The 1,080,219-nt window shown below is 38.4% G+C and overlaps 6 protein-coding genes across 27 annotated transcripts; 2 read left to right on the top strand and 4 right to left on the bottom strand.

Moving 5' to 3' along the window:
* The first annotated feature begins 41,647 nt into the window (after positions 1-41,647).
* DCAF1 (DDB1 and CUL4 associated factor 1) lies at positions 41,648-164,008 on the top strand. 16 transcript variants are annotated; one of them, XM_056805008.1, is made up of 26 exons: positions 44,714-44,736; positions 78,653-78,770; positions 100,561-100,637; positions 106,451-106,524; positions 108,324-108,437; positions 113,773-113,910; positions 114,942-115,445; positions 115,817-115,918; positions 123,287-123,445; positions 130,025-130,204; positions 131,697-131,906; positions 132,955-133,124; positions 134,087-134,211; positions 135,429-136,683; positions 137,305-137,503; positions 138,376-138,458; positions 139,368-139,452; positions 140,309-140,542; positions 141,715-141,808; positions 142,404-142,508; positions 142,869-142,942; positions 143,525-143,626; positions 154,100-154,108; positions 158,112-158,370; positions 159,126-159,231; positions 162,934-164,008. In XM_056805008.1, exons 2-25 carry the CDS (start codon positions 78,661-78,663, stop codon positions 159,206-159,208), a joined length of 4,545 nt encoding a protein of 1,514 aa, XP_056660986.1. In that variant the 5' UTR covers positions 44,714-44,736; positions 78,653-78,660; the 3' UTR covers positions 159,209-159,231; positions 162,934-164,008. The 16 variants fall into 16 exon arrangements, with proteins under 16 accessions (XP_056660982.1, XP_056660986.1, XP_056660985.1 ...); XM_056805007.1 differs by lacking the exons at positions 159,126-159,231; positions 162,934-164,008 and adding an exon at positions 158,482-158,870; XM_056805010.1 differs by lacking the exon at positions 159,126-159,231 and having other exon boundaries at positions 44,715-44,736.
* Positions 164,009-167,517: 3,509 nt separating this feature from the next.
* On the bottom strand, positions 167,518-172,053 carry RBM15B (RNA binding motif protein 15B). The gene has a single exon (XM_007500547.3). The coding sequence runs from the start codon at positions 171,858-171,860 to the stop codon at positions 169,041-169,043; it is 2,820 nt and encodes a 939-aa protein (XP_007500609.2). The 5' UTR covers positions 171,861-172,053; the 3' UTR covers positions 167,518-169,040.
* An 8,823-nt stretch (positions 172,054-180,876) lies between these two features.
* MANF (mesencephalic astrocyte derived neurotrophic factor) lies at positions 180,877-187,493 on the bottom strand. Its single transcript, XM_001368087.5, has 4 exons — positions 187,308-187,493; positions 183,784-183,911; positions 182,420-182,561; positions 180,877-181,329 (listed from the first exon to the last, which is right to left on the bottom strand). Exons 1-4 carry the CDS (start codon positions 187,393-187,395, stop codon positions 181,145-181,147), a joined length of 543 nt encoding a protein of 180 aa, XP_001368124.1. The 5' UTR covers positions 187,396-187,493; the 3' UTR covers positions 180,877-181,144.
* A 14,821-nt stretch (positions 187,494-202,314) lies between these two features.
* Positions 202,315-807,297, bottom strand: DOCK3 (dedicator of cytokinesis 3). 6 transcript variants are annotated; one of them, XM_056805016.1, is made up of 54 exons: positions 806,669-807,297; positions 691,703-691,786; positions 651,441-651,481; positions 579,587-579,642; positions 543,163-543,259; positions 440,285-440,433; positions 420,212-420,296; positions 416,316-416,357; positions 413,369-413,523; positions 369,579-369,660; positions 362,925-362,985; positions 360,266-360,413; positions 334,032-334,120; positions 325,435-325,560; positions 313,978-314,102; positions 311,858-312,020; positions 311,207-311,313; positions 310,217-310,388; positions 307,913-308,010; positions 304,946-305,029; positions 304,563-304,663; positions 303,551-303,632; positions 301,409-301,579; positions 297,696-297,888; positions 296,018-296,145; positions 293,045-293,191; positions 290,177-290,275; positions 288,597-288,691; positions 286,229-286,304; positions 285,710-285,810; positions 285,386-285,444; positions 282,429-282,577; positions 275,501-275,586; positions 273,012-273,038; positions 272,798-272,893; positions 263,971-264,031; positions 263,152-263,245; positions 258,505-258,653; positions 251,633-251,719; positions 250,832-250,936; positions 239,420-239,561; positions 238,157-238,323; positions 237,868-237,954; positions 236,971-237,150; positions 234,795-234,878; positions 234,430-234,546; positions 227,465-227,586; positions 226,386-226,524; positions 225,687-225,834; positions 215,528-215,646; positions 213,906-213,993; positions 207,892-208,014; positions 207,180-207,262; positions 202,315-205,916 (listed from the first exon to the last, which is right to left on the bottom strand). In XM_056805016.1, the coding sequence occupies exons 1-54, from the start codon at positions 806,703-806,705 to the stop codon at positions 205,401-205,403; spliced, it is 6,222 nt and encodes a 2,073-aa protein (XP_056660994.1). In that variant the 5' UTR covers positions 806,706-807,297; the 3' UTR covers positions 202,315-205,400. The 6 variants fall into 6 exon arrangements, with proteins under 6 accessions (XP_056660994.1, XP_056660995.1, XP_056660996.1 ...); XM_056805017.1 differs by having other exon boundaries at positions 215,528-215,628; positions 806,669-807,269; XM_056805018.1 differs by lacking the exon at positions 273,012-273,038 and having other exon boundaries at positions 806,669-807,269.
* A 75,442-nt stretch (positions 807,298-882,739) lies between these two features.
* On the bottom strand, positions 882,740-973,023 carry MAPKAPK3 (MAPK activated protein kinase 3). Of its 2 annotated transcripts, none has more exons than XM_007499917.3 (11): positions 972,836-973,023; positions 971,816-972,096; positions 906,339-906,478; positions 901,376-901,440; positions 900,582-900,661; positions 899,320-899,443; positions 893,307-893,382; positions 891,378-891,502; positions 887,244-887,329; positions 886,454-886,531; positions 882,740-885,607 (listed from the first exon to the last, which is right to left on the bottom strand). In XM_007499917.3, the coding sequence occupies exons 2-11, from the start codon at positions 972,071-972,073 to the stop codon at positions 885,455-885,457; spliced, it is 1,185 nt and encodes a 394-aa protein (XP_007499979.2). In that variant the 5' UTR covers positions 972,074-972,096; positions 972,836-973,023; the 3' UTR covers positions 882,740-885,454. The 2 variants fall into 2 exon arrangements, with proteins under 2 accessions (XP_007499979.2, XP_001378824.2); XM_001378787.4 differs by having other exon boundaries at positions 886,454-886,534; positions 972,836-973,020.
* A 16,096-nt stretch (positions 973,024-989,119) lies between these two features.
* CISH (cytokine inducible SH2 containing protein) lies at positions 989,120-998,042 on the top strand. Its single transcript, XM_001378747.5, has 3 exons — positions 989,120-990,101; positions 995,155-995,372; positions 995,990-998,042. The coding sequence occupies exons 1-3, from the start codon at positions 990,082-990,084 to the stop codon at positions 996,505-996,507; spliced, it is 756 nt and encodes a 251-aa protein (XP_001378784.2). The 5' UTR covers positions 989,120-990,081; the 3' UTR covers positions 996,508-998,042.
* The last annotated feature ends 82,177 nt before the right edge of the window (positions 998,043-1,080,219 follow it).

Raw genomic sequence — 1,080,219 nt, forward strand, 5'->3', positions numbered from 1 at the left:
CTCTTCCCATTTTCTTCTATTAGATTCATAAAAAAGAAAATGCCAAAGAAAACAGTCAAATCAATCAGAATGATTTCTCTTTGAGTTTTCATTAACCAACTCTAAAGCCTCTTTAAAAAAACAAAACAAAACAAAACAAAACAAAAACCCTCACCTTCTGTCTTAGAATTAATATTAAGTATCAGTTCCAAGGTAGAAGAGTAGTTGGGGTTAAGCAATGGGATTTAAATGACTTGCCCAGGGTCACGCAGCTAGGAAGTATGAGTCCAGATTTGAACCCAGTTTCAAATTTCAATCTTGCTAACTACACATTCAAAGACTAACACACTCATGGGTAGACCATATTGCTTCTTTAATAACAGGTAAATTCACCTAGAAATGAAAACAAGCTCGATTCCTTTCTTTTACTTAATGTGGAGTGGGGAGAGCCAAGGAAAAAAATAGCAATACCCCCTCCTCCCAAAAATGGCTACTCTAACACTTTTGAAAATACACAGAAGGAATGCAAAAGGAAGCATAGGACAGTTTTTAAAATAACATATAAAGAAATGATAAGCAGGATGATCTCAGAAAAGGCTAGAAAGATCTACATGAACTGACATAGAATGAAATAAACACAGTAACAGCTATATTGTACAATGATCAACTTAGCAAACAACTTAGCTACTCTCAGCAATACAATGATCTGGGACAATTCTGAAGGACTTATGACAAAGAATGCTCTCCACCTCCAGAGAAGGAACTGTTGGAGTTGGAATGTAGATCAAAGCATCCATACTATCTCTCATATTAGTTTATTCACACTTATTTTAGAGTTTTGGTTTTGTATGAATATTCTCTTAGGGGGCAGCTGGGTAGCTCAGTGAATTGAGAGCTAGCCCTAGAGACGGGAGGTCCTAGGTTCAAATTTGGCCTCAGACACTTCCCAGCTGTGTGACCCTGGGCAAGTCACTTGACCCCCATTGCCTACCCTTACCACTCTTCTGCCTTGGAGCCAATACACAGTATTGACTCCAAGACGGAAGGTAAGGGTTTAAAAAAAAAATGAATATTCTCTTAAAACAATGACCAATATGGAAGCATGTTTTGCATGATAATACATATACAATCCAAATCAAATTGCTTACCATCTCTGAGATGGGGGAGGGAAAGGAGAGGGAGACCAAAATTTTTACAATTTTGGAAAACAAATGTTGAAAATTGTTATTACATGTAATTGGGAAAATAAAATATCTTTGAATAAAAAAATCGATCAGAAAAAATATGTAAAATTTATTATGTGCTCTTTGAAAAAGCAAGTTTTGTGGATTAGGGATCCACAGATTTATATGGAATCTTCTTTTTGTCTTTTGCCATGTGATTGGAAATGCTTTTTAAAATATGTTTAAATTCAGACCTAAAAAATTTTTTTTTAAAGTAAGCATGATGTTTTTGTTGATGACTGAGAAGAGATAAAACAAGCATTTCTATTTTTCTTCCATTTTTGCTTCCCGTTGGATCAGAGGGGAAAAAAACAGGAAATGAATGTTTGACTGGAAAGTTAGAAAAATTGCTTTCCAGGTGGAGGGATACAGAAGGGTGTCAACTGGGTTGGTGTTTCTCACAAGGAGCCTCAGAGTCCTCACTTCAGCTTTTTTCAGCTCCTACCCTCATTTCTGGGCTTATCCTCAGTTCCTCCTTGACTGTTTGTTCTGCTAAATAGGGAGGGTTCTCAGCAAATGTGTGTAGCAAGGTCTGGCACGCATGTAGAGTGCCTTTCTTGGTATCTTCTTATGTCAAGATGATAGGAAACCTGCTTCCAGGAGAGTCATGATGGAAATATCCTGGAGAGACACATGTACAATCTGGATCAGATTCTGGTCAGCTAAAAATTGAGTAAAGAGAAAGTTCTTTGATTGGTTGCAGAGGCATTCAAAAAAGGGCTAAGTCAGCCCCTGCCCTTTCCTTTTGGCTGTTGTGTTCATGGTTGGATTCTTTCACCCTTGGTATCCAGTAAATGACAAAATTTGAGATCTTAGGTCTTTTTCCCTGTCTAAGGCACATGGCCCCAAGAAATAAGCCTCATCTCTTGACCTTTGTGTTTGTTGTGAAGGGATGGTGAAGGGATTGGAAAAGAATGAGAGTGGATTTTGCAGCCAGTTCAGCATTTGTGCCCAGAGGAGTAAGGGTCAATCCTTCGGGAGTGACCGTTGGGATCCAGTCCAGTGGAAGGAGAGAAAAGAACTCTTTTGATCATTATGTTGTATCTGAATGTGAACTTAAACCCAAGTTTTGTGACTTCAAAACATAGTGCTTTTTCCACTCTACCATAAGATTTCTAGTGTTGAAGAATTACTTTCCTCCTAAGGAAGACCATTCTATTTTGGGGAAGGTCTGATTATTAAAAGTTCCTGCTTGTATTAGATCAAAATCCACCTCTTTGTCTAATGGGAATAATTAGGGCAGCCCTCTTGAACAGCTGTATGGAAACTATGGGAGCCTTTCTATGGATCATCCATAGGTCCCAGTCCTATTATCAATTGGGTTCCCCAGTTACTTCCCTCATATATATAACTTATTTTTAGTTCTGCCTTCTAGGACCAAGGAGGATGAACTCTGTTCCCTCTTCCAGAGAACAATCCTTCAGATATTTGAGGGTAGCAATTATGTTGACTCAATCCAATCCCTAAGGAGAGACTTCCTGGAAAAAGAAAGGCAGAGGAGACAAGAGTCAAACATATTATTTGTTTCTCTGCCTTCTAGTCTGTGTGTTTGCAGATTTAGTACTGTATCTTAGTAATGGAGAATTTTGTTCTATTCAAATAGCAAAGGGGGAAAAGAATTGCAGTTTTCCATGGTCTGGTCATATGTTTGAGAGAATAGAATACACACCTTGGAGTCAAATTTCCATTTTTTTTTCCTTTGGCAGGCAAACAGGGTTAAGTAACTTTCCCAGAATTACATAGCTCTAAGTGTATGAGGCCAGATTTGAACTCAAGTTTTCCTGATAGAGCCCAGTGCTCTATCCCCTGTACCACCTAGCTTCCTCCTTCGGAGTCAAACTTCCTGAATTGTTCTCCTATCACTTCACTTCCTGGTTGGGTAAATTTGACATTAAAACTGTCAAGGGCAACCAAATTAGAAGGGAAGTAACAAATTGGGAAAAAAATCTTTAAAGCAAAACCTCTGACAAAGATATAATTATTTTATTTTATTTATTTATATTTATAAGGATTTATATTTATAAGGAACTATTTATTTATATATTTATAAGGAATTAAATCAATTGCACAAAAAATCAAGCCATTCCCCAATTGATAAATGGGCAAGGGACATGAGTAGGCATCTTAACTAATGACAAAACTGCCAGTCAGTCAGTCAGTCAGTCAACAAACAATAATTAAGTACCTACTATGTGCCAGGGGCTGTGCTAGTACCTCAGGATACATAAGGCAAGAGATGGTCATTAGTCACTCCCTCTTCACAGAGATCACAGTCCAGCAGGGGAGATAACATGCAAACAATATATTGGAGATTATCAAAAGAGGGAAGGCACTAGCAAAAATGAAAATCAGGAAAAGCCTCAAAAAAGGGGATTTTAGCTGGGAGTTTAGGTAAGCTGGATGGCAAAGTGAATAGAGTGCTGGGGCTGGAGTCAGGAAGATTCCACTTTCTGAATTCAAATCTAGCCTCAAACAGTTACTAGCTGTGTGAACCTGAGCAAGTCACTTAACCTTCTTTGCCTAGTTCTATTCAAAAGCAGGAATTAATATAGTTTTGTTTGGCCCAGAGGGAGAAAGCAGGAGCTCTAGAGAAATGGCAAAACACTCCAGGATCTTTGCCAAGAAAACACAAAACAGGGTCATAAAAAGTCAGACATGACTGAAAAATCACTGAACTTAGTTAGGAAAGTGACTTGCCCAAGTCTGGACTGGTAGTAAAAAGTTTGAATTTGAACCCATGACCTGTAGCTGTATCCCAAGTTCTTTCTGTTATGCTAAGACTAGTCTTGAGAGCCACTAAGCAGCACTGTGGTACTAAAGAATTTCTTTACCAGACAGTTAGTGATATAGGAAGAGGCTTAGGTTTGTAAACCTTAAAATTTCTTAGACTTATAAATGTTGGAAATTTTCCCCATTGGGAAATTTCATACTTGAAAAAATTTCCTACTGATAGTAAGAACTCTATTGGAATATGAAACTCCTTGGCATGGGAGGATCCTTCTCCTCCCTACTTAAGACTACTTTAGGACAGAAACCTTTTGCTAAACAATGGAAAGGGCTTTGACCTATGCTTAAGCATAGAACAGGAAGTTCTTTGAGTCATGATTGATTTTAGAATTGATACAATAAAGATACTTGGAATGACAGAACCAGGTCTTGGAAACTACAATCTCCACCCTACTCAGAGTAACAGGATTTAGGAAGGGCTGCAGCAAAGATCAAGATTTAATTATTTGAGAATATGACCTTCGACAGACATGTGCAAAGGGGGCAGACCTCTGGGCAGTCCTGTTTTAAGCTAGAGCCACCATTGGCACAGGGAAGACATTGACAGTGATTGGTAGATGTGAGAACTGAGGGGAAGAAACTTAGATTGTTTGCTTAAAGATAGGAGGTCAGGAGGACTGAGGAGGTTGATGCTCTGAGGGAGGTGGATGCTCTGAAGGGAGGTGGAGAGGAGAGAGGTCCTGGAGGGAGAGCTCCTGGAGAGGTCTTGAAGGAGGCTGTGGAAGGAGAACTCAGGAGGAGTCAGGAGGAGAATTCTCTGGAAACATTTCTTGAAAGGAGGCTCTCTTGAAGGTGGAGCCTGAGATTGGCATGAGAAACCTTACCTAGAGAGATCTTGGGTGAGTGATAAAACCAACTGACTGATTTATCTTTTAGGACTCAGTTCTAGGCCTTATTGGCTTGAGGCCCTTCATTCTTATTCCTTTCTTACTTTCTTTTTCTATTGATTAATCAGTGTATTATAAATTAAATTTCTCTATAAAACCCAGTTGGCTTGGGCATATTCATAAATTGGGAATATATTCCCTGGTGACCATCTTATATTTATATAAACTCAAGACACAGTAGAAAACATATTTCAGCGGTCATAATTGTTATATATTTCCCTTGCTCCCAAACATTTTAATTATCACAGTTTATGGCTCCCACTCTCTTATCTACAACTATTTAACACTCAAAAACTATTTTAAATCTAACAGGTTTGGAGCCAGAGGATCCAGATTCAAATCCTGCTCTATAAGTTTCTATCTGGGTGATGTTGTATAAGAACTTTCTTCACCTTAAACCCTCAGTTTCATCCTGTGAATAAGAAATGGGCTGGCCTCCTTCTCTGGCTACTGATTTTGCATGGCTATTTGTATTTCAGCCCACAAAAATGTATTCTCAAAGGTTCGTTCTAGCTGAAAATTCTAGTAATTGATAAATTCTGTTCTTCATGTAAATTTCAGACACTTCATCATTTTGCTTCCTTTACTGGAAGAATTTCAGTTAGTGGATTTTCTGAAAGTGTTGTGCCCAGAATGAACATGATACTTCAGGTACAATATAATGCAGGCAGAAGACTCTCACATATCCTCTCTCCTCACTCTCCCCCCCTCCCCTTAACTATAGAACTAGGAGAATCTTAAGATGGAGTCATGGACTTGGAATCAGGAAAACCTGAGTTCAAATCTAATTAACCATTTATTAGCTTCATGACCTTGAACAAGTTATTTAACCTCTCAGCCTCAGTTTTCTTATCTGTAAAATGGGAATGATAATGGGACCTACCTCACAGGGTGGTTGGGAGAATCTCAGACATGTAAAGTGTTTTTGCAAACCTTTAAGCAAATTTGGACAACCAAGATTCAAATCTGGCCACAGAGACTTCCTTAGGTCTATGATCTTGGGCAAGTCACTTGACCCCAACTGCCCAGCTTTGGCTAGAACTGATGCTAAGATAGTAGGTAAAGTTAAAAAAAAAATGACCTTAAATAACTATGTAAATGATAGCTATTATTATTAAGTATTATTTAACCAGACTTCCAAGTCACTGAAAGCTGTGAAATAATACTAGTCATTTCATTTAATCATAGTGCAATTAATATATATATATATCTTCCATAAATTGAATAATTAATCTCTTATACACACATATATTAACTTTTTTCAAATATAAATTCTGTTGTGATCCATTCACTATATACAAATCCAGTTAGAAGTATTACTGGATTTACTGAAACTTTTGGTCATGATGCAATTTCTGAATCAACAGACACTAACAGTATCAATCTTCTCCTTAGGGAATCTTCATACTTGAAAAGATTAGATTTAGCCTAATATCTTTTTAAGCAGCTGCATCACCATAGGATTAGCCTATAGCCCTTTTGGGATGGAGAAGAGATTGATGGATAGGAGTACCAATCACCTATGGCAAAATATTGAGCTAGTAGATGGTGAACCAAATTAAGCTAAGGGAAATCAATACAAGGCAATTGTAAGGTCCTTTCAGTGACTCCTCAGTTCCAACTCACCCTCTCCTAACAATCCAACATCCAGTCTCTCCTTAGGGAAGAGTTTTCCAACCTAAGCCACAATCCCCAGTGTGGAGGAAGGAAATAAAATTCCCTTTTGGAAGGAGGGGATGCCTAAAATATGGACAAAATTATTGGATATTTTCTAATACTTCTACATAAACATATACTTCTTTTTTTAGTGAAAACAAAGTTCAAGTCAAGTCAACCAAAGCAAAGCTAAAACAAATTCATCCAAATGAAGGTAAGAGGAATGATTTATTAGGGCATATGCAAACAAGGTGATACTTGAATTGGTGCATATCAAATCTTGATAAAGGAGTAATCTACTTCTATCATCAGTCAACATGGATTCAGGGGTTCCTTTTTTTTTTAAACCCTTACCTTCCTTATTGGCTCCAAGGCAGAAGAGTGGTAAAGGTTAGGCAATGGGGGTTAAATGACTTTCCCAGGGTCACACAGCCGGGAAGTGTCTTAGAACAGATTTGAACCTAGGACCTCCCATCTCTAGGCCTGGCTCTCAATCCATTGAGCTACCCAGCTGGCCCCATGGTTCAGGGATTCATGAGACAGTTCTACAAATTTTTTGCTCTCTGCTCTAATGAGGTATAAGTATCAGCCTTAAAGAGTATGGCAGTTTAAAAAATATATAGTCTTGACCAGGCCTAGAAAAAATGAAAGCTCTAAATTCATTGTTTCTTTTCTTACTAATAATAGCTATTTAGCTTTTATCTGTTTTTCTTTCTTGAATTTGTATATCAGATGCCCTCTTTATATTCATATTCTTTTTTCCCACATAATCCCCACTTTCTGTCTCAATAACAATTCAAAGACAGAAGGGAGAGGGCTAAGCAAACAGGGTTAAATGACTTGCCCAAGGTCATAGAGCTAGGAAGTATCTGAAGTCACATTCAAATCCAGGTCCTCCTGACTCCAGGCTTGGCTCTCTATCTAAGGAGCTACTTAGCTACCCACCCTGATATTCTTTTTAAGGAATGAATAAAATTCCTTTCTTTTGCTGAGAATCCATTTTCTTCTTTGATCATTAAACTCAGCTAGTAGAATATGATAAATCAAAAGGTAAAATGAAATATGGCATTTCAAATGGCAAAGATTGTTTTGTACTTCAAATTGTGTAAACAAGAAGTCTTGAACAATGTTAAAGGATTTCCCTTTGTATATGAAGAACTTTTTTTTTCTGACTGCTTGTATTATTTGTTGTTTGACATTGAAGTTTTGAAATCTAACATCATGACCTTTCCAGTAGAATTAAACATGGAATTTCCTTCTGTTGGTTTCCTATAGATTTTAGCAATCTGCACTTTGCCCTCTGTTGACAGTGCTTTTGAGCAACTTTCTTGCATGAATTCCAGACATGAAGGATAGAAATCAGAGTGAAAATTAGAGCTCTCAAAGAAAAAAAAAGATGTAAAGGCAAACAAGAGAGCAGATAGTTTTGGACAGATGATGAAAAAATCTTTCCAAAATAGGAGATATGTTTCTGAAAAATAGAGTGGAAGGTTTGGATCTCTATAATAGAGTATATGGAGGGGAATCAAAGATAAAACTGAGTGGGAGGTGGCCAGGTTATGAAGAGCTTAACAAGCCAAACAAGGATTTTATATTTGCTCCTAAAGGTAATGGGACATCACTGTAGTTTATTGAGTAAGAAAGTAACATGACCAGACCTGTGCTTTAAGAAAATCACTTTGGCAGCTGAGTGGAGAATGAATTAGAGTGGGGATAGTCTTGAGCAAAGAAAACTAATTAGAAGGCCATTTGCAATAGGTCAGATATGAGGTAATAAGGGCCAACAAGTGTGTCAGCTGCTTGTAAGTGGAGAGAAGAAGATATATGGAAGATATTGTTAAAGTAAAAATGATAAATCTTGACATTTTGGCTATTTGGTGTGCTTGAGTAAAGAGATGAAGAAACTGAAGTAATTTAGGTGAAGAAAAAGATACTAAGAAGTGGGTCAGATAGGAAGGAAGAGGACCGGAAGAGAGCAACCTAGAGAAGAGCCTTTTCCCAGGAGCTTCTGCTATCAAAGACTTCAGAGAAGTCAGCAAGGATGAATAATCTCGAAAATATGTTTTAGTTGAGTGATGAAATAGGAAGTTAGCCAGTGGAGGGTTTGGAATTGAATGAGAGGAAATGGAGGCATCAAATATAGAAAGTTTTCCTGAGGAGCTTGGTCATGAAGGAAAGAAAAGATATAGGGAGACAGATAGTAGGAATGATCAGATCAAGTAAATATTTTTTTAAAATATGATGATTGCTCTTGGTGTGGCTCAAAGGAAAGCCAGAAAAGGCATCTCTAAAGTCTCTTCTCTTTCATGCTTCTACAAGAGAGACTTTAGTTCCTTGCCAGAAGGGGAAGCAAGAGGCTGGAACCAGAGGCTGACTACTCAGCTTTCCTCAGAGAGGGGGGATACTGGACTAAAAGCATATTTATCTTCTCCTTTGAGTATTATCATTCTAAAGGATATGATTTTTAGATTCAATCTGATCTCCTAATAGCTATTTTTTAATGGCAAAACAAGGATACTAAACTTTATATCCAAGCTTGACTTCCTTCCCAACAAATACCAGTTCCACCATTAACACACACCCAGAAAGTAGCAAATAAATCCATTTGTCCAAATGAATAACAAAACGGAAATTACAGAAAGTATACATATGAGAATACATACCAGAGTGAAGGACCTCTCCCATTAGGAGAGTAAGGTATCTCAACTCAAGCAAGACAGTCCAAGATCTCACCCAAAGGAGAAATTCCCTGAAGTCTCTAGCCCAGCCAGGTGAGGATAAGGATATGATTGCAGGTCTACTTGTCAGCTTCTTCCCAGATTCTTTCTCTCTCCTTAAAGGACCAGAAGAAAGACTAGCATTTCCCATATACTCTTTTGAAGCTGGAAGCCAAGAGAGTCCAAAGAGACTGAAGAAATTGGATTTTTCTTCTTTCTCCTCTTATCAACATGACCCCACCCTTCATGCAGGCAACCAGCTTGGAATTCCATCACTGAACTGAGACCCAAAACAATGGACTCCAGAGCTTGGGTTACTTTAGGATTGGGGAGAAATGAGTGTATTTGAGCCAATTCTTTTGTCAGTGACTGCCCTTTTTTGATGCAAAAGCTACCCCTTTCACCAGCAAGCTCCACTGAATGGACCCAGGGTCTCCACATCTTCAAAACTCAAGAAGATACATCACAGACTAGACACATGCTTCACATCCAGAAAGGAAACTAAGCAAAACAGGGAGCCAGGGTCTAGATGCAAGCTCACCTAGTTGAATCTATGTTCCAGGAATTGGTGGAGGAGGTAGGGGAAAAGCACAGGCCATTTCCCATCCTGAAGACGAGAAGCCCAGAGTGAAAGGAAGAGAGAGGCTAAATAAAGAGACTGAGGGGGAAGGTTGCTCCTTTTTTGTGTACCCACTCCAGCAGCTATCCATGATCTGCAGTTAATAAGAGACTGCTGTCACCCAAAAGTACAAACCCTTTAGCCATGAGTCAGTCACACATGGCCAGAAAGAAGTCCCAAGGTTCTCACAGGGTGGGTCAGACTTGAATGGCAAAACTCTGAGCAAGCTACTTTGGACAAACCCCATAGAACAATTTTAGAATGGTACTTATGGAACAATTCAAAATTCCAAAATTTAGTAAACGAAAACAAAGAAACAGTCTGAGTTTAGAGTTATTGACATATCAAACAAAACAACAGTAAAGCATATGCAAGACATTTTTCCTGAATCTAATCACTTCCTATTTCAGTCTCTTTAAAGGGGAACAGAGCTTGCTCTGTTAAATGGATTAAACAAAAGGGCAGTCCCACAGTTAATTTGATCACCAAAAACAAGAAAACTCTCCCTATTGATTTTAGCATCAGAATTAAGATGCTTTCCTGAAATGTCTTCAATGCAAAGCAAACTAAGTAGATCTTTGATTAAAGGGAAATCAAGGACTTTAAGTCAACCAATATTATTAAGCATTAACTATGTGCCAAATACTTTTGCAGACTGCTAGGAATAGAAGCAAAAAGAAATACAGTTCCTTCAAAGAACTAACATTCAAGTAGGGGGCAAAGAATGATAATGCATTACTTAACATAACAACACATAACAAAAACCCTTCTTTTCCATTTTCATGGCCCTATTCTCTTTCTCTTTTTTCCTTCCAACTGTTCTTGCTTTCCTCCAATCAATATTGTTCCTTAATCCCATTAACTTCTGGGAAATGTAATAATTCAGGCTAGAGCATTGTCATGATATTATTTCTTAAGATTTTTAATACCAGGGGCTATAGGTGATACCGTAGATGGAAAGCCAGACCTGGAGTCTGTCAGGAGGACCTAGTTAAATATTCACTGACTAATCATGCTTTTGAACTACCCAGACAAGGAAAGACTTCCTTATTTGACAACTAGAATCAATGAAGTTAAAAAAAGAGAAAGGGAAGTCAAGAAGTAAAATTAATATGAATATCAATTAATGTTTAGGAACCTAATTTTTAAAAGTAATAATTTCACAAAGGCTATTAAAAAGTTTTTTTTTAAACCTCAACATGAGTCAATAATCTGAAGCAGTCAAAAATGAAAGAAATATGAGGCTTCTCTAGTCAGATCACATCAGCAGCCCTGTGTTCAGTTCTGAGTGCTACATTTTAGGAGGAACAGATGATAGGAAGAACATCCTGAGTAGATGAATCAGGATGATGAAAAGTCTTGAAGTCATGCTATATAAGGACACCCACATTTAAAATCAGAGGAAAATGAGAGGCCAGACTAGGAAACAGAAAAGGAGTAGTCACTAGAGAAAAAAGAGAAACTCTAAGAACAGACTGTAAAGAAGAGAATTATCATAAAGAATTAGGTGGTCAATGACAATGACAAATGTCATTGAAAAGGAAAAAAGGAAGATAACTGAAAAAAAAAACCATTGCAAGAGAGGTTACTGGTGGCCTACGAAAAAAGACGTTTTGGCAGAATCATTCTGGAAATTGTAAGGGAGTGGAAATAATGAATATAGACTTTTTAAAAATGTGGGTGACAAGGGGTAGGGGAGATCTAAGACAATGGCTAAAAGGAGTATTAGTATCAAAAATAAAAGGCTTCTTAAGAAGATGTTTAAGAATATGTGAACCTCAGCTTAAAAGATCTTATAGAAGATCAAAAAAAATAGTATGATGTTTATGTTTGTTGTCAAGAACTCCTGTTTTAAAATCAAGGTGTACAAGTTAAAAACACAGTCAAGGAGAAAGCAGACCAGTGAAGAGCAATCCATACCAATTAGGTCAATCTGCTTGTCTATAAAATATTCTTGAAGAAAATACATTGTAGTCATTTTCTACCCATAGAAGAATTCATCTTCTAGAGACTTTTTGGAAACCCCAAATCTGGGCTCAGTGTGTTCAATGTTAGGGAGAAGGGCTCTGAGAAGGGGCCAGCCAATAATTGAGGATGGACCTTTGGGGCTAGATGATGATCTAGATATGAAAAGTATTGGGGTGAGATCAGGTAGGTGGCTCAGTGGATGGAAATTTTCATCACCCTCATTTATCACAATTGGTTTAGTCATTCTACAATTTAGGATCATTCTTTTAGTTTCCAATTCTATGCCACCACAAAAAGAGAAGCTATAAGTATTTTTGTACAAGCAGGTCCTTTTCCAATTTTTAAAATCTCTTTGAGATACAGATCTAGTAGTGGTATTATTTTTTAATAGCCCTTTAGGCATCATTCCAAATTAGTCTCTAGAATGGTTGGATCAGTTCACAATTCTACCAGCAATGCATTAGTGTCCCAATTTTGCTACATCCCCTCCAACATTTATCATTTTCCCTTACTGTCATATTGGCAAATCTGATAGGTGTGAAGGTTGAATTTGCATTTCTCTAATCAAGAGTGATTTAGAACATTTTTTCATATGACTACTAATAACTTCGATTTCTTCATCAGAAAACTGTTATAAATATTTCCCCATTTTGTTGTTTCCCTTCTAATCTTGGTTGGTTGCATTGGTTTTGTTTATATAAAACCTTTTTAGTTTAATATGATCAACATTTTTCATTTTACATCTTGTAACATTCTTTCTCTCTTGTCTGGTCATAAATTCTTCCTTTCTCCATAGATCTGACAGGTAAACTATTCTATGGTCCCCTAATTTACTTATGATATCACTCTTTAGATTTAAGTCATATATCCATTAGACTTCATCTTGGTATAGAGTGTTGCGGGGGGGGGGGGGGCAACAGACCCCCACTGTCTGACATGGTCACAGTGGAAAGCCAGGAACTGCAAAGCAGCCCCTCAAGAATGAAGAGGCCCCCCCCACCCCTTCCTGTGACTTCTCTCCCTAACTTCCCCCACTATGGGACTTGTTATGATTATTAATCTCTCCCCAATACAGGAGAAATAATATGAGAGAAAAAACTTATAGGATCAATATACATTTCCCATTTTAATCCCCCTAGATTATTACCCCCAAAAGATTACAAATACAGAATTAAAGCCCAAAGATTATTGTTTATAACCCCTCCTTTCTCAAGCACAAGATATGCCTCAAGGTCCTACAAGAAACACTGGTCAAATGCTAGAGCACCATAATAAATCTTTCCTTACAGTTATCATACTCCAATGAATTTGTTGATGAAGAGAAACCAGGCAGCACTGCTAGGCACTTCAAAATAACACAAGAAAAACAGAACTTGAGGAAACTGAGGAAAACCCCAAAACTGGTCTGCTTTAAGTCACTTTTTAACCTTACACCTAGATACAAAGATGTTTTGTTATTCATCTTCCAAGCAAGTGTGATTGATAGTGAAAGCTGATCAAAAGCACAATGACCCTCTCATCAGGTCAAGGGGTACTAACCTACAAAGGACTTTATTCTCATTATTCATATTGTAATAGTTAAAATTAGTTTCTCTGCTAAAAGTATTATATTTTTATGAGGTTTATTAAAGATTATTAGAATTAAGAAATAAAGAAAATACAAAATAAGAAAGCACGTGCCTAAAGACCCATTCAATTTCACTTACTACATCTTGAGAGATGCATGTACTTGGAAGTGGAAGCAGGGAGAGAGACCTGGAGGGGCCGTACAGTCAGTTTAAATAATACCCCTTTTGCTCTCAGCCCAAGTGAGGACCTCCGGTGGGATTATAGGGAACTCTGGGAGCTAACAAGGACTTCTGGGAATTGAAGTACGGGGTTCAAATCTCCATTTTTACAATATCCATCAGTGTTGTAGAAACTAGTAAATGATCACAGAATTCTTTGTTGTAGTAACATCACAAGAGTGTTGTTTATGTGATTTGATAATATCCAATCAGAATGTAGAATGTCACATATGTAGAAAATTGATTGTGTGCCAAAGAAGTATGTACCTGAAAACCTATAATAAGCCATGGCACTATGGCAGAGCACTGTTGTGATGCCTACATATGTGGATTTGAACACATAGTGTTTCTCATCTTTATTATACCACTAGATCGTCACATCTAGGTAGAGAGACCCTTGGACCGTCAGAGAGACCACTGGAGGGATCTATGTAGAGTGTGAGGTACCTTACAACTCTTCTGCCCTGGAACCAATAGGCAGTACTGACTCTAAGGCAGAAGATAAGAGTTTAAAAAAATAGAAAAGAAAAAGATCTGGATAACAATTCAGATGATAAGGGATCTGCATATTGATATCCTCCTGAGGTCAAAGGAAGCCCCATAAGACTCTCAACTTGAGAGCAACCTCTGCCCAGATAGTGAATAATATGAATAAATTGAATAATCTAGTTGTGAAAGCCTCAAAAGGATGAAAGCCATGTGTAGACTCTTGACTTGTTTTTTTTGTCTGAAAGCTGTGATAGTAAGTCAGAGCCATCTATGGGCTCTAGACTGAGATTGAAGGCCATTGTATCTAAGGATTACTAGGCTGACATGTAGTGTGCTCCAGGGGGTAATGAGAGAGGAAGTCCCACAAATAATCAGAAAATGGCCATTGATGGAGCACATAGATGTACTTAATAAGAAGTTTTTACATGTGTTATGGACTATATGTGACCTCTATATTTAGACTACCATATGCATATTCAATATATGTGTAATGTAGTTTCTTTCTGATTTACTACACTCAGATCTCATGTGAATGTTATACATTACATACCTAAATATGAAGTATATATTTGGGAAAATTTCCTGTGATTATATTCATCTGTGCCTATAGACATACATGTGTATCTGGTAAAACTTGTGGAAAATGTTTTTTCTCTAAACTGGGAAGGAGAATATAAGAATATAACTTTATGATGTCATTTACTACAACGATTGGATCTGAGATATTTTCCACAGGGTTGTCTGAGTTCTCAGAATGGTAACATTATCAGGCAATAACCCTGGCAGTCAAGGAGGTGTTGCAAAAGTGTTGCAAGAATCATCAGGCTCTACACCAAGATAAACTCAGAATGGGTGAATGACCTGAATATAAAGAAGGAAACTATAAGTAAATTAGGTGGGGGGCAGCTGGGTAGCTCAGTGGATTGAGAGCCAGGCCTAGAGACGGGGGTTCAAATCTGTCCTCAGCCACTTCCTAGCTGTGTGACTCTGGGCAAGTCACTTGACCCCCATTGCCTAGCCCTTATTGCTCTTCTGCCTTGGAGCCAATACACAGTAGTGACGGAAGGTAAGGGTTTAAAAAAAAAAAAGTAAATTAGGTGAACACAGAATAGTATACATGTCAGATCTTTGGGAAAGGAAAGATTTTAAGACCAAGCAAGAGTTAGAAAAAATCACAAAATGTAAAATAAATAATTTTGATTTACATTAAATTAAAAAGGTTTTGTACAAACAAAACCAATGCAACCAGATTTAGAGGGGAAACAACAAATTGAGAAAAACTCTTCATAACAAAAACCTCTGACAAAGGTTTATTACTCAAATTTGTAAAGAGCTAAATCAATTGTACAAAAAATAAAGCTATTCTCAAGTTGATAAATGGGCAAGGGATACGAATAGGCAATTTTCAGTTAAAGAAATCAAAACTATTAATAAGCACATGAAAAAGTGTTCTACATCTCTTATAATCATAGAGATGCAAATCAAAACAACTCTGAGGTATCACCTCACACATAGCAGATTGGCTAACATGAAAGCAAAGGAAACTAATAAATGCTGGAGGGGATGTGACAAAGTTGGGACATTAATGCATTGCTGATGGAATTGCGAATTGATCCAACCATTCTGGAGGGCAATTTGGAACTATGCCCAAAGGATAATAAAAGACTTCCTGCCCTTTGATCCAGCCATAGCACTGCTGGTTTTATACCCTAAAGAGATAATAAGGGAAAAGACTTGTACAAGAATATTCATAGCTGCACTCTTTGTGGTAGCAAAAAATTGGAAAATGAAGGGATGCCCTTCAATTGGGGAATGACTGAACAAATTGTGGTATGTGTTGGTGATGGAATACTATTGTGCTCAAAGGAACAATAAACTGGAGGAATTCTATGTGAACTGGAATGACCTCCAGGAATTGATGCAGAGTGAGAGGAGCAGAACCAGAACATTGTACACAGAGACTGATACACTGTGGTACAATCAAATGTAATGGACTTCTCCATTAGTGGCAATGCAGTGATCCTGAACAACTTGGAGGGATATATGAGAAAGAACACTATCTACATCCAGAGGAAAAACTGTGGGAGTAGAAACACAGAGGAAAAACAGCTGCTTGATTACATGGGTCGAAGGGATATGGTTGGGGATATAGACTCTGAATGAACATCCTAGTGCAAACATCAACAATATGGAAATAGGTTCTGATCAAGGACACATGTAAAACCCAGTGGAACAGCATCGGCTACAGGAAGTGGTGGGGGAGGTAAGGGAAAGAATATGATTCTTGTAACCAAGGAATAATGTTCTAAGTTGACTAATTAAATAAAATTAAAAAAAAAAAAGAATCATCAGAATACCTGGGTGGGAACTGCAGCACATAACTGCATTCAGGCTAAAGAGAAAGGGCCACTATATGGGCTGTCAGTGACAGTGACTGAACGACCTTTTGAACCATAATGTTGACTACAAGGATGAGGCAAGAACTTTCATCTCTTCTCCAGCCTGCCCTGGAGAGACTGCTGGGGAAGTGACTAAAGACAGCAGAAAGAACTGCATTCAGCTTCCAACTGGTCAATTTGGTCAATTGCACTAGTCAATTCCAAAGTGGCTGTGCACTCTCCTTTTGCTATCAGTTTAGTAGAAAGGAGGGGAATTAGATTATTGGTCCCTTGGAAGGGTAGAAAAACTGTACTACTTAGTGTATGAGTATACGGAAAATGTTTTGTTTTGATTCCCTGTTTAATAGTAAATGCTCTACTATTGGATTTATATGTCTCAGGGATGTCAAATGTAAATGGGGTTTGAAGAGCCCTATCTTCATGTGTAGCACAGGAGGGGTGATTACTTCTCTTTATCTGCTATTAACTTGTTTGCTTCACTTATTATCAGTTTTAATTCTAAAATAATCAAGGAGAATATCTAATATTTCCACAAACTTAAACCATAGGAGCAAAGAAAGTGGATAAGAATGGCAAGTTACCCAGGAAGAAAAGATGACAGTGAGAACAGTGTAAGATTAAATGTACAGGGAATTCAAGAGTGGAAAAGAGGATATTTTGATGTGGCTCTTTATTGATTCAAGATTAGATAAGAAGGGAAATAAGGCCAGAACAGGAATCACAGGTTAGATGTTAGGGATAAATCAAGATCTTAGGAAGGACTTATCACCTACTGGATTACTTCAACTATAAGGAAGCTGAGCTGATTCATAGAGAAGTGACCTGCCTAAAGTCACAGAGGGAAAAAGGTGTTTGCTACTGTAGCAGTCCAGCCCATAGGTATTATAAAGAGACAAGGTTTGTGAATGGGCACATGGCCATTCTGCACATGGCACTCACCTGAGGATAAAAACCCCACCTTCACCTTGTCGTAATTTGCAATTATCCAATGGCAATACACTATGTAACTCATCTATATGTATTGAGGCATTGTGTAACTTATCAATATGTATTGAGTTCATTTGCGTATCCCAGATACAATAAATGGAGAAGCCCGTGGCCAGCTCCTCCTTCTTCTCTTTGGATGAGCTACAGGTTTGCTATCACCACCTTTCTCTCTCCTCTCTATCTTTACCTGAGGCCTGGCCTTCGGCCAGGTGTGTCTCTCTTTCTTTTCCAATGCTAATACCTAGCATTCTCTAATTCTATTAGTCTCTATTAATTCTCCCAGCTAAGCTATATCATCCTTGACCAGTGTAGTGTTAAACGGGATCTCTGGGAGGAAAATAGCCTTTCAGTGACATCCATTGATTGGACCATGGCTGCGGCTCCGAAATATTAATAATATTTGATTACTGACTCATTATTGACATCTCAAAAGCTTGGCTCCTTCACGCCCTTCGCGGGATCCAAAACTTCTATCCCTTTTCTATTTTCCTACCATAAAGCTTCTCGCTGGCGGGAGGCTTTAGCTACCCATGCGATTTGAATCTATCTCTATGGACTCTGAATCTAATGTTCTCTTTACTTCACTAGTGAGTGAGCTAGAAAGGAAAGGTAGAGGAATGGGAGATTGTGGTTACAGAGAAAAAATCTCAGCACTTAGAAGTAGTTCCAGCTCCTACGGGAAGAGCCAGGAGCTAGCCTTTGGTGGTATTACTCCAGCCTCAAGTACTCTCCCTCTTCCCCTCTTCCTATTTAAATCCTGCTCATGTTTGATGATCCAGATCTTAAGTAGGGCAACTTCATCAGGAACTATTCCTTCCTGTGTGGATGGAACATCTCTGAAATACCTGAGCTCTTAGAATCTGCTCCACAGTTTAGACTTTGGAACTTTTTACCCTGAGGCCAATAGGACCATGACTGGGGCAGCTAGGTAGCTCAGTGGATTGAGAGTCAGGCCCAGAGACTGGTAGTCCTGGGTTCAAATCTGACCTCAGACACTTCCCAGCTGTGTAACCCTGGGCAAGTCACCCCATTGCCTCGCCCTTACCACTCTTAAACAGTATTGATTCCAAGACCAAAAGTAAGGGTTTTAAAATAAAAAAAAAAATAGGACCATGACTTCTTCTCTTGTATCCTCCATAGGATAGACATCAGCTGTGGCTGGGCATATGGTAGATGCACAGTATAAGTTTATTAACTGCTTGATAAGGAAGCATAGGAGTTGAAATGACAGAAAGGAGAGGTGAAATTTCTGCCAACTAGCCATAACTTTACATTATGGAAACTGTGACCTAGAGAAGACACATGGTTTTGATCACATGAATTTCTTCTTCAAGCCAACACTGAATGATCATGCAGAGATGCTGCCTGGGATGCTGACAACTTCTGTAGGGACTGGGATAGGGATTTCTGAAAGGATTTCTAGCTATGAAATGCCATGAACATGTCATGCTTCTTCCCTGCTCAATTTACACTTGGCAGCAACAATAAGGATTTCAGAAATAAATGAACATTTTTGCTGCCTTCTGGGTTCTCAGTAAAGAGGGCCCTAACTGGGGAGCAATTGAGTGCCAGGCAAGAGACAGTGGGTCCTGGGTTCCAATCTGACTCTCTGATACTTCCCAGCTGTGTGTCCCTGGCCAAGTCCCTTAGCCCCTATTGCCTAGCCCTTACCACTCTTCTGCCTTAAAACCAATACACAGTACTGATTCTAAGACAAAAGATAAGGGGTTTAAGAAAAGAGCACCCTGGCTGGGAATTTTGGTTAATATTATGAGTGCTATTTTCAGAGTTTTGGCCAGGTGGCACGCTTTACATAACTCCTACCATCCGAGCCACAACTAGAGCAGGTTGATGGAGCTTCCTGAAATTCGATCAATCACAAGTATTTATTAAGTTACTATGTGACCAAAGCTACAAAGAAAGGCAAAACCATGTGAAGTCTTTCAGTAGCATAGAAACAAGTGAGCTCAGCACCTAGGTAGCAAGAATAATTAGTAATAATTGGAAGCTATCAGATGATATGCTGCTCCACCTCCCCCAGGGGCCCCACCCCAAGTGAGCTCCTGCACTGGAGCTGGCATCCCAGGTGTTCCTACTTCTCTTCTTCCCCTACTTGTTCGTTTAACTGAATTTACCTTACTTGATATGAGGGCAGGTTTCACATTGTTTGCCCCAGGAACAACAACTGCTAATTATAGTCCTGCTTACCATCTCTGTCAACCTGTCAATTCAGCAAATATAATGAAAGTCTATTTAGTGTAAAGAAGTACACTAGGAGTTTGGCCAAAAGTCACTAATGAGTAGAGAACCATCTCAGGAGCCTACATAAGAGGAATAATGATCAAAGGGTACAAATCTCTTAGCAGCAAAAAACTAGCAAATAAACAAAAGGAGTGTGATATATAATCTGTAGAGGTAGAAATTCAGCGTCAGGAATCTGTTGTTGAAATTCTTTCTCTCTTAAAATCACTTTGAGTAGCTTGGTTCTATTTTGATTTATGTATGTATATAGTGTGGGCTCCAGAGGAGAATATAAGGAAAGGGACTGCTTCCTTTTAAAACTCATTTGACAAATGTCCAGCAGAATGCTTCATACATAGCTTAAGGAATGTTGGGTAGATTGACTTATCAAAGTGAATTCATAACAACCCTAAATTACAGACTACACTTTTCTTTATTGACTCATAAAGCACTTTAGGACCATTATGTAGAAAAAGCCTTCCAAGTTCCCTAGAGAGCCCTTGTTTCCACAATTAATTCTTATATTTTTTTTTGTCTGTGATAGCAAATACTAATTCAATATAATTTTTCATTTCATATCAAATATTGATTTTTAAATAAAAAGTATGTGATTGGTTTAATATATTACTTTCAATACAGTCCTATCTGTGTTTTCTTCTGAATTTTCCTCTACTATTTTTTGTGCATATAAAATATTAGGATAGCTCTGTTTTTGAAAATTGGCATCACTATTGGACCCTTGTAATTTATATGTTTTTATAACTTGCCCCAAGTTTGAAAAATGATAAATTCTACCTCCTTGTTCTTCCTTTCTACCCTAATGCATTCTTTCATTTACTCTCTCTTGTCTTTCCCCTCTTAAAATCCTCAGAATAGAACCAAACTGCCCAGATCCTCTGTTTTTTTAATTAACTTCCTCAATACTCTTTGAAAATTAAGGCTCTGAAAAGATAGTTTTCTTTTCCCACTATTAGAGTGTCAGTATCACATCATCATAAAGCCCCTACCATTTGTTCAAACACATTTACCTTTCAAGTTTACTATAGAATAGGGTGATTCTCTTTCAAAGTTCCAAATCAGTTCTGGTCTTTTCATTAGAAATGATTGAAAATCCTCTATTCCATTAAATATACATATTTTTTCCTGTAGAATTATACTCAGCTATGCAGACTAAGTTATTCTCAGTTGTAAGACTATCTCTTTTGCCTTCTGGAATATTGTATTTCAAGATCTCCTCTCATGTATAATAGAAGCTGCCAGGTCTTTGTGTGATACTGACTACAGTTCCTTGGTACTCAAAATGCATCTTTCTGAATGCTTATAGTATTTTTATTTTGATATGGGAGTTCTGGATTTTGATTATGATTTGGTGGAGTCAATTTCTCTGTCTACCTTGTCTTCTAGAAATTTTTCATTTATGATTTTTTTGAAATATAGTGCTCAGATTTATATTAATCATGGTTTCCAAGAGGGATTCTTAAATTCTCTCTCCTTCAGCTGTTTTCCTGGTCTGTTTTTTATGTAAGATGTCTTATTTTTCTTTGATTTTTTTCCAGTCTTTTGATTTTGTTCTAATATGTCATTAGGTCATAGAATCATTGATTTCTGTTTAGTCTAATCTAGTTTTTAAGGCATCTATTCCTTGGTACAGTCTACTTTCAGATTTAACATATATATATTCTTCCAAATCTTTCCTCAAGAGTTTTTTTCCCCCTAATCTCATTTCGTTTCTTCTAGTTGTTCATGTAGTCCTTATGGAAAAGTTCATTTTTTCCCACTTAAAGTCTCTTTCAGTTGTTTCAGAATTACTCTTCTCTCCTTTTTTGTGTAATCTCCAGATTTAGAATTATTTTTATAATAATCAATGTTTTCTCTGATTTATTCATCAATACAACTTTAGTTCCTGAATTGGGTTTCATACCAGGACCAAAGATGATGCCTATGCTTGGATTTTGGGTGAAGTAGTCAGCCCTGGCTACTCAATGTGTTACTTGGATTTCCATGGTGATCTATGTAAAAATGGAGATTTGTACCCCAGACTTCAATCCCCAGAAGTCCTTGGTATTTCCCAGAATTCCCTATAATCTCACCTGAGTCTCCACCTGGGTGAGATCACGATGAGTATTTAACTGGCGGTAATGCCTACCTCTCCCTCTTCTATGCTCTTCTATGTTCTGTTTGGCCATTGCAATGATGTAGTAAGTAAGCTTTGAATGGACTAATCAGCCCTAGGCACATGGTTTTCTTATTTTGTATTTTCTTTATTCCTTGATTTCTAATAATCCTTAATAAACCTCATAAATTATAATATTTCTATTACTAGAGACTAATTTAATTTTTACAGTTTTTGGCAACCACAAGATTGGAAGAGAACTTCTCAAATTTTTTTTAAAAGATAGCCTAGATAATTTTCTTTTTAAGCCATGTTTCTCTGGCCAAGGCTTTTTGCCTACCCTTGCAAAGCTGTTTTTGATTCAGCTCGTTCCAGCCATCCACTCCGGACCTTCTTGACCAAGATCACTCACCTGGTCCCAGCCCTGCCAGCTCTGTTCCTGCTCCTGGCCTCCAGTTATCTCACTCACCTGGACCAGCCCCAGCCCCAGTCTCAGCCCCAGCCCCAGTCCCAGCAACTCTGGCCTTGGAGCCAGATCACTCATTACCCCAGGCCCAGCCCAGGCTGCTGGTAGCTGCCCCTAGTGTCTTCAGAATCAAACACCAGCTGGTAAAAATAGGGGTGATCTTTCCTTAGGCTACAATTAGCCTCCATGTGGCAGGGGACCACAGGAGGGGGGGGATATGAGTAGAAGGAAGAGACTTTTCCAAACAGGAAGTTGATTACAAGCATGGCATATTTCAAAGTATATCTTTTGAGTGCACTGATTCTGTTACTTATCTCACCTGAGATTCAGGGGAGCAATTCATCTCCCTGCAACTCTTTGCCATTTGGGTCAGCCCAATTTGAGATCCCAAAACCCACCCTCAATATGGGAAGGCAGCTGGGTGGCTCAGTGGATTGAGAGCCAGGCCTAGAGACCGGAGGTCCTGGGTTCTAATTTGGCCTCAGACACTTCCTAGCTGTGTGATTCTGGGCAAGTCATTTGAACCCCATTGCCTACCCCTTACCAATCTTCTGCCTTGGAACCAGTTCCAGAGTACTGACAAAAGGAATCCAAAACAAAACCAAGGAACTTTAAAGAGACTGGAGGTTATATTTTTAAGGCTTGTCAGACTCCAATGTTTTATAAAAATCTCTGTATTTTATTGTATTTTGCTGATTGTTTTGTCTAAAATTTAATTTTGTTGGTTTTAAGTTCATATATGAATGTATTCAATACTATTCTGTTACACTGAATCATTTTAATGTACTGGGTTTTAACTACTGTTATATTCTGTTGCTTTTCTCCTATAACTATACTGAACAAATATTGAATAAGTCCATATAAAAGCAGCTTTTTTCTATTTTTGACTTTGTAAATTGTCACAAAAAGGATAGATGGACTTCATCAGAACTGGTTACAATTGCATAACAACCTTTGGAAAATTTAATGAGCTAAATATCTCAAATTGATTTTAAGGGGGCTTTTCGACATGATTTTTAGATTTTTTTTTCTCAGCTCTGATCATTTTGCCTGCCTCTAATAGGAGGTAAGGTCCATTTTCGTAGCTGAAGTGAAATACAATTATAATCCCCACCTCCCACATTTATAAAAAATGTGAATGGATGGGACATCACAGTCTCATACCAAAGGAGCTGGGAAGTTAATCCCAAGGCATTGTACCCCTAGATGACTCCCAAAAGAGAAGCATCTCTCATTTATAACTCTTCAACTCAATTGCTTCCACCAGAATGATATCTAGATTTCTTGATGGTGTTCTAGATCCAAATAAGTTTTCTTTTGTTTAAAATATATTTGCCTAAGTTGAAAGATTTGCTACATCTGTAAAAACTGTGACAAATATCCATCAGTTCATAGGTTCTTTAAATGTCATACAACAACTTATGTAAAATATGATAGTGGGTTTGTTTTTGTCATTAAATAGGCTATTATAACTTTGGGGATTTTGATATGCTGTACTGCTGTTCTTTATTTTTAAAAAACTGTTACCTTGTGAAATTCATTTATCTGTACTCACAGTGGATCAGATATGAAGAGGAAATGAATCTCATTTTTGGTGAGAAACCTTGTATTCTACATTTTCTTAGCTGACATAGTGTGTCAATGATTATAAGCTATATTTTTTAAATTTAAAACTTTTATTATTATATTTTATTGCATATGCAATATATTATTTCAGTTTTTTATTTTTCTCTTTTTATATTTGAAGCACATATTACCAGTATTAAGATTTTCTTTAACTTTTTTGATTTAGCAGTAATATAAGTTTAAAATACATTTGATATAATGTCAATGCATGCCCCAAAAGTTTGAGACTATAAAAATGATGCCACTAATTGTTTAAAAAAATCATGGGACTTCTTTAATGATTCTGTCTGATTCCAGGACAAGATAATACAAAAAAGATCATTGCACAGGGCCAAATAAGCACAAAGCTAAACTGCACAGTGCCAATCGAGCCCAAGATCAGAAACCAACCAATCCTGATGGGGTTGATGAAAATTCTAAGCCAATACAAAGGACTTGAACCTAGTGTGAGACTCAAGGTTGCGACGTTTGACATATGTTAAGACGTAGGCCTTCCTTGAGTCCACACTCTTCATGAAAATGCTTACAGACAAGTATCTCAAATTTGGCTTCTACCTGGCTCCTATAATCTAGTCCCTTTTCTGTCTTTCATATTGAGGCAACTTTCTGTAGTCCTGGCTACTAACTAGGTAAATGATTAATTGCTTATATCATTCTAATTGGGCCCTGATTCAGGACCTGTTATAGATTTATTTTTCCTATAATTAGAATTTTTACACATAAGACTTTGATAGTCTATATTTCATCCAGAAATTATCTTTTTTATTTGGATTTTAAAATTTTTTTTTAATTTCTCTTATCAATTGATTCATATACCTTATAACTCAGCCATGCATCCCTAAATGATCCCTGTGTTTTTCAATCACCCTCTTCAGGAGAGGAATGTAAAATTATTATTATTTTAAATTGCAAAGTTTAAATTCCTTGAGAGAGAAATTTTAGGTTAAGAAACATGCTACCTTTCAAAATCCAGAAACTGAACTGTCTGGAGAAGACACCATGAAGATGCCTCCACAGACTACAAGCTGCACGAGAAGATCAAGAGTGAACTTTGGGTATGATTGATTGAAAATTTATTTGTATGTATACTCTTATGCCAAAGGGGACTTCCCCTTAACTGGCTTTTTGTCAATGCATCTAGCAATTATTGGTTTTGTTCTTTTTTTCCTCTTATCCCCAAATTATTGTAATCTTTAAGTTGATTATGTTTCCATGATCCTTTTGGGGAAATTGGTTTCCTAATATGATCACAGGGGGATATGTAAAAATGGAGATTTGAACACCAAATTTCAGTCCCCAGAAGTCCTTGGTATTTCCTAGAATTCCCTATAATCTCACCTGTGTCTCCACCTGGGTGAGATCACAATGAGTATTTAACTGGTGGTAATACCTACTTCTCTCGCCTCTATGATCTCCTTGGCCAATTGCAATGATGTAGCAAGTAAGCTTTGAATGGGCTAATCAGTCCTAGGTACATGGTTTTCTTATTTTGTATTTTCTCTATTCCTTGATTTCTAATAATCCTTAATAAACCTCATAAATTATAATATTTCTATTACTAGAGACTAATTTAATTTTTACATCTCCCCCCCCCCCCCGGACTTCCTTTGCCCTGGATCTTCCATGTTCATAGGGCTGGATCTTCATATCTCTCTGGCATCTCAGGACAGAATGTTAAGGGCATCATAGCCCCTGGGCATAAAGTATCTTCATCTGAGCATTAGGCAGAACCATTATGGTTATCTTTCTGTTTCTCTCAACTCCGGTATTTTCATTTCAAAGTTCGTACTCTACTCTAGTCTTCGCAGCATAAATACTTGAAAGTCCTTTATTCCATTAAAAAGTTGTTCTTTTTCTTCCCCATAGTGGATTTAGTGTTACTAAAGATTATATGATTATAACTAAAATATTTTCAGATTATACTCAGTTTCCTTTGATTATAAGCCTAACTTCTTTTTTTCCTGTAATACCCTATTCTAAGATCTCTTTTTACTAGATCTTATAAGATCTCCTTATGGTAGAATTTACCAGATCTTTTTATGGTAAGTGACTGTGGTTTCTTCATGCTTAAACTCTTTTTTTTCCCCCGGCTGTTATAGTCTTTCCTCCCTCCTTTGTTCTGGAAGCTCTTGATTTTGTCCATGACACCCTAGAAACTTTGAGGTTTCGTTCTGGAGGTGATTGGTCAATTCTTTTTATTTTCACTTTACCCACCGATTCTATGAGATCTTGGATGTTTTCATTGATGATCTCTTCAAATATTGTGTCCAGGGTTTGTTTTTAAAATTATCATCTTAATAATTAAAACAATAATTCTATCTAAATTAATCTAGTTATTCAATACCACACCAATTATACTTTATTGAGTTATAAAAATAATAACAAAATTAATTTGGAAGAATATAAGATCAAGAATATCAAAAGAATGCATGAAAAATATAAAGAAAGGGGGGTCTTCAATTTCACATAAAACCCAGTGGAATTGCTGGATATAGGAGGGGGGGTGGGAGGAGGGGAAGAAAAGAACATGAATCCTATAACCCTGGAAAAATATTCTAAATTAATTAATTAAATGAAAAAATTTCAAAGAAAAAAAGAAAAAGAAAGAAGGTCTAGCAGTACCAGATTTTTAACTATATCATAAGCAGTATTTATCAAAATTATCTGGTACTGGCTAAGAAATAGAAAGTTAAATCAATGGAACAGAACAAACATACAACAAACAGTAGCAAAAGATTATTGTAATCTTGCATTTGACAAAAGCATTCATCTAAGATTGGGGGATAAGAAATCATTATTTGGCAACAATTTCTGAGACAATGAGAAAGTAATGTGGCAGACACTAGATATAGACCAATAACTTTTTTTTTTTTAAAGTTCTTCTGTCTTAGAATCAATACTGTGTATTGTTTCTAAGGCAAAAGAGTAGTAAGGACTAACCCACTGATCCATCCAGCTGCTCCCTTGTAGACCGATATCTTACACCATTCACTAAAATAAGACCAAAATGGATACATGAGCTAAACATATAGGGAGATATCATAAGTAAATTTAAGAAATAGGGAACATATTACCTATTAGATTTATGAAAAGGAAAAGAATTTATGAGTAAACATGATATACTTGGGAGATGTAAAATGAATAATTTTGAGTACATTAAATTAAAGTTTTTGGACAAATAAATGTTGACAAGATTGGAAAGAAGCAGAAAATTGGGAGGAAATTTTTAAAGACAACCTCTTGGATAGAGATCTAATATCTAAAATATATAAAGAATGTTGTTAAATTTATAAGAATAAGACAATCGACAAATGAGCAAAAGATCTGAACAGGCAATTTTTGGGTGAAGAAATCAAAGCCACATATAGGTATATGAAAAAATGTTCCATGTCACTACTGATCAGAGAAATGCAAACCAAAATAATTCTGAGATATCTCACAGTCATCAGATTAGCTAAAATGACAAAAAAGAAAAATGGCAAATGGAGAGGATGTGGAAAAATGGGGACATTAATACACTGTTGCTGGAACTGTAAACTGATCTAACCATTTTGGAGAGCAATTTGTAATTGCACTCAGAGAGTTATAAAACTGTGTATGCCCTTAGACTTAGAAATACTATTTCTGGATCTGTTTCCCAAGGAAAGCAAGAAAAAAGAGAAAGAAAACTGTATGTTCAAAAATATTTATAGCAGCTCTCTTTGTGGTTGCAAAGAACTGGAAATTGAGGGCATTTTCATGAAATGGGTAACATCTAAACAAATTATTTTATATGATTGTGGTGGACAACTCTTCAGATTCCAATTCCTTGACACTAAAAAAAGATCATTTTTTTAAAAATTGAAAAGAACTACATGGGATAATAAACATCAAAATGAATAGAACCAAGAGAACATATATAGCTAAAAATTTAATACTTGAAGAATAACTTGTGAATGTCACCTTCAGAAAATGAACTGAAAAATGGAAACATGAAAGATATAACTATACATATCTGTTTGCCAAATGATGCCTTCAAAGATAAGGGGAGGGAAAGGAAGGCCTGAGATACTTGAAAATAAATTCTATTAATATAAAAACTTTTAATTAAAAATTATTGTCTTCAGGGAGTCTGATATGTCTTAAATTATTTCTCTTTGTCTTGTTTTCTATACCAGTTGTTTTTCATGAATATCTTATATATTTTTTTCTACCCTTAGATGTTGTTCTATTTCTTGTCTCATGGAATCACTGTTTTCTGGTTTATCTCTTCTAATTTTAAAGGCATCCATTCCAGTAGAAGTTCTAAGTTATTTATTTTTCCATTTCTTACCCCTAGTCTTTTGATTTCATATTTCATCATTTATCATTTCTTCCAGGTTTTCATTTCATCATCCTTGTAAATTTTTTTTCCCTTTGAGTCTCTGTTTGAAGTTGTTGAAGAGTTACTCTCTCCTATGTTATATTTTAAATTTATCTCTGGATCTCTTTTGATTCTTTACAGAGGTTTGTATATTCTTTGATTAATTTCTTCAGACTTGGTTCCTGAATTGGACCTTTTGCTAGGGCCTGGCTCTGCACTCTTTGAGTGGGGTAGATTGTCCAGCTTGGTCATGGTCTAGGTCTCCTGGATTCATGTGCTTGTATCTTCTAGGCTTTAGAAGGCCAGGACTAATTTAAACTTTATCTCTGCTATTGTTTAGCACAGAGCTCTATAATAAACACTATAAATATTTGTTGGATTTAACTTTAGTCAAATTCACTGCTCTTTAGTACTTTAGTTGGTAAGAATGAATACAAAAAGTCTTTTATTCTGAATTATTTATAATAAATACATAGTCACAAGACCACAGAGTGATGGTACCAGAAAGATCATTAGGGATCATCTAGCTTAACTGTAATTTACAGATAGAGAATCTGAAGCCATAAGAGTGATTTGTTCTGCTACTAGTAGAGAAAGAAATAGAATTCAGGAATCGTAACTGATAAACCAATGGTCTTTCTAATGCAACATATTGCCTTTTATTACTGTTTTTTTTTTTCAAATTGACTTTGGTTTCCTGACAATTTTTTTTTTAAACTCTTAACTTCTGTCTTGGAATCAATGCAGTATATTGGTTCTAAGGCAGAAGAGTGATAAGGACTCGGCAATGAGGGTTAAGTGATTTGCCCAGTCATAGAGCTAGAAAGTATCTTGAGGACAGATTTGAACCCAGGACCTCCTGTCTCTGGGCCTGGATCCACTGAACCACTTAGCTGCCCTGTTTCCTGACATTTTTGATCTGACACTTAAAAAGAAAATTAAATTATGTCTCTGAGGATGACTTTTTAGAGTCAACCAAGGGTGTACTACAGCCAGTGTAGAAAAATTTGTGAGAGCTGATTATTAAATTTTCAGTATGAGCAATTACACCTTGGAAACAAGCAAAAGCTATAAACCAAAGCTTTATTTTTATATCCTTCTTATTTTCTGAATTTATAAAAATTGATGTGGAAAAATGTTAATAATGCAGATTAAATTAAAAAAAATATGTCTTGGATGCCTTTGTTATTAAACATTTTCCTGGACATCACTCTACCTTTTTATTCTAATATGATCTGAGAGCACTGTATGTAAGTTTCTTGAGTGCAGGGAAATCAATAGACAGTTGTTAAGAATCTATAGCATTCAACATCACATATCATTGTTGTTGCTACAAAGAGAGACATGACATAGACCCTCCTTTCAAGGAGCTTACTTTCTTCTTTTTTTTTTTAAATTTTATAGTATTTTATTTGATCATTTCCATGCATTTTTCATTAAGGACAAAGATCATTTTCTTTTCCTCCCTCCCACCCCCCGTGGCCGACGTGTGATTCCACTGGTATCATATGTGTTCTTGACTTGAACCCATTGCCATGTTGTTAGTATTTGCATCAGAGTGTTCCCTCCGAGTCTTTCCTCTGTCATGTCCCCTCAGCCATTGTAGTCAGGCAGTTGCTTTTCCTTGGTGTTTCTATTCCCTCAGTTTGTCCTCTGCTTTTGGATAGTGTTTTTTTCTCCTTGATCCCTGCAGATTGTGCAGGGACATTACACCACCACTAATGGAGAAGTCCATTATGTTCGATGATACCACAGTGTGTTTGTCTCTGTGTACTCAAGGAGCTTACTTTCAAAAGGGAGATGGTGTTGAAGAGAACAAATAGTTATGATTTAGAATATGAGAATTTTGATACTTCTTGATTGTGCATTACCTGCCATACTAGTGTTTTATAAAGCTGTTACTTTGTAAAAAAAAAATCATTTGCACTCACTGTGGATCATGGCCAGGTTAAAAAAGGAAATGGCTTTCATTTTTTGGGTGAGAAACCTTTGTATTCTACCTCTCCTTGACTGACACAGTGTGTCACTGATTGTAAACTATATTTTTTATTTTTAAAGCATTTTTTATTATTGTTTTTCCTTGTATGTCTAATATAGTATTTGTTTTATTTTTTTCTCTCTTTTTTGAACTTGAAGCACATGTTACCAGTATTAAAAAGTTTTTTTTTAAATTTTGCACTAGGATAAGTTTAAAATGTTCATTAATTTAAACATCAATGCATACCCCAAAGCTTTAAACTATAGAAACTTGCCATTCATTGTTTAAACAATTATGGGATTTTGCTTAATGATTGTGTTGGATTCCAGGAGAAGAGAATACAAAAAGAGTCACTGCACAGTGCCAAAGAAGTGCAAAGCTAACCTCTATAGTGCCAATTGAGCACAAGGTCAAAGAGATCAACCAAATCCAGTGGGATTGATGAAATTTTGAGACAAGACAAGAGTATTTGAACTTGTTTGGGGTTCGAGGTTTTGGCTGTTTTGACAAATGTCAGAGGCAGGTCTTCCCCATCCCATATTCTATCGAGCACCTCACTTTGGCTGCCTCCCTGACTCTAGGATCCATGAGAGAAAAGGTAAAACCAGACCACAGAATTCTATTTCCCAATTTGCTGCTGAAATCTAGTCCCTTTTCTGTCTTTCATAGTGTGGCAAACTTTGTGTTATCATGGCTGCTGATTGGGTAAGCGCATAATTGATACTATAGGCTTGTGGGACATAAATCACGTTAGTTGGGCCCTGATTCAAGAACCTATGTTATAGGTTTATTTTTCTTTACTTAGACTTTTTACACATAAGACTTTGATATTTTATATTTAATCCACAAGTTATTTTTTCTGTTTTATTTTTATTTTTTTATTTTTTTATTTCTCTTGCTAATTGATTCATATGCCTCATAACTCAACCATGCATCCATGAGTGACCCCTGGGTTTTTTACCATCCTCCTCAGGGGGAATGTGTAATTATCCTATAATGCAAAATTTAAATTCTTTTGAGAGTAATTTTAGGATAAGAAACTTGCTACCTCTCCTAATCCAGAAAGTGAAGTGTTTGTAGAAGGTGCCATGAAGATGCCTTCAGAAACCACATGCTGCACCAGAAGATCCAGAGTGAACTTTGGGATGTGGTGATTTGAGCTGTGGGGAATTGAATGCATTTATTTTGTATGTATACTCTTATGCCAAAGGGTATGCCCCCTGTTTGGTTTTTGTCAATGAGCCTAGCAATCATTGGTTTTGTTCTCTCCCTTTTATCCCCAAATTATTGTAATTTAAAAATTGGTTATGTCTACAAGATCCATTGGAGAGACTAGTTTTCCAAGGGATCTCCAGGAGGAATGTGTAAATGGAAATCTTGTGCCTTTGAACTACATTAACCAGTAACCCACTGACTTCCCGTCATTACGTGCTGACAGACAGGAGATAAATTGGGTGGTCTTCCTTAGCTAGCACTCTTTCCTTGTGGGTCGTGACTTTGGTGGAGCAGGCCATTTGAGCAGGTAGATTTGTCTACAAAACAAAAAAAAAAAAACCACATAGGCCTGTGGTTTTATTTTGTTACTTCTAGTTATTATTAATAAATCTTATAAAATGTAATGTTTGAAGTTATTGTATATTAATTTAATATTTATAGGATATAGACCTAGTAGTGATATTACTGGATCAAAGGGTATGCATTCTTTTATAGCCCTTTAAGCATAATTCCAAATTGCCTTGCAGAATTTATACCTCTACCAGCAATGCATTAGTGTCCCAGTTTTGCCACATCCCCTCCAACATTTTACTTTCCTTTGCTGTCGTGTTAGCCAATCTGCTAGGTGTGAGGTGGTACCTCAGTATTGTTTGTTTGCTTGTTTTAAACCCTCACCTTCAGTCTTGGAGTCAATACTGTGTATTGGCTTCAAGGCAGAAGAGTGGTCAGGGCTAGGCAATGGGGGTCAAGTGACTTGCCCAGGGTCACACAGCTGGGAAGTGAGGCCACATTTGAACCCAGGACTTCCCATCTCTGGGCCTGGCTCTGAAATCACTGAGCTACCCAGATGCCCCCTCAGCATTGTTTTGATTTGTCTTTCTCTAATTATGAGAGATTTAGAATACTTTTTCATGTGCTTCTTGATAGTTTTGATTTCTTTATCTGAAAACTGCCTATTCAAATCAAAAGGGACATTTTTTTAACCATTCCCTTCTGTCTTAGAATTGATTCTAAGTATTGGTTCCAAGACAGAAGAGCAGTAAGGGCTAAGCAATTGGGGTTAAGTGATTTACATAAGGTCACACAGCCAAAAAGTATCTGAGGTCAGATTTGAATCAAAGACCTCTCATTTCCAGACCTGGCTCTCTATCCACTGAGCCACCTAGTTGCCCCTTGGTAAAGGTAATTCTCGACTTGCAGGTCTTGAATGCCTAGGACAGAAATTTATATTTCTCATTTACTTATGAGAAATCAATAAAGTGGAATTTAAGTGTTTAAGTGTATGCTGATGTGAACTAGATTGATCTCCAGGAATTGATGCAAAGTGAGAGGAGCAGAACCAGAAAAACATTGTACACAGAGACTGATACACTGTGGCACAATCGAACGTAATGGCCTTCTCCATTAGTGGTAATGCAATGATCCTGAACACGGAGGGATTTAGAGAAAGAACGCTATCCACATTCAGAGGAAAAACTGTGGGAACAGAAACAGAAGAAAAACAACTGCTTGATCACATGGGTCGATGGAGATATGATTGGGGATGTACTCTAAATAGTGCAAATATCAATAATATGGAAATAGGTCTTGATCAATGACACAAGTAAAACCCAGTGGAATTTCTCATTGGCTATGGGGGGGGGGGAGGTTAGGGGGAGAGGAGGAGAGGAGGGAAAGAACACAAATCATGTAAAAACCATGAAAAAATATTCTCAATTAATTAATTAATTTTAAATTTTTTTAAAAGTGTATGTTGAATGAATCACCCTCTGTGTGCTCCTGCCCCCTTAAAGAATGCTGCTACTCATAATAACAATGATAATAATTCGTGTTCATATAGTGTTTGAATGTTTTGTAAGGCAATTCTGACAATAACTCTGAGAAGTATGTAATATGAATCATTTAATCTCCATTTTAAAGACAAATCAACAAGCATTTATTATACATTTATTGTGTACCAAGCACTGGGCTAAGAGATTTTAAAAATGGTAAAAGTCCATTTCTGCTCTCAAAGGCCTCATAGACTAATGTGGAATCAATGTATCATCAGCTGTGTACAGACTACATAGAAAGTAATCTTGGAGAGAAGGCACTAGCATTAAGGAGGATCTGGAAATCCTTGAGACTTGCCGTCAGAGAAACTAGGAAGCTGCAGTAAAGAGGGAGAGAGTTTCAGGGATGGGAGACAGCCGTTGGAGGTACACAAAGTTGAAAGATGTAGTATTCTGATTGAAGAACACCAAGGAGTTCAGTTTTATTGGATAGAAAACATATAAGTTCTCAATGCTCATGTAGGGCAGCTAGGTGGCTCAGTGGTTCCAGTGCCAAGGCTGGAGTCAGGAAGATCTGAGTTCCAATCTGGATTCAGTCACTTACTAGCTCTGTAACCCTAGACAAGTAATTTAACCTTGTTTACCTCAGTTTCCTCCTCTGCATAGAGGAGAAAAAGGCAAATCATTTTCAGTATCTTTGCTAAGAAAACCTCAAGGGTAGCTGGGTGGCTAAGCAGATATGAATCTAGGTCTGGAGATGGGAAGTCCTGGATTCAAATCGGTCTTCAGATACTCCCTAGCTGTGTGTCACTGGACAAGTCATTTAACCCCTCATTGCTTAGCCCTAGTCACTCTTCTGTCTTAGAACCAATATATAGTATTGATTCCAGGACAGAAGATAAGGGTTTAGGAAAAAAAGAAAGAAAACCCCAAATAGAATTACCCCCCAATTCAGACACAACTGAATAACAAAAAAGTACTCATGTACTTACAGTGCACTGAAAAGGTGTAAAAAGACTGAAAAGGTAGGAAGGGCCAGGTTTTGAGGGACTTTAAAAACCAAAAAGAGGATTTTATATTTGATCCTGGAGATAATAGGAAGTCTGGAAACTGGAGGGTGACAGGGCCAGACTTGAGCTATAGGAAAATCCCTTTGATAACTGAATAGAGGATGGACGGGAGTGGAAAGAGGATTTAGGCATGGAGGGTAGCCAGCGGGCCATTACTGTAGTCCAGGTGTGAGGAGACGAGGGCCCGGACCAGGATGGAACCGATGTCAGAAGAGAGAAGAGGGCTTACACTAGGGGTTCTGAAGATAGAATCAAAAGGTCTTGGAAACCCATTGAAGAGGGGACGGTGAGAGAAAGTGAGAAGCTGAGGATTATAGCGAGATTTTGATCGTGCCTGGGAGGATAGTGGTATAACAGTAACAGAGTTCAGAAGGGGAGAAGATTTGAAAGGAAAGATAAAAAGAGTTGATTTTGGATGTGTTAAGTTAAAGATGTCTATAACACATCTATCTGGTACAAAATGTCTAATAGGCAGTTGGAGTTGTAAGATAAGGTAAGGAGAGAGTTTAGAGCTGGACCAACAGATGCACAGAGCAGATTTCTTGAAGCCACAAGAACTGATGAGATGTCTAAGAGAAAGGATAGAGAAAAAGGGAAGAGGAAGATACTGAGGCTCCAAGGGGTTAAGCAGTGATCACGAAGATAAAGTATCTGAGAAAGGATCCCCAATCTGTCACTCATCATTCATTGTAATGCTAGTCTGCATGGCTCCCTTTTCTTAGAATCACAGAGGCCAGGCCCATCCTTCTACAGTGGTGATAGAAATGTCACTGGGAAGGGACAGCCAGGTGGTTCAGTGGATGGAGAGAGCCAGGCCTGACCTCAGACACTTCGTAGTGGTGTGACCTGGGGCAAGTCACTTAAGCCCAGCTCCTACTGCTCTTCTTCCTTGGAACTGATACTCAGAAAAGAAAGAAAGAAAGAAACTGAGACTCAGGAAAGAAAGAAAGAAAGAAAGAAAGAAAGAAAGAAAGAAAGAAAGAAAAGAAAGAAAGAAAGAAAGAAAGAAAGAAAGAAAGAAAGAAAGAAAGAAAGAAAGAAACAAAGAAAGAAAGAAAGAAAGAAAGAAAGAAAGAAAAGAAAGAAAGAAAGAAAGAAAGAAAGAAAGAAAGAAAGAAAGAAAGAAAGAAAGAAAGAAAGAAAGAAAGAAAGAAAGAAAGAAAGAAGAAAGAAAGAGGAAGCCAACAAGAAAGCAAGAAAATTTTCCCTGGAGTCCTACGCCTTCCTGAAGATTAGACAGATCACCTTTCTTATGCCTCTTCATCTTTTTATTATGAAAGCAAATTAAGTCACCTTGGTACAATTTACTCTCAACAAAGGCAATTCTGCACTTATTCATTTCATTATTTAAACAAGATAGGACAGCAGGATGAGATCCAAATTTATTATTATTTTTTAAAGAAAATACGACCATGGGAGTTGAATTTCTTTGCTCTGAGATTTAGAGGTTCAACTGTAGAGCAACTGGAACAAAGAGAGACTATTTAGGTAAATACAAATGTGATAGACTAGTGCCTGCACAGAAATTGTCCGAGTGCTCCAATGATGCAAATTCACCCCTTGGAAGAGGCTAGGGAGCTCCCTTTCAGGAGAGTTTTGATAGTGTGGAATGAAAGGGGAAAGGAAAAGAATAATAATTTATATAGTATCTACAATATGCCATACCAAGCACTTGACAGATATTATATTTCTCACAACAACCCTGTGAGGTAAGTGCTATTACTATCCCATTATTATCCACAAAATAATTATGCTATTATTTTACAGGTGAGGAAATTGAAGCAAATCATAAATGGCTTGCCCAGGGTCACAAAGCTAGTAAGTGTCTGAGGCTGGATTTGAACTTGGGTTTTCCTGACTAGTTTTCTATCCATTGTATTTCCTCTAGTGGAAGTGACTATATAACACACATAAACACCTAGAACCAGTTTTAGTCTCTTAACTACATGGTTAAGAATACCTCAATTGGTTTCATAGTTAGAACTAGGAGCATCTTCAAAAAATCTTGACAGTAAGTCAGTCAGTAAATGTTTATTAAACACCCAATATAGAAGCAGCTAGGCAACTCAGTGGATAAAGAACCAGGCCTGCAGACAAGGGTCCTGGGTTCAAATCTACACTCATACACTTCCTAGTTGTGCGACTGTGGGCAAGTCATTTGACCCCAATTGCCTAACCCTTAGCCCCTTTTCTACCTGGGAACCAATACTCAATTTTGATTCTAAGATAGAAGGTAAGGGTTGTTTTTTAAGCCTTAGCAGTTATTCTAAGATAATTTTTCTCCTATTTTTCTCAGATGGAGGTGGTTATCATCAGCTCTGTCTTCAACTCCTGTTTCTGGGGTACTAGAAATAAGAAAGGGAAGTGTTGCCTGGAATCCACTGAATCTAAAACATGTGGGAGTCAGCAATAGTTAGGTCAAAAGCAAATGCCAATTATTCTAAGTTATTCTGGATTCTCTATCTATTAATTTATAGATATAGATAATTGATCTAGAAAATGGAACCAATAGATAAAAAAATACAACCTAGAAGGAATGAATGAATCTAAGACTGCCAGTGGAGGTTCAAAAAGACAAAAAGGATTTTTGATGAGGAAATAAATACTTTAAATGAAGCAAGAGATTAAAAAAAAATAAAGCTTCCAAAAGAATGGAAGGAGAGTAAATATCTATGAACAGACAGTGTTTTACTCAAGTAGTAAGACTCCCTGAAAAATATATAGAATAGACTAAACAAAAATTAATGACTCTATGGCAGTGATTAATATTAAAAACAAAATCAGAATATTGAAAAAATAAAACAGAAGGTAAGATGTCTACTTTTAGTAGTAACATCTAGAAAACAGATCAAGAAGATATTATTTTTAAGAACAATGTTACTCAGTCAGCAAGGTGGCTCAGTGGATAGAGAGATAGGCCTGGAGATTGAAGAACCAAGGTTCAAATCTGATCTCAGACACTGTCCTAGCTGTGTGGCCCTGGGCAAGTCACTTAACCCTATTTGCCTAACCCTTATAGCTATTGGTGTGAAAGTGATACTTAGTATCAATTAAAAAATTAAAACCCTAACTTTCCATCTTGGAATCAATACTGTGTATTGGTTTTAAAGCAGAAGAGTGGTAAGGGCTAGGCAATGGGGGTGAAGTGACTTGCCCACGGTCACACAGCTGGGAAGTGTCGGAGGTCAGATTTGAACTCAGGACTTCCCATCTCTAGGTCTATCTCTGAATCCACTGAGCCATCTACACCAGAGTTCATTGAGTAAGGGAGTAGGATGGTCAATCAGATCTTCATTTTAGGAAAGTTATTTTGGCAGTTCATTGAAGGATGGATTGGAATGAGGAGAGATTTGAGGCAGGAAGAATGACCAGAAGGCTATCACAATAGTCCAGGCATGAGGAAATAAAGGTCTGTACTAGAGTGATGGCTCTGGGATTAGAGAGAAGGAATCATATATGAGAGATGTCAGAAAGGCAGAAAAGAAGAGATTTCATAATATAGTGGACATTGGGAGTAAGGGCAAATGAAAAGTTGAGAATTACATCAAGGTTGTGAGGCTGGGTACCTGGGAGGATGTTGATATACTCTGGTGTCATAGTAAAGTTGGGAATAGGGGAGGGTTTGTGGGGAAAGATCATGAGTTCTGCTTTCAATTAAGTTGAGTTTTAGATCCAGTTTGAAAAAAAAAAATTGGATTAAATATTCAGTTTGAAATGCCCGTAGGCAGCTAATAATGTAGGACTAGAGCTCAGGAGATAAATTAGAAGTGTATATGGAATGTATAAATCTGTTAGTCATCTGCACAGAGGTGAAATAATGAACCCATGGGAGCTGATATGGCCACCAAAAAATTTATAGGGAAAGAGGAGGAGAGTTCCCCCAAAAGAGCTTTGGGCTGGGATACTTGTCATAGTTAGTAAGGTTGACCTAGATGAAAATCTAGCAAAGTATTCTTGATCAGACATGTATGTAGGTGGAGAACCAGAAGAGAGCAATGACCTGCAAATATAGAAGAGAGAGTATTCAGGGAGAAGAGGGTGATCAGCAATGTCCAAGGTTGCATGAAGGCCCAGAAGAAGAAGATTGAGAAAAGACCATTAGATGTTTGGAGAGAGCAGTGGGGGAATTATTAAAACATCTTTTCCCATAATAATAATATGAGGTAAGGTGCAAGGGGAAGAGGAAGCTCTCAGCAATTGGCCTCAATTTTTTTCTGTGAAGTATGAAATGAGCTCTCAAACTGAGAAGGTTAGAGGCATAGATGCAGTGGGAGGCCGAAGGAGGTTTGAAAAAGGTTTTGAAATGCTAGTGTGAGGAGTGAAATAGTGAATCCACAAGGGAGGTATCAAAGGATTTCTTTGTAGCAATGAGGGACAACTGAGATTATATGGCAATTTGCAGTGAATCCTGTCAGCACAGTTTTGTGACTCTCAAAAAATATTTCCAGTTGTTTTTTTTTTAATTATAATTTTTTGGTTGAAACTTCTCTTGACTTTTTTCAAGGCGTATGAAGTCAAGGTAGGACCATACATATTTTTTGGTTGTTGTTCAGTCATTCCAATTGTGTCCAACCCTTCATGACCCCATTTGGAGTTTTCTTGACAAAGATACTGAAGCAGTTTATTGTTTCCTTCTTTAGCTCTCTTTACAGATGAGGAAACTGAAGCAAAAAGGGTGAAGTGACTTGCCCAGGGTCACACAGCTACTAAGTGTCTGAGGTCAGATTTGAATCCAGTAAGAGGAGTCTTCCTGACTCTAGCTATGCTCAGCAGCATAGGAATGGGAGTTAAGGCTTGCAAATGATGAGGGTAATTGGGATCTGGCAAAGCATAATCAATGATAAGAGATGGGAAGAGGAGATTTGAATATAGAGAAGAGCACAGAATTGAGCTAATTCACTGGAGTTGAAATGGGGAAAGGAGGAAAGTGTAGCCGAGGCAAGGGTGATAGCCAGGGAAAAACTGAGGGATGGAAAAGATTGGAGATCACATTGAAGACAAAGGACAAGTTCAAGACTCATAAAGCAGAGGGAATTGTGGAACACTAAAGTTAATTATCTCATGAGGGTATATCAAAATTTGTGAACATAAAAATGAAACACAAGATCAGTAGTCTGGCCATCTCTGTGTGTTGCTTAGGTGGAGTGGAGGAACAGGTTATGGGAACTGAGTAGATTGAGGAACTAGGAAATTAGGGCAGTTGAAGGAGAATCAATATAGATTGAAATCCCATGTTATGGCAAGAGTTAGGATGGAGAGAAAGAATATGAACCAGGCTCTAAATTCATCAAGGAAGGAATAAGAATGTCCTGCAGAATCAATAGATAATAGTTTTGAAGATCTGGTTTGGGTGATAAATTTGGAACTTCACAAAGAGAAGAGATAGTTGAGAGGGAGGAAAAGAGGGCTGATGATGATGATAGAGAAGAATCCAGAAGCAGCAATGGAGAACAAAGAATTCTGATGTCTTCACATTGGCCGTGGTTGAGGGGCATGAAAGCGCAACTAGTATTTGGGAAGGGTAGCTAAGGGTGCATTGTCAACAAGTCTCAATGACTGCCCCAACATGGAAGGGGTGTGAAAGGAAATGATTTATAGAAGGTACAGAAAAAAGTCATACATTTTCAGATATGGACATTGTATGAATGTTTTGCTTGCTTATACTTGTTACAGGATTTTTTTTTAATCTTTTTGTAATAGGGCTATTTGAGGAGGAGGTTAGCACTACAGATGCTCTTTCCCCAAACGAAGGCCATTGAAAGATTTTTTTAATACACAGCAGAAAACAGAAGGAGATTCAGAAGGAAACAGACAAATAGGAGAGAAGACTACTTTGAAAAACATGTTGAATTTATTATGTATTTTTTTAGAATAGCAAGCTGTATGGAATAGATATTTGTGGCTCCACACACAATCCTTTTTATGTTCTACTTTGTATATGAAAATGCTTTTTTGGTGTTTGTTAAATTCAGAATTAAAAATAAGATCTCTAAAAGGCAACTCAACTCAGATATAAATGCAATGATGAATGGTCCCTAGTGAACAGATAAAGAAACACACTTCCCAATTCTCTAAGGAAAAAAGGGTGGGTGGTTTGGAACATTTACAGGTATGCTGTAAGATATTGTACAAGATATGGCTACTGTATTGGCTGTAATCAACTTTTTCTTAATTATAGATAATTATATTGGGGGAAGGAAGGAGATACATTGGAAAATATTTGTTCTATAAGCAGCTATAAGTATCAATACTTTAAAAAATAGAATAAATCATTTAAGAAATTAAAGCATTGAACAAGGTATTCTCTAAGGTTCTTTGTTGATCTAAATTCTATGATCTGATTCTCCACTCTGTTTCCAACAGATGGTAGCTGAGAGTGTGTAGAATGCTGCTGGTGCCGGGGCAGGGGCTATCGAAATAAATGGAAAATTCATTGTTTGAAGAGCAGAGGGAGAAAGAAAACCTATATTGCCTTGGAATCCTGTTAGTCCATCAAACTAGAAGGAAGAGTTTGGATTTCAACCAAGGAAGGCTGACCAGGTTAACACCGAGACGGAAGTTCAAAGAATGGGAGATATTGAATATGGAAAAGAGAAGATTAAATGAGGATATGATAAATGTCTTCAAGTACTTTAAAGGCTGTCCTGTGGAAGAACAATAAGACTTACCCTACTTGACCCTGGAAGAAAGAACTGGGAGCAATGGATGGAGTTTGTAGAAAGAACCAATTTCACCTCGAAATAAGAAAATGTATCCTAAGAATGAGAACTGTCTAAAAGTGGAATGGGTTGTCTCAGGAAGTAATGAGTTTCCTATCTCCCAGTAAGTTGTCTCTGAGGAGAGACTAGATAAATAAATGTCAAGGATAACTGTAGAAGGGATTCTAGATCAGTGTAGGTTGAATTATGTATGACCTCTGAGTCCCTTCTGATGTCCTTTCCTATACATCTTTTGGATCAGTTTAGCAATCCAGTGGAAATCACTTGATCAAATACAAATTTTCCCAGTGTTTCAAAGGCATGACTCATCTTCCCTTATCTTCTTGAGTCTGCCTCACTTCTCACCTTGCCCTTGCAGGCATGCATTTGATGGTTAATACATGTATTTTGACCTAAAAAAGTATCCAAGGGAGAGATAGAGTAGTCCTAGGTCCCTCCAAGGCTTTAGAGAGACTTTATCTAATCACCAGGATCTGCGATGGCTTCTTGATCAGCCCTGTGAGTGTAACAGGAAGCATATCCCCCTCTTGAGGAGACTTTTTCCACTCCATAGGGGTGAATGGCTAGCTTTGTGACTTCACAAGACATAACCTCTGTGACAGGCAAGGTCCTCATGGACATGGCAGCTGGCCTCTAGGAGGGTGGGGATGACCGCCAGCTGGCAACATGTGAAATATCATAGAGCCTGCCCCTGGAGGGAGTGCCCGTGAGCCTGCCCCACCACGGTAAGAGCAGATGATGCCCCCGCTCACCCAAAAAACCCCTAAGCAAAGGAGAAAGCCGCAGGAAGCTTCATTTGTCCTCTCCCTGGGTTCCAACACATAGACATTACCCTTGCTATACCTGCACATCTCAGTGGTCTTTGACCTCCAGCTCACTGAGGGGTGACGTTAAGCAAAGCGACATAATGGAGAGAGAAATTCTCTTCCAACACCCTTCAGTTGCCAATGGCTGTCATCCATCATTGGCTTTCAATAATTGCTTTCTCCTATTTGTCCAGATATCTGCTCAGCCACCTATCTGGAAGGACAGGTCTATAGGAAGCCCATGGTTCTGTTAGCAGTTTGGCATGGAAGCCAGTCATGGCTAAGGGATGTCCTACTAGGCCTCACCAGGCACTCAGAGCCAAGAGACAGCATTTGCTCCTCTGCATCTTCCTCTCCAGTCCATACCTTTGTGCCTTACAGGTCCATTGTGACCACATTGTAGGGAGTTGTCATCTCCACCCAACCCCAATGCCTCTTATTATTATGACGTTACAGATGACCTGGGGAAGCAAGTGAAGTTTCTGGCATTCACCATCATGGTTCCCACCCAGACTGCAGCAGAAGGCATGTGCTGCAGGGGAACCTGAGTGTTAGGGGACACTCCTTCCCTGGGTGGATTTCCCTAAAGGGAAGAGAATAACAGGGGGCCTATGGCCCTGGGCATGTATCCACAAGGGTCTTGGTCTCCAAAGGACACTGCCCTGGTTTTTTAGCTCTGGGAAGTCCTCCAACTCTACTTCCCATTTTGGTCTGGCTAGGTCTACATGTTCCCTGGTCTTTCCAGGGGACCTTCTAACTCTGGCCCAAGAACGACTATGGATTTAGTTAGGCTCCTTTGAAGGCTTAAAAGCAATGGATTTTGCCTTTTCCTGTCCTATATCCTGTCCTAAAATCAGAGTCCTCTGGGACCATTTGGCTTCATGAAGTCCACATTATCTTGAAATAAGCATAACAAAATCTATGCCTTGATCTCTGGCACTCTGTCTTCTCTTTCAAGGACATATTCATTTGTGGGCATAGTCAATTCACCCTGGATTTGCCATGGTCCTAGAAAGGATAGCTCAGAGGAACTTAAACCCACAGCTAATTTGAGTGGTGAGAATTCAGAACCTGGAATCAGGAGATCTGGATTTGCATTAGAGTTCTTTTTTTTTTTGGAAGTTGGGGATATTTTTATTTATTTATTTTTCCATTTGAATAAGTTTATTTAGTCAATTTAGAACATTATTCCTTGGTTACAATAATCACATTATTTCCCTCCCTCCCCTCCACCCACCCTTCCCACAGCCAAGGCACAATTTCATTGGGTATTACTTGTGTCCTTGATCAGAACTATTTCCATGTTGGTGTTTGCATTAGGATGTTCATTTAGAGTCTACATCCTCAACCATATCCCTTTGACCCACGTATTCAAGTAGTTGTTTTTCTTCGGTGTTTTTGCTCCTACTGTGTTTACTCTGGATGTGGATAGTGCTTTTTCTCATAGGTTCCTCCAAGTTCTTCAGGATCACTGCATTGCCACTAATGGAGAAGGCCATTACGTTCGATTGTACCACAGTGTATCAGTCTCTGTGTACAATGTTTTCCTGGTTCTGCTCCTCTCACTCTGCATCCCTTCCTGGAGGTTGATCCAGTCTCCATGGAATTCCTCCACTTTATTATTCCTTTGAGCACAATAGTATTCCATCACCAACATATACCACAATTTGTTCAGCCATTCCCCAATTGAAGGGCATCCCCTCATTTTCTAATTTTTTGCCACCACAAAGCGCAGCTATGAATATTTTTGTACATTATCTTTTTCCTTATTATCTCTTTGGGGTACAAACCCAGCAGTGCTATAGCTGGATCAAAGGGCAGACAGTCTTTTGTCACCCTTTGGGCATAGTTCCAAATTGCGCTCCAGAATGGTTGGATCAGTTCACAACTCCACCAGCAATGAGTTAATGTCCCTACTTTGCTGCACCCCCTCCAGCATTCATGACTTTCCTTTGCTGTCATGTTGGCCACTCTGCTAGGTGTGAGGTGATACCTCAGAGTTGTTTTGATTTGCATTTCTCTGATTATAAGAGATTTAGAACACTTTTTCATGTGCTTATTAATGGTTTTGATTTCTTTAACTGAAAATTGCATTAGACTTCTGACATTAGCTATGTGAGTTTGGGCAAATGACCTTACTCCTTTGAGCAACAAGGTACTCATCTGTAAAATGGGTAATAATGTTTGTACTATCGGGAGTATTGTAGGGGGTGGGAATAGCTTATAAATATTAAAGCACCATAAGAATATGTTATATGATTTAGAGGGCAAGAGATCATCTAGTCTAATCCTCTTAGATTACACATGAGAAAAATGAGACCAAGGAAGGTTAAGTGATGAAACTTATTTAGGTAAGTCATCATCCTCAAATCTTAGTTAAGCCAATAAAATGAATTCTACTTATCTGTGTGAAGGAAAGTTACCTAGAGAATTTCCAAATAATTTCTGTTTATCCTCAGAATGTCTCAAAATTGATTTTGAAATTTTCTTTCAGGGGAGTGAATCTACAGGGAGAGGATTTGTACAGGGGAGGGAGGAAGGCAGAAAAATGTTCTAGGGCAAGGTTAAGGCAAACAAGTTTTCAATGGCCTTGAATAAAGTTGAATCTACAGGCAGATACTTGAGAACTAGCTACAGTTTCAGCCTTCTCTTCCACCAAGCTTGGTCCAGAGCTGCTAATAAAGGGAGAAATGAACTGATCTCCCTTCTCATTCCCAGTCATCAGTGATTTAGCTAAGAAGGAAGGATGGAAAAGAAGTAAAAGAGCCCCAGTATTCCACAGTTGGGCCCATGATATATCCTCCTTAACTGAAAGTGGACTGCATGGCCTGCCTTGTTCCTCCTGAAATCCACTGGGACTGGGGGAGATTTCATTCTACCCATTTTGCAGGTAAATGAACTGAGGCTCTGAAGGGTTAAGTGAATGGGTCCCTTGGTGAGTCAGTGGTTGAGTACTGCTGAATCAGAGTTCCACTGAGTATTAAGGATAAGCTAGGGAACTAAAAATTGAATCTCCATGGTTCATTAGAGATGGGTGATTTGAAATTGGAAAGGGATAGGAAATGGAGGAGAGGGAAAGATAACAACAAGTAGGACCAACAAAATTGTTATATTTGTGGGAGGGTTTGAGTTGTTCTCAAAGTTTAGTGGAATCTTCTGGATAAAAGGGGTCTTTTGAGTCCCAGAGGGCTAAAGAGTTGGGGGATCCTGACTTTCCTTCTGACCTCTCACAGAAAGAAAAGATCTGCCTTTCAGCAGGATTATGGCCATTTCTGGGTATCACATTTTAGGAATAATATTGGAAAACTCAAGAGTTAGTACAGTGAGAGAACTAGAAATCACATTCTATGAGAATTGGTTGAAGGAACTGTGTATGTGGTAGCCTGCAGAAGAGAACGATATAAGGGAAGAGACATAAAGAAAGCAACAGGTAGCATCACAGTGAAAAAGACACTGGGTTTAGAATCAGAGAATCTACAAATATTGAACTCCAGCTGCCTAGATGACCTTGGGCAAGTCATTTACCTTCCTCTTGGTTTTAGTTTCCTCATCTGCAAATTGAGGGGTTGTACTAGATCAACTCTAAGGATCTAGAGATTGTGTCCCTAAATATCTGAAGAATTATCATGTAGAAGTGGGATTCAAAGCTTTCTGTTTAGATCCAGAGGAACAAACTAGAAACAATGAAAAGTTATATGAAGAATAGATTTAGGCTTTATGGAAGAAAAATCTTCTTAGGAATGAGAGCTGTCCAGAAGAGGAAGGAAGAACACCCAGGAGATAATATACATTCCTTCCTCACCAAATGTCTCCAAAGTGGGGCCACTTTCTAGAGAGTACATTGTAGGGGGAATTGCTTTTTGGATTAGACAAACTCTGAGAATCTATAAAGCTAAACTTGGAAATCAGAAGGAAAGGGTTTCAAATAACTGCTGATTCACCTGGAACTCCCTTCCTTAGCTCCCTAGGGTTGGCAGTGGAGAATGGGAGTAGGATGAGAAGATAAAAACTAGCACATAGAGTTCCTTACTTCCCAAAAGGAAATGTCCTTAGCCTTGTAACACCCCGGGCACTAAATACAAACAGATTGCCATCCACTGCTCCTCTTTCTACATGGATGGAGAGACTGGTCATAACAGAAAGAATTTGTCTTCTTCTGGCTTTGATTTGCAAAGGCAGGATTGTTTATGGGAGCTGGGGAGTGTGAGCAGTCCGGGAAGTCTTGTTTCATGAAAAGCAGACGGGGCCCTTGATGGATGTGGTCTCTCTCCAGCTTTCATTTCCTTCCTCCCCTTACTTTAGTTGGGCTGAAGGAAAAAGCCAGACAAGGAGCTCCTGGACATTAATCCTGACTCTGCCACAAATGTTCTTTGTGACTGATTTTAGATAAAGCCTTTTCCTTTTCTGTGCTCCAATTACCTCATTGGTCAAAGGAGGGGAGAGGACTAGCTGCTCCCTTCCCACACTGCCATTCCATGATTCTGGGGGGACAGAAATAGTGGAGCCCTCTGCTACGGACAGGAGACAGGTAACTAACCTAGAGACTATCTACTGTCTCTGCTGTGAAGTCAGGCCTAATGAGAAGTACAATTAGCTTGGAATCCCAGCATCATATTTGCAGTCCCTCACAGGGAACATTCTATCTCTGTTCTTCAGGCCTTTGCACTGAGACTAGGCATTTAATAAAGGCTTGATCAATTGGACAATCCTATTAGGGAGTAAAAGAGATGCAGTCCTTACATTCAGAGAGGTCACAATTCAGTAGGGAAGGCATGACAAGAATATATGTCAGTCCCAGTAGATAGAGTGCTGGACTGAAGTCAGGAAGGCATCTTCCCAAGTTCAGATCTAGCCTCAGACACTTATCATCTCTGTGACTCTGGGCAAGTCCCTTAACCCTGTTTGCCTCAGTCCCTCATCTGTAAAAATGAGCCAGTGAAGGAAATAGCAAACCATTGCAGTGTCTTTGCCAAGAAAACGCCCAATGGGGTCATGAGGAGTTGGGCGTAGAGGAGATATTTAACCATCACCACCACCACATTAAAATATGTCAGTTAGTCAGCAAGCATTATTAAGCACTTTACTATAGGTGCAAGAACTGTGGTAAGCTCTGGACATATAGACCCTGCTTTCAGAAAACTCACATTCTTATGAGGGAGACAACTTGCAAACAACTATATGCAGACAAGAAATATATATATATAGGGGAGAGGGAAGGTTATCTCAGAGGGAAGACACTAGTAGCAAGAGAGACCTGGAAATTAATTCCTCCTACATTGCTGTAATTATAATGCAAAATAAAATGGAATAAATGCCCCATGGGAAGTGCAAACACAGTGCTAAGGAAGCATCACAGAGGGAGAATTCTCTTCTGCTTTGGAGAGATTATGGAAAGTTTTTAGGAGAAGATAGCATTGGGAGTGAGCCTTGAGAGATTTCCATTAGATGGAAAAGGGTCTGGAGAAGACATTCCAAGAATGGAGTATGTAAAATCAGAGAGGTTAGAAAACACAAGACATTTAAGGCTATTAGAATAGTCCGGATGAGAGGGGATGAGGGCCTCAAATAGGGTGGGAAGAATAGAAGAATGTTACTAAAGACACCGAGGAAGCAGGATCAATAAAACTGGTTGAATGTAGGAGGTGAGAGAAAAGGAAAAGTCAAAGATAACCAGTTACCTATGTGCATTACTGGGAGGTGGAAGGTCCAGGACATTGAGAGGAGGGCACTCATTTAAGGGAAGAAAGATAATTCGTTCCATATGGAGCACGTTGAGTTTGGGGTGCTGGCAGGATCCCCAGGTGGAGGTGGATAGCTGTCCCTTGGAAAGGTTTTCCCCTCCCTCTTGGCTTTAAGTCAAAGGAATGAGTTCCTGGCCTGGCCCCCCCTCGAGAAATCTCCCTCATGTGTATAGTTGTGGGAATTAACTTGCCCCCCTCCCCCACAAGGCAAAGGGTTAAAGTTTGAGTGACAATTTGATTTCCTTTGCCTCTGGGCTGGGGTCTCCAGAGGGAGGGCCGGAAATTGGCCTGGGATGAAAGGGCTTGGGGTATTGAATTTCTTCTCTTCGGATCCTATTACTTCTCAGGGCCCAGACCAGGCACTAGAAAGGACTCTGCAGCTGTGGCTCTGTCTAATGCCTATTATTTTTGCTGTTAAAATGGAGAAAGAGGAAACTAGGGAGGAGGGAGGAGGGCGCTTGCTGTCTGTAAGGGTTAGGCTGCCTGGCTGCTCCATCAAGGAGTTGGGAAGGGAAATTCAGAGCCTTCTACAGAAAGGAACATGGGGTGTTCAATTTCATAAATATTTCCTAAGTACCTCCTCTAAAATCTTACTCTGAAATGGCATCATCCACATGACTGTTTCCTCCGGAAAAAGCTAGAAAGGTCTTGAATACAGTATTCCCTGATGTGCCCAATGAGAGATCTGAGATACAGCCTAGCAAAGGTTTGGACCACTGGCTGAGGAAATTTTTTTGGCCATAGCAACACCCAAAGACCAGGATTTGCATTGGTGAAGGAAATAACCAGCAACTCTCTGAAAACAGGTGCTTTTTTCTATTTAATTCACATACTTAACACTTTCTCTATCACTCTTACTCTGGACAATCAATGAAACAATCCACGAAGCCCTTATTTATAGCATTTGCTGATGTCTGAAATGTAAATGCTCAACTGAAAAATTTAGCCATCAGCTCAACTGACTTACCGACACCCCTCCCTGGATTTCCCCTCTCCACACAGCTGAAATCACCAGTCCCTGAAGGACTGACTGAGTGACTTGCCACCAACAAAAACCTGCTAGGAGCTGTGGGGGATACAAAACTGAAAAAGGGCACACAGCCACCTGCCCCTGAGGCTTACAGTCTAATAGGGCAAAGGAGGATGGGAGGAAGATTTCCCAAGTGTGGGCCAACATTAAAGGAAAGCCCCCCAAAAAGGTGAGAGAAGTTTGTAGAGGGAAAGAATGCTCTGAATTAGACCCTGCAGGTAGGGAAGAGGGTGCTACAATACAACACTCCATTCCCAATCTCCCAATCATTGCACATTTCCACTGGCTTTCCCCCATACCTGGGTTGCATGCCTTCTTCATCCCTGCCTCTTAGAGTTAACAGTTTCCTTCAAAACTCAGTCTAAAGGGGCACCTTGATTGCTCCCTAGAGAGCCAGGTCTGGAGTCAGGAGGGCCTGAGTTCAAATTTGACTTTAGGTATTTACTAGCATTGTGATCTTGGACAAGTCACTTAATCCCAATTGCCTCACCCATACTGCTCTTCTGCTTTGGAACAGATACTTAAGATCAATTCTAAGGCTAAAGGTAAGAGGTTTTGGTTTTTTTGTTTGTTTGTTTTAAACCCAGCAGCCTAAGGAGCACCTTCCACATGAAGCCTTTTCTTGTTCCTTTAGCTTCTAATATATTCTCTTCTCAAAATTATCTTGCATTTATTTTGTATGAAACTTGCCTTCCATGGCAGGATGGCCACAGAAGTCTTTGCAAGGGGAATGTGGAGGTTTCTATCTCATATATGGGCAGTTTGCCCAGTATTCCCCATGTTCCTGTAGTCTTGCTTTTGGATGTGGCAAAAGGTCAGTTATATGCATATATATTTGTATATGTCTATATTTATGCATAGGACCTTTTCACTTCTGTCTTTGTATACCAGGTGCCTGGCACAGAGGAAGGACTTAATAAATGCTTGGGTTTTTTTGTGTTTTGTTTTTTTAAACTCTTACCTTCCATCTTAGAATCAATACTTGGTTCTAAGGCAGAAGAGTGGTAAGGGCTAGGCAATGGGGGTTAAGTGACTTGCCCAGGGTCACACAGCTAAGAAGTGTCTAAGGCCAGTTTTTTGAATTAATAAATGCTTGTTGATTGATTAATTTATTAATTGGTTAGTCCTAGTTTAGCCTAGAGTGATAGGCTGTGAAAAGGGGAGTTTATGAGATCAGACAAGTCAAATAGTTTCGAGTAGCTCTAGAGAAAGAACCAGGGCTGGGAATCAGAAGATCTGGGCTCTTTAAGTCTCTTTAATTCATTGTGCCTTAGTTTTCTCCTTAATGGAATAGTCAGAGGATGACAAACTACACTTGCCTTGTTTTTGTTTGACCACTGAGCTAGGAATGTTATGTTTGAAAATGTAAAAACCAGTTTTAGTTGTACAAAAGAAGGCAGCAGACCAGATATGACCCTCTGGCCCTGGATAGTAGTAGGTCCCTACGTAAAGCTACCCCATGGTTCTATGACATGCTGGTGTTAGAAGATAAATCTATTTGGGGCAAAAGTTCAGGAAGACCATGGTTAATGAATCCTCTAAAACTATCTTGCTCTATCTCCAATGAAAAATATTTTGGTTAGAGGAAATGGTCCTTTTTTTATCAAGTGGTCCAAAGTAGGCTTGGAAGAGGAGGGGCACAGGAAAACTTCAAAGGCCTTCTGAGTTCATAGTCAGTTCTGGGGTGATCTTTTTTTTTAATTGAAAATTTTTAATTAATTAATTAATTTAGAATATATTTTCCTGGTTACAGATTTATGTTCTTCCCCTCCATTCCTTCCCCTTCCCCCATAGCTGACACGCAATTCCACTGGGTTTTACATGTGTCATCGGTCAAGACCTAGTTCCATATTATTGATAATTGCACTAGGGTGAGCATTTAGAGTCTACATCTCTAGGGTATTCTTGACTGAGTTGAATATCAGACTTCAGAGAACAAAGGTTTCATTATATTTTATTTGCACTGATAACTCAGTCTTAATCTGATAACCTGGAAACTGGGTGTGTGTTTAGAGTGGGGGTTGGGGTGAAGGGCCCATGTCAACATTGGCAAGTATTGGCCCATGTGCCAAGTCAACACTGGGGGGGCTGCTCATTCCCTCTCTTCCCAGAGCCTGAGGACGTTTTTTTTTTTTTTCATGCCTGGCCCCTCTGTCTAGCCACCCAAAGTCAGCACTTCCTTCCTCTACTCTCTGGGGAAATGTGGGGGCTCAGAGGCAGCTTGAAGTAGCAGTTTGGGAACTTGAAAACCTTTGCCAATACTGGCATAGGTATTAGGAAATATTGGAAGGTTGTGAAGGCTCAGACGATATCATCACCCTTCCCACCCCCAGGGTTTGTTCCAGGATGTGTGGTGATAGCAGAAGGAAGAGGGAGAGAAGTGAACTGAATCAAGAGCTAGAGCCCGTAAAATTGAGGCCCAGGAGCTTTTGATCCTGGAATTAATCTACTGAAAGACTAAAACAAAATTCTCCAGCCCTAGTATGCTTGAGAATGGAGAAAGGGGGAGTGTAGAAGACTCAGACTGGATTTATGGTTAAATTTAGACTAGCCAAGAGGACTGTGAGGCATAGCTTTGGTACCCTATGGTCCACCCATTGGAAAAAGCAAAATCTTGTAGATCCTTATCTAATCAATTAATTAATCAATAAGGTCCTTATTGAATCAACAGATTAATAATTGATCAATAAACATCTATTGAGCACCTATTTTTTTTGCCAGGCACTGTACTAAGCAGTCAGTTTGTGTTTATTTATTTTATCAAGGCGTCAATATTTGGATGAGTATGTTAGTGCATCTTTGTATCTTTATGTTACTGTATAAATGTCTATATATGTATCTGTGTAAAAGTATCAGAGAATATATGTATGTATTTGTATTTGTGTCCATGTGCACATGTAGGTCTATGTGTAAATAAGCTTATACCTATATGTACTCTAATTTATATTCCTAGATGTGTTCTCTCAACAAACATATATACCCTTTCCTTGCTTCTGTCATTTCTCTTTCCCAAGGAGAGAGGATTGGGGTGGACTCTATGAACTCTAAGGAGTTCATAACTTCCATTTCTATTATGATTCATACTTTGCAAAGCTCTTTCCTCCCAACAACACTGGTCTATGTGCCTGTGGAGAGAGAGAGAGAGAGAGAGAGAGAGAGAGAGAGAGAGAGAGAGAGAGAGAGAGAGAGAGAGAGAGAGAGAGAAAGAGAGAGAGAGAGGAGAGAGAAGGAGAGAGAGAGAGGAGAGAGAAGGAGAGAGAGAGAGGAGAGAGAGGGAGAGAGAGAGAGGAGAGAGAGGGAGAGAGAGGAGAGAGAGAAAGAGAGAGAGAAGAATGGATATATATAAGAATGGATAGATAGATAGATGAATGGATGGATGGATAGATAGATGGATGGATAGATAGATTGATTGATAGATTGATTGGTTGATAGACAGGTAGATAGCATTCCATCTTTGGATGGCAATAACTCAGAGAGACAGTGTTGTATAATGGTGACAGACCCTCTTTATCACTACCTCTTAGTTTCCCTTATTTACTTAAAAATTTTTGTTCTAAACTCTTACTTTGTCTCTTAGTAACAACCTTAAGACAGAAGGGCAAGGGCTAGAAAAATGATGTTAAATGACTTGCCCAGGGTTACACACCTAGGAAGTAGCTGAGGCCACATTTGAACTCAGATCCTCCTGATTCCAAGCCTGACTGTTCACTGAGCCATTTAGTTGTCCTTCCCTCATTTTCTTTAAAATTCAGTTCAAAACCTACTTCAACAGGAGGCTTTTCTTTTCTTCCTCCAGGTCGCTTCTCCTTTTGCCAGCCATAGATTCTAACTAGTTTGTCGACTGTTCCTCAGGTTTGGAGGTTTTCTCACTGAAATATGAAGTTGTGTAATAATGGTGTAGTTAGTAATGTGATGGATAATAAGATGCCGCCTATAGGATATCTGAAAGGTAACAACGGCATCTAGCGGCCATTAGGAACAATGCAGGGTAGTTAGTTGCTGTAGAAAGTTCTCCAGGATCTTGCCATGATAAGCAGCTGCTAAGGCAGTCAGAGAGCTATTTATTACCCATTTGCAAAAATTTCTCCCAAATCCATAGTTACTCACTTCTACTCTTGTCCTGGTTATTATAGCTCCTCAGAGTTCCCAGATGGAGGCAGTACAGCTATCCCATTCCACATCACGACTTTCCCCATCTTGTTTTTGATCTATCACATTTTCTATATGTCACCAGTTGGCATAAGAAATTAAATGAGGACTTAGGGGGGAGTTTTGAGGAAGCTGTAGATGACATGGAAAAACTTTAGAAACAGAAATGCATAAAATATAGGTGACGTATTATATAACATCAACATATTTTATCTTTTAATACTATAAATATATATATAATTCCTTTTACTGTAAACACCCACAGAAGAAAAAGAACAAACTCAGACTTCTCTGGTCGGGTCCCAGGTTTCTTGAAGGCAGAGCCCCAAAATTTTATGTGAGTTTTCCAGATCATGGGGGCTACTATGCCCCTAACACCCTCCATGGGAAAGAAGGGATACCTGTATTATGAAATTACATACTTGCCTTTCATAGGATTTAGTTTTAGAAATGTTCTGTTCTGGGAGCAGTAAGGTGACTCAATAAATTAAAATTAAAGCCAGGCCCAGAGAAAGGAGGTCCTGGGTTCAAATCTAACCTCAGACACTTCTTAGCTCTGGGATCCTGGGTAAGTCACTTAACCCCAGTAGTCTAGCCTTTATGGCTCTTCTGCTTTAGAACCAATACACAGTATTGATTCTGAGATGGAAAGTAAGGGTTTAAAAAAAAAAAGAAAGAAAGAATCTGTTCAGTGATATGATTTCCCCCTTTTTTAAATAAGGAAAAGGAAGCACTGATAAGTTGTCTTCCTGAGACCACCCAGGTAACAAATACCAGAGAAGAGATTTTAATCCAAGGTTTCCAACTCCAAATCCATTACTCCTTCTGATAGACCATGACTTTGGTAATAGCCCTAGAGACCCCATGTCCCCCATTCTCCCTAGTTTCCGTTATTTCTCTCTCCCAAAGGGAGGCTCTTAGAAGTCCAAACTCCTCTACACCTTAAGGTATTAGTAGTTTAGATGTTTTAAGTTCTTTGCAGTTCATTCAACTCTCTTTTTTTCCACAACTTTCTTGAGGTAGATAGTACAAAGATTCAATGGGGAAATTGAGGCTCAGAAAGGTGAAATGATTTTTCTTTGATGTATCATACTTTTAGTAAAGGTCAGAGTTGGAATTCAAACCTAGAGCTAAAAAGATAAAGTTGTTTTTGAGATCATCTAGTCCAAGCTCCACTCTCCCCACCATTTTATTTTGGTTTTGTTCCCCCCCCCCATTTTATAAACGAGGAAACTGAGGCACCAATGATATGAAGGGATTTTCTCAAGTTAATGCAGATAGTGGATTTTTTCTTCTAGCATTTATGTGAGTGTGTGTGTGTGTGTGTGTAGAAGGTTTGCAAAGCACTTTATAAACATTACCTCATTTTATCTTCCGGGCAATCCTGGGAGGTAGGTATTATTATTGCCCTCATTTTACAAATGAGAAAACCCCAGCAGACAGGTGAAGAGATTTGCCCAGGATCACATAACTAAGAAGTGTTTGAGGACAGATTCGAACTCAGGACTTCCTCAATTCTGGTCCAGAGCTCTCTATTCACACTGTACCACCTAACTACAGAGCCAAAATTCAAGTGTTCTTTCCATTATACCAAATGGCTTTAGTTAACAGCTAAATAGTGACAACTGAGTTTTGCCTACCAGAGATTTTAAAAGAAAAAGAACTAATTTAAAAACATTTAAAAAGAACATTTAAGAACATTTTAAAAGAGAAAGAATTAATATCTTGCACAAAGTAGAAAATCACAAATGGTGCTCTTTGGTTGTGGGCATGGGTATTTGGGGATGGTCTAATAATACCTTAAATTCATAATGGATTTTTTACTTTATTAAAAATCACTTGTCCTGTGCATTTCTCATTTTCCTCCCAACCCTCCTCTCACCTTCATGAGATCAGTAAGAGGGTAAGAGATCATTATGCCAATTTTACAGATGAATAAACTCGAAGCCTAAAATGGGGAAAATCGTTTACCCTTGGTCACACAGCCTTTAAGTGGCAAGCCTCCAATATTTAAGTCCCAGAGTTCTTCCTACTCATTTGTGCTACCTATATTTGCCTTCTTTCTTCCTCCTTAGCCAGACTGTTGACAGATGACTCCAGCCAACCATAACTAGTTGTTTGACAACCTCCTTTCTCCTTTATCTTGTCTAGAGTCTCATTGGTGACTGGGCTCAATAAATCATAGTAACTGTTGAGGACCGGGGATTCTATAGTTCCTACAGGATATCTACTAAGCCGGGAGAAATAAGGGAAAAAAAACAGTATCTTTTCTCAGCAGTGAAAAGAAAAATTAGTCACATATTTCTTTTTAGTAGATATTTAGTGCTTGAATATAAATGTGTTCCTGAATGAATGTGGTAGTGTGCACACCTATTAATAATCTCACATTTCCTTATAGTGCTTTAAGGTTAACGAGGAGTTTTCTTTACAATAATCTATGGGAATTATTTATGAAGATTGTCATACCTTTTTATAGAGTAGCAAGCTGGGTCTTAAACAAGTTAAGTGATTTGTTTATAGGCACATAGACAGGAGGTGGGGCTTGATCCTAATTCCCAGACCACAGGGGAGTCTCTGTCCATTATCTCATTCTTTGTGGTGTTCCACTGGGTGGTTGTGTGCTCAATTCCCACACACCTACTTTCTAGACTCCCTTCCCATTGCTTTATGAGGCACTAACAAGGCATTAGGAAAGAAAATGAACAAAGCTTCCCATCTTAGCTTTGGTTCTAGGAACAATATTCAGAATAATGGAAATAATAATGATTCTCTTTCTTTCTTTCCTTCTTTCCTTCTTTCCTTCTTTCCTTCTTTCCTTCTTTCTTTCTTTCTTTCTTTCTTTCTTTCTTTCTTTCTTTCTTTCTTTCTTTCTTTCTTTCTTTCTTTCTTTCTTTCTTTCTTTCTTTCTTTCTTTCTTTCTTTCTTCCTTTATTTCTTTCTTCCTTCCTTCCTTCCTTCCTTCCTTCCTTCCTTCCTTCCTTCCTTCCTTCCTTCCTTCCTTCCTTCCTTCCTTCCTTCCTTCCTTCCTTCCTTCCTTCCTTCCTTCCTTCCTTCCTTCCTTCCTTCCTTCCTTCCTTTCCCTTACCTTCTGTCTTAGAATCAATACTAGGTTTTGATCCAAATCTATGATTTCGTTGGTGTAAGAACTCTCAGTTCAGAAACTCCCTCCATTAAATATTCCTCACCAATCCCAATTGCTAGCTGTTCTGCAAGCTAAAGTTTCGACTAGAATTATTGGGGCACTGAGTGGTTTTTTGACTTGTTTCAAGTTAATTAATCAGTTTATGTTAGAGCTGAGCTTTGAAGGTCCACTTTGACTTTAAGGCTGGCTTTCTAGCCAAAACATCTGACTGCTTTAGAGGGTCAGAAACTTAAATGGGGGCAAAACCAAATTCTTGTGGACCCGTTTGGAGCAATGCTTGCTATGCTGGGCATCAGTGAGAATCTCCCCAATTGGTAAGACAGGTCTTCACTGGGCACCTGTCATGTAGCAGGCAAGACTTGAACATAAAGGCATTCGCTCAAAACGAGTAGGTTTGGGTTCCTATTACCTGGGAGGTCTGTTCACCCCAAAGCTAAGAAGGAAAATGAGTGATAGACCGGAGAATGCCAGAGCTGGCAGGAAAACCTTTACTGATGTCCTAATTTAACACCCTGCATTTACAGAGGGGGAAACTCAAGCCCAAAGTGGGCATGTGATGTACTAGGAGGTCACCCGGTGATTGGCAAAGTCCAGGTTTGCTTCCCTGGGCTTTCATCCTCCCTTACAAAATGGGAGCATTAACCTGATAGCTACTAGAAAAGTGACTTTGGACTGGACTTTTTTTTATGGGGAAAAAAAAAGAGCCCCCGAGAAAGGAATTGACTTGTGCAAGGTAACAGAAGCATCAGCATCTCCAGGACTGGTGCCCAGTTTTCCTGACTTTTAGCCTGGCAATCCTTTCCAGGGAAGATGATACAATGGTGTAGGCAGCAGTGTTGGTATCAGAGGCCCCACTGTGAGAAAATTGAGGGCATTAGGACAGCGAGCGGTTAGTTGTGGGAACTGACTGAACCCCGTTGAGTCCATCCTGGGATTCAGTTCTAGAGTTAGCTTCATTCCCTTTCTATTCAATTACGGGTCTCATCCAAATTCTGTCTTGTGAGAACATTTTATTCAATTGTGGGAATTAGGAGGAAACCTTTTTGCATTGTTTGAACCTAGCCCGGCATGTCTGGGAAATTGGACCACCTGTTATCAGCTGTTTAGAGCTCCTTAACCCAGGACCTCGGTTATAGTTACCAGGAAATGCAGTCAGATCCCGAGACTGAGCTAAAGAGTTTCCTCGTGATTGTAAATCCCAAGTAACCCATATGTCTAATCGGAAAATTGGCCCCCTACTGATAAGTCAGTTATTGCTGCGGTGTTTCTTTGTTTACAGATACTTGGGGAGGAGTAGGATACCCCTTTTCCTGAATAAAGGGATTGCCATCTGTTCACTTTCCCTTTCACGACTTGGAAAGTCCCTAATCTTCTATCCAATTAGAAATCAGATTACCTAATGTATTATTTCCTTTTAGTCAATTGGTCTTATTTGATTATTTTTAATATATAAAATTGTTTTTCCCTGTACTTGGGATCTAGCCCTAAACTGAGGAAGGGGCTTGGTCCCAATTTGTTGGACAATTGGCATGTATTGCTTAATAAATTGATAATGTTTAGATCAAACTTTTGTTTCCTCAGTCATTTCATCTTTTACTCATTGCACTATATTCATTTCTTACCTCTGGGACTTATCTGTGAGACCTTCACCATGGCATTTAAGCCACTTTGGACTCCATTTCCTCATCTATAAAATGAAGGAATTGGGCTAGATGACCCCAAAGGATGACACTTCTATCTCCAGATCTATGAATCCATTATAGATCTTTGGCTTATAATTTTATAGGGTCAAATAATGATAGCTAGAATTTATATAGGTTTACAAAGTACATTACAAATAAAATATTATGTTATCTTCCCAACAATCCTAGAAGGTAGGTGCTATTTTTCGAGATGAGGAAATTGACCTGCCCAGGGTCATACTCCTAATAAGTGTCAGAGGTCATATTTGACCTCTGGTCTTCCTGACTCCAGGTCATGCTTTCTACTTAGCTGCCTCTTTCCTTTGTCTGATGTCCCTTTCTGAAATGGATGGAGGAGCCTCTGACACTTGAAGGCTATTTCAGTGAAGTAAAAACCACTGGTAGAGCCTAGCAAGATGGACAAGCTTTGAGTATAGACCAAATAGACTTTGTGTGCTTCTGTGGATGGTAAAGCATCCTACTTAAATGAAGAGAGGGTCTTCCCCAAGAGTTTTGGTTTCCAGAAGATGGGTTCTTTTGGTCATGACTTCAAAAAATTCATCGAAATATAAATTGATCCCTAGTTCTGTGCAGCCTCTTTCTGCTTCCAAACTGAGAAGAGTTAGTAAATGCAAGCAGGGGTTATGAAAAATTACAAATTTCTAAGGCTATCAACTACTAACTGATGACAAACTTTGTGACATATTAACCATGAAACTAGAATGTATCCTTGATAAGAATGAAGCCAAAAGTCAACAACTTGAAACAATATGGAAGGGTAGATGAGAGGTCCTCTTTGGAGACCCCCTTTGTTCCCCCACCCAAAAGAAGAGTGGATGAAGTTGATTTCATTGTGTTTACAAAGGAAATGATAAATATTATTTCTGGAGGTACTTGGGTAACTCTTCTTCTAGGGCTCATGTTTAATGCAAGCAAATAGACTACCATGAGAATAATTATTTCTCATAAGACATCTTAGAGAATGAAGTAGTGTAGTTTTATAAAGAACTTAAAGAGGTTATCCAAATTACTTTTTATTTTATTTTTTAATTACATGTAGAAGCAATTTTTGACAGTTGTCTTCGAATATTTTTTATTTGGGTTATCTCCCTACCTACCTACTCCACCTCCCCAAAGTGGTAAATAGTCTGGTAGAGTTTATACCAGTGCTTTCATGCAATACGTATTTCCATATTCTCCATGTCATGACTGAAGTCACATATCACATATACAATTAAAAAAAAACTCACAAAGGTAATAAAATGAAAGATGGCTTGCTTTGACCAGCTGTTAGATTTCAACAGTTCCTTCTTTGGCTATGGATACTGGATTGTTTTTTTTTTTTAATCATAAGTCCCTTGAGGTTATCCTAGAACCTTGTTTTGGTGATAATTGGTTTAGTCTTTCACAGTTGATCATTGTACAAAGTTCTGTTATGGTATACACTTTTCTCTTGGTTCTGCTTACTTCATTTTGTGTCAGTTCAAGTAAGTCTTTCCAGGCTTTTCAGAACTCATCCTGTTGATTATTTCTCAAGGCAAATAGTGTTTCATTACAGTCATATACCACAGTTTGTACAACCATTCCCCAACTGATGGACATGTCTTCAGTTTCCAATTCTTTGCCATTCCAAAAAATGCTGCTAAATATTTTGGTAAAAGCAGGTCCTTTTCCCCATCTCTGATCTTTTGTGGGAGAGAGACCTAATAGTGGCATTGCTGGGTCAAAGAGTATACATAGTTTTATGGCCCTTTGAGCATGGTTGTTCCATACTGTTCTCAAGAATGTTTGTATCAGTTCACAATTCCATCATCTGTGCATTAGTGTTCTAATTTTTCCACATCCCCTCCAACATTTATCATTTGCTTTTTTGGTCATATTAGTCAATCTGATAGGTATGAGGTGGCATCTCAGAGTTGTTTTAATTTGCATTTCTCTGATCAATAGTGAGTGATTTGGAGTATTTCCTTGATTCTCCAAATTAAATAAACAAATCTCACCCAAAATCCAAACAGAAGACCCATTACTTACTGATAGGAAGTCCTCTCAGTCTCTTTGCTGGAGCTTCATCTAGATCACACCTGCTAACCATCAATGCCCTACCTCCCCCCATCCCAATTCTGTCTGGGCCTTCTTTTTTTCTCCCTCCATGCTCCCTTGGTGATCTCATTAGTCCTAATGGATTTAATTACCATCTACATGGTGATTATTTTCAAATCTACTAGCCTAGATTTAGGACTAGCCTCTCTGCTGACTTTCAATCTTATATCTCCAAGTACCGTTCAAACATCTTGAACTAGATACCCAATAGATATTATAACACAACATCCAAAATAGAACTCATTATCTTTCCCCCTAAAACTTCCTTCCTCCTAACTTCCCTAGAGGGCAATGTTATCCTTCCAGTTCCTCAGGCTCACAATCCAGGTGTCATTTTTGACCTCTCACTATTTCTTACTGTTTGTATCCAATCCATTGCCACAGTCTATAGATTTCACCTCTGCAATCATCTTACTACTCTGACTCTGCCACTACTCTGGTGCAGGCCCCCATCACCCCATGTCTGGACTATTGAAATAGTTTGCTGGTAAGACTGCCTGCCTCAAGCCTCTCCTCACTCCAATCCATCCTCCAGCCACCAAAGTGATTTTCCTAAAGCACAGGGCTGACCATATCACTCCCTTCATCAATAAACTCCAGTGACCCCCTATTACCTCTAGAATCAAGTACAAAATGTGTGTGTGGTACTCAAAGTCCTTGATATCTTAGCACATTCTTACCTTTGCAGTCCTATATCTTATTTCCTGCCACATCTCTGCCTTCCAACTCCTCTGGCTTTCTTGAAATCAAAACTAAAATTCCACCCTCCTAATTCTAGTGCCTTTCATCTTTTATTTTCTCTTTGTCTTGTATTTAGTTTGCTTTTTTGTCTTCTCCATTAGTCTGCAACCTCCTTGAGGGTAGAGACTGTCTTTTCTTTCTTTTGTAGTTCCAGGGCGGAACACAGTTCCTAGTACTAGCATATGCTTAATAAATGTATATTGACTGACAGGCACACTAACTCCTAGAATACTACAAGGCATCCTCAGTGAACTCCAAAGCAATGTGAAAGATATTGATCTAATCCACATGGAGAAAATAGATGAAACATACATTCTTCAGAAGAACCAGGCCACTTATTACATTAGTACATATATCTTCAATAAGCACTGCAGAGGAACAATGAATAGAACTGAGGAATAGGTGGATATATTTGGGCAATTGAATACTGTTGGCTTGATCCCAGACTATTTTTTAAAGGAATCTTTTCAATGTCACATTATAATTACTTTGTTTCCTTTTTTAAAATAATTTTTTTTTACTCAATTGCATGTAAATTTTTAAACAATCTTTTTTTTTTTTAACCCTTACCTTCCGTCTTGGAGTCAATGCTGTGTATTGGCTCCAAGGCAGAAGTGTGGTAAGGGCTAGGCAATGGGGGTTAAGTGACTTGCCCAGGGTCACACAGCTGGGAAATGTCTGAGGTCATATTTGAACCTAGGACCTCCCATCTCTAGGCCTGGCTCTCAATCCACTGAGCTACCCAGCTGCCTCCCCCCCCCCATGTAAATTTTTAAACAATCTTTTTTTTTTTAAACCCTTACCTTCCATCTTGGAGTCAATACATTGGCTCCAAGGCAGAAGTGTGGTAAGGGCTAGGCAATGGGGGTTAAGTGACTTGCCCAGGGTCACACAGCTGGGAAGTGGCTGAGGCCAGATTAAACAATCTTTTTAAAAATCTTGAGCTAAATTCTCCCCTTCCTCTCTCTCATCCCCCCTCCCTGAGACAGCAAGCAATCAAATACATTTTTACATGTGCAAAAAAGTAAAACATTTTCTCATGTTAATCATTTTGTGGAAGAGACCTCAGACAAAAAGAAAGTGAAAGATGGTATGTTTTGTTCTGTTTTCAGACCCCATTAGTTTTTTTTTTTCTTGAGGAGGATGACATCATCTTAGCTAAGTCATTCACAATTATTCACCATTCAATCTTGCTGTTACAGTAAAGTACTCTGGTACAGTATTCTGATTCTGCTCACTTCACTTTGTATCAGTCCATGTGGTTATTTCCAGATTTTTCTAAAATTATCCTTTTTTTCATCATTTCTTATAGCATAATAGTATTCCATTACAATCAAATACCATAATTTATTCAGTCATCCCCCAATTGATCTCTTCAATTTCCAGTTCTTTGCCATCACAAAAAGAGCTGCTCTGTTGTACAAATGGGTCCCTTTCCTTTTTTTGTCTTTTTTAAAAAAATCTCTTTGGAATACAAACCTAGTAGTGGTATTGCTGGGTCAAAGGGTACACACGGTTTTGTTGTTGTTTGTTGTTGTTTTTATACACAGTTATATAATCCTTTGGGCACAGTTTTAAATTGTCCTCCGGAAGGGTGGGATCAGTCCACAACACACCCACAGTACATTAGTGTCCCAATTTTCCCACACTCCCTTCAACATTTATTATTTTCCTCAAGTTAGCCAATCTGATAAGTGTGGGGTGTTAATTCACAGTTGTTTTATTTTTATTTCTTTAATAAAGAATGATTTAGGGTATTTTTTCATAAGTGTCATTAGTTTCTTAAAAACAAATAACACAAAGGAGAATAAAAAGATGCATGGTAAGTAAAAGGAACAATGAATTAATTAGACATAAATAGTGACATAAAAGAAATAGATCAGAAATTCTGTAACACAGATTAAGTAACAATGTTGGGATTAAAAGCTATATTCTTTGACTATGAAACCAATTGTCTTCTTATTTTACAACCAACAACCAAACATTCACATGAAGATGGGCAGCCTCAGTTATTATTATAAATATAATAATTTTTAAAACCCTTATCTTTTGTCTTAGAATAAAATAATTTGTCTTGGTTCCAAAGCAGAAGAGCGGTAAGGGCTAGGCAATGGGAGTCACACAACTAGGAAATGACTGGGGCCATTTTTGAATCTAGGATCTCCTGACTCTAGGCCTGGCTCTCAATCCACTGAGCCATCTAGCTGCCATCAATTATTATAATTATAATAACAACAAAAACAATAAGCCATTCATTTTTTTATATCACTGTGACTGTGAATAGGCAATACAAGAATTATTATCTCAGTTTTATAGACACAGAAACTGAAGTTTGGAGAAGGTGTGACATGACTGAAGTCAGAGAGCTACTAACTGTTGAAGGCAGGATTTGAACCTAGGTATGGAAGTACCTAGTCCAGCGTTGAGAATCAGAAAATGTATGACCTCTATGAGGGATTTCTAGTAAACATTCACTGGAAAAAGTTTGAGGAAAAAAAAATTAGAGAAAAATAAAATAGAATGAAGTGGTATGGAGCATTTTCAATCTGTGGAGGTAGAGGGAACACTTACCCTGAGGAAGTCAAATATCCACTATATTCAGCTACATTAGGGAGGGAGTGAGGATGGTGAAAATTAAGTTGGAAAAATGATTCATGATCAAAGGCTGCAGGAAGCCAAAGGGAGCCCATGGCTGTATTGTCTTTAGCTAAGTAAGTCATGGAGGAGATGGAGTGAGAAAGGAAGGGCTAGTGTCCTCTCTCCATAAAATCATGCCTTACCAGGCCTCTGTGAGCACATCTAGTCTCTTCTGTCCTGTTATCTTGGTTTTACTCCTTGTAGATTCCCCTTGAAACTTTTGACTTCTTCCTTATGTCTCTCTATGATTTGTGACAATCTGGCTTTGCCCTTTGGACTATGCTGTGTTTTCTCTTTGCACTCTTGGAATCTGGCCTTATGATCAGATCCAAGGGACTTATCTCCTCTAGTTTGTTGAACTGAGACTAATATTCGTTAATCCCAACCTATGGGTGTTGCACCTCCCCTTCCTTCCTGCCCTCCCCCAAATCCCTGGTTAGTAAGACATGACACCTGTACATTATTAGTACTTTACTTTCACCAGAAAGAGGGAATGTGCTGAACCTGGACCACACCAGAGGGAGCAATTAAAAAAAAAAAGAATGAAATGGACTATGAACTGCCAGTTGGTGTAAAGCTCCTTCTCCAAGAACTCTCCCTCCCACCTGCTTGCCCTAGAGAGAGACAGACAGACAGAGGTTTTTTCCCCACCACAGACTGAGGAGGTTTTGCTTTGTCCCTCCCCTTAGTGAAGCAACCAGTGAAGACAGTTGGGTTTTTGTTTCCTGCAAAGGAGTAAGAGTAATGGAAATAGAAGAGAAACTGGCTATAAAGAAATAGTATAACTAGCGACCATGAGGTGAGAATATAGATTATAGACCTAGTTCACTGAGATGAGCAAGACAAGGACTCAACTCTGCACTGAATGAATCCTCCTAGGACACACATAGGAGTATCTACCCTCTTTCAATACCAGGTTCTAGAATCTGGAAGAGCTTGAGTTCCAAACTACTCTGGGAAGGAAGTAGAAGGGCATTGATGCTCAATTGCAAAGTGACATGATTCTTGTGACTTTAATATCCATTTCTATTAAATGCTTACTTTTCAGTTCTGATCTTTGACTGTTAATTGTAGGGAGCAACTAAAACTCAAGCCTTAGTTAAATTTAGAATTTATCAATTTTTGGCCTGAAATAAGGAAATTACCATGAAAAGTTCTCATCACTTAAACCCAGGTTTGTGCAAGTCCATAAAGGATGAACCAACATACAGCAGGCAAGAGATGATTCATTACCAGCACAGCAGTCATTTCAGAATCAACTTTCTGTATTCAGTTTGCATCCTTAGTTGGTTAAAGCAAAGATCAAAGTAAATAACAAATTGAAATAAAGAAAAAAAAGAAATGAAACCATGGTGCTATTAAGTTAGCTTTAAATTGATCTCTTCAAACAAACTCTGGAAAATGGAAAATGACTAAAATGTAAAGAAATTGCTTTGATTATAATTTCATAAAGAAGTTTAATCAGAACAATTGCCACAACTGAGGCAGAAAGAAATAGAAAACTGCCTTGGCTTGCAGTCACATAGTTTCTTCAAAAAGCAGAGATTCATGACAGTGAAGTGTCATACAGGTTGAGAGTACAAACTCATTTGAAATGACAGATAATTATGAACAATATTAACTCATAAAACAGAAAAGAAAAAGGGGGAAATGAGCAATTAGCAAATTTGGTATGAGATTAACCTAAACCAGGTCATCCTGAGTGCATTTGTCATAGATTCAAGAGTGGAAAAGACCTTAGAGATTATCTAGTTTAACCAGGAGGACAACAAATAGATGTGAATGAAATAGATCTGCCACCATTTTTATGATTATCTTTTCTAAAAACAACAGCAACAATAGCAGAATCACTGCATTACTGGAACCAGTTTATATTAAAATTTTTTTTAACCCTTACCTTCCATCTTAGAATCAATATTAAATTGGTTCTGAGGTAGAAGATAAGTAAAGGTTAGGCAATGGGTGTGACTTACCCAGGGTCGTACAGCTAGGAAGTGTCTGAGGCCAGATTTGAAACCCAGGATCTCTTGTCTCTGAGTCTGACTCTATCTACTGAGCCACTTAGCTCCTCCTTGTATTCATTCTTAAGAGTCATACTGTCAAACTGTCCATTACTCATATATTTAAATGGATTTCATAGATGTGAACATTCTTTTCATTGATAAAAGTTTCAATCATCCATGCTTTGACAATCCTTTGCTCTTGTTTATGTTCTATAAATTTGTTGAAAAGAGTCTACCCAATGTTCTAGGAGATGATTTCATTTCCACTGTACTTATTATTTGTTGAATATTTTTAAATAGTTGGATTTGGCATAGAAAAATCCCACCATTAAGGATTTCTTTCAACAATGCATCTATAGTTTATACATCAAAATTATTCAAGATTCCTTGGAAGTTTACTTGAAAGTAACAGAAATTATCTTAAGATAAATCTCGGGAGAGAATTATATAAAAGAAGGAGTTAGATGCTCAAGTCACAGAACATTGCAGAGACTCCTGGAAGGTACCTATTACTACTCAAAAGAGTGTGACTGACCATCCACATAGGAAAAACCAAGCAGATGAAGATGGTTTATTATTCATGTTATGAACTGGAGTTAAATTAATAACTCACAATGATTATCTATCTATTTATCTATAGACAATCTTTCTATTAGTCTTGAGAAGAGTGTACAAATTGATATATCAGGCCTGAGATTAAACAAGAAGAGGGCAACAGGCTGGATTGCCTTTGGGAAATTGTGGAGTCTTTAATTGTGCTTTCTTTAAGAGTACTTTCTCTCAGAATCAAAGGTTTGTCTTTTTAATTTCAACATTTCATTGGTATTTTGTATCTGTCAGTCAGTCACTCAACTGATTCATTCACAAGCATTTATTAAGTGTTGAATATGTACCAGGCAATATACTAGATTTTGGGGATACAAAAAATAAAATGGTACAGTTTCTGCCCTTGAGGAATTTATATACTAGAGGTGGAGATGACATGTACAGGGGGCAGCTGATTGATTCAGTAGATTGAGATCTAGGTCTAGAGACAGGAGGTCTTGGGTTTCAATCTGGCCTCTGACACTTCCTAGCTGTGTGACCATGGTCAAGTCACTTCACCCCCATTGCCTAGCCCTAGCCACTCTTCTGCCTTATAACCAATACACAGTATTAATCCTAAAGTAAGGTTTTTGTTTTTTTTTTTAAAGAAAGCATAAGCTATTTTGTGTGTGTGTGTGTGTGTGAGAGAGAGAGATGGTGAGTTGCAATTAGGTATATCAGAAAATGAAATCTGATTAATTGATCTGAGATTTGAAGGCTACTAGGGATTGAGGTGAGGCAGGGGATCATTCCAGGCATCCAGATAAGATAGGGTGGAGGAAGGGAGGATAACCAGGGCACAGGGACAGAGAGGGAGACAGAATGTTTTATATGAGGAACTGCAAGGATGTTTTGGCTAGACAGAAGTGAAAGAAAGGGAATAATGTACTTAACAAAGTTCAAAGGTTGGTTGGAGCCAGGTTGTGAAGGTCTTTAAATGTCCAAAAGAAGTTTACATTTTTTTCTAGACCTAGCAGGAATGGAAAACCAAGGAATTTATTCATTGTTTTTTCATTTATTTTATTTTTGTTTATTTGTTTATTCATTTATTTGATCATTTATTGATCTGACAAAAGGTTAGACCCATGCTTTAGGAAAATGGTATTTGGAGTTGTGCAGAGGATAGATGGAAGAAGAGAGAGACTTGGGCAGAGAGAGCAAATTAGGTTATAGAAACTGGGCAAGAACTAGTGAAGTCTTAACCTCTGGTGGTAGCTGTGTGAGTAGAAAGAAGGGGACACGTGAAAAATATCGGTGGAATCAACAAAAGGCAAAAAATACTAAATCTAAAGAATTTAAAATGAGAGTTAGCATGGTTTAGCAAAAAGGGCACTGACTTTGGAGTCCAAGGACCTAGATTCAAATCTCACACTTAACTAATTGCTACTTGTGTGACCAACCTTCCATTCTTTTAGGCTTTGGTTTCCTTATTTTTAAGGAAGGAAACAAGCATTTATTAAATGCCTGTTATGCACCATGCATTTTATAAATATTGTTTTATTTGGTCCTAATAACAACCTTGGGAGACAAATGCTATTCTTATCTTAATTTGCAGTTGAGGAAACTGAAGTAAAAAAGAAGTTAAGTGATTTGCCCATGGTCACACAGATAGAAGGTATTAGAGGCCATATTTGAACTTATGTCTTCCTCATACCAGATCCAGTGATCTCTCTACTCTGCCCCATAGTTGTCTCATTTTTAAAGTGAGTGATATGGACTAGATAGTCTCTGAATTTCCTTCCAATCCTAGAGCTATGATTCTGTGAGCTTGTGAGTAATAATAAGAGGACATGGTACATTGAGTAAGCTGTGATATAAAAAATAAGAAATTTTTAAGAAGAGAATAAGAGATATCAGTGGTGAAATGTATGATCAAAAATAATATAAACAGGCTAGTCATATTGTGAAAATGAGGGAGGACCCGTGGGCACATGGTCACATGGTATGTTCTACTAGTGTGCTGGCCATTCCAGTCATCTCAGCACCATGGCATGGAGGAGCTAGTCAGCTCTATCCTTTGTTACAGAGCAGAGAAATCCAACCATTCTTCACTGCAAACCACTCAGTACCCATGCTCAACACCAACCAGCAAGGGCATGTGGGTCCAATACTACACTGAACTTTCTACTTTTGTCATGATAAGTAGAGTGATTCACATTTGGAACTCTGCTCAGTCTTCTACTATGACTAGTAAATGCCTATCTCCTCTATATCCCAATGACATTTTACTATAGATTTTCTTTTAAGTTAACATCAAATTACTGACTCTGGCTCCAACCGTTTACTCAATTCTAAATCCACCTTACTGCACTATGGTCTCTCATCTACATTTTTCATTTTGTCCCCCCCAAAAAGCACGGGAGATTTATCTGCAGCATTCTCTAAATCTGGGAATGGGAAAACTGTTAAAAAAGAAAAAGGAAATGAAATGAGCTTGTTATGACCTATTCCTTTATTTTTATACTGTTACTTTCTGTCCTAGTATCAATTCTTTCCTTCCTTCCTTCCTTCCTTCCTTCCTTCCTTCCTTCCTTCCTTCCTTCCTTCCTTCCTTCCTTCCTTCCTTCCTTCCTTCCTTCCTCCTTCCTTCCTCCTTCCTTCCTTCCTTCCTTCCTTCCTTCCTTCCTTCCTTCCTTCCTTCCTTCCTTCCTTCCTTCCTTCCTTCCTTCCTTCCCTTAGAATTGATATAAGGTTCCAAGACAGAAAAATGGGCAATTGGGGTTAAATTACTTGTACAGGGCTGCACAGCTAGGAAAGAAATATCTGAGACCAGATCCTGCTGACTCCTGGCCTAGTGCTCTATCCACTATGCTCCCTAGCTGCTCTGACCTATTCTTCTAAAAAAATAATTGTTAGTATCTTCAGTATTCATATTACCTTCATTCATATCCCTTGTCTGGCCCCCTTGTGCCCGGGCAGCCATCCTCTGTACCAAAAATAAAAAAGGAAAATGTTGTTCAGTAAAACTAGTCAACACATCAGTGAAATCTGACAGTTTCACACTCACAGTCTTCATCTACAATGATGAACATATTTTTTCATTTTTTGGGCCAAGATGTCATAATCACAGTGTTAATTTTCTTCCCTCTCTCCTTTTCTTTCTTTCTTGCCAGTCATCCTTATTGTTTTCCTGGTTCTGCTTATTTTACTCATTATCAGTTAGTAAAAGTCTATGTTTCTCTGAATTTTTCGTGTTTCTCATTTCTCACAGCAGTTACATTCCAGTGCATTCATGCACCACAACTTGTCTAGCTCTTCCCCAGTTGATGGACATGTGCTTTGTTTTCATTTCTGCACTACTACAGAAAGTGCTGCTGTGGCTTTCCGTTCTGTCTTTTAACTTTCTCGGTACATATGCCCGGTACCGGGATCTCTGGATTGCCAAGTGTAGATTCCCCGCCCCCGTCCCCCCCTCCCCGTACCTCCAAAGCATAATTCCAAATTGCTTTCTAGAATGAATGGGCCAATTCACAGTTCCACCGGAAAATCCTTTTTCACAATAAAACTGGGAGATCTGTAGTGCATGCATTATTATTTTCATTTCTTAGAAGGGGTAACTGGGGCTAAGCGACTGGCCTAGGCTCAAACAGCTAGTTAGAGCTGGTGATAGAATTCGAATCACGCTTTTGGGGGGTCCTTTACGCCATCCCGGAGAGGCTTTAGGTTCCCTCCGCATTCGGGATTTCACTATCCAGGAGATGTAGGTGGAGTATTTTAACCTCGAGTAAGAACCCGCCCCTCTGCCCCACGAAACTACATTTCCCTTGGGTCTATGCGGCTCAGGGAGAGAAAACGCTCTTACGTGTCAAAGGGCCGGATCAAGAAGTGGAGCCGGAAGGCCTGCTGGGAGAAGAGCCGAACTCCATTTCCCAGCAGTCTCCGGGCCCACCATGTCCCTTCCTCGAATCACCCTCCCGAAACCCGCGCCGTTCCGCGCGCGCGCGCGCGCCGGCAGCACGTAGCGTGGGTGACGCGTAATATGTGGGCCGCTCGGAGCCGCGGTCGCGCCGTGTGTGTGAGTGACTGAGGGAGTGAGGCACTGAGGAAAGAAGGGCGGGAGGGAGGGAGGGGAGACTGCTCGGCGGGGGTCGGGAGTGCTGCGGGAGACCCCGGGAAGGTAAAGCTAGCGGCTGGGGTATTGCCGGGAGAGGGGATGGGGCGCGCGCCCGGGGCGGGCGGGAGAGGGAGACAGGGAGCGCGCGCGGGGCGGCGGCGGCGGCGGCAGCGGGGGGAGGGGCGACACCTGCACTGCCGGAGGGGAACCGGTGCCGGGGGGCTCGGTGTCACTTGAGACTGGCCTTCCCTCCCGCTTCGTGGGGGCGGGGCTTCCGCACTCCCTCTCCCCATCCCTCAGATCAGTCTCCTCTCCTCTCCTCCTGAGATCTCACCCCCCCGAAACTTCTTGGGGACTAACCTTCCTCCCTTCTCCTGAGGAGTAAACCTCCTTCCTTCTCTTATTTACTCCTCCCCTTTCCCTCTTCTCTTCTCTCTTTCCCTTGCCTTCCCTCACTTCTCTTTCCCCTCTCCTTCTTCCTCCTGGCTTTCCACCCTCCCTCCTCTTCCTCCTCCCTTCCCCCCGCCCCATCTTCCCTTCCCCTTATGGGGTGGCATGGAGGAGCATTGTTTCTTCCCCCCCCCCTCTCGAAATCCGCCCTGGTGTGTACGTGATGTGGGTTGGGGGTTCCATTTTCTCCCCTTTCCTAGTTACACCCGCCTCCCACACGGCTTCCTATCACCTAGGTTGGGACCGATTGTCTCTTCCCACGTTTTCCCCTCCCCTCCTCTCCATGACCCTGTCCCGCCTCACTTCTGGACTAGGATTGGGGGAGGAGACGGGGGAGGAGACGAGGGCGGAGCTTTCCTGTTACTTTTCTTTTCCTCCTCCCGGTGGGTTGGGAGTGCCTGGGAGGTGAGGTGTGTAGAGTTCGGTAAACTGATGCGGAATTGAAACAAACGAAACCCTAAACTAAATAATCCGCGGTTTTCGAAGATTTCTAGTCTTCTGCTCCTTCATATAAAACAGCGATCCCCAGCAGTTTTCTTATTCAAGACATTTTTTCTTTCTCTGTAGTATTTTGGGAAGTCTTGAGTTTAAAATGTGTTGATAAGGCGGCTGTAAATTTTTTTTTGGGTGGGGGATGATAGCTGTACTTTATCAGTTTGATTCTGTATCATTTTGCAGTTTCATTTTGTCAGGTGTTTTGAATTTTCAGCGAAGCATTATTAATGAACACTATTCTAACTAAAGAATTTATATTAGTAACATTCCTTTGTTATAGTCTTTATTAAATGAAAGTTGAGGCATTTATTGGTTGTCTCAGCCTGTAATTTTTTTTTCATTTCTAGTGTATTTGATTTTAAAGTATTTACTTTTATTCCATGTTTGTTTAAAAAAGGAAGGTAGATTGAGTATTTTTTTCCCTCTTGTGCTGCCAAGACCTGTGCATGATGTTGGGAAGTGAAAAGCCTTCACTCCTTATTTTAGTTCAGAATTTGATTTTTGAATGCTAGAGGTAATAGAGGCAGAGGGTTTTTTATTTGTGCAAGGGTATGAAAAAAAATAATGTTCTACAGTTTTGAGGTACTTACTGAATACAGTTATCTGCCACTTCCATATATTCTACAGTTGTTAAAGAATAATTATATGGCAGGTATAATCATGTTAGTTTCACTTGTTTTGAGTATTTAAAATCAGTTTTCTTGAGTTCACAGACTTTGTGAACAGAAATGAATTGGATGTTTAAGTTTGGAGAGTTATTTTGTATATTTTAGGTAATCTCATGTTTTAAGTGATTTTGGGTCCTACTTCAGCTCAAATAATCACTTATAAGATAAAGACCAATTGTAAATATATATTTTATTTATTTTTTAACTGATCATTAGTTAGATTTTCTTTGAGACAAAATAAGTATACAAATATATCGGGATGGTTCCTTTGAATAGTTAATAGTTTTATCCTTCAGATATCTGTTAATAACATTTTACTAAACAGTTGCTCCTTGGTAAGCCAGGTGTAGGGGATGAAATGTAAGAAATGTTTGTGTTGAAAAGGATAGGTTGAATATTTTTAAAAACCCAAAGAACTAAATTACCATGTCACAATTTTAATCAATCCAAAACATCAAGAGAAACACTACCTTTTGTTGAATTATGCCACAGATACAATGTATAAGTGAGCCTTAACTAAAGAGAAGAATCTTGATGGGAAATCAGTTCTATCCATTCTTAACTATTGAGTTGTGCTGGGACATTCATTCTGGAAGTTATTTAATTTTTTTGTGGTTCCATTTTTTTTATTTGTAACATAGGTTGAACAATTGCTTGCCACTTGGTAGTGCCTACCTCAAGGGTATTTGTGAGGATGAATTAGATCAGGTTTTTGGGCTTATTGGAACAAGGCACAACTAGAATTATGAGGTAGTATCCTCATCTTGGGATCCCAGATTTAGAGCTGGAAGAGATTTTAGAGGTCATCTAATCCATCCTCATTTTACAGTTGAGGAAACTGAGACCCAGTAGGATTAAGGGACCTGCCCAAGATCACACAGGTAATAAATCCTAGGGTTGGGATTTGAACCCTAGTCCCTTGACTCCAAATACACCAATCTTTCTATTTTACTAGATTGCCTTCTGTTGTCATGGTTAATACAACAGCAGTCAGTTTACCCATAAGGTAACTAATAATGATACCCAGCATTTATATAAAGCTTTAAAGTTTACAAAGCTTTTGAAAATTTTACCTCATTTTATTCTCATAGTCCCACAGGGTGCCATTATCTCCATTTTACAGATGAGGCAGACAGGTTAAGTTAGACCCTTGCCCAGCATCAGACAGCTAATAAGTAAGGCCAATAAACTTCAGTCCTTCCTGACTTAAGATCCAGCATTCTCTCCACCACCTGACTGCATGGTGTCCCTTCATTATCCAGACTTACATGCCAGTGCTCAGTTTCATATTTGGAGTCTTAAGTTCATGTTTAACTTTTTTTTGAAAAGCCTTTAAAGATTACAGACAGTGTAATCATGTAATAAATGGTGTATGGTTAGGATGTTAAAGAAGTTTGTTAATTTGAATAAATTAATTAAATTTATATAACTATTTTATGTTAGTGAATATGGTTTGCTTCTTGGGAATAAAGCTCTATGGTGTGAAATAACATATCAGGGTACAGGAAAATTTGATTTGATTTTTGTGTATTAGTTATCTTGTATTTTAAATTTTGTTTAAAAAGACAAAATTAAAGACTTGTTTGAAAGAGTTTTTGAAATCCAGGTTTTTAGTAAGGTGCTTATTGGTCAGTATAAAATCTTGTAGATGCTTAGAAAACATGACTTATATGTTATATAGATCTGTTTCTAAGTGATGTGTTAGAACTTCCTTGTAAATAACAAAGTTTTATCAGGCAAAGTATTTTTTAAGTAATACATCTTCTTAGGGAATTTATCAGAGGTGGAATTAATTACATATGAACATTGTTTTCTAGTCTGACATCAACATTTCACACTCTAAGCAGTTATTTCCAAAGTTAAAATTATTGCTGAATGTAGACTAATTGAAAGTTCTAGCATGGTTGTTTGAAGAATTTCCAAAATGCTTCCTTAAATTTTCTAGAAAATTTATATGTATTGGCTAGCCCTACACGAAGGCTGTTTAATACCATGTAGGGAAGTATCTTATTAGATTATTTTTACCATTTACATACTTTGCTATTTTGCCTATAGTCTACTCCCATTTTGACATTGAACCAGGTTGAATATTGATGAAAGTAGTTGTGGGAGGAGGAAGTGTTTCGGTATATTGTTTTTTAAAAATGGATTTATGCAGGATTTTATGAGTACATATGTTTGTGGGATCATATGCATACTGGTAGATTTTTAGAAGATTAGCTGCTATGCTCTCTGGTTAGTTTTCTTGGCCTTCTGATGCAGGAATGATTGCTCTTACTCAGAAAAGGCAGGATCTTTTCCATGATGTTCACTTCAAGTATTTATTAAATGCCTACATTGTGTGAGGTAGGTAGAGTATTAGGCTTTGGGGAGAAAAAGAAAAACAACTGTATATTTCATGGAGCCTCCATTATACTGGGGAGAATTATAATTAAACAGATATGAGGTAGTTTCAGGCGGGAGAGGGGGATCAGGAAAGGCTGCCTGTAGGAGGTGGGAGCTGAATTGAGCTTTGAAGGAAGATAGGGATTTTAAGAGGGAGAGGTGAGAAGAGAGTTCATTACCAGTGTGGGGGGAACAGCCTGGTAAAGGAAGGCGAAGGCTCAAAGGTAGAAAATGGAATGCCAAGTTTGTGTCCCTTGAATCTGGGGCACAGAAGTTATACTTTAAATTTCAGTAGCTATTAAGGAGTAGAAGTTTGTTGGGGGGCATGCTCTGATACTTAACTGATCATTTATTGCCTGTTGCTTTTTTACTATTGAAGCTTCCTTTCCAGCAGGCTAGATCTGTTATGGCAAATCTCTCAAAATACTGACATTGGCATCCTTTGAAATCATTTAGTCTCTTCCTTATTTCACTACCTGATATAATTTACAAGTTGTAAAGCCTGCTGTTGTACTCTGAAGAAAAGAAAGAGGCTTGTGAGAAAATAGCCTAGTGTTTATTGACAGGGAAGATTGTTTTTGTAATGTTTTAAACTGTCTGGAACTTAGATTGAGTAATTCTTCAGAAGTAGTCACCTTATTTTAAAATGTTTGTTTTAAAAAAACAAACAAACATCCTTTCCTTCTGTCTTAGAATCAGGGCCAAGAATAGTGCTTCTAAGGCAGAAGAGCAGTAAGGCCTAGGCAATTGGGGTTAAATGGCTTGCCCAAAGTCATACTAAGGAGTGTTGGAGGTTAGATTTGAAACTAGGACCTCCTATCTCCAGGCCTGGTGTCTGTACAGTGAGCCACCTAGCTGCCCCTAAAATGCTGAGTTGTGAAATTTCATATTGGAGAATTAAAGATGTTAAGGAAATTCTCCAGAAGGAATGCTCCCATATGTAATTCAAAAGTTTTTTAAAAGCATAGTATAACACAGGATGATGGTTGGGATATTGCTGGGTCAGTTGAAAATAGATTCTCTCGCAAGTAATATCAAGAGGTAGCCTTATTTTTCATTTTAACTTTCTTAACAACTTGCTTCTTTGACTTTAGTTCACTGTGCTGTTCAATTATATATTCTTTGGACTGTGAATAGCCAGTGTTTGACAAGAAACCAGTTGACTTTTTTTTTTAATGGATGTTCTTTCATTTTATAGTCATCCCTCCTTTCTTTCTATCCCTGAGAAGAAAAAAGACTCTAACTTAAGAACTTTCAAGATTTAATTTTCTGTATTTCTCCCTCACTTTCCCAAATATCTTTTCCTATTTTCTGTCTCTTAAGTGCTGATTTTTCAAGATCTTCTCTTCTAAATAAATGAAAGTGTTTTTCTTCGAAATTGCTCCATTGTTTTGTGCACCTTTGGTCTTTTCTTTCTCTTTCTGCATTACTTTCTCCAGAAGAGCTTCCTTCTTGAGAAGGATTTTGGTGGATTGTCTTTTTTCAAGTTCACTTCTGTCACACCCCTCCCACCCCACTTCAGTCTATTCCTGCATTCTCCTGGTAAATTTAGCTACTCATCTTTACAGTGAAGGAGCGTTGCCACTTAACCATTAGCTATATTGGCTATCTCTATAGCCATGCCTTGACTATCTGATGCTGGGTTTAGTACTTTGACTTGCATACATTTTTTGAGGTGTGCAGTTGAGTGAGTGTATATGTATTGAGAATGCTTTCTAAATAGAGACTATTAAAATGAAACATTTCTTCCAAATGGATTTGAAGTCCTGTCTTCTAGCTGTGTGACACTAGCTGTTGATTTTAGATTAATCTTTCTAGGTTTAATTTTCCTTCTCTGTAAAACAAATGAAAGAGTAAAGTATTATTAAGTGCTTATTATTTGCAGTACAGTAGGGATATAAATAGAAAATTAAGACAGTCTCCGTTCTTGGTGATATTGGTGTCATCTACCTTACTGGATTGTGGTGAGGATTAAATAAGACATGCAAGTAACGAAGTTATTAATCTTTAATTTAAAATTGCTTTGGGGACTTTTAAAAGTTCTCTAAATTAGAAACTTGATCACTTTTTGTGAATTTTCCCATTATCTTGCTCCTTAGGATTTCATGAATGATTCCCTCTCTCTGGATATCTCTTTTAACTTGTACATTTTTGGTCAATGTGAAAACAATTTTTCTGTCTGTGAATTGGCTCAAACCCGGCTTCAGTGCTTCATCAGTAACTTCTAGATGGGAGCATTATGATGTTACTATTTGTTACCTTCCTGAAAGCCATTGTTATGAATCTAGTTATCTTGTCTGCATTTATTTTTGTGTCTTTTTAAAAATTAGATTGCATTTCTCATTCCCTTGTTTGTTAGACCAGTTGTAAGTCTGGTTAATATTTTGTTTATACCATGATATTGCAAGTTTACCTTAGTTAGGAGTTATTAATATTGGATTAAACTTTTTTTTTCCCTTACCTTCTGTCTTGGAATCAATACTGTGTTTTGGTTCCAAGGCAGAAGAGTGGTAAGGGCTAGGCAATAAGGAGGCAAGTGACTTGCCCAGGGTCACATAGCTAGGACATGTCTGAGGCCAGTTTTGAACCTAGGACCTCCTGTCTCTAGGCCTGACTCTCAAACCACTGAGGTCCCCATCTCCCCTGGCAGTTGCCCCCCAGATTAAACTTTTAAAAATATCCTAGTTCTGATCAAGGAATAATTTTGTAATGCTTTCAAATATTAATTCTTTGTTTCATGAAAGGTTCCCTTTAAGAACTGAGTTCAATGAATATAATTTTGTTTCCTATTAAAATGTAAAAAAAAATGTTAATTACTTTTTTATTTTCACAGTAGTGCTTTTTTGAACAGTAAACAAAGAAAGCTACATTTCTTACAAATAATTCTTGTGTATTTAATATATATATAGTCATTAATCTTTATAATTAAAAAAGGTAGCTCACCTGGCATACAAAATTGATTACTTATTTGTATTCTTCTCTTATAACACAAGTCAAAATATTTTTTGGGATCAATGATGTTATCATTTTTATTTTCTTCTCAAATCCACTATCTTGTTAAATAGTTAGACAGTTATTCTGTTCAAAAATATTTTTTTGTCTTAAATATATGCTTGAATAAAAGGACAGAAATTACATCATCTTATGGATAGAAAATATGCATATATATTGCTATGACTCAGTGAGTTCCCAGATCATTGGGTGCAGGTCAGATGTATGGTTTATTTAAGCATAAGTAGAGTTAGCTAGCAATGAGACATATAATCTGGGTTCTTTCATGCTAAGTTTTTCAGTCATTTAGTCGAGTCTGACTTCCTGACCCCATGGATCATAATGTCCATGGGGTTTTCTTGGCAAAGATAATGGAGTAGTAGGCTATTTCCTTCTCCAGTAGATTAAAACAGGTTAAGTGACTTGCCCAGGCCAAATTTGAACTCATATCTTCCTTAGGCTGAGTGCTATCCACAGAGTCAGTTTGCAGAACTCAAAACAAGTTAGGCAAAATTCTACTTAGATTTTTCTCTGTCATTAACTTTAGTCAAGAAGAGAAATATTGGTAGATATATAAACAAAAACACATATCCATTTTGGAGGAAAACTAGTTCATCTGGTAAATGAAATTGTATTTGATTACTCATTTGTATTACAATCATAATTCAGATCTAAGTATTTTGGGAGATCAATGGTGTTTTACTTTCTTCCTCTCAAATCCACTATCTTGCTTAGTCTCCCTTTACTTATTGTCAAGTCATGCATTCTTGGAAGAGAATAAAAAGTAGACAATTGTCATAGAATGTCCAGTTCTGTTTTGGTATGAAACCAGTGAATGTGTTCACAAAGCAACTATATAATTCACTTTGCTTTGTACTCTAGGTTTTTCAAACATATTTTATCTTTGGGTTGCTTAGACATTCTTCTGGTACTCTCCTATGACAATCCTGTACCTTTTCACCTTTTGATAATTTTGCTCCTAGGGTGATGTTATCCAAATAATGACTTAAATAATGACTTTTTTGTGGTAACTCTGGGCCCTGTTTCCCTCTTAATGTTCTGGCCAGGGACTGAAGCCTTGACTAGCCATTTACCTTTACAGCCAACTTTTGCAATATGGCCAGTTTCCTAGGTCCACCAATGTGAAGAGAAATAGGGAGGGAGAAAAAAGAAGTCTTTCCAGAGGTGTGTTTTCTTGTGGTCTGAGATGTGTAAGGCAAGGAGATCCAGACAGCTCTTAGATTTAATCAGTGATCTTAGCAATAGAGAAAACATATTAGTGATACCTTTTTGTTGAATATAAGTAGATATGTTTATCTGTTACTACAAATTTTAATTATTTTATTAGAGATTATTGTATTTCAGCATTTTCCTCAAAAGTCTCATGTAATCAAAACTTTAGTTTGCTTTTTACACTTAAAAAAATCATAGGGGTAGGAGGTGTCTCAGAGGATAAAGAGTCAGACCTAGAGACAGGAGATCCTGGGTTCAAATATGGTCTCAGAAACTTCCTAGTTGTGTGATTCTGGGCAAGTCAATTAACCCTAATTGCTTATCCTCTTCTGCCTTGGAACTGATATTTGGTATCCATTCTAAGATGGAAGGTAAGGATTTAAGGGAACAAACTCATAGAATATCAGAACTGGAAGGCATTTTTGAGATCTTGAGATATTGAAATAGTCCAACCTCCTTATTTCAGAGAAAATTGAGGCCAGAGAATTAAAATATTTGTCAAGTTATAAAGCTAGTTAATGGCAGAACAGGGGTCTCCAGAGTCTCAAACCTGTGCTTTTCCCACTTAAAAATGAAGTTATCTAAATTGGCCAGAGTATTGTTTAGATCATTGGGAACCCTAACAAACACCTTCTATTCCTTCATCCTCTATTTGTTTTGGAGAAATGTTGACATACTTTTTTTGATCGATATTTATTTATTATATTTCTGCTTCCATAGGCCAAGCCATGACTTCAGGATCAGTGCACGTGGACTCCAAAGCTGAGCTCACTACCTTGTTAGAGCAGTGGGAAAAGGAACATGGCAGCGGGCAAGATATGGTGTCTATCCTCACCAGGTAAGATGATTTAGTATTCTTTGCTAATTTGAAGACTAAAAAGGAAGTTGGAATTCTAGTAGTGTTGCCTGTTTATATATATATATATAAAATATCTAGTAATGTCACCTGCTAATGTATGTGTGTGTGTGTGTGTATACATATATATATATATATATATATATATATATACACACTACATTTTCATTGAAATGATTTAAGGCATTGAGAGATTGAAAAGTAGAGTTCAAGCCAGCGAAACTTATCAACTGAATGTTCCAAGAATGGAGTCATTGAAGCATAAGGAAAGGTAAAGACTGTTCTTGGTAGCAAAGCAATAAAGAGAATACTCATTGTTTAAACAGTGAAGAAATAATATATAATGCTTAAAGAGGAAGGTAATTCTCAATAATAGTTTAATAAATAAATATTTATTTTTATTATAAAAAAAATAGTTTAATAAACGTGTAGCCAGAATTCCCTACTTACTGTTTACAAAGTACTTTCCTTCCAGCTTTGCTGTGATATATATCAGTTGCAGAGGATAATGGAGAACTGTTTGGTATAGCATATTTCAGGAGTAGCGAAAAGGAATGATATGTCTCAAGAGAATGTTGTGGGAATGATGAACAGATTACCAATTGTAGCTGTGAAAGAACAGAAATTCAGACGTAGGTATGATGTTTAGGACAGTGCATGTGTTCAACTGATTGGCATATGTGTTTTGAGCACCTACCATGTGGTCGCCTCTGTGTTAGGAGCTGCATACAAAAGAAGTATAAGCCAAATGTTTCCCTCAGGGATTTGACAACATATTGGCAATATAAGATTGTAACAATCAGGGAATAAGACAATAGGTAATCAAATGTTAAAATTATATTGCAGTTAAGGTGACACCTTAATTAAGGAAGTAAAAGTTGCATCGTTTTCACTAGGGCTCAATTTTGATAGCTAAAAATTGAGAGGATTGAATCAGATCTTTAAGATTTTTTTCCCAACTCTAATAAAATTCTTTGGCTAGAGGAATCTGGAAAGAATATAGCATTAAAATAGTCCATATTTATTTAGTGCTTCATGTTTACCAAATAAATTTTTCCCAGCAGTCCTGTGAGATAGATTGGGTAAGTATGTCTTAACCCCATTTTCAGGTGAGGATATCAGCTCATGGAGACGAAATGTTTTCTTCTTGATTGTATAAGCTAGTAGTTGTCAGAAATTTTAACTCATGTTTCTGACTTCAAGTCTAGGACTTTTTTCAATATACCACTCTGCTTTTAGTAAGAGAAGACTTTGTTGAAGAGAGTTTTGAAATGTGGCTTAAAAAATTATTTGAATAGACTTGAGGCTAGGGAGAAGGGGATATATCATGTCAGGAGAAATAAAGAGAAAAAGCACTAAGATGAGAATGAGTATAATTTGTTTATAGGATAGTTAGAGTTTGGCTCAACTATAGTAAAAATTACATTGCAAAATATAGGGAATAAGATTGGATCAGCAGAATTTGATAAGATTATTAGAACACCTTGAAAGCCAAGCAGAGGACTTTAGACTTGGTTTAGTAGAGCATTTTGAGCATTTATTATGAAAGGTAGTGTTTCAATAGGGTTAATGTAGCGAACAATATAGTTAAGATTGATATAACTGGCTAATCCTAAAGTAAGAGAAATTTTCCAGGAACTATTGTTGTAATTCATAGCCTAGATTGGTGACAGTGGGACAAGGTATCAGGAATTGTAATGATGTTGAGATAGGAATTTTCTCTTTGTTCTAACAACTAATGGACCATTTGTACCTCTTCTGACTAGTCCCCCCCCCTCCCCCAATTTGTATAATTTGTTTGTTTTTCTACTATATTGTTCCAGATAGAAGATATTTCTTTTTCTGCCATATAACTTAGTATATCCATTTACCTATAGCTAATCTAAATGATGGCAAGAGTAATTAAAACCAGAAGATACTCTACTAGTTAAAACTGCAGTGTATGTGGATCAAGTTGTCTCATGAACAGTATGCTAGAGCACATTGAAATGAGATTACAGAGGGTAGTTCCTTTGGACAGAGAAAACCAGCCCTGGAGACAGGGGTCCTGAGTTCAAACTGGAGCTCAGAGACTTCCTAGTAGTGTAACCCCAGGCAAGTCAATTAACCCCCATTGTCTACTCTTTGCTGCTTTGAGAGATAGAGAGAGAGAGAGATTTGGAGAGATGACCTACTGTTTAATTGGTATAAGAAACTTCCAATGAGGAAACTCTCAGTGGAAATAGACACCTACTTTACAAAATAATCTTCAGATATTATCTCATTTGAGCCTCCTAACAGTCATATGAATAGATGCTATTTTTCAAATCCTAATTTTACCGATGAAGATACTGAGGCAAAAATGATTCGTCCATGATCACAAGACTATTGAATGTCTTAAGATAGGACTTGAATTCTGGTTTGCCTGATTCTAGCTTCACCATTCTATGCACAGTGCCAAGCTGCTTCTTATGATTTAGGCATAAGTTCCAGCTGTGACCCTGGATAAGTCACCTATCCTCTCAGGGCCATAGACAACATTAAATTGGATTATTTCCATTATTTGTTTGCTATACTTATAGTTAATGGAACTTCCCAGAGATCCTACTGTATGGTTAGTATCACTTCTAAGATAGAATATTAGCAAAGTTTAGGCAATCAGGGTTAAGTTATTGTCTAGGGTCACACAGTTAGGAAGTGCTTGAGATCAGATTCGAACCCAGATCCTCGCGACTCCAAGTCTGTTACACTGTCTACTGTGCTACCTAGCTACCCTTATATATTTAGCTTTTTAGAGTTTAAAGTACTCATCTGAGTTGGATTTTTCTGGACTTTCTTTTGTTATTTTTTCATTAACAGTGAATAAAGGAATATAAAATATCTCTTTAAGGGTGAAGTTTTTGTATTTTAATGGGGTAAAGGAACATTTGTAATCTCCAAGATGCATAATGTTCTCTTTATTGAAAGGAAAAAAAAAAGAAATGGGAATGTACAATCCAGATTTGTAGGGTAGATCCTGAGTTCCATTTTGAACATGTTGAAACTAGGGTGTCAATAGGATATGCTGATGGTTCTTTTCTTTTTCTTTTCTTTTTTTAAACCCAAACTTTCTACTTTAGTTACAACTCATTTTTTCTTCATTTTTTATTGTCATGCAAAACATGCTTCTATTCATTCATTTATCTATCTTTCTATCTATCTATCCATCTATCTATCTATCTATCTATCTATCTATTTTTTTATTTAAAGATTTTTTTGCATGATTACATGATTCATGTTTTCTCTCTCCCCTCATCCCTCTCCCCTCCTAGAGTTGACAAATAGTTCCACTGGGTTGTACATATTTATATTATCACTTGAACCCATTTCCATATAACTTGTTTTTGAAAAAGAGTAATTCTTTTTTTTTTCTATTAAATTTTTTACATGATTACATGATTCATGTTTCCTCTTCCCTTTCATCCTCCCCCCCCCCTCCTGGATTTGACAAGCAATTCCACTGGGTTATACATATATCTTATCACTTGAACCCATTTCCACATTATTCATTTTTGTAAGAGAGTAATCCTTTAAAACCAAAATCCCAAACACATAATACCTGAATAAACAAGTGATAAACCATATGTTTTCTTCTAGATCTTTATTCCCACAGTTCTTTCTCTAGATGTGGATAGCATTCTTTTTCATCAGTCCCACAGAATTGTCCTGAATTATTTATTATGTTGTTAATTAATAGCAAACTCAATTACCTTTGATTGTCCTACAGTGTTACAGTTTCTGTGTATAATTTTCTCCTGGTTCTGCTTATTTGACTGCACATCAGTTCATGTAGGTCTTTTTAGTTCTTGTAGAAATCCATCAGTTCATCATTCCTTATAGACCAGTGGTATTCCATCACCATCATATACCATACTTGTTTAGCCATTACCTAATCAAGGGATCACCATATTTTTCCAATTTTTTTGCTACCACAAAAAATGCAGCTATAAATATTTTTGTACAAACAGATCCTGGCCCAAGAAATAAAACCAAAAATACACTAATGTGAAAGATGACTCCAATAGTTCTTTCTCTGGAGGTGGATAGCATTCCCTGTCAGGATTGTCCCAGATCATTGCCTCTCTGAGCGTAGCCTAGTTTTCACAGATAATCATCATCTTAATATTGTTGTTATATTATGTACAATGATCTCCTAGTTCTGCTTATTTTGCTCTGCATCACTTTCCGCAGATCTTTCCAGCTTTTTCTGAAATTATCTTGCTTATCATTTTTTATAGCACAATAGTATTCCATTACCAACATGTACCACAATTTGCTCAACCATTCCCCAATTCATGGACATCCCCATAATTTCGAATTCTTTGTCACCACAAAAAAGAGCAGCTATAAATATTTTTGTACAAGACAAGGGCAAGGGCTAGGGAACTGGAGTTAAATGACTTGCCCAGGGTCACATTGCAAGGAAGTGTCTGAGGCCAGATTTGAACCTAGGTCTTCCCAACTTGGGGATTGGGACTCTATCCACTGAGCCACCTAACTACCTCCAAATGGTTATTTTCAGCAGATAATCATCCACATAAGATTGTGACAAAATACTACCTGCAAAATAAAATAAAGATAACTTTAGGGAAAAAATATGTTCTTTCTTTTGACACACAGTGGAGCTGGGTATTTAGGATGTAAAGCTGGAAGTGAGTGGTGTCTGATCTGATCACTATAAGGTCTAGACATTTCACAGACAGTAATCATTTGTTTTGCAGTAGGAAAAGAAGTAATCTTCATTTGTTGGTCATTCTGTTTGATCCATTATTCAAAGTCCCTGTGACAAATGTAGAACAACATTTTGGGGGCATGTTTATATATTTCTTGTTTGACATGTTCTACACTAAAGTGTTCCTGACTTAATTTCCTAAGTCAAGGTGTTAGTACTGAGGCATAGTGAATGACAAAAAAACATCTGAGAGTTCTGAGAGGGCAGAGGCAAAATGGAAGAGAAAAGCAGGGACCTCTCTGATTTCTAGCAAATTTCTCTCCGAACAACTTAATCACTTCAAGATGGTTTTTAGAGTAACAGAACCTACAAAAGGATAGGGTGAAACAGTTTTCCACCCTGAGAAAACTTGGAACATCCGCAGGAAAAGTTTGTTGTATCAGGGTGGGAGTAGAATGCAGACCAGTGTAACAGCAAGCCCTGCCTGGGCAAGCCAGCTCAATCCTTCAGGGTGACTAAATCAGTAGCAGTTATGGCTTCTGGAGCTCTCAGTCCATAGATGATAAGAGTGTTGGACAAATTGTCAGAAGGCAATTTCAGGGGTCCCTTTGTTGGTAGTGGGTCCAGGACTCTTGTATTCAGTTTTAGGTAATAGTCCTGGGTCACAATCCCAAGGCAAGGAGGAGTACTTAGCAAGTGTGTGCTTATGGCTTCAGGGGAGCTGGAACCCTGGTCACAGTTCTAGGCTACAAGAGTGCTTATGGTCACTCACAGATCAGAACTCACAGATCACAGATGAGAAGAGTAGTAAACACACTGCATAAAAAACCTAAAGCTTGTGAAAGTACCCCCCTACTCCACAGAAACAGAGTCCAACTTAAGCAATCTTTAAAGTTAAATGTCAAGAAAAAAATCTAGAAAAATGGGCAAACAATAAAAAAAAGTTCACCATAGAAAATTATTATGGAGACATGAACAAAACACAAACTCAGAAGAAAACAAAGTCAAACTGCTGGATCCAAAGCCTCAAATCGCAATATGAATTGGCTTCAGGCCTAAAATCAATTTGTGGTAGAGCTCAAAAAGGATTTTAAAAATCAGATAAGAGAAGGGTGGAAGAAAAAGTTGGGAAAAAGAAATGAGAGTGATACAAAAATGCAGTGAACCTTTCATGACCTCATGGAATAGAGTTCCTCCTCCCAGGTGTTTGTGACATACCATTTCTGCTGAGTACGCCAAAACATAGAAATCTCAGTTCAAGGCTGCATAAACACTTCCAAGAACTCCTGGGAACGGGATAACTCACCTGTTCACATTCTGGGGAGGATTGGGGAGGATAGATTGTTTCTCTCGAGAAGAGCTTTAAATCTGGTGTGCTGCTTGCAATAAACATTCATTATCCCTCTTTGATAATGTTCCAGTCTTTCTTTCTTGCGACTCCATAGCTGTTCTCCGACAGCTCTAAGCTGTCCCCCAACAGTTCTAAACTGTCCCCTATTGCGACTCCCTAGATGTCTCCAGCACAAAAAAGTCATGAAAAAATAGCTGACAGTTTGTAAATTAGATACAAAATAACTGAAGAAAATAACATCTTAAAAAACTAGATAAATGGAAAAAGATGTGAAAAATTCACTAAGGAGAACTCCTTAAAAAGCAGAATTGGCCACATGGAAAAAGAGGCAGAAAAACTTACTGAAGAAGAGAACCTTTTTATTTTTTAATTTTTATTTACTTATTTTTAATTTAAATTAATTTATTTGCTCAATTTAGCACATTATTCCTTGGTTACAAGAATTATATTATTTCCCTCCCTCCCCTCCCCCCACCCTTCCTGCAGCTGACACGCAATTTCTTGGGTATTACATGTGTCCTTGATCAAAAGCTATTTCCATGTTGTTGGTGTTTGCATTAGGATGTTCATTTAGAATCTATATCCCCTCGACCCCATGTCCTGAAGCAATTGTTTTTTCTTCTGTGTTTCTATTCCCACAGTTTTTCCTCTGAATGTGGATAGTGTTTTTTTCTTGTAGATCACTCCAAGTTGTTTAGGATCACTGCATTGTCACTAATGGAGAAGTCAATTACATTTGATTGTACCACAGTGTATCCGTCTCTGTGTACAATGTTCTCCTGGTTCTGCTCCTTTCACTCTGCATCAATTCCTGGAGGTCATTCCAGTTCCCATGGAATTCCTTCACTTTATTATTCCTTTGAGCACAATAGTATTCCATCACCAACGTATACCACAATTTGTTCAGTCATTCCCCAATTGAAGAGCATCCCCTCATTTTCCAATTTTTTTGCCACCACAAAGAGTGCAGCTATGAATATTCTTTTTTTTCTTTTTTTTTTCAAAATGCCAACAAATATTTATTAAATGTTTGATGAGTTCCAGGCACTATGCTAAGTTCTGAGTATACAAAGAAAGGCAAAAAACAATTCACGATTTCATGGAACTTAAAATCAAATGAAACAGAGGAAGGTCTCCATTATGTTGGATAATTTGCTACCAGGTATTGGTAGAAAGACATGAGCAACTCATGAATGGACCATACTCTGTGCTGGTGAAATGAGTATTCATAGAGTTGAAGTCAAAGATCCATTGAAATATGCTCAAATGCCCCCAAACACTTGAATGGAATATATGTGGTATGGGTATGTCATCAGGAAGGGAAAGATCAATTCTGAGGACAGAAATCATGCTTTATCCTTTGTATCATCCCCCCTCAGTATTGAGTTAGATGCATAGTAGGAATTTGCTAAAGGCTTATTCACTAAACTGTTAATGACTTTGTTGACCTATGAAATCGTGAGACTAAGTTATTTGTGACCTGACAGCACTGGACCTATTCTTAAATAGATTCAAAGTAGTGTGAGTAGATCAAAAGGAAGGAAAATATCAGTCTCACCTGGCACTAATAGATTTACAGCTGGAAGGGACCTCAGAGGCCATTTAGTACAACTTTCTCATTTCACAGGTAAGGAAAGTGAGCCCCCCCCCCCCCCAAAAAAAAGGGCTTTCTCAAGGTCTCAAATAAAGTAAGCATTGTCAGTGAAGCTATGAATATTCTTCTACAAGTCTTTTCCCTTTTTATCTCTTTGGGATACAAACCCAGCAGTGCTATGGCTGGATCAAAGGGCAGGCAGTCTTTTATCGCCCTTTGGGCATATTCCAAATTGACCTCCAGAATGGTTGGATTAATTCACAATTCCACCAGCAATGCATTAATGTCCTGACTTTGACACATCCCCTCCAGCATTCATTACTTTCCTTTGCTGTCATGTTAGCCAATCTGCTAGGTGTTAGGTGATACCTCAGAGTTATTTTGATTTACATTTCTCTGATTATAAGAGATTTAGAACACTTTTTCATGTGCTTATTAATAGTTTTGATTTCTTTGACTGAAAATTGCCTATTTATGTCCCTTGCCCATTTATCAAGAACCTTTTTAAAAGTAGATTTGGGTAAGTAGAAGTTAAGGATACCATGAAACATCAAGAAACAGTAAAATAAAATCAAAAGAATTAAAAAAAAGGAAGAAAATGTGAAATATCTCATTGGAAAAAAACTGACCAGGAAAATAGGTTCAGGAGACATAATTGAAGAATTATTAGAGTACCTGAAATCCATGATCTGGTAAGGAGGCTACATTTTTGGGGGTGGGGGTTGGGGGGTGGAGCCAAGATAACTGCTCAGTTGCAGTGAAAGTTGAAACCATTCTGAGAATCCTCTCAAACCAATTTTAAAGTAGTGCCTCAAAATGACAGGAATCACAAAACTAAGAACTAGATGGAGTGAGGGGGTTCTCTTGTGGAAAAAATCTTGAAAGGAATGCAGAGAGGGTCAATTTTCATGGGATAAGGGGGAACAAGAAGTAAAACTGCACTAAGGAGTGTGGGCCAGCCATTCCCCACCTACTCTGCCGGGTTGTTAACCTGGGCATAGCCAAACTTTGGGATCCCAGGACCCTGCCTAAGCCATCAGCAAAGGAGGCAGAATCAGCAGTTTTCGGAACTTCTAGTCTGCAGACTAAAAAAGGCTGGGAAAATGAGCAACCAGTGAAAGAAACACCTAACCATAGAAAATTTCTATGGGGACAAAGAGCAATGCATAGTTTCAGTAGGGGATGGTTAGATCAAAGCAATCACACACAAAACTTCAGAGAAAAATTGGAATTGGTCTCAGGCACTGGAAGAACTAAAAAAAGGAATTAAAAATCAAGTAAGAAAGGTGGAAGAAAAATGAGCAAAAGAAATGATAGTGAAAAAGACAAATAACAGTTTAAAAAGCAAAATTGGTCAAGTGGGAAAAGAGGCACAAAAATTCAATGAAAAAAAGCATAACATGAAAGGTAGAACTGACCAGATAGAAAAGAAGGATCAAAAGGCTGTGGAAGAAAATAATTATTTAAAAATTAAAATTGGGCAAATAGAAACTAATAACTTCATGAGACATCAAGAAATAATAAAAACAAAATCAAAAGAATTAAAAATAGAAGAAAATATGAAATCTCTTACTGAAAAATCAACTGACCTTAAAAATAGATTCAAGAAAGACAATCTATGAATTATTGGACTCCCTGAAAATCATGATTGCAAAAAAAAAAAAGACTAGACATTATATTACAATAAATTATCAAAGAAAACTGCCCTATTTTTGAACAAGAGTAATAGAAACTAAAAGAATTAGGAGATCGCCTACTGCAATAAATCCCCAAATGACAATTCCCCAAAATGTTATAACCAAGTTAAAGAGCTCTCAGGCCAAGGAGAAAATTCACCCAGCAGCCAGAAATTCAAATATCATGGAGCCTCAGGCTTATACAGGATCTGGAAACTTCTTCTACATTGAAGGATCAGAAGGCTTGGAATATGATATTCCAGAGGGCAAGGGACCTGGGTTTACAACCAAGAATTACCTACGCATCAAAACTAATTATATTCTTTCAGGGGAAAATATAATCATTTAATAAAATAGAAAATTTCCAAGCATTCCTGAAGAAAAGACCAGATAAATAGAAAATTTGATGTCCAGACACAAAATTCAAGAGAAGCATATAATGGTAAATAAGAAGAAGAAATGTAATGGACTCAGTAAGGTTCAATGCTCTATATTCCCACATGGAAAAATTATATTTGTAACTTTTAAAATTTTTATCATTACTATAGTAATTCAGAAGTATGTATATAGACAGAGGGTGTGGTAATAAGCTGTTTAGGATTATATGCAATAAAAGGGATGAAAAAGAGGATTGCATTGAGAGAAATGGGAAGAGAGAGGTAAAATGGGGGTAAATACGTATGTTACATATAGAGGCATGGGTGGGGAACTATTACAATGGATGGGAAAATGAGGGTTAGGGTTAGGTGGTGATGGGTAATACTTTAACCTTACTGTCATTGGAATTGACTCAGAGAGGAAATGATAGACTCAATGGGGTATATACTCTTTATCTTACCCTATAAGGAAGTAGAAGGGGAATAAGAAAGGTGGTGGTGTGCAGGGGAGTAATATAAATTAGGGGAATGTTGGGGTTGGTGATTAAAAGATCTTATAGAGAAGTAGGAGGGGAATAAGGAGGAAGGGATTGGGGGGTATGATTAAAAGCAAAATGCTTATGTGGAAGGACAGAGTGAAAGGAGAAAGTACAGGTTTAAAAGGACAAAACAAGATGGAAGAGAATACACAGATGGTAATCATAATTGTGAATGTATATAGGATGAAATCACATAAAATGGAAGGGGATAGCAGAGTGGATTAAAAAAATATTCTACAATATGTTGTTTATAAGAAACATTTGAGGCAGGTAGAACACTGTAAAAGTAAGGGAATGGAGCACAATCTATTGCACTTTGAGATAAAAAAGCTGGAGTACAATCAAGATTTCAGACAAAGCTAAAGAAAAAATAGATCTGATTAAAAGAGATAAGGAAAGTTAATTACATTTTGATAAAGGTAGCATAGAAAATGAAGTAATGTCAGGACTTAACATATATGCACCAGATAGTAGAGCTTCCAGAGTTTCAAAGGAGAAACTAAAGGAGCTTAAGGAGGAAATAGACAGTAAAACTATACTAAGGGGGGCGAATCTCAACCTTCCCCTACCAGAACTAGATAAATCTAACCAAAAAAATAAGAAAGAAGTAAAAAGGAAGTAAATGGAATTTTAGAAAAGTTAGATTTAATATATATCTGGAGAAAATTGAATAGGGATAAAAAGGAATCTACCTTCCTTTCAGTAACACATGGCACATACGCAAAAATATTCCATGCATTACAGCCATGATGGAGAACCTATGGCATATGTGCTAGAGATGGCACATATAGACCTCTCTGGGCACACATGCCAAGGACCCAGTGCACCCATCCCTACACAGATTTCTCTAAAGTTCTTAACTAAACAGTCTGAATGGGGTGTAGCTGAGCTGCTCCCTTTCGCCTCTCCCCAGTAGGAGTTAGTAAGCTGGTCTCTTCTAGACTGTATCCCTTGAAGCATAAGATTGCCCCAACCCATTCAGAATACAATGACCTCTTAATTACCTTTGGCTTGAGTGAGAAAGAAACAACTTACATCTTTACTATCAGAAACAACCAGTGTCTTTACTATCCAAAGTATTTTGGGGATTTGGGGATATATTTTTTGAGTTTGTACTTTAAAAATGTTAAAAACTGTAGTGTAGTGATTTAGGAATAAGTTTTATGAGCCTGAGGCTAGGCTAATAGCCTCTTCCCTGTTTTCTACCCCCCTTCCTCAGTTTCTTTCTTAGGCTACTCTTGGGCACTTTAGTCTGTTCATCTTGCATTCAAAGGAGTGCCTGCCTGAGGGGAAAATAGTGACTTGTAATCAGCCCTGTATCCAATTAAAACCTGACTTCAGTTAAAAAAAAAGGTTAATTTGGAAGATACCCTTTTCAGGAAGGCTGGACCATGATGGGGTGAATGTGTCAGGATCATGTCATTTAACCTGAGGGTTATACTTTCCTGTAAATAAGAGGTTTTCCTGTAAGCTAGGGTTTTTTTGCTCCCCCCCCCCCCCCTTTTTCTCTCTTTCTCTCTCAGTAAAGTGTTGCATTTGAAATGGCTTCTGGTTCCTTGAATAGTGATTAAAGAGGGTATACTTTGAAATTTTCAAGGTCCCCTCATTTTCCACATTGGAGAGGAGCTAGGTTTGAGTGGGTCATAGCTCATATAAGTACAAGGGAGCAGAGTAGAGTGCTTGCTTCCCTCTCTTCTCCCTCTCCCCAAGCCTTGACTACATCACCCTCTCCCCTTTCTAGTAATCCAATGGGAGTGCTTCCTCCCTTCCCTGGGTGGAGTAAGGGGGGAAAGCAGGGTGCACCCAGCACTCAGTGGTGGGAGGAGCACAGAATGTGGTCTCTGAGGGGGCATGGGCATGGCCCTTAGTCTTGGGAGGGGAGGCTGGCACTCCATCTCTTAAAGGTTGCCCATCACTGCACTAGGGCATAAAAACTTCACAACCAAATTCAGAAAAGCAGAAATAATAAATGTAACTTTTTTTATCATAATGGAAAAAAAAAACTATAATAAATAAGGTTCATGGGAAAGCAAATTAAAAATTAATTGGAAGCTAAATAATCTAATTCCTCAAAATGGATGGGTCAGCTCTTATAAGTAATTTATTTCATTCAAGAGAATAACTATGCGGAGACAACATATCAAAATTTGTGGGATACAGCCAAAGTAAAAATCAGGGGAAAATTTATATCCTTGAATGCTTATATCAATAAAATAGAGAAAATGCAGATAAATGAATTGGGCATGAAAAACAAAACAAAACTAGAAAAAGAACAAGTTAAAAATTCCCAGATAAAGACCAAATTAGAAATCCCAAAAATAAAAGGAGAAATGAATCAAATTGAAGGTAAAAGAACTATTGAACTAGTAAATAAGACTAGGAATTGGTACTATTAAAAAAAAACCCAAGTAAAATAGATATGAGTATTGGTTAATTTGATTAAAAAAGGAAAGAAAATCAAATTACCAGTATCAAAAATGAAAAGGGTGAATTCACCTCAATGAAGAAGAAATTAAAGCACTCATTAGGGGCTCTTAGAGCCTAACTTCGTGACAGTAAATCTGACAATCTAGGTGAAATGAATAAATATTTACAAAAATATAAATTGCCTAGATTAATAAAAGAGGAAATAGTTTCCCAAAGTTTTATGTTACAAATTGTCTGCCTCCCTTCTTTCCTCCCCTGTCATGGAGCTGGCAAGCAATTCAGTCTGGGTAATAGATGTATTATCATGCAAAACATGCAAAAGAGAACATAAAATACTTAAATAATTCCATCTTAGAAAAAGAACTTGAACAAACACAATCAATGAACTTCTTAAGAAAAAATCCCCAGGGCCAGATGGATTCACAGGTGAATTCTATGAAACATTTAAAGAACAATTAATCCCAGTACTATATAAACTATTTGGCAAAATAAGCAGAGATGGAGTCCTACCAAGTTCTTTTTATGATACAAGTATGGTTCTCATATCTAAGCTAGGAAGACCAAAAACAGAAAGAAAATTACAGACCAATTTCCCTAATGAATATTTATGTAAAATCTTAAAATATGAGCAGATAAAGAAGCTAGATATCTTTCAAGAAATTATGAAGAAAAACTGTCCTTATGTTCTAGAACTGAAAGATAAAATAGAAATAGGAAAAATCTACCAGTCACCTCCTTAAAGAAATCCCAAAATGAAAACTCTCAGGAATTAAATTATAGCCAAGCCCCAGAACTCCCAGGTCGAGGAGAAAATATTACAATCAACCAAAAAGAAACAATTTAAATATCATGGATCCACTGTCAGGGTTACACAAGATTTTAGCAGCTTTTACATTAAAGGATTGGAGGTCCTCAGAGGTCAGTAAAGCTAGGATTATAATCTGTACAAAATATTTATTGCAGCTCATTTTTAGTGGCAAAGAATTGGAAAGTGAGGGGACTACTATTATGCTATGGGAAATGATGAGCAGGATGATTTCAGAAAGAAAACTGGAAAGACCAATATGAACTGATGCAGAGTAAAATGATCAGAACCAAGAGAACATTACATATAGTAACAGCAACAGTGTTGAATTAACTGTGAATAACTTGGCTATTCTAACTGTAAGGATTAAAATTATGGCTGAGACTGAATGTAATAATATTTTTTGGTCGCCAAGGATTTTATTTGTAAAATCCTAACGAACACCCAAGTCAGCTGGAAATTTTATGGTGCTTTAATTGATCTAGCGGAGGAGATTAAGAAGAAGGAAGAAGGAAGGGGCTAGTACTGGGCAAAAAGATTAGATCATCTAGAAAGTAAGGATTTGAGTGTGAAGGAGGAAAGAATCAGCCTGACCTCCAAAGGGGCTCAGCTAAGATACCTGAACCTGAATCAGCTCAAGGGAAAAACTCACCACCCAACTCTCCAAGATGTCGAAACGCCTAGCATACTCTCAGCCAGAGTCTCAGCCAGGGAAAGAGGAGGAGAGAGGAAGTGATGTGCCTTATATAGACAGTTTTACATCACTTTCCTGCATCTCATCTGTACCAGTGATGATTTAGCTTGATTTAGGACAGCCCAGAGGTCTGTCCTTTTTTTTTGCACATGTCTGTTGAAGGCCATTTCCTTAGATAATTAAATCTTGAGTTTGATGTAGACCTTCCAAATCTTGTTAAACTAAGAAGGGAGGAGAAATGTAGTTTCCAATACCTGATTCTGTTATTCCAAGTATCTCCATTGTTACTGATCAAGAAATAGCTAAATAACATCTTCTAAAGAATGGTCTGATTAGGGTGGAATAGTTTTAAAATTAACATCAGCAATACAATGATCTAAGACAATCCCAAAGGACTCATGATGACCAGTGCCATCTGATTGCAGAGAAAGAACTGATGGAGTCCGAATACAGACCAAAGAATACTATATTTTACTTTGTTCATTTTTATTTTTGGTTAAGAGTTTTCCACAAAAGGACTAATATGAAATTTTTTTAACCTGTTTGCACATGTGAAATCTGTATTAGATTGTTTATTGAAGAAGGGAGAGCTTTTGAGACTCAGAATTTTTAAGAAGCATGTTAGAAATTGTTTTTACATGTAATTGGGGGGAGAAATAAAATATTATTAAAAAATGAGTGTTTACATAAAAAATATTTTTTTTGTAGTTTTGGGGAATTGGAAGCCCTGTAGTTTACTATAACCTTTTATACTGATTGTCCATTAAATGCTAAGAGATGCCTTCTCCAGATTGTATCATAGAATTATAAAATATAAAGGCTAGAAGGCACCCTAAAACTTTCCCCTTTTCTTTTCCCTCCTAGTGCCTATTAGTTCCTCCACTTTTTTGTTTCCCTGGTTATACTTTTTTCTTTTCCCCAATTGACCCTTTTTGGCAAAATGGTTCAACTCTTCATTATGTTATGTTTTACTTCTTGAGTCCTTTGTCCCTTCATCCTATCTTTGAGCATGGTCTTCCATGGTCCAGGCTTGTGTTCTTCCCACCTCCACTTCTACCTATGTGCTACTGAACAGAATTGGAGAATGTCACAAATTATGCTGATTTGTTCTATTTCAGATATATTTTTGGGGTGTATGGGGTGCTCAGGGAGGAGTAGTATCTCTGGTATGGAGGGCTTGTTGTGCCCTCCTAGGGCAGTTCTCCAGCCTCTGACCCTCACCTGACATCCAGCTCTCACTTGTGGCTCCCACTAGCTGCTAGCATGCGGCAGTGGCCACACCTCGGGCAACGGCTTCAACCTTTGTGAGGGTAGCCATCGGGTCGTCGATCCCTGGTGAACCAGGGCTTTGCTCACCCAGCATGTGAAGACTGCTTCGGCTGAACAGATGGAAGAAACCAATAAGAAGGTTCAACGGCTGAGATGGTGACGCAGCAAAGCACTGTGGAGTGCTTAGGGCATATTGGAGCACAAAAGACAACATGGCCACCCAATGCAGCTGAGGAAGTCTCCAGGTGTAATGACTTTTCGTGCCATTGGACCCAGGCTTCCAACGCCAAGAGAGTGGTACTGTCTCTGTGCAACGACTTTTCCACTTAAATCTCCTTCACGCACAAGTGTCTTTGTGCACACTCATCTATCATAGATGAAAACGCACAAAGACAATCGTCATCCTCGGTTACCGAGAGACTACTACTACTATATATATTTTCATTTGGACCCTCACTACAGCAAAGCAATCCTTTGACACCTACCTAATCAATTCACAATCCTACTTAACACAGCAGCTTTTCCAAACTTTTTCCATGCTCAGCAACCCTCCCACATCTTCTTTTCCTTCAATCCTCTCAGCTGAGAACCTTGCTTGATATTTCACTATAAAAATGTCATTCATTGAGAGCTCCTTTTTCTCCTCTCCCGTTCACTTCACATCACTCAAATGCTTTCTCTCCTAATACATAGCTGCCTCATGTGAAGAAGTGATCCTTTTCCTTCCTACGACAAACCCCTTTCGTGTGCATACTCTTCTTTCTTATAGATTATCACCTCTTTTAGCCCTGCTTTCTCACTGATGCTCAATCTCTTTTTTTCTGCAGTTATTTCCATATTGCCTGCAAAAATACCCATCTCTTCCTCATCTCAAAACCCTGTCATTTGATCCATTCATTCCCAGAAGTGATCATTCTATATTTTTTTACTTTTTGTGGGTAAACTCTTTGAGAAGACCTTCATTGACAGTGTATCCATTTATTTTTTTCCTCTCACCATCCTCTTAATGTTCTGCAGTTTGACTTTCAATCTTATCTTTTGGTTGAAATTCTTCTCTCCAAAGCTACTAATAATCTCTTATTTGCCAGATCTAATGGATGTTTCTCAAACCTCTTTTTTTTTTCTTGAACTCCCTGTGACCTTTGGCACTCTTGATTACCCTCTTTTCCTCTATATTCTTTTCTCTAGTTTTTCATGACACTGCTCTCTTCTGATTCTCCTCCTACCTGTCTGACTAATTATTTTTAATCTCTTTCTCTGTCTCCATCCAGGTCCCATTTGCACTTGCTAATTGTGGATGTCCCCTAAAACTCTGACTTAGACCCTCTTCTCTTTTTTCTCTATAATTTTTTTCTTGGTGCTTTTATCAACCTCTATAGATGTCACTATCATTTCTATGCAAATGATTCTCAGATTTTTCTATCCAGCCCTTCCCTCTCACCTGACCTCCAGTTTTAAAAGCTGCTGATTGGACTTTTTGCCCCAGATGTCTTGTAGACATATTAAATCCAGCATCCAAACTGAACTCCTCTTTCTTTCCCAAACCTTTCCTTCTTTTTTTAACTTGCTTATCATTTTTGAGGGTACCATCATCCTCCAGGTCACCCAGGCCTAAAACCTAGATGACTTTTCACTTGTGAATTTCATCTCTGTCTCCCCAGATGATTGCAGTAACTAACCTTCTGTGTCTGGCTTCTGTCCTTCAAGTCTCTTTCCACTCCATTCCTTCCATTCAGATGCTAAAGTTCAGATCTAACCCTGTCATTTCTCTACTTAATCAACAATCCTCTTTTTGGCTTTTACAACTTGGCCCCTTCTTACCTTATGTTTTACTCTCCATGTATTCCAGGATCCAGGGACACCAGTCTATTTGCTGTTTCTTCAATACTGCATTTCCTGACTATCGATGCCTGTAATGCTCTCCTTCTTTACCTCTACTTCCTGGATTCTCTGGTTTCCTTCAAGCCTCAGGACAAAAAATTTCTTCCACAAAAGACCTTTCTCCTCCATTTTCCCCTTGTTATGTTGGGGCCTTCCCTCTGAGATTACCTCCTAGCTTACACTATGTATACCTTACTTGTATGTAGCTTTTTGCATAATGTCTTTCTTCTTTGTCAGAGTATGAGTTCTTCCTTAGCAGGGGCTGTTTTTGCCATTCTTTGTATCTTCAGTGTTTAGCATAATAAGAAGCACTTAGATACTTGTTTACTGACTGACATTGCTTAGTTAGTGGCAGAGTTGGGACTTGACCATAGTTTCCTCCCTCAATCAAGGACTGGTGGCCAAAGGTTCATGTTTAGTGTTGGAAGAGGCTCAGAAATCAGCTAGGACAATTGTTTCATTTTCCATATTGGGAAACTAAGATCTAGGAGGACCCTTGGCCAAGGTCATGCAGGAAGTAATCAATAAAATCAGAATTTGAACCCAGGTCCTTTGATTCCAGTAGCCATCAGTCAGTCATTACTCTTTCTATTCTATCAGCTTTATTCCTGCTTTCCACTATTTTGTGCTGCTACCTCAACATTACTAGTAAAATCTTGAAAGTCCCCTCTCCCTCTGTATATCAAAAAGATAAATTGGATAGCATTTTCCTTTGCTTATTTTTGTGTCTAATAATCCTAAGACTAACAGAATGTTTAAAAATATTTTTTTAAACATTATTTTATTTGGTCATTTCCAAACATTATTCATTGGAAACAAAGATCATTTTCTTTTCCTCCCCCCCACCTCTCCCATAGCCAACGCATGATTCGAACCCATTTCTGTGTTGTTGGTATTTGCATTAGAGTATTCATTTAGAGTCTCTCCTCAGTCATATCCCCTCCACCCCTGTAGTCAAGCAGTTGCTATTCCTTGGTATTTTTACTCCCACAGTTTATCCTCTGCTTGTGGATAGTGTTTTTTAGATCCCTGCAGATTGTTCAGGGACATTGCATTGTCCCTAATGGAGAAGTCCATTACCTTCGATTGTACCACAGTGTATCAGTCTCTGTGTATAATGATTTCCTGGTTCTGCTCCTTTCGCTCTGCATCACTTCCTGGAGGTTGTTCCAGACTCCATGGAATTCCTCCATTTTATTATCCTTTTAGCACAATAATATTCCATCACCAACATATACCACAATTTGTTCAGCCATTCCCCAATTGAAGGGCATCCCCTCATTTTCCAATTTTTGGCCACCACAAAGTGCAGCTATGAATATTCTTGTACAAGTCTTTTTCCTTATGATGTCTTTGGGATACAAACCCAGCAGTGCTGTGGCTGGATCAAAGGGCAGAGTCTTTTATCGCCCTTTGGGCATAGTTCCAAATTGCCCTCTAGAATGGTTAGATCAATTCACAATTCCACCAGCAATGAATTAGTGTCCCTACTTTGCCCCATCCCCTCCAGCATTCATTACTTTCCATAGCTGTCATGTTGGCCAGTCTGCTAGGTGTGAGGTGATACCTCAGAGTTGTTTTGATTTGCATCTCTCTGATTATAAGAGATGTAGAACACTTTTTCATGTGCTTATTAATAGTTTTGATTTCTTTGGCTGAGGACTGCCTGTTCATGTCCCTTGTCCATTTACCAATTGGAGAATGGCTTGATTTTTTGTACAATTGATTTAGCTCTTTGTAAATTTGAGTAATTAAACCTTTGTCAGAGGTTTTTATGAAGATTGTTTCCCAATTTGTTGCTTTCCTTCTTATTTTAGTTACATTGGTTTTGTTTGTACAAAAACTTTTTAATTTGATGTATTCCAAATTATTTATTTTGCATTTTGTGACTCTTTCTAAGTCTTGCTTGGTTTTAAAATCTTTCCCTTCACAAAGATCTGACATGTATAGTATTCTGTGTTCGCCTAATTTTCTTATAGTTTCCTTCTTTATGTTCAAGTCATTCACCCATTTTGAATTTATCTTGGTGTAGGGTGTGAGGTGTTGATCTAAACCTAATCTTTCCCACACTATCCTCCAATTTTCCCAGCAGTTTTTATGAAATAGTGGATTTTTGTCCCAAAAACTGGGTTCTCTGGGTTTGTCGTATACTGTCCTGCTGAGGTCACTTGCCCCAAGTCTATTCCACTGATCCTCCTTTCTGTCTCTTAGCCAGTACCAAATTGTTTTGATAACCGCTGCTTTGTAATATGGTTTGAGATCTGGGACTGCAAGGCCACCACCTTCCTTTGTATTTATTTCCCTGGATATCCTTGATCCTTTGTTCTTCCAAATGAACTTTGTTATGGTTAAAAATATTTTTATTTCACTAAAGAACATGTGTAAACACTATTAATGGTAACAATTAGCATATATAGAATTTTAGGATTTGCTAAGTGCTTTATATATTATAATTGGTAATAACAGATATTGCTTTAAACATTTACACTTTAAAGATTTGATATTTCATTTGATCTTCACAACAACTTTGAAAAGTTAAATGCCACTATTGCTATCTACATTTTACAAATTAGGAGACTGAGGCTCAGGACACTGCAATCATCTGGGGAGACAGAGGTGAAGTTCACAAGTGAGAAGTCATCTAGGTTTTAGGCCTGGTTGACCTGGAGGATGATGGTACCCTCAATTAAATGACTTATGCTGGTTCTCACAGCCAGTAAGTGGATGAAGCTAGTTTTTATCTCAGGTTTTCTTAACTCACAAGTCATGCCCAATTCCAATATACCACAAAATATAATGGTAGAGTCAGTTCATCAAAAGAGATTTATATGGCTCTCTAGTAGCATCATATGGTTAATGTGCATTAGTATATGTAACTGCTTCTTTACTTGAATTTTCATTTCCCAGAGTTAGAAATATTTGGGTTTGCCATAGGGTTTTTGAAGTCTCCAGCAATGAAATGCATAGTTTGTTTTGTTTTTTATTCCTCAACTTTCCTATTCCATGTAACAAGGAAAATGATAATAGCCAAAGAGGTAGCTTTGGACTTGGTAGTCTAGAACATCTGAAGACACTTATGTGTTCCTGGGCAAGTCACTTTACCTCTGTCTTAATTTCATGAAAAATGGAAATAACAAAGTATCTACCTCCCAAGGGCTTTTTTTTTTTTTAAGGATAAAATGGGATATTTGTAAAGAGCTTTGCAAAACTTAATGTGCTATTTAATAAATGCTATCTATTATTATATGAATATGTACATAGAATATATTAGCTTCCTTTTAGTTCTCTTGAATTTCAGTATTTGCAGTAAAAGGAATAATTTCAGTCATAAATAACTTGTACTCTTGATGGGGAAATTGTTCAGAACTACCCACAACTTTTTTTTTTTTTTTTGCACCAGGGCATACCTATTTGTTTCAAAATAGGCAGTGTATTTGGGGGAGAGGGGATGGAAAAAGACTTATACCTATTAGGAAGTTAACAGAAGTTGTTTAGATTGGCCAAGCAGAGATATAAAGAGTCTGACTACCATATTATTTATTCCCTACTGGTACTGGAACCTACTGGTTCCCTTGGTTGTCAGGAGAATTTGGTTACACCCTCCTAGACCTCAATTTGTAGAGACTATGCAGACATAAATAAAAGAATAGATAAAAAAAGAGTCCTACTGTACCTATCTATTTAAATCCATGAAATTCTGAATTACTATTTAGTTGTGGGCTCATTCCAATTAGTGTGGCAATTATTATGGAGTCCAGGTTAGCAGGCATTAGATCTCAGATAGTCTTTAAATCTAAAGGGGTTTGAATTTCACATTTGATTTGCCAGTCTCCTCAGTTTCTCTGTGTGTGTGTGTGGGGTTTGTTTTGTTTGTTTGTTTGTTTGGTAGTAAGTTTTGAGTTCTTTTGCCCCAGGAAAATGTCATTGTTTCATTTACTTTCTGGGTGAAGTTTTAGACCTTGGTTTGTGATTCTCCTTTCCCATTTTCTTATTTGTCTCCTCCTTACTTACTCTTAGGTTTTTCCCCTTATTTTCCTTTTTGGGCCGAAATGGTTATTTGTAGGAGTTTCTCCTTCACTGTTAGAATTCAAATACTTTTGACAAAACACATGCTTACATGTTTGTTTCAATGCTGTCATGCTTGTGTTTCAAAGGAAGGAGCAAATCTTGATCATTTTCCACTAGTAGGCTAATGTTTCACAAAAATGTTCACATTAATCTCAATAAATTTCTCCTTTTATTATTAGTGACTTTCTTTTTACAAGTATGATTTCAATCAATCAACAAGTTTGTTAAGTTCTTGCCATATTCAAAGAATGGTGCTTGGCTACAGGGATACAAATAAGAATGAAAGTCACTATTCCGAAGAAGCTTATGCTTTGATTGTTTGAATGCCTATTATAGGTTAAGTTGCTTTTTTAGTACACTTGCCAGTTTATGACCAGAACTTTCCTCTCCTTTTGTATTAGGATGTCAGAGTTGATTGAGAAAGAAACTGAAGAATATCGTAAGGGAGATCCAGATCCATTTGATGATAGACATCCTGGTAAGATCTCTTTTTATTGATTCTTGTGTTTGATCTTTGTAAAATAAAAAAGCTGCTAGTTGTAGTAAATGTTTTATATTATGAGACTGCCTTTTTCCAGTTAGTTCAGATAATGTTTGCATGTTACCCCATTTGTTTCCTATATGTTATTCTGAGGAGAATGTGAGTATCTTTAGACTTGTAAAGTTTCCAGGAATTCTGAAACCATGATAAAAATGAAGGAAGGGGGAAAAATAGGAAATTCTGGGTGAAATTGAAGCATATGTAATGTTTTGAGGGTAGGACATCCTTTGCAGATCAAAAGTCACTTTCTTTGGGAGCCTAAATTACATTATATTTATCTTGATTGGCTTAAAAAATAACATTTGATATGTTTAGAAGGATGAATGCCTGAATAATTTAAGACCTTCTTTTTTCTTTTTCTCTTTTTCTTTCATTTTTTGAAAACCCCAAAATCTGGAGTGAATTTTTTTCATATTCTCCCCTTAAGCCATTACATTTTTAGATAATGGGATTATGCCTGTTTTACAAAGTAAGTAACTGACAACAAAGCAACTATTTGTTCTATAATAACAATAATTACAAACATTAAGTGCCTATTGTATGTTAGACATAGGGTTTTTCAAAGTTTAGATAAGATGTGAAACTTGTCATGGCACTTGTAGTCTCATAGAGGATATAAAGATGTAACTATAACTAATAAATGCACAGTATCATTTCAGAAAAGTCTGGCAGCATCCTTGTGAAGTAGTGCAAAGACTGATGGCTATAGAATCCAAAGAATGGGACTGTAACACTGATCTGACTCTGCATAGGCCACATATATATTCTTTTCTTTCTAGTCTTCATACCAAAATAACTACATCCTCAATATCCCATTAATTTAATAATATTCATTGTTTGTTCTTCCGAAACCATTTCCCTAAATTTTCTCTTCTATGCCCCTTTTATAGTTCTTTTGTATTAAAAAAAATTGTATTGAAGCAGCTAGGTATCTCAGTGGATTGAGAGCCAGGCCTAGAGACGGGAGGTCCTAGGTTCAAATATGACTTCAGACACTTCCAAGCTTCTGTGGCCCTGGGCCAGTCACTTGACCCCCATTGCCTAGCCCTTAATCACTCTTCTGCCTTGGAGCCAATACACAGTATTGACTCCAAAATGGAAGGTAAGGGTTTTAAAAAAAAATGTATTGAAGTCTTTTTTTCTTCATATAGCTAATGCCCCAAAGATACTCCTTCACCATAGACCCCTCTCTTCCCTCATATGTATAGTAAACATATCAATGCATTGGCCATGTCTGACAACATATGCTTTATTCTATACTTATAGTTCATTGCTTCTCTGACAAAAGGGTGAGGTATGTCTTGGAATTCTAAATCAAGATTAAGCACTGCATTGATTTGAATTCTGATGCCTTTCAATGATTTGTTTTTTGATGATGTGGTTACATGGATTGTTATCTTGACTTTCCTTATTTTATTCTGAATAGTTCATACAATAGTAATAGCTAGCATTTATATAGTGCCTTAAGATTTGCAAAGCACTTTATAGATATTATCTCATTTTTTTCCTCACAGTAATCCTGGGAGGTAGGTGCTATTATCATCCCTGTCTTATAGGAAACCAAATCAGACAAAGGTGAAGTGACTTGCCTTATACCCAGGTCACATAGTTTATTAAGTGTTTGAGGCAGGATTTGAACATAGATCTTTTGGACTCTAGGACAAGCACTGTATCCATCATGCCACTTAGCAAACTCTAACAAGTCATTTCAAATTTTAATTTCTTATTCATTATTTTTATAACAAAATAATTTTCTATTATGTTTTTGTTTTAGTATTTCATAATTAAGAATATCCCATTTGTTTTTTATTTTGTACTGTCACAAAAAAGTTGCTATAAATATTTTTGTGCACATGTCACTTTTCTGTTTGCTTTTGTCCTCTTTGAAGAACTTGTAACATTGGTCAGAGTAGACAGGGTGCAGTGACCTTTCTAGTATAATTCTAGATTGTTTCCTGGAACAAAGACATTATAATTTTATATTCTCACCTCTAATACAGTCTGATGGAGTAGATCTAGGGAACTTCATTGTTGTTTTAAAAGCTTCTAGGTGGTGTAGTGGTGGAGAGAGGGCTGGACCTGGACTCCAGAAGACCTGAGTTCAAATCTCATTGTAGTTATTAAATAAGTGACTCTGGGCATGTCACTTAACCACTTTCTATGATTCAGTTTCCTCATCTGTAATATGAGAATAACAATAGTAACTATTTCCCAGGGTTGTTGTAAAAATAAAATGAGATGGTATTTGTAAAACTTTTTCTAAACCTTAAAATGTTAAATAATGCAAGCTGTTGTTATTGCTATTGCTATTATTTTTGTGTTCCTTCCATTGCCCAGTAGTTAGAACTATTTACTCTTTTTCTTTCTGGTTAATTTAGCTAAAAGTATCAGATTTAAGAGAAAATTTAAGTGTTGAATATAAGTCCTATAACCAGAATTCTAATTCAGTAATAACTTAACAATCATTTAAAAAATATCTACTGTGAACAAGGCAAAATCCAAAGCTCTGGAGATGTAAAGACAAAAATGAAACAATTTCTTTATTCAAGCAGTTTATATAACATGGTAATATTAGAATTTGAAGGGAACTTGAAGGTTATATACTCTAGCTCCATCTCATTTTATTTTATTATTAATTAAAAAAAATAAATTACTTTCCATTGTAGAGTCAAAAATGTATATTGGTTCCAAGGCAGAAGATTGATAAGGGCTAGGCATTTGGAGTTAAATGGCTTGCCCAGGGTCACATAACCAGGAAGTGTCTGAGGCCAGATTTGAACCTATGGCTTCCTGTTTCTAGGTCAGCTCAATCCACTGAATCTCTTACCTTCCCTTTCCATCTCATTTTACAGGCACAGAGATGATGTGGCTTATTCTAAGTTATACAGTTGATAAATGATAGAGCCAGAATTTGAACCGATGTTCTGACCAGATGAAGAATTTTTCCCATTGGGGGAAGCTGGGTGGCTTAGTGGATTGAGAGCCAGGCCTAGAAACAGGTGGTCCTAGATTCAAATCTGGACTCAGACACTTCCTAGCTGTGTGACCCTAGGCAAGTCACTTAACCATTATTGCCTAGCCCTTACTGTTCCTCTGTCTTGGAACCAATATACAGTTATAGTATTGATTCTAAGATGGAAGGTAAGAGTTATTTTAAAAAAAATACTTCCCATTGTACTATGGCCACTGTTGTTTTTTAATAAATCTGAAATATGGAGTATATTTGTGAATAATAGCAATGAAGATGGAAGGCATGAAAGAACAAATAATTTATTATCTGATTTTTCTGCTGTCTTCTATACTGATAGTTTTGTTCTCACACATAAAATAGTTTCATTAGGTATTACAAATCAGAGTGGCCAAAGGGTTCATACTAGACCCTCTGCCATACTTTCACTAGAGTTTTCAGATGTAAACTTTACAGAGTGAAAATACATTAGTTGATACAACATGGATTCAGTAAATGCTTTATAATGTAAGGATGAAGATAAACATAATGGGAAATTATGAAAGCGGATTTGAATAGGAAATAGGCATATGTCAGAAAAAAATGCCAGCAGTCATCATGGAGAGATGGAAAGGGCAGAATGATATCTTTCCTATTGAAGTTGTAAAATTAATTTTTTTAAGACCTTAGTTATATTAAATTTTGTTTGCTAACAGTAAAACATAAGGCCTTAGTTTTTTAATCTATAAAACTGAAGATCATGGTTTGAATGATTTTAACAATTCTTGTAATCCAAAGTATTTTGTGTTTTTTGAGTTTTATATTCTTTAATATACCTATGTAAAATTCCACTTAAAATAGTTCTCAATCTTTTTTTCTGTGACCCAAAATTGAATGTCAGTCAGGTTTTGTCATCCTGAGGCCCAAAAAGGAAGCTAATATGATGGTCTTTTTCAAATTAGTATATAACAGTGATTAGTAAAATGCAGAAACTTATATTTTAATTTAATTTAAAAATAAAACCTATGTAAAGGATAATTTTAGCATTGTGACCTAAACTATATTAATTATTGGTCACCATGGGATATTCCAAATAAAAAAAATACCCAGGTCAACTTGAAATTTATGGTGATTTAATTAATATAGTGGAAAGAAATTATTAAGAAGGGAGAAGGGAAGGGTATAGGATTTCTCCTGCCTGGCTTGTGCCAGGCAATTTTGTTAGACATAGTAGGGTGGAATAATGCAAAGTTCCTAAGACATCCCTGATTTTGTTAGGCCAAGCATTTTCATTGTTACAAATCAGGAGATAGCTAAATCCAATCTTCACACCTATTAGTATACTTTGGGCCAACTAGATGGCTCAATGGATAGAGCACTGAGCCTGAAGTCTGTAAGATCCAAGTCCAAATCCAGCATTTGACACCCACTAACTATGTGGCCTTGGGTAAGTCACTTAACCTCACTGCCTGTTTCCTCATCTATAAAATGGGGATAATAATAGCACCTCCCAGGCCTGTTGTGAAGATCAAATGAGGAGATAATTGTAAAATGTTTAGCAAAGTACATGGTACCGTAATAAGTATGTTATAAATGTTAGGTATTATTATTGTTGTTACTATTTCTTCACATAGCCTAGGTCAATAGCTTGCTTTTCCTTTCCTCAATATTCAAGAGTGAGTGTATGTGAAAGGGGCAGCTAGGTGACTCAGTGAGAGCCAGGCTCAGAGATGGGAGATCCTAGATTCAAATGTGGCGTCAGACACTTCCCAGCTGTGTGACCCTGGGCAAGTTACTTGACCCCCATTGCCTAGCCCTTACCACTCTTCTGCCTTAGAACCAATATACAGCATTGATTCTAAGATGTAAGTTAAGGGTCAAAAAAAAAGGTGTATGTGAAAAAGATGTCAGTGGTTATTGGCTCTGTAGAACTAGGTGATTAACTTGTACCTTTTTAAAGATACTTTTGCTGCTGGAAGCCTTACTGGTGTTTTTCTGGGGGAGGCTAGTCATTGAACCAACCCCTTCTTTCAGCTGTATACTTTGTTCCCCCAAAAGCTTCCTTATTAACCCTGGCTTATCCTACCATCTTTTTTTCTTAGCTCCCTATGATAGAGCCTCCTGAAACTTATTTCTTGTTAGATCAGTATTCATAGAATCATAGATTTAGAGCTATAAGGGAATTGTGGCCATCTCCTCCAACCTTATATTACCAGATGAAAAAACAAAGGCCCAGGGATATTAAATGACTTGCGCAAAATCACACAATTTAAATAAGGTGGGATTTTAATCTAGGTTTTCTCTATATCTAGTTTGGAAAAGTAACTTGGTACACTTCAGAAATTCCCCTTAATGCCCCACTAAAAGTATCCTCCCTCCTTATTTCTGCCTCTTAGCTTTCTGAAAGTCCGAGCTAAAAGTCTACCTTCTACAGGATGCCTTTTCTGATCTTCCTTAATTCTATATTGCCTCCCCTCTATTCTTTATAGTTTATCCTCTATTTTGTTTGTACCTAGTTGTGAGCAAGGACTGATCTTTGTCTCTTTTGTATTTCTATTGCTTAGCATGACCTGGCACATAGTAAGCCCTTAATAAATGTTTACTGACTGACTGAAGCCTATGAAATAATTTCTGAAATCCAGTTTTTTTCAGGAGATTTTAATTTTTTTCTTTGTTCACTCTCATCCAGGTTTTTAAAAAAATGTATAATCAATATCCTGGGTCCCCTTCCAGCATTCTGACTATGTGAATGTAACTGGAATGGCTGACTCATACCGTTATTCCTTCCCTTTTGTCTTGGCAGGTCGAGCTGATCCCGAATGTATGCTGGGCCACCTATTGAGAATACTCTTTAAGAATGATGATTTCATGAATGCAGTAGGTTTGCTTTTTTCATTTATTTATTCTGTAGATTTTAATCAACAAATGTTATGATTTCATTATCTTTTGTCATTAATTTACTTATCATAATGACTTAGGTTGCACCAAATGGGAATTAGAGAAAGTGGATTTGTTATAAAACAAATTTCATTTGGCTTTGTTTGTACAAAAACTTTTTAATTTGATATAATCAAAATGATTTATTTTACATTTTGTGATGTTTTTTCTAAGTCTTGCTTGGTTTTATAATCTTTCCTTTCCCAAAGATCTGACATGTATACTATTCTGTATTCACCTAATTTATTTATAGTTTCCTTCTTTATATTGAAGTCATTCACCCATTCTGAGTTTATCTTGGTGTAAGGTGTAAGATGTTAGTCCAAACCTAATCTCTCCCATACTGTCTTTCAATTTTCTCAGCAGTTTTTATCAAATAGTGGATTTTTGTCCCAAAAGCTGGGGTCGTTGGGTTTGTCATAGACTGTCTTGCTGAGGTCACTTACCCCAAGTCTATTCCACCGATCCTCCTTTCTGTCTCTTAGCCAGTACCATATAGTTTTGATGACCACTGCTTTATAGTATAGTTTGAGATCTGGGACTGCAAGGCCACCTTCCTTCGCTTTTTTTTTTCATGATTTGCCTGAATATCTTTGAACTTTTGTTCTTCCAAATGAACTTTGTTATGGGTTTGTTTGTTTTTTTAACCCTTAACTTACATCTTGGAATCAATACTGTGTATTGGTTCTAAGGCAGAAGAGTGGTAAGGGCTAGGCAATGAGGGTTAAGTGACTTGCCCGGGGTCACACAGCTGGGAAGTGTCTGAGGCCATATTTGAACCTAGGACCTCCCGCCTTGAGGCCTGGCTCTCAATCCACTGAGTCACCCAGGTGCCCCCTGTTACGGTTTTTTCTAATTTAGTAAAAAAGTTTTTTGGTAATTCAATGGGTATGGCATTCATTTGGAAGAAAAGTATTAAATAAGCTTCCTTGGTGGTAGGTTTGTACTAGTTTTTGTGTAACATGTTCTCTCATTTGTGTTTATTCAGCTTCAAGGTATTTGGTAAGAGATTCTAGGGTACTTTTGTAGTTTGACAAAATGTTGAATTGACATATTTCTTCTTCATTTCTTTATTCCTGGATTTAGAAGGCAAAAAAGTGGCAGAGGAAGTGTAGCTCATTATTGTTTTTTTAAGAGTAGACATGTTTTTGTTTAAGCATTGAGTAGGAGGTGTCAAAAGTTTTTCTTGTATAATGCCTTCTTTTCAACAGTTATTTGTTTATTTTCCCCCATTGGGTTTTCTTGGGAATTGAAGTTATGCTCTTCTGTAAAGCATGAAGTTTAAATCTATCCTTTTTGTAAATCTCTTTATATAAACTTTTTTTGGAATTCAGAGACTTTAGTTGTTGCCAAGGATCCGCTGACACATAATGTCAATTCCAGTTCTGGTGGCTGACTTCTTTGATAACTAAGTTGGGGATTTCTCTTTTACTTGATGTGGTCCATTTCCCTTTAATTTCCATTGTTGCTGAGTTGTCATTTTTTAAAAGTTATCTTTTATTATGTGATTTTCTCTTTGCAAGTATGTCATGTTAATATATTTTGAAGGCACTGTTGTAAAAGATAAATGTTCTCTATTGACTTCAAAGCTGTGTACCTGAAGGTTGCTTGTAATAATAATTGAAGGGTTACATACTGATTGACAACATTCTCTTTAACAGTTTTTAGATGAACAGATTTATTACATTGCTTTAATTTTCCTAGATTGAATTTCTAAATAGTCCTTTTTCATCCTATAGTTGGTGAATGCATATGTGATGACAAGCAGAGAGCCTCCTTTGAACACAGCTGCTTGCAGACTCTTGTTAGATATCATGCCTGGGCTGGAAACTGCTGTTGTCTTTCAAGAAAAGGTACCTAATTTAAAGAAAGGTGTTTAACTTAGGAATTTCTAAAATTTTTTGCCATCATGTACTTTATAATGTAAAGTACATAATTTATGCTTAAAGAAATCTCTCACTCTAATGTTTCTAGTGGCATCACATTAAAAAAGTATAAATTTAACCATTAATAAGACGATTCATATACAAACAAGAACAAAAAATTTTATAGAAGTATAAACTTGTTAGTTTTTTAAAATTATGTATATTAAGTTTAACATCCTATTAAGTTTATCTCATTTTGAAATTTTTCTGTGTAGTTTCCCCCAGAATTTGTTATTTGTAGTAATTTTATTATTATAGCTATCATTTATATAGTACTTGAAGGTTTGCAATGTGCTTTACAAATGTTATCTCATTTTATTCTCACAGCACCCCTGAGAGGTAAGCTCTTATTATCTTCCTATCCGCATTTTACATATGTGGAAATTGAAACAGACCAAGTTATAACTTATTTATAACAGGGTCACTCAGCTAAGAATTATCTGTGGCCAGATTTAAACTCAGGTCTTATCTATCACACTGATCACCTATCTTTAATCAGAATACATATTTCTTTTGGTTTTTTGTTTTCTTTAATGCATTATTTCATAATTCTTTTCATAATTCTTTGTGTTTTTCATCCAGTAATGTTCCATTACAATCACATATCATATTTTGAGCCACTTAGTCACATGGTTGTTGATCATATGATTGTTGCTAGATTTTCACTATTGCAAATGTTGTTAGAAATATTTTAATACAATTTTTTTTTTACTTTCAGTAACATCTATTGAGTATAGCACTAGTAGTGGAATTACCATAAACAATTTTGTAATTTATTGTATTAGATGCTGCTTTCCAAATGGATTGTACCAATGGTACAGGTCTATAATCAATGTAATAATGTGCCTGTTTTTATAAGACCCTGCTGGTATTAAACTTCATTTTTACTGTCTTTGCTAATGTAATAGATGAATGTGGTGTCTAGGTTGCTTTCATTTGCATTTCTCTTGATTAGTATAGATTTCACTATTTTATATACTTAGTTTTCAAATCATATATGTTATTGATAATTTGTGGAATTGATAATTATTTTGAGAATTGTCTATTCTTATATCCTTTGTACAGTCATTTTTTGGGAAAAAGGATTATTTTCATAAATGTGGGTCATTTCCTTATGGATTTTTGACTGTCTTAGAGTGAGCCATGCTCTCTCCAGATCTGGTTTGGCTATTGATCCCTGGACTTCTTTTGGATCCTCACTCCCATCTTCACCCCCCTCCACTTTTCAACTTCCTTTTATGTATTATCTTCCTTCATTAGAATGTAAACTTCTTGAGGGCAGGGACCATCTTTTTTCTTGTTTTGTATTCCCAGCACTTAGCACAGTTGCTGACACACAGCAACCACTTAATAAATAACCTATCTCACATCACAAACATTTTAATGCTAGACTTTGTTCAAAGTAGACAAATATTTTTGTAAATAACTTTAGCCACTATTATATTCCCTAAAGGCAAGACTTAAATTTGGATTAGATGAAGCAGTCTGAAATCAATCTCATTAGTAGGCATAAACTGGGTGAAGGTATTGGCTGTAGGCTTTGTAAGCTTTTAAATAGACTGAAAGAGAAGAGAGTGCTTTAGCAAACAATTTGCCTTTTGGCTAAATGAAGATAGTAACCAAATGCAACCCCTTTTTAGACTATAAACTTATTTGTAAAAATCTTAGATGAAATTTGGTTTAAATTATCACCTCATAAAAATAGTTGAGGATAAAACCAATCTAAGGAAAGCTTGGTAAGAGATTCATCTAAACAAAGTCATCCTGAGGGCATTTAAAGATGAAACTGGAAAGTGGACAATAAATTAATGAAAGATGAAAAAGATTTGCAAATATTTTTTTTTAATGCTCTTTCATCATCAAGTGTAGTGGAACCATTACATTTGGGCTCTTAATTTCCATAGCCCCAGATGTGCTTATAGAAGATGTAGAAGGTAACACTGAAGAGAATAAAAATGGGAAAAGCTTATATACAGATACATATACATATAGATCTGTTAGAGTCTCTATGATCATGAGGACATTGAAGAATTGATTTTCACAGTATGTGAAGGAGAAAAGACATAGAAGGCACAGGAAAAATTTCTTTCTTGGTCTTGAATTTTACCTACTATCATCCCATGCATACGTGTGTGAACACATATGTTTTAAAAATACAAATAATATACTTTTAAAAGTATTTACTTTCCCATCTATATAACATTTTTAATGAGAATAATCTACTTATACATTGAGGGCATTCTTGGTGAAGGTATTAGTAGAGAACATTTAGGTTTTTATAAGTGAAATTCTATACTAGACCACATTTACTATCCAACAATTGATTGAAAGATGTAACAAATTCAAGATCCCATTGAATTTATTGATTGTTGATTGAAAAGTATTTGATTCAATAGAGCAAAACACTATCTTGTACTCTCTTCCTTGCATAATCTCAAAATTAATCAAAATTTCCATGAAAGTGAATTCATCACTTACTAACATCAGGTACAACATAAAACTTGTGGTTTTGCATTTGATTTTGTAATGGAGATGTCTAGCACAAGATCCAAGTTATGGATTTCTTTTTGATGTGAAGTCCTTCGATATTCTTCTTTGTAGTTTATATTGGTTGTACTGGTTATATCAAACTTTGGAATACGCAGAATCTCTTAATTGAGATTTAAAATCACTCAAAAGAGTTATCTGATCCACTTGCACAGGAAAAAACAAGTAAATGAAGAGTTTCTTTTGTCCAGACTCTGATATACAATTAGAGGGACAACTTAAAGAGCTCATCTATCAATCTATTTATCTTGGTCAAATATGACAAATAAGCACTGTGTTGGGCCAAGCACTTTACTAGTAGAGGATACCGAATTGGACTATCTTGAGGTCATTAAAAGAACTTTGTAGTGTCCAAAGCTTTTCCTTGAATCAAAGGGTTATCTTGTAACTTCCAAGCCTATCTTCTCTTCCTTCCCCTCCTCGGTGAACCATCCAGTGTAAAAAAAGGGAATAGTGAAAGGATAACCTTGTGGCAGTGATGACTTAGTTGAGACTGAATAACATGATGTGGTAAAATGGGAAGAGCACCAAAAGGCCAAGCATATTACATTTTCTTTCTTTCTTTCTTTCTTTCTTTCTTTCTTTCTTTCTTTCTTTCTTTCTTTCTTTCTTTCTTTCTTTCTTTCTTTCTTTCTTTCTTTCTTTCTTTCTTTCTTTCTTTGTTTCTTTGTTTCCTTTCTTTCTTTCTTTCTTTCTTTCTTTCTTTCTTTCTTTCTTTCTTTCTTTCTTTCTTTCTTTCTTTCTTTCTTTCTTTCTTTCTTTCTTTCTTTCTTTCTTTCTTTCTTTCTTTCTTTCTTTCTTTCTTTCTTTCTTTCTTTCTTTCTTTTTTTCTTTCTGATTCAGATCTGTGTTTTTACTTATGTAGGGGAACTCGTGTAGATTCTTTTCACTAATGCAGATCAGCAACTTCTCGGTAATTTGTGTATAGTCTTAGAGAGTTACCTGGGGACTTGGAACTGTTGAGTGACAGAATGGTGATAAAGTCTGGGTTGGAGGCAGGATTTAAAGTCAGATCTTCAAGTTTCCAAAACTGATCCTCTATCCACTATGCCATATTGCCTGCCAAATAGAACAGCACTACTTCTATGTTAGCTCTTTACGTTATTTTAGTAAGTCTAACAATATGCCACTATGGCTTCCTCCAGTACTCTTAAGAGGTTTGAGATTAGGAGCAAAAAAAGTTGATAATGGTCATGACCTGGGGTTGAAAATTGTCACAGTGTGAGTGGCAGAGGAACAAGGGAGTGAATAAGTGTATATCTGAGCCAAGGACAGTGAGACCAGAGGAAGGATGCCTGATTTGGAGGCTAGGGAAGAATCGAGGAATCTTGAAGCCATGGTTGAGGCAAGGAGAGTGGTAGAAAGAGGGGAGCTATTTTGATCAGAAGAGAATTTCAAGGTTCAAGGTTATATAGATGGTCCAGTTATTGATGATGATGATATTCCTGCAGTAGAATGTAAACTTTTTGAGGGCAGAAGCAATTTTCATTTTGGCCATGATATCTCAGGTTCCTAATAGAGTATATGACATATATTTGATGCTTTATCAATAGTTGTTGAATTGAATTTAAGGTATATTCATTTTTGTAGATTGCACAGGTGAAGAAAAAAAAAATTTTCATGAGTGTTAGAGAATAATGAATTGAGAGACTAAATGTATTCAAGGGAAAATCCCCTAAGAATGATGACAAGTATAGATAGGAACCAGGTGCTGACCTCCATTTGAAAGAAGGGAAAGAGCCTAGAAATAGAACCAAGGATGTAGACTGGATAGTAGAATTCTAGATGAAGTCAATGTCAGGAGAGATTTCAGAGCGATGGCAGGAAAAGATGAGTCTAGAAATGGTGATGGTTTGGAAGGAGTATGTTGTATACTGAACCAGCTGGTCAGGAGGCATGACGGAAAGAGCAAACTACACTAAAGATGATAGCCCAGGATGCAATGTCTTCTAGAGGATGCCAGGTTATCTTACATATCAGAATAGAAGATGGAAAGATGAGATATTGGGGGGTTTCCTGCTAACAGAATTGGTTTTCCAGAGATTATAATAGAACAGGAGAGTAGAAGAGAGAAGAAATTGGGAAGGGCTGAGGTTGAATGGGAATGAGAGTGTGGGTAGAAGTAACAGGGAAAATGGATCATAGAGATAAGGGGAACAAGAGGTATGAGTTTGTTAGCTCTATTGGGATTTTTTTACATCCTCTAAGAGCCTGTGAGGGTAGAAGGCCTTGTCTGGATATGTTATGGGCCAGTTATGAGTATGTTGACATCTTAAGGGCATTCTCTCTAAACCCTTGCAAGCTGAGTTTGCCGAGGACTACATCAGGGTAGACATTGTAATTGATTAGGACTATAATTGGATTTTGGAGCAGTCTTATGCCCAATTAAATTTATTCCTAATAAGTGGAATGCCTTTTTCATATGTCTGTTTCAGTGATGTAGCTAGTAGGTGGTCTTTCCTTAAGACAGTCTATGCAGACTCTTTTGCTACCTCGTCCTATGCATGAACTATGTATGAACTAACTAACCATGATGTAACTAGGAATTGCTCAGTAATATGTCTTAAATATTCAGGAATTTTAAATAATGTATTCCACTTTGTGGATGATGACCTGAGTAAGGAGAGAGAATTGACAAGAGAGTGAAGAAAATTAAGATGAATTCTGAAAAAAGTTATATCTTCTGAATTGTTCTTTTTTCTCCCTTAAATTATAGGAAGGAATTGTTGAGAACCTGTTCAAATGGGCAAGAGAGGCTGATCAACCACTGAGGACTTATTCTACTGGATTGTTGGGAGGTGCTATGGAAAACCAAGACATTGCTGCCAACTATAGAGATGAGAACTCACAGTTGGTAATGACCATGTTGGAATGAATTTTGCATGGAGGTGGAGAAGGATGGTGGTGCTTGTAAATAAAAATGCCTTCCTGCCATTTAAATCTGATGCAAATGTCTCCCATTTGTCATCGGGCAGGTGGGATTGCTTGACGCGGCTGTGGTGTCACAGATGTCTCCTGGTGGTATACTCTCTCCTTACCTTTTCTCTTTATTGTATTGGGTGATCTCCTTTCCTAAACTTTTCAGTCCTGTATTCTTTACCTTAACTGCTCATCTTTCTATGCCCTAAATGTGTTTTTTCATTTTTTAATTAAATTACTTATCATCTTGTCCAGAATGATTATTTTTGCTAAGTCGCTAGAAAGAAATGCTTTGTTTTTGTTTTGTCTTGCTTTTTAAAAAAGTACAGTAGTTATCTGTCACTTTGTGGGAGGGGTAGGCACATTTTAGACACTTTTGGGATAAGGTTTATTTATATGTCATTAGACATACTGATGTACCTATTTCATTACCTATTTCTAGTGCCATGTGGACTTTGAAAATAACAAGTAAAAATTATTTAAAAGTAATCACAATCTATTTTCACAAGTATTTCTTTAAAATTTGCTTACATTTTATGTTTCTGTTTGGGTGCAATGCTTTGACTTGCTTGGTCTAGACATCTGTAGTCAGTGATGAATATTTTTCGTAAGTAGGTATGTTGGTATTGATCTCTTCTATAGACTTTTTAATCCATGTCTTTATTGGATCTCATAGAAAATACATTTTTCTGTGGTCATGACTTTACTCCTGCAGTTCAGTAATATCTGGCAAATATTACTTCCTCATTTAAAGATAAAGGCTCAGGGAAGGATAGTTGAATGGGACTTGATTCTATTTGTAATTAAAATTTTTAAGCCATCAAAAATATAATGCACTTTAACTTTATTTGTGGTAGTGAGATTTAGAAGCTCTTATTTTTTCACTAAATTCTAGGGTTACAGAAATAAGATTGCAGATTAAGGCAATGTTCAGTGGTGATACTTTTTTCTTAATTGTGTTTTCAGGTGGCTTTAGTTCTTCGGAGACTTAGGGAACTGCAGGTTCATGAAATGACTTTACGGCAGGAAAATAAACGTCCCAGCCCTCGAAAGTTGCCCTCAGAACCGCTGTTGCCACTGGATGAAGAAGCAGTGGACATGGACTATGGGGAAATGACAATGGATGGAGAACAAGAGGAGACCTCTGGGGATATGGAGATTTCCTTTCACCTTGATTCGAGCCATAAGACCAGTAGCAGAGTGAATTCAACCACCAAACTTGAGGATGGAGGGTTGAGAAAAAGTAAAATGGCAAAACAGGGTGACAGAGATGGCTTCAGAAAGGCCAAGCAAAAGTTGGGCTTCTCAACTTCTGAACCAGAACGCATGTTTGTTGAACTCTCTAACAGCAGCTGGTCAGAAATGTCCCCTTGGGTTATTGGTACTAATTATACCCTTTATCCTTTGACTTCTGCTTTAGAGCAACGACTTATTCTTCAGTACTTGACCCCACTAGGAGAGTATCAGGAGGTATGTATAGAGGTGTAAAATGTATTTTTTCCTTTTAAGATGAGCTTCCTCTATAGTTTCAGGAGATGAAATGTTATAGTAAAAATACTTTTGCAATAGAAAGAGGCATGGGTTTTTCTTAACTAAATTAACAAAGACTTCTGCATTAGACACACACACACATTTCCAGTTTTTTTTGGTTCTGTGAAAATGGTGATAATTCTTTCTACCTTGAATAATGCCTCTTTTTCAAGAGCCCAAAGGGCTTCATTTATATTTTCATCCTCCTATGGAAAAGTGGAAAAAGTAGGTCAAGTCTTTTATCCCCATAGGATGAAGTGGAATGTTGGGAGGGTAACCCCAAAGGATTTTTACTTTTTTTGTTCTTTCAGCTGCTTCCCATTTTCATGCAGCTTGGATCACGGGAGCTGATGATGTTCTATATTGACTTGAAAAGGACAAATGATGTATTGCTCACCTTTGAGGCTCTGAAGGTAAATTTTAGAATATAAAAGGAACTTGTTAGATAAAATCTGTTGGCATATTTAGCATTTCTTCAGGCAACATGCACACACCATACCTTCATTGTATACAGGCTGTAAAATCATCCTGAATGGCATAAGTATAACAAAAATTGGTAAAGAATGAATACCTATCAGACAAAAGGAATGATTACCTTTATAAGTTCTTTGACTTTGGATATTGAATTTATTGAGTCAGTGCTTCCTTTGCATATGATAGAAAATAAATTGTATGTTGAATGAATGTTTTCTCTATGAATCATGAATTCCTTAAAAGTAGGAATCATTTCTTCGTTTTTTTAATTTCCCATATTACTTATTTTAAAAAACTTTACTTTCTGTTTTAGAATCATTGAGTATCAGTTCTAAGGCAGAAGAGCAGGAAGGACTAATTAATTGACTTGTCCCAGATCACATAGCTAGGAATTGCCTGAGGCCTTAGGGCCTAAGTTGCCCTCCAATAGTATTTAGCTGTCTTTTAAATATTATTTAACATTTGAAGAAGCAAAATTTAAGAATACCTCAAAGGTACATTTAAAAAAGTATTTAAAGGGGGAAGCTGGGTGGCTCAGTGGATTGAGAGTCAGGCCCAGAGATGAGAGGTCTTAGGTTCAAATCTGTCCTCAGACCCTTCCTAGCTGTGTAACCCTGGGCAAGTCACTTAACCCCCATTGCCTAGCCCTTATTGCTCTTCTGCCTTGGAACCAATGCACAATGTTGATTCTAAGATAGAAGGTCAGGGTGTTTTAAAAAATAATGATAATAAATAAATAAATACACATATACAGTTACATATGGCAAGGAAATCAGATAATAATATGAAAATTTTCAAAATAATTTAAGGATATTTTTGTGCCAATTGACTTTCTTGGTCCTTCTAGTTAGAGAATACTTGTCTTCTTGATAGCTTAGAAGATCAGTCTTTAAGAGCAGGAATTATTGTCCTTTGTCTTTGTAACTCCATTGCTAATTGTTGAATTGAGTCAGTTCTCTCTTACATGGAGTCAGATTGGTTAGAAATCTAAAAGTAAAAACCTAATCAAGATTAGAAAAGAAGCTAGCTTTCTTGCTCATGTTAGGGTATCTTTAGTTATTGACAGAGTAGAAATGAAAGAACCACCCCCACCCCCACCCCCACCCAGCTTGTTATCCACTACATTTCTTTTTAAGACATTTTGTCTTTACAAATAAAAAGTAGTCAAAAAGTAGGACTATTCAGATAAGATTTAGAACACTATACTAGGCACTGTGGGGAAAGAAAGAAATGAAGGGAAAAAGAAAAAAATGTTTTCAATGAGTTAATGAGCTAAGAGTATAGTCAATTCTATAAATATTCTATTATGTCTGCCATCTATATGCAAGGAAGGAACTGGTTTAGACCCTAGAGGTACAAAGATAAAATATGACACCCCTTGCCTGTATGGAGTTTACAGTCTGCTAGGGAAGAGATGATTTTGACACAGATAAGTATGATGCAACAGAGAGTATGATGGTGCATAGTAAAGATCAAAATGAAATGTTCTGGAAATACTTTAGGAAGGGAAGAAAACACTTCTAGCTGTATCAGGGAATATTGCCTAGAAGGGATGGCACCTGACTATGGTCCCTAAAGGAATGTCAAAGGAAAACTGAAGAAGGGAGATGCTTGGGTTAATCGCATTCATGGTTCTCTAAGGGAAAGGTTGCCACAGTATCCTCCATTCTCAGCTACGGTTGATTGTATGCTAGGTTTGGCTTGGTATCAAGAAGATCACGTTAACAGCTCTTCTGTAGAGTTGCAGGAATCCCTGTCCTAGGGTTCTGGATGGCTAGCTGCCCTTCTTTGTTGCTACCTTTCATTCTCAGTGTGCATGTGATCACTTAAGGCATAGAAGACTATACTGTGAGCAAAATGGAGAAATTGCTGGCCTAGAGACTGGAGATCATCATCAGCATAACTGAAGAGAATCCTTCATGTTTCATCATGTGCTTTTTATCATTCTTTCATTGTACATAGCCCTATGAGACTGGTGATACTAGGGTGCTGCTATCCTCATTTTACACATGAAAAATACTAAAGTTTAGAGACATTAAATTTTCCTGTAGTCACATGAGAAATTAAAGATCAGAAAGCAGAGGTAGGATTCCCACCCAGGTCCAACTGACCTAGTCTACTTTGTTGTTCACCATAACAAACTGTCCATAATGTCATGTTCAGGAAACAGCTGGTAATAGTTTGGCTGGAATAGTGAAATGAGGTGAAAACCAGATGGGCTACCCTTGAACTTGTTATATTCTGGAATTTGTAGTCTTCTGACAGAAACCTCTTGAGCAAAGCCCCTGAGACTTTGGAAATGGTAAACCTTCCTTAGGAGAAACCTTGCTTTAGAGCTCTTCAACTGCATTCTCTGCACAAGGCTTTATGGGAGGAGGCCAGTTGCCTCATTTTTTGGCTAGTTCATAGCTACATCCTTGAATGTCACTGCTTCCTGTCATTTGGTAGTCAGAAACACAGAGGCCATTCTTTTTCTTGCTTTTTTTCCTCTTTTGGAAGAGCACCAAAGAAGGCAAGCCTAGGAGGAAGGATAGTTAGATGAAGGTGTATAGGTAAGCACAGGTAGTCTGGCTGAGACAAAATGACACAAAGGACTTTTTGATGTATGTGGTAAAGAATTTACTTATTCAAGAAGCCTTTGGAAGTTGTGCAATAAATGGGCCAGCTTGTCAAAAACAAACCTGAACCTCAAAAGTCCATTCTGATTATGGATATAGTTGTGAAACTGCTAACTCAGCTTCATTTCTAAAGGGGATTACAAAGTGAAGTTACATATACAAATTATACAAAAGCCTTTTTTCTTAGTTTTGTGATACATATAGAGCTGCTTATTTTACCCTTAACTCTAAAGATATTCATTAAACTCGTGTAACTTAAGAGTTAACTGTCAATTCTACTCCAATTTCCAGCATCAATAACAAAATAGGACTTTGTTTTTTCAAAGTATTTTCAGAGGTTCTTCAGTCCTTACAATGATAAAACAATTATGAGAAACATAATTATCCTTATTTTACAGATTGATTAAATGACTGCTTGTGATAAAATAAGTAGTTTTTTACAAACAAGCTGGGCCTAGAACCCAAGTCTCTTTAGTGGTAATAAGGTATAACTAACAGAAAGAGCACTGAACTAAGATTCAGTATTCATAATTGAATATGTGACTCAGACATCCTTAATGATGAAGATGACTATGGAATTCATTTGTGACATTGTAATTTGTTTCTTTTTTAGAAAGCCTGAGCCTGGAAATAAGAAAAACGAGGGTAATTAGTTGAGAGTATACATAACATCACAAAGGAATTGTAAGAAACAGCCTGTTCCTTTGTACATTTTATTTGTTAAAAGTTTAGTAGTAGTCATCGTTAAATACAAGCTTTTTCTTGGTTCAAGAATTACTGATTATTTTGTATATGGTGACTTGAAGTTAAAGAGGTAGGATGACATGGGAAACAGCTGTGAGAGGCATGCTCTTAAGTATCCAGAGTAGTCAGTCCTTTTCAGGTTTCTTGTAGACCAGAAGTTGGGATTGTTTTGTCACCCCCTTTTTCTCATTTAAGGAGGACATTTTGCAGGAGGGATGGTATTTTTGAGGTGGGATCTGAGTTGGAAATGGAATTAACAGTTTGTTTTTTTTTATTTAGAAGGAAAGAAAAATAAAAACCCTGTTACAAACATGCATAGTCAAGCAAAAGGAATTTCTGTACTGGCTATGTTCAAAAATATATCTCAGTCTATATTCTGACCTATACAGCCTATACTCTTATCATGAAATGGGCAGCATGTTTCATATGAGTCTTCTGGAACTGTGGTTGGTTATTGTATTGATCAAATTTCTCAAGTCTTTCAAATTGTTTATGTTTACAATATTGTTATTGTGTAGAGCAGCATTGCATGCCCAAACTACACTCTCAAGCTGCTTATGAGTCCCTTGCATTACCCCAGGCAGCAGAGGGAGGAAGTGCTCCCATTGAATAGCTAGACAGGGTGGCAGGGCATGTGAAAACTGTTCTTAGGTGCAGTGGAGAGGGGGTTGGAACAGCCCCCTCTGGTATGTGGGGGCATGTATGCCATAGGTTCGCCAGCATAGGTATAGAGTATTCTACTGGTTTTGCTTGTTTCACTCACCCATTATTTCATACAGGTCTTCCCAGGTTTCTCTGAACCTGTCACCTTCATCATTTCTTATAGCACAGTAATATTCCATCACATTCATATACCATAATTTGTTCTAGCTATTCTCACTATAATGAGTGCTGCATCTGCTGCCCACTCTGTGCTCTGTGTTTCTTCTCTATCTGCTTCCCCATTGCCTGTGTTGGACGCTCTGAGCCTGGCACAACTTTGCCGCAAGGTACTCCCTCCATAACAACGCCTTTGCCTGTCCAGAGGTTCCAGCTGCTGCTGGAGGCTAGGTAGGGGAGGGGTCCCTGGACCTTCCTTCTTCCTTCCCCTTAAACCGAAGTGTTCTCGAATTCTGGCTTTGGTGGGTGTACCTTTAAGTTGAGTCCAGCAGGACGGTTCCTTGGCTCTGTCTTGTTGTTAGGTTTGATTTTCCATCTCATGGGAGCCTTTAGTTTGTAATCTGTAAGGAAGGGTTTTCAGAGGTCTGAAAGTTTGCTGCCTCTTTGCTGCCATCTTGACTCTGCCCTCACAATTTTCATTTTTGAATGTCTTCCATCCTTCCATTTAAAAATCTTAGATGATGTGGTCATGCCCAACTCTTGTCTTAAGATGTTTCCACTGTGGTTGGAAGATGCTTGATATCAGGACACTGAGACAGGAAATTGGCTTGCACATGTTATATTTCCCTCTTCAGTTTTAAGAAGGGATGTGGACCGTCTTATCTAGTTTGTTTGAATCTCTTTTAGGGAGCCAACATGAGGTAATGGGAAGGATGTTAGATGTGGAATTAGAGGTCAAGGTTCTAGTCATGTTCTGGCTAATTGTAGTCTGTGTAATTATGGATGGCTCAATGGAGAGAATATTGGACCTAGAGTCAGGAATACCTGAGTTCAAATCCAGCCACAATAATTAGTTGTGTCGTGCTGGACAAACCACTAAACCTCTGTCTCTCTCAATTCCTTCATCTATAAAATGGAGATGAAAATAATTGCCCCTATCTCCTAGGCTTGTTGTGAATATAAATTGAGATAATATTTAAGTTCTTTGCAAACCTTAAAGTGCTCTATGAATACTAGTATGATGGATATTATTTTTGTTAAAATCTGCCTTTCTGGGCCTCATTTTCCTCCTCAGTACAATGGGGTTGGACCAAATGACCCCAATGTCCCTTCCAGCCCTGAATCTAATCTGTGACCTAGGATAGGGCTATGGACATGATATATATTTAATAAATGTTAGTTGAATTAAATGGAAGACTTTGCTACCATTGCTGTTTGAAACAGAAATAATCAAATTCTTGTTTTTTCCCCTTTAGATAGATACCTTAAATCAAAAGAATGTCAGTTTCAGGTTTTCTATCACTGAATAGGCACATAGTTTGTAGCCTGTGTGCTTTTTTTTTTTAACCCTTACCTTCCGTCTTGATTCAATACTGTGTCTTGACTCCAAGGCAGAAGAGTGGTAAGGGCTAGGCAATGGGGGTCAAGTGAATTGCCCAGGGTCACACAGCTGGAAAATGTCTGAGGCCGAATTTGAACCTAGGACCTCCCATCTCTAGGCCTGGCTCTTAATCCACTGAGCTACCCAGCTGCCCCAGCCTGTGTACTTTTGACTGATTCTCAATACCCTAATTTTATTAAGTTTTGTCAGGGTTAAAATTATGATTGAGACTGAATTTAATAATTATATTTGGTCACCAAGGATTTTATTTGTAAAATCCTAATGAAACACCCAAACTCAGCTGAAAATTTTATGGTGATTTAATTGATATAGTGGAGGAGATTTAAGAAGAAAGAAGAAAGAGAAGGTGAAAGATTCCACCCACCCCCCTGGCCTGGCTGGTACCGGGCGGGAAGATTAGAAGATCTAGAAAGTAAGGGTTTGGAGTGTGAAGGAGGAAGGAATCAACCTGAACTCCAAAAGGGGCTCAACTGAGATGCCTGAACCTGAATCAGGTCAAGGACAAAACTCACCGCCAAAACCCAGACAAAGAACTGCCACCACTCCCAAGATGTCGGAACACCTAGCCCGCTGGCAGCCAGTCGCTTCTCCGGGGAAAGAGGAAGAGACAGGAAGTGACGTGCCTTATATAGACAGTTTTACATCACTTTCCTGCGTCTCATCTGTACCAATGAGGACTTAGCTTGACTTAGGACAGCCCAGAGGTCTGTCCTTTTTTCTGCACATGTCTGTTGAAGGCCATTCCTTAGATAATTAAATCTTGAATTTGATGCAGACCTTCCAAATCTTGTTAAATACTAAGAAGGGAGGAGAAATGTAGAGTTTCCAAGACCTGATTCTGTTATTCCAAGTATCTCTATTGTTATTGATCAGGAAATAGCTAAATCAAATCTTAAAAATGGTCTGATTAGGGTGGAATAGTTTTAAAATTCACAGTGTATCAAATCCAGCATTTGGATGAAATATCATTTATCTTAAGATCTAATTCTGGAAAAGATGTAATATTGAAAGATATAGAATATAACGTATGTGGTCTCTGAAGTAGATTCTTATTAGCAGTAAGTATATACATAGTATTTGATATCTGATATAAATTCTTATTTTTCAGTTTATCTTAACATTCTAGTATAGCAAAGGACAGTAGCTTCATTGTTATCATTTATTAAGAAGTGGCAGATAGGTAATGTTTGACTATATACTATTTATTATATTAAATGACAAGAATGGGAAGATTGCTAGAAGACTCTTTTAAGCCCTTGCTTCATGAGACAATAAAATAGTTGAATAATGACATCTTATAATTCTATAACCTTTTAAATTATTAGTATATGTTGTTTCATTCTCATAACCTGTGGAGTTAGTTGGTCTGGGGAAAAAATGCAGTATTTTGCTGGGACAGGATATTAGAATCATCTTACTCAAAGTTTTATATGGAAAATGAGGACTTAAATATTAAGCAGCCTGCTTTTTTGGTATTGTTTTTTAACCCGTACCTCCATCTTAGAATCAATACTGTGTATTTGTTCCAAGGCAATGGGTGTTAAGTGACTTGCCCAGAGTCACAAAGCTAGGAAGTGGCTGAGGCCAAATTTGAACCTAGGATCTCCCATCTCTAGGTCTGGCTCTCAATTCACTCAGCCACCTAGATGCCCCTTGGTATTTTTTTGAAGAGCCTTATGTTGGTTTCACTTGCCCCATCCTAATTCTTGCCCTTTTTCTTCCAGCACTTGGCATCACTTCTACTTCACAACAAGTTTGCCACAGAGTTTGTTGCACATGGAGGAGTACAAAAGTTATTGGAAATTCCTCGTCCTTCTATGGCTGCTACTGGTGTGTCCATGTGTTTATATTATCTATCTTATAACCAGGATGCTATGGAACGAGTAAGTACAGTACTCTCAAATATATTGTGATAATTTGGAATGGGGGGCAGATTTTTTTTCAGTACAGGCAAACACTGTAAATAACTATATTTAATAAATGTAGAGAATATAATTGAAGGAAGTTGGATGATAGGAAAAGAAGCTAGGGGCCTGAATACCTGATATTCCAAAGTTTTTTTAAAAGGTTTTTATTTAGAGGATATTTGGTCAGGCTTAAATGCTGATAAATATGCATTTGCATCAATAAGTAGGAGATGTTTGAAACAAGGAAAAAATATAGACGTCTTGGTACAGAGAAGTCATGTAAAAATTTAGTAAGTAATAAAAATATTATATTTATGAGGTTTATTAAGAATTCTTAGAAATCAAGGATACAAAGTAATAAACCTTGTGCCCATAATGTTCATAATTATTTTTTAATGTTTCTCATGAAAGCCCCTAAACTCTCCTCCATAAGCTCAAACCGAGTATTTATTTCTGCATTTTGTTGAGTAGTAGAGGGAACAATCGGTTGGTTTGACTGAGAAATGGGTTTTTTAAGGAGATACAATATTACAGCTATAACAATCAAAATCCCAAGGGGGAGTAGCATGTCGATTATACTTTGGCATAAGCTCCATGGAATGAGCCAATTCAGAGAGACAAAGAATATGAAATTTACAAGTTTGGTCATGGAGCTAATAAGCCATTTGTTAAGTAAGTTGTGAACTGACTGTAGCCACATATTTATAAAGTAACCACTTGGGGAGCAGGACAAGGCCAAATCTTTCTCCAGATTTCCCTTAATCCTAATCTAGGCAGTTGTTCCTTAAAGGAAAGGAGATTTAGAAACAGGTCTCCTAGCCAGGACCTTAGGGCCCTGTTGCTAAGATTTAAAATAGCTGTGTTCTATCTAATCCAAGGAGAAATTAAAATCTTTTTACTTATCCACTCTTGCAGCTATGCTTTGAAGCTGAATTAGCATGTTTAAAAAGACTGACTGATTTGAGCAAATAATAAAGAGAGAAAGGAAAGAGATTTCACAGAAATTTGAGGGTTTTTGTCACAAATCGACGTGGTCAGCCAAAAACTGTAACAATTAAAATTATAGTTGAGACTGAAAAAAATCTAAATTTAAATGGTCGCCTAGGGAAATCCCAAATAATAAAATACCCAAGTCAGCTGCCAAAATTTTATGGTGATTTGATTACAACAGAAGGAAGAAAATATTAGAGGGAGAGAGAAGGAAAGGAGTTTAACTCAGAACCACTCTGGCTCAGGCTGAGCCAACGCAGGTGTTAAGGCCTTAGAGAGCCAAGGCAGGGAAAGGGGTCAGTCCTTATCACTCACATGACCAATCTGAAGGAAAGCAGTCTACGGGGCTCCTCCAGCCTCAAGCTCCAGGATCGAACTGAACTCTAGCCCTCCTCACAGGAAGTCCGGACAACTCCAGAGGCTGTTCTCTACCTCACTTCCTGTGTCCCACATGTGCCAATGGTGGCTCAAGCTTGACTTAGGACCTCCCAGAGGTCTGTCCTTTTTTTGCACGTCTGTTGAAGGCCATTTTCTCAAATAATTAAATCTTGAGTTTGATGCAGCCCTTCCTAATTTTGCTACACAGAGTAGGGTGGAGAATGTGGGTTTCCAAGACCTGATTTTGTTATTCCAAGTATCTCTATTGTTATTGATCAGAAAATAGCTAAATCAGATCTTCTAAAGAATGGTCTGATTAGGGTGGAGTAGTTTTGAAATTCACACTATTCAGAATGCTTGCACTTAGCTTACTACATCATTGTAATGGTCTCGAAGAGAGAGAGAGGTAGGTGTTACTGCCAGCTAAATACTAGTTATGAACTCGACCAGGTGGAGACTCAGGTGAGATTATAGGGAATTCTGGGAAATACCAAGAACTTCTGGGGATTGAAGTCTAGGGTTCACATCTCCATTTTTATATTCCTCCCCTGAGAGCCGAGGAAGGCTAGTCTCTCCAATGGATCTTGTAAACATACCTGCTAAGAAATTATGATAATTTGAGGATAAGAGGAAAAGAGAACAAAACCAATAATTGCTAGGTGCATTGACAAAAAGCCAATTAGGGGGAAATCCCCTTTTGGCATAAGAGTATACATTCAAAATAAATGTTCAATCAACCTTCAGTTCAATCAGTTGCACCTCACGGTTCATTCTGGATTGTTCTGTAGTAGCTTGTGGTCTGTGGAGGCATCTTCATGGTGTCTTCTCCAAACAGTTCACTTTCTGGATTCGGAGAGGTAGCATGTTTCTCAACCTAAAATTACTCTCAAAAGGAATTTAAACTTTGCAATTTAAAATAATAATAATTATACATTCCCCCCCGAAGAGGGTGATTGAAAAACACTCAGGAATCATTTAGGGATGCATGGCTGAGTTATATGAGGTATATGAATCAATTGGCAAGAGAAATAAAAAATATTAAAAAAATCCAAATAAAAAAAGATAATTTCTGGAGGAAATATAGACCATCAAAATCTTAAGTGTAAAAATTCCAAGTAAAGGAGAAATAAATCTATAACAGGTCCTTGAATCAGGGACCAATTAAAATGATATAAGCAATTAAGCATTTACCTAATTTGTAGCCAAGTCTACAGAAAGTTGCCACATTATGAAAGACAGAAAATGGACTAGATTTTTATTTTGATAGGGAAGTGTCATTCCCTGGTCTGATTTTACCTTCATTCTCAGGGATAGAGGGAGTCAGGATGATAGCCAAACTTTGGTACTTGTCTGTAAATATTTTCACGAAGAGTGTGGATACAAGGAAGTCTTAACGTATGTCAATCATCACAACCTTCAGTCTCCCACTAGGTTCAAGTCGTTAGTATTGGCTTAGAAGTTCATCAATCCTACCTGGATTGGTTTCTTCTTTTTTGACCTGTGTGCTTTTTGGCACTATTCAGGTTAAGTCTGTGCTCCTTTGGCACTGTGCAGTTTAGCTTTTTTTTGTATTCTCTTGTCTTGGAATCAGACAGAATCATTAATCAAAGTCCCATAGAATTTTTTTTAAACAATCAGTGGCATCATTTTTATAGTCTCAAGCTTTTGGGGATGCATTGACATTATAGCAAATATATTTTAAACTTATATTACTGCAAAATCTAAAAATTTAAAGAAAATCTTAATACTGGTGACATATGCTTCAAATATAAAAAAGAGAAAAAATTAAAAATTGAAATAGTATATTGCGCATGCAAGAAAAATATAATAAAAGTTTTAAAATTCAAAAATATAGCTTATAATCATTGACACATATAGAATACAAAGGATTCTCACCAAAAATGAGATCCATTTCTTTTTCATGATCCACTGTGAGTACACACAAATGAATTTCACAAAGTAACAGTATTTTTATAAAGAACAGTAGTACAACATGTAATGCACATTGAAAAAGGTATCAATATCCCCAAAATTCTCAATAACCCAATTAATTATAATAGCAAACAAACCCACTATCATATTTAACTTGAGTCTGCTATATGACATTTAAAGAAGCCTATGAACTGATGGATATTTGTCACAATTTTTACAGATGTAGCAAATCTTTCAACTTTGGCAAATACATTTTTAAACAAAGTAAAACTTATTTAGGTCTAGAACATCATCAGGAAATCTAGATTGTTCTGGTGGAAGTAAAGTGAGCTGCAGAGTTATAAATGAGAGATGCTCCTCTTTTGGGAGCCATCCAAGGGTACCATGCCCTGCCATTAACTTCCCAGCTCCTTTGATATGAGACTGTGATGTTCCATCCATTCAAATTTTTATAAATGTGGGAGGTGGGGATTAACATTGTATATCACTTTAGCTACTAAAATGGACCTTACCTCCTGTTAGAAGCAGGCAAAATGATCAGAGTTGTTGGAAAAAAAAATCTAAAAGTCATGTCTAAAATACCCCTTAAAATCAATTTGAGATATTTAGCTCATTAAATTTTCCAAAGGTTGTTATACAATTGTAACCAGTTTTTATAAAGTCCATCCATCCTCTATGTGATAATTTACAAAGTCAAAATAGAAAAGACTGTTTTTATATATGGGCTTATTCAATAATATTTGTTCAATATAGTTATAGGGGAAAAGCAACAGAATATAACAGTAGTTAAAACCCAGTACATTAAAATGATTCAGTGTAACAGAATAGTATTGAATACATTAATATATGAACTTAAAACCAACAAAATTAAATCTTAAAACAAAATAATCAGCAAAATGCAAGAAAATACAGAGATTTTTATAAAATATTGGAGTCTGAAAAGCCTTAAAAATATAACCTCCAGTCTCTTTAAAGTTCTTTTTTTTTTATCCATTTAGATGCCTTTTGTCAGAATTCTGGAATTTCCCATAGTGAGGGTGGGTTTTAGGAATCTCAAATTGGGCAGGCCCAAATGGCAAAGAGTTGCAAGGAGATGAATTTCTCCCCTGAATCTCAGGTGAGATAAATAAAAGGATAAGTGCACTCAAAAAATATCCTTTGAAATACGCAATGCACTGCTTTCTCATAGAATACGCCATACTTCCTGTTTGGAAAAGTCTCTTCTCCTCTGATGCTAATTGTTGCTTAAGGAACACCCCCGTTTTTTACCAGCTGGTTTGTGATTCCGAAGACACATGGGCATCTACCAGCAGCCTGGGTCCTGGGGCTGGGCCTGGGGCGATAAGCGAGATCTGGGCCACCAGAGTTGCTTGGGTCAGGGCTGGGGCTGGGCCAAGTGAGCAAGATGGCTGGAGGCCAGGAGCAGGAGGTGGGCCAGCAGGGCTGGGACCAAGTAAATGATCTTGGTCAAGAAGGTCAGGAGGAGCGAGCTGAATCAGAATCAGCTTTGCCAAGTCAGGAGAAATGTGGCTTAAAAAGAAAAACATATAGACTATCTTAAAAAAAATTGAGAAGTTCTATTCCAATTTTGTGGTTGCCAAAAACTGTAAAAATTAAATTAGTATCTAGTAATAAAAATGTTATATTTATGAGGTTTATTAAGGATTCTTAGAAATCAAGGATACAAAATAATAAACCACGTGCCCATGGCTGATTAGCCAATTCAGAATGCTCGTGCTTAGCTTACTTACTACATCACTGTAATGGTCGAGAAGATGAGAGAGAGGTAGGCGTTGCTGCCAGTTAAATACTAATTGTGATCTTGCCTAGGTGGAGACTCAGGTGAGATTATAGGGAATTCTCGGAAATACCAAGGACTTCTGGGGATTGAAGTCTAGGGTTCAAATCTCCATTTTTACAGTCAGGAACTTTGGGTTCTAGGCCAAGTGCCTTCTGTTGTATTAACATTGGTCTCTCTATTCCACTGAGTACTTTTTTTCCAAGTACTTGTCTGTTGTATTTTCTGTATTAGTTCTTAACATTCATGTCCTATAAGGATGAATTTATTTAGAGTTGGTTTTGAAGACATTTGAAACAATTTTTTGTTTCTCAGGATAAAATAACTTACATTATGGTATTGTAATAGTTTTGTCTTGAAAACTTCATTTTGCCTTTTAGTTAAATAAAACAATCTGGGTATATACAACATAGTAAAATTTTAAAGTACATTATTTTTAGTATTTTTAGGCAATTTTCTGTCCCTATGAGTTTTTCCCTTTTTTAAGTTCTATAGTTTTAGTTTTTTTGGTGAAGTGGAGCTGCTTAACTACAGGCTTTTGATACTTTGTAACTTCATTAGTTTTTGTACAGTTTTGCCAGCAACATAGGTGAGAAGTTATTGATTTGCATACTCCATTCTTACTGCCTACTTGATGTAAGGAAGAAGAGAACTATAGCTATTTGTACAGTACTTTAACATCTGCAAAACATCTTACATCTGTTATCTGATTTGATTCTCTCAATCAAGGTGCTATTTGAGAGAGGTGCTGTTATCTGTCTTTCCATTTTATAGATGAAGAACCTGAGGCTCAGAGATTTTAAGTCTTGCCCAGGGTCACATAACTGTGCCATATTGTCTCCTTGGCTCAGAAAAATGTATTTAATCCATGTTTTTGCCATATAAAATTCCAATAGTATCATAGCATCTCAACATATATTTCTTTTGCAAAATTGCATTTAGAAGTTCCACTTTGAGATGCTAATAGTGCATCTCCTTCATGGCAGCCATGGTGGTGGGAGTAAGTTTTCATTCAGGCCCAAGCCATTGAAGGTATTAGCTTAGCCTTGAATGGAGATTCCAGAAGAGTGGGGGCAAAGAGCAAGAATGTAACTTGAAGTGGCTGGGGAAGTTAGGAGTTCAAGTAAGGGTTCTGAGAATGGAGTATAGTATAGGAATTAAGAAGATGAGCCAGTGGGCTTGGTGATGAGTATTAAGTAATAGAAGATTAAATGGGACCTTTGGCTATGTCTCTTTCTCTTTATAACAGTGTGGTGAAGGCAACATGACAAGGCAGGGAAGAGATTTGAGGGTCCACTTCGTTGGGTTAGACTCCATTTTTATTTATGTTCTAGGGTATGAGATTCCTTGCCTGATTAAGTCCAACTTTATAGCAAGTCTAACAATTTTATTTTATTTGATGACAGACTTCTCTCATTTGTTTTGTCTTTGTATCACCACCTCTCTTTTCTTGACAGGTCTGCATGCATCCCCATAATGTTCTGTCAGATGTAGTGAACTACACCTTGTGGCTAATGGAGTGTTCCCACGCATCAGGATGCTGCCATGCTACCATGTTTTTCTCTATTTGCTTTTCTTTTCGTGCGGTCTTGGAACTATTTGACCGGCATGATGGTCTTCGTCGCCTGGTCAACTTGGTGAGACTTCATGTATTTGTTTTAGAACTTGGAAAATTTCTTTAAATTATATAGTTTCATTTGCTTCCCTTCCATGTGGTGGAAGGGAACCCTATTTTTTTGGCAATGAATCCTTCAGAGAGCACCCTCCTGAGGGAAGAAGATTGTCTCTTTTTCATTCAGGATGATTTATGATGTTTCAGTTTTGCCTGTAGAGGCCTATTCCTTCATGTATATGATAGCCTGATGTTTCTTATCCCAATAATTAGTGAATACACTTTTATTGCAGATAAGCCATAATGGAAAGCTTATGAGTGTGTGTGTGTATATATGTTTGTAGGTATGACATATATATATATATATATATATATATATATATATTTCCATTTGTAAGCCTGAGCTAGGGATTAAGAAGAATTAAGGGGTAGATAAAGGGTTTTTTATAGCATCGTAAAAAATCTTCAAGGAATGGCCTATTCATTTATAAACACTTGCCTATATTAATAATTAACTATGTAAGCTTTCCTGTGTCAGGCTTGAATTGTTAGCAAGTGGTAACTGGGTATATCTCTATGATAGTGTAGCTTTGGTGGATCTATGATTTCATTGGTTTGGGTGTTCCTCTATCCATTTTATACTGCTATTGCCACTTATCTTAATCCTCTCATTCTTTGTGATTCATACCCATCTCCTTTCATAAATTGCTCATAAAAGAGCTTTCCATTATGCTAAAAGCCTTGCCAGAGGTTTTTAGATAGATAGATAGATAGATAGATAGATAGATAGATAGATAGATTTAAACCCTTATTTTAGTAACAGCTCTAAAACAGAATGCTTAGTGCTTGGCAAATACTGTTTAGGGACTTACCCAGTGTTACACAGCTAGAAAGCATCTGAGGTCCGATTTGAACTCATCCCCACTCCAGGCCTGGCACTCTATCCACTCACTGGGCTACCTGACTTTTTTTTTTTTAACATTTTGTAAACACCATTATTCTTTTTCCCATTCGTGGTACATTATTGACCCACCTCCTTTTCCATCATCCACATTCTTGATGCTTGTATTTGATAACATTTCTTTCTTGCATTTCAGCCTGTTTGTACCCACTGTGCATCTCTCTGTTTCTCTTTTTGTTTCCTAGTTTTGATTCTTCTAAGATCATGGTGTTACTTATTCATAGTCCTATAGTATCAGTGTGTGTGAATCTTGATGTTGAAGAGGTAGTATTAGAAGGGAAAAGATGATCTCTCTTCTCAAAAACAATTACTGTTTCTCAATTTAACTTTGATATTTCTAAAAGATCCAGTTGTTTTGTGTGTATAAAGAGTACAACTTCAGTAGTCTCACCTTGAGTATAATATTTTGCATCCATGATAATTACTGATGTTTAGGATACCAGCATATTGAGCTTTTATATTGAAAGTCTACTTACCAAAAAGTCGAAGTTTTCCTCTCTTACTGTTTTTTTATTTTTCTGCGGCCTTATTTTGTTTTCTCTTTATCTATTCATAGATCAGTACCCTAGAAATTCTAAACTTGGAAGATCAGGGTGCTCTTCTGAGTGATGATGAAATATTTGCCAGCCGCCAAACTGGGAAGCATACCTGCATGGCGCTTCGCAGGTACTTTGAAGCCCACCTGGCCATTAAATTAGAACAGGTGAAGCAATCGCTTCAGAGGACAGAAGGTGGTATTCTTGTCCATCCACAGCCACCATACAAGGTGAGCAAGGAGTGGGAAGGTCATAGTTCACATATTCTTTTCCAGTGCATCATGGACATGAGATACACACTCGATTCAGTGGAATCCTCATAGGATATGAGTTCTTGATTAGACCTGCTTTGTGCATAATTACATACCAGTTTAAAAAAAAATATATATATATATATAAATAGCAAAGATTCACTTTTCTCACAAATGTGAGTTTCTACTTCTGTTTCCCTTTTAAATCAGAAGCAAAAGGTTAGTTAAGGTGCATATAATATAGAACTTTCTTTTTAAGAATTATATAACCCTTGCTCCTTATTTTTATATTTTGTCTTATAAAAATATATTATATTGCTGTAGTAGGTGCCGGCTGAGACCTGGGAAAAAATCTGAGAAGCTTGGAAGCTACTCTGTATGTTTTTGTTATAGATAAAGCCACTTCAACATATATTAAAAATTTCAAATCAAAATGAAGATAAAGTGTTGTTGTTGGTTTAGTTGTAATCCAAGAAACCTGTGCTTTCAGATACAAAATATGGACAAATTTTTGACTAGCCTTTTCAACCTTAAACCTTGATAGGTATTTCATAAATGTCTTTTTAAGAATTTTTTCAAACAAAACACACTTTTAATTCCCCAAATTAAAGTGGTAATAGATAGAATAAATTATTTCAAATAAGTGTCTATACATTTATGGGAAAGCATGAAGATATAATGGGAAAAAAAGTACCTCATTTAGGTTCTATTCCTGTCTCCTGCCAATTCACTAAGTGATGAAATCCTGACAAATTATTTGATCTCTATGAGTTTTTGGTCACATCTATAAAAGAGAGAGATTAATAATGCCTATTGTTTTAATCTACTTTATTTGGTTATTTTCAATATTAAATGAAAGTGCTTTGTAAATAGTCAAGTATTATGCAAATGATATGTCATCTATTTATTATGGGTTTTTTTTTTAATATAACCCTTACCTTCTGCCTTAGAATCAATATATAGTATTCTAAGAATATGAGAAGATAATATAATTCTTAATGATATGATTTGCATTTTCTGCATGTAGGCATGTTCTTATACTCATGAGCAGATTGTGGAGATGATGGAGTTTCTCATAGAGTATGGACCAGCTCAGTTATACTGGGAACCAGCTGAAGTCTTCCTCAAACTTTCTTGTGTGCAACTCATGTTGCAGCTTATCTCCATTGCCTGCAACTGGAAAACCTACTATGCAAGGTTGGATTAAAGATTACCCCTGAAGTTAGATTTATCTTCTTAAAGATCTCTTATTCGTTGGGCCAGGGTTTAAAAGAAGACATGAAATAAAATTATATTAATGACCTGTGTGCTACCCCCACTCCTCCCTATCTCATTCCCCCAAAGTTATATTTATCTTCTTAAAGATCTATTATTTTTGGGACCAGGGTTTAAAAGAAGACATGAAATAAAATGATATTAAGGACTTGTGTTCTGTCCCCACTCTTCCCTATCTCATTGAATTAAAAAACTCTCCTATCTTCTTTAAAAATACTTTGTTTTGCGCAAATAGAATACTATGTCTAGGTTTGCTTTTCACCTGTAGGGAAAGCTATAATCAAGCAGAATGAGGTTTAGAAAAGGGCATTTCCTGATGAAAGAAATAGGGGAATCTTGCAGAAAATCATGAAAAGAAACTTCTTTTTGGAAAGATTATGGCTAAGCAGAAAGGATCAAAATTCAGACATGGAATTTATTTTAGGAGGATGAACATGGACTTGTTTGCCAGATCTTAGAATACATTTGAACTTAATATTCAGAGTAGATTCCATATCTTATACTCTTAGAAGGGTGCCTTTAGTGAGTAATCAATCAATAAACATTTTTTAAATTCACCTGATAGATGTCAGGCCCTGTTCTAAGTACTGAGGATACAAAGGACCTTACAGTATTAATACCTAATGTAGCAAATAGTCTTGAGACTTGTTATCCCAAAAGTGGAATCAAGAAAGGTATAGATAAAGTCCTGAGGATAGACTCTTTAGATTTTTAAGAGAAGCTAGGGATATTTCGATAATATTCTTAACCTTTTGAGTCATCATTTACACACGGTTTTAAGGCTCAATTTTCAGAGACTAATCAAAATCCAGCATAATATTTCTATATTCTTTTGGCTGTGTCATACATGCTATTTTGCCAAGTTCCTTTGTCTGTTCTTTTAGGAATGATACTGTACGCTATGCATTAGATGTCCTGGCTATTCTCACTGTGGTACCAAAAATCCAGCTGCAATTAGCTGAATCAGTGGATGTGTTAGATGAAGCTGGATCCATTGTCTCAACAGTAGGTAAGTTGAATCTGTCTTTTATCAGTTAATCAACAAGTATTTATTAATTGTGCTAGGCACTATGCTCAGACCTGGCGATTGAGGACAAAAATGAAATGACCTCAGTTCTCTAGGAACTTGTATTCAAGTGGGGTTGTGGGGGTGAGAAGAGGACACACATGTATAAATTAAAAAATAAATACCAGATAGAATAAGGAGGACACAAGCATTGGGAACATTAGGAAAAGTTTCATATATAAAGTATCATATAGAAAGTGAACTGAGGTTATAGAAAGTGGTAATGGATTCCAGGAGGGTAGAGATCAGTAGAGAAGGCATTCCTGGCATGAGGGGATAGCTAGTGCAAAGGCCCAGAGAGAGGGTTTAACTTGAATTTTTTTTCCCTGACTGTTGATGTCCTGTTTTCTGTTCTGATTTAAATTTCATAACTGTTCTTAATTAGAAGGTGATGGTGGGTTCTGTGCTCTGCAGTTTTTACGCGACATACAATGTAGACCAGCTGCAGAAGTATCATATGGTTAAATTGTTGTTTCCATAGCAATAGAATGGTGTTCTTAGGGTGTATACCGGTTATAATGCCTCATTCCCTTTTTTGGCCATATATGTTCTCTGTTGTGTCACTTTTCTCTTTGAGCATAGGAAGAGTTAAAGAAAATTTTTTTTGATACATATGAAATTACATGGAAACTTTAAAGAAAAATGTTGCAATCTTCTTTTGAGATGTGTTGCAGTTAGGGCCTCTAACTAGGGGTATTTATATTCTTTATGTCCTGGGGCTGCTACTTACTAATGTGGTTGGCAAATCATTTCTCATATGAGCTTAATTTTACTCAGCTATGAATTCAAGCTAGCATACTTGTTCTACGCTCTTTCCAAGGTCTTTGTAAGGTAAGTGCTTTGGAAACTTTAAAAGACAGAAAATATGAGTTGCATATAAGTTCCCTTGTTTCTAAACACCATTGAATATTACTCCTAAAGTGAGCGGCTATGCCCTCACTATCTTTAATTAGGCTAGATAGGCTGAATCCACAGCTATAATTTCTATAGCAAAGAAGTTTTGTGATTTGAAAATTGAAGATGCTTTCTACAAAGCATTAAAAGCAAAATGAACACAACTCCCAGTTCTTATTCTTGATTTTCCTCTGAATCTTAACACGAATATTGATTTGAAATATTGGGTAGAAAAGGCTAAAAATTTTTTGGTTTTCTCTAAACAGGTATCAGCATCATCCTGGGAGTGGCTGAGGGTGAGTTCTTTATCCACGATGCTGAAATTCAGAAATCAGCTCTTCAGATCATTATCAATTGTGTGTGTGGCCCAGATAATCGAATCTCTAGTATTGGCAAGTTCATCTCTGGAACCCCAAGGCGGAAGTTGCCTCAGCCTCCAAAAAGAAATGAGCATACTCTGGCCAAGATGTGGAATGTGGTTCAGTCCAACAATGGCATTAAGGTGCTGTTGTCATTGTTGTCCATCAAGATGCCCATCACTGATGCAGACCAGATCAGAGCACTAGCATGTAAAGCCCTGGTTGGACTTTCCCGCAGTAGTACTGTTCGGCAAATCATCAGCAAGCTGCCTCTCTTCAGTAGCTGCCAGATCCAGCAGCTGATGAAGGAGCCTGTCTTGCAGGACAAGCGCAGTGACCATGTCAAGTTCTGCAAATATGCTGCTGAGCTGATTGAACGTGTATCAGGAAAGCCCCTCCTTATCGGTACTGATGTCTCTCTTGCACGGCTGCAGAAAGCAGATGTGGTAGCCCAGTCTAGAATCTCCTTTCCAGAGAAAGAATTGCTTCTCTTAATCCGAAACCATCTTATCTCTAAAGGGCTAGGAGAGACTGCAACAGTCCTCACCAGAGAGGCTGATCTACCCATGACTGCTGCATCTCATTCCTCTGCCTTCACTCCTGTCACAGCTGCTGCTTCCCCTGTCTCTCTGCCTCGTACCCCTCGCATTGCCAATGGCATTGCAGCCAGACTAAACAGCCATGCCAATGTAGCCTCCTCGGCCTCATCTGTCCACTCTCAGTCACGGCCTCCACAGGGTCCTCTTGCTCTGCCTGGCCCATCTTATGCAGGCAGCTCTCCTTTGATTGGCAGGATCAGTTTTATCAGGGAGAGGCCATCGCCTTGCAATGGCAGGAAAATCAGAGTGTTACGGCAGAAATCGGACCATGGCGCATATAGCCAAAGTCCAGCCATAAAAAAGCAGTTGGACAGGCATCTTCCTTCCCCTCCCACGCTGGACAGTATCATCACAGAATACCTTAGGGAGCAGCACGCTCGCTGCAAGAACCCAGTTGCCACCTGTCCCCCTTTTTCTCTTTTTACCCCTCACCAGTGTCCTGAGCCAAAACAAAGGCGGCAAGCGCCAACAAACTTTACCTCGAGGCTAACCCGCAGAGCAGCCTTTCCAAAGTATGGAGGGGTAGATGGTGGGTGCTTTGATAGGCACCTCATCTTCAGCAGGTAAGGAAATGTTTTTAACCTTTTAGGGAAAGGGGTAATCTTTCAACTGTTAAACATCTGGCAACAGAAGCCTAGATTTGTAAGCCTTTTGTAGTCTTGTTACTAGCTAAATCATCATCTGTGAGACCAAGATGTGATTGTAATTCTAGGCTCTTTGTGTTGTAGGCACTGTAGACATACTAACTCTGCCATGTACTATAGGCTACTCTAGAACCTAATGAGCTACCCTGAACTAAGCCTTCCTAATGTGTTTCTTATCTTGGCTCAAGTTGTTTTTATTCTTTTCCATAGGGTTGGCATAAAAATGCTGGAATCATTTTTAAAATTCAGAAAGAGCTAGTAATATAAGTTACTTGTTTTTACTTTAATCTGAAAATGACAAGCTGTTTTTCCCCCTTTACCATTTACCATAAAATGAAAATTTTAAATGAAATCAAACCAGTTTTTGGTCATTATAAAATTTAAAGTTTAACTACTGAGAAGCATTTGTGACTATACCATCCTTATGCTACTAACTAATCTTTCAGTTTTTCTCTGTTTAACACAGTTTGTTCCAATTTTCTTTTCCTTAGTTAGAGCCTTTTGATTTATTGTGGTTAATGATCTCTGTGTCTTTTCTAGGTTCCGTCCCATTTCAGTGTTTCGGGAAGCAAATGAGGATGAAAGTGGTTTTACCTGCTGTGCATTCTCAGCCCGAGAGAGGTTTCTAATGCTTGGCACGTGTACAGGGCAGCTAAAACTTTACAATGTGTTCAGTGGGCAGGAAGAGGCTAGTTATAACTGTCATAACTCTGCCATCACACACCTCGAACCATCTAGGGTAAGGAACTTTTCTGAGGTTGCCAAAAGCCTCTGCCAAGGCCTGATTGTTCTTTCTTTATTTTCCCCCCCTTGTGGAAGCCATGTAACTAAACTCTATTAGGTGTATATTAGATACAGAATATTTGTGATTTCATTTACATAGGGAATTCCTATATAAGGAAACTCCTGCCAACTTTTATGTCTTAGAGTTATCTAGAACTTTGAGAGGGTAAGTGTCTTCAACAGAATCACAAAGCCAGTATGTGTCAAAGCAGGGTCTTGAATCTAGGTCCTCTGGCTTATGAACCAGCTTTCTGTTCAGTATCCAAAGGAAGGGGACTTTCACATCTTTGAGTCTGCTTTAAATAAATATTTCTGAAATTTGGCAAGTTCTTACAAAGTGCCTAGAAGAACATTTTTTATTGGCCATTTGGGGATGGGAAAATAGAGGCGGAAAACTGAAGAAGGTGACATAAAAGGAGATGGAGTAAGTTTTGAAATTTTTTCTTTAGAATGGAAATTTTTTTTTCTGGAATGTTTTTAATATCATTATGTTAGTGATTCTGCCAGATGTTACAAAGTTAGAAGTGTATATTATATTGTCTCAAAAAGTTCAGTTATGTCTTTCTAAGATTCTGCTATCAGAATAGAGTTATATTGTGCAGCTTCTCTGTTTCTGGGTTGCAAAGGAGTTTTTTTCTTCTCTGTTGCTTTATACAAGTAGGTCAGAAATTAATTTTCATAAATATATTTTTTGTATGCTAGTAAATATATACTTGTTAGTAATAATTTATATAAAGCATTTTGCAAACTAAAGTGCTTTGTAAAAGTTAGTTGTTAACTAGCTATAAAGATGTTATTGTTACTTAACTCAGACCTCCTCTCTTTTAGGATGGATCTTTGTTGTTAACATCTGCCACATGGAGCCAGCCTCTTTCTGCACTCTGGGGGATGAAATCAGTATTTGATATGAAGTGAGTACACTTTTTTGACAACCTGGTTTCTGTGTCTTAAAGGGGTTATTAGGAAAAGAAGAATATTGGTTGTTAGCTACTTCTGAATAAACTTTAATCCCCTAAATTTTTAGCTTGATGGATAAAGAAGAAAACTTACTCTCTTCTTTCATTCCAGAACTGTTTTTTCTCAGATTGAACCTACCATTGCAATGTTTAATGCAGCGTGGTGTAGTGGAGAGAGCGCTGGACTTGGAGTTAGGAGAGACCTGGGTTCAAATCCCACCTTTTGACACTTACTTTCTGTTTGACCATAGGCAAGTCACTTAGCCACCCTGAGCTTCAGTCTCCTGAACTATAAAGTGGGAATAGTAATATTTATAATATCTATATCACATGATTGTTGTAGGGTTTCAAATGAATTAATGGATATAAAACATTTTGCAAACTTTAAGATGTTCTTTAACTGTTAAACACTCTTATTACTCAGTAGCATTCCTTTGGTCCCTCTCCTCCCCTTCCCATCCCAGTAAGCTGGATATGAGACCTGTCACACTTGTTTACCATGTGAATTTTATTAACACATGGCAGTTGGCTATCTTTCTGCCTCTGCATGTGGGTACTTTGGAACTTGAATAAAAGGACTAGGGGCCTGCTAATCATTTTGATGGTAAATTCCCTTCTCTTATGGGCTGAAGCCTCTTAGCACTTTTGTCTTGCTTGGACAAATTAAGGTAGGACTTTTTTGTCAGATTTTTTTTTCCCTTGAATGTTACGGTTTTATCTCTGGGAGTTAGTGAATTTTAATTCAATTAGTTTAGTTGTGTTGGAAGTTGGGAATTAACTTGATACATGTTTTAAACTTAATCATTTGCAAGGATCAGATTTCCAGGGAGTATGATATATCTGCTACCTATTACTTGCCTGCAGGCATTCCTTCACAGAAGACCACTACGTAGAGTTCAGCAAGCACTCACAAGATAGGGTCATTGGCACAAAAGGGGACATTGCCCATGTAAGTACCTTTGATTTCATAACTTTAAAGCTGATGATGTACTTCTGTTCACATAAGATGCTTTTTCCTTGAAGACTATATACTTAGGCTATGGTCCTAAATATGTCTAGGACAATAGTTTGAGCCTTTATACAAAAAAACTTAAAAATCTGAGATTTTCAAAGAAGTAGGTTTCTGGGGAGTTTGTTTTTGGGGGGCTCTTTTTGCTTTTATTTTGTCCCCAGTTCTTAGCACAGTGCCTGGCAAGATAGTAAGTGCTTAATAAATGTTTATTAATTGGTTGTGTAGGTTAAATATCTTGGCATTTAAGCTGCTGTGAGTATTTGGACACTTTGCTTGACTAATTGAAGTTCTGTGTTGTGGATAAATGTTTTGGAATATTTCATTGAAAATTTTATCCTACCCAGCCCCTTCTCTCCTCCAGTCCCCAAAGAAAGAGAAAAAGAGAGAAAACTCCTTCCCCTCCCCCGCCTTAAAGAATGAATAATCACTAGATAGATCATTATACATTGACTTAGAAAAGAGAAACATATCATTTTCCCACTTATGCTGAACACATTGTCCTTTTCCCAAGATGGTGATCGGAAAAGAAGATTTCCTACTCATCTTTAGGAAAGCTTTACTTTTCTCATTTTTCTTCTGGGAAAAGGAATTCCACTGAAAATGCTGCTTTTAGAATTTTAGCAGAGATATAGATTGGTTTCTCATTAGGCAAATTGGGAGAATTGGGACTTCAAGAAACTTGTCAGAAGTGAGAAGTCAGGAAGAATTGGGTTTGCAAAACTTTTTGTTATAATTTGTTAACTAACACATGAATCTGATATATCTTCCTCACTCCTCTTTTTTTTCTCCAAAGATTTATGACATTCAGACTGGCAACAAGCTGTTGACTCTCTTTAACCCAGATCTTGCCAACAACTACAAGAGGAATTGTGCCACGTTTAATCCTACAGATGATTTAGTCTTAAATGATGGAGTTCTCTGGGATGTTCGTTCTGCGCAGGCCATACATAAGTTTGACAAGTTCAACATGAACATCAGTGGTGTTTTCCATCCTAATGGACTAGAAGTCATAATTAATACTGAAATTGTATCCTTCACCCTTACTAGAACACCCTGAATCATTTAGTTAAGCTCTGGATGTACTGCAGAAAACTAGAAAGAAAATTCCGTTGATTTTTTTTTTATAACTTACCATCTATTTAGCATAGAGTTTTATCCCTTATACTCTCATAGGCTAAGAAGGCAATGTATTAAATATCTGGAAGACAAGTGAAAAATCTAGTCAGTCAGTGTTTTTTGCAAATACATATGGTTGTTTGGTGTAGTCTGGCAAAACTTGTATAACTTTTTTTCTGTTGCCATACAGATTTGTAACTAGCTGAGAGATCTGCCTTTCAGTGGTGTAATTCAAAGAAAATTCTGATTTAATAGTGTGGTTAATTTTAAAGAAAAAAAATTTCCCTCAATAGCCTGCCTTTTTGTTAACTTATCAAAGCTGTATTATGTATAAAAAATGTTAAAAATAACTTTGCAGATAGCTAGCTACCAGTTACATTGGCAGACTGTAAGAAGTAATCTGAGCTGGACAGGTATTGTTGTTGTTAAAAAAAAAAAATCTGCATCTTTATTGGCTAAGCATTTGCTAAACTCTTTACAAGAAATAAAAAAATCCAGCATACTAAAGCATCTTTAAAATTTTTGACTGAGAAATTCATAACTGAAGTTAATTTTACATGTACACAAATTCTATTGTTTTGAGGTGATCTTGAGTCTTCAGAAAACTTCAAGAGATTTTTAGTAGTAACTAATTACATCCAAATTCTTAAAAACTGTTATTTAGTTTCTAGGAAGATTTATTTCAAATATATTAAATGCTATACTTAGTAGATTAGAGAAAGTCCTTTATTTGAAGGAAATTTTTTTGTAGTTCTAAGATTGAAACACCTTCCTCTAATTCAGGTCATAATTTATATGACATTGCTTAACATTAGAAGTGGCTCTTGGTTTCACCTTCTTCCTCTTGTTTCTAGCTTTTCCATGTATTTTAATAACAATGTTCTGGTGGGAGGAAGCTGTATTAAAAAAATAAAAGGAGGAGGGAAGTTTTGTGCCCAGAAGAGAGAGCCCTTACTAATTACAGTCATCTCTTAGAAACTAAGCAAGTTGGCATTTAGGTTCTTTGTTGACTTTCAACATGGGTCTAGGAATAAATTTAAGGAAAAATTTTTTGGGGCTCTTCCTTCACTGCTATTCTTTCAGTGGGACCTTCGAACTTTCCATTTGCTGCACACAGTCCCAGCTTTGGATCAGTGTCGTGTAGTTTTCAACTATACGGGTACAGTGATGTATGGAGGTAATGAACATAACCTTTCTATTATTCTTCTTTGTGTCCAGCTCTTAACCTGCCATAGTACTGTGTAGTTCTGCTCTTGGAAAATTTCTTCCTCATGTCCTGGAAAGTATTTGGAAATTCTTAGATTAATAAAAAAGTAATTTCATAAGAGCAGAAAATGCAAATAATTTTTTAAAATGCTAATTTGGGGTAATATGTTTTCTAATCCTTAGTAATTGGCTTGAAAGCTGTTAAGTCTAAATTATGTGTGATAGTGATGTAAAATCTCTAGGAAACTATTCTCCAGTCTTCATGACTTACATTCAGTAAAAACTACAAATCTTCATAGTTCACTTTCCCTTTAGCAGTTTTGTGGTGTTAGAGAACATTAGTTGTACTGTTTAAGATATTTCAGCAGGGGGAAGTAGATGAGTGAAGGAAGAAAATGTTTAAAGATGAACCTGTGGAATTACCAGAAGAATGTCTCCAGAAAAGTTATAACCAGATATAGTGGAAATTCACCAAACCCCTGGGTTTTTATAAGACAACATTGTTTATGCCTATGATTAAATGTAAATATCTGGTGGGGGGGGGGGGTTCTCTTCTCTTAAACTAGCTATGCTACAGGCAGATGATGAAGATGACTTAATGGAAGAGAGGATGAAAAGCCCCTTTGGATCATCTTTCAGAACATTCAATGCAACAGATTATAAACCTATAGGTAAGCATGGCAAGTTATGGTTATCAGGATATGCATATTCTATGGGAGAATGTGAATTCTTTTTTTCTTGGGAAGTTTTGTGCTTACCTCTTTCTGGAGAGAGAAAGACAGACAGACACAGGCACACACACTTTTGTTTTTGTTTCATATGAAAAAAAAGATAACTCATAAAAGAAGACTTAGTATGTTTGTTCTTGCTTTTCTGTTTTAGAAATTTGCAGTTTTTCTTTTATTTAGAAAAGTAAGGGAAGTTAAGAAAGGGATATGAAAAATGGAGCCAAATAAGATTTCTGAAAGTATTTTAAATTCAAAGAAATCAATAACAAAATTCCCTGAGTTTTTCCATATTCTATTTTCTAGCTACCATTGATGTGAAACGAAATATTTTTGACCTGTGCACTGACACCAAGGACTGTTACCTTGCTGTTATTGAGGTAAAGGATGTTTAGAGGAATATAGATATTCTGAAGTAAAATTCATTCAGATCATTTTAGTTAATTCTTTTGACCTACATTTATATCGTGCTTAGCCTTCAGTTAGGATTATAATGTATAATATTTGAAAAAGTGTATTACCAAGTGTCTATTTCTGTTATCAGATATTTTGAGTGATCCTTCTATACCTATTTCCAGGGGTGGGAGGTGAGGGAGTGCTGTTTCTGAGATATTCAGTAGAGGAAAAATGTAGCACAGTTTTCTCATTGTAACTTAGACAATATATCCATGGTTGTTATCTTTACCAAATCATCAGTATTATAGTATGAAAGCATAGAAGAACCATGTATGTGTGTTTGTATATAATTGTGATAGCACTTAAGCCTTCTTGTACTGCTTTTCCCTCCCTCTCTGTGCTCTAGGTGTAATATAACATTTGCAGTCTGCTTAACAACATTTATTATTGCAAGAATCACTTATTTTGATTGACACAGGGAGGTAATTGAAGGAAATAGGTCAAAGCTGAAACAGATCCCTAATTCTACGGTGCACTGACTTCATATTTTGTGGGGTGGATTTTAGAATCAAGGCAGTATGGATGCCCTGAACATGGACACAGTATGCAGGTTGTATGAGGTGGGCAGGCAGCGCCTGGCAGAAGATGAAGATGAGGAAGAGGATCAGGTGAGTGGATTTTATTGGAATTTCTTTATTGAGGGAGCCATTATTTTATTGCTAAAAATTGCTTCATAATGATGGTAGTGTTCCTTCTTGGAGGTCTCATCCAGTCTGCACTAAATTCTGCTATAGACTATCATCACTTTTTAGTTTGAATGAAGCTAATGATGACTACAGTGAAATCTTAGCCAATAATCAGAAATACCACTTTTAAATTAACATAGCTTAATTTATACATAGAAGTGGTGTGTAATAAAACTCAGGTTTTGTTACATTGATTCTCCATGAGTGACTGTCTAGTTGGTACAATTCCTGGATTGTTTGTATACATATAATGTTAGGTGAATAGTGTTATCTGATGTTGGGGAAAAACAATGACAATTGCTCAGAAAAGATGTGGTATGGAAATGTTATGACTCAATTGACTATCAGTATTTTAATGCATTTTCTCACTATTATAGTAATGTAACCTTTTTAATTGGAAGTAGTAGCTAGTAGAGAGAATGCTGTGATGTTTTGGGAAAATAATGAAATATTTCTTTTATATGGGAAGGTATTTCTGAACTTTTAATCTTGGAGTCATTTTTGACTTCTTTCTAATCTCTTCTCCCTGTCCAGCCCACTAAGTTGCCAAAGTGCTATCAATTATCTGTCTTTGGAATCTCTTATATTTATTGTGTCTTAGCCTTTCCACTTTCTCTTCTGCCAGCATAAATCAGGTCTTTGTTACCTTGTTCCTGAACTGCTTTTATAGCGTCCTTAATAGGTGTCCCTGCCTCTGATTTCTTCTCTTCAGTATGTCCTTCACATGGCTGCTAAAATACTTGCCTTAATGCATAGATTTATGTCATTCCATAATTTTAAAAGAACTCTTGAAAAAATTTTCAGTGACTGCACAGTGCTTACAGGATAAAATATGAATTTCATACATTGGACACTTGAGACCCTCCACAGCCTCCAGCCTTCCTTTCCATTGCTATTTCATATACTCTACTAGTTCAACCAAATTGGATTACAAACTTCTCCATCTCATCCTACTGACTCCCACCTCTGCATTCTCACAGTCCATCTCTTGTACTGGAATGGACTCCCCCATATCTTTATCTATTGAAGTCCTTCACTTCTTTTAAGACCATTTTCATGAAGCCTTCTCTAATTCTTCCATCTGAAAGTTCAGATTTTTCCCTTCCTCAAATTTTTCATAACATTTTGTTTGGAACTTCTCATTTACATTTATCACATTCTATGTCCTGCCATTCTTATTTTGGATACCTTATTGGAGTATAAACTTTTTGAGGGTAGACTTTGTCATTTCAGCATTTTTAGAGCAAAGCATAGGGTGATTTTATTTATTTATATATATATATATTTTTTTTTTTATACACACACATATATAGTATATATCATACACTTAGATGATGAATTTAATTTTTGGTTTAGGAATTGTCTTGGTAGTATTTTTAGGGGAACAGGCTTACCTGTGGAATGTTTGGGTATATGTTTTGTAGATATATCTCTTGGCAATGTGTACTTTGGTTTCTCATGATTGAGAGTTTTATCATTTTTTTTTTCTGCAGCTGTGCTCATAGATCACATTCTCTTTGCAGAAAAAACATTTTCTATGCCAGATTATTGTACTTTAGCTTCCCAAGAAGTAGTATATTTCTGGAGGGGAAATAGAAAGTTTGAGAACCAGTTATCTGTTGAAGATTTTGACCTATTGGCATTTGAGATGAGAATTCCCTTGTTGCAAGTTTAAAAGCAGGTGAGGTAACATTTTGGCCAATTTGAGGTTCATTTTCTATTTATTGTGGAGTCATCTGCCCTGTCCTGTCCCATCCTATTCTATCTCTCTATCTATCATGCATCTATCTACCTATCTAACTGTTCATTTTATCTATCTATCCATTCATCCATCCATCCCTCTATATCATTATGTTTTGCCTCACATAGTGCCTGCCATATGTAGTAAATTAATAAATGCATATTGAACTAAATTTAGATCTTGCACCATTTTTCCCTTTGTTTGTTTTAGATGGGCACAAAAAAGGCATAGAATAGAGGAAAGAGATGACACAAGATTACCAACATAGAATTAGAAGGGACTCCCTCATTTTTCAGATGAGGAATCTCCCTCCCCACAAAGTTGAATGAGTTACCCAGGGTCACACAGTAAGTAGCAGAGCAAAGATTTGAACTGAAGAACTGAATCCAAGGCTTTTCCCACTATATCATCTGTCTCTTGTGTGTGCAATGGTAAAGGAATAAGAAAATGTTTGTTTCAGTTTTTGTTTCTTCTTAAACCTTATTTCTATATCTCACTCCTCTACATTTATTTTTTAGGGAAATCATGATTGAGAGAAGCAAGTGGAAATAGATGATGTGTGGTTTTTGTTCTGCTTAGTTTTATCCTTAGAGCCATGTTGGGTTAGGGTTAACTTAACATACTTAATAGCTTATCTTAATACTTGCTTCATTTTCTGAAGCATCTTCTTACAAATGGGGAATATATCATTGTAGTAGTAAAATCCAGGGAGGTTTGGTTTTTGTCTTTGGAGTTATAGGCTTAATTTTGTGAACGAAAATAAATGAGATTTCCTGTAGTGAACTCACATTAGTGACCTTTCTTGCTGATTTTATATTCAAACATTTGCTCTTTGGTATCTGAAGCAGGATGTCAATACTTTTGCTTGTTCTTGATTATCCCTTTAATTCAGTGGGATCTGTGTTACTAAATATCTATATCTACATATTTAAGGTATACTTTTCCACCCATTTTTAAAGTGCTATCACTGTTGGCAGTCACAATTTGTGTTGTTTTCAAGTTGAATAGCAAGTGCATCCCTCTGTTTCATATAAACATTATTCTTATTGCTTTCCATGCATCTTGTCTAAGAGGGAAATTTTTAATTGATTACAAAAGTGGGTCCTGAATCAGAAAGTTCCTTTTTTGAGTGTAAGGGCGAATTATTGCCCTTGTCTGGTTTAGAGCAGAGTCTTTATATGGGGCCTGAATGCTTACCTGGGCCTAATCATGTGACCCAAACCAAAAGTATATTTGGATTATTTCTAAATGGGATGATATGTATCTTAGTTCAGTTACCAGCTTTATGGTGTGGCCCACAAAACTCTTGAGAGCAGGCTGGCACCAAATTAAAATGTAATTGGGAAATGCTTATTTATATATATATATATATATATGTATATGTATGTTTTAAACCACTCGACCTAGATAATGTGAATTTGTGGTTTTCTAAGTCAGTAGGTGCTCTACAGGTATCCACAGTTGACATATCTGCCTTAACCTTTTTGTTTGCTTGAAATTATTCTCCATACCCCCTAAACAGTCAGAGTAACTTGAGAGTTCTTCTCTTTGGTTCTAATAGCAATCCCTTTAAGTAGTCTACATTGAAGTGGAGTTCTTTAGTATACTGTTTTTTAAATACATTGCCCTGTCAGACACCATATCTTTGCTGATCATTTTTGCTAAATTTTTTTCTTTGTTGTAAGAGGAGTTTCAATCATTAGTAAACCAAAATAACTGGAATGTAAAGGCATGAATAAAATATTTAAAATAAGGAAAATTCACATGCTATTCATTTAAAATAATACAACACCTAAAATATATAGGCTTTACTACTCTTGAATTAGTCATCAAATCAGAGTCCCTGTTTTTATGCTGCTAGGGTTTTGTATATATAGAAAGTATTTATGTTTCCTAATTTCAGAGCTTAAGAGTTGTTTTTTTTTTAATCATTTACATTGGTTAGATAAGTCATGTTAAAGGAACACCAGGAAAAAAGGTCTTAGTGACCTACCTGACTAGAATAGTAATTGTGTAATCATTTGCCATATTATCTCTAAAGTCTTAGGTTCTTAGTTCCTTGGGATAATCATTTAGTTTTTTACTTAGACATTGGTCGTTTTTTTAAACCCTTTTGTTTTAAGTAACATCTCTAAGACAAAAAGACAAGAGCTATGCAGTTGGATTAATTGACTTGCCCAGAGTTACACAGCTAGTAGATATCTGAGATCAAATTTAAATCCAGGACTTTCTAAATCCAGGACTGCTGCTCTGTTTGCTATGCTTCCTACCTGTCCCTACCTCCCGCACTTTAAACTTTTTTTTTTTCATTGAGAAAACATAATGAAAGAAATCATAAAATTAACCAGAGGTTCAGTAGAAGTGAGCTACCATAATACCTATTAGTAGCTAGGCCCTTTAGATCGAGGCCCAGCATCAGGAAGTTATAGACTATAACCCATCTGTAGTATGTATTCTGGAGTACCAGCCACTGTTTCCTGAGTGTTACAGTGTTATTATGGTAAGGCTAGTAGAAAGAACCTTCATTAAGTTCAGCCCACATAATTCTTTACTGATGATCCCTTCCATATTATAATTTTCGACATTGTGGTTTTCATATATTCTGTATTATCATAAGAAATTAAATAGGAATTTTGGGGGAGTTTTGGGGCAACCTGCCATACAAAACACAAAGGGGGGCAGCTGGGTAGCTCAGTGGATTGAGAGCCCGACCTAGAGACGGGAGGTCCTAGGTTCAAATCTGGCCTCAGATACTTCCTAGCTGTGTGACCCTGGGCAAGTCACTTGACCCCCATTGCCTAGCCCTTACCACTCTTCTGCCTTGGAGCCAATACACAGTATTGACTCCAAGATGGAAGGTAAGGGTTTTAAATTTAAAAAAAAAAGAAAGAAAGAAAGAAAAGAAAACACGAAGGCCAGCATATGACACAGAAATTAGAAACTCAGAATAAACAAATCACTATATATAAATATGTATATGTTGTATTATATGTAGTATTATATAGTAGCAACATATTTTATTTTTAATACCATATATGCAATTTTTAAAATATAAATATCTCACAAAAGGAAAAAGAAAAAAAATCATATTTCTTCTCTCATATGAAGGGAGTGCCAACAAATTTTGCACAAATTTACCAGGCTGTGTGGACACCAGGCCCCTAACCCCAGTGATGTGGAAAGGAGAACTACGTACATTTTATAATTAGGAGTTCTTGGTCATTATTTCATCACTGCTTGGGGGCAGTAGACTAACCAGCTACATTTTGGTACAGTGGGAGATATTTCTGTGTGTGTGAAACTTTTTTAAGTTATGAGAAAAATAATTCTGAGATATTCTACAAGCTTTCGTCAAATAGACTTTTAGAAATTGTTCGTTTTGACTGATTTTGCTGTAGAGTTATGATATTTAGTATATACATATTGCTTCTTGTTAATTTTAGGTTCTATTAGTAACAGTGATTGATTATACAGAATTATGTCTCTTCTGGGTGAATTTCATAGTTTCATAAAGATATAAACTATAAATTTTATCGGTGTTGGTATATCACAGAAATTATAACCTTTCCCTGTCGTAATATCCTGTACAATTCTTGATAGCATTTTCACATAAATTCACTGTAAGGTATCTACCAACCTAACTGGAGGTCTTTATTCTTTTTCTTTTTGTGTCTTTTTTTTTCTTTTTTCTTTTTGTGTCTTGATACTTCCTGCCATGTTTTTGAGACTCTCCCTATATTCTCCCTTCTTGCTTCTCCCTCCTCTTTTAGTATTACATGCTCTTTTTAATATACTTCCAAGTTTTTTGGGTATATGTGCAATCTGCTTATATGTATCATATGTCTTTGAAATTATTTGTAACTAGTTTTTTTAATAGCTTTGGCATTCCTTGATTTATAGTACTAGGAGAATATATTTACATTGGAGATGTGAGATTTTATAGTATTTTAAGTCCTTGGGATTATTTAAAGGTACTATATAGTTTTCCAAATTCAAGCTAACCTGGTTTAAAAAAAAATTTTTTTTCAGTTTTGGATTTAGCTTAATACAATTTTTATCTGTATTGTTTTTTACAGTGTTCATAGTTAAAACAATTTTTTGCACAGCTGAATTTCACTGAAAAGGCTTTGTAGTTTTAGAGGGCTCAATGCAATTGGTTTAGTGTCACCAAAGGATCAAATATTTAGCCTTACAGTCAGTAGGATACTCTTTTGTTTGAACCTAGGCAAAACTTAATTCTTCCATTAAACTGGTGAATTCTTTTTGTGAATATCTATATCCTTGTTTAATACTTCATGTGGTCTTTGTTCAGCAGATCATTGAACAAAGCTGACAGTTTGTGATCTTTGCAATTATTGGTTATAGTGTGTTGTCTGATTTTGGTGTATGTATGAGACATAATATATAATATAAATTGAGAGAGCCTGTGCTCCTTGTACCTTTCTTTTATATGAACAGAAAGATATGATGATTTATTTTTAAAAAGCTAAAACAGAGCTGCAAAAACCTGTCTAGTTTTGTCTTCCCCCTTTCTTTGACAAATGAACCAGCTATGGCCTTTTCCCCATTCTATTGGAATGTTCATTTTGAGATACCTTGAAAATTGCTCTCCATAGTATCTTTTATAGTTGCATGGCTTTCAGCGTGTCTTTTTGTCTTCTCTGTACTTGGCCAGGCCCAGCTCTCCTTTCCAGTTTATCTTCTTGAGTGTTGTTGCCATTTCTTCTCATAGTCTATTGGATCCTATGATGCTGGAGAGACCAAATGGGGTGGTTGTGCTCCTGTTGGCAGATAATGATATATTGTTTATATAAATGTAGGTCCAAAAGATGTTTCATTTTGTATGTCATCCTTTCTGGTTTCATTGATAAATGTCAGAATAATCTGGCTTACTTGATTCTTGTGCTTAGTTCTTATAGGACTCATTTTCTCAAAAAAAAAAAAAACAACTTTTTTGAGGCCTTCCTATTGTAAAGTTTACTGGTTAATTTTGTATTGTCAACTCGTGTTGCTTTAGGATGCCATATCTTTCTGCTCATCTAGATTTGCTGACTGAAGTGGCATCTCTGTTCCTTTTAGCATTTTCCTTGTGAATATTTTGAACTGGTTAAGCTCTTAAGTAAGAAATGGTGATAGTCAGTGCCTGTATTTTTTGTTCATTTTCTAAATTGTTGGCACAACCACATTTATTATTACCATTGAAAATCTGGTGGAACCGAATTTCCTGATGTCTATATTCACCTTTCTGATAGACCTGAGTTTGTGGTCTTTTCATAATAGCTATTGTATGGATGGCAATATGGCTGTGGTTTAGTTCCTTTCCTGGTATGTCAGGTGATTGGTCAAAGATCACATTCTTGAGTGCATTTGAATTAATGTGTGTACTTTTATATGTGATTTTAATATCCCCTGTGCCTTCTTCGCCACCAGGCTATTATCATTATTTTGGGAGAGGCCTGTATAAGCCTCTATAAGCCTAAGGACCATTTTGTGTTTTTGTGTTGTGATTTTGGGGTTGCTGTAGCTCTTCTTCCCAATTATCCCAAATGTAATATGTTTTCACTTTCTTTTCCTCCCCTCTCCCTCCCTTTTCCCCTCTCCTTTATATATTAGTAAATAGAGATTTTTAAATACTTTGGCTACTGATTATAATTTCAGTAATATCTGTTAAGACTAGAATGCTTATTAAAATATTTTCTTGAACAAAAATCTATTTTCTTTCCTTCCCACCTTCCACATTCCTACGCTATTGAAAAGAACAAACATTTAACAACTTTTTGTAACAATTGTACATTTTAAAGCAAAACATTTTTCCATATTGGCTCTGTCTTTTAAAAAAAAGTCTTATTGTGTACCCTGAGTTCATCACCCATCAGTGTTTAGCAGAGTGCTTGTCATATGGTCGACACTTAATAAATAGTGATTGATTGATTGTCAGGAGGTGGATAGCATGCTTCATCATTGATTCTCAGAAATTACGGTTCATTGTGTTGAATAAAGTTGTTTTAAAAAGCTATTTTTTTTAACAATGTTGTTATATAAATTATTCTTCTGGCTCTTTTCACCTCAGTCTTCATAAGTTTATGTTAGTCTAATCCAGTTTCTCTGAAACCATCCCTTTCATTCTTTTTTTTTTAACACCATAGTATTCCATTATTGTCATATACCAAATTTGTGCAGCCATTTTCCAATTATAGGCACCCCCTTAGTTTCAAGTTTTTTGGTATCACAGAAAGAGTATCTATAAATATTTTTAAATTTATGATTCCTTTTCCTTCTTCATTAATTGCCTTAAGATGTCAGTCAAAGAATGTGCCCATTTAGTCACTTTTTGAGTGTAGTTACAAATTTACTTCCAGAATGGGACCAATCCACAGCTCTAAGAGGTTGCAGTTCTTTGATTAAAAGAAATGTCTTCCATTCCCATGTGTATTTCAAAATGAGATATGTAAATTGCATTTCCATAAAATCACTGTCCTTCTACAAAAGTAGGAATAGGGTAGAGGAGTGGGCCAATTAAAGAGAACTATTTCTGAAGCTTTTGGGCACTGGGACCCATTGGTGAGTGAAAGTTAGAAATGTTTTTTCTTTCTTTTACACACCACTCCAGGCAGAGGAGAAGGGTGTTACTGAATCCATTCTTTTACATTTCTATTTTACTGTTATTAGAGAACACTCAACGGAGTGTTCCAATTAGAAGTTCTGATATCTTGGATTAGGTAGAGGATTTAGGGAATGGGGAGGTAGGTGCTCTCAGAATGGCAGCCTGCCAGGGCAGAATAAGTAAGCCTGCATGATAGAGTCCCTCTAAGTGCTTTCTAGTTCTGGAAGGCTGAGAAGACACACACCAAAAGATATGGCAGGACCTTATTTTCAGGTAGTTGTTGTTAAAGGTTAGCCACCTTAAATTTATAAAATCCCATGTTGCTTGAATCTGATGGGTGGCATAGCTCTGATATTAAAAGGGCAACCAGGTAGAACTATAGTGCCATGGGTATAGGGCCTGAAATGAAGAAGGCCTGAGTTCAAATCCAGCCTCAGACACTTAGTTTCTGGGTAATCATGGGCAAGTCACTTAACTCCTTTTTGCCTCAGTTTCCTCATCTGTAAAACAGGGATGATAATAACATCTGCTTCCCAGGATTGTTGTGTGGATCAAATGAGATAATCCTTATAATGTATTTAGCATAGTGCCTGGCACATAGCCACTATATAAATGTTGGCAATTATTATCACAGTATGATAATTTATATTATGAGCATTTATGCTCATATGCATATGAGCATTTAAAATTTAACTTTTTTCTCCCATATTACCAATTGTCTTGATGGATCATCAGATTTCTTAGATGACATAAGAGATTTCTTTGGATTGTAGATGATATATAAAATGTTGCTGAAGTAGCATTTCTTGTTTAGTACTCTTCTCTTTTCCTGGGAAATTTTGTTAAGAGTAGGCTTTAAACTAAAATCCAGTCCTGAAATCTGTACCTTGATGATGACTTTCTAATGGATCTCTAAACCCTTTACTTTCTCGCATTTTGGGGTTATGACTCAAATAGCAAATGTGTATGTGAGGGGTAGGGTGGGAGTAGGGGGTTGGGGTAGGGGATTGTCTTTTGAAAAAAGCTACTTTATACCTTGGGTTTGAGTGAATAAATTTGTAGTCATGGGCATTTGTGGAGTGTTTGCCACTTACATCACATTTCTCTACTCTTCTTTGGCCACCACAATCTTACCATTTCTTGAATCCTTGATTTCTTTTTCTATTCTGTTTATGATTGGTGTGCCTTTATGCTGTGGTTAACAGGAGCTCTAGGCTGGTCATTTTCATACGGATCATTTACTATTCAAATTTTTTTTTTTGCCAGTTACACAGAAGTTTGTGCTCATTATCTTCTCAGATATTAGTAGTTTGACCTTGAACATTTGTTCATCTTTTGTGGCACAGGAATTGGAAGTTTGATCTCTCTTTGCATGTTCACCTTACTAAAATAATATAAAGTTATTGGCCCCTGCAGTCTGATAAAATGATAAGAGCAGAAACCAACACTATATTTTAATGGTTATCTTTCTCCTCTCACTTCTTTAGATTTTTCCTTTAAAATTCAATGAGTTGAACCTCAAAATGATTCCCAACAAGATGGAATAAGCTAGTGCTGTTTTCTCATTATACACGAGAAAATGCGCAATCAATTTTAATTTGGAGTCAGCAAGACATAGGTTATCCCAGGGGTCATATGCCTGCTAACATGAAAGGTAATTTGATTGAAGCATAAGTAAACAGATTACTATCTTGATTAAATCTAGTTGAGACTTTAGTATCTATTTCATAGTCAAGGCAGTAATTTTGGCATTGACATTTAGTGGAAACAAAAGTTTAAAATTTGAATATTCTTCTTAAAGTAGTACACTTCGATAGAAAGTGCCATGCTTATCAAGGTAAGAGGCCTGGATATTTGCTGCCCATAAAATTTAGGCTTTTTGAAAAGTCGTCAAGCAAAATTCATCTAATTATTGTTAAACATATTTTTGTAAATTAAACCTCAACCAGAGAATAACTCTATCTTTTCTCCACTCCATTTTGGAATCTATGACACATTGTATGCTGTGTTTCCTGTATTGTGTCCGTCCATGTGTCCTCTGACTGCATAGAAGCGGATGGTAAGATTCTTTACTCCTATCAATCATAGCCATAGTTGAATATATTGTTTCTGATAGGCTCAAATTTCCCAGCAAAAATAACTTAAGTGCTTGAGTGTTAGACATTACTGGGGGGTTGGGGGTTTTCGAGGTGGATTAGAGCATATAGGTATTTGGAACTGTAATGAAAGGACAACTTTTTGAGGGTGCTTAACAAAACCCAGAAACAAATGTTGAATGATGTGTATGGAAAAGAATTTTTATTTTGAAAAAGACAGTCCGATTAGGTTAAGCTATAGAGTCAGGTCTGGATCATATTTTTTAAAATAGCCTCATCTTTGTTCCAGTTGTCAAGACAAGCTGTTCTGTGAAGGTTGTTCAATGGCTTGATTTGCCTGGAAAAATAAGATTAATGTTACTTCTGTTAGAAGAGTAGCTATTTTGTTTTCGGAGAAGAGTTTTGAATAGTCTCATTAAAAACTGGTGCTGTAGTCATCAAAGAGAAAGATTTATCATCAAATAAGTCTTGATTCTCTCTATCAGTTATAAGTCATAAGCTATTCTGTTCTTGAAGAAAAATAATTCTACCCTAAAGGCCTCTTTACAAAAGAGACAATATTTTAGTTAAAGGATAAGGGAGTGTTTTAGAAAAGGAAAATACATCTGAGTGTTTTTAATTTGAAAAAGGGGTCAGTAGATGATGATGATGATAAGTATAGGATAAATAGCTAACGGGAAGCAAGAAAGATATGCTCCAACAAGGAACATGCCCAAGAAGCAGTTTAATTACTGCTTAGTATAGCAGCTGGCTTAAAACAACTGAAACAAACCTAAATGCATTTCCAGTTGGGTTAGGTATAGAGGCATATTGTAAATCTTGACAAACCACTGAATTAGTGAGAAATTGTCTTCTGACTTGAATAATAAATGCATTGCTCCTTTGCTGCCTGTGATTTTGAAACTCTTAAGTACCATCATGTAGGGATGTAAGGATCTTGTTTGAAATGGGTCATGTTAGAAATTACTGCTAAAAGTTGAGGTTCCAGTATTTTGTGTAAGATTCCACTGCTCTTCTTCCCAATTGGACAGGAATTCCAGAATAGAACGTAGTGCGTCTAGTTTGATTAAAGGCAACTGGAACTACTGGATTCTAAAGGTTATAGACATATGGTAAAAGTCTATCTTTAGGCAAGTAAAGTCAGAATGGAATGGAGTCAATATTGAAATAGGTTTGTTTTCTCTTAGATGTTAAGAAAAATCTTTTTTTTTTGAATGATTTAAATATACATGTTAATAATAATAGCTGATACATATAGTTGATCATAAATAGTTATTCATAACTAAGAGTTGAATTCAAGACCCATTTAAAAATGTGAATTACAATTCATTGCAGTGCATTGAAAGGCAATAATAAAGGAAAGTAAATATAAAGCATTTATGTGATAATTTTGTTCCCAAGATACTAAAGAGATGTCTTGTTTGACTCAGATATGGACTGGGGAAGTGGGTAGTGAAAGGGGAGAAATCCTGGATGCCACTTTTTCTTTTTGGCCATTTTGTCAGTCTCTCACTAGTAAACATTGATACTTAACTATGAAAGCTGGGACACTTTGCTGATGTCTTACACTTTAGAATAGGGATTCTCCCCAAATCTTTCTATTAAATTTTTTACTAAGTTAGATGAAGTATTATAGAATACTTTGGACAAAGAAGAGTTTGATTCATAATGCTCATATCTATGTGGGGTATTGTAGAAAATTAATTAGTGTTGAATGTTAAAAAGAAAAAAAATAAACTAGTTTGTGTCATTTAAATACTTGGGTTTAGTTGCTAAAGCAGTAAAGTCTCCTTTTAATCAGACATTTCCATATATTCGTCTTACCTCCTTTTATTATAGTTGTAGCAGTGTACCCTTGGTGTTCTCTGATGACTTTGTGTAGAATTAGTTCAAATACAGGGAGATGAAATGAAAAATTGGGTATGTTGGATTGTCAAAGACCCAAGTAGATCCTTACCTCTTTTCTACCCAAGTTCAGGACTTGTGAATTTGGGATTTTGTCTTCAAAACTTTCAGAATTACTTTTAGGAAATAGGTCTTAACCAAAGGTTTGTGAATTTCTCCTTACCCAGTTTTCCTGGCTAAGCTAAGGTAATAACATTTTGTGAAATGTTAAACCTAGAAACATGTATTTTACTGAGCTGCTTTGATTCATAAGTGACTATTTTAATATTTTGCTCTAACTTTGTGTATTCTGATCCAATTTGGGGTTCTGAAAAGCTGATATTTATTCCATTTAGTGTACAACACCAGAGAACCAAAAGTTTTTTGCATTTGCTTACCTTTTGCCCCAACTGCTTGTCACAGTGGTAGGATAAATGCTGGTGGGGGCCACAAAAATATGTCGGCAAAAATGCCTGCTTTCCATCAGTTGTAGTCTGATTTGTGTGCTTCTTTTTTTTTTTGTAGACTTGGCAAGGGATTCATATTTTTCCTTAAATTTTGATCCTTTCACTTGTGTCACTATTAATTACCTGAAGTTTTGCAGTGATTTGACTTTTTCTAATTTCCATTCTTGATTCACTTCAGTTTAGTGAATATTTATTGATAATCCACAGGTACAATGGTCTCATTTTGTGTTCAGCATGATTGTGCTGACCTCAAGCTGGCCCCACAGTTAACTAGGCGTTTTACATGTGCCCCCTTTCTTGACTCTCTGTGAGAACACTATGCTTCCCAGTGTTGTGGTTTTATTCTACCCATTGTGGTAGTTCTAAAAAATCTGAGTTTTATAGTAATAAGTGATAATTCTAAATCATTAGATTACTAATAATAGTTCAGATATTATTTTAGGCACCATAGTTGACAAAAGAAACTAACCAAACTAGTAAAATTCTGGTTGATGAAGGAAGGTCAGAGGTATTTGTGGGGTTTTAAAAATAATGGATGAATATTATAATTTCCTTGTTTTGTTATATGGAGCTTTTATTGGTTACCTTTCCCACTTGTGTTTTTTGGGGAGGGGGCACAGTTATTAAGAGCCATATAGAATGCACATTGCAGCAGAGATTAGAATCCCTTTGCCTATTACATTTTGGTTACCAGTCTTTGAGCTAGCTCAAGTACAGGAAATTTGATTAATATTGATTCTTGTGCAATGTTAAACTTGGTGAGAAATAGCAGGACATGGAATTTGCAAAGCCTTGGGATCAAAACATTCATTTCCTAATACCTGTCCTGTCTCTGAGAAGATCTTGTGAGAAATACATTAACAGTTGAGCACATTGTGGTTTTGATTTGGGTCTTATTCTCCTGCATTGCAGTTATGATAGAATTTTTTTTCACTTGTTTTATGTTACAAATAATGGGGATATTATAGTTGTATCATCTGCAGATTCACTTTAATCCTAACTTGATTAAAAAGGTCAGTACTAGGATGATGACAATGCAGTGTGACCTTGAGAAGATGAATTTAAGTACTGATTTGTTTCTAATAGGCATGTGTTATTTTCCCAGTTTCAAAATAGCAAATTTTACTTGATTATTGAAAGAAACTTGATCTGTTTTCTTTTAAATTATTCATATTTGATTTTCTTCCTGCTTTGAGACAGTAGAGAGAAATGAATGACAAAGTGAACTCTCTTGTGTTGTGACTAGATTTTTGCATAACTGCTTAATGCCTTGTTGGGCAGTTTTAGGTAAACTACTGAAGGTTGAATAGAAATTGAACTTGCTGACTAAAGCAATCTAATACTTTGCGTTTGGAATCCTTTGGAGGAGATGTGTCTGCTGTGCTGTGCTCTCCTTTGGGTAGGCATGGCATGTGTGTTTCAGAGCTATCTATCAATCTGATAGTTTAAACCAGCACTAACCCTAAAATGCTTCAGAATGGGGAGGAAGTCACTTCTCAGGTAATTCCCCCATCCCTCGCACGCAATCTGTTTGGGAAAAGCTTAGAGCAGATGTTTCTGCCATGTGTCTGTTTTTGAGGCATTTGTCCTAATAGAACCATTCTTTTCTCCACAGGAGGAAGAAGAACAAGAGGAAGAAGATGATGATGAAGATGATGATGACACAGATGACCTTGATGAACTTGACACTGATCAGCTGCTGGAAGCAGAGTTAGAGGAGGATGAAAACAATGAGAACGCTGGCGAGGATGAGGATGGTGATAATGACTATTCTCCTTCAGATGAAGAGCTGGCTAACTTGCTTGAAGAAGGAGATGAAGGGGAAGATGAAGACTCTGATGCTGATGAGGAAGTTGAACTGATACTGGGAGACAGTAAGTATAGACAGGACCATCACTCTGATCCTAGGAAGCATCAGAGAGTTTTTATTCCTACATGCCAACCCAGACAGAGAGTCAAACATGTCTTCTTTGCTCTGCCCTCAGCTGCTAACCATACATTTCCCTTGGAGGAAAGGCAAAGTCAGCATCTGTGTTCATTTGCTATCTCACCGCCTAAACTGTGTAACCAACTGGCCATGGTCCCTTACCTTCAGAGGACTAAACTTCCTAGATCAGACGGAAAAAGTTTAGTTGTTTGTTCCATCTGAGGGGCACGTCTGAATTCATCAGAAGAAGCTCTCATGAACAGTTATTCATTTCTAAAGAGATAAAGTGATAGAGTCCATTGTGTTGTCCTTTTCCTCTCTGCTGTTGGCTCCTCCCTCTTAGACGTGGTGGGGCTCCTTCTCCCTTCTAGCTTCTTTCTATTCTGCTTAGCATTTCTTCCTCCTTTTCCTCCTCCTCCTTTTGATGAATAAACTTACAAAACCTTAGGTGGTAAATTTCCCATTAGGACCAAACTGGATGGCCCTATATACATCTGAGATAGGGTTTCCCCTTGTCTTTGCTCAGGAGTCCTGTGCAAGCCAGCTAATGATGTAAACTAAGGTCATGTTTACAAGTTAGCTGAACTGTCATACTCCTTTAGAGCAGACTCCCTCCAGTTTAGGCTGCTCACCAGCCCCTCGGTGGTAAGATGTGCGCATCACTGGCAGATTCATTCATGCTGTTCTTCTGTTTCGTTGTAGTGCTTCACTGCCCATCTGTGGCCAAACTCATGAATTTTGGGGAAATAATCCCTATGATCTCCAGCGGGTTTTCTTATATATAGTCCAGTCAGCACTTTTAAAGGTGGTAGGTATTATGTCCAGAGAGAAGAGGACACAACACAGACCTAATTAAAGCCAAGCCTCGCCATAGTTGACCTGTTTTTATAATGGATGGGTTTGGTGGTGGCGGGGAAGGTGGTTGGGGACAGAGGGGAGGAAATTATTTAGTTGGAGGTATAATTCAGGCGTTCCCCTTAAACCGTGATGCAAGGACATTTTCTTTGGGATAAATCTTGCAGGTTCTAATCTAAGAATCTAAAACCAACTTGGAGGAGACTGGCTTCTGTGTAGCCATTTCCATGAGCCCTTCTTTCTGTTGCTTAAGGAAACTTTTGTGGGGAGGAGTTGGAAACCATAGCTCCATCTGTCCTACTGATAGAAGGGAGAGGACTGTTTATCAGCCTCTGTTTCCTGCACTTGGAGACTGAGATACTAGGAGAGCCCTGAAGATGGGGCAATACTCTGGAGAGACTTTTGCCTTGTCCCAGGAAGGGTTCATATTCAGCAAAGGGTTTTTTTTTTTCCTTTGTCAGAGGATCTGGCAGGGAATAAGGGGTGGGTGAAACATATCAACATTATTGTAAAAGTGGGTGGAACAGGTTTTATTAAACATTTTTATTGTACTTGATAATTGGACACGGGGTACAAGCTATATCGACATTGTCAATTTTTAATTCACTTAAATGACAAGGGATTAGTGAGGCACATTAAAAGGGGTGGCAAGCAGCCGTGGCGGAGAGTAAAGTCCAGCTCGTGGTGGTGCCAGCTAATGCAAGTGAGTACTGCTTTCATTTCTCAATTTTTTAGTTTGAATGCAAGGCCACCAAAATTTGGGTTTGGCTTGTAAAATTACTTCTTGTTCTCGCCACCAGGGCACCAAGTATTTTAAATTTGGGAACTACTTTCAAGCCAAAACTATAGGCACAGTACTTACATTGCTTAGAGTGGGAAAGCTTCTGGTGTAGAATTTCAGCTTGGGAAAAAAGAAGCTTAAATTAGGACTCTCATGGGTTGCTCTGAGGGAAGGGGGAGATTGGAATGGTACAGGAGGAGGAAGGAATTTAGAGTGAGCATAGAGAGTCCAAAACTACATTGTCAGTATCACCTGGAGTTTGAGAACAGATGTAAATTGTACTTCGTTCACTTTGGTTTTCAAAGTTATGACAGTGACCGCAGATTTTTGTGCTATTTAGCCTTTTAAGCTACAGTGGGTACAAGGCTTGGGCATTGCTATTGCCCTATCAATTCTATGTTCTAGTTCATCTGATCTGTTGGAGAACTTGTTTGCTTACTTTTAGGGTCAGCATGTTTCCTAAGACTTTGCGATGCCCTAAAGAGGACTTTTCTAGGTATTTGGTTTGGCACATGCTATTAGGCATCTATTTTACTCTTAAAAAAAAATTAGTTACACAGGCTATATAGGAAGGAAGTTCTATAGCATGAGTTATATTGATAGTGGTGATGTTGAGGAGGGCTGGTAAAGCATTTATATACTCATGTCTGCCGTGTGTCTTTACTATCAAAAATCCCTTAGCTTTGGGTTTTTCTCATTTCCCTAAAGTAAGAGACCAGTCAACAGTAGTGGTGTCTTGAAAGCCTGCCTTCTTACATAATTTTCTGGAGTCCAGTTTCAGAGTATCAAAATTTGGATCAACTTGTTTGAACTTCTCTTAAAAAAGATTATGATTCCATGAATCCCTTAATTGCCTTTCCTTGGTGGTCAGGCATATAGGTGAGCCTGATGGTTAGGTGTTACTTTCCATTGGTGGGTCCATTTGGTATCCCCTGGTTTCCAGGTGTATCTTTGGATGTCTCTAAGACACAAGAGGAACCTAGGGTTTTGAGTGGGGAGGTCAGGTGCTTAGGTACACATTAGGTAATGGGCTATGTTGGCCTCCTTTCTCTTCAATGAACTCCTAGCTTCCTGGCAACCCTTTTCTAGATTACTGAAGAAAAAGCTTTAGCATGTCGATGAGATTAGATACTATTAGTGATTTGCTTCAGTAATTTCAAGCCTCTGTTCTCTGATCTTCTTTTCTTGTTTTCTTAACTCTTAGGAGACCTTTGCCTCCTGTCCCTTCTGCTTGATTGTGACTTCTCTGACTCCTGGGGCAGTTACTTCTTTAGCCATCTGGTCTAGCCTTAACTCAAGGTCTTTATTGTTTACCTCTCCTGGTTACAATATATCTTCTTGGTGTTTCTTCTGCAGAAGATTGTGGTAAAGGAAATGATGTTTGGGAAGATACTTTGCTTTTTTTTTTTACCTGTGATTTCCAAAAAAGGTGGTTAATTCTAGTACCAGAAAAAGTCTGAAGGATCAAACTTTGCAGAGTGTGGTACCCAACCTTTACCCATTTGGAGGCTTTATGCCTATTGAGCTTTGCTTTTGCCAGTCATGTAGCTAAGATAAGAAGCCAACTCATTTCCTTCAGTAGGAACTATAGGACTTGTTGAAAAATTTTGTTTTCTCATTCATTGACATGCTTTCTGTTTTGTGACCAGCCAAGGAAGGTGCTGAAACCAGAGGCAGCTTTCTCCTCTCTTTCCTGCTTGACTTCGAATTATACCTGATGACCCCCTTTTGAATGGCCACTTAGGCTTCAGAAATGAAGAGGCAGTTGAGAGAATCAGATTTGGCTCCTTGCATTTCCAATCAGTGTTATATAAGAGGGCATTAGTTCAGCCTGGCAGATGTGAGGGGGGAAGGGCCATAATGAAGCCGGCTACCAGAGTTTTATCCCTATCAAAGCTGCTTGGTGGTGTGTTCCAGGTAGGCCTTAGATCTGTTGAGAGTAGGAGTAAGTCACCAGGAAGTCAAACTCTTACCTTGAATGTCAAAATAGCCTCTCCTCTGGCATTGCTGTGAGATGGCTTATTCTCCATAGGTAATTGGTGTTCCCATACGGTTTATAGTTAGAAGTCTGCACAGGGCATTTTTCTTTACAAGGTAGTGTACACTGATGTAGACCTTCTCTAGCAGAAAAAAGATTTGATGAGTGTTGGCTTGGAGGAGAGTTTAAGAATTTTAGGGGAAAATATCCAAATTCCCTCAAACTAGAGCCTCACTACTTACAGTCCCCCTGTCTCCATGGGAAACCCAGGTGGGCTGGAATATTCAACTTACACAGAGTTCATAAAAAGTGGCCCTCTTTGCCCAAGTAGAGCTAAGGTGGGAGGGCCCCTATGGAAGTCTTACCTCCTTTATCTAAGAGCACTATCCTGAGAAACATCTTGGTATTCTCTGTCCCTTGCACTCAAGGCAGGGGTATTGGATCCTTGAGGCTTAGCTGCAGATCTGACTTGAAGCCCTGCAACAGCCCTGTGCTCTCAGGGTCAATGCTGCATGGCATGGACACCTGCTAAAGCTGGATGTGGTGATTCTTTGGGGACCACTGAAAACCTTTTCATTTGGGTTGAGGTTCCCATTGGCTGCACAGGTTTTTTGAGCCAGCTGAAGTGTTCCTCAGAGCACAGAAAGGTTAAGCTGCCTTGGCCCTTTTTAAAGAATATTGAGCTGAGATTTCCCAGGGTAGGCAATGGTTGCCAGCAACAGATGTGCTCGCAGCTGCCAAACACCAAGGAGCTAATTGGTATGTTTTCTCCTTTCTTGAAATGGTAATTGACCCACTCAGGGAGGATAAAGGTAGAACACAGTATTTTCTACCTTCCTGTAAGTTCAACACATAATCTCCTCTTTTCCCTCCCTTTTTCTTCTTTACCTTTCCAGCTGATAGCTCAGATAACTCCGATTTGGAAGATGACATCATCTTATCTTTGAATGAGTGAAGAGTGACCATCATGTGGATGCCCACTGAAGAAGTTCTCTTCCTGGCAGGCAGGAGACCAAATGAGCATCGAATTCAGAACAAGCCTCCCTGACGCCTCTTCTCCCCTCTCTCCCTTCCCGGTCTCTATCCCTCTCCCAGGGATATGTGTTTTTCGAGAATCTGTAGGCTTCACGCTTGGAGGGTTTTGGCTTAAGCAGAGAATCAGTTGTGCCCAGAAGTGGCCATTCAATAAAGAGATCAGGGGTTAGGCCTTTTTTTCTGCCTTCTTTTCCCCACTTCCTCCAGAATGGACAAATCTTTCCTTAAGGAAAAGCCCCACTTCTCTGGGGATATTTCACAGTATATTTTCTTTGTATAAAGTTCTTTACTAAAGAACAAGAAAATAGTTTTATATAAAAGCAAAAAAAAAAAATTGCAGGTGTTTATAGCAAAGAGGGTGTGAACTTATATCCACCGGGTACCTTGTCCCCTAAGCTTCATTTCCTTTGGGAAAAAGTGATGCCCGAAGATCAATATAAAGAGGCGTTTTTACACGAGTATTTAAAATGAAAAGGAAAATCGTGGTTTCTTAAATTGATAAGGATTAAGACTATTTTATTATAAATATAATATATGATTTTTAAAAAAAAAAGTTTTGTTGCCTCACATGCTGTCAGGATGTTGGTGTTTTTTCCTTGACTTGAGGTGCCTTCGTGCCAGAATTGGGGAGGAAGGCGGGCATGGACTGCTGTTTGCCATGTATATGCACACATTCATTCACCCACCACCCTCACAGAATGGCAGGCAGGAGCACTGGCATTTTGGTCATTGTGGATACTGGTTTTGTGGAGATGAGGGAACTTGTGATATAAGTTCACTCCCTCTATTTTTCTTTGTGATTCAGGTTTTTTTTTTTAATCTTTTTTTTCTTCCCTTTCTCCTGTGTGGAAATTACAAATCAAAGGCCTTTTTCTTTAATGTAAAGTGTATTTATTTAAAAAAAAGTACAAAATAAACTACAAGTCTGTCTTTGTTTATGGCCTTTACCTACTCTCTTTTTCTAGCAGTAGGTGGGTCCTTCCCTCCCAGTATAGAAAGATTTCCTCAACCCTCTAGGTTCAGCAGCAGGGGCAATGTTTATGAGAACATGCCCCTATAAAGAGCATTGAGGCAAAGAGCAGAGTCATTCTAGCCAGCCTCACTGCCATCTCCATGCAAGGAGCTATCTAACCCAAAAAACCAGGCTGCTGCTTAGGGTTGGATGTAGTGTGGATCAGTCTCCCTCAGCCTCTCCATGCTTTGGCTCCCAGATCATGGATATGGCTAAAGACCTGGCAGAGTTGGTGCCACCCAATCCCTGGGATGTGGAAAGGAGAATGGAACTCCTGGGAAAGAGCATTCTAAAGTAATAGACAAAGCTTTAGCGCCTCTGCTGATCAGGCCAGCTGTAGTAATTTATCAGGTGGGTGTACAGCTCAGTAGGCAGAACATGGTAGAGGGCTATAAAAAAAGTAATTCCTTCCCCTTCACCATGGCATGGTTCTAAGGAGAAAAAGCAAGGGTCTGACGAGATAGAGGTAGTGGTTGTATAATGAAGTGGCCTTAGAACTGAAAAGTCCTAGATTCGAGACTAGCCATGCCACCTACACGGACTGGTTGGTCCTGGCAAATCACTTAATGCTTTAAAGCAGCTGCTTAAGGCAACTGCCTTAAGTATCCATTGTAGAGAGGTGACAACTTGCTTTGTTAGAGGGAGAAGTTTCCTCACCTTGGAGTTGTCCATAGCAATGAAATCAGAAGTCCAAATACTCTCTCTATCATTGAAGAAGTGAGCATCATCCCCCTGAACCCCCTAGTGAGTGCCACTGGCCCAAAGCATTTCTTGATTCTACTTAAGCAGAACTTCTAGCCTTCTACCCCAGTTCATTCATGTTGTGGGGACAGTGATAGATTAGGGGGATGTAAAGAAGTTTGAAAGTTAAATGATAATTCACACAGCTGGAAGATGATAGGCTGATCAGTCCAGGAGACATTCTAAAACCCTTAGGAGTCCCAAGTGGATAGGAAAGCTTAGATGCCAGCTGTACTTTCCTTATGCCTAAAATAGGAGACAGAATTTTACTAACTCAATCTGGAAGGTACATCATCCAAATTCTGTCCCTGATTTAATGCTGCATAAAATAGTCCTACTCCAGGTTTAGTCAGTCAATTAACATTTACTAATTATACCAGGTGCTGTTAAATGCTGGGAATTCAAAGAAAGGTAAGACAGTTGGTTCCAGGAGTCGGCAGGCTGTAGCCTGTGAGCCAGATCTAGCTTGCTACCTTTTCTTACATGGTCAAGAGGCTAAGAATGACTTTTGCATTTTTAAATAAAGTTTTGTTCTTAAGAGTCAGACTTTAGTTCTAGACCTGGCTCTACCCCTAAATCATTGTGTTAATTTGAGCAAATGTTTCTTCTCTTGGCCCATTTCCTTAGCTATAAAACTAGGGAATTAGTGTATATAATTTCTAAGGTCCCTTCTAGGACTAATTAAGTTCTGGGATTAGAACTCTGAAATTCTGTAAGGTTCCTTCAGCCAACAAAAGGACTTAGCCGCATCTCTGAAAAGTGGCTGGCTCAGAATGAAACTTGCAAACAGATCCCATGGGGCTGGTAAATGAGAAGCAATGACTCCCATCAGGAAAGCCCGGTTTGGTTGGCTTGGCTACAGCCCCTAGAGTTATACACCCCAAGGACACAGACCCAGTTAAGGGCTGAATAAACACCTTCCTACCTCCTGCTTAGGTGGTTCTTGCTATCAAAAACACAGTGAAGATTAAAAAAAAACCTTTTTTTTTTTGTTTACACCCTTGTCTTCTGTCTTAGAATCAATACTGTGTATTGGTTCCAAGGCAGAGGAATGGCAAGGGCTAGGCAATAGGGGCTAAGTGACTTGCCAAGGGGCTAAGTGACTTGCTCAAGATCACAACTAGTTAGTGTCTAAGGCCACATTTGAACCCAAGACCTGTTTCTAAGCCTGGCTTTCAATCTTCTGAGCTACCCAGCTACCCCCTAAAAAAAACTGACCCTTCAATTTTCTATGGAGGAACAAGATAAGGCTCTGGGGTTGGGTTCTCAAAAGGGGTACTAAGATAGGTGGAGATGGGGAAAAGGGAAGGACTTGGCTGAGAGAGGAGGGCAAAGAGGGGAGTGGGCTAAAGGTACCTTTGGTAAGGAGTAGCAGAGGACAGTAAGAAGTGTGGCAGATACTCCTTTGACCCTGGGCTGCTTGTTCTGGTGGAAATATGAAGACTAGAAGGTCTATTTTTTGCTTCAAGAGCATCTAACCCCAGTGCTAGGAAACAACATTCTGGGAACTGAAGTCAATTCAGTTGATACAAGCAGGAAATAAGGAGTTTTATAGCATTAACCAAATTCCAGGTTACTTTGGCTTATGTCTATAAGCCATCTATGTACTTCTGGTCCTAAGCCTAGGCTTCATATATGCTTAAGTATGCCATTCCATGGTAGGGTGGTTTTAACCATTAAACTTAGGGGAGATCTTACACTAGTTTGCTCCTGACCAAAAGGATGGGGGCAAAACATCCCTACTCTGGGTCTGCATTTACTTATCTAGTGAAAACGCCCAAGGACCCAGGCATAGTTCATGTGTCTGGTCAAACTTTTATGATCTCTCCATAAGAACTAAAGGTTTATATGAGCCACAGGAGTCCAACATGTGGCCTATTTTCCCAGAGTCCCAGCTGAGAAAGTTCGGGATTCCAGCTAGCTTGCCTGCCTGCCTGCCTGTTTGCTTGCCTTCCCTCAGTGTTCTATTTCTACCGACTTGAGCTACTTCCTAGGGGCCTGCAGGGGCAAGGAAGTCTTCTCTAAAGCTATCAAAAATAAACTCCGAAACCTGGAATTTCTTGGTTATTCCTAAAAATGATCAACAACTGGGAATCGGTTTCCTTGTTAGGGCCTGCCCTTCAGGAGTGAATCCCAAAGAAATTGTTTCCTGGTTACCTGAGGTGAGCTTCACCGAAGTGAAGACCAAATGGCCAGTATACATATCCTCTTTCTAAATTTAAAAAAAAAAAGGCTTTCAGTCTCTTCCATTGAAGTGCTCACCTTCTGCCTCCATGGTTTAGTACTCACCGTGGAAACAATTTCCTACACACCGAGTTCACTAGGAAATGGAAGGTGAAACTATTTGGGCTCATGTTTTAAGGTAGTTGGTGTGTGACTTGGGAGTAGCACCTCTCATGGTGCCTTTTTGCCCCGGGTTAACTTTCTGGCCTGGGGGAGTCTATGGTGCTTTCCAGAACTTAGCAAAGATGGTGACACGTTGAGGAGGCCTACCCGAAGGGCTTTGTTCTCCACACAACCTTGTTCACACAGCGAAGACCACAATTCTAACTCTCCAATTTGTCTACTAATCTTCTCACTATAATATAGTAGATGCTTAGTAAACACTGAACTGAGGACAAGCCCTGCTGCAAAACTGAGGCAAGTGCTTCTCTAAGCCTTGTGATGAAGAATGGAGAGGGAGGCCATTAGCTGCTTTAAAGAAAACATTTAATCACAGACTTACTGACTAAAAAGACTTTCAAATATCCCCCAATCCCAGCCATTGCTCTAAGTGGTTTCCTTTTGCCTTGGGTCTCAATGATAAGCTGCCAGGTGGGGCATTTGTGTCTCCTGGTGTTTGGCACATGGCTCTGGAACCTGCAGGTTTAATTAGTGCTGGCAGTTGACTTGGCTAGAAGTAGATGGTTCAGTCTTACACAAGCAGGTTTCCTGAATGCCTGCTTCCCAGTGGCTGCTGAATTGCTAGAAGTGGTTTGAATAGAATTTTTAGATACTTGCCATGTCCCTTCTTGAACTCACATTAGGAAAACCAGCATCTCTGTGGCCCAGAAACTCAGGAGGGGTTCTGAGTTCTACCCTCCCTAATTTATCTTAGCAGAAGCTCGTCGGATGCTTGCGAGTCTTTGGCCAGAGAGCCAACTGAATACACAATGAGATTTAATTTAATGAGATTCTTCCCACTGAACCTATAGCTCAAGGATTCCTCATGAAACCTTTGTTAATCCCTGGAGTTCACACCCCCTTATATAAACAGAATAGCTACCTTTTGCCTTCACAGCCCAGTCTGTTCCCAAAGCAAAAGTAACCAAGGAAGCTGATGTGTCTTTGGTGCTCATGTTGTCCCTAGTTTGAAAGGTAGCCCGAGCATGGCAATAAGCTACCTAAAGAATTCTTTCCTCACTTCCCCCAAGCAACAGATCACAGGAGAGTGACTGAGGGTTGTTAACATTTCTACTAGGTTCACCAACACATTGGTAAAAAGCATCGCCTGCTTTCTTTAAGGTCACGAAATGAGGCAGTTAATGCAACACCATTTAGTACATCAGAACGACAGCTATATTTCCTTAAAGCAAACTAGGTGGGAGAAGGAGCAGCAGCTTTTTAAGTGGTAAGACACACCCAGGCCTTAGTAAATGTTCTAGGGAGAAGGGCTCAGTGTACAGGTTTTCCTATAGACAAAGAAGTTTCAGTGCTGGGTTCTGCATGCTCTATGCTAGTCACCAAACCTAGAAATTGAAGTGAAAACACCACAGGCCCAAAAGTAGATCAGGCGCTGTTACTTCTCTGTTGAAGAAGACGCCACTGTGGGAAAGCTGTGTGTGTAAGGGATATCTGTACATGTAGTGGGAAAACCTTAGTGGGAGGGAAGGGCCACATGCTCCATTAATTCAAAGGGGACTTCATTAAACCAGTACACTGCACAGGGTTAAAAATTGATCCTTGGACAAAGGCTTTACTGACAACTTTCCATACAGTTAGTTAAAATAAAATACAGAACACACTGGAAAGTGTTTCATACATTAGAAATCAATAAAATGGGAATACCTTCAAAGGGCATTAAAAAAAAATTGAGTTTTGGTGGAGGGGGCTTTGGCCTTCACCAAACCAATCATAATAACTGGGCAGAAAAGCCAAATCAAGAGCAGAGTTGGCTTTAAAAATAACTTTTCATGACATAAAGAAAACACAAGATTGGGAAAAGCCAGGTTTTGGCTAGGCAGTGTCTCTTACTATAACTATCACCATATGCTCTTCTTCTAACTTCCCCAATGTCCTCAGCGCAGACTGGAGGTACTGCTGGGAGAATTCACAGGGAGGGAAGGCATAGAGCATGCCTGTGTTGTCTCTGCCCTTGGTCCCTCCCACTGGCAAGCTGATCACCCCAGCAGCCTGCTTCTGTTTCAAGTATGAGACCAGATTCCTGAGAAGCCTCCGCTGCAAACCTGGCTCCACAGTGTGGGTCCCCTCTGTCCCTGGCCCCCCTGGAGAAGCTTGAGTGGCCAGAAGCACCACATAACCATTGGGGCTTCCCTGCTTGATTCTCCGAGTGACCTCATCCAGTTTAGGCTGGTCAAGTCGAAGTCTTTGGGCAATCTTGAGCTGTGTCAGCTTGCTCCCTGAAGCATGGTCTTTGAGGAGGCCACTGATCACTCCCAGGTCCCCCTCCAGAATGTGCATACAAGTGGGGAAGCAACTGTTTTTCAACACCAGAAGCCCATTCCAGCCCAGCTGTAGGGTCTGAGCATACTCAGACAGACTCTTTAGCTTTTTGGTCTCAGGTTTTGGCTCTTCCAGGGGTTTCGATTCTACCTCGCTGGTTCGGTGATTGCGTTCGCTGTCTCTCTTTTTCACCTGGTGAGAGTCTGGGCCTCTCTCTTCTGTTCCATGCCGGTTGTTGGGCAGGGAATTGCTCGACTCCTTCTCTGCTCCAGACTCACTGGTATGGTTCTCTCTTCGGGGTCTCTCAGGGCTTCGATCAGAGGGCAGCCCACTGGCTTTGGTCCTGCCCCTCTCCTCATAAGGTGAGTGGGTAGTCCGCCCATGATCACTGGATAAGCTCCTCCTCTTTCGCCTTTCTTCCCAGGGCTTTGAGGGGCCTCTGTCCCCCTCACTGCCCCATCGCTCTCCACTGCGACTTCGCACAGAGCGGCTGTAGCTGTCCAAGCTATTTCTCCGATCTGTGCTTTTGGAGGGACTGGCCCAGTCGCCCTCCACAAAACTTCTATCCCGATCTGAGTAGAGAAGGTGTGGGGGAGTCCTATCTCGGACCCTCAGGTCAGCCTCCAAATTTCGGTGCCTGGTATATCCCTCAGGAAGTAACTCATAGTGCACCGGGAGTGGTGTAGCCTGGCACTGTTGGGGATATCTGGTCTCCTCAGCTTTGGCAAAATCCACCCTGAGCCTCCTCTCTGGCCCCCCCAAAGGAAAGCCTCTCATTTGGACACAGGCAGCCTGGGCTGCATCCAGACTCTCATACTGGATATAGGCAAAGCTGTCTCCTTTGACATGGTCGATAGTTCGAATGCTCCCAAAGCGGTCAAACTCTCTGGCCAGGGCAGCCAAAGAGGTATTGGGTCCCAGGCCTCCCACCCACAGGCGAGTAGTGGGGTTGGCCTTGCCATAGCCAATCTTAATAGGGTTGCGCCCCACCACCCTCCCTGACATAGCCACCTTCGCCCGGTGAGCCATGTCCAGGTTCTGGAACTTGAGGAAAGCATAGGCTCCCCCTTGGCCCCGGGCAGGCCTTTTGATCACCACCTCCTCAATGATACCGTATTTCTCAAAGGCCCTCCGGAGCTCTACCTCAGACACGCTGTGATCAAGATTGCCAATAAACAGGTTTCGGGTGGCCCTCTGGTCATCCTCCGGCATCAGGTCCTCCTCACACACTGCTGGATAGCCATACGGTCGGCCTCGATCGTCGTACAGCCCATAGTAGTCTAGGGCCCGATCCCGGGAGAGGCCTACTGCCGCAGCTGCTGCTGCAGCGTCCAGAGCAAAGGCAGCTGCGGCGGCTGCGTGCCGGGCCCTGGGCTCTCGCAGAGGGGGTGCGCCCACGGGGGACAGGGAGCGCTGCTTGTACTGGTAGCCACCATGCAGGGGCAGGTAGCCCAGGGGGTCGGCGGGGGCGGGGGGCCCGGGCGGCGGCGTGGTGGCTGCGGCTCCGGCACTGCTGCTGCTGCTGCGACGGCTGCTGCTGCTGCTCCCCCGAAGGTACACAGGCTCCACCTTGAGCGGCCGGTCATAGAGCAGGAGCTGGCGGGCGCGGGCGTGGTGCCGGGCATCTCGAGCGTCCTGTGGGTGTCGGAAGTTCACGTAGGCCACCCTGCCTAGCTCCGGGGTGTGCGACAGGCGCAGGCTGATCTCCCCGAAGCGCTTGAACTGGTGAAAGAGGCGGTCCTCCAGGTGCTCAGCAGGCAACGCCGGGCTCAGGCTGCTGATGAGCAGAGTTTTATACTCCGGTGGCGGCGGTGGAGGGGCGGGTGCGGGTGGCGGCGGCGGGGCTGGGGCGGGTGCGGGAGGTTCAGGGAGCGGCGGCAATAGCAGGAGTGGGGACGCCCCGGGGGACGAGGCGGACGCTGAGCCGGACTCACCGCCGCCGGCCTTGGCGCGGCCACTACTGCCGCTGCCCGAGCGGCCGCCGCCGCCGCCACCGCCCCCTGTGCGGTGGTTGGAGTCCCCGGAGCCGCGGCCGTCGCGGTGGCTACCGCTGCTGCTGCTGCTGCCGCCGCGGGGCTTATCGCGGGCGCGGGCTGGGGCCTGGTGCTTGGCGGGGCCAGAGCCGGAGCTCTTGTGCGTGGCCCGCCGGCTCCCGCCACCGCCGCCGCCGCTCGAGTCGGGCTCCCCGCGCTCCCGCTCGCGCTCCCCGCGCTCGCCGCGTTCCCGCTCCCCGCGCTCGCCCCGCTCCCGCTCCCGCTCCCCGCGCTCCCGATCCCGATCCCGTTCCCGCTCCCGGGGCCGCTTCGCCGACGATGACGACGACGACGCCCCGCGGGCCCCCGGGCTCGAGTCGCGCTCGCTCTGCCGCTTCATGGTGCCGAGGCCGGCCGGGCCTGGCCGGGCCCCCTCCCTCACAGCGCGACCGGGCAGCGGCGCGGGGGCGGCGGCGGCGGGGCCGGGGCCGGAGCAGGAGCAGGAAGAAGAGGCAGCGCCCCCCGGGCCGCCATCTTGGACAAAAGGACTGAGCGCGGCAGCCGCGAAAAGGCGGGGGAGGAAAAGCGCAGAGAGGAAGGGGAGGGGACAGGGACAGGGACAACGCGCGTCTGCGTCATCAATACGCGCGGCTCGGCGGCCAAGGGAGGGGGCGCGGACGGGTGCACGTCCGATGGGAGAGCCCTCCGCCCTTTCGTCACTTCCCCCAGATTTCCCGGGCCCCAGACAACACTCGCCAGCCGATTGGATCACGGGCTTTAGCGCCACCTATTGACCAGCTGGTGAAACAACCAGGCTGCTCTAGTATCAGCGTTGTCAGTCAGCTAGGCAGAGGGCGCTCTGGAAGATACATCAGAAGGGATACTCTCCCGAGAAGATGCACTGTCCTTGCACTGTCCCCGTCCAGCTAATAGCCACATGTATGGAGAGTCCAGAAGTTTGCAAAGAGCTTTACTAATTTGATCCTCACAACAGCGACAGCCACGGGAGATGTTGCTGTTCAGTCATTTTTAATCGTGTCTCACCCTTCACCCTATTTGGAATTTTCTTGGCAAAGACCCTGGAGCGGGTAGCCTTTTTTTTGACAGATGAGGAAACTGAGGCAAACAAGGTGAAGTGAGTTGTTCAGGGTCACACAGCTAAGAAGTATCTGAGGCCGAATTTGAACTCATTCCCCCCCCCCCCCCAACCCAGGTTCAGCCATCTATCCACTGCATCACCTAGCTGTGTGAAATGGTGGGAGATAAGTACTATTTATTATTGACCCCATTTTACAGGTGAAGAAACCTCAGCTGGTAGATTAAGTGACCTGCCCAGAGCCACACACAGTAAATGTCCAAGGTAGGATTTGAACTTAGGTCTTCCTGTTTCCAAGACCAGAATCACTTTATCTACTAGCACATTGGTTCTCAACCTTTCTAATGCCATGACCCCGCAATACAGTTCCTCCGGTTGCGGTGACCCCAAACCAAAAAATTATTTTGGTGGCTACTTCAAAACTGTAATTTTGCTACAGTTGTGATTCAGAATGTAATTACCTGATATGCATTATGTATTCTCATTGCTACACATTGAGAGGTTGAGAACCACTGTAGCTGCTTCCAGCTGATATTTGAGGGTCTGCCCTGTTGCCCATGTTTTCAGTTCTTGGAGGGGACCCAATCCTTCTCAGATCCTTCCCTCACCTAGGGGACGGTTAAGAAGTAGAAGGGATCCTCACATAGCACAGAAAGGAAAGTAGCTTCTGGAGAAGGCCTCAAGGCCACACAGGTAGGGACTAGTGAATGGGGATTGGAGTCCCTAATCTACAATGCTTCACTTAGCTCTTAAAGTCCCTAACTAGCCTTGCTGCTTCCTAAGATAAAGCCTTAAGAAGAGTCAGCGTCCAGAGGCTCAAGGAGCTGCCCCAAGCTGCATCCTTCCCTCCTGGCACTGGCCACTTCAGTCTAATTTGTTCAGGAGGACTTGTGGATCCTCAGGGAGATGGAGGGACTGGCCCATGCCATGTGGGGGGAGAAGTGGATTCCCAAGGTCCCCCTCTCCCTTAGGTGAGGGATCACTGGGAAATTCTCACATCTGTGAGCTGTAGAATAGGAATAACCAGTTCATGCCAAGGTTTTAGCTTTTACTTTTGAGAAAAATGTGTTTAGGGAAGGGGTCTTTTACTTCCTACTCTCCCTTGGGAGCACCTTGCTGCAAAGAGATGGCTGGGAGAAGGGAATGCTGTAAATAACCAAACAGAAATTAAACTAAACAGAAAGTGCCCAAGGATTCTTCATTTCCTGGTGAGGGTTAGCAGGTTATGGTTGTCAAGAACTGAGGGATTCAGTTGAAAATAAAGGGACTAGGGGCAACTAGGTAGCATAGTAGGTAGAGCCCCAAGCCTGGCAATGGGGAAAACCTGGGTTCAAATCTGGCTTCATATACTTAATCACTTAAGTCACTTAATCCCCATTGCCTAGCCCTTACTGTTCTTCTGTCTTAGAAATGATACTAAGAGAGAAGGCAAGGGTTAAAAAAAGATGGGGGGGCTATGGAAGGAAATTGAGGCTACTAAAAGAGGCTACTCTCCTACATCTAGATAGTATGCCTGGAAGAGGCACTAAGACCCATCCCTACTGGATGTCCAGATTTCCACTCTCTTCTCGTCCTTGAGTCTTAGAATCACCACCCATTAATCCTCATCCTACATTTGATCTTGTGAGATCTGCCATTTTGCTTTCCTGTAGAGTATCCCTTCCTACATGTTGACTGCCACAGCCTTCATTTCTGGACAACTGTACGAATAGTGATGATCTTCCCCCATGCTGCTCTCTAACAGCCTGGAGGATACCTCTAAGCCCAGGTTTATTTACTCGGGTACAAGAAGCAGTCATAAGGACTTGGCACTTTTGGACGTCATCTAGTCCAGCTGCTTATTTGATAGACATACTCTGAAGCTCAAAGAGGTTAAACGACGCATTCATCATACACAGAGAGCAGAGATAATATTTCCACGCAACTCCTTTGACTTATTTTGTCAAATTCATTGTTAGCCCATGAGATCTTTTGACAGGTACCATAGCTTGAGCTAAAGTCAAAGGTAGAGACGCCACAATTTACAATCATCCAAAGTGCTTTTTGTGAACCTCAACCCATGTGATCAAGCAGTTGTTTTTCTTCTGTGTTTCTACTCCCACAGTTTTTCCTCTGAATGTGGAGAGTGTTCTTTCTCGTAGAGATCCCTCCCAGTTGTTCAGGATCACTGCATTGCCACTAATGGAGAAGTGCATTACATTCAGTTGTACCACAGTGTATCAGTCTCTGTGTATAATGATCTCCTGGTTCTGCTCCTCTCGCTCTGCATCACTTCCTGGAGGTTGTTCCAGTCTCCATGGAATCCCTCCACTTTATTATTCCTTTTAGCACAATAATATTCCATCACCAACAGATACCACAATTTGTTCAGCCATTCCCCAACTGATGGGCATCCCCTCATTTTCCAATTTTTGGCCACCACAAAGAGCGCAGCTATGATTATTCTTGTACAAGTCTTTTTCCTTATTATCTCTTTGGGGTACAAACCCAGCAGTGCTATGGCTGGATCAAAGGGCAGACAGTCTTTTGTCACCCTTTGGGCATAGTTCCAAATTGCCCTCCAGAATGGCTGGATCAATTCACAACTCCACCAGCAATGAATTAGTGTCCCCACTTTGCCACATCCCCTCCAGCATTCATTACTTTCCATAGCTGTCATGTTAGCCAATCTGCTAGGTGTGAGGTGATACCTCAGAGTCGTTTTGATTTGCATCTCTCTGATTATAAGAGATTTAGAACACTTCTTCATGTGCTTGTTAATAGTTTTGATTTCTTTGGCTGAAAACTGCCTGTTCATGTCCCTCGCCCGTTTATCAATTGGAGAATGGCTTGATTTTTTGTACAGCTGATTTAACTCTTTATAAATTTGAGTAATTAGACTTTTGTCAGAGGATTTTGTTATGCAAAAGCAAATGCAAATGCGGAATGCAAAGCAAAGATGGTTCCCCTTGTCACAAGGGTCACAAATACCAGATCTGTCCACCACTCACCCTCTCACCAGGGAAACAAGTAATTCTTTGGAGCTGAAATAGGAACAAATATCAGTAACCTTTTCTTCCAGTTTTGTTGTTAATAGTGTTAGTAACAGGGGCAGCAAGGTGGCTCAGTGGTTAGTTGGGCCTGGAAATGGAAGAGGTCCTGGGTTCAAATCTGGCCTCAGACACTTCCTAGCTATGCGATCCTAGGCAAGCCACTTAACTCCAATTGCTTCACCTTTACCAATCTTCTACCTTGGAACTTAGTATTGATTCCAAGATGGAAGATTAGGAGTTAAAAAAAATAGTATTAGTAATGGGAGCTTTTATCTCTTAGTGGCTGCCCTGGGGAGCCCCCCATTCTATTCAGAGGGACATTGACTATAAGGTTTGGAAATCTTGGCATCAGAGACCTAAGAGCCTGCAAGAGAGCTAGAGGGGCTCTTTGGGAAAAGAACTCGAGGAAAATAAAAAGTGTACAACATGGACTACAGCATAGACCGACCATGAAGCGGAGTGGTGACACGACCAAGGAAGGGTTCATGGATAAGATTCTTGGCTGCAGACCGTATAGGAAGAACACACGAAGCCTAAATCCATGAAACCCCCTGGGGAAGGCTTTCAGAGCAAGAGACTCGAAAACTACATCCTGCCACATGCACGAATTGAGCTTAGCAGACGAGGTTTCTAGTGGGGGCTCTCGGTACATTTCAAGGAGAAATGAGGGCATCGATCGCCGACTCCTACCCTTACGTGGCCAAGAAATTACACGTACTTGTTGCTAATGACAATGGTTTCACTTACTATTCCCGTAAGTGCTGAGAAAACCCTCCAGGACCCCGTGTCTATTCTGGGACCTCTCTCCTGACTTGTATAGCTCGGGACTTATTAAATGACTCGTACTACTATGGGTCTCCAGACTACATTAAGTCTTGGTAGTAGGATATGGCTTTGAAGATAATAAGCACAGCAATTGATGGCTTGACAAGATCAGCTCAGATGAGACCCCAACAACTGTGGCATCCCCTCTCAGGCCAATTAGCTTTTTTTTTTTTAAACCCTTGCCTTCCATCTTAGGATCAATATTAAGTATTGATTTCAAGGCAGAAGAATGATAAGGGCTAGGCAGTGGGGGCTAAATACTTGCCCAAGGTCACACAGCTAAGAAGTGTCTGAGGTCACACTGGAACCCAGGACCTCCCATCTGTTAGCCTGGGTTCTCAATCCACTGAGCCATCTGGCCTTTCCCCCAATTATCTTTTTTTTTAAATTAAGTTTAATTATTTTAGAATATTTTTCCATGGTTACACGATTCCTGTTCTTTCCCTCCCCTCCTCTCACCCCCCTCCTGTAGCTGATGTGCAATTCCACTGGGTTTTACGTGTCATTGATCAAGACTCCTTTCCTTATTATTGATATTTGCTCTAGGGTGATCGTCTAGTGCAGGGGCCCCTAAATTACGGCCCATGGGCCACATGCGGCCCCGTGAGGCCATGTATCCGGCCCCACTGCACTTCCGGAAGGGGCACCTCTTTCATTGGTGGTCAGTGAGAGGAGCATGTGGCGATGCCGCTCGTGTACAGTACTACTTCCGATGACATAATCCTTTGTCTTAGAACAGGGTGCTGTGCCGTCTGGGGGAGGGGATTCCACACTGCGTATACTGCTGCCCGGTTAGGGTTAGGTTTTTATAGTCCAGCCCGCCAATGGTCTGAGGAACAGTGAACTGGCCCCCTGTAGAGACTACATCCCCAATCATATCCCCACCGACCCATGTGATCAGGCAGTCCCCCAATGATCTTTTGATGCTAGCAGTGGCAGTCAGCTTCTTTCATTTTTAGTAGCTGTCCCATGAAAGTCCTAAAACTGATTATTTGAATCTCACATTTTCGTGCTGTTATTATTGAAACAGAAGGAAACCATTTCAATACTACAGGATTAAAACTTTAGTCTTAGATATGATTTGATTAATTTTGTACAATTCAGGCTTGATTTTTAATCTCTAATGCACCCACGGAATATATGATCCTACAAAGAAAGCGAAAGGGCAAAAATGATCCGGACATTAAGAAGCTATCAGGGAAAGAATTCATATTGCAGAGTCAAGTATTCCTTTTTGTCTGCTTCTTACCTCTCAGGATATTATTTTAACCCTTACCTTCCATCTTGGAATCAATACTGTGTATTGGTTCCAAGGCAGAAGAACAGTAAGGGCTGGGAAATGGGGTTTAAGTGACTTGCCCAGGGTCACACCACCAGAAGTGTCTGAGGTCAATATGGGTTCTCAAGGGCTAGCTCTCAATCCTCTGGGGCATGTAGCTGTCTCCAGACCAAGGCAAATTAATAGTAAAGTCTGATCCAAGCAGAGATCTCTGGAGTCATTTCACTAAAGATTTTCCAAGTTTACATAAAAACATTAATGATTACTCTAATTACAGTATCATCTAGTCCATCTATCTGTCTTTTTCATGAGAGTCACTTAGAGATTTTGTCCAAAGTTTTGCTGAAATCTTTGTTATTTGAAACATTACACCAATCTACCAGTCTGGTAACTTTCATTAAAAAAGGAAATTGGTCATTTGGGGTGTGACCTATTACTGAAGAAACCATGTTGTTTGTGATCATTGCTTCTTTTTCTGCTTGTCATTTAAAATTATTATTATTTTTTTTTATAATAAACCCTTACCTTCTGTCTTGGAGTTAATACTGTGTATTGGCTCCAAGGCAGAAGAGTGGTAAGGGCTAGGCCATGGGGGTCAAGTGACTTGCCCAGGGTCACATAGCTGGGAAGTGTCTGAGGTCAGATTTGAACCTAGGACCTCCCATCTCTAGGCCTGGCTCTCAATCCACTGAGCTACCCAGCTGCCCCCCATTTAAAATTATTTTGATGGTAACCTTTAAAGACTATTTTTCCTCAAATTTTTTTAGGAACTAAAGTTAAACTCACCCTGATGTCTGCAGTCTACAATCTCCTTTTTTGAAAACTAGGACATCCCCTTTCCGTGATCATTACTATAGTACTTGTCCAGCGTCTCCAAAATAGAAAGCAACTAAAAAATTCCCTGATGAAAGGATAAAAAGCAACAGAATGGCTCAAAAGAGGAACATAAAAAAAATTAAAAAACATCAAAAGGATGGAGAATCCTCGGCTCTCCAGGGTGATAGCTCATCACTTAGAACTCTCAAAAAATATCAAAGACAAAAATGGGGGCGATGACAGCTTCTCTCCAAAAGAGCACTGACAAAAAAGGATGATTTGAAACTCAAATTAAGCAAAGCACAAAGACAGTAAGACTGGAAGAATACATGGAATCTCTACAACATGGAGACTAAGACATGAAGAAATCATATAAAGAATTATAGTCGTTTTCAGAAAGACATGAAATGAAAAAGCCTATATTCTTCACTAAGGGAAATCATTTAAGAAAATAGGGACCAAGTACAGAACACTAGACTTCATAGGACTCTTAGGGATAAATCTCAAGTAATATACCAACCTCAAACAAATAGTACAGCCAGGATAAAGCCCTTTATATGCCGGGGGGAAAATCTCTTTAAATTGTTAAATATTACTGGTTTATATTGAACTAAAAGGTGAAGCAGAAGATGGTATTTTGAAAAGTAAACTCCCTAAAAAACCACCCCCAAACCTGCACATACAATAGTCCTTTTTGCATGTCATTTTGGTTTTCATATTTAAAATTTTCTCTGCATAGTGACATACATTATATTTTCTTGAGAAGGCAGTAGAGAATATGACTCTTCTAGAAGGGCACAATCTGTTTTCACTTAGTAGAAATAATTACAAAAAAATGACATCTCTCATATGGCAAGATCCTACATTTGGGCCAGTTTTTCAATTGTACTGTGCCCACTACTAGCCCCTATTGGGCAAAATTGGCTGCAGGTTATTGAGGTTGGGGCCTACGTTCACAGCTGCTATTTTGCTCAAGAAAAGACAGCTAGAACTATGATCCCTATTAAAACCGAGTTCCCTTTCATGTATTTTCCAGAATCTGGGCTTGTCTTGACCTTTCTCAAAGAAGCTCCTACTGGTTGCTGTTGGGTCTGCTTTAGTATAGGGGTCACCACTTGGGTTGTGCAGACCGTGGAACTTTGAGGAGGCAGCAATAGCTAACAAAATTTAAATCAGACTCCATTCCTTAGTACTATTTGACTTTGGACAAGTCTCTTTTCCTTTGTGGATCCATTTTCATTTAAAGTCTCTTAGTGCTATCATCCATTTTATTCATCTCCCTCTTGGTCTTCTTCACTGCCCCTCCTAATAACTTATTATACTAAGAAATAGTTTTGTCAGGGGGCAGCTAGGTGACTCAGTGTATGGAGAGCCAGGCCCAGAGACAGGAGGTCCTGGGTTCAAATTTGGCCTCAGACACTTCCCAGCTGTGTGACCCTGGGCAAGTCACTTGACCCCCATTTCCTAGCCTTTACCACTCTTCTGCCTTGGAACCAATACACAGTATTGATGCCAAGACGGAAGGTAAGGGTTAAAAAAAAAGTTTTGTCTTCTCTACACCCCAGGCTGAGACAATGAACGAGCTCCTGAGGGTCAAAGTAATACTATCATGGGCAGATGGGTGGTGCCTCAAGTAGGGAAGACATATACAAAGCAAATGAGATGTGGCACGGAAGCTTCAAATTAGCTACATCTTGGGGAAAAACTAGAAGGATTCAATTTTTCTTAATAAAGTCACTATTTATACTAAGTTTTTTGGGTCTTGGAAGGTAGGGCAGATGATCAAACCAGAAAATATCTACTCAAGGAATTCAGTTTCCTGGGCATCCAGGAACTGGACCTCAGATTTCGTGGTAGGGGGTCCATTTGGATAAACAAACATGCTTTACCAGTGCAGGGCAGCAACTTCTGGTCTTGGAATTGTCTAGAGCCACTTCGGAGAACCCATGGCATGCGTACCAGAGGGGGCTGCTCCCTTCCCCCTCCTCCACATGCACGGGAGGACATTTCTCACATTGCCAGCTCCTCTGCCCAGCAGCCCAGGAGCACTTCCTCCCTCCCCTGTCTGAGTAAGGCAGGGGGCTTCCTTACAGCATGAGGGTTGTAGTCTGGGTACTCGGACTCTACAAGGTTTGCCATCACTGGTCTAGAGCACTGATCTGTGACTTGGCCAGTATCACAAGTAGGATTTGAACATTCTTTATCGTGTAAATACAGAGCTATCTACCCCTCTAACATGAGATCTGACCAATACTGCCCCTCACGATCTAGGAAGTGAGTCTGGTCACTTTGTAATTTGGTTCTCAAGGAACAGTCATAGAGCAAAGCAATCTTATCAAAGCTGAGAATGGCACAGACTCTTGATAGCTTTTTTTAAAGTTTTTTTAAAACTTTAATAAAAAAATCCCATACATATTGTGAAGTCCTAAATGAAGAAATAAAAGAAAACAACAAAATGAAGAAGAAACAGTACAGAGAGAGACACAAGGGAGCTGTAGAACCAGCATCTTGAATCAAGCCCCAGGTTTCAGATCTGACACCATCAGGAGCCCTCTTAAAAAATAAATTACAAAATGTGGTTTGAAACAGAGATTAAATGTGATTTCTTCTCAGATACCTACAAAGCTCAGTGCAAACTAAAGATCAGTCCGTGAACTAGCTGCCTTGGGGGCATATTTGGGCATCAGTTCATTAATTTTCCGAATGTAGTCTGATTTTTCGGCACAGCCTTTACACATTTCACCCCAGTCATCCAGGATTTTCTTCAATTCCTTAACTCGGAGTTTCTTCAGATCCACTGTGCTCAGGTCAATCTGTTTATCTGGAGGAGAGATGAGGTAATGTTAGTAACTGAGAAAGAACATATAGCACCAGGCCAGCCGTTCCTGCTTTTATTCCTTTTTACTCACTCTCTTCATTAGCCTCTTCTTTACAGTTATTCTGTCACTTAAAAGAAGGCAGTTACACCACTTATTAAGATGGAGTTCCAGTGTTTTTGTAACACAGCTGGCTTGTAGGCAAAGGACCCGAGAGAAGACAATGTCAATTCTCCCAACAGGCCACTGGTCACTCATTCAATAAAAACCTTCTTTGGGAAGGCACTGAGCTGGACACAGTGGACCAGAATGCCTAGCCTTCAACGTTCAAATACTACTCTCCATAAAGATATTTAAAGTTAAAATGCCTGCTTCAGACAGCTGAATCAGCAACACTTGTTTAAAAACAACGTCGTGAAGGGGCTCTATGTTTTTTAATAGCCAATGATAAACCGTGGGACCAGCTCACTAACTGGATCCTTTTTGCAGACCTCTTTCAGAACACCAGGCAGCTTCTACAATAGGCCCTGAAAGAAACTTCTTGTTATTCCTGAGAACTCAGGCAATGTTTGAATGCTATTAAAACAAATAGGCAAAACCTCTACACCTCAGCAAGAATACTTTTGGGCTTTGGCTCTAAGGCAGTCTATGTCTTTGTGACCAGGCTAATACTATACCACATGAGTACTCCCAGAATTTTTTGGATGTGGCTAAGAATTCCAGACCAGTGTGAAATCCATGTCCCACTAAAGTAGCTGATGAGATGAAGCACCCATCTGAGAAGATCGCCTATGCCACTCAGGCAGTCAGAAGAGCATGGGGCCATCCCAGTTCAAACCCAGCGTCAGACATTTACTAGATGTGTGAGCAAGCATAGAACCCATCTGCCTCAGTTTCCTCAACTGTAAAACGGGGAGAACTGCACCCACTTCCCAGGGCTGTTGTGAGGACCAAATGAGATAATCTTTATAAAACACTCACCACAGCCTGGCACACAGGAGGTACTTAATGCCCTTTTCCCTTCTCTTACATAAATGCTTGTTTCTTTTTGCCCTGATGTTTGAAGAGGCCTCTAGAGGTGGGGTCAAAACTCACCATATTTGAGCTCACAAATTTGACTGTCTTTCTTCTTTAGTTTCTCACAGATCTTCTCAACAGGGATGTGATGGCTAAGAGGCTTTGACACTTCATTGATGATCTTGGTAGCTGCATCACTGGTAGCTCCAATGTAATAGCACTGGAGGAAGAAAGAACAAGTACTTAAGAAACCTTTACATCAATTTTGGCAAAGATAACCAACAGACCAGCTAAGTCGGACAACATATGCAATGATCCAGATCTTGACCTCTTACATTTTTTGAAAAAGGGAGGGATACATAGAAATGCATTTTCATCTCTCTTCTTTAGGGCCAAACTTGGTCCCATATTGTCCAGTTCTGACTTTCTTTTTTTGGTAGGACAATTACTTTTACAGATAACAATCAAGAAAAATGTATTAAGTGCCTACTATGTGCCAGAGTAAATTAGTGCAAAGTACTGGGGATACAAGGAAAGGTAAAAACAAACAAACCGGTTCCTGCCCTTGAGGAGTTTGCAATAACAACAGGGACAACAAGCAAGCAAATATAGATGAAGCAAGGTACATATAGGATAAATAGGAAATAATTAACAGAGGGGGTAGAAAAGGCTTCCAATAAAAGATAAGATTTAAAATTCAGACTTAAAGAAAGCCAGGGAAATCAGCACATGGAGTTGAGGAGGGAAGAGGCAAAAACAATAGCTGATACTGCACAAAGCCAAAGTTATTCCTAAAATTCTAGTTTTATCTCAAATGTTTCTAGCCTTGGGCTACATCTTATTACCCTGTCTAAGATATCCTAGTATTTGCTTTGTCCTAGACTGAATTTCTCAAGCCATAATCATTCAAACTCTTAACAATCAGATCTCCAAAAGGCACTGAAGGCAAATATTTCCTTTCAGGCACTTATCTACGTATATCTATATATTTTTTAAACATATGGACACATGTCTTGAACAAAAGGTTAATGTCAAACAGGCCTCCAAACCACAGGGAAAACAGGCAGCAGAGTTGAGAGTTAGATTTGGGGCCAAAGAACCTAGGGATACATACAAATATATATATGTATATCTGACCATAAGAATAGATCCATTCTGACGTTAAGTATATAAAACATATCCCAGAAGTTGTCTGAAGTCACAGAAGGTTATTCCAGTCTTGAATTACTTTACCTTGCTTGATGACAAAACTATGAGGGGGAAAGTTGGCTGATAAAAGAACTGAACTTAAAGGCTGAATCCAATCAGCACAGATTAAATTCTTAGAACAGGCCTTCAGGACAGAAAAAAAAAATTATCTTTTATCACTGGGTTCTGATAAACCCATCTAGGAAATAATCCAAATACCATTTAGAGAAGACCAAGACTTGGCATTTACTCACCAAACGGTTTTCTTTCCCTTTTGCATCATTGCAAAACTTCATCAGTTCATTTTCAATGTTGCTTGGGGAAAATGTGACGCCTCTGTCATTAAGGTCTTGGTAAAATTTTCCCAGAAAAGAAACGCATACTATAAAAAAACAGAAAGGGAAAGTTATTGTAGTCTCATCTGTGCTCATCCCAAATAGTCAGAAAAATATTATCAAGAGACTTGTCTTCTAAGAATTAACTATAATCAGTTCTTTTAATGTTTAACTATACTGAAAGACAGTAGCTTTCTCATGGTTTCCCACCCCCCAATATGCCATATATAACAGTTAACCTGGAACTAAATCATGCTAAGTACTAATGTGTTTAAATTATTCACAAAAGGTAATATGCTTTTAACAGTGGCATTCTAGGCATTGTGGTACAGGGAGGAAAACATAACACATTGCCTGCCTGGTCTGCTTATACTTAGGATGGCCTACTTTGGACACCTGAGTATATATTTCTATGAAAAAAAAGTGAACAATGTATCAGAGACCCATAAATATCCTAACAGCTTCCTGATGCATGGGCTTACTCTATGCATCATATACTTAATGATCTGGTTAGCTGAGAGTCCTTTCTGGTTCTGGTTTTAGTTGCCCAATTAGCCCTGCAGCTTTGAGAATGGTGAAATTCTCCTCCACTACCTGGATGGTTTTGAGAAATTTGCTGCTCACAAACTTTCCTTTAAAACTGATCTGTTTCAGAATAAAGAATCCGAAACTCTGGAATTCCCTGACTTTGTAGTAGCCAAACTCAACAAATTTAATGGGCACATCTAGACCTATAATCTCATGGGCATGAGAACCCAAGGCATTACAGAATTTTTAACCCCGAATGTCCTTAAGAGAAAAAGAGTACCACACTGCATGAGCCCAGATTGTAGAAGTGGTTTGTCCAAATTCACATCACTCAATTTAATTATTAAGTTCCTGCTCTCAAGGAGCTTGATAGAGAAAAAAAGGACATATGTCTTACAAGTGTAGTTAATACAAAATATACACAAATATAACACTTGATCAGAACTAATCAACTATCAATATAAAACCCAGATAAAGATGGATTTTACCCATAACACAAAGTAATTCTGGGCTGGTGGCAGCTTGTGCAAAGGCAAATGCCAAGGGCAGCTAGGTAGCTGAGTGGAAAGAGAGCCAGGTCTGCCCTTAGGAAGTCTTGGGTTAAAATCTGACCTCAGATACTGTCTGGGTGTGTGACCCTGGGCAAGTCACTCAACCCCAAATTACCATTCCAATATTTAGTATCATACTAGGACAAAAGATAAGAAGATAAAAATAAAAAGCAGAGATGCTAGAAAGAGGGTGCAGCATTGTATAGCATAAAGCCAGTCAGCTGGATGCAGGATGGGGAATCATGTGAATTAAGTGAGAAAGAAAGTTTGGAGTCAGGCTGTGAAGGGTTTTTAAAATAACTAACAGGAAAAGCTGTATTCAGTCTTAAGAGAAAATATCAAACTATTGAAAGAAAGATATCTCTCAACTCACTGAACCTTCTTAAAACCCCTTCATGTACATGAAGTCATTCTTTCCCTAAATACTTTGTGTGTCAAATATGTACCCCAGATATGTATACAAACAAGTATAAACATACATATAAATGTTGCCTCCCCAACAGAATGTAAATTCCTTGACAGTAGGGATTGTCACAGTTTTTTCTATCTGCCTTTAGTGCCTCGCACATTGAAGATACTTAATAGATGCCTATTGACTCCTTATGTGGTAAAACCTGCGCCTTACAGGAAGTATCACTTTGGTAGCTGGGTGGTGGATGGATTGGAGACGGGAGGAACTGGAAGCAATTAAGATAAATTATGGGGTTATTGTAGTTACACAGAGAAGAAATGATGAGTACCTGAACTAGGTTGCTGGCCTAGTATTTGAACTAGGTGAGTGGCAAGAACAGCTTTAATATATAAGAACTGAGGCAACTCAAAAGGCCTTCCCAATATGGAAACAGTTCAGAGCACTGCTTTGGGTGATGGGCTAATATAAACTGACTCTAAAAACATAACAGCTCTGCCAAAAGAGGAAAGCAGAAAATCTTTTTTAGAGACTCAGTAATAAGTCTTTTGAGTTACCAAAATATCAGTATGATTTTTCCTGACAGTTGCAGATTTGCACTGATCCACCCACATTCTTTCAGTTTTTGCATCCTCTAGGGGGGCAGTCTATGGTAATGGATTAGAACACCTTCTAATAAGGGTTCTTTCCAAATAACAAACATTTACATAGCACTTTATGATTCACATAATGCAGCAAGGCCCACTGGAGAGTGCTGGATCAAACTGACATTCATTTCACAGTTATGATCATGGTTCTTAATTTCTTTGGATATTCGTGTTTTACTATTTAAAAGTAATTTGATGTAAAGGATAATTTCATACTTTCAAAATACTTAATTTAGTTTTATTATGGTGTTAACAGTGTTTAAATCCTGCCACTGCCACTATTCTTAATCTGTGTGGTTTTATCTCTTTGGACCATAATTTCTCAACTGTAAAAAAAACAAGGGGTCAGGCCAGATGACCTTAAAGTTCCTTATGATCTCTAATTCTAGAAGCCTATGATTTTAATCCTCAATCCTGGAAAGTCTTGTAATACCTGTATTATTAGCCCCATTTTGTAGATTAAAAAAGCCAACCAACCAAACTAGACACAGGGTCAAGGGTCTCACCCTCTTGCTCCTTTGTCTGTTATTAAGAAGTGGCATAGCTAAGAGTCTTAGTGCTGCAAGGGCTCTATTAGAGAAACAGTTGAACGAGAAGATCAATCTCATCTAGCTTCACTTAGAAGCAACTCTGGGATATCGAGGGGATCAAGTATATCAGGCTAGGACAGAACTCTCATTAACCAGAACCTTTTGGCTTCCTCAAGAATTGCTCCCCTCCTGTCCTTTCTTTCCCCCAGACTTTTAAGTTCCATTTGTTTCTTCTCCAAGACCAAGTGCACACAGGACTGCCCTGCCAACCCCTTCCTCTTTTGAATTTGTGGTTGGACTTTACGTTTGTATGGTGCCTTCAGGTTTATAAAGGACTTCTCTCCAACACTGGTTAATGGGTACTACAAGTTCTAATGGAACCCCCGCCCCACCATTTTCCGTGAGAGGAAGCCTAGGCTCAAAATGCTGGGGAAGAAGGAAAAACTTGAGAGCTTTTGAAGATTCTCCAGTTGGAGACGGGGCGGGGAAGAAGCTCATCTTCAGTGACAAGTGAGCCTTAGTTTTTCCTCTTGTATAAAGGTGGTGGGTGACCTTTTCATCCCACTTTCTTCCCCTCTTGGACTAAGCCGGCCATGAGACTCTTCCTCTTACTCTTCCCTTCCCCGGTCCTACCCCACCCCAAGGCGAGGCCCGGCTCCTCGGGTCCCTTTTTCAGGGTTCGTCCCAGCCCATCTCGGCCGGGGCCATGGCCACGGCTCAGGCATCAAGCAGCTTCGGCTCCCTCCCCCGGCTGAACCGGCGCCTCTGTCGCTCTCACCTTCGCAGTCACCCGGCCGCAGGGCCCGGCTCCCGCCCGGCAGCACAGTCAGGGCCAGCGCCACCGCCAGCCCGTGAATGACCAACATCTTCTAGCTCCCGCCGCCGCTCGGACTGATCCGGTCCCGGCAGTCAGGTCTTCTCCAAGCGCCGGCTTCACCACCGCCGCGACATCCCATTGGCCACTCCTCTACGCTCTTTCCTACGTCCAGTTTTCCCATTGGCCAAAGCCTCACAGAGCCCAGACGGGCGGCTCCACGACGCCGTTTCTTATTGGATGACGTTGTCATCGGCTCTCAGCCCGGGACAGTTGGCGGCCGCTGATTGAAGGAGGGCGGGATATAGGGAAAGTGGCGATTTGGGCTACCGGTTTCCCGGAAACGGAACTGGTGTGAGAATGGCCATCTTGTTGAGGGGTAGCCTGGTAGTTGCTCCGCCTAGTGGAGGGTGGATAAAAGCGAAAAAGGACGGCTGCGGTGGATGGGGAAAGAAAGGAAACGCTGCTGCTCTTAATATGTTTTCCTCTGAATGTTTTGATTGGACATTTCTTGGACCCCATATCTCGCTTTCCGTTTTCTTCCCATGCCCATATTCTACCTCGGGCTGATTTCAGTTACGTCGGTTACGCGCCATACCTTAGTGACCACTCACTACTGTGAGCGCGGGACTTGAAAGAGGAAAGACCCGAGTTCGATTTTAGTCTCAGACTTGTAGTAGCCGTGTCTGGGCACGTCATTTAAGAAGCCCCTCAATTTCCTTATCTGTAAAATGGGGATAACAATGGCTCCTAACTCGCAAAGGGTGTGGAGACAACTGTTACTAGCCTCTTTTGCAGATGGGTAAACTGAGCCTCAGGTAAGCCAGTGCCTTACCACTGTGTCAGATGTAGCATTTGCATCAGACTACACGTCCAGCACTAGTGAGTGGGCCAATCTACCTCTTAATAACTAAGCGGGGAACTAAACCCTGGTTTCTAGACTTTGTCGACTTGTAGACCGGAGTCCTTTTCCTTACGCTGACCTGTCCCAAGGCAGGACATCACCCCACTCTGTCATTTCAGTTGATGCAAAGTTCTGCACTCTTCATTGTGTTCTCTCAACTTTACCTCTCGTTCTCCTGAGTTAGTCCTTTAACCCTACAATCTCCTTGGCCCTTGCTGTATCTTGCCTGCCGTGTATGTGGGGGAGGACCCCCCCCCCGCCCCCCCCATTCACACTTCCCTTCAAGAATAATTTCATTAAGATGCCAATTCAACTCTACTTTCCCTCTTTCAATTCTGTCCTTGTTAAAAAGGAATAATTCCTGGTAAAGTCCCCAAAGGCCCATTCTCTCCCTCAAGATCATTTATTTATCTGTACTTTTATGTGTACCTAGTACAGGATGTAAGCACCTTGATTTTCAAAATCCCTAGCTCCTAGCACAGTGCCCCACGGGAAGTAAACGGTTGGTTTTTATTTTATTAGTTGATACTTTCTTCCTCCAAGCCTTCTGTCTGCCAGCCCTGGCTTTCCCCTTTGCCTTTGGCTTATTGCTTCAGCTTTTCTTGCACCTTCATTCTAATTTATAACGTTTTTTTTTAAAGGCTCCTTGTTTTTATGAAATGATAATTATAAAGGCTTTGCAAACCTTGGGTGCTTTATAAATGCTAGTTATTATTTATGGTCACATCCCCTTCAGAGCCACTCCTTAACTCCTGCTCATACTGGCTGACTGTGCCCCCAAAGGCAGCTGACTATTATTTCTCAAAGTTCTCAGGCTGAGTTTTTAGTCCTGTTGCTCTTGAGACCCCACTGATATATTTCTCATTCAGCCAGAAATCTCAAAGAGCTTTTAAGAAAGGCTACTTACTGAGGAGGTTTATGAAAAACTGTAGTAGTTACAAAAACATTCCCTCCAAAAGAGTACCTTCTCCATCTCCACATATAAGGTCTATGGGGAGAATGGGTTTATACTTAGAGTAGAAAAATAGTGTAGAGAACACAAGAGGCCTGAGGATAAACTCACTGGTTTCTAGAAATCCTTTTCCCTTTGTGAAATCTTATCACTAAGTCCCCATTAGATGCACTTCTCTTCTGACCGCTGAAAACTGATGTGTTGGCATGTCTATCTTGAAGTTGCTTTTTGGTCATCTTCTGACTTCTGTAGCTACTATTAGTACTCTGGTGGACTCTTCTTTGAACTTCCTGTTGGGACCTCAGGATCTCCCAAACTCACATAGTCATTTGGGGTTTGGAAGAGGAAGAGTGCATAGTTTCTGAAGGCACTAGACCTAAATAATATGTCTTAAAGTACTGAAGGAACTGACTGTCATCAGTCTTTGAAAAATCAAGAACAGGAAAGTGTTAGAGTAATCTTCAGACAATGGAACAGTGAGTCTTATTGACAAATTCTAGAAACTATTATTAAAGAAATGATTTGTAGGCTTTTGAAAAGGGAAGTCTAAGATCCAGTATTGCTTTATCAAGAAAAAGTTTACATTTATTACACTGAACAAGGGAATACTATAGAGACACTCTTCTACCTAGATTTTGGAAAAGCATTTGTTAAACTATCACATTATCCTTGTGGGTAAGAGAGATTTTGAGCAACATGATAGTACAGTTAGATTCAGAATTGATTAAATTACTGGATCACAAAGAGCCACCCCAAATGAATGGATGGGGTATTAGAGCTAGGTAGCTCAGTGGATAGAGTGCCAGGCCTAGAGTTGGAAGGACCTGGATTCAAATCTTACCTCAGATACATTCTAGCTGTGTGAGCAAGTTACCTAACCCCAGTTGCCTAGACTTATCACTCTTCTGCCTTGGAACCAATACTAGCATTGATTCTAAGACAGAAGGTAAGGATTTAAACACCCCCTCCTCCCAAATGCAAAGAAACAAACAAATTATAAAATGGATGAATATCAATTTAGGGTAGGGGTTCTGAACCTGGGGTCTCAGAACTTTAAAAACTTTGATAACTGAATTTCATTATAATATAATCCTAGCATTTTATTTTGTGCATTTAAAACCATTATTCTGAGAAAGAGTCCATAGTTACATGAGCCTGTCAAAGTGGATACCCCAAAAAGTTAAGAACCTTTGTTTTAGAGGGAGGCCTCTAGGAATTTGCATTTGATCTTTTATTGCTTAAGGCTTTTAATAGTAACTTGGATGATGGCATAGATGGTATGCTTATTCAGTTTTTAGGTGCTGTAAATCTGGGAAGAATAAATAATATGGATAATAGAGTTAGGATCCCAAAAGATCAATATGGGCTAGAAAAGTGGGCCAAACTTTATAAGATCAAATAATAAACATGCAATTATTAGGTGCCCACTATATGCCAGGTACTGGGGACACAGGCAAAAATTAAATAGTCTTTGCTCTCAAAGAGCTTATATTTCATTGGGAAGTTTATACACATACACAAACACATGAAATAAAATAATAAGCAAATACAAATATGAAATAAAATAATTTCATATGTAAGAATAGGAGTTGGGAGCAGCAGGAAAAGTCTCATGTGGTAGTTCTTAAGTTGAATTTTGGAGGAAAGAAGGGATACCTTGAGGTAGAAGTGAGGAGAAGGTGCTTCCAATATGAGGGACAGTCTGCAAAAAAGTACAGAGATGGAGAGAGGGAATGTTGTTTGTGAGAAACAATAAGAAAACCAATTTAAAGGAAGTTGGTACCCAATCAGATTGATTCAACTGGGCCATGGGTTCCTCTTCTCTAGAATGATGGGAGTGGTGCTCATTTCATCTGCCCCTTCTCTGTTGTATAGAGAAGTGTGAGCAACAAGAAGAGTGGCAAGTGACAAGATGTGACAGCAAGGGTCCAGGGTTCCTGAGTTTTCAGACCTAATCACTTCTACTTAATAGCAGGAGTAATAAAGTTAGTATGGGAAGGGTGAAAGGTATGGGATAGAGAACTTTCTTAAAACTCTAGGGATCATAGAAGTACTATCTGGGTACTAGCTGGGCTTAGGGGATTAGGGGTATAGGCATGTAGCTGGATGGCAATTGTGTTGCTATGAATTGCTGCTTTTAGTGGTTTTATACTGTTAAAGGGATTTTCTTAATCTCTAACACAAATCTACTACTGTGAAATATTTAGTGGTACTAGGAATAGAGGAAATAATAGTTGATGGACTTGGAACAACAGGATGTCTTTTGATGACATGATTATTAACAGCCATTAAATCTTGAACAAATCAATAAAAGGGTTTTCCATTTTTATCTAATTTTGGTTTTTTAATAGTCAAGATAGGTGTATTATATTTTGATTTGCATGGGATTATTATTTTTTGTTTAATTAAATAATTTATCATGAAGATGTAGACGATGAAGCCCAATACCAATAGCATACAATACTGAATATAATATCCAGGTCAGTCCATTTGTTCTTGAGAATTAATTCTATTATATCAAAGTCATGCCACTGGTGTTCAGTTAAATAGAGCAAGTTCAAGGCAGAGTTTTTGATAATGGTGACTTAGATCTGATTCTGAGAGGGTAAAACTGCCCTAACCATATCCCCTAGACTTAATTGGCAAAATCATTCAGAAGGAAATGGAGCTGAGACAGAGGGTCAGATACTCTCTGAGAACTATAGTGAGGATGGCACTTCTCTGGCATCCCCCTTAGTACATTGGAGTGCCATGACAGTCAAGACTATCATGGGACCCCATATCATGGTTCTTCCTACTAAATTGAATAAGCTAGTAGCTAGAAGTGATGCCTGGTGGTGAAAGTGTGCTGGAGGCCATGGTGTCTAAGGTTTTATATGACTCAATCATTCTGTGAGCTTGTGAGATCAGGGCTCCATTTAATTCCACCTCAGCTTAGCTTTAGGTTCAGAAAGAGTTGAATGAATTTTCTCCTATGACTTTGGGCCAGTTACTTGCACTCTCAATCTTTGGCTTTGTCTTCTATAAAGTGAGAGTTGAGCTAGATGATCCTTGAGGTTCCTTTTAGCTTTAATATTGTCATTATATTTTGAAGGCATTGTGGAGAATTGGTTTCAAGCCCCTTTTCATATCCTTTTTTAAAAGCATTTTTTAACACTGCCCAGAAATTAGGCTTCTTAGAAGCCAGGTGTGAAGAAACAACTGCCTTAGTTCCTAGTTATCAAGAATAATTAGGTAAAATGGGAAGATGCCATATCTACTTTCTCCCTGGGGGAGGGGGAACTCTATTTCTTGGTGTCCAGAGATCTCTGACCTTAAGGGCTGGTCTCTACCTCTCCTGCCCTAAAACTAAAGGTGTCTTTTGTATTTGCTTCAGGTGTTAAAAATCCTTAGTTATAGCCCTATTCTTTGCAAGCAGAATCCTACCTAACACAACTTTCCAATTTCATTTCAGTACTTTTCTAGAAGGAGTTGGTAGAAAGCAGGACAATGAAGATTTGGCTATGGTTAAACAGAAAAGTGTAATTGATAAAGATTATTGATTTGATTGGTTCTAGAGTACAGATGATGTATGATACCTCTCTTCCTCTAGGTGGTGGTGGTAGGGACTATAGATACTGAATGTTTCATAAGCTATTTTACTGGGAGAATTTTATGGTGGCTGGAGGTATCAGTTTATCTGGAAATGGACGTAGTATTAAATTTGCCATTTTAGTTATTAAAAGCACCTTAAGAAGACAAATTAAAAAAATAGATATTGCCACTATTTCCCCCCTTAGCTCTCCCTTGCATTGTTAAGAATCATCCTATAAAACTTTTCAAAATCTGGCTGTAGGGGCTCACCTCCCTTTGAATCGATAAGTATCTTTGAGGGACTGAGTTTCTGGCCCCCCAAGAGTGCTATGCAGAGAAATTTCTCCCCCCTCACACTCTCTTACCCCAGTGTCCTTTCAATCATACTGACTTTTGTCCTTGACTATTCTAAGGAAAACAGTAATGGTTTCTGTGTACCCAAGTAATGTAGGCAAGTTCCTTCCTTTTCTGAACCTCAGTTTTCCTTTTCTGAAGAAATGGGGTCAATATTACTTGCTCCATCTGCCTCACAGGGTTGTTTTGCTTTACCTTTAGAACTGTGAGTGCTTGGCATCATGTTTATTAACTATGACAACAAAGTCATACTCAAGGCTCAAGTGTGGAGAATCCTGTCTAGAAGAGTATTACATAGGGCAGAAAGATAGACCCTGTCATCATCTCCATGAGAGAGAGAGAGAGAGAGAGAGAGAGAGAGAGAGAGAGAGAGAGAGAGAGAGAGAGAGAGAGAGAGAGGGAGGGAGACAGAGACAGAGAGAGGGGGGGGGAGAGAGAGAGAAGAGAGAGAGAGAGGGAGAGAGAGAAAGAGGGAGGGAGAGAGAGAGAGAAAGAGAGAGAGAGAGAGAGAGGTAGGGAGACAGAGACAGAGAGAGGAGACAGAAAGAGACAGAGACAGAGAGAGGAGACAGAGAGAGACAGAGACAGAGAGAGGAGACAGAGAGAGAGGGAGAGAGAGAGAGAGAGAGAGAGAGAGAGAGAGGGAGGGAGACAGAGACAGAGAGAGAGAGGGGGGAGAGAGAGAGAAGAGAGAGAGAGAGGGAGAGAGAGAAAGAGAAGAGGGAGGGAGAGAGAGAGAGAGAGAGAGAGAGAGAGAGAGAGAGAGAGAGAGAGAGAGAGAGAGAAAGAGAGAGAGAGAGAGAGGTAGGGAGACAGAGACAGAGAGAGGAGACAGAGAGAGACAGAGACAGAGAAAGAGAAGAGAGAGAGAGAGAGAGAGAGAGAGAGAGAGAGAGAGAGAGAGAGAGAGAGGGAGGGAGACAGAGACAGAGACAGAGAGAGGAGACAGAGAGAGACAGAGACAGAGACAGAGAGAAGGAGGAACGGATGGGGAAGGGCATATTGTGGGTTGCAACTTGCTCATCCCATATAATTTATACCTACATTTTCTTAGAAATACTTCATGAAAGATCTATCCAGGAAGTTTTCTTCACTTTTTCATAATATTTTATACATATGAATGTAGGATATAAAAGTTTCAGAACCAAATGCAGAAAAGCATTATTTCTCTCATTAATTCTATTACTAGTCCACAGCTTTTATCAGGCATACATGTCCTTTATTGCGTCACTTCTCATGGGTAAGTTGCTCTTGGTAATGTGCAGTAGCTGTTTATGTCCATTATGTGGTTATTATTTGCAATTTACCAGCAATTTAAATTTTGAGATTGAGGTGTTTCATGACTAATTGATTAAATGAGATCATATATATATATATATATACACACACACTCACACACATATATATATATACATACATAGCACTTTGTAAACTTTAAAGTACTATATATATGCTATTATTCTTCTTAGCCAAAAACACCATTAGGGTATTATTGGTATTAAAATGGTGGACTTTTGTGGCAAGGACAGTTTGAATTTATTGAAAGCATAATTATACTTGGGATCTGGTCCAATATATTATTCTTATTTAATTGTGGTCTCAGTTACTTGTCTCTCATTATTATTTAAGATATACATATTGATTGACCAGCTTGATAGGCTGCTTCTTAAGCTCAATGTCAAAATATGCATTTTCAAAAATCTAATTTACTGGAGGCTGCTGGGTGGCTCAGTGGATTGAGAGCCAAGCCTAGGTTCAGGAGGTCCTGGGTTCAAATTTGGCCTTGGACACTCCCTAGCTGTGTGACCCCGGGCAAGTCACTTATCCCAATTGTCCAGCCCTTAGCGTTCTTCAGCCTTGGAACCAATATACAGTATTGATTCTAAGACGGAAGGTCAGGGTTTGAAAAAAAAATCTACTTTGCTTATCAGCAAACATTAGTATGAGAGAGTGTGTGTGTTCATTAGAAAGTTGGAAGATTGGATGTGAACTGGAATGACCTCCAGGAATTGATGCAGAGCAAAAGGAGCAGAACCAGGAGAACAATGTACACAGAGACTGATACACTGTGGTACAATCGAATGTAGTAGAATTCTCCATTAGTGGCAATGCAGTGATCCTGAACAACCTGGAGGGATCTATGAGAAAAATACTATCCACATTCAGAGGAAAATCTGTGGGAGTAGAAACACAGAAGAAAAACAACTGCTTGAACACATGGATCATAGGGGATATGGCTGGGGATGAAGACTCTAAATGAACATCCTAACGCAAACATCAACAACATGGAAATAGGTTCTGATCAAGGGCACATGTAATACCCTGTGGAGCTGCACATTGACTATGGCAAGGGGAGAGGTGAAGGAAAGAATATGATTCTTGTAACCAAGGAATAATGTTCTAAATTGACTAATTAAATAAAATTTTCAAAAAAAAAAAGAAAGTTGGAAGATTGGCCAATAGCTGATGAATGGTGATGGTGACCAGTAAAATTATTGGTTATTTCCATAGCCAAAGTGGAATGGGGAGCTGAAGGAATTTGCTGGTAATTAGGGGGAAAAGATAGATTTTGGCTTTCAGTGTTGGCGTGACTTTTTAAAAGTTGTCTTTTTTATTATGAACTTAATAAATATTAACATATCGGTGCAAAGAATAATGCTAACAAAGGAAACTGTGAACTTCTGTTATTGCATGATTTCTGGAAAGATGGGAAGATCAGCCCCAATACTTGCCCAATCTCTCAAGTGAAGCCAATTTTCTTGTCCTATCTATCTGTTTTATTTCCTGATATGATGAAACTCTGGGCTTGACCCTTATTCTTTTGACTTTGGCAAAAAGTCATGAATGAAAGAGATTTGGAGTTCATTTTCCTTAATTTGTTTTGTTTCTCCTCTTTGGATAGCCTACCCTGGGATGAGGTCTGAATGTCTGAATTGCAGTTCTATTCACAAAAATGCAATTGAGAGAGCTATCAGGAATCTGAGAGGAATGAAGCTACTGATTTGCCAACTTTTAAAACAATTTGCCATCTCACTGATGTGGATCCTCCCTCCAATAGTAGAATGCATAATTCCCCCACTGTGGCTTTCTCATAAATCTTCCATTGGGGGTCCACCCAGTGTTTAGGAGGTTTTCTGCTAGGTCTAATAACATTACATGAGTACCGTGAATGTAATGGGATATGTCACCCCAGTACGATGAATAATAAAGAAATAAAGGAAGACATAAAATGGTGAAAAGTGAATTACACAGAACCAGGAAAACGATAAGCACAATGATCACAACAATGCAAATAAAAAGAATAATAAAACAATTGAAACTGAATCCTTTGAAATTATCAGGATTAAGCTTGACATCAAAGATGAGATTTGGGAACACATCTTAATTTCTTCTTTGCTGAGGTGAGGGACTATGGCTGTGGAACATTACAAATAATGTCAGATTGGGTTGATATTGATTAATTTTGCTGAACTTTCCCCTCTTTTTTATTCTGTGATAAAAGGGATGGCTATCTGCTAGAATGAAGTGGAGGGGCATATTTGAGAAATGCATGTGACATAAAACAAAATATATTAGTAAAATAAAAACAAACATTGGCTGGGGGCAGCTGGGTAGCTCAGTGGATTGAGAGACAGGCCTAGAGGTGGGAGGTCCAGGGTTCAAATCTGACCTCAGACACTTCCCAGTTATGTGACCCTGGGCAAGTCACTTGACCCCCATTGCCTAGCTCTTACCACTCTTCTGCCTTGGAACCAATACACAGTATTGATTCCAAGATGGAAGGTGAGGGTTAAAAAAAAAACAAAACCCAAACATTGGATTCCATGGGTTTTAGTGTAGTATTTAGATTCTCCATTTGTTTTTCCTCAGTTTGACAGCATGACCAGCCTACTTCCTTTTCTTATCATGCTACCTTTTGCAGGTAAATCTTTTTTTCTTTTTTTTAAACCCTTACCTTCTGTCTTGGAGTCAATACTGTGTATTGGCTCCAAGGCAGAAGAGTGGTAAGGGCTAGGCAATGGGGGTTAATGACTTGCCCAGGGTCACACAGCTGGGAAGTGGCTGAGGCCAGATTTAAACCTAGGACCTCCTGTCTCTAGACCTGGCTCTTAATCCACTGAGCCACCCAGCTGCCCCCTTGCACGTAAATCTTCACTGGCAATAACCACAACCTATTCGGACCCACCATATAGCTCCCTATTGCTTTGAGGAAACAGAAAATTTGAAACTTCAGAGACTATAGTGTTCTAGGGCATATTTGAGAAGAATACTACTGTTAAAGATACAGGTTTCTGTTTCAGGAAGCAACCTGAGATTGTTGAAAGTGATCTCAAATGCAATCTAGCTAGTTCTTCTTTTTAACTCCATCTGCAGTGTCCAAGATATAGGGCTCTCCAGCCAAATGCATATTATTACCTATATAATACACATTCTTTACTTGTATTTTTTTCCCCCTGTGGGGAATATTAGGTCAAATTCCTTTGAGGGGTGGGTGATTTCTTTGGGGGAGGTTCTGTAGTATTACAGTATTTATCTGTCTCCTGACTTCCTTCAAGTCTTAGCTGACGTCTATCATTCTACAAGAAGCCTTTTCCAGGCCCCTCTATAAATGTAGTACCTGACAACCCAAATTTATCCTGTATATACTGCATTTGTACCTAGTTACTTGCTTGTTGTCTCCTCCATTAGACTGTGAACTCCTTGAGAGCGGTTTTTTTTTTTTATCTTTCTTTGCATCCTCAGTGCTTAACATAGTGCCTAACACATAGTAAGTACTTGATATATACTAGTTGGCTGACTGACCAACTTGAACAGTCAGCACCATGTCATCTACCAACAGAAGCATCTGCAGTCCTTTTACTACCTCTATGAAATCCTTCTTCTATTTGGACATCCTCCATGACAGATCTTTGGTAAGTCTACATCTCTAAGTCTTATACTTTGATAATGATAATCAGGAACTCATCTAACCAAATTATCTCTGTTGTTGCATCTATTCTAATGAATTACATGGAGGAACTATAGCTTCTTCTTTACTTGATTCTAGATAGCACCAAGTTAAAGGGATTCTGCATAGCAAAGACACACACTTTAAGTCTCTGGTCAAAGGCACCTTTCTCCATCCAGACAGCTTCTGAGAGCTGCTCTGCTTCTTTACCCTTTCTTTCAGAGAACTTTGGTGATGCAGTGGCCTGGAGGAATTTGCATAATCCAGGTCAGTGGCCCTGGTGTAAAACAGGAGACAGGCAGAGAGAGAGAGAGAATTCATCTAAAGTCCAAGAATAGGGATAGCTAGGTGGCTTTACATAACCAGGCCTGGAGATGGGAGGTCCTGGGTTCAAATGTGACCACAGATACTTCCTATGTGACTCAGGGCAAGTCATTTAACCCCCACTGCCTAGTCCTTACTGCTCTTCTGCCTTGGAACCAATACTTGGTACTCATTCTAAGACAGAAGGTAGGGGTTTTAAAAAAAGTCCGAGAATAGTTAGGTAAAAAAGGCTGATGGCAGGCATACTACAAGGTGTTTGGAAAGGAAGAAGTGAAAGACATGATTTCTTCACAAATTGGATCTGAGGTAGAAAACAGAGACAGGGCAAAGGTGTTCCAATAACCAATAAAGAGACCCTTTGCATGGAGGATGGAGTTTTGTGATCAAGAGTGCTTTTTAAACAGGCTTTAAAAGGCAGGAGATAATCTGGCCTGGAATCATGAAAGGGCTCTAATACTATGTACCTCTCTCTAAGGACCAACAGCTGGAGATATAGTCGCCTAGGGAGAAGATAATGAGCATCAGCTGTTGCAAAATTGCTGCACTGTGGGGAATGGCGCAGCTGAGTGCAAGAAGGAGCGGATCCATCTTACTGACTGGGAGTGACAAAATTAATTTGGTGGTGAACATACACCTAGAAAAGGAATTTATGATCACAAAGCTTTAGCAAAGCTTCATCAAGGGCAAGTGACACCAATCTAACCTCATTTCCTCTTCTGACAGGATAACTGGGCGAGTAGGTAGATAAGGGAAATGCTATAGTATGCCCAAATGTGGTTGGATCATGTAACTAAGTTTCTCATGTTATTCTCATGGAAAAAAGGAAGCGATATGGAGCAGATAATAGTACACCAAAGAATATTCAGAATGATGGTGGCTTGATCCAGAGTAGTCTTTTATAGTTCAATGTCAATTTGGAAGGAAGTCACTGGTAGAGTGTCCCAGAGAGCTATGCTTGGTTCTTGTGGTTTAACATTTAAAAAAAGCCAATAACATGGATGAAGGTATTGGTGATGCAAATTATCACATTTGCAGATGTGAATAAAGCTGGGAAGAAAAAAAACATCAGGAGGACAATTAAAAAATTAACTTGACAGACTAGAACATTAGGCTGAATCTAATAAGATCAAATTTAATAGATTTCATTGTAAAGTCATACTGGAGTAAAAAATCAACTTCATAAACATATGGTAGGAGAATCATGGTTAGGAAGAAGTTCATTCAAAAAGATCTGGAGGTTTTTAACTACTGCAAACTCCATATAAGTTAAAAGTGTTGCTACATAATAGTCAAAATTATATAATATTAGGTTCATGTAAGGGGTATTGTCCAGGACTGGAGAGATGTTCGTTCTGCTGTTTTCTGCCCTAATAAGACATCTGGAATATTGTGTACTGTTTGGAGTACTATAGTTTAGGAGTGATAGCAATAAACTGGAGAGCATCAAGAATAGGGCAATGACGATGGTTAGGTTCTTAAGGTTATACCATATGAAGACTGGTTGAAGGAATTAGGAATGTTTAGGTTGGAAAAAAGAAGATTTAGTGGGGAACAAAATAATTGCATCTAAGTATTTGAAGGGGTTTTGTGTGGGAGAGGGATTAGACTTGCTCTGATTTGTCCCACAAGGCAGAGGCAATAGCAGTAGGTGGAACTGACAGAAGTGGGAGTTACAGAATATGACTTAGACTCCTTCGTTAACTTCCTAACAACTAAAGCCATCCCAAAGTGGAATGGGCTGTTTTAAGAGGCCGTGAGTTCCCTCTCATTAGAATTCTTCAGGCAAAGCTTAGATGACCAATTACTGGGCATACTTACTTATACATACTTATTGGATCCTTACTCAGGTATGGTTTGTTGTCATCTCCTACCTACCTGAGCATTCCTTCTCAGGCTCCTTTGCTCCATCCAGGTTGAGCCTGCTAATGGTGGGTATCTCTCAAGGTTCTGTCTTGGATCCTCTTCTCTTCTTCCTTATGTCATTTCCATGGTGGGCATTGCCAAATGCCCCTCTGACACCTCAAATTGGATGTCCTGTAGATATCTTAGACTCAACATGTTCAAAATTGAGCATGTTATCTTTTCTCCAAATCCTTCTCTTTTCATCACTTTCCCATTATTGTTGAGGGTGCCATCATCTTGCCAATTACCTAGGCTCAAAACCTGGATGTCATTCGCAGTCCCTTCTTCCAGTGTTCCTAAGTCCTGCAGATTCTGTCTTTGTAACATCTCTCATCCATGTGCCTTTTCTTCTCTGACCCTGCCACCATTCTGGTCCAGGCCCTCATCATGTTGTACTGGACAACTGTAATGGCTTTCTGTTTGGTCTTCCTGCTTTAAGTCTCTCTCTAATGTGGTCCATCCACTACTACTACATCCAAATAAACTGATCTTCCTAAGGGGCAAGTCTTGATTTTCTCCTCCTCCCCATTCCATAAACAAACTCTGGTGGCTCCCTATTGCCTTCAGAATCAGTACAAAATTCTGTTTGGCTCTTCACACACTTTATAACCTGGCCCCTTCCTACCTTTCCATTCTCAGACCTTGCTCCTCCTAATGTATTTTATAATCTATTGACACCAGCATCCTTGCTATTGCTCACATAAGACACTCTGTCTCCTGACTACATTTTCAGTGGCTTTCCCCTCCGCCTGGAATGTTTTTCCCTTTCCTGGCTTCAAGTCTAAGCTAAAAAACCACCTTCTGCAAGAAGCCTTTCTTGGTCTTCCTTAATGCTAGCTTCTTTCCATGGAGATTATTTAAAATTGTAGCATACAGACATATCCATATTCATATGTCTTGTTTGCATTTTATCTTTCTCATTAGAATATGAGTTGCTTGAAATTTAGGGACTTTTGTCTTTTGTTGTGCCCCAATGCTTGGAACAGAGTCCGGCAATTTGATAAATGTTTGTTGAATGACTGTCAGTCCTTGCATTCTGACTCAGGTCTTCTAATTCCTAGACTAGTGCTCTTTCCACTTTTCTAAAATGCATCAAATATTACTGTGCTGGCTAGAAGTTGAACCCTCAGCAGGAAGGGCAAAGTGTTTGACTTCATTTTGCTTTTCAATCTTCTTCTGAAAAATGGAAAGCACAAATGATTACTGGCTCCGGGTGCCTTGAAATAAGTGAATGGCACCAGCTCCAAGGCAAGATGCCTAAATCTAGGTATTGAAGAATAGGTCTACTACCCTGGGGAGGATACAGAAGGAGAATGAGTGCCCTATCTCTGGCAATGGCTAGGGAGGGGAGCAAAGGCACAGGTCATCCTCCTCTATTTCCTAAATGCCTCAGGCTCAAGCTGGTTAGACTGGCAGCTCTAGAGATTTAAGACAAGTGTTTAGAACAGCATCCAGGAAGGGGAAACCATTAACTTGTTCAGAGAAGCCTTTCTGCAAAGGATCTCTGTTTCCCTGGCCAGAGAGGATGGAAGAAATACTGAGCACAATCTTCGGATTTTTGCAGCAGTTGTTCTTTAACTTTTGAAATCTGTGCCACAAGTCCTTTTTAGCATTCTGGTGAAGCATCTGGCCTGATCCCTTTCTCAGAATAATGTTTTTTAAAAATGGAAGGAAGTGCTAAATTTTAGAAGGAAGTGAAAATAAGAATATTGTTTTTTTCTCATCCAAGTTTATATGCCCCTGAGATCTCTCCGTGGTACCCCATGGATAAAACCCCCTGATTAGGGGGAGGGGTCTCAGGGTCTTGGGATACTTAGCAGGTTTCTGCTTTGGGGAAATAAAGTCACCAGTTCTGTGCTTAAAGCCAGAACTGTGTGAAGGGCTCTCCTCTATTTTGTGGTAGGAAGGTCATTAAAGGACACTGCAAGTGACTGGAGTGACTCACGTATAGCACCAAAAAGGCCTTGGAGGATACCTTAGCCAAATCCCAATGAATGTCTCTCTACTCATAGGGTCAGTATCAGGTAATCATCTTTAATTCCACATCACAGCAGTAGAGTGAAGAGGGGAGGGAAGGGGAAAAAAACCCCCAAACAAACCAAACAGGGGGATATTTACATCTAAAATTCACATCACTTATTTGTTGGGTCCAGAACATGCTATCACAATATATACAGTAAATACCTTTGAGGACATGGGTACAAATTCCTTTTTTTCCTTTTAACTCTGCTTTCCTGTATAGTTAAGATAGAGGTTTGTTTTTTTTTTGTAGTTTTTTTTTTAAAACATGACTACACAAAAGAAGTGGTTAGAGGATTTCTCATTTTAAATAAGCACAGAATGCCAGAGATTAAAAACACATTTACAGGGCAGAGTACCCATGAGACATCACAATCTATACATTTTTTGCTCAAATTCCTGTACAAATACATAGCATTCAAATGAAAATATATACAAAGATGCCTGACAAAATGAAAATCAAAAGATCATATAATCTTTTCAAAAAATTCTCCCCTCTGTTTTCCACAGTTTCCCCTCCCCCTCAAACTTGGCTGGTTTGCTGATAGGAAGTGGTTTGGGGATAGGTCCTTTTTACCCAGTTTTATCCAGGAAATGTAGACGAAGGAAAACAATAAATCACCCATATGATTATCCTACACAGAGCTAGATGAACTGAACCCATTATACCTTCCATAAAAACATGGAACAGGTAGAAGAACCAAGAGAGACTCCTACCTTTGGTGACTGGTTTACCATTCTTTCAGACAGCTCTGTGAAGGGAATCGCAGCTCCTCTGACACCAGTTTGATTCCCTCCACCCAAAGATCAAACCTAATATTCAATCCAAGAATCACCCAAACCATGGTGAACACTATCTCAGGAATCCCAGTCAACCAGGAAACAAAGGCTCAGTCAGAGCACCTTTGTCTCCCCCTTTAATTCCCTGAGAAGTCTGGCTGATCTCCATTTTCAGTCACTAAATGAGAAGAACCTTCCTTTTTTTGCGCCTCACTCGGCCCTGTTCATGAATGATAATCCAAGGGCATTCTTCTGGAATCTCCTGAACTAAGGTAGACATGTCCACAGCAGTCCCCAGGGAAAATAGATTTTTATAAGTTCCTTGCCCTGTCCATGGGAGGGAGGAGGTCAGAGGGGAATGGCGTTCTTACTGTGAACTCGGGTGCTCCTTTGCAAAAAGACACATTACATCAACTTGCCTTTTCTACTTCAAAAGGGGAAGGGATTAGGGTTTAAAAACCAGGCACCAAAAATGCTGGCAGACTGCCCGGTCAGAGTCCGGAGAAGTCAGGAGAAGGAAAAACAGGGTGGGAAATAGATTTGAACCAGGACACAGGGGGCTTTGTAATGACCAAACACTGACTCACACTAATGTTAACTCCAGGAAATGAAAGTAACGCTAAAAAAAGTTTTGTTCATAGACATCGTTATTTTTCAAAAGTAACTTAGAAGCACCCTGATAAAGTATTCCCATCCACCCCATTTCCCCCCATATTAAACCAAGAGGAAAACCAGTATCCTGACCTGATTAGAGTTTCCTATAAAGACACTGTTGTCCACTAGGGCTTTCGAGAGCTCTGACATCCTTTTTTAGGCCAGCGAAGCCATTGAAAACTGTTCTTGGGGTTTACCCCCAGCAACCCTTGAACACTGTGTTAGAATACCATGATAAATCAGTGGCAGAAGGCAACGGCGTTATGTGGCTTGGGCTCCTTAGTAACAGGATACCACCTCACCCTGCCTCTCTGCCCCCTCTAGTCCTGGGGACACCAGACATGAAGGGGATTTCATTTGCATGGGGATAAGTTTCTAAAGGAGACAAAAAAAATGTACCTCCTCATCCTTCCTACTCAGGAAGTAGCTGGCTGAGCCTGAGTTTCCTTCAGCCTGCTTCAGCGGGGCTGCCAGTCTCTTTTACACAGAGGTAGTGTTGAAAATCCCTGACTCTGGAGAATGGGCTACATTCTGATCGCTTCGGAGCTGCTGAGATAGGACGGCCCCTCTCTTACACTAGGAGGCCTTACAGCAGTGGAAGGACCTGGTGGATGTCAGCCCAATCAGAATGAACAGCCTCCTGTGCCCAGGAAAGAACCTACCCAAAGACTGCGGGCAGGAGCCGGGCTCTCTGCTCTGGGGAAGGTGGTATGGGAAATCTTTCTCACGTGGGGTGTTCTACAGCCCTACTCTCGGATAACTAGACTCTGAGCAATGGTGTTGACAACTGCCCGGAACCGAGCCGGAAGAAGGCTCCAGAGGATGGGCTTGGGACCTGGGGGCTACCCAATCCTTGCTGGCCCTGCAGCCAAATTGGGGAGAGGCCCTGCCTCCTGGGGCATGGGGAGGGAGGGAGCAAATGTTCGGAGATCCTACTTATGGAGAGAAAACTAGAGGAGGCAGTAGGGAGGTGAGCTGGAACCCCGGGGCCTTCGGCAGCCCCGTGGAAGGCGGCAGTATGGCTAAGATGTAGAAGTCAGATCAGCCCACCTGGGCCAGCGAAGGAGGCCCAGGAAGCCACATGAGCAAACGTTCCTGGAAGAGCTGATTTTATTTTTCTTCATAGCAGTTCTTTGTCTCCCGTCCGCGGACCACCTCCAAGTTTGCCATGTGCAGTCTACACAATCCCTGAATGTAATCATGAGCTTTTGCATCTGTACAGCAAAGAGAAAGGTCCCTAGTGCAACGGCTTGTGTGTGTTTCCAAAGCCGGAGGAGCCAGTGCTTGGAAGGGGATGCTTCTGCTCCCCTTCCGGGACTGGGACACTCTCTACGGCTAAAGGTTACACCCACACCTGTTTGGGTGGGTGGTAGCTGCAGAGGGAAGAAAGCATCCACTGCACAGAGGAAGAGGGCAAGGAAAGCTCCAATAAAAAAGGTAAGAGTAGAAAATAAACTAAAAATAAAAGCAGCAACATTGCATGCTGGCACCATCTCTGTACACAGTCGACACAGGAGTTCACGGCAGTAGAATGGGGAGAATCGAGTCGTTTCTCTCTTCTGAGTCCCACGCCTTTGTAGTTCCCCTCCGGGCGACCTGCGCTGGCCCCAGTAATGGCAAGTTCCTCTGCTCACCACTCCGCTCGGTCTACTGCTCGCCGAGGCCGTGCTCCCAGGCCACCCTGGCTTGCTCTTCCTTGATACTGGCTGGGGGCAGGGAGACTTTCCGGTGCAGGGGCCGGTGCTTGCTGTCGTCTTCTTCCATCATCATCATCCCCTCCTCGTGCTCCAGGGGCGGGTGCCGGGAATGGTAGGGTTTGGGGGGCAAAGCAGGAGGGGGGTCCATGGGGTCCTGAGGGATGACTCCGCTCGGGGCAGAGTGGCTCCGGCACGGCTGAGACTTGACCGACTCCAAGACGTCGGGCTCTGAGAGGCTGTAGCGGACGGGGAGGTAGGGCGTCTCTAAGTCTTCGTCCGTGTTCCAGGCCTGGCTCGGCACCGAGTCCATGGTGTCGGTGCGAGGCGGCACCTCTGAAGAATGCCCGAAGTTACTCTCGCTCAGGGAGGACACCCCGCTGCTGGCACTGCCCGACAGGGTAGAGTTGCTTCCGTCCAGGCCAGACTGGGGACTTGTGGGCGACGCAGGGATGGGGTGGAGAGGAGACTGTCAGAATAAAAGAGAGGTCGGTTAGAAGCCCCGATCAGGCGACTGCGGGCGCTTCTAGGGGTGAAACGTACAGACGTCACCGCCAACATGGCGAACACCGACCGAGAGTGTCAACCACCCAAGGGGCGTCCTGGCCCCGGCCGCCTCCCCCCGACGTCCGGGGCCAGACGTCTGACCCAGCCAGGACTGGGGCACCCCGCTCAGGCTGTGGGACCCAAAGCTCGTTCCAGTCTTGTCTAGGGAGTTGGAAGCTAGATACACAGACAACAGGGCTGCCTCCTGCTGCTCCTCCCTCACGTCTAGTCTCCATGTCTTTGCAAAGGAGGTTCTTTTGGGAACACGAGCTCGCTTTAAGGCTGAGCTCAAGCGCTACTTCCTACAAGAGGCTTTTCCCAATTCTCCCAGAAGTGGGCAACTACGTGGTGCAATCAAGAGAGTGCTGGGCCTGCAGCCTGGGAGACCCGAGGTCAAATGTGGCCTTGGAGGCTTACTGCCAGCCCAGGCAAGGCCTTGAATGCCGGCCTGCTTCAGGCCCCACAACTGTAAAAAGGTATACAATAGCGGAACTTATCTTGCAGGATTGTCGTGAGGATGAAACGATAGAGCATTTGTAAAGCACGTAGCATAGTTTCTGGCACGCAGCAGGAGCTATATAAATGCCCCTTCCCATCCCCTAGAACTACCTTGTATTCACTTGCTATAGCTTTTATCAACTAGGTGGCACACTGGACCTAGAGTCAGGTGGACCTGAGTTCAAAGCTAGTCTTAGGTATTAACTGTGTCACCCTGGAGAGGTCACTTGACCTCTGCTTGCTTCCATTTCCTGTAATCTGTAAAATGGGGATAATAACAGCACCTACCTCGCAGGCAGAATTGTTGTGAGGATTAAATGAGATGATATTTTTAAAGCACTTTATAATGCAAAAGGAGCAACAGAAATATTTATTCTTTCCGCTCCCCTCTTTTCTCAAATTGGGCACATGCTGCTTTTCCTCTAGTAGAATGTCCTCCCCGAGGGCCAGGGCTGCTTTATTTTTCTTTTTATATCGTCAGTGCTCAGCACAGTGCCTGGGACATACACAGCAGGCCCTCATCTTTGAGACGACCAGGGAAGATAAGTAGCTTGCCAAAGGTTGCACGGAGAATGAGAGGATTTGCAAGGATTTGAATGCCATGTTTCTGAGTGTGTGTGAAGGCTCTCCCCTCCCCCAAGCTGTACCCCCCCGATGGCCTCCTCTGAGACGCAGGCCGTCCCGTTACCTTGCGTAGCGTCCGAGCAGGAAGGGCTGGAGGAGCATCGCCGAGGGGATGATGGAAGGCATCAAAGTGTAGGGAATAGTGTCCTGAAAGAAACAGAAATTCATTCTCAACAAGGGCGAGGGTCCCGCCGCGACCACAGGCCCTCTGCGCACCGCACGGTATCATGATCTAGACCTGTGCTGGACAGCAGGAGAGCCTGGGTGAAGCCTGGGAGGCTTTTCCTCATCTTATTTATTTTAAACTTTATGGCTGTGAGCAGTCCCTGTTCACTTCCCCGTCCACTGGCTCAGGAAGGATGTCTGGAGGATGTCCGGTCGTTTCAGAGCTGGCATGAAGAGTTTGGCAGCAGCAGGGACTCTCCACCCCTGCCCTGCTGAGGCTTCTGGGCCCGACCACAGGCTGAGAGACACCAGGCCTTGGAGAGCTCAACCAGAATTTCTGTTGCCTTCAGCTTCAAAGTCGCTTGTTGTTGAGGCCTCTGCCTAACTTGCTGCCCTTGCAAATCTACCTCCACAGCACACTGGAATTCTTACCATAACAGCTGAGCTTCTGGTTTTGTCTAAGAGTCTGCCGGGTGAAAGAGCCCATCTTCTCTGGTTCCCTCCATCTCTTTTCCTGGAAGGAAGCTGCTGGCTTGGGTGGCTCCCATCCTTTGGCTTATTGGGGCCTGAGAGCAGAGACTACCTGGGGGACCTTCTGTCAGTTTTCTTACCATGGGAAAGGCTTCGAGGAGGTACTGGTGGGGCCAAGATGCTCCCCACATGGGCAGACAGCAATGGCAGGGCCTCTCGGGTTCCACTGTCCAGGCTCCAGCTGCTGGGGGCTGTGGCTACAGCTGAAGGATGGAAACAGATGGAATTGGGGTGAGGTCACAGTAAGAGGCGCACGCACGGATGGATGGCTCATCGTCAGGTCTGGCTCTTCTCCAAGGGTGAGCTGGCCTCCTGATACCTGAGGCGGTAGGGGCCGCCTACTCAGGATGAAGACAGTGGCTCGAGAAAAGGACTTTGGCCCAAGGGATCAGATGGCATCCAGAGGCTGTTTTGGGGTTCTGAGGACTGGCCCCATTCTCAAGCATACCAACACTGGATGGATTTTTAAGTGAAGGGGTATTAGAAGTATGCCAGCGAGCCACGGGTAGCAGTCTAAACCCACGGAATGCTTCCTTCTGTCCTGTTCAGAGGAAGAGTATGGGATTTGGGAGGAGATCGGAGTTTCCAGCCTTTCTGTCCCACCAAGAGCAATGGCAACAGATGGACTTCCTCTCCTAAACTGAGGTTTATATGAGGATACAATTCAGGCGCCGCAGCCATGTGAAATCTTTATTTCTGCTGGGAGGGCGGGCCAAGAAGATGTGCTGACCCGAGTTTGGCGCCCAGTCTCTGCAACCCCCCAATGAGTTGCAGAACTGTACACATTCTCTATCCCTCGTACTTGGTAGTTTCCCTAAAAAGGTTTTGGGCTAAACAGACCCTTTGCCAGAAAGGGTTTACAGCCTGGTTTGTAGCCTAGCCCTGCCCCGGAGGCCCCTGTGCCACAGCTTGGTCTGGTATCATCAGATGCCACCATCCTGTCCAGCCCAGGGCAGACAAACTGCTGATAACGGTGCCCAAACAGCAAATTCTAGCTGAGTAAATGGCGCTAGTGGAGGGTTCGGGGAAAGATCCCTGGGCGTTTCCTACATGGACTCATTGGTGGCTTTGAATTCTGTCTGCTTTGTGTCTGGGTTCATGTAGCCTTAGGGAGACTTAGCTGCCCCAGAGGCTCCAGGGACTGAATTTTGGCTAACAAGGCCCCCTTATGGAGTCTGGGTACCAGCCCAAGCACCGGACATTGTTGCTTTCATTTCAGACACCGGTTCCCTCCGGGATTCTCCCGTACACCTAAGTATGACGCGGGGGTGAGAAATAGTGAAAGCTCAGAGCCTGTTTTGTGGGCAATAAGGTGGCAAGTATTTTTACCTCAACGAACGAATGTGATAGCGGGAAAGGATATGACCAAGACATAATCTGCCTGTCTACCCGCGGGAGCAGGCCAGCGGTCTTATGTTGGGGGCTGGACTTCTCCAAGGATGTAAAACACGCTACTTTGGATCATGGAAATAATCAGGAGCAAGAAGGATCTTGGGAACTATTAAAAGGCAACCAAAGAATCTCAAATGAACCCAAGGGGTTGGCCATGCTGACTCCGTTCAGACCACCAGCGTCTCTAGTCGGATGGCCTCGAGCCTCAGATGAAACGGGAACTGGATGCCTCGAGGGTGTCCCCAATACAGAAGTTCTTGGAGGACTCAATTAAAGCTCGCTTAGGAAGTGGCCATGACTTGGGCGTGAGTTTATTTGGAGAGGACAGCGAGGAGTCCCCTTGGTCCCCTTCCTTCTCGTTCACACCTAGTCTGTCCTCCACCGCACTGTAGAGGCACCCCAGCAGCGAGGAGAAGACAGTGTGGGAAGCTGCCCGTCCTATAGCAGCTCCCGAGAGGGTCAAAGCGAGGCGGATTTGGCTTTTGTAAATTGTGAACGTGAGAAGTTGTTCTAAGGTCTTTGGAAGTCGTGTTTCAACCTTGATTTTGGGCTCAGGATCCCACCGGCACCCGCCATACTTGGTATTATCAGCACAGAACGCCACAAGAACACGAACAGGAGTTTGGAAGAAAGAAGCTTGTAATGAGAACGTGGCTAATTTTGATAGCAAGATGGCTGGAGTGGATCACTGGAGTCATTTCATATGGAACCAAATACCTCTCTGTCTTGCGTTTCTAATTGAGCCTTTCAAGCCCCCTGATGGGTCTTTGAAACACCGGGCACACGCTCTAAGGCCGGATGACAGAGATTCTATGATGGAGCAAGTTTTGTGGGGAGGAGAAGCTGGGAGGGAGGCAACTCTGACGTTTCTGGGGAATGGGAGCTGAGCTACGCGGACGCCCCTCTGCCTCCCAGGTTTGCAGGGAGGTCACCGGCCCGATATGCTTGTGTGAGAGCTAGTTGGAGGTAACTGAGGTTTTCTTCTTTTCCCTCCCCTTGGCATTGCCAGGGGGGCAGGCAAGGGAGGCCGGAAGGCAAACCTTCCCATAACACTTCGGACTCGGGTCGCATGCCTAGGCAAGGACAGGTATCCCTGGGAGGAAGAACCACGGGGAAGAGAGGTGAGGCCAGCTTCTGGGGAGAGCACAGGGATGAAGAAAGCCATAAGGTGAGCAGGCTCCCTGGGAGGAGAGCCAAAGAGAAGGAGATGCTGCAGAAATCTTCTGAAATGGGGAATGGTTTGGTCGTGATCAGCAGAGCCTCTACCAGAGCGGAGAGCTGCAAGAACACGCCGAAGAGGAGAGCCTGAAGTGGTAAGCAGTGATAAGAGGCAGGCAGGAAGAAGGCGCTGGGGGTGGCCTTGAACTGGCTGCGGCGGTGCTACACCAGTTTCCTGGGATGTGACCTGTTCTTGCCATGGAGTGTCGGGCAGGGAGCTGGACTCTTGGGGGGTGTGTGCGAGTGTATGACCTACAGCCCTACGTTTTCTGACTTCTTATTGACTCTCATAAAAGCTGCTTTCAGCTCGAATGCCTGGGTAGTGCAAGTTGCTTACCCTTGAAGAGAACTAGAAAGGACCCAAATCTGGATGTTTTCAGGGAAAACTCTGGGGGGGGGGGTGAGTTCACGGTAGGATAATTGAGAAGGGTCCAGGATAGGGGCCGGGGTCCACAATATGACCTGTGGATCCGGAACTACTTTGGGCATGGATTATTGGGAAAGGGAGCGTTGAAAGGCACGGGCAAACTTCTCCTCACCTGCACAGTTGTTACTGTGGCTTACCGCCATGCCTTGCTGAGAATACCAGGGACTTCGAGGTGGTAAGAGGGAATAAAAGTCACGCTTTACATTTTCTTTCTGAGCAAACGTCCACTTTTCCCACCTCCATCATACACATTCTTATAGGCAATCGCTTGCTCTTAGCTCAGTCTCAGGAACGGTTCCCTCCTTGTCTTCCAGGGTCATGTCCATGAGGCCCGAGAGGTGAAACACACCTTTTTTCATACACTGCCCTGAAATCCCGGTTCTCCTCGATCGCAGCAGCACGTGCTCTGGATGTTGGCTGGCCCTCTTCGGAAGGCCGGCAGATCCAGCTTTTGAGGTGCCAAGTTATTGAAAGTTTGGAGGTTTTCAGTTTCCCTCTTCTTTGGGGCACCATTTCGACCCCTTTGGGCTAACTACGAAGCCAATGGAGACATGCTCTCATTTCCTTTTGTCCAGTGCCCCACGAGGGTGAGAGATGTGAGGCAGGCTTAGTCTTCGTTCAGAGGTAGAGTCTTCATGCTGGATTTACGACAGCCAGGAGGGAAGGCGACCTTTTAGGGGAGCCGCCCCAGAGGGGTGAAGGCTCTTCAGAGGGACGCCCTTTCTTTGCCCTTTGTGGCTGCACTCCAGAATCCAGCAGCTACAGAGGCTTGGACGGTCACGGAGAGAGGCATGCATGAATTGTTTTACAGCCACGTGGACATTTATCCTCTAATACTATTCCAAGGAATGACAACAACGACAGGGGGAAACAGACAATACTTGTGCAGGTGTTGAGATGAAAATGCGAGGACCGCTTGGGTGGGACCAGTACTGATGGCACCGGAACAGGAATTCGAGGGAGTCCTGAAGCTGACAGAAAGGAGGAGGGGATGCCCGTGCTGAGGAAAATAAATCCCTCGTACGCATGACCCCCTAAAGTGCCAGTCTGGGAAAACGGGTCATTTGAGCGTCCTCGCCCAATCAAAGGAGCGGCCCGCTGGTAGAGGCCACTCAAGAAAGAAGGCCCTGGTGTATATTAGAGACAGTTACTTCCAGAGAGAATTTACCACCTATAATGGGCAACTGAAAACGAGCCTGGCCATTGATTCACTAAGAGAGACTTTGCAGAAACAGACCGGATGGCTAGCATTAATTCTTGCAATTTCTCTCTAGCAAAACAAGGGGTTGGTGGGAAAACTGACTGAGAAGGCACGTTGACGTCATGACTCACCGGCATCCAGTCCTGGATCTCATTCTGATTTTGGTGGCTCCGAGATATTCAGGGAAACATCTTGGTGTGTATGTGTGGGGGACGCTGTTAGGGCTGACCTGGGGGCCATCATGGCTGCCTGGAGGGACGTCCCCTTTGCTGCTTACTCTCAGAAGTTCCCCGGATGGAGCTGGACTGTATAGGGCCCCGACTAGCAAGATAATGCTGAAAAGCACACGGATGCTTCCTCCCTTGACAGGATCTCTTCTGGCTCAAAGCTGCAGCCCCTGGGCTAGGTCTGAGTCCTGTTAGCCTCTACAGGAACTCGTAGGGTGGGGAAATGGGTCTGCCTGTGCAGCTGGTACGCAGCTTCTGCCCTGTCTTCTACCCTAATGGAGCGCCCCTGGCCGCTCGCGACCATCTGTAGTCATCTGAGAGGCAGGCTTCAGGGAGAGCTCCTGGCCTTGCGGAGGAGCGCGTCTACTGTAAACTTTGGTGGGGGATGATGGTGTGCTGCTGAAAGGATGCTGCCTTTTGAGGTGACGGGAATACCTCTTCAGTGGAACGGTGACTGCAGAGAGAGCCCTAAACCTCTGCTCTTCAGGGGGGAGGCTTCTTCACTGGCTAACAGTGAGCCCAGGGCCTCGGAATGGCTGAGGGGGATTGTGCTCATGGAGGCACGTCCTTCAACTGGAGAGGGGTCAAGGGACGCCACCCTGTCATCTGACTAGGTCGAGCTAAAGAGAGGATCGTTACAGTTAGGACTAGGTGGTTGTCGTTCATAGGTGCGTCCCTACTCGGCCATATTTCTGAGTCTATATCTGGAACTTATTAGAAAACGCTCACTTTTTTGGTCTGGGGTAGGGGGAGGTGGGCAGAAGGGAAAGATGGAAGCAGGTGCTAGAAACAGGGACCAAGACATGGCAGCTGGGGGAAGGTTTCTGAATTGAGGGAGCCAAACAGGCCCAGGGGCCAGGAAAGTTCCCGTGCCTCCAACTGGAATTCAGGAATCTGGGATTTTTAGAACGCAGTAAAAGACCAGAGCCCTAAGGCCTAAGGCCAAGGTCTCTTAGACTAGCTCTAATTAGAGGAAACTGGTGCCTGGGGAAGCTCTCTCTGGGTCAGTGAGGCCTGAGACTCAGGCGCTTTCCCAAGCCCAGTGGCCACAAGTATTATGCCTGATGATAGGAGGTATTTCTTTAAACAATTAAAATATTCCCCACGCCTGCCTTCCATGGGATAGAAGGGGGGGTCTTGGGAGAAAAGCTTTTTTTAATTTATATCCCACACATCAAGGGCTGTGAGATGTTTGGCGTAGGGTTTATCGTTAGCCCTAGAAAGCTGTCCCGATTTGTCAAAACCATTTGCTAGTGTCCAAAGCCATGGGCTGGGAAGCAGCGGACAGTCATTTCCGTACAGAAGTTGGAGTTCCTCTTAAAACGAAGGCCAGGCCCTAGACGTGGGGGGCAGGAAGGGGTGGGGGCCCCTCGAGAGCCGGACACGCTTTGAAGGCTGGCCTCCAGAAATGGGACAGGCCAGACAAACTCAAGGGATCTGAATGAGAGTAGCCACACGGGCCACAGTTAAAGAATGGCGACGCTGGACAGGGAGGTCCGCACCCACTCGGAGCCACCCGCAGCCCAAATCGAGCTGCGCTCCAGCCGTCCGAGGAGCGCCCTTGAACCGCCAGCCATTCTAGGAAGGAAACACACTGAGCAGAAAAGCAACACGGAGCAGAAAGAGTACCTTTTTCAGCCACAGATAGGTTAGGGTCGCTGCAGGGCTTACAGGGTCCGATCATTTGCTGGAACAAAGCACGCTGGAAATTTGGAGGCTAAGAGAAGGGGAAAAACCAGAGAGAGGTGAAAAGAGGAGCCGGGCCTCCGTCCGGGCCTCGGGCTCCAGGAGCAGACAGCCTGACTTCGCTGTTATTTTGGGGACGCACTCAAAGCGCTCCTGAACATACGCTCCCCCGACAGCCGGCTTAATGGGGAGTGAGCTCCGGCCCCTCGGACGCCCCGCCTCGCTCCAGAGGGTGAAGTGGACACTAAGGATCCTGGTCACGGGCATCTGTGCGTGGGCTCGGGTGAGAAGCCCCTCAGCACGGTCTGAGCTGCGTCTCCAGCTCCTGCCGCTGGGAGGGACACCGGAATGTTCCCCGTTGTGGATCAGAACACCGTTTAACCCCCCTCGGTTCCATATCTCAGCTCGCTAGGGACGGGGCTGCCACGGGAAGGCGCCGTGCTTGGTGGGCTCTCCTTACGTCATCGGGCTCCCTGGGCAGACGGGGGCCGGCTGGGGGAAGGGAGAGGGCACGCTGCTGGAGGCGGCGCCCCTTCTCCCGGGCAGTAGCCCGGGAGGTGTGCCGGCGGCCTCTTGGAGGAGGAGGAAGAGGCAGGGGGTGGGATGGGCTCCTAGTATCTCCTGGTGCGGGCTTCTGTGGCAGGACAGTGCGGAGACCGACAGGCGGCTGACGTGTCCCGCGGGGGGTGAGGAGTGCTAGGGAGCCAGAGGGAAGAGCTGGGGCGGCGGCGACGCACGCCCATCTGCCTGTCAAGGCCGTCTCATGCTGCACCACCAGAGTAATGGGCCAGACTGTCCCGTAGGCTGGAGAGACGGATGGACAAACGGAAGGGCAAAGACACCCGCGGATGCCCAAATACCCACAGAGGGGCGGGAACGCCTTAGAATGTTGGCACGCTTCGAGTTCGACAAAAGCCGGCCTTTATGTAGAGCATCAAGGTTTGCACAATGATTTCCAAACATGATCTCATTTGATCCTTACAAAAAACCTGCTTCAAATATCCCTATTTTACCGATGAGTTAATGGAGACTCGCCCAGAGTCACAGAGTAAGTGTCAGTACAGGATTTGAACTCGGGTCTTCCCGACATTATGCCCAGTGCTTTATTATTGCTTTAACGATTAACTTGAGGGAGCAGCTGGGTAACTCAGTGGATGGAGAGCAGGCCTAGAGATGGGAGGTCCTGGGTTCCAATCTGTCCTCAGACACTTCCCAGCTGTGTGACCCCGGGCAAGTCACTTGACCCCCATTGCCTAGCCCTTACCACTCTTCTGCCTTCGAGCCAATACCCAGTATTGACTCCAAGATGGAAGGTAAGGGTTTAAGAAAACCAAACAATTAACTTGAACCCATGCCACCTCTGAGGACTTTTCCTCAAAGGTCCTGCAAGAGGACGGCCAAAGACTACCCCCACCCTCTACAGCTACAGGAGGGAGAGGGGCACAGATGGGCTGTGGTTTCCCCGTTCATACTAGGAAGGAGTAAAGAGGGTGCGAGAAGGCGGCACGTGGGGCGCCCCCTGACACAGGCCCCCGGGGCGGGAGGAAAGGCAAGCAGGCCGCTACCTGTCCGTGCTCCATGACTCCGGCTGGATACATGGCGCTGCTCGGGCGGTCCCGGTGCGCAGGCAGCAGCATCATCAGCTCCCGAGAGTGTCGGTACTTATCTGGCAGAGAGGGAGAGCCTGTAACCAAGCGAGAACAATCACCCACAAATGACAAAGCACAGACGGCAGGGAGGGTCCCAGGGCAGCCACGCGGGGCGGAGGCCTCATCCAGGAGGCTCTTCTCAGAAGACACCGGGGAGGAAGGAAGCGCAGTGCAGCCACTAGCCGGAGAAGGGGGACGGAGCCGTGCGACGGGGCGGCCAGCCCGTCCAGGGCTGGGACCGACACACAGGCGGGCGCCGGGATCAGGGGCTCGCCGGCCCAGGCCCAGGCCCAGGAAGAGGAGCTCAAGCGCAGGACCTGCCCGGAGACTCAGCATCTCGGGGGGCCTTAATGTGCGACCACAGCCTCGGGGTCCGGCCCGCCGATGGATGGGGCTCAGCGAGTGCACACGAAGGGACTTCACAGCGACAGGACAGGACGGGAAGACCACACAGAGACGGAGGAACACGGACACCACAGAGTCACCCTTTCTTTCAATCTCTCAAAAAAGTGTGCTTCCTGCACGCTTACCTAGTTCAGAGAAACCCGACTGCCTCCACCAATACCCCCATTGGCTGAGCGGCGCCAAGGCCGCAATCAGCGGGGAGGTCTCTAACCCCCTAACCATATCTGCCCCAGGCGCGGCATGACTGCAGAGCTTCCGGTCAGTGACATCTCGCTGCCGTGGACAGCTCTGGGCTTTGACCACGGCCTCTACCGCATACGGGCGCACAGCCAGGAAGGAAGAGGCTTCCTCTGGTCTCCTTGCTAAGCTCCCCGGAGCCTCAATAGGAGCGGCAGCCCGAGGGAGGCCAGGACCGCCTCATCGATTTGCGTTCCCCCAGCAAACACAGGTGCACTCCCTGAGAATCGCTCTCCCCAGAGAGAGTAAAAGACCCTGTTAAAAACAACTGATTAGTTTCCCCCGAGGTTAGCTGGCTCTGGATGGTCTCTCAAACGCCTGAATAGACTCTCTACTGGAGGCACGTGCCTAGCGATTAGCGCCGTGCCTGCTACCTGGGGTTCTCTTTGGAAACCACCCGTACGGGTTAGTTGGGACTGAATGGACCAGCGTCCCTGGGGACGAGAATTGGCTGAACGAAGCCATTCCACCTGTGCCTGGCTGTCTGCCCTGAGTAAGCCTGAGTGCCAGCCCTACCCTATGAAGATGGATGGGGAGTTGCTTCTTTCCCTTGGCACCCTCCGGCCCAAACAGAGCAGCTTATGGTCTTTATCTAGCTAATAGCTGAAATCTGGAGTTGCTGCGGGCAAACTGCTTTCTTAAGGGCGCCCTGGCTCTGAAACTCACTGTCCTTTGGTCTGAGAATGCATGTTGTTAACTGGATTTGGCCTATGCAAGACCCTGCCTAGTCAGTCTCTTGAGAAATTTCTCATCCTCATTTTTTGGGTGGTCCATGAAAGTACCTTCTTCCTTCCTTGCTTCCTTCCTTCTTCTTCTCTTAAAAAACCCCTTACTTTCTATCTTAGAATCAACACTATATTGGTTCCAAGGCAGAAGAGCAGTTAAGAGCTAGGCCATGGGGGTTAAGCGTCTTGCCCAGGGTCACTAAGTGCGGAGGCCAACTTTGATGCCAGGCACTCTATCCACCGATCCACCTAGACGCACCCTGACCACGAGATTTCTTAAGAGAAGTAGCATAAGGGATGATATTAATGAGAAGGACATTTGTGTCTGAACTTCAAAACCTGCTTTAACTTTGTTTTTTTCCATTGACCTTTTCTGATAGGGCAGGGTTTAAAGACTGATTAAAAAAATCTGGATAGTAATATTTGTTATTTCATTTTTATCTATTCCATCATTTTCATTGAGAACGTGTTCCCTGAGAATAGAGAAGTCCTGGAAAATTTTTTAAAAAGCCTAGAGGATTCCTAGTATTGCTTTCTTTTTTTCAAAAAGTCTTTCTTTTTTAGTAACAACTCAAGACAGAAGGGCAATTGGCAAATAGGGTTGTGACTTGCTCAGGGTCACACAGTTAGGAAGCCTCTGATGCCACATTTGCACCCAGGTTCTATCCCTAGGCATGGTACTCTATCCACTGTGCCACCTGGCTGTCCCTCTAGTGTTTTCTTGACCAGAAATGTAAGGTACTTCCAAAGCCTTTCTTCCTCGATGATCCTCCGCCTATTTCACAGGTAGAGAAACTGTGGCAAGAGGGGAAAAGCAAATTTGGGATCAAGTTTTGAAATGAAACCAGGATCATGACCAACTGTGAATGCTATTGCAGCTAAGGAATTTTGTGACGGGAACAGAATGCTTCAGATTATAGTCAAGGAAGATGAGCAGCCAACTGGACAGAGAATATAAGGGCTAAGCCGATGGATAAAGCCCATACAAAGGTGGCTAATGGTGTGCTAGCTCTGTGGATTTTATCAGTTCCCAACTTAGGAATTTCATAATACATTCAGTCCTTGAGAACCCTAAGAGCGCCTCCTGTTCTTCCCTTCATTCACCCTCCTCCAAGGTCATGCCCATCACAAGTTTCCTCTAATGAATGGCTTACAGAATTCTGGAAGGTAATGGTAAATCCCCAGAAATACTTTTATGCCAAACAGAAACTTAAGTAACACCAGAGTTGCAGTTTATTTGATTCTTTGCACCAATAAAGAATTTGTTTCCCTAGACTTTTCCCCTAGATAAAATTAAACTAAAATCGAATTTAAGAGCCTGGAAATTGTTCTTCATGAGGCTAATCCACCAGAGGGAGCTATTGACTTAAGTTTTGCGCAAAAAGCTCCTCATTCCTTTGGTTTCCAAAGCAACAAGAAACTTCGTTGGAGCCATTAGTTGGTGATTGTGGGCACTGGTGACCACAGAAAAGGAACGGTCAGTTTTCCAAGGTCCTCTCGTGTGCATGAGACATTAAAGGAGGGGTTTCCAAATGAAGATGCTTGACATCCCAGGGGGCCTGCCTACAGGGGACTCTTCATTCTTACCTTGTTGGAAGCAATATTTCTGTTCTGCTTCTCTCTTGATCACAAAGACTTTGGATCAGATTTCTTTTGTATTGAGCCTTTTGCTCCTTTCTCTCCATTATCAGACACTTGTCTTCAGAGACCACAGATAGTGCTGCCCTTCTTTGTTCCCAGTGCCCAACATTCGGAAAGCCCCTGACTACTAGGTGAAAACTACTACTATTTTCCAGAAGCTCATCCTAACGGATAACTTTGGATTTTAGAAGATTGTTCTGAGAACTCCAAGTCAGAAGAGCGTGGTCCATTGGTGATAGACCCCACGTGGCCAAGCATCACCGTCTGTGACCCATGAGAAAAATAGACAATGGTGCCAAGTGAGGTCTTGGAGGAGTGGGAGAAAAAGATGCAATAATGGTGTCCAATGAGGGTAGGAATGATTTAGCCTTGTTCCTACTGGGCTTTGGTTAACTTCACATGGCACCAGTTTCCCGAAATGAAGCTGGTCCAGGGATCTTTTGTCCTTTAGGTGCAGGTGAAAGTAGTATGGCCTAGTCAAAAGAATGATGGACTGGAACTCCGGGGAAAGTCCTGGCCACTAAACCTACTAGCTGTGCAGAGGCTGCATTCTTTCCCCAAATGCACTCCTTTTTCACCTCAAATGCCTCCTTTCCTTCTCAGCTCAGCTCAAACACCCCTTCTAGTTAAAGGTTTTCCTCATCACTCCAGCTGTCTGTGGCTCCTCCTCTCCATGCTCATTCATGATCTCATATTTATTTGTAGGTGCTTACATGCACATATGCCTTCTTTTCCCCTATAGAAGGTCAGATTCTTGAGGGCAGGGACTGCTTGGGTTTTGTCTTTGTATCTTCAATGCTTAGCAGAGTTCCTGGATCACAGCAGATGCTTAATAAATACTTCCTGATTCATCTCGCCAAACCTTAGTTTTTAAAAAATCTGTGAAATGGAGATAATGAAGTACTACCTACTTCACGGGTTTATTGTGAGGGAAGCAGTCTTTAAGCTCTCTAGAAATGGGAGTTATTATTTGGCGACCACTCCAATTTATTGCCAGAATTTGACAGTCACCAAAGCCATTTAGGTTGGCATAAAGTATTTTCAAATTAAGGAGATATGAATTCCTCAGTTTTGATTATTGTTTAAAAATCATAATAAAAGCAACAAGACTACACATATTTTAGGGACAGGACCTATGCTTTATGGATTGCTGTATCTCCTCAGTCCAAAGAATGTGCACTCAGCACATATTAGAGCTGAATTTAGTTTCAAAGTATTCTTCTTTATTTTAGAGACTTTTCTGATAGAATCCAATGCATTTCCATCACACAGGAGAACTGCAGTGAGCTTTGGGAAGACTGAACCTCCCTTGTCAGTACTCTGCAGAGTATTGATGAAAATCTAGTTTTTGAGCTCTGTCTAAGGTGCTGAGCTCCACTCTTGGCTCAGCAGATGATTTATGAACTTCTTTTTCAATAGAAAATTCCCTTTTTGTTTCACTATATGTCTTCTTAAACTCGGCATGCTCTCTCCTCTGTGTGTAGTTTCCACAGAGATATGTATCATAAGATTAAATTAAATTCAGCAAACATTTAGTGGGATCATAGGACAATAGATTCAGAAATGGAAGGGATCTTAGAAGCCACCTAATTCAATCTCATTTTACAGATGAGGAAAATGAGGCTCAGAGAGATGAAGCAAGTTTCTCATGGCCACACAACACAGGTGGCAAATGTAGCAAAGCTGAAATTAGAACCTAGATTTTTTTTATTCCAAGGCCAGAACTCTTTCTGGTGCATCATGCTAAAGACAGGTAATTGGATCTGCTGTGAATTAGCCTTGTAAAGACTTAAAAAAAAAGAAATTTATACTCCCATGAATTTCCCAGGTTCTCCTTTGTATTTTTATCATCTTGGATGATCATGGATTATTCCTCTTTCAACCTTCCCTCCTCCCTAGTCTGGATCTCTTTTCACTTATAGCTGCTTTATTTCCCAACCCTGTCTATGGCAGCTCCGCCACTTCTATCTTCCATGCTTCTGTCGTCAGGCCTGGAATCAGGGGAGAAAAGCAGCTCAGGGAGTAAAAAGAAGTCTGTGGGATGGATTTGAGTTTCTTCACATGTTCAGAACAAAACATAGCATCTTCCCTCTAAAACTTGCCCCTTCTAACATCTCCATTTGAGAATCACAGAATTTCAGAATGAGGAGGAACATCCTTATCTCAAGGCATCAGCTGACAGTGCCAGTATTCTTCCATTTACCCGGGCCAGACTCCTCACAGTGGTTGTTCAAACCTTCTCTTTTTCCCTCAAGCTTCCTACGACGTGACCTTTCTTGCACTCTCACAGCTAAGGACTTCACTTTGTACTGTATTGAGAAAATAAAGGCCTTTCGCTGTGACCTCCATCTCAGACTGCTGACATCATCCTTCATCCTTTCCTTTTTCTGGTCTCTAATGAAGAGATGCCTCTTCTCCTTGCCTTGATTCCAAAGCCTTCTCCTTAACTGTCTTGGTTTCTCTTCGCTTTTCTATCTTCTCTCTTGGTATCTCTTGGTATCCTCATCAGATACCATGGGTTTAACTCTACGATGACCCTCAGATCTATCTATCTAACCTGGTTTCCTTCTTGAGCTTTAGTCCCACATCATCACATGCCTATTTATTAGTCAATTCAAACTAGGTGTCAAAAACAGAGCCCGTTATCTTTCCCTCCAAACCTACCCTTCTTCTAAACTTCCCTATTCCAACCAAGCCCCCCCAACCACAGTGCCATCCTTCATTCCTCATTCTCACTTAAAAATGCATCCAGTTGGCTGCCGAACCTTGTTTCTACCTCCGTGATACAAGTTCTCCCTTCCTTTGCTCATCTGGCCACCATCCTAGCTCAGCCCCATCTCACCTCTCACCCAGACTATGGAGATGGGCTCATAATTGGTCACTCTGCCCGAAATTCTCTGAACTCCAAGTCATCGACAACTACCAAAGGGATTTCTCCTATTGGAATGTCTGATCGATGACTGACTCCCCTACTCAATAAGCTCCAGTGGCTCCCTATTACTCCTAAAATCAAATTCACCCCACTGTGGCACTTAAAGCCTTTCACAAACCAGACTTAGCCTTATTACACATTACTCTCTGGCATGTACACAGACTAGAGTCTTGCCAAAATGGCCTTCCTTCTGTTCCTCACACAGCACCCCATTTCCCGTCTCAGTGCATTTACACTGGCTGTCCCCCGTCTCTGGCCCGGTCACTGTGTGGAAAGTCAGGATTCCATTAAGGGTCAGCTCCTTGCAGCTCATGCAGCTTTGGACAGGAGGCCCTTCTGGAATCCTCTTGCTGCTAATACTTTCTTCTCAAAATGTATCTGCCTTTAGACATACACTTTATCCCCCCGCTAGACTGTAGATTCCTTCGTATCCGTGTCTACACTGCGCTCGGCACATATCAGGTACTTGATAAATGTTTGTTGATCAACTAGAAACCTTAACATCCCTTTTGACTCCTTTCCACCTCTCACCTCCTACAACTAATCAGTGGCCGGTCTTGTGTCTCTCTCTGCCATTTGTCCCTTCCTCTCCATGCCGATTGGCAGGACTGCACTTCAGGTCCTCGTTGTCCCATCGCCTGCACCATCACAACAGCCTCCTGACTGGTTGTCTTGCCTGCAATTTCCCCTTTTCTAGATACCTTTAATATGGCCGCCAGAGTAATCCACGTTACGTACAGCCATGCTGGCGCTATTCCCTCATTGAAATACCCTTCATTCCTTAGCCAGACCCCGAAGGCGCTTCACAATGTTGCTCAAACTTATCTGAATAATATTATTTTACTGATTTTCCATTTCATGACCCAAATGCCGGAGCCAAGCTGGATGGCTAGCTGACCTCGTTCTGCCCTTTCTATCCTCTGTGTCTTGGCACACGCGGTGCCCCACGTGCCCTGGGCATAATGGCCGTCTCTTCCTATTGACATCTTTCTTTTCCTTGATGGCCCAATTCTGCGGTCATTTCCTTTATGAAGTGTTTTCCCATCTACCCGGGTAGAAATCGACATTTGTACAAGGTAACATGAGGCTATTCATTGGCCGTGATCCCTCCCCTTTTCTGATTCATTTGGCCCGACTTCTATGGGCTCACTCACATACTAACTCCCATTATAGATATTGGGGTACGTGCTTCACTCACTCATTGAGATCAAAGCCCAAGCCAACATTTTGCTCATCGTCCTCTCTTCCTTTTTACAGTCATTCACAGAAAGGACTGGCTACAATTGACGTCTCTGTTGGATCCTCTCATGCTCATTTCTCATTTCCTTGGAATTTGGTTTCTGACTTTACCATTCAACAGAAACTACTCTCTCCAGGGTCACCGATGGTCTCCTACCTGCTACAATGAACCATCTTTTCTTAGTCTTCTTTATATTTGATCTCTTTGAAAAGTTGACATTATTGATAACTCCTTTCTCCTCTATCCTCCTCCTTCCCTTGTTTTCCCATGTACTTACTGCTTCTTGGCTTTTCTCCTTCCTGTCTGAATCATACTACTTTTCCCTTTGCTGGATTATTATCCTTTTCTGGTCTACCCAAGGGTGGACATCCCACAAGGATCTATTCTATGCCCTCCTCTCTTTTCCCTATACACTCTTTCCCTTAGTGATTTTATCAGCTCTCCTAGGTTCAGTTATCTGTATGCACATAATCCTCAAATTTAAATATCTAGCCTGGCTGTTCTTGAACTTAAATCTCATATTATCAACTACTTGCTGCACAGTTTGACCTAAGTGTTCTGTAGGCATCTCAAGATCCATCTTCCTAAAATGGAACTCATTCTCTCCCAAATCTATCCCTTTCCCAAATACCATGACTCTCCCTTCTGCCACTCTTTTATCTAATCAGTTGTTAGGTCTTCTCGAACCTGTTTGTCCTTTTTAAACTTGTACTCACATCTTTGTTTTTTAAAGCCCTTACCTTCCACCTTATAATCAATACTAATTATGGGTTCCAAGGCAGAAGAGTGGTAAGGGCTGGGCAACTGGGGTTAAGTGACTTTCCCAGGGTCACACAGTAGGAAGTGCCTGAGGCTGGATTTGAATTTAGGACTTTCCATCTCTAGGCCAACTGCTATCCACTGAGCCACCGTGCTGCTTCTCTTCCACTTACGTCTTAGCCCTTGATCCCAGTTCAGGCCCTCATCACTTCTCATCTAGGATATTACAAGAGCTTTCTCTGATTCCATTCTCTCAAAGATATTTCCCATAGCTTCCTGGCATATAGTAGGCAATGACTACTAGCTAACTAACAATTGGAAAACTGATATTGCCAAAACAAAGATAAGATCATGTCCACTGCCCTCTACTAAAAAAATCTTCAATGGCTCTCTATTTCTTTTAGGGCAAGATAAAAATTCCTCAGCCTTTTGTTTTAAGCTCCTTATAATTTATTTATTTATTTTTTGAACTGAAAAATTTTATTTAATTAAACTCCTTATAATTTAATTCTCAGTTCCAGACTTATTTCAGATTCTTCCCCATCATGCACTTTCTTCCAGTCAAACTAGTCTTCTAAGACTACTTGCCATTTACAACACCTCCATTCACAACATTTACTTTCTCATCTCTAAGTCTTTGCATAAATGGCTTCCTGAGTCTCTAATGTACTTTCTTCCAATCTCTACTTAACAGACTCTCTAGTCGCCTTCAGAGCATAGCTCAGATGCCGTATCCTCCACACGGTCTTTCCTGATCATCCCAGTTATCAGCACTTTCTTCCTCTTGCAATGGCTTTGTATATTTTGACTTATGTATATGTTGTACAATGCATCCCTCCAGTAGAATGTAAGCTCTTTGTGGGTAAGCACTGTTTATCTCTATATTTCCAAGTCCTAGAATAAGGCTTTGCACATGGTCAGTGCTTTACAAAGTGTTTGTTGAATTTAAATGAAATTCTTAAAGACTTGCTAGGCATCCTGGTATCAAAATTTACTGCAGCTATTGTTACTGTTTATTGTTACTGCTGCTATTTTTCATGATAATTTTAAATGGAGAAGAATAATTCTCTCTTTATTTTGAAAGCAATTTGCCTTAATCTGTAGGTCAATTTACATTGCCCACTGTTCATTTCTATTGCCTGGTCTGCTGACCCCCTCAGGGAAATCTCTTATTTACTCTGAATAATATTCATTCCTTTGCAGATGTTTCCATAAAAAGGTCAGGGAATTAAATTTACCTATGGGATCTAGCATCAGAATGTGAAGGAAAGCTGATTCTCAGTGAGAATATTCACTCAATTAAAATGAAAAAATTGAGTTGTACTTGGCCAAGTAAACAGTTTTTTTTTTCTAGTTGGCCCTCAGAGACAAGCTTTTCTGATTTCAAGAAAGTTCTTAGCATGGCGTAGCATTTTCTATATTTCGTTTTAGTTTTAATTTTGTTTCCAAAAGGTCACCATCTCAAGATGAATGACTCACTTGGTTTTAATTCTGATTTTTCTTGTAAAGAAAATATTAAGGCTGGGATGTTCACTAGGGATCATTTAATCTCATACTTTTTATTTTATGGATGAGGAAACCAAGGTCTAGAGAGGCGAGATGATTTGTCCAAGGTCACATAGCTAAAAGATGGCAGAGGTGGGATTTGAACTTTAGTTTCTTGGATCTACATATAATAAGTTACTTATCAAACCTAATCAATATCGACTTTCTATTTTATTCCTATAACATCTAGAGCTATTTCCATGAAACCATTTAAGTTTGCCATTAGATTATGGTACGGAAGTGTTAAAATCTCTTCTCTTTCCCTGTCTCTGGTACAAATATCTGCCTAGCTCATGTGGTTCTACATTGTTCATAGCACTCCAGAGAAGCCCAAAGCCAGCATATCCTACAAAACCGCAGAATCTCAAGCTGGACACGCCATGTTCCTAGCTAGAGGAGAGCTCTCTTTTTAGGCTTGATGGACTAGGGCTCCACTGGGCTTGAGAGAGGGCCCCAGAAACTTTTAATGCTGATAAAAAATTCACCTCTGAAAGTAAAAATGAATAGAAGTGGAGTGCCAGGCTTATCCTAACAGCACAGCCACTAGGCTTGGAGAAGGTGCTTCCCTGGTTCCTTGCTTTATTCACTTACCTCGGGCACTGGGTGGGGCAGAATTCATCATTTGAGAGGGGGCTGAGTGGGTAGAGCTCAGGCTGGAGGAGGAAGGGCTAGCCTGGGATGAGGACAGAACAGAGACGTTGGTGATTGAGCCCTGGTATCTGGTGCTGGGATAAGTAAGCTGTAGGAGGGAGAGAAAGTAGCAAGAAAGAAAGCAGAGTCAGGGGCCATCAAAGGAGAACCTTTCCAGCGGGTCCTAAAAGGATTCTACTTAGCCCTGGACTTTGTCCTCCTCCCTGCCGGCTCTCTCTGCCGCAGCTGGGCCAGGCCGGAAGGAAGTCCAAACTATAAAGCGCACACCCACCAATAAGGGGGACATCACTGCTTCTATTCAGGCGCGTAAGAGCCATGACGCCCAAATGGACGCCATTATGGAAGAAGACTCGGCAGAGAAAACTTGTGATCGGGCAAGGGTGGGTTAGAGGCGTCTGGATCAGAGCCGGCCTGCTTCTCAGGGAATGTGGACTGGTGGAACGGACATAGGTGGACGCTGTGGGCAAGGCAGTCTGGACACGTTCTCATTTAGAGACGGGGGCTCTTAAGGAATGGAAGCCTTTGCTATGGGGTCGTGACTGAAGACAGGCGGCTGCAGAAGGGAGCCAAGGCTCTCGGCCGGGGCGGAATAGCGTGTCCCGCGCGCTCTGAATTTCCCTCGGCTGCCCGGCGGGCTACCTGCATGTGATGGTACATGTCCTCGGGGACTTCTCCCATGGAGCCGTCAGGCAGGATCACCATGTTCCCCGCTTCACTGGACGCGTGAGAGGAGAGAGACGATGACGAGTGGCGGCCGGATCCCATCAAGTTCATTGGGCTACGAGTAAGAGGAGAAATCAGGAAAGAGTCATGGTACGCACTTTTCATTCATTGGCTTCCGATGGAAACAACGTGTGGAATGGAGTCTTAAAGCCCCCGATATTGAGGGTGAAACATAAATCAGTTATCTCTCTGGCGCGGGTCTCCAATCCCCTGCAACTCCCTGGTACAGGGGAGACTGCAAGCTAATGCAACCTTAGCATGTGGGGGATTTCTGGAAGGGAAAGATCACGGGGTCTTCCTTCTACACTAGCTTTCAGCCTGTTCCCCAAACTTTGTGCCCACAGCACCTTCCCAGGGTATAAACGAAGAGGAGATCCACTGCTGAAAAAGATAAGAATCTTGTCCTCTGGCTGTAAGCCGGGGTCTCTGCCCCCATTCGCCCATTAGGCAGGGACGGCCACACCTCATTTGCCAAATATGGCAGATGGCGGCCCATCATCTCTCATAAGTCAAGACAATTTCTTGCTGTGGGCAAGACCCGTAGGGAGAACTGAGAACATATGAGGTCGGTCGGGGGTGAGCTATGTTTGGGCCTCCCACAAGATGGTGGGCACATGTTACCCCACAATTTGCTCTCTAAAATCCCTCATTTATCAATTTTTCCTTGTGTCGTAGGCCCCATGGATCCTTCTCCTTTAATGTCCATTCCTAATTGGTTAGCAATCTCCAAAAGAGCGTGGAGCCTTTTGCTGTGGTGAGGAGCTGGCACAAAGGGAGTCTAGCCACGTTCAGACATTGCTCCTAATGATGTGGGCTCCTTTTTGCTCATCACATTCCTTAGTTCATTAGTCCAACGCCAGGAGCTGCGGTTTGGAATCCTGTCTGGGCTATGGACATTCTTGGGTCAGGGAGACTATGGAGGATCCCCATGCTTTGGCTTCCAGTAGTTAATTCTTTAGGGACGTGGACGTGTTCTCTCAGAGGACATCCCATACCTGTGACGATGCACCATCTTGATGGTCTCTGGGCTCATTGGGCTATGGGACACCAGAACGGTTCCTCGGGTTGTGTTCGTGCCAGAACATGCTGGACTCAGTTTATCCAAACCAGGAAACTCCTGTGAACAAAAGAACCACTAAAGATCCCTGGGTCGAGGTGTTTGTGGGAAGAGATGAAAGGTTAGGGGGGTTAGGATTTGAACAGACAGAAAATTTTTTTTTTGGTTGATAGTAAATGACTTTCTTTAGAAAACGACCCCATCTAGCTACAGGATAAATTAAATTAGAGACCTCTGCATATGGTTAGCCCCATGACACTAGGTTTTGTTCTAGCATTGACAGAGGCTAATTCTGGTGAGACCTGCAGGAAGGAAGAAAAGTTTCTTTCTCATTGTTGGAGTCTTTGCTATAGATAAAAATTTCTCTGGAGTTAGGAAGACTGTGAGCAAATACCAGCAATGGATAAGGTGGATATCAATATGTAGTTGAAGGGGCAGCTAGGCAGCAAACTGGATATAGCACCAGGCCTAGAGTTGGGAGGTCTTGGGTTCAAATGTGGCCTTAGTCACTTTCTAAATGTGTGACCCTGGGCAAGACACTTAAACCTTATTGCCAAGCCCTTGTTGCTCTTGGGTCTTAGAACGGATGCTAAGGCAGAAGATAAGGGTTAAAAAAAAATACTTAGTTGAGAAGCACTTATCTATTAAAGAAGTCTTAAACAAGGTGGAGGGATAGGATTAAACAGATCATTGTGTGAACTGTCATTTAAATGAAATCTTTTCCCCTGAGTTGAGCTGCTGGATGACACAGTCAGTAGGGTGGCAGAATATAAACTCTGTCAGTAATTGAAAAATAGCACAGTTTTATTTTCACATAATTAAATTCTTATTAAGATCCCAGACTACTTGGCAAGAAGGGCTGATCGCTAGGTCTATTGGGGACTCCACATTTATTTCATATTTCTGTCGTGGTAATGGAGCTAATTTTCACTTGATCACTGTGCCCAATACTAGTCCATTTTTGTGAGCCATGATTCTGGAGGACCAGACATTCATCTGTGGGATGAGTGGCAAACCGTTACCCCAGTGAATGACTTCTGTGCCTAGTCTGAAGCGGCTCTTCTAATTCTGTTCCTTAAAGATATCATATCATCGATTTTTGCTTTCAGAGGCAAGTGACATAAGCATTTCCACATCAAAGGCTGTTTTGTGCAGATTATAAGCAGAAAAGCTTTTAAAAAACTCTCACCACACCGATTTTAAGCACATGAGAAATTCACATCTCCTGTGAGAAATCTTAGCGTAGATCTACCTAAGGAAGTCTTAAAGTCACTCCATTTGTCTCTGCTCTCATTTTGCAAAGATTCTGCTTCTCTTGCTTGAGGTATGAGATGTGATGTGGTAAAAGCAAAATTACAAATACTTGAAGGTTGATATTTTTCTAATTCTTTCCTCGAAGCTAAGTGTCTCCAGTTCCTTTGCCTGATCCTTATACAAAATAGTCTCTTGTCCTTTCACTATCTTGGCTCTCTTCTTGATAATTCAGCAAACGTAATGACATACTCGTTTGTCTACATCTTTCCTAAATATCGTGTCTAGTCCTAACATGATGCTCCAAATGTTGTCTAAACAAAGATGAAGAGAAGCACCTCTTTATTCTGAATGCTATACCTCTCCTATTCCTGTCCAGGACCGCATTCGCTTTTTGAATGTCTGGTGATACTATATATTCCCATTGGGCCTGCGGCATATTAACCCCCCCACAGATTTGTCATATGAAGTTACCTAGTTAGTCTCTCCCATTTTGTATTTGTGAATTAGATTCTTTTGAAACCAAGTGTATGGACACAACACACCTGCCATTATTAAACTTTATCCTTTTAGGTTCAGTCCCTCGTTCAAAGGTTCACAGTTTTAGAGCTAGAAGATATTTTAGAACTCACCTAAGTTACAGGATAATAGATTTAGGGGTGTAAGGGGATTAGAGGCTATTTAGTCCAATTCTTTCATTTTACAGATGAGAAAATGGAACCCCAAAGAGATTCAGCAATTTTCCCCAAAGTCACAGAGGCAGTAGTGGCCCCGTTGGGATCTGAGCACAGGTCTCCCAACTCTAAACTGAGCATTCTTTCCACTGCACCAATGCTCTAATCTGTTCTTCTTTTTTGGATAAGAACTCTGTCATATGATTCTATTAACTATTCTTCCCAGCTGTGTGTTTTCTTTGAATCTGGCAAGCATATCTTCATTAAAATCATTGATAAAATATCCAAGTAGCACAGGGCCAAGAACAAATCCTTGAGTACTACACAGGCAATCTCCTTTAAAAATGATTATATTTATATATATGTGTGTGTGTGTATGCATATACACATATATAAAAATATACACATATATACAAACACACACATATATGTTTTAAACCCTTACCTTCTATCTTGGAATTAGTACTAAGTATTGATTCCAAAGCAGAAGAGCAGTAAGGGCTAGGAAATTAGGGTTAAGTGACTTGCTCAGGATCACACAGCTAGGAAGTGTCTGAGGTCACACTTGAACACAGACCTGGCTCCCAGCTGCCCCATCCACACTGATATTGATACTCTTTGGGTTCAGCTAGTCAAGCGTTTCTGAATTCTTCGTACTATATGCTATCTCATTTCTGCATATAGTGCTTGATTCATCAAGTTTTCAGTAAGAATAGTACGGGGGGCTTCCTCCAATACGTTGTTGGATAAACCGCTGAAGTGCTTCGACATGTCCCACACAGATGCCCTGGGAAGACAGGAGGATATTACAGGAAGACTTCTGGCCAAGATGGCTCCCTGAACATCCAGGCTGCCCAACTCCCACATATCTGTTCTAGCAATACCATGGAATTCCTGCCACACCACACAATGATCAAGAAATCCAATGAGACACTGTAGCTAATGACTTCTTTTATCCCTGGAACTTCATGAAAAGGTCAAGAAACCCAATAGGAAGGGGGGGGGGAACCAGTAAAGATAATGCCAGTCCAAGCAGAGAAATTAGTAGCTCCTCTCTACAAGTTTTAATGAATTAGACCAGATACACACAGATCCTGTAAAGCTCTGTGTCTAAGGAGGGCTCCCCAGTAAAGCCTTTGGGAGCCACAAAAAGTGGCTAGATTGCCTGGATATTTTGGCATCTCTACAATAATTTTGGACTCAAAGGAAAAAATAGACTTTCTGCAAGGACTACATGAATGCCTAGAAGAAATGAAGAAAGAAAAACTGAAATAAAAGCTCTGGAGGAACGAATTGGAAAGAAAATAAATGGCTTCCAAGAGAAAGTGATAAACTTTACTCAAGTTATGGATAACCTTAGCCATTACCCAAATAATAGATTCCTTGAAAACTGGAATAGACTAAATAGAAATCACCGACTCTGTGACTAGATAGCAAGGAATAGTAGAATAAAATGATTTTTTAAAAGAAAATATAAGATATCTGATATGAAAAAATGACCTGGAAAAAGGAGATAATTAAGGAATCATCGGATTCCTTGAAAACTACAATATGAACTGGAACGACTGCAGGAATTGATGCAGAGTGAAAGGAGCAGAACCAGGAGAGCATTGTACACAGAGACTGATACACTGTGGTACAATCGAATGTACCTTCTCTACTAGCAGCAATGCAATGATCCAGGACAATTCTGAGGGATTTAGGAGAAAGAATGCTATCCATATCCAGAGAAAGAACTGAGGGAGTAGAAACACAGAAGAAAAACAAGTGCTTGATCACATGGGTCGATGGGGATATGATTGGGGATATAGACTAAATGATCACCCTAGTGCAAATATTAATGATATAGAAATGGGTTTTGATTTATGACACATGTAAAACCCAGAGGAATTGTGTGTTGGCTATGGCAGGGGGGTTGGGGAGGGCAGGGAAAGAACATGAATCTTGTAACCATGGAAAAATATTCTAAATTAATTAAATAAAATAAAAAATGAAAGAAAAAAGTAGGAATACTTTTTTTTATGGAATTATAATTGGAAACTGCCCAGACTTAATATAACCAGAAGGAAAAAGTAAAGCTAAAAAGAATCCAGATCATTTCCTGAAAGTCCAAAAGGAAATTTATAGGAATATCACAACCTAAGTCCAGAGATTTCATGCCAAAGAAAAAATACTACAAGCTCTAGAAAGAAGCAGTTTGGATATCAAAGAACCACAGTTAAGATCACAGAAGTCCTGGCAGCTTCTACTATAAATTAGAGGAGCTCTTCAAATGCTACAATATCCCACAAGGCAAAAAAGATTATTTTATAACTAAAGCTGAGTATAATCTTACAGGGAAAAATGGATCTTCTATGAAATATAAGATATTTTTGATTAAGATGCCAGAGCCAATTAAGAATTTTAGAAAAACATGAGAGTCAAGAGAGACTTAGAAAGGTAAATTTACTTGAACAATTAATTGGAAGGAGCTGTGTGATAGATGGAGAGATCACATGTAGTTATTCTAATAGGGGGAGAAGAAATAAATGTCCTTCAGAGCCTTAATATCTTCAAAGGATAATAAATGAGATAAATAAGAAAAACAAAGGATTTAGGGATAGATTAATTTGGTTCTCAGGGTTTTAAATGAGAAAAAAGAAGGAAGGATAAAAGGAATACAACGGTACAGAATGGAGACAGAAGGGGCTAGAGCTTGCTCTATCTCGTAACTGGAGTTTGTAAGAAGAAAAGTATACAAATATGGAGGAAGAGGTGGTAGGAGTAGGCAGATAAACCTCATTCTAAACTGAAATGGACAAAGGACGGTTGGATGTATATACAAAGTATGGTTTAGAAATATGTTGGGGCCAACAAAGAAACAAGCAGAGATGGAGGGGGCAGGCTAAGAAGGAGGTAATCCAGGGAGTCACAAGAAAAAGAAGGTAATCACCAATTGCCATGTTCTGCCTCTTCTTCCTCCAACTCTTACTAGTATCACTTGACAGCCCCTGAGTATTCATGCCATGATTCTTTGGAATACAAAAAGCTGATTTCCTTCTGAGAAGGAATGTTTTCTTCCTCTATTGGAAGAGCTGTATTTTTATTACTTTGCTCCAAAATATTCAGTAGTCTTCCCTCCCTTCTTTCTTTGGGTATCTTTAAACCTCTTAACACAGGCAGCATAGTAGAAAAGCATTTGATTTGGAGTCCAGAGGATTTGGGTTTGAATTATTATATTGTTATTTACTATATTTGTGACCATGGCTAAGTCACTGAATCTCTCTTGGTCTTACCAAATCTGTAAGATGAAGGGGCTGGACTAGATGAACTCGAAGGATCCTTGATAGCTCAACAACAACAATATTGATTTTCCTCTAATTCTTTCCATCCTTCTTTCCATTTCCTTAAAACTTTCTCCTCCCATCCTTTTAAGGAATACCTCATTCTCTCTCATCATCTACAGAAAAGAAATGTATTTCTTTATGTCTTTCATCTTTTCTTCTAGGACAGAGACCAATCTTTCCTTTCTGCAGAGGTGGATGTTACTTGGTACTGGCAGAAGCTTGCCACACTCTCTGAAGGTCTTTGTAAAATTCTCCTTACCCTCTTTCATTTCTGAGGTCAAGTGTTCAGTCTATCTTTTTCTGTTCGCTGTTTTAGGCTGACTGCTATGGAAAATTGTTTGTTATACCTCTTTGCTGTACTGAGGTGAGGGTTCAGTTACCAGGAGCTCCAGACTGAGATTCAATTTATTTAGGATGGGTTTCCAGATCCTATCTACTTAGCTGCCTTTAATGATCATTTGACAGTTTTCCCCCCACATTCAAATGCAAAAAGAAGCAAATAGAGTCCAACTCCCAAAGACTAGAAGATAGGAGTACATAATAGATATTTGCTGAATTGAATTTAATCTAATTACCTATTTTGTTTCTTCATGGCAATGAGTCTCAGATAGTTATTTCTTTGTGTGTCCTGCATTGTTTGCTCTCTACCCATATTCAGGGGAGGCTGGGAATAAGAATTTACTTGAAGCAGGCTTCTAGGATAATATCTGCTCAGCCACTTGACCTCCTCTGTATGCAGAAATAGATACCTGGCAGCTAGAAATGATAGTGTGGGTGTATTTGTGGGTGTGGTATGCAGGGTCTATGGGTAGAGCTTGTAAAAAGGGACCAAGGTTCTGATGTTGTTTTAGGACCTTAAATTTTAAAGGATGGAATTATACTTATGGTGGCGTTTTTGCTTCTAGTCATCACAGGCACTGTAAAATGAAATGAGTAAGTCTTCTATGAAATGATGTTTCAGCCTTCCTTTGGATTACATGATGAAAACAACTCTACCAACTCCTTTTAAGTCCTCTCTAAGGAGAACCTGGGAGTCTTCAATTTCATTTAACTGCATTTTCCTTACATCTTTTGATTTAATTTATTGTGAGAATGCCAATATTAACAGGGTTAAATTTCTCCAATAGAAACTTGATTCATTGGTCATTGGACCTTGTACTGAAAGCACCAACAATGAAACTCATGTTTCTAGATCATCTGCAGTGATTACCAGCACTCTTTCCTCCCTTTTGCAGCACTCCTTCATCATCACTAGAAGAATAAAAGAAAGATGCACAGGACTGAGGCCCATTCACACTTTTTCTTTGTTTCATGGGCTGCCATGACTAAATAACTAGCGAGTCTACCTATACTCTATACTCTCTAGACTGGCCCTTAGATAGCAAACCTGGTCTGTTCAGTGGGACCATGAGTGACTTGTCCAGGGTCACACAGCTGGGAATGAGGTACCCATTTTTGCAAACGCAAAAGTCATTGATAACTGTTAGTCACTTATTTTTCTTTCTTTCCATTTCCCCCCTGTTTAATTTTTCTGATTATATATCCATCTAGGATTAGTATTCATGAGGAGAACTTTTAATTACTCTTTTTTCTACTGATTTTGACCATGCAATTAAACTTCTCTAGTCCACTGAATAAAGGAATCAGCTTACATGATAGAGACTAGCCCGCATCATCTGGAACTGATCAATTAGCTTCTTATGTAGAGGACGCATTTCTGGATGAACAAATTTCTCATGAACTGCTAGCCCTACTCCAAGGACGTGGACCTATTTCAAACAAGATGAAAAAAAGTCAGTGGACCATTCTGCTGAAAAGGGAAGCCATGCTCCCAAAGCATGTAATGATCACACATCTTCTCAATTTTCCAGTTAGATTAATAATAATAACAACAACACATCTTCTCAGTTTTCCAGTTAGATTAATAATAGTAATAACAATAATTATTATTTGTTTTGTCTTAATGTATCTAGCTGGACACTAATCTTCTTTTCTAGTGGAATACGGAAAGAAGTACCTGCTCCTGCATGAGCTCCTTCAGTTGTGTGATTTTCTCTGCATCCCCTGGGTGCTTAGTAATATAATCTTTATCGAAGAAAGCCTGCAAGAGGAGCGACAGACAAAAGGAGTCGGTGACAATACCCCACAGGGAGAATCCCATCCCACCTCCCCCTAAGCTCCACTCCCTTCTGGGTCAAAGAGTTTCGGCTGGCAAGGTTTCTGGAAACATTAAGTCACTAAAGGACACTCCAATCTTCAATCTTGCATTAGAGCCTCGAGGGAAACACAGAGTAGTGGTTACTCTCCAGTCAACCTTTGCCAGAAAACACAATTGGAAAGATAGTTGAGATCCTTGACAGAAACACTTCTCAGAGTCCTAGCCTGAAGTGATTTCCCTTTTTGCCTTAGGAGCTCTACGCTCCGAGGCTTCTTCTCCCTGTGGAAACCTCCCTCCCACACATGGTGGGGTTACTTCTAGAGTCTTGGCCAAGAAGGAATGGAGGGGCTCTTCCATCCATGCTGCTCCTCTGTCAGGCTGAGTGATCACTGTTTAATAGCACTTGGCATTTTATGACAGGCCCTGCTGGCCTTTGGAAGGGATAGCAAAGCCTGGAAACCAGACGCTGGCCTCCCACACAAACAGGCCAACAGGCTACTCCTGTGCTGGCTTCGGTTCCTGTGTGCCTCTTAGAGGCCATATAACATTCTTCCATGACTAAATGGATTGCCAAGCTGTCAAAGAGGAGTAAAAAAAAAAAAGAAATAATCTACTTTGAGGAATGAAAGGCCTTTCCAATGCCCTGCTCTGCAGGCCACAACCAAGAAGGACGGGGCAGATATGTGGGGGAAGGTCAGCATTTAGGGTTCACAGCCTTGCTGGGCAGCTCTGCAGAACCAGTGATCTTTGACAGTCTGGCAAAGGCCAGTTCCTAGGTCTCTGAGGCAAAGAAATAATTAGCTAAGAAGGGACTCAATTAATTTGTTGAATTGTTGAACAACTGTTGAATTGAATAGTTAGTTAGCAAGGACATTATCTCAGAGGTTGTACCTCGACGAGTAAGGCCTTTCCTGATCCCCACTTCTGAAATGATCATGCATTTACTTTGATTTGATTTTGTACATATTTATATGCATATAGGGGTAGCTAAGTGGCATGGTAGATAGAGTGCAGGACTTGGAGTCAGGAAAACCTGAGTTTATATCCAGCCTTAGACATTACTAGCTGTGTGACCCTGGACAAGTCATTTAACTCTGTTTGCCTCAGTTTCCTCATCTGTAAGATGATCTGGACAAGGAAATGATAAACCACTCCAGTATTTGTTCCAAGAAAACCCCAAAGGGGGTCAGGAATAGTTCAGTAGGACACCATTGAAATGAACGAACAACAACTTTGCATATACTTTGCCTCTTTCAATGGCATGTAAGCTCCTTGAGGGCAGGAACTGGTTCATTCTTATCTATCTTCAGCATCTAGTATCTATCTTCAGTGCCTAACTCATGGAAAACTAACAAATGATTGTTGATTACTGATTAATAGAAAGTCTACCTTTTGACCCAACAGTACCACTATTAGGTTTATTTCCTAAGATAATCAGGGAGAAAGGAAAAGAACCTCTGTTCCAAAATATTTATGTCAGCTCTCTTTGTGGTGGCAAAGAACTGGAAACAGAGGATGTCCATCAGCTGAGTAATGGCTAAGCAAGTTGTGGTCTATGATTGTCATGGAATACTACTGTGTCATAAGAAATGACAAGCAGGTTAATTAAAAATGGAAAGATCGACATAAAATTGTAAAGAGTGAAATGAACAGAACGAAGAGAACATTATGTACAGAAACAAATATTGTTTGAAGAATGACTTGTGCATATCCATCTCCAGAAAAAAACTTATAAATAGAAATAATCAAGGCATAGTTTTAAATACACACATCTGTCAAATGATACCTTCTCTAAAGGGGGAGGAGATGGAGAGAAGGAGTTACCTGGGAATTTTAATGTAACAAACAAACAAATAACTAAATTTAGATAAAAAGACTAGATAGAGCCTGACCTAAGCTGGATCACTAGTGTGATGTTATAAAAAAATATCTTTTTCTTCTTTCTTGAGTCTGTCTGGATTTGATGCCTCTGGAATAATTTACTGCTGTCATGCACAAGAGCACTGGGAAGCGTGAATGCCTATGGACCACTTACCTCCTGGTACCGAGCAATGCCACCATTAACAGCAGCATCTATGACTCCATTCAGGCACATGCTGAGCAGGTTAATATTGCCATGCATTTGTTTGTGTTGATACTGGCTGATCAGTGTCCGAAGCTCCTGGTTTTTGTTCTCAACAACCTGGATTGCATTTTCCAAAGGGCTCACTTCAACCTACAAAGCACAAAGAACATGGCTTCATCCTATTGACATTTTATAGACCCCCAAACCCAAGCATCATAAGGAACTTTAGAGGTTATCTAGTCCGACGTTCTTCCCAGTGCAAGAATTTTCTCTTTCTAAAAGCCTGGAATAGTGGCCATTTGTCCTGTTCTTGCATACTTAATGTGACCACTTCACTATCTCTCAGGGTAGTCTATTCCAATTTTTGAAAGCTTTTCTTATTCAGAAGTTTTCTGAATTAAAGGAAGAATTTCTTTAACTGTCTCCAGAGGAAAAGTCATGTGTTATTTAGGTCTTTTGGTACTGAGGAGCAAATTAGAAGGTCATATTTGCCTTTCTAGTGGTAATATTTGGCAAAACTTTTCAGAGGTCATGCATTTAAGCTTCAACTCTAGAATTATTTTTGGAATATTATAGCTTCAGCATCCTCTGGTATTAACCACTTTTCCTTTCAATTTGTAGGAACTTGCAAGTTAAGTAATTTCTTTATGAAAATTTAATCTGTGCAAACACATCCATTCACTGCCACTGGTTTACTACATATGTGAATTTATATCCTTATATGTTTCCCAGGGTCTTATCCCTGAATTACATTTGTTTAGTGCAAAACAAAACCACTTGCTTCAACAAGCTAGAAGCAGCTTGCTAATGCTTCAGATGAAACTACATCACCGAATAAGGCCCAGACACAAGCAACATGCCATTTACCAGCTCTCTTCTCTCCACTTCAAACCATCGAGAAATTCCAGGTAAACTGTGGGTCAAGGTTAGGGTAGTTCGCTCAATCCACAGACTCTGCAGAAGACATAGGAAGGACAGTGGCAGTGAGGCCGATGGAGTACACCCTGTTCTCAATCAAAATGAATTTCCCATGCTGTTAATAGCCATTTACCAAGGAACCTGAGGACTACCAACTTCTTGGAAACCTGGGGATTGATCCCAATGATCTACTGAATATATCCTCCAAGTTTCTGAGGATGTTCCTGACCCCTCCTACCTTGAATTCATTGTCCTTGTCCTTTGGACCTTTATGGAAAGGTCTGTCATATCGGAACTTCTTAACATTGTTGACACGATAAAAGCTTTTGATTCGATCCGGAACACGATCCATCTGAAGGACATCCACATAATCTGGAATTGGTGTCACTGCATAGATCTGCAAATCTGAGAAGGGCAAAGTTAAAGGAAATGTAGACTTTCCAGAGACCAACTCTGACTGTCACCATTGAAAGAAGAAAGCTTTAGGTCTATTTAGCTCAGGCTGCTTCTTTTTGTCACAAGGTATGAAGGCAAATGTGTATGTTCCACTTGCTCTCCACTCTTGCTCCCTCAAAAGGGCATCTGGGTCCATGACTATGTGCAGAAAAGTCTCAAGGGTGGTAGGAACCAAAGACCTCTGCAGAGCTCTTATGTTCTTGGGGTCCTTGATATGGTGGCCTGGGCTTAGTGTCATGGATCTAGCGGACACTCAGCCCACCCAAGTTAATAAAGGTGGCGTACTTTCCAGGTTATTTTGAGAAGGAAGAATGAAAATGGAGAGAATGTAGATACTTCCAAAATGGAGGAGAGGAAACTAGAGAGTAGGCCTTCTTTTCAATTGTTGGTAAACTGTTTTTACTGGCAAGCAACCTTAAAGCAAAATACTGTTTGGAGTCCTTGCTGGTAAAATACCAGATGGGAGGCCACTTGCCCTCCCTTCTCTGGAAAAAACCTGCCACAATTTTATCAACTGCCATCTGGCTCTCTCCACAGAGGCTGCTAAGCAGTGTTACTGTGTCTGCTGCATGTTCATTCATACCGAAAATTTTCACCATAGGGACAGAACCCCACCACTACCAATCTGCCTTGAAAAAGATGGTAAAGAAATCATCAGAAACAGGAGTGGGAGGAGAATAATTTGTTGGAGCATGTGCTGCTTGGATACATGACCCACACTGCAAAGTGCTCTCTCCTGGCCAACTGGGTGGATAACTGATGAACACTCAGTGTGCCTGAAATGAGTGACTGGTCAGTCATAAAGGTAGAAGCCAAGTAGCATGGGCCAAGTTTCTTTGCTCCAGCCATGCCAGGGATCATCCATTTCCTCTGCTATAGAGCCGCTACTGAATACTAAGGTATTACTAGCTCTCTTCAGCTTAGGATCATAATTGGGTTGAATGGGAAGCTCAACAATATGGTTTAAGCATATAGAAAGAACTATTAAGCCCTGGTCCTCCAGGAATTAACAGTAATATTTTACTCCCTTAGGTTTCAAGGATACACTGGGCATCACACTGCAAGATGGAGTCATCTGGGTGGTTGGGGTGCTGCATGGCAATCGCTTGCGGGAACTCGCTCAGCATCCTTTGTTGAAAAGCTTCTAGCCTTTCGTAGTCATGGCCCCGACAGACATATTCCTTATTCTAGGAAAAAATAGCAACATACAGGAATAAGTCTTTTTGTTTCCCTGAAATGTTTCCTTTCATCTTGAAACCTTTCATTAGCAGAGAGCTCTTTTGTAAATGAATCCGTATCTCATACAATTCCCACACGAAACCTCACAGATCTAGAGTCAAAAGGAATCAGAGGGATCATCTAGTCCAATGCCATCACTCTAGAGACGAAGAAGCAGGCCCACAGAAAGTGTGTGGCTTGCAGAAGGTCACAAAGATAGTGACAGATGTGTTTGAACCTGGATCGTCTGACTACAAATCTGGTGGTTTTTTCAGTGAACTGTGCGGCCCATCGCACGCATACAAATACACTTGAGCCCTAAATGGGCTAAATGCCATTTCCTGAACATATTCTATGCTAGAAAATTGAATCACTTCCATTTGAATGATCTTAGTAAGGTTCTGAAGGTCACCTGGCAAGATATGGTCATTTCTTGAGTTGAACTGCCAAGGATTCAAACTCAACTGCAGAGCATGCAACTCTGATTGACTGGCCATACTGTTAGAATGCCAAACACGTTTGCCAAAAAGACTATTTTATGGAGAACTCATGGAAGGCAAGTGCTCCCACAGAGGTCAGAAGCAGTGACACAGAGGCTCTCAAAGTTCCTCTAAAGACCTTTGGTGCTGATTGTGAGGCACAGGAGACACTGGCACAACACTGTCCGGCATGGCATGCAAGAATCAAGAAGGAGCTGCCCTCTGTGAGCAAAGCAGAATTGCAGTAGCTCAAGAGAAACAAATTTAGAGACATCTCCATCTCAAATGTTCATATGGGCTGTTTGCGTCTGAGCTGTGGTAGAGTATTCCGAGTTCAATTGGTCTCATCAGTCACAGCTGACACACTGCACATCGACACTGACATAGTGATGCTATTTTGATCCTCTTCAAGTACAAAGGGCAACCATCATATACTATTCCTTCATTCTCTATGTCCGGGATGCTCTTCTCCCTAGCTCTGCCTACTAAAGTGACACCCATCATCCAAGGCTCAATTCATATACCATCTTTTCCAGGATGCTTTTCTTGATCTATCAGGAAGTGATCTCTTCTGAGCTATCCCTACCTTGCCCCATCCCACTCCATATTTCCCAGCATTTTGTACCTCTTCTCTATATTTATTATAATCTGCTTTTTATGATAGGTTTTTTTTGTTTTATTTCATCTAGTATGCTGCAAACTTTTTAAAGACATTACTATGCTTTATCCATCTTTCTTTTCCCCTCAGTGCTGGGCATAGAACATAGGGTATTTAACAAATGAATGACTCAAAGAACAAACAATCACTGTTTCAATAAATGCTTCTTTTGGCGTTGGGTCCTACCAAGTGGTTCTGATTTGTAGGCTAGATTTCATTTTTTTTTTTCATTTTGGAAGATGAAGTAACAACTTAGAGAACTCGTTCTCCTTGTGGTACTTAGGGTCATAGGAGAATGGTTAAGTAAGGATCTCTTTGGAGCCAATGAATATGTTTTCAAGTCCATGCAGAATCTCTCAGCTGGATGGGAGCTGAGGGATCAATTCAGTTCAACTTGACTTATACAGAAATTCCTTTTGACAACATCTCTGACAAGTGGTCATCTTAGACTTCACTCAAGGATCTCCAATAATGGGGAATCTATTATCTGCTTTGGAAGACTAATTTATTTTTGGACATTTTTACTTATATGGAGCAGAAATCTATAGCTCTAACTTCTTTTAAAAAAAATCTTTGCCTTCTCTCTTAAAATCAATACTGTGGACTTCCCCAGCAGGCTGTGCGTGGCGACCAAGCGCGGGAGGCAGTGGCGATCGGTGTTCCTGTCCTGGGGACTATAGTCTGGGGTCCAGGTGAGACGATGTCTTCCTTCGTGACAGAAGTTCTGGCGCATTCGGGACGCCTGGAAAAGGAAGATCTGGGCACCCGGATCGGCCGCTTGACCAGGAGGGTGGAGGAGATCAAGGCTTTCTTTTAGATGCAACTCAACTCTTGCTGAGCATCAGAGAATCCACACTGGAGAGAAACTTTATGAATGTAATCAATGTGAAAAAACCTTTGTAAATAAATCCTGTCTTGCTGCACATTAGAGAAGCCACACTGGAGAGAAACCTTATGAATGTAATCAGTGTGGAAAGGCCTTCATATGTAACTACAATCTCAAAATACATAAGAGAATTCACACTGGAGAGAAACCTTATGAGTACAGTCAGTGTGGAAAGACTTTCACACAACTCCATTTTACTCGTCATCAGAGAATCCACACTGGAGAGAAACCTTACTGAGTTCCTAGAATGTAGTAAAACTTAATATATATTCTTCCCTCACTGAACATCAGAGAAGCCATACTAGAGGAAAAACATTAATACCCAATATGTGAAAAATTGTTCTGCCTAAAGTCATCCCTTATTTCCTATCAGAGAGTTCACATGAAAGAAATCATCTCATTATTTAATGTGGGAATACATTCAAATGTCTTATTAGAACTTACTAGAAATCAGAAAATGCATCTTTGGAACAAGCCTTATTTGAATTCTATTTAAGAAAGTATTTAGCTAGTGTATTTTCATAGAAATCCAAGATTTCGAATTTTTTCTTCGAGAAAGATCTTCAAGGAAAAAAGCTTGCTAACTCCTAAAATCCAGATAATGAACTGTTTTTGCAGAAAGATGCCTGAAAAAACCTACGCTACATCAAGAAGATCCAGAATGAACTTTGGGGGTGGTTGATTGAACTGAAGGTTGATTGAACATTTAATTTGAATGTATACTCTTATGCCAAAAGGGGACTGCCTCCTAATTGGTTTTTGTCAATGCACCCAGCAAAACATTGGTTTTGCTGGCTCTCTCATCTATTCCCTTCTTATCTCTATTGTAGTTTCCTCTTAGAAGGTAAAATTTTGTATGCACCTGTAGTTAGATGATTTAGAGGTACAAGATGATTATGTTTAGTGATCAATTGGGGAGACTAGTCTCCCAAACATCATCAGGGGGAATTGTGAATTTTAGATTTACTCCATCCTGCTTAGTCTTTAGAATTCTAGCAACCAGGAATGTATACACCCCCACTTAAGGATTAACTGTAGGGCAGAATGGTCTGTGACCTGCGTGTGCTAGCAAGTGACAAATCAGAAACAACTGACTGATCCCCTGAGATGTCCTAAGCCAAGTTTAAGCCACCATTGGTACATGTGAGACACAGGAAGTGATGTAAAGAACTGCCTTGATATTTCACATCACTTCCTGTGAGAGAAGCTTTTGCCACTTTAGTGGCTTTTTGCGGTGGTTCTTGACTTGGAGGGCTGGAGTGTGGAGGCCTGAGACTGCTTCCCTTAGTTGACCACTTGGAGTGTTAAGCCTGAATCCTCTTTCCCTGGCTTTTGAAGGCACCAGCCTCCAAGGAGGCCTCTCATCTTGGAGGAGGCCTCATGGCTGGAAGCTGAGCTAGATTTAATCTTCTGGGAATGCCATTTGGCTGAGGCCTCTGAACTCCTCCTGGCTCAGGCCAGGCTAGAGCAGATCTTCTACCCTCTTTCTCCCTCATTCTTAATTTCTTCCTTCTATTGTAAATAAACCACCATAAAATTCTGTTCTGACTTGAGTATTTCATTGGGATTTAGAATTTAAATCCCTGGCGACCATTAACTAATATATTCAGTCTCAACCCCAAAATTTACCCTTAACACTAGAAATCATCTGTTTACATCAGACGATTCATAGAGGAAAGAAGACTTCCGAATGTGCTCAGTCAGTACCTGCCTTTGCAGGAAGATGGGAGTCACTAGACCTTGCAGTATTCATACTGGAAAGAAACCTTATGAAAAGCAATAATTGTGGGAAGACCTTTACCTGGAACTCAGACTTGAATATACAGGGAAAATATTCCTTGAAATAAAACTGATGGAAGGCCTCTTCCCTTAATAGAAATCTCATTAGACATCACAAATTTCTTCTGTGCACAAAGTGCTAAAAATTGATTAAATCTCCCTAAAATCCCAAGTTTACTCATTATTCTTCTGTAATATTTCATGATATTCCAATACCATCATTTCTCCAGTGGTTGTCTCATTGATGGATACTGTTTATTTTTTTTTTTCATGATGTTAGTTTGCCCAATTCTTGGTATAAATATTTTGGTAACTGGTGAACATTTACTTTTGTAATGATTTCTTTAGCCAGTTGGGTGGTGTAGTAGATAGAGGGCTGCCCTGAATCCAAAAGACCCAAGTCCAAATTTAATCTCTGATAATTTCTACCTGTGTGACTCAGGGCAAGCTATTTAACCTAATCCTACCTGAGTTTCTAATTCTGTGCAGTGGACTAGTACTAGCACCTATCTCCCAGGGTCAGCAAAAGGATAAAATGAGGCAATATTTGTAAAATACTTTGGCTGTATTACATCAGTATCTAAACACTAGTTATTATTATTTTCCCCAGATCATTTATCTCAGAGCAAAGTCAGAGGGCTAAAGGGTATGAATAGTTTAATCACTTTGCTTTTTATTTAAATCAATGTTCAGAGCAGTGTAGGTAAAAGCAATATATTGCAAAGGATATGGAACCGAGTTTAGAGTTGGGAAAATGGGTTCAAAATCTTTAGATGCACACTAGCTGTGTAATTACGGGTGAAGAACAATCTCTATTCCGCAATTTACTCATCTCAAAAATACAGAAATTGGACTTTTTGGCCTCTGTGTTCCCTTCTGACACATAATCTGCATTCTCATCAAAAGTACATTCATATTTCTCTTTCTAAAGCCTTTTCCAGTATTGTAGTCAGGAGGCCTATAAGGACCAAATCTGAAATTATAGCAGAGAGAGATAGTCACTAAAACTTGTACCAATTACATATGTAATATACCTGTATAATATACAAATGAATCTGGTAACATTGTGGTGGACAAATCCAAAGACCTCAGTTGCCAGGGCTAGATTTTACTAATCATTACAAAATCTTGGGGAAACTGGCAAGCAGTCTGGTAGAAACTAGGTAGAAACTAGATATAATCCAACATCTGTATAGATCAGGATTAGCTCCAAATGAATACATGACTTAGATATGAAAGGCCAACTCAAAGAAATAGAAGAACCTTGGTGAATATTCATTCTGTAAATTATGAAGAGGGGAAGAGTGCATCACCATAGTGGAGAAAATCATACAAAATAAAATGGAGAATTTGTAGCACATGAAGAAACCAAGGTAGCAAAAATATAAAGGGAAGCTGTTAAGATGGGAAATTATTTGCAGTAAGTTTCTCCAATAGCGGTCTCATATTCAAAATATATAAAGAATAGATACAGATTTATATAAAAGAGCCAATCCTCAAACTTATAAAGGAAGATATTCAAGTTTTCAACAACTTAATGAAGAAAAATTGTTCCACCACTGTAATCAGTAATTCAAATCACTAATAATTGGAAAGATTTTCAGATTGGAAAAAGTAATTAAAAATGACAATCACAAATATGGGAACGAATTTACAAATCTGTGTACTGAGAAAAAATGTTCCATCACTGTTCATGTTAAAAAGAAATTCTGTGTTTCATCCTGCACTCTGAATCTTTAATCTCTTTCTCTATGTGGGCTGTTTATTTAATCTTTTTCCCTCTGGAAATAAAGTTGTTCATTGTATTGAAAAAAAAAATCAATACTGTGAATTGCTCCTAAGGCAGAAGAGCAGTAAGTGCTAGGAAATGAGGGTTAAGTGACTTGCCCTGGGTCACACAGCTAAGAAGTTCTATCTCTACTGTCTATTTATTATTCTTAGATTTGACTTCTGGATCCAAGCAAAAGAAATATAATTTCAATCTCTCTCTCCCTCTCTCCCTCTCTCTCTCTCTCTCTCTCTCTCTCTCTCTCTCTCTCTCTCTCTCTCTCTCTCTCTCTGTCTGTCTCTCTCTCTCTATGTGTCTCTGTGTCTCTCTCTGTGTCTCTGTCTGTCTCTGTGTCTGTCTCTGTGTCTCTGTCTGTCTCTGTGTCTCTCTCTGTCTCTGTCTCTCTCCCTCTCCTTACCATCTGTCTTAGTATCAATTCTAATATAGAAGAGCAGCAAGGGTTAAGTGACTTGTCCAGAGTCACACAGCCTGGAAGTGTCTGAGGCCAGATTTAACCTGTGGTCCTCTTGACTCCAGCCATGGCACTCTATTCACTGTGCTATCTAGCTGCCCCTAATTTCTTTTCTATATGAAAAGTTTAAAAACTATTATATCCCTTAAGAAGGATATTAAGAACTTCCTTTTCTTTAGGTTATACACTCCCATATTCCTTCAAGCCATCCATGCATGGCATGATATCTAGCCTATTCCTTCACTGCCTTACTCTGGTTGTTTCGATTTGCCAATGATTTTCTTAAAATGTGGTGAAATATCTTAACAATCTCTTAGTATGCCACTCCCTCCAGGGGCCTACCCAAGATGGGAGAGATCTTGCTAAGGCAGGGACCAATCAGACATTAATCTAGGATCCTGCAAATGTTTTGCAGAAGGAAACATTTCCTAAACCAGCCATTTAAGAGCTGTTCCCTTCTGATGCTCTTAACCTTGTCAGTACATGGGATTTCCAAACATTTGTCATTTTCATTCAGAGAAAAGGAAAGACATGTAAAAGGATGACCTAGATGTCTAAAATGGTCAGAATAGACTAAGAAAGAAGGGAAAAATGATGAGGTCAGGGGAAAAGGCAGCCTCAATTTATCATTGGAGCATGAGAACAGTAAATTTTGTAAGGCTTTTGATTGATAAACAGGCTGCTTCTCTGACCCCATGTGGAAACTATAGTATCTGGAAAGAGTCAATCCTTTCACAGTCATTCACATCGCTCTTAGGAGGTGCTCTTTAATGACTTTACATAAGATAACCAGTAATTCCCTCCCCACCTTCCTTAAAGGGAAAGATGGGTTTCCTCTGTTTCTAGATTAACAGATAATTATTGTTATAAGGATAAGGGAGGCAGATAGTTTGTAGGAACTAAGCTGATGGAGCTAAAACAATGGGCTTTGTCTGCTCTTGGCGGTGGTGATGGTGATGCATGAACCTAGGCTCCGTGGATAATGCATGAGAAGCAGAAGGGTACATTTTCTGACCTTGCAACCATCAGTCACACCTCCACAGCCTAGAGAGCACCAATGCCTCAGAGGCAGACAAATCTGAGCAAGGGCTGCTGTTTCACTGCAGATTCTAAATGCAGAAAGTATGTTCTCAGTGTGACATATTTCCTACTTTGTAACATCAATTCTAGAAGCCAGTGAAATGGAAGATATAGTGTGTGATGAGGCCAAAGCGATATGTAGGCGATGTATAAAAAACCCCTAGTTTTCACACAGTTTGGAGAATGTCTGGTTGGAGCCCAAATTGCCTGACATCATTTGCTGTTTCTCTTTGAAGCTTCTTCATTATGTATAGATTCTCTCAAACCATATCTGCATATCCTCATTTAAAAAAATAATGCATTGAGAATGGCTTACAGATGAACATAACCCAGATTCTGCCCTGGGGTCTGTACTGCACAAACTAAACAAGCCCTGAAAAAGGGATCTGCCACCCTTATGGGAGTCTGAGGGCTGTGGAAGCCAGACTGGGCTATGATTTTTCGAGGGTGGGCAGAAACGGATGATATCAGAGCCTAATATTGGCCAACAGATTGACATTTCTGGATAAAATTTGGCTTCTGGAACCAAAGTTATGGTGTGAACCCCTGGAGAAATAAGTAATAATGAAGCACATAAAAATCACACCCTTATCTTCTGCCTCAGAATTGCTACCCACTATCCGTTTCAAGCAGAAGACCAGTAAGGGCTAGGCAAAGGATGTAAAGTGGCTTGTCCAGGATTATATGGCTAGGAATGTCTGAGGCCATAGTTGAACCCAGGACCTCCTGTTTCCAGGCCTGGTGCTGTATCCACTGGGCTATCCCAATGAAGCAGGTTTGTGTCTGTGTGTCAAACCCCTAAAACCAGGATGAAAGCCGAGGTAAGGGACTAGAATCGATTGCATTGGATTTTCCGGGGAAGCTTCTTGTTTGAAATACATCTTCACCTAATCTTCCTTTCACTGGTCTACATCACCATTGTTATCATGCGATCTAGTCCGATGCTCATAGCTAAACAGACCATTTCAGAAATGTTTTATGCACGATGGTCATTAGAATGAAAGGGGGAGGTTCAGTTCTCCGGAGGAGGTTACTTTATTCATTCCTGCCTGCTTTGCTCTTCGAATCACTGCTGTGGAATATAATTAGAGCCTTACTGGGAATTCGAGTTAGGTATGATGGGCTGGCTGTCACTGTCAGGAACACCACTAGTCATACTCACTCCTGCCAGTCAGCCACCCAAGAAACGTGTCTATCAGAAATGGCGTAATGATTCTCGCTCACAAAAGACCAGCTTTCCCTGGAAGTCCAGAAGCTCTTCTCATCTTACCCATATGTCTTTTTGCTCATGGACTAAAACTATTCCCCTTAAGACGCAAACCAAATATACAAATTTCCAGGTGGGATAAGTCCTAGTGGGATCTCTCAGTCTTGGACTCTCATTCTGCACAGAACGCTTGATCTGAAAGAGGAGAGCCTGAACTTGAGGTCAGTAGAACTAGCTCTGTGATTCAGTTATAACGGATGCCCATGTGACTATAAAGTAAGGGCCATTAAGAACCTGCTCCTGCTATCTCCCTTGTTTGAGAAGAACCAGCCTGTCCCCCGGACCAGTGGTCTTCAGACTTATTTGGTCCCTCACAGAGGTAGGCGGGAGCCAGTTCTAAATGGCAATGTTAAATTTTCAGTGTGAGAATTTATACCTCAGAAAACAGCATTCGTACAAATCAGGACTTAATTGATTGTTTTGTTGATTATCTAGACTTAAAAAAATGGTAGTAATGCAGATTAAACTGAAAACTTTTCCTCTTTTCTAGAGTCTGTTAAATATTTACCAGCACATTTCTAATTATGCACTTTTATCAATAATATATTTTTGAGCATGAATCTCTAATATATGTTTACTTATTTACAAATTATGTAAGTACTACAATTAAGTATGTTACAAAGAATCTGCAAAAATAGTTATTAAAATGAACAAACAATATTTGAAAGTTTATTTAGTAACAATACAAAATTTTATTTTGATACTTGATTTTAATAGCTAAAAAAACCAAAACCAAACCTCACCAAGTTACAAAGTTATGTAAATACTAATGGAAGAAATGTACTGTTTGCTGTGCTATGTCATCATACTTTTTAAATCTCCCCATCTCCATTATATTTTATATAAAAACTTTAGTTGAAATTTAGCTACTGAACTTCCATTTTCCCTGATGTAAATCAGTTGTTCTTAGAAACTAATTGAAAGGCATTGCGTTTTTGTCTTTTTAACAAATCACAGAACCTCTTCAACTGTAATATTTTTTTAAACAGGTTAGAAAATTTTGTTTCCAAATTTTAAAATTAAATGTAAAATTAAAAAAAAAAAACATTCAGCAGCTCTCTTTTGAAGGTAGCTCAGTAGAGTGGGGCGTGAGCATTGGGCTAGGAGTCAGGAGAATCTGGGCTCAAATTCTTCCTTGAATAATGACCGTGTCATTTAGCCTCACTAACCCTTGGTGTTGTCTTTAAAAAAGGAGGGCCTTGGACCAGATGGCATCAAAGGTTTATGTTCCTATGTTAAAAACTTTATAGGTGACACATTTATATATTTTGCGGCAATAAAAGATTAGTTTTTAAATGCTGCTAATTTTGATAGCTTGTTAATATTTCAAAGCAAATACTAAGAGTGAAGTTTATCAATTTCAATGGTGGCTGTAAATCCATATTTCAAATAAAATTGATAATTTAAAAGTTCTTTGGTTGACTTCTTGTTAGATATGATTAGATTGTCACAGTTGTACTTTTGCTGTAACTGCTGAGACAGTGGCAGGTAGGCTGGGTCAACTGTGTTAGTTTCTTTTTTTTAATTTTAATTTTAAAAATATTTTTCTGCATTAACATGATTCATTTTCTTTCTCTCCCCCCTCCCAGAGTCAATAAGTAATTCTATTGGGTTATACAAATGTTAAAAGAGCTATTTCCATATTATTCATTTTTGCAATAGAGCATTGTTATTTTCTTACACTTGCATTCTTAATGACTTCTTTGCAAGAATATTTCACTTGTTCATTTTATGAAAGTTGATTTAGTTAAAACTAGATAATCTAACCCATAAATCCATTTAGCCAGGCATACACGAGGGGCATCTCGTTGCAAGATGCTGAAAGTTAATCAGGCTAGAGTAAGACTATGAATCCTTCCATGGTAGAGTTCTTACATTAGGATACCTTGCATAACTTACATGATCATTGGACATAGCCAAGCGAGGGTGCCAATGTAAAAACTGATATCAAATATTAGTAAAGTTTAACTTGTTTTCAAGGCAAAATAAATATAATTAGACATTAGGATATAATCTTTCAGTATCCCACCAGACTATCTCACATCTCTTCCACTTTGGAGACCACTGTGTCCCCAAAATAGAAATATTAAATTTAGATATAAATTGGTGAAAAATAAAATAAAATAATCAAATATTTAAAAAAAACAACAAGAACAAAGTCTCTGTATACACATCTCTACTCAGGTGTGGTGCTGAATAGGGAAGATGGGTTGTCCTATCAACCCTGCCATTAGTTAGGCTCTCTCATATTCTAGCTCAGTCTTCTAAGAGAAAGTAAAGAAAACTGTTATTGTAGAAGGCCAAGGCCAGCCAGGAAATATAATCCAAACTGAAACCTACCAGCGCAGGGCACTCTGGCTCCTAATAGGGCTGGTTCTATTTTTTTTTTTTTTTAAGTTGTGACTTCTTGTCCCCGAAGGTCCAGAGGGCAGGGACTGTCTTTGTGGTGGGCTGCATAGTACTGCTCACATTGGCAGTGTCTAAGAAACATACATTTCTGGTGATCCTAGGCAAATGACTGAGATTTGGAAGGTTTGCCAAGCCTAGATATGAGATTATTCCCAGGTACTTGCTTTTTGACTGAAAATTTGCCTCCTAAGTTTTGGCCAATTTGGGGACAAAGCAACCTTTGTATATTCCTCCTAGCAACCCCAAAGTGCAAAATGTTTGAGCAGCCAGTCCAGTGGGGAAGGCCCCAGATGTCTCTCTGTCATCCTGATGCCTTTAAGTAACTGCCTGGTAGATTTTAGCAGAAGAAGCAACAAATAGAGAACAAGGCTTAACAAAATCTGTGTTTTGATAAAATTAGTGAGAAACACTTTAAGTTCTAACAAGACTCTGTTTACTCACCCGGAGGAAGAAAGGGAACTTCCTTCCATAGAAACCAACTCTGAAGAATTCAGGCTCCAGACGTTGCTGCTCCATGATGTTGTCATAGTAGGTGGCTTCCATTTTCTGTGAATGGAAAAATTAATGAGCTCAATGTGCTTAACAGTCAGCTTCCAAGACTTTGTGTACAACTGGCTTTTACAGCATAAAATCTGTGGTATTTTCTGGAAGGAAGTATACCAGCCACAGGCTACAGATAATAATAGCTCACATTCCTTAGTACTTTTACACAAGTGCTTTTCTCTTTGAGGACCGGCATTAGGCGACAGAATACAGGTCAACCATAATCTGCAGTTTTCACTCAGGCTGGAATGACGAGGAATCACCACCTTCCTCACTTTTTTCCCCAACCTCGGACATACCTAGACTCCTCGGTGATCATTTGAAGTCCCTGAACTTTGGCTACGGTTGCTGAGAGCTGGGCTGAGAATGGCTCAGTGGCCAGCACACCTGATACTGAACTTATTTCTAGTTTGGGGAGAAGGCTTTTTAATCTCAAAAAGCTGATCTCTGCTGTCTGAGGTCCTCCTGGCCTCGGAGTCTGTGTGGCGGCACGCTGCCGGCCACGGCTGGCTCTCCTTTTTCTTAATGTGCGAGCGTCTTGTCTCTTCTCCACCGCGGCATCTCCCACGGCCCATGCCATGAAACCCCTTAATCAGAGAGCACGGACTGGGACGGCAAAGCCATCAACAGTCTCGCGGTCCTTCTCCAGGAGCTGCGTCCGTGGTCTAGAGGAGGGGAAGGCGTAGGCCGTCCACTTACCCGGATCCAACTTAGGCTTTGGTAATCGTAGAGACTTTCATACTGGCAGGCAAGCTCCCGGCACAGTGGAATCCCAAATTCCCAGCTCTGTAACACAAACAGGAAGATGGCCTCAGGACGGCAGGAATGATACCAAGAAGACTAGGAAGATAGCCTGACAACTTGCTTCCCATATAATTGACTCCAAACCTAAATGCAAAGGGCGGATGTGTTTCTTTTTAAAGCTGAATATTTGGGGGCAGCTGGGTGGCTCAGGGGATGGAGAGCCAGGTCTAGAGACGGGAGGTCCTGGGTTCAAATCTGGCCTCAGAAACTTCCCAGCTGTGTGACCCTGGGCAAGTCACTTAACCCCCACAGCCTAGCCCTTACCATTCTTTTGCCTTGGAAGCAATACACAGTATGGATCCTAAGGCGGAAGCTGAGGGTTTTTTTAGATAAACGTTTAAGTTATGGAAGTCTTTCCTCAGATCTGGGCTATGTATTGCTCGGCAGATAATTGAGGCCTATATTGCATTTCATTGACTTATTCTGACCTCCTAAGTCATCTTTAGGGAAAAAGAGGAGCACACAATGGGGCCTTCTGAAAACTCCCACTTCAGGAGCCTCGTGGGAATGGCAGATACCACAAAGGGGAGGCAGGCCCCAAGGCTGAATGTTGTTATGGTAACAAGTGAAGAAAAGCAGCTCCCAGCCCTGGCTAGGCTGCGGGGCCTCTGGGAAGTGGTGCTTGGGTCTACTTTGGCTCTTTTTACGGGGAAGCCTGCCTTCCCTCTTTCCGAGGGCTGGAAGCACCCCTTGGACATTTTCTCTCAGCTCTTTTCTCTTTCCTTTTTAAAAAACTCTTACCTTCTGTCTTAGCGTCCACTCTAAGATAGGAGGGAAGCAGGAGCCCGTGGACTGGGGCTAAGAGACTTGCCCCGGGCCACATCGCTAGGAAGTGTCTGAGGCCAGATTTGAACCCAGGTTCCCCTGACTCTAGCCCTAGCGCTCTATTCACGGTGCTCTCCAGCAGCCCCCAGTTTTCTCTTTACCACCCTATTTGCGATAGCATCAAGAGAAGGAAAGCAATAAGTATTTCATTCGGGGTCAGGTTTCTCTCCCTTGAAGAAGCTCATGCCACCCAGAGAAAGGCCAAGACTTGGAGAGAAGATATTAATCAAGCAGAGGGAGTTTCGAATGCCCTCAGGCTCCGGGAGCCACCAAGTCTGCACTGATGGAGCCGGCTGAGGAGGCTCTTCCATGGCCAGATCAGTGACTTCCAATGGGTGGGTTTCTTCAGTTTCCTCTCCAGCCAGAGAAGTCTTTTCAGACAACAACAAGCGATGGGAGACTAAGCACAGAACGCTTCTGTCAGTGCTGGTTTAAGAGTCGGACCATCCTACGAACGCCCCATCGCCTGCTAAGAGCGTCTTCATCAAGGGAGCTTTAAATTAAAAGGGAGAGGGAAGCAGGAAAATTGCCTGCATATATTCACACACACACACACACACACACGAAGAGAAGCTATGGCATACAAAGAACAACAGTTTTTCGGATACCAAGAAACTCATAGGGGACAGAATCCAAGAAGAGAACCAAGCGTAAAACTCATGAGCTCAAATGTCTATGAAATATGGAGAGTTTAGCAAAAAGCAAGAGGAATTAGAAGTCCTAATATAAGTTGGCAAATTTGGCTTTATGTTTCACTGAGAAAGGAGAAAGCCACGACCAGACTGTGCCTCTGGAGAGGTCTATTGTCCTCAAAAGAAACGGAATAGTAAAGTGGCCTGGGTGTAGGGGAGCACCGCCTATAAGGAAGGTACATTTATGGGAAGGCCAGCTAAGAGGCACAGTGGTTAGAGCTCCAGGCCTGGAGTAAGGGAGACTCACTCCTCTTTCTGCGTTCAAATCTGGCCTCAGACACTTACTGGCTAGGCAAGTCATTTAACCCTGTTTGCCTCAGTTTCTTTATTTGCAAAATGAGCTAAGGAAGAAAATGGTAAACCACTCAAGTATATTTGCCAAGAACACCCCAAATAGGGTCACAAAGAGTTAGACTCAACTGAAAGATGAATAAACAACAAAAACAATAACAATATGTGAAAAATGCAGGAAATCAAAGGGGGAAAGCAAGTTAGAGGTCATTTGGGTAAAGATCAATGGAAGGATGGATGAACAAGTATGCTACTGAGCACCTGGATAGAAAGTGGAACTACATGATAACTCTGGGAAATCAATAGTTCATAAATCTGGGATAGAGACATGATATAGTAGTGAAGGAAAACCTCAATCATTAAGTTATACTCTGGAGTTATTTCTTTGCAAAAAGCAAAGGAGCAAATAACTTTTTATAAGCTCAGAGGGCTACAGATTTAGAGAAAAAGGAATCTTTAATGTTCTCTAGTCTAACACTCTCTCATATTATAGTTGAAGAAACTGAGGTTCAGAGAAATTCGCCTTCAATAACTTTCCTTCATTATAATATTGTCTTTCAAAAAGTTAAAGAACCAACAAGGATGAATTCTGTTCTGGAATTGATGCTCACCAATAGGGAGGAACTGATTGCTGGAGTGGAAATGATAAGAGCCTAGGTGAGGGGAAGTAACTATTCCTTCTGAGAGTTTATGATAGAAAAGGAGACACTTGGCGTCAGAAGTGCCAAGTCTCAGAAAGAACTGGATCATGAAAGTTAAAGATAACAAAAAAGTGTTTAACATCAGGGAAAAGAGCAAGATCAAAGAAAGGAGAGGAGTATTATTTGGGGAGGATAGGATGATGACCCATGGCAAAGAGAAAGTAGAGCTGCCAAATTATTATTTTGCTTCTGTTTTCTCTGCCAAGGAGGTTGACCTTTGGGCAAGAAAAGGCACAGAAATGCTGAATATTAAGTAAATACTCAAGATAAACTAAAAGAAGGCAAAAGAACAGTTAATTGTTCTTGATGAATTCAAAACACTTGGCCCAAATGAACTACAACCTTGGATATTGAAAGAAGTGATGAATGTGACTGCTAAGCCATTTACAATGACCCTTAAAAGATTGAAGGGTGTGGGAGAGGTGCCACTGAATTGATGAAGGGAATTTCTTTTTAAATGATAAAGGAAAATGGAATCTGCTAACTTTGGCAAAACATTTGACTTTCCTTCCTGGGAAAATTCTGGAACATAAGCCATTAATTTGGAATTCTACAAGAAAAATGACTGAACTACTATACTTTGGATCCAGTGATCCCTCTTTGGGTACACATTCCATGGAAATCAAAGACCAAAATAAAGATCCAACAGAAACCAAAATGTTTATAGCAGTACTTGTAAAGCAAAGCATAGCAGAGCACTAACCATTATGGTAGTAGCAAAGAACTGGGAATAACATGAGTGTTCATTAATTGAAGAATGGCAGGAAAAGCTTTCCAACAATTAGAGCTAACCAAAATCAGAATAAGCTGCTCAAGGGTCAGTTAGTTCTCTAGAAATGGAGGTTTTCAAACAAAGACCAGCTGTGCATTTGATGGGCTGGAATGGATGGCCTCTGACATTCTTGCAGTTCTGAAGTTCTATTGTTCTTCACCTTCAATGAAAAGGACTATCTGATTGCCTTTCTGGCCCAATTTGTTAGTGTATGTGGAGAGAGTGACAAACATAAAGAATGGTTAGAAGAAGCCTGCAGAACTGGGTTGGAGAACAAAACCCTTGAAGCGAAATGATGGCTCCATAATTTGGACCTTGGCAGTTCTTATTTCATATAAAAATGGATGTGAACATTGGCTTTTTCTGTTCACTGACCAGGTCCAAAGACTAAACTAACTCTTTTCCTCTCTGCCCCAAGCTGCAATGAGGTCAGGCACTTGACTCCTTCCCTTTCCCCAACTCAGATCTATGCCTTGTCACAATTCCCTTTTTATATTCTCTTGCTGCTAAGTTTGAAGAGATGAGTGTCTTGAAGTCTCCTTCTCAGCTTGTCCTGCTAGGCTCACTATCTCTACAAATGACATAAAATGGAAATTTGTTTATTTAAAGCAAAAAAAAAATTGGGAAGCCGATGGCTTGGAAAAGAAAGAGTTGCTCCCTTCTGCATGCTCTAGCCACCGAGGTGATAAGACTGGTGAGAAGCAGTGCTATGTTCTAGCAGTCTCTTTCCCTCCACCAGAGTATCCTCTTCCACAGATCAAACCCTTGTTGGGCACCAACAACTCTGATTGTACTTCCCTGGCATGCTCCTCTACCTTCCCCTCAGGGATGCTTTTTTTTCAATAAGCTTCTTGCTTCTGTGGCATAAATGTCTTGGCTTCAGAATCTGAATTAAAAGCTCCAAAGCCTTTTTCAGGGAAATTAGTTGAACTAATCTAGTATCTATCTGATATCTCATACCTAATAATATTATTATGCTATATTCTAATATTATCATAACTCCTAAGTATGCTTTATAGTAGGAACTGATAAGGTGACCATTCTGCATGGGTCATATCAATTATGTGGCATAAACACATAGAAAGAGACAAGAAAAGAGAGCATAAATCCAGAATGGTAGCTAAATGATTTGTAGTTGTTTGAACACCTCGACCTCCTGAGTTCCCTAATGCAAAGCAGCTTTTTAATTTTATCCAGATTACTTCTTACTCTATTTTTTTCTTTCATTCTGCAATTTTATTAACACTCAGGCTGGTCATGATCCTCCTCCATGCTCTCTAAAAACTAAGCTGCTAAGATTTAAATTTGCTTATCTGCTTATTATTGGAGATTAAGGTAGGAAAGATCCTATTAATACACACACGCCCAATCAGATTGGTCTGCAAATCTAGTACTCCCCTCAATGATCTTTACTAATTGAAGGAAATGAGTAGAACCAATAACCTAAAACTCATTTATGTAGATACTCACTAATGTGCTCACTCAGCTCACTTCTCACTGTGAATGAAATGGCCCACCAGAGTGTGTTTGAGGAGACTCTGGGGCTCAGTGGTTAGGAAGACCGTAATGGAGACACGGAGAGGGGTGATCCTGGGAGGCCCCTGCGCTCTGCAGTGTGAACAGCGCAGGCACGGAGGAGAGAGCCCCAACACCCTCTCTGGACTTACGGTTTGATGCTCTCCCCACGAGTCTTCTTTCTCCCAGTACAGATCACAACCTCTTCATGCTTCCTCAACCCTTGTCCACATTTTCCTATAACTTTGCCACAGAAGACCTATCTACTACACTACAAGCGTTAAGCTTATCTAAAGATCAAAATGAAGTGATGTCTTCTGACTTTGGAGAAAGCTCTTGGGATTGAGCTGAAAGGTTATACTGTGTATACAAAAGCTTCCATGCCAATTCAAAGGATTTCTGTGAACACAGAGGAGTCTCCTCCATGATGGGAGCACCAAGAATTCGTCCTCTATTTTCTAATATCTGATCAGAAGCCATTCAACTTTAAGATTTCCTTTTTTTCCCAGATGACAGTGTTCTTTAAAAAAAATTCCATTCCTTTTAGCCAAAGCTTCCAACCACTGCAGCTCTCTGGGTTGTCCTATTTCAATTTGGCAAATATGCTTAAAGTTTAATAGGAAGAGAACGTTTCCCAAAGGCATCTAGTAATCCCTTTATCCTATGGCCCACATCCAAGCTGGCCATCTACAGAAATTCAAATTAGTAACACTCTCCTCCAAGTTCACTCAGAAGGAGAGAGAGGACAAAGGATAAAGCAACAAGCTTTCTTGGAGACTGCATCTACTAAATGCAAAGTCTCTTAATCCTAGCTAAGTGCATTCAATGGGACTAATAAACCAGGTGAAGGAATATGGCACCTGCCCGGGACAAAGGTCAGTTTGGGGCCAAAGAGAATGTCAGTCAAGAGACAACATTCGTTTTTTCCTTCCTTCTCCTAAAACACATTAATTTGGGTAGCCCACATTTACATTTACTCTGGTAGATTAGAGAAGCGAGTCATTTCTTCAAGGTGCCTCTATCAATATAAACGTATGAATATAATACGATAAATAAACATGGTATAATAATGTATAATATATCATAATATCTAATAATAAAATAATAGAATATAAACACAATAAAGTGTTAAAACCTATGTATAAAGAGCATCAGCAATTAATCGGTGCTCAAATTGCTCTCCGGGGGTTGTGGCTCTGTCAAACCTGAATCTGAATCTGTCGCTCCTGGTTCCCACTTCCACTTCCTACACGAGGGCTAAGTGTGCTGTCTATCAAGCCTATGCATGTGTAGCCACATGCAGGCACTTACAGGTGCATAGACACTCACATGGATACCTGACACCCTCATTCACACACACACATTCACTTTCTCTGTGTCTCTCTCTCACACACTCAGTCTCTCATACACTCACTGTCTCTCACACACACTCACACTCTCTCACACACATACACTTCGTCTCTCTCACACACACTCACTCTGTTTCTCTCTCTCACATACTCACACACATGCACACTGTTTCTCTCTCTCACACACACCTACTCTGTCTCTATCACACACACACACACTCACTGTCTCTGTCCTGTCTTTCTCTCACACATACTCTCTTTTTTCCTCACTCTCTCACACACACTCACTCTTTCTCACTCACACACACATGCACACTGTATCTTTCTCTCACACACCCTCACACACTCACTCTGGGTCTCTCTCTCATACACATTCACACACTTATTCTCTCTGTCTTTTTCTCTCTCACACACACACTCACAGACACACGCACACTCTGTCTCTGTCTCACAAACACATTCACACACATTCCTCAACTGTGCTAAGAAACAATGAGGCATAGGAGAAGCCTTTTTCACGTACGCTCATGGTGGGAATCAGCTGAGAGAATGGAGAGGGTTTTAGTATTGGGGAGAGGGGAGAGCCTGTCCTTAGGGGAGTCATCTTGGGCCCATTACATACCTTCCCTTTGTTGAAATAGTGAATGATCTTTCGGCACAAGCCCTCTTTTCGCTGCCATTCAGTTTGTGATGGGTAGTGGAGGAATTCCCGAAGTGGCCGATCTTCCCACTGAAGCAATTCACAGTACAGAAGCAGAGTAAATGCAGCCTCTGTGAGAAGACAGTGCAGTGCACTTTCAACCAGGTAGCTCAAAATATCTTAATTTAAAAGTTCAAAATACCTGTCAGTGTGCTGGGCATCAGAAATATGCAATCTAAGGAAAATGAATAAACTATTTAGAGTTAGGAAAACCCTATAATGCCAATTCCTTACATTTAAAGAGATCACAGGGGTGGGCATCTGGGTTGCTCAGTGGTTAGAGAGCCAAAGCTTAGAGACAAGAGGTCCTGGGTTCAAATAAAAAAAAACCTCAGACATTTCCTTGCTGTGTGACTCTGGGTAAGTCACTTACTCCCCATTGCCTGGTCCTTCCTGATCTTCTGCCTTGGAGCTAATATATAGTATTGCTTTTAGGATCGAATACATGTCAAAAAGTAGACTTCAAGGGGAGGGGGAAGGAGAAGGGTGGGAGAAAATAGGGATTGCAAAATGTTAGAAAACAAGTATTAAAAATTGTATCGACATAATCTGGAAAGAAAAGAGATCGAAGACCACAGAATTTCAGATTTGGAAGTGAGCCCAGCAACCATTTTGTCCAACCTATACCTGAAAAGGAATCTCCACTCTAACATATCTGATAGATGCTTATTTAACAAAGAGATACAGGGAGATGGGAGAAGAGAGACACCGAGAAAAGCTGGTTGGCCAATTTGACCCATGATGAAATGTCCTCAATATGGCAGAACCAAAGGTTCAATCAGACTCATTCGTGATTTTCCCATCAATTGAGAACAGACCTCTACAGCTTAAATAGGCAGCAAAAATGATCTTGGACTTTCCCCCCCTCCCAGACCACAACAGGTGTGGCCTTACAATCTAGATTTTGTCACACTGTTCTCTCCTGTTTGACCACTCCTGATTAGTCCCCTTTGATGAACCATCATCCGCGTCCTATCCTCGAATGATGTTGAGCTTGTTTCTCTCCTCCTCTCCATAATCTCTCTCTTGTCGATCTCATCAGCTTCCAAGGGTTCAATCATCATCTCTATACAGGTGACTCTCAAAACTACAATTGAAATTTAATCTCTCTCCTGAGTTCTAGACTGCCATTTACCTGCATCAGAGTAATCAGTGGCTCCTTATTGCTGCTACATTAAAATCCAAAAGCCTTAAATTGGCATTTAAAGCCCCGTGCAATCTAACTCCAGGCTACTTTTTACATATTTAAATTTAAGGTTTTTTTTTCCCCCAGATCACATATTGATACATTTTTAAACATTTTAACATTCATTTTCTGACACTTTGAAATCCATGTTCTCTCTCCCCCCCCTCCACCAAGAAGTCTACTTTCTACACTTCATCTAAAATGTTCAAAGTATTTTACTTTCCAGACAAACTGACCTACTTTCTATTCTCCAAGCTCAGCATTTCACCTCCTTCTTTCTGCCTTGGTACATGCCTGGAATGCATTTCCACTACTTTTTTTTTAAACCCTTACTTTTTGTCCTAGAATCATTACTAATGATCAGTTCTGAGGCAGAAGAGTGTGTAAGGGCTAGACAAGTTAATTGACTTGCCCAGGGTCACACAGCTAAGAAGTGTCTGAGGTAAAATTTGAATCTAGGACCTCCCATCTTCAGGCCTGGTACTTCCTGTTCTAAAAATCCTTAGCTTCCTTGAAGGCTCATAGCTTAGATGTCATCTCCTATGGGAAGAACATTTTTCCTTATTCCCTTTATATGTTAGTCCTTTCTCTTTCCTCAATTTACCTTATATTTGCTTTTCTGTTTACATGGTACATCCCTCTTTAGAATATAACCTGCATGAGGGAAGGCATTGATTTTCCTTTCTGTCCTATCCTCACTGACTGGCAGAGCGCCTTATAGACTGTAGATGCCTAAAAATTGCTTGCATTGGATTAGATCTCACTACTAAAACATCTAGCTGCTCTCCTCCAGTATTTCTAAATGTGAGAGGAAAAATTATTCCCATTTGTTGTCAACAAATTAATCTGTGAAATGAAAGTTTACCTTTGAATTTTACAGCTTTGGCCTCTCCTTTGACTTCTTTGCCTAATTTGTTTGCACATCCTTTCTCTCCATCTTATCATCCTCTGACAGGATTTAATATGGATGGAGTATGTCATTAATTTCTACCGAGCCAGCCAATCCTTTAAAATCCCACACTCAGCCAATGCTACTGTTTTGGAAATTTCCCTTTCTCCATCATCACTTTCATTTCCAAATAGTTTGGTTTTAAAAATGGCATCCAAATGAAGGGGTTTTAAGTGCCTGCCTATTGTATGATTGGGCTTCCCGCCCAATGCTGGGAGTCCCCTGCTCCAAGTGGCCTGAGTTAACATTGATGCCCAGCACTGCGGCACTGTGCCATCTCACTGCAAGAAGAGAAAATTAGAGTTATTTAAAATAATGCCAGTGGAATGATGTGATCCCCCAAGTTCTAAGGCATGACTCATACTGAATTAGAGCTACTGTTCAGGATTCTTATTAGTCAGTCTGACTAACTAACATTCTCCAGCAGGTTTTCAGGCTTGATTCAAACTTGCTTCTCTAAACTATATGCCATTCTTCTAGTTGTCCAATAATTTACCCTCAGAGGACCAGCTGAGATTCCCTTTTTTTCCAGATCTCCATCTCTAAAGAAGCTTACTGGCCAGAATGGTTCCTGTAACCCCCTTTTTCTCTATTGTTCTACACTCAATTGGTGCTCCATACATGTCCTGAGGTCTTAGGAGAGTCCATGTTGTCTCAGCTTTGTCCCATCCCTTGCATGATCTTAGCATCTTTTATATAGCTTAGTCCATGATGACTATTTTCCCCTTTTGAAGCAGAAGCTATAAATACCTTCTGTTATTGTCTTCTTCAAAGACTGTTAAAAAGAAGCTCACTTGACTGTCCTAAAAGCCTGGGAGGAAATGGAGGTTTTTAGGTTTTATTTCTGGTCAATTGCTCTTCTGTTTATGGAATGACACTCTAAAATGTATACAGCATCTTCTGACATCTGGAGGAAGACTAAGCAATGAAAGCCTTTGGTGGGACAACAAAATCATCCAAATTTAGCTTCGGGGGAGGAGATGTTATTTCTCCCTTTATAGTTTTGCCCCCTCTCCCTTTAGATTTGAGGTTAGAAATTAAAACATGTTGGTGAGACCTGAAAGACTATTAGAAATCAAGCTGTGTTGCCCTGTTCACGCAGGGACAGAGAACTATCTGGGCTTCAGTTTCCTCTTCTATAAAATGAGGAGATTGGACTAGAAAGCTTTTGAAGCTCTTTCCAGCTCTCAGAGTCTGATTCTAAGTCATAGTTACTGTAAGGCTGTTAATTCTCTGGGAAGCAGGCAGTACAATGACCAATGGGTTAATGTGTGCTCATATTTGTAAAAACACACACCTTCTCTTCTTTTCAGCCTCGGATGAACATTCACCATGGACCAACAAAGCATCACATGAAAATTTTAAGAGATCTTCTCTGATTCAGATCTGGCCCCATTCAGGGCTGCCTGGAGATACTTAATTACATGGACTTTATAAGGCACTTTTAAATATTTTATATTTTGTTCCAGGGGAAAAAACCCTCTACAACCTTTCAGTAATTTTAAATTTAAATTTTACAGAAAGACACATGCTTGGCATTTCAGGAAGATGGGTAATACTTTCAACCATCAGATAAACACAAGGTTTGTTTTGCTATTAAATGCCATTGGTATTTGGCTCTCATGGAAGGGCAGAGATTATGCTTAAACATTTGGTTATAGACTGTAATGAAAATCACAATAGTGCAGCAATCTTGTTAAGCTCTTGGTGTTGCTTTTGTTTTCCTTTCAGTTGTGATGGGAGAAATACTAAAAATGACTGCTCACAGAAGTTCAAATGTAGAATCATAGAACTGAGACAGAAGATGAAACAATGGTGCAGTCAAAGTATTGAGGATGTCCTTGAGGTCACAGTGAGTGGAGCAGCAATAAAAGGAATAACATAGGCATAAAGAAACTGGGGTTTGGAGCAGCTAAGTGGCTCAATGGAGAGCCAGGTCTAGAGACAGGAGGTTTTGGGTTCAAATCTGACCTCAGACACCCCCAAGCTGTATGATCCTGCACAAGGCCCTTAACCCCAATTACCTAACCTGTATCATTCTTCTACCTTGGAACATATTCTTAGTATTGATACTAAAACAGTAGGCAAGGGCTAAAAAAAAGAAGCTGGGGTTGTAGAGGACAGGGTGATGGTTTCAGGATTCAAAAGGGTAAGAATGTGGTTCTGTCTTTGTTTTATCTCTAACATACTATACTAACTCCTCCCTCCACCAAATATGAGCTTATGAACACATTATATGTCTGGGATATACCAACAAGGAGAGGAGAAGAGTGTGAGGAAGGGACACATTGGTTCTCCTACTGCCTTTCTGGCAGCTGAAATTCATGGGGGTTAAGTTTCTTTTTTTGCTCTGCTCTGTCTCCAATTTTTGGGTCTTTCAATTAGTCCTTCACGTATTTTTCCTCCAATGTTGCTGGAGGTGACCAATACTCACCAGTATAGTTTTCAGCCTGTAAATGCATGTCACATAGCTTATGGATGTATCGGATGTACATTTCCTCTTTATTGATTTCAGATTTGTAAAAGTTCTGTAAAAATGAGATAAAATTCATGTTAAGAAGGGCATGAGAGTTCTGGGACAGGCTGCCCATTCCTGAACCCACTCCTGTGCCCCTAACCAAGGGGAGTCCTGGGGGTGTATTCACACCAAGGTGTGTTCACACTGATTGGTCAGGTATGAATCGGAGCCGGGGAGGTGGGGAGGAAAGAGGGGGAGAGAGAGTGAGTGAGTGAGAGAGAGAAAGAGAGAGAGAGAGAAAGAGAGAGAAAGACACACACACAGACAGAGAGACACCACACACAGACAGAGAGATAGAGACAGAGTCAGAGAGTTAGAGAGAGAGAGACAGAGGCAGAGACAGAGAGACAGAGAGATAGAGACAGAGAGAGAGAAGGATGGAGTGGGGGGGGGGAGGAATACAGCTTTTACATTGAATGCTGACTTCTTGTCAAGGAAAGAAAATGATCAGAGAAAATAGTCCTTTGCTAATGGCCCTTTGGAACAGGACTGGGCTGACAATTCCTTGGCCTCAGGTGGAAGTCATTCTATGCATCTTTAATGGTAAGAATGTGCAGAGAAAAATGTTGCCTTGTTTTTGACAACTTTGTTTTTAAGATGAACAGAAAATATTTCATTTCTTTTTTGTTTTTTTTCCCTCCACAAATTATGATTATTACATGTTACAGGGAATCAGAGAGAAAGAAATCCAAGGAAACTAGATCAGACACTGGAGAGAAATCTTTATCTACTTGCCATCAAATTAACTGTGCAGCCAATCTTTTTATTCTCAGTTTCATCTCCTTTCATGCAGTCCCTAGAACAGAAAACTCAAGTGAGATTTTTGCTGTAATATGATGCATCTGAACCAAAAGACAGACCTTAATCATCACCTGACACCAAACGATGACTCACAGCCACCAATACAAGCTACACTATATGCAGACTGTAAAGCCCATAGCACTGCCTTGGCAATCAGATCTTTGTCATTTCTAGGCTTCCCAGACCCTTGGACAACTACCCCTTTATTGCTTATTTTGAAATAGTTCTAAACCCAAATGTTCACAGTATTAAGGGGTTATTGGTCAGAGCTGTAACCCTGAAGGCTAAAATCCTTGACTTATATACAGCACTCTCAATTAAAAGGATTGCTGACAATTGGTTCTTCTCTTACTCAGCTTAGCTTAGGCCAGGGGTGGGACTATCAATTCCATTTGAGTGGTGTTCTCACCACTCTTGCAATGACTCAGAAAACATGGCAGCCTCTCAGGAAGAAATCCTTCTGTGGGAGAACAAGTAGAAAAAAAAAGCTTGACTTTAGGGACTTAACACCAAGTGTCTTGGAACCAGAGGGTTACTGAATAATGATTTTGTATCAATCTTGGGCACGGTACTGGAGTGAATTTTTATATGGAACCCAGAGCAGAGGAACATAACTCTTGCTATCCAAAGTACACTTGGAGATCTGTTCCAGCTGAGGCTTGGCGTCACAGTATCCTGGCACAAACTGTAACCAAACATGATAAATATACAAACAAGATAAGGTCCTCTTCACACCACGTCTGGCAGTTGCTTGCCACAGAATCAGAGAATCTCATAGGTGGATGGGTTTTCAGAGGATATTTAGTTCAACCCATTCCTGAACAAGATTATCTCCTCCCATATACTTAGTAAATAGAAGTCCAATTTTTGCTTAAAGACCTACCTCGAAGGTAAGGGAACTCAACAGGAAAATATATTTCACCTTGAATTGCTCAGAATGTTCAATTTTTCCTTTTGTTTGAACCTAAATTGGTTTCCTCACTACTTCTACCATTGTTCTGCTCTCTGTTTCTGGTCATTATTTCACCTTCTGCTCTTTTCCTTGTTCTGCCTTCTACAGTCAAGCAGGAAGAGTCTAAATTTCTCTTTTGTATGGGAACCCTACAAATGCCTCTGGACAGTTGTCATGTCCTACCTAAGCCTCCCCTTTTCTAGGTCTGTCAGCTGGTCCTCAAATGGCTTGGGCACAATGATCCTTTGGCATTCTGGATGCTTGCTGGGGTCATTACCAAATGTATCACCTAGAGTTCAACCAAAACTCCAGATATCTGACTGGTGTTGAGTTTAGTGGGAAAGGCTAACACCTCTCCAATTCAGGACAAGCAATTATATTAGCTTGTTTGGTTGCTGTTATGAATTTTAGATTTTCTCTACCCTGATTAGTCTTTAAAATCCTAGCAACCAGTAATGTATACACCCCTACTTAAGGATTATGTGTTGCAGAGGATGGCCTATGACAGATATGTGCTAGCAAGTGACAAATAAGAAACAACTGACAGACCCCCTGGGCTGTCCTAAGTCAAGCTTAAGCTACAGAGATGCAGGAAGTGATGTAAAGAATGGTCTATATATTTTGCGTCACTGCCTCTCTTGTGGAGACATTGGGCTCTTTTAGCGTTGGGAGCTTGTGGCGGCGTCCTTAGCATGCTTGGTGAGTGATTCCTTTTTTCCTTTACCTCCTAAAATGCTATCCTCCTAGAAGACCCCTCATCTTGGAGGAAGCCTCCTGGCTGGTAGCTGAGCTAGATTGAGAAGGCCCCTTGGCTAAGGCCACTGAACTCTTGCCTGGCTCAGCTCTTTTCACTCTCTCTTCTTCTTAATTTCTCCCCTCTATTGTAATTAAACCACCATAAAATTCCCAAACTGACTTGAGTATTTAATTGGAATCGAATTAATCCCTGGCAAACACTAGTATAATATATTCAGTCAATAACCCTAAATTTTACCCCTTACACTGTTTAACTGCTGAATCCCCTCAAGCTTGGTAAAAGTAAAACTTGTAGATGTTTTTCAGACAAATTGTGGTCTAGTCACATCTTCTCATCTTGTGAAGTAACTGTTGTTGAAATCAAGTGCAAGACTTTATATGCACCATTATTGCATTTCATTGCATTCCCAGATTAAGTCCAAAACTCTTGCTAGTCAAGATGTTTTTGGATTCTGACTGTCATTTAATGTGTTAATCATCTCCCTGTCACCCTTCCACCCCCAACCTCTTGTAGGCTTTGTGCCTACAAATCTGATAAGCATGCCATTTCTGTCATTATTGTTGTTAAAAATGGTAAATAGCACAGACTCAGACACAGATTCCTGAGGCACTCTACCAGAGACTATATTCAAAGTAAATACTGACAAAATTATCTATTAATAATTACTCTCTGATTCTAGTTACTCAATCAGTTTTAAGTCTATCAAACTTTACTATGTATACATTTCTCCAGAAGAATGGCACAATAGGATCAGCTAGATAACACAGTGGATATAGCCCAAACCTGGAGTCAGGAGGATCTTGGTTTGAATCTTGCCTTAGACACTTCCTAGTTGTGTGACCCTGGGAAAGTCACTTAACCTCAACTGCCTCGCCCTTGCTGCTCTTCTGACTTAGAGATGATACTTAGGCAGAAGGTAAGGGTTTTAAAAAAAGAATGTTAGAATAAAAAGAAAGAAAAAAGAATAACATAAGTTGTTCAAATGCTTTGTTAAAATCTAGGTAAACTAAATCTATAACATTTTTCTGACCAACATTTAGCATCTCGATATGCTGCCTTCAGAGTAGAGTCCCTTTGCACAAGACTCCTGTATTGACCAGAATTCACTAGGCTCCACAGGGTATACAAGCAGAGCCTGTCTTCTTTCAATCTAGGCCTGATCTGTTTTCAACAATAGATGCCTGCTGATATGGTGCAGTGTTTGCTGGTTTTGACATAGAGGGCAAAGGAAAGAATAGAAAGAGATAATTCCTAAGGAAAAAGTATTGTAAATCTTCGGGAGAAGAAGGAACTGCCAAAATTAGAGAGCTAACCTTTTGTGTGGGACAACCTCTTGTGTTGCCACCAAATACCTCTTAATACCCCCAAGTATCTATGATAGCCATCACACACTGTAAGTAAGTGGCTATTGGTCAAGTCATCTCTATGCCAGACGGTTGGGAATGAAGGTGAATGTGACCTTTCTTGAAGGATTCAGCAAGAGGTATGGTAATTGTGATAATCTCTGGGGACAAACTTTGGTACATGTAGCCAGCCCTTCATTATTTAAGGTGTGATGACCAAGGCTCTGCAAGACCTGGTCCTTTATGTTTATCCTTCCTTAGATTAACTTCTCTTTGGATACTATCTGGGAAAGAGAGATTATTATAGCTCCCTCTGTATTTATTTATTATTTAGCACTTTGGGAGAAGTTCTGGTGAAAGTTTATAGTTTTGGGCAAAATGAAGTTTGAGACTCATAGGTAGGATCTCATTTATTATGGCTGCCAAGAAAAGAAGAATAGTAGTAGTAGTAGTCTCCTAGTTTAGAAAAGGAAATCGTTTAGGGTTTGGTCATTTAACATTTTTGTTGTTATTCACCTCTTTCAGTTGAGTCTGATTCTTCATGACCCCTTGTGTGGAGATTTCTTGGCAAAGATCCTGGAGTGGTTTGCCATTTCCTTCTTTAGCTCATTTTATGGAGGAGGAAACTGAGGCAAACAGGGTTAAGTGACTGCCCAAGGTCACACAGCTAGGAAGTATCTTTTGCCAGATTTGAACTCAGGAAGATGAGTCTTCCTGTCTCCAAGCCTGGTGCTCTATCCACTGTGCCACCTAATTACATCAGGCATGCCATTTAATAGCCATTACTTGCTAGCTTTTCATGAAGTAGTTGCCTAACCCTGTCCCCTGCCCTTCTAGAGTGATTTTACATGATGGTACAAAGAAGTTCTTTGAAGTCAATTTTTTTTGAAGAAACATATTAGAAATATCCCATTATTCTATTTCTAAGTACAAGTTTCCATACTGAGCTGCCTTGTAGCTTCTGTGGCCACAGGACAATTGACCTCTACATATCCTCCACCCTCCTAACCCTCACTGACCCCAGGGATGATTTAATCATTCTTCAGCTATCACCCCAATCAGGTAAGACTGTCCATGTCTACACAGCACCATCATTAGCACTGATCACACCAAGAAAACATTATGCCTTTACTTTTTACATTATATCTTATGACATATGGGAGTGTAAGAATCAGATTGCACCAGTCCTCTGTTGACGAAAGATAGCCTTTGTGCAGCCCCCAAGTACTCTTCTCTGGAGTGATTTGGGAATCATCCAGTTTTTCCTCTTTTTCAGACTCAGTGCAAAAAGCCCATAGCCCATTTTCCCATGGGAAGAACATCAAGAGTACCTGGCCATCAGTGGACTCTATTTTCTGGAAACAATTTGGAATTTCCATCAGGTATTATCTTCCATTTGACCACAATCAGACTTTTTCATCTTGGATGGTTAGACTGAAAAGTATATCCTTAATAAGGTGGCTTCCCCAAGAGGCCTGTTTACCATGTCTATGAATAGCCAAGTAGCACCTATGTTTCCTATCCAATGCTTTTCAATTTTCCCTCTTATACTTATACCCAATGTTCCTTCAAGAACATCAAAAAATATGTTTCTAGGCTTAAGACAAAAAAGAGAAAATTTTTTTTAACAGCCTCTAAACTTTACAAAGCCACCTCCCCACCTTTACTGCAGCATTTTCTGAGGAAAAATGTGACAACTTTCTGTGCAAGCCTTAAATGTGCTCCATTCTTTCTTAGTTTGGAGTGGGTTTGGTATGATTTCCCCCACTAAATTTAGTTTTAAAAATCCATTTTCTATCCCTTTTATTTTCTCCCATTCCCCACCTCCAATACTGGAAACAGAAAAAAGAACATTTTTGAAACAAATATGCATAGTTGAGCAAAACAGATCTCAGCATTGGCCTTGTCCAAAAATACATATTTTACTCTGTACCCAGAGTCCCTCACCTTTCTGTCATGAGGTGAGTCCTTCATGAATGATGGTTAGCTGTTGTCTTATACAGAGGTCTGGAGTTCAAGTGCCTGGGACACTTGAACTTTTTTGGGCCCTGATTTTGTGATTCATGAAGTAGGGTCATGCCCTATTAGCCAATTACTCACTTGATGTACAGTTACAAAGATGAATGTGCTAAAGTACTTTCAAATCCTTCAGAAAATCTGCATTTTTATAAGATCAAAATCAGATTTAAAAAATAAAACCAAAATCCTCTGTTTCTCACCAGGCTACAATCTGGACTCTTCCACCATGCCCTGAAAATTCTTCATCCTGTAAGATCACTTCAGGCTTGTAGTTCATAACTCAAAGTACCTTCAGATCCAGCAACCCCTCTCTCTGAAGGGATGGTTCCTCCCAAACCTCCACTTAAGGAGGGTACCCAGGCTACTTATCTCTTCATTTCTCACCAGGCTGAAAGCTGGATGTCAGACTCCTAAACCCAGGTACCTGCCAACCCCTCTCAGCTCTCATAGTTTTATGTGTTGTTGTCTCCCCATAGAATGTAAGCTTCTTCTCCAATTAAAATAGAAACTCCTTGAAGGCAGGAACTAGCTTTCTTTTTGCCTCTATTTGTAATTTTCAGTCCTTAGCCCATACCACATGCTTGTGGACAGACTTTTGAATATTGTGTCCAGAAGTTTTTGTTGTAGTTTATAATGAAGGCCTAATATCCTTCCTTTGAAATACACTCCTAGCTTTTATGCCCAGAATGTTATGGAAAACAGCCATGCCTTTCAGTTACGATGTTTTCACCTTCTGGCTCATCCTCATTTGAATACACATTGGTTGAATTGAATTGCTTACGGAATTATTTACACTATTTTCTGCATAGTGTCTCTGGTGACGAAAAGCCAACCCTGCCACAAGCCCATATTCCTAGGGAGGCAGACAGTAGTGACAGACTCTTTGATTAGTACTTCAAACATCTGACGTAGCAGGAGCAGGAAAGTCAGGGAACTGAGAATTGATGAAGAAACAAATGAGCAATCTTGGAAAAATGGCCTTGAGAAGCTTTTGTCTGGCTGAAAGGCAGCCTTCCCTCTACTGGGAGGTGCCTAAATGCAACTGAATGGAAGGAAGACATGGTCTTCAAGACCACATCCCATTCTTCAGGGAGTCTATTCAGCACCAAATCACAGATGCCACTTGTTCTTCATTCTCACTTCTAGACAATTCCTTGCCACCACTGGCCAATGATCTCTCCTTTTTGAGGGACACTTCATCTGTCTTTATTACTCAGTTCAGGTCTTTGGTATAGTCTTCTACTGCCCTTAAGCTCATTCTTCTTCCTTTCATAAGGAGTTTAATACCTGACTCAAAGTCTTTTTGGCCTTGAATGTCCCCCTTGTATTTGGGCATTTTAAAATTCTGTTTAATGTCTCTGTGAGCACCAGTTCATCAGTCTCCTCAATTCCCTTGACTGATATTTGCATTTCATTTCATCTGCCCCTAGCATGCATATATCTTTGATCACACCATTACCCACAACTGTTTTAGCTCTACAATCCTGAATTCCAAAATTCCTATCTCTAATTAACAGTATATATTGCATCCGTAGTCTAGCATCCTTCTGAGAGAAGTTTACAATCAGCCCTCTAAAGTCAAGATTGGTTATTGCATTGATCAACGTTCTGATGTCTTTCAATGCTGTTTTCTTTGACATTATTGTGGTTCTGCCTTCTTCACTCATTAGTAATGTACAAGTTTTCCAAGTTTCTCTGAATTATCCATATTCATAATTTCTTGTAGTATAATAATATTCCAATACATTCTCATTTTACAGTTTGTTCACTTATTTCTCAACTGATAGGCACACTCATTTTGCTTCTAATTCTTTGCTACCACAAAAAAGTGCTGCTATAAATATTTTGCATGTATGGGATCTTTCCTTTTGTCCTTGATTTCCATAGGATATATGCCCATTTGTAGTATCACTGGGTCAAAATACCACAGGATAGTGACTTGTCAGGTTTGCTTTGTTTTTTAGGTTGCTTGGACCAATTCACAATTCCACCCAAAGTGTTCCTGTCATCCACTGATACAGATCCGATCTTCTGTCATTTTCACTCATCTGCTGGTTGTGAGGTGAAACCTTAATGCTTTAAAATAATTTGCATCTCTCTGATTCTATGAATGATCTAGAGCATTCCTTCATATGGCTGTTAGGCATTTTCACTTCTTTTGGAAATGACTGTTTTAGGATATGTATCGATTGGGGAATGACTCTTATTCTTATATGCTTGTATCAATTCCCTGTCTTTGTGTATAATAGCCCTTTGTCATATTTATGATGAAGATTTCCCCCAATTCACAGCTTTTTTCTTATTCTAGTTGAATTTTGTTCTTGTAAAAGCATTTAATTGTTTATATACACTGCTCTGTGTACATGTTGCATTTATCCAATAGAATGTAAGCTCCTTGAGAGCAAAGATTGTGCTTTTCCCCTTGCTTGTTTCCCTACCATATCGCATAGTACCTTAATAAATAGTTGTCATCTTGAACTGAAGAGACCAGTTTAGCCCGAAGCACTCGGCACCTGCTTGAATTATTGTGGCATTTCCCGCTTTAGCAATCATCACAGGCTATGTGAGCTGCCTCTTCGTCTCCTGAGTCCACTTGTTGAGAAATGCTCCCCTCTGCTTTTGCATATGTCAGCACTAGAGAGGCAGCAACTGTTACTCCGGGGATGGATTTTTATCTCTTTATCACTCATCTTTAGCAAGCAATGTCCTCTTCCTTGAGCCTCCCCGAGGTTCCCTTTCCCACTACCTGAGCACTGCTGAGACAGTAATTAAGGCAGCAATTGGGGCTTCATCAACACGTAGGAGTTATTTCATAAAGTCTTGTTTGCTATGAGTGAGAAGTTAGAGATTTCAGGAAAAACACCACCACCATGTGGAGGTCCAGAACCAATATGGAGAAGTAAGATAATTAACTCCACAAAGCAAGGAGTCACTAATAAGACTGAATGGAACTTGGGAGCAGCTAGGTAGCACAGTGAATAGAGTGTTAAGCCTAGAGATGGGAGGACCTGGGTTCATATGTGACATCAGATACTTCCTAGATGTGTGACCCTGGGCAAGTCACTTAACTCCAGTTGCCCAGTCCTTACCACTCTTCTGTCTTAGAACCAATATGAAGACAGGGTTAGGGGGACCCTCCCCCCAAAAAGACAATGGAACTTGAGTTCCTTGTTCTGACTTCATGACTTTGCACTAGATAATATTCCTCTACCTATTTATACTCCCAAAGGAACAATGAACTCATGAACCCAGGAAATGTGTATAATCTGTCTTCTGTCCCTAGGCCTACTAGACTCTACTCTCTTTCTTTGTCTTCCTTTTCTTCTTCTTCCTCACTTTCCTCCCCTACCCTAGTTTATTTATTTTACAAAGAGCCAGATAATCAACATTCTAGCCTATAAAAAATCCCACCTCTCATGATTTCCACAGCATCCACCACTCATTTGGTTTATCTAGGACACCATTGCATGAAGATCACACGAAGTGTCAGTAGACCTAAGGGGATTATTCTAGTCATCTCTGGCTCTGTATTATCCCTGAAAGAATTAGTTTTGGGAGCCAGCCACGGAATTCTGATGGGGGATGTCAGTAATGGGTGAGGACATTCTCTCTCTGAAGGCCATTCGCCGTCACCTTGGAGGTCATGAGATGTTAGCAGAGAACGGTCAGGTCTGTGCCCGAGAAGAGTACCTGTAGTCAAGGAGCCGCTCCATGAGACGAGTGACAGAAGTCACAAACGAAATGCCTGTTTCTCTCCATGTTTCCTGTTCAATTTTCTCTAGTAGACTGTTGGCGAGAGAAGGACAACTCATGAGACTTCACTCCATACAACCGTAAAGCTGCAGAGAGACAATGGGAGCTCCCGTCTCTTGGAGACAGCAGACTCACCAAATTGAAGCCTTACCTTGGGTAGGGCCCAAACAGCTGAGTTCTACTCCACGCAGCAGGAAGCAAAGACAAGGAGGTTACTAAGCTGATAGCAAAGAGTGAAGATCCCCTGTCCTCTCCCACTGCCCCATAAAAGCACTCAGAAAGGAGTGGTCCCCTAAAACAGAGAGGCACCGAGCCCACTTTGACAGCATGGATCTGAGCAGTAGAAACAGAGAGAGACTCAGAGACAGAAACAGGGAGAGCAAGAGAGGAAAGAGAAAGAGACTGGTGGAGAAACTGGGAAAAAGAGGGAGAAGAAAAAGGGGAAAGGAAGGCAGGAGGGAAATAGAGGAGAAAGAAGAAGACAGGGAGAGAGAGAAAGGAAGAAAGAAAAGGAGAGAGAAGAGAGGTGATGAGTTAGAGGCAGGGGGAAGGGAAAGAAGAATTGAGGTGAGGAAGAAAGTAAAGATTAGGGTGGAGAGAGAGGGAGAGAGAGAGAGAAGGAGGGATAGAGAAGGGACAGAGGGAGAGAGAGTGGGAGAAATAGGAGGAAGGAGGGAGAAGAGAAAAGGAGAAGGGAGAAAAGAAAGATGGGGAGAGAGAGAAAGAATGAGAGGACACAGCTAGATATAGTCAGACATCCCAGGTTAATATTGACACTACTTCACAAAAAAACATTCTGAGAAGTTCCAAACTCCCTTGAAGCCTGGAGAACCAAGCAAGAAGGCACTAGGGAGAGGTTTATCTCAGTAGCAGCCTCTGATAGTGGGCAGGCCAAAGGTTGAGAATCTTTTTCTCATTTTGCTAGAAACAACAAATCACTGCTTTAATCAGATATTCTAGGATCTTGTCAGGAATCCAAATCCTCTCTGTAGTAATCTTTACAAATCATTATTAATTCTCTAATCTTTGAATGAATTACTGTGATTATATTATTTATTCAATTAACAATTTGGGAAATTAAGTACATTTATGAAAGATAGCATGGAAAGTTAGCTAGAAAACTGGCCCCAGAGTCAGAGAGGCTCTTTTTGAGTTCTGCCTCTGACACCTGCAGACTGTATGACCCTGGCCAAGTCATTTAACCCCATAGGGTTCCAGAAAATTTTTAGACTATCAATTTCAGAGCAGATGCTGATCTTCACTGCCAAGTTACATTGCCTATGCTACTGAAATCACAGGTCTCCTCCAAAACATAATGCTGAAAATTTTGCAAGTTTGTTTCTTTAGCAAAAGGCTTTCTGGCTTGTAATTAAAATACCACTTAAATAAAGAAAACCTTCAAGTTTAAAACTACTGGTGGGATGAAAAGGGACTTTGTTGCTATACTTGTTTTCTATTTCTCATCCTTTGGCATAATAAAAAACAATATCATTTATCTTTAAGTGGGAGATCTCCAGGAAATAAAATCTAATCTTCTTTTCTAGTATATTACCTGGTATGATGTTTCTTACTACATCATTGAGACCAATGGCAAACTCAGATTTAGGAGGGAGAACCTTAAAAATCATGGACAGATCATGAAACTTGAGGTTCAGAGAGGCTGAAAGGACTTGCCCAAAGACTTGAGTTTAAACAATAAGTTAGTGGCACAGCTTGGACTAGAGACCAAATCTCCTGACTCCAGAAGTCCAGAAGTCCTTTTTTTCCCCTTAAACCTTTCTTTAACTTCCATCTTGGAATCAATACTGCAGAAGAGTGGTAAGGGCTAGGCAATGGGGGTTAGGAGATTTGTCCAGGGTCAGACAGTTAGGAAGTGTCTGAGGCCAAATTTGAACCCAGGACCTCCCGTCTCTAGGTTTGGCTCTCAATTCACTGAGCTATTTAACTACTCGTCCCCCACCCCCACCCCCCAGGGCTCATTCTTAAAAAAAAGTTTTATTTTATTTATTTTTTTATTCAATTACAAAGGATATTTTTTTCTCCCTCAACTTTTTCCCCTTTCTGACTCTGCCCCCCAAAAGGAAACCCTAGTAAAGTCAAGTAAAACAAATTCCTTTCTTGACCATATCCAAAAATGTGAGTCTCTTTCTGCTCATTTGGTCCATTCTAGTGACCAGAAGATAATCATTGTCTAGCAACAGAAGTTCCTCATGACCTGCCAGAAAGCTCTAATTCCTTAGAAGAATTGGAGATCTAAGCTGATCTCTCAAAGAGGACAATAGTACCAAATTGACCGGGAGAGGGAAGAATCCCTTTCTTTTTGTGATGAAGAGTCCTTATTATGAGAAATAATAGACAAAACATTGAGCTAGTTAGTCCTTAGGAAACAAATACCAAATTGATGTAAGTGACATGTTAGGAAATATAACTAGGCTATTAATAACAATTCATCCTGTATTCATGTGACCTGTTAAACCTATTATGTAAATACCCAATTGCCCAAATGTCTAGATGCCTCTCCATCTCTGAGGGAGGCTGGTTCTGGAGTCTCTACCTTTCCTCTTTTCTGAGTACTTTAGACTGAGGATGCTGAGAATGACCCTGGCCCCACAAGGGTACTGAGGGCTTGACATGGCTTACAGTAGGCTGAAGAGCTCCCTGTAGTTCTCATCTCCTTTCCCTTCTGAGACCAAGCTATCCAGCTTATCGATTAGCTCAGCTTCCACCTGGAGAAAAGAAGAGATTTCTTAGTGGGAGCACAATGGAGTAAAAAAATTAAACCGCCCCAATGGGGGCAATTGTTACGCCTGACTTTTGTTTTCTTCCTGGTGTTTTTCTCATTTCAAACAAACTCCAGTTGAGCCAGACTATTCCACAACACAGATCCCATGCCCCTGAGTCTAGAATACCAGCTGCCCCATTAATTTCAATGAAAGATGAGACCTATAGGTCTCAGTTATCCTTTCCCTGAACCAAGGCAAAAAACAAACCTACCCTGGTGAGAAAGGCATTTTAGTTTTCCAAGAAGGCTTTGTTAAGCTGTTTTCTTTCATTTGTAACAATATCCATATACTGTCTTTGTGTGAAAAAATAATTTGGTTAGAACCTTATCCTCTTTTACCAGCCAGTCACAAAGGAGAGCTCACCGGGAGATTAATCCACAGTATAATTGCTGACATTAGTCTGTTGTGATTATATGAATGAAGAAGGGAATAAGAGGGTCATGGAACTTCCTATTCAGCAATTCACCTTGAAGAACACTTCATAAAGTAGATACACACTGGGATCTAAAGTCTTTTGTGCTGGCTATTTACAAGTCAATTGGAGGTGCTCAATTTTTATCCAAATTCTAAAAAATGAGGCGCCATAGCTCTTCCGCTCACAAATAATTTCTTTCAAGGACATTCTATAGTGCACAGTAATTCTGTTTATCAGCCTTGCACCACACTGAAATTGAGAGAGGGGTCGGTTGTATATGCTATAACTACAAAACAAATACTATATAAAACAAAATATTATTGGATGTTAAAATAAATCTCTTGGGGTTATCCTTGACTCTTCTTTCACTCTCTCCTGGTTTATCATGATTTACTATGGTTTACTGATGAATCTGCTTCTATAATGACATCCTTCACATCTGTCCCTTTTGCTCACATCCCACTGCTACTACTCTAGTACAAGTCCCCATTCCACTCTGCCCCTCATCCTCAAACTGGATTACTTTGGTAACCTTTTACCTTGGCTTCTTGTCTTTATTCTTTATCTCTTCCAATTTATTCTTTTGCATTTTGGCCACACTAACTTTTATCAGTCCTCTCCAAACTCCAGAGCCCCAAGCTCTCCTTGGTCTCAACAATTACTGAAACTATAAAGCAAATTTCAAATTTCCCACTCTAGCATTCAAAATGTTCCTATAATCTGGTATCGTCCTACTTTCCCAGCTTTAGCTCATAGGCATATGAATTCCTCATGTTCTCTCCAACCAAACTGGCCTGTTTCCTCACTGCCCTCTGTACAATCAGGTATGGCTTTGCTTGTGATCTTCCCTATACCAGGAATACCCTCCTCTCTTCTTGTAATTGAATTCCATCTAATATCGTACAAAGCTCAACTCAAATGCTACCTGTATTTCCTGATTTAAACCCTTACCTTCCGGCTTAGAATCAATACTAAGCATCAGTTCTAATGCAGAGGAGAGCTTAAGGGCTAGGCCAATGGAGTTAAGTGACTTGCCAGGGTCACATAGCTAGAAAGTGTCTGAGGTCAGATTTGAATCCAAGACCTCCAATCTCCAGGTCTGGCTCTCTATCTACAGAGCCATCTAGCTGTCCTTCTCCCCCTTTTTCTTTCTTTTCTTTTAGGTCTTATGAAACATAAAAAACAATCCTTTAATGCATGTATAATGCATTATGTATTATAATTATGTGTTTTTATCATATTTGAGTGGTATCAAACTAAAATAGAAATGGGGGCCACTAACCTATACATAAGGATCCCATCATAAGCTGTTGGCTTAGTTGTGTTTTTTTAAACCCTTGCCTTCTATATTAGTATCCATTCTAAGATAGAAAAGTGGCAAGGGCTCACAATTGGGGTTAAGTGACTTGTCTAGGGTCATACAGCTTGGAAGTGTCTGAGATCAGATTTGAACCCTGGTTCTCTTAACTCCAGGCTTGGTGCTCTATTCACTGAACCACCTAGCTGCCCCCTGACCATTAAATCTTAAAAACCTAGAGGAAGGCTTCTAGCATGTGGAACATACTTAAGGGGATAAGGATAAGAAGTGTATTGGATACAAAAGTATAGTTGGGTTACCATATGTACCCCTAAGGAAAACATGGATCCTTTAATATACTGAAATATTCAGATAGACAAAAATGGCATGAATGCATTTCCTAAAAAAAACCAAAAGGAATATTTTTTTTCACTTTATAACATACTTTTCCAAGAAACACAAGGGAAAAACAAGAAACAGATATAATGAATCTGAGATTATACATGAAGCAGAAAGATATTCTAAAGGCCCTTAAATAAGAAACTGAATAGATGAGGGAAAAAGGCTCTATTTTTTGACATCTACTCCAAACCTTAACTACTTGAATGTAAGAAAATTCACAGAATATCAGAGCTAGAAGGGACCCTAGAGATCATTTCACTTTCAATTTATGACGGAGGAAACTGGTCACTGTGGCAGGGAGTTAGCTGACTTGGTCAAGATCATACATCTATTTAACAACAAAGCTGAGATCGTGCCGCTGGATTACCAATCAAGAATTCTTCTCCCTACATAAATTGTAGCTGTAGGTTTCAAGGATTTCAAGTGAGTGGGAAAGAACAAGGACTGAAGATGACTTATAACAATCTGACTTTAAGAAGAGATTTATAAACAACCCCATATCAGAAAAAGAAATTGAACAAGCCATCAAAGAACTCCTTAAAAAAATCCCCAGGTCCAGACGGATTCACAAATGAATTCTATCAAACATTCAAAGAACAGTTAATCCCAATATTATGCAAACTATTTGACAGAATAAGCCAAGAAGGGGTTCTACCAAATTCCTTTTATGACACAAACATGGTACTGATCCCAAAGCCAGGCAGGTTAAAAACAGAGAAAGAAAACTATAGGCCAATCTCCCTAATGAATATAGATGCAAAAATCTTAAATAGGATACTAGCAAAAAGACTCCAGCAAGTCATCACAAGGGTTATCCACTATGATCAGGTAGGATTCATACCAGGAATGCAAGGATGGTTCAATATTAGGAAAACCATCCACATAATTGACCATATAAACAAGCAAACTGACAAAAATCACATGACTATCTCAATAGATGCAGAAAAAGTCTTTGACAAAACAAAATACCCATTCCTATTAAAACACTAGAAAGCATAGGAATAGAAGGGCTTTTCCTAAAAATAATAAACAGTATATATCTAAAACCATCAGCAAACATCATCTGCACTGGGAATAAACTCGAAGCCTTCCCAATAAGATCAGGAGTCAAACAAGGATGCCCATTATCACCTTTATTATTTAATATTGTACTAGAAACATTAGCAGTAGCAATTAGAGAAGAAAAAGAAATTGAAGGTATTAAAATTGGCAATGAGGAGACCAAGCTGTCACTCTGTGGATGATATGATGATTTACTTAAAGAATCCTAGGAAATCAACCAAAAAGTTAATCGAAATAATCAACAACTTTAGCAAAGTTGCAGGATACAAAATAAACCCACATAGGTCATCAGCATTTCTATATATCTCTAACCCAGTTCAGCAGCAAGAATTAGAAAGAGAAATTCCATTTAAAACCACCCTAGACAATATAAAATACTTAGGAATCTATCTGCCGAGATAAACACAGGAACTATACGAACACAACTACGAAACACTCTCCACACAATTAAAACTAGATCTAAACAATTTGAAAAACATTGATTACTCATGGGTGGGACGAGCTAACATAATAAAAATGACCATCCTACCCAAACTTATCTATCTATTTAGTGCCATACCCATTGAACTACCAAAAAACTTTTTTACTGAATTAGAGAAAACCATAACAAAGTTCATTTGAAAGAACAAAGGATCAAGGATATCCAGGGAAATAATGAAAAAAAAAATACAAAGGAAGGTGGCCTTGCAGTCCCAGATCTCAAACTATATTACAAAGCAGTGGTCATCAAAACAATTTGGTACTGGCTAAGAGACAGAAAGGAGGACCGGTGGAATAGACTTGGGATAAATGACCTCAGCAAGACAGTCTATGACAAACCCAAAGACCCCAGCTTTTGGGACAAAAATCCACTATTTGATAAAAACTGCTGGGAAAATTGGAAGACAGTATGGGAGAGATTAGGTTTGGATCAACACCTCACAAGCTACACCAAGATAAACTCAGAATGGGTGAATGACTTGAATATAAAGAAGGAAACTATAAGTAAATTAGGTGAACACAGAATAGCATACATGTCAGACCTTTTGGAAGGGAAATATTTTAAAACCAATCAAGACTTAGAAAGAGTCACAAAATGTAAAATAAATAATTTTGACTACATCAAATTAAAAAGTTTTTGTACAAACAAAACCAATGTAACTAAAATTAGAAGGGAAGCAACAAATTGGGAAACAATCTTCATAACAAAAACCTCTGACAAAGGTCTAATGACTAAAATTTATAAAGAGCTAAACCAGTTGTACAAAAAATCAAGCCATTCTCCAATTGAAAAATGGGCAAGGGACATGAACAGGCAGTTCTCAGCCAAAGAAATCAAAACTATTAATAAGCCCATGAAAAAGTGTTCTAAATCTCTTATAATCAGAGAGATGCAAATCAAAACAACTCTGAGGTATCACCTCACACCTAGCAGATTGGCCAACATGACAGCAAAGGAAAGTAATGAATGCTGGAGGGGATGTGGCAAAGTAGGGACACTAATTCATTGCTGGTGGAATTGTGAACTGACCCAACCATTCTGGAGGGCAATTTGGAACTATGTCCAAAGGGCAATAAAAGACTGTCTGCCCTTTGATCCAGCCATAGCACTGCTGGGTTTGTACCCCAAAGAGATAATAAGGAAAAAGACTTGTACAAGAATATTCATAGCTGCGCTCTTTGTGGTGGCCAAAAATTGGAAAATGAGGGGATGCCCATCAATTGGGGAATGGCTGAACAAATTGTGGTATATGCTGGTGATGGAATACTATTGTGCTAAAAGGAATAATAAAGTGGAAGAATTCCATGGAGTCTGGAACAAACTCCAGGAAGTGATGCAGAGTGAGAGGAGCAGAACCAGGAGAACATTGTACACAGAGACTAATACACTGTGGTACAATCAAACGTAATGGACTTCTCCATTAATGGCTTTACAATGTCCCTGAACAATCTGCAGGGATCTATGAGAAAAAAAAAACCTATCCTCAAGCAGAGGACAAACTAAGGGAGTAAAAACACCGAGGAAAAGCAACTGCTTGACTACAGAGGTTGAGAGGACATGATCGAGGAGAGATGCTAAATGAGCACCCTAATGCAAATACCAACAACAAGGAAATGGGTTCGGAGCAAGGACACGTGATACCTAGTGGAATCGCGCGCGTAGGCTAGGGGAGAGGTGGTGGGAGGAAAAGAAAATGATCTCTGTTTTCAATGAATAATGTATGAAAATGACCAAATAAAATAATGTTTTAAAAACTTAAAAAAAAAAGAAGAGATTTAGTTCTGGTTATAACAAAGGAACCTGCTTTTTTTCTTATTACATAGATAGATGGACCATTTTTTAAGAGCGGTGAGGGAGGATGGACCTTTTGAAGAGATTTCTTTGGGTCCATTTGTGCAGTCAGGCCTGGAACAATGGATGGTTAGAGTGCTATGACAGGACAAGAAGATTTAGATATAAACAATGACACACTTACCAAGTTATTGGAAAATATTAGACTAATTCACTTTTATATGAAATGAGGGAGAGATTTTTAAAAGAAGTCTAGAATTACAAAGAAGGAAAAACTAAAGTCCTACATCTCCAAAGTAAGTGTATCTGAGCTAAATGAAAAGGGAATCTATTCAAATCTGTCAGTTATAATTTGCAATATGGACTAGTTAAAGTTTATAGCAATTGCTTCTATTCTGATGATTAGGAGAACCAACATTCCTGAAGTGAGATCTTGTTTTCCCCATTTATTCTCCAAATATTCTTTAAAACCAATGAGTTTTCTATCCCAGAGGATCTTGCCATATGCCCAGGCAAGGTTTCCTAACCACCAGAATTGCAATCATAATTTGAAAAATCAAGCTGTGTTTGGTTTGCAGAACATGTTCTGTTTGCAATTGCTTTTTATGCAGGAAGAACGCAGAGGGTCATTCTGCTGCAGAATGAACTCCAGCTTAAACTGCTTTGCTTTGCAAGTACTGACTATGACAGAATATGATGGCTCAGCATTGGAATTTACATACAGTAGGAGCTCAGCAGAGTCTGTTGAATTGAAAAATTGTTTGATGACCCTGACTCTTGAAAAGCAGCTCTAGTTTTTGCTTTGTCTAGCAGACACAAACTGGTATCCCAGAGGAGAAACGGCTGACGGTAAAGGCTGAAGAAAGAACTGTCCCCCTTTCCTGAAGAGGTCGTGTACTCGTACTCTTGACACTGGGTGGAATCAGAGGCAGATGTTAGTAATGGACTATTCTCTTTTGAGTTCTGTGTAAGTTATTCCAGACCTGCAGGTACACTTACCCTCCACTTGCCTAACAACTATCAAGGCACTACAGGGGAACGAGACCAGAAAGAAGAAAGAAAGCACAAGTTGCCACCGGAGGGGCAGAAGCCCATGGCTTCAGAGGAAATAAAAGACCTTTTTCATAATTGTTATTGAACTGATGTTTATAATTGCTATTTCATTATTGTCAAAATAACTGAAAAATTTGTTAATACTTGTTATTCAATAATGATTGTTTCTTTGTTCAGGAAAAGCCAAGAAATCAGACATACTCTCTCCCTAAGAGGCAATAAACTTGGTGGAGGTCAGAGTCTAAGGGGAAAGTATCCTGAATGACCCCGAAAAGTTGTCTTACCTGTTTGAAGTTGCCATTTTTCCTCTGCTCCCAGTCCATCATATCATGAAATATGGGGATCATGATATTACGAACCTCTGGCTGGGGGACTAGTGTAACACCCAGAAAAGGACCGATCATTCCCGGAATAAAGTGAATTTTGTGTTCACCTAGATAGCAAAACAATTTATATTTGATTAATGTCCAACAATTTCCTTTCATCAAGAACTTAAAAAATACTTAGTCAAGAACTAAAAATACTAAATCAATAAACCTACTGGGCAATAAAGACTCTAAGGACAAAGCAGTCTCTCCACCCGAGAACATTTGAAAGATTATTTCTTTTGCTATCTAATTTTCATGGATGAGTTCATTGTGGTTCTGGTAGATATATCAACAAAAGGAACTTTATCTCCTTTTCTAGAAACCTAAATGTGGTTTCTATGAATTCCCTGAAAACCTCAAAGGTAAATCGACTCTATTCTCAAGTCAAAGAGTAGAAAAGGCATTATTTGCAGTGGCCTTTTGTCTTAATTCTCATGGTTAGTATGAAGAACCTGAAACCATTCCAAAGACAGCCCCTTCATTTAGCAAGTGGTGCTTACTGGATTCAGCTTCATTAAATGGAAGCCTTATTCTGCTTTTGCAGGCTCCAACTTTTCACCACCACGATTATGGAATAGGATACATGAGCATTTCTTTAAGCTTCCCTCGCTTGGGACACTCAAAACTAGAAACACATTCTCTCGTGACTACTTTTTGTTCACATTTTATAGTGAAAAAAAGACATCATTTATGTCTTCTTGTTGTCACATAGCTGCTGTAGTCACAAACCCAGTCTAAGGAAAACTGGGAAAGGCAGAAGAGGCCACCAAGAGGAAAATTTTAAGGTTATTTACTATGCACCATAAAATCTGATAAACTTAGCATATTTTAAAAGTTTATCCAATGAGCACAGGCTAACATGATGCTGAAGACTCTGTAGAGAGGGTGGGGATGGGACTTGGTGATGGCATGGTACCTTACGTTCTTGAGGTTTCAGGACCAATTTGAGGGGTAATATAAGATAATTTCTGTCATAAAGGAATTCAGTTGGATGGGAGAAAATGAGAGTATTGATGAGGGATATTCTGCTTGGCAGCATTCACCCTGACACAGGTAAGACATCAGCCAATTTTTGGGAGAGTTGTCTCCTTTATGCCTTGTTCTTTCCAATTTCTCTCTGGACTGGGTTTGTGACTACAGTGACTAAGTGACAAAAGCCTGCTTTGTGATAACTCAACCTAAGGTGTTGGGGTCATGTGCTCCACCGAAAGCAAAATGTGCTTGGTAAAGCAGATGCAATGGGTCACCAGGATGACAGCTCCTTTGGTACTCCAACAGGCCACTCCCAATCTTACAGTGAAAAAATGATGACAACATCATCCATCCAGGCAACCTAAAGATTCCTTTTTCTGAATGTACTACTTGGCAAAATCGAATAGAAAGCAGAACCATGGACAGGAGGAAAGCCTCAAATTTATGAAAAACAATGGTTAAATAAATCTTAGAGAGATCTGAAAGCTCAGAGAGCCAACAAAATTCTTTTTTCTTGCATCCATCAATCCTGCATTTTGGTCACAGTGATGCAAATTGATGGCCTGATAAAATAGAGTGATAAAATCATTTGCTATATATATATATATATATATATATATATATATATATATATATATATATATGTATGTGTGTGTGTGTGTGTGTGTGTGTGTGTGTGTGTGTGTGTGTATACATATATATTCAAATGAAATAATTAGTTATCTACATTTCTTTTAGGTGGAATCTAATTTCTCATCATCTTAAGCCTAGATTACATATTTAGATAATCTAGACAAATTTCAAATGAAGCTTTAAAAAATAAAATAAACCTTGTGTATCTTTCCTAATAACTTAACAACCAACTGTGTAGTTTCATTTGGAAACTAAGCTAGCAAAGTTCTCTCATTCATTTATTTTCCAATAGTTTGCTTTGACCTTTTGGCAACTTAGAAGGAACATCACTCCCAGCTATTCATAGTACATCTCAGAACTAGAGGTGTCCTCCCTGGCTCTTCAAAGCTTTCTATAACGAAGGTGTTTTTTAAAAATCCTTATCTTTTGTCTTAGAATCAACACTAAGTATCAGTTCCAAGGCAGAAGAGTGGCAAAGGGTGTTAAGTGACTTGCTCAGTCAGGGTCACACAGCTAGAAAATATCTGAGGCCAGATTTGATCCCTAGGCCTGGCTCTCAATCCACTGCCCCCTCCTCATTAGAGGTTCTTAATTTGGGGTCTGTGACCTTTTTGAAAAATACATTTTCATATGTGCATTTAAACATAGTTAATTTCCTTTGCAATTCTATGTATTTTATTTTGTACACTTAAAAAATCATTTGAAAAGGGATTCATTGGCTTCACCAGACAATCCAAAATATAAAAAGTTTAAAACTTGTTCCAGATGCTAAAGTAGTACTTTGTTCCTGTATCCTGTCAAGAATTGCCTGTTAAATTAAAAGCTGCAAAATCCATGCCCTCGACAGATCAGTTCCCAGAAATGTGCTCTAAGACCAAAAACAAAACCAATATCATTAGACCAAACAAAATAAGTTTTTTTTTTTCTTCTTGTCTTTCCTGACTTTGATTCTCAAGAATTAGAGCTGGATATTCTTGAAACTAAGTCTAGACTGTATTTCTTAGAAAAATCCTCCTTCCCCACTCTCACTTGATTGTAATCTGGAATATCGAACATCCTCAGAGGCTTCGTTTCTTCGTTTCCTTTTTTTTTACCAGGTCTGCCCTTGCTACCGCCTCTGTATGTGTGGCTACAAACAGGTAAAAGACCTGGCATGAATGTTACTTGATTTCCTTAATATACACGGAAAGAACGATAATTTCCATGACCTATATAACTTGGCTGGATAAGACACAGAAAGGAAGAATGGGGAAATAGTGGAAACCTACCCAGGTTCTGCCACATGCTGAACAGTTCGTAAGCCATCATCACACGCATGTCACCGTATCTGGGGAAGATAATACACATTCCACCCATTATTGGAATAGAGTACGGCATGGCAATGCTCTCAGCACAATGCAATGGTCTTTGAGCCCTGCTTCCCAGCTTTGCAGAAGGCTAAGTCTAGGGTTTGGAATTCTTCCACTTGCTCCTTGGGGAGGGTCCCATGATGAGAGTGAGTTCCCTGACCACATGAAGGAGGTCTTTCATGGAAATAGAACCACATCTGGAGCTGTGGTGGTGAATGAAGGGTTAGGAGACAACTGTCTTACTTGTCTAGAATCTTCTTCCTCTTGGCGGGAGTGACAATTTCTAGCTGGAGGCTTGGTTGATTTATGAACAGGACTGCCAGGCTAAAATAGGAATTCCACACCTAAAGAGTAGGAACAGATGAAACATGTGACAATCTAAACACAGACTGCATTTTTTTCCTGGCCTTGCAGAGAAAGCACTTAAAATATAGCCACCGAGCACAGATTTTGTATTACTTTTTTTTAGGTGAAGATTTTTGTTTTTTTAAATGCCAGTGCCAATCAGGAGGACTTGGTGTTGGAAGAAGCTGAGAGCCCTGAATCAGTGCCTGAACTTATACCCATGCTGTGCGACATATAATACACCAACAGAGGGCATCCTGGGCTGCACTCCCTGCTCTGGGCACTGGCAAACGGAGGGTCCCATCTCAGCTCATGATGCGGTACCAGGGACAGGCAGGGGAGAAGAGGGGGAAGTGAGCCACCAGCCTTAGTTTAGGCTCTCTTGTAGCTCACTTCGAGAGCTCCTGGAGAACATACCTTAAAATCAAAGTCTGTGTCTGTGAAATTCTTGTGGAGCGCAGAAGACAGGTACTGGACAGTGGTGACGATGATACTGTGGGGAAAAATGAAAAGGAAGGGGTCACATCTGGATAACAGCAAAGGGGTAGGGCTTGATCCGTGAAATGTTCAGGAATGGCGCCCTGGTTTACACATCCTTGGGGACTTACATTCGTTTCCTTGAGATCTGGAATCTAGACTCTGGAAACTGCATAGTTTAAGGAGGAAGAAAAAACCATTTAAAGCATGATCCTATCAGAAATAAATATAATCTTACCAGTTTTGAGGTGGAATTTGTAATGGTTTACAAATAGAATGCAAAGTAAGGGAACACTTCTCAAAAATAATTCATGTATATTTAAGAAAGGAGTATTAGGTAAAGATACTGATTTCATGAGATGCCTATGAAATTTAGTCTTGTTATGGGGGCTCAGTGGGAAACAGTGGGAAGGATGCTAGATGGGAAGTCAGGAATTGTCAGCCTCTATTCCAGCTCTTCCATGTGCTGGTTGTGTGACCTTGGGAGAGTCACTTTCCCTTTGGGACTTTATGGTTTCCAAGGTACCTTTTAGATCTAATAGTCTATGATTCTACAGTCCTAATATAGTTGGACCACTTGTGTATGTGGCATATTTATTTTCATTTTAAAGGATTTGGAGCACAATTTCACTATTCTAAATGTTGGCAGAACTTATCGCTGTTATAATTTTGCTTTCAGAGCAAATACTTGTTATAGCTACCAATCTGATTAAATGGTATATGGGTATTAATGAAATATACATGTCTTAATTGAATATATGATAAAATGGAATATATATTTAAGTGTTCAAGTGCTGGGTATCCACATGTAAACTAATTATAGGATCTCTGTGGTACCCAGGCCTAAGTCAGGAGCACCGTTTTTCATTAGAGCCTTCTTTCAATGGGAAAATATTACCCATTTCCTGACCAACTGTTTATGATATAGTTTATAGTAATGCACTGTGGCAGCAAGTAGGGCATGTCTGTTCACCTTCTTTTAACTCAGAGGGGTTCAAATCATCCAGTGCCAGGAAAACAGGCTAAAGCTCTAGGTAACGAGTTGCTTCTCTTTCTTTTTTAAAATGGATTTTTGTTATTTGTTTCAGTGTCAGGACTTGAGCACAACATTGGCCACATTAAGCAAAGCCATTTGTGATACTAGCTTTAGTAACAAACAGCCCTAGAACATTATTGCCCCATTTTTCATGCACACATGTGGTCATAGCCATAGCAGTCCTGTAAGGAAGACAGGACAGGAAGCTATCCCTGGCCCCTGGACAAATGAAGAACCCAAGGGTCAAAGGGATTTATAACTTTGTCCACCGATGATTAGTGGACGACTGGAACTCAAAAATCGCTCTGTATTAACTCAGTTTATATTTTGCATCTGGTTACTGGTACATACGTGATTCTTCACTATAGCATCTAGAGAGTTATAATTGAAAGGAATCTTTATGTCATTCTTTCCAATACCCCCTATTATAGTAGAAGAAACTGAGGCGTAGAGAAGGTTAGGACATCAGTGACATTTTTCTTTTCTTTTTTTACATCCTTACCTTCTACCTTAGTATCGGTTCTAAGGCAGAATTGTGGCAAGGGCTAGGCAATCAGAGTTAAGTGACTTGCCCAGGTTACACAGCTAGGTCTGAGGTCAGATGAGTTACCTCGTTGCCCCCATAATTGACATTCAATAAATGCTTGTTGTATTGAATGGACTTGGTGCTCTTTTCATCATGCTCCTGAGGAGAGTTTTAGTGCCAGAGTTTTTCTCTAAAGACAAGAGACACTAGCATTTAAAGCCAAACTCAAGACACGTTCTTCATCTTCAATTCCAGGTACCCGTTTCTCTGAGCAGCTACCCATCTGTGGCAGTGTTATAAGCTGAGAATAACAGAAAGTTTGGGGAGAAAGGCTGGGGAATTTCTAATTTTAAAGGCCCATGGGTACCATAGTTGTTAACAGAGCAAAATGTTAAATACTCTAAGAAAACCTTTCTGTATGTGTTCAGTAAATGTTTGAAGAGAAATCAAGTTATCTGAAGAAAAAGATGCTAGAGGATTATTCTCTTTAGATCTCTCTCAGTAAGGCCTACCATTGCTACTTTTCAGGGTTCAGCTTTAGTTCACAAAGTTTTTTTGTTTTCATTTTTCCTTTGGCTATCCCAATCCTTTTTCACTAATATCTTTCTCTGGGCTGCCATTTCTATCTACAGGGTTTGGTAGCCACACAGGAATTGCTGCCTTTGATGCCAGCAACTCACTCATTTCTCATCTAATCCACCATCCAGCAATAAGGATGATCAGGCGAATGGCCCATTGAAACTCACTTGCTTGTGAGCAGCCTCATCACCATCCAGTCCCGAGGAAAGACGCTCATCTTCATCAGGTTCCGGAATACACAGAATATCTTAAGCAGGAACTCCTGGAATAAGAGAATAGCCATTAGTATCAAGACATCTCATCTGTTTTCTTGGGCTTCAGTGAAATCAATGATGGGCTTTTACTGCCAAGAGGGATTATTTTTTCCTGCTGGGATTTTGAGTGTCTCCTGAAGTGCCTTCCAACTTTAGGGTGGGGGGCTTTGGAGCTTCCAAAGGATAGAAGTGTGGCTGAAGACTCTTATGAAGGTGCACTTAGGTTTATCAGCTCCTGAGAAGTACTGTGTATGTTTAGCTTAATGTCAAAAGGTCTCTTGATGGGAGAAAGAAAGAGTCTGGCTGTTATATGAACAGAATGAGTCTGTTTTCCTTGTCCGTCTACTAGTGAGCTGCTCTTGAGTTGTACATTATGCTGTATTTTCTCATTTTTTTATGTTACCTTAGAATGTTTTGGCAGAAATAAAGTCATAAACGTTTATACCAGGCTAGGAACTTATCAATAGATTTCTGTTTCTTTCCTTGAAAGTGCCCTCTAGGAGATCGGCCCCTTCAAATTAGTTAAGGGAAACTAAAATAGGTTTATATGGTTTATTTATACACACACACATGCAGATAGGAATAGATACAGATATGTAGATATAGATATTGTTTACCTGTACAAGTATCTTTGCAGTGAGCACTTCCACAGACATATTCAAACTCCAAGCTAAGGCCAGGGACTATGCCCTGAGCAGCTGCAACCTTTCTGCCAGGAACTGTGCATAAAACAAGTCCTTGGGTGACAGACATGCCCTTAAAGGACAGGTGAGGAATGCAGTGAAGCATGAGTAACTAACCGTTCAGGGAGGCTAATGAATCTTGATGGCTCTGCAGCTGGAGAATGGCAGATGTGCTGCCATGTTGTATTTGACTAAAGACTTTTTAGTTTACCAATTACATGTAATAAATTTCCATGTAAGTTTTCTGAAGTGATATGATCCAAACTGTCTCCCTCCCTCCTTCCCTCTCCCCTCCTGGAGCTGGCAAGCAATTCAATGTGGGTTATACGTGTACTATCATGCAAAATATATTTCCATACTGTTCATTTGCCATGTTGTATTTGAGAGCTATTTTGGAATACTCTCATTTGGCCTTGGCTCTATGGGCCAGCAGCTTCTAAGTGCTTCTTGCTCTAGTGTTTGCAATCCAAGCTCCTGTAGCCTTATGAAGGGCAATGGGTTAATGGGGCAATTGCCACTTTTCTGCTCCTGACATCTTCTTGGAATTATGTATTAATGAAGGGAAATTATTCTATTAAGTCAGTCAGTTACTACTGGGGAGAACTTGACAACCTGTAGTTTGAAGAAGGCTGTAATACCAGTTCCAAAGAAAGGCTGGATTTCCGTGTCTCCTATTTCATTTGTCTCTTGGAAATACTCATTTGCTCTCTAGAAGCAGAAAGCCAAAGCCAATCTTCCATAATTTTGTCCTCTATTCTTCAGTATATAACAATCTAGCAGTAGTTACTGCTGTATCCCACCTCCTCCTACCTTGAGCTCATCCTTGCTCTGAAAGTTGTCCAATAAATGTTGGAAATGTGTGTCTGACATCTGACGGAGAAGAGAGAGGAGGCAGGATACATATTCTCCCTGTCAACCAATAGGAACACACACACACACACTTAGCACAGATGATTACTAGGATAATATCCCCCAAATCCACCTGGGTCAAGGGAAAAGGGGGTGGGTTTGAAATGGCCCCAATGTCCATGGAAAGATGGTGGAAACTATCAAGCTTTAAATGAGCTTCATTTTCTGGTAAAGAAGGATAGGCCTGCTCAAAATAGGGCATTTACCGCAATGTATGTAAGGTTGGAAAGTGTCGTTACATTATGGGAACCCATACTGAGGAAGCCTCTCAAGGTGAGAGGCTGATTATCCTCCTTCTATTTAGCTGATATATTTTGTTTTCCAGTTAACAGTTTACATGCACAGGCCTCTAACTTGCCTTATTGCAAGAATTCGCATCCCACCCATGTGAAACAAAATTTCCCAGAGAGACTCAGACCTTAGAGAGCCTTTGGATTCATGGGTTTCCTGAGACTAGGAGTTTGGAGGATTAAGGACTAGGCAGCAATTAGAAAAAGGTACTACACAGAACATTTAGAAAGTAGAAACACTAAGGGCCCAAATATAATTGGGGATAAGTAAGGGTAGAGTGGAAGGTAGTAGAATTTAGGGATAAAATGGAGAGTCCTTAAAACTTCTTTAGATGCCAAATATGGCTCAGAGCAGAAAATACTGGATGAGACAGGCTTTAAAGACCTTTACCACCCACATGCCAAAATAATGGCAACTTTGGGGTGGGGCAGCAAATGAGTTTGGTAGCCAGAAAGATGGCTATCCAGGAAGACTTTTGGAAAATGACTTTATTTTGCAGAGTTTTGTAGTATTCTTAAGACCAATGGAATCTGACCTCAATTCAATACTCAGGTGTAGTTACCTTTGCTGAAGAAATAAAATTATTATCATGTGATATGTCAAGCTGATATGAACAGTAGATAAAGAGTTGAAATCGGAACCAAGAAGGCCTGGAGTCAAGTTCCATCTCTGACTTCATTTTGGGTAGGGCAGCTGGGTTGCATGGTGGATAGAGTGCTGGGACTGGATTCAAGGAGAATCATCTTCATGAGTTCAAATCCAGCCACAGATACTTACTAGTTGTGTGACCTTGGGTAAATCTCTAAGCCCTGTTTGCCTCAGTTTCCTTATCTATAAAATGAGCTGGAGAAGAAACTGGCAAACCTCTTTAGCATATTTGCCAAGAAAAATTCCAAATGGCAGCACTAAGTGTCAAGCGTGATTGAATACCAAAAAAAGTCACTTAATCTGTTAGTGTTTCAGGGAACTCTTAAGACTATAACCTGCAGTATAGACTTATACTAGTGGAGGTAGTCTCCATATGGTGAGTTTTCTCTACTAAAGAAATCATAGGTCCAGAGCTATCTCAAATGAGATCATATTTGTAAAAAAGTGCTTAGCATTTTAGTACTTGGCATACAGTAGTTAGTCTAAAATTGCTTATTCCTCTTCCCTTCTCTTCTCTTCCTTCTTTTTTGAGGGATCAAGTTCTATTAAAAATAAAGTTCTACACATGTGATAACCAGTGGAATTGTGTGTCGGCTATGGGAGAGGGAAAGGTGGTGGGAGGGGCGGCAGGGAGGAAAAGAAAATGATCTTTGTTTCCAGTGAATAATGTTTGGAAATGACCAAATAAAATGTTTAAAATAAAAAAAAATAAAGTTCTATTTAAACATGAAGAATCACACATATGTCATATATACCCATTTTAAGGATTTAAATTTTTATAATAATATATCTACCATCAAAGTTCCTCACTTTTTGTATTTGTGCATATGTTTATTTATATGATTTCTCTAAAGTAAGAGAGCTTTCAAATAGGGTCCCTCAGGACATTGAGGGACCTTTTTATGGTAGGAACACATCAGTTACAGGCACAGTGTCTTGTTGCAGAAGACTGATGTTGCCTCTTTCTCCATCTCTTCCTACTCTCCAAACTCTCTTCTCTTTCCCTCAAATACTTAGAGTTCAGCATTTTTCTAGAGAAGGTTTAATTGAAGAGAGATTAATTTTAATCCCCATCTGCCAAATGGAAGACTTAAAAAAATAGATGTTACCTGCAATGCTGGTCTTTCCTGTTCAAAGCATCAGGACAAAAATGTCCATTCTAGAGCTCAGCAATGCCAACTCCCTTCTCTGTTCTGGAAGCGAGGTAACTGTTTTTCTACTCCTTCTGAAATATTAGTCTCTTCTATTTCTGTGCTAAATCATATACACATGGCTAATTGTATATTTCTGTCTTATCCCCCTTTTTTTTTTGGCTTAAATCTCTGCTGCTTGAAGTTTAGCCACTGATACCACAGCCAGAAGCCAGCAGCTTCCCAACAAAGGCAAATTACAACTGAGCATAATTTTAAATTGCACATGACTTAGGTTTATGCGATATTGGTATTCTGTGCTGACACTCACTGGCAGATTAGGAGGGGATTTTCTTTCTCATTTTCTCAGCACAGTACATGGGAATCCTCCCTAACTATTTCTACGCCTTGGAAATTGATTGACCCCAGAGGCCAATGCCAGAAAGTATCAGGAAAGCCAAGAGAGCTTTCTCTACAACCAACTCATTTTTGCTGCTCTTTTTTGAGAGGCACGAAACTGGAATTTTGATTGGTTTCCAGGATAAAGAAATGCCATGTGACTCAAGAAGGAAAGGAGACATGCTCTGATCAATCATGCAGGAGAGATGGAAATGGGATGAAGGTGGGTGGTGAGGTGGGTTGGGTGAAGGAATTAAAGGTTAGAAAAGCAGGCAATAGAACCTGATTGTTAGTTACTAACAGTGATTTCGGCTGTGCACTGCGGGCACCGCTGCCCTCTTACCGCCTCCTGAGACTGTGATTTACTCATGATAGTGAGCAGAGTCTGTAAGAGCACATCCAAAAGGCTCTCCACCATCATTTCAACCTCCTCCACTACATCTGCTTCCTGGAGCAAGCAGCAAGAAAGCACACTGTTAGCCTGGAGGAGCCGGAGAAAGCCCAGGAAGCAGCACTTACAAAGGCAGTCATGTTAGGCACTGTCTTCATGCTAGAATGTTCCGCACCTGTAATGCTGCTGCGTTAGAGTTAATGGCCAGAATACCTGGAAAGACTAAGAGATGGGGGAAGGATCCCCTGAGATGGTTGGCAATCTCAGTGCAGCCTTGTCATCGCTCATCAAACAAGTCTGAGTTACAGGCAGAGGTTAACAGTTACCATAGTGGAAAAGCAAAAGTCCTGATTTTAATATCTATATTGGTTTCCTGGAAGAAAAGCTATAAAGCACTTTTAAGATCGAATAATGCTTTGAGAAATCCAAGTGATCAAATCATCCTACATCCAGTGAAACAATTATTTAAGGGTAGAACAGTAGCAAGTTTATCACTAACCCTTGTAAGTCTTTAGTTTCTCTCCAAGTTTTCTTTTTCGGAGATTTCAACCTTTTTCAACTTTGCTTGCACCTATAAACCTCAGTTTGATAAATAAAGTCCCTCACAACCCAATCTATCTTTTAGTCTTATTTCAAATGACTTCCTCTCACATACTCCAGTCAAACTTCTTTTTTCTTTTCTAAATCTTTACCTTCTGTCTTAGAATCAATACTGTGTGTGTTGGGTCCAAGGCAGAAGAGTGGTAAGCGCTAGGCAAAGAGGGTTAAGTGACTTGCCCAGGGTTACTAGGAAATATCTGAAGCCACATTTGAACCCAGGACCTCTCGTCTCTAAGCCTGGCTCTCAATCTACTGAACCACCTAACTGTCCCCCCGCCCTGGTCAAACTTCTTACCATTTCTCATTTATGACACTCCATACCTATCTCTGAACTGTGTACTTACTAGCTCTTAGTACATTCCTGGAACATGCTCCCTCCTCATTCCCATGTCTTAGAATCCTTTGCTTTCTACCTGAGTTGCCAATTCTATGTAAAGGCTATTCTGATTCCCTACTCTAATCACTCTGTATCTACTTGATTTTTCCTACTTGTGTGTATGTTGTTTCACCTGGTAGAATGTAGGGAGAATTTCACTTTTGGCTCTGAATCGCCAGGACCTGGCACAGTGTATGTCACACAGAGTGCTTATTCAATGATTACCTGATTGATTAATTGCTGTGAATTGGTCACATCTCGGCTTCTTTATCTCCCTTCCTTATGTTCCATATGTCTGCTTCTCATTTCTACAAACTCCATATTCCTGTATACTTCACCATCACTTCAATTAACCTTGGGAAAGATGGACTACCCCTCCTTCTCAAGTGCCCATTAATCATTTTTTCCATTTCATTATACACTGAATATTGGAATCATCTGCGATTCTTCTCTAACTCTCCCATATTTAATCTTTGGATCTATTGTTAATACTTAAAACTTTAATGCATAGGATCTTGTTATCTTTCAGCTCAATCTTCTTGTCTCCTCGAATTTCTCTACTACAATTGGCCCAAATTTCATCTGACTAGACTATACGTGTCAGAAGAGCGAAGGCTATGTTTTAGCTAAACTTTCTATCTCTTCCAGTGCCCAGAACTGTGCACTGAACATGTATACATTTACTCACTATTGAATGAATTCTTGGATATCAATTTGCTTACCCTCATTCTAAAAGCCTTGTACAGCAGTCATGAGCAACCTATGGCACATGATTTGTTTTCTCTCTTTTCTTCTTCATTTTCTCCTTCTGTTTAGCACTGGTGGCATCATGGAAGGATAAAGGGTTTGCTGGCTCCTCTTAAAATTTCCCTTATCTCCTTCCAGCTAAAATTCACGCTTGACTGAATCTTAAGACCCTCCCCATCATATTACACCTTTTGGAATCACCTTTGCCTTCGTTTACTCCCAATTATTCAAACCTTGTATGCTACCTTTGAATTTGTCTTATTTTGTCATTTTACTTCTACCTCATCCTCTTCTCTGGGGCCATCCTGTGGGCAGAGCACAATGTATTGCACTTTCCATTCAGAGAGATATCATTTAAAGGCAATCCTTCTATTAAGCTTCTCTTGGCTTAATAAAATAATAAAATTAACCTATAACTGTGGTGATACTGTACTCAGTCTCCTGTTTAGGTTTTGACTGAAAGAAGGAAGGGAGGAAAGAAAGAAGGAAAGAGTAAGAAAGGAGATAGGGAAGACAGGGAAAGGTAGAAAGAAAGGAATAGCTATTATATTGAAGGCATCATTCTTAAAGGCTATTTAGTTGCATAGTTCATCTTTTTATTTTCTTACATCCTCAGTGGATCAAGGTTGAGTCTTCAATTCTCAGTCTGCCCTGTACATTGTGGGTATTCAATTCTCATTAAATCAATGTTTCTGCTTCTCTCTGACCTCTGGGATTTCTTAAGGAACCAAAGGAAGGTATTTTTTTTCTAGGAAATATTTAAGCAACTTGGTCCAATCTCATGAAGCCATCTTTGGGGGGAATCCTTAGAAACTTACCAGAAATCCATAATTAATGTCTTTCAGGAAAACATAGAGAATATCAACATAGACCTTAGCCTTTGGGTCTATAGATAATGAAGAGAGTTTGAGAATGCATCAACCTAATATAGATTTGTAGAAGTGAGTTTTTTAAAATGGAGAGATCACCTTGTATCAAAAATGCCAGAAGTGGGTACATATGTGCACATACATATAAACACAGAGTTCATTCACTTGGGCATCTTTTCATTCCTAAGAGAAGTTTCCCTGAATGAATGATGCACAAAGCACTCTTAGTTTGTGCCTGCTCATGATAAGAACAGACTAGAGCTAGGCCACTGGGAAGAGGGAGCCCATTACCAACGAGCTGGTCTTGATGATGGAGAAAATGCTGCTGAGGATCCCGGAGCAGATCAGCAGCTCCTTTTGTTGCCTTAGATGTAAGTGGATATGGTGAAGAACCACAGGGAGAAGGATGCGTCTGGATTCTGCAAGAGAAGAGGCAGAGCCCTAAGGTGACTTTTGGAGGAGAATTGGACATTAGTGTTAGCTTTGCTTACTCACCAAGCAAACTCAAACTTGTGGCATCAAGTGCCTTGTCTCTAGAGCTTCCAAACAAGGCTGGAACTAGGAAATGAGGAAGGTTATTTACTCTTTTCTAGGAGAGCCCAAAAGTCAAGCAGATGCTTTGGAGCATCTTATTCCTTCTGGTAAGCCATCTTTTGTTTTTTTTTCCAACAGAAATGATAGACAATCCACTCCACTTCCCTTCTACTCTCATTTCAAACATTGCCTGTAATGAGTGAAATGTGCTACAGGGTGAGTCAGGGGACAGATTCTGAATGAAATTATTTCAATGACTAACCTCGAAATTAATAGCACATCTCACAGTGAAAAGTCCATTTAAATAGCACATCTGGCCTTAACTGCACTGACTGGGCTGGAAGATTTGATGGAAATTACTATTTGTTAGCAGGTGTGAGTTACCATTTGTCCAACTCAATCCAGTGCTGAGTGGTCATGCATAAATATCCTCTTATGCCCCTTCTCTATTATAGCTGCTAAGCACACAACGGTTTCACCTCAATCTGTTATATTAAAGCTCTGTTTCAATAGCAATTAACAAAATGAGAGTAATATGTCCTTTGTATTTTGATAAGCCTTTGAAAATCAGAACAAATCTAATTGCCAACTTTTGTTCTCTTGCATGAATTTAGATGACTTTCTTCTTTTGCCTTTTCCCCCAATATCACCTTTAGTCTCATTTATTCAGGGAATGACACAGCATCTAGAGTCCTGGGCTAATAATAAGTTCAATAAATTTGCTTTCTCTAGATCGGAGGTTTTTAACCTAGGCTCTTTGGACTCCAAAGGGGTCTGAGAATAGATTATAGAGTACTTTTTGTGTACTTGGATGACAAAAAAAATTGCATCTCTATTTTCACTAACCTATAACCAACCTTTAGAATTTCTTTCAATTGTGAGTGTGGGCAATAACCCATTGTTCTGAGAAGGGGATGATAAGCTTCACCAGACAGCCAAAAGAGGTTATGAGGAACTCCTGCTCTCTAGAACAGCTCTTTCCCTAACTCACTGGAGACATTTGTAGACCTTATTTTTTCCCATATGCAAAATGTTGATAACAATATGTACTGTACGTAGTTCCCAGCAGTGATGTGAGGATGAAATAAGATGATAAAGACACAAATAGTGCAGAAATAACAGTGTTATCTCCATGAAAATAGTGCTAGCCTCAAACTTCCAAAGGGATCTAACAAGATAGGCAAACAAACACAGAATATTGTACTTCTGCTGTAATTGGGAGGAGGGGGTGGCCTTGCACATGTCCAGACTCTGTCAGACTGTTTCAGGGAAATCGTATCACCCAAGCAGACTGAAGGGGTCTCTGCATGCGTCAGACCCCCCAAACATTAGCTTTATTATTATGAGAAGAAAAAATGTTTTGACTGTGAAGGTGACTCTGATAACAATTATTTGAAGCATCCTGTACGTTTTTCATGTAGTTTTTTTTTTTTACCAGAAAAGGAAAACAGGCGGCTATCGACTGTGCGGGCAATAGACTGAAGCTTCACCACGTCCATGGATTGTCCAATGTGCACTGTACTGGGCATGCTCCCCAGAGTCCCTCTCACAAACTCTGCAACCTCTTGGACAGTGAACATCTGGAGCAGTTCGTCAAAGATGGCAGGGAAGGAGTTCAGCAGAGCAGCCTGTAAAATAAGAGAGAGCCACGATTAGCCGCTCAGGTTGGACATGCTGCCCCTCAGCTTCATGTCAGCAGGGGTTTGATGGACACGATAGCCTCATCTTGCCCACCGGCTCTGACAGAGCATAGCTTATGGGACACATGAACTCCGGCCGGGCTCGGCCGCCAGTGAGACGGCCCAACTCTCTGTATTAAGTAGGAGCAGCAGAAGTTGGTCATGGAAAGAGATCAGAACTTTAGCTTTGAGTACTTAGCTTTGAGTAACTTCTTTGCCAGGAAAGAAGATTAAGAAGATGGGAAAAAGTCTCATGGCCCTTGTAACTGTTTTCATTCAGCAAGTCTATGGGAAAAACACTCCCTGTTTGGAAGGTAAGCTCTTGAGCTCTAAGGTTTTGCTTCTAAATACACTTAGAGAGGCAGAAGCCTTCCAAAGGAAGTGGTCAGTGTCAGTACAGAGGCGTTGGAGCGGCTCCATTTATAACAGATCAGCAGTCTGCTAGCCCCAGGCCCACCACGGACTTAAGAGCTTCATACTTCTGCACGAGAAATGAACTTATTTTCAATTATGCAAATAGAAGATGTTGCAAATTATTTCCTTCACAAGGAATTGCCACTATTCTCAAGGGTAAATCCAGAATAGCTAGAAGTCTAGAGTTTTTTCAGGCATGAAATTCTCTAAAGAGGATTATGTTAAGGGTGAATATTGGAATTTCAGTGCTGGATAGAATCATTAAGCCAATATCTTCATTTTACAAACACAGAAGTTGAGGCACACAGGGTTCAACTTCATGATGCAAAACATTATTTTAGTACTCTCAGTGACCATACACAGAGGAAGGCCTAGGCCTCCCGATTCCCAGTCCAACGACCTTCCACTATACTAAGAAACCTTTTTATGGCATGACACAATGACTTTGGCGACCCACGTGTGATAATTCAGTGTAGGAGAAAGTGGAGAGAATTCTCACTGCATCATGACAATTTATGAATTCCCTGGTCTGCATTTATTGGAATCGAGATACGCTCCAATGGAAAAAAGCTCCGGTCATCTGTGTCGGTTCCTTCTGACAGCCTCATGGTCCTTCATGTTCTTGGCGATCCAGCAGGGCAGCCTTCATATTGGAGCCCCAAATGCAGTCGCATTCTCAGCTCGTAAAGCTTTGACTACCAAAGCAATTAGAAAGGTGAAGTTCACCCCACGTATAAAGGACAGAGAGGAGAGATTTATGGGACCACCAGGAGGCTTGTTTATAGGCCCTTGCTTGGAGTGAGTGACATTTATTCTATGGAAAGACCAGCTAGCTGGCCAACTATGTGTATATGCGAATGTGACCTAGATAAAGCTGCAGTTTCTGTTGAATATTAAGGCAGCCCTTGTTCACACTGAGAGGGGTCATCAGGGACCACATGCCTTGGCTACCTAGCTTTTCATTCTCATAGTGCCTTCCTTTGTTGGGCTTGGCCTTGTGATAACGGGGGGCTTCTTATTGTGACTGGAACTAAGCCCAAATGATGCCATTGAAAGTTTTCAGACATAGGAAGAAAAAGAGGACAAGAAGTCATTGGTATTCTCAAAGGACCGTCACACTCACATTTGTGTCCCTGGAAGTGGTGTTTCGTTCACGTAAAGGAGAGAAAAATATGTTGCCGAGTCTCCTGTGCTACACAGGCTTTTGTCATCTCAAAGATAAACCAAAGACACAAAGGAGGCGAAGGAATCCAGACCCGGCCCCAACAGAACATTAGAGCAGGAGCACAGGTGATGGAGCTGGACTGAATCTCTGCCTTTTATCTTGACAGAGCAGGGCGGTGGCGTAAAGGCATTCCTGAATTAAATCTGCTTTTGCCCATTTCGTGCATGCTCCCAAAGCTCATTCTCTGTCTAAGAGGAAGAACATTGCCTTGGACCTATATGCAGTGCCGGAGCAGCAGGAGCAGATGGGGTGGGGGAGGAGAAGGGGTCACTGAATTCACCCACCTTGAAAGGTAGGTAGAGGAGCTTTGCATTAGAATTACAGGCGGCCCTCACTGTTCTGTGAGGTTACAATTGCCAGCTCGGTTCCCCTGTCCTCCAGGCTGGGGGAAGGAGTAACAGAGTGGCAAGCGGAGAACAAAAGGGGGACATTTCAAATATTAAACATGATAGAGTTTCCATATACACACCTAAATGTACCAAGGTGATGAAGACGGCTATCTGAAATCTCTTTAGGAAGGCCAGAAACCAATAGGGCACTTAAAAAACACCCTGACCTTCTCTCTTAAATCAGTACTATGTATTGGTTCCAAGGCAGAAGAGTGGTAAGGGCTGGGCAATGGGGTTAAGTGACTTGTCCAGGGTCACACAGCTAGGAAGGGTGTGAGGCTGGATTTGAACCCAGGACCTCCTTCTCTAGGCCTGGCTCTCTATCTACTAAACCAGCTAGATGCTCCAATTGGACATTTTTTAGCAGACTCGCTTCATGATACATTCCTACTGTTAAATCATTCCCACTGTCTTACTTCTCCAACAGAAATGATCGAAGAACACAAAAAAGAAACACTTGAGTGTGACCAAGGACAGAATGACTCTACCAGGCGCCTATAAATTAAACACACTCACATTGTCTCATCTGGACTATCATACCTCTTCTCTTGGCTAAGGCTTTCTAGTTATTTCTTGCTAGATCTGAGAAGTGCTCATGTGAGGTCACTAACTCACACTGTGGTTAATAAGAGGACTCCAATACCCAATGCCTTTGGAAAGGTTTTTTTTTTTTTTTAAATTTATGAACAAGATACTTTAAAAGACTAAAGGAGTCTGGAAATTGCAAGTTAAGTCTCAAGAGGTTTAAAGAAGGAGAATATATGGCTGAGAGGGCAACGCAGCAAGGCACTGTGGAGTGCTCAGGGCGTGTTGGAGCACAAAGGACAACACAGCCATCCAATGCAACTGAGCAAGTCTCCAGGTGTAACGACTTTTTGTGCCACTGGACCCAGGCTTCCAACGCCGAGAGAGTGGGACTGTCTCTGTGCATCGACTTTTCCACTTAAATCTTCATGCACAAGTGTCTTTGTGCACAAAAACACACAAAGACAATCGTCATCCTCGGTTACCGAGAGACTACTACTACTACTACTATAGTTGTATTCCTTTTAAGAAGATATTGAACTTATGATTTCTTTTATCAGGAGCTTTGAATGAGGAAGCTCTACCATGCAGATTGGCAAAGGTTCTGAAGATGAAGAGAGATGCTATGGGCAAGGGGAGACTGAGTCACTGCCCAGAGTCACCTCCCCAGTACATGTCAGAAGGAGCTGGAACCTGGTCTCCTGTTCTAAGGCTAGCTCTCTCATAACACATTCAGGGGTTTCTCTCTCCATTCTTTGCTAGAAACCCGTTCCCCTTGAACTAGTGCATACTATGTTACACAAAAAATCAGAAATCTGTAGAGTTGTTTCCATGTGAACAGCAGAAACACAAAAGAAAACTATCCATGGTGACTCAGAATCAGTCAAACTTGGATCCAGAATACACCGTAACTCACCTGGGTGAAAAGGAGTGTTTCAGAGCTTCGGCTGTCCAAGCTCAGGACAAATCGGATGGATTGGAAAAGTTCTTGAATGCTGGATCGGAATTGTTCCTCCTCCATTCCACATGTAGCTCTGGAGTAGAGTATCCGAGACTGGACAATGAACTTGAAAAGGTATTCCAAAGCCTTAGGGAAGCAAGAAGAAAGTAAAAATGAGAGCTATAAAGAGAGACAGGAAAGCAACCAGGTAACAAACTAGCAGTTAGCAAATGAAAATTTAGTGCAATGTAAAATTATACTGGGTAGAACTGCATTTTCTTTTATAATGTATTTTTCAAAAGATTCAAATCTCATAGTGGTGATAAAGTTGATTGCCTCCTCCTTCTAGGTGAACTCATCAAATTGCCTTAAAACTATTTTCTTAGATACTAATAGTATGGAAACATGGACTAATATTGGGAGTACCTGGGTAGGAAGAAAAGGGAAAAAATTGGGCCATGTAAAAATTAAGTTTCTGCTAATTTCTTTTAATAGGTTTGGGGATAAGCAGCACCAATAAAAATGATGTTAATCCTGCTTCAAATTTACATAGTATCTTTATTTCAAGGAATAAAGGCATCATCCTCTCTTCATAAGAGTAGCCTAGAGCCTGGCAGTGGTATTTCTATTTTACACTCAGGGGAACAAAAATACAGTGAAATGACTTGTTTAAGGATGTTTCGTGGCAGGCAGAGCCCACATCCTAGGTCTTCCATTCCTCAGTCCAGCTGTTTTCCCCACAAATAGTTTCTAAAAAATATGAAAGATAAAGGCATCTAATTTGCTTTTGGAGCTGAGCTGGAGTTTAAGATCTCCCATAATGTTTAGTTAGCCTCATCCAGAAGCAAAAGGAAACATTTGCAAAACAGGATAAAGATGGAAAAACTGGTTCACTGATTAAAAAAAAAAGCCAATTTTATTAAGGTAATTGAGACTCTTGGCAGAAAATGAAGTCAAAGAGACATCAGGAAGAAACTCATCCAAGAAGGTAAGCTTGGAATGGTTGATTGAAATATATAAAAGGAAATTCTATTTTCAAGCTCCTATGTATGGCCTATCTATCTGTCAATGGGCTAGCAAAAGAAAATTCAATATTCTACTCTCATACAGAACTTTCTTGGCACTGGGGACTTTATCGTGGGAAAATACCTTCTAGTCTTTTTGGATCAGAAGATTATTAAATTAGAGTCATATATAATTTACTCTTTTCTACACGTGCTACTAGCAGTCTTTTAACTATTGTCCTGAATAGGTCTAGTAGAACGTATTATTTTCTCACACTGGGAAACTGGGATGAACAAAAATCCAATAAATTGTATCTCTATATAAATGAACTGCTATCTTAGAGAAAAATACAAGATAAATAGTACTCCAGTAGTTAATACTGATGGACAAAACATATTTTGGAGTTTAGGGTTATGTAATTAATGGCATTTATTATTCATTTAAGAATTATGGTGAAAAATAAAAATCCCAGACCCTTCAGAATGATAACATGCACTGATTGCTTTCAAACAGACTTGGTAATTTTTAATCTTTAAAGTTTTTTTTAAGGAGTTTAAATTTCAGTCCTCTGTTAATCAATCCCTGGTACCCTTGTAAAACGGCATGTGTTCTATAAGAATAAGTAAGCCAGGCAAATATCAAGCCAACCACCTTCCAAATATATTCATTTTCAAAGGTAGGCTATTAAAAAGTAGAAACTATGAAAACAAAATCCAGATCATGTATCATTGGTCCAGCTTACGAACTGGAAAAAGTACACTGTACTTTTTATGTATCAAGAGAAGTGTACATTTTCCTGATCTGTAACAAGTACAATGCCAGCTGACAGACCTCAATTAGGTCCCCCTTTCACACATTACTATGAACTTAGCCACTGATTGGTGCATTTTTGGGGGCATCATTCTTTTTTGGTGAATGGAAATGAGGGTCAGAAAGATAAAATTTGCTAAGGGAAATAGTGGAACAAACTAAATTCATATATAATAACTTCCTTTTCCTCCTGGCAAAAGAATGAAAATAACAGAGAAAATGTGACCATTTCTGAATTTCATTAGAAGGATCTATTAGACTTGATGATCCAACCTCATCCCAAAAGGCAAGCATAATACCTACCCTCATGGCCTCTTGAATATGGTCCTGTCGAACAAGTTCTGCCGAGCGGTCCATGTACCATTTTAAACAACGGATCAGTTCTCTGTGGAGGAGACATATGGATGAAAATCCTTTTTTAATTTTGGACTGGCAAAGCTTGAAAACTTGGGGCTGGCAGCCTTTGATTTAGGATCATGGGATATACTGAAGGCTGCCACATTCCAACTGCAGTTAATGGGTAAAGGCAAAATGTAGATTTATGATAGTAATGTATAAATATGTGATAGAGAGGACTACTTGCCATTAGGAAAATATTCAGGTGCAGAATTACTAATCAAGTTTTAAATCACTAAATGGGTAATAAATCTACTTTGGGGATGAAGATGAAAAGTCTCCACGACCTTAAGAAATGATATTCAAACAGTGGCATTTAAGGCCACAACTGGCTAGAGGGGAGATAATTTGGGGTAGGAGTACCCCTCCCTTCACTCCTAAAATCACAACATGTGGATGGTTTCATATTTTCTTCTTCATAAAGACAGGCAACATTATTTAAATTGTGTATTGGCAGTCCAGTTGGTTACTAATTAGATCCACAATCTGCCATACCTCTTTCATAGTGTCACCTATGAGGGACTTTTTCTTGGTTCCTCTCATATAGGGGTAGAATATCAGTGGGATATGGGATTCTGGAGGAGGGTCATTTTGGATATATTGTTTTTGTGAGCAGGAGTCTTCACAGAAATCTAGTGGTTCTTCTGGGAATATTTCCTCATGGCAAAGAACAATCTGACTAAGGAGTACCAATAATGTTCTTGATCTCTTCTAGCTCTGGGAGATAGATCTAGATTTCAAATGCCTTCTGTATAGGAAATCAGGACACTTTAGGAAACATTACTTTAGAAGGCAGGGAATACAGTAACAATTTCATGAAGTTTGGTAGTGACCTCTAAACCGGAATTTCTATTCTTTCTACCTAAAAGTCAAAAGGGTCAAGCAAAAAGCAGATAGATGGTGGTCAAATAGAGCTTACTTATATGCCAATGCTCCAGCAAAGTGCTTCTGAATGTAGGTGTCCATCACAGGTCGAAAATGGAAATACTTGCTGTCTCGGAGCAGATTAATGATGAATACCTGAAGGAGATCACAGAAGAAGCATCATGACTCATTAAGAGAATTAAACATAACCCCTTGAAGGTGACAGGAGTGGATATTCCTGGTTTATTTGAGGAACGACGAAACATTAATATTTTATCTACTTGTACCCATAAATATTTTATTTCAGCCCAATGTCTCTATAAGAGGCATGGGCTTCTATCTTTAGACCCTGAGCTCCATCCACCTCATCAGTGCTATAAAGCAGAATAGAGACCTTGTAGATGTCATCCTTTTACAGAACTTGGGCTAGGCACTTACCAGGGATTGAAAGACCAAAAGTCCATATTTTTCAGTATTATCATCCAAAATCACAAACAGTGTGTCTAAGATATCTTGCAGAAACTGAAAGAGCACAAGAAACAAAGAGGATTGGTTTTAGACACCCTAATTCATTTCATTTTCTACAAAGAAAGGGAAGAATGCAGTACTTTAACTGGACAAAATCTTAAAGGAGCTCATCATTAGTATTTTTAAAAGTTACTAGATTAAAAAATAACCACAAATAGTGACAAGAGACAACATGAGTGGGAGAGATCTTTGGGTATCTAAAGTCATTGAATAAATATTTCCCGAGGAGTTCTATTAGTGTTCCCTTTCTTGAAAGAGTGCTAAATTAATTGGTTAAAAATGCTTGATAGTTTACTAGGAAAAAGTAAAGATTTGAAAATACAGGAAACCCATACATGGAAACAATTTGGAAACGAAGATGTAACAATGAATTCTTTATTAGCTATAGATTTGCCTGGCTTTGTGGCTCATATTATCATAATATCATCATCACAAGCTAATAATATCTTGGTTAAGACAAATATGTTAAAGTTAAATTGTAAGCAAATAAGTGATTTGTTTTTATACAAACAGGTTTAACTTTATGATGCAATATAAAGTATTTTGGAAACTAGAATGTATATTGTAGCTTAGCCATATAATACTAGTTGCTTCTACTGTAAATTACTTTAGTAGACTATGCACACTTACAGCAAAAGTTTTTTTAGTAAATAAAAAGAAATCAGTGTCAGGGAGAAGGAATGGTTAGAATAAAAGTTTCAGGTGAAGGAAGGAAATCTGGCAGGATATCTTCTTTTATCTAGAGCATTTACGGATCTAAGACAGAAAACTAAGGCAGAATATCAGAAGAACTGAGAGGTGCTACATTCTCATAAAAAGAGACAAAAATAACATGCAGTGGAGCTAACAGTCTGCTGGTCAAAATCCAGTCTCAGAATGGCAGTAGGTTCTAGAAGGTTTAAGACAAGTTAATGATGCCCTAACAAAAATCTATTGGAAAGATCCCTGCTTTCCGTAGTGAAAAACACAAACTCCCTTACTACAGGCTTCTTTTGTGAATATTCTTTTTGGACTTATTGGTTGATATATTTTCTCACAAATAAAAATATGCCCTGGGTAGGTAGGGATTTATTTTAATGGAAGAAGTCCAATGTGATTCTCTTTTTTTGGGAAACTCTTACCTTCTGTCTTAGAATCAATACTCTGATTAAGCATGTGGTCCTACACAATGACTTTTGAGAAAAACACTTTTCAAAAATTGAAATATTTTTGAGGTTCAAAATAGAAATACAGAATAGAAAACAATACTCTGTCTTAGAATCAATGCAACTGATATCCAAGTATAAGTTCCAAGGCAGAAGAGCAGTAAGGGCTAGGCAACTGGGGTTAGATGATTTGCCTGGGGTAACACAGCTAGGAAGTGTTTGAGGTCACGTTTGAACCTCGGATCTCCCATCTCCAGATCTGGCTTTCTATCCACTAAGCCACCTCAAAGCCCCTCAATATGATTCTATAAGAACTTTTTAAAGTTCTCTAAAAACTTAAAAAGATTATAGTAATCTGGTCATTGGATGGAAATAAAATTTGAAACAAATTTCAATAAACACTAGAGTGGCAGACATTTTCGGTCTTTATGATTGGGAAGAAGACTGAATCTCATCTTCTTGGGGTTTTTAAAAAGCATGTAGAAAATGACCTCCCTGGGCCATATTCTTGAATGTAGAAGGCTACAATCAGGGGGGGGGGAGAGGCAGCAGGACAGAATATAAGGAGCTTTGGGTTTGGAGTTCAAAGATCTTGGTCTGATCTGTCTCATGGTACTTCTTACTGCCTATGAAACCCTGAATAAAATTCATTATTTATAAAAAGAAGAGTCGGAACTTGAGGATTTCTAGACTTCTTTTTATTGCTAAGTATATAAATCCAATATATAGAGCAAATGGACAGTTATGATCATGCCCAAAGACAAAGGGATAAATAAAATCTTTTAAGATGCATTTCAGATCCCAAATTCCATAATTAATTTCAGAACCTCAAAAATATTTCAATTTTGAAAAAAAAAACATTTGACTCAAAATTCATTGTGTAGGACCACCTGCTTAATAAAGAAGGTCCAGCTCATCTTTACTGAGTGGTGGAGGCATTTATGGAGCCAAGAAGAGATAGAAAATACTCATTCTTGACTATATATGAGATCTGAAAACAATTCTGGAAGGGAAGAGTAGTTTGTTACTGTGTTACCAATCCTTCCTGGGCCAGAAGTTGAGAATTAAAGCTAAGTGTTTCAAACTCAAAGTGACCTGGGAAAAGGGACTATCTTCATGGGGAAACCCTGGAAGTTACTTAGGATCTAACATGGAGGGAAAGAAGAGTTAGAGACTACCCAAGCAAGTGGTAGCTAGTTGCTTTTTTTTTTTTTGAGAATTATAAGGAGGAAAAATAGTTAGATATTTAGTTCTTTGGAGAGGGAGGCCACAGAGCAAGAAAGACAGTGTTTGGTGAGGAGGGGAATAAAACAAATGCAAGGCAGCCCTTTATCACTAGGATTACTTGTTTCCCAGAGGCTCTGGTCATAGTAGTTTTTACCAGTATTTATTTTGCCTTTTGAAAAGAAAAAATACAAGACTTCCAGAAAGCCCAGTGAATAACTCAAATGTTGATTGAAAGAGGTAGCAAAGATTTATTAAGGGGGAATGCATGTTAAAAAGAAAGCAAATTTAACAAACAAACAAAAAAAAGCCAGCAGGCTCCCCTTCTCTTTACATATAATATATTATACTCTGGGATAATGCCTATGGAGAAATGTTTAAAATTCAGATGATTCTTAGAGAAGAGGGAAAAAAAGATACTTTTCCCTCCATTTTTTGTTGAAATACCACATCCACATTCTCTAATATAAAGTCAAAATTAAGGCCTAGAGATAAGATTTTGTTATACCTTAACGATTTCTTCCCCACTGACATGCCGGAGGCGCCCCAGAATATCCATGATCCGGTCTGGATAAGCCTTCCACTTCAGCAAAGCAAGGAGGTCCACTGAAAGTCAGAACAGTGCTCACTTAGATAATGGTAATAACTGACATTTATATAGAACTTTAACAGAGGAGAAAACCAGGGCTCGGAGAGTTAAGTGACTTGCTCATGGTCACAAAGTCAATAAATTTCAGGGGCTGTCACACCTAACAAATTGTCAAAGATGATAAAACTTGGAATAGCTAGTGTTGGAAGGGCTGTGGAAAGACAGGGACCTTAATGAAGCTGTGAATTGGTCTAACTAACTTGGGATTATGTTAAGAAAGTAGCTAATAATGTCTATATTCTTACCCAGAGATCTAGGTGAGGCAAGCACATACCTCTAAGATATCAATGATAAAAAGAAAGGACTCATATATGCTAAAATATTTATAGTATCATTTTCTATTGTAGCAAAGAACCAGAAACACATTCTATGTCCATGAATCAGTGAAAGGCTAAGTGAGTCATGTGGTTCATGAGTAAGATATGATATAAAATGGATATAGAGAAACATAAGGATGCTTTTATGAACTGATCAAAGTGAAGTAATCAGAACCAATAAACATTATATACATGATATAGAAATGTAAATGGGTGGAACAACAAGTACAAAACAAAGGTAATTGCTGTGAAATTATAAAGGGATACATTGAGAAAAGTAGATGCTGTAAAAAAAGAAAAGATTTCAATAAAATATATTTGAAATAACAAAAATGAGTTAAATTTATTATTTATTATTAAAATTAAATTATTATTTTTAATACATTAATTAATAACAAATAATTAAATTAATAATGAATAAACATTAAATTAAACATATTTGAAGTAGGCCTTAAATTGTGTTCGAATTCCAGTTCTATTACTCTTTTCATTACACTACACACTATAAGTGACAATCAGAAAGGCTAGCTCAAGGGCATCTCAGATACCACTATTATGTCTAGTTTGGAATCTAATTTCTTTTTATTCGACAGGATGAGCACAAGACCTTAAAAGGCAATGAAATTCTCTCAGCCCTTTGTAAAGGGGATGACAATGCCTGAGAGGGCATCCCAAGGGATGAGTGCATCCCAATAATTTCAGTGAATTTGGAATTCAACTCAATTCATTGTCCATTTATTTAAGCACTAAATGTCCTCTGCAGGCAAAGAATGAGGAGAAATCTAAATGGTCATGAAGATCCTTTCCCTCCTATCTTGTACTTGTCCAGTGAAGTAAAAACACAGCTGGTTTGCTGACCCTGGAGAAAGTCCCAGGTTGGACTGCCAAGAACTCTCTGTGGTTAGTATGGGGTCATGGTTCATCACCATGCCATTTTTTAAAAATAGTATTTTATTTTCCCCCCTATTATATGTAAAAACAGTTTTAACATTCATTTTTTAAAGTTTTGAGTTCCAAATTCTTTCCCTTCTTCTGACTTTCTCTCCTTAATTCTCTCCTTGAGATGGTAAGTAATCTGATAAAGATTTTACATGTGCAATCATGCAAAACTTTTTCCAAATTAGTAATTTTATAGAAGAGATTTCAATAAAAAAGGATAAGAAATAAAATGAAACATAGCATGTTTTAGTCTGCATTCAGACTCCATCTGTTCTTTCTTGGAGGCATTTTTCATCCTGAGTCTTTGGGAGTCTTTGAGTCTTGGATCATTGCATTGCTAAGAATAACTAGATCATTCACAGCTATTCAAGAAGTATTGCTGTCACTGTGAACAATGTTGTTCTGGTTCTGCTCACTTCATTTTGTATCAATTCAAGTAAGCCTAGATTTTTCTGAAATTATCCTGTTTGTCATTTCTCATAGCACAATAGTATCCCATCACTACCATATACCATGACTGATTTAGCCATATCCCTAATTGATGGATTACCCATAATTTCCAATTTTTTGCCACCACAAAAAGAACTGCAATAAATATTTTTGTACAAATAGATCCTTTCCTCCTCTTTTTTGGACCTCTTTTGGATACAGAGCTAGTGAGATATTGATGGATCAAAGGATTTGCACAGTTTTAGAATCCTGATTTGCATAGTTCCAAATTGCTCTCCAGTATGGTTGGATCAGACCACAACTCCACCAAAAGTGATTTAATGCCCCAACTTTCCCATATTCTCTCCAACATTCCCCATTTTCCTTTTCTGTGTCATATTAGCCAATTTGCTAGGTGTGAGGTGGTAACTCAGAATCATTTTAATTTGCATTTCCCTAATCAAGAACAACACCATACCATTCTGAGTAAGTTTGGTGGATGAGAGCTGTGTGGAGATAGAGAAGGTCTCTTTGGTGCTGCGTTGGAAGATGAGACTGGAAGGAATATTGGGACAGCCATTGTAGTCTTCTTTGCAGCATGGGAGACCCAGGTAGAGTGCGTGGTTATTAAATGTACTATTCTCATCACACTGCAGTGACAGGAAAAGATAAGACATGTCAACCAAAAAGTTCCTCAGTCATTCTACACACTCATGTTTTATTAGCAAAAATTGGTTGCCTAGGAAATCTAGATCTTGACTGATCTCATCCTTTTGTAGTCTGATGTATTCAGCTGAATGTGTCCCAGAAAGGATGGCTTCCTGTTCAAACCTTCTCCAAGCCCACTTGATCTACTAAGTACCCTTTTGTACATTTGGTCACAAAGACTAACATTGTTTTCTCCAGTGAAAGAGAGTACCAGAAGAAATTTTAGACTGTCCACTGTGCTTTCTTTTTTTCTTTTGTAAACCCTCTCTGTTGTAGTAACAGCTCCAAGACAGGAGGGCAAGGGCTAGGCAAATGGGGCTAAGTGACTTCCTCAGGGTCACATAGCTAGGAAGTGTCTGAGGCAAGGTTTGAACACCCATCCTTCTGATTCCAGCTCTATCCGCTGTGCCACTTAGCTGCCTGCACTGTGCTTTCAAAGTTTACTGTTGAGACTTGAAGCAGTGGAGGTAAAGGATACACATGTCCACACTAACTCCACAATAGGCAAGTTCTGCTATGGACACCAGAGACAGGAAACAAAAGATCCGCCATCTTTCATGGGAAAGAAAGTTAATTGCAAATGGATAACCTAAGCTCGTCCCACTGGCTGAAACATGCCGTTCACAATATTTGTACTCTTCAGCTTCTTGAGAATGCGTTTTTTAAAAAATCTGCCAAAATGGTCTCCAGGGAATGGTTAAGGGTGCTGCCCTTGGTTTGGGGTACAATTAAGGGTGCTCTTGATCCCGAGGCTCCATACCTTATAGACATAGAGTTCGTGGATATCATCGGAGAGGGTGGTGCCATCATCTCGCATCAGAGGAGTAAATGCAAAGCCAAACAGTTTCTTTTCTCCTTTGTCTTTTGCTATAATGACAATCAAGGGATGAAAATTAGTTATTTTTTCCTTTCTCTTGCTTTTCAAATAGGGCCCCTTCTTGCTCTGTGCCAGTTCCCCTTCTTTTCCGTACTTGAGGCATCTCGTGGACTCGAGTGTGAACAGGACTGCAGGGATTGCAGAGAATGCATTCAGCCAGTCCTTCACGTAGGCCACTAGGTACCTAATCTTTCTAGCCCCAAACTGCTCCTCTTAATAGAAAAGAACTCTGAAGGAGAAGCTAAACAGCCTGAAAAGAGACCCTGAGGAGAAGTGAGTTTCTCAAAGAAAATGAAGCTGGGGATTGTCTACTTCAACAGAGGAGCCTCTCTCTGACATCTTGGTGGTGGATCATTACTTCTGAAATCTGGAGGAACAATTTCTGCCAATGTTGCATCCCTTAAGTTCTGGTTTGTTGTAAACCTTCCCCTTCTCCCCTGGGGCTTCCAGACTGTAGTTTCCCAGTTATGCACTCATGGGGAAGGGAGCCATTGCTACTACTCGTTGGGGAAGCCATTACGAAGTTTTACTCACTCGAACAATGTCTGAACTCAAATCGCAGATGGGAGCCACGGAACCTATCTATAGGGATGGGTAATTTGATGATTTCCCCCCATCGAGGGCTGTTACTATGGTAGAGGACAAAAGAATGGTAAGAACTCCTGCTGGGCTCTCCGGAGCCAAGGCTGATGCAGTCCTAGAAGAAAGAACACATAAAGTCAATACCAAAAGAAGGGTTGATCGAAGGACAGAGTAAGACGTTATAATCCAGACTCCCAGTTGAGTGCTTGTATTTTTTGGGAGCGCTTCATCTGCAAATGATCCTTATTCTTCTGTTTAATTCTTGCTTCTTATCATCCCAAAGGGCAAGAATAAATAAGAAACTTCCATTCCCTGGAATCTGACATTCCTAGTAGCAAGTTTTGTAGTTGTTGCTAAATCTTTGATATATGTGAGGGCTATAATTAGGGCCATGCTAATAGGACTTGGTATCTATGATGATTTACCAGGATATTAATTTGGGTCTAGAAATGATCTAAGTATTTTTTTCAGTCATGTCCCATTTTTCATCACCCCACTTTTTGGCAATGCTCAGAATGGTTTGCCATTTCCTACTCATTTTACAGATGAGGAACTGAGGCAAACAGGATTAAGTGACTTGACCAAGGTCACACAGCGAGGAAGTATCTGAGGCCATATTTGACATCACGAAGATAAGTCTTCCTGATTCTAGGCCTGGCACTGTGTCCCTTATCTATCTTCCTTCTAAGTATAGCCACCTAGCAAACTAAAAGAAAATAGACAATATACTTGAAACATTAATGTAAATTGCCCATGCTAGTTCAGGAAAAAACCTCCACAAACTATAGGTTAGTAGGACCCTAAGAAATGAATGGCATGGGAAATTTCGTCAAATCAGAAAAAGTCAAATAACAAATACAAGAAAGAGATCATTTATTTATACTGTTGTGCAATGTTCCCAATTAACCCCAATGTTTTGGGGTGTTACACAGAATAGAGAAACCAAATTTAAATGGATTATTTTTAGAGACAAACCTGAGAAAGTTAAAAAGTTAGATAGCTCTGATTTAATTGTGCTAAAAATTCCCAAACGCTAAAACGAAAAAGTGATGCCAGTCTCGTATAAAGATTTGGCATAAGGCTTTTCTATGGAATGTGAGACTTCTTGGATTGCCCAAAAAGAAGATGTTCCTCTGAGTTGATACCAACACTATAGGACAAGGTCAGGAGACTCCTTTTACCTAATGCCCATTCCATATCAGATCATTACAGGGACCTTTATTCTACAGCTGGAGGATTTTTAAAACAATTCAACACAAATAAGTTATTTCTACTGTTGTTCTCAACACTCATTTCCATTTCTCTTCAATATGCGGTAGTTTTGATTAATGTCATTTATTTTCCATCTGCTTAAGATTAAATAATTACATTGACTGACAAATGGGTACAGCCCCACACATAAGCAATGCTCCAAATCTCTCCTATCACTGCTTCCTCTTTAGATGAGTAACTCATGGGGAGATGGAAGATTTCTTCATGGTGAGGAGCTGAGAAAAGGGTCTACTATGGAAACAGGATCCATTCAGAAGCAGTGAACTTGCACTCATGAATACCTTATATTCACAACATAGTACCAATAAAAGCCTAAACTCTTGGTGGGTCAACAATCCTGCCTACACTCGACTGAAGACAAAATCCAATTCACTGAAGTCACTTAAGGAAGAGAGAGCTGGGGTTAACTTGGCGGTTACTAGAGGGGTAACAGGGGACTGTATGAGTTGAGTAAGTAGCTATTCTTTTTCTTCCTAGGGAATATAACAAGAAATTACAGGATCAAATTGTAGGAGGGAACACTGATGTTGGCTATTCAGAAGAATTTCTGTAAGAGTTGAGAGATTTTAAACCAAGAGAAATGATGGAGTTGCCTTTAGAGATTTAACAAACAAAAAATACAGATGGGCAGGTGACTACTTTAAGTGGGATGGTTTGAGGAAAAGACTTGCTGCAGAGGCAGGGATATGAACCAGATGATCTGACAGGTCCTCTAGGTAGTCCTCTAAGGCGTCTGTGCTCTCTGGTTATAAGTCATTTGCCATGTAAGTCTCAAGCATGCAGTTAGTGGCTTTCCTTACCTTTAAAATTTCTCCATCTGCATAGAGAACGTACATGGTCACTTCGATATTCTTTTGCACGCTCTTTCCCCCCCTCTCAAAATCTCCCTTTTCCAGGGTTAGGTAAAGATCATTTCGGATATCGCCTGCGGTGAAAGAGAAATGAAAGCTTCTCACAAGGAGCAGAAGTCACAGTACTTCATGATGATGACAGAGAACAGGCCTCCCTTGTGTTGTTCCTCTGAGGTATGTGCCGGCACCCAGTGCATTCCAAGCCAGGGGTCAATAACCATGGACATTCCAGTATCAATGGAGCAGAGTTTAGGCTGGTTAGTCATGTTTTCTTTAAGTGTTAATTCATTCCCTACACTGTGACTTGAGGGGAAGAGAATATTCTCCTGGCCTAGAGGAGAATAATCAATCTAGATCCTCCAACAGAACAGCCTAAAATGAGCGTCATAAGTAAGCTTCAAACTGGAGGAGATTTTGGAAACAATGGGTAAAGCACTTGCCCAATCATCCCCTAACCACTGACTTTTCTTTCCCTCCCTCTGCCAATATAAATTCAGAGCTTCTCCTGTTCTTTGGAAAGGTTGTTTGCAGTTCAAACCTCTCTTTCACCTGAGCAAGAATACTAAGGCTCCTTCCTGCTGGATTCTTGGCTCAGAAGCTGGTTCCAGGCAGGTGGGCCAGGCAGAGGGCATGGGGCATGCCTGCCAATTTTTCATCACCTTGTTTGCAAGTGTTCTTGGAGCAGATGATTATATCCAGAAACACAGATGCTAGGTCAAGGGAAGCGACATTCTGTCAACCCCTTGTGGTATCAGCTTCTTTAACCTGAAGCCTACTTTACCAGCCTTTACTTGGATATAAGAGACTCAGTCTCCAATTCAAAACAGCCAGAATAATCTGCTTGTCCTTGGGGGAATGCTAAAGTAAGGGGAGGCAATGGCAGAAAACCTGCTGATTACACATGTAAATACACACAAAATGTTCATATTTAGGCTGTCCTAGCTTCTAAATTTAACACCTAAAAGAATTTCTTTCACATATTCTAAAAGAGGGCTCATGACTTTCAGGAAAAATAAGCAAGGCAAGAAAAAATATCTTCAAAGAAAGAAAATGGCAAAAAATAATGAGTAAGGCAGAATGGAAGGTGAATTAGCAGCTGAGGAAACCCAGTAATGAGAGAATGGAATGTTTTGATAACAAAGGTGGAACCAATTCAGGCTCCTGGTTTTAATACCTCCCCTCCTCCATTCAGTACTTGGAAAAACTGATATAATAAAATTTGTTTATTAACTGTAACTACATTGAGACGAGTAGTGTTTATTTTCTGGCACTTTGAGAATTTTCTGGGTTAATCATAAAACTTCAGATTCCTCTTGTATTCTTATAAACCCTAAATATTCTTGCCCATTTTCTGCATTGACCACACCCAAAGATTTATGAATTATCATAAGGCCAAGCTTTTACCTGTTTGTAAGAACAGAGCTTGTCTGGGGGATGATATGTGCAGGATAATGGCATATTTTCAGAAATGGGTGCATTTCTTTGGGATGGGAGGCATCCAAATGAACCAGCCCTTCCTATTACTCATATTATTCTCTGAGCCTTTATGAAGTTGAGAGTTGCTGTTTCTTGGAGTTTCTGCTTCCTTAATTCACTATTAAGGATTGGGAAATATTAAAGCTCAAAGACAGAAAAAATGACAAATGAATAGAATACTACAACTCAGAAACTATACTTAAAGAGCATAATGTGCATTTGTAAACTGACCAAAATACATACCCATAAACTAAAAGTTATACTCAGAAGCATGTCAGAAACTGACCACAATGTATATTCAGAGACTTAACCGAAATATATACTCAGAGACTGATGATGAGGTATATGCAGAAATGGAGAATAACAATGCTCAGAAACTGATCATAAAGACACACTCAGAAAACTGATGGTAATATATTTCCAGAAATCTCATAAGCATTTTCTAGAGCTTGTGAAAACTAAAATGTCTCCAAGATTACAATAATCAAATTCAGGTACCCAGAAACCTAAAATAAAGGGAAAATTAGAATTCTAATGAGGTCATCATTTCAGAATATAGGGGAAAGGAAAGAATGAGCTTGTTAGAAAATAAACATGTAAATTCAACCACCAATTAAGGCAAAGCACCTTTCATTTACTGGTGTTAGATCCTAAAAGTCACACAAAGTGGTAAACTTTTTTGATTATAAAGTTCTTCAACATATGTAATTATTTGGCAGGTCAAATCATCTAAATTGTAGTTGATCCTTATTCCTTTGTCTGCTTCTACTCATCTTGTCCTGCCTGACCTCTGTTCAATAACATCTTTGTTAGAGATTAAGCGTTTTAGTCAGAATAAACTATTTCCGAGTCAGGTCTCTGTGGAGCATCTCTAAAGTTAGGAGATGATAATGGTACTCGCTGAGCAAGGTTGCGAGTGTTTAATGACACAGTTGTGGGGAGGGGACAAGCCTAATCGTGTGATGTGAAAGCCATCAAAAGGCCTCTTTGCCCAAAATATCTCCCCTGTTGTCTTGCCACGTCCCTGAAATTACTATCATTAGAATCAGGCATTTGGGTGTAGGTAAGGCATTCTTTTCAGACAATGGCATGGTTCCTGGTAAATGGAACATGTCTTACATGGGATGAGAACAAGAATCCAGAAATGATTCTTTCCAAAATCACCTGTGCATGGGAGAAAGGGCAGTTATCTTAGGTTGGGGGTTGGGGTAGAATAATTTGAAATGGGGAAAGGAACAGGTGAAGGTAGGCCCTTGGATAGTCATAAAGCAGGATAAGGAGGCCTAGGAATCAAGCCTAAAGGAGAGGTGGAAAATGATGTAAGGGGCATATGGCTGTGTTTATGGGGTGGTAGGGCGGTGGGAAGAGAAGCAACGATGTCAACAAACTTCACAGCATCTCAGGGGGCATCTAGCCCATCCCTTACCCAAATGGCAATCCTCTCTACATCCCCAATAAATGCTCCTCCTCTCAAAGAAGACCCATGATGGGCAAGCCATGTCTACCTAAAGCAGCCCATTCCAATTTTGGACAGCTTCAACAGCTTCACAGTTTCATCAAAGGTTGACTCTGTTATCAATCCCTTCTTTTGCCTGTTTCTCTTCCTAACTTTCTTCCATTTCCTCAGACTATCTGACCAATTCATGGCACTTCTACTCTCTGCTTCATCTGTCTGCATTTTGTTAAGTACTTCGCATACTACTGTAGGTGCTCAATTGATAGCTGACAAATGAATCATTTTTTATTTTTTTGCTAGGACCTCTGAGACAGCTACAACCGACCTCTTATCAGGAAAATCAGAATGAAATACTAAAGTGACTTCATGGCCTTTCAAAGCTAGGCAGCTACCAAAGTGATGGCTGTCAACACTCCTTCTGTTCGTGAGAGGATGGGATTTCAAAGAGAGTGTTAACAAACGTCACTAACAAAGGACTGTCTCTGTTCGCCACTTCGTGTCAAAGAAGCTTCAGAGACGTCTGTCACATATGGCCATCATCAATGGATAGAATAGCTACACCAGTATAATCTGAATAAGATAAGAGAAAGAAAAATGTATCGAAAAACTTTTTTTTTTAAACCTTCCCTTCTGTCTTGGAGTCAAGGCAGAAGAGTGGTAAGGGCTGGGCAATGGGGGTTAAGTGACTTGCCCAGGGTCACACAGCTGGGAAGTGTCTGAGGCCATATTTGAACCTAGGACCTCCCGCTTCGAGGCCTGGCTCTCAATCCACTGAGCCACCCAGCTGCCCCTTGTATTGAAAAACTCTTGAAGTCTTGGTTTGTTTTAAAGCTTACTTATCACAATTCTTTAAGCGTTTCTTTACAAAGGTGAAAATTCTGGTTTAGTGGGAGGTACACTTGGTGAATGGTGCTGTGAAGGAACAAAATGCTTCTTCTATGGGCAGAGATAACAATAATGAATTGTTTGAATTTTATGGTCAGAACTTGTCTCTATGAAGAAAAATACGGCTATAGCTAGACTAGAGTTCCTTAGCTTAGCCCATTTATTGCATTTTCCCGTGTAACCAGTTCCAAAGATAATTCAGAACCATTCAGGTCTAGTTCAGGGAAGAATTCAAGGAAAAGGGATTTTTGGATGAAGCTTCATCAAGGATATTTTAGGTATTATCTAGGTTCTGGTTCTTAGGAAGCAGTATACTGTCACAGGAAGATCATAATTACAGGAACTTCTGTACCTCTGCCACTTATACTGCTTTGCACACATCACTTCCCTCTTTAATCAAGTGGCTATAATTCCTTCTCTGCCTCTCTGGTAAGGTCATTGGAGGGTTGAGATGAGATAATGTATGGAAAAATGCTCTGTAAATTGTAATATTTACACATGTAAATGATTATCATTATTATTTTTATTATCATTATCATTATCATTATGAGCAATAGGGTAGAGCTGAATTTTTGGATATCTGAATTTAGGAAATTGATCTTTCCAGGATTAGTTAATGGGCTAATTTATTTTTTCCTTAGCATGATTTAACAAACATTTATTAAATACCTCTCATGTGTGAGGTATGGTACTTGCCTGTAGAACCAAACAAAAAAAATGGATAATTACATGGTTTCTGTTCCTTTAAGGAGCCTAAAGACAACTTAGACAGGAGGTTTCAGAAGTACTCACTGAGCCCATCACTGAGCCCACAGAAGAGTTTTTATCTTTCTTTTCTCTAATCTCAAACTACAAGTTGGATGACTCTTTGAAAATAAGCTCCAGTGCACGTATCAAGGAATCTCTTTTCTTGCTGAGGCAACTTCACTGAGGACCATAATGGTCCCTGGTTTCTCCAGCTTCCCAGATCTTGAGTTTACTCAGGACTATTGGCCCTACTCTTTGGATACACCAGAGCATTCCATTAAACAAGAAGTCCTCCTGCCACACACCACTGCGTCGAAGGGCGCTTGGCTGTAATATATTGTATAGTATTGTGCCGACACCGGGCAACCTCCTTTACTACAATACCTGCCTGGGCAAACATGGTAAGAACGTGAGACCAAGAAGACTGGCTTCATATCCCAATTGTCTTTTTTTTTCCCCTCTAGCCTTTGTGGATTTCCTTCAAGGGACTGAAGAAACTTCCTTTCAGGACCTTTGAACTAACAAGTTGCTTTCAATTCACAGATTTCTCCAAGTACCATTAAATTTAGAAATAAATTTTCTCTGAATCTGACCAAATTTATGATTCAAAAGAGACTTTTTCAAAGAAAGCGTACAATCACCATTATCTCTTAATTCATCAGAATGGTGATTTTTCCATGTGGTTCGGTAAAATGCAGAAGAGACTTCCACGTATTCCACAAACTTATCTATCTATTCAACTCAGAAAAGAGGATAAATACTGGTCTCTTGCCCCTAATCTAGATAATCTGGAGCTTGAAGATGAGTTCAAATTAGTACCTTTCTCAGGGGCTAGGAAGCAAAGGGAATAAATTATTAAACGAGATTGCTATCTTGGGAAATACTGTAGGGCTCTATCTTTTGCAGGATAAAGAAATAGAATCCATAATTTTCTGAATGTTCATCAAAGAAAGACCTCTATTTTTAAAGTCTGTTCATTATAATTAGTAAAACTAAAATGTGCTGACACTATCTCTTTCTCAGCATGACTATATTTTGGGGAGGGGAATGGGCTTGATTATGGCTAGAACTACAATTTCATCTGTGTCAGGAGCTTCTAGGTCCTGTCAAATTTGGCAAAGCAAATTAGCAACTGATCTCATACCCATGAAGAGTAGTCTGGGTCATTGCCTTGGGTGATTTGCCCAAATTCAACACAGCTAGTAAGTGTCAAAAGGAAAACTCAAAGTCAGTTTTCCAGACTTAAAAAAGTTTTTTTAAACCCTTACCTTCCATCTTAGAATCAATACTGTGTATCAGTTCTAAGGCAGAAGAGAGGTAAGGGCAAGGCAATGGGGGTTAAGGGACTTGCCTAGGTCACACAGCTAGGAGGTGTTTGAGACCAGATCTGAACCCAGGACTTCTGATCACTGGGCCTGGATTTCAATCCACTGAGCCACCCAGATGCCCCCTAGTTTTCCAGACTTTAAGAATACTCACTCCACTATCCCTTGCTGTCCATCTCAAGACTACAGGATCATGCTTATTCTTTTCTTGGGGCCAACAAACATCAAATTCTCCTTACTCTCTCCCTCTCTTCACAGAGCAGGTGAGTTGATTCCAAAATCACCCCTAAGAGATTGTAGGCGGTTAGACAGCACAGTGGATAGAGTTCTGGATTTGCAGTCAGGAAATCTTGAGTTTTAATCTGGTCTCAGACAATTTATTAGCTATTTAACCTTGAGCAAGTCACTTAACCTCTGTCTGCCTCAGTTTGGGGATAATAATAATGTCTCCTGCTTCCCAGGGTTGTTGTGAAGGCAGAATGAGATAATATTTGTAATTTTATGAATCTGTAAAAAGTTTTGCAAACCTTAAAGTATTAGCTATTATTATTATTGTTGTTGTTGCCAAAATTCTCATCAGAGATTTCTGATTATAATCCCAGGAACCAACTTGCAGCAGCTCAGGACACCACTCTTCCTCAGAAGTGCATTCATTGTAAATAGTTCTTTTATGTTATGTGTGTCCAGAAAGAAAGGAAAGAATAAGCAGTAATGAACTAGAAAAGACTTTTATACCTTTTCCCCACTGCTTCTTGAGACAAGAAGACCTTCAGTGCCTCCTACAGAAATGTGAGCAATTGGTCTGTCTTTTCACAAAAATCCCTTTGTGTACTGAAGAACTGTTCTATTTCCCCTCCGACTTGGAAATGGATGCACCCCAAGGGTGTTCCATAGGCTGATAAGTCCTCAGTTTTCTCAGCTAGAAATGTTCCTCTTACTAGGATTTAGTGATGGTCCAGAGTGGTACCTTTCCAAGTCGTCAGGTCTGTGCCATCAGTTTCACCTGCTGGACCTCTCTCAACAGTTCTTCACTAATCTGCCCAAGGTAGGGGAGGTTGGTGAAAGGTGGAGAATGTACATGATTTCCCCCCAATATTGCAGTGATTTGTTACCTTTACCAACATTCCATGAAAAAAGTGGAGATGGAGAAAAAGCAAGCAAGCAGCAGACATTGAACAGAAAAGCAGGAACTTACACCCAACTATCTTCATCTCTGCATCAGAAAGAAAGGGGAGACAATGAAGGGATAACACAGAGAGAACAAGAAAAATTAAGACAGAGAGAAAGAGAACAAGAGAAAGAAACATCACTCACAGATCAATGATGAAGCATGCATTTTTCATCAGAGGCTCAGAGTAAGAGGCAGAGTACTTCTAAGCAGGTGGATAAAGGGAAGGGTAACCTTGGGAAGACAGACACTGCCATGCGTAGGCAACTGATTTCTACTTAGCAAATTCAGTATACAAATCAAGGATCATTCCAAAGGCAAGCAGCACATGGCCTGGCCCACCCCATTTCACCCAGGGAGTGACCGTCCCCTTTCCTACCCACCTCCCAAGCCCTGCCCCAGGATTAAAGCAATCTTATTCTCTGAGAAAAATCGCCATCAGCATCTAGAAACACACACCCAACAACCATAGGACTAGTTCAAATGAATCCTTTTTCCTGAATGACAAAGACAGACACAAGAACATTTAATTATCCATATGACGCTTGGCTCATGTCACAAAACCAAGGGGGGGTTCCAAGATTAGAGACCAAGCCAAAGAGATTCCGGAGGAAGCATTAGCAATGTCTTCCAGAGGCATGCCAGGACCCGGATTCTCCATGAAGGGCTGGAGATCAGAAGGGTTGCGTCAAACTTGGGATGTGGTGGACATAGCAATCTTCTTTAGCACTGCATGAGTGAGCTAGGGCATGCTGCTAGTTTTTGTTTTTCTGTATTATATGGTAATACATAGAGAAAGGGAAGGCTAATCTCTTAAGAAGTTGGTGGTTCTGTATTAATTGTCTTTAGATGAATGAGGGAGAAGGGGCCCTACCCCTTATTAACCCCTGATGTTTGTTCAGTAGGAAGGCAAATCATTCTTTTCAAATTATGGCCTTTTAGGGGATAGTGTGAAGAATCTACAATGAATTTTGGAATGGAAGTCACATTGATCAAGGGAACCTCTGCTTATTTATCTAAAAAGCTGCATCTGCTCCAATCTCTCCTGATTGTTTTGCTAAGCAAATCTGTAAGGAACTAAAAAATTGAGCTATGAAGCTATTAGCTTATAATGCACAAACAGATGAATTTAGAGATAGGTTAGGAAGACTATAAACATGGAATCAAAAATGACTCAGAGCTAGCTACCCCATCGACAAAAGCAAGTTTAGCTAAGAAAGAAATGGAAAAATGGAAAAAAATAGTTCTAAAACCATCACTAAAATTAGCCTTATTTGTAATCAAAGATGATATTGTCAAGGCTACCATTTTCTCTGCCACTATCCATCCAGGAGCTTGGGGTCAACTTGGATAGTTTATGGCTCATGGCCAGAATTCTCCCACCTATGTCACCATATCCCGAAACAAAGCAGAATGACTTGTCAGGTGGTGGAGCCTGGAGAAAGCATTTGAAAGACAATTGTTAACAGTAAACTAAAAGTTTCATCCCCTTTCTTAATATTGGTGGCCTTGGCAGTGAGAGAACATGATGTAAGATGGGGTGGTATGACTGGAAAGACTTTTACTGAGAGCACTGCAAACAGGCTCTGGCCATCATCTCTGCTTGTGTTTCCCTGATGCCTGACCTTCAATTAACTGCCTGTTCATTGCGGTTGTAGGATGTGGTTCTCTCCTTACTAGAAATTCTAATAAGACACACTTGTTTTCACTTGGACCTTGAAATGATGGGAAAATCACCTTAACCTACTTAGCAAGCATGGCCCCATTTACTGTGACTTTTGGGCTTGTTTGGCAACTAAGCAGCAACTATACTCACAACTTTAATGGCAATTTCTTTAACTACTCATTGGCCCGCCACATTCCTGCAGCTATGCCCTGCCATAAAGCTGTAGACAGTGGGGGTAGCACAGTCACAGTTCTGAATCCACTGGAGTGAGGCTAGAGGACAGGAAGCGATATCACCTGAACATCCCTGCTTAGCAGATGCTTGCTGGCTCAGGGACAATGAGGAAACGTGGCAGGGAATGGATGCGTCGATCTGTCACACAGAGTCACCAGGTCTCTGGAAGTACTTTGACCACAGGGTAAAGCCCCCGTGCTCTAAGGTTCTGCTGAGCTATGGGATCTCACGGTCCCAATCTGAGAGGGACCAAAGAGAGCAGGCGACTGCAGGCTGGTGACAGGCAACAGTCCTGGTGAAAACAATGCATATAAAGGATTTTTTTCCCCACTGAAGGCTTGAACTCTCTCTGCCAAGTGAAGGAGGTTGTGTGTGGTAGCAGAGTAGGCAGATACAAGGCTGTTTTCTGCTCTTGAGGCACTCCCAGCTCTGTCACTACTGTGGAAATCTCCAATTTAACTGACCCAAGAATCTATCTCACTTAGCAGGTGCAGTTTGGTTGTTCTGGAGTGGGCTTATGGGGCAAAGGGCATGAATTCTTTGTAGACTGCCCTTAGTAACGTCCCATCAGTTGTCATTGAGAGGACACGATTTGTCCTTTTCTCTTATTTCAGCCACTATCCATAAACCCTTTACAGACCTTGGTATGCTGATGAGGCAAAGTGAGACCCAGCTGCCTCGTCAAAGGACCTCTATTTTCAAATGTGACTTTGAAAATATCCCCTGAAATAAAACTTTGCTTAAAAATATTTTGACGGAAGGATGCTTCTTTCCTAACTCCATTCCTAGAGTTTATGCACATTCTAATATGCAGGCTTCAATTTTGCTCTCTTCATATACAAATGCTCATAGCTTTGAAAGAAACTAGAGGGAAGAGCAGGGAAGAAACATTACATATTCCATTCAGTGTCCTCTCAGGAGGCGTTACCATTGGAAAATGCGGGACTAGAGAGTTAAGAGAACAATATTAAGTTTATTCTTCAGTAAATGTTATCTGCAATACTTCATTACTGATCCTTTGGTTGGTAGGCTCAGATGAGAAGTCAAGGGTCATATGAGACTCTGACGAGGATAACTTAGAGGGTTAAGGTATACTGACAGAATATCTCAGAAAGAATTCCTAATTGTTTTTTGGTAATGCTGTCCTCTAACCTGTGAAAAAGAGGAGGACTTAAGTCTCCCCAGGATAGTCATCTCAGGACCTTACATAGACTTAGATTTTTTTCTTCAGTTGTATCAGTCATGTCTAAATCTTCACGACCCTACTTAAAGTTTCCTTGGCAAAGATGCTGGAGTAGTTTGATGTTTCCTTCTCCAGATCATCTAACAGATGAGGAAACTGAGATAAATAGGATTAATTGATTTGCTCAGGGTCACACAGTGTCTGAGGCCAGTTTTGAACTCAGAAAGATGTTCTTCCTGACTGCAGGCTTGATACGCTATCCACTGTACCAACTAGTTATCTAATTTTTTTTAGACTGGAAAAAAATGAACATGGCATTGAAGAATTAGCATCTGCTTGATGAAATGGGCTTGGTTTTCAATCCCCAAAGCCCCCTTTTTTGCTGTGACATCTGAATTATTGATTGACACAAACTAATGAGAACTAAAAATGAGTCTAAACACATTAATAATTTGAATGCAATAAGAAAGTACTTAGAAGGAAATAATGTGTCACAAGGCCTATGGCATCTGAATCCAAGTCTCTTTTTGGCTACTTGCTTGCATATGTTCACATGTTTAAAGCAAGGATGCCTTTATAGCATATTTTAAAATAATACCTTAAAATTAATTTTTTTAAAAATTAAAAATCCTTACCTTCCATCTTAGAACCAATTTGTTTCTAGGGCAGAAGTGTGGTAAGGGCTAGGCAATGAAAATTAAGTGACTTGCCCAGGGGTCCTATAGCTAGGAAATGTCTGAGGTCAGATTTGAACCTGGGACCTCTCTGTCTCTAGGCCTGGCTCTCAATTCACTGAGCCACCCAGTTGCCCTCTAAAATGATATTTTTTATGACCCCAAATTATTATGATTTTAGAAAGAGATCTCTTTAGCTTTCATAGAGTGCTAGTCATTCTCATCAAAATTGCATTCCTATACTTTGCCATCCCCCACCCCCTTTAAGAGACAAGGCACTTGTGGTTGTTTCCCTGCAAGTCTGGTGAGAGAACAGAAAGGTATAAAGCTATCTTTGTCAACCCTGATGTAGCTATTCCTTCACAGTAGACATCACAGAGAGTGTCAGATAAGAAAAGCCATCTGTTGTATCTGTCACTTCTGAAGATCACTCTGTAGAATTTTATGAGAAGAATTCAGTGCCTACAATTAGCTGAAGATTTGTTTGTGGTAGGGTAGAGCTCTCTGGATCTATAGATGACCAACCACCACTAAAGAAGCTGACTTGATTCTGTGAGCACCCTCTGGGAGCCCCCAGGGCAGTTCTGCCTACCTGGCATGATGACATCAGGGAAACCCAATTTCCTGGTAACTGCCAAGCCCCTGTTAAAGATCATAGGGTTTTCCCTCCGAATCTGGTCCATGTCCCCACGAAGAAGCTGCAAAGAAATTATAAGACCTGCAAGAAACAAAAAAAAGTTTTTCAGAGCCACAATTCCATCTTGAAAAGTAATTCACAATTCTATCTCGAATCATGAGGTATTAGTTAGAATAACTTAGAAACTCCTTTCACAGGAAAATATGTAATATTCAGGATTTTTCTTTAGAAAGACATCATGCAGAAAATATGAGCTACTCTGCAGAAGCATTCCACTATTCAGAAATACCTTGAGGCATAAAAGTAAAGGAAGGTGGGTCAGAGTGACCTTGACAAATAATGAAATGTTTTATTGAAAATAGGATGAAAATTTTGAGTTTCGATGCAAGGGGGTTCTCTTAGGGAAAGCCTCAAATAATCCACAAAAGCAAGATAAAGATTATTTAGAGACAAGTATGCCAAAAAAAGACCTCCTGGCCAGTGTGTACCACTGACAGGAAATGTGTGAGCAACATTATATATTGTTTTTTTATCCTGGGAAGTATGCCAAACTCTGGAAACCAATAGTCCTCTATTAAAAAGAAATTTCTCCCAGATAGACTTTGAGTATATCCTCCTATTCTTTTGCCTCTCCCTACTCCTAATTCCTTCTGAATCTACTCCTTCAATTTCTCTACCTTATCCAACTCCATCATTCATGCTCTGACTTCACTTTCCTCCCACCAAAGTTCTCACCTTATAGCTGACTAGTTCAACTGTATATTACTCTCTTCCCTTAAAACCCATGGCTTACCAGTCATGACATCAAACACTAACCCTAGGTTGCTCTCAAGATCTGGTCATTCCATCCTTCCTGACATGCTAATGACTGCAGAAAGACAAAGTCATGCGACTGTACCAAGTCAAAATTATGTAACTATCAACTGGGTTCACTACAAATTAATGTTGTCTAATCACTACTAGGCTTTCCTTGTTGTAAGCAAATCCTTTTATTCTTCCCTGAATAATTCTCTTATCACATTTTTCACAGCAGCAATTTGAAACTCTTTTATCCTCAGGAGTCCTTTCCTTTCCAATTTTCCCCTGCCATCTCTCAGCATAGGACCTTATTTTACTGAGAATAGGGAAGGCAACTGTCAGGGTCCCCTTCTTTTTTTCCTTTGTCAAATGACCAAATGTCTCTATATAGTTTCCTTGTTCTTTCCTCCTTTGCTCCAGTTTCTGTAGAAGAGATTTTCCTTTTTGCTGTCCTAATGTTCTTTGTCCCAGCTCCTACAGTTTCTTGAGACCTTGCTCCCTTCTTTGCATTATCTTCAGTATTTTCTTATGTACTATCACCTGTCCTACAAATGTGCCTTTTCTTAAACAAGCAAAATTCTCAATCAACTCTACCATTCTTTCAAGTTACTGTCTTTATATGACCTCCCTTTTACAGGCAAAAAGGCCTATTCTTATTGCCTCCCCTTTTTCATTTGGCTTCCAACTCTACAACTCAATTGAATTTACTCTCTGAGGTTTCTGAATTGGTAATTACAATACTCTTTTCTCATTCATCATTCTATTTGACTTCTCTTCAGTTTTTTAAACTGATCCCACTTTCTCTTAGATATTCTTTCCTACATTAGTTTATGTGATGGGTCTGTCTTGGTTCTTCTACCTGTCTGATCCCTCTTCTTTCTCTTTTGTTAGATCATCATCCATTGCTTTCCCCCTGCTTCCTAGTTCTCTCCTTAGACTTTTTCTCTTCCTACATTCTTAGCAGTACTATTAGCTCCTCCAGGTTCAATTATCATCTTTGTGCAGATATCTCTCAACTCTATGTCTACACAAACTTAATCTCTCTCATGAACTCCAGTTCTTTGCCATCAACTACCTGATATTGTTCAGTTGTTTTCAGTCATGCCTGACTCTTTGGGACCCTCTCTTGGGATTTGTTTGGCAACGATATTGGAATGGTTTGAAATTTCCTTCTCCAGCTCTCTTTTTACAGATGAGGAAACTGAGGCAAATAAGGTTAAGTGATGTGCCTAGGATCAACACAGCTAGTAAATGTCTGAAGTCAGATCGAATTCAGGTCCTCCTGGCTCCAGACCCAGCACTCCACCCATTGTGATAGGTTTCTTTAACTGGATGTTCCATTGACATTTCAAATTTCCCAAGTCTGGGAAAAGGACTTAAAATAGTTCTCCCTAGACCTGTTCCTCCTCTAAACTATCATTGTTCTTCCACTCACTCATATTTTTTCCTACAAAAAAGTGATGGGTCTCAGTCATCCTTAGTCATCCACTTCACTTTCCATTTGCTGCTCTGCCTAATTTCAACTCCAAGGAACAAGATATCCCTCTCAGGAAAAGCTCATCACTTCTAAACTCACCATCATTCTGCTAATTCAAGCCTTGATTGACTTCACCTCCTCTTCTCTCTTTGGATTGGAGATTGAAAAGCGAATATCAAATTCCTCCCAATTCCTTCTTTATAGAAAGCGGAAATTGGAACCTCATATCACACTATTTTGCATCTGCTTCCCTTCCTGGTTTTAACTCCTTGGAAAAAGATGTCCATGCTAGGTACTCTTTGGTGTCCTGTCCCTCCCTATTGCCTTTCCTGCCCTCCTCTGTATATTGTTTCCCCTTTTTGATTGTAAGCTCACTGAAGGCGGGGGCTATCTTTATTAATTGTATCTTGTTACAGTTAAAATTTTGGGGATACTGATAAAGGTAGAAATTAGTTTCTCTCTGCAAGGAGTATTATTTTTATGAGGTTTATTAAAGGTCAAGGGTTAAAGAAAATACAAGCAAGAGAAGCACATGCTAGGTGGCCATGAGGCCCACCTAAGTTTCACTCACATCATGAGACATATCTGTTGGACTCGGTTTTTTTTTCTTTTTTCAACACTTTCTTCAGGGGGGATTGTATTTCATAAAATCCAAGATTTAAATTTTGTTCGAGATAGATCTTCCAGAAGAAGCTTGCTAACTAACTGAATCCAGAGAATGAACTGTTTGTAGAAAGATATCTAAACCTTTTCATTACAGGAAGATCCAGAATGAACCTTGGGGTGCGGTTGATTGAACATCTTTTTTGAATAAACACTCTTATGCCAAAGGTAACTGCCTCCTAATTGGCTTTTGTCAATGCACCCATGTGTGTACATTTATTAAATGACTACTATGTTTTAGGTACTGTGTTAGACATTGGGGATAAAAAGACAAAGCCCAACAAAATCAAACTTCCTGCTCTCAGTTTACATTTACCTGGGAGATAATATGGACCCATATAACGGAATATAGGAGAAATATAAAATGAAAATAAGATAGTTGAGAGACAGGACAGATAGTTGGGAGGGGAACAAGAAATCCTTCATATAGAAGGTAGGGTTTGAGCTGGATCCCCACTCCCAACCCCAAAATGCATTTGGGAAATTGACAATGATTTTAATGTTTCTAATTGAGCTAAGACTTGAATGCAATAATGGAATCTAGGAGGCAGAGAGGAAAGATGGGCCCACATTTCAGGCATAAGGGAAAAGGAATAATGTATATTGGGACTAGAAAGATACATTAGGATTAGGTTGTTAAGGGCTTTAAAAGCCAGATAGAAGAATTTATACTTTATCCTAGAACTGTGATGACGAACCTATGACACGTGTGTCAGCACTGACACAGGTAACCATATTCAATGACACTTGGCTGCATGTGGGCTCAGTGAGCTTTTAACACCCTGAAAAATATAGCAATGGCTTTACTCACAATTTTTCCTCTACGTACTTTTGTGAGACCTTATTCTCAGTGTTAAATAATATAAAAACCATCAAAAGAAACAGATTGACAGATGAAGTAGTAGAAGAAGTAGTAAGAAAAAGTAGTGAATGAAAGTAAGAAGAAGAAGAATGAAGAAGAAGAAGAAGTAGTCGCTCTTGCTTAGGCTTGAAGTGTACAGAATACCAACCTTCAATTGAAGATTTAGCCAATGAAATTCAGCAACAAAAAAGTCACTAATAGGCAGGTTAGTTAAAGAATTCCCCCTCCTCCTCACTCATCTTAGTTCACGGCACCCCACACAAGTTAAATAATATCAAGACCAACAAAAGAAACAGACTGACAGATGAAAAACAAAGTCACTAAGCAGGTAAGTTAAATAATTAGCTTATGGTTTATTAAATACAACTATATATTACAATTAAACACTTTTGTTATTTAAACTATAAATATCGCAAAATTATGGGTTTTTTCCTCAAAGTGACACACCAACTGAGTTATGTTCGGTTTTTGGGTGAATTTTGACACACCAAGCTCAAAAGGTTGCCCATAACTGTCTTAGCAGATACAGGGAGTCACTGAGGATTATTAAATAGGAGGGTAACATTTTTAGCCCTGGGTTTAAGGAAAATCATTTTGGTAGCTATGTGGAGGATGGATTGGAATGGGGAGAGATGAGGTGGAAAGATCATTTGAGAGATCACTGTAATAATCCAGGTGAAAGGTGATAAGGGAGTGAAATATGGTGGTAGCTGTGTGAATAGTGAGAAATGGATAGATATGAATAAAATCTGGAAGTTTAGAAAGAGAAAGACTAGGCCATGGTCACAAAAGTAGTCAATAAAAGGGCTAGGACTGAGATCCAGGTCTTGCCTCTAAATCTCCCTCTTTATCTTACTGATGAGTCATCCTATTGACAATTTCCAAGTTGCTACATGATCTTCCAAACTTGTAACTTTAATCTCTAAAACGACTGCATTCTTTTAATCATCCAACAGGAGAACATTTATGTCTTAAAACTAACAATCTAAACTTAATCCAATATTGAATTCTGCACCATAAAAAGTAGTTGGTCAAAGTGACATTTATATGGGACACTTGTGGGTCGGTAACATTCTGCCTTATCAACTATGCCATGGAATCTTCTACTCGTTGAATGGTTGAATGGGGATTAATTATCCAAATTAATCTCAGTCCAGCTGCTGAAATATTCTGTAGTTAATATCCTAAATACATATTTAAAATATAGAAAAGTTGCCTGTTAATTGCTTAATTTTTCTATAGCTATTCTTAATGACCTCTGTGTGAATGTGAATTACTTCATGTTGAGTGATAGTATATTTGATATCCTAATAAGCTAAATGAAAGAGATGAATATTGTTAAAGGGGGGAGGGAAAAAGGGAGAAGGGAAAAAAGAGGGGACGGAAGGGAGAAGATGGGTGGGGAGAGAGGGAGCTGAGGAAAGGAGCAGAAAGGGAGGGAAAGATGAGAGTATGTTAAGAGTTATTGGAGAATTATATATTTTCTCAGTATTCACTACCAAAACAGGAATTTCCTTCTGTAATTCTAAATGACAACTTTAGGGGAAAATCATTTAAAGAATCTTTGAAAGTGATTCCATTGGAAACTCTAAATGAATTGTCCACAGGACTTAACTCAGGTTGGTGATGGGATAGAGCAAAAGAAATTTGTTTTTTAGAAAAACGGATCTTCAATTGAGTAGGATAAGAGAATGAAGTGAGATCTGGCATTTGGCAAGCAATATTCCTACAGCAATTTAATAAATGCTCAGAAATAAACCCTGCAATGGTGCAGGTGAAGGAGAATTAATCTGCAGAAATAAATTCATATATGTCTAGAAAGGTGATCTGTTGATCTCCAGGAATGGTTATACTCTATATTCCTAGGCCTTTCCTATACCTATAAGAAATGTCTCTCAAGATGACACTGGGGACTTTTCTCTTTATAACCAAGAATTTGTGAATACCTAATCTGGTTGCAGATGGGAGATAGCCTCCCTTTATTACCTTATCATTTGAACATTGTTCAGGCTCCTAGAGCTTCCAAGCTACCACTATCACTCTTAGTGGCCTCAAAAGTGGCTTTGGGGATTCACTTAGGTCTGTGCCATTCTGTTTGGTTCTTGTTTTTCTCTGAAGTGAGAAATGTAGGCAATTAAGGTTAATAAAAACAGAGATAGTCCAGGAAAGGTGCTGCTATACAGTACAAGTGACTAATTTTCCCTCACATTGAGACACAGATAGAAGCCCAGTCTTTTACCTTCTTCCCAAATGAGGGCAGTTGTTATACTTGTTAGTGGAAGAGTAGTTATCTCTATACCTGGTAAACTCATGGAGAACACTCCCTACATTTGTTTTTAATAGAAGGGATGGATTTATTGTCTCATTGTTATCTTTTTTCTTTTATAGCAGTCCCTTTTAATTACTTAGTTGAATTAATTTTATTTTAATTCATTCTCATGCCTTCCTTTTGCTATTTCCCATTTAATTTGTACATAGTTTGCTTTGTATATAGTTGCTTGCATGCTGTCTCCTTTATTAGACTGTGAGCTTCTTGAAGACAGGAATTACCTGTTGTCTCTTCTCATATCTTCAGGCCTTAGCCGAGTGCCTGGCAAATAGTAGGCACTTAATAAATGTTAATTAATTGACTATTCAGTGCCAAATATATCTGGACCTTGAACAAAAAGAAAAAAAACAAAGGGGGGACAGACTGGACAGACTGGACATTGTCTTTACATTAGAAGTACCTAGAATTTTAGGGAGCAATGTTAACTCAATCTTTTTAAGTGTTTTGAGGTGATGATATGAAATTGCCCTTTGGGGCTGCTTCATAATTACTGTGCTCTTACTGCTCTTTTTGGTTTAAATATATCACACGAGTTTTAAATCATGCTTGTATCTGAAGACCTGGTAGTCAAGGGCACCATTTTGTGACTAAAAAAGTAAATAAAACAAAGAACGTTACAGAGATGAAAGGGGACAGTATTCTATAGATACTTTGGGACTTTCCCCTATGTTTTAAACCCAGCTTTTGGCCAATTCTTTCTTTCCTCCATAGAGAGGTTTACTTTGTCCACGCATTTACTAGACGGAGGCTTTGCAATGACAAACACCTAGGACAAGGTGCTCCTCTGCGTCCAGATGGCAATGACAATCATCCTTTTGTGCCTAATCCCAAAGTACACATACAAGGAAAAGCAGCCCTTTCTAAATAAATAATTCAGTAGGTATGGATGACACCCACACTGCAATATGTAAGTGGAGCCAAACGTGCCTTCCAGAATGTTTCTCCTTCTGCAGCCTCTGGCTCAGAGCTGCTCAAAAGATCCTCCTACTCAGATATCCATTTATATTTATAGAGCAAAAATAAGCTCCCTCTGACAGTCAAAATTGTCTAGGAAGTTCTCTGCCTGCAAATGGCATGTTGGTTTTATATTGTCATTCAAGACCAACTTATAATTCCCAGAAAAGTAAGTCTGTGTAAGTTTGAGGACAAAAAAAAGGTTATGAAAAGGTGGTTATGAAATAACCTATTGATGAAGATGGAAAAAATAAACATGGTTCTTCTGTGAATTCAGTAGCTAAGTGCAAGATGACATCAAGAATCATATATTTTAAAAGTCACTATTTTCAAATTTAGTTATAAAATAACATTCCATTCAAATTGGCAAATAAAAATCTTGTTCATACTCATAACTCTCACTAGGCTTCAATGGCAAGGATTTCAAAGAGCCACTTTGAAGGAGATATTTTTCTATTCTCATCCTATAGTGCCTGCTATTGTCAGATTGATCACTGACACTGATTGGTGACATGGTTTCTTTATGACACACAGAATGAGCAGTAACAGAAGAAAAGGAAGTGACTTTACTAAGCATCAATTTTATTATGAGTTGGTGGTTTTCTTCAGGAAAATCACAAGTCTTCCTAGGATGACTCCAATGACATAATTCCTCAGCCTGGACAAAGGAAAGGCATAATTATGCTTGACCTCAAGTCACATACCCAAAGCATGATGAGAGGATAGCAAGTAGGTGATATATGAGTTTGGGAACAGACATTGAGGTGGCTTCATGACTTGAGCCCTGTGATTAGCAAAAGTTCTGAGACTGGGTTCTGCGTAAGAAAAATTAACTTATTGATTTGACTAGTAATAATCAATAAATTAATTGGTCCATGATCTCTCTCCAAGATCAAAGATAATTCATTCATTCTTGTGTCATTTAAATACAATTCTGAAAGCTCATTATTTATTCCTCTCAGACAAACCAAGACATCCTGCATTGATGGTTGTCTAATGGAAGTGGGCTAATATTTTCCATTTCCTCCTTCATTCCCTCATGATAATAGGGGGAGTTATAGGCCGGATCACAGGGATATAACATCCCTTGCTAGATCCTTGCTAATATTGATGGAGAAATCAAGTTAGGTCAGGTTAAGATTGACTTCCATTGTCCATCCCAATGGGGATATTCAAAGACATGGCCAGGCTGCCTGCTGGGCATATTTGGTTGGAGTCAGGTTTATTTACCCGAAAAATATCAATCTTAGATCTCAATTTAATTATCCCAATTTTAAAGGATGCTCTGGAGCAAGGAATAGGAGGGCATTTCTATGATTATCAGGACAAATGGATGAGGAAAAAGGCTTGAGAAACACAAAGTTACAGAGCAGTATTAGAAATAAAAAAGGTACAGGATTAAGAATAAATCTTCTCAGGCCCAACATGCAAATTTCATCAAGTTATCCTATTAAGAAGAAATAAATTACCGTAGTTGGAGCTGGGAGCAGTGTACTTCGTGCTAGACTTTCGGATGATATTTTCATGGACCTGGTACCATTCATTTTCATTGTTGCATCTGAAATAAAATCATATGGGTTACTGTCTCTCATTTGACTTTTTTCAAAATTGATCAAAGATTTAAAAGAGGTTTTATAGGTCATTGAGATCAAGACTGCCATTTTATTGTAACCTAGAAAGGATAAGGGACTTGTCTGAAGTTACACAGGTAGTAATCAATGGAAGCAAGACTTACATAGAGGTCATATAACTACAAAACCCAGTTTATATTAAGCATGGAGGAGGAATCCTGAGCAGAATTGGTTGGGTACCTCACTAAGTACAAGTAAAATTCCTTTCCTGGATATTAATTTGGTTTAGGTAAAGAAAGAACAAAGAAAAGAAAGAGGGAAGAGTTCTAATGTTGACATTCAAAGGAGAGGAGTCAGAAGACAATAGAAGAGCCATTTCTTTTTCTAAAAGATGATACTACACCTTTAACTTTCCCAACACCCACTGGGGATTACTTTTGACAAGGGAAAATCTCCATCATCATGCAAAGATTGTCTACAGAACAATCCTTCAATTAATTACTCTGAGCTTCTCTTTGGAAACTCCATTAAAACAAGCAAACAAACAAACTTCATTTGATGAGAAAGTTGTCATCTCCCCACAAACTTATCCATAGCTATGTTTACTTGCTTTTCTAAAGAAAAACAAAACACCATTCAAGATTTTTCCTTATTTACACAGACCAGTATGATATGGCTTTCAATTAGGGACTGTAGGTAGATAAAAACATTAACATTTGAATGCCCCTTTAAGTTTAAATCAAATCCTATAGGTTTTAAAATGGACATGTTTAGATATGGGGTAATTGGGGAAGATAGTCATATATTTAAAAACTATTGACAGTCCTTGATTATAAAATTGTTTTAGCTCACTGAAGGTAACCTGCATTATTATGGTCAGCTGTTGCTTTAAATTATTCAGTAAATCAACTAACAGGTATTTATTAAGCAATTACTATCTGGAGACCCTCCACCCCCTGCCCCAACAGTCCATGCCTTCAAGAACTGTACATTCTAGTGAGGGACATGTACATACGTTAGCTTAGTGCATATCAAACAGAGAAAATGAAGGCAGTCTTGGAGGGGAAGGCAGTAGGAGCTGGGGTGGGGATTAGAAATAGCTTCTGTAGAAGGAGATGCTTGAGTTGAGTCTTAAGGGAATCCAGGGATTTCTAAGAGTCTGAACTTAGGAAGGAGAACATGTACCTCTCTTCAGGAATGACTTTTTCCATTTATGGAAGACTTTAAGCTTTTTAAAGCTTTCTTTCCAACAACCTTTCTAGGTATGTTAGTGCAAGTGTTATCACCTTTTTACAGATGTGGGGGTCTGAGACTTTTTTGTAAGGTCAAGTGATTTGCCTGTGAGTCTATAGTTAATAACTGTCAGAGGCTGGATTTGAATCCAAGTTTCCTGACTCCCTGTGCCACTACGTTTCCCATCATGCCACATTGTTTGTCTTAATGTGTTTAGTCTAGCAGGGTCCAGATGAACTAAACCCAGTTTAAAGAATTGGCAGAAGTGATTCCAGGTGCATTGACAGTTTTAAAATTCATAGAGAATTAGGAGATGGACAAGCATTATGTCTATTTAAAAAAAAAAACAAACTTTTTACCTTCTGTCTTAGAATAGATAGTAAATATTGGTTCTAAGGCAGAAGAGTGGTAAGGGCCAGGCAACTGGGGCTAATTAGGGTCCCACAGCTAGGAAGTTTCTGAGGACAGATTTGAATCCAGGACCTCCCATCTCCAGTCTGGGTCTCCATGTGCTGAGTCAACTAGCTCCCCCATTGTCTCTCCTTTTAAAAATTGAAAATATTATTTTTATTTTTTTACACTGTTTCTACTTTAAGAAAGGATAAAAATTCTAAACATATTATCAAAGGTATGGCTTAAAGAATTTACTATAGAAAGGGAAGCAGTGATCACAAAGACTTTATCCTTGATTTGGTCCATTCTAATTTTTGTGAGAGTTTGTTTCTTGGGTAAGGTTTTGTACTTTATGTGCCAAACTGTTAATTTCATTTTCATTTCCTTCTTCTATATCTGTCATTTATTTTCCAGTTAGTTCTTCTAGGGATCTTATTTAATTTAGAAGACATTAAGAAAAAGCTCTTGCTTTATTACTTCTAGGAATTTTAGTTAAAATTGTGCTTAAGCTATACTTTTCTTTGAGGCTTTACTTGTAGATGTTTTGGAAATATTATTTTTTGGTTTTGTGTTTTGAGCCAAATAGTTGAAACCAAAATAGTTTTTTATTATGGAATTTTTGTTAGTTTGCTCATTTTTCCCAATCTATTTTCAGATTTTAAACTTTGTGTTAGGCCCAAGCACTATGCACTTGTAGAGAGAATCTTAGCTGGGTCCTGTAGCTACTTTCTTGGGACATTGAGTATTGTACTATTCTTGTGCCATTCCATGACAGAGGCATGTCATGCTGGGGTCCCACAAGCTTTTAGTGCTCCCAAAGTAGTCTAATACAGGGAAAAATCTAGTTACTTACCTCCATGTCTGAAACCAACTCTACAAGTTCCTGACCTGGGTTTGGATCTGAGCAACACACCTGTGGGTTTGCCCCTGATGGGAATGACAGTAGACTACTATTGGACTCATCTACTATAAGCTAGCAGGAAAGCTGAGTTGGTTCAGAATGACAGAAATGGAGGCTTCTCTTTTGACTGGGATTCCTGCCTTCTCCTGTAGGCTTCAGACTGGACTAGGGCTAGAACTGAGACTCTTTCTTTGCTCTTAGGGTCAGATCCATAGAGAAGCAATTTGCTTTTGAACTTGCCCATCATACACTATAAAATCTATATCCTATAATGGCTCTTTACTCTGCTGTATCACTCAAATGTACAGATCCCCTCTTAATCCTGCCCTGAATCTGTGGTCTAGAACAGCGTAGTGAGTAACAGAACTGTCAAGTTTCTTCTCTCTGCATGAGATCTGGCCCCTACATGCTAGATCTGGGATCTCTTCCTGCCCTGGAGCAAAGATTCTCCTTATCCTAGAACATTCTGTATGACTGGTTTTGGCAAGACTCCCCTCAATATTCATAGATCTCTTGATCTATTTCCTTTTTCCGACATGGACAAGAAAAATGACTCAATGATTTTTCTTGGAGTTATTCATCAGGATTTGGTCCAGTGTGTTTTTTGGATCTGTGTGGAGGAGTCGTGGGGTTGAACTTAGCTGTACTTCCTGCTACTCTGCCATTTTGGCTCTATACTAGTTATTACTCATTGATGATATTAAAGAAGTTCTTTCTCTTGAAGTATAGATTGGTACAGATGTCCTCTAATGATGATGAAGTAGGAAAGTATGGCTAAGACCTATTGACATCAAAATTTAAACTATCACTAAATCACCCTAATGTAATGAATTCAAATGCAATTATAATCTAGTTTCTAAAGGCAATGGATGGGTTGGAGTCAATTATCACTCTTGCACAAAGGAGTACCATAACTAGGTAGGGGCAACTTCAGTTTTGGCACTACTAAAGTTTAAAGATTTGTTCAAAAATCAATGCTAGGTGGGAAAGATTAGCTATGGGGATCCAGAAGACTGAAAGTGGGAGGGGTAGGGCCACTAACATGCTCAATTTTTCTAGATAACATGATTTACCTGGGCTTGTTCTGCAAAAGGTGACAAGGCAAGTCAGAAACAGGCTTCTTCTTTTCCAAAGGGACCCCTTTGGTTCCAACATCTTAAGCCAGTTCTGGAAAGGGGAATGGGAATGGAACTGCCCAGGGGCCAATGAACCTCTCTATATCATGGATGTATAAGGTCCTTCAGATGGGGATGGTGGAAAGCATAAGGTTGCCATGCAACCTAGTTACACTCTTGTAAACAAGATAACAACTACCTTTTTCCAACCTGGCCCTGGCCTATAATTTCACCCTGGTGTCAAAGAGTGTCCTAGCTTGGGCAAAGCAGTCAGTATTAGAAGTCCTATTAAACAGCTATACCTTGCCTCCTGAGGATAAGACATCTGACTGGGAGTACAAGAGGAGTATACTAGTAAATATTTAACAAAAGGCACTCTGAAAGAAATTGTACACTTGACACATTTTTAAGTTTAATCTTCATTATTAACATTTTTCCATTACTTTCTTAAGCCTAGAGATCAATAAAATAATAAATCAAACCTTAATTAGTGGTGTTTATCAATTGTTATCAAATTCTGTAAATGTTCACAATGAAAATTTAACAATTGGCCTTTGGTGAAATGGCAAGAGCTATTGCTAGCACACTCCATGCTACTGCAATGATGTTTCTGTAATGCCTTGAGGGTCTTGACTTTTTCCTTTTGTGTCTAGGGCTTTTTGAAGAGTGGCAAGAGAGGAAATGTATTGGGGGTCCATGTAACATGACAAAGTAGGGGTAGAATGGTGAAGGCCTCTACTTTTCTTCCATACTTAAGTCTAGTGAACTCCCTTTTGCCATTCTCTCACCATACATGATGGTGGTACGAATAAAGAAACATGTATCTGCTTGAGCGAGGCTGGGTTGGAACCAAAGCCTTAAATCATTGCTCCTACTGCTTTTATCCTCAGATGAGGGTTATGGTCCTTTGTTGCTTCACCGACTTGGCCTTTCTACCTGCACCAAGAAAGTATCTGAAGGTGCATTTGTTTGCAAATAGTTGCACTGTGACAGTGGAAAGAAGAGGCTGGTGGATGGAGAGGGGCTTCCCATCCTTGGACCAGTCACACATGGACTAACTAGTTGCTAGTAAGCACAAATAATTACTTAAAATAGGAAGCTACAAGATGAGGCTTAGAAGTAAGGTCCTGTCCATTGAGCTAGTGTGTCAGGGTTTCTGGTTCATCTTCCCCCAACTAAAGAGATCTTTCTTGCTTCTTCTCCCAGATACAAACATTCCTATTACAACTCTTCCACCAACTTGACTTCATTTATAGACATAGCAAGGGAGGAACTCTTGTTTAGTCTTTTAAAGTTGTTGAGTCATTTCAGTCATGACTAACTCTTCATGACCTCTTGTAGGGTTTTCTTGGTAGATACTGATGGGGTTTGCCATTTCCCTCTCCTGCTTATTTTACATATAAGAAGACTGGAGCAAATAGGGTTAAGTGATTTGCCCAGGCTTATACAGCTAGAAAGTGTCTGAGGTCAGATTTGAACTCAGATGAGTCTTCTTGACTCTAAGCCCACCCTCTGTCCACTGCACCATCTAGTTGCCCCTTTTCAGCATTAATTTAATATAATATTTCACTTTTAGAAGTATTTGCTTTGTATTTTTCAAATGCATTATCTTTTTCTCTATAACAAGCAGTCTTTTCCTTTTTTTGTTACTAACATTTTTTGCTTTTAAATTTAGTTGGACAAATGTATTCATGACTACTATAGTGATTTCTAATACTGTGGTGACCTTAATCATTTCAAGGCTGCTATCTACAAGCAGTGCATTTATTAAGACCACATTTAGGCCAAACTATTTTATGAACAGTGTCTGAAAAACTGAGAAATCTCTGCCACCTATTATTATATTGCCCAAATGACCAGCCATACACAGCAATAAACCATCACCTTCCTAACCTCATCTACCACAAGATCTATTATTGAGTGTAAACAAAAAAATTCTTATTTCAAAACTATCCAAAAGAATCTCAAAGAAAATCTATTTTATTCATGAAATGTAAGTAGCAAGACAACTTATATCTCCATTAAAAGTCAACAATTTTCATGAACAATTAATTTTATTTACCTTTTCTTTTTATTCCACAACCCCAAATTTCTGTAGAAATGCCTTTTAGGGGGTACCTAAGTGGCTCAGTGGATTGAAAGCCAGGTCTAGAGATAGGAGGTCCTGGGTTCAAACATGGTCCCAGATACTTCCTAACTGTGACCTTGAGTAAGTCACTTGACCCCCATTGCCTAGCCCTTATCACTCTTCTGCCTTGGAACCAATACATAGTATTGATTCTAAGACAGAAGGGAAGGGCTTAAAATTATTTTTTAAAATGGTGCTCACCAAATAAAGATAACATCTAAAGGGATCTTCCCCTCAAAACAGGCAAATCATTTATTTTGGTATCTTTTGAGCCTATTTAACCTAGCCAATAAATAACTTGAACTATGAAACTTTTCTTATAAACAAATGTTTTGGTTGATTTTAGATTAAGTAACAATATATACTGTCTAATGGTACTGATGCTCTTCCTAAGAACTTGTAAGTTCTCTAAACTATAAAATGAGTAAATTTAGGATTTTGTTTTAAATCACAGAAACTGAAGATTAAAGGGGCTTATTTGTCCTCCCCATCATTTATTTATTTAGCAGCAACTGCTTTCTAAATGGATAGATAATTTTGTCATCACTAGCCATACCAGAAAAACCAGAAGATGTAGACATCATCTAAAACTTATACACCTGAAAACAAATTTAATATGATTAAATCTTGGAATGAATCATCTGTGTTCTTGGTTTTATAGCAAGATGAAGGAATATAACTATTGATGGAGGTACCCAAACCCTTTCAATTAAAACCCTATTGCATCAGGGCTGTGCAATTTCCCCTGGTCTAAGAAGCAAAAGCCAGGATGCAAGTCCGTGAATAAAGTAGAAGTTCCGAGCTGGTGTCTTCTAGCATCTTCCTATTTGCAGGAGAAACTTCAGCTTCCCAAGTGAGCTATGCCATTCTTATCAATTTTTTCCTTCAAAACCTAAAGCTATATGGTTATGAGAAGGGACCAAGCTCAGGGCTGAGAAGCTCGATCCTTGGCTGACTCAAGACAATGGGCTGAAGTCTATGAAATATCATCTCTTGATCTCATCATTTATATCTTTCCAGCAAGATGGTAATACACATACAGCTATAGCTCTTTGGAAGTTTGGACAAGAGTCTCGTGAATTTGGAATACAAAGTTAGCAAATAGAATAAAACAAAACAAAACCCACCCCCAAACCCCCAAACACTCCACTCTACTCTAAAGGTGCTATTCAGGGTGCTCATGGCCCAAATAATGTCTCTCCCAAATAATTTACAAACTTTAAACCATGCTCTACACATTCAGTAAATAAGTTAACATCCACTTGGGGTTTTTGTGTTGCATCTTGTGTTTTGGGGTTTCTTATCATCAGACTGATAAGCAGGCAATTACGGGGGCTAAAGAAGTTATTGGAATCACATCTAGAATAACTTTAATTCTGTCAACTTAAAAACAAATCCTCCTTCCATTCCTCTCCATCCCAAACCAAGAGCTATCATTAAAGAATTCTATATATTGTTGCTAATGTCGAAATCTTTTAAAAACATATAGGAAATTCCAACTATACATTTGAAACAACTAATTTTTGGGGTATATCTTTCAGACTTTCCCTTGTTTGGTGTCTATGGACTCTTGAATGTCAATAATGAATTTAGTATGCAGAGGGCATGAGCACTGATTGCATTCTAAAACAAATCAAATTAGGCATCCATTTTCTCTATTAATTTATATATCACAATTGAACAAAATCAGAGGGATTATTTGCTAGCACTTCTAGGAGTTGGGTACCTCTGGGGAGAGTTTGGAATAAGTTAAGATGCTATTAATGTTCCACTTTCCCTTTATGTTTAGTTTTCCATGAAAACATGACAATATAGCATAAATACATTATTAATTTCTATATTGCCAACTGGAATGTAATTATAGAATGTAATAATATGTGTTCCAGGTCCCTGGATGGATATATAACTTTTACTGATAGAAGCCTTTACTTGTGTAAAGAACAAGTATCATAACCATCTTTGCCTCAAAAATCATTTACAAAGTTGTGAAGGACAAAATGGTTCTAATGCAAACATGAAGAAAAGAAACATCATGAAATAGAGCTTTTCAAAGTACCGAGGACACAAGGATAGGTTCATGTTGTCAGGCAAGAGTGAGAAATGAGGTAAAATGTTAAAAATCAATGAGACTTTGAGTCATTCCCATCCAGGAATAAAACAGAGGACAGAGAAATAAAGAAAATTCATATAAATATGGCTTATTTTTCAAAATAAGGAAGCTTTAATAGATTAAAACAACACTAAAACTTTTGGGACATCCTGTATAATCATTTGAAAAATACAGAAAAATAATAGAAACTATTAATTATGTGAACATTTACTTCCATTTTTGTGGCTTTATATTAAATAGTTTTAAAAGTAAAATTAAATCTTTTATTTTCTTAAGCACTTGAGTTTATAGTTGTGGTTTTTTTACATTTGCAAATAATTTCACCATAGAATCTATAAGCCATAAAAGCTGAGCATTAGGCAATAATCAATAAATCAATCAATATTTTAAAACCTCTCCAATGTGCCAGGGATCACCAGCATCATGAGAAAGGCTGAAAAACTTTATAAAAACACATTTATTTTCATACGAATGTCCCCTCTTCTGCTTGAGATAATCTTTCTTTTAAAAATAATTTAATATACATTGAAAACAAGTGTTCTGATTGTTCATACTATGGATCAGTTCTTGTTTGATATGCCTTTTTAATTCTGAATTCTTCCTGACACCTGCTTCTTGTCACTTAGCAATTTTCCTACCAGATTCTGGCTATCTACCAGATCTCTAAAAGTGTCAAGTTTCCTAACTTTGTGTATCAGCCTTTATCTCTTAAACTAGAGAGATTAGCACTTTATTTGAATATAATTTTATTCTTTTCTACCAGTATAATATATTCAAGTGAATAATGAAGATTTAAAAAAAAAGCATGCTGATGGATTCATTTAAGCTATGACATATTGATGAGATATGTCTAATACTGTGATCTGGTATTCCTTTATTTAAAAAAATCCAAATTTCAGTTTTTATAGATGAGAGATTTGCAATTCATTTGATCATTTTGACCCTTTGTACTATATTTTTAATTAACCAATAATGAAATCCTTCACAAATACTAATAGATGTTATTCATGGAAAATATTAATAAGGCTATCTTCCTCACACAGATCCAATCTCTTGCCAGGACCACAATATTTCTCAAATGGATCCTCTTCTCTCTATTCTTACAGCCACCATACCTGTACAGGTCTTACCAGTTCAAATATAGCTTTCCAGTTGGTTTTCTTACCTCAAGTCTCTTTCTATTCCAAATCACCTTCCACTAAACTGCCAAAGTTTTTTCTAAAGATTTTCCTAAAGTTTATGTCTTTCCATGTAATACTCCTCTTCCATCTTCAATAAACTCTGATGGTTCCCTATTATCCCCAGGATCATATGTATAATTCTCTCTTTTACTTTGAGGTACCACCTCACACACATCAGAATGGCTAATATCACAGAAAAGGAAAGTGATAAATGCTGGAGGGGATGTAGAAAAATTGGGCCACTAATATATCATTGGTGGAGTTGTAATTGGAATTTAAGGAGATTCCCATCAGTTGGTGAATTACTGAACAAGTTGTGGTCTAAATGATAGGATACTGTTGAAATAATAAGAAATAATGAGAGATCATTTCAGAAAAACATGGAAAGGCTTAGATGAACAGATGTAAAGGGAAGCGAGCAGAACCAGAAGATCATTGCACATAGTAATAGCAATATTGTAATGATCAACTGTGAATGACTTACTATGAGCAATACAATGGTCCAAGACAATCCCCAAAAGACTCATAATAAAAAAAAGTTATTCACCTCCAGAGAGAGAACTGATGAACTCTGAGTCAAGATGGGCATATTTTTTCATGTTCTTTGTGTTTGTTGCTTTTTTTCTTTCTTTTTACAAGAACAACCCTTACTTTCCATCTTAGAAACAACAGTGTGTATTGGTTCCAAGGCAGAAGAGAAGTAAGGGTTAGGCAATAGGGATTAAGCGACTTGCCTAGGGTCATCCAGTGAGGAAGTGTCTGAGGTCAAATTTGAACCCAGGATTTCTGATCACTGGGCCTGGCTCTCAAACCACTAAGCCACCTAGCTGAATGCAGGGAGTCATCAAAGACCACTGTGTTTTACATGGTCCATGTGGAAACCAGGGACTGCAAAGCAGTCCCCAGGAAGGATGGAAACACCCACTGAAACCCCCCTAAGTGACTTTCATCATTAACAACTCCTTACTATTGGAATTGCTATGATTATTATTCTTACTTAGTCCCAGGAAAAATAGATGAGAGCCACATGCTTGCAAGGTTAATACAGATGTCCCATTCTGTCCCCCCTGGATATTAGCAGGAAAGCCCACTTATAAAATTAAACCTAAGGATTCTTATATACCCACTTAGATAGGCCCCTCTTTTCTAGGCATAAAAACTTCTGTGCTCTGAATTCCCTAACCTATATCTGGGTCATGTTGATTCTACCCTCTGATCCTGTACTTAGCAACAATGTTTCGTTGACTATCTCCCTAGGCTTCCTGTCTGTTGTTAGGTTCCATGGAAACATGTATGTTGAGAATGAAACTATGTGCCAAGGAGATGTGTGATCATGAGGGTATAAAATAAAGCCAGACCTGTGAAACCTGTGCTGTGGGTTGAATGCGAAAGCTGTGTCCCATCCATCATTTTGCAGACACCATCCCACATCCAAGACCCCATCCCCTGTGGGAGGCTGGCCCACCCCACAGCAGCTGACCCATCTTTCTTTTTTTCCCCCCAACATGGCTAATATAGAAATATGTTTTGCATGATTCCACATATTGCTTGACTTCTCAATAGGTAAGGAGGGATGGAGAAAATTTGGAACTCAAAGAGAATGTTTAAACATTTTTTTCTTTTTCTTTTAAAGCTCTTTACAACCTGGCCCCTTCTCAATATTCTTATATTGGACTTTTTACTAGTCTTTACATGTAATACTCCATCTCTAACTCTTTCCTTCTCACTGGCTATTTCCCCATCCCTGTCATACTCTCTCTTCTCACTTCCACTTATTAGTTTTCCTTGTAAGACTCAATTCAAATATCACCCTCTGAAGAGGCCCTTCCTGGGTCCCATCACCGTCCATTCCTTCCTTTGATTCATCTTTCCCTTATATCTCATATGTACTTTTTTTTTGTTTATTGTGTCCCCCATTAGAATATGAGATTTTTGAGGGCAAAGATCATCTTTCTGCTTTCTTTGTTTCCTCAGGGTTTAGCACAGTGCCTGGCATAGAATAAGTCCTTAATTGTTATTGACTAACTTAATTGTAGTTGACTAGATTGCCGACTAACAATAGTCTATTGGAATGACTTGGGTTTCCACCAGAGAAGGAAGAGTAGTAGATAAGTGATTTCCATGGTAGATAATTAATTCAGACCCAAAGGTTAAATTTCTGCACAGAATGAAATTTCAGGTGATTGTTATGGTCTAACAAATAACGAGTTGATTAGGACCGATTGAACTGGTAACTATCTAAGGGGCCATTGCTCTTTATACCCTCTAAAGCTCTTGAGAGATGTCATGAAAGGCCCACTGCCAAATTATAGGGCTAGTCTCTGGTTTGTAATCCCTGAGCATTTGAGAAAGCCATACAGTAATGCTGACTGAAACTGCCTAGTGATAGGTATTCTATATTACTGTCAACAGCCACTCATCTGGGCTCCAGTCCTGGTATCACTCAACTTGGGTAACCTTGCTTTCTAATTTGGAATCGTTCCAATTTCTCATCACATAGGAGGTGATCACTAAATGTTGACTTTGAGAAGGGGTTGTGGAGTGATCTAAATTAGAAATAAACATTTCTTGATATTTCTGCACTTTAAAAAGGATCAAGAAAATGAACTATCAGTCTTGGAACTGCCTATCAGCTGGGAATAAAGAAGCTTTTAAGAAGTATATATCCATAGGAATTCGCCAGGCTTGTGTGTGGTTATATTTTAATACTGCCAACTGGATTATAACTTTTAAAGTCTTAAATACATTTAGCATCTGATTCCATTTTTGCTGGATCTAAATTAAAATTTTATCTGCCTGTGATGACATAGTTTACTATGGTTTTTATTAAGGTCTTACTCACTGTCAAGCTAAATTCTAGGTATTAACCTTCACGGCTAATGCATTGTACATAGCAGGTGTTCAATAAATACCTGTTGGCTGAGCTAATTTCTGTTCATTATCAGTGAATTCATGCTACTGAATCTTGCAATGTGGAAAAGGGAGAGCAGCATTAAAAATATCTAACCAAATCAAATTCATAATGCAAATGAAAGAGAATTTACCAGTTTTTATTTTGCGTATCAGTCAGGGACCATAAGGGAAGGGAGCAGGCATTTTTATAGCACCTTTTCTGTGCCAGACACTATGCTAAATGCTTTACAAATATCATTTGATCACAGAAAAACATACATTATTGCTAATAAATTTCTTATTATTGATTTAAACAATGGCACAAAAATCAGTCTTTCAACAGAAATGGGCTAATATTAACCTTTCTGATTGGGCGCCTATGGTTTCTGCCTACCCATGATTCTCCATATAATATCTGCTTAAATCTTGAAGAAATTTTCTAATTTGTGTGTACCAAAAATATTACACTGAAAAAAGTGTTGATTTGTCTGCTGATCACTTAAAAGTATGGTTTCTTGATAAGTAAGATAAAAAATATTCAGTTTCATACTATATGGTAGGTAACTACAGAAGGAAATCTCACTGATCTCAGCAGGCATTTTTATTTATAATTCCTTGAAATATGATGTCTTGGCTTTTTTAAAAACCAGGGCTTTCAGATAATCCAATAATTCTTAAATTATTCTTCCTCAATATATTTTCTAGGTCAGTTTTTCTGTTGAGACATTTCCCATTTTCTTTAATTTTTTCATTCTTTTTACCATTTTATCATTTCTTTATGACTATGGAATCATTTTCTTCTTGTTGCCCAATTTTAATTTTTGAAGAAATTATTTTCTTCAGTGAGCTTTTGTACCTCTTTTTTCCATTTGGTCTATTCTGCTTTTGAAGGAGTTTTTTTCTTCAGTGAACTTTTGTTCTGCCTTTTCTATTAAGACCAATTTTGTTTTGAAAGGCATTTTCTTCAATATTTCTTTCTTGTGTATCTCTTTTGCCAAACTCTTAATTCTCTTTTCATAATTTTCTTGCATCACTCTCATTTCTTTCCTCATTTTCCCTCTATCACTCATTTCTTTCTTTAATTCTTCAAGGAAGTCTTGTTGGGCCTGAGTCTACTTAGAATTTTTCTTGGAATGTTTATATCTATTTTATACTATTTCCTTCTTCTGAGTTTATGTCTTGGTCTTCCCTAATACTGTAGTAGCTTTTTTGGTTATTTTGTTGTTGTTGTTTGCTCATTGTCTCAGTATATTTGTTATCTTTGAACTCTATGTTAAAGTCAGACTGTGCTCACTTGGGGATAGGAATGTACAGTTTCAAGTTTCAGGGTTTTTAATGCTGTTGTTTTGAGAGCTAGTTCTGGGGATCTTCAAACTTTTAGTGCTTCCAAGGCTATGATCTGGGGAGAGGTATGGTTACTGCTCTACTGGTTTTGTGCTTAGGTCTTTCACCAGGAGCGGCTTTTGATTCTCTGCAGGTATTTGTTTTAGTACTTCTCTTGACCCTGGACCTGTGACCAGGTACTCTCCTCTCCTGAAGCCACAAGAACTAGTTCTCTTCTCTGCTTTGGAACTGTGACCAGGCATTGTGTTCTCTTGGGACTGACAACCATAAACACTCATTTTCATCCTGGAAGTGTGACCCAGAACAATGTATGGGCAATTAGAGATGTTATTTTAAAGTTATTTGGAGGAGAATGTTCAGGGAGTTCAGCTAGGTTCTTGCTTCTACTCTAGCATCTTGGTTCCTCCCCTTTGTACTTAATTTTTTGAAAAGTCCCCATATGAAAATCTGGATTTACAGGAAAAAATGAAGATAATAATTTGCTTTATGAAAATAGTCACAATAGTATTCCTTGAAACTGGGAATTCCCTTCAGTACATTAGAAATAGAATTCAATTTCTGTTCAGTCAGTTAGATATCCACGGATTGTGCAAATTTAGGTCCACCTCCATTTATTTTTGTAAAAAGTATTTCTCATGGTGAAATAAATTCATCTCAGAGACATATGGGCATGGAAAATGGAACTGGATGAAGAGCAAAATCCAAATAATCCAAGCAGTGATTTTAGACCCAAATTGAAGGTCTTTTAAAAAAGCTTATAGCATTTTTTTTACCTGCACTGCTACTATAGAAACAATCCTCTCTCTTAAAAAGAGCTTAATATGTTTGCATATCAACAGAAGAATCTTACAGTTGGAAAAAACTCATGGATAGCTCAATTTCTATTATGTTCAGCAATTCTCAAACTTTTAATTTCAGAACTCCTTTAAAAACCTAAAAATTGTTGAAGACCTCAAAGAGCTTTTGTTTATGTGAATATATCTGCTGATATTTGTCATCTTAGTAGAACTGATGATTTATAAAAATTTATTAATTTAATTCATTTAAAATTATAATCCTATTACATGATAACATAAATAAGATCTTTTTGAAATAGCTATTTTTAAAGATTCAAATATTAGTGTAAAGACTGGTATTGTTTTCATTTTTGCAAACTATTTTAATGCCTGGTTTAACAGAGGACTGTTGTATTCTCATATCTGTTTCTGCATTTCAATCTGTTGTGGTTGAAGTATTTAGAGAAAATCTTCCCTCACAAAGGTATGGAATTGAGAAAAGGAGGAGTATTTTAATAGCCTCTTCAGATAATCGTGGATATCTATATTTTTTATGCTATATCAAAACTTGAGAAGTAATAGTTTCTTAAAAGTTAGTTGCAACATGGAATCTGAAACCATACCAATCATCTTTTCATACTTTTACTTTAAAATTTATCAGTTTATCTTGTTCTTTGAATGACATCATGCATTAGTCATTTGGAAAATACTGGTTCACTGAGTTATGCAGAGCTTCCAAATATTGACACATTTCATTATACAATATCAAAAAATCACATTTGTAAATAACATCATCAATCTCATCAGTGTGTCTTTAGGCACTGAGAGCTGACTGTGGTAGATATGAGTTTTCTAAAATTCTAATTTTTGCTCATAAGCTTGAATCTTATTATTGGCAACAAATATTGTCAGTTGTTTTCCTTGAAGTTCATTTTTCAAGAAAATGTCTGCCAAATATCTAAGTCTGAATAACCACAGTTTGTTTGTCAATCATTCTTTCAAGTAAAAATGGCGTTCCAGGGAAAAAAGCAGCTTGTTCTGCTTGTAACTCAAATGATTATACACGTGTTTTTCTTTTGAGACAAGACTCTTATTATGGCAGGCAGCAGAAGGGCTTTATGCATATTTCCCATTTTATTGCCCAGAAGATAAAAGAGATGTATACTCAAGGGCTGAGAGTTAATAAAACTATTCATGCTTATTGCCTCATCAAGGACATTCTTAAATGAAACTGGTATTTTTTTTTACTGTGTTTTGTGTTGTTGAAGAACACAATGACTCCTAGCACAATTTTCCCATTGCCTGGATTTGTGCTAAGGTGCCAGCAGTTTTAACTACCATGGCTATTGTACCAGCAGAGTAAATGTCAACCCAGATGTACCAGGATCAATTCTGAGATTCCAAAACATTATTCAATACTTTGAATATTTTAGCACCACTTGTGTTTATTGACAAGCATACACATAAAAGATGTTCTTCAAAGATTAGTTGGTGCTAATATCAGATGGATATTAGTGAAACTACAAGTATAGTCACATCTGTAGATTTGGCCATTTCTAAGGCAAAACTACAATTCTGCAGATGAGATAGTAACTCAATATTCATGTTTGTAGCTAAATTAACAGATCATGTAGCCTCTGAAAAATTCCACTGTATAGTTGTGAGAGAACAAGAGTGAAACAAGCCAAGTCCCTTAGTATTTTTTAGTTTTGACCTTGCAGACCCCTGAGAGGGTCTTGGGGATTCCAAGCAGTCCATAGACCATACTTTAAGAACCTCTGCTTTAAATATTAGGAAGTTTTTTCTTATATCATGCTGAAATTTTCCTATCTGAAACATCCATTCCTTCTTCCCTCTGGGGTCAACTAAGTCCTGTTAAATCCATTTTACCTATGTCAGTTATTATAATACCCCTCACTTTTCATTTCTCCAATCAAATATCTCCAGTTCCTTCAAAAGACCCTCTACTGGCAAAGTTGCCAATTCCCTAATTTCTTCTTAGAGTATATCTTCTGAATGAAGGGCTGAAGGGCTGCACAATACACTTTTTATTTACTGATATCACATAGATGGGTTTTATTTCTCAGTGATTTCATAGCAAAACCTTTGCAAATTATCAAGAATATAATCCTTCAATATGGGCCTTGGAACATCTACAATCTTGATAAATGTTAGAAAGGTTTTAAAACAAGAATGTCGATTGTGAGGGGATGAAGATTTTGGTCACAACTATTCATGATACTAAGAATTCCTTTCATCTGGATCAGTGGCGAGATTAACCACACTAATAAAATTATGACTCAAAGAATTTAACAAAAGTAAATGTTTTGTAAATGTCACATTGTCAGTTTTAGTATAGTTTGTACATTATGACTAATGACTAAACCTGAGTTCACATTTTTAGCAAACGAGGTAATATCAGATTCAAGAATTATATTTCTTCCTCCAAAATGGTGGCTTGGCCTGAACACTTATCACACTTTTCTCCCAAATATAACTTGTATAAAAGTGGAGGGCAGTATATAATCAATTTTTCAGTATGTACTCATATGTTTTTTTCTTGTGACATAAGTCACTTTAGAAGTATGATCTGTGCTTGAAGATATCCTATAAATGGGCAAATACAGTAATTGTAAATTCACAAAAAACTCTTACTTTGATGATAACTTATTAAATAAAAATACATTTGTATTTCTACCAAATATGTCTAAACACATCTTAGATTTCACACCAAGGAATAATGCTTAATCCATACTTTTATTTTCTACAAGCAATATTCAAGTTAGATGTTTTTTTCTCAAGTCAAATTAATTTTAATCTACTCTAAATCAAAAATGTGCCATTTGGCAATTTAACCACAGGGTGACACTAAAACAAATAATGTTCAAGGGTCATGACTCCAAAAAGGCTGGGGAGCAATATATTGGGGTCTTCTTATATTAAATTCCTAGTTCAGGGACACTTCCCTCCCCCATTCCAACACCCTCTCACTAAATGGAGTAACCTCTGTAATTGCCTGCACTATTTATTTTCTAAAATTGGATTAGAACCAAAAGAACACTTTAGGATGAAAAAAGAAAGGTTGTCTCCTAGCCAGGTCTCACTGTACTCACAAAATGACACCGAATTTGAAAATGATACCAAATTGTTGTACATATACTATTCTAGAGAATTCAAATTCTGATGAATCAGAGCTATACTGATTTTAGGGAGTTGGAGCACTAGTTCCATCTGCACTCTAAAGCCAGGCCCATGGGAACAAACCTTATAGGAAGGAGTATTACAATTCTTTCATTATGACCAGTGAGCCTGGACTATTGCAATACCTTCCTTCCTTCCTTCCTTCCTTCCTTCCTTCCTTCCTTCCTTCCTTCCTTCCTTCCTTCCTTCCTTCCTTCCTTCCTTCCTTCCCCCCCCTCTCTCCCCCAAGCCCTACTTTCTAAGACAGAAGAGCATAAGGGTTAGGGAAATGGGGTTAAGTGATTTGTAGGAAGCATCTGAGGTCAGATCTGGACCCAGGACCTCCTGTTTCCAGACCTGGTTCTCTAGCTACTGAACCACTTTATTGCCCCTGCAATAAGTTTTAAATTGATCTTTCTGCCTTATTTTTCCCCTCTCCAATTCATCCTCTACACAGCTATCAAATTGATTTTCTGAAAACTTGTTTATGATCATGCCATTCCCCTATTCCATAAATTCCAGTGGCTCCTTTCTAATGTCAATTCAAATGTCAATTCTGGAATTAAAATTTCTCCATAATCTTCCCATCTTTCCAGTTTTTAAAAATACATTAATTACCTCCCTCCCCAAACTCTATGGGCCAATTATAATGGATTTTTTTGCTGTTTCTCACGATCACTTCCATTTTCTGTTCTTGTACCTATGCAATGGCTGTTTTCCCATGCCTAGAATGAGGGACTCTCCTTTCTAATCTCTGACTTTCAGACTCTCTGGCTTATGATGAGACTCAATTCAAGAATCACTTCTCAGGAGTTCCCAAAAGAACCCTTTGGGATGAATTAACAAAGTTGTCTTCTAACCTCCTGGGAGGTCTTTCCCAATCTCCATCCATCCCCTCTGCATCCTTCCAGCTACTAGTGCCTTCCTCTCTAAGGCTACATCATATCTACTCTACATTTATATTGGATGTACTAATGTCTGAATCTGTTGCCTCCACCATTAGAACAGAAGCTCTCTGTCAGGTATTTATGGTGGTGCATGTCTGTCACCCATGGCACTGAGGGAGGCTAAGGTTTGATTGCTTGAGTTGAAGAATTCTGAGCTTCCATAGAGTTTGTGGTGTGTGTCCTAAGTTTGATACTAATAATGGTAATGCCCCGGCAATGGTGTGCCAACAAGTTGACTATGGAGGGGTTAAAAGAACAGGGCTTCCATCTCGTCAGCATTGGGATTAACCCTGTGAGTGGTACTATCCATCCAGCCAAGCTAGACAGAGAGACCCAATCTCAAAAAAAAAAAAGACTACAAGTTTTTTGAGAACAAGGGCCATTTTGCTTTCTTTATATCCACAGTGCTGGCACATAGTAAGCTATATGGTTGATAGCAGGAGTACCATACTATAGCCATATCATACAGATAAAAAGGTTCTGATTTTGCTTTTTTTTTGTCATTTAGGCAAATCTCTGTCTTGTCATTCTATTTGAAAGGCACATAGGTTGAGTCATTTGGAAAAGAAGTAAAAAAAACCTTAGAGGTGCTGATGAAACATTGAGGATTTTACTGTGTCTCCTTTATCTTATTGGAGTAACATAGATCAATCAATTAATAAGCTTGATTACCTATCTATTTCATGCAAGACACTGTGGAAGAACTCAGGGACCTGGAGATGAAAAGCAGAATACCTGCTGAAAAGACTACCTCAGTGGCACAAAGTTTTTCTTATCCATTAAAGAAAGAATCAATGTGGCACAAAGCATTTTTTTCTTTTTTTATTCCTTTTTATTTTTTAAAAACCCTTATCTTCCATTTTAGAGTCTGTTTTGGCTCTAAGGCAGAAGAATGGTAAGGGCAAGGCAATGGGTTAAGTGACTCACTAAGGGTCATACTAGAAAGTGTCTGAGGTCAGATTTGAATGTAGGACCTTGTGTCTTTAGGTCAGGGCAGCCAACTGGCTGCCCCTGTGGCACAAAGCATCTTAAGAATGAATATCCACTTTTAGGTAGCAAGGAGAAGAGAAGATTTGTGACCTCACATGGAAGGATGAAACAAAAATGAGTCTTATGTTTAATTTATTAGCTCTGTAAACACTGTCCTATTTCTACCCTTCCCTACCCTGCCCATGTCACAGTCTTGTAATCATCATGTCTTGTCAGCTCTAGAGAAACAACCTCTTAATATCCTCTAGAGTAGACTGATTCTCCTTCCATCTCTCTTGCACAAAACTTCCAGATTAATCATTAAGTCTATTTATTTCATTAAATATTGACAAATTATATATATATATGTATACATATATATATATAAATGTATATTTAAATCCTTGTCTTGTGTCTTAAAATCAATACCTAGTATCAGATCCAAGGCAGAAGAGCAGTAAAGGTTAGGCAATGGGGGTTAAGTGACTTGCCAGGGTCACACAGCTAGGAAGTATCTGAGGTCAGATTTGAACCTAAGATCTCTTGACCTGGCTCTCTATGCACTGAGCCACTTAGCTACTCCTCCAATTATATTGTAAAATTTTTTTACTTTCATTTAAGAAAAAACTTGAGTTCCAAATTCTCTTTCTCTCTCACACCCCACCCCACCCACTAAGAAGTAAAACATTATAACATTGACTTTACAAATGAAATCATGCGAAACGTTAGCTATGTTTCTAGATTAATCTTAATGCATACTATAATCACATCACTGTTGCTCAAAAAGCTTCAGTGGTTTCTGACTGTTTTACCATTCCTTTGTACTAAGCCTGGCATTTAGTAGTCCTCAGATGAGACTAACTTTCATTTCCAGCTTTCCCCTTGTACACCAAAAGGAACAACACTTGCTACTTCTCCAAAATCCTTTGTAGTTTCCTGCCTTTGCTCATGTTGTCTGTTTGGAAGGCCCTCCTCTTACTCCATTTTTCATTCTGAAACTCATCTCAGCCTCCAAGACCCAGCCGAATGCCACCTCGTTCAGTCCATTTTCAGTGATAATCCCAACTGGATACTAATTTTCTCTCCTTTGAACCCAAGTAGTACTTCATTTATATCTGTCTTATGGGCTTCATCTCATTCTGCCTTATATTATAGACATTTGTTTGTCCCTTATTCTTCCCACTAGCCCGTGAGCTTTGGGAAGTCAGGGACTATTTCTTATTCATTTTGTATTATAACAATTATATCTACCACTGGACTTGGCACATAGTTGACATGCAAATATTTGTTGAACAAATTAATTTCTGAAGCAGGCAGGTTGATCAAACCTGTCTTTGTTTTGTTTTAGATATCCTTTGCTTTAAAGAACTGTCAAATGAGATACGGTGTCTTACTTTAGATCAGATTATAAGATAGTTAATTGATATGAGAACCATGAGAAATGACCTTTTTACTGTTATAATTACTAATTCTGGAGGAGGGCAGGAATGCAAATACAAATAAAATAATAGATTTAACCAGAGGGTCTAATTTGTACTCCCTGTAGTAACAACAGTAAATTTTTAACAACAGCATTCAAAAGAAGTTTTGAGCCTATTCTCCAGAAAACTGAAGTAGTATTGGGAAGAGTATGCCCTGGAGGAATTGGAGAAAATGTATATTTGTTCTCACTCTATCTTTGAAGTAAATATCCCTTTGTAAAAACCCATGACGTTAAGTAGTTAAATGAAACAGGGGTACTAGACACGGGTCCCCTAACAGTATACGCACCACCAGTGGTTCCTTGAGTTGAGACTTTGGAGGCAGAGCAAGTCCAGAGTCAAGGGCTCTCCCCCACTCTCTACTTCTACCCCCTTAATCACATGCACCCCAGCAATAAGTTCTTCTCTGATAACAAAAATCAGATCCAAAAACACCTCCAACTTTTGAAAAATGAAATTATGAAGCCCAATCAAGAAGAGAGATTCAGAGACAGACAGACAGACAGACAGACAGAAAGGAGAGAGAGAAAAAGAGAGGAAACAGAAAGGGACAGAAAAAGGAGAGAGAGAGAGAGAGAGAGAGAGAGAGAGAGAGAGAGAGAGAGAGAGAGAGAGAGAGAGAGAGAGAGAGAGAGATTTTTTTATATGAGTAAAGTTGCCCATTATTTACTATAATATCATGCCTTATTCTGTTCTGCTTATAATATTATAGACAATCCTCAGCTATTTCCTCCTTCCAGGTGTTTAGTGGTTTATGCTAATGACAAAATCTCTTCCTCACTGCTGTCCTTTGACAACCTATAACCCTTTGGTTTTTAGTGGATTGTCCAAGACTTCATAAATGTTGGGACTACTTAAAGAAATTAATTCAGACTATTCACTGGAAAGCCAAATACTGAAGCTGAAGCTTAAATAATTTGGCCACATATTGAGAAAACAGGACGCAATGGAAAAGACCTTGATGTCATGAAGGATTGAAGACACAAGGAGAAGGGGATGGCAGAGGATGTTATTGGAAACAATAATCATTAAATTGGACAGACTTTGAGAGACTGTGGAGGTGTGGAGTGCTATGGTTCATTGGATCATGAAGAGTAGGACATGTCTGAACAACAACAGTCACGTGGCTGTGTTAGAAACACAAACAACTCAAAGTCATTATAAGCCACTTAAGTTTTCCCTGTTTTTCATAAATACTGAGATCTGACAAGTTTAGCTCAACAAAATGGAACATCTTCAGTCTTTTTTTTGTTGAACTTCAAAACTTGTTTGTGTTTATGCCTCAACCTTAAATACATGTTTTAAACTTTACATTTAATTATCATCTCCCAAACCCTTGAAAATCCTACTTGATTTCTTTTCCTTGACCTCAACAACTCCACAGCTTTCCCCATTGCCATGCAGCTAGTGCCAGTTCACTCTAGTTGAGGCATTTACCTCTCTTTTTTTTCTTGCTGACTATCTTCTATTTCTCCTTGAGTCTATTCTGTCTTATAGCTCAAACCTACCAGATCCTCTTTAATTTTTAAAAACTCTTCCTTAGTACTTACTCTATTCTCCTTAACTGTCCTTGATCTAACTCATCTTTCATCCCAAATATTGAATTTGGACCATAATCTGGGCCTGGAGAACTTTTTATAATTTTTCTCAATTGCTCTCAAATTTCACCAAATTTTTCTGCTCCAAATTTAGCTTCTGACCTCTTTCACTACTCAAATGTCCTCCAAGTCACCCACATTATTTATCTCTCGATATTTAGTTGAAGTATTTCTCTTTAGTTCTTCACCCAGAGAACAGAAATAGAATGATTATTGGGGGATGGATTTTTCTGACCACACTAACTATGGAAGGTCGTTTACTAGGAGTCAGAGGATTTATAGAATTAGAAACTAACTACTGGAAGAGACCCTGGAGGTCATATAGTCTAGTTAAGTTATGGTCAAATAGAAATTGCCAGAAGTTTATATATTGACTTAGAAAACCATAAATTAACAATTCCTATGTTGTATTGTATTTTTATTTCTTTTATTAAAAATTTTCTAGTCATTCCAGATATTCTCTGAAGTTTTCCCCCATGCATTCTGTGGGCTTTGAGTCCGATATCTCGGAATTTGTCCTACATTCTCCTTTTACAGGTAAATAAATGGCAACATGGAGAGGTTAAGACTTGCCAAACATTTTCCATCTAGAAAGTGACAGAGATGGAACAAAGTCATTAGACTCTAAATTCAAATACTCTTTCCCTTATACTTCTGTAATATGTCCTCGATAATTTGCTTTTAGTGGAGGATGTGACATTATTAATCAATACAATAAAACAATCCTTTCTGGGAAGATATGAAGTAAGGCAAATCCAAAGGAAGGAATCTCTAATGGTGGGACCTTAAGTGCTTTAGTACTTTAATCACAAAAGCTGGTTCTATCTCCTGGTGACGATTGTATATTAAAAAAGAAAACTATGAGGATATCAAGTACTAATTAAATGAAAAAACAAACTTTCCAGTGATCAAAACTATTTGAAGGTTTTTAAAAATCTTTTCAAAATTTTGTCTTTAGTATATGTTTGTAGTACTGTCAATTAGCTATGAGCAAATACTTTTAGCTTCTAGCGCTAGCACAATAACAAATATCATTTCCCCTGGAAACCCATTTAAAAATATTTCTAATAAGAGCTGGATACATTATGCTGATATAATATGTAGGTTTAAGTCATATACTAGTCACAGGAGAAATATCTTATACTGCCCACAATAACCATTTTTCCAAATAATAATCATTTAGGGGGCCTGTTTGAAAGTCTGCATATTAAATAGTATTGCTAAATGGGAAAAATCCCTGTACTTAATCTCAATTTACCCCTTAATAAAGTTAAAAAGTATCACCTTCCCTAGGAAAGTGTCTCTCATTGGTCTTTGAGAATTTAAAGCTTGACTAAGTTCATAGAGAAGTAAGTCACTCCAATACCATTTGTTATAAAGTGCCATACTGGAATTAATATCAAGGTTGGCTGTTGCTTTTAAAGGACTTAATCTTAAAAGCACGACTTCAAGAAATATATTAATTGGTCAAGTCAAGATGGTGGCTTTGTAGCAGCAAAAGCTAAAACTGTTTTAACTATCCTTCTATATCAATCTTTAAAAAAGCACTTCAAGAAGACAGGAATTCCAACCCAACAGCAAGACAGAGTTGCTCTCCCACTGAATACAACTTGAAAGGTAGTCAGAGAGTCAATTTTCATAGGATAAGGGGGAACCAGAAGCAAAATTGCATACAGAGGAGCTTTGGACAACCCTCCCACTTTCCCACTACCACCACCACCACTCTAGGCTCTGCAATAGGGTGTAGACTAACTTCAGGATCCTGAGACAGGGGCTAGGCCAGCTTCAGGGAATGTCACACCCACCCAGGCCTGGAAAGAATCCAAAGTCCATCTCAAGCCTCAGGGGATGGCTGCATTGAAGACTTAGCCCCAAGGTACATTAGCTAATCCTGCTTAACCCTATAAACCAGAAGAGGAGAGAAATTGGAAAGCAGCTAACAGAATTCTCCAAAAACCAAAAGCCTGGGAAAGTGCATAAACAACAGACAAAGCATGTAACTGGAAAACTTCTGGGGGGAGGGGAAGAGCAAAGAGCAGTACTAACAGAGGATGATGGGATCCAAGCAACTACAAGCAAAACTTCAAAAAAAAATGGAATTGGTCTCAGGCTCTGGAAGAACTCAAAAAGGAATAAAAAAAATCAAATAAGACTGGTTGAATAAAAATGGGGGAAATAGCTTAAAAAGGAAAATTGATCAATTGGAAAAAGAGGTACAAAAATCCAATGAAGAAAAAAATATCTTAAGAAATACATCAATTGAACTCCAATCTGAAATTAAAATTTCAACTAAAGTCATTAGAAGTAGATATATATGGGAAGAAGAAAAAATAAAGTATGTGTAGGTGGGAAAGGTGAAGCTGAAAATGGACTATTCCATTTAGCTCTTTGTAAAAGAAGATAGATAAAGAAGTAGACTCGAACAGCTGGAATAACCTTCTGGTATATAATGATAGTCTGTCACTAACACCATGATAGAAGGAAGAAAACAGATCATGTTTTCAATGCAATTAACCAACATTCAATGATAGCTTTGATACAACAAAATGTAGCACTTTTTAAACATCCAGGAAAGGAAGTCAAAATGAGTTTAGAACAGATTTTGTCAATTTTGTTTTTGAAAAAAGTCAAATGTAGTTGATGGTATCAAAACGTAAGCTAAGTAGAAACATGAATAAATATTAACTAAGAGTTAGATGAGGCATCAGCTACTGAGGAAAATTTTGGTATGGTGTTAGGAAAATCTTCATCAGATTATAGATTCAGTATGGTTAGGATTAGTTTATTAAAAAAGAGGTGAATACCCATAAGTGGGAAGGGATAGATTTTAAATTCTCTTAGGTGGCAAAGAATATATTGGAAAATTCATGGAGATAACTACTGAGAATTTTTTAGCATTTTTATTTTCACAAAAGTTTTTATAAATTAATGTACAATGTAGTTAGTTTTACCTTTCTGTTATACTTTCCCCCCTTCAATCACTTCCTCCAGTTGCTTGCTCACAGTCAAGAAGAAGAGGCACTGTATACTGCCTTTGTGAGCAATGGTAGTTAGCTGATAAACACATTTTCACTCTGGTCCCATGAGCAATTTAATGTAGTTTATAATTCTCCTGTGGTAAACTGATGGAGAGTGAATTTCTTCAGAGAATTTGATTTTCTTTTAATAGGCCAGGGAAATATGACTCATTATCATTCTCTGAAGAGCTAGGCATAAGAGAACAGGTCCTGGAATTGTGAATTGGCTGGGCCATCCTGGAAAGCAATTTGAAACTGACCAGAAACTTATCCAACCATGAATATCTTTTGACCCAGCTATCTCACTCTTAGGCTTAGACCTCAAAGAAACCAAAGCAAGAGGAAAAGGATTTAGATGTACAAAAACAAATAACAGTATTTTTTGTGGTTGCCAAAAATTGGAAACTAAGAACTGAAAGGCTTTGTAATTCTCATCAACACAATGATAAACCATAAATCCAAAAAACAGAAGATGAAATATGCCATTAATATCTTGCCAGAGAGATGCTAATGAGGAAATTTGGTTTGCTATATTATGTAGCTATGAACTGAGGGATTTTTAAAAAATGTGTTTGATGGGGGTGGGGAGAGTGGAATGGTATTGTAAGGGACAAATTAATTAAACCATATACCACTGGATCCCCCAAATAATTTGAGAATTTGATATAGAATACTTCACAGAGGTGGCATTAGATCATTAACTTATTAACTTAATTATTAAGTAATTAAGATAGAGGAAACCATGTTGAGAGGAAGAATAAAAAACTGTAAAACCTTTACTCTATAATGTAGTTATAAAAGTTTGTATCAATGTACATGGGTGATCACATATTAATGAGTAACCTGATATGCATTGCCTCTACTCACGTGTAAACTTTAAGAACAAAATCCTTTTCTTCCTTTAATTCAGAAAGTGACTGAAGAACATCCACGATGCTTAAGACAGCACAGCCATAAGGGCGCCGGTAGTGTAAGTGGGCAGGACCTTTCTTAGAATCGTTCAGCAACATACGACCTAGAAAACACAATTTGATCTGGTTTTAACGTTCACTTATGGCACTTGACAACTGATTTATATCTCTATACACCTATGGGACATTTGGTTTCATAGAATATCAGAGCTGAATGGGACTGCAAAGATCTCCCAGACCAGAGGTTGGTAAACTTTTTCCATAAGGGCCCAGGTAATAAATATTTTAGGATTTGCAAGCCAAGAGGCAAAATGGAGCATATTATATAACTAGAGAGAAAACAAGTTTCTACAAATCTTTATTGACTAAATGAAGTATAATAAGAGTGCTTTTTTGGGTAATATATATCTATTAATGAAAAGAATGGAACACTTTTTGGTGGATAATTTCACTTAATTGGGGTTCAAAGTTAATGCTCCTTTTCAAAACTGATTGCAAATGTCATCTCTTAATGTTGATTGGTATGAGATTTTACATATTTCATTTCTAAAAATGTCTTTTCACTCAGATAAGTACTGACAAATACTTATATCAATACTTGAGCATATGATTTTGACTGAACATATTCATAGCTTGGAAGGCATTTATAGTATTCTATATACTCCACTCTTCTTCATAATATGCCAAGAAGCCTTGTGAAGTAATGAGAACAACACATTTGGTCTTTTTGCTCCTACTCCATTCTGCTGTTGCAGTGTGAAAGCAGCCGTAGACAATAGCTAAATGAATGAGCATGGACATGTTCCAATAAAATTTTATTTGTGGACACTGAAATCTGAATTTCATATGATTTTTGTATGTCATGAAAGAGTATTCTTTTGATTTTTTTCAATTGTTAAAAATTTGAAAACCAGTCTTAGTACATGGGCTGTTCAAAAATAGGTGGCAAATTGGATCCGCCAACCCGTGTTACAATAATAATAATCACAATAATAATAGCTAACATTTATACAGTGTTTACCACGTGCCAGGCTCTCTGCTAAACACTTTATAATTATTATCTCACTTTATCTTCTCAACAATTCCTGGGAGATAAGTGCTATTATTATCCCCATTTTGCAGATGAAGAAGCTGACACAAACAGAGGTTAAGAAACAAACAGGGTCATAGAGCTGAATCCGGATTTGAACTCGGGTCTTTCTGATTGCAAGCCCTCCCACACCACTTGGCTGCTGCTGTTCTAGTCAGGACTAAACGGACTACTTTCATCTGACTGTAAAAGAAAACGTGTTTCATAGAAAGGAGATCACAGAGTTAGTGTAAGTGGCAGAGCTAGGACTTGCCCCAAGTCTAAACACCGCCTCAATTACACCATTGCTTATGTCCTTGGGCTTCATACATACTATACATTACGTAAGCTCCATGTTAACTTTACTCCTTGGCAATACAAAAATCTGATTACATGTGGATTTTATAGAAACGGGCACCCCGGGAATGTTAAAGATTTATAGGAGTAATCTACGCTTTAGGGCAGTGTCCGAGTAGCAATTTGTGTAAGGATAAGGATGACAACTTGCACTTCTAGCCAGACTTATTGGATCCGTCCCCTACTTCAGGGGATTGAGCCAGATCCTCCCCACACCTCAATATGAGGAATCTGTCTTCAGAAAGCAGAGGGAGGCCACTTTTTATGCTTACTGTAGCTGCATGTACAGTGGCAAGAGGGCATTCACATACACACAAAATATAGGCTGCTGCAGCTTCTTCATTAAGTCAAGTCCAACAGTCTAAGCACAGTAGACTTTTGTTTTACTAACAAGGAGTTATAAAGCACTTGGCTGTATGAGTGTATAAATACCCTGTATCATAAGGAACAACCCAATCTGGCTTCCCAGAAAAGTTGATTAGGGTCATTAATCATACCAATCACATCGAATCATAATAATAACAAATATAAACAATAAACACTAGTTTTTTTCCCCTTTGGTTATAGTATAAAAAGACTCAATACAAATAGGACAATATACAGAATGCTATCATTTAGTGGAAAAAAGCATCTATCTGTATATATAAAATTGAGATGACGATCAACCAGTGCTTTTTCCCCCCCAAAAAAATTAAATTACATTTTTTCATTTAAAAATCTATTGTTTCTCTTTCCCTCTTCTCCTGAGTACTCTTTTGGACTACTGGTATTTCTTACCTGTTGAGTGAGGGGTAAAGGTTTCACTTTTTGCAGGTAGCATGATTAGTTCTTTTAGTTCTAAGTGACTTTTAATCCCATATTATTCTAATAAATTTGTCATGATGCTCCTGGGAATGGGTGTGGGGTGGTATTTGGGCCGGGTTTGGGGATGCTGGTGGGGAAGGAAAATGAAAGTTAAACTATTGGAAAACACACATTTGCCTCTAACCATAGAGAAAATGGGAAGAGGGCTCCTATATGCAATAAAGTAGTTTGGTTTATGACTAGGGCCACAGCTGGGGCCCGACAGTAAAAGGGAGAGAAGACATGGGTGGACAGGGAGGACCAAAGTAGAGGTGCAAGATGCGTGATCTAGAGAGGTTCGTTCTAAGTTGGTCTCGATCATTTTAATGGATAAAGCATACAGTACCTATTCGGATCACATGGGCTACTATGTATAAATCTCTCTTCATATCTTTGCTGCTCAGATCCTAAGAAAAGAGAAAAACAATTCAGCAAATGGCAACGCAGAAAGTACATACAAAGAACTGAAGAGCCATATATTTTTGGTCTCTCTATATGGGTAGTTTACTTTTTTTTTTTTAGTCCTTCCCTTCTGTCTTAGGATCAATACTGTGTATTTGTTCCAAGGCAGAAGAGTGGTAAGGGCTAGACAATTGGGATCAAGTGACTTGTCCAGGGTCACATAGCTCAAAAGTGTTTGAGGCCACATTTGAACCCAGGACGCCCTGTCTCCCAGTCTGGCTCTCTATTCACTGAGCCACCGAGCTTGTTATATTTTGCATATGCTGTACATAAATACAGTTAAGGCATAAGAGTAAATACTATTTAACACATATCAACATTCCTTCTTATGTTCAGGTGCCTGGTATATTTTAGGATGTGGTATCTATATATGTTTCAGATGTGTAACATCTAGTAAAGTAAATATATACAAGAAAACTTCTCTGCCATTTGCAAAATGGGAGAATACTGGAATCAGTGATTGTCTTGTTCTACCTTAAAACTGAATTTTCTATTGAAATTTAGAGACAGAACAATTTATTATGAATTACATATATGTATATGAATAATGAAAATAAAGCAACCCTATTCCCACATGCACTGATTGATATCCGGGGGAAAAGAAAGGCTCAGATGGCACGCATCTGAGCTACTCGATGCAGCCTCAAGCAAATATCTCCAGATACACAAGGCATCTGAACACAGAGGAAAACTTATAAAAAAGGATAACTTTATTAATTTGGTCACCACTGGTTCACAAACAGCTATGCAGTATTTCAAATATAGTACATGCAATTTTTCAAAATAAAGATGCTGAAAATAACCCTGTATATTTTTAGATTTACTTGCAAGGAAGAATATATAGTCCAGAATGTATGCCTTTCAAATGCAGTTTAGCAATTGCCTCTTGTATCATAAAGTAAATTTATATTTATAATTTATTTTAGTGAGAGTACTATTTAATTTAGGATAATCAATTTGTGCCTTTCTTATGTACTGTGCTTGAAAGCAAAACAATTTTGTTTTTAATCCACTACAGTGTGGGCTTTTCGTTAACCAGCCTGGCCTGGCGCCATTTATTTTGACCCAGTGGGGCATGACTGCTTTGTCCTTCCCTAATGTAGACGATTTTCTTTGTCTTTCTTTTTCTGCCCAAGGTATCTTTTCTCCATCTCTTCACATGTGCCCTTTGGACTGGTTTGAGATGTGCCTCATTTTTGCTAAATATAAGAGGATAACCCAAGTGAATTAAATGGTTTTACATGGATTTTTAAGCCAGCCTTGCCTATAGCTCATTTCTTTTAAATAAGCAACATTTTCAATGGGAAGTATGTAAAAAATAAAATCTAATAAATAGGCTAAATGAAAAATTGAATGTTTGTAGGGAAACAGTTTCAAATGAATATAAGGTGGGAAAAGTCTCAACCTCTACAGTTATTTTTAGTATGCTTTTGGGATGACCATGAATGAATGAAAAAAGAATTCATAGTCATGCCAGAGTGAAGTGTTTAGATTCCAGAAAGTTACTCACTTTTGTTGGGTACCCAATGGGAGAATTAGGTATGCTATATTAACACAGCAATGATTATAGATAGGAATAATATTGGGATAAAATGAGGACTAAGGATTCCACTTGGTTTTTAAAGGGAAGTATATCAAACAAAAGGGCAGCTAGGTGGTGCAATGGATAGAGCACCAGGTCTGGAGTCAGGAGACCCAAGTTCCAATCCAGCCTCAGACAATTACTGGCTGTGTCACCCTGGGCAAGTCACTTAATCCTGCTTGCCTCAGTTTCCTCATCTGTAAAGTGTGCTGGGGAAGGAAATGTCTAACCACTCCAGTGTCTTTGCCAAGAAAATCCCGAGAGTCAGACATGACTAAAAAATGATTGAATGTATCAAACCAAGGCAACGGAGAAATAATATATATTCTAACTGGATGATGATGATGATGGTAACTTTTCATACAATGTGCTAAGTGCTGGGAGGGGGATGCTGTTATCATACCCATTTTACAAATGAAGAAACTGAGGCAAACAAAGGTTAAGTGATTTGCCCTAGGTTACACAGGTAGTGTCTGAAGTCAGATTTGATTCAGGTCTAATTGGATGATAATTGCATGTTTGCAGGGAATCTAGAGAGGGTGAATTATATCAAACAGGCAAGTAATATTCACTGATTGGCTGGCAAGTCCACTTATGCTAAGAAATTTGACTGTAAGACTTCTTATAAGAAAAACTGTATTTGGACAAGGGCTAAATGGGAAAAAAGGGTCAGAGTGAAGGAAAAGAAAAGGGGGTATTTTTGTAGGCTTGGTGCATGGGTGAGGAGGAGTTAGTTGCATTTAATGTTATAAAGTTGCTTTTTTCCTTTTTTAAAAAACTTTTATCTTTTGTCTTAGTATCAATTTTAAGACAAAAGAGCAGCAAGGACTGGGGTTAAGGGACTTGCCCAGGGTCAAACAGCTAGGAGATGTCTGAGGACAGGTTCTCTCAACTCTAGGCCTGGCCCTCTATCCACTGGCTTACCTAGTTGCCCCTAGTGTATACAGGTCCTTGCAAGAATGATAGTGCTGTTAAGGCTTAGAATGTAGAAATTGTCCACTCTTCTTTGGCTACCTGCTAATTGGCAACTAAGGGTTCACTACATGCTTACTTCATGAAATATCTAAGCTATTCCGTGTCTCTGGTTATGATCACAGGAAGTGGCAAGAGCTAACAAATAATAAAATAAGTACAATAATGATAAAAGCAGTCAAATTCTTAAACCTATGAGGAAGTCCTTTGTATGGATGTAACCTTTTATTTGAAAAATAAGGACATTTTGGATTCCTTCCATTCATTTATATTTAAAAATGGAATTAATATTTTAATATAAATTAAATTATTGATAAATATAATATACCAAATATTAAATCAATCTATTGCTAAATATAAAATTATTTATCGTGAAAAGATATTAGGCCACTATTTTGATATATTATTGAGAGGAATGGCTAGAGGACCGAGCTTTTTCGAATGAAATGGTTTCCTCTGGGTTTAGGTTAATAGAATTCAAGCTACCTCCAAAGTTCTAGTCTTCGACCCAATTTACCTCTCTGTGTTTGTAGTCCCAAAGCAGGTTCCCATAGAAGACCAAGATAATAACCAGACATTCCAGGTACATTCATATTGGAATTCTCTTACTGCTGTTGCTGATTATTAGTTATAATAAAGAAGAATCAAATGTAACTTAGCATTGAATGAAAAAGGTACTTATAATATTTTCCAAGTGCCTGGGTAGTATCTCTGACTGGACCACACTGTGTATGGTACCTAGAACCCAGAATGGTACTTATTAAGTGTTAATAATGATCAAAGTAATAACAAAAATGATTATTTGCAAATATTATAAATGAAAATTGTTGTAAGTTAGTTTCACAGTACATTAAAGTTTCAATGTAAGAGCTAGCTTATTAAATGAAAATTAAATGCATAGTTAAACATAATTTTGGGTTGACAAAACATTGCTCTTTAGTAGTGAATATCAAGCATGATTGGTAATATTAACATTTTAGAGACAAATGGAAATAAGAGAAGGAAGGAGGTCAAAGGGAACTCAGTGTTGTCCAGTCCTATAGTCTTGAACTCAATGAGTAGCTTTTGAACAATAACTAAATGCACAGCAAGTCTGAACTGCTATCCATTTGAGAAAGAATCAGGTGGTCTAGTCCTATGCCAGCTAGTGGGCAGAAGCTGTCAAAATCAGGGGGTAGGGAGAAAAATCTGATTTAAGGGAGAGCCATTGGAGCTAAATGAAGATATGCTATGAGGTATTAGAAATAAAGTTAGCTTCTCCGATTCCCAGTTAGCTTTTACTTATCCTCTAGGAATGGCACGAAGATTTTGACAATAAAATAAAATAATACCACTATTTTGGAAAAAAAACTACTCCACAGGAAAAGCCATATATATATATTTATATATAAACAAATATATAATAACATCATAGAAACCATCAAGTTAGGCTTCCAGCTTAAATTAAAAATATTGCAAAATTTTTATCATTTAGGTTGATAACTGAAATATGATAAAACTATCACAGTAAAATGTATTACATGAATGTGTCTGTGTCGCATTTATATATATACAGTCATTCATGTAACATATACTATGAAAAATGAAAAAAGGGAGCACTTTTTAAAGAAACTTAAGCAAATTAAAAATTTCTTGGAATTCTTTCTTTTTATGGAGAATTACTAAATCGAATGAATCCAGAAAAGGAAAAGATTCCCAGAGAAAAAGAATTCTGTGATTCATAAATTTTATAAATGAAAATTTATAAATTGGAAGGAATTACCTTAAGGAAAAGCTAAACTCTACCTGGAAAGAAAATAATACTAACCCAATTATCAAGTTTTCAGGGCATATCTATGTTAGTAATTTTCTGTGTCTACCACTAAGGTAATTTCATTAACCATTTCTGTAATTCTATGACATTGACTTGGAAGCTTTGTTAACATATTTGGCAATCTTGAAATGTGCTCTTTTTCCTGTGGTAAAGAATAAGGTTTCTAGATTAGTTGATAAGATATATTCTGGCCAAAGCAATAGCTTTGTAAATCTGGTAGCCATGTTTAAGAATCCCATAAATACTACATAAAGACAAATTTATGTTAGGCACCTTTACAGAAAATGCCAAAAACAAAGCCAGTTCCGAGCTCAGTTATTGTGGATAGATCACAAAAGAGAGGAAGTGAATGAGAATTTGGAACATTCTTTGAGAATAGTAAGGAACAAGAATATCCATGATTCATTGCATTTTTTTTCATTTATACAAATTGGAATTACTAATTCAGTGTGTGTGTGTGTGTGTGTGTGTGCACACATAGTAGAATATGGGCTTCTATATATCAGATATGTATTTATAAACCTATAATTAAAATACTGTAAAATAAAATACATGATATTCTATAATCACATTCAAATGTCACAATGAAGTTCATTAAAAATCATTGAGTATGAGGATATTGTCAATGGAATTGTACTGAAATCTACAATTCCACAATGCCAAAGAGCCCCAAGTGAAAAATTTCTTCGGTGCTTTTATCAGGCAAGGTCAGAATGTCAGAAATCTTTAAAATATTGCCATCTTGTCCATTTCCCTGTCTTAAAACCAAACTACTCTAAATTATTCAAGATAATCGTCTGTCTTCTTCCTTTCTTCCTTTCCTTTCCACTAGTAGCTTACTTTAGATAAACTCTTCTAGAGGTCTAACTTTACTCTTTTGGGATGCCTTTCCTCTCATTGCCCATTCCCCCATTCACAGTTAGGATAGAAAATTGTTTTTATTTCCACCTTTTTCTTCTCCTGAATAAAAAAAACTCATTTCCTCATGTTTTTCTTATATTTCCTATTTTCCTATTCAATTTCTCTAATTGAATGTTTTTCTAATCCTTAAAATACTGGTACATTACATCATTTTGATTTATTAATTTGAAATTTTCCTCAGATTTGGTGCATTTTCAAAATGTACTATTTCCTTACTGAGAGGTGCTTTTGGACTGTAACAAAACAAGCTATTTTACTACTTTTTGATCTTTAAAGAAAGTAGCAAAATGAACAGAATTCAGGCAAAAAATGCAGTTTTTTTCCCCTGTAAGATCCAGGTCACATTCAAATCTCAGAATTAGTTCCCTATTCATTGAAGATGTACCCACAGAGCCTGATCATGACTAATACTATTTATATTGGGATAACACTGCAAACCAAACAGAATGGCAATCAAGGTGGGAAGCATTACGTTACCTCTGCTTTAAAAGGGTTTTCTCTAAAACCATATGGTATTGTCTGAGCACAGAGTATCAACAATAGTCAAAACTATAACAAAGCCTTATACTCTTTTTCAGTAAATCAATTAAATCAAGTAAACAAAGCACATTAGCTACTCAGTGCATAAAATAATGGTGATCACACGAGAAGAAGCTTGGAGAATGTCTTGGCAGTTTCCTGATGGAGGAAACCCAGAAGATGTTTTTCTAATGAGGATCTTACTGTGTTTCCCTTGCTCTCCTGATGTTTCTAGGATATTGGACCTTTGGGAGCAAGTGTCTTAAAAAGTGTCTTTGTTAGTATGAATAGGAGTCATTTGTGATGGATGAAGCTGACACAATTCATATTCCAATAGAAAATGGTTCCAGAATTTGGTAGTTTTAAGAAAGTAAATTTGAGTGGACAATTTTAGAAGGCATTTCTAATTCCAAGTTAAAAATATAATAAAAAGAATCATTCTCCTCCAATTTTAAGTATCAAGTTCACACATTGGATAATAAAACTTAAAAATCAGCCAAGAGGCACTTTAAAGCGTCTACTTAATCACAAATTCAATTAAAAACACGTAGTTGATTACAATATTTTAAAAACATTTCATTATTATCTGTCAGAAATATACAACTTATTTGCCCTACTGTGTAGGGACAGAAAAATTTTGTCAGTTTTTAGGCTGACAATATTCACAAACCAAAGCCCTCGATCAGAAATGGCCCAGTCCACAGTGTAGCAGGGAAAGAATTCTCACATACTGTAAAAAGGGCACACATTCGATCTATCTTCTCTGGGTTCCTTGGCCCACCATTCTTGTTCAGTCTCACCAGAAACCGCTCACTGAAATGTAGGAGAGAGAGAGAGAGAGAAAGAGAGAGAGAAAGAGAGAGAGAAAGACAGAGAAATGTGAGGGACCACAAACTACAGAACAAAGACTAGGGCATGTATAAAGAATAATGTATCATCTTGGAAATCCTAAACACTCATGGAATTGCACTCAATGATAGGTGGGTAGGGCACAATGTGAATGTAATGTCTTATTAGACATGACAGAGAGGCAGAGTGATCTGGTAGAGAAATTTGGATTTGAAGTCAGAAGAGACTTAACTCATATGCTGGCTCTGACATCAGCTGTGTGAACCTGAGTATTTCATTTAACTCCGAAGTTTTTTCTGTAAAATGGGGATAATCTATAATATCATTCTCACTGGATTGTTGGGTTTCCAAATCTCAAGTCATTGAACTAGAAATAGTGATAATGTATCAAATAAGTCTTGTGTAGGATAAACACTTTAATGTATTTTAATCAGGCATTGTTATTTAACCATTGAATGTAGATGTATATTTTGCCTCCCTAACAGGGTTATAAGCTCTTGGGAGCAGGATGTGAGTATTATATTTCACCTGTATTGCCCTCACCCCAAACCCAAGTTCAATGTTAAACACAGAGGAGTCACTAGGACACTTTGATCTAAATCAGGCAGTAAGCTCATTACAACAAAAGAAAATAATACGTATTCTAGTAGATCCAGGAAACATGAGTTTCAGTAGAACATAAGCTATCCCCAAAGTCTCAGTGCTTTCATAACCACTTAAAAGTTTTACCCTGTACGAGTTACTTGAAGTTATTTCATCTTGTCTTTATATCTCTACTCTCAAAGAGCCCTTCTTCATGTGTGTACATGTATGTGTTTGTGTGTATAAAAGAGAGAAGTATGGAATATGATTTTATGAGTACAGAGAACTCTCAGAGTAAGTCCCTCTACTGATGTAAGCTATCAACTTCTCTGCAATTTACACTTTGAGAATTATTGGGACCATGAGAGATTAAGTGATTTGTCCCTCTTGCCTGCTCTTCAGTCCCACATCTCTCACTACCTGCAAGACATATTTCCATTGATGTGCCACATAGATATCTCAAATTTAACATGCCTAAAAGAGAACTTATTATGTTTCTCCCTCAACCTACTACTCTTCCTCCTTCTTTCTTTTGGTCAAGGGTATCACCAGGTTTCATAACCTATGAATCATCTTTGACCCTTCACTCTTCCTCAACCCTCCCCACCCACCATTTGGCCAGTTGCTAACTCTTGTCAGTTTTATCTTCACAACATCTTTTGCCTTTGTCATCTCATCTCCCCTCACACCATGGTCTCCCTCATTCAGGTTCTCGTCATCTCTTGTTTGCAATGCCTTTATGCCCTAGTACATGGTCAATCTTTGTGAAGGTACCATGTGCTGCTGAAAAAAAGGTGTATTCCTTTTTTGCCCCTATTTATTTTTCTCCACATATCTACGAACTCTAATTTTTCTAAGATTTAATCCGCTTCTCTCACCTCTTTCTTATTTATTTTATGGTTTGATTTTTCTAGTTCTGATAGATGAAGGTTCAGGTCCCCCTCTAGTATAGTTTTTCTATCGATTGCATCCTTGAGTTCCACTAGTTTCTCCTTTAGAAATTTGGATGCTGTGCCATTTGGTGCATACATGTTGAGTATTGATATTTCCTCATTTCTCACCATCTCTTGCCTGGGTTATTGAACTAGCTTCCTTATTAGTGTCTCCATCTCAAGCCTCTACTTTCTGATTTGTCCTGCTGACCAATAGCTGCCAAAGTGATATTACTAGAGCTCAGATTGAACTGTATCCCACCACATCAAGCTTCAGCTGCTTCTTCTTTTGAGTATCTGAAGTCTTCTCAGTTTCTCATTAGGCTCTCTATCAAGGCTGATTTCATATCATTTCCCTTGTTGTAATCATAATAGTCTTCTTGCTATTCTCTCTACATGATTCCCTATCTCTCCCCTGTATACTTTCCACAAGCTGTCTCCTATTCCTGGGATTCCCTCATTCTTCATCTGAGCCTCTTGGGACCCCAGTTCCTTGTGATGCTCACCTCAAGGGCCACTTCTTCCAGGACTCTCCTGACTCCTTTGGTTGGTGTTCTGCCCCAATCATTTTGTGTTTATTTGTATATATTCCATATTTACTTATTGTGAATATTAACAAGACCATTGAGGGTAAGGACAATCTCTTCTGATTCTGGACTTCACGGCCAGTTCTTCTATCTACTCCATCATACTGTCTTTCATGCTGCCTTGCTCATAGTAAACACTCAGTTAAATTACCCATAGCACATCTTCCTCTGGAGAGTCACTTAAGGTCTACGAGGGGGAAGAGAAATGGAGGAATCCTATAGAAACTGATGTCATGTCGAGGGTGGGAAAGGTAAAAATGCAAAGCAAGAGGAAATACTAATAGAATGTTCAGTCTGAGTGGAGACATGGAAAGTCTTATTACACAAAGCAATCCACATGCTTGTGGTAGGAAGTTGATAAGATTTTCAAATAACTTGTGAAATTATGTCAACATATTTTGGCTAAAAAGAACTGTAGATCGAGTGTGGGACCTGGATTCAGGAAGACCCGAGATCAAATTTAGCCTCAGACTCTTATTAGTCATATTACATTGGGCAAGTCTGTTTCAGTGCCTTCATTTGTAAAATAAGGATGATAACAGAACGCATCTCCCAGGGATATTGTGAGGATCGAATGAGATTATATTTGTAAGATGCTTTGTAAACCTTCAAACACTATATAAATGCCTGGCTATTACAACAATTATTATCTCTACTTTTTCCTCAAGTTTACGCTCTATTAGCAAAATGGTATAATATACGTCAATATTTCCACGATCCGTGTTTTCTATGATGTGGATTTCCTTTCCTTCAGTGCATAGCTTAAGGATATGGTCTTCATGAATTGTTGAAAAAGTCATCAATCTATAGCAACCTGGTGATGAACTTCTCTGAAATGAGTCAGGAGGGTACCCAGACAAGAGACGTATGTTAAAACAGCAATAAAATGAAGAGGCTAGATTAAATTACATCTGAGGTCACTTCCAGGTCAAATCTATATTATAATCATTAGAGTGATTTACTTTTCCCTTGGTCCTTCAATCATGTATTCAGATTATGTCATGTAACCCCAGAATGACAGGTATTGCAAATATGCTAGAATTACAAAATATGTTGTAATCCTTACTGTAAAGGTTGCTGTGGAAAGAGGAAAAGGGAAGAGTAAAAGCTGGTGAAAGAATCAGGGTTAGAGGAGGGGTGAGAAGTTGAGAGAGAAGGGAAACTTCAAAGGTGATATGCTGAGAGCGTCTGCTCAAACCACATAATAGAGATGAATGGAACCACTCTCCCTGGCAGACTGTAAGTGCTGGGACTAAGCCATTAGAAGGTTCTCTCTGTTCAAAGCCCAAGAGTTCCACTAAGCGAGGCAGCTCGTGTTGACCTGATTCCAAGATGTGGCCCCCACCACATTCACTGAAGCTCTGTTCAGCCTAGGCTCTAAATTGTACAACTTTACAACTTAATTCCTCTCTTATGGTAGAGAAGTGGGGGACCATCAGGCCAGACTATTTGATACAATGTCAGGCAGAATCACTTATTGGATGTTTTAATTTTTTTCCCTTTGGCACAAGGGAATTGATCTGGAGATGAACTAGGAAATGTCTGTGAAATAAATTTTAAAAGGCATCCATAAGAAGTATTAAAAAAAACCCCAGAAAATGAGAAGGCCTTATTAGAATTAATAAAATGAATTTAGCCTATTCAATAAGAATAAACTAATTCTTTAATCTGCCTGACACTTTAATTCCTAGAAGCCTGCTAGGCTGCAAGAATATGACCTAGAAACTCAGAGGCAGCTCATGTTTGTAAAGAGGACAAAGAAAAATCTTGCAAACATTGGTCAATTAGGAGCTTTAAACATTTTTCTTCTTAATGTTGAAAAGATAGGGTGAATTTCCATTATAAGACCCAAACTTCTCAATTGTCTCTCCCAGCCTGGTAAAGTAAGTGATTCTAATGAGTGTTTGTAAATGGGAAGCAAAAGGAATAACCAAGAATGCTGGGGGGCGGGTTGGGGGTTGGGGTGGTGATGTGTGTGTATGAAATGCTTTCATTTTAAGGCCAGGTAGTCAAAAGTCATTTTTAGAAGATCATCCTCACTTTCCTTAATCAGGTTTTGGCAATTTGCCCTTTGCTTTGCTGCCTTACTTCCTTACTCTTCTTTCAGTATATATAGAAATGGGAGGGCTACCCCACAATGGTGATTCCTAACCAAGCAATCACTATATTTAGGATTATTCTATTTCACTTGTCTGGCTAGACCACAATCAAACTATGCTTGCAGTGTTCACGAAGAGCCCATAAGACAGCTTAAGTTTGACCATGTCACACATAGACACTTTTTGGTACTAAGGTTTCATGGTAGAAAGCAAGCAATAATAAGGTCAGATTTGTCAGTAGTATGATGACTGCTCAGTGGTTGAGATGCGGGATCAGCAACCTGGGTTTGGAGGTAAATCGGCAGCTAAAGAATGGGGATCTGAGCCATTTTTGTCAAGGAAGGACCCCTTTGACAGTGTCTGGGGAAGTCTATTATAGATCCCTTCTTATAATTCTGTTTCAAAATATTTTAAATAAAATATATAGAATCATGAAGGGAATGAATTATATTGGAATACAGTAATCAAAATATTTAAACAATAACTTTGTGGACTTTAGGTTAAAAAATCCTAAAAGGATATCAGGATCAAATCTAAATATAAATCTATTTCCCCTTCCACTTATAATAAGACTTTGATTGTATGAGAAATGATTAAACTTGGAATTAAAAAAAAAAAGGTTTTTATCCTTCCTTATGAAAGTGTTCTTTGGGAGCTGTATTGGGTGAAGAATTTACTAGTGCTACAAATGTAAATTCAATTCAACAAACATTTATTAAATGTCTATTGTATGTGAATATGTCATCTCTGCGTTTGGCCAAAATGCACAGAAACAAAATAATGATAAAGTTATAGATGACAATTTTGTAAGGTTTTAAAATTTCCAAATCATTTTATGTTACTTTTCATTTGTGCCTTGCAACAATCCTGTAGGGGCATATATGTATTATTATTACTGTTATTAAATGTTACTTGTGGTTTTCAGTTGTGTTCTACTCTTTGTGATCCTTTTTAGGGTTTTCTCAGCAAAGATGTTGGTATCGTTTGCCATTTCCTTCTCTTGCTGATGTTGCAGATGAGAAAACTGAGGCAAAAGGGTTAAGTGACTTGTCCAGGATCACACAGCTAGCAAGTATCTGAGGCCAGATTTGAACTCAGATCTTTTTGACTCCAAGCCTGACACTCTAGCCACCCCTATTTCTGTTTTACAGGTGATAAAAATGAGGCTTGCAGTCATAGTTAGTGCATGCTAGAGGCTAACTTCAAATGTGACACTGAATTCCGCCTTCTTCCTGCTCTGCTGGGCTGCCACATATTTTAACAGGTTGAGTCAAATGACAATAAATGAAAAGAGGTTGTATTAACCATGACAGTATTTGGCAGTCTTCACTCATCAAACTTAATGGCCAAGCATCCAATCCAGTTTTGTGTAAGTGCTGCCAAAATAAGCCCTTCACTCCAATTCTATAAAAAAATAAACAACAACAAACTCAAATTAAACAAAAAACTCAGCTATCCTAACCCTTAGCAATATGAGGAGCATAAAAAAATTAGTAAACAAAGAAATGCTCTCACAGTATAGGTAAAGCTAAATTTACCAGGAGTTCATCAATTTGAAATCAGAATCATATAAAGATGATTTTTTTTTTTTACAATTTACTGTCCAAACCAAAATGAAACCTATCACCAGTCACACTGGATCATTGTGAAACCACAACCTAAGAGGCCAATTAAAACTATAGGAAGCCCTTGGACAAAGAGAGTTAAGGAAGGACTAAGGAAAAGCCGTTTAGTCACCAACTAAAGGTCCCTGTTACAAACAAACCAGATTTCAAGGGAGTCCCTGCCTGCAAAGCAGTCCCATTAGCTGATTTTACTCTGAATGACCCTTATGGAAAAATGAGCTACAATTAGATGATAGACTTGGAAATGAACAGAAAGGGAAGAAGCAAGCTGTGACCACTACTAGAATGGACTTCCTAGGAACCTGCTAACTATTCATGACTCCTTTAGAAGTGGCAGCAGAAAGCACGACAACCATTTATTTTCTTAAATCGTTCAAGTAGGGTTTAGTTAACTATGCCAAACTTATCATATCCAGAGCCAATGTGAAGCCATAGAGATGACGCCAGTGATTCTAACAACTGTTGCCTGGAAGGCTCTGATAGATTATGAAAATTTTGGAAATGTGATCACCAGGGAATAATTTGCTTTTGTACCTATGATATCACTAAATGCCAAGGAGAATTTATGATTGCTGAAGAGCCCTTTTCTCTACCCCATCTCCTGCTTCAAGTCTGGACTGAAGGCAAGAATTTTCCCAAAGATGCAGCCTCTGTGAACCCATAAATCCTCTAGGATAAACAATTTGTCAATTTCTAGCAATAAAGATTATATTATCAGCAATAATGATAAACATAATATGAATGTTTTAAAATCCAGCACTAAAGGTTTGGCATTTAGTTTGCTTCTTTTACGAAGAACATTTTTCATCTGGCATGGAAATGACTCTGGATTCTCTTAGGGCCTCCAGCTGGTTCATCCATGCTGGAAAAGCTTTGAGTTTGTGCCTGACAATGGGCTATTTGCTGTTTGAGAACCAGACAAATTAAATCTAGAGAAGACCATCAGTCAGATTGGCTGCAGGATGACAATTTCTTTTGAACATAGCAATTTTTGAAGAACAATAAATTAGTAAATAAGCATTTATTAAGGAATAATTATATTCCAGGAATTAAGCTAAATAATGGGAATACAAAGATGAAAATGAGACAATCCCTGCTCTCAAAAAGCTTAAAAAATCCTGGTTATACCACAACATGTTTAGCCATTCTCCAATAAATGCCATGCCTTATTTTTCACTAATAAATTCTTTGAAAGAGAAGTTTTAATGGCAGCTAGGTAGGGCCTGGGTTCAAATCTGACCTCAGACACTTCCTAGATATAAGACCCTGGGTAAGTCACTTAACTCCAATTACCTAGCCCTTACTGCTCTTCTTTCTTGGAACTGGCATTTAGTGTTGATTCCAAGAGGGTTTAAAAAAGAAGAAAGAGAAGTCTAGACTCACTTCCTCTACTTCCTCAGTAACCACTTATACCTTAGCCTCCTGTAAGTGTGGTTTCTTCCTTTACTGCTCTAATAAAATTGCTCTTTTGAAGGTCATAAATAACCTTTTAATTATTCTATCTAATTGCTTTTCTTGGTACTCTCCTGCTTCAACTCCAATGTAGTGCTGAACATTGATTATTACTCCCCCATTTGAGGAGGCTGCTGTATTACTTTCATTCTTTTCATAGATTTCTGGTTCTTCCATTTTCTCCCATGTGTGTCTGTTTTCTAAGGTTCTTGTACTCAGGCTGCTTGTCACACTATTATGGTTTTCTAACCCATCTTCTGAATTTCAAATTTCAACTATTATATAAAGATGATTCTCCATCAAACTTGTTTCAAATTTTGAAATGCTTGCTGGACATCTTCACTTGAATATCTGTTGGAATTTCAAACTCTTTAGGTCTAAAAGTAATTCTCCCTCAAACTAATTTTCCTTCTTTTATTTCTGTTAATGGCATCATCATTCTTTAAGTCAGACAATTCAAAACCTCCATGTAATCTTTAATGTTTTTCATTTCCTGCGTCCTCCTACCCTACACATTCAATTTACTGGCAAGTGAAGTGGATTCTAATTCTGTGGTCTGTAGTGTCTGCCCCTTACTTCCATAGCCACCACTTTAGTTCAGACTCCATCACTAAACTAGAGCACGGCAGCCACCTCCAAATTGATTTTGGCTCTATCTTCTCCCTCCTCCAGTCCATTGTAAAAATGTCTCCCATTTAGTTCTTCTTAGCCACAAAGGGCACAACCAACAAAAGTCAATCTGGCAGTTGTTTCCTAAACCATTGACAAGTAGGGAAGAAGTACTGAAGGGCCAGACTTTCTGGAGATGTCGCCTTTAACACAAATTTGTTTAAAATAAGCAGTCCTTGAAAAAGGAGAAGCTTCAATGGAAAATTCCAATGCACAGTTCTAACTGTATTGCTTCCGTGTTTAAAAAAATTTGAGTGACTTTCCATTAATTTTTAAATTAAACTCAGATTCCTTGGCCTGGTATTTGAGGTTCTCCAAGATCTATTCCCAGTTTCTTTCTCCTACTTTGTCTCTCATTACTCCCGTATAGTATCCTGTGCTTCATTGAACCTGGCATATTCCTTATCTTTCCACCATGCCTTTTACTGTCTTACCTCTCTGCCTTTACTAATAAAATTCTTGTCATATGAAATACCCTGTTCTCCACTCCACATCATGTAAGGCCCAGTTTAAATGCTATTGCCTTCATGAATCCTTCCTTGATTTCCCCAGTTAGGTAACCCTGAAGCAGTTTGTACCTTTTTAACTTTATTGACCAAATGGTATTTTAAGTCCCTGTGTATATGTCTGATTTCCTCAGGGTGAGAGTGATTGGTTTCCCCTTGTATCACCTCAAAGTTCCTAACATAGGATTTCCCTCACTCATTGTTTTGGGCCAGTAAATATTTGTGGAGTAAATTTATTTTTATTTTTACATATTTTTCCATGTTTCCATGATTCATTTTCTTCCCTTCCTTTCTTCGCTCCTCTCTCCCAGAGCTGACAAGAAATTCCATTGGGTTGTACAATTGTTATCACTTGATACCTATTTCCATATTATTCATTTTTGCTATAGAGTGATTTTTAAAAACCTAACCCTAAAATCACATACTCACATATACATGTGGTAAGTGAAGTAATATTTTTTTGCTTCTGCATTTCTACTTTGTGGAATAAATTTAAAACTATCCAAAGCATATAGGGACATTATCTTTTATAAGAATAGCAAATTAAAGTTCTACTCTGTGTTTTTACTTAAGAGAACAAAGAATAAGGCATGGAAAGGAAAACTAAAGCAAGTTCTGGACTTTCTGCCACTGAGTTGGAACCAAAAGCAGTTGAATATTGGAGAGAAGATATTGACAAGACTGACAGTTGGTGGGGGAAGGGGCAACTGGGAGTGGCAGTTGGTCTTGTGACTAGGACTTCCTTCCTGTTCCTGGAACTGGTAGGAGGCCTTGCTCCCTGTCTCTGGATAGAAGTGGCTCTATTCCTGAATTTCCCAACTGTGTGCTCTCTCTGGATTCCTGTGATCGTGTCATCGGCAAAAGGACTTAAGGCAAGCAGTCTGAACTGTAAGGCCGGTCTTTAGGGGCATCAGCCTGAAAAGACAAGCCCAACCAGCTTTGAAGGTCAGAACTTTTCTTCTTCTTGCTGTCTACTGTTAAGACTTTTGAAATTAAGAAAGCTAGCACAGATATAACATAGTCAGGAATAACAGAAACCCTCCACCAGCCTGTGAGGCCTGGCCTCAGCTCAAAAGCTGAGAGAGACTCAAACCTCATTTAGAGAATCCCTCTTCCCTGATACCCTCCCAATCCAACTTGTTATTAAAATTTATCTTTATTTGAATATTGCAGTCAGATAAGAGGACTAACATTTCAGGGGACATAGAAGGAGCTAAACCTCAGGACAGCCATTCAACTATAAACTGTCCTTATTGGACCCCTGCTGGGCGTCTAAATCTGGGGGGTAGCTTGTCCCTCAGGAGGGTCTGTGCTCACCTGCTCTGAGATATCTGCAACATCAATCTATAGAGAAGACATCCCCTCAGGCTATCAAAAGTGGCCCATTTCTTAGGAACCCCATTTTTCAAAAATAGCCTCTTGGCAGGGGGCAAGTCTCTCCTTTTACCTCACTAGCAGCCATATCCCCTCTCTCCCTTCAACTCCTCCATTTCCCTACTATAAAACCTTCCATATCCCTTGTTCATCAATCCCTTGTTTTTCAATCCCACCCCATTTTCGCTATAAATATTACAAAGGAGAATGAAGAGAATCACTCCAGAATCCAGAAAACAGTTCTGCAAAATGTAATTTGTTTGGGTCCTGCAGGCACATTCTTTTAAGTTTTTTTGGGTACAGAGACTATGTTCTGTCTTCAAGCTCACCCAAAAGGCAAAGGAAAAACAAGCAGACATTAAAGACATGCCTGCTAGTGTAAGCACCCACTTCCCCATCCCATATCTCATTATAGTTTAGCAATTTGGAATCCCATTGCTACTATGCTACTCCCTTATTATGGAAAATCCAACAGAGCTAAGGTGTCTATGACTTCTTGTATGCAACTGAAACTTCCTACCACCACCCCAATACACCTAGAATTTGGTTGAGGTCACACTACGGAGGGACATCTTTTCTTTTCAGCATTTGTTAGCCTGAGCCTCCAATGCAGAGTGTCCCTTTTTCTCTGAGAAGGTTATTTATCCATCACCTATAGAACAGGCAAGCCCACCTAGTTGAGACAACAAGGCAGCTTGAGGCTGGGACAGGAGGCAACATGTTCCAGGTGAGTCAAACCACTGATACTGTCTTGACCAACACTTCCTTTCAGCCCTGGTCATAGACAGCCCTAAATTCCAAGTCCAAGAGTCCTAGGAGTATCCATGTCCCCCAGACCTCTGGTCTCACTTCTAGTCCAGTCCCAGAATCCATTATGTAGGCAAGCAAACTTTGTAAAGAAGTGACCTGGCAACTTCTGCCTTTTCAGCAGAAACCCCTGCTAAAGACTCATGAAAGATTAATATCACTGAAGTCCTTGGCACTGTCAAATGGTTCAACATCAGAAACGGATAAGGTTTTGGCCATTGATGACATTAAAGAGGGTGCATTACCTGGCCTTGCAGTTGAAACCTGCTCTATGCTTTGTCTTCCCTACTAGAATATGAGCTTCTTGAGAGTACAGACCATCATATATTTCTATTTGTACCACATGACTTTGCACATAGTAAGAACTTAATAAAGGCATTTCTATTCGTTTGATCAAGGTTGACTACAAAAGTACATTTTCAGCTCATTTGGTTCTACTTAGCCAGGTAGGGCACAACCAACAAAAGTCAACCTATCAAATGTTTCCTAAACCACTGATAAGTGGTGAAGGAGTCTTGAAGGCTCAGACTTTCTGGAGATGTTGCATTTAATAGAAATTTATATAAAATAAGTAATCCTTGAAAATGGAAAAGAAACTTCAGCAGAAAATTCCAAAGTAGGCAACTTGAGAAGTAACAAAATTTTTTTCTTTTGAGACTTCAGAAACTGGTAAAGTTTTAATGCATATCTTGGCAAGATGCTTTTCCTGAGGCCAGTTTTACTTTGATCAGAGGTAGGGCCCTTGAAATTTAATGATCATCAATGTTCTGGGAAAGTCTATGAACTCAGGAGTCAATAATGTGGTGAATAAGAAAAGGAAATTTATTTCTAAGTTGGTTTTTATAATATAACAGCTATAGAGATGGATGATCTGCACATGTGCTAACGCCATGCTGGTAAACCTATGGCATGTGTGCTGGAGGGGGCTGCTGCCTTCCCCCTCTCAACATATACCTAAGGGCATTTCTCACATGATCCACCCCTCTGCACAGCAGCCCAATGGGAGAGCTTCCTCCTTCCTCTGCCTGGGGCAAGGTGGGGGCTTACATGCAGTGTGAGCGTTGCAGTTTGGGCACTTGGTCTCTAAAAGGTTTGCCATCACTGTTCTAAGGTATACATCCTGGGGTTGATTTTTCTTATAAACTCAACAATCTGCTAGGCTTGCAAGAAGTTACTGTTATTTCCAGGTTTGTAGTCTTGTCCTATCTCTTTTGTTTCTGGAACTTCTTGACTCAATAAAGACCCCAGATATTGCAGGGCATGCTTGGCTGACATACTCAATATTTTAATAAAAAATTTATTAGAATTACTTGGATAGGAGTGAAATCCATCACTAAACATTGACAATAAGAATATAGATCCAAATATTTATAAATAATATATAAATATAAATCTCAAAATTAAGACAAGTCTGGTAGGATCTTATTTTAGTGCCTTAACAGTAGCAATGTTTGCAAACTCCTTGAAAATGCCATATTTAATCTAAATTTCCAGAGGAAAAAAGAATAGTATCTTATTGTCATAGTCCCCATTTGATCATAGGGATCATAGATTTAGAGCTTGGAGAGACTACTTAGTGTAACAAACTTGTTTTACAGAAGAGGCAACTGAGACTCACTGATGTAAAGTCACACAGGAAATAAAATGGTAGAACCAGATTCCAATAGAATTCCTCTAACTAGGTTTAGAGAGCTCTTTCACCCCTCTGCTACTTCAGATGGTGATGAAATACCATTCCTTACTTGTTGATAAATAACTTGTAGAAATAGTTTAATTTTACTAGTAACTGAATTGCTTCAACTGTGCTTGAGAATGAGAATTTATCATGAAAGTAGAGGGGCTAGGACAAGAGATTTTCAATTAGGGTGGCAAACAGTCCCACTTGTCAAACCTATAGACTGCTTCCCTCATAGCCGAACTGCAGGCTGTGTGACAATAAAACACAGAGTGTTGGGATAATTATCTTAATATCTATTGGTTTTTATATTGATTCCGGTTTCCTTCTCAATAGCAGTGCTTCTTTTTTTCAAATTAGGCAGGGCCTTCAGGGCTGGGGCTTAAGTAGCTTTATTGGCCTTTTTTAATGGGATCTTTCATAGGAATGACCAACTTGCACTTTTGTAATAAAGTAGGCATTTATCTCTCTATTTCATTTCTCAGCTCCTTACTTCTGTTCCCTGGCATATTTCCATGGCTGATGCACTTCTCCTCATGGGGTACTTATGTTTTCGCTTGTCTATGTTGGAAACAAAAATGAAAGCTCTTAATCACCAGCAACCTGACAACCCCCTGATTAATTTGTCCTGGACTCAGTGTAGTACGGACTGCTCTAGTTTTTGATACAACTCCTTATTATTCCTTTGGGTCAGGAAGAAAATGTTGAGGTCTGCCTCTAGTAATACACCTTCCTGTAGGAAATGAAAATGTTCCTCAATGTGAAGAAGGAGCACACATCCTGACCCAATACTGAAGATACATTATTAATTAGGGGTAGTATGATATAATGACTTTTTTAGCCACCTTCCCCCCAGCTCCCTAGTGATTGAGAAGACAACTGTAAGCACTGGTAATAGCTAAAGAAGCACATTTCTGACCAAGGCTTTTCCTCTTCATGATATGAATAATTAGCAGATACATTTCTGGTTCTTTGGACATGGGAGACAACTCTTTGCAATATGGTGGCATAAAAGCATGCTGGTGGTGGAGGCCAAAATAAAACTCACTAAGCCTACAGACCACTGCAATGGGTTTTGTTATCTGATTAATAGGTATATGATAATCTCTGCCCCTTTAGAGCTGACAGAAAAGACTCTGTAAAATTCATTACCAATTCACCTTCAAGTCTGCTGGTTTTCACAACAGTTGAATCTCTCTCTCTCTCTCCCTCCCATTTTGTTTACCTTTCCATGAATTCTGATGCCCTTATGCAATCTGTCTCCAGATATTTGTAACTTGGGCTTCTCTGTGCATGTCTGGTTCTAAAATGGAGATGCCCTTAAGGAAGTTTTTGAGTATGCCCAGTTTGCCTAACAGGGAGCCCACTATATCCCCTGCCATGTGGGTGGAAGTTTCCTCTTTTGGTTGGCTCCTTGAGTTTTTAAAACTGGTGAGACTGAATTGTTTGATCTCTTTTCAGTTGTGTCCTTTTCCTCTCTTTCTAATCATCCTTATCTGCTTTGTCCAAAGGGTGAAGATTCCTTAGCCACAGCAATGGTGAGAGGGGAAGGACTTGCCTTTCCCTGCTCCCCCTGGTTTACTCCGGTTTTGACAGCTAGGTTTGAGGGTGCTTGTTTCTGATTTGTATCTGTTTGCATTTCTCTTTTTCAGGTCCTGAAAGAGATCCCTGGAGTTCAAACTATGGCAACTTTGGAGCCTGGACTGTAGGCAGGCATGGAAACCCTGAGAAGTCAGGGTATCTGGGACTCAAGTCCAAAGCAAGTTTTGGTTTTGGAACTGGGACAGTGCTTTATGGGAACTGAGTCAAACTCTGAACCTAATCTCATTCTCATCCCCAGAAGCTAAAAGGGAGAAGGATTACTTACTTACAAGTTTGGGGAGTAAATGTCTATAGTTGTGATTATATCTTTTTAGAAGGAGATAATAATTCTTATTATATTTTACTTTGTAAAATACTACCACATTTTACTTTGTAAAAGTTAATCCAATTGCTAGTGGCTAACTGGAACTAGGGTGCAGGGCACCACTCCCTATAGTTGAGAAAACAACATTGGTGGGGGCTGGAGGATAGTTTCTAGCCCCCTTAATGGTACTGGAGAACTCTAGGGGAGGAGTTAAATGTTACATCCTCAGCATTAGTAAGTGGAGCCCATAATAATTGCCATTACATATCTATCTATTGGTTCCTTCCTTCCTAACCAACCTTCCTTCATATTTCTTTGTTGGAAGGAAAAACACCACACACTAGAAGCACAGGTATCAGTTCAGGAATATTGGGCATTCTTGAAGAGCTGAGGCTAATCCTTGTCAACAGGTGATTTCTATTGCATCGTTTTCTTGGTCAGTAGGCATTATATGGGCAACAACTATAACTTCAACAGTAGCACAGAACCACTGATGTCAAGAAGTCTACGTAGACAGTCTAACAGTCTGTTAAGAGGTCTGTGTGAGTAGTTTGACTGTTACCATACCAAGAGGAATTTGTTCCAGGAGATAACATTACTGAGCAAGAAGAAAGAAGAAAGAGATTGTCTAAGTGGTGCTTGGAAGTCTCAGATACCAGATGAATCTAATTCTGAGAAGGCAGGAGCAGCGGTGGAATGAGACAACAGTACAAAATAAAAAGTCACCAATAACATTGCATTTGCTCCACTTTATAGCAACTGTTTTTAGGAGATCTAGTGTATCTGAACTGTAGAATTTTTCTAACTCCAGAGATAAGAGATCCTCTTTACCAGCAGATGTCTAGTCTCTTTATGGGAAAATGACAAGAACATAGAAATGGTTAGAAAAATTAGGCTTGGTGATGCATATGCAACAGCTGCAATCTGGGAATAGACTCTCACCTGATGATGAAAATGAAAGTGCTTTTGAAAGGTGAAGACCCTGGAATCACTTACTCTGTAAGCTTTTTGGAACGAAATTTCAGCTTAGTTCAGATAACTACATAAATGCAGGCAGATATTATTATGTATACTCAAGATCTCTTATAGAAAAAGCCCCTATTTTTCTAGGATAATGATGAAGAATCAAGCCTGGATTTAATCTAATGAAATGTAAACTATGACAAGAAGTTGCTGCTTCTGACGTGGCCCTCACACTAAAGTAGATGAACAGATGCCCTGTTCATATAGAAACATACTTCCTATATATCACATACATACTAGCTTTTGCCCAGGAGTTATGTAAATAATTCAGAAATAACTAGTTTCTAGGAGGGTTGTCAGTGGGACACCGAAAGGGTAGATTTTAAGTACTTTATAGAAGATGAGCTTTGACTATAGTAATGTTAATTAACTTTTAAACAAATCCACCTAACCAAATGAACATTGTTCCCTTTAAATAAGTAACTTTGGCAGGCTAAATCCTTACATAGTGTTGTCAAAAAGATGATGCAAACAGCTTTTGGGACATTCTTTGGGATATCCTCAATGTTGATCTGTCCTTGAATGTTGGAAACATCCAAACACTTTCAGCATGAAGTATGATAAAGATGAATGACCAAATGGAGTATTTTAGTTCAAAATGAGAGGTACAACTCACTTTAAAGTAAAGTGCTGAGGATGATTTTTCTTGGCATGACTAATCATAAAATGTTACAGCTAGAAGAGACATGAGAAATCATTTAGTCTGACCCATTCATTTTGTTGATGAGGAAATAGGTCCAGAATGATCACATCTTTACTAGGAGAAGCCTATTTTCTCCATTATCCATTATGCTTCTTGTAACTGGCTCTGAAATCCAACTACAAAGTGCAAGCGATTTTTCCTTACTGATCTATACCTCTCTACTGGAAACTGACATATCTCACCTGATATCTTTCCACAAATAAAGCTGCCTCACTACATATGCAATGTTAAATATTTCATTTAAATTAACATTTATTTGTTGCTATTCATTAATTATATTTGTATGTATGTTTTTGTCTGTTAGACTTAAGGCATTGAAGATGCATGTCATTTTCTTGAGATAATGGATGTTTTTATATCTATATCTAGAAAATATAATAAAGCAAAAACACTATCTACATTAATTTTCTTATTCAATACTAAGTCAATAAAGCTACCAAAGGATTATTTCACAAGAGTTTGAAAAAATAATGTTGAAATCTATCTGGAAGAACAAAAAGTCAAGAATCTCCAGGGAAATAATGAAAAGAAGTGACAAAATAAGGGGATTAGCAGTACCAGACTTAACAAATTCCAAAACTGTAATCATTAAAATAATTTGGTTAAAATGTAGAGAGGTTGATCAGTAAATCAGATTAGGTACTCTACAAACTGAAGTATTAATATTTAATACATCTAAAGGCTCCAACTACTGGAGTAAGGACTCACTATTTGATTAAATCTGCAAGGAAACTGGAAAGTGGACGGACGGAAATTGGTTTTAGGCTAATATCTCTTGATCCCAAATAAGAAGATAAACTCCAAATAGAAACATCCTGAATATAAAAAGTCATGTCATAAACAAATGAGAGGAATGGTTTTGGAAAAACCTGGGAAGACTTATATGAACTGATGGAAAGTGAAGTGAGCAGAATTGGGAGAACAAAGTACATAGCAAAAAAAAATGTTAAGATAATCAACTGTAAAAGACTTTGTAACTTTGATCAATATAATGATTCATCTTAATTCCAAAGGGCTTCTGATGAAAAATGCTATCCGCCTCAAGTCAGAAAACTTATGGGCTCAGTGTATAGTTTAAAAATACAGATTTTCTTTTTTATTTCTCTTGCTCCCCTAACCAGAACAAGACTAATGTAGAAATGTTTTCCATAATTTTATATGTATAATTGATATATTTTCTTGCCTTCTCAATGGGTGGGGGGTTAGGAGAGAGGGAGAAACTTTAGAACTGAAAATGAAGATAAAATAATAAATGAGAGGATCAAGGAAGAAATGACATTTCAGATTTATGGACAGAGGAAGAATTCATGACCAAAGAAATGATGGACAGGATAAAAAAGGATAAAATGAATAATTTTGTTTTTCTGTCTTCTGTTTTCTTCTTAGGGGAAGTGTGGAAAAGAAAGGGAAGGAAATCGAAACCTATGTCCACAATATCTTTGAATTTTGTATATAAAGCTAAAAATACCTTTACCAAAGAGTCTAGGTTCACATAAGGGCCACTAGGAGTAGCTAGCTCAAAAGAAAGCTCTATAATGTTTAATAAAAGCTAATAGAATTCAACTGGCTTATCCTTTGCCAAATGTGCTCCAAGGGAAAGATACATTAACAGAATTCCACCCTAGAAAGCAGGTTGTGGCATTGCTCCAATTACACACAGGTAATAGAAATTTATATAGTGACCTAGTGTATCATATTAGGACAAAATTTCCTTCCTTGTAAGCTATCTGCCCAAGAGGTAACATATGCTTTTAAACATTTTCTGTAAATGAGATATTAGTTAATGTTCCTATTTGTTTTATACTATCCATTCTCTTAGGTTAAAATCTTCATCTAACTAACTCCTCTCTCTAATCCTTCTTTCACTGCTGAGGCAAAGGGAACAATAATGCAGCTATTTTTTCACTGAATACCAAACGAATTTCCAGAACATTTGGACCACTTCACTGCTCTATGGAAAGTGTATTAGTATGCCTAATATCACATGATATATCTAACCTCAGATGTTTATTTTTTTATCATCTTTGCAAATTTGATTGGAATAAGATGAAACTGAAGTCACTTTATATGCATTTATCCTTTTATTTGCATTTCCCTTCATAATAAATGACTTGAAGCATTTCTTCATGGTTATTGAGAGCTTGAATTTCTTCTTTGGAACACTGTTCATATCCTTTGCTCATGTATCTTCTGTGGAATGGCTTGTCATCTTTTAAATTTGTGTCAGTTGCTTATATATTTTGAAAATCAAACTTTTTCAGGGATATTTTTTACAAAGAAGTTTTCTCTCATTTGGCAACTTTTCTTTTTCTGGATCCATTGACTTTATTTGTGCAAAGGCTCTTAAATATTTTATAATCCAAATTATTTTGTCTTTTTTGATTGGTTATCTTGTGACAGGTACCTCCTTTTCACAGTCTTTGAATTTTTTTTATGATGAAGTGGGAAGACCTGATACCACTGGAGTTGTCCTCCCTTTGATTTCTACTCACCACCTACCCCAGCTCCAGGCCACCAACACTCCACCCATTTGGTTCAATTGCTCACACAACTTGGATGAAGTGAGAATCAGCAACTCTATTTCTTCCAATGAGATGGTGGATCATCATACCTTATCATTTGCCCTCCTTCCATTCCCTCCAGGACCCCTATCCTTGTCATCTGAGGTATTGAAGTTACTTGAGGACTCCTGGACCTTAACATTCATTGTACCATTATATTCTTAGAACTTTGAAAAAATTTATTATCTCTCTCAACTAGAGTGTGAGTTTCTTGCCTGCTTTGATTTTTTTATTTGCGTCCTCAGAATATAGAACAATGTTCGGTCCATGTTACTGTTGTTCAGATGTTTTCAGTTAAATCTGACTCTTAGTGACCTCTTTTGGTTTTTTTTTTTGGCAAAAGTACTGGAGTGAATTGTCATTTCCTTTCTCGCTCATTTTACAGATGAGGAAATTGAGGCAAAACAGGGTTAAGTGACTTTCCCAGGGTCACACAGTTAATAAATGTCCAAGATCTAATTTGAACTCAAGAAGAGGACTCTTTCTGACTTTGGGACTGGCCACTGTACCACCTAGCAATCCTGCTTGGTCCATACTAAGCATTTAATAATTTTTCTTTCATTGATTCAGTTAGTCATTTACTCATATGGTATGGTCTAGGTCCATTTTCTTTCAGTTCCATTCATTTTCCATTCACTTTCTTTCTTCGTTCTTCCCCACACCCCTTTCAGACCCTAAGCTATCCTAATAGGACCTAACCTGAGCTCTTGACATGCTCCATTGCGTCAAGTCCTTATTGCTCTCATCTTTCTATCTCTCATTATTTAGCACCCTATTCAGGCTCAATAAATATTAAGCAAACACAGTTTGGGAGAGACTTGACTAAACTGAGAAAAAACTGTTGTGACTGCCTATTGAATAATCAAGTCAACAAGTTCTTAAGTGCCTAATATGAGCCAGGACCTGGGGAGACAATGAAAAGCAAAAGTAGTCCCTACCCTTGAGGAGTTCCTATAATCCTCCTGTTTTTGTCTGCATGCAGTTGCTGTGTTATGGATCATAGGACCACAGAACTAGAAAGGACTTTAGAGACCATCCAATATAGCCTCTCCATTTTACAGAGGAGGCAACTGAGGCTCAGAGAAGGCAAAAGACTTTCTCAAGATCACATATCTAATAAGCAGCAATTGGGCTTTGATTCTAGGTTTATTGCTCACATGAGGTCTGTGGGCACAAATAGAATAGGGTGCGAGGCAGGTGTCTAAGACACAGGTGATATAATGAGATAGTAATTAATATGTTATTTTTCACAAAATCATATTTTTAATACCACAAAATTCTACCTTCCTGGCAAGTAGGTTCTTTTGTGATATATCAATGTCTAGGTGTCACAATGATGGCACAAAACCTCTAGGAGACAGTAACAGTAACAGGGGGGACAATTTTCAAATTTGGTTAGTGTGCACAAACACTTTCTTAGGGAGCCTTCTGAAGGCATTGTTGCCTAATGGCATGTAATAATAATTAACACTTACATAGTACTTACAGGTTTGCAAAGACTTTTTATAAATATTATTTCATTTGATCCTTACAACAATCTTGGGAGGTGGGTGCTATTGTTATCCTCATTTTATTGCTGGGGAAACTGAGGCAGACAGAGGTAAAATGATCTGCTTAATGTCTGAGGGTGAATTTGAAGACAGGTCTTCTTGGCTTGAAGCCCAGCAACTCTATCTATTGTGATCCATGACTGCTTTTACCTGGCAGATATTCCATATCTCTGGCACAAATATGGATCAATTGGCCAAGCAAAGTATGTTTAAGAGCACTTAAAATGGTTATTAAACTCTTAGCATGTATAAGGCACTCTACTAGATGTCAAGAATATGAAGACAAAAAATGAGACAGTCCCTTCCCTCCAGGAGCTCACCATTCTCTGGGGAGAGGGCATGGGGTGGGAATCCATAAGGATTCAGAAATGAAAACCATTTCTATAGGGGCTGACCATGTAGTAGAACTGAAAGAGCCCTGGATTTGGGTCCAGACCAAGGTGTTTCAATTTAATACTTTGTGTGACAATTGCAGGATCAACCAAACAATTAATAAAAATTTATTAATTATTATTTATTATGTGCAAGGCACTCTGGGATACAAATGAACAGAATGAAGCAATCTCTCCTTTTGAGGATCATGGCTCTAGAACTAGAAGAGACCTCAGAGACCACTAAGCCCAAGCCCCTCATTAGGCAGCTGGGGGTGCAGCAAAGACCTGAGTTAAAATCCAGACTCCGACATATATATACTAGTGGTATGACTATGGATAAATCACTTCATTTCTTCTTAACCTCTGTCTGCCTTTGTTTTCTCATGTGTAAAATGGCAATAATAGCATCTATTTGTTGTAAGGATCCATGGAGCTAACATTTATTTGTAAAGCACTTCATACAGTGCTTGACACATAGTAGATGCTTAATAAATGCGTGTCCCTTTCTTGCCTTCTTACAGATGAGGAAATTAAGGTCTTCAGGAGAGGTTAAGTGACTTGGCCGCACAGGGAGCAAGAAGTGAGATTTGAACCTTGTTCTTCCATCTGCAAAAATAAACCTCTTTCCATTTTACTATCTATCTAGCTCTTAGTCTACTCATCTACTCTTCATGGAGGGGGTTAGATTTACTAGACAATCTCTAAAGTCTTTTTTAGGTTTGAATCCTGGGAGGATTTATGTCTTCAGATGACCTGAAATAACCCCAGATCTAAGACTCAATCTGTGTTCGTATTTTGCATTCTGTTGCAGAGTATGTTTTACAAAGGCATCTTAGAGAAAGGCACTCCAGATTTGTGAGGGAAATGAGGTTGGCTCTGAAAAATAACCCTAAGCAACTGAGTTTGCTTCCTAGTGAATTCAGGCTCAGTGCTCCTGAATGATTAAGTTTGTCTGTTGGCCACCAGCCACGGGATGTTACAGACTTTAGAGTCTGAGCTATTTCTATGTTCACTGGGTTTCCATAGAAATACAAAGGAGCTAAAATTACTCCCGGCACCTGAGCTACCTACACTTTAAGGAATAATAACAACAAAACCCTAAAAGAGATGAACAGGAAATCGAAAGCACTCTTCGAGCATCTTGGCATTTTTATTAACTTAATGCCTGGACACGCCTGGCCGTCCTCATTTGTACGGTTGCCGTTTGGCATGAAGGAAGGGATGCAGGCTTCTCGGTGACGGAGGAACGAGGCAAGCTTACAGGGAAATGTGTCAGAGCACATCCTTGCTATAAGAGCCCCGACGTGTAAAGCAGCAGCGGCAGTGAGGGCACCGACAGCTCTGGGGCTAGTGCTAAGCTACATTGTAGGATTAGCCCATTTCTGGACGGACGGAGGCAGACATTCACTCCCAATTGGAAGCTTACATCACTTCTCATTCATTGGTAAATGTTCCAGAGCTCACTGACAACAGTGCATTTGAGCTCACAAGTATAACGTGCTGAGGGGAAGAGACAACCGAAGTGGGAACCAGCATCTTTAAACTGCAGCACTTCATTCAGAGAGGCTTTTTTCTCCAGGGTCCAATAGAAGGGACGGTTTAGTTCTTCTACAAGTTCTCCACCACCTTCCTCATGTCTTCAAGATCCTGACTTCCTCTGTTCAAACCCTTCTAAGATGAATAACTAAAGAACCTTTTAAACCTTTTCTCCAGCGAGACAACTCATTGCCATATTCAGTTGTACTCAAAATAAGATTATAATTAATGCACGCAAAGGCACTTGATCTTTTGTTCACCAGACAGCTTATGATATGAAGGAGCCACGTAGCCCGATAGAAGCTGATCTAGATAACTTTCTGGTTCCATATTGGGCTACAACTGAAAAGGAATAGACTGTAAGTGCCCCTGTAAGCCAACAGGAACGCTAGCCACCTTTGTGGGATCTTCAAGTTCGACTCCTGGCAACATATATGGGAAGCAGACCTCCAAGTCTCCAGGAATGACTTGGACCATGGGCCATGGGCCCAAGTCAGGTCTAGAGTGCACAGACTTACCAAGGAAGTTCTTTTTGCACACTAGTAAAGTTGAAAATATGATTACTCCCAATTTCCTTTGAGACAGGAATAAGTTCATTGAACAGATGACTTGTAAATTAGAATTTCCTTTATGGTAAACTGGTACATTCGATTTTGCTGTGACATACTTTGGGAGGCCAAGGGAAGATATTTATTTTTTATTCCTTGCTTTCTGTTTTAATAACAACTCTAAGTCAGAAGGGCAAAGGCTAAGCAAACTAGCTTAAGTGACTTGCTCAGGGATACACAGCTAAGCTATATTTGAACTCAGGACCTCCTGATTCCAGGCCTAGTGCTCTATCTATTGAACCATCTGGTCATTCCAGGAATACATATCTTTTAGTACTTAATGACTTTAATGCAGAAGCTCTTAATTTTTTTGAGTTTTCATCCCTTTTGATAGTCTGAAAAACCTATGGATCTCTTCTTAGAATATTGGTTTAAAAAAAAAACCCTTACCATCTGCCTTCGAATCAATACAAAATCAATACTGTGTATTGATTCGAAGGCAGAATAGTGGTTAAGTGACTTGCCCAGGGTCACACAGCTAGGAAGAATCTGAGGTCATATTTGAACCCAGAACCTCCTGTCTCTGGGCCTGGCTCTCAATCCACTGAGCTATCCAGCTGCTCCTAGAATATTGTTTTTAAATAATTAAAGGAAATGTTAAATTTCTGTTAGAGGTTAGTAAAAATAAAGGCACAAATTTTTCCGCATCCAAATTCATAGACCCTCTGAAATTTAACATAGACGCTTTAAAGATCTATAGACTCCAAGTTAAGAACTCTTGCTTTAATGAGGTGGGTGAGGTAATAACAGTGAAAATTATGTTAGAAAATATGGTTCAGGGTCAAAATATGACAGAGGTCAAAGGTATATGGTGTAATCAATTAAATTCAACAAACCTATATAAGGCTCTTACTGTCTGTAAGACCTCATTCTAGGTACTGGGGATATGAAAAATAAAAAGACCATTCCTGTCCTCAAGAAGCTTACATTTTATCCAGAAGTGGCAATCCCATATGAACACAAGTAAGTATATTATAGTACTGAGGGTAATTGGTCCCCATTAAGGAGGGAGGCAGAAAAATGTTTTAGGAAAATTTGATGGGAAGAGGAAACTTTAAGCTGGAAAGCTAAGGGAAGGCCACTTATAAGAGAAGGTAATGGAGCTGAAGACTGAAGGAAGGAGATGAGGATTCAGAAAGGGAGAGAGGAGAAATTCTAGGAAGCAAAGGTGAAATTGGAGACAAATAGTACAAAGCTGTGGAAGGGATATTTGAGAAATAGCAAGAAGAATCATTTGGTTGGATCATAATGTGTGGGAATGGAAGTAATGCATAAGTTTGGAAAGGTGGATTGGAATTAGGTCATGAATGACTTTAAAAATTAAACTAAGAGGCCTCTAATCAACCCTTGAGGCAATAGAGTCATTAGAATTTATTGAGTAGGGAAGTGACATGGCCAAATCTTCACTTTAGGAAAATAAGACCAAGACTGGGAAGGGAGGAAAGTGAGGGAAGCGCAGGCCTGGGAGAAGGCTTATGTGAGTACTGAGAATGGAGAGGCTGAAAGTCCCAGTGAAGATGAGGCCAATATCTAGAGAAAGAGGGAAAAGGAGAGGGAGAATGAGAAGAGCCTATGATCTAATAAAGGGATTTCAGAGATTTTTGAGGACTGAAATGGAATACTTGTAGATGACAGTGAGATCATGAATGGGATGGTAGAGTAGGTCTTAGGAGTGAAAGACATTAAAGGACTGGAAGGTAAATGTTCAAGGGGACATCAACATCTGTGTTGAGGTCCCCCAGGATGATGGAAGGATTTGGGGTGGAGGTGAAAATTGTTCCCCAAATATGAAATTCCTTAAAGAAGGAAGGGAGGATTTCTTGGGGATTGACAGAAAAAGACTACCAGAATCTTAATTAGGTAATAAATTTGAATTATATAAACATCAAAGAAGGAGAGTCTGGAGAATAATGGAGAATAAAAGCTATCTTCTATGGAAGAGCCATGGAGATCAAATAAGTATTCATACTTCCTTTCAAGAACCAGTTTACCTAAGGAAAAGTATGATAAAAAAGTAGACCCAGTGCTGGAGAGTGTGGCCGGGACTTCAGCCTCATCTTAGGGAAGCCATATTTCTGTGGGTCCAAGGAGATGGAGCTAGCCTGAGAGGAAAGTGCTGAAAACCAGAAGTTTGTTACATAAAGAATGAGAGTTCTAGAGTGCAAAGAAGAAAGGGAGGCGGATAGGATATAATGGTACAAGGGAGCAGGAGGACTGAGGTGACTGAGAAGTGGGGAGTTGAAGAGTGCATCACACCATGAGACTAATGATTCACCATCACAGGGGTGAGGAGAGGAAGAAGTGTGATGACTATGTTAGTCATGGAGGCTGAGCCCACGCAGAGAGCACCTGTGGTCCTCCTCGTACTCAGTGGTCTTTGCTAGGGAAGAAAAGGAAGTCTTCTACCTCAGTTCATCCTCACAGGGTATCGATTCCACACTGTAGCAGTCTAGACAGGGTGGTGAAGACTTCTCAGTAGCCTGTTCTGTCCCTAGACGGAGGAGTGAGAGCCAATGATAATCTGTGGATGGTAAACATGCTCCACTGGTATCCACAGAGTGATCTAAAGGAAGACCCTACCACACTGGGGAATAATGAGAAAGCTTGGATGGATTGGGAGAATTAGATGTCAAACAGACATCTCAATTCAATAAATTAAAAAAAAAAAGAACACTTTATCTTCTTTTTGACTCAAAACTCAGTGAACTGTCCTATTTTCTTTCCAGAATACCAATATCCTTCTAGTCATCTTTTTCACAACCTTGGCATTACCCTTGGCTCTTAGATAGCTAGGTGACACAGTAGATAGAGTATTGGGTCTAGAATTAGGAAGTTCTGAGTTCAAATTTAGCCTCAGCTACTAGCTGTGTGATTTGGGGAAATCACTTAAACTCCATTTGTCTTTGTTCTCTCAATAGTAAAATGAGGGTAATTATAGCACTTCCCTCCAGGGTTGTTGTGAGGATGGAATGAAGTAATATATGCAAAACATATAGTAGAGTCCTTGGCATACTGTAGGTGCTTAATAAATGCTTGTTTATTTTCCTTATTTCCTCCACATTTTCTCTCACCCCATATACCCTGTCAATTGCCACATTTTGCTATTTATACCTCCACAACATCTTTTCTATCTTTCTCCTTTTTATTCAAATGGACAGCTCACCCACCCCAGTTCAGGTCACCACATTTTTCAATAGCTTCCTAATTGATCTCCTCATCTCAAATATTTCCTTATTCAAATTCATTTTCCATACAGCTGCCAAAATGATTTTCCTTAAGTAAAGTTCTGACCATGCCAATCCTCTGTTAAAACAAACTCTGGTAGCTTCCTATTGACATTAGAATCAAATGAAAGGTTTATTAATTTTTAAAATTTCATTTTCTGCACCTTCTTTGAAAAAGATTTCTTTCCTTCATTCTCTTCATTATTTTTTCTTCTCTTTCTGTCTCTTCTAGGCTTTTATTACTTGATACATGACTTTGATTCTTATTCTATCTTCTTCATTTTCTGTGTTCTTGATGGAATTAAAACTTTTGAGGTCCCTATTTTAAGTCCCCTCTTCTAAAGAGTTTCTGTAATTGAATTTTAGATCTCACTTTTAGTAACATCAATTTCTGCAAATGATAGGATATTATGAGGTAGAAATCTTATATCTTTGATTAAACTGTTCATTATTAAAAAAAAAAACCTCTTACCTTCCATCTTAGAATCAATATTGCATATTGATTTCAGTGCAGAAGGGTAGTAATGGCTAGGCAATGGGGATTAAGTGATTTGCTCTGGGTTTCCCAGCTAGGAAGTGTCTGAGGCTAGATTTGAATATAGGATCTCCTATCTCTAGGCCTGGCTCTCTATCTACTGAACCACCCAGCTAGCCCCATGCAGTTTATTATTGATTTCTCTCTTTCCTTTGGTCTTTCTCAGTCCCTCCCCATCTGTTTCAAAACTTCTTCCCTGGTTCTATGCCCTCCCACTTCTCTGGGTCTTGATTTCTCTCAGGAGCACTGATTCTCCTTCTACAGAGGCAGAATGAGTGGTCTCTCTAAGCACTTAATCCCCGTGAATAATGCCCATAGTAAGATCCTTCCTTTCTCTTCCCTTTAAAGGAGTCTAATCTCTCTTCTATAAGAGCATTCATCTGTGGTACCCCTCTACCACTGAAACAAAGTTTCCCCTTTTCTTTCTCTACTTTTAAATCCCTTCTTTTTTGCCTCTTTTCTCATTCTCCCATATGTTCTTCTCTTCCTAAGAGACTACAGAAGTTATTTTCTCCTCATTGTTAGAATTTGAATCATTTAAAGTAAATCATATATTTCCATCTGTCCACTTTATCTCCCATCCCTTTTCTGCATCCACCCATTCTGTAATTTAATTCTCTCCTCAAAACACACACACACAGCTATATTGACTAATTTGTAGGTGGGGCATAGTGAGTTTTACTCCATGATATTTTAGGTCTGTTTTTCCAGTATTACTTCTATTTTACTTATGCTTTCTTGATGGTCTCTTCATATATACGTTTTCCAAAAAAATCTTTTAATACTCTCTCTCTTGTTATTTTGCTGTTATCATTGGTTGCTGTATTTGTTTACCCTTTTTGGACTTCTATTGTTAGGGGTGTTTAAGAAGCAAATAATTTTTTCAGTTCTAGTTTTCTTTATAGTAATGTTCTGAATGTCTATTTTATTGGATATCTAATTTGCTTGGCTAAACGTAGTTCTGCCAGGTAGGTTCCTTTGGTTCCATCTTGAACTGTTTTTCTCTTTGGAACACATTATTCCAATCTCTTCTGTATATGTGTGTATGTGTGTGTGTGTGTGTGTGTGTGTGTGTGTGTGTGTGTGTGTGTGTGTGCTGAATAGTACTGGGCCACTTGAACTGCCTTTTCTTTATATTTGAAATTCTTCTTCCTGGTCACTTAAACAAATTGTTTTTTTGTCAGTGGAATTGTTAAATTTAATCACTCTATGTTTTGGAGTTTTCAGTATTTTTTTCTCTCTTTGAAGTTAATCTGCGGGTTCTTCTGTTTGCACTTTGTTTTCCAGCTTCAGAAGTTCTGGGCAGTTTTCTTGTATTATTTCTTGTATTATGATATCAGGTTTTTTGACTTATGTTCTTTTGGAAGACCTATAATCTTTAAATTGTCTCTATGCATCCTCTTTGAGATCAATGTGTTTTGCTTGTGTGGAGAACATGCTTTATTTTGATGTTATTGCTTTTGCGTCTCTTCCAGATTATCCTTCACTTCCACCTACCTATATGTAGTCCTAATTGCCTCTTTTTCTTCTTTGGTGAGACTTGCCACTTGAGATTTCAGGCATGTTTTTTTTTTTATTCTGACAGTTATTTCTGCTGTGCAGACCATATATTCTGCTTTCACAAATCCCATTTTTCTTTTAAACCATTCAAGGAGAACTTCCCATGTTTCCATGCTTTCTTGAAAATCCTCTACCTGATGAAGTGTGAGTAATTTTCTTTGTCTTATAATATGTATTCATATGTGTCAACTTTTTTCCTGATTGGGAAGTTATTTGCCCTTTTGTTATTAATATTTTCTTTGCCAGTTTTTCTGCATATACTCAAGGCCATTAATTTTTTTCTTCTCCTAATATATTTGGTGATTTTAGGGTTTTTTTCCTTTATTTTCCCCTATTGCTCACTTTCTGACTTCCTTCCTTTTGGTGGCAGTTTCCATGAGGGCTGGATCTCAAAGTTGCCACAGCCTCCTCCCATGCTGGGAAATTCATGGCTCACTAGCCAAGGTTTCTTACCCATGATTTTTAGGGAAAGAACTGGCTCCAGCTGGAGTCTGGACTCTTTCCTTAAGGCTTAGTGGAGTGCCACACTATACTCTATTCCCCCCATATGGCTTGACCCATTTCCTTCTGTTTTTCAGTTGTCTGGCTGAGAATTGTTGTGATCTAGAACAGTCCCATTCCTTGCTTCTTTCACAACTTGAACATTTCTGTGGCACTGGGAAGAGGGTGGGTTGAGATACAGAGTTGGGTTCTACTGCAATTATGTAGATGAGCTTGCACAGCCCAGCTGCCAGGCACATGGTGGACAGAGAGGGTAGTAAGGAGGTGTAAGGGATTAGCTTTTCCTGTCATTAGTTGTTACCTTATTTGGTTCTTGTTGTCCTAGACTATGGAAGGAGCTGAAGTTTCTGGTGCATAATTTCTATTTTGGAGATGTTTGAGAAGTTATGAGGATGGGCGAAAATAGGTCACATGACCTAGATGCTGTTTGTTTATTGATGGCTACTTTTAGGATACATAACATTCATTCATTCATTTATGTATTTATTTATTAGGCTACATCATATTCTGAATCTGTATGACGGTACCACTGACACCAGTTGAATCAAATATCTGCCTATTTTCCTTAAGAATAGCATGAAATGCTTTATTATCTAGAATTTTTATAAAATTTAGGTAAACTTATAAGATTTACCTGCTCAGCAAACCTGTCATAAAAGGAAACAAGATTAACCTAGACTCATTATAGATCAAGGGTTCTTATTTTGTGTGTGTGTGTGTGTGTGTGTGTGTGTGTGTGTGTGTGTGTGTGTGTGCCTATGTGATGGACCCTTTAGAAGACTATGAAGCCTATAGCTTACTTCCCAGAATAGTATTTTAAATATGTAATCAATTATATGGAAATATAGAATTATTTTTATCAGAATATTAAAAAACATACTCATAGCCTCCTACACTAAGAATGCATGTCATGTAGGGGCAGCTAGGTGGCTCAGTGAATTGAGAGTCAGGCCTAGAGATATGGGAGGTCTTGGGAGGTTCTAATCTGTCCTCAGACACTTTACAGCTCTGTGATCCTGGGCAAGTCACTTAACCCCCATTGCCTAGCCCTTGCTGCTCCTCTTTTATGAAACCAGTACAAAGTGTTGATTTTAAGTCCGAAGGTAAGAGTTTTTTTTTTTAAATTGAAGCCATCTTACTCTTTGGGATCACTGCTTTGCTTACTAGATATTGCCTAACCATCCTTAAATAGTCCATTTTAAAATTCTCATAAGAATTGGGTTAGGCTTAGTAACCTATAACATAAAGACTCTATTCTCTTCCATTTTTTTTTGAAAACTAGGGTACTATTTGGGTTTTTTCACTTCAATGGTATCTCTTCCAGGACATTTCAAAAATCAGTGAGAATACCCTGCCACTTCTTTCAGGTCCTGAGGATGAAGTTCATTTTGAACAGGTGATTTGAATTCATTGAGGGCAACTGGGCACTCCCTTACGATTTCCTTACTTATATTCTTTTTTAAAGTGCTTTCTGTCTTAGAATCAATACAAAAGATTGGGTGAAGTGACTGGGTGAAGTCATATAGCTAGGAAGTGTCTGAGGTCAAATTTGAATCTGGGACCTCTTGATTCCAGGTCTTGCTATCTTCTGAGTCACCTAGCTTTTCTCTTAGTTATCTTCTAAATCAATTTCCTGTTATCCATTTTTGTTCTTTCATTTCCAGTCAAAAGATCATTCTCTTTGGCAGAGAAAACTCAAGCAATGTAGGAGTGAAGCACCATGGTTTTTCACTATTAGTCAGCATTGTTCCATTCCTCTAAGCAACAGTTCTGAGCTTTCTATGATCCTCCTCTCTCCCCAATAGAGTTACTTCCCCATAGTGAAAAACAAAAAAGAAACATTCATTAAGTGCTTGTAATATACCAGGCAATGTGCTGTGTATGGCATACAAAGAAAAGCAAAAATACCTTTTTTGTTGCCTTTGGTTTTCCTCACCAACTCCAGACAATTCTGAGATTCCACACCTTGGTTCTATTTGTATAGATATGGGCCCATTTATTTATATTCTGCCCATTCTCTGTCTTTGCTTCGAATATCTTTGAAATTCTAGTTGGTTGATGAATTCCTTGTGCATCCATATGAGTTTCTTTAGACAATTTTACTTTTTCTTATCAGAATCATTTCTCTTTGTGTGTTTATAATTTAATTCCCAAGAGCTTCCAATCTCTTTTGGTCTGAATTTTCTTGTGGAATTTTAGTCTACAAAATCCTACCTATTCTTCATCTGAAACCTTTAAAATATTTAGTGTGAATATCAGTCCAACTTCTTGTTCTCCATCACAGACTCTAAGAGGGAATTACCCCCAAGGTTCTTGTGGTTTGTACCACAACAATCAGTTTATCATTTTGGTGAGCATCAGATCTCCTTTGTTCCTTTACCTTTTGAAGGATGAAGTCAGCATTAAAACTTCTTAATACATTCTTAGATATCTACATTTGGTAGAGGTGGAGCTCCAGTAGACGTCCAGATAATTATGGTCCCTCATTACTACTATATGATACCTCTTTACCAAGTTTGTGATTTGTTTTCCAAAATCCACATTTTAATTTTTGTCTCAGGGGTGTATAGTATTCGAGTGAAACTATTTATTTCTCTCTCCATTGATCTTTATTCAAACGTTTCCTCCTTTCCCTATTGGATTCTGTATTTCTTTATATGAGTATTGAGGATACAAGCTCAAAAAGTTTTATTGATAGGAGTAGACAATAAAAAAGTATACAGGCCATTGCTGTAGGTATATAGGGAGCTATTAAAGGCCTTTAAGAAGACACATAATTTGATAGAAATTTTACACTAGCAAGATTTATTGTTGTTGTTTAGTTGTTTCAATCTTGTCTTCATGACCTCATTTGAGGTTTTCTTGGCAAAGATACTGCAGTGGTTTGCCATTTCTTTCTCTAGCTCATTTTACAGATGAAGAAACTGAGGCAAATAGGATTTAGAGATTTGTCCAGGTCACACAGCTAATAAGTGTCTGTGGAAGGATTTGAATTCATGAAGATAATCTTTCCTTATCAGAATTGTTTCTCTTCCATTTCAGTCTCCACTTGACTTTACCCAAATGTTCCCTTCCCCTCTTGGTTTCTGTATTTCCTCATATGAATATTGGGGCTACATAGAGTTATATTGGAAAAGGAGAAAAACTGGAGGTGAGGAAGTCAGTCAGAAAAGATACTGCAAAGGATGAAAAATGAGGGCATGAATTAGAGTGATGTTATTATGTGTCATTATAAATGGGCAGGATGGGTCAGAAAGGAGAGGTATTGCAGAGGAAGAATTTAAAGGACTTGGCAACGGACTGGATGTGGGAAGCAGGGTGTGGGAAAGGAAGAGTGGAGTTTGACTCTGAAGTTTTTACGCCTGGATATCTGCAGGATGATAATGCCATAAAAGGAGGCAGAGCTTTAAAGGGAAGGTTTATGGGGGAAAGGTGATGAGTTTAATTTTGGAAAAGTTAAAGGTACTGATAGGGCATCTAGGTAGAGATTTCTACCAGACAACTGAAAGTACAGGCCTTTAGCTCAAGGATGAAGTCTAAGGCAGAGATATTGATTTGGAAATTATCTGCATAGAGGTGATAATTGAAACCATAGCAATGTATGAGATTACCAAGAGAGAGAGTGTAGTGAGCAAAGAGAAGAGAACAAAGCTGGGGAGAAAAATGAAATGGGAGACTGAACAATATTGGATCTATCATCAGAAGCAAAGATGCATTTTTAATTCTATGCCACAGCTTGTGGCCCATCATGAAGGTTTCATTTTTCCACCTGGCAGGCTGATTTCCCTAATGTTTCTGAGAAACAAATGGACTTGAATAATAGTTTATGCTTTGATCTAACCTTACCAAAAGGATATGATTTCATTTTGGGAATCTATTTTAAAAATAAATTCTTTTTATATTTTCAAACTTGACCTTGTTTATAAGGTAGCTTGATAACATTTTTAAAATCTAGGCAATAGGAATTTAAACTGTTCACTTAATAAAAATCAACATCTTGGAGGGATTCTCAGCCTCCTTGAGATAGAAGAATTCTGAGTCCAATGATATATCCTAGTTTTTGAATAAAGAAAAATGACCTTTTGATTTCCCAAGCATTTGAGATCATCTAGATATGAGGGATGGGAAATAAGGGAAATTCAGGCAGTCAAATTTGAACTTCTAGCTCTATTCTTCTCCCTTCTAGGAATTCATGTAAGTGTATTTAATTGATCCTTTGATGGATCTCTGAATTCACTGAGGTGGGTATAGTGTCTTGAATGGCTGGGGCCATTAACTATTCATGTTTTTTATTTATCCTGTGTGACAATGGTCCTTATCCTCTGATAAATTGTCCACAAAGGGTCCCCTTAACAGCTTGAGGCTGTCTTCCAGATTTCTTGAGATTAAGGAGATATTTAAATAGTAAATGAATTCTTCAGTCCACCATTTCTAGTCATACATTTTTCCGAAAATTTTATCATCACTTCTGATGTGCCACTCACTCTTCGTTGGTAATATGTTGCAACCTAGTTGCCATTACCATACATCTCTCCAAAGTCCTCCACAAAAATCTTACTCCTATGCACCACTGAGGCATGGAAGTACCCTTGGATCATTTAAAGATGATGTTGGCAGAATATAAGCTTTGGCAGGTTGAACCATACTAGAAAAGCTTTGAGGCATGGTCCTAGTGACAGAACTTTATTTTCAGAGGACCAGCCTTCCTAAGTATGTGGGATAAGCAGTGGGAAGTAATACTGAATTTGGAATAAGAAAATTTGTGTTCAGATCTTAGCCCTGACATTTATTAGCTGTGTGACTCGAGTAAGTCACAACCTTTCTGGAACCCAGTTTTCTCATCTGTAAAATGAAGAAGTTAGATTAAATGGGCTCTGAAGTTTTTTCTAACACTATTTCAATGAGCTGTGATGAGTAGGCTAGTCAAGAGGTATATATAGCAAGGTCAAGGTAATATATAAAATAAAGAGGAAAAAAGTGGCCCTAAAGGGGTGTGTGTCATTCTTCTGTTCCTGCAGTGATATGGCAGAACGGCAAGGAGAGGGTTACAATATGTTATAGTTTATTAAGTGCTATATGATAAGTATGGTAATATGTTATGTTAAAATCACAAGATTCTTAAGAGTTTTTGAAAACCTTAACTGTTGTCTAACTGAACAGCTTTAAATATGATTTAATACTAATTTCTACAAATAGGAACAAAACTTCATGTCATGTAGAAAGAATGTTCAACTTGGAGTCAGGGAAGAAAAGTTTAAATTTTTCCTTTAATATATGGTACCACAGACAAGTTCCTTTTAAGCCTTAGTTTCCTCTTTTTTAAATGGAGATAACCTCACAAGTTATTTTGAGGATTAAATAAACTAGTATAGCTAAAATGTTTTATAAACCTTATGGAATAAAACAGGCATCAGTTGCAATTGTTATTATTCTAAATATATAGCCAAAATCAGAAAAACCTACATTTTTAAATGTGCTTCTTAAAGACTTAAAAAGACTTCTTTTTAGGGGAAAACAGTAAACAAATTTCTATAATGACCATTCTTTTTTCTTCCACTAAGTTATTTGTCTAACCTATATATATATATATATATATATATATATATATACACACACACACATATATATATACATACATATATATATAGTAGAGTGGTAGCCAATATTAAATATTTGATTCATAAAAATCTTATCATTTTCAGGTTTTGCTTCCTCAAAATAATCACATCCACCTCAAATTTTCTTATAGCACTTTGTAAGAATCTTCCTTTTGCTTCATCAAGTGCCACTTCATATCATATTGATTGATATTGTTGTAGGATTCCTTCTTGTTACTTCAGAAAGAATGGACAATTTTTATGTAGATGAGAGAACTGCAGCCACAGTTGCCAAAGACCCTAGAAAGGTAAGTTTATAGAGTAGGGCCCCCATAACTACAGGCTACATGTTCCAAGATCTACTGTGGATGGCTGAAATTATGAATACAAGGGACCATCTAATGTTTACCCAGGGTCATTGAATCAGCAGATTACCAAATCACCATGTATAGGGGTTCGACCACACTAGGAGCACCATTACTCTTGTGCTTTGGTGTCAGAATTAAAGCCAGGGTTTTCTTAACCAAAGACACTGCAATAATGTTACAATGAATATGATCAGTCAGACCACTCTATGTATACTGGAGAAAAGTTCTGCACGGGTGTCATGTACTGGACTGGTGGACTTCACCATGTTGCAATCAGTATTTGCTCAATGGGCAGTTTGAAACTTATGAATCACTTTTTTTTCTTTTCTGTAATTTTCCAAATTTTCCATTAAAAAATTCTTTTTCATGGTTAACCATGAGTAAATGAATATACCAAATCAGTGGATATAGGGGCATAACTGTATAGACAGATTAACCCACACTTCTAAGCCAATGTTTTAAACCAAAGTCAGTTAATTTGAATTTTATAAACTAAACTTAGGGAGGTTTACGTACAAGTAGGATGCTTGGTGGCAAGAAGTTCAGATATTTGTCTAAAGAAAAAAAAATTAGAAAAAGTATTGGTCTTATGCAATAGAGCTAATGGTGCCACCAGGAAGGAGAATTAAAGAGTTAATTCTATGCCAAAGAATGTTCAGTCTTTTATCTAGGTGGTATTATCCTAGGTACAGAGGCAAAAAGGAATAAATAAAACCATCTCTTCTCATGCAGTTCATATTCTATCTAGACAAACATAACTAGATATAAAAGTGCAAAATATATATAAACTATTTTTGTTTTTGTTTTTAGAGGAAAGAAGTCATTAGCATCACTAGGCACCAAGGAGATCAGAAAAATGCTTAATATAGAACAGAAATATCATATGCTCTGATAGTGTGGACTTGGGTCCCATGAAACCCATAACACTCCCCAGTGTAATCCAAATCTGATTAAAATGTGAGTGGGAAATTTTTAACAAAATAAACAAAACTATAACAAATCACAGAAAACAGTACATTTTAAAACTAAGTCAACATGCAGCAGGCAGAGATCTTTAATGTATGGTTTAGTAGCTCCTGTATATATTTGAATTTGAAATCATTGATATAAAAGATGGTGCTTGAGCTAAGTGCTGAAGGTTATTAGGGATTCTAAAGGGGGAAGATAAGGAAGAAAGAAAGGAACCAAAGAAACAATTATTAAATACATTATATGCCAGGCACTGTTTAGTGATTTACAAGTATTATTTCGTTTGACCTTCACAACAACCTTGGGAGGCAGGTACTATTATTATTCCCATTTTATAGATAGACAAACTGAATCAAACAGGGGTTAAGTGACTTGCTCAGGGTTACACTGTTAGTAAGTGAGGCTGGATTTGAACTCATGTTTTCCTAACTCCAGGATCAGCACTCTATTCACTGTGTCATGGCTGTCATGTTAGTTATGAGGAAGAGTAAGAAAGCCAATTTGGTTGGATAATGGAGTATAAGAAAGGAAGTAAGGTATAATGAGTCTGGAACAGTAAATTTGGGGCAAAGCTAAAATAAATTTAGATGGCAAACAGAATAGTTTATATTTGATGCTAGAGATGATGGAAACTAACACATTATAATGAATAGAGAAATGCTATGGTTATGCCTATACTTTGGGAAAATCACTTTGGCAGACATGGGGTGGAGTCAGAAGAGATAAAACCTAGAGACCAATTAGGAGACTACTGCAATAGTCCACACAAGAAATTACAAGGTCCAAACCAGAGTCGTGGCTACAGGAATAGAGAAAGGAATATAGATGTGAGAGATGTCAGGTCATTAAGAGCTGTCTCCTTTACAGTATTCTCTGAGCACTTTGCTATTCTCTTCTGTGTGCCTCTTTTTAAAACTGTTTTTACGTTTATTTTTAACAGTAATTTAAAAAAATTCCGAGTTCCAAATTCACCCCCTTCTCCCAATCCTTCCCCCACCCACTGCAAAGGCAAGGAATGTGATATCAATTATACATGTGATTTCATACAAAACATATTTTCACTTAGCCATGTTGCAAAATAAAAGCACAAGAAAGATAAAGAAAAAATTTAAAAAGCATGCTTTAATCTGTACTCTCAAAGTTTATCAGTTTTCTCCCTGGAGGTGGATAGCTTTTTTCATCATGGGTCTTTTGGAATTGTCTTGTATCATCGTATTGGTGAGAGTAACTACATCTCTCATAATTGGTCATCACCACAATACTTCTGCTAAAAAGTCTTCCCAGATTTCTCTGAAACTATACAACTCATCAATCCTTATAGAACAGATTTATTCCATCCTAATCATATATTAGGCATGCCTCTTGCCAAAGGTTGTGAGATTCAGGCAGCTCAGAAGTTCAAGACTCTACTGCACTTTTTAGAGGGCAAATTTCTTGAAAGCAGAGCCTGTACTAGTTTCATCGTTGTATCCTAAATAAAAGGGACAACGATGGCTTGCATACAATAGGCACTTAATGAATATTTATTCAATTGAATTCAAACACTTCCTTCTCTATAATAGTAGATAATTGAGTAGAGGAGAGATACATTGCCATAGAGGTTTTCTAAAATAAATTTTGACATGTGAATATTCACAAGTCAAACAAAATAACTCCATATGCACAGAAGTAAGAAGAGATGAATTATTCAGTAAGGTCAAGAGCTCTAAGAGCTAAAACAGGGAGGATATCAATGACAGGACCATTTAGAGATTGGTTAAAGGAGAGCGCAGGAAAGATTTCTCCAGAACCTGGCTTAATTTTGAAAGATGACATCCTTGGTGGACTGGGGACAAGACAGAAATTAGAGATAGGACGCTTTTTTCACACAATTCCCTGGGATTACTAGGCAATTGCTACAAAAATTATACATCGGGAGCACAGGCTGAATATCTTGGTAATGATAAAATCAGATGATTAAAAAAAAGAATCAAGCAGTTGGAGGCTCTTTAAAAGATTTTAGAAACTAGAATAGTAGTATTGAGGAGATAGAATTGTGAAATATTCATAGAAATAATGTGGATAAATAGTTATAGAAAAGTCATGGAGATTGGCATGACAATTGGGGCACAGGGATGGTGAATGCAGGAAGATTTAGTGTTTTCTGGAATACTTCTCTGAAGAAGCACCACTTTAGATCAGAGGCTCTTATCTTGCTTTGGGCCATGGACTTCTTTGATGGCCTGGTGAAGCCTATGGACCTTTTCTTAGAATAATGTTTTTAAACATATAAAATAAAACACATGAGATTATAGAGTAAATCAAATATTAGTGAAAATAAAAGAAACATTTTTTTCCTATACAAGTTCATCAGCTCCTTGAAATGTATTCATAGACCCTATCTCTGGGTCCCAGGGCTGCTTTTGGTTAGTTAAATAGTAGTTTGAACTAGCAAAGTTTTATGACATATACTAAAAAGCACAAAAGATTTTTGGAAGGGTGGAATGCTTTCCTCAATCAAATTGGAAAATGAAAGGATAACTTTTGAACAGCACAGTAAAAAAGGTTACTTTACATTTGACTTAAAAGCTTTCTTTTCTTCTTTTTCTCTATCTGCTCCAGAAAACAGTAAAAAAAAAAAAGTCAAGCACAGCCATTTCTCAGTGAAGGAAACTAACTCTTCCGGGTTCTTAATATCCTTAATAGCCTTATGAATTTAACATTTCTCTCTCTCTCTGTGAGTTCATTCCCATAGCATATTTAGATTTCTGTATAGCCCAGTCTATATGAGGGTAATGACTAATTTCACCCTTAGTTTTCACTGTCATTTGGACCATGATGATGATTGATGTGGATTACTCCACTGTTAATACAGCTACAAAGTCAAAGCTTTATCTATTGCTCAAGAAGCTCCTGCAAGGTTTCTGGGGGTGGGCAGTCCATGAACTGAAGGGACCCCATAAAATCTGCCTTTAAAGTCTTATACTAGTCTCATGACTGCTAGGTTCCACTGATTCCTAAGGGAATATTTGCAGGATGGTAGTAGGAGCCTCTGTGACTTCAGAAGAGCATTTGTATATAGTATCTACTTTTATATATTTAAACTTATCATGGATCTTATTTGTCAAGAATCAGTTTTTTTTTCTTTTTTCATTCTTTCAAACATTCTTTTACTTAGTCTTGTTTCTTTTATTTAGCCTTCCCTTCCCATGTGGTCTGTTTCTTCACTTCCTTTTGTTGCTTTACATGTGGGACATTTAGATTTTTTCTATTGTCCACATGTCAAAAGCATTAGATAATGTCAAGAATGGAAAGAACTTCAGAGTGAATTTAGTTCAGTCTATACCTAACAACATTCCCCTGCCTGGCCAGTCCAGGACAATCTTAACTTGAGGACTTTAAGCACCTACTACTCTAGCCTTAGTTAGATATTCTAGAAAGCTCTAAGTTCTAAAGAATTTTAGAGGACATCTTAAATGAAGAAAACTAGATTCAAAAAAGTTAAGAATATTACTCAAAACTACATAGCCAATAGATAATGGATACAGGACTTGAACCCAGATCTCTGGATTGCCATTTCAATATTTTTGTCTTTCTGGTTTTTCCCTAACTTGCTGTAATCTTGCACTTCCATCACTTTACCAAAACTAGTCTCTCCAGGGTTAATGTTACTTTTAGTTAAATTCTTTCCTTAATCTTTCCGTAACCTGTCAACACTATTTCACACTATTAACCAATTTCTATTTCTTATTCATTTATTTATTTATTTATTCATTTATCTATCTATCTATCTATCTATCTATCTATCTATCTATCTATCTATCTATCTATTTATTTTAAAAATTTTATTTAGTCAATTTAGAACATTATTCCTTGGTTACAAGAATTGTATTCTATCCCTCCCTCCCCTCCCCCCAACCTTTCCCGTAGCCCACCCACAATTCCACTGGATATTACGTGTGCCCTTGATCAGAACCTATTTCCATGTTGTTGGTGTTTGCACTAGGAGGTTCATTTAGAGTCTACATTCCCAACCATATCCCCATGACCCATGTATTCAAGCAGTTCTTTTTCTTCTGTGTTTCTACTCCCACAGTTTTTCTTCTGAATGTGGATAGTGCTCTTTCTTGTTAAATCCTTTCAGGTTCTTCAGGATCACTGCATTGCCACTAATGGAGAAGTCCATTACATTAAATTGTGCCACAGTGTATCAGTCTCTGTGTACAATGTTCTCCTGGTTCTGCTCCTTTCACTCTGCATCAATTCCTGGAGGTCATTCCAATTCACATGGAATTCCTCCAGTTTATTAGTTCTTTGAGCACATTAATTTCTTTCTTGAATAGTATTTTCTTGGTTTCTCTGGCAGTGTACCATCCTGGTTCACTTCCTACCCCTGCAATTGTTATTCATTCATCAGTCCTTAATTTTTCTCCTTTGAGGCACAGTGAATAAAGTTCTGGGCCTGGAGTCTGGTAGACTCTTGAGTTCAAATTTGACCTCTGGGACCATGGGCAAGTCATTTAACCCTGTTTGCCTTCGTTTGCTCATTTGTAAAATGAGTTGGAGAAGGAAATGGCAAATCACTCCAATATGTTTGCTAAGGAAACCTCAAATGGGGTTGGACATGACTGAGACAACCAAAGAACAACAATTTTTTTCCTGAGCTTCAAGAGGAATTTCTAAAGACTATTTCAGCTCTCTGCTCTTCTATTCTCTAAGTACATTCCTTCTTTGAGATTCAACCAGTATTTTTGTGTACAAATACCCCAAAGAACCCCTCTATTTCTAATTTTCTACATTCATTCCAAGCATGTATTTCCATCTGCCAACATGCCATCTCAGTTTGGACTCAATGTGTTCCCAAATCATACTCATCATCTATTCTCCCGAACTGGCTCTTCTCTCTGCCACTGGGACCACTTTCATCTCAGGCCAGAATGCTTGGAGTTGTCTTTTGAGTTTTCATTCTCTTTCACCTTCCCCAATGCATGTGTCACCAAGTCCTCTCTACACCCCTTACACCACATTTGTTTGGGCCCTAAATTCCTTATGCGAGTGTCACTGGGGGGTAAGGCTGTGACTTCTTTTCCTCCCTCCTAGATCATGAATCCATTAGCACACTGGCATCAGGCATGACCTCACCTAGAACTGCTTAGAATGTTTCTACATTCCTACCAAGTGAAGGTTCTCCAAGGTCAACAAATGCATCAGTAGACTTGAGGCTGAAGCATGGAAAGGGTTAATGTCTGCCCAGGGGAAATGAATTTGGACACTGACTAGTGTGTGAGGCTTTTCAAGAAGGAAAAAGGACACACAAGACATAATGGCCATTTCACATGGAGGCAGCTGGCTGCTCATCCTGTAGGTACTTTCTGTATAAAAACTTGATACAAAGGCTGCATGCCTTTACCATGGGCAATTTCAGAGGCAATCAATTAATATATGTGGCTGTGACGAAGGCCTGGCCAAAACAAAGCAAATGGCGGGAAAACAGTGGCATGAAATGGGATCTTGGAGAAGGAATCAGAATCCAATTCAGATTGTCAGTGGAGCCAAAGGCTCGCATTGCCCGTGACAAGAAACTGACCAGCTTGAGTGCCAAGATCACTAAATTATGCAAACGGAGGACCCGGCAATGATCCTCTGGAAGGTCTGGCTGTGTATGAGACAATCCTGGGGGCTGGGGAATATTTGGAAGCTCCCAGTGAGGATGAGTTATAGAGGGATGAGTTTTATGATAGAAAAAAAATCTTTATTTTCACTAATCTTTGGTTTCTTTGGATAATGCTATGTATTTTGTTTTACACTAAAAAAAAAAAAACCCAACAAGATTATTCTGAGAAGGGTACCAAGGGTACCTAGATTTCACCAGATTGCCAGAGGGGTCCATGATACAAAGAAAAGTGAAGAGTCCCAAGTGTAGAACAAAGGGTGTGCAGGGTGTTGCTGCACATTGATCTGGGAAAAAGTCAAGGACTCCCTTGACACATGGGTTCTTAATGTATTAAAATTTCTGATTGTCAGGATGAAAGCACTGCATAATGTTATGTAATGCTTGTGTTACACAATGACACTTAATTATGCCAAGGATGGTATCCTGTTGCAAGAATTCTTAAAATACTATTTTCATACCTTTTACTGCTCAGAAACTTAGAATTGCTCCATTTACCTCTTTCATCAAGTCTAAACTCTGTGTCTCACCCATAATCCAGGTTGAAATCTAAACATTTCTCACTTTAATTGGAAAATACAAAATGTATTAAACATGATGCCTCCCCTCAAGAAGATAAAAGTCAAGAAGAACCATGGTTCTAGTTCTAGAATATGTGGACATTTATATCTAACTGTGTGTATTTCAGTAGTTGACCATTTTTGTTGCATTTAGGCTTGTTGTAGACGTTTTTTAGAATTTATGGAAATGATTCTAATGTGCCTCTTCTTTGATACAATGATCTTATGAAACAGGAAAAAAAGATAGAAAGATCTTTACAGTTTTTCTTTTTTTTGCGTGAAATTAAAACTCTAATTCGTCAAAATATACTTGACAATTTCCACTTAGTGGCACAAAGTGGCCTCAGGCAATATTTAACATTTGAGTTCAAAGATCAAAGTATGGTTTAATCAAAATTCAAAGAACGATTTAGGAATATTTCCTTTTACACATGTATTTTTTTTTAAATCACTGGTTCTGTTTATTTTCTACTGCCACAGCAGGAACTTAAAAAATGGAAAAGGATCTTTTTTTTCTTAATTTCTTTCCCTATTGCTTACTTTGGTTTCTCAGGAGGAAAGGAACATTGAAATTCTGCCTATGGCAACATTTTCTTTGAGATACAGTAGTTCAAACAATTCTTCTGATAAGCAATATACAACAGTAAAATAAATTCTACTTTGTATATATTAATTGAATCCTTTGAGATTTCTGAAGTTTACTTTTGGAAAGTAATATAAGATCAAGTTAACATCTAACTATAATAGAATTTTAAAGCTTTATGGTGATAGAAATTTAAGGGTCTTGCCCTCAGATGCCATTTATTTAAGATATATTCTTGAAGTAAATTTTCAGTGTCACTAGTTTAAAAGAGGAAGATGCATGTAATTAAGTAACTAGCTGACATGATCCTATTTAGATAGAAAAGTTGTAAGATTCTCCATTAGTGAAATGTCTCCAAATAATTTATCTATAACTTTTAAAATATCTAACTTTCTGCCTTTTAAATTGTTACATTTTTTTAACAAATAGCAGAGGACATAGTTTGAAAGTCCACTAAAGTGTTCCTCTAATTATTGCATTGTAAAACCCTGAGCTTTGCTGACAGAGTCAATTCGTATGTGTACCAAGTATTGACACTTAGTTTTAGCTCCCCCAAATATGTGGCATAGAATATGGCTAATATCATGTTGGAAGGATATAAGCTTATATTTGAAGAGGTAAGGCACCACTGCTTTAAGTCCTAGAAAGCTGCAAAAGCCTTGGGTATGGGTCAGGAAATGGGTTGAGTTTCTCTTTTCTAAGGATCATGCTTCTTCATTATGGATAGACTTATCGCCAGAAGGATGGCCGGATGGCTATCTGGTGATGATTTTCAATTTTTGTGTCAAATGGAAAGAGCTATGATCTGTGGTGGTGGAAGGAACAAAATGTAGATGAACTCTTTTGAAACCCTGAAGTAATTGTAATATAGTGTGTCAGAAACTTAAAAATTGATGATAAAATTACCTGGCACATTTCAGTCATATGGGAACATTTTTGGCCAGTGTGGTAAATCGTTTACAGAATAGTAGTGATGAGGACAAGGATCATAAGTTAAATTTCCATACGAGTAAGGTAGCTTACTTTGCTCTATGGTCACAAACTGAATTTTAAAAATCTTGGATGACCATCATGTATACGTTTGCTACCAGTCACAACCAAAAGTAAGAAGGAATGCATGAACTGGGGCAAATTTATTTTCCTAAATGGAAAAACAACTCAAGGCATCTTTGCCACAGAATCATTTGTGTAATATCATATCATACATGAGGGATAGTATGCTTTTTATATAGATAAAAATGAACTAGTAGGAGTTATGTGAAATAAGAATTCATTTTATGCTGTGTGATATTAGCCCTTAAATACTTCATTTCCATGTATATTGGGTTGGGGTAGCCATATATGATGGCCACATGCCAAATAACTTCAGTTTTGTAGGAAGTAAAATCAGAGCAAATACTCTTTCCACATTGAAAGTGTCTAAGTAATAAATAAATACATAGACATTCAATATATGTTCCAATAGGAGGATGCTATTTCCTTCTAAGAATCTACCAGGGCTTCCCAAAGTATCTTTCTTTGTAGCAACAATAATTCCATACCAGACACAGTCTTACCTGATCTGCTTGCCTTCTCTCATGTCATACAAGGAAAAAAAGACATCTGTATCTTCTCCAATGGTATTATAAGTGAAACTTTTTAGACTGAGGAAAAAATGATGTGGCACTGGTATCCGGCAGGCTTCTCCATGACGTGGACGGATGGTATCCACCTGCGAAGAGGAATGCAGGAATATCTGACATATTTTAATGACACATTACTCAACTAATTCATTAATAAACATTTATTAAAGGCTTACTGTGTGTCAGGCATGGTGCTAAACACTGAAATACACAGGAAAAGGAAAAACAACCCCTACTCTCAAGGATATTACATTTAAATGGGAGAGACAACATGTACATAAATGGTAGATGGAAGATAATCTCAGAAGGGGAAGGCATTAGTACTCCAGGCTGCTGGGAAATGCCTTCTGAAACAGTCTTCATTGAATCTCGAACAGAGCCAAGGATTCTAAGAAGCAGAGAAGGGAAAGGAGAATGCTCTAGGCATGGTGGTGGGGGTGGGAGTAGGCCAGTATGGTTGATCCAGAGAATTTGTAGAGGTGAGTAATGTGTCAGAAGACTGGAAAGGTAGGAAGGGACCAGATTGTCAGGAGCTGTAAATGCCAAACAGAGGAGCTTATAGTTGATCCTGGAAGTAATAGGGAACATCTGGAATTTAATGAGTTGGGAGTGAGGGAATAACAGTTGGACTTAGGCTTTGGGAAAACTATTTTGACAGCAGAAAACATGGATTGGAATAGAGGCAACTTGGAGGGAGTGATGAATTAGGCTTGCTGAGGCAAGAGGTGATGCAGGTCTGAATGAGGAATGGTAGTTATGTAAATGGGAAAAAGGGGACATATATAGATGTTGTAGAAAAAGAAATGGCAAGATATGGCAACTGTTGGGACAAGTGGGGCAACTGAGAATGAGGAAATGAGTATGATAATACAGATGTGACTCTGTGTGTCAATGCCCCCTTAAACAGGGTCAAAGAGGAATTATATTCATTAATACTTCTTGAATGAACTGCTGCACGGTAATACTTTCAATCTTTAATAAAATTCTCATAGATCTTCAGCTTTTTTCTCCTCTTTTTCTCTTTTCTGTTTTGATTTTTTTTTTTACTGGTATAAAGTCAATCTCTTTTTGTCTATGCTAATTTTCATGAAATAGCCAAGTTGTTAGAATTCTAGGGTTATACCCAGTGGAACTGCTTGTTGGCTATGGGAGGGGATGAGAGGAGAGGAGGGAAAGAACATGAATTATGTAACCATGGAAAAATATTCTTAATCAATTAATTAAATACAATTTTTCAAAAAAAAAACAAAGAATTCTAGGGTTATATCTAGATGGGACTTCAGCAGAGTCTGAAACCCAAGTCTCTTGGTTACAGACTAGATATTTTATTAGTTTTCTTTTTAAAAAGCAAAGCTCTGATAAACCAGAAAAAAATCTCATTTTCATTTACATATCTGTAGGTAGGATATCAAAACTTGCTTAGATGGTCCTTACAGAAGCCTGAGCAAACATACTGCAATAATACTTTGTAATTCCTCTGAACTGGGATAGGTTAGAGAAAGTTAACTAAAATAACCCCTTAGAATAATCCTTATGTTTGTACAGTTCTTTAGATTTTTCAAAGACTTTTACATATATTATCTCGCTTGAGATGATACTAAATGAAGCTATAACAACATCTCTGACAATGAGACTCTTTTTAATAAAGGGGGCATGCACATTAAAGGATTTGTTATTGCTAAAAATATGGCTACATTCATTTCAGTTTCATTTAAAGCATGGGCAAAAGGCACTGCTTGTTAGCCATGAGGGGATAAATAATACTGATTAGGGTCTGCGCTAAGGTGACAAAGACATCCACGAATACTATCATCTAAGAATGAGAAGGGCAGAAGGGTAAAAAGGTGAAGCCTAAACAGAAAAAAAAGCAAAGATGAGCAATAGCAATGGAAACAATGGAAAATATAAAACATGAATAACTGGTTGCTGCTGGCAACTGGCTATTTCAGACTCATTAGAAGGTGGGTGCTCTTGCTACAGAATCAGGTTCCAGATATGTGTCAGTGCCATGAATAGCTGGTGCTGTTTCGGGTATTTATTAAGGGTGTTGGCATCTGATCATTCTGGTCGTGTGTATAACAATGTAATCAGGCAGGCAGGCAGACCGAGAGCCAGAAGCCAAAATCTGAGTTTAAGGAAGATGGTGCCATCCTACTGATCCCTCTCAGAGAAAGAATTTCTGGGGATCAACTTTTGGAATAAACAGGAAAAGAGCTCCAAGCTCTGCTGATGCAGATCACCTCCTTACCTAGCATATAACTGATTTCATGTTGAACTTCGGGTAAAATTCAGAATGTATTTTTTGCCTTTGTTTTTATTTTTAAAACTTTTACCCTTAAACAATTCCCATCAAGTAAGTAAGAACAGTTATTATTAGTTCCATGTTACAAATGGAGACATGGACTGCAAAGGAGGATACAGAGTTTGCTCCAGGGTGCACCGGGAACCTGAAGTCTAACTGGAAAAACATATATTAAAGAACCAGTTCCCTTAGGCTGCTTTGGGATAGCTCATTTCAAGGCTAGGTTGGAGCTGAAATTATGAAGCTATCATATATTCATAAAAGGGTGACCTGACCAGCCTCTGACTACCTGAGGAGTTCTCAATTCTGTGAGGAGAAAGTTAGAGCTTTTGCAGAGAGCCATGCCGCCAGGAAATTACGTGCTGTTCTTAAGGAGCTGCGTGAAGGTCTGGAGTCTCAGGCAGGGGACCCAAGCCTTGATAGTGCTGACACACTCAAAGGTCAGTTGATTTATGGGTCAGGATCTTAAGATCAAAGGTGATTTTAAACACAGAGTCAATTATTTCCCGATGAGTTCTCATGTCTTAAAAGATGGCAGTGAACTGGAAATGATAAGAAGTTTTTTTCAAGCCAGCTTACCTGGGATGTACTTTGCTGTACGCTGTGCCGGCTAGATAAGTGCTAGAAAAGAAAAGAGGGCAATCGCTCAGTCAATTAGCCGCTGCTTATATTCTGAGTAACAAACCCCTCCCCAGTGCAGAATGATGTACAAATTCCTTAGAGAATTAATTTTCTGCTTCAGAACAAAGAATTTTTCCATAAGAACTATAGACTGTGTACCAGTAATCATATTGGTCTACATACATGGATAAACCATAATTCTCTTCTTCTCTACAACTCCCACCTCCCATATATGGCTAGGAAAAGACGTGAGTGTTTTTTGTCAAAGTATACATGTATGTGTATTTTAAAATATATACTATAAGCACACACATACAAACATATGTATATGTATAGATAGGTAGGTAGATAAATAAACATCTTCCCCCCTCTTCTTGCCCTTCTTCATGGAGGTCTCATTTAGGGATACATAGGTCTCAGTAACTCAAGTCAGCTTGATATTTGACTTTTCCCCTAATTTCCTAATTGAATCTTTAGGTCCAAATGGAATATACTATGCATTCTATGCCTTGGCTACCTGCTCATATGGAATGGCCTTTTTCATTCTCTCTGCCTATGGAGGTTCTACCTACCATCCAAGGCTCTGCTAGAGAGTGACTTCGCTACAGCTTTTGTTATCTCAATCATGCCTTCTCTCTCTGAACATTCTTTGCTCTCTTGGCTTTTGTAATATAGTTTCTCTTGGTTATTTTCCTATTTACATGATGATTCCTTCTCAGTTTCATTTTTCCTTTTCTGGATCATCTTAATTCTCTTATTAACTATGAGAATTCATGTTCAAGGTCTGTCCAGAGTTCTCTTCTTTCTCTATTGTTTTCCTTTGTGATCATATCAATTCCTGTGGGTAAAATGATCATCTCTATGTGGATGACTCCCCAAATCTGTATTTAGCTCTCCTCTGTCTCCTGAACTCTAGCCCTGTATTACCAACTCTTTGCTGGCCTATTTCACCTATATGCCATTTCTTCTTATTGTTTTTAAGTTATGTCCAACTCTTTGTGACTCCACTTGGTGTTTTGGCAAAAATACTGGTGTGATTTGTTATTTCCTCTCAGGCTCATTTTATAGATGAGGAAAAGGAAGCAAACAAGACTGAGTGACTTGCTCAGGGTCACACAGATAGTAAATGCCTGAGGTCAGATTTGAACTCAGGAAAAGGGGGTTTCCTGACTCCAGGACCAGAACTCTATCATGCCACCTAGAATTCAAAAGGGAACTCTTAGTTTCTTTCATATCTCTCATTCCAAGTTCCCTTATTTTTTGTTGAGGGCACAAATATCTTTCTAGTCACCAAGTTTCACAATATTGGAGTCATTCCCAAACTCTTCCCTTTTCTTCCTTGTTTCTTTCCTTATGTCTGATAAATTTTCAAGTCTTGTTTATTCTACCTCCTCAACATCTCTTCCCTCAGTCCCCCTTTTCCCACTTACTCATTTTCTACCTCAAGCGCAGACCCACATTATCTACTACTTGGACAACTACAATAGTCTCCTAACTGCTCCTCTCATTTCCAGCCTTCCCCTACCTTCTATTCCTCTTTCAGAGAGCTGCCAAATTATTATTCCTAATATACAGATGTGACAAATTCATTTTCCTACTCAAAAATGTTCAGTATTTCCCCATTGCTTTTATAACAAAATACAGAAAATCTTAACTCTCCACAATTTGCCTTTCACTTGCTTATAATTCTGGTCTTTTTTCCTCTTATTCCTCAGTCATATTAGACTTCTCATACTTTCCTCTATGTGACATGTTCTCTCCTGTTCCCCTGGTCTGAAATGCCCTCTTTCAGTATCTCTAAAGTCTTTTGTTTTCCCCCACAAATACCTTTGGTAACACCTTCTCCTTGAAGCTCTTCCCTATTCTCCTAGTGCTTTCTTCTCCTTGAAAATATCTTTTGTATTCTACTTATCTGTCTCTACGTGTATGTATATACATAGATAGATAGATCAAGTTGGTAAGTGCACATCTGCACACAGAAAGATAGGTAAGACAGCTAGTTAAGATAGAGTAGGTAGATAAGTGGATAGGTAGAGAGCTATAGGTAGACATACAGATAAAGTAGATAGGTAGATACATGGATAGGTAAGATAGGAGTTAAGTAGATAGATGAGTAGAAAAGTAGATATAGATTAGATAGATAGTGAGTTCCTTGAGGGTTTTAGCTTCATATTTGTAACTGCCAACAACTAGCAGTGTTTTCACATAGTAGGTGATTAATAAATGTCTTTTGAGTTGAGTTAAATGGAAAGGAAGAGGTCAGGTAGACAATTAGATCAAAGAGTCATTTGTATAGTTTAGCTTGTATACAGAGCATGTGAATGGGAGGAATGCAATATTTCTGGACAGGCAGACTGGAGTCAGGCAGTGCTAGAAGATGCAGAATTTTGCTTTCTTTGGTAGGCAATGGGGAACCACTGAAGTTCTTTGAACAGAGGAATAGGACAACCAAAGTAGAATATTAATAAGATTATCCAGCAGTTCTGTGAAAAATGCATCAGAGAAACAAAAGGAAGAATAGAGATAACAGTAAAGTACTTATTATAATAAGTCTAGGGCTACAAAAGGAAGAGGAAAATTTAAGAAATGTTGCAGTGGTAAAATCAACCAAGCTAAGGCCATTAGAATAGATACGTAGTACCAGAAGCCAGGAAAACAACTTGGAAAACAACAAATTTTGAATGAATTGATTCTTTTGAGCAGTTTGCTGAAAGGTGGCTTGATAAAGTGAAAAGAGAAGAAACAAAAAAAATGAAAACCATTGAATTTGGAGTCAGGAGAGCTGGGTTCAAATTTTACTTCAGCTGCTAGTTGAATGGTCATGGGCAAGGCAATTAACTTCTCAGAGCTCCCATTTCCTTCTCTGGTAAAATGATGATTATAACAATTATATTACATAGCTCATAGGATGCAAAGGAAGCACTTTGAAAAATCTTAAAGCAATAGATAAAAATTTGAGCTATTTCCCCAGCCTTGACTTTCCTTCATTCTATTGTATGAGACAATCCAAACACAGCTAGTTGGACAATGATTGCAGGATGGGAAGCAAACTCAGGCAGAGGGGCATGATGTTGGCCCCCTCCTCTTCAAGAATTTATTTAGAAGCTAGTTAGAATGATTATCACTTATAGTAGGCACTATGTTTGCAATAGCATTTATATTCCATTTGGTAAGACAAAATTTATTAGCTTGTAATGTGGTTAGATAAGATTATTAATTTCTGTTACATTTTTCCATTTTTATAACTCTCCTGTTAGTCATTCCAGATAGGAGGAAAACAGCCTTACCAGATTCTGGCATACGATGGAAGTCTACACATTTTCATTCTTGATGACTTACTTTATTAGATATAATCTTTTACATATGTCCTGCCTCCTCCCCAATTCCCACCCTAAGTTTTTTTTTTTTTAATCAAAGTGCTGCAACTGGAGTTAGGATGCCTGAATACTTTTTACTCTTGGTTCTAATTAGCTCAAGCGTGGCCCTGAGCAAATCACTTCCTATCTCAAAGTCAAGGTTTTTTCCCTCCTGGAAAATGACCAAATTAGGTTAGATGATCCATAAGGTCCCTCCAATGTGAAATGGAATTCATCGATGACGAAAGTCCACAGAATCATGACCTGATACCATCCCTAGCACCTCACAGGACTTATTAGCCTGAAGAGACTCTTCATTTGGGACTAACATGGCATATGTTGTCATGCTAGTAAAGATTAGTTTAATAACTTTGGAAAGAAACAAAGACCAATTCTAGTAACACTGGATGATAGTCACCATTTAATTGCGAAAAAAAATTAATAAGTAAGGGAACTAGAAGAAGGGAGAAAACGCATGTCCTCTCTTAGATTTCTTACCATTTTATAGAGATCAGAGACACTAATCTGGTCAGAATCCACCACTTCAAAGTCCTTTCGAGGAACTAGGTCCAGGCCCAAATGCCTATTAAAGAGAGAGACACATATGAAACACACAATATGTTTCCCAAGCTATCTACCCACGTTCTGTGGTCATATAAGGGACTCCATATGTTATGAACCTTGGGGCTTAGGGGTTCCAACTTCTTGGTGACAAAGATGAGTTGAATTTGCCTTTGAATTTTAGGAGAGCTTTGCTCAGCAAATGAGGTCAGGGATTTTGTGACTGATAAAATGTCAGTAAGAGAGTACTTCTAGTTCTTCTTGTCATTTCAGTTTAATTATTCATCTGATGACATTTTTATAGCATATTCCTTGAGTGCCTAAAGAGTGAGTTTAAAGTAGACAAGTAATCAGCATTCACTATAGCTTTCCTTTTTCTCACTCTTATAAGCTACTGACTTGGCTCTGCTATGCATAGGATTCACTAGAGAAGAAAGCTGTAGAAGGACCAAGTTAATCCATCACAAAATGAAACATGTTAAGAACACCACCTAAATGTGTTAAACCAATATGGAGGTTTTGTAGGATTTTAATTCATTTTCAATCTATTTGCATTAATATTGGCATAGTTTCCCCTATAGAGACTTAGCCAATATGTAACTTTAGCATTTTCAGAAAATCTGCAGTGAAAATTGCTATAGTAGAAGTACATATCCAAAGGGTAGGTTAGAATCTAAAGTTAGCAGAAAGGTAAAAATTGCATGTAGTCAAAAAAAAGTACCTTTGGAAAATCATAAAAATCACCCATAAATATAGTGGTTTTTCCTGCTTTATTTTATTTTTCAGTTCCAAATTCTCTCCTTCTTCCTACTCCTCTCCCACTTAATGAGAAGGCAAGAAATATAATGCCCATTGAATATATGAAATCATGTAAAACTAAAACCTATTTCTCTGCAATAACTGTATTTTAGAAAAAGATAAAACCAAGGAAAAAACATGCTTCAATCTGCACTCTGATTATAACAGTTCTCTTTCTGGAAATGGATAGCATGTTTCAATATAAGTCCTATAAAATTGTGGTGGTTCAATGAATTGATCAGTGTTAATAAATCTTTCACCGTTGATTATCTTTACAATATTGTTGTTACTGTGTAAATTGTTCTGGTTCTGTTCACTTCACATTAGTTCATATAAGTCTTCCTAGGTTTTTCTGAAATTATCTCATTTGTTTCTTACAGCACAATAGTATTCCATCACATTCATGTGCCGTAACTTGTTCAGACATTCCCCAGTTGATGGGAAATCTCAGTTTTTCAATTCTTTGCCATCACAAAAAGAGTTGTTACAAATATTTTTATACATATGGATCTTTTCCCTTTTTATTTGATTTCTTTGGGGTATAGACTTAGTAGTAGTATTACAGTATCAAAGGATATGCATAGTGTAATAAGTTTTGGGGCATAGTTTCTTATTTCTCTCCAAAATTGTGGGACTAACTCACAGTTCCGCCAACAATGTATTAGTGCACCCATTTCCCCACCTTTAGCCTATGCTATTTTCCTTTTCTGTCATATTAGTCAATATGAGGTATGTGAGGTGGTACCTCAGAGTTGTTTTAGTTTGCATTTCTCCACCTATTAGTGATTTAGACCATTTTTTTTTTCAGTACAGTATTTTTCAACAGATGTAAGTGGAAAGGGGCTAGGGTCTCTTTAGAATAATGTAGTTGGTATCAGAAAGAAGCTGAATGTAGCATGGCTACCATGAAACTGAATGTAAAAGCATATTTTTCTTGGGGACATAGCTAAAGTATTAATCAATAGATAGGGAGAACCAAAATATCTACTTTGAGAAAAAATAGGTAAAGATTTAGATGTAAGGAAAGAGGAAAAAATACTCTTGAAAATGTCTTACATAAATGGGATGATATTTGAAAAGGTTTTCACCATATATTTGTTTCTTCTTCATATTTCACCAGAAGGCAAGACAGAACACAAAGAAGTCAAAGGTAGAGGTTTTCTAGTCAATTAGGAATCTCTAAGTCTAGGACAACTGAAGTTACCTTCCCCTCTACCAGCCAAACATGGTTAATTATTATATGAAGTTTTACATTTTGCAGAGCATTTTACACGTACTCTCTCATTTGATCCTTACAACAATCCTATGAAGTAGGTGCTCTTATTGTCTTCATTTTATAAATGAGGAAACTGAAGCTGGCTGAGAGAGTCTGTGATTTTCCCAGGGGTCTGAAGCAGGATTTAAACTCCAGTCTTCCTGACTCCAAATCCAGCATCCAGCACTATATCCTCCATATGCCCTAGAATGGTTGAATGACTAGAAAGTGGAGACCTCAGAATCACACAGAATGTGGAAGTGGTGAGAATGTTACTAATTTCATGCTCATATTCTGGGAAATATATTCATAGTGGAGAATGGGCATATCTCTTTTTCCCTTTTCTGTTGTAGCTTTAAAGTTGAATTTGCATTAGTTAAATGTGCATATGACTTGACTGCCTTGTACTTATGAAGATGAATTATGGAATTCATGTAAATAAAAAAGATGCTCTTCCTACCTAAGGACCCAGGGGAGTGGGGGAAGAACTGAAAGGTCTTACTCTTGATAGGGTGAGCAGAAAGAATCCATAAATCATGGAAGGGGAAGTATGCATTCTTATGTGTCCAATAAGACAAAACTTGTTGGGGCTAGGTATTAAGCCATATATTTCTCTCATATTCCCTATAATGTATAGTGTAGTGCTAGCAGAAATTTAACAGATTCATTGCCTCAGAATTAAAATGAACTCGATGAATAATGTTATAAGGAGGAACTTTACTGCTCTTATCATGCAATTCATTAACAACTAGATGACACAGTGAACTTTACTAATTATTGTATAAGGAAATCATGGGAGATGGAAGGTATTTTTATTCCTATCAAATTTCTCCTGAGAAATTAGTGTGTCATCAGATTGTTAAAGGTTAACATCAACACTAATGCTAACCAGTCAGTGTTACTAACACTGTGTGATAGGATATCACTAAGGAGAATAAAACATTATAGTCTACCTCTAACTGATTTCTAATGCTACAGGTTCTATCTGTGAAAAAATACCTCACTTATTTTAAAGAGTGACTATGTGTTCCCCCAAGTACAGAATTTATCAGTGATATTTTCATGAAGAAAAGGGCAATGATGTACTGTTAGCTTAAAAAACAGAGCAGAGACAGTGTGGTGGAAATAGTGTTAAACTTGGGAATCAAGAAGACTTTGGTTGTAGTCCTCATTCAAACATTAACTAGCTGTGAACTACAAGAAGAAAATCCTAGAACTTAATGGTCATAGGAAAGTAATTTCTTCACTGAGTCCTTTTTCCCTTATCAGTAAAATGGAGGAATAATACACTTTCTATCTTGTAGGACTGTTAGGAAGAAAGTGCTTTGTGAACCTTAAGGTTCTAACGTGTGATTTTATCTTATTACTATTATTGGCCTATAAATTACTGGCAAAATGATATTGAAAATAAGGCAAATTATTCTAAAGAAAAGACTAGATCCAGTGTCAGTGCTGAGTTCTTGTATCACATTTAAATGAGATTGTTGTTTATGGATACTATTTCTCTGCCTCTGGGATCTAATTCTCAGAGCTACTGCAGACCACATTCCATTTCTTTAATTTTCTGCTCTTGATTTCTTTGAAGCAGCTTTATTAGACTTTTGGCTTCAAAAACTGTTCTAAATCAGGAATATTTCAGTGTAATAATAAAACTCTAGTAATATTTTCATTCAATCACTTTCTTGCTTTGAAGACCAACTAAATTTTTGGAAGAGTTGTGTTTCACACTTATCCTTCAATTATAGGATGACATAAAACACAAATTTGGAAAAGTCTGTTATAATTAGGAAACCAAGAATTCTAACACAATAACTTGAATCAGAATATTAGAAGGGATGCTTTTTTGATGCAGGGTATAATTATCCTTGTAATAAGTTGTGATAATGACAGTGAAGCCAAGGCCATACTCTATGACTGAAGAGTTATCAAGTTAACCATTACTATTTCTGGAATCTAATGCCATGGCACACATAGTTAACAAGTGAAAGTTCTGGAGCCCTTCAAAGTTTCCCATATCTATCATCATAACAATTATCACTATGATCAGTATTTTTTTTTCTGTTGCTTGATAGTACCCTTGGAAAGAGGTTAGAGTCCAAGGAAGGGAAAGTTAGTGATTTATCCCTTGATAATGTCCTGCTATATACTTGCATATAAACTAACATTTCTTTCTTAGATTGTAAGTTTTATGAAGGCAGGAATTTCTTTTCTTTGACATTTCAAATTAAAATATCTGGTATAAGGGTCATACTAAATGTTGTTTGATTAACTATTTCTTGATATTAAGAAAGGACACAGAAAAAGAAAGCATACACAGAGAAATCTCCCTTGAAGATCAGTTGTAACAGGAGTATAAATTCCAGGAATGGCAACTGTTAACTTGAGAACTCTTCAGTCAGAGAACATGCCCTGGGCTCCAATATTACTCAAGAAGCTGAAGCAAACTTCCCTAACATAGTAGCAGTAAGAATATTTGATGTAATTCCTTCATCTTTGTAGCCTTTATGAGAGATTTGGAGAAACCATCTCTAAAGACAGCACATTTTAATAGATGAAACATCAGGCTACAACTCAGAACTGTCACTAGTTGGAAATGAAACAAACTGGTTATGCCATGGTTCCCCCTAGGTGTGAAGTGAGAATAATACTTATAAAAAGCTGAGTCAACTCTTGCAAGCAGTCACTCACTGTTTGTGTGGGGTGAGTGGGAAAGACTGTTTAATTGGATATTCTGCTATCACTGCCAAAAATGTGTGTGGGCTGACTTATTTATTAGACTTATTTAAAAGGCTGTTTTACAGGAATGGCAACACATAAATTCAAAATATGCAGTAGCAGCAAGCTTTTGTGGCTGGAGTTAAAATAGAAGATATTGTCCTTCCCCACTTTGATACAAAAATAGATATATATGAGCATGGACAATACTTGCAAATGAATTGCAGGGCATTTTTGCATTTAATATTCCTTCTGAAGGTCCTCATTTATATGTATGGTGCATATGTACACATATATTTTTATCTATCTATGTATCTGTCTCTGGAACATGGAAGATAAAGAGATCCTTGAGCAATTCTACCACAGAGTTCAAGTCACTGAAAAATTTTAATTCATCAGGGGCTTTATGGCAAAGGAATGACTAGCTAAAGAAGAATTATGCCAAGAACATCTAATCAGGTCTTATGTTCCTCACCTTTCAAAGGTTAAAGCATAAAATATTTATGCCTTGATTTCAGAAGATCTGTAAGGGAACCTAATTATGATACAAGTAATATGCTTATTACTACAACTAAGTTATTAAAGTATAACTTCCCTCCTACTTCCTATTTACACCTAGTTCTTGACCTTTTCCTTTTCACACAGTTATTTCACATGGCCTTGAACAGTGTGTCTGCTTAAAAAATGATGTGTAATAAAATCCCTCAGTATTTAGGTAAGCTTTACTGAGTTACTAAAATTCAGTTAACTAATTCTTCTAGGGTCATCCTGGGAAGGTAACAAAGACATTTTCCTTATTTTCAGCTTCAAACAAAAAATACCCCTTGTTGCTTCTGTAAACCTCAAATTTCCTTAGACTTATAATTGTTGAAAATTTCACCATTGGGATATTTCATACTTGGAAAATTTCTTACTGATAGTCTATTGGAATGGGAACTCCATTGGCATGGGAGGTTCCTTCTCTTCCCTTCTTAAGATTACTTTAGGACAGAAACCCTTTTGCTGAACAATGGAAAGGACTTTGACCTATGCTTGAGCATAGAACAGGAATTTCTTTGAGTCTTGATTGATTTTAGAATTGATACAATGGAGATACTCCACCCTATTCAGTCCTAATAGGATTGAGTAAGGGCTGCAGCCTAGATCAAAATTTAATTATTCCAATCTCTACCATACTCAAGTTAACAGGATTTAGAAAGGGCTGTAGCAAAGGAGTATAGATTTAATCATTTGAAAAATATGACCTTCAACAGACATGTGCAAAAGCCAGAAACCTCTGGGCGGTCCTGGGTTAAGCGAGAGCCTCCATTGACAGGGAAATTGATGAAGAGTGATTGGTAGATGTGAGGACTGAGGGGAGGCAACTTGGATGGTGTCCTTAAAGATAGGAGGGTCTGGAGACTGGAGGGAGGGAGATTGAGTTTTTGGTCGGTGTGGTTCCTGGGCTCTGAGGAAGCTTGCTCTGAAGGAAGCTGAAGGTGGGGGCCTCTGAGACTGTTTCTCCATTTTGGACACGTGAGTGAAAGGGACTGATCTCTTTTCTTTGCCCCAGCTATCTAAGGGCTTGGGCCTTTTGGCCCAGCCTAAACAGAAGGGGTATTTAAGCCCTATTCCCTTCTCTCCCCCTTCTCTCTCTATATATATCTCTAATTCCTTTCTTGCTCCTATTGTAATTAAACTCCAAAAAAAGGCTGACGGCTGACTTGAGTTTTTCATTTAGGAATTACATAGCTGATTCCTTGGTGACCTTAAATTAATATATATCAGTCTTTTAAAGTGATTCCCTTGTAACATTGTGGCGACCACGAAGGGATCTAAAGAATCCTCTCAATAAAACTTTTTCCTTGCCTTTTTACTATACTGTTTCACCACTTAGTCCTTTTTTTTAAAAAAAAAAAAAAACTTGGCTTAAAGACACAGCTGCTAGAACACGTGAGTATAAAAAACTTTTTCTCTTTTCTCCTTAAGTTAAATTGGAATCAGCAGTTTTTTCTTTTTCTTCCCTTTAATCTTAAGGGACAGCTGGGTAGCTCAGCGGATTGAGAGCCAGCCCTAGAGGCAGAAGGTCCTGGGTTCAAATCGGACCTCAGATACTTCCCAGCTGTGTGACTCTGATAGACAGAAAACAGCTGTTTTTAAATCTCAGCAACAGGACTCTAAAGTCCTGGCTGGAAGAACTGTTTCTAAATATCCTTTCCCTTAAGGAACAACTTCCTGGATTAAAAAAAAAAAAACCCTGTGGAAAGTTTGTTGCTTTGCCCTGCTCCCCACGTGTTTTGTGAAATTACAAAATATACATATAAAAATGAGTACTACATTCTTTGACAATTATATGGCAGCTGAAGAAGTAGGGGCATTGAGGAATGAAGGATACCTCCAAATTTTTATATTAATAGGTACTGTCATTTTTGTACTCCTCAATACTATATTTAGAGATGAAAAAATAAAAAATATTGAGGATAAAATAAAACAAAATGAGGATAAAATAAAACAAAATGAGGATAAAATAAAACAAAATGAGGATAAAATAAAACAAAATGAGGATAAAATAGAAAATATTGAGGATAAAATAGAAAATGTTGAGGATAAAATAGAAAAAAATGAGGATAAAATAGAAAATATTGAGGATAAAATAGAAAATATTGAGGATAAAATAGAAAAAATTGAGGATACAATAGAAAAAATTGAGGATACAATAGAAAAAATTGAGGATAAAATAGGAAATATTGAGAATAAAATAGAAAAACTTGAGGATAAAATAGGAAATATTGAGAATAAAATAGGAAATATTGAGGATAAAATGGGAGATATGGAAGATAAAATAGGAAAAATTGAGGAAAAAATGCAAGCCCAATTAGAAGATCTAAAATGTTTCTTACAGGATCAATGGGCAAACACCCACTCTACCAGAAACAGACCTGTTTCTGAACCTTTGAATGAGGAAATTTCCTTCCCTGAAATAGAGATGGAAAACACCTTCCCTATAGCCCAGTTAACAGACTGCTTCTCTCGTGCAGTGCAAATCTTGTCTGAATTTAATCCCCAAAACCCTTCCCCTGCAATCCCAGCTTCTCATGTTCCTTCTCCTACAGAAAACCAAATTCCAATGCAAGGGAGATCTTGTCCTCCTAGAGAAACCTGTCCTTGTCAAACTGACCCACAGGTGCAAAATTCAACTAGAGGCCTGTTTCCTCTAAGAGAAGTACCTGAAATAGGACGAAATGGGGATGTGGTGACTTTAAGACATAGGATACCGTTTACTCCCCAAGAAATAAATGAATTTACACGAAATATCCCCACATATGAACAAGATCCTTTTCTAGTAACAAAAAAGATGGGAGACATATTTTTTCAATATAATCCATCTTACAAGGACGTTGAGAGCTTACTACAGGCTTTTTTAAGTGAACGTGAAAAAAATAAAATAATTGCTCATGTCAACAAAACCCGGGGGCGTAATGCAGCACATTGGCCATCTCAGGATCCCGAATGGGACTATAATAATCCTGAGGACTATCTACAACTATACCGTTGTAGAGAGGCCATCCTCACGGCCATGAAGGAATGTGCGGACAGTACAGATAAGTGGATGGAACTGGAAAAAATTAAGCAAAAGGAAAACGAAACACCCTCCAGATTTATGGACAGAATTATCGAGTTTGGGGACAGATACTTAGATTGGGACTTAAATAAAGAGAATAGTTTAAGACAAGTTAGAAGAATCTTTGTAAATAATTCTTGCAAAGTAATTAAAAATTATTTTAAAACACAATGCCCAAGATGGTCAGATATGGACCTTGAAGAATTGCGAAAAACAGCTATATATGTTTTTAAGGGAAACGAAGAAAAGGAGAAAGAGAATAATGATGACATGGAGGAAATGAAGAAAAAAATGAGATGTGTAATAGATAGGATAACTAAATTAGAAAGTGGGCATGATAATGAACCAACGACAATTGCCCCTCTCCAGAAATCCAATTATCAATCCATTACTTGCCACTTCTGTGAGAAGAAGGGCCACAAAATGATGGAATGTAGAACCTTTCTTAAGATGTTTGGAAGGAATACACAGTTTAATAATGGTTTTAGAAATAATAACTATAGAAATTATGATAATGGTTATAGAAACCAAAATTCTAGAAATTATAATAATGACTATGGAAATAACTATAATGAATATAGAAATAAGAGCTTTAGAAACCAGAATTATAGAAATAGGAATTGGGAATTTAATGACAATGCTCAAATTGAAGAAAATTTTAATGATAATACTCAACAATATATGAGAAATGGCGCTCGTCCAAAAATTACTCGAGGTACTAATGACCCTCAGAGAGGTGCCCTTCAGGGGGGTGCCCAAGGAATATCCCAAACACAATGATGGTGCCCGGGGGGGGCTGGGGCACAGGAATCAGAGGATACAACCTTTGATTTCCCAGACCCTGATGTCCTACTACCCGTTGTCCCTATCCACTGCCCTCCCCATACTAATGAACCCCATGTTACCTTAAAAGTGGGTAACACCTATTATGATTGTCTATTAGACACCGGAGCTTCCTGGTCTGTATTAAAGAGAACACCTGATTTACAATGTTATTCTATTGGCTCAGAGAATGTAATGGGAGTATCAGGAATAACCCAAAGAGTTAAAAGACTTCCTCCTAGAATGGTGTCTGTAGGACCCCTAGAGGTACAACACTCCTTCCTTTTGATGCCTGACTCCCCTTTAAATTTGCTGGGGAGGGACCTTCTATGCAAACTCAGAGCCACAATAACCTGCTCCCCAGATGGCTCATTATCATTAGAAGTACCAGAGGAATCTTTAAATTTACTCCCTGTACTTCTCTCGGAAAACCAGGAGGCAAAAGAACCTTCCATTTTTGAAATACCTAAAGATATACCGCAGTCTCTTTGGGCCACATCTTCTTCTGATGTAGGCTTACTTAAATCTGCTGTTCCTGTACAGATAAAAACTAAATCTAGCCCACCTCCTTCTATCCCTCAGTATCCCCTCTCAAAGGAGGCAATTGAGGGTATTACACCAGTTATTAACTCATTAATAGAACAGGGAATAATAATCCCTTGCAAATCTGAATACAACACGCCCATCCTGCCAATTAAAAAACCAAAAAAAGGACCCGATGGCAAACACATCTATAGATTCGTACAGGATCTAAGGGCAGTGAATAATCACGTTATAAAGAGACACTCCGTAGTTTCTAACATACATACTATTATTTCATCTATTCCTAGCACAGCTACATACTTTACAGTAGTAGACTTGTGTTCAGCTTTCTTTTCCATACCAATACATGAAAACTCCAGGCATATTTTTGCTTTCACCTGGAAGGGCTCACAATATACCTGGTGTCGGCTGCCACAGGGTTATGTCGAAAGTCCGAGCTTATTTGAGCAAATTTTGAGCCAAGACACAGACAATATAACATTTAAAAATAGCAAATTAATCAAATATGTAGATGATCTACTCTTGGCTTCAACAGATGCAGAAACATGTCAAGAAGATAGCAAACACCTTCTTTTGGAATTGCACAAAAGAGGACATAAAATCTCTAAGGATAAAGTTCAATGGTGTCTCCAAAAAGTAGAATATTTGGGATTCATCTTGACTGCGGGTGCTCGTTATATTTCTCCAAAACGAATTGAGAACATTCAAAAATTGAGTGCTCCTACCACTAAGAAACAGCTGAGAGCAATTTTAGGAGCAACAGGGTTTTGTAGACAATGGATTCCTTGCTATGGGGAAATCACTAAACCCCTTATAGCATTAACAAAGGATTCGGTTCCTGAACCCCTCAAATTAGAGCCTGAACACTTGTCAGCTCTAACAGATCTGAAAAAGGCTATCATGTCTGCCCCTGCTCTAGGCATCCCAGATTACAACAAGCCATTTACTTTATATGTGCATGAGCGAAGAGGAGTAGCCTCTGGTGTGTTAACTCAGACTTTGGGACCTTCTCAGCGCCCAATTGCTTATTATTCTGCCCAACTAGACCCAGTAGCAGCAGGAGCACCACCATGCCTTAGAGGAGTAGCTGCTACAGCCTTACTAGTAACAAAAACCGTTGATTTAGTATTGGGATGTCCATTAACAATAATGTGCCCACATGAGATTGAAGCATTATTGATAAAACATAGAACACAGGCATTCTCGGATCAGAGAATTACAAAGTATGAAATAACCTTATTAAATAGTGAAAATATTACCTTGAAACGCTGTTCAACTCTTAACCCTGCCACCTTGCTTCCAGATTTACCCACTTCAGGAGAACCACTACATAACTGTGAAACATTAGTGTCCATGGCAGAAAAACCTCGAGATAATCTCTTGGACACTCCCTTAGACAATGCAGATCTGATTTTATTTACCGATGGTTCCTCTTTTATGAGGGATGGCATACGTTACACTGGAGCTGCCGTAGTCTCAGAATTTGCCACTGAATGGTCAGCTTCACTACCTTCTAACATTAGCGCTCAAGGAGCAGAACTCATAGCTCTAAAACAAGCTTGTATAATTGCCAAGGATAAAAAGGCAACAATTTATACAGATTCTAGATATGCTTTCAGCATTTGTCACTCAGTCGGGATGCTATGGCTCCAAAGAGGATTTTTAACCTCAGCTGGAAAATCCATAGCTAATGCAGAAATTATTAATGAAGTTCTTTCTGCTCTCAAACTGCCTAAAGCCCTAGCTGTAGTTCATTGCTCTGCCCATACAGGTGGCTCTGACCCTGTCTCTAGAGGAAATGACCGAGCAGATGCCGCTGCAAAACTAGCAGCCATAGAAGGACCTGGATTAATTTTAACATTAACAACCACTGATAATTTAAATTTATCACTCTCCTATAATGAAAAGGAAGTGGAAAAATGGAAACAAAAATTTAAAGCAAAACAAATTAATGGAGTATGGGTGTCACCTGAAGGAAAACCCCTGCTCCCTAGAAGTTTCTATAACCAAATTTGCCAATCTATTCATAAAAATGGTCATTTTGGCACCCAGGGCATCGTGGACTCTGTCAAGAGAGTATGGATAGCCCCTGGTATAACTACTATAGCCTCTAAAGTATGTTCAGCCTGCCCTATTTGCCAGGCATATAACCAACATGCATATCGTGGAAAAGCCTTTGGGGGACGTCCTCTGGCTTACACACCTTTTGAACATCTACAGATAGATTTCATTACAATGCCAAAAGCTGGACGTTATAAATTTTGTCTAGTAATTGTAGATCAACTAACCAGATGGCCGGAAGCATTTCCTACAACCCGAGCCACAGCAGATTTTGTTGCAAAGATACTTTTAAAAGAAATTATGCCTCGTTTTGGCCTACCAGCACGTATTGACTCCGATAGAGGGAGTCATTTTACCGATTCTGTCTTAAATCAAATATATTCTTGCTTGGGGATAACTCCAAAATTCCATGTTCCATATCACCCCCAGAGCTCAGGCCAAGTGGAGAGGATGAATAAAGAACTTAAGACTATGATTGGCAAATTATGCACTGAGACCCATTTAAAATGGCCTGAAATTCTCCCTCTGGCCCTATTTTATCTTAGAAGCAGACCTAGAGGAGACTTACATATTTCACCATTTGAGATGCTTTTTGGACATCCGCCTATACAGGCTAAGCCTTTCTCCCCGGCTTATACATCGCTATTAGGGGGAGATATTACTATTGCTTCCTATATACAGGAGTTACAGCACAAACTACGTGAACTTCATGAATCTGGAGCTGCAGTACAAGCTGGACCATTAGACTTTTCTCTGCATGACCTGAACCCAGGAGATAAAGTTTATATCAAGAATTTCAAGCGAACTGGAGCAACTGAACCTTCATGGGAAGGACCATTCCAAATATTATTAACTACTCCAACATCTATAAAGATTGGAGAAAGAGACTCTTGGATTCACTGCTCACATGTGAAGAAAGCATCTTCTGCTGAGACTGATTGACTCTATCCTATTATATGAATTGTGACTCTATCTTATCATATGAATTGGAGATAATAATCCATAGACAAATGGATATTTTTTTTCAAGAATATATTGAATTACTGATTTTTTTTTCTTATTTTTTTCTTATTTCTTTTCTTTTATTTTTTTATCAGAATATTTGATTTTTTCTCATTTTTTGTACTGAAGGTACACATAATTAATACTAATATTATTTTTTCCCTGCAGTAATACAAGTTAATATATATACTCTTGCTATAATATCAATATATGCCTAAAAGCTTTAAACTATGGGAACCTGCCATTTATTGATAAAATATTATAGAACTGTGATTAATGTTTGTGTCTGATTCCAGGAAAAGGGATAAAAACAAGGAGCACAGACTAAACCTGAATAGTGCCAATAGAGCACACAAAAAATATTAAAGTGAGACTCGAGGTTGCGACGCTTAACTTATGTTTAAGTCGTAGGACTTCCTTGTATCTACACTCTTTTCGAAATACTCAAACAAGTACAAAGCTTGACTATCATGCTGGCTCCCTATATCCCTGAGGAAAAAAATCAGACAAGGGAATGACATTTCCCCATCAAAATAGAATTCTAATTCTTTCCTTCTTATATTATGGCAACTTCCTGTAGTCTTGGCTACAAATGGCTAAGTGAAATATTACTGCATTCTGTCCTACATACTTGTGGGATAGAAATTACTTTAAACTGGACCTATACAAGGTCTATTTTGAATTTTTCTTATGTTTTTGATTATTTTTCTATTCTTTTGATAATTGACACATACACCCCCATAACTGAACATTGCATTCTGAGCTAAACTTGATATTTTTTTTTAAATACTTACTTCAGGGGGGATTGTATTTTAATTTAAAATCTAAGAATTTTTGAATTTTTTTTGTTTGAGATTGTATTTTTATAAAAATCCAAGACTTTTGTTTAAGATTTTACTGTTATAAAAAATTCAAAGACTTTGATTTTGTTTGAGAAAAGATCTTCAAGAAAGAAGCTTGAAACTTTTATATCCAGAGAATGAACTGTTGCAGAAAGATGCCGAAAACCTACACTTCATCAAGAAGATCAAGAATGAACTTTGGATGTGATTGTTTGGACTGAACTTTTGATTGAACGTTTATTGTAACATTTATGCCAAAAGGGACTGCCCCTAATTTGGCTTTCTGTCAATGCGCCTAGCAAACATTGGTTTTGCTTTCTTTTCTTTTCTATTTCCTCTCTCACTATTCTAATTTCTCCTAGAAAATTGAATATTGTGTATATCTTTAGTTAGAAGTGAATTTAGAACTACAAAATGATTATGTTAAATGATCAATGGGGAGACTAGTCTCCCAATGATCATCAGGGGGGATTGTAAACCTCAAATTTCCTTAGACTTATAATTGTTGAAAATTTCACCATTGGGATATTTCATACTTGGAAAATTTCTTACTGATAGTCTATTGGAATGGGAACTCCATTGGCATGGGAGGTTCCTTCTCTTCCCTTCTTAAGATTACTTTAGGACAGAAACCCTTTTGCTGAACAATGGAAAGGACTTTGACCTATGCTTGAGCATAGAACAGGAATTTCTTTGAGTCTTGATTGATTTTAGAATTGATACAATGGAGATACTCCACCCTATTCAGTCCTAATAGGATTGAGTAAGGGCTGCAGCCTAGATCAAAATTTAATTATTCCAATCTCTACCATACTCAAGTTAACAGGATTTAGAAAGGGCTGTAGCAAAGGAGTATAGATTTAATCATTTGAAAAATATGACCTTCAACAGACATGTGCAAAAGCCAGAAACCTCTGGGCGGTCCTGGGTTAAGCGAGAGCCTCCATTGACAGGGAAATTGATGAAGAGTGATTGGTAGATGTGAGGACTGAGGGGAGGCAACTTGGATGGTGTCCTTAAAGATAGGAGGGTCTGGAGACTGGAGGGAGGGAGATTGAGTTTTTGGTCGGTGTGGTTCCTGGGCTCTGAGGAAGCTTGCTCTGAAGGAAGCTGAAGGTGGGGGCCTCTGAGACTGTTTCTCCATTTTGGACACGTGAGTGAAAGGGACTGATCTCTTTTCTTTGCCCCAGCTATCTAAGGGCTTGGGCCTTTTGGCCCAGCCTAAACAGAAGGGGTATTTAAGCCCTATTCCCTTCTCTCCCCCTTCTCTCTCTATATATATCTCTAATTCCTTTCTTGCTCCTATTGTAATTAAACTCCAAAAAAAGGCTGACGGCTGACTTGAGTTTTTCATTTAGGAATTACATAGCTGATTCCTTGGTGACCTTAAATTAATATATATCAGTCTTTTAAAGTGATTCCCTTGTAACACTTCTTTCTGTGTTCTCTTTGTGTGGTTGTTTTTGTCATTGTAGAATTTAAGGACATCCACATTCCAGTTCTAACAGAAAAGCTAGGTCTAATAGTGATGTATATCATTACTAGATACACTCAAAAACATGGTTTAAAATTCAGGATAATTATGTTCAGTTATATGGAGAGTCAAAAGAGGGCGGGAGATTTAGAGTTCAAAATGTTTCTGCTATTTAGAGCTGCGTATCTCTGGACAAACCAAAACTTTATTGAGCTCTGAGTTTCAGTCTTCTTATCTGTAAAATGGGGATTATATTTGTGCTGTCTACCTGACAGGGTTGTTTGGGATAAAAAATGCTTCATAAACAATATAGCCTATATAAATATGAGTTTTCATTATTATTCTACTGGTCTCTAGATCCCTTAAATTCCTTTGCTCATTAGACCATTCCTCAAGTAAATCACATTCATCCATGGGCATCATAGCATTTGGTACATGGATTCACTGCATAAATTCTGTATTTGTACTCCACCTCTGCCATTTACAACAACTTTGGGCAAACCATTTAAGGATTTTGGGCAAGTTGTTTAAGGACTCTGTCTTCTTAACAATAAAATTATGGGGTTGGATTAGATTATGTGTAAGTTTCCCTCCATTTATAATTCTATGATCCAATGAGCTAGTTCTACTTTGAACTTTTGTATTATATTGCTGTCCATGGTTCTGAAGGTTCTTTTTCTTTCTTTTAAAACTCAACCTTATGTCTTGGAATTGATATTAAGTATTGGTTCCAATACAGAAGAAAGGCAAGGGTCAGGCAATGGGATTTAGGGACCTGTCCAAGATCACATAGCTAAGAAGGATCTGAGGTCAAATATGAATTCAAGACTTCCATTTCTAGGCCTGCCTCTCTCTCAACTGAGCTACCTGTTACCAATTTTCAGTGTTTCTGGCAAATGCATATTTTCATTTGAAGATAAATAATTTGTTTTAATGGAAAGTTTGAAAGAGATACATGAGTGTGTAAATTTGTACAAAGCTCTTTTATGTCCTTTCCATATGACATCTTCTTATCTGAGAAAGTAGCATCAGAAAATAATCTGAGGCAGCAATTTGATATATCAGTTAATATTAATGGGCTAATGCAACTCATTTGTATTTAATTATATAGAACAATACTGATGAAATTATGGGATACTAAAAACACTGATTATTGAGAGGTGGTTTTCAGAGATAGATAGAAAACCCATTTAAGTGCCTATTAATACCTACCAGGTTTAGGCACTGAGCTAAAAACTGGGAACAGAAAAAAAAATAAGCCAAAAAGGCAGTTTTTAGAATGGGAAAGGACCTATTTGTACAAAAATGTTTAGTTTCCAGTTCTTTGCCACCATGCCCCTCAATTGTGGAATGGCTGAACAAAGTGTGGTATATGATGGTGATGGAATGCTATTGTGCTATAAGGAAAGATGAATAGGATGATTTTGGAAAGAGCTGGAAAGAACCATATGAACTGATGCAGAATGAAATAAACAGAACCAGGGGAATATTATACACAGTAACTGCAATATTGTGGTATGATCAAATATGATAAACTTTGATAGTAACAGCAATACAGTGATCCAGGAGAATTCTGAGGACTTAAGAAAAAGAATGCTATCTACCTCCAGAGAAAGAACTATTGGAATAGAAACTCAGATGAAACATGATTTATCACTAGTTTATCTGGGTATATGTTTTGGGCTTTTGGTTTTATAAGATTATTCACTTACAAAAATATATACTATGTAAATGTTTTGTGTGATAATAAGTGTATGCCCCGCCCCTGAAAATGCAGTTTCTACCTTTAATGAACTTAAATTCTAATGGGAAGAGGCAATACATAAAGGGGACTTCAAAGAAGGTCAGAGGGCAAGGCAGAAAATTCCAGAGTCAGGAATGGATAAAGGAAGATACTGAAGAAAAATAAGTGGGCAGCTGTGTAGCTCAGTGGATTGAGAGCCAGGCCTAGAGACGGGAGGTCCTGGGTTCAAACCTGGTCTCAGACACTTCTCAGCTATGTGACCTTGGGCAAGTCACGTGACTCCCATTGCCTAGCCCTTACCACTCTCCTGCCTTGGAGCCAATACACAGTATTGACTCCAAGACAGAAGGTAAGGTTTAAAAAAAAAAGTTTTTCGATACATTTTTTTAAATTACTGGATTAAATTTAATATTCATTACTTAGAAACAAAACTGTACATCAGATGAGTTCATAGATTCATATATCTACACGTATATATATATACATATACATATATATATATATATATATATATATATATATATATATATATATATATATATATATATATACATTCCTCTGTTTTGTTCTTCTTTGCTTATAGCACATTAAAATGTTTGCTCGTTTTCCCCTGGTTGGCTCTCTCTCAAAGTAGAATAGCTTCCTGTGGACCATCTCTAAGGAAGTCTACAGGGAGAAAGTAAAGTAAGGAAAACAGGAAGGGAAAAGAAGAAGAGGATACTTATAAAAAACAACATTCCTTATGAGTCTTCTACTCCTGTTTTCACAAGGAAGCAGGTTGGGGAGAGGAGGGAAGGTAATCATTCTCTAATGTCTGGATTGGCATTCTTCTGCCAGTTTCTTTATGAATTGTATTCTTGGGCCCAGGCAAAAACAGTTCCCATATGGGCCCTGGATGACATTCAGCATATGATATAGACATTTTTAAATATGCAATTTTAATATATAACTTTAAATACGTATGTAAATATATTTTGGTCCTCATGACGTTATATGATTTTCTCTAAGCAAGTTTATTTATTTTCCCTCTAAGACTTTTATTTTTTCAATTACACATACAAATAATTTTTTAACAATTGTTTTCTGACCTTTTGTGATATAAACTCTCTTCCTCTCTCCTAGCCCTTCACCCTCCTCAGATGGTGAACAATCTGGTATAGGTTATTGCAATTGCAAATTTTCATGCAATACAAATTGCCATATTCCTTATGTTGTGAAAGAAGACATATATCACATATGCAAGAAAAAACTCCAGGAACAAATGTGAGAAATGGTATGGTTCGATCTGCTTCCATACTCTGACAATTCCTCTTATGGCTGTGGAAAGCACTTTTCATAGTAAGTCCTTTGGGGTTGTCTTGGGTACTTGCATTGCTGATAATAGTTTAGTTCTTAACAGCTGATCATCTTACAATATTTCTCTTACTGTATATGATGTTCTCCTTGTTCTGCTCACTTCACTTTGCATCAGTTCAAACAAGTCTTTCTAAGATTTTCTGAAATCGTCCTGTTTGTCATTTCTTAAGGGGCAGTAGTTTTCCATTACAACCATATAACTACAACCTGTTCAGTCATTCCCCAATCAATGGACATCCCTTTAGTTTCCAATTTTTTGCCACTACAAAAAGCACTGCTATAAATATTTTTGCACAACTAGGTAATTTTCTCTTATCTTTGATTTCATTGGGATACAGACCTTGTAGTAGTATTCTGGCTAGTTTATTTATAAGTTGACATGCATGGTGTTATTTAAGAAAGGAAGGAAATGAACCATCAAACTCAAGCATGACATCCACTTGTAGAGTCATAAATCAGAATAACAAGCAGGATTTTCTTCCATATACTGTCTTCTACTTGAAATAGTGAAAATGGTTATACCAAATGATTATGTTTAATCCTTAGGGCAATTTTGTCTGATCTTCTCTTCACAGTTACTTTTAGCTAACATAATTTCAGAGTTGTCTTATAAAACAGAACTCCACATTAACAAGACTGACCTGGTATGTCTTGGAAAACTCAATATTTATTATTTAGTATATCTAATGATTCCTTTGGGAAAGATTATGAGAAAATGCATACCATCCAGACCTATAGCTTCTGGGCTCAGAATAGGGTAAGCATCACATACATATAGTTTATAAGATGATTCTTGGATAGGATTAGTTTTCATGTGATATAATTACTGACATATTAATTTCCAATTAAATATTTATGAATTCCTCTCCCCCCAATCTTCACCGTTCCTCATTTCCCTCCTAATGACACACTTACATCATGAGTGATTTAAGAGAAGCATTAGGATTATAAGACTAATGAAAAATAAAAAGAGAATGTTGCAGGTCCTAATATAGACTTCCCACCCAAACACCTAAGATTTGATCTAGTTTGATAACATCACTTGGACATTTTTGCATCTGTTTCCCAGATAAATGACACTTTAAAACTATGATAGGACAAAGAATATTTGGCAGTGCGGGGTCCTATTTGTAGTACCCTTTGGATTCCTATTCATTGTGTAGCTATAGATTTTAACCTTCAAAACCATAATGTAATAATAATTATAAAGCAACAATTATTCTATAAATATCATGCATATATATGGACCTTATATGGTGCTTTAAGGTTTGCAAAATGCTTTCCATAGTTCTCATTTTATCCATATCACAACCCTGGGAAGTAGCAAATGTTATTATCATCCCCATTTAACAAATGAAGAAATTAAGGCAAACAGAGGTTAAGTAACTTTAATAATAGTTAATAATAATATAGCACTGTGCCTCAGGCATTGTACTAAGTGCTTTACAATTATGATCTCATTTGATCCTCATCAACTCTGGGAGGTAGATGATATTATTATCCCCATTTTACAGAAGAGGAAACTGAGGCAAACAGGGGTTTAAATGACTTGCCTTGAAGGTTTTCCTGACTCCAAGTCTGGTGCTCTATGCTTTGTACTACCCAGCTGTCCCTCTCTCCCCCTTTCTTTACTTTACTTTTCTTTACTTACTGTTTTATTTAATATCAGAACCAGTAAAATATTCAGTGTAAAAAGAGTCAATCTCCAACTGAAAAAGCTTTGGTGCCCTGCAAATTTAGCTAATCAATTACCTATAAAGTAGTTGCAGCAAGTGTTGACGTAGCAGTCATACTTACTCATTCCCCCAGTCCAGGCGTACTGTGATATGTCTCTTGACTTCTCGCACCTGATCCTGAGTAAGGTGACCCGAGAGTAGCTGCCTCCGAAGGTCAATAAGTTCATTCATTACGTGACGTAATTTGTAGAAAAGATCTACTTTGTGTTTCTATAAGGGAATTTTTGATATTGGGGATAAAAAAGAGGAATAGGGATAGGGAGTGGTAGGAGACAAAAAGAGAAATCAAATTAAAAATGCAAAATACAAAAAAACCCCCACAAAATAAATTTTCTGATCCACAAAAGTGGTAATTAAAGAATAAAATTGTTCATTCAGGCTTTCTCCACATGACCTTAAAAACTCTGTTAGTTCCTTATATACAGAGGTCTCATAAACTTATTCATAGGCTAAAAAGTCACTAAAATGTGCTTGCAAAATTAAAATAATGCAATTTTATGATGCATATATTTCCTGATTAGTTAGTTCAGTATGTAGGCATTTATTTTTGTTTTATTCTCTGTGACTCTATTTGGGCTCATTTTAGTTTTAGACAAAACAAAACCATTAAAGCATAATAAGAAAAACACCCCCCCAAAAGAAAAAACAAAAACAGGAACCTCCAGCTTAGTTAGTTCCCTGAAAGCAACTCCTACACCTGCTGCAGTAAAGGCTTTTATAGTCATAGAAACCTTTGTAAAAATTTAGAATCAATATTGTATATTGGTGCTAAGGCAGAAGAATGGTAAGTGCTAGGCAATGAGAGCTAAGTGACTTACCCAGGGTCACACAGCTAGGAAGTGTCTGAGCCCAGATTTGAACCCAGGACCTCCTGTCTCTAAGCCTGGCTCAACATCCACTGAACCACCTAGCACCCCACCCACCCTCCTCTATCCATACGGTATCTAGTCTGTGGCAGGGAGTGGATTGTCAATTTCAAATGTCAGCAGGTGGGGGAGGGGGACACCAATGCAATTCACAAAGACCTATGTTCATTCAACATTAAGTTTCAGACCATACCATTTAATTCAGTGTAGGTTTCCAAAACTCATCAAGCTATCTAAATAGATTTTCTAATAAGTATTATTAGCAGCAGTGTTTTCAATCTCTTTCTCCTATGATCAAATAGATTCCTTCACTTTTATTCCTGATGGCACTTTATAAGTACCACCTTAATGAGAATAAAATCGAAACATTTTCATACACTTTATTGTGAACATTGTAATATTACCTTTTAAAAAATTTTAGTGCCCTGTCCTACCTGGAGAGAATTCTGAGTGGTATGACAAACTGAGTAATAAATCAGGATTAAAAAAAGGCACTGGAACCCTATATGCTTACAAACCAAATCTAGAAATTAGAGTGCTCCATATTAGTTTCTTGATTGGAGATAAATACAGTTTTCTATGGTCACTAACATTAATAAACAAAAACTTGTATCTTAGTACTTCCTTGGCAAAGATTCTTGTTGGGTATGCCTTATTTAAAAGGAAAAGGACAGGTAAAAGAGGGATGTGATGTGAAGAATCATTGTATGTTAAGAAAGTATATTTGTGGGGCTGCTATGTGGCTTAGTGGATAAAGAGAACCAGGCTTAGAGATGGGAGATCGTAGGTTCAAATCTAGCCTCAGACACTTCCTAGATGGGTGATCCTGGGCAAATCACTTTAACCCCCATTGCCTAGCCCTTACCACTCTTTTGCTTGGGACTAATATGTCAATTCTGAGACAGAAGGATTTAAAAAAAAAAGAACATATACTCAAGGGAAATTTAGGAACAAGAGGGAGGAAACATGATGGAGACTATTTGAATGAAGGTCAATAAAGGAAGAAACAGAAGTGATTTTTGTATTGCAATATACTACTGAACAACTGGACAAAAAGAAAACAGATGAAGAGTCTGAGAAATAGTCTATAAGATATAGTGGTTACACTATCTAGATATCTGCTGGAGCTCTCTTCTTGTCAAATGCAGAATAGTTAATAGCTTTTTGACTTGCCTAGTCATAATTTTTAGAAAACGCAATAAGGGGAAATTGTATTCTGGCTCTGATTCTCACTAACAGGACCACACTTGATTACTATAGTGGAAATGACGGGAACCCTTATGGGGTAAGGATGGAAGAGACCACTCATTCTAATGGTTTGTAATAGAGAAGAAGAAATTGTGACCTAGTTTGACATGCATTCTCAATATCTGGAAAGCAAATTTCAAAAGATTCGAAGAAAAACAGGACTAAAATGCTATGGGAAAAGTTATGACAAGGAGGGATGCAAGATGTTCAAGAATGAAAATCATTCCATCATGATGATTTCTCCTTCTGATTCCTAAATTTCTTCACATGAATATATTTTCTTAATATATAATGCTTTTCCAACAAACTCCTCTTTTACCCATGCTCTTTCTTTGTTATAGCCATTGAAAATCTCTGCAAAGGAAGTTCTGAAATGGAAGTACAAAAGAAATAACTCCAAGTAGGAGAAAAATGGGATTTATCTGAAGAGTCTGATGTAGATATACAGAGAACTCACTGACCAAACAACTTAAATATTTAAAAAAGAAATGTATCTTAGAATGTAGAAACAAGGCTAGCTAACAGGATAAATATAAAACTATGAAATAGTTTTGTAAAAATAGCAAAATGTGTGCTAAAATTTCAGAGAAACAAAAAGCTAAATTTTAAATGACTAACAAGGAACAGATAGCTGAGATTTGAAAGGAAATAAGTAAAATAACTCTTTGCTACACTTGATGAATTGCTTTGACCCAGATCAACACCATGTTTAGGTACTGAAAGGATTAGCAGATGTGATTGCTGACCCCACTGACTATTTGAGTAACTGAGGAAAATGATACCAAGGGCAAAAAGTTGTTATGGGCCAATGTCAAAAGAGAGTAGAATTTATAAGCCAGAGACCAGCCAGCGAGCTGACTTAGACTCCTGGGAAAATTCTAGAATGGATGATTTTAAAATGAAAAAATTTTAAAGGAAGGAAAAGGTTACAAAGAGCTAGCATAGATTCATCAAGGACAGATTGTGTTCTATCAGAACCAGATCTCAAAATGTACTACAAAACAGTAATCACTAAAAATGATCTTGTACTGGTTAAAAAAGAGAGACAGACGAACAGATTAGGTACACAAAATACTAAAGCAAACACACACACAATAGTGTGTCTGATAAACCAGAAGTCTGTAAGTACTGGGAAAAAGATTAAATTTTTGAAAATTTTGTTGGGAAAACTGTACAGCAATTATCAGTAATTTGTTCTAGACTTCCACCTCATCAAAAAGGTGAGCTCCAAATGGATAAATGATCTATGTATAAAAGATCCCATATCAAGGGGCAGCTGGGTGGCTCAGTGGATGGAAAGCCAGGCCTAGCTGTGTGACTCTGGGCAAGTCACCTAACTTCCATTGCCTAGCCCTTACCATTCTTGTGCCTTAGAACTAATACGCACAGTATTGATTCTAAGATGGAAGGTAAAGGTTTAAAAAAATAAAAGATCCCATCATAAATAAATTAGAAGAGAGATGAAGAAATTACCTCTCAGATCTATGAATGAGAAAAATTCATGACTAAATGAGTGATATGAAGGATCACAGGATGAAACAGACAGTTCTGATAGTATAGATTTTTAAAGTTTTTGCAAAACAAATCAAAGTAGTAAAAATTAGAAAGGAAACAAGTGGTTGGGAAAAATTCTTTGCAACAAATTTCCCTGATGAAGGTCTCATTCCCAAGATGTATAAGGATCTGATTTGAATTTACCAGATTAAGAGTCATTCTTGAATAGATCAATAGTCAAGGGATATGAACAAGCAGTTATCAAAGGAAAAAGTAAAAGAATCAACAATCATATGAAACATTCTCTAAGTTACTAAGAATAATAGAAATTCAAATTAAAACAACTTTAAGTTTCCAACTCATTTATGAAACTCATAAAGATTACAAAAGAGAAAAATGACACATTTTGGAGCACTGTTGGTGGAACTGTGAATTAGTTTAGGCATTCTGGAAAGCAACTTGGAACTGTGCCGAGAAAATTTTTAAACTGTATATACCCTTTGACCCAGTCACACCATACTTAGGCTTATCCCCTAAAGAAATCAAAGAATGAGGAAAAGAATTTAGATGTAGAAAAATATTTTTGGCAGCTCTTCATTGTAGCCCCAAACTGGAAACTAACAGGGTTGACGTTTTTGTTCAATTGCATCTGAAATTTTGTGATTTTATTTGGGCTTTTTGTGGCAAAGGTACTGGAGTAGTTTTCCATTTCACCAGCTCATTTTACGCCTCAGAAACTGAGGCAAAAGGGGCTAAGTGCCCACAGTCACCCAGTCAGTAAATGTCTGAGGTCAGATTTGAACTCAAGAAGATTAGTCTTCCTGCTTTCAGGTTCAGCACTCTTCTACTAGCCAAACAATTTGTGACATACAGATTTAATGGAATATTATTATAAGGATTATAAAATGGACAATTGCAAAGGAAATGGCTAAGTGTTGTTTGAATTAATGCAGAGTGAAGTGAGCAGGACAAGAAGAACAGTTTACACAATGATAACATAATAGAGAAAAACAATTCTGAAAGACTAGAACTCTGTTCAATGCAATAATAAACTATGAGTCCAAGAGAATGGAGCTATAATATGCCACATATTCTGCTGGGAATGATGAACTTAAAATTCATAGAGACATATTTTCATACATGGATAAATGAGAATTTATTTTGCTTGACTACAAAGCTATATTTTGAAAGATTTGTATTCTTTGTTTTTAATTTGCTTAATGGAAGAAGGGTTAGTAGGAAAGACAGATTAATTTAAAAAACTCATTACTTGAAAAAGAATAAAAGCCAATTAAGATTTTCAAAATAAGATAATAGATAGTATAGATTTAAAAAAGAACATATTGAGAGTAGAAATTATTTCAGCCTTTTTATTTGAAATTCCAGCACTAACACTGGGACATGATAGGTGCTTAATAAAGGTTTGTTGATTGAAACTGGATTAACCTTATTTCCTTTTTTAATGGGACTATTAAACTAGTAGATAAGAGGAAGACCATGGATGCAGTTCATCTATATTTTAGCAAAACTTTTGAAAAAGTATCTCATTCTATGCCTATGGATAAAATATAGAGATATGAGTAAGACAGATTCTGAAATGGTTAGATGGCTAGACTAAAAGATTAGTTGTTGATGATTAAACATCTAGATGGCAGAGGGTCTTCAGGGGGCATGCCTTAGGGATTTATATTTGGTTCAGTGATATTTAACATTTTTATTAGTCACTTGGACAAAAGCAAAACAAAAAGGTATGCCTTAAGAGCACTGCCTTGGAGACAGCCACAGACTTTAGAAATGGCCAAATAAACTCTGTCCTGGAGTTCAATAGTTGGTTGCTGTTTTCTGAATATGGCTCTGGGACTTGTGAGAAAGAAGAAAGATCTTCCATTTTTCAGGCTGTGCATCAATGACAGTGGCAAGGCAAGGAGGGTCAAGTATATGCATTTGTTACCAGGATGATTGCACCTAGCCTACTGGGCTTCCTGCTTAATTAGGGGAGGAACATATGGAAGAAAAGACAGATCTGACCATCCTGGTTGGAAGCCAAAACATTTACACAGTATTTATTTAGATTTTTCATCTCACAATCAGGTTCCATATTGAATTATAATTTATGTCAACATATCTGATTATAAATGTTTTAAAAACCTGGTGGCCAGAAGTATGAATTTTTGAGTGATTCATAACACTTCAGATAGAGATTTGGGAAAAAGTTTTGGCCCTTTTAGAGAAACAGTTGAAAGTTGAAGTCCAGGGGAGGAGTGGATATACATCCCATTTGGATTTTCTTTGAGCAAAAGAGATATATTTTAAGTAAAACCCAGAGGCAAATGAAAAATTCCCATATGTAAAGGAACTTATAAACATATGCTGTAATGTAGAGTGTTGTTTTTTGAATTATTTTTTCTTTAAATGAGTTCTAAAAAAAGATTTGTTTCATAGCATCTATGCAGAGCTAAATTTTGATAATAAATTAAAATTACTCAACTAGATTTTCTCTCAGGATTATAAAGTAAAACTCCCAATATTTCAAAGATGTGTTCTAATTGTAAAGGAGAGGACCATCTAGATCAGGAATTCCCAACCATTTTCGGTCTTTCTATCTTTTGATGTTCAATGTTGCTGTGAGAGAAAATAAACCTGTTAAATAAAAAAAATGGTCATAAAGTTGTTAAATGTTTATTAGAACATAGCCAGATAAATTAGAGAGTTTTGATTATCTTTCTTGTAAACCAGTTGTTTTATTGAAAGAGAAACTTGCATATCAAACTCCAGTTTATTTTTTGCCTTGGATTTGGTTGGGAACAGAACTGAATTACAGAGACAATTTCTTATAAATAAAATTAAATTTAGCCTTGTAAGAATGTTTAATAAGAATGAAATCTGCTTCTCCAGGCTACAAATGTTGTAACTTCATAGGTTGGAAATCAATTCAGTTTCTGGTTATTGTAGAGATTAGTTTGCTCCTTCACTCAGTCATTGTTGTTGATTCTTTCTAGCTCAATATAAAAAGAACCAAAAAATTATTCATTTGATTTTAGACAGTACTAAATTATTTTTTCAACTGTCTCTTTCAACTTTTCAAATCCTTTTTTATGATCTCATCCTTTCTCATTTCAGCCTGGCTTCCTCCCTGTTTCTCTTCAATCCACACATCTTTTCTCTACTACTACTATTTTGGAAAAATTTCAGTAGGGTAACAGTTATTAACTAAATATTCTGAGTACTCCTAGGAGTATTTGAGCTTCACATTAGAACCCCATGATCTAGATTTAAGGCAGTATGATTAAAATAACCACTCAAATCTATTTCAATCTATGCCTTATCAAAGAATCACTTTTACAACATTCCCAGGATAGGAATGATAACCTCTGCTTAAGAGGAAGCCCCTGAATCCAGTTTAATCCAACAAGGATTAATTAAATTTCTCTTATGTTACAGGTGTTGAATATTCAAAGACAAAGTAAATGAAAATGCTTGTCTTAAAAGAGCTTATAATTCTTTTTTTGGAAGTTCATTTATGTGAATACTATACATATGTATATTTATAAATACATATATATACATATGCATATATATACATATATATAGTCAAATGCAAAAGAAAAACAAAACATAGTCTTATGACACATGGTGAATTGAGGCAGCTAGTCCATGTTTGACAAGTATGCATATGGTGTATTCCTACTAGGCTCAGTTCAGCTAGGGGGCGTTTTCTGAATTCTTGAAGAGCTTATAATTCTAATTCAATAGTTAACTGATCGTTTGATGAGGAAGAGTGTACTCTCATCTTAGGGTGGGAGTCAGGAAAGGTTCCTCCAGAGGGAACACACAAGCCTTGAACAAAACCAGGGTTCTAAGTAGAAGAGAGAAGGAAGCCTATTCCAGGGTTGGGAAGGAAGCCTGGACCAAGGGACAGAGGTGAGAGATGGATGGAGGATGAGTTTAGGGAACATGGAGTCAACCCAAAGCTTTCCGCATTTAACAGTCTAAACTGATTTAATAGTTCATTTGATAAGATTAGGATCATGGTCTTAAGAAGAAAAGAATACATTTTATAAAACAATATGAAATCACATTTTATCCATATGAATGTATAAAAGAATGCATTATGTAAGATTTAATTCTGTTCTTTGAAATGAACAGATTTTTGATATCATTTGGATGTTGTTGTTCAGTTGTGTCTGACCCTTCATGATCTCACTTTTTTTTTTTTGGCAAAGACACAGGCATGGTTTGCCATTTTTTTTCTCCAATTCATTTTACAGATGAAGAAATTAGGGTGATTGGGGTTAAGTGACTTGCTCAGCAGGTTGGATTGGAATTCAAGTCTTTTCCTGACTTCAAGCCTGGTGCTCTAATCCAATGTGGCAACTAGCTGCCTTTACATCTGGATAGCTTCCCTTAAAAAGGCATACTGCACTATTTACTCTAATTCCACAGTTTAGTGATATCTTATTGTGGGCAACAGATTGAAGACATGACTTATGGAAAGACATATCAATTCCCATCATGCAAATGATTAGTTCAGTCCTGCAGAGAAGCTTGTTCACCACAGAATAAGAAGAACAACACTAACTAGGTTTTTATTCACATCCATTTTTTTTTGCCATCACAACCTAACATTTAATTGGCTGCAGCTACTCAAATATAACATAAAATCAGATTATGAAAACATAGAAGCCTGTAGCTCAACTTATTCAATAATGTGCTTGGCTTCCCTAAAAGTTCCATATTCAAATACATGTCAAAAATACATACAGAATTTTAGAATGAATGTGGATGACAGTCATCAGAAATGACAGATTTAGACATATTAGAATACACCCAGGTATCTTTAATGAAGCAAATGTGCCAAGTAGGATTTGCCTCATCACTGTCAGAATTTCTGCTGCAAAATCTGAGTTTTAATGCTTCAGTTTGGAGGTTTAAAAAAAAAATCAAACCAGGTAGAGCCCAGAGTGGGAGAGTAGTTCTATTGCCACGGAGCACAATGGCCACCATGGCTCTTCCCAATCAGCCCTATTGGAAGGAGTGGCACTTCTTTCATGTAAGCAATACCTGATCCTTTAAAGATATAGGGAGGCCATTTGCTTCCTTGTTTCCTTGAAGTAAACAACCAAGCTCAGGAGGTATTAAAAAACAACCCATATCTTCTTTCATATCAGTTCTAAGGCAGAAGAGGGGTAAGGGTAATTGGTGTCAAGCTACTTGCCCAGGGTCACAAAGCTAGGAAGTATCTGATGTCATATTTGAACCCAGAACCTCCTGGGTTCTGGTTAAAATCTCTAATAATTAGAGAAATGAAAATCAATGAAATTCTGAGGTTCAACAAAGATGACAAAAATGGAAAATGATAAATGCTGGTAGAGTTGTGAGAAAACAGGCAACTTGCTATATTGTTGGTGGACCTCTGAATGGTATGATCATTCTATTGAGAAACTTGAAATTATACACAAAAGTTAACAAACCGTATGTACCCTTTGACCGAGATACACCATTGCTAAGTTTATGCTCAAAAGAGATAAAGGCAAGAGGAAAAAGATCTTTATGTACAAAAATATTTAGCACCTGCTTTTTTGTGGTAGCAAAAAAATACCCTGGAAACTAAGAGCATGACCATCAACCAACAAATGGTTAAATTAATTGCAGTATATGACTGTGATGTAACAATATTGTGCTATTAGCAAAAAGATGAATTTTTAAAAACATAGAAGACCTACATGATCAAAGGAAGAATGAATAAGCAGATCCAGGAGAACAATTTATATTCTAATATTGATAATATAAAAATGAACAAATTTGAAGATTTTTAGAAACTGATGAATGAAATAAGCAGAACTAGGAAAACAATTTATACAAATATGAACACAGTATAAAGACAAAAAACTTTGAAAACCATAAGAATTATGAATTGTACAATGACCATTTGTGATTTTAGAAGACTGATAGCGAAACATGCTATCAATTACAGAGTCTGAGACAAATTTGGGTTGCAGAATGAGAAATATTTTTTGTATAGAGGATATTTGTTTTATTTGACTAGGCATATTTGTTATAATAATTGATTTTCATTTCAATGTTTGGGACAGAATAAAAAGAAAAGAGATTTTCATTATTTTTTAGAAGTAGGGGAATATGAAATATATATGAAATATATAAAAATAAATATGTATAAAATGTTTCATGCGCTTTCAGATAAAGTCACTGTATTGTTAGTTTTAATTAATTGTTTTACTTCATTATAACAGATTTCTCATGAAGTGGAGTAATCTGTAAATGTTTGTAATGCAAAAACAAAATATATAAATGAAATAAAATTTAAAAAAGAGAGAATGAGGCCAGAGGAGATATTACATATATATCATTAATCCAATGTTTAAGCCAACATTTAACCTGATGGACTTGGTTGTTTTAAAATATTTTAAGAAACATTCTTGGTGATATATTGTGTTGAGTTGAATCTGACTGCTATTTTTGAAGAAATAACAGAAAAATCATCAAAGACTTTTGAATAACAAAGTTTCTTTTGAGGTTTTGTGCTTGTAGTGATATACATAAACATACAATTAGTTTCCTCAAGTTTTAATTTATCACCACCCTGTCCCCTTTTGTATCATGTTCATGGACAATATTATACCATAAAGGCTAGATTCTCATAAGCAAGAGAAAAGAAAATAGAATCTAGAACAAATAACATGAATAGAATGGAATTTGAGAAAGTAGACTTTAAATGAAAGGGGAAGACATTAGAAAGACATCTCATAAACTAGATTTTCAAGTTTGATGAGGTTTCTAAACTAGCATTTTGCATGTGTAGAATTGATTTATCTGAAATACAACTTAATTATAAAAATATAATTAAAGATTTATGAGTAAGAATAAAAATTTTGCAAAGGGAAAAATTTGTAGGATTTAAAAAAATATAGACACTTCAGTGGCAGAGCAGTGAAATGGTCTAATCATTGTGGAAAGCAATATGGAATTATGTAAACAAAGGGGTTAACATATCTTTGTCCTTTGATACAGAGATTCTACTGCTATATGGAATATCCCAAGTAAGTCAATGACCAAAAGAAAGTTTCCATATATGCAAAATTATGTATAGTAGTTTTTTGAGGGCCAAAAATAACTGGAAGCAAAGTAGATGATCAATGATTGAGGAATGGCTAAATAGACAGTGGTATGTGAATATAAGTAACCATTACCATTTTATCAGAAAGTCTGAATATGATGTCTACCAAGAACCATGGAAATATATATTAAATGATGCAAAATGAAATAAGAAAAATGCAGAAAAAAAATATCAGCATAATAATGTATATAGAAAGAACAACAATAAAGCAATAAAAAATGAATGTTCAGAGATTCTAATGATGAAACTTGGCCTCAAAGAAGAGGTGAAAAGAAACAGCTTGATATGCTTTTTTGCAGGGGTTGTGGGATGATGGATGTGGAACATTGCATATATCAGACTTTTTTAATATATTGGTAATTTTTTATGACAAGATAATATTCCATTAAATTGATGAGCACTAATTTGTTCATCCATTTCCAAATTGATAACCATCCTTAATTTCCAGTTTTTTGCCATGAAAAAAGAGCTTCTGAAAACTGTATGTTTTATGGGTCCTTTTTCTCTTTCTTTGGTCTTATGGGAATATGTCTCTTAGTGGTATATATCTAGGTCAAAGGGTATGTACAACTGAATAACTTCTTTTCTAAAAATTATTTTTAAAAAACCCTTACCTTTTGTTTTGGAACCAAAACTATGTATCAGTTCCAATATTATGTATTGGTTCCCAGGCAGAAGAATGGTAAGGGCTAGGCAATGGGAGTTAGGTGACTTGCCCAAGGTCATACAGCTAGGAAGTATCTGAGGCCAGATTTGAACCCAGAACCTCCTATCTCTGGGCCTGGCTTTCAATCCATTGAGCCACCCAGTTGCCCCCTGAATAACTTCTTGATCAGAGTTCCAAACTGCTTTCTAGAATAGCTGGATCATTCACAGATTGACCAATACTTGCTTTCTTGCAGCCTATCAAAATTTGCTGCCCTCTTTTATTTAAGCTTTGCCAATTTGATTGGTGTAAAGTGTAAATAAACTCAGAACTGTTTTAATTGCATTTCTCTAATTATTACTGATTTGGAGCATTTTAAAAATATGACTATTGAAAGTTTGATTTTTCTTCTGGAAACTGCCTTTTCAAAATCTTTTATCAATTGTGAAATGGCTTTTTAAAAAACAAACTTAAATCAGTTATTTATACATTTTGGAGATGAGACTCTTATCAGAGAAATAGGTGGCCTAATTTTTTTTTCTTCAGTCTGTTTCCTTTCCAATTTTAGGTGCATTATCTCAGTGATGGAAAAAAATCATTCAATTTTGCATCATTAGAATTGCCCATTTTATCTTAGAATAGTCCTTTCTAACTCTTATTTGGTCATTAACACTCCCACTATTAATAAGTATGATGAATTTATGATGTTCTAAATTTATTTGTGATAATACACTTCATGTATCAATTTGGAACTTTTCTTGAGATGTGGTGTTAGTTTCTAAACCAATCATAGTTTCTGCCAGATTGCTTTAATTTACCCAGCCATTTTAGGTAAATAGTGATTTTTTACCCCAATTGTTAGAGTTTGTGAGATACTGTTAGATACTGTACTCATTTGCTTCTATTTGTTGTGTATACTGGTGGTGTCAAACTGAATAGAAATAGGTTTCTATGATCACATAATGACTTAAAAACCCACAAGTTAATATTATCTATGGGGTACTAATAATTAATATTATATGTTACTATTATCTATGTCGCTATAGCATGGAACAAAGACTTATTTAGTGAGTATTACCATTTTTATTTTATTGATTTGGCTTAGAGATGAATAATTAATATTTCTCCAGGCTCACAAATCTGTCGTTATTTGTATAAAGAATGTTTTATAGTTTTGATAAAATATTTTCCGTAGGTATCTTGATACATAGACTCCCAAGCACTCTATACATTCTTTAATTATTTTAAGTGGAATTCCCATTTCTGTTTCCTTCTGGGTTTTGTTGATAATATGATGAAATGCTGATAGTTTAAGGAGAATTGATTGTTATTTAAATATATGACAAAATTGGCTTGTAAATTCATCTGGCTGTGGATTTTTCTGTTTGAGTTCATTTATGGTTTCTTCAATTTCCTTTTCTGAAATAAGGTTAATTCCTCTATTTGCTGCTCTGCTAACTCAGTCATTTTATATTTTTGTAAATATTCATCCATTCCTTTTTGTTTGTCATGTTTATTGGTATATAATTGGTTGAAACCATTTCTAATTATTTCTTCTTTTTTCTTCATTACTTGTGAATTCATCATTTATACTTTTTAGTTATTAATTTGGTTTTCTTCTTTCTTTTTAAAAGCAAAATTAGCTATTAATTGAAATACTTTATTGTTTTTTTTAAAAAAACATCTCCATCTGCATTCAGACTCCAGCAGTTCCTTGTATGGCAGTGGATAGCCTTTATTTATCATGAGTCCCTTGGAGTCATCCTGGAGCCTTGCATTGCTGCTAATATCTAAGTCTTTCATAGTTGATCATCATACATTATTGTTGTTACTGTGTACAATGTTCACCTGGTTCTGCTCACTTCACTTTCTATCACTTTATGTCAGTCTTTCAGGTTTTTTTCTGATTATCCTGTTAGTCATTTCTTATGGCACAAATGTTTTCCATTACAACTACATACTACAACTTGTTCAGTCATTCCCCACTGATGGACAATCCTTCAGTTTCAAATTTTTTTTTTTTTGCACCAAAAAGAAGCTGCTATAAATAGTTTTGTACAAATAGGTCCTTTCCCCCTATCTTTGATCTCTTTAGTTAGAATATAGATTTAGCAGTGAAATTTTTGGGTCAAAGAGTATGCAGCTTTATGTCCCTTTAAGCACGGTTTCAAATTGCTCTCCAGAATGGTTGTATCAGTTCATAGCTCCACTAACAGAGTATTAGTGTCCAAATTTTCCCACATTCCCTTCAACATTTATCATATTGGGGACTCATATTAGCAAGTCCAATAGAGATGAGGTAGTACTTCAAAATTGTTTTAATTTGCATTTCTCTAATTAATGGTGACGTAGACCAATTTTCATGACTAAAATTAGTTTTACTTTTAAGTTAATAATCTGAAAACTGTCTGTTCATGTGCTTTGACCATTTGTCAGTTATAGAACACCTTGTATTCTTATAAATTTGACTCAGTTTTCCACACACTTGAGAAATTGAGACTTTGTCAGAGACACCTCCTATAAATTTTTTTCTGTAGTTTGTTGTTTTATTTCAAATCTTAGTTCCACAAACTTTCTTAAATTTAATATAGTCAAAGTTATTCATTTTACAGCTCATATTGTTCTCTACATCTTGTTTAGCCATATATTCCTCCCTTATCCATGGGGGTATGGCTAGTAAATTATTTAGGCTCCTCTAGTTTGTTTATGGTATCACTTTTTATTTCTAAATGATGTATCCATTTTGACTTTTTCTTCATATGTGGTATGAGGTGTTATTGTATGCCTTGTTTTTATCCATACTCCAGATTTCCCTGCAATTTTTATTGAATAGTGAATTTCCCCCCAAAAGCTTGTATCTTTGACATAGTCAATATTTGTAAAGGTATTATGCATAGAAATATGTGTGTACTCTGTTTTAATTCTAATAAAAAACCTTCAGAGGCTTATAATATTTAACTTTTGCAAAATTATTTTTGCTTTCTTAACTTTTTTTTGTTAATTTTCCAGTTTAGATTTATTTTGGTCTGAGAGAGGTTATTTGAGGCAGACTGCTATTGTTTTTCCTCGTAATTCATTTTCCTGCAAATGTTTAGATGTTATGCTGTTTGATATATATCTATAAATTTATATGTATGGAGAGAGAGCATGCAATGATATGACTCCCTTGTTTATGTTACCTTTTAGAAAAATGTAGTTTCCTTGTTTATTTCTTAATTAAGTCTATTTATTTTTTGCCATTGCTTTGTCTGAGTTCATGATGGTTCCTCTTGTCTTTTTTTTTAAACTTCAGCTAAAACAGAGATTTTGCTAGACTCTCATGCTAATTCTGTCTTTTTGTTTTATTTTTTTTTTGGTAACAACATAGAGTTAGATTATGCCTTCTAATTAATTCTACTATCCTACCTTAGTATAATTTCTTAAAATTTTTTTAAATTTAGAATATTTTCCCATAGTTACATGATCCATGATTCCCTGTCCCCCTTTAGTATATTTTCAAACTTATTTCCAAAATGTTTGGACTAATTCAATTCACTGACACTGTATTTGGGAGGCAGTCTTCCCACAACTCTACTAACATTGATTATTCCCACTTTTTGTCATTTTTGCCAATATCCTGGGGTGTGAGGCAAAACCTTAACTTGATTTTAATATTTCTCTCATCAATTCTTGAAAAATAAAGAATTCTTCTCTCCATAATTTATATTCTTAATTTTGCTGAACACTGATTTATTGAATTCAAGTTTTTCTAATTCTTCATTTAGTCTTTTCCACTGATGCTTACTGTTTTTTAAAAAAAAATCAGAACAAAAGAATTATAATGACTTTTTGATGTATGTTATAATTTGAGGTCTAGATGTGCTATTCTATTTTTGTTCCTACTTAAAAGTGATTTCTATAAATTTATTTAGGTAACATACTAATGTAGTCTACCAATTGGCACTGAAAATCATGGAAGGAGTTTCCACCTAACAGTATTCAAACTGATGATAACCAACTGTGAAACACTTAGCCATTCTCAGCAATACAATGAGCTAGGACAATTCTGCGGGACTTAGAACAAAGAATGCTTTCTACCTCCAGAGAAAGAACTGTTGGGCTCAGAATGCAGGTCAAAGAATCTAATTTTTCACTTCAGTTTAATTGGATTTTTGTTTTGGGTTTTTGGTTTTATATGATTATTATCTTACAAAAATGAAGGATATGGAAATGCTTTGCATGACAATACACATATAACCTAGGTCAAATCATTTGCCAGCTCTGGGAAGTGGGAGGGGATGGAGGGAGTGTAAAAATTAAATTAGTCTATAATAAAAATATATTTTTGAGGTTTATTAAGGATTATTAGAAATTAAGGATACAAAATAAAAACCATGTGCCCATGGCTGATTAGCCCATTCAAAATCCCCATGGTTGGCTTACTTGTTACATCATTGAAGTAAAAGAGAAGAGTGTGTGGGAGGAGTTACTGCAATTGTGATCTTACCTATGTGGAGATTCAGGTGAGATTATAGGGAATTCTGGGAAATACCAAGGACTTCTGGGGATTGAAGTCTAGGGTTCAAAATCTCCATTTTTATAGGAGGAAGACAGTTTGGATCATATAATTTCATAAAAACTAATGTGGCAATGTTGTTACATGTAATTGATAAAATAAAATATCTTTACAAACGGATGATAGCCCAGGTCTGCCTATAACTCCATGTACAATCCAATGTAAAACAATAACAAGAACCACAAAACAACTGGTGTAAGTCAGTGTTACAAATGACAACAGGCTATGTGGGTATGCACAACTGTCATAGAATCAGAGAATGGCACAGCTATCATGAAGCTTCAGAAATCATCTGGTCCATCTAAAGGTGAATGAGAACACTTAAATTTCTGAGAAATGGCCAGCTGGTCTTCAACTTAGCATCCTAGATGATTTGGAATCTTCCACATCAAATGGCATACCATTCAACTTTGGGACAAATTAAATTGTTTGGAACTTTTCCCTACTTTCAACCCAAATTTGGCCTTGCAACTTATACCCACTATTCTTAATTCTCCCCTCTGTAGTCAAGGAGAATAAGTCAAATCCTTCTTGCATTTAATATCCTTTTAATCCTTCTTGCAGGCAAGTACCATGCTATTCTTCTCCCTCAGCTTCTCTCTTCTCCAACATAACCATCTCCAATTCCATCAAACTTCAACTGATCCTCATATGGAAACATTTTCTATCTTTCAGCATTTTATTTATTCTCAGGGAGGCAGGAAGGTAGTTTAATTTATTTATAATTTGGATGGAGGAAATCATCTGAAATATGTTATTTCTTTCCTGTGTTATTCTAACAAAGGTAGTTAAGTTCATCAGAAGTATAATGCTGATATATGAAGGAAAACAATCTGTAAAGCTTTTGTAGGCTAAGACTCAATTAATTTTATTTCAAGGTTCAAATACAAGGAATAGCAGATGAAAAGTACTGTTCTGCTAAAGTTTAATTCTTTAAAAAGAAATCCTATTCTTCCTGAATTAAGATCTGTCATCAATGAAGAACAGGATGGTGACTAATACTCAGACCTGTTATCACCATACTCTGTAATTAACAATGAATCAACTTGGCCCTAATTTCTGAGTTTCTCACACATCGTTGGAAGGAGAAATTAAAATTCTTTTCCCTTTTCATAAAAGACAAAGACACATTCTTCCTCTTTTTCCCAATTTCTCATTACCTAGCTTTTACATGCCTGACTCAATTCCCTATTCTCTTTAGATTCATGGAAATGACTAGATTGTTTACTTGGTAGAATATGGTTCCTTAGCATAGACCAGGTGCTCCTGGGTATCATAATTAAACACACTTTCATAAAACCACAATATCTAAAGTGGAAAAAAAGGCTAGCTAATTTCAATAGAGCAACAGTTTACTTTAGAATGTTTGTTTAGTTTTTAAACTAAAAGAATTCTCAATGCCATAAACTTCTATAATTGATTGAACAAACTGAATTCAATGACTAGTGTAGAACAGATCCAAGATTTGATGGTCAGATAAAGTGACTTCATATAGTACTTTAAAAATGGGTTTGGTGATTATATTAAATTAATTTGGTCTCCAAAAAAGACTTACATAGTCCCTGGTACTATGTATTTTTTTATGTGAAGTGGGACCAAGAGGTAATATGAATGACATTTTTCAAATACATTAGTTATTATGAATGAATAGCTGAGGATGCAATCAGTACAATGCAAGAATGGCTCAACATGAGGGAAATGCAATTAATCACATTAAAAGCAAAAAATATCCCAAACCACATTATTATTTCAATAGATGCAGAAAAAATCCTAGGCAAAGTACAATGGAAATTTATGCTAAAATTTCCACAAAGTATAGGCAGAGAGGGATCTTTTGAAATATCACAAAAAATATCCACCAATTGCATATTGAGGATGTACAAAAAGCTTTTTTAATGCAAATGTAAAGCAAGAATTCCTCTTCACTACTGATAGTTCTAGAAATGCTAGCAATAACAATAAGACAAGAAAAATAAATTAAAAATGTAAAAATAGGCAAAGAAGACACAAAACTATTTCTATTTGCTTATAGCATTATACTTAGAAAATCAGAAGATAAATTGAGACAATTAATAGCTTCAGCAAATATGTAGGCTCAAAAATAAACCCATAAAATAATAGCATCATTTAATAGCAATAAAATCCAAGAAACTATAACATAAAGGGAAATCCTCTTCAAAATATCTCTAAAATATATAAAATACCCAGGGGTCAATTTAAGCTACACACCCAATGCTTATATAAATTCATTTACAAAATATTTTCTTAAATAAATAAAGAATAATTTAAATAACTGGAAAAATACTTAGTTCCCATGGCAGTCTCATGTCAGGAATAAAAATTAAATGATTACCAAAGGTAATTTGTAGTTTTGATGCTAGGCCAGTCAATTATGAAAAGGATACTTTACAGAACTTGATAAAATAACAAGACTCATTTGAGAGAACTAAAGATACAGATTTTATAAAGATATTGAATGTCAAAAGAAATATTGGACAAAGACAGGAATAAAGATAGAATATCAACTTTAATCTTCAAATTATGTTATGAATTTTCAATTATTTTTTGATTCCTTTTGGTTAAAATATTAAGAAACAGATCAATGAAATACTAAATAAGAGAAAATGAGAAATAATATAGCTCAATAACCCACTGTTCAATAAACACAAACTCCCAAATAATTTAGGAAAGAACTTTTAAAATATGTGATTAAAATCTACTCGAAAAACTTGAGAACAATCTAGTAAAAACTAGATGTTCATCAATCTTTTATATCATGTTCCATAATAAATTCAAAATGCATTTTTAATAATTTGAATATTCTAGTGTAATAAAAATATTATAATAAAACAATAGGAAGAGAAGTAAATTATATATTGCTCATAGATATTTATACTTAATAAAATGGTATAGAGAAAAGTAAAAAATACAAAATAGATTATTTTGGTTATATAAAACTGAAAAGCTGCTGCATGAACAAAATTAATGCATCTAAGATAAGAAGAGAAATAGTCAAATGGGAAAACATCTCTATATCAAATAACTCTGCTGAGAAATAAGTATCAAAGATATAGAGATAACTAACAGAAACATGAGGACAAATGTCATTTCCTCAAAAGAGAAGAGGTCAAAGGACATGAAAAAAATTCCCAATGAAGAACTGCAAACAATTAGAAACCAAATAAAACTATGGTCCGCCTCACTAACAATAAGACAAAATTAAATCAAAACAAGACAAGGTATTACCTCATACCAGAAAATTGGCAAAGATGACAAAAGATGGGAATAATCAATGTTACAAGTGTTGCAGAAAGAAAGAAATACTAATGGATTCTTGGCAGAGCTATGAAGTGTTCCAGCCATTCTGGAAAGCAATTTGGAATTATGCAAACAAATTGGCTAAAACGTCTATATCTCAACTTAGAGATTTCACTGCTATGCAAAGAAATGGAAAGAAATGCTATGTCCATTGACTGGGAAAAGGCTAAACAAATTGTGGTGCATGTTTAAGGGAATATTGCTGATGTGTAAGAAAAAAATTGACAATAATTATAGCTAACATTTATATAGTTTCTATTATGCGCCAGATAACTACTTTAAGTGATTAACAAATATTATCTCATTTCATCCTCCCAATAACCTTGTAAAGACAGTGCTCATATCACCATTTTACAGATGAGAAAACAAGAACATAAGTGATTTGCCTGCGTTCACAGTTAGTGAGTTTCTGAGGTCTGACTTAGACCCAGGGCTCCATCCATTCACTGCTACATCACCTAATTACCTAATTCAGAAAAGCATGGAAACCTTTACTCAAACTGTTACAGAATGACCTAAAGACAATAAAGCACAATGGCCATAACAATGCTAATGGAGAGAATAACCACAAAACAACTGATGACAAATGGTGCAAAATGGTAATGAATATTAGATACAAATAAAGCCATTCTAAGGGGGAGATCTCTAACTCAGAAAATAGATGAACAAAACTGAGAAAGAGAAGATCTATGACCTCAGTCTACAATCAAAAGACAAATGAATTGTTCTGGAACCATAAAAATAACAATATCTCTAAATTACAGACCAAATGCTTTGCGAATGAAACTAACAAAGAATTATTTTGTAAAACCAGGTAAGTAATAAGAAAGTCTTTGGGAGAACAAAAGGCCAAGAACTACAAGGGAAATAATGGGGGGGTGGGAAGAAAGGAAGGGTTCTTAGCAGTACTAGATCTCAAGACTATATTGTGAAATATCAATCATTGAAACAATTTGCTACTAGTTAAAAACAGAAAATGTTGATCATTGGAAGAGATTAGGGAGACAAGATACAGAAATAACTGAATACAAGATCATATTGTTCAATAAACTCAAGGTACAAAGTAAAGGGGTAAGGAATCAGCATTCTACAAAAACTGCCAGGAAAACTGTAAAGAAGCCTAGGAAAAATGGATCACAAGCAACATTTCATACCATATACCACAATAAACTCCTAATTAAATATAGCCTAGATATCAAAGATCATAGGAGAAACTAATCAGGAGATTAAAAGAAGATAACTTTTCAAACTGTGGATAGGGGGAGAGTTCCTGGCCAAACAAGGGAGAGGAACACTTACAGAAGAGCAAATGGATGACTTTAATTGAAAAGATTTGTTATGAATAAAAAATAGTGCATTTGGAATTGGAAGCAAAACCTTTGCCTGGGGAAATCTTTGTAGCAGATTCCTCTGAAAAGTGTTATAGCCAAGATATACAAAGAATAGGTACAAATATATAAGAACAAAATGATTCCTCAATAGGTCAAAGCATAGGGATCAGCATTTCTCAAGGGAAGGAATGTAACCTATCAACTAAATGGAAAACATTCCATGTTAAGAATGAGAAAATTGTAAAACTTAAGACTCTCAGTATCAACTTCACATCAGCAAAGTTGACAAAAACAAAAAATGGCAAATGCTGGTGGGATTGCAAATAAATGGGGTTGTAAAAACACTACTGATGGAGCTGTGAATGAATCCAGCCATTTTATTTCTAAATTTTTTTTTGTTGAAAATTGTATTTAATTAGAAGATTTAGAATATTTTCCTGTGGTTATAAGATTCATGTTCTTTCCCTCCCCTCCCCCAACCTCCTTCTGTAGCTGGCACACAATTCCACTGGGTTTAACGTGTCATTGATCAAGAACTATTTCCATATTATTAATATTTGTATTAGAGTGATTGCTTAGAGTCTACATCCCCAATCATATCCCCATCGACTCATGTGATCAAGCAGTTGTCTTTCTTCTGTGTTTCTACTCCCACAGTTCTTCCTCTGGATGTGGATAGTGTTCTTTCTCATAAGTCCCTCAGAATTGTCCTGGATCACTGCATTGCTGCTAGTAGAGAAGTCCATTACATTCAATTGTACCACAGTGCATCTGTCTGTGTGTATAAGGTTCTCCTGGTTCTGCTCCTTTCACTCTGCATCAATTCCTGGAGGTCACTCCAGTTCACATGGAATTCCTCCACTTTATTATTCCTTTGAGCACAATAGTATTCCATCACCAACTTATACCACAATTTGTTCAGCTATTCTCCAATCGAAGGGCATCCCCTCATTTTCCATTTTTTTGCCACCACAAAGAACACAGCTATGAATATTTTTGTACATATCTTTTTCCTTATTATCTCTTTGGAGTACAAACCCAGCAATGCTATGGCTGGTGAAACCAGTCATTTTATTTATTTATTATTTTTTAATTAAAGTTAATTTATTTAGTCAATTTAGAACATTATTCCTTGGTTACAAGAATTATATTATTTTCCCCCCACCTGTTCCACAGCCAAAGTGCAATTTCATTGGGTATTACATGTGTCCTTGATCAGAACCCATTTCCATGTTGTTGGTGTTTGCACTAGGATGATCATTTAGGGTCTACATCCCCAACCATATCCCCTTGATCCATGTATTCAAGCAGTTGTTTTTCTTTGGTGTTTCTACTCCCACAGTGTTTCCTCTGAATGTGGATAGTGTTCTTTCTCACAGATCCCTCCAAGTTGTTCAGGATCACTGCATTGCCACTAATGGAGAAGTGCATTACATTCAGTTGTACCACAGTGTATCAGTCTCTGTGTACAATGTTCTCCTGGTTCTGCTCCTTTTGCTCTGCATCACTTCTTGGAGGTTGTTCCAGTCTCCATGGAATTCCTCCACTTTATTATTCCTTTGAGCACAATAGTATTCCATCACCAACATATGCCACAATTTGTTCAGCCATTCCCCAATTGATGGGCATCCCCTCGTTTTCTAATTTTTTGCCACCACAAAGAACGCAGCTATGAATATTCTTGTACAAGATTTTTTTTCCTTATTATCTCTTCAGGGTACAAGAAACCAGTCATTTTAGAAAGCAAGTCCAGTAAGTCACTAAACTGTACATACCCATTGACCTAATATTACCTTTATTAGACCTAGACTCCAAAGAGAATTTTTTAAAAAAGGGAAAAGAACTCATATATACAAAAATATTTATAACAATTCTTTTATGATAGTGGCATAGAATTGGAAGCTAAAGGAGGGAGAGGTGCTCATCAACAGGGGAATGGTTGATTGTGGTTTATGAGTGTAATAAAATGCCATTGTGCCATATGAAATGACAAAAGGGATAGATTCACAAACGTTTGGGAGATTTTACCTGAACTGATATAGAATGAAGTTAGTATTTATATAATGACAAACTCAGAAAAGAGTACCAATTAAGTATTTTTTAAATATAAAGCAATTCAGAAATGGATAAAGAGAAGCAGGACAATATTGGTACTACCACATTGTCTAATATATTGTTTTATGACTATGGAAATGTTCATGTTTGTTAATTATTTTCTAGTTCAAAAATACATACATATTTTAAGAAGGGCTCCTAGGAATGTGGTATAAAGCTTCTGGACCAAAGATTGATTACATTTCAGTCCAAATCAAGAAACTTTTTTTTTTATTAATCACTTACTGCATGATAAAGCATTGTGCTTGCCACAAAAGATTCAAAGATTATAGATTTAAGATGACCCCATTCTTGATCTTAAGGAAATTACTATCTGACAGTTTTAGATTTTAACTTCTGTGACAGAAGTAGTTGTGTCATCATATTAAGAATGCAATTCTGAATAATAGAGAAGTAAAATAAAGTTATTGTTTATAATTTTGAATGTTAAAGAATCATTAACAGTAGCACTGCTAAATATAACATTCAACAGTGCATCCCCAAATGTACAATACCTATCAAAATTTGGATAAACTGCTCAGAAAGCTTCTTAAGAGAAGTAAAGAAAAGGCAAAACTATCACAAGCCAGGAAAAAATCCTGAGAACGGTGAAAAGATAGGACCCCACATATCTCAAAAACATCTTCATGTCATCATGGTGGAGGAAGTGTAAGTGAATTTGAAGGCAGAACTTGGATCCCAGATCTTTGCCATCTTAATATTTACAGGTTCCCTTGGGCCTTTTGGAGATTCTATCTCATCTTTACAATGAAGGGGCTGTACCAGTTCACTCCTTTTAACTAATGTACTTAAAACACTATGTCATTTATTACTTTTTAGATCTACTGTTAACTGATCAAATTAAAGAATAATTCTAAAGTGCTCTGCAAAGCTTAAAACCCAATAAATTGTGAATTACTATTATCATCATCATTCTTAAGATACAACCTACAGATACGTAGTATTATGTTGTAGTGAGTAGAGAAGAGGCAATGGAGTCGACTGTGGTCTTTGTGACATTTTTGCTGTGTGATTCTGGGAGAACCACTAAACAGTTCTGGAAACATTCTAATAAAAAATGCCTACCTGCATCTGTAAAAAGTACTTCTTCCCTGGGAATTCCCTATACTAATGAAATCATAGGTGCATTCAAAAAAAAAAGAAAGGAAAGAAAAGAAAAAGTCACTTATATGTGCATCATCTTATAGCAATAAAGCAACTCCTTAGGTTTACTTTATATGCAGACTGGGAAGTCTGTTGCTATTTTAAATTCTGAATTAAATAAAATTCTAAATCGCGGTGATATTGGCAAGGAACATAAAAGCACTTATTTTGGGGAGATCCTAGATATAATAATAGGAACATTTGTATGGGTAGACCATATTGTAGCATTTCTACCACCCATTTCCATAAAGCCAAAAAAACCAAACAAAACACTGTGCTTCCCACTAACATAAGCTGTTTCCACATGTGAGAGTATTAATTATGTTGTATATTATAGTTAAACTCATATTGTATTCACTTAGGAAATAATTTCCATTATATTTTTGGTTAAATTTGATCCAGCACATTTGAATGAAGTGTTCAAAATACTCCTAATCCATACATCATAACTTTAGAAATGGGAGGGATGTGGCATCACAAATCACTATGTTGAGCTTCATTGTTTTATAGAAAAGTAAAATCCAGAAAGGCTCTTTCCACTACTTAAATTCATTCACTAATTTAATATTTGTTGAGCATATATTTAGAATTCATAACCAAATATTTGCTTTGTAGGTTTTATATATTGATAGGGAAAAGATAGTTAAATTAAAAATCAAAAAACTTGATTTTAGTTTTCAACATTAGTTTCAAAAAATGTGGTTGCATGTATAAAGTGATATTCAGGTAGAGATCATATTTAGTCAGAAACAAAATAATTTTTGTGTTACAGTATATCATCTGGATTTTATTCATGTTAACATTAAGTAGAATGAATTGAGATATGGATTTTTCCTTTTCATTGTTAGGAAAAAATGAATATAGTTCCAATTTCTTCAGTGCCCATGAAGCCAAGGGACAGATGACTTTCATTACAGACAACACTTTTCCTGTGCAACATTTATATTAACATTGCAATTCAACAAACATTTGTCAGTTGGTAGCAATGTGTAGGTGTCCTGGCGACTGAAGGGATCTGTGCATTATGAAAGACACAAGGGAAGGGAAAATCTATTTTATTTAAGGAAATTACATTTCTTTATTTTCTAATTTGAATCTTGCATTTTAAATCTGAGGCTTTTCATTTCATCACCTCATAGATGCTCATCCATCTCTGTATGTGGAGAAGAAAGGACAGGTGAAACTTTGAAGTGTCTACATTTCACAAGTTATTAATATTTAATCCATTATATTCACCTTTGCCAATTACTTAAATGTTAATGTAAGTTTTTATACATCCCATGAAAATTTTATTCATATCATGCCTTTTGCATTTGCAAAATTTGCATTTTTATCAATACCTTAGTCAATTTATTATTTAATCAACCTTCTTCCTTCTAGAATTTAGAGCTCTATACTTTTTGATTCCGGCTAATAAATATTTTAAAGCACTTACCACCCTCAAGACACTATGCTAAGTGATGAAAATATCAAAAATCAATAGGTGTTTCTGCACTCAAGATGTTTACAACTAAAAGAAACATATGCAAAAATTATGTCACAAAGTGGGTTGTGATAAGTATAAAACAGAGGTCCAAGTAATATTTGTAATTAATATCTCTACTTGTCTTTTTGCAAGATTCTTTGACACTTTAGATCTGAACCGTATAGTTATATTTCTTAGTGAGTTAAACTTGGGATATGACTCTACTGTCATCCCATGGATTCTAATGGTCTATGATTGTCTATTCTAAGTATTTTTTGCCAATTTAAAAAATGAATTAAAAATGAGAATTCAGTTTTAAATATTCTGAGAGGCCAATATTTCTGATTGTTTCACTGAAATTTGTCTTAAGATTGGGTGATGTTTCTAGAGACCTCAGATATTTTTACAATTTTGTTATTTTTTATGTGCTACTTGTTGATCTTTCTCTAAATTTTAAAATTATACCTCCATCATTCTCTTTTTCAGAGTATATGTTGTTTTATTAAAATTTTCCTACATTATAGTCTAAGCAGCGAGAATACAGTCTTTTCAAATTTTCTAAAAGGACTAATTTCCTTTCTTATATATATATACATATATACTTTTTTATTTCAATTATTTTTAGGCATCTCAATACTGTTAAGGTTACTGTAGTTGTTCTAATACAATTTCAAAGGTTTAATAATAATTATTGTAGTATTATATCTTTCTTCTACAGTATTTAATCATTTAATCTAGTCCATCTGCTAGTTTTTCTGCAAAGTTATAAGGATTATTTTCTCTTTTTCTGTTGTAATTTTAACTTATGTGGCATATTTCTTGATTTTTTGATGGCCAAGCGAAGAAGGGAAGCTGGGCATAACCATTCATTCAGTTATCTGCAAGAAGTTCCATATTTTTAGATTTCAAGGATAAATAAACAAAAGGAAACTATCTTAATTGCTAGAGTCAGAATTTTCAGTTTTGAATATTTGTCCCTTGCTCCGTGGTGTCTCTACTTTCTCATTCCTCTCCAAGTCATTACTACCCAAAAATTGCCCTGAAAAAATTTAGGTCACTTGTAGTGAGCTTCCTCTTCTCTCCTTTTTCAAATCTCAAATTCCCTCAACACCATCCCCTTTGTTTTATTGTCAAAGTGGTCTTTTCTCATTATTATGAACAACTCTTTTTCTTGAGTCCCTATTCCTGTTGTCTCTGCAAATTAACACACTAGTAATTTTACTTTCTCCAATTTTCAATATCCTTATCTGTTAGGTTCTCTGATTCCTACAAATATGTATAGGTTGCATTCTTTTTAATGTTTAAAATGTTTTACCTTTTTTATTTTAATAACAAATTTCCACACAAGTTTTCTAACGTTATAGGATTCATGATGTTTCCCTCCATACTCGTGGAGTAACTCCATCTGAGCTATATATGCACCATCAGGCAACACATATTTCCATATCATTCAACTCTGCAAGTGAACAATCATGTAAAACCAAAACCCTAAATCATATACCTAAATAAAAAAGTGATAAATCATATGTTTTCATCTGCATTTATACTCCAACAATTCTTTCTCTAGAGATAGATAGCATTCTTTTTCATAAGTCCCTCAGAAATGTTCTGGATTGCTGTTAGTAGTAAAGTCTATCACATTTGATTGTCCCACAATATTTCAGTTACTATGTATGTATAATATTTTCCTGGTTCTGTTTATTTCACTCTGCATCAGTTCAAGTAAGTCTTTCCAGTTCTTTCTGAAATTATCTGTTCATCATTCCTTATAGCACAATAGTATTCTATCACCATCATATGCCACAGTTTGTTTAGCCATTCCCCAATTGAGGGACATCCCTTTAGGTTCCAATTCTTTTCCATCACAAAAAGCACAGCTTTAAATATTTTTTGTACAAACAGGTCCCTTCCCATTTTAAAACATCTCTTTGGGATACAGACCCAGTAGTGGTATTGCTGGATCAAAAGGTATGCATTCTTTTATAGTCCTTTAGGCATAATTCCAAACTGCCCTCCAGAATGGTTGAATTAATTCACAACTCTACTAGCAATGCATTAGTCCCAATTTTTCCAAATTTCTGCCAATATTTATTATTTTCCTTTACTGTCATGTTGGCTAGGTATGAGTTGTTACCTCAGAGTTGTTTTAATTTGCATTTTTCTAATCAGGAGGGATTTAGAATATTTTTTCATATGGTTATCGATAGCTTTGATTTCTTCATCTGAAAACTGCCTATTCATATCCTGTGACCATTTATCAATTGGTATAGGTATCATTCCTAAAAAAACCAAGCAAACTAAAAAACTTTCCTAAGCCTAACATCCCTCAAGTTATTATCCTACATTTCTCCTGTCTTCAACAGCCAAAGTCCTTGAAAAAGATGACTACTTTTATCGCCTCTACTTTCTCATGTTTTATTCATTTCTTAACCCTTTGCAATTTGTCCTTCACAACCAGTAACTGAAAGTGCTCTCTCAAAGTCCAATTATGATTTCTTTATTTCTAAATTCAATGACCATTTCTTAGTTGTCATTATTCTGGACCTCTCTGTAGCAACAGATAGTGCTAATCACACCCTCCTCCCTGGTTTTTTTGACACTGTTTTCTTCTGATACTTCTCTTATTTGTTTTACCCATCATTCTCTGTCTTTTTTGCAAGGTCATCTCCATATTGCACTCTCCAAATGTGAGTATATCCTCAAGGCTCTTTCCAGGGATCTCTTCTTTTTACTATGTCTTTAGCTCTCCTGAATCTCATTAGCTCTCATAAAACCAACAATTATTTCTACGAAGATAAATTCTAACTCTACATTTCCTACTCTCATCTTTCCCTTGGGCTGTAGTACTACATTTCTACTTGCATGCTAGACATCTCCACCTGGAAATCCCAATAGTATTCAAAACTCAGTGCATCAAAAACAGAACTAATTATCTTTGCCCTTAAACTCACCCTTCCTCCTGACTTCTCTGTTTCTGTCAAAGGTACCACCATTCTTCCAGTCCAAAATCTTGGAGGCAGACATAAATCCTCACTCTTATTCACCCTTCCTCCAATATTTTATCAGTTGCTGAGGCATATTGATTCTTTACATCTGCTCACTGTTCTCCCCTCATATGGCCACTTGTCTGTTTCAGGATTGCAATATTTCTAACTTAGATTATTGAAATAGCCTTCTAATTAGTCTCCCTTTATCTAGCCTCTCTTCCTTATAGAGTGAGAAATGGAAGGGACTTCAGTGCCTATCTACTCTAAATCATATACAAAAAAGAATCCCTACAATACTATGCCCGATAGCAGGTCACTTAGCCTACACTCAAAGCTTCCAAAAAGGAAAAACCCACTATCTCTTGAGGCAGCCCATTTCACATTTGGACAATTTTAATTATTACACTGTTTTTCTTGATATCAAGCCTAAATTTCCTCTCTCAATTTCTACCCATTGCTTCTCATTTTACCCTCTGTCGCCAAATTAAACAAGTTTCATCTGTCCTGCAAGACAGCTCTTGAAATCCTTGATAACATGCTCAATGTGTTTCACCATTCTGGTTGCCTTTCTCTGGAACTCTCTAGCCTATCAATGTTTTTTTAAACTTAGTTGCCAAATTAATAATTTTAAAGCATCTCTCTGATCATGTTAAGTTCTCTTTTTAAGAAGTTTCAGTGGCTTCTTATTCCCTTAAGATAAAATACAAACTCTTATGTTTGGCATGAAAGCTATTCATCTGGTTCCAATCTATTTTTTTCTAGCTCTTATACTATATTCCTCATCATATACTTGGCTTTCCAACCAATCTGTACTATATAATTTTCTTTGTTAGTGACATTTCATATCCCATATCCTTGCCTTTGCTCACACTATCTTCTGTGCTGGAAATGTTTTTCTCATAATTTCTGCCTTTTGGAATTCACAAGATCCTTAAGGCTTAGTTCAAGTGCTACCTCCTACAAGAGTTCTTTCCTGACTCATGCAATTGAAATGATTTCCTTTAAAGTGGTTTGCAACCAGGCCTAGAGACAGGAGGTCCTAGGTTCAAATTTGGCCTCAGCCACTTCCTAGCTGTGTGACCCTGGGCAAGTCACTTGACCCTCATTACCTAGCCCTTACCACTCTTCTGCCTTGGAGCCAATACACAGTATTGACTCCAAGACTGAAGGTAAGGGTTTTAAAAAAAATAAAATGATTTGCATTTATTTTTTCACTTTCTGTTTGCTTATTTGTGAATATGTTGTCCTCCCTCCCTCCTCTGTCCCTCCCCATGAGAAAGTAAGCTCCTTTTATGGAACTAAGACTGTTTTATTTTTTGTCTTCATATCCCATTTAATGAGGGAAAGACCCGATACATTGTAGGTCCTTAATGAATGTTTATTGAACTGAATAAAAATACACATGTCTACAATAATATCAAAGCTTCAATGAAATGTTTGGTCACTAGACTGTTCAAATCAACTATGATAAAAAAAAAAACAAGTTTACATTTCCTTACACAGAACCATATTGCTTTATTAAGGGCAGCTAGGTGGTGCAGTGGGATAGAGTGGCAGGCCTGAAGTTAGGGAATCTCCTCTTCCTGAGTTCAAATCTAGCCTCAGACACTTACTAGCTGTATGACCCTGGGCGTGTCATGTAACCCTGTTTGTCTCAGTTACTCATATGTAAAATGAGCTGGAGAAGGAAATGGCAAACAACTCCGGCATTTTTGCCAAGAAAACCATAAATTAGATCATGAAGAATCAGCCACAACTGAAAAAAGACTGAACAACAAAATTGCTCCATCACACTCTATTTCAGGTTTGAAAAGCTTTAAAAGCATAGGTGCAATGTATGTTTATATGCTATTCTACTTTACTACTTCAAATCAACTATGAAATGTCTTTTTTTTTTTTTTTTGGTGAGGTTATTCCTCTCTACTGATACATATCACAGCCCCTCCATTTCTTGGCAGATGTCTTCATGAATTGCTAAGATCAAATGAATTCATCACTTGGGGTATAACCTTCAGATGATGAACCTTTCCTAATACTGCTAGGCTAATCCTTCAGATAACAGATACAGAATCCTTTGCCAGACCTCTAATGGAAGCCTTATAAGTTAACAAGATCTTTCAGACTTTGCATTGTGCTGGCACAGAACTTTGAGAAATGATGGTTACCCCCATCCTATAATGTGGTTTGGGGTGAAGATTTCAGTGTAAGGGATGTTATTACTTTAAGAGAAAACAGCCTTACAGCCTCTGGCTTCTTTAGAGTGAGGAGAAATAACCAACTAATGTTCAAGTTATCAATAATGATAGCTAATGCTTAGCACATAATTCTAATTAATAATAAACCAACTAATTGCTACTCCTATTTATACTTATGTTTTTCTATAAAGATTATTCAAAGGTTTTCATTACAGCTTTAGCTCTATACCACATGTTCAGTAGTGGATTTTCTCTCTAAGATTTTATCAGATATATTCTTTAGAAATATTTTGCTTAATTGATAGCATTAAATGGTTCACTACAATAAGCTGTAATTATGACTTCTTTTTTTATTTGCAAAGAAATCTTGACACCATAAGTTAATTGGGCTTAAATTTAAAAAGAAATTAACAGAACATTATTATTTAAGTGTAGATTAATACAGAAATAATCCTTTCTTTAAAGCTCACATTTTAGGCTGAATATATCAGGTCGAGAAATTAAAAGCAAGACAATCCAAAGAAGAGAGGAGTGTTAATTGCCTTTTGTGTAGAGATATTCAGGCACATCCAAGCCTTAACTTAAGGCATTAGCAGGGCTAATTATGAGAGTTTAATGAAAATCTTTCAGTGATTGAATCAAATGTTTTGTTTTCTAAAATAATTTTAAAATTTATTTTGTGCTATCAGTTTTAAGAGAAATTTGGTATAGTGGAAAGATTCCTAGACTAAAAAATAAAGAAAAAGGATGTCAGGTTTTATTTATCTAGTAAACTGCTACATAACTTTCTATATGTCACTTTCCCTCTGTGTGTCTCAGTTTCTATTAGAAGTAATGTTGTATTAGATGGTCACTAAGGCTCTAATGTTTTATAGTTTTGTTGTTCTTTGGACAATGACTGACAAGTAATGACCATCTTGAATAGTATTTATGGGGATAGTCACCTATCAAGTACATACAAAAACATTTGAGGAAAACATACATTGTATCAAGAAAAAAATAAATGTTTCCTCTTATTATCTGTTAATTTAATAAACAATAAAAGCTCTAATTTGTTAGCTATTTCAATTTGCTTTTAGTGAATGTTCAAACTGTTAGGATTTTCAGTTTGAAAAGTTGCATCATACAAATTTATACAAAATGATGTCAAGAAAAACAAAAATGTTATCACTCTTTGAGGAGTGAGAAATATTGAAAACTTTGATCAATTTAATATCTTTATGAAGCTAAGGAAGGTTTAGAAATGATCATAATGTCCTATTCATCTTTCAGTGTCCTGCTCAAAAGCTCTCCTCTTCATCTACTTTCCATGTTCTTCCATTTAAAAGTGAGCTTTCTGAGCTCACAAAGCACTTTTCATTTTATCCCTCATATTCTTCTTGACATCTAATTTGTACTGAATCTACCTGTTTATGTATCTTGTACTATAATATTTAATGAATCTTTAAAAATAAAAGCTATTTAATAGAGGGGCTTTATTTTATATATCTTTGTGTCTCTCTCAGTTCCTTGTAAGTATGTACTTAATGTGTTTAAGTAATTAAAATATTCACCTTAATTATTCAAAATCAGGGGATCAAAAGAAGTGTCTTGTTATATTCAAAACAAGTTTTTGAGCTACTGCTTCAACACTATCCCATTAATTACTTATTCATATAAATCAAAGAAATTCAACTCTTTCCTTAACAAGGCTATATTTAATTCTATTCAGAAGATTAAATTTATAACATTGAGGTGGCCTTCTAGTTGTGCTGGTCAGAAAAATGAGGAGGTGTTTTGCATTCTCAAAACCACCTAAATTTATAAATTCAAAAACGAATTATATTTAAATGTTCTCTTTGGATATCAATTCATTTAAAAGGGAAAATTCAATCACTATTGGTACTTCGTAAAACAATTAGAAGGTAAAAATAGAAAGCAGTAGTAACCTAGGAACCTATTAAAATTTCCTCTCATTAAGCTCACAGATAATGATGGTAACTTTTGCTGATGACTTTTAAAAGAGTTATCATCAGAAGCTTGATTAGTATTGTTTCTCATTCTAGTAAAGAGTCTTCCAGGAATTCCTGTGACAATTGGATGCAAAAATTCTTCTTTGTTAGGTGTAATTGCTCTCTTGTTTTAAAGGGAGTCGTGGCCAAGTAGAGAAATGACCCAAAAAGATACTTTTAAGAGGAACAACATGACAATAAAAAGAAAACCAGATAGCCAAGAGAATAGAGTTCAAATTCTGAATCTCACAGTTAATAACTAGAAAATGGTGACAATAATACTTGCTATCCCTACCTCACAGAGTTGACAAAAACAGATTGTAGACCATAAAATATTATTTTAAATATAACCTATTATTAATGGTTTACAAATGGTTCCTCATGTGAGCCACAGATAATAATATAATTCTCTTGACATTTAAAAACCTTTAAAAAAGTCACAGAGATTTTTAATAATTTCCCTAGGACAGTGATGTTGGTGCTTATACTCAAACCTCATACCTCCTGACTATAGATGTTACCAGTATAGCTGAATATATCACCCACGACGACAGTACTTCTTGAACTACCCTTATGAAAAGTTGGTTCTGGTGTTTATGGATGTATTTTTTTTTTAAAATATATTTTATTTGATCATTTCCAAGCATTATTCGTTAAAGACATAGATCATTTTCTTTTCCTCCCCCCCACCCCCCATAGCCGACGCGTAAGTCCACTGGGCATTAGATGTTTTCTTGATTTGAACCCATTGCTTTGTTGATAGTATTTGCATTAGAGTGTTCATTTAGAGTCTATCCTCTGTCATGTCCCCTCAACCTCTGTATTCAGGCAGTTGCTTTTTCTCGGTGTTTCCACTCCCATAGTTTATCCTTTGCTTATGAATGGTGTTTTTTTCTCCTGGATCCCTGCAAGTTGTTCAGGGACATTACACCGCCACTAATGGAGAAGTCCATTACGTTCGATGATACCACAGTGTATCAGTCTCTGTGTACAATGTTCTCCTGGTTCTGCTCCTCTCGCTCTGCATCACTTCCTGGAGGTTGTTCCAGTCTCCATGGAACTTCTCCACTTTATTATTCCTTTTAGCACAATAGTACTCCATCACCAACATATACCACAGTTTGTTCAGCCATTCCCCAATTGATGGGCATCCCCTCGTTTTCCAGTTTTGGGCCACCACAAAGAGCGCAGCTATGAATATTTTTGTACAAGTCTTTGTGTCCATTATCTCTTTGGGGTACAGACCCAGCAGTGCTATGGCTGGGTCAAAGGGTAGATATTCTTTTGTCGCCCTTTGGGCATAGTTCCAAATTGCCCTCCAGAATGGTTGGATCAATTCACAACTCCACCAGCAATGAATTAATGTCCCTACTTTGCCACATCCCCTCCAGCATTCATTACTTTACTTTGCTGTAATGTTAGCCAATCTGCTAGGTGTGAGGTGATACCTCAGAGTTGTTTTGATTTGCATCTCTCTGATTATAAGAGATGTAGAACACTTCTTCATGTGCTTGTTAATAGTTTTGATTTCTTTATCTGAGAACTGCCTATCCATTTCCCTTGCCCATTTATCAATTGGAGAATGGCTTGATTTTTTGTACAATTGATTTAGCTCATTATACATATGAGTAATTAAACCTTTGTCAGAGGTTTCTATGAAGATTTTTTCCCAATTTGTTGTTTCCCTTCTGATTTTAGTTACATTGGTTTTGTTTGTACAAAAGCTTTTTAGTTTGATGTAGTCAAAATTATTTATTTTACATTTTGTGATTCTTTCTATATCTTGCTTGGTTTTAAAGCCTTTCCCCTCCCAAAGGTCTGACATGTATACTATTCTGTGTTTACCCAATTTACTTATGGTTTCCTTCTTTATGTTTAATTCACTCACCCATTTTGAATTTATCTTGGTGTAGGGTGTGAGGTGTTGATCTATTCCTAGTCTCTCCCACACTGTCTTCCAATTTTCCCAGCAGTTTTTATCGAATAGTGGATTTTTGTCCCAAAAGCTGGGATCTTTGGGTTTATCGTATATTGTCTTGCTGAGGTCGCTTTCCCCCAGTCTATTCCACTGATCTTCCTTTCTGTTTCTTAGCCAGTACCAAATTGTTTTGATGACTGCTGCTTTGTAATATAGTTTTAGGTCAGGGACTGCAAGGCCCCCATCGTATGTGTTTTTTTTCATTATTTCCCTGGATATCCTTGATCTTTTGTTCTTCCAAATGAACTTTGTTATGGTTTTTTCTAAATCAGTGAAGAAGTATTTTGGTAGTTCAATGGGTATGGCACTAAATAGATAAATAAGTTTGGGTAGGATGGTCATTTTTATTATATTGGCTCGTCCTATCCATGAGCAGTTAATGTTTTTCCATTTGTTCAGGTCTAGTTTTAGTTGTGTGGCGAGTGTTTTGTAGTTGTGTTCATATAGTTCCTGTGTTTGTCTTGGGAGATAGATTCCTAGGTATTTTATTTTGTCTAAGGTGATTTTGAATGGGATTTCTCTTTCTAGTTCTTGCTGCTGAGCTGTGTTGGAGATATATAGAAAAGCTGATGATTTATGTGGGTTTATTTTGTATCCTGCAACTTTGCTAAAGTTGTTGATTATTTCAATTAGCTTTTTGGTTGAATCTCTAGGATTCTTTAAGTAGACCATCATGTCATCCGCAAAGAGTGATAACTTGGTCTCCTCCTTGCCTATTTTGATGCCTTCAATTCCTTTATCTTCTCTAATTGCTACTGCTAGTGTTTCTAGTACAATGTCAAATAGTAGAGGTGATAATGGGCATCCTTGTTTCACTCCTGATCTTATTGGGAATGCATCTAGTTTATCCCCATTGCAGATGATATTAGCTGTTGGTTTTAGATATATACTGTTTATTATTTTTAGGAATGACCCTTCTATTCCTATGCTTTCTAGTGTTTTTAATAGGAATGGGTGTTGTATTTTATCAAAGGCTTTTTCTGCATCTATTGAGATAATCATGTGGTTCTTGCTAGTTTGCTTGTTGATGTGGTCAATTATGTGGATGGTTTTCCTAATGTTGAACCAGCCCTGCATCCCTGGTATGAATCCTACTTGATCATGGTGAATGATCCTTCTGATCACTTGCTGGAGTCTTTTTGCTAGTATCCTATTTAAGATTTTTGCATCTATATTCATTAGGGAGATTGGCCTATAGTTTTCTTTCTCTGTTTTTGACCTGCCTGGTTTTGGAATCAGTACCATGTTTGTGTCATAAAAGGAGTTTGGTAGAACTCCCTCTTTGCTTATTATGTCAAATAGTTTGTATAGTATTGGGATTAACTGTTCTCTGAATGTTTGATAGAATTCACAGGTGAATCCATCAGGCCCTGGGGATTTTTTCTTAGGAAGTTCTTTGATGGCTTGATGGATTTCAATTTCTGATATGGGATTATTTAAGAATTCTATTTCCTCTTCTGTTAGTCTAGGCAGTTTGTATTTTTGTATATATTCATCCATTTCTCCTAAATTGGTGTATTTATTGCCATATAATTGGGCAAAGTAATTTCTAATGATTGCCTTAATTTCCTCCTCATTGGAGGTGCTGTCCCCCTTTTCATCTTTAATGCTGTGAATTTGCTTTTCTTCCTTCCTTTTTTTAATTAGATTGACCAGTACTTTGTCTATTTTGTTTGTTTTTTCAAAGTACCAGCTTCTTGTCTTATTTATTAAATCAATAGTTCTATCACTTTCGATTTTATTAATTTCTCCCTTAATTTTTAGGATTTCTAATTTGGTGTTCTGCTGGGGGTTTTTAATTTGATCGCTTTCGAGTTTTTTCAATTGCATTTCCAATTGATTGATCTCTGCTCTCCCTTGTTTGTTAATATAAGCTTTCAGGGATATGAATTTGCCTCTGATTACCGCTTTGGCTGCATCCCAAAAGGTTTGAAAGGATGTTTCGCCATTGTCATTTTCCTTGATGAAATTATTAATTGTTTCTATGATTTCTTCTTTAACTAAACGGTTTTGGAGTATCATATTGTTTAATTTCCAATTGGTTTTAGATTTGGTTTTCCATGTACCATTACTAATCATTATTTTTATTGCCTTGTGATCTGAGAAGGCTGCATTCATTATTTCTGCTTTTTTGCATTTGTGTGCTATGTTTCTGTGACCTAATGTATGGTCAATTTTTGTGAATGTGCCATGTGGTGCTGAGAAGAAGGTGTATTCCTTTTTATCCCTATTTATTTTTCTCCATATGTCTATTAATTCTAATTTTTCTAAGATTTCATTCACTTCTTTTACCTCTTTCTTATTTATTTTTTGATTTGATTTATCTAAATTTGATAATGGTTGGTTTAAGTCTCCCACTAGTATGGTTTTATTGTCTATTTCTTCCTTCAATTCGCCTAGTTTCTCCATTAGAAATTTGGGTGCTATATTATTTGGTGCATACATGTTGATTAATGATATTTCCTCGTTGTCTATAGTCCCTTTTAACAAAATATAATTACCTTCCCTATCCCTTTTGATCAGGTATATTTTTGCATTGGCTTTATCAGATATCATGATTACCACTCCTGCCTTCTTTCTATCAGTTGAGGCCCAGAAGGTCTTACTCCATCCTTTAATTCTGACCTTGTGGGTGTCAACCCACCTCATGTGTGTTTCTTGAAGACAACATATGGTAGGGTTTTGGATTCTAATCCATTCTGCTATTCGTCTACGTTTTATGGGTGAGTTCATCCCATTCACGTTCAAAGTTATGATTGTCATTTGTGGACTCCCTGGCATTTTGCTTGCCTTCCCTAATTCTAACCTTTTCTTCTTCGGCTCTACCTTTTAGTCCAGTGATTTACTTTGAATCAGTCCCCCTTGTCCCCTCCCTTGATGTTTCCCTTTTTAGTCCCTCCCTTTTTCTTCCCTCCCCCTCCCCCCTCTCTTTCCCTCCCTTTTTGTTCTCCCTCTCCCCCTCCCCCCCTTGGTTTTCCCTTCTCCTTACCCTTGTTGGGTAAGATAGAATTCAAGATCCCAATGGATCTGGATGTTTTTCCCTCTCAGAGTTGATTTCCCTGAGATTGAGGTTTAAGTAAACCCCCCCCCCTCTTCCTCTCCTTCTTATAGGAGTTTTCTTCCCCTCCCCTTCCCATGTGAATCTTTGTGTGAGAACGATTATTCTATTTGGTCTTTCTTTACCCCTTATTTATACATTACATTTTCCCCACATATTAGCATACATAGATTGATATAAATGTAGTCCTTATAGAAGAGAGTTTGAGTAAAAGAAGAAGATAACATTTTTCCCCTTTCCTTAATATTTACCTTTTCAGGTATTCCTTGCTCTTTGATTTTCGGTATCAAACTTTCCACAGAGCTCTGGTCTTTTCTTTGCAAAAAGTTGGAAGTCTTCTATTTTGTTGAATGCCCATACTTTCCCCTGAAAGTATATAGTCAGTTTTGCTGGGTAGCTGATTCTTGGTTGGAGACCCAGCTCTTTTGCCTTTCTGAAGATCATGTTCCATGCCTTACGATCATTCAGAGTAGAACTTGCAAGGTCTTGTGTGACCCTGATTGGCATTCCTTTATATCTAAATTGTCTTTTTCTGGCTTCCTGTAGGATTTTTTCTTTTGTTTGATAGCTTTGGAATTTGGCAATTACATACCTGGGAGTTGTCTTTTGGGGGTTTAGTGTAGAAGGTGTTCTGTGAGCTCTGTCAGTGGCTGTATTGCCCCCTTGTTCTAGAATCTCTGGGCAATTTTCTTTGATTATATCTTGTATCACCATGTCCAGTTTGGTGTTTATTTCTGGCTTTTCTGGGAGTCCAATTATTCTTAAATTTTCTCTTCTCCCTCTATTTTCCAGATCTATCACCTTGTCGGTGAGATATTTTATGTTCTCTTCTAATTTCTTGGTGTTTTGGCTTTGCTTTATTAGTTCTTGCTTTAAAGCCTGGTTTTCTTTTACAGTTTGGTCAAACTGGTTTTGTAGATGCATGAATTTCTTTTGCATTATTTCCCACTTTTCCTCCCAGAGGGCTTCCATCTTTTTGGTCATTTCTGATTCAAATTCTTCATGGGTTTGTGGAGAGTTTCTATTTCCTTTGGAAGATTTTGGAGCATTTTCTTGTATATCTTCTTCTATCTGCTCTGTATTTTGTATTTTGGCTCCATAGAATGTGTCCAAAGTCGCCCCTTTCTTCTTATTTTTCTTGGTATTTTGGGGCTTCTGTGCTTCTGTGGAGTTTGTCATCTCTGAATGTGGAGGATTAGCTTTTCTTATCTCTGGTGATCCGAGGCTTTAGTCCTGGGCAGATGTAGGTTCTATGAGCTTTCCCTGGGTTAAACTGAATATCCCTCACTGGAACTGGAATGGAAGGGTCAGACCACGAGGCCACACTCTCCCCCCAGCTCGCTTTCAGGAAGTTGCCTTCAGAATCGCTGGCCGTGAGGCTGTTTCGTAGGCCTGCGGGGGGATGGGCTGCAGCTTTCCCAAGCTCTAGGGCAAGGACTTTCACTGAGACTTGGATAGCAGGATCCAGCCCGTGAGGCTGTTTTGCCCGCCCTGAGGGTTGCTGTTGTTTTGACCAGCTCTCTGCAGCGGAAGCCCCAGGCAGTAACTTTCACCGGGACTGTTTGGGTAGAAGGCCCTGAGGGTTGTTCCGAGGACCCTGCTCTCTGAGCCCGGCTGGGCTGCGGCTTCCGGGAGCCTTGGACTCTGCGCTCCTACCCCTGAGGTCAGAGTGATCTCGGGTTCTGGCTTTTGAGGGGAGCCGTACCTTTTGAACCGGGTCCAGGTCCAGGAGGAGGGTTCCCAGGGTCTGTGCTGTTGATCGTTTTGAATTTCGGCGCCTTAGGAGCTTATCGTTTGAGATCGGTCGGGAACGGTTTTCCGGAGATCTGAGCTTTAGCTTTCCCTAAGCCGCCATCTTAACCGGAAGTGGATGTACTTTTAAAGTAAGGACCAATCACTGTTTTTGACTTTACCTGTTACAGTCAATTCTGCATTTTTGTTCAAGAAGAACTCTCCATGTTACCTGCCTGGAACTCGATGATATCAGGTTTCTAGATCTTCAAATCCTCTTCCTATCCTTAAAGGCTCAGGTCACAACTCCTCTGTGAAGCATTTCCTGAACTCTCCAACTCATGGTAATCTCTTTGCTCTTCCTATAATAGCATTTAGTGGCTATGCCATTGCTTGGGAATTCATCTTTCATTACTTTAAATAGTTGGTCATCTTTACATGGATATTTCACTTGATCCCCAATAAGGATTATTTCCTTAACAACCGTAATCATGATTGCAATATCTTGGTATTATCTAAGAGCAAATGGTGCAGAGCTGGGAACACATAAGATCCTACTCAAATATCAATTGATTTTTGTTTCTTAACCAAAGTGACCATCACCTGCTGTTGCTTCCTAGTTAGCTACAGTAATGGCTTACTCTCACTCACTGTCTCCTGACAATCTTTCTTTTGCATTGCCTGGCTGATAATGTCTTAAGATCTTTGTAGTAGCTTCTGCGGTAACTGTTACCATTCATTCTCAGGAATGTGTGCAGCCTAGCTGAATGTATTAGAAGAGCAATATTTCCTTGTTAATGTTTCTGGTTATTTCTAGATTTGGTTGATGAATATGTCTTCCCCCTTGATAGCTAGTAAAAATTATGGAGAGTGGTTATGAAGCTGCTAAAAATTCTTTGGTCAGGTTTTGTTTAAATATGAAAAAACTAGTTGTTGACATTGCTCTATTGAGTAGTTACATCTTACTTTGTTTTCACAAAATTTCATTACAGAAGAGAATGTTCAAATTGCCTGACATTTCTATATGAATTTATTAGCTAAGGAATTCATTTCTCCTATCAAGTGGCTAGAGAAACTGATAAACTTGGCAAATAGCAAAGAATGAAATTAATTATTTTTATATCAAGAATAGAATATTTTGCTGATCCTCATACTTAAAATGTTGAATCATTTCTATTCTCCTGCTTGCATAGGTTTTTACTGTCCCAGCACCATTCAGTTTCACTTTAAGAAAACAGAATTATATAAATTGAAAAAATGCCTAAGGTTGTTGTCGAGTAGTGAATAGAAATAGGCAAATAGAATATGCAATAGAAAAAGCCCCAATGACACCCTGAACAATTGATGTTGATGTGACTGTTTTTAATTGATATGCATTTCGTTGCTTCTCTTTTTTAGCCTCATTTTCTGGTTTGCTTGTCATTTTAGGATTACAAATAAAGTAGCAATGTGATTTCTCAGGTAAAATCATGTTTTTCCCCTTTCTAGCAAGAGTTTGGGAATTTTATTTTCATTTTGAACAACAATACATAAAGTTTTCATTTGATGACTAAGAATCCACAATGAAAAACCCATTTTGAAGAGTGTCAGGAAAACCACTGCTTCAAAAAATTGTGACTGAATGTAAGAACTTTGAAGGTTTGGAAAGTGAATGCTAACAGCATAATCTTAACTTTGAACTTGGGTGATTTTCTTACTATTCAGTGCTAACCAATAAAAAAATTATGGATTCTGTATGTTGTTATTGTTGGTGCTTCATTTTCTAATAGAACCAATGATATCACAATGGTGATATGTCTTGACTTGCATGTGAATGTATATGGGCTAGATAAAGTTAGTTATTACTGTACTGCGAAGAATATGAAAGATATGAAAATATCTCAAAATGCTGTCCAAGATATTAAAGTTTTGTTTGACATAGTCAGTGAAACATCACATTTTCATTTGAATATTTAAACCTTTGCTTTTATGAAGAACAATCTCAAATGTAAGACTGTATATATTCAGACTTATTTTTTAATCGAGAAATTTTGTTTAAACACAGTGTACACTCTCAGCTGATTCATCATTACACTCCCTACTCCTCATCAGTATGTCATCCCTGAAAATGGCTAAGTAACCACAATGAAAACAATTTTTGTTGTCAGGGAGCTTCTCTGTACTGATTCAGCAAGAAGGCTGGGTGAGAGGCTATATTTGCCTCTTGATTGCACCATCACCTCCCCAAACAAGAATAAGTCAAATAGAGAAGCAAAACAACAAGAAGATGAAAGGTTTTTCAATATAAGTCCAATAGTGGGACAAATTGTTCACTAACCACTCTTAGATGGCATTTCCCACTTACTGTATGTATGCTTGGCCCCAGTGCCTTGCCCTGATCTGTGCAATGGCAGGCTAAGTACAAGTATCATAGCATCTTAGTGTTTCATAGTTTCCCCTTTGCAGTAATTCAGCCAGACATTCCCTACTCTTTAAAACACTGACATGTAGAGTGTTAAGAGCAGTGGCTGGAGGCAGTGGGTATAGAGGAGAAGAAAAGTAGGTCAAAAGTGAAGTCCCAATACTATTTGGAAAAGAAAGCAAGGAGCATTGGGGCATAAAGCCATCACTCCTAGCATCCCCAAGTAGTAAAAATGCATTGAAGAAAATTAAAAGTAACAACTATAAGAAGAAAAAGAAAAAATATATTAAGCTAGGTGGATTATATCACCATCCATCAATGTAAGGTAATAATAAGTATAAAATAATAATAATAATAATCAGCAAGGAAGGAAAAGGGATGAACTCATCACAGGAGTGCATCATAGATAATCTAAGCAAGGAGGCTGATAAAGAAAGAAAAATGGGCCAATAAAACCAACACAATGAATAAATATTTGTGGAGGTAAGGACATACTTAAAGCAATGGTAAAATATCACAATAAGCTCTCCAGGACTTTGAGAAATAAAAAAGAAACAACTGTGATATTTCAGAATGGCTCAGGAGAGCAATAAAATAATTTTTAAAAATAATGAAAGAAGCTAGGGTGGAAATTATCACAGAATAGGATTACAGGATCATAGACAGCATTAGAAAGAAACTTAAAGGTGATCCAGTCTAATTCTGTTATTTTACCAAAGAGAAATTTTAGGGCCAGAGAACAAAACCAAGATAGAAGAGTGGGAGGAAGCATTTGCATTTAGGTCTCCCCTCCATCTCCTTGACAAAAATCTGGATAATGTACTGGTCTACATTCTGACTGGGGAAACCAAATAACAGTGAGTCCTCTTTCTAACCAGTGGTAGCATAGGGAGATGTAAGAGAGGTCAGTGGACTTTGGGGAGAAGTTCTGGCCAGGAGTGCATGGCTGTAGTCCCCAAGGACTGAGAGTCAAGATAGTTCACCAAAAAGAGATTATAGGGGATCCCTTACTTAGCAAGTTCTGGGAACAGGAAGAAGTGCCATCTGAGAGCTCTGTCCCTCAAAACCCAATGCCAAGTCATAGGCTCAGGGTGGAAAGAAGTAGTTGTGAGCAATGTGCTGAGTCTACAAGAAGTCTAAGGAAGAAAAGAAATAGCTATCTTGGTGGCTTTCTTCTTCAGAAAAGAACAGTTTTTCAAACCAAAAGAGAATCAGGAATTTGGCCACTCTGAACTTGCAGAGCTTCCTAATGGACCAACAGTGGCTGAGTCAAGGAGCACTTTGTTAGATTCTCATCCAGAAATAAGCTGAGGTGCACAACTGGGTCAGAAACTTGGAAAACTCAGACTAGAAAAGTAGGGAACAGATTTCCTCTAGATCACACTAATTGGGGAGCACTGAAAGTTTTCTGGCCTCCAAATGGATCTGTGAAAGCAGCAGAATAATGTAAGAGGACAGAAGATTGGGTCAGACATCCCCCAAGAAGTGTGCAGAGCTCAGCATTAACATAAATTCCAGTAAGCTAGATGGATGAGTAAACAACAACAACAAAAAAGAACTCAATCATAAGTCAAATTATATATATATAGGGTGCTCAGGGAGGAGTAGTATCTCTGGTATGCCCTCCTAGGGCAGCTCTCCAGCCTCTGACCCTGACCTGACACCCAGCTCTCACTTGTGGCTCCCAGTAGCTGCTAACATGCAGCAGCAGCCACACCCCAGGCAATGGTGACAGGCCGGCTAAACCTTGTGAGGGTAGCCATCCGGTCGTAGACCCCTGGTGAACCAGGGCTTTGCTCACCCAGCATGTGAAGACTGCTTCGGCGGAACAGATGGAAGAAACCAATAAGAAGTTTCAACGGCTGAGATGGCGACGCAGCAAAGCACTGTGGAGTGCTTAGAGCATGTTGGAGCACAAAAGACAACACGGCCATCCAATGAAGCTGAGGAAGTCTCCAGGTGTAATGACTTTTCATGCCAATGGACCCAGGTTTCCAATGCCGAGAGAGTGGGACTGTCTCTGTGCATAGACTTTTCCACTTATATCTCCTTCATGCACAAGTGTCTTTGTTTCATCATAGATGAAAGCGCACAAAGACAATCATCATTCTCGGTTACCGAGAGACTACTACTACTATATATATCTATATCTATATATCTATATCTATATCTATATCTATAGCTATATCTATATCTATATCTATCGATGCCAGTCAAGTTATTTCTTTTTTTTAAACCCTTATATATATACTGTATATTATATATATGTATATGTATATGTATATATATGTATATGTATATATATGTATATATATATATATATATACTGTGTATTGGCTCCAAGGCAGAAGAGTGGTAAGGGCTAGGCAATGGGGGTCAAGTGACTGTTGCCCAGGTTCACACAGCTGGGAAGTGGCTGAAGCCGGATTCGAACCTAGGACCTCCCACCTCTAGGCTTGGCTCTCAATCCACTGAGCTACCCAGCCGCTCAATCCACTGAGCTATATATATATTACTTAGAAATTACTTAGCATAATGCTTGTAATATAATAGGTACTATGTAAAAGTCAGCTGCCATTATCATCATCATTATTATAAGCTATTATGACAAGGAAGATCAAGCTACAACAAGCTAGAACAGAAAAACTTAGAAAAGTCTACAAACAAAGACTCAAAGAAAAATGCAGCTTGGATACATGGCCAACAAGAATATTATACTGTGTACCAAGATAAGTGTAAAATGAATATATGATTTAAAAATAAAGGGTGACATCATAAGAAAATTAGTAGAACATGGCGTGAAATTACTTGTTAGATCTAGATTAAATAGAAGAACAAGTGATGGCCAAACAATATAGAGTGTAACATGGGCAATAAATGGATAATTTTGATAACATCAAATTTTAAAATTTTAGCACAAACAAAACCAATGCAGATAAGTGAGAAGAAAAGCAGGAAACGATTTTCTCTTTGCAACAAATTTCTCTGATAAAATTCTAATTTTTTAAGACAGCTAAGGAATAAATCTGTATACATATGTACACACTCACACACACATAGATAGATATAAAATTTAAAAGAAACGAGCCATTCCCCAATTGTTAATGGCCAAATGATATGAATGAGCAGTTTTTGGAGGAAGAATTCCAAGCTATCAATAGTTACATGAAAGATATTCTAAATCATTATTAGAGAAATATAAATTAAACCAACCCTCAAGTATCACTTCACTCCTACTAGATTGGCTAAGAAGACAAAAAGGGAAAATGAAAAATGTCTGAGGAGCTGTGGGAAACTGGTATGCTAACACATTACTGGTGGAGCTATGAACTAGTCTAACCATTCTGGAAAGTAATTTAGAGCTATGCTCAAAAAGCTATTAAACATGCATACCCTTTGATCCAAAAAAAAAATTACCATTACTAGAGCTGTATCACAAAGAAAGAGTTTGAAAAGAAATGTACAAAAATATGTACAGCAGCTCTTTTTGTGGTGGTCAATACCTAGAAACTGAGGGAGGAGGATGCCCATCAACTAGGGAATGACTAGACAAGTAATGGTAAATGAATGTGATAGAATTCTATTGTTCTGTAAGAAATGATGAAGTGGATGATTTCAGAAAAACATGGGAAGACCTGTATGAATTGATGCAAAATAAAGTAAGCAGAATCAGGGTAACAATCTTCATAATAACAGCTATATATATGTGTGTATATATATGTATATATATATTTGGAAACAAAGAAATACATTTATCCAATTTGATAGCAAAAAGAAAAGAAGAAAAAAGAAAATATCCATTGAATATATAACTGACAATACAGGGTAAAAGATTTCTTTCACTGGGAGTGAGGTAACTCAACCAAGAAAGTCTCAGATCTCATCCAGTGAGTAATTCCCCTAAGTTTCTAGTGTAACAAGCTAGGGACATGGACATGATGGAGACTGCTCACTCCTTTCATGTTACTTTCTTCCTAGGCTTTTTCTCACTTCAGCAACTCTAAATAGAGTTATTCTTGCCCATCTTCTCTTGTAAAGCTAGAAACCAGATTTGCCTGTAGTGATTGCAGAATCCTAAGAGTCTCAAAGACTAAAGACACTAGAGCTCTGTGACAAGGAAATCACTTTAAAAGACTGATATATATTAATTTAAGGTCGCCAAGGAATTCAGCTCTAATGTCTCCTGCTCTCACTAATTCCTCTTTACACCTCATAGAAGTGCAGGACACTGATCTCCACAAATGAAGGAGTTCCATACCAATGGTTTCTGGGACTTGGGTTACATTCCTTCCCTTGCAAACTTTAGCAGAGGTAAGTGCAAAATGTGCAACCATGCAACATAAACACAAGCACCACAACTCAAGCACTTTAATTTATGTATTTTAACACGAGCACATTAAAACAAGAGGGGTGATTTTCTATGGTGTCCAAAATAACCAATTTTTGGAACCACTGAAATGGAAACATTCATTCCTTACAAAATGATAATATTCCATTACATGCACACCAATTGCTCAATGATTGAGTATACTTTCTTTACAACATTTTGTTAATATAAATAGCAGTTATTTTTTAATTTTATGAATATTTTTGTAAATATTGATTTTTTGTTTTCAATTATTGCCTTCAGAGTACAAACCTAGTAGCAGATCATGATGACATCAAAGGGTATAAACAGTTCTGTAATTTTCCTTTCCTAATTCCAAATCACTTATTAGAATAAATCAATTAATTCAGTCACATTAGCCTTAAATTCAAATGCTTCTCAGAATTATTTTTATAAAAATAAACCATCATATAAAAAATACAGCTTACTTGGTAACAATTTGCTCTCTTATTCTTCATTTCTTACCCACCGTTATCTTTCTCATGAATTATTAACCCAAAGTTGAGTTATTGAGGAAAGACTCAAATCACTTTTATTGTGGATTTGATTAAATTCAGAGGAACAGTAAGTCCTGTCTGATTCCTGGAAAGCAGTTGCTTAGTGTTAAGGATGGATAAATGGCGAAATCTTAACAGGTCCCAAATGTACCCACTTCCCTCATGATTGTCTCCAATAATTATGGTCCAATGAGCCCAGAATGATTGGTGAGAGAATAAGAATGAATGGCTCAGTATAGGTTACCTACTGCCATCATTCTCCGAGGGAACAGGCATTCTGTTAGAAGGATTTTTCTCAATACTTTTTTCTTTTCCCTTCTTTCCTTCCTTCCTTTCAATAAATCCTTACCTTCTTTCTAAGAATCAATACTGTGTATTGGTTCCAAGGCAGAAGAGTGGTAAAAGCTAGGCAATGGGTGTGACTTCCCCAAGGTCACAAAGTTAGGAAGAATCTGAGACCACATTTGAAGCCACGCCCTCTTATCTCTAAACCTGGCTCTCAATCCACTGAGCCACCCAGCTGCACCCCGCCTTTTCTTCATCTTTTAAGTGTCCCCATGCTATCAAAAATACTACATCCTTCCAGTGTGTGTGTGTAAGAGAGACATACCTTTACATCTTCCTAAACCCCTTTTCATATATTTTTAATGTGCAATTTCCCCCTATTAGAATATAAACTCCTTAAGAGCATGGGCTGTCTTTCTTTGTACTTGACAGTTAAGTGTAAGATAGAATGGAGTGACTGAAACTTGAATCATGGAGGACAAGCAGCAGGCTATTATATATATATATATATATATATATATAGTCCAAGTGAAGAGATGAGGACCAATACCAGGGTAATGGCAGTGTCACAGGAGAAAAGTGGGCATATAGGAGAGATTTGATTGTACTTGACTACTGATTGGATTGTAGAAAGCGAGGGTCAACAATAACAGCAAGGTTCAGAACTTGGGAGACTGGAAGGATGAAATACTCTAAACAGCAATAGGGAAGTTAGGAAGAAGGGAAGTTTTAAGGGAGAGATAATGAGTTCAGCTTTGGGTATCCCAAATTTATAATGTCTACAGTTCAAGATGTCCATCAGAAAATAGAAATTCTAGGCTTAAGGTTAGGAGGGAGGTTAGGATTGGTCAAATAAATGTGAGAATGATCTGTATAGAAAGGATAACTGAACCCATGCTATCAGATTCTCACCAAGAGAAATAATATGAAAGAATAGCAGAAGAAGGTCCAGGACAGAGCCTTGTGTTGACTGATAATTTATCTGATGGCCATATTTCAAAAAGTCATTTTGATACAAAATCAAATGGTTGAAAAAGAGAAAGTACTGATTTGAGAGGGAAGTGTCAGCTAGCGAAGAGAAGGCTTAACATTTCATTGCTAGGCAATGTGTTTTCAGGCATTAGGACCTTTCAAAGACCAGAAAAGTGTATAGTTCCTGAAAATGCATTTTTTGGGGGTAAATAGGTAGGATCTATAAGGATAATATTAGAAAATAAATTTTGTTTTATTAATTTAGAGATAAGAAGTAGAGAAATTGGCTTGAGAAAGAATTGGAGTTTGAAGCAGAGCTGAGAGTGTGTCAATATCAAATGTTGACAGTTATAACCATTTTTCTGTGTCAGTTACTCTCCCTGGGAGTAGCAGTTGGCAGAGTCACATACACAGAGACTCTCTCTCAAGGCTGGAGGAGGTAACCTCTTTGCCTCTTTCTCTCACTGTCTGAGATAAAAACCTGAAGACTACTGAGTATCTATTTTTGTATTCATAAATTGGTTTACATCTGAGAAGACCAAAGAAATACCTGGTCTTTTGTTTGGACTCTGAGTCTGTTAAGACTCAAAGTCTTAATGTGATTATTGTCAAGACTCAACCAGCTAGTCTTTGTTATTTTATAACAGCAAGGTAAAGTTAGGAATTATAAGGATAATAGTGGTAGTTTTATATAGAATAGTATAAATTTGGTTTAGTCAGATCAGGGAGGATCAGTGTAGCCTGTGAAACACAGGAGAAGCAGTTCCTTGCAGAACCAAGGAGTTTATTTGGGTAGATTTAGAATCCCTTAGAATTAGAAATCCTTTTTGTCCTTATATATTTCAATAAATATTTTATTTTTTATAAGAGTCTCTTTAGTGTCCCTGTGCCTGGCCCTGAAGGGAAGTTCACATTTGAGCTTCACTTCACTTTATCACTGAAGATACTTTTGATTATATATATCAAAAGTATCTGAACAGTTTTGAACCTGTATTGGCATAGTTTTTCCCATTTATTTTTATAACTCACCATTATTATCGTTACAGATCAAACCATAGTGGGGAAAACACCATGCATGAACAGCTTCATGATTTATCTGACATCATTCTTATAAATAAGGTTTTAGCTTGATATTAGTTTTTTGCTTTGAATAGGAAACTGTAAACCTGTGAAAGTAGCTGTCCTGAGAAAGTACAGCTGAGTAAGAGCATATGAGAGATAATGGATAAAGACTTCAGAGGAAGAGATTTTGTGTACCTGTGTCAAATCTCTAGAGTTATTTTCTATTGATCATATTTGAATATTGGTTATATTTTTCCCAATTTAGAAGGGCAAAGCTAGTCCTTATTTATGTATTGCAAGTCCAAAGGTATACCATAATTTTATATTTATGCAGACTTATGATATGAGTAAAAGACATCTTTAATATATCTGAAGCTGAAATAATCTTTCCTTCTAAACCTTCCCTCATCTTCTAAACCTTTTATTCTTGTTGAAGGTACCACCATCTTTTCACTTTCCGAGATTCATAACTTTGGCATTTTCCTGGATTTATTTTATTCCTTCATTCCTCCAGGCTTCCTAGTTAAATATGTCCATCACTCCATATGTCCATTCAGTTGCCAAATTATTCCAATTCTATCTTTGCATCATCTGATTCCCTTTTGACATTCAAATAGCAACCACTTTAGTTAAGTCCTGTATCACTCATGACCTTGATCGAGTCAGAAATTATGGTCCACTTATTTTTGTACTGTGATTTAAGAATGTTTTTTTTTGCATTTTAAAATGTAATAAAACTATCTATTCTTAGTTCATGGCCCATACAAAAACAGGTGGTAAGCTGGATTTTGCTCCTGAGCTGTAGCTAGTGAGCTATAGTTTGCTAATTCTTGGCTTGGATTACTGCAACAGACTCCAAATGACTCTCCCTGCCATAAGTATCATTTTACTGAAGTACATCTATATACAATTTTAAAAGTAATTTTCCCTAAACATAGATATGGTCATGTCATTCCCCTACCCAATCTACTCTAGTAATTTCCTAATGACTTGGAAAAAATAGGAAGTCCTCTATATAACTTCTAAAGTACTTCACAACTTGGACCCATGCTCTATTTCATATGTCATTGGATGTTACTTCTCATTCTCCCTTCTATGATACAGTTTTTTTCTTTCTTACATATACACTTGCCTCCATCTCCCATCTCTCTGCTTTTGTATGGCCTACTCCACATGACTGAAAATGCCCTCCCTCCTTACCTATGCCTTATTGAGCCCCTCTGTTCCTTTGAGATATGGCTCAAGCACAAACTCTGCATTCCTAATACCGCTAATTGCTAGTGTCTTCCCTATAACAGGACCTTGTCTTTATCTTGTATATCTTCATATTTACTCTTTTTACATTTATGCTGTATATATTTTATATGTACTTGTTATCTTCTCCATTACAATTTTAGCTCCTTAGAATGGATTTTTTATAATGCCAAGAATCAGAAACAAAGGAAGTGCTAAGCAATAGTGGAAAGGCAGAACAAATTATTGTATATGAATGTAATGAAATAATAATGTGTTGTAAGAAGTGATGGAAAGAACGGCTTCAGATAAACCTGGGAAGACTTGTATGAACCAATATAGAGCAAACCAAACAGACCCAGGACAAACAACAACTTTGAAAGACTTAAAAACTCTGACAAATGCAATAAACATGTTGCTGAAGGATGGATGAATTCTGTTACCTAACTGCTAAGAGAGGAGAGATTCAAGAAGATATATTCTTTTGGACATGGCCAGTGGGAAAATTTGTTTTATTTGACTAATAAATGTATTACAAAGGTTTTCTTTCTTTTCTTCCTTTTAAATTGAGGACAAGTAAGAGGGAGAGGAAAGAAATGCTTGCTGGAGGAGAGTCAAGATGGTAAAGTGATAATAAGAAATCTGGTGCCCTTCAGAAACTTCTGCAAGAAGATCTAGAAAATGTATCAGATCAAATCCTTTAAAAAATATTTAATTAACTTAGAATACTTTTCCATGGTTACATTATTTGTCTTCTTTCCCTCTCTTCCTCCCTCCCCCCTCCCATAGCCAATGAGCAATATAACTGGGTTTTACATGTATCATTGATAAAGACCTATTTCTGAATTATTATAGAAAATGTACCAGATCAAATCCTAATGGAGAAATACAGAAAAAAATCATAGTGAGTCATCTGTTAACTCCTGCTCCATCTAGAGAGATGGAGAGGGTCTGAAGACACTGTGATGGAGTCTGCAAAGAGAGCACCAGAGGTGGAGCACTCCAATGCTCAGGGAGAATTCTGCATCACAACAAGAAGTTTGGGGATGTATCAGACTATGCGGGGGCAGTGAGATGGGGACAAGTGCAGTCTGGCAGCTTTATTGCCCACTACCCAGTTATGGGTCATAGAATGAGGAGATATGTGTAAGGGAGTGGAATTCCCAGGAGGAGAGGTTCTGAGTAGAGTATGGAGAAAAGAGGAATTTCAGAAGCCAGCAGCGGCAGCAGCAGCCCAGACTTCAAGCATAGAGCAGGTCCTCACTTCAAGCATTTAGCTCAGCCTTCAGAGGGAAAACAGGTCTGGAATTCCTGGGCAAAGGAGATCCTAGAATTCTACCACTTTGAACCAACTCAGTTTAACAGCTGGCTGGCATGAGTGGAGTCCACTCTTGCTCAGATCAAGTTAGGGGCTTGAAGAGCTCAGGCTATAGAGACAATGATCAGACCTTGCTCTGGTTCAGATCACTTTGGAAGCACTGAAAGCTTGTAAATTTTCAATATATACCTGAGATAATACAACATTCAAGATAGCAGCAACAGATTAGCCCCAATCTTCCCTCTACAAATTCGGCCAACCTCGGTCCTAAATCAAGGGCTGAAGTCAGGAAGTAGTCTGGAAGAATAGGTCAACATAGGGAGAACCCTGTTATAAACATCATCTGCTATGGTGGTGGAAGCCCTGACAACCAAACACAAAGAGAATGATTCCAAAATATTTACAAGCAGTTCTACAGAGAAAACCACAGCTTAGGCACTAACTCAACTACAGTTCCTAGAAGAAATGAAGCAATAACTTTTTTTTAAAGAGTTAAAAAGGTTTTTTTTTTTAATAAATGAAATGAGTGCTTGAGGGGAAAAATAGCAAAATCTTGGAAGAAAGAACATTCAAAATATCCCTGTAACAAACTCTCTGAAAATTAGTTGGACCAAATAGAAGTCAATAACTTTCTGTGACAAACAAGATATTAAGACAAAGGTTTAGGTTAAGCTTAAGGTTAAGGGGTGAAAAAAGAAGAAAATGAAAATAAATACTTGCTAATTGAAAAATAAATGAAAAAAATTAAGAAGTCCTTTTCTTTTAAAGAGAGATTTTATTCTTTTTACTTGCATCGCCACTGCTAAGCACATTACTGGAATGTGGTAAACATTTAATAAATACTTCTTGATATATACATACCTCCACAAGAAAGTTGTCCTCTTTTTTACACACAGATGAAGACATGGTTGTGATGAATATAGATTTCAGTGGAAGATTCCATTCTATAATAATTTCAGCCCAGGAATATATAATGTGGATCATTCTATGAGATTATGACTACTGCTGGGATTTCCCTTGCTACTGGAAATGTAGGGTCCTCCATTTAATCTTTATTACCCTTTAAAAAAGTTTTTTTTTTTTTGCATTACATTGTGATTCTCATTGTCTTGGTGCTTTCATGATTTGAACCCAGGCCCTCCATAGAAAACAATGCCTCAAGCCTTTCTCTTCTCCATTCCAGCCTCCACTCAGTATCAAAGTATTATTTTTAAAAGCACAGATCTGATTATTTCACTCCCATCGCTTGATAAATGCTATAAACTATAACTCTAGGATTAAAAACAAACTCTGCTATTTGACATTTAAATTCTTTCACAATCTGTTTCTTAACTTACTTTTCCAAGTAAGCATTATTTCCTTTTGTGAACTTTATGGTCCAATTAAACCATTCTTCCTTTTCATTCCACAAACATTTCATCTTTAATTTCTATCATTAGATGGGTTGTCATGGAATGCCCTTCTTCCTTCCTCATTCCCTCTCATAATCCCCTGTTTCTTTCCTTCAAAGCTCAGCTCACATGCAATCTTTTTTATAAAGCCTCTCCTGATCCCTTAGCTATTGTGCCTCTACCCACAAAATACCTTTTACTTATTTTATATATATGTATATATGTATATATATGACTTTGTATATACTTATGTATTATATAATAAAATGAATAGTTGTTTAGTCATTTTCAGTTATGCCCATATCATGACCTCAGTTTTTTATTTGAAAAAATTTATTTAATTAATTGATTTAGAATATTTTTCCATGGTTACAAGATTCATATTCTTTCCCTCCCAACCTCCCAACCCAACCCTCTTGCATAGCCAGTGAGCAATTGCACTGAGTTTTACGTGTGTCATTGATCTACACGTATTTTCATATTATTAATATTTGCATTAGGGTGATCATTTAGAGTCTACATCTCTAATCATATCCCCATCGACCCATGTAATCAAGCAGTTGTTTTTCTTCTGTGTTTCTACTCCTACCATTCTTTCTCTGGATGTGGATAATGTTCTTTCTCCTAAGTTCCTCTGGATTGTCCTGGGTCATTGCATTGCTGCTAGTAGAAAAGTCTATTACATTAGATTGTACCACAGGGCATCAGTCTCTGTGTATAAGGTTCTCCTCGTTCTGCTCCTTTCACTCTGCATCAATTCCTGGAGGTCATTCCAGTTCACATGGAATTCCTCCAGTTCATTATTCCTTTCAGTACAATAGTATTCCATCACCAACATATACCACAATTTGTTCAGCCATTCCCCAATCGAAGGGCATCTTATTTTCTAATTTTTTGCTACCACAAAGAACGCGGTTATATTTTTGTACAAGTCTTTTTCCTTATTATCTCTTTGGGGTAGAAATCCAGCAGTAGTATGGCTGGATCAAAGGGCAGGCAGTCTTTTAGTGCTCTTTGGGCATAGTTCCAAATCGCCTTCCAGAATGGTTGGATCAGTTCACAACTCTACCAGCAATGCATTAGTGTCCCAATTTTGCCACACCCCCTCTAACATTTATTACTTTCCTTTGCTGTCATATTGGCCAATATGCCAGGTGTGAGGTGGTACCTCAGAGTTGTTTTGATTTGCATTTCTCTAATTATAAGAGATTTAGAACACTTTTTCATGTGCTTAGTGATAGTTTTGATTTCTTTATCTGAAAATTGCCTATTTATGTCCCTTGCCCATTTATCAATTGGGGAATGGCTTGATTTTTTGTACAACTGATTTAGTTCCTTATATATTTGAGTAATTATATTTTTGTCAGAGGTTTTAGTTATAAAGATTTTTTCTCCAATTTGTTGCTTCCTTCCTAATTTTGGTTGCATTAGTCATGCTTGTACAAACCCGTTTTAATTTAATGTAATCAAACTTATTCATTTTATATTTTGTAATTTTTTCTAACTCTAGCTTGGTCTTGAAATCCTCCTTTCCCAAAGATCTGACAGGTATACTATTCTGTGTTGACCTAATTTACTTATAGTTTCCTTCTTTATATTCAAGTCATTCACCCATTCTGAGTTTATCTTGGTGTAGGGTATGAGATGTCGATCTAAACCTAATCTCTCCCATACTGTTTTCCAATTTTCCCAGCAGTTTTTGTCAAATAGTGGATTTTTGTCCCCAAAGCTTGGATCTTTGGGCTTATTATACACTGTCTTACTGAGGTCATTTACCCCAAATTTATTCCACTGATCCTCCTTTCTGTCTCTTAGACAGAACCATATTGTTTTGATGATCACTGCTTTATAGTACAATTTAAGATCAGGTACTGCTAGGTCTCCCTCCTTCACAATTTTTTTCATTATTTCCCTTGATATTCTTGATCTTTTGTTCTTCCAAATGAATTTTGTTATGTTTTTTTTCTAATTCAGTAAAACAGTTTCTTGGGAGTTTGATGGGTATGGTACTAAATAATTAAATTAGTTTGGGTAGGATTGCCATTTTTATTATGTTAGCTCATCCTACTCATGAGCAATTAATATTTTTCCAATTATTTAGATCTAGTTTTAATTGTATGGAAATTTTTTTGTAGTTGTGTTCATATAGTACTTGTGTTTGTCTTGGCAGATAGATTCCTAAGTATTTTATATTGCCTATGGTGATTTTTTTTTATTTTTTTAAAATATATTTTATTTGATCATTTCCAAGCATTATTCGTTAAAGACATAGATAATTTTCTTTTCCTCCCCCCCCCACCCCCCATAGCCAACGTGTAAGTCCACTGGGCATTAGATGTTTTCTTGATTTGAACCCATTGCTTTGTTGATAGTATTTGCATTAGAGTGTTCATTTAGAGTCTGTCCTCTGTCATGTCCCCTCAACCTCTGTATTCAGGCAGTTGCTTTTTCTCGGCGTTTCCACTCCCATAGTTTATCCTTTCCTTATGAATGGTGTTTTTTTCTCCTGGATCCCTGCAAGTTGTTCAGGGACATTACACCGCCACTAATGGAGAAGTCCATTACGTTCGATTATACCACAGTGTATTAGTCTCTGTGTACAATGTTCTCCTGGTTCTGCTCCTCTCGCTCTGCATCACTTCCTGGAGGTTGTTCCAGTCTCCATGGAACTTCTCCACTTTATTATTCCTTTTAGCACAATAGTATTCCATCACCAACATATACCACAGTTTGTTCAGCCATTCCCCAATTGATGGGCATCCCCTCGTTTTCCAGTTTTGGGCCACCACAAAGAGCGCAGCTATGAATATTTTTGTACAAGTCTTTGTGTCCATTATCTCTTTGGGGTACAGACCCAGCAGTGCTATGGCTGGGTCAAAGGGTAGATATTCTTTTGTCGCTCTTTGGGCATAGTTCCAAATTGCCCTCCAGAATGGTTGGATCATTTCACAGCTCCACCAGCAATGAATTAATGTCCCTATTTTGCCACATCCCCTCCAGCATTCATTACTTTCCTTTGCTGTTATGTTAGCCAATCTGCTAGGTGTGAGGTGATACCTCAGAGTTGTTTTGATTTGCATCTCTCTGATTATAAGAGATGTAGAACACTTCTTCATGTGCTTGTTAATAGTTTTGATTTCTTTATCTGAGAACTGCCTATCCATTTCCCTTGCCCATTTATCAATTGGAGAATGGCTTGATTTTTTGTACAATTGATTTAGCTCATTATACATATGAGTAATTAAACCTTTGTCAGAGGTTTCTATGAAGATTTTTTCCCAATTTGTTGTTTCCCTTCTGATTTTAGTTACATTGGTTTTGTTTGTACAAAAGCTTTTTAGTTTGATGTAGTCAAAATTATTTATTTTACATTTTGTGATTCTTTCTATATCTTGCTTGGTTTTAAAGCCTTTCCCCTCCCAGAGGTCTGACATGTATACTATTCTATGTTTACCCAATTTACTTATGGTTTCCTTCTTTATGTTTAAGTCACTCACCCATTTTGAATTTATCTTGGTGTAGGGTGTGAGGTGTTGATCTATTCCTAGTCTCTCCCACACTGTCTTCCAATTTTCCCAGCAGTTTTTATCGAATAGTGGATTTTTGTCCCAAAAGCTGGGATCTTTGGGTTTATCGTATACTGTCTTGCTGAGGTCGCTTTCCCCCAGTCTATTCCACTGATCTTCCTTTCTGTTTCTTAGCCAGTACCAAATTGTTTTGATGACTGCTGCTTTGTAATATAGTTTTAGGTCAGGGACTGCAAGGCCCCCATCGTATGTGTTTTTTTTCATTATTTCCCTGGATATCCTTGATCTTTTGTTCTTCCAAATGAACTTTGTTATAGTTTTTTCTAAATCAGTGAAGAAGTATTTTGGTAGTTCAATGGGTATGGCACTAAATAGATAAATAAGTTTGGGTAGGATGGTCATTTTTATTATATTGGCTCGTCCTATCCATGAGCAGTTAATGTTTTTCCATTTGTTCAAGTCTAGTTTTAGTTGTGTGGCGAGTGTTTTGTAGTTGTGTTCATATAGTTCCTGTGTTTGTCTTGGGAGGTAGATTCCTAGGTATTTTATTTTGTCTAAGGTGATTTTGAATGGGATTTCTCTTTCTAGTTCTTGCTGCTGAGCTGTGTTGGAGATATATAGAAAAGCTGATGATTTATGTGGGTTTATTTTGTATCCTGCAACTTTGCTAAAGTTGTTGATTATTTCAATTAGCTTTTTGGTTGAATCTCTAGGATTCTTTAAGTAGACCATCATGTCATCCGCAAAGAGTGATAACTTGGTCTCCTCCTTGCCTATTTTGATGCCTTCAATTCCTTTATCTTCTCTAATTGCTACTGCTAGTGTTTCTAGTACAATGTCAAATAGTAGAGGTGATAATGGGCATCCTTGTTTCACTCCTGATCTTATTGGGAATGCATCTAGTTTATCCCCATTGCAGATGATATTAGCTGTTGGTTTTAGATATATACTGTTTATTATTTTTAGGAATGACCCTTCTATTCCTATGCTTTCTAGTGTTTTTAATAGGAATGGGTGTTGTATTTTATCAAAGGCTTTTTCTGCATCTATTGAGATAATCATGTGGTTCTTGCTAGTTTGCTTGTTGATGTGGTCAATTATGTGGATGGTTTTCCTAATGTTGAACCAGCCCTGCATCCCTGGTATGAATCCTACTTGATCATGGTGAATGATCCTTCTGATCACTTGCTGGAGTCTTTTTGCTAGTATCCTATTTAAGATTTTTGCATCTATATTCATTACGGAGATTGGCCTATAGTTTTCTTTCTCTGTTTTTGACCTGCCTGGTTTTGGAATCAGTACCATGTTTGTGTCGTAAAAGGAGTTTGGTAGAACTCCCTCTTTGCTTATTATGTCAAATAGTTTGTATAGTATTGGGATTAACTGTTCTCTGAATGTTTGATAGAATTCACAGGTGAATCCATCAGGCCCTGGGGATTTTTTCTTAGGAAGTTCTTTGATGGCTTGTTGGATTTCAATTTCTGATATGGGATTATTTAGGAATTCTATTTCCTCTTCTGTTAGTCTAGGCAGTTTGTATTTTTGTATATATTCATCCATTTCTCCTAAATTGGTGTATTTATTGCCATATAATTGGGCAAAGTAATTTCTAATGATTGCCTTAATTTCCTCTTCATCAGAGGTGCTGTCCCCCTTTTCATCTTTAATGCTGTGAATTTGCTTTTCTTCCTTCCTTTTTTTAATTAGATTGACCAGTACCTTGTCTATTTTGTTTGTTTTTTCAAAGTACCAGCTTCTTGTCTCATTTATTAAATCAATAGTTCTATCACTTTCGATTTTATTAATTTCTCCCTTAATTTTTAGGATTTCTAATTTGGTTTTCTGCTGGGGGTTTTTAATTTGATCGCTTTCCAGTTTTTTCATTTGCATTTCCAATTGATTGATCTCTGCTCTCCCTTGTTTGTTAATATAAGCATTCAGGGATATGAATTTACCTCTGATTACCGCTTTGGCTGCATCCCAAAAGGTTTGAAAGGATGTTTCGCCATTGTCATTTTCCTCGATGAAATTATTAATTGTTTCTATGATTTCTTCTTTAACTAAACGGTTTTGGAGTATCATATTGTTTAATTTCCAATTGGTTTTAGATTTGGTTTTCCATGTACCATTACTAATCATTATTTTTATTGCCTTGTGATCTGAGAAGGCTGCATTCATTATTTCTGCTTTTCTGCATTTGTGTGCTATGTTTCTGTGACCTAATGTATGGTCAATTTTTGTGAATGTGCCATGTGGTGCTGAGAAGAAGGTGTATTCCTCTTTATCCCTATTTATTTTTCTCCATATGTCTATTAATTCTAATTTTTCTAAGATTTCATTCACTTCTTTTACCTCTTTCTTATTTATTTTTTGATTTGATTTATCTAAATTTGATAATGGTTGGTTTAAGTCTCCCACTAGTATGGTTTTATTGTCTATTTCTTCCTTCAATTCTCCTAGTTTCTCCATTAGAAATTTGGGTGCTATATTATTTGGTGCATACATATTGATTAATGATATTTCCTCATTGTCTATAGTCCCTTTTAACAAAATATAATTACCTTCCCTATCCCTTTTGATCAGGTCTATTTTTGCATTGGCTTTATCGGATATCATGATTACCACTCCTGCCTTCTTTCTATCAGTTGAAGCCCAGAAGGTCTTACTCCATCCTTTAATTCTGACCTTGTGGGTGTCAACCCACCTCATGTGTGTTTCTTGAAGACAACATATGGTAGGGTTTTGGATTCTAATCCATTCTGCTATTCGTCTACGTTTTATGGGTGAGTTCATCCCATTCACGTTCAAAGTTATGATTGTCATTTGTGGACTCCCTGGCATTTTGATTGCCTTCCCTAATTCTAACCTATTCTTCTTCGGCTCTACCTTTTAGTCCAGTGATTTACTTTGAAACAGTCCCCCTTGTCCCCTCCCTTGATGTTTCCCTTTTTAGTCCCTCCCTTTTTGTTCCCTCCCCTTCCCCCCTCTCTTTCCCTCCCTTTTTGTTCTCCCTCTCCCCCTCCCCCCCTTGGTTTTCCCTTCTCCTTACCCTTGTTGGGTAAGATAGAATTCAAGATCCCAATGGATCTGGATGTTTTTCCCTCTCAGAGTTGATTTCCCTGAGATTGAGGTTTAAGTAAATCCCCCCCCCCCCTCTCTTCCTCTCCTTCTTATAGGAGTTTTCTTCCCCTCCCCTTCCCATATGAATCTTTGTGTGAGAATGATTATTCTATTTGGTCTTTCTTTACCCCCTATTTATACATTACATTTTCCCCACATATTAGTATACATAGGTTGATATAAATGTAGTCCTTATAGAAGAGAGTTTGAGTAAAAGAAGAAGATAACATTTTCCCCTTTCCTTAATATTTACCTTTTCAGGTATTCCTTGCTCTTTGATTTTCGGTATCAAACTTTCCACAGAGCTCTGGTCTTTTCTTTGCAAAAAGTTGGAAGTCTTCTATTTTGTTGAATGCCCATACTTTCCCTTGGAAGTATATAGTCAGTTTTGCTGGGTAGCTGATTCTTGGTTGGAGACCCAGCTCTCTTGCCTTTCTGAAGATCATGTTCCATGCCTTACGATCATTCAGAGTAGAACTTGCAAGGTCTTGGGTGACCCTGATTGGCATTCCTTTATATCTAAATTGTCTTTTTCTGGCTTCCTGTAGGATTTTTTCTTTTGTTTGATAGCTTTGGAATTTGGCAATTACATTCCTGGGAGTTGTCTTTTGGGGGTTTAGTGTAGAAGGTGTTCTGTGAGCTCTGTCAGTGGCTGTATTGCCCCCTTGTTCTAGAATCTCTGGGCAATTTTCTTTGATTATATCTTGTATCACCATGTCCAGTTTGGTGTTTATTTCTGGCATTTCTGGGAGTCCAATTATTCTTAAGTTATCCCTTCTCCCCCTATTTTCCAGATCTATCACCTTGTCGGTGAGATATTTTATGTTCTCTTCTAATTTCTTGGTATTTTGGCTTTGCTTTATTGATTCTTGCTCTTTTACACGATCGTTGTCTTCCAGCTGCCTGATTCTGGCCTTTAAAGCCTGGTTTTCTTTTACAGTTTGGTCAAACTGGTTTTGTAGATGCATGAATTTCTTTTGCATTATTTCCAACTTTTCCTCCCAGAAGGCTTCCATCTTTTTGGTCATTTCTGATTCAAATTCTTCATAGGTTTGTGGAGAGTTTCCATTTCCTTTGGAAGGTTTTGGAGCATTTTCTTTTATATTATCTTCTATCTGCTCTGTATTTTGTATTTTGGCTCCATAGAATGTGTCCAAAGTCGCCCCTTTCTTCTTATTTTTCTTGGTATTTTGGGGCTTCTGTGCTTCTGTGGAGTTTTCCATCTCTGAATGTGGAGGATTGGCTTTTCTTGTCTCTGTCTGGTGTTCAGAGGCTTTAGTCCTGGGCAGATGGTTCTATGACTTTCCCTGGGTTAAACTGAATATGCCTCACTGGAACTGGAATGGAAGGGTCGGACCACGTTGTTTTCAGGAAGTTGCCTTCAGAATCGCTGGCCGTGAGGCTGTTTCGTTGGCCTGCGGGGGGATGGGCTGCAGCTAACCCAAGCTCCGAGAGCAAAGACTTTCACTGAGACTTGGATAGCAGGATCCAGCCCGTGAGGCTGTCTTGCCCGCCCTGAGGGTTGCTGTTGTTTTGACCAGCTCTCTGCAGGGGAAGCCCCAGGCAGTAACTTTCACTGGGACTGTAGAAGGCCCTGAGGGTTCTGCTCTCTGAGCCCAGCCGGCAGGGCTGCGGCTTCCGGGAGCCTTGGACTCTGCGCTCCTACCCCTGAGGTCCGAGGGATCTCGGGTTCTGGCTTTTGAGGGGAGCCGTACCTTTTGAACCGGGTCCAGGTCCAGGAGGAGGGTTCCCAGGGTCTGTGCTGTTGATCGTTTTGAATTTCGGCGCCTTAGGAGCTTATAGTTTGAGATCGGTCGGGAAGGTTTTTCCGGAGATCTGAACTTGAGCTTTCTCTAAGCCGCCATCTTAACCGGAAGTGCTTATGGTGATTTTAAATAGAATTTCTCATTCTAACTCTTGCTGCTGGGATGTGTTGGAAATATATAGAAATGCTGATGATTTATGTGGGTTTATTTTGTATCCTGCAACTTTGCTAAAGTTTTTTTTTATTATTTCTACTAGCTTTTTAGTTGATTGTCTAGGATTCTTTAAGTAGACCATCATTTCATCTGCAAAGAGTGATAGCTTGGTCTCCTCATTGTCTTATTTTAATACCTTCAATTTCTTTTTCTTCTCTAATTGCCACTGCTAGTGTTTCTAGTACAATGTTAAATAATAGAGGTGATAATGGGCATCCTCGTTTCACTCCGGAAGGCTTCTCATTTATCCCCATTGCAGGTGATGTTTGCTGATGGTTTTAAATATATGAAGTTTATTATTTTTAGGAAAGGCCCATCTATTCCTTTACTTTCTAGTGCTTTGAATAGGAATGAGGGCTGTATTTTGTCAAAGGCTTTTTCTGCATTTATTGAGATAATCATGTGATTTCTGTTGGCTTGGTTGTTGATATGGTCAATTATGTGGATGGTTTTCCTAATATTGGACCATCCTTGCATTCCTGGTATAAATCCCATCTTATCATAATGAATAATCCTCATGATCACTTGCTGGAGTCTTTATCCTATTTAAGATTTTTGCATCTATGTTCATTAAGGAGATTGGTCTGTAGTTTTCTTTCTCATAAAGATCATAAAAAGAATTTTGTAGAACTCCTTATTTGCTTATTATATCAAATAGTTTATATAGTATGGGGATTAGTTGTTCTTTGAATGTTTGATAGCATTCACCTGTGAATCTATCAGGCCCTGAGGATTTTTCTTAGGGAGTTCTTTGATGGCTTGTTCAATTTCTTTTTCTGATATGGGATTTCTATTTCTTCTTCTGCTAATCTAGACAATTTATATTTTTGTAAATATTCATCCATATCACCCAGATCGCCATATTTATTACAATATAATCAAGCAAAATAGTTTTAATGATTGCCTTAATTTCTTCTTCATTAGAGGTAAGCTCTCCTTTTTCATCTTTGATGCTGTTAACTTGGTTTTCTTCTTTCCTTTTTTAAAATTAGATTAACTAGTACTTTATTTTATTTGTTTTTTCAAAGTACCGGCTTCTAGTCTTATTTATTAATTCAATAGTTTTGATTTTATTAATTTCTTCTTTGATTTTTAGGATTTATAATTTAGTTTTTATCTGGGGATTTTTAATCTGTTCTCTCTCTAGTTTTTTAATTTGCATGTCCATTTCATTGACCTCTACCCTCCATAATTTGTTAATATTTGTACCCAAGAATATAAATTTCCCCCTGAGTATTGCTTTGGCCGCATCCTATAGATTCTGATAAGATGTCTCATCATTGTCATTCTCTTCAATGAAATTATTGTTTCTATGATTTATTCTTGAACTGATTTTGGGAAGTTATATTTAATTTCCAAATAATTTTTGGTTTGCCTCTTCATGTATCTTTGCTAATTATTATTTTTATTGCATTATTATAAGACAAGGTAGCATTTATTATTTCTACTTTTTTGCATTTGTTTGTCATGTTTATATGCCCTAGTACATGGCTAGTCTTTGAGAATATACCATGTGCTGCTGAAAAGATGGTGTATTCCTTTTTGTCCCTATTTATTTTTCTTCACAAATTTATAAATTCCAATTTTTTTCTAAGACTTCATTTACATCTCTAACCTCTTTCTTGTTTATTTTTTGGTTTGATTTATCTAGATCTGATAGAGGTAGATTCAGGTCTCCAATTAGTATTGTTTTACTATCTATTTCCTCCTTAAGCTCCAATCATGATCTCAAATTTTTTTGGGGGGAAGCAGAGATACTGGTTTGGCATTTTCTTCTCCAGCTCACTTTACATATGAAGAAACTGAGACAGATAGAGATTAGGTGACTTGCCCAGAGCCACACAGCTAATAAGTATCTAAAGCCAGATTTAAATGCTGGTCTTCCTAACTCTATATCCAGTACTCTAAGTGAACTAACTAATGACAACCAACTCCTATTTATTGGTCTGAATCAGGACCAGAAGTTTTCTTTATCACTTCTATCTCTTTAGGAATTTAAGGGATTAAAGTATCAGTGAAGAAAGTCAAGAATTTCTCAGCTACTCTAGTGTTAACAGAGGATTGCCTTCTGCCGATATCCAATAGTTGACATCCATCCTCACTAGTATAGCCTCCCTGACTACAGGTTTCTTTTTGCTTCCAAAACTTATCCATTTCTTCCAACAGGGTAGTTTGTAGACTACTTAAAACCTCTTTTCCCTATCCTTTGATTCTTACCCCAAAGTCCTCTTCTATGTTTCACATCTGTTCCCTTGCTCTCCATTCATGGGTTTCCTCCTTGGAATGTGTTTTTTTTGCATATAACATTAAACTACCATACCATTTAATCTAATTTTTCTTTTGAATTAGGATTTTCCTTCCATTTTTATATTTCACATCTAATATAAGTATCATAGATACTTAACAATGCTGAATTCACCTCATTGTATTAAGGCATTTGTAATCTTGGCTTGGGTATATGAATTAAGTTCATAAAATATGGCCCATATTCATAGTAATTCTGCATTAAGAATGCCAAATCCGCTGGATATGAAATGGTTCCTGTTTATGCCTCATAAGAGGATACAACTCTCTTACAATGAACTATGCATTGACTTCTGAGTCATCTCCCTAAGGTATCTCCAGTGTGACTATTTTTTGCCCTCTAATGCCACAAAGAAAGGGAAATGAGGGAATATAAGAATAAGTTGAGTTAGAAATAATATTAAATTCAGCAAATATATTCCTTAAGAGAATAAAAATTAAAAAACAATTAAATGGAAATAAGAAGACCTGGGTGGGATAGAGACTGCTGTTCATTTGGTTGGCTTATTTTTCTCAGACTCCTGCTACTAGTGCCTACCATTTAAAAAACAAAAAAAGAAAGAGAAAAAACTCAAACTCAGCTCCTACATTTAGAAGCTATCTCTCATTGTCAAAAGAGGGGAACCTAAGATGTAACAAATAGACAGTTGCTGCCACTAGATGGTCTCTACCTCTCTCTTCTTCTCTCATTCTCCTTGATAGTCTCCAAACTTGCCCAGTCAAATCACATGTAATAAAAACTTATTTCCCTCTGTCCAGAGGAGGATCTGGCCTCAGATTTTTCTCTTCCAAAACTGGAAAGAACTACAAATCCCAGATTGTTGGGCTTTTGTTGTTGTTGTACAGTCACTCCCTCCTTTGTTAGAGATTGATATATAACTATATAGATAGATATATAATTGAACATGTATTGCTATCCAAGACAACTAGCATTAATACTCCTTTTTAAAATTATGATCTCATGTGAATTATCACTTCTTTCCACTGTTCTTCCTTTTCTGTGCTTTCATGTCCTTTTGTATCTGACCTATTAAATATCTGAAGGCAATTTTCTTCCTTGCCTTTTATTTTTAGTCATATAAAATGCACAAATTTTCTTCTTTGAACTTATGAATTGACTTCTACTCTGGCCAACAGTCCTACCTTTACCTTAGGGCTTGTTCCTAAAAAATCCAATTTTTTTTTCTCTGATACTATCGCTTTAACCATTTGTTTACTCTTTTGGACATTTCAGATATTTGCTATAGGTTGCCAGCATGCTTCTAGTTTGAAATTTTGCTTCTTTTCAATAGGGACATTTCAATCTCTAGGATATGTCTCTTCTTCCTATAAAGAACATTATTCCATGGCCTCTGTGGACAGAAGCTCTGGATTCTTATCTTTATCTGGATCATGGAATGCTACTTCCTCAATAAAATTCAGGTTCTTGAAACCAGGGACCTTTTTGTTTTTAATGAAACTATTGTCTTTGTAGTCCTACAAGTCTTGTATATATAAAATGGGTTTGTTGCTTGCTTCTCGTGGAAGTCTAACACTAGCCAGATGGCTTCAAAGGTAAAAGAATGGAAAGAAATCTTGTGTTGCACTGTTCTGTTCTCAAACTTACTGACACTGGTTTGGATTCCCTTTTACTTCTTGATATTCTTTTTCTCCTGTTTTCATATTGAGGCAGTTTTTCCATTGTGCAGAAAACATTTAATTTTTTTTCCTTGATAAAATAGCAAGAAGGTGGGCATTCTTATGCTATTTTTATCTTTTCCACTTGATACAGAAACAAGTATGCATTTTCCCACACAATGGAAATTTGGCTCTGGGAGAAAAAAAATGCCCCAACATGTTTCCAGTATAGTCTTTAGGTTTTGGATCTTAGTCCCTTCATGTCTATATCTGTTGAAACTGATAACCTTTAGTCCCCTATGGTTCTTTTGGCTAACTCTAAATGACTACAGTAACAAACAGCAAGTGGCAAGAAGAGCTCCTAAATGAGACTTCTAAATGGTAGGGCTTTCTTCCTTTTTCTCTGGCTTACTTTTTCTTCCATTATTTGGCATTACTCATTCAAGTTTGCTCAATCTACAATTAGCAAATTCCAGCCATTGGCTATAGCAGCTTCCTTCAGTCATTAACTGTAGGGAATATCCTCTCAAGAAACTGGATTTTTTAAATTTAAATTTACTTGTTTGTTACATTAAAATATCCAGTTAACCCACTCTCTCCCTCTATGATAAAAGGGTAAAATCACAAATGTTAGAGGGGATATGGAAAAATTGAGACATTAATACATTGTTGTTTGGCCTATGAACTGATCCAATCATTTTGTAGAGCAATGTGGGATTATGCTGAAAGAGTTAAAAGTTTGTGTATACCTTTTGATACAGCAATGGCACCATTAGGTTTATTTCTTAAGATGATTAGAGAAAAAGGAAAAAAGTTGATACGTTTGAAAATATTTCTAGCAGCTCTCTTTGTGGTGGCAAAGAATCGAAATTGAATTTCTAGGATTTTTTTTCTTTTCTTTCCTGTCAGTGCCATTACCTGTGTCTTGCTTCTTCACCATGCTATTGCCGTCTCTCACTTCCATTTGTAGTATATAATTTAGCTTTATATCAACAAGCATTTATGCACTTGTTTTGTGTCAGATATTGTGCTAAGTGCTGGGAATACAAATAAAAGCAAAATTAATGACAACCTTTGTCCTCAAAGAGCTTACAATCTAAAAGAGAAAGCTAAAATATAAAATGAAGCTAAAAAAGCAGATGTTTACTATGGAGGAGGCAGATGATGGTAAAAGAGGACTAGAGAGTTAGGAGTTAGGCTGCAAAGGACTGCAGAACTTAAGTTTGTTCTATATTGTCTTGTTCATTAATTTAGTTTTTCCCCTCAAGATCATATTCTCCTTGAGGTTGGAATCCATTTTCCCTTTATTTCCCATAGTTCCAGAATAGTTTTTATTACATAGTAAGCATTTATTGTATTACAAAGTAAACATTTTCTGTATTATATTTATTGTATGGTGCCTACTATTCATGAGGCATATATTAGGTGCAAATGATTGATTTTATGCATTTTATTATATATATAAAACACGTGTTCAATGAATATCCAAATGATATTAATATAAATACACTCTGTAAACTGCTGAGAGCCATATAAATATTATTTGATAACTTTAGGAATAAAATTTTAAGCCATAAGATGATAATGTACAATATATAGATGTCAATTTACTAAGAAACAAAATGAAACTTCAGGATTATTTGTTGAACGTCCCGGTTAAATACTAATCTAATCTCCAATTTTATACAACTCATATGAAAAAGGTATAAGGTAAAGAGTATTCAAGGTGTATGATATTTAAGGAAAAATCAGAAATCTCATTGTTTATAAAATTATGGAGTTATCTGAATAAATCACTAAGCAGCTCATAAGGGTATTTCAGGAATTTTTTTTTAAAAAATGGGAGGATCCTAAGAGGGAAGAGGAAAGGAAATGGGAACAAGGTAATCCTAAAGCTCTTGTCTTTGCTAAGGGAGAAGTTCAAGTATGTATGTGATTGTTAATATAAGCCACAAGAATTTTGTTAAGAATCATTTAAAATTTGGATTAACAGAAGAAATATATGAATTACCTCCTGATAGAATGATTAAAGATAAACCTAACAACTAAAAAACTAAATGAAACAAAAATGAATAATGTATTTGAACCAGCTATAGAGACTTGAAATATCTTTATTAATCAAAAGAAAAAAGAAATTAGGATAAAATTAATGGGCTTGATCATACATAGATAAATGAGGTTTACACCACAAAGAATGATAGTTTCCTAAGTAAAAGAAAACAGAATGGGGAAATGATGGCTGTAAGCATAAGAGACAAATCCTATTCTTTTATACAAGCATTTATTAAGAGACCACGACATACAAAGCTTTGGAGATAAAGAGAAGAGCTCTACTAATCTTTAAAGATAGGTAGCTTTCAGGTAGGCATTTTTCTACATGACCACTGAGAACCTTTTCAAATCTGGAATTGTTTGATTCTATATTTTCCTGGGAGGAGGTAAACTGTCTACAAATAAATAACATGAGATAGGAAAGAGAAATAAAAGTGTGTGTGGGGAGTGCTGTGTGGTCAGGAAAGATTTCATTTGGGAGGGGATATCTGTCTCAAGCTTTAAAATCACCTAAGAGTATTTTATCTAAAGGCAATAAGGAATCACTGAAGATTCAGAGAAGGGAAAAGAGAAGAATAAATACTTGTTGAATTGAATTGTCACTACTTATGAGACATTGGGGAATTCACTTATCTATATCACTTATCTTCATCTGTAAAATGAGATGGATGAACTAGATGACCTCCAACATCCCTTCCAGTCCTAAATCTGTGACCTTAAAATATACTAGAGGTCTAACATCCATAATTTATAAAGAGCTATTATATATCTGTAAAAATAATACACACTCCAATAATAAAGAACATCCGATACAAAAATTTCAAAAATAGGAAATAAAGGCTGTTAACAAATTGTTAATCACATTTTAAAATGCTCTGATTTCAGAATAATTAGGAAATGCAAACCAAGAAGACTTTAGGATGCCCCATAAACATATTCAAATAGAAAAAATTATCAAATTAAATATTGGTATGGCTTCAGGGAAACAAAAACTGCTAAACTGATCTTGTGGGTATAGATTATTGATGACATTTGGGACAGCAGGTATTATATACATGGTCACAAAAGTGGTTATACTTTTTGAACTATTTACTATTATTTTACTGTAAAATAACACTGAGGAAAAGGGTGCCAATTTACATAAAAATATTCCTTGTTATACAAAACCATCTATAACTATTCACAAATATATCCAATGATTTCCTAAGTAAATTATGGTATTTTAATAGAATATGAGAGAGAAATATGAATATAAGAAAATATGGCATGACATATATGAAATGATACAAATAAAAATGAACAGAAAAAGAATTCTATAAACATTAATTTACAACTATCTTACCTAAAAACAAGACCAGAGTTAGAAGAACTTTGGGAAGATATGGAAAGAAACACTGAGAAAAAGCACTTATTGTCTTCAATCATAACTTGTGTTCGGTTCTATGCTGTTAACTAATAAGAGCGTAAGCTTATTTGTCTTGCAATTGTTTATTACATTTAAGTTTACTTTTAAAATCCCAGAGGACTGAACATTTAAAAGATAAGAACTGACCATTTTGTAGTTCATTTTGTCTCTGTGGTACAAAAGAATGGTTTGTAGGAGGGGACAGAAATACCATTAAGATTTCTTGAATATCTCCTGCTCTCATTTCCCAGCCTTTATCTATCTGCTTTTGTGATTTTCTTTTCAAATGTTCTAGTCTTACCTCTGCACTTTGTGCAGAACTGGAAACATGATTTTGGCGAACTTAACTAATGCTGTCTGATAGGAGGGCTGCTGTCTGTGTTCTTAGTAAATATGTTATATTTGCTTAATTAACTAGACTTTACTGGCTTAATCTCTTTTATAAAGTTTAAGTGGGATTAAAAGATTCTTTTCCCATGACCAGAATTCTCCCCAACACAATATAAGAACTTTATGAGATTTTCTTGTTAGGAGGTTTAGGTCATTTTGTTCTGTCTGCTGGAACCACTTAGCTTCCAACTCCATACAAAAAGAAGGCATCAAATGGGGACTTCCTGCTAAGATGGCTAACTAAACTGGAGAAAACTGTCTAGCTCCCCTAGACCTCCTCTAGCAAAACCCTGAAGTTTGTACCACCTGAATAATGACCAAGAAATCAGTGAGAAGCTAGAGTGACATCTTCCATTTGAAAATGATAAAAAAAATTTGCCAGAAGCCTAATGGCAATAGAAAAGAAGCCCCTCCAGTAAAATGAACAGTAGTGTGACTCAAGACTAATGTAAAAAGCTTGCAAGGCTCTGTGTCCAGGAGACAGCAAAGCCCCATGGCTGTCACAAAGTTCCAGGTTGGGGACCTTGGAAGTCTTGGGGAGTGGCAACAAGTAGCAATCATTGTAGCATTCAGAACAGGTAAGCCCGGAGAGATCTTTGACAATTTAGCATTTAGAACCTCAAAGATCGAAGGGGGGATGAATTCTGAGGAGTGAAGATCAACACAAGAGCTCAAGTAACTCAGGATGAGACCAAGCTGACTATTCTACCAAAAAATGTGGCAGAGACCAGGTCCTGGTCTTGGCACAAAATCCTAATTCAGGAACTGGAGAGATGAGTAAATCAAAGAAACATAAAGTACAAAAATTACTGCAAATCTAACTCAATAATAACATTTTTCCATAAAAGAAAAAATGGATTCTCTGTAAGGATCACAAGAACATCTAGAAGAAATAAAGAAAGAGAAAACAAATGAAATAAAGTTCTTGAGAAAAGAATGAGGAGAATTGTGGTTTGGGGGGATGGTAAACTCTACCCAAGGAATGAACTCTTTAAAAATCAGAAAGCAATATTTACAAAAATATAAAATGCCTAGATTAATAAAAGATGAAACTGAATACTTAAATAATCCCATCTCAGAAAAAGAAATTGAACAAGCCACCGAGGAACTCCCTAAGAAAAAATCCCCAGGGCCAGATGGATTCACAAGTGAATTCTATCAAACATTTAAAGAACAACTAATCCCAATACTACACAAAATATTTGACAAAATAAACAAAGAGTCTTACTAAATTCTTTTTATGACACAAATATGGTACTTATTTTTAAGCCAGGAAGGCCAAAAACAGAGTCAAAAAATTACCAACCAATCTCCTTAAAGCACATAGTTGCAAAAATCTTAATAAAATACTAGCAAAGAGACTATAGCAGGTCATCACAAGATTATTCACTATGACCAGGTGGTATTTATACCAGGAAGTCAAGGCTATTTGTGGTGGCAAAAAATTGGAAAATGAGGGGGTGTTCCTCAATTGGGGAATGGCTGAACAAATTGTAATATATGATGGTGATGGAATACTATTGTGCCAAAAGGAATGATGAAGTGGAGAATTTCTATATGAACTGGAAGAACCTCCATGAACTGATGCAGAGTGATATGAGCAGAACCAGGAGAACACTATACACAGAAAGTGGAACATTGTGGAAGGATTGAATGTAATGGACTTTGCTACTAGTAGCAATGCAATGATCCAGGACAATCCCAAAGGACTTATGAGAAAGAACACTATCCACATTGAGCCAAATGAACAGTGGGCACAAAAATGCAGAAGAAAAACATATGACTTCTCACTTGTTCATAGGGATACATGATTTGGAGTTTTGGTTTCAAGAGATTGCTCTATTGCAAAAATGAATAATATGGAAATAGGTATCAAGTGATAACATTTGTATAACCCAGTGGAATTGCTTGTCAGCTCTGGGAGGGGGCAAGAAAGAAGGGAGAGAGAGAAAACAAATCATGTAACCATGGAAAAATATTAAAAATAAATAAAAATAGAAATCAGAAAGCACTAAATAGAAATCAATGACTCCATGAAATAGCAAAAATATTTGGAATAAAATCAAGTGTTTGAAAAAATAGAAGAAAGTTTAAGTTATCTGATAAAAAACCCAAGTGATCTAGAAAACACATTAAAAAGAAGCAGCTAGGTGGTGCAGTGAGACTAGAGCTCTGAACCCAGAACCAAAATTCAAATGTAACCTCAGACATTTAATTTATTAGCTATGTGTCCTAAGGGAAAATCACTTAACCTTTGTCTGCTAGTAATAGTGATATAAAAAGAAAGTACTATTGAATACATTCTTTTAAAAATATTCACAGAAGACAAAAGAAACTTTAGAAGGAAACAGACAAGTAGAAGAGATTTGAAACCAATAGGTAGGATTTATTCAGTAATTCATTCTCGGTTTTGTTCTACTTCCTCTCCAGCCACACTTTCTTTGGGATGACTCCATCCTGGTTCTGCTCACTTGATCGGTGAGTTGATAGACTGCCTATTTCAGGAGCCCCAACCATATTTGTGTCATTCCTAGCTGTACTAGGTCTCTGTTTTACTTCTTCATCAGTCTTGCCTCTCTCTTTCCCTCCATACCCTCCAAACATATTCTAGCATTACTTTATTTTTTTTGTTTTCTAAGCTCTTTGACATCAATGATTAACTTGTTCTCTTGTCTTCATATCCTCAGTGTCTAGGGCAATTCCTATCACATATACAGTTCTTCACAAATGCTTTATCTACTTGTTTTTAAAAACACTAATAATATGAAATTAAGATTCATTGTTTCTATGTTCTGCTCTATGTTTAGAAATGCTCCTTTTTGGTGTTTTAGTTTAGAATAATTTTTTTAAAGATGGCACTAGGTGAAGGAAAATTCAGTTGATGTGCCACTTTAATGCCAATCACATACGGAAAAATTGCTAAGGAAGGATGTTACAAAAGAAAAACTCCAAGATTCAGAAGTTTCGGTCTTGTCATATTGGAGAACACACATGATGCTCAAGATACCATAAGATCCAAGCTGACCAGGCAGGTTATCATTATTAGAAAGCTGGTCCGTGGGTACTGAAATGGTCATTCAATGGTTGAGATCTTTTCTGTGTAGTCAGAGGCCACAGATTCTCTAGAGGAGGTAGAGATTGAGATCATGGGGGTGGGTGTCAGCGGCAGGAACAGCATATGTCAGGAAATATGGTAGGTATACAGAGGTTCTAGGGATTATTATATCAATAGCAGAGGGTCAAGGAGGCTCTGGCACAGATCTCTGGAAAGGTCCTAGAGAGACAGTTATGTAATACATAACAAGTAAAAATCCTTCCGGAATCAATATCTTTCTTCTAGTGGCTGTATTTATAAAAGATATTTTAGCTTTGCTGAATCATAATTGTATAGTGCACATCTATTTGTATTCATTTTTTGTTATATTATCTGTTCTGATCATGCCAAACAGTCTAACAGCTTCTGATAGATGACCTAATTAGATGTTTCTTTCTAGAGAGTTCTTATCTAGTGTCACGTGTTTCTTTACCAGCATTTTGGATTTAATTTTCCTTTTCTTCCTAAACCTAGATTTGTTGTTTTGTTTGCTTTTAGTAACAATACTGGAGAAGTTGAGGTCATGATTCAGTTTTCTTTGAGATATGAGATAAAAGGATCTTATATCAGTGTTCACTGGAAGCTAAACAAACTGTGGAGGTTTTGGCTTTTTTTTTTCCCCAAGTGGACTAACCTTCAGGGTTTTATTTTTTTTGTAACATTTCTTTAACTGCAGCTAAAAGGTATGAGGAAAGGAAGCCTATTTTGAGATAACTAGAAGAAAATGCCTATGTGTTCAATTAGCACAAAGGTATTTTTGTTTTTATTGTAAATTACCTAGAAACAGACTTGAAACTTTCCACAAAAGAAGTTCATGAAAATGTTTATTTGTATTATCCTTTTTATAGGAATAAATATATATATTCCGCTGATACTGTGTTTGAAGTGCTTAAGAAATTTTTGCTTACAGGCATTTTGGAGTGGGGGTTGCTTTATAGAGAGCAGATGGTGCAGTGGGTAGAGCACTGGGCTCAGAATCATAAAGACTTGAGTTCAAATACAGACTCAGATAATTACCAGCTTTGTAACTCAGGGCAAGTCACTTAACCTCTGCTTCAATTCTCTTAAATACGAAATGGGGATAATAATAGCCCTTAACTCATATAAAAGCCCTTATCTCCCAGGGTTGTTGTGAGAGTCAGTGAGATAATATCTGTAAAGAACTTAGCACAGTGTTTGGCACATATTAGGTGCTTGTCCTCCTTTCCCCTTTATACTGACTACTAAAAGACCATCTAACACGAGAGAAAAAAAAAAAACTATGGATTCTGTTTTGTTCTCTTATTGTATTTGTTTATTTCATGGTTTTCATGACTCATTTGGCTCAATGATATGAATGTGAAATGGTCTCAGGATTTGAGTGTGGAGAATACAAAAATCTTTTTAAAATCCCATCATCTTTATTTTTTAAGGGAGAAAAACACAAAGGAATTATCAGTCCAGAGCAACCAAAACAAGGCTGCAGCATCCACTGAAGCCAGTTAGAGAAAGAAAGGTACATAAGAAGGATTTGTTTCATTCTGCAAGAGATATATTGCATCTAAGACTTGCCATACTAAGAGCTGGCAAGCAGCTGCCAGGGCCCCTGTCCTTCCTTGATGTTGCAGGGAATCTCTTCACACTGAGCATCCATATGCATCAAGGAGGGAACAGTAGCAATGCTTTGTAGAGCTTGCCTGCTTATTAGTTTCCATGGGGATTTAGGGCAGCACCAGGAACCACTCCCAATAGCTAATTCCTGGCTGGACAAAGGGACCCTTCTGCTGATTCTCACTAGGAATGCAAAATGCCTTTGTAAAACTTTTCTTTTCTAAAGCTCAAAGCAAGGAAGAATCTATCAAAAAGCCTTTCAGCTATTTGGAAGAATCATCACTACACTTACAGAAAAATATTTTCAGTGAAAAATTTGCTCCAGGGTAAAAACAATGAATCATCTGATACTATTGGGTAGCAGGAGTTCAGAGAAGAATGTTAATGTTGGAGGACATATCACTGCTTTGTTTCTACTATTCTAGTTCTAATTACTTTCAGGAAAATCAATGCTCCCCTCTGAATCTGAGTGTCTTTTTTTTTTTGTAAAATGGAGGTGATCATCCTTGTCCTACTTCCCTCAAGTTGTCAGAATATTAGTTTACAAACCATAAAATGCCAGGTAAGTATAAATTGTGTATTATGCTTTCTTTTGGTCTCATGTTATAAGGCAGTGTGCAAAAGATATCACTTACTTCATGCAATGGTTATGTGCCTGAAATATAATATGTAAACCATATTTTTGTAAATGTAGTCCTATTTCAAATCAAAGAGTCCAAGTCTCAGGGAGCTTGAGCCACTAGAGGGCCTGTTTAAAAGAGCACACATATCCATCACAGATATTTAGTCTCAGGGATCCCAAGGTATTAAAAGGTCTATGCTCCTAGAGACTCAGAGACTACACATCTACTGCTCAGTTCTTGTGCAGGGTATCTTTGGTCTATTTCTCTTCCGACTTTTTCTCCTCCATTGCTATTTTTTCATCCATCTTCCTACACCCTATGCTTGAGTGTTCCTCAGGGCCCTGTTCTGAACTTTCTTCTCAATGTTCTGATCTTCTCATTGGCATTGGCCCCGCAGTGCCAACTCTCTGTTGGACTTCTCTAGCTGGATGTTCCAGAGGCATCTCAAACTTGATGTGTTTAAAATAGAACTTATTATCTTTGCCCACTCTCCATACAAACTTCACCATTTCTGCTGAGGACACCACCACTAGTCAGCCAGGAGTCATCAATATCAGTTATCCTTGAATCCTTCCTCTTCCTCAACCCTCATCCAATATATCAATTAGCAACCCAGTCTTGTTGATTTCTATCCACATGTCTCTGGTACCTACTCCATGATCTCTGCTTACATAGTCATTGTCTTTTTTTAGACCTTCCTTTCTTCTTTTCTGGCCTACTGTAATAGCCTCCTGACTGTTCTTTCTGATTCCAGATTCTCTCTACTGTCAAACTCCAAACAACCATCAAATAAATATTCCTAAAATACAGGTTTGACCATATTAGTTACTCCCCTCCCCAATCAAAAACCTTTAATGGCTCCAAGAATAAAATAGAATATCTTTAGTATGGCATTTAAATCCTGCCACAATCTGGCTATCATTGACTTTTTCAAATTTATTTTCTATCTAAACTATACATTGTAGTCCAGTGGTTCTCAAAGAGTGTGCAGTGGATATTTAGCTAGATGTACAGCAAAAATTACCTTCCATAGTCATCACCCTTAGCCTATTCTTCCTGACAAAGCATATATAGAAGGATCAAGAGGGGAAGAGAAATAGAAGTGGATGAAACTGAGTGGATCTGAATACCCAGCTGTCTGGAAACTATTCTTTTTCAAAAAGTTAAACATCATTTGCCATAAGCAAAAAGTTTGAGAATCAGTGTTCTAGCTAAATTGACTTACTATCCAGTTCCCCAAATTCAACAGTCCATTTCTCATCTCCATATTGTTCTGCCTTCCCTAAGAAACATTTACTTATTCACTCCCTACTCAATTCTGCCTCTAGGAATACCAAGTTTTATTTGACAACTCAATTGCTCTCTCCTACAGAAGCATTTGCGGATAGCCTTGGTTGTTGGTACCCTGACTCTCTTTAAATTATCTCATTTAATGCACATCTCTTTGTATAGTCCCAAATAAACAAAAGTTCATAAAAGGCAAACATTCCTTTCTCTACTTCTTTGAACATATATAGAAAATGCTTAATAAATCTTTCTTAAAATTGAACTGAAATGCAACATGAGAGCATTGTTGTTGTTTTTTTTCAAAAGAGAAGTCTAGGGCAGATACTTTGGCAAAGTAAACAGTATCCCTGTTTCCCATTTCTTGTGTACACATCCGAATTTTCACATATTAGACTGAACTAAAGCAAGGATTCTATACACAGTAGAGGACCTCCAATGTGTCTTATTGAGCTGATCTTTCTTTGGCTATCTTTGTTCAAGATTAGTTTCACTATTAATAATAAATGTTAAAAGCTGGCATCATTTATCATTCCTTACCTAAATCTCTACAAAGAATATGGTTTTTAGTATTTAAATTTTGTTTAACTTTTAGACATTTTGAGTCTCTTTTTAAAAAGATCATTGAAAAAAATGCCCCCTGTGGAAATTCTGGAAAAAAGCAGGAGCTGTTAGACAAAAGCTCTCCTCAGAACACAAAGGTCTGTTCCCTTAAAATAAAACTTCTGTTAAAAGAAAACTTAGCCAACCCATTGGGAATAAAAATAAATTTTAATTAATCTTACTAAACTACATCTAATGTCGATATCACTAGAGAATGAATAATTTCTCTATATTGTAGTCAAACTAATGTCTAATTTATTTCTACTTAAGACTGTGACAGATTTCTAGTAGATTATTTCATTTCCCACATCCCTAAGATTTGTAAATGAGCACGTGATATGCAGTATCATATGGTATGAAAACATCTGGACCATGAAGGTAAGATGGTCTCTTGTCAGAAAAAGAAGAGACTGGCGAGATGATTTTGTTTGCTTGGTTGTATTGTTTAATCCATGTAACCCCATATCTCGGGTTGCAAGATGACTACAATGTGATGCAGTTACACTATTTTGCTTTCTTAGTGAGTTTACTGCTATAAATATTTAACAAACAAAATGGAGGAAGAATGGATAGCTAGGTGACACAGAGGACAGAGAGCCATACCTAGAGTCAGGAAAACATCTTCCTGAGTTCAAATCTGACCTCGGACACTTACTAGCTCGGTGATCCTGAGCAAGTCACTTAACCCCATTTGTCTCTGTTTCCTCATCTGTAAAATGAGCTGGGGGAGGAGGAAATGGTACATCACCCTAGTATCTTTGGTAAGAAAACCCCAAATGGAGTCAAAAGAGCTAAAACATGACTGACAATGAAAACAATAGAGGAATCACATAAAATCAGGCTAAAAATTATTGATAAATTTCTGGAAGAAAAATCAGGAAAAAAACCAATCTATCCCAGGACTGGCAAGGAATAGTGTTCCCTATCCTATTATTGTTTAAAGTTTCCCATAACAAATATCTAAATGTTATATTCTTACAGCAGGCTTTTGAGGCAGAAAAGAGAAATTAAAGCACAATTAATGCCCTAGGAAAATGCTTCCTATGCTTTTGGCTCTAGTGTAAGGAGACCTGCAAAGGCAGGCAATCTTTAGAATGTTAATTAGGTGCTCTCAGATCATGGAAACCAAGGGGATAGTTAGAAATCAAACAACATAAATCTGTTATTTAGAAGACAATTGGATCCCAAATATTAAGCCAAAACCAATTTCATTTTCCATTTAAAATCTTTTATGTTGCCAAATTGCTGAGTATCCCCTTCCCTGGTGATAATATTTCTGAAAAGATTGGTTTTTAGAGTTAAAGAACAACAGCTTATGTTTTCAAAATTTTTTCAATGAATTCTAACATACTAACATTAGCAAATGTTATATTAAACAACTGCATTCGTTTAAAGAAAAAATAGATTACTATCTAAAGACAGAGAAGATAGTTTTAATATGATAATAATTCCTCCACATACTAAATATCTATATTTTAATGGAAAAGTCTAATATAAGCACTCATTAAATTTACCATTTAAAATCCTCAAATTAATGCTCAATGACATGGTGATCAATATGAATTTGTTAGTATTTCTAATTAGGACTGAATTTCTTAGAATAATTTGGCATATAGTCTGGTAACGAGATACTATTTCTGCCCAGGTCCTGCAGACTGTAGCTGCTTAGCACAATTCTGCATTGCAAAATTAACTTGTATGCTGGGGTTTTTTCAGTATTACCTTCAGACAATGATTACATGAATTCAATTTGACCTAATATTTCACAAGACAAAGATTCAGATTGTAAAATGTATAAGAAAGAACCTAAGAGTTACTGCAAACCTGGGAAACATGAGTGCTCACCTACCCAGTGTTGCCATAAGCATTAATGTTTCCTGTTAAGACATTGAACTTCTCTCCCTGTATTACAGATGGAAGGTTTGCAAATTTCACCCAGATGTATCCTTTGTTAATGGGGAGAAAGTCTATAGGAGGCAATTTCAATTGAAACAGAATTATTATGTATGCAGCATGCAAAAAAGAGAGATCATTGCCTCCAAATTAAAGAGAGAGAGAGAGAACACATCAAAAACCCTAAAATGATAAGCTGAATACCATTAGGAAGGAACGCATACACTGCTTGATAGAGCAGTTAATGATAAATTAGATGGATTAAAGTAGTGGAAGGCAGGAAACTATGACAGCTAGGTGGCACAGTGGATAGAGAGAGCATTGGGCTTAGAGATTTATTTTCCTGAGTTCAGATCTGGCTTCAAACATTTAAAAACTGTGTGATTCTGGTCACAAGTAAAATGAGCTGGAGAAGGAAATGGCAAACCATTTCAGTATCTTTGCCAAGAAAACTCCAAATGGGGTTACAAAGAGTTGGATACCACCCAAACAAATGAACACCATTAACAACTGTAGGTAACTAGCTAAAGGCACATTCAAAATATAACTTCACTAACCTGGTAAAATGCATAAGTATTTGTTGCATTCTTTATAGACTTGAAAAAGTTCAGATTCAAGTTATTCATAAGATCAATATTTTAATCAGGATGAAAAAAAGAAATAAAATATAAGACAAGATGACAAATCAGATAAGGAAAGTGATGGTTTATGTCTAATTCAAGGATGTTACCTAGATTCTTCTATAATACCTTCCACAGAAGTCAAGTAAGTTTAATTATTTACTGGGACTGAAAAATCTATCCAAACAGATAAGATCCCTAAATTAGCAAATCTAAATATGAAGGAGATATTAGTAGGTGTAGAAGAGGCAACAGTACTCAAGTTTAAGAGATATTCTTTATATGTATTCACTGTCTTACAGGTAAGTGGATAACCAAAGAAATTTTGTATGCTCTACTTTCCATAGGATGGCTGCCACATAACTAAAATCTATCACCAGAAGTTACTATAACATATTTTAGATTAGGCAGGAAGGGATAAGATTTTAAAATAAAAATATTTTTAAATGACTTTCTTTAGAACGCAGCTTAAATAGTCCTGAGAGAAAGTGAAAGATGAGTTACTTTTATAACTGCACTTAGATGTTGCCGGGAAAATAAATAAAGGAATTATTAAAGTACATGAGATATAATTAAAGTTGTTTAATATGTTGGAGTTTAACTTGAAAGCTATACAAATGGTGGACAGTTTTTGCTCCTTAAATGGGAACAACTTCACTAATTCATCTATTTCATATGAAACAGAATGTTGGCTAGATTTAATGATTCCACTTTCTTTGCCAGCAATGGTAAGCTGGCACCTCTCTAAAGTCAGTGAGAAAACAATATAAGTGGAAATGTTTTTAACTGTGGAATTCTCTTTAAAAATTCTTTTTCCATTAAGAAAAACTCATTTTTCTCTTATTCCCTCTCTTCCTCTTAAACAATAAAAAGAAAATTTGAAACTTTGTAACCAATATGCATAGTTAAGTAAAATTAATTCCTACACTGGCCATGTCCAAAAATATGTCTTAAATTGGATTTTGGGTCTATCACCTGTCTTTTAGGAGGTGGATAGAATATTTCATCATGAGTTGTTTGGAAGAGTGGTTAGTTATCTCACTGATCAATTCTTAAGTTTACCTTTAAAATATTTGTAATATATTAATTGCTCTCCTGGTTTTGCTCAGTTCACTCTGCATCAGTTCATATAAGTCATCCCAAGCCCCTTTCATCATTTCTTAGAGTTCAATAGTATTCCATTACATTCATATAACATAATTTGTTCAGTAATTCCTGATTTAATGGACATCCCTTTAGCTTTTAGTTCTTTGCAAACACAAAAAGAATCACTATGAGCATTTTTTATAGATGGGGGACTTTACCTTTCTCTTTGATGTTTTTGGGAATAGAGGCATGGCAGCAATTAGTTCAAAGCTTATGCAGAGTTTGGTAACTTTTGGGGTAAAGTTCCAATTTGTTTTTCAGAATGGTAATTCACAACTCCACCATCATGAAATTTTCTTTCTCTCTTAATCATTATGACAAATTATACCACTGTAGAAATACTTTTGAAAGATAACTCCATACCTTCTGGCACAGAAAAATGCTTATTTAAAACAAAAAAAGAATGAAGTTGCTTTGCTAATGATTCAAAGGCTCCCAAAATAGATTGTGAAGTTGACTGTGGTCTTCAACTCAAACAGCCAATAAGCTACCATTTTCCAACTTAAGGACACCCACCTAGCTTGTTGATCTTTATCACACCAAAAGAAGCTTCTATAAATATTTTTGTGCATATTAGTCTTTTCCTTCTTTCTTTGATCTCTTGAAGATATAGGTCTAAAAGTGGCATCACTGGCTGACTTTTTGAGCATAGTTTCAACCTGTCTTCGAGAATGGTTAGATAAACACACAGCTGTACCAAGAGTGTCATGCTTCACTTCTTTTTCCACAGCACCTCCAACGTTTGTCATTTTCTATTTTTATTAACTTTGCCAATATGAAGAGGATGAGATGAAATGACAGAACTGCTTTTTATCTGATTTTCTCTAATTACTGGTGATTTGGAACATTTTTTTCATTTGGATGATAGGTTGAATTTCTTTCACCGAAAGAAGAAAAGGGAAAATTTTTTTCCTTCCTTGTTCATATAATTTGACCATTTATCACTTGGGGAATGGTTCATGTTTTTATATATTTGAATTGGTTCCTTATATATCTTGGATATGGTTCTTTTATAAGAACAATATGGTTTTTCTTTTACTAGTTAACCATTTCCCTTCTAATTTTAACTATATTATTTTTTTTACATGTAAAATATTCTCAAAATATTTTCTTCATCTGCTATTGTCCTCTCTGTCTTTTGTTTGGCTATAAGCTTGTTCCCTATCTAAAGATATAAAAGTTAATTTCCTTCTTGTTCCACTAATTTGTTCCCCCCCCCCACTAATTTGTTTTTGATGAGAATTTTTATATCTGTGTCATATATCCATCTGGAGCTTATCTTGGTAAATGGTGTGAGATATAGGTCAAAACCTAATTTCACTCAGATTGCTTTCCAGTTTTTCCATCAGTTTTATCAAATAGTGAATCCTTACCTCAGGAGCTTGCGTCTTTGGATTTTTCAAACCCTAGACTTCTACATTCGTTTGCTTCCATATACTATATACCTATCTGTTCCACCAATCAGCTCTTCTTTATTTTTTAACTAATATCAAATCATTTTGATAATTACTGCTTTGAAGTACAATTTGATATCTGTTTCTCTTAGGTCATCTTATTTTTTACTTTTTTTCTTTATTCCTATGAGATTATTGAGTTTTTATTTCTCAAGAAGAGTTACTATTTTTTCTTATTCTATAAAGTTATTCTTTGGTACTTTGATTGGTATGACACTGAATAAATAAATTTAGGAATTATTGATATATTGACTAGGTCTCCCTGTACTCATAATATATATCCAAGTATTTAAATCTGTGTCATCTCTATAAAGAATTCTATACTTCTCTCTCTATATAATATATATATATGTATATATATATATATATAATCATGTGTCTTAGTGGGGATACTCCTAAGCAATTTATATAATCTACAGTTATTTGAAATGAAATTTCTCTTTATGTCTATTATTGATGGGTTTTGTTAGTAACATCCTGAAATGTTAATGATATATGTGGGATTATTTTATATGCTACAACTGTGCTGAAATTATTGTTTCAATTAATTTTTTTAGTTCACTCTATTGGCAAAAAGTAATTATTTTGTTTCCTCTTTGCTTTTTCTAATTTTCTCAATTTCTTTTTGTTATCATAGGTATACTTAAGTATTTTTAGCATTATATCAAAAATAATATTAATAAATCACATCTTAGTTTATCCCAATCATATTGGGAAAACCTTTAGTTTATTCTCATTAAACATAATGCTAACTCTTATTTTTAGATAGATACTACTTATTTGATTGGTCAGCTAAGTGACACAGTGGATAGAGTGCTGGGCCCAAAGTTAGGAAAACTTATCTTCCTGAGTCCTAATCTGTCCTCAAATACTTTTTAGCTCTGTACCCCTGAGAAAATCATTCAACCTGTTTGCCTCGGTTTCTTCATTTTCAAAATGAACTGAAGAAGGAAATGGCAAAGTAAGTCGTGACTGTAAATGACTAAACACCGACTTACCATATTAGAGAAGGCCATTTATACCTAGCTTTGTTAGTGTTTTTTTTTAATTTGACAGAACTGGGTTTTGTATTTTGTCAACAGCTTCTTTGCATCTAGATATAAACAGATAACTTTTGCTGGTCTGGTTATTTATATGGTCGATAGCATTTAGAGTTTCTTAATATTGAACCAAGCCTGATAGAAAAGTTGTATATTAAAGATGGAGGGTGAGATATATATTTTTGGATGTAGCTAATATGGGCACTTATTCTGCTTAGCTATGCATAACTCTCATAGTGGTTATGTTTTTCTTTTCCTTTTCAATGGAGGGAAGAGTTTTAAGAGAGAGAAAAAATACTTTTTTAAAAAATTGAAAGTTTAAAAATTCCATGTTTTCTCTTCATTCTCTTCTATATTTTTCTTCATTTCTCACTGCTCTCCTTTTTACAAAAGAAGAGGGGATAAAGAGAGGTCAGTGGTCTTAGTGATCTATGCTTGATGTAGCTCCACTGTGGGTTGAGTGGGATAGCTTCTGTCTGCTATTTTCTTGTCTTCTGTTGATACACAGTAGGAAGCACAGAATGTTTCCCATATTAGAAGGTCTTGTGTAAGTATTTATAGCTGGACCCCCTCCTCAGTACCTACAGGACTCTGCATGTCTCTCTACACTGGAAAAATGACCCACTTTGATTTTTCTTTTAATTTCCCCATCATAATCTGGTGTTCCTCCCCTTGATTTTTGTTGTGGAAGAGGGCTGCTCCTATTATTTTCTCCTAATCTGCTTTTCTAGCTCATTATCAATAAATTGAATGATTCACTGATATTACTAGGTATTTAAATGAAACCAGCTGATATGTAACAAAAGTTTCTCTTCCTCCTCGTCCTCCTCGTCCTCTTCTTCTTCCTCCCCCTCCTCCTTGTCTTCCTTCTCCTTTTCCTCCTTCTTCCTTTTTAAAAAAACTCTTGCCTTCCATCTTAGAATCAATACTGACTATTGGATCTACAGCAGACTGGTAAGGGCTAGGCAGCATGAAGTGACTTGCCCAGGGTCACGCAGCTAGGAAATGGCTGAGGTCAAGTTTGAACTCAGGACATCCCTTTTAAAAAATCCTGGCTCTCAATCCACTGAGCCACCTAGCTGCCCCCACTTTTTTCTTCTTATTGAGAGGAATTGCTCTTGTCCTTTTCTGGGCTTAAACCTTTTCTTTTAAAGCCAACTGATAATATGTTTTATTTAAATGATATCTGTTCATATTATTCCAGTTTTATTAAATGTGTATATGAAGGCAAGAATATAATCGGAGCAAAGACAGATATATTGTTTCATACCAAACGCAGTAAAGTGAATGGTAATTTTCTGATAATTGATGGATAGTTATTACAATTACAAACTAATTTAGGAAACAGAAAGTCTTCATTGATAATTTAATAATACTGCTTTGACAATAGCATCAGAAAAACTCAAGCTCTACTCTGACAATTTGTATTAAAATCATTCTTTTGAATTTCACTTCTTACAATGTTAAAAAAGAAATTATAGAAGATAGAAGCAACATTTTTAGGTGTAAAAACCCTAATGTTTTGTTGTGTCCATGCACTACTTTGAGCATTTTTATAGTTAAATTTTATGTATGTCACAACAATTAAACAGAACAAAGATCCTTTTCCTCCAAGACCTACTGTCAGAACTTCATGATCATTTAATTCTTTGTGTTTCAAAAGCTTTAGGCTATACTAGTGATTGAAAAATTTTGAAAAACTTGCTAGTGGCTTTAGGATGAGGAAATAGAAGATGGGTTTCTTCTTTTAAATATGGCTGCCTAATTTTCTATAAAAACTATGTTCTTTCTCTTTTCTTTGAGGAATGTAGAATTATAATAGTTACTTATAAAGTAGATTCAAAGGATCCTAGAGCTTTCTGAAAAGATTTCAGTTGCCCTCTAGTTCAACTCATACCCAAGAAGAATCCCTGCTACAGCATCTACTTAAAAAAAATCTCTAAAAGGGGGAACCCATCTCATCCTGAGGAACATTAAACTTTTGGATGGCTTTATAAATTAAAATGCTGTATTTCCCCTGATCTTGGACCCAAATCATATTTTTACAATTTCCACCTACTGTTCTTGGCTCTGTCCTCTGGAACCAAAAAGAACAAATGTTTGTCAACATGATATTTTTTCAAAAGTTTGAAGACAGCTATGATTCTTCCCTTAAGTCTGTTCTTCTAAAGTCTAAAGGAGGTATCTTGTATAGCTGTGATTAAAAGGAGAATTTTCAGCCAAAGGGCAGAGGTAAACATAAAAAATAAAATAGAGAACTCAGTTTTATAAAACTGTTTTTTTCTAAGAACTAAATCTATAAAGCAAAACTAAAAAGGAAAACTATCAATTGAGAAAAAAATCTTTCCACCAAACATCTCTGTTAATTCTGAAATAACCGATAACTATTTCTTAATATATAAAATGCCAAAGGATATGAAGTTAAAAACCCCATCAAAAACCATATAAAATCACTTCAAATCACCAATAATAAGAAAAAAACATAAATAAGACAATCCTTATGTTTTGCTTCACACCAAACTTATAAGAAGATAAAAGATACAAATACCAAATATTAGAGTGGTTGTGGGACAAAAGGCACACTAATATACTTGGTAGACTTGTGAATTGTTCTAATATTTCTGTAAAATAATTTGGAATTATGTAAGCAATGTTATGTAATTAATTATATAAACAAAATTAAATTGTTCATGCCCTTTGACCCAGAGATGCTTTTATTGGGAATATACCCCAAGAAGTTTAAATAGAGAAAAAAACACATGTAAACCAATATTTTCCTTATAGAACTTTTTGTGTTAGCAAAAGACTATACACAAAGAAAACTGATTGGGAAATGGCTAAACAATTCGTATGGATGTTGTGTAATGTTAATGAGTGACAAGAACAGATGAATATAAAGAATTCATAGAAATTTTAAAAGATTATATAAACCAATAAAATTTGAAAAAGCAGAACAAAGGAAACAACATACATATTCGCTATAAATAAGTAAACAAAATATTACAGAAACAAAATCAAATTCTGAATAATTGTAATGTTAAATCTTATTCAATCTAAAAAGAATGAGAAGTATTTTCAACTTTTAACTAAAGATACAGAGACTAACAGAGCTGAATGATGCATGCACTGTAAGATGTAGTCATGATGTGAGCTGATTTTACTTAATTATTTTTCTTTATTATAAAATAGGACATTTCTGGTGGGAGACAGGGAAATGTAGAAATTAATGAAAAAAATTTTAAGTTTTTGTGCAAATGCATAAGCATATGTGCATTTATATAAACATATACCTACATGTGCACATGTGTACATATAGTTTATCTCATTTAAGAAAATTCTACTTATTTCTATGTTTTTTAGTGTTTGAAACAAAAATGAGTCTTATATTTTGTCAGACGTTTTCTTAACTTATTGATATAATTATGCAATTATTTTTAAATTATTAATGTGCTCTATTATGGTTATAGATTTCTTAATACTGTACCAATCTTGTATTCCTGATATAACTTCTATCTCATCTTAAAGACTGTTTTTAAAATTTACTGATATCGCTACTTGATAATATTTTATTTCACATTTTGTACAAAAAGTCATTAGTATATAATTTTCTTCCTCTGCCTTGTCTTTTTCTGGCTTGAATATGAGGACCACATTGATCATATAAAAGGAATTTGGGAAGGTACTATCTACCTCTTTCAGGCAATTTATGTAATATAACAGCTAATTTATGCTTCTTGCATCCCCTAATTGGATCCCTTATCCAAAAAAATTACAGAGAACAAAAGGTAACAAAATGAACCAATATTTCAACTGAGACATATGTGATGTTCAACACTTCTCAAACAAAGAGAAATACAGTTTTTATCACTTCTAGATAAATCTGATCATTTACATTGCATAAATCAGTTTTAGTTTGTTGCTGCTGCTGTTTTTTCTCCCATTTACCTTGTTGTAACTTGGTATATATTTTTTTGATTCATTCTGTATCAGTTCATAAGTTGTCCTGAGCTTCTTTGAATTCATACTTATAATTTCTTATGGTGAAATAAGATGTATAAATACATATATATATAAATATATTGCTCTACTAATATTTGTTTAGCCGTTCAACAACTGATGACTACCCACCTTCCAATTCTTTGCTACCACAACAGTTTTAATATAAATGGTGCAGATTGGACATTTCCCCCCATATATCTAGCCATGGGATCTCTGAGACAAAAGTTATCTACAAGATAGTCCTTCACGGAGCATTATGACAAACTGTTTGCCAGATTCAGTTGACAAATCTACAGCTCCACTGTGTTCATGTCCCTCTTTCCAACACTGAAAGTAGTCTCTCATCTTTTGCCATCTTTGCCAACTTGGGGTGGGAGAGCGTATTGAAGTTTTAGAGTTGTTTTGATTTGTGTTTCTTTTTTTATTATTAATTAGGACAATTCTTTCATATGGTTGCTAATAGTTTGCAATACTTCATTTGACAACTTTGTTCATATTCCTTGATGACATCCACTGGTTTTTTTCTCTTATATATTCCTATTATTTGCCTACATATCATAGATAAGACATTTTCCTAAGAAATATTCATTATGAAGATTTTTCAACAACTGCTTCCCTGCTTATACTAGTTGCATTAATTTTATTCATGAAAAATTCTCTTAATTTTTAATTTTGTTATATTTTTTCTGTTTTTTTAATAATATTTTATTTGATCATTTCTAAGCATTAATCATTAAAGACAAAGATCATTTTCTTCCCCACCCACCCCGCTTAGCTGACGCATGATTCCACTGGGTATCACATGTGTTCTTGATTCAAACCCATTGTCATGTTGTTAGTATTTGCATTAGAGTGTTCGTTTAGAATCTCTCCTCTGTCATGTCCCCTCAACCGCTGTAGTTGGGCAATTGCTTTTCCTCGGTGTTTCTACTTCCACAGTTTGTCCTCTGCTTTTGAATAGTGTTTTTTCTCCTAGATCCCTGCAGATTGTTCTGGGACATTACACCACCACCAATGGAGAAGTCCATTACATTCGATTATACCACAGTGTATTAGTGTCTGTATACAATGTTCTCCTGGCTCTGCTCCTCTCGCTCTGCATCACTTTCTGGAGGTCGTTCCAGTCTCCATGGAATTCCTCCACTTTATTATTCCTTTTTGCACAATAGTATTCCATCACCAACATATACCACAATTTGTTCAGCCATTCCCCAATTGAAGGGCATCCCCTCGTTTCCCAATTTTTGGCCGCCACAAAGAGCGCAGCTATGAATATTTTTGTACAAGTCTTTTTGTCCATTATATCTTTGGGGTACAGACCCAGCAGTGCTATGGATGGATCAAAGGGTAGACATTCTTTTATCCTCCTTTGGGCATAGTTCCAAATTTCCCTCCGGAATGGCTGGATCAGTTCACAACTCCACCAGCAAAGAATTAATGTCCCTACTTTGCCGCATTCCCTCCAGCATTCATTACTTTCCTTTGCTATCATGTTAGCCAATCTGCTAGGTGTGAGATGATACCTCAGAGTTGTTTTGACTTGCATCTCTCTGATTATAAGAGATTTAGAACACTTCTTCATGTGCTTATTGATAGTTTTGATTTCTTTATCTGAAAACTGCCTATCCATGTCCCTTGCCCATTTATCAATTGGAGAATGGCTTGGATTTTTGTACAATAGATTTAGCTCTTTATAAATTTGAGTAATTAAACCTTTGTGAGAGGTTTTTATGAAGATTTTTTCCCAATTTGTTGTTTCCATTCTGATTTTAGTTACATTGGTTTTGTTTGTACAAAAGCTTTTTAATTTGATGTAGTCGAAATTATTTATTTTACATTTTGTGACTCTTTCTATGTCTTGCTTGGTTTTAAAGTCTTTCCCCTCCCAAAGGTCTGACATGTATACTATTCTGTGTTTACCCAATTTACTTATGGTTTCCTTCTTTATGTTTAAGTCATTCACCCATTTTGAATTTTTCTTGGTGTAGGGTGTGAGGTGTTGATCAATTCCTAATCTCTCCCACAGTCTCTTCCAATTTTCCCAGCAGTTTTTATCGAATAGTGGATTTTTGTCCCAAAAGCTGGGATCTTTGGGTTTATTGTATACTGTCTTGCTGAGGTCTCTTGCCCCCAGTCTATTCCACTGATCCTCCTTTCTGTCTCTTATCCAGTACCAAATTGTTTTGATGATTGCTGCTTTGTAATATAGTTTAAGGTCTGGGACTGCAAGGCCCCCATCATTTGTGTTTTTTTTTTTCATTATTTCCCTGATATCCTTGATCTTTTGTTATTCCAAATGAACTTTGTTATAGTTTTTTCTAAATTAGCAAAGAAATATTTTGGGAGTTCCATGGGTATGGCACTAAATAGATAAATAAATTTGGGTAGGATGGTTATTTTTATTATATTGGCTTGTCCTATCCATGAGCAATTAATGTTTTTCCAATTGCTCAAGTCTAGTTTTAGTTGTGTGGAGAGTGTTTTGTAGTTGTGTTCATATAGTTCCTGTGTTTGTCTCGGGAGATAGATTCCTAGGTATTTTATTTTATCTAAGGTGATTTTGAATGGGATTTCTCTTTCTAGTTTTTGCTGCGGAGCTGTGTTGGAGATATATAGAAATGCTGATGACTTATGTGGGTTTATTTTGTATCCTGCAAATTTGCTTAAGTTGTTGATTATTTCAATTAGCTTTTTGGTTGAATCTCTAGGATTCTTTAAGTAGACCATCATGTCATCTGCAAAGAGTGATAACTTGGTCTCCTCCTTGCCTGTTTTGATGCCTTCAATTTCTTTTTCTTCTCTAATTGCTACTGCTAGTGTTTCTGGTACAATGTTAAATAATAGAGGTGATAATGGGCATCCTTGTTTCACTCCTGATCTTATTGGGAATGCATCTAGTTTATCCCCATTGCAGATGATGTTAGTTGATGGTTTTAGATATATACTGTTTATTATTTTTAGGAACGACCCTTCTATTCCTATGCTTTCTAGTGTTTTAGTAGGAATGGGTGTTGTATTTTATCAAAGGCTTTTTCTGCATCTATTGAGATAATCATGTGATTCTTGTTGGTTTGCTTGTTGATGTTGTCAATTATGTGGATGGTTTTCCTAATAATGAACCAGCCCTGCAATCCTACTTGATCATGGTGAATGATCCTTCTGATCACTTGCTGGAGTCTTTTTGCTAGTATCCTATTTAAGATTTTTGCATCTATATTCATTAGGGAGATTGGTCTATAGTTTTCTTTCTCTGTTTTTGAGCTGCCTGGTTTTGGAATCAGTACCATGTTTGTGTCATAAAAGGAGTTTGGTAGAACTCCCTCCTTGCTTATTATGTCAAATAGTTTGTATAGTATTGGGATTAACTGTTCTCTGAATATTTGATAGAATTCACTTGTGAATCCATCGGGTGCTGGGGATTTTTTCTCAGGAAGTTCTTTGATGGCCTGTTGGATTTCATTTTCTGATATGGGATTATTTAAGAATTCTATTTCTTCTTCTGTTAGTCTAGGCAGTTTGTATTTTTGTATATATTCATCCATATCACCTAAATTGGTGTATTTATTGCCATATAATTGGGCAAATAATTTTTAATGATTGCCTTAATTTCCTCTTCATTGGAGGTGATGTCCCCATTTTCGTCTTTGATGCTGTTAATTTGCTTTTCTTCTTTCCTTTTTTAAATTAGATTGACCAGTACTTTGTCTATTTTGTTTGGTTTTTGAAAGTACCAGCTTCTTGTCTTATTATTAAATCAATAGTTCTATCACTTTTGATTTTATTAATTTCTTCCTTAATTTTTAGGATTTCTAGTTTGGTTTTCTGCTGGGGAGTTTTAATTTGATCGCTTTTGAGTTTTTTTATTTGCATTTCCAATTGATTGATCTCTGCTCTCCCTAGTTTGTTAATATATGCACTCAGGGATATGAATTTACCTCTGATTACTGCTTTGGCTGCATCCCAAAAGGTTTGAAAGGATGTCTCACCATTGTCATTTTCCTAGGTGAAATTATTAATTGTTTCTATGATTTCTTCTCTAACTAAATGATTTTGGAGTATCATATTGTTTTTATTTCCAATTAGTTTTTTATTTGGTTTTCCATGTACCATTACTGATCATTATTTTTATTGCCTTGTGATCTGAAAAGGCTACATTTATTATTTCTGCTTTTCTGCATTTGTGTGCCATGTTTCTTTTTTTTTATAGTATTTTATTTGATCATTTCCATGCATTTTTCATTAAAGACAAAGATCATTTTCTTTTCCTCCCTCCCACCCCCCGTGGGCGACGTGTGATTCCACTGGTATCATATGTGTTCTTGACTTGAACCCATTGCCATGTTGTTAGTATTTGCATCAGAGTGTTCGCTCCAAGTCTTTCCTCTGTCATGTCCCCTCAGCCATTGTAGTCAGGCAGTTGCTTTTCCTTGGTGTTTCTATTCCCTCAGTTTGTCCTCTGCTTTTGGATAGTGTTTTTTTCTCCTTGATCCCTGCAGATTGTGCAGGGACATTACACCACCACTAATGGAGAGGTCCATTACGTTCGATGATACCACAGTGTGTTTGTCTCTGTGTACAATGTTCTCCTGGTTCTGCTCCTCTCGCTCTGCATCACTTCCTGGAGGTTGTTCCAGTTCACATGGAAATCCTCCACTTTATTATTCCTTTGAGCACAGTAGTATTCCATCACCAACATATACCACAATTTGTTCAGCCATTCCCCAATTGATGGGCATCCCCTCATTTTCCAATTTTTGGCCACCACAAAGAGCGCAGCTATGAATATTTTTGTACAAGTCTTTTTGTCCATTATCTCTTTGGGGTACAAACCCAGCAGTGCTATGGCTGGATCAAAGGGTAGACATTCTTTTATCGCCCTTTGTGCATAGTTCCAAATTGCCCTCCAGAATGGCTGGATCAGTTCACAACTCCACCAGCAATGAATTAATGTCCCTACTTTGCCACATCCCCTCCAGCATTCATTACTTTCCATAACTGTCATGTTAGCCAATCTGCTAGGTGTGAGGTGATACCTCAGAGTTGTTTTGATTTGCATCTCTCTGATTATAAGAGATGTGGAGCACTTCTTCATGTGCTTATTAATAGTTTTGATTTCTTTATCTGAAAACTGTCTATCCATGTCCCTTGCCCATTTATCAATTGGGGAATGGCTTGATTTTTTGTACAACTGATTTAGCTCTTTATAAATTTGAGTAATTAAACCTTTGTGAGAGGTTTTTATGAAGATTTTTTCCCAACTTGTTGTTTTCCTTCTGATTTTAGTTACATTGCTTTTGTTTGTACAAAAGCCTTTTAATTTGATGTAGTCAAAATTATTTATTTTACATTTTGTGATTCTCTCTATGTCTTGCTTGGTTTTAAAGTCTTTCCCTTCCCAAAGGTCTGACATGTATACTATTCTGTGTTTACCCAATTTACTTATGGTTTCCTTCTTTATGTTTAAGTCTTTCACCCATTTTGAATTTTTCTTGGTGTAGGGTGTGAGGTGTTGATCAATTCCTAATCTCTCCCACACTGTCTTCCAATTTTCCCAGCAGTTCTTATCAAATAGTGAATTTTTGTCCCAAGACCTGGGATCTTTGGGTTTATCGTATACTATCTGGCTGAGGTCGCTTTCCCCCAGTCTATTCCACTGATCCTCCTTTCTGTCTCTTAGCCAGTACCAAATTGTTTTGATGACTGCTGCTTTGTAATATAGTTTGAGGTCTGGGACTGCTAGGCCCACCTCATTAGTGTTTTTTTTTTCATTATTTCCCTGGAGTGTGCCATGTTTCTGTGACCTAATGTATGGTCAATCTTTGTGAATGTGCCATGTGGTGCTGAGAAGAAGGTGTATTCCTTTTTATCCCTATTTAGTTTTCTCCATATGTCTATTAATTCTAATTTTTCTAAGATTTCATTCACTTCTTTTACCTCTTTCTTATTTATTTTTTGATTTTATTTATCTAAATTTGATAATGGTTGGTTTAAGTCTCCCACTAATATGGTTTTACTGTCTATTTCTTCCTTCAATTCTCCTAGTTTCTCCATTAAAAATTTGGGTGCTATATTATTTGGTGCATACATGTTGATTAGTGATATTTCCTCATTATCTAAAGTCCCTTTTAACAAAATATAATTACCTTCCCTATCCCTTTTGATCAGGTCTATTTTTGCTTTGGCTTTATCAGATATCATGATTGGCACTCCTGCCTTCTTTCTGTCAGTTGAGGCCCAGAAGGTCTTACTCCATCCTTTAATTCTGACCTTGTGGGTGTCTACCCACCTCATGTGTGTTTTTTGAAGACAACATATGGTAGGGTTTTGGATTCTAATCCATTCTGCTATTTGTCTACGTTTTATGGGTGAGTTCATCCCATTCACGTTCAAAGTTATGACTGTCACTGGTGGACTCCCTGGCATTTTGATATCCTTCCCTAATTCTAACCTTTCTTCTTCAGCTCTACCTTTTAGTCCAGTGATTTACTTTAAATCAGTCCCCCTTGTCCCCTCCCTTGATATGTTTCCCTTTCTAGTCCTGCCTCCCCCCTCTTCTTCCCTCCCTTTTTTGTGTTCCCTCCCCCCTACCCCCTTGGTTTTCCCTTCTCCCTCCCCTTGTTGGGTAAGATAGAATTCAAGATCCCAATGGATCTGGTTGTTCTTCCCTCTCAGAGTTGATTTCCCTGAGAGTAAGGTTTAAGTAAAAACTCTCTTCCTCTCCTTCTTATAGGAATTTTCTTCCTATCCCCTTCCCATGTGAATCTTTGTGTGAGAAAGATTATTCTATTTGGTCTTTCTTTCCCCCCTATTTACACATTACATTTTCCCCACATGTTAGTATACATAGATTTATATAAATGTAGTCCTTATAGAAGAGAGTTTGGGTAAAAGAAAAAGATAACATTTTTCTCCTTTTCCCTTTCCTTCATATTTACCTTTTCAGGTATTCCATGCTCTTTGTTTTTCGGTATCAAACTTTCCACAGAGCTCTGATCTTTTCTTTGCAAAAAGTTGGAAATCTTCTATTTTGTTGAATGCCCATACTTTCCCTTGGAAGTATATAGTCAGTTTTGCTGGATAGCTGATTCTTGGTTGAAGACCCTGCTCTCTTGCCTTTCTGAAAATCATGTTCCATGCCTTACGATCATTCAGAGTGGAACTTGCAAGGTCTTGTGGGACCCTGATTGGCATTCCTTTATATCTAAATTGTCTTTTTCTGGCTTCTTATAGGATTTTTTAATTTTGTTTGAGAGCTTTGGAATCTGGCAATTACGTTCCTGGGAGTTGTCTTTTGGGGATTTAGTGTAGAGGGTGTTCTGTGAGCTCTTTCAGTGGCTGTATTGCCTCCTTGTTCTAGAATCTCTGGGCAATTTTCTTTGATTATATCTTGTATTACGATGTTGAGTTTGCTGTTTATTTCTGGCTTTTCTAGAAGTCCAATTATTCTTAAATTATCTCTTCTTCCTTTATTTTCCAAGTCTGTCACCTTGTCAGTGAGATATTTTATGTTCTCTTCTACTTTCTTGATCTTTTGGCTTTGCTTTATTGATTCTTGCTCTTTTACCTGCTCGTTGTCTTCGAGTTGCTTAATTCTGACCTTTAAAGCCTGGTTTTCCTTTTCAGTTTGGTCAAACCAGTTTTGTAGTTGCGTGAAATTCTTTTGCATTATTTCCCACTTCTCCTCCCCGAAGGCTTCCATCTTTTTGATCCTTTCCGATTCAAATTCTTCATGGGTTTGTGGAGAGTTTCCATTTCCTTTGGAAGGTTTCGGAGCATTTGCTTGTGTTTCCTCTTCTATCTCCTCTGTATTTTGTATTTTTGCTCCATAAAATGTGTCCAAAGTCACCCCCTTCTTCTTGTTTTTCTTGGAATTTGGGGGCTTTTGTGCTTCTGTGTAGTTTCCACACAGAACTGTGGAGTTCTGTGGAGCCATCTCTATTTGTGTGGGGAGGACTAGCTTTTCTTATCTCTGTCTGGTGTTTAGAGGTTTTAGCCCTAGGCAGATTGTCCTTTCTATGCAGTTGTTGTTCTGTCTTCCAGGGGAAACCAGGAATTGTTGGTGTTTCAGTGTTACTGCCCTCCTCAGTTCCCTCCCAATGCTTCTCTGTTGCCTTACTTCCAAGCTCTGAGCCTGGCTCAGCCCTTTCCTCGGGGTGTTTGTTTCTGTGCTTTAGCTGGCTAGGAGAGCCAGCACTCTGAGGGGGGAGGGGCCGTGGCTTCCCTCCTATCAGGAGCTTTGAGGGCTCCTGATAAGATTAACTTTCTCTGGGTTGAACTGAGTATGCTTTGAGGCAGGGTCCTTGAGACTCGGATGGAAGGATCCAGCCAGGGGGCTGCAGGCTCCCGTGTCTCTTTCTGTTTCCCTGCTGTCTGGGTGCCCCCACGACTGGGTCAGATTGTTTTCAGGATGTGGCCTTCAGAATAGCCGACTTCCGAGGCCCTTTTGCCATCCCTGAGGGTTACTGTTGTTTGAGAGGACCCTGCTCTCTCAGGGGGGGGGTGTGGCTTCCTGGAGTTCCGAGGGCTCCTGATAGGATTAACCTTAGACTGAGTATGCCCTCAGGCAGGGACCTTCGGTGAGACTCAGATGGAAGGATCTGGTCAGGGGGTTACAGGCTCCCCCATATCTCTCTGTTTCCCTGCTGTCTGGGTGCCCCCTCGACTGGGTCAGGTTGTTTTCAGGAAGCAGCCTTCAGGATAGCCGGCCCTGAAGCTCTGAGGTTCCCTCTGCTGCCTCGGACTCAGAGCTCTGGGTTGGGGGGATGGGTCCTGGGACCTTCCTTCTGCCTACCCCTTAGGTCTGAGTGATCTCATGTTCTGGCTTTTGGGGGGGCCATACCTTTTGATCCAGGTCCATGTCCAGGAGGAGGATTCCTGGGGTCTATGCTGTTGTTTGTTTTGAATTTCGGTGCCTTAGGAGCATATAGTTTGAGTTCGGTAGGGAAGGGTTTCTGGAGATCTGAACTTTAGCTTTCTCTAAGCCGCCATATTGACCGGAAGTCAATTTTGTTATATTTTAAAATAAGCAAACATTTATTTTCTCTCTGTCCTACTTACTTGCTATCTTCGGCCACAGACAGCAAAAACTAAAAGAAAACTCTGAAAGCAAATGTGAATAGTAAAGCTGATCAAATTAACTCATTGGTCTTGTCCAAAAATGTATATATCATTCTGTATTTCAGATCATTAGCTCTTTGTCAGAAAGTCAGGAGCCTGCTTTATGTCCTTTGGAATCCTGACATTATTGCATGAACAGAAATCTAAACTCTTTTAAAGTTGTTTTTCTACATAATGTTGTTGTACATTACTTCCTTGTGGTTTGCTCATTTTACTTTGTATCATTTTGTACGAGTCTTCCCAATTTTCTTTGAAACTGTCCACTTCATCATTTCTCATGGCACAATAACTTTTCATTATATCCATATGCCCTAATTTCTTTAGCTATTCTCCCATAAGTGGCACCTTCTCAGTTTCCAGTATTTTTTAGTACTAAAAAATAGTCTCTATAAATAATTTTGAACATATGAGTCATTTTCCTCTTTCTTTGATCTCTTTGGGGGCATATATGAAAGTTTTTCAATTTCACATAATAAAAATTATCTACTTTGTCTCATATGATGTCTTATAATCTCGGTACCATGCATCGTAAGTGTACTCCTCACTGAAATACATTCTAGCATCAGCATGTTGGCTAGACATGTAGGCACCCTACAAGTAAATGGTGCTTATGTCATAGCCTTGAATTTGAAATCAAAAAAATGGGAACCTGTTTGAGAAGGGAAGTGTTTTAATACAAGAAGTCCTCTGTAGTAATTGAGAGGGAACAGAGAAGAAATGTAGGGAAATCTGTACATGTAACAAAATGTATTCTCTGGATATATCATGAAATATTAAATTAAATTCTTCAATGACCAATAGTCATATTTCTAATGCTTTTATTGTTGTTTCTAAAATAAAATTATGCCCTTGATTATATGACATTGGAATGAAAAAGAATAAAACTGTGATTTTTTATGTGTAATTGGAAAACATATTTTTAAAGTTAAAAAAAAAAAACACCCTAAACCTGTGGTTTTATTATTGTAGGGAACTCCAGGTGAACAAACCCCCTCGAATAATGTAGACAGACATATGGTCATAGTCTTACAGTTATTTGATAAGAAGACAAAATTTATGGTTCTAAGTATAAGTTTATAAGAATATCATGCATTTCCACTGACTCAACTATCAATATTACAAAGCTGAACCTCAAATTCATGTATAATTCATGGATAATGTACATAAAGTGCCAGAAGTCAAAAAGACCTGAGTTTGAATTTGGCCTCAGACATTTATTAGCTGTAAACCACTTAACTTATTTAACTTCAGCTTCCTCATCTCTAAAATGTGGAAATAATAGCACGTATCTCAAAAGATTGTTGTGAAGATCAAATGAGATAATATACGTAAAGTACTTTCAAAGCATCAAAGCACTATATAAATATTAGCTGTTATTGTTGTTCTGAGCTACAGCCCCACATCTCTAATTGCCTAAAGGCACCTCAAGTTCAACGTGTCAAAGCTATCAGTTTACCTTTTCAGCCTTACATTATGCCTATTTATGCCCATTTTGCTGTAGTCAAACTGAATTATTTTCTGCTGCTAGCAACATGCCGTGTGCTTTCCCACCTTAGTGACTTTGCTTACACAATCTTTCAGATTTGACTATCTTCCCACCTTTTCCTTATTTAATCAACTCCTAACTAGCCTTCAAACCCCATAGGAAATGCTCCCTATTCTAAGATGCTTTTCAAGATCATCTGAGTTCACAACAAACTATGCTTCATCTATTTTACTGATAAGGAAACAGACACAGAAAAGTTAAAGGAAGCTGAATACCAAATGAACCATATAACCTGGAGCTTCCCTATTCACATCAATCAACCAATTCATTAATTATTGACTATGTGCCGGTCACTGCACAAGATCATGGAGATAGGAATGCAAGAGCGAGCCAGTCCCTATAACCTCGAGAAACTTACATTTTACTGTATAGATACACGTATTCACAGAAAATAAATGCAAGGTAAATACAAAATAAAAAGAAATTTGAACTGGGGAAATAAAGAAGGCGTATTTAGAGTCGGGGGAACTTGATCTGGGATTTGAGAGGACCCGCGATTCGAGAAGGTAGAAGTGAGAAAGGAGACCAGTTAAAACATAAGGGACAATTATTTACAAAAGCATGGGGTTGGGGATAGAATGTCAGGTACGAGGAACAACAAGTAGACTAGTTGGTGGGGAACTTAAAGTATGTGAGTAATGTAGTAATCCTGGAAAGACAGGCTAAAGCCAGAATGTGAAGGCCATTAAGGCCATCAAATTCTAAGCAGAGGATTTTTAATGGTATCCTTTTAGTTCATAGAGAACCAGCAGAAGAGTAACGTAATTGGTCGTACCTCAGGAATATCAAAGTGGTAGCTCTGTGGTAGATGTACTGGGAAGATGAGAGACGGCAGGCCTATAGGCCAAGGAATGGGCTACGGCAATAGTCCAGGAATGAATGACAAGAGTAGGAAAGAAGATGGTCACGGTGTGAGGCTTGAAAAGTTTGGAACCATCTGGGAAACCACTATGGTGAATGGGACAGTGAATTAATTAAAGAGGTATTCAAAAGTCATCTTATTGTAAAGAGGGACTAGTCAAGATTTTATGTTGTAAACACGTACTTTGTGATTTTCTCCTTCATTCAGCGGGGTGGATGGTGAGAGTAATAATCCAAGGCTGAGTTGGAAGGGAAAACTGTTCTCCAGAATAAAGGAGGAAGGGACCTGAGAGAAGACGACGGTAGAGATAGTTGAACTCATTCACCAGGGAGTTAAGATGGGGTGAGAGAGGCTGTAGCCAGTGCGGGATAATGATGCTACAAACAGAAACTGGGAAGTTAAGAGGAGATGGGGGTTTAGGAAGGATGATAATGAGCTCTCTTCTGGAAATGTTGAGCTTGAGATGTCGATGGGACATCCAGGCTGAGATGTCCAACAGATACTGGCAGAGGCTAGATAACTAGCAGGTGTTAATTTACACAGCTAGTATAAATTACCCTGGAACACTAATCTAACTGTCCTTAGGGGGTCATGCCATAGATCTCCAGTTTTGCAAGGTGTTTTTTTTTAAATTTCAAAATAAATCCCCTTAGACATAATGGATTTGTCTTGTACTATTGTAAGTCATAAGACGAACCCTTTTCAATCTCCTTGCAGTACCCATGGACTCGATTCTCTCCTCTTCTGTCTCTCCATTGAAGCTTGGTGATCTTATCAGCTCTAATGTACTCTAGATAACTTCCAAATCTGCATATCCAGGAGATTGAAAAGGGTTCGTCTACCTGCTAGTAGCTATAAAAAATCCAAATAAATCTAAAAGGAAAATAAATGAGTATGAGAGAATTGCAAAGAAATAATCCTAAACAAAAGCATTACATTTTGTGAACTCTGAGAATAATGTGTGTTGGGTTGATAGAATCATATATTCAAAACTGGAAGACAGTGGTCCTCTAGAGTATTCTTAACCTGTAGAATAAGAAATTGAGGCACAGAGAGATCTGTCCAAAGTCACAGAAGTGGCCAAACCAGTAATCAAAACCAGGCGTTCTCTCCCTCCAAATACAGTGTGCTTTTTTTTTTTTTAATATAAGCAATGGGAGTCAAGTGACTTGCCCAGGGTCACACAGCTAGGAAGTGTCTGAGACCAGATTTGAACCCAGGATCTCCCATCTCTGGGTCTGACTTTCGATCCATTGAGCCACCCACCTGCCCCCACAGTGTGTTTTTTTAACAAAGAATTATTCTGATTTTTCCAAGGCAACAGGAACAGTGTTATACTTACTTCTATTAGATTATTTTGGCTAGAAATGAGTACTTAGCTTGAAGATTAAGTGAAAATGTGAGTGGTTATGTTGCTGAGCAACCAAGACTTCCTGATTATTTGGAAATGAGTTTGGGAGTTTAGGATGGACAAATATGCACAAACTGGAATGCCCAGGTAAGTTAATTCTAATTTGGGTTTGGGAATGGGAACTGTTTTGAAAGATGCCATTTTTAAGTGGGGTTATGATGGAAGATGATCTAGGTCAAGAGGGAATCAGAATGAACCAAGCAAGACTAGGGAACTACAACTATACAGATTAGTTTAGGAGACTGAATTACCATTTAGTCAGTGCCTAGGTAGTATTATTTAATTTGTGCTTATAATTACTTTACTCTGGGGTATTATTTTAAATTTGCATATTCTCTTTTTTCTTATAAACAAACCCTAGAAAATGCAATCTTGTGGTCTAAAGTGGGTGACAGTGACAAAAGAAGGACAAGTAATTAGAGACTGCATACAGATTGCTGAGAAAGCCAATCTGGTTTAGGGCTCCAGAAACTTATTTCTAGTACTAGTTGGGATTTGGTGAGCAGTAGTTAGGTTATATATTCTTACATTTTCCCATAGATTTTGGTTTTTGGCTTGGCAGGACAAGTGGTTGGAGTGACTGGTGAAAGTCTTGGGGTCAGAGGTGAGGGTACTCTGGCCTGATTGGCACTGGGGTTATAGGAAGCTTATTATATTCAGTAATTCAGAAATTCAGAAATGTAAAATCCAGGTCAGTTTCTATTTTCTCTGTTATTATTTTTTCACATGAATGTGTTTGTGGAAGAACTCTGAAAACATTTATTGGAAGCAAATACTTTCAATTAGTATAATTAGCCAGGAAATAGTAAATGGGGTGGGTATAGTTAAGAAAAGAAGGGATTAGTGGGTTAACACAATGCAAACAAACCCAAAGTGATTTATGCTGTATAGGTTAGTAATATATCTTTGACTATTGATCAATCAAACTACATTTCAAAAGCTAATATTTTTGAGCTAAAGGTGCAATATGGTGCAATGGTCCAAATGTTCTACTAACACCCTCAGCCCCTCCCAAATATTATAATGAAAATGTATGTAAAATGACCTTGTATTTTTGGACCATTTTGAAGAAAAGTTTGCCTTTTAATGCATGTTTCATGTCTGGAATTAGAGTAATTTCAAAGTAGAGAAAGACAGCCTTACTAAAGAGAGCTGGAAGAACGACATATTTTATGTATCTATTCAACATTATGTGACTTTCCAACCAATTTGGTTTAATACAGTAATATATATTCATCTATTTAATATGAAGAACTAAAAATAATGTACTCTACTTACATGATTTTTATAATATACATAAAAGGAAAACAGATGGCTTTGAATTTTGGGTCTTCCATTTACTTTTATTTTAACTTTTTAAAGTGTACTAGATGCTAGCTGTTTTGTTGAAAACCACACAAAGACACACTTAATTTTTATAGTGGTATTCCTATTAAATAGTTGTCAGTAGATAAAGGTTTATTAAGGACCTACTATGTACCATGTGCTATGCTAAGCACTGGAGATAGCAAGAAAGGTAAATGAAAGTCCCAATCTTGAGGAACTCACAATCTAATGAGGGAAACAACATGTATAAACAACATATCTTGAGGCTAAGTAGGTAATCATCAATAGAGAGAAGGCACTAGAACTAAGATGGAGTGGGAAAGGCTTCCTGTAGAACTGGGAATTTAGTTGGCACTTGAAGGAAGTTGGAGAAACCAGGAAGTCTTCCCTCCTCATGTCTTTGCATGGGGGAAGAGTCAATAAAAATGTCCAGAATCAAGAAATGGAGTGCCTTGCTCATGGAAAAAGTGGCTAGTGTCAATGGATTTAAGAGCATATTGGATTCTGTGGGATTGATTGTGGAGTCAAGCATAAGAAGACTGGAAAAGTAAGACTCATCACGTTTGTTAAATCCACATATAAAACATCAGTTTGTCCAGCAATGAGCTCAGTCAATCAGTGGTGGAATCTCTCTAGTGGAAGGTTTCTAGTTTGGAAGGTTCCATTCTGAGTGTTAGAGACAAGCCCCTGAGCAGGAATCACTTTTGAGGGTGAAGGGAAGTTCTTTCTCTCCTTCCCCTGTCTCTAATACCCATGCCCTTGAAGAAGCTGGATGATCAGAAAAAAAAGTACATATCACAGAGATTAGAAAAACTGGGTATGTGGAAGTAATGAATTCATCTAGCCAGGGCAGTTTCCCAAGGAAAGGAAGCTTTGGAGACATGAACCATCATGTAAGAGAAAAGTATTGTTGATGGACTAACTCAGATTCCAGCAGAGAGGAAACTCGTGAGAACTCAATGAAGTGAGAAAACTTTCAGTAACCAGGAACTACATCCTCTACACAGATGCCTCATTATCTTTGCATACATTATGTCCAGGGACACTGGTGCATTTATGGGACAGTAGGACCAGGATTTTAGGGGAATGTTTTGCTCTATTCTTGGGAAATAAATTTTCTTGGGAAATTGAGATTATTGAACGAAATAGAACCAGAAGCACCCCAGTGGGACTGTCCCGGATAGGATGATTCTAGAAAATCTCGTTGGGTCTCTCCTGGGTGAAGAACCATTAGTTGCCTTTTGGAGACTTGCAAGTTGGGGTAGATTGGGTGCGTGAGTCAAAAGTGGGTATTATGCCAATATTACAGACCTCATAATGTTATGAAGATCAAGGCATTACCTAACTGAGCCTGGCAAATAGTAAGCACTTAATGAATATTTGCTGATTGATCTAATGAAATAATGTATGAAGCATTAGAAAAATGTCAACTATTATTTTTACAAGCTATATTACAGAGATTTACATGACTAATACAAAAAGAAAAAACATTTGGTAGAACCTACAGAGAGAAGCAAATATTAAAGAAAGTATTATTTGATAGTTAATCTTTTAAAATATATTGCTGCAAGGGCAGCTAGGCAACACAGCAGAGAGTGATGAGTCTAGAGTTGGGAGGACTTGGGTTCAAATCTGACCTCAAACACTTCCTAGCTGTGTGATCTTGGGCAGGTCACTTAACCCTGATTGTCTAGATCTTGCCACTCTTCTATCTTAGGACTGATACTAAGACAGAAGGTAAGGGTTTAACATAGATAAATAAATAAAATGTATTGCTGCTCCATGGAGTTAAATTTTTGAGACAATGGAGCTCTTTCTTAGCAAGCTCCTAATGGAAAAAAACCTGCACACTTGTGTTAAGAGATACTATAAGAAACTATTAATATGACTTGTTCCTGTATAAATCTTTAGTTTATAGTAAAAAATTTCAAAGGCATCCTTAAATGCTTATGCATTACTCAGAGATCTATTCCTTGTTTGTTATCAAAAGATTCCTAAAATGCCAAAAGCTACAAGGAGGCTTTTAATTGATATAATGGTACTTTATGAATCAAAATATTATAGACTACTTTACAAGGAAAAGAAAAATATTGTGGATAGCATTCCAAGTTTCTTGCTTCTCACTATATACTTACCACATAGAGTTGCTTCCAGAGACTAGCCCACTCTTGTAGTGTTGCTGTGACCTCTGTCACAATAGAATCTTCCAATGGTACCACAGTTTCATACTGCCTACAAAACAAAGGCACAACATTTGTCCACATTAGTGTTCACAAAACTGAATGCTTATTTCCTGGGGCAGAAAAATCAGGACATACCACCCTTCTTTCTTTTTCTAATTACCTAATTCATATTAAAAATTTGTACAAACGTCTATTATTTATACCTTTTTTTGTCTAAAATCTCTGACTTTATTTCTAAAACATATTAAAATAAATTTTAGTGAATTGTTTATAAAAGCATTTAGTCTATGTCTTTAAATATTAATTTCCATTTTTACTTCATCCATCATAATGATTTAATGATAAGAATATTGGGTTTGGTATTAGGGAATATGGGCTTGAGACCTGGGTTTGTCATCAGTGTTAACTTGTAAATAGCACTTTATCCCTTTGGGTTGGCTTGACTTCTTATCTGTAAAATTAAGTGATTAGAGTGAAAGATTTCTAATAGAAAGTCTCCTACAATTCTAAATCATAAGAACTTTTTTCTTTTAAAAAGACAACTATTAATCTATTCTCTCTTACAAATGTGTATAATAGAAATGTATAATATATGTATTTTAAAAAATTTATCAATAATATTAACTCCTATGGAAAGGAAGCATGTGCATATGTTGCAGTACACAGATACTTGGCATAAATTAAATTAGATAGAGCAGACTTCCAGTTAAGATGGCGGCTTAGAGAAAGCTCAAGTTCAGATCTCCGGAAAACCCTTCCCGACCGATCTCAAAATATAACCTCCTAAGGCGCCGAAATTCAAAACGATCAACAGCACAGACCCTGGGAAGCCTCCTCCTGGACCTGGACCCGGTTCAAAAGGTACGGCTCCCCTCAAAAGCCAGAACCCGAGATCACTCGGACCTCAGGGGTAGGAGCCCAGAGTCCAAGGCTCCCGGAAGCCTCAGCGGCCGGGCTCAGAGAGCAGAGTCCTCCGAACCACAACCCTCAGGGCCTTCTACCCGAGTCCAGGTGAAAGTTACTGCCTGGGGCTTCCGCTGCAGAGAGCTGGTCGAAACAACAGCAACCCTCAGGGCGGGCAAAACAGCCTCATGGGCTGGATCCTGCTATCCAAGTCTCAGTGAAAGTCCTTGCCCTCAGAGCTTGGGTTAGCTGCAGCCCATCCCCCCGCAGGCCGAGGAAACAGCCTCACGGCCAGCGATTCTGAAGGCAACTTCCGGAAAGCGAGCGGGGGGGGGGGGGGGGGGGGTTGGGGGGGGGGGGAGAGTGTGGCCTCGTGGTCCGACCCTTCCATTCCAGTTCCAGTGAGGCATATTCAGTTTAACCCAGGGAAAGCTCATAGAAGGGACAATCTGCCCCGGACTAAAGCCTCTGATCACCAGACAGAGATAAGAAAAGCTAATCCTCCACATTCAGAGATGGCAGCAAACTCCACAGAAGCACAGAAGCCCCAAAATACCAAGAAAAATAAGAAGAAAGGGGCGACTTTGGACACATTCTATGGAGCCAAAATACAAAATACAGAGCAGATAGAAGAAGATATACAAGAAAATTCTCCAAAATCTTCCAAAGGAAATAGAAACTCTCCACAAACCCATGAAGAATTTGAATCAGAAATGACCAAAAAGATGGAAGCCCTCTGGGAGGAAAAGTGGGAAATAATGCAAAAGAAATTCACGCATCTACAAAACCAGTTTGACCAAACTGTAAAAGAAAACCAGGCTTTAAAGCAAGAACTAATAAAGCAAAGCCAAAACACCAAGAAATTAGAAGAGAACATAAAATATCTCACCGACAAGGTGATAGATCTGGAAAATAGAGGGAGAAGAGAAAATTTAAGAATAATTGGATTCCCAGAAAACCCAGAAATAAACACCAAACTGGACATGGTGATACAAGATATAATCAAAGAAAATTGCCCAGAGATTCTAGAACAAGGGGGCAATACAGCCACTGACAGAGCTCACAGAACACCTTCTACACTAAACCCCCAAAAGACAACTCCCAGGAATGTAATTGCCAAATTCCAAAGCTATCAAACAAAAGAAAAAATCCTACAGGAAGCCAGAAAAAGACAATTTAGATATAAAGGAATGCCAATCAGGGTCACACAAGACCTTGCAAGTTCTACTCTGAATGATCGTAAGGCATGGAACATGATCTTCAGAAAGGCAAGAGAGCTGGGTCTCCAACCAAGAATCAGCTACCCAGCAAAACTGACTATATACTTCCAAGGGAAAGTATGGGCATTCAACAAAATAGAAGACTTCCAACTTTTTGCAAAGAAAAGACCAGAGCTCTGTGGAAAGTTTGATACCGAAAATCAAAGAGCAAGGAATACCTGAAAAGGTAAATATTAAGGAAAGGGGAAAAATGTTATTTTCTTTTACTCAAACTCTCTTCTATAAGGACTACATTTATATCAATCTATGTATACTAATATGTGGGGAAAATGTAATGTATAAATAGGGGGTAAAGAAAGACCAAATAGAATAATGGTTCTCACACAAAGATTCACATGGGAAGGGGAGGGGAAGAAAACTCCTATAAGAAGGAGAGGAAGAGAGGGTTTTTTTTTTTTTAACTTAAACCTCAATCTCAGGGAAATCAACTCTGAGAGGGAAAAACATCCAGATCCATTGGGATCTTGAATTCTATCTTACCCAACAAGGGTAAGGAGAAGGGAAAACCGAGGGGGGGAGGGGGAGAGGGAGAACAAAAAGGGAGGGAAAGAGAGGGGGGAGGGGGAGAGGGAGAAAAAAAGGGAGGGAAAGAGAGGGGGGAGGAGGAGGGAAGAAAAAGGGAGGGACTAAAAAGGGAAACATCAAGGGAGGGGACAAGGGGACTGATTCAAAGTAAATCACTGGACTAAAAGGTAGAGCCGAAGAAGAAAAGGTTAGAATTAGGGAAGGCAATCAAAATGCCAGGGAGTCCACAAATGACAATCATAACTTTGAATGTGAATGGGATGAACTCACCCATAAAACGTAGACGAATAGCAGAATGGATTAGAATCCAAAACCCTACCATATGTTGTCTTCAAAAAACACACATGAGGCGGGTTGACACCCACAAGGTCAGAATTAAAGGATGGAGTAAGACCTTCTGGGCCTCAACTGATAGAAAGAAGGCAGGAGTGGTAATCATGATATCTGATAAAGCCAATGCAAAAATAGACCTGATCAAAAGGGATAGGGAAGGTAATTATATTTTGTTAAAAGGGACTCTAGACAACGAGGAAATATCATTAATCAACATGTATGCACCAAATAATATAGCACCCAAATTTCTAATGGAGAAACTAGGAGAATTGAAGGAAGAAATAGACAATAAAACCATACTAGTGGGAGACTTAAACCAACCATTATCAAATTTAGATAAATCAAATCAAAAAATAAATAAGAAAGAGGTAAAAGAAGTGAATGAAATCTTAGAAAAATTAGAATTAATAGACATATGGAGAAAAATAAATAGGGATAAAAAGGAATACACCTTCTTCTCAGCACCACATGGCACATTCACAAAAATTGACCATACATTAGGTCACAGAAACATAGCACACAAATGCAAAAAAGCAGAAATAATGAATGCAGCCTTCTCAGATCACAAGGCAATAAAAATAATGATTAGTAATGGTACATGGAAAACCAAATCTAAAACCAATTGGAAATTAAACAATATGATACTCCAAAACCGTTTAGTTAAAGAAGAAATCATAGAAACAATTAATAATTTCATCAAGGAAAATGACAATGGCGAAACATCCTTTCAAACCTTTTGGGATGCAGCCAAAGCGGTAATGAGAGGCAAATTCATATCCCTGAAAGCTTATATTAACAAACAAGGGAGAGCAGAGATCAATCAATTGGAAATGCAATTGAAAAAACTCGAAAGCGATCAAATTAAAAACCCCCAGCAGAAAACCAAATTAGAAATCCTAAAAATTAAGGGAGAAATTAATAAAATCGAAAGTGATAGAACTATTGATTTAATAAATAAGACAAGAAGCTGGTACTTTGAAAAAACAAACAAAATAGACAAAGTACTGGTCAATCTAATTAAAAAAAGGAAGGAAGAAAAGCAAATTCACAGCATTAAAGATGAAAAGGGGGACAGCACCTCCAATGAGGAGGAAATTAAGGCAATCATTAGAAATTACTTTGCCCAATTATATGGCAATAAATACACCAATTTAGGAGAAATGGATGAATATATACAAAAATACAAACTGCCTAGACTAACAGAAGAGGAAATAGAATTCTTAAATAATCCCATATCAGAAATTGAAATCCATCAAGCCATCAAAGAACTTCCTAAGAAAAAATCCCCAGGGCCTGATGGATTCACCTGTGAATTCTATCAAACATTCAGAGAACAGTTAACCCCAATACTATACAAACTATTTGACATAATAAGCAAAGAGGGAGTTCTACCAAACTCCTTTTACGACACAAACATGGTACTGATTCCAAAACCAGGCAGGTCAAAAACAGAGAAAGAAAACTATAGGCCAATCTCCCTAATGAATATAGATGCAAAAATCTTAAACAGGATACTAGCAAAAAGACTCCAGCAAGTGATCAGAAGGATCATTCACCATGATCAAGTAGGATTTATACCAGGGATGCAGGGCTGGTTCAACATTAGGAAAACCATCCACATAATTGACCACATCAACAAGCAAACTAGCAAGAACCACATGATTATCTCAATAGATGCAGAAAAAGCCTTTGATAAAATACAACACCCATTCCTATTAAAAACACTAGAAAGCATAGGAATAGAAGGGTCATTCCTAAAAATAATAAACAGTATATATCTAAAACCAACAGCTAATATCATCTGCAATGGGGATAAACTAGATGCATTCCCAATAAGATCAGGAGTGAAACAAGGATGCCCATTATCACCTCTATTATTTAACATTGTACCAGAAACACTAGCAGTAGCAATTAGAGAAGATAAAGGAATTGAAGGCATCAAAATAGGCAAGGAGGAGACTAAATTATCACTCTTTGCGGATGACATGATGGTCTACTTAAAGAATCCTAGAGATTCAACCAAAAAGCTAATTGAAATAATCAACAACTTTAGCAAAGTTGCAGGATACAAAATAAACCCACATAAATCATCAGCTTTTCTATATATCTCCAACACAGCTCAGCAGCAAGAACTAGAAAGAGAAATCCCATTCAAAATCACCTTAGACAAAATAAAATACCTAGGAATCTATCTCCCAAGACAAACACAGGAACTATATGAACACAACTACAAAACACTCGCCACACAACTAAAACTAGACTTGAACAATTGGAAAAACATTAACTGCTCATGGATAGGACGAGCCAATATAATAAAAATGACCATCCTACCCAAACTTATTTATCTATTTAGTGCCATATCCATTGAACTACCAAAATACTTCTTCACTGATTTAGAAAAAACCATAACAAAGTTCATTTGGAAGAACAAAAGATCAAGGATATCCAGGGAAATAATGAAAAAAAACACATATGATGGGGGCCTTGCAGTCCCTGACCTAAAACTATATTACAAAGCAGCAGTCATCAAAACAATTTGGTACTGGCTAAGAAACAGAAAGGAAGATCAGTGGAATAGACTGGGGGAAAGCGACCTCAGCAAGACAGTATACGATAAACCCAAAGATCCCAGCTTTTGGGACAAAAATCCACTATTCGATAAAAACTGCTGGGAAAATTGGAAGACAGTGTGGGAGAGACTAGGAATAGATCAACACCTCACACCCTACACCAAGATAAATTCAAAATGGGTGAGTGACTTAAACATAAAGAAGGAAACCATAAGTAAATTGGGTAAACACAGAATAGTATACATGTCAGACCTTTGGGAGGGGAAAGGCTTTAAAACCAAGCAAGATATAGAAAGAATCACAAAATGTAAAATAAATAATTTTGACTACATCAAACTAAAAAGCTTTTGTACAAACAAAACCAATATAACTAAAATCAGAAGGGAAACAACAAATTGGGAAAAAATCTTCATAGAAACCTCTGACAAAGGTTTAATTACTCATATTTATAATGAGCTAAATCAATTGTACAAAAAATCAAGCCATTCTTCAATTGATAAATGGGCAAGGGAAATGGATAGGCAGTTCTCAGATAAAGAAATCAAAACTATCAACAAGCACATGAAGAAGTGTTCTACATCTCTTATAATCAGAGAGATGCAAATCAAAACAACTCTGAGGTATCACCTCACACCTAGCAGATTGGCTAACATAACAGCAAAGGAAAGTAATGAATGCTGGAGGGGATGTGGTAAAGTAGGGACATTAATGAATTGCTGGTGGAGTTGTGAATTGATCCAACCATTCTGGAGGGCAATTTGGAACTATGCCCAAAGGGCGACAAAAGAATATCTACCCTTTGATCCAGCCATAGCACTGCTGGGTCTGTACCCCAAAGAGATAATGGACACAAAGACTTGTACAAAAATATTCATAGCTGCGCTCTTTGTGGTGGCCCAAAACTGGAAAATGAGGGGATGCCCATCAATTGGGGAATGGCTGAACAAACTGTGGTATATGTTGGTGATGGAGTACTATTGTGCTAAAAGGAATAATAAAGTGGAGAAGTTCCATGGAGACTGGAACAACCTCCAGGAAGTGATGCAGAGCGAGAGGAGCAGAACCAGGAGAACATTGTACACAGAGACTAATACACTGTGGTATAATCGAACGTAATGGACTTCTCCATTAGTGGCGGTGTAATGTCCCTGAAGAACTTGCAGGGATCCAGGAGAAAAAAACACCATTCATAAGCAAAGGATAAACTATGGGAGTGGAAACACCGAGAAAAAGCAACTGCCTGAATACAGAGGTTGAGGGGACATGGCAGAGGATAGACTCTAAATGAACACTCTAATGCAAATACTATCAACAAAGCAATGGGTTCAAATCAAGAAAACATCTAATGCCCAGTGGACTTACGCGTCGGCTATGGGGGGTGTGGGGGAGGAAAAGAAAATGATCTATGTCTTTAATGAATAATGCTTGGAAATGATCAAATAAAATATATTAAAAAAAAATTAGATAGAGCATAAAGGAAGTGATGCGTTGGAGTTTTAGAAATTTAACAAACTATATTTCTCTTTTCCTGGTTTCTTAGTCTTGGGCTTTTAAAGTCATCAGGAGAGGAAGGGGAAATATGAGATTTGTGTGCTGAGAAGTGCCTATGTTCTCTTAGTCTAATATTATAGGGGGGAAAGGAAGGGTCTGAGAATAGTAAGGAAGAAAAGAGATTGGCAAATGTGAAGGGTGTTCACACCTTTTGAAAGATGATAAAATTTTTATTTTTAGGAAATAATCAGTAAGGCTGAAATATAATCCAATTCACATCTTCTGCCATTGCTTTCCTGCCAATAATGATATTACCCACTTGTCAGTAAAAAGAGAAAATGCATTTTGTGAGTAGCAGCTGAAGCATCTGTTTCTATTTTAAAGCAAACAAGAAAAGGACAATTATGTTTAACAAAAGTCTTACTTTAATGTTGAACTCTATGGAAATTTAAGAATATAATTACATTCACATTATTCTGCATTGACAACCAGGTGAACTACTCATATGAAAAAATAAGAACTGAAGAGTTTTGCAAATGATGTTGAAGTTACTCATGTTGGCCAAATCTGCAGCTTAGCTAAAATTACGTTTCTGACAATGGTTTATTTATTAATAATAAATGAAACATAATGCTCAGCACATTTTTTTATTTCACTAAGCATCTATTCTAATAGAATGATTCCCAACTTCGATGATTACTATTTTGTAGTATAGCTTGAGATCTGATACTGCTCACCTGTCTTCTTTCATTTTTTGTTTTCATTGACTCCCTTGATACTTTTGATCTTTAGTTCCTCCAGATGAATTGTTATTACTTTTTCCCCCTAGCTCCATAAACTAATTCTTTGGGAGTTTGGTCATTATGGCACCAAGTAAATAAATTAATTTAGGTAGTATTGTCATTTTTATTATATAGGCATGGCCTGCCCTCGAGTCATGAATATTTCCCTAGGTGTTTAGATTTGTCTTTATTTGTAAAAAAAAGTGTTTTGTATTGTGTTCACATAATTCCTATGTGTGTTTTGGCTGATATAGCTGAAGTATTTTATGCTTCCTGCAGTTATTTTAAATGGAATTTCTCTTTCTATCTCTTACTGTCAGGCTTCTCAGAAATATACAGAAATGTTGGTATGTGGGTTTATTTATATATTCACCTTTGCTAAAGTTGTTAATTATTTCAATTAGATTTTTAGTTTATTCTCTAAGATTCACTAAATAGATATCATTATTTCATCTGTAAAACATGATAGTTTTGTTTCCTCATTGTCAATTCTTATGCCTTCAATTTCTTTTTCTTGTCTCATTGCTATTTAGAATGAAGGCGATAACAGATATCCTTGCTTCATGCCGATCTTATTGGAAAGGCTTCTAGTTTATCTCTATTACAGAAAATGCTTGCTCTAGGTTTTGGATAGATACTACTTATCAATTTAAAATGTTCCACTTATTCTTATGCTTTCTGATATTTTAAATAGGAATGGATATTGTAGTTTGTATCTGTTGATATAGTCATGTGATTTTGCTGGGATTTTATTGGTATTTATATGGTCAATTATGTTTATAGTTTTCTTAATATTGAAAAAGGCCCGCATTCCTTATATAAATTCAACCTTGTCACAGTATATGCTTTTTGAGATATATTGTTGTGATCTTCTTGCTAATATTTTGTTTAAAATTTCTGCATAGGTATTCATTGGGGGAATTTATCTATAGATTTCTTTCTATTCTCCTCTCTCCTTGGTTTAGGTATCATAACCAAGTTCATGCCATTGGAGGAATTTGGTAAGTTTCCTTTTTTACCATTTTTTAAAGTAGTTTATATAATATTCAAATGACTTGTTCTTTAAATGTTTAGTACAATTCACTTATAAGTTTGTCTGGCTCTTGATATTTTTCCATAGATAGCTCATTTGTAGTTTGTTCTATTTCTTTTTTTTACTGTTAAGATTATTCTATTTCTCTTTTGCCAATCTAGGCAATTTATATTTTTGTAAATCATCCTTTTTACTTAGATTGCCAGTTGTATGTAATTACGTGAAATAGTTCCTAGAAATTGCTTTAATTATATCTTCATTGACTGCTCATTAACCCTTTTCATTTTTTACATTGGTAATTTGGTTTTCTCCTTTTTAAAAATCAAATTAATTAATAGTGTATCTATTTTATTGAATTTTTTTCATAAAACCAATTCGCATTTTATTCATTAGTTCCATTTTTTTTGCTTTTACTTTTATTACTCTTGCTTTTGATTTTCAGGATTTCTATTTTGTTGTTTAATTAGAGGGATTTGATTTGTCCTTTTTGTATTTTTTCCAGTTGTATGGCCAATTTATTGATCTGCTCTTTCTCTCTTTTATTGATATTCTCCCTAAGTAGTGCTTTTGCTGCATCCTGCAAATTTTGGAATGTTTTCTCATTGTTGTCATTATCTTTAATGAAATTATTGATGGTTTCTATCATTTGTTCATTGATGTGCTCATTCTTAAAGATTATTTAGTTTCAAAATAATTTTTATTCTATGCTTCAAAGGCTTTTTATTCAATGTAATTGTTATTGCATTTTGGTTAGAAAGGGATATATATATATATATATATATTTATATATATATATATAATTTATGTTTTTCTGAATTTACTTGTGAGATTTTTATGTCCCACTATATGGTCAACTATTGTGAAAATGTCATGTAAGTTGAAAAATAGGTAGATTTCTTTCTATTCCCATTCAATATTCTCTCAAGCTCTGTCATAGCTAACATTTATAAAATTCTATTCTTCTTAGTTTCTTTCTTATTTATTTCACAGTTGGATTTATCTAGTTCTGAGGAGGATAACTTGAATTCCTCACTAGTATAGTTTTTAAAAACTCTTACCTTCTGTCTTAGAATCAATACTGCATTTTTGCTCCAAGGGAGAAGAGTGTATAAAGGCTAGGCAGTGGAGGTTAAATGATTTGCCCAGGGACACACAGCTAATAATTGTCTGAGATTTGTATCCAGGTCCTTCCATCTCAAGGTCTGGCACTCAATCTACTGAGCTTCCTCACTGTCCCATCCATTAGTACAGTTGTGCTATTTCTTTCTGTAACTCACTTTAACTTTTCCTTTATGAATTTAGATGCCATTTGGTGCATACATGTTTAGCACTGATATTACTTCACTGTCTATGGTAGTTTTTAGCAAAATATAATTTCCCTGATTACCTCTTTTAATTAGGTCTATTTTTGCTTTCTCTTTGTCTGAGATTATGATTACTACTCCTGCATTTTTTACTTCTCCTGAAGCATAGTAGATTCTACTTTCCCTTCCCCTCCTATTTCCCTGTTGGGTATGATGAATTTCTATATCCAAATGTGTGAAGATATATAGTTTTCCTTCCTTGAACCAATTCAGATGAAAACAAGGTTAAAAATGTTGCCTGTTCCTCTGCCATTACCCCCTCCAGTGTAAAAATTCTTCCTTCCACAACTTTCATGAAATTTCCCCCATTATTCTTCTCCCTTCCCCCACTATTACACCTATTACAACTCTCTTTCTCACACTTCTATTTTTATTCTAAGCTAATTGCAACATAATAAACTTATACTTATGCCCTCTCTCCAAGCAGATTCTTTCTAATTGCCTTAATGATGATAAAATTCTTAGGGATTTCATGTATTATCTTCCCATTTGGGAATGTGAACAGTTTAGCCATATTAAGTTTATTATGATTTCTCACTCATGATTACTTTTTTATGCTTCTCTTGAGTCTTGTGATCCTCACTGTGGTGCCATGTTATTTGAATTATTTCTTTCTGCTGTCTTTCAGTATTTTCTTCTTTCTGCTGTCTTTCAGTATTTTCTCCTTGACCTTTGGAAAATCTTGAATTTCTCTGGACTATTTCTGGAAGTTTTTATTTTGAGTTTTTTTTTCAGGAAGTGACTGATAACTTCTTTCAAATACTATTTTGCTCTTTTGCTCAAACATATCTGGCCAATTTTCCTTGTTAATTTTTTGAAATATGATGTTTAGGATCTTTTTTCTTATCGTGGCTTTCAGGTAGTCCAAAAATTCTTTTTTAAAAATTTTTTTCCATTTGAATAAGTTTATTTAGTCAATTTAGAACATTATTCCTTGGTTACAATAATCACATTATTTCCCTCCCTCCCCTCCACCCACTAGTCGAATAATTCTTAAATTACCTCTTAATCTATTTTCTCGGTCACTTGTTTTTCCATTAAGATGTTCCACACTTTCTGCCATATTTTCATTTTTTTGACTTTTTTTTTTGCTTCTTGTGGAATCATTAACTTTACTTACCCAATTCTAATTTTTAAGAAATTATTTTCTTCAGTGAGGTTTTGCATCTGTTTTATCATTTGGCCAATTCTGATTTTTAATTAGTTATTTTCTTCAGTATTATTGTGTCTCTTTTTTACTAAACAATTAATTTTCTTTTCATAATTTTCTTGCAATATTCCTTTTTCCAACTTTCTGCTATTGCTTTTATTTGATTTTTAAAAATCTTTTTTCCCCCAAAATCTTTAGCTTTTCCAGGATTCTTGTTGAATTTGTGTCAAATCTAAGTTTTTCTTTTAGACTTTGATTGTAGACATTTTAAAGTTATTGTCTCCTTCTGATTTTTCATCTTGAGCTTCCCTGACACTATTGTCATTTTTATGTTCAAATACTTTTTCTGTTGTTTGTCCCTTTTCCCAGCTTATTTCTTGACTTTAGACTTTATGTGAGAGTTAGGCTCTATTATCCTCTGGAGGGGATGCCTCACCTGAGCCTCTGTTGTTCAACTTTGGTGCTTCTAGGTTTTTTTCTGCTTCCAAAGTGCTGGGATAAGGCTATTGTCTTCCAGGTCTTCTGTTCCTTACACAGATGGCACTCCTTCTCCCTTATTACCACAAGTCCTCTCTTCCCTGGAATACCTAGGTAGGACACCTTATTCCCTTTCAACCATAAGTACTTTTCTCAGCCCTGACACTGCAAACTAGGACTGTGTTATCAACAATGGAATTGGCAAATAGCACCAAGTCCTGTATCCTGTGCTAGCACAGGGGTACTCTATAATCTCTGCCTAGAATTCCTTTATTATTTTGGACACTTAGCACTCCCAGTACCATTATTGCTGCTCCCACCACCTCAAGGTCTTCTGCTGAGCCACAATTCAAGTCAGTCCTAAATCCAGTGATTACAGACCCCTCTTTCTGTTCTCATAAGCTGCACTGGGTTGTAGAAATGGCTCATTAATTTTTAATGATTATGCTGTTTAAATTCTGATCATTAATGAAATAGACTTTGGTGTTATTATAATGATGGTATCATGTCTTAAGGGAGGACTGAAGTGAAGGTAACTGAGTGTAGTGATATAGGAGCCTTGGTGAGTTGACTCCTACTCTCCTTCATATTTCCTCCTGGGTAGTGCTATCAAGGGGTGCTACTTGGGAAATTGGGGTTCCTCTGTTTTGTGAGGGTGATGGGAAGATGGAGGAAGGTCTCCCCTCTCAGATAATATAATAGGTACCCCAGATTTCACTGGCATGAGGATGTTATACAAATAAGCCTCCCCGAGTCTTTGGCTCAGCATGGGAGGGGTCTTTGTTAGCACTCTAAGCTGATTTAGCCACAATAGACACCCTTCATTTAGCTTCAAGCAATAAGCCACAAGAAATAAATCTGACTGCAAGTCAGTTTTATGAGCAATAAATTATAAGGAAATTGGGGAGTTGGAAAGAAGAAGTCAGGGTCCCTAATTTGGTCCTTTACTCAGGTAGCTGTCCAGTCATACTGAGTTTCACCAATCCTACCCCACTAATTCTTTCAAAACTATCTATAATACTATTGAGCTAAGGAAAAGTCAGAGCAGGTGCAAAAGGTAAAAGGAGAGAGAAGGGCTCTCAGGCAGAGAGTCGAACGACCCTCCTGGGTCTGAAGAGTCTGACATTCTGTTGAGATGTTCCTTGAGGTATTTAATTGATGAATGAATTTGGTAAAAGTAATATCTGGGCAATATACAGATGAATCCTTTTATGGCTCTTGGCGAGATCCCCAGCAAGGAAAATGCTCCCTGCTCAAAAGCCCCTTGAGTTCTTCCCAGAGCTTTGCTTACTCTCAGAATCCTCTGTTCCCAATGGTCATTGCTGTCAGTCATCCTCCTGTCACTGTTCCATCTTTATCCCATTTGCAACCTGCTCTTACAACTTTTAATAATCATTTAGAGGAGAATGTTGAGATATCTTAGAAAAAAATTCTGATACCTTTGAAATCTTGGCTCTGCCTCCAATATTTCATTTTCAACTAATTATTTGGGTGGTTGTTGTTAGAAAGAAGTAGAAAATGAATTTTCCTGTCTCATATGGGGCTTGTGTTACTTGCTTCATGTACTCTGATCTAAAAACTTTATTGCAAATGCTTGATTAGCCTGGCAATTTTAATTATTAATGTGAATTAAAATGAAATACATTCTTGAAAATAAAAGTAAAGTTTTGTTTAAATCTCTCTTCCCACTAAAGTAGCCATTAAAACAATTTAAGATAGCACATAAGATCAGCAATTTTAGTTTACTTATTTGGTTAGATAATTGGAAATGCTAATTAATTAACATTATTTCTTCTCTCAATTCCAATAATTCTAATATTTTACTTTTAGTTTTCTAAAGTATTTTTGGTAACATAAATCCTTTTTTTTTTCTTTTCTCTTCCATCTACCACTGTCCAGTCGGGGAGAAAAGAAGACAAATTATTTGTAAATATATATGTACAATTAAGCAAAAAAAAAATCTCTCATTGACTTTGTTAACAAATATGTCTCATTCTGAATCCTAAACGCATTAACTTAGTCAAAGAAGTGAATAAAGTGAATAGTATGCTTCATCACTCTGGAATGTTCTCTGGAATCATACTACTGCTTTGATTTTAATTCTTACAACTTTTAAAGTTGTTTGCCTTCACAGTTTGTTGTATAAATTTTCTTCTAGTTCTTTATGCTTCATTCTTCATCAGTTTATAAAAACTTTCAAATAATATAAAATAATATACTAGAATATAAATTTCTCCAATTCTACTTAATTCATTATGCATTTGTTCATACAAATCTTTACAGGTCTTTGAAATCACCAATTTCCTTATTTCAAATAGCATTATAGCATACTAGCATATTTACATAATATGATTTTTTAAAATTCATTTGGTAATGTTTTATTTTTCCCAAATTTTGCATTCATTTTCTAATTTTTGTGTTTCAAATTCACCTCCTCTCCACTCTTGCAGAGATGGATACTTTATTGAGGAGAATTCTAAATTATTTCAATACTAATTTCAATTCTTCAAGGGCATGTGATTCTGTAGATATATCCTGTGATAAAAATCACTAACTGTTGTATGACTTACTAGGTTCTTTCATGAGTTGCTATAGAAATTTCTTCCCTTGTAGTCAGCCCATAATGAAGATTGTCCTTGCAGCAATGAAATATAGTCGGTATTATAGGTCCTGATACCTATAATCTTCCCAGATTGGTAGGACCAGCTAAAAATGGCACTACACTGTTAAGTATTCAGGAACTCCGAATCACCCTATAGTCTGGAAATGAAGATGAGGCATCAGTCAAATAATATGTAATCTGGAATCTTTTGGTTTGTTCATTTGATATTTTGGCCATATATATGTATATATATGTATATATATACATATATATAATATAGATAATGTCTATGGGTTTGATTGTTTCAATATAATTATAATTTTCAAGTTCATGTAAGAGCCTATAGGATATGTTAAAGGGCCAGTGCTTTGTTTTATAATGAACTTCACTTAAGGATTTGCTTCAACTTAAATGCTATACAAATATTTATATTTGCATTATTCACCCAGTTCTAGAAATTTAGTTTCCATTTTGGAAATTAGTACTGTATTTCTCTTTTTTTGCTATCTTTTTCATTCTTATTCTCTTTCACATATACACTTAAGTATCTTTTCTTAGGGAGAGTCCTTTATAATTCCACTGTTTAAAGTACCTCTCATCTTGGAAAACAAAGAAATGGGGAGAATGTACTGGGAGATCTAGGTTCCAGTTAATTTTGCCAGAAATTTCTTTATAAATTTGGGTAAGTCATCTTTATTTAATAAATAGCATTGAGTGTTCTCAAAATATAATGAAAGCTGCCAAAATTAGCAACAAACCAGAAGTCAGATACTCTAATAAAACTTTTGTCTGTCTCCGTTCTTTTCTAGAAAGAAACTATTTTGGGAATGATGTAAAATAATGAGTAAATATCTTTACTGATTCTAGCAAATATTAATATTGACAATAAACATCTGATTATTGTTCCCATAGTCTGAATACTGCAAGCTCCTCACCTGGTTTTGATTCTGAGCAACAGCAGATTCTTATTGGGTTCAGCCACTGTCAGGTGGAATGTCCTACTGGTTCAGTGACAGGACTGGAGGTTCCTCTTTGATCTGGGATTCCTTCTCTGATTATTCCTTGCACAATCTACTCTTTTCTTGGTACACTGCTCAGGGCTTCCCTAACTGGAAATTTTCCTCTTATCAATCTGCCTTGGATCTGTGACCCAAAACTGGGTAGTGGGTGACAAAGTTCCTAATTGGCATACAGATAGATACAGTATGGATCCAGGGATGCTTTAATAAGATTCATGACCTTAGTGTCTACCAGTGAATAGATGTTTTTGGATCCTAAGTTTGTCCTAACTCTGTCCTAACTAGCCCTGTGTTAGCTACTACTCCCACTTTGTGTAATAATCCATTAAGCATGTAATGGGTGTGAAAATGGAGTCACCCACTATATTTACTTTGAGACTAAAGAGTGAGAGAGGTGGGATGGAGCCAAAAGATGAAAAAGGGGGATAGATTGATCCTTCCCTCTCTTCCCTTAGTGAAGTCAGCACAAGTTGTCTTTTGGAGGGACAGAATATGTCCCATCAGAGATTGAGTTAAATATAAAGTCAATGACTGAAGTTGACTTTTCCCTTCTTGAGGGAAAAGTATAGCTTTCTTCCCCAAGCTTCAGTTCTCTTCCTGGATATTATGAGGCAGGCAAATTAATCTAAAAGGTATATTTCTTTTATTCTAAAGGGACACACAAGACAAGGAGAGTAGGGCTGTTGAGTAAGGGAAGTGGGAAGTTTGAGGTCCCTAAGAACTAACAACTAACCCTGTCCCCATATCTGGGGGGGTTCAGGCTGTTTGCCTGACCCTCCTTGGTCAGTTGTGATTTCTGTCTGACCTCTATCTATCCTAGTTGTAGCATGAAATTCACAGGACAACTTTAGGGGATAGAAAGAGAGGTCTTCCTTGGGTGGATGGCTTTATAATAAAGTCCCATCCACTCCTTTTATCTTCATCTGTATCCAAGGGTTAGGGTTCACTGAGAGATGCTCACTGCTCAGAAAGTCTTCTGTCTTAGAGGTTTCTCTTAGACCAACCACTCTAGAGGAGTTCCCAAAGAGAAGTGAATTGAATCTGGCAATTTTTCCTCAGCACTTCTCTGTTCCTTTTTTGGAATCTTCTGTCCTCTTTGCCCTTCCCCTGCTTGAGTTGCTCTTTTTGCATGCTGGTCTATTTTCCTCTCTTACACATGTCACCTAAGTCTTTATCAAAATCATTAATAAACATGTTAAATTGCATAGGGTCAACTAGAGATCTTTAGGGCCCTCCAATGGAAACTGTATAATAGAAAATCTATTACCCTAAAAAAGAACCACATTTCCTGGGAACCCATTGACTTCCTGTTGTTATGAACTTCCTGTAAACAGAGGATATTAGCTAGTGGGCAGTCCTCTTCGTGCTCTTTCTTGATCATTGCTGTCAATCATCCTTCTGTCATTGTCACATCTTTATCCCATTTGCAAATTGCCCTTACAACTTTTTTTTAACATTATTTTATTTGGTCATTTTCAAACATTATTCATTAGAAACAAAGATCACCTTTTTTTTTCTTCCCTCCCTACCCCCATCCCTCCCATTGGCCTCTGGGTATCACATGCGTCCTCAATCTGAGCACATTTCCATGCTATTGGCTTCCATATTAGGGTGTTCATTCAAAGTCTCTCCTCAATCATGTCCCCTCCACCCCTGTAGTCAAGCTGTTGTCCTTCCTCGGTGTTTTAACTCCCACCGTTGGTCCTCTGCTTGGGGGTAGTGTGTGTGTTTTTTTTTTCTCCTTGATTCCTACATGTTGTTCAGGGACATTGCATTGAGACTAATGGAGAAGTCCATTAGTTTCGATTGTACCACAATGTATCAGTCTCTGTGTAAAATGTTCTCCTGGCTCTGCTCCTCTCACTCTGCATTACTTCCTGGAGGTTGTTCCAGTCTCCAAGGAATCCCTCCACTTTATTATTCCTTTTAGCACAATAGTATTACATCACCAACATATACCACAATTTGTTCAGCCATTCCCCAATTGAAGGGCATCCCCTCATTTTCCCGTTTTTTGACACCACAAAGAGCGTAGCTATGAATATTCTTGTACAAGTCTTTTTCCTTATTAGCTCTTTGGGGTACAAACCCAGCAGCGCTATGGCTGGATCAAAGGTAAGACAGTCGTTTATTGCCCTTTGGGCATAGTTTCAAATTGCCTCCAGAATGGTTGGATCAATTCACAACTCCACCAGCAATGAATTAATGTCCCCACTTTGCTACATCCCCTCCAACATTCATTACTTTCCTTTGCTGTCATGTTGAACAATCTGCTTGGTGTGAGGTGATACTTCAGAGTTGTTTTGATTTGCATCTGTCTGATTATCAGAAATTTAGAGCACTTTTTCATGTGTTTATTAATAGTTTTGATTTCTTTATCTGAAAACTGCCTATTCATGTCCTTGCCTATTTATCAATTGGAGAATGGCTTGGTTTTTGTACAATTGCTTTAGCTCTTTATAAATTTGAGTAATTAGACCTTTGTCAGAGGTTTTTCTTATGAAGATCGTTTCCCAATTTGTTGCTTCCCTTCTAATTTTGGTTGCATTGGTTTTGTTTGTACAAAACCTTTTTTAATTTGATGTAATCAAAATTATTTATTTTACATTTTGTGACTCTTTCTATGTCTTGCGTGGTATTAAAAGTCTTTCTCTTCCCAAATGTCTGATATGTAAACTATTCTGTGTTCACCTAATTTACTTTTAATTTCCTTCTTTATGTTCATGTCATTCACACATTCTGAGTTTATCTTGGTGTAGGGTGTGAGGTGTTGATCTAGACCTAATCTCTACCACACTGTCTTCCAGTTTTCCCAGCAGTTTTTGTCAAATAGTGGATTTTTTCCCCAAAAGCTGGGGTCTTTGGGTTTGTTATAGACTGTCTTGCTGAAGTCACTTACCCCAAGTCTATTCCACTGATCCTCCTTTCTGTATCTTAGCCAGTACCAAATTGTTTTGATGACCACTGCTTTATACTATAGTTTGAGATTTGGGACTGCAAGGCCACCTTCCTTTGTATTTTTTTCATGATTTCCCTGGATATCCTTGATCCTTTGTCCTTCCACATAAACTTTGTTATGGTTTCTTCTAATTCAGTAAAAAAAAATTTTGGAAGTTCAATGGGTATGGCACTAAATAGATAGGTAAGTTTGGGTAAGATGGTCATTTTTATTATATTGGCTCGTCCTACCCATTAGCAGTTAATGTTTTTCCAATTGCTCAAGTCTCGTTTTAATTGTGTGGAGAGTACCAGCTTCTTGTCTTATTTATTAGGTCAATGGTTCTATCACTTTCAATTTTATTAATTTCTCCCTTAATTTTTAGGATTTCTAATTTGGTTTGCTTCAGGGGGGTTTTAATTTGTTCGCTTTCAAGTTTTTTGATTTGTATGTCCAATTCATTGATCTCTGCCCTCCCTAATTTGTCAATATATGCACTCAGGGATATGAATTTTCCTCTGAGTACTGCTTTGGCTGCATCCCATAAGGTTGGAAGGGATGTCTCGCCATTGTCATTTTCTTCAACAAAATTTTTAATTGTTTCTATGATTTGTTCTCTAACTAACCACTTTTGGAGAATCATATTATTTAATTTACAATTGATTTTTGATTCTGCTCTCCATGTACCCTTACTGATCATTATTTTTATTGCCTTATGATCTGAAAAGGTTGCATTAATTATTTCTGCTTTTCTACATTTGTATGCCATATTTTTATGACCTAGTGTATGGTCAATCTTTGTGAATGTGCCATGTGCTCCTGAAAAGAAGGTGTATTCCTTTTTGTCCCTATTTATTTTTCTCCATATATCTATTAACTCTAATTTTTCTAGGATTTCATTCACCTCTTTTGCCTCTTATTTATTTATTTATTTGATTTGATTTGTCTAAATTTGATATTGGTTGCTTCAGATCTCCCACTAGTATGGTTTTACTATCTATTTCCTCCTTCAATTCTCCTAGTTTCTCTATTAGAAATTTGGGTGCTATACCATTTGGCACATACATGTTGATTAATGATATTTCCTCATTGTTTATACTCCCTTTTATCAGGATGTATTTGCCTTCCCTATCTCTTTTAATCAGCTCTATTTTTGCTTTGGCTTTGTCAGATATCATGATTGCTACTCCTGCCTTCTTTTTGTCAGTTGAGGCCCAATAGGTCTTACTTAAACCTTTGATTCTGACCTTGTGAGTATCTGCCCGCCTCATGTGTGTTTCTTGAAGACAACATATGGTAGGGTTTTGGATTCTAATCCATTCTGCTATTCATCTATGTTTTATGGGTGAGGTGAGTTCATCCCATTCACATTCAATGTTATGATTGTCATTTGTGAATTCCTCAGCATTTTGATATCCTCCCCTAATTCTGACCTTTCTTCTTTTGCTATAACCTTTTAAACCAGTGGTTTACATTAAATCAGTTCCCTGGGTCCCCTTCCTTGTTATACTTCCCTTTCTGGCCCCTCCCTTTTTGTTCCCTTCCCCTCCCCCCTCGCCTTCCCTCCCTTTTTGTACTCCCTCTCCCCATTCCCCCTTAGTTTTCCCTCCTCCCTTATCCTGTTGGATAAGATAGAATTCAAGATCCCAATGGATCTAGATGCTCTTCCATCTCAGAGTTGATTTCACTGAGAATAAGGTTTAAGTAATACCAATTAGCACTCTTTCCCTCTCCTTATTATAAGAGAATTCTTCCCCTCCCCTTTCCCTGTGTATCTTTGTGTGACAAAAATTGTTCTATTTAATTTATTTCTATTTCTTCAAGTATATCTCAGTGCCATCATTGATTCCCCCCTTCATATTCTTTTCTTTTTGTTCCCCCCCTCCAAATCATGTTAATGCCCCAATCTTTCCCTATGAGTTATTCTTCTGATTACTCTATTATGGCATACAATTTTTGAAAGTTACACATAACATTTCCCCCATATGTTAGTATATATGATTTGATCTAATTGTAGCCCTTATAGAAGAGAGTTTGAGTAAGAGAAAAAAACAACACTTTTCTCCTTTTCGCTTTCTTTCATATTTATCTTTTCATGTTTCTCTTGCTCTTCATGTTTGGATGTCAAACTTTCCACTGAGTTCTAGTCTTTTCTTTGCAAATACTTGGAAATCTTCTATTTTGTTGAATGCCCATACTTTCCCCTGGAAGTATATAGTCAGTTTTTTTTAAACATCATTTTATTTGGTCATTTTCATACATTGTTCATTGGAAACAGATCATTTTCTTTTCCTCCCCCCCAGCCTCCCCTTCCCTAGCCAATACACGATTCATTTGGGTATCACATGTGTCCTTGCTCTGAACCCATTTCCTTGTTGTTGGTATTTGCATTAGGGCGCTCATTTAGCGTCTCTCCTCGATCATGTCCCCTCAACCTCTGTAGTCAAACAGTTGCTTTTCCTCGGTGTTTTTACTCCCTCAGTCTGTCCTCTGCTTGAGGATAGTTTTTTTTTTTTTCTCATAGATCGCTGCAGGTATTCAGGGACATTGTAAAGCCATTACTGGAGAAGTCCATTATGTTCTCTTGTACCACAATGTGTCAGTCCCTGTGTACAATGTTCTCCTGGTTCTGCTCCTCTCACTCTGCATTACTTCCTGGAGGTTGTTCCAGTCTCCATGGGATTCCTCCACTTTATTCCTTTTAGCACAATAGTATTCCATCGCCAACATATACCACAATTTGTTCAGCCATTCTCCAATTGAAGGGCATCCCCTCATTTTCCAATTTTTGGCTACCACAAAGAGTGCAGCTATGAATATTCTTGCACAAGTCTTTATCGTTATTATCTCTTTGGGGGTACAAACCCAGCAGTGCTATGGCTGGATCAAAGGGCAGACAGTTGTTTATTGCCCTTTGGGCATAGTTCCAAATTGCCCTCCAGAATGGTTGGATCAATTCACAACTCCACCAGCAATGAATTAATGTCCCTACTTTGCCGCATCCCCTCCAGCATTCATTACTTTCCTTTGCTGTCATGTTGAACAATCTGCTTGGTGTGAGGTGATACCTCAAAGTTGTTTTGATTTGCATATTTCTGATTATAAGAGATCTAGAACACTTTTTTATGTGCTTATTAATAGTCTTGATTTCTTTAACTGAACTGCCTATTCATGTCCCTTGCCCATTTTTCAATTGGAGAATGGCTTGATTTTTTGTACAACTGGTTTAGCTCTTTATAGATTTGAATAATTAGATCTTTGTCAGGTTTTTATTATGAAGATTGTTTCCCAATTTGTTGCTTTCCTTCTAATTTTAGTTACATTGGTTTTGTTTGTACAAAACCTTTTTAATTTGATGTAGTCAAAATTATTTATTTTGCATTTTGTGATTCTTTCTAAGTCTTGCTTGGTTTTAAAATCTTTCCCTTCCCAAAGGTCTGACATGTATATTATTCTGTATTCACCTAATTTACTTATAGTTTCCTTCTTTATATTCAAGTCATTTGTCCATTCTGAGTTTATCTTGGTGTAGGGTGTGAGGTGTTGATCCAAACCTAATCCCTCCCACACTGTCTTCCAATTTTCCCAGCAGTTTTTATCAAATACTGGATTTTTGTCCCAAAAGCTGGGGTCTTTGGGTTTATAGTCAGTTTTGATGGGTAGCTGATTATTGGTTGAAGACCTAGTTCTCTTGCCTTTCTGAATATCGTGTTCCAGTCTTTGCGGTCTCTTAGGGTGTTCGCTGCTAGGTCATGTGTCATCCTTACAGGGGCTCCTCTACATCTGAAGTTAATCTTCTTAGCTTCTTGTAAGATTTTCTCCTTAGCTTGGAAGCTCTTGAATTTGGTGATTACATTCCTGGGGGTTGTCTTTTGGGGATTTAATATAGAGAGTGTTCTATGAACCCTTTCTATTTCTATTTTGCCCCCTTGCTTGAGAACATCTGAGAAATTTTCTTCGATGATTTCTTGTAGCGTGGCATCGAGATTTTTGTTTATCTCTGTTTTTTTGGGTAGACCAATGATTTTCAAGTTGTCTCTCCTTCCTCTGTTTTCCTGGTCTGTCACCTTGTCAGTGAGATATTTTGTTTTCTTCTAATTTAATTTTTTGACTTTGCTTTATTAATTCTTGATGTTTTGCAAGATCTTTGGTTTCCAGTTGGTTAATTCTGATCTTTAAGGGCTGGTTTTGCTTTTCAGTTTGGTATTCCCTTCTTTTTGAGGCATCCAGCTCTCTCTCCAATTTTGAATTCTTGTCTGTCAGGCTGCTGACCTCTTTCTGAATTTTTTCCCATTTTTCTTGCCAGAAGGTTTCCATCTTTTGGATAAGTTCCATTTTGAGTTCTTCCAGAGCTTGTGGATAATTTCCATTTTGGGGGGCTTGTTTTTATTTTGTTTGAATTTCATCCTCTTTCTCCTTTGTCACCTGGGTTTTCCCTCCATAAAAGTTTTCAATAGTCACTTTTTCCCCTTTCTTCTTGGAGGGTTGATCTTGGGCACTATTAGCCATCCCTTTGGTGGTTTTCCCTTTCCTTTTTGGTCAGAGGTCTAGGTGATATGGGTGGGTTTTCTGTGGATTTAAGTTGCTTCAGATTAGTTCTTCCCAGCATCCATGGTTTGTTAGCATGCCCGCCCCTGTGCTCTGTGGCCTCTTCTCTCCAGTGCGCAGGAATCTCCTATAAAACCACTCTGAGGGGTAGTTCCCTGTAGCCCCTGTCAGTTTCCAAGGACCCTGGAGTAACCCCCTCAATACAGCGAAGAACAGAGGTTTGGCCTCAGGCAGTTTCTACAGTTTCTAGAGACTCCACACTGTTTGCAGTTTGCAAGGGCCCCCGCAGTCTGCACGTTCTCTAATGCACAGGGTTCTCCAGTGAAACTGCCCTGAGGGGGTAGTTCCCTAGCAGTCCTCATTCCCAGGGACCCTGGTGTGCCCCCCCCACCCCAGATAGAGATGTTCCTCACTCACTCGCTCTCTCTGGTGAGCACGCTGGCCCCTACTCTGATTCCGTGGGGGATGTGGGGGAAGAGCAGTTCAGTTCGTTTTTGTGTAAGCTTTTCCTCCTTCTTATAGTGTGGAAATGTTCAAACCCCACATACCTTCGTTGCTGTGGCATACTGGAGAGTCCCTCCGTTCTTCCAAGGATGATTTTTATGCTCTTTTGAGGTAGTCTATTTTGTTCGGTACCAAGGGAGAAGAAGCGATTCGTGTCTACATTGCAGTCATGTTTACCTGGAAGTCCTTTACAACTTTTAATAATCATTTAGAGGAGAATGCTGAGATAGCTTAGAAAAAATGCTGATACCTTTGAAATCTTGGGTTTGCCTCAAATATTTCATTTTCAACTAATTATTTAGGTGGTTGCTGGTAAAAAGAATTAGAAAATGAACTTTCCTGTCTTATATGGGGCTTGTGTTACTTGCTTCATATACTCTAATCTAAAAACTTTAAAGCAAATACTTGATTAGCCTGGACATTTTAATTATTAATGTGAATTAAAATGAAATATATTCTTGAAAAAAGAAAAGTTTTATTTAAATCTCTCTTCCCAGTAAAGTAGTCATTAAAATAATTTAAGATAGCATGTAAGTGAGATCAGCAATTTAAGTTTACTTATTTGGTTATATAATTGGAAATGCTAATTAATTAACATCCTTTCTCCTTTCAATTCCAATAATTCTACTATTTTACTTTTAGTTTTCTAAAGACCTACCACTTGGAAAAAAGAATTCTAAATTTTTTTTAAGATAGCCTAGACAAATTTTAAGCTATGTTTCTCCTGACAAGGCTTTTTGCCCACCTCACCCACCTTCTCTTTGGAGCTGCTGCCTTTTTCTTGACCTACTTTTTGCCCAGTTGCTCTCCCTACTGGCCAGGCTATTTTGAGCGGGAGGTCTCTTGGCTAAGAAGAGGAAAATTGCTTCTCTTTCCCATCTGTTTGACCCCATGTTCCTCAGTTTCTCGTTGCTGCCTCTGGATTGCTGTTGCTGATACTGCCTGCTCCAACTCCTGAATCCTCCTCCTGACCTCAGACCCTATCTGCTCCTGCTTCTGAATCTTCCTCCTGATAGCTGGCCCCAGCCCAGCCCCAGCCTAAGTCTTGTTGGGCTGCTGGTAGCTGCCACTGTATCTTCAGAATCACAAACTAGCTGGTAAAAACCAGGGTATATTTTCCTTAGGCAACAATTAGCCTAACTCCCTCTCCATGTGGTTGGGGAAACTAGCATTTTAAGGAAGGGAAGAAGGAAGTTACTCTTCCAAACAGGAAGTAAAATACAAGCATAGCTCATTCTATGAAAGGGCAATGCATTACCTATTTCAAACAGGATTTCTTTTCTAATCCTTTCACTTATCTTGCCTAAGATTCAGGGGAGAAAACTCATCTTTCTACAACCCTTTGCTATTTGGGCCTGCCCAGTCTCTAAGATTCATCCAATTTGGGATTCCTCCTGACCATGCTCAGTAAGGAATTCTCCCTCTCTGTTGGGAGAACCAAAAAAATCTGACAATAGGAATCTGGACAGACAGAGAAAGGAACTTTAAAGAGATAGGAGGTGAAAATTTTAAACCTTTTCAGACTACATTGTTTTATGAAAGGCTATATAGTTTATTGTATTTTGCTGATTTTTTAGTTTAAGATTTAATTTTGTTGTTTTAAATTCATTTATTAACGTATTCACTACAATTCTATTACACTGAATCAGTTTATTCTACTATGTTTTAAACACTGATATATTGTTACCTTTCATCTATAACAAAACTGAACAAATATTATTGAATAATCACATATAAAAACAGCTTTTTCTTCCATTTTGGCTTTGTAATTTGTCACACAGATGATGGATGGAATCTGTCAACCTGGTTAACAACCTTTGGTAAATTTAATGAGTTAAAATATCTCAAATTGATTTTAAGGGTTTTTTTTGACACGATTAAAAATATTTAGCAACTCTGACTGATCATTTTGCCTACCTCTGAGTTATTTGTAACAAGAGGTAAAGGGTCCATTTTAGTAGCTGAAGTGAAGTACAATTATAATCCCCACCTCCAACATTTGTAAAAATGTGAATGGATGAGATATAACAGTCTCACACAAAAAGATCTGGGAAGTTGATCCCAGGGCATGGTATCTATGGATGGCTCCAAAGAGGGAGCATTTTTCATTTGTAACTCTTCAGTTTAATTTACTTCCACCAGAACAATCTATATTTCTTAGTAATGTTCTAGATCTAAATAAGTTTTACTTTGTTTAAAAATATCTCAACCAAGGTTGAAAGATTTACTATACCTGAAAAATCTGTTACAAGTAACCATTAGCTTTAAATATCATATAGTAGACTCATGTAAAATATGATAGTGGGTTTGTTTGCTACGGTCATTAATTGGGCTATTATAACTTTGGGGATTTTGATACTTTTTGAATGTGCATTACCTGTAGTATTACTCTTCTTCATAAAAAAAACTGTTACTTTGTGAAAAGCAGTTGTACTCACAGTGGATCATGGCCAGGTTTGAAGGAGGAAATGGATCTCATTTTTTGGGTGAGAAACCTTTGTATTATACCTTTCCTTAGCTGACATAGTGTGTCAATAATTGTAAGCTATATATTTTTGATTTTTAAAACTTTTATTATTTTTGTTTGCATGTGCAATATATGATTTCACCTTTATTTTTTCTCTCCTTTCTGTATTTGAAGCACATCAAAAGTATTGAGACAATTTTTCTTTAAATTTTTTGATTTTTCAGTAATATAAGTTTAAAACACATTTGCTATAATATTAACACATACCCCAAAAGCTTTCAAGTATAAAAATCATGCCATTGATTATTTTAAAAAATTATGGGACTTTGCTTAATGATTCTGTCTGATTCCAGGAGAAGAGAATACAAAAAGAGCCACTGCACAGTGCCAAAGAACCACAAAGCTACTTGCATAGTGCCAATTGAGCACAAGATCAAAGAGACCAAACCAATCCAGGAAGGATTGATGAACTTCTAAGCCAATACAAAAGAACTTGAACCTAGTGTGAGACCCAAGGTTTGAACATTTGACATATGTTAAGATGCAGGATATCTTGTAACCACACTCTTTTTGAAATATTCACAGACAAGTAACAAAGTTTGGTTATCATCCTGGCTCCTCCTATCCCTGAGAGTGAAGGTAAAGTCATACCAGGAAATGACACTTCCCTATCACACAAAAATCTTGTCCTCTTATAGTATGGCAACTTTCTGTAGTCTTGGCTACAAATGGGTAATTGAAATATTACTGCATTTTGTCCTACAGACTTGTAGGATAGAAATTACTTTTAATTGGGCCCTCATTCAAGCACTTGTTATAAATTTATTTTCCTTTTACTTAGAACTTTTACACAAAGATTTTGATAGTCTATATTTCATTCAGAAGTTATCTTTTCTCTTTTATTTGGATTTTTTGATATTTTTTATTTCTCTTGCTAATTGATTGATATACCTCATAACTCAGTCATGCACGCCTAAGTGATCTCTGTGTTTTTTCCAAAGCCCTGTTCAGGGGGAATGTATAATTATTCAAAAATGCAAAATTCAAATTCTTTTTGAGAGTAATTTTAGGATAAGAAGCATGCTACCTCTCCAAATCCAGAAAGTGAACTGTTTGGAGAAGGCACCATGACGATGCTTCTACAGATCACACGCTGCACCAGAAGATCCAGAGTGAACTTGGGGTGTGATGATTTGAAATGTGTGGGGTTGAATGCATTTGTTTTGCATGTATACTCTTATGCCAAAGGGGACTGCCCCCAACTGGCTTTTGTCAATGTGCCTAGCAACCATTGGTTTTGTTCTCTTTTCCTTTTATCTCCAAATTATTGTAATTTCAAAGTTGGTTATGTTTATAAGATTCATTGGAGAGACTAGTCTTCCACGGATCTCAGGGGGGCATGTATAATTGAAAGTCTATTATCCTAAAAAAGATCTATATTTCCCTGGAGCCCACTGACTTCCTGTTCATATGTACTTCCTGTAGACAGAAGAAATTAGGGAGTAGGAGGTCCTCTTGGGGCTCTTTCGTGGACTTGCAGCCAGCATGGTGGCAGTGGTAAGCTAAATGTGGGGATTTTAAATGGGCTAATCAGCCATGGGCACATGGTCTTTATATTTGTATCCTCTTTATTCCTTGATTTCTAATGATCATTACTAAACCTCATGAAATATAAGTTTTATTATTAAGATCTAATTTTAATTTTTACAAAACTCTCTTCCAAGCTAATACAGACCTTTATTTACTGCTTTGTGTCTGTCCATTTAACAAGTTCAAAATCTCCCTTATTATATATACTATTATCTAAGCCACATCTCTCTAGTTTTTAAACAATAATAGATTAAGAGCTTCATCAGATTTCTAGTTATCAAAGAAATTTAAATGAAAGTGAATCTAAAATACCTTATACTTATTAAATTAGTAGATATAGTTAAAATGACAAAACAAAACTGTTTAGCCTGTGGAGAAACCAGCATGCTATATTACTGGTGAAGCTGCTTGTTTCTTTTTGGAAAGAAATATAGCAATATAAAGGAAGAGGTATGTATTGTAATGTGTTTATTTCCTTTGGCTCAGTAATCCTAATTCCAGAACTAAAAATGTCAGCTATCGGTATTATTATTAATATTACTACCCTAAGGATCCTATTAAAATGTAACAAAAGCTTCTATCCACAAAAATTCTCAATGGTTTTATTTGTAACAATAAATGGCTGGAAACAATTTCTAGTTTCTAGTGATTGGGTTATGGACAAATATGGTCTTACGCATAGATTATTTTATTGACTCATCACATTTGTCATTATGAAGAACACTGAAATATGAATAGGCATATGAAGCAATGCATAAAATGACAACAACTGTAGGGGGAAATTCAAAACAACATAATCTTAAAATATATAGAGGGAAAAGAGGCCAAAAGGGAATATGGAAGTAATTGGACATTTTTGTTACTTTTTTAATTTGTTAAGTATCTATTATATGCAAGGCAATGTGCTGGGGAAGAGAATAGAAAGCTAAAAATATTCTAAGAACTGACATTCTCCAGAAAGTGGTAACATTCACACAGATAAATAAATATATGGTGTTTTTAATGGACACATGGGAGGATCAAGGAAAGGTCCATGAATGTTGTGTCTTTGAGTTAAGTCCTGAAGGAAGAGCAGAATTCTGAATGTGAGAGGTAAGAAGGAAGTAAATCCCAAGCTGGATCCACACAAGTAGGTAATGAATGGTCAAGTTTGAGGAAATGGCCAACAAGAAATCTTGTAGTTTGTAAAAAGGAATAATGTTAAATAGGTCTGGAAAGGTGGTTTGCAGCCAGACTGTGGGAAAGCTTAAATGCCAGGCTATGGATGTGAATCTACTCTTACACACAATAGAAAACCACTGAAGGTTTTTGAGCAGATGAATGACCTAGACCTGTGCTATAGGAGGATTCTTGTAAAAGTGATGTGATAAAGGAATTGGAGAATGAGAATCCTGGAAGCAAGGGCACTATTTTGTATGTAAGAAGTGATGATAACCTGTACTAGAGTAGTGGCAGTATGAGTCAAGAGAGGGGAATGAATATGAAAGGTATTATGAAGGCAGAACTGACCACATTTGGCAACTGTTTGGATGTGGTGGGTAGTGGTAAAGGTAGGAGTCAAAGATTACTTTTGTTATATCTGTAGATGACTGGGTGTTCTCAACAGAAATATGAAAGTTTGGAGGATGACTGAGTTAGAAAAGAATCAATTCTGCTCTGGATATGTTGAGTTTGAGATGTTCCTGGAGGCATTCCTAGAGGAAGTATTTGATTAAGTATATAAGAGTTCAGGAGAGAGAATGGGGTGAATAAAGGAGGAGACAGTAACCTGGATGAGGAGTGGTCAACAGCATGAAAAGCATCAGAGGGATCATTTAGAATGAGTGAAAAAGGTCATTAGATTTAGTAAGTAATAGATCAGAAGCCAGATTTCAAGGGATTGAGAAGTAAATGGGTGTCAAACCACTCTGCAGTCTGTGAATGTAGATGATTTTGAATTTGGCAGTGAAAGAAAGAACTACAGAATGGTTTGAGAAGCTCAAAGGAACAAATGAAAGGTTGTTTATTTTTCTCTTTGTGGTGGCAAAGAACTGGAAATTGAAGGATTGGGGAATTGCTAAACAAGCCGTGGCATAAGATTTTGAAGAAATACTGCTGTAAAAGAAATTGTGAATGTATTAATATTGGAAAAACATGGAAATACATAAAATTGTGAAGAGCGAAATGAGTAACACCAAGGAAACATTATATATATCAATAGAAATATTGTTTGAAGAATAATTTGTATATATCTACCTCTAGAGAAAGAACTGATAAACAGAAATAAGACATAGTTATATAGATCTATATATAGACATACATACATACATGTGTATAAAATCTTTTTGTCAAATGATGCCATCTCTAATGAGAAGATTGTAAGAGGAAGAGTTAATCAAGTATTTTAATGTAACAAACAAACAATTAATTAATTAATTAAACAAACAAATAAATAATTTTAAATTAAAAAAAGAATGGAAGAAATCTAGAAATGTTTGCAAGCAAGTAAATAAAAAAGTGATTGATGAGAGACAGGAAATATTTCATTGGAAAATCTCATAGAAAAGAAGAGAGGATCAATTTAAGAATAGAAATAGAGGGTTGGTATTCTTTCTCTGAGCCTGTAGTAAAATAAAGGGGTTTTGAGGTATAGAGTAGGAGACTTGTAGATGCTAATGGTAAATAACTTCAAAGTTCTTGGTAAAGTAAGAGGAAAGTTCATCTGAAATGGGGGAAGGTGAATATTTAGGTAGCTTGAGAATAGATAAATAAGTCTGGAATAGCCACTGCAGGGAGCATTATGATCAACTAAGGAAGAAGAAATGTATTATTATACACTTATGAGGACCCAGTTAATATTAGATACTATACATCTGTGCCAAATACAGTTAACACTATTGTATAATGTCCTCCTGATATGTTCTGTAAGTCAGGAACAGACTGATCATGAGATAACCTAGGGTCAAACAGGATGGATATGAATGACAGAAAGACAAGAGGGCAAAGGATTTAAGTGTGGAGAAGTGGATTGTTAAAAATAGTTAACCATGGAGTCAAACCTAAAGACAGGAAACTAAATAGGTGTGATGGAATAGGAAAACAGGAAAGGATAAGAGGTTGGAGGCTGCACTTAGGACAAATATTGGTACAATTCTGTAGAACTGAAAGAATGCTGGACTGGGAATCAGAGGATGTGGGCTCATTAGATTTCTCTTATATTTACTATGTATGTGGCTTTAGACAAGTGAGCCCCTGTTCCCTCAGTTCCTCTGTAAGCCTCAATTCCCCAACTGTAAAATGAAGAGTTTGGATCAAATGTTTTCCAAAGATCTTTTCAATTCTCAGTTTATAATGTTGTGAAGATTGAAGAATAGGAGAAGATGGAAAGACAGAATATTAGAATTTGATAAGGGAGTCTCTGAGTTCAAGATGGGGGAGTACTTTTAGGTGATGGTGACATCCAAGTTATGACAATACCTGTAGATGAAATAGATTGAAGATGAAACCGAAAGAAGTTGTAGGTCATTGGAGATGATAAGATTGGTGAACTGGGATACCATATTATTGATATTCCCAATTGATATTCACCCAATTTGAGGGTGAAGGGGAGGGTGGAAAGAAAATCTTTGAGCTGGGTACTATCCTTCTTGAGAAGGGGGAGAAAAGTTAAGTGTATTGGTTGGATAAATTATAGCAATATATTTCACAAATGAGTAGTTTAGATTAATTCTGTAAAGTTCAAAGGATAAAAGTTGTAGTGCAAAGGAGGAAAAAGAAATATCTAGGAATTGTAAGTGGGAAATGAAGACTATTAAGTCTTCTGGGTGTTTTTTTGGGGGGACTTGGAGAGCAATGAGATGATTGCAATTATTTCTGAATCTTGTACTTTAGTCAAAGACAGTATTTTTTAGAGAGTAAGAAACAGGTTTATTTAGCAAAAAAAAAGTTGGAAAAAGAATGGGAATGAAAGGTATCTGTGATGAAGAGCTCAAAATAGTAATAATTTACTATGTAAAAAAAAGATAAAAGATAAAAGAACTAAAGGGTCATAATGGTCCATGAGTTTACAACATAGTGTGGTTTGTTTTAAAACTTGGTGGTATTAAAATTAATGATGAAGAACATAAAAACGTTTGGAGAAGTAGGCATAAGAAGGGGAATAATTCTTCAAGCATGAGCTTGATGCTGCTGCTGTCAAACCACATAGGAGACTTTGTGAACCTGTACAGACCAAATAAGAAAAGGATACTAGACTGCCCCTTATACTTTCATACTCATGAATTTGGCTACAATATTATAACTGCCCTAAGCCTTCATTTCCCACCAAAGAAGCTATAGCATACATGTACACTAGTTTTTTTTTCTTCTTTCTGTCAAAAGGTTAAAGTTGCTACTCTCTTAACTTTGTTCTTCTCCACCTGTGAGAATAATAATTATTCTTTTCCTACAAGGCATAATTACACTCTAAAGCAAAATTCCTCTATCTCCAAGACACTATTTCAATATTTCGTATTGGCTTTAATGCTAATATAAAGGATGGAGAACAAATGAATATTGCTTTATTTTCCATAATAACAAAGTTTAACCTATTCTTCACCCTAATTAAGAGCAACATTTAATTTCATTTTTTGCATAACAAAAAATAAAAGAATTAGACAGTTGGGAAGGATTTCAAGAGGTCAGTACAGCCCAGTGTCTAGAAAATATGTTCTTCAAATATCCAAGACAGATTATTCTCAATTCTGTTTTTAAAGCTCTCCACAGGCACAACTTCCTTAAGACTAATAAAGTGTTTAATCAGTCATTAAATAAAAACATTTCTGCATGTGTCAAAATCATTACCTCTCTCAACTAGAGCAATTTTAGTTGAACATTATCCCGTGGTTTGACATTTGTATTATAATATATAATTTAAAAATTAATTTATTTTTACAAACCGTTATAATCTGTCTCTCCCATTATCCCAGTTAAATGAGGGCAGCAGCAGCAAAGAAACAAAACCCTCATCATGAACATGCATAGTCCAGCAAACCAAATTTTCCCAATGGTCATGCCAAGAATGATATATATCTTTCTGTATTTTATGTTCATTTCTTCTGAATCAGGAGATGAGTGGTATGTGTTATCTTTAGTCTTCTGGACTAATCTATCATTGCAGTGATCAGAATTCTAAAGTTTTTCAAACAATTTTTTTCTACGATTTTGCTGTCCTTATACAAATTGTTCTTATGGTTCTCTTCATTTCACTCTTTTTTCCCTGAAACTGACCATTTTGTTATTTCTTATGACACTATAATATTCCCTTACCAATACATTGCATTACATAATTTATATATAGCTCCTAGTTCCCAAAACTACCACAAAAAAGCTACTATAAGTATTTTTGTACACATGAGTCCTTTTCCTCCTTCTTTGATTTTTTTGTGATAAAAAATCCAGTAGTAGCATAGCTGGGCCAAAAGATATGGAGAGCTTAATTACTTTTTGGGGTAGAGTTCCAAACTTTTCAGAATGGGTAGAACACAGATCCACCATCACATTAATGTGTCTTCCCCCCAGCCTTTCAAATACCTACCATTTTACTATTCTTTCCTCTTTGCCAGTCTGATAAGTGTGAAATGGAAGTTTAAAATTGCTTTACTTTGCAGTTCTCTTTATTAGTAATTTAAAGCATTTTAGGATGGTTATTCTTTTAATCACTTATTTATTGAGGAATAACTTTTTGGGTAATATAATAGTTGGTTTTATACATTTGAATTAAGATCTTGTACAGCTTGGATATGAGACCATTATCTAAGAAACTTTCTACAAAGATTTTTTCCATTTATCTGTTTTATTTCAAATGACATTATATTTGTTTTGTCAAAAACTTTAAAAAATCTATAAGATCAAAAATTGTACATTTTTATCATTTGTTATCCTCTTCATAGCTTGTTTAGACATGAACTCTTCTCCTGGTTTAGGAATGAAAGATAATTTCTTGTTTCCTTAATCTGGTTACGATGTGACCTTTTATATCTAAGTGATGTATCCATCTGGATCTCTTCTTGGGGTATGGCATAAAAGGCTTGTTTAAATCTAATTATTGTCATATTGCTGCTCAGTATTCTCAGCAATTTTTATAATGTATAGTTTTTGCTCTTGTCATTTGACTGAAATTTTTTCAAAATTAGAATGTGCTCACTTGCATGTAATGCTAGAAAATGATGAAGGTCTCACTTGCAACTAATAATGGGGAAATTACTTCTTTTAAAATTAATCAATAATAATCATTCATTAAGTACTTAAAACACTGATTGAAATATAAAAATTGAGAAAAAACAAAGTAACTATAAGTATGCCACAATCCACATTGTTTTCTTACTGCACAGAGTAACTATCACAACGTGGCATATTAAAGCAACAATAACAACAATGGATTTGGAGCAAAGAGACCTGACCTGGAACTCTGAAGTCAACATTTTTAAATTATACGACTATGCAAAGTACTTAACATTGTCACTACCTAGTATCAAAAGGTAATTGAATAAATAAACAAAAAGCATTTATTAGTCATATACTTTATACCTGGCACCACACTAAATGCTAAAGATACAAATAAAAAGTGAGACAGTCCTAACACTTAAGATGCTTATAATTCTAATAAAGATAACAAATAGAAGAAAGTGGTTTCCATGGAAGTGCATTTTCATTTGAGAAATCACAGGACATGTGAGTGGAATAGTGAACTGACATATTTCCAGGGTAGTACTACCAATTTTATCACTGCTCCCAGGACACAAGTTTGATGGAAAGAGGTATATTTGTAACAGGAGTGGCAAGGCCCACTCCCACCATATAGGAGCCTTACACTTCTGACTTAGCCATGTAAACACTGATTCACTCTCTGAGTTGTCTATTCATTCCAACTTGCTTTCAAACTAGCAGGTCTAAGTTCCTAGAAATAGATCATCACGATATTTATTCATACACTCAGAGGGTCATAAGGATAACCCTGTTGGGGAGAAATACATTCTGCCTACTCAACATTCTAATTTTTTTTGCACAACCAGCTACTCATAAAACACTTACATAAAACACATTTACAAAGCCAGTCATTCCCAATAATGGCAATTTTAGATCTTAAAAATAACCATTTACTTAACAATAATGAAAAATAAATAACATCAGAGATGCTCATATAATAAAAAAGCAAGTGAATAAATAATAAAAATGTATCACAATCATAATATATCACAATAACTATCACTAAGGCACTTGTCTAATGACTTCAGTTTTCTCTTCTGCTACTCAGAAATCACTTAGTTAAGCATTCTGTCAATTGGCTCCTTCAAGTTACCATTAACTCCAATGAAGCAGCTTTTCAGATTTCCTGGATTTTCAATTCTCCTCCTCAGTTTCCTTTATCATGTTCCTCCCTCTGTTTCCTTATCCTCAAAGACTAAAATGGGACCCTTTTGATTCTCAATCACTTACCTTTCACCTAAAGATAACAACGTTCCATGCTTTCCCAAACAAAATCAATAGCTCCTTTAAAATCATGCATAAATGTATAAATACTTATATGATTTCTGTCTCTTTTAACTATCCTCTTGAGTCATTAAATATTGATAATGCAAATGAGCTGGCATATCATTCTACTGTTCTAAGTTCAACAGATAGTTCTACATTGGTGTCCTTGACACTGAGTTTTACATTCACATTTTTCTAGTCTTCAATAAATAAAAGTTCTTTCTCTGCCTCTAAACATTAAACTATTCGCATGTAAGCTAGGCATCATTATACATCTTTTATGGGTGATTTGAATCCTTATATTTATTCCACAGTTAATTTTTGGTTCAAAGCTATTTGAATCTTATCTGAAAGGTGTGCTGCTTAATATATCTATTTACATGAAAAATAATACCAAAATTCCTTTTATACTCCTTTTAGGAATGAATGTTATCTGTAATACTGACTGTAATCTATGTCCTTTAACAATTGATATAACTCTTTTCCTGTATATAAAATGTTTTTGGTTTCTTTCACTATTAAACTCTTCCATATGAATCAAGAAGAATCTTAAAGAGATTGTGTGGAGACAAATGGCAGCAGAGAGGATGGCAAGAAGACAGCTGGGATGAGCAACTGAAGCTGAACATGGCCCATTCTAGGGATGGCTATATATACCATGCTAGGTAAGTTGTAAGAAAAGTGCTTCATAAATTGTTCGGTTGTTTCAGTTTTATCTGACATTTCCTGAGTCCATTTGGGCTTTTCTTGGCAAGAATACTGGAATGGTTTGTCATTTCTTTCACCTCATTTTATATATGAGGAAACTGAGGCAAACTGGGTTAAGTGATTTACTCAGGTTCACATGGCTAATTAAGTGCCTGAAGTCATATTTGGGTCTTCCTGATGCCAGGCCCAGTGCTCTATTAACTGAACCATCTAGCTGCCATCATAAACTATACATCATTACATATAAAGGAAATTTTGAATCAATATTTGGAGTATTAGTTCTTTAATTTCACTGATATAGGGAATACCCAGTGAGGAAACTCCTTCTGGCAATGTAGTCTGGTCCCTCAATCTTAAAGTATTTATTTGGGGACATTCAAAGTTTGTGACTTGCCCAAGGTTACACAACCAATATGTGTCAGAGGTAGGTAAAAAAAATCTGAGGCCAGCTTCTTCTTCCCTACGATTCTATACTATTTTATCATCACTTAAATAAAATGAACAATTTCAGGATAATAAAGGGGAAATTAAACTTGCTAAATCCCTCTCCCCTGACTATATATTAGAAATATAATTAACCTAAGAAAAACAACCTACTTACCCTCTGTTGCTGACAATTGCCTTTTTCAAATGAATGTAGTTTGCAGGAAAGATCCCCTGCAAAACAAAAAAGTTTCATATCAGAAAAAATTATATTGTTTCCATCTCATTTTGACCAAACATATAAGCATTCAACTAAATCACTTTCTACACAATAATAATTACTGTAATATTAAAACAGTTGCCTCCACCTTGTATAATGGAAGGCAATGAACAGGGAATATATGAGCATCATCTATATCTTGTGTGGAAATGATATATCAGTCAATATGTAAATTATCTTCATCTGTGGGCATTTCAATTGTCAATAAAAAGGCATGGAATCATAGCTTTGTGAATTTACAATCTTCTCATCCTATAAGTACAGATTTGGGATCAGTTATAAACTAAGGTATGGTGACATGGACTTAAACTTGTCAAATTTAGAGAACTCAGAAAGTACTCAGTCACTCAGCATATTTATATACAATGTATTTAACACAAATATTAGCATTCATTGGCAATAATACAGAGTTAAAATATGAAGCCATCAGAGAAAGGATTGAGGTGAAACCAAGAAGCAAATGTCATGGTCAAGGAAAAGCAGAGCCTTGTACAGAATTAGAAGTTAAGTAAAGGAGGCAATAATTATTAGTGGTACTGCTGTTCTATATTTGTAAAGAACTGGTTACTTTTTTGAAGGTACCAGTTTTGAAGGTAAGCAGACCCTAGATACCTTGTGAATTCATGAATCATTCATCATTTAGATAAGGACACTGCACAAAGGTATGAGTAGAATTCTTTTGGTGTCAGCCATTCACTTAGGGATTCACTGGTCATTACAGCTCTAACTAGAGCACTATACTACCTCATTAGAAACAAGGCCAATCTGGTAAGACTGCATCAGCATCCATCTGTTTGTGTACATACACAGAAGCTAAAAAATTATTTAGCTATGATAGCCTAATCACACAAAATTAATAATAAACACATCACATCCTTTCCCTAGAATATAACACAGATTAGTCTGATAAAATTAGTTTATATTTTTCAAATTCAAGCAAAAAAGTGAATGAATTTTCAGAGAAATATTTATAAGTTATATTGTAATTTCATCAATGTACTTTACATAAAATATATATAGGAAACTTTATATCTATCTATTTGTAACTCCATAATACACATTCTCATTCTCTCTCTCTAAATACATATGTAGTTGTCTATCCTTAATTTTTGAAGAACAGTATCATGTAGTGATATCTTTTTTTTTAACCCTTACCTTCCGTCTTAGAGTCAATACTGTGTAGAAGAATAGTAAGGGCTAGGCAATGGGGGTTAAGTGACTTGCCCAGGGTCACACAGCTAGGAAGTGTCTGAGGCCAGATCTGAACCTAGGACCTCCCATCTCTAGGCCTGGCTCTCAATCCACTGAGCCACCTAGCTGCCCCCCATGTGGTGATATCTTGACTTATGCATGAATTGGATTTAAGTGAGTGAGGCAGAGTTGTCCAATTTTTATATCTGTATGTCTATGCGTCTGTCTGTCTATCTATCTATCTATCTATCTATCTATCTATCTGAAGAACTATGACTGTCATAGTTCATGAATAGTTTCATTGTATAATGGGAAAATGTAGAAAAGAACGATGTTTTGTAGACATGAGAATGATTAAGGAGAACGAAAGGAAGGTAAATGGCACACAAAACACAGAAAGTTCCACCCAACAACTTCCATTCCAGTGGGACATAGCCCTTCTCCTATGGACAATTTTCATTTATAGGTCACAGCCTCTTTTTTTGATAGTATCTCTCCCATGAGGATATTGGAGATATATTTTCTCTAACCACAGAAATCTTTTTGTATGCATTATGAAAAATTTTCAAGGAATAGCTGGCACCATGATTATATTACCTTATTTCAATAGAAGACAGTAATAATCAGTAAGTGGAAAGATAGCAGAGCCTAACCTTGCATTCCCTGACACCCTTTCCCCCTCATAGTACCCCCACTGATAAGACCTGAAATTAAATGTAGGAAAAAGTCCCAGAATCCCAAGGAGCTAAAATTATAGGGAGAAAATGATGAAAGGCAGTTTAAAAACCTGTTTTGAGATATTCTTTCAGCTAGTGGAACTCCCATCAAGGTCAGTTGGGAGTTTTGCTTCATAAGGAGTACAGATTAGGCCTCCATGGGCTCTGATATCTGATCAGTGCTACATTAAATTGCCTTACTGCTGCGAGGAAGTAAATTGATATGTGAAAAAAAAGTATATACCTTCCAATCTAGTGAATATGAAATCAGAGATTTTCAACATTTATGATTTTCATTTTGTTTTAAAGTCTTAAATAATGACTGAACTATTAAATTAAATGTATTTGTAAAAAGAAATAATTCAACAGTTTTGAGAGTCTCTTATTTTCAATGAGATGCCCTTTTTGAATCTTCATTTACACAACTAGAATTGTAATGATGAGTGTTTGAATTAGTTCTTTTAAGTTATTTTATTATATACAAGATAGAAAAGGCCCATGTTCCCCTCATTACAACTTTTACATTTTTCTGACTCTCTTATTCTGTAATTAAATTTAATTATTACAATGCTTATCTCTTCAGTTTTAAGTTGTATTAATTAAATATTCTTTAGAAACAAATATATTAATAGCTCTGGAAAGTAAAGGCTAAAAAAACCCTCCTATCCGATCTGCAAAGATTAATCCTACTCTCTTGGTTACATTCCCAAATTACATTAAGGTGCCATCATTATATATATATATCTCCAGATGTCTAAGTATATGTCCAGGTAGAGCCCAAATGAACAAAACTAAATTCCTAGGTCTGAACAGTTCAAATGTATTCATATGTGATAAAATTAAATAATGTATGTAAAATGCTTTGTTAACTCTGAAGCTATATAAATATTGACTCTAAGTCAAGTAGCATACATCAAGTATCTTCTATGTACCATCTATGGTACTAGTTGCTTTCATTACTGTAATACCTGAATGGTCCCTCCTTTAGTTTTCCCAGAGTCCAAATCCCATCTCCTGCCTTCTAGACCCCCTGTAGTCTACTTCCATTCAATAAAAGCCCTGTACATAGCATACTTTCTGCCAAACTGTTCATCATGACAACAAAAGCTACATAATGTTGAATAGTCCAGGAATGGTCAGGGACCTCTTTTCCCTTCTTCCTTCTATGATCCACTCATAACCTGGATCCAGGTGACACATGATTCTTCCTCTTCTGTATGTATCTGCCTTGGTTGGGATGTCTATCCAAAACAAAGTTCCTCAGTCAAACAGCAAACATAGTAATCATGACTTTGAGCAAGAAAGTCTACCTTATTTCACTTGAAAAGAAAGCTAGGGAAGAATTTAGTAATACATACATTATAAATTTCCATAAAGCATAAGACTATTATTTTACTAAGGACAGGATATGGAGGGACAATTACTTGTAATAGACTTTAAATCAGACATGAGAAAATTGTCTTGAGATCACAAAAGCTGTATGATCTGAGGAATGAATAATTAACAGAAATTATGGAGATGACTTTATTGGCTCTCCACTACTACTAGGTCATATTACAAATTCTACAACATGGCATTTACTACTCACAACAACCTGGTTCTAGTCTATATTTCAAAACTTATTTCATACACTTCCCTTTCATGCACTCTACTTGTAGCTGTTCCCTGAATTTAGCATTCTACCTCCTTCCTCACACTGCTTTCTCTGTCTTCACACAGACATAGAGAACTGTCCTTCCTTTTCTTCCCTCTGCTTCTTCAGAGTTTTTAATCTTCATTCAGGGCTTAGCTCAGGTGCCACCACTTTCATGAAGCCTTTTCTGATAACCTTGGTTGTTACTATTCTATCCTTCTTCAAATCACCTTATAGTTATCTGTCTGTGTACATTATATCTCACCAAATAATGCAGGTACTATTTTGCAATATCCTTATGGATATTGCACAGTGACTTGTTCAAAATAAAGATACCTAACAGGCATTTGTTGAATAGAATGACTACTAGAGATCTTTTTTTCACAGGTACCTAGTTGATGTTTTGGTATACAGGGAGGATCAGAGTTGATGCTGAAGGCTGGACGATGAAACAGTTCACTTTAAAAGGTCCTTGTAATTGACTGATATTATTTATGCCATACACTGTGGCTTATGTTTAAATTCTGCATACCTAAGCTAGATTTTGCAGACACCTCATTTGAGTCCATCATATGCAGAAGTATAGGCTTCTTTCATGAACCATGTAAGCACAGATAGGAGGAATAGGTACACATTACAAAGAGGCAGAGTTAGACTTTTTGCAAGGAAAATCTTTGTGTAAATTAGAGTTGTCTAAAATTGGAATGGGATACCTCATTAAGTGGTAGATTCTACTTAATCGGATGTCTTCAAGCAGTGATTTAGATGATCACCTCAGGAATGTCATAGAAGGGATTTTTAGACTATGAGGATACTGAAGTATTTTCCAAATCTTAGAATATATGAGATTCTGACTGACCATTATTAGCTTATATCAACAGATCAATTCAACTGTACCTCAGATCTTTTCCTTAGAAAATTGGGACAATACTTACACTAAAACAGTCTCACAGGGTTGTTGTGAGGAAGGGGAGAAAGGAAGAGTGAGTATCACTATCTTTCCCAGGCTGAAAATGTGGTGGCCACTCATGAGCCTGATCTCAATACTGATCAGCACAGAAACTTTAACATGTTTTGCTCTTCCATCTTTGTCTGGCTCACTCCTTTAGGCAGCCTGGTGGTTCTCCATTCTTCTGGGATTACCAAATTATTGCTGGATTTAGTGCAGACACTTGGTCAGCTTTAGTCCTATTGAAGTTCAGAACTCCCAAATTCAAGACATCTACCAGCCTCAGCCTCCTCTAATAGGACATTCAGGCATATGACATCATACCCAGGCCTTAAAGCAAGATCTAAATATCAATTATTTATGCCCTACAAGACCAAACACTATTCTTTTGTAAGCTTTATATTCTAGTATGAAGTAGAGTGCTATATATAATCAAAGTACTCAAATGGATCTATAATCTTATTTATTTGGAATAACCCTACAACCATGAAGATTGTAATGCATTTATGCCTACCAGACTATTATGTTCATGTGTTACCATAAGTTTGCCACAGATGGTTTACCCATGGTGCCAGAGGCCTTTCTCTCTTTCTTCTAATATTATAAACTTATAAGTGTAGTACTCTAGTTTCTACCAGTCATCTCTCAATATCTCATTTTCTCTTTCTATTATCAATTTCCTTGATGACATATTTTACTCTTTTTCTTTGAAGTTCCTTATTTGTTCTGTTACAGCAGATTTACACTCACCTTACACCTCTACAGATTCATGGATAGACTAGTTCATAACAAAACAAGTGATAGAGCATCAATAAGATGGAAAACTTTGATTATATACAATCGAAAAGATTTTGTACAACCAAATCTAATGTAATTAAAACTGTTTGGGATACCAGGAGATGAAGGAGGGGAAGTAATCTTTGGAGTAAGATTCTCTAATAAAAGTTTCATCTCCAAGATGTATAAGGAATTGATTCAAATTAATAAAACTGAGAGTTATTCCTCAAAACATAAATAGTCTAAGGGTATTTCCAAAGAAAAACTATAAGCTATCAACAACCATATGAAGATCACCCTAACTCACTAATTAGAGATATGCAAATTCTAAAATTATAAGATTCTAGCTTACGCCCATTAGATTGGTAAAAATGACAAAAGAGGAAAATTACCAATGTTAGAAGGACCACAGGGGAAAAGGTGCACTGATGCATTGACTGTTGGTGAAACTATGAACTAGTCCAGGTTTTCTGGAAAGAAATTTATAACTATGCCTGAATAGTTACTAGTCATACTTTTTGACCTGACTAACAAGTTCAAAGAAAAGGAAAATGACCCAAATGTACAAAAATATCTATACTACTTTTTGTAGTAGTCAAATATTGGAAACTGAGAGGATGACCACCTTTTGGATGAATACCTAAAGAAATCATGGTATATGAATGTAACAGAACCTTATTATGCAATGATAAATGATGAAATAGACAGTGTTTGAGAAAACTGGGAAGATATCTATGGTCTAATGCACAAAATGTAACTAGGAAACCTGGTCTGATGCATAGTAAAATATAACTAGTAAGTAGGAAAACTATTTATACAACAACAACATTACATGAAAAATCTTTAAAGCATTTACAACTCTGATTAATGTAATGGTAAACCTCAACTCTAGAGTACTAAAGAAGAAAACTTGTACATCTTTTGCTAGAGAAGTGGTAGACATAAAATCCATAATAAGACATGAATTTCTGAACATAGTCAATGTAAGAATTTTTTTCCTGTAACATATATGAACTTTTAAAATTGTTCTATTGGGGGAAAGTGAGGAGAGATAATAAAAGAGACAAATAACTACTTTCAAAAATTAACATGACTACATTAGAAAATAGAATCATCATTTAAAAAGACTTATTTTGATTATACTAATACCACCTAGGAAAACTAGGATTAAAGGACTAAATATGGGTCTAATCTTGATCTTTTTCCTTCTAAAAAGTATAACAGTTGCTTCCCCAGGAGTTCAATATTTGATTTCTTCCTTACACACACAAAACTACCTAGTCCTCTCTATAGCTTTCTTTTTCTTGAACATCTCATGTTAACAAGCTTATTGCCTAGCAAATAGAGACAAGGAAGAAATTTTGTTCAACAAAAAATCAAAAGTAGCACAATAAGAATCAAAAACCAAATGACAATTATTCTGGAGAGAAATTTGGAACTATGCCCAAAGGGCTATAAAATTATGCATACCCTTTGATCTGGAGTGCCACTCCTATGTCTATACCCCAAAGAGATAAAAAGAGAAAACTGCCTATTTGTACCAAAATATTATAGCAGCAATTTTTGTAGTAGCAGATTATTAGAAATTAAGAGAGTATGCTCATCATTTGGAGAATGGCTGAACAAGCAGTGGTATATAATTGCAAGGGAATACTATTGTGCTATAAGAATGATGACCATGAGGATTAAGAAAAACCTGGAAAAACATACAGGAACTGATGAAATGTAAAGTGAGCAGAACTGAGGGAACATTGTACATAGTAACTGTGAATGTATTAGCTAATCTCAACAACATTCTGATTTGAGACAATCCCAAAGGATTTATGATGAAAATGCTGTCTATCTCCAGAGGAAAACTAATGGGAATCTGAACACAGATTGAAGCATACCATTTTCACTTTATTTTCCTCATAGATTTTTTTATATGTGTCTTCTATAATATGGTGAATATGATAATGTTTTGTATGATAACATACATATAACCTATATCACATTGTTTAGTCTTAGGGAGTGGGGAAGGGAAGGAGAGAGGAAAAGAAAGTGCAAATCAAAATATTAGAAAATAAATGCCAAAAGTTGTTTTTGCATGTATTTGGCAAAAAATAAAACATCAGTGAAGGAAAAAAACCTAATAAGAAAAGGCAATATAGTTCGTTTTTTACTTTACTTTTTTAACTACAAGCATTTACTGATGAATTTAAGAATGTATTTTAAACAAAACAATAAGGTATTATTCCACATTAAAACAGTCTGTTATGTGGCTAAAGAAGTTTAAACATTCTAACCCTAACCTCTCTAACAGATTATATCTGCCAATTCCTCCTCACCTTTTTTTTTTAAATGCCAACATTACATCATCGGAGCAGTAAACTAGGCTCACTATTTTATGAAGGTCACTAGCAATTTGTATCTATCTGTATTACCCAGCCTGGCCATTACTTGATCTCCCTTTTTCATTTAGCACTCTGATTCAGTACAGGTTACCAAGGCACCTTCCTAAAGAATCACATGTGCCCCTTGGACAGCCCTATGATGCAAATAAGCAAGCAAGCAATGAATTAGGAAAAAAGCCAGCCCAAAGAAGATACAGAAATGAATCACCTCATACAGAACTTAGTATGGCACATTCTTATTTAGAGAAATGTCAATTAAACTGACTTTGTCAGACAAATTGCCTTGGCTTTTCTTTTCTTTTTCTTTAATTAATTAATTTAGAATATTTTTCCATGGTTACATAATTCATGTTCTTTCCCTCCTCTCCAACCCACCTCAGAGCCAACATGAAATTCAACTGGGTTTTACATGTATCTTTGTTCAAACCTATTTCCATATTATTAATATTTACAGTAGAGTGATCATTTAAAGTCAACATACCCAATCATATCCCCAACAAACCATGTGATCAGTCATATGTTTTTCTTCTGTGTTTCTACTCCCTCAGTTCTTTCTCTGGATGGTGATAGCATTCTTTCTTATAAATCCCTCAGAATTGTCCTGGATCACTGCATTGTTGCTAGTAGATTAGTCCATTACGTTTGATTGTGCCACAATTTTATCAGTCTCTGTGTACAATGTTCTTCTGGTTCTACTCCTTTCTCTCTGCATCAATTCCTGGAGGTTGTTGTAGTGTATGTGGAATTCTTCCAGTTCATTATTCCTTTCAGCACAATAGTATTCCCTCGTTATAAGATATCACAATTTATTCAATTATACCCTAATCGATGGATACCCCCTCATTTTTCAGTTTTTTGGCACCACAAAGAGTAGGGCTAAAAATATTTTTGCACAAGTATTTTTCCCTATTATCTCGTTGTGGTACAAACCCAGCAGTGGTATGGCTGGATCAAATGGCAGGCAGTCTTTTTTTAATATTAGTTTCATATATATATTTTAAAGAATTTTAAGTTTATTTATTTAAATAATTAATTTAGAGTATTTTTTCATGGTTATATGAATCATGTTCTTTCTCTATAACCAACAAAAAATTCCACTGGGTTTTACATGTGTCATTGATCAAGACCTATTTCCATTTTATTAATATTTGCGGTAGGTGATTATTTAGAGTCTATAACCCCAATCATATCCTCATCAAACCATGTGATCAAGAAGTTGTTTTTCTTCTATTTCTACTCCCATAGTTCTTTCTCTGGATATGGATAGTGTTCTTTCTCATAAGGCCGTCAGAATTGTCCTGGATCATTGCATTGATGCTAGTAGAGAAGTCTATTATATTCGATTGTGCCATAGTGTTTCTATCTCTGTGTATAATGTTCTCCTGGTTCTGCTCCTTTCGCTCTGCATCACTTCCTGGAGGTTGTTCCAGTTCCCATGGAATTCCTCCACTTTATTATTACTTTGAGCACAATATTATTCCATCACTAACATATCCACAATTTGTTCAGCCATTCCCCAATTGAAGGGCATCCCCTCATTTTCCAATTTTTTGCCACCACAAAGAGTGCAGCTATGAATATTCTTGTACATGTCTTTTTCCTTATTATCTCTTTGGGGTACGAACCCAGCAGTGCTATGGCTGGATCAAAGGGCAGACAGTCTTTTAGCGCCCTTTGGGCATAGTTCCAGATTGCCCTCCAGAATGTTTGGATCAATTCACAACTTCACCAGCAATGCATTAATGTCCTGACTTTGTCATATCCCCTCCAGCATTTATTACTTTCTTTTGCTGTCATATTGGTCAATATGCCAGGTGTGAGGTGGTATCTCAGAATTGTTTTGATTTGCATTTCTCTAATTAGGAGAGATTTAGAACACTTTTTCATGTGCTTAGTGATAGTTTTGATGTCTTTATCTAAAAATTGCTTATTCATGTCCTTTGCCCATTTATCAACTGTGGAATGGCTTGATTTCTTGTACAACTGACTTAGCTCTTTATAAATTTGAGTAATTAGACCTTTGTCAGAGGTTTTTGTTATAAAGATTTTCCCCATTTTGTTGCTTCCCTTCTAATTTTGGTTGCATTGGTTTTGCTTGTACAAAATCTTTTAAATTTAATGTAATCAAAATTATTCATTTTACATTTTGTAATATGCTTTATCTCTTGCTTGGTGTTAAATTCTTTCCTTTCCCATAGATATGACAAGCATACTATTCTATCTTCACCTAATTTACTTATAATTTCCTTTATAAATATTTAAATCATTTACCCATTCGGAATTTATCTTGGTAATGGGTGTGTGATGTTTATATAAACCTAATATCTCCCATATTGTTTTCCAATTTTCCCAGCACTTTTTGTCACATAGTGGGTTCTTGTCCTAAAAGCTGAGATCTTTGGGTTTATCGTACACTATCTTGCTGAGGTCATTTACCTAAAGTCTATTCCATTAATACTTTCTTCTGTTTCTTAGCCAGTACCATATTGTTTTAATGATCACTGCCTAGCTTTTCTAAGAGTCTACAAATCCACCTCAAAATGTGTCATCAGCACTAAATCTTTTGTTTCTAGAAAACCTAGGAGCTTGGAAGCATGTTAACAAGAATGCTAAATTTTCAATACACTTATCTCTTTAAGCCTGGGACATGAGCAGTCTATGGATTAGAGCAAAATCACCTGCCTCATTTTTAAAGATAATTTATGTGCAAAAGTTCAAGATATGAGGACAGTTTTTAGATCCCATGGTCTGGGGTAAGTTAAGCATTTCCTTAACAGTAGCCTATCTATCTGGAAACTTGAAGTAGAAGATAATTCAGTACAGTATTACAGGAATTTTTCATTTTCCTTTAACTTAATTTCATTGTTTCCTTCTTCCTGAAACATTTGGCTAACTTAAGCCTGTTTTCTGTTAATATTAACCTCATCTGGCTAGAATAATGGAATGATAATATTAAGGAAAGACTTTTGACATTTCTAAGAATAAGAAACCAAATGAGAAAAGGACATGAACACAGTATCTTTAAAATATCCCAAAGGATTTTATTTGTGGAAGAATTTCCCTGATGCTGAACTTTTGGTTATTTTTGTGACATGTAAATTTCTTTCCCTTAATTAGACCTTTGTGTCTAAAATGTAGGCTTGTAATTTTATGAGGGTAGGTTTTTGTATAAGCAGTATTCAAAAATCTGTAACTTAGTCTTTTAGATCATGCAACATTAATTGAAGGAAGTAGGAGATAATGAATCTATTTGAGTAGTTCTGTGTGACCTTTATGGTTTAAGAGGTCATAAATATTGGGATATGTTAAAATTTTATTTCTCTGTCCCTAAAAAGTTTTCCCTCTAAAGGCTTTCTTAAACATTCTGATATTTGTTTAGGATTCTTTTTCCACACCCTGAGTTTGTATTTAAGCATTATAAAACTTAGATTTTTACCTCTATAATTTCTGTGTTGTGATAGGTTTATTTGGCAACAGTAACCTACCAATGAACTCAGTGGGAGAGATTTCTCCCGTTAATAGTAATGCTACAGTATAAATTATTCTTAGGCATCAGTATGGAAGACCTCAGAGGGTACAAAATCCCCTTTTCAAAAAGCCATTAGAAAACTCACATATATATTACCACAGAAAGGTAATAACTGCCCAGAAATCAAGCATGCTTCTAAATAGATTGCTAGTTTCTAAGGGACAAATAGTACACTAACTAGAATAACTTCACAATAAGTTAGAAACCAGTGGTAAGGAAGCCTGAATAAGAATACTTAAGGTTTGAACCTCTATCTCACACACTGGCCACTAGCTTTCAGGAAGGATGCTTCCATTCTGTAGTCTTTTAATTATAACATAGAGCAAAGGGAGACTTATGATGGTCATATTCAAGGGAGAGTGTTGGCTATCCAAAAGATGTTAGGGAGGCAATACCCCAGAAGCCCAGTTAAAATTTCAGGGTGACTAAAAACAGTGAAATGGTCTCATTGACTTTTCTATCCTCATTCATCAGAGATGAGAATATAAATAGCCATAGCTGGGATTAGGAAGAGTAAGGGAAGGTGTGAGGTTCAATAAACAGCAACAGTGAAACTAAAGTTTGGCTATACAATTATATATCTGTGTTTAGAGGCGCTAAGAAAAAGTTGAGAAGGACATATTAAATGTTGTCTAGAAGTGTGGTTACCATCTCCATCCAATGAAGGAGCTTTGCTGGGTTTTCAGAGATGGTTCCTTCCCTTGCTTTCTCACCCAGATAGATTTAAAGATGCCAGCAGCAGCAAATGAATAGTAATATAAATAAATAGAGAACTATAGAGGGATCACTAAAAAGTACAGGGGAGGTTGGGTATACTATTTCTTATGTTGCCTTATTTCTCACATCAAATGCAGGTTTGTGCTGACAAAACATAACACAGTATGTCCCAGGATAGTAGCAGCATTTGGGGAGAGAAAAGGATCTGAAGGTAGAGGGAACAAAAACTGAAGTTACATTTCTTAAATACAAGCAGGGATGGAACAATTAGTTCTCACTGATCATGGTAGGAATCAAATGTCCATTTTCTGTTCTACATCTACCTTCCCTAACTTTTCATAACTCTATGAGTGCTATGTCTCTGCCCTCTTCCCGATTAGCTTCTTGAATGGTTTTGTCTTCAAGGCTGCTCAGGGGCTGATATGTACTATTCATTCCAACCTTCATGCATAATAACTGTAGCAAGACATGTTAGAAACTTTGTCATATACCCAAAAAACAAGATACAATTTATTTCCCTGGCTGCTGAATGTCTTGTTTTGGTCCATTTGCATCTTTGGTTTTCCTATTATTTTTGAGTAGGTAGAAGTCAGTGAGTGTTCTAGTGAATCCATGGAAGTTTATTTGGTCCTCTGCTCACTGCTGATCTTTTCCTCCAGGGGCTAATGGAAAGCTCTAAAAACCTCTGAAAGTCTTCCTGGCTGAGAGTATTATTTCCTCCCTTTTTTCTGATGACATGAGAGTAGGGAATCAGCAAAGATATTGATAAAAATGAATAGCTTCAACAAAGAGAAGACAAAAATTATCCCCATTTGCTAATAATCTGATAGTTTGTTCAGAATATCCTAGGAAAAATGCAACAATAATACCTTGATCAAAGTCACAATTAAATTACACAATAAAGTCACAGTAAAAATAAATCCTGTAAAATCAGAAGCATTTTGATATAATAATAATATCCAAGAGACAATCATAGAAAGGCAAGCCTCATTCCAAATGACTACAAAATGCATACTATTTGGAGATCAACTGACCAAAGCATACAACAGACTTGTATAGATCCAAATACAAAGTGTTGCTTAAAGAAATAAAGAACACAAATAGTTGGAGGAATATTCAGCACTCATGGTTCAGACTTGCCTATACAACAAACCTGTCAATCCTACGAAAGTTAATTTACTTTTTTACTGCCATGCAATTAAGCTATCAAAGGGATACTTAAAAAAGAAAACTAAAAAAAATTCATCTGGAGAAACAAAATATCTAGAATATCAAAGAGAACAAAGAAAAAAGGTAAAGATGCAAGAGGAATAATACTTGTAAACTTCAAAAAAGCATTGATCAATGAAATTATTTGCAACTGGATAAAATAGAGAAGCAGATCAACAGAATTAATTAGACAAGGGAGACTCAGAAACGAAAATATAACTCAACAATATAGTGAATAAGTAGGAAATCATAAAACATTTTGGAAATAATTCTCTATCTGGTATGTACTGCTGAAAAAAGTCAAAAGGTGTCTGGTAGAAGTTAAGCATTGACCAACATTTTATGACATGTAGCACAATAAATTCAAAACTGTTACATATTAACAATCATACTACAAAGAAAAAACAAAGAAAAGTAACCTTATACAGCTATAGACGAGAAATATATTCTTAACTAAAATAATATTCTAAATTTACTCAAAATAAAATATATAAATGATTAGATGAAACTGAAAAGCATCTAGTATTAGAATGGAGGGATAACTAGAAACTTTCTAGCTATGTGACCTTGGTCAAGTCACTAACCTTGTTTAACTCAGCTTTTTCATCTATAAAATGAGTTGCAGAAGTAAATGGGAAACCAATCCAGTATTTTTGTCAAGAAAATCCGAAACAGGGTTACAAACAGTCAGACACAACTGAAAAATGATCAAATAACAACCAACAAGAATGGAAGTAATGGAATGGGGGAAATCTTTATGCCAAATTTGTCAGATAAGCATTTAGCATCCAAAATATAGCAGCACAGAACACATATGTATATTGGAACTTCCTTGAAAGGAACATTTTTAAATTATGAACAACCTTATGAAATTTCAAATATGACATACAAATAAAAACAACCCTGAGGTTTCATTTTTGACCCAGAGAATTGGCAAGGATGAGAAAAGATGAGGTAGTAAATATTAGAAGACAGACTGACATACCAGTGCATTGTCAGTGCATGTGATGTTCAAAAATAATTTATTAAGCACCTACTATGTACTAGATAATATGCTTTGTGCCAGGGTTCCAAATAAAGATAAAAGGCAGTTTCTCTTCTTGAGGAAATTACAGTTCACATGAAGAGATAATTTGCAAATAACTATGGACAAACAAGATATATACAGAATGCACAAATTGAGAAAATTTCTAATAGAAGGTGAGATTTTAGGAGGAATTTGAGGGAAGCCAGGGAAATGAGAAGGAAAAGAATTCCAGGCCTGGGGAAAGGCCTTTGAAAATGCAAACAGGAGATGAAAGAAAGAATAACATGGGGGATAGTGTCACTGGATTACAGAGTATGTGTGGGAGGGATTATGAGGTAAGAAAAACTGAGAGGAGGTAGAGTCAAGATGGCTGAGTGGAAGGAAGGAATATAGCAAGCTCTGCCCATCTTTAAACATCTCTAAGCACATCTAGGCAACGAACCAGATTAAATCCTTATGGAGAAATCCATGACATAGAGTAAATCATATTTCCTGTCCAGGTCAGCCTAGGGAGATAGAAATGTCTGTAGACACTGGGGGATAGCATCTGGCCAGGAAGACAGGGAGCAAGGGAGCATTCCAGCACAGTCAGCTATTTATTATAGGGTCAAAGACACTTACCAGGGCATCCCCAAACTCATAATAAGACACCTCAATATTTTTTCTTGACATGTATAATTTTATATTTTAATTTTAATTAATTTATTTTATTTCATTTAATTTCATTACTCTACATTATATTTTTAATTTTATTACTCTACATTTATGCATGTGCATGTATGAGTCTATATATCTATATATGTATGAGTCTATATATCTACTCTTCTGTATATTGTGCCTCAGACTACACTGATTTTTATAAAGCAAATGTATTTACTGTGTGAATGCCCACATGTATGTTCATGTGTATAACTGTGTTCACATGATGGGGCAATGCCTATTTAGCTATGTAGTATAACTCTGTGCATGAATATTTATGTATGGGCTTTTGTGTGCATGAAAACACAATTATGTTTGTGCCATATGCATAGATATTTGTGCATGTACATGGATGAGTTTCTACATGTATATGCATACATTATCCATCTATGTATCTATGAGTGTATGTGTACATATAAATGCATGCACGTGATGGTATGAGTGTTCATGCTCATTTACACATACATATTTGTTTTTCTGTGTATGTATGGTTAATTACACACAGCAGTGCACTCACATATATGTATACACATATGTGCCATGTTTATATAAATATATAAAATGTACATACATGTTTGCAATATAGGCACACACATGTATATGTGGTGCATATATGTAGTATGAGCATATACATGCATATGTATATATGCATACTCCTATGAATTTAAGTTTGAAAAGTGCTTTTTACATATCAATTCATTATACCCTTGAAACAACACAGCAAGGCAGGCACTATTTATCATTAGCTCCATTTTACAGAAGGACAAATTGAGGTAGCTAGTTCTTAATCGACTTGCTCCTGGTTATGGTTTTCCTGATTCTAGGTCCATATAAGAAAGCAGCAGAGGGTCATAGATTAAGACTTAGAAGGAACTTGAGAGGCTAATGCCCTCATTTTATAAATAAGGAAACTGAGCCTTAGAGAGGAGAAGGAATAGACCTGAAGGACCACAGGTAGAAAGCTTCAAAGGTGGAAATGGAGCCTAGGTCTTCTGAATGATATTGCTCATTTCATAGCACCATGGAGGGAGACCTACACTTGAAAAGCCAACAGTTATCCTTGAAGACTTAATCTTGGGTGAAGAGACAGAAACAGTTCTAGTCCTGGCTTCATTTTCATGGAAATCACAATATGAGGGAACAATATTAAGCAAGATGAAGGACAAACCTTAGACTTTGGCTTTTGGGAGCTTGTGTGCTGACAGAAAGGGAGGAGAAACAGATCTAGACTTTGGCTTTGGTAATTGATAAAACAGAGGTGAAGGATAACTGCTTGTGGGGAGCTCTCAATTTGACTGGGGAGATTAGGATTTCCCCCAAAAGAAAAGTTAATTAAAAATAAAAACAGTTTAAGAGATAGAAAGTGAACCATAAGACTTCCGGTCAAGATGACAGCTTAGAGAAAGCTAAAGTTCAGAGCTCCAGAAATCCTTCCTTACTGATCTCAAACTGAATGCTCCTAGGGCACCAAAATTAAAAAAAAAAAACAACAGACTAGACCCTGGGAACACTTCTCCTGGACCTGGATCAAAAGGTATGGCCCCCCAAAAGTCAGAATCCGAGATCACTCAGATCTAAGGGGTAGGCCAAAGGAAGGTCCCAGGACCCATCCCCTCCAACCCACAGTGCTGAATCCGAGGCAGCAGCAGGAACCTCAGGGCAGGCAAAAGGGCCTCGGGAGCTGGCTATTCTGAAGGCCGCACCCTGAAAACAACCTGAGCCAGTCAAGGGGGTACCCAGACAGCAGGGAAACAGAGAGAGAGATGGGGGGAGCCTGTAGCCCCCTGACCAGATCCTTCCATCTGAGTCTCACCAAAGGTCCCTGACTCAGGGCATACTCAGTCTGAGGTTACTCCTATCACCAGCCCTTGGAGCTCTTGGAAGCCACCGCCTCTCCCCCCTCAGAGAGCAGGGTCCTCTGCAACAACAGTAACCCTCAGGGCTGGCAAAAGGGCCTGGGAGCTGAAGGTCACATCCTGAAAACAACCTGACGCAGTCGAGGAGACACCCAGACAGCAGGGAAACAGAGAGAGACAAGGAGCCTGTAGCCCCCTGACCAGATCCTTCCATCTGAGTCTCACAGAAGGTCCCTGCCTCAGGGCATACTCAGTCTGAGGTTAATCCTATCACCAGCCCTCAGAGCTCCTGGAAGCCACGGCCACTTCCCCTCAGAGTGCAGGCTCCTCTGGCCAGCAAAGGCATTGCAATACATCTGAGAGTGTCAAGCCAGGCGCAGAGCATAGAAGTAAGGCAACAGAGAAGCATCAGGAGGGAACTGAGGAGGGTAGTAACACAGAAACACCGAAACACCAGCAATTCCGGGCTTCCTGGGGAAGACAGACAATTTGCCTGGGGTTAAAGCCACTGAACACCAGACAGATAACAGAAGAGCCAGCCCCCCTCACTCAGATAGAGATGGCAAACTCCAGAGAAGCACAAAAGCCTCAAAACAACAAGAAAAACAAGAAGGGGGCAACTTTGGACATATTTTAAGGAGCAAAAATACAAAATACAGAGGCGATAGAAGAGGAAACACAAGCAAATGCGCCAAAATCTTCCAAAGGAAATGGAAACTCTCCACAAACTTTTGAAGAATTTAAATCGAAAAAGATCAAAAAGATGGAAGCCTTCTGGGAGGAAAAGTGGGAATTAATGCAAAAGAATTTCACGCAACTACAAAACCGGCTTGACCAAACTGAAAAGTAAAACCAGGCTTTAAAGGTCAGAATTAGGCAACTGGAAAACAATGAGCAGGTAAAAGAGCAAGAATCATTAAAGCAAAGCCAAAAGATCAAGAAATTAGAAGAGAACATAAAATATCTCACTGACAAGGTGACAGACTTGGAAAATAGAGGAAGAAGAAATAATTTAAGAATAATTGGACTACCAGAAAATCCAGAAATAAACAGCAAACTTGACATCATAATACAAGATATAATCAAAGAAAATTGCCCAGAGATTCTAGAACAAGGGGGCAATACAGCCACTGAAAGAGCTGATAGAACACCCTCTACACTAAATTCCCCAAAAGACAACTCCCAGGAATGTAATTGCCAAATACCAAAGCTTTCAAGCAAAAGAAAAAATCCTACAAGAAGCCAGAAAAAGACAATTTAGATATAAAGTAATGCCAATCAGGGTCACACAAGACCTTACAAGTTCCACTCTGAATGATCATAAGGCATGGAACATGATTTTCAGAAAGGCAAGAGAGCTGGGTCTTCAACCAAGAATCATCTATCCAGCAAAACTGACTATATACTTCCAAGGGAAAGTATGGGCATTCAACAAAATAGAAGACTTCCAACTTTTTGCAAAGAAAAGACCAGAGCTCTGTGGAAAGTTCGATATCAAAAAACAAAGAGCATGGAATACCTGAAAAGGTAAATATGAAGAAAAGGGAAAAGGAGAAAAATGTTATCTTTTCATTTGTTCAAAGTCTCTTCTATAATGACTACATTTATATCAATCTATATATATTAATATATTGAAAATGTAATGTGTAAATAGTGGGAAAAGAAAAATGAAATAGAATAATCTTTCTCACACAAAGATTCACACGGGAAGGGGAGAGGAAGAAAACTATAAGAAGGAGAGGAAGAGAGTTTTTACTTAAACCTTATTCTCAGGGAAATCAACTCTGAGAGGGAAAAACATCCAGGTCCATTGGGATCTTGAATTCTGTCTTACCCAACAAGGGTAGAGAGAAGGGAAAACCAAGGGGGGGAGGGGGAGAGGGAAAACCAAAGGGGAGGGAAAGAGAGAGGGGGAAGGGAAGGGAAGAAAAAGGGAGGGGCTAGAAAGGGAAACATATGAAGGGAGGGGAAAGGGGAATGATTTAAAGTAAATCATTGGATTAAAAGGTTAAAACTAAAGAAGAAAGGTTAGAATTAGGGAAGGATATCAAAATGACAGAGGATTCACAACTCACAATCATAACTTTGAACGTGAATGGGATGAACTCACCGATAAAACGTAGACAAATCGCAGAATGGGTTAGAATCCAAAACCCTACCATATGTTGTCTTCAAGAAACACACATGAGGCGGGTAGTCAAGGTCAGAATTAAAGGATGGAGTAAGACCTTCTGGGCCTCAACTGATAGAAAGAAGGCAGGAATTGCAATCATGATATTTGATAAAGCCAAAGCAAAAATAGACCTGATTAAAAGGGATAGGGAAGGTAATTATATTTTGTTAAAAGGGACATTAGATAATGAGGAAATATCACTAATCAACATGTATGCACCAAATAATATAGCACCCAAATTTCTAATGGAGAAACTAGGAGAAATGAAGGAAGAAATAGACGTAAAACAATATTAGTGGGAGATTTGAATCAACCATTATCAAATTTAGATAAATCAAATAAAAAAATAAATAAGAAAGAGGTAAAAGAAGTGAATAAAATCTTAGAAAAATTAGAGTTAATAGACATATGGAGAAAAATAAATAGGGACAAAAAGGAATACATCTTCTTCTCAGCACCACATGGCACATTCACAAAGACTGACCATACACTAGGTCACAGAAACATGGCATACAAATGAAGAAAAGTAGAAATAATAAATGCAGCCTTTTCAGATCACAAGGCAATAAAAATAATGATCAGTAACGGTATGTGGAAAACCAAATCAAAAATTAATTGGAAATTAAACAATATGATACTCCAAAATCGTTTAGTTAGAGAAGAAATCACAGAAACAATTAATAATTTCATCAAGGAAAATGACAATGGCGAAACATCCTTTCAAACCTTTTGGGATGGAGCCAAAGCAGTAATCAGAGGTAAATTCATATTACTGAGTGCATATATTAACACACTAGGGAGAGCAGAAATCAAATCAATTGGAAATGAAAATAAAAAACTCGAAAGCAATCAAATTAAAACCCCCCAGCAGAAAACCAAACTAGAAATCCTAAAAATTAAGGGAGAAATTAGTAAAATAGAAAGTGATAGAACTATTGATTTAATAAATAAGACTAGAAGCTGGTACTTTGAAAAAACAAACAAAATAGACAAAGTACTGGTCAATCTAATTAAAAAAAGGAAAGAAGAAAAGCAAATTAACAGCATCAAAGATGAAAAGGGGGACATCACCTCCAATGAAGAGGAAATCAAGGCAATCATTAAAAATTACTTTGCCCAATTATATGGCAATAAATACAGCAATCTAGGTGATATGGATGAATATATACAAAAATACAAACTGCCTAGACTATCAGAAGAAGAAATAGAATTCTTAAATAATCCCATATCAGAAAATGAAATCCAACAGGCCATCAAAGAACTCCCCAATGTGACAAGGAAATCACTTTAAAAGACTGATATATATTAATTTAAGGTCGCCAAGGAATTCAGCTATGTAATTCCTAAATGAAAACTCAAGTCAGCAATCAACCTTTTATGGAGTTTAATTACAAACAGGAGGAAGAAAGGTATGAGAGAGAGAGAGAGAGAGAGAGAGAGAGAGAGAGAGAGAGAGAGAGAGAGAGAGAGAGAGAGAAAGGGGAGAGAAGGGAATAGGGCTTAAATACCCCTTCTGTTTAGGCTGGGCCAAAAGGCCCAAGCCCTTAGATAGCTGAGGCAAAGAAAAGAGATCAGACCCTATTACTCACGTGACCAAAATGGAGAAACAGTCTCAGGGGCCTCCACCTCCAGCTTCCTTCAGAGCAAGCTTCTCAGAGCACAACCTCTCAGAGCAAAACCTCTCCAACCACCCCAGTCCTCAGACCCCACTATCTTTAAGCAAACCATCTAAGTTCCCTCCCCTCAGTTCTCACATCTACCAATCACTGTCCATGTCTTCCCTGTGCCAATGGTGGCTCTAGCTTAACCCAGGACCACCCAGAGGTCTGTGGCTTTGCACATGTCTGTTGAAGGTCATATTCTCAAATAATTAAATCTTGATCCTTTGCTGCAGCCCTTCCTAAATCCTGTTACCCTGAGTAGGGTGGAGATTGGAAGTTCCAAGACCTGGTTCTGTCATTCCAAGTATCTCTATTGTATCAATTCTAAAATCAATCATGACTCAAAGAACTTCCTGTTCTATGCTTAAGCATAGGCCAAAGCCCTTTCCATTGTTCAGCAAAAGGTTTCTGTCCTAAAGTAAACTTAAGTAGGGAGAGGGACCCTCCCATGCGAAAGGGGAGTTCACATTCCAATAGACTATCAGTAGGAAATTTTTCAAGTATGAAATTTCCCAATGGTGAAATTTCCAACATTTTTAAGTCTAAGAAATTTTAAGGTTTACACTAAGAAAAAATCCCCAGGGCCCGATGGATTCACAAGTGAATTCTATCAAACATTCAGAGAACAGTTAATCCCAATACTGTACAAACTATTTGACATAATAAGCAAAGAGGGAATTCTACCAAACTCCTTTTATGAAACAAACATGGTACTGATTCCAAAACCAGGCAGATCAAAAACAGAGAAAGAAAATTATAGACCAATCTCACTAATGAAAATAGATATAAAAATCTTAAATAGGATACTAGCAAAAAGACTCCAGCAAGTGATCAGAAGGGTCATCCACCATGATCAAGTAGGATTTATACCAGGGATGCAGGGATGGTTCAATATTAGGAAAACCATCCACATAATTGACCATATCAACAAGCAAACCAACAAAAATCACATGATTATTTCAATAGATGCAGAAAAAGCTTTGATGAAATACAACACCCATTCCTATTGAAAACACTAGAAAGCATGGGAATAGGAGGATTGTTCCTAAAAATAATAAACAGTATATATCTAAAACCATCAGCTAATATCATCTGCAATGGGGATGAACTAAATGCATTCCCAATAAGATCAGGAGTGAAACAAGGATGCCCATTATCACCTCTACTATTTGACATTGTACTAGAAACACTAGCAGTATCAATTAGAGAAGAAATAGAAATTGAAGGCATCAAAATAGGCAAGGAGGAGACTAAGGTATTGTTCTTTGAAGAAGACATGATGATCTAGTTAAAGAATCCTAGAGATTCAACCAAAAAGCTAATTGAAATAATCAACAACTTTAGCAAAGTTGCAGGATACAAAATAAACCCGCATAAGTCATCAGCATTTCTATACATCTCCAACATAGTTCAGCAGCAAAAACTAGAAAGAGAAATCCCATTCCAAATCACCTTAGACAAAATAAAATACCTAGGAATCTATCTCCTGAGACAAACACAGGAACTTTATGAACACAACTACAAAACACTCTCCACACAACTAAAACTAGACTTGAGCAATTGGAAAAACATTAACTGCTCATGGGTAGGACAAGCCAATACAGTAAAAATGACCATCCTACCCAAAATTATCTATCTATTTAGTGCCATACCCATAGAACTTCCAAAAAATTTCTTTACTGAATTAGAAAAAACTATAACAAAGTTCATTTGGAATAACAAAGAATCAAGGATATCCGGGGAAATAATGAAAAAAAAAATACAAAGGAAGGAGGCTTTGCAGTCCCAGATCTCAAACTATATTACAAAGAAGTGGTCATCAAAACAATTTGGTACTGGCTAAGAGACAGAAAGGAGGATCAGTGGAATAGACTTGGGGCAAGTGACCTCAGCAAGACAATATATGATAAACCCAAAGATCCTAGCTTTTGGGTCAAAAATCCACTATTTCATAAAAACTGCTGGGAAAACTGGAAGACAGTGTGGGAGAGATTAGGATTAGATCAACACCTCACACCCCACACCAAGATAAACTCAGAATTGGTGAATGACTTGAACATAAAGAAGGAAACTATAACTAAACTAGGTGAACACAGAATAGTATACATGTCAGACCTGTGGGAAGGGAAAAAACTTTAAAACCAAGCAAGACTCTTTCTATGAGTCACAAAATGTAAAATAAATAATCTGGAATACATCAAATTAAAAAGCTTTTGTACAAACAAAACCAATATAACTAAAATCAGAAGGGAAGCAACAAATTGGGAAGCAATCTTCAAAAAAAAACTCTGACAAAGGGCTAATTACTCAAATTTACAAAGAGCTAAATCAATTGTACAAAAAATCAAGCCATTCTCCAATTGATAATGGGCAAGGGACATGAACAGGTAGTTCTCAGCCAAAGAAATCAAAACTATTAATAAGCACATGAAAAAGTGCTCTAAATCTCTTATAAGCAGAGAGATGCAAATCAAAGGAACTCTGAGGTATCACCTCACACCTAGCAGATTGGCTAACATGACAGCTATGGAAAGTAATGAATGCTGGAGGGGATGTGGCGAAGTAGGGACATTAATTCATTGCTGGTGGAGTTGTGAATTGATCCAACCATTCTGGAGGGCAATTTGGAACTATGCCCAAAGGGTGCTAAAAGACTGTCTGCCCTTTGATCCAGCCATAGCACTGCTGGGTTTGTACCCCAAAGAGATAATAAGGAAAAAGACTTGTACAAGAATATTCATAGCTGCGCTCTTTGTGGTGGCCAAAAACTGGAAAATGAGGGGATGCCCTTCAATTGGGGAATGGCTGAACAAATTGTGGCATATGTTGGTGATGTAATACTATTGTGCTAAAAGGAATAATAAAGTGGAGGAATTCCATGGAGACTGGAACAACCTCCAGGAAGTGATGCAGAGTAAAAGGAGCAGAACCAGGAAATCATTATATACAGAGACTGATACACTGTGGTACAAATCAAAGGTAATGGACTTCTCCTTTATGGACAATGCAATGTCCCTGAACAATCTGCAGGGATCTAAAAAACACTATCCACAAGCAGAGGATAAGCTGTGGGAGTAAAAACACCAATGAAAAGCAACTGCTTGATTACAGGGGCTGAGAGGAAATGACTGAGGAGAGACTCTAAATGAACACTCTAGTGCAAATACCAACAACATGGAAATGGGTTCGAACCAAGAACACATGTGAAACCCAGTGGAATTGTGAGCCGGCTATGGGAGAAGTGGTGGGAGGGGGTCAGGGGGAGGAAAAGATAATGATCATTGTTTCCAATGAATAATGTTTGTAAATAACCAAATAAAATAATGTTTAAAAAGTAAAAAAAAATTATATACAAACTATATCATATTGTCTGCCTTCTTGGGGCAAGAGGAGTGGGAAAGAGGGAGAGACAACATAGATTTCAAAATATTAAAAATTATTATTGAAAAATTGTATTGACATGTAACCTTGGAAAAAATAAAAAAATTATTATAACAAAAAAAAAAAAGAAAGTGAAGCATAGAGGCTTACAGGCTTAATTCAAATGTCCTAGTGGTGGTGCAGATAGTAAATACTTTTCTCAGGGAGTTTTCTGGATAGAGCCTCATTCTGGGGTAGAATTCTGAGGAAGGAGCCCCATAAAAATCATCAAAGTTTAGACACAGGACATTTCAAAAATATCATTAATGCATTTCAAGCCTAAGGTAAGCATCGTATACAATGGGAATACATCAGAAAATCTGAACATAAATACAAAAGTAAAAAAAAGGGATGTCCACATTTATTATTTTTGACATAGGTTTGTAATTAGCAATAATAGTAAGACAAAAAAGAAATTAAAGGAATGAAGACAGGGAAAGAGGAGACACACTATCCCTATTTCCTCTTGATATAAATAGTTTATTTGGAAAATCCTAAGGAAAAAGCAGTAATTTCAGAAAAAGACTGAGGCAATAAAAAAAAAACTAAAAAAATTCCCCTATAATCAATAGTATTTCTACATTATAATAACAAAATACAAAAGGCAATGCTAGAAAAATAAATCTCATGCCAAATAACTACAAAGTACATAAAGTACAGCTTCTTGTCTTATTTATTAAATCAATAGTTCTATCACTTTCAATTTTATTAATTTCTCCCTTAATTTTTAGGATTTCTAATTTGGTTTTCATCAGGGGTTTTTTAGCTTGTTCACTTACAAGTTATTTTATTTGCATGTCCAATTCATTGATCTCTGTCCTCAGGGATATGAATTTTCCTCTGAGTTCAGGTTTGGCTGCATCCCATAAGGTTGCAAAGGATGTCTCACCATTGTAATTTTCTTCATTGAAATTACTAATTGTTTCTATGATTTGTTCTCTAACTAACCACTTTTGGAGAATCATATTATTTAATTTCCAATTGATTTTTGATTTTACTCTCCAGTACCCTTACTGATCATTATTTTTATTGCCTTATGATCTGAGAAGTTTGCATTAACTAATTCTACTTTTCTGCATTTGTATGCCATGTTTTCATGACGTACTATATGGTCAATCTTTGTGAATGTGCCATGTGCTCCTGAAGAGAAGGTGTATTCCTTTTTGTCCCTATTTATTTTTCTCCATATATCTATTAACTCTAATTTTTCTAGGATTTCATTCACCTCTTTTACCTCTTTTTAATTTATTTTTTTATTTGATTTATCTAGATTTGATAGTGGTTGGTTCAGACCTCCCACTAGTATAGTTTTATTATCTACTTCCTCCTTCAATTTTAGTAGTTTCTCCATTAGAAATTTGGGTGCTATCCCATTTGGTGCATATATGTTGATTAGTGAAATTTCCTGACTGTCTAAACTCCCTTTTATCAGGATGTATTTAACTTCTCTATCCCTTTTATTCAGGTGTATTTTTGCTTTGGCTTTGTCAGATATCATGATTGCTACTCCTGCCTTCTTTTTGTCAGTTGAGGCCCAATAGGTCTTACTTAAACCTTTGATTCTGACCTTGTGAGTATCTGCCCGCCTCATGTGTGTTTCTTGAAGACAACATATGGTAGGGTTTTGGATTCTAATCCATTCTGCTATTCATCTATGTTTTATGGGTGAGGTGAGTTCATCCCATTCACATTCAATGTTATGATTGTCATTTGTGAATTCCCCAGCATTTTGAAATCCTCCCCTACTTCTGACCTTTCTTCTTTTACTATAATCGTTTAAACCAGCGATTTACTTTAAATCAGTCCCCCTAGTCCCCTCCCTTGTTATGTTTCCTTTTTTGCCCCTCCCTTTTTGTTCCCTTCCCCTAACCCCTCTCCTTCCAATCTTTTTTGTACTCCCTCCCACCTATTCCCCCTAAGTTTTCCCTCTCCCTTACCCTGTTGGATAATATAGAATTCAAGATCTCAACGGATCTAGATGTTCTTCCCTCTCAGAGTTGATTTCACTGAGAGTAAGGTTTAAGTAATACTAATTAGCACTCTTTCCCTCGCCTCCTTATAAGAGAATTCTTCCCCTCTCCTTCCCATGTGTTGTGTAACAAAGATTATTCTATTTAATTTATTTCTATTTCTTCAAGTATATCTTAGTACCCTCATCGATTTTCCCCTGCCCTTTATCTTTCTTTTTTCCCCCCTCCAAATCATGTTAATGTCCTGATCTTTCCCTATGAGTGATTCTTCTGGTTACTCTATTATGGCATACAATTTTTGAAAGTTACATATAACATTTCCCCTATATGTTAGTATATATAATTTTATCTTATTGTAGCACTTATAGAAGAGAGTTTGAATAAAATAAAAGAAAAAAAACACTTTCTCCTTTTCCCTTTCTTTCATATTTACCTTTTCATGTTTCTCTTGCTCTTTTTGTTTGGATGGCAAACTTTCCACTGAGTTCTGATCTTTTTTTTGCAAATACTAGGAAATCTTCAATTTTGTTGAATTCTCATACTTTCCCCCAGAAGTATATAGTCAGTTTTGATGGGTAGCTGATTCGTGGTTGAAGACCCAGTTCTCTTGCCTTTCTGAATATCGTGTTCGATGCTTTGTGGTCTCTTGGCATGTTCACTGCTAGGTCTTGTGTAATCCTAATGGGTGCTCCTCTGTATTTGAAGTTCCTCTTTTTAGCTTCTTGTAAGATTTTTTTCCCTTAGCTTGGAAGCTCTTGAATTTGGCGATTACATTCCTGGAAGTTGTCTTTTGGGGATTTAGTATGGAGGGTGTTCTATGAACCCTTCCTATTTCTATTTTGCCCCATTGTTTGAGAATATCAGGGCAATTCTCTTTGCTGATTTCTTGTAGTATGGCATCAAGATTTTTGTTTATCTCTGTTTTTTTGGGTAGACCAATGATGCTCAAGTTGTCTCTCCTTCCTCTGTTTTTCTGGTCTGTCACCTTGTCAGTGAGATATTTTATGTTTTCTTATAATTCATTAATTTTTTTACTTTGCTTTATTAATTTTTGCTGTTTTGCAAGATCATTGGTTTCCAGTTGCTCAAGTTTGGTCCTTAAGGCCTGGTTTTCTTCTTTCATCTTTTGCAATTCAGCTGTAATTTTTTGGTTCTCTAATATAATTTGATGGTTTTGTTTTTGAACCATTTCCCACTTCTCATTCCAGAGGGCTTCCATCTTTCTGATGAAAAGCTCCATTTGAGACTCTTCCAGGGCTTTTGGACAATTTTCATTTCTTTTTGGTTTTGCTTTTGTTTTAGTTTCGTCCAGTATTTCCTCTGTAGCCTGGGTTTTTCCTCAATGAAACTTTTCGACAGTGACAGCTTTCTTTTTTGATCTCCTGGTGGGATTTTGAGGCTCCTGTACACAGTTAGCCATTTTTATGGATGTTTTCAGTTCCCTCTTTAGTTAGAAATCAGAGTCTACTGAGCAGGTTTTTTGTGTATGGAGTTAATGAGCAGGCTCTCAGTTTTCCTCAGTCCTTTACGACTTTTCTTGGTACCTTCTTCCAGGGGGTACTCAGTATATGCTCTCTCTTACCCACCTGGTTTTCCGGTTTAGCTACTTTTGGGGTGAGTCCCCTGCAAACCTAGTCAGTTCTGAAGGACCAAAAAAGTTCCCTGTTCATTCTAGAGGGCCTCCTGTCTCACTCCCTGCCTCCGGTGGGCTCGCTAGCACTGGGCACCTGAGTTCTGTGCTCTCTCACATCTTGAATTTTTCTGCCTATCTGCCTTCAGGGGTGGGTCCCTCTGCTGTTCTAGTCAGCTCCCAATGGCTCAGAAGTGTCCTCTCCTCCCTTCAGAGGCGCCCCTTGCTTGTTTGTCTCGGCATGCCCTGGCCCCAGGTCTGGCCCTATAAGTGAGGGAGGGGGAGGGTGGATCCGCTCGTTTGTGTGGAAGCCCTCCCCCCTCCCCTTAATAGGCTGGTAAAGCCTCGATCCCATGCACCTTCGCTGTGCCCCGCTGTACAGTTCCTGCACTCCTCTGATAAAGATTCTTAAGGTCTTTTGGGGTGATCCTTACCGGTGTATGTTGGGGTGAGTGAGTAAGCTACTTTTAGCTGGCTGCCATGCTTACCCGGAAGTCAGATTCTGTAGGATTCTTTAAGTAGACCATCCAATCATCTGCAAAGACTGATAGCTTCTTCTCCTCATTGTGTATTTTAATACCTTCAATTTCTTTTTCTTCTCTAATTGCTACAGCTAGTGTATCTAGTACAATGTTAAATAATATAGGTGATAATGGGCAATCTTGTTTCACTCCTGAACTTTTTGGGAAGGCTTCTAGTTTATTCCCATTTCCGATGATAGCTGATGGTTTTGGATATATACTGTTTATTATTTTTTGGAAAGACCCTTCTATTCCTATACTTTCTAGTGTTTTAAATAGGAATGAGTGTTATATTTTGTCCAAGGCTTTTTCTTCATTTATTGAGATAATCATGTGATTTTTGTTGGTTTTTATTATGGTCAATTATGTGGATGGTTTTCCTAATATTGAACCATCCTTGTATTCCTGGTATAAATCCTACCTGTTCATAGTGAATAACCCTCCTGATCACTTGCTGGAGTCTTTTTGCTTGTATCCTATTTAAGATTTTTGCATCTATATTCATTATGGAGATTGGTCTGTAGTTTTCTTTCTCTGTTTTTGACCTACCTGGCTTTAGAATCAGTACCATATTTGTGTCATAAAAGGAATTTGGTAGAAGTCCTTCTTTGCCTATTCTGTCGAATAGTTTGCATAATATTGGGATTAGTTGTTCTTTGAATATTTGATAGAATTCATTTGTGAATCCATCTGGTCCTGGGGATTTTTTCCTTAGGGAGTTCCTTGATGGCTTGTTCAATTTCTTTTTCTGATATGGGATTATTTAAGAATTCTATTTCATCTTCTGTTAGTCTTGGCAATTTATATTTTTGTAAATATTCATCCATATCACCTAGATTTCTGTATTTATTGAAATATAATTGGGCATAATAATTTTTAATGATTGCCTTAATTTCCTCTTCATTAGAGGTGAAGTTTCCCTTTTCATGTTGGATATTGTCAATTTGGTTTTCTTCTTTCCTTTTTATCATTAGATTGATCAGTACTTTGTCTATTTTATTTCTTTTTTCAAAGTACTAGCTTTTAGTCTTATTTATTAAATCAATAGTTCTTTGACTTTCAATTTTATTAATTTCTCCTTTGATTTTTAGGATCTCTAATTTAGTCTTCATTTGAAAATTTTTAATTTTTCACTTCTTAGTTTTTTAATTTGCATGCCTAATTCATTAACCTCTGCCCTCTTTAATTTGTTAATATGTGAACTCAAGGATATAAATTTCCCCCTGAGTATTGCTTTGGCTGCATCCCATAGATTTTTGAAAGAGTCTCATCATTTTCATTTTTCTTGAATGAAATTATTAATTGTTTCTATGATTTGTTCTTTAACTAACCAGTTTTGGAGAACTGTATTGTTTAGTTTACAATTAATTTTTTATTTGCCTCTGCATGTACCCTTAATAATTATTATTTTCATTGCATTGTGGTCTGAACAGGTTGCATTTATTATTTCTGCTCTTTTGTACTTATTTGCAATGTTTTTATGCCCTAGTACATGGTCAATCTTTGTGAATGTATCATGTGCTGCTGAAAAGAAGGTGGATTCCTTTTTGTCCCTATTTATTTTTCTCCACATATCTATTAACTCTCATTTTTCTCAGATTTCATTCACTTCTCTCACCTCTTTCTTATTTTATTTTTTGGTTTGATTTATCTAGTTTGGATAGAGGAAGTTTCAGGTCTTCCACTATTATAGTTTTTCTACTTGTTTCATCCTTGAGCTCCACTAGTTTCTCCTTTAGAAAGTTGGATGGTGGAGTACTGATATTTCCTCATTGTCTATACTGCCTTTTATCAGGATATAATTACCTTCCCTATCTCTTTTGACTAGATCTATTTTTAGATCTTTGGCTTTTGGCTTAGTCAGATATTGTGATTGTGACTCCTATCTTCTTTTTATCAGTTGATGCCCAATAGATTTGGCTCCATCCTCTTACTTTTACCCTATGTGTGTCTACCTTCCTCATGTGTGTTTCTTTTAGACAGCATATGGTAGCGTTTTGGTTTCTAATCCACTCTACTATTCACTTGCATTTTATGGGTGAGTTCATTTCATTCACATTCAGTGTTATGATTACCAGCTGTGTATTTCCCAGCATTTTGATTTCCATTCCTAGTCCTGCCCTTCCTTTTTTCACTATTTCCTTCTACACTAGTGTTTTGTTTTTAATCAGCCCTCCTAATTCCCACCCTTATTTTACTTCCCTTTTTACCCCTCTCACTTCTTATTCCCCTCTTATTTTCTTTACAGTCTTTTTAAACTACCCCCTCCCTCCCTTTTATTGCTTCCCTCCCCACCAGTCCATTTGTTACTCTTCTACTTCCCTAGAGTGCAAATCAATTTTCTGACCCAATGTATTTGATTGTTCTTCTGTCTTTGAGTCAGAGTAAGAGTAAGTATTTGAGTATATATGAGTATATATGTATATATATATATATATATATAAGTATATATGAGTAAGAGTTGAGTATTTCCTATCTCTAACCTCTTTACCTTTCAAGTGTATTGATATTCTTCCTCCTGCCATGCACTTCTTTGTGACATATAAATTTACCCCATTTAGTTTATTTTCCCATTTCTCTTAGTATTAACCTCTTTTTTAAAAACTCTAGTTGTATATATGTATATATGTATTTATGCATACATATATTTATATACATATTTATGTCTTGGTATTTCATCCTATACAGTTTGTCACTGTTGTCTCTAAGTATAATTCTTCTAGATAACCAGGTGATAACAATTTTCAAGAGTTACCAATGACCTGTTTTCTTATAGGGATACATATCATTTTAACTTATTGGGACTCTTAAAAAAAGTTGTTTTGTTTTGTTTTGTTTTCATTTTTTGCCTCTTTCTTAATTATCTTTTGATGATTCTCTTGAGTTCTGTGTTTGATCATTATATTTTATGTTTTACAAATGCTTGGAATTCTTCTATTTAGTTAAATGACCATACTTTCCCCTGTAAGAATATAGTTAGTTGATGGGTAGTTGATTCTTGGTTTTAGACCTAGTTCCCTTGCTTTCTGGAATATCATATTCCATGCTTTTCTGTCCTTCAACGTAAATACAGCCAGATCCTGTGTTATCCTCACTGTAGTTCCATGGTATCTGGATGACTTCTTCTTAGCAGCTTGTAATAGTTTTTCCTTGGTCTGATAGTTTTTGAATTTGGCTATAACATTCCTGTGTGTTGTCATTTGGGGATTAAGTACAGGAGGTGACCTGTGGATTCTTTCAATCTCCATTTCCCCCTCTTGTTCTAGAATATCAGGGCAGTTTTCTTGGATAATTTCCTGTCGTATGATGTCCAGGCTTTGTCTTTTGTCATGGTCTTCTGGTAGACCATTGATTCTTAAGTTGTCTCTCCTGCAATGATTTTCTAAATCTTCTGTTTTGTGAATGAGGTACTTCATATTTTCCTCAATTCTTTCATTCTTTTGATTTTGTTTTATAGTGTCCCGCTGCCTTGTGAAGTTGCTTGCTTCTAATTGTTATATTCTGGTTTTTAAAGACTGGATTTCATCCCTGGCTTTTTGGTCATCCTTCTCCTTCTGGTCTGATTTTCTTTGGAGGACATCTTTCATATTCTTTGCCTCATCTTTCATTTTCTTGGCCTCATATTTCATCTACTTTGCCTCATTTTAAAGCTGATTAATTTTGGCTTTCAGGACACTGTTTTATGTTTCCAGATGACTTATCTTGTTTTTTAAGTTCTTTTCCCAATTGTGTTTAGCCTCTCTTAATTGTGCTTTGAATTGTATTTTGAGTTCTTCCAAAGCCTGTATTCAATTCACTGGAGTTTCTGGGTTTTTTTTTTTTTTGTTTTTGCTTGGTGTTCTTCATCTGTCTCTGTTCCATTTGCTCTTTGTTTGTTGCCTGGATAGAAGCTGTTGATTGTAATTTCTTTTTTCTTTTTCTGTTGTTTGCTCATATTTATCCCTTCTTTACTCCCTGTAGTTGCCTGCGCTCTTGCTCCATTCATTTTGTGTTGGATCTGTGGTTTTGGGTTTTTCTGTCAGTCTTCACCCTTGGAGCTTAGTCAGAAAACCTTTCAGCGCAGTTTTTTAAGTTGTGTCCACCAGGAGGGTTCCTTGGCTCTGTCCTGTTGTTAGGTCTGGTTTTCAGTCCCCTAGGGGCATTTAGTTATTAATCAGTACAGAAGGGCCTTCAAAGGTCTGAAGTTTTGCTGCCTCTAATCTACCATCTTGATTCTGCCTTGCTTTTGCTTTTTTTTATAATTTCGAAATATTTAATTTAGAAGATTTTCCTTTTAAAGTTGTGGTTTTCCTTATTGATTGACATCAACAATTTGGTTTTCCTCATTTTTTAATTAGACTAGCTAAATGCTTGTCTATTAAAAAAGAACTATAATCATCAATTTCAATGATTTTGCTTTAAAATGTATTAATCTTTTCTATATTTTTTCAGAATTTCTACTCCTGCTTAGCTTATGGAAGGGTCATTTTATTAATGTAGTGTTTTTCTTTAGTTATGTGGCTATTTATTAATGCAAGATCTCACACACATACATACATTAGGTGCATTTCACCACAAAAATGGTTTTTATTTACATTCTAATAGTTTATGTTTATTATTTCATCATTGTAGTTAGCTTTGAGGAAATTTTCTACACTCTTTATATTTTGTTCTTTGATCCACCAGTTCTTTGTAATTATGTAATAAGTTACAAATTACTTCTTAATTATTCTAAGGCATTTTAAAATATAATTCTCATCGTATTCTGAGTAGTAAATGGTACTTAGTATTTCTGCTTTTCTACATTTTTTGATAAGGGCCTGAATCCAGTGACAGAAGAAGGCCTTTGACTAGCCTAAGGGATGATCCCAGATGTGGTCAATTTTTTTTTTGATATACAATGCACATCTGAATGATGTGTAACTTCCCTTCTGTTCAAAATTAATAATCATAATATTTATTATCTCTAATTTTGAAAAAGTTTTATTTATGTCCAATTTCTTTCTTGTTTATCTTTTGGACAGATTTGTCGAGATCTGAAAGGGAGAATTTTGAGGTCCTCCACTATTATAGTTTGTTAAATTTATTTGTCATTGAAACTGAAATGTATTTAATTGGTGATTTAAATTGGTTGTTGCCAAGGATTTAATTTCTACATCCCAAAATGAATTACTAACATAAAATGTAATTTAGGTAGTTTATTTACAATAGAGGGAAGATATTACCGAATGAGAGAGAAAGAGAGAGACAAATCTGACTTCCTTCCTTTGAGCCAGGTAGAAATTCTAAGTCCCTAATCAGGAAAAAAAGGTCTCAAGACAATGGGCTTTTCTTGGAGTTTTGCACCTCCAAGAAAAGCAGGGTTATACTAAGTCAGCCTTTAACTCACCAAAGGTGACCATCTAAAAGGAAAGCAGTCTGAGGTCTCCTGCACAAGCTCCTCCAACGTTCCAGTTCCACAGTCAAGTCTGAGTGTCTTACAATCTCTCCTCCAAGTGAGAGTTCTTTCTAACTCAAATTGAATCGAATATATCTTCTTCTGGCCTCTGGTTCTCTTTTTCTCTTGTGTCACCTCCCCTAAATTTCATGTCTACCAATCACAGAAGACACTCCTCTCCAGGACTGCCCACTCTTTAGTTCACATCTTCTTTGGTTAGATTATACCTTTTTTGGTTACTTAAATCCATTTTTGGTTAGTTCACCTTTTGTATTTAGTTAACACCTTTTTGTAGTAGGGTAGATTCATTGTTACAATGAGTAGATAGCTAAATTCAATCTTCACAAGTTTTACTATCTATTTCTCTTCCAAATTTATTAATTTTTCCCATATGTATTTAAACACTGTACTATTTGGTGTATAGCAACAAGAATTTATATTGATTCGCTGTCTCTGGTGAAATGAATTATATAGTAATATCTCTGGTTATATCTTTATCACATTAATATTATGGGAGCCTTATTTGAAATCATATTTACTATGTTTTGTTTCATGTTACTTTCTTTTTACATTTTAGCTGAAAATGTTTTGTTTCAGCTCTCTCATTTTAAAATTATGTGAATCTCTATATTTTAAATGTGTTTTTTTTTAAATAAGTAACATTTTTGGACTGTTTTCTTATCCATTCTGATATACTCTTTCATTATACAGTTGAATTCAGAAAAATCATGCTCACAGTTATAATTGTTAAATATGTATTTCCCTCCACAATGTTTATATGGGTATGTGTCATTTGAGAAATTGAATTTGATTTACATCCAATTTAAAAGAAAGTAGGGTTCATGGGGTGCCCATTACCCTCATCCTTTTCTCTATGATCAAATACTCTTCATATTATGTACCTCAGTAATATAATAGTGATTTCTGTGCCCTTCCACCTATTTTCTCCTTTGGTAGAGTTCACTATTCTTCCCTTTGTGTCCACTGAGATCATCAAAAGACTACAAAACCATCCCTTGGCACTCTCATATTTACTTTTCTTAATGATCCTTAAAGATATACAGGTTCCATCCAGCTCTGTGACCCTGGGCAAGTCATTTGACCCCCATTGCCTAGCCATTACTGCTCTTCTGCCTTGGAACCAATACACAATATTGATTCCAAGATGGAAGGTAAGGATTAAAAAAAAAAGATATAAAGGTTCCAGATAGAATTTATGTCTTACCCTCATATCATCATGTAAATTATTCATTACCATATATTATATTTCCACTTTTAAAACTGTGTGTGCCTTTCTATATTTTTCTTGACTTATGTGTTTCCATTTGAAAATATCTATCAAACTCTGGTCTTTTCATCATGAATGCCTCAAATGCTTCTATTTCCTTACAAAACTAATTATAATTTCAAAAGGTGATTCCCTTTGAAATTATAGTTAGTTTTGTCAGAGAAGTTATTCTTGGTTGTAAGTCTTTTGTTTTTTCTCTTTGAATGCATAATATTCCAAACTCACCTCTGCTTCATGTAAGCAGGTACCAAATCTTGTGTGATCCCAACTATGCCACCTTGAAATATTATATCCAGATTTTTGTCATGATTTTTAGATTATTTCTCTTTGACATGTCTTCCAGGTTAGTTTTTAAAAGATTCTTACAAATGTTTGTAATTTTGTTTTAACATTTCTTATCATATTAAGTTGTTTTCTATTTGTTTTATTCTGATTTTCAGGTCCTTCATTTCTTTGGATGAGGTTCTTGTGGCTAGGATATCTTTTTTTCTGTGGTTTTAACTAGACTTATTGGGAGGCTACTCTTTTCTTTGGAGTTTACTCCTTTCCTTCTCAGTCCAAGGTATTTTTTCATTATATTCAATGTTTTCCATGATTTTGTAATCTCATTAGCTGCAGTGTCTAGGTTTTGGGGGGAGAGATGCAGATTTGGTTTTGCCAAGGTCTTCCTTGTTGGCATAGGGGTCCAGGACCTCCCAGAGAACTCTGCTTAATCTTCCTAGACACAGCAAGGCTCACTTTGCAGCTAAGTTCTAAGGTGACAGCACTCATGATGATTACCTGGCTACAAGGCTTTGAGGATATCTGTAAGATTTCAGAATTACCCTGGTATGGTCTTTATCTAGGGTCTTCCCTTGCCTGGGCTCAAGCTCTTCACTCACATCCTGAGGTCACTAGGCTCTGGACCATGCTAGACCTTTACATGTCCTGGATAGGCTTTTGATCAAACTTTTGACTGACTGGATAATCTAATTTAGGGTTCCTACAGAGATTGTAGCAGTAATTCTGAGCATCCTTTGAGTGAAAGAATCTACAGATGATTCTAATTTTTTTTCAAGTTAATGATGCATTTTAAAGTTTTATTGAGGTGTTTGTGAGGGATATCGACTATACGAGGTGCTAACATAACTATTTTCTATAATTCCCACTGTCCCACAATTCAGTTACACCAGTTAATAATGCAGAAATAAAACAGATTATCAGTGGAGTTACCTCACTTATTATACCAGGAAAAATAAATGTTCCTACTTATGCTTTTAGAGTAAGTGAAGAACAAGAATGAGAAAAAAGGAAGAGTATGCCAACTGAAGGAATGGAATGAAGGTAGAAATAGAGATAGGAATATGTAAGTCAAGGAAGTTGATTTAGAGGAAGGAATAGGTCAATATAAAGAATAATAATGAGATATGGAGTCAGGTAGGGCCTGGGAGAAGGGACACTAGTAAAAGAGCCTCAATGGGAAGGTTAGAGACTATGGATCTAAATGACAGACAATAGAGTTATCTTACATTGTGCATATAGATAAATCAATGAATGAATAAAAAACTATATATAAATCCTCCAAATTGCTAAAAATAAAAGAAATAAACTCTAGAGTAATATCTCACACTCAGTGTGGCAGTGATGACCAAAAAGGAAAATGACGATTGTTGGAGGGGGTGTCAGAAAACAAGGAGTGTTGGTAGAATTATAAATTGTTCCAATGGTTCTGAAAAACAATTTGGAACTATATTCAAAAATTTATTAAACTGTGCATAATAGTTGATCTAGCAATAACAATACAAAAGCATATACCTCAAAGACGTCAATGAGAGAAAGGACCCATGTGTACAAAAATATTTATACTTGCACATTTTTGTTGTATCAAACGAGGCCCTCAATTGGGGAATGAATAAATATAGTAAAAGAACATAATGAAATATTACACTGCCAAAATGACAAATATAAGCTAGTTGGGCAGCTTTACTGAATTCATGTTGAGGAAAGTGACGAGAATTAGGAGAACATGACTATAGTAGTAAAAAGGAAAATAATTTTTAAACATTTAAGGACTCTGATCAATGCAAAGATTTATCATGATCTCAGAAGACCAATAATGAAGTTTCTAATCTTTTGGTATGGAATTGATAGGCTAGAAGTATATAAAAAGAGAAATATTTTCAGACCCAATATGTTGATTTATTATAAAGGAAGTCTTCAGTTTGGGGAGTGAATAGTACTAAGGATTCTAATATTTTCCCTCAGGTTACTCTGTGACAACTACAGAGGCATCTCACTACTCTCCACTGCCGGAAAGATCCTCACCCGTGTTATACTCAACAAACTCCTGTTATCTGTTTCAGAGCAGAACCTGCCTGAATCACAATGTGGTTTCTGACCAGATTGCAGCACCATCGACATGGTCTTCACGGTGAGGCAAATGCAGGAAAAATGCCTTGAGCAGAACCTGAGTCTCTACATTGTCTTCAAAGACCTGACAAAGGCGTTGGACACAGTGAACAGGGACGCATTGTGGGTGATCCTCAGCAAGCTCGGTTGCCCAGTAAAATTCATCAAACTGATCCAGCTCTTTCATGTCGACATGACAGGGGAAGTCCTGTCTGGTGGAGAGACTTCCAATCAATTCAACTTGCTCCAGTACTATTCAACCTATTTTTCACCCAAGTATTACGACATGCTGTGATGGATCTAGACCTGGGCGTCTACCTCAAATACCGACTGGATGGCTCACTATTCGACCTTCGCCGCCTGACTGCAAAAACAAAGACAACAGAGAGACTCATCCTGGAAGCTCTCTTTGCAGATGACTGTGCTCTCATGGCCCACCAAGAAAATCATCTCCAAACCATTGTGGACAGGTTCTCCACTGCAACAAAACTGTTTGGCCTGACTATCAGCCTCAGCAAAACAGAGGTGCTGTTCCAACCTGCTCCAGGGAGGCCAACTAACCAGCCGTGCATTACAATCGACTGCACGCAGCTTTCTAACGTCAACACTTTCAAGTACCTGGGCAGCACCATCGCCAACGACGGGTCCCTAGACTACGAGATTAATGCCAGGATCCAAAAGGCCAGCCAGGCACTCGGGCGGCTGCGCTCCAAAGTCCTCCAACACAGCAGTATAAGCACTGCGAAGAAGCTCAAAGTGTACACCGCAGTGGTCCTCAGCTCGCTCCTGTACGGCTGTGAGACATGGACACTGTACCGGAAGCACATGAAGCAGCTGGAGCAATTCCACCAACGCTCTCTCCGGTCAATCATGAGGATCCAATGGCAGGACCAAATCACCAACCAGGAAGTCCTCGACAGAGCCAACTCCGCCAGCATCGAAGTCCTGGTCCTCAAAACCCAGCTACAATGGTCTGGACATGCCATCTGCATGGACCCACAGCGAATACCAAGACAGGTATTCTATGGTGAACTGTCAGCTGGACTCAGGAAACAAGGCCGACCAAAGAAAAGATTCAAGGATCAGCTAAAGTCCAACTTGAAGTGGGCTGGCATTACACCAAAGCAACTAGAACTCGCTGCCTCTGACAGAAGCAGCTGGCGAACCCACATTAACCATGCCGCCACCACCTTTGAAGATGAGCGACGTCAACGTCTTGCCGCTGCGTGTGAACGTCGACACCAGGCCACAACCGCACCTCCCATAACAACTGGCATCCCAGGCCCCATGTGCCACAAACTGTGCGCCTCAGTCTTTGGACTCCAAAGCCACATGAGGGTACACCATAGATGAAAACGCACAAAGACAATAGTCATTCTTGGTCACCGAGAGACTACCACTAACTAACTAACTAAGTAACTAACTAACTAACTCTGTCTTCATCTTTATGTTCTTATTCATATTATGTCTTTTCCATTAGAATGTAAGCATCTTGAAGACAGAGAAGCGTTTTGCTTTTTCTTCACATACCTAGTACTTAGCCCAGTGCCTGGAACATGTTAATGTTTGTTTACTGACATGCTAAAAAGAAAAAAGAAATGAATATCAATGAAATATTTGAAAAATACATAGAAGAGAGTAGAAGGAAATTCAAATGGGGACAGAGACAAGATAATCATATCATATTAAATTTAATAAATGTTTTAAAACAAAATATACAATATACTCAAAAATTTTTATTATTCTCTTTTTCTTTACATAGTGAAATGTTCGAGTTAAGTTTGGAATAAGAAAACATTTTAAAAACTGAATTCAAGGAGGATTTTTTTAGAACCAACCAACCAACCAATCAATCAATCAATCAACAAACATTTATTAAGGGCCCTCTATGTGCCAGGCACTGTTTTAAGCAGTAGGAAAGCAAAAAGAGCAAACAGTAGTCCCTGTCCTCAAGAAACTTACAATCTATTGATTATAATTTAAGGATGTAGGATAGAGAGGAGTAGGGAAAGATTGGCAGTAGCTAAGAGGTTAATGCTATAATAATAGTATAAAGGGAAGGGATGAAGGTTTAGAATAGAGTGATAAGCAGGGTAAGAGAATGGAGAAGTGACACAAGAAACAATAAGAACAAAAAACTGGCAGGACATGATGTTGTATTAAGTGGGGGGAGGGGAAAGAGAGAATGGGAACTGGAATAGAAAATGACTGATATATATATATATATATATATATATATATATATATATATACACAAAGTCCAGAGAATCTGGGATAGGTCATAGCCATGAATATTAATAGGGAAATTAAAAGCAAGACTACTATGAACCTAGTCATTGGATCAAATACCTAAAATGGTATATGTACTAAATTTAACTGCTAGAGTTAATTTATACAATATGTTAATTTACCCCAGGTTACAAAAGATTGTTAAAGACACTTTAAAGTCTTTCCTAGTTGGATAAGCCTCCACTCTAGCCATCTAATGAATTGACAAATAAACAAAGGCCTTGGGAAAATAGAGAAAGACAAGACATCATGAAAAAAATACAGAAGCTATTACTTTGCCTATACAGCATCTGCTATTATATAAAGCTCAACTCCCACACATCATTTACGTTCAGTGATTTTAATTAATGTTCCTTTTCTTTCTTGATCTTTTTCTTAAAAAGTCATCTGCTCAAGAATGCCATGCAGTGTGCAAAAATAGTTGCTGCATGAAGAAAAATGTTTGAGCTCCAGAAATGAGTAGCCAACATTATGAATTATATAATAACCCAACAGTTGTTTTCTTGATGAGGGTTCTTTGTGAGGGGGCTTGACTACTTTTATTCTAATTACTTGGTAAAGTATCAAGTAGATAATTTTGATGTAACATACAAAATAAAGACTCTTAATACCTAACAATCAGAAAAATAAACAAATACACTTTTTGTGACAAGATGGATATACTGTTTAAAGGTGATAGACATTTACATTTTAAATACTGCATAAAAGTTTGAATAATGGATGTTCTCATGATAGAATATTTGATTCTCCTCTGTGTACCTTTACAAATACAAATGAGAGAACCCTGAACCCTCCTCAGCTTCCCCACTGATTGCTTCCCTTTAACTAGGTTTAGGGTAAAAATCTATGTACTACATGAAATATCCTAGTCAAATTAGGCTATTGGCTATTTCACAAATATACCGTATATTTCCTTCATTCTATCCCCATACCCATAACTATCCTAGTATATAGCATTGCTGCCAACTGAGGTATTACCCACTCTTTAAAGTTAAGCTCAAATGTTACTTCCACAAAGTCTCTCCTGATCTGCCAATTTTAAGTGATTGCTTCTAGGTCTTAGCTCTCATTGTACAGGTACTTTTATTTGCATTATACATGTGTATCTTGCACATGCATCTTCTATATCTATAAAGACATAGTGTGCAAGTGTATTTTTCTGAAGCAGGATGACTGGTTTCTCTAGGCATCAAATCTCTGCAAATCATACTAATTTTAAAGCCCTCATTTCCATTCATAAAATATATTTCTTACGACATGAGTGTTCTTCAGGGGCCTACTCTCCCACAACTGAAATAAAAACAAATTTCCCTTCCCCTCCTTCCTATTTTCAATTCTCCTCTTTGCCTCCCCACCATTCTCCTAAAGACCTTCTTCCTGAAAGACACAGGGTTATTTGCCTTTCATTGTTAACCGTTGACTGCATTAGAGGATAATATATCTGTTGTATCTTCTTCCCTCCTCTATCTTCTTCCTCCCTTCTCCCCTTTTATGCTCTATCTCATTCTGCAATTTATTACCACAAAAACCTTATTTTTCATTAATGGGTAGGCTTGAGTCTGCAGGGTATATTACCTTTGGTTGCATCTTGAGTTCTGCCTGCCCAACACACTATTCCATTTTATCCCATGGTTTCTTTCAGATGCATAATTGTCCTGTTATTCAAATTTATTTCCCCCGTATTTAAAGATTTTTCTTCTTGTTACCTGCAGAATTTATTGTCTGTCATTGGAATTGTTAAATTTAACCAGTAGGTATCTTGGAGATTGCATTATAGAGCATCCTCTACCCTGAGAGGCTAGTTGTGGATTCTTTCCATTAACACTATTTCTTGTGTTCAGAAATTCTGGCAGCTTTCTGATATTTTCTGCATTGTAGTGTTCAGGTTTTTTCATGTTTTGTTCTTGAGGGGTTATCTTTAATTTTTAAATCGTCCATCCATCTTGTCTTACAGAACAATATGTTTTATATTTATGAAGATTATGTTTTCTTTTAACATTGCTTTTTTACTTTTCTTCTTCCAGACTGTCTTCACTACTGTGTACTTGCATTTCCCATCAGCTGATCCTTTATTTCTTTGGTGAAGTTTACCACAATGCTTTCAGGTTTTTCTATTCTGTCAGTTTGTTAAATTATGCCTTCACAACGTCATATCTCTTTATGCCATTGCCAACTTCCACTCTGATTTCATGTTCTCTGCCTCATGAAGTATTGATTCATACTTCTTACAATATTTATTCATATATTTCTGTTCTCATTTAGCTGATCTGAAGGCCATATTCTCTTCTGTTATCAATACCTTTCCTGTCTATCTACTCATGTTCAAAGTCTTTAACTGAATTTTCTTCCTCTTGGGATCTTTAGCAATTTCGGTATTTTCCTCCTGCATATTTCCCCATTGCTCACTTTCTACCTTCTTTCAACTGTGGTTTGCCTGAGAGTTAAACCTCAAAGCAATACCAGCTTCCTTACAACTACATTTTATTGGTCTTACTCTGTTCTAAGTGATGTCTGGGGGTGGCAGAACTGGCTCCATCTGAACGACACTGCCCTTCTTCGGGCTTAGGGGAACACCACACAAGTCATATATAGTGGCAACAACCTTCCTACTTCCCTCTGTTCCTCTTTCTCTAGGTGAGTACAGTTGCAACATGGATAGACAAACTTTTGGCTTTTGGTTTTTCACAGTGCTGAGTGGGGGGGAAAGAGGAATATAGAGTTAAATCTTGTTACAGGCCTGTTATTCAGCTTGTGCAATCCTTCCAGGTGACCATAGCAGAAAGGTTGCTGAGTGGATGAGTTAATGCATAAGTATTAGCCCTCTCTACTGTGTTTACTGTGTTTTAAACTCAGGGTTCTTGGTATCTTAAGCCACAGAGAAAGATGAAATTGCTTTATCTTGTACACATAATTCTGATTTTGTAAAGGTTTAAGAGGTTGAGAGACTCAGAGAAAATACCTAGTCCTCCAATTTGGTCATGTGAACTCAAAATGTTTAAAGGTCTTAGCCTTTGTCAGAACTCCATCTCTACGGTCTATTATCAACATCCTTTGCTCTCTTCTTTTCTCTATATTCTCTCAACTGGTGGCCTCATCAGCTCCTGAAAGTTCAATTATCTCTATACCACGACTCCCAAGTTTATATATAGTCATGGTCTCATTTCTCAGCTCCATTCATTCATCACCAACTGGCTACATGTTTTGAACTAGATATGTAAATATTTCAAACTAAACTTCTCCAAAAGAGAACTCATTTTTTTCCAGTCATTCTTTTAGGTGTCCATATTCCTGATTAAAAAATATTTTAATTGATGTCTTTTGTTTTTACATTGCTTTGATTTACCCTCGTAGCTCTCTTCCTTCCCTTCTCAGAGAACTAGCTCTTATAAGAAAGAATTTTTAAGAAATAAACCAATGAAACATACAATATGTAAAAATGTGACATCATACGCAATGTTCTACTTTCACATTTGCCCAACCTTCTTGCAAAAGAGTGGAGTGAGGTATTTTGTCATTTTACTTCTTTGGAGCCAAGCTGTTCTTTATAATTTCACATTAATCTTTATTTAATGCTTGCTGTGCTTTCCATTTACACTGGTGTTGTAGGCAGATAGCTAGGGTTAAGACTGGTTTCTAGGGTTAGTTGAAAGAAGGGAATTTTGAGATAAGCCCTGGGAAAGAATTCTGGGTAAAAAAGGAATTGTGGGAGGCTAAAACTGAAAATAACTGAACATCACTTCCTTCTTGGATTTCATCTGAGCTGGAAGTAGGTTTTGTCTCTCTGCCTACATTTCCATCAAACTGAAGGAAGGGTTTTGCTCTAAGAGAGAAATCTGTGACATCTAGGTAGAAGATTTATTTGGAGAAAACCAATTTTCCCTGAGTCCAAAGATCATCTGCCAGTGGTCCAGCTGCCAGAATTTGCCTTGGCTAAAGTAACCCAAAGCTTTTTATCTATAACTTTGGGTTACTTAGTATAGCAGCCAAACTCAGGGTTTTCCCTTTCTCTATTAATTACTGGTGGGGAGATTAGAATAAATCAGATAGCTTGGGAAAGGGGTTTAGATAGGACAGGGAACTATATGCAGGGTCCAGAGAAGAAACAGAAGGCTCCCCTTAAGCAGAGGACTTAGGAGTTGGGTTGAGGTAGTTTGAAGAGTATTAGGATCATACTTAACAGTTTCCTTTATTCCTTTTATTAAGATAAATTTTGTTTCCATAAGCCAAGGGGTTAGTGCTTAACTGGCCTTGAGGAGTTCCTAAGTGAGTTGTAACATCTAACATCCCTCTAGGACAGTTCTTCATTACAGTGTTCTATATATTGTTTTCATGGGTCTACTTCTTTGAATTTGTATTAGCTCATGTTAAATCTCTCTATACTTCTCTGTATTCCTCATATTCTTAGAGTATTGTAATATCATATTACATTTATGTACCATAATCAATGGCCACCTACTTTGTTTCTATTTTTTTGCTAATTCGAAAAGTGTTGCCATAAGTATTTGGTGTAGAGAGCATCTCTATCAATAGCTTCCTTGGAAAACATCCCTATTGGTGGAATGGAATCTCTCAGTCAAATAACATGGAAATTTTATTCAATTAATTTGCATCCATATCTTTATCAACAATGTATTACTGTGCCAGTCTTCAAAAAACATCCAACATTGATTTTTCCCATCTTTGGTTATCTTTGCCAATTTTCCTTAGAGTTAGCTTTATTTTCAATTCTCATACCATTAGTGATTTGGAGTATTTTAAAATATGCTTGTTAGTGGTTTACAATTTTTTTTTGTAAACTGTTTATATACTTTGACCATTAATCTATTGGGGAATAAATTTTAATTACAATGTTCATATAAACATATTTGTTTGTCTATATATCTTAGATAACCAAACCCTTGTAAGATTTATTTGACTAATTTTTTTCTAAATTGACTCTTTCCATCAATATCCTAGATGAATTAATTTTGTGTAAAAGCTTTTCAATTTTATATAACTAAAACTGTCTATTTTATCTTTTGTAATTGCCTTTTCTTCTTGGTTAAGAACTCATTTCCTATGTATAGATTGTGAAAGGTATGCAATTAGATTCCCTTTTAATTTTTTATAGTATGATCTTTAATATTTCGGGCATACATTCATTTTGAGTTTACTATAGAATATAGCATAAAATACCGGTCTAAGTATAATGCTGCTAGACTTCACTCTAGTTCTTGCCAAATATAGAGTTCATTTCTAGGTAATTTTTATTGAAGGTTTAAAGAACACTGGTTTATGCTCCATTATTTTTGATTTTCCTTTGTCCAGTCTGTTCCATTTATCTGCTTTTCAATGATTTAATCAGTCTCAAATGCATTTGATGACTACTGCTTTATAATCTAGTTTGAGGTCTCTATATACTTCTCTGTTCATTCTTACCTTTTTTAGATTTCTCTAGATATTTCAGATATTTTGTTTGTACAAATGAATTTTGTTTTTATTTTATCCAGTGTTTGTAAATATTCTTCTGGTACTCTGCCTGTTGTAGCATTAAATATGTAAATTAACTTAGTTATAATTTTTATTCAATTGTCATAGCCCAGACATGAGCACTTAATTTTCCTCTAGCTATTTAAATATTTTAAATATCTATAAAGAATATTCTGTAATTGAATATATACTACAAATATTGAGTGGATTTTGAGGATTGACTTCCAAATATTTTATTCATTTTGTAGCTATTTTGAGTGAGATTTTCCTTTATATTACTGCCTCTTGTATTTTTGATAACATATAGAAATACAATGGATTTTTGTAGGTTTATTTTTTAGCATAAATACCTTACTGAAGCTGAAGGGGTTATTGAAGCTGCCCTCATCTTCCAGGCAACTAAATTTGCAACCTTAGTGTTTTTCTCAACTCCTCCCTCTCCCCCACTATACATAAAATTAACTGCCAAATCATTATTTCTCTTTTTCCATAATATCATTCACATCTCACATCTGTCCCTCCTTTCCCATTTAGATAGCTACCACTTCAATACCAGCTCTCAGTACTTCTTACTAAGGCCACAGCAAGAGTTTTCTATTTATTTCCTTGCCTGTCTTTCCTTGTCTGTCCTTATTCCAATCTATTCTCCTTACCTTTGTCTAAAGAGAATGATTTCCTACAGTTTAGGACTAACTATATCATCCCCTCTCCACAGAAACCTCCAGGGGCTTCCTATTTATTATCTTCTTTGACTGACATTCAAAAGCCTTTGAAATTTGGACTTTTCCCACCTTTACAGTATTCTGTTACATAATTTCCTTACATGTATTCTATGGTCCTGCCAATATGGCCTGCTTACTCTCTTTCACACATGATGCTTGCTGTCTCATCTCCATGCCTTTGTACCAGATGTCCCCAATACTTGGAATGATCTCCCTCATCATCTCTGCTTCTTGGAGTCCCCAGTGAACTGATACTAATTCCAAAGAATATCTTCTACATGCTTGAGCACCATAGCTGCTAGGGTCCTTTTATGCCAAACAATCTTGCATTCATTCTATATGTGTACTTATATATATGCATATATACATGATCTTGGAAGAAAGGAAATAATTCAACCAGTATTGATAGGAACATGATCCCAGGAGAAATTAGAAAGTGATTTAGCATTAGAGGCCATTTTCAAGGTCATGGGACTTAAAAGATAGAAATAACCATAAATCATCCAGTCCAGCCTTGTTTAAATTTATAATTTGACAATTATAGAGTGCCTTAAAGTTTAGAAATCATACATATATTTTTCTCATTTGATTTTTATAAAGCCCTGATAGATCTCAATAAATATTTGTTAAATTAATTTTGACTCTCCCATTTTGTGATACCCACATAAAAAATTCCAAGGTCTGTATAACTTATGTGTGTTGTGGAAATCAATTATAAACTGGGGAGTAGTTGCCACTTATTTACATTTATGAAAAAAATGCTCCATGGATCCCTATGTAGAGGTCATAAAACACTAATTACAGAATGGGAAGGGAAAATCGGGCTCATTGAGAAGCCACATTGGTCTAGATAACTTATGACACTTGCAAGAGCGAATCTAACTCAATGCAAAATAAATAAGCAATAGAGGCATATGAAGAGGTTAATGATATGGTCTCAGAAAATATAGAGGACAACAGATATCTTCTATAGCTCATAATAAGAGTATGAAAAGCAAATTCCAGAAGAGACCTAATAATTTGTGTGATGTTCTGAATTGTCTTTTCCATTTTCTTTAGCAAGCATTCAACCTGGTAATCATTATCTACTCAGACCCGACTTCCATGATGTGCAAATATAAATATCATACCAATTAGAGGAAAAATCCTTCAAAGGAGCAACAAAAATAAAGTTCATCTTACATTGTGCTTCTAGTTTTCATGACATTAGATCCAAAAGAGAAAGGTCTAATTAGATTATTTCCTCTAAGGTCTCTATTTCCATTTTTATCTTAATTAAAAAACAAACTCAAATGAGACTAATCATGGCTGAACAACCTCATTGTATTTCCTTCACCAATGTAATCTATCAGTAGCTAAAAACTCATTCATTCTTGAATTGCAAATACGATGTGTCACATAGTGGCTGCTAACCAAATACTTATTAACTGTCAAATGACTCTAAGTAATGCAGCAGAAGTCATAATTATCACACTCTTTGGTGCTAGTAAGTTTGAGATGAGAAATATCCCAGCAGGGAGCTCACTACACCTGCAGGAAGGAAGGAAGTCTGGGTCTATAAGGAGACTGAGCAGACAAAGGAGTCTATTTCTGCTAGCTAGGAGTCAGTTGCTATCCTTGCTCTTGATTTGCATGTGGTAGTGATGGCTATGGAGGCAATGGAGTGCCTGGCTACATATTGGTGGTCTCTTTGTGTGGGTTTTCTGACTTATTATTTTGACTTATTATTATATATATATATATACACATATTATATTCAGGCTGTAATGCTAGTACCACAGGAAAATGCAGTCATGTTTACATGTCACTCTTGCTAAGTGAGAGTCCTAGAGGAATGATGAAGTGAAAAGAGCACTGAGCTTACAATATGAAGACTTGATTTTGGATGCTGGCTTTTTTAGTTATTACCAAAGTCACTTAAAGAAGCCAAGTGACATATTGAATAGAATATTAACTTGGAGTCAGAAGACATGAGTTAAAATCCTACCTCTGTGTGACCTTGGAAAAGTCATATAATCTCTTCTAGTCTCAGTTTTCCCATGTATCAAATGGACACAATAAGAATCAAATGAGATAATATCTGTGAAGCACTTTATAAATCTTAAGGTGCTATGAATACTAGTTTTTATTGGTACTGTTTTAGTAGTTATGGGGCTTTCATTTCTTTATACATTTTTATAGTACCTATATAATAAGGCTATGTGAGAGTCAAATGATAGATGGAATGTATGATTGCATAAGTAAGATTTATGAATCTCAAGGCACTATAATTGTCAAGCCATTATTATTCATAGGATGAATAGGCTGGACTCCAGGGTCATTTTTAAACTCTAAATCCTATATCCTTGGAAATGGCCAATCATACTAAACTAACCTCTAGTTTTTCTTGGAGTTATGTTTAGAAATAGTATTGGTTAAAATATTTCTTTCTAAATTCAGGGGATAAGAAACAACCTCTAAAGGAAAAATCTCCCCTTATTTACTGAAACTGTCTCAAAGGTTGAACATGTAATTAGATGTAAATAACTGATTATAGTATCTGGTCTTCTGTTGTGAAAATATTACAACAATCACTTTGTTCTGCTTTAACAATTAAGCATATGTCATTTGTGAGGACATATGTTTAATAATCATAATATTCTGCTTTCTGAAGATGAGAAAAGTCTATAAACATGTCTCTTAATCTTGTACTACACAAACTGAAGCTTTATCACTATTTATCTGGTTTCTATTGTCATTCATACACCATAGTCATAGAGGAATTGAGATCTACATTGATGAAAGAAATATCAATAATATTGAATTTATGAATCTGAAAGTCATGTCTATGAACAAATTAGTTCTCTAGGAGAAAGTCTTTTGATATGTGTGATATTATGGTCATCATTTTATTACATTGGGTTTATTAGTTGCTCAAAAGACTCCTTCCATATTTTGCTTACAATTATAATGGGGTGTCATAAGGTAATGACTTTATAATTGTATATATTCATATATATTACATAATATATATGTATCATAGTTTCATATTATAGTCAACGTTTTATAGTTTTAGGTTAATAATTTGGTACTCCCAAGGATTCTTGAGATATTTTGCCATCAATTCACTTATTGCCATTATTGCTATCACTATTATGATTGAAGGGAATAAATATTCTTTGGTCACAGATCAAATTAATGTGTAGCATACCAGGCATGTTAGCATCTGGGAAGTATGGTTGATGTATTGATATTGTATCCTATATGTTCATTTGCCAGAGACATGGTCAGATCATAATGTTCATTGTATAGAAGTTACAGTCCAAGGGGCAAGAGAATTCCTGAGCGACCACAGGGTCCTAGCTCACACCTTGTCAGACCACATTCCTTTGCAAGGCGCATGTCAGGTTAATCGCCACCTCTTTGATCTCATCATTGTCAATTCAACCAATGTTAAAACCTAGGCCATGTTACGTATTCATTGATTACCTCCCAATCAACATTCCTAAAACCTCCAATAAATACTGGGGAACAAGCGCGAATCTCTCTCTTACTTCCCTGGATCTTCGGAGTGCTCTGTCCTATCTTTTTCCTCCTGATCTCTCTTTTCTTGTGACACTGTTGCCCCAATGCTTCCTATTAATCCTCTGGCACTCTTGTCCATAGGAGGCATTAAGGAGTTCTTACTCCCCACCTGTTTTCTTATTCTTCATATTTCCCATTAATTATCTGGCACCCTTGTCAGTGGGAAATATTCATGGAGGTCACGACTCCCCACGTGTTTTAACTTGTTGTGTCTGAGTCTTTATTATTCACCTATTTCCTTCAGTCTCCCTTCTCCTCCTCAGGTTATCACCCACAGGTAAAATATATATAGGAACCGTAGGCCAGTCCTTATATAATGGAAAGAAGTAAATGAGATTTTTCACTCTCCTACTTACTTCAAAACTTTAGCAATCCAAGAATGCAAGATGTCTGCTTTTAAAAAAGCAACATCAATCACAGCCCCCCTGAGACTTATCTTTACAAACTACTGTGGCTGAAAAATTTATTTTCCTAAACCAAACACGGTAATGAGCATCACTGGCACCAGAGTAGAAGCAACTCTATCAATGGATAGAGCACTGTACCTATAGTTAAGAAAGAAGATTTAAGTTCAAATATTGCCTCAGGCATGTATCAGCCCTGTGACTCCTGGCAAGTCACTTAAACTCATTCCCTTCTCTGTAAAATGGGGCTATTAATAGCACCTGCCTCTCATAGTTGTTGTGATGATAAAATGGAACAATATTTCTAAATTACTATGTAAACTATAAATTATATAATATATATAAGTATAGATACATTAAATTATATATAATATATTAAAATATAAATTAAAGGTTGTAGTAGTAGTAGAAGGAGGAATAGGAAGAGGAGTAGGAGTATCATTATATCTTAGCTGATCATTCATATTTTGTCTATCCTTCTCTCTGTTGGCAGAAAGAGAACTGCAGAAGAGGATGTGGGTGGCAGGGGAAACCTTTTTTTTTGTTCCTTTCTCCTAAAGCTTCTTCTATCTTTTCTCTGTAGGGCATAAATATGAAGACTTTTGCCTTTAAATAATTTGCTAACTATATCCATAACTGGGTATATTAAGATATTTTAGAACTTCCCAAACTGTTCCTATTCAGACATTTACCAATTAGGAAAGTCATCTTCAGAGTGAGGGCTCCTTTGGGATGAGGGGGATGACACATGGTGAAAAGGTACAGGAGTCTGTCAAGAATGAGATGGAAGGCAGGGATGCTGTGGCTTTCCAAATCTGTGTCCAGATGTGAACAATGGTATGAAAGTTCCTCCAAACATGAATTTCTGACTTTCCCATTTTCTACAGGAAAAGCTATATCCCTCATGTGTTTGTTAGGAATGCTTCTTCCTTTTGTGGGGTTCAGGATGAAGACTGATGAGGAACAAGTTGTTATCGTTATTATTACTGTTCAGTTGTTTCAGTGGGTTCTGACTCTTCATGATTCCATTTGGGGTTTTCTTGTCAAAGATACTGAAGTTGTTTGTCTTTTTCCTCTCCAGATGATCTTACAGATGAGGAAACTGAGGCAAACAGGGCTAAGTGAGGTGTCCAGGGTCATAAAATTAGTATCTGAGGCTGGATTTGAATCTAGATCTTTCTGACCCCAAAGCCCAGTGCTCTATTCACTGAACCATGTAGCTCCAGAGGAGCAAGGTATTATTCATTACCTCTTCTTCTAGATCCACACTTTAGGTTCTCTGAGCATGGTAATTAGCTGTGGAGAAGGAGACAATGGGATTGGAATTTTTTCAATTCATGGAAAGTTGGTTAACAAAGGAGATGTAGAGGATCCTACTTGTAATCTAAGATGCTAAGGAATCTTTTAAACCCAGATGAACCTACCTTTCTTTGTCTTTCTCCCCCAGGCAAACAAATTTGTTGGGGATAGATAGTGGAGGATAGACTATCTTATTTATCTTTATCTCCCTTACAATAAAAAATGGTTTAACAAGTTGTAGCATATGACTGTGAGGGAATACTACTGTGCCATAGGAAATGACAAATAGGTTAATATTGGAAAAACATGGAAAGACCTACATGAAATTATGAAGAGTGAAATTATCAGAACCAAGAGAATATTATATACAACAGAAATATTTTAATAAAGAACTTTTAAAATGGAAAAGGCAAGATATTCTTTTCTACATGCATATATCTTTTTATTAAATAATACTTTCTCTGGTATGGGGAAAGGAGAGAGATGGTAGATACCTAAGAATTTTAATATAACAAACAAATTAATTAATTAAAAATAAGTAGAGTATCTTACCCAGTAAATATTCAGCAAATATTTGTGACAGTAGATTCCTCAGGGATTACAGATAAATTTGGTGCCAACATATTATCCTTAGCAATTATTTCTCAGACACAGAATAAGTTACATTTAATAGTGTTTTAAACACATGAAAAAAAAGAGTAGGGTCTCCTATAGTTTGCACAAAATCTACTTTGACCTGGTGTCTGAAAATTAAACTTTCAGGTTAGAAATTCAGCAAAATTATGGGGGAAACTGGGTAGTGTAGTGGGGGGGGGTTAGGAACCAAAGTTAAAAAGTCTAAGAGCAAGAGGGGACAGATAAAAGAAAGCACTACTTCCTCTCTTAGGTAGAGCTACACAAGGGAAGGGGAGAGATTTGATCAAGGTCCAGAGCTGAGAAGTAATCCCCTCCAGTCTCTGGTTTCTGGCTTCTTCCCTTGATAGATATTATCCTGATCCCCTTAGCACATTAGATGAATAAGATACTCAGTCCCTTCTAAGTAACAAGGTCTGTTTATTCTTTGGTTTATTTAGGAATGGTAAGGTTTAGGGTAGAGGGAAAATTGGGAATCCCTAATTACTATTTTATCTTAAATTCCCCTCAGGGGTTGAGGGCTCACGTCTGGGGACCTGAGTCCCTGGTGAGATTATGGAGTCAGGATGTTGAATTTCCCTGATCTAGAAGGACGTACAGTTGTATAAGAGGGCAATTGAAAATCTCCTTGGGTGGATAGTCTCTTCTGTTCCTCACAGGGAAAAAGTCTCTAATTACCACCGAGGAATGGATGGTTAATCTGATTTTCTTCAGATAAATGAGGGACCACAACAGGTTGAGCTCAGCAAGATGCTCCTCTCTCTTCAAGCTCAAAAGAGAGAAGAAATCCCTCTCCAACTGCTGATCTGTTTTTCTTGGCTAGAGGTTCTAGCCCCATCCCCTGGTTGACAGCAGAATTCCATCCTCTTTCTGCATGATGTTATTTCACAAGTCCTTGAAATGCAGTCTGTAATTCTCTCATCCACAGTAGCACAGTGGATTGAGAGTCAGACCTAGAGGACAGGAAGTCCTAGGGTCAAATCTGGCCTCAGGCACTTCCTAGCTGTGTGACACTGGGCAAGTCACTTAACCTGCATTGCCTAGCCCTTACCACTCTTCTGCCTTGGAACCAATACATAGCCTTGGTTTCAAGGTAGAAGGTAAGGTTTTTTTTTTTTTAAAAGAAATTCAGCAAAATTAGAATGAAAAAACCAAACCTGCAATAATGTCACTCAGTCACATGTGCATCCACACACCTTGAACACTAATGATTCAAATTAGGATTTACTTTAAAAAAATGGTGGAAATTATTCATTAACAAGATATGTTTATAATATACATGATAATGGTTAAATTATAAGTGATTACTAAAGAACACAAAACTTAGCTCATTTCATAATGTTATTTGAAATTTTATCGAAAAAAGAACATGGTAATGCTATATATACTTGTAGAGTAAATCTATTCCATATTCTCAGTCTTGACCAAAGGACTATTATAATGGCATATTCAGTGTTTAGATTACATGACAGAAAGAAAGCAACAGCAAGAAATTTCCATTATAAGCAGTAATCAAAATAATTACCAGATTTATAAGCAATCTTTCAACTTTTACAAAACAAGCATCATTTGTTTCATATGAAGAAGCAGCTATGCTTCCTCACATATCTTGATAATATACAAAAATAACCATGTGCACAAAACTATGCTAAAACAGTATTTCCTAACAGAGTACTACTGTAATAAAATTTTAACATGTAATTTTAATACCTAGTCAAGTGTGAAGTTGGGGGAAAAACAAGGGACTCCAGACTGGGTCCTCTATCTACCACATCACTTAGCTGCCTCTAGTGGTTTTCCATTTCCTTCAGTGGATTAAAAACAGAAAAAACAAACAAACAGAAGTTAAGTAACTTGCCCAGGATCACACAACTAGTAAGTGTCTGAGGCCATGTTTGAACTCAGGTCTTCCTGACTCCAGGCTCAATGTTCTATTCACTAAGCCATCTGGCTGTCTCCTATATTCCATATATGTATATAAATAGATTATACATAAATATATGAAACACTGTAAAATTTTACACATGCTTCCTTTAATAATCACTAATATCATCTGGATACTTATGAAGAATATTGTTCTATAAGAACTAGATGTTACCTGGGTACAAAGTAAATGAATTTGAATCATTTCATTACACATAATTCCATGTTATCACCAATACTCCTTTTCTGATTTCCTCAAGACAAATTATTTACTCTTCAAGAAAGCAAAATAAAATAGTTTATCTGTTTCTTTTAAAAATGGTCTTCATCTAGGTAGAAGGAATATCAAACTAAAAACAACTCTTTTCTCTCACTTATTTCATCTCCAAACAGAACTTTGAATAAGCCAGTGGCAATGAAGTAGGGACAAACCCCACATTGAAAGAAAGTTTTTTAGCAGGGTTTCACTTCATCCAGGATGACTGCATCCCTAGGAACAGGGAATATAGGTACAGCTTTACCAAAAGGGTAATTAGTAGTGTCAGGGCAATATTTCCTTACAAGATAACAAAACTGTGTAAAAAAAGCCTCAGCTATAGCCATATCCTATTTTAGAGCAAGTAAATTCTTTCTGGAAAAGGAACAGATGGAATGAAATTGAATGATCATTATTCCTTTGATTAAATATACTCCAAAAAAGCATTAGCCTTTGCATTCATTCATCTGCTTACTCTTTCCTTCCTTCCTTTCTTCCTTCCTTCCTTCCTTCCTTCCTTCCTTCCTTCCTTCCTTCCTTCCTTCCTTCCTTCCTTCCTTCCTTCCTTCCTTCCCTCCCTCCTTCCTTCCTTCCTTCCCTCCCTCCCTCCCTCCTTCCTTCCTTCCTTCCTTCCTTCCTTCCTTCCCTCCCTCCTTCCTTCCTTCCTTCCTTCCTCCTTCCTTCCTTCCCTCCTTCCTTCCTTCCTTCCTTCCTTCCTTCCTTCCTTCCTTCCTTCCTTCCTTCCTTCCTTCCTTCCTTCCTTCCTTCCTTCCTTCCTTCCTTCCTTCCTTCCTTCTCTGTACTCATCCCCATCCTTTCTTTCCTCCCCACCCTCCTCTCTCTCTCTATTTGGAGGGGAGTCAAAGTTAATATTTTTATTAAATTAGAAATGGTTGTAGTAGGAAAATATATATTGGGGATTTTTCTCAAAAGAACAATATATATTCTGTCTAAAATATATGTATTATATATAACCCAGGTTGAATTGCTTACCAGCTTTGGTAGGGGATAGGGAGGGAAAAAGACAGGAAGACAATTTGGAACATGTAGCTTCAGAAAATTTATGTGGAAATTTATTACATATAATTGGTAAAAATAAAATGTCTTTATAAAATAAATATAATATATGTATTATCAATATATTGTTTTTTGTTTTTATTTTCTCCTATTTTTCTTTTAAGGTAAAAGTGAAAAAATTTTGGCCAATATTTAACCTATGTATAAAGTACTTCAGACTTCAAATTCATTTTTCTCTTTTCATATTTAACAAAAAGCAGTACCTGTATATATTTGTTAAAGTGCCAAAAGTATATGGCATATACAGCTAATCTTTATTTGACTAAATTTTGAATGCTAACAATCACTGTCAACCAAAAAAAATAAGTTATTAATATAAATTATAAATTTTAAAAGACATGGCCTTTTTAGAGAAAACTGACTGAATTTAGGAAGATACGTTTTTAATGTAATGATGTTGAGAATATTTAGTCTATAGAAAATGTGAATAACCAAATAAATTGAAATGTAAAATGTTCTTTGGAATGTCAATCACATGATCAATAAATAATTATCAAGTACCCTCTAAGTGTCAGGCATTGGGCTATGTATTGTGGGAGGAAGAGGCAAAAGAAAGTCTCTTCTTTCAAGAAGCTCACAGTTTAATAAAGGAGACAACATACAAATAGATACATATTAAAAATCTATATAGAGGATAAATCAGAAATAATTAAGAGAAGGAAGGCCTTATAATTTAAAAGGTCTGGGAAAGGTTTCCTGTAAATGCAGAGATTTTATTTGAGACTTAAAGAAATCCAGAGGAGGCAGTAGGTGGCAAAACAGGAAGCATCCTTGGCATAGGGGAACAGTGAGAGAAAATGCCATGAGCTAAGAGATGGATGCTACTGCCACTGGAGTAAGAGAGTAAGGTGTTAGAATCCTAGAAAGGTAGGAGGAGGCTAAGTTAAGAAGGGCTCCAAATGTCAAAGGATTTTCTATTTGATCTTGGAGACAAACCATTGGAGTTTACTGAGTGGGAGGTTGGGGGGCATTAGATGGTCACATGCACTTTAGGAAAATCACTTTCACGGCTGAATGACCAATGAATTAAAGTGGGGAGGCAGACCCACTAGCAGGCTATTAACAATAGTTTATGCATGAGGTGATAAGGATCTATATTAGAGTGGTAGCAGTGCCAGAGAGAAGGGGGCATATTTAGAGATGCTGTAAGGGTAAAATCAATAGGCCTGGCCATAGACCGAAAGCAGGTAAGGCAGAAGTGCAGAGAGATAGTGAGGAATCCAGGAAGACACCAGGGCTGGGAGGATAATTTTTACTTTGATAGTAATAGGTGGGGGCTGGGGGAAGATTTGGAAAGAATGATGACTTCAGTTTTAGACACATAGGCTTTAAGATGTTTATTGGACATCAAGTTTCAGATGTATGAAAGGCATTTGGAGATGGGAAATAGGAGATCAGCAGAGAGGTTGAGACAGGAGACATAGTTTTGAGAATCATCAGAATAATTAAGTCAATAGGCACTGATGAGATCACCATGTGAAGCAGGGAAGAGGGAGAAAAGAAGAGAAGAGCCCAGACAGAACCCTGAGGGACATTTATGGTTAGAAGGCATGATCTAAATGAGGGTTTAGCAAAGGAGATAGAGAAGTAGCAGTCAGATAAGTAGGCAGGGAACTAGAAGATAATGATATTCCATGATCTGCTATTGTTGTTTAGTCATTTTTCAGTCATGTCTGACTCTTTGTGATCCTAGTTGGGGTTTTCTTGGCAAAGATACTGGAGTGGTTTACCATTCTCCTTCTCCAGCTCATTTTACAGAGATGGAAACTGAGGCAAAAAGAGTTAAGGGACTTGTCTAGGGCCTGTTAAGGGTAAAATTTAGGGTTGAGACTGAATATGTTATTTAATGGTTACCAGAGATTTAAATTCTAAATCCCAATGAAATACTCAAGTCGGAATAGAATTTTATGGTGGTTTATTTACAATAGAAGGAAGAAATTAAGAATGAGGGAGAAAGAGGGGAAAGGGTAGAAGATCTGCTCTGGCCTCAGGCCAGGGGGAGTTCAGAGGCCTCAGCCAAGGGGGCTTCCAGCCACAAGTTCTCCAAGGTGAGAGTCCTCCTTGGAGGCTGGTGCCTTCAGAAAGCCAGGGAAAGAGAATTTAGCCTTAACACGTGGTTGACTAAGGGAAGAAGTCTCAGGCCTCCACATTCCAGTCCTCCAAGTCAAGAACCTCTGCCAAAGTACCCCCCAAAGTCACAAAAAAGCCATAAAGTCCTCTCACAGGAAGTGACATGAAATATAACGACAGTTCTTTATATCACTTCCTATGTCTCACATGTACCAATGGTAGCTTAAACTTGGCTTAGGACAGCACAAGGGGTCAATTGGTTGTTTTAGATTGTCACTTGCTAGCATATGCAGGTCACAAACCATCCTCCCTTACAGTTAATCCTTAAGTGGGGTTGTATACATTCCTGGTTGCTAGAATTCCTTTTCTTCCCCTCCAATTTAAACATTATTTTATTTGGTCATTTTCAAACAATATTCCTTGGAAACAAAGATCCTTTTCTTTTCCTCCCCCCATCCCACCACCCCTCTCCTAGCCAACGCTCAATTCCACTGGGTATCACATGTGTCCTTGATTCAAACCCATTACCATGTTGTTGGTATTTGTATTAGGGTGTTCATTTAGAGTCTCTCCTCATTCATGTCCCTTCCACCCCTGTAGTCAAGCAGTTGCTAATTTTTAGTGTTTTAACTCCCACCTTTTGTCCTTTGCTTGTGGATAGTGTTTTTTTTTTTCTCCTAGATCCCTGCAGAATGTTCAGGAACATTATACTGACACTAATGGAGAAGTCCATTACGTTCTCTTGTACCACAGTATTTCAGTCTCTGTGTACAATGTTTTCCTGGTTCTGCTCCTTTCGCTCTGCATCACTTCCTGGAGGTTGCTCCAGTCTCCATGGAATACCTACACTTTATTATTCCTTTTAGCACAATAGTATTCCATCACCGACATATACCACAATTTGTTCAGCCATTCCCCAATTAAAGGGTATCCCTAATTTTCCAATTTTTGGCCACCACAAAGAGCTCAGCTATGAATATTCTTGTATATGTCTTTTCCCTTATTATCTCTTTGGGGTACAAGCCCAGCAGTGCTATGGCTGGATCATAGGGCAAACATTCTTTTATAGCCCTTTGGGCATAGTTCCAAATTGCCCTCCAGAATGGTTGGATCAATTCACAACTCCACCAGCAATGAATTAATATCCCCACTTTGCCACATCCTCTCCAGCATTCATTACTTTCCTTTGCTATCATATTAGCCAATCTGCTAGGCGTGAGATGATACCTCAGAGTTGTTTTGATTTGAATTTCTCTGATTATAAGAGATTTAGAGCACTTTTGCATGTGCTTATTAATAGTACTGATTTCTTTGGCTGAAAACTGCCTGTTCGTGTCCTTTGCCCATTTATCAATTGGAGAATGGCTGGATTTTTTGTACAACTGATTTAATTCTTTATAAATTTGAGTAATTAGACCTTTGTCAAAGGATTTTGTTATGAAAATTGTTTCCCAATTTGTTGCGTCCCTTCTCAATTTGGTTACATTGGTTTTGTTTGTACAAAAACTTTTAAATTTGATGTAATCAAAATTGTTTATTTTACATTTTGTGGCTCTTTCTATGTCTTTCTTGGTTTTAAAGTCTTTCCCTTCCCACAGGTCTGACATGTATATTATTCTGTGTTCACTTAATTTACTTATAGTTTCCTTCTTTATGTTCAAGTCGTTCAGTCATTCTGAGTTTATCTTGGTGTAGGGTATGAGGTGTTGATCCGAACCTAATGTTTCCCACACTGTCTTCCAGTTTTCCCAGCAGTTTTTGTCAAATAGTGGTTTTTTTGTCCCAGAAGCTGAGGTCTTTGGGTTTGTCATATACTGTCTTACTGGGGTCACTTACCCTAAGTATATTGCACTGATCCTCCTTTCTGTCTCTTGGCCAGTACCAAATTGTTTTGACGACCACTGCTTTATAATATAGTTTGAGATCTGGGACTGCAAGGCCACCTTACTTTGTATTTTTCATTATTTCCCTGGATATCCTTGACCCTTTGTTCTCCCAAATGAACTTTGTTATGTTTTTTTCTAATTCAGTAATGAAATTTTTTGGAAGTTCAATGGGTATAGCACTAAATAGATAAATAAGCTTGGGTAGGATGGTCATTTTTATTATATTGGCTCGTCCTACCCATGAGCAGTTAATATTTTTCCAATTGCTCAAGTCTAGTTTTAGTTATGTGGAGAGTGTTTTATAGTCGTGTTCATATAGTTCCTGTGTTTGTCTCGGGAGATAGATTCTTAAGTATTTTATTTTGTCTAAGGTGATTTTGAATGGGATTTCTCTTTCTAATTCATGCCGCTGAGCTGTGTTGGAAATATATAGAAATGCTGATGACTTATGCGGGTTTATTTTGTATCCTGCAACTTTACTAAAGTTGTTGATTATTTCAACTAGCTTTTTGGTTGATTCTCCAGGATTCTTTAAGTAGAGCAACATATCATCCACAAAGAGCGATAGCTTGGTCTCCTCCTTGCCTGTTTTGATGCCTTCAATTTCTTTTTCTTCTCTAATTGCTACTGCTAGTGTTTCTGGTACAATGTTAAATAATAGAGGTGATAATGGGCATCCTTGTTTCACTCCTGATCTTACTGGGAATGCATCTAGTTTATCCCCATTGCAGATGATGTTAGTTGATGGTTTTAGATATATACTGTCTATTATTTTTAGGAAAGACCCTTCTATTCCTATGCTTTCTAGTGTTTTTAATAGGAATGGGTGTTGTATTTTATCAAAGGCTTTTTCTGCATCTATTGAGATAATCATGTGGTTTTTGTCTATTTGTTTGTTGATGTGGTCAATTATGTGGATGATTTTCCTTATTGAACCAGTCCTGCATTCCTGATATAAATCCTACTTGATCATAGTGAATGATCACTTGCTGGAGTCTTTTTGCTAGTATCCTATTTAAGATTTCACATCTATATTTATTAGGGAGATTGGTCTATAGTTTTCTTTCTCTGTTTTTGACCTGCCTGCCTTTGGAATCAGTACCTTGTTTGTGTCATAAAAGGAACTTGGTAGAACTCCCCCTTTGGTTATTATGTCAAATAGTTTGTATAGTATTGGAATTAGCTGTTCTTTGAATGTTTGATAGAATTCACTGGTGAATCCATCAGGCCCTGGGGATTTTTTCTTAGAAAGTTCTTTGATAGCCTGTTGGATTTGTTTTTCTGATATAGGATTATTTAAGAATTCTATTTCTTCTTCTGTTAGTCTAGGCAATTTACATTTTTGTAAATATTCATCCATATTACCTAGGATGGTATATTTATTACCATATAGTTGGGCAAAGTAGTGTTTAATGATTGCCTTATTTTCCTCTTCATTGGTGGTGAGGTCCCCCTTTTCATCTTTAATGCTGTTAATTTGCCTTTCTTCTTTCCTTTTTTAAAATTAGATTGACCAGTACTTTGTCTATTTTTTTTCTGTTTTTTTTTAAGTACCAGCTTCTAGTCTTATTTATTAGTTTAATAGTTCTATCACTTTCGATTTTATTAATTTCTCCCTTAATTTTTAGGATCTCTAGTTTGGTTTTCTTCTGGGGGTTTCTAATTTGTTCACTTTCAAGTTTTTTTATTTGCATTTCCAATTCATTGATCTCTGCCCTCCATAATTTGTTAATATATGCACTCAAGGATATAAATTTTCCTCTTATTACTGCTTTGGCTGCATCCCATAAGGTTTGAAAGGATGTCTCACCATTGTCATTTTCCTCAATGAAATTATTAATTGTTTCTATGATTTCTTCTTTAACTAACCGATTTTGGAGTAGCATATTATTTAATTTCCAATTAATTTTTGATTTGGCTCTCCATGTACCCTTACTGATCAATATTTTTATTGCTTTATGATCTGAAAAGGTTGCATTTATTATTTCTTCTTTTCTGCATTTGAGTGCCATGTTTCTGTGACCTAGTGTATGATCTATCTTTGTGAATGTGCCATGTGGTGCTGAGAAGAAGGTGTATTCCTTTTTGTCCCTATTTATTTTTCTCCATATTATTTATTTTTTGCTTTGGTTTATCTAAATTTGATAGTGGTTGGTTCAAGTCTCCCACTAATATGGTTTTACTATCTATTTCCTCCTTCAATTCTCCTAGTTTCTCCATTAGAAATTTGGATGCTATACCATTTGGTGCATACATGTTGATTAGTGATATTTCCTCATTGTCTATATTCCCTTTTAACAGAATATATTTACCTTCCCTATCCCTTTTGATCAGGTCTATTTTTGCTTTGGCTTTGTCAGATAGCATGATTGGAACTCCTGCTTTCTTTCTATCAGTTGAGGCCCAAAAGGTCTTACTCCATCCTTTAATTCTAACCTTGTGAGTTAGAATAGAAAGCCTGCCTCATATGTGTTTCTTGAAGACAACATATGGTAGGGTTTTGGGTTCTAATCCAATCTGCTATTTGTCTATGTTTTATGGGTGAGTTCATCCCATTCACATTCAAAGTTATGATTGTCACTTGTGGATTCCCTGGCATTTTGATATCCTCCCCTAATTCTGACCTTTATTCTTTAGCTATAACCTTTTAAACCAGTGATTTACTTTAGATCAGTCCCCCTAGTCCACTCCCTTGATATGCTTCCCTTTCTAGCCCCTCCCTTTTTTGTTCTCTTCCCCTTCACCCTCTCCTTCCTTCCCTTTTTATACTCCCTCCCCCCTTCCCAACCTCAATTTCCCCTTCTCTCTTGCCCTGTTGGATAATGTAGAATTCAGGATTCCAATGGATCTAGATATTCTTCCCTCTCAGAATTGATTTCACTGAGAGTAAGTTTTAAGTAATACCACTTCGTACTCTCTTCCTCTCCGTCTCATTTGAGAATTCTTCCCCTCCTCTTCCCATGTGTATCTTTGTGTGGGAAAGATTATTCTATCTAGTTCCCCCTCCTCTATTTCTTGAAGTAAATCTTAGTATCAGTGATTCTCCCCCTCCCTTTTTCTTTCTTCCCCCCCTTCACCAACTTGTCTTGATGTCCCAATCTTTCCGTATGCATGATTCTTCTAACTACTCTCATGATGCATACAATTTTTGAGAGTTACACATTACATTTTCCCTACATATTAATATATATATATAATTTGATTTAAATGTAGTCCTTATAGAAGAGAGTTTGACTTAAAGAAAAAGATAAGATTTTTCTCCTTTTCCCTTTATTTCATATTTACCTTTTCATCTTTCTCTTGCTCTCTGCGACTGGATGTTGAATTTTCCACTAAGTTCTGGTCTTTTCTTAGCAAATACTTGGATATCTTCTATTTTGTTGAATGCCCATAATTTCCCCTGGAAGTATATAGTCAGTTTTGATGGGTAGTTGATTCTTGGTTGGACACCCAGTTCTCTTGCCTTTCTAAATATCGTGTTCCAGGCTTTGCAATCCCTTAGAGTGTTAGCAGCTAAGTCATGTGTGATCCTTATGGGGACCCCTCTATATCTGAAGCTCCTCTTCTTGGCTTCTTGTAAGATTTTCTCCTTAACTTGGAAGCTCTTGAATTTGGCGATTACATTCCCGGGGGTTGTCTTTTAGGGATTTAGTATAGAGGTTGTTCTATGAACCCTTTTTATTTCTATTTTGCCCCCTTGCTTGAGAAAATTGGGGGGCAATTCTCTTCTATAATTTCCTATAGTACGGCATTTAGGTTTTTGTTTATCTCTGGTTTTTCTGGCAGAGCAATAATTTTCAAATTGTCTCTCCTTCTTCTGTCTTCCTGGTCTGTCACCTTGTCAATGAGATATTTTATGTTTTCTTCTAATTCATTAAGTTTTTGGCTTTGCTTCATTAATTCGTGCTGTTTTGCAAGTTCACTGTCTTCCAGTTGCTTGATTCTGGTTTTTAGGGACTGGTTTTGCTTTTCAGCTTGGTCTGCCCTTCTGTTAGATGCTTCCAGCTCTTTCTCCAATTGTGAGGTCTTGTCTGTCAGGCTGCTGACCTCTTTTTGTTTCTTTTTTCCATTTTTCTTGCCAGAAGGTTTCCATCTTTTGGATAAGCTCCAATTTGAGTTCTTCCAGAGCTTGTGCATAATTTACATTTTGGGGGGAATGTTTTGATTTTGTTTGAATTTCATCCTCTTTCTCTTCTTTTCTTTGGATATTCCCACCATAAAAGTTTTCAATAGTCACTTTTCCCCTTTCTTCTTGGAGGCTTGATTTTGGGCCTTGTTAGCCATCCCTTCGGTGGTTTTTTCCTCTTTCCTTTTTGGTCAGAGGCCTGGGTGATATGGGTGGGCCTTCTGTGGATTTAGGTTGCCTCAGACTAGTTCTTCCCAGCCTTAGTGGTTTGTTAGTGTGCCTGCCCCTGTGCTCATCATACCCGGCCCCGTGCTCTGTTGTCTCTTCGCACCAGGGTGCAGGAATCTCCTGTAAAACTGCTCTGAGGGGTGGATCTCTGGTATTCCCTGTCAGTTTCCAGGGAGACTGGCTTGCTCCATCCCCTCACTACAGCAAGGGGCAATGCTTCGGGCCTTAGGCAGTTTTTATAGGTTCTCGAGACTCCACACTGTTTGCAATTTGCAGGGGCCCCGCGGTCTGCGCACTCTGCAGTGAGCAGGGTTCTCCCATGTAACTGTCCTGAGATGTCATTCCCTAGCAGTCTTTAGATCCCAAGGAATGGTGTTCTCCCCCCCTTCCCCCCCCCCCCGGGCCCCGACAGAGACATTCCTCACTCACTTGCTGTCCTGGTGAGTGCTCTGATCCCCTACTTTGGTTCTGTTTGGGAGGTGGGAAGGGGGAAGGGCGGCTCAGTTCATGTTTTTGTGCTTACTTTTCCTCCTTTTTATAGTGTAGCAATGTTCAAACCCCATGTACCTTTGTTTCTGTGGGGTACTGGAGAGTCCCTCCATTCTCCCAAAGATGATTTTTATGCTCTTTTGAAGTAGTCAATTTCATTCGGTGCCGGGGGGAGGAAGTGATTAGCATCTTGATTGCAGCCATGTTTACCTGGAAGTCCGCTAGAATTTTAAAGACTAAGCAGGATGGAGTAAAACTAAAATTCACAGGTCACACAACTAGTAAGGGTCTGAGGCCATATTTGAACCCAGGATGATAAGTCTTCTTGACTCAAGACTTGGCACTATATCCACTGTGATACCAGATGTCTGTAACTTTCTATAGCTTGTTATTTTAAAAAAATCATTTTATTACTACTGTTTCAAATATAATATCAATGCCAGCTGCTATATGCAGAAAAATTACTAATATAGAGAACAATTAGAAAAACAGACACTTTGGAGGAAAAATCATTATCCTTTCTTCATTTTTTCCTTAGAAAATAGGATATATCCAAAATTTTTCTGTTCACCATTTTAAAATGATATTCACATTATAAGACCCTAGTTAAATTCAGCAAATATTTCCTTAGTAAACACTCTGTGTAAGGCCATTTAAAAAAATTTAATGATGAATAGAGGTATTAGTCCTTTCTTACAGAACTTACCTTCTAGTTAGAGGGCAATAAGTTATGGACACACAATTATAACACGGACTAAAAAGTAAAAGTACAATTAGAACGATATAAAGTATAATATTAATGGAGGAAAGCTCTTAAAACTGCCTAAAAGTCCATGCCATTCTTCCTTCCTAGGCTAATGACCATCAATGAGAGTCAACTGTCACTTTAGAAACATGTTAGATATTTTTTGGCTGTCAACTTACATGAAGAAAAACCTGATGCATGTAAGCAAGAAGCCTATAATAATCAAGCTGGCAAGTCTTCCAAATATTATTATGAAGGAATAAAGAAATATTCTTGATGGAATTTGTTTCTCATTGGTATGGTAAGGAAAAAGATACTAAAGTTGATTGCAAAATAGAAACAATTATTTAATTTTTCCTTCCTTGCTTGCTTGCTTCCTTCCCTCCCTCCATCCTTCTTTCTTTCTTTTCTACCCCTTACCTTCCATCTAAGAATTAATACAAAGTATTGGTTCTAAGGCAGAAGTGTGATAACAACTAGGCAGTGGGGGTTGTGACTTTCCCAGGGTCATACAGCTAGGAAATTTCAGAAGCCAGATTTGAGCCAAGGACTTCCCATCTCTGGGCTTGGCTCTCAATCTGCTGAGCCACCTAGCTATAGCTACCCTTCTTTTTCCCCTTGAAAAATTTTAGAAGAAAGAAAGTTTGGAGAACAAAACAAATGGCTGAATCTTACAACAAAGCATTGTTATTAATGGCTAAGTGATTTTTCAGCAGCTTTGTAGACCTTGACATTGTCTTCACTTTTTCTCTTGGAGTTTATTCATTTCTCTGCTAATGTCATCATCCTGGAAGTTGCTTATATTGTTTGTAGCTCCATAACTTCAGTTCATTTAAAAAGATGATTTATTCGTTATACATTTGTTGAATTTGGCAGGTAAGCCAAAGGTGCCACATGAGATCATCTAGCTTTGAATAGATCTCATGTTAAATTTTCAGAAGCTGGTAGAGAAACACAGGCTTATACTCTGGAGAAAAACAAGATATTTGCTTAAAAGCTTCTTTTATTTTTATATAAGAAAGTTTCTTATTTTGGAAACCAAAAAAATGACTACTTTTAATTTTCTTGAAACATAAGAAACTGCCCTTGGATTTTTTAATTTTCTTCCAGCATGATTTAAAATTGAAATTCCGAAATAACTTCTCACAATTTTAGAAGGCTAAGTTATGCAAACAATATAAGAAATTCATCACTGAAAGTTACCTATACCAATTAAATCACATGTCTAGTTTAAATAAGGAAGCTATGTTTAATTGGTAACATTCCAAATTATTTCTGGTCCAGTTTCATGTGATACAGTCAAAGCTTAGTCACAAACACATAATATCATGTAAATGTTTTATACATTTATGCATTATGTATACATAGATGTATCATTACATGCATCAATTAATCAAGATGATCTAGTTGAGTCTTGAGCCATGGGGAAAGAGCCACACCAGGAATAAATCATGGATGATATTATATATATATTAAAGATAGATAGACAGACAGCTAGCTAGCTATAAAGATAAATAGACAGAGGCTAGATAGATAGAAGGACAGATAATCTCCAAACAACTGATATACCAAAATACAAAATTCTCTCCCTTTCTTATTTCTTATTGTCTTGATCCTAAGTCGGATTTACTTCTGGTTTGACTCTTTTCTGGGCTCAAGGCTCAACTAGATCATCTTAATGAATTGCTCATCACTCAAGAATCATATCAGCTCTTAGATTACGGAGGAACAGCTAGATGGTGCAGTGGATAGAGTGCCAAGCTTGGAATCAGAAAGATGAGTCTTCCTGACCTCAAATTTAGTCTCAGACACTTACTAGCTATGTGACCCTGGGTTAGTCACTTAACTTTGCCTCAGTTTACTCATCTGTAATATGAACTGGAGAAGGAACTAGCAAACCACTCCAGTATCTTTATCAAGAAAATCCTAAATGGGATTATAAAGAATGGGACATGACTGAACAACAACAATGACGACGATGATGATGACAACAATAGGAACCCTTTGTAGAAATTCTCAGAAGCACAAGAAGCATGGAGTGGCTTCTTGAAATTAAGAAAATGTTTTCAAAATGCAACACCAAAAATTATCTCAAGAAATAAAAATAATCAATGAACTCCTACAATGGAATGGGCCTATTTTTTTTAATAAAGGGTATTCAGTGTAAGGATGGTGCATGGGCAATTTTTGGAACTTTGGCATCAAGGCTAAGGGAAGGAGAACGTTGGTTGGAGAGCAAAGGATTCTGGGAAAGGAAACTGACCTCAGGAAGAGCTAGAGAATTCTGGGGGCTTTTGATCTGAGTGCTTGACCTGAGAGGGCCAGTTTTGAGCGGAGGATTTCATTGAAACCACCTGAAAGTATCCTGTATTTACATTCAAGCTTCCTAGAGATCATTCTTCAATCAGATATCTCCAAACACCTATTAACTGAAAAGAATATATCTCAAACCCCAAAGGGAGTTGTGGACTCCCAGATGAGAGAGCCCAGATCTCTTGTCCTCTCAATCTCCTTGCACCTGTCTCCTTGTAGTTTCTTCAGGCCAGTCATATAGATATATAAAATAATTGTGGGATTATTTAGCTGGGAATACTGGTCAAAGATAACTGGATTTGTGATACCATGGGAACCATCATTTTTACAGCAGTATTGGCTATAATGAACAGTTTGAGGAAAATAATTTAACACAACACTTACAAGGAAAATGAATATCCTGTCAACCTCTTACCTTAATAATAATAACCATAAGATAAATGTGGATTCTGTTGAGTAAGGCATCCATAAAATGGCAAATGGGTACAAATTCAGTGCTAAACCTTTGACACAAAATGAAGTAAAAGGGCTCAAGTCATTCTGCTTTTGCTGCTCCTTTCTGCACAATGACCAGTCCTATAGTATGATGTTGCCAATCTTTCTCATTATGAAGGTCTTTGTTTTGAGGGTTTCCTTATCATGCTTTATCTTGCCTTTGGAATAAAATCAATCCCATCATCAATCACAACAACATTAAGTATACAAAATAACACATTTCATAGTGAGTAGATATTTTCTTCACCCCCCTCAAGATAGGCTAGTGATTACATTCCTTCTGACTTTAAGAATATTCATCCATCCAAAAAATATTAGGTATTTACTACTTGCCAGGCCATGTGGTAAATATGGTTATATTGAACTGAATGTAGCCATAGACAATAGAGTGCCCATGAGAAATCATACAAAATCTGTCCACAAACCATAGAACAAGCACTCCTTACTTATGTAACAAATTATTTATAAACTATATATGCTAAAGATAGTTTCTATTGTTTTAATGCACTTATATGAATGTGACATCTGTGGGTGGTATATAATTAGAAAAACAACACCAGTTTTTGCTGGTATTTCAATTCCATTAAATCAAATGTTTTGGAAAGGAAGAAATTTAAAATATTTTTGTCACTGTATTTATAAAATACAATAACAAATCCCTAAAACCTTAGACACAAATCCTCTGGTCCCTGATATTTAGCCAAAGCTTTCTGACCAATATCATGACAAACATCATGAAGTGTTGTTTTTGTAAATGTGCTTGATCAATTGATCAATATCAATGTATTTATAGTAATATATGCATACTTTTTACTGTTCCTCTTTCTAATACAAAAAGTAAGGTGCAACTTACCAATATTTCCTTAACTTCATATTTTTGATAATAATACAAGTAGATTATTTGGTACTTATGTGAAATTTTTCTTTGCATTAAGAGAAATTCAAAGTAGGTAAAGTAAAACATTAGGAAAAGAGCTGAGTAGGGAAAGGAGGCAAGGACAGCAGGAGAAGTGAGAGAATATCTTTCCCTCTTGGCAAGAGACTCAGTGGTAAAAGGCTCAGTCAAGTCATCCATTCTATCTTCTATTCACAAGGGCTCTCCAAAGGGTTTATCAATAGAGTTAAAGTTAGAAGGGTCCTTAAAATGTATTTAGTCAAAGCCTCTTATTTTACAAATGAGGAAACAAAGGGCCCAGAGAGGTAAAATGGTTTGTCCAAAGTAGCAAATGATAGGTCTAGGATTCTAATCCAGGTTCTCTAACTGAAATTCTCTTACTGGTAAAAGTTCATCTCCTAAAATACTGTTTTAAAATATAAAGTATTTTGTCAGAGACCCTCAAATAGCAAAGAAATTCAATATATTTTGAGGGATTCCTCTAGATCTAGGTGCTCCAGGAATAATCCAGAACCAGAGCTCTTTCTAATGTAGCACTAATAAATCTGGAACCAGAAGATTCAAGTAGAGAGATTAAATTAAGCAATAGGAATGACTACAGGAAGAAATCATGTTGGATCATTAAGCTCCTAGAAAACAACAAACTGGTCTAGGTAATTCTCTTTGGATGGCAACAAGTAAATTGTACTTAGAAGTTTGTACTTAAGAAATATTTTTTGCTTTGCTTTATTTGTTGCTTTCAGGATTTAATCTTTAGTTCTTACCTTAAAAAAGTTTTGTTGATGTTTTTTGGTTTTATATTACAAAGTAGCAGAATACTGCCCCTTTGTGAGGCCTAATGTGACAAAGTAAAATAGTTAAGTAAAACTCAGGATGCAATGACCTCATAAGAATGTATATGTGACATTTCACATTTGTAGTAACCCTCTTATCCTCTATATTTAAAAATATTATTAGAAATCTATTTTTTCTCCTTCCTATCCCTAAGCCCCATTAGGTGGAATTAGAAAATGAATTCTTATGAACAAATATGCATAATGAGATAAAACAAATCCTCCCAATGTCTGTACACAAATACATGCATCCATAGGATATAGATTGAGACATATGGATGTATATAGACCATATGCATATTCAAGAATGTTCATAACCTCTGTAATGCACAGCATGTTGCATCACAGGTCCTCTGAAATCATGAATTCATTGTATTCATCACAGATCTGAGAGTTCTCAAAGATGTTTGTTTTCACACAATAGTTATTATTGTAAAAATCATTCTAGTCTTGTTCATTTCATTCTTTGTTTATAAAAGTCCTCAAAATAATTTATTTCTATAATATTCATATAGTATAAATTGTTCTTCTGGTTCTGTTTATTTCTCTCTGCATTTATTCATATAAATCCTTCCATATCTTTTTGAAATCATATATTTCTTCATTTCTTACAGCACAAGAGGTTTCCATCACATTTATAAACCACAACTTAACTGGCCATTCCTTAATTAATTTACAGTTTAAAGCTTTTTTGTTTTTGCCAAACCAATGGTCATCCATTAGGTCTTTTCTTTAAACCACAGTTTCCAAAATTCTCCTTTTCTTTGACAAGTCTGAGTTTCAGCTCCTTTTTTGGATGAGGAGAGGAAGAAGGCTTTTTCTTTAATGCTCAATGAAATCCAAGAATGTGCTCTTCCAGTGTAATGCATTTTAAGTTTATCAGTTTCACTTTAATCCCTTGAGAATTTCTTTCTTCTGAGGAAATTGAAGATTTTTAAAAATATCAACTGTAGATGATAGTTGAGTTGAGGTTCCCTTTTTTTTCACACTGAGGTGTTTCCTATTGCCTTGGTGTGTTTTTTAAACCTTAGCCTGAAAGTCTGTCAGTTTCATTTCAGTCCCTCAGAGACACAACTGTCAGTTGAAGCCTTGAGTCTTTCATTCTCATTCTTTTCCCACAAATAATTTCATATTGCTTAGATCTGAAAGCTTTCACTTTCATCCCTTAGCTCAAGTCCCCACTTTCCTTAGCTTGATCTCTAGCCCGTTTCCAGATCCAATGCTTTCTTTATCAGGAAAAATTTGATTTTCAAAGATAAAACTTTAGAAAATGCAAAACTACAAAAATATCTTTATCATATATTTGGATTAGATGTTGTTCTCTTTATAGAGCATTGTCTTCATTGCCTTTCCTTAAATCTATTAACTATTTGTAGATAGCAGCAGAATCTTCTTTGGCTTTATATATCATAGCACTAACAGCACACTAATGTTAATGGACTGCAAATAGCATACAATGACCATCAAATGTTTAATATTTTATGTTTCATAAGTTTTCAAAACCATGGTCACATGATGTCATAACTACAAAAACACAGTGGTTTCAAATATTTATAACAGACTTGCTTTCATCCTAACCATGTATTGTTTCTGGTATCTAAGACAATAAATATTGCTAACAAAATTATAGCAATATCTGAACACTGATGAACAATATTTGTAATTCAGTTTGATTCCAGTTTCTATATTTTTAAAACAAAAAATTTATGGAATCTCGAAGAGAAATTTGCTCCTTCATTAGCTTTTATTTTTGGTGGTGGGAAGGAGAAGGGAACCTGTGATTTCACTGGTAAAGAGAACCCTTGGGTAAGAAACCATTCTTTTATCAATCCAAATCTGCACCTCTTTTATCTTAAAGAGTTGCACAGAACATGGGCCACACAGTCTGCATGTGTCAGAGAAGGAACTTGACCCCAAGTGCTTCTGGTTCCAAAGCTATTTCTCTATTCATTATTCCAGGATGCCTATGCTTTATAAATTTTCATTAGAGAAGCAGTGGATGGTAATATGCAATTGTGCAATTTAGAAATGATGGAGATAATCTGCCATAAAAATTAGAAAGGTAAGAATTCTTTTTCCCATGAAGATTCCCTTGGAAACTAAGTGTCAGAATGAACATTCTGTTGTACTGATTAATGGTTACAATTCTAGTAGAATTTGCTTGAAGAAATCAAACACAACAATCTGGCTCTCTTTTTAAATGAAAAAGGATATTACACTGAAGAGTAGGCAAATAGCTTTTGAGCAAGAGCACCATAAATTACATACCCATGACTTAATGTAGGAAGAGTTAGAATGCAAGAGGAAGGAAGCTTCTTACAATGTTGTAAAAGCGGGGAATGGTTACCAGTGCACTTACAGCAGTGGTTCAGAAAACTATTTGCTAAAATTAATACTAATTCTTAATGGAATAAACATGCTTGGAATATAGTGTACTAGAAATGTGCATTTTTAATTAGATAAAAAGTTTCATCCTTTTTTCAATTCTAAGAGAATTATTTAATATTTTTCTGCATGTTTGCTTTTATATGCCTGCCAAATTGTACAGTCTCATAAATCCATACCTATGAATTTGTCAACTGTAATGTTCGCTGTTCAAACTCTTTACAGAATGACTTGCCACACTTACCAACTGGACTTTTTCCTTAAAAAAATACACATGCTCTACAGCTGTGACCATATTGACATTTTCCATTCCCTAAATAACCATGTTAGCAGTGTTGATTCAGAGGGGAATGTGGTCTAATAATGTCAGAATAATGATAACTATAGTCAAAAGGAGATTGCTTCCAACAACACTTTTTAAATAGAAGACTGCTTATATTGAACAGAAACATCTCTACATGAAAAAAGCAAGAGGGAATTTTCATTACCTTTACATTAGGTTTCTTTGTTGAAACTCCTCTATACCAACCTAAAGTAAAGGAGGAAAAAAAAGATGTTAGAAGCATGTCATTGTGAGCTTTTTGAAGACAAACCTGGAGTATATTCACCAAAATGGGATGAGTATCAACACAATTCCTAAGTGAGAAATTAAATTTTATCCAATTCTGGATTAGGGCCAGTATAGAAGATGATCTACAGTGAATATGATACCTCTTGTGTTTTTTATCACATGACTAAAAGCAGCTTAGTTGTGGAAGAATCATAGAGCAAGGAGTTTTAAACATTGTTAATTCAACATCATTTTGCACAGAATACTAAAGCCTTGGAATTGAATAAGGAACATCACATTATGAGTAAATAAGACTCTAACATATATCCAAGATCTCCTGACTCCTATTTCGGGACATTTTCCATTATAGCTTATTCCCACTCAGTTTCCCATAGGGGTTTCATCTTTCTCATTTCCAGAATTTCAAAGGGTCACCACTTCATGGCACTTATAGCAAAGGATCTTTCCCTACAACTTTGGACTCAATTTAGCCCTTTAATAAACAGCCTAAATAATGTAATATTTCTATTTTTCAAAAACAGTTATTAATGTCCTATTAGTTCTCAGTCACAAAGTTCTCTTATTTAATCCAAAATATTTCCTGTTCTCTACTTTATTCTATTATTTCCATTGTTTTGCCTTAGTGACTCTGCTTCTTTCTCCCTAACCTTTCTGACTGTGTGTCCAAAGAGCTAGTGTAACACAATATAATCTAGGAAAGAGTTAGCATCTCTTCCCTTCATTAAAAGCAAAGTATTAAACAACAAAACAGGGACCCATTCCTGTCCAGTCTGGAAGCTAGGAAAACAGTTTTGAGAAAGTCAATTTACAATTTTCAATCTCAATTTCTCTCATTCTGAGATTAGAATGATTTCCTTCCTACTACACACCAGTCTAGGAACAAAGACCCTCTTGAGTCAACCTCCTCTGGAGGAGGTGAATTACTCAACGCTGGAATATGTAAACTTATGACTATGAAAATAAATCAATCAAACAAATAAACATGAACTAAATGTCAACTATGTACCAGGCATCATGCTAAGTACTGACTACAGAGAAGTCAAAGGGAAAAGAAAGTAAATATGAATATTTATGGCAGTACATTTTCTTCAAACTGGAAGTAAAATTTTTCCATCAGTTGGGGAATGGCTTAAAAAAATCATGGTTAAGTAAATGTAATACAAGGTTGCATCATGAAAAAAAAGATGTCTGTTAATTGGGTTCAGATAAATTTAGGAGGATTTATATGAGCTGACAGAGTGAAGTTGCAGAACAATTACTATCATGGTTACAACAACATAAAGGAAAATAATTTTGAAAGACTTAAGGACCATGATCAAAGCAATAAACAATTGTAACTTCAGAAGAATGTTAATGAAATGTGTTCCATTCTTGGCAAAAGTTATGGTTAGGCGTGCAATATGAGACATAATATCCAGACACAACCAATGTGCTGGGATTCTTTGCTTGACTATATTTATTTGTTAGAAAGAAGGGTTTCTATTTGGTCAGGTGAGTGGGTGGATAATGAAGGGGAAGGACTTTGGAGAATAATAGTGACCCCCCCCAAATGCTAATAAAAAAGCATCAGTGAAATTAAAGAAAAAATCATAGAAGAGAACAGGAGGAAGTTTATAAGGGGATATACACGATAGTTTATCCACAATCATGTTAAATATAATATATACTTTAAAAATTGTATTCTTTTTATTTCCTCCGTTAACTTTAGTGTAAAAATGTCTTATTTCACAACATGATAGACATTTATGTAGTATATGTCATATAATATGCATAATCATATAATAATAACCTATATCATATTACCTGCATTCTTGGTAGGGAGAAGGGTTGTAAGAGAAGGAAAAAAGAATGAGAGATAGATTTTTGGACAGAGCTAATATGAGAATTTGTTTCTCTTTGATAAGCATATTTATTACAACTTATTATATATTTATAACAAATCATGTATTACATTACTATGTTACATATACAAATTAATGGTAACTCAAGAAACTGTATATAATAGAAGTTTACTCTTTCATATACAACCCCTGTTAAGATTAAATCTTATTGACTCATTACCTATTTTGAAATATATGGAAATTTTTAATAGACTAGATTGAAATAAATTCCCCCAATAAAAATAAAAAAATGTGAATGACTAATTTCTCATTATAAGCTTACTTGGAAATAAAATCTATAAACATTATTTCTCTAAATTTTTAATAATTAGAAATATCTGATTCAATTTAAGTAAAAAAAATACCAGCTTTCCCTCAGATTTATATTAATGGACAAAAGCTAGCAACCGAAAATGATATGGATTATGTTGAAAAAACAGGAAGTAGTAGAATTACAGGTCTCCAAAGAAAATACATTAGACCACTAACTACCAAGGTTCCATAGGCAAAGAAACTCAAGTTTCTCTAAGGATCCTCATTAATCACAATTGACTAATTTCAAAACAATATACAGTGTACATAATATAACAAGTGGTTACTAAGCACCTAACAAATGCAGAACATTGGGATTATGCTAAACCTCAATGAATTTATCTCTATCCATATAATTCCTATTTACTATTCTACTGGCATACAAACATTTTTGAGATATTTGACTGTGTTTAGACCTTAAAACAAATCAGAATAGATCATGAAAAAGATAGGAAGTAGTTTTGCCAATGTACTTGTGATTGGTAAAGCCAATGCCTATTTTTCAAATAGTAGTCTCTAAAATTAGGGATATGGTTACTCAAGGAGGGTTGTGGCTTGATGGCAAGAAGTGTGTGGTCAACCAATAAGAAAGTAGGAAGATGTAGTACATCCTGCTCTCGATAAAATAGCCAGGCATAGGAATTACTCATTCAAAATTAAACCATCCCTTTAGCATACATCTAACTCCTCCTCTTTCTCACAGTCAAGTCTTTCTTGTCTGTACAGGGTATTGTCCCCTCAGGAAAGATATAACCATACCAGACCCAGGCACTTTTAGTGGCTGTACAAGAAAATTTCCCTTCCCACCTTAAGAGTCTTCACACACTATCCCTTATTCCCACAGCAGTGGACTCTGTGCAATGTTCCTAGGCAGTGGCTGGTGAATAACAGTTCTACCGACAAACACATTCTTTTCATATTTTGGTGGAAAAGAATGATTACTACAAAAGGAAAAGGCATTATTCTTAATAATATACCATTGTTAATTAATAATTAATAATATATAATAGTGTATAAATAGCAATATATAAATAACATGACTAATAATTAAATTATTAGTGTACTATTATTACACTATCTTCTATCTCTCTTTCATAGATCCACTTCTTTTCTGAACATCCCCATTTCTGTAGAGGATCCCATGATCTTTTCAGTCTCTCAGGCTTTCTTCCTTATCCTTTACTTATTACTCAATTTAAAGTGCTCTCTTTAGAGCTATTAATGCGTTACTAACTGCTAAATATGATGGCCTATTCTCAATCTTAATTGTTCTTTATCTCTCTATAGCATATAACTCCTCTTGGGCACTTACTTTCTCCTTTGTTATAACACATCTCTTATTTCTCCTTCAATCTGACTACTCCTCAGTTCCCTTTTGCTAGCTCATAACTTATATCATAACTCTTAACTGTGAATACTCCAGAGTTTTGTCCTGAAGTCTCTGTTCTTTTCTCTCATTTGATTGCTTCATTAGCTCTCATAGATTTAATCATTATTTGTACACAGATTTAGAGGTAGGGTATCAAATTGTTGAGGTTGGTTAAATATAGTAAGCTCTCACCAACTGGCATTGTCTAGGGACAAAGGCTAAAGATCTGAGAAAAGTGAAGAATGGGAGCAGAATTCTATTAATAAGATTTAGAGGCTACATCCTCTATAGGAAGCCACAGGTCACTCACTCAGAGGCATGAAGTCAATTGGAAAGTGAAATTTGCATCATTTCAAAAATATAAGGAACAAAGATATAAAACCAAGATGGTAAAGTAGTGGGAAGCATTACAGAAAGCTTCATTACACCCTTTTCTCCCTCCAAATTCCCTAAATAAATCTATTAAATGCACTAGACTAAATCCTAAAGGGGAAATATAGTAACAGCTACAGTGAGTGATTTTTTTTTTCAGTTCAGATTGGCACAGGGAGACAAACAGGGAGGTGTGCAGACACTAAGGACAGGGTCAGACCAGATGCATGCTGTTCCTGAAGCACTCCAAAATGTAGGAGTGACTGTGAATCAGGGCAAGAGGAGGTCCCAAACCTATACCAGAGTTCCACCAGACCAATACCAGGGCATTACGACAAGATCAGGTGCCATATGTCAGCTCTATTGCCTATGACCCACAGATCCAGACTGGATTGAGAAAGGGACCTGCTCTGGGGGCAGCATCCAAGGAAGGGGGGCTCTGGTTGATGTACTGAGAAAGAAGGAAGTTCTTAATCAAGCAGCAGCTGTGTGGCACAGATCTCAGAAAAAGAGCAGGGTCTCACTTCTAGCATCTAGTCCAAACTGCTAAAAGAATAAGCAGGGCAGGAAACCTAGTCAAAGGGGAACTTATAGTTCTGTCACTCTGAATCCAACAGAACTTTCCTAATTGTTGACCGGGGCTGAGTCCAATAGCATCTTATTGTTGCTCAGATATAAATCCAGATAAGAAATGTGAAGACCTCAGACAAGGAAGTAGCAATCAAACTTAGTCCTAGATAAGGACGTTAGCCCCAGTTTGGAGTAGTGAAAATTTGTGAGTTTTCACTTGGTCCCTGAGATTCTCAAATGTTATAATGTTCAATACACCAAAAAAAAAAAAAGCATCAACAAGACCAATCCAGACCCTCTTTCTAGAAGTGGGCTGAGACTGACCCTAACATGCAGTCTGAAGTCAGGTAGTAGGCTGAGAGAATGGACAAAGAACTACATCTTAATGATATATTATGGTGATGGGAATATTTAAGACACAAATGTAGAAGAAGAGAACAGAGCATCTACAAGCAAAGTCTAAACTGAAAATGCAGATTGGGCACAAATTCAGTTGGAATTCCAAGACAAAATGAAGAATCCATTTTAAAATATATTTATAAGTAAAATGAGAACCCTAAAGGAAGCAATAGGAAAATAAATGAAAGGCAAGAAAGAAACAATTGGAAAGGGAATTAACAATTTGGAATGAGTTTCAAAACCATTCCCAAACACAAATTCCTTGAAAATGAAAATGGACCAAAAAGAAGTCAGTGACTTCCATGAGAAAATGAAAAAAGTCAAAAGAATGAAAATATAAAAGAAAATATAAAGTATCTCATAGCAAAAAACAAGTGATCTGGAAAACACATTGAAGAAAAAAATTATGAATTATCAAACCATCTGAATTTCATGACAAAAAGCCTAGACAATATATTTCACATAATTGAAAAAGAAAATTTCTCAGATCATTTAGAACAACAGGACAAAATGGAAATAAAAAGGAAAATACTAATGAATGACACAGCCAAAATTCAGATTTCCGGGTCAAATTAAAAATAATAATCTAAGGAACCAGAAAGCAAGAATCTGAGTACCAAGCAACTATACTCAGGATCATACATGGTTTGGTAGCCACCAACCTAAAAGAATGGGATGTTTGCAATGTAATATAGGCTTCTGGCCAAATAACTTATCTAGCAAAACTCAGTGTAATGTTAGAAGGGAAAAATATGTTTTAATGAAATAGATAGCTTCCAAGAATTTTTGATGACATAAACAGAGTTGTGCAGAAATTTTTAAGTTCAAACTTAGTACTAAAGTGAACATGAATAGCATGGGTCTAAATAAGTATAAAATACTCCCAATTAATTATGAGATGATGTGTATCCTCTATGAATCCTATTGTCATCATAAGTCATAGAGAGTCTAATTATACAAGGCTTAAGAGTGGAAGTTTGATCTTAAAAGAAGAATGGAAAGAAAGTAGAATAAGAATATATGATAACATGAAGGAGGAGGGAAAGGAAAATTGGAGAAAATTATTTTTCATAATTAGGATGAGCAAGTAGAGACCTATATAAACAAGAAAGAAGAAATGGAGGGGGGCAGTTGACAATTTAACTTCACTCTCATTTGAACTGGTCAAAGGAGGGAAGAATCTATATACACATGGTGAACAAAAGAACATTTTACTCAAAAGGAAAATAGGAGGGAAAAAGAAGTGGAAAGGGTGAACTAGAAAGCACATAGAGTAATGAAGAGATTAGTCCTAAGTAAAACAAACTCTATCTATGGATGTGGAAAAATATGTATAGTTTTTTTTGATGTGGCAAAGAATGGAAATCTGATGGTGTCCACATAAATACAGGAATGGCTGAACAAGTTATATATAAATGAGCTGAAATACCATTATACTATAAGAAATCATGCAGAGAAATCTCAGAAGATGTGCATGAAGTGATGTATAAAATCAGTAAACAGAATCAAGAGATCAATTTATACAATAACAATATAGTAAAGATAATCAGCTCTGGAAGAATTGGGAATTTTTTATTAATGTAATGGCCAACCACAATTTCAGACAACTGATAATGAAATATACTACTGGCAGAGTAGACTCAGAGTACAATATGTGACAAATATTTAATTTGGAAATTTGTTTTATAAGCCTAAACATATTTTAATGGGTTTTGTTTTTCTTTTGTTCCAATCTTGGGGTAGGCAGAAACAGTGTTGGGAGGGCGGATAAGAAGGCAGATTTTTTTTTGCTTGAAACCCCCCCCCATAATTTAACAAAATCCCCAAATTTCAAGGGATTGTATTCTTTATTCTTTTTATTGTCTCTTTCTTCACTAGATTCAATCAACTGGCAAGAAAAAATAATTAATTCCATGTAAGAAAGGAATGTAAGCTATCAGATGTAACAAATGTGCTATTTTCATAGTATAAACTTAACACAGAAATATGAAATGTGATTTTTACTAACAACTGCCCAATAAAGTACATATAATAAAGAACTTTGAAGCAAAGATTTAAAAAATGTAATTAGAACCTAAATACCTGAATTCTAAAGAATGGGTGGATCAAAGAGCAAATCAAAGTTAACAATTTCTTTTTTTTTTCTTTTTTTGTTTTAATTTAGAGTATTTTTCCATGGTCACATGATTCATGATCCCTGTCCCCTTCCAGAGCTGACAAGTAATTCCACTGGGTTTTACATGTATCATTGTTCAAAGCCTATTTTCTTATTTGCAGTAGAGTGATTTTTTAACTTCAAAACTCTAATCATATCCCCATCAAGTCACGTGATTGATCATATGTTTTTCTTCTGCCTTTCTGTTCCCACAGTTCTTTCTCTGCATGTGGATGGTATTCTTTCTCATGAGTTCCTCTGGATTGTCCTGGGTCACTGCATTGCTGTTGGTAGAGAAGTCCATTATGTTCGACTGTGCCACAGTGTATCCATCTCTGTGTACAATGTTCTCCTGGTTCTGCTCCTTTCACTCTGCATCAATTCCTGAAGGTCATTCCAGTTCACATGAAATTCCTCCAGTTCATCATTCCTTTCAGCACAATAGTATTCCATCACCAACATATACCACAATTTGTTCAGCCATTTCCCAATCAATGGACACCCCCTCATTTTCCAGTTTTTGCCACCACAAAGAAAGTGGCTATGAATATTTTCGTACAAATATTTTCCCCCATTATCTCTTAGTGGTACAAACCCAGCAGTGGTATGGCTGGATCAAATGGCAGGCAGTCTTTTAAAGCCCTTTGGTCATAATTCCAAATTGCCCTCCAAAATGGTTGGACCAATTCACAACTACTCCCCTCAGCAGTGTACTAGTGTGCCAATTCTGCCACATCCCCTCCAACATTTATCATTTTCCTTTGCTGTCATATTGGCCAATCTGCTAGAGTTAATTTTAATTTGCATTTCTCTAATCCAGAGGGATTTAGAGCACTTTTTCCATGTGCTTATTGATAATTTTGATTGCTTCATGTTTGATTACCTATTCATGTCTCTTTGACTATTTGTCATTTGGGGAATGGCTTGATTTTTTGTAAATTAGTTCCTTTGTAAAATTTGTAAATTTTGTAAAATACTTCCTTATATATTTTGTCAGAGAGTTTTGTGATAATATTTCCTCCCAGTTTGTTGCTTTCCTTATAATTTTGGTTGCATTGGTTTTGTTTATACAAACCCTTTTAATTTGATACAATCAAAGTCATTCACTTTACATGTTTTAATGTTCTCTATACCTTGCTTGGTCTTAAATTCCTTCCTTTCCCACAGATCTGACTACTCTATGTTCATGTAATTTGTTTATGATTTCACTCTTTATATTAAAGTCATTTACCCATGTTGAATTTATCTTGGTAATAGAGTGTAAGATGTTGATCTAAACCTAATTTTTCCCATACTGTTTTCCACTTTTCCCTGCAATTTTTTGTCAAATAGTGAGTTCTTGTCCCAAAAGCTGGGATCTTTGAGTTTATTGAATACTAGCTTGCTGAGGTAATTTACCTCTAGTCTATTCCATTGATCCACCATTCTGTCTCTTAGTCAATATTATATTGTTTTGATGTCCACTGCTTTATAGTACAGTTTAAGATTTGGTACTGCTAGACCCCCATCCTTCACATTTTTTCATTATTTTCCTTGATATTCTTGATCTTTTGTTCTTTCAGATGAACTCTGTTATGATTTTTTCTAATTCTATAAAAAAAGTTTTTTGGTAATTTGATAGGTATGGCACTGAATAAGCAGATTAATTTGGGTAGTATTGTCATTTTTATTATATTAGCTCATCCTACCCATAAGCAATTAATGTTTTTCCAATTATTTAGAGAGTGTGTTAATTGTGTGAAAAGTGTTTTGTAATTGTCTTCATATAATTCCTATGTTTGTTTCAGAAGATAGACTTCTAAACATTTTACATTGTCTAGAGTGATTTAAAATGGAGTTTCTCTTTTTAACTTGCTGCTGAATTTTGTTGGAAATATACAGAAATTCTGATGATTTGTGTGGGTTTATCTTTTACACTGCAACTTTGCTAAAGTTGTTAATTATTTCCACTAGCCTTTTAGTTGATTTTCTAGGATTCTTTAAATATATCATCATATCATCTGTAAAGAGTAATAGTTTAGTTTCCTCATTGCTTGCTTTAATCCCTTCAATTTCTTTGTCTTCTCTAATTGCTACCACTACCCTAAAATGGCCCTTTTATTCTTATACTTGTTAGTGTTTTCAATAGGAATGGGTGTTGCATTTTGTCAAAGGCTTTTTCTTCATCTGTTGAGATAACCATGTGATTTCTGTTGGCTTGATTACTGATATGGTCAATTATGTGGATGATTTTCCTAATATTAAACAATCCTTGTATTCCTGGTATAAATCCCACCTGGTCATAGTGAATAATCTTTGTGATAACTTGCTGTAGTCTTTTTGCTAGTATTTTATTTAAGATTTTTGCATCTATGTTCATTAAGGAGATTGGTTTGTAGGTTTCTTTCTCTGTTTTTGGTCTGCCTGGCTTTGGAATCAATACTATATTTGTGTTATAAAAAACATTTGGTTAAGACTCCTTCTTTGCTTATTTTGTCAAATAATTTGTATAGTATTGGGATTAGTTCTTTAAATGTGTTATAGAATTCACTTGTGAGTCCATCTGGCTGAGGGGATTTTTTTATTAAGAAGTTCCTTGATGGCTTGTTCAATTACTTTTTCTGAGATGGGATTATTTAAGTATTCTATTTCCTCTTTGGTTAATGTAGGCAATTTATATTTTTGTAAATATTTACCCATTTCACTTTAGATTGTCATATTTATAGCCATATAATTGAGCAACATAGTTCTTAATAATTACCTTAATTTGCTCTTCATTAGAGGTGAGTTTACCCTTTTTATCTTTGATACTGTTAATTTGCTTCTCTTCTTTCTTTTTTAAAATTAGATTAACCAATACTTTAACTATTTTATTTGTTTTTTCAAAGTACCAGCTCCTAGACTTATTTATTAGTTCAACAGTTCTTTTACTTTCAATTTTATTAATTTCTCCTTTAATTTTTAGGATTTCCAATTTAGTTTTTAGATGGGTATTTTTAATTCATTCTTTTTCTAATTTTAAAAGTTGCAATTTTAATTCATTCATCTCTTCCCTTTCGATTTTGTTGCTATAGACACACAGAGATATAAATTTCCCCTTGTTTACTGCTTTGGTTATATCCCATAGTTTTTGATATGTTTTCTTCTCATTGTCATTCTCTTTAATGAAGTCTCTATTTGTTTCTATGATATCTTTTTTGACCCAACAGGTTTGAAGAATTAGATTATTTAGTTTCCAATTAATTTTAAATTTGACTTTCCATGGACCTCTTGTTAATTATAATTTTTTTGCATTATTATCTTGAAAAGTTGCATTTATTATTTCTGCTTTTATGTATTTGTTTGTAATATTTCTATGCCTTATTACCTGGATGACCTTTGTACATGTACCACGTATTGCTGAGAAGATGTATTCCTTTTTATCTTTGTTCAGTTTTCTCCAGATATGTATTAACTCTAATTTTTCTAGCATTTCATTCACTTCCCTTACTTCTTTCTTATTTATTTTTTGGTTCAATTTATCTAGTTCGGAAAGGGGAAGGTTGAGATCCTCCCTTAGTATGGTCTTACTATTTATTTCCTCCTTGAGTGCCTTTAATTTTTCCTTTCAAAAACTAGATGCTATACCATTTGGCACATAAATGTTTCATAATGATATTACTTCATTGTTTATAGTACCCTTTAGAAAAATGTAATTTCCTTCTTTATCTCTGATCAATTTCTACTTTAGCTTTGTCTGGTATCATGATTTCTACTCCTGCTTTTTTACTTTAGATGATGCTCTGGCCTTTTATCCTGAATCTTTCTGTGTCACCCTGCCTCAAATGTGTTTCCTTTTAAACAACATATAGTAGGATTCTGGTTTTTAATTCACTCTGTTATCCATTTTTGTTTTATGGGTGAGTTCATTCCATTCACATTCAGTGTTATGATTATGAACTGTGTACTGCCCTCCCTCATATTATACCCTTTAGATCCTTCTCTACTCCCTTTCATTCTGTTCCTCCTCACCAGTATTTTGATTTTTGTCACACACACACACACCCCTCACTTCCCCCTCCCTTCAATTATCTCCCCCTTCCCTTGTCTTATTCCCCTTCTACTTCTCTGTAGGGTGGTAAAATTCTATACACCTCAGAGTATGCTTGTTTTTCCCTCTCTGAGCCAGTTATGATGAGAGTAAAGTTTAAGCATTTCCCATCACCACCCTTATCCTCCTCTCTATGTAATGCTTTTTAATGCCTCCTTATGTTATATATTTACCCCATTCTATCTCTCCCTTCCCTTTTCTCTTAGTGCACCCCTTCTTTCACCCCTTGTTTTTTACATATCATTGATATACATATATCATACATACATATCATTTCATATCATCACATTTACATACATATCATATCATCTTATATCATCATATACATCATATCATCATAATCAGCTTACTTCCCTACCCTCTTTCTGGGTAAATTCCTTCTATCTTCTCTACTACAAAGAATAATTTTTGAGAATTACAGGTATCCTCTTTCCATGGAAACATATAAACATTTTGACCTTAATGAGTCCCTTAAATTTCCTCTTTCTTATTTATCTTTTTGGGCTTCTCTTGTGTCTTATATTTGAACTTCAAATATTTTGTTTAGGTCTGGAATAATCCTCAGGAATACTTGAAAATCTTCTATCTTATTGAAGGTCCATTTTTCCCACTGAAAGAATATACTTCGTTTTGCTGGATAGGTGACTCTTGGTTGTAAACCCAAATCTTTTGCCTCCCTAAATATCATATTCCATGCCTTTGGATCCTTTAATGTAGAAGCTGCTAGGTCCTGTGCGATCCTGATTGGAGCTCCATGGTATTTGAATGGTTTCTTTCTGGCTTCTTAAAGAATTTTCTCTTCAGTTTGGTGGTTCTTGAATTTAGCTATTATATTCTTAGAAAAAGTCATTTGAGGATTTCTTTCTGGAAGTGATCTGTGAATTCTTTCAGTTTCAATTTTATTTCTTATTTGATGATCTCTGGGCAGTCTTCTTTAATAATTTCTTGTAACATGATGTCCAAAGTTTTTCTTGATCATGGCTTTCAGGTAGTCCAATAATTCTCAAATTGTCTCTTCTAGGTCTATTTTCTATGTCAGTTGTTTTTAAACAAGATATTTCATATTTTCCTCTGTTTTTTCATTCCTTTGGTTCTGCTTTATTGATTTTGGATTCTGATGAAATAATTAGTTTTTAGATGGTTAATTCTGATTTTCTCCTGTTAGTTTTTGGTCCTCCTTTTTCAATTGACTTGTTTCTTCTTGCATCACTTTCATTTCTCTTTCCCACTTTTCCTCTGCCTCTCTTAATTGGCTTTTGAAGACTTTTCTGAGTTGTTCCAGAATCTGTGTCCAATTTGAATTTTTCTTTTGGATTTTGTGCATGTTCCTTTGTTTTCACTGTCCCCGTCTGTGTCTCCATAAAAATTATTTAGAGTTAGGTGCTTTTTTGTTGTTTTCTCATTTTCCTATCGAATTATAGGTAGCCATGGGGAGATGATGTGATGATGGTCTGAGGGCTAAGAGCTCTGAGAGTCCCCTCCCCCTGCTGATTCAATTGACCCTTGAGATGATAATAGCTTAAAGACTTGCCTCAGACTTAGGTGTAAACTTTTGATCCCACTCTGATCTTCATCAGGTCAGGGTCTGATCAAATTCTCGCCCCATGCTTAAGCTCAAGATGTTGATCTCACTGTGTACTTGATCCAATGAGGCAAACCCTTGATTGTCCTGTCTTGGATCTCTGTCCCTAAGCTTTAGGCACAAAGATCAGGACTTAGTATTTAGTACTATTAGCCACCCCAAAGTGTGAATGCTGTCCTTATCCCAAGTCCAGAATAGAATTCCTTGGGCTGGGGCTCTGGATTTCTCCACAGACTTGAAATTTCAAGGGATATGGGTTGGCTTGTACCATTATTTGTCTAGGTAGGATATCAGGGTTTGGATGTTGGCTTCTGCTTTGGTTCTGAACCTCAGGCAACAGATGTTGGGTGAGGGTGTGTGGCTTGCTTTGGCTTGCTCTTCCCTTCCTGCTATAGCTTCTTGCTGGCTCTGCTCTCCTCTCACCCCAGTGCCCCAGATCTTCTTTGCCTACCTTTTGGGTTTTTCTTTTCTTGAAAGTTATTTCACTCTGTCTCCTTGTTGGTTCTTGTAAGGGGTTATTATAAAAGGTTGGACTGGATTATTTAAGAATAGGGTAGCCATGAATTTAATCAATTCAAAAATGATTTTCTTAGCAATTTATTTCTAAAATATAGAAAGAGTGAAAATTAGAGAATCAGAGAGAGGATATGGTAAGATATCTAACCTACACACTAAGTATTTTGCTCTGATCCCTGGCTCAACCCAGGCAGGGCTAATTAGTCCTTAATCTGAGGGGCCTCATCCTTGAGCCAAGAACCTTGGGATGCAGGAAGCCTCTCTCAAGAGGGTAGGCCTCTCCTGAGGTTAGTCCCTTCAGAAAATCCAGGAAAGGAGTCGGCCTTTTTTCACTTACCCCACATGGTATAAAGAAAATAGAGTAGCTCTGACTTCTAAGTTCAAGTTGAAGACAAAAGACCTAATGACCTCTTCACAGGAAGTTCTTGGCATTTTAAAAGAACATTTCTTTTCATCACTTCCTGTTACTTCCTTCCATTTATGTGCACCAATTACAGCTAAAGGTTTGCTTAGGACTGTCTTGGGGGCAGTTGATTCTTATTCATCACCCACTATCGCACACGTGGGTCACAAACCTTCCCCACTCATTGTACTCATTGTATACTCATTGTAAGTTGGGTGTATATGCTACTGGTGATTAAATTTTAAAATGGGCAAGGGAAGAGTTCATTTAATCTTCACATTTTTTCACTCCTGTATTCATTTTGTGGCAATATCTTAATCTTGATTAGAGAGGTTTCTCATGATGGCACCGAGCTATTGTGGATTACTCTGCCATCTTCTCAACGTTTTCATTAAACATGATGAAAATGAGATAACAAGCTAACATTTGTGATATACAGCCAAAGTAATAATTAGGGGAAATTTGATATATCTTAACTCTTAAATCAACAAAAGAGAGAAAGAGCAGATCAACAAATTGTAACTAAAAAAAACTAGAAAACAAATTTAAACCTCCAACGAAACAACAAAGTAGAAATAATGAAAATCAAAGGAGAGCTTAACAAAATTGAACATAAAAATGGAATTAATAAATAAAATTAGAAATTGGATTATTCTGGGGGAGGAGGAATAAAACAGATAAGCCACTGACTAATTTGACTAAGAAAAATAAATAAGAAAAATCAAATTACTAACATAAAAAGAAAAATTAAAAACAGGTGAACTCAAAACCAATTTAGGAGAAACAAAGACAATTTTAGGAGCTATTTTGCTCAATTACATAAATGTCATTGAAACTGACCCTAAATGAAATGGATAAACATTTATAAAAATATGTTAGCTATATTAACATAACAGGAAATGAGAGTACCTAAGTAACTCTATCTTACAAAAAATTAATCAAACAAACCACAAATGAACTCTCAAAGGAAAAAACAAAAGCCAAGACCAGATGGATTTACAAGTGAAATGCCAAAAATTAGAAAACAATTAATTCCAGTAATACATAAACTTTTGAAAAAGTAGGCAAAGAATGAGTCCTACTAAATTCCTGTTACAACATACTTTTGGTCTTGATATCTAAATCAGGGAGTCAAAATAGAAAACTATAAATCAATATGCCTAATGAATATTGATGCAAAAATCTGAAATAAAATATTTTTGAGGAGACTATAGCAATATATTGCAGAGATAATACAATATGACTACACTAGATTTATATCTAAATGCAAGGCTAGATCAATATTAGGAAAAGTATAAGCATTACTGACTATGTTAACAAAATCAACAAAAAATCATATGATGATTTCAACTTATAAAAAAATGCTTTTGACAAAAAGCAATTCCTATTCCTGTTTTCTTTTAAAAAGCCACTCGAAATCATAGTAATAAATGGAATTTTTCTTAATCTGAAAAGTAGTATCTATATAAAACTAAGAATACCCTATGATGGGGATAAGCCATAAACCTTTCCAAAAAGACTAGAATAAAACAAGGATGTGCATCATTACCATTACTGTTCAATATAGTATTCAAAGAGTGTGCTTGTTTGTGAAGTTCATGTTATGAAAATAGTATAGTATATTCAAAATACTAGCTATTTCAATAAGACAAGAAAAAGAAATAGAAAGAAAAAGGATAGATAATGAGGAAACAAAACTATCCCTTTTTGGAGATAAAACAATGGCTTACTCAAAAAATGCTAGAAAGTCAATTAAAAATTAACCAAAACAATGAACAATTTGGGTAAAATTGCAGGTTAGAAAATAAACCCATCCTATTAGCATTTTTGTATATTATCAACAAAATCCAACAAGAAGATAAAGAGAAATTTAATTTAAAATAAATAAAGGCAGTATAAAATATTTTGAAGTCTACCATACAAGAACTACACAGGAACTAAATGAACACAACTACAATATACTTCACATAAAGACAATTCTAAATATTTGGAGACATATTAATTACTCATGGGTAGTCTAAGCCAATATCATAAAAATAATACAAGCTGAATTAATTTACTTATTTAGTGTTATACCAATTGAAGTATAAAAGAATTGCTTTATAAAGCTAGAAAAAAATAATAAAATTGATCTGAAGGAACAAGTATATCAAGGGAATCAATGAAAAAGTGGGAGGGAAGGCAGCCTAGCAATACAAGATCTTGAATTACACTACAAAGCTGTATTCATCAAAACAATTTGGTAATGGGAAAAAATTGACTAGTTGATCAGTGGAACAAATTATGCCCAAATATGAGATTATACCTATACACAATATATGAAAGAAAATAAGTACAAGAATGAAGTTTTTAATAAGCCCAAAGATCTCAGATACCAAGGCAAGAAATTTCCTAAGGAACAAAAACTTTGGGGAATCCTCAATATTTCTCTGGCAGATATGAGATATAGAGAAACTCATATCTCATACCATATTCCCATATAAATAGTTTCATGATTTAGACAGGAAGTGCAACACTGAAGAAATTACTGGTCAGATCTATAAATAGTGGAAGAATTCTTGACCAAATAAGAGATAAAATGGGTAATTTCTATAATATAAAATTTTAAAGTTTTTGTGCAAACAAAACCAATTTAGCTAAAAAGAAAAGTGGGAAAATGAAAGGGAAATCTTTACGACAAATTTCTCTGACAAAGATCTTGGTGCCCTGACCAGGAACTCTCAGAGGCACATTGAGGGGCACAGGTAAGGGAAACTTTCCCCCTGTCGAAGCAGGGGCTATAATTCGTAGAGCTGGGAGGGAATAGCTGGGAGTAAAATACAGGTGACAAGCTATTTCTTAAATCTAAAGGTAAATCTGTTCTCCTTCCTTCAGAGGCATCTAGTTTAAAAGTACAAAACCCTTTCTTAACTCCCCTGAGAAGCGGCTAGCTATTCCACACTCTTTTGCTCATCCAGAAAAAACTAGTTCATCAAGCTTTAAATCAAGGTCTTTCTGAAGCTCAGGTACATAGGATAGATATTTTATCTCCCCATTTCCCTTTTGATTTTACCAACAGTATGTACTCCCACTGCAGTAATTTATCAAACAAAACTATTTCTCCAGCAATGTGGCGTGCATGGGAATTATTCAGGCAGTATTAAAACCACTTTGTAGTAAAAATCAGGAACCTGTATCCTGATTAGACATTTTCCACAAATGTATCCTTTTCTTGCTCTACCTCTTCCTTCTCTTTCCACTGCTGCTGTCTCAAAAACCTCTTAGTTTTTCAGAAGAAAATTTATATGTCTTAGGAAGTAAACTTAGAAAGTTTTCAGACTCTAAACAACATCAGAGTCAGTTTTGCAGGTGTCAATGACCATTAAAGCATGAAAAGAACCAATTTAGAACTGAGACTTTTCAAATTCACTCTTAATTCCTTGCAAAGTTAAACCTTTTTCTGATTAACTAGTTCCTGCAATGTAAAAAGCCTGTTCTTTTTTCTTTAAGTTAACCTATGAAGCAGAAGAAAAGAATGCTAATTGAAACACGTATGCAGAATATAACTCACAAGAGGAATAGTAAAAACAGAGAAGTTATTAGGAACAAAAACAAGAAAAATCTAGTAATCATTTGTAACGCCAGGGGACTGTTTAAAGGAATGAAACACCCCCTTCCTTAGTGGAGAAAAAAGTGCAAGTCTATGTTCTATGTTGTCAGAGAGTGTAAGAAATACCCGGGAACATATGTGTGTATTATCTGTTTCATGTTGTCTGTGTGCACTGGAATGTTTTAATTTTGGGGAAAACAAGCCTCAGATAGAAGAGGTAACCCCTCCCCCCTCTTTAAACCCTTACCTTCCATTTTGGAATCAATACTGTGTATTGGTTCCAAGGCAGAAGAATGCTAAGGGCTAGGCAATGGGAGTTAAGTAACTTGCCCAGGACACACTACTAGGAAGTGGCTGAGGCCACATCTGAATCTAGGACCTCCTGTCTCTAGTTATAAGGATTAACATGCATTTAAATACAATTTATTAGAAGGTAACTATGTGAAAAAACAAAGTATGTAGGCAATTATACTGTAAAGAAAATTTATTTTTCACCTGAATTGGATAAGGCTAGATGTACAAATGTGATATGCAAACTGTGTATGTGAATAATGCAATTGACAAAAAAAAAATGACCAGTTCAGAAATCAAATAGGACTTGGAATGAGTCTATTGACTATAGACAATTAAGTGTAATTACTTTTCCTCTGAGTTAGGAATAATAAAGGCGATAATGAGTGAAAAATCTAGTGCAAAATAGATACAACAAATGAATATTATTGGTGGAATTTAATAAATTATATAGAAATATTTTGAGGTACCCATTTGAAAATTCTGAAGTTTAAATCAATATCCATTGAGAATAATGTTATATAAAGGTTAGAACATGCAAATTTTATAAGTATAGTAATCTAAGTTGTCATAAATGGAATAGAAAAACAAGGTTGTTAGTAATAAGATATTTTTTCATTGCCCAAGCAATATACATTTACTAGGATAAGAGACCAAGATAAATCACAAGCAAGACACCTTTTAGATAATATTGCTAAAAACTTAGAACTTCCTACAAACTTATTATCCCCTTCCTCACAGTAAGCAGAAATTTAAAACCTAAGGTGTTAGCAGCTTCATTAAATTTTGATCTGTTATAAAAGATGACATTGTAATCAAAACCAAAAGTAAACAAATAGTTTAAAATGGTATATATGAAATAGAAATTTTTAAATAAATAATGGTAATGAAATAACCTACTTAGATACCTATATGGAAATATCAGAAATGAAAGATTATAAAAATTTATGGGAAAAAATCTAGAATGTGTCTTTACACTACATGCAAATTGTACAGCATTTCCAAAATTTTAAACAAAGTAGATTTATAAACTGTTTCAACAATGACTTTAAACCACTGAAACTGATTAATCTCCAATTAATATGTCACAAGTATAGATAACTACTTAAAAAGAAATAAAATCTAAATTTTCAATTAAGGGTTTGGATTTTTGACAAAATTGTGATATATTGAGTATTACTAAACCATGTACTTTGTGCAAAATGAGTCTACAAAAAAAGAAAATGTGTGTTTAAATGTAAACATATGTCTAGAAGCAGTTTGTTAGAATTTGATCGATTACTTGAAATGATACATGATTTGTACTGTAAATTAAAAGTTTAAGGTAAATTGGTTATGACAATGTACAAAAGACATTATATTATGTATGAGGATAATGTTGGTTCAAATTGATTTGTGGTAAGGTAGAAATTAAACAATAGATATTTTCTTTACAAACTTGTGAGTTAGTAAGAAACCCTCAAAGTGAGATCAGGGCAAATTGCAAATTTTAAGAATAAAAGTTCTAACTTCCTTTTTCCAAACAAACAAAGTGAATTAGCAATTAAAGGATAGAACCTATCAGCCCACCCACCGCCAGCTCCTTTTTTACCAGCCAAGAGTGAAAAGTTTGTTATGAATGTTTTGCAGCTAAGAGAAAGCAATTAAACATTTTCCTCTACTCCCAGTATAGAAACAACTAGAAGTTTGAAGCCATCATTAATGAAGATAGTTATTGGAAATTTAACTCCAAGCAAAATTATTAACTCTTTTTCAGTATGAATTGGGAAGAATTGCCAGATAGTTTAAGCACTGTCAGTGAGTGTTTAAACTCAGAAAAGCCTGGGAAATTATATGTATAAAGAAAAATTGGTAATCATTAACTAAAAAAAAACCTTGCACATCTTTCTTTAGTGTTAACTTTTGGTTTATGTAAGCAGACACTAGCTCTGCAAAACAAAAAGCTTATTCGAGTTTGGGAAATTCTAAACAATGGAATTGGATTACTTGAAAACACACAAATCTGTTTGTAATATGACAATGATTTCTAATAATTGGTAAAAGAGAAGAGAATCAACTAAAAGCTCTTCATTATATATGTGAATCCTGGGGGGAAAAATTCAGTTCCAAGCTGCAATTGGTGAGATTTGCAATTAAAGGTAAAAGCTTTTAGGATTGCAACTAATATTATTTTTGAGTTTTGAATTCAGGTATAGTTGTCTAGTGTATCACTGAACAGTATCCATCACTCAAGAGAGAAGATAAGGTACTGTGAAGTACAACTGTAACTGCATGACTGACTAATAATTCTGATTCGTACCTGAAGTCAAATAGTGTTATAATCCTTTCCCTGCTTTTTCCTTTCAAAGCAAATTTCTATAATCAATGCAAAGTGAATTAGTAATTGGAGCCCCTAAAATTTGAATGTGCATAGCAACCAAATATGTTTCACGACTTACCTAAGAAACTGTACTCCACCCCAAATTTCTTTTTTGCTTCACTTAGAGTACAATAAATCTCTTGTAAATTAATTCATTTAGTTAATCACTGACCATAAGTGGGAAAAATCTATCTATGAGAATGTTAAACTCTTTACCCAATTTCTACATTGTACAATTATCTAGGTAGCTAGTTCAACTGTCCATAATGTTCTCCAAATAAGGTCTTTTAAACATCACCAATCCCAATCCCCGAGGGTAGATGGAAACAAGACCATGAGAGAATACCCTCGCTATCCCCCTTGAGCAGGAAGCAGTCTGATGAGCCAAGAACATTGTCCATATCCCCTTGGACTCATGGCCCTCTCTCCAAAAAATTCAATTGGAAGATCCATTGTAGTATAAAATGATTTAACCATTAAAAAAGAGGGGGAAGATGGCATACTATATACCATACTGCATTTGAAAGGAACATCACCTGACTCAAACCTCAGTTTTTTTGCAGAATTATAACATAAGGGTCAAGGTTTTGCTTTTATTTACACAGGAAATGATCAATCCCAGATCCACACCCAGTCCATCAAGACAGAGAAGAACATAAATGACTACCCTGAGGACTCAAGATACAAACCCCATGACTTAGGGACAAGTCAAATAAACAGTTCAAATAACAGAGCAAAAAGCACTTACCGAATTTATGTTCCTCACTCTTTGTTTTAACCCCCAGTCCAGCTATTCCAAGGAGGCCCATCCATTGCATCTGTAACTGATCAGATCATTCCCCTCACACAAACCCTTATCTTGTTATTCTTCTAGTACATACTCCTGATCCCTGGTATTCAGACCCAAACGTCTATACCCTGCTTCCACCTTGGAAGGCAAAAATTGAAATCAAGCATTTATTCAATTCATCCTCATTTGTCTATTTTAAGTAAAAAGGAAGCAGATGTAGGAGGGCAAAACCTGAGACTCCATTGAGCAAAGCTCTTGAGATATGGAAGGCAAAAAGCCCGAGACCCTATTAAGGACAACCCTGTGCCATAAAGCAGCTGAAGTCTGTCACCCTAAGGCCTGTAGCCATAAACTCCCTCCTCCCTCCCTCTCGCCCTGCAAAATCACTGATATATGTATTTCCTTGGGAATCTAAGCTAGGTTGTTACATGTTGATTTGTGATCAATAGAAATCATTGTGTAGACTCGATGAGGTAAACCAGATTACATTGAACCACTTTATGAATCATTGGAAGCTAAAGGGATGTCATCAATCAATTAACTGGGCAATAGCTGGACAAATTAAGTATAAGAATATAATGGAATACTACAATACCATAAGAAATTATGAGATAGTTTCACAAAAACTTGGGAACACTTGTTTGAACTGAACTTATATACAAAGTGAAGTGAGCAGAAGCAGAACAATTTATGCAATAGCAATAATATTTTAAAGATAATTAATTTTAAAAGGCTCTGACAGTCAACACAATGCCCAACCAATAATTCCAAAAGACTCATGATAAAATATACTATCTACCTACAGATAGAGAGCTGATGAACTCAAATTAAAAACTGAATTTTTCTTTCTTTCTTTCTTTCTTTCTTTCTTTCTTTCTTTCTTTCTTTCTTTCTTTCTTTCTTTCTTTCTTTTCTTTCTTTCTTTCTTTCTTTCTCTCTTCCTTTTTTTCTTTCTTTCTTCCTTTCTCTTTCCTTTCTTTCTTTCTCTTCTTTCTTTCTCTCTCTCTCTTTCTCTCTCTCTCTTTCTTTTCCTTCCTTCCTTCCTTCCTTCCTTCCTTCCTTCCTTCCTTCCTTCCTTCCTTCCTTCCTTCCTTTCTTTCTCTCTCTCTTTCTTCCTTTTTTCTTTCTTTCTTCCTTTCTCTTTCCTTTCTTTCTTTCCTTTCTCTCTCTCTCTCTCTCTCTTTCTTTTCCTTCCTTCCTTCCTTCCTTCCTTCCTTCCTTCCTTTCTTTCTTTCTTTCTTTCTTTCTTTCTTTCTTTCTTTCTTTCTTTCTTTCTTTCTTTCTTTCTTTCTTTCTTTCTTTCTTTCTTTCTTTCTTTCTTTCTTTCTTCCTTTCTTTCTTTCTTTCTTTCTTTCCCTCCTTCTCTCCCTCCCTCTTTCTCTCTCTCATTCCTATTATATCCTTCAAATTATATCAAATATAATATACTATCTAATGTGACAAACGGTTGTTACCTACATATACTGGAACCAGAGGACAAAGAGAAATAGATGGAATCTGCAAAACATCAACAAAAAGGATCCCAATTTTAATATGCCAAGAAATGTGACTACCCTAGTCCAAAGTTAAAAAAAAATCAATTGCTAGTGAACAAGAAAAGACAGATTTTGTACCATAGTGAGCCTTACTCAGAACCATAGGACAATACTTCTATTATGAGAAAGGAATGAAAACATTGTAATTATATGCTAGTAGGTAAAAGATGAAGCCTAGATCTAAGAAGAGCTAATTTTATAGAGTTAAGTATAATCCTACAAGAGATCAATCAATTTTTAAAAGGATTAATGACTTCCAAGGACTCATATTTAGAAAACCAGTGATGGACAAAATCTTTGCCCTGAGTAAGGCAAATATAGCAAAATAAACTTAGATTTTTAAGTTTTGAATAAGCTGTAAGGACTAAATGTTATTCAATAGTGTACTGCTGAAAGAAAAGATTACTGTCCCTTGGAAATCCCATTAACTCTATGCATAAATGATAAAACAAGCAATGACAAGATCAGGGATATAAAAGGGTGTCAGGAAAGCAGTAGTAGGAAGAAAGATGAATTTACTATTTCACATAATTGGGACGTCACAGGAAGATATCATTCAAATAAGGGGAGAAGATAAGAGTGAGTGGAATTACATATACATCACTCTCATCTGAACTAGATAACAGAAAGTTGGCATGAAAACATCTGAAAAAATAGGGGCTTGGGCTGAACTGAAAGAAGGAATAGAGAAATTTGAGGGGAACACATAGAGCTGGAAAAGGGACAGCAAAGAGCGAAATAAATTACAACTAAGAGCTAGTTGCTCACCAATAGAAGAGAGAAAGGGTGAGTCCCAGCAATTTGAGTCCGGGTCAAGAGAAGAGAAAGAAAAGAATAATCTACTTTTCCTAAAAAATAAATAATACATCTATTTAGTGGTAATTTCATTACCTATACCCTTTCTTTTTTTCTGAGTCAAAACACCTCTAGGTCAACAGGAAATGAAGCCCACCACACTTGATACATTCTGCTTTCTGGCCAGGTTCCCATAGGCTCAGACCACCCCTTAGCCACCACCTCCTGCTTCCTTGATATGATCTTGGTGGTCCCAGGGCCAAAGCTGTACTCAACCTATTTTGTTGGATGCAAGAAGGGGCCTCATCTTGCTGCTAGCTAGGCTTCCGGTTTCCCTGGGCAACAACACTGACAGATACCACCTCCTCCCTCTTGGAAGAAGAGATAAAAATAAATTTTACTTAAAATATCTTTTAAAAATTCATTGAACATCTGGGATTTAAGCTACCCAAATATCTTTGGGACTTACATAAATACAATTATATAATAGTTTATAGAAGCAAAGGAAGGCTCAAATAATTAGATATTCATCATAAATTGTTATGGTGGGCACAAAAATTTTGATTATACCTAGGTAATCTATAATTTTAACACTGTGCTAATTAAATTACTAAAAGGTTACATTAGCCAAAACATTAGCCAAAAATTATTAAGCATTACTGTATGCCAGGTAATATGCTAAGTACTGGGAATACAAAAAAGCCAAAAGTCTCTGCCCTTGAGAAACTCATAATCTAGTAAGGGAGGCAGCATGCAAATTATTTGCTATAAATTAGCTATATACAGAAAAAATGGGAAATAACTAAGAGAGAAAAGGTTCTAGAATAAAGAAGCATTGAAAAAACTTCTTATATAAGTTTGGATTTTACCTGGGACTTGAAGGAAGCTAGGGAAGCCAAGAGGCAAAGATGAGGAAGGAAAGAACATTCCATGCATGAGGGAGAGCCAATGAAAATGTCCAGCCTGGAGAGGACATTGTTCATGAAACAGCAATGTCACTAGATGAAAGAGTGTATGGCAAGAGAAGATAGTGGAACTTGTGAGAAGACTAGAAAAGTAGAGGAGGGGCAGATTATGAAACTATAAGGGGATTTTGCATTTGATCCTGCAGGTGACAGGGAGTCACTAGAATTTATTGAGTAAAGTTTTGATATAGTCAGACCTATGCATTAGAAAAAAATCACTTTGAAGGGCATAATAAAGGATGGACTAGAAAGGGGAGAGGCTTATGGCAAGCAGACCAACAAGCAAGCTATTCTAATAATTCAGAAATGAGAAAATGAGGGCTTGCACAAAGGTGGTGGCACTATTGGGTGAAATAAGTGGAAATACTCAAGAGATGCTGTGAAAGTAAAATCAACGGGTCTTGTCAAAAGATTGGATACGGGGTGGGGTGAGAGATATCAAGGAGTTGAGGATGACACTAAGTAAGCCTAGAAGATTGGGAGGATGAGGATGCCCTGTTTCGGGGCAAAGAGAATGAGTTCAATTTGGATATGTTGAGTTTAAGATGTCTCTAGAACATCCAGTTCAAGATGTCTGAAAAGTGGTAAGAGATGGGAAACTAGAAGTAAGCAGAGAGGAAAAGGATGGATAGATTCAAATATACCTATGCAGGTATTCTTCCATATGACTGGCAAATAATTGTGTAATGGAGGTTATTTTTATATCCCAGTTGATAAGCATGTGTCTCTCAAGTCATTCCCTTTATTTATTCTCAGTCTGGGAGATGGATGTATCTATAAAGTCAAGACTGTGAAAAGAGCTAAAGGAAATGACTCATGGCAGCAAAGGGCAGGAAATATTCAACCCAATAATGTCTATGTAATGAAAAAATAGTAGAAAGCAACAACAATGGAATCAATTAAGTGAAACACAATATATAATTCAACAACAAACTTTTAAAAATTCATGAATGCTAGTTAAGCACATTTAATTAAGTAAAGATAAAGAGCAGATAGTCACTTTCCTGGAATTTCTAATAGAGACTTTTAAGCATTTTTATAAAATAATTTGTAATCTTAATATTACACATTAATGCAATGAATTAGACTTGCTTTGAAATGATTTACATTTAAATCAATGAATTTGAATCCATTAAATAAATAAATAAATTTTCAGGAACTCCACACCTCCATCAGGATTCTTTGTCTAATTGTTTCCTTTCACTTCTCTTAAACAGTAATAGTTTGCATTTTGTTCTTTTTATTTATATTATTTTGCTTTACATTCTTTCTTTTTTTTTTAAACCCTTACCTTCCGTCTTGGAGCCAATACTGTCAATACTGTGTATTGGCTCCAAGGCAGAAGAGTGGTAAGGGCTAAGCAATGGGGGTCAAGTGACTTGCCCAGGGTCACACAGCTGGGAAGTGTCTGAGGTCAAATTTGAACCTAGGACCTCCCGTCTCTAGGTCTGGCTCTCAATCCACTGAGCTACCCAGCTGCCCCCCTTTACATTATTTCTTAAAGAATTATCTATATTTATTTACAGTCTTTACATGTACTGATCTTAGTTGTCTTACAATATTACATTAGTTTACATTAATCCTCCTACTTACATTGCTTCCAGCATATATGCAATTATAGTATTTCTATAAACCTGCCCCCCACCAACCATCTTTGAACAGATAACTTCTTTGTTGCTCTTGATAACATTCAGAGAATAATAAAAAGATAGATTATTTGTATACTGTTTATTATTTATTATCAGGTTGCTCTTCAAAAAAGATTATAAGATATTAAAAATATTTTAAAAGGCTAGATTCCAACAATAATTAATGACTTTACCACTTGTTTTGCCCAAATTAAAAAAAAAACACTGTTTCATGTTTTTAATTATTCTTGCCAATTTGATGAGTGTGAGCTGATACCTCAAAGCTATTTTAATTTGCACCTTTTTACTAGTGAGTCTGAGTATTTTTCAAATGATTAACAAATGATGATCCCTGCTTTCAAAACTGTTTGTTCATATCCTTTGATAATTTATCCATTATGTACTATGAATTAACTTTATACATTTTAAATAATTCTTTCCATGGTTTAGATGCTAAGGTTTTTTTAATATTAGCCATAAATATTTTCCTTTTTCTTATTATTTTTATTTACATAGAAAATATTCACTTTAATCTCTTGCTTTTAACATCTTCATATGTATACATATATGTAAGTCTACCCTCAAATTGAATTCACTGAGGCATGTGGTGTGATATGCAGATCTAAATCCATTTTCCAACAAATGGTTAACCAATTTACCCCAAAATACTTTTCCTATTAAAAAAATTTCTCTAGAAAGCAATTAGCAATTACAAATATGTACATTCACATACATATATTTATCAAGAGCAAAAACAAACATTTATTAATATTAAACAGCATGATGCTGTTGGCAATATAAACACAAGCAAAAAGAGAGATGATCTCTGCCCTCAAACAATTTACATTCATTTTTTTGTCCTTAAGGAGCTCACATGCTAATATTTTAATATTTCTTGTTGTTGTTGAGTTGTTTCAGTCTTAACTGACTCTAAGACCTTGCTGGGGGTTTCTGGGCCAAGATATTAAGAGCAGTTTGTCATTTCCTTCTCCAGCTCATTCTACAGAAGAGGAACTATGGCAAACACTATGAAGTGACTTGCCCAGGGTCACACAGCTAGTAAAAGTCTGAGGCCACACTTAAAATCAGGAAGACTAATCTTTTTGACTCCAGGCCCGGCACGCCATCCACTAAGCCACTTCCCTGCCTAAAAAGCTTATATTCTAGGGGCAGCTGGGTATCTCAGTGGATTGAGAGCCAGGCCTAAAGATGAGGAAGTCCTAGGTTCAAATCTGACCTCAGACACATCTTGGAAAGTGTCTGCCTTATCTGTCTATCTTTCTCTGTGGCCCTCTTTTCATTTATTTATCATTTGGATTAATTTATCTAAGTCTGAAAAGGAATAAATTTAAATTCCTACTGTTTTCCTGCCTATTTCTCCCTGTAACTTGCTTTGCTTTTCCTTTAAGTATTTAGATGCTATGCCATTCGGTACATATATATATTTAATAAGGATATCAATTCATTATCTATGATATCTTTTAATAAAATGTAATTTCCTTCTTTCTCTTTTAATTATTACCATTTTGCTGTTGCCTCATCTAAGACCATGATTGCTAGCCCATGCCTCTTTTGCTTCAGCTGAAGTATGATAGATTTTGCTGCCAGTCCTTATTTTAACTATATGAATTTTTATTTTTCAAACATACTTATTGTAGACAATATATTGTTGGATTATGCTTTACAATCCATTCTGCTTTCTTCTGTTTTGTGGATTAATTCATTACCTTGACATTTAAAGAAATTATTGTTACTTGTGTATTTCCCTCCATTCTCGTCTTTTAAACTTTTCATTCTATTTATTTTCTGCCATTTCTTTATAAAGAAGAGCAAACCCCTCTACATGAACAAGTTATCCCATTCCATCTTCACTACTCCAGAAGACTGTGCCTTCTATCATCCCTATTCTCTCATCAGTCTTCTTGATCTCCCTGAAACCTTTGGTGGTGTCAACAAATCTCTTCTCCTTGGTACTCTCTAGGTTTTTATGAAACTGCCCTCTCTGGGTTTTCCTCTTCCTTATGAGATTGCTCCTTCTCTGTCTCCTTTGATAGATCTCTACCCACATCATGCCTTCTAATTGTAGAGGTTCTCTAAGGCTCAGTTCTGGATGCTCTTTTTTTCCTCTTTCTATATTGTTTCACTTGGTGACCTCATCAGTTCCCATGGTTTCAACTTCATTTATGAAGATGAATCTCAGATTTACTTATCCATCTAACCTCTCTATCTCAAATATACTTTTATCCAAATGCTTATTAGACATCTCAAACTGGATGTTTCTGTGCCATCTTAGATACAACAAGTCCACAATGTAACCTATTATCTCCCCCCCCCCAAATCTCCCCTCTTCTTAAGTTCTTTATACAGCTGAGGGTACCATCATTCTCCCACTCAGGTTCATAATCTAGATATCATCTTCTATTCTCCATTCTCTCATTCTCCCCAATCCAATGTTCTAAAATTCTATAGTTTCTCCTTTCATTATATCTCTTGTATATGCTCCTTTTTCTTCTGTGACACTGCTGCCACATTGGTATAGGTCCTCATCACTGCATGCCTGGACTACTGCAATAGTCTGCCTTTTGATCTTGCCTGCCTCAATTCTCTCCCACTCCAATCTACCTACCATGTAACCGTCAACTCTTCCTCCTAAAGTATAAGTCAGAACATATCACCTTTCCCTCATCCACATTCAATAAACTCTAGGGGTTGCCTATAATCTCCAGGATTCAATATAAAGATCAATGGCTTTTAAAGACCTCCATAACCTGCCCCTTTCTGCCTTTCCAGCCTTCTTGCATCTGACTCCCCTCTACTGACTCTAAAACAATGACAATGTCCTTCTTGTTGTTTCTCTTATATGACATACCATCTCCCAAACCTGTGTTTTCACTAGTTTCCCCTATGCCTGGAATGTTCTCCCTCCTCATTGCCACCTCCCAGCTTCCCTGTTATACTTCAAGTCGCAAATATATATGTACCTCCTGCAAGAACCTTTTCCCAGTCTTTTTAACCTTAGTGCCTTCCCATTTCCAGCAGCTCTTTCTGTGTTGGAAAATAATTGAAATATGGGGTGGTGCCTGTCAACTGGGGTATGATTGAAAAAGTAATAGTATATGTATGTGATGGCATATGTTATGTTGAAAGAAATATGGAGATCATTTAAAAAATTGATTAGATTTATATGAACAAAATCTGTATGCAACATGCAGTGAGCAGACTCAGAACAATTTATAAAATAACAGCAATATTTTAAAGAAAAACAACTTTGAAAGATTTAGGAATTCTGATCATCACAATGACCAACTATAACTCCAAAGAATACAAAATAGGACATGCCTTCCACCTCCATAGATATGAAAGAAGTGAGAAACTCAGAACACATATTAAAACATATTTTGGGGGATGACATGGTCAAAGCAGGGTCTTATTTTGCTTGATTATATATGTCTGTAATAGGGGTTTAGGTTTTTTGTTTTCTGTTTTTCTCTTTTATAGACTCAGATTTGTAGCATAAGTCAGCTAGAGTTTCATCTTTAGCTTCTTTGCTATGTGAACAACATTATTCTGTTCCCTCCCATGATTTCTGATGGGCAAAAAAGTAGTGTTCCGTTATTCAAATTTCTTTTCATTTATATTTGAATATATTTCCCCTGACTGCTTGCAGAATTAGTTGCTTGTCATTAGAATTGTTAAAATTTAAGCACTATGTTTCTTGGCATTTGCACTATAGGTTTTTCTTTTCTCACATTTGAGACAGTCTGTGGATATTCCCATTTATCTTCTGTGTTCAGAAGTTTTGGGCAATTTACTTCTTAGCACTGTCTGGCTCATAATAAACACTTAATAAATGTTTATTGAACTGAACCGAATTGAATTACTGAATTGATTTTTTCTATTAAGTTGCTTTTTTTTTTACTTGAAATATTCTTCTGGGAGACCTGTGATCCTTAATTTATGTGTGTCTTATCTTTGAGACTAGAGTTTTGCTTATATGAAGACTGTATTCTCTTTTAACCTTAATGATTTTTTGTTTTTCTTATACAAAATTTTCATTTACTTTTGTGCATTTGTATTTCCAATCATTTATTCTCTCTTGTTTCTTTGGTTAGGTTTATTGCAATGGATTAAAGTTTTTCTGCCAATTATTTCTGCTGTGCAGGCCTAAATTCTGCTCTCATAATACTTTGTTTTCTTTTATATCAGTTGGGAACATCCCACTCTGGTTCCATGTTCTCTTGTTAATCTTCAGGATCTTCTATCTCACCAAGTGTTTGATTCATTTTCTTTTTCTTCCAGTATTGATTCACAGATATCTGTACATGATTAGATGACATGGAGGCCATATCCCTTCTGTAAATAAGATCTTTCCTCTTATTTTATCTGTTTATCCTGAGTTTTCTTCCTCAGATTTTTCATAATTTCAGACTTTTCTCCTCATATTGTCCTTCCCCTTTGATTATGGCTTTCCTGGGATTAGATCTCAGAGCTGTCTCAGGAGGCAAATAATTTATCACCCATCTCAATCTCTGCCCCAATGACATTTACTGGGATAGAATTAACATCACCTGGATGCTTGGCTCTTTGCTTCAGGTGTAGTGCAGTGCCACATGGCCACACAAATGGGTCCTGTCCCAATTTCCTCTGCTCCTCAGTTCTCTGAGCTCTGTTGCAACACAGAGCATTCTCACACTGCTGTCCCACTTGGGACAAACTTCTGCCTTTGGACTGCCCCCCATCCAACCCTAGGAAGAGGTGTTTGCCCACCAACACTTCCAATTTGGGGCATAATTTCAAGTGATATCTTGCTATCAGTTCAAACAAAACATGTCCCAGAACCAAATTATCTTATTCTGTCCTGTCTATCAGGACCACTGCTATTGTCTCATTCATCTGTGTTCTAACCCTCTAAATCATGTTTAGAATTAGCTCAAGTCCTTTATTCTCCCTGAAACCTCCTCCAGTAACTACAGTATTCCAACCTCCTTTCATTTTGAGTATGCTTTTCTTATCTTCTATTTATAATCTCTACCAAAATCTTCTTGTGTAATTCTTAGATATTTATTTATATATGGCATTATTTTTAATTGTTTAATGTATATACAAGTCTTTTTTTCTATCACTAGCTCCTTTAGGGTAAGAATCATGTCTCATATATTTGTGTTTCCCAGGGATACTGGTACAACATTGGGCACATAGGAAATGCTTAATAAAAAATTTTCAGTTGCTAGAAAGTTCTGAGATGTACTGACATACTCTCACTTTCTGTTACCAAAGTAACTTTCTACATAAGAGAAAGCAACCTTCAAGACATAAATCTAGAGCTACAAAAAAAGCAGGAAAAGATTCAAATGCTTGCACTCATGCTGCAATTTAAATAAAGATTCCCAGCAATTTTCATTTGAATAGAAACAGACCCTGGCTGTGCTTTCATACCAGGCAAAGCTCTGTTTTCATGTCAAGGACTGGCTGCTTGCCAGAATCTTGGCATCTCAAAGAAAATTTCAACTATATATCACACTCCAAAACAGAAAGTCCATGGTAGATGATGTCAAGTGCTTGGGCAGACTTTTCTTTCCATTTGGATTCTAGCAGTTTGTTAAGATTGTATTTACCTCAATAAAATGGTAAACCATTTAATCAAGAGAAAGTTAACTTTTAAAAGCTTTTACATCCTTGGACAAATAAAGTTAACAACAATATTATCTCATGAATGGTGTTTATACTTCCTTCTAGTTCTCTATAATTAAAAATAAAACAAAACTTAGAACTAAGTTCCAGAGTTATAGATAGCTAAAATCTCTCATTTGGTCGCAGAGTTCAATATTTTTCTAATAGTAATTAAAGTTGATTACTTATACATGAGATCTAGGAGTTTCCCTGCTCCTCCTAGGGGAGGAAAGAAGGGAAAGAGTAGGTATTGGGCCCAGGGGAAATAAGGACCTAAACATGTTTATATGTATATAACTGATGGTCAAAGTCAAATAGAAATGATGCAAGAATTATTTAACAATTAGTATTATCTGTGCCTTGTCTTACCTCAATTTAAAAAATAACTAAGAGTTATCTATATTTTTAAACTGTTAATGAGTCATCTCATGTTAGAGTTGAAAGGAACTTAATTATCTAGTATAAAGTCCTTATGTTAAAGGTAGGAAAATTAAGTTCCAAAGAGAGGAAGTAAATTGCCTAGAGCCACAGAAATTATAGCAGACTAGAATCTAGATCTCCCAACTCTTGAGATCAGTGTTTTTTCTACTTGGATCCTCCTAAGATATTTTTACAAGATAGATAGATAGATAGATAGATAGATAGATAGATAGATAGATATGTGAAATGACATATATGTATTTGCACATTATATATATTTATATTTATACTATAAACACACAGTTCCAAAAAAGTCTGATGCTCCAGGGAATCCATCATCTAAGCATTATTCTTATAAGAAATAAAAAATAATTGTAGTATTATTATTCAGATTTATATAAATAACTCTATAGTAAAACATGAACCAACCAATCTAAACCACACCTAGACAAAAATTACCTCCATATCCTCAGTCAAGTATACAACATAATCAATATAGGCATCTAGGTAGGGCAGTGGATACAAAATGTTGGACTAGATGGAAAGAATACTCATCAGCTTTGGAGATGGTACAAATTTAGAGGAATAATTAACACACTGAACAACAAAGACTGGACCTAAAAGGATTCTGGTAGGCTATTGGATTAAATCCAATAAGATGAAAATTAGTATGAATAAATGTAGTCTTATACTTGGCAACAAACTATCACCTTCATGATTATAAGATGGTGGAGGCATGAACACATAGCAATTGTTCTGAAAATGATCTGGGGATTTTAATGGGTTGCAAGCTCAAAATGAGTCAGAAGTACAACATAGCAGCTAAAAAAAACTAATGAAGTTCTGGGTTGCATTAAAAGGACAAAGCTTCTAGGAAAAGTAAGATGAGTTTCTTTACACTCCACCCTTGTCAAACATCATCTTAATTATTTACTTCTGAAACATAGTAAGTACTTATTAAACGCATGTAATGGAATGTTGTCTTCATTGTAAGTGTTTACGGGGGAGCTAAGGGTCCTTATTGAGTGAGCAAAATGAACCAGATATAGAAGTTCTATTGATTTTCTTGGGCAGGGACAAACCAAGTATGATCCAGAGAGCACTTTTAAAAGGCCCTCCTCCCCCAAATGAATCTGGCTCCTTGTGTCAGGAGGGACATTTTTTCCAAGTAAATATGGGTAAAGGCATTACTCTGGGTAAATCTAGACTGCCACTGTGACCTTGAACAATTTTCAACAGTGCCTTTGCTAATAGCAACAGAATTATGCAAGATCATTGGGGGTAGATTGTTAAAAAACTCAAGAAAAGGTAAAGAAATGAAAATGGACTTTAAACATGCTATGTCTTCTTTTAAAAACCAATTTAATTAAAATTCAGTTCGAAACTTTCCAATGAATTTTTTAAGCTTTGGAGCTAAGGTTCTAGACATCTGCAGACCCCAAAATAGGTGATGAAATGAATGTATTCTATAAAAGCAAATTATTATGTGTAAGGGAAAAGGGAAGAGGACTTAATGTGTGAAAAAGAAAAATATCACTAGTGCGTAACAAGCATGTAACCATAGTAGTTGGACTTGACTTCCATAGCAAAAACCAACATATTTTCCAATCTTTCCAAATCTGACCTGCTAATTGTCTACTCATTAAAACTCTTCCATTAATTTTAGAGTAATGAAAACTTACTAAAATAATTTCTTTCTCCTAAATTTTTGTTTCCATTTCCCTTCTCATAAAGAAGAACAAATATGTTTCAATCTTTGCAGGTGGTCAAAGAGAAATATATTTTCTCCCACCTTGGTTAATGAAAGGAATTAACTTAAATTGGAGTCCAACTATTATTTCTTACTTGGTTTTTTATTAGTCTTTTAGCTCATTAGACACTAGGCATTTTAAAACATAATATTAAAAGAGAGTAGATGAAATTCAAAGGAGTCATTTTTTCTATTTGTGTTGCCCTTGCGGAATTATGTTCTATGGTGAAATTGAAAATTAACATTGAATCAACAATGAATTTTTAGTTTAATATTATGGTTGCTGTTGTTCACTTGTTTCAGTCATGTCCAATTAATTCTTTATGATCCCACTGGATTTATTTGACATTTCTTTCCTCAGCTCATTTTATAGATGAGGAAATTGAGGCAAACAAGATTAAGGAACTTGTCCAGGATCACATAGCTAGTAACTGTCTGAGGCTGAATCTGAACTCAGGAAGATGAGTTGGGCACTCTATTCACTGTGCCATCTAGTCTGCCCTAGTTTAATATTAGTACTTGTTTATATCAGGTAGAATTTCTTGTGTGAATCAAATCTTATAATGGTGAACCCTAACTCTGGGTCCACAGAATTGGAAGGTAACTCAGAGGTTACCTAATCCAACCCTTTCATTTTATAGATGAGTAAATTGGATTGAGGACTCCAATCTGTAATCCCTTCCTTTATTCAAGTGACTTCTCAGGGAGTTCTGTGTCACCTTTAAATCCAGGTCTTCCTCCACAATCCTTTTTCTGGTCAAGCTGTCCCCAAATTATCAGCTTCTACCTTCCATCCAGATCCACTCAGGCTGTCCCTTGTCCTGCACCCATCTGCTATGAGTTTTTAGCTATGAATCCTGTCCTCACAGGATATGACATCACCACCTGTTATGAGGTTGAACCTTGAATGTGGATCTTAAATAATTAATCACCTCCCTCTTTTAACTGACCTCTCTCTACCCTGATTACTCTGTCTGGAATCCTTCCTCATTGGTTAAATTACTCCCAAGCCATTATACTCTTGATTCCAGTGACTCTGAACCCTTAGCTGATATACAACCTTCTTCCCCATCCCTCACTCTCTGCCTTACTCTCATTCCCCACAAGCAATATATCCCCTAAATGTTTTAATACCAATCTACCGCCCCTCTTCATTTTGCTTGCTTGAGTGCCTGCTCCAGAGTTAACAAATCTGTTTTCATCTCAAACCTTTTCTAGAGGCAGCTAGGAAGAAGAGTGAATAAAGCACTGAGCCTCAAATAAAGGAAAAAAGGAGTTTAAAGCTAGTCTCAGATACTCACTAGGTGAGTGACTGGGCAAATCACTTAGCTATGTGTGGCTGAATGGAGGAATATGTCATGAGAATAGAGTAAATGGAGGAAATGGGAAGTTAGGATACAAAAAAAGAAAAATATACAACTCTTCCCTTATGGCCAGCAAGACTTGGGGTATAAGTGAAAATGAAACCAGTAATGGAAAAGGTGGCCAAGGTGTTATCAGGAGGGAGAGCCAGTAGACTGAGGATGCAGGAGGGAGGGATCAATTGTTTATTAAATACCTTGTATGTGGTCTAAGTGTAACTGAGGCCGGTTTTTCATTTGGGTCTTCCTGATGCCAGGTCCAGTGCTTTATCAAAAGCACTACCTAGGTGCCCTAACTCTGCTCTTTATCTTCACAGTGACCTCCAAACCTGCCATCTCTCATTTTTTTTTCAGACTATCATTCCCATATTGATCACATTCTTCTCTCTTCTCTATCACAATTCCTTGGTGGGACAATTCAACTGGACACTACAGTTCCTTGCCCCCTTAGCCTATCTCTGATTATTTCTTGTCAAGTCCCGTATTTGCATGACTACCACCATTCCTTGCCACTGCTCTCATTCATTTGTTGTTCATTGAAATTGGAGAAAATCAAGAAACTATGCTGACAGGGTCCATTATAAATTTATGTTACATAATCTCAACTAGGTCTTCACCCTAGCAAGGCAATCCTTTGATACCTCCCTATCCCAATCACTACAACAACTATTCCAAACTTCTTCGTTTCTCTTTAACCTACCTATGGTTTCATTTTCACTTGTTAGATTTCATGGCTTCAGTAATTATCCCTACCCTGGTGATTCTCAGATCAATTTATTCCTACTCTCCCTCTTGCTATCTAGTCTGATATCACCATCTACCTTCTAGAAACCTCCAGCTCAGAATGTCCCAAACAGAACTTATCATCTTTCCTCTAAAACCTTCCCATCTGGCAAAATCCCTTATTACTACAGAAGAGACCACCACTACTATGGCTATCTAGGCTTTCAATCTTGGTGACAATCTCAATTCCTCATGAATACTCACATATCCAAACACACAAATCTAATCTATTGCCAAATATTGTTTTTGCCTTCACCACATCTCTCCTATTCATTCTCTTCTCTCCACTCACATCGATGCCACTTTGGTGTTGGCCCTCATAACTTCATATCTGTACTATTATAAGAGTCTTCTGTTTGGTCTCCCTGCCTAGAGTCCCTCTCCACTTCAGTCCATCCTCTACAGAGTTGCCAGAATCATCTTCCTAAGCACATATGAAAAGGGAGAGGATTCCATGTATGGGAGACAGTCAGTGAAAACACTCAGAATTGATAAATGGAGAAAATAGTTTCAGAGATGGGTCCTTTTATTTATTTGTTTGTTTATTTATTTATTTGTTTATTTATTTATTTATTTTTGGCTAGCAGGGTATAGTTCGATACAGAGTAGGTTTTTTTTTTTCTTTCTCCAAATTCTGAGATGTACAGGGTATTTGAAAAGAAGAAATAAAAGAACATTTCCTGGAAATGGGATTTCCCCTTTTTCATTTTTGGTTTCTTCCCCCCAAATAAGCTATAAGAACACTTGGTCATATGACTACATAAGGTAGCCTACAATATTCTAAATCTATGTATGTTTGTTTCATTAATCAAAGATTAGACAGACACTAAGTCTTCTGTACTTTGCCTATTATTGTCACATTGTGAGGAATGAGGTGTATTGGGTATCCCTGACATGATACTGAAGACTGTAAAGATTAAGGTCTGAATTTTTAAAATTTAACTCAGCTACCAGCCTTGATTTTAGAATGTGATATAGAACACATTTTTTAACTAAAGTTGGTATATTAGTTTCTAAATATCCCAGGCAGGATGCTCTAGTTATTAGAATTTAATCTTTGAAACCTTTCACTATACATCTGGTTACTTGGGAAACATCAAGAACATTTTGAAATGTCATTAAAACATCAAACAAAAGTACTAGGATACTTGAGTTCAAGTCCAGCATTGACTTGATTTGCTAATATAACCTCCACAGGCCATAGCTTCTTCATTTGCAAAATGCCAGAACAAAACTAGATGATTTTGAAGGTCCCATAAGCACTACAATAATATAAAATATACTTAACCTATTAATTAGCAATGTGCCAACAGCAGGATGGATCTTGGTATATAAATAATATTAGCAATTTACCAAATTCATAGGGCACTAAGTTTAAATTGATGAGTTTGAAAACAGGAAATGAAGTGCTTGATATTAATTGCATGCACTTTAATTTTGTAATGCAATTAAATTCCTGCATTAAAAAATTTAGATGAGTTTTAAAATTAAATGATATGTACTTTGGGGGTAAAAATTTAAGATGTCCACTTTGTAAAATAACAATATTTCAAATTTCATCAGAATACTGCTTTGAATTAGTAGATAATTAGCATTTAATAGCTAGGGAAATTTTGAGATGATTGAAATGGAAAATGGGGAAAATTATTACAGGTTTAAGAAATAACACTTGAATAATGGCTGGATTAAATGAACTTTTACTGATAAGGAATTTAATAATAGGCTTCAAAGGCAAGCTATTAATTCCCAATATGGTCAGTACAACAGGAAATGAGTTCAAATTTGATTAGGAGGGTTGTGAATTTGTGTCTGACTTTGGCTGATCTGATCAATATGAGTTCAGAGGGCTCTAGCATAGGGTGGGCACAAATAGTCTTAAAATTTTGAAATGGAAATGTCTGTAAATATGCATGTTGCATGTTTCTTGTGGGATACCAGAATTCTACTTTTTTGATGAAGGCATGCCATGCTGCATGGTCCTCCCATGTCTCACAATCAATATGAGAGTTCTTCTGAGAGATCTTAAGATTGTCCTTGAATCTCTTCTAACTGCTGTGTGAGCACCTACATGATTTTTCCATAAAATAGTCTTTTAGGCAAACACATATTTGGTATTCAAACAATGTAGTTAATCCATCAGAGTTGTTATACTCTGTGCAGCAGATTTTGAATGCTTGGTTTCAAAACTTGAGAAAGGACCTCATTGTTCAGTACCTTATTTTGCCAAGCAATCACCAGAATCTTCCTAAAACAATTCAAATGGAAACAGTTTGATTTTCTGGCATATCACTGGGAGACTGTCCAGGTTTCACTGGTATATAACAATAAAGTTAGCAAGCAACTCTGTAGACCTTCAGTTTGGTAGGTACCTCTTCCCTCCCACACTTTCTTTTGGAGCACCCTAAATGTTGATCTAACTCTGGCAAAGTGTGCCTCTTTAAATATGAGTACATCCCTAAAAAGTACACTACCAAGATAAGTGAACTTATTCACAACATTCAAAAATTTTTCATTTACTGTATCTAATGAGTCTGTGTATGGATGGTATGGTGCTAGCTGATGGAGAACCTCCATTTTCTTGGTGTTCGTTGTCAGGCCAAAATTAGCAGAAGGGGCAGAGAATTAATCTATATTCTGTTGCATTTCCACCTCAGAGACTACACTAAGTGCATAATTATCTGTGAACAAAAAGTAGCACACCAACTCTCCCTCCACTTTAGTCTTGGCTTGTAGCCTTTTCAAGTTAAATAATTTAGTGTCTGTGCAGTAGCTGGTTTTGAGGCCATTTTTATCCTCATTGAAGGTGTTTATCAATATCATTGAAAACATCAGGTTAAAATGCATGAGAGCAAGCGCATAGCCATATTTCATTCCATTGGTGACTGGGAAAACACAAAAGCATCATCCATTATCCAGAACCTGTGTAAACATGCTATCATGGAACTGGCATACAATACTGATGAACTTCACCAAGTCACCACATTTTATTATGAAATGGTTTTTGTAAAAAGTACATTTTTAAAGGTATGGATTTCATCAGTACAAAATTCTATTTAGGTCCCTTTCCAAGAAATAATCAAGAAACCTCCTGATGAGAAGCAACACAAAATACCAGACCTTGTCACTCATGCTGTAGAGATTCATGCTTAGCCACAGCTTGTACCTATGAGAAAATAATCTTATTTTGAATTATGTTCAACTTTCAATTATCTAAATAAGGATTATCTGCTTCTTGGATAATCCTGCAGTACATTTTAAGAATCAATCTGGTTTGCCTATGCCACATAGCAACTCCTTCAGAAGTACTTCTCTCACTATTAGTTGTGAATATTTAATAAATAAACATTAAAATGATGATCTTTTAAAGATAAATAATTTGAAAGTTAAATCTACTGCAAATACATTATTCAACCCAAATTAAATATAAAGTATTTTTGAACAAACACATAGATTTCCTTGCCTGTTCTTTCCCAACATAGATAACTGAAAGTCTGTTGTATAAAAATATAATTGCATTTCAGCTAAACTTGTATCACAAATGAACTCCTTTTTTACCTTTCATCATAAAATCCTAGAATTACTAAATATAAAGGGTCCTCAGAAGGTCAGGAAGTCCCATTCTCAGTTCTCGGTAATAATCCTACCTAAATATCCCTGACAAATGACAAATCAAACATAACCTCTATAAAACCATAATATGGCTCATGCACATATTGGTCTTTTGGTCTCCATGAAAAACTACTTATATACTGTCATGGCCAAGGAAATAATGTCATCAAACCAATCTATTTCAAATTATATATAGGTTAGCCTTTATGATGGGTATATTATAATGCCAAAAAAGGATCTATGAATGAATTTGCTGGAAAGCATGAAGTCTCCACAGTTCTTTAAACACACCCAATTAATTTTCTAAGCATCAGATAATTGTACTATTAGTCAAAAGTATCTGAGTTAGTAGATGTTTAGTTGAACTTAAGAGTAACCAAAAATAACCAGAGACAGAATGTAAAATTCAGATTCCAACAGATGGTTAACTTAAATACCCTGACCTATGACCTTCTTTAGCACTAGATTAGTATCAATAGTACTTAAGCTGGTTTTTTCCCCCCCTTGAAAGTGGGTCATGATGGAATTTATCTAAGTATTTTGATAATCTGATGTCGTGGTTTCAAAATGATTGCTCAAAATCTGTTAGTCTAAAGTGCTTTTTTAATATTTAAATGATCTGTGTTTTCATTGATATGGTGCTCCCTCCACAGACACAGATTACAACTGTTTTCTGAGTTGGTAGAAGTTTTGAAGATTTTCTAGAGCTAAAAATGTCACCACGCTGAAGCCAAAATGATGATTGACCTCTCTAACTCGGCAAGGCAGTACTCAGAAACAGGTGTAAAGTCTGTCCCTGGGTCCAACTTGAATGAATGAAGCTTTTCAGAATATAAGAAAAAGAAAGAACATATGCTTTAATGGTGCAGAAACCGAGAAAGCCTCTATGCCATCAGGAAGTGTCAGAGGACTTCAGTGGAGATAGTATACCAAAAAAAAAATATAACTTCATGAGGACTGAAAATAGATACTGTTCACACACTCTCTACTGATTCCACCATACTAACCTTCACATTTTTCCAGAATCTGAACAGTTTCTCCTATTTCCAGGACTAAGCCTTGGGGTACAGATCCACGAAAGCTGCATATCACTAAAAAGACAAGAATAGATATAGGTTAGGGTTTTTTTTTTTAAATGGAAGCAAAACTCTTGTTACTGAAATTAAATCCTAAGTATTTTTAAAGTATTTTCTCTGGAAAAATCTCTTTCTCATAAGGCACATTAAATATTTCAGGCCATGAAAATATCATTAAATGATGATAATAAACATCAAACTATCATACCACCTTACATTTTTATAAAGCTTTACACATGATAGTTCACTTTTCATATATTATCCTATCCTATGAGAAAACAAGAATGGGACTTTCGGGTTAACATGACTGCAATCTAGATGCGAATCGCTTCCTCTCCCCAGCACCGAACAAAATAGACTACCTCAAAAGAGCATAAAAATCACCTTTGGAAGAACAGAGGATCTCTCCAGTACCCCACAGAAACGAAGGTACATGGAGCTTTAACATTTCCACACTATAAGGAGGAGGAAAAGCTTGCACAAAAACGTGAACTGAGCCGCCCCATGTAAACCTTAAAATTTCTTAGACTTATAAATGTTGGAAATTTCACCATTGGGAAATTTCATACTTGAAAAATTTACTACTGATAGTCTATTGGAATGTGAACCCCATTGGCATGGGAGGGTCATTCTCCTCCCTACTTAAGATTTCTTTAGGACAGAAACCTTTTGCTGAACAATGGAAAGGGCTTTGACCTATGCTTAAGTATAGAACAGGAAGTTCTTTGAGTCATGACTGATTTTAGAATTGATACAATCTCCACCCTACTCAGTCCTAACAGGATTTAGGAAGGGCTGCAGCATAGATCAAAATTTAATTATTTGAAAATATGACCTTCAACAGACATGTGCAAAGCCACAGACCTCTGGGTGGTCCTGGGTTAAGCTAGAGCCACCATTGGCACAGGGAAGACATGGACAGTGATTGGTAGATGTGAGAACTGAGGGGAGGGAACTTGGATGGTTTCCTTAAAGATAGAGGGGTCTGAGGACTGGGGGGTGGGTGGGTGGGAGAGGTTTTGCTCTGAGAGGTTGTGCTCTGAGAAGGTTGCTCTGAAGGAAGCTGGAGGTAGAGGCCCCTGAGACTGTTTCTCCATTTTGGTCACGTGAGTTATAGGGACTGATCTCTTTTCTTTGCCTCAGCTATCTAAGGGCTTGGGCCTTTTGGCCCAGCCTAAACAGAAGGGGTATTTAAGCCCTATTCCCTTCTCTCCCCTTTCTCTCTCCCTCTCTCTCTCTCTCTCTCTCTCTCTCTCTCTCTCTCTCTCTCTCTCTCTCTCTCTCATACCTTTCTTCCTCCTGTTTGTAATTAAACTCCATAAAAGGTTGACTGCTGACTTGAGTTTTCATTTAGGAATTACATAGCTGAATTCCTTGGCGACCTTAAATTAATATATATCAGTCTTTTAAAGTGATTTCCTTGTCACACCCACCACCACCAAACCAGAGTAAGGTATCAGAGCGCTCTCTGGGACAGTGAGTGAGTGAGGAGCATCTCTGTCTGGGGGGGGGCACACCAGGGTTCTTGGGATCAAAAGACTGCAAGGAAACGACCTCACAGGGTGGTTTCACGGGAAAATTCTGCACTGAGCAAAGAGGCAGCCATGCTGAGAGGCTGCGCTGAGCAAAGGGGCGGCTACACTGAGAGGCTGTGCTGAGCAAAGGGGCAGCCTCTCTGAGAGGCTGCGCTGAGCAAAAGGGTGGCTGTGCTGAGAGGCTGCCCTGAGCAAAGGGGTGGCCATGCTGAGCACAGGGGCCTGCGCTCTAAGAAACCTCAGAGGCTGGGAAGAACTAGTCTGAGGCAACCTAAATTCACAGAAAACCCACCCATATCACCCAGGCCTCAGACGAAAAAGGAAAGGGGAATAAAACTACCAAAGGGATGGCTCACATGGCCCAAAATCAAGCCTCCAGGAAGAAAGGGAAAAAGGTAACTATTGAAAACTTTTATGGCGGTAGTACCCAAGGAAAAGAAAAGAAAGAGGATGAAACCCAAACAAAATCAAAACATGCCTCACAAAATGGAAATTATCCACAAGCTCTGGAAGAACTCAAATTAGAGCTTACCCAAAAGATGGAAACCTTCTGGAAAGAAAAATGGGAGAAAGAGATTAGCAGTCTGATAGACAAGACTTCACAATTGGAGAAAGAGCTGGAAGCATCTAATAGAAGGGCAGAAAAAGCTGAAAAGCAAAACAAGTCCCTAACAACCAGAATTAAGCAACTGGAAGACAGTGAGCACGCCCAAAAGATGGAAACCTTCAGGAAAGAAAAATGGAAGAAGGAGATCAGCAGTCTGATAGAAAAGACTTCACAATTGGAGAAAGAGCTGGAAGTATCTAATAGAAGGGCAGACAAAGCTGAAAAGCAAAACCATAACCTAATGACCAGAATTAAGCAACTGGAAGACAGTAAGCTTGCAAAACAGCAGGAATTAATAAAGCAAAGCCAAAAAATTAATTAATTAGAAGAAAACATAAAATATCTCACTGACAAAGTGACAAACCAGGAAAACAGAGGAAGAAGAAACAATTTGAGAATTATTGGTCTGCTGGAAAAACCAGAGATAAACAAAAAACACAGATGCTATACTACAGGAGATTATAGAAGAAAATTGCCCACATGTTCTGGAGCAAGGGGGAAAATAGAAATAGAAAGGGTTCATAGAACACCCCCTATACTAAGACAACCCAAAAGATAACCTCCAGGAATGTAATTGCCAAATTCTAGAGCTTCCAAGAAAATGAGAAAATCCTACAAGAAGCCAAGAAGAGGAGCTTCAGATATTGGGGGGGGGGGGTACCATAGGGATCACACATGACTTAGCGGTTAACACACTAAGAGACCTCAAAGCATGGAACATGATATTTAGAAAGGCAAGAGAGCTGGGTCTCCAACCAAGAATCAGCTACCCAGCAAAACTGACTATATACTTCCAAGGGAAAGTATGGGCATTCAACAAAATAGAAGACTTCCAAGCATTTGCTAAGAAAAGACCAGAACTTAGTGGAAAATGCAACATCCAATCACAGAAAGCAAGATAAACTTGAAAAGGTAAATATGAAAGCAAGGGAAAAGGAGAAAAATCTTATCTTTTTTCTTTAAGTCAAACTCTCTTCTATAAGGACTACACTTACATCAAATTATATATATATATATATATATATATATATATATATATATATATATATATATATATATATATATATATATATATATATATATATATATAAAAATATGTGGGGAAAATGTTTTGTGTAACTCTCAAAAATTGTATGCACCAAAAGAGTAGTTAGAAGAATCATGCATAAAGAAATATTGGGGAATCAAGAAGATTTGGTGAAAGGGGGGGAAATAAAGGAAAAGGGAGAGGGGAATCAATGATACTAAGATTTACTTCACGAAATGGGGGGGAGAAAAAAATAACTAAATAGAATAATCTTTCCCACACAAAGATACACAAGGGAACAGGAGGGGAAGAATTCTCATATGAGAAGGAGAATAAGAGAGTGCACAGTGGTATTACTTAAACCTTACTCTCAGTGAAATCAACTCTGAGAAGGAAGAACATCTAGATCCATTGGAATCCTGAATTCTATCTTATCCAACAGGGTAAGAGAGAAAGGAAAATTGGGGAGGTGGGGAGGGAGTATCAAAAAGGAGAGGGGGTAAGGGAACAAAAAAGGAGGGGCCAGAAAGGGAAGCATATCAAGGGAGGGAACTAGAGGGACTAACCTAAAGTAAATTACTGGCATAAAAGTCTATAGCTAAAGAATAAAGGTCAGAATTAGGGAAGGATATCAAAATGCCAGGGAATCCACAAGTGACAATCATAACTTTGGACGTGAATGGGATGAACTCACCCACAAAACGTAGACAAATAGCAGATTGGATTAGAACCCAAAACTCTACCATATGTTGTCTTCAAGAAAAACATATGAGGCGGATTGATACTCACAAGATTAGAATTAAAGGATGGAGTAAGACCTTTTGGGCCTCAACTGATAGAAAGAAAGCAAGAGTTGCAATCATGCTATCTGACAAAGCCAAAGCAAAAATAGACCTGATCAAAAGGGATAGGGAAGGTAAATATATTCTGTTAAAAGGGAGTATAGACAATGAGGAAATATCACTAATCAACATGTATGCACCAAATGGTATAGCATCCAAATTTCTAATGGAGAAACTAGGAGAATTGAAGGAGGAAATAGACAGTAAAACCATATTAGTGGGAGACTTGAACCAACCACTATCAAATTTAGATAAATCAAACCAAAAAATAAATAAGAAAGAGGTAAAAGATGTGAATGAAATCTTAGAAAAATTGGAGCTAATAGACATATGGAGAAAAATAAATAGGGACAAAAAGGAATACACCTTCTTCTCAGTACCACATGGCACATTCACAAAGATAGATCATACACTAGGTCACAGAAACATGGCACTCAATTGCAGAAAAGCAGAAATAATAAAAATGCAACCTTTTCAGATCATAAGGCAATAAAAATATTGATCAGTAAGAATACATGGAGAATAAAATAAAAAATTAATATGCTACTCCAAAATCGGTTAGTTAGAGAAGAAATCATAGAAACAATTAATAATTTCATTGAGGAAAATGACAATGGTGAGACATCCTTTCAAACCTTATGGGATGCAGCCAAAGCAGTAACCAGAGGAAAATTCATATCCTTGAGTGCATATATTAACAAACTAGGGAGGGCAGAGATCAATGAATTGGAAATGCAAATCAAAAAATTTGAAAGCGAACAAAGAAAAAACCCCCAGAAGAAAACCAAACTAGACATACTAAAAATTAAGGGAGAAATTAACAAAATTGAAAGCGATAGAACTATTAAACTAATAAACAAGACTAGAAGCTGGTACTTTGAAAAAAATAGACAAAATAGACAAAGTACTGGTCAACCTAATTTAAAAAAGGAAAGAAGAAAGGCAAATTAACAGCATCAAAGATGATAAGGGGGACCTCACCTCCAATGAAGAGGAAATTAAGGAAATCGTTAAAAACTACTTTTCCCAACTATATGGCAATAAATATACCAAGCTAGGTGATATGGATGAATATTTGCAAAAATATAAATTGCCTAGACTAACAGAAGAAGAAATAGAATTCTTAAATAATCCCATATCAGAAAAAGAAATCCAACAGGCCATCAAAGAACTCCCTAAGAAAAAATCCCCTGGACCTGAAGGATTCACAAGTGAATCCTATCAAACATTCAAAGAACAGCTAATCCCAATACTATACAAACTATTTGATATAATAAGCAAAGAGGGAGTTCTTCCAAATTCCTTTTATGACACAAACATGGTACTGATTCCAAAGCCAGGCAGGCCAAAAACAGAGAAAGAAAATTATAGACCAATCTCCCTAATGAAAAAAGATGCAAAAATCTTAAGTAGGATACTAGCAAAAAGACTCCAGCAAGTGATCAGAAGAGTCATTCACCATGATCAAGTAGGATTTATACCAGGGATCCAGGGCTGGTTCAATATTAGGAAAACCATCCACATAATCGGCCATGTCAACAAGCAAACCAACAAAAACCACATGATTATTTCAATAGATGCAGAAAAAGCCTTTGATAAAATACAACACCCATTCCTATTAAAAACACTAGAAAACACAGGAAAAGAGGGGTCGTTCCTATAAATAATAAACAGTATATATCTAAAACCATCAGCTAATATCATCTGCAATGGGGATAAACTAGATGCATTCCCAATAAGATCAGGAGTAAAACAAGGATGCCCATTATCACCTCTATTATTTGATATTGTACTAGAAACACTAGCAGTAGCAATTAGAGAAGAAAAAGAAATTGAAGGCATTAAAATAGGCAAGGAGGAGACCAAGTTATCACTCTTTGCAGATGACATGATGGTCTACTTAAAGAATCCTAGAGATTCAACCAAAAAGCTAATTGAAATAATCAACAACTTTACTAAAGTTGCAGGATACAAAATAAACCCACGTAAGTCATCAGCATTTCTATATATTTCCAACACAACTGAGCAGCAAGAACTAGAAAGAGAAATCCCATTCAAAATCACCTTAGACAAAATAAAATACTTAGGAATCTATCTCCCGAGACAAACACAGGAACTATATAAACACAACTATAAAACACTCTCCACACAACTAAAACTAGACTTGAGAAACTGGAAAAACATTAACTGCTCATGGGTAGGATGAGCCAATATAATAAAAATGAGCATCCTACCCAAACTTATTTAGTGCCATACCCATTGAACTTCCAAAAAAATTTTTTTACTGATTTAGAAAAAATCTATAACAAAGTTCATTTGGAAGAACAAAAGGATCAAGGATATCCAGGGAAACAATGGAAAAAAAATACAAAAGAAGGGGGCCTTGCAGTCCCAGATCTCAGACTATATTATAAAGCACTGGTCATCAAAACAATTTGGTACTCGCTAAGAGACAGAAAGGAAGATCAGTGGAATAGATTCAGGGTAAGTGACCTCAGCAAGTCAGTATGAAAAACCCAATGATCCAAGCTTTGGGGACAAAAATCCACTATTTCATAAAAACTGCTGGGAAAATTGGAAGACAGTGTGGGAAAAATTAGGTTTAGATCAACAGCTCACACCCTACACCAAGATAAATTCAAAATGGATGAATGACTTGAACATAAAGAAGGAAACTATAAGAAAATTAGGTGAACACAAAATAATATACATGTCAGTCCTTTGGGAAGGGAAAGATTTTAAAACCAACCAAGACTTAGAAAGTGTCACAAAATGCAAAATAAATAATTTTGATTACATCAAATTAAAAAGTTTTTGTACAAACAAAACCAATATAACCAAAATCAGAAGGGAAGCAACAAATTGGGAAACAATCCTCATAAAAACCTCAGACAAAGGTTTAATTACTCAAATTTACAAAAAGCTAAATCAATTGTACAAAAAATCAAGCCATTCTCCAATTGATAAATGGGCAAGGGACATGAATAGCTAGTTTTCAGATAAAGAAATCAAAACTATTAATAGGCACATGAGAAAGTGTTCTAATTCTCTCATAATCAGAGAGATGCAAATCAAAACAACTCTGAGGTATCACCTCACATGTAGCAGTTTGGCTAACATGACAGCAAAGGAAAGTAATGAATGCTGGAGGGGATGCGGCAAAGTAGGGACACTAATTCACTGCTGGTGGGGTTGTGAACTGATCCAACCATTCTGGAGGGCAATTTGGAACTATGCCCAAAGGGCGATAAAAGACTGTCTGCCCTTTGATCCAGCCATAGCACTGCTGGGTTTGTACCCCAAAGAGATAATAAGGAAAAAAACATGTACAAGAATATTCATAGCTGCGCTCTTTGTGGTGGCCAAAAATTGGAAAATGAGGGGATGCCCTTCAATTGGGGAATGGCTGAACAAATTGTGGTATATGTTGGTGATGGAATACTATTGTGCTAAAAGGAATAATAAAGTGGAGAATTTCCATGGGGTCTGGAACAACCTCCAGGAAGTGATGCAGAGCAAAAGGAGCAGAACCAGGAAAACGTTGTATACAGAGACTGTCACACTGTGGTACAATTGAACGTAACGGACTTCTCCATTAGTGGCAATGTAATGTCCCTGAACAATCTGCAGGGATGTAGGAGAAAAACACGATCCACAAGCAGAGGAGAAACTGTGGGAGTAAAAACACCGAGGAAAAGCAACTGCTTGACTACAGGGGTTGAGGGGATATGACTGAGAAGAGACTCTAAATGAACACTCTAATGCAAATACCAACAACATGGAAATGGGTTCAAATCAAGATTACATATGATACCCAGTGGAATCGCACATCGGCTATGGGATAGGTAGAAGGGGGTTAGGGGGAAAGAACATGATCTTTGTATCCAATGAATAATACTCGGAAATGACCAAATAAAATAATGTCAATTTTTTAAAAAATTAAAAATAAATAAAAAATAAAAATAATAAAAGAAAAGACTGTATTTGGTATTGGGTTTAGTACCTGGCAGCGACTTCTGGTCAAGATGGCGGTGTAGAAGCAGCGAAAGTTCAGACCTCAGAAACCCTTCCCTACCGACCGCAAACAGAGTGCTCCTAGGCCACCGAAATTCAAGCTGAACAACAGGATAGACCTGGGGAAACCTCCTCCTGGACCTGGATCAAAGGGTACCACACCCCAAAAGCCAGAACCCTAGATCACTCGGATCTAAGGGGTAGACAGAAAGAAGGTCCCAGGACCCATCCCCCCCAACCCAGAGTGCTGAGCCCAAGGCAGCAGCGGGAACCTCAGGGCTCTGAGGACTCACCTTGAAAGCAACCCGAGCCAGTCTCTGGAGCGCCCAACACAGACGGCAGGGAAGCATAGAGAGAAGGGGGAAGCCTGTGGCCCCCTGACTGGGTTCTTCCATCTGGGTCTCGGGGGAGGTCCCAGCTTTGGGGCACCAGCTGAGCCCAATCCCATCGGGAGCCCTCAGAGCTACTGAAAGGACAGAGGGCTCAGGGCTGGCAAAGGGGTGGCTCCGAAGAGCCTACCTTGAAAGTAACCCGGGCCAGTTTCTGGGCACTCAACACAGACTGTGGAAGAGGAGGTTGCTGCTTTTCTCTTTCTTCCTTTTTTTGGCTCTGGGATCATTCGGCCCACACTACCTGAACCTAATCCCATCAGGAGCCATCAGAGTCCAGGCAAGCCACTACCCCTCCCCCCTTAGAGAGCAGGGTCTTCTGAAAGAACCAGCTGAACCTAATCCCATCAGGAGCCCTCAGAGCTACTGAAAGGACAGAAAACTCAGGGCTGGCAAAGGGGTTGCTCCAAAGAGCTTTCCTTGAAAGTAACCCGGGCCAGTTTCTGGGTACTCAACACAGACTGTGGAAGAGGAGGTGGCTGCTTTTTTTTTCTTCCTTTTTTTGGCTCCGGGATCTTTCGGCCCACACCACCTGAACCTAATCTCATCAGGAGCCTTCAGAGTCCAGGCAAGCCACAACCCCTCCCCCCTTAGAGAGATGGGTCTTCTGAAAAAACAGAAACCTAGAGGTGAAGTCAAGATGGCAGCCTAGAAGGAGCATAGACCTGGCAGCCTGGCCAGAGCTTTAGAGATCCTCCATATCTGCTCCAGCCGTCCAGGAAGTTTAAAACTCAGAATAAACCCAGCCCAACTAAGCTGAACTCAATCCCATCAAAAGTCTCCAGAACACAGGGAAGCCCAGGCTCCCCACCCATCCTCATTGACTGCTGGACTTTAAGCCAATCGAAAGCCTCCAGAGGACAGGAAAACTCAAACCCCCAACAACTCTCCCTCAGAGATTACACCAAGAGATCCTCTGTTAAAGCTCCAAGAGGGGAGACTGATAGAAGTCCCTAAAAAACAAAAAAATGAGAGGAACAAGAGCACAGACAAATACAGGGAGGAAAGAAGGGGTGAATTTGAACAAACAACAGAAACAGAAGAAAGAAACTACAATAGACAGCTACTACTCACCAAATGGAACAGAGGGGGAGAGGTCAGCAAACGATAAACCAGAAATCCCAGCAAATTGGATACAGGCTTTGGAAGAACTCAAAACACAACTAAGAGAGGCTGAAGACAATTGGGAAAAGAACTTAAAAATTAAGATAAGTCATCTGGAAACAGAGGCACTTGAACTAAAAGAAGAAAATAGTGTCCTGAAAGCCAAAATCATCCAGCTGGAAAATGAGGCAAAGGAGATGAAAGACGAGATAAAGAGGATGAAAGACAATCTTCAAAGAAACTCAGACCAGAAGGAAAAAGACGACCAAAAAGCCAAAGATGAAATCGAATCTTTAAGAACAAGAGTAAAACAACTAGAATCAAGTGACCTCACAAGGCAGCAGGACACTATAAAACAAAACAAAAAGAATGAAAAAATTGAGGAAAATGTGAAGCATCTCATTCACAAAACAGACGATTTAGAAAATCGTTCAAGAAGAGACAATTTAAGAATAATTGGACTACCAGAAGACCACAACAAAAGAAAAAGCCTGGACATAATACTAGAGGAAATTATCCAGGAAAACTGTCCCGAAATCCTAGAACAAAAGGGGAAAGTGGAGATTGAAAGAATCCATAGATCACCCCCTGTTTTTAATCCCCAACTGACAACACCAAGAAATGTTATAGCCAAATTCAAAAACAATCAGATAAAAGAACAGGTATTACAAGCTGCTAAGAAGAAACCATTCAGATACCATGGAAACATGGTGAGGATAACACAGGATCTGTCTGCATCCACACTGAAGGACTGAAAGGCATGGAATATGATATTCCGGAAAGCAAGGGAATTAGGCCTACAGCCAAGAATAAAATACCCATCAAAACTGACTATATTCTTACAGGGGAAAGTATGGTCATTTAACACAACAGAGGAATTCCAAGCATTCATAAATAAAAGACCAGACCTGAACAGAAAATTCGAAGTCCAACCACAGAACTCAAGAGAATCATCAAAAGGTAATTAAAAAAGAGGGGAAAAACAACAACAACAACAAAGGTTTTTAAGAGTACCTGGCAGCAATCAGAAACCCTTGTCACTCTTAGGAAGAATGAACACACCAGAAAATTATTTAAGGTGAAGGGAAAAAAGTAACCCCCTCTTATTAAATTGTTCCAAATAATATTTCAATGTCTTCTAATAAGTTTAGGTGATGTAGTTTTCCTAAAGTTTCTCTCCATCAATTCCCCACATAGGAATTTATTTGACATCCTCTCGTCAACTACTTTTCTGAAATGACCACTCCACTTGCCATGATATTGTAATGAGAATAGAATTCATACTAATAGATAACTATACTAAATGTTTTCATTATTGGAGACTTGGCTCTGTAAGCAAATTTACAAGTCAACTATGACATCAATGGACAACCTGAATTTCTAATTTACCTACTGGCCATAGATGCTCCACCATCCTCAGAAACTGTATAAAAAGTATTTAGCAAAAATTGTTATTACACCGAAGTCTGATAAATCAATTCAATTCAAACATTTATGAAGCTCTGACACATATACATCATTATGCTAGGTGCTAAAGATAAAAACAAAAGTCATATATTTATAATAATTTATCATTCTATTTAAATAATAATTTATAATTATATATAAGAAATACATAAAGAAATGTTAAAAAACATGATCTTGGACCTCAAAAACATTACCATCTAATAAAGGGCATCAAAAGCACATAAAATAAGTCTAATACAAGCTAGAATGTGACAGAGGCAAAGGAGAGATAACAATATCTAACATTTATGGCATACTTTAGGTTTGCAAAGTACTTTATATCTATTAATTCATCTGATTATAATAATAACAATGACAGTAATAATAATCACAATGATAGCTATAATTTATAGTTATTATTATGTCCCAAGCACTGGTCTAATAAATTTTTTATGAATACTATCTCATTTGATCCTCACAACAACTTCAGGAGGTATATGATATTATTTTTCAGTCAATAAACATTTATTAAGCACCTTCTGCATGACTAAACACTGGAAATATTAAAGTATGAATAAGACAATCCCTGCCTTCAAGTATCTTATGATATAGTGGAAAAGACAACATGCAAATAAATAGATACAAACAAGCTCCATATGGGAGAAATAGGAAATCATTAACAAAGGGAAGCCACTTGAACTAGGGGAGGATTAGAAAAGGTTTCTTATAGAAGGTAAGATTTAGTAGATAGGAAAATCAGTAGATGGAGTTGAAGAAGGAGAGCATTCCAGGCACTGAGGAACAGTCAAAGAAAATGCCTGGAGTCAAAAGATGGGATATCTTGTTTGTGGAACAGCCAGAAGGTCAACGTCACTGGTTCAAGGAGTATGTGGCAGGGTGGAAGGTATAAGAAGTCTGGTCACTCTTGTGCTTTAGGAAAATCACTGCAAGGATTAGAGTGGGGAGAGCATTATGGTAGCTAGATCCACCAGCAGGCTATTGTGATAATTCAAGTGTGAGATGATGAGAAGTTGTACCAGAAAGGTGGCAGTGTCAGAGGAGAAAAGGAGGAGTATTTGAAAGATATTGCAAAGGTGAAATAGAGAAGCCTTGGTTATAGCTTCAACTCCATTTGGAGGGTGAGAGAAAGTGAGGAGTTAAATATGATTCTTTATTATTTTCCCCATTTTACAGGTAAGGAAAACATGTGCTATGTTCAGGATATGAATTGTGTTGTTTTTCAGTTGTTTCAGTTGAGTTCAGCCCTTTGTAATTCAATCTGGAGTTTTCTTGGCAAAGACATTGGAGTGCTTTGCCATTTCCTTCTCAATCTTATTTTACAGATGAGAAAATTGAAGCAAATAGAAGTTAAGTGACTTGTCCATGGTCACACAGCTAATACATGTCTGCGGCTGAATTTGAACTCAGGTCTTTCTGCCTCTGGGTCTAGCAATCTATCCATTTTGCCATCTACCTGCCTGGTAACAACCATTTGCAATTAATAATCAATCAAAATTTATTCATTATGTGTCTACTCTATTCTAGGCACTGAGGATACAAATACAAAGAATGAAACAATCTCTACTCAAAATGAGCTTATATTTTTATGAGGAAGATAATAAATGTTTTAAAATAAGAATATATGTGTATATACCAAACATCAGGTAGTTAAATACAAGATAGTTTGGGAGGGAAGGCACTAGCAGTTACCCAGATCCACAAATCAGGAAAAAACTTTATGGACAGGATGTACTCAGGCTGTATCTAAAAGGAAGAATGGGGCTCTGAGAGACAGAGATAAGGAAGGAGTGCATTTCAAGCATCAGAGATGCCCAATAGAAAGAGATAGAGATAGGAGAAGGAAAATGGACTCTCTTGAGTGAGGAACAGACAAATGGCAATTTGGCTGAATTACAGAGTGGGAGAGAAGGGCAACATATAATAAAGTAGAAATCGTAGATCTGGACCAGATTGTGGGGGATTTTAGAAATTAAACAGGGGACTTTGTTGTATTCTAGAGGCAGTAGAAAGCCACTGAGTTAGAGAAGTAGAGGAATTACATGGCCAGATTTGTGCATAAAAGAAATTGCTTTACTGGTAGTGTGTAAGATGGACTGGAATGATGAGAGATTGGAAGTAGGAAGCCTAATTAAGAGGATGTTACAATAATCTAGGCAGGGGCTGAGCTGGCATCTTCAACAGAAATAGAGAAGTTTAGGTGCATTGGGGCTGGAAGAAAAGATACATTCAGCTTTGAATGTCTCATATATCATCTGATCACTTAGTCTAAAATTTCCAAAAGGAAATTAGTGACTTAGGAATGAAGCTTAAGAGAGATACAAGTTCTATACATGTACTATATAATACATATTATATTTATTTTGATGAAGAAAACACAAGTTCAGAAATAAAAAATCAGAAAGACTAAGTGACTTGCCAGTCATCATACAAGTATTAATTACCAGAGTTTGTTATGTCAATTCTGGTTCTCTTGACTCTATGTCTAGAAAAATGCATTTTGGTTGGGACAAAGGAGTGAATGCAAATGCATAGGAGTGAATGTATGAAGCCAGAGAAGACTCAAGATGGTGGAGTGAAGGGTCACAACTGCCAAACTTCCTCTAAAACCTCTCCTACAAAATGATCACAGAAAATGCCACACTGAATTATGAAATGAAAAGATAACAAAAAGTAACAGTGAGTCACTTTTTCAAGGACAGAAAAAATGATTAACTCCAGAGATGTGGATACTAGGGTAGGGCCTGGTCAGCTGGGAAGATAAATGAGAGTTATGTAAGAAAGTTATGAAAATTTGAATTATGAAAAAGCTTGGTAAAAAATGCACCAAAATACTGAAGATAATAACTCCTTAAAAATTAGAATTGGTCAGTTAATAATTCAATGAGGCATCAGGAAACAAAAATAATCAAAAGACTAAAAGAAAAAAGAAAATATCAACTATCTCATAAAAAACTAAATATATCAAGGAGAGATCATTTAAGAATGACTGGATTAAGAATAAAAATAAATAAAAATAAGACAGATTTTTGGACATGGCTAATGTAAGATATTGTTTACTGTGGTTAAGCATGTTTATTACACATTTATAGCACATCATATGTATTATATTATGTTGTGTTACATATTATGTTATCTATATAAAATGAATTATTGGATTACATGAAAGTCATGATGAAAAAAAGAGTCCAGTTAACATTTTTTCAAGAAATTATAATGAAAAACTGACCTTAATACTTAGAACCCGAGGCAAAATAGAAATGGAAAGAATCAGGAAAGGAAGCCCCAAATGAAAACTCTCAGGAATATTATAGCTCAAATCGAGAGTTCCCAGGTCAAAAAGAAAATACTGAAATCAGTCAAAGAAACAATGCAAAAACCAATGAGCCACAGTCAAAATTCCATAAGATTTAGAAGCTACCATGATGAAGTAGCTGAGATCTTTGAATATGATTCTCCAGAAGGCAAAGGAGCTAGAATTACAACCAAGAATAACCTATCCAGCAAAAGTGACTTTTAATTAATTCTGATGAAAAGACATAGAAATAGAAAATAGAAAGCTTGACATTCAAACACAGTACTCAAGACAATCATAAAGAAGTAAACATGAATGAAATACTACAAGGAAATTTAACAAGGTTAAATTGTTTGTAGTCCCATGTTGGAAGATGATAAGTGTAAACCCTAAGAATGTTATCATCTTTATAGAAGTTGGAAAGAATCTACTTAGATAGAGATTATGGGTACAATTCTATTATGTTGGGATGAACTCAAAATAAAAATGGAAGGATGAGAAAGAGGAATGTCCAAGGAGAAGGGGGACGGAAGATGAGTAGGGGAAAATTTAAAACATTTTTAAAAAGACTGAAACTTTATCCACATGAAGATTTAAGCCATATGATATGAAATCTCTAAATTCTCTCTCTTACTCTTTCCCTTCTTATCTCCCTTCCTCTCAACACACCCAGGTCTTCCTTCTTAAAAAAAGTCACAGAATCTCAAAGAAAGAAATCCCCTCAGTAGCCATCTAAGGCCAACCAATCCCTCTGTACAGAAATCCTCTCCACAACTTTCCCAACCCATTCTTCACTGGAATATTTTTTTAAAGGCAAGAATAAATTCAATGTAGTCAAAATTAGTAGGGAAACAGGAAATTGAAGGGAAATTTTTGAGCAAGTTTCCCTAATGAAGAATAAAATTTTATTTTCTCAAATATGTAGTGAAATCTGGAAAGACTTATATGAACTAATATAAAGTGAAATGAGCAGAACCAGAAGAACACTGTACACAGTAACAGCAATATTGTAAGAATGTAAGGATTATAAGAGTTAGCTATTCAGATCAAGACCATAATCCAAGACAATTTTGAATGGCCCATGATGAAAAATACCAAGTTTATTTCCAAATGAATTCTAAATACAGATTAAAGCATACTTTAAAATTCTTTATTATAATTTTGTCGTTTTGTTCATATTTCATCTTACAACAATATGGAAATGTTTTGTATGGCTCCATATGTATAATCAAAATAAAACTGCTTGCCTTCTCAAGAAGGGGCGAGGGGAAGGATAGAGGAAGCAAATTAAAAACTCAAATTAAAAAATGATTATTAAAAATTTTATGATGTAATTGGGAAATATTTAATGAAGTAAGCAAAAGTAATTTTAAAAAGAAAAGAAATATAATAGATGTTCTACTTTTAATGAGCCTTAAGTTCTAGGGTTTACTGGACAAAGAACACATGGTCCACCTTTACTTCTGCAGGCATATTTAAAGTCATCACCATGGAGTAGAAACACAGAAGAAAAATAACTTCTTGATTACATGGGTTCAAGAGGATATGGTTGGGGATGTAGACTATAAATGAACATCCTGATACAAACACTAACAACATGGAAATAGGTTCTGATCAAGGACACACGTTAATACCCAGTGGAATTGGGCATGGGCTATGGGAAGGTTAGGGGTATGGGAAGGGAGGGATAGAATATGATTCTTGTAACCAAGGAATAATGTTCTAAATTGACTAAATAAAAAAAAATCACTACCATGATACAGGTGAGGAGAAGAGTCAGGAGCATTCACTGCCTTTGAATTAGAGATGTAGCCCATGATCCTACAATGTCTTTAAGCTTTCAATTCATTTGGCTCAAAGGAAGAGAGAATAGATCTTCCTTTCCCAATTCTAATACACTCTCTCTTTAGGACTCATGGATCTGTGTTTATGCCATAACAATATCTACTATCTCACTTCTGTCCCTTTCCTTCCATTCACACAACTACCACCCTAGCTCAAGCCCTTATCACTTCTCATCAAAACTACTGAAACAGCTTTCTAATTGATTTCCTAGGCTCAAGGCTCTCTTCCTCTCTAATCCTTCCTTTACATAGCTAGCAAACTGATTTTACTAAAGTGTAAATTTGACTATGCCATTTCCCTAACAAATAAATAAACTCTAATGGCTTCCCATTACTTCCAAAACTCAAAATAAACTCCTGTATTTGGAATTTAAACCCTTTCCCAGGTTTGTTCTAAGCTTTTTCTCAGCCTTATAGCACATGAATCCCTTCTATGCACACCAACATTGTAAAAGAATTGCCCTTTCATACATGGCACTCCAACTCTATCCCCTTTCTTGGAATGTACTCCCTCCTCACATCCATCTCATAGTTTCTAGTTTTCTTCAAGGTTGAGTTCAAGCATCACCTGATTTTTTCAGGCACTAGTGTTTTTCCCTGATAATCAACTTAACTTGACTATTGTACAATAATTGTTTTCACTTGTGGCATTGTATTCCCAATGCCTAGAAAATAGTAGGTGATTAAAAAATAAAATGCGAACTGATTGATTAGGGCTCAGTAGTTTACAATATCTAGGATTAGGTGCTAAGATCTCTAAGAGTGACCTCAGCATACAATATTGTCATTCTTTTTTCTATTTATTTATTTTTAAATATAATTTTTTAAATTTAATTTTTATTGTCAATCAAAACACACTTGTGTCATTGTCATTAGGGCACACTCATAAATAACCAAAACCCCAAAATAAAACCAAAGATACATTGATATTAAAGACAACTCCAACAATTCTTTCTCTGGAGTTGGATAGCATTCCCCATCATAAGTCTTTCAGGATTGTCCAAGATCATTGCACTGCTAAGAGTAGCCAAGTTTACACAGATAATTATTATCCAATATTGTTGTTATTGTGTGTACAATGTCCTCCCAGTTCTGTTTATTTCACTCTGTATCAGTTCCTGCAGATCTTTCCAGCCTTTTCTGAAATCATCTTGCTTATTATTTCTTATAGCACAATAGCATTCCATAAACAACATGTATCACAATTTGTTCAGCCATTCCCAATTTAGTGGACATCTCAATTTCCAATTCTTTGCCACTACAAAAAGAGCAGCTATAAATATTTTTGCACAGGTAGGTCCTTTCTCCTTTTTTTATTATCTCTTTAGGATACAGACTTAGTAGTGGTATTACTGCATCAAAGGGTTTGCACTGTTTCATAGCTCTTTGGGCATAGTTGGATCAGTTCACAACTCTACCAACAATGCAGCAGTGCCACATCCCCCCAACATTTATATTATCATTCTTAATAAAAAGATCAGTTACAAGCTCTAGTTAGGGCATGGTAAAAACAATAAAATACAAATTGAGAATAATTTTCTCAAAAGCTTAGGATCAGTTTCACTCCTCCAGGATCTATTAATTACTTACTGTGCATAGATGCAAAGATAAAAATGATATAGCCCTTACCTAACCTTACCTGAAGGATCTTAAATTATACTAACATGGATAAGGCAAGTAAGACATAAAATGTCTTTTCTATGTAGTTGAAGCATATGCTCCAAGCTCTTGCACAAAATAAAAAAGAACTGGAATCAAGAAGTCTGAGTCTGAATTGATTCTATCAACTTATGGACTATATATAACCTCAGACAAGTTACTCAACTTTTTTTACCTCATTTTTCTCTTGGGAGAACTGGACTACATGATGACTGAAATTCTTTCTACCACTAGATTCTAGGACTGTAGTTCACTAAACATTATGTGAAAAAGACCTTAAGAGTGTAACATTTCAGCTCTGTAATCTTAGACTGAATAATGTCTGGAAAAAGGGAGGAGTCATAGTGTACTGGCCTCTGATCTCATCTTAAAATACCTGAAGTCTTGTGTTCAGTTCTAGATTCTATGTTTTAAGAAAGAAGCTGAAGCAGGTTTAGTAGAGGCAAATTAGATTGAGGAAAATACAAACTATGTCATACAACTACTAGCTGAAGTAATTAGGGATATTTAGTTTAATGATTTAAGGGGTTTGGGATGATGATCACTGGACATTTGACTATCATGTGTGCAAGAGGGATCAAACTTATTTTGTTTGGTTTCAGAAGGCAAGGGGTAGAGGTTACACAGAGACAGATTCAGCTCATAAAAAGGAAAAACTTCCTAAGAATTAAAGCTGGCCAAAAGTAGAATTGGCTCCCTAGCAAGAGAGTAAAATTCTCCATCAGTAAATGTCTTCCAGTGGAGTCTGAGTAACTACTTGTTGGGAAAGTTGTGGAGAGAATTTCTGTGCAGAGGAAATGATTGGTCTAGCTGACTTCCAAGGTAATTTCTTTCTTTGAGATTCTGTGACTTTTTTATGACTAAGGAAATGGATATGTTGAGAGGAAGGGAAGGAAGAGGAAGGCAGGAAAAGAGTAAGAGAAGAGAATTTGGAGAGTTCATATCATATGGCCTGAATCTCCATTGGATGAAGTTTCATTCTATTTTTTATTATACTTAAGCATATCACAAAAATTCGGAGAACCAGTCTTAACCATCAAATCTGATGAGCATCTTTTTCTTCTCAAACAAGTTTGCAAAAGTTGGAATAGAGGGAGGAAGACAGAAAGTGAAGCAAATGACATTTGGTGGGAGGGTGGGGGTTGAAGAGAGAACAAAGCTTTCTCCCTATAATCATAGATCTATTTTCAGACCTATAATCTGTTTACATGGTATCATGTGCATAAAACCTATTAATCAATAGTTTAGCTATGTTTCCTACTGTGTTTCCCAGATGCTTATAATGATATCATGAATAAGGTGCCAGCTACACAACTATGCCCTTTACCATTATTGTTTCAGTTTAGTTACATCTCTTAGTCCAGGTGATTAAGAATGATCACTACAATTATGGAGTTTAAAAAAACATAAAATATTATGTAACTTTCAAATATTATGCATAATTCATTTATCAAAGAAAGGAAAATGCAGCTAGTTGAAGGGACTGGAATCAAAACAATTATAACTCAATGTCATTGCACTGTTTTTGATTGTTCATTCATTTTCTAAAGTTTGGATCATAAGCCCAATGGAAGAAATTGTTTCTTTTCTCCTGGGTTCTTTCCCTGAACTCAGGATACACTGCTATCTTAACAGGGCTTCAGTCTCAGCCTCATTGTCTCCAAACAGTTCAGGCTGTTCATAGGTTTCAGTGATGAGAAGAGAGAAGAGTGAACATTCTGCAATTTCCCTTTCAATTATGCATTTAAAATGCAAAAAAGCTAAACATAAATGTTAACCATACGGTAACTTATTTTAAAAGATGGATACAGTTTAATGTTTAAAGAAATATGAAGAACTAGTTTTTCTTCTTATCCTTAAATAGATTCCCAACTCACTCACTCTAAACCTCTATGGCCCAGTATAATGGGATTTGCAATTGCATTACTTCCTCCAGCTCAGTATGATCCTAAATTAGGAGTACAATCTCTAAGAAACTCAGTTTCTTCAACTCAATCCATGCTCACTTCATTTCAGTCTCCTTGATTTCTCGACCTTCTCATCAGCAGGCCTGTCCTGCTCCCAAGTAAGTATCTTCCTACCCTATTTGCCAGCTTCTCTTTTGGAATTCTCTCTCCCTATTGATTCCATTAGAAAGTTACGTCCAGGGTCTTCGAGGTCATGAGACCAACAGTGATGAGGTCTAGATACTTTTTCCAATCCCTACAATTTTTCAAACCTGCCAAAATAAGAATTATGTGCAAGAAATTAAACAATTTCACTTGTCTGTGTGGCGTCAAACACCATCAAACAACTCAATGAACTAAAATTAGAGAAAGCATAAACACTTTATCACTCTCTTCTCTAACAGCCACTGTACTTTAAGTGGGCTTCACAATCTGCCCCACAAATCTGCAATAAAACTCAATTCTGCTCCCCTCTCCAGAGCCACAGAAAGCCAAAAGATAGATGCTTGCTCTAGCTAGAACTTTAGTATGGTGACACTCTTGTTCTGAAACAATACTCAGCCCAAAAACTGAGGAACAGAGGGAATGAGAGCAGGAATATCAGCATGTGTGTGGATCTTCCAGACCTGAAGCAAAGAGGACTGGCATCCAGCTGGTGCCAATTATGTCTCTCCACAAGTCACTTGGGGCAGAGATCAAAGCTGAATAAAACATGAAATGCCCGGTATTGGAGAAAGCTTTAAAGCCCAGCACCTGGGGAAAGCGCTAACAAAAGGGAAGAAGCAGGAGAGTAAGTGGTAGAAAAATACAAGGGAGGGAAAAGATAAAAAACAACAAAGATCTCAAGAGGAAGAAAATTCAGTTAAAGACTTTGAGCACAAGCAGATACACCAATAAGAAGGTTATTAATAACAGAAGAAAATATGGCCTCCAGGTCACTGAAATGATCCAGATATCTATAAATAAATTCTTGTAGGACATAGACCTTGGGGGTAGGGGCTGCTTGTTTGCTTGTATCCTCAGAACTTAGATTTGTGTTTTGCACATAAGTGCTTAATGAATGTTCTCGTTATCTACTTATCTATCCACCTAACTATAAAATGAGATGACTGAACTACTTCAAAAGTTTGTTGTATATATTGTTATGATACAGAGAGATAAGTAATAAGCATTTATAAGTGATAATTATGTGACAGGTGCTATTCTTTATAATTATTTCATTGGCTCCTCAGAACAACCTCTTTGAGATGCTATTCTTATTCTTATTTTACAACTGAGGAAACAGAGGAAGAGGGAGGTTCAGTGCCCAGAATCCCACAGCTAATAAGTATCCGAAGGCAGGATTAGGACTTCCTGATATTAATACAAGCACTTGATCTGTTAGGTGATCTAGTTGCCTCTAGCTTTCCACTTGGTTTGATAACTTCTCTAGGAACAAAAAATGACATACACAAGTCTAAATTCATTAAATATCTGAAATTTTAATCATTCTACAAGTATCTAAGTACCTGTTATGTGCCAGGCACTGGACTAAGAAGACAATTTTAATAAACCCTGCCCTCAGGAAATTTCCATTCTGGGAGAGGAAATAAGTACAAACATAAGAAAATACAAAATAAATACAAAATATAAATTTTAATCTTAGGCCCTTAAACTCTAGTTTCAAATGCTTTCTTAGGTCAGTGAATAGGAAGAAGAATAGACCTAGTATCAGTCTTGATCACCATTTTAAACTACTACTATTTTTTATTATTACTAATAATAATATTAATAACCAGCACTAATATAGTGCTTTAATGCTTGTAAAGCACTTTATAAATATTATCTCATTTGAACTTTTAAAAACTCTTAATTTCTGTCTTAGTAACAACTCTTTTAATACAGAAAGACAAAGGCTGGGTAAATGGGGTTCTGACTTGCCCAGAGTCATAAAGCTAGAAGTGTCTGGGGCCAGATTTGAAGCCAGGTTCTCCCACCTCCAGACCTGCCTCTAACCACTGTGCAACATAGCTGCCGTTATCTCATTTGATCTTAACAACAACCCTAGGAGATAGGTGTTATTATTATCCTCATTTTACAAATGAGGTAGACAAGTTAAGTGACTTGCCCAGGGTCACACAGCTAGGCACTGTCTGATGCTGGAGTCAAATTTAACCCTAGGGTTTTTTTTCTTATCCTTAAATGGGATTTCTTCCTGACTCCATGGTCCATGGCTCTATGTACTGTAACACCAAGTTATATAATGCTTGAAGTAAGTGCTTCCAATATTATGTTTTCCTCAGAACTATAATCTTTATTGATTCATTCTTCAAATATTTATAAAAGCCTGCCATGTGCAATGTGCAATATGTTCTTATCAATTTATTTAGTTGTTTCTTCCCAAGGCTCATTCATATCAATAATGTAGTAGTAACATTTCTGACTATCATATAGTATACAACAGGGTAATAACAGACCTATAGACTATCTCAAGAAGGCAACAACTACACTGGCACCATTGCTACCCTAAGTGACATTACATATAAATATTTTATAATATATACATATCTGTATATAAAACACACAACTTATAAAAAATACAGAGCAGAGTAAAAAGGCAAAAGCAAGGTATAAAACCTTTGGTATACTGAGGGAATAGAGGGAGGCAGTGATACACCAGAAGAACAGGGTAAGGGGCAGATGAGCCTAACCATGAAGGTAAAGAAATAGCTAAGTTCTATTGTTCAATTAGTGCTTCCAAGAATAAGCTCCCACCATGGAAATATTCTTCTTTTTTCCTCCATTAATTCTGAGTCTGGCATATGGATTTCTCTCTACTAAACACCCTCCCCACATATAGAAGACTTAAATATGGATATTGAGGCTTCTTTAAATACAATAATTTCCCAAGTCCTTAATCTTTTCAATTTCCATGATCTGCTGCTTTACTCCACCTCAGCTACACTAAAGATGATTGTATAACCTATCATCAATCAGTAGTCAATAAACATTTATTAAGCACCTATAATTGGCCAAGTGCTATGCTAAGTACTGGAGATACAAAGAAAAACAAAAGACATCCCTTACTTTCAAGTAGTTCATAGTCTAATAGGGAAAACAACATACAAACAACAAAGCAAAGCTATTGGTTGAGAGTTCCCTCCTTTCTCCTTTTCCTTATCTTAAATCACTCAGAAATCATTCCTTGTCTATATCTTCCTTCATTCCTCATTGTATGAATATACATATATATTTCCTTTCATATTCCCTATCATATTGCTTCCATTATCATCCTCTCTCCAGTATTCAATCTTTCCCTATCTACTAGATTCTTTCCTAATGATCACAAACACAACGATGTCTTTCTTGTCCTTACAAAAGTCATAATTTAATTTGACCATGTTCACTGAGTATTATCCTATATCTGCGAAGCTAGGTGGCATGGTATATAGAGTGCCAGGGCTTATCTTTCTGATTTCAAATCCAGCCTCAGGCACTAGCTGTGTGACTCTTGACAGGACACTTAACCCTTTGTGCCTTAGTTTCCCCATCTATAAAATGAGCTGGAGAAGGAAATGGCAAGCCTTTCAATGTCTTTGCCAAGAAAATCCCAAATAGGATCAAGAAGAGTCAGAAAAGACTGAACAAATATACCACAAATTCTCCTATATCTATCTCTGCTCCCCTTTTTGTCTAAAATTCTTGAGAAAACCAACTACTTTAGAAGACTCCACTTTCTCCCACCTTACCACGACACTCTTAAGTGTGGTGATCTCAACAACTCAGATGGGCTCAATTACCTTCTCTATACAAATAAATCTCAGATCTACATATTCAATCTTCTCTTCTGAGTTCTTTTCACTGTGCCAACTGCTTTTTGAGCATCTTAAACTGGACATCCTATAGGCAACAGAGATTAGACCTGTCCAAAAAAAGAACTCCAAATATTTTCCCCACCCCAAAGCCTCCCTTCTTCCTTGTTACTGCCAAGGACACTAACAATCTCCCAGTCACCCAAATTCATTACAACAGTGTCATATTCACCCCCTTATTCTCATTCCCCCTCACACACACACATTCAATCCATTCTCAAATCTTCACATCCTATCTTGTACATCTCTCTATCTGCATAGCCTTCATCAAATTTTAAAAACTGACAATGTATGAGAGCATAATAACCTCAAACAAATGCAGAAAGCTAGTAACTTTAAACACATCTTTTACTGATCACAAATGAAATGAAAATTGCATTTAATTAAGGGCCCTTCAAGAAAGGATTAAAAATCAACTTGATGCTCATCTTAATCCTAAAAAACTGGTTCAAAGAATAAAATTTAAGAAATTATAGATAATTTAATTAAAGATAATAAACAAAATGTGACAAAGTTTTTATTAGCTGTTTTGGCACAGTCCCCACAAGCTAAGAATAATGCCCAAACTGATGAGTATTTTTAAACATCTCTCAATTATTTCAGTCCTTCAAGATGCATTGGGTTTCCCCATGACACAAATGACCAGCCAAGTCCACATATAGATATTCCTATTCATTAGGAAGTCTTTCAGAGGCAGAGTCAAGATGGCTGCTTAGCAAGCAGCAAAAGTTCAGACCTCAGAAAACCCTTCCTTACTGATTACAAACTGAATGCTCCTAGGGCACAGAAATTCAAACTGAACAACAGGACAGAGGCAAGGAACGCTCCTTCTGGACTCAAATCAAAAGGTACGCCCCCCAAAAGCCAGAATCTGAGAATACTCAGGGCTAAGGGGAAGGCAGAGGGAAGGTCCCAGGACCCCTCCCCCCAACCCAGAGGGCTGAGCCCCCAGCGGCAGCAGGAACCTCTGAGTGGGCAAAGGTGCTGGTTTGGAGGATCTACCTTGGGAGCAGCGGGGCGCCGGGCTCGGAGCGTCCAGCGTGGACAGCGGGGAGGAAGCCAGGGAGAGACCAGGGCCGTGGCTGGGTCCCTCCATCTGGCTCCAGTCTCACTGTTGCCTCGGGGCACATCCAGACCAATCCAATTGAACCTAATCCCATCAGGTCTCCTCAGAGCTCAGGGAGGCGGGCAAAGGCACTGAGGAACCTTGCGGACAGCAGAGAAGCAGCTGGAGAGAACTGGAGAGAGCCTGGGCGGCCCAGCCTTCCAGGAGTCTTCGGCCTCAGAGCACATACAGCCCAACCCAGTTGAACTTAATCTTATCAAAAGCCTCCAGAGGATAGGGAAGCTAACATTACTCCCCTAGAGACTGTACCAAGAGATCTGACAAAGTTCCAAGAGGGGAGACTGAAAGCCCCCAAACCAAAAAAAATGAGAGGAGCAAGAGAACAGACAAATATGGGGAGCAAAGAAGGGGTAAACTCGAGCAAACAACAGAAAAGAAGAAAGAAATTACAATAGACAGCTTCTGCACAGGTAATGAGCAAAGAGCTAATGAAACAGAGGGGGAGGGATCAGCAAAGGAAAAGTCAGAAATCCCAGCGAATTGGATACAGGCTTTGGAAGAACTCAAAATGCAATTCAAAACACAATATAGAGAGGCTGAAGACAATTGGGAAAAGAACTTAAAAACTAAGATAAGTCATCTGGAAACAGAGGCACTTGAACTAAAACAAGAAAAGTGTCTTGAAAGCCAAAGTCAACCAGCTGGAAAATGAGGCAAAGGAGATGAAAGATGAGACAAAGCAGATGAAAGATGAGGTGAAGAAGATGAAAGATGACCTTCAAAGAAAATCAGACCAAAAGGAAAAGGATGACCAAAAAACTAAGGATGAAATCCAGTCTTTAAGAACCAGAATACAACAACTAGAATCAAGTGACCTCACAAGGCAGCAGGACACTATAAAACAAAACCAAAAGAATGAAAAAATTGAGGAAAATATGAAGCATCTCATTCACAAAACAGAGGATTTAGAAAATCATTCAAGGAGAGACAATTTAAAAATCATTGGCCTACCAGAAGACCATGACAAAAGAAAAAGCCTGGACATTATATTACAGGAAATTATTTAAAAAAAAAAACTGCCCCAATATCCTAGAACAAGAGGGAAAAGCGGAGATTGATAGAATCCACAGATCACCTCCTGTACTTAATCCCCAACTAACAAAACCCAGGAATATTATAGCAAAATTCAAGAACTATCAGACCAAAGAAAAGATATTACAAGCTGCCAAGAAGAAATCATTAAGATACCAAGGAACCACAGTGAGGATAACTCAGGATCTGGCTGCATCCACACTGAAAAAAATAAAGGCATGGAATACGATATTCCGGAAAGCAAGGGAACGAGGTCTACAACCAAGAATCAACTACCCAGCAAAACTGACTATATTCTTACAGGGGAAAGTATGGTCATTCAACAAAATAGAAGAATTTCAAGAATTTGTAAAGAAAAGACCGGACCTGAACAGAAAATTTGATGTCCAAGCACAGAACTCAAGAGAATCATCAAAAGGTAATTAAAAAAGAGGGGAAAAAAGAAAAGCAAAACAAAACAAAAAAAATTTTTTAAGGGACTCAATAAGTTAAAATGATATGTATCCCTATAAGAAAAGAGGTCATTGGTAACTCTTAAAAACTGTTGTTATTACCTGGGCAGCAAAAAGAAGTACACTTAGAGGGAACAGTGACAAACTGTATAGGATGAAAGGACAAGACATAAATAGGTATATAGATATATGCATGCAAAAATACATATATGAGTATACATACTGAGAGACTACTATATATATATATATATATATGCATATATATATAACTAGAGCTTAAAAATAGGTTAATATTAAAAGAAATGGGAAAAGAAACAAATGAGGGTAAATTTATATGTCATAAAGGAAGTGTTTCCTACCATAAAACCTAAATTTGGCTTTCTGAAGCTTCTAACCATTGCTTCTAGTTATGATCTCTGGAAACAAGAAGAATAAATTTAGTTTTCCTACATGATAGTACTTTGAAGACATGAAGAAAGTCAATATGTTCACCACTATACTTGATTCTTAGATTTTGTCCTATGAATATGTCTTCTTAATATAAACTGATCCTCCTTTTCTTACTGGATAGTCTATTTCTTTTAAGATATACTTATCCAGAGCTAGGATCCAGTCATCTACCAAATCTTGGTAAGACCTATAAAGTCTAATTTGAGATTTTGAGTTGGGACTTCTCTTCCTTGTTGTCTAAATTTAGTTAAGGCACTAATATTTAGACTTTGTAGGTCATGGGTTTTACAACCAGCTCCTTTTTCGGATTTTGTTCTGTGAACTTTTTGGAACTATGACTGTGATTTTCCTGCCTTCTTTGTTGATATTCTCTACGTTATTAAACTTGGGGGGATATGTACAAGCTATCTTTTCCCTCACCTATTCTTTTTAGTTTAACATCCAAGACAAATGGCAGATACATTCTTACTTGTTTTTGTTAGGTATATTCTTTCTCCTGGCAGGAATCTGTTATTGTTTAATTTTAAGCCATGATCCAGAAATCAAAATCCATTTTGGACAGCATCTTCAGGAAGCTTTGTAGCTCATCAATATTCACCCAGAACTAGATACAATAATCTTAATGTCTCTGACAGGGGCAGAGTATAATCTTTTGCACTTCTTAGTCCTCTCAAAGTCCTTTTGGATTTGGGGAATGCCGTACCTCATTGCTACTAGTATTGACCTTATTGTTTAGTAAACACCTCATTTCCTTTTCAGACTACATCTAACCATGCCTTCCTCATACTCAACTTATGATACATGCTTTTTAACACAACTTTAAGACTGTATATTTATCCCATTTAATTCATCTTATTAGATGCACTCTAATGTTCTAGCCTCTCAAGATCTTTTTGGGTTCTGACTTGGTCATCCAGGACTTTAGTTATCCCACTCTCTCAATTTTGTGTCATGTGCAAATTTGGTAAGAATGCCATAATATGTTTAACCAAATCACTAATAAAAATATAAGACTAAGCACAGTTATAACATTCCATCTAATTGTATCATCATCTCTATCTAATTCTGCCATTTTTCTAATAACAGGCAACAGTGACCAATACACTGAACTCCTAAAGGGATAGACCTGAGATCCAGTTTCTTCTGATAATAATATATGTGTTAGGATACTTCCCATGGACTGCCGAGCCTGTGTGCTGGCCACTTATAATGACACATGTGCTTTGGTCTCTTGATAAAAGGGTCTAAAACCAGAGGTTTCTAATTGGTTCTCATATTACACAAGTGCCCTCACACCACAAGAGTTGCCTACTCAGGAGACTTTAAAAGGAGTAACTCCACTCTCTTCTTCTCTGTCTTACTTGTTTGGATTGGCTTCTCTTATGAGCTCTTTATTTCATGGTCAGAATCTTAGACTTTCTGGGTAATTTGTCCTCAGATAAAGTCTGAAATGATATGAGAACTCTTTGAGTACTGAAGAGAGTGCCAGTGAGAAGCCCCATGCCTGTCTCCACTTGCCCAGTGTCCAAGTTTTTTTGGGAAGACCGCCAAAAGATAGATTAGAACTCCTGCCTCTAACACATACCAGTTGTAAGACTCTGAAAAAGTCTCCCTGACACAAGACATTTTCTAAAACTAAGTTGTCACATTAGAAGAAAGTATTTCTTCACCAAGAATTCCTTACACTAAAGAACTCACAGATTTAAGAAAAAAATACAGTATTTTTGGTAGGAATCAAAATTAAGCTTCACAAACCCAAAGTTTTACAAACTTTATTCTTTCCCTTTTTTTCAATTCTACAACATCTTTAAAATATCCCTGGCAATGTTTTGATAATCATATCTGCCATTTCATTCAGTAACTAAGGGTGCTACTCTTCTGGGCCAGGTGACCTGAATTCAACAAGAGCAGTTGGATGCTCTGTTACAATATACTAATTTATATTAGGTATCGACTTGCCACTAGTTATTTTTGTGATATGAAGAGAAGACAAGTTGAACCATCTGTGTGACCAAAACTTGGGATTAGAAGAAAACAGTAAGTGAGTTTGCTTAGCTGGAGCACCTTATAAATCTGGATATAGCAGAACATGATGGCAGTTAGCTAAAGAAATAACCAATATTAGAGTATTTATACCCTTTAAAAAATCCCTAGGATGTTAATTTAATTCACTAATAAATACTTCTCAATGTTTGTTAACTATATGATCACTCAATGCCAATCCCTCAAATGGATAGAGACCATATATTTCACCCATTCGCCATATTTTTATCAAGAGTGAGACAAAACAGCAAGAATATAAAATGTACTATAAGACATGTAGCTTTAATATAAAAGACTGAAGAGGGCACAAAAATAATAATAATGCAATATAAATAAAAGCACAAAAACAAAAGCAAGAAAAAAATACAAAATTTGGTACAATAATCACAGCATAAAATCTGAACCTGCAGTTTTTTTTTAGCTAGAAAAGTGTTATTATGAAAGAGCACGATTACAGCATAATTACAGAAAAGTATTCTGACTCCAAGTACCATCAAACATAGTCTAAAAAATTTCAGTAAGCCATTCCTGAGATTTGGAATATGATTATTTTAAAATTAGTAATGCTAAAAAAATACAAGTCAAGAAAATTAGCCAAGAAACTCTGCTTATCAGGCAAAATGAACAAACCATCATTAAAATAAAGCTTAAAAAAATTAAAGGCTTCTTACTGGGTCTTAGAGATGGTCCCCAAGACTAGAATAGAGCCCCAAAAGTTTTTGGTCATCCAATTAGAGATGTAAAACACTGTAAATACTTGGGAGTCAGAGGAGAGGTTATATCTCTGATGAGGAAAGAGAACAAATCCTTTCCCTTCTTATCTACATGCTGTGAGGCTGAAAGTGTTCAATTTCTACTATAATGAGGAACCTTACAGTTTCACAAAAGGATGGAAATGGAGTAATGATTCTCAAATAGAAATCCCTCTGCTGCATGGGGAAAGTACCTTCTCTGTCTCAGTGGCAGCTTTTTTGAACTACCCAAAATCTGAGAAAGAATTCCTTAGAATTCCTCTGAAGTTGTGTACATTTCCCCAGAGGTATGAAGGTACACCTAGGATGTTTTAACCACTGTTTTTCCTTTCCTCTTTTCCACCTTAAATACCTGGAGAATGACCCTAAATTACTACATGGGATGTCCACAAAACCTGGAACTGAGAATTGTGACCATATATTTAAGATCATAACCTAATTTTTATGATTTTTTTCTGCTAATATCATTCCTAAATCAAGAACCAGAAACATATTAATGTGATTCTAGATCTTGATTTTACTTCTATAACCCATGGAATAAAACATATTTAGAGAAATACTTATTTCACTTGTGCCTTCTTGTTCCTTTTTTATCATATTCTTTTCTCCTTTTAGAACTTTCCACTAATCAATATGCCCCATTGGAAGAAGGATATGTTCTGCTTAGGCTTCATCAAATTTTCAAAATATTAAGAAGCAAGAACAAACTATAGAGTCATTTTATGTGTGGATTATTTTAGGATGTAAAGCTTTAAATAGGCTACTTTTATGTCTTATTTAGGATATGAAGCTTTAAGTAATTCATTCGTATATGAAAAGGCAGGAAAACAGTTGAATAGTCAGCAGAGACTAGGAATTTGTCCCCATTATATAAATTACTTCTCTACATTTTTCAGTCACTAATTTCTGTAAACAAACAAGAGAATCTTAGAAGCTGAGGTTTTTTGTTTATTTGTTTCTTTCTTTTTTGGTTTAGTTTGGGTTCTATTTGTTTATTTGTTTTTAATAAGAAACTCTGAAAACTCCAACAATATTTGGATGGCTAGATTGCAAAGTTAAACATTTTAGAAATGAACCATATGGTCATCTTAAATTAGGGTTAGGTCTCTCTGTCTCTCTCCCCAAAGGGACCCATCCCTGAACGAGAAATAGTCATTTAAACACAAACCTCTGGTCTGCTACCTCCTGCCTGGGAATTAACAAGTCTCAGCACCTCTGCTCTGAGGGAATACAAATTTCCTGGGGAAATGATTTGTAAGTACTGGTCTTGCTATTCCATTTGAATAAAGGTCTTTAATAAGAGCTAATTAAGTCTAATAGCTAATATTAATGAAAACAAATCAGTGAGGAATCAAGAACTACAGTTTTAAAAATCACTACCCACAGAATTCCCCCTAGAATGCAAGGAAAGCTCCCAGACCCTGGAAAAAACTTGCAATCATTCAAAGGAAGGCGGCATTATTCTGGCATCAGGATTTTCATTCTATTTCACTTAACTTCTTTTTTGGAATCTTATCCCTCTCACATTCTAAGGGGCAACAACCAGACTATCTGTAAGTAACCAGAAGAACCTGCAATGACAAAGAAGGCTGAATATCAGTGGGCTCATTCATTCGTGGCCTGGTGCCCATTTGGCAAGGGGCTGCCACAGAGACCAAAGACAGACTGCTGCTGTCCCTTTAAGGGCCAAATAGAATGTTCAAGAAAAGGGAGTTTGGACTGGAAGTTTGGAGTTAAGAGTTGTAACTGTCTCTTTACAAGGGATTTCTCTCTAAGGCGTCTAGGGTTAACTTTGATCTATGAGGAATGTGATGAAGGCTGAGAGAAAATGGAGAAGAAACTTCTTTCTCGGTAACGGGGCCGGTATACGGTCCTCAGCATGCTTGGCTCATACAATCCCTGCCCCCTCCCCCGGAAGAAACTGCTTTCAAAGAGACTGTATGTAATGGAAGCTTCAGGCGAGATGTGGGGCCCAGTCGTTCTGAAGTTGGTTCTGGTCTGTGAGCCACGTGATGAAGAAGAACCCTTTTGATTGTTTCTGTAGCCAGAACTGGGGTTTTCGAAAGGCTCTAAGTCCTTCCTTCCTTTCTTTTTTTTTCAGTTGGCCTCCTTCCTGCCTGGCTGTATTCTAGTGAAAGAAGAGGAACAGTGATATATGGAGAGGGGCCCGAGGCCTTCCCTTTGGAGGTGCACAGGTGGCCCAGAGAGGGGGGCCTCTGTGGCTTGACTTTTTTGAGCTTCTGAGCAAAGGAAGGTGATGCTATGAAGACAAAGGTGACTTTGTGAGCTTTGAAAGGTCAAGAGAGTGAGTAACCAGAAGTTCCAAAGTTGAGCCTGGGTTTTGCAGCCAACCAATCTGCCATCGAAAGTTGAGGAGTTGCCTTCAGCTCCCAGCCCAAAAGGTAGCTGAAACACGGACTCACAGAGCAGCTGTGTACATTTGGACTCATTATACAAATGCTCTTTTGGAAATGGAGTTAAATCTGAACCCATTTTCTCCAGAGACTAAGGTGGTAAAAGGGAAAGTATGCCCCCCTCCCCAACCAGGTGCTGAATGGAGCAGGGAGGTTGGCACCTCTACTCTTGCTCTAGCAGCAAAGTAAATATCCCTTTGTAAAAGCTAACTGATGTTAACTGATTATGTGGAACTGGGGTATTAATCACTGGCAGTTAACAATGGGGGTAACATCCTGGATTATGGGGGGATGGCAGAGATCTAGCCAGCTTCACTCTGGGGAGTGCACTCATCAATGGGAATGGAAGTTAAGATAAGGATGCCTCCAAGCTTATATTTGCTCCTTTTGTCTGAACAATCTTAACAGTTATTTTATGAAGAAACATTACAAAGAGAATGAAGAGTGTGTAGAATACGCAGTTTCCAATGCATTTCTGGAGAGACTGTTACCTGTGATGGCTTGAAAGAGGAGAAAGAAAAAGGATTAAAATGACTTATTTCCTAGGAGATTGAATTTAACTCTTATCTTGAGGAGAAATAAGAAAAGAATGTTTAAGAGACTTGGTATCTTGAATGAATTGAATGGTGGAATTGTGTTCCTAAAAGTGAAGAAAAGTCACCTGCTGTTATAGTGAAGGTTTGGGTAGCTCAAACAATCAATAAATATTTATTAAGCACCTACTATTTGCCAGGCACTGTTCGAAGCATGGGGTTACAAAAAGTGGCAAAAGACAATCCCAGACTTCAAGGAGTTTATGCTCTAATAAGGGAGAAGACATGCGAACAAATAATTCATAAAGTAAGCTATATACTAGATAAATAGGAAATGACTAACAGAAGGAAGGTACTAGAATTAAGAGGAATTGGGAAAGGTCTCCTGTAAAAGATGGGCTTCTTAGTTGAGACTTACAGGAAGCCAGAGTAAAAAGAAGAGCATTCTTGGAATGGGGGACAACTATCATCTTATTTAGAGTCAGAATACAAAGAATAATTATACATGTTCTTTTTATTGATTTCTTTTCTTGATAAATTATATATTCAGTATCTTACATATTTAATTATAGGAGATTAAGGAATTTAATAGAAGAAAGATATATGCAACTACTATTGGGAAAGGAGGTTTTTTTCTGGTTTATTCAATAAATAATATTTAGTGAAGTCTGGTGGGGGGCTCAAAACAACTAGTTAAGTAAATGTAAGGCTGCAATTTTAATTAATCAGAATATATACAAATATACCCTTGGATTCCTCTAGAGCTTGGGGGGGATATTAAATATGGGAATGATTTGAGTGGTAGGCTGAGATGTGACATACAAATGAATGTAGGTTGATCTCATAATTCTCACTACATATTAATAATAAAAATTAAGCATATAACATGTGGCAGGCACAATACCAGGTGTTGACAATACAATATAAAAGTTAAAATCTCTCCTTTCAAGAAGGTTATATTCTCTCAGAGGAGGCAAGTATATATGCGTATTCATATAGATAGATATATCTATAAAGATATAGCTATAAATATATCTACATGTGTGTATATATGTAATTAATATAGTAACAAGTATATATTGAATGACTACTACTCACAAAGCTATGTACTTGGTAATGGGATAGCAAAAATGAAAAGCAGCATAACTAGTCTTAAGATGCAGTATACAAATAATATAAAATATACTGTGATAAAATTTTGCAAAAGAGAGATACAAACACAGTTCTCTAAAGTAATACAAGGCCTTCTTGGTCTTAGCACTCTCTGCTGATTTCTATATATGCAAATATATACACACATATAAAAATATTTAGGTATATGTATATGCAAGTGGGGGGAATTGTTTAGTTGCTTCAGTTGTGTCCAACTCTTTGTGACCTATTTAAGGTTTTCTTGGAAGAGATACTAGAATGGTTTGCCATTTCCTTCTCTGGATGGATGGATGGATAGATAGGTAGATGGATAGATAGATAGATAGATAGATAGATAGATAGATAGATAGATAGATAGATAGATAGATAGATAGATAGATAGACAGACAGACAGATAGACAGATAGATAGATAGATAGATAGATAGATAGATAGATAGATAGATAGATAGATAGATAGACAGATAGACAGATAGATAGATAGATATAGACAGATAGATAGACAGATGGATGGATAGACAGACAGACAGACAGACATATGAAATTCAAATAGCCTGACTGTGCTGACCATAAAAGCCACAGAAACAGAGGTATGGAATGTCAGAACCTTAGTCACATTTCGCTAAAGCCTTTGAAAAGGTCTCCCTAGCCAGATCTCTACCACCTGCTCTCCCACCTGATCCAAAATTCTTATATCTTCACCAACATAAATAGGGTTCTTGTCACCATAAAATCCTCCCCTGCATCTTTAAATGCAAAATCTACCTGCCTGAAATAAAATTCATTTAATTATGAGCAGTGGACCCTCATAACATTCTGGATTAGTAATTTGTTTGGTTTTGTGGCTCAATGCAGCATTTGTATAATATATCACCTCTCCTTGTTTTGGTTTGAAGGATGAAATAAAATAGCATGTGATATTGCCACCATCTGAAGGATAGTGGCAACTTAAAAAGATAAAAAATCTGTGCTGAATCAGTAGGGTCCATGATTTCTCAACATCAGTGAATCAAGAGATTGTTCCCATGAAACCATATGGCAATTTTAAAGACAAGAATATTTCTTTCATTTAATCCTCTTAATAAAATAATATACAGCTACATAGTGAAAAGTAAGGAAGAGAAACACTTTCAAGCTGTAGGAAAAGAAAAAATCTGTAGTTGCAACTAATAAATTTTTCTAGATGTAGAAGAAAATCACAATTTAGCTTTCAAAAAGGTTTACAGTTTAAGAAAAATATTAGAATCCCAGACCAGGTACAATATGGTACATTCAACTCTATGGAGTATGGGGAATGAAATGCAACAAGGTCATTTTTTTGCATACTCAGCTAGACTCTTGTGATCAACAAGTATGCATTAAATGCCAACTATATACTAGGCACTGTGCTAGGTGCTGGGGAGACATGTACAAAGAAAAAATCCTTGTTCACAATTCTTATAATGTAGAAGACAGTAATAATATATTTGAACACACACAGTAGTTAAATACAAGATAGTTTTGGAGAGAAGGCACTAATAGTTGCCTGATTCTACAGAAAGACTTCATGCACAAGATGTTGCTTGAGGTACTTCTTAAAGAAAGAAGAGGGCTTAGTGAGGCAGAGATAAGGAGAAAGCGCATTTTAAACATGGGAGATTGCCAAAGCAAAGATTCAGAAATCATAGATGAAATATCTTAAGTGAGGAACAGATAAAAGGGCCGTTTGGCTGCATTATTGAGTATGGGAAGAGGACCAATGCCCATTGAAGCTAGAAAAGTAGAATAGGGCTAGAATATAAAGGGCTTCAAAAGCTAAATAAGGGAGTTTATATTTTATTCCAGAGGTAATGGGAAACCACTCGAGCTGGTTGAGTAGAAGAGTCACATCAAAATATCTGTGCTTAAAGAAGATCACTATTAGCAGGAGCATATCAGACTTACTGGAGTGATGAAAGACTTGAGACAGAAACCAATTAGGAAGCTACAATAGTGCATGTGAGCGGCAATGAAGTCTTGAATTTGGGTTGTGGCTCTCTACGTAGAGAAAAGGGGAAGCATAGAAGAGATGCCAAAGAGGCAGAGATAACATCTGGAAATAGAGTTGATACATGGAGTGAGGAAGAATAGGAAGTCAAGAATGAAATTAAGGTTGTGATCCTAGGTGAATGGTGGTGCCCTTTCTAAAATGGAGAAGTAGTTTAAAACAGGGGAAGGTTTGGAGAATGGTTAATGAGTTCTGTTTGGGGCATGTTGAGTTTGAGACATCTAAGGGATACCCAATTTAAACTGCCCAAGAAGACACTGTCTAGCTTTTGAAATCACACACAAAGCAGCAGGGAGAAAAACTTTTTGAATGGTTCAAGGAGTCATCATCCTGTTCCTTACAAAAATCATCTCATGCAATGGACTAGGACATCTGGAAGTTACATTAACATTGGCCCTTTTCCAAGTTGCTTCAAGTTTTATCCTGGAAACCCTCATTCCACCTTCTTTGATAAATGTATTCTATCCTGCAGCCTACTCATTGTGTTAGCCTTGATTTCCCTTGGAGGAAAGGTTTTCTCCATAGAATTCTTTTTATCCCTATTACTCTGTCTAAAACTAGTAGAAAATAGGCAACTCAGGAATCAGTGTCTCAGTTTATGAATGATATTACATTAGTATGAGCTTGTATCTGTATTTTCCAGTAAAATAGTTGAGGAAGACATTGAAAGTGGCTGGTGTAGTGCTTAAGGAGCTCAGTCCAGTGAGGTAGAAAAAATGTAAACAGACAAACTATATGCAGGATAATTTAAGATAATCGAGAGGAATGAATCAAGGGGGATACAGAAAGGGTTCAGTTAAAGGTGGGATTTTAGGTGGGACTTATAGGAAATCAAAGCATCTAGGAGGACGAGAAGAGGAAGGAGTACATCTCATACAAGAGAGCAGTCAGTGAAAATTACTGGAGTTAGAAGATGGAGTGTCTTCTTAGAAGACCAATGAAAAGATTAGTGTATCTGAATTACACAGTATGTGGTATTGGCAGGGTATTTGGTGTAAGAAGACTGGAAAGGGCCAGGATCAGAGGGTGGTACTAGATTATAAGGACTTTGGAAGTCAGAGGATTTTTATATTTGACCCTATGGGTCATAGAGTCAATTGAATTTACTGGATGATAAAGGTGGAGGATGGACTGGAATGAGAGGAGACTTGAAGCAGGAAGACTCACTGTGAGCAAGTCTATTACAGCAATTAGGCATAAAGTGATGCATGTATTTCCCAGGAGGGTGACAATGCAAGAGGATAGAAACAGATATGTACAAGAGACATTATAAAGGTAAAGATAAAACTGGGTTTTGGAGAGAAGGGTTAAAAGAGAATAGAGTTGAAGATGATGCCTAGATTTCAAGCCTGGATTACTAGAAGCCATGGGTTACCCTCAACAGTAATAGTGAAGTTAGGAAGAGGAGAGGACTTGAGGAAAAAGATAATTAGTTCAATTTTGGACATGAATGAAAGACTAGAAGGAGCTCAGTGGATTCCACTTTTACTAACCTGGGAGACTGAAAGATTCATGATTTCATTGATAGAGAGATGGAGGTTGGGAACAGAAGCTTTTTTATGTGGTCAATGATGAGGGAGGTTCCAATGAATCATAAGAAACCAGCAAAGCATGTAAATTTAAATGTTGACAATAGGAGATATGAGACTGGAAAGCTGGTGATGGAAGAGAACTAGAGGTTCAGATTTAATTTAAGTTGGACATTTTCAGTGTTGTATTAATGAAATTTCTTCCAGTTACAAAATAAAATAATCTTTGGAGGTTAGTAGCTCAGTTTATTTTCAGAAAAATTCTCAATGTCTGTTGAAATACTCTGAATGCCTTGTTTTACATCATGTAAATGCAAACTCAATCTTTCCCAGTGAAAGGATAGGTTGTCCTCCTAAGCTCACTTTAATTACACACACATATGAGAGAGAGAAAGAGAGGGGGGGGGGAGAGGGAGAGATTGATGGGGGGGGTAAAGGAAGAGGAACTCCATTTAATATCTCATAAAACCTCAAAACTTTTAGAAACAGACTTTGAAAGAGTAATACTGAACAGACTAAACTAAAACAAAACTATAGCCTACTAAGCTGAAACAAAATGATTTCTAAAGAACTCTTAAAAATAATTTGCATTTTAATTTTTCAGAAATGCTTACTAACAGTTGGAAGGTTGAATCATCCAAAATTTCTGTCTAATAAAGTGAAAATTCACTGTTTTAATAAATTCCACTAAAATAAGTTTTAATTAATTTTTAAAGAGAATACTAGCTCTTTTCCCACTCATCTACATCTACAAATACTTATTTAGCAAGCTCAAAAATACTCACTAGGACATTGTTCTTTTTGTGATTTTCTTTTTCTAAGAAGCTTTGGTTTTGCCTCCAGTTTTTTATTTTTATTTTTTCCTATTTAATATTATAATATAGTAGTATAGCTCATTTTCTCACAAATTATAACTCCTTTACCTGCAAGCATTTACAAGGCAAGGAGTATTTACTAAAATCTTAATGTGGACAATACTATCTTTTTTTATTCTTTTTAATCTTATATTACAGGTTAAGGTACTTGATTCTCTCTATAGAGCATATATTATGTAAAGCATTTAAAGTTTCTTGATGATCAAATAGTTAAAGAGGTCAGAAGCTTCTAAAATCTTTAAAATGATATCTTCTATTGAGAGGAAATATGCTATAGAAGATAGAGTCCCGGTCCTAGAGTCAGGAGGTCTGGATTTTAACCTCAGCTCTGCCCCTTACTAGCTGCACCTTGGTTTCCTCATCTATAAAAGAAGATTAAACTAGATGAGAATTAGATTCTTACCAGATCTCCCTATAATCTCAATTTTACAGGATTGTTGAAATAACCAAATGAGATAATGTATGCAAAACATTTTGTAAACTTTAAAGTCATTTATTATCATTATTATTTTAAAAGCTTGTAATTCTATATGAAATGTTGTTCAGTTATTTCAGTAGTATCTGAATCCTTGTGACCCCATTTTGGATTTTCTTGCCAAAAGAAATGGTTAGTCATTTCCTTCTCTGGCTTATTTTACAAGTGAAGGAACTAAAGCAAACAAAGTTAAGTGACTTGCCCAAAGTCACCCAGCTATTAAGTGTTGGGGGCCAGATTTGAACTCATGAAGATGTGGCCCAGCACTCCAACCAATGTGTCAAGTAGTTGCTCTAATTATATATGAGGGGTTCATCTAATACTATAAGTTTCATAGAAAAATTATCCTGAGGAGACATCCTGACATGAAAGAAATTGACTTTTCTTAAGAAAAGAATATATTCAGTTGTATGCTCTATTTTTCTTTTTTTCTTGATTGCAGATAAAAATTTTTAACACTCATTTTTAAAAATTTTGAGTTCCAAATTCTTTTCCTCCTTCCCTCTCTTCCTTCTTCCCTAAGAAGGTAAGCAATTCGAATTAAATCAACCAATCAAATAAATAAATAAATGAGAAGTCATGTAAAACATTTCATATTAGCCACATTATAAAAGAAAACAGACAAGAAAGAAAAAGAAAGTTTTTTTTTAAAGTATGCTTCAATTTGCTTTCCTATTCCATCAGTTCTTTCTCTAAGGGTAGAAAGCATTTTTCATCATAAGTCCTTTTGGATTTTGAATCATTGCATTGGTTAGAAGAGCTAAGTCATTTACAGTTGATCCTCAGACTGCTGCTATTGTATACATTTTCCTAGTTCTGCTCACTTCACTTTGCATCAGCTCATGTGAGTCTTTCCAGATTTTTCTAAAAATTTAGTCTATACCTAGTTTCTGCCAAAATGCTTTCTAGTTTTCCCAGAAGTTTTTGTCAAATAGTGAGATGTTGTCCCTAAAGCTAGGATCTTTAAGTATCAATGCTTGATTACTATTGTCATTTACTACTGTATACTGTATGCTTAATATATGCCACTAGTCCACCACTCTATTTCTTAACCAATACCAGATCTTTTTGATAATTACCACTTTGCAAAACAGTCTGAGAGTTAGTACTGCTAGGCCACTTTCACATGTTTTTTTTTCATTGATTCCCTTGATATTTTGACCTTTTGTTCTTATAGGTGAATTTTAGTAGTATTATTCCTAGTTCTATAAAATAATTTTTAGTAGTTTGGAATGACACTGAATAAGTAAAGTAATTTAAGCAGAATTTTCATTACTATTATATTGTCTCCTACCCATGAACAATTAATATTTTTCCATTATTTATATCTGATTTTATTTATATAAAATTGCTCTGTAATTTCATTCATATAGTTCCTACGTTTACTTTATCAGGTAGTCTCCCAAGTATTTTATACTGCCTACAGTTATTTCAAGTGGATTTTCTCTTTCTCTTCTTGCTGGTCTTGGTGGGTAATGTGTAGAAATGATTTAAGTGGATTTATTTTATATCAACAATTGCTAAAGTTATTTTTAAAAACTAGCATTTTAGTTGATTCTCTAGGATCTTCTAAGTATGCCAACATATGATCTGCAAAGTGATAGTAGCATTGTTTCCTCACTGTCCATTCTAATTCCTTCAATTTCTTTTTCTTCTCTCATTGCTATAACTAGCATTTCTAGTACAGTATCATATAATAGTATAGTGATATGTGATAATGATTATGATAATGATAGAATAGTGATAATGGCAACCCTTGCTTTAACTCCTGATCTTATTAAGAAGGTTTCTAAGTTATTCCCATTACAGATAATGCTTGCTGATTATTTTGGATAGATACTACTTATCATTTTAAGGAGAGTTCCATTTATTCCTGTTTTCTAGTATTTTTATAAGAATAAGTGCTGTATTTTGTCCAATGCTTTTTATGCATCTATTGAGATAATAATATGATTTCTGTTGGTTTTTTATTGATATGTTCAACTATGCTTATAGTATTACTAATATTGAACCTGCCCATTCTTGGTACCACCTGACCACAGAATGTGATCTTTGTTATATATAATGCTGTAATCTCCTTGTAATCTCTCATACTGTTTTAATTTAAATTTTTGTGTCAATATTCAGTAGGGAAATTGGTTTATAGTTTTCTTTTTCTGTTTTGCCTCTCCAGGGTTTGATATCAGCACCATATCTGTGCCATAAAAGGAATCTGCCAGGATTTCTTCTTTGACTATTTTTCCAAACACTTTATATGGTAAATGTTTGTTACAATTCACTATTAAATCCATCTGGCCTTGAGCATTTTTTCTTAGGGAGGTCATTGATGACCTGGTCAATTTCTTTTTCTGAGCTAGGGTTACTTAAGTATTCTATTTCCTCTTCTGTTAATCTGAGCAATTAGTATTTTTGTAATATTGATCTATTTCACTTAGGTTGTTAGTTTTAAAGCATATAATTGAGCCAAACAGCTCCTAATGATTGCTTTAATTTCATCTTCATGATTGGTGAATTCACCTTTTTCATTTTTGTTCTGGTAGTTTTATTTCCTTCTTTTCTAAATCAAATTAACCTTAAGTAAATTAGGGAATATAGAATAGTTTGCCTGGAGGATTTATGAAGGGAAGAATTTATGACCAAATGAGATAGAGAGCATCACAAGATGCAAAATGAATAATTTTGATTATATTAAATTTAAAAGATTTGGTATAAACAAGATTAGAAGGGAAACAACAAACTGGGGAGAAGGGAACTTTATAGCAAATTTCTCTGGTAAAGGTCTAATTTCTCAAATTTATAGAGAAATATGTCAAATTTATAATACGTCATTCCCTAATTGACAAATACTCAAAGGACATGAACAAATAGTTTTCAGATGAAGAAATCAAAGCTATCAATAATATATATAAATATATATAAAATGTTCTAAATCACTCCATTAGAAAAATGCAAATTAAAATAACCCTGAAGTACTACCTTACACTTATCAGATTGGCCCATATGGCAGTAAAGTAAAATGATAAATGCTGGGGGGATGTGGCAAAATTAGGATATTAATACATTGTTGGTAGGGTTGTACACTAATCTAATCATTCTAGAGAACCAGGCCTAGATACAGGAGGTCCTAGGTTCAAATCTGGCCTCAGACACTTCCCAGCTGTGTGACTCTGGGCAAGTCACTTGACCCCCATTGCTTAGCTCTTACCACTCTTCTGCCTTGGAACCAATACATAGTATTGATTCCAAGACCCAAGGTAAGGCTTAAAAAAAAACTGGAAAGACCTATATGAACTGATGTAAAGCAAAATAAGAAGTCCCAGGAAAACATTATACACAATAACAGCAATATTATATAATAATCTATTGCGAAAGACTTAAGATATAATACAATGATCCAGGATATTTCTGAAGGACTTAGGACAAAAAATGCTACCCACTTCCAGAGAAAGAACTGTTGGAGTTGGAATGTAGATCAAAACATACTACATTTCACATAAGTTTATTTATGTTTGTATCCCAGGGTTTTGGTTTTATATTAATATTCTCTTACAACAATGACCAATATGGAAGTATGTTCTGCATGATAATACATGTACAACCCAGATCAAATTGTTTACCATCTCTGAGAGGGGAGAGGAAATTGAGGGAGGGAGACAATTTGGGTCTTAAATTTCAGAAAATGTATGCTGGAGATTGTTCTTATGTGTAATTTGGAAAATCAAATATCTTTTGAAAAATCATATTAAACAAAGGTTCATCTATTTTATTGCTCCTCCCCCATAAAACCAACTGGTTTTTATCAATTCAATAGTTTTCTTACATTCAATTTTATTGATCTCTCCTTTGATTTTCAGGATTTCCAACTTGTTTAACTGGGGATTTTCAAGTTATTCTTTTTCTAGTTTTTTTTTTAGTTGCAAGCTCAATTCATTGAGGTGCTTTATCTTAATTTTATTGATGTTTGCATTTAGAGATATAATTACTCCCTAAGTGCTGTTTTGGCTGTATTCTATAAATTTTGGTATATTTTGTCATTGTTGTCATTCTCTTTAATGAAATTATTAATTATTTCTATAATTTGTTCTTTGATCCACTGTTTCTTTAGGATTAGATTAGTTTCCAATTAATTTTAAACTATATTTCTATAGCCCTTTATTGAATATAATCTTATTGCATTATGGTCTGAAAAGGATGCATTTAATATTTCTGCTTTTCTGCATTTAGTTGTGAAGTTTTTAGGTCCTAATATATGGTGAATTTTTGTGAAGGTGCCATGTACATCTAAGAAAAGATATATTCTTTTCTGTTGCCATGAATTCAGTTTTCTCCAGAGACCTATCACATCTAAGTTTTCTAAAATTATATTTATCTCAACTTCTTTCTTATTTATTTTATTATTGGATTTATCTAGTTCTGAGAAGGGAAAAATCTTGATGTCCCACCAGTATATGTGAGCTATATTTTAAGTAATATTTTAACACAAAAATATACTGTTATCTTCAATTTATGTAGTTTTCATTAAGTATTTTTGTAAATGGCACAAGAGGTCCTTGAAATTTATAGTAAATTCCTTTAAGTATAGAAGGGTCCTTAGCAGTTACATAGTGCAACCCTCTTATTTTACAGATTAGAAAATCAGTCTCACATGGAGTAAATGGAAGAACTAGGATTTGAAACCAAGTCCTTTCCTCTGGCTCCAAATCTAAATCTTTCTAGAGTAACACTAATTTGTCAGTAATGATAATAATGAAAAATAAATACTGTCCCAACTTTTCAGATGCATGGGAAAGAAAGATGGATTTGGGGATTGTTATTAATCTTCTGCAAAATTCTAGAATGGCCTTTTTAAAAAGTTAATGTGTGAAGTAATTACTAAAAGTCAGAATGGCTTCATTAAAAACAACTCATGTCATTTTCTGACAGGATTACTACACTAATAGAAGGCACAGAGAGTAAATCTGGATTTCAATAAGCAGCTGACAATGTATTTTATTATACACTTGTATAAAAGTGTATAAAACATGTGTAAAACATGAAGAAATGTAAAATGTATGAAAGCACAATTAGGCAGTTTCATATCCATTAGAAAAAAGTCCAAATCAAAATACTGATGAGACTGATTCCATCATGTGAGGAAGTTCCAAAAGGCTTGTTGTAAGTTTTATACTTGCTTATAAACTATTCAAAATTTTTATCAAGAGTTTGAATTAGGATCTAAGAGGCAAGTTTATCAAATTTATTAATGATATAAATTCCATTTATAAATAGAACTGATAGTTAATACAATAGAGACAAAATGAAGATAAAAAAGATCTAAGCAGGCTGGAATGATGGACCAAAAACAATAATAAATTTAATATTCATAAACTGTTATATTTCATTTCAAAAGTCTAACTGTATATAAAGAGAATAGGTATAATATGTTCAGTCCAGATGGAAAACATAAAAAGATCTTAACTGATCGATCATTAGCTCAACACAAAATTGCAGATCAAAGGAGATGGCAGTTCTACTTGATATTATATCTACTTGATCAATATCTACTTGATATTGACATTTGTATCACTGTATTTCACTTTAAGGACCGCATTTTAATAAAGACATATACTGTGTCCAGAAGAAGAGGAACAGAATTGTGAAGACTACAATGTCTTATAAAGAAGAACTCCTAAAAATCACAGAATGCAAGAAGTAAAAAGTCACCTATCTGAATAGGAATGCACTTTGTAACATCACCAGAGCAGTTACAGTAAAGGAGAGAACCACACTACCTCTGAAAGCTTTACATTTTGGTTCAGTTCTAACTGTTAGGAATTTTTTCCTTAGGTCAAGACCAAATCTACCTCTGAAACACCCATCATGGAAACAGCTTCAAATTCTGCTCTCTGGGGCCAAGGAAAGCAAGTATACCTCTCTTTTCTACAAGATAGCCCTTCATACATGTCAAGACAGTAACCGAGACATCCCTAAGTCATTGTCAAGCTAACTATCCCCAACTCCTTTGACTGTCCATGAGTGGCTTGTTCTCTCTCGGCCTTCCCATTCCAAAAACAATTTGTATACGTCTTTCATAAATATGCAGAACTTAATAATACTCCAGGTTTGTCTCGAACATGCAGAGTATAGTAGAACTGTTACCTCTCTCATGCTGGGCACTGTGTGCCTCCTAATATACTGTAGAATAATAGTAACTTTTTTGCTACAACAGTTGATTCATAAAGAGCTTGCCATCTACTTAAATGGCCAAATCCCTTTTTTCCCTGCCACAACTACTGACTCACTATATCTCCCTATTTAGTACTTGTAAAGTTAAATTATTGGGAACTAAGCACAGAACTTTACATTTAACCCTATTAAAATTCATTTTATTCAGGTTGGCCATTGACCCAGCCTATTTAGATCTGGCAAACATTGTGACCTCTATGAATTTCTCAAGCATGTTGTCTTCTTCACCTTTATCCAAGCCATTGTTCAAAATGTTAACTAGGACGAGCCCTGAGGTATCCTAATGTACATGTATTCTCTCTTTAATGACTACTCTTGCTATCAGTTCAGACTCTACTCAAAAGCACTATTACCTGGCCCATACTTCTACTTCTGACCAAAAATATAGCAAAATAGACAGCAAATACTTTGCTAAATAAAATTATACTATATCTACAGCATTCGCTTGATCTAGTTACTCTATTAAAAAAGGAAATGAGGTTAGTATGGCATGACCTGCTCTTTATGAATCCATGCTGGCATTTTATGATATCTGTTCTCCTTTCTAAAAGCTCAAACTTATTCCATTATAACATGTCCTGGAATTAAGAGAGAAGTGAACTTTCAGTTTAAGGAATGTTCCCTTTTCTTTAAAAAAATAACTGGATAAATATCCCATTATAGGCCTGGCACTACTTCTTTCATTATCCAAAGAGATCACTAATTAGGGCTCAGCAATCCTAAATGCTTATGTGCATTCCCTTAGAATACAGTTCAGTGACTTAAATCTATTGTGAGCAACAGAAAACAATATAACCATTTCTTCATTTACTTTGAATTTCCAATCCCTGCTAAAGATTTTTGCTTTCCCTCCTTGTTAACCAGAGTGATAGCTTCCTTTGCTCCTTTCAAACTTGTAAGGAGATCTGTCCTTTTCAGAGCAAGGTGCATCCCCTTTCGAAAAGAAAACAGAAACAAGAGCTAAAAATACATTTTTATCCTTCTTGCCAACATCCCACAGTCATTCAAGAGTTCGTTTTGAATCACTGACTAATTCCCAGCTATGCCCATGCCATGCTGCCTTTTCCACAGGTTTCACTATTAGATGGAACTAAAGATCACATCCCTGTGACTCTGGGCTTAGAGTCAAAATTCACCCAGTCTCCAGTCCATCAAATCACTTGTCCTCTCTACTATCTCTACAACCCCCTTTCTGAAAAGTCATTAAATGAGTAGTAACATTCCTGGTTAGACCATGCCAATCAAGTGCCCTAATACTCCAGATAAGGTTCTTGAAGACAAGGACTATCTTGGCTTACTTGTATTTATATCCTCAGTTTTTAGCATTGTTTCTGGCAATAGTACAATCAGTTCTGAATTTGTTCCCACTCTAATGATATGTTAAGAAACATTTTGAGCATAGAGTGAGATTTCTTCCTAGGGAAACATTGAGAAGGGAGAAGCTATCTGACTTAATGGATAGAGAGCCAAGTCTAAAGATGGGAGGTCCTGGGTTCAAATCTTACCTCAGACACTTCCTAGCTGTATGATCCTGGCAAGTCATGTAACCCCAGTTGCCTAGCCCCCAGCCCTAACCACTATTCTGCCTTGGAACCAATATACAGTATTGAATTTAAGATAAAAGGTCAGGTTTAAAAAAAAAAGAAACATTGAAAAGGCACCATTCACAAGCTGTGGTTCTTCCAATGCTCACTTCAACAAAGAAAACTTCAAGTTTTTGTCAAGATAAAAAGTACTATATTTATCATCCATCCTCTGGTAATTTGGAGCTGTGGCAGAAGAGAGTTGGCCTGTATCACCTCAATCATCTTCCCCTTTAACACTGCCTCCAATCCATAGTTTTCTAGTCACTATTTCTTTGTATGACTTAAGTATTTCTTAACCATTTAACTTGTACAAAACTGGGCTAACATTTTTATTAGGTTCTTATCTTTTTTTTATATGATGCTAAAAAGTTTTTGAGCATTGTGCTTCTAACACCAATTTTCCCCTAAGTTCTATGAGTTTTAATTATATGATTTTTATAGCCTGGTGCTATGGGAGAATGTATATATCATATTATAGCAAATCTGATTACGTCAATAACTTATTTTTCAATCATTCACTCATTCATTTTGAGTTTTATTTGAATTTCAATTAAAACATAATTCTAACAAGCATAATTTTGATCTACTCTCGAATTGACCTTTAGCTACTTTCCCTTGCTTCTGTCCTCCATAATATTAAATCTAGGTTGGCAAATCTCTGTAATCCATACTTATCTATTTAGACAGCTTCCTTTTACACTATGAGAATTATTTTTTATAAATTTTCTGAATTCCATTCTTAAAAGTTATTCATCACTCTTGTGACAGCTTCCCATCAAAATATTAGGCCACTGAATCCTACCTGACTTTTCTCTCAGTCCTTTGAAATCACTCATCATCTCTATCATGAGCATTCCTATCATTTCCACTTTAGCAACCAAATCCCTTTTGTTGTTAAGAATCATGTGTAAACTAGAAGTTATCTTTGTCATTTCCTCCGTAATTTGTCATGTACCCTGTTTTGGAAAAGAGCAAGTCCTAGCAGATTTTCAGAAAGTTAAAGTCTCCTATAACTAGCATTTACCTTTCTAAGTGTTCTCTAACATATTATTGATACTATTATTACTTCACCCTCCATTGATCCTGGCTCAAATGCTCTGTCTGTCATGATACTTCTCTCAGATTCCTGGACTCCTTCATATATTACCTCAATATTAAATGCTATTCCACTCTGTAAAAATATTATACCATTCCAGAGTTACATTCAAATTATAGTTTATGAGGTCAAATTTTCCTCTTTAAGAACTCTGATTCACCTCTTTCTTATCTATACTATGTGCATTTGTGTAACAGTTGAAATATCTATTAACTATCTGAAAGTCTCTGAACTATGTCTCAGGACGTAACTTATATAAACTTGACAATCCAAGGAAATCCAAGAGTAGAAGGGATTGTGACATACCACTCAATTGACAATATAAGTTAGACATCCCAAAGACTATCTGTTTGTTTTTTAATTCCCAGGGTTTAGCATTGTGCTAGTGAGTGCTTAGGAAATGCTTGTTGCCTTGTCTTGCTCACCCATAAAATATAGAAGGATAGTAGAATGGATTGTAAAGAAGAAATTTGAAATAAAGAATGTTGTTTACAAGAACCATATCTGAAACATAAAAATTCACATAATTAAAAATAGGGGTTAAAGCAAAATCTATTGTGCTTCAGATGAACTAAAAAAAGGTATGCATATCAATCATGATTTTATACAAGACTATAATAAATATAGATGAGATTAAAAAGGGATGAGCAGGGTAAGCATATATACAGAAACAATATCAGTACTTAGATACTGAACGACATAGCAAACATACACTTAAAGAAAAAGGTCATTGAATGTGAGAGAAAAAAAATGTGGTAAAACTATAATAATGTGTGTGTGAAGAGGGGAAGGGACCTTAATGTGTCCCTTTCATATCTAGACAAGATAAACAAAAAAAAAATTAAAGCCTTGAACAGAAGGTTAGAAAAATTAGATTTAAAAAAAATTTTGAAATTACTGAATAAAAAGACAAAAGAATTTATACAGGTTGATCATATATCACACCTTTACAAAAACTGACAGTGTATTGGAACACAAGACCTCATCAAAAAATCCAGAAAAGAACTTCCGGGTAATCATGGCTGCAATCTAGACGCCACACGCTTCCTCTCCCCTGCACCGAACAAAATAGACTACATCAAAGGAGCATAAAATCACCTTTGGAGGAACAGAAAGACTCTCCAGTACTCCACAGAGGCAAAGGTACATGGGGCTTGAACATTTCCACACTAAAATAAGAAGGAAAAGCTTGCACAGAAAAGTGAACTGAGCCGCCCTTCCCCCACCCCACCTCCCCCACTAAACCAGAGTGAGCTACCTGAGCGCTCACCGGGACAGCGAGTGAGTGGGGAGCGTCTCTGTCTGGGGGGGCACTCCAGGGTCCTTGGGATCTGGGGACTGCCAGGAAAAAACGTCTCAGGGCGCTTTCACTGGAGAATCCAGCGGAGCTGTACTTGGGGCGGGATGCGCTGAACAACGCGGACCACACGCTGATTATCTGGGCGGAGCTGAATACCTGGGCTCGGAGGCTGGGAAGAACTAGTCTGAAGCAACCTAAATTCACAGAAAAACCGCTCATATAACCCAGACCCCAGACCAAAAAGGAAAGGGGAATAAAACCACCAAAGGGATGGCTCACATGGCCCAAAATCAAGCCTCCAGGAAGAAAGGGAAAAAAGTGACTATTGAAAACTTTTATGGTGGGAGTACCCAAGGAAAAGAGGAGAATGAGGAGGAAATCCAAAAAAAATTCAGAACACGCCTCCCAAAATGGAAACTATCAACAAGCTCTGGAAGATCTCAAACTGGAACTTATCCAAAAGATGGAAACCTGGAAAGAAAAATGGGAGAAAGAGATCAGCTGTCTGACAGATAAGAATGCTCAATTGGAAAAAGAACTCGAAGCATCCAATAGAAGGGCAGACAAGGCTGAAAAGCAAAACCAGTCCCTAATGACCAGAATTAAGCACCTCGAAGAAAGTGAGATGATAAAACAGCAAGAATCAATAAAGCAAACCCAAATAATTAATGAATTGGAAGAAAACATAAAATATCTCACTGAGAAGGTCACAGACCTGGAGAACAGAGGAAGACGAGAAAATCTCCGTATTATCGGTCTCCCAGAAAAACCAGAGGTAAACAACAAATTGGATATTATTCTACAGGAGATTATAAAAGAAAATTGCCCCCACGTTCTGGAGCAAGGGGGCAAAATAGAAATAGAAAGGATTCATAGAATACCTTCTATACTAAATTCCCAAAAGACAACGCCTAGGAATGTAATTGCCAAATTCAAGAGCTTCCAAGTAAAGGAGAAAATCCTACAAGAAGCCAAGAAGAAGAGCTTCAGATATAAGGGGGCTCCCATAAGGATCACACACGACTTAGCAGCTAACACACTAAGAGACCGCAAAGCATGGAACACGATATTTAGAAAGGCAAGAGAGCTGGGTCTCCAACCAAGAATCAACTACCCAGCAAAACTGACTATATACTTCCAGGGGAAAGTATGGGCATTCAACAAAATAGAAGATTTCCAAGCATTTGCTAAGAAAAGACCAGAGCTCTGTGGAAAGTTCGATATCCAAGCACAGAAAGCAAGAGAAACATGAAAAGGTAAATATGAAAGAAAGGGAAAAGGAGATAAATCTTATCTTTTTCTTTAAGTCAAACTCTCTTCTATAAGGACTACATTTACATCAAATTATATATATTAATATGTGGGGAAAATGTTTTGTGTAACTCTCATAAATTGTATCATCATAAGAGTAGTTAGAAGAAACATGCATAGGGAAAGATTGGGGCATCAAGAAGATTTGGGGAAAGTTGGGGTAAAGAAAGGAAAAGGGAGGGGGGAACTGCGATAATTCTAAGATTAACTTCAAGAAATAGGGGGGGAATCAATAGAATAATCTTTCCCATATAAAGATACACATGGGAAGGGGAGGGGAAGAACTCTCATATGAGAAGGAGAGGAAGAGAGCGTGAAGTGGAATTACTTAAACCTTACTCTCAGTGAAATCAAATCTGAGAGGGAAGAACATCTAGATCCAGTGGAATCCTGAATTCTATCTTATCCATTAGGGCAAGAAAGAAAGGAAAATCAAGGAGGGGGAGGGGGGAAGGAGTACCAAAAGGTAGGGAAGGAGAGGGGGGAGGGGAAGGGAGCATAAAAAGGGAGGGGCTAGAAAGGGAAGCATCTCAAGGGAGGGGACTAGGGGGACTGACACTTTCTCACTGGTTCAAAAGAAGAAAGCTAAAGAAGAAAGGTCAGAACTAGGGGAAGATATAAAAATGCCAGCGAATCCACAAATAACAATCATAACTTTGAACGTGAATGGGATGAACTCACCCATAAAACGCAGACAAATAGCAGATTGGATTAGAACCCAAAACCCTACCATATGTTGTCTTCAAGAAACACATATGAGACGGGTTGACACTCACAAGGTTAGAATTAAAGGTTGGAGTAAGACCTTTTGGGCCTCAACCGATAGAAAGAAGGCAGGAGTTGCAATCATGATATCTGACAAAGCCAAAGTACAAATAGACCTGATCAAAAGGGATAGGGAAGGTAAATATATTCTGCTAAAAGGAAGTATAGACAATGAGGAAATATCACTAATCAACATGTATGCACCAAATGGTATAGCATCCAAATTTTTAATAGAGAAACTAGGAGAATTGAAGGAGGAAATAGACAGTAAAACCATATTAGTGGGAGACTTGAACCAACCACTATCAAATTTAGATAAATCAAACAAAAAATTAATAAGAGGTAAAAGAGGTGAATGAAATCTTAGAAAAATTAGAATTAATAGACATATGGAGAAAAATAAATAGGGACAAAAAAGAATACACCTTCTTTTCAGCACCACATGGCACATTCACAAAAATAGATCATACACTAGGTCATAGAAACATGGCACTCAAATGCAGAAAAGCAGAAATATTAACTGCAGCCTTTTCAGATCACAAGGCAATTAAAATATTGATCGGCAAGGGTACATGGAGACCCAAATCAAAAATTAATTGGAAATTAAATAACATGATACTCCAAAATCGGATAGTTAGAGAAGAAATCATAGAAACAATTAACAATTTCGTTGAAGAAAATGACAACGGCGAAACATCCTTTCAAACCTTATGGGATGCAGCCAAGGCAGTACTTAGAGGAAAATTCATATCCCTGAGTGCATATATTAACAAATTAGGGAGGACAGAGACCAAGGAATTGGAAATGCAAATCAAAAAACTTGAGAATGAACAAATTAAAAACCCCCAGAAGAAAACCATACTAGAGATCCTAAAAATTAAGGGAGAAATTAATAAAATAGAAAGTGACAGAACTATTGAGCTAATAAACAAGACTAGAAGCTGGTACTTTGAAAAAACAGACAAAATAGACAAAGTACTGGTTAATTTAATTAAAAAAAGGAAAGAAGAAAGGCAAATTAATAGCATCAAGGATGAAAAGGGGGATCTCACCTCCAATGAAGAGGAAATTAAGGCAATCATTAAAAACTACTTTGCCCAACTATATGGCAATAAATATACCAACCTAGGTGATATGGATGAATATTTACAAAAATATAAATTGCCTAGACTAACAGAAGAAGAAATAGTTTTCTTAAATAATCCCATATCAGAAAAAGAAATCCAACAGGCCATCAAAGAACTGCCTAAGAAAAAATCCCCAGGGCCTGATGGATTCACCAGCGAATTCTATCAAACATTCAGAGAACAGTTAATCCCAATACTATACAAACTATTTGACATAATAAGCAAAGAGGGAGTCCTACCAAACTCCTTTTATGACACAAGCATGGTACTGATTCCAAAACCAGGCAGGCCAAAAACAGAGAAAGAAAATTATAGACCAATCTCCCTAATGAATATAGATGCAAAAATCTTAAATAGGATACTAGCAAAAAGACTCCAGCAAGTGATTAGAAGGGTCATCCACCATGATCAAGTAGGATTTATACCAGGGATGCAGGGCTGGTTCAACATTAGGAAAACTATCCACATAATTGACCACATCAACAAGCAAACCAACAAGAACCACATGATTATCTCAATAGATGCAGAAAAAGCATTTGATAAAATACAACACCCATTCCTACTAAAAACACTAGAAAGCATAGGAATAGAAGGGTCATTCCTAAAAATAATAAACAGTATATATCTAAAACCATCAGCTAATATCATCTGCAATGGGGATAAACTAAATCCATTCCCATTAAGATCAGGAGTGAAACAAGGATGCCCATTATCACCTCTATTATTTGACATTGTATTAGAAACACTAGCAGTAGCAATTAGAGAAGAAAAAGAAATTGAAGGCATCAAAATAGGCAAGGAGGAGACCAAATTATCGCTCTTTGCAGATGACATGATGGTCTACTTAAAGAATCCTAGAGACTCAACCAAAAAGCTAATCGAAATAATCAACAACTTTAGCAAGTTGCAGGATACAAAATAAACCCACATAAGTCATCAGCATTTCTATATAATTCTAACACAGCTCAGCAGCAAGAACTAGAAAGAGAAATCCCATTCAAAATTACCCAAGACAAAATAAAATACTTAGGAATCTATCTCCCGAGACAAACACAGGATCTATATGAACACAACTACAAAACACTTTCCACACAACTAAAACTAGACTTGAACAATTGGAAGAACATTAACTGCTCATGGGTAGGACGAGCCAATATAATAAAAATGACCATCCTACCCAAACTCATCTATCTATTTAGTGCCATACCCATGGAACTTCCAAAAAATTTTTTTACTGATTTAGAAAAAAACATAACAAAGTTCATTTGGAAGAACAAAAGATCAAGGATATCCAGGGAATTAATGAAAAAAAATACAAAGGAAGGGGGTCTTGCAGTCCCAGATCTCAGACTATATTACAAAGCAGCGGTCATCAAAACAATTTGGTACTGGCTAAGAGACAGAAAGGAGGATCAGTGGAATAGACTGGGGGCAAGCAACCTCAGCAAGACAGTATATGACAAACCCAAAGATCCCAGCTTTTGGGACAAAAATCCACTATTTCATAAAAACTGTTGGGAAAATTGGAGGACAGTATGGGAAAGATTAGGCTTAGATCAACACCTCACACCCTACACCAAGATAAATTCAAAATGGATGAATGACTTGAACATAAAGAAGGAAACTATAAGAAAATTAGGTGAACACAGAATAGTATACATGTCAGACCTTTGGGAAGGGAAATACTTCAAAACCAAGCAAGAATTAGAAAGAGTTACAAAATGCAAAATAAATAATCTGGATTACATCAAATTAAAAAGTTTTTGTACAAACAAAACCAATGTAACCAAAATCAGAAGGGTAGCAACAAATTGGGAAACAATTTTCATAAAAACCTCTGACAAAGGTTTAATTACTAAAATTTATAAAGAACTAAGTCAATTGTACAAAAAATCAAGCCATTCTCCAATTGACAAATGGGCAAGGGACATGAACAGGCAATTCTCAGCCAAAGAAATCAAAACTATTAATAAGCACATGAAAAAGTGCTCTACATGTCTTATAATCAGAGAGATGCAAATCAAAACAACTCTGAGGTATCATCTCACACCTAGCAGATTGGCTAACATGACAGCTATGCAAAGTAATGAATGCTGGAGGGGATGTGGCAAAGTGGGGACATTAATTCATTGCTGGTGGAGTTGTGAATTGATCCAACCATTCTGGAGGGCAATTTGGAACTATGCCCAAAGGGAGATAAAAGACTGTCTGCCCTTTGATCCAGCCATAGCACTGCTGGGCTTGTACCCCAAAGAGATAATGGACAAAAAGACTTGTATAAAAATATTCATAGCTGCGCTCTTTGTGGTGGCCAAAAATTGGAAAATGAGGGGATGCCCTTCAATTGGGGAATGGCTGAACAAATTGTGGTATATGTTGGTGATGGAATACTATTGTGCTAAAAGGAATAATAAAGTGGAGGAATTCCTTGGAGACTAGAACAACCTCCAGGAAGTGATGCAGAGCGAAAGGAGCAGAACCAGGAAAACATTATACACAGAGACTGATACATTGTGGTACAATCGAAGGTGATGGACTTCTCCATTAGTATCAATGCAATGTCCCTGAACAATCTGCAGGGATCTAAAAAATACTACCCACAAGCAGAGGATAAACTGTGGGAGTAAAAACAGCGCTGAAAAGCAACTGCTTGACTACAGGGTTGAAGGAGATAAGACTGAGGAGAGACTCTAAATGAACACTATAATGCAAACTCCAACAACAGGGAAATGGGTTCGAGTCAAGAACACATGTGATAACCAGTGGAATCATGCGTCGGCTATGGTAGAGGGAAAGGCGGGGGGAGGGGGGGGGTTAGAAAAGAAAACGATCTTTGTTTCCAGTGAATAATGTATGAAAACGACCAAATAAAATAATATTTTTAAAAAAATCCAGAAAAACAGAAATACTAAACATATCATTGACTGATCAAAATACAATAAATATCACATCCAAATCAAGAGCCTTTTGTAATTAAAAAGTAATTGTTTATTAAATAACAATTTTAAAGAACAGATGAGTCAATGAAAAAATTATAGATTCAATAGAAAATTTTGAACTGAATAACTATAATGAGGCATATCAAAATGTATGGGATGCATCTAAAAAAATTCTAGAAGTAAAATTTTCTCTCAACACTTTTATCAACAAAATAAATATCAAATCAATGTTAGGGATGAAAAATGTAAAAACCTTAGCAACAAAAACTCCCAACTAAATAACAAGGTAAAAAAATTTGAAGAGGAAATAAAGAGAATTTTCCAAAACTTTTATCCAACTACCTGCTAAAAAACCAATAATGTAGAGCATATAGAAGAATAACTACAAAAATGTAAATTTCTAAATTTCCAAAATAAGAAATAATATACTTAAATACTCAATATTAGAAAAAGAAATTGAACAAGCCATAAATGGACTTGAAATTCCAAGACCAGATGGATTTACAGTGAATTCTATTAAAATTCAAAAATCAACTAATTTCAATACTGAATAAACTATCTGCAATAATAAGAAAAGAAGGCATCCTTCCAAACTCTTTCTAAGACAAAAATATGTTCTTGATGCCTAGAAAACTGTACACCAACCAATATCCCTAATGAAAACCAATGCGGAATTTTTACATAAAATATTAGAAAGAAGGCTCCAGGGACAGCTATCAATTGAAAGCCAGACCTGAAGACAGGAGGTCTTGAGTTCAAATTTGACCTTGGGCACTTTCTAGCTATGTAATCTTAGCCAACTTGTTTAACCCCAATTGCCTAACCCCTACCACTTTTCTGTCATAAAACCAGTACTTAGTGTTGATTCTGAGTCAGAAGGAAAGGGCTTAAAAATAAAGTAGGCTCAAACCACATTAGAAAGATTATGCACTATGACCAGGTTGGGTTTATACCAGAAATGCAGGGTTAGTCCAGTATAAGAATATATAAGTAAACCATGTTAATAATATAAATAATAACCATATGATTATATCAATGGATGATGAAAGAGGCTTTTTGACAAAACCAACATTTCTTTTAAAAAATCTAGAGAATTCACAGACAGGAATAAATGGACCTTTGGTATTTATCCAAGACAAAACACTCTCTCTCTCTCTCTCTCTCTCTCTCTCTCTCTCTCTCTCTCTCTCTCTCTCTCTCTCTCTCTCTCTCTCTCTCTCTCTCATATATATATATATATGTATATATATATATATATATACATATATATATATATATATATATATATATAACACAAAAAAGTTAGAGGCCTTTCTGATCAGATCAGGGTTAAAGCAAGGTGTTCATTATTACCACTACTATTTAACATAGTACTAGAAATGATAACTAAAATAATGAGAGGGGGGAAATTTAGGGAATACGTATATGAAAAGAGGAAAACATATGGCTCTTTGAATATATATGAAGGTGTCCTTAGAGAACCCCAAAGAGTCAACTAAATATTAATTTAAGTAACAATTACAGCAAAGTTACAGGGTATGATATAAATTCACAGACATCATCAGCATCCCTGACCATATTCAAGAAAATAGAGCAGGAAGAGTTAGAAAGAGAAATTCCATTTGAAATAACTATTGGAACTATAAAATATTTGAGAGCATATCTACCAAAATTCATCCAGGAAGTATATGAATCCAACTACTCTTTGGAGAAAAACAGAGAGGAAATATAGAAAAGTAGTATCTCAAATTGTATAATGAAGCAGTTATAATTAAAATGATAAAAAAAACAAAAGGTCAACCACTGGAAAAGATGTTGTAAACCATATACAGAAACAAACACAGAGTAGCAGAGTGTTTTATAAATTAACAGACCCAAGCTACTGAGGGAAAGACAAGAATGGTTGGAAAAACTGAGCAGCAATTTGTTAGAAATTAGTTATAATGCCCAAGATAAGCTCCAAATGGTTACTAGATTGGATATGGATATTATTGACTAGATAATAAATATAAAAGATCATATGATAAACAAATTAGAAAAGTAAGTAAAAAATTGCTTCTCATTTATGAACAGAGGAAGAATTAATAATCAAACAAGGCATAGAGAGAAACAAATAATATAAATGAATGTTTTTGATTAGATAAAAATTTTAGTTTTTGTACAAACAACTACATTGCAAATAAAATCAGATAGAAAACAAATTGAGAAAAAAATCTTTCCAAAAATTTCACTAAGGTCTCATTTCTAAGATACATAAGAACTGATTCAAATTTATTGGAATAAAAATCATTTCTCAAATGGTAGTGAAAAGGTATGAACAGGCAGTTTTCAAAGGAAGAAATCCAAATTATTAGCAATCTTATGGAGAAATTTCTAAATCCCTAATATAGATAGAAATTCAAATGAAAGCAACTTGGTAATTTTACCTCACACCTAGCAGACTGTCATATATCATAAAACTACAAAATAAGTATTGAAAGGGATTATAGGAAAATAGATATGTTAGTAGAGCATGTTGGTGAAGTTATAAACTGGTCTAGCCATTCTGAAAAAAAAATGGAACTCTGTTTTGAAAGTTACCAAAATATGTATAGTCTTTGATGAAACAGACCCCCTACTATTTCTAAATCACCAAAGAAATGGAAGAAAGAGGAAAAAAGATCTAGAATTACAAAATTATTTATTGAAAACTAAGGGAATAGATGTCTTCCCATTGGGGAACTGCCCAACAAATTGACCCATGAATGTAATAAAATAACCATAAGAAATGACAAAATGGAAAATTTCATAGGAAATTGAAGATTTCTGTATACTAATGAATTGCAACATGAGTAGAAATAGGAGAACAATTTACACAATGAAAAACTTTAAAAAAATTTTGAAAGACTTTAGAAATCTAATCTAGGAGTCATGAGTCTCAAATCTCAGCTAAAGTTGTAGCTATTGCAACAAACCTTCTGCATTCTTCCTTAATCCTTTTGGCCTCTCAAAGATTTATGTTATATATATATATCCAATTTATATATATATATGTTATATATATATCCAATTTATGTTATATATACATATCTTGTTTGTTCATTATTGCATACATGTTGGGCTCCCCTGTTAAGACTATCAACTCCTTGAGAACAGGGACTGTTTTTTGCCTTTCTTTTTGTATAACCAGTGCTTAGCACAGTGCCTAACACATAGAAGCATTTTGTATATGCATGCTGACTTGACAGTTTGAGACAGCTGATTAGAAAGAATGAAGATGAAACGTGCCATATACCTCCTGACAGAGAAGTGATTAATTTATAATGAAAAAAGACACAAACATTTTCAGACATGGCTAATAAGGGAATTTGGTTGTCAGACTATGCAGCTACATGTTGAGGGCTTTGTTTTTCTGATTAGTTCTTGCCGTGTTTGTTCAGTGGGCTAAATGAGAGTGGGAGGGACAAATTGATTTTTAAATGCTTATTATTTGAAAATTTTAAATCATTCAAAAAATTAAAGTCTGTTTTGGATGAGCAGAACTACATCAAATATGGTTCTATTAGTCTTTGATTAAAGGTGCTCATGCTAAGCCAATAGCCCATCTTCACTCTATTTTAAATTGTGCAGAAAAATCCTCATCCTGCTCTCAAACATGCCAGCCTTATCCAGCTGTTCACTTCCCAAATCTACCCTTCTCATCTGAATCTCTCACCTGCAATTTATAATGATCCTCCAGCGATTGTTATGTAATTTTTACCTGTGGGTGACAACTTGAGAAGGAGAAGGGAGCCTGAGGGAAATGGGCGAAAAATAAAGACTCAAAGACAAGTTAAAAGATATGAGGAGTGGGGCTCTCTCCTTAATGTCTTTCTTGGATAATCAATTAAAGGAAAACATGAGAAATAAGAAAACGCATGGGAGTAAGAACTCCTAGATAGGAAGCATGGGGGCGACAGTGTCCGGAGGAAAGATAAGAAGAGATTAGCAGAAAGAACACCGAGGATCCAGGAAACACGAGAGAGATGAGCGCTTCTACCTCAGTATTTATGGAAGGTTTCAGGAATGTGGATTGGAAGGTGATCAATGAATACCTAACATGGTATAGGTCTTAACATTGGTTGAATAGACAATGACAAGATCAGAGAGGTGGAGATTAACCTGACATGCGCCTTACAAAGGAATATGGTTTGACAAGGTGAGAGCTAAGCCTTTGGGCTGCTCAGGAATCCTGCTGCCCTTTGGACTGTAACTTCTTAATACAATGTCAATACATCAGCCATACTTCCCAGATGCCAACATGCCTGGCATGCTACACAATTAGCAATAGTCATTAAACTATTAACTATATCTCCAAAGTAATCAAAATTGTTTGTCTAGGACTTAATAACAGCTATGGTTTCTAGATTTCTTGTGAGAGCACCATTTATTCCCAAAGGAATCACCAGGAGTAGCTGATTGTTGCTAGCTTTGGTAGTTCACAAGATCACAGACTTAGGATTGGAAGAAACCACAGAAGTCATTTACTATAATGCTTTAGTGCTATTTTATTGACTACCCAGGAGGACTTGTCCAAGATGTCACAGGATTTGGTTCTGAGTCCTCCAACACAAGAACCAACGTCTTTTCCCTGTACTATTCTGCCCCCTTCATCTCTCCTCTCAGGAGGGGATCCATTACATTCTATATATGAAGACAACAGTCCTCTCTGTTGTTGTCGGGAAGACAAACTGCTGTACCAGTGCTCCCCAGCAGGCTGGCACCCCAAACCATGACTGTTTTGTTGTTCTTGTTTTTACCAGGTGACCTGTCACTTAATAGAACCTATATATACCCACATCAACATTCCTAGGACCACAAAAAATTGTTTTTCCAAAATTAGTTCAACTCCACCTTCTACAATTAGTGCCTGACACCTAGGTGTAAATACTTAGTAGTCTTTCTTCCCTTTCTTGTTTGTCTAATTCCTACACTCTTTAACCTCCTGGTATAGATGAAAGTACCCCTATGCCTTTTTATATTACTTTGGTTTTTTCCTAATGTAATGCTTCTCTTATCTCTTGCTCACACTGACAGGCATGCTAGGGTCCCAGAGAACAGCTGATTACTACTCTCCATTTTTTAAGAATAACACTGATGGCCTAAGTTTCCAATATTATTATTCACAAATCCCCACCAATGTGCTTCCCATTAACAAGTAGCCAATAGATTGAATTAACTTTTAGGAAAAGTACTTAAAATAGAATAAGAATTAGGTTTTTTTTAAAGTCTGAAATACAGGGTCCCACAAATAATTCTGTGGGAAGAGTGGAGGAAAACTTAAAGAACAAAGGTAGCAAAGCACATTGTAGAGAACACATGTGGGAAAAAGATAACTTGTAATTTCTGGTTCCTAGAAATTCTTTTCTCCCTTTGTAGAAGCCTCATAAAAAGTTTCCTTTAGGTATGTTGTTCTCTGCTGGATCCTATTAGTATCTTTGAAAATCCACAGCCAGTTTTTGTCTACACATGAAGGGTCATGGCCCATGAAGGGTCATGTCTTTCCTCAGTTGACTAGCTAGGACTGTCGAATGGAGGAATTGTGTCCTAATGGTCCAGGTCCTCTGATCCCAGATGGACATGTGTTTGTTCCTGGTTCAATCTCTCCAATGACATAGTCAATATTAAAGGGAGCACCACTTCTCCACCCCAGTATAATCCCTCTGAACCAGATCTTTCCCACTAGTAGCCCAGTTTTCCATTTGACAGATTGCTGATTTTATGTCAGCCCAAAATGCATGTCTGATTCATTAAAACAATCATAAAATGTTTCCTATATGGCTTGCTCTATTTTATCCAATGACCAAAACTATAAAATCAGTTCAAATTAATGAAAGTTTTGTGCACATCTAATTTGTACTTTTCTTGATTGGTGCCTAGACCTTTTATCATTAAATTAACTAGAGTTGATTGCATTCATTAGGTTCAACCCTATTTTTACATTGTTATTGATTCATCTCATGTATATATAACATTCCACATATAATCATTAAAGCAAACATTACATAATTTGTTAATAAGTTAATAAACAATCTACCAGTTATTCCAGGCTATCAGATCTCATCTCAAAATAATCCCTTCCCTCAAATTTCAGACTTATCAGGTTACCTCAAATAGCAGTTACTGAAGGGTTTTTTGGTCTCTCTTTCATGTTAGAAATTCATTTCTTAGGGGGCAGCTGGGTAGCTCAGTGGATTGAGAGCCAGGCCTAGAGATGGGAGGTCCTAGGTTCGAATCTGGCCTCAGACACTTCCCAGCTGTGTGACCCTGGGTAAGTCACTTGACCCCCATTGCCTAGCCCTTACCACTCTTCTGCCTTGGAGCCAATACACAGTATTGACTCCAAGACAGAAGGTAAGGGTTTAAAAAAAAATTCATTTCTTTAAGATAATCACCTTGAAGGAATGATAGACAGCTACCTTCCAGAATCTCAAAGGAAGTCAGCTGAAGGAAGAGTTATCACTTTTTTCCCTTTTATAAGATAATCACTGAAAGTCACCAATGAGATCAATATCAACAATAAGAACTATCAGACAGGGATATTTAATAAAATGTATGCTTGTAGGGGGCAGCTGGGTAGCTCAGTGGATTGAGAGCCAGGCCTACAGACAGGAGGTCCTAGGTTCAAATCTGACCTCAGATACTTCCTAGCTGTGTGACCCTGGGTAAGTCACTTAGCCCCCATTGCCTAGCTTTTACCACTCTTCTGCCTTGGAGCCAATACACAGTACTGACTCCAAGACAGAAGGTAAGGGTTTAAAAAAATATATATACATATATATGCTTGTATTTGCCTAATTTTTCTTCTTTAATGAAATAATTGTCTTGCCTCTGTGTATATACCCAATTTTTATTATGTAGTAACTTTTTTATTTTAGTAGGCAATTCAAGAGCATGAAATATTACTCCATCCTCACACTTCCAGCACAAAGAGGAAAATCCTTATGTGTGCCTGGTTAATCTTAATGCAATGTTTTTCCTTTCTGTTAAATTAGTCTAAACCCAAAGCAAAAGCAACACAAGCTGATGACTCTGCTTCCTTAGAGACCAGTTTAATAGCAATTACCTAAAGTGGATGAGATTTTATACTTTTACCAACAAATTTCCTGAATACCTATATGCCTTATTTTTTATTTTCTGCAATTCAAATTATTAAAATCTTATACAGGAAAGAAGGGTATGTGTGTGTATTTTTAACATCTGGCTTCTTTTTCATATTTGTGGCTTTTTGCTCATCATAGCTCTAGAATTATGAGTTTGAACTAGTCTCTACCCATTGCCAACATTTAACAAAAGCTATAAGTTCATAAATTAACACTAACAAAACCAGGAACATAAACTGATAGGAACATTTTATTATAATTTCACTTTGAAATAAAAATATTCATCCCATATTATCTTTATCTAGTGAATAAAGATGCTGTAAATCAACTGATAAAACTGATTATGTGAAAAGACAAAAATAATGAGCTTTTCAAATATTTTAAAATCTTCTTTAGATTTGTGGGACTAAGAGGCTTGGTTTTCCTTTTGTCTATGTAGTGATTTTTTATTTTATTAGGCATAAGTTGGTATTCTGATCTTTTTTTAAGCATATATATTAAGGTCTTTCCCATCCTGGACTTAGGCAAATAGGAACTTCCTTTCTCATATTCAAATCCAATGATCATTAAGTGTAATCTCTGATATTGTGAACCCCCTTTGGTATAAATTTTGGAAACCAGGAAAACTAATAGGCACCATCTAGTCCACATAAAGAAGCAAGGTTCCTTCTTGTATATAGTAAAAACAAGAGTTCCACCTTGTAGATACTGTACCACCTTGAAAATCTGCATACCAGTTGTTCTGATTTTCACTGGTGAAATCCAAATTAGACCCAAAGGCAGAGACTGCCAAGAAGGGAAGATGACTTAGCTAGATATACTGTGGGGTCCATCATGAGCTTGTTTCCATCCATTTGAAACCTAGAACCAATAACTTACTCCGCTCCAAATTCTATCCCAATAAATTCAGCTTCAGGTATGTTGTTTTATATTCTAGGTTACCCCTCCCCCATTTTCTGGTGTGACTACCTATTTGCCACAAAACAGACTCATTTAGAAAGCAATCACTGCCAAATGATGAAGAAGACCAATTTAACCTCTGCCCCAACCCTAATTCAACATTCTTTTTCTTTTTAATTAACTCTTTTTTTATCTGGTAGTCTTTCTGTGCAGTACTTTATTCCATTTCCAGTTCAATTTTACAGACATTCATGATGTTACTGCTACAACCCACCTCATAATGCATGTGTGACTTTCTATGTATAAGTAAGCAGCAATTCCCCTCAGAAAAAAAAGAGGAAGGGGGCACAACCAAGTCCTTGTATGGAATTACAACATGGGACTACTCATCAGTCTCCATTTTTGGAGTATCCATAAGCTCTTAAAGTGTCAGAAGTTCAACCTTCTGTTGTTGCTTCATGGGAGTGATTCGTATATTCTTGCACCCTGGGAATGGTTGCCAGCATTGCTTCCAGCTCTATAGGCTGGAAATACAGCAAATACAGGCTATTCCTAAAACTATTTCCAAAATCATTGAAACCTCCCTGGGCAAACCTGCCCACCTTGAGATAATAGCTACTTATGCAGCCAGATGAGAGCATGAAAGAAGCTTGAGAATCCAAAATGATCAATGATGACCTTATCGACTGAGATCCTGCACAATCATTCCATCCCATCCTACCTCTCACCCCATCAAAGTCAACAATACTGATTATGGGTCATAAGGGAGGTGCTTTGTTTTGCTTTGTTTTTCCAAAGAAAGGAGTTAGGGTCAGCTAAACTGTGACTATCAGAGATTATGTGTGTGTGTGTGTGTGTGTGTGTGTATACACATATATATAGGGGCATACCAACAGTTGTAGTGCAATTTGAAACTGTATAGAATGTTATATATGCTATTTAATATTATTGTAAAGGCAAGTGTCATTCTTTTTGGTGAGTGGAAATGAATTGAAATTGCTTGCTAAAAAACGCACACATACATATAGTGATCAAAAAGCCCAAGTTCTCTGTTTACAACACTTAAATCATGCTTTAGAATCTGGAGATTAGCTGAAGAGTTAAGTTAGAAATTTAGGCCATGAGTTCACTTAATGGCACTTCCGTTCTTTGTCTTGCCATGAGTTTTGTTATAAGATAATGACCAACTGTGCAGAGGCATGGGCCCCTGGGTCTAGCAGAGCTAGAGCTTTAAGGGCAAGCCCCTATCTCTCGGAGAACTGCCCAAATAAATTTACAATGTCAGTCATGGAGTGAGTCAGATTGATTTGGAGGCTAATGGAGAGTGAATTCAAGACACTGATCCAATAATATACCGCGCCTCTTGTCTCCAGCCCCCCCACCCCTGCCAATGCAACTGCTAGCTATAAAGAAAATAAGGCAATGTGAAGACCAGAAAGAGCTAAATTGTGATCTAAGGTAGCATGAAATGAAATGCCAGATCAATTAAGTAATCACACCAAAATGGAGTGGGTGGGGGAGGGAAATGTTTAAACCAGAAAGATCACTACTAGACTGGGAACAGTAAAGTATTGGAAAGCTATTTTTTTAAAACTCTACCAGTCTTTCCCCAGCTTGGGCATTTTATTCTAGGCCAGTTTGTCACTTCAGCAAGGCAATCCTTTTACAAATCCCTAATCAGTATCCTACTCACCACAGAGATTCTTATAAACCTTTTCATCCTACCTCAAATCTCCCATTGCATCATCTTTCCCCTCCTGTCTATAGAGAACCTTGCTTCATATTTTACTGAAAAAAATGAGACTCTTCACCAAGATCTCCCTTTTCTCCTCTCATTTCATACCAGATACCTTCCCCATCTATCTCCCTTTCACTGCTGTCTCACAGGGAGGGGTATCTGTTATTTTTGATGAGGAAAATCTCTCCATACACATTCTATCTCATCTTCTCCAGCAAATTGGTCTCTCTATCATGCTAACTTTTCTTTAAAATGTTCAGTCTCTCCCTATCTATTGTCTACTTCCCTGATGTGTAAAAACATGCTAATGTCCCTCCCAGCTTTAAAAACTCTTACTTCGTTTTTGTATCTTCACTGTCATCCTATGTCTTGCCACTTTTCTTGTGGCTAAACTTGAGAATAATACATGTCTATAATCAGGACTTTTCACTCTCTTAACACTTGGTAATCTGGCTACACCAAATGAAACTGTTCTCTCCAAAGTTAATAATGATCTCTTCATTGCAAAATCTAATGACTTTTTCTCAGTTTTCATCCTTTTTGATCTTTCTGCAGCCTTTGGCACCATTACCTGCTTTTTTTGAGACTAAAAAGTTATGAGACATAAAGGAAAATCAGGAGAGAATAATGCCAGAAAAAATAGAGAAAAATAAGTATCCAGGAGAAGAAGGTGTCCAACAATATCAATGCTGCTATCCCTCATTCCATGCTCCTACCTCAATGGGTCAGGATGGGCAAAACTTAACTGAATGGGTCTTACCAGTTTGGCCATGGTCTTGGAATAACCACCTCCAAACAAATCTTCTTAAAAATGTTCATGGTATCCCTTCTTACTCAACAACTTTCAGTGTGCCAAGTTACCTATTGGATTAGGTCCAATTGATTCAATTCAATTAGATTAATATTTATTAAGCACATATTATATGAAAGGCACTGTGCTAGAAAAACACAGGTGGAAAAATAGCTATGACACATATGAATTTTATAATACAATGGAGGGTGGTAGGATTAGAGGTGACATATATGGCACATATAGCCTGGGGAAAATCTGTGGTCTTTTTAAATCCAAAATATAGGAGTATCTAAGCCTGAAGCAGAATACAGTGGAGCAGCAAAGAATATGATGCTAGAGATATCAGAGAAATGGACATAGACACAAAACAGAAAAGGAACAAAACCAATAAGCCATTTTATTGCTCACTACCCAGTTTTGAGTCAAAGATCCAAGGAAGACTGAGAAAGACATCTGCATCTATGGAAGGAAAAAGATGAAGAGCAATTGTGGACTCCAGGCTGTATATCTAGAGAGAAACAAGTTCTGAAAAAAAAGAACAGCTCTGTAGGTCACACTTCAGGGGCAGAACAGGGTCTTGGGTTCAACTTGGAGCTATCTGAAACTTGGAATGGAAAAAACTAGGAAAACAAACCCAGAACAAAGGGAAGCCTACAGCTATGTAACTTTGAACCAGCAAAGCTTCCTAGCTCACAATGATTGGGTCTATCAGCAGTTTAATGAAATTCCAAACAGGGTTAGCCCACAGACATGTTGCTCCGACTCAAGTAAGGAACTTACAGAGTTCAGACAAAGGTAGCAGCAATCAGAATTTACCATGGATTATACCTCTGAAGCATTGAAAACTTGCAAGCCCCCAGTATAAACTGTTCCTGAGATCCTACAATAAAATAACATTCAGTATTCTGAGAAAGAAACAACAGATCAGCCCAGACATTTCTTCCAGAAGTACACAGGACTTGGTTAGATTAGTTTTGTTTGTACAAAAGCTTTTTAATTTAATATAATCAAAATTATTCATTTTACATCTTATAATATTCTCCATCTCTCATTTGGTCATAAATTCATCCCTTCTCCAAAGATCTGCCAAGTAAACCAGTCTGTGTTCTTCTAATTTAGTTATAGTATTACTCTCTGTATCTAAATCACTTATCTATTTTGAGCTTATCTCAGTCTAGAGTGTGAGATGATGGTCTATACCTAGCTTCTGCCATACTGTTTTCCAATTTTCCCAACAGTTTTTATAAAAGAATAAGTTTTTCTTCCAAAAGCTGGGATATTTGGGTTTGTTAAACAGTAGGTTGTTATTGGAACTGTGCCCAAAGGGCTTTAAAAGACTGTCTGCCCTTTGATCCAGTCATTCCACTGCTGGGTTTATACCCCAAAGAGATCATAGGGAAAAAGACTTGTACAAAAATATTTATAGCCATGCTCTTTGTGGTGACAAAAAATTGGAAAATAAGGGGATGCCCTTCGATTGGGGGAATGGCTAAACAAATTGTGGTATCTATTGGTGATGGAATACTATTGTACTCAAAGGAATGATGAACTGGAGAAATTCCATGTGAACTGGAATGAACTCCAGGAATTGATGTAGAGTGAAAGGAGCAGAAACAGGAGAACATTGTACATTGAGACTGATACACTGTGGTTCAATTGAATGTCATGGACTTCTCTACTAGCAGCAATGCAATGATTCAGGACAATTCTGAGGGACTTATGAGGAAGAAAACTATCCACATCCAAAGGAAGAACTGTGGGAATAGAAACACAGAAGAAAAAGAACTGCTTGATCACATGGGTCGATGGGGATATGATTGGGGATGTAGACTCTAAATGATCACGCTAATGCAAATATTAATAATATGGAAATAGGTCTTGATCAATGACACATGTAAGATCCAGTGGAACTCTGCATCAGCTATGGGGGCGGGAGGAGGAAGAACATGAATCATCTAACCATGGAAAATATTCTAAATTAATTAATTAATTTTTTTTCAGTTAAAAAACAAACCACCACTAGGTTTCTAAGGTCATTTATCCCCCATATCTAATCTCCTTAACCAGTACCAGATTATATTGATGATTGTTGCTTTATAGTACAGTTTGAGATCTGGTACTGGTAGGCCTCCTTCCTTCATTTTTTTTTTCGTTAGTTCCCTTGACATTCCTGACTTTTTGTTCTTCTAGATGAATTTTGTTATTATTTTTTCTAGTTCTAGAAATAATTATTTGGTAGGTTGGTATGGCACTGAATAAATAAATTAATTTAGGTAGAATTATCATTTTATTATATTACCTCAGCCTACCCATGAGCAATTCATATTTTTCCAATTGTGTAAGTAAATCTGACTTTCTTTGTGTGAAAAGTGTTTTGTAATTGTGCTCATATATTCCTATATTTGCTTTGGCAACTAGATTCCCATGATTTTATATTGTTTAGAGTGATTTTAAATACAATTTCTCTTTCTAACTCTTGCTACTGGACTTTGTTGATAATATATAGAAATACTGATGATTTGTATAGATTTATAAATAAATCTTTCCTTAAAATAATATTCTATGTTTGCAACAGAGAGTTATTTTAAGTAACAGTGATAAAACTAGAATTCTTTTGAATAAAATCAATGGATATAACAAGGATTCTCCCTGTCACCTTTTACTTTCAGATAATGTTCTTGCTATATTGTTACATTTAAGTAGGATATAGATTCACACTGACAAATATAAATTCCTTCAACCCCTAATATTTTTACTTCCTGGGAAATCCTACAAAATAGGTAATTCTCTTATGTTGCTTTCTTAAATATAAAAATAGCTTGAATGAAACCATAAGATTAGGCAAAATGAGACTTTAAAGAGTTAGCTCTTTGTTCTTCCTCTTCTTCCATACTCATGTAATTTTGACTTTCAATCAAATATTGCATGCTGCTTCTAATTCTATCCAAGTATTTTCTTTTTTTGCTTTGAGGCCAGCATCCCAATCTACAATTAAAAGCTTTTTTGTTTTCATTTTCAACAGCTTTAATGTCTTTAAGAATTCACATTGTTGCATTAGAAAATTAAAAGACAGTCATAGATTCTGTGGACATTCTAGAATAACCTCAAGGAAGCTATGTCTTAAACTCCTTCTCCTTCCACAACAGGCATACAAATAAAACCCTCAAAAAGTGTGTTACATCTCCATTGAGTTGCCAAATCCTGTCATTTCTATCTCCATGGCATGTCTTGCATTTACCCCCTTATCCAGTCTCAAGGACTATAACAGTGACCTCCTAATCGATGCAAGGGAATTGGTGCAAGGGAAGGCAAAGAGCCAGGACTGAGTTCAGCAAAAGCGAGCAAATGAGATGGCTATGGCATCCCTAAAGCCATTATTCCTGGCACTGGTGGCTCTATGGAACAAGCCAAGATGACAACCTGAACCAGACAGTCTTCAAAAAATCTCTCATATCAGCTACTCGTGGTAGAAAGAAAGACTATGCAGTAACAGCTCTAAAAGGAAATCTTCCACCCATGACAACAAACTTACAAAACCCCCAATTTTTTTCCCATTAGTGCCTAAATACATAGGAGATGATACTCATTTATGAATGGAGACTGAGAATACTCCTGTTGTTGACAATTCTGATTTATTCACTTTATGGTTCTTTCCAATTATGTACTTGACTATTTAAATCCTGTCTGGTCTATTAACAAAGTAGCCACTGGATAACTAGGCTTAAACTTTATTTCAGAGGTAGTAGCCTTCTCTGGGATGGATACTTGAGCCATGAGAGGGTGATTATGTCACTCAGAAACACCCTATACGCCCTATTTTTAAGTCAACTAACATTTTGTTCTAGAGCTGAATGAGATAAATATTATAATAGCAATAAAAAATGAAAAAGAAGTCAAATGCATAAACATTGGTACCTAAAACACCAAAAGTCATATTTAGATAACATGATTATTGATATGTAAAGGACATGTGTTTTCTTTGTACTGGTAATTCTCTCTAGCAACTTGGATTATAACTCATCTTTTTAGTATTAAAAGCTGTCTGAGGCTTAGAGAGCTTCAGTGACTTGCCTAGCATCATCCAGCTAATATAAGAAGCAGAATCTGAACTCAAGTCTTCTAAATTCAAAAGTTGAGCACTCATTTCACTATGCAATACCGTCACTGGACACAATTACAAAATACTCATTAGAAAGGATCAACAAAATAATTGAAATAATAAATTATAACTACAAAATTCATCTTCATTTACATATGTGTATATATGTACATATCACAATTTTAAAAAAAAATTATAAAGAAAATATTGTTGTTCTGTCATGTCCAACTCTTCATAATTCAATTTGAATTTTCTTGGCAAAGATGCTAGAGTAGTTTACTGTTTCCTTCTCCAGCTCATTTTACAGATGAGGAAACTGAGGCAAATAGAATTAAATAACTTGGTCATAATGCTTGTAAGAGTTGATGCCAGGCTTGAATTCAAGAAGATGAGTCTTCCTGACTCCAAACTTGGCACTCTACCCACTACACCATGTAATTGCCCAAAAATAAAATACTTTCTAACAATTAGAGATGTTCAGAAATAGAACTGACTGTATTAGGAAGTAGTGATCAAAAGAGATAACATACAAAGAACTTTAAAGACTTTAAAATATTATATAAATAGTAATTATTTTATTATTGCAACCTCCTCACTTGAGGTCCTCAGGGGAAGGCTTGATGACCACTTGTTAGGAATGTTATCAAGGAAATTCCTGTTTAGTTGTGAATTGGACTAAATAATATCTGATATACCTTACAATTCTGAAATTCTATGATTAACAGCTAAAAATTTTACTAAATGTTCCAGTTTGAACCTACTAAGGTACAAACAAGACCTATGGGAAAAAAAAACCTTCTAAATTATTTTGACAAAAATAAAAGCATCAAAATGAAGTTCTTCTCTTATGCTTCATGATAGCATGAAAGTGAGCCCATGGTTCTTAAAAACTATGCCAGTGAATTACAAACTCTGGCACATTCTACCAAGTTTGAAAGACTTTGGATAAGATCCCAAAGATTATAGCATCTGTCATATACAGATTAATTTAGCTAACTGCAAGAGAAAGTAATTACCATACTGGTCAGAGTGATATGAAGATTTCCAGTAGGATTATTCACTATCTTCTATTAATTTACAATTTAAGTTATGGAGTGGCTGGAAAGTCTCATTGGAAGGGAAAGTAGCCACACCAACAAAATTCACAGATCCTTAAGCATTGCAGTATGAAGTACTTGATAGGATACACAAAAGACTGAACACATGCAGGGTTGTCATCTGCATATATATTGTCTTCCTTTACCAGCTCTGTTTTCACCCTGGAAACTGAACCAGTTGGTGAGTTCCTTAGTGGAACCACTATTAAGACGGTACCCTCGCCATCCATGCTTATTCCTTTCTTGGTTTCACTGCTGACTCTTTGAACTTCACAACCTTGGTCCCTCCCTTCCACTAGAATGTAAGTTCCCTGAGGGAAGGAACTGCTTTTCTTTTTGCCTGAATTTACATTTTCAGAACTTAGTACAGTGTCTGGAACATGGCAAGCATTTATCAAACACAAATATAGTTAGCTCAAGACAATATAATGAAAATATCAATACTCCCAAAATGATACTTCAATGGATCTGTGATATCACTGATAAGTATTACCTCCACTATCTGTAACCCATAAGTGTTCTCTTATCCTGTAGGATTCTTGACCATATCATCCCATAAATCTTTCAGACAGTCTTCCCAACATATGGGGAAATTTCCTATAGTTCTTTTTGAAAATGGGTAGGTACCAGTGGGGCACAAAGCTATATTTTCATTGGTTCCAACATGGCTAGTATCTTTTTTCAACCATAATGTTTTATTTTATATTGCTTCTCTTACACAATTCATGATTCAGTTTGTTGAAGTTTACCTATCAGCAACATAATTTCAGCTTCTTGTTCTATTTAGCTGCTTCCTGCAGCTTATTTCCTCTAGGTGGTCAAATATTTTGTTTTTAGAAGTTTGATGATAGCCTTTTATCTATCCTTCTTTATAGTCCCTGATTGTCCAAAAGTCATGGCCCAGACAGAAAATTAACGTCATGGCTCCATTTGAATACAATAACCCTTGCCAAGTACATCTTCATCTTTTTGGGGGGAGGGGAATATTTTTAATTTTTAATCTTTATTTTATTCCAATAACAAATTTACACAAAAATTTTCCAAAGTTACATGATTTCTCTTGTCTCTCCCCTATTTCCTCCCCTACCCCCCTTGGAGTTGCTAAGCAGTTCCCAAGTACATCTTCATCTTAACCTGACTGCAAGTGTTTCTCCTAATACATAATTCTTCTTTGGATATAGTTTTATAGTTAACAATGGACATCTTAAAACTAGGTGATTCTGTTTGTTGCTCTCACCCTGGGTTACCAGGAATGTTGATCAAGTTTGAAATTATTTCCATGTGAAAGGTTAATCTTCTGAAAATATTTCTACAATTTGAAAAATTCAAATGTTAACATATTTAGAAAATGACTGATATTTCTCTAATCTTGTTGACTTACTGAATGTTCTGTGTCAAGAATTCATTTTATTTGAATAGAATTCTATAATGCATATTTCAGCATATAAAAACTCAATATACAGAAATTTGAGGATATGTAATTTATAAATCAGTTCACTGATTTTATACACATTACCTGGAAATCCAATTTAGGGAACTGTCGACATTTAGGGCATCCTAAATCTTTAATTATTTCCTTTGATGTGCAACATGATAATAGGAAATCAGGAGGTTTGGCAATACAGTGCAGAAAGCCCCAGAGTTGAAGCCATTAACTTTGGATCAAATTACAGTTCTTTCACTTATTACCTACATGATCTCAGTCAAGACATTTGACTTCTCTGATCATCCTATAATGATATATTTTGATACATGTACCTCTTTACTCTTTGGAGTGACTGTTGCCTTCAAAGATTGTGTAATACCATGGCAATTCAAATAGCAAAATTGGGGAAATTGCTAATGTTAAAAAGACATACTTTTGTGTTATCAGAAGCAGTAAAATTTCTCAAAGGCAACTTAGTTCATTCTACCACCTCTTCTTCAATTCTGGGCCTAGCTTCTTGTTGATGTATTTGTTCAAAGATGTACATAGTAATAAGCCATTCATGCTTTGGCATGTTGGCTTTGCCTCTTACCTTACTGGAAAGTCCAATTTTATTCAAGATTTCATTCAAATACCTCCATAAGAGCTATTACCTGATCTAACTATTGGGAATATTATAAGATTTGGGGTAAATTAAAGGAGATTAGTACCAAAGGAATACTGTCTCAGAGTTTGAGGCCTAGTTTGGAATTTGGAGCCAGAGTTACAGTTGTGAGCATCCTATCATTCTGTAGGGTGCAATTAATTCTATAACTTATAACTCCTAAAATGATTTCCCACTTAGGCTATAGGAATTCATCATGGTTCAAGTACTCCCACCCTCCTGCTTTTCAGTTTCTTTTCATGTGTTGTCTTCCCTCATTAGACTGTGAGCTCCTTGAGGGCAAGGACTCTCTTAGAACTTTTTTGATATCTCTAGAATCACAGTGCCTAGCACACAGTAAGTAGCACGTAATGTATGTTCATGGATTTTTACCTATTTTAAGAATTTAAAATTTAGGTTTTATGCTAAATATGAAAGTTCTAGAGTAATATTGTGGTGGTCTATTTAAAGATATTATAATTAAAGTCAAACTTATCTTTAGTAGCATTATTTACAAAGAGGTGGAAGGAGTGAAAGTGGGAAAATATAAGAAGGTAGAGAATTATCTAACCTATCACCCTAAGTGCAGCTCTGGTGTGGGGCTCAGCCCCGAGCAGGGCTTGATAATCATCAGCCAGAGGACCAGGTGGTGTCTTTAGCAAAGGTTCAACCAACATAGTCTCCTCCAGAAAAGGAAGGCCTCTCTGGAACCAGTCTCTCCAGAAGCCAGGAAAGGAAGATCAGCTACTCACCCAGCTCAGAGGAGCAGTTCCAAGGAGAAAATCCAAAAAGCAAAATCACAAGGCCAAGTCCCAAGGTGAAGTCCTCCAAAACTGAAGTCCAAAGGAGAAGATCCAGGAGCAGTGCTCCAAGAAGCAGTCCAAGAGTCAAAGTCCCAGCTTGAAGTGAAGCCGAAGTCTGAAGTAGAAGAATTGAAGGCCAAGTCTCAAGGCGAAGTGAAGCCAAAGTCCCAACTCCCTTGAACTGGAAGTTCAGGACTTTTTAATAGTCATTTTCCACGTCACTTCCTGTCTTTTCCTCCACTTTACGGGAACCAATTGCAGTCTTTCTACAATTTGTCTAGCACTGCCCAAGGGCAGTGCCATGGCCTTTGGAGTTGTCACCTACTTTAGCAAGTGATTTGCAAACTCTCTTACTTAATGTTAAGTAGGAGTGTTTAAGTTTTTGACTGATTAATTTTAAAATTGCTGACTGATAGGCAAATAAAGTTTGATTCACTCTTCACACTATACAAAAACTATTTTGTATTTATTTTGTAAATGTTTTGGATTTACTTATCTATGTCCATGCTGTGTACCCCCTCAAAATTCCAAAGGACAAAAAACTTTTTCATTACTCATACCCAATAAAAAGCCTGGCTCTTAATAAATTCTTCATAAATCAAATTTAATTAATTTGCATTTCATTATCTGGACACTAGGCATTCTACTCAATCTTCTATCCAATAAAGTTGTTTAAAATAGCTAAAAACAATAAAATTCAACATATTTTTTGACCCACTGCATCCTTCCACTACAAGTATATTTTAAATATATTAATTTTTTAAATAGACCTATTCATAAAAGAGAAAGCATGTAATGGGCATTGCTTTATGTTTAGTAGCAAAAAAAGTAGAGGCAATCAAATGTCTAATAATTTAGAAATAGCCATATAAATCATACATACTTGTAACAATATCATAGAAACGCATGCACATATTTGAAGCACAGGGTGTCCCCAAAGTCTTAAACTAAAGAAGCTTTAAATTGCATTAATAATTTTGGAATGCTGTATATATAAATATGTGAATATATATACAAACACAAATATTGATGATTGATATATAAATAACTTTGATATAGTCCAGGCCTGTGATTTCATATGCTTTTGAAATTCCAAGGAAGAAACATTTTACCAACTGACAATTTAGAAAGCCATCTTTAATGAGAAGAAATTAAGTGATATGCCCAGGTTCACACAGCTAGTATTATGTCAGAGGACTCAAATGTTCTAACTCACCTCTTCCTGATTCCCAGACCAGCTTTCTTTCCACTAGACTAAGCTGTTCTCCAATGAATTATTGCACCATTAAAAAATGACATTGGAAGAATATGAAGAAATATTGAAATTCTTATTCAAAGCAAGAAAGATGATGCCATTCACCACTGACTATTTTTTTAAATAACTATAATAAAACTTTTAAAGTACATGCCTAGAAAGCAGATCAGAAAGTGTCAAAGCACTCCCACACAATAACTCTAGTGGTTCCCTATCACCTACACAATCAAATATAAAATCCTCTGCCATTCCAGGACCTTAATAACCTGTCCCTTCCCACTATTCTAGTCTTCTGACATCTTCCTTCCCACCCTTCCATGTATCACTTAATCTAGTGGCACTGACCATCTTATATTTCCTTGAATAAGACACTAGATCTTCTAAGCCCAGGCATGTTCACTGGTGCGCGCACACACACACACACACCACACACAAATTGTTTGTTCATAAGGGAATGTCACAAGCATTTATATAGCACCTACTATGTGCCAAGCCCTGTGTTAAATGTTTTATAATTATTTGTATGCTATCTCCCTCACTAGACTATTAAGTTCTTGAGAGTAAGAGCTGTCTTTTGCCTTTCTTTGTTTTCCCAGAGCTTGGCCCAGCGCCTGACACATAACAGGTGCTTAATAACTGTTTATTGAGTGACTGACCCAACTAACCATTTTCTATATTCAAAGTACCAGCTGGTATCCCTCCTAATAAAGGGGCTTTTCTACTATCTAGATGAGGGAGAAGGAGAACAGGAGGAGAGGGAGAACAGGAGAGGGAGAGGGAGAAGGGGAGAGGGATAAGAAGATACAGAGAGGGAGAAGGGGAGAAAGAGAATAGGAGAGAGAGAGGGAGAAGAAGGAGAAAGAGGGGGGAGCAGAAGAGAAAAGGAAATAGAGGGGGGAGAGAGAGACAGAGAGAGAGAACAAGAGGAGAGGGAGAGGGAGAAGGAAAGGGAGAGAGAATATGAATGTTGGAGAGTAAAAGAATAAGAGATATGATGAGAAAGCAAAGGAGGATTATTAAATAGTTGGAGCTAAGTAATAAATATTAGGCTCTTCCTGATAAAGAAATATTTGTACCCTATGAAAGAAGCCACTTCTAATCACCCAAAGAAAGGTGATATAGACCTACAAGTGTTTGGATTGAAAAATCATCCAGTAAAAATAAGAGGAAGAAGAGTTTGGTAGAAGTTAATGACTGACTCCCTGTTAAGGAGTAGTAAGGAAACTATTTGTAAACCTGATTGCAAGACAGAAAACTTTTCACCAGGGATATATCTAAGACATGAAAGTATATCTCTTCAAACATGTCAAAATGGATGATTACCACCAACTTTGGTGATTCCCAAGGCAAAAGTAAAACTGACAGGAAGAATCTAGAAAGCACTGCTGAAGATTACAAAGTCTTGGGTGGTCTTTTTCAAGACTGATTCATTCATTCAACAAAATTATTAAACATGTACTAGTACTGACACTGGGCTGGTTCTGGGGATACAAATGAAACAACAACAACAAAACCAACCCTCTCACATCTGCTGCCCTCAAGTAGCTTGCATTCAATTGAGAAAAAAAGAAGAACATAAATCAAGCATTTTTTAAGATCATAAAATGCAACAGGCAATGTCCTAGGTAAAGGATATAAAAGATAACATATACACATAATTGTGTTACGTAAATTATAGACAAAGTTAAAAAAGGTATATTTAAAGGAGGGCACTACCACCAGGGGAATAAGGAGAACCTTCAATTAGAAGATGGCATTTGAACTGAGTTTTGAGGCAAACAAGGGAATATGAAATACAAAGTAATTTCTGGAAGTATGGGGACTCTAGCAACTAGAGATTTTTTTGGGTGGCATATTGTAGGTGCAGCACTTGACCTAAGCCTTGAAGGAAATGAGATTATTTAAAGTAGATATGAGAAAGGGATGACTTCCAGTCACTGGCCAAGCTTGTACAAAAGCAAAGAGAGAGAAAATAGAGCATCATCTATGGAAACAGTAAGTCTGACAGGTTTTTTCTTTCCTTTTTTGAGGAGATGGGGGGAACATAGTGTGTGAAGAAAAATAATGTGTAATAAGCCTGGAAAGATGATCTTGAATCAAATCAAAGACAAAGTACTAAGAAGAGAAAGTTAAAAGTTAGGAATTGAAACCAAATTAAGATTGGTCTATGGAATTGGAATTTGGACTTCTGGATGACAGCTTAAACAATGACAAATTACCAGCGAGGGGACAGGCAAAGTCAAGATAGCTGAGTGAAAGGCAGCATTTTTTTTCTTAACTCCTTCACAACCTCCTCAACAATAACCTAGACAATATATTGGATCAAATTCTGATTCGGAAAGCCAAGAAAGAATCATGATGAATCATTTTTCAAGTCTACCTGACATCAGAGGTTACCAGAGCACAGAAGCAGAACAGCCAGGAGCATTCCAGCACTCAGAGATGGTAAGGGGACTGAATATCAGGGCAGAAGACAGCAGGGGAAGCCTGTACTATCACTGGGAACAGGAACAGATGCTATCTGGCAGCTCTGTCACCCATTACCCAGTCCAAAGTCTCACTTATAGGGCAGAAAGGAGTACTCATGAAGGATCAAAGCCCTACATGAGTAAAGAGAAAGGAATAAGTTTCAAAACTATACCTATGTTACTCTAAGCCCAAGAGCAGAGAGAGGGATTCCTTTTTTCCTTCTTTTTTAATTTTTTTTAAATTTTATTTGATCAATTTCAAACATTATTCCTAGGTTACAAAAAACATATTCTATTCCTCCCTCCCCTCCCCCTGCCCTTCCTGTAGCTGACCCGCAATTCCACTGGGCATTACATATGTCCTTCATCAGAACCTATTTCCATACTGTTTATGTTTGTACTAGGATGTTCATTTAGGGTCTATATCCCCAATCATATCCCCCTAGACCCATGTAATCAAGCAGTTGTTTTTCTTTGGTGTTTTTACTTCCACAGTTTTTCCTCTGAATGTGGATAGTGTTCTTTCTCATAGATCCCTTTGGCTTGTTCATGATCACTGCATTGCCACTAATGGAGAAGTCCATTACATTTGATTGTACCACAGTGTATCAGTCTCTGTGTATAATGTTCTCCTGGTTCTGCTCCTTTTGCTATGCATCACTTCCTGGAGGTTGTTCCAGTTCCCATGGAATTCCTCCACTTTATTATTCCTTTGAGCACAATAGTATTCCGTCACCAACATATACCACAATTTGTTCAGCCATTCCCCAATTGAAAGGCATCCCCTCATTTTTCATTTTTTGCCTTGGTTGAAGATCCAATTCTCTTACCTTTCTGAATATCATGTTCCAAGCCTTGCTGTCCTTTAGTGTGGAAGCTGCCAGATCTTGTGTGATCCTGACTGGTGCTCCTTGGTGTCTGAATTGTCTCTTTTTGGCTTCTTATAGAATTTTCTCCTTAGCTTGAAAGCTCTTGAATTTGGCAATTACATTCCTGGGAGTTGTCTTTTGAGGATTTAGTGTAGAGGATGTCTATTTTGCCCCCTTGTGCAAGAACATCAGGGCAGTTTTCATGGATGATTTCTTGTAGTATGATGTCAAGATTTTTGTTTATTTCTGGCTTTTCAGGTAGACCAATGATTCTCAAATTGTCTCCTCGTGATCTGTTTTCCTGATCTGTCATCTTGTCGGTGAGATATTTTATGTTTTCTTCTATTTTGTCAGTCTTTTGACTTTGCTTTATTAATTCTTGATGTTTTGCAAGATCATTGTCTTCCAGTTGCCTAATTCTGGTCTTTAAGGTCGGATTTTCTGCTATACTCTTTTGATTTTCCTTTTTGGTTAGGTCTATCCTGCTTTTCGTGGCTTCCAGTTGTTTCTCCATTTGGAAGTTCTTGTCCTTTAAACTGTTATTTTCTCTTTGAATTATTTGCCACTTTTCTTGCCAGAAGGCTTCCGTCTTTTTTATAAACTCCAATTTAAATTCTTCAAGAGCTTGTGGACAATTTCCATTTTGGGGGAAGGTTTGGGGTTTATTTGAATTTCCTCTGTAGCCTGGGTTTTTCCTCCATAAAAATTTTCCAGGGTCAACCCCTTTTTCCTGTTTTTTTTTGAAGAGAGGTTGTTGCCCCTGGGCACAATTTGCCATCACTGTGGGGGTGGGAGGGTTTCCTTCCCTTTTTAGTCAGAAATCTGAGTGAGATGGGGAGTCTCTGTGTATGGAGCTAAGCAGCAAGGATTTTGCCTGAGGCAAGCTTTTGTATCTCCACAGCTTCTGCTGTTTGCTGCCCTCCTCCATGCTATTTTACCACGAGAGCCCTTGGACTGCGCTCTTCAGCCTGCTGGGGTTTCAGGTGTAGCTGCTCTCAGGGGTAGGTCTTTGGTGGTCTCAGTCAGCTCCCAAGGACCTAGAGGTTCCCCTTACTCACTCTTAAGGTGCCCCTCACTCACTGATGCTGGCTCTGATTCTGGCTCCATAGGTGGGATGGGGAGGGTAGATCAGCTCACGGTTTTGGTGGGAGCTTTTTCACCCCCTTATAGTGTGGAAATGCCCAAATACCACATACCTTCAATGCTGCAACCTACTGTACAGTCCCTTTGTTCATATGAATTTGGTTTGGTTTTTTTTTTTGTCTTTTGAGGTAGTCTATACTGGTGGGTATTGAGGAGAGGACGAGTCTTTCATCTATACTGATGCCATGTTTACCCAGAAGCTCCAAAAGGTACTCCTTTCTAACACTTAATATCACACAATTCTGCAATGAAATAAATCAGGGCAGGAAACCAAAACCAAGTTGGAGTTAACAGTTCACTTCAGTTACTCTAAACTTACAAGTCTTTCAAGTGGACTAACAGACACTGTCTAGCATCAGAATACAGAAACTCAATCATAAATAAGACAATAGATTCAAACCTGAGACAGAAATATGTAGATGAGAAGAACAGCAAAAAGATCTCTCCTATATCACAAACTTTGGAAGCACTGAAAACTTGCAAGATCCCAAAAAGAGCTGAAAAAGCAGGAGAAGGTTGTAAAAGAACAGAAACTCAGGTCAGATTCTTGCCATCCTACTCCCCACCAACTTTTTAAAGAACAACATTAAACATTAAGTCTAATGTCAAGAATAGGTTGGAAGAATAAGCAAACAAGAAAATTAATGGCATAAACAACTACAACTGGATGGATAAACTCAATACACAAATACAGAAAAGACAATGACCTAAACACATCTACAAGTAAAGCTTTCAAGAAAAATTCAAATTGGACACAAGCCCAACAAGAATGCCTAGAAGAGTTAGAAAGGTTTTAAAAAGAACCAAAAAAATTTTTTTATCAAATAAAAGTGGTAGAGAAAAAATTGGGGAAAGAACTATGCGAGAAAATTATGAAAAAAGGAACAGTTTGGGGGAAAAAAAGAAGTATAAAACAATGGTGAGGAAAATAATTCCTTAAAAGCTAGTTAGCCAAATGATAAAGAAAAGCAAATCCTCAAAGAAGAAAATTACTCCTTAAAAAATCAGAAATGGTCACATGGAAGCTAATGACCCCATGAGATATTGAGGAAAAGTAAAACAAAGTCAAAAGACTGGAAAAATAGAAATGTGAAAATTTCAACAGCAAAACAGCTGACTTGGAAAATGACAACAAAAAAAAGTCTACACATCATATTTCAAAAATTATAAAGGAAAACTATCCAAATATCTTAAGAGTTTAGGACAAACTAGAAACTCAAAATCTCTTTGGCATTTAATTAAATGGAGGAATTTCAGGCATTCCTGATGAAAAGAACTAAACAGAAAATGACATTCATATGTAAGACTCAAGTAAAGCATAAAAATATACACATGAGTGAGACATCATTAGGAACTAAATAAGGTTATATTGTTTACATTTTTATGTGGGGAAAGGATACATGCAATCCCTTACTACTTTATCATGAACAGGAATCTTAGAGGGAGTCTACTAAGTTCGAGGGCATAGGCAAGATGTTTGAATGATCTCAAAAGTAGGATAAAAAGATGAGAAAGAAAGCTTCACTGAGAAAGGAAGGAAGCAAGAGGGGAAAATGGAGAAGATTATCTCACATAAATGGGGCATATAAGAATAAGTTTATCTAATGAGGAGTTTTAGAGGAGAGTGGATCTCATTCTATTTGACATGCATGATTCAAGGAGAGAAGAATGTACATGCATATACACACACAACAAGGTACAAAAATTCATCTCATCCAATAGGTAAATTGGATAACAAATAAGGGAGATGGTGGGAGGTGGGGAATAGAGAGTTGGTAGATAAAGGGAGGCAGTATACAGAAGCAAATTCTTTAAGAGAGAATAGAGTAAAATAAAGTATAAGTGAATAGTGTGAAGATTAAATTTAATTCTCCCCTGATTGGGAAAATGAAAATAATTTAATTCTCCCCTGATTATAAATATTAAATTGTAACCCCTGCCTAATTTTCTTTTTTAATCACCAAAAGTGTAAACACCCTACTTAAAAGTTGAGTATAGAGATCTGACCAGTTTTAAATTTAATCACCAATGGTATAAATATCCCATTCACATTTGAGTGGGGGAGGTCTGTGACCCACGTGTGTGATAGTGGGTGACAAATCAGAATCAACTGACTGCTTCCTGGGCAGTCCTAAAGCAGGAATTCAACTGTGATAGGTAGACATAGATTTAGGGGAAAACACAGGAAGTAATGCAAAAGAAAGTGTCTTTAAAAGGAAGTGACAACTTCCTGAAGGGGGTTCTACTGGCACTTCTTCATTCTTTGGAAGGGGAGACTGGAGACAATTCTTCATTCTTTGGAGTGAAGGCTGGACCCAAGACCCTGTTCCTGGTGAGGCTTTTTTAAAAATCTCTTCCTTTGAACTAACGCATTGTGAGTGAAAAGCTGACTTATAACTGCTGGATTTTCTGAAAAACAAACAAACAAACAAAAACAACAACAAGCAAAACACTAACCTCAGGAGAGACTTACCTCTTGAGAGAGACTTGGATATCTTACCTTATCCTCTCTGATTTTCTTACTTTCACTTTTTCTTTATTTTATGAATAAATTGTTAAATAAATCTCTTTGGAATTAATTAAACTCCTGGTGACCCTATTGTTAAATAATCCAGTCCAACCTTTTATAAAAACCTCTCACATTTCTACCCTTTACATAGTCCATCACCAACAGATATTACAATTTGTTCAGCCATTCCTCAATCGAAGGGCATCCCTTCTTTTTCCAATTTTTTGCCACCACAAAGAGCACAGCTATAAATATTTTTGTACAAGTATTTTTCCTTATTATCTCATTGGGGTATAAACCCAGCAGTGGTATGGATATATCAAAGGGCAGGCAGGCTTTTAGCATCCTTTGGGCATAGTTCCAAATTGCCATCTACAATGGTTGGATCAATTCACAACTCCACCAGCAATGCATTAGTGTCCCCATTTTGCCACATCCCCTCCAACACTTATTATATTCCTTTGTTGTCATATTAGCCAATCTGCTGGGTGTTAGGTGTTTTGTTTGTTCAGAGTTGTTTTGATTTGCATTTCTCACTTTTTCATGTGCTTATTAATAGTTTTGGTTTCTTTATCTGAAAATTGCCTATTCATGTCCTTTGCCCATTTATCAATTGGGGAATGGCTTGATTTTTTTTGTACAATTGATTTAGCTACTCATAAAATTGAGTAATTAGACCTTTATCAGAGGTTTTTGTTTTGAAGGTTTTTTTCTAATTTTTTGCTTCCCTTTCTAATTTTTGTTACATTGGTTTTGCTTGTACAAAAACCTTTTAATTTAATGTAATCAAAATTATTCCTTTTACATTTTGTAGTATTCTCTATCTCTTGCTTGGTCTTAAAATCTTTCCTTTCCCATATATCTGACAGGTAAATTATTCTATGTTCACCTACTTTACTTGTAGTTTCCTTCATTATATTTAAGTCATTCATCCATTCTGAATTTATTTTCGTGTAGGATGTGAGATGTTGATCTAAACCTAATCTCTCCCATACTGTTTTCCAATTTTCCCCAGCAGTTTTTGTCAAATAGTGGGATTTTCCCCAAAGGTGAGAACTTTGGGTTTATTGTATACTGTCTTGATGAGGTCATTTACTCCAAGTCTATTCCACTGATCCTCCCTTCTGTCTCTTAGCTAGTACCATATTGTTTTGATGACCACTGCTTTATAGTACAGTTTAAGATCTGGTACTACTAGGCCCCCCTCCTTCACATTTTTTTCATCATTTCCCTTAACAGATTTAATCTTTTGTTCTTCCAAATGAACTTCATTATAGTTTTTTTTTCTAATTGTGAAAAGTGAAAAGGCTTTTTGGTAGGTTGATAGGTATGTCAGTGAATAAGTAAATTAATCTGGGTGGAATTGTCATTTTTATTATGTTAGCTCATCCTACCAATGAGCAATTAATGCTTTTCCAATTGGTTAGATCTAGTTTTAATTGTGTGGAAAGTGTTTGGTAGTTGTGTGCACATAATTCCTGTTTTGTCTTGGCAATAGATTCCTAAATATTTTAAATTGTCAAAGGTGACTTTAAATGGAATTTCTCTTTTTAACCTTTGTTGCTGAGATGTGTTGGAAATATATAGAAATGCTGGTTTATGTGGGTTTATTTTGTATCCTGCAAATCTGATAAAAGTTGTTGATTATTTTCACTAGATTTTTAGTTGATTCTCTAGGATTCTTTGAGTAGATCATCATATCATCTCCTCATTGCCTATTTTAATATCTTTAATTTGTTTTTTTTCTCCAATTGCTACTGCTAGATTTTTTTGTACAATGTTAAATAATAGAGGTGATAATGAGCATCCTTCTTTCACTCCTGCTCTTATTTGGAAGGCCTCTAATTTATCCCCATTGCAGATACTTGCTGATGGTTTTAAATATATACTGTTTATTATTTTTAGGAAAGGCCCTTCTATTCCTGCACTTTTTAGTGTTTTCCATAGGAATGAGTGTTTTACTTTGTCAAAGACTTTTTCTGCTTCTATTGAAATAATCATGTGATTTCTGTTGGTTTGTTGGTTGATTATATGGATGGTTTTCTTAATATTAAACAATCCTTGCATTTTAGTATAAATCTCACCTGATCATAGTGAATAACTCTCTTGATCACTTGCTGGAATCTTTTTGCTAGTGCTCTATTTAAGATTTTACATCTATGTTCTTTAAGGAGATTGGTTTGTAGTTTTCTTTCTCTATTTTTAATCTACCTGGCTTTTGAATCAGTATCATATTTGTGTCATAAAAAATTCAACAGCACTCCTTCTTTGCTTACTTTGTCAAATAGTCAAACAGTTTGCATAATATTGGGATTAGTTGTTCTTTAAATGTTTGATAGAATTCACTTGTGAATTCATCAGGCCATGGGGTTTTTTACTTAGGGAGTTCTTTGATGCCTTGTTCAATTTCTTTTTCTGATATGGGATTATTTAAGTATTCTATTTCTTCTATTAATCTAGGCAATTTATATTTTGTATATATTCATGCATATCACCTAGATTGCATATTTATTGCCATATATTTGGACAAAATGGTTCTTAATAATTACCTTAATTTCCTCCTCATTAGAGATGAGGTGACCCTTTTCATCTTTGATACTGTTAATTTGGATTTATTTCCTTTTTTATTAGATTAACCAGTACTTTATGTATTTTCATTATTTTTTCAAAGTACCAGCTTCTAGTCTTATTTATTAATTCAATAGTTCTTTCACTTTCAATTTTATTAATTTCTCCTTTAATTTTTAGGATTTGTAATTTAGTTTTTATATGGGGATTTTTATTTGTTCTCTTTCTAGTTTTCTTAATATGCATTCCCTAATTTATTGACCTCTGCCCTCTCTGATTTGTTAATATATGCACTCAGGGATATGAATTTTCCCCTGAGTACTGCTTTGGCTAAATCCTATAGACTTTGATATGATATCTCCTCATTGTCATTTTCTTCAATGAAATTATTAATTGTTTCTATGATTTGTTCTTTAACCAACCAATTTTGGATAATCACATTATTTAATTTGCAATTAATTTTTATTTCCTTCTCCATGTACCCTTACTATTTATTATTTTATTGCATTATGATCTGAAAAGGTTGCATTTATTATTTCTGCTTTTTTTGCATTTATTTGCCATGTTTTTATGCCCTAGTACATGGTCAGTCTTTATGAATGTGTCATGCACTGCTGAAAAAAAAGGTGTATTCCTTTTTGTCCCTATTTATTTTTCTCCATATATCTATTAACTCTAATGTTTTCCAAGATTTCATCACATCTCTTATCTCTTTCTTATTTATTTTTTGGTTTGATTTATGTAGATCTGATAGAGGAAGGTTGAGGTTTCTCACTAGTATAGTTTTACTACCTATTTCCTCCTTAAGCTCCAATAGTTTCTCATTTAAAAATATGATGCTATACCATTTGGTGCATACATGTTGAGTATTGATATTTGCTCATTGTCTATACTGCCTTTTGTCAGGTTGTAATTTCCTTCCCTATCTCTTTTATTCAGATCTATTTTTAATTTGGCTTTGTCAGATATCATGATTGTGACTCCTGCCTTCTTTTTCTCAGTTGATACCCAATAGACTTTGCTCTAGCCTTTTATCTTTACCCTGTGTGTGTCTACCTGTCTCATGTGTGTTTCTTGTAGACAACATAGGGTAGAATTTTGGTTTCTAAGCCACTCTTCTATTTCCTTCCATTTTATGGGTGAGTTCATCCCATTCACATTCAGAGTTATGATTATCCCCTCTGTATTACCCATCATTTTGATTTCCTATCCTAGTCCTGCCCTTTCTTCTTTCACTATTTCCTTCTACAACAGTGTTTTGCTTTTAGTCAGTCACCCTAATCCCCATGTTTATTTTACTTCCCTTCCCTCTCATTCCCTTCTTATTCCCCTCTTATTTTTCTTTAGGGTCTATTAAATTCTCTCCCCCTCTCTTTCTCTCACTTATTTTACTCCCTGCCCCATTCCCAACTTGGTTTTTCCCTCTCAACTTCCCTGAAGGGTAAGATAGAATTTGATACTCCAGTGGATCTAGATGCTCTTCCCCCTCAGAACTGATTCCACTGAGAGTAAGATTGAAGTATTACCTATTAGCATTCTCTTCCTCTCCTTCTTATAATAGTATTCATCCCCTCCCCCTCCAATGTGCTCTTTATGTAGTATAAATTATCTTATTTTTCTTATTTGAAGCTTCAAGTTTCTTTTGGTGTCATCTTCTATTCCCCTCTTTTCTTTTTTTATATATCATCTTAAACCACTTAGTACCCCGACCTTTACCTACGAATAATTCTTCTAACTACTATGATAGTGAATATGGCTTTTGAGAGTTACAAATAACATTTTCCATATAGGAATATAAACAATTTGACCTTACTGAAGGCCTTAATTTTTTTTTTCTCTCCTCTCTTTCTTGTTTACCTTTTCATGTTTCTCTTGACTGTTGTATTTGGACATCAAATTTTCTGTTTAATTCTGGTCTTTTCTTTACAAATACTTGGAAATCTTCTATTTTGTTAAATGCCCATACTTTCCCTTGGAAGTATATAGTCAGTTTTGATGGGTAGGTGATCCTTGGTTGTAGATCCAATCTTCTTGCCTTTCTATATATCATTTTCCAAGCCTTGAAGTCCTTTAGTGTGGAGAATGTATAATTAGAAATCTTGTACCTTTGAACTACATTTCCCAAGAGCTCAATGACTTCCTGTCATTACATGCTGACATAGTCAAGGGGATAAATAGGGTGGTCTTCCGTTGCTAGTCCTTTTTCCTTCCTGGGTTGGGACACTGGTGGAGCAGGCTGTTTGAGCAGGTAAATTAGCCATGGGCATGTGATTTTATTTTGTTATCTTTTTATTCCTTTACTTCTAGTTATTATTAATAAATCTTATAAAATATAATATTGAAATTATTGAATATTAATTTTAATTTTTACAAGGATGCCAGATCCTGTGTATTCCTGATTGGTGCTCCTTGATATTTGAATTGTCTCTTTCTGACTTCTTGCAATATTTTCTCCTTAGCTCAGAAGCTCTTGAATTTGACAATTACATTTCTGGGGTTGTTTTATGAGAATGTAATGTAGAGGGTGATCTATGGACTCTTTCAATGTCTATTTTGCCCTCTTGTTCAAGAACATCAGGGCAGTCAGTTTTCTTGGATAATTACTTGTAGTATGATGTCAAGGTTTCTGTTTATTTCTAGGTTTTCAGGTAGACATGTGATTGTCAAATTGTCTCTCCTGACCTGTTTTCCAAGTCAGTCATCTTCTCAATGAGATATTTCATGTTTCCTTCTATTTTGTCATTCTTTTGACTTTGCTCTATTAATTCTTGCTGTCTTGTGAGATCATTAGTTTCTACTCACCCAGTTCTAGTATTTAAAAACTGATTTTCAGCTTTGATCTTTTGATTTTCCTTTTCAGTTTTGTCTATCCTGCTTTTCATGGCTTCCAGCAGATTAATGCTGTTCTCCAATTTGCTTATAATTTCATTTGATTTCTCAGCTTCTTTTTCCAAGTGGAAGATACTGTCTTTTAAATTATTTTCCTTTTGAATTACTTGTATTTCTTTCTCCCATTTTTCTTCCCATTGTTCCTCCAACTTTCTTATTTGATTATTAAACTCAATTTTGAGTTCCTCAAAAACTTGTGACCAATTTCCATTTTTTGAAAGTTTAGATATGTTTGTCACCCTTTGCTGTCTCCTCTTTAGTCTGCTGCTTTTCTCCATAGAAATTATCCAGGGTCAAAGTCTTTTTCTTATATATATATATATATATATATTTTTTTTTTTTGGTGGTTGTAGATTGTAGTTCTTGGGTGTTGGTGTTCATTGCTATGTTCATTTTTTCTTCCCTTCCCAGCCAGAAGTCTGAGTGAGGAGGGAAGGCTCTCTGTGTAGTGAGCTACAGATCAGTTTTTGCCCTGAAGCTATTTTTCAGTCTCTGCCACATCTGCTGTGGGCAGACCCTCTCTGTCCTATCTCTGTGTCTAAGCTCCACATTCCTGAGTATTCTGGGGTCTAAGTCTCACTGCTCTCAGGGGTAAGTCTGTGGTGTCCTCAGCCTGCCCCCTCACCCCAAGAACCTAGAGAATGCCTCACATTTACTCTAATTTTGGTGCAGTAGGTGGAGTGGGGGATCAGTTCACACTTTGGTAAGTGTAATTTTACCGCCTTATAGCATGGAAATACCCAAATCCTGCCACCTTCAAGGATGTGCCCTACGGTAAAGCCCCTTCACTCATCTAATTTTGATTTTTGTCTTTTTGAGGTGATTTATATCAGTTGGTGGTGAGGAGAAGAAGACCCTTGCATCTTAGCCAGAAGTAGCATACAAATTCATAAAGGAAAAGTTAATGAGTTATCAGAAGAATTAAGCAGTAAAACTATAATAGTGGGGGAGTCTCAATTTACCCCCTCTCAGATTTAGATAAATCTAACCATGAAATCAACAAGAAAGAAATGAAGATGAAAAGAATTTTAGAGACTTAAAAATTATATACCTCTAGAGGCCATTGAATAAAAAATTAATCATTAATATTTCTCAAATGTGCACGGCACTGTCACAAACTAATTACCATGTATGAGGGCATTAAATACTTCATAAACAAATACAGAAAAGCAGAAATATTACATGTACTTTTACTAACAATAATGTAATAATATTTACATTTGGTGAAAGGCTTTTGAAGCAGAGGTTAAAAAATTGTTGGAAATAAATTACTAGTTAGGGATTGAACATTCTTAACCAAAAGTTGGTAGCGCAGTAGAAAAATAATTATTATCTGTACTGAAAATCTACATTCCCACTTATGTTCTATATCAAAACTTCTTAACCTTTTTCATTTCAGGGACCTTTTCGGCAATCTGGTGAAGTCTATAGAACCACTCTTGATAATGGTTTTAAATTTATAAAGTAAATAAATAGGATTCCAAAGGAATGGAGTTATTGAAATGTTTAAAAAATATATCTGTGCATCCCAGTTTAAGAACCCATGTTATATATGTTGACTATAGACTTTGTTGTTTTTTAGTCATTTTCAATTATGTCTGACTTTTAGTAATCCCATTTGGGGTTTTCTTGGCAAAGTTACTAGAGTAGTGGTTTGCCATTTCCTTCTCCAGCTCATTTTACAGATAAGGAAACTGAGACTAATAGAGTTAAGTGACTTGCCCAGAGTCTCACAACTAATAAGTGACTGGGACTAGATTTGAACTAAAGAAAAAAAACTGCCTTTCTGACTCCAGGTCTGGAACTCTATCCACTGTGCCACCTATTCACCCAACTGCAGTATAATAATTGAGAACAATGTTTTCCTCTTAGAAACAAGAAAGGTCTACTTAAAGTTCCTTTATACTGAAGAAAGTAAATCTATTCTCAGGTAAAATTTTGCACAACTGGCAAAAAATAGTTTTCTCAAGATACCCAAGCCTAACGACTATCTTTTGGAGGAAGGAGGGTTTTCATAAATGTTGCTTTTCAAGAATTGGGCCTCTTTTTACAGACACAACCTTTTTACTCATTTGTTCCCACACAACAAGTCTCATAGATGAATCTTATATAAGAGTGGCAGGGACTGAGTTGTATAACTTGCAACAAACCCATCTCTTACCCAATTCCAGTTCCCAGGACTATAGACTCCAAGGCAAATTGTCAAATGGATCCTTGAAGTCTTCTCCCTGATCCCAACCTCACTAAAGGCTATCGTTTCCTATACCTACCCCTGAAATAGCTCCCTTATGTTCATAATTACAAATATGTCATTATGTTCATTGACATTTTGTAATCTATTTCTCTGAAAAGAGGATTAATCCCCAAGATGTGCAGCTATGAAAATAAACTTGGGATAACCTTACTGCTAACCAGAAAATGATCTTATAGCTACCCAAAGTCTTAAAAATCTAATCAAAAGGACTTTGAACCAAAAACAAAGGGAAAGGAAGAAAACCACCTACATATATTCAACAAGCAAAATTTCATAGAATGGTTATAATATATATAATATGGTTATAATATATAATATATATATAATATGGTAAGAAGAAAAATAGAAGCAGACACCCAGAAGTTCACAGAAGACAAAAATCAAAGTGAGAAGCCAGTAATAAAAGCCCATGGCCTCAGATGTTAATATACAAAAGTATAAAGTGTGGCCAAGAAAATGGACTTCTCTAACATAAAGAAGAAAATTTAACCTCACAGGTATTATTGAGAACCTGTGAATTGAAACTCATCAATGGAATATGGATCTTGAAAGACATATAGTTCATTTAAAAGGAACATAATAGTTAAAGGGGAAGGAAGAAAATAGAATTATAAACCAAGAAGATATACTTATGTGAGGAACATGATAGTGAGAATTGATATGAAGATCAATAGTCAGAAATAGAAGCAAAATTCTCATTTTAGGACATTATAGAGCAACTGGACAAAAAGAAGAAATAGATGAGGAGCCAGAGAAACATATTAGCAGCCTGAGAGGGATGACATAGCAATGATAGAGGGCTTTAGAGATCTAGATAGTGAAGAAAGAAAAGAGGGAATAACTAATAAGGGTAGTTTCAATACACTTATCTAATCACAATAATGGACTTAAAAGAAAATACTACCCAAGATATTAATTCCACAGAATTTTCAAATAAATTTTTATTGGTAAGTATTACCTATTTTTTCCATTGATGAACTCTTACATACAATTCACATAATGCTATAGGGAAAAATAATCATATACATGAGTAACAAAGTAAAATGTTGATTTACAAAGTAATATACTAAGAGCATTTTTTAAGTGATAAAGGTAGTTAAATTCACAGACACCCATAGAGGAAAATATTACATTCATTCTATTAAACACAAGACAGTTATACAATTTTTATTATTAATAACACATTTCTGAATAGCTTTAGAGTTTAGATAGTTCTTTACAGACTCCCCAGAGAGACAGTACAAGCATCATCTCCTTTTTACAATAAAGGAAAACTAGCAATCTGTCCTCAGTCATATGGGAGAGCCAGGATTGAAAATTAGAATTCAATTTATAAGAGCTGGGTTCTTTCTACCGGATTATGTTGTCTTCTGATTTTCCAAGATAAGTCTGGTACCTCAGAATCAAAACTAATCCTTCTCTGGGCAGTTTTCCTTCATCAATTCTCTCCAACTCTTCTTCTATTTCTCACTAACCTTTCTCAATCCTTCCATAGTATCACTAAAAGTCCCAGTTAGAAAGGACCTATATGGTCACATGACTACCATTTGACATAATTATGAAAATACTAGCAGTTACTAAAAACTATAACCAAATAACTAACTAAAATTATAGATGTAAAGATAAAGAGAAGATAAAACTATCCCTATGTGCTAATAACATAATGATAATAACATAGATAGAACTAGTTTTAAACTGTATTAAAGTTGATATTACTGTGTTCACATTTTTATTTGTATCTCATGATACCATTATATGCTTTTAAAATATCTTCTTAATCTCACATTACTTATTAATATGAATTTCTTTAACAACTGAACTCATTTTTCTCATGTACCAATTCTTAATAAGACTAGGGTTCTGTTTTGGCTGGTCCACTAAAGAGTTTCATCTACATTTCAATTATCAAAGTTACAGGTCACACGAAGCTGGAAAGAAAAATTCATTATAAGTCAAAACTGTGATTCAAAATTAGCTCGACAATTAACTCTCCAGATGATATTTAACAGGAAAAAGGTAAAGTTCAACATTTAGGTTCAAAAAAAAGATTACGTAAAAAAGAAAACAACTGATTGCAAATTAATGGTATATCAATTATATTACCAAAGAGATACTTTACAAAGTTAGAGACTGTAGTAACAAAATTTACTTAGAGAAACAAATGATTTAGAGTGTCAAGGAAAATAATGAAAAAAGGTTAAGAAGAAGAGGAAACTAGCACTTCCAGACATCAAAGTAAAGCATAAAGCAGCTATCATCAAAACCATTTAATATTGAATACAAAATAGATCAGTGACAAGGCAAAGGAGAATTAGAAATAATGTAACTCCATAACCAAATATTTGAAAAAACAAAAACCATAAATTACTTAGAAATGAATTCCTTATTTGTTAAGAACTCTGTTGGGAAAACTGGAAAGCAATACCATGTTCCATAAAAAAATTTTAAATAGATACTTAATCTAAATATTAAAACTCATACCATGAAAAGAAAAGCAGATCTCTCACAGCTTTGAGTAAAGGATGAATTTTTAAGCAAGCAAGGAAAAATTATAAAAAATAAATATATATAATTTTGAATGCATGAAATTTAAAAGATTTTAAATAAACAAAATCATATTATCTAGGATGAGGAGGAAAGTAGTTGACTAGAGGGAAAATAGTTGTATCAAATGTCTAAAAATAGTTTTATATTGAGATATATAGTCAACAGGAATGTATGAACAAAAGTCATCCTCCATTGCTTCCAGAAAGAGGATGTCACCTGACTTACATGGCTCCAGTCATCACCCCAGTTACTTCCAAAACCAAAACTCTTTCTTGGCCACTACTCCCTTATACACGTAAATTCTCCCTATTAGAGTGTAGGCTCCTTGGGGACAGGCAGTATCTTTCTTTTCTACTTGCATCTCTAGTAGTAAATACAGTGATCAGTACATAGCAGGAACTTTCATAAATGCTATTTATCATATGTTGCTGAAGGTATTGAGAATTGCTTAAACTAAGGAAGCAAAAAGAATAATAAGTGAAATTATCTTTAAGTATTAAAGAGTTGTTTCATAGAAAAGAAAGCAAATTTGTATGTGTAATTCCAAGGGGAAAGCTAAGACCAATGCTGGGGAGATTACAGGTGGGCAAATTTCATTTCAGTGTAAGCAATAACTTTCTCAGAACTATAATTCTCAAAAAACGGATATGCCAGCATCAATAGGTATTTAGCAAAGTGTCACTGAAAGTATTTCAACATGGACTAAATGGCCAACTGCAAGCATGTTACAAAGTTTTCTATATGGTATAGAAAATTGGATTAGATAATCTTGAAGGTCCCCTTAACTGAAATTCTATGATTCTAAGATACATTTTAGTGGCATATGAGTTCTTATATAAACTGATTTACAGCCTTAATATTTGACAAAATGCAACTCTATACAAGTTCTTAAAAATGTTTATTTTAAAATCAAATGTGAAATTGGACTTTAGTATAAAAATTTTTATCTTTGACCTTCCCTGAATGATTCCATTACCTTCTATATCACCACTGCATGACAAGAAAATCTATATTCTGTTTTACAGACCTTCCAACCCAGAAAACCTAAGGTCTCATTGCTTTCTAAGCATCAGAACAGACTTGAAATTATTCTCTATGGGTTTTTAAGGTCCTTTATAATGTGGACCCATCCTTTCTCTCTCTCTCTCTCTCTCTCTCTCTCTCTCTCTCTCTCTCTCTCTCTCTCTCTCTCTCTCTCTCTCTCTCTCTCTCTCTCTCTCTCTCTCTCTCTCTCTCTCCCCCCCTTATTTTCTGTCTTAGAATATGAGAGTGGTAAGGACTAGACAATTGGGTTTAAGTGACTTGCCCAGGGTCACACAGTTAGGAAGTGTCTGAGGCGAAATTTGAATCTAGGTCCTCCCAACTCCAGGCCTGGTACTCTACTCACTGTGTTACCTAACTGCCCTCCAATCTGTTTTCTATAATTTCCCCCCAAAGCAACCACTATTCATCAAATAGAGAGCTACCTATTGTCCTCCTGTATAGACAATTATCATTTTCATATCTTTGTTTTTTATAACAATGCTCCCTCCTGCCAGAAATATTTTCTCCCTTTTACTTATCTTTCAAAAATAGCTCAAGTGCTACTTCTTCCATGAAGTTATTTTCCCAATGACTTCCACCAATTTAATTATTCATTTATTAGAATTCCTATTGATATACTCATTGCTACAGTTTTTTTTATTTTATTTCATTTTTATTCATGTTAATTATTCTTATATCCCATTCATTTCGGAATGTATCTCTAACCACAGTCCCTTTTCCTGTACCCAGAAAGCTATCCTTTGTAACAAAAATTAGAGAGAAACCAATTCAGCAAAACTAAACTATATATCCAAGGATGGAAGATGCAACGGTCTACATCCAGAGTTCCTCATCTTTGCAGAAAAAGGAAGGAAAGTACTTTTTCACATCTATCCTTCAGAGACAAATTTGGTTATTATAATTATATAGTTTCAATTTATTTTTGTTCTTTTCATTGACATCCTTAGAATAATTGTATATATCATCTTCCTGATTCAGTTCACATTAGTCTGTATCACCTCATGAAAGACTTCCCAAAACATGTTGCAAAGATTTAATAACACTGATCAACACCGTCATCAATCATAACTCTAATCATAATTGATGACAAAGAGTGTTTCTGATCTGTTAGCAGAAAGGTGATGAAATAGCGCAGGAGTTCTTAATGTGGGTTCCATACATACCTAAAGGATACATGAATAAATTTCTGGAAGTCTGTGAATGGTTTTTTAAAATATTTTTTAGTAAAGTATTTCAGTGTAATTTGTTTCCTTTGTAATCCTATTTATTTGATTTTATGCACTTAAGAAAGGGTCTGTGGGCTTTACCAGACTGACACCAAAGGGGTCCATGACATTCAAAGGTTAAGAATGCCTAGATTAGATATATAAAATAAGCCATACACTTTCAAAACTGAACAGTATATAAATTCATTTTGTTTGACTACGCTTATTGTTGCAAGAAAGGGGGGCATTCATTGGGGCAGGGTGGAACATTGGAGAGAAAATGGGGTAGTAATAGTAACGAAATTTTTTAAAAAGAAAACATCAATGAAATAATTAAAATACACAGAAGCAAGCATTCTTCCAAACATCTCATTTTTTCCATTTTAATTTTTGAGCATTCTCATTTCATTTATTAAAATGTTTTAACTCTTTTAAAAAATTCCCTTCTAAGAATTCTAGATTAACTTTTCTCCAGGCTTCATTCTTCTCTTAGGCAATGCCTAAAGGAATTTTGGAGTCATTCTCTTCTTAGGTTTATGTGTTGAGCTACCAAGTTAGTAATGTTATTATGAATAAAAATTAATCCTGGAGACTTTATACTAAATTTATAAGTATTTATTAGTAAAGAGAAAGAAAGATAGAAATAAGATTTCCAGTCATTCTAATTTAAAGTAAGATCAGGTCCCAGACTGCAGCTTGGTAGGGTTCCCTCCATACTGCCCCCTTGGCTCAGAGAATGGCCAAGAGAGCCAGTCCAGGGACCCAGGAGCAGGATAGAAGGCCCAAGAGAGATGGAGTTTTTCACACTGGCTTTTCAAGCCTCCCTCTAAGCCTCTCCCCCAAATCCTTCCAGATCTTTTGACTGGCCCACAGCCTCCATATGTCATAGTTCCTAGGCTCCTGGCCATGATGCACAACACGTCCCATCCCCCATCCCAAGGTGCATGCGTCTGTGACTCCTTTGGTGAATCTTTCCAGTATTGGACTGGGTTGGAGGTCCCCTAGATATTTCATTCATGCAATGGGCTGACTCTTAGGCAATCCTGGAGGGCAGGTCTGGCCTTGTCTTGTTGCTGTTTCCTTGAGTTATTAAGTGTTATATTATTCCAAGATCTCAAGAAGGGGGAGGGAGGGATGCAAGCTTTCAGGGTCCCCCAAGTGGACTAATCCAAGGAAAAGTCTGATCCTGGTCTGAGTTCTAAAAGTCCCGGACTTGGATTTGGGTCTAAGAACATTAAATTTATGATGGATTCAGCCCCATCATCTAGGCGGAAAGCTCTGTTAGTTCAGAATTTCAAATCCAGAATTCCTGTCTTGTTATCTTGTTCTGTGCCTGAGGCGCACCATTACTGTCCTTGGCTTTTAAACATCCTCCTTTCTCAGTATACTGTCCAAGGCCATCTATATGCAAAGGGCTCCTGCTTAGTCTGTTCTGGGTCTAGTCACCCAAAACTGAGTAGTCAGTGAGTGTCACTCATTTTTACTTGTTTCCATCACTGCACTCCAGTATGGGGCTGGGACCTCCTCTTGCCAAGGTACACAGCCTCTTCCTAAGTGCTAAAGTGCTCCATATGGCCCCAGTCATCAATTCTAAAGAACTTCCCATGAGTCATTTGTACTTCCCTATCAAGATTTGGTCTGAACCATTTTACAGATCTATTTAGAAGAATTTAATAGAGGGCAGCTCCACCATACTGATTCTAATTACTCTGCCATCTTGGCTCTACTTCCTCATTATTAATTTTTTAGTAGTTTTTGTGACAATTTATATGTATTGAATGTTTCACTTTGGAAGATTGAATCCTGTGTAGTTTATAATAATAAATTTGTTATTTTGTATGGGATTTCTCTACTGTTTCTTCTTGGATTCTGTTATTGACATATAGAAATGCTGAATATTTTGTAGATCTGTTTTTTCATCTTTCTATTTTATGGAAGCTTTTATGTCAACTAGTTAGTTTGCTGATTCTCAAAGGTTTTCTAAATAAACCTAATGTCAGCTGAAAATAGGGATAAGTTTGACTCCTCTTTGTCAGCATTTATGCCTTTAATTTCTCTCTCCTTTTATTGTCACTACTGCTAGTATTCTTTCATCTATAAATAATTTGGAAATGGGGGCATCCTTACTTTACTCCCATATTTACTAGAAAACTCCTAGAGTTTCTCTATTGCAAATAATGCTGGGGTTTTTGGTCTTATATAAATAGTTTTATTCATATATTAAAAAAAAAAAACAGCTTTCCTTCACCAATTTTGGGAAACTTTAGTATTAAGTTTTATAATTTTGAGATTCTTTTTCTATGATTGATATAATAATAATAGTAACTAGAATTTGCATAATACTTTAAGGTTTACAGAACAATCTGCAAATATTATCTCACTTGGGTCTTACAATAAATCATGGAGGTTGGTGTTATTTTATAGATAAGGAAACTAAGGCAAACAGGTTAAGTAGCTTGCCCAGGGTCACACAGCTAGTAAAAGTCTGAGGCCAAAGTTGAACTCAGGTCTTCCTAACTTCAGACCCAGTGTTCTATGCACTGCACCTATTTATTAGGTGGTTTGTGATATTTTTGCTTTTTAACATTATTATTATTATTAATATCATTACATTAATTGTTATTCTAACATTGACTTATAATTATGTCCCTTGTATAAAATGAAATTGGCAATAGTGAATAATTTGGAGGTTCTATTTCTATAGTGTTTTGCTAGGATTTTATTTAAAACATTTGCATGAATATTTATTAGTCTCTGGGCTAGAGCTTTTTTTTCTTAGCTCTCTTTTAAGAATTAAAACTATCTCATAAAAGGAATTTGGTAAGGTGTTTTCCTTATAAAGTTTTGCAAATAATTTATGCAACACAGATACTAATTCTTCTTTAAATGTTTGATAGGACTCATTTGTAAATAAATCTTAACTAAGGATCACCTCTCCTTATGTAGTTCCTCAGTAAGGCTCCCCCCCCTTACCCAACTGATCGAGTTCTTATTGGGACCTCCATTTTGTGATGGGTGGTTGGGCTGGCCTTCATTCCCCTCCTAGTTCTTTCATAATCCTGAGTAAGAACAATTCCATCCTTCTTCACTCTCTTTTCAGCTCCCTTTGGTATGTGCCTTCTCCAATAAGAATACAGAATTTTTAGGAGAGGGACCATATTTTTCTTCACTTGTATTTGTATCTCCAGGACAGAGCATAATACTTTGCACATAGTAAGTACTTTATAAATGATTACTACTTTGCTTTTTTTCTTCCTTCATTTTCTTTCCTTCCCTTTCCTTCTTTCCTTCCTTCCTTCCTTCCTTCCTTCCTTCCTTCCTTCCTTCCTTCCTTCCTTCCTTCGTGACTTGTTCAATTTCATTTTCTGATTCTGAGCTAAGATATTTTTTGTACGCTTTTAACTTTGATGCTTTATACTTTGGTAGGTAATCTATTTCTTTCAAAAGTTTGGTTTTGGCAGTATTTAATTGCATAGTTACTTCAAATAATTCTTTATTTCTTCTCTGTTGTAATTTTACCCTGATTTTATTTTGAAATTTTAATTTTTCTCTTGTTTTAAAATCAAGTTAACTAAAGGTTTGTTTATTTTGTTAGTCTTTTCAAAGAATCACCTTTTAGTTATCATTTCTATCATCTGTATCTTTTTTCCATTTTTGCTATTTCTCCTCTAATTTTCAAATTTCTTTTGAGCTTGTTTTAAATTTTATTTTCTACTCTTTTAAAATTGAATGCTCAAATCAGTAATCCTTTGCTTTTCAGTTTCTTTCCTGCTGGGTGCAGCTTTAGCAACAGCCTGTGAATTTTGCCAATTTGTTTCATCATTATCATTCACTTTCACATAATTACAGTGCTATTTTTCACTGAATATTTCATGTTACTTGTTTCTTCATCTAATGTAGTTCATATTTATTTTGCATCCCCCAAGAGTACCCTGTACAGCTGGGTATAACGCAAATGCTTAATATGTACTTGCAAAGTACTCCCAAAAAATACATCATAAAAATAATTTGATGGAGAATGATACAGAGTACATACAGTTTAAAAGACTGCAATGATCATCTATTTCACATATTCCAAGTTCTACTACTTTCCTCACTGACAAATAGTTATTTGAAGGCCTACAGTTCAAGTTCCTGTAACATCCTTAAAATTCCCCTATCCTGGTCCCAACTTTAAGTACCTGGGGGATGGGGAGGGTTGGACCAAAGAAATAAAAGAAATAAAATATAAAGGCACTGAATGATTTTGTTCCTAAAGATTAATTAGTTAAAATTTTCAAATGAAATACCAAAAGAAATGACTGTGTTCCATTCTTCTACTAGTTACCTTTTTCATACTTCCTAAACATTAGTTTCTGTTGCTACTCATATACAAATGAAATAATAGTCATCCACAAAAGAATATTATAACTATCTTTTGGTCCCCTACCTTCCAATATGTCTTTCTTATATCAGTGTTAAGATATTAAGTCTCTTTCTATAAATTTTAAAAATCTATAAATTATAAAAAGCATTGAGCAACAATATAAGTTAAAATTAACACTCATAGAAATATGAAAATAAAAACAGACACAAATACATCCAATTATTAAACATGTATCAGCTCCAAAATCAGGACAACTAGGTGGCAAAGTGTATAGAGTGCTGGGCCTGGAGTCAGAAAGACTCATCTTTCTGAGTCGAAACCAGGTTCAGACATTTAAGATGTGTGACCCTGGGCAAGTCATTTAGCCCTGTCTGCCTCAGTTTCTCATCTGTAAAATAAACTAGAGAAAGGAATGACAAACCTCTCCAATATCTTTACTAAGGAAACTCCAAATGGGGTCACAGAGAGTAGGACACAACTGAAATGATTGAACAATAACAACAAAGCTCCAAAATCTGAATATGAGCATAACAAAGAAAAATAAGCGGGATTACAGAGTGACTTCATGTGTTCAAGAAACATGGATTTTTAACAAGGAAAAATGTCAAAAGAGAATAAAAGAGATGACTTGTAAATATCTCCATAATCAAGTTTCCATGTTAGGGTGAAAATATGAAATTATAATTAAAATTCAAATATAGGCTTACATAATACAATCCAAAATGATTTATATACTGGGGATAATTTCAAATCATCTCAAAAACAACAAACAATCAGATGAAGATTCAAAATACCAATCAGAGGATATAAAGTATAAAAATTTTTAGTCCAAAATATTGCATTTTCCAATCCTAATCCAAATTCCAATCCAAAAAATTATCATTTGTTATCAATGGTCAGTCCTTTGAGATACATATTTAATTTGACCAATTTTCGAGTTTCAGTTTTCTACGTAACACATTTAGAGAAAGAAAGCTACAGAACACAGATAGGAAAGTCCCAAATTTGCTAAGCTATTCTAATTAACATTACTAAAGCTTAATTTGATCAACATAATAGTTAAAAAAATAAAAAGATTCACATTTCCTTTTCTGGCCTACCCAAGAATAGTGTATGGCACCAAAGGGTGATCTGGTAAAATATATAACAACTGGCTCTCAAAAAACAAGAAACTAATATGAAAAGCTTCCGAGTTTATCTACATTATTAACATTTCCTCCACAAATAAAGTCTATCAACAACAACGACAACAAAAATAAATCAAATACTAATTTGCAGCATTTGCCAATTTCTGATCTGAGCTCTCTCTCCCATTGGCATTGTATAGGCAAAAATTACAAGATTTGACAACAATTCAGATATGGTGGGTAAGTGTAAGTGAGTAACTGATGTTGACCCTGAAGGTACAAGCCCTCAACAGTATTAGGGAAGTTGGTCAGAAAGGAGGGTCTGGAAAGAAAGTTAATGATTTCAGTTTTGGAAATTCTGAGTTTGAAATTACTACAGGATATCCAGTTCAGGAATCCTGTCCAACAGACAGTTGATGATGTAAAACTAGAAGTCAGAAGAGATGTTGGGCTGGTAGTTGACAGGTTTGTTCGACTACAATTCAGGAGAATGATTGAGGAAGGATGTATAAATGTGGAGATCATCTGTGTGTGTGTGTGTGTGTGTGTGTGTGTGTGTGTGTGTGTGTGTGTGTGTGTGTGTGTGTGTGTGAATATAGAAATATATCAGTGTAACTAAAAAAGCCCACCGAGGGGAATGTACAAAAAGGAGAAAGCTTGGGCAAAGTCCTGGAACATAGGGTAAGAGACCATGACTTTAGATGGATCATTACTTCATCATTATTATAACACTCCTTTGCTTTTATTTCAGCTGTGCTAACTCTCCAGACATCTCCACTATACTACAGCAGCCTTCTCAACTTGGAAAATGCCTGGCTCTAAAGTCTTCTCATCCTGGAAGATCCTTTTATTCTTGTGGTTCCCTCCTCCAACTAGCAAGTTTTTCCCAGAATTTCTGTTTTGAGGAAGTATCCAGCCAACCATTACTATTACTCTCCCAGCTCCACTTCTGATTTTCTAGACTTCATCATGCTTCTGTTAGGCTATCTTCTTCTAGTGAAGGACTAGGACCTTTGCTTCTCCCTAGGATCCCTCAAACCTTTCCAAAACAGAAAATATGCACCAAAGAAAAAGCAACTCCAGTTGTCTGCATGATCTAGGACACCCAGGATCCAAAAGATAGTAAAATAATAAACTGACCTTCTCTGACCCTGAGCTCCCTCAGCACCACTCCTCTACCTCCCATGCTACCAGCAGTGAGGCTGCACTAGTAGACCCAGAGACCTACAACAAAATCCCACCCCAGGCCCTGGTCCCCTGTTTCAGGAGACTCTGGTAAGGGTTTTAATTTTAAGTCATTTTGGGGGCAGAGATAAGCTGATGAACTCTGAATTGCCCAGTGCTGAAGGAGGTTCAGATACCTTTGTGAAACCACCATCAGAGAAGTCAGTCAGAATGTAAATAAGGAGAAAATAAGGTTGGGGGGGGGGACTGAATTTACCAAAGATCCTGGGAGAAAAAAAACTTAAAGACATTGAACAAAAGCAGATAAATCAATATGGAAAGTATTAACATTAGAAGGAAATATGGCTTCAAGCTCTAATGAATGACTATGAGCATCTATGAGTAAATACTACACAACAACAGAAAATAATTCAATACTTGACACAAAAGACCCTGTAGAATGAGAGGAGAACATGGAATTACAACACACTATTCCTAAGTGGTTCAAAAGAGAAATGAGAATTATGAGAGTTTTATTTTTGGTCTGCAAAGAAAAACAATGAGTGAAATTAAGAAACTGGAATCTTCAATGGCAAGTCTCTTCAAAGATATAAAACCACAAATGATAAATTAGGAATGTAAGTATACAGGAATAAAGGACAAATATGAAGAAGGAAAAAAAATCCCCAATAACACTCGGAGAAGATACAATCCCTCTGCAACCAAAACATAGTGATCTGGAACACAGAATACATAGACAATCTAAGAACCACAAGTATCCCAGAAGAACAAAAAAATTAATTCCATAATGTAGGAAATAACAGAACTACCCAGAACTTCTGAACATAGAAAATAAAATTCCAATGAAAGAATTCATAGATCAGCTCCAGGAAAAAATTCAGGTCTGCACACTCCAAGACATATAGTGGTTAAATTTAAAAATTCATTTCAAAACCAAGTTTTTCAAGTGATCAGGAGAAAGATCTGTAAAGACAAAGGAAAGGAAATTTGAATAATGCCAGACTTTTCTGTACCTATAAGAAAATATAGACAGGAATGGAATAATGTGTTCCAAAGAGCAATGGAATTCAGGATGCTGCCTGAGGTGACCTACCCTGTAAATCTGACTTTAATTATTAAATGAAAAAAAGATAGACCTTCAATAATAAAGTGGTGTTTGAGGCATTTTAAGAAAGCAAAACCCCAAAGGGAAAAGTGGTATCAAACAAGAGGAGGGGGTAAGGGGTGAGTGGAAGAGAGCCAGTGGGAACAGGGCCACCTTCAAAAAGATCAAGGTAAGGCAAATGAAGGAACATAGTGCTATGTTTATAGTAGAAAAGGGAAAAAATCATAACTTGAAAAAATTGGAGACAGATGGATAAAAATATAAACCTAACTCCCATAACTTTAAATGTGACTGGATTAAATGATCCAATAAAATGAAGAAGAGTGACAGATTGGCTAAGAAAACAAAGTCCTACAATCTGTTGCTTATAAGAAGTACATTTAAAACACAAAAAACATACACAAAATAAAACTGAGGGAAGAGAAAAAAATTTACTATGCATCAAATGAATCCAAAAAAGCAGGAGTTGTAATCATGCTATCTGACAAAGCAAAAAGAAACATTCAAAAAATAAAAAGGAATAAACAAGGAGACTACATTATGCTGAAAGGAACCACAGATAACAAACCAGAATCAATAAAAAGCTTAAGTACTTCAAATATTTTTACATCCAAATTCATAAAGGAAACATAACCTGAGCTATGAGAAGGCAGATGGTAACACAATAGTGACAGAAAACTTTAATATTCCTTTCTCAGATATAGAGGAATCTAATAGAAAAATAAACAAAAGGGAAAATACATAAGTGAATAAATTTCTGAAAAAACTAGAGCTTAAAAACATAAGAAATCTTCTAAATGGGACAGCAAAAGAATGCATATATTTCTTAGCATTACATGGAACTTTTACAAGAACTGAGTATGTATCAGGGCACTGATATTTCCAAAAAATGTAAAAAGAGAGAAATATTTACTACATATTTTACAGCTCAAAACTCAATAAAACTATTCATTGGTTCAGGGATTGTAAACAAAAAAATACAAACACAAATAAAGATTTAACAATGAAATACCAAATAAGTGGGTCAAAGTACAAATCAAAGAAACAAAATTTCTGGGATACAGCTAAAGTAGTCCCCAAGGGAACAATCACATTCTTACAAATATAAATTAACAAATTGGAAAAATGATCAATGAGCTGAATGCATTTTTCAAAATAATAAGGCCAATTAAAGGCTTTTAAATCAATATAAAGACAAATCTAAAATAAAGACAAAAGAGGAGGTATTAAAATTAGATGGGATAAGTCAGAATAAAAAACCATAGAAATGAAAAATAAAATTATAAGTTTGTTCTTTGAAAAGATTACTAAAATTGATAATCTGATTAAACAAAAGAGAACAGAAAATCAAATCAATAAAATAGCAAATGAACAAGGTTAAATCACAACAAAATCAGGAAAATGAAAATAAAAATCAGAATATATTACTCATAATTATATGCTAAAAAGGATGCAGAAGAGAGTAGTATCTTAAAAATATGAAATATCCAAAAGATTAGAAGACCAGATAGAAATCTTAAATAAGTCCAACCTCAGAAAGGAAAATAAGAGTTCCCTGGAAAGGAAGTAACAAGAAAAATTCTGATCCCAATAGATTCACAGGAGAATTCTATCAAACTTTTGAACAGTAAGTAAGTAGTAAGTAACAATAAGTATAACGTATTCTCAAAAATCAAGAAATAAAGCACTCTCCTACAATCATTTTATGATACAAATATAGTTCTAGTACTGGAACCAGGGAAATATAAAACACAGAAATAAAACTATAATTCAGCATCATTAACAAACATTGACTCAAAAAACTTAAGTCAAATTCCATCAAACAGATTATTTTGATTAATCCAAGAAATCATTCATCATGGCCAAACAGGACTTATACCTGGGACACAAGGATGGTTCAACATTAGGAAAACAAACAATATAATTAATTACATTAAAAACCAAAACCATATGATCATCTTAAGAGATCCGGAAAAAGCCATTGACAAAGTACAATACTCTTTTTTTTATAATTAAAAACCCTACAAAGAATAGGCATAGAAGGACCTTTTTTAAAAAATAGCATAAAAAGTATCCAGTAAGCAAGCATGGTATGCAACGGGGATACACTAGAATCTTTCCAATCATTACAGGAGTGAAGCAAGAATATCCAGCCTTCTCACTATTTTTAATATAGTTTTTAACATGACACTAACAGCAATAAGGCAAGAGAAAGGAATTAGAGGCACAAAAATAGACAAAAGGGAGAAACACCTATCACTATTTGTTGACAATATGATTTAAAATCCAAAGAAATAGGCAGATACTAATTAGGACAATAGCTCTGGTAAGTTAAATCCTCAAAAAGCAACAGAAGTTCTACATAATAACATATAACAATACAAGAAGCATAGATATAAAGGGAAATCTCATTCCAAATAACTACAAAATGCACAAAATATCTGTGATTTATCTGAATCAACCTACCTAAGCATGGAAAAAACTTAATACAGATTCAATCACAAAATGCCCTTGAAGAAATAAAGAATAACTCAAGTAGCTGGAGCAATATTCAGTGCTCATGCCTAGACTGTGCTAATATAATAAAAATGACAATACTATCAAAATGAATTTATAGTATTAACGTTATACAAATCAAATTAGAAAAGGAGAATTTATGGAACTTGATAAAATAATGACAACATTCATTTAAAGGAACAAAATATCTAGAATAGCAAAGAATTTGATAAAAAGAAGTATAGACACAGGGAGATTAACACTTCTAGACTAAAAACTATGGTATATAGCAGCAGTCATTAAAATATCTGGTATTGGTCAAAAATAGATCAATGGAACACATGAGGCAAGAGAGAATCAAAAACAATAGAAATCAATAAATGGATGTTTCATAGTGGAAAACACAAATTACCTGGGAAAATTTCCTTATTTGATAAAAACTCCTAGAAAAACTGGTTAAGTGGAGTGAAGGAAATTAGTCTTAGACCAATACTTTATATCACATTCTATAACACATTCTAACTAGATTGATGACCTTAATATTAAAGATTATGCCATGAAAAATTAGAAGAAAAATAGATTATATGACTCACAGCTATGGGTAGGAGATATGACCTTAACCAAATAAGATGGAGGCAATTACAAAAGATAAAACAGGTAACTTTGATTACTTGAAAATGGAAGATTTCGGCACAAACAAAATTAATGCACCACATACATATGCATATACATGTACATACATGTTTGTGCATATTTACACACGTATACAAAATAGCCATTCCTTAATAGACAAATGGTCAAAGGATATGAACAAAAATTCTTAATAGAAAATGGTAAAACTGCACTGTTCACAACTATATGAAAGAATGCTCCAAATTACTAATAAATTAATGATAAATTAAATAAAATAAGAGAAACACAAATCAAAACAACCCTAATATTTCACCTCATCCCCGCAAATTAGCAAAAGATGCCAAAACATGGTAATAGTGTTGGAGGGATTGTAGAATGATAGGTACACTAATACACTGTTAATGGAGTTGTAAAATTGAACAATTATTTGTGAAAAGCAATTTGGAATTATACAAATAATTGATTAAAATGTCCTGAGTCAAAGTCTCCATTATTGGGCTCATGCCCCTCCCAAAGGCCATCAATAAAAAGAAAGTCCCCATATAATCCAAAATATAACTGTACATTTTGTGATAGCTAAGAACTAGAAACAAAGCAGAAGTCTATTAATTGAGGAATGGCTAAACAAATTTATAGTACACAAACATAATGAAATATTACTGTGCTATAAAAAAGTATGCAGGTTGATGGCAGCTCTTTTGTGATGGCAAAAAATTAGAAACTGAAGAAATGTCCATCAATTGATAAATGGCTGAACAAGTTGTGGTTTATGATAATGGGATACTATTTTGCCATAAAAAATGACAGAGGACAATCACAAAAATACCAAGAAAGACTTTTATATGAAGTGATACAAAATGAAATACACAGAACCAGGAGAAATGTTGTACACAGTAATAGCAATAATGTATGAGGATCAATTGTGAATGATGTCTCTATTATCAGCAGCTCAAGGATCCAAGACAACTCCAAAGGTCTCTTGATGGAAAAAGATTATCCACCACCATGGCAGGAACTGAAAGAGTATGTATGCAGACTGAAGCATACCACTTTTCACTTTATGTCTTTCATTATTTTTTTCCTTATGTAAGTGATGTGTTTTCTTTTATAGCATAACAAACATGATAACATATGTCAAACCTATATCATATTGCCTTCCTATTGGGGAGGGAGAAAATATGGATTACAAAATGTTAGAAAATGATTACTTAAAATCACTTACTTGTAAAAAGAAAAAGAAGAAAGAAGAAAAGAAAAAATAAATGATGATTGAGAGCAGTACAGAGAAACATGAAAGGATTTATATAAACTGGTGTAGGATAAAGTTAGCAGAACCAAAAAGGAATCTACACAATAATTTTGTTGTTGTTCAGGCATGTCTAACTTATGACCTATTTAGGGTTTTCTTGGTAAAGGTAAAAAAAAATAGAATTAATTTGCCATTTTTTTTTCTCCAGCTCATTTTACAGATGAAGAAACTAAGAGTCACACTGCTGGTAAGTGTCATCCTAACTTCAGGTCCAGCATTTTATCCACTGGGCTATCTGGCTGACAATGAAAAAAAATTTTTTTAAAGAATGTAAACTTATTGAAGATAGAGTCTTTTTCTTGTATTTGTATTCTCAGCTCTTTAGCACAGTATCTGGCATACAATAAGTACTTAATAAATGTTCTACTTATTATTTATAAAGGATAGTCAGATAGGTAAGAGCAAAAAATTGTAAAGAACAGTCATGAAAGCCAAGAAAGGAGGAAGTATCCAAGAAGAAAATGACAAAATGTAAAAAGTCATGGAGGATGAAGACCAAGAGAATGCCATCATATTTAACAGTTAAGAGATCACCAGTTACCTTAGAGATAATACAGCATTGATTTAGAATTGCATGGAACCTCAGAGGTCACCTAATTCAATGCCCTCATTTTCCAAACATAGAAACTAAATCCCAGAGAGGTAAGCATCTTGTCTTAGATCACATGGGTAGCAGGGCATTTTCAATTGAATTGTAGGGTTAGAAACTAGAGTGCAAAGAGTTTCAAAAATGGTGGAGCAGTGATAGGGATAATTCTTACTAAAAGTTTGGCAGTAAAAGGGAAGAAAGATATAGGACAGATGCTTGAGGGGATGGCAAGATTAAGTTTTGTTTTGTTCTGTTTTTTTTAATGGAAGAAATTTGATCATGTAATCAAATGAAAGGGAGTCAATAGTTATGGAAAGAATGATGATGAAAGGGAAAAAGGTAATGAACGAAGAGGCAAGATGATAGTGACAGATCAATGTCATAAGCAGGAAGGAGAGCCTTGGCAAGAAGAGACAACCTCTTCCTCAGATTAGAATAAAGGAAGAAAGAATAAGTGAAGATAAAGAGGAATTTGGTAGTTGAAGGGAAGATGAGAGACCTACCTCTTTATTCCTTTCTAACCTTGATTTAAGGGAAAGCTTCTGAATAATTAGAGATGGTCCAATAGAAGAATAAGCTGCTCACAGAGGTGATGGATTTCCTGTCACCAGTGGTCTTTAAGCAAAGGCTTGGTATCCACCTGTCAAGTATTTTAAAAATGGATCCTTGGCAATTGTTAGACTAAATAAATGGCCTCTGCTATTCTTTCTGACTGAGATTTTGTGACTCTAAATGTGACTCTAAAATTCCTTGCCAATGCACACACTTTTGTACTCTGAGGACAAACAAAACAATTTTAATTCCTCTTTCATTTGAGGGTCTTTCAAACACTTGAATACAACTATTATATCATCCTGAAGTCTCTTATCCAGGCTAAACATCTTGAGATTATTCAGTCAGTATTCATATGTCAAGAGTCCTTTACCATCCCAGTGACCTTCCTCATGATGCTCTCCAGTTTATCAAAGTCCATCCTAAAATACTCTTCCAGATATGATCCAGCAGAGCAGAGTATATCAAGACTATTATCTCCCTGGCCTCTTAGTGGAGCTGAAAAATCACATTGGCTTTTTTTGGCTACCATATCACACTAATGGCTCATATTGATGTGTAGTTCACTAAATCTATTTATTAATTCCAACTTATTCTGTATCAAATCCTATTCAAATGCTGTCTCCTCCCTTAAAGTGTGATCTCCTCAAGAGCAGAATTTGTCTTTTGCCTTTCTTTGAATACTCAGTGCCTGGCACTGTGCTATCTTAATAAATGCTTATTGGTTTTTTACATATCTTGACACTGAGTCCTCAGACCTCTTTTAATCTAACTGATATTTATTTGGCCATGCCTCCCACAGCTTATAATTGTCAACTCCAAAGTAAGAATTTACACATTTTATTCTATTTAGATTATAATTCTAGTCAGATGAGATATTTTTGACAATGTGTTAGGGAGATCTTCCAGTTTTGTATGATCTAGAATTTTGTTAAGTATTTCACCTCTGCCTCATGGCTTCACTGACTTCCATCAGATCTCAGCTAACATCCCACCTACTGTAAGAAGCTTTTTCCAGCATTTCTTAGTGCTTTCCCCTGAGACTACTCCCAATATCCTGAAGAAGATATAAATATAACTGTGTTATAAATACAGATATATCTCATCTGTACATATCATGTTGTTTCCCTGTTTAGACTGTGAGCTCCTTGAGAGCAAGGACTATTTATTTTCTACTTTTCTTTGTATTCCTAACACTTAGCAGAAGTGCATGACACATAGTAAACAATTAATAAATGCTAGCTGACACTGACTGATTGATCTATGCTTTCATCCAAGTCATGAATATAATGTTTCAGTGGTACAGGGCAAATGACAGATCCCTGAGGCATTCCACTAGACACTTTCCAAATTGACACTGAGCCATTAATGGCTTCATGATCACTTAACTCCCCACTGCTGGATCACTCTCTAGCTTATGCTGTCACCAGTCTTTCACATTGATTTGTTCTGCCTTCACTCTGGCTGCCAGGCCCACCATGAGGACACCCTCCCCCCTATCCCTCAGCACTTGCAATTACCCCTTTATATTTGTCTTCCCCTTTCAGAATTGTATACTTCTTTAAAGTAAAGACCACCCTGTTTACTTCTTTTTTGCAAGCCTCACACAGCACAGTGGCTATCACAGAGTAGCTACTTAATAAATTATTTCTTTTTCTATCTAATCACATTTCTTGTAATCTATCGGCAGTAATTCCCAATTGAATCTCTTGGACTGGAGGTCTAGAACATTTTTGGTTTCTGAGACCATCAGTTTAGACCCTACTGAAAGCCCCAATATACAATTTGGGAAATTAAAAACATTCGACAAAACAATAATAGCACTTAACTACAATACTTAATCACAGAGGTTATTTTTCCACTCCATTTGCTAATAATAATATTTTGTTAGCAAATCTTTGCAGCTTCTAGGTCTTCCATTATTTCATTTTTAAAATACCAGAGATATTTTCTTTTTGAAAAAATTTAATAAATACCTGTTGACTGACTGGTCAGCACAACTCTTAAGATCTTTGGGCATATAAACTCAGCACCAGAAGAAAAAGGGAGGCATATAATGCTTGAAGAGTCTTCAAGAGTTTAGTTCCACTATTTATTTATTCTTTCTTTTGAATCTATTTTTCCTCAAGTAGGAAAACTGCCTAAATGTTTGTAATGGAAATTGAATAAGCAGACTATCTCTTTAGCTCTGAAAAATAATAATACTATGTTGGAGGAAAAACGGATGCATAGAATCAAATAATCCCAGGCAAATAAGTAGGGCAAAATAGATAATTCTGGGGTATGGCACTAGTCAATTTTCTAGGTAAAACAGTTCATAAGATCTAAAACTAGAAGAAACCTAAGAAGCCATTTACTCTAATCCCTTCATTTAACAGATGAGAAAATTGAGGCCCAGAGAGACCCAATGACTTTCCCCACAAACACAAGGGTAGTAAGTGTCAGAGGCATCATTTGAACTTAGGGCTTCTAAATTCAGGGCCAAAGTTCTACTATACTACAGTATTTCCTCTGTGATTTTGCAGAAGATAAGGGGGAAAAGGCACTAACTTATGGAGAACTAGGAAAAGCCTGATATAGACGCTAGTGCTGGCCCTTTCCCCAGGGATAATCCTAGGAAAAAAATTAGGAATCCTAGAAGAAATAAGTGAGAAAAAAGTTCATTCCAGGTAAGGGAGGCAACCAATAAAAAGGCATAGGGAATTATAGTGCTACATATAAAGAACAGCAAGGTCAGATTGCCTGGAGAGAGTGTAAGGCAGAGAATAGTATGCATGAGATTGGAAAGGATGGATGAAGTCAGGTGATAAAGGGTTCTGAATGCCAAATATAAGAGTTTATATTTAATCCTAGAGGTAATAGTGGGATTTATTACTACCAAGCAAATAAAAGGAAGAATTAAAGGAATCAAAAGTTTATGGAAGATTATTTTCAGTAATAAACCTCTAAATCAACAAGATTGTTGTGAGAAAAATATAATTTGTAAAGTTAAAAATGTGAAATGAATGAGTTATTATTTCAGCTATACTAGGCTGATAGATTTAAAGGGAAATCATGGAAAGAGACATGGATTTTACAGAAAAAGATGAGTTTTCTCACCTAATCTGCTTAGAACAGGAGCCTTCTTACAAGATGCAAAATAGAAAGGGGGATGTGAAGAAGGGGGGTTTTCTAGGTATATAGGACATCAAGGACAAAAGGAAAACCTAACAATAGACAAAAGGATAATAACTGGTCTATGGCTACAATTTACATTGAACATGTCCTTCAGTATACATTAGTAACCTGGGGGGGGGGGGGAGAGGCGGAATAAGTTGGCCAAATGTAAAATCAGACATTGGATATTCCCAAAGGAGGGGTTTGAGGAGATAGTCAATTGTTGAAAAACTAAAGATTCACACATGCTGAGATATATATAAACATTCTCCAGGTTTATAGTAGAAGGACCCAGGCAGGGTCACATCGTAAGAGCAAGGAATAACAAAAATACAGCCTGTATGTAACCCTGCAGTGTCATGAGAATTCAAGGAAATCGCCAAGAACATCAAATGAACTTGAATGAAAGTCATATAAGAGGAGCCAGCATGGATAGGTATCTGTCTGCATCATTAGAGGAAATATCCTCATTAATGAGATCACAGACCCATCCTCCATAGAACTATCAAAGTAATCTCCCTAAGATATAGATATCTTCATGTCATTCCCATGTTCAAAAAATTTCAGTGTTTCCCTATTGTCTTTAAGATAAAATCCGAGATCCATCATTTGACTTTTAAAACCCTTCACAATATGGTTACCATACTCTATATTCCAGCCAAATTGTTCTGCTTGCTGTTGTTCTCTGAATTCCTCTTGCTTTTGTACCTTTGCACAATCTGTTCTATATGCTTGGCCTGTAGGCTCAACCGGTCTTTGATTCACATAGAATCCTTTTCTTTTGTATTTCAACTTGGGTACTATTTCCTATGGGAAATCTTTCCTGATTGCCTTAGTTGTGAGGGATTACCCTCTGCTCTTTATTCATTTATCTGTATAATTTCTATTTTCCCCACTTATAGGCCACAAGTTTCTTGAGGGCAGGGACTATTTTTCATATTGTGTTGCTTTTTCTACCCCCCAAAATAGATAAATAACTTACAAAAAGCAGGTATTTAATAATTTTTAGCTTATTTCTATGAAAAAATATCTCTGTGAGTTGTAATCAACTAGAAAATGAACTTTTGGGAAATAAGTTATGTATAAGTCGGTGAAGAACTAAATTAGGGTGAGGTATAGAGGAAAAGAGAAGGGCATGGGGGAAAGGCTTCTGGAGAAAAACAGTGAGAATAGCACTTACTTTGGTAGAAAGTGTACTTAGTTTAAGAGAGTTCTCCTCCCCAGAGAACAGAACCCCTTTGAGTCTGGCATTAAGTATCTTGGGCGCCTTTGGCAAACTAGGGAAGCCTATAGGCCCCTTCTCAAAATAATATTTTTAAATACTTGAAGGAAAGGCTATTTTTCAACTAGAGAAGAGTAAAATTAAAGATGTAATTTATTTTCTTATCCAAGCTCAGAAACTCCCTGAAATCTATCCATAGATTGTACATTCCTCAAACCTCAGATTAAAAACTTGAACCAAAGAGAATGTCTTCAAAGTAACTGTTTCATTCATTCAATAGACATTTTAGCAAGACATATTGTGTAGTCAGCATTTTTCAACTCCAATCTAAGGAAGCCGTGGTTTTCTGATTCCAGACTAATAAATAAACATCAATAACTTTAACCTACGTTCTAGACAGTCTCAAATATTTATATGCTTTAAGACATATAGTGTACGTGGTTAGAAAGCTTTTTAATAGCTTTACATAACATTATGTTCTATTTATGTACAAGAGGACCTTTAAACAAGCAGTAGAGATGCCAATATAAGAAACAGAGCATAATCCATTACTGTAAATTGGTGGGTTATTACTTGAAGCAGTATGAAAAGAGCAAAGTAGTTTCAAGAACAAGTTTAAAGCTGATAAACAATCAACTCTTTTGTTTCACAAAAATGTCTACTTTGTATGCAGGAAGATGCTTCGAGGCAAAGGGTGAAGCCTAGAGCTGGATCTTGGCACTGTGCTTCTTCCTCCAGAATTCCCCAATGCTTTCTTAGCAGTTATAGTAGAGCAAAGGTCTACATCCATTTTCCCTCATTCCGATCCCATTCCTGGTGATGACTATGTTAAGGCATATTACATACAAAAAACTTTCTGAAGTTGTTATTTAAAGCAAAAGTTAAGTCTCCTGTTTTTCCTAACAGCTTAGGAACATTTCCAATTCCCCAAATGGAATAAAAATCAATGTTAGCATGGCACTTTGCCATAATGGAAACTTACAAAATTATATCAAAATATATCACCTTATTACAACTTTCCAAAATATTTGCTTTTCCACTGCCAACTTCACATTTTAGTAGCTAATTTTAACTGCATGTTAAACAACAACAAAAACCCTTAAAAATAAATCAAATGGCATAAAAGGTGATATATATTAATTTGTGGAAGTATGTCATGAAAGACATTTGTTTAAACAGATTTTTCTTCTATAATAGAAGCACCAAAAATAAGGTTGTAGCCTCAATATTTTAATGTGGCCACAAAAGAAAAACTCACAAGCTGACACACATTTACAATAATGCAATATTGTATTCCTATACACAGTAACTGGCAAAATAACCCTTGGTCAAAACAAAAGCAAATGACACTCAATAATTAAAAATTAGTGTTTATGTTTTTAAGTCCAATGCAATGCCAAAAGAATTCTTTAGTTTTAGTGTTTAACCCTAAATATAGATTAAAGATGACTGGGGAATTAAGGGAAGCCCATAATGTAATTGTTCCTTATTTATATCCTTTAATGAGGTCTAAATATTTTTAAAGCATTCATTTCATTCAACATGGTCACATATGTAGAAGACCTAAATATTTACCTTTCTCTGAGAGGAAATGAATGAAAAGGAATCTACAAATTTTCACAATTTTTGTATACAGTAGATTGTCAACACTATAATCCTTTATTTTCAATTCTAAAATCCAAAGTAAACAAGATCACCAGTTGGGAATCTATAAAACTCAAGTAGAGGAAATATTGAGGCTAACCAAAAAACCAAAGTACCACATTATTGAATAGTTTGATTTTTCTCTTGACAAAATTTCTCTACCAAGCTCCATCAAAAGTGCTCGACTGGCGAATTTCTGAGCAGTCATTGCATGGACTGCTACTACTCTGGCTATCAAGAGAATGCAGCTTGATCCAAAAAAGCCTCACTAACTTTAAAAACGAGCATCGTCCAAACACCACATTTCATTGTGTACTGTCTAATATTTCTTTCTGTTCCTGGAAACAAGCACCTGCTCTTAGTCAGTACCGCATCACTTGCGCCCCCTAAAGTCCCATTTCTCTGATTCACAAAGTCCAGATCATCAAGATGATCAGAGGGAAGATTAAAATGGGGAGAAGAAAAAGAGGAAAAATTGCACTGATTAATAGATTAAACCAGTGATGCACTGTGACTGTGTTTGCCTATTGGGCACTCGGAAACCCAGGCTTTCCTACGAAAAGCAATAGTTGAAAGAGATTTCTGTAATCCTAATGGGCTGGAAATGCCAAGAGCCACCACCCCAGCAGACTATTATCCGCCACACAGACCGCACCATGCCGGGTCTAAAACGCAACCAGCGGCCGGTCCATCTACCCGCATCCTAACTAGAGGGCCGCAGCTGCCCTGAGACCTGACCCAGCATCCCAAAAAGGAGGTAAGAGGCTGAGGGGGACCATGAAAGTGAAAGAGGAAAGTGAGGTATGGTGAGAAGAAGCGTCAGGGCTGTGGCGGCTGAAGAACCGAACCAGGGGGCTGCAGATGTGACAGACGCAAACATCGTGGCACCAACACATGACAAGACTCCAAGATGCTGAGGCTGCTGCTGCTGTTGCTGTTGCTGCCATCGGCAACATATGTACGAGAGCAATCCTCGCCTCTTCCCCTCCCCAACCACTGGGGAGCAATGCAACGCGCCCCCAAACACACACGCACACACACACGACACCCCCGCTCACAATACTCCCATCCTTCTCCAGCTCTCCCCCGCACACTCCTTTGCCCCTCCCCCTCACTCTTCCCAGCTATAGGTGGGGAGGGGTCACTTCCCCTGACCGCCCCCACCAGTTCAGAGTGGGGGTTGGAAGGGTCACTCCCCCGAGACCCCCTACCAGGTCCCAAAGAAGGGGAGGAGGGGTCACTCCCCCTGATCCCCGTTCCAGTACCGGGGAGAGGGGAGGAGGGGTCACTCGCGCTGACCGCCTCCCCCCACCAGGAGTCCGCTCTGGGGACAAGGGTGGAGGAGGGGTCCGCACCTACCTACGCCGTATTTCTCCTCCTCGGTGGGGGTCCACATGGCCAGGCCGGAGGAGCAGCTTCCCCTGCGGGCTCAGCGCCTATCAACAGTTTCTCTGGGCGCGGGGGCGGCTGCCGGGTCGGGGCTGCCGCCGCTGCCGCTGCCGCTGATGCTGATGCTGATGCTGATGTTGCTGCTGCTGCCGCTGCCGCGGCTCCGGGGGCGGCTGGCAGCCCGGCTGGCTCCGGGCTGGGCTCCGGGCTTCGGCGCCCCGGCGGCGGTGGCGCACTCGGAGCCCACCGGGGGCGGCGAGCGGGAAGGCGGACAGTCAGCAGCTCATGCCGGACAGAAGCCGAGGCCGTTCCGGATGGGGCAGGATGGGGAGGGGGTGGAAGGCACCTCCGCGGGCTCCGGAGGGAGGGGTTTCCCGGCCCACCCCCGGGCTGTCTCCCCCTCCCTCTAAAGCAGCTCCGCAGCTCCCGGTCCGCTCAGGAGAAGGACTCTCTACCTCTCGGCAGGCAGCTGCTGCTCCCGCTCTAGCTCCCACTCCTCCTTCTCCCTTCTCTCTTCTCTCTTCTCTCTCCTCTGCTCTCCCCTCCTAGCGCCGCGGCTCCCTCGCTCGCCAGGATCCTGCGCATGCGCTCCCCTACCCGTCGCGCGGGGTCTCGCGCACCCGGGCTCCTGCTACCAAGACCCAGCACGCGACCTGGGGCCTCACGCCTCCCGCCTCCTGGTTAGCTTTCTCCTCCCCTTCCAGCGCTACCCCTTCTGCCTCTACTCCAGTGGAAACTGAGGAAAATCCACAAGAGGTGACTGGCCGGGGGAGGCCCTAGAGGAGAGGTGGTGACAGCGGGGGTCGTTCCAAAGCAATTGTCACTCTCCTTTCCCCGCCCCCTATAGCCCTGTCCCGCAGACCCACATCGCTTCTTTGCACCCTCTGTTGCCCATGTTGGCCACCTGTGTGCCGAACAGGGATCTGGGCCAATGGCATTTCCTTGGCCTTATACTATGATCATAGGATGTTAGAAGATCAGAGAATGTCAGACCTGGCAGGTGCCTTAGAACATACATCAAAGAATGTTAGAACTGAGAAGGTCATTAGAACATAGAACATACACTGCCAGAAATGAAAAATATCTTGAGACATAGAACATAGAATGCCAGAGCTAGAAGGACCCTCAGTTTTTACCTAGTCTCTCATTTTGTAGCCAAGGTCAAAACATTTTCAAGATGAAATTTTGCCACTGTGCTGGGGACTCCCAGCCCCTTAGCTCTTCAAGCCCGGTGGCCCTGAAGCTGAAGAAAAAAGCAAATTAAGAACCGGGAAATTTGGAGGATAGAGTCAGGGGCTTTTGTTAATCACCTTATTACAGAATAACATCTGGAGGAACTCTTAGAATCACCTGGTCCAACTCCTTCAAGTTATGGATGGAGATACTGAGGCACAGAAAGGGGGAGTTATTTGCCTTCATTCACATGGAAATTAAAAATAAAGCTGGAACTGGAATGGGTCCTCTGGTTCTTAGACCAGTGGTCTATCCATTTCACCATGAAGGGCAAGAGGGATGGCCAAAAGGAAGGACTAAAGAATTCAGAATCTGGAGCAATGCTATATATATATGGTAGGAATACAACAAATATTTTTTGGTGAATTTTGTTTTTCACCTGCTACCAATAAGAGGACTATGTTCCTCAGTTTGTCTCAACTAGAATTAGAGTTTCCACTCCCTCTCACATAGTGAAATCCACATGATGATTTTTTAAAAGTTGTCTTTTGGTTAACTTTAAGATGCTGAGTGAATGGGATCCTGCAGCTTCCTCACAACAGATCATTTGTGTTAGCAGTACCTGTGGCTTATGAGTACAATAGATTATGGTAGATTTACATATTCCCTCTAAACAATCTATCAACAAACAATAATTGATCTACTGTATGTAAAACACTGAACCAAACCCTGAAAAGAAACAAAGTTTAGTTTACTGCCTCCGTAGAATTTATAACCTTGTAGGAAGAAAGGAAGATAGCACCATCTTGGACAACTAAAAGTTTGTTAAGTGAAGGACTTTCATTTTTGTCTGTGAGCCCCTAACCTAGCACAGTACTTTGCAAAAAAAATAAATAAAATCATGAAAAACATTTTATCATAAAATTTGAGATTGGTGCAAAGTAGACTGTAAAGTCTGAAGGATAAGGTCAAAATGGAAGGCAATAATATAACCTTGTCTGTTCCCATTGGTGGAAACCACACCCAACTGGATGCTGGTGTTGAATCACAAGAAACCCTTGCAACAAAGAAATTAGAGCCAGGTCAATCTGTGTCTAGATTTTTAAAAAATATTCCTTCTTGCCTACAGGAAGAAATAAGAGACAAAGATGAAATCAGAGAGAATGATTGCATGACTGCATTGTTACTTCTAACTTCACATATTTCTTATGTGTCCCCTTCTCTGCTCTGTCATATTTTCCACCATGGTACAGGCCCTTATCACTGGACAACTGCAATAGCTTGCTGATTGTTCTCTCTCATTCTGCTCCATTGTCCATCCAGCTGAAAAAGTGATCTTCCTAAAGAATAGTTCTCACCATGTGATTCCACTTCATAAAATACAATGGTTCCCTCTCACCTCCAGGATAATATATTAAATTCTGCTTAGCTTTTAAATCCCCCTACAACCTGGGTCCTTCCTCCATTTTCAGTCTTCTGATACTTCATTCCCCTTCACATTTGCCACTGTTAATGTTATTTTACTAATAAAGAAACTGAGGCTCAGATCCAGTGGGGGAATTGCTCATGGTTACATAGCTAGTAAGTGTTTCGTACACATAATGATCCAACCCCCAATTATGGCATTTTCACTGACTGTCTTCCCCCATGCCTGGAATGCTCTCCCTTCTCACCTCTGCCTCCTGGCTTTCCTGGCTTTCTTCAAAACAGCTCAAACCCCACCTTCTGCAACAGTCTTTCCAATGCCTGCCCTCCATCTCCTCCCTGCTAGATCCTTCTCTCTGAGTGCCTATCATTTTCACTGTATATATCTTGCATATGCATAGTTGTCTCCCCCCATTTGTATGTGAGCTCTTAGAAAGCCAGGACTGCTTATGCCTTTCTTTCTATCCTTAGGGCTTAGCCCAGGATCTGGAACATAGGAAGTACTTAACAGATGCTTCTTGACTATGACTATAAGAGGGAAATATTCTGCCCAATCTTTTGATTTATTTATCCAGTTCCACTGGCACATATAAAATCTTTTATCTGGATTCTATATCTCTCTATGAGTCTGTATGAAGTCTGTAATGTTATCCTCCATGACTTTTCATCTTTCTCCTTTCTCCATGGTCACCATAAACAGAATATTTTAGCCTTAAAAAATTAGAGAAAAGAGAAAGGGACAAAAAAATAGCGAACCACACTTAACTGTCAGCCATTGCTTCAATTTTCTCTTGCCACCCTCTTCTTTATGTTCTGCAACCTGACGTCAGCTACTATCTCAAAGTTACTTGCCAGTCCAATTATCTTTATCCCAGGCATCATTTTACTTGACACTATTGACAGCATACCCCTTCCTTAAACTCTTCTTCAACTTTCAATACACTATCGTAGTTTTCCTCCTACTTCTCTTGCTCCTTTACTGGTTCTTATTCCTCATTCTTTATTGTTTGGATAACCCTTCAAGGTCCATCATTGTTTTATTTTCTCTCAATTATTTCCCTTAAAGAGCTCACATTTCACATCTTCAATTATCGATTCAGTCAATAGCTATATCTTAAATACAAATCTTTCATCCATGCTCTACTGCCTGCCATACCTCCAGATGCCTACAGGTTATTTCCACTTGTGTTTCCTGTCTGCTGTCACCTGCAACCAAAAAACACCCCAAATTAAATTCATCAGTTTCCCCATGAACTGGGTCCCCTTCCTAATGGTTTCATTTTGTTCAATAATACTTCATTTTTCTAGTCTTCAGGTGTCAAATGGTGAATTCATCTTTTATTATACTTTTTCATCTCCCATATATCAAGGCTCAGCTCAAATATTACCTTCTTCATCAAGCCTGCCCAGTCTATCATTTAAAAGTGATCTCACCTTTCTCAGAACATTTGTCTCACTTCCTTTAACAAAGAGTCGTGAATTCTAATGAGATATTGGGCAGAAACCCATTTTATAAAGTAAAACGTGCAAATTCAAAGTACTGTTATTGTTTGTACTCCTCTTGCCATGTACCCATCTCCTGCTGCCTTGTGTCCTAGTTATTTTTGTACATTTGTGAAGCAGTATTATATCAGGGATAGAGTGCCAGACTTGGAGTCAAAGACCTGACTTCAAAGCACACTTCTAACACTTACTAGCTATATGAATATGAGCAAGTTCCACACCCTGTCTGAACCTCAGTTTCTTTATTTGTAAAATAACAATAATAATTTGTAAATACTGTTTTTGTAAATATTGTAAAAATGATGAAATTACAACAATTTATAAAACAATAAGTTTTGAAGATGACAATATCTACCCAAAGTCATTGTGAGGCTTAAATAGTATAATACATGGAAAGTACTGTGTAAACTTTAAAATGCTATATGAATGTCAGTTATAATAAAATGTCTTATCTCCCTTACTAGACTAGGAATTCCTTGGGACTAGGAATTATATCTTACTCTTCTTTTCTCACAGCACTTAGCAAAGGGCTTTGCCCACAGCAGAGTATGCAGTGGAAAAAGGAAGAGGTCTCATTAAATGTTTGCTAACTAAATGATTCACCAAGTACTGTTGGTTCTTCCTTTACAATGTTACTCTTGATTCATCCTTTCCTCTTCATTCCAATGGCCCTTTTTTTGCCCAGGAACTCATAATTCATGCCTGGATCACAAAAATCATACCCAACTCTCTCCTCTCTTTGATTTATTTTATACACTAATGGAAATTTTGTCTTACCAAAACTGTGCTCTTAAGTATCTATAGTGGCTCACTTTTGCCCAGTGAATAAAGTCCAAATTGTTGCCAAAGTTCTTTATTTCTTTACCTCTTCAACCTTTTATAGAATGAATCCAAAACATGTTCTGGTATCCTTAATATATCTCCTCTATAGTATTCCTCACTGATTTCCCCTTCTCTGCTTATTGCTCATGCCAGAATACTCTTTCTATACACCCTCATAGCAATCAATCAATAACTCAATCAACTAATATTCATTTAGCACCAACTATGTGCCAGGCATTGTACTAAAAACTGAGGGTACAAAGACAAAATGATAGTCCCCCTTCTCAAGGAGCTTACAATCATTTGATATCCTAGATGTCTGATTCTCTATCCCCTTAAATGGCCAAAGAAGTTGCCAGATCTTTTCCATTCTATTTTTACAACATTGCCTACTCTTCACATTTAATCTCCTAATTGATCTCTTTGCATTCTCCAAACCATTCTCTACACAGCAGCCAAAGTGAAATTCCCAAGTCACAGATCTAACCATGAGACTCCTCTGCTCAATAATTTCTTTTGGCTTTCTATTATTTCTAGAATCAAATATAAATTCCTCAAGACATTCCAATCTGCCTTTCCAAGCTTGTAATACATCATTTCTTTTCTCAAAATCTATATTTAAAAAAACTCTTACCTTCTGTCTTCAAATCAACACTAAGATTGTTTTTTTTTGCTTGGTATCATTTCTACATTCTATATAAATATCTCAGAACTATGATGTTTAGATCTCATTGTAGCAGTTTCACTATCCTTGATGTTGGAAATAGTTTGTTATAATTTTTACAATTTTTTTTCATTTTTCTTCTACATATAGAGACCTCTTTCCAGTTCTCTCCTTGAAAGCTTTGGGATGACTTTTCTCAGTTGTATATCTTGCCAAGCTCTTTTTAGACGACTTTTACCCTCTGTGGCTTCTCTCTTCTTTATGAAACCACAATGACAAGTTTCTATTCTGTCCCAGAATTGCCTTTGATAGCCATCTCTCTCCATTTGTCTGGTAAGCCAAATGTGTGCTTACAGAAGTGCTTTTCTGTTTTACTCTTTTTATTGTAAAACTTAATATATTACATCTATAAACTCATTATGAATAGGAATTATTTCATTCTTTTTACTTTGATTTTCAGTACCCGGGACAGTGCCTGATCCATAGTAGGTAGTTCTTAACTATTTCTTGATTGTTGAGAAGAATTATTTTAGTCAATATCAGTGTTATTCCTGTTGTCCATTTTCCATTTTTATTTCTGATAACTTGCTTAAATATTCCAGACAAATTTTCCTAATCATATGCCATATCTTTGCTCATTATTCTTTCTTTTTGTTTATTATAAGTTCTGATCTTAGCTTTGACAAGTGAATAGTCTCACCTTGAAAGGACAACTTATAACTATTCTATCCATAATAATCTTTTTATCTCCATTAAAATATTACCATTTTCACTCTTCATCATATCATTTATTGTTTGCCATTTCTAGCACTTACCAATTCTTTTCTTGAGGAAAGTAGGTATGATATAGAAGCAAAAATCTTCTGTATAATCTAGAGGTCTTTGACCTCTCATTGCTTTCTCTTAAACCATGTTTTCACTTATTATTTTTCTCCATCCTCATCTTTTCCATCTTTGCACTGCAATTGCTAAGTATCAAAATATATGCTGATTTCATTTGGAGATTCTTTTTCAAGTTTTTAATAGAATTTCTCTATCTCTTCATCCTTAGCAACCACTGTTAATTAGTTGAAATTATTTTCATGGTGTTTTCTTGAAAATATTTATCATTAGTAATTCAATATATGATAACCATGTGTCTCATGAAATAATACTACTTGTAACTCTTGGGTATACAATAAAGCCCATGTCTCTACTTCCTTGTTTTTGTATTTACAAAGAATATTTGTGAACCATATTTACATTTAGCTGCACCTTTCTTTCTTCATGTTTCCTATATAAAAAGATTAGTATTGACATGAATCATTTCCTCTGGTGTCTGCTCATTGGACTTTAAACACAAATTAAAGTTTGCTAAAAGTATAAAGACAATGTGATTTTTAGCACTGTCTTCCTCCATTCCTGATATTCTGCTAAAGACTCTGCTGAAGCAGATGAGGGATACACAGAAATGAAAGCCATTTGAATTTTTTCTTTTTCTATTTTCATAAGCGGCTATAGTCAAACATATCCAGATGCCTGGGCTCAATGATTTTCTGATAATAAACATCAGGTGAGACATAAAACAGGGAAATATATGCTAGCCAAAACTGTTCACTACTGTGATGGAGGAGATCCAATGTAGAGTATAGGTCAAGGTCCTCCAGATGGATAGCGTTTTATTGATTTTTAAGCCCCAAGAAAATGGAGAGCCTCATGGAAGAGATTTTAAATCACTCAAGTAAGTTTGTCCTCTCCATTTACATATGAAAGACCAGATGGATGAAGAATATATATTACTCAGATTTCAATATGCATTTAAATGGATATTCTATAGCACTTTACAATTGTACACACACACACACACACACACACACATATATTTGGGATAGACACTGACCTGGACCCTAAATTAAAAAAGATAAGGAGAGCAAGCTGAATTACTTTCAGGAAACTGCAAAGCTTTTTTTTTTTTACTTCCCTAAACTTCCCAAAGCAACAAGAGTCCATCTTTTCAAAATTGACATTTTATCAGGGTTGCAGGATGGGAACAAGACCCAAAACTACTACCTCCAAACAACTGAAGATGAGTATCACACACCAGGAGTAAGCTGACTGGAATATCGAATCAACCAGGAACTTTAAAGAAGAGAAATATAAGATGTCATAGAATTTTGACAAAAAGAGAAAATAGGTTGGTTATGTGGCAAGGATAAGGGATGACAGGTGGAGGGGCAGAGTATACCACTGATGTCGTCACAAAAGAAGACCTCCAGCACATTTGGTGGACCCCTAGAGAACTCACAGGAAAGATATATATGACAGTTGTTCAAGCAGAAATAAAAGGGTTGCAATCTGCAATCTCCCAATTATCTTTAGAAACTCTGAAATGGATCCACAGATCTTCTTGAGTATTTAAGTATATTTTACATAGGACTATGTAAAATACAGATTTATTTAAGTATATTTTACATATGATTATATGTGCATGTTAACTCCCCTTAGAGAATGTAAGACATTGAAGATATAGAAACCATGCCCTCTTAATCTAGTACCTAGCTCAGTCTGGCTCATCCTAGGTGCTAAATTATCATTTGTTGGCTGGTTGATTGATTCCAAAATTCCATAAAAGGAAAACATATATATATATACATATATGAGTAAATGCAAAACATATGCAATATATATAGTTAATTTTTTGTCTTAGTTTTTTTTTTAAGGGCAAAGCTCTAAAAGTTAGGAGAATCATGAAAGGACTAATGTAGGAGGTAGCATTTGACCTGAACCTTGAAGGAAACTAAGTGATTCTAAGAGGCAGAAGTGAGGATCAAGAACATACCAGCCATGGAGGACAGCCTGTGCCACAATATGGAAACAGGAGATGGAGTATCATATGTGAAGAATAGCCAACTGTAGTTTGGGTGAGAGGAGATAATATATAATGTCTAGAAAGGTAGACTGGAGTCAGATCGTAATCTTAGTCTCACCTATCCTTAATAGCAACAGCTAGCATTTGCATAGTTTTTTGAGGTTTACAAAATATTTTGCAAATGTATTTTATTGAACCTACAACAATCCTGGTAAGTAGCTGCTCTTATAATTCCATTGTACAAATGAGGAAGCTGAGACTGAGGAAGGTTAACTGACTTGCCCGGGGTCAAATGGTTATTAAATATCTGAGGCAGCATTTGAACTCAGGTTTTCCTACTCCAAGTCCAACTTTCCCTTTGAGATGCCCATCATCTGGCAGCTGCATTTTTCAAAGCCTACTGAATTCCGTTTTGAAGTCTTGCCTGATGGGCACTCTCCTGACAGTATTCTTTCATCGTAACATTTTGCCTAGATTTTTCCTCTGTATTTACCACACCCTCCCTTGCTATTTGTGTACTTCTCACCCTCTCACCATTAAGTTGTAAACTCCTTTAAAACGGGGCCTGTGTCATGCCCATCTTTATATCCCTACAACTGAGCACAATAGATAGTAAATTCCTTGACAAATATTTATTGAATTGAATAGAACTTTCCTCAACCTTGAAGCCTTTCCTCCATGTCTCAAATTACAATGATTTTTTTCCCTTCTCCCATCATTTATACAATTCAGTCTTTCACTTAATTCCATCCTATATTAAATCTTTTTCCACCTGATACATGTGAAACTTGTGTCCCCCAACTAGCCTGGGATCTTTTCCTCCTATGCATCCCTCACAGAAGCTAGTACAAGGCTGGGCACAGTAAATATTTTAAGACAAATACCTGTTGATTTGATGTGATAGCCAGTCCAAACACGTGAAAATGAACAGTCCTTTTCAGGGACTGATTAATTTCTTCTCTCTTCACGTAGTCATAAAGCAAAGACTATTTCTCTCAGACTCCAGAAGGAAGATATTTTTGCTATCTTAAAACAAATTATACCATAATGTGATGTCCAAAACAAGAAATAGTACAGGGTTTTTGTTTTTTTGGGTGTTTTGTTTTTGTTTTTGTTTTTTGTGGAGAAAGGGAGTGGGGGAAGAAGGAGAGTAGTGTCTAGACCTGTGATTTAATCTGTATAGGGAATTCCTACTTTGGAAATTCTCTATAATACAGATCAAATACAATTCTTCCTCTCCAAACTAGTACTCTATATACAAAAGGCACTTAATAGTCATCTGTTGAATGAATGGATTTTTCTTTTTCATTTCTTTATTTTTAATTCAAAGGTATTTTATTTTTCCAATTACATGTAATAATAATTTTCAACATGCATTTTCCAAAATTATAAGTTCCAAACCATCTCCCTCCTTCCCATCCTTCCCACCACTTGGAGGATTGATCTGGACCATGCAATTATTATCAAAACATATTGATCTAAATGAATTTTTCTACTGAGCTTGCTCTTGTAAATAGGGTCATTTTGATTTTTAAACAAGCATCAAGGTCAATCTTAATTTTAAAAGCTACTTTAGTGATTTGTATTCTGTAGGCTAATGAAGAACATTAGCTATATTGTTATCCAAAAAATTCACTTAGTTCTTCACTATCTGAATCCATTTTAGGTTAATGATTCACCAGATTCCAAGTTAACACCTAAAATGTCCTGTCACAAAGTTGGTTGTTCATTATGAAAAGGTGAATCTCAAATTTCAGAGGTAGAGGGCTGACTTGAAAACTATCTTCCTATAATGCACCAATCTTAAAATAATTAGTATCACCAAAAGTATATAGAAGTTTGGGTAAGGTTTCACTCTCTCCATAAAACCTTCTTTGGTCCCCTAAACCAGAAAGGGTCTTTCCCTCCTATGAACTACAGTAATATTTTGTTAGTTCTTCTTTCATAGTTATTATCACTCTCTGACTTGTATCACAGTCATGGGTATTCATGTTTTATTTGCTCTAATAAACTAGAAGCTTCTTGAAGGGAGAAGCCATGTCTTACTATTTCTGGATCTTTGTGCCTGTTACTGAACCCTGTACATAGGGGTGCTTATAAATATTTGTCAATATTATTAAGACCAGGATTTGTAAATACTACTGAGGTGTGGAAAGGAAACAAGACTGACATTTTGTGGGGGAAGGGGCATCTGGGAGTGGCAGTTGGGTCTTGTGACTAGAACTTCCTTCCTACTGGGAGTGGCAGTTGGGTCTAGTGACTAGCACTTCCTTCCTGCCATGTGGGACTTGTGTTAGAGGAGAGAGGAGCTTGTTCAGCCCAGTCTGGTGTGGTGTGCCGCCTCTTTCTTGGTTTAGCCGGAATATTCAGGCCCAGTCGCTTCTGAAGGTTAGACCTGTTCTTGTTTGCTTTCTGTCTACTGCTAAGATTCTAAAAAGACAAAACTGGATTGATATAGAGTAGACGGGAGTGGGAGAACCCTCCACCAGCCTTTGGGGCCTGGCCTCAGGTCTGAAGCTGAGAAAAAACTCAAATCCCAACTGGTTATTAAACTTTATATTATTTGAATTCGCAGTCAGATAAGTGGACTATCTTTTCTGGTCATAAAGGGAGCTGAACTTCAGTTCAGTCATTCCAGGACAAACAGGCTTTATCGGACCCCTACTGCTTCCTCTCAGCAGGGGGCATCTCCCTCCCAGGCCTCACCAAGCAATATTCCTTCTCTCCCCTTAAGTCCTCCATACCCCATACAAACCTCCCCAAATCCCCATTTTTCCAATTCCCATTTCCTTTCCCAAACAAATATTATAGAGGCCAGGATTTAAAAGACTGGGAAAAATTGAGCCATTTATTTTTGATGAATTAAAAACATCAAAGTTTAGAAGTTGAATTATTGGGTTAAATTTCCTTGTTACAGACAAATTGGCTTTAATTAAAAAAAACTTGTTGAGACATTTTGCTGAATAGCTAAACAAAAGATAAGTTTAGTTGAAACATTTATCTATGATACAAGGAAATCTATAAGCTATTGGAGATAGTATGCCATTATTGAACATCATTTATTGTGTTCAACTGATTACTTACAGAAGATTAATTACAATTTTGAGTGGGTTAGAAACAAGTTTTCAGGAGGAATCCTTAGAGGATTGATGACTGTTGTTGGCATACAACCCACTCAAGTAAAAATGACAATCTGGCAACATGTACTGATTGCCTTATAATACTTCAGAGCTCCAATGAGTCTATAATCTCATATGTCAACATTCCCTTAAAAAATAAAGATCACAACCCCTCCATGTCTGTCCTCTTTATTTGTGTGACTATCACCCATGTCCTCCCATTAGTTAGACACAGTTTATATACCCAATGAACTTTGTGGGACCATCTTTGCCTCCTCTTTATAACATAGACACCATTAGAGCTCATATCCTGATCATTGGGTCTCCCTTAAATTCAGTGGCCCATATTTTTGCCTGGTCATAGATTTTTTTGGTAACATACACAATTGTAAAGAGATAGAGTCATAGAGACATCTTTAGTTACTTAATGTTATTCCACAATTAATTACCAAGTCAAGAAAAATGCATTAAGCACCTACTATGTGATATTATCTTTGGTACGATCAATCACATTGGCACTTTCCAAGGTTTAATGTGCTAACATTTCAAATTTTCCTTCCTCTTGGTTTTATGGTGCCAAAAGGATACAGACCTCTGGAATCGAAGAAGTCAGTTAATCTGATGTTTCAGGTAATAAGGTAAATGTTGTCCTTTAGGCATTTCACTCACGTCTGACTTTTGCTGACCCCATTTTGGTTTTTCTTGGCAAAGATACTGGACTAACTTGTCATTTCCTTCCCCAGCTCATTTTACAGATGAGAAAATTGAGATAAACAAGGTTAAGTAATTTGCTCAGGACCACACAGCTAGTAAGTGTCTTAAGACCAGATTTGAATTCAGGTCTTCTTGACTCCAGGTCCGGCATTCTATCTCCTATGCCAGTATGGTGATGTCTTGCCACAAAGGAAACATTTATGGAGTAGCATTCTGAAGGTTCTGGCTTGCTGAACTCAGCAAGCACTTTGACAGCATTGCATTCTGCATTCTTTTCCCTGGGAAATTACTGATATCCATACAGAAACTACCACTATTAATCATTCTACTCCTCTTCAAGTTGTTGACTTGATCAAGAAGGCAGGTCTAAAAGGAAGCAAACAGTGCTGCATTCAGTAAAAGATTATAATACTATGCACAGGACTTTTTAGGTTGGGACAGACCAGAATGGTCACAGACCATTTTATGCTAACTTGCCCCTAAGTAGAATATACCACCCATTCATGAGGTCAAGTTCCCAGAGTTTAATGTAGGATGGGGTGGCTATGTGGAAGTATTCCAGTCCTGTTTTGTTTGGCCAGAATTTTCCAAGAGCCTAAATCTATGGGATGCTTGGGTTCTGAGTTGGATTTTCTTTGGGTTTGCCTTTTGATGTTATTTGTTCCCTTTATCTTCACAACTAAATTCTGCCCAATCAGTTAATTTCACCAAGAAAATGATCTGATTTGGTCATTCAGCTGTCTGAAAACCACCATCTCCTTTTCTGGATCTGCTACCTTTCCTTCACACTCTATCTCACTCCCTAAAGAAGTCAATGAATTCAATCCATTCACTTTATAGATAAGAAAAGTGAGGTCAGAGACTTGTTTCAATGGGGTGACATCAGGGTCAGCATTCGAACCTGGGACCTTTGACTCTCAATCCAGTATATTCACCATGTCATCCAACCTCCTTATTTTACAGATGAGGAAAGTGAAGTGCAGAAATGTTCATTAGGACAACACAGAAAGCTCAAAGATCCAAAAAACTGACCTGGTCTTAGTTCCTTTTGGGTCAGAAGAACTGAAATGACTTAGAAGATATTATTAGTCTCCTACTTTAGAATATGTTAAATCCTAGTGTGCTGTGGGAGGAGGACAGAGGGTGTGAAAGAGAGAAACAGATTAAGCAGTACAGTATTTAATTATTTTGCCTTAAAAAATGACAAACTTTAACCATCTGTTTTTATTATACCAACCCATTCAAAATATTATTAAAATAATAATTCCTTGGATTTATCTAGTTTCCAATGAGAAATGCCCCCCCCAACTGCTCTACTTATGATCTACTAGAGATGATGAATTGGTAAAGATTTGGATCTGTCTACTATTATTGAATCAAAAAAGGAAGTCTTTGACAAATATTGGTGAAGCTTTCTTCATGTATCATTGCCAAATGTTTCAATGAGAGTGGATCAGAAGTGTGAGGTAGGGAGTCTCCAGGAGGCTATCACTGGCCTGACTATCATTTTTCCATGCCCCCATGACACAGCAGAATCCAGAATCATAGAATTTTAGGATTGTAAAGGATTATCTAAGACCAGAAACTTCAAAACCCTCTTTTTATAGAGGAAGAAGCTAAGGCTTATGGAAGCTAGCTTCCATGGCTTGTACAGTCATACACACACACACACACACACACACACACACACACACACACACACACACACATAGTGGGCAGCAGAACCAGGTTTTAAACTCAGGTTCTCTGACTCCAAATCCAGAGTTGAAGAGTAGGACACTGAAGTTTATCCATGCTCACCACCAAAGTATCCCTAACATTTTAAATGGGGGCAACTTCTCCTTAAAAGGAGCTCCTGGAAATCACTTGAGATCCACCATGAACAACACAAAAAGGTAGAGGGTTCAGTTATTTTGTTCTTTTTATCCTTTGGGAGAAATGACTTTGCATTTGAATTTCTGCATTAAATCACTGAGGAAGAATTAAAATTAAAAATCTTGGAGAATAATTAGCAGCAGAAGTTTCTAATGCCATGAAATGGGTTTTATGGATCATATTTCTATTATTAATTTGTGTTGCTATGTAGCCAAATGGTTAAATTATAACTCCAATACAAAAAAGCTCAAAAGAGGAAATCAGGCCCAAAATAGCACATATATTGCAAATCAGGACAGAGATAATCTTTTTATGCATAAAAAACAACCACTTACAAAGCTATCACCAGTCCCCTGACATTAGACACAGAGGGAAGCATTTTTGTGTTTTGCAGAAAGCATATTCCAACCCCCTACTGTTAAGGACTTAGACATTCCAGGCCACATCATCTTCTAAGGTAGGAAACGAAGAAAATCAATGCCTCATTTCCATTCGCTGCCCTTCTTCCTATCCTTGGAATGTTGAGAAGTTAACACAGGCCTCTTTTCCATCCTCCTAGGTGGAACAGCTAGAAGCAGCTAGGTGGTACAGTGGAGAGTGCTGCATCTAGAGTCAGGAAAAGCCATCTCCCCGAGTTCAAATCTGGTTTCAAACATTTCCTAACTATGTGACTCTGGGCAAGTCATGTAACACTGTTTGCCTCAGTTTCCTCATTTGTAAAATGATCTGGAGGGGGAAAATGGCAAACTACTCTAGTATTTTTTGCCAAGAAAACTCTAAATGGAGTCATGAAGTCAGGCACAAGAACTGAACAACTTCACCTTCCACCTTCATAATCCAATAATGGATACTATTGTCTGACTCCCTTTTACTTCCACTTCTTCCCTTTCTAGTCTACTTATCCCCAAAGTCTTGCTATAGTCCAGTCTCTTCTAGGAAGCCTTCCCTGACTACTCCAGCTTACAGGAATCTCTCGTTTCTCCAAGTTCCTCCAGCTCATAAAGTCAGCACACAATTTGATGCTCTCTTGTATGGTTTTGCTCTTGTTATGTTTTATCTCCTCCAATCTACATTGTGATTGCTGCAAGAGCAGAGACCACCCATTCTTCTGTATCCCCCATAGTAAAAAGAACAAGGCTGAGCAGACAGATGTTTGATGCTCATCAGTGACCTTAGGAACCCATTGATTTTATGAATGAGGAATTTGAAGCCCAGAGAAGTTATATAATTTCTCCAAGAGCACAAGTGGGCATCAGAGACAGGATCTCAGGTCAGGTCCTTTGGCTTCTATGCCAGAGCTTTCATTGTATCTCACTACCTCCCATGCCAGCTACATTGAGTTATCAAACTTGGTGCTCCCATGAGTCAGCCATGAGGGTAATTAGTGACTTCAGTCAGGGCACCTTATTCTAAAGTTAATTAATTGGGAATGTCAGAGGATGGAAGAATCTCATGATCTTAGAGTTGGAAGAGACCTAAAAAGCCATCCAATCTCACTGATACCAGTCTACAGGAATGGGGAACTCAAAACTTCCTGAACTGTCCCAATCTTGTTTTTCCACAGCTTAAATAGTTAAGAAGTTTTCTAAGCCAACCCCCCTCTCCCAATTGCTCTCCCATGTCCCAGTCTTTCAAATACTGAAAACTAATGAACCAACTAATAAAAAAGAGGATCTACTATGTATTAAGTCCTATTCTAGTTGCTATGGGGATCATAGAAAATGTTCTCCTGAAGTCTCTTCTCTGGACTAAACATTCTTTTTGTTTCAATCTTAAATCTTCCCTATAACTGTTTCAATAGCTTCCATTTTTCAAATGGATCTTTGTAGCCTTTGAGTTATTACCAGGATGTGAAGTTAGTCAAAAGATTCTCTAATTTTGTGGTATTACTTTCTAGACTGTTCTTTCTTATCCCTTGTCAGATCCAGATGCTTTCTTTCTCCTCCTTGTTGTTGTTGTTGAGTTATTTTCAGTCATTTCCAATGCTTCATGATCCCATTTAGGATTTACCTAACAATGATACTGTAATGATTTGGCATTTCCTACTCCAGTTCATTTTATAGGTGAGGAAACTGAGGCAAACAGGGTTAAATGACTTGTACAGGATCGCACAGCCAATAAGTGTCGGAGGTCAAATTTGAATTCAGGACGTTGAGTCTTCCTTACTTCAGATCCAGTCTTCTCTAGCTCTTCAAAATAGTCATTGATTTTCAAGGTAAATTTTCTTTGTTGGATGCCCCTCGCCTTCCTTCACTGGAGATGGATTTGTATCCAGGAAATCTGGATTCGAATCCTGATTACATTCCTTAGTATCTGTGTAGGCAAGTCATGTTACTTCTTTGAGTCTCCACTTCCTTATCTACAAAATGTATAGAATGCTTGAACTGCTTACCTCAATGGGATGCTAAAGAATGCAATCTGTATATATGAAAGTGAGCTACAAATTAGAGCTGTGGAGAGTAGCACACTCTTGCTCCCTTTCTTCCACTTTCCATCCCCAGTAAGATTCCATTCTTCTAGTGGTTGAAGAAATCTGTGTCTCTGGGAAAGTTACAGAATGACAAAAATGGAAGAGAGTTGAGGGATTAGCTAATATAAATCCTTCATTTTACAGAAGAGGAAGCTGAGAGAGGTTAAGTGATTTGCCCCAGGGCATACAAGTAGTGCTTGTCAATGCCTGAATACAAAGCTAGGTTTTCTAATACCAGGGTCTCCTGCCTCCTTTTGCCTTCATCTCAGAACCATTTTTACCTCTAAGCCAAAGATGAAGAGAGAAATTTCATAGGCAAGAATACAGAGCATCGATCTGTCCTGGACCTGGTTCAAGGGCTAGCTTCTATTCCCTTCCTCAAAAAAAGTGACATTTAATTTCAAATGAGAAGATTTTATAAAGAACTACTTTCATTTTAAAAAAAAAATCTTATGCTATTGATTAGAGTATTCAGGGACCCAACAGAGGGAGGATTAGCCCCTGTAATCATTATGCCACTGGTGAAGAAGTGTAACTCTCAGAAACATAGACTGTTTTGCTCTCCAATTAGCAGTACAGATGATGGATCTGCATTTAAAATATGCGGTCCATAAATAATGAAGAGATTCTGGGCAAGGTTATACTGATCCTAGTCTAGCTTTCTCTGCTGGAAACATTGGCATTTTCACCACTGCAGACTGCCTAGTGATAGCATGAGAAATGATGACACATTCATTAGTAACTTTCTGACACATGCTTACTATTTTCTCCATATTTCTCCTAACAATTTGGAGGGGAGCTATCAAAGGCAATCCCATTCAGCAGTTAACATTTAGCCCTTTTTGTCTTCTTTTCTGATTGCCAATAAGGGACTTTGGAAATTGGATCTTGAGTTTCCCAGCTCATCTGTTCTTTTTTTAAATAGAATGCCTCCTTTTCTCATAAACTCTTAGAATTGTTTCTAGCTTCCCCCAACCCAGCTGGGCTAGCACTCCTGAGTTTTTCTTCTTGGCAACAGTGGCTTAGTTCAGCACTATCCCAATTCCCTGAAAGTTAACACCTACAGATATTGATTTCCAAAAACGATTTCACAATGTGATTGCTTTGTTTCTGCAAAATGGACTGTTCAGTTTTGTTTGCCATTGTGAACGACCACAGTCCCTATTCATAGCCTAAATCTCAGTACTGCAGTGGTTACGACTAAGGAATGAAGTTGGCCACTGGGGCATCAAAGCGTCAAAGCTCAGCATGCAGGGAGTTGGGGATCCCTCAAGTCTGACATACCCTTACTGACTGGGCAGAAGCAGGGGTATTGCCCCCAACCAAATCAGTGCTGAATACTTGCTAAATATCTTTCCATGCTATTATAAAGCAAACCTACTTATTTTTTAAAATCCTTAGAATTAAAATCTTAGAATTAATAAATACTATGCATTGATTCCAAGGCAGAAGAGTGGTAAGAGCTAGGCAATGGAGGTTAAGTGACTTACCCAGGGTCACACAGCTAGAAAGTGTCTGAAGCCAGGTTTGAACCCAGGACCTCCTGTCTCTAGGCCTGGCTCTCAATCCACTGAGCCACCCATTGTCCTTCCAAGTCTACTTTTTTGTAAAATGTTAGTCTACCTGTGCCTCATTTCATTCTAGTCCCAAGACTGAACCAACAGTCTAACCTGAGTCAGACCTGGCCCAGAAGAGTATTCCCTCCTTTAGATTTCAACCTCTCCATAACTTTTTGTCCTAGTGTGAGATTCTTAGTCATGGTCTCCTAAAGACCTTCCATTGGGAATCTACCCAGTGTGCCAGAGGCCTTCCACTATGTTGCTGTTATTATTGTCCTCCATTTTAGTTCAGCTGGCAAAGATTTAAAGTAACAAGAATTAATTTAAGGATTTCACTTACTTTAAGGTTTAAAAACTATGTGGCTCTTAGTTCTCCCTGATCTCCTTTCTACCATTCTACCACTATTACTGGAAAGTGAACAGAAGCTACATAGGATTCAGCTCCATCAGCTTTTTTCAGTTTCATGGGTTGCCATTGTCAAAATAAATCTCCTATTGACCAACCTAGAAATAAATATCTCTGTACTTAGCTAGCGGGGTCTTGGACCACATATTCAATATATTACTAGAATTGTAACAGAATTCCCCAAATCATAAAATCTAAGAGAGCTTACAATCCATCGGCCTTCAAGACCTCAGGGTCACCTCCATACCACAACGAGGCATCATAGTACGACATGGCAGTGGATGCAGAACCTAGCTGGAGAATAATGTTTATCATCATTTTATATATAGACACAAGGCCTTAAGATAATGATGCAATAGATTTCTTTCATTCTGTACTGGTTTAAAGGTCAAACATGAATTTCTTCCCATTATTGTGCTGTCTCTCGTCACACAGACTCTTTTTTTTTTTCAAGTATTAGTCACAGTGCTAGTATCAAATTAAATATTCCACAGCAGTTATTTTTAGAGAAATCCTCTCCTAACTCTAGGTGGTGCAGTAAATGTGTGTGCATTAGAACTCTGGTAAGACATGCAACAAGAGTTTAGAACAAAACTCATTCCTGAACCATTTTTTCCAGAATCCAAAAAGCCTGTAGAGCTGTTTATGGTACTAGACAAACTCATTTTTTAAAGAAATAATTGATCAAATCTCTGATATGTAAGGATTGATTATTCAACCTTTGTATTATCCAAGCTATCTCTTAGTCTATCAATCAACCAACCATTATTTATTGAGTACTTACTTTATGATAGGCCAATGCTAACTCAGCAACATTGTAAAGTTAGGAAAGTTCTGTTTTTGGCACTCTAGGATCTTCTCTTCCTTAGCCCCATAAAAACCTGACCTTGGGAACAACCCTCCCCCCATTTATTTGAATAGAGGTATGACTAGAATCAGTTTAGGCTATTACTCTTCACAATAAAATTTGCATCTTAATGGGCAAAAAAATACTTAAGTTAAAAAATATGAAAAAATGGAAAGATCACTGGATTTGAAGTTAGAATACTTGAGTTTAAAGCCATATTCTTCTACTTCCTACTAGTGTAACCCTGGGCAAATCACTTAGCCACCCCTCCTCAAATGAAAATGAGTAAGTTGAATTAAATGGTCCCTTTCAGTTTTAAAATATGGAATTAAGCTCTAATTATAGAATGGGGGGAGGAATGAAACTTCCAATGGTGAGGGGAGGAGGATAGTCATTCATTTTGCTACCTTGTAAGATAAAGAGGGCAACTAGGTGGGGGGAGTAGAGTAGATAGAGTGCCAGATCTTCAATCATCTTCTTGAGTTCAAATCCAGCTTCAGACACTTACTAGCTGTGTGACACTAGACAAGTCATTTAACTCTGTTTGCTTCCTCCCATTACCTTTGCCAAGAAAACTCCAAAAGGAGTCATGAAGAGTCAGACACAACTGAAAACAACTGAACAACAAGATAGGGAAGCAAAGTAGAAAGTGAGCTGAATTTAGAATTGGAATACCTGGGATTGACTCTTGGTCTCTGCACCTACTACCTAAGTGAGCAAGTCACCCTTAGTTTCCTCATCTGTAAAATCATGGGGTTAGAATTATCTCCAAGGTTCCTTCTAGTGCTATATCTTATGATTCTATTTCCCTGTACTCACATTGCCCTGAGCTCATAAAAATCACAATAACTCATATTTTGGTGGTAATTTAAGGATCATTCAGCATTTTCATCACAACAATCCTGCTACAAATTAGACCAGTTTTACAGGTGTGGAAACGTAAGCTTAGAAAAGTGTCTTAAGATCAGATAGGGAACTGGAACTCCAGAATCTGCTGACCCCAACTCCACCATTCTTTTCATTATACCATTCTGCCTCTCAGCAGCATGACATAGTGTCTACCCTGAAAGAGTTTACAATCTAGTCATGGAGGAAAAAACATACAGACATGAGGTGACTAAAAAAGAGTCAATGATTTAGGATTAAGGACTAAACTCTCCATTGCATACTCTGAGTAACAGAGCTCAGATAACAGAGAAATCAATATGGACCAAAGAAGTCTTTGAAAGATGAGTAGGATTTGACTAGGTAGAACGGAGGAAATAATGCATTCTATTTAAGGGGATCTTATGAGCAAGTCACCAAAACAACAATGAGCATGCATTTGTTGGAAGGAGAAGGTAATGGTTAGAAGGACCAGTCCTAATTGGATTGAAGTTTTAGCTTTGGGAAATAGTGGAGAGGCAAGTTGAAATCAGGTTATGGAAGATCTGAATGGAAGAAAATGGGTTGGAAGAATTAGACAATAGGGAGCCATTACATGTTCCCAAGCATAGCAGTGACATGCTGAAAATAGGTTTTATTTAAAAAGACTAGTAGTGACTGATCTCCAGTAATCAGATCGTCAATGTGTTGCTACCTTGGCATACTTTATAATAAATTCTTTTTAATTCTCAAAAAAAGGTTAGTAGTAATATGTAAAGCAGATTGGAAGGGATAGAGATTGGAGGTCCAGAGAATTAATAAGAAGCTGTTTAAGTAAGCTAGGAAAATATGATCAACTAATCAATGAACATTTATTAAGGACTTAATATGTTCCAGGAATGATGCTAGGAAAATAATGTTTAGAAATTACAAAGACAACAGAGCAGCTTCTGCCCACAAGGAGCTTACATTCTATCGGGACATACATATATATGAGTATTTATGAAATAGGTACCTAGTTATTTGAGGGAAAGGCACAAAAAATCCAGGTAGAAATATTAGAAAAGGTCTCATGTAGAAAGTTGTACTTTATTTAAATCTTGAAGGAAACTAGTGACAGAAGAAAAACTGGTTGTGAGGCATTTTGAGCACAAAGTTGACAGAACTTGGTGACTCACTGGATATTGATATCAAAAGGATGAGTCAAAGATTATTTATTACAAGGTTCCAAGTCCAAGTGACTAGAATAATGTTGATCCCATTAGTAAAGCAAGAACTGGGTTCAAATCTGGCCTCAGACACTTACTGGCTGTGTGATCCTGGGCAAGTCACTTCACCCCCATTGCCTAGTCCTTACTGCTTTTCTGCCTTGAACCGGTATATGGTATTGAATCTAAGACCAAAGGTTTTTAAAAAAAGAAAGAAAGAAACTTAACCATTGCAAGTTGGTTCCTGGATGTCAGATGAGAAATAGAAATGTGGGAGTGAAACACATAAGAATAGTGAAAGCTGTGAGTTTTTTGGGCAAGTGTACATACAAAGAAAATAGCAGAGGGTCAAGGACTAAATATTTGGATCTGAGGTGGAAGAAAGAAAAGGAACCAGTGAAAGAGCAGATGTCAGAGATATGAAAGCCAGAAAGGTATAAAGTGAGATGAGGAGCATGAAGAGCCAGCCTCATGACAAGATGCAAAGATGCCTTCCTTCTCTTTCCCCCCAGCTTTGGCTTAGTCTTCGGTCATTTAAGTGACCACTTGTACTTTCATGCCAAGGTCTAAGGCTTCTCGCCATGCAGTCAGTCGCCTGTCACTATTTGGGTGGGCATTCATAGCCCTGAGAGCCGAGCGGATGGGTTCACTGACAGCACAAGTGAGTTCCTTAACTGAATGCCCATGTCCTGGTACTTCTGCACAGAGCATTGTCATGGCGCCCATCATGGGGAAAACTGGAAACGGCCCTTGGCTCACCTTTACACAGGGACCATGAAAATCAACATTCTACCCCAGAGCAGAGCTCTTCAGGGAGACACAGCCATGGGGGAGGGAGTGGAAGTGTGTGTGGGGAGGGGACCCCACACATCCCAAGCACTAGACTTACTCTGGGTGGGAGAGAACTGTGTCTTATGCTCCAAATTTCTCCCATACTAGACTTTACTAGAGCAGAATAGCAACTAGTAGACTTCTTAGGAATCCTGTCAGTGAGCATGACAATGATACTGGCTCACCATTCCCAACCCTGGCATAACATGGTCTCCTGAGCCAGCAATTCCTGTAATTCCACACACATCCTTAGCTGCTCTCACCTGCTCTCAACATCTTCAGGAAGAATCTACCATTTCTCAAAATAGAAGCAGAAGAAATACAGCCAATAAGAAGGCTGAAGTCATAAGACAGTGTGGTATAATGGATAGCTTGCTGTCCCTGGACTTAAGAAGACATAAGTTCAATTTCCATCCCAGACTTGATAGCTATAAGTCACTTAACCTAATTGTGCCTCAGTTTCCTCATCTGTAAAATGGGAATACTTATATTCCTTCGCATGGGGTTATTATGAAGAACAAATGAAATGATACACATAAGATACTTTGCAAACATGAGTTACTCTTATTGTAACCCTTATAAGCTCTGAGGAGGCAGAGAGTAAAGGGACTGCCTCAACATCAGAGAGTCATGGGTTCTAGGCATACTTCTGACACATACTAGATACTTGACCACAGACAGACAATCTTTTCATTTCTTATGACCCCAGGCAACCCTGGAGGACTGAAACTTACCATCAAAAATACTCAGGGGAACAACAAGGTGGCTCAGTGGCTTGGGAGCCAGGTTCAGGTCCTGGGTTCAAATCTGACTTCAGATACTTCCTAGCTATGTGACCCTAGGCAAGTCACTTAACCTCCATTGCCTAGTCCTTACCACTCTTCTGCCTTGGAATCAATACACAACATTGATCCTAAAAAGAAAAAAAAAAGAATATCGAGTTCCCTCTACCTGTTGAAACCTCAGATTGGGATGGGGGGAAGTTAATGCACTGAGAAAAGAGTTAGTTATGAATGATCTTATTGCCATGAACCATGATAAGTTCTGGGGCACTTGTGCCTTTTATTCCCATGTGCCTTTTGGGCCACTAGTATTCCAGGGTTGTGGAATATTTAGTTCTTAAAAGCTCATCACTCAATATGATTCCTTGGCTGCCTCCTCGTCTTTGGTCCAATGTATGAGGCATTATTGCAATCCTCAGAGTATGACAGTATAAACAAGACTAGAAATCCTAGATAGGTGCCTTGAAAATAGGAGCAGAACTAGTAGTAGTAGTAGTAGTAGTAGTAGTAGTAGTAGTAGTAGTAGTAGTAGTAGTACTAATATTAGGATATAGATAGTACTTTAAGTTTTATAAAATACTATAAATATTATCTCTTTTTATCCTCTTAACAAGCCTTGGAGGTAGGTGCTATTATTACAACTATTTTGTTGATGGGGAAACTGAGACCAACAAAGTGACTTGCCTGACATCACAAATGTGTAAATGTCTGAGGCTGGATTTGAACTCGGGTCTTCCTGACTCCAGGTCCAGTGCTTTATTCATTTTGCAACTTAACCGCCTAAAGTAGTCACCCAATACACATTTGGAATTTGACTGAGGAATGGTGAGCTGTGGCAAGAAACCTCCCAAAGATTGAAGTTCACATTCTCTTCCCTCTTGACACTTCCATGAGAATGCTTTTCCCCTTTTCTACGGAAGTGGGGATGAGGGAAAGAGAAGAAAAAATGCCCTTCTTTTCCAAAGCACAAGCCTTCATTCCTTCTTCCCTGACGATGTGCACCACAGACCCTGGAACGTTGAAACTGCAAAGATTCCTGGTGATCCGGCCTGAACCCACTTAGAGGGCACTTTGATTGTAATCCGTAGGGGCTCCCCCCGCCCCCCCCAGTCCTCTGGCTCCATCTGTCAGATGCCAAAGAATGGATTAATAAAAGATACTGAGGATTCCCCCTTAGGCCTGGGTAAGTTGTCACTGCCAGCTGATAACAGGGAAAAGAGCTAAATTCTCCTCCTCCCTTTGGGAGTTAGCTCTGCGCCTCTGATGCTTTCTTTGCCATCAGCCCAGCTCCTCCTTCCTGGAAGGTTCCCGCACCCTCCTCGAGGCCTCTGCCAGCCAGATTCACACAGGTGACTGTTCCTTTTCTTGTCGCTTTAATTGGCTCCTGACATTAAGGCCAGGCTATGCATTACCGAGTCTTACTCAGTACAAGGAGAAGCAGAGCTCGATTTTCTCTCTTGGATTATCAGCTCTTTTCAGTCCTATTGGAGATACCTTTCTGTCTTCAGTGGGGAAGAGCTGAAGCCAAGCCCCGCTTCTCCGGCTTTTAATAAGCTGGACCCATACACTAGGGATCTGAAAGTGAGAGATGGAGCGGTGAGGCTTCGGTAATTATCAATAATTCCATTCCTCAGTGCCCCTTAAGATGTTCTGAAAACAACGCAAGGGACAGTAAAAGCTGCGTCTCTATTTCAAGGGAAAGAAGCCTTAATTGGGATATGATTTGTATAGAAACTCAACACACTTTTCATAGCTGCAGTTCCTCTCTTACAAAGCTCAGGGATTTATTTTATAAGGACAGGCCACCACAACCATCACTTAGGGATCTTAAAGCTAGAGAGGATCTAGTTTAAGCCTCTTCCTTGCCTTCTAGATAGTAAAACTGAGGCAGAGGGAGAGGGCAGAATAGACTCCACATCGCATGGGGAAAAAAATGAGGTAGGGGCAGGATTTGATCGGGAGTCTGGGATGTAGGTCTTCCAAATTAGAATTCAAGGCTTTTTTCCCAAACGAGCTCTCTCTTCCCTTATTTAAAAAAAAAAGAAGCCACCCCCACCCCCATTCTTGCTTTGAAGTAACCCTGAGCCGCTGTGCAGCTCTGGAAATGTCTGACCTTATTAATAGGAGGCTCCCTCGAATCATTCTTCCTTGTCACCATTTATAGAACATTATCTACCATTATAAGGTTTAGGGTGTGCAGTTTGCGATGAAGCTAATGCTCGTTAAGGGAAGCTGATAAAGAAGGTCTAGCTGACAAGTCCTTTCTCTGCTCTAGCCCTACTTCAACCTGCCAAACAGCAAAGTTCATTTCCCAGAGGGGGCTGCACCATGAGCCCTGTGCTAGCTGGAGCTAACATTACATGCTCCAAATAAGAGTGGACTCTTCAGAGCAACATTATTCTGTCCCCCAAAGCAAGAGTATATGGCCATTAGTAATGCTATTGTGGCTTCAGGATTATCGTAACTGGCTATGGCTATGGTGGATTTGTACCAAAAAAAGAAAAACAATGTTCTAATTACTCCTTTGCCATCTCCCTCTCCACATCAGGCCAACACTGGATGTTTTTGTCATGGGATGGAAACAGGAGTGTATCCCTTCTTAACAGAGAATAATAGATTTAAGTTAAGTTGGACTTTAAAGACAATGTGGATTAGTATCCATATTTCACAGATAAGGAAACCAAGACCTAGAGAGGTTAAGTGACTTGCACAAGTAGCATTCAATAGAGTGGGGATTTGAACCCAGATCTTTTGACTCCAGAATCAATGCTCTAGAAAGAACACTATATTTCATGTCCTTTCTTAGTTGGAAGATGCTAATAGACCCCCACTTCATTGAGGAAAATGAAAACAATAGTTTATATAAAATAGTCTAGAGGTTTTCATGTATGCAAGTTCAACTATAAGACTGAACAATATGACATGGTATCCAACAAATTAATGCCATCTTTGGTTGAGCCAATAGAGGCATAGTATCTAAAATGGAGTACTTCATTGCTGTTCCTTGGTCAGACTATATCTGAATGTTGTGTTCATCATGGCATAATCCTACATGTTAGGATGGAAATAACAAGTTAGAGAACACCCAGAACAGACAAGATGGTGTGGGGAATAGATTTTCCACTGCCTGAGAATACTTAGCCAGGAAAAGAAAGACCTCAAAGAGCATGTCTTCAAATATTTTCAGGGTTGGCACATGAAGGAAGAGTTAGACTTGTTTTGATTTTTCTCAAAGGGTAAAATTAAGGATAATGAATGGGAGTTGCAGTTAGGCAGATGTGGGCTTAATATAAGGAAAAACTTAAACTCGATATGGTCTAGAATGGAATGAATGATAGTGAGTTCCTCTTTGTTGGAGGTCTTCTACTAGAGGTTGAATGATTATTTATCAAGGATGCTATATAACAGTGATGGTGAACCTTTTAGAGACAGAGTGCCTTACTCTAAATAGGGGAGGGAGGTAACAGGCATGCTCCCATTGGGCTACTGGGCAGAGGGGTGGGTGATGTGAGAATTGTCCTCAGGTGCATGTGGATAGGAGAAAAGAGCTGCCCCCTCTGGCACACTCTGGTATATGTGCCATAGGTTCATCAGCTTGGCTATATAACAATAAGAAGAGGATTCCTCCTCAAGGATGGGTTGGACTAGATGCCCTTTGAGGTCCTTCTGACTGAAATTCTGTTATCCCGTGGTCCTCAAAAACACTTATGGGTTTGACAGAATAAACCTGGCTTCACCTGGTAAAAGGGTCAGTGGAACATGCTGGCTTTTCACCTGGCAAAAGGGTCACTGGAATACAAACCCAAGTATAGATAATGAGAAAGACAACATGATGATTTTGCACAGCGGGCTTTCTCAATTGTGGTATGCAAAAACACAGCTGTGTAGGAACAAAATCAGTTTGCTAATGATCCCAGGGGCTTATTTATTGTTCCATAGAACTTTTTCAGTAAATACGAAAACATCAACTGTTCTCAGGGATCTTTGTGCCTTTGTAGCACAAGAACATAACTCAACTCACATGAAGTTCCCCTGAAACAAGGCTATTCCAGGTTCAATGTGGTTTTTGACCTGAGAACCTTTCAAAACCATAACTCATAGCCCCCACCTATGTATTTACTAGTCGGCTACAAAACAATAAAATATTTCCACCATATAGCCAGGGATATTCTCTTATTTGTAGTTGTTCAGTCATTTTAGTCTTGTTCAACTCTTTATGACCCCATTTGGGATCTTCTTGACAAAGATACTGGAGTGGTTTATCATTTTCTTCTCCAGCTCATTTCACAGATGAGAAACTAAGACAAACAGAGTTAAGTGACTTGCCCAGAATCACACAGCTAGTAACTGTCTGAAGCCAGATTTAAATTTGGGGTCTTCCTGACTCCAAATTCAGCTTTCTATCTACTATATCATCTAGCTGCATAAATACATATATTATCAGTAATAAGAGTAGACATGTATAGGAATGACTATAGCATACATCTAGAGAGACACTCAGATAGGTAGCCAAGGTACACAAGTAGAGGAGTAACTCACACCTCTGATGCTCCACTGATGTCTTCTGGTGGTATCATTATGCAATCCTATTCGGCCTATCACATGCTGATCCCATGATGGTCTCTATTAGGCATGTAGTCTCTGTTAGATACTGCTTCCTGCCAGGCTTGAGTGACTGATGATGAATACTTCACTGGGCATGAAATTGTGGAATTTCTCCTTGTTTCTAACTTCTGATTTAATCTGGAGACCTCAGCTAAGGTACTTCTTATACTTCTTTCATTCTTTAAAATGGGAAAGGTTAAGTTCTCTAGAGCCTCTTTAGCAGAACATTGGGAATTTCCCACCCATTTAGTAGTCAACTAACTGATCTCCAACATACTTTGTTTCTATTTTGTATATAAAATTTACTCATCTATGTACACAATAGTCTTCTAATAGAATATAAGCTCCTTGAGGGCAAACACTTTTCCTACCTCTCTCTCTCCCTCCCTTCCCCCTCCCTAGTTCCTCCCTTCCTTCTTTCCTCCCTTCCTTCCTTCCTCTCTTTCTTCTTTTTCCTTTGCATTCCCAACATGAAGCAGAAAGCCTCACACACAGTAAGTATTTAATAAGTAAATTCTCACTGAATGGAATGGAATGGAGAGTCTAGTTTGGGGAAGAGCTAATAGTACAATTTGGCTAAAATGAAGAGTCTGCATATCAGAGAAGTAGGAAACACAGCTGGAAACATAAGTGGGAGACAGATTGTGGAAAGCTGTAATACCAGGATAGGGAGTTTCAAGCAAGGGATTTATGTAGTCAGACCTTGGAAGGTTGTTTTGGAACTCACCTGTGTGATTGATAGTTAGGAGACAGGAAAGACTGCAAGTAAGAAGCCCAGTTAGTATTGTAGCAGTCCTGGCATGGAGTGATGAGGACCTCAACTAGGGTAGCAGTTGTATGGATAGAGAGAATAAGATGGATATGAGAACTGTTGTGGGGATGGGACTAACAAGACTTAGCAACTGATTGGATATGGAAGATGAGGGTGAGAAGGAGTCAACATGTCTTCAAGTTTGTGAATTTCAGTGTCTGAGAGGATGATGGTACTTGCAACAGAAATAAGAAAGTATGGAGGAGAAGCAGATTTAAATGAAGGAGAAGTATACAATTTTGGGTATATTCAGTTTGAGATGCCTACAGCATATCTAAGAGATGTTCAACTGGTAGGTGATTGTGTATGACTGGAGAGGGATGATCTCTAATATCTCTCTCTTAATATAGCTCTAAATCTATGATCCTTCCATTCTCTTGGATCATGACTTAGAACCAGCCTCTCTTTCCCCAGGAAGATTCCTTCACTTAGACCCTTCTAATGGTCTCTAATCAGATCTATGAATCAGCCCCGTCTCTTTCTTAAGAGGTAGGGACATGATACCAAAGAAGGGAATCTCTTAATAGTGAAATTTCAGGTATTATACTTTCAAACTGAGAGTAGGAGATGAAGAGGCAGGGTCTGGGTCAGAGTTCTGGCATCCTGATATGCTTTAATGGCCTCTTTCTTAGCCTATGTGAATTGCCCAAAGTTGATTTTTCTGGTATTTTGTGTTTCCAAAAAGGAGTTGTTTGATCTGAACCCATAGCAGAGGAGAATTGATCATAAATCAATATCTAATAAAGACAAAAAGACTTCAAAATGGGGCAGGTCTATATAGCAAGGTTCACATGTAACTGTTATTAGGGACAACAGATTCTATAAACCTTTTCATTTGATTTGTTAAGGAGAAAAGTTCCAGTCAGAAGTTGTTTATTCCTAAAGTTATAAAGGGCACAGAAGTCACACCTGAGCATATGCAAAAATTCCTCATTAGGAATGAAGAGGACATGTCTTTGTACCCTTGCCTTAGGGGCAGCTAGGTAATACCATGGAAAGAACACTGGTACTGGAGTCTGGAAGATCTGAGTTCAAATCCAGCCTCAGACACTTAATAGCTGTGCGACCTTAGGCAAGTCACTTAACTTATATTTGCCTCCTTTTCCTCATCTGTAAAAAGGAGATAAAAACAGCATGAACCTCACAAGGTTGTTGTGAGGATCAAATGAGATAATACCTGTAAAACCTAGCATACAGAAGGCACTTAACAAATGCTTTGTTGCCTTTCGTCCTATCCCTTTGTATTCTGGGGATGAGGCATCTCTCTCCTATTAGGGGCTCTGATTCTGGTCTCAAGCAAACTGATTCCATTCCTGGGAAAGCTTTAACACCAAAGAGAGATGAGTAATTTTCCCCCTCTTACATTCCTTGGCTCATTGCATTTCAACCTCAGAGTAAAACTCTTGAGAAAAATGTCTTCTTTGAAAAAGCTTAGGTTTGGCTCACATCGAAGATTTTCCCAAAAGAAAATAACAGAATCTCCTAGAAAAGTTACTCAATGTAAAAGTAGACATCATAAAAGCAATGCTTAAAATATAAAAGGCTCATAATGCCCACATTGACAAATACCTTCAGCATGAAAGTATCCCAGGACAAAGGATTCTGAGGAACTCGTACGTTTATATGCATCAATAGATTCAGAAATGCATGTTATCCATCACCTCTGTCATAGTCTCCTGTTAGAATTGTGGCACTGCTGAACATATTTCCCTCTCATCTCACAGAAGTACTCTGTGTGCAGGAAACAAAGGCATATTGAAGAATCGCAGAATCTCTGAGCAGGGTGTGTGTAGGGAAAAAAGCAGATAGGAGCCATATTTTAGAGGGTCTTGAATGCCAAGCTAAGTATTGTGTGCTTTGGGTTTAAGGTAGTGCCTCTCATCCCTCCACTTCCTTACCCTCTTCCCCAAACTGAAAATGTTTGAACTGGAGAACTATGTGTGCACAGTGGTGTTCTGGTTAGGAAGCTTGGACTGAGGTCTAGGTTGGACTTCAGGAAGGAAGATTTGGACTCTGGAGGTTCCTCTGATGTTATTTTCATGAGCTCAAGCTTCTGAAGATGATGTTTTAAGCATAATAGGGCTAATGAGCGGCGTCCCTTGATCTGCTGGAATGGGGCACTTCCTTTGAACCTGGCTTTTCGAGGATAGACATATTCTCTGGCTCAGCACTGACATATTTGCACTTTGAGATGATGCAGAAATCTCCTATTGGTTCCTATTGTCCCTGTTACTGGGGGCTGTGTAAAAGATGATTGGTAAATGAACAGGAAAAGCTGCCAACTCAGTAAGTTTAAAAGAAGAAACAACTTCTGCTTTCTTTCTCTCTTCCTCTCTTCCAAGTACACTGGGACTCTTCCAGCTCTCCCCCAGATTTATAGTGAGAAGGTGTGGGAAGGGAATCTCTCTCTCATTGCTCCTCCCCAGCAGCTACTGTGGCAGCTACCCAAACATGGCAGGGAGAGTACGTGCTTGTCCAGGTGAGTTGGAGACTGGATCTGCAATCCTTGGCTACCTCTTCTGCTTTGTGTTCTTTCTCTGAGAAGAGGTGACTGAACAGTGATCATGAGACACACTTTCCTAGCCTTGGAGACCTTCTGAGCTCAAGAGGTCTAGACCAATGGGAGTCTAGATGGTGATTGCCCAGCAGCAAATGCTTTTTACAGCTTCATTCTTCTAAGAAGAAATGACAAGCATCAGGAGAATGAGCCATCTTTAGCTGGAGGGTCAGAAGATGGACTGTGACTGAATTGCTGTGTCCTGTACATACAGTAGGTGATACATGGAATTTGTTGATACTGATCACGAAAAGCAGGAGTTTGATGATCATCCATCAGGTAAACTTTAGAACAGATTCACACATTGTTCAGAGGGACTTGGAATAAAACATCCAGAAAGGCCTGATATTGTTTGATGGTAATAGCAAGTGAGAACTCTAATGATGACTTCTGGGTCTTTGTTTTGTATCTTCAGAAGTTGAATAGCTCCCTAGTACAATTCATAATCCTTAGCCTGACATTTGAAGTCTGACATCTGAAAGCAAGCCCCACCCTCTTTTCCAGCCTCTGCTTGTTTAATTTCTCTCCATCAACAAGGCAGCTAGATGGGGCAGAAGGTAGAATGCTGAACCTAGGTTCAGGAAAACTCCTCTTCCTTTGTTCAAATCTGATCTCCTTCGCTTCCTAGCTGTGTGACTCTGGGAAAAATCGTTTTGCCCTGTTTCCTTCAGTTTCCTCATCTGTAAAATGAGCCAGAGAAGGAAATGGCAAACCATTCCAGTATCTTTGTCAAGAGCCAGACCAAAAAAGGACCCCAAATGGGGTCATGAAGAGTCAGATACAACAAAGAACCTTTCAGACCCAATTAAAATGCTACCTCCTCTAAAAAATCTTCCCTGATGGCTCTTATTAGTAATGACCATACCCAGTAGTCCCTCCACCACACTTTGCTGGACTTATATTAAACTTATTGAGGTTTCTATGACAATGACTTCTCATGACTCTCTTCTTATGTTTCCAAACCTTCCTGTCACCTTTGTTAAGTCCTCCTTCTCCTATACTTTAAACATGGGTGTTTCCCAAGTTCTGTCCTTCACTTTCTTTTCTCTCACTCTAATGTTTTTATTTTGGTAGTTTTATCTATTGTTCTGGCTTTATTATCACCTCTGTGTGACTACCAGATCTTTAACTATAGCCCTGCTCTCTCCCCCAGCTCCAGTTCCAGGCATGTAATTGTCTACTGTAAGAGAGGAACTTGGAAAATAGAGAAATCAGATCTAGTGGTGCAAGGAGCAGCCCATGTGGAGGAAGGACAGAAGGAAAAAACCTCAAGATTCCATTGAGAGAACAGGAGGTGAGAAAACTCAAAAAGTGCCAGATCGCCTCACTCCTCCAGCTGAGAGCCTGAAAAGAGGATCTCTAAGGCTGGGGGTCCCTCTGGACATCAACTGCTTCCCAGTGAACCCCAAAATCTCTCACTCAGCATAAATATTGTAGATTGGGACTTTGTAGGAAGCCATCTACAGAGAAAACTCCTCTCCAAAGATTATTCTCCATCTGTCTCCCCAACTTGTCCTGAACTCCATTACTCTAACTAGATTAGACCAGGAGTAGGGACCAACCATCAGCTGACCAGAAGAAGTGTCAAGGTCCGGAGCCTGGACTCCTGAGATTTTTTGGGGGGGGAATCAGTCTGCCAATCTATAGGAACTCCTGCTGCCCACTTTCCTCACCCAAACCTTCATTTCTTCCTTCCCTGAGTGATCCCAAATAAAGTTTTACTACTTAGATCAGATCTGCCTAGTTTCTGACACTGAAGAAGGGGCTAAAGATTTTGGGAGAACTATACTTCTCCCCAAAGAGGAGGGTTAGCTCAGGATCCTAAGGACCCAACAACTAGATCTAAAGAGCAATCTTCTCCTCTGGGCTGAGGAAAAGCATCAAGTCTTAAGGGGAAAGAAGTGACATTTGGGGTACTGGAAGGACTCAGAGGCAGGAAAGTTTATCCTGCCTCTCAACAATAGCTGAGATCAAAAGGGGTGCAGTGAGTCATTTCACTAAAGCTCTTGTCCTAAGTTAACCTCCACCTTTCAGAGCCACTCTCTGAGACTTATGCTGTCCCTTAGGAAGCAAAGTCAAGTTACATTCCTCAAGGGAAAGAGAGGGTGAAGTCAACTTCTTCTCCTCCCTCATTCCTTCAATCCTTTCCCTCCCTCTCTCCAGTTCCCCAATGTATGTGTGAGTGACCTTACTGGCCATTCATTGCACTACCAAACATTAATAAAACAACAAGCACTCATTAAATGCCTGCTGTGTTCTAGACACCAGTGATGCAGAAACAAAAATGAAAATATTTCTGACCTCAAGGAGATTGAGTGGAGACACTATGTATCTCCCTGGAAGTCCTACAAATTACTTGAAAATCAACATAGCTCCATAAAAATTCCCATGTTTTTCCTAAAGCCTATTCCTTGCTCCAATTTTCCCATTTAAAATTTTTAAAGTAGTTTTCCATAATTACATGATTCCTGTTCTCAATATATCCCTTCTTCCCTCCCCCCTCCCAGAGCTGACAAGTAATTCCACTGGGTTCTACATGTATTATCACTCAATACTTACATTCATATTATTCATTTTTATAATAATCTTTTAAAACCAAAACCCCAAATCATATATCCATATAAACAAGTGACAACTCATATGATTTCTTCTAAATTTCTACTCCCACAGTTCTTTATCCAGATGTGAATAGCATTCTTTCTCCCAAGTCCCTCAGAATTGTCCTGAATCATTGCATTGTTTTTAGTAGCAAAGTCAATCACATTCGATTGTCCCACACTGTTACAGTCACGATGTCCTGGTTCTGCTTATTTCACCCTCCATCAATTCATGGAGGTCTTACCAGTTTTTATAGAAATGAAGCAATTCATTCCTTATAGCACAATAGTATTCCATCACCATCATATACCACAATTTGTTCAGCCATTCCCCAATCAATGAACCCCACTCATTTCCAATTTTTGCCACCACAAAGAGTACAACTATGAATATTTTTGTACATTTTTATTAACTCTTTGGGGTACAAACCCAGCAGTGCTATGGCTGGATAAAAGGGCAGGCATTCTTTTAGCACCCTTTGGGCATAGTTCCAAATTGCCTTCCAGAATGATTGGATCAATTCACTACTCTGCCAATAATGCAGCAATGTTCCAATTTTGCTCATTTCTCCTGTTTCTGTTGATGACACTACTATACTTTCAGTTGCCCAGAAAAGAAACCTCAGTGTAATTTGTGACTCTCCCATGTATCCCACTTTCACATCTAATCTATTACCAAGATCTGTCTATTCTAGCTAGGCAACAGTTCCAGTATCCATCTCTTCCCCTTCCACCACAATTTATCTTAATTAAGAACCTTGTTACCATTCATATGGACTATTGTAATAACCTTTGAAATAATCTTTGAGCCTCTGGTCTATTCCAACCCACTCTTCACATGGCTTTTCCATCTACTCTTCATGTAACTTATTGATTCATCTTCCTAATGTTCCTTCCAGTCATTTCTCTCCTCTACTCACAACCCTTTTATAGTTCCGTATTGCCTACAGAAGAAATACAAATTCTTGAGCCTGGTTTTTAAGGATCACTATCTGGCTCCAACCTATTTTCCCAGGCTTATCTCACCCTACCTTCTTTTGTTTACTTTAGGTACCAACTAAATGAGACTACTAGCCATGTGTGTTGTCAACTTGCCTTCTGTAATTGTGCTCTTCTTATCTTTCATGCCTGGAACAGACTCTCTTCCTCCCAAACTGTATGTGCTAAAGTCCTTCACTTCCTTCAAGATTCAACCCAGTTACTATCTAAAGCATGAAGTTTTCCTTGCCCTTTCCTCCCAAGAGAAAGTGATCCTTGCTTCCTCAAATCAACCAGAGCACTTTACCTGCACCATTCTATGATATTTATCTTATTCTCCATTACATCTGTTACTTAAATGTATTTTTCTCTCTGTTGGATTGTAACTGCATTGAGATCGAGTTCTGTGTGAAAGGGGGCTTCAAGCTATCAAAATTCTTAATAGAAATGTAGAAAGAAATTATATAAATTCAATAAATACATATTGAGTGGCTTTTGTGAGCAGAGCACTGTTTTACTCACCAGGTGGCACTGATAACTATTCTCCAGGGAGTCCCACACTCACCCTGGTAGTCTGAGTATGCTCCACTGGACAATCATGCCCAGTGCCATACTCTATATGATTACCAGAGAGTCAGCCATCTATTAAGCCTCATCTCTCTCTTTCTCTCTTAAGTAGCACTTTCTTATCAAGGGCTGTGTGGATGTGTGAATTTATCTAATTAGAAGTTAGCTCTGAGCCCCAACCAACTAGGAAAAAAAATCCTCCTCCTTTTCTGTTCCTGTTGGAAATTTTCCCCCCAGTTATTTCTAGGCATGTGATAGTGGTGGCAGGATAATGGATCTGGCCCTCCACAGAAGTAGATAGACATGCTTAGATACCATATGGAGCATTTACTCCTAGAATAGAAATGAAAATCAAATTGACAGAACTTAACAACTAGAAAATGATACACAGCCTAGTAGATAAAAAGCTGGCCCCAGAATCAGAACTACCTAGGCTCCTGAAATGAACTGGCTGTATTACCCTGGATGAGTCACTTAACCTCCAAGTGCTCATAGGTAACTCGAGATTCTAAGTTGCAGAGCAGCTCACCATCTGCATTGGTAGGTAAAGGGATCTCCCCCATCCTGATGAAGTTATAGGTCTGTTGCAGTGAAGTAAGCAGAACCGAGAAACAATATGCAGTTCACAATAATTAGAAAGTAATTGGAAAGAACCATCATATACCCCCAAAATCTAAAGGGAATGTAGTGGGGCAGCTGGGTAGCTCAATGGGTTGAGAGCCAGGCCTAGAGATGGGAGATCCCAAGTTCAAATCTGACCTCAGAAACTTCCCTCTGTGTGACCCTGGGCAAGTCACTTGACCCCCATTGCCTAGGCTTTACTGCTCTTCTGCCTTGGAACCAATATGCAGTATTGATTCTAAGGCAAAAAGGTGAGGGTTTAACAGAAAGTGAATGTAACAAAATTAAGAAAACCAAGCAGAAATTGAGTGAGGAGATATGAGAGGACTGATTCTCTCACCCCTTTGTGTAGGTGGGAGTTCCAAAGATGTTACACATTGCATATGTTTTCACACATTTTTGGTATGTAGATCAGTTTTGACAATTTTTTCTCATTTTTTCTTTGAAAAAATTTTTATTTTCCCCCAATTACATGTCAGAACAATTTCCAATATTTTTTTGAGTTTCAAATTCTCTCCCTCCCTATTTTTTTCTCTTTAAAAATATTATTTGTTATATGGGATGGCTCTGGGAGGCGGAGGGAGAATGGAACTGGGAATCAAGATAATGTTAAAGAAATAAAAGAAATCAATAAAATTTTTATTTAAAAAAATTATGGATTTGGTTAAGAATTTGAAAAGGAATGCCCTAATGAAAAATGCATAATAAACCTAAGAAATATCTATCAAGTACTATTGCAAACCTCCATTCTTCTAGACCCTGAACTCATCCAGATAAAAGATTCTTGGGTTTTAATTCTAGGAGATAAAGTTTGAGTGGAATGTCTGCTCTATGCTTAACTCACTAGATAAAGGGGCAACACCTCTGAAGGAACTCTGATTCTGGGATTTAGAGTACAGGGGATGGTTGTGGGAGCCAGGCAGATTCAAGAAGAAGAAGTTCGAAGCTCCAACCTGATTGCCTTGCTCTGGCAAGGACCTCCATCGTGCCTGACCATAGCTAATCCATCACGGAACAGGATGTGGAGAGTCAGCAGTCAGGGCCTACAAAGAAGTGTTGCTCTCATTGGTCCTGATGTCTCTCTTTGTCTGTCTCTGTCTCTGTCTATTTGTCTGTCTCTGCTCTCTTCCCTCCGATCTAGTCTTTAACCTAGCATCCACTTGATTCAGTTGCATCTCCCCTTCACTTTGTGTCAGCACCCCTTGTCCAAATCCTCATTGTTCTGGATGGTAAGGTAGGGGAGGAGTACTTCCATGAGCTATGTCCTAAAAGAGACATGCAATTTAGGTGGAGTTTAGATAAGAGCTTATGAAGTCCAACCGAGGAACAAAGCAGAGATAAATATGATGAAGAATTTTATATGATCAAATTTATTAAGGAAGTACCAACCAAAAGTGCTATGTGAGATCTGAGGGCCAATCAGGAAAGACTTCCCAGAGAAGGTAGCATTTGAGTTGGGCAATCACAGTGCTCCATAAAGGGAATTTATGCCCAGGTGAGGGAGTCCAAGTTGATTGACTCACGAAGCATGCAAAAAGGGAAAGTATGGATCACCCAGAGCAAGCACATAGCTTGACACCATCACTGACTCTGTCTTCTGATGCGTTCTCTTTGAAAATGAACCATATCTTTCCATCTCTAATGGTGGGTTCCCATAGATAACCAGATGCCAGTGAATACACGGATGGTAAAAAATGATTTTTTTAGGTAATCTCTAACTTGTAAATAGATTCCAACTGGTAAAATCCCAGGAATGAATGTCTTCTTGTATCTTGTGGAGTCTGAGTCTGCAAAGACAAATCAGAAAAACTTAAAGGAAAGCAACCCTACAGCTTCTAGCACCTCCCAACTCCATCCATAACCAAAGGCAAAGACTTAAACTGGCTTCATAGGGAAAATGCCTGTCCTCAATCCGGCTGGAATGGGCCAATCAGACAATAGAGATTCCAGTGGGGGTGGGAGTGAGGGTAGTCACATTGATTTGGCAAATTTCATGGGCAATTATAATCAAATGGTCAGAGAAGCAAGCACATAACTTATCCAATTAAGTGGCACCATCTGGATCTGAAGCTTTTTTGATCAAAATGTGGGATGGCCTTTTCCTGCATCTCCATTTGACTGGTTCTTAGCAAACCCTTTGTTTGATGAAGTCTGTTTGTACCATGCCCTGGATTTTTATAATGAGATACATCAAAGAGGATAAAGCTAGGCTGTCTATTCATTTGACTAAGTTAAAAGTTGGTAGTCCTAATTTAATACGAACAGATTCCATATATTAGATTATGCATATGCACACACACACATCCCACTTAGTATTGAAAAAATTTAGAGAGGTATTAATCCTGTATCTACTATAGAAGAAGGAAAGTTCCCTGGGTTCAGAGTTGGGAAAACTGGGTGTTTTGTCCTTACTGCTTGCTCTCTTTAAAGTTACTAATGATCTTTTAATTGCAAAATCGAATGGCCTTTTCTCATTCATAATCTTTCTTGACATCTCTGAAGCATTTCACACTGTTAACTGTTCTCTCCTTTTGAGTGCTAGCTCTTCTCTCATATTCATGACACTGTTCTCTCTTGGTTCTCTTCCAACCTGTCTGATTGCCCCTTCTTGGTTTTCTTTGCTGGATCACCATCTATATTGCACCCCCGACTGTGGGCATATCTCCAGGCTCTGTTCTGGTCTTTCTTTTAGTTTCTCTCTATACTTTCTCACTTGCTGACCTCATTAGATCTCATGGGTTTAATGATCATATCCAGGTGGATGAGGACCAGATCAATATATTTAGCTCTCATCTTTCTATTAAGCTTTAGTCCCATATCAGCAACTGTCCATTTGGGCATATGGAACTGACTTTCCCATGAGCATCTCAATCTCAACACCTCAAAAATGGACATCATTGTTTTTTCTCCTCAACCTACCCCTATTTCTGCTGAGGATATCCCCATTCTTCCAGTCACCTTTGTCATCCTCTTTGATCCTGACCATTTCTCATCCCATATAGCTAATCAGTTGCCTAATCTGGCTATTTCCACCTTTACAACATCTGTTCCATTGATCACCCAACCATAAACCTAGACTACTGTGATAATCTCCCAACTGCTTTCCCCACTTCTCTCTATTCCAATCCATTGATGCCAAAATGTTTTCTCCTAAAGAGCAGGCTTCACTTCCTCTGCTCAATAAACTCTAATGACTCTCTCTAGCCTCTAGGTTAAAATTCTGGGCATGAAATTCTATGGGAAAGACAAAGGATTGTAGACTACGATAAGGTTCCAACCCTGAATGGGCTCACAGTCTAGCTGGGTGATGCTTCAGTGGTTTCCTGTTTGGTTACTGAGTCAAGTTCAAATTCTCCTCCTTGGTAATTAAGGCCCCCCATATATTGGCCTGATTCTACCTTTCAGATTCCATGTTCTAGTCCTACATGAAATTCTATGTTCATCCAAATACATTTTGAGATCTTACACTCTTCTCTATGCCCAAATTTTCCTTTCTCCTCTTCCCCTATTGAAAACTGAGACAAACTTAAATACCACCTTCTCCAAGAAGATTTTCATAGCAGATGTCAGTAATTATCTTATTAGGGTAAAGAAGGTTACTCAGGAGATTCTCCAATCAACTTATAAGTTTATAGCATGGTGCACCTTTACTTGGAACTTAATGAGTTCAGTGAGAAAGGGAGCTTTTGCTTCTGACCAATTCATCACACCTACTTACCGAGGATGTTGGTAGTGCAGTAGAAAAGAGTGCAGGGTCTGTAGTCAGGGAGACTCATCTTCTGAGTTCAAATCCAGTCAGACATATACTAGCTCTGTGATTCTGGCCAAGTCACTTGATCCTGTTTGCCTCAGTTTCTTCATCTGGAAAATGAACTGGAGATGGAGATGGTAAACCACTCCAGGATCTCTGCCAAGAAAACTCCAGATGGAGTCATGAAGAGTCAGACATGACTGAAAATGACTGAACAACCCCACAGAGGAAGTAGACCTTCCAATAAATGTTAAAAGGATAAAAGATCATCCAGATCCAATTAAGCCTCAACATCTGTGATTGCTCTCAAGATGGACCAAGTTTGATGGTTTGGAGATTCTGTTTTCTAATTAGTTAAGTAGAATTCTCTGAGCTTTTTGCCAATTAGAGAAAGAAGATCGCATGCATGGCCCCTAGTGCTGAGAATAAGGGACTTTATACATGATGAGATGGAGGGAACAAGGACTATGTCACCATGGTCCTACCCAATTAAAGTAAGGTGGGGGGGGGGCAGCTGGGTGGCCCAGTGGACTGAAAGTCAAACCTAGAAACAGTAGGTCCTGGATTCAAATCTGACCTCAGACACTTCCTAGCTGTGTGACTCTGGACAAGTCACTTAACCCCCATTGCCTAGCCTTTATTGCTCTTCTGCCTTGGAATTAATATATAATAATGATTCTAAGACAGAGGTAAGGGTCTTATAAAACTTTTTTTAATAAGTCACAGTATTTTCCCAAATGAGAAAGAGTAAGCCTGTGTAGCAGCTTAAAAGCATTTCTCTTTTGGGAGGGTTACAAACCATCAGTTAGCACTAAGGGTCTAGAGGAGACTGTAATAAGACTGTGGGAGAGAGGAATTCACTAGAATATTAGAATATTGCCTAAATGACACACTCAAGTTCAACTTTTTAAAGAAAATTCAAACCACAGAGTGCCATTTTGGGAAAGATTTTAGCTAGAACCATGGCAGAAAAATGGAACCCATCAAAAAAAGAAAATTATTTCCATCATTTTTAGGCTGTTTTGAGTTTCTTTACATGTGGTGGGGCTTTTTTTTCATTTTCTAGAGGTCAAAATAAGTGTTATCTAAAATCTAACATACATTTTGTTACTTTAAGTTCTTCTTTGGGAGTCAGTGACTCTTAAATATATTTTCAGAAATCTAGATGCTAGCTTCACGTGGGTTATATTCGGAGATTTCCCATATAATATACTCTGGGTAGAGGGAAACAATGAGGCAAAACAAAAAGATTCATCTTTTAGGTCACCCTCAAAATTGAACCCTGAGTATATTTGTGTTTCTATAGTATCTTCTTCAAAAAATTATTTTAGCTAGCTGTTAAGAGGCACCTTGTGGTTCAGTAGGTAGAGCGTTGAACCTGAAATCAGGAAAACCCTAGAGTTCAAATCCAACTTCAAAAACTTACAACTATGTGACCCTGGGCTTGTCACTTAATGGCTGCCTGCCTACCTCAGCTTTTTCATCTGTAAAATGGGGACGCTAATAGCACCCAGAGTATTTTTATTAAAATGCTTTGTGAACTGTAAAGCTCTATGTAAATGATCTATGATATGTGTCATAAAATCTACACTTCCCTCAGACCCAAACATTGTGCTGCTCCCCATTTTCATTTAGGTAACATTCCACAAAACTACCATGTGCCCACACAATTAGGTCCAGATAATGGTGCTAGGTTCTGGAGGAGACTCAGAGTTTAGATAAGACTCAGTTCCTGCCTGCATAAAGTTTGTAATTTAGTGGGACAAAAAATAAATATAATATACAATATTACATGCTAATATTGCTTGTCAAAGATGGGCAGGCCAAGGAGTCCAAGTGGGAAGGTGGTTATTGACTGGGAGGGTTTCAAGGAGAAGATGTGATGATTTGGGTTTCAGAAGATATTTTCAAGGAATAAATGTTGAATTGAATGAAATCCAACATTTACACACAAGATAACTAGCAGATGGCAGCATATTCTAAGTACCCACTAAGCAATACCAATAGGAGATGCTAAGGGAAATTTGAAGAAGGAATAAGCGCTCAGGGCTAGGGCGATGTCAGTGTCAGAAGGCTCTGGAGAAGGGGTAGGATTTAGGTTGGACTTCCAAGTCAAGATGGTTCTCAGAAAAGGAAAGGAAAGAATGAGGAGGGTATTCTAGGCAGTTGTACGGATGAGGGATAGTATGGACCGAGGAATTGAGAACATATAAGCATGCATGGTGAACTTAGGGCATAGTGTAGAGAGGAAGGACATTAAACAGATGTCAGAGAAGAAAAGGGGGGGTCCTTCTCAGGAGGCAACTGGAGCGATCGATAAACCTGGATTCAAGCACAAATCGGATGATATATTCTGCCCCTCACCTTTAACCAAATTCCTTCCAGGATTTCTAATTACAGTCCTGGACAAAGCTACCAGAAATGTGCAGGGATTGACTCTATGACTTTGGCTTCCCAATCCTCAGAGAACTGAGCCTGGAAAGGGCCCAATAGATTATCTATCCCAACATTCTCATTTTAGAGATAAGGAAGCTGGGGCCCAGAGGAGGAAAGTACTTGCTTGAGGTCCGTGGCAAAAGTGGGATTAATACACAGGTCTTTTTCTTCCTTGGTCAAGATTATTTCCATTCTCCAGTGGAATATTCATTGCAAAATGATGCCTCTTGGTTTTAAGTAATTCTATTCATGTCCTTGTTAAGGGTGCTAACAAAAGAATCAGACCGTCTGCTATGCAAAGGCAAAGCAAACACAATAAAAAAATACTCTTTACTTGACAAAGAGAAGACAGTCCCTCATATGTATTCCTGACTAAGATCAAATGATTTTAGACGCAAAAGGAACTTGGGAAAAATACCTGGTCCAACCAACCTCCTTTGACATATGGAGGACCAGAGACTCAGAAAGGGAAAGGGACTTGACTTAAAATGAGGGAGTAAATGACAGAACCCAGGGCAGGAGTCTATTCAGGTGTTCTGCCTCTAAGCCCAATGTTGTTTTTCATTGTGCTGAATGGCTTCATCAGCCCTCTAGTGAGTTGGGTGGCATAGCGTGAAGAGTACTAGACTTAGATTCCAGAAGATCTAAGTTCAAATCCTGCCTCAAATACTTGTTGGCCGTACGATCCTTGGCAAACTTGCCTCAGTTTCCTCTTCAATAAAATGGGGATGATGTTTTGAGAATCAGATCCAAAGAAATAATACATATAAAGCACTTGGAATACTTTAAAACTCTATGTGAATGTGCATTTTATGTGTATAAACATATTTTCTATGTATGTATAAAGCAATCATTTCAGGCGGTCTACTTCCAAAACAAAAGGCAGAAATGAGAACAGAAAGGGAAACAATGAGGGTGGGAAATGACTTTTGGCTCAGGATGTGTGCCAGAGAGTATGATAACTCAGGGTCAAGTGAAAGGCAGAGACAGGGATGAACAAAGGACAGCCACATGCTGAAAAGCTGCCCCAAGAACTCGAAAGATCACAGTTTAGAAACCATCTCAGATGGTCACCTTTTCCTCCCTTTTCTTCAGGAAAACTTGATAATGAGGTCATGATCTTTCCCCCCTTGGACTTCCCGTAGTACTTTGCTTACCTTCCGAATGGTACACACCATGTGGCATTTTCTATCCCAATTCTCTGGATATGGAGCATTTCTTTCCACTCAGTCATAAGCTCCATGTTCTGTCCAAAAGGCCTGAAATCCAATCCTTCCTACAGTGACCCAGGATCTCTCTGAGCCCATGAATAAAGCACACCCCTCCCTCCCCCCAACACTTTATTTCTTCAACTGACAAGATGCACAGACCATGAAATGTGATTTTCCCCCCTCTTTCTCCAAGCACTGGGCAGAGTCCCACTTAAGCCCTCCCAGGGCGATCTGAATCTCTCTTGTGTCTAAAGGCCTCCAGAAAAGGAAACTTCACAACCTAATTAAGAGCATCTGAGGCCCTGTGCAGAGAAATGACTTGACAAAATCCTACTTTGAAATAATCAAACGAGAGATAAAAACAAGCCCAAACTTGATGCCTTTGAAGAGTATGCAGAAGGGGAAGGTTTGTAGAGAGCTAATGCTTGTTGTCCTATGTGGGGACTTTGAGGGGGACCCAGGAGAAGCCGGGAGAGGTAAAGAACCAAGATTCAGACCTGATTCCAAAGCCAAAGCTTGCTCCACCCCACTGCCCTGCCTCATTATGGAAGCCTTTTCCAGGTTCACTAAATTTGCCTTTGCAGCCATCCAGTAAACCCAAGGAGCCCCAATACTGGAAACCAATCTCGGTTTGAGCACAAAATTAGCTTTGTGCAAATGAACTTTAAATTTATACTTCTAGAGAGAGAAATTGAGACCTGTATTCAAGGTCACACAGATCATATTCTAGATCTGGAATTAGACCCTAAATAAGGTCTAAGAAAGAAGTGGAAAAAAAAATACCTCCCCTGGTCCATGGTTGTAAGAGGTTCATAGCTATGAAAAACTGCATATATTTTCAGATTGGGGTATAATATTTTTTCTTTTTAAAATATTCTGAGATAAATGAGAGAACTTTCTGGAAGGGAGTTGGAGGGAAGGAGAGGGATGTAGGGGGAAATTAGACAAATGAAAAAGAAATAGATATCTATAAGAATTTTTTTATTTTTTCTCAAAACAGGCACAATTAATTAATTGTTGATCATTATTGGATGTTAAACAACTTATATATTTTATACTCAAAGAGCTTTAGATCTTCCATAAAATTTTATTTTAAAAAAAAGAAGGGCACTTAGAGGTGATCTATTCCAATTCCCTCACTTTACAGATGAGGAAACTGAGCTCCAGGGTGGTCAAGTGACTTGCCCAAGGTCACCATGAATACGGCTGTATTTGGAGGCACTTTGGAGTGTAAGTAAAGAAATCTTCCCTCAGCTACTTCCTGTTGTAGGGAAGTAGCCTTTTATAGGCTTAATCACAGAAATGGCCAATAATGAGATGTTAAATTAACTGATCAATGTGATGATCCCTTTATGAGGTACAAACAAGTCCCTTGAATGCCCTGCTGCCAAGGGGTCTTTAAAAATCAGTTCAGTCTTATCCCTTATCACTTGTTTATATGGATATGTGATTTGGGGTTCCAGTTCTCTGGTAAAAATGAATAATATAGAAATAGGTATCAAGTGATAACATTTGTACAACCCAGTGGAATTGCTGATCGGCTCTGGGAGGGAGGGAGGAAGAGGAGAAAGAAAGAAAATAAATCGTGTAAACATGGAAAAATATATTTTAAAATAAAATAAAATAAAAATCAGTTCAGTCTTATTTCTTATCTCTTGTTTATATGGATATATGATTTGGGGTTTCAGTTCTCTGGTAAAAATGAATAATATAGAAATAGGTATCAAGTGATAACATTTGTACAACCCAGTGGAATTGCTGATCGGCTCTGGGAGGGAGGGAGGAAGAGGAGAAAGAAAGAAAATTAATTGTGTAAACATGGAAAAATATATTTTAAAATACAGAAACCCCAGAAGAGGAGTCCAGCTCCTGACCAGACATCACCAGAAGATGACTTGGGGGTACAGAAGGAGAGGCCATGAAAAGCTGATGGGGACCAAGAGAGCAGAAGCCTGGCAGAGGTATCCATCTCCAACAAAGAAGCCTGCTGGAGCAGATGGACATGAGGACACAATCAGGGTTGCTGAAGTTTCTCTGATACAAGTGTCAAAGCAGTTATTAAACCCGTATCTCCATTCTCCCTGGTGGAAGCTTGAAGGTTTTTTTTTTTTTTTCTGGACTTGGAAAAGTCTATTTACTTATCTTTTAAATGATTTAAAGGTTGACTCTATATTTATAAACAGTGTTAACTTCAAGCCTTTACTAATCTGAGCGCATTGTTGTTCTTCAGTCATTTCAGTCCTGTCTGATTCTTTGTGACCCCATTTGGGGTTTTCTTGGCAAAGCTATTGGAGTGGTTCATCATTTCCTTCTCCAGCTCATTTTACAGATAAGGAACTGAGGCAAACAGGGTGAAGTGACTTGCCCAGAGTCACACAGGCCTGACATTTTATCCATTGAGCCAGCCAGCTGCTCACTCTGGATGTACTTAATGGAAATATGGAGAGCAGATGAGTGGGGACCATCGGAAGAGAAGGAGAGCTAGCTCCAATCCTTCAGAGCTCTGGTGCATCTGGATAGCTTGGAACTACAAAAGAGTTACAGCTCCTGTGATACCAACTTCCCCAGCAGAGGAGGCGCATTCCCATCTAGCCAATGAGTCAGTGGTAAGATAATAATAAAAGTAGTAGGAAGGGGCCAATAGGGGTAGTTAAACATTTCTGTAGTTGTCGTTAAACTTGGTCATTCTCATCCCATAAGTGCTCTATCTGATCATTTGTTCCCTTACAATGCTAAGATATAGATCTTTCCACCTCCTTCCCCAAATAAGCCCTATTCTTGAATTCCCAACTCTCCCCACCTTTTCTCTCTTCTAAAATCAATGATGAGAGTCAAAGATTCCCAGCATAGATTTGGGAATGGAAACAATGGATAACACCTTACCTTCACACCATTTAAAATGCTGGAAACGAATGAAAATACCAACAACATGGAAATGGGTTCAAATCAAGGACACATGTGATACCCAATGGAATTGTGTGTCAGCTGTGGGAGAGGTAGGGAGAGGGGAGGAGGGGGGAGACAAAGAAAATGATCTTTGTTTCCAATGAATAATGTTTGGAAATGACCAAATAAAATAATGTTTAAAAAATAAAATGCTGGAAAGTCCAAAACAAGGTCAAAAAGGGAGGGGAATTATTGGGACTGTTATAACCTATGGAGGAAACTCAAGTTTCTCTTGTACATAAGAAAGGCCAGAAAAGACCCATCCCTGAGCTATTGCTTTCTTCATGGATCTGCATCTCCACTTCTGATACTTTATCTCTCTGGCATCAGCAGCCAACTCAAACCCTGAAACTGAGCAGGACTACTGGGGACACCCCTAATTGGAAGAGTGGAAATTTGGGGTGTCTACTTTTCAGTCACTATGTTCTTTTATTTTGGTGTAAGTGCAAGAGCCTCTTTGTCTCTAAATACTTGGATTTTGTCTTGGGATTATCTTTTCTCTTCCTGGTTTGGCTGCGATGTTACTACTAAATCTAGAGACCATTTGCTACAAAATGGCAGAGATTCAATAAGCTTCCCAACCCCTTACCACTCACTTAGAACCAGATAATTAAAAGAGAGAGAGAGCTGCTGGTGGCATGTAAAGTACTCTGGAGAAGGAACCAAGAAGTTGAGATTCCAGTCTTGTTGGCCTGAAACTTTCTGAGTGAATTTGAGAAAGTCACCCATCCCTTGTACTAGGCAACTTGTCAGAGGAGGACCATTCAGCTTTCCTCCTTCCTTTCAGTTCCAGGACTAGCTCACCTGTCTGTCTACAATGCCTCTTCCATATATATATATATATATATATATATATATATATATATATATATATATATACACTAGCTCTAGGAGGGGGACAATCTGGATTGTATAACTTTGGAAAACTCATGTGGAAATTCATTATTAAATTTTTTTAAATTTAAAGATATATATATGCATATATATATATATATATATACTAATGAACTAATTAAATCAAACCTTGTGACATGATCTCAGCACTGTCCATTTGGTATTTTTTCCCCTGCTGGCATAATAAAAAAAATTTAAATAATAATTTAAATTTAAATAATAATAATTCATGTAGTATTTTGAGGATTGTAAAGCACTTTATGTATGATAATTCATTTGATCTTCACAACTACCCTAGGAGATGAGTACTGTTATTATCCCTCTTTTATAGATGAAGAAACTGGTGACTTTCCCGGGAAGATACAACTAGAAAATGTCTGAGCAACATTTGAACTTAGGTCTTCCTGATTACAAGATGGTATTCTCTGTTCCCTAGAGAGAGGGTGTATGCATTTAAAAAAATCCTTTCTTTCTGTCTTAGAATGAATACTGTGTATTGGTTCCAAGGCAGAAGAGTGGTAAGGGCTAGACAATGGGGGTTAAGTGACTTGCCCATGGTCACCCAGCTAGGAAATGTCTGAGTTTTGCCATTTCCTTCTCCAGCTCATTTGACAGATGAGAAAACTGAGGCAGAGTGAAGTGACTTGCCCAGGGTCACACAGCTAGGAAGTGTCTGTGGCCAAATTTGAACCTAGGGCCTCCCATCTCTAGGCCTGGCTGTCAATCCACTGAGCCATCTACCCATACTATGTTTTATTTTGTTTTTAAGGGGAAAAAATGCCATGTAAAATCTAAGGGAAAAGGTCATTCACCTAGAGTGGGAGGGGAGGTTTGAGAAAATTTGAACTTAGAAGAAAGTCCTTGAGTTGAGCTTTAAATGAGCTCAATATGTCAAGAGGGAAAGGGAAGACATTCTGGTCATAGGAAACAGCCTGGGTAGGAGGTAAATGGCCACAGGTCATGTTTAATAGGCAAAGAAGTGAGAGGGAACAGTGAGGTTATTTCACTTGGGAAGACGAAGAAACCTTTTGGAAAAAGCAGAATTTCAGAATGTCTTTGAAGCATGTATAAGGAGGAGAGGATGAGGGAAAGGTCAGGTGCAGGAATATTGGGAATTGTGGGTAATAGATGTTTTTCAGGAGCGAGGATAAAAGGGCAACAATAAAAAGGGAAATGAGTGGCCGCTGACTGATTAGAACAGAGAGGGCTCTGTTCCAATGCCTTGTGCATTCCCAAGCCCCTGACTGTCAAGAGGGTTGGGAGACTGTCACTCTGTCTAGCTCTCTAGGAAGATGGAAGAAAGAAAGAACTCATGCTTTTTTTTCTGGCCCCTTTCCTTGTTCCCTAGCATCTTGTGACAGCTTGTTCTCCATCTCCATACATCTTTAAGTTGTTCGCTTAATATAAAAAAAGACCATTTCCAGCTCCACATTTCTATAATTCAATTAGTTTTAAGCACAAGGAAGAAGGATAGTAAAAAACAGAAAATTCTACCTTTAGAAAATGCTTCTGATTTCTATGAATAGGAAAATCACCTTACCAGGTTTCAGAAGAGGAGTGGATCTCCTATCCTGGACATAAATACACACAAAAAAAGATAACACAATTCTGCCCATACTCAGATTCTTGTTCCCTTTGTTAGATCTTTGGAAGTTGCCCAAACCTTAGGTATCTCATGCTGTGTCCCCAGGAGGAGTCCCAAGCTATCTTTTCTTCTCCTCCTTACTCCTACACCTGTATGAAAAAGGGGAAAGAAAACATAACCAGATGTCTCTCCCAGTGGAATCTGAAAATGCTAGCTACTCAGGCATAATTAAAGAGTTCTAGCCTCCATTTAGTCCATCTTCTACCAATTGCCTGAACAGAAAACACAAATCAAATAGCAAAGCATTTCATTGGGATAGACCAGCAAAAGAAACAACAAGGGAAAATTAAGTAGTAGGATAATGCTCAGAACTTCCATCTCATATGTGAAGAGATACAGTCTTCCATACTTTTGAACCAATGAGGAATGGAACACGGTGGAAATTTTATGATATTTGTTTGGAGTAGGGGGAGCCTTCTACTTGAGGGAGGGAGATAATCAATTAGTGGGTAGTGACAGATACTTTGAAAAGGCATCAATAAAACATTTTTAAATGTACAGAGAAGTATAAGAAAAAAGTACCAAAAAATATGAGAGAACCCAGAGGAACTTTGCTACTATCTTGCTATATAGGCTTTTCTTTCTTTAAGGTATGTTATATAACAGAACTTGATACTTTCTTGTTCTTTACCTGTTGAAACATTTGTGTCTGTGGAGTATTATGGTCACAATTCAAAATTATATTTTATTTTTAAAAGTTCATGAACCTAGATGAGAAAAGGTTTTACTATGGCTAGAACATATCTCATGGATCTGTCTCTAGGCTTTTTCCCTGATTCTCATCCTCAGCTAGACCTCTTGCAGTTCTCTTGGCATGCTATTGGTGTGTTCCCCTTGCCACTGCCTCATAGCTCTCCTTGTACACCTGCTGATTGGTTTCCTTAGGCAGCCTCTTCTGAAGCTTCATCTTGCCTCCATGTACTACCTGTCTGAAGTTACTATCTACTGCTTTTCTGTCAAAATGTGTGCTGCTCTCTCTTAGGGCTTCAGCTTCTGTGGTTTCGTGGGGAAGAATGGAAAGGAGAAAGCATTATCCTTCTCATTAGATTGCCATAGACCAAAATCTCTTAAGAGCTAATCAATACATTTTCAGTTCTTTTGTTAGTCAGACCCAGGCCTGCAGCTAAAAGTCAGCTGCCAGAAATTTTTCTTTCTGACTTTCTCCCTTCTATTGAAGATACCTGTTCTCACTCCTATATGGGCTAGGGTGACAGATTTTCTTTCAACTCCTGTCAACTAGTGCCTGGGTTTTGAAATTTTGTTTAAGGTTTTGCTAAGCCTTAGGGAAGCACTTAACAACCTTTGAGAGGGAGAGATAAAGCTAATGATCTTTGTCCTTCATTCCTATTGCTATGGCAAAGGACTCTGTGCCCTTTATAATCATAAAAATTAATTTGGTTCCGTGAGAAATATGAAGAGCTCAGGAAACCACGGAGAGGCATAGATCTATAATATTTTGGAACTGGAAGGGGTCTTAGAGCTCATATAGTCTTGAATTCCTCATTTTATAGAAGAGGATTAATTCTAGTGCCCTCTCTGTTTATTATTTCCAATTTATCCCATATGTAACTTGTTTGTACATAGTTGTTTACATTTTGTCTTTACTATTAACTTATGAATCTGCTTGAGAACAAAGACTGCTTTTCTCTGTTTCCACATAGTAGGCTCTTAATAAATATTTATTGGGGCATCTAAGTGATCCAGTGGATATAAAGTTGCGCTTGGAGATGGGAGGTCCTGGGTTCAAATTTGACCTCAGACACTTCCTAGTTGTGTGACCCTGGGCAAGTACCTTAACCCCTATTGCCTAGCCCTTACCACTCTTCTACCTTGAAACTAATATTTAGTAGTCTAAGAAAGAAGGTAAGGATATTTTTTAAAGTAAATATTTACTGATTAATCAATTAACAAGCTAGAGAAGTTAACTTGATAGGAATATCTAGATATTAAGTGGGAAACTTGGGATCCAAACCAGTTCCTGCCTCAAGTTTCCTTTCTCATAGAGTAATGAACAGGCTTTCTTAGCTCCTACTTTAAAGTAGGAGCTTTACTTGACTTCCAAAAGTTTGTTCTTTCTGCCTAAATAAACATGCCTGAGTATATTTCATAGGTCTTTAAAATACCCATCAAACTCATTGGTTTCTCATATCTTATCAGAGAATATGTACAAAGTACAAAAAAGAGCAATAAGCAGGATTCTTCAAAAAGGGAAGATAATTGCACTGATTTTTATGGGAGTCCTTTATTTATTTCCTGCTTTTTTTTGAGATGAAATAAAAGCTGTCCTATAAACCATGAGCATTGTTACCTTGAATGCTTATATAGAAGATAGGCACCCTTTAATCCAGAGCTATAGAAACTTAGACATGATCCATAGTAAAGCTATAGTCTGAGATTTCTTGGAGGGAACTCTAAGTTGAAGCAAAAAAGTTATGACCTGATGGACCAGCTCTAAAGATTGAATCTAGTCAATGGTGTGCTGGAGGCAGTTTGCACCAGCTCTAGAGAGCTAACTGTTACATTTTCAGTGGGAATTTTTATATCTTGGAAATTGCCAAAAGCTGTAAATCAGGGCTTGGTTTATCGTTCTAAGACTTAAGAAAATGATGGAGAAAAATGTGAATAGTAGATTAAACCTTAAAGTGTGCCGTGCATATTTTTTCTAGAGAGTCAGTTGTTAAACTTTTACCAGCACACTCCTGATTCTGGTTCAGGTAAGCTCAGAGCTTGGGACATCAGGCTATGGGTTATATGCATATTATTTCACTTGATCCTTGTGGTGATCCCATAAGGTAGCAAGCACAGGAATTATTATTCTCATGGTAGGGTCGATAAGGTGCTTAGGGAAGACTAGTACCTCTGGTGTTCGGGGCTTCTTTGGTGTCCACCCAGCTTGCACTCGTGGCTCCAAGAATCAAGGTTGAGGGTAAACAGGTCTCAGATGATTGGTGAGTTATAGGGGTGTCTACCCCAGCTATGGAAAGACTTCCCCAGCAGAAGTGGATGAGAAACAATTTGTTCCAATAGCCATGAAGTGGTTGACATAGGGCACTTAAAGCTTGATCGGACATCAAAGAAGCCAAGGTCATCCACTGCATCCATCACTCACTATCACCAGTCATCCTGATCTGTCCTGTCACTGGATTTCAATGACTCTTGAAGAGAGAGTGAGTCTGGCAACGGCTTTGAGCAAGTTGTCCTCTCTTAAAACTAATTCATGCACAAGTCAAAAGGCATCACCAATGATTCCATTTTGGTTCTTTTTGAGTATTAAGGACAATAACCAGTTCTTGTGGTAGCAATGAATTGACAGAGGTTCATGCAGGTAAGGTGATGGTCCCAAGTTTATGCAACCCCAAACTAGCCAAGACTGAAATCCAAGTCTTCGTCTTGCAAGATCAGCACTCCTTCCATCACACCACAGTATCTGTGTGAGTACCATCCTACTAAGAAGCATAGCGCTTAGAACCCAGCTAGCTCTCGATCGGTTTGGAAAGCCCTGAGCTGCCTTGCACGTGTCCTATCTCAGTACTAGTCACCTCAGGAAAAAAGTCAGTGGCAAGAAGAGGAGGAGCTGGAAGCCACCTGAGATGGCTACTCAGGGCTACGATTCCAAGCACATAATTACTGCAGAATGTTCAGCATAGTTCCTGTTTTCCAACAACTCTTCTGGGCTCATCTCCCCCTGATGCATACCGCAGAACTCCAATTAACATTAATAAGAATCACATGAACTCATTAAGTGACAAACAGACCCCCGCATTCTCTCCGCACGTTGAGGGCAGGGGGCTGATTTTCCTATAGAAGCTGCCTCTGAGAGTAGAGTTATTTCTTATTACATTTTTATGCTGTTGAAAGAGTTATGATTACCTGATTCATTGGTGCTAATAGCCCCAATGAGCTTTCCTTCCACAGTTTAGCAAGTTTAATTTATTGCCAGAGTTTAGATATTAAGTGTCTCGAAGGGGATGATGTTCAGTCTGCAGGAGCTGATTTAGAAAAGGTAGAATGAAACAACCCCACACAATTTAATAGAACTACTCAGTCCTGAGCAAGGGAAAGGAGATGCCTTTGGTTGTCATGCCTGTCCAGACTCATCCAGCATATGATGGTTGGTCCTAGGAGTGATGTTGAAGAATGGACTTTAATTAATTGGCCAGTATCCAGAGGAACCAAATTAAGATGGGTCTCAAGGTCAGGCCAAATGAAGATCATTAGACAGAAGCGGGGCTATTTACTCTAGAGGACAAAAGACTAATAGGGGATCTTTTACCTTTCAAGGGTTGTAATGGGGACAAGGAATTAAGTTTGTTCTTGGCCCCAGTGGGTAGAGGTAGAACCAATGGATAGAAGTTACAAGAAGAACTATTTGAATTCAACATGAATCAAACACTTCAGAACAATCAGTTACCTAAAAGAAGAAAGAAATCTCAGGTTATTGGAGCTTGAAAGGGTCTTGGAGATGTCATCTGAGATCATTCTTTTTAAAAAGAGAAAACTGAAATATGAAGAAATTTAGTTCCTTTAGCAGGTTCCCCCAACCTGTAGTGAATTGCAGAAGGTGTAACAGTTAAAATTAGTTTCTCTGCTAAAAGTATTATATTTTATGAGGTTTATTAAAGATTATTAGAATTAAGAAATAAAGGAAATACAAAATAAGAAAAGCACATGCCTGGGCCCAGAGCCCATTCACAACCACTTACTCTACATCTTGCCTGCTAGGTAGAGAGCCGCAGCATGTGCTTAGAAGTGGAAGCAGGGAGAGAGAGCAAGTAGGCGGTACAGTCAGTTTAAATACCCATTTTTGTGCTCGGCCCAGGTGGGAATTCAGGTGATATTATAGGGAATTCTGGGAACTGCCAACGACTTCTGGGAATTGAAGTCCATTTTTACAAAGGGCAACTTGAACCAGTCTTTGGACAAGTCCAGGCCTAGACTATCTATGCCTTGCAAAGCAGTGAGCTGCCCATCTCCAGAGGTCTTCCAAGCAGAGGCTGAATTATCACATACTTCTGAGAATATTCCTGGGACTTCCAAAATCCACAATTTTTTTAACTGTTACCTTCCATCTTAGAATCAATACTGTGTATTGGTTCCAAAGCAGAAGAGTGGTGAGGGCTAGACAATGGAAGTTAAATGACTTGTCCAGAGTCACACAGCTGGGAAGTATCTGAGGCCACATTTGAACCCAGGACCTCCTGTCTCTAGGCCTGGCTTTCAATCTACTGAGCCACTGCCCCCCAAAATCCATAGATTTTTACTAGATTTCAAGTGCTGAAAATAGCACAGGAATATCAGTAGAGGGGAAAACTGAGGAAACACAATGAGGTTCTCTCCCTAAAGGAAGTTGGAGTCAAAATGAAAATCTTAGATTCTACACTCAGAAAGTGTTTGGGCTAAAAAAAGACCTAGCATCGTTTAACCCAATCTTCTCATTTTTAAGTGATAAAAATGAAAAGATAAGGCGTGTGCCTAAATCACCTCTCAAGAGACTATTTGAGTGAGAGGTTATCCAAGCCCACGTAGGAAGGGTTGTATCGCCTTCTTTGATTTTCAGGACTTACAAACTTCCTCCTTTTTTCTCCCTACATGTACAAGCTAGGAAGGTGCTGAAGAGTGAGAAGCTATATTCCAGACAATTCTTTTAAAAATAATCATGCTTCCCTAATTAAATACTGCTTGGTCCTTATTAGAGAAGGCTACAGGGAGCAGTGGTGCTCTCCAATGATAGTCATGGGTAATTACAGACAACTCTCAATTATCCAGAGGCTGCTGAATCTGGGAGTGGATTATCCAAGTGTTTGTCCCCCCATTTGCCACTCTCTGATTTTCTTGTTTCATTTTTTCCTTAGTCATCCCTCCAGCGCAGAGTGGACATTGAGGGAGGGTGGATTTAGTCCCAAATGGCTTTTGGCTAGAGAAGAGGTTGGCATCTTCACAGTAACACAGGTTGGGGGAACTTCAAAGGGCCTCAAAGACCATCTAGTCCAGGGGTTCTTAACCCTTTTATGTCTTGGTTGCCTTTGGCAGTCTGATGAAGCCTTGGGACCCCTTCTTTAAATAACGGGCTGTTGTCTACATTCATAATGGGAGGAAATGTGACATTTCAGTTAGAGATCAGTGAATTTCTAACTGAAGAGGTTCTAGCTCTAGTAGCATAATGTTGTTTTCCCATCCAGACTCACAGACCCATCCCCAAGCCCTACCACTCCCCAAATCTACTAATGAGAAGAAACTTCTATCTAGAGGGGCAGCTAGGGGGCACAATGCATAGAGGGCCAGGCCTGGAGTTGGGAGGACCTGAGTTCAAATCCAACCTCAGCCACTTCCAACTGTGTGACTGGACAAATCAATAGCCCTTGCCAAACTTCTATCTTAGAACTGATTCTAAGAGAGAAGGTAAAAGTTTAAGAAAAAAAAAAAAGAAACTTTAATCAAGCTCAGTCTCCTTATTGAACAGGTAAGAAAATTGGAATCAACTTAGATTGTGATGGAAAAGGCTCTGGTTTTGGACACAGAAGACCCAGGTTCAAATTCTCGATCTGCTACTTTCTCTGTGTGTAAGTACCCTCCCTTCCAGCTCTAAATCCCCCGAGCCAATGATTCTGATTTGAATGTGCTCTTTTCGCCACAGCAGCTGTCTGTTCAAGAGGATGGTTATCAGTGTCAAATGAGGCAATGAGGTCAAGGAGCCTGAGAATTTATAGTTCACAGGATTTAACGCTGCAAAAGCTCTCAGAGACCATTCCTGCTCTTGTCCTCCTCCTCACCTCTGCCATGATCCCAAATAATAGAGCCTTAGCCATAGAGAGAGCACTCTGGATATCCAAGTGGAAAGGGTTTCATTATAAAATCATACCCCGGACCTACACAGCCAGGACACAGGAAGGCATCCCCGGCACCTTTCAGCCTGTCACATGCACCTAAGTTCCAACAGGAACAGGAAAGGAACATGCCCTGGGAAAAGGACCACATTAAGAGCTCAGGGGCATCAGTTTCCCCAGGTCTTATCCTGTGTACATGGCCCTGGAGCCTGAGCCTCTAGCAAAGTTCCAAAGAGAACAGGTAGTTTTCAATGGAAAAATCAACAGTCCAGCAGAGCTTGAAGCAATTGCCTTGGTGCTGAGAAATTTCATGCAAGGGGCAGTGGCTTGCAGTGGAGTTCTTTCTTCCTTTTGGCTGTGATTGCAAAATGGCAGGGAAAGGATGTTAGCTCCGCCTCTCCCCCTTCAGTGGTACTAAGTGCCTTCTTGAGGCTTAGCCAAGCTTCAAGACAATTTGCATGGGCCAGATGTGAGCTTTCAGGGACATAAGAGGAGTGGAAAGAGCATCCCCAGTCCTGAAGATTCAGCTAGGTCTGTAAAAATGGTGCAGACACTCAGCCAGGATTTGGGGGCAGAAAAGAGGCGCAAAGCCATTTCTCATCCGTGGCCAGCTAGGAACAATGAGGAGGGAGAGCTGGGTGGTGGGAGCATGAGGGAGGAACGAGGAGGCAAGCGTTTCACTGGGAGGCTGTTTGAAGTCAGCTAGGTGTGAAAGATGCCTTTCTCAACCAAAAAGAAAAGAACAGAAAAACCTATTGATTGTCTCCTGAGATGTGTTGGTCCTGCCAAGAGAAGAACCAACCCACCTCCACTTCCATCCTCCAAAAGAAGCAGCCACAGAAGTAGCTGACAGCTTGGGCAGACAGCAGCAGCAACATGATGAAGAAGGAGCAAACTGCAGCTTCCTTGTCAGTGGGACAGCAGCTATGGAGGCCGAGTAGAGGAGCAGCTCTACGGGGAGCCCCAGCCAATGCTAAGGGGGTGAGCCATGGGAGATGGCGCTCAAGGACTGAGACACAGCCAGGCTGCTGGGGAAAACCAGGAGAGCTGTGTCACCCAACACAGCCAACCTTCCACACCACACCAGGGGGCGGGTGTGAGGAGGGCTTGGGGGGCAGGGTTGTCCCCTTTCCCATTGGCCCGGAAACCAGTGGGAGATTTTGTATTTCTGGTTTAAGTGAGGTTTGAGAACAACTCCAAACACGCGATAGCCACCTACAAAGCCTGATTCATGGGGGGACTAGAAATGGGGTTAGGCAGCTATTCCTGGACTCAGGATTGGAACTGCAAACCAGTGGGACTGGCATTGGACTGCCTAGCTGGGTCAAGATTCAGCCAGTGATTGAGTTGTAAAGCAATGCTTTGGGGGACACCTATGTGGCTCAGTGGAAAGAGAGACAGCCCTATAGATGGGAGGTCCTGGGTTCAAATCTAGCCTCAAATATTTCCTAGCTGTTTGATCCTGAGCCAATGACTTAACCCCAATTACCTAGCCTTTACCACTCTTCTGCCTCTGAACTGATACTTAATATTGATTCTGAGACAAAAGGTAAAGGGTTTTTTGTTTGTTTGTTTTTAAAGCAATGCTTTAGGGAGTCGGTTATATAGGTTAACCCTTCTGTGTATTAACTAAATGTAGTGTAGATCCTTCTAATAAAGGAATTGAAAATGTTGATTAGTCCTTATATGCATGTGGGACCAGAGGCTGACATTTTAATTTTTGCCCCTACTTCCCAGAAGCCAAAGAAGCATATAATAGCTCTAGCAGATGGCGGCAGCAACTCTGTGGAGAAATAATGTCACTATATCGGGTACAGAGGAAGTCTGCAAAGTCAGTGAATGGCAGCTAAGGAGAGAGAGTGGCAGTTTCGTAGTATCATAGAATAATAGATTTAGAATTAGAAGGGGCCCTAGAGAACACTGAGGCCAAGTCCCTTATGCTATAGATGAGGACAGTGAATAATAAAGGAAATGACTTCCTGAAGGTCACACAGGTTGCAAACAGTAGAATCAAGATTAAACTCAAGTCCTTTGGCTTTAAATCCATTGCACCCCCCCCCCATACTGCACTGTCTCTGGAGATAGGTAGGGTGCCAGATGTAACAGAAAAGGGAACTCAGGGACCATACCAGAGAGATGGAGCCAAGAGGCTGGGAGGTGCAACCAGTTGCTAGGAGATAGAACCATAAGAGGTATTCAGGACCCAATATAACCTTTCTCATCAAAGAGCAGAAGTTTCCCAGGAAGCGCTCCCTTCCTCAGTGGGGAAGAAGTCTGTCGGAGATCACATTCCTTAGTTTGTAAGGGAGGCTGAAAATGATTTTGCTTCTTACTTGGTATATCCCCTTGTTATTTCCTTTTTAGTGCCCCCAGATAATTCTTTAAGACTATAAACTGAAGAGAAAGAGAAGGTCTAGCAGTACCAGATTCTAAACTGTATTATAAAGCAGTAATGATCAAAACCATCTGGCATTGGCTAAGAAACAGAAAGGTATTTCAGTGGGAGAGAAGAGACATACAGCAATATTAAAAGATTATAATAACCTTGATTAGGACAAAAGTATATAGCTGAGGGCAACTAGGTGGTTCAGCGGATTGAGAGTCACACCTAGAGATGAGATGGCCCTGGGTTCAAATTTGACCTCAGACACTACCTAATTGTGTGACCCTGGGCAAATCACTTAACCCCCATTGTCTAGCCTTTCCTGCTCTTCTGCCTTGAAACCAATACACTGTATTGATTCTAAGGAGGAAGGTAAAGGTTAAAAAAGTACAAAGCTAAGTTTTGGGGACAAGAACTCATTTGTTAAAAATTTCTGGGACAATTGGAAAGTAGTTTGGCAGAAATGTCTTACACAGTTCATTAAGATAAGATCAAAATGGGTACATGACCTAGACATAAAAAGAGATGTTATAAGCAAACTAGAAGAACAGGGAACATATTAACTCAGATTTATGGAAAAGAGAGGAATTTATTGAGTATACAAAATATGGAGAGCATCATGAGGTATAAAATGGATAATTCTGAGTACATTAAATTTAAAAGCTTTTGTACAAATAAAACAAATGTTGCCAAGATCAGAAAGAAAACAGAAAATTCGGGGGAAAATTTTTCTAGGCAGTCTCTCAGAGGTCCCATTTCTAAAATATATAGGGAACTTTATATTCATATTCATATTCACATATATATATATATTCACATATATTATAGTCAAAGGTATAAGAATAAGAGTCATCCCCCAATTAATAACTGGGTAAAGGATATACAGAGTGTTTTCAGATGAAGAATCCAAAGCCATATATAGGCACATGAAAAATTGCTCTAAATCACTACTGATTAGAGAAATCAAATCAAAATAATTCTGAGTTATCATCTCACATCTATCAGAATGGTTAAAATGATAAGAGGGCAAAGTGACAAATTTTGAGGGGATGCAGAAAAATGGAGACACTTGGTTGGAGCTGTAAACTGATTCAATCATTTTGGTGAGGCACTTGAAATTATGCCCCCAAAAAGTTATAAAACTGCATATACCATTGGTCTGTTACCCAAGGAGATCAGGGAAAAAGAAAGGGATCCATTTTCCAAAATATTTACAGCCATTCTCTTTGTGTTGGCAAAGGACTAGAAATCAAGGGAATGCCCATCAATTGGTGAATAGCTAAACAAACTGTGGCATATGGTTATGATTACTACTGCAAAGTAAAAAGGACGAGCAGGTTAATTTTGTTAAAAACTTGGAAAGAACTACATGAAATAATGAAGAATGAAACAAGTAGAACCAAGAGAACATTACATAGAGCTACAGATTTAATATTTGAAGAATAAGTTGTGAATGTTTACCTCCAATGAATGAACTAAAAATAGGAACACAAAGGACATTATGTTGTTGTTATTATTATTATTATGTGATAACTTCTATGATGAGGGAAATGGAGGGGCAACTGAGATATCTGGACCTAAATTCTATTAAAAACTATCAAAACAGAACAAAACAAAATTGCAGAGAAGAAGCCACTCTTTTGAAGAGGAAGTCCTCACCAAAAACTCACTGATGAAACACAGATCCAATGAAAAACAAACAAAATTTCCTTTGCTATTTTGTCTTGATTAAATGCTTTATTATTTGATATGTAAAGAATGCTTCTGATTGGGTGCTTGAGTTATATTTCTAGTATTATTAGTTAAAACATCACACTCTGAATCTATGATAATGACAGATTTCAGAGTTACATGGAATCCTTGTTACAGGTTCAAATGGAATTTTGTCAAGTGAGTACTTCTGAAAGGTAGTTGGTTTTATTTGTTTGGGTTTTTTTTACTTTCTACTCTACAGACTCAACCAGCTTTGGAGGGGTTATTTATTGTCATTGTTCAGTTGTTTTCCATTGTGTCTGATTCTTCATGATCCCATTTGGGGTTTTCTTGGCAAAGATACTTTTGCCTTTTCTCTCTCCGGCTCATTTTACAGATGAGGAAACTGAGGCAAGCAGGGAACGTGTCTTGCCTAGGGTCACACAACTATTACATATCTAAGGCTGGGTTTGAACTCAGATCTTCCCAATTCGAGGCCTCAAGCTCTATACACTGTGGCACCAATCTCTATACAATATATGTATAGATATACATACTATCTATAATAACACTCCCTGATAGGCATAACACTTTACAGTTTACATAGGACTTTCACCTACTTTGGTTCATTTGATTCTCAAAACAGTTCCATAAGGGGGCAGCTGAGTGGCTCAGTGGATTGAGAGCCAGACCCAGAGACGGGAGGTCCTGGGTTCAAATTTGGCCTCAAACACTTCCCAGTTGTGTGATACTGGGCAAGTCCCTTAACCCCCATTGTGTAGCCCTTACCACTCTTCTGCCTTGGAACAAATATCCAGTATTGATTCCAATATGGAAGGTCAGGGTTAAAAAAAAAAACAACACATTCCCCTAAGAGAGGCAGGTCTGGGACTATTGTTATTTATTTGAAAATGAGAAAGCTGAGCCCAAGAAAGCCTAGCACAAAATATTTGAAGTAGCTGTTTGCTGATCACATAGTGGATTAGACCTACAGTCCCGGCTCCTGGAGGTGGTAGATCACTTGTGTATGTTTGGAAGTCCTGAGCATCAGCAGGACTAAACCATCAGGTCGCATCAAGATGGAAAGAGACACGGTGAGGCTCTGGGAGCAGAGGGGCCCCAAGGCTGCTTAAGAAGGGGAGAATTTTCCCAAGTTTTAAAAAATGGGGCAGGTGAATTCCCTGTTAATCAATAGGAGAATAGACCTACAAGTGGCTGCTGAACTTCCAGCCTGGACAAATTGGAGACACCCCATTTATCAAAGCGGCTACTTAGGAAGAGGAAGCCTTGTACAGGGATCATATTGTAAGGGACCTCTGAGGTCAAATGAGCAAACCTCATTTTATAGTTGAGAAAACTGAAGCCTGGTGTGTCAGTGATTCACCCACAAGTAATAAGAGGCACAGTCAGAATAGGAATCCAGGTCTTTTGACTTCAAATCTACCATTGTAGGTCTTCTGGGAAAAGAGTTCCAGATTTGGAGTCTGGGAGTTATTATTCCTGGTTTAAATAGAAATCTTCTGATTGGTGTTCCAAACCCTTCAAAACCTGCCCATTTCATCTTTCTAGTTTTCTTATGTCTTATACCACCCCCAACAGAGTGGGCAATTCTACTCCCAGAATTACTACTGGCTGTTCCCCATTCTCGGAATGCTCTCTTTCCCTGACTTTCTCCATGTCTCAGCTGAAGTTCCACCTTCTAAAGGGAACTTTCCAGAAATTTTGTTCTAATACTTTTCCTCTGTTGATTGTGTCTAATTTGTCCTAGATAACTTGCTTCCACATAATTGTCTGCATGACATCTTCTCCACTAGACTATGAGCTCCTCTAGGGCAGGTATGATCTTGGGGCTTTTTTTTTATCCCCAGCACTTAGCTTGATGTCTGCCCCATAACAGACACTTAATAAATGATATTTGAGATTATATGAGCATAGGCAAATCACTCAACTTGGAGCCTCAGTTTACTCCACTATAAAATGAAGATAATTACCTGTCCTCCTGCTTCACAGGATATTGTGGGGAAAATATTTTGTAAAATGGAAATACTTTGGCAATATGGGCTGTGTGAATGAATGAATGAATGTATTGACTAATGAATGGTGTCCTAATGAATGTATTGACTAATGAATGGAGCAAAGTAAGGTGCTCACACAACTTTAAGCAACAGGACTAGTGATAAAAGTGTGTGTGGTGTTTTTTTTTCAATATGTAGTAGAAAGAACCCTGGATTTGTATGTAGATATTGAGGGGGTATCCCACCAGCTCTGACCCAGAGGACCTAGAGAAAATGCTTTCTCTGATCTGGGTCTTACTTTCTTTTTCTTTAAAACAAGGGGTTGAACTGTTGTTCCTTTCCAAAGCTGACCAGTGACACCATAGAGGGATGTCTTGACTTATGCATGAATTGGATTTAAGTGTAGAAGAATTGCACCAAGTCATCAGCCTCTCTCTCCCAGAGACATCAAAGTCCAGTGGCAGAACAAAAGTCAGGAAGACTGGCAATGGCCTGGGATGCAGGGGATGATCTTGGCATCTCTGATGAATGACCGGACTCAGAGTAGCACCTGCTTCTACCCCTTTGGGGGTAGAACAATTGTTCTTATCTGCCTCTCCCTCTGGGGGAAATCTTTACATGCTTGGAGTAGACACTCTGCTGGCTAACTCACTGATAGGTTTGTGGCCCATCAGTTTCCCTCAGCCTGGTTTAGCCCATCTGCAGAGATGGTTTTCTGGGAGTGGCCATGCGCATGCTACAGCTTCTTGGAGCCACAGGTGAGAGTTGAGTGCCGGGGGACACCAAAGGTGGATTAGCCCTTAGCTCCAGAGATGCTTGTCCTCCCTGAACATCTCATGTAGCCTGGGGGGATGATTTAGAGGGACTATAAGGACACTTCAAACTCTAAAATCATCTGTATGAGCCCTAATCTAGTTTTTTCCCCCCTCACTTTCCCTGTCTCACTCATTCTCTTTCCCCCTCCCCCTCTTCCTCCCCCTCCATCTCTTTCCTTCCTTTCTTCTTTTTTCTCTCTCTCTCCCTTCTGTTTCCATTCTCTTTTCTTTTCTCACTCTCTCTCTCCATTCTCTGTCTCTGTCTCTCCCCATCTCTCTCCCTTTCTCTTCCCTCTCCCTCTCTCTGTCTCTCTCTCCCCCTCCCTCTCTCTGTATGTCTCTCTCTTCTCTTCCTCTCTTTGTCTCTCTCCATCTCTCTCCCACTCTTTCTGTCTCCCTGTCTGTCTCTGTCTCTTCCTCCCTCCATCTCCTCTCTCTGTCTCTCTCCATGTGTCTCTGTCTCTGTCTCTGCCCCACTGTCTTTGTTTCTGTCCCACTGTCTCTCTGTCCCACTGTCTCTCTGTGTCTCTGTGTTTCTGTGTCTGTCTGTCTGTCTGTCTGTCTCTCTTTCCTGTGTGTGTGTGTGTGTGTGTGTGTGTGTGTGTGTGTGTGTGTGTGTGTGTCTTTCACTGCTGAGGGGTGTTCTGCCAGCCACTGAAAGCTGGCAGGTAACAACTGCAGATTGGCAATGTCACTTTAAAATTCTGCTCCTTCAGGCGACAGGGTGAGAAGCCCCTGGCCCTCGGTTAATTGCTCTCCAGGGAAGAAGGGTCTCCCTTCCGGCCCCATCCCCCACCCTACCCGCCCACACATTGCTGGTGGGCCGCCTGCTGTGAATGTGTGTCCCCATGGAGATTAGCAATCAGTGCTGGAGATGGGGGGGGGGGCTGCCTGTAAGGAAAAAAAATAGTTGGGGGCTACCGAAGACAATGAGGACCCTGGCAGGGGAGAAACCCTGCCTAGAGGAGAGGAGGCAGAGGGATGAAGGCTAGCAGTGTAGCCATTAGCCAATTGCTGCTCACCAAAGCACCAGCCATCAGAGGGAAAGTCTCTTCAGCCACAGGAACTCAGGAAGCTGTCTCCTACAGCACCGAGGGAAGGCAGCTCTGGGGGGTGTGGGGAGAAATCGCTGAAGGATGGGTATTCACCGAGTGTAAATCCAGGCCCTACTTCCAGGGCCTCCCCATGACAGAGTAGGTCAGAGCCTGGGAATGCACTGTCTTTCTCAGCATCAGATCCTAGATAAAGCGAGGAAAACTGAAAACTAGGGCCTGGATTCCCAACCTTATTTAGGTGTTGTGTTCCCCCAACATAGTCTGACTTCATGGTTGAAAAAAAAAGATTTATATTCTGAGAGAAAGAAAGAAAGAAAGAAAGAAAGAAAGAAAGAAAGAAAGAAAGAAAGAAAGAAAGAAAGAAAGAAAGAAAGAAAGAAAGAAAGAAAGAAAGAAAGAAAGAAAGAAAGAAAAGAAAGAAAGAAAGAAAGAAAGAAAGAAAGGAAGGAAGGAAGGAAGGAAGGAAGGAAGGAAGGAAGGAAGGAAGGAAGGAAGGAAGGAAGGAAGGAAGGAAGGAAGGAAGGAAGGAAGGAAAGAAGGAAGGAAGGAAGGAAGGAAGGAAGGAAGGAAGGAAGGAAGGAAGGAAGGAAGGAAGGAAGGAAGGAAGAGAAAGAGGAAAGGAGGGAGGGAGGGAGGGAGGAAGGGAGGAAGGAAGGAAGGAAGGAAGGAAGGAAGGAAGGAAGGAAGGAAGGAAGGAAGGAAGGAAGGAAGGAAGGAAGGAAGGAAGGAAAGAAGGAAGGAAGGAAGGAAGGAAGGAAGGAAGGAAGGAAGGAAGGAAGGAAGGAAGGAAGGAAGGAAGGAAGGAAGGAAGATATACCATGTATTGGTTCTAAGACAGAATAGTGGTAAGGGCTAGGCAATGGGGCTTAAGTGACTTGACCAGGGTCACACAGCTAGGAAGTGTCTGGGACCAGATTTTAACTCATGACCTTCTGTCCCTAAGCCTGGTTTTCAATCTACTGAGCCACCTAGCTGTCCCTCTCTCCATTATACCTTGCACTCTCTTTCCTGTATTCAACCCAGGTCTTCCTAACTCCAAGTCCAATACTAGCCCCACTGCCATCTAACTGCTTGCATGAGTCTTCCTGTGTAACCTGGGTTAATTCACTTCATCAATCTGTCTCAGTATCCTTATCTGTAAAATGACAATACTTTATCACAAGGTTATTTTTTTAAGCCTCTAACTGATTTTTTTTAAATTTTAAACATTATTTGGTCATTTCCAAACATTATTCACTGGAAACAAAGATCATTTTCTTTTCCTCCCTGCTCCCCCCCCCCACCTTTCCCTCTCCCATAGCCGACGGACGCACGATTCCACTGGTTATCACATGTGTTCTTGACTCGAACCCATTTCCCTGTTGTTGGTATTTGTATTAGAGGGTTTATTTAGAGTCTCTCCTCAGTCATATCCCCTCAACCCCTGTAGTAAAGCAGTTGCTTTTCCTCGGTGTTTTTACTCCCACAGTTTATCCTCTGCTTGTGGATAGTATTTTTAGATCCCTGCAGATTGTTCAGGGACATTGCATTGCCACTAATGGAGAAGTTCATTACATTCGATTGTACCACAATGTATCAGTCTCTGTGTACAATGTTTTCCTGGTTCTGCTTTCCCTCTGCATCACTTCCTGGAGGTTGTTCCAGTCTCCATGGAATTCCTCTACTTTATTATTCCTTTTAGCACAATAGTATTCCATCACCAACATATACCACAATTTGTTCAGCCATTCCCCAATTGATGGGCATCCACTCATTTTCCAATTTTTGGCCACCACAAAGAGTGCAGCTATGAATATTCTTGTACAAGTCTTTTTCCTTATTATCTCTTTGGGGTACAAACCCAGCAGTGCTATAGCTGGTTCAAAGGGCAGACAGTCTTTTTATCACCCTTTGGGCATAGTTCCAAATTGCCCTCCAGAATGGCTGGATCAATTCACAACTCCTCCAGCAATGAATTAATGTCCCTACTTTGCCACATCCCCTCCAGCATTCATTACTTTCCATAGCTGTCATGTTAGCCAATCTGCTAGGTGTCAGGTGATACCTCAGAGTTGTTTTGATTTGCATCTCTCTGATTATAAGAGATGTAGAGCATTTTTTCATGTGCTTATTAATAGTTTTGATTTCTTTGGCTGAGAACTGCCTGTTCATGCCCCTTGCTCATTTACCAATTGGAGAATGGCTTGATTTTTTGTACAATTGATTTAGTTCTTTGTAAATTTGAGTAATTAAACCTTTGTCAGAGGTTTTTATGAAGATTGTTTCCCAATTTGTTGCTACCCTTCTGATTTTGGTTACATTGGTTTTGTTTGTACAAAAACTTTTTAATTTGATGTATTCCAGATTATTTATTTTGCATTTTGTAACTCTTTCTAAGTCTTGCTTGGTTTTGAAGTCTTTCCCTTCCCAAAGGTCTGACATGTATGCTATTCAGTGTTCACCTAATTTTCTTATAGTTTCCTTCTTTATGGTTCAAGTCATTCACCCATTTTGAATTTATCTTGGTGTAGGGTGTGAGGTGTTGATCTAAACCTAATCTTTCCCACACTGTCCTCCAATTTTCCCAGCAGTTTTTATGAAATAGTGGATTTTTGTCCCAAAAGCTGGGATCTTTGGGTTTGTCATATACTGTCTTGCTGAGGTCGCTTGCCCCCAGTCTATTCCACTGATCCTCCTTTCTGTCTCTTAGCCAGTACCAGATTGTTTTGGTGACTGCTGCTTTATAATATAGTCTGAGATCTGGGACTGCAAGGCCCCCTTCCTTTGTATTTTTTTTTTATATTTCCCTGGATATCCTTGATCTTTTGTTCTTCCAAATGAACTTTGTTATGGTTTTTTCTAAATCAGTAAAAAAAATTTTTGGAAGTTCCATGGGTATGGCACTAAATAGATAGATGAGTTTGGGTAGGATGGTCATTTTTATTATATTGGCTCGTCCTACCCATGAGCAGTTAATGTTCTTCTAATTGTTCAAGTCTAGTTTTAGTTGTGTGGAAAGTGTTTTGTAGTTGTGTTTATATAGTTCCTGTGTTTGATTCGGGAGATAGATTCCTAAGTATTTTATTTTGTCTAAGGTGATTTGGAATGGGATTTCTCTTTCTAGTTCTTGCTGCTGAGCTGTGTTGGAATTATATAGAAATGCTGATGACTTATGTGGGTTTATTTTGTATCCTGCAACTTTGCTAAAGTTGTTGATTATTTCGATTAGCTTTTTGGTTGAATCTCTAGGATTCTTTAAGTAGACCATCATGTCATCTGCAAAGAGCAATAATTTGGTCTCCTCCTTGCCTATTTTAATGCCTTCAATTTCTTTTTCTTCTCTAATTGCTACTGCTAGTGTTTCTAATACAATGTCAAATAGTAGAGGCGATAATGGGCATCCTTGTTTCATTCCTTATCTTAATGGGAATGGATTTAGTTTATCACCATTGCAGATGATATTAGTTGATGGTTTTAGATATATACTGTTTATTATTTTTAGGAACGACTCTTCTATTCCTATGCTTTCTAGTGTTTTAGTAGGAATGGGTGTTGTATTTTATCAAAGGCTTTTTCTGCATCTATTGAGATAATCATATGGTTCTTGTTGGTTTGCTTGTTGATGTGGTCAATTATGTGGATAGTTTTCCTAATATTGAACCAGCCCTGCATCCCTGGTATAAATCCTACTTGATCATGGTGGATGACCCTTCTGATCACTTGCTGGAGTCTTTTTGCTAGTATCCTATTTAAGATTTTTGCATCTATATTCATTAGGGATATTGGTCTATAGTTTTCTTTCTCCGTTTTTGACTTGCCTGGCTTTGGAATCAGTACCATGTTTGTGTCATAAAAGGAGTTTGGTAGAACTCCCTCTTTGCTTATTATGTCAAATAGTTTGTATAGTATTGGAGTTAGCTGTTCTTTGAATGTTTGATAGAATTCACTGGTGAATCCATCAGGCCCTGGGGATTTTTTCTTAGGAAGTTCTTTGATGGCCTGTTGGATTTCTTTTTCTGATATGGGATTATTTAAGAAATCTATTTCTTCTTCTGTTAGTCTAGGCAATTTATATTTTTGTAAATATTCATCCATATCACCTAGGTTGGTATATTTATTGCCATATAGTTGGGCAAAGTAGTTTTTAATGATTGCCTTAATTTCCTCTTCATTGGAGGTGATGTCCCCCTTTTCATCCTTGATGCTGTTAATTTGCCTTTCTTCTTTCCTTTTTTTAATTAGATTGACCAGTACTTTGTCTATTTTGTCTGTTTTTTCAAAGTACCAGCTTCTAGTCTTGTTTATTAGCTCAATAGTTCTGTCACTTTCAATTTTATTAATTTCTCCCTTAATTTTTAGGATCTCTAGTTTGGTTTTCTTCTGGGGTTTTTAATTTGTTCGTTCTCAAGTTTTTTGATTTGCATTTCCAATTCCTTGATCTCTGTCCTCCCTAATTTGTTAATATATGCACTCAGGGATATGAATTTTCCTCTAAGTACTGCCTTGGCTGCATCCCATAAGGTTTGAAAGTATGTCTTGCCATTGTCATTTTCCTCAATGAAATTATTAATTGTTTCTATGATTTCTTCTCTAACTAACCGATTTTGGAGTATCATATTATTTAATTTCCAATTAATTTTTGATTTGGCTCTCCATGTACCCTTACCGATCAATATTTTTATTGCCTTGTGATCTGAAAAGGCTGCATTTATTATTTCTTCTTTTCTGCATTTGAGTGCCATATTTCTGTGACCTAGTGTATGATCTATTTTTGTCTGATTTTTTTTAAACCCTTACCTTCCATCTTGGAGTCAATACTGTGTATTGGCTCCAAGGCAGAAGAGTGGTAAGGGCTAGGCAATGGGGGTCAAGTGACTTGCCCAGGGTCACACAGCTAGGAAGTGGCTGAGGCCGGATTTGAACCTAGGACCTCCCGTCTCTAGGCCTGGTTCTCAATCCACTGAGCTACCCAGCTGCCCCCGTGATTTTTTTTTTAAAAGGAGTTGTCACTACAATAAATTTAAAATAGATCATATACTTAACCAGGATTTCGGTGGGATGGAGTCTCCTTCCAGGAACACAAGATTAACCCTTCCACACATTTGCTGATGGTCTATCTGAGTTGTAGAGACCTTCCTCCAAGTTCTTGGCCCTCACAAGCATCCTTGAGGACCAAGAGGAGAGTCCATCTGTATTCTTTACAATTAATATGTATCTTACACATTTCCTAACTTAGTCATGTCTCTTTGATTTGGACTGATTTTTGCATTCAGTTCTGAATTGGTAATATGGCTGGCAATTAGTAATGCATAATATGAGGCAACCTATTTACAAACATGTTGTGTCTCTTTATTCCCCTTTGGGTGGCCTCCTCAGAGACTACAGTGTTTGATGGCTTGCAGGCAAATATTACTCAAAAATATTGATGTTTGTTTTGGGTTTTGTTATAGGGAGAAGTTTGGGGTCATTGAAAGGGCTGTACAAATTTAAAAACTGTAAGCCAGCAAACACAAATTCACTCTAGATCTCTCCCACCATTTAAGATTACTTAATAATTGCAACACTAGAGATAACTTTGGTTAGTGATTCTTTGATTATATCAAGAGATAGAAGAGAGAGAGATGTATGTCCACTAAAGGTTTGCCACTGTCATGGAAGATATGTCTTATAGGGTCTTGGTTGGAGGGATTCCCTATAAGAGCATCTCAAGATGCTCTTGCTTGAAGATGACATGCTCATTACATTACTGGGCATCCTAAGCGAGATACCTAAGTACTATAAAGAAAATCTGGTCTAACTAGTCACATAGGAAAAATCTAATGGATGAAGCATTCCTATTGTAGAGCTTATGACATGTCTTTAGAGAGATATGTGCTGTTAGAACATTTTAGTTTGCAGAAAGAAGTTCAAGAAATGAGTAAGTCTCTTCTTCAAGGAAGTGATAGCTTAATTAGAGATGTGGATAAAACAAATGAACAAATAACCATAATACAAAACAGCGTGTGAAGAGTATAGAGGAATGGCAATAAATGTTAAGATGGTTTGGAGGATATTTCTGATTTGGGGATTAGGAAAGACTTTCTAAATAAGGTTGTTCCTGAACCGTTAGAACCTTGATGGATAAAACATGTTAATAAGCAGTGATTGGGGGTAAAGGTGAAAGGAAAGAATTGGAAAATTGGGAAATGACTTGATCAAAAGTTTAAAGATGGGGGCAGTTGGGTGGCTCCATGAATTGAGAGCTAGGCCTAAAGACAAGAGGTCCCGGGTTCAAATCTGACCTCATACACTTCCTAGCTATGTGACTCTGGGCAATTCACTTAATTCCCATTGCCTAGTCTTTATCACTCATCTGCCTTGGAACCAAATTACAGTATTGATTCTCAGATGGAAAGTCAGAGTCTTAAAAACCATTTTTTGAAGATATAAAAAGCTGAATATATTTGAGGAATGCCAAGTATCCATTTGGAAATGGAATACATGAAAGGGAGAGGAAAGACCAGAGAGGAATCCAAAGACAGAAGGCTCTGACCATCTGAGAAAGGATGACTTACCTATAGATAGTACTTAATACATGTTGGTTTTTATGAAATTTGACAGGATTGGATTAAAAGAGGGAGAACTTTTAAAAAGTTAATTAAATTTTTAGTTACAAGTTTTCTCTCTCTCTTCACTTCCTCTACCACCCATTGATAAGGAAATAAATATACCTATTATTCATATGAAGTCATGCAAAACATATTTCTGCATTAGCCATGTTTCCAAAAGAAAGCGAGGAAAATAAAGGAAAAAAACATGCTTCAATCTGCATTCCAAGTCCATCAAGTCTCTTTCTGGAGTGGATAGTATCTCTAGGAATCAGGGGAACTATGTTCTATAATCTAGGCAGAGCCTAGCTAGTGTGTGACCTTGGTCAAATCACTGTTCATTTGCTGATTCATTACAAAGGAGTGGTCCTTCCAAGAAGACTCCTTTTCATCAGTCCTTTGGAGTTCTGATGGATCATTGTATTGATCAGAGTTACTAAGTCTTTCAAAGTTGATTGTTGTTCCAATATTGCCATTACTATGTACATTGTTCTTCTGGTTCTGTTCACTTCCCTTTGCATCAGTTTATAGGAGTCATCCCAGGTTTTTCTGAAACCACCCAAAAGGAAAAAACTTGGAGAGGGGGACAGAAAAGGAGTGAGGCAAAAGAGTCCTTGGAGGAAAATTCTGAGAACTTCAAAACCTGGAGCAGGTCTAAGCTGAATGACATGGCCTCTTCAATGCAGTGCTGCCAAATTCTTTTAAATAATAGTCTTTGTGCACACTCATCTATCATAGATGAAAATGCACAAAGACAATCGTCATCCTCGGTTACCAAGAGACTACTACTACTACTAATGGAACAGATTTGAATGAGGTTGGCCAGTGACAACTGAGCTCTGAAGTTTCTTTGGAGGATCCCAAGGAAGGAGTAGGACTATGGAAAGGTGAGTCCTACGTTGTCCTTTCCTGGTAGAACAAATCACTTAATGGAGTAGATGGTTCCTAAGCAGTAAGTGCCCACAGGAAAGAAACAGGGACTGAGTCTTGCCTCCAGGGGGATCTAGTCAGAAAATCCAGAAATTAGGCTAAGAGAAAGCAAGCCCTATGGGTGGGCAGGAGTTAGTGTCTCCTGGGGAGGAGGGTATTAAGGAGAGAAGTTTCTTTGACACCAGCCCTCAAGCTCTGCTAAAAGTCTTCTGGTCTTTAGATATAGCAATAACAGTGCCTAGGAAAACAGTTTTCAGGGTTTGTTTTCCCATTTGTGTTAGTAAGTCCATAGCTCCTATTGGCTTTAAATCTTCTGCATCATTAACTGAACACCCAGCTACAATGAGGGAGTTTCATCCAAGGCACAGATGAATTGATGCTTTAGTGTTTATACAGCATCTATAGATGACCGTTAGACCAGCCTATGGTGATGGAAAACTGTCCTGGAGAGCTAGGGCCATGTACTATAGTAAGGTTGGTATAGGGGCTCTCAGAAGAATCCAGGACAATTCATTGCTGGGCCACTGTTCAAATTCTCAGAAAATGTGCCATAGTAGAAATGACTCTGGACCAGGAATTGGGAGAACTGTGTTCTAGACAATCTAGCTAGTGTGTGACCTTGGCCAAATCCCTAATCATTTGCTGATTCATTACAAAGGAGTGGGCTTTCCAGCTCCTTCACACCAGAAGTCAGAGAATCAAAGGAACTCAGGATTTAGATCTAGATGCAAACTTAAGAGCTCCAGTTCAGCCCCCTCATTTTATTTTTAAAAATGTTTTACTGATGCTTTAAAAAAATCAACATCATTTTTCCAACACTGCTTCCTCTCTCTCTCCTTCTTATTGCTTGTCTTTATAATAATGGAGAAGTGAAGCAAAACAAATTGTTCCACTGCTTGTCCCTGATGGTGTGTGCTGGATTTGGTATGGATGAACATTTCTTTCCTGGGAGAAAGGAAGTATATTTCATCATCATTTTTCTGGACCCAAACTTGCTTATTGTTGTTCATCTAAATCCTGATGTCCTTTAGTATTATTTTTAATACATTATTGTGCATGGTTCTGCTTTTTTCACTGCATCAGTTCATATAAGTTTTCAAATTCACTATTTCTTATAGTGCAATAATATTGTATTAAACTTCCACAGTGTGTTGAACCAATCCCCAGAATATCGTGTACCGTCCTGTTTCATGTTTTGCTACCACAAAGCACTATTATAAATATTTTGGTACATCTGGTTTGTACCTCCTTGGCAAGTTCCTTACCTTACATATAGGAAACTGAGTTTCTTGGGGGCTAGCCCAGGGTAACATAGCTAACCAGAGACTGGGACTCAAACCTGGCTCTTCTGATTGTAAGTCTACTGTCCTTTTCTCTAAGAATTTAATTTTTAGCATTGAATTCCCTATAACGTTCCACTGTAACACTGAGTGGAAATCGTTGTTTTATGGCAGGAATTGAGGCAGGCTGTCATCTCTGCCCCAACCCCTCCACTGTCATGAACTACTTCCTTTGGGCTTTACCAGAGCTTTAGGAGAACTTGCAGAGCTCTAGACCTAGCTGCTATGGAGAGTAGGAGAGTTGAAGAGACAAATGGAAAGCACAAACTTTAATAAGAGGCATACAGCCTGCACTCCAAGGGAGGGAAGATGGTAAAGGGATTTATTTACTCTGATACAACTAGATGTGAATACTGGTGATTTCTCAAGGTGGAGGGAAGGGGGCAATTGGCAAGAGACTGACCACAACCTGAGCCATTTGAGTGTGATCAGGTTTGAGTAAGGAAAGAGTTGACAGGGCATTGATTAGTCCTAGAACCATGTTGGTTTGGGGCATTCTCCCAAAAGGATGCTAACACTCCTCTTATCCCTTAACCACTGGAAGAGGTCACAGCCACAGATGACAGTTCTAACAGAGGCTAGCAGAAGCTGGTGAAGAAAGACCACCACTCCCTATCCCCAAGATTTCCCAGACCAACACTCGATTTCCTGGCTAGTGCTCCTTTAGATAAAGGCTCCTTAGATAAATGAAAAGAGGGAAAAGATCATTAGCTGTTAGAAACCCAGAAGAATCTTGAAATTTAGGACCTAGAAAGATGGGGCATTTCAAAGCAGAATTAGTGCCCAGTTGAAGATACATGGCCAGCAGGTGGTGCCACGCACACAAGAAACCCTTCCTCCACATGTCTTTGGAGTTAAGATCTCATAGAAGTAACAGCTAGAGGGGGATCATCTGTACCAACCCCTTATTTTACAGATGAGAAAATTGAGGCTCATAGGGAAACATGTGCAGGGCTAGCAAGTAACAGAACCAGGATTAAGCACAGCCCTTTTGATTCCAAATTTAGTTCATTCTCCCTGCCATTGTCAAGTAATCGGTGTGACATGCATCCCTATAGTTCCTGACATAAACTTTCTTGTCTCTCTGCTCCAAAAAAATATGGGGGATAAGGTTAGGGACCATTGGCCATAACCTGTCTATCTACCTCTTTTCTGAATTATACAAACTCTAATAGCTGATGTAGCATAAATGTGCTTCCACAATCGGAGTTACGCTCTGATAGATTCTACTCAAATTCAGTTTCAAAGCTGAAAGAGACCCTAGAAATCAACTCATCAATCTGATGAACTCTGAGTGTAGACTGAAGTCTATTTTTTCCATTTATTTATCTTGCTTTTTCCCTACAACATGGCTAATATGGAAATATGTTTTGCATCATTTCACACATATAATTGATATCTTATTACTTGCTTTCTTGACGAGGGAAGGAGGCAAGAGAGAGTGAGAAAGATAATTTGGAAATCAAAAAAAAGTTTTTAAAGAATATAAAAATAAAAGGAAAGAAAAAAGAAAGGGAGGAATCCTTTTGTGGATGAGAAAACAGACCAGAAAAGGTAAGTCTTACCTGAGGTCTTAAAAGTGGCAGTCGGAATTTGAATTCAGGTTCTCAGATTCCCAAGTCCAATACATTTTTCCTATGGTACCATGCTGTCTCTAAAGGTGTGAGCTGCTGAGGATGATGGGATTTGGAAGGTTAAGAAGGTTAGCTTCAATGGGAAATTGTGTAGAGTCAATGTTGTTTATATAGGAGGGACAGAACTAGGAGTGACTTTGCTTCCCAGACTCTGGCCCATTGTGCCACTGTTCTAAAATCAGGCGCAGGGTTTGTCAGCATGTTTGAGACCAAGGTTAGAACTAGAGTCTCCTGAGGAATGGAGCTGGTCTTCTAAGGAGGTTTTTTAAACTTTTCATCTATATCAACTCAAATTAAATGCCTGGAAATAGAGTGGAAGAGGAAGGGAAGGTAGGGTTTGCTTTGAATGAGTTTGGGAAAGGTTGGTGCACAGCTGCATTAAGAGGAGCTGCTACTGAAGGACAGATAGAAAGTGTTGAAAGCCATATTCCTCAGGATGAACATATATAACATACATAATAACAGGAGGGACTACCAGCTTTCCCTACTACCCTCCCAAAGAAGTTGCTTTAATAAGTGAGAACAATCTAGGATAGAGTCATTACTAAGAGTTTGCAGTGTGTGCTGGAAGGGCAGTAGTAATGTTGGTGGAAAGTTATGTGAATTTGGGTTTGAATCCTGGCTCCAAAACTCACTTGCTTCGGGATGAAGGAAGAAATAACTTTCTTTTCTCTGAGTCTTAGTTTCCTTTTTTGTTATAACAGAACTGTTATGAAGAAAGCAAAGAAACCAAGATCTCCTAGCCCATAAGCTTCATGAGGTCCAGGGCTATGTCCGCCATACTTTAATACATGTCTGTGCCTCCACCTTTAGACTCTTTAGTTTGGGTGCCACCTCCTATGGGTCCTTTCCTGATCCTTCCTCCTCTTCTCTTCTCTTCTCTTCTCTTCTCTTCTCTTCTCTTCTCTTCTCTTCTCTTCTCTTCTCTTCTCTTCTCTTCTCTTTCTTTACTTCTCTGGGGACCTGCTTTGTAGCATCTAAGCAGGAAGTAAGCTCCTTGAGGGTAAGGCTTGTCCCTTTATCCTTGGCTGCACATCACATTAGCTTAATAAATTGGAGTTAAATTGAGTGGGCTGACAAGCTAAATAAAAACTCCCATTTCAGTATCCACAACAGTAACATTAAGATTTAATGAAGCGCTTTCCTCATAACAATATAAGTGGGACAACAAGGATTATAACACTGATTTTATAGATGAGGAAACTAAACAAGCGAGAAGGTACCAGGATCGTCCCAAAGCTAGGAAATGTTAGCACAAGACCTTAGACCCAGGTTACTGCTGAATCTTGGTGCAGCCACCTTGGAGAGCAGCACCTGGGGGTTCCAGGAGAATGTTTGCTCCTTAGAATAACCTTGATCTATCCTGAAGGTGTCATCGAACCTCAAACCATCCAAGAAAGAGTTGTCTTCTCTTCTTGGAAATGTGTATCCAGCCTCTCCTTGGAAGCTCATCCCCAGGAGAGCTGGAAGCCGCTGGAGATGCAGACGCTGATACCCAATTGTTAGGTGGTTGTCTGGCCCCTTTTGAGGTTTTTAAAATAAAATGTGTGTGCATGTGCCCGTGCACATGTGTATATGCGTGTGTGTGTGTGCATATATTCCAACCTGTCCCTGCCTCCCCAGTATCCCTACTGCCAAATGCAATCTGGCAGCTGCTGAAAATAGCTCTGAGCTACAGCAGGAAGCCCCTGAAGAGTCAGCAGTACTGCATTCAGCAGGGGGAGAGGGGGAGATATTTATATATCCTGGGAGGGGGGAGTGTGGGTGTGAGATACATACACACTTCTTAATTTCACTGACCTTGGCATGCCAAGCTGCTGCTGGGGTTGCTCCTGCTTGTGCTCTGTTCAGCAAGAGCCTGGGGCTCATCCACTGAGGTGGAGACTCCCCCCCAAAGGCCTGGGACGGGATGCCTGGGGTCGGCAGTGGGGACAGTCACAACGCAGAAAGAGTAGCCATTCCCAACCCCATTTTCCCAGCATGCCGGTGCCCACCCTGGGCAATGGACAGCTGCTAAGCCTATGGCTGAAAGGTCAAAGGAACACACAGGACTCAGGGTGGAAAATGCTAAAACACAATTTAATAGAAATCAGTAGGCAAAACTCCAAATGGCTTTCTGACAAGGAGTTGGTTGGTGTTTTCCAACCTGAGCGGGCCCAGGCTAGGAAAAGGACTCCAGGTCACATCTGTCCACCTGAAGCTTCCTGACAGCACATCCAGGGCAGTCACACCAGACCTATGTCCCCTGGAAGCCCAGGCTGCCCCCTCCAAACTGTTCTGAACATTTAATTAGCAGGCCCTTTGGCCTGAAGCCAAACCTTAAATTCAGAAAAAGGCACCATCTGATTAAAACTGAGGATGGCCCAACACACACACACACACACACACACACATACACACACACACACACACTCATACACACACTCACACACACACTCACACACACACACTCACACTCACATACACACTCACACGAGCCAGTGCACAAGAAGATAATGTCATCTCCCAGCCCAAACATGGGCCTGAGTAAGGGGAAGATAAAAACCAAATTTCCATACATATGCATAGAAAACAGGTACTAGTTTTCTCCAGGTTTGGTTTAGACAAAGGAATTTAGCTGGTATTTAGTCACAGTGACATTTTGCAAAGTTGGAATGGATTAAAAGCATCCTTCTCCACCCTCCTCAGGCATATCTCCAAACCACCAAAGAATCCCCTCACCCCACTTTGGATAGGGAGACAAAGACCAAGAAAGTCCCAGCACACAGGTTTAGCCACAACACTCAAGAGAAGTGAATGATAATTTGGGATCATCTGGGATTAAGTTATGGGCAGTTAATATGGGCAGTGGTTTGGAATCAGGAAGACTCAACTTCATGATTTCAAATACGGCCTCGGACACTTAGTACCTGTGTGACCCTAGGCAAGTCACTTAACCTTGTTTGCCTCAATTTCCTCATCCACAAAATAAGCTGAAGAAGGAGATGGCAAATAACTCCAGTATCTTTGCCAAGAAAACCCCAAAATGGGGTCAAGGAGAGTCAGACTGAATGGTATTAGCAAGGCACCAGGGTTTCAATGGCAGCTTCTTCTCAAAGGCTCTCTTCTTGCTGAAAGTGTCCTTCAGAATCAATGTGCTAGCTAGGACTCAGACATAATAGAGGAAAAGCAAGCAGCCAACCTTCTCCACACAGCCCTTCCCATCTTCCTTCTCTCCTCACCCAGAAGTACTGAACAGTTGGAAGAGAATAATCATGGCCCAAAGGAAAATTCTGCAATAAAAAAATTTTAAGAGAGAAAGAGAAAACAGAGAGAAAGAAGTAGAAGGAACTGAAAAAGAAAGGAAAAAGAGAGGGATATAAAAGGGACCATCCATTCAGAATTCGTGGATCTTGGAGGTTGCCCAGGTGCTGGCTCTCAGTCAACATGGAAAGTGTCAGGAAAAAGTAAGACTACATAGATTTTGTGGTCTGGGGGCAGCTTAGGTCCCTTCTCTATCTGCCTCATCATCATGGCAGGTAAGAGAAGTGAGGGAAGAGGGGAAAGAACTGAATACTCTGGAATTTAGAACAGTAGCCTCCAAAATGGAGAAACCATGATGGGAACAGTCTGGGAGGGTGAGGGAGAGGGAGGGAGAGAGAAAGAGAGAGAGAGAGAGAGAGAGAGAGAGAGAGAGAGAGAGAGAGAGAGAGAGAGAGAGAGAGAGAGAGAGAGACAGAGAGAGAGACAGAGAGAGAGACAGAGATAGAGAGAGACAGAGAGAGACAGAGATAGAGAGACAGAGAGACAGAGAGAGACACACAGAGACACAGAGAGGGAGAGACAGAGAGACAGAGAGAGACAGAGACACAGAGAGAGAGAGAGAGAGAGACAGAGACAGAGAGACACAGAGAGAGAGACAGAGAGACAGAGAGAAACACACAGAGACACAGAGAGGGAGAGACAGAGAGACAGAAAGAGACAGAGAAACACAGAGAGAGAGAGAGAGACAGAGAGACAGAGACAGAGAGAGAGACAGAGAGACAGAGAGAGAGACAGAAATAGAGAGAGACAGAGAGAGAGACAGAGATAGAGAGAGAGACAGAGAGACAGAGAGAGACACACAGAGACACAGAGAGGGAGAGACAGAGAGAGACAGAGACACAGAGAGAGAGAGACAGAAAGAGACAGAGAGACACAGAGAGAGAGAGAGAGAGAGAGAGACAGAGACAGAGAGAGACAGAGAGAGAGAACCAGCTTTTAATTAGTGAGAGCTCTTCTTTGCTTTGCAAAGGTATTTCAAATTATATAGGTACCTCTTTCTCTCTCATTGAGGGGAATAATAGAGGCACAAACATGGAAATATTCAACTTCTTTCTAAGCCTGGAGAACCACTCCCCCCAACCCCCCCAAAACTAACCCCACCTGATCTGCACAGAAAAGATCAATTAAAGTCTTTGGCTGAACCTCTCTCTCTTGCCTTGGTGTAAGGCTAAAGCTATAGAGTCCCAAATACCAGAACTCTTGGCTCTACAATGCCACCACTCTTAAGTTCAATGTCACACTTTGTTAGAACAAACAACCCCTTTTCACTTAAAAGGCCAAATGCCCTAAAACCCGAATAGTCCTGAGTACTGGCAGAAACCTGAATCTTTCCTTGCTCTCCTCTTGCCAGGCTTGGCTCCTCAACACTGTGCAAGGCCCAGCCTGAGTCATACCCCAAATGATGGGGGAGGAAGAAGCTGGGAGCTGGACGGCCAGAAGCCAGTCACTGCCCACTGGCCCCTCTCTTCTTTACTGGTTGTTGCAGCCTGAAGAGGACATGGAGCCACCAGCCTGCTTCTTTCGACGTTTATTAAGGAGCCGGTTGTTAGAAGTTTTCAAGTCTTTGATTTTCACTTGGTCATAATCTACCCGCATAGTGGCCAGGGCACTGGTCATTTCTTCCTGCAGTTGGGAAGAGACAGAGATGGACAATGGGAAATGTGTCCACTTGATACTATATATTTTTTAAAAAGATAAGAATTCTTTTAATTTATAAAAATCCATCTTTTCTCTTTCCTGTAGAAAAAGAATATAAAACATTTATAACAAATATGCAAATTCCTCAATTGGCCATTTCTAAAAACAGTCTCATTCTGCACTCTGAACCCATCCTCTGTCAGGAGGCAGAGATCATGGACTTGCTATCCAAGGCCTTGACCTGTGGATTCATATGAACCTAGCTAGGAAGGGGCCTGTGGACAGTCTAAGTCTGTGTTCAGTGGAGAATATTTGAAAATGCATATTATGTTCCTCTGAAATCTCTTCTTCTCTAGGCTACACATTTCCAGGCCCTTCACTCGGACAGTGTACAACGTGGCCAATCTCTGGCCAAGGATGTTTTTCATCTGGTAAGTTCAGTAATGACATCACTTGCTCCATCCTCACTCCTGGAGGGCAGAAAGCATCTCCCTTTTGGTTTGGTACCTTCAGCATTAAGCTTAGAGACTGACATAGAGTAAACTCTTGATAAATGCTGTCCTGGGCTGGATCTTAATGGTGCTCCCCTTCTCAGTTTGAGCTACCACAACAATCTCCAGGCCCATCTCAAGGCCCTCAGAGATGTTTACCGAGACCTGGGAGATTGGGTCTGCTGCCAGAGAAAAGTCAACCACTGAGAGCTTGGGACAAGTCAATGTTGTCTAAAGCCTAGGATGAGGGGAGGTCCAGACTTTCCCTTCCCAAGCCTCATTTCCCCCCAGGGGCTGGGGTAGGGTTGGTGGAGAGAGACAGAAAGACAGCAAGACAGACCTTCACTTCATCCCAGTGGTCTTTATCTTCCTGTAGGACTCGGGCAGTGTGAAGAGGAGTTTGTGGGACCACCATTGACTGCTGGAAAAATCATAGAATGTGGATTGTCAGTGCTGGAAGGGAACCCTGAAGGAATCTATTCACCCCATTTCATTTTACTGGTAGGTCAGTGGAGCCTTGAAGTGATTTGCCCAAGGTCCAAGGTCCAAGATTTGCCCAAGGTCAAACCAGGTCCAGGTCTGAAACTCAAGCTTCCTTGGCTTTGGGGATGAGGTTCTGCCTACTATCACCCCCAGAACCCTCATGTCCTGTGCACACACACATACTTATTATTCCCATTCTCCTCATACAGTCCAGGGAAGGCCTTCTACTTCTTGGTTTGAGCCTCTGACATTTGCCCCAGTGGAAGAAACAAAAAGGTCCTTTTTTTGGCTTTTAGGGGCTGCTGAACCTCTGGACATTTCCTGTTAACTCCACCATGAGACCATGAGACTCAATGGCAGGGAAGCTTGGGGCTTACTAATGGTAAGCTGAAAAAACTGAGCATGACGACACTTATTTCTCCCTCCTACCAAGACCAAGCCTCCCATTTCCCTGGCCTGGCCAAAGATGAGGGCATAAAGTGTGGGGCTGTCCACCTGGCCCAAGAATGTAGGAGAGTGTTACCTGCTACCCTTAGCATTTCTCTTTCTTGCTATGAACACGGATCTCTAAGCCTAGGGATGTGACTGTTCTGAGACATTCTGGGACATTCTGAGTGACTCCCTTGCTGAAAGGAGGATGAACTCACATTAATCCAAGGATGGTTCATGAACTGGGTGATGGTCATTCTTTCAGTAGGTTCTGTCTTTAACAAGAGTCGGATCAGTTGCTTGGCTGGGTGAGATTAGAAAGGGAAAAGGTAATAATTGAGAAAGTAAATTTGAAAGAGCAAAAAATGGAAGGGAGAGAAAGATGATAAAAAGGAAAGAAGAGGCCAGAGAGATAAAGGAAAAAAGGGGAAGAGAGTAGAAAGAGAAAATAGGGAGAAGAAAATGAAAGAAAGGAAGGAAAAGAAATAGAACTTTCTCATCAGCACTTCAATATCATGCAAGCCAATTTTTCTTTTCTTTCTCCAAAGAGCTGTCCCTGCTGGGCAACTACAGGACATCTCTTGGAGGGAAGGAGAACAATATGTCACTCTGAACATTGGCAATCAAATACAATCAACTTTCATGCGTGAGTTCTTTGCAGAAAATCTTGGACTCCTAGTCTGTCTGGCCTTCTCTTCCTACGAGGTGGGAAAGCCTAATGGAAAGAAGAATATGCCTTTCCTGAATACTTTCAGATTCTACTGGATCAAACGAGCTAATCTTTTTAGCCAATAATCTTATAATGCTGTGTCCGGGGAAGAATCCATGATCTCAGTATGACCCCCTGCTTTGGCTCATCTTCATATCTTTCTCCCTGCCTCCTGCCCTAACTTCCCTTGAAAGTAAAGGTTATTTGAGACCCACTATCTACTCAGGTACTATATGCATGGAGGCTTTCTGAGAGAAAGGGACACATGCACGAGATCTGGAGAGTCTGGATTTGCTAAGTAAGGCTCATGCGGCCAGCTGGGCTGATTTAAGTGACAGCTGGCCTCTCCTTCCTCACCCCACAGGGTAACACAGTGTTAGACTAAGGATAGCATCAGCCAGGGTTTCCCCTAGCAACTCCAATGCCCTGCCTCTAAGGGAGAGAAAAGGGATTATCTAAGAACAAGATGCCAAAGTCTATCCAAGAATGTCAGAGCTGGGAAGGACCACAGAGACCATCTAATTCCAACTCCTTCATTTAACAAAGGAGGAAGGTGGGAAGAGAGCTTGCTCAAAGTCCCCTAGCAAAGCTGAGATGGGTCTAGAAACCAGGCATTTTTCACACCATACCCATGGCGGGCGCCATTGTTTCAGCCTTTGATGACAGCCTATATGGGGTGCTGGGGCTATTCACTCCTAAATGGCCAAATAAATGTCCTTCTGACTCGGTTCTAGCTTGGTCTTACACTGAGTGATTCCATTGGAAAGTAAACTTTAATAAAATCAGTCAGTCTAAAAAGCTGACATGAACTGAGATCTCTCCACCCCCATTCCCAATCAGCTGTATTATTGAAGGGGCCCTGCTGCCCCAGTGAACCATGGACAGGATTAAGCCTGTGCCACAGTTCTATTCCCAGCAGACAAGGGATAAACAATACCCAGCATTTCTCTAGTACTTTATACTTTCCAAACAAAGTGCTTTACCATCCATTGACTCTTCTGACCCTCACAACACTCCTGGAAAGGGCAGGTAGGACAAGCTGTTGCTGTTCAGTAGTTTCAGTCATGTTCGACTCCAAGTGACCCCCTTTGGGGTTTTCTTGGCAAAGATACTGGAGTGGTTTGCCATTTCCTTCTCCAGCTCATTTTATAGATAACCTTGTTTACCTGGGGTCACACAGTTAGTAAGTGTCTGAGGCTGGATTTGAACTTGGGCTTCCTGCCTCCAGGTCTGGTATTCTATTCACTGCATCATCTAGCTGCCAGGTAGGACACAGGCAGGTGTTATAGTGGAAAGAACACAAGCTTGCCCAATTGTTATGCTTTTTTCTGCCTCCAATCACCTTGCATTAATTTATCTGCTTTCATGTGTATTCCCTAGTAGAATGCAAGCTCTGTGAGGGCAAAGACTATCCTGGTTTTATCTTTGTATTCCCAGCGCCTCGAGCATAGTAGGTGCTTAACAAATGAAACTGCAGTTCAAATCCCAGCTCTGCCACACTAAATAGCTCTGTGAACTTGGGCAACTGCCTGCCTTTGCAAAATGAGGGAGTTAGATTAGATAATTTCTATGGCTCTGGCTTACAGCTCTAACACTATAATCTATGACTGGATTTACCAGATGAGAAAATTGAGGTCCAGAGAGAGGAGCTACATACTCAGTCACCCAATGAACTGGAATTGGGAAACAGGCGCTCTGCCTGCTTGATGGTATTTCCACTCCATCCTGCTGCCCCTCTCTCTGTTCTCAGCTGGCATCCCTGCTTCCTGTTCTGGCTTGCAGTGGAAACTCCTGGTCCCCATGGCCCCTGAGGAAAGCTAAGCACCCACCAGGCCATATCCTCCCAGGTTCAGAATATTTCAGTTACTGCTGCTGCTCTTCCCTCAGTAACCAGCCTGGGTGTGGTGGGCTCAGTTTTCGGGGAGAGACTAAATCCTTGGGCCAAGCTCTTTTTGGGAGGGAACTCTGACTTCCTTTGCTTTGGTGGCTTTTCAAATGGAGAGAAGAGTGTGGCCCATGGGCTATTACAGCAGAGTATTCCCATTAAACTATGCTATTCCTTATGCTCTTCTATGGGGCTAAATAAGATGTCAGCCTGTAAAACGAAACAAAACAAAACAAAAAACAACCATGTCTTTTCCTTCTGGGCATTAAACACCCTTCCCAGGCCAATAAACTCAGAGGAGAGAAACTTAACTTCTCCCTCCCCAAAAAGTTATCAGTTTACTCCTAGATAACTGATTTAGTGTGAGGATGAGTTTTGAAAACTGATTAAGTTAGAAAAAGGAAACCAGAAGAACCCAGTCCCCTGAGGTGCCAGGATTCTTAATATCTGTATTCTAGCTTTGCCACTGACTTGCTGTGTTATCTCAGATAGATTCATTTCTGTCTCTGTGCCTCAGCTTTCTCTGAAAAATGAAGGGACTGAACTGGAGGTTGACAATATAATTGTCGCCTGTGTAGTGCTTTGAGGTTTACAGAGTTTTGCTCACAAAACCCTTATAAAGTTAAGTAGGGCAAATATAACCCCTAGTTATCAGATGAGAAAACTGAGGCTGAATGATTTGTCTCTGGTCACAGTTAGTGTCTGGAGGTGGGATCTGAACCCTACCATGCTGCCTCTAGATCTCTTCTAGGTTTAACATTCTGGGATCCCTCACCATCCTTTCAGGCACTAGGGTCCCTTCTTTCACACTTCCTATCCCATATCCAATCAATTTCTCTTGTACTGGTCCCCTTCTCTAGATTCACACAGCCACCACCCCAGCTAGCTCCAGTCCTCACATCTTCCTCGGGGTACTATAGTAGCCCTTTAATTTATTCTTCTGTTTCTAAGCTTTCCCCTCTTCAGTAATCTTCCACCCAGCTGCCACAGAAATATTTCTAAAGTACAAATCTTCTCACCATGCCTCTCCCTGCTCAAGAAGCAATTTTGGATCCCTATTGTCTCTAGGATAAAATATAAACTTCACTGTTTGGCACTTAAAGCCCTTCATGATTTACAGTTCTAAGGATACTATAATCACTGTGGCAGCAAGGTGTTGTAGTGGATAGAGTGCCAGGTCCGGAGTCAAGAAGACCTGAATTCAAGTCTAAAGTCAGTCATGTACTAGCTGTGTGACTCTGGGCAAATCACTTAACCTTTCTGTCTCAGCTTCCTCATCTGTAAAATAGGGGAAGCTAGGTGCCAAAGAGGCAACTAGGTGGCACAGTGGATAGAGCACAAGATGTGGAGTCAGAAAAACTCTTCTTCTTGAGTTCAAATTTGGCCTCAGACACTTATTGGCATTGTGACTCTGGGCAAGTCACTTAACCCTGTCTGCCTCAGTTTCCTCATCTGTAGAATGAGCTATAAAAGGAAATGGCAAACCTCTTTCTAGTATCTTTGTCAAGAAAACCTCAAATAGAAAATTACTGAACAACAACTGATAATAACAGTACCTAACTTGCCGGGGTGTTGTGAGGATCAAATGGGATAATAATTGTAAAGCCCTTAGTACAGTGCCTAGAATGCAGTAAGGGCTAGATAAATGTTAGCTTGTATGACTGGTGATTGCAACTATAATAATTGGTAGGAGGAGGCATGAGAAGAGAGAGGATGAATGTATTTTATAGAAAGGTGAAATACAGCAGAGGGGCGCACCTTCTTCTGAGACATCAGACCATTCGGGATTGGGAAATCCATACTGTCCCATTCGGATCCTTCTCTTCATTCCAGGGGAAATGGCTTGGCCGGTGTTGGAGTAGAATGGAGGGAAGCCACAAAGACTGTGGAAAATGAGTTAGAAATTGTTAAGCTTTATCTTTGGAGGGTTGGAAGATGGATGAGGATACAGAAGGTGTTGTAGCTGATTTGTAGTCCCTTGTATGCCTGGCCACCCAAGAAAGACTATTTAAGCATCCCTAATGGATGTAGATGGATGGGGCCAGAACTAGGACTCCTTATTAGGAACATAAACATTTGGAGATTAGATTTGTTTCCTTTGGCCAATAAGGCTGAACTAAGAGTAACCAGGGGAAAGTTGCAAAGTAGAAAACTTTGTATCAAAGAAAAATCTGCAAGAGCTGCCTGAAAAGGAAGGAAGAAGGCTTCCCAGCATTGGAGGTCTGCTGTCGGGGAATGCTATAAAGGGACTCTGTTCAGAGACCAGTTGGGTTGGGTTTCTAGTTAGGCCCCTGTCAGCTGTCACAAATCATACAGTAGCTTATACGACCTTGGACTGGAGGGCAGTTGAGAGGTCATCTAATCCAAGTCCCTTGAGGAAATCAAGCCCAGAGAAATGAGGTGATTGGCTAGGTTATAAGATGACATTAAATAGCTGAACTGGGATTTGAACCCAGGTCCTGTGACTTCTGATTCAGTGCTCCTGTTAGAGATGGTGAAAAGAATACCAAGATATGAGCTCATGGCCAGTCCATTTCCTGGAGCAGGCAAGCATATATGAGACTCATTTATTTGAGGTTGGGGTTGGGAGGAGATTCAGTACACAGAGTTGCTGGGCTTAGAGTCAGAAAGACTCTTATGACTTAAATTTGGCCCTGGGCAAGTCATTTAATGCTGTTTGCCTCAATTTCCTCATCTGTAAAATGAGTTGAGAAGGAAATAGGAAACCACTTTGGTATCTTTGCCGCAAAAGCCCCAAAGGGGGTCATCAAGAGTAGGACATGACTGAACAACAAATATGGCATCCTAGAATGGGAAACTGAGGAGGGTTTTTCATTATGGTCTGAAAAAGTTGCATTTATTATTTCTGCTTTTCTGCATTTGGTTTTTATGTCCTGGCACATGGTCAATTTTTGTGTATCTACTGTGTGCTAATGCAAAAAAGGTATATTCCTTTTTATCCCTATTCAATTTTCTCCAGATATATATTAAATCTAACTTTTCTAAAATTTCATTCACTTCTTTTACTTCTTTCTTGTTTATTTTTTGGTTAGATTTATGTGGTTCTGATAAGGGAAGGCTGAGGTCCCCCACTAGTATAGTTTTATTCTCTATTTCCTGAGGAGGGTTTTCAGTACAAAAGGGATGTACTTCCAAACCAACTAGTCTCAATATCTCATTTTTGCAAACAGGAGGAGGAATAAGGCTCAGAAAGAAAAAAGAACAGGATCCCCCTGCTCATTAGAAATATAGATAGAATTAGAACCTAGAGCTTTCTTTCTAACTCCAGATAGTCTACAGTGCCTTAGGCTACAGCAAATCATTACCCAGTTCAAAGTCTTTTGACAAATATGCTGTAGCAATAGGAAGATAAAAAAGGGAGGGAGAAAGGAGTAAGGGAGATATGAAAAGAAGGGAGAGAGAACTAGGAAGGGGACGAGAAGGAAAGACAAGTAAGAGGAAAGAGGGGGAGGGATATAAGGGGGAAAAGAAAGGAGGGGGGAGGGAGAGGAGAAAAGAGAATGGAGAAGAGGATAAAGAAACCACAGCAAAGAAAGTAGAGGAGGGAGGAAAATTCAGGGGAAGAGAAAAGAAAGGAGAGGCAAGAAAAGGAGAGAAAGAGAGAAGGAAAACTGTTGGTCAGGGGAAGTCATTCTAAGCTCTCGGGGAGTTTAGCCCCATACTCACAGAATGTACATGATAACCCCAAGTGACCACATGTCACACGACTTGTCATACTTCTCAGGACCCAGCACCTCGGGGGCTAGAAGGAAACAAAACCAAAAGGATATCTTGTGAGCCTTCATCCTTCTCCACAACCCACACAAGACAGACAAATGTTCTTTGGCAATGGCAGAGGCTGTCCTAGTGGAGACAAGCCATTCCCTGTTGGGCAAGATGAATTTCTATCACCAATCTCTCTTTCTCCCTGTCTCCCTCTCTCTCCCTCTCCCCCCCCTCTCCCTGTCTCTGTCTCTCTGTCTCTGTCTCTCTGTCTCTCCCTCTCCCTCTCCCCCCTCTCTCTCCTCTCTCTCTTTCTCTCTCTCCCTGTCTCTTTCTCTCTCTGTCTCTCTCTCTCCCCCCTCTCTCTCTTTCTCTCCCTCCCTGTCTCTTTCTCTCTGTCTCTCTCTGTCTCTGTCTCTGTCTCTCTCTCTGTCTCTCCCCTCCCCCTTTCTCTGCCTGTCTCTATTTCTCTTGCTCTTCTCTGTGTGTGTCTCTCCATACATAAATATAAATATATTTCCCCCCTCAATTTGTACCAATTTAGATGTGAGTGAGGTTTAAGCATTTCCCACTCTCCCACCATCCCCTCCCCACTATGGTAAAGACTTCTCTGAGAACCACTTTCCCCATTCTTTATTACAGCCAGCCACACCTTCAGCTCAGTCTTACTCAATGGCAGTAACATCTTGTTTTGACCTCCCTGGGTCCTAAAGTCTGAGGAAATGGAGGAAGGCAGGGGTTACCCCCCTCATCTGATTGCCTAATGTATCTATTCTTCTTAATAACTACTTATATTTTTCTTCCTCTGTACTTAAAGCAGTTTAGTGAAAAGAACACTGGATTTGGAATCAGAATCATAGCTAGTGTTTCTACAGCACTTTATGGGCTGCTAAAAGCTTTCTATATGTTATCTCATGTGATACTCACAACCATCCTGATATTATGCTATTATGATAATTATTTTACAGATGAAGGAACTGAGGCAGGCAGAGGATAACTGACTTGCCCAGGGTCTCAAAGCTACTAAGTGTTTGAGGTAGAATTCAAACTCAGGTCTCCTTGACTTTCAGTTCATCACTCTATCCACTGTCCTACCCAAACAGAAAGCTGGATCCTCTTCGGAGCTATATAACCTTGGGCAAGTTGCTTTCCTTCCCAAGCCTTAATCTCTTCACCTATGAAATAGCATTATAATTACTTGTCCTTCAACCTTAGAGGGAGAGTCCTCAGAAGATTCAAAGAGGAGGGGCAGCTAGGTGGCTCATTGGATAGAGAGTCAGACCTAGAGATGAAGGGTCCTGGGTTCAAACATGGCTTTGGATACTTCCTTCGTGACCCTAAGCTAGTCACTTAACCCAACTGCCCCTTACCTCTCATCTGCCTTAGAGCCATCACAAAGTATTGATTCTAAGATGAGTTAAGGATTTGTATTTAAAAAACAAAGATTCAAAGGAAATAATATATAAGTAGCATGCTTTGCAAGCCACCAAATGCTATATAAATCTCAAACCAATATCAGTGCTATTCTTCTATTGTAATTTAAATCATATTTACCTTTGTTTATGTCTTACCTGCCCTATTAGATTATTAGCCCATTGAAGGCAAGGCACAAGACTAATTTAATCTTCACCTGCTTCTCAGCAGAGGTTCAGGGCATTGAGTATAGGGAGTACTTAATAAATACTTCCTGAATTAATGAATGAAAACATCCAGAGGAACTGATCAAGTCATTGAACCAGGCCCAACTGGGAAACTTGTTTTAGACTTGAGCCCATGCAGTGTCTCTCACTATTACCAAATTTATGCAAAAATAGAGAAGGGGGAAAATAGGTTTAAATATAGCCCCAGTCTCCTCTGCTCAGATAAGTGGCTCAGTTAGAAGTGGCTGCCAAGAAGCGTCTGTTGGGACTGGCTGACAAGAAGCGCGCTTTTCTCCGGTGGAAGAGGGATTCCAGCTGATGTGCCAAAGTGGCTGAGGGGGAGGGGAGGACACAGAGGTGGTCCTGGAGGAAGGGGGGAATCCTAAGGAGGCAGGATGGCCTCTCACAGCCATGTCCACACATTCTGTGGGTAAGTTCAAAAAAAGGGTAGAAGGAATTAAGTACAAGTGACCCTGATTTTAGAGACTCCGACCCCAAAAAGTTGCATCTAAATTTAGATGCCAAGTCAGAGATCATGAATTTGAATCCTGGTTCTGTCATTATGTGAATTTTTGTGAATCAAATGAAAGAGGAAATAAGTCCCATTTCAAGAGAACTTTTCAGGCTTAGAAGCACTTTTTCATTACCCTTGTGGGATAGGTAGTGCAAATATTATCATCCCTATTTAGCAGATAAGCAGATCTCTATTTAATAAAAAGGTGGGGTGGCAGAGGGAGAGATATGACCTTAGGGCCAAGCAGCCCTCGGTTCAAATCCTCTGGCTGCCATGCACATATAACTATGTGCCCAGGCAACTCTCTGAGATTACAAATTAGAGGCGAGTTCTCAGTTTCCATCTGCGAGGGGTTTCCGTAACTTGAGTTCCCTATATAAATAAAATCATAGGTCTTGCCTAAGGGAAAAAACAAAAACAAATAAACAGGCTTGGAAGACACAAGTCCAAATGGTTAAGGGACAGAGGCTGTCCTTAAATCCAATCCTTCAGACTCAAATCTCTTCTCTGCCCTTTGCTGCCTCTCAATAAAGCAAGCACGTCACCAGCAAGCTTTGTAACCCTGGGAGCACTCGATGAGCTTGAGCTGGTCTTAGAGGTGATGTTCCAGAGGAGCAAACTCATTAAAACTCAAAGACTGAAGAATCTGTGGGGAATTGTCTTGCAAGAAAAAGAAATCTGTAAAACCCAGCAGTAGCCTCTTGTCTGTCTGTTTAGCAAAGTGGGATCTTTTTGGAAGGAGATTTTACTCCAGGAACACTATCTCCTCTTTCTTTTCTAGCTGGGTTTCTCCAAGTAAATATATCCATCACTTCATCGAGCAGCCTGTGTGTGACTGTCCATCTCCAGATAACACCTCTGCCCCTGTCCTTTCCCTATGCCCGCAGAGCACAAGGTTTCCCTAGCTAATACCCAAGTAATGTTCACAATAATGATGAAATGGTTGAGACTGTTATGTCCATAGAATTGTTAAGGAAACAGGTTCAGAAAAGGGTAGGAGATTGACTCAGTCACACAGGGAATAAGCATTAGAGTAGAGATCTGAACTCAGAAGCTAGGTAGCACAATGAGTGCTGGGCCTGAGGTCAGAAAGGCTCCTCTTCTTGAGTTCAAATCTTGCAACAGACACATACTAGTTGTGTGACCCTGGGCATGTCACTTAATCTCATTTGCCTCAGTTACCTCTTCTATAAAATGAGCTGAAGAAAGGAATGACAAACCACTCCAGTATCTTTGCCAATAAAACTCCAGATGGGATGACAAAGAGTTAGACACAATTGAGCAACAACAAAACTCCTAACTCCAAATTTATGATTTTCTCCCTAAACATCAGAGATGATTTCATTCAATAGGCTAAGGCAACATTAGGGGAAGCCAAGATCTGGGAAAGAAGGCACCTTTTTCTAAGAGGCATGAGCACAGCCCTGGAACACTGAATCATGAAGTTCCCAAATGCCAATGGATCTCTGAGGAATGGGTGGATGTTCAGGGCATGGAAAGAGCCTGCTGCTGAGAAAGTCTGAGTCAAGGTTGAGGCCCCTCAGAATTTGTGCTTCCCTTCCCCTACCCCATGGAGGCTGTGGATCTTGAAAAAGAACCATTAAAGCCTCGGAGTTACAAAGTCCTCAGTTGCCTAAGCTTTCAACTCAATAGCAGAGGCAGGACTAATTTCCTACTCGAGCTTTTCTCTGCTGGATAATTATGGCCTGAGTAACTCCATTGCCCAAAAAAACTGCCCCGTAGGTTAGAAGGGAAGAAAAAGATGAGTCTGCTCCTTCTAGTGGAAAGAATACTGGATTAGAAATCAGGAGGCCTGGATTTGAGTTGTGACTCTACTTTTAAACAGTTGAATGATCTTAAGCAAGAGTGCAAGACTCTTCCTCTCCATGTACCTCATTTTCCCCATCTGTTAAAAACAAGTTGCACAAGATGGTCTCTCCCAATCTGTCATTCTATGTACCGCTTTGAGCTACCTTGGGGCTCTCTCTTCTCATCTCCAAAATGAATTTCCTGCCCAGGTCTTATTTTTGGTAGAATCTTCTGTGTTTTTCTATAATATAAATTTCAGACAAAATTTGGAAAGTATGAAAAACACAGCCCAAGTTTGGTGTTAACCCTTTTGGCTGATGAGATTCTTTTACCACATTTCAAAAGCATGACTCACAGCCAGGATTTTTTTCTTATTTGTTTTCCAATTACAGTCCTTGTGACAGACTGTGTCTGTTTTCTGAGGACTAGCCCTGCTAAGTGTGGAGAAGCTCAATGCCAGAAGGCTGGCCATTTGGTAATGAATTCTTTGGCTATGGCAATGCATGAACCCAAGAAAGTTCCCAATAGGGTGGCCCTCTGCTGCTCTGAAAGTAATGGTGGCCAAAAAAAGGAGGGTGCTAAGGATGCTATGGCTTTGGACTGCCTACAAACACGAATTCAAGCAGCTGGCATATTGGATGTGAGATCTGTCCAATGAATAAACTGAAGCAGATCACATCAACCTTTACATTCTCATTCTCAACATAACCAGGGGATAAAAAAGCAAGTTGCTGCAGAATGAGAGGATGGTTTCTGCCTGGAGAGGCAGATATAGGAGTGGGCAGAATTGGCTTTACCTAAATATGACAAAGGCAGCAAAGCAAGAAACATCATTTCTTGGGATGCGCCAGTCCTTTCTAGCACTCTAGTCCCCAATATGATATATGATAAAGTAAAATTAACACAAAAAAGAAAACAAAGACAGGAAGAAATGTAGCCTTAGACTAAGTCTACAGAGAAGTGATTCGTGCTGGGACCATATGGATGAAGCCTCCCTATTCCAACTAGGTCATGCAATTTGGATGGATAGCCAGTAGACTTGGTCTAGCAGAATCCAAATCTTAGACAGAAAAAAAGCTGTTAAAATTGGGAAGCTGCACAGACCCTAAGCTTCTCTCTCAAACAAGGTCCATATTTTTATCATTCTTCTTTAGGCGATGACTTAACATCATGGAATCCAATGTTCTCCAAAGAATTATTTATAGGTTACCCAAAGGGCCATAGAGAAGTTGCAGGTCAGACATGGACAGGCTACAATATATGACCAGTAAAAATTTGCTTCACCATAAGTGGTATAAAAGATCTCACCCAAGAAATGTATGTCTGGGAAAGAGTCATACAGAGATGGAGGGGGATAACAATGAAGTCCCCCAGCAGAGGATTTATGGGAAGATATTGTCAAAGGTTTCTTAGGATGAAAAGGTATGGATGATTTCATATCTGCCATGATGGAGGGAGAATCTAAATGGGTAAAAATACCAATTTATTGAAATATTTTCAATTATAAAAGTCTACATATGGGGAAATGTTTCTACAACTCCTCTTGAAGATAGAGATTTGGTATTTGACTCCTTGACTTGATGGGTCATGCCTACCCTTAATGTGGTTATTTTGGCACGTGCTTAGTAGCAAGACAACAATGGGGAGAAGGCAGAGAGCTAGGTCAAGAAGCTGATGTTTTATTCCCAAAGGAGGGTCAGGACAGACGCTGGTCCCTTATGCCTCAGAATTTTTAGGGGAAGGGGAGATATATTCCTAGACATAAAAAAGTAATGATTCAGGGTGAGATGACTCTGGTTCAAAATCTGATTCAGTTGTTTACTATCTCTATGACCACAGGCAAGTCATGCGAATTCTTTGGGTCTCACCTGAGACTTCTCATTCATAAACTGAGGGGGATGGATTACATGGGCTCCAAGTTCCAACTCTAAAACCTATGATCTTGTGATTATTCTATGAATATTGTTCTGTTTGGCAGGGGGGATTGGTAGGGTGCTAGCTACTTAGGACTCACCCACATAATAAGGTGTGTAGCAGGGTGTCTGTAGGGCATTTTGAGTGGTTTCCTTGGCAAATCCAAAGTCCGTAAGCTTGAGTACTGAGTCTTTTCCTTTGGATGTATAGAGCAGATTTTCTGGCTGTGATAGGAAAGAAAAAATAATGATATAACAGAAGTAGGAGAATATTTCAAGGGATTAAAGGGGAAGGAGCAAAGCCTTACCACAGACCTTCTCATCATGCAGGAAGGATGGAAAGGGGATAGATGGAAATTCACTTAGACACATGGGTATAAGCTTCAGCCCCTTCTGGATGTTATCCATCAATATTCACTTCTCTCTATTTCCCAAAGTCACCAATAAGAATAACCAGCCCTTTGTAAAGTCTGCCTTCTTCCTACCCAGTCTTAGGACACTCTGGGCCCTCTACTTGATACTCAATTACATAAAATATTAACTCCCAGTGGGGATAGTAGTAGCATGTTCCTCTAAGAAGAGCCCGGGGGAGAGATTCAGACAGTAATATGGAAAGAGTTCAGGAAGGTTATCTAAGGTTGGGAGGAGTCAGAGAAAACTTTAGCTAAACATTTCAGGGAAAATGGGATGTAGGGAAATATGGGGAAGGGAATTCCAAGCAAGTAGAAATGTGAAAGCAACGCCATAGAGATCAGAAAGCAAATATATGGAAGGGGAGCAGTAAGCAGATCAGTTTGGATAGAGTAGAGGGTATCTTAAGCTATAGTGGAGATGACTGGTTACTGTTAAATGGGGTACAAGTGGGATATTGTGATGAAACTCTATTATACTTATAATGTAAAGGTGTGAATAAGAGTTATCTATGAGCTCCAAGAGGGTTATATAAAATTTGTGCAACTCCCTTAGGATGCAACATAGTACTCTGCATACAGTAGGTGTTTAAATGATTGCTGAATTGAATTGAACAGGAGTCCCTTTATGGAGGATTTTTAATGTTAGTAAAAAGAATTTGGATTCTATCCTTTGGGTAACAGGGAGCGACAAAGAGTCTGTAAGCAAGAGGTCCCATGCTTTGTAGGACCATTCTCAAGGTGACAGAAACCTATCATCTCTTGCTTCTGTCTGCCAGTAGGTGATACTCTAAATTTCTCTGGTGGCTGTTAAGTCTAAAGATGATGCCCACACCAGCCTTAGTCCTTGAGATGGTTGAGACTGTTTCAGGACTCCTCTGGCAGTTGGCACAGTGTGCCAACCAGCAGTGTTCTCTGAGCCTGTTACCATTCTGGAGCTAGGATGCTCTCACCTTGACATCTCGGTGGGCAATGTTCATGGCATGCAGGTACTGGATGGCTGTGCCAATGTCTCTCATGATCTCCGAGGCCTCTGGAGGTATAAGTGTGTTAGTTAAATTCCATTTATGAAAGGTTAAGGTCAAGTTCAGTTCTCTGACTTCCCCAGCTCTCCAAACTCTCAGTAATATGGCATTAGTGTAGGGAAACCCAATCTACCCAGGGCCACAGAGAGACTGCCCAAGTGAGTCAAACGAAACTTAGCTCCAGCTGCTGGCCTTCACAGGCATGGTTTGGATGCCTGCCAGAACATATGTGAGGATTCCATAGCAATAGACATTCACTAGAAAGTAGGAACAAGATGGCATCCATCTTGGCTCTTAGATTGGCTCTTGGTGAGGTATCATTTCCATAGTCTCTTTGTCTGCATTCTGATAGGGACACTAAATGGCAATTTGGAAGAGGCCATGAAATCTTTCATAAGAAAAAATGATCAATAAACATCCAATATTTCCCCATATTAGGGGTTTGCCCTCCAAGGATATATCTGTACTTCTCCCAAGCTTGAACCTTTCCAGACCAAATGGATCTGAAAAATAGCAAGGGCTGAAAAAGTAGGACAAGAGAATTTAAATTTGGAAGGAATGTTGGATAAATGTTTTGACTTCTTCCTTGAGCTTGGGTTTTAGAGAAAAAGAAAATATGGGGAAAAGGTGGTTCCTTCTGGACTGAATGATAGATTTGAAGTGCAGGCAGGAACTAGCACTCTCCCCAGGCTCTACTGGGTGACCTGTCAGAAATCCCATACCTCTTTCGGTGAAAGCCTGGTCGCCTCGCTCCTGGATCCTGCTAAAAAGCTCACCACCTTCCATGCTGCAAGAGAGGGGGACCCATCACTGAAGGGCAGGTAAACTGACTGTGGGAGTACCCTGTTGGGACAGGGAATGGGTGACAGAAATGGAAGGGTAAACTTCCTCAAGGCTGGTTAGCATGACTCTAAAAGACTAGACCTTCCCTAGGGCTAAGTGTTTAGGATCTTTTGTTTTTTCCTCTCCCTCTCCACTCACCCCAACAAAAGAAAGGTCTTGGAGAAAAGTGGTCTCCATTGCCTGCTATTGGAGAGAAGCAGGGGGACAGAAGAATAGGAACATTTTAAGTCTCCTTTGATAAGCAGTTCATTTTCTTTTCCATCAATAGCCACTGTCCTCAAACACCTGGGGTGGATATTTCCTTAGATTATAAAATCCTACATCACAAACTGCCTATTTGATATCTCAAATCTCCTGAGACTTCAATCTCAACTCAATGAGTTTGAGATCTATTGAAACTGAATGTCTTAGGGGCAGTTAGGTTCTTTGGCTTGAGAGACAGGTCCAGGGACTGGAGGTCCTGGATTCAAATCTGACCTCAGATACTTCCTGGTTGTGTGGCACTAGGAAAGTCACTTAACTCTCAGTACCTAGCCCTTTCCACTCTTCTGCCTTGGAACCAATCAACAGTATTAATTCTAAGATGGAAGGTAAGGGTTAAAAAAAACTGAATGTCCTCATTTGTGTGGAGGGCACCATTAGTCAGCTGACAGTCACAGAATACAGCCTTGACTCGTCACTCACTCATCCCACATATCCAATCAGCTGCCAAAATTCTTGTCTCCATAATATTTCTTACATATGTTCTCTTATCTCCACTCATACAGCTACCTCTCCAATTTGGACTCTCACCACCTCTCCCCTGGATTATTGCAAAATAATCCTGGCTGGTCTCCTCACTTTAAGTCTCTCCCTACTCCAATTCATCATCCAGACAATCATCAAAGTGATTTTCCTAAATCCCAACTTATAACCATATGACTACTCTATTCAATCAAACTCCAGTGGCTCCCCATCACCTCCAGGTGAAACTTAAACTGTCTTTTTGGAATTTAAAGTTCTTTATGAGCTGAGTCCTTCCAATCTTTCCAACATCCGTACACATTACTACCCTCTACACTCTCTACAAGCCAGCCAGATTGGCTTACTTAACGTTCCTCACATACATGGTCCCATCTTCTCTCTGTCTTCCATGATTAAGGATGCTCTCCCTCTTCACTTCTCTTAGAATCCCCACTTTCCTTCAAGAATGAGGTCAAAGCCATCTTCTGCAGAAGGCCCTTGCTGGTCCCCTACTCCTTCAGAGACTGGTCCATCCCTCTCTAAGGTTGCCTTCTGTTTACTTTGTATTTTCTGGTATGTTCCCACATTATCTCTCTCAGTAGATGTAAGCTCCTAGAGTGCAGGGACTGGGTTCGGTTTTGTTTGTTTTTTGCCAGCACTTAGCATGATGCCTGACATATGTGGAGCGCTTAATAAATGTTTGTTGATAGATTGGTTTTCATCTCTCTTCTTTTCAAAGTCCCTCAGCATAGAAACACAATTCACCAATGCTGGCTAGTGGGACTCGGAGGGGCAGAACTGGTTTGAGATACTTAATCTAGAGCTGGATGGAGATCTCAGTGAGAAGACTGCAGAGAGAAAGAAAAGGAGAGAAAGAAGAAAGGGGAGACGAGGAAGAGGAGATAAGACAGGCAATAAGTAGGAAATGAAGGGAGGAAGAAGAGAGGGGAAATAGAAAAGAAATGAGGCCGGGATGAGGAAGAGGAGGAGAGGAATGGGGAAGACTGAGGCAGCTGAGATCCAAAGCATGAAGTGAGGAGGAAATGAGGAGGCAAGTCATGAAGGATCACAGGATCAAAGACAAACTATCAGGTTTGGAAGGGCCACAGATGCCAGGTAGTTCAATCTATACTGGATCCAGTCAAAATCCATTCCACAACATACTCTTCAGCCTCTGCCTAAAGACATAGAGAGACGGGAGATCCGTCAGCCATGGAAGTACCTCATTTCATTCTTGAATCAGGCAATTCTTAGCCAGCTTTTCCTTATATCAAGCCTGTCTGTCCTTTTGCATTTTCACCCCATTCTTCTAAGTTCCTGCCCTCTAAGACAGAATAGAACACATCTCATTAATCCCTCCTCCATATGCCAGACCTTCAAACACCTGAAGACAGCTCTTGTGTCGCCCCTGAGAAAATCTTTTCTGAGTAAGCATTGTCAGTTTCTCAGCTGATTTTCCTGTGCCATCCTGTTTACCTTGCCTTATTCTAGCTTAAGGAATGTCCTTCCCAAACTGGAGTGCTCAGAATGAAGCATCATATTCCAGAAATTGGCAGGTATGGCAGGACTGAATATTATGCTTCTCTCCTTTTTAAATTTAATTTTTTTACATTTTAAACCAAATATTTCATTGTTGTATTCTGGGTACAGAACAATAATTGATGAAAAGGAAGATGTGAATGTTTGACAAAAGCAGAAATGTATGTGATTAACTTGGCACATTGTTCTGGGCTAAATTTCTGTGAAGGCTTCAGAAATCTCTTTCCTTTGAACAGTGACAACTCATTTCATGTCATAGCACTGCAGACATAGGAAAACTAAGAAATCTCCCAAAGTAACATCTTACTATAGGAATGAAGAGCCTGGGGAGTCAAAAAAGATCTGTACTTGAAGAGCTCCAGTTAGCAGGAGACTGTAGTAGATTCTATAGGTAAAACTTTTTCAGATCTGTTACAACACTCTTCTTCATAGCAATGACATTGGAGTCGCCATATACACTGCAAGAGCCGTGCCAGGATTGGGGTGGGCTGGTTGGGTTGGCAATGATAGGGGAGGTACTTGCTTGCTCATTCTGGCCCACTGTTTCTCAGATCACAGTATTTCTTTTGATTTCCATATCACTCTGTTGACTCACACAGAGATCTTTTTAGGAAGATCTAAAAATCAACTTTTTAAACTCTTAAGCTTAATAGTTTACATTTATCTCTATTAAATTTTGTCTTCTTTGAGCCCAATATTTTTGGATCCTATATCATATGTTACATGCCTGGTCCAACTCTGGGTCATCTGCAGATCTGATAAGCATATCATTTACATCTTTATCTAAGCAAAAGGTTGAGCAGCATGGGATTAAGTAAAGGTATTTGTAGCCTTTCATTGAAGACCTTCTTCTGATAGGACTTTGAAACACCAATGCCTACTCTTTGAGTTCAGCCATTCAACCAGTTTTAGATCCAACCATTTATTTCACTCAAAAATCTCCATATTTTTGTCTCCTCTCTCTCACCCTGGAACAACATGCAAAGGCTAATAAAAGGCTGCTAAAATCTAGGCAAGCTACATCTATGGCAGCCTACCAGTCTAGTGACTTTCTGAAAAAGGAGAAGAGATTGATCTAGCATTGACTTGATCTTGATGAAAGCACAATGGCTCTTTTTGACAATCTCTTTATTTTCTGAATGTCCCTTAACCATCCTTTTAATAATATGTTCTCAAGGGGACAGCTAGGTGGCTCAGTGGATTGAAAGTCAAGTCTGGAGATGGAAGGGCTTGGGTTCAAATCTTGCCTCAGACTTCCTAGCTGGGTGGCTCTGAGAAAATCACTTAACTCCCATTGCCTAGCCCATACCACTCTTCTGCTTTGGAATCAATACATTGTATTGATTCTAAGATGGAAGGTAAGAATTAAAAAAATACATTTTTATAGTTTTGTTTTGTTTTGAAAGAGGACTACAGGATCAGTCATGTGGCATAGCAGCCAATAAAGCTAATGAAATCTTGGGCAATGTGAAGATAGGTACAACTTCCAGCTGACACTAAACTCTATACTACACCCTGGTTGGACCACATTTGGAGTTCAATTCTGGGTACCTAAGATTAGGAAGAACAGCAATAAGCAGGCATTCAGAGAAAGGCAACCAGGTTGGTGAAGTGCCCTGAGTCCATGTCATACAGGGATTGGCTGAAGTAGTTGGAGATGTTTAGCCTAGAGAAGACACAGGTAAGGGTTTGTGGAAGAGAGAATAGACTTATTTGCTTTGGCTCCAGAGAGCATAATCAGTAGAAATAAATGAACCAGTAGAAATAAAATAGCAAAGAAGTACATTTAGGAATGATGTTAGGATTTGTATAACCCAGTGGAAATGCTTATTGGATCCAGAAGGGGAGAGGAGAGAAGGAAAGGAAAGAAAATGAAATATGTAAACATGGGGAAATAGGTTAAAAGTTAACAATTAAAAAAAAAGAATGATTTAAGGAAATACTTTCTAACAATCAGAGGTTATCTGAAAGTGCACTGGGCTGCCTTGGGGATGATTAGATCCCTCTCCTCTAAGGTATTCAGTAGAGACTGAATAAACATTGGAAAGCTCTGTTAGAGTCAGGATTTTCTTGGGTATGGATTGGACTTGATAGTTTCTGTGGTGCCTTCCAACTATAGAATTCTATGATATTCTAGTTCCAGTCCATAAACATTTATTAAATGCCTGCTGTGTGCCAAGCACTGTGAGTATAGAAACAAAACAGTCTGCCCTTAAGGAACTTATATTCTTATGAGGAAAAACAACACATATACATCTAAGTGTAGACAAAGAAAATAAAGAGTAAATGCAAAGTGATGTTGGGGCTCTGGGGAGGACATCCCTGAGGAAATCATGGCAAGCCTCTCTATTGCAAGGGCCCTTCCATCTCTACCATTTTAGTATCTAATATTCCTGGGATCCTAGGCTAGAGAGTTAAGTGCAAAGATTAAGCTGGTAATCAGGAGACTTACTCACCCTTCCCAGCTTCTGCTTACTACCTGCCTACATTCCCTGTATCCTGGTATCCTGGGGGTGGGGTGGGGGGATTGGCTGGGCAGGAATGCAGGTTTGCTTCAGGGCTGGACCATTGGGACCTTACCATTCCATGACAATAAGGAAGCACCGCCTGTTGTTGTGCATGTTCTCATACACGTCCATGATGCGCACAATATGGGGCCCACCTGAGGCTTGCCAATGGTGTTCCACTTCCTGACGAGCCTTGGGACTCTCATACAGGAGCTAGAAATGAGAAGAGGGGCACAGAAAGGTTCAGGCTGAGGTCTTCACACTGCCCTTTACTGCCTCTTTTCCCCAATGATCTCTGCCAGCTCTCTCTAAAAAGCCAAGGGTTTCCCACGGCAACTCCTCCTGGGCAGAAATTCTCTTTGAGCCTGATTCTCCCAGACCACAGCAAATCTGGACCTCACACAGCATTTCTCTGAGACTCAGCTTGCAGCATTATAGATTATATTTATCTATATTGATATATTAGCTAAACATCACGTATTTCCCTGAGTGTTCTACACACAATAAATACGTGTTGAAATGAATTCCTTCATTCCTTTCCAGGCTTTATTTCCGGATTTCCTCCAATTTTTCCTAGAAACTTTTCCATCCTAGAAGTTCATTTTATAATTCGCATCCTGGAAGTTCCCTCTACCCCGTTTGTCCCTCCCTTCATGTCTACTTTCTCCAAAAACCTCCGCTTTAGGAAGGACCCCCAGGCCAGCCACAACTTCAGTCATCGCCAGTTCTTAGGGCACAATATCGATCCTTAATAAATGCTAGATTTGACTTAAATTGATTTGGACTGTTCTTCTGTGATAAGAAGGATTCCCATTGAATAATCACAATCCCCTGCATTTATAGGAACTGAAAGTAGATCTGGAAGACCTTTATGGGAATCTCTGGGCTGAGGTTTCTTGGCCAAGGCACTCGATCTCTACTGGATGTGTGTAATGACAATAGTGATGCACACCTGCACTGGCTGATACCTGCAAACAATGGAAGTGAATCTACTACGTACATCCATAAGAGCCATGATCATTATGACCCTTCTGGAACCAAAGCCAACAATATAAGTTTGTTAATTCTTTGTTAATGACTTGAAAGTACTTTCTGTGCCTAAAGGGGAGGGCACAGATTTGGGAGAAGGGGATGTGACCTCTTCAGGCATCAATACACAGCAAGCTGTCATGTCTCATTGGGGTCCAATGAGCTGGACTTGGGTCCTAGCTTCAGAATTTACTAGCTGAATTTCTTGGGCAATTCCCTTCACATCTGGGGAACTCAGTCTGCAAAATGTAAATAATAAAACAGGCATGACCTGCCTCACTGAGCTGTTGTGTAGTTGGGTTGTTTTGGGTCATGTCTGATTCTTTGTGACCCCATTTGGGGTTTTCTTGGCAAAGATACTGCAGTCATTTCCTTCTCCAGCTCATTTTACAGATGAGGAAACTGAGGCAAGCAGGATTAAGTGACTTGCTCAGGGTCTCACATCTGGATTTGAACTTGGAAAGATGAATCTGCCTGACTGCAGGTCCAGCCTTCTTCTATGCAGTGCACCACCTAACTGCTTTGGATATTGTTTTATATATGTATTGCATGCACACACACACATAATATTATTATAACACCTCACATTTCTCTATTACTTTATGCCCACTGTCTCACTGGGGATTTCTAGCAAGCCTGAAAGGTAATTAGTATGGGTATTATTATCCCTATTTTATAAGAAGCTGGAGTCTAAAGAGGTCAAGTGATTTGCCCCAAAGCATACAGAGACTAAGTCTGAGAGCCCAGAATCTAGGCTGATTTTAAAAGCAGAGCTCAGTCGGATGCTTTCAACTTTCCAAAGTGTCTTTGCATCCATCGCCTTGCTTTATTCTGTAAAGGGAGCGGGGCAAGCACTCTTACCCCCATTTTATGGATGGGGAAACCAAGGCTAGAAAAGATGAAGCCACTAGCCATGGGTCACACAGAGACTAGAAATCCAGGCCTGCCGACTTCAAGGCCAGGGCTCTTTCTACCATACTGGGCTGCTGCTCACTGCAGGTTTTGATCTGGCTTGCCTTGTGACCAAGGGAGTGCATTTGTGTGGTTCTGGGACACAGAGCAGAGCTAAGTGGATCATACCGAGATCACATCCGAAAGCCTGGCCTCCTGCTATGACCCAATGAGCTGAGCAGACCCAGTGACTCCCTCCTAGGCCCCAGATGTTACTCTGTATGATCATCTTGAGAGGCTGAAACCTAATAAGATGAATTGAATGGGGATAAAATGTCCTCAATTAGGTTTTCAAAAAATTGGGCAAACAAGTGCAAAATGGAGGAGAATGGCTAGTTAGCAATTCATGTGAGAAAAATTCAGGGTGGGGGGTGGTTTGTTGGATTGCAAACAATATTAACCAACAGTTTGTGGCAGCCAAAAATGCTATTTAAATGTTAGGAGGTGCCAACAGAGATTGCGTGGCCAGAAGACAGGTGCCAGTCATGGGTTACTCTTTTTTGTTGTTCAGTCCTTTGCAATTTTTCTGACTCTTCATGACCCCATTTGGGGTTTTCTTGGCAAAGATACTGGAGTGGTCTGCCTTTTCCTTCTCCAGCTCATTTTACAGATGAGGAAACTGAAGCAAACAAGGTGAAGTGACTTACCCAAGGTCACAAAGCTCTTAAGTGTCTAAGGCCAATTTGAACTTGGGAAGATGAGTCTTCTTGGACTCTTCTGTGCCAAAGCAGACACCAGCAAGGGAGCAGCTGTGAGGCCCTGGGTTGGTGATATGACTTTATAAAGAGGGAATGTTTATTTTTGCCCCATTGACCCTTCCGTTCCCTGGTGACTCTTTTCTGCCAGTACATGAGAAGGTAATGCCTAGCCTCAAGAAGCCTCCTGTGGTTCCTACAGATTACTGTTGACCAGACAGCAGGCCTGGGACAAATGTTGCCTCTCCATTCTGGGGCTGGCTGGGGGAGAGAGGATCTTCACTCGGTTTTATTAGCTACTGACCTTTCCCTGAATGAGGCACTCCGAGCATTCTCTCTGGCTCTTTCCTGGCCCTGGAGATGCTGTCTCTCCTCATCTCCCCCTCCTGACCTCCCTGGCTTCCTTCATGACTTAGTTAAAATTTACCTTCTGCAAAAAACTTTTCCTGATCCCATTTAATGTGAGAGCTCTCCTTGTGTTCACTGTCTCCAATTTATCCTTGAGTTTGACAAAGCTACAATATCCTTCTTACACAACAGGAAACTGAGACACAGAGCACTGACTTACCCAAAGTCACATGCCTAAAAATGGCAGAGATGAGTCTAGAGCCTAGATTGCCTAACTTGATCTGGTGGCATTCTTTCTATGATGCCATGACAGCACTATAATCCAGATGTCCTTCACTCTACGTACCTCGCACAGGCCAGGTATATCCCCACTGTTGAGTCCTGGCTCAAATTGCTCCCCTTCATGGATTGCCTTGCTCCTTCCTGCCTCTTTTATTCATCCCTCATTGTCTGAAGAAGTCCCAGCCTATCCACAAATCCTTCCTGTAATCTGCAATCTCTCCTCTGAACTCCTCTTGCATTTTCTAATTCCTACCATTAGCACTTGGGTCATAAACCATTAGAACTGGGAGGAACCCTGAACCATTGTACAAGGGATGTCAAGTCTAAGTGATCTTGATGGAACCCTGTCATTTTACAAATGGTGAAGCAGAAATCTAGAGGGGAAGGGATTTGCCCAAGGTTGTACTGCTACTTTGTCAAAACCAGGTCAAAATCAGGACCTAAGTCACCCGACTTTTCCTTATTCCCTAGGTTATATGTCAAGTCAATAAGCATTTATTAATTGCTTGCTAAGTGCCAAGCACTGTGCTAAACAATAGGAATGCAAATATATACAGAAAGAAACTAAAACCTGTCCTCAGGAAACTTATATTTTAACAAGAGTCTTGTCTCTCACTACATTGTAAAGATGGTCCTTGAACGTAAGGGACTGGTAGCCTACCATAATGGAAAGCTTCCCAGAGCTGGAGGCCTGGCTGTGACATTTCCTAGTGGTGTGACTCTTGGCAAGTCATTTCAAATCTCTGAACCTTAATTTTCTCAATTACAAAATAGGGATGAAGATATTATGTAATATAATGTGTAAATAATATAATATAAAATATAACCTAACAGAATAAGCCTTGAAATACTACAGAAATGCAAACTGTTATTAGGAGAAAACTTTGTATCATCTTCGATGGCCTCTGAATACATTATAGTTTCTGAAAAAAATGCTGCTGGACAGACTGATTCCAAGAAGAAAGAATGAATGAAACCAAGTTCCCCTCAGTTTCTTCCCTAGAACTGCCCACCAGTCTTTGCATGATATGTATACTAGCTGTGCTGACAGACCACAACTGACAACTCCTGGGAAATCATGATAGTGGCCTGTGGTTGATTTCAATACCCAACTCCTTATCCTCATGCCACTAGTATATTATGACATATATTTTTCCATTATGAAAAGAATTCGGATTCCTTTTGTTCTTAGAGTGGTTTAAGAATCTCTCATCTACCTAAAATGATGAGAGCCCTTCCCTGGTAGGAAGCCATCCCTGAGCAGAGAACAGTTACTGCCTTAGATCTTCAGGTTCTTGTCCCTCACCTTATCCAAAAAGCATCAGGAACTTGGAGAGAGAAGATCCACTGGCTTACTTGGAACTTGTTTCCTGTGCCACATCATATCACAACTCCCCTTTTGCCCACGAATACATATACTACATTCCAAATGGAGACAAGGGAACCTTTTCCATTCTTCTTCTGGATGGTGAAATCATTGCCCCTGCCAACCCCCATTTTCCAGGCACTGAAGCCATGCTACAAAGACGTACATGGCATTCCCATACCCGAAGTGACAGGGTGTATTACAATTTAACTGGTTTTGGTCAAAGGCCATCCAATACTTACAGAAAGAAAAGAGAAGACATGATGTGATCTGAGAAATAAGTTATAAAAGCAAAACAAAAAATATGACAATCAGTTACATCTCAGAGTTAATTCCAGACAAGAAGTAATCAAACTGAGACATCATCATTCCATTTTAGCTGCATAAATAATTCCCACTCCAATTGGGAAACAACCCATTAAAAAAAACTGCTCTAAAAGTTACATAAATCTTCATGTCAGAAGGTACTAAATCACTTACATACATTCACCTTGTCCAGTGTTCTAGAGTGAATATTTCTTTATGAGAAGGACCCTTGCTTCATCAATGTAAAGGTTCTCTTCACCAACACACATTACATAGCTCCACTATCCCTGAGTAGCCTCCATTAATCGCTATGGTCAAACAAATTCATTACCTTATGGCTAAACCTACAAAAATGGACCCTGTTGGCAGTCCCACAATCCATTGCAAACCTACCCTTGAAGTCCTTCTAACATGTGAGACCTGCCTGAGCTTTAATTCCACCAGTAGATACTCCAAGAATCCAGGCTCACCTCCACGACATGAAGGAAGACTTTAGGGGAGAGACTTTGGTAGCATAAGATGCTAATTAAAATTATCTCATTAAATTTCTGGTGTGATTCCAGATATATAGGGAAGAATAAAAGGCAATAGGAAAGTTGACTCAGGTCAGCTAGACTAGAGAAGGGAAGTTGTGTCTGCCATATTTTGCATAGATTTCTTTATGCACATCTTCCTTAATAGAATGTCAGTTTCTTGGAGGATAATGATTGTTTCATTTTTTATTTTTGTGAGCTCAATGTCTAGAACAGTGCTTGGCACGTGGTAGATGCTAAATAAATGTCTGATGATTAATGGTGGTGGGCACAATTTTAAAATGGGTTATTATAATGACTTACTAATCTGAGTTTGAGGAATATAAGAAAGACTGGCCACAGAGAGCAAAAAATCACTTTTAATTATACTAGAATACTTAGAAAACAGTGTATTCTAGAGAACTTTGTTAGCTAAAGCATTTTGACTAAAAAAATCCCATCATTAGCCTTTTAGCCAATGACTGCTTTTGAGAAGTGATCTGGGTTTGCCTTGTGGGAGAGTTATAGCTGTCATCAGTACTTTCAAAGACAGTCCATCATTCAGTCTATCACTGTAGCTGGAGTGGGCACAGTTCTTAGGTTAAACCTTAAATTGATTTAAAGATTTGAATAGAGACTCACAAAAGAGGAGGGGGGTGTATCCAACTAAAGGGGATGGAAGCTCTGCCACAACTGGCACTGTTGGAGTTTTGAGAGTCAAAAGAGATGCACTTTTACAGCTCCATAAAGCTTTCCAGATTTATAATCAATCAATAACCAATTCTTTCTTCACAAAGTACTCCTTTTTATCAGTCCTTATTTTCTTAAAGAATTTGGGATATAGCTTTGCCACTGAAAAGTTTTGAAGAATGGTCTGTCTGTAAATGGTTGCCATCTTTATAGGTGGTAGAGTTTCAAAAATACTCTCCTGGGGTCAGTGACTCTGGTTTTTGTGATGGTGAGGAGGCGATTCCAGGAAAGCAACAGTAAAATGCCTGCTCAGATAGTTAAATATCTGGGCACTGATTCATTGGCTCATTATTTATAGCCTACTGAAAGTGGCTGAGTTCCTTTCCAAAAAATCTCCCACTTCAGCTTCTAAATAATTATGGTGCTCTGTTCTCAGCAGTGACAAGAATGCAACTACCACATTTGAACTGCCTTATCCAGTACTAGATTTACTGAGGCAATGGCACTTAAGAAAATGAAGTCAGGAAGCATGGATGGACTGGCCAAGTACAAGTAGGAGAAACCTACTGGTCTCTGATGCTGGAGGCAGCACAATTTTAAAAGCACTTGGGGATGCTTTTTACTTAATCCTCAGATAACTATTCCAAGAGAATGATAAAGGGAGGAAAAGACACAATTCCAAATGAATAGTACCCACCTCAAAACAATAATGCCCCCTCAAAAAGGTAGCCAAGACAAAATCAATAGTAGATGCCCATTTTCTCATCTCTAAAAAAATCTAAATGAGAATGGTCTACACGTGTACAAGGGGCATCCTTGATGAAAACACAGGAAGGGAACAGGAAGGCTTATAAAGACGATTTTCTATTGTAGATACCATCTTCAAAGTAACATAGTTGATTTAAAGGTATAGAGAATGCAAAATTGTACTGGGTCCAACATTTGCTGATCACCAAAACAAAACAAAAACACTTGTCCTTAGAAAAGCACATCTTAAAGACTTTTCTTAGACAAAGTATCTCCTACATCTATAGCAAAATTATTCAATGCCATGAGACTAGCTCTGTTGGAGATAGCTCTGTTTGGAAATCCACTGAGTATCAAATGAGGCATAAAAAGGAGACATAAGCTTTTCCAAAGTCACCAGGTCATGGAGGCTGTCCTGTGCCAAATCCAAATGAGAAGATATCTTGGTGATGATGGAAAGATGTATATAGATGCATCTGTTTGTAGAGGATATTGTGCTGATTATAGAAAGCCCCAGCATATTACTGGGTTTCCTCAATGGTATTGATGGTTGCTAAAGGGAGTGGTCTAGTAATCCACATTGGAAAAACAAAGTAGATGGAGTACATTTAATAAACTCATAGATTATATGTGTGTATCGTATATACTACACATATACATGCATATGTATATGTACACATACATACATGCAGATATACATACATTCTGACCTGTAATTTCTTCAACATAGGGAACTCTCAGTGAGGAAATTCTTTCTCTTAGTATATATCAATTACTGTCCTGCATCTTAGAGTCTTGAAGAATTGTCCTAGTCTAGTCACTATCACTAACACAGGTTGGGATCTCTCAAGATCAACACTGGCCACATCTTCTTCTATTCACTCCCTCTATTTGGGAGAGGTGGAGGTAGAGGAGAGAGAAGGCTGTCATCTCTCTTGAATAGGAAAGTGAGAGCGACAGTCAGTAATGTCCTAGGAGAAAAACAAGTCATTAGCCGCCATGCTCTTCACTGTACACTTATTCCATGGATAGTGGTGACTTCTGGCATTTGCTAGAGTCAAAGGCTAATTACAATGCAGAGAGTTACAGAATCATGGAAGAGCATGTGATTGTGTGGCAAACAGTTAAACCACTTCAAGAAATACTTATTAAGCACCTATGCTGGGTCTAGATCATTGTGGGAGACCTATAGGGAGAGTTACAGTTTAGAGAAGCTCACAGAACAATAAAGCAGTTTTTTAAAATCTCTTAATGCAGTGCAGATAGTTAGCTGGGTTCAGAGGAAAAAGGAGAAACCAGAGTGAATTACTCACTTCCCCAGTCCCTAAGAGGACCATAACAAAAGACCAGCCAACACATGTCATGCCTGAAGACTCCTTTAATTTGTATGGTCAGCACTGAGAATTTCCACCCATCAGGTTGATAACTAGCACTGGTGATCAAAGCTTTGTTTCAGGCATTGGCATGGCAGGAGCTTGCCTTCCCCAATCCTGAAAGAGCACATCTTTCCTGTCATCCTCCAGCCCTCAAACCTGGACTCTCACTGATCTGTGCTGCCTTGTGGCATCCACCTAACATAAGGGTACAATCCAGACTCTGGAAAATAGGCAGCCCTCTCTCCACACAACAAAACACTGTTCTTTCTCTACATCACAGAATTTATCTTAAATTTAAGCCATAACTACCCAAGAAGGGTAATGGGGGGTAGGGGGTGGGGGGTAGGAGGGGAGTGGCAATATGGTATCAAGAGGTTTAGATAAAGGTCACCAACCAAACTGTAAGGTGAGGGTCAAAGAAACATGCAAAATACAGCAGTCTGAGGGCAGTTACTTCAGTGGTAAAGATGTCTGTTTGCTGAAGGACTATTTAGAACCATTAGCTTCCTGTGCCCATGCAGAGCTGTTACTGACCCATTACACTGATTAAGGGCTGTATGTGTGAAGCCTCTGTGCTGGATATTCAGAAACCTCATCCTTTGCCTCCTCTTGCTCCTACCTTGCTCTAAAAGTGTTCATCTGAAGACTTAGAAATGTGCTTCATTGACGTATTCATTTTTTTAAACTTTTATCTTCTGTCTTGGAAATGACACTAAGTATTAGTTCCAAGGCAGAAGAATGGTAAGGGCTAGGCAATCAATTGAAAGTCACTTGTCCAGGGTCTCCCAGCTAGGAAGTGTTGGAGATCAGATTTGAACCTTGGACCTCCCATATCCAGAACTGGCTCTCTAGCCACTGGTTAACCTGGCTGCTTCTCATTCATTCATTCCTTTTTTTTTATTTTTGGAAAATTTTATTTAGTCAGTTTAGAACATTCCTTGCTTAGAAGAATCATATTATTTCCTTCCCTCCCCTCCCCCCCACCCCTTCCCGTAGCCGACGCCCAATTCCACTGGGTTTTATATGTGTCCTTGATCAGAACCTATTTCCATGTTTGCACTAGTGTATATCCCCAATCATATCCCCCTTGACCCATGTAATCAAGCAGTTCTTTTTCTTCTGTGTTTCTACTCCTACAGTTTTTCCTCTGGATGTGGATAGTGTTCTTTCTTATAGATCCTTCTGAGTTGTTCAGGATCATTAAATTGCCACTAATGGAGAAGTCCATTACATTCAATTGTACCACAATGTATCAGTCTCTGTGTACAATGTTCTCCAGGTTCTGCTCCTCTCACTCTTCATCCATTCTAGTTCACATGGAATCCTTCCAGTCTATTATTCCTTAGAGCACAATAGTATTCCATCACCAACATATACCACTATTTGTCCAGCCATTCCCCAATTGAAGGGCATCCCCTCATTTTCCAATTTTTTTGTCACCACAAAGAGCACAGGTCTTTTTGCTTATTATCTCTTTGGGGTATAAACCCAGCAGTGCTATGGCTAGATCAAAAGGCAGACAGTCTTTTAGCTCCCTTTGGACATAGTTCCAAATTGCCCTCCAGAATAGCTGGATCAATTCACAACTCCACCAGCAATGAATTAATGTCCCAACTTTGCCACATCCCGTCCAACATTCATTACTTTCCTTTGCTGTCATGTTAGTCAATCTGCTAGGTATGAGTTGATACCTCAGAATTGTTTTGATTTGCATCTCTCTGATTATAAGAGTTTTAGAACACTTTTTATGTGCTTATTAATAATTTAAATTTCTTTATCTGAAAATTGCCTGTTCATGTTCCTTGCCCATTTTTCAATTAGAGAATGGCTTGATTTTTTTGTACAATTGATTTAGCTCTTTATAAATCTGAGTAATTAGACCATTGTTAGAGGTTTTTGTTATGAAGATTGTTTCCCAATTTGTTTTCCAATTTATTGCTTCCTTTCTAATTTTGTTGCATTGGTTTTATTTGTACAAAAACTTTTTTAATTTGATGTAATAAAAATTATTTATTTTACATTTTGTTACTTTTTCTAAGTCTTGCTTGGTTTTTAAATCTTTCCTTTACCATAGGTCTGACATATATACTATTCTGTGTTCACCTAATTTACTTATAGTTTCCTTCTTTATATTCAAGTCATTCAACCGTTCTGAGTTTTTCTTGGTGTAGGGTATGAAATGTTGATCCAAACCTAATCTCTCCCATACTGTCTTCCAGTTTTCCCAGAAGTTTTTATTAAATTGTGGATTTTGATCCCCAAAGCTGGGATCTTTAGGCTTATCATAGACTGTCTTGCTGAGGTCACTTACTCCAAGTCTATTCCACTGATCCTCCTTTCTGTCTCTTAGCCAGTACCATATAGTTTTGATGACCACTGCTTTATAGTATAGTTTGAGATCTGGGACTGCAAGGCCACCTTCCTTTGCATTTTTTCATTATTTCCCTGCATATCCTTGATCTTTTGTTCTTCCAAATGAACTTTGTTATGTTTTTTTCTAATTCAGTAAAAAAGTTTTTTGGTAGTTCAATGGGTATGGCACTAAATAAGTAAATTAATTTGGGTAGGATTGTCATTTTTATTATGTTAGCTTGTCCTACCCATGAGTAATTAATGTTTTTCCAATTGGTTAGATCTAGTTTTAATTTTGTGGAGAGTGTTTTGTAGTTGTGTTCATATAGTTCCTGTGTTTGTCTCGGCAGATAGATTCCCAAGTATTTTATATTGTCTAGGGTAATTTTAAATGGAATTTCTCTTTCTAATTCTTGCTACTGAGATGTGTTGGAAATATATAGAAATGCTGATGACTTATGTGGGTGAACTTTGAATCCTGCAACGTTGCTGAAGTTGTTGATTATTTCTACTAGCTTTTTAGTTGATTCTCTAGGATTCTTGAAGTAGACCATCATATCATCTGCAAAGAGTGATAGCTTGGTCTCCTCAGTGCCTATTTTAATACCTTCAATTTCTTTTTCTTCTCTAATTGCTACTGCTATTGTTTCTAGTACAATGTTAAATAATAGAGGTGATAATGGGCATCCTTGTTTCACTATTGATCTTTTTGGGAAGGCTTCTCATTTATCCCCATTGCAGATGATGTTGGCTGATGGTTTTAGATATATACTGTTTATTATTTTTAGGAAAAGCCCTTCTATTCCTATGCTTTCTAGTGTTTTCAATAGGAATGGTTGTTGTATTTTGTCAAAGGCTTTTTCTGCATCTATTGAAATAATCATGTGATTTTGTTGGCTTGTTTGTTAATATGGTCAATTATGTGGATGGTTTTCCTAATATTGAACCATCCTTGTGTTCCTGTTATGAATCCTACCTGGTCATAATGAATAATCCTTGTTATCACTTGCTGGAGTCTTTTTGCTAGTATTCTACTTAAGATTTTTGCATCTATGCTCATTAAGGAGATTGGTCTGTAGTTTTCTTTCTCTGCCTGGCTTTGGAATCAGTACCATATTTGTGTCATAAAAGGGATTTGGTAGAACTCCTTCTTTGCTTATTTTGTCAAATAGTTTATATAATATTTGGATTAGTTGTTCTTTGAATGTTTGATAGAATTCATTTGTGAATCCATCTGGTCCTGGGGATTTTTTCTTAGGGAGTTCCTTGACGGCTTATTCAAATTCTTTTTCTGATATGGGATTATTTAAGAATTCTATTTCTTCATCCATTAGTCTAGGCAATTTATATTTTTGTAAATATTCATCTATGTCACTTAGATCATCATATAATTGGGCATAATAGTTTTTAATGATTGCCTTAATTTCCTCTTCATTAGAGGTGAGGTCTCCCTTTTCATCTTGGATACTGTCAATTTGGTTTTCTTCTTTCCTTTTTTAATTAGATTGACCAGCACTTTATCTATTTTATTTGTTTTTTTTTCAAAGTACCAGCTTCTAGTCTTATTTATTAAATCAATAGTTCTTTGACTTTCAATTTTATTAATTTCTCCTTTGATTTTTAGGATCTCTAATTTAGTTTTCATCTGAGGATTTTTAATTTGTTCACATTCTAGTTTTTTAATTTGCATGCCCAATTCATTGACCTCTGCCCTCCCTAATTTGCTAATATATGAACTCAAGGATATAAATTTCCCCCTGAGTACTACTTTGGCTGAATCCCATAGATTTTGAAAGGATGTCTCATCATTGTCATTTTCTTCAATGAAATTATTAATTGTTTCTATGATTTGTTCTTTAAGCAACCAATTTTGGAGAATCATATTGTTTAATTTCCAATTAATATTTGATTTGCCTCTCCATGTACCCTTACTAATTATTATTTTCATTGCACTGTGATCTGAGAAGGTTGCATTTATTATTTCTGCTCTTTTGCACTTGTTTGCAATGTTTTTATGCCCTAGTACATGGTCAATCTTTGTGAATGTACCATGTGCTGCTGAAAAGAAGGTGTATTCTTTTTTGTCCCTATTTATTTTTCTCCACATATCTACTAACTCTAATTTTTCTATGATTTCATTCACATCTCTTATCAATTTCTTATTTATTTTTTGGTTTGATTTATCTAGTTTTGATAGAGGAAGGTTCAGGTTCATTCATTCATTCTTTAAAAAAAAAAAACCCTCCAATACTGTGTATTGGTTCCAAGGCAGAAGAGTGGTAAGGGCTAGGCAATGGGGGTCAAGTGACTTGCCCAGAGTCACACAGCTGGGAAGTGTCTGAGGCCAGATTTGAACCTAGGACCTCCCATCTCTAAGCCTGGCTCTCAATCCACTGAGCCACCCAGCTGCCCCCACATTCATTCATTCTTAAAGGTAAACAGAGTAGATAGTGGTTTCTGTGGTCTCTCCAATCCCCACCCAAGAAATGTCTTTCTATTTCCTGTCCCAACCCCTTCCTTATGCCTGAAATTCCACCATTAACAATTCATTCAAATACATAGAATCAGAAGATTTAGAACTAGGAGAGACTTTTGAGATCAGGATTTATTTATTTATAGTTATTAGGTCTGACCATGTCACCTCCCTCTCCCATCCTTTGGACTAAGTCAATGTCAGTGGCTTCCTATTAACTTCAGGATTCTACAAAGTCCTCTGGCACTTAGAGTTCTTCACAACTTGGCCCTTCTCTTTCCATTCTTCTTATACTTTACTACCTCCATAGACCCTACACACCAGCTCTCCTGGCCCAGTTGCTATTCTATGTACACAGCCCTCCATGCCTTGGTAGTGACTACCCCTTCCCCTCTGCCTTCAGTTTCTGGAATGTTCTAGCCTCTCATTCTCTCTTCTTAGCTTCCCTGTTTTCTGTCAAAACATTTCAAATCCTTCCTCCTGTAGGAGGCTTTATTCTTTCCAATTACCTTATGCCCGCTCTGTATATATCTTGATTCAGGTGTTTGGTTTTTTTTTTTCTTTAGTCATGTTTGACACTTCATGACCCCATTTGGTGTTTTCTTGGAAAAGATCCTGGAGTGGTTCAACATTTCCTTCTCCAGCACTTTTTAATAGATGAGGAAACTGAGGCAAACAGGGTTAAATGATTTGCCCAGGGGTCACACAGCTAGGAAGTATCTGAGGATAGATTTTAACTCCAGAAGATGAGTCTTCCTAACTTGAGGCTTGGCACTCTATCCACTGAATCATTTAGCTGGTCCATATCTTGTATGGACCTAGTCATTTACTGTTATCTTACCAATTAGATTATAAGCTCCCTGAAGCCAGGGACTATTGGGGGGGGGGGTGGACTGGTTTTGTAAACTCCATTCTTAACACAGAGCCTGATATCTATAGTTGGTGTTTAATAAATGCTCATTGACTGGCTAGATGGTGGTCTGAGTGAGAAGTAGGACTTAGTACTTTTTGCCTTTAAGATGTCCTCTAACTCTAAGAGTCTATAATTTTATGATTCCATCCGGCCAATGAATCCATATAGGAAGTATACAAGGGGAGACCACTGTGCTCTTAATGCTTTCTGGCCAGAGGCATGATCCTGGAACTGTGCTATAGAAACTTGACTTTTGGCTGTCAGGACGGCCTCCTGGTTTTGTTCACCCCACATTTATCTGCTCGCTTCTTCATCCTCCTCCTCTCCTCCCCACCACACATCTTGGCATAGTGAGAAACACAGCTTTAGTCATCACATTCCAACCCTGCCAGCAAGGACAGTCAGCAGGAGTAGATGGCCAGGTTTGTCAAATGAAAGGAAGCCTTCGATCTGCCACGCTGGGGGTGGGGGGCGGAGGTAAGGGTAAGCCTTCCAACTCCCAGAGAGGAGAGGCTATAAATGAAACTGCCTTTGCTGGGAAAGGAATTTATGAAATTAATTGCTTAGTCATGATTGCTAATAAGATATAGCTCTCTTGCTTCTAGAGATGCTTCAGATATATTATCTTGGGGAGAGAGAAGGGGGAGGGAGAGGGAGGGACGGAAGGAGATAGAGAAAGAGACAGAGACAGAGAAGGAGAGAGAGACAAGGACAGAGAGAGAGAGAGAGAGAGAGAGAGAGAGAGAGAGAGAGAGAGAGAGAGAGAGAGAGAGATAGATAGCTCTTTCCTTCTCTGCCCTCTCAATTTCTTCATCTGTCCAAAGACAGTTTGATTAAATAAAAAAGCACTAACTGGAGTTAGGGGATGAGATTAAAATTCTACCTTTCATGCTCACAGTTTTTGTGGCCTTGGCCAAGTCATCTAACTTTCCCAAATCCTAGTTTCCTCACATATAAAATGAATTGGTTGGACTAAACAGTCTCTGAAGTCCCTCCCAGCACACAGCATTTGATCACAATGATGATTACCTCTTTCAATTCTAGATTTCTGTTTCTATGATCCTGATCTCTCACATGATGTTTCCCAGAAACCAATTTCCACTTCAGTATTTATCAACTGTGAATGAACCTCCCTGCCTACTCTGCCTCTGCCTTCCCTGAGTAACTAGGGCCAGATTAGGGACAGGTACTGATTGTTCAGCCATCCTATGGATCCCAGCAGACATCCCATTCTTTGTCATATATAATATCAGCTTATATTTCATACAAGCACACCAAAACACTAGCACAGCTGAGGATTTCCAAAGCACAGGTACAACCCATATTATTTTCTTGCTCAAGAATCTTCAATATCTCCCTACTGCCTTTGAGATGAAATACTAGCTTCTCATCCTAGTATTTAAAGCCCTTCACAAATGGGCTTCAAGCTACTTTGCCAGATTATTTTTATAGTAATTATATTATTTCAGATGATTCCCTTTCACATACTTGACATTCCAGGTAGATTGAGGTATTTGCTGTTTCTGGAACTCAGGGCTCCATTTCCTGACTCCACTCTCTTGCCCAGGCTTTCCTCTAGAGCTGTAATGTACTCCCTTCTCATTCCCACCCCTGAGAATACTCAGATATTTTCAAAGTTCAGCTCAAGGACCATCTCCTGATTTTCCTTATAGCTAATGCTCTCTCTTTCTCTCCTCAACCTTTTTGTATCTATCAACCAACAGACATTCCTTACACACCTACTGTTTGCCAGGCATTGGGTGTGGAGCTTAAATGTTACTGGGGAGAAAAATGGATGTAAGAAACAAAATATACAGAGAATTTGCACACGTGTGTGTATCCCTCCCTCAGTAAAAGGCAGGGGCAGTTTTCAGTTTGACCTTGGATTCTCAGTGCTGAGAGCTCAAAAGGATCTGAGTAAATGTCTATTGAATTGAATTAAGTCTCCCTACAGAGTAGGTTAACACAAATGCACCAGGGAGGCTGGGGACTTTTAACCTAATTAATCTGAGAAGAGCTGCCCTTCTGAATTGTTGGATTGAGGGTTGATAGAGCTGAGAACAATTCCTCTCTTCCTCTAAGGCATAGACAAGGAAGGACCAAGAGAGCCTGGGAGCAGAACAGAGTTCTTGGAGCCAAAGTTGTTAACAGTGACTTTACCTTTTCACCTCTCATAGCTTACAGTAGCAGCTTTTTCATCCCAAGAAGTATGTGTGATGTGGAGACAGGGGTTAGGATCCAAATTGCCTTTTCCCCTGCGTGAAGGATCACTTGCTAGCCTCCATGGGGTAGAGCTGCTTGACGTAATAATTTGTAGAATGTATTGCATACCCACATGCATAATTTCCTTCTATGTTGGTCTGTACTTTGATGCACAGTAGTTTATACATTTTTTATTAATTTTATATAAATTAATAGCACACAATAGAAAGACCAAATAATAAATATTTATGGATCTTCAGAAAGCATTTGTTACATCGCCTGTATATGAGAGATCCTATAAGACTTCCATTATTATATTAGTACAATGAGTTAAAAAATAAGCACATTGTCACACAGGTGACAAGGAAGAACCTAGTGGAGGGAGGGTGAGAAGACAGTGCCTAAAATGGACATTTAAAAAATTCCTTACCTTCTGTCTTAGAATCAATATTGTATATGGGTCCCAAGGCAAATGAGCAATAAGGGCTTGGCGATGGGGGCCAAGTGACTTGCCCAGGGTCACACAGCTAGGAAGTATCTGAGGTCAGATTTGAGTCCAGGACCTCCATCTCTAATCTACTAAACCACCCATCTGCCCCTCAATAAGCATTTTTTAAAAGAGCTGAATAATGCTCTAGGCTGTGGGGATATTTTCTACAAAATCATTACCTACCTCCCTGGGTTGTTATGAGGTAAAGGTAAGGCACTTTGGAGTGCCTAGCAGATAGCAAACTCTAAATAAATGCTTTCTTTATTGCTTCCTTCCTACAGGAAGTTTTTACAGCAATCTGAACCCACTTTTAACTTACCAGGCTATTTGATTCAGTACTCTTAAGGGCTCTAGGGAGTAACTGGCCCTCTTCCTCCTCATCCCACGCACCCTCTTGCCTGCACCGCCAAGAGCTTCAGCCAAGCATGGAAGGAAGCCAATGTCACTGCCCATCCAGTGACTCCCAGCTCCAGGCTGGGTAACCCACTCCAGAAATAGCTACTCTAAGCTTCTTCTCAGATGTGGCCAGGAAATGCAGAAGAGGGAGTCAGGGAGAAAGTTGTTTTCCACCAGTTACTGAGGTCCCTGATCCAATTATTGAGACATTAATGACTTGATCCATTGGCTTCAGGCTTGCCCTCTATAAGATAAGAGGGATGTGGATGTGGTTGGGTTGAAAGACAGGATGAGGGGAAGCAGGATGGGGGGCTGGCAGTCAGAGAGAAAGGCTTCTTAGTGCCCTTAAAGAGATTCTCTCATACTCCATAAGCCCCCAGGCTCCCATGAGCTATTCCTGGGACACTCAACAGTCCTAAAGCTCATCCTAGCACTAATCCTTCCACACCGGAGATGAGAAAGAAAAAGATCCATGCCCACAATGGTAGAACCCTAAAGTGAGATGGATAAAGCTGGGGCAGTATGGCCTTCAATATTAACTATTTGAAGGCAACTACCCATCCCTCCTCCTTATGTGCAGTGCCTGGCAAATAATGACTTAATTAAATTTTATTCTCTCTGTTTCTCTGTTTCTCTCTCTCTCTCTCTCTCTCTCTCTCTCTCTCTCTCTCTCTCTCTCTCTCTCTTCTCTCTCTCTTCTCTCTCTCTCTCTCTCTCTCTATCTCTCTCTCTCTCACACACACACACACACACACACACACACACACACACACACACAACAACAACAACAACAACAGTGCAGGTAACAAATCGGTTAAGGTCAACACTCCCTACCCCATCTCTCTCACCAAAGCTATATTGCTATTTCCAGCCAAGTTTAATATTGGAGGAATTGTTGGAAGCTTTGGAAAATGGCTTTATGGGGAAAAAATAGTCACCCAGAAATAAAGAGCTCTCTCTTTTCTTTGGGATGACTGTGCCATGGCAAAGCGAACAGGAAACTGCTGGAGGTGGGCACTTGTCAAAACAGCACAGCCAAAAGACTGAGCTTTGGAGTTTCAGTGAGAAGGTGGAATGTGATGGGGGATGGGAAGGAGGAGAAACAGAGAGGAGAATAAGAGGAGGACAGGTGGGATTGACAGACAGATGCTATTGATGACCACATGCCTGGCCTGAACAGGGAAGGGTCTTGTCCACATTCTGTATTGCATCAGTCAGCGTGGAAATATTCTAATTCCTAAATCTCCTTCTCATGCTACCTCCCCACTGCCACTCATCTAGAGAGGGCTATATTTAGGCAAAGCTATTTCCCCACACAGATTAAAATAGGCATTTCTCCTTGCTACCAGTGCCTGGATAAGAGGAGCAGGGAGTGAAGAAAGGGCTTTCAACTCACAAAGTCACTATGGGGTTTTGGTTCCCACCCCTCAAAAAAAGAAATTAAATAACACTGATCAAGTTCTTTGCTTTGGAAAACCAGAAAGCTCAAATGCTCCCAAAAGCTGTTGCCCAGCCATAAACCTCTGCATGTTCAAACACATTGCAGGGACTGCCATTTAAAGCAGTGGATTGCCAAATTGAACAGAACTGGTTCTTTCTCTACCATAAACCCCTCAGGCTGTCAACACTCCAGGAGGCCATCAGCTCCCTTACAGCAGCTCCACGGTTTCTCTAGCACCTAAGTCACCAAGGCAGGCGGTCCCTAATTGGTGGGATGGAGTGAAATTCTCTCTTTTCCAACCCACCATGACAGATTCATCTTTTCAAAACATCACAGTGATGCCAATCCTCAACTCAAGAAAATGTTATCACTCCATATGCCTATATCATATCAAGTCTCAACTCCTCAACATAGGTTCAAGACCCTTTAAAATCTTCCCTACTCTAATCAATCCAATATTATCTCCTGTTTTCCCCCCAACACTCTTCATTCCAGGATCCATGTCAGGTACATGCTGCTATCTCCAACCAAAATGACTTTCCTATTCCTCTCTATCCTTCCAATTTCCATCTATCCTTTAAGGTTTAGTTCAAGCTCCATCTCCTCTAGGAAATCTTTCAGGATTTCTCCAGCACATAACTGGGGAGCCCCCTTCTCCAAACTCTTCTTCTTCCTCCTTGCCCTATATCATGACTACAGGAGTTCTCTTGTTTTAAATCATTCTCTACATGTTTTATGTGTATGGGGCTTGAATGCCCACTTGACTATGACCTCTACAAGTCAACTGGATGTACATATATGTGTACAAACATATATGTATATGTGTGAGGTTAATTAAAGGTCTCAGATGCACATCACTACCCCAAACTTAACCTTGGGGGTAAGGGAAGAGCACAGAAAAGATGGAGGGGGAAGTGAAACAGATTGGTAGAAGGGGAAATTTTTTCACCAAGTTTTACTTTTGAGGGCCAGAACAGTGAAATGACATCCCTGGTATAAAACTCTACTTAGTGAATTTTGATAACAAGAACATTAATGAGAGAGCTAGACATCATGGAAAGACCACCATGCTCCAAAGTCAGAAGACCTAGTCTAGTTCCTCCACTTACCTTGACCACTTCCTTTAATCTCCCTGAGCCTTGGCTTCTTCCTCTGCTGAACAGGAATTAGAATTCTCTTGCACTTACAATGGTTGGGGTATGAGATAATGTCTATAAAGTACTTTGTAATTTAAAGGTATAAACATCAGATATCTTTAGTTGTTCCGTTTAATCAGAAACTGGAAATAGGAAAGCTACCACTGTCATTCTGATCAAATTATAGGGAGTGGAAGAAAGGAAAGATGGAAGTCTTTAACAGCCAGTTATGTTGGCTGGAAAAGGCAGTGATCTTCTGATCTACTCTGGGTGTTTCTGAAGAAGTCAATGGATTCCCAGAGGAGGGTCCTAAAGGTGTCCCCTTAGCCTCCTGGAGACAGACAAGCTGCCCATCCCCTTGAGGTCAGGTGTCAGTTCTCCAGAATTCTACCTCTTCCTCCCACCCCCAGACCTCAGAGAGGAGGGGTAAAGGATTCTAGGCAAAGCTGTGTGCATAAGCAGCAGAATAGCAAGACGTCTAATTTGAGATGGCATTTCTTTACATGCAAAAATAAAACCACCACTCTTTTCCAAGCTTTGGCAAAAGGAGCTATTTTGAGAGGACACTTCTGAGCAGCCACTCCCCATTCCCCACTCCCTTCACTACCACATTATTCTGGCCCCTCCAATTCTTTCTCTGGGACCTAGAGCAGAGAGCTTTCTTCTTTATCTGCGGCACTTCTCTCTTCTCCTGTGTCTATCACCTCACCTCCATCCACCATGTTTAGTCGCAGTGTGAGACAGTGGGAAAATCAAAGTAAAATATTCATTCTCATTTATATAACATTTTATATTCTGTAAAGTGCTTTACACAGATTAGTCCATATGTGACCTTCAATACAACCCTGTAAGTTAGGTGTTATTATTATCTCCATTTTACAGATGAAGAAAATGACATGAGAAAAGATGAGGATTTTGAACTCAGGTCTTCTGAACTCACACACATAGGACACAATTTGTATATGAAGAAGTGAAAAGGGTCAGATCTCAAGGTAAAGAAGACATTTCAAATGCCACTTTTAACACAAAGAGCATCCATCCATCTGTATTTTTTCTCATGGGGGTTAGCTACACCAATGAAATAACAGTCTAGTCAGAAAATAATTATCATATGTTTACATATATTTGTATATATGTGTTGTTGTAGTTGTAGCTGTTGAGTCATGTCTGATTCTTTGTGATTCTGTGGATCATAGAATGCTAATACTGTCCATGGGATTTTCTTGGTAAAGACACTGGAATGGTTTGCCATTTATTAATCCAGTGGATTAATGAAGAAGTTAAGTGAATTGCCCAGGGTCACACAGCTAGTAAGTGTCTGAGACTAGATTTGACCTCAAGTTTTCTTGACTCCAGGCCCACCACTTTATCTTCTGAGACATTTAGCTATCTACAGATGTTATGTCCTCCTGGCCAATCTAAGTTCCTTAAAGGAAGACTCATTTTTTGTCTTTGCATTCCCAGCACCAAGCTCAGTGTCTGGCACTTAGGTTAATCAATGATAGATGAATGATTTAATTCATTCATTCTTTGCTCTTCTGGTCATTCTCTTTACTCTAGGCAAGGTTGCATTCTCCTACTGAGGACTCTACACCTTCTTCCCATTTAACCCACATTACCCAAGTCATCTTTCTTTGGATTTTCTTCTTCGTCCATTAAAGAGGCCCTCTCTGAGTTCAGTCTTCCAGAAAAATGTAAGTAGAACAAAGACTCTTCTATCCCATAATGCTTCATATAGTAATTACCTGTAGGAAAGTCCTATAAGATGCCATCCCAGCCAAGAAACTTGAAATTAAAAATTAAACTTAGGTCAAAGCCAAGTCCTGGAAAATGTAAAATGGTGGCATTGGACTAAAGGGTCTGAAAGATCTTTTTTGGTTCTAGGATCCTATGACTTTTCACTTATATGACTACTGTGACCTTCTAGGGATAAGACGATGATACGTACTGTAAGAAACCTTTACTTTCTTTGGAAATGCATTTGTAAACACATTATTAGGATATACTAAAAATTGAATGAAAAGTAGAACAGGGATAGAGTAGAAGGGATAATGGACAGGATGAAGGAGGCTTGACTCAGCTCTTCCATTCCATCCTTAGATGACTTTGGGGCAATCATTGCCTCTTTCTAGGCCTCAATTCCATCCTCAGTGGAATGGAGAGGGTTGGATTGGATGTTCTCTGTGGTCCCTACTTGTTCTCCTCCACTCTTTATCTCATATGATGGTCCAAACTAGACCACTCTCTATTCCCTGAAAGAGTTCTCTCAACCTTCCTGACCTCACTCACACTGTTTCCTATGCCTAGAACAGCCTCACTCTTCCAATACACCTGGTGAATTCTTACCCATTCCTTAAAGTCCAGCTTAAATGTCACCTCCTTCAAGAAGCATTCCCTGATCTGTAAAAATCTTTAGCTTTCACCTAATACTTCACTTGCTTCTTTCTAGTGCGTGGCTAATTTTATGGTCATATATTGTTTTATTGCCTCTAACAGATTATATGCTCTGAAAATAGTAACTGTTTTATCTAAACTTTTTATCTCCTTCCAGCACCCAATATGGCAGTCTGAACATGGGAGGCCCTTAAATAATGTTTGATGAAGGAATGAATGGAATCAGGAAACGTAGGTCCTATTGCTGAGCTCTATCACTGTGGGCTGGGACTTGATCTCTAAGGTTGCTTCCAGCTCTAAACATCTTAGATGTCTCAACACACCTCTGAGACTCCCAGAGGCAACCTTATAACTCTCCAACAGAACTGGCCATTACACTCCAGCCCCCAGCATCCCATTTTTCAAGGACTTCCCCTTCCCTTCCCCCTCCCCAAGACTGCTTGGTTATCTTTTATTATGAGCGTTCACAAGATCCTCATCTCAAATAAACAGAAGAGAATCAAGAGCCAGCCAGACTGGCAGATTTCCTCTGCCACCCCCACCCCTTCTATGCTTTCATATCTTCTCAGCTAAGCTCACCTCTCCCTCAATTAAAATGGAGCCTCTGGCCAAGTTTCATTTGGGTTTTAGAAGGAACACCTACTTCCCAGGAAAGTGGGCTGTGCTGAAATCCCCTCTCCAAATGGAGAGGTGATATCACATTAAAAATCTAGGGACTCTGGTTTCTACTAAAACCTGGAATCGAAGCAGCTTCTGAACTCCTGGGGGCTGGGCTTGGGTCTTCTCCCTGGTCTCCTTTCTCCATGGCATCCAGCACCCACCTAGGCATACAGGGACTGCTCATGAAGACCAGCTAAACCAACAGAGAAGGTAATGGAAGGCCTGGGGGCAGGGGCTCTGGGCCTTTCTCATTTAGAGCTCAATCCTGTTCACCTCCCTCAGACCCACAGCTTTCTCCCTTCACCCCACTTGGCTGCCATTACTTTCTGCACAAGCATTTGTTAATTGCATTTATTCTGGCTTTCTTCCCACTAGAGGAATTTCTTGGCAAAGCAAGCAAGGATGGGCTCTCCTTTAACCTTGGTTATTCTTCATATCTGAGGGCTCAAGATCACCTAGGAGGAATGAGCTTTCTGTATATCTGGTATGGCAGGACAGGAAGGGAAAAGAAAAAGCATTTATTAAGTGTTTTCTACATGCCAGAAATTGTGCTAAGGCTTTTACAAATATTAAATCATTTGATCTTCACAACAACTCTGGGAATAGGTGTTAGTGCCCCCATTATACAGATAGGGAAACCGAGACAGACTTGCCTTGGTTCACACAGCTAGTAAATGTCTGAGGATGGATTTGAATGCAAGTCAACCTGACTCAAGGCTCTGAGCTCTGTTCAATATGTCACCTAGCTTCCTGGAAGGCATAAATCTGCTAAAGGCCTGAGTTCTATACCAACCCCACTCAAGTCATCTGGAAATTCACTTTCCCTCAAGTGATCCTGCATTTTCTCTTCTCAGGATATTGTGAAAATAAATGAGGATTGACTGTGGAAATGTAAACTCCCTCAGAAGGAAAAGCATTGTACAAGAGAATACATTTGATTTGGCACCCAAAGGCCTGTGGTCAAGTGTGGGCATATCATCATCTTCTTTCAGTGGGTGATCCTTTTCCATAAAATGAAGGGTCTGTAGGAGATGCATCAACAAGGATCTTTCATTTGAAATAACTTGTTTTAGTAATTGTCATAATATATCATTTTAAGGTATTCAAAGCCCATCAGAAAAATGAATTTACAGAACAACGAGCAACTAGAACACATGACCAACAAGATAGAAGATGAAACCTTTTCTCTGATGCTCAGAACCTCTTGGATCTCTCCAAAATAGGCACGGGATAAAGTAGTTACTAACAAAATAAAATACAAATCTAAAGAACTAAAAATGGAGAAAAGCTAATCCTGAACCTCTAATATGCTTACTGAGGCAGCTAAGTGGTGTCATAGTGAATGGAGGGCCAGGCCTGGAGTCAGGAAGACTCATCTTGGTGATACTCATCTGGCCTCAGACACTTAGCTGTGTGACCCCAGCCAAGTCACTTAACTCTGCCTCAGTTTTCTCATCTGTAAAATAAGCTGGAAAAGGAAATAACAAACCACTCCAGTGTCTTTGCCAAGAAAACCCCATGGACAATTTGATCCATGGAGCCACAAAGAGTTGTACAAATGAACAGCAAGTATTTATCGAGGCACTTATTATGTACCAGGTACTATACTAAGTGCTAGAGTCACAAATTCAAGCAGTAAGAAAGACAATATCTGCCCTCAAGGACCTTGCATTCTAATGGGGGAAGAAATACAAAAAAGGGGGCTGAAAAATGAGATACTTTCAACTGGGAGAGGAAATTCAGATTTCCCCTGGAGAAGGATGACACAGCTGACCTGGGCAACCTCCTTAAATGGAGGTTTCTGGGAGGAGATCTCCACTCTTAGAGAGAGGCCACAAGGGCAGAAGGTACTTCCAGTGTGTCAATTCCAGAGCTGAAGAGAGCCACCAGAATGAAGAGGTTTCTGACCATGGTAGAGAAAATTTGGCAAACAGTCTTAAAAGGAATGAGACATGGCTAGCCTAGATGTCCTCCTTACATGGAGGTGGCTTCTAAGAAAAACCTTTAAAAAGTCAATTCTGGGTGAAGTATGTTAAATCAAACTGAGCTAAATCAAAAACCCTTACAATAGGAAAAGGAGGACAAGCTAAGTCCTAACTGAGATGTAGAATCATGGGATTCCCAACCAAGAGGTAGAGTCTGATGATCTGTGGAAGAAATGAGAGGGGATTAATGAGAAGGAAAAATTCCGTTGTGCTAGAAGATGTTGCAAAAGTCCTTGAAAAATACATCTCTATAGTACCCAAAAGCCAAAGCCTACAACCACTTTACCCCCTTCCTAGACAAAAGTTTTCCAACCTATGTTATTCAGGGACCTCTTTGATGGGGCTCTGCCTCTAACTTTATAAAAAGAATCAATGGTAAACTAGATTTAGTTCATTTTATAGATAAATCCTTAATTTTCCAAAGCAGAGTACACAATGTTATATTTCTAACTGCCCACATGACTTCCCTCATCCCCATCTCTGGATGTCCCAATATCTCAAATTCAACATGTCCAAAAATCAAGCTTATTATTTATTTGGCCTCTTTCCATCTTCATGATTTCCATCAGTCATTTACCCTTATCAACTGAATTGGAAACCTTAGTATAACCTTTGATTCTTCCATTTATTTTACTCCTCATGCCCAAATGGTTGCCAAGTTCTAGTAATCTGACCTTCACAAGAGACCAGATTCTACTCCCAACAGGCTCTTCCTCTTGGGGCTGGCTGTTTACCAATCTAGTCCAAGTAAATCCACCTTAATATAGTTAGACTAAAGCAATAACCCTCTTACCAGACCTTCCTGCCTCCTATTTTTGCCTTCACCAAGCCTTCACCCCACCGCCAGACACTTCCTCATGCAGAGATCTGGGTCTATCATTCCTCTGCTCAAAATACTTCAATGACTCCCAACTGCCTTATGAATAATTTTTATGATCCTCCACAGTGTGCTCCATGTTGTAACCAAACTGCCCTTCTTGTCCTCCCCCAGGTAGGTACCCATATGCTTTTGCTCACGCTGTTCCTTGTGGTTGAGACATCCAGCTTCCATCTTTTCTACTTGTTCTATTCTTACCCATACTTTAAAAATCCAACTCAAATACCATCTCCATGAGGAAGACTTTCTCTGATCTCTCTCCCCACCTCCAGCATTTTCCCCTTGAGTTCTTAGCACCTTGTTTTTGCTTCTCTGATGCCTTTGCCATTTACTTTTTCTATATTTATTATACTGGATTAAATAAGCCCCAAGAAAAGAGAAACCAAGCTTTACCTACATTGCATATCACCTCCCACCCCACACTTAACAGTTTTCTGCACATGCTATGTCCTGAACTAGTTTGGGGCCAGATTTTTCCTACACCTGGTATCCAGAAAACAGAGGCAGCAGGAGGGACTATAGACCCTGATCTAGAAGTCTGTAATGGTCATGATGCTGATGTTGACAGGAATTCCAAGGCCTTGAAACCACTGTTTTCCTTTCAAACATCCCTGCTTATTAAACTGGACACTGCTGATCCTTCCTCCAGGCCTGCCTGCCTGCCAGCCAGAGCTCTGATGAGTATGTTAAATATTATGATGGTATCAAATCTAGCTTTTCAGCCACATGCTCAAATTATAGGCTCAGACCTACCCTGTTATCCACTCACAGACTCATTTTTCTTGGTTTCTATCCTCGTTCAGAGGGAGATAATTGAAGCAATTTTGCAAATATGGATTAGCTGGCCTCATTCCAGGCCAAATCTCATTTCATTAAGTTCTGACCACGTCCCCAGTCTCTCTGAATCTATTCGTCTCTCCTCTTTAATAACATCAGCCTTGGATTTGTAAATGCCAATAGTGGCAGCCAATTCCCAGTTCCCTGACTTTGGCTTATCTATGTTACATATGATTTAATACTGGCAAGTTTATAAGCCCAGTCTAGCTTCTCCTGACATGTTGAATTGTTTTCAGTCATGTCCAACTCTTCATGACCCTGTTTGGGGTTTTCTTGATAAAGATACTGGAGTGGTTTGCCATTTCCTCCTCCTACTCATTTTACAAATGAGGAAACCGAGGCAGAATTAAGTGACTTGCCCAGGGTCACACAGCCAATAAAAGTCTGGGGTCAAATTTGGACTCAAAAAGATGAGATTTCCTGACTCCAGGTCTGGCATTCTATCTATTATTCTACCTAGTTGCCTTTCCCCCGACATAAGAGAGATACAAAAATTAAGTAAGGCATTGTCTCTTGCCTTGGGGAGCTCACACTCTAGAAGTGGGATAAGACTTTGAACCACCTTAGCTAGATCTTCAAGGACTGTCATAGGTTTTTAAAGTGAGAAGGATCCTTGGAAACAGCTCGAGCCCATCTCATTTTAATCATAATAGCTAGAATTTGTATAGTGCTTTAAGGTTTGCAAATCCTTTGCCAAATATTAAATCATTTTATCCTCATAACAACCCAAGAATGTAGGCACTATTATTATACTCATTTTACTGATGAGGAAACTCAGGCAGACTGAGATTAAATGATTTGCCCAGGATCACACAGCTAGTAAATGGCTTGAGCTGGATGTGAATTCAGGTCTTCCTCTGTCCAGTTTCAATCTCCCCCACCCCAAGCTTCCTCCATATTGTTTTACACATAAGAAAACAAAGCCCAGAGAGAATTGTTTTGCTGAAAGTCACACAAATGATAAGAAGCTCTTCCCACTTCAAATCGAGTACTCTTTTCTACCAGACAGAAATTCTAGGCTCCTTCCATTACCAACTAGTGGGTATATAGCATATTATATCTAGGAATATAGCATATTAACATAAATGAAATAAATTAACTAAGAAAGAAAATCGGCCTCAAAAGAGGAAGTCAGACAAAGGGTTCATGGATAATCTCCTGCCTCTCCATTTAGCCAATAATGTTCTCTTGCTGTTCCATGATATGCTATCTCCTGTCCTCAGTAGCTCCTCCTCTCTTTTGCCTTGGTCTGGTAAACAGGGCAAACTCTAAAGTTTATAGTCCTGCTAAAGGAGGAAATATAAAGCATCTGAACCAGAAAGGAGTTTAGAGAACGTCAAATTCAACCATTTCATTTTACAGAAGGGGAAACTGAGGCCAGGAGAAGTAAGGAGGCATTCCCACAGCTACAAGTCACTGAAGAGGAAAGAAATCTGGGATGTTTCACTGCAGCCCTTGGAGTGAGAGATTCCAAGATTCATTTTCTAAAGAATCCCACTCTTCCTCAGAGCCAACGGTCTCAGACCCAATGGCAGTATGGGGCAGCCAAGTGAATGGGAACCCAACACATGGAGGGAGCAACTTCTGCTCTCCTTGCCTCCCCTCTCCTCCCCAATCACAGGATGAGATCATTGCTTTTGCCTGCTTGCCAGGAAGCTCTGCAGGGAGATATTCTCTGCTGGTATTACCAGCACTGCAGATGGCTCATCCAAAAAGCAGGAGGGAGTGTCAGAGAAATCTTGAAGTCAGCCTATAGGCATGAAATGTTATCTGTCTTCAGTAGACTTTCTAAAACTTCCTTGTGTCACTCTGAAAGAGGGGGGAAGGAAGGCTCCAAAAAGATCTTTATATAAAACTCTATTTACAGAAGAAAGCAACACACACATAACACTCGTGAATTTTCAAGTTTTGCTAAAAATATTCTAAGTTTGCTTAAATTGTGATCCCCACAATCTGGATAAATCTCCACTACTCATTCTGCCGAAAACAAAGACAGGACCTTGTATGTATCCCCTGGTAATGTCCTTCCTTGGAATGGTCAAGAAAGATCTTGAATATATCTGAGCAGATTAAAAGGAAGAGGGAAAAGAGGAAGGGGGAAGGCAAAAGGCAAGGAGGGAAATGAGAGAAAAATATTCAGGAAAAGAGGAAGGAAAAGAAAAACAAGAGAATAAAAGAAAGAGGGAACAAGAGGGAACGTGGGAGGAGGAAGAAATAAAGATGAAGGGGAGAAGGGGGAAGATGGAAGGCAGGTTAGGAGGGGGGAAAGTACTGAAGAAGTGTCTGTTCTATAGAGATACTGATTCTCCAGGCTCTACTGGTGGTTTCTTTAGTCCCCTAAGATGAGCTTCACTGCAATTCAGAATGTAAACTCCTTATGGCAGTGAGGGGCTGCTCAGATTTTGGCATGGAGCCAGCTGTTTGTGGCTGGAAAAGCTGGGGCTGGGCCTGATTCCCTAGAGCTTCTTCATACATCTTTCTTTTCCTTCTTTTCCTTCTCTCCATCCTCCTTGATTCTTCTCTGCTTTCCTTACTTCTCCCCTCTCTTCTATAGGTCTATAGGTTCTTATCCTATTCTTGTGTTCTGGACTCTTCCATTAATATCTGGTGAGGCCTATGGATCTCTTCTCAGAATCATGTTTTTAAATACATAAATTAAAATCTATAGGATTACATGGGAAACTAATGATACTGAAATATAGTTATCAAAACATTTTTAAAGAACAAGTTCATAGACCCCAAGTTAAGAATTTCTGCTTGATGGGGAATTTCCACTGAAGTAAAATTAGGAGTTGGCAACTGAAATCAGGAATTACATGGAGAGAAATCTGAGAGGTCTGGGGTTTGTGGGGATAGATAAATCCCTTGTTTCCTAGGGAACTTTTTCCTTCTTATACTCCCATGTTGGCTCATTTGTTCAACAAACATTCATAAAGCATATTCTGTGTATACAGAGCTCTTTGATTTTGTTTGGAAAGATAGAAAGTTTAGCTAAAAGATGAACCCTGACCTCATGTAACCAGGGGGCAGGAAGAGGGAACAAGAGTAAGACATAAATATAGGGAAGTATAAATAATCCCAACCTAGATTATTCCCTCTAGTTGCCTCATCTACTCTTACTGGAATGGTAGAAGTCATATATTGAGCTGTTCTGATGCACAAAATTGTTATCTAATTCCAGTCTAATCATGCAATTGAAATTGTCCTCTCTCCAAAATTAACAAAGTTAATGATTTTTCCCAAGACTCTTAATTGGCAAAAGTGGTCATTTCCTCAGTCCTCATGGACTACTCTGCAGCATCTGACATTGTTCATCTTCTTAGAATTTGTTCATTCCAAAATATACTTTTTTCCCTACAAATGTTTGTTATACTACTCTCTCTTAATTTTCCTCTTATCACTCTACTCAGTCTCCTTTGCTGGTTCACCATATTTATCATACCCCAACACTAAAACACCTTCCACCCTCTGAATTTCTTTTTTTTTTATATTCACTTTCTCACTAAAGACCTTGTCAGCTCCCATAAATCTATCATCTCTTTGCTGATGACTCCCAAATCTATACATTCAGCCTTCCTTTCTCCTGAGATCTGGTCCCATATTACCAGCTGCTTATTAGATGTTTCAAACTGGATATTCTAAAGATATCTCAAACTAAATATGCCCCAAATAGAACTCATTATATTTCCCCAAAAGCTTACCCCTTCCAAACTTTCCTGGTTCTCTCAGTATCACCATCTACCCAAATTTGTAACTTCTGTATTCTCCTTGATTCCTCCCTCTCCTATATATCCAACCCATTGCCATATCTTGCTCCTATCTCCACAACATTTCATATTTATTCACTCCTTACCACTCAGGAAGCCATCCCACTAGTTTAAGCCCTCATCGTTTCTTGCCTAGGCCATCTCAAGAGCCTTCTACTTGATCTTCCTGAATGCAGGGTCTCCCTGCTCCAATCTATCCCTCACAAAAGTTAGATCAAAATGACTTTCCTTAAGTACAAATCTAAACATGTCACTTCCATACTCAATAAACTCCTATGGTTCCCTATTTCCACCAAATTTAACTGTAAATTGCTCTGTTAAAGGTTCTGAGAGAAGATGGCAATTAATTTGAATTGAAGCCAATGCAGAAGATGAAATAAGGAAGAACTTCCACAGAGATGGAAAAAAAGGCAGAGAGTCGTTCAAAATGTATAGAGTATATATAAGACTTGATATACTATAAAGATAAAAAAAGGAGAGTGGCACTTAATTATGGAGGGCCTTGGATGCCAAGAAAGAAATTAACATTAGAGGAAACAGGGAACTATTGTCAATTCTTGAGCAGAGGAATGACCTAACCAGATATTCCCATAAATAATGGGGGTGGTGGGGGGTGTGATTATGATTATGAGACTTGGAGAGGAGAGAGTAGAATTTGAAAGACAAATTAGGGTCCTATTGAAATATTAAAGGCAGTTGGTATAGGGGTGATGGCAATAAAAATAGAGAAGAGGGGGCCAATTTGAGAACTAAAGCATAAATGGAATGAACAAGATTCCAGCTGAAATTTTCCATTTTCTGTTCTTGTTCTGATCCCTCCTCTATAATGACTCTCCAATGCTCATCTGATCTCTTCTTGCTATCACAACTATTTGTACATGGGGTGTATGTGTGTTCATGTGTAGATATAGCTCCTGAGCTCAAAGGGTTCTCATTTTAGCAAGGGAGATATGTATATGTGCACACAGACACACATACAATTTCATAAATAATCGCATATGCTTATGTGTGTATGTATGTTTGTGTGTATGTGTATCTTCCCATTAGACTAGGAACTCCTTGAGGTCAGGAGCTATAAACATAATGCCTCAAATACTGCAAGTGCTTAATAAGTGTATATTGAGCCTAACTGAACTCATCCCCCAAAGGGATGGCACAATTTGGGAAAAGAAATGGGGTTTAGACCCATTCAAAAGGATTTAGGAGAAAAAATTGGAAAATCATTTCCCTAATTAGTTCCTGAGGAGCTGGGGCTATGGAATCAGTTCCTACTCTGCATCAGATTGATATGGAAAGGTCCCTGGAAGGATCTACAAAGGCCTTGTTGATGGTCTAATCAACACTATAGTGTGGACAGCTTTCTGGCATAGTTCAAGCCTCCTTTAGAACAGACAGTCGGCAGCTCTCCCAGGGAGGCTAGTCTTCTGGCAAGACCACTTCAGCAGCTCATTAGCAGATGGGAGAATCCCCAGGCAGATTTCTCCAGAAAAAGCTTTATGAGGTATCCTCCACCTCTCAGGGGGAGCTGGGCCAATAGGGAGAGATACTTCAGACCATGCTGTTCTTCAAACATGGGGGAGAACAGGCAGGTGACTTCCTCAAAATGAGGGAGAGGGTCCTAGGGTTTGAGCCCACATGTCCTACTCTGTCCAACTCTTCTCAGGGGCTGAAGAGACCTGGGTTACTGGTTCTGACGTCTCATTACTGAATCAAATTGTAATACTCAATTCAATGCGATTGATTAAGCACCTACTAGTGAGAATATACCTACAAAGTAGAATGAAAGAATTTTAGTTCAGAGAAATTAGTTCAATTTATTGTTTCCTAGATAAAGAAACTAGGAGACAAAGGAAACTAACCAATTAGAAACTGAACTTCAGAGAGGAGAAAGAACCTTTGCAATGTCACAAGGCAAATTCTCTGTGTTTCTGTGTGAGAAGACAAATGGGGATAAGGAAGTGGGTAGAAATTAAGCAAGAACCCAGATCCTCCCCCTCTTGACTCTGGATCTCCAGGCTCTTGGACACCAAAGAGGGAAGTGAAAGTTAGAGAACTATGCTCAAAGTAGAACTACCAGCCAGCCTGAGTCCTGCCTGCCTAGGCTGGGAAAGGACTCCTCCTAGAAAACGGTCAGGCCCAGCATTCCATGCTCTGCTGCTCCCCAGCCTTTGGCTTGGTTATGTTGGAATGGAGAAAGATTAACATGCAGTCCAGAAACACCAATCTCCTGGCATGAGGGCCAGTCCTCAAACCAAGGGATGTTTAGTCAATATGAGGCACCAAGTAAGCACAGCAGAGCTTGAGATCTCTATCTAAGCCCATCCCTGGGCAAGGCATTTAAACTCTGTTTGCCTCAATATCCTCAAAAATAGGAATAATACTACAATTATTTACCTCCCAGGGTTGTTGTGAGAAATAAATGAGATAATCATTGTAAAAGTGCTTAGCACAGTGCCTGGCACATAGTAAGTACTATATAAATGTTAACTATTGCTATTATTATTGAGAAGAGGAAAAGAGGAAGCCCTGGTGAGGAAGGTGGAGAGGGAAGGAAGGCTCTTTGCCTGTGGCATTCATCCTTCAGTTTCCTCATCTCTAAAATGAGAGGCCTTGGATTCCATCACCTCTAAGGTCCTTTCTGGTTCTGAAACCCAATGACCCCTTGATCTTTCTAGTAGAGGGGAAAGAAATGGGAATCCTAAGCCAGTCCCTTTGCTTCCTTGCCAGAGGCTTTGTGTAAAAGGCAGGCAGTATGGGACTGGCTGGGTTATGGGTAAGCTTTTGAGTTCTGCCCCACAGAGTTGCCCTCTTACCCCATCCTGCTCTCTTCCTCTCTTCCCTTCATTTTCTCAAGTCAAGCTCTAATTTCTGGTAGGCACCCATCCTTCTTGGAGTATGTGGTATGAGCCAAATTTCCAGTTGCTGGCTTGAAGAAAATACAGCATTTCAGTTTCACAACAGCTGCTGATGAGGAAGTTCCCTTGAACACACAATTTGAAGACTCTTGTCTGGGATACTGCTGCTGCTCTGCATCACCCCTGCAGGTTTAGGTACCCATCCCTCCTACCCACTCATCCACACTCTTCTCTCCCCAACACAGTGAGAGTCTGTATAGAGGAGTCTACCAATGGCCATAAGCATCCACCACTCACCAGTACTTTTGATCTCCATATGGGTGGGCAGTGCCTTAGATTAGTCAGGGAGAATAATTATGTCCAGGCCCTGAGAGGACATCCTTGTTTCCAGAAAGAAGGGCCACTTGGGAGCTCTGGCAGAGCAAGCTTGTAACCCACTCAAATAAAGTTCAAAGCTCCATTCTCTTCCCCTTGGCAGGGATGATGGGCCTGACAACCAATGTCTAAACCCCCATCACCCCTTCCCAGGGCTGTGAATTTTCTCTCTCTTTAGGCCTTTGATCACCATGTGGTAACCAAGTAAAAAGGGACTGGTACAGATGGAAAGTTAGAAGGAAAAGGTACCCCCAATGGGCCATCTTTCAAATCCAGATTTAATGTTCCTACACTTACTCCCGGTAGGTACTCGACTCCTAGGAATGGAGATTTAGGGCTAGAAAGACCTTCAAAATTTGTTCAACTTCCTCATTTTAGAGATAGATGGATCTATGACTTCTACCTGTTTGACCTTGGGTAGATGTAACTTCACCTCTGGGTCTCAGTTTCCCCATCTATATAATGAGAGTTGGACTAGATGGCCTCTAAGAACTCTTTTGGTTCTAAATCTAGATATATTCTATCAAGCTGGGGCCCAGATAAGGAAAGTTATTTGCCTAAGGTCATACAAGTAAGCAGAAGAATAAAAATTCAAACCTACCTCTTCTGGCTTCTAATACAATGCTCTGTCTACTCTATCCATATTCCATACTTACTATGTACTGAGAGACAGCAGGAAATTTAAAAAGAATTTTAAAAGAATTCTAGTGTTCACAGTCTGATGGGAAATGAGAGGGAAAGGGGGAAAGGACATACACAATAGCTGCAGCACATGGTAAAGGTATCCAAGAAATGCAAAGGCCATTATTGACCAAGGAAACATGGAAAGCTTCTTGGAAGGGTTGGCATTTGGGTTGGATTTTAAAGATGGGTAAGAATTTCAAGTGACTAGTTTAGGTTTACAAAGTGAGTAGTGTTGGGTAGGGAAGGGATGTGTGCAGAATTAGACATAAGGCAATGGATGAGAAGGTGATAGAAGAAATGGGGAAGAAAAGTATAGATAATAAGAACACCAATGAGGAGGTTATTGTCAAAGTCCAGCCAGATCCATCTTGTAACGCACCATGGTTCAGCCCTATACCAGCCTAGTGGCAGTAGGGATGGAAAAGGGCTGGATGCCAGAGATATGGAAATGGGCTCCCAGTTGTATATAATGCCTCTGCAATGAGGCAAAGAGACAGGCTCTTTTTTCCCTGGTCCTCTTGAGGCCAATAGTTGGTGTCTACCAGAGGATGGTCAAAGTTTGGGGTTAGCCTGGAGTCAAGCTAAGTAGACTAAATGGGGGATCAAACACTTTCACTTCATGAGAGAAAAGTGGTACAATGAAAAATAATAAAGATTGGAAGATCTGTCTTCCAGGTCTGTGCCTCCCACTGAATAGCCATATAACTTTGTACAATAAGAACCATCCACATTTTGTATAGTCCTTTAAGGAATTTTTCTTGCAATAACCCTGAGTGAGTTTTTTTGCCTTTCTTGGTCTTGGTTTTTTCCTCTTTAAAATTAAGCAAGGTAGACAGGTTCCTGAGTTCATAGAGTTGTTTAAGAAATGTTGCATGAATGCCTAAGTTTTGCTAATGCTAAATTCTGTGATCAGAGATTTCTAGATGAGGTGGAACAGAGATAGACAATTCAGTTCCTATAATAATATTATGGCAAAACCCTGAAATTCATACCAGAACAAGAAATGATCATGAAATCCAATAACCAACAATAGTAAATGACTACGTTAATGCCAGAAATGCAAAAAAAGTCAGCCAGAGGACTATGAAAATAGCAAAGGGAGCCATCAGCAAAGTCAGTGCCAATATAGGTAAACAAGCCTACAGCTCCCCAGCATGAGCAAAGCTCTGTATCTGGAGGCAGCAAGAGTAGAGGGACCCTCCAATAAAGCCTCAGATTGCTCAAAAGGCCCCAGAGTATCTGGGAATCCACAGAGGGGCAGTAGCTAGTGCAGATTGGCACAGTGCAGCATTCAAACAGGGAAAGCCTTAGTACCCAGGTATTCCAAGGGTTGTGAATTTCTCTATTTTTAGGCCTTTGCTCACGTGGTAACCATGGAAAAAGCGACTGGTACATATAGAAATACTCTCCTGAGATGCCATTCAAAGAGCCAGAGCGATCTGACTCCAAGATGTACAGGTCAATGGAGGAATTCAAATGGCCCGGGTGAGAACAAAAAGTTAAGGATCTCACCGAAAAGGGCAACAAAGGGCAGAGGCTGGCCCTGGCATAATACCCCAAAATAGGAACTAATACTAGAGAGATGTGTAAACCAAAGAGGACATTGACCAGTAAATTACTATCGATCTGGAGGCACTCTAAAACCCAGCCTAGTAGAAGAGTCCAACTCTATAAAGACTTCAAGCAGATTTTCAATAAGAACTATCTAAATACCTGAAAGAGATGACACAAGAAATAAAAAAATTAAGTAAATTCTAGAAGAAAAAACTAGAAAGCTAATAAATAGCTTATAAAGATTACTCAAGTAACAACTTCCCCAAAACCACATGAAATTAAAAAGAAATCAATGACTTCAAGAAGTATTAAAATAACATTAAAAAACTGAAAGAAATAGAAGAAGAGGTAAGATATCTTAAATTGAAACCTACCAACTTGGGAAGCAGAAGAGAGAGAACTCATGAATCATTGAATGCCCTGGAAATTGTGTGTGTTTTTTTAAAGCATACTATATTTCAAGAAATCACAAAAACTCCCCAGATCCATTATAATCAGAGGGCAAATAAGGTAGAAATAATCTACTGACCACATCTTGAAAGAAACTCCAAAAGGAAATGTCTCAGGAATATCATAGCCAAAATCCAAAGCACCTATGTCAAAGAAAAAAAATATTGCAAGCATCCAGAAAGAAAGAGTTCTAGTACCACAGCACCAGAGTCAAGATTACATGAAACTTGGCAGCTTTCTTAATAAACAAGAGGAGATTTTGGAATATAACATTCCAAAAGGCAAAATATATAATAGGCTCACAACCAAAAATAACCTACCTTGCAAAGCTGAACTTAATCTTATCGAGAATAGAAGGCTTTCAAACATTAGTAATTAAAAAGATCAGATTTGCGTAGGAACTTTAAAATGTAAACCTAACAGTCCAGAGAAACCTAGAAAGATTATTTTGCATAACTGGAAGGGGCGATATGATTAGGTAGTGCTAATATTCTTAAAGACGGAAAAGAAACAAAGGTTCCTTTAGAACCTTAATGTAGTTGATGGATATTGAGGGAGTTAAATAAGAAAAGCAGGGAACATTGGGGTGCATTGGTTCTGTTCTGGAGGTCTTAAGAAGTGGAAGAGAAGGCAAAGAAAGAATATGTCAGTACATTAAGGAAGAAGGAGGTAGACCTTGCTATTTCTCACAACTAGGATACATAAGAAGAAGAGCATTCAAAAAATGAAGAAAGGGATGAGGAGCATGGGCATTGCTCTTATCTAATACTGAAGAAGGAAAGTTAAACTCATCCAGAGTTTGCTGAAGAAATATTTCAAACTCAGGGCAATTAGGTGACTCAGTAGAGAAAGGGCCAGGCCTAGAGATGGGAGGTCCTAATTTAGTCACTTAATCCCCACTGCCTAGCCCATACCTCTCTTCTACCTTGAATCCAATACTTAGTATCAATTCTAAGACAGAAGGTGAGGATTTTTTAAAAATATTCAAACTCAACAAGGAAATAAGTAGAGAGGGAAAAGAGCTATGAGGGAGGGAATAATCCTAAACCAAAAAACTTCTTCATAGGGAAGATTAAAGGAGGGAAAAAGCAAAGCAAAGAAATAGAATCCATGGAGGTGCTCATCAATTGCGGAATGCAGTGAAATAGTGTTACATTGTAAGAAATGAAAAAAAAAAAGAAGATTTCAGAGAATCCTGGATAGTATGAACTGATACAGAGTGAAATGAGCAGAACCAAAGGAATGATGTGTACAAGAACAGTAACATTATTCAGAAAAACAAAAACTTCGAAAAGCTTATGAATTCTGAACTACATAACTACCTACTAAGCCTCTGGAGAACCTATGATGAAACATGTTACCCACCTCTTATCAAAGAGATCATTAGTCCAAGTAACAAACTTCCCCCAAAACTACTGTAAATTTAAAAGAAATCAATGACTTCATGAGAGAACAGGAAGTATTAGAATAAAATAAAAAGGCTGAAAGAAATAGGCAAAAAAGATATATATTTTTAACATGGCCACTGTGGGGATTCATTTTGCTTGATTTAGTTTATTTGTTACAGAAGGTTTTTTCTTTCTTAGTTTTTCATTGGAGAAGTGGAGAAGATGAAGAGAGTTAGCAAAAGTAATAAAAAAAAGGAAAGAGACCAACAGAAACATTTTTAATACACACTAAAGAACATAAGGGTGTTTAGGAGGAAGCATAGAAAAGCAGGTCAGTTTTGGAAAAAATGTAGAATTTAGTATATCCCTTTTTTAATCAAAGGCAGATTCATGGTTTCATATACAATCTTCTTTTCATTTTTTGTTGTATATATAGAAATGATCTTCTTTCTTTTGGTGTTTAAGTTCAGAATAAAAATTTTTAAAAAAGAAAATAAATTCTATGAATCCACTGTTCTATGTTTCAGTGTTTCAAGACTAGATCATATTTTCCTAGTGGGTTGATTAAAAATTTTTATGACTCCAGTTTTGTTCTGCTAGCACTAGGTACCCATCACTGAACTAGCCAACCACCCCACCAAAGAATTCCTTTCCATTGTTATCCTTCATAACCTAGAAAACTCCTAAACAACCTTTCTCCTAAAGGGCATTATCCCATGTCTCTTGCACTCTGGGGTGAGGAATCTAGTAGGATGCTGTTTGGTCAGTTTCCAAATATAGTAGAACCAGTCTATCTAATTCTCCCATAACAGGTTTGTCTAGAAAGATGGCATCTTGGTTCAGAATAAAGGCAAAAGCCTAGAGAATTGAACCTCACCTACTTAATTCTGTAGTACTAAACACACACACACACACACACACACACACACACACTATATTAACAAAGTAGATCCTTGAAAGCAGCTTAGAGATCAAAGCCTCAGGGGCAAGCAAAGCTAAAAAGGACACTGAAGATTGTCACATTCAACCCCCTCATTTTTACAGGTAAGAAAACTGAAGGCTAAAGAAAAAAAGGAACCCTCTCAAAGTTATGAAGGTAGTCAGAGACAGTCTGTGATTCTGATTCCCAGTCAAGGGTTTTTTTCTATTCCAGTAGACAATTAGAAAGAAAGAAGAATATTTATTACCAAGAACCAAAAAAGAAGACTAGGACCCATTTTTGTGTCCTGGGTATGCAGGAATTTTTCTTTGCTGGCAGGGGGAAACTGTAGAGAGACATTTCTCTTTTCTTTCTAATATTCTTTTTTTTTTTCAAATTACAAAGTCTCTCTTTTCCTCCAGCCTCTCCCCTACTCATTGAGAAGGCAAGCAATATGATACTCATTATACATGTAAAATCATGTAAAATATATTTCCATATTTGCCATGGATATAAATTTTTCAAAGGTAAAACATGTCCCTACTGAGTGGACAATAAATGGAGATTAGGGAAGTGGGAGAGTTGAAACCTGTTCCATGCCCAGTGTTAGAACTCAGGCTCTTCTGTTTACTATGTGCCACCCTGGACTTGGACTACATGATCTCCAAGGAACCTTCCAGGTTTAAATCTGTGATACCATGACATTTCAGTCTAATGTCCTTATTATACAAATTAAGAAACATTCATGCCCAAGGTCACACATAAAGTCAGAAGGCAGGACAAGAAGTTTAGTTTTCAATCACTGAATAAGCATTATGGTGCCTATGATGTGCCAGGAACAGTACTAGCTTCTGAGAATATAGAGACAGAAGAAATAATAAAATCCACAAGATATGCATGGTCCCAGATAAGTAAATTTAAGACGTATGCAAAATAAGTTCAAAATGATTTGAGGGGTGAGAGATGGTAAAAAGTGGAAAAAATAAAGACAGAACTTTAGAAAAGTGATACTTGAGCTAAGCCAGACTGATGGATTTGGGATCATGAAAACCTGAGTTCAAATCCTACCTCAGCCATCATACAATCTCTCTCAGACTCAGATTCCTCATCTGAGGATGATGGGGTTGTACTTTATGGCCTCTAGAGTCTCTTCCAGAAATCTATGTATAGAACCAGAGTTCCCAAGGGACACAGGCTAGGAGGGTAAGGATTCCTGGTAATGATGAAAACCTAAACAAAGACAGAGAATAGACAGAATGTTATGTACAAGGAACCACAAGTAGGCCAACTGAGCTGAAGGGTAGAGTTCATGGATGGGAGGGGAAGGAGATTAATATGTAATCAGCCTGGAAAGTTAGATTAAAGCCAGATTGTGAAGGGATTTAAATGCCAAGAAGGGTTTATATTTGACCCCGTAGGCAATAATTGAGAATCATTGGAGTTTATTGAATAGGGAGCTGACATACTTAGAACTATGCTCTAGGGATATTACTTCGTCCACAGTGTGGAGGACAGATTGGAGAGGGAAGAGATGGGATGCAGGGCAACCAAAGAGAGGAATGTAACAATAGTCCAAGAAGGAGGTGATGAGGCTTTCTACTAAGAATGGTGTGGAAGGATCAAAATGAAGAGAGATAAAAATGCTGAATTAAGTACAGATGAGAGTGAGAGGTCCTAGATGACTCCAAGGTTTCAAAAAAGACTCATTAGAAAAATGGTGCCCTCAATAGAAATTGATGTTAAGAGAATGGAGTGAGTTTAGGAGAAAGATAATGTTGACTATGAGATGCCTTTGGGACACTATGCTAGATATGTCCCACAGGAACTTGGTGATGAGGATACTGGTACTCAACAGAGGGATGTGAATTAGATTGGTAGGTTTTGAAGTCATATACATGAAGATGACAGGTGAGTCCAAAGGAGCTGATGAGATCACTGGAAGAAAATATAAAGGAAGAAGAATAAGAAGACCTGGGGAAAAGTCTCGGGATATACCAGCTCCTGAGAAAAGGGGCAAAAAAGATGATCTTACAAAGGAGATTGAAAAGAATCAGTCAGATGTGAAGAAAAAACAGATAGAAGCAGTGATGAGAAAACCAAGGGAGGAGAACATATCTAGAAGGAGGGGGTGAACAATAATAGGTAAAGAAGGATGAGCACCAAGAAAAATCACTGGTAGTCTCAGAGAGGGCAGCTTCAGAAGAATGATGGGGTAGGAAGAGTCAGCTAAAAGATCTCCCTCTATGACACCTCCCCTCACAACTAAGACATTCTTCCAACACTCCAAAAAAACAGAGACTATGAAGAAATGAGCAAAGGGGGAAACCCTGAAATAAAAAAGTTCTCAAGTCTAAATAAGTAATTAAGAGGATGAAAGCAAGACTTCTTCTGTCTTTTTATGCTGCTTTCCTGTCCGGTATCTTCTGTTTGAGGCTTAAAGAGATAAGTCTTCTGGCTTCTAGGAAGAGACGCCTTGCCTGATTAGAGGGCACTGTTATGTTCTAGCTACAAGCTAAAAAGAAAAAAGAGGTACAAGTTCCCTCACAGTCTGGACTTTACTGCAATTAGACAAAGTTTAATCTACTTAGAGTTAGAAAACAGCAGCGTACTTCCAGGCACCAGGGGCATCTGATCTGGGAGGCTGGAGGGACTAAATGAATCCATTGTAACAACTGGCTCCATTCATACCATTCACTCTCTTTCCAACAAGGGAGCAATTTCTTCCATGTTGAAACAATCCCAGCAGTGACTGGGGACTGGCTGACAAATCCTCCTTGGAGGTATCTTGGGAACAGCCCCCAAGACCAGTGAGGAAATGAGACTTTCCAGAGGGTTCACTCTCATCAGAAGACTGATACCTCATGCTGTCAAAATCTTCAATATCTTCAATTTGTTCTTTGCTGGCTTCTTTGTCCCTGTTGCCCCCAGCCGCCAACTCTATCTTCTGTACTCCTGATCATGGTCCTCCCTGATAGGTATTTAGGGAATACAAACTCATTTAAATTCTGTCCTGAGTGAAATGCAATTATGGGGGTCCATTGTGCTGCAAAGCTATCATGCATCATATGGTACATCCTAAGTGTTAATATAAATGACTTCAGAGATGTAATTAGGCAGGCACAGGAGGCCATCAGAAACTCAGACAGTCTCATGGGAAGGCTCCTGGAGGTGGATTGGTTTGGGAAAGGGGAAAGGAAGAAAATGTGCTTCCCTTATCCACTACCTAGATCCCTCACTGATTTCATCCTACATATTCCTGCTGAACACAAATATATATGGTAACCTTCTAGCCTTCATTTACTAGAATAGCCTTTAATTCACAAAAATAATATCCATGATAGAAATGAATTCTTTTGGCCAGGCTATAGGATTTCAGTTTCTCATTAGGAAAATGTGTTCAGCATATACACATACCTCTCCATGTAGCCCAAAATCTTACGGAGAAATCATGACCTCACAGATTTGGGGAGCAACATTTCTGGAACTTTCAGAGTTGAAGAACCATCAGAAATCAGGCCTTTCACCTGAGCTACTGCTTCTAAAGAACAAAAAACTACACCCTACAGGGAAATGATTATTTGAGTGTTCACGATGGTTCTGAACTCTTCCTCTCACAGACAAAAGAATGATCTTAGCTGAATTATTCCAGGACCTTGCAGCTAGGAAGGAGCTGCTGAGATATGCCACCATCCTACAAGAATGTTGCTACAAGAATTACTCGGGTATGGGGAAAGAGGCTCATGTCCTCTAAGCAGAAGCCTCTACAATGGAAATCTAGTAATACACTTGCCGTCAGACCAAAACCTAACACCTTTCTGTAACTGACTTGCCAGCATCTGAATGGGTACCAAGTAATCTCATGGCATGTATGTCTTGGAAACAAAGTCCAGGACAAAGGCTTCTAAAGATTAAGAACTTTGGGCTAAGGTAGAAGGTTGCCCCCCAATTAAGGAAGTTAATGTAATTTAATTCAATTTGACAAATATTTATTGAGTGTCCTCTATGTGTACAGAGCACTGCTGGGTGCCAGTTAAGTTGCCACCCTCATGGACTTTACACCCTGCTAAGTTAACTCCTTTTCGAATTCCACCCATTGCTTTTGGGACCAAACAGAACAAATCTACTCCAGCCTCAACAAGACAGCCTCTCAAGACTTCTGACAAAGAATGCTATCTGCCTCAGACAAAGAACGATTGGAGTTAGGATGCAGATGAAAGCATACAATTTTCCAATTGTTTTTTTGGGGGCTTATATTTTGAAACTTCAGTTTTAAAAGATTACTCACAAAAATGAGTAATATGGAAATATGTTTTGCATGATAATACATGTATAACCCAGATTGAATTGCCTGCTAATCCCGGGATGGGGAAGGAAAGGAAAGGAGGGAGATAAGTTTGATCCTATAACTTAAGAAAACTTGTGTGAAAATGTGTTATTACATGTAATTGGTTAAAAAATCATAAAAACAATAGCCCCTCAAATCACTGAATACAATAAATAATTATGACCCCTCTGAGCCATGCCTTCTTCAGGCTAAACCTCTTTGGATGATTCAACCAATCCTCACAGGGTAGGAACTCAAGGTCCTTCACTAGCCTAGTGGCACTATCTTAAAGGCTACAATGGACAGAACACTGGACCTGGATTTAGGAAAACCCAAGTTAAAATCTGGCCTATGACACATGATCTATGTGATCCTTGGCAAGTCACAACTTCTTTCAGCCTCAGTTTCCTCATCTTTAAAGTGAAGCTAATAACCTTTTAGGGTTGTTATGAGGATAAAATGAGATAATAATGTAAAGCACTTTGTAAACCTTAAAACTATGTAAATATCACTATTCACATTATTACTGTTCTAGTTGACCTACTCTGGATATTCTACAGCTTATTACTGTCCTGAAATTGTGGTGTCCAAAATTAAGCATAATATTCCAAATGAGGGTGGATGAAGTCAGAGTACAGTTCCTTATTCCTGGAAGCTATTCCCCTTTTGGCCCAAGATTGCATTCATTTTTTAGTTGCCATATCACATTCTTGGGAATTTAGTCCACTAAAACCTCTAGATCTTTTTCAAGAAATTATTGCCTAACTATGCTCTTAGTGCTATTTAAGTTGATTTTTTTGTAACCATTAAACACTTTACGTTTATTCCTACTAAATTTCTCCTTATCCTTTAAATTCAGTCCAATGCTTAATCTGGTCAAGATCTTTTGGAGTCCTGTCATCCAGTACTTTAGCTATCCCTCCCAACTTTATGTCAACTACAGATGAAATCAGTATGTTTTTTATACCTCTATCCAAGTCACAAGACCAAGTCCAGATTCCTGGGATACTAGATTGGAGACCTCCTACCATGTTGATGTTGAACCATTTTCAATTACTCTTTGAGTTGTACCAGGCAACCAGTTATGAATCTATCTGATTAGGGATAATCATCTAGTCCATATGCCTTCATTTTCTCATAAGAATAGTATAAGATACTTTATTAAAAGCATTGCTAAAATCTAGGTTAACTATAGCTATCATATTCCCCTGATCTGCCAGTTTAGCAATTCTAATAAAATTGAAATAATGTTAATCTGGCATGACTCATCCTTGACAAAGCTATTCTGGCTCATTGTTACCACTCCTTCCTTTCTGAGGTGCTTACCAACTCTCTTTAAAGACTCATCCTAAAATTTTCCCAAGAATCAATCAATCAAGAAGCATTTAAGTTTTATGTACTAGGCACTATAAAATGCACTGGAGATAAAAGGAAAAGGTTTAATTTTTTTTAATTTCCTGATCTTCAGGCCTTAAGAAGTTTGCATTCTAATGGTGAAAGCAAAATAAATGAATGAGAACATACATGATAAATACAGAGAAGAAGGAAGATTGTTGGAGAAGTAGCAGCAGTAGCAGCTGGGGAAAAGGAAATTGGGAAAACTATCTTGGAGAAGGCTTTGGAGGAAAGACTTAAAGGTAGTCAAGGATTCTAGAGCTAGTGGTTGGGAGGGAGAGCATCCTAGGCATGGGAAATATCCAGTTGAAAGGTGACGGGAGACGGAGCATCATCTGTGAGGAATGGCAAATTAGTGAGGGTGGCTGGATTGTAGAGTGTGTGCAGGGCAGTAGTATATGAAGATTGGAAAGACAGAAAAGTCAAGATTGTGAAAAGTTTTAAATGCCAAAGACCATTATTGGTCCTGAGGATAACAGACAACTAGTGCAATTTATTGGGTGGCACAATCAGACCTACACTGTAGGGAAAATGCTGACGGTTCTGTGAAGGAGACAGTAGAGTGGGGAGAGACGAGTCAGGGTGATTAATTAGAAAATTATTGTAATAGTCCATTGGAAGGAATAAGGGTCTGAATGAGAGTGGTGACTCTGAGAGGAGGAAGAGGAACACATGTAAGAGATGTTCTAGAGAAAGAAATTTCAGGAATTGAGGAAATAATTGGCTATATGGGCAGGATATAGCCAGAGTCAAGAGTGACACAGGTTTGCATGATGAACAGCTAATGTGATTAATGTGTCACTGCAGAAGACTTAGTAAAGTCACAGTCTATGTTTAGTCACTTGGCCATGGTTATTTGGTCATGTTAACATATTGTATATAAGGTATGTATGTATATGTATATACATATTCATAAGGTCCTCCGGGGTTTTATGATCTTTAAGAAATTATGAGAGTTAACAAAAAGGAGTCTAGGAACTTCCCATTATTGTCAATGACACTTCCATCCCTTCTGCAGTGACGCATTAATCACATTAGCTGTTCATCATGGCTGAGTTTTCCTTGAATGAGGGGCCTAAACCAGACTGACTCCAAAGTTTCCTCCAGCTCAAACATGCAACATTCTATATTCTAAGCACTGTTCTAACTTTATCATTCTCCATTTCGTGCTATGATGTATCTTTTGGCTTGTGAGAACCAGATCCCCTTGTTGATATCTAAGACAGGTCCAAACGCAAAGTCCAAATATTTCCAAATGGTTTATTTGGGGTTAATTGAGGCAGGTAATGGCAGAGGTGTGAGAGGAAAAGGGGACTGGGTGAAAGGGAGCCCCAAGGGTTGCCCCTCTTGCAGATTGGTTTTCAGAGTCTGGAGGCCAGAGGCTTTTTGGGCCCTGGCCTCTCCTTTTGCCAACTGCTTCTTGATCTTACTCTTAAAGCTAACTAAATCCCAAGGTACAGTTCAAAGGATAGGTAAGGGAGAGAGAGATCCCAGGGAAGGATCTGGTTGGCTCTGGCCAGAGAGAGTCCAAACTAAATCCTTCTTGAGAATTCGAGCACCTGTTGTTAGAGTCTCAGTGGTGGTATTTTGGGATCCCAGAAGGAAGACCGGTCCTAACTGGATTGGCTCTTGGCTTAGCTTCCAGAAAATCCACCTTCCTCCTGCACTTCCCAGGCTGGAAGACCTCCTGTCCATTGGCTTCAAAGCTCTATGCAGCTCCCAGAACTGTCAGCATTCTCCTGCCTTTCCCCCACTGCTCCTCAGGCTGAATCTGTCAATCAGTCTGGCATATCTCTTCCTTACCCTACAAATCCCCCTTTTCGTCTTCATGCATTGTTAACCAAACAATGCACCAGGGTAAAACAAGTAACTTAATAATTTTGTTCTTAACACTAGTTTTTTAACTATCTAAGTTGCTATCCCACCCTCAAAAGAAAAAAAAATTGATTTTTCCTAAATTCTATACTTAATTTAACTAACTCTAAATTTATTGGATTTGTGGGAAAGTGGTTAGGATAGATAATTCCTGGGTTGCATGGAATTGGTATGTTTGAATAAAGTTTTTGGACCAACAATGTCTCTGAACAATTTGCAACAATTCAACTTAATGCTACTTGGCACCAATTTCTTACTGTTACATTTGAACTATGATAACTTTGTAAAACCTTATTCTATTTTGTCTTTTGCTTAGTACTTAACTGATAGAATATTTCTTATCTTGCTTTCTAGATCTTATTCTTATTTTTTATATCTGTCCCTCATCTAACTAGCTAAATATCAAACTGCCCTAGTCCCTAACTTCCTGCCCCTATTTTAGCCCATGTTATGTTGTTAGTGCTAACCTAATTCCTAATTCTATGTGGTGTTAGTAGATTATAATACATGATTTTACATTTTGTACTGCCTTTCTCCCCTTGGCAGTTGTCCATGCCTAAAATCCTGGGGGCTGACAGTTGATGTCCCCTTGGGAGGTGGAAATTACAAGGAGTCATCTTGTCTCACAGAGATTTGACCTCAGAGGCCCTGGGCTCTTCTGAGGGAGGCATAGTGCCTGCCACCTCATTGAATCAATCCCTCTCCAGTCTCCTGTCCTCCACTTCTCAAGACAACATCTCTTTGGAGTCACATCCTTTCCAAGGATTCAGTACCTGGCCTACCTCTCCCCATAAGTAATGGAGGAGAGAAACAATCCCTTCACCCTCTCTCCACTCTTTCCCCCCTTCCTTTCTCTCCTCCATTACACATATCCATTGTATCCTACAAAGAGCCACATTCAGAGTACACATTAATCAAAGTGGATTGAACAAATAAATGAATGGTGTTTTCCTGGGAATCAGGAAGAAGAACTCCAGAAAACAGCTTTGCCATAGCAGAATGAATACTGGACCATAAATTCCTTTCTTGTAAGCCTCAGCTTCCCCATCTAGAAAAAGAGCTAATCTTTTTCTACTCTGAAATGCTAGGCTCCACAAGCTGTTGATATTGAGAATGGCACCTTATTTATTAGTTGTATCACTAATTTGGCTCTTTGCCCTTAAGGTAAATCACTTGAACCTCTCTGAGGTTCAATTTCTCCATCTCCCAAGAAAGTATCTCCTAAGAAAGAATAAACAAGAAATTAAGATATATAAATACAGTTTCGGGGCCTGCTGCCACAGAACCCTGAGAGCTTCAAGTTATCAGACATAGTTTGGTGGAATTTTTGTCATCTTGAAGATAATTTCTTACATCTACATAGCATCTTACAGTTTAAAATGCCCTCACATCGATTATCTGTTCTAGGATGAAGCAGGATGCAGGGGAAAGAGAACTGGCCAGGAAGTAAAAAAACAAACAAACAAACCTGGAGTCCAGTCTTAGGGGGGCCAATAATTCATCATTTGACCTTAAGAAACTTATTACTCTTTACTGGGACTTGGTTTGCCTATCTGTAAAATAAGAGGAGTTCTTTCTAGCTCTAACAATCTGTGCATTGGCTCCATTTGACCAAAAGGACAAAAATTATTGTTTTCTGTTTTGCTAATATGGAAATGGAAGTTCAAAAAGGGACCGTGGCTGAACGGAGGTGTTATAGCAAGTCAGAGCAGAGATAAAAGCCTGACAGGAACCAGTTTGTAAATAAGCCTTTTCAATGCTACCAAGGCAACTGGGTAGGAAGCACCCAGAAGGCAAGTTTGAACAGGCACAAGCTTCCCTCATAGGGTGATGACTACCAGGCAAGGAGCAATACTTCCTAGTCAAAGGGGTAGGAGAACGTGGAAACCCCAAGTGGGCTTCTGATTTGGAAATGTTGACAACCTGGAGAAACCATCTGATATAAAGCCTCTAACAGGGCTGGCCACCTCCATAAAGGGAGTGGCTAGTCATGCTTATCCAAAGGGACTTGGGAAGACTGCCTTGCCCTCAAAACATCCGGCTCCCCTACCATCTGAAGACCCCATCAGAGGTCTACTCTTCTGGGTCAAGTATTGTCCTGTCAGCATCACTCTTTAAAAATTAGCCATTCAATCATAAATGGGCTATTTTGCATTCATGAGATTATCAAAAGACTTAAGGGGTGAGGAGCCACGTGCTAGGCATGGAAACTCCAGAGAATCCCTCTTGTCTATTTGTTTGTTGCCAAGGGTACCACTATCTCCTGTCCATCTGCTTTTGTTGATTTAGTAACCAACCTGCTTTTTGTAGCAGGCTTGACTAGAATAAACAGGCTGCTGGATGGGGGGTGGGGAGGTGGGGGGTGGGAGAGGATGCTATAAAACCAGAAAGCCCCATCAGTAACACTCCACCCTCCAGGTCTTCGGATAATTCTCATCTAGCCCTCAGTGTAGTACAAGCTACAACTTGCCAGGACTCACCCCACCCAGTCCAGGATTCATTAAGGAAGGCTCGAAGGCTCCCACAGTGTGGGAAATTAAATGTTCATCTGACTTCCTGGAAGAACTGGCTCTTGACTTCTAACAGGGAATATCTGTACCATCACTTCTAAGTCAGGTTTGACTCTGGGATGGTGGCAGGAGTGCTGGATTCTTCACTGGAGCTTCCAGGTTCCAGAACTGATTCTGCCATTCATTGCCAATAAGATCTTGGGCATGTCCTTTCTGTTCTCTGTTTCTTACTCTGTAAAATATTAAGGCTAAACTACATGCTGGATAAGATCCCTTCTACCACTAAATCTATAATATTATGATACTGTGACAAAACTTTCCATTATTTCCAATCTGAAGATTTCTATCCACATTGCTTCCTCTATGACTCACTTGTATATATTATATGCTAATGGACTTTCTTGATCTTTCTTAATATCATCCATATTCTTCCCATTTCTCAGATGTGAAAACTGAGTCCAAGGGACCAATGTTGATATTCCTCTGTTAAAAAGAATACTGGAGGGGGGCTGGATTGGGCAGCTAAGTGACTAAATGGATTGAGAGCCAGGCCTAGAGATGGGAGGTCTTGAGTTCAAATTTGACACCAGATACTTAACTCTGTGACCCAGGGCAAGTCGCTTAAACCCCATTGTCTAGCGCTTACTAATTTTTTGCCTTAGAATGGAAGGTAAAATTAAAAAAAAAAAGTACTAGGCAGAGGAATCCTAGTCTGAATGCTGTAGCTGATCCCACCATCTCAGCCCTTAAATGAAGCCAGATATTTTAGCTTCTACAAAGATTATCTAGTTGTTTTTTTAAAAAGGCTTCAAATGTGGAGTTTAAAGACATGGGTTCAAATTCTAGCTCCATCACTTACTACCTAAGTGATATCCCTCTTATTTTTACTTCTTCATCTGTAAATTGGGTTGATTCTTTTCCTACCAGACTCACTCTGTTACCATGAGAATTAGATATGAGAATGTATTTGAAAGCATTTTGGAAGCTGTAAAGTACTATAAAAATAAACAAGTGAACAGTCCCCATCTGCACTAGCACTTAGCAGTCATTACCTAATGTCACAGACCTTCTTCCTTATGGAGAGAGAAATCAAGAGAGGAAGAAATTCTATGAGCTTCTTACAAAGCTAAGTGGGTCCGGGGCCATTTACCTCAAAATGAGTCCACTTTCCTTAACTAATGGAGCCCAGTAGGGCCCTTAAGGTCTAGATCCAGGAAGGCTCCAACAGCCCACAGAATGTAAACTTGGCTTTTAAGTACATACCCCAAGCACAATCACTTTACGCCAATAGAGCAGGTCCCCATTATTCAGCCACAGTTGCATGAATAAGAGTGGACATTTATCCTGAAAGGTCCCAGGGCATGGAAGGCAGGGGACACACATGGATGGAAATAACAGTGCTTAATCTCGATTCCCCCCTCCCACAGCCTCACTGCCCTATTTGACCTTACCTCTCCCCTGCCAATGGGGCACAGAAGCATCTCTTGGCACAGAACTCTGACAGTGGAGGAATGAGGAAAGGACGTTGCTCCTTCTGCTGTCCCAGATGCTGCTGGTCCTTGCCAGTAGCATCTGAGACACCTTGGGATGGAAGTATTCAGGCAGTCAAGACTTGTATCCCCTAGTCCTCCGTATACCCATACTCCTTCAAGACAAAGCCCTCCAAAATCTGTATCCCCTCCCAACTTACCTTCACCCTCCAGTCAATTTCCTCACTGTCTCACACCCATTGAACCCCTTCCCACCTCTGAGTTTTTGCTCAGGCTATGCCCAGAGTTTGAGAGTACCAGAAAAGAACCTCCACTACCATATATCAACAAGAGATCATCCAGCCTCCTACTTGAAGGCCTCCAAAAAAAGGGCAGCACACCACCTCTGGAAGGGGCCTTTCTAGCTTTAGACAGTTCTGATTGTTAGGAAGATTCCACTCATCTGGAATGTCCTCTGCCTTCTCTTCCCTTCCTTCAAAATATATCTCCAGGGAACCTTCCCAGACTATTCCAGCTCACTGATTTAACCCTTTCTGGAGCATCCAGATTGACAGCTAATTGTTCTATCAGTTCCCCAGGATACTTATCCCACCCTCACTCTAAGACAAGAACAATATATAACATTCCCATTTCAATATTTCTTTAAGGTTTACAAACAACTTTCCCCAGAATACAGAGGAAATCACAGCAAAGAGAGTGCAAGTAACTAGTCTGAGGTCCCAAAGCCAATAAGTAGCAATGGTAGGAGTCAAAGTCAAGTCTTCTGAGCTCAGTGCCACCTGATTTTCTACTATTCACTATTCACCTTTTAGATACCTGAGACTAACTTTAAGGAGCTGAGTCCAAATTCCCCCTCTAACACTTGTTAGCAGAGTGATCAGGGACATTCATAATGTCCCTGATCCTCAGTTTCCTCACTGGTAAAATGAGGGTAGTAAAATTCATAATGCCTCTTTCCCAGGGTTATTGCAAGGATGAAATGAGAACATATGTAAAGTACTTTGTAAAACCTTAAAGCCCTATATAAATGCCAGTTATTATTAGTAGACTGTTTGCCTTCAAATAGCTGTAAGGTTATCAAGCAAAGAGTAATGGATTAGATTTGTTCTGCTTGGTCCAAGAGAACAGAACTAGAAAAAAAGGGGGAAGTTTCTAGGAAGGCAGATTTTGACTCAATCGAAAGAATAACTTCTTTGGAATATTTAACTATAATAACAACAAGAGCAAAACATTTATTTAGTATTCTGTGCACAGGGAGCACAGTGATGAGTGCCAACAAACACATGGAAGTGTATGAGAGAGGTGCCATGTGTTTGAGCTATCTAAGAAGGGAAATGGCTATTATTGACTTGGGGTGATGGAGAGGAAGGCAGGATTTGGGAAGACTTCCTGGACAAAGTGATATTAGAGTTGAGCTTTAGAAGAAAATTAGATTCAAGAGGGAAAAAAGAGGAGAAAGGCATTTCAGGAACAGACAATATCTTTAACAAGAGGGAACCAATACAGTCCCTTATATTTTCAACATGGGAGTCTGGGTAGACAGTGATGTCATCAACAAAAGTAATGAAGTCAGAGGAAGGAAAGGTTGTAAGAAAAGATCATTAGCCTTGTTTGGGACATGTTGACTTTAAGGCCCTGGCAGGACAAAGAAGCAGAGGTGGAAACCGAGATCTTGGAGATACTGGGCTCGAAGATCAGGATTTAGAAAGACCCTTAGAAGCCTAGATCTAGTCCAACCCTCTCATTGTAGTCATGAGAAAGCTGAGGCCCAGAGAGATGAAGTCACACAGGTAGTAGGAATCAAAGATGGGATTTGAACATTGATCCTTTGATTCTGGAGTCATAGTGTGGATAGGAAGCTATCAGGGCTGGAGATACAAATTTGAGAGCCACTGAAGAGATGATCCCTTAAACTGCAGAATTAATGCACTTGTCAAAAGTCAGAGTATAGAAAGAGATGAGGGCCAATGACTAAATATTGGGGAACAACTACATTAAGGGCTTAGAAGAAAAAGCAAAGAAAACAATGAAATCTACTTGGCAGACCAAAGAGCCAGGAGAGGACGGTGTCCCTGAAGTTGAGTGAGAGGAGTGTATTCAGAAGCACAGAGCTGCTCAAAAGTGTCAAATGCTACAGAGTAGTTGAGGAAGCTGAGGACTGTAATGACAAGCCATTGATGACCTCTGAGAAAGTGTAATACAAATGATCAAAATGATCACGGAGAGTGTAGTGAAAAGATAAAGGCAACAGGGACTGAATCTCCAGAAATTTGACCTTGGACAGAGATGCTACTAAAGCTGAACAGGGCAAAAAAATCAAGAGAAGGCTTTTCTTTGGATAGGGAAGACTTCTAAATACTTAGAGATGAATGAAGAGAAATCTGGAAGGAAGTCCAGAAGGAGGAAGGGAGGGAGACAGGACCAAGAGTCCAGGTAAAGGACAGTGTGACTCTTTGGTCCCTTCACTCAACCTTAGTGAAGATAGGGATACGTCTTCTCAGATCCTAAACAATGGCACTGAGGTTTCCATCAGATGGTCTCAATCTCCCTCCTCAATGAAGATGTTATTCCATAGAGGCTCTTAAGAAAGCAGAGAAAAAAAGATAGGAAGAAACTAAGAATAGGCAAGTTACATGAGCCTCTTTGAGCTTTCCCCATCTGTAAGATGGGGATATTACTATGTACTACCTATTTCATAGGGTTGTTATGAGGAAAACTCTTAATAAGCTCTAAAGTTACTATAGAAATATGAGCTATTATGAGATGATTTGTTCAAAGTCACATTGCTGATTAAGTAGCAAAGCTGAGGTTAAAAAATAACATAGCACTGGAAGTCATATATCTTGGCTGCTAGTCCCAGGTTTGCCACAAGGAAAGTTCTGTCACTTTCTCTCTCTAATCCTGTTTCACCAGAACACAGATTTAGAGGTGAAAGGCCATCTAGTCCATCTGGACTTGAAAAGTAACTTGCCCAAGGATACAGGTCTAGTAAGTAAGAGAAGCAGAATTTGAATTTAATTCTTCAACTCCAAATTCAGCACACTTTCCAATGTATCATGTCTCCTATTTCTGTCTTTGGAGTGAAAGTGCCATAATGAATGGTTAAGGAGTAAGCTCCCAGATCCAGATGATTTATTTGCATGAGCCTTTCTCAAGCATTAAAAATGATATTGATATGATATAGATAACTATGCTATGTGTTGGACTAGACAGGGTTGGATGGGCTGAAAGTTCTATCTCTGACATTCTAGATTCTGAATATTCTTTCTCTCATTGTAAGATGAGATGGTCCCTGATTCCTGAGGGGGGGATATGGAAGAATGGGGGCCCACTAGCACACTCTACCTCAGTCTCAGGCTGGAGGTGATTCTGAGAATGAATGCTTCCCTTAAGATAAAAGGAGGAGTGGAAGAGAAGAGAATAGAAGGAAGCTGAAAAGTTCTAGGCTAGGCCAAAGAGTCTCTAACCTACTACACTGAGGGTTTCCAGAAGAGATGTCCATGTGGGTGGAAAGGAGAAAGGCAGGTCACATCTCCTCTTGGTATCCCCACAGTACCTGGCACAGAGATGAAATGGTGGTGACTGAAAACTCTGGGGACAGGAATCTTGCAGGGTTTTATCTAGGACTTGGAGTTTTAAATAGTCACCAAGCAGAGGGCATCATCTCTGGGGCCATCTTCTTTATGACACTTCTCTAATGAAGTGTTACCAGCCTGTGACTTTCTTCTCCAACTATCCTGCTTTTAGCATCTCTCTGGAAGGAATATGGCATTCTTCTCTACCTGGAAGAGACTGACATGGAGAGAAGTGGAAACAGAAGAAGGGATGGGGAACCTTAGCCTCAGGGGAAGAAAGGAGAACAGAAGGGAAGCTATACTCTGCTATCCTAATCCTTGACAAAGGACCAACAAGGTCAGATCAAAGAAAAAGAGAAATCGCTGCAATGGGAATAACACTGATTTAAAATCAGAGAACCTGGCCTTCAGACTTGCTTTTGACATTTACCAGCTGTGAACACTGGAAAAGGCTTATCTTCTTAAAGCCTCAGTTTCCTACTCTAAAAAATGGGAATACTAATACTTGTTCTCTACCTACCTCACAGAATTTTTGTCATGGAAATATTTTGCAAAATTAAAGGCTGAAAAGAAATCTTTGATGTTAGTGTTATTAGTATTATTATTTTAGTCTAATACTTTGTCTGAAAACAGAGACCAAGAGAACTCATCTTGGACACTTTCCTCCCCATAACACCCAATCCTGTGACAGGTGGCTTTGTGGATGTTGCCCAAGTTTTAAAAAAAATCTCATTAAGTTGTGTGCAGTTGTAAGGTTCTTTTAATTAGCTTTCATTTGCAAGAACCATTTGAAGTTGTGCAGCCAAGAGACCCTCTGTCTGCAGCAAGTCTGCCATCATAAAATGGGGACCAGGCCCCCAGACTGCAATTAGGAGTCAGGATTATAGCTCAGCAAGGCTCAGAATCTGTTCATTCCACTCAAGCAAACAGTTATTAAGTGCCTACCATGGGCAATGTTCATTCGGCCTTACTCTCTGCATTTCCTGTATTACTGAATGCTTGAATCAATCCAAACCCTTCCACTGTCCTCAGGAGAGATACAGCAGAAAAAAAGAAAAGGTTTGGAATGGGGGAGTTCTAGCCCCAGGTCAGCTACTAACTCACTGTGTGAACTTTGGCGATTCCTTTTGTTCCTCTCTGAACCTCCTCAGCTCTCTCTGTAAAATGAGGAAGCTGCCTTCCATGATTTCTAAAGGCCTAAAAGCCAGAGCTCAGACTTTCTGGCTTTCTCTACAAGGCTGGGAACAGTCGTGCCATTTAGATTTCACTGGCAAAGGTGAAAAGCTAACACATTTAGAAGCTTCTGTTCACAATGGTTGCCACAATGCAGTTCTATCCACCTTTTAATACCCAACTCAAGGCACAGGAAGTCTTCCCTGACCACCAAACCCCACAGTCCTCTTTCCCTTCTCTGGACCACTGGCTGTTCTCCTGACCACTTATTTTAAACATTTGCTAGAGCCTTGTCTTGCCTTAGAATCCACACTGTGTATTGATTCTAAGGCAGAAGAGTGGTAAAGGCTAGGCAATGGGGTTCACACAGCTAGAGGTCAGACTTGATCCCAGGACTTCTCTAGGTTTGGCTCTATAACTGCAGAGCTATCTGGCTGCCCTCAAGCCTTTGTGCAAGTGTTAAAGAGTCCTTCTCTCCCCAATTAAGCTATGGACTATGAGTTCTTTAAAAGCACTGAGTCCGGCCCTGCTACAGAGAGCAATCCACAATTCAGCCTGGTTGGGGCAGCTAATTGGTGTTGATTGCCTCATCTCATCCTGGAACCTCCCCTGGGGCCTCCCCACTCTAGAACATCCTTCTGCTCTGCCATCCCCTTCTCACATGGCTAATTTCCTTCTGGGGTCTCCATTTGAGCACCCAGACTGGCCATGTTACATTCCCCCTCCAGGCTGTGCTGCTAATTCTGAGGACCTTGTCACTGTTACCCCCTTTCTTTCATATTCCTTGTGTTTGTTGTCACCTTCCCCCATTAAAATGTAAGCTTTGGGAGGGCAGGGAATTAAAATTGGCATTTACTAGCTATGTGACCCTGAGCAAGTCACTTATCCTCTGTCTATCATAGGACAATTCTGTACAGTGCCTGGCACATACTAAATGCTTTAAAAAGTGTTTGTTGCTTGCTTTTCTAGTGATTTGTGGGATATTGCAAAAGCTCAAAGTACTATTTTTGGTTTGGGTTTTGCTTCCCCCAAAAAGCTAAGACACCACTAAGCACACTGAAGCTTCAATCTAACAAAGAAAGTACCTGGTAGCCCATGTCTCTCCCAAAGTGACCCCTGCCCTGGTAGTGTGATCTGAAGGAAAAAATGTGAAACACAATGACCTGTGCTTTGATTTATGAGATTTTGAATCACTGGGACTTAGTTTCCTAATCTGTAAAATGAAAGGGTTAGAATGGGTGATATCTAGAGTTTCTTTCTTGTTCTTAATCCTTTGATTCTTCTCTTCACAATTTCCACAAAGTCTCTCCTTGGGCTCTGATCAAAATGGCATTTCCTTGCACCAGAATGAAGTCTGAGAATGAACAATAAGAGTACCTATTTTGTGTACTGACTAGTTTTACATCTGTGTCATTTCTACATTTTAGGACAATTCGATATAATGGTTTGGTTACATACTGGGATACATAGATTTTTGTAGGCTGGTCTGCAGAGTCAAACATTATTTATAACATTATTTCAAGAAAACATGCTTAAAATTCAAGCATCCACTATATCGTGACAATCCACTCATAAGTTGTGGACTTCCTGCAAATAAACCAGCTCATTTTACATTGTTATCTTTCAAAAAGAACAAAACAAGATGGAAATTTTGTGATTCTGCTTTTTAGCCATGGCAGAACATTTGCCTCTAAGGGACCAGGAGAATCTCTGAGGAGCAATACTATTTAAGCGAGCAGATGTTTTTCAAACACCTACCCTGGGCAGAGTTAGGCTAAGCACTGGGAGGTTAGATAAGGAATATAGGTAGATAGATAGATAGATAGATAGATAGATAGATAGATAGATAGATAGATAGATAGATAGATAGATAGATAGATAGATAGATAGATAGATAGATAGATGGATGGATAGATGGATGGATGGATGGATGGATGGATGGATGGATGGATGGATGGATGGATGAATAGATAGATAGATAGATAGATAGATAGATAGATAGATAGATAGATAGATAGATAGATAGATAGATAGTATGGATGGATGGATGGATGGATGGATGGATGGATGGATGGATGGATGGATGGATGGATGGATGGATGAATAGATAGATAGATAGATAGATAGATAGATAGATAGATAGATAGATAGATAGATAGATAGATAAAGGTTAGATAAGGAAAGGTCCTCACCACTGTAGATATAATCTAGTACATACTCAAATCTGTCTTCAGATACTTCCTAGTTGTGTGACCCAGGGCAAGTCACTTAACCTTAATGCCCACTGCCTAGACCATACCACTGTTCTAACTTGGAACCAATACACAGTATGGATTGTAAGATGGTAGGTAAGAATTTTTAAAAATTAATCTAGTAGGTCCACTGTGGACCTGAACTCTGGATTCCTCTCCTGAGTCTGTCACACTCTAGGATCACCTTGGGAAGATCAGGGAAGCTCCAAGCACCAGGAGAGGTAAGAAGCAATTATTTCCTTAAGAATCTTTTGCAAGACACTTGAGTGTGGCCTGGACCAGTTAAAATGTGATTGAGAAATATTGAGTAAAACAAATAAAAATACAACACAACATAGATAATGTTAATTTGATGTTTTTAAAGTCAACATACAGCCGATAGGGATCCATTTCTATTTAAGATTGTTATAACTGCCCTCAGCCATCTCAAACCAAAACTATCCTGTCAAGTGGGGAAAAGGAAATAAATAGAGAAGGAATTTGTTTTCTGAGAGAAGAAATGTAGTATTTGGAGATTCCAGATAACTCTTAGGGATTGCCTGGCACAAACAGATTTGGAATCAGAGGACTTCGGTTCAAATTCCAGCTCCAAAATTTACTATCTGTATGACTCTGGGCAAATCACAGTTCCTCTGGGCTTCAGTTCTCTCATCTAAGTCCTGAGTAGTATATATAATGAACCCTATGAAATTATTCAAATTTTCACTGTATATTGCCATTGGGCTAGAACCATGTGTCATATCTTACATTATTAGAGCTGAGTAGAATGAATTCAAATACTCCAGATAATTTCATGAGATTCATCGTTCATGCTAATTGAGACTGAGCTGGGCTTTGATCTCCAAAGTTTTTTCCAAACTAGATCCTCTAATCCTCAATACTCAGGCTGATTATTCATGCATTGGATTATCCAACCCTGGACTCCTCTCCTTGATTCCTGATTTTCCTTAACTCATAAGTAGGCTGGCCAAAAATAAGGGATGACCAGACTCAGCAGCTCTTCTCCTTGGGAGCAGAGGTTTGCTGAGAGCAACTGAGGTCTCCACATGAGCCATCTGGATCTTCTTCAGGTCTGGAGTAGTGGAAAGAGGGCTAAGACAGGAATCTGGAGGAAAGGTCTCAAGCCCCAGATATACTTCATCACTTAGGCAACTCTCTTGACCTCACCTACACCCAGTTTCCTCATCTCTAAAATGAGGGGGTAGGATAAGCTGATCTCTAGAATTCCTTTTAGCTCTGATATTTTATGATTCACCCGCCCACCTTCTCCCTTCCTCCTTACCTCAGCCAAGGCAACTAAATATCAAATGTTTTTAAACCAAAAAAGCTCTTGGGACTCAACTTTGAGGCAGATTTACCCATGGATTGGTCCACCCATGGATGTGATTCCAAGTCTCTTCACTCTTTCTCCCTAATGATCAATGAATGTTAAAACTATAAGGGACATTAAAGGATTACTACCCTATACCTTGCCCATTTTACAGGAGGAGAAATTGAGTATCACTGAAGTTAAATGACTTGCCTAAAGGCACATTGTTCATAAGCAGAAGAGCTAGGACTAGAATTCAGGCCTCATGATCTTTGAGAGCAGGAATTTATTTCATTTCCGTAAAATGAAATGGAGAAGGACATAGTAAACCACTCTAGTATCTTTGCAAAAAAATCCCAAAAAGGGTAACAAAGAGTCATATATGACTGAAACAACTCAACAACAACTCCAAAATTCATATCCTGAGCACAGCATGTCATTGTTGTTGATCAGCAGGGTCTGACTCTACATGATCCCATGGACTTTCTTGGCAAAGATACTGGAGGGTTCTCTATTTTCTTTTCCAATGTGTTCCCATTTTAGAGGCAAATAGAGGTTAAGTGACTTGTCCAGGGTCATATAGATAGGAAGTATTTGGAGCCATATTTGAACTCAAGTCTCCCTGACTCCAAGCTAGTGCTCTATCTATTGCACCACCTAGCTATCTACATGGCCCATAATACTCCTTTAATAAATGCTTGATGGATTTGGGTTTCTTGTGTAGCAGAGCTGCAGCACACTCTCCAGCCACTTCCTCATTGGGAAGCTTGTTTCTAAGTCTCCTTCAAAGCCTAAATCAAGTCCCTCCTTCCTCCTTCCGCAAGCCTTTTCTATCCACATTTCTTCACAGAAATCCTTCCTTCCTCTAAACTTTAACTGTCTCCCCTGCCCAAGCACCTCTGGGTACCCACAGCCTGGTACTATTTCATATATTTTTGCTGTGTTCAAGTGTTGTCTTCCTCATATACTGTGAGCAACCTGGGGGCTATAACCACGTCATACAATTCTCCACCTTCTCCCCTACCCCCCTATTCTAGAGAACTTAAAGCAGGGCTTGCACAGGATAGGGGCTTACTAAATAATGACTTAGTGATTGGGCAAGAGAAGATAAAAGAATGAAAGGAGAGGGGAAAAGAAGCAACTGATATCTCTTCCTTTCTGGCTTCTGGTGATAGCTAGACAGAGTAGCCAAATGGTGAAAGGAAATAATAATTCTGTCTAAAAAGAGGCTGTGAGCAGATGAACACTTCCGGTCATTGCCATCCTAAGGCTGGCACAGAAGATAAAGGGTGCTGCATTTGCTCCTATAAGTCCCTGGGAGTTATTCTTTGGGCATCAGAGGTTCCTACCTCTGGAATGCTCCTAGCTGGGTACTTTCTGGATAAAGTCCTTTAAAGAGTCCAAACAGCAGGTAAAGCCCTTTGGCAGGTCAGCTCCAGGAATGAATTTCTCAGAAGGTTGGCACTGCCAGATGTTACATACCATGGCACCCTGATGGGGAAATAAATGAACTTTCTAGGTCAGAAACTAAGAACTACTATTGCTAAAGAATTAACAGTAAAAAGTACTTACATGTAAATAGTACTTTAGAGTTGAAAACAATCCTGTTAAATAGGTAGCAATACTTTTAGAGGGCAGAGAGGGGAACCATCAGGATCTGTGATTTCATCTGTAGGGGAATCTCTCTTTACTAAGACAGATCAACAGCTAAGAGTTGCCAGTGGCTCTGAAAGGATGAGCAACCATGTGGCCATTATGTGTCAGAGCTAAAACTTGAACTTACCATTTCCAGATTATAGGGTTAGTCCTCTCTCTGCTATTCCATTCCTATCCATTAACAAACCTAATCTAACAAAGAGGAAAAGAGAAATAGAGATGGATAGACAGACAGCTATGCCCAAGGACACAAAGTTAGTAAGGGTTTTTAACAAACAAAGACAGACAAAGAAACTGGAGTTAAGGGAGGTTAAATGACTTAGTCTAGGATCATATATCTAGTAAGTATCTAGTAAGGGGGGGATTTGAACCCAGACCTTTCTGATTGCAAGTTCAGTGCCCTACACATTGCACAATAGTAGGGCCTGCCAACATTTGTGTTAAAACAGGATAACTATGAGAAGCCAGGGAAAGGCAACAGAGAAAGACTTTGGTGGAAATAAGTAAGAATGGTCTACAGTGTTCTCAAAGCCTCTACATACATCATCTCATTGGATCCTCACACCAATCCTACAAAACAAAGAGCGCATTTATTATCTTCCTCGTCATTTCTGGATGAAGCACAGAAAAATTATATGACACATCTAGTCAAAGGCAAATAACTTGGCCAAAGACACACAGCTAGATCAAAGATAGTGGCCAGGATTCAAACTCAGGCCCGGCTCCAAGTTTTTTGGTCTTTCCAATGAATAGACCTATCTCAATTGATAAGGTGTTTGGACACTTTGCTTTTTAAATCTAGATGCTGACAGTACCTAGCACAGGACTTCACACCCAACAAGAATTCTGTCACTGAGAAGCATAGAGGAAGGGTTTGGCGTCCTTTATTCCTGCCTATATTCTTAGCTCCTCATGCCAGGATGAGTGATATAAAAAAAGAAGATAGGGAAGAGAGGAAGGATGGAGAAGATGACACTGATTTTTAAAGTTCTCCCAGAGTATTTCACCCTCTTTTTCTTAGAGCCAAAAAAGAAAGAAAGAAAGAAACAAAGAAAGAAAAGAAGGAAAGAAAGAAACAAAGAAACAAAGAAGGAAGGAAAGAAAGAAAGAAAGAAAGAAAGAAAGAAAGAAAGAAAGAAAGAAAGAAAGAAAGAAAGAAAGGAAGGAAGGAAGGAAGGAAGGAAGGAAGGAAGGAAGGAAGGAAGGAAGGAAGGAAGGAAGGAAGGAAGGAAGGAAGGAAGGAAGGAAGGAAGGAAGGAAGGAAGGAAGGAAGGAAGGAAGGAAGGAAGGAAGGAAGGAAGGAAGGAAAAAGGCACTTGAGAATGAGAGAGAATCCTCAGATCAGCCCTGGTTTGAAGGGCAAAAAGATGTATTCTTTGGGGGCTACTACCAAAGGGAAAGAGAAGCCCCACTACAGGGACCCCCCCCCCCCACCCCAGACAACATTCGTAAAGACTGCACTGGTCTTTGTACCAGTGAGACTCTTACCTCCACTCCTGTGACTTTGTTCCTACCACACAGTAATGCACTGACAAATGCTTAACAACTAGCTTTCTTTCATTTTAAAAAATTATGCATGCTACACTTTTAAGAGTAATTGGCATTGTTAACATTTTCTCCAATACTTTCCCAAGACTAGACAATCAACAATATAATAAATCAAGCCCTGATTTGCAGTATTTGCCAACTGCAGAAGTATAAAGCTTACCCTGAAAACTGAACAATTAGCTCTACCCTGCCAGAACTGGCTCCAACACAACCTTGTACCACAAGCATCAAACTATGGCACCATCATCTTGGTGCTAGGAGAATGGTATCTCAAGAATACAGAAGTTAGGGGCAATGATATAGCCCTGTGGATAGAGTACCAGGACTGGAGATGGGAGGTCCTGGGTTCAAATATGACATTGGACACTAACCCCAGTTGCCTAGCCCTTGTCGCTCTTCTGTCCTAGAACTGATATTAAGTCCAAAAGGGTTTTAAAAAAAATAAAAAGTATACAGCAAGCTTATGACAGCATAAGGCCCCCACACCCCTTTTCTATTTCCTTTTCCTCCTTTTTAAGATCCCCAGTAACAACCACAGACTGAGCCTTGCCAATGAAAAGAATTACAAATGTGAGGGTTGGAGAGACCAGAAAGAAGCATTTAATCTAATCTCCTAATTTTACAGATAAGGAAACAGAGGTCCACATAAATTCTTGCCCGAAGTCATACATACAGCTGGTTAAAAATCTTGCCCCTCCTCTGCTGCTCCTCAGGCTGATCTCTCTATTATCAGCCTGGCTTCTCATCTCAACTGCAGAGTCTCTCTCTCCCTTACTTTACACCAAAATAGGTATCAAACGATAACATTTGTATAACCCAATGGAATTGCTTGTCAGCTCTGGGAGGGAGGAGGGAAGAAGGGAGGGAAATTAAATGAATCATGAAAACATGGAAAAATATTTTTAAAATAAACATTTATTTTAAAAAATCAGAGCCAGAAATCTGGCCTGACACTTCTTTGCTGTGTGACCCTGGGCAAGTCACTTATACCATACTGCTTAGTTGTTACCACTCTTCTGCCTTAGAACAATACACAGTATCAATTCTAAGATGGAAGATAAGGGTATTTTTTTTTTCATTTAATTTTTAAAAATCAGAGCCAAGTCCAGTGTTCTTTCCATTACACCTCACAAGAGTTTCCCAGAGGCCACAGGGTTTATACAAAGAGAAACTTGGGTTCCAGTCCAGGATCTGGATGGCTGAAACAACTTACATATGTCTCTCCTCCTCTCATGATCTGCAGTAAGCAACCATATGTTGGGAGGCTCCATATATGTCTTCTGCTTCACAAGGTAATGGTGAAAACCAGATGAGTTAATAGGGAGTAAAGAAGTTGAGAAAGTTAAAGACGCCAGATGGAAACAGGGAACCTTTTGTCGAGACAGGATGGTATTGTCTGGTATCACCCTTGTCTGGAAGGCAGGAAGAGAGAGTTCTGACTAGTCCCAGATTTGTCAGCTTCCTCAGCTGAAAATGAGATCAATAGAGCTCTCCAGCTCCAATGTTTGATTCCATTCTTATCAGGAAGGACTGGCAGTGAGTGTACCAGCTACACAGGATGCAAGCCTGCCCTCTCTTCCTAGCTTAATGGCCCCAAAGTCTACATATCTGGGCACTCTCAGTTCACAGAGAATTGGCCACTTTGTGTTAGGTTCTCATTGTTTAATTAAATAAACATTTATTAAGGGAGGTAGCTAGGATTGAGTGCCAGGACTAGAATTGGGGTGGAGGATGGGGTCCTAGGTTCAAATTGGATACTGTGTGAGCCCGGGCAAGTCACTCAACCCTTACCACTCTTCTGCCTTGGAACCAATATGCAGTAGCAATTCTAAGATGGAAGGTAAAGGTTTAAAAAAATAAAAATAAATATTTATTAACCTCCTACTGTGTACAAAATACTGTGCTGAACCCTGAGGAAGATAAGGTTTAGATAAGGCTTTGCCCTCTCCCACCCAGGGGGCTCACAGCCTTCCAGCAGGGATATGGCGGATATAGATAACTGTAATACATATTACATAAAAAGCATAATAGAAGGAGGCAGCTAGGCGGCTTAGTGGATAGAAAGCCAGGCCTGGAGATAGAAGATCCTGGGTTCAAATCTAGCCTTAAACACATCCTAACTGGGCAAATCATTTGACCTCCCAATTGCCTTGCCCTTCCGCTCTTCTGCCTTGGAACTAATACTTAGTATTCATTTGAAGAGAGAAGGTAAGAGTTTTAAAAAACCCCATATATTAGAAAGATGCAGAATAAAGCTATCCTTGTGCCTTGAGGGGTCTTCACTTACTCATCCCTTACCTTTAATTTCCAAGTCACTCCTACCTCAGGCTTTAACAGAGATGGTTCTGCTTGCCTTACACTTCAATCTTCAGAGGCCCCCAGAGAACTCAGCCTCTAGCCTGGCTCATGGGCCCTGGAGCCCTAAAGAAATGCAAGTCCCTGAGAGGGACAGAATCAATTCTTCTAGTCCCATTAAAAAAAAAAAGGATCTATATATAGGTAGTCCCTATACAGTATGCTGTGGGCAGACAGGATGTGGAGGAGGGAGAGAAGATTGTGGTCCCCGCCCTCTGGGAGCTTACAATGCAATAGCAAGAGACATGGGTAACCCAGGCAACAGGGAGATTGAAGCATTTTTAAAAAGGAACCAGCCTGATGTCTTGTAAAGAACACTCAACTGGGAGTCAGAAGGTCTGGGTTCTAGTCCCAGTTCTATTGATAACTTGCCAGGTAACCATGTAGAAGCTATCACCTTCTATCTCAGTAAATGAGAAGGTTGAATTAAATGAAAGTTGCATTCTATGAATCTATGACATAATGGGAGTCTGGTGATTAGACAAGTGCTCAGGGTTTGTATACAGTTAGATTCCTCAAATGTAATCAAAGCCCAAGTATGGACCATATTGTAGGAAAGAGATAATCCCTAGAGCTTCAGATGATGACAGAAGCCCTATAAAGATGCTTAAGGAAAATTGTGATATCATCATCATTATAACATTTATATTGCATTTGCAAAACACTTTACAAATATTATCTCATCTTTAGCTTCACTGCAACCCTGGGAGGTAGGTGCTATTATTTTCCCCATTTTACAGATAAGGAAACTGAGGCAGGGGTTAAGTGAGTTGTCTAAGGTTACATAACTAATAGGTATCTGAAGCAGGATTTGAACTCATGTCTTCCTGACTCCAGGTCCAAAACAATATTCCCTGTGGCCACTAATTTGTTAGAAAGAACATTGGATTGAGAGGCTAGGCTCTGCCACTGAATTACTCTATGACCTCAGCAAATCATTTGGTCTTACTTTTCTCATCTATGAAATGGAGAATGGGAATAATTTTACCATCTACTTCATAGTTATTATGTCAATCAAATCAGGTCATGGATGTAAAGAACTCAGGTGGATAAAGCACCACAGAAATGGCTTATAAACTTAAATTTTTTCCTTTCCTCAGATACACTGAGATTCTCTCTACCATCCCCCTTCATACTCCAGCAACTGTGAAACTGGCTGGCAGATATGAGGGGGAAACATCACAATACTGGAGTTGCAAAGAGGGTATACAGTCTAATCCAATATCTCAACAGGAATCTCAGCTATAATATTCTTGGTAAATGGTCATCCAGCTTCTGTTTGAAGATGTTTTCTGTGCTAGGAACCCCACTATGGCGGCCCATTCTGCTTTTGGCCATCATTAGTTGTTAGAAAATTTCTCCTTATTTAGAATTGAGATCTGGCTCTTTCCTGCTTTCATCCATGTTCTTAGCTCTTCCCTCTGGGGCCAACAGGACAGCTCTCTTCCAAGAGACAGCCCTTCAAGTACTTGAGGGAAGGCAATCATATCTTTCTCAAGTCCTCTCATCTTCAGGCTAAACATCCCTAGTTTCTATAACAAGCCTCCTATGGGATACAAAATAGGCTACTAAAGTAGCTACATCATTTGCTGGCAGACAGTGTAGATGTTGGGGGGTGGGGGGTCTGGCCATACTCACCTTCAGTGCACACTTCTGGCCTGTCACCTTGTGGAAGCACTCCAAGACCTTTCCATTCACACCCAGGCCCAGCACTTGTTTAGACAGCTTGTAATCATCGGTCACTGCATACTTCTTGGGCTCAACCTTGCCATGGGCCAGACTCCTAGGCCCACTCTTGGCATTCCCTTGGATTCCTACTCCCATGGCTCCCCCAGGACCAGGGCCTGAGGCTTGTCCTTCAGGTGTCTGCTCTTCCCGTTCACCATTGGGGTCCATGGCAGGACCGGGGGCTGGAGGCTCTAAGGATCACAAAGAGGGCTTCTCAGGGAATGCCCCTCATTCAGCAAGAGCCCCAGGCAGGGGGAAGTAGTGCTATGTGGCAGGGCTCATCCTCTGAGAAGCAGAGCGAGAAGGTCTCAGGGCAGTGCAGAGAACCTAGCCAGCTGCCTGAGAGAAGTGAGATGCCGACCACAAAGTGAAAGGAACAAATAAAATGGGGGTGGGGGGTGAGGGGAGTAAGAACCAGGAGTAGAAGGAGCTACTGACAAGAGCACCAAAGTTGAATAATCAGGGGTGGGAGGGGTGTACACCTGGGCCAAGCTGGTGTAGGCTACAGAAGGGGCAAAGTGTGTACCAAACACAGGTGAGGCTGAAGATCGCTGTGCCAGGGCCCGAGAGGGGCTAAGTGCATTAGAGGAGAAGGGAGCTGAGTAGGCGGGGGTGAAACTGAGAACTCAGGTGGAGTGAAGGCCAGATGTGCTGGGGTTGGGGGGAGGGAGGACAAGAGGGGAGGAGAGAACCTGAGATTAGAGAAAAGTCTGTGGGGGCCTAGTGAAGAAGAGCCAAGCTGAGGGGGGTGCTGAGCAGGAGGAGGCTGAGGGCACGCGCTAGGAGCGGGTACAGAGAGAAGGGCAGAGACTGGGCGCAGGTGTGCGGGCCAGCACCAGGTGTGTCCCGACCAGGTGAGGCGCAGGGCGCGGGGAGGGAGGCTCAGAAGTGGGAGCAGAGGCTGGGAGGGGTTCAGGAGGGGATGGCTACCTGGAAGCGGCGGTGCTGGCGGCGGCGCGGGCTGAGGGGCTATACCGGAGCCGGACTCGGATCCCGGGCCACGGCAGCCGACAAGCACTGGCCTGGGGCCCCCACGTGACCCGCCCCACGCGTCATCCCAACTTTGGGGCCCGCTCGGTCAGCCCTTAAAGGGGAAGGCCGAGACCTGGGGTCGGGGACCCAGAGGAGAGTGGGAGAGGCGGGGCCCGGAGGCCCAGACGCCAAGAGGGGAAAAGACAAAAAAAGGAAATGAAAACCACTCCCAGCTCCATCCTGCTTCCCCCTACTCACTCTGAGGAGCTCACGCGTCCCCAACTCTGTCCGGGCCACGGCGAGGTTTGACGCTCCAGAATTTAGGGGAGGGCAGCAAAGCTTGGGGGCAAGAGAGAAGAATTCGCCCCTCGAATGTGTAAGAAATGGGGGTGAGGGGTCCGCGGGAAAAAAAGACTAGAAAGAAGACCTTGAACTGCAAAGAGAAAGCGCTACTGTTGATCAAAAGTGTAGACTTGGGGGCACCTAGGGATTATCCAGATCTACCTCCCTCGCTTTACAAAGGAGGAAACTGTAGCCTCGAGAGGACATAAGTGACTTAATTAAGGCAACGTTAGTGGCGGAGCCGGGACACCAATGGCCAAAGCCAGCCAATCAATCAATCTATCGATCAATCAATAAACAGTTCTTTCTACTCCCCAGCCTGGCTGAAGTGTCTTCCTTCTCCTCCTGTTGGAAAGAGGGGCAGGTCAGGAATGGGGGTGCGAGAAGAACCAAGTCTCCCACCTTGGGATGAAGTACCTTCTGGATCGCACAGGAGAGGAAGATTCAGGTTTTGGAAAGTAGGGGAGACACAGACAGAAAGAACCAGTTTCCTCTATCGAGAGGGGAAGGGAGAGGTTTCAGAGAGCTCCGACTAGATCTTGGAGTAGGGACAGGGACTGAATGGAAGGGTCCTTCCCGTCCCCCGCCCCGAGGAAGCTCTAGTCCAGGTTCTAACCCAGATGTGCTGGAACGAAGGGTTAGCCTTTGCTGCCTTCTCTCGGCCACCCGGAGAACTCTCGAAAAGCGCAAATGGTCAATCAACTGTTTTGCTTTGGGCAAGCTATAAATATTAGCCACAAGTGACATAATTTAGAGCTGAAAGGAAATTTAGAGGTCCTTAAATTGGACCAACTTTACAATTAAGGAAATAGGCTTACAGAGTGGAACTAACTCTCCCATAATCACACAGCCAATAAGTAAAAGTAGGATTCCCATCTAGGTTAGGTCAAATCAGCATTTATTAAGCCTTGTTCTTTTGCTAGCAGATCCTTTACTCTTTCCCTGAGATCCGTGGCCTGTAGGACATCTAGTTAAAGTTTATTCTCAGGAGGAAAAGGAAAAGGAAAAGGCTATTTGGTGTGTCCGGCACTTTGTTAGAGGCTTGACAATTATTTTCTCATTTGATCCTTATAACAACCCTGTGAGACAAGTGCTTTTATTATCCCCCATTAACCAGTTAAGGAAACAAACAGATTAGTGGTTAAGTGACTTGCTTAGGGTCCTGAAACTAGTGTCTGAGGTCACATTTGAACTAAAGTCTTCTGAACTCCATTCATGGTGCTCTATCCACTATATCAACTATCCACCTTTGGGCAGACAATGAACTCAAGAGGAAAAAAGTTCTTGGTGTTCCCTATAATAGGAATAGGTAGGAGGCACTGAATGATTGTTGGAGGGATAGAAAGCAATAGAATAGGCTCCTAGATTTTGAGTTGGTGGGGCCCCTAGAGATCATCTGGCTTGAAATCTCACCTCTGATTAGCTTATTATCTGTGTGGGCAAATCACTTACCCTTCCTCCTGGGCTTCAGTTTCCTCATCTATAAAATGAGGGGATTGAACTAAATGGCTTCGGAGAGCCCTCTCAGCTCCTGATTTATGATCTAGGCTAATTCCCTTCATTTTCAGATGTGGAAACTGACAGGAGTGAGGGGAATTGTCCAACATCACACAAGGAGTGAATAAAAAAGTTAAGATTCAAATCCATGTCCTCTGATCCCAAAGCTATTAGTCTTCTTACTGTGCCACATTTGAACATGGTCAATGCCAATGAGATATACAGAGAAACTACTAGGAAAGATTAGACAATTAATTTTGTTATTCTAGGAGTGGGGCTGATGTTTGCTTCAGAGTGACACTTGATCTGAATAATTTTCAGGAAGTCTAGTGATTTTAATTGAGGCTTTTGTAATGTCATTGGTACAATTCAGAGAAGCACTTCTAGTATTGTTGGGCACTTTGGATACTTCCTGAACTCAGTTTGTACAATTATTCAAATGGACTGCCCTCTCAATGAGGCAAAACTGATCATAGTGTGTCTCAGTTTCTGCAAAGCAGCTAGAGATAAATCTAGCTTTTCTCTTATATAATAAAGTATTATTATTGATTTTTCAGGGTGATTCATGTCAGAAAACTGTTCTATGCAAATTTCTTTTAGTCAGCAGCACCCCCTAGTGCATTGATAATAGTATTCAATTAAAAAAAAATTGCAAAAATTCTGCTTACCTACCATCTAATATACAAAGAAGAAGAATTCACACATGCAAAACCCAGAATTTATGAAATGGGGAAGAGAGGTAATATTCATTTGCTTTACAAAAGGATTTAGGACACTGATTTGTTTGCTGATTCTTTAGTTTATGAGCTAATTACCTGGCAGGGTTTCTTTATTATTATTATTGCTTTTATTGATGTATTTTGTTTGTACATGACATTCATTTCTGAATGCATCATTTCCTGCCCCATATACTTAGCCAGCCACCCCTTATTATAAATATTTTAAAAGAAAAAACAGTTTAACAAAACCAACCAACACATCCATCTGGTCTAACAGCATAGGTAGCATTCCAGGCACACCCACAATAAACCTCCTACCTCTGCCATGGAGAGGCAAGGGTGCATCTTTTCAACTCTTATCCCAGGTCAAATTTGGTCATTATGGTTTCACAGCTTCATTTTATTGCTCTTTCTGTTTTGGTTGTTTTAGTAATTTTGCATATTGTAATTCACATTCTACTTCATTCTCCACCAGTTTATATGTCTTCTTATGCTTCTCTGAATAATTCACTTATTATTTCTTAAGGTACAGTGATATTGCATTGCAAGCATCCACTATACTTTTTTAGCATTGGGCACCTATTTTATTTCCAGGTCTTTGCTAATACAAAGAATGAAATATGGAAATAAGCATTTCTTAAATTAAACAACTACTGTGTGCCAGTCACTATGCTAAGTGCTTTACAAATATTTTATTTGCTCCTTATAACAACCCCAGGAGATAGGTGCTATAGTGATCCCAATTTTACAGATGAAGAAACTGAGGCAGACTGAAGTTAATTGACTTGAGCAGGGTTATATAGCTAGTAAGAATCTGAGGTCAAATTTGAACTCAGGTCATCCTGATCCCAGGCCCAGTGCTCTATCCATCATACCATGCTGCTGCCCACACACACACACACACACACACAAAGTTCTACAATTAATTCTTTGCTATCTATGTGTAGGACATCTCTTTCTGCCTTTAGCCTCCTTATATTCTTAGACCTATCAGTGCGTTCTCTGGGCATGGACATCCTAATAAATATATTGCTCTGCTTTCAAGGCTTACAATAAGAAGCATTTATGAAATACTAGGTAGTGGTGGGGAGTAGGGAGGTAGGAGAGAAGAAATGCAATAACAAAATGAAAAGCCCACTTTCTAAGACTTTATATTTCTCTGGAAGGATACACAGATAACTAAATGCAAAGTAATTCGAGTATGGAAAGCTCATTAACAATTGGCAGGGGAGGAGGATGGGGCATAAAAGAAGAAAGGTTTCCCATAGGAGTTGTCACCTTAGGATGAGCCTTGAAGGAAGCTAAAGATTCTAAGAATTAGAAATAATGAGGGAGTTGATTCCAAGCACAGAGGCAAAGCCTATGCAGAGTCAGAGGTAAGAGATGGAATGTTGAGTTAGGGGCCCAACAAATAGGCTTCTTTCTTTAGAACATCCTGCAGACTTCTCCAAAGTGAGTAGTAATATTAAATGAGTCTAGAAGATAGATTGCACTTAGACTGTGACTCTGACAGAAGAAGTTTGTATGTCAAACTATGAAAAAAGTTTTAATTTGGTTTTTCATTTACCAAGTTTTTATTTTCTTTCACTCCCATCTCACCCCATTTTGGGAGGGGGGACCCTTGTAACATATATGTATAATTAAGCAAAGCAAATTCCCACATTTGGCAGAGTCCAAAAGTTTGTCTTCAATTGCTTTTACAGTACATCATTCCAGAGGCCAAAGGGATCCATTCTAAGAAGTAAGGGACAGTTAGACTTGTGGAGAATGAAGAAATAGAAAGCAAGGCAACCAATTAGGAGACAGCAAGAGTGTGGCCAAGGGATGATGAGGACCTGAACTATGGTGAGGTCCATGAGTAGCAGGAGATGGGGAGGGAGCTGAGAAATGTGGAGGTAGGACTGACAGCTTGACAACTAGTCAGATATGGGGATGAAGTGAAGAGAATGAACAAGCATCAGAGAATGAGTTCAGTTTTAGAGATATTAACTCTGAATGATGGTGGGAAGGGGAGGGGAATGGGAGATATCAGAATAGAGTATCTAGCACAGACAGTCAAAGATAAAGGATAGAGGGAGGGGAGATATTGGGTCCATATTTGTAGATTTGAATGCCATCTCCAAAGAGATGGTAGTTGATACTATGGAAGAAGGACGGAAGGAAGGAAGAAAGAAAGAAAAAAAAGAAAGAAAGAGAGAGAGAGAGAGAGAGAAAGAGAGAGAGAGAAGAAGAGAGAAAGAAAGAAAGAAAGAAAGTATAAAAAGAGAGCATAGAAAGAAAGTATAAAAAGAGAGCATAGAAAGAAAGTATAAAAAGAGAGCATAGAAAGAAGAGAGTAGAAGACAGATACATACTAAAGGGGGATGAGTAAGACAATAAACCCTTAGGACATTGAAAGAGATGGAGAAGTAATAGCTAATATACATATATATGTTGCAGATGTTCATAAATTGTTAGCATGTTTAGAATGCAGTTGTGTACGAGTGTGTATCCATGCTAAATTTCAAACTGTTCCAAGTCAGGAAACAGTTCTACTATTCATGGTGTTTCACATTTACATTGTTAATTAAACGCTTCATAAGTGTAGCTTATATCTCCCTACCATAATAAGTCTCCTTCATCAGGGTGAAAAACAGAATTGCCATGCACATAGTAGGCATTCAGTAAAGGTTTTTTGATTGAAGAACTGAAATTCTGGGCTTCAGCTAGAGCAAAGGTTTCCCCCCTATAAAATATGAGATACCCACTCACCCACCCACTCAGATGTTGCAAGAATGTGCTTTAGCTCCCACCCAACCTCCAGAACTCTATAATGAACTAGGGTTGATTCATATCAGACAGACAAGGATCTGTATCACACACATTTCACAAATTTTTTAATAGCATTTACATAGTATTTAAAAATTTACAAAGTACTTTACATATATTATCTTATTCAAACTTCAAAACTATCTCCCCAGGAAAGGAGTGCTATTATTATCCCTATCTGATTTATAAATGAGGAAACTGAGGCAGGATTTGAACCCTCTCAGATATCAAGCCTTCTCTCTCAGTTGCTCCTCCACAAACTTTTCATTAAACATTTTGTACCCCCTTGGAACTGGGCATAGAACAACTTCATTTATCTGGTCCCCTACTTCTCTACATCTCATCTATCCATTAAGTGTCCTTTGAAGAGCTGATTTATCATAGAATCACAAAGTTTGCAGAGACCTCAGAGGTTACCTTGTGATGATTAAAAATTCTGAGAGCCTGGGTTCAGGGGAAGAATAACCAACTTATTGATTAGACTAGCAATAACTAATAAATTAATTGGTCAATGATCTCTCAATGATCAAAGACAAATTTATTCAGCATCTTGAGTAATTAAATACAATTCTAGAAGTTCATTATTCAGATCTCCCCAGACATCTCTAATGAGGAGATGGGCTAATAATTTCCAGGTCTTCCCTGATCCCTCATGAAAATGGAGGAGGGGGCAGCTGGGTAGCTCAGTGGATTGAGAGCCAGTCCTAGAGACGGAAGGTCCTAGGTTCAAATCTGGCCTCAGACACTTCCCAGCTGTCTGACCCTGGGCAAGTCACTTGACCCCCATTGACCAGCCCTTACCACTCTTCTGCCTTGGAGCCAATACACAGTATTGACTCCAAGACGGAAGGTAAGGGTTTAAAAAAAAAATTAAAAAAAAAAAAGAAAATGGAGGAAATCACATATCTGATCACAGGATTCTAACATTCTTGCTGATCTGGATGAAGAAATCTGGTTAAGCTTTATTAGAATTGACTTTCCCTATCTATCTCAGTGAAGGACTCAAGGAGGTTGCCATGCTGCCCCCAAACATACTTGGTCTAAAGTAGTTTTTATTTACTAGACAAACTGAAGCTTATATTCTCAGTCTTAATTATCCTACTTTTAGAAGCCTCTTTGGGACAAGGAATGTGAGAGCATTCCTAGGATAGTTAGGACAAAAGAATGGGGGAAAGAGGCTTGAAAAATATGTTACCAAGCCATTTTAGAAATCAAATAATGCAGTCAGAGCATTATTTAGAAATAAAATTGATACAGCATTATAAATAAATCTTCCCAAAAGCAAATCTGAGCAGGATCCCCTTCTACCTCATCTCCAGTCTGGATCCAATCCTCTGATCCATCTTCCATTTAAAGATTTCCAAGGAGAGGGAACTCACTATTTCTGAATTAATCTGATCCAATTTTTAGACATCTCTTATTGTTAGGGAAGTTTTCATATATTGAGATGAAATCTGCTATCCTCCTCTTCCTCTTTCCCCCACCCCACACTACTTCTGTCCATTGAAGCCAAACAACAATAAATCTGAACAGTCTTTCATGTTTTTAAGGGGGCAAATGGTGAGGGGGGGTAGCTGGTTAGCTCAGTGGGTTGAGAGCCAGGCCTAGAGATGGTAGGTCCTAGATTTAAATATGGCCTCAGACACTTCCCAGCTGTGTGATCCTGGGCAAGTCACTTAACCCCCATTGCCTAGCCCTTACCACTCTTCTGCCTTGGAACCAATACACAGTATTGATTCCAAGATAGAAGGCAAGGGTTAAAAAAAAAATAAAATAAAGATGGCAAACAGATTCCTCATTTAAGCTTTTGATTTCAATGGCAAAAAATCCCCATTTCCTTCAACTGGTCCACCTATGGGATGATTACTTATCTTCTCAGAATTCTGGTTGCTTTCCCTTTGTGCCCATTACAGTTTATTTCTTTCCTCAAATGTGACCCTCAGGCCTGAACACAATACTTCAGATGAGGCCTCAACAGGGGACACTAGAGTGAGACCACCATCTCTCTTCTTCTAGATGCTATGCAGGGAGATAGCTTGTTTGATGGGCATGCTTTCATTTCAATTCATTTCAATTGAATTCAACATTCAATACATTTCATGTATTCCTATTCTCTTAGAGTTAAAAGGAACCTCAAAGATCATCTGGCCCAATGTCTTTGCTTGACAGAGGAGGAAACTGAGGCTCAAGATCACATGGAAGGAATAGTCATAGAATTTGGAATGAATGGAAGATATCTTTTACTCACTCATTCTCCTCACCCATGCTATAACCAGAGGAGAACTTTAGTGACTATTGGCTAATTTTCAAGTAGATCTCTGAACTCATCAATTGAGATGTTCCCCTCCAATTACACAAATTACAACCCAACCGTGTTTGCCCGTCCTCCATGCCTCTTGTTCATGTGCTCTCATAGGTGCCACCATGGGGGCATCTATCCATCAAACTAGACAGAAGCCTTCCCTTTTGTCTTGACTTTTCAAGGATACTCATGGAGCCCACTGAATGCCCATCTGTCATCTCTCACTCTTGCCACATATTCCCACATGAGGTTATCCTTTATTCAAATTCTTCAAAGTTCCTTTTTTGTTATACAATGTAGTTGTTCATGCCCAACCCATGTATCACTCATTTTTAATTCCTCGGGGAATATTATATTTGTTACTTATTATTTTGGTCCTTTCTGTTTCACGTTTCAAAGCTTTCTATGCCTTGCTAGATTTTCTCCTAGTACTCTTTTACTGACTCCAAGATTCCCATGAAAGCAAAAACTCAACTTTTTAACATAGTATTAATATTTGACTGGAATTGCCATATAACAGTGAGGCCTGAAACACCACTACCACTGAAGAAAGAAAGGTGAACTTCACACAAAGTAATAGAGAAGGACCAAGATAGGTGCATCAGGCCTGAAGAGGCTTCAACATACAACCGATAAGGGATAGCTTGGTAGTTCAATGGATAGAGGGCCTGGAGACAGAATCAATTTGGCCCCAAACACTACTTCCTAGCTGTGTGAACTTGGGAAAGTCACACAATCACTATTGCCTAACCCTTACTGCTCTTCTGCCTTGGAACAGGCAGGAATAATACTGAAATGCAGTATTGATTTTAAGATGGAAGGTAAGGATTAAAAAAATAGGTCTGATAGAAGCAGCTAGGTCTATCAGGGGATAGAGAGCCAGCCTAGAAATGAGAGGTCCTGATTCAAATATGACACTTTCTACTTATGTGGACTTGGACAAGACATTTAACCCCAATTGTTTAGCCCTTACCACTATTCTGTCTTGGAAGAGATTCTTAGTATGAATTCTAAGACAGAAGGTAAAGAGTAAAAAATAAATAAACAAATAGCTAATGAAGAATTCCAAAGAAAAACGGATTAAATATGTCATTAAGAAATTATATGATAAGTAGGGGGAAGGGTTGGTCATAGACAAGAGCAAGGAATAACTAGAGAACAGTTAGAATCCTCTCTAGGAGAAGGAAATGGCAAATCACTTCAGTTTTCTTTGCTAAGAATATCCCAAACGGAGTCAGAAAGAGTCAGGCATGACTGAAAATGTCTGTACAACAATGTAAAGTCCTCTCCATCGATAGCTTTGAAATATTGAGAGAAATGAAGGAAGTCTACCTCCAAACTAGGTAGAATCCCTTTGAGGGCTTTTAGAAGTCTACAGACAATAGTTAAACAGGATGGGCAGGCATGGATGGGTCATGATCTGATTGGCAGGGACTCCCTGAACAGAGGAGATCGAAGGGTTTTTAAAAACAAGGACCATATCTTATTCATCTTCTACATTGGAGCAAAAGTGTTGAAAACCTTGCAAACTTAGTAAATATGAGTTGCTTGATTGATTTAGGTGAAGGACATTTGGAACTCTATAGCCTTTCCCACTTGTACCAAGTTATAATAGATACAGTGTAAAAATAACAGAAGCTGGCAGTGCCCTCTGAGAAAGAAAGAAAGAAAGAAAGAAAGAAAGAAAGAAAGAAAGAAAGAAAGAAAGAAAGAAAGAAAGAAAGAAAGAAAGAAAGAAAGAAAGAAAGAAAGAAAGAAAGAAAGAAAGAAAGAAAGGAAGGAAGGAAGGAAGGAAGGAAGGAAGGAAGGAAGGAAGGAAGGAAGGAAGGAAGGAAGGAAGGAAGGAAGGAAGGAAGGAAGGAAGGAAGGAAGGAAGGAAGGAAGAGGAAAGAAGGAAAGAAGGAAAAAGAAAGAAAAGGAGACTGAATGAAGTAATCTCTTCTAAGATCCCTTCCAGTAATGGGACAACTAGTATGATGGTTGAAGTGATGGTCTTGGTATCATTTGGAAGACCTGAGTTTGATTTCATCTTCAGACACTGTGTGTGAACCAGGCTGAATCATAGAATCTCTTTGATCCTTGAGTTTCCCCATCTCTAAAATCTGATAATAGTGACCAACTAACTCCTAATGTAATAAGGCACAAATAAGATATGTAGGGGAAATGTTTTCCAAATTCCCCCCCCTAAGGTTTTAGTTTCTCACAAATTCATTTGTGTCCTTTGTTCAGTAGGTGGCACTGTAGAGCCATGGAAAATACCCAGAAGCCAAGGGTTCTGACAGTTAAAAGTGTGTGTGTGTGGGGGGGGGTAAACTTGGATGTTAATACTTTTCTTTTAAAATTTTTTTTGATTCTCTCTCTCTTTTTTAATTAATTAAGAATATTTTCCATGGTTACATGATTCATGTTCTTTCCCTCCCCTCTAATCTACCCCCCTCCTAGACCTGACAAGCAATTCCACTGGGTTATATATGTATCTTTGTCCAAAACCCATTTCCATGTTCTTCGTTTTTGCAACAGAGTGATCTTTTAAGACCCAAATCCCAATCATATCCCTATTGAACCACATGATCAATCATGTTTTTCTTTTGTTTTTCTACTTCCACAATTCTTTCTTTGGCTGTGGATTTGATGCTTTCTTTAAAAAAAAATCACTTCCCATTTACCCCTCTGGTGCCCAGGAGAACCTTTGCTTGTAACCAATGAGTAGTCAGTCAAGAAAAACAGAACACTTAACCTTTTTCTGATGCTTAAACCTTCCTTTTCTGTTTAGTTAAGGACTTTTCTTTTTTAAATGTTAGGAAGTGGGGCAAGTCTTCTACTGTTTATCTGAATAGTTAGGGAGAATAGAAAGATTATTGGATCTGAAATGAGAGGAATTGTGCTAGAACCCCAGCTCTGTTCCTTATTACTTTGATTGTGTAACCTGTCCTTGGGCAGATCTTTTCTGGTCTCAGTTTTCTCATATGCAAAATGAAAAGGTTAGACGACCAGGTCTCTAAGGTCTCTTCTAGCTCGAAGGTCCTTCTTCTTTCTTGGGGCATTTTTAGGAGTGACAAACGCTTTCAAATTCTGCTCTCAGAGAAATCCTTAGATTCTGGTGTTAGACCCTGTGTTCCATCTTCTGTTCATTCTTCTCACCCCAGCCATTCTCTGTGATGTGGGAGAAGAGACAGCTCTCTGGGGTAACTCAAATATTGTTACTTGGTTCAATACTTCCTAGCAAGTCTAACCAGGACACACCTTCTCAGCTTCCTTTTCTAGATTGTTATCCAGACAACCCTAGCTGTCCTCCGAAGCTCTATCCTGGGTCCGTTAAGCACCTAGCTACCTTTTAGACATCTCAAACTAGATGTCCCATAGGGATCTCCAACTCAATGTATTCAAAACAGAACTCATTATCCTTTCCCCCAAACATTCTCTTCTGCCCCATCTTTTTTAAGTACTTTCCAGGGCACAATCTTTCCATTCACTGCGGCCCCAAACCTCAGTGTCATCCTAGACTACTTATTCTCACTGACCCCACATACTGAATCCATTGCCAAATTTTGTTTCTACCTCCACAGTATCTCTCAGACATTTTCTTCTTTCACATTGCCAAGTTTCTCATTACCTCTTGCTTTGACTATTGCAATGGCCTTCTAACTAGTCTCCCTGCCTCAAACGTCTCCCCATTTCAATTCTTTAATATAGGTTTTGCTAAATCAAACTACCTTCTTTCTCCTTCATCATTTCCAGTGGCTACCTCTTCCCTCCAGAATCAAATAAATGTTCTTTTGGGCATTTTAAGCGCTTCATAGCCTGACTCCCCTATCTGTCCAGTCTTCTTACACTTTATTCCATTCAACAAACTTTTTAATCCAGCAACAACTGGCCTACTTGCTATTCCTCACAATCTCCAGTGCCTTTGGAATAGCCATCCCCTATATGCAAAATGTTTCCTCTCCTCACATCTACCTCCTTTTGTTGCTGTTCATTTATATCCTATTCTTCATGACCCATTTGGGATTTTCTTGGGAGAGATGTTGGAATGGTTGACCATTTCCTTCTCCAGCTCATTTTACAGATGAGGAAACTGAGGCAAACAGGGTTAAGTGACTTGGGGTCACTCCCAAAGTCTTATAGCTGAGTCTGGGGCCATATTTGAACTAAGGAAGATGAATCTTCCTGACCCCAGGCCTATTGCTCAATACACTATGGCACCACCTAACTGCCTCCTAGTTTCCTTCAAGCTTCAGCTCAAATTCCATGTTCTGTAAGAGATCTTTTTCAGTTCTCTCCACAGCTAGTACCCCCCCCACTTTGAGATTCCCTTCAAAGTATACAATATAGATCATATATGTACATAATTGTCTTTGAAGAGCTTACATTCTAATGAGAGAGAAAACATACAAATAACTTGGAACCTACAAAATATAGAGTGTTTCCTTCTGAGAGGGGAAGGAGCTAGGAATTTGGGGAGGGACTTCCTGCAGAAGAAAGAATTTGAACTGAGTCTCAAAGGAAGCCAGGAAAGCCAAGAGGGGAAAATATGGAGAGAGGGGACCCTAGGTGGACAACCAGGGCAGAGGAATGGAGAAAGAAGGTGGAGTATGTGAGGAACAAGAAGTAGGCCAGTGTCACTGGAGAGGAAAGAATAAGAAGATTGGAAAAGTAGAAAAGGGCCTGGTTATAGGGGGCTTCAAACACCAAAAAGAGCATTCTTTAAGTTGCTCCTTGAGGTATTAGGGATCTGTGGAAGGTCAATGAGCAGGAGAGAGAGATGGTCAGAGCCATACTTTAGAAAAATCACCTTAGCAGCTGAGTGGAAGATGAATTGGAATGAGGAAAGACTGAAGCAAAGAGATCAACTGAAAGGCAATTTTGATCCAAGCAGGAAGGTAATAAAATACTACGGTGATGGCAGTGTGAGTGGAACAAAGGAGATATGTACAAGAGGTGTGAAGATAGAAACAAGACTTATCAATGGATTCAGTATATGGGATGAGGGAGAGAAGAAGCTGGAATGACTCTAGGTTTCAGCCCTGCATGGTCATGAAGATGGTGGTGTCCTCAAAAATAACATGAAGGTTAGGTGAGGGGATATTTAAGGGGAAAGATGAGTTCAGTTCTGGACATGTTGAGATTTAAATGACTATAGGACAATGGAGTGGAGGTTTTTAGAGGGCTGGGGGAGTGAGAAATGTCCTCAGGCATGCATAGAGAGAGGGAGGGGAGCAGCCTCCCCCCCCCCAGGCCCTCAGGCTTTCTTGTAATGAACTCTGGCAAACTCTGTGCTGAGGGACAGCATGTAAGCCCACAGAGAGGGGACTCTGAGTGCCCCCTCTGGCCATAGGTTCATCACCAAGGCTATAGGACATCTAGTTTAAGATATAAAACAGGCAGTTGATGGTATAGCTGAGGGAAGAGACTAGGGCTGTAGATATAGATTTGGGAATTACCTTCTTAGAGATGATAGCTGAGGGGGCAGCTGGGTAACTCAGTGGGCTGAGTGCCAGGCCTAGAGATAGGAGGTTCTCAGTTCAAATCTGACCTCAGATATTTCCTAGCTGTATGACCTTGAGCAAGTCACTTAACCCCCATTGCCTAGCTCTTACTTCTGCCTTGGAACCAATACACAGTATTGAGTTTAAGACAGAAGATAAGAGTTTTAAAAAAGAGAGAGAGAGAGATGATAGTTGAACTCATAGAAAGAGAAGAGATCACCAAATGAAATAGTATAAATCAAAAATTTAAGAGGGCTCAGGACAGAGCCTTGAGCGATACACACAGTGGATATGCCCTAGATTAAAAACCAGCACAAGAGACTGAGGAATGGTTGGATGGGTAGAAGGGGGCATCACAAAAGCCTAGAAAAGACAATGCATCCAAGAGGAGAGAGTGATCAACTGTGTCATGTGGTCAAGAGGTCAAAAAGGATAAGACTGAGAAAAGGGCAATAGATTTAGAAATGAAGAGGGGGCATAACTTTGGAGGGGGCAGTTTCAATTGAATAAAAAGATTGGAAGACAAAACAGCAGAAAGTTTAGAAGAGTGATAGGAGAAAAAATGGAGGAAATGAGTATAGATTGCAAATGGTTTTCTCAAGGAATTTAACAATGAAAGTGCTTTAATAGCTTAAAATTTCATGAAGCCTTTTGGAATAGCCTATATTATATATGTATATAATATATAAAACTATGGAAAATTATTATATAGTATATGTATAAATAACTATTGTAAGATCAAATAATGGTTTTGTTTTTTTAAAGGAACCAGGGAAATATGAACTTTTTAAAAAAGTTGTATAGAAGTAGAGGAAGGGGAGGGGAAACAATCTTGTATTTGTTTTGTATATACTTGGTTATTTATTTATCTGTGTACATGTTCCCTTGATGTATTGCTCCCACTCCAGAATGAAAGCTCCTTGAAAATGGCTACTGTTTCACTCGTTTCTTTATAACTCCAATGCCTAGCACACAGTGTCTGGCACCTAGTAGAAGTAGATGTTCTTGGTTGTTCATGAAGAATCATGAATCACATGTGATTCTTCATGACCCCATTTGGGGTTTCCTTGGTAGAGATACTGGAGTGGTGTGCCACTTCCTTCTCCAGCTCATTTTACAGATGAGGAAACAGAGGCAAACACACCTTTGCTCAGATTCACACAGCTAGGAAGTATCTGAGCCACCTAGATAGCCTGATACAATGGAAAATTTTGGTTTTTCAAGCAGAAGCCCTGGGTTCAGATTTCAGCTGTGCTCTTTATTTGGGTTGTGACTTGGGGCAAGTTAGTCTTTTTTGAACTCATTATCCTTTTCAGACAAATAAGTCAATGGAATATATAACCTCCAAAGGACATTCCTTCCCTTGTGACTTGAGGTTTTACGGAATAAGCATTTATTTAGTTCTTTTTACCTATCGGGCATTGAACTAAGCCTTTTACAAATATCTCATTTGATCTTTCCAACCATCTTGAGAGGTAGGTGTTATTACTATCCCCATTTTACAGATGAGGAAATTGAAACATACAGAGGTAAAGTGACTCTCCCAGGGTTACATAGCTAATAAGTGAATAAAGTCAAATTTGAACTCAGATATTCCAGACTGCAAGCCCACTTACTCTATCCACTGTGCCAACAACTGCCTTCTAGGTCTGGTTGTATTATAATTCTAATTTGAAATGTAAATTTGGGCAAATTGCATATCCCTTATGGGATTTATTTTCTTTACCTATCAATTAGGATCATAGTATTTAGAGCTGGGAGAGATTTTAGAACATGTCTAGTCTAAACCTTTCATTTTACAGATGAGGAAACTGAGGGTCAGAGGAAGGGACTTGCTTAAGGTCACACAACCAGCAGCAGGTGTCTATTCCTAATCAGTGTGCTCTTTTTTTCTGTATCAGGAAATTTCCTATGTGTTCTTGCCCTATGAGATACTGGACCAAAACAAAAGATATGCAAGAAACCCAGTAAAGAAATATGAAAATAGTATGCAATTCTTTTTATAAATGCGAATTTGTGTGCCACTGGTCCTGGCAAATCCTGAAAAAGAGCTGGAATCTTTTGGAGAAAGATTCCTTACCTTAAATAAACTTGTGCCTTCCAGTCCTCTGGGCTGTGGGTCCATGGGGAGGAAGGAGTTGGAGGAGAGAGGAGGAATTTTTCACTTCGAGCCCAACCTTAATCCCTATCTCAAAGAACAGAACTCAGCCTAGACCAGAGGAGTCCAGGTCTAGCTGTTGCAGGCATTACTTTTGGAAAGCAGGGCCATTAAGGAACAGTCTCTCCCCAATGGTGTTCTCCCTCTCCCTTCAAACTCTTAGAAAGACTACTTATGCATCGTTCTCCTTGTATTCCCAGGCAGTTAAGCAATCTGAGGTTTTGTTTTGTTGGTTTTTTTTCCAAGGAGGAGTTAATCCTAAACTGTGGAAAAGCCATTTCTACTTTGTTTTGGAACCAATGCTAGTGTTCTTCCCGCTGGGTTCACCAAGAGGGGTTCAAACGAGCTTATGGTAGGGGATTTACCTTCCCTGAATTCAAGGACTATTGGTTCTTAGGAAGGTAGCCCAGCACAGGGATGGAGCGAGCAGTAAGAAGCAGGAATGATCCAGAGGACAGATAATATACCCACCCACAATCAGAGACTGTCACAACAAATCCGTCTCATTAGTCAGGTTTGAACCAATCCTAGACCTAAGCCTCTATACTCCCTCTCCCTTCCTTCTTCTCTCTTGTCATCTTCTTGCCTTCCTTTCTGCTCTCTCTCCATTTTCTCTCTGTCCTTTCTCTCGTCTTACTTTTTATCCCCTTTTCTTTCCCTAGGCTCTTCTCCCTCAGTCACTTTCTCTCTGACTCTCCCTCTTTTTCTCTCCCGCTCTATCTCGGGGCTGGGGGGGGGGGGGGGCGGGGGGGGGGGAAGAGGGAGAGGGACCTAACTCCTGGGCGCACGGCCAGCCTCACCGCGCTGTCATTGGGCGGCTTCCTCGGCTGGCCCAGCCTCTCTGCGTTCTCATTGGGCGGCCTCCCTAGCCCAGCCTTGTTTTCCTGGAAAGTTCTTGGAAATCTATCAAAGGTATTTCCTTTCACCGACTCTTAGTTAACTGCGGGCCAAGGACTCGCAGCCCTAGCCCTGAGCCCAGTCTTAAGTGCTCCCATCGCTTCAGCTACTAGGTCCTGGGGAATCGCCTTGCCCAGCTCTTTCTTTCTTTGCAGTCCTCCCTGCCTCATTCCTTCCCTCCCTCTCCCCGGGAGCGCTCTGTCGGGTCCCCTGCGGAGCCTGCCTCTCACTGCGGGGCCACAAGTCCCGGGGGCAGCTCCACAGCCCAGCTTCGAGGTCCTCTCGGTGCCCGGAACTCTATTTATACAACAGAGTATCTCTTTTTCTTTTTTCTCTCTGTCGGAACAGTGATGTGAATACAATATAATTCCCGGAATCCACCGCTTCCTGGAATAGATTAAAAGAGGCAAACAAAAGATTAGTCAGTGGTGTGTTTCCACCTCCCCCTTCCTCCCCCTCCCCCGCCTCTCCCCCTGCCCCGACTCATTCTCTTTCCTTCCCCTCCAGCTCATTTCAACGAGCTGCAGCCACAGGATAGGTCTTGTCTCCTGGGCTCCGGAATCCTCTTGCTCATTTGATCCTGGACCGGCTGCCAAGCTGGTGGTGCTGAACCTCTGGCCTGGCCTGGAAGCCTGAGTTCTTTGGGACGGAAAAAGAAGGCGATCGGACCGCCCTGTTCAGCTCCTCGTGGCTGATTGCGGGAATCCTTGGCTCCTGGGTCCTTTTCCTATAGGGAGGAGGCCACAGAACCAGGAGCCCCGGCGAGCCCTGACCCATCACCACGAGCCCCACGCCCTGCGGCTGCCCGGCTGAAGTTGGAGTTGCTGAACCTGAGGCTTGGACTCGGCTGAGAGTTGTCCGGGTTGTTTCCCGGCGCCAAAGGAACGGGCTCTCTTTCCTCCACCCGTCTCTCGCTTCGGACCAGGACAGAAGAGAGAGCGAGAGAAAGGACACAAGGGGAGACGGCGGCTGGCCTCCCTGAAGCCCTACAGGACATGATCTTCTGCATCCAGGGGTAAGAGACATCCCACCCCACCTCGTCTATATGTGTGTACCCGCCATTCTCGCTTCTTTCTTCTATACCCATCTCCCTCCCAGCCCCTCGCCCCACACCCCGCAAGTTTGTCAGCACTCGGAGAAGTCCTGGCCAGTGTCTGTAGGACTGAAGGATCCAGGGTCACTCGTCCCTTCCAGCATGGATAGACCAGCCCTACCCGGCTGATAGCTGAGAGCAGAGGTAGGAAAGGCATGGATAACAAACAATGCTGTCAGCTCCTCTTGGCCCAATCCATACATAAGGTGATAGAGACTTTTCCAGAACTTAGGAGAGGTGGATTTCTGAGAAAGGCCGAGAGAAGAAGGAAAGGAAGACGAAGAGACGCTCCCGAAAACAATAACGATCCTAAATAGATTTGGAGGACGCTTAGAGAAGTCCCACCTCAGAATAAAGAGATGGATCACGCATAAACCCCTCCTATTTCCCGATCCCTTAAAATCTCCCATTCCCCTATTCTTTCCTGCCGAAATGGGCTCTGGTCTGTTCTGGTGGGAAAGCCCTTAACCAATGTGCTTAGTGCTGCCGGGGTAGTGGAAGATGCCCTGGCCTGGGTGTCAGGACCCAAAAGTTCTCATTGATTAAACTCGGGCAAGGTCTGCCTGTCCTCGAGCCTTAGTTTCTCCATCTGTAAAAGGAGGGAGTAGAACCAGATGTCTTCCTAGATCCTTTCCAGCTGTAATCTTCTAGGGTCTCAAATGCTCCTTAGGAGACTCTCATAATGTTTATCACCCTAGTCCAGACCTCTTTGGGGCAATTTGTCATAATCAACCCAGAAGGAAGAAAACCAGTGAGGCTCCACTCTGTAGGCTGCTCTCAGCAAGATTTTCCCATGGAAGGAGGAAAAATGGGTTTTGGATTTTGCCATTTCCTATCTCCCAAAGCCAAGACTTTCTTAACCTTTCCCCAGCTGGTTCCCCTTCCTTTGCCTACTTCCTCTGCCTCTCTCCCGGATTTTTTTTTTTTAATTCAGAACAAACATCAAGAAAGAAGAGCAAATTTGGAGATTATAAAACCAAACCCTTATTGGTCTACTTGTTATCTGACTTCTGATGCCCAGGTCTCCTTCCTACTCTGCCTAATCCCATCATCTAGCAGGCTGCCCTCCCTTTTTCACTGCCTTGTCCTTTCTTGAACTGTGAGAACTTCCTTGCAAAGGGAAAGAGTTCAGCAGAAGTCTAAGGAAGGCAGTGAAAGCTAGAGTTTGGGGGGGGGGGGTACATCAGCTGCTTCTCCTTAAAACTTTTCTGCCCCATAAAAAGTAGGAAAAGGAATGGAGTGAGAGATAAGAGGAAGGAATTTCTCTTTCCTTTCCTCTCTATTTTCCTTCTCCCTTCTTTTATCTTCTTTATTTCCTCCCCTGCTCTCTATTCTTCCCTCACACTATCTTTCCTTCACCCTCATATCTTCCTTTTCCTTCTCCTATCTTCTTTGTCTCCTTTCTCTTTCTCCTACCTTCTTTTCTTCCTTCTATCCTTCATCTTTCCTTCCTCCCTCCTTGCCATCTCTTCCTTCCTCTTTTCCCCCTTCCTCCCTCTCTCCTCCTTTCCTCTTTCTCTCTTCATCCTCATCACTTCTGAACATCAGGGATAGACTGATGTTAGAGAGCAGTGATTTTAACTCCCATGACCATTTCCTTTAACCTTAATGGCCCCTTCCTTTCATAAGTAAGCAAGCTCTGAACCAAACTCTGGTTCTTCCCCCACTCCAAGTAAATAATCTAGGCCTCTATTCATCTGCTTTGGCCTTCCTTGACTCCTGGGCATGTTGCTGGCATGCTGAGCTTCAGATCTTAGTGTACTTTGTTCCATGTTTTATGCTTGGCAGGAAACATACTTGAGAGCAGGCTGGTAGCCTGGCTCCCTTTGAGCTTTAAGCTCCTCTTTGGGCTTCTTGTCTTGCCCTGTCCTTTCTGCATTGGAGGGGAACCAGTTGTCCAGTTTTTTGTCTGCTCCTTTCCCCCTCCTCATTCTCAAGTACCTCTGCCTACCTTTGAATGGTAGCAACAATACAATTATCATTCATTCTCTACCTCCCACCCCAAACTTTCTCAAACCCAATTCCATTCCTTTCCAGAAACCAAGCACACAGCCAGACATTCTTTCATTAGGCTTATAGTGTCAAAATGCAGCTTTATAAAGATCACAGGACTTAGAGAGCTAGAAGGTCCCTTAGAGATCATATAGTCCAATCCTGACTTTTTTTACATGTGGGAGGGGAGGAACTACTTGCCCAAGGTCACACCAGTAGGAAGTGTCCAAAGTGGGATTAGAGCCCATTCCTTCTCATTTCCAAATGAATGTTCTTTCCGTCACACAAGACTGGCTCTGTCTCTGAAGAGAATCTCAACAGCCAACACAAATCAACTGTTAAATGTAAAACACAGGAGCATGGTTAGACCTACATATTTGCACATATACAAATACTTTTAGATATACAGGTATGCAGGCACCTAATACTCCAGTACAAACCCATGACCATATATTAGAATGTTGAATTCTTGGAAGAATGTGGCAGGCAGGCCAGAGGGGTAGGGGAGAGGCAGGCCCTGTGCCCAAAGCTCAGCATAGTATGAATAACAGAAGAAGCCTTAGAGATAGAAGAGACTTATGCCTGTGTGTTTTTGTGTATGTCTATTGCCACCACTATAGTGAAGCTTGCATTATAGAAAGAGGAATTAGTGAGGAAAAGCATAGTTAAGCCTGTTCCAAGGACTTCTCTAATTCCCAGAATACCCTTCTTTCTAGGTCTTATCTCCTCCCCCATTTCCCACTCCCATATAAAAACATCACTTGGAATTCTAAAGCTCCTCATCTTCCTTTTTGTCTTTTTCTTCCCCTTTCCTTCTTCTTTCTCTTCCTACATCTTTGTTGGACAGCCAGTGTGGAAAAGTAGAAAGAGTTGGAATCAGGACAGATCTGGATTCAAATCCTATCCTGAATACATGCTGTGTAATTACAAGCAAATGACTTCAATTCCCTGAACCAAAGTTTTCTTCTGTAAAATTGGCATGGTAATAACAGCTATGTTTACCATCTGACTCCCACCAGGGTTGTTTAAGGATCAAATGAGCTGAGAGAGATAGACAGAGAAAGACAGACAGAGAGATAAGCAGACAGACAGGTAGATGGAAAGATATAGGACAATGGAGGGATAGATAAAGAAAGAAGGAAAGGAAGAGAAAAGAAAGGAAGGAAGTACTTTGTAAAACTTACAGTGCAATAAAAATGTGAGCTGTGGATTTACTCTTTCCCCCTTCTCATAGAATCCTATAATGTCAGAACTGAAAGAAATTTTGAGATCTGGTCCAGAATCTTAATTTTACAGAGGGAGAAACTGAAGCCCACAAAAGGAAGGGCCTTACCTAATATCACAGCAAAACAGTGACAGTACCAGAAATGGACCTCAGGCTTCTCGACTCCTAAAGTAATGATCTTTTCAAAATATATTATTATTTTAGTTAGAGCCAGCTGGTGGCAATGTGAATAGAGTGCTGACCTTGGAGTAAGGAAGATCTGAGTTCAAATCCAGCCTCAGATATTTACTAACTATGTGATTCTGGGGAAAATCGCTTGACCTCTATTTGTCTTAGTTCCATAGATTGTTAAAATGAGAGTAATAATTGCACCTACTTCCCCGAGTTGTGAGGATCCATTGAGATGACAATTATAAAAATGCTTAGCCTGGCACAAAGTAGGTGCTATTCAAACATTCATTCCTTTCCTCTTGATAAACATTTTTTCACCCACTCACTCTGCATCCCCATTTGCTCGCTCAGCGAGCTTGAGCACTTGGACACACACACACACACACACACACACACACACACACACACACACACACAAAGAAAAGAAAAAGAAAACCCTGGCAGTAGTCATTGTCAAGCAAAATAAATTTCCACATTGACTATTTCCAAAAATAGATTTCTCTTTCTGCATCTTGAGTCCATTACCCAAAGGTCGTTTGCTTCATCACTGGTCCACTGGAATGTTGTTTGGGTCACTGCATTGATCATCTAAGACTGCCAAACCGGAGTTCTTTTGAGGACTTTGAAATGCCTTCTGAATCTTCTTCCCTCCTTTCCTTTTGCCCTCCTCAACTCTATTGAATTCCTTTTTTGTTCTCACTCCCATAATGAGACCAAGACCACAGTAGGTAGGCTGGCCAGGTGACCAGTTCCTCAGTGAACCACATTAGCTGGGTCTGGCACATGGGGATGATACATGATCTGGACCAACGTAAGCTGAGAGCATAGAGGTGATGCTAAGATTCGGTCACCTGAGTTCATTCTCCCAGCAAGGGCTGCTCATACATCTCTTCTTGGTTGCCAGGACTTTCTCTTTGAGACTTAGAATTGAGCTGGAGCTTGATTTTGAACACTGGAAGGCTCTTCTTTTGAAAAGCCCATTCATAACCATTGTCTTAGTCCAGTATCCCAACAACCTTTGAGGAAGTCAGAACAGGCATGATTATTACAAAAAGCTATTCTCATATAGCAGATAAAGTGTTGGGCTTGGGAGTGAAGGAGACTTGAGCTAAAAACCACCTCTGACACTTATTAGCTTTGTAACACTGGGCCAAGTCACTTAACTTGAGTCTCAGTTTCTTCAATGGCATGATGGATAAAAGAATATCTATAGTACCTATCTTACAAGGCTCAAGTAAGATAATACATGTAATAAAGGGCTTTGTCTTCTTTAACATAGTTATTAACTGCCAAGGGCTGAGTTTTTCTGTGTGTGTGTGTTCAGGGGGCGGGGCATCAAGGGGGACACCACAAATACTAGGTGGCCTGCTTAGAATCTTGGAGGCATTAGAGGAATGAGCAATCATATGAAAATGATGGGGGAGTACTGGGTGACAAAAGTCTTAGTGAACTGATGTTAAGGGTTAGGCATGTCATCATTGGTAAAAGGAGGAGGAGGGTAAGAGGTGTGGAGAGACATGAAGGGAGAGGAAGCAAGGGAGTCAGTCCTTGTGGCCTTCCATTCACAAAGGGCATCTTTTCTTCCAGACCCCATCCTTTACTGGAAGAAGAGAGGATTGGCAGGTTGACACTAGCTGGGCTAACTGTGGGATTACCAGAGCCTGTCATGCAGCCCCTGTCTGTGACCCCCTTCCAAGAGGAGGAAGAGGCACCACCCTTGACTGAGAATGAGTTGCCTCAAGTCCGTGATCCTGAGGAAGACCTGTTATGCATTGCCAAGACCTTCACCTACCTGCGGGAATCTGGTGAGTTGTCCCCTTCCCAGGGATGTGGACATCACACATTCACTTATTAAGAGCTCAATCTGGGAAGAACTCTGACCTGAGGTTAGGGGCAGAGACAGAAGAAGGAGAATAAAACAGTTTCTGTCTGGGGAGACACCTGTGTGAGGGCTAGAAATTTCCCTACCCTCAGAGATCTCCAAGACAGAAGAAGGTGATCAAGCCCCAGGTCTCAGGGAGGCTCTATTCTAATGGGGCTGAAGGAGGAGATGCTCAAGGAAGATGTCCTTAATCTCTCCATATATTGCTATAGAAAATATCTGAAATATTCCAAATGTTCTCTCTCTTCTCTCTCTGCTCTGGAAATGACACCTCACCGGACTATTGTGGGGGAAATGCTTTAAACCTTAGAGCACTGTAGAAATGGGAACTATTAACAATGACAATGATGCCTCTTTCTCCTTCCTTCCTATCCATGAGATGAAAATCTTTGTTGCTCCCTGGAATGGGCTTTCTCTCTCTCTCTCTCTCTCTCTCTCTCTCTCTCTCTCTCTCTCTCTCTCTCTCTCTGAGCGAGTGAATGACTCTGTGAGTAGTATTTCACATTAATGGCATTGCTTCTTCTTGCTTTTGGCCACCAGGTTGGTACTGGGGATCTCTCACGGCATTTGAGGCCAAGCAACATCTTCAGAAGATGCCTGAAGGTACCTTCCTCGTGCGGGACAGTACTCACCCCAGCTATCTGTTCACACTTTCTGTCAAGACCAACAGAGGCCCCACCAACGTTCGCATAGAATACGCCGACAGCAAGTTCCGGCTGGATTCAAACTGTCTGTCCAAGCCACGGATTTTGGCATTCCCAGATGTGGTCAGCCTCATCCAGCATTATGTCACATCTTGCACAACTGATGGCAAGAATGACACCCCTTACCCACCCCCTGCCTCACTTTTGCCCACTCACAAGGACACAGTTCCCACCACGGCAGCAGTGGCAGCTGTCCACCTGAAACTCATCCAGCCTTTTGTCCGCAAGAACAGTGCTCCTAGCCTACAACACTTATGCCGGCTGACCATTAACAAGCTCACTGCTGAGGTTGACCAGCTGCCTCTGCCTAAGCGGATAGGGGACTATCTCAGGCAGTACCCTTTCCAGCTCTGAGACAGAACTGGAGTCCATCTGACTTGGCAGACCTGGGAAGACCAGGATGCCACCTCATGATTTGTCCTATTACAGAAACCCTAGTCAACAAGACCTCACAATTCCAACAGGTGTGGATTGTGGTAACTACCTTTTGAGGACTGGGAATGCTCCTTTCCCTCTCCTTCTCACCTAATTTCTGCCCATCCCTATGGGGAGCAAGGTGCTTGGTCTGTGTCTGCAGACCTCGGGACCTAAGACCAGGATGAGAGTAACCATGCCTGAAGTTTCTGGGGGCCAAACCAGGGCCATAGGAGGTCCTGCCTCTATTTATTTTCCTGGCCATATCATAGAGACTATGGGGGAAGCATATTCTATTATTTCTGCTGTGCCAGAATGTGGGACCATCCCAAACTCAGATTGGGGTTCCTCTCTGACTTAGTTACACATGTGCCAACTACCTGAACCAGATGGTCTTGGCTCCTTCTCAGTCTCAGGCAACACGCCAGAGCAGAGAAACTCGCCACCTATACTCAGCCTTCTCCAAAGGCAGGCAGTCAAACCTGCTTACCACATACCACCCCCATCCCCAACTCCACCCCCAGTGAACACTACCTGACTGGTCAAGCTTGCCCATGAATGTTTCTCATCGAGAAGGAGGCAGCAGAAATTCTCTTCTCTTCCCTGACTGTCCTTCCTTTTCCACTGGAATTACCAATCCTGATATTCCATGGACCTCATACCCATCAAAAATGTCTGGGAAAGAGGGAAGGGTGGAAGGCCACAGAAGAGAAGAAGAGGGGCCCTCTGGCCTGAGGCCAAAAGTGACCCAACCATTTTTCAGTATTTATTTATTTATTCTTTTTGTCTGTTTGTTTTTGGTTCAATAATACCAGAGCAGGGCCTAGATTCAGCAAGCTGGCCTCAACCTGTTTCAGGTACCTGCTCCTCTGATCTTCAGGTCTCTCCAAGATGTCCTAGAGATCTATTTCTTATTTGTTTCCTCTGATGTGGCAAGTCCTTTTTCTTAAATGAAGCCTAACCTAACCAGTGCCAGTAAATGATGCTCCCCACCTGCCCACCTTGAGCACCAATTCCCTATCTCCCTAACCCTCTGTAAGGTGTCTTCTCCAAAGGGTTAGAAGGCCCTTACCTCCATGGAGCTGAATTCAGTTAGGGTTGAGGGGCCCCCATTCCACTCTGGCCCTCCCACCTGCATCTCAGGCAGAAGAAAATTTGCACACTCCCACACAGTGCCCTAGTCCTCTCCCCAGGCCCATGAGGCAGGGGTGGCAAGCTGTCTTCTTGAATATTAATGGTGGAGTGGCTTGAGGGTCAGGGATTTTCAGGGTTTTTTTCCCCTATGTCCAAGGATGGAATGAGAGTGGGGGTGCAGCAGGGGTGGTTGTATTTGAATAGTTCACCTATGACTGTAACCTCATTTCCCTTTGCTTAGGGACCCTGCGAAGGTGATTTAGCTTAGTCACACAGAGAGAAATGTAAATCTGATTTACAAAGAAACTTTTTAAAATAATAATAATTATTATTGTAATAAATTCACCATTGTCGTAGTCTCTTTTTCCACTCGAATTCAGATGGGATGGGATTGGGGTTAGGGGCTAGAAACCAAACCCAATAAGCATCATTTAGAGTATCTGGGAATATTTAACCAGAAGAAAAGAAGGAATGGAGGGTGGAGATGTGTTTTGGTCTTGTCTTCAAATGTCTGAAAGGTTTTCATGTGGAACAGGGAACAAGCTTGTCCTATATGGCCAAGGAGGGCAGGACAAAGATCAATTGGCAAGAGATTCAAAGGTCCATTGAATAGAAGAACACTTCCTAATCACTAAAGCTATCAGGCTGCTTTTTGAGACAAGTTTCCCATCCTGGGAGTTATTTGAATAGACACCAAGGATGGAGTAGAGGTCACTCCCCGATTGGTTAATCTCTTTGGCTTCTTCCAGTCCTAAATTCGCTCATGTGTGGGGCCTGGGGCTGGAGAGAAAATAGGCATTTCAGACCTAGACCCTGACTTTAGGAAGCTCACAATCTTGTAAGAGGAAGAAGATTTACATACTTGAAATGACAATATAAGAACAGGTGGGATCAGGGCCAAAAGGAACATATACTAAGTGTACTGGTGAGGCCATGTATCTTTTGCTTGAGGGGGTGACATTGGATCTGGGCAGCTAGATGGCACAGTGGATAGAGTGGCAGGCCTGGAGGCAGGAAGTCACGAATTCCAAGGTAGCCTCAGACATTTACTAGCTATGTGACCCTGGGCAAGTTATTTAACCCTGTTTGCCTCCATTTTCTCATCTGTAAAATGAGCTGAAGAAGGAAATGACAAACCACTCCAGTATCTTTGCCAAGAAAACCCCAAAGGGGCAACAGGGTGACTCAGTGGATTGAGAGCCAGGCACAGAAATGGGAGATACTGGGTTCAAATTTGACCTCAGACACTTTCTAGCTGTGTGACCCTGGGCAAGTCACTTAACCCCCATTGCCTAGCCCTTACCTCTCCTCTGCCTTAGAACCAATACACAGTATTGATTCTAAGACAGAAAGTGAGGGTTTTAAAAAACCCACAATCCCCCCACCCAATGTATCTAAGAAAACCTCAAGTGGGGTCATGAAGAGTCAGACATGACTAAAATGACTGAACAATAACAGCAACAACAACAGAAATCTTGGGGGTGTAAAGGCCAGGACAGGCTGGGAAAGATTTCCTGAAGAAGCTAGAGTCTATATTGAGGGAAGTCAGGGAGTCTTAAAAGGCAAAATGAAGAGAGAGCATTTCACATGTGGGGATCATAGCTAGCACAAAGGCATGTGTGAGGTCCAGCAAGCCAGCTAAAAGAAAGAAAGGAAGGTCCCAGGTTCTTTAGACCCTTGAATGCCAAAGGAGTCCAAAAAGTCTGGTTTTTCTAATATTACAGCTTAAAACTCAGGAATAGTCAGCTCAAAATGTCCCATAGGCAGTTGGTACTTGTTGGACTTCATGAGGAAGGTTAGGGCTGGATATAGACATTGGAATCATCTGCATAGATTATCGAATCCACAGGAGCTCCTGGAATCACCAAGTATACAATTTAGATTGCAGATTGTAGAGGACCTAGGACAGAGCTGTAGGAAGCACTCATAGTTAGTAGATAGGGCGTGGTTGAAGACCCAACAAAGGAGGCGAGGAGTGATCCAGTAGGTAGTGGGAAGTCTGAGAGTGCAGTGTCATGAAAACATAGAAAGGAGACACTCTCCAGGAAGAGAAGGCATCCACAATATCAGATGCTGCAGAGAAGCATTTCAAGAAGGATGGGGGTTTAAGGAAAGGCTATGAGATTAAAGAGATTAAAGATCATTTGGCTGTTGCAATAGTCCAGCTAGGGTGGGGTGCGAGTATGGATGAAGGGAGTAAACTCATAAACTAGTAATAGCAGGGACAGCTAGGTAAGCACATTGGATGGAGTGCCAGATTTGGAGTTGGAAGGACCTGGGTTAAAATCTCGCCTCAGACACTTCCTTGCTGTGTGACTCTGGGCAAGTCACTTAACCCTATTTGCCTAGCCCTTGCCCTTCTGTCTTAGAATTGTTACTAATACAGAAGGCAAGAGTTAAAAAACATACATAAATCAAGATCAGTTGTAGGGGAATGAGGGACATTTTAATCAAGAAATGATTGCACTTAGTTCTCTTCATGCCAAACCCAATGCAGGAGACCCCACTCTGTATCAACTCATGGTCCTGATCTGAGCCATTGATATTACCCTTCCACCAGTCACAATCTAATTACTGAAAGATCTTCCTCCATATGCTGTCCTCTATGTCTTGGGTTTGGCAGGTATCTCCGGGTAATTCCTCTGCTCTATAGTGGAAACTGCTTCTGTTCCTCTCTTCCAGATCTGAGGCACTGAGGAGCTAAAGACAAGGCTAAACTGCTCCTTGGTCCTTATGGTATTTTTTGTTTTAAAAATTCAACTTTATTTTATTTTCACAAAGATCCACTTTCTCTTCTTCCCATTCCTCCCACATTCTCATTAATGAAAGAAAAACATTATGTATAGTTAAGCAAAACAAATTCCCACATTGGCCATGTTCAATAACAACAAAAAAGTTTTAATATGCACTCAGATTCCATTACCTCTGCATAAGAAAGTTGTCAGCATGTTTTTCTATGAGTCCCTTGGAATCATGAATGTTCTTTACCTTGATTAGAGTTCTTAGGTCTTTCAAAGAGATTTATCCTTATAATGTAGTTGTTATCGTATACATTGGCCTCTTGGTTCTACTCATTTCAATCTATTATTTCATACAAGTCTTCCCAGATTTCTCTGAAACCATCCCCTTCATCATTTTCTTATAGTGCAGTAGCATCCTCTCATCCATATAGCCATTCCCCAAATGACATTAGCCTTAGAGTGTTAGAAAGAACAGGGCCAATGGACTTGCTGGATAAAAAGAAAACTCAGAAAATACCATCCTCATGGTGGCAAATGCTTTTTCTCCTACCAGATTCTTTAGTTTCCCTACAATTCACCCATCCCTTTCCCTATCTCACCCTAGGACTTTCCATAAGTTCATAAGACTTATGAGAGCCGAGGACTATAATTTTGGAGCTGGAAAGAGCTTTAAAAGCCATCTATTCAAAGCCCTTCACTGTGTAGATAAACATCTTGAAGGAATCTCTAAGAAAATTTAGAGGTCATGGGCCTCAGTTCCCTTCTTTGTAAAATGATCTCTGGGACCAACACTGCCGTTCAACTTTCTAAGGGCTCTTCTAATACTGAAGGTCTTTGACTTTTAACTATCAAAGAGTGGTACACTGAGCCTGGAGGCAGGAAATCCCAAGTTCAATTCCAGCCTGAGACACTTAGTCTCCTGAGCAAGTGACTTAATTTCTGTTTGCCTCAATTTCTTCAACTGTATAATGGGATCAGTCTCTCAGGAGTTTTGTGAGAATCAAATGAAATATTTATTAAAAAGTACTTAGCACTACATAGTAGGTGCTTAATAAATGATTATTCCCTTCCTCATCCAGGGACCAAGAAACATCCAGAGTGGCATTCAGATCAACCTGTTTTACAAGTTTTAATAGCTTCAAGTTGTGTTTGAAATCAGTCATTGGCACTGGATGTTAACCCCATGATGCTGGGTGTGGCTCAGTTCTCCCTTTATCAGGGTGTGGAGGGAGCAATATACTTGCACACAAGTTGTCTCTCCTTAAAGTTTTTTTTTAATATATTTCTGAATCAGGGTGTATAATATTCATTATCCCCTCTTACCTCTGAGACCTTTATATTTACTTTATAGTTTATCAAACATCCTTCTCCCAACAGTCCTTTGAAGCAGGTAGTGATAATATGCCTAGTCCTGAATTTTACAGGAGGGAACTGGGATCCATAAAAATAAAATGACTTGCCCAGGGTTGCACAGCTAGTGAAACTCACGATTGTGGCTCTTCAGCCCAAGACTAGGATTGTTGCCAAGGTAACTGCTTCTCAACAGGTATGAAGTAAGACCAACGCTACCTCCTCAGATGTTTTTCTCCATCTTGAATTTGTAACATTTTCAAAGAGTTTTTATTTCCCTTTCCTCCTTCTCTCCTCAGCCTGTGACAAACATGGAGTCTAATTAGTCTCATTTTAACTTAGAGAGACATTGAGGCTTAGAGAGAGGAAACAATTGGTTTATGATCTCACAGTCATTTGGAGATAGGACCAGAATCTTCTTTCTCAACGTTGAACCCAGATCCCTTTCTGCCTATCACCCATGATAGCTAGAACATTGTCTTGGAGCAGTGTTCCTGAATTCCTGGGCAGTATCTTCTGTCCATAAAACTTTGGGGCCAGAAGAGTTCTTCAAGATGCTCTAATGAAGCACTCATTTTACTTATTGGAAAACTGAGGATCAGAATGAGTGTCAATGACTTGCCCAAAGTCACATAGTGAGTTAGTAGCAGAGGCTGGTCTAGGACTCCAGTCTCCTAAATCTCAGGCTGATGTCGTCCGCACCATCCCATACTATCTCATTATTTGTTTTTATTGATCTGACTGACCTAATCAGCATTGTAGAATGTCAGAGCTGGAAGGGGCAGGAAAGGCAATCTCGGTCAGCCACTTTCTTTTATAGATGAGAAAGTAGAGGCTCCAAAAGAGTGAGGAATTTGCCTAAAGTGACAGCTAAGGTCAAGTGACTATAGTAATATGATAGACTTTATTCTAGATATAGCCTACATGGTCAATCAAGTCCTCTTTGTTAAGCACAGACCAGACCCAAGCCAGAGACAGAGTTTGCCTCTGAACACATTTCCCCATTTCAGCATCTTGTCGAACTGCCTATTCAACTAAGGGATAAGGGACTCATTCTGCATGCTATTCCTCTTATAGGGCAGAGGGTACCAGGCTGGTGAGCAGGAGCCAGTCCAAGCCAGATGCCTGTAGGGGATGCCCTGAAGGGAACATTGCTAGGTATGATCATAAAAGGGCTAACAGTCTGCAATATAATAATTCTCATCCTGGACTGGGTCACTACTACTACTTCCTGAATTTTACTTCCTATCCTGGGCTTGACAACCATTTTTCTTAGAAGTTGCCATTGTGGACTTTCCAGGTCTGAAGTTTTATGTAATGCAATTATTTCCTTTAAAGAGTGTTCTAAGGAGTAACATGACCTCCTCTATCTCTCTTCTTCCTCTCTCTCTTTTAAATTTCCCTAGATTTCACATCCTTTAGTTTCCCCTGTAAATGAATGAAAACCCACATTGGTTCCTAGTATCTGCTGAGGGAATTGATGCCTGTCTTTCCTTTTTGAGAGATGTATTTCTTTAAATTAAAACCTTTTTGTTTGAACTTTCTTTTTTTCAAGTAAGCCCCCTATTCTTATCTCCTTGCCTCCTCATTCCACACACACAAATTTAAAAAAAAATCTTTAAAACAAATAGGTATAAGAAATGCAAGTCAAAACAACTCTAAGGTATCACCTCACACCTAGCAGACTGGCTAATATAACAGCAAAGGAAAGTAATAAATGTTGGAGGGGATGTGGTAAAATTGGGACACTAATGCATTTTTGGTGGAGTTGTGAATTGATCCAACCATTCACTGGCCCATCTCTCCATGGACCCAGACTTAACCTCTGCCAGGGCTTGGCCCCAGACCTCTGTTTCAGACAGACCAAAGCTTCCAAGTCTGGGTTCTGCGGTTGCCCCTCCACAGCCCTACCAAATGCTCAAATATAACACTGAATGGGGGTTTCCCTGGGGCATATCCCCCTTGGCAGGTTTCTCTGTCTAAAAAGAGAGCTATGACTACAACCAACCTCAAGAACATGCCGTCTTGTCACCTTCCGGGATCTGGTGTTACCCAGGGAAGAGATGAAGGCAGGGTTTGGCAGCTGGACAAAACCCAGGAATTGGCAATGCTGTCACCACCAGGAAGTGCCCTGGAGACTCTTTCTCCTTGCCCTCCCCTTTTCTCTCTCCTCCAACAAGGCCAGTCTCTTTCTCAAAGTCAAGTTGATGAACTTTGTCTTCATTCCCACAACTCCTTTGGGCACCTGCTCTCCACCTTAGCATCTCCTCTCTGGCTCCTGGCCCCTTGCCCCTGGCCTCTCCTACTGATTAGGAAAAGAAGCATTTGACTCACTAATGAGCCTCAGAGATGGGTGGAGAAGGACTGAATGTGCTTCCTTCCCAGAGAAGAACAATGTTCTCAAAGAGGTCTTCTGGAGAAGATGTTTCCAAGGAATGCCCTCTCTGTTCTGTTCAAGTTCATAGGGGCATAAGATTGAGAAAACTCTAAAGGAACTTAGACTTCATTTGGTCCAAAACCAAAGCCTCCAAAAATAAAATGACTTCTCCAAGGTCTCAAAGGATCTTTGATTCCAAATCCAGGAACTGAGATAATTTGAATTTTTCCCTTCTGTATACTAGATGACCCACCACTGACTCACTGATTGGAGTGGAACATAGAAAAGGGATGTTTTGACAGCCACTGATTCTTGCAAAAACAAACAAACAAAAACAAAAACAAAAAACCAACAGTCTTGAGACTAGGACTTTATAGGACAAAAACATATCTAGATTTGGGAGTTTGATGTCAGAGGCTGTGCTGTTCAAGACGGTCTTTAAGGTGGTGGAAATGGCTTCAGTACAAGGTTTCAGGCAAGCAGCAGAGATAGCTAGTTTGTGGACATTCTTCTTGCCACTCGAATTCAGAGGCATTGAACAGAAAAGACTAGTACCTCATTTAATGCATCCCCAAAGAGTCGGTGGACACAGACAATATTACCCAAGTCCCAAGAGATGAAACTTCTTGTCATTCCAAAGCAATACCGCAGATGTCCAGAGAACTTCCACAGAAGTAAAGGAACTCAGGGACAACTAGGTGGCTCAGTGGAGTTGGGAGGACCTGTGTTTGAATGTGACCTCAGACATTTTCTAGCTATGTGACCCTGGGCAAGTCACTTAACCCCATTTGCCAAGCCTTTGCCCTTCTGTCTTAGAGTTGCTACTAAGACAAAAAGTAAGGGTTCTTTTAGCACTGCTGGGTCTGTACCCCAAAGAGATAATGGACAAAAAGACTTGTACAAGAATATTCATAGCTGAGCTCTTTGTGGTGGCCAAAAACTGGAAAACAAGGGGATGCCCTTCAATTGGAGAATGGCTGAACAAATTGTGGTATATGTTGGTGATGGAATACTATCGTGCTCAAAGGAATAATAAAGTGGAGGAATTCCATGGAGACTGGAACGACCAGGAAGTGATGCAGAGTGAAAGGAGCAGAACCAGGAAAACATTGTACACAGAGACTGATACATTGTGGTACAATCGAAGGTGATGGACGTCTCCATTAGTCTCAATGCAATGTCCCTGAACAATCTGCAGGGATCTAAAAAATACTATCCACAAGCAGAGGATAAACTGTGGGAGTAAAAACACCGATGAAAAGCAACTGCTTGACTACAGGGGTTGAGGGGATATGACTGAGGAGAGACTCTAAATGAACACTCTAATGCAAATTCCAACAACAGGGAAATGGGTTCGAGTCAAGAACACATGTGATAACCAGTGGAATCGTGCATCAGCTATGGGAGAGGGAAAGGGGGGCGGGGGGGGGGGGGGAGGAAGAGAAAATGATCTTTGTTCCCAGTGAATAATGTATGAAAACGACCAAATAAAATAATGTTTTAAAATTAAAAAACAAAAAACAAAAGGGATTCAGCTTAGAGATTGAGGAATACAGGGACTGAGAAGACTCCTCTTAAAGTGAGAATCTCCTCCAATTCTCTCTTAGTCAGTCAACAAGCATTTGTTAAGCCCCAAGGATAAAAAGACAAAAAGATGCACAGTCACTGCCTTTAAACAGCTTATAGTCTAATAGAGCATTCTGTAGCTATTTAAAATGGAATTTCTCTTTCTCTCTCTTCCTGCTGAGTTTTGTTTGTAATATACAGAAATGCTGATGATTTATATGGATTTATATTATATTCTACAGCTTGCTGAAGTTGACTTTCTAAGATCCTCAAAATAAGTCACATCATTTGCAAAAAGTAATTATTTTGTTTCCTCTTTGCTTCTTGCTTATTCTCTCAGTTGTCTTTTCTTCTTATCATAACTAGCATTTCTGTCACTATTTCAAATAATGATGGCAATAATGAACATTTTTGCTTTAATCCTAATCTTATTGATAAACCCTAGTTTACCTCCATTATATTTAATGCTGATATGATAGATTTTAGCTAGAAAATATATTATAAATATTGACTCCATTTAACATTATATTAAAATTTTTAACAAATTTATATGTATTTTGCCAAATGTTTTAAAAATCTACTGATATAATCATATGATTTTTGTTTCTGTTATTAATATGGTTTACTACTACTACTAGTAATACTAAATATCTGAAGCTGGTTTTGAACTTGTCTTCCTGACCCTGATTGGGCTTATCACCTGGTGAAAAATGGTTTGGCTGGTTTGGCCCATTTCAGCCTCTTGATAGAGTGATACTGTTAGAGTTAAAATTTCTACTTCTCTATTCTTCACTCCAACTATGGGCATTGAGGCAGCACACTGAAACTGTCCCTGCTAATAGTAATTTTCTTCTCCTTTTCTAAATAACAATAAAATTTATTAAAATTATCTCTCCTTGGGATGATACTCTACTTCAATTTTCCCTTGCATTTACAACTATTTAATAATTTTCCAAATGTTGAATTAATCCTATTTTTGTATATAAATCCAACATGATCATAGCACCTAATGTTTTTGATATGTTGCTTTATCCTCCTTGTTAATATTTAATTTATAATATTTCAGTTGATATTCGTTAGGAATATTGGTGTATAGTTTTCTTTTTCTGTTTTGACTCTCCCTAGTTTGGTTCATGTCTTTTTCCAAGCCAAGGAGAACTAAAGAAGAAAGAACGTCTAAGAGTTGTATAAGGGTTCATAAAAAGGGGTTGTTCTTGGGGTTCTTTCCTACTTAGACAGGAGAACAAAGATTTCAAGAATTTGGGGCAGAAGTTGACTTTGTAGTGCTCTCTAGATATCAGGAAAGCTTCCTAGGAGAAAGAGTTGTTAAAAAGGATGGAGGGAGAAGACTTTCTTGGATCTGTATAAAACAGAATGGAGCCTCATGTGTCTGAGATTTGGTTAGTTTAAAAATGATGCTGAAGGGTTGATCCCTGTTTGATGCAGTGAGATTCACTTTATTCCTCTAGTCCTAGTCTGAGCTCTAAGCCTCTTCACAGACAGTACGAACTTGACTCCCTAGACTTCTTCGCCTGCACATTAGCCGATGGTGTGGTTCAGCACAAAAAGGAGTGAATAGAAAAATCTCGGGTGATAGAGGGAAGTGTTTGTTTAAGGAGTTAGGGGCGGGGAGAAGCAGAGCGGATAGAGCAAGGACATCCAAAATGAGAGGGTAGAGAGGGTAGCAAAAGGCAAGCTCCGGGACCCCCGCCCAAGCGGACACTTCCTGGGCCCATGAGCTAACTTCTCTAGGAAAATTAAGGCGAGTTCTCTGGGGAACTGGGCGGGGGCTGAGGGAAGGAGAAGACACTGAACCCTAGAGCTTCTTAATTAAGGGTGGGGATTCTCAGGAGCAGAAAGCTAAGTAAGCCCAGGCTTTTAATATCAGTCCTCTCCATCTCCCTTCTCCCGGAGATCGGTTTTCCAGGGAATTGCCCTTCCTCTCTCAGTTCTCTTCCCACGAAGAGGCTCAATTCCAAGAACTGGGGCCCAGCCTTCTGGGGCGGGGAGGGGCGGGCTCCGGCTGAGCGATGAGTGCAAAGAGGAAGTTAATTTTAAACCAAATAGCCCGTGGTGGCCGCTTCTTAGGAACTCATTGCGCAATGGCGCTCTATCACAGTCCTGGAGCCAGGTTCAGCTGGCGTAGAGATGGCATCTGGGAACCACTCAGCTGCAAAGGGGAACCTGGGGCGCAATGACCTGGAGGGAGGGACAAGGATCAGGGGGCTGGAAAAATCCCCTTTCCGTAGGAGCTCAGGATCAAAGGGGGCTCCACTTTCTGGTCTCTGCCCCACGGGTGAATCCTGTAGGACTCATCTCAAACTGAGATCCTTCTGAAATCTAAGAATTTACTTCAGCCTAGGATTACAGGAACCTTTGTGAGAACTAGTGGGTGTGACTTTGTATTTTTATTTAAAAAATAATAAACGCGTTAAAGAGTTCACAGAGTTCAGAAAATCCTGGATATGTAGAGAGGTGGAAAAGGCATTAGGCTCATAGAATTGTAAGGGCACTTGTGTCTCCTTGGGCAAGTCACTAACTCCTCTAGGTTTCCTCTGTTAAATGGGAGGGTTGGTCTAGATGATCCCTGAAGTTCCACACAACTCGGTATCTGTACTCTTTAAACTCCCTTATTTTACAGATGAGGACAAAGAGACCTAGAGAGATTAGTGACTTGCTCAAAGTCACACAACACAGAGATTCAAGCTTTTCACTACTTGCTTTCATGCTTTCATTCCCAGCCACCTCCATGAAGCTTTCACTTCACAATTTCTTCTTCTTTGACCTTCATGTGATTAGTGCTTCTACCAACTAAATTTCCATCTTTTGAAACTTAATCATATAATAACCTATAATAATAATAATAGCTAGAATTTGCATAGATCTTTAAGATCTGCAGAGTGCTTTACAAATTCATCTCATTTTGACCTCTCCACAATCCTGGGAGGCAGATGTAATTATTATTCCCATTTTCTAGATGATGAAACTGAAACAGAGGTTAAGTGACTTGACCAGGATCACACAGTTAGCCATTAGGGCAAGATTTAAACTCAGGTCTACCTGAACTCCATATGTAATTCTCTATAGAGGCAATAAAATGCTAGTAGCTCCCATTTCTATAATGAATGTTTACAAAAACACTTTTTCCTCCCTGAAAATAAATGCTTATCATTATGATAATGTATAAATACTATCTACCCTGTTTGTCAGAAGAAGAAGAAAAGCCCAGAAAATTTAAGGGACTTGACTAAGGACACATTAAATATAAGAAACAAGACTTTGGGCTTTTTTGCTACTTTTGCTCTTGCCTGGGTAATATTTATTTCATATAACATTGCAATATTCACTTTTGATTATTTTCATGGTTTTCATTTACATTGTTGGAATCAACTGCCTGTTGCTTTCTTGGTTCTGCTCACTTCACTCTGCATCAGATGATATGGATTTTTTTCCATGCTTTTCTGTATTCATCACATTTGCCTTTTGTAATACCATAATAATATTCGGTTACATCCATGTACCACAAACTGTATAGCTGTTTTCCAGCTGATGGACATCTACTTTGTTTCTGTTGCTTTGCTATCACGCAAAAAAAAAAATGCTGCTATAAACATTTTGACACATATAAGGACTATCTTCTTATCATGGCTTCCTTACGATAAAAGTCTAGAAATGCAATATCACTTTATTTGTATAAAGGGGAGTAGAGAGTGGGTGGGAGAGACAGAGAGAGACAGAGAGATGTTGCAAATCTATCTGTCTTAGTAGAGGGATTGATACTCCTGATGAGAGGAATGGCATGCATACAGATAAAAAATGATACAAGGCAAGGTGTAATGGAGTAAAGGAAAGGTCAAGATAAAATGCTCCTGGAGAATTTTCAGAAAGGACAGATTGTTTCAGGGTAAAGTCTGCTATTTTTAGATGGCAACAAAGTGGGAGAAGGGCAGGATTATGAGCTCTATTAGACTATAAGCTGTTTAAAGGCAGTGACTGTGCATCTTTTTGTCTTTTTATCCTTGGGGCTTAACAAATGCTTGTTGACTGACTAAGAGAGAATTGGAGGAGATTCTCACTTTAAGAGGAGTCTTCTCAATCCCTGTATTCCTCGATCTCTAAGCTGAATCCCTTTTGTTTTTTTTTTTTAAAGAACCCTTACTTTTTGTCTTAGTAGCAACTCTAAGACAGAAGGGCAAAGGCTTGGCAAATGGGGTTAAGTGACTTGCCCAGGATCACATAGCTAGAAAATGTCTGAGGTCACATTCAAACACAGGTCCTCCCAACTCCACTGAGCCACCTAGTTGTCCCTGAGTTCCTTTACTTCTGTGGAAGTTCTCTGGACATCTGCGGTATTGCTTTGGAATGACAAGAAGTTTCATCTCTTGGGACTTGGGTAATATTGTCTGTGTCCACCGACTCTTTGGGGATGCATTAAATGAGGTACTAGTCTTTTCTGTTCAATGCCTCTGAATTCGAGTGGCAAGAAGAATGTCCACAAACTAGCTATCTCTGCTGCTTGCCTGAAACCTTGTACTGAAGCCATTTCCACCACCTTAAAGACCGTCTTGAACAGCACAGCCTCTGACATCAAACTCCCAAATCTAGATATGTTTTTGTCCTATAAAGTCCTAGTCTCAAGACTGTTGGTTTTTTGTTTTTGTTTTTGTTTGTTTGTTTTTGCAAGAATCAGTGGCTGTCAAAACATCCCTTTTCTATGTTCCACTCCAATCAGTGAGTCAGTGGTGGGTCATCTAGTATACAGAAGGGAAAAATTCAAATTATCTCAGTTCCTGGATTTGGAATCAAAGATCCTTTGAGACCTTGGAGAAGTCATTTTATTTTTGGAGGCTTTGGTTTTGGACCAAATGAAGTCTAAGTTCCTTTAGAGTTTTCTCAATCTTATGCCCCTATGAACTTGAACAGAACAGAGAGGGCATTCCTTGGAAACATCTTCTCCAGAAGACCTCTTTGAGAACATTGTTCTTCTCTGGGAAGGAAGCACATTCAGTCCTTCTCCACCCATCTCTGAGGCTCATTAGTGAGTCAAATGCTTCTTTTCCTAATCAGTAGGAGAGGCCAGGGGCAAGGGGCCAGGAGCCAGAGAGGAGATGCTAAGGTGGAGAGCAGGTGCCCAAAGGAGTTGTGGGAATGAAGACAAAGTTCATCAACTTGACTTTGAGAAAGAGACTGGCCTTGTTGGAGGAGAGAGAAAAGGGGAGGGCAAGGAGAAAGAGTCTCCAGGGCACTTCCTGGTGGTGACAGCATTGCCAATTCCTGGGTTTTGTCCAGCTGCCAAACCCTGCCTTCATCTCTTCCCTGGGTAACACCAGATCCCGGAAGGTGACAAGACGGCATGTTCTTGAGGTTGGTTGTAGTCATAGCTCTCTTTTTAGACAGAGAAACCTGCCAAGGGGGATATGTCCCAGGGAAACCCCCATTCAGTGTTATATTTGAGCATTTGGTAGGGCTGTGGAGGGGCAACCGCAGAACCCAGACTTGGAAGCTTTGGTCTGTCTGAAACAGAGGTCTGGGGCCAAGCCCTGGCAGAGGTTAAGTCTGGGTCCATGGAGAGATGGGCCAGTGAATGGAGGAGAGGGAGCAAGTCTGGAGGCCCGAGTCCCTTGACAGTTCTATGTCAGCTGTTCTGGATTCCATCCTTCTCAATTCTTTCCCCAGTCAATCTCAGATTCCTTTCACCTCACCCAAGTTTTATCCTTTCTCTCTCTTTTCCCTCCCCAGCCCCTTCCTTCTGCTCCATTACCCTCCCACTCCAATTAATTGACTCCTGGAGCAAAGGCATGGTGATATATATATTCATGCCCAAGAAAGGCTATAGGTTTCAGTGCAAAATGCATGAGACTGGGAAGCAGGAGCCCTCTAAATTTAGTCTAGCAGTGCCAGGAACTTGTAGGACCCTGGACTGATCCTTCTCTCTGAACCTCAGTTTCCCCATTTCTGCAATGAAGGAGTTGGACTATTTTAGAATTCTGGGAATTTGTGATATGCACATGTGTATTCATACGCATGCACATGCCTTACACACACACACACACACTCACAGATATATCAGATTTACATCTATATAAGTAATACAAACACTTATCTTCAGATATATATGTATATATATATAAATCTGTTTGCTTTCATGCACATTTAGGCATTCCCCATGCAAACTCACATTTACATATTCAGACATATACAGGCCTACTCACAGGCTTATAAATATCTACACACACAAGCACATGGACAATAGAGCAGCACACATGCACATATCTCTACAGACATACTTGTGTAAAGATATGCATAGCCACTAGCATATATCCAATGTGCACATCTAGATACTGAGTTACTCACATACTCCCATGCTCCCTATCACCGGCTACACACACACACTCATACACTCACACACACACTCACACACTCACACACACTCTCACTCACACACACTCACACATACTCTCTCACACACACTCACACACATACATACCCACACACTCACACACACTCACACACACACACTCACACACACTCTCACTCACACACACTCACACACACACTCACACATACTCTCTCACACACACTCACACATACATACTCACCCACATACCCACACACTCACACACACTCACACACACACACTCACACACACTCACACTCACACACACTCACACACACACTCACACATACTCTCTCACACACACTCACACACACACAATCACCGAGGCAGTGTGTTGGGGCAAACCTGGCTGGCTAGATGACCAGGGCACCAGAGGTGAGGGTCACAACCCCATCCTCTAGCCACTCTCCTTGGAATAGGGCAGAAATTCCAGGAAGGCTTCTCGATGACCCCCAGTCCCGATTCCTAGAACTGGAATTCCCAGCTGCACTGGGGCAGCTGCCAGCAAGGGCCCTTCTTAGAACCCAATCCTCTCTGGGGCCCCCGCCCAGTCATCCTGCCCGGCCCAAGCTGCCGTCATCACCCAGGAGGGAGAGGAGGGGTTGTGTTGAGAGTAGAAGGGAGAGGAAAGCTGAGAAGGAAAGGGCAGGAGCAATGGAGCCAGCCTGTTTAGTGTCCCCTGGAAGTCAGACCCAACTTCCATCTCCCCCTTCCTGGACTTCTGGCCACTTGGGGGCCATTCTAGCCCTCCAGTCCCTTCACACGGTCACCCCTCCTTGCAGAAGGACTTTAAAGGGTGCCCAGAACAGGGTCCAGGCCCCTTCAAGCTCCTTGGCAGCCACTCCAGACTGGCTGGCAGCCTACCCCTTCTCAGCATTGGTTACACTGTCCCCACTGGGTATGCTGCCTGGGTTAGGGTGCGAGGGGTATCTTCAGGGACAGCTTTATGAACTGTTTATGGTTCAAGGGAAAGAGCCCTTCACTAGGCCAGAAAACCTAGCGGTAACTGTAAGTATCTTTGGGCAAGACCCTCCTCTTTATGACCTTTCATTTCTCCAGCTGTAAATTGAAAGGGTTGGAGCAGAGAATCTCTGAAACTTTTTCTGACTCTTAGATGGTGTGCTAGGGTACGGGATGGGGCCTATTGGGCATTGGGAGAGTTTGGAGACCTTAACTGGGCCTAAGCCCCTAAAGCAGTTGCCCAAGGGGAACAAAGGAGTAGCGGACATTCAAACCCAGGACGTCTTTTGACTCTGAGTCCACTTTTTGTCCCGCTCCACCCAATGCCCAGGGCCTAGATCTGTGTCTGCCTCCTATTCACTGTGTGTCCTGAGGCATTTTTCTGTTGGTCTCAACTTCCCCATTTGCCCAATGGAGATAACAGCCTCTGCACTACTTCCAAATGGAGAATGATGAACAAGAACTGGAAAGTATATGGCAACAGGTGAGATATAAGATACTTACCTCTGTGTGATCTAGGCAAGTCACTTAACTAGTATTTGTCTCCATTTCTTCATCTGTAAAATGGGGATAATAATAGCATTTACCTCCCAGGGTTGTTGTGAAGATTACATTTGTAATGGCTCCAGATACTTTCACTCTCTCATTTGTAATTATTTGTAAAGAGCTTAGTTCAGCACCTGGCACATAGTAAGTCTCTTATACATGTTAGCTATTATCATTGTTATTATTATGTAATTACTCTGAGAGGGCAGCTAGGTGGTACAGTGGGAGAGTTCTAGGCCTAGAATTAGGAAGACTCATCTTCAAGAGTTCAAATCCAGCCTCAGACACTTTCTAGCTGCAAGTCACTTCACCCTGTTTGCCTCTACTTACTTATCTGTAAAAGGAGCTGGAGAAGGAAACAGCAAACCACTCCACTCTCTTTGTCAAGAAAACCCCAAATGGAACTTATGAGAAAGAGTGCTATTCACATTCAGAGGAAGAACTGTGGGAGTAGAAACACAGAAGAAAAACAATTGCTTGATCACAAGGGTCGATGGGGATAGGACTGGGGATGTAGATTCTAAATGCCTAGTGTAATTATCAATAATATGGAAATAGGTCTTGATCAATGACACATGAAAAACCCAATGGAATTGTGCATCAGCTATGGGGGGGGGGGAGGGAAAGAACATGAATCATGTCACCATGGAAAAATCTTCTAAATTAATTAATTAAAAATTTTCAATAAAAAAGAAAACCCCAAATGGGATAACAAAGAATTGGACATGACTGAAATGACCAAACAACAATTGCTATTACTATTATAGTTGGGAATCCATTCTCTTGATCTCCCTTTCTCTGCTAATTATATCTCTAATTTACCCTGTATGGATATACGTGTATGTGTGTATGTGTTGTACAGAGCTTGCACATTGTTTCTCCATTAGACTGTGAGTTTCTTGAGAGCAGAGACTGTCGTTAGCCTTTCTTTGTATGCCTAGTGCTTGGCACGATACCTGGAACATAGTAAGAACTTAAATATTTATTGACTGACTAATAGAAAAGAGAAAGAGTTTCTCTCAAGTGCTTCATGCATTCCTAATTCTGGCCCCTGACCCCTTCCCCTGCTTCTGTACCTCCGCACCTTCCCCCCACCCCCTAGGGAAGGCATAGGAAATAGCTTGAGGTAGAAATGGTGTGTATTTGATTATAAAGTACAATAAACAGCCCATGCCTAGCAAGAACAAACATTTGAAGATGCTGGTTTCTTTTCTCAAGGAGGGGCCAGGAGTGTACCTCTTCTCTGCCTGCCCCTGCCTCAGCTTCTACTGCCTTTCCACTCTTCTTCCTTTCCTATTCATCCTGCATACAGCTTGTTATATAGAAAACAATAGAATTTCCATATAACAATATAATTTCTATATACCTATAATTTCTATATAATAATATAATTTCTATATATAATATATAAAACAATATAATTTATTTATATATATAATTTGTTTGTATAATTGTGTATATAATTTGTTTGCTTATTGTTTTCCTTTTTAGATTATAAGCTCCTTGAGGGCAGAGATCATTTTTTACTTCTTTTTTCTATCCCCAGTGTATAGCACAGTGCCTGGAACAGAGTAGGAATTGAATAGATGTTTCCTGATTGGTCAGTGACTTCTGGTTCCCAGAAGGGTCTTGGATGATCCCTCAGAGTCAGTGTACTATTGGACAGTCAAACTGGACCCTTGGGGAGAGATGACTGAACTGGGGCATCCATAGAACAGGAACCAGCCTCTGTTCTAGACCCACTGCCAATGCTAGAATTTCTCTCCATGGGCAGATAAGGAGTGTGAGTGGGGGGGAGAAGCTATAAGGGTGTCCATATTTATACATAAGTCTGTGAGGGTGTTTGTGCGTTAGGATGTAGAACTTAACTAGGTATGGTATCTAATGAATGGGTTTTTGTACACGCTCTTGTGTCTTTGTTATGATGATTATAGCCTTCCCTCTTATTGTGTGTCGACTTCCAGGGGCTATGACAAAATCACATGTGCAACTGACAGATACTGGGAGTGACATGTCCAGACTGTCCCTTTCAGGAGGTCCCCTTAGGGAGGCCAACCACCCTGATGACTCCAGCAATGCTGCCCCAGCTCATGCCAGGTTGGCCTCTAGAAGTATTCTCCATGCTGGGAGGGAAGAGAGGACAGGAAAGGAGAGGAGAGGAGAGAGAGAGAGAGAGAGAGAGAGAGAGAGAGAGAGAGAGAGAGAGAGAGAGAGAGAGAGAGAGAGAGAGACAGAGAGAGAGACAGAGAGAGAGACAGAGAGAGAGACAGAGAGAGAGAGAAGAAAGCCAATGAGTCTGATGACTGAGGAAGGAATGGGATAGGGAAGGGCAACTTATGAAAATAAAGACCCAGCTCTAAGGCACAGAGACTGGCTTCAGAGGCTGACTCCAAAGGCTATTCCCAGCAAGGAGCCAGGATAATTAGAGCTAGAGCTGGCTGCTAAGTAGATAATACACTTCTAGCTTCTTCCCTTCCTCCTGGTCCAGGGGGTGAGCTGTTAGCCTCACTGCATCTTGAAGGAGATCCTTAATAAGTGTTTGCTCAGTAATATTGAATAGAATTGATAGTCACCCCTCAAGTCAAAGAATCATAGGAATTTAAGCTAGAAGTAACCTTTAAGCTCCTTTAGTGATAATAACTAGCCCCTTACAGTTGTAAAAGTACTTTACAAATTTCTCATTTTATCCTCATAACAACCCAAGAAAATAGGGGCTATTATTATTCCCACTCGAAGTTGAAGAAACTGAGTCAGAGAGAGATCAAGTGACTTTCCCAAGGTCACACAACTAGGCAGAATTTGAACTCTGACTGTAGGCCCAGTGTTCTATCCACTATACCATCCACCTACCTCTCTTTCATCTAGTCCAATTCTCTCATTTAAAAATTGGGAGAGATAGACCCAGAGAGAGTTAGAGGATCCTCAAAGGTCCATTAATGGAAGGACGGTCAGTAAACATCTAGAAAAGGAAGCAACGATCACAAAGGGCCCACATGGCTTCTTCAAGAACTGGTCTCTCCAAATTAACCTTATTTGTTTTCCAGGAGGTTTCTGGAAATGGTATATCAGGGAATGCTGTCATCAGAATTTACTGAGATTAGGGGGCAGCTGGGTAGCTCAGTGGATTAAGAGCCAGGCCTAGAGATGGGAGGTCCTAGGTTCAAATCTGACCTCAGACACTTCCCAGCTGTGTGACCCGGGGCAAGTCACTTGACCCCCATTGCCCAGCCCTTACCACTCTTCTGCCTTGGAGCCAATACACAGTATTGACTCCAAGATGGAAGGTAAGGGTTTATTTAAAAAAAAAAAAAAGAATTTACTGAGATTTTGGCAAAGCCTTTCTGGCTACTCTTGGGTAGAAGATAAGGAGCTTCAGATCAGGCAATAGTACAGTCACATTGAGATTGGCTCAATGGTCAGACCTAATGGTTGATAACAAGATGGCAGAAGGTAATAGCAAATCTGTACTTGGTCCTGGGCTATTTTAACATATTTATCAATACCTTGGACAAAATCAGAGATGGCATGCTTAGCAAACTCCCAGAAAGCATAGAGCTGGGAGAGAATGGTAATTCTTTGGTGGATAGGAACAGAATCTAAAGCATTTCCAAAAGGCAGAAACTAAAAAGATGAAATGTAATAGGGATAAATGTAAAATCTCACGCTTGGTTTCAAATATCAAATATCAAATTTACTCTATAAAATGGAAGTGATGTAGCTGGATGGAATGGAAATAAATATTCATTAAGTGCCTGCTATGGGCCAGGCAATGTGCTAAGCACTTTACAAATAGCATCTCATGGAATCTTCACGACGACCCTGGGAGACAGATGTTAATATGATCCTCATTTTATAATTGAGGAAAAGAAGACAAACAGAGATTAAATGACTTACCCAGAGTCATTTTTGGGGGGCCATGTCAGTACCCATTAGGCAGCTGGTATACTGGATAGAGTACTAGGCCTAGAGTCAAGAAGACCTGAGTTCAAATCCAATCTCAGATACTTATTAGCCATATGACCCTAGGCAAGTCATTTAACCTTTGTCTGACTCAGTTTTCTCATCTATGAAATGGGAATAATGATAACACCTACCTTCTAGGGCTGTTGTGAGGATCAAATGATAGTATATTTTTTAAGAATTTGACATAATGCCTAGCACATAGTAGATGTTACACAAATGTTTTGTTATTGTTGTTCAATTGTGTCTGACTCTTCATGACCCCATTTGGAGTTTTCTTGGCAAAGATACTGGAGTGGTTTGCTATTTCCCTCTCCACTTCATTTTATTGATGAGGAAACTGAGGCAAACAAAGTGAAGTGTCACAGCTAATAAGAGTCTGAAGCTGGATTTGAACTCATAAACATGAGTCTTCCTGACTCCAAGCCCAGTTCTCTATCCATTGCACGTCTAACTTCCCCACATAAATCTTAGCTTATTAGGACTTTTGACCCTTTCAGTACTGACATCCTTTGAGGTAGATTGACTAAACTGACTGAGTTAGTCAAGCTCCAGGTTCCAGATATGGTCTTTCCATCTCTGGATGACAACTGAGGCTATTTCTATATCTGACTTGGTTATTTTTTCCCCACTGAATCAATGAATTGAACAACCTGTTGTCCTGCTATTTCATGTAGTATTGGGACAGCATTCCGTTGAAGATGTCAGCAATGAGTCAGTTAATATGTCCACATTTGGTGTCTCCCATGCCCCAAGCACTGGGGATGCACCGAAAGGCAAAAGACTAGCCCTGCTCTTGAGCAGCTCCCAACCTGGTGTCATCATTTGTTAAAAGAAAAAGGCATCCTGGGAAGAGTGATGGACTTGGAATCAGCGGCTCTGGGTTCAGATCCCAGCTCTGCTCCCTATGTGATTTGAGCAAACCACTCCCCCCTTCTGGAACAAATAAAGGAATGAATGAATGAACGGAATACATTTTTACATCAAGTAGATATTCTAAGCACATAGTCACTAATATGAATCGAGCTGATGTATTAAGTTCTAAGAGCTGGCAGCTCAACTCCAAAGCAGAGACAGCCTATGCTTTCAAGGAGCTTCCATTGTGATGGCAGAGACAAGGCACACAAGGCTGTGTTGACTAGGAAAGAGGGTTTTGGCTTGGAAAATGTTTTGGCTTGGAGGGCTGATAAGTGGAGCCATAAGGGAGTGAGTGGATGGCTCCTTCCTAATGGCACTATTGATTTGATTCTGATTTCAGAAAGCTAAATTGTAGTGGGGGGGGGAAGATGGACAGGAAGTGAAATGCAAGTCCTCAGTATGGCTGGGGCCCCCTAGATAGTGTGGGCTACCTGAGGCATTCATCAATCAGGGTAGGAAGAGAGATTTTAGGCTGCAATAACATAGCAGAGTATGGAAGACCATTGTCCCATGGAAAACAGTTGGGGGGGGGTAGCTAGGTGGCTCAGTGGATTGAGAGTCAGGCCTAGACAAAGGAAGTCCTGGGTTCATATCTGAACTCAGATACTTCCTAGCTGTGTGACCCTGGGTAAGTCACTTAATCCCTATTGCCTAACCCTTACTGCTCTTCTGCCTTGGAACTAATACATAGAAACCACATGTAGGAAGAATTCTTACACTGAGTAAGAACTTGAACTAGGTGACCTTAAAAGCTCCTTCTTCCTTTAAGATTGTCTAACATCTAGGGGGCAGCTAGATGGCTCAGTGGTTTAAGATCCAGGCCTAGAGACAAGATGTTTTGGATCAAATCTGGGCTCAGACACTTCCTAGCTGTGTGACCCTGGAAAAGTCACTTAACCCCCCTTGCCAACCTCTTAGCTCTTTTCTGCCATGGAACTCATTCACAGTATTGATTCTAAGATGGAAGGTACGGGTTCTTTAAAAAATTGCCCAGTAGCCCTTTGAAACTTGACGGAGAACCAGTAGTATTCGTGCCTTCCTAGAGACTTTATAACCAGCTGGTGCTTCCTAATGGCATCCCTTGATTAGAGCTACTGAGAAGAGGGGCTGGGAGGTATGAAATGAGAATCTGTAACCCTAAAAACTATGATCCCCAGCAAAAACGATGATTCCCAGAACCCCACTCACTTCCTGTCATTACGTGCTGATGTAGACAGGATATAAATTGGGTGGAATTCCCTGCCTAGCTTTTTTCCCCTTCCTGTTGGCAGCTTTGGTAGAGCCGACCCTTTTGAGCAGGTAGATTAACTTAGTCACAATAAACTTTAAAAAAATATAAAACTTGAAGTATTGGACGTTGATTTAACTCCTAGAGAGGTTTGGTGTGGGATGCATCTGTGAGATGTCTTTACCTTGGAAGTCTCTTCCTGACTCCAGAGCCCTCTATTGCTCCTTGACTCCTGGCCATCTTTCTGCAGAGCAAATAGCTCTGGGTTTAGGGAGAGCATGGCGCCTGGGTCTTGGTGTCCTTTACAAGGGAGATGTGGGCTCTGATCTGCAGGGCAGTGGGAGGGGAAGACCATGTGCTTATGCTTCATCATTCATTAATCCCAATGCCTGCCAGGAGGCTCAGCTAAAAGACAGCTGGTCTTGGCTGTGAACATGCTGCTCCCAGATTCCCAGTTTAGGGTGTCGGGCACCATGATCCCAAGCAGACTAAAAGTGTGTGTTTGTGTGTGTGTGGGGGGGGGGGCTGGATTGCCTTCAGTCTAGCCACACCAGGCTGGCCCTCCAGAGCCGAGGCACCTTCTTCCACTATCTCCTGCCTCCCATCTTGCCGTGCTGCATCCTGCTCTCCTGCCCAAGGAAGACAACCTGGATGATGGAGAAGCGAATGAGAGGGCATCCGTTGCTTAAGACCAGAGCAGTGACATGATTTCTTCCTGAGCCGCCATGATGGCAAGGTCTAACCCGACTATCTGCTGTCAACAAACAATTTAGGCACCTCACAACAATGGTTTTCCCTCTGAAAAGGAGGCTGGACAATTGCACTATAATTTCACAGAGACAAAATTGGGAGGGATCTCAGACGGTTTCCATTTCAGCACACTTGAGAAAGGCAATCGGGTGCAATGAAAAAAGTGGTGAGTTTAGTATCTGAGGATCTAGTTTCAATTTCCAAAGGTGTCACTTGGTCTGACCCATGTGACTTTGGGCAAATCCTTTACCTTCCCTGGGTCTCCGATTCTTCATGTGTAAAATGCAGGCTCTCCACTTCGGAGCCTCCAGGCTTCCTTTCAGCTCTTAAATCGGTACTCCTTTGCCGAGAGGTGTTGGACTCAGCTCATTTTCAGAGCCCATTGCTGACATTTTCCATGTGAGATTTGAAATCTTGGAAACCGGCAAATGCAGGGCTTGATTTATTGTTTTGTTGATTGCCTTAGGAAACTTGCTTAGGAAAATGCTGGAGGAAAGGTTAATAATGCAGATTAAATTTAAAAGTGTACTGGGAATACATTTCCTTCCTAGAGAGAGAATTGTTAAACATTTTTGAGGATGCTCCTGCTCAAAGGGCAGAAGGTCCTTCGTAGTTCTGGGGCCTCTTTTCTAGAGATCCTCCAGCTGGGTCTTGTCCTCTGTACACTGTGGTGCTCAGAACAGTGTCAATGTGGAGTCTAGAAGTCCCCAAACTTGTAGCTTGGAAAGATTTGGTGATTCCCCAGTTTTATTTAGCTCAGAGGTGAAAGCCTCAGGTTTGAGGCTGTTCCTGTGAGAATCCACAATCCACTTCAGATGGGGCTAAGCCCAAACCAAAGTCCAGTGACTCTTTGGCCCAGTAGGCAGTGCTTCAGTCTTGTAAGTTGAAGGTCCTGAGTTCGATCCTTGGAAGGAAGGTGTGATATACTGGGAGAGACTTCTGGAGACTAAAAGAGTTACTGGACTTCAGCTTGGGCTTAGCCCCCACCTGAAGTGGATTGTGGATTCTCACAGGAACAGCCTCAAACCTGAGGCTCTCACCTCCGAGCTAAATAAAACTGGGGAATCACCAAATCTTTCCAAGCTACAAGTTTGGGGACTTCTAGATTCCACGTCGACAACTGAATATGATAGTCTAGGACAGTGGGACATAGCTTCTCTAGTAGTGACAAAATCCACGTAGAATCCTGGGTCAAGGATACTGTGTCCAAATTAAACAAGAATCTTATCCCCAAATGCTGTATTTCATTACCCCCCCCAACTTAAACTATTGCCATAGCCTCCCAGCTGGCCTCCTCCTTACCTTTGTTGTTGTTTAATCATTTTTCAATCATGCTCTTTTGGAATTTTCTTGGCAAATATACTGGAGTGCCTCTTCCTTCTCCAGTCCATTTTACAGATGAGGAAACTGAGGCAAACAGGAATAAGTGACTTGCCCAGGGTCATCCAGCTAGTAAGTGTCTGAGGCCCAATTTGAACCCAGAAAAATGGATGTCTTCTTAACTCCAGACCTGACCTATCCACTGCGCCAACTAGCTGTCCTCTCCTTACCTCCAGCCTCTCTAATAGATAGTTGTTCTGAAATAAGGCAAGTCTTTTTAAAATTCACTCCTATCATGTCACTCATGTCCTCCAGAACCTTCAATGACTTCCACTGCCTCCAGAATCCTTACTGAACTCTCCAGTCAGGCATTCAAAGATCTCCTCAATCCCAGAATGATGTCTATCATTTTTTAACTCTATACAATATATTATTAACTATTATTTGGCATTCATCATAGATGGCTCAGTATTAGAGATCTTCTTTTGCTATGCACATCCCAGTGCTGGACCCAACATGAGAAAAAACAAACCAACCCCCCCCCAAAAAACACCGACCCTGCTTTTGGATCTGTCTCATTTAGATCATAACAAACTGACAGCCCTGGAGATATTTTCAGGTCATGGTACCCCTGTGGCTGTTTTGGTAACCCTGCAAAATATTCAGATAGAATCCCTCCTAGCAATTTAGAGATTCAGATTTTAAAACAGGCATTACCTGATGTTCCCCATAGATTTGCATACCAAATACCCCAGCCTCATGTAGCCTTTCCAGGAACTGGCTGGGCTGATGTTCAAGTCCACGCCTTCAGTCAAGGTTTCTGTTTTTGTTTTGGTTTGGATTTTTTCATAGAAACATTTAGAAATATTTGGAGAAATTGAAAATCTCTTTTTCTGGAAATTTTATTTAATTAGTTAATTTAGAATTTTTTCCATGGTTCCATGATTCATGTTCTTTCCCTCTCCTCCCCCACCCCCTCCCATAGCCAATGAGCAATTCCACTGGGTTTTACATGGGCATTGATCAAGACCTATTTCCATATTATTGAAAGTCTAATTTTTGAAAGTTCAAATGTTATTCTACTATTAAAGAATAATATAGAAATAGAATATAGTATGTAGAAATATGTGTATGACATATACATATGTGTATACTATATAATACATAGAAATGTACAAAGAAATGGAATCTATTATAATAGATTATGTATAAACATATAATATAGAAATATAATCCACATAGAAATGCAATCTATTATTATAGAAGAAAGATGTATAGGATGTCAAAATATGATATGCAAATATTATAGAATGATAACATAATTATAAGTAAAGACTGGATGGTCACCTGTCAGGTATGTTATAAAAGGGAATCTTATCCAGGTACCAGCTGAACTAGTGGTGTCCGAGGCCACTCTTCCAACCCTAAGATTGTGTGATTCAATAATATGACCTCCGACATTTACTAATGATATGACCAGGGAAAAGCGGCTCAGCTTCTTTGAGTCTCACTTTGCTCATCTATAAAATGGGGATAAAAAAAATCATTACGGCACCTACCTCTTGAAGCCATTGTCAGGTTCAAGAGACACTACATGCAAAATGCCTTGGTGACTTAATGCACTCTATAAAAGTCAAGAATTATTATTAGCAATTCTTATACAATTATACTTTTCCTGTCTCCCTCAATGGACTGGGCACACAGGAGACTCACTTGACTAATAGACTAACCAATTCCAAGGAGAGAACAAGTTATCTAGTTCAAATCAGTCATTTTACAGATAAGGGAACTGAGGCCCAGGGTTAGGTGAAGTGATTTGTCCAGTGTCACATTTGGAACAAGTATCTGGAATCTTAGAGATGAACTTAATAGCGCTCCTAGTAGTCCCTTGCCTAGAGGAAGAGGAGCTCACTTGCTGCTTATTGACTTGAGCCACAACTAGGACAGGGCAATCAGGGATTTTTCCCAGGGCACTGAAACTTATTTTTATTTTTTTAAACCCTTACCTTCCATTTTGAAATCAATATTGTGTATTGGTTCCAAGGCAGAAGAGCAGTAAGGGCTAGGCAATGGAAATTAAGTGACTTGCCCAGGGTCACACAGCTGGGAAGTGTCTGAGGTCACATTTGAACCCAGGACCTCCTGTCTTGAGGCCTGGCTCTCCATTGTGGATTCACTGAGCTACTGAGCTGCCCCCTCAGGGCACTGAAATGTACGAGGCCATTGACAACACTTACCACTGCTGAGATTAGTACCTGTATGGAAGGAAGAATTAGATAAAACAGGAAGCTGCCAGATGATAGCTATTCCCCAGGTGAGCTCTTTCTTAACTAAACCTAACTTGCTTTCCCCAACCATCTCTATCTCAAGGTTTGTTTCCCGGTGATGGAGAAGTGACTTGGAGCCTTGAAAGTTCATTTCCTACTTCTTTTCTTGGCACAAAGATTGGTCGTAACAGCTCTGATCTCATTCCCAAGTTCCACAAGAAGAAAAACTAAAGACATCCGTACATCCATAGTCTTTCTCAGGGCCCCCCCTTCCATGACAATTCCCAGAGGAGCAGGCTTCCAGAGGCTGGCTCATGGCCTCTGGGGTGGGAGATGGGATTAGTGTTGTGCTTTCATGCATATGCCAATGTTTTGCCCTCCCTCTGCCTCCCATTCATCTGTTCGGGAGTTTCTCCCCAGACTGTTGGACCTGGTTCCCTCTTCTCATCTCTTCCCCATCCCCAAACACCTTTCCCTTTCCTCTTCTCTGAGGCTAGATGGGGCTGATGCTCTTGGTTCTAATCCCATGCTCTAAAGAAACCTCTGACTTCTTTGGGTTTATCTGGGCCACAGGAGTCTCCATGTGAGAAATCTAATTGCCTGTCTTCAGCTACCCTCAGATCCTCCTGAGCCCCTACATCTTTGATGAAGGAGGGCCGGGGCAAAGCCCAGAATTTGGAAGAGAAGAGAATTAAAATCAGGCTAGGAAACAAAATCTTCCCTCTCCACCCCCTCCCCAACCCCCAGCTCTTTCCATGTGACAGACAGAAACCTCCCCAGTGTTGGGAGTTATGTAAGTAATTTCCATGACTGTAGCTATTAGTAAACACTTCAGCCTCTTGTTGGAGAGTTATGTAACTAGGGCTTGGTATCAGTCTCTCCCAGGGGACTGATTCAACTGGACAGCTTATTTCCTATTTCTAAAGCTTGCCTCTTATGCAAAGGATCTTGGGTATCTCTTTAGATTTGGCTCAGTGGACCTTTAGGCTTTGCCATGGGGCTTTCACTTTCTAAAGTGCTCTAAATTCCCCCATATCCAAACTCTACCCAGCATCCCTGAAACCCTGACTATCTGTGGTTCATGGGCTTAGAAATCTGCTGCCCCCACCTCATTTACCCCTTCCATTGCCACTGCCAATTGATTTCTGGTACACCAGTATCAGCACTTGACCTTCAACTTCATCTCTACCTGCCAAAGAGTAAATTTTGAAGAAAGAGGTTCAGAGGGGGCAGCTAGGTGGTTCAGTGTAATGAAAGCCAGGCTCAGAGACAGAAGGTCCTGGGTTCAAACCTGATGTCAGATACTTCCTAGCTGTGTGACCTTGAGTAAGTCACTTAACCCCCATTACCTAGCTCTAACTATTCTTCTACCTTAGAACCAATACACAGTATTGATTCTAAGATGGAAGGTAAAGGTTTTTATTAAAAAGAGAAAGAAAGAAAGAAAGAAAGAAAGAAAGAAAGAAAGAAAGAAAGAAAGAAAGAAAGAAAGAAAGAAAGAAAGAAAGAAAGAAAGAAAGAAAGAAAGAAAGAAAGAAAGAAAGAAAGAAAGAAAGAAAGAAAGAAAGAAAGAAAGAAAGAAAGAAAGAAAGAAAGAAAGAAAAAGGAGGGAAGGAAGGAAGGAAGGAAGGAAGGAAGGGAGGGAGGGAGGAAGGGAGGAAGGAAGGGAGGAAGGAAGGAAGGAATATGCCAGGGGAAGGGAATTTGATATTTTGATACTACAATGAGATTGAAATACTGTGATGGATGCACAGTCTTGTTGGCAAGAATACTTTCTGTCCTGGTACAGAGCCTGAATCCTTGTGCCTTCTCATCCTTTGTGATTCTTGTCTATTATCCTCCCATAAATCTTCCATAATGGACCCACCCAATGCCCTAGGTACCTTCTTTAGGACTTTTAATAATTTGTGTATATCAGGGTAACACCCAGACTAAACAATCCACTTTTCTTTATTGCTACTGTTGGACTTGCCTGCCTCCTTTTCTGGGTATCCATAGATCCAGCAATATATCTTTTATACTTCTTTTCATGTACATATTGACCAAATATGCTCTAGCTTACTTACTCCCAACCATACAGTTTTCCATTATCTTCTGTTACTTGGTTTCTTTTGAAATGGAGATTATATGATTTGAAGCCATCTGTCCAAAGGGAGGATATTGATGTTTAAAAGGTGGGAGTTTGTGGCAAGTGCCTTAGGATCACTGAAAATTTTTTGTCTCTTCCCAAATGTGAACAAACCCTTTCTCTTCCTATTTTGTAGTTGATCCAGGCTTCCTGCCCATCTATAGCACCTACCTAAATGTTCATGTAGAGTCAAAGGCCTGCCATTTAATTATATGTCATAATCTAAGCAACAAGTCTTCATTATCCGCTTGGTTTTTTCCTGTTTAAATTGCTAGAATGATTTCTTTTGAATAACTTTGGATCTTATCTTTTGGTATTCCTGGACTTGAAAAAGCAGATCAATAATGTTTTTAAATACATAAGATCAGATACAGAGGATTACAAAGAGATCTAATTATTTGAAATACAGTTTTCAAAATATTAAGAATAAGTCTATGTATCCTACTTTATGATTTTCAACCTATAGTAAAACCTTGTTTCATCTGCATTTTGCAAAGAACATCTTCAGTGACAGTAGTGAAAACTTTAAAAAACATAATTCTGAGAAGGGATTCATAGTCTATGACACCCAGAAAAGGTTAAGGCATTCCACTGGAAGAGTACTTCTCCAAATATATGTTCCACTTTGTTGGTGACATTGATCTGCTTATTTCAAATCCAAGAACACTATGAGATAAGATTCAATATGGTGGGCCCCCAGAATTGAAGTGGAGGTGAGCACCAGATTACCTAAGAAGAAGTAAATAGACTCAAGTCAAAAATGGAGCAAAGTTATCAAGTTAATTAATAGGAGGATCAGGCCTCTCAGTGACTCCTGCATTTCCAGCTTGAGTGAGGTGGGGAGATCCTGTCTCAAAAAAAAAAAGTGAGGAAAAAAAAGAGAAGGGAAGGCAAGGGAAGTAAAGGAAAAGAGAGCAAAGGGGGAAGGGAAAAGGAAGAGGAAAATAGATTTCTTTTTCTGGGTCAAATTTTTTTGGTATAGTACTTAAAAAATATTTTTAAATGCAGAAGGATCTTAAAGCCCCTCTGCCCCAGATTCATAACTTTTCAAGCAAGATGGTCTTTTTTTAACTACTTTTTTTCAATGCTACTCATATATGATAGTTGTAGTATATCTATTATATAGTACATAGTTTTAGTATATCCATTGATAGAGAACATACATAGTGGCAAAATATTGCTATGAATTTAGTAGGGTTTTAGTTGAATTTATATTTTATTAATTATAATAGTATATTTTAAATCTGAAAAAACTCATGTGATGTTTTGCTTAGTCTACAGGAGTTATTTTTGCTTATTTATTATAATAAATCATGATGCATCTTTCATGGGGAGCTCAATGAAGAGCAAAATAGCAATGCTCAAGATGAGTATGAACTTGTGGATCCAATGCAATAAGGGGTCTTTGAATCAAATGGCATCTAGGTGGCATAGCAGATAGAGTACTGGGCCTGGCATCAGGAAGGTTGGAGTTCAAATCCTGCCTCAGACATTTATTAACTATGAAGCTTTGGTGGAATTTTTAACTGATCCAATCATTCTGGAAGGCAATTTGGAACTACACCTAAAGGGCTATAAAACTGCATATCCTTTGATCTGGTAATACCACTACTGGGTCTGTATCACAGAGATCATAAAAAAAGGGGGAAAGAAATGTTTATAGCAGCTCTTTTTGTAGTGGCATAGAATTATAAGTTAAAGGGATGACCATCAATTGGGGAGTGGCTGAACAAATTGTAGTATATGTTGGCGATGGAATACTATTGTGTTTTAAGAAATGATAAGCAAGATGACTTCAGAAAAAGCTGGAAAAATAAGCAGGAACTGATGCAGAGAAAAATAGGCAGAACTGAGATACCATTGGACACAATAACATCAGTATAGGACAATGATTGCTCCTCTCGGCAATGCAATGATCTGGAACAATCCTGAAAGACTTATGATGGGGAATGCTATCCCCCTCCAGGGAGAGAACTGTTGGAGTCATCTTTCACATAAGTGTATTTATAGTCTTATTTTAGGGTTTTGGTTATGTATGAGAGTGCTCTTACAACAATGACAAACAAGGAAGTATATTTTGCATGACAATAAAATAAAATTTTTTTTAAAACTATGCAACTTTGGGCAAGTCACTTCACCCTGTTTGCCTCAGTTTCCTCATTTGTAAAATGAACCAGAGAAGGAATGGCAAACCACTCCACTATCTTTGCCAAGAAAACCCCAAATGTGGTCCTAAAGAGTCAGACATGACTGAAACAACTAAACAACAACAACGAACCACAGGCTGAATACTACTGTTCCACCCCTTTCAGACAACTGTGTAACAATCTGACATAGAAAAGTAGCCCCAAAGGGGCCTGGATTCCTTATCATATTTTCATCAGTGACACACTCAATAACATCCATAGACTATGCCTACAAAGACTCATTTCTGAAGGCAAAGAAAATCAAGAGAAGGACTCGTATATCAAAATGATTTTTTTAAGGACATGGAAAAAAGGAAGGATAGCAGTCAAGCTAGGACTATAGTATCAATTCTAGGAGTTCAAAAAGTGATTGGGCTTTCCTTTCTCCTAAGTACTTAGTGCAAATGCCCTTAAATGAATTGTCAGGTGGTTACTGTTACCTCAATGCCACTAATAGGTGAAATCCAAACCGAATACTTAGTTCATATATTTCATTAGGGTTTCTGAGGATAGAAATGATAGCTATCTGGGTCTTTATGAATAGAAGATTCAAGAAAGCTGCTAATCCACCTTGGGTATTTCTAGATGTGGGCAACGTTCCTTTGGGCCTGTTGGGTTCCTAGTCTTTTGCCAGCCTTCTCAAAGAAGTGAAAAGTATCTGTATCTTCGAAGGTTATGGGATGAATCTTTAGCAGCAGTGCAACTAAGGCTGGATTGCTCTTCCTTTTTTTAAATTAAAAAATATTACCCATAATAACAATTTTCAACATACATTTTCCAATATTATAAGATCTACATTGTCTCCCTCACTTCCCTCCCTCTTTTTGGAGATGGTAAGCAACTTGGTCTGCATTGTACATGTATTATCATGGAAAACATACTTCCATATTGGTCAGTTTAGTAAAAGAATACTCATATAAAGTCAAAACCTCAAAATAAAACCATAAATAAACTAATGTGACTCTCAACAGCTTTCTCTGGAGGTGGATAATTGCTCTTCTTTATAGAGAGAAAATACTTGACTCCCCAAATGCTCTTTTTCCAGAGTCACTTTTTAGCATCAATATCACTTTTCAAGTACCCTTGAAAAGCATGAACCACAATATCCAGCATTGCCTATAAGGTTTGCAAAGTATTTTACATATATTATCTCATTTGATCCAAATTAACTGGCTAGAATCCATGTGCCTGAGCTTATGGATAGTCTTCTATAAAGTCATGATTGGTCCTTTGGGGGCAATTCAGCCTTGAACACATTTTCAAGACCCTGTGGATTCTTAGGTGTAGAACTTTGTTATCTTGGGGGAAAACCTATGATGGATTGGGTTCTCATAACTGGCCTAAGGATGATATGCAGTGGAGAGATGCCAATCACCTCAGGGCGCTTAATCTGTCCAGCTTGGGAATAATAACTTTCCTGAGAACTACCATGAAGTACACTACCATTTTTGGTAGATTAAAAGGAGAAACCTTTCACAAACATTTTAATGAAGAGGGGGGAAAAAAGATTGTTAAGACTGTTGAACTTTAGCCTTCAAAGTCTCATGAGGTTCAAGTTTTCTTAGACATCAAAAGAAACATTTTGCTCTTCATACATAAGAGTTGCAATAAGCCATTAGGAAAGGAGACTACAAAGCTGTGCAGTATATAATTGATGATGATGATGACGACTAATTCATCAGTAGCACCTTAAACCACAAGGCAGGTTCACAGCAGTGGAAATAAGAGAATAGTAAATAAATATCCACCTCAGATACTGTGAAGATGGGATTAACTCTCCCCTGGAGGATGAATACAAAATAGTGGAATGGTCCTATAAGGAAAATATTCTGTTAAATTTAGAAGTGATCTAAGATTGTAGAAAAATGCTAAGAACAACAAAAGGGGTATATTTAATTTTATTAGGGGGAAAGAAGGAGCTTATAAAAGATATGACTATTACTTGGGGTGGGTGGGATGATAACTGTTGGGAGCCATCAAAGACCACAATTTGACACGGTCCATGTGGAAACCGGGGACTGCAAAGCAGCCCCCAGGAAGGATGGAAACACCCACTGAAACCCCCCCAAGTGACTTTCATTATTAACATCCCCTTATTATTGGAATTGCCATGATTATTCTTACTTAGCCCCAGGAAAAATAGATGAGAACAACATGCTTGCAGGGTTAATACAGATGTCCCACTCTGTCCTCCCCTCCCCAGGATATTACCAGGAGAGCCCAGTTACAAAATTAAACCTAAGTATTCCTATATACCCACTTAGATAGGACCCTCTTTTCTAGGCATAAAAATTTCTGGCAAATCTGTGCTCTGAATTCCCTAACCTATATCTGGGTCATGTTGATTCTACCCACTGGTCCTGCCCTTAGCAACAGTGTTTCATTGACTATCTCCCTAGGCTTCCTGTCTGTTGTTAGGTTCCATGAAAACATGTATGCTGAGAATGAAACTGTGTGCCAAGTAGATGTGTGATCATGAGGGTATAAAATAAAGCCAGGTTTCAGCCAAACTGGAGTAGTTTATCCTGTGAAACCTGTGCTGTGGGTTGAATGTGAAAGCTGTGTCCATCATTTCACTGACACTGTCCCACCTCCAAGACCCCATCCTCTGTTCGAGGCTGGCCCACCCCACAGAAGATAACTAATGATAGAAGGAAGAACTACTCAACTTTGTTTTTGTTTTGTCTTTTCTGTCAAGGAGAATAAACTGTTTATTGGAAAGGAAAGAACAAAAAATGGCTATTAAGCAGAGTTGATAATGAAAATATAAAAGGAGATTATAACACTAATTTACTTTGATAAATTCAAATTCCCTTGTTCATTGAGTCATTGTCTGTGGTCTTTGAAAGATTATGGGCACTTGGGTTCAAATCTAATGTCAGATACTTTCAAGCTGTGTAATCCTGGGCCAGTCACTTAATCCCAATTGCTCAGCACTTACCTCTCTTCTGCCTTGGAACTGATACTTAATATTGACTCTAAGACCAAGGGTAAGGGTTTAAAAAATAAGTTTATGGGAAGTTTATGCAAGATTGAACAAAAACTGTGCTATCTTTTCTACAAAGGGATGAGGATGGAGAATGCAAACAATAACCCAGTAACTTCAATTCTTCAAAAAATTCTATAGTACATTATTCAAGGGAATGACAGAGAACCAAAAGGAAGAAGTGATTGCAACGAGTGATCACAGTTTGGTCAAGTTCAGGTTATGCCAGAGTGAGATCACCTATGTTTTTGATAAGGTCACTGAACTGGATCAAGTATCATTGTAAATATAATTTATTTAGATTTTAACAAAGCATTTGACAGTCTCTCCTAACATTTTAGTGAACAAATAGAGAGATATAAGATGCACAATAGTACAGTTGGGTGCATTTGGAAATGATTGGATGATCTGATCCAAAGAAATTATTTTTAAGGATCTCTAGTGAATATCCCATAAACCTCTGTGTACCCCTTAAATCGAGGACTAAAATAAAGGCATAAGATGACATGATTATCAGATTAGCAAAGGACACAGTGCCAGAAGGCAGAGCTAACTTGTTGAATGATAAATGATATTCAAAAGGATTTGGATAGGCTAGAACATTCATAGAAATTAATAAGATACAATTCAATAGGAATGAGTGGGAAGTCTTGCATTTCGGTTAAGAAAAAAACATTGCAAGCACAACATCAGCTAGATAGCAGTTCAGCTGAAAAAGATTTAGGAATTTTAGTGCATGAAAGCATGAATGCAATTTCAGAGTACTTTACGACAAATGATGTCTAGCATCTGGGACATGGGGGCAGCCAGGTGGTACAGTGGATAGAGCACTGGGCCTGGAATTAAGAAGACTAATATTCAGTCACTTGCCTAGGATAACACTGCTAATAAGTGTCTGAGGTCAAATTCAAACTTAGATCTTCCTGACTCCACTGTGTCACGGAGACCCTCCTGTACATCCCTGTATTGCTTTGTAAACTTTGCTTGAACTTAGCAGGCATACTATAGAAAGTTCAGGGAATGAAATCATCACGAGCATTATGTAGCCCCTTGGCCCAGTTGCTGTACTGATACTCACATACTGATCAAAGATTTAGAAGATAGTCTACATTATATTGGGTATATCCTTAAATGGAGGGAACACTGGAAGGTTCTGACTACTATTGCCTCACAAAACAATGGCAAATAATGGAAATCCATGAATAATAGAAAGAGCTAGCATTTACGTAACATTTAAGATTGACAAAGACAATGACACATGTGAAACCCAGTGGAATTGCACATTGGCTATGGGAGGGGGGTGGGAGGAGAGGAGGGAAAGAACATGATTCATGTAACCATGGAAAAATATTCAAAATTAATTCAATAAATAAACTTAAACATAAATAAATAATTAGTAAAAAATTAAAAACAAAAAAGATTTACAAAACCCTGTACAAATATTACATCATTTGATCCCCACAGCAACCATGAGAGGTAGGTACTATTGTTATTCCCATTTCACAGGTTAAGAAACTGAGACAGGCTGTGCTTAAGTGACTTGCCCAGGGTTACACAGCTGATAAGTATATCTAAAGTAGGATTTGAGTTCAGGTTTTCTTAAGTCCAGGTTTAGCATTCTATTCATTGTTCCACATAGCTGTCTAGTTGAAGGAAAAAATGGGTCTGTAGAAACCTTGGCATGAGACCCATCTAAGCTAGATGTATGGGGAATCATGATGAGAAGGTATTAAGTGCTACTATTTGCAACACTGGAGTGCCCGTATTAATGATGCTCACAGATTTAGGGAACTATTGAAATGTAAGCCTCTTTTGGAATGGCAAATAGAGGGGTTAATGGGATTGTTTTCTTGTCCAAAAGGACCAAGTAATATCCACTTCAGGCAACACTTGGCTATCTTGCCTTGTAGTCCTCATAAGGAGCCCCAAATGAGGGAATTAGAAAGACAAATACAAGAAAATGTCTAGTCCCAGACCCAAGAGGGGTCCTCGCTTATCCAAACTTCATTACATCTAGGCCAGGCTCTCTACCCTATGTATGGTTTGGAAGTGAAAATGGCAACTTCCAAAGAACATCTTCTTGCTTACTTTGGGATTCTTCTTCTTTGATGGGGGCTGGATGAAGCTTGATTGTTTCTTCAACAATCTATACCTTCTCTTACTCTTAGTTGATCAGGAAACCTCCTGTGGTTGTGTATTTGGGGGGAGTGGAGTGGGGTATGGAATGGGAATGTACTTTAATTCTATTACCATGAAAGCATTTGAGTCAACTCAATATCTTTCTTCTCTTGTCCAAAGAAGTCAAGAGGTAAGGGGAAAAACTATTGCTTATAACTGAAATATTTTGTTACCTCTAAAGGAGAAAACAGCCACTCTAAAGACAATGCCATCCTTTGCATCTTGCTCTTGGACCCCAACCCATAAGACCAGGCTGAGGGGCTTGTTCATTGGGGAAAAGTCCCAAAACTCCATCTTCCTGAAGCCTGTGCAGAATTGGTGAACCTTGAAGATGTCACAGAGGAGCTGGATAAGAGAGGCTACTCCGTGTGGGCATTTGGGGGAAATTGTATAGAGAAGCATTTCTCATAGGAGAAGAAGAGGCATTAATGACCAGAAGGTTCACATTCAAAGGCGTTCAAAAGCAAGAGCCAAGGTGAGCGTAGTCAAGGAGAGCACATCCAGGGGAGCCACAAACAAGGAGCCAAAGTATTCTCTAATGACAGTACTCACTGATCTTCAGGGAGGTAGGTGCTCTAGAACTTGCCATGTATGAATCACGTCCTCTACTCCTGTTTTGAGAGATGTTGGGGGATAACCGAGATCAAGACTAGTTATTCCCCAGAGAGATCTGTGTCTGAGGATATATAGAAGTTATTTGGGACTTGGTACTAATAGTACTTGGCTTAAATTATTTTAAATATATACATATTCAAATAGATACAGACACAGACAAACAGACAGACAGACAGACACAGATAGATAGATAGATAGAGCTAGAGAGAGAAAAAATAGATTAGATAGAATGAGAAAGAGATTAGACATAGATAGATAGAGAACTAGATTAGACACAAGGAGAAAGAGATTAGATGGAAAGAGAGAAATAGATTAGACAGAGAGAAATTAGATGGATAGAGAGAGAAATAGATTAGACAGACAGACAGACAGACAGACAGATAGATAGATAGACAGATGGACAGACAAATCCTGCATGATTTATTTTTAAAGATAAAACAAATAAAAAGTTAAAGTTTGTGCAAAGAATATGAAAGTCAGTAGATGATACACAAAATCTAGAAATATTAACATTGGCCTGCTATATCCTGTGAGCAAATACTTAACCTAAATTTTACAATAATATACTGTAAATACTCCCCTAAAAGAAAATATTCAGACTTCTCTGGTATGAAGGAAGGTCCAAAAATTGTATGCAGATTTAAGGGATACCTTTAGTTTCAAGATTTTTCACCATTGACCAAGCTCCTGTGGGCTAGGATACCATAAGCAAGATGCAAAAGGTAGCATTGTCTCTGGAGAGTGCCTGTTTTCTCTTTTTAGAGGTGACAATATATTTTTACTGTTATCATTACCTTTAATGTTGTGGGGGCATGGGAGCATGCTTGTAGTCCCTGCTGACAGGGAAGCTGTGAGTCTGGTGGATTGCTTGAGTTCAAGAATTGTGAGTTACAGGATGGCTAAGGTGATCCAATGCCCACACTAAGTATGGTCAATATGGGGATTTCCCCCATGGTGGAGAGCCACCCAACTGCCCCAGCCTCAAAAACAAACAAACAAACAAAATTAATGCCTTTTGTCTTTATATCAAAACAATTTCTGGGAGAAAAAGACCATCTCTCCCCTCAATGAACTTCCTTTGTACTTTTCCTCATTATTTTGCCTGACATTTTGGACTACTTGCTTCCCCAAATGAAGTATTATTTTGCCTAGTTCTATAAAGTATCTCCTTGGTAATTTGATTGATATAGTACTAAATCTCAAAATTAATTTTAAGTGGCATCATGTTTATTACATTGACATAACTCAACTATGAGCTGATCTAATTTCACCACCACTATTTCATTGTGTTGTTCCTTTGAAGTTGTAGTCATCTAGCTAAGTTTAATAAAGAAATATTGATGGGACCTCATGAGCATAGGGATTAAACAGACAACCATCCCTACAATACCAGGGTGCTGGTTTGTGAAGGTCAGAGTTGTATCTCTCCTTCAGATCAGGAGATTCCACAAGGATGAAAATATAAACAGATTCAAGGATCATATCTATAACACAACATTAGGGGAGGTTGGGAATATTTGGGCCCTGGCTTCCCCTAAGCCATCCTATAGTTCCTTTTGTAGCCAGGATTCCAGGTTGGCAGCTGTAGAACTGACCTTAAGAGTGTTATCAATGGTCTTCTATTCTCTGACACACAGGGGACTGCTTCTGAAAATCACTGCTCCCCCAACCAGAAAGAAGTAATTTTAAAATGACAACTTCTATTTCTTTTGAAGGAATCCGAGGAAGGCTGAGGTTTTACAGAAATAGCCTCTAGTTCACATTGCTCCTACATCAACCAGGAATTTCAGAAGCTCCAGGTCTAACCTCATTCACCTCCCAGTCACTCTGAGGCCAAGAAAGCCTTTGTCAGAATTCACAGCTGTTTCCTTAACAGGTTCTTTAGTCACAGGAGGAGTCACTGAGGTTATCCATAGAAAGACTCATCCTGCAGAAATAACCTTCTGCATAGTGGACTCTCACCTAGAATTTATATGTGTAAGTCAGTTGATCAATAAACTTTTCCTGAGCACCCATTATGTCCTGGGCACTGTGCTAAGCCCTAGCAACACGAAGAAAAGTAAAAGAGAGTCCTTCTTCTCAAGGAGCTTTCCTCCAATCAAATGGAAGAAAGAGTATGTAAATAAATGAGCTACAAACTGGGTAAATAAGACATAATCAACAGAGGAAGGGCACTAGAATTAGAGATATTGGAGAAGACTTTCTGAAGAAGGCAGAATTTGAGCTGAGACTAGAAGTGAGCCAAGAGTCAGGAGGTGGAGATGAGAACAGAGAGCATTCCAGACACCAAGGAGAACCAGTGGAATGCCTGGCATCAGGAGATGGAGTGTCTCATATAAAGAACAACAAGAAAACCAATGGCAGCAAGAAGGACAGCAAGAAGACCAATGGCAGTAAGAAGGACAGAAGAAGATCAATGGCAGCAAGAAGAACAGCAAGAAGACCAATGGCAGCAAGAAGGATAGCAAGAAAACCAATGGTACTAAGAAGGACAGAAGAAGATCAATGGCAGCATGAAGAACAGCAAGAAGACCAATGGCAGCAAGAAGGATAGCAAGAAAACCAATGGTTGTAAGAAGGATGGAAGAAGACCAATGGCAGCAAGAAGATCAGTGGCAGCAAGAAGGACAACAAGAAGGCCAAAGAAGAGTATGGGTGAAATGGAATGAGGCAAGGTATATTTAGGGTGGTAGGTTTTGAAGGATTTTTAATGCCAAATGGAGGATTTCTTTTTGATCCTGGAGTTGAGAGGGAGACACTGAAGTTTAGTGAGTAGAGGGGTGAGATGGTTGGTTACTTTGAGTGGAGAACAGACTGTAATAGGGAGAGATGTGCTATAGACCAACTCAGGCAAGAGTTGAAACAAGAGGTTGGCACCAGAGTGGTGGCAGTGTCAGAGGGGGCATATATGAGAGATATTATGAAGATAAGATTGGTGGGTCTGAGCAACACCTTGGATATGAGGGAGGTGAGAGAGAGTAAGAAGTTGAGGAGGACACCTAGGTTTGAAGCCTGGGTGCCTGGAAGGATGGTGGTCCCCTCAAAAGGAATAAGGAAAAATATATATAGCTGAGTATATGTATGTGTATTTGTATATGTCTATGTTCTAGTCTTTGTGTATCTGAGGGCTTATTTCCATTCAAGTTGATGGCAGTGGGTAGTGATAGAAGCAAGATCCTTATGTTCTAACGTCTTGTATTTCTCATTAAAGCTTCCTCAGAGGGGAGAGAAGCTTTAAGGTAGGAAGATAGAGACAGGATAGAAGTTTTAGATACCACGAGGGGGATGACGGAGTCAAATTAGAGATATGAGGTGGCAGGAATGAGTCTTTATTAATTTTCCATGAGCCACAGCTAAGCTCTGATCAAAGGACCCTTTTACCAGTCCAGAGATCCACATTTAATACCACACAGGTCAGAGAGATGATAGAGAAAGATTAGAAATGGAGCCTGGCCCGAGGCCAGGCTCCAGCAAGGACAGCCATCAGCTAGCCTGAAAGAGAGAGAGAGAGAGAGAGAGAGAGAGAGAGAGAGAGAGAGAGAGAGAGAGAGAGGGAAGGAGAGAGGGAGGGAGAGAGAGGGAGAGATAGAGAGACAGAGACAGAGCTTGCTGGGCCATATATAATCTTTGATATGCAAATATACACAGTACATAGGGATGATTCTCATTGGTTAATGACAAGGTATAGGTGTGGTTTCTCTTAACCAGGTGAGCACAAAGAAACCTGTGTTCCCGCCTAACCTGGGGGAAGCTGGGGTCAAGGGTCAGAGGCTTCCCCAGCCACGTGCAATCCTGAGCATGCTCAAGACTGAGCATGCTCTCTTCTAAGACAATCTGTACATACCAACAGTTTCCCTTGCCCATAGCTAGGGGTGGACTGCTACACTCATCAGTTGGAACTAGTTAACACACATTGCAAAATCTGTATTATTAGTCATTTGCACTGGTCTTGTACTGTTCTGCATTTACCTTAGTTTTGTACTGTTTGCATTATTAATCACCTGTGCTGGTCTTGTAGTATTCTGTATTTATTTTAGTTCTGTACTGTTTTGTATCACTAATCGCCTATAGTGGTCTTACACTGTTCTGGATCCTCCTTATGTAGCCCATCTAGATAAGGGCATTCCAGAAGGGTAGAGACCTCTTCTATGTTGACAAATGATGACAAGTGTGACAATGGAGAGAACATAAGGCATGTGTACTAAGGACTCTGGCGGTCCAGGGGAACCCCACAAACCTGCCCATGCCATGCCCCTTATTTCCTTTAAAACACACCTCCTCCTCTATGCCCCTTTCTTGGTTTTTTTCTGGAATTCCCTTGATAAACAGGCAAACCCTGAACTATAGGTTGGGCCATTCCATCAGCCTAGCCTATTTTACCACCTTACATCTCTTCTTTCAATCAATATTTTCATACCTATGGACAAAATAGAGTTGTAAGTCTCCTATTCTTTGGGTGAGATCTGCTACAAACTTTGGTGTGTTTTCCCACAATAGTCTACATTCATTAATCGCCTATTGTATACATTGATGTTCACTTTCTGAAGACAGGTGTCCTGTTTCTGTCTGCATGAGCTATGAGACACTCAGCTCTTAGTTTTCAGCTGGGGGTGTGGGGTAGGAAAACAAGAGGGGAAAGGGCTAAGAAATAGGTAAAAGGAGTAGAAGAGAGAGGAAAAAACACTAGTACGAGTCATCACACAGTTCTGTCCTGATACTACCACTAACTTACTCTATTTCCTTGGATAAAACCTGTCACATTTCTAGATTCCAGCTTTTTCATCTGCAAAGGGACAGAGTTTAATTCAATAGTCTCTAGTATCCTGCCTAGTGCTATAGGACTACCATGCTGTTGTTTTTTTTTAACCCTCACTTTCTGTCTTAGAATCAATACTGTGTATTAATTCCACGGCAGAAGAGCAGTAAAGGATAGGCCATGGGGGTGAAGTGACTTGCCCAGGTTCACATAGCTAGTAAGTGTCTGAGGCTAGATTTGAACCCAGGACACCTCCCGTCTCTAGGGCTGGCTCTCAATCCACTGAGCCACCCAGCTATCCTGCCTCTAATGTTGTTATTTTTCCATTAAACCTGGACAAAAAACCTGCCACAAAGTCTTTAGACTGAGTTCTGCTTTCCTTTCATCCATATACTCCTGCCTCTTTCCTACTCCCAGCCCTGGCTGGAGTGTTCCACTGGGACTTGCTCCTCCAGCTCTCTGTGTCTGCCTCCAGACACTCCCTCTGTTGAATATAGCCCAGAAGATGCTGCAGCCCTGCCAGTGTTGAGTCCAGATCTGAATGTGGGCAGAGCTCCTGAGACTGGGAGGGCAGGGCTGAAGGGCACAGGGCTGGGGCTCAGGGAAGTACCGAATGGCCCCAGGACTGGGCTGGGGAGTATGGGGGTGGGGGTCCAGAGAAGGGGAGCTAGGACTCAGGATTTCGCATTCCTGAACCTTCCAGGTAAGCAAGCCCTCCCTGTTGCATATGAGAAGAGAGCTCATAGAAAGCCAGGAGCCCTACATCAGCTTGTGGGGCAGGTAAACAAGAATTCCGCTCAAAGTGGGCAAGCCAAGAAGAGGGAGAACCTCATTTCCACGCTAAAAATAATCCTTCCCAAGTAGGGGAAACCCAGCACTTGGGCAGCAACCCCTTCAGTTTTGAGACAGCTCTAACCATTAAGAAGTGTCAGCATGGAATCTAGAAACCCCAAACTTGTAGCCTAGTAAAACCTGATGAACCCCAAGTTTGGGGGTTTTTAGATTCCATGCTGACAGAAATATTTCCTTGCCTTAAGCTTAATTTTTAAAAATTCCCAACAATCCTTCTCTTTCATCTTAGAATCAATTACTATGTATTGATTCCAAGGCAGAAGAGTGGTAAGTGCTGGGCAGTGGGGTTTAAGTGACTTGCCCAGGGTCACACAGCTAGGGAGTCAAAGTTGAACCCAGGACCTCCCATCTCCAGGCCTGACCCTCTATCCACTGTGCTACTTAGCTGTCCCCTGTATTAAGCTTAATTTAAGACTAAACTTGCCTTTCATGCAACCTCTGTACACTGCTTCTCCCTCTTTCCTCTGGGGCCTAATAAAACAAGTCTGATCCCTCTATCAGGAAAGGAGCCCATCAGTTTATTATTTTTCTTTTGAACTTGATGTGCCCATGGTAGAGCACAAATCTGCAGGTCTTTTAAAATACTTTTAAGTATTTAATAGGTTCATCCTGAAGCTTTCAGAGCTGCCTTGCTCATCCATGTCTCTTTCTGGCCTTTTGCATTTGCTAAAAAGATGGCCCAACGATGCTCTTTTCTTTCTTTTCTTTTTTGCTCTCTTAGCCTTATCTCCTCCTCTTACCTACCCACTCCCTAAACTGGGGGAGAGGGGGGAGGTGGAGAGAAAGAAACTTCAGATTCTGGGAGACAACTAGCTTATCCACTAAGTCTCCTTGTCTCCACACTCAGCGTCTCTGTTTCCTTCATCTCTATTACTCTCTACTATGTGACTCTGAGGGAAGTACCATGGCTTTGGGAGACCAGAGAGTGAGATCAATCAAAGATCAAAGCAAAAGAGGCGAGGGGACCACAGGTAGGGTAGGCAGAAGGGTGGAGGAGTTGATGGTCTCCCTGCTCTTGGAATTGGAGGCTCGTGTGGGCAGAGGTGGATAGAGTAGGATGTATTGAACACAGCTGTAGCCCTCCTCAATAATATAGAATAACAGTGATAATAGTGTATACCATCTACATTATTTTTTCCTTTTTTACTTCCTTTTTTATTATTACATCTAAAAATAAACCTCCTACTCTTTATTTTAGTAACAACTCTAAGACAAAAAGGTCCAGGGCTAGGTAAACAGACTTAAATGACCTGCCCAGGATCACACAGTGTATGATTGAAAATCTGTTACCCTAAAAAAGAACTACGCATCCCAAGAGCCCACTGACTTCCTGTCATTTCGTACTTCCTGTTGACAGAGGATAAAGGGTGTGGGCTTTGGAGGCTCCTCCTCTCTCTGATATAGAATCAGCATTGATGGTGGTGAGTGGGGTTGACTAAAAAAATGACTAACCAGCCATGGGCACGTGGTCTTTATTTTGTATCTTCTTTATTCCTTGATTTCTAATGTTCATTAATAAATCTCTTAAAATATAATATTATTATGGAGATTTAATTTTAACTTTTACAACAGCTAGAAAGTGTCAAGGTTACATTAGAACCCAGGTCCTCCCGATTCCAGGTCTGGAGTTCTATTTACTGTACCACCTAACTGCCCCCTTTTGGGTAACATTTGAAGTTCTAAGCTATATCCCTCCCTGCACTAGAGAAGGACTATTGGACTAAAATGATATATATGTAAAACCATATCATGCATATTTCTGTTGATCAGTTTTTTCTCTGGAAGTGGACATTCTTCAAACAATATTGTTGTTTCTGGATATAGTGTTCTCTTGGTTCTGCTTGTTTTACTCTTCATTATTTCATGCTACACAGCCTACACTGATTGTAACATCCTGTATGGTGTCAAACCCACTTTTCTCATGCATCAGTCACAGTTGGTCCTCCTAACAGATCTTGTAAGAAGGTTAGGCGGGAATGATTAGCCCCATTTGACAGGTGAGGAGACTAAAGCTCAGAAAAGGCAAAGGATTTATCCAAAGTCATATGGTAAGCCAGTGGAAAGCACTTTGATGTATATATGAGAGATCCCATACCAGCATTTCAGTTTTTATCAAGAACTTTGGGGTCTGTTAACTCTTCATGTGCCTATTTAGTATGTCATTGCCTTCCACTGAACAAAACTTCTCCGCAACGTTTTCTTCTCAGATTTTCTTTCTCTACCATGTCAATCTTATCCTTATGGCTTCAAATATGAAGGAGTGATGACAGCCAAATCAATCAATCAATCAATAAAAATTTATGAGTTGCCTACTATGCACCAAGCACTGTGCTAGGAGCTGAAGATACAGATACAAAGACTGAAACAATCTCTATTCTTAACAGACTTCCTTCCTCTCTCTCTCTGTCTCTGTCTCTCTGTCTCTCTCTGTGTCTCTCTCTCTCTTGTCTGGTTTTGTCTCTGTCTCTGCCTCTGTCACTTTCTCTCTGTGTCCCTGTGTCTTTCTGTCTGTTTCTGTCACTGTCTCAAGTGGAAGGATGTAGTCAAGAATAATACTAGATGAGAAAGTATGGAGGGGATGAAATCATAGATCATTTGAAGAATAACTATCTATTTATGTCTTATTCCTTGACTAAGCTTGGGATAGCTAGATGGTTCAGTGGATAAGAGTTCTGGGCCTGGAGTCAGGAAGACTCAAATCCAGCTTCAGACACTTACTTATATGATACTGGGCAAGTCTCTTTACCCTGTTTGCCTCAGTTTCCTCATCTGTAAAATAAGCTGGCAAAACACTCCAGTATCTTTGCCCAGAAAACCCCAAATGGGTCATGAAGAGTCATGACTGAAATGACTGAGCCACAAAAACTAACATCCTAATGAGGGCAGGATTAATTTCCTCTTCTCTGCACATAATTAATGATGAGAAAGAGGAGGAAGAAGATGATACTAGCAGCTAAGGTTTATTTATTTAACAGGCACTGTGTTAAAGGCTTTACAATTATTATTTTATTTGTTCCTTATGACAACACTGAGATGTAAGTGCTCTTATTATATTCACTTTACAGTTGAGAAAACTGAGGCAAACAGAAATTAAGTGACTTTATAGCCAGTAAGAGTTTGAGGTCTGATTTGAATTCTGATCTTCCTCACCAGCTTTGGGATGTCTATCCACTGAGCCCCCTATAAATGCTTTTGAATTGGACTTATACTCAAATTGGAGTTGGAATTAAATTGGAATTGAAATTTAATTAAAATTAGATTGGGATTGGAAATTAAATGGAAATAAAATGAGAATTAGAATTTAGTTGGAATTCAAATAGCTTGGAATTAGATTTAGACTTGAATTGGAATTGGACTTGGAACTGAAAATAAATTTGAATTGGATTCAGATTGGAATTGATTTGAATTGTAGATAGAAATTGAATAGGAAATGAATTGACTAGGAATTTGAACTGCTGAAGTGAACCTGGATCTCCTAACTCTTCTTCCTTAGCTGTGCCCAGTGGAATGTTTTCCATGGAATGAAGGGAGGATGCTGAGAGAGGATGCTGAGAGGTGTTGGTTGATGACAACACCCCCTTTCCTTGGAAGGGAGGTAGAAAGTTAGACTGAACTCAGAGAGGAGCTCTCTCCAACTTGCCCTCTCTGTTCTTTTGGAAGAAAGCCTATCCCTCTATTGGTGACTGGGACCCTTCAGGAATTTCCTACAGTAACCCCTAGGGTAAACACTTTCTTCATGAAAATCCAGGCTTCTCAGTTCCCCATCATCCAGAACAAAGTTGAGTGGGAGGGAATAGATGAGGGCATTCAGGAGGTAATAAGTGAGAAGCTGTGGCACCAGGATGCCATGGCTGAGCAAGGGTGCTGCTGATATCTGGCAGCTGAGGATCTGCCATGTGTACAACATGGACAAATTCCATTAATAGCATGATAGAATCAAAAAGCCTTAGTGGGGACAGCTGGGTGGCTCAGTGGATTGAGAGCCAGACCTAGATATGGGTGATCCCGGGTTCAAATTTAGCATCAGACATCCCAGCTGTGTGACCCTGGGCAAGTCACTTAACCCCCTTTGCCTAGTCCTTCCCACTCTCTTCTGCCTTGGAACCAATGCACAGTATTGATTCTAAGACCGAGGGTAAGGGGTTAAAATATAAAAGCATTAGCATTGGGCCTGCTTTTAGACATTATCCAGTCCAACCCCCTTATTTCACAGGAGAGGCAGCTGAGGTCCAGAGATGAGAAGGGACTTACCCAAGTTCACACAGCTATCTAAATCCTAAAGGATAATTTAATTTAATAATTCAATACATGTGTATTAAGTGTCCATTACAGGCTAAGGTGCTAAAAAATAAGCTTCTAAGATAGAAAGAAACTGAAATAAAAGGGAGCAATGAGGAGGGCAAATGGTAACCCTAAAATAATCAGAAAAGAATATCTGTGCCTTGGACATACTCTCTATTCACAGGGAAATCCTTCTCTTCCTTCAAGGCCTAAAGCAGGTACAACTTTTTCCAGGAAGTCTTCCCAGATTTCTCTAAGCTGAACAAATCCTTTTCTCCTCCGTTTTCCAGCATATACTTTGTCTGGATCTCCTCTGCCATTATTACACCCTACCTCGTATTATATTCATTTATTTCAAACTGGGTTTGGGGGGTGGAGGTGGAAGAGGACTAGGGGGCAGAATCACTGCCTGGGGAAAGTCCCCAAGCACATCACAGTAGCAAGAACCCTGTGTCCCAACTCCTAATTCATAATTAGGCCACGAGGGGAGGAAGGGCCAAACTTCCTAGAGAAGTAGGTCACAGAGACCCAGAATATGGCTTCTTCCTGCTCTTGACCTATGAATAAATCCCACAGCTGATGTCTGAGGTCTGGAACACGAAACTCTATGCATATGTGTTGTAAAATGGAGATTTGAACCCCGGACTTCAATTCCCAGAAGTCCTTGGTAGTTCCCAGAATTCCCTATAATCTCACCCTGAGTCCTCACCTGAGTGCGAGAACACAATTTGTATTTAAACTGACTCTCCGCCTACTTCGGGCTCTCTCGTGGCTTCCACTTCTACCAGGCAGGCAAGATGTAGGTTGCACGTGCTTTCTTATTTTGTATTTTCTTTATTTCTTAATTCTAATAATCTTTAATAAACCTCATAAAAATACAATACTTTTGGCAGAGAAACTAATTTTAACTGTTACAGTTTGCACATGTACAAAGGTAAATCAAAGGATTATAGAATTAGGGGTCAGAAGGGACCTAAGAGACCATAAAGGACAGCAACCTCATTTTGCAGAAGGGGAAACTGAGGACCACAGAAAAGTGACTTGCTTAAGGTCATACATCCAGGAGGAAACACAGTTAGGATTTGACTCCAGTCTTCTGATTTGGAACCTTGCATTCTTTCCCCCAGGCTACACTGCCTCTCTTGCTATCAAATGTCCATGTGTGTGGACTTGAGTAATTCTCTCCATGTGGATGTGTTGGTTTGGACCCACAACTTCGTCATGTAGGGAACTGCCCAAAAGGAAATCCATTCATTTATAGGATCAGGGAGTTGACTGGGGACATTGAGAGGGGTCAAGGGATTTACCCAAGGTCACTCAGTGGGAATGTATCAGAGCAGGACTTGAACACAGGCCTTCCAGTCTCTGTGAATGACTCCCTGTCCATTGTACCATTCTGCTTCTCATCACAAGCGTGTATGCAGAGTGATGGGTGCATTGTGCAAACGTGTATTTGAACAGAATACATATCCATCATGCATTTTAGCTTGGAAATGGAACTTAGCTTGTTGGATCCTTACAACAGCTCTACAAGAGGAGCAAGGCAAGGATCATTCTACCCATTTTACAGATGAGAAGACTGAGGTTTAGAAGGGTTTGTGCTCAAAAATCATATAATCTAGTGAAGTTGCCAAGGCACAACTTGAATCCGGTTCTCTGGCCCCCACACTAGGATTCTTTTCTTTATCTGTGAGAATATTTTGGCAGGCAGAGATAGACACACCTGGATGTGCATGTTTGTCCAGATACCCATAAATGCATAGATATATCCATAGAGGAATGGGTGTGTATGTATGGGTATGAGTGTGTCAGTCTATGTAATATAGTATGAATGCTTCAGTGTTTGTGTAAAGCATGAAGGCGTATGTAAGCACATGGGAGTATCGTTCTGAAGTGTATGCCCATGTGATTCTAGGCGATAAAATGAGATATTATTTTGTTTAGCATGCTAGCACATGTATAACCTGTAACAAACTCCTTATCCTCTCATGGAGGGAGGAAAAGAAATTAAAACTCCAAATGTTAGAAAACAAATGTTAAACATTTTTAAATATATAATCAGGAAAAAATATAATATTCCTGAACCAAAAAAAGAGAGAATATTTGTAAAAGAAATGCTTAGCACAAAGTTAGCACCTAGTAGGTCCTAAAAATAGAATATTACTGAACCGAAAAAGAGAGAATATTTGACAAATAAATGCTTAGCACAAAGTTAGCACCTAGTAGGTCCTAAAAATAGAATATTACTGAACTGAAAAAGAGAGAATATTTGTAAAAGAAATGCTTAGCACAAAGCTAGCACATAGTAGGTCCTAAAAATAGAATGTTACTGAATTGAAAAAGAGAGAATATTTGTAAAAGAAATGCTTAGCACAAAGCTAGCACATAGTAGGTCCTAAATAAATGCTTCTTTCCTTCCTGTATATGTGCCTCTGCTGCTTAGCGTGTCCTAGCAAAGGCTTCCATCTCTCCATCTGTAAGCTCCTGGCAGCTCAGTGCCCAGACTGGTTCTGTGTGGTAAGTTACCTCAGTGAGGACAGTAGGTGATGAGGTCTCCAAAATGAGTTGGATTGCCTTGGGCATGCTCCATCATTGGAAGGTCCAGAGCCAACCCTCGTGGACCCCTTAAAAAGGAACCAGAGACCTTCAATGTCACTGGTGGTGAATGGACCAGCCCAAAGACACAGCAGAATATTAATCCCCCTCTTAGTCAGGTCTGAGGCTCCTCCCAAGACCCTACATGTCCCCAGATATCCCCCAGCCCCACGTCTCCCACCAAGCTCCTCTTGGCCCCAGCTACCTCTGGCTGGGCCTGGAATTTCCCTCAGAGATCTCTTTTCTGGGTCAGGGCCACAAAATCAAGATATTCTCTGCTCAAGTCCCTGTAAAGGGGCATATGGTACCTGGGAAGAAAGGGGGGGGGGTCCTCGTAGCAGGCTAACCCAGATCAAGTCATCCTGGTAGTTGTTTTCATCTTGGAAGTCCCTAAGAGGCTTAGGGAGAGGGGATACAGGACAGGCTCAACAATGACAATAATTCCTTCTCTTCACTTGGTAGGTTATAATACATCCCCATGCAGCATCTGGTGTGATGTCACCACAGCCCTGTAAGGGAAGGCAGGGCAAATAGGGGAGGGGGCATGACACTTGTGGGATAAATGCTTCCAAAAAATGTAAAGAAATACATGGTCCTGGGCATAGCCCTTCCAAGCCCATGGTCAGATAGACATGGGTTCAAATTCAGCCTCAGACACCTCGAGCAAGTCACTTAATTTTTGCCTGCCTCAGTTTCCTCAGCTGTAAAATGGGGATAATACTAGTACCTACTTCCCAAGATTTTTGTGAGAATCAAATAAAATGGTCACTGTAAAGGGTTAGCCCAGTGCGGGGCACATAGCAGGTACTATATAATGTTATCTATCATCATCATTATTATTAAATATGTGTATCTATACACATACATGTACAGGGGACACCTGTCTACATTCATGTATCCATAGGTACATGTACATGTATAAACATACATATCTGAATGTGTGACTCTGTTAGGATATATTTGCTCATATAAGAATGTGTTCATATGTTTCTATAAGGGTATAACCTGAAGAGGTTGGTCTAGGTCTAGAACTCTGATTATTATCCTTTTTAGACCTATAAGAAAACTGATTCGGGGAAAAGTGATTCGACCAAGGCCATATAGCAAATTACTGACATTCAGAATTAGAACTCATTTCTCTTATGGTCATCCTAGTGCTCTTTCCAGGAGAGATGAAGGGAAGGGGATGAAGGAAGGAATATGGTGCCTATTGGATCTGATGAGCTTGGGGTGCCAGAGAGGAAGGGTAGATTGGGAGGATGGGACCTGGGGTGAACATAGCCAGAGAACAGGAGAAAAACAGAGGTCAAAATCTCTGGGGGAGGATTATCTGCTCCCCAGTCTTACTGGGGGTTGAACCTATGTATTTGACTTTAGAATGGGTGGCTAGAGGGATGGAAGAGGTCCATTGAATTACAAACTAGAAGAGAACTAAAAGACGATCTTGTCCATTCCATTTTGCAGATGAGGAAATGGAGACCCCCCAAATGTGAAGTGGTTTGCCCCATAGAGTTATAGATAGGAATTCTTATATGTAGGACAAATTCAATTGTAATGGGGAGGAGAGAACTACTTGCATTAGTTAGGAGACCAAAATCTCCCATCCTCCTGAGAGTCTGGATTCGGTCTTCAAAGAACAGCCAGTGACCCCCAACCTCTGACTCCTTATCCCCCATGAGGACATGAGTTGGAGAAGAGATATAGGGAGGCAGGGGAGAGAGTTGACTTTGGGAGGGGCACCCCTTGGTTGGAGCTTTCACAGGACCGCAAGGCACGAGGAAGCAGATCGGAGGATCATGATTCCTCAGATGTTAGCTATCCGAGGGCAAGCTAACCTTTGAGTCCACATTCACTGACTACATCACCAATGCTTTGTCCATTATATTATGATTCTCTGGAAAAGTCCCTGCCCCAGCAGCCCTTTCCCAAGCCAAGAAGCCATGGAGGCGCCTAAGCTTCTGAACATGGGACATCAGACTTGCCCTTCTAGGGATAGTCAGATAATGAAAGGACATGGGGACACCCTACAGATTTAGGTCATTGAGTTTCACACAGTTGCCTCTTCAAACTCTAGGAAAAGGGATGAGAGGCGGCAAGGCAAGGAACCTGTGCTGGGGCAAGAGACAGTGGGTGAACAGGGGAAATGTGACTCAGGCTACTCTGTGTGGGGCAATTTCAGTCCCCACTCCTGTGGGCAGAGATAAGATTGTGTAATCTCCTAGAGCTGGCCCCCTTAAGACCTACTGCTTGGGAATGGAGGTTTAAGCAATTTCTTAGAATGAACCACAGGAGGCCCCTGGTGAAATCATTCTTGAGGTGTGTGTGTTGGGGGGGAAAGGTTGGGTTAGGTAGCAGAGCACCAGATCTGCACCTACCCACACTCCTGAACTGGGAGTCAAGCATCAGCTTTACCAAGAACTCAGGAAGTTGACAACTCTACATAGTATCCTAAATACCCACCGCTATTGGCAAGAGAAACATCATGGCGGACTCCTCTCTGGACATCAGACTGGCCCATGGGCAGGAGGCTAAATCCCTGCTAGAGAAACCAGGACTTCAGGTCTTGACCATCTCCATCTCCACCCCCAACCCCAACACTAACCCCTGTTGATAGAGAGGTAAAGGGGAAGGAGAAAAGGAAGAGATCTTGTCTCTGCCCAATGTCTACTCCACCTCCTCTGCTTCCTGTTCCCAAAAGAAGGACATGTGGGGGAAGAGGACCTGAGACAACCTTGTGTAGTGTAAAGATCACTGGATTTACAGTCAGAAAATCTAGACACTCCACAAATAGAATGTAAAATGCTGAACTCTCAGGGTCTGTTTCTTTATCTGTAAATCAGAAATAGTCTTTCCACCGCTTATCTCACATTGGAGATGTGAAGAAAACTCTTTGTGAACCCTAAAACCTTATATCAATAAATAAGCGTTTATTTAAAAATTTTAATTGAAAATTTGTGGTTTTCCTTTTTAAAATTATTATTCTTTTTATTTTTCCAGATTTCATGTTGATACAATTTTTAATGATAATTTTCTGACATTTTGCAATCCATGTTCTCTCCCTTCCTCTTACTTCTCCTTCCTTCCCACGAAGGCAAGTAATATGATATACGTCATATACACGTTATCATAAAATACATATTTCATGTTTGTTCTGTTGTCAAACAAGACAGCTGTAGCTTACACTAGGGGAAAAAAAAAACCATGGAGGAAATAAATTAAAGAATGGTATGTTTCCATTTGTATTGAGTCTGTCATTTCCTTCTATGGCAATGGACCATCTTTTTCTTCATGAGTCCCTTAGAGTTGTCCTGGGTCCTTGCATTGCTGATGATAGTTGTCATTAACAGCTGATCATGTACTTGCTTTGCTATTATTGTGTACAATATTCTGCTGGTTCTGCTCACTTCACTTTGCATCATTTCATATAAGTTGTTTCAGGTTTTCTTATGGTCATCTTGTTTGTCATTTCTTACAGCACAATAGTATTCCATTACAATCATATATACCACTTGTTCAGTCAGAACCCAAGTGATGAACATCCCTTTAGTTTCCAGTTATTTGCCACCACAAATGAGCTCCGTTAACATTTTTGTACAATTATGTCCTGTTCCATTTTCTTTAATCTCTCTGAGATATCTAGACCTAAAAGTGGTAATGCTGAGTTTGATAACCCTTTGGGCATGGTTCCACATTGCTCTCCAGAATGATTGGATCAGTTCACAGTCCCACCAACAATGCATTATCTTCCCAATTTTTCCACATCCCCTCCAACATTTATCATGTTCTTTTTTGTCATGTAAGCCAGGCCAATAGGTATGAGATGGTACCTCAGAGTTGCTTTAATTTGCATTTCTCTATTCAATAGTGATTTGGAGCATTTTTTCATATGGCTAAATTTAGTTTTAATTTATTCATCTGAGAATTGTCTGTTCATCTCTTTTGACCATTTGTAAATTGGAGGAAATTTTAAATTTCATTTTATTTTCAGTTCTGAATATTCTTAATCCCTCTTTCCCTTCCTTCACCAATTGAAAAGGTGAGAAATATAAAATCCATTACAAATATGTATATTCATGCAAAAGAAGTTCTTACATCAGTCATTTCAGAAAAGGGAGAGTGAGGGAAGGAGAGTGAAGGGGAAAGGATGAGAGGAGAGGAGAAGAAAAGACATTTCAGTGTGTACTCTGAGTTCATCAAATTCTCTCTATATAAGTGGATAGTATTTTTTTTTCATCCTGAATACTTTGGAATTATGATGGGTCACTTGTTGATCAGAGTTCCTAATCCTTTCAAAGTTGATTATCTTTAGAAAATGACTGGGGGCAGCTGGATAGTTCAGTGGACTGAGAGCTAGAACCAGAGACAGGAGGTCCTAGGTTCAAATGTGACCTCAGACATTTCCCAGCTGTGTGACCCTGGGTAAGTCACTTGACCCCCATTGCCTAGCCCTTACTACTCTTCTGCCTTAGAACCAAGACCCAGTATTGATTCTAAGACAGAAGGTAAAGTTTTTTTGTTGTTGTTGTTGTTTTTTAAAGCATAAGACTGAAACTGACATTGTATAGACTGGTCTCCTGGTTCTTCTCACTTCACTCTGCATCAGCTCATACAAATCTTCCAGGTTTCCTTGAAATGATTCCCCTTCATCTTTTTAATTTTTAATTTTTCCCTTCATCATTTCTTAGAGCACAATAATATTCCATCATAATCGTATATTGTAATTTGTTCAGTCATTCCCCTACTGATGGGCATCTCCAAATTTCCAGTTCTTTGCCACCACAAAAGCTATTATTGATATTTTTGTACATATGGGTCTTTCCCTCTTTCTTTGATCTCTGGAGTACAGACCTTGGAGTGGCATCATTGAGTCAAGAGATATGAGCACTTTAACAGCTTTTCAACAAGCATTTATGAGGCATGTACTGCATCAGACACAGTACGAGGCATTGGAGATAGAAAGACAGCAGTGAAGTAGTCCCTGCTCTGAAGGAGAAATGAGAGTGATTAGCAACCTGGTAGACTGAGAGCAGGAATTGTTTTATCTCAATTTTGTATCTCCCAAGATCTGTGTCCATGAATAGGTGTTTAGTAAATGCTTGTTGAATGGCTAATCCTGTACAAAGAGGGGCTTGATCTAGGTTATCGTTAAGGTCCCTACCAGCTTGGAAGCTAGGATCCTAGGACTGATTTCCTCTTTGTATCATAGTTATTTCATGGTATCATAAGACTTAAAGCTAGAAAAGAACTCGGAGATCCCTTAACCCAAACAGGGAAACTGAGGCTCAGACAAGGTAGTGACTTGCTTTCACCACATAGCTAATAAGTATTGGAGTCAGGATTACGACAGTCATTTCATGATACATGTGAAAAGTGGGTCTGCATGCATGCATATACACATATATGTATGAACAGACAGGAGAGAATGGTGTGTAAATATGTGTGTATGTACACATATGTTGTGTGCATGTAATCTGTATTATGTATAAAATACTTTACATTCCTTCCCACACGGCAAGGGGTCAGCTTAGCACTTTTGTCTCTCTGTATCCCCTATGGCTCCTTTGAATGATCAGAATACCCTGATGCACATGCCTACCTGAGTTCCCCTTAAGGGCTCTGATGCATTCTCCTTCCAAACCCTGGGCTGCATGAGAGGAGGAAGTGGGGGTGGGAATGGAGAGGAAGCAGGGCAGAGGAGAGAGAGGTCTAGGATTTCAGAGAGCTCATTTCTATTGAATGCTATGACTCAACCTCCAACTTCTCTGCCTTCCTCCTCATCCCCCACTGGCCACAGGTGGGAGGGGAAGAGCTGGGTGAGGTGCTGTGGGCACCAGCTCCCTTTTCCTGTCTTTCTTTCAGTCACTGCTTAGAAATGGAAATACCCTGAAGAGAAACCTCAGGGTTTGGCTTCCATGGAAGCCCAGCTCCCACAGCACCCTCTCCTCTTCACCTGGGCCAACTGCCCCATGAGAAACCAGGAGGTACCTCCCTGGCAGATCTGGTTGGCCCCTGCCCTTCTCTTTGGCTTCGTCCTTGACTTTGCTGTCATGGAATGGATAGAGTGTGCTCGTTTTAGCCGATGGAATATTTCCTGAGTCTTTCATGTGATGGGTGAGGTGAAGAGTTCAAGGAGGAATATATCCAGATCTCCCCTCAGGGGGCTGAAAGGGTAGGAGATGGACATGTGTTTTGACTGCAGAATACTACAGAAAGTAGACCGTATACAATTATATACTACATTGTACGACTCAAAACAAGTTGTAAGGGCTCAATGGAGGGATAGATCCCCGTGAGTAGTCAAGGAAGACTGTTTGGAGAAGGCATATGTAGTCCAAATAGCATCACAGTTCTTTTGTCTTTCTGCTCTTCTGGCCCCCAAGAAATTGGGAAAGTCATGTGGGCAGTGGCCAGAGCTAGTGAGTTTGGGAGTAGAGGCAAAGATATAGAATATGAAAGCTGGAAAGAATTTGAGAATATAAAATATCATAGATGGAGGGTTTTTAAAATATGGAAGGTTAAAGCAGGACAAGACCATTGTAATCCCCTGGTTTACTCCCCTAATTTTATAGCTGAGGAAAATGGAACCTAAGAGAGGAAAGGAATTTGCCCAAGGTCACATGGAAAATGAGTGGCAGAATCATAGCTTGAATCTCAAATCAAGATTTATTTGAACCTCACCCTTAGAGCTACTGAAAGGGTCAAGGAAGCAAAACCCAGTTTGATTAATTGGGGGCCTCAGTCTCAGTTTTTGGAAGACCACTGATTCCTGGCTGGTCTTCAAGGCCTCTTTGAAATAGTGTAACAGGTATAATTTTTCCTTCTCTTCCAGCCAGGTCTGGCTCAGGATTTGATTCTCTTAAAGACCCTCTGTCCCCACTGTTAACTGTAATTTGTTGGATATAAGAGTTGATGGATTGGTCTGAGGGCCTGAAGACTCCATTGGGATTGCTTTTGACTTTTTATTCTCTGTTTTAATCACCACTTTTCCTTGTGTATGATTAATATCTAGGTTGGAGACTCCCTAGAAGACTGGAAAAGATTAAAGACTGGGCTTGCTGTTATATAAGTCAAATAGCCCACCATGAAACCTGTTGACAAGGAGGTAATGACTTAGAAAGAAAACACAGGGTCCTGGACATAGCCTAGAATTCTTTTATATTGGGGCAGCTAAGTGGCTCAGCAGATGGAGAGCCAGACCTGAAGACTGGAGATCTTGCTTTCAAATCTGGCCTTGTCTCTGGGCAAGTCACTTAACCCCAGCTGTCTATCCCTTACCACTTTTCTGCCTTGTATTGATGCTTAGTATCGATTTCAAGGTAAAAGATGAGGTTTATTTTTTTTAATTCTTCTGTATATACCCCATATTTACTTATCTGTGAAGATGTTTCATTTCTTATGCAAGAGAAGAATTTGCAAAAGAGAAGAAGATGCAAAAGAAGTAAATCTGATCCAGTAAAGCAAGAAGCAGCCCACATGGTGGAGGGGCAGAAAGGAAGAGACCCAGGATTCCAGGGTGAGAACAGAGGCTGAGTAGAACTCAAAACTGCCACTTCAACTCTCACTCCTTTAGTTGAGAGCCTGATAAGAGGATCTCAGAGGCTGGAGATCACTCTCTGGACACCAACTGCTTCCTAGTGATCTCTGGAAGTCTTTTGCTCATCTCAAACATTGTTGATTGAACCTTAAAGTGGGAAGGAACTAGCTTTGAGGAGGTTTAAAACCTTGACTCTGCTTTTTATTAGCTGTTAATTATGCTGGAGGATACCCTTTCCCCAACTTACAGGTTGGGAATGGCTATCCCAGTTTTAAGGTATCCTGTGTTTCTGTATTCCTGACAGAATTTGACTCATTAGCCCCCATCAATGTATTTACCTTTTTATCATCAGTCAGAGAGTACAATTAGTTCAAAGCAAAGGCATTTATTGACATGGTATAGACTAGATATTACAGAGGCATGGACTAGAAGGTTAGGAAAGTAGGTTTTAATCTCATCTCTGTCTCTAACCAGCAGAATTTATGTAAGTCCATTCCACTTTCTGAGATTGTTTCCCCATTTGTAAAATGAGTGAGGTTAGGGCCCTTTCTAGCACTAACATTATTCATTCATTTTCATAGCCTCCCTATTACCTTCTCTGTTCCTCTTATCTCTGCTTCCTTCCCCTTCTTCCAATTCAACCATTGCTCAGACTTTCAATGACTTCCTGGAATAGCAGTTAAACTTGGCCACCTTTCCTAGAATAAGTCGTGGTTCAGTTTGTGGGGATGGAAGGAGGAACTGAACTGTTCTTGGAAAGCTAAGAGGGGGAAGGAGGAAGGAAAAGTCCCCCAGTGAAGGTCAGGGGAAGGATGAGGGAGATTACTTATTATAATTAATGGAATACCCATAAAGTTCCATCTTTGATATGAGAACCCCTTGGGGATTTTTCTGTTCATATGGAGGTTTTGTTTTGGGTTTCTAGGAAAGAAGAGAAAAGGAATGTTTTCCTAGCAGTGGAAGAAGTGGGAAAGAAATCTTGGGGGGCTTTCTTTGGAAGACTCATAACCCTCTCTGTTATAGACATAGAAAATCTCCAACCACTTAGATGTATGAGGATAAGTAACTTGAGACTAAATGTCAGGAGACCTGAATTCATTTTCTGACTTAGTGTGTTACCTTGATCAATTTTCTTCCCCTCCCTTGGGCCTCAGTTTTCCCAGATGATGAATGAGGGAGTTAGACTAGATGATCCTTTAAGTCTCTGCTCTAAATCTATGATCCTACAATTTTCTGAATATATGATATCTAAATTCCATATCAGTTAGATATCCTTCTCTCCTTCCTCCCTCTTATCTAATCTTTTAGTCAAGTATGTAAGGAGCATACCAACAAAGAGGAACAATAGAAGTCTGGGAAAGCAGGTTGGAGTCAAATTGTGAAGGACCTTGAATGTCAAGAGTTAAGTATTACAATATTCCAATTGATAGGGGATCTCAGCAATGTGGCTCCCCTTTCCAGTGATTCAAATAGCAAACTATCCAAATCTGCCCAGTCTTTGTGACTAGTCCATATCCTATAAATCTCTTACTACTTTCTGGTTTTTTTTTTCTTGGCATTGCATGGATACTAATAGAAGATATACATTGTACATTAGTAATCTCTCTCTCATATACACACACATGCACGCACACACACACTTCTCTGATGGCATCCTTTACTTTGCTACTGTTGTGTAACTCCTCATTTGTAATTTGTTGTATCCTGTCATATCCATCATGTAACACTCCATTGTCAGGCTTAAGCATTTGAATTATATTCAGTTGACAATAGGAAGCTGTCCAAAGATATTGAACAAAAAATGAAATATTTATTGAATCATGGGGAAAGAGTAGCCTTGCCATGGGATACTGGATAGATTGGAGGAGGCAGAGAGAAGAAGACAAAAGACCCTTTGGAAGGCTTTGGTTTGGAGAGAGAGTTCAGGCATGGAGAAAAGAAGGCCTGTTCTAGGCTGCCTGCAACAGTGGGAACTAAGCATAGAAGATAGACATTTGGAAAGTGGAATTGATAGATGTGGAAATTGATTAAATATGAGAGGGGAGAGAGGGGAAGAGTCAAAGCTGCTTAGAACATAAGGAAAAGGATGAACAAATGACAGAAATAGGAAAATCAGATGGAAGAATAATTTTAGGAATAAATAACAAGTTTGGCTTTGGGTCTGAGGTGCCAATGAGACAACCAAGTGGAGATGGCCCTGCAGGTAATTAGTGATGCAGGTCTGAGGCTCAGAAGAGAGGTCACACTGCAGATAGGGCTGTGGAAATCATCTACATAGAAGTGGTGATTGAGGCTGTAGAGGTGAAGGAGAATGATACAAAAAGAGGATTTGGAGAGAAGATAGAAGGCTTACAAAAGAATTTTCTATCTTAAGAAGTCTGGAAGAGGATAGAGTAGTCATCAAGGAAGCCAAAGGCTCACTGGAGAGTTAACACACTTGAATGTGAAGGTCCCTCTCAGCTCTTATAGACTGTTCTAGTTTCATACCAATATAGAATTTAGAATAAAAAGACATTGGCATTTGTCTAGTCTAAACCACAACTAACCAAGAAGTCCCATTAGTTGCAGTGGCCAATTCAAGACTTCCAGTGCTGAATTCACCACCTTCCCAGAAGGCTCTTTCCACTTTTAGATAGCTCTTAATATTAGGTTTTCTTTTTACATTAAACCAAAATCTTCCACATTGTAACTTCTATTTATTCTAGTGCTTCTGCTCCCTAGTGCTAAACAGAACAAATCTAATTGCTCTTCTTGGTGATAGAGCTTCACATACTTTAAGACAGAAATCATGCACCTGGACAGCTAGGTGAGGTAGAGGTTAGAGTGCCTGGAATCAGGAAGTGCATCTTCATGAGTTCAAATCCCATCTCAGATACTTCCTACTTGCGTCACCATGGGCAAGTCACTTTAACACTCATTGCCTAACCTTTACCACAGTATTGAGTCTAAGACAGAAGGTAAGGGCATAAAAAAATAATACTAATAAAATGTTAGCTACCAAGTCGTATGCAATTCTGACTGACATCTTGTTACTTGAAGTATTTTTAAAATTTTACTTGAAAGCTCTTGATTTTGACTTTGATATTCCCAGCAATTTTCATTTTAGAGTTTTTTTCAGATGGTGATTGGTAGAATCTCTCTATTTTTCACTTTGCCTTCTGGTTGTAATAGATCTGGGCAATTTTCATTAACAATTTCTTAAAATATGGTATTCATATTTTTTGTTTATTTATTTATTTGGTCATGATTTTTAGGTTATCTTTCTTATGATTCTTAGATTATATCTTCTGAACTAATTTCCCAGATCAGTTGTTTTTGGTTACTTTACATTTTCTTCTCTTTCCCCCCCCCCAATTTTTAAATTATATTTCAACATTCCTTGTGTCTCATGGAGTTGTTTTTTTTTTTATTTAAACCATCCTGACTTAAACTTTGGAGGAGCTTAATTCTTTTGTATGATTTTTCCATTTTCTCCTCTAAGATGCTAAAATCCTTTCTTCCCATTCTTTCTTCATAAGCTTTCATTTCATTTAACATTTGTTATAATTTGTTTGATTTCCTCTGAGTGCTTTTGTAGTTCTGTGGTAAGGCAATTCTTTTCTCTGAGGTTCCATTTGTACTTGTTATGGAGTTAATTTCTCCTTCTGGTTTTATTTTTTAGACTTCTCTCAATCTTCTTTATTGTGTTTTTTTAATTGTATCTTCTTTATTGTGTTTGGTATTTTCTTCTGTTTACTCATATCTCTAGCCTCAGTTTCTGAATTGGAGTTTTTGCTTGGGTCAGATGCTGTTCTCCCTTTCTTGAATGGTATTGGCCTTGGTCCTAACTGCTTTCTGCATGAATTCCTGATGATTTCCTGGTAGCTTAACTAAGGTTTTGATCTTGGTTCCTTCCTTCCCTGTTTCCTTTTTACAGAATCCCAAATTTAAATTGGTGCCATCTCTTTCTGTGAACCAAATCAGCACCAACAAGATGTTGATTGCTCTAATAAAGGCCTCCTACAACATCCCAGATACTTCTGTTCCCAAAGGCTATGCTGGCTCTTTTCCTGCTCTAGCTTGGGTGTGGACTTAGAGGGAGTTAGACTACCTGAGTGCTTGTCTGGCCCTGTCGCCAGCTGTTATTTGGGCACAGGGCATGGGCCACCTGGGCACAGAGTTGGACACAAGCTTCCGGGGTGCAACATTAGAGACAGACTGTCTAGGTATTCAGTTTTACACAGACTACCTGGGTGCTTGAGTATTGGTCTGGTCTTGTCTCCTGTGATGATGGTTTTGGTCTAGTCCTGTCTCCTGATCATGGGCATGGGATGACTGTGTGCCAGACTTCCTGCCTACCCCTGCTTGCCCCTGCACAAAGCCCCTGCAATTTTCTAGGCATCTTTTTATGTAGTCCTGGCATGGATAAGGGGGTTTATAGCCATTGTCTTTGGTTTCCTTTATTATTGTTTCTTCTTGTGTATTTCTAGAGCTTTACTGAAGTGTTTGTTATAGATCTGGGCTCCTCTAGCTCCTAACATGCCTACATCATAGCTGGTAACTTAGAAGACCATTTAATCTAAGTGTTTTTGTCCTGTAAAGGAGAAAAATGAGGGCTAGGGAACAGAAGAAAAATTCTCAAGTTCACACAAGTGAGTTCTTCTGCCTCTGAGTCTATTAATCTTACTCCTAGACCGGGCAGCCTTGCACAACACAGTTTGCTTTCCTGTCTCACAGGCACTCCCATTGCAGAGAAAACATGGCCAATGTCTGTCTCTCCAGCAAAGAGGTTCCTTTTGCCCCCATATCTTTTACCCATGGCTCAGACTGGTGAGAAAGACTGAGAAGAAGTCCTCTTCTTACCTCCTGTGATCACAGACATGGAGTCCTAGGTTGGCTGGACACAAGGGAGGAAGCATTTGGGAGGAGCCTGGTCATTGAGACTGTGTTTCCACCACCCTCACCTCCAATACACATGTCCCACTCTTATTACTGCTTTGTTCCTGTAATACTAAGATCACTCAGAAGAGAAGGCTTTTGTTGCTAAATATTCACCTCTTGAAAAAGGATCATTGCCCCACAGACCCCAAAAGGATAGGAATGATTAGATAAAAGTCACTTAGAGATTGAAAATTTTAAGAATAGAGGATCAAACTCCTGATCACTCAGATATATGGCTAGCCCTCATTGAGGATGCTGTTTTCATTTCTGACTGGGGTTGATGAAACACTAGAATGTTGTATCCACTTTTTCTCAAACAACATTTTTTCCCTCCTGGGTGGACTAAATCTAGAGTTTTGTACCAGTTATAGTCAGGCCACAAATTCAGTATGGCAAGAAGCTTTGAGTCAACAATCCCAGGTTCAAGTGCCGGGTCTTATGAGCCTTGTGTCTCCAACAAATCACTTTTCTGATCTGTGATTCTGTTTTATCACTCATAAAATTAGGGTGACAGTTATGAAATTCCCATCTTTGTAGTGTTGGTATTGATGGGACACCAATACTATGAGATATGGTGTTAGGATAATGGCTCTAAGATGCTTTGGAAATTATTGAGTGCTGTCAATATGTGTGCTATTACCATTGCTGCTGATGTAATGGCTATCACTCTTTGGGTGCAATGTTTTAGGAAGCACAATGACAGGTCGGAGTAAGTTCAGATGACCAGCTTTAGGAAAGGACAAGAAATCATGTTTCATAAGGGACAATTGAAGCAACTTGGACAGTTTGGCCATTAGCAGAGGAGAATTAATGGTCTCTGTCTTCAAATATTGGAGGAATTGTCAAAGAATTGTTCTGTTTGGCTCTAAAGGAAAGAACTAAGAGAAATTGGTGAATGGTACAGAGGCAGGTTTTGAATCTACAGAAGGAAGTTGTAATGAAATGGGCCACTCCAAAAGTAGTAAGTGACCTGTCACCAGAGGTCTTTGAAAAGAGGCTGGATGGACTCTTGGGGATGCTGTTGGGGGAATCTTTTTCAAGTGTAGGCAATTAGATGGATTCTGATATCCCTTCCAGCTCTGACATTCTGTTCTCCTCTGGTTTATTGGATAAAGGATGTCTTAAACGATGATTTATTAATGTGGTTCTAAGAAACCAATGGTGAGGGCAGAGCTCTGCTCAGGTCCATATGGTCACTGGTAATGGAACAGGCTGAGGCAAATACAGTACTTGGAAATAGGGAACCTAACGATCAAGAGAAGCAGTTCCCAGGCTGTGTGACGTGAGCCAGCCCCAATGTCTCTGGACTACAGTGGGAGAAGTCCCATCATAACCTGAAAATCAGGCTTGGGGGATATAGTCTCTGCCTAGGAGTGGCAAAGATGCAGAGACTCAAAGGAGCCTTCTACCACATCTCCCCAGTATCACAGAGATTCTTGAGTGGACCCTGGGTGAGAAGTCCAGCTACGTGATTCGTTAGCTATGTGACCACAGACAAGTCACTGTACTTTGCTAAGCTTCAGTTTTCTTATCGGTAAAATAGTTCATCCTCTTGATGCTCTTTCCACAGGGTTGTTTGCTGGGAGGAAAGTACCTTGTAAATTACAAACTGCCCTCAAATTGTGAGAATTATTATCATTATCACTATTTTAAATATATTTGATTGACACCTTTTGCTTGTATATGTCCAGAACCTTTCCCTGCAATGAAGAAAAACAACTAAGCAAAAACATCCCATGCGAAGACTACTTCTGACTACGTATAGACTATTCTGTCTTAATAGTTCTCCTGTGCTCTCTGCAGAAGAAAAGAGGAAGTGTGTTTCATTATCTGTCCTCCAGCAACTACATTGGTTTGAATATTACTTAGAATTCAACTTCCTTTAAAAGATCTTTTCTTTTACATCATTATAGTCATGGGCTATATTGTTCCCTCCATTGTGCACATTTCCCTATATCATATAAGTTCACACTAATCTTCCTAGTTCTCTGAATTCTTTGTAGTCATCATTTTTTCTTTTTCTTTTTCTTCTTCCCAGACCTATGATATCACTGGTGTATCAAGAAATGTCCTCTCCTTATGCAGAGCCACAGACTTGCAGGATTCCAAATGTATACACAAAAAGAATCCTCCCCATGATGTGCCTAACAAAAGATCATACACCCTCTACTTGAAGACCTCTACGGATATATGAGGAGCCCCATTACCTCTCAAGATGGCTGATTCCATTTTTGTTTAACTTAAACTGTTTTTCCCTCTGCTAGTCCCCCCTATTGTTTCTGCCCTTTGGCACCAAATAGAATAAATCTATTCTTTCTTCCTTCTGAGAGCCCTTCAGATTCTGGCAAAGAGCTCTCATATCTCTCCCACCTGAATTTTCTTCTCCAAGCTAAAAATGCCCAGTTCCTTCAACCTTTCTTTATACTGGACAGCGAAGTGGCACAGTACATAGATAGAGCACTGGGCAAGACCCACGTTCAAATTTGACCTCAGACATTTACCAACTGTATGACCCTGGGCAAATCACTTAATCTTTTTTGCCTCAGTTTCCTCATCTGTAAATTGAGCTGGAGAAGGAAATGGCAAGCCACTCCAGTATCTTTGCCAAGAAAACTCCAAATAATCAGACATTACTGAACAATGATAGCAACAATCCTCATATGACATGGACCAAATGCCCTCCACTCTACTGGTTGCCCTCCTCCGCACACTCTCCAGCTTATCAATATCCCTCTTAAGCTGCAGTGCTCAGAACTGAGCACAGTATAGCAGATGAAGTCTTAGGAGGGCAGAGTACAGTGTGCTGGTCACCTCCCTATTCCTGGAAGCTCTAACTCCCTTAATGCAGCCCAAGATTGCATTAGGTTTCTTGGCTGCTACATCACATTGCTGACTCACATTGGGTTTGCAGGCCACTCAAATGCCTGTGCTGTTTTAGAACAACTGCTGTCTAGCCATGCCTCCCCCAACTCCTATTTGTGAGGCTCATTCCTTGTACCCAAGACTTTCCATTTTTCTCCACTGAGTCTGATCTTCTTTGAGTCTTCACAATGCTAGTCGAGTCTGATCAAATCTTTTAGATGCTGGCTCCATTGGCCAGTGTACTCGTCTCTCCCAGCTTCATGTAATTAGTAACTTTGAGAAGCAGAAAATCTGTCTTTATCCAAGTAACTGATGAAAATGTTAAAGAGGCACAACAAAGTATATGCAGACGACTGGAGTTCTCCACCAGATGCCATCTGCTATACTGACATGGAGCCATTAATTACTTTTCTTTACATTCAGTCAATCATTTTAAAATTCTTTTCATTATATTATCATTTAGTCCACATCGCCATCTTCTCCCTAAAAAGAGTATGAGATATTTTAGCAAAAGCTTTGCTGAGGGAACAGCTAGGTGGCTCAGTGGATGGAGAGCTAGAACTGGGAGATAGAAGATCCTGGCTTCAAATCTGCCCCAGTTACTTCCTAGCTGTGTGACCCTGGACAAGTCACTTAACCCCCATTGCCTAGCCTTTACCACTCTCCTGCCTTGGAACCAATACAAAGTATCAATTCTAAGAAAGAAGGTAAGATTTTTAAAAAGTCGTGTTAAATATCTACACCAATTGTATCCACCGCAGTCCCCTAATCTGTAAGCTTAACAATGCTGTCATAAAAGGGTTGTCATGCATGATCTGTCCCTGATGAAGCCATAACGACTTTTCTGAGTCACCACTTCCCTTTCTAGAGATCCACCCGTGGTGCCTGTAATGATCTGTTTTAGAATTTTTCTAGGAATTTAACTCAAGGTCACTGACCTTGAATTTGCAGGCTCTATTCTCTTCCCTTTTTTGAAAATGCAGATGACACTTTAGGTCCTCTGATAGTTTTCTGTTTCCCAAGATCTTTCAAATATCACTGACTATCACCTCTGATGGCAACTTCAGTACCCGAGGATGGAGATCATCTGGGTCAAGTGACTTAAATTCCTCCACGGCAATTAGGTGCTTGCTTGCTGTTTCCTTATTTGTCTTGAGAATCAATCCCATTTTAGTTATTTTGGATCTTTCATTTCCTGTGGAATTCTCCTTAGCAAGGAAAACAGAAGTCAAAATACCAGTTGAACAGCTTTGCCTTGTCTCTGTTATCAGTTAGCTTCGTTTATCCATCCCAAACGTCCAATCCTTTCTTCGATGTTTTTTTCTCCTAAAAGAAGTGAAGGGGTGGGGGTGGGGGGGATGCAACGATCCTAGAGATCTTCCTGGAGTGTTAACAGGTAGCTTCTCGAGGGTCAAATAACCATTGAATATCAGGAGTGGGAACTGACTCCATCTCCTTTTGACTCAGAGGTAATCTCCGTATCTGCTATGCTTTGCTGCCACTCTTTCCATTTCTTAAGCTATTGTAATATTTTATTACACTCATATACCATGGTTTCCTTCTGCCATTCTCGATCAGCAGATACCATCTTGGGTCCCAGGGCTTTCTTTTTTTTTAAACCCTTATCTTCTATTTTAGAATCAATACTGTGTATTGGTTCCAAGGCAAAAGAATGGTAAGGACCAGGTAATGGGGGCTAAATGACTTGCCCAGGGTCATACAGATAGGAAGTATCTGAGGTCACAGTTGAACCTGTCTCTAAACCTGGCTTTCAAACCACTTAGCCACCTAGTTGCCTCCTTCCAGTTCTTTTGATCACAAAGAACACATTTTCATCAGGGGTTATATTTGATGAAAATGTGTTTTCCCCTCTGCTTTTTCTCTTCTAATTGTCTTCATTGACTTTGTTGGTTAAACTTTTTAAAAAGTTTTGCCCATTATGATCTCTTTTATCCTTTGTTTGATGAAGAATTCTCTTCCTAGCTATCCTTGCTGTAGTTCTGCTCTTATCCACCTAAAATTGTTTCCTTGTGATTTTTTAATGGTATAACTTTCCCCACTCTGTCTAGATATCCATTTTGAGCTTATATGGTACAAGATATTAACCTAAACCTAATTTTTGCCCATTTTCTAGGTTCATCAAAGAGGGAGATCTTCCTATGGAAGTTTGTGCTTTTAAGCTCTTATGTTTCTCCCCCCCCCCCCCCCCAGTGATGTAACATTGGATAATAGCTAATAGCATTGATATTTTGCAGGAGGAAAGTAAGGTTATATGACTTGTCCAAGGTCATATAATCATGAGTGTCTGAGGTCAAATTTGAATTCAGGTCTTCTTGACTTCTAGTCCCAAATTCTCTCTACAGTGCCTTCTTTTTCTTCCTATAACATCCTTTCTTATTTTTCAGTCGAGGAGACTGACTCTGCGCAGTGTCACTTATTACATACCATTTGTGCTACTATTTATACTGCCTTTGGGATTTCTGCTCAGGGCTACATTTTCCCAGGGCTACACTGCATCCTGGTGGGGTAGGAACCCCCATCCTCTGGCAAGAGACCCTTACCAGCATGACCTGTGTGTCCGTGCAGGGGCAACAGGAGGAAAGGCCCAGGAAGCTGAAATGAAGACAGCAGCAATTGCTGACTAAGCCCACCAGCCTGCCTTCCCAGTAGAGTGGAAGGAGAGCCAGTTTTGTTATCAGAGGACCTTGGGCAAGCCACATAACCACTTTCTGCCTCTGTTTCCCAAACTGTAAAATGGGGATAATAATAGCATCTACCTCTGAGGGTAGTTGTGAGGCTTCAATGATGTGACGGTACAATGAGATAATGCTTATAAAATGCTTTACAAACCTTAAAGCCATTATATAAATATATAATATAAAGAAATTTTATATAAATATATAACATACAAACATGCATAATAACATAAATGTATATAATGTATAAATACATATATAATTATACAGCATATAAATATATAAGTATATATATGCACAACATATAAATATGCACAGCATACTTAAATATGCATATTAATTTAAGTGTATATATATAATATTTAAACACATAGACAAGTCTATATAGCATATAAATATGTGAGTATATATAACATAAACGTGTATATAATATACAAATATGTATATTAATTCAAGTGTATATAACATTTAAATATATAATTATATATAACCTAAATATATGTATATATAAAATAAATGTGTACATACATATATCATATGTAAAGATGTATCATTGTATGTATATTGCATATCTCAATGTATTCATAAATAATTATTTGAATTAATTATACAAATGCTAGGAGGCAGCTGGGTGACTCAGTGGATTGAGAGTCAGACCTAGAGACAGGAGGTCCTGGGTTCAAATTTGACCTCAGACACTTCCTAGCTGTGTGACTCTGGGCAAATCACTTGACCCCCATTGCCAATACCCAGTATTGATTCTAAAACAGAAAGTAAGGGTTTAAAAAAGTTATACAAATGCTAGCTGGTATTAATGGGGAACACAAGTAAGTATATATTTACACAAGTATAATCCAAATTAGCCAATGCCATCGTAATTAGGAAGGAGAGGTGCTAACTAATAGCTAATCAGGAAATGTTTCCTGCAGAAGGAGATGCTTGAATTTGAAGGAAAAGGTGGACCCGATGACTTTTACTTAACTTAAGTATTCGGATTGTGCTTCAGAGAGATACAAAGAATTAGGGGAGGTGAGAGAGGGAAGTTTGTTACCACTTGAGGGGCTGAAGGGAGGCTTCCTGGTGGAAGTGATGTTTGAGCTGTGCTTTAAAGGATGGCTAGGTAGAAACATGAAGAAAGGCTATTTCAAACACAGGGAACACAGCCAATAATCAATAAACATTTTTTTCAGCACCTACTATGTGCCAGGCACCATGTTAAATGATGTGAGCGAAAACGTGGAGGGAGAAAAACCCAGGCCAAATCTGAAGAGCTTGACCTTAGAGTAGGTAGAGTTATGTGAGATACGCTTGGCGCCAGATTTTTGAGGGCTTTGAATACCAGGCAGAAAGATTTGAAGTATACTCAAGGAACAGTAGAAAGCCACCAATGCTTTTTAAATAGTGGAGTAACATGAAAAGATCTAAGTGATGAAAAAGATTGCTTTGGCAGTGTAAAGGGAGGAGAGGAGAGGAGAGGAGAGGAGAGGAGAGGAGAGGAGAGGAGAGGAGAGGAGAGGAGAGGAGAGGAGAGGAGAGGAGAGGAGAGGAGAGGAGAGGAGAGGAGAGGAGAAGGAGAAGGAGAAGGAGAAGGAGAAGGAGAAGGAGAAGGAGAGGAGAGGATAGGAGAAGGAGAGGAGAGGAGAAGGAGAGGAGAAGGAGAAGGAGAAGGAGAAGGAGAAGGAGAGGAGAAGGAGAGGAGAGGAGAGGAGAGGGGAGGGGAGGGGAGAGGAGAGGAGAGGAGAGGAGAGGAGAGGAGAGGAGAGGAGAGGAGAGGAGAGAGATGGAGGGCAATCGAGGGGACTTACTAGGATAGTCTGGGTGTACTGACATTGGGGGCAGGCAGTTTTGAAAAATACTGCAGAAATGAAATCAGCCACACTTATCTAAGCTAGCTGGAATTCTAGAAATTTCCAGTTCTCATTGTTCCCTCTCTCCACGCTGTGCCTAGGATAGCTCTCCAGCCCCTCCTGCTCCCCAGTGTCTTTGCCTGTTGAATCCCTATTCTTACTTCAAGACTCTGGTTGGGTACCACTTCTTCCATAGAGCCTTCCTTGATCCCTTGAATTTTTCACAGCTCTTTGACTTCTCTTAGGCACTTAATCATTTTCTAATGCATTATATAGTTGTCATCTCACCTACAAAGATTGTTACCTTTTTGCTTTAGAGCCTGTGACTTATTGTCTGCTTTCATTATCATATGGCCCAAAGCCTCTGGGCTCAAATTGATTAGTTCTGATCCTGGGGGCTGCCAGCATAGAAGGATCCCTTTTTCTTCTCTTTGGCTCCTTGCCTCCACCTGGAATTACTCCAGGAAGATCTCTAAATATAGATTAGGTATATTCTCCAAATGTGGGTAAAAGGGAACTCCAGATCTCATACAAGCTCCCAAAGGACTGCTGTAGGTTCATACTGAATGTGAGATAACCTTTATTTCACCTCCCAGAAAATGCAGCTTATAAGTGGAAGCCAAAACACAAAGTTCTTAAATAAACTCATAATTCCCTGCTCATTAAGGAAATGGACTTGGTTTTTCCATCAAGTCAATAATTTGACACTTCAGTGACTACCTCTTTCCCAAGAATCTTACAGTCTTCCTTAGAATCATGATCAAATTATACTCTAGAAGGGAAACATAATTTAGGGACAGCTAACAAGCCATCCCCTTCCTGTTAGGCTCGAGTATCAAGATCCTAAATCCTTTGTTCCCCCAAGGCATTGGTCCCCTTTCCTGTTTCTCTGGTCTTCAGGACCATGTGAGTAATTTCTCTTTCTCAGAAACTCTAGAGACAAGAGGCAGCTGGTGCTTCAGTGGACAGAGAGACAGGCCTAGAAATATGAGGTCCTGGGTTCAAATGTGGACTCACTTAACCCTTATTGCCTAGCCCTTTCTTCTCTTCTGCCTTGGAACCAACACACAGTGTTGATTCTAAGATGGAAGGTAAGGGGTTAAAAAATAAAAGAAATTATAGAGACAATCTTCTTCCTCTCTAGAAGGTTTGATGCCTAATTTTCCCATTTATAAACTTGGGAGGGGGCTGCCCAAGGGCAGTGATGCCTGGGAAACTCTATTTTGGCTAGAGGGCAGAATTCTGGTGGAACTCAAAATGTGCCCTCCTCTACACAGATTAGGGTCTCCTATTGGGAAGCAGGCAGGCACCGGCCTGTGTCTGCCATGTGCCTCTTAGGCATTAGTGCCATTTCTTGACCAGGAAAATCTGCTCTTAGCACCTCTCCTTTCAGATTGAAGTCAAGAACACTCAGCTCTTGCATGTGTCTTTGCTCCAATATCCAGGGGATAAGCAGCATAGAGTGGCAGGCTTCCTTCCCCCCAGAGCCAGCCCTGCTCTAACACATAATGGTCCATCTTTTCAAAAGGAAGGTCAAGCAAGGTTAAAGAGACCCCTTCCTTTATAGGGCGGCTCCTATGACCAGAGAGGGGTATTGCTGACCAATTGGGAGTCCTCGTAGCAGGATGTCAGGGGGCCTGCTCACAGTCTCATCAGATGCTTCCAAAATAGTCTCATCCCTCATAAATGGATAGGAGTAAATAGAATTTAATTGGAATAAATTAAACAAATGACTGGAAGAACCAATTAAGCTAATGAGGTACTCTTTCCATCCATGCACACATCACCCAAAGCCACACACATCCATACAACTCGCACATTAATCATTATTTGTTGAGTTGGTCTAAACGTTTTATCCTGAGAGATTACAGAGACAGAGGAGGCAACCGAGGCAAAAGAGGTTCCGGAGGAGGAAATAGACGGAGGGCATTCTGAGTGTGCAGCCAGCTGGAGGCTTTGGGAGCCCCAGCGCTGGACTCTGGGGGCAGGGGAGAGTGGTTCTGGTCAGCTCTGCTCACTTCCTCTCTAGGACTACAGGAAACCTGCGTCTGCTCCCTCTAGCCTGCCAAGTACAGCCTGTCCTTTGCCTGCCTTCAAATTACATGGATCAGGTGCATTTATAGCTGCCCTCAGCTGAGTTTCTCAGAAACAGCTGCCTGGCCCAGGCTTTCAGGCTACAGCCCTGGCAGGGGGAGGGAGCACAGCCTTCTGAGGTCCCTTTGCCTGGACAATCCTACCCCTGCCTCTTAGGGCATCAGAGAGGGCACTCCTAAGGGACGATGGGAGGGCCTGCTTTGTAGGGAATACAGTCTGGGGACAAACTTTGGGACATTCAAATTCTGGGCAGCCCAGAATCTAGAAGCCCTGGAGAGAGAGATCATGCATCTTTGCTGTTGTTGTTGTTGGGGGCAAAATAACAGCAGAGCAGGGCCCTGTCCTCTAATTGGAAGGTATTGGTGCCAGGGAAATGGCTGGAAGGTAGGAAGAATGGAGTGGGGGAAGACAGTTTCTTTGTTGCCTTCATTGACTACATTTTAGCAATCTATATTTTTTAGAGCACAGAGATGAGCCACATACTACCATTCGAGAAAGTCAGAGTTCCTCGGTTCATAGCAGCTAAGCCTAGAAACAAGGAACACTGGCTTTTTAGTACTAGAATCCTGGTTAATCTCTGCTCTCCTCTTTCCATATCTGTAGGGTGGCACATCCCTCCACCATCCTTTTTGTTGTTCAGCTATTTTCAGTCATGTCCCACTCTTCATGACCCTATTAGAGGTTTTCCTGACAAAGATATTGGAGTGGTTTGCCATTTCCTTCTCCAGCTCATTTCACAGATGAGGAAACTGAGGCAGATGGGTTAAGTGGTTTGCTCAAGGGCACAAAATAGTAAATGGCTGAGGCCAGATTTAAACTCAGGAAGATGAGCCTGGAATCAGGAAGATATGCATTCAAATCTGCCCTTACTAGCTGTGTGGTCCTGGGCAAGTCACTTAACTATTTGCCTCAGTTTCTTCATCTGCAAAATAATCTGGAGAAAGGAACAGCAAAAGATTTTCCAGTATCTTTGCCAAGAAAACATCCCCAAAGGGGTCACAAAAAGTCAGAGATGATGAAAAACAACACGTCCCAAGCACTGTGCTGAATGCTGGGAATAAAAAAGCAAAATAAAATAGTTCCTCTTCTCAGGTGTTACAAGGGAATCACTTTAAAAGACTGATATATATTAATTTAAGGTCGCCAAGGAATCAGCTATGTAATTCCTAAATGAAAAACTCAAGTCAGCCGTCAGCCTTTTTTGGAGTTTAATTACAATAGGAGCAAGAAAGGAATTAGAGATATATATAGAGAGAGAAAGGGGAGAGAAGGGAATAGGGCTTAAATACCCCTTCTGTTTAGGCTGGGCCAAAAGGCCCAAGCCCTTAGATAGCTGGGGCAAAGAAAAGAGATCAGTCCCTATTACTCACGTGTCCAAAATGGAGAAACAGTCTCAGAGGCCCCCACCTTCAGCTTCCTTCAGAGCAAGCTTCCTCCGAGCCCAGGAACCACACCGACCAAAAACTCAACCCCCTCCCGTCTCCAGACCCTCCTATCTTTAAGGACACCATCCAAGTTGCCTCCCCTCAGTCCTCACATCTACCAATCACTCTTCATCAATTTCCCTGTCAATGGAGGCTCTCGCTTAACCCAGGACCGCCCAGAGGTTTCTGGCTTTTGCACATGTCTGTTGAAGGTCATATTTTCAAATGATTAAATCTTTACTCCTTTGCTACAGCCCTTTCTAAATCCTGTTAACCTGAGTAGGGTAGAGATTGGAATAATTAAATTTTGATCTAGGCTGCAGCCCTTACTCAATCCTATTAGGACTGAATAGGGTGGAGATTTATTCCAAGTATCTCCATTGTATCAATTCTAAAATCAATCAAGACTCAAAGAAATTCCTGTTCTATGCTTAAGCATAGGTCAAAGTCCTTTCCATTGTTCAGCAAAGGGTTTCTGTCCTAAAGTAATCTTAAGAAGGGAAGAGAAAGAACCTCCCATGCCAATGGGTTTCCCATTCCAATAGACTATCAGTAAGAAATTTTCCAAGTATGAAATATCCCAATGGTGAAATTTCCAACATTTATAAGTCTAAGGAATTTTGAGGTTTACACAGGGAACCTTTATTCTATGAAGAAAAAGCCATGTATACAATTCGTGCATAGTAAATATTATTTAAGTTACTGAACTGGGCACAATGGTAATGGAGGGAGTGCCGCTTCTGGTTTAAAGTTCAGCCCAGGGTTCTAATCAAGGCTTTGCCACTCGCTACATGTGACTTAGCCCTCTAGAAACTAATTCGGAGCTGCATTTGGATACGTCGGACTGTGTGCCAGACTGACCATCCGACCGATGTTGGCTCTGAGACTTACTAGCTTTGTAATGTAAGAGAGGAAACCCAGACTCAATCTGCCGGAAGGTCAGAGAAGGAACAGAAGAGCTGAGAAGCTCCACGTAGCTACCTCACTTCGCTTTGGGAGCCTCTGAGTCTTGATCCTCCTTCTGTGAATCCAGTGGAAGCCGGCAGGAGTGGAGAGGACTTTGCCATAAAGCCATCCTTCTATCCCAGGAAGATCTCCTCTCCCTCCCTCTAAAGCACTCCCTGAACTTCTATCCTAACCAGGACAGATGGACATCAGGACAGCTCTCCCAATGGACCCCAGAGGGCGAGGCAGGCAAAGCCTGGCCCTGCAGGATTGGGGGAGAAGGGGGTCGGTTGTTAGCCTTTAGGGATTTCCTACTTCCCACTTTCCCATGACCTTATCCCACCTTGCCCACCCTTCTGTGTGCTCCTTAAGAATAAAGAGGAGCTGTTTGATTAGGTCAAGGGCCTGCTTCATACTGTCTAGGCAGGGAGACCTGAAGCTCCTCAGGGAGGGAGAAGCAGTTCAGTCCTGGACTTTCTCAACCCAGTCTCTGAAGGAATATAGTCTGTGACTCTGAAAGACAACTGGTGTGGGTTTTACTAGTGAAAGAGAGAGGAGAAACAATCTATCCTCCTCCCTCTCCTCCTAGCTCCATCCCATCTCTGCCACACTCTGGTCCTAAATTAAGTAGTGGGTGACTCCATTTCTCCCCCTCCATTACAGTGGCACCCCAGATTACAAAAGAATCCATTACCAACATTCACACCTGGCATAGAGAAGGTTGGGACACATTTACAGTTGTAGTTCCTTTGCTAGTAATGGACGCTTTACAAAGGCAAAGGGACCAGACTCAGATGATGGTTCCTTGTGGAAGTCTCAGATGTAGGGGTGTCCCACAAGTCTAGGTCATACCCAGAACCCTAGCACCTCAGCCCTGCTCTCTCACTCCCAATCTCCCCTTCAATCCCACTTAGGTCTCATGATAAAATAGAAAGAACACTGAATTGGAGTCAGAAGGGCTGGGTTCAAATCCCACTCCAACACTTTGTGAGCAAGATCATTTTCCTTTCTCTGTGTCTGTTTTCCTCATCTATAAAATGAAAGGTTGGTTTAGCTCCAGAGTTTTTGACAGGGGGTCCAAGGACCCCCCACATCTGTGGACAGATTTCAGGGAGCCCATAAACTTGAATATGAAAAGAATGATGTCTTTATTTTCATTAACCATTGGCTTCTTAAGGTCTACTCAGCAAGAAGAGCAATGATAGGGGGCAGCTGGGTAGCTCAGTGGATTGAGAGCCAGTCCTAGATTCAAATCTGGCCTCAGACATTTCTCAGATGTGTGACCCTGGGCAAGTCACTTGACCCCCATTGCCTAGCCCTTACCACTCTTCTGCCTTGGAGCCAATACACAGTATTGACTCCAAGATGGAAGGTAAGAGTTTAAAAAAAAAAAAACACAATGTTGAGATCTTATCAGATTTCTTATAATCTGGGGGGTTAAGGGTGGAAGAGAGGGATGGAGTGATGGTAGGAAGGAGAGAGAGAATTTGGAACTCAAAAAAAGTTTTTAATGAATGCTAAAAATTGTTTTTATACATAACTGGGGGAAAATACAATATCATTAAAAATCAACAACATAATTAAAAAAAAAAACCCTTACCTTCTGCCTTAGCACCAATACTATGTACTGGTATTTTGAGAAGGGGCCTATAGGCTTCGCCCACATGCCCCTGGGGTGCAGAATACAGAAAAGGTGATGAACCCCTGGACTCGATGGTCTTAAAGATTTAGTTCTGTTCTAGCTCTACGAGCCTCTGATTACTCAGAGCCTTTGCTGTCTCCCCCCCCCCAATATTTCTCTGAAATTCCCTCCTGTTTACCTAGATAAATGATACTTTCCTGTTGGCGGAGCTGCTAGAGGAGCTGGCACCACCCTGGTATACAGCTGCAGGTCAAACAAGGATATCTGTGCTGCCACTCTTGTCCTCCAGGCTCTGGAGGAAGGTTCAGATCAGGGGAGCCCTGAAATGAGGCTCCTGTTCCGGAAAGTGTCTGAGAATTTCACAAGGAAGAATGTGCAAGTACTCACATCATGGGAACCAACCACTCAGGGATGTACTTCAATCAGGGAGTCCTGAGAAGGCAACTCAGATTGAGGATGAATGAACCCAGCTCAAAAGGCATTGAATGTTATTTATTTTGTGAATAAGTGAATGAAAAAGTATTGAATAAATATTTGCTATGTACCAAATTCTAGTGATATACAAAAATGAGACAAGTCCTCGACCTCATGGAACTTATTTTCTAGCAGAAGACAGCACATAAAGGAGTGTGATGTCCAGGGAGGAGTATTTTGGTCAGGGAAGTCACAAATGGTAAGTGTAGTCAAAGGGAAGGTTACTTGGCATGCCTTTCTAGTAGTTAATGGCAGTGTTTTTTTTTTTAACCCTGACTTTCCATCTTAGTAACAACCCAAAGAGAATAGGTCAAGGGCTAGGCAAAGGGGGTGAAGTGATTTGCCCAAGGTCACACAGCTAGGAAATATCTGAATCCAGATTTGAACCCAAGACTTCCTGATTCCAGGCCTGATGCTCCATCCACTGAGCTATCTCCCGGTCCCCCCCCCCCCCCCCGGAAAGTGTTGGTTTGATTACCAGTAGCCAGAGGAAGAGGTAGAAAAGGGGTGGGGGCTGTTGGTGTCTGGATGGTTCAGTAATAGGGTAGAACGCAAGATTGGCAAGAAGGCAAGATAATGATTAGGGTAGAATGTGGACTTGAGAGGAATCCATGGCGCAGTTGATAGAGGGTCAGGCAGTCAATGTCAGTGGGTTCAACTGTCACCTTTGTGACACATTTTGATTGGGCAAGCTCCTTAATCCTTAATCTCTTACTACCCCAGAGCAATACTCAACATCATATTTACTCATCAGCATATGGAGGAATTTCTTCATCTATAATTTTTTACAGCAATGAAATCACAGGTCTTAGCTAAAAACAACAACAACAACAACAACAACAAAAAGAAAACCAAACTAGGAATCAATCAAGAATAGTGGAATGAACCATAAACATGGCATGAAGAAACCTGGGTTTAAACCCCAATTTTAGGAAACTTGACCATGGGTAGGGACAATTAACCTGGCCCAGATTCAGATCACTTCCATGCATGGAAAGCCCTCTCCACCTCCTCTCTGATCTTACTATTTCTTCGAGACCCAATTTCATTATCACTGAAGGGTGACATGGTCAGACATTATCTTCTCTTCTCAATGGATACCAATTGCCCAACCTAATACAAGGACTGAGATGCTTTGGATGCCCAAGCTCACAAACTGGCCTCTGTTAAGACCCAGGCTAATCTCTTTCTGGCTTGGGATAATTAGTAAGGATTCATGATCAGAGGCACTGGATGTCACAACCCAAGGAATGTAGGTCAGACAGAAAATGAGATTGGGAGGAATTAGAGGTCACCTAGCCCAACCTCCATCTTCATGTAGGAATCCCTCCTAGAGCAGCCCATGACATGAAGTGGTTATACACGTCTAGTGACAAAGAATTCACCATCAATTGAGGCAGCATGTTTTCCTTTGGGGACAGCTCAAGTTAATATGCTGCAAGGGGATGAGGGTAGACTAGGAATGAGAGCAACTGGCCATATACAGCATTGAGGTAAAGGGTGAGCAAGCCTGTTTCTGGAAATGACTAATGGAGGAATCCTTTGTCTTTCTGTTTCATAGAAGATATAGATATCCCCTGACTGTTTCCTGCTGGCTTACTACAAGGTAACAAAAGCCTCTTTGAATGGATGAATTTTCCTTTGCACTCTTCCCTGGTGATAAGTGAGCCAAGAAGCACTTCATGCCTCCAAAGGGGGAAGGAGTATCAGACCTCTTTCCCACCTGGCCCCCATGTGACTGAGAGGGAATGGGGCTATTGTTTCATTGATTTCTCTTGTATTTTGTCTGATATTAAATGAATGAGGAGGCAAATAGGTGGCTCAGTGGATAGAGCTCCAGGCCTAGAGACTTATGGTCCTGGGTTCAAATTTGGCCTCAGATATTTACCAGTTGTGTGACCCTGGGTGAGTCACTTAACCCCCATTGCCTAGCCCTTACTACTCTTCTGCCTTGGAACCAATACACAGTATTGAGTCTAAAATGGAGGGTAAGGGTTGTGTTTTTTTTTTAATTAAAAGAATGAATATTAGAGTTGGAATGAACCAGGTTTTGACTTTGGAATTTTAAAAGACCAGAGAAGTCATTAAAGGTCTACTCAGCAAGAAGAGTAATGATGGGGGGCAGCTGGGTAGCTCAGTGGATTGAGAGTCAGGCCTACAGATGGGAGGTCCTAGGTTCAAATCTGGCCTCAGACACTTCCCAGCTGTGTGACCCTGGGCAAGTCACTTGACCCCATTGCCTAGCCCTTACCACTCTTCTGCCTTGGAGCCAATACACAGTATTGACTCCAAGATGGAAGGTAAGGGTTTAAAAAAAAAAAGAGCAATGATAGCCAAGTGTGATAAGAAGTGATTTGCTTTTCCCAGTCCAGCAATGAATCACCCCACCGACTAAATCACTATGTCCTATAAGCACAGGAACCATCTTTCACTGGTTATGCCATATGTAGAAGTTAACTTGAGAGTGGAATATTGTGTAGCAAATTCCCCTTTCCCAGGGACCTAGTCTGTGTACAAAGGGGAGAGTGTACCTGCCTGTGTCAGGGGGATCTTATACTTCAGTCTTTGACCATATTAATCAATATCCCTTTGTAAAAGTGAATTATTAATTCCTTAATTAACCTTGAAGAGATGGTGACTGGTTGCCTGATATGGGAGAAGATAAACACACAAGATGGGGGCTTATGGGCTACCATGTTAAAATCTCTAAATCATCTTAGAGCCTTAAGTGGAAATTAAAAAATATTCTGGAGACCTAACTTGTTAGGGCTGGAGAGAGTCCATCATATGCACTGCAATTAGAAAGCCTTTTATAGTATTTATCTAAAATCTGCCTCCCTGTAATTTCCACCAATGGGTCCTAGTTCTACTTTCTAGACTCAATTGGGACCAATCTAGTTCCTTCTTTCCACAGAAACCCTTTGAGTATTTAAAAATGGGGATTATCTTCTGTTCTCTAAAATAACTCACCAACAATGGGCGGACCTGCCTCAGGCTGGTACCCTATTCAGTTTTGTTTTGGAAACAGAATGAAGCATTCCACATGGAACAAAAGATGGTTAACTTAGCCATGTTATAGGAAGGAGAGTCAACAAGGTGATATTGGCACTTAGCTTGGGTAGACTTTTCATCTACACATGGAAAAGCTTTCAGTCAGGAAGGCAGAGAGTGGTGACTGCCATGTGTTGAGACATCCGCCAGGTGTCAAGCCCCAACCCCATTTGGCTGGGCCTTTTTATGCCCTTTAGTGACCAGAAAGCCACATCAAGGCTACCAGGAAGCTACCTTAACCCAATGGGACAATCGAGATCTGGCTACAGCTTTGTCACCTTTCGGGGGAAATCAGATTAAATTACAGGGAGAAGGGGATAGGATGCTGCTTCTTTCGCACCCCACCTCCTTCTGGGAACTGTAAGAGAGGAATTTATCCAATGGGTGCAAGGAGAAACCGCTGACAGAAATCAGCTGTAGAGAGAGTGGAAAGGTGCAGGAAGAAAAAACTCAAGATTCCAGTCAGAGAACAGAAGCTGGGAGAACTCCAACTACTCCTTCACTTCTTCAACTTGGAGTCAAAGAAGCAGATCTCCTAAGTTTGGGTCTCTCTGGAGATCAATTGCTTTTCCTTTTGAACCCCGGGATACCTCTCACTCAGCTCAATAATATCAGTCAGAGCCATCTGTGGATATTGTGGACTGGGACTTTGAAGGAAGCCATCCACAGGGAAATCCAATTTCAAAGATCTCATTCTCCATCCCTCTCCCTAACTTGTTCCTGGACTCCAATACTCAAGCTAGTTAGCTTAGGAATAGGCATCAAGCCAGCATCTGGCCTGAAGAGGGGTCAAGACCGAGAGCCTGGACCCTGAGACCTTGAGGGGGTGATCAATCTACCAGAGAGGACAAATCAGTAGGGCTTCTTGCTCGCCCACTTCCCTTACCTGACACCTGTACCTCTCCTCACCCTGTGTAAACCCAAATAAAGTGTCTACTACTTAGAATTAGGTCTGACTAGTTTCTGGTAGAAGGAAAGGGTGCTGAAGATTTGGGGAGAACCACACCTCTCCCCAAAGAGGAGGGTTAGCTCAGGATCCCAGGGATCCAAACAACCAGATCCAAGGAGCAATTGTCTCTCCAGGGCTAAGGAGTAACCCAAGGTCTTGGGGCAGAAGAGTCCATCCTGCCTCTCAACAATAGCTGGGACCCCAAGGGGAGGCAGTGTGTCATCTTACCAAAAGCATATTCCCTCTAGTTAACATCCTCCATCTCCCAGAACCATTCTCTGAGGAGATATACTCCCTCTTCAGGGAGACAAGATTTGTTTACCTTCTCCAAAAAGGAAGAGAGGGGAAGGTCAATCTCTTCCCCTTCTCCATCCTTTCAACTCTTTCTCTCTCTCCCTCCATTTCCCCTGTGTGTTCCCTTTCAAGTCCATATATTTCAGAACGTCCTTAAGCTTTGTCACTACTTAATTAGCTTTAGGGCTGTTCATCTCAAATTTCCAGGAAGTCTGGCATAGGCAGCATTAGGAAGAAAAGGAGGAAAGGAGGAGCCAGTCTAGAGGAGGGTTCTCCTCCCCTTCATACAGAGACCTGGAATGACTGTCAATCTGTTATTACTATTGAGTCAGCTAAGAGACTCCTTTCTTCCAAATAAATACACATGCACCATAGAGGGGGAATGGAATCTGTACTGCTGGAAAGAGAGGAACCTCAACAATACCACTCCTTGAGCCTCCCAAGTCCTTTTTGGAAAGTTACTGTCTAAACTATCTCAGAGAAAAGGAAGGCTGGGTTATGTCTCCAGGCTGTATGCAATCCTCTGAGGGGACAAGGACTTCCAGGCATAGGTGATTCTGTGTTGGGAAAAGACTAAAGACTGGAAAGGGGTTGCAACTGGGTGGCTCAGTGGATTGAGAGCCTAGTTTAGAGGCAGAAGGTCCTGGGTTAAAATTTAGCCTCAGATACATCCTAGTTGTAAGTCATGTAACCCCTATTGCCCAGCCCTTTCTGCTCTTCTGCCTTGGAACTGATAAAATATTGATTCTAAGATGGAAGGTAAGGGTTTTTAAGAAGAAGAAAAAAGACTAGGAGGGGTAAGCTAGAATCATCTTCAATAATTAGTCCATTCTTCTCAGGTAAGCCTTCCTGGAAGCTGGACCCAAGAAACTACTGGACCCGAGAATACATCCCCTTCTGAGAGTGGCATTGATTCATCACAGTTTCAGGGAGGTTTAAGGAAATGATGTTTTTGCTGTTGGCTTGCCCCGAGATGGCATAAGAGGGTCAGTTTGCTAGATGGGGACTGCTTGAGGACCATATGAGTTAGACAGGTACTCCAACTGACCCAAAAGAGCCAGCTGGCAGGAATGACTACCTCATCCTTAAGGGGATGGGATGGTCCTACCCCTAGCACAATATGGCATCACTGTCCCCATTTCCAAATTCACAGTGGACCTGCTCCCAACCTCTGCTTTTCTTATAATGGCTCCAACCTTGTTGTTTAATTCAGTGGAGGGTATATGTCTCTGAGGGAAAGAAGAAAGGAAGGGAAGGAGGAATTTATTAAGCATTCTCTGCATACCAGATATTGGGCTAAGCATTTTACAAATATTATCCAATTTGGTCCTCACGACAACCCTGGAAAGCAAGTGCTATGTTTACACCCATTTTGCAGTTGGGGAAACTGAGATAAATAGGTTCAATGACTTACCCAGGTTTAAATATCTAGGAAGTAGCTGAGGCCATATTCCTGACTCCTTTCTCTACTCTACCATCTAGCTGTCTGATGAGTGCTAACATACCCGCATAAACAACTGTATGCAGAGGGAGGAGGCCCTAGAAGAATTCCTTCAATGATCCTGACCCCAAAGAGGAGAGTCTTTGATAGGCCAGTCTGTCTGCTCTAGGCACCAAACCACTTGGCCAGTCCCAGGGCTACCACCAAGGACTTAGAGTAGCTGAAACTCAAGGCTCTCTCACAGAACACTGGGAGGACTTGCCAGTTCTCCCCTTCCCTAGGCTAGGGTATCTGCTGTTACTGGATTTGTGGCTGCTGGAAAACTGTTGCTTATGCCTCTCATCTCAGATATGGCCATTGCTAAACCAGGCAAAATAGTGTTCATTGGGACCTAGACCCATTGGGCTATTGGAGGAGGCAGGGCTCCAGGGCCTTAGTCTTTGGCAAAGTCACTCCTGGTTTGTGAAGAAGGACTCTCACGGACCCAGGCAAGAAAGATTTCCATCTTCCAGTTTACTATGACCACATTTGGCCCAGTCTCCATTATGTTATCAATGTGGTGATTGATGTAACTCAGTTTCCTCAAGAGGAGAAAGCTTCTTTCAGTTCTCTGCCCACCAGGATGTAGCAATATGAGGGAACAATTCAAATGGCCCCAGGGAAAGGCAATGATCTAGTATACTAGACTCCCTCCTAAGTAAAAGTGACTGATTTTAACCATAGGCAAAGAGGAAACAGTATTAGATCACAGGCCATCTCCCACTGCTCACCCTGGGCCTGGGATGCCCACTGTACAACAAGAGATGGCCAAGAACAACTTGGTTTGCCCTCTGCAAAACTCTCTGGAAGTTGTAAGGTGCCACCATCTTCTTGACGGGCCACATAGGTATGTTATAATGGGAGTTGGTATCATGGAATACCAGCAGCTGAGTGATGCAGTAGATAGAGTGCCAGGCCTGGATTTAAGAAGATTCATTTCTGTATGTTCAAATCTGACTGTGTGAGCCTGAGCAAGTCATTTAACTCCGTTTGCCTCAATTTCCTCAACTATAAAATGATCTGGAGAAGGAGAGGGCAAACTACTCCCCAAATGGGGTCCCAAAGAATTGGACAAGACTGGGAAAAGACTGAATAACAACAATAATGAAATATTCCAGCTTCAGTAGGTGCTCAACAAGTGTTCACTTGAATTTTAAAAAATATTTTCTGAATTCCCATAAGAGGTCAAAATACCCTGGAAGCCTATGGGATGCAGAGGTGAGAACTGGGAATCTCATTCATTCACCAAATAAACATTTAATTCATGGCTGCTACATTCTAGGCCTTGTTCAACTGTGTAAAAACTAGGGTTTTCCCTCAGAGAGCACACTGTCTGAGGTAGAGAAGAG

The sequence above is a fragment of the Monodelphis domestica genome, chromosome 7, assembly GCF_027887165.1.
Source record: "Monodelphis domestica isolate mMonDom1 chromosome 7, mMonDom1.pri, whole genome shotgun sequence".
Lineage (NCBI taxonomy): Eukaryota > Metazoa > Chordata > Mammalia > Didelphimorphia > Didelphidae > Monodelphis > Monodelphis domestica.

Excerpts from the sequence above, each read along its gene's own strand:
- DCAF1 (XM_056805004.1), top strand. The coding sequence starts at position 78,661 with ATGACTTCAGGATCAGTGCACGTGGACTCCAAAGCTGAGCTCACTACC. Across the intron at positions 100,638-106,450 it reads ATTTGATGATAGACATCCTG|GTCGAGCTGATCCCGAATGT; the intron begins GTAAGATCTCTT and ends TTGTCTTGGCAG. Across the intron at positions 133,125-134,086 it reads TGGAAAACCTACTATGCAAG|GAATGATACTGTACGCTATG; the intron begins GTTGGATTAAAG and ends CTGTTCTTTTAG.
- RBM15B (XM_007500547.3), bottom strand. The coding sequence starts at position 171,860 with ATGAAGCGGCAGAGCGAGCGCGACTCGAGCCCGGGGGCCCGCGGGGCG.
- MANF (XM_001368087.5), bottom strand. The coding sequence starts at position 187,395 with ATGTTGGTCATTCACGGGCTGGCGGTGGCGCTGGCCCTGACTGTGCTG. Across the intron at positions 183,912-187,307 it reads GCGGCCGGGTGACTGCGAAG|TATGCGTTTCTTTTCTGGGA; the intron begins GTGAGAGCGACA and ends GTTTTTTTATAG. Across the intron at positions 182,562-183,783 it reads AAGGGAAAGAAAACCGTTTG|TGCTATTACATTGGAGCTAC; the intron begins GTGAGTAAATGC and ends TTCTTCCTCCAG.
- DOCK3 (XM_056805016.1), bottom strand. The coding sequence starts at position 806,705 with ATGTGGACCCCCACCGAGGAGGAGAAATACGGCGTAG. Across the intron at positions 325,561-334,031 it reads TGCTCCCAGCTCCAACTACG|GTCTTATAATTTCTTTGCAG; the intron begins GTAATTTATTTC and ends TGTTTCTTGCAG. Across the intron at positions 303,633-304,562 it reads GCTGGAGCATTGGCATATAA|AGAACTGATCCGTTGTTTAA; the intron begins GTAAGCTCTATT and ends TCTCCTCCACAG.
- MAPKAPK3 (XM_001378787.4), bottom strand. The coding sequence starts at position 972,073 with ATGGACCCCAATGGTGAACGGGAAGAGCAGACACCTGAAGGACAAGCC. Across the intron at positions 901,441-906,338 it reads TTCCTTATTGTCATGGAATG|CATGGAAGGTGGTGAGCTTT; the intron begins GTAAGGTCCCAA and ends CCTCTCTTGCAG. Across the intron at positions 900,662-901,375 it reads CCAGGCTTTCACCGAAAGAG|AGGCCTCGGAGATCATGAGA; the intron begins GTATGGGATTTC and ends TTATACCTCCAG.
- CISH (XM_001378747.5), top strand. The coding sequence starts at position 990,082 with ATGATCTTCTGCATCCAGGG. Across the intron at positions 990,102-995,154 it reads ATGATCTTCTGCATCCAGGG|ACCCCATCCTTTACTGGAAG; the intron begins GTAAGAGACATC and ends CTTTTCTTCCAG. Across the intron at positions 995,373-995,989 it reads CACCTACCTGCGGGAATCTG|GTTGGTACTGGGGATCTCTC; the intron begins GTGAGTTGTCCC and ends TTTGGCCACCAG.